The 837,515-nt window shown below is 41.6% G+C and overlaps 7 protein-coding genes and 2 pseudogenes across 19 annotated transcripts; 4 read left to right on the top strand and 5 right to left on the bottom strand.

Annotated features, from left to right (window-relative positions):
• The first annotated feature begins 32,556 nt into the window (after positions 1-32,556).
• Positions 32,557-37,427, top strand: CD24 (CD24 molecule). Its single transcript, XM_079939592.1, has 2 exons — positions 32,557-32,999; positions 35,765-37,427. The coding sequence occupies exons 1-2, from the start codon at positions 32,931-32,933 to the stop codon at positions 35,930-35,932; spliced, it is 237 nt and encodes a 78-aa protein (XP_079795718.1). The 5' UTR covers positions 32,557-32,930; the 3' UTR covers positions 35,933-37,427.
• Positions 37,428-238,947: 201,520 nt separating this feature from the next.
• Positions 238,948-342,009, top strand: RTN4IP1 (reticulon 4 interacting protein 1). Of its 3 annotated transcripts, none has more exons than XM_079939492.1 (9): positions 238,948-239,013; positions 303,778-303,929; positions 304,726-304,794; positions 305,707-305,831; positions 318,298-318,346; positions 325,558-325,694; positions 329,140-329,323; positions 333,591-333,683; positions 341,877-342,009. In XM_079939492.1, exons 2-9 carry the CDS (start codon positions 303,804-303,806, stop codon positions 341,982-341,984), a joined length of 891 nt encoding a protein of 296 aa, XP_079795618.1. In that variant the 5' UTR covers positions 238,948-239,013; positions 303,778-303,803; the 3' UTR covers positions 341,985-342,009. The 3 variants fall into 3 exon arrangements, with proteins under 3 accessions (XP_079795618.1, XP_079795616.1, XP_079795617.1); XM_079939490.1 differs by lacking the exon at positions 238,948-239,013 and adding an exon at positions 298,765-299,408; XM_079939491.1 differs by lacking the exons at positions 238,948-239,013; positions 304,726-304,794 and adding an exon at positions 298,765-299,408.
• QRSL1 (glutaminyl-tRNA amidotransferase subunit QRSL1) lies at positions 265,825-298,624 on the bottom strand. The gene is made up of 11 exons (XM_079939208.1): positions 298,497-298,624; positions 289,416-289,575; positions 288,775-288,873; positions 287,206-287,302; positions 284,745-284,921; positions 276,477-276,652; positions 276,278-276,390; positions 275,211-275,403; positions 274,554-274,671; positions 270,468-270,673; positions 265,825-267,845 (listed from the first exon to the last, which is right to left on the bottom strand). Exons 1-11 carry the CDS (start codon positions 298,518-298,520, stop codon positions 267,628-267,630), a joined length of 1,581 nt encoding a protein of 526 aa, XP_079795334.1. The 5' UTR covers positions 298,521-298,624; the 3' UTR covers positions 265,825-267,627.
• Positions 342,010-343,414: 1,405 nt separating the features above from the next.
• CRYBG1 (crystallin beta-gamma domain containing 1) lies at positions 343,415-548,450 on the bottom strand. Of its 3 annotated transcripts, XM_079938671.1 has the most exons (22): positions 548,186-548,450; positions 463,341-463,479; positions 402,113-403,665; positions 394,855-397,141; positions 391,728-391,775; positions 391,523-391,641; positions 389,718-389,886; positions 386,648-386,787; positions 373,361-373,487; positions 370,521-370,556; positions 369,116-369,264; positions 368,300-368,426; positions 368,063-368,208; positions 359,625-359,751; positions 359,393-359,425; positions 358,347-358,459; positions 356,657-356,786; positions 353,312-353,451; positions 351,575-351,698; positions 350,753-350,911; positions 348,924-349,086; positions 343,415-345,317 (listed from the first exon to the last, which is right to left on the bottom strand). In XM_079938671.1, exons 1-22 carry the CDS (start codon positions 548,356-548,358, stop codon positions 345,229-345,231), a joined length of 6,291 nt encoding a protein of 2,096 aa, XP_079794797.1. In that variant the 5' UTR covers positions 548,359-548,450; the 3' UTR covers positions 343,415-345,228. The 3 variants fall into 3 exon arrangements, with proteins under 3 accessions (XP_079794797.1, XP_079794798.1, XP_079794799.1); XM_079938672.1 differs by lacking the exons at positions 463,341-463,479; positions 548,186-548,450 and adding an exon at positions 404,338-404,695; XM_079938673.1 differs by lacking the exons at positions 463,341-463,479; positions 548,186-548,450 and adding an exon at positions 403,992-404,161.
• Positions 548,451-562,974: 14,524 nt separating this feature from the next.
• LOC307195475 (RNA-binding protein with multiple splicing 2-like) lies at positions 562,975-573,473 on the top strand (the record flags this gene model as incomplete). Its single annotated transcript, XM_079939599.1, has 2 exons — positions 562,975-563,545; positions 573,127-573,473. The coding sequence occupies 2 exons, from the start codon at positions 562,975-562,977 to the stop codon at positions 573,471-573,473; spliced, it is 918 nt and encodes a 305-aa protein (XP_079795725.1).
• Positions 573,223-693,111, top strand: ATG5 (autophagy related 5). Of its 7 annotated transcripts, none has more exons than XM_079939929.1 (8): positions 573,223-573,480; positions 578,707-578,871; positions 587,550-587,677; positions 596,503-596,581; positions 613,343-613,505; positions 641,310-641,404; positions 674,713-674,830; positions 690,707-693,111. In XM_079939929.1, the coding sequence occupies exons 2-8, from the start codon at positions 578,764-578,766 to the stop codon at positions 690,724-690,726; spliced, it is 711 nt and encodes a 236-aa protein (XP_079796055.1). In that variant the 5' UTR covers positions 573,223-573,480; positions 578,707-578,763; the 3' UTR covers positions 690,727-693,111. The 7 variants fall into 7 exon arrangements, with proteins under 7 accessions (XP_079796055.1, XP_079796056.1, XP_079796051.1 ...); XM_079939930.1 differs by having other exon boundaries at positions 692,330-693,110; XM_079939925.1 differs by having other exon boundaries at positions 690,493-693,110.
• LOC307195217 (small ribosomal subunit protein eS25-like) lies at positions 628,372-629,122 on the bottom strand (annotated as a pseudogene). The gene is made up of 2 exons: positions 629,033-629,122; positions 628,372-628,961 (listed from the first exon to the last, which is right to left on the bottom strand). The product of its transcript is annotated as a small ribosomal subunit protein eS25-like (transcript).
• Positions 693,112-697,924: 4,813 nt separating the features above from the next.
• LOC307195474 (small ribosomal subunit protein eS1-like) lies at positions 697,925-737,761 on the bottom strand (annotated as a pseudogene). Its single transcript has 4 exons — positions 737,659-737,761; positions 703,422-703,541; positions 698,733-698,973; positions 697,925-698,513 (listed from the first exon to the last, which is right to left on the bottom strand). The product of its transcript is annotated as a small ribosomal subunit protein eS1-like (transcript).
• A 22,619-nt stretch (positions 737,762-760,380) lies between these two features.
• On the bottom strand, positions 760,381-781,167 carry PRDM1 (PR/SET domain 1). Its single transcript, XM_079939185.1, has 7 exons — positions 781,003-781,167; positions 779,149-779,397; positions 772,612-772,731; positions 768,379-768,631; positions 762,312-763,417; positions 761,716-761,844; positions 760,381-761,362 (listed from the first exon to the last, which is right to left on the bottom strand). The coding sequence occupies exons 1-7, from the start codon at positions 781,042-781,044 to the stop codon at positions 760,790-760,792; spliced, it is 2,472 nt and encodes an 823-aa protein (XP_079795311.1). The 5' UTR covers positions 781,045-781,167; the 3' UTR covers positions 760,381-760,789.
• Positions 781,168-837,515: the final 56,348 nt, after the last annotated feature.

Genomic DNA, 837,515 nt, shown 5'->3' with positions numbered 1-837,515 from the left:
GTTAAGAATCCGCCTGCCAATGCAGGGGACACAGGTTCGAGCCCTGGTCCAGGAAGATCCCACATGCTGCAGAGCAACTAATCCCGTGCACCACAACTACTGAGCCTGTGCTCTAGAGCTCAAGAGCCACAACTACTGAGCCCGGGTGCCACAGCTACTGAGCCTGCGTGCCACAGCTACTGAGCCTGTGCTCTAGAGTTTGAGAGCTGCAACTACTGAGCCTGCGTGCCACAGGTACTGAGCCCGTGTGCCGCAGGTACTGAGCATGCGCTCTAGAGCCCGTGCTCCACAACAAGAGAAACCACTGCAATGAGAAGCCCGCACACCACAACAAAGAGTAGCCCCTGCTTGCCGCAAATAGAAAAAGCTCGCGTGCAGCAACAAAGACCCAAAGCAGCCAAAAATAAATAAATAAATTAAAAAATTTTGAAAATAAAGCAAGCAGTTGTTCCAAATCAGTTTACAAAAAGGAAAAAAAAAAAGGATGCTATTCACAGCAGCAGATTTAGTCATCTGACTATGGTTGATTAGTGTTCAGTTAGCACAGGATTGTGATCAGAGGGAACAAGAACAGGAATAAAGTTTTGGATAGAGAGGTTAATCATAAACTTAAGGGAATTCAGTTTCAGGGGGACTCAGTTTCAAGATATACCCTTTTGTTGCTGGCAACTGTAGTTCACCCACTTATTTTACCACTTATAATACTCCATAGTGTTAGTGTACCATTTTTTTGTGTGGTACGCGGGCCTCTCACTGTTGTGGCCTCTCCCGCTGCGGAGCACAGGCTCCGGACGCGCAGGCTCAGCGGCCATGGCTCACGGGCCCAGCCGCTCCGCGGCATGTGGGATCTTCCCGGACCGGGGCATGAACCCGTGTCCCCTGCATCGACAGGCGGACTCTCAACCCCTGCGCCACCAGGGAAGCCCCATAATTTATTTTTTATTCTTCTGTTGATGGACTATGACTTCTTTCTAGGTTTTTTCTTGGGTTTTGTTTTGATATAATGGAAAATGTGCTTATGAATCGCCTTTTTATTTTTTTAATTTATTATTATTTGTTAACAGGAGAAAATCAAAGTTTAACATGTATACATGAGATAGACCCAGAAAAACGGAGTAAATCACCAAAATGGTTGAAATACCATCCTCAGCTAATGATAAAAGATGATGTTGAGGATGAGGAGAGGCAGTTAAGGGAGGTTCCCAGGAAAAGCACAGTAAACAAGGGTGATGTGATGCAGATTTAAGTTAGGGCCTTCTGCACTGATAAGAGTTTCTAGAGATTTGGTCATCCTCTTCTTCCAGGCACAGAGAGGGAGACACACTTACCAATGGAGATTTCTCTTACAAATGTAAATGTTTCTTACAAAAGGACAACTCCTAGTCGGTTTTCAGAGCCCTTCCCATGTCTGCTGTTTTCAGAGAATAACCAGCTTAAAACAATTAATGTGCCAAAGAGACGTATTTTAGGGTGGCAAGTTTTGCTCCCCTACGGGACCACCTTTGAAACTTTTAAGAAATTTCATGTCCAGAAGGTGAGTTGGTAGATGGTTTCATCTCACTGAACCAGTCTCTTAGTCCTGACACTAGGTCAGTTCAGTTACTCATTTCAAAAGAGAGGTGGGGCTCTCAAAGGCCTAAGGGTACAAGCAGTTAGGTATTTAATAAGAAGCATTTCTACAGAGACAGAACGAAAATAAAAGTTAATGGTTGGAGGAAGTTATAAAGCCAGTCTTGATGCCGAAAACTCAGCTTCTATTCACTGGTGCCGAACCAAATCTCGGAGACAGAGTTTTGGGTTAAGTAGAAAAGAATAGCTTTATTGCTTTCCCAGGCAAAGGGGGACACAGTGGGCTCATGCCCTCTGTGCTAACCCAGGGAGATTTAGTGAGGAGTTTTATAGCAATGGTTCAAGGGCGGGGTTGATGATAGGGATCAGGGTGTGTGCAGGGCCTGCATTCCTTTAATCTGGCCTCAGGTGGTCTCCTGATGAGCTTCTGTGGTTCTCCAGGTTATCAAACTCTGACCTTCTCTCTGGAATGAAGAATGCTTCATCAAATAGCTAACATCGGGACTTCCCTGGTGGCGCCGTGGTTGAGAGTCCGCCTGCCGATGCAGGGGACACGGGTTCGTGCCCCGGTCCGGAAGATCCCGCATGCCGCGGAGCGGCTGGGCCCGTGAGCCATGGCCGCTGAGCCTGCGCGTCTGGAACCTGTACTCCGCAGCGGGAGGGGCCACAACAGTGAGAGGACTGCCTACTGCCAAAAAAAAAAAAAAGTTAACATCTTCCATTTGTTCAGGGTTTTAGTTCTGCAGAAGAGCTCAAAGATTTTGTCAGGTGTATCCCTTGAGGTGGAACCAGGACCCTGTTTCAAGCCTGCACTGTTGTTTCTTGGCCACTCCTCACTTGTCTCTGCATCCCCTCCCTTCCCTGATTAACAACTGTTTGAACGTGCCCTTTGGAATTCAGGGAAGGTTATGGAGGCTGAAGCCTATTTCCTACAAACAAGGAACAGGGGACTGAGAGAGGCTTCTGTGACCAGGAGCCCCACAGGGTCCTGCTCTGTTTCAGTCTGAGTCTGGAGGGCAGTCTAGATGTAGGGGTCAAAGCACCTTTTGCAGTTCGAATGTTTCTGATGATGTCATTGGGTGATCGGGTAAACTTTCTGAGTGACTTGCACAGCAATAGGCATGAAGATTTTCTAAACATGGACTGTTTTGGTGATCTCTCTCAAGTTTATATCTAAGTTGTTCAGTTTCAATTTGCAGGGCTTCAGGAAAGGCACAGCACTGGCTCTCAATGATTCCAAGTCAAAAGTGGGAGAAAAATTAGAAATATTAGTTTGGAGAGTTGTGTTTGAATACTCACGAAGTTTCCAAAATCTGGAGGGATCAGGCAGGGGGAAAAAAGATAAATGTTTCAATTCTGCTTACAAAGATATAATTTACAAATTGCTGTAAATCAGAGTTAGCTTAAGAGAAAAGAGAAAATTTCCTCCAATCTGGAAAAACAAGACATTAAAAAGAATCAGCAACTTTTCAAACAAAAGTCATGATCTTAAAGTTATCAGAAATGTGTACTCAGAGTTCTTTCCATGAAGATAAAGCAATTTACAAAACATCAGAATAAAACTATAACAGTCTGTAAATGACAAAAGACTTAAAATGGCATGGTTAGGGCTTCCCTGGTGGCGCAGTGGTTGAGAGTCCACCTGCCGATGCAGGGGACACGGGTTCGTGCCCCGGTCCGGGAAGATCCCACATGCCGCGGAGCGGCTGGGTCCGTGAGCCATGGCCACTGAGCCTGCGCGTCCGGAGCCTGTGCTCCGCAACGGGAGAGGCCACAGCAGTGAGAGGCCCGCGTACCGCAAAAAAAAAAAGAAAAAAAAGGCATGGTTAAAGATCTAATTACAATGCAATTGGCAAAGGAGTTTGGTTATGTTACTGAACACAGGTTCAGGTGCCCAATTCACAGTGAGACCAAACAAACCAAAATATCAAGTTTGAGAAAGGTTTATTGCAGGGCCAAGCAAGGTGAACGGGTGGCTTGTGCTCAAAACCCCAAACTTCCTGATGGCTTTTGGGGAGAGGTTTTTATAGGCAAAATTTGGGGTGAGGGCTTAAGGGTGTGTGACTTTCCTCTGCTTGGTTGGTGGTGAGGTAGCAGGGTGCTGTTCCAGGAGTGTGCTCAGCCTGAAGTTACCATCCCCCAGCTGGGTGGGGCCTTGGTTCCTGGTTTTGTTTTTTTTTTTTTGGCCGAGTGTAGGGATTGAACTGTGTCCCCTGCATGGGGAGCCCGGAGTCTTAACCACAGGACTGCCAGGAAAGTCCCCTTAGTTCCTGTAGAAGAACTCAAAGATATTGTTCTGTGTATCCCTTGAGGAGGAACTAGGACCCAGCTTTAATTGGGGCACTATCATTTCCTGATTGCTTATCCTTTGTTTCCGCATTCCCTTACTTCCCTGATTAAAACTGTTGGAATCTTCCCTTTGGAACTCAGGGAAGGTCTTAGGCGCTGAATAAAGCCTATTTCCTACAAAGAAGAAATGAGGGATATGGAAAGGATTTGTGTCCCTGAGGGCCCCACAAGGGTCCTGTTGGGTTTCAGTTATCTCTGACATACAACATTTTAAGATGTTACTAGAATTATGACTGATACCATTACACCAAGACACATTAGAATTCTAGGAATTTCGTATAATTTCTAGAACATTTATATTAATAACATTTACCCATACAATATAACCTAAGAGGCTTTATCATCACTCATTTGACAATGTTCCTTGTGTAATTTAACACCAAATAAGCCTAATTAGTTAATATCTCTTTAACAAGGAGAGAAAACAAATCTCTCAAGGTGTTCCAGGGGCTTCTAGAAAAAAACCTCAAAGTTATTTCTAGGTCAATAACCCTTCATTTAGAATTCGATTTTGGGGGAGTTTGTCAAAAATATCAAAAAGGTTTTAAAACACTTAGTCAAATAGGATCATAGGTCACTGTTAAACAATATTTAATTACACCATCCAACAAAGTGACAAAAGATTTCAAAGGCAAATACAGACTGTTACAATGGATTACTTAAAAAGTAAAGAACCTTCTACAATCTGTTATCAAAGGCAGATCAATGGTTCAAGAAAACCTTGCCCTCTCAACAGGTAGAACCAAATTCTAGCTTTGCACCAGCTTACTTTTGATATTAAAATTTATTCACTCAATTAAATTTATTCCAATCCCAGCCATCTTGACTATGCATAACTCTCTTCTCAAGGTTCCTTTTCCACAAACCTTCTATAACTCCCTTTTTTACACTCAGATTGTCCTGTGCTTCCCCCCACCCCTTTTTTCTTTAATCTCATTTTAGGACAAAAATACTTTCTTTTAACAAAATGCATTTCCATTCTTTATACTTTTTTCTTCCTTGCATATAAAAATGTTTCTTTATTAATTTTAGTAATTTTAATTACATACATTAATTAGAATTTTTAAACCTTAGAAGCATTAATTTCTAGTGAAAACTAATATGTGAGCAATTTTAAACTGTTTGTTATACTAGTATTTTTTTTTTGGATTGGCAAACTTATGAATACCTATGGTAGGGGAGCAAAATTTACTACCCTAAAATATGTCTCTTTGGCATAATAATTTTAAATGCTGGTTATTTTCTGAGAAACCACAGACATGGGAAGGGCTCTGAAGTTGCCCTTTTGTAAGAAACATTTACATTTATAAGAGAAATCTCCATTTGTAAGGGTGTCTCCCTCTCTGTGCCTGGAAGAAGAGGATGACCAAATCTCTAGAAACTTATCAATGGAGAAGGCCCTACCTTCAATCTGCATCACAATCATGCTTGTTTACTGTGCTTTTCCTGGTAACCTTGACTCTCCTCACTCTCACCATCCTCTTTTGTCTTTAGCTGAGGATGGTATTTAAGGTGAGGGCTTCAGCCATTTTAGTGACTTACTCAGTTTTCCTTGGCCTCTCCCATGTATACGTGTTATTAAATTTTGAGTTTCTCCTGTTAATCTGCCTCATGTCCATTTAATTCTTAGACCAGCCAGAAGAACCCAGAAGGGTAGAGGAAACTTTCTTCTTTCTCAACAATATCATAATTTCTCATAGCATTTTTTTTTCAATGTGGTATAAGACATTTCTAATTAACTTAAACATCTTTAGTTTTTCTGTAATAAGATGACAAAAGTAGTTAGACTTGTTTAGCAATGAATGTTTCCGTATTTTATCTTATTTAGAAATGATCTAGACATTCAATGAATTGCCGTAATTTAACTTAACTTAGCAAACTAAAAGTTTCATTTACCAAAAAGCTTCGGAGAAACTATTTTAAGCAGATATACCATAAAATATAATTATTAAAGGGTTTGACTAAAAACTCTTATCTCATTCACATTTATTTAATTTACTTGTTTCCAACAATTTTTACCAATCGAGTGGATATGGAATGGTATCTCATTGTGCTTTTAATTTGTGCTTCTCTGATAACCCATGAGGTTGAGCATCTTTTTATTTGTTTATTAGCAACTTTTGTTTCCTCTACATCTGTTTTGCCCATTTGGGGCTTCTATTTTTATGTTTTCTGTTGGGCTATATTGTGGGCTGAGTTTTGTCCCCCTGAAAGATATGTTCAAGTCCTAACCCCCAGTCCCAGTGAATGTGACCTTCTTTGGAAATACGGTCTTCACAGATGTAATCAAGATAAGGTCATACTGGATTAGGGTGTGCCTTGAATCCAATATTTGGTGTCTTTATAAGAAAAAAGAGAGGGAGATTTGGATACAGAGACACAGAGGATGCACAAAGGGAAGAAGGCCATGTGATTGAAAACAAGCATGGCCCTGTGGGGCTCCTGGGCATGGAAGCCTTTCTATGTCCCACGTTCCCTGTTTGTAGGGAACAGGCTCCAGCCTCCATAACCTTCCCTGAATCCCAAAGGGCTGATTCTAACAGTTACCAATCAGGGAAGGGAGGGGGTGCAGAGACAAGGGAGGAGCAGTGAGAAATAGTGAAGCCTTGGGACAGGATCCTGGTTCCCCCTCAAGGGACACAGTAACAATATCTTTGAGCTCTTCTGCAGAACTAAAACCCCCAAGAAATGGAAGATGTTAACTCCTTGATGAAGCATTCTTCATTCCAGAGAGAAGGTCACAGTTTGATAACCTGGAGAACCACAGAAGCTCATTAGGAGACCACCTGAGGCCAGATTAAAGGAATGCAGGCCCTGCACACACCCTGATCCCTATCATCAACCCCGCCCTTGAACCATTGCTAGAAAACTCCTCACCAAATACCCCTGGGTTGGGACACACAGTTTTGAGGGCATGAGCCCACTGTATCCCTCTTTGCCTGGTGAAGCAACAAAGCTATTCTTTTCTATTTCACCCAAAACTCTGTCTCAAGATTTGATTCGTCACTGGCGCACAGAGGCCGAGTTTTCGGCAACATAATGATTGAGGAAGAGACTGGAGAGACACAGTTACAATCTAAGGAATACCAGGGATTGATGGTAACCACCAAGAGCTAGGAGAGAGGCATGTAACATATTCTCCCTCAGAGCCTCCAGAAGGAGCCAACTCTGCTGATATCTTGATTTCAGACATCTGCCCTCGTGAACTGTAAGAGAATAAATTTCTGTTGTTTTAAGCTACCCAGTTTGTGATAACTTGTTACAGCAGCCCTAGGAACTAAAACAGGCAGTTTCTTTTTATCTATTATAAATTAATATAATAGAAAGATTATAAATTCAAGTTATAAATTTGTAGGAATTTATTATATATTCTGTGCTACAAATCTATGTTGATTATGATGTTGCAAATATCTTCTCCTAGTTTGTGGCTGTCTTTTTACTTTCCTTACGGTGCCTTTTAACGAAAAGAACGTCTTTTTTTTTTTTTTTTTGCGGTACGCAGGCCTCTCACTGTTGTGGCCTCTCCCATTGCGGAGCACAGGCTCCGAATGTGCAGGCTTAGCGGCCATGGCTCACGGACCCAGCCACTCTGCGGCATGTGGGATCTTCCCGGACCGGGACATGAACCCGTGTCCCCTGCATTGGCAGGCGGACTGTCAACCACTGCGCCACCAGGGAAGCCCTAGGTGGCAGTTTTTAAAAAATAAATGTGCTTCTTATTCGTTCTCTACCCTAGCCTGAAAGAGAAACCAAAAATTATAATTTTCTAGTAAAAGGAAAAGGAAAAGTTCTTTGGCCAGTGGAATTCTCAGTTCTTTGAACAATGTGGTTTAGAAGATTATAAAGGGCAGTCTTTCATGGTCTGAATCTATAATTTGTTCTAAGTTTCCATAAACATGTGCCTTGCCACCATTCATTTTCTGCTGTCCCACAATTTCAACATCTGTATTTCGATGGATATTGTACAGGTAACTAGGAATCTTTTTATTATTGTCTTAATGGCCAGGAAGAATGAAGGAGGATTGCACTGATTTATATATCATGTGTATTCTAAAATTTTTATTTTTATATTTTAATAAATATTGTATGCATTTAAAGTATACAACATGATGATTTTTTTAACATCTTTATTGGAGTATAATTGCTTTACTATGGTGTGTTAGTTTCTGCTTTATAACAAAGTGAATCAGCTATACATATACATATGTCCCCATATCTCTTCCCTCTTGCATCTCACTCCCTCCCATCCTCCCTATCCCACCCCTCTAGGTGGTCAGAAAGCACTAAGCTGATCTTCCTGTGCTATGCGGCTGCTTCCTACTAGCTATTGGTTTTACATTTGGTAGTGTATATATGTCCATGCCACTCTCTCACTTTGTGTCAGCTTACCCTTCCCCCTCCCTGTGTCCTCAAGTCCATTCCCTAGTAGGTCTGCATCTTTATTCCTATCCTGCCCCTAGATTCGTCATGACTTTTTTTTTTTTTTTAGATTCCATATATATGTGTTAGCATACGGTATTTGTTTTTCTCTTTCTGGCTTACTTCACTCTGTATGACAGTCTCTAGGTCCATCCACCTCACTACAAATAACTCAATTTCGTTTCTTTTTATGGCTGAGTAATATTCCATTGTATATATGTGCCACATCTTCTTTATCCATTCATCTGTCGATGGACACTTAGGTTGCTTCCATGTCCTGGCTATTGTAAATAGTGCTGCAGTGAATATTGTGGTACATGACTCTTTTTGAATTATGGTTTTCTCAGGGTATATGCCCAGGACTGGGATTGCTGGGTTGTATGGCAGTTCTAGTTTTAGTTTTTTAAGGAACCTCCATACTGTTCTCCACAGTGGCTGTATCAATTTACATTCCCACCAACAGTGCAAGAGGGTCCCCTTTTCTCCACACCCTCTCCAGAATTTATTGTTTTTATATATATTTTTTGCAGTACTCGGTCCTCTCACTGTTGTGGTCTCTCTCACTGCGGAGTACAGGCTCCGGATGTGCAGGCTCAGCGGCCATGGCTCACGGGCCCAGCCGCTCCAAGGCATGTGGGATCCTCCCAGACCGGGACACGAACCCTCCTCCCCTGAATCGGCAGGTGGACTGTCAACCACTGGGCCACCAGGGAAGCCCTATTGTTTGTAGATTTTTTGATGATGGCTATTCTGACTGGTGTGAGATGGTATCTCATTGTAGTTTTGATTTACATTTTCTCTAATGATTAATGATGTTGAGCATCCTTTCATGTGTTTGTTGGCAATCTGTATATCTTCTTTGGAGAAATGTCTATTTAGGTCTTCTGCCCATCTTTTGATTGGGTTTTTTGTTTTTTTGATATTGAGCTGCATGAGCTGCTTGTAAATTTTGGAGATTAATCCTTTGTCAGTTGCTTCATTTGCAAATATTTTCTCCCATTCTGAGGGTTGTCTTTTCACCTTGTTTATGGTTGCCTTTGCTGTGCAAAAGCTTCTAAGTTTCATCAACATGATGACTTGATATACATATACATAGTGAAATGATTACTATAGTTGAGCTAATTAGCATATCACCTCCTCATATAGTCTTTTTGTATGTGTGATGAAAGCACCTGGAATCTATTCTCTCAGTAAATTTCTGTATTCAGTACACTATTATAAATTACCATCATCATAGGGTATATTACATCCCCATGACTTATTCACGTTACAGAACTGCAACTTTGTATCCTTTGACCAACATCTCCTCATTTCCTCCACCTCCCAACTCTGGGAACCACCAGTCTACTCTCTGCTCCTATGTATTTGACTTTTGTATTTTTAATTAATTAATTATTTATTTATTTAATTTATTTAGGCTGTACCAGGTCTTAGTTGTGGCATGCAGGAGCTTTAGTTGCAGCATGCAGACGTCTTAGTTGTGGCATGTGAACTCTTAGTTGCTGCATGTGTACAGAATCTAGTTCTCTGACTAGGGGTCAAACTTGGGCCCCCTGCATTGGGAGCGCAGAGTCTTACCCACTGGACCACCAGGGAAGTCCCTACATTTGACTTTTTTAGATTCCACATATCAGTGAGATCATGCAGTTTTTCCTTTCTGTGTCTGGCTTATTTCTCTTCGTATAATGTCCTCCAGGTCCATCCATGTTGTTGCAAATGGCAGGTATATTGGGTGTACTTATATTAGGTTGAACCACATGAGATTGCTGATATGTAACCATTTTTAACCTATAAAGACAGCAATTCCATATGGCTGAATTGTGTATATTTAGAGCTTGAATGGAAGCAAATCCTATGGCATGGTTATGGAAACTCTCTCTCTCTTTTTTTTTTTTTTTTTGCTGTATGCGGGCCTCTCACTGCTGTGGCCTCTCCCGTTGCGGAGCACAGGCTCCAGACGCGCAGGCTCAGCGGCCATGGCTCACGGGCCCAGCCGCTCCGCGGCATGTGGGATCTTCCCGGACCGGGGCACGAACCTGTGTCGCCTGCATCGGCAGGTGGACTCTCAACCACTGCGCCACCAGGGAAGCCCTGGAAACTCTCTTTTTTGCTAAGGGAAAAAAATTGGTGAAGATTAAAGAACCACCATAGGTAATTGTGTCATATGTTGGTAAACCTTAAAATTCAAGGCTACTAATTCAATGTTGAACTTTTGATAAACCATTAGGATCTGATCAGGAAATAAGCCTTGCTTTGAGTCTAAAGGGGGAAGATTGGTGGCGTTTCAAATGCTGGCACACTATTAAATGGGCTTTGTTTTCTTTTAAGCAGCTGGTGGGGAAATGACCAATACAGGGAGTTGGGAGAGAGGACAGAAACAATCGATATCACAAAAGGCCAAGTTAAATTCACTCATTCACTATCAGGCAGTTTTAACTGTTATATGAAGAACTAAACTTGAATAATCTCAAGCTCACATGTTCCAGAGTACAAGCTTATAATGTTACTGCCATCTGTCCCCCAGATTAGTTTAGTTGTTATGTTGTAGTATTCTCATCTTCAGGTGTCATGGGGTTCCAGTATCTGATCTTTTTTTGCACTCCCCTTGTGTGTGTACTGCACTAAAGCACACATTCTTAGAAATTACAAATCTGATTTTTGCTGTAATGAGTAAATGCTATCCCTAGCCTCCTTTTATATAGTACTTGAATCTGTTTCTTAACTCTGAAAATCAGGACTCAGAACTTTACGTGTTGGTCAGTGAGTAGGGTATACTCAGATAATTTGAGAACAGGGTCAGGAAATGGGATTCATTGAGACAGATAATGATAGTTATCAACATAAAACTCACAAAATTGGCCATTGGTGGAAACAAAGCAGCCTAAGAACTTGGTTTCTAATGTGTGTTAGCAGATAGATGTATGCCTTTGGACAAGTTATTTAATGTGACTATGTCTCCGTTTCTGGATCTCTAAAATGAAGACAAAAAATTACTGTGAGGATTAAAGATAATCTGTGCACAGGGCTGCAAGATTTACCAAGTGAAAATACAGAATGCCCAATGAAATTTCAATTTCAGATGAACTACAAATACTTTTTTAGTATATGTATGTCTCAAATATTGTATGGGACATATGCATTCAAATTTAACTGGGTGGCTTGTATTTTATCTGCCAACCCTACCTATGTAAACATGCTCATTATCGTTCCTGGCACAAATAAAGAAAAGCAATTTCCCATGTCTCCATCAAGGATACTGTCCAAGTAGGAAGGCATCCCACAGATCTCATCAGCAGACTGAACTGTCACTAATAATAAGATGAACTCTGGTATTACAGCTGCCTGTTTACCTCTATCCCCTCCCAGTCTGTCAGCTCCCAGAGGGTGATAACCATGTTTTGTTTCCTTTCCCCACCTCACCATCTAGTATCTAGTCTAGCGTTCTGCATGTAGCAGGGGCAGGATACATGCGTATTTGTAGAAAGAAATTCAGGCAAGAGCCAGGTTGAAAGGTTGGCCATATCTTCAGCACTGGATGGCTGGTCAATACAAATCTTCCTGTCCAGTTAGTGAGAGAAACTGGGGGCATGAGGCTGCCTGTCAGGGTCCGTTGAGATCTTCCAGTTCACTTTACCTTGATTCTCTTTTCTCCCAGCAACTGATATCCTGAGGCTGTTTCTCAACTAGACTTTCCTGTTGGGAAATATATATGGTGGGCCATCCACACAAATATTCCATTCTCGGCTGTAAACTTTCTCAAGACAAGTGAGTAAAGGGATGAACAGAAAACACCAAAAGTCTATAGAATGGTTATGAACGTGGATTCTAAAGCCAGATATCTTGGTGCTGATACTTATTAGCAGTGTGACCTTGGCCGTGTCAGTTAACCTCCATGCCTCACTTTCCTTTATTGTAAAATGGGGATAATAGTATATCTCTCTTAAGGATGGTGGTGAAGGTTAAATGAGTTAATATATGTAAAGTATTTAGAACAGTGCATGTCATGTGATAAGTAATATGTATGTGTTAGCTAAAAAGAAAAAAAAAAGGAAAGATGAGCTCTGGATCTTTGCTGACAGGTGGGGTATCTCTCTAACATCCTTCAATGAACTGGCCAATTTAATCATCCTTATCTATGGTCTTTCTATGAAAATATAAACTGTTCTCTTGTAAATGACCAATGCAGACCATTGTCAAAAGCCCTTACTCATTTATAGATTTTCTTCTTTCTTGACAGGAAATGATAATGCTATTTATCATTTGGCCTTTGACAAGTTATGGTGATAAGACGAGCCTCCTGCAAGGGGGGTGGTGAGGGGAGGTGGGCTGTGATACTCTGAGGAGAAAGCTGTCCCTCTGTGCACAGGCGTGCCCTTAGCCTGCATGCTCTCCAGCCAAGGATGCGGGCCAGGTGACCGAAACCACCTTCAAGGTGTTCCAGATCTTCCCAACGGCTCCTGTCACTCGCAGCGGCCACTGTGCCTCAGTCTGCATTGCCGCACATCTGTCTGAGCAGCAGGAGGGACAATGCGGAAACATATTAACCAAGTCCCCTCTAAGCACACACACTTACACGTCTTTTCCTTTTGAGGAACTGACTCCAACCCTGTACGGAACTGCAAGAATAGCCGAGGGCTGATGTGATGACCGTGAGCTGTGGCTCTCCAAGGGTGATGCCAGGCTCAGCATCAGTATTAGCGTCACTTGAGGACTTGGAAATGCACAGCCTATAGGGTCCTGCTCCCGAGCTACTGAGTCAGAAACTAGAATAGGGCCCAGCAATGTGTTTTAACAAGTCCTCCAGGTGATTCTGATGCTCACTCAACCAAGAGCCACCAGCCTGGAGCTTCAGCATCTCTCCCCACCTTTCTTTCCCTGCCTTCTCGTCTTCCCTCACCTTCTTCCCCTCCTCTCCCTCCTGTTCTTTCCCCCTCCTCCTTCTCCTCTTCTTCCTTCTCCTTTCTCTCTCTCTCTCTCTCTCTCCCCACATCTTTCTGTCTTCCCCCTTCCCTTCCTAAGAAAAAAGGACTGGCTAGGTCTTTCCAAGTTATGTGCACATGAGCCCAGTTGTCTCAGAGACCCTGGAAAGGGGATTTAGCATTTTCTCTCCTTGGAGCTGAGGAATTGCAAAGTGCTCTTTTTACAGGTGGAAATTAGATAATCAGGCTTAGTGCACACGATTAGAAGCCCAGCTGGCTCTACAAGCCTCACTCTTCTCACGCGCAAAATCCTAAGGGAAAGAAGCCGAATGATTTTACCCGTCGACACAGGGAGCTACCCTAGTCGGTTCCAACCTGAAGAACTGAAAGGGCCTGAGGATGCATTGCTTTGCACTAGTCAGGCCTTTTCCTATTCTTCTTTAAGGTTTAGAACGTGGGATTTCCCCCAGGGACCTTAGGTGTTTTCAGCGTGGTCCTCTGATTCATGGGTTGGAATGAACCTATCATCTGTAATTCTCTGGAGAAAACCCCTGGAATCCACAAGGGCACATAAGCCTACGTCTGCCTTCACACTTCGGGAAGGGGTAGAGGGGTGCTCCCATCAGCTGTCCCTCCAGACGGCTTGACGTGGCAAAGAGAACTGAGCCCCAGAGATGTACATCCGCGGAGCTTAATGTGACTATGTCTCAGTTTCTGGGGGAGAGGATAGAAAAGCTGTCAGTCTTACATCATCTAGTCCCTACTGCTGGGTTTATAGGTGAGTAGAATGAGAAACAGAAAAGTTAAGGAAGTTCTTAAGATTACCCAACTGTCAGTGGCTGAGTTTTTGGTTTTGTTTACAGAACAATTATAATGAGGTAGAACTTCCCTACAATGTTGTTACCAAGTCCAAGCTCGCTCTGCTCTGTGTATGACAGGCCAGTAGATCAGGAGACGAGGTGTCGAGGCAAGGAATAGCGACTTTATTCGGAAGGCTGGCAGACTGAGAAGATGGCAGACTAGTGTACCCCAAATAAACCATCTTATTGGGGTCTGGATGACAGGTTCTTTTATAGAACAGAGAGGGGGAGGAGGTGAGGAAGTAAAGTAAAAAGGCCATTTATCTTGCAAAATAGGTGGGGCTGTGTTAATTTCTTCTTTTCCGCAACCATTCACAGGTGGGCAGGGTCAGAACATCTCTCTGTGAGCTGAACAAAGGTACTTTGTCAGGCAGAGGGCAGGGTTCCCTGTGGCAGGCCATTCTGTACGCTTATAGCTATAGACAGTGATTATAATAACAAGAGCGATGAAAAGCAAAGGTTAAAGTAAAAGAAACAGATCCAACATGGAGTCAGAATTGGCTCTTCCCTGTTACATTGTGTGTTAATGATTATCTAAAGCTGTGCTGTCCAATATAGTAGCTACTAGCCATGCGTGGTTATCTTCAATTAATTAAAATTAAAAATTCAGTTCCTCATTTGCACTTCCCACATTTCAAGCGCTCAGTAGCTGCATTTGGCTAGTGGCTACCATACCAGCAAGTGCAAATATAGAATATTTCCATCACTGCTGAATGTTCTGCCCCGGTCTAAAGTGATCTATTGTTGGCAGATTATATGTTGACGCAAGTCATGTCATTTGAATCATTCACTTGCTTCCTGTGTCTCAAAGATATTGCCAAGAAAGAAGGGTAATGCCCAGATCTCATCCAGCAGATTGAACTAAGACAAAAGTGAGCTACTCTGAGATATTCTAGTTAGTTGCTTTCATGCCTGTTGTTTACATGTCATTGTTCAGTAAATAGGACCTGTGTACATTCATTCAATTATTCTTTCAGTCAGTGTGCACTTATTACATCCCTGTTGTGTTCCAGGCATAGTGTAGGTGCTGGGATACTGCACCGTCCATGAGGAACTACTGTCTGGAGAAGACAGACACAAGAGCAGGTCATCGTAATGCAACACAACATGTTTTAATATGTCTGATGATGTGGAGGGTTTTATGGAAACAGAGGAAATAAACTTGCTGGGCCTGGAAGAATTTGACAAAATATCACAGAGAAGGTGACATTTGAGCTTGATGCTGAAACTCGGCCTCTGTGCACTGGTGCTGAATCGAATCTCAGAGAAAGAATTTTGGGTGAAACAAAAAAGAATAGCTTTATTGCTTTGCCAGGCAAAGGGGAACACAGTGGGCTCATGCCCTCAAAACTGTGTGTCCCAACCCAGGGGGCATTTGGTGAGGAGTTTTCCAGCAATGGTTCAAGGGTGGGGTTGATGATAGGGATCAGGGTGTGTGCAGGGCCTGCATTCCTTTAATCTGGCCTCAGGTGGTCTCCTGATGACCTGTGGTTCTCAAACTCTGACTTTCTCTCTGGAATGAAGAATGCTTCAAGGAGTTAACATCTTCCATTTGTTGGGGGTTTTAGTTCTGCAGAAGAGCTCAGAGATATTGTCATGTGTGTCCCTTGAGGGGGAACCAGGATCCTGTCCCAAGGCTTCACTATTTCTCACTGCTCCTCCCTTGTCGCTGCATCCCCTCCCTTCCCTGATTAGCAACTGTTTGAACCTGCCCTTTGGAACTCAGGGAAGGTCATGGAGGCTGAAGCCTATTTCCTACAAGCAAGAAACAGGGGACATAGAAAGGCTTCCATGGCCAGGAGCCCCACAGGGTCCTGCTCGGTTTCACGCTGAGGCTTGCAGGATGGGTGGCAGTTTGCCAATGGATTAAGGCACCCCCAGCCACATGAACAGCATGTGCAAAGGCACAGAGGCATGAAATGGCTGGTGTGCTGGGGAGAGTGAGAAGGGCAGTATGCTGGGGGAGGGGGAGACTGGGTGGCTAATTAGGGCCAGGTGGGCACAGGTGGGGAGCGGCTTACTAACAAGTTTGAACTTTGCCCTACAGGCATTAAGGCAACCCTCTAAAGCCGAATTCCCCTGCCGAATTTATGATTAACCTCTCTATCCAAAACTTCATACCCTGTCTTGTCCCCTCTGACCCCAATCCTATGCTAACTGAACACTAAACCAGAGTCAGAGGACTAAAATTGCTGTTGTTGATAACGTTGTTCATGCACAGACTCAGGTTGTTTCTCCAGGGCAAGATGAACTCACAGACCCTTGGGTCATGCATCACCAGAGCAGAGACTCATCAACAGTAGGTATCCTGACCTCTGAAACTGCGGTTAAGAAACGTCACAAGATGATGATTAACCCCAGCTTCTTTGTTCTTCCTCTTTAAAACACCCCCACCTCAAAGACCAAGTTGGAGTGGATCTGAGGCTTGTCTCCCACTCCCTTGCTTGACGCCCCGCAGGAAGCCCTTACTTTGCTGCAAACAGCTGCCGTTTGGCTTTCTGCGCCGTGGGCACAGGAGCACATAGCTTGGTTACATTAAGGGTTAAGTAGTCTCCCTTCTATAGCTTTAATGTATTAAATCCTGTTAAAAACTCTGGTGTGTCATGTAGCTGAAGGCATCAGCGTATCTTAGGTGCTTAGCACTGGCCCTGGCTCCTGGGGGGTGCTCAAGAAATCTTGATTCCTTTTTCTCTTAAGTTGCTTCTTACCAACTTGTCCACAGTATATTTCAGTCTCTAAGAGTGAGTGATTTCTCATTTCCCTGGTGATTAAGTCTGACAAAATCTCACCTTCCTATCTATTATGGGCTCATTGATATGGTCCTTTCAACAACAGTTAAAATGTCTCCTTCCGTTTATCTGCCTTCTTTCTCCTGCTGAGGTTTTCTTGTCGCTTTGTGATATATGACCCTTCTGCATATGACTTTACAAAAGATGTCATTGGTCTTTTTCTGTCCGCGACATCCTACCATAAGACAGCATTATAAATGGACAATTTTCAGGAATAGCTTCATTTTTAAAAGGGCTCTCTTATTTCTGAATGGCTGCAGGGATTTCAGTTATGAGTAAAGGTGCCAGACAGAGTAAAGGTGGATTGAGAACAGGCGCCTGATTCATCCTAGGTCACTAACACGCAGGGCAAGCATTCAAATGCAGGCACATTCCAAGTGTCTAAGTATTTAAAAGCTATACATCAAGCTAACAGCTGAGAAATAAAGTATGCTTTGACCTCCTACATTGATAAATATACCTTCATAATGACAAAAATAAAGCGTGTTTAAAGAGATGGTTTTTATACAACAGGAAGTTGGTGAAATTTGACTAAATCTAATTATTAGTGCACATGTCAGTGTTCTGTTAATGGCTACTGATGTCTGGGGTGAGACAAAAAAAAGACATACATAATTTATAAGTTTCTGTAAATCTATTTTTCGTACTTTCACTTCAGCAAAATTACTAATAATGTTATCAAGTTTTTTAGCAATGGACTAGAGGATTAAAAATGAAAATATAGTTGTATTCAAATAGGTTTTCATTAACGTGTGTGTGTGTGTGTGTGTGTGTGTGTGTGTGTATTTACAGTTACATAGCCTATGCAGGCTGTATATTTATCTATTTTTTAAATTGAAGTATAGTTGATTTACATTCTGTTAGTTTCAGGTGTATAGCAAAGTGATTTGGTTTTATATTTATTTATTTACTCTATTTCAGATACTTTTCCCTTATAGGTTATTACAAAATATTGAATATAGTTCCCTGTGCTCTACAGTAGGTTCTTGTTGGTTATCTATTTTATACATAGTAGTGTGTATCATTAAACTGTATATTAAAATTAATACAAACAATACAAAATTTTAAGTTATTTAATATATGTATTTAAAACTTTCTAAACTAGTCAAAATTATCTGCTAAAAAGAGAGCAAATTATTAATGAATATCAATATTTTAAATCAAAATTCTTTAAAGCTAACATCTTGAATTTATTTTTTAAGTATTTAAATACTATTTAATAGTTTAGTAAAAGCAAAGCAATTTAAATTCTTGTGTTCAGTATCCATCTTGTTTCCATCGTAAAGAACTGACATCATGTTTCATGCATGTTACAGCAAGTTTATGTGTATGAAAATTTATATTTCATACTGCAAGGTGTTCCTTAGCAGCTGTGGGCAATTGTGTTGAACACCACCCTCCATGACCCTCCAGAGGGTCATAAGACCCTCCAGAATTGCTAACTACAAATATGAAGAGAAGCAGCTTCTGACACCAGAGAAATTGTAACCCATCATGTGAGAACCTACTGCATTCGCATATCTCAGGGAAGGATTGACAAGTTAATTAATTCAGTTTTTCTCTTACCTAAATGGTTGTGCCATTCACATTCTTCCCACAGCCCAAGGCAATGTCCATCTTCCACTTTGGCAGTGGCCCAAACCACCAACCATCTGCCTTTGTTTTTTCTTTTTAATAAATGTATGTATGTATGTATGTTTGGCTGCATTGGGTCTTCCTTGCTCCACGCGGACTTTTCTCTAGTTGCGGTGAGCGGGAGCTACTCTTCGTTGCGGTGCGTGGGCTTCTCATTGCGGTGGCTTCTCTTGTTGTGGAGCACAGGCTTCAGTAGTTGTGGCTCGTGGGCTCAAGAGCGCAGTCTCAGTAGCTGTGGCGCACGGGCTTAGTTGCTCTGTGGCATGTGGGATCTTCCCGGATGAGCGATCGTCTCCTGCATTGGCAGGTGGATTCTTAACCACTGCACCACCAGGGAAGTCCCCTGCCTTTGTTTTGAAGACAGAGGGTAAGAGATGTGGAGAAGCATTTGGCATTAGTTACAGAGTGGATGCATCCTAGAGGCACAGGTGCGAAGGCTGGGTCTAACGTCCCCCTAATTTGGGTCTAAGGGCAGGTCTAGACGTGCCTACACCTTGTCTTACTCAGTTCTGGCTGCTGTAACAGAATTCCACATTTATTTCTAACAGTTCTGGAGGCTGGGAAGTCCAAGATCAAAGCACCAGCAGATTCAGTTTCTCCTACTTTCTGGTTCATAAACAGTCCTCTTCTCACTGAGTCTTCACTGAGTCCTCCCATGGCAGAAGGGGTGAGGGAGCTCTCTGGGGTTTCTTTATAAGGGCACTAATCCCTAATCACATAATCAACTGCCTAGGCCCCATCTCCAAATACCATCATGTTGGAGATTAGGTTTCAACATATTGAAGGATGGTAGAATATGCCACCACAAAATATGCCTCTTTGGCATAAGGATTATTTTGAGAAACAGACACAGGAGAACCTCTGAAAACAGAGTAGAAGTTACCCTTTTCCCCTTTGTGTAAGGGAAATTTGTATTTACAAAGGAAATCTCCATTTGTAAGGGTGACTCCCTTTCTGTACCAGGAAGGAAAGGTTGACTCTAAATCACTAAAGACTCATCAATGGAGAAGGCACCAAACTTTCCTGGTCACCAACCCATAACTGGCCTCCCCGACACCTTTTCTTTTTGTGCTTTAGCTGAAGATGACATTTAAGCCTGAATCCTAAGCTTAAAATCTAACTATCCCTGAGAGTTACCGATTTTTTCCCTGGGTATCTCCCATGTGTACATGAGGTATACATGTTAAAAAACTCATTTTTTTCTTGTTAGTCTGTCTTGTTACAGGGGCCCCAGCCAAGAACTTACAATGATGGGGAAAAATTTTTTTCCTCTCCTACAGTATGAATTTTAGGGGGATGCATTCAGTCTATAGCATCCCGGGTCTGGAATTTTGTTTATTACAAATATATTAGCTCAGTAAATGAACTATACTTCAATTTAAAAATATATATATTAGCTCAGATCTTGATGATGAATGAAATCTTAGCCTCAGAATTGTTTGGTGAAAGGTGAGTGGGAGAGAACGATGGTGTCATACCATCATGATACTCTTTGTTTTATATGATTCGTAAAATGATGTTACTCTTTCTACTACAAGAATTTAATGAGTACGGACATTTGTGTAAGTGTGCTATCCTTCCCATTCATTACCTACAAGTCACATAAAGTCACATTAGACGCTATCCTTTCTTCGCCCTGGGCTCCAGTATACATTTTATGAATCTTATATTTCATCTGACTGTGAGTCACTGATGAAGATTTAGGATGATTTTGTACTACCAGTTATGGTCACCGGGGGAACCATGACTTGGGAGGTTTTTACTCCATTTCCCCAGGACTGGGGATACCCCTGTAGCCTTGGTGTTTGATGCGGGCAGGGATTACCTAGGGTCGCACTGAGGCACACTAATGGAAATACTTCCCCTTCCAGAGTCAAGGGCTTTCTGGGACATAGAAAGGGAAAATAACTCTGATTCATTCATGTCGACCTATATGATTATGTATATTGAGAAGAGTAAACTCTTTAAAATTCATAGGATCTCTTTATTGTGTGGAAACAGCCCTGACCCGGGCAGTGCTGCTATATGGCTTTCGATGCCCACCTCCCCACCTTGCCTTTGGCTCTGCAGAATGCCTCCAGCCCCTGCTGAGGCTGTGTAGCCCACGGAGGGGCATTTAACGTTTGACATTTGCTGATAGATATGTTGGGCTGAAAATGAAAGGGGAATATTCAGAGTGAAATATCCAGGAGGCAGTTGGGGAGGTAGGACTGGAAATTCCCACAAGAAGTCAGGGTAGGTTTGGGGCTGTCTTTAGAGAGGTGACAGAGGAAGACATGAGAACAGATGCATGAACATATCATGTGAACAGCTGAAACAAGTGCACATTTGCATATAGAGTGAACACTTGAACTGAGTGCTGTGTGGCACGAAGAGCTCGGAGGAGCTAGAGTGAGCCCATTGGCTTGCATGTGGGATGCCTAGGCTTTAGTAAAAAAAGCAGTCCATCTGCAAACTCCTCTACCAGCTCATGCTCGGGGTTGTTACAGATAAACTGAGGCACATTAAAATTGTGAAGAGTTTACTTCAGCAAACATCCATTCCAATTGGGCAACATCAAACTGGAAGTGGTTAAGAGAGCTCCACTGATAGGGGCTGGGGCAAGACTTTTAGAGAACAGATGCAGAAGTAAAGCAAAGAAGTTTTTTAAGTTTTTTTTTTTTTTTTGTGGTATGCGGGCCTCTCACTGTTGTGGCCTCTCCCGTTGCGGAGCACAGGCTCCGGACGCGCAGGCTCAGCGGCCATGGCTCACGGGCGCAGCCGCTCCGTGTTACGTGCGATCTTCCCGGACCGGGGCACGAACCCACGTCCCCTACATCGGCAGGCGGACTCTCAACCACTGCGCCACCAGGGAAGCCCGCAAAGAAGTTTTTTGATTGGCTATAGAGCTTAAGTGTTTGCCTTATTTGGGAAAGCCTATTTGGCTGTTTGTGATGGGTTGTCCTTCGGTTTCAATTTCATAATCTTGAGGCAGTGACAGGCTTAGTTTTGGGTGTGCTTTTATGTAGGCTGCCAAGGCAGAGGGCCACCTCAGTCTAATGGCCTCCTTGTTTAATTAATTTATCAGGGATCAGCTCCTCTTCACACAGGGCTGCCTCGCACAGGGGTCAAGTGGGAAACTGGAGAATTGCTTGGAAACTATCCCCATCTTCATCCCTCCTCTGAGCCTCCTATTTCTGGTAAAATATTATGCAAGGATCGATTCTTTGTTTTGACTGGCTAAAGTGGTCCTGCTAGGAATCAGGCAGGGGAAAAGTATAAGATTACTCACCAAGATATCTTTCTGGGAGCCCTCTGATATTATGGTTACCTAACCCTTCTGTAAATTGCCTTTGTTTAGCTCTTTCTCTCAGCCTATAGGACTTGCCCAGTAAGCCAGGGGAAGTGTGAAGGATAATATAAAATTGTAAAAACAAATGCAAAACTGTTTTCCTGGCCTTAGTTGCTTTGAGGATCCAGATTTAAAATGATAGTAATAAGAGGTTTTTTTCAATACTTATTTATTTGTCTGCGCCGGGTCTTAGTTGCAGCACATGGGATCTTTTTTTGATTTTAGTTGTGGCATGCTAACTCTTAGCTGCGGCATGGGGGATCTAGTTCCCTGACCAGGGATGCAACCCGAGCCCCCTACATTGGGAGCGTGGAGTCTTAACCACTGGACCACCAGGGAAGTCCCAAGTTCTTTACCTATTAAAAGTAACAAAATGTTTTTAACCTTCTATGTTTTATACTTTCGATTCTTTTGAGTTTAAGTTGTCCACATAAACACATGATTGCTTACACCGGTTTTCGGGTATCCTGTAATTCCCTGATGTACGGGCTTAAGCTGTTACAGAATACTGCTGTCCAATATGGTAGCCACTAGTCAGTGGCTACTGAGCCCTTGAAATGTGGTTGATCTGATTTGAGAGGTATTGTAAGTGGAAAATACACAGTGGATCTCAAAGATAGTACTGTGGTGGACAGTTTCTAGGATGGCTCCAATAATCCTTGCCTCACACCTTCTTGGAATCTTTGAATGTGGGTGGGACCTGTGACTTCCTTCTACCCAACAGAATATGGCAAAGGTGATGGGATGCCACTTCCACAATTATATGACACAGATTGTAATTTCCATCTTGCTGGTAGACTCTTTCTACTGACTCTTGTTTGCTGGCTCTGATGAAGTAACCCACCCTATGGAGAGACCCATGTGGCAAAGAACCGAGAGTGGGTTCCAGCTGACAGCCAGCAGCAAGGTGAACCCCTTAGTTTGACTGTCACCAAGAACTGAATCCTGCCAACAACTATGTGAGTTTGGAAGTGTTCTTCCCCAGCTGAGCCTTAGATGAGACCCTGTCCCTGGTTGATACCTTGACTGCAGCCTTGTTGAGTGAGAGACCGGGAAGCAGAGAATCCACTAAGTCATGCCTAGATTCCTGACGCACAGAAACAATGAGATAATAAATGTGTTCTTGTCAGTTGCTAAGTTGGTAGTCATTTATTATGCTGCAATAGATAACTAATATGGAGCCTAAAAAGAATATAAATGATCTCATCAATAATTGTTTAATATTGAGGTCATGATGAAATGATAATATTTTGGATATATTGGGTCAAATAGAATACCTTACCAAAATTAATTTTACCTGTTTCTTTTTACTTTTTTAATGTGGCTACTAGAAAATTGAACATTTAAAATATGTGCCTTGTGTTATAATTATATTGGACAGCACTGGTATAGAACCCCAAAGAGAGAAGGGTTTCATGTAGCTTATGTAGCCCAGCATGCAGAAGGGTCATATCCTTGGCATATCCCAGCATGCAGAAGTGGTCATATCCTTGGCATCACCGTGTCACTTCTTGGGGCATGCTATTGAAACAGAAAATAGTTTATCACATCTGGAAAAGAATGACTCACCGTTCTGAAGATGGGGAAGCTGTTGTATAATTTTTGCCGAAAAGTGAAATCTGCTTAGTCTTCTTACTTTTGGATGCTGCCTTCAGGGTTTAATTTGCTTCAAATTAACAGCAGGTGGCAGATGCAATTAAAGGGAAAAAATTGCAAATTAAGCACTATATTCTGAACTTCCTTATTTGTGATGGCAGGTACACAGTCAGGGAATAAATACTAATTATTTTAAATTATTTGTTTACTCATTGTGTCATATGTGTGCTTTTTACTGATTAACGCTTTACAACTTATGCTACACTCTTTATCGCTAATTAATAAAGCTATAATACCATCACTAGTGATTCTAAACTCTAGGAAACTCTTTCAAACCACACTCCCTCTGAAGGGTCTGATTTCCCGGCAGACCTGTGCTCCCAATGACTCCCCTGGGAATTGCTGCTGTCCAGAGATATTGATGCTAATGTAGGTTGCTATCATCCTCTAGCATGTTGGGGCAGAAAAAAAGGGCTAAGAATAAGTAAAAAGTAACCAAGACATTTGGGTACCCTGGGTACGGTAACTAATTGTTGTACCTTCAATATTTTAAAATATTTCTACCTTTTTTTTTTGGCCACGTCATGTGGCATGTAGGAAGTTAGTGCCCTGACTAGGGATTGAATCCGTGCCCCCTGCGGTGGAAGCGTGGAGTCCTAACCACTGGACCACTGGGGAATTCCCTTCTACCTTTCTTTAGAGGAGAGTTTGAGAAATTTAAAGAGAGAGGAACTCCTAGTGGCAGCACCATTCAACGTGTCCTCGGTTATCTTAAGCAAATTAACTGGCAAAACAAAACAAGCAAGAAAACAGGTTAACAGTTTGGATATTACTTCATTCAAGTACTTCCCCAAGTGTATATCAAATACTGCTTCTAACCACATACGGAATTCTCTGGAGAGGATGGTTTTAAAGAAAATATTTTCGGGACTTCCCTGGTGGTCCAGTGGTAAAGAATCCGCCTTATAATGCTAGGGGACGCGGGTTCAATCCCTGGTCAGGGAACTAAGATCCCACATGCCGTGGGGCAACTAAGCCTGCACGTCTGAACAAAAGAACAGAAAATCCGCACGCCACAACTAGAGAGAGGCCCGCACACGGCAACGAGGAGCCTGCGTGCTGCAACTAAAGACCCAACACAGCCAAAGATAAATAAATAAAACACATAAACAAAAATCTTAAAAAAAAAGAAAATATTTTCTTCCTCATTTCACTTCTGATGCTGAAGGGTCCCTTGTAGATTGGTACACGTGGCACTGTCTGGCTGTCCTTATACTTAATTTGACTCTGGTCAGATATAAGCATATGAGCAAAGGCCTCACTCAAATCTCTAATGAGCGAATGTTTCTTAATATGTAAAGAGTTCTTACAATACATAAGAACACAACAGGAAGAGGCTTTTCGCTGGTTCAAGAACTTACTAGGGACTTCCCTGGTGGCGCAGTGGTTAAGAATCCGCCTGCCAATGCAGGGGACATGGGTTTGAGCCCTGGTCTGCGAAGATCCCACATGCTGCAGAGCAACTAAGCCTGTGCACCACAACTACTGAGCCTGCGCTCTAGAGCCCACAGACCACAACTATGGAGCCCACGCGCCTAGAGCCCATGCTTCAAAACAAGAGAAGCCACCGTAGTGAGAAGCGCACCGTAATGCAGAGTAGCCCCCGTTCACCGCAACTAGAGAAAGCCCTTGCGCAGCGACGAAGACCCAATGCAGCCAAAAATAAATAAATAAATATATTAAAAAAAAATACTTATTAGTTTGACACCCACAGATATGTGGACAACTAAGACCTATAGTAAATATTCTAACTTTGAAAATGTACTTGAACCAGGATGTGTTCTCCTTTGAGGCTGAAAGTGATTACGAGGACCCAGTTCATGCCTCAGGGCACCATACCCTGTAATCAGGAAGCATAATAACTCCAAGATTGAAGAGGTGCTCCAGGTCCAGTGGTGGTGGCCTGTAGTACTTGTTTAGAGTTTATGTACAGAACTGTTTTAGCCTCAAGTGTGTAAGACTGGGTGTTGAGAGAGACCAGTAAGCTTCCTGAAGTACTGATCTCACCCTCATTCACCTGGATTTTATCATCTGCAATTGTACACCCCCAAGGAGGATTTCAGGGTCTGAAAACATGTTCTGGCTAGCCTGGAAAATACTGTAGATCTCTCTGCTTTGAAGCCCGGCTGACTGCACTGACTTACTTCTGCATCCTTTCCATATGTAGGTTCTATGTGACCTAACCAAATGACATCTGAGTCTACTGTCTCCTCACCTTGAGCACACTCATGACACATGTCACTTCTGTGGATATGCAAAATGTATGCAGAACAATTCATAAAAAGAAAAATCCAAATGGCTAATAAATAACTGAAAAAAGCTTCATCTCACTGATAGTGAAAATGCAAGTCCAAATGAGATTTTTCTCCTATGAAATTTTAAAATATTTTTATATTATAATTCTCACGTTCAGCAAAGGTTTGTGGGTTTGGCGATCTCACACGTTCCTGTTGTGAGTGTACATTTCTAGATGACAATTTGGCAGTTCATTTCAAGATCCAAACTAGGAATGTACCATTAAGAAAATAACCAGGAATGAAAACAAAACGTGTGTTAGAATGTTTATGAGGTTATCTACAATAGGAACAAACATTCAATAAGAAAGAATTTTGTACAGTCATTATGAATAATGTTTTTGAAGAACATGTAATGACAAAGAAAAATAGAGTAAAGGCTGCCAAAAATACGTCCTGAGATAACACAAATTCAGATACAATGCTATTGGCTCTCATCCTTATCAGCTCCCCTTTTCTAATTCTAATAAGGCTGCACTAAAGGCCTTCTGGGGTGTGGGGAATGTAGAGGGAGGACAAGGGACAGAGCATCCCTTCTTGGAAAGCAGGGATGCAGAGACCCAGTGTTCTCCTACCTCCAAAAGAGTCCAGAAATTGACACTGCTGTCCTGGAAGTCCTGCCAACCCCTGAGCCCTGAATCATCCCCATCAATATTTGGAGCAAAGAAATGCTACCAGTGCACCAGACTGAAGCCAGGAGGACCTGGGTGAATTTGGATCTTGCAGAAACCCTAGCTGGTCGCTTGCACAGGTCACCCCACTATTTCATTAATCTTGTCATGTGGCCTCAAATTTTATGATTAAATTTTTTTTACTGTTTTCTATTGAGTGGAAAAAACAAGATAGAAAACTTTATGCACAATTTGCTCCTAATTCAGCAAAACAAATAAGCCAGCAAACTCTAAATACATAAGTATATACATAATCAAAAAGAAAATACTAAAAAATTTATTATTAGTGGTTATTTCTGGTTAGGGGGTCTATGAGTAATTTTAATATTCTTTACTGTACTTTTCTGTATTTTCCAAATTTTTCTATATTGGACCTTAAAATATTACCCTTAAAATCTGAAAAAGAAACAAATATGTAAAAGAATGTTGAGAGGACTTTTTTTTAAAACTCAAAGATCTATATATATAGATATGGCTCTCAATAGAGAAATCCCTTTTCAACCTAGCTTATTAAATTCACCTAGCCTTAGGACTTCCCTGGCGGTCCAGTGGTTAAAACTCTGTGCTTCCACTGCCGGGGGTGCAGGTTCGATCCCAGGTTGGGGGACTAAGTTTTCCCACATGCCGTGCAGTGCAGCCAAAAAAAAAAAAAAAAAAAATCACTTAATCTTATTTTAATGGTTGACTCTTATTTCACAAAGTCTGAAAATGTGGTTCCTGTTTCCGGCACAATGTCACATTTTATGAAATGGACCATTGTGTTACATGTTATAACATTATTTAGGTTTGTAAAAATATTTAATCCAATTTTCCTGGCCACTTAAAATTTTACTAATCTCTTGTAGCATAAGGGACCCTCTTGCCTGAAATCTAATGTAAAAGGAAGGACCTGGACAAACAAAGGATATGGAAATAAGACTAAAAATCATAGGAGCATGAAAAAAATATCTATACTTTACCACTCTTCCAGTTTCATTATTCCCAAGCCAAGGGTCGTTTAGGGTCCACATGTAAATGGCAAATGATGTAGCACTCTTGTGGCCTGAAGATTCATTTCTGTGAGGATGAAGTAGGGTTTCACCCACGCTAGGATTTACCAAATTAGCCCTCGCCTCCATCTTCTGCCCAGGAGTGGAAGGGGAATCTTTAAAAGCTCCCTTAAAGGGACTAACCCCTCTCAGCTCAGGCCTTCCTGTGAAGCAACCCCCAACCCCAAGCTCTTCTTCCTCTAACAGCCTCGGCCGCTCAAGACACCGCAGGGAGAATAAAATGATGAAATAGATGATTTGCCAAGTGATTTCTCATTATTTTTTCTTCAGCTCCGTTCTTCATTTTTCCTGAAAGCTTTTGTGTGTGTACCATCTGGACTCGAGAGAATTGGTCTCACAGTTGTCATTGGACGGATGAGCTGAGGCAAAACTATAATTTCTGTTCAAGAACCTGTGAATGATGGAAGGAGGACTCCTGAGAGAAGGCGGGGTGGGGGCGGGGTACAAGGAATTTCTTTCCCGGGGGCCAGAAAAAATCCGTTTTCCACACACTTGCTGTACGGGAGTCAGCCACAGAATGTATTGACATTATTTAAATGATTTTATCTATTTGTGAATAAGTAATGTACAAAATTCAAAGAGTACAAACCAGTATGTAATGAAAAATGGCTCTTACTTCTTCTGTGCCCTAGCCCAGCCAGCTCCCTGCTCAGAGGCAAGCACCACTATCAATTTCTTGTGTATCCCTTTGGAAATAATCTCTTTTTCTGTCTAGCTTTTTCTTTCTTTCTTTCTTCCTTTCCCCCTTCCTTCCTTCCTTCCTTTCAACACAGATAGTACCCTAGTGTACACAGTGTTCTGCATCTTACTTTTATTCACTTAAGAATTTATTTGGTTATTTTTCTTTGTAGTATATATTATGCTCTTCTAAATGACTGATACTATTTCGTGATACGGACATGCTATCATTTCTTTAGTTGGGGCTTTATCGGTGGATAATTAGGTGATTTCCAATCCTTTGCTGTTACAAGCAGTGCTGCAAACACCCTTTTGCATTTCTGCAAGTATATCTGTTCCTAAATTAAGTTCCTAAAATTAGAACTGCTAGGTCTAAGGGGATATGTATTTTTAATACTGATAGATGTCAAATTCCATTCATAATCCCATCAGTGTCGATGAGAAGACTGGCTTTCTCACATCCTTGACAACACACAATGGAGACACTGAATTTAAATTCTGGCCAAGGAGATTAAGAGTTACTTCTTTTTGTTTCATTTCCTTAAGAAAAAAATCCCCAGGATGCTTAGAGGCAGGCATCCTACTACTCAATTTGCATTTGAAAATAATACAATTCCTACACTTTACATTTGTTTTCTTGTTTGATTGAAGCCTAAGACCTCAGAGAATTTCTTTGAGAGTCTCTAGAGGGAGAAAAGGAACTAATAGTCAAGGAAGCTCCTTGCGGTTTATTAGCTTTACAAGGCTTCAAAAATTCAGGGCGAAAAAAAAAAAAAAAAAAAAATTCAGGGCGTTTATAGTCGGCACAAAGGAGGGGTTTTATTTTATTTTTAGACAGTGAGAGCTGAGGGGTTCCTATGGTCAGCAGAGGGCAGCACGTCCCCACAGAGAGTCAGGCTGCGACTCCATCTGCTGATTCAACAAGCTCTAGCCTCAGGACTTAGAACCTACTCAGTCAAAAACGCTCTTTAACTTGGTCACCTTCACTGCCATCTCATGGTTGGAGCAGGCTGGAGTTCCTGGGTTTGGAACAAAGCTTAGCTAAAAAACCAGGATAGATCAAAATATTAAATGCATGGAATTTAATGCATTTAATGGTGGTATGGAATAAGGGGGAAGAGTATTGTGAACATAAACACCACCATATTGCAGAATAGAATTTAAACGAATTATTTAATTATTCCAGCCACCATTTCTGCTACAGAGCACAGAAGAAACATCCGTTATTGGATTAATATATTTCATACCCATTTTGTTGACGTTCTAAAAATGTCAAGTAATATCTTCTCTTCCCCTAAAAATAGGATTTACTATTTTACCTTAAAAAGCAAATTAACCTGCTCCCTTAACATTAGCCTATTCAGCCAGCAAACATTGATTGAGTGCTTGACGAAGAGGATATGGTGTAGGAAGATGTGTCTCTGCTCTTGTTGGCAAAACAGAAAACACTTGGGATCTGGTCAGGAAACTTTGGTTATGGTTTTAGGTGAGGTACCATAACTGGCTATGTGGCTTTGGGTAAGTTACTTAACTTCTCTGTGCCTCAGAAATGAGGTCTGCCTTACTGACCTCATAGGTGCACATACAAAATACCACCTGCAAAGGTGCTTGAGAAAAAGAGCAATTGCTATACAAATGAAAGATTTCAAAAGCCACACTATAATGAATAGATCCTACAGCAACAGAAGTGGCAGCTTAGTGAGTCCCTACTATGTGCCAGGCACTCTGCTAACCATACACATTATCTCAGTGAAGATCATACCCCTGTGAGGCAGGTATTATTAGCCCATTTTCCAGATGAGAAAACTGAGGTGTCAGAGGTTGGGAAGCTCTCCCAAAGTCAGACCCCTAGAAAGTGATGGAGCAGGGTTCAAGTCCAGGTCTGACTTCAGAGTCTACCTAGACTCTGGATCTTTAGTTTGGTTCTTCATCACTCCTCACAGTTCTGCACTAAGAAATTGTACGTATTGCTTGCTTCCTTAATTTTACTCATAAGAGAACTAGCATCAAAAAATTGGGTCACATGCTATCTCATGGAAAAAATATTAAAACTTAAAGCTATGACTTTCCACACATATGCCAATGTATGGAATCCATCAGTTACAAGATCGTTCCATGAAATACTTTCTTTATAAAAATATAAATTGGCGATGTGTCTTAAGAAAAATTCTAGGATAACTATTGAGATTCACAGTGTATAGTCTTAGGAGCATGAGCTATTATTGACTACGGGAAAAGCAAACAAATGACTATGGAAAACCAGAAGAGAAGAATGAACAGGAAGAAGGAATTCACAGAAAGAAACCTAGAGGAAAGATTCAGGCAGTTTTCTTGAGTTTCTTGCCATATAGCAAATAGAGTGGCACAGAGGATTTGTAATGAGGACTTCCCTAGGGGGGCTAAGCGTCCAGGGTACAGAATTGCCAAAGCCCCAAGTAACACCCCTTATAGGATGCCCAGGGGAACTGCTAGGCAGATACGAAGGGCCTTGCTTTGTGAATTATGCAGTCTCATTAGCTGGTGATGAGGTGCCTTACGGGATCTGGGTACTAGTTGGTGCTTGCTATGTCTTTCATGAATCACACAGCTGCAAAGAAGGTTCCTGGGACCTTCAGTGCAGGAGCAAATATCACCTGAGAGCTCCCGGGGTAAGGCAGGCACTGTTCTAACACTTTATATACAACAACCCTTTAATAACTAATTCATAATGGCTCTATTATCTCCATTTTACAGATGAAGAAACGGAGGCTTTTTGCCTCAAGTAAAAGTAGCACAACCGGGATTTGGACCGAGGCAGTCTGGCTCTAGAATCTATTCTTAACCACTCCCTTAGTTAATCTCTTCAAATTAATAACAGGGAGGAGGGAGGAGGAGGGGACCAGGAATAGAAAAAGGAGATGCAGGACAAAATTAATGCATCCTATGAATACTACCATGTAGTTCAACAAGCAGCTTCTCCTATGGGCCCTGCCTTGGGACGAGGCACCTCTGGGCCACAGACCATTCACGTCCTGGAACAGGCTAGGTTATTTCTATACAAGGTGATAATACTGTAAAACAGGAAATTCCGCTGGTGCAGGACAGAAATTCAAGTGCTGCAGAGTACATACTAAACGTGGAAAGTTACTGAGTTAAAGTGGTTGACCAGTAAGGCACAGGCCCATTCAGTCACAGACCAACTATTGTGGATTCCATTGCCACTCTGCTTCCGTAAAACAAACCTTGTTTAACCAGGTTGCTCTGCAAAAGTAAAATTTAAACAAATTTACAGCCTTACTATGTTTGGTCTCTGTTTGCTTCAAAGAAGGCAAACCACTTGGGCAAACTTTAAATAAAAAGATTATGTCCCGCAACTCAAATTCAATAAAAAACCTTCCACCAGTAAGAGTTTCTACTTTCACTGTGTGCTTGAAAGTTTTCACAATAGGATGGTTAGAAAATATATTCCACTCAAATCTGCAGAATAATGACTAATCTCCTACATGCACCAGTTCATTAAATCGCCTAATGGCAGCTATGGAAAAGTAAAAGCCTTATCCCGAAAGCTTTTGCTCTTTAAAAGGATAATGAGCAAGTACGTTGCAACAGAGACCAAAGAAGCATGTCCCCAGGAATTCCACTGGGGCAGCGAATTCTAATGGGACCGCCAAGGAGGTTCCCGCTCCCTGGGTAGGACCTGGGAGCAAAGCCGCGTGATGAGGGCCGGCGGGGCCTTTAGGGCTGGGGAGGGGGAAATCACCCCTCAGAGTGGGTTATCGTCTCCTCGCCCCCGTCCGCCAGTGGCGGCAGGGAGGAGCGCCGGGGACCGAAACTCAGTCGTCACCAGTGTCCGGGCTGCGTGTCCGCGCCCGGCGGGCGGCTCCCCACCTCTCGGGGGTACGGGGACCTGGGAGGCCCCATAGAACTCTCACAGGCGAACACGAGGAGCTCCAAAAACAAAGCGAGTGGCTGGGGGAAGGGGCGGGCGTGACGGGCGCGGGGCCGAGCACACACACATTGCTTTGAGCGCGGGCGCCGCCTGCCAGCCCGGCCGACCAGCCTGGGAAGGGCACGCGCGTGCCGGCGCCCTTTTCCCGTCGCCAGGTCCGGGACACCCACAAACCCCGCACGGTTCCCCTTCCTCTGGGGCGGAAATCGGAGAAAACCCTAGCCGAGGGAGCCCCGGGGTCCGCGCCGTAGTCACAGCCGGGACTGGAGGCTGGCCGCCGCGCGGGAGGCTCATACTTTTCTTTTGGGGGGTAAGATGGCAGGTCCGGGGAAACAAAGGAAACTTGGGCTCGGCCCCGGGAACGGCGTGTGTGGCTCGCTAGTTCGCCCCGGGTCGTGTGTGGGAGGTGCCGGGCGCCTGTGCCAGCCTGCACGCTGCCTGCCCGGGGAAAGACAAAGCATCCCTCCGGGAGCCAGCAGCGCCGGCCGCCCACCTGCCGCCCGGAGGTCTCCGGGGCCGGCGGAGGGAGAGGGCGCTGGGAGCCAGGCGAGGGCCGGGATGCGGAGAGGCGGGGAGGCGGCCAGCGGGCGCGCGCGGTGGGCGGCGGCGGAGGAGGGGAGCGCGGGTGGGCGGGCGGCGCCACGTCACGGCTATTGTGGCTGTCCCGGTATATAAGGTCCCGCCCGCCAGCCGCCCTCCCCACCTTGCCTGCGCCCGCCCGGAACCCCGGTCCTTCACGTACCTCGCATCCAGTGAGACGCGCTGCGCACCGACGGAGCGGACATGGGCAAAGCGATGGTGGCCAGGCTTGGACTGGGGCTGCTGCTTCTGGCACTGCTCTTACCTACGCAGGTGAGGTCCTGGCGCACGCTGGGGCTTGGGCTCCGCGCCCTAGGGGGGGTGGGGCCGCCCCCTGGGGACTGGCTTGTGCCCCCCACCTCGGGCCACGGGCCCGGACTCGGAGAGAGAATCTAGTAGAATCAGACCTGGTGGGACGGCAATGTGGAGCCCACTTTCCACTCCGTGGCGGCTGCCTCCACCCTCCGCGGCCCCGGAAACAAAGCACCTCCGCGCGTGGGCTGGGAGGACTCCGCCCCACCTCGGGTGCCGCGCAGCCCTTCCCAGGCAGCCTGACGCCCACCGCCTGCTTTCACCCAGAAGTCCGAGGTGCTAGCGGGGAAGAGAAGGTGCGCTCCCCACCTCTGGAGCGCCTGGAGACCTCAGGCCCTTTGGGGAGGTCGTCCCTGGATCCCATGAACACCCCGCTTCCCTCTACGAGTGTCTTCGCGTCCCCAGCGCACCACACAAAGAGAGGGGACGATACCCTTCGGGGGCGCTGCTCTCGTCCGTTCTCCGCTCAGAGCTGGTTCGTGGATCCCGAGGAAGCCGCGGCTACCTGGCCCTATCAACCCACCTCAGTCCCGCGTGTTTCGGGGCTGAGGCCTGGGCGGGGACCCTCTCCTGACCCTGTGCTCTCCCGAGGACGACTTTACAGGTCCATCTCTTGTCACCACGGAACCCCGTGTTAGCCAGATTGACTAGCTCTGGGCAGGCGGTGGGTGGGACATTTCTGTCCCGAGTCCCCGCAAGGCTTTGTCCCTGTCCCCAATGCCTCCTCTCCAGATCCTCTGTCCCGGGAACCGACCTCGCTTGCGGTGTCCGGCCGGGTGGGTGCGCGGCGGCCGCGAGGGAGGCCAGGGGCTGAGCCTGGGAGATCCAAGTGGTGGGGGGGCGCTGGGAGAGAGAGAAGGGGCACTTGTCTCCAGCAGCTTGGGCTTGGAGGGTAGGTAGAGGTGCCCGAGCGGGTGGCTCGCCATCGCCTTCCATTGGGGCTTTCTGAGTGTCTGCTAAGCATTTCGTCCGAAAAGTTGGGTGCGCCAGGTCCCCAGACACCCAGCCGCCGGGCTCACCTGGGAGCGCAGCCTGAGAGCGGAGCGCTCCTCGTCTTCCGCTCCGCGGGCTGCGTAACTGTACCCTATTGTTGTCTTGCGGGTCGGCTGCGCTCGCGAGCCTTTCACCATTCCTCGGTGGGGGAGGGGCAGGCACGGCCACCAGAAACGCTGCTCTCCCCCGCCCACTCCATCACCTTTCCAACCAGATCCTCCACCCCACCTCCAAATTTGAGGGTTTTTATTAATAGTTATGCAAATAAATCTTTGGTAGTTTGGTAGGGAAAATTTTGTTTCGTGTCAGTTTAATATATTAACAGTTTTTTTCGTTGTTGTGGAGGACCCTTTGATTCTCCTATTGCTGCCCTGGGCTCTAGTAAAAAAGTCACCTGATGCACCAAAGCTTTGTTGAATAAGAACAGATTGCCTTCAGGGATCCCAAAACAGGTCTTGCCCCCAAACAGCGAGCCCTGTTTTAAATTATGTACCATATTAATGCTTTCCTTTTAGTGGAAGTGCTTTTTCCTGGAAGCACAAGCTATTGGGTAGGTTTCCAATAAATATATTTGACTTGATCGAGATTTTAAAAATTAGTCTATTTTAGATAGGATTTACCAATGTTTTAGTCAATGCTTGCTTAATGTCCTTATGGGTTTTATAACAAAAGGAGCTGGGTTTACCTTATGGGTTTACAACAAAAGACAGAATGGTTTTATCTTTGGATTGATAAGGCAGCCAAACGTACATGTGGCCAGACCTGCTTGGTGCCACGTCCTGGTCCCGCCTGTAATCAGAAGCCGTTGTAAACCCTCTCTTGCAGTGAGAGCTGAAATCCCCCAACTGCCTTTGTTCCGTGACAAAGGAGAGATTACCACGTGCCCCGCTGGACTGTGCATTTAGTGACTTGAAAAATAGTGTGGTGAATAATGCCACTCAGGCGCTGGGACACTGGGGGGGACCTTGGTCCTTGGCCACAGTGGTGAGCTTAGTGACCAGGCAGGAAGGCTGCAGCTGGTGAAAACAACACCAAACCCTCTCATCTGTTGTGAAGTCATTCCGACTTCACGATGCTTTGGGTGAAATCATTTTGCCTTAAGGCAGGGGTTCATTATATTATACTTTTCAACTTAAAATGAATATCGTGGCCATTTTTGAGATGGGTTATATATAATTTTCAAGATTTCAAGGGAGCAGATAAGATATGCAGGGCCCCTTAAGTTAAACGCAAGGCTGTATTAAATGGGTATGTGAAAGTTACCCAGCAAATCCAGGATAGACGACTCAATTCCCATAACATGTCTCAAATTACCATATTTTAAAATCCAAATTATTTGTGCAACTTTAAAATCTCCCCTTCTTGGGAAAATAGAGGAAACCTTTTTTGCAATGCCAGTTAATATAATCAGAAACTGGATTAGTTAACTTGGTTACTTATTACTTTTTAAGGGTAAAGTCATACTCTTGGTAGTTATGTAGTTATTGAACATTTTTGTTTGCTTGTTTTTGGTGGTTGTTGCTACTTGCAGTCATTAGGTATCTCTAGGTAGTGGGTTTTGAAACTAAAAGATCTTGGTGGGACTAAGCAAAAATTCAGAATTAAATGATGTGTGTAAGGGAATAATGGGAACAGAGCAATCTGAGAATATATCATCTTAATTGCATATTAAGTGTATGTGGAGACAACCGTGATGTTGGAAATTGATCAGTGTAACTTCTTATATATTTTAGATTTATTCAAATCAAACAGCTGTTGTAACGCCTCCAAGTAATTCCTCCCAGCATACCTCAGCTGCCCCCAATCCAGCGAATGCCACCACCAAGGCAAGTGCCGGTACTCTGCAGTCAACAGCCGGTCTCTTGGTGATCTCGCTCTCCCTTCTACATCTCTACTGTTAAGAGACTCAGGCCAAGAAACATCTGTACTTCCCATCCTCTAAACCCAATTCAGATGGCATCCAGACATCCAGTGTGACAAGGGAAAAAAGAACAGGTCTTCATTGAATGAATCTGCTAGTTCCACACCTTATTTTATTGACAGAAACTGTTGAGGATCCCAAATTTGATTGGTTTGAAGAGCATGTGAAGGGTTTGACTAGATGACGAATGCCAATATTAAATCTGCTGGAGTTTCCTGTACAAGATGAAGAGACAACATCCAAAATTAGTTAAGAGATGATTTCCTTAAATGTGGCTTAAGAAGTATGGACACATAAAACTCTACCTTGAAAGTGAGAATAGATTTTATCTTACCTAGAGATAAAGAATGGGATGTGGAACAGAGATTCAGTTTTCATTTGTTCATTAAATTTATAAGGCCATAAAACAATGAGGTAAAACAAAGCTTCTGTGATTCTATTTATATGTACATTAGAAGGAACTTCCAGGTGTTACTGTAAATCCTCAATGTGTTGTTTCAGCAGTACTAATTTAATGCTGATGTACTCTAGAGAAAATTTTATGTTAAGCTATCGCTGTTCTCTTGGGAACTGAACTCTTTCTTTCCCTTGGGGTTTGGGTTTGACATTGCATTTGAATTTTTATATAGTCATTGATATGTACCAGGGCAATGATGGATTGGAATCTACCCCAAATCCAAGCATAATGAGTACATTTTGCTTATATATTTATCGACTATTCTTATTCAAAAAGAGCAGTAGATTCATTTAGCTAAACAGATAACAAAGAGTAGAATTACATTGATCTCAACTAATTCAAAATGCTTTTTATTTCTGCATATGTTGGATACTTTTTACAGTTTAAAAAATGATCTGCTTTGAAGGGAAGATTGACAAATCTTGAAATTAAAAAGGCAATGTGAAGGAGCTAAACTATAAATCAAATATATTTGGCAAGGGAAGACTGGAAGCTTGCTTACATTAAATTCAGAAAAACTTTTGTACTCTTTTCTGTAAATACTTCTTTTTAAACTGAATCAGAATAGCCACATTTGGAACACTTTATGTTATCATTCAATATTTTTAGATAGTTAGAACCTGGTCCTAAGCCTAAAATGGGCTTGATTTTGGAAAGTAAATCTTTTCACAACTGCCTTGATGCACAGAAACCTTTTTAAAAATAGACACTCCCTAAAGTCTTTTGTTCGCATGGTCACACACTGATGCTTAGATGTTCCGAAATCTAATATGGCCACAGTAGTCTTGATAACCAGTCATTTTTTTTTCCATCTTTAGAAATCTACACTGGAACAACCATATCCAACAGATCTCAAGCTACTGTGTGTGTGAATGAACATTCTCTTTTGTTTCATGCCTGAATGCTGTACATCTATTTTGGATTGTATATTGTGTTTGTGTATTTATGCTTTGATTCATAGTAACTTCTCTTGTTATGGAATTGATTTGCATTAAACACAAACTGTAAATAAAAAGATGGCTGAAAGCAATCCATTGAATGTTTTTCCAATGCAAGGAATACTTTGTGGGTTATCATGGTTGTGTGAGTCTACTTAAATCATTAGGGATGTATATACCTCAGTATTTTCCTAGTAAACAGAACATTACAGTTAAGCTATTTTGCGTTGGCAGCGAGCAGCATGTCTTGGCTAAAGAATCCATCTGAAATTTGACATCTTTAGGCCTTCAAGTGGGCATCCCTACTTACTCAGCAACTATTGAATGCCAGCTACGTGTCAGGTTACTGAAGATTCGATTGAATGCTGAACTTGCTGGACAAGGCCTTTTACTATAGCTGAGGAAAAGAGTATGTATATGACAAATAGGCAGTATACTGGCAAGTACTGTGAGGGAAACAGGCCAGGGTAGCAAGAAGCATGGGCTATGGTTGAGTGATTATGGATGGTCTTTGACATTTGAGCTATGTTATGGAGGATCTGCAGAATTCCTGGTGGAGGGAACAGCACGTGCTAGGTCCCTCAGTCTGTGTAGTCACTGGCAATGTATTCATATCTGCACGGAGGGCCACAAGTCACTTTGGTTTTCTGAGATTGTCATTTCCATCTGCTCCTTTAGTAGTCCTGAGTTCTTTGACTCTTCCAGTGTAGTCCTGGACTCCTAGCTCTAGCCAAAAGGCTGGAATTTGGGAATAAGAAGTTCCTTGATCAGAAGCAATGTTGTGTGAATCACCATGGTGGTTGATAGGGTGCTCTGTAAATCCACGGATGGTAGTTTTGGTAGAAGCATCGCATGCAGGGAAGGCAAATCCATATTCAGAATAAGTGTTTACTCCTTTAAGAATAAAATGCTGCCCCTTCTATGATGTGGCCCCATGTAATCAACGTTCCATCTGGCCGATCACCTCAAGCAATGGAGCCGTATAGGGAACTCGGTATTGGTCTCTGTGGTCTCTGATGCAGCAGACTGAGCCCTCAGCAGTGGCTGTAGCCAGAACAGCCTTAATACAAGCCGATGTTACTGGGACCATGCATAATCTCCTGGGACCATGCATAATCTCCATCCCTGCCACCGTGGCCACTTTGTTCATGAGCCCATTGGATGATGACAGGGATGGGCAGGGAAGGAAGCTGACTGGTATCCACAGAACAGGCCATCTTATCCACTTGATTATTAGAATCCCCCTCTGCTGAGGTTACCTTTTAGTGAACATTGACATGGGACAAAAATATCTTCACATTCTTTTCCTGTTCAAAGACGTCTCTCCACATACCTCTTCCTCATCCTGCCTTGTCACCGATTTTCTAATCATATTCTTATGTCCATTCAGCCAAACTGTTGGCCACAGACCATGAGCTGGTATAGACTTAATCTCTGGCCATTTCTCCTTCCGACCACTGCTTGTAATTTTGCCCACTAGGAGCGTTTCCCTTTATCACTGTCCTTCAGGGATGTCCCAGAATGGCGTTGTGTAGCTGTAGCTGTCCACTTTGGGGTGTGGCCTGCATATTGTGCAGCAGCTTCTGTAAACCAGGTCCAAGTTTTCTCTTCCTCAGTCAACTGGTCATACGGAACTCCCCGTGAAGACATAGGTACAGGCTGGGAAAGAGATGGTAATGTAGCAGGAATATGGCCCATGGGCATTTGGGCCACTTCCTCCTATAACTTACGCGTATGTATTTTTAGGGCCTGCTCAAGCCCAGTGTCATTCATGCCACCTTCATTTGACAGTGGAGTGCTGATGTGCACATCCAACTTTATGGGTTGGTGGTTAGACCATACCCAGGTCATGATGGGCAGCTCAGGTTGCATGGCAATCCGCGGTCAAGCATTCAGTCTTAAGCCCAATAACAAGCCAAAGCCTGTTTCTCAAGGAAGGGTTGCTGCCTGCAGAGGATGGCAGGGCTTAGCTCTGAAATCTGAAAACAGACAATTGACGCCAACCCTTGGTCTAATATACATTTATAGAAAAGCAACCAAAAACTTGCATATATCTTTTATTTTTTTATTTTTAAAAAATACTTTATTTATTTATTTGGCTGCGCCGGGTCTTAGTTTTGACACTCGGGATCTTTGTTGCCGCGTGCAGGATCTTTAGTTGAGACGTGCGAACTCTTAGTTGCGGCATGCGGGATCTAGTTCCCTGACTGTGGATTGAACCCGGGCCCCCTGCATTGGGAGCCTGGAGTCTTAGCCACAGGACCACCAGGGAAGTCCCCCAAACTTGGGTATATCTTTTAAAAAGTAATCATCAATGCTCATGGAGGAGGAATTATTATATAATTACTTTTTCAACTATTCTTTGGAAATGGCTTTAAACAAATATGAGCTGTTTTAAATTTATTAGAAAAATACTCAAAATTCGATTTGGGGGTTATACTTTAAATATTCACGCTGAAATACTAGTCATATAATTAATGGCTAAATTGAGTAATGAGTGGCCATTGTATGGGTGTCTCTTTAGCTAAGTTGAGCCTTAATAGAGAAAAGCAGACAATTTAGAGAAAAGCAGATAGTTGCTTTGCCATAACGTTAAGACGAGAAAAATCTGTTTAGAACTAAACATATTCTAAACACCCATACCCAATGCCACTGTCCTTAAAATAGAACTCAAACATTTAGGTAGCTGAAAAGTATGTGTTTTCCGTTTCTCATAGACCTTATCTGGGGTTAGTGTGAATATTTGTTGATTCCTTCCTTAGTCTAAAGAGAGTATTTTTTCTAACTTTGGTAGGATGGCATTTTTTGAAACAATACAATCACCATCATGATTTGCTCCTCAGTTTCTCTTCAAATTACATGTAAATTTAAAACCAAACGCATTTCTAAGAAACGTTAGGAAGTTTTCATATTTATGATATTGCAAAGAAATCTTTCTGTGAGCTCAAAGGGTTTGAGGTGGTGTAACTGTCATGCCTCTTAGCAACTGGAGGTTGCTACGGTTTGCGGAAACCTAACAATGTCCAAAACTGAACTCATTACCTTCCCTCCACAGACCCACTGCTTCTCTCTTCAGAGCACCTACCTGCCAAGTCTCATCACAAACCTAGGAGCCTCCTTCCTCTCTCTTCCCATCTCCAATCGGCCACAGCATCCTGTCACTTCTGAGTCAGAAATGTCTAGGCATCCTGCCTCTCTTCCCCATCTGCCTGCCTTCCTCTGACTTGCATCCTCTGTCAAAGCTGTGCCTCTCTGCCCTTAGTCTTTCCACCCAGTGGCTATTCTTTGAAATGTGGATCTGATCATTTTGCTCCTAACTTTAAAAGTTTGGTTGGCTACCCTTTGCCCACAGAAGATAGAAGAGAAACCCTCATTCACAGACCATAAGGCTTTTCATAGTCTGGTTCCAGCCCAACTTTTCAGTCCCATTTTTAGCCACACTGGATTGCCCACCATTCTCGGAATCCACAATGTCTTTTTATGCCTCCATGGCTTTGAACGCACCCATGCATGCAACTCAGTGTAGCGGTTAAAGGCATGGATGCTAGAGCCAGCCAGGCTGCCTCAGTTTGACTCCCCGCCCAGCTCTGACTAGTGAAAGGAGCACAGGCATGTACATAAATTCTCTGTGGCTCAGGAGTCTGTAAAGGCACTGGATAATGGTACCTATCTCGTAAGGCTGTTGGGAGAATTAAATGAGTTAATACACAAAGTTTTAGAAGAGTGGTACGTTGCTAGTACTTGATAAACATTGGCCAGCATTCTTTTTGTTTTTCATTACATTAATTTTATTTTTTAAATTTTATTTTATTGAAGTAGAGTTGATTTACAGTGCTGTGCCCATCTCTGCTGTACAGCAAAGTGACTCAGTTATACACATACATTCTTTTTAAATATTCTTTTCCATTATGGTTTATCACAGGGTATTGAATAGAGTTCCCCGTGCTAGACAGTAGGACCTTGTTGTCAGCATTCTTTTTTATGGATGTGTGGACACTGCATTGACCTGTCTGTGCTCCTTGAAGGCAGGAAGCACATTTCATTTTGTGCTTCATATTTCACTTCTGGATTCCTGAGAGCAGGTGCTAAGTTAATACTGAGTGAGTAAAACAGCCAGCAGCAGTACCTTAGTAGCAGAGTAAGTGGGGGAGGGGAGGGCAGACTTTTGATACTATATTAGGTCTTGGGGGGAAGCACAAAAAGGTAGTTAGGGCTATTTCTAAACAGGCTAGTCTCTTGTGGCTGCTCGGTTTTCATCATACAGGCAAACCTGCTTATCTCCAACAATGGTTCTCAAATCTGACTGCATATTAGAATCACTTGGGAAGCTTTTTAAAAAGGTGATGTCTGTCAGCTTTGCCTACCTAGAAGATTCTGATTTAATTGGCCTGGGTGGAGTTTAGTCATCAGTAGATTTAAAAAGCCCCCCAGATGATTCTAAAGTGCAGCCAGATTGCGAAGCACGGGCCTGAGGGTGGGCTCAGGCAGCTCTGCTTTCTTAGCTCATTTGGCGGGCCGGGTCTGGGGAGTCAGACGGGGTTCTGGTCCCTGGCTTCGAACCACTGTGACTATCAGAGGTGCTTACAGTAGAGCTGTGCTTGGAGACAGGTAAGGTCACTTTCCTCTAGTTCATCGTTTGGATTTCTACCCAACTCGAAAAGGACACACGGACTCATGCTAGAGTCCTCTGGGTCCAGCGTCTGAGCCAGCATCATAAGCAGATATAGATGCCAGTCCTTGTTCTGAAAACTTGCTCCGTGGCCCCTGGAAACCTCTCTGGGCTTTAAGAGGATTGGGCTTTTTGGAGATATTTTCCAGTTTAAGAATATTTATATTAAGATTCCATCCAACTTGAAACATTCCGTGAGTCACAATTTTTTTTTCCTGTGAGCTTTTGTGAGCTTGCCCTCCCATCCGTGAAAACTTTGTCTCACTACTCTATGCTGAGCCTTCAAAAATTAATGCAAATTCATTGTTATTACTCGAGGAGATACCGGGCATTCATCATATTCATCTGTTCTGTTATTCAGTTGTCATTTTGCACCCTACTGCATTTTCTGAAGACTTGGAGAAGGGTTCTCTTAATGATAGATTAGCACAGTCTAATTGGTAGTTGCTGTTCATTTTAAATGAGGCTGCAACAACTTTGAACTGTTTGACGGGGCTTGTGAAATATGACCAGTGACACAATGCTTGTTGAGAGTTGAGTGTGAATGCATTGAGGAAACAAGAGTTTCCCTTTGTAGTTTCATCATTAACACTGTTTATCAGTATGCATTTGGTTTTGTATTTACTTATTTTTAAAAATGTATACATTTTGTTTTTGGCTGTATTGGGTCTTCATTTGCTGCGCACGGGCTTTCTCTAGTTGCGGCGACAGGGGGCTACTCTTCCTTGCGGTGTGCAGGCTTCTCATTGCGGTGGCTTCTCTTGTTGCACAGCACGGGCTCTAGGTGTGTGGGCTTCAGTAGTTGTGGCACACGGGCTCGGTAGTTGTGGTTCGCGGGTTCTAGAGCGCAGGCTCAGTAGTTGTGGTGCACAGGCTTAGTTGCTCCTTGGCATGTGGAATCTTCCCGGACCAGGGCTTGAACCCTTGTCCCCTGCATTGGCAGGCGGATTCTTAACCACTGCATTACCAGGGAAGTCCAGTACTATTACTTATTTACTTATTTATTCTGTCTTATTCCAATTAAAAAAACTTTTGAGTCAGCTTATAGAAACATGCATTATACACCAGGTTACAGATAGATGAAGAATTTGAGGTAGACGATAAATAACAGTAAAAGAAGGCCATGAATTCATGGATAGGATTGGAGAATGCTTGTCATAGGGTCCTGAGTAGCTTCTGTAGCCAATGGAAGGAAGGGGCCATGATTAGAAACAGAAGCTAAATTGCCTTGCATTTAAAACACATGAGTAAACCAGAAGTACCGAGTTCTGAGGAAAGCTTTTAGTGTGGGTCCTTGGGGAGGCTTCCAGGTGAATATGGTCAATGTCATTGGCACCATCCCTGCAATGGCAGCAAAGACAACTTTCTTATGGATGTCTATTTCTTATCATTTTCATCAAAACAAATGATATAGCAAAGCATAATTCAGCAGAAGTAATTTTATCAGTCACCAAAGTAGTGTTCACCAAATATGCACCTCTGTAATTGAATATTCATAGGAAAAAACTGAATATTTAGAGGAATATACGGTCAACATCCTCCACGAATATTATCTTTTGTAATTGAGCTTTTTGATATAGATTGAGCAGAAAACAATGGCAAACAGCATGTACCAGTTGCTACCCTAAATGCTTTTACATATATTTGCTCATTTAATACTTGATGTTTCTACATGGTCAGTGCTACAAGCATCACCATCTTTTTACAGATGAGGAAACCTAAACAGAAAGACGTTCAGTAGCTTGCCCAAAGTCACCCCATAATAGACGGTATTTGAACCCGTGTTCTGTGGCTCCTTGCTCTCAGCCACTGCACCATCAGCACCTCTCTGACTGTTCGGCGTCATCTTCTCTGACAAGATCATGGAATATGGCTTTTCCATTTGCTGTTTAAGAACAAAGGCATAAGTTTTTACATTTGTATATACAGTAAAGCTGACATCATGTTGTGAAAATAAAGGAGTGTGCTCAGGGCTGGAGAGCAGCCATGGCGTGTCCACATTGGTGTGTCAAAAAATCTGTGCTGCTGGCCACAGAAGTCTATGGTTTTCAAGCGGGATGTGAAGGGACCCAACAAGGGCATGTGAGGGTTGGGGGCAGGTGGTGAAGGAGAGAACTGAGCAGACGGTGCCTCACAGCCCTTTCCCCTTGGCCCGTCCCCCCCACCCAGGTAGAGCACTGCTGTGGTGATCTGTTTCCCTTTTGGGGTTTACATGCAAATGTTAATTAAGCAAAAAATTCCAAGGAAAACCAGTCAGAAATTAGTGTTCTCTGCCATCACAAGCACAATAATTTTTTCAATCCCCAAATTTATTGTTTCTTTCTGATTATGTAAGCAATATACGTTCATTGCTAAAAGTAGGGGGAAAAAGGTACAAAGAAGAAAGTACAAGTCACCTATAATCCTACCACCTAGAAATAACTACAATTTGTATTTTGATACAAATTCTTCCGGTCTTTTTCCCCCAGTGCGTTTATACAGATACTTGTACACACAAATATATATATTTCAACAAAGTTGTTTTATAACCTACCTTTTAATTTAATTATTATCACGTGGTTAATCATTTCTGCAACATGCTTTTAAAATAGCTCCATAATATTATATTCTTCAGGTGTACTATACTTAATCCTGCTACTGGCTATTTAGATTGCATCCAGTGTTCTCCCGATTATAAGTAATATTTTAATGAGCACCTTTGTACCTAGCTCTTGGCTTAGATCTGTATTTCCTTTTTTTGTGGGTGGGGTCAAACCATGTCACTGAGGGGCTTTGGGGGAGGGTCGAAGGGCTGGGAGGACAGGGAGATCCCAAGTTCGCACTTGGCTGGGATCTTCCCAGCTAGCTTCACAGTTGCTGGAAAGCTCTATTTCCCTTTAGTGAATTGTTAGGAGTAGGATTTCTTTTTTTTTTTTTTTTTTGGGGGTACGCGGGCCTCTCACTGTTGTGGCCTCTCCCATTGCGGAGCACAGGCTCCGGACGCGCAGGCTCAGCGGCCATGGCTCACGGGCCCAGCCGCTCCGCGGCATGTGGGATCTTCCCGGACCGGGGCACGAACCCGTGTCCCCTGCATCGGCAGGCAGACTCTCAACCACTGCACCACCAGGGATGCCCAGGAGTAGGATTTCTTGACGGCTGTTGTGGCTGCCACCTAGATCCTCCTTTCAGGACACAGCAACTCGTTTCCCCACTTCTGAGGGTGTTGACTGCTGACAGCTCATAACTGATTCCCTTCCCAGGACCTCCCTTGGCTGAAGGAAGGTCCCTCTCCTAAGGGTATTCCCCTTCTCCTGGGCAGCTCACTTCCAGTGATTGTGGATGTGGAGGCCAGAGCCCAGTCTCCTTGCTTCAATCCCAATCAGCTATGGAGGGTCAGCCCAGCTCTGGCTCCCATGGGACCGGGTAAGGCCTTTGTTTCGGATGCATCACAGCTCAGCTGTTGCTTCTGCCCACTGCTGCTTCCCTCCCCCCTCACAGGTGTTGAATCCCAGGGCATCCCCCCAAAACCTCACGCACACGGATCTCCTGTCAGCATCTGCTTCCCTGGGAACCTGACCTAAGACAGAAATGTTACATACATTTTTATATAACTCTAAATAGTTTTAAGACAACAGGGATGTATGCTTGTTAAGACTTCAAATCGGTGGGCCTGTCTGCAGAATTGAAGGAGGCTAGCGTGGCTGCAGCAGAGAGAAGGAGGAGAGTGTAAGATGAGGGTGCAGAGTTCTGAAAGGGCCAGACCGTAAAGGACTTTACAAAGTTATAGTAGGTGCATGGCAGGAAGCAGGTGACGCATCCAGTTGGGTAATTCGAGGACAGTATGTCCACTTTCAAAGGTGTGGACAGGGTTTAGTAAAGGCCCGAAGGGGTGACCATTATCCCTGGTGTTAGCAGGGCACCCTTAAGAACCAAAGCTTGAAGGAGCACTGCCTGGACCCCAGCTGGTCACTGTGTGGAGAGGGCTGCCTCACAGGAGCTGGGGCTTTTCAGTAGAGGGACGCAGTCACCCTGAGGTGACCTGACAGAGAGGAAGGTGGGGGAAAGGCGCCTCAGCTTTACCCTCCTGCCACCCTCCAGATCTCCTACTGGTGCCTGCCATTTGCCGTACCCTCCTGGCAGCCAGAGAGCAGGGTCCATATAGGTCAGCCTCCAGGGACACTGCTGACAGGGTGAAGCCAAGTAAAGAGTGAACCAGGAGGGGCGAACCAAAAACCTCCCGCACGGCCGTGGACACAGCTTTGGCTTCATCCTAAGAGCCATGGTGTTAGAGGCTGAATGGTGTCCCCCCAAATTCATATGTTGAAATTCTAACCCTACTGCCTCAGAATGTGGCTATATTTGGAGACAGGGCCTTTAAAGAGGTAATTTGGGTAAAATGAAGTCACATGGGTAGGCCCTAATTTAATATGACTCGTGTTCTTGTAAGGAGATTAGGACACAGACATCCACAGGGCAAAGGCCATGTGAGGACAGAGAGAAGGTAGCCACCTACAGCCAAGGGGAGAGGCCTCGGAAGAAATCAACCGACCTTGCTTTTGGACTTCTAGGTTCAAGAACTGTGAGAAAATTAATTTCTATTATTGAAGCCATGCAGCCCGTGGTATTTTATGGCAGCCCTAGCAAACTAACCTATTTAGGTCATTGAAGGTTGGGGGCGGGGTAAGGTGATTAGATCTTTATTTTGGAAAGATGCCTGGTTGCAGCTGAGAATTGATTAGAAAGTGGCCAGAGAAGGTGCAGAGACACCAAAATAGGAGGCTATTGTATAATCCAGGTGAGAGATAAATAGATAGACTCCACTCCTAGCAGTGGAGAAGAAGTGGATGGATTCGAGAGAGATTTAGGAAATAAAATCAATACCTCTTGATAATGGATTGGATATCCTGGGTAAAGGAGGAGACATAAAAATATTTATTGTGCCAGCCACATCCTCTTCTAGACACTGAGGGGTACAGGTTGTCTCCTAAGTTTCCAGGGTATACAAGTGAATGGCTGGTGAAATGGGAGACCCTTGAAGAAGATTACTGTTTCAACTGTTCTCTTACTGATGTATACTTAAATAGTTTCTCTTACTGATGTATACTTAAATAGTTTCAGATGTGTTTATATATGTGTATATACACATATATTTAGTGCTATTACAAACAATGAAACAGTAAGCATTCTTCTCTAAATTGAGGTATAACTAATGTACAACATCATGTTGGTTTCAGGTGTACAACATAACGATTCGATATTTGTAATGTGAAATGATCACCCAAATAAGTCTAGTTAACATCTGCCACCAGATCTAGTTAACAGAATTTTGCTTTCTTGTATGAGAACTTTTAACATCTACTTTCTTAGCAACTTTGAAACTGCAGTACGGTATTATTAACTAGAGTCACTGTGCTGTGTCTCACATCCCCAGGACTTATTTATTTTAGAACTGGAAGTTGGTACTTTTTGCTTTCATTCACCCATTTTGCCTAACCTCCCCCACTCCCACCCCCAGCCTCTGGCAACCACCAATCTCGTCTCTGTATCTATGAGCTTGCTTTTTTTTTTTAATTCCACATAAAAGGGAGATCATATGGTATTTGCCTTTCGCTGTCTGACTTATTTCACCTGGCATAATACCCTCGAGGTCCATCCATATTGTCGCAAATGGCAAGATTTCATTATTTTCTATGGCTGAAGAATATTCCATTGTGTATATATACCGCATTTTCTTTATTCATTCATCTGTTGATAGACATTTATGTTGTTTCCATATCTTGGCTATTGTAAATAATGCTGAACATTGGGGTGCATATATCCTTTGGAGTTAGTGGTTTTTTTTATTCTGATAAATACCCAGAAGTGGAATTGCTGGATCATATGGTGGCTCTATTTTTAATTTTTTGAGGAACCTCCATACTATTTTCCATAGTGGTGACCACACCAATTTACATTCTCACCAACAGTGTACAAGTGTTCCCTTTTCTCCACATCCTCTCCAGCACTTGTTATTTCTTGTCTTTTTAGTAATAGCCGTTCTAACAGATGTAAGGTGATATTTCATTGTGGTTATGATTTGCATTTCTCTGATTAATGATGTTGAGCATCTTTCCATGTACCTGTTGGCCATCTGTATGTCTTCTTTAGAAAACTGACTATTCAGATCCTCTGCCCATATTTTAATTGGATTGTTTATTTTTTTGTTTTTATTAAGTTGTATGAGTTCTTTATATATTTTGGATATGACCTCCTCATTGGATATATGATTTACAAATGTTTTCTCCCATTCGTTAGGTTACCTTTTCATTTTGTTGCTAATTTCATTTGCTGTGCAAAAGTTTTTTAGTTTGACGTAGTCCCACTTGTTTATTTTTGCTTAAGTTGCCTTTGCATTTGGTGCCAAATCCGAAAAATCATCAAGACCAATGTCAAGGAGCTTACTGCCTATGTTCTTTTCTAGGAGTTTTATGGTTTCAGGTTAAGCATTCTTCTTATTCGTGTATTTTGTACACACATTCAATTCCCTAAGAGTGTAGTTACTAGGTCAAAGTGTATGTGCATGGAAAATTTTAGTAGGTACTGCCAAACTGACATCCAAAGAAACTGTACCAATTTATACTTTTCTTAACAGCCTATAAGAGCATTTACATTGGCCATTATGAATTTTAAAAAATGTTAGCGTGCACATTTTTAAGGCTTTTGATAGTATATTGCCCCACTATCTGCCAGAGAGATCATATCAATTTTCATTCCTACCAGCATGCAGTAATTTTAGCTTGGAAATTTTGTGAAGCAGAAGTTACCAATCACTCATCTCTAGCCATTAATATTTTGATCTATAGAAATATCTATATATATCTATATACAGACATATATAATGGTCTATATATACACATAGAAAACATATAATCCTATATATTCTCTATATAGAATACATTCTATATATTTATATATATGTTCTATGTGTATATCTCTAGCTATCATCTATATATATATCTAACATATAAAATAATCAATAGAATCATGATCAACAGAAGGCTAACATTATATAATTTAACTTATAGTATATTTCCAAAGATTATTTCAAATGTTTTCTTAAGTAACCAGGTATTCCTGGACATGAACTGTTCTATAGGTTAACATCTGTCAGCATCTGCAAAACATGGAGTTTGAGGTTTTAGAGGATTTGGTCTTCACCTATATTCTCTGCAACTTGTACTTTCTGGCAATCAAACTATGCCATAGCATTATTCTCTTTCTGTTTTCTCTGAGGGAAAAATGTGATGGTTAATTTTCTGTTTGGCCCCAAGATTCATTCTCTGCCCCACTCTGTGTCCTGCCTTGTTACCATGTGTGGACAGCATCCCCGGATGCCCTTGACCTCTGGCTATTGGTTGGTCAGTTAATGGGAGGTACTGGCAGAAGATGGGAGGGCGGGAGTAGGGGGTTGAGGTATTTACTTCCTCAGCAACTGGGCTTCTGTCTGGTCCGCAGCCGCCTCCCTCTGTGTGCACTGTCCCGAGGGTGGGCCCCTCTTCTGCAGGGCAGTTCTCTCTTACTCCAGTAACACTGTGGAGCCTGAGGGAGGTCAGGGTTCTCACTGGTGCTGGACTGTGTGCCTCACCTTCCTTCGTTGGTCCCTTAATCCTGGGACCCAAGTTATTTTTGCAAGTAACTCCTTCATTCAGTTTGCTTCAGTTAAACCCTTTTGGTGTACCATCTGTTTTCAGGGCCCCGTCTGTTACATGTGCATTTGGCTGACCCCAAAGATCAAAGTTAAAGATAAAAGGTAGGGTACCCTCCAAGACATCCTAGTTTACCCTCTCACAATATCATATCTGGTCCCTCTCTTGGTCTGTAACATGTCTCCAATAGTCCTGAATGGAGGCCATGACTGGGGACAGGCTTGCAATGAGTCACTGAGCCTGTGCTGAGCCAACGTGACTTAATGTGGTCCGTGGCTGGTTCCTGCCCAGAGCTAGACTGGGAGTGTGACAAAGTACCTCATGGAACTCCTGGCAGATTTCTCCGCAATATGATATATACAAAACCACAGCCTACAGTGGAATAGCTTGCCCTAAAACTCACTGGCTCCTCATATAGAACATGGATCTGAGAAGCAGGGTTTCAATTTATCATGGAGGAGTTTTAGCATATTTATTATTATTAATTTCTTCTTATATTATTATTATTGATCTATTATTATCCAGAAAGATCTTCACAAATAATTATAGCATCAATTTATACCTTGACTTCTTAAAGTAACTCTCCTAAGAAACAAACAAAACCCATTTCAAATTATCAAGAGAAATTGTCAAGGATTTTAAGTTGGATCCTTAGGTGATTAGTTTTGTGTGAAGGTATTTTTAATAAGGGAATTTGTTTTTTCCCATAGAGAAGGAAACAACAACCAAAAGTAAAAAAAAAAAAAACAAAAAAAGACCCTTAAATACTAGATTTACCTTTGGTGTGGTAGGGGAAAGTGAATACAGAAAAGTACATGGGGAGTTATAATCACCTGGGTTTTCATAATTAGAATAAATGTTAGCATTTTGTCATATTTGCTTCAGGTCGATGTTTTAATTTTTTTTTTGCGGTACATGGGCCTCTCACTGTTGTGGCCTCTCGTGTCGCGGAGCACAGGCTCCAGACGCGCAGGCTCAGAGGCCATGGCTCACGGGCCCAGCCGCTCCGCGGCATGTGGGATCTTCCCGGACCAGGGCATGAACCCACGTCCCCTGCATCGGCAGGCGGACTCCCAACCACTGCGCCACCAGGGAAGCCCTACATAGTAATTATTAATTTTAACTTCTATAAGTTAAAGTTCTGTTATTCTGTTACACAATTATATCACAATTTATGCATCTAATTTCCTGCTGATGAGCTTTTAGGTTTTTCCGAATTATGCTACTACAGACAGTGTTGCATGAACATTCTGTCACATCTTGTTGTACATGTATTTTTCAAGGTTTATACCTAGTCCTGGCATTGGTGGATCATGGGAGTCTTCTCATTTTCAGCAAGAACTGATTATTTTCGTCCACTGATTTATGGGCATCGCCTCGGCTGAGCCCCCAGATTGCTGTTGGATGGATTTCTGAGGTTTCTCAGCAAAGACTGGCATTTATTAGAGAAACTGTGCCACTTCAGTTCTAAATGCATGCTCACAGACGCTGGGATGACTAGAATGAACAATTTGTAATCCCCTGCAAGAATGAGAGTAGGCAGATTTTGATAGTATTTTTGTGATGTAGTATTTCTGTGTCGTATTTGAAAATAATTTTAAAATGTCAGAAATATGAAGGTGTCATACCTCTTTCATTTATTCAAGAAATATCTCACCAAATATCAGAGTTAAACAACAACACTTTTATGCACCTTTGGCATAAAATCACTAAGCCTGGTCTAAATAAACCTCAGAAACAGATGGTGTGAAGTCCCTAAGAAGAGTGACTTTATATTGGAACAGAAGCACAACTGGTCAGAGGGCAGACAGTCATAAATGGTTTGACTCCCAAGACTTTTCCTGTTCTTTTGGTTCCTTTTGAACAATTTTGCTGAGTTCGGTTGCAAACGGGGAACTTCATCAAAGTCAGCTAGTTCCTTGGATCAGATTATGTAAGGTGTGCACAGTGGCACTTTTTAAAAAAAAATTTTATATTTTATTTTACTTAATTTTTATACAGCAGGTTCTTATTAGTTATCCATTTTATACATATTAGTGTATACATGTCAATCCCAATCTCCCAATTCATCACACCACCACCACCTGCCGCTTTCCCCCCTTGGTGTCCATACGTTTGTTCTCTACATCCATGTCTCTATTTCTGCCCTGCAAACCGGTTCACGTGTACCATTTTTCTAGGTTCCACATATATGCATTAACATATGATATTTTTCTCTTTTTAACTTACTTCACTCTGTATGACAGTCTCTAGATCCATCCACGTCTCTACAAATGACCCAATTTCGTTCCTTTTTATGGCGGAATAATATTCCATTGTATATATGTACCACATCTTCTTTATCCATTTGTCTGTTGATGGGCATTTAGGTTGCTTCCATGACCTGGCTATTGTAAATAGTGCTGCAATGAACATTGGGTGCATGTGTCGTTTTGAATTATGGTTTTATCTGGGTATATGCCCAGTAATGAGATTGCTGGGTCATATGGTAATTCTATTTTTAGTTTTTTAAGGAACCTCCATACTGTTCTCCATAGTGGCTGTATCAATTTACATTCCACAGTGACACTGTTTGTTTAGAAACCTCAGTACATATTTAAATGGATATTAATGGAAGGTATTTATCTGCCTTTAGATGGCTTAGTGTTTTTTTTTCTTTTCCATTATGTTTTATTACAAGATATTGAATATAGTTCTTAGTGCTATACAGTAGGACCTTGTTTATCCTTTCTATGTATAATAGTTTGCATCTGCTAGTCCCAAACTCCTAAGCCACCCCTCCCCCACCCTTTCTCCCCCTTGGCAACTGCAAGCCTGTTCTCTATGTCTGTGAGTCTGTTTCTGTTTCATACATAAGTTCATTTGTGTCATATTTTATATTCCACATATAAGTGATATCATATGGTATTGGTCTTTCCCTTTCTGTCTGACTTCGCTCAGTATGACAATCTCTAGGTCAATCCATGTCACTGCAAATGGCATTATTTTTTTCTCTTTTTATGGCTGAATAATATTCCATTGTATATATGTACCACATCTTCTTTATCCATTCTTCTGTTGATGGACATTTATGTTGCTTCCATGTCTTGGCTATTATAAATAGTGCTGCTATGAACATAAGGCTGCATTATCTTTTCAAATTATAGTTTTGTCCAGATACATGCAGATGGCTTAGTGTTCTGATTTTCTGACAAGAGGTTGGCATTATTTCTCTTCACTCCTGATCATGTTCTATACTAAGCAGCTGCACTAGATACAGTTTTTAAATGCAGTTAAGATTTTGTTTTATATATGCTGCAGTTCCTTTCTTGAACCACAGTGTAAGGCAAATGAAAGTCCCACTCCTTATTTCTGCTTGTGTTCTTTTTTTTTTTTTTTTTTTTTGCGGTACGCGGGCCTCTCACTGTTGTGGCCTCTCCCGTTGCGGAACACAGGCTCCAGACATGCAGGCTCAGCGGCCATGGCTCACGGGCCCAGCTGCTCCGTGGCATGTGGGATCTTCCCAGACCGGGGCACGAACCTGTGTCCCCTGCATCGGCAGGCGGACTCTCAACCACTGCCCCACCAGGGAAGCCCTTGTGTTCTTATTTTAAAAGAAAAGCAACAGGGCTACTTTTAGATTGCAGTTTCTATTTTGAGTGGAAATATTTTCACTGTTCTGTTCTAGCCCTGAGAAAGAAACCAGATCGCCTCTGGTTCAGGGTTCTTGGCTAGCCAAGTGAATCCTTCCAGATTTTGGGTCCCTGGCATGCATGACTGGGCCACTAGAATCTTTATGAGCAGCTAGCTTCTGGGAGTGAAATAGAGCTGCTGAGAAATGTGAAGCAAAAGTCCAACATGGAAAATTATCCCACAAAGAAGTGACTTGTAACTTAAGATATGATGTCACCACCTAATTTTCCATAACTGCATTTGTGATTGACCCTGTATAAGGATTCTCTTTGATGTTTTTAAGGGTTCTGCTCTCTGTCTCGCTCTTTAAAAAGACTTTTCCTACTTTGTGAACAATGACTACAAATAAAAATTATTGATCACAAACTATAAAAGTGATCGTGAAGAATGACATCTAGGAAGCTGCTGCATAACTCAGTATTTGTGTTTCAGAGTCATTCTTTTTTTTTTTAATTTATTTTTATTTTATTTTTGGCTGCGTTGGATCTTTGTTGCTGCATGCGGGCTTTCTCTATGTGCGGTGAGTGGGGGCTACTCTTTGTTGTGGCGTGTGGCCTTCTCGTTGCGGTGGCTTATCTTTGTCGCAGAGTATGGGCTCTAGGTGCGTGGGCTTCAGTAGTTGTGGTGTGTGGGCTCAGTAGTTGTGGCTCACGGGCTCTAGAGCACAGGCTCAGTAGTTGTGGTGCACGGGCTTAGTTGCTCTGCGGCATGTGGGATCTTTCTGGACCAGGGCTCGAACCCCTGTCCCCTGTGTTGGCAGGCAGATTCTTATCCACTGTGCCAGCAGGGAAGCCTGTCAACATCATTCATGAATGACTCATGATAAAAGCAAATTTCCCAGACACCAATAATAAAGACGAATCTTGAGGAAATCAAAATAAATAAACAAAAACTTATTTTTTTATAGAAAGATGTTTTATTGTGGTGAAATATGCGTAACATAAAATTTGCCATCTTAAGCAGTTTTATGGGCACAGTTCTGTGGTATTAAGTACATTTTACATTGTTCTGCAGCCATCACCATCATCCATCTCTAGAACTTTAAAAAAATATATTTATTTATTTGGCTGTGCCAGGTCTTAGTTGCGGCATGCAGGATCTAGTTCCCTGACCAGGGATTGACCCCCGGCCCCTGGCATTGGGAGTGTGGAGTCTTAACCATTGGACCACCAGGGAAGTTCCCATCTCTAGAACTTTTTCATCTTGCAAATCTGAAACTCTATCCATTGAACAATAACTCCCTACTCCTCCCCCTTCCAGCCCCTGGCAACCACCATTCTATTTTCTGTCTCTATGAATTTGACTATTCTAGTCAAATTTATATAAGTAGAATCATACAATATTTGTCCTTTGCTGACTCATTTCATTTAGCATGATGTCCTCAAAGTTCATCCATGTTGTACATGTATCAAAATATCCTTCCTTTTAAAGACTGATGTTACATTGGACGTATGGACCACATTTTGCTTATCTATGTATTTATCGATGGACACTTGAGTTGCTCCTACTTTTGACCACAGTAAATAATGCTGTTGTGAACATGGTGTACAAATATCTGTTGGAGTTCCTGCTTTCAAATATTTTGGGTATACACACAAAGTGGAAGTGGAAATGCTGGATCATATGGTAATTCTATGTTTAAGGTTTTGAGGAATCACCATACTGTTTTCCATAGTGGCTGCATCATTTTACATTCCAACAGTACACAAAGGTTCCAATTTCTCCACATCCTTGCCAACCCTTATTTTCTGTGTGTGTTTTGTGTGTGTGTGTGTTTCAATAATAGTAATTCTAATGAGTGTGAAGAGTCATGGAAATATTTAATGTCAACACATGTATAGGTATATTATCCTCTTGAAAGACATTTAGTTTTTCACTGTGGAAACAAAGCTATATCAATAAAATCTTTGTAGGTACGTCTCTGTGGTTGTGATTGACTGTAAGCTTGTATTATACTATCAAAAGTTGAAGTACTGAATTAAAGGTATATATATTTACAGTGTTTACTGCCATTTATACTCTGAGAGTTTCTAATCCCCACTCACTGAACAAGACCAGATATTACCAATAAAAAATTTTATTTTGCCAATATCATGGTCAATAAGTGATATCTCATTGCTCTTATTATATTCTTTAGTTTAAGAGAGAGAGAGTTAATATCTTTTCATCTTTTTACTTCAACCTTCAATCAAATGGATTGAATATTGCTGATGAGTGGTTTCCCAAGGAAAACTGGGGTTCTTTCACCAAGATAAGGATGAATATATACTGCATAGGCAAAAGCAACATATAGTTTTAATTTTCACATTCAGTTAATCTAGAATTTATTTTAATGGCTTCGTTTTTTTCAAATGGTTAGCTAGTTGTCCCAACATTATTCACAGAGTAGTCCCTCTTTTCCCCACTGATTTTAAATGCCATCTCTATTATATTTTAAATTGTACAGACGACTCTTTTTTGGAGTATGTATTTTGTTCTATTGATTTGTCTGTCAGTTCTTGTGCTCATAATATACTGTTTTAATTACTATAGCTTTATAATATATTTCAATTGCTGATAGGACAAGCCTGCTCGTTTTTCTTTTCTTCCCCAGAAACTTCTCGCTAGTCTTTTTTTTTTGTTGTTGCGGTACGCGGGCCTCTCACTGTTGTGGCCTCTCCCGTTGCGGAGCACAGGCTCCGGATGCACAGGCTCAGTGGCCATGACTCAGGGGCCCAGCCGCTCCGTCTTGCTAGTCTTACATATTTATTCTTCTAGAGAAGTAATTCTCAATCTTGGCAGCACATCATAATCACTCAAGGGGCTCAATAAACACTTTGTTCTACTCCCAGAGGTCCTGGTTTAATTGCTTTGGGGTTCATCCTGGGAACAGAGTTGTAAAATCCCCCCAGGTGATTCTAATGTGTAGCCAAAGTTGAGTACCACTTTACAAGATGAAATTTAAGACTGCTTGGTTCCATTTCTGTTATGGTATTGGTGTGTATTGTATTATAGATTAGTTTAGAGGTAATTGACATCTTTATAATAGTATGTATTTCTATTTGATTCAGTTATGGTTATTTGGTTGGAAAAAAATCAGGTTTTGACTGACTTAAAGAAAAAAGGTAGGGCTTCCCTGGTGGCGCAGTGGTTGAGAGTCCGTCTGCTGATGCAGGGGACGTGGGTTCGTTCCCGGGTCCGGGAGGGTCCCACATGCCGCGGAGCGGCTGGGCCCGTGAGCCACCGCCGCTGGGCCTGCGCGTCCGGAGCCTGTGCTCCGCAACAGGAGAGGCCGCGGCAGTGAGAGGTCCGCGTACCGCTAAAAAAAAAAACAAAAAAACAAAAAAAAAAACAACATGATGAATTTCATTAATAGAATTCCTATGTTGAACCATTTTTAAAATGAACTCTACTTGGACTGGTACACTATTCTGTTAATCTAATGCTGGATTCTGCTTGGTAATGTTTTACATAAGATGTTTGCACCAATATTTATACTTAGGGTGTTTTTGTGATTGATTTGTGATTTTTTTGTGTGTGATTTTTCCCTATCTTTGTTTTCAGTATTAATGCTGGCTGTTAAAAATATTTGGAAAGCATGCATTCTTTTACTATGCTCTGGAATGTTCAAATAGCATAGATAGAAATGATTTTCTTGTTGATTTCAAGGAATTCACACGTGAAATCATATGGACCTGGAGCTTTCTAAAATGCTTTGTCAAGATTCTCCATTCATTCCACCATTATTCACTGGAATAAAATTTATTAATTCATATATTCCTAGAAAATTCTTAGTTGCCTTCAGGTTTTATATATATTAATAATGTTAAATGAAGTATCCACCTACAAATATTTTTAATTTCCTTTGTGCTTGTGCCTTTTTTTTTCCTTTTTGTCTTCCTAATTTCGTGTATTTGGGATGAATCTAACTTAAATGTTCCCAGGATGTCCTTCTGAAGGACGGTTTTGGTGGATCCTTTGTGAATGAGGTTTCTTGCAGGGTTGTTTAAAATCTTACTATACACCATTCTCCTTCTTAATTTATTTATTTATTTATTAATTTTTTTATTATTATTATTATTTTTCCTTCTTAATTTAGAAAAGTAACATGTAGTGTCTCATAAAATGTTGCTTGCTTAATTTGTGAATCATTTTTAGTATTTATGAAAATGAGGTCTAAATATTCCTGACCAGTACTAAAACATGTAAGATACTGACTGTGACAATTAGTTTCCTTGCCTCTTTGTGGTTTCAGGGTCAGCACAAATGGGGAACAAAGCTGAACTGGATAAGTGAGGCCTCATGTTAAGAATTCATTCTTTGGATTATCAGGATAAGACTTCACCTGTTTTGTTCCAGTGCTATAAAAACAAACTTTTCGGGCTTCCCTGGTGGCGCAGTGGTTGAGAGTCCGCCTGCCGATGCAGGGGACGCCGGTTCGTGCCCCGGTCCGGGAAGATCCCACCTGCCGCGGAGCCTGCGCGTCTGGAGCCTGTGCTCCGCGTACGGGGGAGGCCAAAACAGTGAGAGGCCCGCGTACCACAAAAAACAAAAACAAACAAACAACAAAAAAATTTTTTCTTTTTTTTTTTTTTTTTTAGGTACACTGGCCTCTCACCGCTGTGGCCTCTCCCGTTGCGGAGCACAGGCTCCGGACGCGCAGGCTCAGCGGCCATGGCTCACGGGCCCAGCCGCTCCGCGGCATGTGGGATCCTCCCGGACCGGGGCACGAGCCCGTGTCCCCTGCATCGGCAGGCGGACTCTCAACCACTGCGCCACCAGGGAAGCCCCAAACTTTTCTTTAAAAAAACTTTTATTGAAGTATAATTGATTTTCAACATTATAGTAGTTTCAGGTATATAACAGTGATTCAATATTTTTATAGATTATATTCCATTTAAAGTTATTATAAAATGTTGGCTATATTCCCTGTGCTGTACAATATATTCTTGTAACTTATTTTATACATAGTAGGTTTTGTACCTCTTAATCCCCTATGCCTATCAAAACTTTTTTAATTGAAATTTTTAGTGAGATCAAGTAGATTCATATGCAGTTGTAAGAAGTAATACAGAGTGATCCTGTGACTTTGTCCAGTTTCCCCAATGGTAATATTTTGCAAAACTATAGTATTTTCCACTGCGTATATATATACCATATCTTCTTTATCCATTCATCTGTCGACGGACATTTAGGTTGTTTCCAAGTCTTGGCTATGATAAATACTGCTGCAATGAACATTGTGGTGCACATATTTTTTCGAATTATAGTTTTCTCTGCATATATGCCCAGGAGTGGGATTGCTGCATCATACGGTAACACTATTTTTAGTTTTTTAAAGAACCTCCATACCGTTCTCCATAGTGGCTGCACCAATTTACATTCCCACCAACAGTGTAGGAGGGTTCCTTTTTTCCCACACTCTCACTAGCATTTATTATTTGTAGACTTTTTGATGACAGCCATTCTGATGGGAGTGAGGTGATACCTCATTGTATGTGTGATATGCATTTCTCTAATAGCGATGTTGAGCAAATTTTCATGTGCCTGTTGGCCATCTGTATGTCTTCTTTGGAGAAATATCTAGATCTTCTGCATTTTTTGATGGGTTTGGGATTAATATATACACACTACTATATATAAAATAGATAAGCAACAAGGACCTACTATGTAGCACAGGGAACTATAGTTCGTATTTTGTAGTAACTCAGCTCAGCAGGTTTTGTGCTTCTTTTGGTATTGGGATTCCAGGTGCAATTATCTGGGTTCCTGGAAAACCCAGTTGTAGGACTTAGAAGGAATCATTAGAGTAAATCCATTAGCCTAGCTTGATAAGGTTGTCTTGGTTCAACTGCCTACATAACAGGAAATTCTCATCTCCGAATGTCAGAACTTTCCAGATGGTCTTAATTAGAGCTCTCACTTCATAGGAGAAAGAACTTTGTTCCAACAGAGTTTAAGTGACTTGCCCAAGGTCAGTCAGCTGTTCTTCCCTGGGCCAATGCTACAAACAGTCTTCTGGCTACTTGAATGAATGGCTCAGTCTTATATTTTGTTTTGCAAGTGGAGTCTAGCTGGATACCATCCTGGGCAGGACTCTGATGGGTCTGTCTTGAGTCAGGTTCCCATCACTGGCAGGATCACTGACCACAGAAGGGTAGAGTACTCTGTGTTTCACCCAGCCCAGCTCACATGCCCACCTCTGGTTTGGGAGTACAATCAGTTCCCAGAGAAGGGGGGAAGATAAGTAGGACCAACAATGACCGTAAACAGTGTATGCATTAATCAGCATGAGTAAAGGTTTGGCTGTGGTCCAGAGTAAATATTTTGGATGATATGCACACTTGGTTTTCAGATGGGAATATTGTGGTTGGCGCTATAGATAAGAAAGCCGTGAACTGTAGAGAGGCTGTCTGGCTGCTCCTGTGGAGACTCACAGGGGGAATGGTATGTTCTTGGGCCCCTGTGTCCCAGGCTTACTTCCTTCACTACACATTTTGCTCATCAGCTCAGGGGGACATCAAACACACTCACCCAAGGTTACTGTGCAAACCAGTTACTTCATGATAAAGGAAATATCGCTGCACCAGTTGTACTTATGCTAACCAGAGGATGAATGATTCATCAGAATTGTCATTGGGTGAGCAGAGGATCAAGGAATCAAAAGGCAGGGAGGTGGCCCTAGTGGTGCTCAGTGAACTTTCTGTGCTTCTCAAACGGCACAAGTTGCTAGCAAGTAGCATCCCAGCCCCTTTCTCTCTTCAGGATCTCTGGCCTTGGCACAGTATGGTTTTAATATTGGCCATCCAGGCCTCTCGCCTTCTGAGATGGCCCACACTCTGTCTGTGGAGTTTCTCCCAAGGCTGTTCTCGCCTTTTGAGACGGACCGCAATCTGTCTAGGGAATGTGTATCTCTCTAAATAAATCGACTTCTTACCTCAAAAAACAAAAAAACCCAAAAAACTACTGGCCACCTAATTCCTGCTCTGTGAGCTCTGCTTTTGTAGCTCCCACGCTGACGTTATCCTTTTGTCAACCACTTGGTTAGGTGAAGGCTTGATTTCACAAAAGCTTCAGAAGCAATGTAATCCTGATTTTCTTTCTGAAGATTATTCTCACTACATAATAACATTAGCAAACATTTACCGACTGCTTACTGGATAGCAGCACTTTTTTGCTTCTAAGGCTACATTAAATTTTTTTAATTGAAAAAATTAAACATAATTTTTTATTCTTGACAAAAATAAATGTGTGTATATATATATATATATTTTTTTTTTTTTTTTTTTTTTTTTTTTTTTGCGGTACGCGGGCCTCTCACTGTTGTGGCCTCTCCCGTTGCGGAGCACAGGCTCCGGACGCGCAGGCTCAGCGGCCATGGCTCACGGGCCCAGCCGCTCCGCCGCATGTGGGATCTTCCCGGACCGGGGCACGAACCTGTGTCCCCCGCATCGGCAGGCGGACTCTCAACCACTGCGCCACCAGGGAAGCCCTGAAATGTACATATTTTTAAAAGTTCAGTAGTTCTGTGGGCTTTGTTATCAAAATAGTCTGTTCTCTTCCTTCCCCATCCCTGTCCCCTATTCCTATACCTGAGATGAAAATAAAATGAACTAACATCACAGTGCTTAGGAAAAATTAGAAGTGATAGTCTTTCCTATTCATAAATATACCTTTATTTCTTTTTTACAAAAACAGATTTTGTTATATATCCTATTTTGTAAACCACTTAAAAAACTTTAAGAGTCATCCATGCTATGGGTTAGCTAAATTTAAGCTACTTCAAAATTGTCTATAAACGATTGAAAGTCAGGCTAAAACTGTCTCCTTCATCCAGATTTCATGATCGTATTTTTTTTTTATTACTTTTTATAACCTTTTGCTCTTAGAGGAGAAAATAATGTGTTATTCACTTGGGTTATGTTCCTTCAGAATTCCCATTCTGGCAATTGGTTTCTGGGAAAGGTTTCAGAGTCTTTTGTGGCCATGGTGATCTGCACTTTATGGGGGAGCCAGGAAGCCCTGCCAGATGGAGAGAATAGCAGAGTGAGTGATAGCTGTTCTCCTACAATATTCTCCTACCCTGCTTTTCCTTTTCCATTTACTTCTAATATCATTATGTTCATGACTCAGACCATAGACTGTGCAATGGACATTTGTCCAAAACAAGGGGGGAAAAAAGAGGAGAGCGGAGAATTGTGACCAAGCAGCCCATCTAGGGTATGCAGCCTGCCAACATAGTAGGCGTGAAAGAAAAGCAATTCTTTTAAATGAAGTTTGAGTCTGCAAAGGTAATTATGACCTTGTTGCATTTTGTTTATTGGTTCTCTTTTTCACATAGACAAACCATATCCCAATTATTATCCTTTTGAGAGGGCAAAGGCTCTGTCTCATTCATCCCTTAGATCCCCATATCACCCCGTTCCATGTCTTTTACCTGGTGAACACTCAGTATATATTTGTTGTTGTTTGTGATGATAATCATGATAACAGGGTGCATGCACTACACAATATGGAACCTCAAAAAAAAGGCAGATTTGAATAATTCTCAGTTGACGTGATTGTATACAAAGAAAACTCAAGAGTTAACAGGTACTTATTAGATTTGGTCATAAAATACAGCCAGGTTGTTGAATTTATTTATAAGAGTAAATTGATTTGCTATAGATTTTGTCACCCTCCCCACCCTCCATTTTGATAAGCATTTTTGGGTGGACCAGAAAAGGACGTGCCCTCTGCCTTTCCCATCCACACTTTGGCAGAGAATCACCGACAGTGTGATAAAAGATGATCATTGTGTTAGCTGTGTGCGAGGAAAAGAAAATGTTGAAACAGATGATCCAGAGGAAAGGATGATACCCTTTCCCTTAAATGTTTTCTTTTCTCATGGATTTTAGATTGGAGCTGAGTCACAGCCCTGGGATAGAGAAATTTGATGTAGAACTTGAGGGCGGTCTCTAAGCTTGGAATATGAGAAGGTTTATAAGAGTCACTGCCCACAGGCAGAAACAGATAACCCTTGGGGAGAATAGCTTATTTTTCTGGTGGCCTGTGGGGAAATCTCTCCCTGTGTGGGGACAGATATACCAGTAAGGGCCTCTGGAGACTCTGTCTGGATGTTGCTTTGACTGCTCATGCACAAGACCTCCCCGAGCCCAGATAGTTCGAAACCTGTGTCTCTGTAGCGGCAGTGATTATAACCACAGCCAAGCACAAAGCCAACTGCATCGCCAGTGAGGCCATTAAAATATTGGAAAATAGATTTTAACATTTATGGAATCTCTGGCCTAATCCCCCAAATTACATATTTCCTCCAACTGGAAAATTTAGCATTTAAAAATTGAAAACAAAACCAAGGCTAGAAATGTAAAAAATTATATTTTTACACTTAATATAAATCCAAGAGTTTCTTTTTCTTTTTGCACCAGAACATAAATATTTTTTATACTTAATCATGTGAATTGAAGATTGTTCAATTTCAGCGCACCAATGAGGAATGAATGGGATTTATTGAATTCATGTTCTGTACTATCCTTTTATGCTGCTAGGGAAAGAACTGACAGGTTGAGAGAGTTATTAACTTCTCGTGTGTATTAAAACAACACTTGGGGCTTCCCTGGTGGCTCAGTGGTTAAGAACCCGCCTGCCAATGCAGGGGACAAGGGTTTGAGCCCTAGTCCGAGAAGATCCCACATGCTGCAAAGCAACTAAGCCCATGCGTCACAACTGCTGAGCCTGTGCTCTAGAGCCTGCAAGCCACAACTACTGAGCCTGCGTGCTACAACTACTGAAACCCGCCTGCCTAGAGCCGGTGCTCCGCGACAAGAGAAGCCACCGCAATGAGAAGCCCGCGCACTGCAACACAGACTTGCCCCCGCTCGCCGCAACTAGAGAAAGCCCAAGCGCAGCAACAAACACCCAACGCAGCCAAAAATAAATTAAAAAAAGCAAAAACACTTGAAAGCAAATGTCTTTAGATAAGACAAAAATAATCAGTATAGATTGTGATATTACTTTAGTTTAAATCCAGGTTGCCCTGAAGGTCAAACAGGTAAAGAGCAAGAATAGGATGAATGTTTTCACTGAAGTTGTGACTTCAAATATCGCGAAGTTCTCGGGAGGTTATCCAATCTATTCCCAGTCGTAGCAGGATTATAGTCAAATCAGCTCAGGAAGATGGCAGTCCATTTTATTTCTAAAATTGTCCACTCAAATGCCACATGATAACTTTCTCTAAGCTCTTCTTATAACCTTACTTTTTCTTCAAGCCCTCAGGGAATATATGCATACAATAATGGAATGCATAAGGCAATGTGCATAGGTCCCCTGACCCACCACTGTGTCAAAGGGGCAGAATTATCTTTTAGTATCTATGATGATTTGTACACAATACCCAGTCATATACCAATCTGTCTTCCTTCTCCATCCAACCTCACAAACATTCTGCCTAAGTAGCCCTTGTCTTTTTTACTTCTCGTTCCCCTTGACTGCCTCCTTTCTCTCCTGTCCAGAATTCCCCAGGAGGGTTTGTGTAAGACACTTTAGTGCCCCAGGAGGAGGAAAAGCCACCCTGCCTCAGCCCACAGGGATGCTGTCAGCACCACGGACAGTGACACAAAAAGCAAGTCTTTTCGTGAGGGTCCATCTTGCAGTATCTTTGTTTTGTTTTGCGGTATGCGAGCCTCTCACTGTTGTGGCCTCTCCCGTTGCGGAGCACAGGCTCCGGACGCGCAGACCCAGCGGCCATGGCTCACGGGCCTAGCCACTCCGCGGCATGTGGGATCTTCCCGGACCGGGGAACGAACCCGTGTCCCCTGCATCGGCAGGCGGACTCTCAACCACTGTGCCACCAGGGAAGCCCAGGAGATACACAAATTTAAATTATACTTACATACCGTTTTTCACATATCAGATAGACAAATGTCCAGATATTTGATAAAACTTTGGGTTGGCAAAGCACTGTTTATATTGTTGGTGGGATATGAATGGGTACAACATCTATGGAGGCCAATTTGGCAGTAACTGTCAAAAGTTGAAATGCACATCTGTTTTTTTTAACAGAGCAATTCATTTTAAAGAAATTAGCTTATAAACATACCTGGGTGCATGCAAAATTATGTCCATACAATGTTAGTTATTGTACTTCTTATAACAGCAAAAAAAGGAAATGACCTACATGTTCACCAATAGGGGACTGGTAAAATCTATTATGACCTATCCATGCCATGGAACACTGTGCAGCTATAAGAAGTAAAAACCTCTTTTTAAAAAAATTTATTTATTTTTGGCTGCGTTGGTCTTTGTTGCTGCACGCCAGCTTCCTCTAGCTGCGATGAGCAGGGCCTACTCTTCATTGCGGTGCGCGGGCTTCTTATTGCAGTGGCTTCTCTTGTCGTGAAGCACAGGCTCTAGGTAGTTGTGGTGCACGGGCTTAGTTGCTCCGCAGCATGTGGGATCTTCCCCGACCAGGGATTGAACCCGTGTCCCCTGCATTGGCAGGCGGATTCCTAACCACTGTGCCACCAGGGAAGTCCCGCAAAAAACTCTTTATGTTCTGATATAGACAGATCTTTAACATGTGTTATTAGGAAAAAGACAACTACAGGGATTTTACGTGTCAATTTGGCTGGGCCATGATGCCCAGATATTTGGTCAAACATTCTGGATGTTGCTGTCAGGGTGTTTTGGGGATAAGACTAACATTTAAATCAGTGGACTCTGAGTCAAGTAGATTGCCTTTCATAATATGAGTGAGCTCATCCACTCAGCTGAGGGCCTTAAGGGCACAGAGACTGACCTCCCCTGAGCAAGAAGTAATTCTGCCAGCTGACAGCCTGGGAGTTGAACTGCAACATCAGCTCTTCCCTGGGTCTCCAGCCTGCCAGCCTAGCCTGCACATGTGGACCTCCGAATCATGTGAGCCAATTCCTTAAAATAAATCTCTCTTTCAGGACTTTGAATATATCTTGCCACTCCCTTCTGGCCTGCAAAGTTTCTGTAGCGAAGTCAGCTGATAGCCTTATGGGGGTTCCCTTGTAACTGACACTTTTTCTCTTGCTCCCTTTAGAATCTTCTCCTTAACTTTTGCCATTTTAATTTTTTAAATTAATTTTTGTTGGAGTATAGTTGCTTTACAGTGTTTTGTTAATTTCTATTGTACAGCAAAGTGAATCAGTCATACGTATACATGTATCCCCTCTTTTTTAGATTTCCTTTCCATTTAGGTCACTACAGAACATTGAGTAGAGTTCCCTGTGCTATACTGTAGGTTCTTATTAGTTATTTTATACATAGTAGTGCATATATATCAATCCCAATCTCCCAATTCATCCCACCCCCTCGGTATCCTTGCCATTTTAATTTTTATATGTCTTAGTGTGGGTCTGTTTGGGTTCATCTTGTTTGGGACCCTCTGGGCTTCTTGTACGTGGATATCTGTTTCCTTTTTTAGGTTTGGGAAGTTTTCAGCCATAATTTTACCAAATATTTATATTTTTGGTCCCCCTTTCTCTTTTGTCTCCTTCTGGAATCCCTATTATGCATAGGTTAGCACGCTTTATATTAGCCCATAGATCTTCTATGTTGCTTTCATTTGTCTTTCTGTCTGCTGTTCTAATTGGGTGATTTCCATTATTCTATCTTCCAGATCACTTACTCATTCTTCTGCATTATTTAGTCTGCTATTCATTGCCTTTAGCTTGGTTTTATCTCAGCAATTGAGTTGTCTAATTTTGATTGGTTCCTCTTTATAGTTTCTAGTTCCTTGTTACAGTGATCTGAATTGCTATAAATCTTTCTCTTTATATACACACCCTATTGGTTCTGTTTCTTTGGAGAACACCTGACTAATACATTAACCACGCTCATTTTGGGGGGTATAACTAGCATTTGAAATTATATACTATTTTTCAAGTGAAACGACTTCATGACTTAATTCTGTATTAGGAGCAGAAGTTTTTTTTTGTTTTTTTTTTTGCGGTTCGTGGGCCTCTTACTGTTGTGGCCTCTCCCGTTGCGGAGCACAGGCTCCGGACGCGCAGGCTCAGTGGCCATGGCTCACGGGCCCAGCCGCTCTGCGGCACGTGGGATCTTCCCGGACCGGGGCACGAACCCGTGTCCCCTGCATCGGCAGGCGGACTCTCAACCACTGTGCCACCAGGGAAGCCCAGGAGCAGAAGTTTTGTCTGTATTAGTCTCTGAGCTTCAATTTCTTTATCTGTAAAATGAGAATGGGTTAGTGGAAATTATTAGTCGCCCACTAAAATCCATTCTCCCCTTCTTCGTGCGCACATTATCCTACATTTCCCAGCCTCCTGGCAGTCAAAGTAGCCACGTGACCGTGTTTTTTCCAATGGAATGTGAGCGAAAGGGGTGTATGTATGCCACTCTGAGCCTAGGTCTCAAAATAGTGGATGTGCCGCATTTGTGCCATCGTCCCCTTTCTGTGAGGGATGGATCTTTGACCACTCAGCTCTGACCATAAAAATGCCTGAGGGAATGGCAGAGCTACACGATGGAAGGAACCAGAATCTCTCAGTGACTCTGTGGAACAGAACTGTAGCACCATCCTGCATTATTTACCTTGACACTGTTATGTGAACCAGAAATACATTTCTTTGCTCTTTGAGGCACTGTCTCATTAGTCTGTTTGTTACAGTAGGTTGGCCTTTGCTGTAACTAACACAGATGTTCATAGCAACTGTCTTACCTACTTCATGGGATTTTTATGAGGATTAGGTAAAAGAAAATGGTAAGGCTCTGCACACATTTTTATCATACTTGATTATCCAACATTATGCTTCCTCTAGGGCTCCACAGCACCTCTGTAAAATGAGAACAGTAGACCTGATAATCTCTAGGAACTGCCCTGTGCTTTCCCTGACTGGAAAGAGATTACCTTGGGATAAATAACGGCCTGAAAAATACAAAATGGCTAACAAGTTTTGTTAATTACCACCAACCACATCTGGCTCGTATTTAGGAACTAACAGCTAAAATAAGCAGTGGGAAATGAGTAGCCATTGAAAGCATCTGACACATTAGATAAACCTTAATTTTATAGCTGTTTCAGAAGCTAGTGGTGATTCCTAGCTATGCCCGGATAAGCTATAACATATTAAATATCCTTAGTTCTCTAGACTCTACCAGAAAACCTGTTTAGAGTGACAGGGTTTATACTCCTATGAGGGCACAAAATCCACTGACCACATTAGTTCGGTGAGAGCAAAGTATTACTCTTAGTTGTTTCTTACTTTACACGTGATAGAATAAGTCCACATTTGAAGCAGATATGAGCAGACATTAAAAAAAAAAAAGAAAGAAAAAGAAGAGGAATGGAAAGAAAATGGTTGACTGCTTTAAAAGACCACATGTGGCCTCAGAGCTTTTGTTTAATTCTTGCATGAGGAGAAAATAGAATCTTTCCTGCACCTTCATATGGGCAGAGCTAGGTCTGAGGTGCTTGATGAAGTGGTTTATGAGGCCTTGGGAAGGAAACATTTTCACAGTCTCATTGACACTGCTTTCATCTGGTTATCAAAACTTAGCTGGAAAGAAAAACCATTAACAGCTCCCACTAGGAAAAGTGATCTATTAGGAAAAACCCCAGGAGACACTTTCAGATTTGAAGAGCATTGCCATGGACTGAAATCCAGCTATGAGCCTAGAATGATGAGAAAGGACATTCTGGAGAAAAGAGGTACAAATGTACAACTTGTAACAGCAGAGTATAACACGAGGGAGTTTCTTTGGAATCACACCACCTACTTACTCTAAATAAGAAAGTTTCCAAAACCATCTGTTTCCTTTTGACACTGGCAGCTGCTTCTCCCAGCAAGAGAGATTTTTAGGTTTTCTGGCCTAAACAGAAAACCAACAGGAATCATTTTGGGAGGAAAGAGGGATCGTCTTAGGTGTTTAATGAGAGAAAAGATGTGAGCTTGTTTGTAAAAAGAAGTAAATGTTAGTGGTTCAGGGCACATTTGGGAATTTTCATCATGCTAGTAAACGTCAAAGGGAAACACATTCTTCCTTTATTATTAGAACTTAGACTAATTTACCCAAATACAAAGTTGTCTTTGCCCAATGCGAAAGAGAAAAATAAAACTAAATGAAGTGACTAATTAAACAGAGGAAAGAAAATGAGACTGTATTTTACATATGGTTCATGAGGTTCTCTTTGGGCTGAGGAGGTTTAAGTGTTATAAGGATTTTATGCTGTGGGGAGTTGATGGGATGGATCTGTGACTGATGCGAGGAATGTGCATCTCATTCACACGTCTCCAGTTTCTTGTTTACTGTCTTGGAGAAGATGAGGGTATAAGGGAAGATGTCATAGCAGAACTGAATCCCATAGCTCTGTATGAAGAATCACAAAGTCTGGAGTGAAATATACTTTCACTTGATCTTGTTCCCGTTGGTCTGATTTTTGTGCATTTGAGTCATTGTATTAGTCAGGGTTCTCCAGCAAAACAGAACCAAACAAATAGGATGCTTTTGTGTGTGTGCGTACATTACATATTATGAGGAATTGGTTCACATAATTATGGAGGCTGAGAAGTGTCAAGGTCTGCAAGCTGGAGACCCAAGAGACCCAAAAGTACAGCTCTAGTCTGAGTCTGAAGACAGGAGACTGATGTCCCAGCACAAAGACAGTCAGGCAGAGAGAATGAATTCTCTCTTACTCTGCCTTTTGTTCTTTTAAGGCCCCAGTGGATTGGATGAGGTTCACCCATATTAGAGAGGGCCATCTGCTTTACTTAGCCCATCAGTTCAAATGCTAATCTTATCTGGAAGTGCTTTTACAGATATACTGAGAATAATGTTTAACCAACTATCTAGGCCCCCCATAACCCAGTCAAGATGACACACAAAATTAACCATCCCAGTCATATTATGCAAATACTGAATTTAGGAACTCAGTACATACTTTGTTGATGACACAGCACCTTCCATCCTCCTCTAAATTACTCCTTTATGAAATTGGCATCATTACCAGACTAGCAGAAACAATGGCAGTTCTGGAGAGATCAGTCTTTCATTTATGTGTCCTCCTGGAATTGAAATGTTTTATGGATTCTGCCTGGATAGTAAGCCCCTTTACATCATTGTGATCCTTTTCTCCCTACCCTCACCACAGCTGATTGGACCTGGGTAGGAAGCAAATCCATAGGCTGACCAGCAATCCATGACCTGACATGATGAGTTGAGTCAATCAATACGTTTCCCTAGAGAATGTGAAACAAATTCTGAAAACACTTCCCGCAATTAGCAGCAGACCTGAGGGTGAAGTAATGCCATAATGTAGGGCCTGGGTCAAGCAAACAAAGGTATGTGAAAGAGCATAAAAGAACGAGGGAGCCAGCCTATAAAAAAGAAGAGGTCAGGGGCTTTCCTGGTGGCACAGTGGTTAAGAATCCGCCTGCCAACACAGGGGACACGGGTTTGAGCCCTGGTCCATCCCACATGCCATGGAGCACCTGAGCCCTTACGCCACAACTACTGAGCCTACGCTCTAGAGCCCATGAGCCACAACTACTGAAACCGGCGCGCCTAGATCCCGTGCTCCGCAACAAGAGAAGCCACCGCAATGAGAAGCTTGTTCAGTGCAACGAAGAGTAGTCCCTGCTCGCCGCAACTAAAGAAAGCCTGCGTGCAGTAACGCAGCCAAAAAAAAAAAAAAAAAAAGAATAAATAAATTTATTTAAAAAAAAAGAGGTCAGATAATTGCAGAGAGAAGCAGAGCTGTTGAGAGGGTCCTGCCCTCAGAAGTTTTTTACTTTCTAGGATTTCCAATTCCAGTTCCCAGCCATGTGGTTCCTTATGTTAACCTGTTTCTCTTGAGGCGGATCATGTAGGTCTCCTCCATACTTTGCACAGATGAGCTCCCCTTTATTTCTCATTGCTTGTATGAGGGCCTGTATGAAGATTTTACTCAGATGTGTTCCCTCAACTTTGCTTTTACAAATTCAGAAATTGAAACACAGAAAAGTCATTTGGTCTCTGAGGCCACCTTGACCTCTGGGAGCAAGTCTGAGTCTGTTAGTCACAGCTTATGCATATGCAGCACTGTATTCTTTTCACGTTGGCCATAGAGGTTAATATTGATAAAGTCCATTTTTTTTTCTTTTATGATTAGTGCTTTTGTGTCATATCAAAATAATCTTTGCCTAAAGATTGTGTTTTGTGCCCAAAGATGCAAAGATTTTTATCCTATTTTTTCTTCTAGATGTTTTATAGATGTAGCTTTTACATTTTGGTCTGTGATTCATTCTGAGTATTTTTTGTGTGTGTGTGCGTGTGTGTGTGTGTGTGTGTGTTTGTGTGTATGCTATGAAGTATATGATTGTCCAATTGTTCTAATACCATTCATTGACAAGATTATCCTTTCTCCATTTAAATACATTGGCGCCTTTCTTGAAAGTCAATAGACTATATAACTATGGGTCTATTTCTGTTCCATTGCTCTATATCAGGGGTCAAAAAACGATGGCCCGAGGGCCAAATCTGTCCCACTACCTGTTTTGTAAATAAAGTTTTACCAGGAACTCAGTCAAGCCTATTTATTTCTTTAAATATTGTCTGTGACTGTTTTCGTGCTACAAAGGCAGAGTTGAAACAGATTACAAAGCCAAAAATATTTACTATCTGGCCCTTTACAGAAAAAGTTTGCTGACTCCTGATCTAGATCTTTATCCTTGTGCAATATCACACCATCTGATTACCTTTACAGTAATTCTTGAAATCAGGTAGTATAAGTTTTCAAACTTTGTTATTTTTCAAAATTGTTTGGCTATTCTATGTCCTTTGTATTTCCACATGAGTTTTAAAATTAGCTTGTCAGTTTCTACAAAAATGTCTTCTGCAATTTTACTTGAGATTGCTTTGTATCCATAGATTGATTTGGGGAGAATTGACATCTTAACAGTATTGAATCTTCTAATCCGTGAACATGGAATGTCTCTCCATTTATTTGTCATCCTTAATTTCTCACAAAGATGTTTTGAGGTTTCAGTTTACATGTCTTGCATATTTTTGTTAAATGTGTCCATAAATATTTCACATTACGGGTGTTGTTTTACTTTATTGTTTTTGAATTTTATTTTTCAATTGTTCATTACTATTATATAGAAATATAGTTGATTTTTATATATTAACCATATATATTCCATCTTTGCTATATTTATTAATAGGTATTGGGAAAATCAATCTCTTAGGATTTTCTGCATAGATGGCTCATGTCATCTGTGAATAAAATTTTCCCTTTCCAATCTGATACCTTTCATTTCTTTTTTCTTGCATTATTCTACTGGCTAGGACCTCCAGTACAATGTTGAATGTAAGTGATGAGAATGGACATTCTTGCCTTGTTAATACTCTCTGAAGGAAGGCATTTAGTCTTTCACCAGTAAGTGATGTTAGCTGTAGGTTTTTCTTAGTTGCCCTTTGTCAGGTTGAGGAAGTTCACTTCTAGTCCTAGTTAGATAAGAGATTTTATCATGAATGGGTGTTGAAGTTTGTCAAAGGCTTTTCCAGTATCTATTGAGATGATCAGGTAGTTCCTGCTCCCCGTGAGCTTTCAGTCCATTGGTAAAGATAGACACCAAATAAGTGAAAACAAAGAATGTGATGTATGAAAGATAGGGAAAATCCAGGAGCCTAGTCCAGCCCAGGGTCAGAGAAGGTCTTTTTCAAACAGTGAAGTTTATATTATATACAGAATGGATAAACAACAAGGTCCTATTGTATAGCACAGGGAACTATATTTAATATCCTGGAAATAAACCATAATGGAAAAGAATATGAAAAAGAATATATATCACTTTTTTGTACACCAGAAACTAACACAACATTGTAAATCAACTATACTTTAATAAAAAAATTTAAAAAGAGGTGAAGTTTAAATTGAGGCTAAAAGAGGAGTAGGAAATAGGTAGCTGAAAGGAGGTGAAAGGCAAACAGGAGTTGACATCATATGACCTGATTCCAAATCTAGTTCTGCTGCTTTCTTGTTAAGTGAGAGGGGAGGGTTTCCACAGAAAGGTTTCCTGTGAATTTTGCTTTGGAGTCATCCTTTTGGCATCTACAAGAGACAGGTTCATGGATTTTTCTCTTGATGATAGTGTAGAGGTGTTGCCACCACATCTCTCCTCCACCACTCTATGAAGGACCATAAGGGATTTATCTTTTAGAGATAAGAACCACAAGAACTTTACCTTAGCAATTGTTGTCTTCTCATGAACGATGAGAATCTGGTAACCCATCTGATTTCCCTTTCCTCTTTGGGTGCCTGGAAACTCAGAGACAGATCCAAGCTTGCCGTTAAGTAACTGAGTAGGACCTTATGTGGACATGTATTCTAACTTTCTCCTGATCATGACCTCTTTTAAAAATTGACATTTTCCTGCCCCTGACTTTATATCTTATTTGCATACTATTTTTTTTTTTTTTTTTTTTTTTTTTTTTTTTGCGGTACGCGGGCCTCCCACTGCCGTGGCCTCTCCCGCCGCGGAGCGCAGGCTCAGCGGCCATGGCTCACAGGCCCAGGCACTCCGCGGCATGTGGGATCCTCCTGGACCAGGGCATGAACCCGCGTCCCCTGCATCGGCAGGCGAACTCTCAACCACTGCGCCACCAGGAAAGCCCCATACGTTTCTTATATTTCTTATTAAGTAGCTTATATTCCTATAAGCTACTTAAATATTTTATGGAATAAGGTAGGTTATAAACCAAAAATGCATAATGACATAAAAATAAAAGCTTTAAAGAAACCTTAATTGCTAAGTTTCTGGGACACCTAACAGCCAAAGCTGCTGCTCCTTCCTCCTTCTCAGTATAGCCATCTGCCCTTCCCAAAACTGCCCTAATCCTCCAGGTTGCCTTCTTGGGCTGCAGTACCCCATGACTAACTGTTGCTCTCAAAGCAAACACAGAGACGCCTTTTGTTTTAAGTGTTTTAAGAGTCGTGCTACCAGGAAGGGTAATAGAAAGATAACAGAAGAAGCAAACATGAGGAAATTATTAAGGTTCCAGAACGTTTCCAAGGTCTTACTTGCTCTGGCCCTGACCTATGCGTTCTGATTTCTTTTGGCATCTGAAAATTTCTTTTGATATCTGTTCAGCATTTTCATCCCCTGTGTGACACTTAATAACTCTCTTCCCCATTAGGCAAACTCAGCCCCTTTAAAAGCTGGTCTTCTACCCCAGAGGTCCGTGAGGATAGTCAAGACCATACAGTATGTTCCTCCCAGCTTCACAGTAATCTGCTTTTAGGAAGGCCTCAGGACTTGGGTTACCTCTACAGGAATGAGCTCCACCGAGTATATCCTTGTATCCTATACCTCTCATTGTAATCTGTTTGCCTCCCCCAGAGTCAAGGCCCTATATATCTTAGGTGCAAAATGATGGTAGCGTTGTTGCAATGGTTTCTGGAGGCACTGTTGTCAGAAGTGTCGCAGTGCCAGAACCTAGAAAATGGGCTGAGGTGGGACCGTGGGGTGAGTGGGGAGGATGATGCCTGCATTGCTGGGGCAGGTGAGCTGGGGACCTTGGTGCATAGTTATATAGAAGACCTCTTCTACCAAGAACTCAGGGACATGGGTGGAGTGGCATAGTTTCTGGTTCCTGCCTCCTTCTCCTGGGACATGTTCAACTCTTTTTCTTTGGCCTGGCACCCCTCCCCAAGCCAGTCTGTACCTGGATATGGCTCCTTCTAATCAGATCATGCTTCAAAAGTGACTTTCAAGCAGCAGTTTTTATCCCAGGCTTTCAAAGATATATGACCAATATGACCAGTGACTCCACCCAAAGAAAGCAAGTGGTCTTTCTCCAATAATTATTCTGTGTAGAAACTTATGTTTGCCCTTGAGTACTCCATCTCTAGAACACTAAATCTTTCCTGTCAGCTCCTGAAAAATCTTTGTGCTGCGTGACACTTTCAGTAAACCCTTTGTAGTATTGCCAGGGGAAGTGAATGTCCCAGGGGAATTCTGACTTCACTATTGTTTCTTCATGCTATGTTTTATTTTTTTAAAGACCCCTAATTTCTTTTCCTTGCCAACAAATTCCCCTCCCTTGCCTTTCAGTAATGACCAAAACTGAACACAAAATGGAGGATTTGCCTTTAGAGAAACCCTGTGGTAAGATTCCTATTATATTAAGATACCTTCCCTACAGTCCCTCACTAAATATTAAGTGAGTGTTGAATTACTAAGAAGGAGCACATGTACCTTGAAACAGCAGCATCTGGCCTCTATCTACTTCCCTAAGATGGAACTAGAGGGACTAAGGCTTCCTGGGGAGAATGTGGTATCCTGGGTGAGTCATCCATGGGTGCCCCATCTCATGTTTGTTTCCAAGTGAGATTTGGTTAGAGTAGACACTTGGGGGGAAGTTTTCTTTTAATTGAGGTATAGTTGATTCACAATACTATATAAGTTTCAGGTGTACAACACAGTGATTCACAATATTTAAGGTTGTACTCCATTTATAGTTATTATAAATTATTGGCTATATTCCTTGTGTTGTACAATATATCCTTGTAACTTATTTATACATAGCAGTTTGTATCTCTTAAATACCCTACCACTATCTTGCCCTTCCCTGCTTCCCTCTTCCCACTGGTAACCACCACCTTGTTCTCTATATCTGTGAGTCTTTCTTTTCTGTTATATCCACTGGTTTTTGTTTTTTTTTAATTCCACATGTAAGTGATCTCATACAGTATTTGTCTTTCTCTGTCTGAATTATTTCACTAAGCATAATACCCTCCAAGTTCATCCATGTTGTTGCAAGTGGCAAAACTTCATTCTTTTTTATGGCTGAGTAATATTCCACTGTATATTTATACACCACATCTTCTTTATTCATTCATCTGTTGATGGACACGAAACAGAATGACAATAAAAACATATATGTCAATAATTACTTGAAATGTAAATGGACTAAATGCTCCAATCAAAAAATATAGAGTGGCTGAATGGATACAAAAAACAAGACCCATATATATGCTGCCTACAAGAGACTCACTTCAGATCTAAAGACACACATAGACTGAAAGTGAGGGGATGGAAAAAGGTATTCTATACAAATGGAAATCAAAAGAAAAGGGCAACAATACTAATATCGAACAAAATAGACTTCAAAACAAAGACTGTTAAAAGAGACAAAGAAGGCCATTACTTAATGATCAAGGGATCAATCCAAGAAGAAGATATAACAAATTGTAAATATAAATGCACCCAATAGGGGAGTACCTAAACACATAGAGCAAATATTAACAGACATAAAGGGAGAAATCAACAATATCACAATAATAGCAAGGGAATTTAATGCCCCCACTTACATCAGTGGACAGATCATTCAGATAGAAAATCAATAAGGAAACATTAACCTTAAGTGACACATTAGACCAGATGAACTTAACAGCTATATATACAACATTCCATCCCAAAGGAGCAGAATACATGTTCTTTTCAAGTGCACATGGAACATTCTCCAGAATAGATCACATTCTAGGCCACAAAACAAGCCTGGGTAAGTTTAAGAAAACTGAAATATCAAGTATCTTTTCTGACCACATGCTGTGAGACTAGAAATCAACTACAAGAAAAAGAACTGCAAAAAAAACCCCCAAACACGTGGAGACTAAACAATATGCTACTAAACATTAAAAAAAATGGATCACTGAAGGAAAAAAAAAAAAAGTATCATTGAAGAAATCAAAAAGGAAATCAGAAACTACCTGGAGACGAATGAAAACAAAAAACACAATGATTCAAAATCTATGGGACACAGCAAAAGCAGTTCTAAGAGGGAAGTTTATAGCGATACAAGCTTACCTCAGGAAACAAGAAAAATCTCAAATAAACAACCTAACCTTATATCTAAAGGAACTAGAAAAAGAAGAACAAACAAAACCCAAAGTTAGTAGAATGAAAGAAATCAAAGATTACAGCAGAAATAAATGGAATAGAGATGACAAAAAAAGAAAAAATAGAAAAGATCAATGAAACTAAGAGCTGGTTCTTTGAAAAGATAAACGAAATCTATAAACCTTTAGCCAGACTCCTCAACAGAAAAAGAGAGAAGGCCCAAATGAATAAAAATCAGAAATGAAAAGGGAGAAGTTACAACCAACACCACAGATATACAAAGGATCATATATGCCAATAATAGGAACAACTTAGAAGAAATGGACAAATTCCTAGAAAAGTGCCATCTCACAAGACTGAAACAGGAGAAAATAGAAAATATAAACAGAACAATTACCAGTAATGAAACTGAATCAGTAATAAAGTAACTCCCAATACCAAAATCCAGGATTAGATGGATTCAAAGGTGAATTCTACCAAACATTTAGAGAAGAGTTAACATATATCCTTCTGAAACTCTTCCAAAAAATTGGAGGGGAAAGAACACTTCTGAACTTATTCTACGAGGCTAGCATCACCCTGATTCCCAAACCAGACAAAGATATGACACAAAAAAGAAAATTACAGGCCAATGTCACTGATGAACATAGATGCAAAAATCCTCAACAAAATACTAGCAAATCAAATCCAACAGTATACTAAAAGGATCATACACCATGATCAAATGGGATTTATCCCAGGGACACAAAAATGGTTCAATATGTGAAAATCAATGTGATAAATCACATTAACAAACTGAAGAATAAATGGTTATATGATCATCTCTGTAGGTGCAGAAAAAGCTTTTGACAAAATACAACATTGACTTATGATAAAAACTCTGCAGAAAGTGGGCATAGAGGGGACTTACCTCAATATAATAAAGGCCATATATGATAAGCTCACAGCTAACATCATACTCATTGGTGAAAAGGTGAAAGCATTTCCCCTAAGATCAGGAACAAGACAAGGATGTCCACTCTTGCCACTTTTACTCAACATAGTATTGGAAGTCCTAGCTACAGCAAGCAGAAAAGAAAAAGAAATAAAAGGAATCCAAACTGGAAAGGAAGAAGTGAAATTGTCACTCTTTGCAGATGACATGATACTATACATAGAGAATCCTAAAGATGCCACTAAAAAACTACTGGAGCTCATCAACGAATTCAGTAAAGTTGCAGAATACAAAATTTATATACAGAAGTCTGTTGCATTTCTGTACACTAACAACAAACTCTCAGAAAGAGAAATTAAGGAAATAATCCTGTTTATAATCACATCAAAAAGAATAAAATACCTAGGAATAAACCTACTTAAGGAAGTAAAAGACCTATACTTGGAAAACTTTAAGACACTGATGAAAGAAATTGAAGATGACACAAGCAGATGGAAAGATATACAGTGTTCATGAAGATGAAGAATTAAAATTGTTAACATGACCACACTACCCAAGGCAATCTAAAGATTCAGTGTAATCTCTATCAAATTACCAATGGCATTCTTCACAGAACTAGAACAAATAATTTTAAAATTTATATGGAAACACATAGACCCTGAATATCCAAAACAATCTTGAGAATGAAACCCAGAAATGGAGGTATCACACCACCTGACTTCAGACTATACTACAAAGTTACGGTAACCAAAACACTATAGTACTAGCACAAAAACAGACACATAGATCAATGGAACAGAATAGAGAACCCAGAAATAAATCTATGTACTTATGGTCAATTAATCTACAACAAAGGAGGCAAGAATACACAATAGAGAAAAGACAGTCTTTTCGATAAGTGGTGCTGGGAAAACTGGACAGTTACATGGTAAAGAATGAAATTAGAACACTTCTAACACCATATACAAAAAACACACTCAAAATTGATTAAAGACTTAAATGTAAGACCAGAAACCATAAAATTCCTAGAAGAAAACATAGGGAGGATACTCTTTGATGTAAATTGCAGCAATATTTTTTTGGATCTGCCTCCTAAGGCAAAGGAAACAAAAGCAAAAATAAACAAATGGGACGTAATTAAGCTTAAAAGCTTTTGCACAACAAAGCAAACCGTCAACAAAGTGAAAAGACAACCTACTGAATGAGAAAAAATATTTGCAAATTATATGACTGATAAGGGATTCATATCCAAAATATATAAACAGCTCATACAACTCAACATCGGGAAAACAAACAACCCAAGTAAAAAATGAACAAAGACCTGAATAGACAGTTTTCCAAAGAAGACATACAGGCATATGAAAAGATGCTCAACATCATTAATCATCAGAGAAATGCAAGTCAAAACCACAATGAGATATCATCTCACACATGTCAGAATGGTTATCATCAAAAAGACCACAAGTAACAAATATTGGAGAGGATATGGAGAAAAGGTTACCCTTGTACATTTTTTTTGTGGGAATATAAATTGGTACAGCCACTGTGGAAAACAATATGGAGGTTCCTTAAAAAACTAAAAGTAGAACTACCATATGATCCAGGAGTTGTACTCCTCAATATATATCCAAAGAAAACAAAACCACTAATTAGAAGAGATACATGCACCCCATTGTTCATAGCAGCATTATTTACAGTATGTTCTTGTTTGTTCCTTCTTTTGTTCTCTTCTTTTGTGATATGATGACTGTCTTTTGTGTTATGTTTGGATTCCCTTCTCTTTTTTTGTGTGTGTATCTATTATAGAATTTTGGTTTGTGGTTACCATGAGGTTTATACATAGCAATCTGTATGTATATGTGATTGTTTTAAGTTGCTGATCTCTTAATTTCAAATGTATTTTAACAACCCTGAATTTGTACTCCCCTTCCCTCAAGATTACTGTTTTTGACGTCATATTTTACATCTGTTTTGTGTATCCATTAACTGCTTATTGTGGATATAGATGATGTTACTACTTTTGTCTCCTAACCTTCCTACTAGCTTTGTGCATGGATAATTTACTACCTTTACTGAATATTTGCCTTTACTGAGGAGCTTTTTCCTTTTGTAATTTTCATGTTTCTAGTTGTGGCCCTTTCTTTTTTTGCTTAGAGAAGTCCCTTTAACATTTCTTGTAAAGCTGGTTTGATGGTGTTGAACTCATTTAGCTTTTGCTTCTTTGTGAAACCTTTGATCTCTCCATCAAATCTGAATGAGATCCTTGTTGGGTAGAATATTTTTCATTGTATTTTTTTCCCTTTTATCACTTTAAATATATTGTGCCACTCCCTTCTGGCCTGCAGAGTTTCTGCTGAAAAGTCAGCTGATAGCCTTTTGGGAGTTGCCACGTATGTTATTTGTTGATTTTCCCTTGCTGCTTTTAATATTCTATCTATCTTTAATTTTTCTCATTATAATTACAATGTGTATCAGTGTGTTCCTCTTTGGCTTAAGCACTCCCTGTGCTTCCTGGCTTGAATGTCTGTTTCTTTTCCCAGGTTAGGGAAGTTTTCAGCTATTATGTCTTTAAATGTGCTCCCAGCCCCTTTCCTTCTCTCTTCTCCTTTTGGGGCCCTTATAATGTGAATATTAGTGCACTTTATATTGTCCCAGAAGTCTCTCAAACTGTCCTCATTGCTCTTCATTCTTTTTCCTTTTTTCTGTTCACTATCAGTGATTTCCACTACTCTGTCTTCCAGCTTGCTGGTCTACCCCTCTGTATCATTTAATCTACTGTTGATTCCCTCTAGTGGATTTTTCATTTCAGTTATTGTATTCTTCATCTCTATTTGGTTGTTCTTTATATTTTCTAACTCTTTGTTAAAAACTTCTAACTTCTCACTCTGTGCATCCATTCTTCTGAGTATTTGATCATCTTTACAATCAGTACCCTAGACTCTTTCTAGGGTAGATTACCTATATCACTTATTTCTTCTTCTGGCTTTTATTTTGTTCCTTCATTTGGAACATGTTCCTCTATTGCCTCATTTTGCCTAGCTTGCCGTTTTTATTTCTCTGTATCTGGTAGGTTGGTTATGTTTCCCGACCTTGGAGAAATGGCCTTTGTAGGAGATGTCCTATGTGTGCTAGCAGTGCACTCTCCTCTCATCACCACAGATATATGCTCTAGGGGTGCTCCCTACATGGGCTCTTTGGGTCCTTCTGTTGTGGCGGGCTGACTACTGTGGGTGGTCTGGTAGGCTTGGTTGGCCCCTGGTCTGGTTGATTGCCATACAATAGCCACGATCGGGGTGGTGGGGGGAGTTTTAAGATGAAAAGAAAGGAGATGTGACAAAATCTCAATGGGCAGGCTTTCTCAGGGGTGAAAGGACTCTACATGACTTCTTTTCATTTAGGCTCCTGGCATCTTTTTAACGGTGAAGAAATGAGGAAACAGGATTGCAAACTGTTTACACTTAGCAGAGGAACATGTTCACACACAGAAACACAATGGTGTATGTCTAGTTTCATTTGACAGCAATGTCAAAAGCAGAACTGCATGGATGTGAGGTCTTGCAGTTCTGTCTTCATCCCCTTTCCTCACCTTCCCCACCTCCCAGTGCTGTCATCACTGTGATGGGTTCTGGAAGGAGTGTGTGGAGGATTTGTGCAGTCTGGAAACCACACTATATGGATGATCTGGGTCCTCTCTCCTCCCCTTATCCCCTTCCTCCCCTCTGTCCCCAGGCAGATTTTGTTTTTAATTTAGTTTTTTGAATAGGTAGCACATTCACATGTTTCAAACATTAAAATTACAAAAAGCTATAAAACAAAAGACTCCCTCCCACCTTATCCTTCTTTATTTAGTTCCCATCCTTCTCAACATATAAGCACTGTTATTTCTTTTTTATATTTTTTATTTTATTTATTTATTTTTTTTGCGATACGCGGGCCTCTCACTGCTGCGGCTTCTCCCGTCGCGGAGCACAGGCTCCGGACACGCAGGCCCAGCAGCCATGGCCCACGGGCCCAGCCGCTCCGCGGCACACGGGATGCCCCCGCATTGGCAGGCGGACTCCCAACCACTGCGCCACCAGGGAAGCCCTATTTCTTTATTTTTATCCTCTCAGATATTTTTATGCATAGGTCAGTCATAGAGACATATTTTATTCCCCCTCATCTTTTTTTTTACACAGTGACAGCCTGCTTTACATATAGATATGGTATGTATATTTGCATTCTTCTGCATGATTTTTCTTTATTGATTTATTAAGAGCTATTTTGTTCTTACAGAATATTTGAATGTATGGATTTACCACAGTTGATGAAATCAGCTCTTTTTTGATAAACACTTAAGTGGCTTCCAATCTTTGGCTATTACAGGCAATGTCTCATAAATAGCTTTTGTACAGTGTGTTACTTCCCACGTGTGAGCATATCTGGAAGATAAATTCTTAGGGTCGAAGGGTGTATATATTTGTAATTTATAGAGTTGCTGCTAAATTGCTCTTCATAGACATTGAACTATTTTATAATCCCACCAACAATGTATGAGATTTAGTGTTTGCTAGTCTAATAAGTGAAAAATGGTATTTCATTATAATTTTCATTTCTTTTGTAATGGGCATTTTAAAAAGTGCCCATTACAAAAGAGGTACTCATTATTTTCCTTCAATAAACTCTCTGCTTAGACATTTGCAACTTTTCTATTGGGTTGTTGATATTTCTTATGGATTTTTAGGAGACATCTTTATATAGGTTAAAAAAAGAAACAACAGGCCCCCAAATGAAGTCATATTTGCCAAGCCCCACGTCACCAAACTGAGAATTAATACCTAACTAAGTACAGTTTCAAACTCTCCCAGGAGTGGAATCTTAAACCAGTCAGTCTGGAATTACCTGGTCAGCACTAGTGAGGTAATCTGCCTGCTAGACCCGTGCTGTCCCCTAAAGGAAGGTGACCTTGCCACAAACAATCCACTCTTTGCTAGTAACCTCCTTGTTCCTGCTCCCTTCTGCCTATAAAAACCTTGCATTTTGTACAGCTTCTTGGAGCTCCTTTACATTTGCTAGATGGGATGCTACCTGATTCATGAATGAAGCCTGTAAGGTCTTTAAAATATATTCAGTTGAATTTTGTTTTTTAATGTATATTAGGGTGACGAGTGTTGTAAATATTTCCCCCAATCTGTCATTTATCTTCTGACTTATGATATTTTTGGAGAGGAATGCATGTTTTAACAAGTTTTAATTTTTATATAGTCAAAGGTATCAATCTTCTCTTTTAAGGTTTTTGGATTTTGTGTAATAGTTAGAAAGACCTAATCTATTTTGAAGTTATAAAAAATTCTTCTGTGTTCTATTCTAACGTTTTTATAAATTCATATTCATATTGATCTTGTAAGGGGGGAAAAACAATTTTCCCTCGACATTTCTGAATTCTTGGCTGGGACTCCTGTAATAAAAGATAGATTAACTGGAGAAAGACAAACAGAAGTTTATTAACATGTGTACCTCACGTGTATATGGGAGACACCCAGGGAAAAATGAGGAACTCCCTGAAGTGGCTTAGAATTTAGCATTGAATGCCATCTTAATAGGGAAAGGGGACAGGGGATGGAGGCCTCCTAGGGTGGGTAAATGATTTTCAGGAAAGATGAATGGGCTCTCGGAAGAGTACATGTCCGACAGTTTGTGACAAAGTTTGTCTGGGTGCCGTGTCGATGTCTAGTCTCATCTCCTGGGACGAGTCACTCTTCCCCTGGTTGATGCGGCTCCGGGGTGGGTATATATGACAACTGAGTTCCTTCTGGAGGATCGGCCATTAGGCAGTTAAGGGGAGTTCAGAAAAGCCTGTCCCTGCGTTTGCTGTTTTTCAAGTGCCTTCAGCGCAACATAATCAATGTACCAAAGCATCATATTTTAACAAAGCCGTATGTTTGGGGGTGGCATGTCCTAAACTCTCATGGTCATAGTTTTGGGTGCATATTCTGCTGCCTTTCAGTGTTTTTATTTGTATGGAATTTATTCTGTGTCAATTTGCTTCCACATGGCTCTCCAGTTGTGCTGACACTGTGACACTGTGAATTGACTAGTCCTGTTTTTTCCTTAAATGTTGGGGACACTGCCTCACAGATTGTGGCAGTCTCATTCCCGAGCAATGCGGGGTGGGGGAGTGGAGGTGCTGACAAAGCAGAGGCCCCAGGGCAATCCTCCCGTTTGCTGTAACAGCAGAGCAGAGGCTTCTCCCAGGCCTGTGACTCAGAGACAAGAAGAGTAAGGCCTTCTTGACTCAGAGACAGTCTGCTGTCCAGGGAGGTGCTTGCAGGGATCCCAAGTGGTGGCCGCCCTGCCCCCTCCCCCCTCCACGGAGAATGTAGCAGGTCAGAGCCACTGGCACTCAGGGGTGGAATTAGGCTTTGGGCCTGAATAAATAATTAGAAATTGGCTGCTGAGAGAATGTCCCTGGTGATTGCTTCCTGTGGAATTTTGCTGGGTGGCACACAGAGTTTTATTACCCAATTAAAATACAGCAGATTAAATCGTGCAAAAGGAAGATGGAGTGGGCAGTAAATCTACCTTGGAATGGGCTGTGGAAGGCCCACTGAAAGGCATGAATTGATGGGTCAGAGAGAATCAAGAAAAGGAGTAATCAGGTTTTGCCAAAAGAAATGACTAGCCTGGTGTATTCTTGGGAGGGAGACTGAATGTTTGCCTTGGGGTGGGGCTGGGGGTGTTGGCACTGGGAAAAGAAAAGTTTTTCAAGTTTCCTCAGAAGACCCTGGGTGGAAGAGAAATAGAGGGCAGGTAAAGGCAGCCAAAGGTAACACCAACAATCTTTGCTGGTGAAGTGACAGCTTTGTGTAACATATAAACACTGACTACATATGGGTGATTCGGTGATACCCATTGCCCAGTGCTACGTACTTGAATGATCAGGTCACAACAAGTTCTAAAATTTTAGTGATGTAAGACGAGGCAGGATTATCATATTAACTACACGTTGAAATGTAATTTCTTGTTGTATTAGTCTGCTAGGGCTGCCAACAAAGTACTGCAACTAGTTGGCTTCTACAACAGAAATTTATTATCTCACAGCTCTGGAGGCTGGAAGTCTGAGATAAAGGTGTCCTCAGGGTTGGGCTTCCCTGGTGGTGCAGTGGTTAAGAATCCGCCTGCCAATGCAGGGCATACAGGTTTGAGCCCTGGTCTGGGAAGATCCTACATGCCACGGAGCAATTAAGCCCGTGAGCCATGACTCCTGAGCCTGTGCTCTAGAGCTCTTGAGCCACAACTACCGAGCCAGTGTGCCACAACTACTGAAGCCCGTGCAGCTAGAGCCTGTGCTCCGCAACAAGAGAGGCCACCGCAGTGAGAAGTCAGAACCACAACAAAGAATAGCCCCTGCTCACCACAACTAGAAAAAGCCTGTGCACAGCAACGAACATCTGACACAGCCAAAAAAAAAAAAAAGTGTCAGCAGGTTTGGTTCCCTCTGGGGGCTGTGAGGGAGGGATCTGTCCAAAGGTCTCTCTCCTTGTCTCGTGGGTGGTCACCTTCTCCCTACATCTCTTCACATCCTCATCCCTCTGTGCATGTCTGTGTCCAAATTTTCCCTTTTATAAGGACAGAAGTCATATTGGATTAGGGTCCACTCTAATGACTTCATTTTAACTTGATCACCTCTGTAAAGACTCTATCTCCAAATGGTCACATTCTTGGGTAGTGGGTGTTAAGAGTTCAGCGTATGAATTTTGGGGGCACGCAATTCAACCCATACACTTGTCTATCTTGAAAAATAGCCATTTTCTTATTTATGTGTGTAGCTCCACCTTCCTCACCCCGCAGCATATTGATGCATCTTTTTCGTGGTTCTCACGGAGCTGATTTGCAGAGGTAGGTTTTAGCTCTCTGGTGAGACCCTGTGACTGCAGTGATGGATGCATTTGCTCCTGTTTGGTACTGGATGAAGGGGGCAAACATTGGTTGTTCTTATGGTAATGGTGAGGAAGTAAATATTTCTCTCTGGAAAAGATGGAGAGATCTGTGAGCCTCCCTCTGGCTTCCCTTTCCACCTTGCTTAGGGCTGCCAGATGTTGGATTTTTTTTTTTTTTTTTTTTTTTTTTTTTTTTTTTTTTTTTTTTTTTACGGTACGCGGGCCTCTCACTGTTGTGGCCTCTCCCGTTGCGGAGCACAGGCTCCGGACGCGCAGGCTCAGCGGCCATGGCTCACGGACCCAGCCGCTCCGCGGCATGTGGGATCCTCCCGGACCGGGGCACGAACCCGTGTCCCCTGCATTGGTAGGCGGGCTTTCAACCACTGCGCCACCAGGGAAGCCCAGATGTTGCATTTGAGACCAATTGGTCTGCCGTTTGTACCTAAAGGAATTTATCAAGTGTATCCATATATGAGTATATCACATATATCCAAGATTTTAGTTGAAACCATCCAGCTGCCCTCATCTGGCCTGGACCTTGGGCCTGCTGCATGTCTAGCCATTGAATAAAATGGAGCATAGGAACGGTAGGAGTTGTCTTTGAATTGTGTCAACACTAATGTCCTTGCCTTTGTCCTGAAGCAAAGCAGATTAATAATGAAGATAAAAGTCTGTGTGCCAGACGGCTGGGTCCCTGGAGCTTGACTCTGAAGCTCAGCCTGTATCTGTCAGTAAGGACAAGGCTCACTCCCCAGCTCGTGAAGGCTGCGTCTGGCATGGACAGTTCCCCTAGTCTAGAAGCCATCCTCGATTGCCTGTTGGTGTAAATGGATTCCATTCATTCATTCAGCAAATACTTATTGAACAGCTGCTCTGTGCTAGTCACTCTTGCAGGTGATAGGGATGTGGCAGAGATCAAAACAAAGACATCCATCCTCATGGATTCATGGACTTTACAATCTGGTCAGGCTAAACAGTTAGCACTATAGATAAGGTGATAAATTCTAAAAACGATAAAGCAGGGTGAGGGGATTAGGAATGTGGGGCTCAGGACAGACCTGCAATTTTTTTATAGGAGTAGGTCTCATCAAGAAGGTGGCATCTGTGCAAAGATTTGAAGGAGCGGAAGAAGTTAGCCTCATGGCTTTTGGGGCCGGTGTTTCAGCAGAGAGAGCAGCCGGAGGCCCTAAGTTCCTCATCTGGAGTGTGCCCAGTGAGTGTAGACGAGAGCGAGGAGGCCATTGTGACTGCAGGGGAGTTATCCAAAGAGAGGAGAGTAGGTGAGGCGGGGTGGGTAGGGCAAAACGCATCCTTCTAGGTCTTTAAAAGAATTTTGGCTTTTATCTTAACCATCTTATCTTATCTTAACCATTCCAGCATTTTAAGCATTGGAGGTAAATGAGCTAAATTATTTTTACCTTATTAGAAGGTACATAAAGATCATTCTGGTTTCTCTGGTGAGAATAGGTCATAAGAAGGAGGGGGGAGAAGCAGGGACACCTGTTGGGAGTCCCTGCTGTAACCTAAGCTGATGGATGCTCCAACTGGGAGGAGCTGTGGTCGGGGCGAGTGGTCAGGTTCTGGAGGTATTTGGAAGGTAGAGCCTAGAGGATTTCCTGATGAATGGGACACTGGAATGAGAGGAGAGAAGTCATGGAGGACACTAAGGCTTTGGCCTGAGTCTGTGGAAGGATGGAGTTGCCATCAGCTGAGAAGCAGTGGGATGTGGGTAGAGCAGATTGTGGAGGAGGGTCCGGGCTTCAGTGCTGGACATGCTGAGCATGAGATGCTCATTTGTTCTCGTCAGAACCAAGTAGAGATGAATAGGTACACTGGGACCTCATCACTCAGTCCTGGAGGGGTGTCATATTTAAATAAATACTATCCCCAAAGGTGAAGGAGAGAGATAAGATGATGCTATGGTCTGAATGTTTGCATCCCGCCCCTGCCCGCACCCCCACCCCGGCCGCAACCCAATTCATACATTGAAATCCTAACCCCCAAAGGTGATGACCTTAGAAGGTGAGGCCTTTCAAAGGTGCCTAGGTCATGAAGGTGGAGCCCTCCTGAATGGGATTAACGTTCTTATAGGAGACACCTCACAGAGCTGCCCAGCCCCTTCCACCGTGTGTGGACATGGCAAGAAATTTGGGCTCTGATTCAGAGGAAGGCCCTCACCTGTCCGTGCTGGCGCCCTGGTCTCTGACTTCCAGCCTCCAGAACTGTGAGCAATAAATTTCTGCTCTTTATAGCCACCCTTGTGATTTGGTATTTGGTATATTTGTTACAGCAGCCCGAATGGACCAAGGCAGGTAGATAGAGAAACAAGAAAGTACTTTCTTTATTCTGGTCTCTCCAAGGATATCAAAGAAGATCTAAATCACGGTCCCTAGCATGCCTTCTTCTGTCCCTCTCCTTTCCTCCTCAAACTCTGTTGTCATCCATACTCCCAGATGCCTCTCGCTGGCCACTGCATTCTCTCAAAGCACTCTTTCTCTTCAGCCTCAGTGTGTTGGCTCCCAGCTCTGGAGTCTCTTCAGGTTGTAGATTGACTACATCTCTTTGAACCTGAAGGGTGGCAGAGTACGCCACCCCAAGCTGAACCACTTTGGCGTAAGGATTATTTTGAGTTGAAGGCATTTGAGAAGAAGCAGGTACAAGAAACGTTCTCTGGCCTCCCCTTATTTGCCTAAAAGTAGGACATAAATTTGTGAAGATGTTCCCCTCCCCACTCTACCAGGAAGGACAGAAGTTAATCACCAGAGACCCCTATCAACCCAGAGGTGGCACCAAAGGGATCTGCATAACAAACCTTGCTAATACTAGCACTCATCTATCGTTACTTTCCCCATATGTTTGCCTTTCCACGGTTTGCCACCCCTAAAAACTCAAGGTCCTTTTCCTTTGTCCTGTCACTTCTTTAAAATGTATTGTTCTTTTGTTAAGATGCTATACAAGCCCAAGTTCTAACCAGCGCTTTTAGTTAGTTATTCATCACTGAGTGTTCCCATGTGTACGCGTGAAGCTCATGGTCATAAACTTCTGTTTTTGTTTTTGTCTTGTTAATCTCTCTTTTGTCAGTCTAATTTACAAGGCTCCAACTGGAGAACCTGGGAAGTAGAAGAAAGACGATTTTTTCCTCCCCCACAAACTCTTTGCCTCCTTCTTTGGCTTCCCCATCACACAATGTCCAGAAAGAAATGTGGCAGGAGTGGCCTGTCCTCAGAGGCTGGGGTACAGCTGAGAAGAAGGGACCGAAAATGTTGGGATCCTCACTGGCAGATTAAGGGAGCAGAGAAGTTGGCAAACTCACCAGTGTTAATACATGTTGCCCTCCCATACGTGCATATGTGGGTACGTGGTGGTCCTTGGCCTGGCGAGGTCGTCGCTGGTCTGGATCATCTCAGGTCACCTTTATAGCCACATCTGGATAAGATCAGGAGACGCACCCACAAGGTTACATAAATGTGAACTATTTTACACGTTTGCACTTAACAAATAATACTTTTAAGCTCCCTCACCTCCACTCTCCACCAGTAATGAGTACTAATTCTCATGAATTCATCATTATTTAGATTCACAGAGTGAGTCTCACATACTCGATAGATGGCAAGGACCTGCAGTCCCGTTACTTATCAGCAAACAGTTCACTCAGCATTATTAAATGTATTTTCTGGCCCAGGCCCTGAGCCAGATACCAAGATGACTAAGTGAATTGGACATACAGCTCTTGGGGTATGTGGGGAGGCAGGTAATGTCAATATCCAGTAGTAGGGGCTGTGATGGAAGGGCTTCATCTGCTGCTGGGGGCTATGCTCCCCACAGCCAAGGGGTGGGCCAAGAAGACTTACTCAGGAATTTGCATCTTTAAAATAATTCCTAATTCTTGGAAATTCTAAGCAAATTCATCAGGCCATCATCCAAAGAGATTGTCCACTCCTTACAGCTGCCCCTCTCTCTACTCTCTGGGTTCTGTGACTCCCAGTGTAATTACTCCAGATGGCCTGTTTCGTTGCTGCCATTCATCACCAGTCCTCTAGCTTCAGAGTGGCAGATGGGCTTGTCTTATTCACCGCTGCTTCCCCAAGACCTCAGGGGGCTCAGGAATTGGATGACTTGTTGAATGAATGGATGGAGAGATAAATGAGTTCCCTATTAACAGAACTACATTATGCATTGTTTTGAGTACCTCTACAAGTATTGAAAGTACTACATGCTCACTACTGAGATTTTTTTTTTCTTTCTTTTTTTCAGTGCGACCACATCGTTAATTTTTTAGTGAGAGTCGACTGGAAATAAGATTTGCATCAGAGAAATAGTCCTTATAGCTACTTTTTGGGGAAAAAATATTGTGTCAAACCAAGGCTATCCTATCTTCACCTTGATCCAAGATATGGTAAGATGTTTTAAAAAGAAAGATAATGTTCTGTGTTCAATTTATTTAACGAAGTAATTGCATTTTCCCATTATGAATATTAACTCACACAGAAAAATTAAAAAGAAAACATATATTTTAAAAATTTAATTTACTTATTTATTTTTGGCTGCATTGGGTCTTCATTGCTGTGCGCAGGCTTTCTGTAGTTGTGGTGAGCGGGGGCTACTCTTTGTTGTGGTGCGTGGGCTTCTCATTGCAGTGGCTTCTCTTGTTGCGGAGCACGGGCTCTAGGCGCGCGGGCTTCAGTAGTTGTGGCACGTGAGCTCAGTAGTTGTGGCTCGTGGGCTCTAGAGCACAGGCTCTGTAGTTGTGGCTCACGGGCTTAGTTGCTCTGCGGCATGTGGGATCTTCCCGGACCAGAGCTCGAACCCGTGTCCCTTGCATTGGCAGTCATATTCTTAACCACTGTGCCACCAGGGAAGTCCCAGAAAACATATTTTGATGTATTGTCTTTCAATAATTTTTCTATGTCTAGGGTTTGTTTGCTTTTGTTTTTACAACCACACTCATTTTAAATAAAATTCTTAAGTGTGAAGTGTAAAACCTTGGGAACCGGCCTGATTGCCCTCTAAAATGCCTTCTTAAGATTTGGAAAGATTTATCCAAATAAGAAAGTTAGGCAATATAATTAAATGGGCGCTGTAACTGGGTCAAATCAGAGTAATGAAATCCTCCACACAGTGAAAATAAAGCCTAAAGTGATGCTCAACAAAGAGAACATAAAGAGAGGCAGTTACGGCTGGTACTGGAGGTGAAGGAGAAACCAGAAGGCCCACTGGGCCTTTTAAGTGTATCCCAGCTAAGAGCCACCTTCACTAGTCTGTGGGAATCAGCAAGATACCCAGGTAGTAGAGCGAAGCATCAGAAGAGCAAAGGTACAGTGGAGGAGTTAATGATTTATTTGCATCAAATTAATACATGGAAGTGAATTAAAATAAATCCCTGAGACTGACAGCATTTATCTTGGTGTCAGCAGGGAATCAGAGAGCCAAGAATTTAAGCTGTTCGTCAAATTAAGTCACTGGTCACAGGAAACGGGCTATGTTAGCAATGTGGTCAGTGCTACACCTTCCTCTGTCAGTCCATGTTGAGAATAACCCAGGTATGTGCATGATAGCAAATCTTCTGAAAAAGGAAAGGAAAATTCTGTTTCGGTGGCCACCGTTTTCAGAGCACCGCCTCCCCTGTCCCCCTCCCCCTCCCCTCCCATGGACTTTATTAGGGTTTGTTAAGGAGACAGAACTTTTCCTTTACCTCCTTAGTGACTCTGGCTGGGCCTGAGAATTAAGTTGTCATAAGACAGATACACAGGAGAAAAGCATACACATTTTATTTTATTATTTATTTATTTATTTATCTTTTACACAGTTTATTTTTATGTGTACATGGGAGCCTTCACAGGGGAATGAAAACCCCCAAAGCAGTTAGGCCTAAGTGTTCTATATATTAGGTGGAGCAAAGAGTAGTATTTATGAGAAAGTAACTAAAATATACATGGAGACTAAAGGAAGATAAAGGTTATTTTAACAAGGTTTCCTTGCACGAATGCTTCTTGGCCTCCCCTTGCTGTCTCCAGGTTCACGGAGGGTGCGTTTCATATAGGAGTTTTGTCTTCTGTCCTCAGGAAGAAAAGGGTAGGTCAGAGTGCCTTTCTCACACCTACTGTTTTTCAAGTGCCTTTAGCTCAAAATAATCAAAAAGTCAAATTGGTATATTTTGGGGCGGCATGTTCTGAACCCACTCACTCAGCCCTGTGTTACCGTCTGTCTCACTCTAGGGAACCCAGGTGGGCTCTAGGGGGGCGCCTAAGGCGATGGTAATGGCCTGCAGTGTGAGGGCCAAGGCAGTCAGATGTGCACAAGAGTAAGAATCACTCAGGGAACTCCCTGGAGGTCCAGTGGTTAGGACTCTGTGCTTTCACTGCCGAGGGCGTAGCCAAAAAAAAAAAAAAAAAAAAAAGAATCACTCAAAGTTCTACCCTTTGCACCTCTCCTGATTCATTTACCACGTGGCCTTCTGGGGGGTCTGATCCTTGAGGAAGTTCCCTGGGTTCCACCAACTCTGGCCTGTGTTAACAGGTATGGTTATAGCCTTGATATATGTGGCCATCATCACTCATCCCTCTGCTGCCATATAACTTCCCCGTCTCCCTTGTAAGGGAGTACAGACTTTATTCATCTCATAACTTAAAAACAAAAAAACTCCTGTAGATATCATGGCAGAAGTGTTCATAGAAGCCAATTTTCCTCCTGGCAAGCAAGGACATTCTCGTACATAACCTTAGTACAACCATCAAAATCAGGAACTTAACGGAGATAGATCATGTTGGAAGGAAGATTTTCTTTTACCATTTTATATGGTAAGGGGGGGGGGGTGTTCTGTGAATTAACTCACACAGATTAACAGGATAAGTTTGTTTATGCATGTGGGAGCCTTCAGATGAAGAGACAACTTGAACAGCTGAAGGTAGAGGTTTATGTATCAACTTAACAGCGGGGTTGGGGGGGGTGTGGGGGTGTGGGGGGTGGGGTGGGGGGTGGTGTTAGTGCCGATTAGGGCTTCAAAGGATGGAAGGCTGGGATGAGGCTTGTTTACACAATCTTTTGGAATGTCCCGGTGCCCAAGGTCAGGCTTCTCTGATTGGAAATCTTGGAGGGGCTGTGGCAGCGGACTCTCATGAAGCCATGGTAAGGAAAGTTCAGATAAGAGCTCTTTCTGCATCAGTTGTAGCTTAGTTGTTTCCACCTTGAAGTTATCTTTGTGTCGTTCAGGTGCGTTATCAGTCCCATGAATCATACCATCTAATCCACAGTCCCCATTCAGACTTTACCGGTTGCCCTAATAGCATCCTTTGGAGCAAAAGGTTTCAATCCAGGATCACGCATATGCATTTAGTTGTCATATCTCTTTGATTTTCATCAATCTAGAAGAGTTCCTCGGGAACAGGTTTGAAGATTACAGGCCAGTTATTACGGCACCTATTTTGTTTTTGTTTTTGTTTTTGCGGTACGCGGGCCTCTCACTGTTGTGACCTCTCCCGTTGCAGAGCACAGGCTCCAGATGCGCAGGCTCAGCGGCCATGGCTCACGGGCCCAGCCGCTCCACGGCATGTGGGATCTTCCCAGACCGGGACACGAACCCGTGTCCCCTGCATCGGCAGGCGGACTCTCAACCACTGTGCCACCAGGGAAGCCCTACGGCACCTGTTTTAACCCATTCATCCATTCATCTGTAAGGGAGGGAAAAAAATTCTTGTCCCTCTACCCTTCAAAATTCTTGGCTGGGGCCCTTGTAACAGAAGGCAGATTAACAAGAGAAAATACAGAATTTTATTAACATGTATATCTCGTACAAGGGAGAGACTCAAGGAAAGAGTAACTCAGGGAGGTGGCTTAGAACTCTGGTTTATAATAGCATCTTCAACAAAGAACAATATATTTGTAGAGAAATGACTGGAAAAAAGAAAGTGGTTTTAGACTTCCAAGGGTGGCAAACTGTGGGAAGGTAAATATATGGGAGAAAACTACTGGAGGGAGTTAGTTTGCAGATTCCTCTAGTGCCATCTGTTAAGGGTAGAGAGACATTTTTCCTGTATTTGCTGCTTCTTAAATGCCTTCAGCTCAAAATAATTTTTATGGCAAAGAGGTGACACATTCTGGTTTCCTTCAATCCATAAATTCATTCATTTGGGACAAGTAATTGATCATCTACTATGGACGGAGCCCTGTCAGGCATTGGGATCTATGGTGAACTAGATGGATGCAGACCTTCCCTTGGGAGAGGCCCTTATAGCCTCTGTAATGGGTAAGAAAGCAGAATTTCGATTGAGTATAGCTGGGTTCAGGTCCCAGATGTACTTACTTCCATTAGAATCTTGGGCATGTTGCTAAACCTTTACATGCTGCACAGAAAGAGGCAAGGTGAATAAAAATACCTACCACATAAGATAGACGTTTGCTTGAAATGAGTTCATATTGTCATGGTCCGAACGTGGGTTGGAAAAGAATTTGCAGACACAAGGCCGAATGTAAAGAAGATAGAATTTATTAGAGGGAAGGGTCGCTGCCAGAACAGCGGGCTGACTTCCTAGTAGTCTGGGAGAGTCGAGCCCAAACATGTGCTATTGATCAGTTTTTATAGCCAGAAGACAAAGGAATGGTTCGAGGTGAACATTTTGTTTACTGATTGGTCGAGGCACATATACCTTCCTTCTATAGGGTGGGAGTGGGTCAGGGCAGATGCCTTTCCTTATTTGGAACAGGTCCTGTGGCCCAGGTGGACATCGCCCAGGTGGGCTCAGGAATTTCGTAAACATCGCAACAGGGTGGGGAGGGCGATTAAGAGTCCGGGAGGGGGCGTAAGGCTGACACTCTTTCAGGCAGGGTCGTCCTTTGTCCTCGCAGCACCACAATACTGACATCTCAGTAAATATTAGTAATTTGCATCTGAAAATTAGATGTTCTGTGTGAAGGTGCTACCTGGGTTCTATTTCACATTATCTTTAAAGGGAAAAATTATAACACATTACATATCAACCCTAAACCCCCAACCAACTTCCTGAGGCATAACTAAAGTACACTAAAACGTCTGAAGGGATCAGGAGAGGTCACCCCAAAATACGCCACTTTGGCATAAGAATTATTTTAAGCAAAGGCATCTGAGTTCCTGAACTCTCTTACCTGCCTAAAAGCAGAGCCTCACAAAAGAATTCAATAGTCATAAATTCCCTCCCTGGAGCAACCCTGATTTTCTCTTCTTACAGATAAGAAGTCAGAAGTTGTACCACACCCAGACAGACATTGTCACAAACTATCATGCCTTCCTTCTATCCTCCTTGAGGGCACATTTATTTTTCAAAAATGGTGTTTGTATAAGAGCCCTTTCTCCCCTCCTTCTAAGAAGACATTTGTTCTCCAAAAAGTGCTGCTCTACTCCTCCCATCTTTTACGAAGATGATATATAAACTATTCTAACCACCTCCTTGAGTCACATTTTTCTGTGAACTCCCACACATACACATGAATAAAAATCTTTCTTTTATCTTACTAATCTGTCTTTTGTCAGTTTAATTTACAGGTCCCCAAGAGAACACCTAAGAGAGTAGAGAAAAAGTTTTTTCTCCTTGACACACCTAGGTATTATTAACAATGGTCACATTAGGGTGCAAAATGTTTAAAACATTGATCACCAGAAAATTAAAACAGTTGCTTTATGTATAGTAACATCTCTTCCATTGTAAGTACTATTTTTACTCCTTTAATTCCTTATCCATCATGCTCTCCAAAATTTCTCAACGTTTCTGGTACTCACTGTACAGCTCTGGGCAAAACACAATGGCTCAATATGGAAAGCACTGGTAAATGCATTCAGGACAAGCGCCAGTGACAGCATGACTCACTCTGAGCATGGTGCTCTGAGGTCACTGGAAGCGTCAGCAACATCCAAAGACTACCTCCCCTCTGTGGATACTTGCTGTGCTTTTCAAAATGTCTACGATTGTTCCTGCTGTTCTACCACTTGCATTTGGATGGTAACTGGAAAACTTTCCTCCATGTTGTTTTGCTAACATGTATTACATTTTTGGAGACAAAGATATAAAATGTAATACCAGCTTAAAATAGACAAACTCTATTGGGAAATACATACATTCTATGAAGTTTGGGTATTAAAAAAACAAAAGGTGTTGTTTCTGGGAGATACTTGGCAGGCTATGCTTGCATATGTAAAGCACTTAGGACAGTGCTTGGCACAAAGAAAGTATTAGCTATTATCTTACCTTTATGAACATAACTTTCTGGTGGGGAAAACAGACAAGTAAACAGAAGATGGATAAGATCACTGCAGGCTGTGATGGGTTTCCTGAAGAGGTTGAATGCCGTAATAGAGAATAATGGGGGAGGGACCTTCTTCATGTAGGTGGTCAGCATGGACTCCCTGGAGAGGTGATGTCTAAAAATCAAAAGCATTCCAGGTAGAGGCAAGAGCAGATCTCAAGGCAAAGGTGAGACAGAACTGTTGGAAGGACAGTGAATAGAGAGTGGGGAGTAGGGAGAACTCTGTGACATGAGGCCAGAGAAATAGGCAGGACCCAGGTCTTGCAGAATCTCGAAGGCCATAGAGAAGAGTTTAGATTCTATTTTAAGTGCAAGAATAAATTATTTTAAAGATTTAGGTGGAAGGGTGAAATGATCTGATTTATGTTTTTAGATCACTTTTGCTGAGGAGATTTGGCTAATGGAGATTTCAAGTGGAAGCTGGGAGACCAGTTACAAGGTTTCTCCATTAATTCAGGTAAGAGATGAGGTGACATTGAAGATGGATAGAAGTCAGGGATGAGGGTTATTTTGGAGGAAAAATGGTTGGACTTGATGTTGGGTGAAGGAAACAGATGACTCAGGGATGACACTTGGATTCCTGGCTCTGATAACTGGGTAGATGGTGGTGCGTTGATATAGAGAGGAAACTCCAGATATAAGGATGTTTGCAGAGTTATCTCTAAAGTCTGGCCATATACACACAAACCCATAAATGTAGAATTATGTTTGCCATGTCTTTTGGGAGGTATCATTATTTATAAGTGGTGATGTGGCTGCAAAATGAATAGATGGTGTAGAGGTTCCACACAACATGGCACAGGAGAAACCTGAATTATGATGGTTTGCTTCAGACCCTTTTCATAGCACCTGGTGACTTTTGCTTGGGTCCTTCCTTGTAGTATCTGTTGTGATACATGGCTTTTTGTTTGTTTTGCCTTATTGGTTGGAAGCATGAAACTAGTGGCTATTTTGGTTATATAAGCTAAACATCAGAGAGGTCTGCCATTATTCCCCAGTAGGCCACAGCGGCAGTGTGTCTGTTCCCTCTCTCCTTGCATATTAATAGAGTTATGGTGGTTAGGAATAAATGACCATTCTGAAGAGATTAAGTGTAGGATACTTTGGGGTGAATGACCCAATGAAAGTTGTAGCCCACCCCCGAATGTACCACTTTGGAATAAGGGTTATTTTGAGCTAAAGGCAATTGAGAGAAGACAGATACAAGAAGAGCTCTCTGGGCTTCCCTGGTGGCGCAGTGGTTGAGAGTCCGCCTGCCGATGCAGGGGACACAGGTTCGTGCCCTGGTCTGGGAGGATCCCACATGCCGCGGAGCGGCTGGGCCCGTGAGCCATGGCCGCTGAGCCTGCACATCCAGAGCCTGTGCTCCGCAACGGGAGAGGCCACAAGAGTGAGAGGCCCGCGTACCGCCAAAAAAAAAAAAAAAAAAAAAAAAAGAAGAGCTCTCTGCCCTCCCTCTATTTACCTAAAAGCAGGACATACATTTGTAAAGTTGTGCCCCTCCCCTTTCTACCAGGAACGACAGAAGATAACTACTGGAGACAACTCTAGACCCTTACCAGCCCAGAGATGGCACCAGAGGAATCTACATAATAAACCTGACTGACTCTTATCTTCCATTAGTTTCCCCATATGTTTACTTTCTTACAATCTGCTGCCTTAGAAACTCAAAGTCCTTTTCCTTTGTCTTGTCAAAGCTCTAAAAATTTTTTGTTCTTTTGCTAAGATGTTCTATAAGCGCAAGTTCTAACCACCTCTTTGAGCTACTCATCAACTTCTGTGTTTATTTTTCCTCTTGTTAGTCTGTCTCTTGTCAGTCTAATTTGCAGGGCCCCATGCAGAGATCCTAGTAGGGTAGAGGGAAAAAGATTCTTTTCCCTTCCCTACATGACAAAGAGCAGAAAGTGTACGCTGAGAACCCCAGAAACAGAGTAGTTCTGGTGTAGAGAAGACCAAGGGCTGGTTGCCTCATTTACTAGCTGTATTAGCTTAGCCAGACCACAGGCAAAACTGAGCCCTGGTTTCCCCATCTGTGAAATGTTTTCAGGGGAGATGGGAAAGTGAAACAAGAATTGAATAAGATAGATTATGGTGATAGATTGTTACAGAATCTAGATTCTGTAGATTGTTACAGAAACGACCCCTGAAACTCAGTGGCTTAGCGCAACCAAAGTGGATTCAGATGTGAATCAGTGGAGGTTCCCCTCCTTCTGAAAACCCTGAGATCCTTATTTTCATCATCTTCTGATACAGCCTGAACATGTGGCCTCCAAGATTATTGAAGAAAGGGAAGAAAGGATGCAGGACTGCATGATATATTGCAAATGTTCAGATGTAGGAGTGGTTTATGTCACTTCCATCCATTCCCTACCAGCCAGTACTGAGTCACATGGCCCCAAAGAACAGCAAGGTATGCTGAAAAATGTAGTTTCCCAAGTGCCCAGTAAGAGAAAGATAAAATGAGATTTGGTAAAATAATGGCATTGTCTCTATCATATGTAGGTAAATGTGTTTTATAAAATGTTATCTCTAGCTTTTCTCTAGTAATGATAATTTGAAATGACTAAAACAGGAAAAGAAGTTAATGAGCAAAGGGTATAAATGAGCCATAAGATGGATAACCCATCTCTGAATAATGGGGAGATAATTGCCCTTTTAAGATGGCACAGAAAAGAGGTCTGAGGAGTAAGAGTGGAAGGTGGAGGGTTGGAGACTGAGAACTGGAAAAGAGATAAAATGTCTTAGTTGGTAAAGTTCACAATTGTGATGAAAGTGTGCCTGGAGAAGAAAGTTTTATGTCTGAACTAAAAGCAAACGACATTTTTATGAGCCAACAGTTGTGTAGCCAGCAGAAAGGTAAAGTTTACAATGTTCATCTGAGGGCAAGAAGTTCCAAAGTGAAGATCTTTTCTGCAAATAAAAAGAAAGAGCTATCACTGGAAAACAATTCCAAGTTAAATGTTAAGGATGAAAGACACCAATAAATGGAGATTTGCAGGGTGACTTATGCACGTTAGAAAAATTAAACCATGCCTCATCTTCTGATGTTGGAAGACATGGGACAAGAACACTGGCCGTCAAGGCTCTGCTGTGAGATGTGTGTCACCTTTCTAAGACCGTCTTGTCTCCTTTAAGAAGGAGAAATCAGAGTCCTTATGTAGGGGAGAAAAAAATTTTTCCTTCTACCTTTCTTAGTTCTCAGCTGAGGCCCCTATAACAAAAGACAGATTAACAAGAGAGGAAACAAAGAGAAGTTTATCAACATATCTACCTCACGGAAGCATGGGAGACACCCAGGGAAAAATGAGGAACTCCCTGTGGTGGCTTCAAACTCCGGCTTAAATACTATCTATGGGGAGGTTGGTTATGAGGAAGTTACCAGGGAAAGCACGGTCAACAGGGTAAGCTTTGCTGTGAAGTTTTCCGTGATGCTTTCTCCATTCACAAGAGTCTACTGTGATTTAGTGAACCTTCTCTTCCTGGTACAGAAAGGGACACACCCTTACACAGGGAAATTTTCTTTCTCCATGTAAATTTCCCTTATGTAAGGGGAACTTCGACTCTATTTTCTGAGCTTCTCCTGTGTCTGCTGTTTCTCAAAATAATCAGCTCAAAATAATCCTTATGCCGAAGAGGCATGTTTTGGAATGACACATTCTGCCATCCTTCTCTAACATACTCCCCATCCACCTCTCTGAGCATCTCTCTGTTCACCCTACCCCAGCCACAGCGGACGTTCACTGGTTCCTTGAATATTCTCCAGCCCCCCGACATTCGCTCCAGCTCTTCCCTCAGCCTAGAAAGCTCTTCCCTGCGATGTGGTGTCCACTCTGCGAACTCCCCCAGCTTCTCAACGACGCCTACCCTGTCCATTCTATTTAATACCTTCAAACATACTGAATAGTTACTGTTTGCAATGTTTATTGTTTGTTTTCCCCACTGGAATGTAAGCTTCCCAAGGGTAGAGATTCTTTATGATTGCTTATTTCACTGATGTATCCCTAGTAGATGCACAAAATATTTGTTGAATTGAATCATTCACACAAATTACTAACTAGCTCTTAATGGGTTAAGTGACATAGAGGTTTGTTTTCCCCGAAACAACTGCTGTGAACAGAGAGTGTTTGTGTTGCCCTAAATGAAGAGGCAGGAGTAGGGGTGGAGAGGATACGGCAGGGAAACCAAAATTAGGGGAGAAAATCAGTGTGAACATTTAAAGGGTCTTTCTGTGTCGCTGATTTTGTATTTCAGGCTATGACCGATGGAGATAGCATTACTTAAACCATAATTTTTAGTTTTTAGAGTAATTTGTTTGGAATGTTTTCCTTTCCTTCTGAAACAAGTGAACTCTGTGAAGAACATAAGCTTCAGTTTCAGCCTAAGACAGAAACCTTTAGGTGGAGATAAAATAGAAACCAGCACCTTTATTCAATCTTTCACTACCTGGTCTGTTTGAAGAGCGGACGTGTTTGGACAATGATGCTTAATGAGATCATTTTTGTTACTGTTTGTGAAGGGCTTAGCTTTGCCTTGTTCTCCTTTGGGGCTTAAGAACTTGGACATTTTAGAATGCTTTCTTAAAATTAAATATAGAGTTTCAGTTGCTTTGATGTGGTACAAGGGGACAGCAAAAAATGCTGTTGAAAACAATCTCAGAGCTGTACTTGAACAGCTCCCAAATCCTTGTGAAAACACATATACATATGAAAAGTCAACATTTTATGCATAAATTACATTTTATACAAAATTACATTTGAGCCTGTGGTGGGGTCTGTGGTGGTTTTGTAACATTATCTCTGTTCTAGAAACCGTAAGCTTCCCTTTGAATGAATGCCCGAATTCTTACCTTTGCTGCAGTGATTAGCTAGTCCCAGTATTTAGGGTGGAATTTGCATGCGTTTAGCATTCCTTTAAATTCCTCAGCCTGAAGAAGAACCCCTTTATCCTCTAAGCACAGGTGCAGTGGACACTTTTGCATCATTCAGCTATATTCCAGAAGATTTGGAGGAAGTTAGCTAGGAGATATGTCTGGGCACTATGGTCTAGCCTCAGGCTCTAAGTCCTAGAGCTACCAGTCTGTACTGTTTACCATGCCCTACACTGGGCCTTATATCAAAATTAATTGCACCACCAGATCCTAGCCATTAATTTTAGTATATCCAAACTATGTAAGAGCAGTGAGACATTTATTTATAGTTTTGCTTCAATTTGAAATTCTTTACCCAATAACGTTGGGAGATTAACTCCCTGATGCTGCTTTATTAGAATGTCAGCTGGAATAAATAGCTCCTTCACTACGTAATTACTTTGTCGCAACAATCAGAACTTTAGTAAGCACGTTGATAAAAGTGAGAATTAGATTCATCTTATGCTAAGTCTGATTATTTTGCCCTATAGTTTTTTTAAAATTTTTATTGGAATATAGTTGATTTACAATGTTGTGTTAATTTCAGGTGTATCGCAGAGTGAATCAGTTATACATATACATGTATCCACTCTTTTTTAGATTCTTTTCCCATATAGGCATTACAGAGTACTGAGTAGAGTTCCCTGTGCTATATAATAGGTCCTTATTAGTTATCTATTTTATATATAGTAGTGTGTATATGTCAATCCCGATCTCCCAATTTATCCTCCCCCTCATCCCCTGGTAGCCAAAAGTTTGTTTTCTACATCTGTAACTCTATTTCCGTTTTGTAGGTAAGTTCATTTGTACCCTTTTTTTTGTTTTGTTTTTGGCCACACCGTGTAGCATGCGGAACTTCCCCGACCAGGGATCAAACCTGTACTCCCTACATTGGAAGCATGGAGCCTTAACCACTGTACCACCAGGGAAGTTCTGTACCCTTTCTTTAGATTCCACATGTAAGCGATATCATTTCCCTATAGCTTTGGGTGCAATTGATCCCTTCTTCAGCGATGCTAGTGGTGGTCGTGAATATATTCTCTAACCTTGGGAAGAATAAGCTGAAGGGTTTTTCCTTGAGGTGAGTGATGTGCGGTTGGTCATCTGTGATGGGGGAGTCACCTTGCATTCTGAATTTAAACAAAATTGTCCCTAATTGTCAGTAAAAGATCCATCAGGCAGAAAGAACTCTCCTAAAAAAAAAAAAAAAAAAAGAAAGAAAGAAGTCGCCTAACTTGTCTTGCTCAGAATTTAGGCAGGGCAGTGCCTGAACCAACCTGTTTGTTAGGCAAGAGAATTATTTCTGAAAGGACCTCCAGGGAGAGAAATACCCACCTCTCCTGTGTTAATACGGATTTTATTTTACCTTCAAATTCTCTGAAGGAAGAGAGAGCCATGCATTGATCACCCCCTGGGATGACTGAGAGGCCTGGAGTGTGAATGGCTCACGGCTCCCAAGATAGGAGATTGTCAGCCCTCCCTGTGAGAACTGTGAACAGGATAAGAGAAGGAAGGAGAAGAAAGCAGTCAGATTAATTGGAAAAGCAATTTGAAGGTTAAATCTTGCCAGAAAAAAGAAATCTCAAGGTTGGATAGAAAATTAGTATTTCCCAATCCTGAAAGTGTCCAAAAGTTGATCTGTTTAAAATTTCACGTTTTACTGGGAGTTCCCTGGTGGCCTTCTGGTTAGGATGCTGGGCTTTCCCTGCTGTGGCCCATGTTCAGTCCCTGGTTGGGGAACTGAGATCCCACAAGCTGTGCAGCCCAGCCGGAAAACAAACAGACAAACAAAAAACCATTGTGTAAAATTTCACATTCTACTGGTCAAATGGCAAAGAAGCCAGAACACGTGACAATTCAGTAGTGTTTACTAATACATAGATATAAATGTTTTATTGTCAGCTACCTGGAGGAAATGTCTAGTAACAGGCAAAGAAAACCCTACGGGGCTTTGAAATACCCTTCCTTCCTCAGCCACCATCAAATTAAACACCATGTCACCACAGTACGTTGATTTAGTTTGTGATAGAAAAGGTAGGGCAGACCATAAAAAGTAGCTAAGAATTAATGATGTCTGTCAATAAGTGATCTTCTTCAGGACTTTTTGACGATCCCAGGACTGGGCTGGACCATTCTTGGGTTTGGGGTAGTTGTCCAATGGAACCCAGGGCGTAGCTGGACCCTATCATGTGGGATCATTCAAGTCAGCTACACAACCTGTGATGAGGTCACCAGCAGCGGCAGCAGAGAGAAAAAGAGAGAGGTTTTGGAAAGTATATATTATTTGATGTACAAATAAAAAAGTGTTGATGTAGTCATCATAAGAAATAGAAAAATTTTAACTCTGACATTTATTTTGTAGTTTAATTTTATTTTGAATTATGCTGGTGGGGGACAGTTCACCTTTTTTTTTTTTTTTTTTTTTTTTTAAGTGGGCTCTTCCTGGACCGGGGCACGAACCCTCATCCCCTGCATCAGCAGGCAGACTCCCAACCACTGCGCCACCAGGGAAGCCCCAGTTCACCTTTTAGGTGACTCTTCTTGGCCTTTCTTGCCCAGCGCATGGCCCAGTGAGAGTGGCTCCATTACAGCTGATTTTATAGGTGCCCCTTCTTAAACTGTAAAAGGGGTTATTTTTTTTCCCATTCCATGGTGCCTAATCGAGAGAGCCTGGAAAAGGCAAGAGAGTAAGTGATCAAAACACAATTCCTGGGGGCTTCCCTGGTGGCGCAGTGGTTGAGAGTACGCCTGCCGATGCAGGGGACGCGGGTTCGTGCCCCTGTCCGGGAGGGTCCACATGCCGCAGAGCGGCTGGGCCTGTGAGCCATGGCCGCTGGGCCTGCGCGTCTGGAGCCTGTGCTCTGCAATGGGAGAGGCCACAACAGTGAGAGGCCCACATACCGCAAAAAAAAAAAAAAACACACACACAATTCCTGGGACTTATGTTTGGCAACAGTAAAAAAACCAACAAATGGGTAAAACCTACCCAACGAGTTCATCCTGTTTCCACAGGGTAATCAGGGCAAATGTGAGACTGTAAAGTTTGGAGAAGATATTTCAGGCTTCTCTTTGGAACCACCACTTCTTGGACCTCTGTTATTTAGATTACTTTCTTGGTCTTTCTGAACCCTCGCACTTATGTGCACATGTGATCCTGCCCATGGAACCCCTTCCAGTGGTCTGGGTTGCATTAGATAGTACCATCAATTTATTTGATAGAGTCCAGAGGTGAGCCAATGTGGAAAATAATGAACTTATCATTAAGATGTAACCGTATCCGTTTTTAACTCTCTTAGATTTGATTTATTCCTTCTTTTTGCACTCAGTGTTCATGGGCTGATGAGGGTCAGCTAGTCGTGTGCTCATTGGAGTGTTCTCTCTCTCTTTCTCTCTCGGGCAGTTAAAAATCTGCAAACTGCATCCAAATTCTTTTACAATGCTCCATCCTAGGTTCTACGGAGGCAGGAGCAGGTTTTATTTCCTGGGCTCAGTTCTGTGGCTGTTAGGAGTTGATTCTCCTTAGGACTCAGATTGTCAGGTTGTTTCAGGACTCTTGGGTTTGTTTGACTTCCTTCATAGGACCTCGGGAGTTTTGATATAAAACTGTACTTTTCTCCAGTTTTCAAGAGAAGTTTTCTTCTCTTGACAAAGAGAAGACTTTGTCAAGGAGACGGGGTGGCTAAGGATAGAGAACACATTGATTTAGAAAAATAGGTGGGTCTTTAGGAGAATGAAAAGACAAGCCACAGGCTGGGAGAAAATATTTGCAAAAGACACATCTGATAAAGGACTAGTAGTATCCAAAATATATAAAGAACTCTTAGGACTTACCTGGTGCTCCAGTGGGTAAGACTCCACGCTCCCAATGCAGGGGGCCCAGGTTTGATACCTGGTCGGGGAACTAGATCTGGCATGCATGCCACAACCAAGACCCGGTGCAGCCAAAATAAATAAAAAGATAATAAATAAATATAAAAAATAATAATAAAGAGCGAAAGTGTTAATTTAGAAGAAACTGAAAAACAAAAAAAAACCCCAAATATATAAAGAACTCTTAAAACTCAGCAATAAGGAAACAAACAACCAATTGAAAAGTGGGTAAAAGATTTGAGCAGACACTTCCCCAAAGAAGATGTACAGATGGCAAATGAGCATATGAAAATATCATTAGGGAGTTGCATATTAAAACAACAAGATCTAAAAGAATGCACATCTAAAAGAATGGTTAAAATCCAAAACACTGACAATACCAAATGCTGGCAAGGATGTGTAGGAACTCTCACTCATTGCTGGTGGGAATGCAAAACGGTAGAGCCACTTTGGAAAACAACTTGGCAGTGTCTTCCAAAACTAAACACACTCGTACCCCATGATCCAGCAGTTATGCTCCTTGGTATTTACCCAAAGGAGTTAAAAAATTATGTTCACACAAAAACCTGCCCAAGGATGTTTACAGCAGCTTTATTCATAATTGCCAAAATTCGGAAGCAAACAAGATGTTTTTCTGTAGGTGAATACATAAACTGTGAGACATCCAGACAGTAGAATATTATTCAGCGCTATAGAGAACTGCGCTATCAAGCTGTGAAGAGAAATGGAGGAACCTTAAATGTATATTGCTAGGTGAAAGAAGCCAGGCTGAAATGCACGCGTACTGTATGCTTCCAACTATGTAACATTCTGGAAAAGGCAATATTCTGGAGATAATAAAAAGATTAGCGGTTAGCGGTTGGCAAGATTACTGTATGACTCCAACTATGTAACATTCTGGAAAAGGCAATATTCTGGAGATAATAAAAAGATTAGTGGTTGGCAGGTTGGTAGGGGAGGAAGTGATGACTAGGTAGAGATTAGGGGATTTTTCGGGCTGTGAATCTACTCTGCGTGATACTGAAACAGTGGATACATGACATTAAACATTTGTTGAAACCCACATGATGTACAACACAAAGAGTGAACCCTAATGTAAACTATGGACTGTAGTTAATAATAACAGATCAATATTTGCTTATCAACTGTAACCAACGTACACTAATGCAAGATGTTAATAACAGGGGAACTGAGAGAGCGGGAGGGGGTATATGGGAACCCTGTACTTTCTGCTCAATTTTTCTATAAACCTAAAACTGTTTTAGAAAAAATGTCTACTGATTAAAAGAAAACAAAAAGATGGATCTGAGAAGAGTGTGGGAAGAATGATGCCATTAGAGGGTCAAGGGCAGTATGGCCAACACTGATCTGAATTTTTCTGAGCCACCACAAAGGCTGATCCCTGAGGTGGTGTTTTCACCACCAGGAGTCCAGTTGGTGGATTTAAGTTACTGGTCGGCTGAAGAGCACTCCACTGTCACCATCTTAGAACTACTGATGATAGCACAGACTTCCATCTCAGAGAGACAGGGGAGGAAGAAAGGTACTTTTCAACTGAGTTTAAAGGCAAGAAGTAGATCCAGAGGCTTTTGTAGCCTGTAGCATTTGAAAGCTCTTCAAATAAACCATCTCAAGTACTGGAGTTGCAGAAAAACTTGAAATAGGATGTTTATGACCTTTGATTGGTAGTTTGTTCTGCATTCACAATATTTACCCCGCTGTGTGTGTGTGTGTGTGTGTGTGTGTGTGTGTGTGTGAGAGAGAGAGAGAGAGAGAGAGAGAGAGAGACAGTACCTTCTTGAGAGCCAGAGACCAAAAGGAAGGAAGGAAGGATTTTCATCTTCTCTAATTCCTTGTAGTGGCAGAGTCTAACCTGATCAGGTCTTCCTTCCTTCCTTTCCTTCCTTTCATTTTTGGCTGCATTGGGTCTTTGTTGCTGTGCGTGGGCTTTCTCTAGTTGCGGCGAGCGGGGGCTACTCTTCGTTGGGATGCCTGGGCTTCTCATTGCGGTGACTTCTCTTGTTGCGGAGCACAGGCTCTAGGCACGTGGGCTTCAGTAGTTGTGGTGCATAGGCTTAGTTGCTCTGTGGCATGTGGGATCTACCCAGACCAGGGCTCGAACCCGTGTCCCCTGCATTGGCAGGTGGGTTCTTAACCACTGCGCCCCCAGGGAAGCCCCGATCAGGTATTTCTTTTTTTTAAATAAAGCATTTTATTTTATTTTTAGATTTTTATTTATTTAATTATTTATTTTTGGATGTGTTGGGTCTTCATTTCTGTGCGAGGGCTTTCTCTAGTTGTGTTGAGCGGGGGCCACTCTTCGTCGCGGTGCGCGGGCCTCTCACTATCTTGGCCTCTCTTGTTGTGGAGCACGGGCTCCAGACGCACAGGCTCAGTAGTTGTGGCTAACGGGCCTAGTTGCTCCGCGGCATGTAGGATCTTCCCAGACCAGGGCTCGAACCCGTGTCCTCCGCATTAGCAGGCAGATTCTCAACCACTGCGCCACCAGGGAAGCCCTCAGGTATTTCTTTTACATTGATTTCATGCAGCTACCCACATGTCTTAATCAGCATGTCTCTATAGTTACATTCTTTGAGACCACATCCTGCTTCTTCCTTTTCCCACCTTGCCACATTTTTTTTTTTAAAGAAAATGCTGTTAATACGTTCAAGATCGTTCCTTTGTTGTCACGTGGCTGTTACACTGTTTATTACATTTTCTTCCCTCCCTCTTAAGGGTGCATCTGTCCTCTCGGGATAGATGGTGTCTACTTCAGCCTCTTTGCTGCTGGTTTGGAGACACAGCTCTGGGGGTTTAATTAGCCTCAGTCCGAGATGACCCAAATATCTTAAGGGAGTAAAAACAATAGAATTATCAATTTTCACAGCGTTGTACTTGACACTTTTAGAAGGCAAAGGCTACTTTCTGAAGAAAGCACATGAATGTCGTCTTAAGGAGACAACATTAAGGCCAGGGGAAGACCTGGTTCTTGCCCCGGCCAAATGTGTGACCTTGAGAAAATTATAACCCGTCCAAGCCTCAAGGGCTTCATATGTAAACTAAAGATATTTTTCCTGCTGAAAGGCAGAGGACTTGACCTTTGTTTTCCTGAGGTCTTGTCAGATTTAAGGTTCTATATTAGAACCTAAGAAACACTATTCACCCGGATGGATGGATAGATCTTAAGGGTCTCTAAGGCGAGTTGGGTCATATTTCCCTTGAATACCCCACAGCACATAGCATGCTATTAGTAATCTTAACAGCTACCCTTTACCGAACAATTTATGAGCCACTTACCTGCCTTAAACTTGTGGAGCAGTGGTTACTATGGGGAGAGAAGGGAGGGAGTGGGCCATGGTGTGGCGTCAACTGCCCACCCAGGGACTCCAGCTTCTGAGGGCAGGCAGCCCTCCTGGATTAGCAAGCTCTGCCCAGGAGCTGGGGGAGAGTGGAGGTGAAGGCTTGAAGATCTTTATCTCGTCTTTTGCTACCGTCCTGAGTCTGACACAACGCATACACAGCTTCAGGGCAGAGGCAGTCATGATCTGGAAATTGTGTCATCGGAAAAAAAGTTAGGTATTCACAGCATTTCCTTTAATGCGCCTGTGAAGCTGAGCTGCTAGGCTGTTTGGGTTATGAGTGGAGAGAAGCATCTGCAAATTATCCACATAAGAATGAAAAATGTGAGGAAGAACGACAGGCCTTGGCGAGAGTGTTGTCTAATGAGGATCTGAGAGTGTTTCTGACAGAGTGTAATCCCTCTTTCCAGGCTGCACCCCCCTGCCATCCGGAAATCTAAAATGACTCTTTAAGATGTTTCACATTCAGATTTTTTTCCCCTGCCACCTGGTGCTGAGATCGGTCTACAGGTGGCCTTGGTTTAGGTTAGATTGGCCAGAGAAGCTTTTCTCTGCAACCAGAATCAATCAGTTCTTCAGGCAGCCCGTGGGTTTCAAAAGATCTTGCTGAGGGGAAGGATTATGCATAGCGATGGGCAAAGAGTTAACAGCAACAAAGACTTGCTGAGTGTTTGAAATGCAGGTCCAGTGGCTCTTCCTAATAAACACAGGGCACATCTCTAATGGCTAAGAGTTTACAAAGTGTTTTCCAATCCATTGTTTCACCTTTATTCCCGTGCTAACCTACTAAGCCCAGCATAGTAAACTAGTGTGATCTTCACTTAGCGGAGAGGAAACCAAAGTTCAGCTCACTTCCCAGAGCTAAGAAGGGCAGGGCCTAAGTGAGAATCCAGCTCATGTGACTCAATTTGTCTTCATTCTAGCCTGTTTACCACCAGCAGCCGCCCCTCATGTTACCTCCCTGCCCCCTTCCCATCCCCCTGACCATCCTCGACTTGAATATGAAATTTGAGTTTATCGGGTTCAGGTGCAACAGAAAATGCATCACTGCTGGAAAGCCCAAGAGCCTTTTTGCATTTTGCATGTATCTTATGGAGAGAAGTACAGCCTTTTATTATCTATGGGACCCGAGCTCCGTAGATTCCAGGAAATCTGACTTACCAATACATGAGAAAACCCAGGAAATAAGCCACGAGATAAATAGCTTACCCTTCTCTCTCTGCCATACCTTATGATCAGGCTGTCATGGGAAAATAAGTGGAGGTGAGGTATTGGCTGAATATATAGAATATTAGTTTCTTCCTAACTGTATAAAACAAAGTTCTTCATAGCTGTGAAAGCGTATTTGGAACTCCCCAAGCACATTCAAAGGAAGTATTCGGTTCTGGCCTGTTCAGTATTTCTATCAGCAACTTGAAGAGTAATGTAAAAGGAACGTTCACAGTTGTTCAGCTGACAGAGGTGGGGAGGGACGGCTGATATGTCGCGTAGTGACAGGGGGGCGAGCAGCCGTGCCAGGAAGGGCAACCTCACACCTCGATGCGTCCGTGTCCCTGTAGACACCCCATCCAACACCCGCAGCCCTCAGATCCTGGGCCTATTCCTTCTAAGGAGTTTTGTCTTCTTTAATATCATGACCATGTTCTGGACCTCGCTGTTACTCTGAGCTGCTCCCCCTGGTACCCCTCCAGCACCACACTCTCCAAGCGCTGTCGTGCACGATTCCATCTCGCGCTCCCATCTCTTGCACTACACCTGTTCTGAGCTTATCGTCTCCCTGTTCCTAACCATTCCTTTCCCGTCTGCATTAGCGAATGCTACCACTTTTCACCCAGGCTCCAAGCTGGAAACTTGGGCATGTCCCTACCACTCCCTGCACGACCCCTGACTTGAATATTGAAGGGAATCAGAATATGCCACCCCCAAACACGCCACTATATCACAGGAATTGTTTTGAGCTGAAGGCAATTGAGAAGCCAAAATGCAGAAAAAGCTCTCTGCGCTCCCACTTGCTGTCTAGACGCAGGACATAAATTTCCCTTTGTGAAGGTGTTCACCCTCTCCTCTCCCATAACGGGGAGAACAACCCTTATCACTAGAGACAGACCGTTGTCACTGTCATCAGTCTGCACAAATAAACCTTATGAAAATAATCCTTGTCTATCATTAGTTTCCCCCATATAATTACCTCCTCACAATTTATAATGCCTAGAAGCCCAAACACTTTTGCCTTTGTCTTGTCACTTCTTTACATATTTATCATCCTTTGTTAAGTGGTACATAAGTCCCTGGGTCTAACTGCTTCTTTGGGTCTTCACTTCTTATCTATTAAGGCCTCCTGTGCACATTAAAAAAAAAAAAAAAATTAAATATTAACATCAAATAAAATTTGTATGCTTTTTCTCCTGTTAATCTGGTCTTTTGTCAGTTTAATTTGCCGGTCCCAGTCACAGAACATAGAGCTGAACACAGAGGGTAGAGGAAAGTATTTCTTCCTTTCCTACAATATGAAATTTGGGTTTGTCAGGTTCTTTGCTCTCCACACCGATTGGTTACCAGATTCTGTAGATAAATCTCTCTCTTCTGCACTGTCTCCATTCCCCTGACGGCCCCATGTCAACACTTTAGATGTAATTGTTACACCTCCCAGGCCTGCTGGAGGATCTCACCAAAAGCCACCAAGAGAATCTAGATTCTACTTTCAGAATCCCTCTTGACGGGCTCTCTGCTTTTGTGATTCTCATGATCGCTCAGCCTGGATTGTGGCACTACACCGACTAGCCAGCTGCCTGGAGTGGCCTTGGCATCCCCCAAGGTAGGGGGATCGAACACCCCCTGGCCCTGCCTGAGGTTAGACCTTCATTGCATCTTGCCTAGATTACAGCCAACATCCTCTGGTCTTCCTACCTGCCTTCTGGTTTTGATGACCTCGCTCTCCTGCCTCAAACACCAGGAGACACTGGAGGTGGGGATTCGACTGAACCAGAGTGAGGCTAACTGAGTGAAGTTCTAATCAGAATGGAAGAAAAATAATGGAGTTGAGAGTCTGGCAGTGGGGAGAGGACATCAGGTTAAAAACATGAGAATCAAAAGATTGCGGCGTCTAGCCTTGTGGGTGATGGATCCGCCTGGCTTCAAGGGACAGAGATGGGGTGAACTGGGGGTGAAATAGTAAGAATGTTTTTATTTTGTAGTATTTCTTTTATTTGGGGGACCTGTTTTGAAGAGGAATTGTTGAATGGGTAGACAGTCTCTGATAAACGGCCCCTTTGCAAGCCTGTGCCTCCCTGGGGCTCAGGCTTCCTTGGAGGACCTATGATAGGAATGGCTTTGTGGTGTGTTAGCTAGACAGTGCCTTGGTTGACCCTCCAGCATTTCCCCATGACCACCTCAGAGAGGGTATGGAGGCAGGGAGATGGGGTAGGGGTGGGGTGAAGAATGGAGAAAAGGGGGGAGAGAGAGACTGAGTCCTAGGTCTTAGGAGCCCCATGAGAGGAGAGGAACAGGACAGCTCAGCAGGTGCCGTGTGGGCCCGTAACTTAGAATCGGAGAGGCTAACAGCCATCTCAGTGGAGGAAAACACACTTGACAGCAAAGTTCCCCCAAATTCCTTCTGGATGCCCCTAGAGACTCCCTGGAACCTAGACAGACACAACCCCAGGGAAAGGGCAAAGAAAACCCAAACTGACTGAAATTGAGTTTCTGCCACCCAGTAGAATGGGGGCTCCTACTGGAAAGTAAATTGAGACCTTAAAAAACCAAAGGGCATTTTCTTTCTTTTGTTGGGGATAGAGCTCTGTACCCACCTCAGGAATGACAGATTTGCTGGCAGCAAGCTCTCTGAGAGCAGGAGTGCGAGTCACTGATCTGCATGTGCCGGGCACCCAGCACAGCACTGGCAAGGGTGGGGCTTGTTGTCTTCGACCACGTGTAAGAACTGCCCTTCATTCCGAGACATATATGTGCCCTCGGCTGCTCTCTGAAGGGCTGTGTCCAACTCTGAACACCTTGTTTCTAGAGGCTGAGAACATGGAGAGTATTCTGAAAAAGGTGGTTAGGATACTAAGAGGTTATGAAAATTTCCAACTCACACCTGTGCCCTGAGCTCCAGAAATTTATATCCACTGTCTCCTGGACAACTATTTTTGAATGTCCCATCATTCCCTCAAACCTAAGGCGTGCAAAAATAAGCTCAACACTTTATCCCAGGCCCGCCCCTCTTCCGGTCTCAGTAAATATTCTACCCTCCATTTAGTGGACCAGGCAGAACCTTGAACATCATCTTTGATGCCTCTCTTTCCCATAGAATCTTTAATTTCACAGTAGTAATAAGGACAGTAGTCACGGGTCACTTTCATTAAGCCCTTATGATATGGCAGGCGTTGTTTTAAGAGTGTCACGTTAATCCCTTAATGACAATGCTATGAAGTAGGCATTGTATCTATCCCTTTTATGAAGGAATGAACTAAGGTCAGGAGATTAAGTAAGTCAAAGACATAGTATTAGTGAGTGGTGGAGATGGAATTTGAATCTAGGCAGTACAACTCTACATGTCCTGAGCTCTTCACCTCTGCACTCAACTGCAGTTGGTTTTTCCTTGTCTTTTCTACTTTAGAGTATAAACTCATGGAGCAGGAGTTTCCTTGTTTATTATTTTATCCCCAGAACCTAGTAAAGCACCTGCCCCCAAATCGATGCTTAATAAATAAATGATGATTGAATGAATGTTTGAAACACGAGCATATAAGGAAGATCAAGGAATGTCCTAGTGTAATGAATTGTATAGGTGGATAGGAACTTAGAGTTTTTCCAGTCCTGGGGATATTTGGCCTGGAGAAAAGATTCAGGGAGGACGTACAAAGTGTCTTCTAATATCTGAAGAGCTGCCGGATGGAGGAAGGGAGACACATTCCCTGGAGCTGCCAAGCAATGAACCTCAGCAGCTGTCTGGGAAAGGGGGTGGGAGAAACTGTGTGTCATTGGAAAGAGTGGTACAGCAAACTACAAAACATTAAACTCAACGTATCTTTTGTCTGCTGGGAGTAAGTAGGTTTGGCAAGGTGGAAAAACAGAGTCCCAGGAAAGCTGATCTCAGCTGACAGTAGGGAAGAACTTCTCCGTCTCCTGGGGAAAGGGTCACTGTAGAGGGAGGCTGCACTTCCCCCTCACTTTTGGATAGAGTCCGATGTCGGCTTGTGGGGTTGAAGCAAAGATCTGAAGGAAACTGCCTCATCCCAGCTTTCACCCCTTCCCAGGGGGCAGCCTCAATCCAACGACAGATGGATGCTGGAGGCCCAAAGGCCCTTTGCCTCCATTTGGGATGTTTCTGTAGGGTCTTTCCAACTCCAGAGCTCCCCCAAGGCTGAGCCACTTTGACAACTGCCCAGTCCTCCCTCCCTAGGGTGTAGCTCCCGAGAGCCGTCCCCACCTGTGTCTTTTTCCTAAGGCTGCCCTGGCATAAAAAGTGTCACAGACTTGGCTTAAAACAACAGAAAGGTATTCTCTCATGGTTCTGGAGGTTAGAAGTCTCAAGTCAAGCTGTCAGCAGGGTCATGCTCCCTCCTGTAGGCTTTAGGGGAGAATCTTTTCCATACCTTTTTCTTAGCTTCTTGTGATGCCAGCAATCTTCCGTGTTCCTTGTAGATGCATGACTCCCATCTCTGCCTGCGTCGTATCATGACATTCTCCTGCTGACTCTGTCCAGATTTTCTTCTTATAAGGATGCCAGTTATATTGAATTAAGGGTCCACCCTAATCCAGTATGTTCTCGTTGTAACTAATTATATCTGCAACGACTCCATTTCCAAATGAGGTCATATACACAGGTATGGGGGTTAGGACTTCAGCTTATTTTTGGGAGTGAGTGGAGCACAATTCAACACACAACACCAACAAATTTCCTGCTTGCAAATCTCTATCTATTTTCCAGGGAATCCGATCTGTGACACTACTGGTTTACTTATGATTCTGCATTCCAGACCTACCGTCATCGTCCCCCAGAGTTTCATGGCTAACTCTTAGTTTTCCCATATTTAGTGCCCTCCCCCCAGGGGAATTCAACTTCTGCCAGGATATCAAAACTTTTTCTCCCCTTCCACCACTGCCTGCCTTTTTCTTTTCATGTATTATCTAGGTGCTAACTGTTCAGTGCAGTCTCTGGGCTGATGGTATCAGTCAGTAGTCATAGCCACTGACATACATAGTATGTGGTTCATTGGTATTTATGTACTCATTCATACATATTTGTATCCACAGAAATGTCTGTCTACTGCAGTGGGATAGGAGAATCCATGCATGCTTACACTCTTGAGTAAAAGCTAGGGTGGAGGATGGGAAGGGGAAAAACATTTTGGGGGGGCCAAAGCAGAGAGGAGAGAAAGGACTATACTATTTACAGGCTCAAGGATTTTTTGTTTAATCATAACAGTAATTCATGTTTATTAAAAGACATTTGGAGAATAGAGAATAGAAAAATAATTCTCCCCCCAAACACAATTTTAAAATGTTTTCATATTTCATTTTTTTCCCTTTTAAATTTCCATGTAGCTGAGAGCATCAGTTTTATAGTCTGCTTGTTTTCATTTAGCATTATCTCAAAATTCTTGAAATTTTATATAAGCCCCAACAAATGAATATGCTGCAATTTATGTAACCATACAGCTAGGGTTGGGCATTTAGGTTGTTTCTATTTTTTCACTCTTGTTGATGATGCTGCTATGAATATCAGTATGCCTAAAAGTTTTTTCTTCATTCAGAATTTCATTAAGATTGATGCCCACAAATGCTAAAGGGCATGAACTTTTTCCAGAATAATATTTTTTTCTTTTTATAAAATAATAGACGATCATTATGAACATTTGGGGGGAAAAGTTGACTTTCTTTCTATTCCCAGAAGCTGACAGACTCCTTCCTGCCTTAGGGTCTTTGCATAACTGTGTCCTCTTCTGGAATGTTCTTTTCCCAGCTTTTTCCATGGCTGGATCCTTCTCTTCTTTCAGACTTCACTGTCACCACCTTAGAGGGATCTTCTCTGATGCTCAATCCAGAGGAGACTCTAGTCAACTGTCTACCAAATTATCCTATTTAAAATTTCCTGAAATGATCAACATCTGAATTTTTTCTTGTTTATTTGCCTATTTTCTCTCTCCTCAAGGTAGCAGGAACATGGTCTGTTTTGTTCAACATCATAGCCTCAGCCCCTGGCACAGTGCCTGGCACACAGTAGCACATAGAAGATGCTCCATAAACATTTGCAGGATGAATGAGCTTGGGTTCCAGATCCACAGGCTATTTACTAGAGGGTGGTCTTCCTCTTCTTCTTGGTGGGACTCAAAGCACTTGCTGGTGTCAAAGAAGTGAGTCTCCCCTCTCCATTCCCACCTTCTACGAGTTTGCTTTGACCGCACAAAGGCTGACTCACTCTGGCTATCAGAGGAAGAATACTGTATTTTCAGAATTTCACCAGATAAAAAAGAAACGTAGAATATGAGGAACTGTTCAAGGTACAGAATTGTTGTGAGTGTACTGACATACTCAGCATATGCTTCAAGATTAATTAAAGGACTTCCCTGGTGGCGCAGTGGTTAAGAATCCGCCTGCCAATGCAGGGGACATGGGTTCCAGTCCTGGTCCAGGAAGATCCCACGTGCCACGGAGCAACTAAGCCCGTGTTCCACAACTACTGAGCCTGCGCTCTACAGCCTGTGAGCCACAACTACTGAGCCTGTGGGCCACAACTATATTGAAGCCCATGTGCCTAGAGTCCGTGCTCCATGGCAATAGAAGCCACCACAATGAGAAGCCTGCTCACCACAACGAGGAGTAACCCCGCTCACCACAACTAGAGAAAGCCTGCACACAGCAATGAAGACCCAGTGCAACCAAAAATAAATAAATAAATAAGTAAATTTATTTTTTTAAAAAAGATTAATTAAAAGTTAATTTGCAATTTTAATTGAAGATTAACTAGCTTCTTCCAACAAGGGTTGGAGTTGGTGGAATCACTAATAAACGGGCTTCCTGGTTGTTGTACAGGCTGATTTCTCTGTGTTGAACTGCTTTGGTCACACACATTTCCAAGTATGCAGAATGACTTTCGGTCAAGTCGACTAAAATAAGTTATGAATTGTATGATTATCTGTGCTGTACCTGGTCTGTTCAAAGATAAATACTAAATGCGGTAAAGAGTCAATTTTAACTGCTTAATAAATGTTTAAGCAGTATAACAGTATAACATTTACTAAAAATATCAAATATTGACTAAAGCTAAAGTAAATATGACTTGAATTAGCAGTGTACTGACCGGGCGGTCAAAAGAACTGAATAAAACAGGTGGTGATTATAGAGAGATTACAGAGTACATAAGAAGAAATTTAATAAACCTCTAACCTGAGTATCAAAATCCATTAATTTTTAAAACATCGTTTTTGAAGCCTGGGTTTCATTCCTGATTATCTTTACCAGAAGGAGGACTGCAGGAAGGCTTTAGTGAAAAGATGAATTTCCTCTCAGAATCCTCCAACTCATAGCATTAGACATGGTAACTCAGTATGTTTAGTACTTGCATGTTTATAAAATTAGAAGACTTTTGTTATACGCATTTCTGGGATCCCTTAATAAAAATCTTGTTTCCATATTCAGTGTCTTCGGAGGAGTTTAGTACTAGGACTATTTAAAGAAATCACTCAGCTGAACTAAAAGTTGGCAGTAAATTGGGAAGTCAAGTTGACTGTGCTGTCATCAGAGGTGAAGGCTGGCTGAAGTCTCAGCATTTAGTTTGTCATGGGATTTCATGAATTATTCCCACACTTGCATAGTGTTGCAAACACAATAAGCATTCAAGAGCATGTGTTTAATGATTAAATGGTTTTTATATGCACTCCCTGTTGACCTCTGATGTGAGGAATCATGCCCTATTTTAAGACTTTCATTTTTATGTCGTTGCCATAAGAATTCTTCTCCGCCACCTGCTGCACTTAAGTCATACTATCATTCTCCCAACACCCATGCACGCTTGCCCTCCAAAACGTTGCTCACATTGGGCCCTCCTCCTAGAATCCTTTCCTCCCTACTAGCCCTAATCTTGTCCACCTCTTAAGATGGCAGGTCAATCGCGAGATCATGTGAAGCTCTCTTCTACCCACTGTGACTTAGACTATTTATCCCTACCTTCCTTGCTTTTCATTTCTGTGCTGGCTTCCCTGGAGAATCCCAGGAGAATTGTGGACTATCAATGTCAATCTAGCTCCCAAACACCCAGGAGCATCTACAAAAACTGGTTGTGTGAGTTTGCTAAGTTTCGGTAACCAAGTGCCACTTGAGGGGGTATAGCGGGTTAAACAACAGAAATGTATCATCTCACAGTTCTGGAGGCTAGGGATCTGAGATGAAGGTGTTAACAGGTGTCAGAGTGTTCCTTCTGAGGGCTGGGAGGGAGACCCTCTTCCAGGCCTCTCTCCTGGCTTCTGGTGGTTTGCTGCCATCTTTGGGCTCCCTTGGCTTGTGGATGCATCACCCTGATCTCTGCCTCTTCATCTTCACTTGTTGTTCTCCCTGTGTGTGCGTCTGTATCTGTGTCCAAATTTCCCCTTTTTATAAGGACCCCAGTCGTGTTGTGTAAGGGCCCACCCTAATAACCTCATTTTAACTTACTTACATCTGTAAAGACCCTGTTTCCAAATTAGGTCCCATTCTGAGGTGCTGGGGGTTAGGACTTCAGCATATCTTTTCTGGGGAGAAACAGTTCAACCCATAACAGTGGCCCATGTGAGAAATGGCTCCATCACAAATTTACCCTGGTGCATTGGAGCCTTTGCCCTCCTGGCTTTTTGTTTGGGGTTTAAAGGGAAAAAACACTGAAGGTTTCTCTCTATATGGATTCATTTTTTTTCAGTGCAGCTTATCTCTCTTCTTCTTTTATTGTGGTATAATTGATTTGTAGTATTATAAATTTCAGGTGTGCAACACAGTGATTCACAAATTTTAAAGGTTATATTCCACTTATAGGTATTATAAAAGATTGGCTCTATTCCCTGTGCTGTACAATATATCCTTGTAGCTTATTTATTTTATACATGTTTGTATCCTGTGAGAAGTGCACTCCCCTCTCGTTATCAGAGCTATGGGGGCGCCCCCTATGTGAGTTGTGTGGGTCCTTCTGCTGTGGTGGACTGCTTATGTGGGTGATCTATCTGGTAGGCTTGCCTGGTCCCCGGTCCGGTTGGTGCCAGGCCCTGCATTATGCAGAGGCTGCTGGTTGGCAGGGCTGGGTCATGAGGCAGCTGGCTATGGAATCACTGGTGGGGGGGCAGGTCTAGTGCTGGCTCACTGGTGGGTGGAGATGGGCTCCAGGAGACCTTGGGGCTGGTGCCCGCCCACTGGTGAGTGAAGTCAGGTCCTGGGGCTAGTGGTGGCCTACTGGTGGGCAGAGCTGTATCCTGGCGTCTGGCTGCAGGGCCCCAGGGTCCCAGAGCTGCTGTTGGATTGCCGGTGGATGGGGCCTGTGCCCGACACAGGTGGCAGTAGGGTCCAGGGTGTCTTGAAGCTTGTGCTGGCCGGCTGGTGGGTGGTGCTAGGGCCCAGCCAGTCCTAGGGCTGGTGCTGGCCCGCTGGTGGGGGACTGTGGCTGCAGTCATCCTGCCAGTGGGTCCACCTGCTGGTGCGTGAGGCTGGTCACGAGGCTAGAGTAGGCTCACTGGTGGGTGGAGCTGAGACCCAGAGTCTCTGGCTGCAGGGCCCTGGGCGCCCTGGATCTAAAGCCTGCACACTGGTGTGCATGGCCGGGTTTGGGCCCTCTGTTGGGCAGGCGTGGCTGTGGACTCAGAGGGTCTTGAGGCAGGCTGTCTGCCGGTGGGGAGGGACACAGCCCTACCCAGTTAGTTGTTTGGCCTAAGACGTCCAGGGCTTACAGGTGTTGGTCAAGGGTGAGGCTGATTCTGGTACTAATAAGCTAAAGGGAGGATTCCAAGATGGCTTCTGCCAGCACCAGTGTCCACGTGGTAGAAGGAGCTCCCCAGAATGGCTTCTGCCAGTGTCTGCGTCTCCAGGGTGAGCTCCAGTTGCTTCCTGCCTCTCTGGGAGACTCTCTAAGATCAGAATGTCGGTCTGACCCAGGCTCCTTTCAAATGACTGCCTCTGCCCTGGGTTCCAGACCGTGTGAGGTTTTGTGTGAGCCCGTTAAGAGTGGAGTCTCTATTTCCCACAGGCCTCTGGCTCTCCTGAACGTAAAAGCCTCACTGGCCTTCAAAGCCGTACATATGTCTGAGGGCTTGTCTTCCTGGTGCGGGACCCCCGAGCTGGGGAGCCCAGTGTGGAGCTTGGACCCCTTGCTCCCTGGGGAGAATCTCTGCAATTGTGATTATCCTCTCTTTCATGGAGTGCCCACCCTGGGGACGTGATCTTGACTATACTGCAACTTTCCATCTCCTACCCATCTTATCGTGGTTCCTTCTTTATGTCTTTAGTCGTAGAAGATATTTTCTGGCAGGTTCCAGGCTTTTTCATTGATAGTTGTTCTGTAAATAGTTGTAATTTTGGTGTGCTTGTGAGAGGAGCTGAGCTCAGGGTCTTTCTACTCCACCTTCTAGGCCAATCTCTCTCTATGGCTTCTTAGTCCTTGTGGCCTGTGCTGCCCAGACAGTGGTTTCACGTTTCAGCTGCTTTAGAGGATGGAAAACTACAGCCTTGAGGTGACCTTCCTGGGGCCCCAAAAGTGATTTTGTGTGTACTGAAATAAAATGGGATATTAACATCTTAATTTTATTTACAAAGACTAATCATATTACTTGATGGGCCATAGAGCATAAAAGCTAAGACTGTGGGCTCTGGAGCCAGATAGCCCAGGTTCAAATCCTTGGTCTACCTCTTACTAGGTGTGCAACCTTGGGCAAATTCCTTTACCTCTCTGTGCCTCAGTACCCCCATCTATGCAATGGAGATAATGATAGACCTAACTTCATAAAACTGTTGTGAAGATTAAAAGACTGAGTACTCCTTAAGCTTCTAGCAGTGTCTGGCACATGACTAGTGCTCGATAAATGGAAGTTGCTGGTATTATCACCCTCTATGTGTCCCTCCCTGTGCTTGGTGCTGGGTCTACAAAGCTGAAGACACAGTCCCTGTCCTTCCTGGCTTATGCTAGGAAGTTCCAACTATTAGCTGGAATTGAATATTCCAACTCCTCTATGACTGGCACTTAGCTGGTTTGTTTTGTAGTCGCCCATGACAGGAGGGGGCCTCCTGCTGGGAAGAGTTGGGTGAAAGGACCTAGCAAAGGGCCTCAGCCAGGACACTGTCCTGGTCCAGGAGCCTGATGGGAGCCAAGTCATCATCACCTGCCAACTGCCTGTGACAGGGCCTCTGCCAGCGGGTCCACCCACAGTTGCCACCCATTTGGCCGGCATCTAGCACTTCACCCACCGTTACCCAGTGGGATCAACACCTAAAAGAATTCTGACTTCGATTCTAATGAAGAAGGGGGAGTTTTCCCACACCAACAAGCAATTGTCAGACACTAGCTGGGTGTCCTAAAATTTAAAATTTGAAGTCTTAAGAATTGCAATTCAGGAGACACAGATTTGGGTAAAAGTGAAAGAGTGATCTGGGGAAGAGACAGAGCTAAGGGCTTATAAAGGCAAAAGCCATGAAGTTGTGCTCTGATGCAAGAAAGGAAATATTTGTCCTTAAGGGGTGGCCATGACAAGTTGTTTTGGGGTAAAGTTTGGATAAGTGTCTTGAGTTTCTGTCAGCTGTGCTGGATACCTTTGTTAGCACAGTAGGTATCAAAAGGTCAGAATCCATCCAGAATCCAGGCTGAGATGTGCACACTTCCTCAATGGCCTTCTAGTTCCATTTTAGAGAGCTCTCTTAGCAATACCGACTCCATTTTGATTTTCCTTTCACACTACAAGCCAGGAAGTGGGCTCTTACCAGACACGGATTTGCTGGCTCCTTGATCTTGTACTTCACAGTCTCCAGAAATGTGAGAAATAAATATTTGTTGTTTAAGCCACCCAGTCTATGGCTTTTTTGTTACAGCATCCTAAACAGACTAAGACAGAAGGCTTCCCAGAGAGAGTTCTTGAGCTGAGCCTTAAAGAGTGAGGAGGCTTTTGACAGGTAAATGGTGGGGAGGAACAGAGGCCTGATCTTAGGGGAACTGCAGCCATTTCAGTCGGGTTGAAGGTTAAAGAGAAGAATGGTCAGAGATGAGACCATGAAGGGATCACAGTATCAGGGCCAGAGGTGGGGCTTTACTAAGAACTTTGTGCTTTGTGTTTATTTATTGGGACTTTTTGGAAAAGTTCTGAAGTGGTTAAAAAAAACAATTTTATTTTTTGACAGATCACACAGGCTTCTGGGTATTGGATGGATTGGTGGTAGGGGAGGGAGTGGAGTGGACTGAACACCGAGCCAAAAATGGAGGTAAAGAGACCATTTAGGAGGTGTTTGTAACATCAAGACATGAAGTATTAAGTATTAAGAACCTGAGCTAAAGTAGTGTCACCCTGGGATTGGAGAGGGAGGGACCTATTTAAGAGACATTTAAGGTGTAGCCATGGCAGGACTTAACGAAGATTGAATACAGAAGAAAAACGACTCCCAGTTTTTTGGTTTGGATGACAGGATATGTAATGTTATCTATAACCAGGACAACATATATGGGGAAAGGAACCAATTTAGGGAACAGGGAGATAAGAACTGGCAAAGACAATACATTCTCAATTAGAATTCTTACCGTGCCTGTTATGGATTCAGTTGTGTCCCTCTGAAATTCATATATTGAAGTCCTAACCCCTAGTCCAGCAGTGTGTGGCCTTATTTGGATATGAGATCTTTGCAGGTGTAATCAAGTTAAGATGAGGTCATGAGAATGGTTCCTAATCCAATATGACTCTACCCTGATAAAAAGGGGAAGCTTGGACACGGAGACAGACATGCACACAGGGAGAACACCACGTGAAGATGAAGGCAGAGATTGGGGTGACGCATCTGTAAGCCAAGGAACTACCAGAAACTAGGAGAGAAACCTGGGACAGGTTATTCCCCAGCACCTCCAGAGGGAGCAGGGCCCTGTCAGCAGCTTGATTTTGGATTTCTGACCTCCATAACTGTGAGACAATAAATTCCGTTGTTCTCAGCCAACCAGTTTTTGGTACTTTGTTATGGCAGCCCTAGCAAACTAATGTAGTACCCAATGTCTATCCAACTGGAGATGTCTGGGAACCAATTGATGCACAGGTCTGGAGTTCAGGAAACAGCACTAGGCCAGTGATGGAGTCAACCATCCATCCCCCAGGCTGGTGGGCATAGGACATTTCTATCTGACTGTCATCCCTTCTTTTGCTGAACTACTTCTCTGCCACTTTGTGTGGTCTCAGTGGGACTGACAGTTATGGCACTGTCTTCTTCAGGCTGTAGACAGTCTGTCTGTAGCAGGAAAAGAATGTGGCAAGCACTCAAAGAGAAACCAAAGCAAGTGGTGATAAGAAGTTGTCAGAGATAAAATGTCCTGGTAGTATTGAGTCTTGGGTTCTAGCCCCTGGGGCCAAATTCTTGCAGATCTTGTAGGAATTCTGTGAGCTCCCCTAGCCACCCCAGGCCCCGACCCTTCATCCATTTATATATGAGGCAATATGTTCTTCATCTGCTTCTGTGAGTTTGAGTTGTCATCTGCCTTCAAAAGAATACAAGTGTTAATCAAAATCATGAGAGTGGATGAGGCAGTACATGTAAAGTGAGAAGATAATAAGGTCAAGACAGAACTCTGGGAACCCCAAGGAGGAGGAGGCCAAGAAACGTTCATATGAGAGGTGGGACTATACAGAAGATAAGGGAGCAGAGTGTTTCACAATTCTAGAAGGGAATGTGAAAAAGAAAAAGAAGTGTCACATATAACAGAACTTGAGTCAAGTCAAGGAAAAAAACAGTCATAGGATTTGTACCCTAGAAAGCTTAGTTATCTACTACTGTTTATCTTATTTAGATACACTTACTGCATGTCATTACTGAGTTAACCATTACCGTATAATGAATCACTCCAAAATTTAGCAACTTAAAGCAACAGACATTTAATATGTTATGCAACTTCTGAGGGTCAGGAATCCAGAATTGGCTTAGCTGGGTTGTTCTGGCTCAGGGTCCCTCAAGGGTTTGTGGTCAAGTTGTCAATCAGGGCTACAGCCTCTGAAAGTTTGACTGGGCCTGAGGATCAACTTCCAATATGGCTACTCACATGGCTCTTGGCTGGAGGCTTCAGGTCCTCCCCTGTGGGCCTCTCTAAGGGACTGCTTAACACATACAGGCACACCTCATTTTACTGTGCTTTGCAGATATTGTGTTTTTTTTACAAATTGAAGGTATGTGGCAACCCTCTTCAAGCAAGTCTATCAGCACCGTTTTCCCAGCAGCACTCGCTCACGTTGTATCTCTGTGTCACATTTTGGTAATTCTCGCAATATTTCAAACTTTTTCATTACTATTATATTTGTTATGGTGACCTGTGATCAGTGACCTTTGCTGTTACTGTTGTAATTGTTTTGAAGTGACACAAACTGTGTCTGTATATAAGACAGTGAACTTAATCTATAAACACGTGTGTTCTGGCTGTTCCACACACTGGCCATTCCCCCATCTCTCTCCCTCTCCTGGGGCCTCCCTTTTCCCTGAGACACAATATTGAAATTAGGCTACAATGGCCTCTAAGGTGTTCAAGTAAAAGGAAGACTCTCACGTCTCTCATTTTAAATCAAGCACTAGAAATGATTAAGCTTAGTGAGGAAGGCATATCAAAAGCTGAGATGTGACTTTAGCCTCGAACCAGTTAGCTTAGTTGTGAATGCAAAGGAAAAGTTCTTGGAGGAAATTAGAAGTGCTACTTCAGTGAACACACGAATGATAAAGAAAGCAAAACAGCCTTATTGCTGATATGGAGAAAGTTTTAGTGGTCTGGATGGAAGATCAAACCAGCCACAACATTCCCTTAAGCCAAAGCCTAATCCAAAACATGGTCCTAACTCTCTTCAATTCTATGAAGATTGGGAGAAGTGAGGAAGCTGAATAAAAGTTTGAAGCTAGCAGACATTGGTTCATGAGGTTTAAGGAAAGAAGCCGTCTCCATAACATAAAAGTGCAAGGTGAACCAGCAAGTGCTGATGTAGAAGCTGCAGCAAATTATCCAGAAGATCTAGCTAAGATAATTAATAAAGTTGGCTACACAAAACACTAGGTTTTCAATGTAGACAAAACGGCCTTATATTGGAAGAAGATGCCATCTAGGATTTTCATAGCTATAGAGACGAAGTCAATTCCTGGCTTCAAAGCTTCCAAGGACAGGCTGACCCTCTTGCTAGGGGCTAATGCAGCTGGTAATTTTAAGTTGAAGGCAATGTTCATTTATTATTCTGAGAATCCTATGGCCCTTAAGAATTATGCTAAATCTACTCTGCCTGTACTCTATAAATGTAACAACAAAGACTGGATGACAGCACATTTATTTACAACATGTTTTGCTGAATATTTTAAGCCACTGTTGTGACCTACTTCTCAGAAGAAAAAGATTCCTTGCAAAATGTTACTGCTCATTGACTATACACCTGGTCACCTGAGAGTTCTGATGGAGATGTACTGTACAATGAGATTAATGTTGTTTTCATGCCTGCTAACAAAATATCTGCTCTGCAACCTGTGGATCAAGGAGTAATTTTGACTTTCAAGTCTCATGATTTAAGAAATACATTTTGTAAGTCTGTAGCTGCCATAGATAATGATTCCCCTGATGGATCTGGGCAAAGTAAATTGAAAACCTTCTGGAAAGGATTCACTGTTCTAGATGCCATTAAGAACATTCATGAGTCATGGGGAGAGGTCAAAATATCAACATTGCCAGGAGTTTGGAAGAAGTTGATTTCCAATCCTCGTGAATAACTTTGAGGGGTTCAAGACCTCAGTGGAGGGAGTAACTGCAGCTGTGGTGGAAATAGCAAGAGAACTAGAATCAGAAGTGGAGCCTGAAGATGTGATTGAATTGCTGCAGTCTTAGGATAAAACTTTCACAGATGAGGAATTGCTTCTTACACATGAGCAAAGAGTGATTTCTTGAGATGGAAGCTATTCCTGGTGAAGATGCTGTGGAGATTGTTGAGAAGACAACAAAAGATTTAGAATATCACATAAACTTAGTTTACAAAGTTGTGACAGGGTTTGAGAGGATTGACTCCAATTTTGAAAGAAGTTCTACTGTGGGTAAAATGTTGCCAAACAGCACTGCATGCTACAGAGAAATCCTTCATGAAAGGAAGAGTCAATTGATGAGGCAAATTTCATTATTGTCTTATTTTAATAGAGTGCCACAGCTACCCCAGCCTTCAGTAAGCACCACCCTGATCAGTCAGCAGCCATCAACATCCTCCACCAGCAAAAAGATTATGACTCACTGAAGGCTCTGATGATGGTTAGCAATTTTTATTTAGAAATGAAGTATTTTTTAAAATTTAATTAATCAATTAATTAATTTATGGCTGTGTTGGGGCTTCGTTTCCGTGCGAAGGCTTTCTCTAGTTGCGGCGAGCGGGGGCCACTCTTCATTGCGGTGCGTGGGCCTCTCACTGTCGCGGCCTCTCGTTGCGGAGCACAAGCTCCAGACGCGCAGGCTCAGTAGTTGTGGCTCACGGGCCTAGTTGCTCCGCGGCATGTGGGACCTTCCCAGACCGGGGCTCGAACCCGTGTCCCCTGAATTGACAGGCAGATTCTCAACCACTGCGCCACCAGGGAAGCCCACAACGAAGTATTTTTAAATTAAGGTATGTACTTTTTAAAGACATAATGCTATTTCACACTTAATAGACTACAGTATAGTGTAAACATAACTTTTATATGCACTGGGAAACCAAAAACTTCATGTGACTTTATTTGGTGTTTGCTTTATTGTGGTGGTCTGAGACCAAACTCATATTATCTCTGAGGGGCATCTGTAGCTTTCTCCATGGCTCCATGGCAAGTGATCCAGGACAGAACTGTAGTCTCTTTACAACCTAATCTTGGAAGTGATAACCCACCATTTGTGCCATTTTCTGTTCACTTGAAGCAAGTCACTAAGTACAGCCCACACTCAAGAAGAAGGGAATCACACTCCACCCCTTTAGGGGAGAAGTATCAAAGAATTTGTGGATATATTTTCAAAACCACTTCAGAAGCCTTGGGTGATTTCTACCAGAGCTGTGTCAGGAAATTGGGTGGAAAGAAACGTGACCGTGTGGGCAGTTGAGCGAGGGGAAGGCAATTCAGCTCTTTCTAGAAACTTGACTGTAAAGAAAAAGAGGTATAACTTCATTGTTAGAGGAGGAAGATTTTTTAAACCTCATATAATATCTATTTGTTAGCACAGTGCCTTTATTTTTATATAGCCCCCCAAATACTTTTTTTTCACACACACACACACACTGTATTTTATTTTTACAAGAGATAAATAGACTGACACCAAGCATTGTAAGTGGATGACCACAACAAAAGCAACAATGATTGCAATTACCAAACAGGAAACACACTCATACTATGTCATAATATTGACATTCAGTCTAGTAATCCTCCACTGTAACAGCTCCTTTACTTTGCAGTGAAAATTGATTTGTATATTTTTTGCTTCTGAGTTCTTGTGGGATTTTTTTTTAATTCAAACAGAAAGTCACAAAAGTTATAATCATCCTCATCAGTTCACTCAGTCCCATGTAATTAATTTTTTTCATCTTGATCTTTTGTTAGCACTTTTATGAGTCCATCAGTTCTCCATTAGAGTTCTGAAAATGCTTATTCATTCAGTTCAGCAGTATAGTCAGTTACCAGAAACCTGTACTTGTCAGAGTCTTTTCCATGAATTCCTTGAAGATGAAACCCTTTCATAGGAACATATTTGCAAAAGCATCAGAGTGCACCCAGAACTATCTGTAAATGACAAAAGACTTAAAAATGACCACGGGGGCTTCCCTGGTGGTGCAGTGGTTGAGAGTCCGCCTGCCAATGCAGGGGGCACGGGTTCGTGCCCCGGTACGGGAAGATCCCACATGCCGCGGAGTGGCTGGGCCCGTGAGCCATGGCGCCTGATCCTGCGTGTCCGGAGCCTGTGCTCCGCAACGGGAGAGGACACAACAGTGAGAGGCCCGCATACTGCACAAAAAAAAAAAAAAAAAATGACCACAGTTAAAGATTTGAGGAAAGTTCATAATAATGCAATTGACAAGGAAATATAGGTATTTCTGAGATATACATTTTAAAGTAATAACTAGAATTATGACTTATAACATTATACCAGAACATATAAGATTTTTAGAAATTTCATGTAACGTCTGAAACATTTATATTAACATATTTCCATACGAATAACCCAAAGAAAGTTTAGTATTAGTTGTTTTGTTTGTTTGCTTGTTTGGTTTTTTACACTGCAGGTTCTTATTAGTCATCAATTTTATACACATCAGTGTATACCTGTCAATACCAATCACCCATTTCAGCACACCACCATCCCCACCCCACCGCGGTTTTCCCCCCTTGGTGTCCATATGTTTGTTCTCTACATCTGTGTCTCAACTGCTGCCCTGCAAACCGGTTCACCTGTACCATTTTTCTAGGTTCCACATACATGCGTTAATATACGATATTTGTTTTTCTCTTTCTGACTTACTTCACTCTGTATGACACTCTCTAGATCCATCCAGGTCTCAACAAATGACTCAATTTCGTTCCTTTTTATGGCTGAGTAATATTCCATTGTATATACGTACCACATCTTCTTTATCCATTCATCTGTCAATGGGCATTTAGGTTGCTTCCATGACCTGGCTATTGTAAATAGTGCTGCAATGAACATTGAGGTACATGTGTCTTTTTGAATTATGGTTTTCTCTGGGTATATGCCCAGTAGTGGGATTGCTGGATTATATGGTAATTCTTTTTTTAGTTTTTTAAGGAACCTCCATACTGTTCTCCATAGTGGCTGTATCAATTTACATTCCCACCAACAGTGCAAGAGGGTTCCCTTTTCTCCGCACCCTCTCCAGCATTTGTTGTTTGTAGATTTTCTGATGAAGCCCCTTCTAACTGGTGTGAGGTGATACTTCATTGTACTTTTGATCTGCATTTCTCTAATAATTAGTGATGTTGAGCAGCTTTTCATGTGCTTCTTGGCCATCTGTATGTCTTCTTTGGAGAAATGTCTATTTAGTCTTCTGCCCATTTTTGGATTGGGTTGTTTGTTTCTTTCATATTGAGCTGCATGAGCTTTTTATATATTTTGGAGATTAATCCTTTGTCCATTGATTCATTTGTGAATATTTTCTCCCATTCTGAGGGTTGTCTTTTCGTCTTGTTTATGGTTTCCTTTGCTGTGCAAAAGCTTTGAAGTTTCATTAGGTCCCATTTGTTTATTTTTGTTTTTATTTCCATTACGCTAGGAGGTGGATCAAAAAAGATCTTGCTGTGATTTATGTCAAAGAGTGTTCTTCCTATGTTTTCCTCTAAGAGTTTTATAGTGTCCGGTCTTACATTTAGGTCTCTAATCCATTTTGAGTTTATTTTTGTGTATGGTGTTAGGGAGTGTTCTAATTTCATTCTTTTACATGTAGCTGTCCAGTTTTCCCAGCAGCACTTATTGAAGAGACCGTCTTTTCTCCATTGTATATCTTTGCCTCCTTTGTCATAGTTTAGTTGACTATAGGTATGTGGATTTATTTCTGGGCTTTCTATCTTGTTCCGTTGATCTATGTTTCTGTTTTTGTGCCAGTACCATATTGTCTTGATGACTGTAGCTTTGTAGTATAGTCTGAAGTCTGGGAGTCTGATTCCTCTAGCTCCATTTTTTTCCTTCAAGACTGCTTTGGCTATTCGGGGTCTTTTGTGTCTCCATACAAACTTTAAGATGATTTGTTCTAGTTCCATAAAAAATGCCATTGGTAATTTAATAGGGATTGCATTGAATCTGTAGATTGCTTTGGGTAGTATAGTCATTTTCACAATATTGATTCTTTCAATCCAAGAACATGGTATATCTCTCCATCTGTTGGTATCATCTTTAATTTCTTTCAACAGTGTCTTATAATTTTCTGCATACAGGTCTTTTGTCTGCATACAGGTAGGTTTATTCCTAGGTATTTTATTCTTTTTGTTGCAATGGTAAATGGGAGTGTTTCCATAATTTCTCTTTCAGATTTTTCTTCATTAGTGTATAGGAATGCAAGAGATTTCTGCGCATTAATTTTGTATCCTGTAACTACCAAATTCATTGATTAGTTCAAGTAGTTTTCTGGTGGCATTTTTAGGATTCTCTATGTATAGTATCATGTCATCTGCAAACAGTGACAGTTCTTCTTTTCTAATTTGTATTCCTTTTATTTCTTTTTCTTCTCTGATTGCCGTGGCTAGGACTTCCAAAACTATGTTGAATAATAGTGGTGAGAGTGGACATCCTTGTCTCGTTCCTGATCTTAGAGGAAATGCTTTCAGTTTTTCACCATTGAGAATGATGTTTGCTGTGGGTTTGTCGTATATGGCCTTTATTATGTTGAGGTAGGTTCCCTCTATGCCCAATTTCTGGAGAGTTTTTATTATAAGTGGTTGTTGAATTTTGTCAAAAGGTTTTTCTGCATCTATTGAGATGATCATATGGTTTTTATTCTTCAATTTGTTAATATGGTGTATCACATTGACTGATTTGTGTATATTGAAGAATCCTTGCCTCCCTGGGATAAATCCCACTTGATCGTGGTGTATGATCCTTTTAATGTGCTGTTGGATTCTGTTTCCTAGTATTTTGTTGAGGATTTTTGCGTCTATATTCATCAGTGATATTGGTCTGTAATATTCTTTTTTTGTAGTATCTTTGTCTGGTTTTGGTATCAGGGTGATGGTGGCCTCACAGAATGAGTTTAGGAGTGTTCCTTCCTCTGCAATTTTTTGGAAGAGCTTGAGAAGGATGCGTGTTAGCTCTTCTCTAAATGTTTGATAGAATTCACCCGTGAAGCCATCTGGTCCTGGACTTCTGTTTTTTGGAAGATTTTTAATCACAGTTTCAATTTCTTTGCTTGTGATTGGTCTGTTCATATTTTCTGTTTCTTCCTGGTTCAGTCTTGGAAGCTTATACCTTTCTAAGAATTTGTCCATTTCTTCCAGGTTGTCCATTTTATTGGCATAGAGTTGCTTGCAGTAGTCTCTTAGGATGCTTTGTATTTCTGCAGTGTCTGTTGTAACTTCTCCTTTTTCATGTCTAATTTTATTGATTTGAGTCCTCTCCCTCTTTTTGTTGATGAGTCTGGCTAATGGTTTATCAATTTTGTTTATCTTCTCAAAGAACCAGCTTTTAGTTGTATTGATCTTTGCTATTGTTTTCTTTGTTTCTATTTCATTTATTTCTGCTCTGATCTTTATGATTTCTTTCCTTCTGCTAACTTTGGGTGTTGTTTGTTCTTCTTTCTCTAGTTCCTTTATGTGTAAGGTTAGATTGTTTATTTGAAGTTTTTCTTGTTTCTTGAGGTAGGCTTGTATAGCTATAAACTTCCCTCTTAGAACTGCTTTTGCTGCATCCCATGTTGTGTTTTCATTTTCATTTGTCTTTAGGTATTTTTTGATTTCCTCTTTGATTTCTTCAGTGATCTCTTGGTTATTTAGTAACGTATTGTTTAGCCTCCATGTTTTTGTGTTTTTTACATTTTTCCCTATAATTCATTTCTAATCTCATAGCATTGTGGTCAGAAAAGATGCTTGATATGATTTCAATTTTCTTAAATTTACTGAGGCTTGATTTGTGACCCAAGATGTGATCTATCCTGGAGAATGTTCCATGCACACTTGGGAAGAAAGTGTAATCTGCTGTTTTGGGATGGAATGTCCTATAAATATCAATTAAATCTATCTGGTCTATTGTGTCATTTAAAGCTTCTGTTTCTTTATTTATTTTCATTTTGGATGATCTGTCCATTGGTGTAAGTGAGGTGTTAAAGTCCGCACTATTATTGTGTTACTGTCAATTTCCTCTTTTATAGCTGTTAGCAGTTGCCTTTTGTATTGAGGTGCTGCTATGTTGGGTGCATATATATTTATAATTGTTATATCTTCTTCTTGGATTGATCCCTTGATCATTATGTAGTGTCCTTCCTTGTCTCTTGTAACATTCTTTATTTTAAAGTCTATTTTATCTGATATGAGTATAGCTACTCCAGCTTTCTTTTGATTTTCATTTGCATGGAATATCTTTTTCCATCCCGTCACTTTCAGTCTGTATGTGTCCCTAGGTTTGAAGTGGGTCTCTTATAGACAGCGTATATATGGGTCTTATTTTTGTATCCATTCAGCAAACTTGTGTCTTTTGGTTGGAGCATTTAATCCATTCATGTTTAAGGTAATTATCGATATGTATGTTCCTGTGACCATTTTCTTAATTGTTTTGGGTCTGTTTTTGTAGGTCCTTTTCTTCTCTTGTGTTTCCCACTTAGAGAAATTCCTTTAGCATTTGTTGTAGAGCTGGTTTGGTGGTGCTTAATTCTCTTAGCTTTTGCTTGTCTGTAAAGCTTTTAATTTCTCCATCAAATCTGAATGAGATCCTTGCTGGGTAGAGTAATCTTGGTTTTAGGTTCTTCCCTTTCATCACTTTAAATATATCATGCCACTCCTTTCTGGCTTGTAGAGCTTCTGCTGAGAAATCAGCTGTTGACCTTATGAGAGTTCCCTTGTATGATATTTGTCATTTTTCCCTTGCTGTTTTCAATAATTTTTCTTGGTCTTTAATTTTTGCCAATTTGATTACTATGTGTCTCGGCGTGTTTCTCCTTGGGTTTATCCTGTTTGGGACTCGCTGAGCTTCCTGGACTTGGGTGGCTATTTCTTTTCTCATGTTAGGGAAGTTTTTGAGTATAATCTCTTCAAATATTTTCTTGGGTCCTTTCTCTCTCTCTTCTCCTTCTGGGACACCTATAATGCGAATGTTGTTGTGTTTAATGTTGTCCCAGAGGTCTCTTAGGCTGTCTTCATTTCTTTTTATTCTTTTTTCTTTATTCTGTTCTGCAGCAGTGAATTCTACCTTTCTGTCTTCCAGGTCACTTATCTGTTCTTCTGCCTCAGTTATTCTGCTATTGATTCCTCCTAGTGTAGTTTTCATTTCAATTATTGTATTGTTCTTCTCTGTTTGTTTGTTCTTTAATTCCTCTAGGTCTCTGTTAAACGTTTCTTGCATCTTCTCGATCTTTGCCTCCATTGTTTTTCCGAGGTCCTGGATCATCTTCACTATCATTATTCTGATTTCTTTTTCTGGAAGATTGCCTATCTCTACTTCATTTAGTTGTTTTTCTGGGGTTTTATCTTGTTCCTTCATCTGGTATATAGCCCTCTGCCTTTTCATCTTGTCTATATTTCTGTGAATGTAGTTTTTGTTCCGCAGGCTGCAGGATTGTAGTTCTTCTTGCTTCTGCTCTATAGCTCCCCAAATATTAAAGCTTGAATTCAATATGGGTTGAATAAATTTGGAATTGGGAATGCTTTTTCCCACAGAAATGCCTTCCATAGGAAATGGAGCAACCCCACAAACACCTATTAACCTATGTCATATCTATGGTACAGTATGGTGCCAGTGCTATTGTAGGATACACCACCATTTGGAACTCACTGTTGTGTAGGATCTGTCACCAGGTAGGACCCATTGTCCATTTCCACAAAGATCCCCAAGGGCACCACTAGGGAGAATGCCAAACACAAGCAGAACCCATTATAGGGAGACGCGTTCATGGCGTAGACCTCAATGTTATATAGAGTCCGCTAGCATCTTTCTATGAGAAAATGTCCTCTTGGCATTCCAGCTGGCCGTCAACTGGAGCCCTTCTCCATCTCCTGGGCTCCAGGTGGCCCTTCCTTGAACTTAGGTCCCTGGTGGGATTGTGTCTTCACAATGAGGGAAAGGAATAAAGGTGCAATGTGAGAAGGAAAGGAGATGAGGGAAGCAAGACTGACATGAATTGAAAACTTTATATGCCCATCATTTGGATTCTCACTGTAGTCTGGAGAAGTGGGTCTTATTTTCCCATGTTAGAAACTGAAGAAACTGGGGCATGGCTGTAAAATATTGGCCACTTGTACAGCTACCTACCCAAATAATAATAAACTATAATGGAAGTATTAGAGTTAGTGGTATAAGGGAGCCCGCTCAAACCAGCTCGTGAGAGCTGATTGCATGTATCATTTCCCAGCTCTGCCTTCAGTGACATCACATTGGTAGCCTGATATCAGCCATGGTGGGAGTATTTACACCACGGAGATCAACAAATGTCACTGATTCTTTTCCCCCATGGAGCCAGTTGTTAAGATTTACCAGCACACTACTGGTTACAGTCCAAATGTGGGGTGAAATATTAGTGAAATCTAATTGCTCATTGAAGAAATGGTGACAACCCAATTGGTGAAGAGGGACAGTGGCAATGGTGCAGAATTCCACCATCCTGAATCAGGCAATGACAACGAAGTCCCTCGATGCAACTGTGAGGGATATAATGTCCTCTTTCATCTCTACTTCCTGCCCACTTTCTGCATGTGCTGGTCAAGTTGGGGTGTGAGATCTGTGGTGAGATTGAGGAAGTAGACGGTTTGGGGAACAGGCTGGGGGACCTTCTCTTTGGAGGAGCTAAAGAGGTAGGTTGCTTGGAGATTGAGAGCTGTGGTCTCTATCTGACAGGACTAAGTTGACCTTTGTCCCAGGAAGAGATTATGAATTAATTATTAATTATGAATTAAAATGTTTTCCCCATTTGGGGTCTAGACCTACAAAGTTTTTATACCCAGTTCTCTTGTAAAAAAGAGAAACTCCCAACGCTCCTCTGTTGGATTCTGGACCCTGAGAAATCTGTGGTTTTCTAGAGAGTGGAGACGTGGAGGACTCTGTTCAGAGCCCTCTGCCCTCACCAGCTCCTCTGATTGCTCTAGTCTAATATTAGGAATTCAGGGCAGACAGAAAACATTTTAAGACTTGTCTGTCCAGCGGCTCTGAGGGGAGAGCAGCCTCGGTTGAGCTAGGAGGAAGCTGTGGGTTTCCATTACTAACAGTTTTCAGGCCCATTGCATAAGACTTTACTCTGCTTTTTCAAAGCCTTTACTGTATTGTACATAGTTACCCAAGAGGCCCTTCTTGCAGTCACTGTTAACACCAGCAACTTCACTCACGGCCTCACTTGTTTTCCCTGGGAGTAAGCTTGCAGGCTATTTCTTGCTTTTAAATTAGGGAATCAGAATATGCTTTCAAATACTAATGTGAAAAAATTTCGAAGGATGTATAAGAAACTGATTCAGTGGATACTTCTGGGGTATTGGACTGGAGATCCAATATACTTTATATACTTATCCATTTCTGAACTTTTTCAATTTCTTTTTTCCCTTTTATTATTAAATACCGCAGTAAGTACCTGTGAAGCCACCATCGCAAACAAAAAAGCTATGATCTTTCTAATAATTTACATGTAACCATATGGTTCTCTCATTCCATCTTATCCCCCTGCCACTGCCCCAGCCATTATCATCTTTGCTGGAAATTAATCTTTCTCTCGCTTTCCTTTTAATAGAGTTTTATTGCAGCAAATGGATTCCTAAAAATTATGTATCTTTATTGTCATTGTCTTAAGTTTTATGAAAGAGGAATAATATTTCATGTAAAATTTTGGCATTTGTGTTTGCTAGTTACTATTTACTGAATTGTTGAGATTCATCCAGTTGTTTGGTTCATTCATTTTGCTTGCTGTCTAAATGTTTTTTTGTTTTTTTGATTTTTTTTGCTGTACACGGGCCTCTCACTGCTGTGGCCTCTCCCGTTGCAGAGCACAGGCTCCAGACGCGCAGGCTCAGCGGCCATGGCTCATGGGCCCAGCCACTCTGCGGCATGTGGGATCTTCCCGGACCAGGGCACGAACCCGTGTCCCCTGCATCGGCAGGTGGACTCTCAACCACTGCGCCACCAGGGAAGCCCTGTCTAAATGTTTTACCAAGAGTATTTTGCACATTTTTAACAATAAGTAGTTTAAATTTTTAAAAAGTTAATATAATTATCAAAAGAAATATTATGTGTGTTAAAAGATTAGACAATAGTATTTATATAATCTTTCAGTGGGAAGTAATATTGCTCTTCTCCAATTTCAGATCCTGGATTTTTGAGGTCCAGTCTTTACACCTTAATACACTCCTTTTTCTCTCGTTCTGCTTTCTCATCAAGAAGTCAAGCTTAATGGAGGTGTTATGCGAAATGTAACATACCAGAAATAACTTGAGGACAGTATAAAGACATCACGATTTGCATGATTTGTATAAAGTTTTCGTTTTAAAGATACCAAGGAATCTTTCAACTTTATACTTGTTTATTCTTTGCAAAATATTATATATCTTAGAGTAACTAAGCAGCTAGCATTTTCTCTCCCCTTAATCTGCTCCGAACCCTTGTCCGGGAGGAAACACTTTTCCTCTAAACTCTTAGGTTTAGTTCTTGGAGGCCTGCAAATGAAACTGGCAAAAGACACATAGCCAGAGGTAAGACAAAATTTAATCACATATTATTTTTTTTTAATTTGTTTTATTGATATATAGTTGATTTACAATGTGTTAATTTCTACTGTACAGCCAAGTGATTCGGTTATACATATATATACATTCTTTTTCATATTCTTTTATTTTTTTATATGTATTTTAAAATTTTATTTTATTTATTTATTTTTGTCTGCATTGGGTCTTCGTTGCTGCACGCGGGCTTTCTCTAGTTGCTGCGAGCGAGGGCTACTCTTCATTGTGGTGAGGGTGCTTCTCATTGCGGTGGCTTCTCTTGTTGCTGAGCATGGGAAGGCTTCATTAGCTGTGGCACCTGGGCTCAGTAGTTGTGGCTCATGGGCTTAGCTGCTCCACGGCATGTGTGATCTTCCCAGACCAGGGCTTGAACCTGTGTCCCCTGCACTGGCAGGCGGATTCTTAACCACTTCGCCACCAAGGAAGCCCCCATATTCTTTTCTATTATGCTTTATCACAGAATATTGAGTATAGTTCCCTGTTAATCACATATTATTATTAATGTATGTACAGGAGCTTACAGAAAAATGTGACTCAAAGGGACAGTTAAAAAAATTGGGGCTTATATACCCCCTTAGTAGAGGAAGGGGAGAGGGAGAGCAACATTTACAGGAAAACCTGACTTTCTGCAAAGATAAAATGAGCCCTCAGGAGAGTAGACGGGAGATGTGATCATTTTGTGACAATGTCTGTTTAAGTGTGTTGTGAGACTTCTCATCTCCACTTGCTCCTGGGGGAAGGGATTTATGACAATTGAATTTCTTTACTTCTTTGGCTCTGCTTTGAGACAGATAAGAGATTTCAGGAACTCAAATGGCTTCTGCTCAAAATAATTTTTCTGCCACAGTGGTGTATTCTGGAACTCTTTCTACACGCCCCCCCAAACCTGTACTAACAGATTGTTTGCAAAATTGTCACAAAAATTTCTCAATTAACTCTACTCTTTGCCATTTTTAACATGTGTTTGGTGAGGTATACTGGAACACTCTTCATTTGTAATTCAAAACAGTATTCGACAGAGTCTTATGCATATCAGTGCTAAAGAAATTATTTCTGATATCTATGGCAACAGTGGGTAGAACTGTCTGGAAGGGCTTTCTAGGGCCTCTAGGCTTTTCCCAGAAACCCAGTTACTCTTGGTTGGCCTTCCTTGTGACCTTTACCCAGGAAAAGGCCCGAGGCTTCCACAGCCGCCTGAAAGAGCCAGCCCCCTCCCAAGGCACCTGACACAGAGACTTCTGGTAAATGCCTAAAGGTGAAAGCCGGCTCTCTTCCCCTGGAGGGGGCATTGGGGGATGGCAAGAGATAAGAAGTTTCTAGGAAGAAAAGAATAAAAGGGGGGACAGTGAGGGGATAAAGGACTTCAGTTAAGAGGTAAATGAGAAAAGCATTTTCTGCCAACAAGTGAAAAGTGAAGAAAATAAAAGTAAGATTGCTTTAGGGTCAGGGCTAAAAACAACCGGGCAAAAAGAGACTTAACTTCTGTGGTAGAGGGTTTCGTAACAATGAGGGAAGACCCAAAAGTAATCCATGATATTGGGCTAGGAATGCCCAGAACAAGGTCTATTGTGGGTGCCAGAGAAGACAGCTGCCCCTGTGGGGGGATTTCAGAGGCACCAGGGAAGCTCCCTGACTCTTAAAAGCTTCAGTTATTTTTTATTTTATTAAAATAAAATTTATTTATTTATGGCTGCATTGGGTCTTTGTTGCTGTGCGTGGGCTTTCTGTAGTTGTGGCGAGCGGGGGCTACTCTTCCTTGCGGTGCGTGGGCTTCTCGTTGCGGTGGCTTCTCTTGTTGTGGAACGCGGGCTCTAGGCACGTGGGCTCAGTAGTTGTGGCTCGTGGGCTCTAGAGAGCAGGCTCAGTAGTTGTGGTGCACGGGCTTAGTTGCTCTGCGGCATATGGGATCTTCCCAGACCGGAGCTCGAACCCGTGTCTCCTGCACTGACAGGTGGATTCTTAACCACTGCGCCACCAGGGAAGTCCCGACTGCAGTTATTTTTGGTGACCTGCACAAGGCCTGTGGCTGAGGGGCAAGTGGAGCAGAAACCAAGCATGCTCCAAGAGCGCTTCCAGCAACAGCAGGGAGGGAATCTTTGCTGGGGGGTTTGTGTGCGCACAGAGAAGTAGTCTTTTTCTAATTCCTAAGAAGCTCCTTAATTCCTGAAAGAGAATCCGTAAAGAAAGGGCTATCCCACCTTGCAGAGCGCCTTTGTGCAATGATTTCCCTCAAAGGTTTGGCAGAAAAGCTACATTATTTTTTTAAATAAGCAGATAGATTGTAGAGTATAAAATCCACATGAATTTTAAACAGTCAGCACAGATTTTAAAATAAATTTCTTGTAAGAAAGTAAAATATTTAAATTTCTAGCCTCTGAGGACAGCCATAGACCTACTCCCCTGGCTTTCTTGGAATAGTAAGTCGTTCATGGTCTTCTGCTTTTGGGGTTATTTCAGCAGAGAAGTTTGAGAACAGGCTTTAGCAGAACCAAATGACACTATCAGGCAGTGAGAATCACGGAGAAGGAGGTTCTCAAGCCCAGTCTGGATGTCCAGAAAGGGCTTGCATTGTTGAGGGCAGCTGGCTGAGATGACTGACTTTGGGTCTTATTGCTGGTGAGGACCCAGAGCCCTGAGAAGTGAAGTGATATGTCTGAGGTCACACAGCTATTGGCAGAGATAGAACTAGAACCAAGATCTCCTTGTGATAATAGGAAGCAAAGCTCTGTCTCTTATTTTACTCGGCTCCAGGTACGAGGATAAATATATTCTTAGTTACATTTATACCTAGATGAAATAAAACCTTCAGGGCTGAAACTTTCTTTGAAGTGTGACTGTGTGGCATTCCAATCATGGATGAAATGAGATCTTCACTATTCATTCATTCATTCACTCATTCAACAGGCATTAATTGTTTGCCTGTCGTATGCCAGACATGTATAGGTGTGGGGAATAAAGATGGATTATTTCCTCTCCTCAAGAAGTGTGAAGATTAGAATGGGAGACACAGCAGCCTAAGGGGGTTGGTGACAGCCCATCACGGCACACCACGACGCGTGTGGGACAGCCATGGAGAGGGTTCTAAGGAAATAAAAATGGAGGTTATCTAACGCAGTCAGATGTGGGTCAGGGACATCCTTTCAGATGTGTCCATTTATAAAATAGTAAGGGTATGGTTGCTGGACTGGAATTTACCTTTCGACAGTACAGTTTACTCTGCCAGAGTTCCTGAACTATTTTGAAGAAACATGGCAGTGAGCTGTCCTTGTATGTTCATCTCACCAACTGTTTAGATTTGTTGGCCTCTGTGGGCCACTCGATGGAAACAGCTTGTAACCTTCAGACATTATGTGATCACACGTGGCACCAAGATCCTTCTTCACGATTCATCTCCTCAAGGCCCTCACCTCTTGTTCACCCTCCTCGCTGTGACTCAGACACCGCAAGCACACTCCCACCCCAGACCTTTGGGTTGACTCCCCGCTCTGATCACTTGCCCACGTATCCCCATATGTTCCTCAGGCTCCAGACGCGCAGGCTCAGTGGCCATGGCTCACAGGCCCAGCCGCTCCGAGGCATGTGGGATCCTCCCGGATCGGGGCACGAACCCGTGTCCCCTGCATCGGCAGGCGGACTCTCAACCACTGCGCCACCAGTGAAGCCCTCAAATGTCCTTTTCTTAAAAATTTATTTATTAATTTTATTTATTTCTGGCTGCGTTGGGTCTTTATTGCTGTGCGCGGGCTGTTCTCTAGTTGCAGCGAGCGGGGGCTACTCTTCGTTATGGTGCGCGGGCTTCTCATTGCGGTGGCTTCTCTTGTTGCAGAGCACGGGCTCTAGGTGTGTGGGCTTCAATAGTTGTGGCTCACGGGCTTAGCTGCCCCGAGACATTTGGGATCTTCCCGGACCAGGGCTCGAACCTGTGTCCCCTGCATTGGCAGGTGGGTTCTTAAGCACTGCACCACCAGGGAAGGCCCATCAAATTTCCTTTTAATCGGGAGGGCTTTTCTGACCACCTCGTGAGAAACAGTGACAGCAACCTGTAGTGGGTTGAGTGGTGGCCTCCCAAAAGGTATGTCTACATCCTAACCCCAGAACTCGTGAAGGTGACCTTATTTGGAAAATAGGTCCTTGCAGATGTAATTAAGTTAAGGATGTTGAGATGAGGGTGCATCGTCCTGGATTATTTGGGTGGACCCTAAATCCAATGCCAAGTGTCCCTGTAAGAGAAATCAGAGGGAGATTTGAGACAGACCAACAGTAAGAAGGACAAACATGCAGACAGAGGCAGAGAGTGGAGTATGTGGCCACAAGGAATGCTGACAGCCCCCAGAGGCTGAAAAGAGACCCTCCCTGAGAGCTTCTGGAGGAAGCAAGGCCTTACTGATAATGTTGATGTTGGACTTCTGGCCTCCAGAACTCTGAGAGAATAAGTTTCTGTTATTTTAAGCCATCAAGTTAGTGGTAATTTGTTACCACTAACTAATGGCAGCCCCAGGAAACTAATATGCAGCCCCACCCTTGCCACTCTCTGTTCCCTTTACCCTTCCTTTCAACAAGGTGTACCCTTACCAGCACCTGACATGTTATATCTCTATCTATCTATCTATCTAAATTTGTTTATTCTTTATCTTGAATGCAAACCAAGGGCTTTGTCTTTGTTCACGGCTATCGCCAGCAGCTAGAACAATGCCCAGGACACAGAAGGTGCTGGGTGGTTACTGAATGAATAGATGGATGACCTGTTGGAGTCTGAGGCTCTGTAGACACTTGGAGTTACTTTTTCATCCTGTGTGTAACTGAGCAGACAAAAGGATCCCAGTTCTGGTGATACAGAGTTGTATAGTGGGGAGGTTCCGTGATGGAGAGATCTGGATTTAAGTCATGGCTCTGCCAGTTATTAGCTGGTGACTTTGGGCTCAGAACCTCAGTTTTGTTAACAGCAAAATAAGTTTTTACTTTCCAAGGTTGCCATAAGGGCTGCAGGTTCATAGAGTGGCTGGCTGAGCACCGGAGGGGTGGTGCTCAGTATGGTTCCCTTTCTCCCCCGTTCATCGTCCTAAGACTCACAGTAGAGGCAGGAAGGCTTTCCTCTGTGGGCCCATTTCCTCCTGCATCAATCACTTAGGTTCCTGAACACATCACATCCTTCTAGGACTAGGCTTTACCATGCTTTTTAAGGGTAGGATTTCCTTAACTGAACATAGTAAACCTGATGATTTTCTGTTATGAGATGATGGGCTCCATATCGCCTTGAATTTCCACCTTTGGACACTAACTCTTACACCCACTTCATTCTATTAGCCTTTGTGCTGTGAAGAGAAACACAGAGACCTTTTTATACCTGCACCATTATGGTGGTTGCTGGCATCCATCAGTGTTAGAGAGGAAGGGACAGCCTCTCAGAGCTTGGCCTGTAGGGATAGCCCTTTGGTGAATAGCGATGGTAAAATTTATATGTAGTAGGATCCCAATTTCATTTGTAAAAGATTACACACACACACACACACACACACACACACACACACACACACACATGCGCATATACACTCACAAACATGCACAACTGATCTAGTTCTCTTTCTCAAAAAAATTGGTTGGAAACCAATATTAGAATATTGGTTGAAATATTCTGAAATATTAGAAATAGTAGTTGTTATATCTACATTCTAGGGCTGTTGAATAAAGCATGGTTTCTTTTTTTTTTAATTTATTTATTTTTGGCTGCATTGGGTCTTCGTTGCTGCGCGCGGGCTTTCTCTAGTTGTGGCGAGCAGGGGCTACTCTTCGTTGCGGTGCGCAGGCTTCTCATTGCGGTGGCTTCTCTTGTTGCAGATCATGGGCTCTAGGAGCGTGGGCTTCAGTAGTTGCAGTACATAGGCTCAGTAGTTGTGGCACGTGGGCTTTAGGGTGCAGGCTCAGTAGTTGTGACGCACGGGCTTAGTTGCTCCGCGACCCGTGCGATCTTCCCGGACCGGGGCTTGAACCCGTGTCCCCTGCATTGGCAGGCAGATTCTTAACCACTGTGCCACCAGGGAAGCCCAAAAAGCATGGTTTTAATGTTTTTCTTGATACTTGTCTTCATTTTCAAAATCTAAATTGAAGATGTTTCTAATTCATTTTTCTGTCAGCTAAAACCCCAGGCCTTGCCTTTGCAATTTCATCTCTAGAACTGGTTTGGAATATAAATGCCAAGGTTAGCTTCAGTGCCAGCAACTGGGGATTTCTGCTAGTTTCTGGCTGATAGTGTGCAAGTTGTGTTTCTCGTTTTGTTTCTTTTCTTAAGCCATCTTTCAGACACCAGACTTCCATGGCAACGAGAAATAGCAACAACTATTGTCTATCAAGAATTTTAGCCAGGATTACTTCAATCTGCTCCTCGTTTTTTGCAATCTCGTTGGTTCCTTTAATGAGAACTTTTCTTGAGGTATTATGCAGACTTAATTTAAAGCATTGATTTCATCACACTTTTTAAACTTCTGGTTAAAAATAGAATATCTCACATAATTCCCAAGGAAAGTCAGTGCTGTCCAATCTCATTGATAATTCATGAAGGGCATTTGAGTGTTCAAATACAAAAGTGCAAGAATCCAATGGATGTTTCCTAAGTTATTGTTCCTTAAAGGAGTTTAACACCTTATCTTTGGCAACTGTGTGGACCTGAACCAGTTAAACTTAATCCAATGGAGATAAATTTGATTTTGCATGAAGGGCAGGATTTGCAAAGCTCTTGACAGATGTTTCATTCATATTCAGTTCCAGTATCTTTGGCTTTTCTTTTAAGTTTGGGAAGAAAAGGGTCTCAACCACACATTGTAGGTAAATGTGTTACATGCTTTAATGTGGAGGGAACATAAGTTGTTATTATGATAATTTTAATAACACTTTTCATGTATTACATTTTGGTTGACATTTAATCCTAATTGAGAAAAATCTAAAATTAATCTTTGTAAGAAACAAGACCAGAGTGGCTAATCAGGTTTGGAAGTGGGACTAATTGTACCATAATCAGATTGATGGGCTGTTAAATATCTGATGTGAAAACCATGTCACGAAATGATAAGAAAGAATCTGTGCAAAAGTCCGCCTGAATTTTCCCCTTGTCCTTTATTTTGCAGTTTGTTCAAAAGGCTTATTACCTTGGCTTCAAAGCACAGATCCAAGATCTCTACCAGCTGGTTACTTTTATTTTTTAATTAGCTCAGCTTTCCTGAGAGAGATGCAAAAGGAGGCCAAAAAAAAAAAAAAAAAGAGTCTTTATTACCTATTTGTCCAGGGTAAGATGCTACAGTGATGATGAATTGAGGGTGGGGGCACTGAAGACCTTGTTGATTCTGATGTTTTGTAGTCAATTTTCAAGCCTGCTTTTCGTTAAATTATTGCTTGTATGGGGTGTGGCAGAGAAGCAGAGCAGAAATGGGCCTGGGAACTTGCAGAATGGGATAAGTCTGAGTGGCAACTATTAGGTTTTTCACCAAGGTTAAATCCCTCCCTTCCTCCTTGGGCTGAAAGTCTGTCTGGTGAGGGCCCTGGTCCTCAGGATCCTCCAGTCCTGTGAGGGTTCTACCAGGGTGATGCCAGACATGAAACACTAGTTCAACTTTTGATTTTCTCCTGAAACAGGCATAAGTCAGAGCTAGGTAGTCTATGGAAGGACCCTATGCATTTATATTAGAGACGATCTAAAAATCCAGGACTGCCCAAACCCATGAGAAAGGACAGTCGTTGTCACCAATCTGATGTCACTGATGAGGTCAACAGCCACGTGCTCACTGCTCTAGTCTGTTTCAGAACTGAGGGATTATATCAAGTTACAGAGCTGTCTAAAAGAACCAGGCTTGGGCTTCCCTGGTGGCGCAGTGGTTGAGAGTCCGCCTGCCGATGCAGGGGACACGGGTTCGTGTCCCGGTCCGGGAAGATCCCACATGCCGCGGAGCGGCTGGGCCCGTGAGCCATGGCCGCTGAGCCTGCGCGTCCGGAGTCTGTGCTCCGCAGCGGGAGAGGCCACAACAGTGAGAGGCCCGCGTACCGCAAAAAAAAAAAAAAAAAAAAAAAGAACCAGGCTCAGTATTTGGGTACAGGATTTGAGGCTAAATATGGTAGAAGCAGTGGAAAGGCATCAGAAATGAACTCAGACAAGGAGAAGGGTTGTCAATGCTTTAGAAACATAGGAAAGTCTAACCCAGAGGAGAATACTGTGTATTTGTATATGCAAAATATACATGGAGAAAACATCCAAAGATCATGTAACTTTTATTGGGGGGAGGGAAGAAGGACACAGATTAATTACACAGGATTCAAACCACGTAAATTCCACTCCTCTCTACACTGGTCCCCCCACCAGGTGAAAAATTACATGGAGGGCACACTTTAACCCAGCATTTTGAAGAGAGATTTAATGAACTGGAAAAAAAAAAAACCCAACCCCCAAAAAACATCCATTAGCTGGGCAGCGGGGCCCCTGAGAAAACTGCTCAGTCTCCTAGTGACTGGGGGCTGGAGTCGAAGATTTATCTCGTTCTCTTCCCCCTGGGCCTTTCTCAGTGCTCTGGGCTAGGACTGGGGTCAAGACCACTTTCTCGTTTTTCTTAGCAAGAAATCTGGGGCACCTTTGAGCTTCTCCAACCTCCTGGCAGGGGAAGCTCTCCCCATTGCCCCTCGCACTCTCCTCCTGCCGGATTAGAAAGCTCAGGACCTGCCTTGTTCCATAGGCGGGGATCTCTGCCTTGAAAGTGCTAGACTGGCAAAGACAGAGGAGGAGAATCCCATCAGAGGTGTGGTGTCTCCAGCTCTGACCTTGCTGGCTAACTTTGACTCCCTCACCTCCAGGCTCCCTTCCCAGCCCACCAGGACCACCTTCCACACTGCTCTTCCAGCCTCCCACTCACGCCTCAACCCCAAGGGCAGGTCAGCAAAGGAACTTCATTTGCAAATCATCTCTGTGGAAGCGGGGACAGGAGCAGGTGACACAAACGCCCAGGGTGGCTTCAGCTGACACCCAAAGCTCTGGTTGGGGAACCAAATACCGTAAGTTCTGGCCAAACCCTCCTCCGCAATGCAATGTCCAGGCACCCTTTTGCTTCATGGGATTGAATGATCTCAATGAGGTCTTTAAAAATGTGTTTGCAACATTCAGTGGAATAAATATCTGTTATAAAAAATAAAATGCATGGAAGCAGATAAAGTGAAAAGTGAAAGTTTCCATCCACCTTCTCCCTCACCCCCATCCTTGACCCCTCAATAGAGACACTGCTAGCATTGCAAATGAGTCCTTCCAGGCCCTTTTCTCTGCAATAAGAACAAAGAGCATTTAAGCCTCTGAGTGCTGAATCATTGTATCCACAAACGTGGCATCTAGAAGCTTCTTGGACAACCAGAATATGCCATCGGGTTATCAATCCCAAGCCCTCTCGACATTGAAGGCTCAGTTCTTTTCATTTTTTTCTTTTACTTCTCTATCCTATCTAAAAATGTAAAGTCCTAACGAATACGTCTGAGAGAACCTTCACTTGCCCCGAAACTCACACATATCAAAATTCATAGTATTTAATGCTCCCCATTCCTTCTCCTCAATCCCATCTGGATCTGTGCAGCCCACGGTTGAAATGAACTCTTAGCTAGATTCATTCACGGAAGGCTCTGGGCTTCTAGTTTCAGCCTGCCTTATATGTGATGCCTAGAAAACAATCTTAACTATTGAAAAAAAAGAAGAAGGAGGAGGGGGAGGGGGGAGGAGGAGGGAGGAGGGGGAGGAGGAGAAGGAGGAAAAGACAGTAATCTTTCCCATGCTCCAAATCCTCAAAACTTCTTGTAAAATAACTGCTTTGAGAACTTCCTGATTTGTTGCTTCAGGGTGGAAATGATGGTAACCTGGGTTCTGTTCCCTTTGCTGGGTCATGCAGCGTGCATTGAAGGCTCCCCAGAAGTGGCCTTTTTTCCTTATCAAGAGATGGACTCAGCATTTCCTCTTTTCCAAGGGTCAAATGCTCTCCAGGGCCCCCACAGGCTCACGTCTCTGAGTTCTAGTATCTTAGCTGAAAAGAGAAGCTTGTTAAAGTCCAGGTGACCGTCCTACTTTACTGTTTCTTTCAAAGAATGAGACCCAGGAAGGTGAGAGACTCTGCTAGTTTCATGAGAAATTTTTGAAAATAATAACGTAAAGGAGGGGCTTCCTTCTAGGGTCATGATCTGAGACTTCCCGGGCAAGGTTAAGTCAAGGAAGCTTCAGAGCATGAGAGTAGCTTCAGGGGACTCTCACCAAGGAGCCTATGGGACTTGAGAAAAAACCTTGGAAAGGGTCTCCGAGGCAGTTCTGGAATCTCAAGTATTACTGCTGAAAGGAACTCGGGCTTTTTCTAGCATAAGCTCCATATTTTAGAGATGAAGAGGAGAGGAGACGTGTAGGTACTCCATGGCTGGAACAAGAGGCCAAGGCTCTGGCTTTTCACCCAGGGCACTTTGTATTATGTCCGGGTGCCCCTCTGCTGATGACTTCTCCAAATTCCTTTTCCTTTAAGTTTTTGCTTCAAAATTGTGAATGAAGTTGTATCTATTGTTTTTCCTACATCATTTACTATGCTCATTTTTGAAATGATGTTTTCATTAGGAGTTCTATTTGTGGCTGCCAAATAGGACCTGAGACACTTTAGGCTGGTGCTGCAGACCCCAGGAGGAGGGGCACGGGACACCCCTTGTACCTTATTCCTTATACCAAAATAAATTCCAGATGGATCACAAATTTAAGTATAAGAAAGTAAAATCATAAAAATGTTAGAAATAAACATGAAAGAATTTTAAATGAGTCCAGACTTTCTGAGGCTAAGATACAGAACCTAGAAGCCATAAAAGAAAAGACTAGCAAGTTTGACTACATCAAGAATTTAAGGGATTTCTCTGGAGGCTCAGTGCTTAAGAATCCGCCTGCCAATGCAGGGGACATGGGTTTGAGCCCTGGACCAGGAAGATCCCACACGCTGTGGAGCAACGAAGCCCATGCGCCGCAACTACTGAGCCTGAGCTCTAGAGCCTGTGAGCCACAACTACTGAAGCCTGCACGCCTAGAGCCCGTGCTCTGCAACAAGAGAAGCCACCGCAATGAGAAGCCCGCGCACCTCAACGAAGAGTAGCCCCCGCTCACCACAACTAGAGAAAGCCCACATGCAGCAACAAAGACCTAACACAGCCAAAAATAAATAAATAAAATAAATTTATAAAAAAGTTTTAAATTTCTACATAGCAAAGAATTACCATAAAGACATTCAAAATACAAATAAAAACTTAGGAAAATATTTGAGACATTTTCCTAAGTTATTTGTATTTTGAATATTTTGCCTCCTATATATATATATATATATATATATATATATATATATATATATATATGGCAAAGAGATAATTTACTGAATATATATTTCAAAAGTTTTACAACTCAGTAAGAAAAGGACCTACAACTCGGTAGAAGAATGGGCAAAGACCAGCTAGAGGCCAACAAAAGAAATACAACTGCTTTATAAACATAAAGGAGAATGCCAAGTGCATGAATAATTAAATAAATGCTAACAAAAACAACAGCAAGATGACATTTTTCACCTATTAGATTGTTAAAAATCAAAAAGTTTTTATAACAGACAGTTTAGGTGAGACTTCAGGAAAGGAACACTCAAACACAGTTGGGAGACAGGTAGGTTGGTACAACCTCTTTGGAGGGAAAATCGACAATATTGACAAAAATTTAAAATTTGAACACATTTCGACCTAGCAATTTCTTTGTAAGGAATTATTTTAAGAAATTTATGTAGAAAGATGTTCATCACAGAACGGTTTGTTACACCAAAAGTTGAAAATCACCTAAATGATTTTCAATAGTGAGTTGACTAAATAAATTATGTACCTTCCCAGGATGGAATACTGTGCAGGATATAGATATGTATGTGAGAGGACATTTGTAAAGACATAGTCATCTCAGCATTGTTTGTAAGTTGCAAAAGATGGACGGGACACCCCAGGTGCCTTTCAACAGGGGCCTGGTTGAGTAGATTGTGGTACAGACCTATAGTGACTTGGGAGACAGATGAGAACGGGTGTACAGAGCTGTGCTATTAGTGTGGTAATCACAGGGACATATACATGTTTGTATGTGCTTTGACCATCTCAGGAAGTAATCACAGGAAGGTGATGACCTGCCTGCCTCTGGGGAGAGGGCCATGGTGTCTGCGGAACAGGGTAGAAAGGGAAGATGTGATTTTCATTGTCTATGCATTTGTACCTGGGACAGGGGAGGAGGAGGCATTCCTAAAGGGCTGGACCAAGACTGGGATAGGAAGGGATAGGAAGGAGAAGGGGGATAGGAAGAAGTCTATCTTTGACTGAATCTTACTCTGGGTACTTAGCAGGCATTTGCTGACTTGAACCTCATAACCACACTGTGGGGTGGCTATTATTATCTCCACTTTACAGATGAGGTAACTGAGGCTCAGAGAGGTTAGTTCACCTGCCCATGGTCACCCAGCTAGTACATTGTGGAGCCACACTCTATACTGTTGGACTCAATGTCCGTGGCCTTAACCACTTGAGCATACTACCCAGGAGCCCTCACCTAGAAGGTTCCCTTTGAGCTTTTTTTAAAATTAATTAATTAAAATTTTTTAAGCTTTTTAAAAAAATTAATTTATTTTTTGGCTGTGTTGGGTCTTCGTTTCTGTGCGAGGGCTTTCTCTAGTTGCGGCAAGCAGGGGCCACTCTTCATCACGGCGTGCGGGCCCCTCACTATCGCGGCCTCTCTTGTTGTGGAGCACAGGATCCAGACGCGCAGGCTCAGTAGTTGTGGCTCACGGGCCTAGTTGCTCCGTGGCACGTGGGATCTTCCCAGACCAGGGCTCGAACCCGTGTCCCCTGCATTGGCAGGCAGACTCTAAACCACTGCACCACCAGGGAAGCCCCGGTTCCCTTTGAGCTTTACATCTTTGCCCTACCCGATTTTGGGAGGAACCATCCAGAGACACCTTATCTCTTGGGAGATATGACAGGTAAAAAATGTGATGGGGCAGGAGATGGGACATGTGCCTTTCTTTGAAATCTTGATGAAGTTTTATTTGCAGGTAATTCTATACAAAATGAATCAGACCTAGTCTCACCACTCTCTTTATCACCTCCGGGGAACTAAGGAATTTAGGTTCAGGTCAGAGACGTGACTGAGAAGATGTTAAATCGATGGCTCCTCAGGGTCTCTGGCACTATGTCTAGGCTCTAGGTTGCTGTGTGACTTCAGCAAATCACTGATTCTCTCGGTGACCTTTAGTCAGTTCATCTGTAAAGAGGTTTGGACTAAGGGTTTTTTCTTTTTAAACAAAACAACAACCACATAATTCCCCCAGCTAATTCCAAGCTCCATATTAAATTCCAAAACAATATGAATGGTGGGACCGGGTCTGATTCATTTTGCATAGAATTACCTGCAAAAAATACTTCATTAAGAATTCAATTAGTGGAGTGTTGATTTTTTTTCTCAGCATAATTGTTTTCTGACAAACTTGTGCAGGGGCGTGGCTTAATCCTCCACTTTTTGTTTGGATTTCACAGTACATACATGAAATGTTCACAGTACATTCCACAGTACACAGTACATGGAATACTTTTTGCAAAAGTATTCCAAGGCTTTATCAGTTTTTCCCAGGAGCTTCAGCCCAACCCTTTGATATATAAATAATCTCTTTTGAAGCACCTGTCTTGTCATCACCCTTAGATTTTCTCTTCTTCAATTGTTAGCTGGTATAGTTTTTCCAGATTCTCATTTGTTGATGGCTTCACGTGTCTGATTTGAGCAGTTTGCCAAGATCACTTTTACCCACTTCACAAAAGTTTATATTTCCCAACGTTTGCCATCTCTTTGCATGTTTGAATATATACTTGCAAAACAGTCAACAAAGAGCATAACATTCTTACTTCAGGGGAACTGGCTTGTGTAAAAATGGGACAGATGGCTGAGGAGGTCTGACATAGAAGAGTGGTCAGTTCCTTAAGTGAATATTTTTGTGTTATGATGACTTTTGCTTTTTCTGCGCAACCTCACATCTGAAACTTGGGTAGTTTAACAGCTATGGGAAAGTACCCAGCTACATACTTAGACAAGGAAGCACAAATAGGTGTCACCTTGTGGGCCAGCTCTAGTTGATTTCTAGTATACAGTTGTCTAAAGCATTGTGTTGAGAAGGACTCTGAAGCTCTTTTCAGCCTTACTAGGGAAGAGTAGTACGACTGATTAATAATGACTGATGAGGTGTGGGAGCAGTTGAGTGGCAGTATGTTTGTTAACATAGCCCACACTAAACACTCAGCAGCTGTCAAGTTTTTCTCTTAAAATGTGGCAACGTTGGGAGAGATTTTTCAAAAATGAAAAACTTCCCTGGCGGTCCAGCGGTTAAGACCCTGTGCTTCCACTGAGGGCGCATGGGTTTGATCCCTGGTTGGCGGAGAAAGGAAGGAAGGGAGGGAGGGAGGAAGGGAGGGAGTGAGGAAGGAAGAAGAGAAGGAAAGGAAGGAAGGAAGGAAAGGAAGGAAAGTAGAAAGAAAGAAAGAGAAACTATGAACATTACTCAGAAGTAATTCGTGTCTGAGAAAAGATAGAAACCAGAGTTGGTTGAATATCTATTCTGGCGGCACCCGCCTGGCTGCTTGGCCAGCCAGATGGTAAAAAAAAAAAAAAAAGCCTAGTACTTCTTGGAAACATTCATGACATTTTTATTTCTCTCTTTATCTTGCAGTTGTGGAAATGTAGACGTAAAACAAGGACGCGAGATAAGGCAGAAACGTTACTTATTGTAGCCCAGGCTCTGGAGTCAGAGAAAGTTGGGTTTAATTCCAGCTTCAATATTTATTGAACTGTATTGGGAAAGTTACTAAATCTGTCTAGACCTCGGTTGCTTCATCTGCAAAATGGGAATAATAATTGTAGGTGCCACACTGGATTGTCATGAGGACTGTCAGTGTGCGTGTAGCCATTCCTTCTTCCTGCGATGGGGATAGCAAATATTTCCCCCAGAAAAGTGGTAGGACGCATAGCTAAGGGTAATGCATGCAAAGTGCTGGGAGTTTGAATGCCACCAAACCCACACATCAAAGTCTTGCCCCTAGGGTCACCCACATGGCACTGAAGCCAGGGAGAGAATTTACAGATGCAAAAGAAGCTGGTGAGCCAGCGAGGCTACTGCTCAGGATTCTCAGCTCTCCCCTTCCTGCTTCTCTCCAGGAATGTGCTCGTTGCTCAAGTAATACTCTCATTGCCACTAATTATCTTAAAAGCTAATCAGATGATACCAGGAAATACAGCATTCTCGGCATGCCTAACCTTTGCCAAATTCTCTTAAATGCTATTGTTTGAGAGAAAGTTGTTTTAATTCAAGTCTATTCAATCTTTCAGTTTCAACCTTCTCTGTTTCACTCAGGCTAAGGGTATACTTACTCTCCGGCCTGGGAGAGAGCTCAAAGCTCAGTTTCATTTGCACTAAAAAAAAAAAGAAAAAAAAAGAGAAAAGGGGAGGGGGAAGACGGGGTGGGGAGAAAGAGGGAGAAGGCTAGTTATTTTACAGTAGGAGAGTAGATAGGGTGTTTGTTTTACCAGCTTGTTTTGAGATTTTTCTTGTTGACATGAAGAGTTAAGATTTTTCCGGGGTGAAAAATGAAATGATTCAGGAGCAAAGGAGAGCAAAGATTGAACAGGTCACAATTTAAAGTATCAATAATTACTTTTGCAGTCATAAGGATAGTAAGATAAATGATGTGAGCATTGATTACTCTCCTAACATAAATTGTCGATGAGTACCCTTTGTAAATCTGGTTCACTTGTAATTTCATCTTAAAGTGTGGGAGCATCAATTATGGGGCAGGGTGAAAGGGGCTGGGAGGGAGACTGCGCCTCCCGTGCATGGAGAATATGGAATCAGTTTTAACCATCCTCTGGGCTCTTGAGAGAGACAGTCCTGGCATCTATCAGTTCGGGGCTCTGTCACTTTCTAGCTGGAGGACATTGGGCCATACCTCTCAAGCTTTGGTCTCCTAGACTGTAACACAGGGATAATAGTGGCTGTTATTAGGCCACGCTAAGCTGTGCTGCTATGCTTCCACTCCATGATGAGTAATAATTGTAATTAACACTCGGCATTTTATAGTTTACTCTCTCCATTTCAGGAAGTAAAAGACTTGTCCTGGGTCACATGGTAACTAGAACAGCCAGGATTTAAGCCCAGCTTTGATGAACAGAATCCCTTTCTCATTGATCTTTCAGGTGGGAAGCATAGGTACCACAAACAGTTGCTGCTCCACCAGACTGAAAGCAATTATCTGGGCTAGTCCTGGTATAGCCTCTTTGGAAAAGTAAACAAAAGGAAAATTACTTATGTGGCCTGTACCACCAAGCACAATTTTTCGAAGAGGTCCATTACCCTTTGTTAATTGGGAAAACAAATCTCTTTTCTTTTACATTGCTTGGGTTTCCTTTGAATGAACTGTCTTCCTCGGGGCCTTGGCCTTCTGTGGTTAAAGGCTGAGAACATATGATAGTATGTAGAGGGAGAGGCACCTGTGCTGTCCTTTTCGTGGAAGAAGCTAAAGCTGGGCCCTCTTCCTCTGCCTCTTCATTGCCATCTACACCATCTCGCTGTGGCCCCAGGGGCTGTTTCTAGTTCTCCTGCCCAGTGAGTGGAAGTGGGCACTGAACTGGCTATAGCATTACTCCGTGTTTAAAGCCAGCCAGCACTCAGCTATCAACCTGTCTCAGTTCTTCTTTTTGCCTAACTTGCTCTAAAGCGGTGCTTTTAACACTATAAGTTGAACTCGAAGTTTCCAGGGATCTTGTTCAAATGCAGATTCTGGTTCAGTAGGTCTGGGCTGGGGTCTGAGATTCTCTGATTGTATTGGGCTCCTGGCTAGTCTCAGTGCAGCTGGTCTTCAGACCCAAATTACAAATAACATTTACTAGCTTTTCTGGTCAGGGCAAAATGGAGCATCTTGAAGCCACGTAGTTCTAAGAGATTTTAAAAAGTAATGGTAAAATAATGAAAGCTGCCCACCATGCACAAATAGTTTCTTAAATGGTCTACTCCTTAAAAAGACTCCCCCTGCCTCCCACCCGTATCCTGAGAATGCATTTAGGGTCAGCTGGCATGCTAAGATGTTTTGCTAGACTCTCTTGCCCTGTGTTTTATCCACATGTGCTTATATTAGCCTTTACCTAGTACTTCAGATGCGGGTCTCGCAGAGAGCAGTGCCTCTAACTTGATCTCTAAGTTAACCATCGGCTGCTGACGGATGGCAGATGAGGCTGACATTCTCCTGTCGGCGCCTTGCGGTGGGCTCTGGCCTTGGCAGTTGTCTGCAGTTGTGAAGTTTGGCTTGTAGAGCCATGGTTTCCTGACGTGGCTTGGCATCCCCTCTCCTTGACGCTGGTGACAAGCTTCATCCAGCACTTGACAGCCCAGGATCCACTTCCTTACAGCTCTCTCCATCAGGCTGTTTCTGCAAGTCAATGGGCTTTGGCCGCGCAGGCGCTCTGGAACGTTAGCCCCAGTATTTTTCACATTTTCATCTCTTTCCCAGTAGATCTAAGCAACTGCTGGCCTGCTTCTGTCAGTCAGACATGAACATCCCTTCAGGGGGAGGTATGGGAAGTTTGATTATTTCAGTAATTTTTTTTTACCCACAAACCCTCCACTGCCACCCCACTCTGGCTGTGAACAGCTGAAAATGCAGCAAGAAGTTGGACACCCTAAGAAAGAAATCTGCAATATGGCTTTATGGACATTATCCAGGTATTACTTTCTTCCTGAGTCTCAAAGCCATGATGAAACGCCTTCCGGCCACCGTCCGGATGATACCCATTGTGCAGATTAAAGAAGCTCTCTGGGTCTCAGGAGTGCACGACCTCGGGGATGGAGAAGGAAGGCGTCAGGTAAACTCTCCGTTTGGTCTTTAAGCCCAAAGCCGGGTACCACAGCAACCACTGACCCTGGAGATGGGTCTATGGAGGGCCTTCCTGGGTCAGTAGCATCCCCAACGGGACACTGCAGGGACAAGATAATGAACAAAGGGTTTCCCGTCAGTCACCAAGGCGTGTCCCTTCTTCACAAGGCTTTCCGCACGCAGCCTCTCCCCTCCATCCCCCCCTTCTCCTCCACCTTGGTTCAGCCCTCCTCCCTGCCCCCCTCCTCCCCCGCCCCGGCCTTGTCTTGAGGCCTGCAGCCCCTCAGCATATGCCAAGAGACAAATCTCTGCAAAGTCTTGCTCTCCTTGAGCTGTTTCTCCACTTGGAAACCTGAAATAGCTCCGCATCGCCTTGGAGGTGGAGCGTGAATCCCTCTGCCCATATCAAGGAGCTTTGCGCTCTGGACTTCCCAGGCTCGTCAGCCTGTCTTGCCAACACTCCCTGCGGCCGCTCCGGTCCAGCTCCTCCCCGCGATCCCTTTGAGGCTAGGCTTCGGGACTCCCTCGGCCCAATTTTGTTCTTTGGGTGCTTTCAAATGCCTTGTCCTCGCCTTCCTAGTACCTGGCACAGTGGTCACTGACGTATTGACTGTGTAATTTCTGTTTATTGTCTGTCTGTCTCAACAGACTCAAGCCCTGTGGGCGCTGGGGGCACCGTGTTACTCTGTCAGGGCTGCCGTGACAAAGTACCGCAGACTGGTAGGCTTACAGAGCTGTGCATTTCCTCACACTTCTGGAGGCTGCAAGTCCAAGGCCAAGGCGTCTGCCAGTTTGCTTTCTCCTGTGGCCGCTCTCCTTGCCTTGCAGATGGTTCCTCCTCACTGTGTCCTCGCGCGGTCTTCCCTCTGTGCCCTGCATCCCTGCCGTCTCCTTGTGTATCCGTGTTTCCTCTTCTTATAAGGACACCAGTCAGATTGGCTTAGGACCTACCCAATGGCCTCGTTTTAATGTAATCACCTCTTTAAAGGCTCTGTCTCCAAACACAGTCACATTCTGAGGTACTGGCAGTTATGGCTTCAACGTGTGAATTTGGGGGAACACAGCTCTGCCCATAACGGGCACTATCCTTCTCTGTCGCTCGTGTGTCCCCGGCGCCCATCCCCGTGTCTGGCTCGTGGAAGGCAGCACTCAGCGTAGGCCTGTGGCTGGAATGACTGTATGAAAGAAGCTACTGTCTGTTCCTGAAGTGTCCTGTCCCTCATCCACACATCATCTGAGGCCTGGGTCCAGCCCTGCTTCACCTGAGAGGCCTTCCCACACCTGGCTGACTTCTCTGCACTTCTCTGCGCTTTGCACAGGCTCCTGTTGCTGACTCTTTCCGGGGTGTTATCCTTGACCCCTTACTGAGAATGGGTGACTGGGACTGTGTCTCCCATGGATTGCACACATAGACTCCCTTCCCCCACATGAATGTGTGGGTGATTTTCCCTTAGGACTGACCTGGATCTGCCATGATTAAAATCTTCGTTGGGGAGGTCCTTGAGGGAGCTCCAGCAGGGTCCAGGAAAAGGGTCCACTCAAGCCCACCCAGCCTCCCAGAGCAGAGATAGAACAGAAGTTGTGGGTTTGGGTCCCAAGTAACAGACGGACACATTTTACTACCTCAGAGCATTTCAAATCTGCGTGGACTGTGTTTTGTTCGCAACCATTATTCTCTTGCCAGCCCCGGGAGCATTTCTCCTGGAATTGAAGGAGTTAAGGTTCGTTATGTCTTGTACACATTCCCTAGCAACTTAATTATTGACCCAGCTTGTAAATCATTCATAGCTTTCCAGAGGTATCCATATACTTCTGCTGGCAGCAAACTGGTACCCTGGGCTATTTGTGGAATGGAAGTTGGGGTCAGGGAGAGTGTGAAAAATTAAGAAGAACAACACTTCCTTTCCTGCCTGAACTTTAATTGCCCTTTTAAATAAAGCCAGAGCTTTCTTCCTTTGCCACCTGCTCAGAGAACCTCAGTTCACTGCTGAAAAAGCTTTAGTTTCACTCACCATTCTCTACACCATGCCACCCCAAGGACACCAGGTGACTTCAGTTTCATCTAGGAGTGAAGTGGTTGGGACAGTCATCTTGCCTGGAGCCCCTCTGGGTTACAGCCAGGGCCTTAGGCATGTAACATCTTCACATTTAAGTAACCCTTCTAATCATATCCCTAAGGGGCTGGGTAGGAAGCAGCGGCATTCAGCTGGCCCGCCAGGGAGGCAGGTAGCTGGGTTTGTGGTTTACCAAGGCCACACACCCAGCAAGCAACAAGATGGGGTGTAATCGTAGCGGGGCTGGTGGGGGGCCGCACCTCTGTGGTGTCACGTATCAGCCAGGCCTGCTGACTTTCAAAGCGGAGGAGAGGTCCGGTCAGGTCTCACGGCTGGCTGTGGGTTCGGCTTCAATGCCTGTGAAAACAGACACCAAAATAATCAAAGCACTGCATTCCTGTGGCTAAATGGCAGCTAATCCTCACTCCTTCAAGGAGCAGAAGCCGCAGGTGAGAGTCAAGCCCTTCGCTCTTTGGTTCATTTGTCCCCAAGTCATGTAGCTCTCAGAGCTGAAAGGAACCTTAAAGATGTCTCGGTCCATCTTACAGGTGAGGAAATGGAGGCTGGAACGTGTTTCTGGATTGTTTCTGGTAACCACGAGGGAGTGACTGGGAACCCAGTTCTGCAGTCTTCCGTTCCAGTGCTTTCTTCCCATCAGACCAGGAACTGTTTTTTCTCAAGTGGGTTAGATAAAGCTTCTTTCCTTAAGAGTTTAAACTAACACAAGCTGGAAGTAGGCCTATTTTATTCAACCCAGACAAGACATGAATGCAAGAGGCTTTTCAAGGTAAACAATTGAATATTTAAAATGCCAAGAGATGATGTCATAATGTGCCAAAGCTAGAGGCAAATCTTTCTCAGCTTGCTCAGTGAACGCAGTCTGGTTCCCAATCAGTTGCAGCCAAGCATGTCAGGACGCACATCTCCCCCCCTGGGGAAACTACTGGAATAGTTGGGCAGCTCCTTTGTGCTTTAGAATTGCTTCTTTGTTTCCCTTGGATGTGTAGTGGCTCATTGGTGGAGAGTGGGGAAGGATCTGGGAGAAGAGATCTGCTGGGAATTTTTAATAGGCTTTGAGTGTTTTACAAGCATCCTTGCAACCGGCGCTACAAGGTGCGGCATTGTGACTGCTCGTTCCCTTATAGAAGCTTCTAAGAGCCCGAGATTTCACAATCAAACATGGCAGGCAGGCAGGCAGGCGGGCGGGCGGCTCTCAAAGCCTCGTTACCAACCAGCCACCGCCTTTCTCACCAACCTCGTTTTTTCACCTTTGGAGAGCATCTGTTAAAGCCAAACAAATCCTTTTTTTAAATTCTACTGTTGCTTGTTACTATTTCTGGCCAGTTGCTTTTCATAGAGTAATTCGTTCATTTAGTATTCTTGCAAATTCTATAAGACAGGTTTTATCATCCCCAAATTTTCAGATGAGGAAACTGAGGCTCTGAGCAGGTAAGTGGCTTCCTCAGGTAAATAAATAGCAGTATCATTGGGACTGCCTTTATTCCATCCATGATGCCTCTTTAGCAAAGTGCAGTACCCCATAATTAAAAATAAAACCAAAAATCTCTTGACCTTAGTATAGAATTCTGCTTAGATAGATGATCAGTGAATGTTAGTGACTTTTAAGAGAATTCACGCTGTGTAATTTTAGAATCCTATGCCTGTAAATTGTGTGTGTGTGCGTGCGTGTGTGTGTGAGAGACCAGATGTTTGTGGACCCCCAAAATCCATATGTTGAAATCCTAACCCCAATGTAACAGTGTTAGGAGGTGGGGGCTTTGGAGGGTGTTAAGGTCATGAGGGTGGAGCCCTCATGAATGCAGTTAGTGCCCACATAAAAAGAGACATCAGAGCTTGCTGCTTTCTCTCTCTCTACCATGTGAGGACACAAGGAGAAGGTGGCCATGAAACAGGAGGAGGGTTTTCATCAGAACCTGATCATGCTGGCACCTTGATCTTGAACTTCTACCCTCTAGAACTGTGAGAAATAAATGTTTCTATTGTTTGACATAGCTGGTCTATGGTAATTTGTTATAACAGCTCAAGCAGACTAATCCTACATTATGTATCATCATCATTTTCTTGCCAGGGTGAAGTCCTTGGTGGCTTGAGGGTGAAGTCACTGAATATGGGCCGCAGGGCTCGTCAGTTTATTTGAAGCACAGTGCTGCGCTGAGTTGTTTTGGGGGTAGGTTGGAGGGGGGCATCATGTTTGTTCCCAGAGGCTGTGCACACCTTGCCCTGGCTTACGCAGTTCACAGAGGGTTGTACCAGTTCTATGTAAGGGAGGACTTTACCAAAACAGATGAAAAAAGCTGCCTGGCTGCACACCAGAAATGCCACTTCAGGCTGTTAGGTTCCTGCTGTTCTCTCTCTCCACACCTTATTGGCTTCAAGGAATTTGCAGGAGCTCCAACCCTAGTTCCCTACCAGACCTCTCTCCTCTGCCAGTTTCGATGCTCCCGCCAAGCTGAGCAGTTGAGCTCAGCAGCCCTCATTCCTCAAGGGGCCCCGCCCCACCCCAGCCCCGATGTTGGTCAGGGAAGTAAAATCCTGCCCCAGAGTGTGTATACCATAATAAGATTCTACTTAAAATCTTGCTTTAAAAAATTGTAAAATGGGCTTCACAGACACCGGAATATTGGTGTGGCTCTAAGGGCTGGCATAGTACCTGGAATTTATGAGGGATGAATTCTATGAAGTTTTCCCATGCTGGAGTTAGGGTGTAGCTTTTATGTGAGGAAGAAACTTCTTTTATCTGAACCCACACCCCTTCAAATTATCTAACATTACATCTCTATTAAAGGTAAGAGAGATAATTGGATACATATCAGCATTTATAATTTATTATTGTTATATTTATTTGTGACATTTATTAAGTCAAGTTTTGTTGCCTCTTCATGATTTTCAAAGCATGAGCTCTTTGACATATTTAGTCTCTTACAATAAAGAAATAATCCATCAACCAACAAGGATGGTTGAAATATATGCTTTTTATGAGTGTGTGGCCCTGGATTCATTTCTGTCTCTGAATTGCGTTCCCCATCCTGATCTAACTATAAATTAAGTCCTCTTATCTCTCTCTGGCAGGGGGGGTGTTCAATGGGATAAAGATTGTTATGTGGGAATGTCTGCAGCCTTCCTCCCTTTCCCAGATAACAAAAAATAATGCTGTCCTGGCCTGCCCAATTTCCTCCCCCCTTCCCCCCCTAAAAAGGGAGTGGTTTTATTCCTTTTTTAATTGCTGGGAGAGGGGCTGTATCAACATACACAATCAAGAGATAGAAAAGGAGAGAAAGTAAAGAAAGGAAAGACAGGGGCTGGGTTTGGAAAAAGGAATGGGGAAATTGTGGAAAGAGATTCTTTAGAACAAATGCAGCAGCTATGAGTGAGATGGGCAGAGAAGAAAGGAAAATTCGTAAATGTTGCTGTGCGCCATATTGGCCTTCATGGTTTCCAAGAACCTCAACTAAAGAATGTGAGTCTTTGAAATTCCTTTTTGTGCTGGACTGTATTTCTTTCTTTCTTTTTTTTTTAAGAACATATTTTAATGAATGGATGGTTTTTCATTCAGGAGATTACTAAAATATATTAATCATATTTCTGTTTGTTTATAATTTTAATGGTATTAATAAATCCATAATATATACCATTGTAATGCATTTTCTATATTTTAATTTTTTCTTTAGTTTCTACAAGTTGAATTACAGGCTCAGAGTATGAATATACTAATGACTCTTGATACATATTGCAAATTGCTTCCCCAAAAAGTTCTGCTAACAAACACAGCCATCAGCAATGTCTGAAGGTGTCTGTTCCACATCATCACTACCAACAAACCAATGTGTTGAGATGGAGGGTTTTTTTTCTGTATTCTCTTATGTAAAAAAAAATTTTTTTTTAATTGAAGTATAGTTGATTTACATTGTGTTAGTTTCAGGTGTATATATATATATATATATATATATATATATATATATATATATTCTTTTTCAGATTCTTTTCCATTATAGGTTATTACAAAATATTGAACAGAGTTCCCTGTGCTTTATAGCAGGTCCTTGTTGGTTATCTATTTTATATATAGTTGTGTGTATATGTTAATCCCAAACTCCTAGTTTATCTCTCCCCACCTTTCCCCTTTGGTAACCATAAGTTTCTTTTCTATGTCTGTGGGTCTATTTCTGTTTTGTGAATAAGTTCTTTTTCTTTCTTTCTTTCTTTTTTTTTTAGATTCCATGTATAAACAATGTCATATGATGTTTGTCTTTCTCTGTCTGGTGTTCTTCACTTCATATGATAATCTCTAGTGGACTGTATTTCTTTGACCACCACACCACTCTGAGACTGAACCATGTGGATCCTGGCTTTGTACAGGTTATCCATGAAAAATATTCCTGTGTCCCCTCCTTTTCTAAGCCTTTCTACTACTTAGCTCCAATTCAGGGGCACAATATTATGATCACACAGCTTCATGATTTGGCTATCCTGAGGTAGATCACAGTCCTTTGGATGTGTCTACAGTAACTGTAGACATAGTTCATCTCTAACTAATCTGATGAATCTGAGAAGAACTATTTTATTACCATGGGTGAGAAACTTTCTTTTTTTTTTTTGGCCATGAGGTGAAGCTTATGGGATCCTAGTTACCCTACCAGGGATTAAATCCAGGCTGCCTGCAGTGGAAGCGCAGAGTCCTAACCACTGGACCACCAGGGAATTCCCTGGTGAGAAACTTTCTAATCAGAGTTTATTTAAATAGTGAGGATCTGTGGAACTTATTCCAAATGTATTGACTGGAATATTTGTTAGATAAGTTTCAAAATATTCCAGGTTTGTTCCATCCTCTTGTCTGGAGAATCCTCTGAGGATCACACCTGTCTTGCAGAAATGTAGTCAAAACAATTTTTTTAGAGGGAACAGTGTCCCTCTGGTGTCCTTCCAACTTGTTTTTTTAAAAAAATTATTATGAGAGAAATCTCTACTTCCATAAGCCGTCAGAAAGCTGTGGTGCTATATTTATCTATAACAAATATCTTCGGCCATTTTTTCCCCTATGTATTTTACTAGAGAAGTTGTTAATATGATTTATCAGGTTCAAAAATGCATTCTTAGACTGTGTTCACCAGCGCAGCCTGTAAAGAGCGCTCATGGAGTCCAGGAGATGTGTGTGTGCTTCCCTGAACTGCCGAAAGCCTCAGAACTGGGACTTGTCTCTCATCGTTATGGAATGGTGCACTCTTAATCTGGGGGCAACCAACTAACAATTTATGTTCATCTGGTTTTTCCTCTTTTTCACCGTTCAGGTGTTTGTTACCCCAGCAAGAAGTTTGTGAAAGACAAGTTTTAAGTGATCGACAAACTAAAGGCTGATTTTTGGTGGTTAGAGTTTCCTTGGTTCTTTTTAGAACCGAAAATTAGAACTTGCCTGTATTTCCTACCTTTTTCTCTACAACATTTTAATCATTTAACTGATTTTTATGTACACAAGGCCTCATGCTCCAATTCTCTGGCTTCCCCCATTATCCAAAGCATTTTTTCCCTTCCAACCTGCCCAGTTCATCTCTTGGACTGTGAAATATAGCTGGGGTTATGCTTAAATTTGTACCAGTCCTACAAAGGTCACCTAATCCGGGAGGACTTCCCTGATTACCTTGGGTTGGGTGGAATGGAGTGGGCTTTCCTCAAAACTGTTTAGATGCTTACATTGTATTTCTTATGTGGCTTAATTCCACTTCCAGGGTGTTGGGACCTTCATGTGGGGTCCCACTGGGAAGCACCATCGAGGTCATCAAAGTTGAAACTGACTTCGGTAGGAGCTGGGGCTATGGGTTCCTGAAAATCCCAGGAGGTGCCAGGGTCCATAGGCAGACTGAGGTCCAGGTACCAGGGTGCACACAGATGAATGTGACATCTTGGGACCCCTCCTAAGGCCGGGATCTGAGTCAGGGCCTCAGAATCTAGAGCTGCAAGTTTGAGAGAGCAAGTGGAAGTGAAGGAAGTCTGGGGTCAAGGCTAGGGTGGGAGGAAGGAAAATGTCTAAGCAAATTTGTTGAACCATTGCTAATGCGTGCTTGAGTCCAGGTGGGGCATAGCAGGTGGGGCAGACATACCTCAGAGGTTAACCATACATCGTTTGTCCAGTAAATGAATGATTAAGCATTCGTAAAGACGCTTCCCGTTTGAGGAACAGGCAGGATATTTGAGTGTCAGAGTAGAAAGGCCCAGTGTTACGTAGGATTTGTTGTTCAGGGTCGAGAATATATATTTTCATGCATCTCCACAGGGCATTTTTATTTCTTGTTCATTTTCCACCACTCCAATCAGTATATAGTTAACACTTGATCTTCTGTTCAATCAACAAATTCCAAGTTCCGTCAGTTAGAGCTTCTCTGAGAGGTAATCGGTACAGAAATCTGTGTCCATCAGGGGTTGATCAAAGATGCAGGAGCACTGGAGGAATGTGGAATACCGAAGACAGGGGTCCTGTCTTTGCATTTGGATGAGCTGAGGGAGCTGCCTGTGTGTACCTTTGGCCCCGCATCTAGGGTTAAGGCTGAAGTTGCTATGGGTCAACGAGATGGGCAGTTGAGAAGGGAGCTGGGGGTGGATAAGAACAGACAGACACAGCAAAGACACACTGGGACCTCCATCTGTCTCTCATCGTCCCCAACCTTCATTACGAGGTGACCTGAAGGAGAAGCTTGCTCTCTTTGCGACAGATCTGCACTCGTACCTGGCCTAGGACTCAGAGAAACTGACAGAGGAGATCTGGCAGGAGCTGGAGGAACCTTGGACTGGATGTTGCCTCCCGCTAACCAGCCCAGTCAGCAAGTCAGTGGCAATATTCACAGGCGACCACGGTGCCGCTACTCTGCAGGTACCTCCAGGAAGTGAGAACACGGCTACTGCTTTCCTGCCACCTTCCAAATCTGATGCAAAACATCGCCTGTGGCCAATGCAAACCTGGAACTCTACAGACGAGGGAATTCGTGGAAACGTAGTTCTACTGCAGCTCAGTTCCCATGGTACAAAGCCGCTACAGTCTAGGCCTTGTCGACTTGGCATTCACGTACCCTTCTTTTATTCCTGTTTTGCTTCCAGATAAAGACAATAGCAACGTTGTGTTTTTGCCTAACATGGTGTAATTATTCTTGGACCACCTAAAACATGCTACCCTCTCCTGTAAAGAGGTTCTAGAGTCCTTGTATCTCTCTTTGGGTGACGTTAATTCCTGTCCTAGCAAAGTCACACTCCCTTGTTGCTGTTCTGTGACTTGAATACTAGAGTATACAGTTAATTACCAGGAACACATCTTATGTTACACGGGAAGGGAATGAGAGAGGATCTTCTTTAGACAATCAAACATTTTTGACCAAAGCTAGACTCAGTGAAACCTGTATATTTTGAATGAGATTATGGATGTGCTAAACTGATGACATAGTCCCTGAGCTTAAGTTGGCTATATCCATCCCTTTTTTTTTTTTTTTTTTGGCGGTACGCGGCCCCTCCCGCCGTGGAGCACAAGCTCTGGAAGCGCAGGCTCAGCGGCCATGGCTCACGGGCCCAGCCATTCCGCAGCATCTGGGATCCTCCCGGACCGGGGCACGGACCCGCATCCCCCGCATCGGCAGGCGGACTCTCAACCACTGAGCCACCGGGGAAGCCCTATCCATCCCTTTTTAATGCTGTTGAATTTATCCTGAGATGAGTGGGACTCCCAGCCAAGCCTAAACTTGTGATTCTGCAATTTAGCCTAGTGGTAACTGATGCACTTGTGTGCAGTGAACCCCCCAGGCGTCTGTTTACCTAGAGGATCTGGACACTGTGATGAAGGAGCTTTGAACAGAGGCCCCTGCGGGACAGAGGTGGAGACATAGGGAGGAAAGGCAGTGCCTGCCCAGCACAGCACTGGGGCTTAGAGCTGACCTCCAAAGACACGGGAATGGCAGTCAGAAGGGTTAGAGGGTGTATCATTCTGGCAGAGGCAATCTTGCTCTGGTACCCTGCTGGCAAACTGTGACGCAGCTGGAGAATGGGCAGTCTTTCCATTTCTTAGAGATCATCCTGGGTAAATGACACATATCATGGCCCCATTTGGCATATCCAAGGTTTGTAGGATTCGGGTATTCCTGGAAACAGGAGGGCATGGACTTGGAGACAGCAATGGTAGAAGGGACAGTACTGGGCCTCCTCTAGAGGGCCTGTAGGAAGTGACGGTATCAAGCATGCTGGTGTGGGGAAACATATGTGAGGTTTCTCTGTGAGACATCTCCTTGGGACTCAAAAATAAATGGGGCCAGAGGTTAAGAATGGGGCAAGGAGGGAGGTGGAGTAGCACAGGGATCGTTGTGGAGATAGAACAGTTCTATATCTTGATTCTGGTGGTTGTTACATGAATCTACACAGGTGATAAAATTGCACAGAACTACACACACACACACACACACACACATACGCACACGAGTACATGTAAAATTGATGAAATCTGTGGATTGTAGCAATATCAATGTCCTGGTTTTATACAAGATGTTACCACTGAGGAAAACTAAGGGTACACAGGAGCTTTCTGAGCTATTTCTGCAACTTCCTATGAATCTATAATTATTTCAAAATAAAAAGCTGGGACTTCCCTGGTGGCGCAAGTGGTTAAGAATCCGCCTGCCAATGCAGGGGACACAGGTTCGAGCCCTGGTCTGGGAAGATCCCACACGCCACAGAGCAACGAAGCCCGTGCACCACAACTACTGAGCCTGCGCTCTAGAGCCCGTGAGCCACAACTACTGAATCTGTGCTCTAGAGCCCACGAGCCACAACAAGTGAGCCCACGTGCCACAACTACTGAAGCCTGAGTGCCTGGAACCTGTGCCCGGCAACAAGAGAAGCCACCGCAAGGAGAAGCCCGTGCACCAAAACGAAGAGTAGCCCTCGCTCGCCGCAACTAGAGAAAGCCCACGTGCAGCAAGGAAGACCCAATGCAGCCAAAAATAAATAAATAGAGTAATTAATTTTAAAAAAGTATATTACAAAAACTGGGAGATATAATTGAACCGGAATATTTAGGACTGGGCCTGGGCATTAGTGTTTTTTGTTTTAAAAGCTTACCAGATTATTCCAATTGAAGCAAGACTGAGAATCATCACTTTATTGTGGAAACCCTGTGGGTCCGATTTTTGGATTTTAGTAAGGACATATGGTGCATATCCTGAATATATTTTTTTAATCCATTTATTCATTTATTTAATTTTTGGCTGCATTGGGTCTTCGCTGCTGCACACGGGTTTCCTCTAGTTGCTGAGAGCAGGGGCTACTCTTCGTTGCGGTGCGCGGGCTTCTCACTGCGGTGGCTTCTCTTGCTGCGGAGCACGGGTTCTAGGCACGCAGGCTTCAGTAGTTGCGGCTCGCGGGCTCTAGGGCACAGGCTCGATAGTGGTGGCGCATGGGCTTAGTTGCTCTGCACCATGTGGGATCTTCCCGGACCAGGGCTTGAACCCATGTCCCCTGCATTGGCAGGCGGATTCTTTTTTTTTTTTTTTTTGCGGTACGCGGGCCTCTCACTGTTGGGGCCTCTCCCGTTGCGGAGCACAGGCTCCGGACGCGCAGGCTCAGCGGCCGTGGCTCACGGGCCCAGCCGCTCCGCGGCATGTGGGATCTTCCCGGACCGGGGCACGAACCCGTGTCCCCTGCATCGGCAGGCGGACTCCCAACCACTGCGCCACCAGGGAAGCCCGTTAAGTGTAATTTTTAAGCAGACAAGGTAGCAATAAATCTTTGTTAATAGTGATATCTATGGATGGTGAGTGTACAATTTTTATTTCCTATTTTATACTTTTTATACATTTATTTTTAAATGTTCTACAATATTTGACTTTTATCATTAGAAGTAAAAGAAATGTTGTTAGTTTTAAAGTATGCCAAGAAATGTTAGTGTATCAAAATAATGCGGATAGCGAAATTACAGTTGGTGATTTTCTGAGTTCTGCCTGAGGCTATCAAAGTATTTAATTATAGGTTGTAAATTTCTTTGGAACACTAAATGTAAACCTGCATTGAAATGACAGCAATAGGGAAAGTAACCAATCAGGATTTATTATTCCTTCCAAAATGAGTCCTTCCAAAATACTTTTCTTGTGATAACTTTAATATCCATATGTTGCAGAGTACAACTTAATTTGAAGTTTTGTTTTTTTTCAATGTTTCTAGAACTTAAGGAAAACAATCTGTGCCCATTAGCCGAGGCAAAACCATAATAGAAATACAATTAATTTTTATTGCAAGTTAACTATATGCTAGGGACTTCCTTTTTTTTTCTTTTCTTTTCTTTTTTTTTTCCCATTTAATCCTGACACCAGCCCTACAAAATAGATGTTATTATTATTTGTTTTACAGATAAAGAAACTGAGTCTCAGTGAAGTCAGGGTCACACAGTTGGGCTGCCTGACTTTAGAGTCAGGACTGCTAACACAGCAGTCCTCAAGGAAAGAGACTTAGGCTGCACTGGCATGGGGAGTAAGGTAGAATATGAATTCTTCGCGAAGAAGGGCTTCCGACCAAGGCCTGTGAGGAATGGATGGAGCTTGAGGCAGGTTGAAGTTCTCTGTGGGAGAGCAGCTCTTGGAGCAGAGCGGGTGGACAGGGCCTGTGTTAGGGCCCTAGCTTTTGGTTCCAGACAAGTTCCACCTCCTAAATGACGTGGGTTTACTTATCTGCACAAAGGAGAAAGTAAATTATTTACCTCATAGGGTGGTTTTTAGAATTGCATGAGGTAAAACAGGTTTCTAAATCCTTCAACTTTCTGGAAATCATCTTTCTTTAATATCCACATCAAACGGCTCAAGCCTGCATCCCCAATTACACACGGAATCTAGCTTCCTCCCAGCATGTTTGAAGATTCCCAGGGCATGTACGTTCCTATGGCCTCCCTCTCCCTCTGGGTCCTGCTCAGAACAAGCCCTCAAGTGGCCCAGTGCTGTCTGGCTAGTCCAAGCCACCATCCTCTCTCTCCATTGCTTCCCTCCAGGCCAGACCTTGCTCCCCCATTTTGTTCTCCAAGCAACACATACCTCTGCTAATTAATGAGGGTAGGTGGTGTGAGTACATCTGGCTGCCTTTTACGGGAGATTTGGGAGTAGCAGAAGCGAATTACAGGTCTTCCCAACCCAGCATGAGCACATGCCAATAAGTCAACAGCAGACAAGTTTTTACAAGTTTCTAACAATCCTCCTTGTCTCTTCCCCAGGAAGCCCCGTCTCTCTTCATCAGCCGTGTTCTTTCTTGAAGCTCTGGGGCCAATTCAGCAAATCTCCGTCACCTTATTATGCCAGCTGGGTCCAACTCCTTCTTGCCCAGTTCCTGGGGACCAAGGGAGATGCAGCAAGCCATGTTCTCTTCACTTTGGCCTGTGTGACCATGGGTGAGTTATGGAGCCATTCTGAGTCTTAATTTACTTGTCTGCACGGGGGTGGGGGGATAGTAATAGAACTTAACCCCCAGGATTATTGTAAAGATTCAGGGAACATAATTCACCCAGCACAGGGATCAGAGCCCAGTGCCTGCTCGTCAGTATCATTTCTCTGACTTTATAGCTTCCGGAGACATTCAGTCTTGTCTCCTCCCCTGCCAAGTATTGAGTCCTGCTGCCCACCTCCTCCTGGTCAGAGGGAGTGAGGACTGTCCATGGGACCTTTACCTCTGCTGTGACTGGCCCTTTTTTTTTTTTTACTGTGGAGGCAGGAAAAGAATCTGTGTGCCCTGAAACCAGCCAGGCCTGCCCCTGTCCAGGATGACAGGGAGAAAGTGAAAGGCACGATCACCGTGGTCCACTGCAGTTCAAGTGTTTGGATTTACAATGACCTCACAGGAGATCACAGATGGTCACAAGGCCCTGAAACTTGCAGAAAGGGCTAATTGAGGGTGACTCAAATGTTCGATTCATGATTTCCTTGGGAAAATACTGGGAGAGTGGGTGGAAGGGAATGGGATGGCGGTAAAGGAGGGGAACAGAATTTCAGCAGTAACATTTAAAGAGTCTATAGCTACTGAAGTGTGTTGTGCGTGAGATTTGGTACTTAGGAGTGAACATACAGGTGTCGGGCAGGACCTCCATAGAAGCAGGAATGGATAGAGGAAGAGGAAAGTCCAGCCGCCTTGCTGAGACCCTGCACGTGCACCCGAGGCGGGGCAAAGGGCAGAGGAATCTTTTGGGGGTCCCTCGGAGATCTTCAAACTCCACAGTAGGTTGTCCACTTGAAGTCTGGCCCACTCCTGGTGTCCTGCCCACCCCCTCCCTGACGCTGGGGTGCAGCCCCCTCTCCTCCCAGAGCCCCTTTCTCTTGTCTGCATCCCGATGGGTGGTGGTTGGACCCGGCCAGTTCCCGCCCTTCTGCTCCATTGCAGACTGCACACCTTGGCCATTGGTTATCTGGGCCCAACAAGTGTTTTGCAGAGTGCCTGGCACAGAGGGCCTGCCTGTGTGCCGTGGTGGAAGGAAAGGGCTCTCAGGGGCACCTCCTGTGGTCCAGAAGAACACAGAGCCGGCCCTGTCTCTAGCTAATGGCCACTACGTTCCCTGAAGAAACAGGGTAGCAGGTCTGGAGGCCCCGTGTGGGGATGGAGCTTGGAAACCTGGCTGGGAACTGAAATGGAGCTGCCCTGTTGTGCAGGGGACTTGGACAGGAGAGGGAAGAGATTCCCTTTTCTGGTGGGTGGAGTGTCTGGGGTGTCTGGGTTCTCCCACACTGCTGGTAGAAGAAGGAAAGATGCTGCAGGGAGGACAAAACCCCATTCGGGACCAGACGCTGCGCCCTCAAGCCCTACTTGAGTTAGGAAGGGAGGAGGGAGAAAAAAAAGAAGGAAGAGGGGAAGAGGGAGGTGGAGACAGGAGGTGGAGGGAAAGAACCCTTCCTCAAAAAGCTCCCCTGGGGCTGGGCTGACTCATGAAGCTGCCCACCTGGGACTAGGGGACCAGGAGAGGCCAGGGCAGGACCTTCCTCCCCTGGACAGGCTTAGAGCTGTGAGGCAGGCCGAAGAGGCAGGCTCTGGGCATCAGCAGGAGAATCAGCCCCTGCAAGAGAGAAGCAGCCTCGGCACGTGGGTGGGACCGCGCCTGGGATGAACCAAGGCAGGTGCAGCCTCTGAGCCATCTCTTAGCCGGTCCCGAACGCTGCAGGGGCTGAGGCGGTGCTTGGCTCCCAGGAATTTTATTAGTGGGTGGTCAGCTGAGACCATATGCGTATTTACTTGTTGTTGTTACCAGTAGGACGTGGCTCACCTTCTCCGGCTTTTACGCCTTTAGGTTAAAAGAACCTAGGGGATCACAGGATTCCAAATAAAAGTTGATTCATCTTTTCAGGTCAAAGAGTTACAAGTGTCAAAACTCTCAGGAGAGATCTGCCCGTGGCGTCATGACCACATTCCTCTACCGAAATTCCTCTTTGCAAGGAGAGTGGCATGTGTTGTTTTTTCCAGCAGTGGAAATACAAATGATTCACTCTGGAAACCTTGGCTGTTGTACTGATAACTAATTTGTTTGCTGACGGTGATTACCCAGGAGCTGGGGTAGGGACCCAGATATCAAACTGCAGAAATTATTAAGTTCCCTCTGTGTGCAGACTAAATGCTTGGGGTGCTGCAAAAGAAGTAGGGGTACAGACCTCATCGAGGAGAGTTCATAGGCTAATCAGAGAAAGAAGACAGAGAAAACAACACGATACACACAGCTGCAACAGCCGGGATCTGTGCCTCTCACACAAGCCATGGTGTGATTAAAATAAGGTCAAGACAGGGAGGAAGACTTCTTGAAGGAGGTGCTCCAGCCATGTTTTGGAAAAGAGAAACCAGGGTCAGGCAGGGAGAAAGGAGGAGAGAAAACGAGCATTGAAACTGCCCTTATGGTATTTTTTAATGTTGCTCTTGTTCTTATTGGTTGAGAGCAGCCATAGTACATGAAGGATAAGGATATTTGATTGAAGAAATCAAACAGGATCTTCTAAAATTAGGTCAGAGTTTTTGCGCAAGAAGAGGTCGGAGCCAGGTTTTGGAACTGTTCGGGAAAGTGTTCGTTTTGGTCCCAGGACCTGATGCTTTAGTGGTTGGATAGGCCACGTGAATATTTGCTTTGTCTGCTCGTGCAAATTGTAGGTCTCCCAGACGAACAGCTCAGAAAGCCCTTCACATCTCTGAAGGCGAGGATCTTGGACTGCCTTTGTGGGCAACGTGGACGCGCTGGAGGATTTGAAGCAGAGCAGTTAGATAATCATATCTGTATCTCAGAAAGATCATTCTATCGTCAGTTAGTATTATGCTTGGGTATAATTTTGAAATACCAGCAGGCTTTCTTCTCCTAATATCTTTCTTCACCGTCTCACCTACCTCTCATCTTGCTCCTCTGAGCAAGGTTAGTCTGTGTTCATCACCTCAGTGAAGGATTCTCAACAGAGAGAAGGGCCTGTTTGCTGGCTTTTGAGTTTCTCAAGTCTAAGCCCGTGTGTGTGAAGGAAGGACTCTGACATATACCAGAGGTTTGAGAGAGGACGTGATACCCCACTTGAAGGTCCCTGTCCCCAGTCCCTGAGGACTCTGGGGGAAGAGGGGGCACAGAGGGAAAGCAAGAACTGTATAGTCATTAAGGGATGTTTGAAAGCAGGATTGTGTGTCCCAGGTGGGTGGAAATGGAACCCCATGATAGAACCCACCGATTAGGTTGTGAGACTGGAGAGAGAGGGACCCGTTTCTTACTTCTAGGGTAGAGCCCTAGGAAAGTGGCAAGACCCTAAAGAAATGGATTTGGGGCATGTCTAGGCAGACAGGGCTGTAGAAACAGCCTCACAAAGTTCCCCATGCCACAGCATGGATTGAGAGCAAGGGAATGACCCCCAGGCTGCTGAGAGGGGCAGGGCAGGGCAGAGTGGCTGGCTTTGAAAGGGCTTAGTGGGTAGGATGAGGAGTAGCTCGGCAGCCATCTGCATGGACGATGGCCAAGGTCAGATGAGGTGATGATGGTCTCAGCAGATGCCCTTGTGGACAGATGACTGAAGACTAGATGCCCGGCCTCACCACCCTCCCACAGCCCTTTGTGCCCTAGAGCAAAGATATAACCCCAAACTGATAAAGTTTTCTCTCCTCTCGTGAAATGAGGGTTAGAGATTAAGTTGGGTTATAGAAAAGTAAAGAAACATTTACGTATCTGTAGACTAAGGTTTTTACCTGCTACTGTCTGCTGTTAAATGATAAAGATTTTCTTCCAGTTAATTTACCTAGGGTTTTAATCGACTTTCTGGAGAATTTTGGAGAGAATTTTTAATGTCACAGCTTTTCGTTCTGATCCTGTGTTTTGGGCTCAACGTTGCCTTCTTATAACTCCTGAGAATGTTGAAAAGCAATTGTTAGAGTAGCCCAAGCTTATGTGAAGAGTAACCACAGCAGAGAGTTGGAAAATCAGCACATAGTAGGTCCTGGCCAGGCCGGCTCATAAGCCCCTCAGTGGATGTAAATAGAAAATTCTTAGGTCCTGTAGAATAAGTGCAGGTAAAGGGAAGTTGCTTAACATGGAGCGCTGGCACAGGAAAAAAGAGAGATTGTTTACATATTGTAGAGTAAATATTTTATAATCCCAAACCTGGACATAGACCTGGGGTATGTGGCTTGTGGAGTGGCAGAATTATTGCTTGATACAGTGATACAAGTCATCTCTGGGGGCTGGCATGCCCCTTCGGGGGGATGAGGGGGGGAGCCAGAGAACCCCTTAGTCCTGGGCTGCTGAGGCCCGGCCCACTCCTCACCCCAGGGGCTGCGCTCCCAGCACCATCCTAGGCTTATCCATCTGAGGAACAAAGGGGGACCCCGGGAGGCTGGCTGTTGTGTTGTATACGTGGTCATTTATTTTTAAATACCCTGGCATGAGTAATGTGATATGTACATGAACAAGTAAATCCTAATCTGTTTTAGCTCTTCAGGGTGGGTTAATTAGTGGGTAAAGCAAGCAAATCAATTCTAGGCTCTGTCAACAATTTAAGTTGCCTTATTTGCATAAAAGTGTTCTAAGTAATTCTTTTTTTTAGAGAAGGAATTCTTGATTTAGTAGAACCCCCCGATTTTTTGGTATGTGTTTGGTATGTGTATATAATAGGGCTAATTGCCTTGTGTGCATAAGGGTTAAAAATCAGCAAGCCTTGAGCTTAGGGTCCACTGGTGTGGTGTCTCCAGGGATAGGATGACTCTCACCCTCTCCCCACCATCTAACCACAGGAGCCCAGTCTTTGTGTTTGCTTCAAAAAACATGCCTCCAACAGAGGTTTGCAGACTGGGGCAAGACGGCAGATGGAGACCCACATACCGTATGTCCAAATATTGAAAAGCAGCAAATCTAGCCTAGAAACTATATAATAGAATATGTTCTATCCTTTTGTCTTCAGAGGGACCTGGAATGCAGAGTCTGAATGTAGAATCCTCAGACCCCTCAGAGTTCCACCTGCTCCTCCCTGGCTGCCCCTTCTCTGCCTACCCCCAGCTCTATCCCACACCCCATGTCTCTGTGAAGAGCTGTCTCCCGGCCTTTCCTCAGGCCTAGGGGCGAGGCACAGCCATGGGCCAGTCCATTCTCAGAACTCAGAGCCCGAGGAGAGGACCATGCAGGCTTTGGAGATGATTTCAGGACCCTTGGGCAGGGAACTCTGGGATCCCAGGTACCAAAGGGTGGTCTAGGAGGTGAGGTATGAGCTCTGGGTAGACACACTCCCTGGGCCCTGTGACTCATTGCCCTGTGTGGAGAGGGTGCCTGAGGAGGGCCAGAGAGTTACCCCTTGAAGGACAAGGCTGAGAACAGCAAGCCTTCTTGCCTGGGCGTTTCTGCTGATTTTTTTGTGGGAGTGAGAGGGGTGCAGGAAGAAAAAAGAGAAATATCTTCTGAACCACAAATGAGACTTGTTAGCTTAATTTTGTCCGCTAGCTGACAAAGTTCCCTGCATTGGATGGGATTTGGTGTGAGCTGAGACTCACATTTATTGCAACAACCCCGTTTGGCAGCAAGCTTGTTGGGGTAGAGATGTGCAGGCCCCACTTGTGTCCGACCGTAGCAGGCTACTGATATTTTCTATGGTTATGGGATCCTAACTTCCAGATGCAGAGCCAACCATGGCCTGAGAGTCCCATTTGCACCTGCTCACGCCCACACTGGATTTAGCGTGTGCTGAATGAGTTCGTGTATGATCGGGTCATTCAAGATGGCTTTTCTCTTGCTCTCTGTACGTCCCCTGCTGGATCACGCCCTGCTTCACTCACATGACTATCCAATTCTCTTAATTATAAGGCTTAATAAGTAACTGCCTGTGTGCTTGCCCCCTGCCCCAGCCGCTGGTTTCCCTGGTAACTGATGAGCCAACCTGACATCAATTCCGCCTGTAAGTGGTAGCCTCCTTCTCCCGCTAAGTAGCGGAGGTTGCCGCCACGTGCTGCCTGCTATCTACAGTGGGGTGTTGCTCTCGGACCTTTTGCTGGCGTCTCTGTTGCTGTGTCTGGGCTCTTTCTTCAGTCTCTGGGCTGGGCAACTACGAGGCTTACAGGCCTGTGCGATGCAGCCCAGCTGTTGGGTCTGGTAAGAGCTTTCATTTCTCCCCCTAAACTTGAAAATGGAGTTCTGAAAGGGGTGGTATAAGTTCATGAACCTAAGTTTTGTCTCTTCAAGCCCATCATGGGCCTTTGCCAAGGACCCCTTTCACACTGGTCCTTAAGCTTGGAGCTGGGGCACCTTGGAGGACAGCCTCATCCAGCACCACCTAGAGAGCTGAGGAAATAAGGGTATGGGAATGCAAGCTCTGATAACTCCAGAGGTTTCAGAAAACTGTAGTAAGCCAGGAGGCCACCGGGCTCTCTGGGAGGCAGCAGAGGGGAAGGGAGGAGAGTGGCTCTGGGAGTCAGCTGGATTCTAGACTCAACATTGCCAAGAATTTACCAGTGAACTTGTACAAACTTCTTTCCCTTGCTGGGCCTCTGTTTCCCTACCTATAAAATGAGTGTGAATTAAATGATCTAAAATCCCTCCAAGTGCCAAAATCCTTAGGCTACCTTGCTCTCATTGGGTAAGGTGACTCCTTCTTTTTTAAATTTTATTGAAGTATAGTTGATTTACAATGTTGTGTTTCAGGTGTACAGCATAGTAATTCAGTTATACATGTATTCATTCTTTTTCAGATTCTTTTCCCATATAGGTTATTATAGAATATTGAGTAGAGTTCCCTGTGCTATACAGTAGGTCCTTGTTGGTTATCTATTTTATATATAGTAGTGAGTGCATGTTAATCCCAAGCTCCTAATTTATTCCTCCCCCCGACGTTTGCCTTTGGTAACCGTAAGTTTGTTTTTGAAATCTGTGAGTCTGTTTCTGTTTTATAAATGAGTTCATTTATATCATTTTTTAACTTAGATTCCCCATATGAGTGATATCATATGATACTTGTCTTTCTCTGTCTTATTTACTTCACTTAGTTTGATAATCTCTATGTCCATCCATGTTGCTGCAAATGGCATTATTTCATTCTTTTTATGGCTGAGTAATATTCCATTGTATATCTGTACCACATCTTTTTTTTTTTTTTCTTTTGCGGTACGTGGGCCTCTCACTGTTGTGGCCTCTCCCATTGCGGAGCACAGGCTCCGGACGCGCAGGCTCAGCGGCCATGGTTCATGGGCCCCGCCGCGGCATGTGGGATCTTCCCGGACCGGGGCACGAACCCGCGTCCCCTGCATCGGCAGGCAGACTCTCAACCACTGCGCCACCAGGGAAGCCCTGTACCACATCTTCTTTATCCATTCCTCTGTCAGTGGACATTTCAGGTTGCTTCCATGTCTTGGCTATTGTAAGTAGTACTGCAATGAACATTGCGGGGTGTGTATGTTTTCGAATTATGGTTTTCTCCGGATATATGCCCAGGAGTGGGATTGCTGGATCATATGGTAGTTCTATTTTTAGTTTTTTGTTTTTGTGGTTTTTTTTTTTTTTTTTGCGGTTTGCGGGCCTCTCACTGTTGTGGCCTCTCCCGTTGTGGAGCACAGGCTCCGGACGCGCAGGCTCAGCGGCCATGGCTCACGGGGCCAGCCGCTCCGCGGCATGTGGGATCCTCCCAGACCCGGGCACGAACACGTGTCCCCTGCATCGGCAGGCGGACTCTCAACCACTGCGCCACCAGGGAAGCCCTGTTTGTAGTTTTCTAAGGAGTCTCCATACTGTTCTCCATAATGGTTGTACCAGTTTACATTTGCACCAACAGTGTAGGAGGGTTCTAAGGTGACTTCTAACGTAAGTGAAGGTAACACTCCTCTCTTCTCCTTCAGCACAAATGGACTTCGTTCTGAAGTCGTGGTGGGCAGCCTGTGTCCTGGGGGCCCTGGAAAGAGACCCTGTCTATTTGCCCTGAGTCAACAGGGACCAGAGACCTTCCTCTCATCTTTTTGGCGGGTCTGGGCTGCCGTGCTCCTGCAGCCTTCACTGCACAATTTCTTTCCCCTCACGCTAGTTGAGTTGAGCATTCACTTGTGGGTCTGCATGTCAGTTGATACTCAGTGAATCATGTGGTTTATAGACGTAGAGATGTCATATGAACCTGGAATATCTTTCCTCTTGGCCTCCACAGCCCAGGTGATCTGTATGCCTCTCTTCAGCTCCTTTCCTTTTCAGGAAAAAAAAGTGATTAAGAGGTAAAAGAATACACCTTGAGAGGGAGGTTTGCTGGAGCAAAAGCTCTTCCCGGCTTTAACGTCCTGTCAGGTGCCCAGTCTGTCCCCGCTCTTAGAGATTGTTCCAGATCTTAGATACTCGGCCGCTGTGCCCAGAGGCGAATCTAGCCTGGGCAGCAGCCAGACTCATAGATCTTCCAGCTGCCTCGCTGCCTCCCTTGAGAGTGGACGCCCTTGAGTATCACGAGTTTGTGGCGGAGACTGAGTGTCTTAATTGCTGGAAGAAAGATCAACTTCCTTGGCCTTGTTTACGTGTCGCAAACTGGCAGTCGTGACCTCCAGGTGAGTTACAGGAGACTGGGAAGAGGTTGCATTGCCAAGACCTTGAGCAGCTGTGTAGTGCTGGAAGCAAACCTAGCTTTATGGGGCCCCTTGTCTTGCGGGTCACACCCACCTCCCTCTTCTGGTGTCCACCTCAGTTCTCCTGCTGACCCTCTCCCTCCCTCAGCCTCCTTGGTCAGCTCAGGCCCCACAAGTGTCCCTCATCCTGACCCTCTCCTCCCTGGGACCCACTCCTTTGCTCGTTTGCAGGACTGTAGGAAAAAGAGGCCTAAGGGCCTCTCATACGAACCTAAGAAATGAGCAAAGGAATTGGGGGTGTGTCTGTTTCTCAGGAGGAGACCCACTCTCCTCCCTTCCCCCTGCTGCCTCCCCAGAGAGCGTGGCGGCTCTCCTGGCTAGCTGCAGTTCTCTGAAAACCATTAGGTCAGCCTCCTTTGGACAAGGTTATGAAGAAGGTTAAGTGTACTTCAGCTCCTGGCTTCCCTTTCTGAAACATCTTTTTCACTCTCTGCTCCAGCCCGCATCCCCCAATCCAACTCTTTCCTATGAAAACGTCTTTCTGTGAAAATCTCCCCCATCATTTCTTTATTCTGCTAAGATGTAAAGTCAGTGCTTTACCCTCCTGAGAGATATTTGTATTTTAAGCCTCATCACTAATTACGGAGTGAGCGAGAGTCTCTGTCCTCTGCTAAAGGAATTTCAGGCATATGCCAGCCCATGGGAGGATTTGGGAAGAGATAGTGCCTTCTGTGATGTTCAGATCACACTGGCACTGAGCTCCCTGTGCCACAAAAAGGTCAGTTTGAAGTCTGCTGCTTGGTTGAAAATTTTCTTCTAGTCTTAAGGATTTTTGAAAACTCTTTCAATGTTGTACTATGGGATGCTAACTTAAGAGGAAAAAAAATCCTCCATAGATTATTTGAGAGTATCACTTAAAATTTATAAATGAGGGAACTAATTCTATACTCTGCCACGACAATTTAACTTGGTTAGGTCATCTTACACTAAATGTGGATGATTTTTAATGGCATCTTATATAACGTTACTCACTAGTAATTGATGTGGATGGAGAGTGTTCAGCTGAAAAAGACTTAAGTCTTTTTTCTTGGCTACTAGAGTGGGATTCATTGATCAGCAGCATCGATGGCACCTGAGACCTTGTTGGGCTACAGACGCCCAGGCTACACACCTGAGTTGATGTATCAAATCTGCATCTTAAGATCTTTCAGGTGATTTGTATTCATATTAAAGTTTGAAAAGAAACACTGGCTAGGGACTTCCCTGGTGGCCCAGTGGTTAAGACTCTGTGCTTCCACTGCAGGGTGCATGGGTTTGATCCCTGGTCAGGGAACTAAGATCCCGCATGTCACGCAGCGTGGCCAAAAGAAAGAAAGAAAGAAAGAAAACCAGGCCACCTATTGGAATTCCCTGATAGCCTTTAAAATCTACAGCGACTTGGACTCCACCTCCAAAGTCTTTTCAACATGTTGGGAGTAGAGCCCAGTGAATTCTGTATTTTTAAAAATCTCCTCAGGAACAGTCAAGTTTGGGAACCATCAATCTGGTCCATCATTTCTGATGAAGAAAATGACCACCAGGGTGGTGAAATGACCTATCCAAATTATCAACAGATTAAAATCCAGACCCTGGACCCCCAGGCCAATCTAGCCTACACAAAAAATGTCACATTATCACATGAGATTGAAAAGACTGTACGTCTGTGGTCCTTGTCCCAAGAAATAGAAGGGATTTTGTCGGACACAACACTGAAGCTTGGCAGTAATACGAAGGAATTAGAGAACTTGAGACCGGCTCTCAAAACGCTTCTGATTCAACGGGGCAAAGAAGATGGTGGCCATCCCATTAAATAAAAACGTACATAAAGGAACCTATACGTGCAATTTGCCGCTCCAGACTTGTGTATGTGCACATGCACGTGTTGGGATTGTTTTCCCCTCCATAACCCCATAGCATTTTGTTTCCCTAGTGGACCACTTCCAACCTCCACTTCTTTCAGAAATCTTTGTGTTAAGTTTTACGCTCAGTGCATGTGCCGAACCTTCTCTTAATGACTGTTGTAGCCGGGCTGTCAGTTCTCCGCGCACGGTAGGAACTCAGTAGCATTTGAGGGATGGAATGCAGGATGGGGGGCTGTCCTTGAAGTAGTCATGTGATCAATTACTTAATGCTCAATAGGTGCGTTATGCTGAACTAAGTGGTAAGTAGAATACCAAGTTTATAAAACACAGTCCTGCCCCAAGAATGTTTATCATCTCGTAGGTGAGACTATGCATGGTCTCAAAAATATAACTAAGCTGATTAGGTAGTATGTAATAAGGGCCAACTGAAGAATGTAGCACCAACCCTATCAGACCCCAACATTCTCTAATGCCTTAAAATGACTTCATTTTCTTAAAGTAGAATCCATGAACTAAATAACTAGAATCCATGAATAATATAACTAACTCAATCTGTATAATGAATTCCTTAATTCTGATATGAAGGAATAAAATCAATTTGTAATAAAACAACATATTTCAATATATAAATGCTCAGGCATATTTATACCAAAAACCAATGAAGTCGTCAGATATAAAATCACTGTACTGGGACAGCTACCAAGGCACACTGATACAGATATATTGTCCTGGAGACTGAAATACTGTAAGCAGCATTCCTGTCAATAATGTGCTTCCAAAATGAAGAACGGGGCTTCCCTGCTGGCGCAGTGGTTGAGAGTCCGCCTGCCGATGCAGGGGACGCGGGTTTGTGCCCCGGTCCGGGAAGATCCCACATGCCGCGGAGCGGCTGGGCCCGTGAGCCATGGCCGCTGAGCCTGCGCGTCCGGAGCCTGTGCTCCGCAACGGGAGAGGCCACAGCAGTGAGAGGCCCGCGTACCGCAAAAAAAAAAAAAAAAGAAAAGCAAAACGAAGGTAAAATTCTGAACAAAACAAAGCACAGTCTTCCCTGAATTCTCAGAAGTTGAATTCCTAGAAAATTGAGTGTATATTAAAACTGTGCAAACAATACTTTGTGTCTGTGTGGAAAAAGGAATTCAGTTCCGGGTTCAGATAATTAAAAATAGGTTTTTCACCAACCTGCCTGCCTGGCGGTGCTTTAGAAAGTTATGTGATGTATGAACCAAGTCTTCCTTATGTGGAGCTGTGCTCTACACTGCAGGCTGCCCAGCATTCTCCCGCCCAGCACCCACCATGGTGACAACTCCCAAATCCCCCTATACATTTCCAAAGCACCTGTAGGGGGTAACAACTCCCACTGAGAGCCACTGGTAGAGAAGGTCAGTGCGGGTAGAGCAGTGTTTCTCAAACTTCAGTGTGCTCCGGAGTCTCCTGGGATTCTTCCTAAGATGCAGATGCAGGAGGTCTGCGGTGGAGCCTGGGACTCTGCATTTCCACCACAGCCCCAGCTGATGCTGGAGAGATCAGAGGAGGAAGAAACGACCTTTGGCTCAAGGAGCAAGGACCTCACAGAAGAGAAAGGAACACAAACAGAGGCTTGAAGAACAAACGGCTGTGGCGCTGATGACGTCACATGAGGCCCAGGCAGCTGGGAGGCAGGCCCTGGAGAGGTCCAGTAGCAAACAGTGCCCGAAGCCAGTTAACAGCGTTGCGCTGACAGCTACAGTACTGCTCACCAGGCGGGGTAAAAATAACAACTCCCTATTGGGGTTGGGTCTGCCAGACTCTGGTTAAGTTCTTTTCTTTCAATAAATCCAGCAGCTTCCCCTTTGATAAATACTGTCAAGGCTGGAACACGTGGTGCTAACAAAATATGGTTTCAATTTGGGGCCCACCGCACTCGTGGTTAAATATTGTGCGTGTGTGTACAAAAGTCGACTCAGAGCCAGCCAACTTAATATGCCTGGGCTGAAAATGGTTCCATCCAGGAGGATTCAGTTATACAGATTCTGCTGCTCTGAAAGACAACCTAATCCCCATCGTCAATTTTAATGCTCCAGAACTTCTCGTGAGCATGGAAGCTTTTTAAGCTCAGCCAGTTGTGCACTTGCATCCCGGGCAGAAGCAGTGCACGCTTGTTTTCCTGATATTTTTATGCCTGCTTTATGTTCATATGTTGTTTGACATTCAGAAAAAAACACCCTGTTTTCATCAACAACTCAACACTGCATTTAAACCTGATGGTCCTTAGCTTTGTAGGAAAGGGAGGTGGAGGCAGAGGGGGAAGACAGTGTGGGGAGAGGAAACGAGAATCATAGTTTAGCAACAGACGGAGGTTTGTTCTGGTGGGATTTGTTTCTGGGAACACAGAAACTCTCGGTGTTTTTGTCAATCTGCATGTGCCGGTCTTGGAACGGCTCAGTGAAAGAAGGAAACTGGCTAAACAAGTTTCGGAGGTGGACCCTACTGGTAACTGCACCTCTAGCTCATCGTGAATAATGAAGAAGTCTGCTCCATAGTCCAAGTAGGTCACAGGAACTGCACGGAGGCAATTGCCCAGCAAACCAAAGATTACAGCACCTGGCCAATAAACTTATCGGGGAAACAAAGCTGAGAATGAGGTCAGCGGCAGGTGTCCTCGGCACGGTGGGATGCAGAGCAAGTGAAGAAGCTGGGTGGGTGGTGGGGGGGGGGAGGAAAGAGGGGGAAACTACCAGAATATCTCTATGCTTCAGAAGACAAGCTCATCAGGAAGGTGAGGCTGAGGCGAGTGAGCTGAGTTGTTTCATCAAGCAAGCAAGGAGGAACTGATTTCCTGAAAAGACTAGGAATTTATCACCAAGGGCACCCGGGTATGAAAAGAGCTGACAGGAATTTTTTCCAGAGGCATCTTCCATGTTGCATTTTTAAATTCGTCAGAAGTATATTTCTCTTTTTATGATTAGATGTAATTGCAGTGACAGAAAAAGCCTGAAATGCTGCGAGCAGCGACTTTCAAGTCAGCCACTGGTTACAGAGGGAGCTTTGAAGGGGGCAAAGCGTTGTGGAAATTCTGAAACTTTGAATATCCGTACTTTTTTTTTTTGTGGCAAAAGTGAGGCATGCTTATTGTAAAAAAAAAAAAAAGTGAGATCCTAAAAAGCACAGACGTTTTTGAAAAATTGGGGAGAGTTCTCTTCATTGCTTAGGGAAGCAATTAAGCCCCTTTCACTGGGCTATCTTAGAACCATTAGGTTCAAGTTAGAACGTGCTTAGGAGCAGTCAGTGGGGACTGAGTGGATTGAGAGACTCCAGAGGTATTTTTCGCTGGTCTCTGAAGTCGGCTATGTTTTCTCTGGTTTCCTGGAGGGGGAGAGAAAAGGAAGCCTCCACTTCCCCAGCCCCCTCCCCAACCCCCCCCCCCCCCCCCCCCCCGCCAAATGCTGCTGGAGGTTTGGAGCAGTGGCAGGTGCCGGTCAGGCACTGGCCGAGCCAAGCGGACGTTCGGAAGCGCTGCTGCATTTGGCGCAGTTGTCGTTTTTCCTTGGATTGCTTCCTCACTCATGGAAGAGATGGAGAGGGGGGCCTGGCAATTGATCTGGGAAAAGAATTCAGAACTCTAACGGTATAGAGAGCGTGTACCATTAGGAAGGGCGGGGGAGAGGAGGATTTGTTCTCGAGCATTCATCACAGTGATGAAATGCTATAGGGACAAGAGGTCAGTGGGCATTTAACCCAAACCAAATTTAGCAAGTGGAACAAGCCTCTCATTGGAGGCCCGGATTCCACATTAAAAGCCATTCTCCACCTGATACCTTTAAAGATACCGCTGTGGTATCTAAATTTCATGGATTTTACTCATGCCAGGTGCCCAAGCACAGTCACCATGAAGCAATGACACAGCATAGCCCAGCCTCCAGCGGCCCTAAGCCAAGGGGCTAAGTGGAGAGAGAGGCAGGGTTTTCCTTTAGGCCCCCTGCTTCTCTACTTGTAGCCTTTTAACCCCTTCCGGGGACCTTGGTTCCAGTCTCCTCCAATAACAACCTTAGTGGGCTTCCGTTGTTTCTGCCCCAGCGTGTGTCTGCCCTTCCAGTGAATAAGAATCCAGACATTTATCAGGGGAAGTGCCCCTTCCCCCCTCTCAGTCCGTGGGGGTCTGATGAAACTGACACCCCTCTGACTGGGGAGTGGAGCATATGAGGCGCGCTGAGGCCAATCATTTCATCCTGTTTCATGGCCACGTGATTGCTTCCGATGGGCCCATGACCCAGGCAGAACCTATGAGAGGCAGTGAGATTTTCATGGGTATTTCTGGAAAATAGGCTTGCACTTTCTCCTCTGGACTGGACACTTGAGAGGACGCAGGGCTGAAGCTGCTGCCATCCTCTTGCAGTCACAGGAAGCTGAGATTAATTCTATCAATGCAACAGGCAGGTCTGAAAGCTGGGAACAGAAATAAAAAAACAAACCCCAAATCCCTCCATTCTGGGCTTCCCTGGTGGCGCAGTGGTTAAGAATCTGCCTGCCAATGCAGGGGACACGGGTTTGAGCCCTGGTCCAGGAAGATCCCACATGCCGCAGAGCAGCTAAGCCCGTGCACCACAACTACTGAGCGTGCACTCTAGAACCCGTGAGCCACAACTAGTGAGTCCATGTGCCACAACTACTGAAGCCCACATGCCTAGAGCCCGTGCTCCACAACAACAGAAGCCACCGCAACGAGAAGCCCGCACACTGCAACGAAGAGTAGCCCCCGCTCGCCACAACTAGACAAAGCCCATGCACAGCAATGAAGACCCAACACAGCCAAAAATAAATAAAATAAAATAAATAAATTTATTAAAAAAAAAGAAAAACCTGCATTCTGATGATACTATATGAGGTCTAAAAACCGCTATGCCTAGAGCCAGCCCTACCATGGAGTGTTAAGCTAGGCTTTTCAATAAATTCTCCTTTTGCTTACACCAAAATTGTGTCAGGTTTTCTACCACTTGTAATCAGAATTCAGATACACCCAAGAACCTCTTGTTCCTTCTCACTAACCCCTATCAAAATCTTCTTTCATGAAAGGATTGTCCATTCTAAATTATGAACAACTGATAATGCTTCAAAGTATGGCTCCTTCAAGAGAATTTCCAGTTTTCAGCAAATTTTTATTAGCAAATATTGAGCCCCTTCTGGTGCAAAGAGACGCAGGAGAGTATGTTAGGAGGAAAGGAGAGCCAAGCTTTCCCACTGAACTCAGTGTTTTAGTGTCTAGTTTTGGCCATTCAGATCAGTTCCAGCTTTTGATAACGGCTGAGTAAATACTATCTGACTAATCCTTCTGCCAAAAACAATGATAAGTTCTGGACCTAAAACAAGACAATAACAAAACCTGTTCTAAGGTCCTGGAGGACAACCAAAACGGTTTCGTTCTGAAGACAAAAACTGGAGAAGATATGATCCTTGAAAAAAGTGGGGGGGGATCCCACTGGGCGAGGTCCATGTTGATCAGGCGTTTCCTCTGGCAGTACTCTCCTCTTCCCAGGATGGCAAGAGACAGAGCTCAAGTGGAAAGTGGCAGCCCTATGAGCTGAGGAGGCAGAAGCTGGGGTTTGGGGCTTCCCCAGAAAGGAGGGAGCCTCAGAGGGGGAGCTCCAAAGTCTATGTACAAACTTCCCTCAGCTCCTCAGCTGACTCTTGCACGGTGCATGTGCAAAGTGAGGTGCAGGGAGCCCAGGGAAGAGCAATAGCTGGAAGGCTGAAATGATGGCTGCTCTGTGTTGGAAGATGGAGCTTAGAGTTCAATTCCTCCCCAGTTAGAGTGGTGTGGCAAATACCCAAGACTTTCCACGGAGGCCACAGAGGGCACACCTTAGGTGTAAAGACTACTTCCCAGGACTGAAGGTTATGCCCTAGGAGTAAAGGCAAAACCCAAATAGACCCACCTTAACAGATCTTAAAACCAATTATTCACAACTACACTATTCAATACAATAACCTCCATGTACATGTGGCATTTGAAATGTGATTAAAATTAAATAAAACAAATTGCAGTTCCTTAGTCACTAGCTACATTTTAAAGGCTTATAGCCACTTGTGGTTAATGTCCATTATAGTGGACTGCACAGAGTATAGAACATGTCTATACGGCATTTGAATGCCATCGCTCTAGGGGCTCAAGGTGGTATGCTAGTAATTTAACTGCTTACAACAAATCTCAACTTTCTTTAAAGAAAGATAGCAGAATCTAAAGTCTCTTTAATTTACTGTCCATAAGGCTCAGTATACAATAAAAACATTACTCAATGTGCAAAGAAGCAGGAAAATGTACTCCATAATGAAGGGAAACAATAGTCAATAAACACAGACCCACATAGGACCCAGATGTTAGAATTAACTAAGTCTTAATAATTATGATAAATATGTTAAGGAATCTGTGGGAAATATGCGAATAGTAGGTGAAGAGATGGGAAATTTCAGAAAAGATATGTAAACTTGAAAAAAGAGTCAAATGGAAATCCTAGGACTGAAAAATACAATATATGAAATTGAAGACTCATTGGTTAGGCACAATGAACACAACACATGAAATTATCAGTGAATCTATAGAAAAGTCAATGGATATTATCTAAACAAAGAGGAAAAGAAAGATTAAAAGAAAAAGAATAGGGCCTTAATAACCTGTGGGATAGTATCAAGCCATCTAATGTACATGTAATTAGAGTCCCAGAAGGAGGGGAGAGAGCAGATGAAGAAGAAAAAGTATTTGAAGAAATATTGGAATTTTTTTAAATTTGATGAAAAATAGTAATGTCAGCAAACCTCAAATAGGATAATTTCAGGCATTTAGATATCTTTGACCCAAACCCCAGCCCCACCCACTCACTGACAAGATATAAAACTTCTGGGGTAGGATACAAATACTGAGAGGCAGTGGTGATGCTGACAGAATTCCAAAGATGTCATCCCAGAATTTGGCTGACTCCAGAAAGCAACTCTAAGGTACACTTTTCTCACGTTCCTCTTTCAGGCCACCCTGAGATGGGGTCTCCAAACATTTTACCTTGATTTGACTCCAGCTTAACTTCAACTTGAACGTCATATTATATTTAGATGGAGAATAACTGATTTCTGAGAGGTAGAGAAAATGGGGTGGGGTGGGGAAGAAACAACGGAAAGCTAACTCAAAGCACAAATAACCTCATATCAGGAATCAGGTTGAGGGAGGGGAAATAGAGGAAAGATTGGCAGGAATTACCCCTAATCACTCACATTCCTGCTGGGTTCTCCTCTGCTACACAGCTCAGGCACTTGTGAGTACCTGTGATACCTGGGAGGCTTTCCATGGCCAATAATAACAATTTTAAAAAATTAAAAAACAAACTGTACCAAACTGACTTAAAGATAAAGAAATTCATTATCTCACAAAACTGAAATTTCCAGAGGTAGGGTGGGCTCCAGGGCTGGTTGATTCAGCAACTCCACCATGTCAACAAGGACCCATGTTTCCTTCTTCCCTGTTCTGCTGTTCTCTGCAAAGCCTTCACCTTAAGATTGACTCCCTTCAGGTTTTAAGAAATCTGCTGGGGCACGGGGCTACGTGTATAGATTTGTTCACATCTAGCATGAGGAAGAAAAAGCAAGAAAACTCCTCCTTGAAGCAAGGACTATAAATCCTTCCCTTTGGTCTGATTCAGCTAACTTAAGTTGTGCCTATAATGAAAAAGGTATTTATCTTAAATATTGAGGGCTCTCACAACAACAGCAACAAAATTCCCAACAATAATCACAGACAACATGGGCGAGAGAACACTGAATTGAAGGTTATGTGAAGAGTTTTGACTGAGAGTACCCAAAGGGCAAGAACTTGTTATGTGACTGCTCCAGGTCATCCTGTTGCATAAAGAAACCAGTTTGTTTAGTGCGTCTTTCACATGTGATTAGATACTGAGTTGGCGTGTTCACCATGGTGCGTGAGTATCCTTAGGAATGAGAAAAAACAACAGCATACACTGGCGATCTGTTTGTCAAGAGGAGGTCACAGCCTGCCTACGAAGAATTAGTAACCAAGTCAAACGGAAAGGAAAAAAGCTTATTGGGAAAGTCAAGGGGAAAATTGGTGAGTTCAGTTTCACCGTTTACACATTGACTTTTGTTTTGCTTAGTGATACCTGCAGCGTTTGTTTAGCCATCTATGGTGCAGCTAAAAAATCCTGAAAGTTTACTCTCATGTCATCTTTTTTATTGAGAACAGACATCAGTTACACTGTCATCCACCTGGCGATCTTAGAGGCACCCTGGCTGCCCCGTAACCCCATTCATTGCCCTAGATGTGCTGAAAATGGGTAAAGACAGAGGATGGATACCCACGCAGAAGTGAAGTGGGGGTAGAACAGCACAGAGAAATCTTTGGAGGACAAGAGCAAAGGATGTGACAAGGCCGAAAGATGTGGTGAGAGGCAGACAGAAACCCTAGAGAAAACTGGCCTAAACAGTCCTTGGTGGGAGGATTCTTTTTAAGAATCTCCTAACCAAGGAGTTTGGTAAACTAGGCAATATGGAGACAAAGGTAAAACTCATGCCAGACTCAGCAAAAAACAGCTGGAAACAAGGAAGCCCAAGGACAGCCCTGAGCGTGGAGAAAATACTGCTGGTTAGGCATTGTTCCCGAGTCAGACCACACACACAGCAGGTCACTGTTGAAAGTGAAGGACAACTGGGGCTGGCATATGTGTCTGTCTTTGAAAAGCAGTATAATGCTTTCTGGACTTATTATAGATTCTATACTTATTTCGAATCTTCCTAATGGCACCTTTTTTTTTTTTTTTTTTTTTACAATCCGTGACCCAAACGTACTCAAGTTGAAGCCTCCTCCTTCATCCCTGGTCACTTCTGCTGTCTCTGCTTGCATCGGCCCCCTGGAGAACCTCTGTCTCCTGGCCTGAGTTGAAACTCAGCTCTACCCAGAGGGTATCACTTCTTTTGCAGCTCTCTTAAGTATTCTTGCGCAGCCCACACCCCCAGGATGACGGGTGGGAATAGCCCGCTCCTCATTCCCTGGAGCAGAGTCCAAACATTCCTGTAAAAATGGCTGCTCTCTGAAGTGCTGGTGTCGTTGACAGCCACTGGCCGCTGGAACACTCCCTCTGCTTCCCTGAGAACTTTGCCTCCTAACGCACACTATTCCCTCACACCTCAACTCTGCCATATTCCTGGAAGACGTGAGGGTACCCACGGATGACCCAGTCCGTACTCTGGCCTCCCAGTTCCTTAATCTACCCTGCCACCTCCAGCACCTACTTCTCTGTCACACTGTGGACTTTGTCATCTGTCAAAACTCCCCTCTGTTCACAATCCCCTCTCATTCTAGTCTAGTCTGCTTGCTCACCTAGTCTGTGCCCCAACCCTACTGAGGCCCTTAGCCTCCTGGCCCCTCTACTTTTCCTTATCCATCAACCCACTCTATCTGTTTCCCTTTGAAGCCACGTTAGATACATGGTCCATTATGTCAATCACTATCTCACCAACACCGAAAACTTACTGGTCTATTTTGTCCTTTCATCACTTTTACCTGGGGAAAAAGTCAGTCCTAGAAGAACTCAACCATAGCCCTTTTCACATCTCTGCCTAGGCAGCAAAGCACGACTCGAGAAGAACCCCCCAGCCTAGCAGAGTCTTCTTCATTATCACCTCCACCCCTGAGGAATCCCACTGTCCTCTTGTCCACTCACCTTTCAGTCTCTGAACAACCATTTCAAACTTTCCTCTTCAAGCCTTTAGTCCCCATCTCATCCCTCTCTAGTGCCAGGTGTCTTTGTTCCTACTTCACAGAAGAAATAGAGGCCCTCAGGTGGGAATTATCTCACTTCCTGCCACCTGCACCCATAACCCAGCCTGCACCTGTACTAGCTCCTGAGCCCATTCTCTGCACCTCCCTCCTGACAAAATGGAAGTGATGTCCCTCCTCCTTGAAAGGTCAGTTCCCTTCCCAAGGCCATGGATTCCAACCTTCTCAGAAAATGTGTGTTACCAACCATCTCACCTTTTCTAGCCTTGATCTGTTCCCCTCTAATGGATTCTTTTCATCAGCATCTAAACGTGCTCTAGTCACTCCTATTCTTAAAAAATCCCGCTCCCAGACCCCCAATTTCCTTCCTGGTTCTACGCTTTTCCTCTCCTCCCCTTCACACCCAAACTGCTTGGGAGAGTTGTGCACAGTCATTGTTTGCCCTCATTCAGCACCTGTTTACCCATCAGCCCCGTTCAGCTGGCATCCTCCCCTACTTCTCTGTTAAAACTATTTTTATCACAGTATCCAGTGGCCTCTACACCCCTACATCTCATGGACACTGCGGAATTTTCACAGTATTTGACCTCTCAGTAGACTGTAGCCAATTTAACCTTCCTTCTTTGGGAAAAACTATTTTTCTTGGTATCTAAGCTGCCATATACTCTCCTGGTTTTTCTCCCACTTCTATGGCTCTATCTCTCTGTCCCTGTGCAGATTTTCCTCTTCTAATTGACCTTTAAACATTGGAACTGCTCAGGTTCAACCCTGGATCCTCTACTTTTCTCACTCTACACTGTCTGCCTAAGTCATCTCACCCACCTTCACGGCCTCATCTCTATCCTCTCAAATTTGTACAACAGCTCAGACTTTTCTCCAATCTCCAGAGCTTCTTGACTACCTGCTTTACATCTATGCTTAGATGACACAAACACATTTGTTTAGAACTAAACTCATGGCCTTTCCCATCATGCCAGAGATCTTGCATTTTCCTCTCCAGATCCACTTTCACAACCCAGGAGGCTGATTTAGTTGACTATATCCACTGGCTCCCTTACCTCTGACTTCCACTTGGGTTTGGCCACTGGGGATCCCTGGGGAGAGGTTGGAAACTGGGGAGAGAGTGAGGTCAAGGTGTTCACTCCCTTAGCTCCCTGTCTGTGAGGTTGCCAGGAGCTGCCTGATTCCCTTAACTGAAGGTCGCTGCTTCTCTTAATGGGGCGTCTCTGCATGACCCTCCTCCTCAAGTCTAGGGCAGTTCTGCTCAGCTGCTACCAGCTCCTGGTTATTGCTTTCTCTCTTGTGATTTCCCTATATTCTGTCTACACCATTGTAAATCGTTCCCTCTTGAAATTATTCTCATTTGAACACCTGCTGTTTCTTTCTGGTACTCGGCTGATAGAGTCATTGATATTAGAAGTTGCACCAAGAAATAGATCCTCATAATGTGCTTCTGGGATTGGGTTGGTCATGTTCGAGGAGCTGAACGATAACCTTGGGAGAATGCGGAGGTTTAAAGGATGGAAATGGACGCTCATCATCCTTGCATGCAGTAGTATCACAATCATTCAGATGATCAGCGGTCATAGCATGGCATGAAGAGTAAGGGGAGTGCAAGACATGGGGAGATCGAGAGGCTGTGGCACTTAGCTGCTCTGAAGGAAGTGATTTTACAGATTATAGAGTCATCTACGTTTTTCTTACAGCTCCAAAGTGCATATATAGGCAAAAAAGATAAGAGTATGAATATATATATGTACATATATATATAATATATATAATATATTTAAGAACACTTGTGGAGAATCGAACCTCCATGGCAAACTTGAAGAAATCTCTTGTCCTGAAGTTCTTACCGCGAACAGCCAAGCCCTGGGTCTCATTGCAAGGGTTGCAGAGTTAAAGTGCCAATGAAAAGTTCAGCCTTTCTAGGTCTCTAATGCTAGTGTAAGGCACTGGTGGGACATGGATAAGGCTGAAAACTTTGAGCTCTAAATGTCCCTGAGCCTTGTTTCTGCAAAACAGTGTTTTCAGTGACTATACATGGAGCAGTTGCCTCGAGAGCTGCTGCTTATTCTCGGGCCCGCACTCTCTCTTCTCTGCCTCCAGCTCTGTAAGAAGAGTTAGAGCTCAATATAGCCCATAAGGAGAAATAGAAAAGTCCTGCTCCAGGGTAAAATAGTCTACCCACCAAGAGAGTTAGAAGATCTTGACACGTGGTATCTGGAGGAGTGGGAAGATCATATGTGGGAGGAGACTGTAAGGGTGTTGGGGGAAGATAGTGAGACTCCATCAGGCTGAATATATTGACACGGGATAGCACCTAGGACTCAGGGTTGGCTCAAGCGCCAGGGAGCGGCGTGAATAGTATGTTGGATTGGATATTAGAGCCTGGAGTCTATGATGGTCTGTGGTTCTTTAGGTCAAAGTTCTGTAAATTCTCTGGCATAATGTAGAACAGTGGTTCAAACAGAGTGGTGACCACATCACCTGGGACCATCAACATCAACTGGGAATGTATTACAGAAATGGAAATTTTTAAATCTTATCCCAGATTTACAGAATTAGAAACTCTGGAGCTGAGGCTTGGGCACTTGCTCTTTCAAAAATGAATCAGGGGCTTCCCTGGTGGCGCAGTGGTTGAGAGTCCGCCTGCCGAGGCAGGGGACATGGGTTCGTGCCCGGGAGGATCCCACATGCCGCGGAGCAACTAAGCCCATGAGCCACCACTACTGACCCTGCGCTCTAGAGCCTGCGAGCCACAACTGCTGAGCCCACGCACCACAGCTGCTGGGGCCCGCACACCTAGAGCCCATGCTCCACAGTGGGAGAGGCCCACACACTGCAGCGAGGAGTGGCCCCTGCTCACCGCAACTAGAGAAAGCCCACGTGCAGCAGCGAAGACCCAATGCAGCCAAAAATAAATAAATTAGTTAATCTTTAAAAAATGCCCTGGGAGGACCCACCAAGGAAGGAAAAAATGCATTGGTAAAGGGCACCAGAATCATTGGAGAGTTCTGAGGTGGCTCTCTGAAGATCGGAAATAACAGAGGACTTCCCTGACAGTCCAGTGGTTAAGACTTTGCCTTCCAATGCAGGGGGTGCGGGTTCGATCCCTGGTCGGGGAGTTAAGATCCCAGACGCCTCGTGGCCAAAAAACCAAAACATAGAACAGAAGCAAAATTGTAACAAATTCAACAAAGACTTTAAAAATGGTCCACATCAAAAAAATGTTAAAAAAAAAAGAAATTACAGTGCTGATGTGGCAATGAAATTGGTTTCTGTGGTCTCTGGTTTCCATCAGAGAGAAGGTAAATGCAATTACCTTAATAAGCCACAGGGATGGAGAAATAGAATTTTATATGCAGGGATCTGTGGCAATCAATGGCTAATTGATCACCTAAAATGAACTGGATGGGCAGTGTACTAAGTTACTTCCTTACAAATGTAGGGAGAAAAATTCTAGCTCTGCTGGGCAGAGACCAAACTTGCATCATCATATTGGGAATATATAGCTTCTTATCCAGTTCCCAGACCTAAGCCAGTTTGCAGACCAAGAACCTTTTGAGAAAGGACCCTGCAACTTACCTCAAGCCTAGAGGGACAAGTGACCATTTATCAGGATGACTGAGTACTGGGGAAAGTGTACTATCCATCTCCTTGGGGGGTTGTTATTGAGCTTATGCTGATCCCTAGATCAGAAATGCCATCTGGGTTCACTAGAGGAATGGCTATTGAGATCAGATGATAGAGCCTTGACCTGAACTAACAAGGGGTCCAGTGAGACCACAGTCCAACGCGATCCCCTGTCCCAGAATGGATCGTTCGAGGAGATGTCCTCAGGAAATGGAATGCTCCCCATGGTGGTTCCCTGAGGGTTATGATGGCAGTGCCACCACCTCCCTGATAAATGATAAATGCCCTACCCCAAATATTAAACCAAAAGCAATATTTTATTCCTGTCCCCACTGGGAAACCCCGAAAGCGTCGCTCTCCAGCTTCCCTCTTACTCTCGGCTCTGCGTTTCTTCCCAGGATGCTCCTCCCTCACTCAACCCTTCGCTCAATGCCTGTTCCGCTGCAGACCACTCCCTTTTCTACATCCTTCCGTTCGTCTCTCAGGCTCCTGTGCTTCGTTGCCTTCACTGAAACTTGCCCTTCCAGTGAGCACCTCCTTGGGCCCAGTTTGCTTGAGGAGATACAGCTTATACTCTAGAGCAGTTGGTTAACCCTCATGTTGGCATATTTAATCTCTCCGTACAATTAAAAAAATGCTTAAAAAAAAAAATGCTTAAATCAGGGCTTCCCTGGTGGCGCAGTGGTTGAGAGTCCGCCTGCCGATGCAGGGGACACGGGTTCGTGCCCCAGTCCAGGAAGATCCCACATGCCGCGGAGCGGCTGGGCCCGTGGGCCATGGCCGCTGAGCCTGCGCGTCCAGAGCCTGTGCTCCGCAACGGGAGAGGCCACAACGGTGAGAGGCCTGCGTACCGCAAAAAAAAAAACAAACTTAAATCACAAAAGTCAGACATGTTGGCTGTAAAGCACTGCACCAATACAGACTAAATACGGACTAAAAATGGACTCCCTTTTTCCCTTCCTTCCTCAGAGGTAAGCAGTGTTAAATGTTCTATTTACTCACATGCACACACAAGCCGATATATGGCTTTGTTTGTTTATCACAAATAGGATAATACCGTACCCATTATTTTGTGACATGCTTTTCTCACTCAACAGTATATCACAGATCTCATATTACATCATATAGATCCACCTTATAGCTTTTTAAAATTAAACTTTATGTTTTGAGATAGTAGTAGATTCACAGGCAGTTGTAAGAAATAGTACAGGGAGATCCCATATGCCCTGTAGCAAGTTTCCTCCGATGTAACATCTTGCAAAATTATAGTACAGTATCACAACTAGGATATTGATATTGATACAATTCGTCAATCTTATTCGGACATCCCTAGATTTACCTGTACTCATTTGGGTGTGTGTATGTGTGCGGGTGTGTGTGTGTTCTATGCAGTTTTATCACATGGGCAGTTTCCTGTGTGAACCATCACAGTCAAGGTACGAGCAGTTCCGTCACCATGAGGATCCTTGTGTTGCCCTTTTATACCCACCCCCCTGCCCTCCTGCACCTTCCCTCACTCCTAACTCCTGACAAGCACTCATCTGTTCTCCATTTATATCCTTTGGTCATTTCAGATATGTTCTATAAATGTAATCATATAGTTTATAACCTTTGGGAATTGGCTTTTTCATTTAGCATAACTCCCTGGGGATTCATCCAAGTTGTTGTGTGTATCATATTTTTTCTTGCTGAGCAGTATCCATGATGTGGACGTACCAGTTGGTTTAACCACTCAACCACAGAAGGACAGCTGGATTGTTTCCAGTTTTTGACTGTTATGAATAAAGTTGTTTTGAACATTCATGACAATTTCTGTGTGAACATGAGTTTATATTTCTGTGGGATAAATGTCCATAAGTATAATTGCTGGGTTGTATGGTGATTGCATGTTTAGGGGAAATGGGCACACTCATGCTACAGGTATAAGTGTAAAGCAGAACAATATTTTAGGAGAGTAAATGGGCAGTGTTTATCATTTTTTTAAATGCATATACATTTTAACTCAATTTTGCTTCTAGGAACCTATCTTATAGAAATATTTGTGTACTTGCTAAAAGATATATGTACCAGGATGTTCATTACAGCATTGTTTGCACTGGGAAAAAAGTTAAAACAACCAAAATGGCCATATAATACTGTATGCTATACCTCTTTCTATTTTTATTTTTGCCATTGAGTAGGTGCAAACTGTCATCTTGTTTTAATTTGAAACTCCTCTGTAGGAACTAGAGTTCAAGCATTTTTTTCCCCAAGATTTTTGATTATTTGTATTTCTTCTTCTGGCCTAATCTTCACATTCTTTACACAAAATACACACTTGAGTGATTGTTCTTTTATTGATTTTTAGGCATTTTTATACAGTTGATATTGTGGTGTTAACCCCTTACCTGTTGCCCTGCTGCTTGACCTTTGCAACCTAAAACTTTTAGATTTCTGTGAGATCAAATCTGTCACACTTCCCTTTAAGGCTTCTTGTCTTGTTGGGTAGAGCTTTCCTACCTCCCATCGTGGTTTCATTCCTATTTTGTTAGAGTTATGCTATAACATTAGTTTGTCAGATGCCTCAGATCCTTTTGAAAGAGACAGGGGATACCTAGATCCCATAAATAAAGACCAATGCTGTGTGTGATCTGAGAAATAATTTTTATTTATTCATAACTGTCATGTTCCTTGACAAATATAATTCTTGCTGTGCTGTATACATGTTAGAGTGATGCCGGAAGGAGTAATTATGTCATAACTTTAAAGGATTATGAACACCTCAGGGAATGGTGCTGTTTAAACACGTTGCTAATACCGTGTTTGCACATTTTTCAAACTGCTCTAATTACGTCCACGTGGCTCGGCAGCCTGGCTTGGACTGGCCTCCTCTGAGAAGGATGGAGAATGAGAGGAGGTCAGAATCTTAATCCACGAGAGGTTGTTTAGGCAAGGAAGTCATTTATCTTGCTGTGGACACAATGAAGAGCTCGCCATCCAGCAATTTGTAATTGATCACAGTTATGTTGCCCAGTGGGGGTCAGGGGAGGAAAATGAAGGAAGGTGTTTGGTCAAAAGCACAACTCTCGGAGTGTTTAGTCAGGTCCCCAGTTTAAGTTGATTTAGCAACAGCAACAAAAATGAAGTCATTCAGAAGAACCCCAAGTGAAACAAAGACATGAAAATGGAGATTTATTCCACATGTTGTGGGTTGATGTTTCCTTGGAAGGAGCGGTCAGGAATTTTTGAGCCTTCAAGCAACCACATATTTAAGTAATTTAACTAATTTCGACATGCTTGCTGCTACCACAAAGAAAATAAATTATAGTGAGCTCTAGCCTGATGGCTAAAAAGCCAATTCACCGAAAATGGAAGAACGTTGATGGTACTCATATTAGGTAAGCGGTACAGTATGTTAGCCCTAGTGGTCTGGTTAACCAAATGAATGCATATTTAGTGAAATTCGGTATAATCTTTTCCTAGAACTACCCCACTCAGTTACGGCGAAATAGGTTCTACTAATCACAGGCTGCATAACTTGGAGATTAAGCATGGTTTGGGGGACAGAGATGCTTTTTATTATATCGTTTGGTCTTTTGTGGAGCATAACGGAAGACGTGTCAGCGAGGCTAATGTGGTTTCTTTCTTTGCTTTAGGAATCCACTTAAGAGTTTAAGTGATCACAGGACTTGAACAAACGTCAGTGCTCATTCAGTCAACTCCTTTCATTTTACAAAAGAGGAAAGAGGAGAAAAAAGGCTGTGACTTGTCTGAGGTCATATAGCGAGTTCATGACAGCCTGGATGATACTTGGGTCTTCTGACGCCCAGACCTGTGTTCTTACCATTGTGAGAAAATGCACGCTCCAAAAGTCCAGCCTGGGTGTGACCTCTGGCCCAATTTCAGGTAACTCAAAGACATTTTCAAAATCTTTCCTGGATGTAAAGCCATGTTGAGTTAATTCCATTGAGCAGAGGGATTCAGAAACTAGGTCTCTGAACTTAAGGTTAAAGCTTTAGTCATTTTTCCTTCTTTTTGGAGTTGATTGGACTCTTAGTTTCAGATGAAGACCAAGATGTGGTCACCTGTTGTGGAGAAGCCACGTCACCTGCCTCTGCTCTCTCTTGCTTACTCTCATTTGCTGGTGGCTTTGTAATTAGGAACAACGCACCATAGGCTGAAGGTTGGGGAACTCTGAGCTGGGGGTAGGAGTGTCACAAAAGAGGGGGAAAAGGGTAGCTAAATGCTGATTGAGCACTTAAAAATTTTTTAATTTGCGATTTTTCTTTATGTATTTTGGCACCTGTAATTTCCCCCCGACTCTCAGATGTTTCCTAAGGCCCTGAGAAGCTCACGGGCCCTAGACACTATGTTTGTAGAGCCTGTGAGATGAGGACTTGAAAAGGAGTGCCGTCCGGGTGATCTTCTCTTCTTAGTTTCTGCAGTCCCCACCCTTCACATCCACCCAGGACTCCCTCAGCCAGGGTTGACTGCACGGTAAAGGGATCAGGGAGTGACTCAGACTTGCTGAAAATGACAGACAGTTTAGCAAACTGTGAGTCATTTGATCTCATCTTATTCAAGTCCATTGGAAAACAGGTTAGCAAATCAGGTTTTATTGTCCTGTCAAATTCCCTTTCCCTCCCCACCCTGTAGGCCCAGGCCAGTGTTCTTTCACCACTTCTTTCCTGATTAACATCCTGGTGTGAAAGGAATGCTGTTGAAGTCAGGGCTGTGGTGAACGTGTAGTATTTCCTGGGCTACACGACATCCTTTCCCCCCGTCCCTGACGGCATCTGATTTCTTTTAGGGAATCACCTCCTCCCCACGCATGCAGTCGTAGTGGGGTATAAACCCAGGTGCCTACCCCACTATGGAAACTCTAGGAGAGACCTGCTTCTGCCTCTCCCAGCCCCGAGGGTGGACATATGGTCTAAGCCAGCGAATCTGATGAGCTCTTCTGGAACTTTAACCTGGAGTTGGCAGGAAGCCATGCTGAGTAGGCTGACGTGTCTGCTCCTGACCTCTTAGACCCTCCTCGATTCCTGCCCATCTCAAGCCTGGCCCTTGACACTCCTATCCATTCTGTGAGTACCCAGATGGCTTTTAATCCATTCCCACTTGGTTATCTTAGCTTGAACTGGTTTCTGTTGCTTGCAACCAAGAATTCTGGTACAAGATCCCTTTCTGGCTAGACCATCCCAGGTGGGTCTGCAATGTTAGCTTCACATCTACGCTGTCTAGAGTATTCTAGAATTAGCCTAAATGAGCTCTTTCTTCCACTGGTGACACAGCCTCCAGGATTGGTTTTTTAAAGCTGGTACTAACAGAAAATATTCCTCTAGCTTTCTAGCCCTTACAGTTTCTTGTTATTCAAACAAACAACAAAATTCATCAGGACTCCGCTCCCATAGCTATCACTGATAGGAGGGCTCCATTCTCCTGCTCAGAACTCCCAGCTCAGGAATCCACCTGTCTCAGGCAAACATATCACAAATATTTCTCTACCAGAATAGCTAAAATTAAAAAGACTGACAACACCCAGTGTTTGCAAGGATGCAGAGCAACTGCAGCTCTAATATATTTGCTGGTGGGAATGCAAAATGATACAGTCACTTTTGGAAATCTGTTTGACAGTTTCTAATAAAGTTAAATATATGCCTACTCTTTGACCTAACAATCCCACTTCTAGATATATATCGAAGAAAAATTAGTGCATATGTTTACAAAAAAACTTGTATAAGAATGTTCATAGGGGCTTCCCTGGTGGCGCAGTGGTTGAGAGTCCGCCTGCCGATGCAGGGGACGCGGGTTCGTGCCCCGGTCCGGGAAGCTCCCACATGCCGCGGAGCGGCTGGGCCCGTGAGCCACGGCCGCTGAGCCTGCGCGTCCGGAGCCTGTGCTCCGCAACGGGAGAGGCCACAACAGTGAGAGGCCCGCGTACCGCAAAAAAAAAAAAAAAAAGAATGTTCATAGCTACTTTATTCATAATAGCCAGAAACTAGAAACAACCTAAGTGTTCATTAACAGAAAAATAAAGAAATTGTAGTATATTCATACAGTGGAATACTAAGCACCAATAGAAAAGACGGATGACTCATACATGTAAGAATGTGTATGAATCTCAGAAAAATTGTATTGAGCCAAAAGCTAAGAGTTCACATGACTCAATTTACATAAAGTTGAAGACAGGCAGAACTAATCTATGGTAATAGAAGTCAGAACAGTGATTATCTTTGTGGGAATATTGACTAGGAAGAGGCACAGGGAGCCTTCTGGAGTGCTGGAAATATATTTAATCTAGGTGGTAGTTACATGGGTGTGTAAATATGTAAAAATCCATTAAGCTGTACACTTAAGACTTGTATGCTTTATTGTATGTGTTATACTTCAGCGAAAAAGATAAAAAGAAAAGGTAAAAGAAGAAAATGATCACATGGACATCAGCAGTTCCATAATTTAAATGTTTTGTTAATTCTGCATCCAGTCAAATTAGATGTATCCCCAGTCGCACGTATGATGTTCAGGAGAGAATGGAAACCTTTTGTACTTTTCCCCTCTGTGCTTTGTTACATCAAAGCATTAGGAAGCTAATATGTTTCCCCTTCCAAGAGGATTTGTATGTTCAAAGGAAAACCATTGGGAGAAAGTAATGATTAACACAAAGGAATGACCGGTTCAATGGTGGGCTTTCAGGCATCAGTAGAGGAGGTATTTCAGGTCAAGGGAGGGTCAAGGGAAGCTCCTAGCATATTCCACACTGAATGGGTAGAAGTGAGCAATAAACTCCTAATAGCCATTTCTGCTGATCTACTGGGGTGGTCAACAGCCTTTGGTGTTCTGCTTCTGTAATGGAAAAATCAACTGGCTTGTTTCCAACAGCCCAGAGGAAGCGTTTGTCTCCTGGGGTCAGTCTTTTCCTTTAAAGTTGGTGGGGAGGGTGGGTCTCTCGAGCAGCTTTCCATCTGCATTGAGAATGCAGACGGAAAGCAGGAAAAAGAGAGGCCAGGATAGAGGATGCTGAAGTGAGGGTGAAAGTGAAAAAGCACGGGAGAAAGTGAGTACAGGGCAGCACCATGGGGAACAAACAGAAGACACAGCAGGAGCAAGGAGAGGGGAAGGGAACCCGGCAGAGAGTTCAATGAAAACGTAGATGGTGTGAGTGGACGAGACCCCGAAGCCAGGGCCACTGTGCCCTTGGCACCTGCAGCCTGTGAATCTGTGCCCCTCGGGAAGCAGCTGGGTGGGCGAGCTGTCTCCTGGCTTCTTCCTCTCAGACTCTGAGCTCGCCTCTCCCTCCACTGCGCCTACAACATAAAACCTCATCTGATCACATTAATCCCCAGATTAAAATTATCTAATAGCTTGACATTATCTCTTTAAAAAGTCCAAGCTTCTTAATATGGCTTACAAGTGCCTTTCTTGACACATCCCTTCTCGTTCCTCCACCCTCATCTATTTTGTGAATAATGAGTTAATGTGTTAGTAAATTTTAGTTGCAATCCTGTTCACAGAATCTGGCTGTCTAGTTCCACTTGAAGAATCCTAGGAGGGTATCAACTGTATTTACGGGGCCCAACTCCAGGAGAAGCTGTGAGAGAGTTCCTGAAACAGGTGCCCTGCAGGACTTGACCCCTCCAGCCGGGATGACCCGCACCCTTCCCTGCTGAGTGGGCGCAGGAAGTTGGGATTGCCTAATTGAGGTTTGGATAAAGGCATGCCTCCTCACCCTCCGACTCTCATCCAGGACCCTTGTTCTGACAGAAAGTTCTCTCTTCTACCTTCCAAATCCTGGCTGCCCTTCAAGACTCACCTCAAATACCACGTCCATTATAGCCCACTCAGGCTCAGGAGTAAGGCTTTCTGGTATTTTGGCAGCAGCCCTGGTCTGGGGGGGAAAGGAGGATCTTAGGACCAGAAGCTGACAGGCCTTGGGGTGGTAATGTGAGTGGGTGCTAGTGGCCCGAGGTCCAGTCTCCAGGGGCCAACAGCAGACTAACAGCTTAGTTCCCGTAAGCATCAGTCAGTAACCTGGAGGGTCCAGCTTCCTGCTGGGGCAGAGAGGCAGACGGTTGCAGCAGGGGGCGACAGCTGAAGTTAAGGGACAAGTCTCTCCGTGTGGCTCCAGGTAACCAGCTTCCTTAGAGCAGGACCCCACCTGGGGATATGGAACTACAATTCTGATTCCAAAGCCCGAGAGAAGAGGCAGGCAAGAGCGAGGCAAAATGTCAGGGCCCCAGCCTGGATCAGGAGAGTGACTCAGATCCCAGTCATGCAGACCAAGTGGACCCACCAGGGAGAGCTCAGAGAAGGTGGAAATTCCATGGGCCCCAGGTGGTAAAGGCCCATGGACACTGCAGCGGTGAACTATCAACAAACTATTCATTCCAGCCTGACCAGCTGCTAGTCATCCCAGCTACAGCTCAAGGACTAGGTATGGCTGAGTTTGATGGGGAAGGGTGCTGTGAGCTGCAGCCATTCTGGGCTGGGAGAGGCAGGGGCTGAACCTTCTCTGGGAACCTGCCCCACGCACCTCACACCCCTCAACATAGTTGCTGGTCACTTTTTCTATATCCTCCTACTGTAAGTAACCCCTGAAGCATGTAGCAGAGGGCCAGGCACACACAGTGAATGTGATTTAAGTTGGACTGAATTGCATTTAGGTGCTTGGCAGTGCAGGCCTTGATGTGGGCTATGCTGTCTCAAGGAACCCTTTCCCTTGTGTCTTATATTGCTGATCAGGACAGTCACTTCCCATTCTCCTGGGACCCATAAAGAAGTGGAGGATAGTACGTGTACCCCACACCCGCCTTCCTCTGCCATCTCAGGGTTCAGCGCCTCAGCAAAAGTGATCTATCCCTTCTTCCTTTCTGCCTCTAACATCAGTGGAAAAACTTGATCTGGTTGCCATGGAGACCAGCCACTGACTTCAGAGTGCCTGTTTATTAAAGATGAAAGTAATGCATGCCTGGTTGATCTGAGCAGCTGTCAGAGAGAGATTCGGCTGTTAGCAAAGAAAGTCACTAATTTCAAGGCATAATCACTCAAGAGGGAGACGGCCCCCCTTCATCTTCCAAGTGGAGCTCAGCAGTGTGGGTAAGATCCGCCCCAGCAAACATTTCTTGTTCAGGTTTTTTGTTTGTTTATTTTATGATTAATATGGTAACTGTACTTCTTTTCCCCCTTATTTCCTACTAAAATATGTAGCCTTTCAGTGGTGTGATAGATTGATTCGGCTTTGTGGGCAGGCTCAGGAAACCCAAACCCTCTCATGACGTCGTTTCCTTTGGAAAACGTATCCTGGATTCCATGCCACCTACTTTCCAATGAGCTTGTCTGTTTATTCATTCAACAGTCTGCACCAGGTGTGCGAGAAGAAAAGAGGTGGTGTTGAGAGATACAGAGAGCAGACTTGTTGTGTTCTGTGTGTGCCTGGACAGATGGGAGAGAAGCGGGCACCTTCCCAGGGAGACGATACCTTCGAAGAGCGGTGGGGAGTCTCCCGTCTCCCAGCCAAAGGAGTTGTGTGATCAGAAAATCAGTCCATTTGCTTTCGCTTTTTCTTCTTTTCATTCGTTCAGTGATAAAATCTGAGAGAAAATTTGAATTCCGAGATCCATTATTTTGATTCACCAAGTATTCTCTAAAACCGGCGAAGCAAACTGGGTTAACCCCTGCTTGGTTGTAAAGGAGAAGCACGGTCCCCACTGCAGCGCTTTAAGGTGAACAAACTGACCAGGGAGGCTGAGCGCTCAGAGAAGAGGCGGCTGGTAGCTGGTCCTTATGGCTAGAAACAAAGATCTAGCCCAGCTGTCTGGTCAGAATCCAGCCAAGTCTCTCATCCTTTCTGACCTCAGTTTCCTCATCTGAAAATGAACTAATGAGCAAGCTGACCCTTTCCAGTTCTAAATTTTCTTTTGTTCTTGGTAGGGATTGTAAGTGTAGGTCTCCATACAGAGAAAGGGCTCTTAACCTTGGACAGCTGCGCAAGGGTTAACTCTGGGTCTAGGTCCCTGTGAACCAAGGACAACCCATGCCTCTGGTCAAGGGGATCTCAGGCCAGGGCAGGTGCTTGTTTCTAGTCTCTCTGCAGCGATGCCCAGGCATTTACGTGGTGGTCTAGGCAGCAGCTTCCACCCCGCTTCTCCTGAGCTGCCTGGTCCGTGGGAACAAAGAGTTTGCAGCTAAGGAATGGAGGTGGGTGTTGTCAGTGTCTTCAGAGCACAGATCTGCCTGGAGCTCCAGGAAGGAAGCCTCTGGGCAGACAGGCCTCAGAAGTGCCAGTAGCCACCCCACTGAAGCTTTTACTTCTCACCCTCTCCATTCGTAAGGCGAGCAGAACTGCTGTCTCATGTCACTGAAATGCCTTCTCCTGAGCTCTTGCTGGAACCATGTTTCTCCAAAGGACGTGCATGGGGCTTATGTTTACATGTTTCACTGAGAGAAATTTGAATCCCATTCATGGGATGCCAGGGCAAGTCATAACACATTTTTTACACATTGATTTAAAAATTTTTTATGCCAATTGTATAAAACAGTAGGGAAAGGGAATAATATACATTCATTCATCCATCCATTCATTTAACAATGACTTATTGTAGGCACTTACTATGGGCCAGGCACTGTTCTAAGTACAAACTTGCCCTCAGGGGGGATACATTTATTTTTCTTAAAACCAGCTTTATTGACATGTAATTTCTATACAATAAATTCACCCATTTTAAGTGTAAAGTTTGATGCATTTTAAAATTTTTAAATTGAAGTACAGTTGATTTATAATATTGTGCTAGTTTCAGGTGTATAGCATTGCGATTCAGTTTTTTGGTTTTTGGGTGTTTTTGCAGATTATATTCCATTATAAATTGTTATAAGATATTGGGTATAATTCTCTGTGCTATAGGTAAATCCTTGTTGCTTATCTATTTTATGTATAGTAGTTTGTGTTATTTTTTAGATTCCACATGTAAGTGATATCATGTAGTATTTGTGTTTCTCTGTCTGACTTATTTCACTAAGCATAATATTCTCTAGGTCCATCCATGTTGCTGCAAACAGTAGTATTTCATTCTTTTTTATGGCTGAGTAATATTCCTGTGTGTGTGTGTGTGTGTGTGTGTGTGTGTGTGCGTGCGTGTGTGTATTCACAAGCCAATTGTCTGTTGATGGGCACTTGGGTTGCTTCCATGTCTTGGTTATTGTAAATAATGATGCTGTGAACATTGTGGGGCATGTATCTTTTTGAATTAGTGTTTTTGTTTTCTTTGACTATATAATATACTCAGGAGTGGAATTGCTGGATCATATGGTAGTTCTATTTTTAGTCTTTTGAGGAACCTTCATACTGTTTTCCATAGTGGCTGCACCAATTTACATTCCTACCAATAGTGTACGAGGGTCCCTTTTCTCCACATCCTCTCTCGTATTTACTGTTTGTAGACTTTTTGATGACAGCTATTCTGACTGGAGTGAGATGATACCTCATTGTGATTCTGATTTATATTTCTCTAATAATTAGTGATGTTGAGCATCATTTTATGTGCCTGTTAGTCATCTGTATGTCTTCTTTGGAGAAATGTCTATTCAGGTCTTCTGCCCATTTTTTGATTGGGTTGTTTGTTTTTTTGATATTGAGTTGTATGACCTGTTTGTATATTTTGGATATTAACTCCTTGTGGGTCACATCATTTGCAAATATTTTCTCCCATTCCGTAGGTTATCTTTTTGTTTTGTTGATGGCTTCCTTTGCTGTGCAAATGCTTTTATATTTGATTAGGATCTATTTAATTTTGCTTTTATTTCTTTTGCCTTGGGGGATTGATCTAAGAAAATATTGCTCTGATTTATGTCAAAGAGTTTTCCCTATGTTCTCTTCTAGGAGTTTTATGGTGTCATGTCTTACATTTAGGTCTTTAAACCATTTTGAGTTTATTTTTGTATATGGTGTGAGGAAATGTTCTTTTTAAAAAAAATTCTTTATTTTTTGGCTGCATTTGGCTGCATGCGGACTTTCTCTAGTTGCAGCAAGCAGGGGCTACTCTTCATTGTGGTGCATGGACTTCTCATTGCAGAGCAGGGGTCTAGGCGTGAGGGCTTCAGTAGTTGTGGCACACGGGCTCAGTAGTTGTGGCACACGGGCTTAGTTGCTCCACGGCATGTGAGATCTTCCCAGACCAGAGATCAAACCCATGTCCCCTGCATTGGCAGGCGGATTCTTAACCACTGTGCCACCAGGGAAGTCCTGTGAGGGAATGTTCTAATTTCATTGATTTACATGTAGCTGTCCAGCTTTCCTAGCACCACTTGTTGAAGAGACTGTCTTTTCTCCATTGTATATTCTTGCCTCCTTTGTTGTAGATTAATTGACCATAAGTGTGTGGGTTTATTTCTGGGCTCTCTATTCTGTTCCATTGATCCAAGTGTCTGTTTTTGTGCCAATACCTCACTGTTTTGATTACTATAGCTTTGTAGTAAAATCTGAAATCTGGAAGGGATATATCTCCAGCTTTGTTCTTTTTTCTCAGGATTGGCTTGGAAATTTCGGGTCTTTTTTGATTCCATATAAATTTTAGGATTATTTTTTCTAGTTCTGTGAAAAATGACATAGGTATTTTGATAGAAATTGCATTAAATCTGTAGATTTCTTTGGGTAGTATGACAATATTAATTTTTCCAATCCAAGAGCATAGGACATCTTTCCATTTCTTTGAATCATCTTCAGTTTACTTTATCAGTGGTTAAGTTTATTCCTAGGTTTGTTTTTGTTTTTTGAGGTGTTTTTAAATGGGATTTTCTTTCCCTTTCTCCTTCTGATATAACCACCACCACAGTCAAGATATAGAGCACTTCCATCACCTCAAAAAGTTTGCTTGGCTGCTTTGCAGTCAATCCCCTCCCCCCACCCTCAGCACCTGGCAACCACTGATCTGCTTTCTGTCCCTATAGTTTGCCTTTTCTAGCATCATATAAGGAACATACTTTCCAACAGCAAATACAGCTAAAACAGTAAATAGGCATGTGCACTCCCAAATGAGGCAAGAGTTTTGAAATGGGACACACAGACTGTGCTATTGGAGCACATAAGTGATGTCAAGAAGGGACTTCCAAGCTGAGTGCTGAAGGCTAATAGCAGTTAATCAGGTGAGGAGGAGTGAGAGTAAGAAGCGTTCCAAGCTGTGGGAATAGGGATACCTGAGGCCAAGAGGAGGCAGAGTGCAAGTCAGGTTCGTCCGGGACCTAAAAGTTTTCATAGCTCAAGGTTGGAGTATGAGGGGGTAGGAGTGGCATGGCAAGTCAAGAATCCGAAGAGATAAACTTTCAAACAGAGAAGGTCTTATTTGGTCCTTATTCCCTGATGGTGGGGAGCCATTGCAGGGTCTTAGCAGGAAAGTGAGGGGATCAGAGTTGTATTTTAGAAGTATCACTCTCCCCGCATGTAGGAAGCATGGCAGGCAAGGCAGGAGGCGGAGCCTGATTAGGGGCTGGTGCAGTGATCCAGGTGAGAGGTGCTAGCAGACTGGGCTAGGGCAGTGGCAGGTGGTGGGAATGAAGAGAAGCAAGTAAATATGGGAGAGATTTAGGAGGCAGCAGTAACCAGACTGGGTAACTTACTGGAAGCGGAGTGAGTGAGAGAGAAAGGCATCAAAGAGGGCTCCGTGGCTTCTAGATTGGATGCCCGTGAGGAAGATGGTGGCATTCGCTGAGGCAGAGCGCGGTCAGTAGAGCAGCGCCGGAGGGGCGGGGAGAGGAGACGACGGGCTCTGCTCGGGAAGCGTCGAGTTTGGGGGCATCTAGGAAAATGACTTCCACAGTTGGATATGTGTGTAGAGCTCAAGAGACAGATCCTCACTGAGATTTCTCTGTAAACTAGCTTCTGGGTTCTTCCATAGAATTGACCTACAAAAAGAAAGACTAAAGGTTTCATCCTGTCAAGTGGAACATTTGTTCATAGGAATAGAATTTTTTTCTTGTGTAGTTAGGTCTAGGGAGATTTGTTCCCACGTTAGGAAACTTATAAAACCTGTCAAAGTGTTACCAACTTCCAATGACCTTTGCCCCCTCCCCTTTCCCAATACGACCCGGGAGTCCACACTTGAGTATCTTTTAGATGAGGAAGCAGAAATGGAGTGCAGTGAGCACACCGAGGCCGATCATACCTGAACTTTCTGATCCTAAATTACCCAGGGGCCTGGATGTTATATGTTCCATGACGTTGACAGTATTTGGTTGTATCTACAAAACGAAGCCCACAGACATGTTTCAGTAAACTGAGTGGATTAGAGGGTCAAAGGAAACCCTTTTCTCTTCCAACTTCCTTTTCTCTCTCAAACTGAAAGACATTAAGGAAATTCAGTTTTGTTGTTGTTTGTTCTGTTTTGTTAAAGGAAGGCTGGAGAAACCTAATCTTAGGTGCTGCCGTTGAGGCAATGACACAGCACTATTTTGGTGCGGGGCAGAGGTTATAGGTTATTACAAGATATTCAATGTAGTTCCTGTGCTATACGGTAGGTCCTTGCTGTTTATTTTATATATAGTGGTGTGTATCTGTTAATCCCAAGCTCCTAATTTATCCCTTCCTCACCCTTCCCTTTGGTAACCATAAGTTTGTTTCTCAGAAGCAGGTAGTATTTTCTCTCATCTCAACAAGAACTCGGCCAACCGTGATTTTATCAGGCATGCGTCTTCAGTCAGCTTATCGACGTCTCACATGGGACTACCATTAAGTGATCTGTGTTTCAAAAGTACCTCTCCCCTCTCCCTCCATAACCAAGAGGACGAGAAAGGGCAACTCAGTCCCTATACAAACACCGTGACTCCTGAGACCGCGACTCCCTTGCCTGCCTGAGAACTCTAGTGTCTTACATGTTTGGTTCTTTCTCTCCTTTGCACTGACACTCAGGCCTTGTGGCTGTTTATCAGCTGTCTGAGGCTATCTTAAAAGATTTTTGCTTTCATTTATAAGTCACACTCTTCTTGCATCTGTTGCTGCGTTTTCCAAAGGGGTATGTCAAAGGAAATTCAATACCCACTTTTCTCATTATTTGCTCATCAGCTTGCTTACTCATCAAAAGACCAATGCTATTTGATATTTCAGAAGATTATTTTCCCTGTTAGGTGACGCGTCTAAGGGAAGGGGAGCTGGCCCCAGCGTCAGGTGACTGAGTTTTGTTCCCAGTTCTGCACTTGACTCAATACATGCCCTTGGGCAAGTCACTAAGCCTCTTCGTGCTGCGGTCTCTGGGGATGAAATCTGCCAACTGCATCATGTGGATTTGAACCTTAGTGGCCTCCGGGATAAAAATACAAGGGAGCCAGGTGTCCATGTGGGCTCAAACTGATGGGAGGAGAATGACCACAGGACCTCAAAAATATCCTTGAGCTTCAAACTCTGCAACAGGGTCAGGCCACATCAGTGCCCTTGGGCATTTGTCCAGTGGCCTGTGGGGTCAATTCTAGCACTTGTATTTTTCCAGAAAAAAGGAGGAACTGCTTTGACCTCCCAGTTTGTATATCCTGTCTACTCCGTGTCCCCACGCCTCTGTACTTCCCCCGCCGTGATGCTCACTACTGATTGTTGCTATTTGCTTGATCACTTGCCTCCTGGACTGGAAGCTTCTCGAGGGAGGGGATCATGTCTGCCTCATGCAACATTGTACCCTCAGTATCAAGCACATGCCTGGCAAATAGACGTTATGCCAGAAATATTTGCTGAAGGGATGAATTCAACCGCAACAGAGTATCCCACTTCTGCATCACTGAGGTTGCCCATTCCTAGCCAAGATGTGGTGGGATCTGATTAACCCCATCTCCCCACAGCCCCGCTGTGATGTAATAATGAAAGTAGGTCTCAGACCAAGTGCTGTGACACACACGTACATATTTATCAGTAAGAAGATCTAAAAATGTTCAAGCAGCTGGTTCTGTAAGCTCAGAGAAGTCCCAGCCCTCTGACCTTTTAGGTGCTCCGTCCACACTTTACATGAAAGGTTCTCTTGAGAGTGACAGGGCACTATTCTAAAGACCAGATTTTAGTTGGCATCAGGCAACCAGAATTGTCTGAATTCATGGCTGAACACAGGACAAGTTCCAAATCATGCCTCTGACGCCATTCTGAAAGGCGACTGGTAAAGGTCTGGCTAGAATCTTATTCTCAGCTTACATAGAGTAGACAGAGAGCATAGCCCTGATGTTCTAGCCAAGCTCATGTCTTGAACACCATTAAGGTTTCACGGTAAAAGCCCATGTATAATATCCTTTATGTTAATTAACAGATCTCTAATTTTGCCAACAGAAGCCATTTCTATCATTCATTTTGCTAATTAGCCAAGCTTCTGATTCCAGATAAAGATAGTTAAAGCACTTGGGGCAACAACCTGAGTACGTTTTTTATGGTGAACTAATGGACACAACAGAAGTCGCTGAGACTTTTAAAGAGCAATTAAAAATGTCCATGAGGACTTCCCTGGTGGCGCAGTGGTTAAGAATCCACCTGCCAATGCAGGGGACGCGGGTTTGAGCCCTGGTCCGGGAAGATCCCACATGCCGCCGAGCAACTAAGCCCGCGAGCCACAACTGCTGAGCCCACGTGCCACAACTACTGAAGCTGGAGCGCCTAGAGCCCGTGCTCCACGACAGGAGAAGCCACCGCAATGAGAAGCCTGCGCACTGCAACGAAGAGTAGGCCCCGCTCACCGCAACTAGAGAAAAGCCTGCGCACAGCAACAAAGACCCAATGCAGCCATGAAAGAAAGGAAGGAAGGAAGGAAGGGAAAGGAAAGGGAAGGGAAAGAAAGAAAGAAAGGTCCATGAGACCCTGCTCTTTGAAAATGAAGAGAAGAGCAGCTGGGCCCTGGAGCTCCCCCCCTACCACCACCGTTCTTAGTGTGTCTACCAACACTCTGGGGGATTTGGTCTACTTGCTGGCTTCCCCAGGTGGCTCTCAGTCTGGGGGTTGTAACTGGGAGTCATTTACCTTCTGAATTCCCTTACAACCTCCTTAGCTAAGTAGGTAATTTTGAGTCCCAGAGGAAGATATCAGAGGGGCCCCAGAATCTTTTGGTTCTACTGACCACTTGGAAGGTTCCTCACCTTCCTCCCTTTTTCCTGATAAATACTTACAGCAAACGTCAGCTGACAAGTCATCTGTCATGGCTGCCCCGGTTCTGTACAAACTTCTGCTGCTCCCTCCTCCTCTAGCCTCCGAGCCCTGGACACGGATGCACTGCTGACCCTCCATGCCGGCCGGGAGCCCAAGCCCCGTCGCAGGTAGAGGTCTCAAGCTATTTGTGCCACTACTGACCCTTGGTGTTACTGCAGCTGATACGTGTCCCCAGAGTTGTATCAGTGCTCTCCCCTACACATACACCTGCGTGCCCCACGCAAATTCCGTAAGAGTGGGCCTCAATCTTGTGTGTCTGCTTGGCACTCCATTTCCTCACTGGGATTAGTGGTTTGCTCTGAACTTAGACAACATGGAGATCCTGCCTTGATCTTGTCGCTCCTCCCTATAGGCCTAGAACCTACCCTGGTTATGATATAACCAATCACTGGCTATCAGCAGACGCATCACCCAGAACCACGCTATGCTGCCTGACCGGCTGCCATGAGCCCGTTTGGGTACAATACACAGCCTGCAGCTGCTAACTCCTCTGGATATCGCCCTCCTGGCTGCCCCTGGGGAAGGGAGCCCTGCTGACAAGGCTCCCCGTCCTACCTGGTTATAGGATCGTTTTCCCCACCACCACCTGTGCTGCCAAGCTTGCCCAGTGAATTTCGCTTGTAGTGTTTTCACAGCAGAGGGTTAATTTTATATGGGTCTCTCCATGGTGAACAACTTATTCACATTATCTGTCATTCTCACTAACCCTGCTAGGGGAAACCCAAAGGAGCAGCTGTAAGTGGTTACGCTTTGTCCCGTATGACCCCACCCCTAGAGCTGATCGGTGCAGGGTGGACACCCAACCAACAGGCAGCCACTCAGTAGGCTGGTCGGCAGCTCATTTCATAACCTGGCACACACACGTATGAAAGCTGGGTTCATCCCCATTTCTCCCTTAGAAATTTAAACAGGGAAATGTCAAGAGAAAAAGACTTGGTAGGATGTTTAGAAACAAGAAAATAAGAGCTGAGGCCACAGTGAGTCACAATGAGCCCAAATTACAAAATATTGAAACTATGAGTAAGCAGAAGTGATGGAGGAGAGAAGAGTTTCAAGCCCAGCAGAGACTGAGCTATAGGTCAATAGGCATGACTCCTGCCACAGAGCCCAGTGGTCTCCTGAAACTAGAGTGGCTTCCCAGTGCCAGGAACTTGCCCCCTCCAATGCCTGTCCCTGGCCGTCGTGAAAGACCAGCCCCATTAACACTTCACATGTAGTTTTACAAAAAAAAAAATCCTCCTCCTGAGCTAGCCAGCCTGGATCTGCCCCTGAGGACCGAGAGCACCTCCACCCCCCGCAGCCTTTACTGTGTTCTCTCTGTAGGCAAAGATGGCGGCATGTATCTTTGTAGCTCTTTTCCCGTAATACAACGCATGGTAAATAATGGGTTCTCAGGAAACGAATGCTGATTAAGAGAATTTTTGAAAGCCCAATGAGCAGACAGGTTTATGCAATTATTGTCTTAGATTGCAATACCTTCAGTTTGGCTCTCTCAAAGTTGAACAAAGGATGGTCATGTTTCCTAGCACCCACTCCCCTTCCCCAAGCCTTTCCTATTCCATGAGATTAGAGAAACACTGCTAATTTTTTAAAATATAAATCCTTAATCAGATTTAAAAATCTCCCTTGAGAAGGTAAATTCTCCTATCCTATTCTCAATCTAGTTTGTTGAACTAAACAACACACAGAGACACACGGAAACAGACACGGATAAACACACACACCCAGAGGAATTGTTTTGATTTTAGATGGTACTCAGTACTTTTAGTACCCAATTTTGTGGTTCCAACTGATTCATCTAAAAATTAACCAGAACTGGTTTGAGATCATCTTCCCCTTTGGAAGTTATTTATCAACTCACTCTATTGTAACTTTGAAGGACAGTTAATTTATTATAAGAAAGCAGTAACCTTTTTTTTCCATAGAAATAAAAATTAGTTTGGTTATAAGGAGAGCTTGTAACTTGGAGCTATGGAAAATTATTTACTATAGGATGGAACATGTAGCAATCCCCTAATATGATGATGAAAGCCATGATCCCCTCCAGTGGCTGTCAGTCTACTGGTGGAGGCTGTTCTCTCTGCTTTTCCCCACCATTCCCGGAGCAGTGGTAGCTTTCGCTACACATGGCCAGTGGGGCTTCAGGAGAGGGGGGACAGGGAGGGTTCGTGCCTGACAAGAGTCAGCAAATGTTTACTGCAAAGGGCCAGATATTTTAGGTTCTGTGGGCCTTACAGTCTCCATCACAACTACTCCAATCTGCCCTTGGAGCACAAAAGCAGCCACAGACAACACGTAAACGAGTGGGTACTGCTGTGTTCCTATAAAAGTTTATTTCTGGTCCCTGACATCTGAATTTTATAAATTTTCATGTGCCACAAAATATCTTTTTGATGTATTTTCAGCCATTTAGAAATGTAAGCGCCGTCCTTACCTTGCAGGCTGTACCAAAACAATATGAGAGCATAGGTGCAGGGTTGAAGCGCCTGCTTTCTGCCCCGCCGGAGTGCTGGGGGGTTGGGGTATAGAATGGGTGCCTCAGATAAACGTGCGGGTAGGGGCACTCAGGGCGGAGAAGGCTTGGGCTTTCCTCCCAGGGTGAGCCCTGGGGAGGCTGTGAGCCCCCTGTGGAAATGCCATGTGCCCCTCGGCACAGGAGCATCAGAGCAACAGTGGCTGAGGGAGAGGCACGGACAGAAGGGCCTGGCTCCAGCTCTGTAATACGCGGCCAGAGCGGTGAGAGCAAAGCATCAGAGCTCCCGGGGCCCCATTCAGAGAGAGTGTTGGGGGATGCTGTCTGGCAGCCAGCCGATTCAGAGAAGGCTGGGCTGAGAGGAGCGACCTGCCCGGGCCCACAGCCGGAGGCCATGGCAGGACAGGGGACCTCAGCAGGGACGGCTGAGGCAGCGGGTGACACCCAAAGCCTTTGTGGCACGAGGCTCTCCTCGGAGGAGAAGCAGCCTGCTTCCGCTCCTCCGGGTTCCCCGGAGCTGATGAGGGTCAGGGGAGAAGGGCTTTTCATCTACTTGTGCTAGAGGAACCTGGGGGACTGCATGTTCTGAGCTTGCCAACGCCAGAACTGAAGCTGACCTAGGGTCCGGTGTGTCCTCTTGGCAGCAGTATCTGCTGAGAACATTTTTATCCACACACAAAAGGAGGGATGTGGAAAAGCCACAGCCATCTCTTACCAGAGGACAAGGAGGGCTTCCCAGATCAGCTGCAGGATGCTTGGCCACCCAAGGGGCTGCACATTCTGTCTGAGAAAGGGGTCACCTGGCAGTGGCAGGAAGCCCAGCCAGCCCTGGTGTGCTGGACACTTCCTGTGGGGAGTCACATCACCCTGGAGACAGGGGGCCTCAGGGAAGAGCTCCCCGTTCTGCAATTCAACATCCTAGACTGAGCAGAGCTCTTGTGAGCAGGGCTGTGGTCTCAAGGGGGTTATTCCAGAATCCCCTCAAGATACTTGTTGAAATTCAGAGCCAGAATGAGAACCGGAAATGATGCGATTGCCTGCCATTCATTCACTTTGCTGAGAAGCAAAGCTTTTGGTTTCTTTATGCCTCAGTTCCTTTACCTGCCTTACGGTTATGTCATATTTATTTAATTCTCCCAGCCCCTCCTTACGAGATTTTTCTTCTACTGCTGAAATCCAGTCTGCAGAAACCAAAAATCTGTAGAGTGGATATGAAATTTATAGAACCACTGTAGTCTGGCATCTCAGATGCTTTAAAAGAAAAAAAAGGCAAGTATTTATTTCTACAGAACTGAACTTACTAATTCAAGATAACTTCTGCTTTAAAACTGAGACTCCTCTGAATAAATAGTCAGTTTCTGGATTTTTTCCCTCCCCCTGGTCCACCTTCTCCCTGGAGGCCATCCCAGTCCCTGTGCAGAGGGAGAGAGGGCGCTGCAGCCCCCAGGCATTGGTGAGAGGGAGTTTCTGGTTTATTGGCATCCTCTGCCCCCCACTGGCATGAACTCAGCCAGAACTCATCATGTCTTGTCCTCGTGGGCTGGGATCCACCATTCATGCCCCCAGTCCCACCACGACCTCCAACCAGCAGGCCTCCACGTTCACATTCTCTTGATCTACATCTCCGATTCCTTTGGCTCTGCAAGCTGGAAGTGCTTGGCCACTTGGGCACACTTGGTTGCTTCCTCTTGCCCTTGCTGGGGAGTGGGCATCTCTGAAACACTCCCTTGCCCCCTTGCCCAGTCACTGCTGGTACCATGCCAGTCAGAGCCATCTCTTACATGCTTGCAGAGCTCCTGGCCCACACCCCGGGAAGTGAAGCACAGTTCCCTGCACACTTGGTTCCTCCTTGATCAGCATGGGAATTTTTTATTGCCCCGCCTCCCCAGACCCAAATAAGGAGGCATAGTGAGAACAGGGTTTGGGGCCCGTTCAAAGATATTCATTCATAGCTATCTTAATTTCTTCTCACGATTCTGTCATTTCAGACATATCACGTCTTGGATTGCACAACTTAAATTATAAAGATATCAACTATCTCCAAATAAATTTATAAATTCAGTGCAATCCCAATCAAAATTCTAGTTGTAGTTTTTTTAAGAAACCTAATATACTTATCCTAAAATGTATAGGGAAAAATAAGTTTCACAGATAGCAAAATCAATCTAGAAACAGAAGTATAAAGAGGGGGAAATTGCCCGCCAGATACTGAGACGCTTACAAAGTTGTTTTTAATGTGGCAGTGGAGAAGAATCGAGAGTGCACTGGTAGTCCTGTGTTTACCTGTAAACTTCATCTCACACAGAGGTGGTACCACAGATCGATAGGGGGAAGATGGATTGTTTAGTAGGTGGTGGTGGGAAAACAGGCAGTGAAAGAAAGAATGAAGAGAAGTAAAGTTGGGTCTCTCTCTAACCCCACATACAAAGGAGATTTCCAGTGGATTAGAGACCTAAATACAAAAGGTAAAACTATAAAGTTAAACAGGTGAAAAGCGTAACCTGGGACAGGTAAAAATTTCTTAAACCAGACTTAGAAAGTACAAACCACAAGGCAAAATGATAGATCCGATTACATCAAAATTAAGGGTTTCTGTTAACGAGCGGCACCACCGTTGAATTTAAGAGATGGGTGACAGATTGGGAAATTTATGAGGTTTATGATGTCTAGAAGTGACAAAGGATAGACATCTAGAACACACAAAGAACTCCTGCAATTCAATTAGAAAGGAGAATACACCAAAAGAAAAATGGGTTAAATATATAAACAGACGACTTATGAAAGAGGAAAGCCAGAGGCTTTACAAGTATATGAAAGAAATTGCTCATTGATAACCAGAGAAATGCATAGGTGCAGGTGATATTCGAAGGGAGTAATATGCTATAAGGCTTGCAGCTACTAGCCTAGCATAGCTAGAAAGCTGGGTAATGCCAAGTGCTGGCAGGGTGTGGGGATAGAGATTCCTCTTGCTGCTGGTGGGAGCACAGGTTGGAGAATTATCTGTCAGTAGCTAATCAGATTAAGTGTATGGTTACCTTAGAACCCAGCAATTCCCTTCATGGCCTAGGTCCTTTAGCAATTCTCATGCATGCCCATTAAAGGCACACGTAGAAGCAGGAGTCAATCAGGGTTTGTGGGGCTTGAAGTTTATATAACTGGGGAACACTATTTGAGAAGAAGAGTACAGATTATAAACATAAAAGCTGGGGACAGAGCTTTGAAAAGGATTTGTGCAGGTGAGAAGTCTCAAAGCTGAGGCTTCATCAGCCTCTCTGTGAACTTGTCTCTGTATATGAGCAGGTTCACTGCAATGTTGCGGGCACAGTGGGGAGTTGAAATCTTCTTAGCCAATTGTGTTATCACACCTGTGGGCTCCTTGGGGTGAGTAACAGGTGATATGATCTCAGCATTCTCTTTAATATAAAGACATCTACCTAAACTTTAAAAAAGAATGCAATCCTCCGGTAATGGAGATCCAGATCCCCCAAGAGGCTCAGATAATCTCCTATCACTTAAGCCTGAGGCCTGCTGGGTGTCAGTATGCAAACAGACCCATAGAGATATAGTCAGGAAGTCCCCATGCCCCTGGCATGGCGGGAATATTCAGTCATACTTGTAGAGCGACAATATTTTGCAATACTTCCCAGCTCATTTCTTTCTTAGAAATGCCTTTCTAGTAAGCAGAGTGCTTGGAAGAAGGGGCTCTCTGAGATTCCCTGGGGTGTACTGGGGCTTGCTCCACCCTGCAGGCTGAGGGTCTGGGACGTGGCCCTGGACAGCATGCTGAGTTCATCTGCCCCAGTTTTCTTGGAGGGACAGTGAAAGCTGGAAACACTGGAGTCCTCTGAGAAGCAAGGCACCCAGAGAACAGGAAGAAGCTAGAGGGCGTTGGCTTCCCCTAAGAGGAGCTGGCTCTGGAGGTCACTACTTAGGGGACCAGAATGTGCCACTCCAAAATACACCACTTTGGCATAAGGATTATTTTGAGCTGAAGACAATTGAGAAACAGCAGATGCAAAAAAGCTCTCTGCCCTCTCCTATTTTTTTTTTTTTTTCCCTCTCCTATTTGCCTAAAAGCAGGCGTAGACTCCTTACCACCAGGGACTCTTATCAGTCCAGAGACAACAGGAGAGGAATCGACTTACTAAAGCAGCCCTTATCTTCCATTAGTTTCCCCCATGTATTCACCTTCCCACAAGTTTGCTGCCCTTGGAAGCCTAAAACCTATTTTCTTTGTCTTGCAGCTTCTCTACAAATGTATTGATCTTTGTTAAGATGCTATATAAGCCCAAGTTCTAATCAGCCCTTTGAGTGATGAATTTCTCTCGTGTGTGTGTGTGTGTGTGTGTGTGTGTGTGTGTGTGTGTGTGTGTGTGTGTGATGCACATGTTAATAAGCTCTGTTTGTTTTTCCCTTGTTAATCTGTTTTTTGTTAGTCTAGTTTGCAGGGCCCCAGCTGGAAAACCTAGGAGGGTAGAGGAAAAAACTTTCTCTAACCTACACTACACACATACAAATAAAGAGTGCGTAGGAAATGGTGCAGTTATGTGAGTAAGAGTAACTGCAGAAGCAGGGGCAGCCAAGATAAGACTAAATGACCCAGCAGGGACTAGGCTACATTTCTGTGGCTGTGGTTGGTGTGTACCTGGCTTATTTGACACCCAGAACAGATACAGTTTTGTCAGTACTCACTTCAAGGGCAGACACTGCACTGTCTTTCTAGCCTGTTCAGCCTGGGGCTTGAGAAGGTGTGTCTTGGGAGGCCCCATTGGAAGTGTTAGACCTACGCGGTCTCCTAGGAGTTTCGACTCGCCCAGGAAACAACAAGAGTCGGAAGCCGATGCAAAACGCAAGAGGTTTATTGAAGGCCGGTGCACCGGGGTTCCTTGGTCCTCACGCAGGAGGTCGAAGAAGGAACCACTTTTGGGCGGGAATATGTCAGTTTTATAGGTTCCCATTTCCCCGTATGTAAATTATAGAGTTGGTTGTGTTTTCCTGCTGATTGGTCCTGGCTTAGGCTTGGACCAGAGAGGGAACTTGTCCCCAGCTTCCTGATTGGTCTTTGACAGATACCTTTTTTACATTTTGTTTATCTCCCTCCTTCTCGGAAATTCACCCATTGAATTTCCGAGAAGGAGGGACATCCTGGAAATTCACCCATTGTCTAAGAAGCCCCTATTGTCTGGAGAGTTCTTAATCATTAACTGGAACAATGTCCCTCGAGTCCCACAGAAGGAGTAGAATGTACACATCCCCACACTTTTATCCACCCTACAGGGGCTGCCTGAGAAAACCAAGCACCAGATTGTGTCAAGGTTGGTGAGAGGGTACATGCTAGGTTTTTAGAGCCTGTTCTTAGTCTCTTCAGAAAGATTTAAGAGGATCTCACTTGTTATGGCTTGAATGTTTGTTTCCTTGCAAAATGTATATGTTGACATCCTCATGGTATTAGGAGATGGGGCCTCTGATTACGAGGTGATTAGGTCATGAGGACAGAGCCCTCATGAATGGGATTAGGGCCCCTTCTACCATGTGAGGACATAACAAGGAGACAAACCGGAAGAGCGCTCCCACCAGAGCCCAACCGTGCTGGCACCTTGAGCTGGGACTTCCAGCCACCGGAACTGTGAGCAGTATATTTCTGCTGATGATAAGCGCCCAGTCTATGGTACTTGGTGACAGTAGCCTGAATGGACTAGGACAGCACTGAAGAAACGAGCATTCATGAAGGCGGTGCAGGGGAGCATAACCTGCCACCCCAAAACATGTCTCTTTAGCACGTGGATTATTTCAAGCTGAAAATATGTAAGGCCCAAAAGACTCAGAAGGAACCTTTGCCCTTCCTCTTAACTGCCTAAAAGAATGTAGACAGAGGACCTGGTCCTCTAACTCCATCATAATGTAGATAACTGCATTATGAGCTAGATGTGTAGACAGGAAGGAACCTAGTAATGTCTGTTTATTATCATTCCTCTCTGTGTCCCATCGCCTCTGCCTGGCCCAGAAAACATTTGTTTACCCGACATTTGCTCTGCCATCTCCATGTGAATTGCCTACCTCCCTTTGAATCCCGAACCACTACCCCCAACTTCCTTTTTGGTTTTTAGCTGAAGATGGGGTTTAAAGTGTGGCTTCAGCCATTTTGGCAAGTTACTCAGTTTTCCTGGGTCTCCCTCATGTATGCATGTCATTAAAATTCATGTGACTTTCTGTTCATCTGTCTCATGTCAGTTTAACTCTTAGACCAGTCAGTAGAGCCTAGAAGGGTAGAGGAAATTTTTTTCTCCCTGACAGCTGCCTGCAGTGGACCCAGTGGTCACCCATGCCCTGGGGCTAGTAGGGTCTGTGATAGTACATGTAACAGAGCACCCCTGGCCATCCTGGGTGGTGCTCAGGACAGATGGCGCACTCTTGTTGAAGGGCTGTCACGGTGTGTTGCGAGTCTGTGTCGTGTGTGTGTCTGTGTGATGTGTTGGGAGGTAGCCGTTGCTGCTTCAGCTCCTGAAGATTCACCTCAGGCTCAGAGCACAAGGTCAGACAACCAAATCCAGCTGCCACCTGCTGGTACAGCTGAACTATCTGGTCAGGAGCTCAGCCTGCCGAGGAGAAGCTGAGCAGAGCTGGCCAGAGTTACCAGAGCCCAGAGAAGGGCTGGACACTGGCTTAGGAGTTGACGGCATTCACTGGTACTATTTCACCTGGGACTTGCCTATCAGGTACGGAGAAGGAGGGAACCCCAGGAGCCAAAGTGGAAGAGAGCTATTTTGTGAGCCCATTGGGGAATCCTGAACGGATGATGGGCCGTAGGGCCCAAATGGTGCAAGAACACGGAAGAGGAATTTGGGGTCAGGTTGGCAAGGTCTTTGAATGCTTGCGGGCCCCAGAATTTGGGCAATGAGAAGCAACAGAAGATTTTGAAAGAAAAGAAGGGGGGCGGAATTAAATGTTTTAGGGCTATAACTCTGGAGTGGGGAAGAGGGAGAATGGGGGAGGGGAGAAGCTGACTGAAAGCAGCAGAGCCTGTTATGAAGGTGTCTACAGAAGTCCCTGGGAGAGGTACCCAGGACCTGAGCTGGGGGCACAAGGATGGAAGGCCCAGATCCCCACTAAACCTGGTGCGCAAAAGATGAGAAAACAGATCAATATAGTCAGTCATCAGACAGAGCCATGGGGACTGTGGTGACGCACAGACAAGCACCTCCCTGAGCAGGGAGCTCCGGAATATTGTAAAGAGATGGGGCGTAAGCTGCATTCTGGAGGATGAGCGGGAGTGAGCCAGGCAGGAAGGCTGAGCGGAAAGCGTTCCGGGCAGGAGGTACAGCACAGGAAGGCCCCTAGAGCACGGGGCCTCCGGGGAGCTGCAAGGGAGCTGCTGTGTGTGGCTGGCGTACGGGTGTGAGCCGGGAATGTCAGTGGGGCTGGTTCAGAAAGGGATTGCACGCACCTCACATGGCTCCCTGAGGGCAAGTAGGAGTCACTGAAGGTCACAGGGTTGAAATTTGGGTGTGGAGCTGACAAGTCAGGTTAGGGCAGAAGATACAGAGCGGAGGGTCATTGTAAGCAAATATCTGCTTAGAATAGCTAGAGGCAAACTCCCAGATTGTTTCTCTCTGTGCTCTTTTCTTTAAATTCTATTTTATGTGGCCATCAACTTACTGGTACTTTGCCCCCAGTCTAGATGATTACTAAGTGTATAATTTTTGCCAGTTTGAAATTAACCTGTTCTGTGGAGGAAATTGCTTGCATAGAACAACCTTCAAACTTCGTTTCTATCCTGGCAGCTCCACCCCCAGAGGGTCTCAGGATATGCTGAATTTGACTGTGAACTAAGGCCCAGGTGGGCAGTAGCCACAGGCCAAGGCTGAGGAGGGAGGTGGCTCCTGCCTTGAAGAAGGGTTCTGGGAAGAGGTTCGGGGCCGTGCTGCTCCAACTTGGCAACTTGGGTCTAGGCTCTCTCTGAGCTGCTCAGAATTCAAAGGGTCCTGCTGGGGCAAATTGCGGAAAAGCAGAAAAGTGAGAGGAATGGGAGAGATGAGGCCTATTTCCTACCAGTTCCGTATTATACATAGGAGTCGAAAAACTAATTTTTTTTTCTTTTTTTTAGCCCCAAAACACTCAAACTCAGTGAAAGGGAAAAAACCTCGGCATTGCTTTAGCAAATTTCAAGTAGACTCCGCATTCCACCAGGACGATCTAGAATGAATTTGCTAGCTGCTTCTATATTGCAAGTCGCATTCCCCGGCAGGCCAGCCTCACTTGGCAATAACACATTTAAAGAGAAATACTTCATCTCCGGGTTCTGTGCTCCGGGCTTGCTGAAAAGAGGAATCAAATTAAAATAGGTTTTGAACTTTTAAAAACATTAAAATGGTGGGCTTAGTTTATGCTAAAGTGTAAATGACTAATAACAATTGAAAATGTTATTTCTATGGAGATATTGGCATTTTGCCAGGCTCAACAGCCAGTGGAAGAGATGCAGCTTAAAATTTCTTGCATCTTCCAGATGGGGAAAATATGTGCGCTTGTGTGTGAATCCCCCTAAAATTAATGTATTTATTTAATACATAGTTATTGAAGTCTATTACAGCAAAGCCTTAGTGAAATACGGGGATGGATATAAAAGTACACAGGAAAGAATTCACACAAATGGGGAAAATGGAGCCTGGAAAGTTAAGTAAATGTCTTGCCTGAGATACCAAATTTCCTTCTGCCAATCAATTCATAAATCACTCAAGTGTTTATTGATTATTTCAAGATGTGCCTTTCATGATACAAAGAACCAGTGAGGAATATTGGAGAAATGTTACTCAGTCTGTGGCCTGAATTTACAATCTAGTTCAGGTTGCAAAAATAATATACATGAAGCAATTAGCCAGTGAGGCAAAATAATCAGTAATTAGGTGTTAAACTGTGTGGTATTAAAAAAAAAAAAGTTAGCAGAGAGGAAAATAGGCCTTAGCATGGGCATCCTCACTACCTCTGCTCACACACCACACGTTGGCTTGCTTTTGCCTTTTGAGGAGGGTACATTTTTTTTTAATTCTAGAAAGTACAAAGAATAGTGTAATAAACACCTGTGTTCCCGTTACCCAGAATTAACAAATGTTGGCAAATTTTCACTTTTGTTTCAGACACTGTTTTATATGAAACGAAGAACATTTCTTAAAGTTGGCATTCCTTGTTGCACTCCCCAGCATTGCACCTGTGGGGTTCATCAATGGGGCTTCTGTTGATTTTCAGTGCTGAGTAATTTGTCCATTGTGTGACTAGAACACCTTTATTCATTCTGCTATTGATGGCCATGTAAGTTGTTTCCATTTATTGGCTATTGCAAATAATCCTGCTGTGAACATTCTTGTATACATCTTTTGATGCCCAAATGCACTCGGTTCTCTTGGGTATATACATTGGAGTGAAAATGCAGCCTAGGTGTATGCATCTATTCAACTTTCGTAGATATCGCCAGTTTTCTAAACTAAGTAGGTATATTGTCACCAATACTCAGTATTTTACTTTACTAAGTTTTAGCCTTTTAGTGGGTATATAATAATATCTCATTTGTACCACTGTGATGACTAATGAGGTTAAGCTCCTTTTCACATATTTTCAGTCATTTGAATTTCCTCTCTTGTGAAGTGACTGTTCAAGTGTTTTGCCCATTTTTCTATCGTGTTGTCAGTTTTTACTTGCTAATTTGTAGGTCTTTAGAGAGCTTGGATACAAGCTCTTTGTTATACGTGTCACAAATAATTTCACCCTCTTTGTGGTTCTCTTAATGGTGTCCTTGGATGAACAGACATTCCTAATTTTGGGTGTTCAATTTGTCAGTCTTTTCCTTTATAGTTAGTGCTTTACAATTCCTGATTAAGAAATCTTTGCCTACCTCAGAGGATATAAAATTATTCTCTTATGTTATTGTCTAGAATCTTGATTGTTTTACTTTTCAAATTTATATCTACAGTCTACCTGGAATTGATTTTTTTTTTTTTTTTGCAGTACGTGGGCCTCTCACTGTTGTGGCCTCTCCCACTGCGGAGCACAGGCTCCGGACGCGCAGGCTCAGCGGCCATGGCTCACGGGCCCAGCCGCTCCGCGGCATGTGGGATCTTCCCGGACCGGGGCACAAACCCGTGTCCCCTGCATCAGCAGGCAGACTCTCAACCACTGTGCCACCAGGGAAGTCCCCCTGGAATTGATTTTTAGTATGGTGTGAGACAGGGGTCGAGTTTCAATTCTTTCCATCTTATTGATCTAGCACTATGTATTGAAATGGCCATTCTTTTCCTACTCTTCAGTGCCACCTTTGTCACAATCAAGTGTTCATCCAAGTGAGCATCTGTTTCTGGATTCTCTCCTTCCTTTCCTTTGGTCTATTTGTCCTTGGGGCTTGACTTCACATTCCAGATTTATCTCACCAAGGGCTGAGGAATCTGGAATATTTATTCCCCCACCCCTCTTACTCATTGCTTAAAGGTTGCCCCTGGGGACATTGACTCTCTAATACTGCTACCCTGCTCCAAGGAAAGCCCTTAGGGTTCACTTCCCCACTCACATGGTGGTGGTAGCAGCATATATCTCCTTGTGGTTATAGAACTGAGAGCTTTAGTCTTGGGTTGGCTGTTGGCCAGAGGCCACCCTTGGCTTTTAGAGGTCTTCTTCACTACTTGGGATTGCCCAACTTGGCCACTTACTTTTTCACAGGGAAAGGAAAACTCTAGTACGATGGGCACCGCAGTTCTGTGGAACATAATCACATAATCATGTACACATAATCACATATATCCTGCCACCTTTGCTCCATTCAAGTCACAGGTCCCACACTTACAGGGAGGGACATCCCACAAGAGGAAGAACACCAAGAGGCAGAAATCATAGGGCCACCTTAGGAGTCTATCTGCCACAGAAGGTATGGAAACTATCTACCAAGCTGAAGGTGACCTCCAGCGTGTGCCAAATAGATACTGGCAAGACACTTTCAGGACCTACTCTATATCTGTATCCTAAACCTTCCTGAATTTCAGAAGTATATACAACAGGCTACTTAATATCTCCTCTTGGACATCTAATAGGCAACTCGTCCTTAACACGTCCCAAGCCAAACTTAATTCTACTTTTTCACACCACCAGTTAACAAATAGAAAAAAACCCTTGCATTCTTCCATTTGCAAAAATCCTAGGGGACTTCCCTGGTGGCCCAGTGGTTAAGACTCTGTGCTTCCACTGCAGGGGGCGTGGGTTTGATCCCTGGGCGGGGAACTAAGATCCCGCATGCCACGTGGTGCGGCCAAAAAATTAAAAAAAAAAAAAAATCCTAGAGGTGTCTTTGATTTTTCTCTTTTTCTTATAAACTGTTGGTTCTGTCCTCAAGATATATCCAGAACCTGACCACTTTTTTACCACCTCTACAGCTTTCATCATGGTCCAGGCCACCATCATCTCTGGCCTGTTTCTACGCTTTAACCCCTGTAGTCAGTGGCTAGAGGGATCCCGTTCCAGTGTAAGTCAGAACATTGCAGTTCTCAGGTCAAAAATCCCTTAGTGGTCACCCGCATTTCCCAGAGTACAAGCCAAAGACCTCATATGCCTACACACCCTACTGCCCCCTCGCCTCTTCCCCACTGTCGTCTTCTCTTAACTCTGCTCCAGTCACACTGGCTGCCTTGCTGTTCCTTGTTCACTCTGAGCACATTCCTACCTCAGAGGCTTTGTATTTGCTGTTCCTTCTACTAGAACACTCCTCACCCTGATAAACACAGAGACAGGGGGTCTCTGCTTAAATGCTAGTGAGGCCTTCTCTTACCACGCAACATAAAACAACACCCTATCCCCCTTACTCCACTTCATTTTCCTCCATAGCAGTTATCACATAATGTGACATATTGTGTGTTTGTTTTCTTACTTTATTTATTATTTTCACCCCCCATTAAAATGTCAGTTCCATTAGGTTAGGACTCTCTTTCTAATTCATTATCGTATCCTCTAGACACAGCCTAGAACAATGTTTCACATGTAGGAGATGCTCAATAAATAATGGTTAAAGGAGGACTTCCCTGGTGGTGCAGTGGTTAAGAATCTGCCTGCCAAGGCAGGGGACACGGGTTTGAGCCCTGGTCCAGGAAGATCCCACATGCCATGGAGCAACTAAGCCTGCGAGCCATAACTACTGAGCCTGTGTGCTGCAGCTACTGAAGCCCGCGTGCCTAGAACCCATGCTAGACAACAAAAGAAGCCACCACAATGAGAAGTCCACACACTGCAACAAAGAGTAGCCCCCGCTCGCCACAACTAGAGAAAGCCCACGTGCAGCAAAGATGATCCAATGCAATCAAAAATAAATAAATATATATATATATATTTTAAAAAATAATAATAATGGTTAAAGGAATGAATGTTGCGACCTTAGACATCATCTGGTCTGGTCTCAATTCAGAGAAGGGACCAGGCTGCTACATGTTTAGTGAGTGGTAGAGCTGGGACAAGAACCCAGGTCTCTTTTTCATTGCTCTGCTTATTCTATGACTTTTTAGTCATCCGTGGAAGTTCAATACTGATAACTGATAATTAAGAAAAATAATAGGGGATAGTACTGAACGTGTTCCTGAACATTTTGCCAAATAAAACTATGCTGTTCTTTTAATCTACTAACTTATTGTCCAAAGCAAATGTCAACAGTGAGTGGAAAGGGGCGAGGCATGAGTTATTATAACTGATAAAGCAGCAGGTTACTGATCAAGTGAGTCATTGTCCTACCCCAGGGAACAATGGTCTGAGTTGTCTGCAAAGGTAAATGACTCTGGTAAAGAACTTGGTTTGTTCCTTCAATGAACAGGTGATGGAAGGATCTGATCAATGGCCCCTTTCACTGTGTTTTTATCTGACCAGTGACTCCACGAGCTGCTATTAATAAGCTCAGTGTACACCACGCAAAGCCCAGAAAGGGAATCCCTCCTCTACCAAGTGGCTTGGGCTCCTTTTGCAGGGAAGATGCCTGTGGGGATGCCCCCCACCCATCTCTCTCCAGTCCCTTCCTCTGTCCCATCTCTCACCATCCTTTCTAGCAAAGTCTGCTTTGCTAAGACAATTTAATTAAGCTAAAACAACTTCCTAGGTCCCCAGGTCATTTCTTTCTCCACCTTGTCTTCACATGCCTTTCTTCCTCTGTACTCTATTCAAATACATTTTCTGTAATGGCTAAACATGGAACTGGGATGTAAACTCAAAAAAGAATGCTACTATTTTTATTTGCAAGTTTCCATAATTTCTCCAGCAATATAATGGATGAGAGTAGTGGAAGGGTTTCAGACGTCAAATCTGCAGATAGGGTGTGTCAGAAAGTTGTCTCTTTGGTAATTGAAAATAATTCATTATAAACACCGTGATGCACATATGTGTAAATTAACTCTAATTTTCACTCTGGGAGTTACGGATAGCACGTGAAGGAAACTAATAAGGAAATCACCATCCAGAAGTGGTTATGTAAGCATTCTAAATATTGTTATAAAATTCTATTCCAGAGGATATGTCAACTAGCCTAGGTGGTGTAAAAAAGACTTTTTCATTGGCTAAATGAAGAGTGTTCAAGCTTTGAGGTTTGATAGAAGACTGATAGGTCCCGCCCACCTTACATGGAAAGAGTGTACCTTTCCAGCAAGCCCACGAGCCTTACACGTTGGGGCAGTGCTCCAGGTCCAGAAATCCATCTGACCCTGCCTCCTTCCACTGCCTGGGGGGCTCTGCTGCCTGATTTCTCCAGAAGCCCAGCTGAGCAGCTGTCAGAATATTGGGATGTCTGCTCCTTCTCATTAAGGTGAGTGTTAGTATCTGAGTGTGTGGCCTTGACCAAGATTAAAGGAAGGATACGATGATGGGTTTTGTGCCTGTTTGCTAACGAAGATTTTTTTAAGTACATTTAAATATTTATCCCTTCATGTGTAAAGCAATTTTTATTTTATTTTTTTTTTTGCGGTACACGGGCCTCTCACTGTTGTGGCGTCTCCCGTTGTGGAGCACAGGCTCCGGACGCGCAGGCTCAGCGGCCATGGCTCACGGGCCCAGCCGCTCCGCGGCATGTGGGATCTTCCCGGACCGGGGCATGAACCTGTGTCCCCTGTATCGGCAGACGGACTCTCAACCACTGCGCCACCAGGGAAGCGTTGTAAAGTAAGTTAAAAAAAAATTGAGATAGAATTGACATTATATTAGTTTTCAGGTGTGCAACATAGTGATTTGGTATTTGTATCTTAATGAAGGTTTGTATGTGTGGCAGAAACTGGCCTAAGAATGACTTTCACCATGATGACCTGCTTGGGGGTGAGATGGTGGGGGAAAGGGATACAGAGGCTCCACCCTCTTCTAACCCCAGGTACTAGCACTATTTACCACAGGGGTGTCATAATTACCAAATTGTCAAATGGCTTGGGTCAATTTGCAATCCACATCTTCAGCCGTGTTTTCCAATTGTTCTTGATGAAGGTAAGAAGTAAGTAGGTCCTAGTGACTAGTGGAGAAGAGCAGGAGGTTGTTCAAAATTTGTCCTTCGATCTAGGTAAGGATTCTGACACCCCAGGCTTCTTGGTGCCTTTCATTTCCCTCATCTGGGAATGTGGTGGACACAGAATGATGGGACTTGGGTTCTCCAAGCTAATAACTGCTATTTCAGAAAGAAGAGTTCTCTCAATGGTAAATGTTAAGTCAGCCTGGGGAGTTCAGGACAAAGGATCAAAATATTATTTTCAAATGTGATTTTTGGCATAGAGGGCATTGGTACCTGAGACCAGGATGGAGCTCCAGAAGGAAGATAATGAGATGAATCTTCAACTGTAGCATCATCACAGAAAATGTTCCACCAAGGCACAGCCCCCTGAGTAGAGTGGCTGAGGCATCCTCCTACACACCTGGTTTGGGCTGATGAAGGGTGATTCACAGAAGACAAGTGATGACCCTTCAGGAGAGATCAGGTCTTCAAGGGCCAGATGTGGGAGGGCATCCTTAATTACAGACTCAGGAAGGTGGTGTCCATACAGACTGAGTGATACATTTTTACTGATCCAGATGCTTAGAAAACACAGAGTTATTATCTTTGCCATTATAGTATTGGGGGGTGGGCCTTCCCCCAAGCACACTCCCCAAAAGAGTCCAGTGCTGGTGTGTCCCAGCAATTCTCTTTTCCGGCCGGGTATGTGCATGGAGGGAGTGGTAGCTACAGGCCGCTTTTTCTCTTTTTCAGTTTGAAACATTTGGGGGCAGATGAGTTGGAATAAAACAAACATAATTACATGTTGACTTCAGAGATGGAAAATACCATGTATGCAAAATTACATAACCTGCCAGGAAAGAAATTATTCACATTGACCTAATTTTATTTCTGATCTACCTACCATTGTTTAGATAAAAATGTTGGTGGTTGACCTTATAATTCAATAGTTCTATCAGAAAACATTTTTTCAATGACAATATATTACAGAATGGAACATGCCTTGCCCCAATTACATACTTTATAAGTAACTGATAATTATGGACAGTGGGTGGCCACTTGGTAGAGAATTTAAAATCTTTTTAAAAAGAAAAACTATAGAATCAGCCATTTTTTGTCTTTAATTTCTTGGTCTTTTATTTTGATCATTTTTATTCACTTATCATTATTAATCACTGTTTTTTTTACCCTCTTGTTTTCATGCATTGACTCAACCTAGTTTATGTCTAAATTTCTGGTGAAATGCCACATTATTTCACAACAGCTTTCTGGTTCATTTTATTTTAGGTGCTAGGGAAGACACTGAAAAGTAGAGATCAAAGGAATCTTGGCAATCATTCAATTCAATCCCCTCACTCCAAAGGTGAAGAAACCAGTGTCCAAAAAACTGACACAGCTTATCCAAGGTTGCACAGCTGGTTTGTGGCAAAGATGGATTTAGAACCTAAATCTCATGACTACTGGGCCAGGGCTCCTTCCCCCAAATGATACTGCTCCCAATTTCCCTGTCCATTCCATATTTTAAAATTCTGACTCTTCTCCTTTGAGTGAATTTAGACCTTTAAAAAATTTTTGTGTCAAGATGGAATTTTCCTCATCCGTACCTCTTGCCTTTTCTCTTTTCATACCTTCTGGGATCTTTGGGATAAATTAAAAGGAGATTTAAAAAAATTTTGCTACACCTAAAAAAGTCAGGGGAGGGAGATAGCCAACATAAGCAAGACTTGCTTGTCTTGTAAATGCTGCAGTTTGAAGAATCTGAAAGACACAAAGGTATTTATTTATTTAAATTGAAGTACACTTGATTTACAATGTTGTGTTAATTTCTGCTATACAGCAAAGTGATTCAGCAATACATATATATACATTCTTTTTTTTAATGTTCTTTTCCATTATGGTTTATCATAGGATATTGAATATATTTCTCTGTGCTATATTCAACTATATTGAATATAGTTCTCTGTGCTAGGACCTTGTTGTTTATCTGTTCTATATATAAAAGCTTACAGCTGCTCACCCCAAGCTCCCACTCCATCCCTCCTCCAACCCCCTCTCCCTTGGCAACCACCAGTCTGTTCTCTATGTCTGTGATTCTGTTTCTGTTGAAAGAAACAAAGGTTTTTAAGATCAGCTAAGGCTCCCTGGTTGGAAACCAGGACACTTAGGTAGAATCTTGAGAACAGGCAGAGAATAATAACAGACCAAGGGGATGCTAGAGGTGCGGTTATGGAAGAGGAGCTAGAAAGAGAGAAGGGAATTGACTTCCCATCCATGGAGGACCCTGTGTGGATTGATAGGAGAGATTTGGAACCATCCTTTAGACTCCATATGATTGGGTGATTGGCTAATGGTGGGACTCTCTTTTTGGTAGTAGGTTCTATGTGTACAGTTATGAACCCAATTTAAGAGTTACCTTGAAAATTTAGGCATATTGGTAAGTTTGGGTTTTAATACTACTACTCTGTTATTTGGAACCCTGTACCACTGCAGCTAATCTGGGCTTTCCTAAAATAGCTCTTATTGTCGCTATGTCAAGCTGTCCCATAGGGCACTTGCTTAAGGAGGGTGCAGAGGACCATACAGGATGCATAACTAGAGTGATGCTTGGGGCACTTTTTTTTTTTTTTTTCCTCAGTCCACCCTTACCTGCTGACTTCTAGACCATTTCACCTTCTATGAGCATAATGTAGTATAAAGGTTGTAGCCTTTGGCATTGAGCAGATCCAAATTCTAATCTCTACTTATTAATTCCTAGTTGAGGACAAAGTTTCTTTAACTACCCAAATCTCAATTTTTTCATTTCTAAAATGACAGTATTGATATATACTCTGTAGGGTTGTTGTGAGAATTAAATAATATGGGTAACTGTATGGTCAGGCCACTCAGGATGGCTGTTCTCTTGCTCTTTATACATCCCCTGCTGGACCAGTCCCTGCTTCACCTATACCCTACCCACATGACTATCCAATCCTCTTAATCATAGGGCTTAATCATGAACTACCTATGCGCTTGCCCCCTGCCCCAGCCACTGGTTTTCCTATAAATGGTAGCCTCCTTCTCCCCTGAGTGGCGAAGGTTCCTGACTGCAGCCATACATGATAGAGTATTGCTCCAGGACTTTGCTTCAGACTTATAAGATTCCCTATTCAATAAATGGTTGATATCTCTATCTCTGGGCTCTTTCTTGGGTCTTGCAGCTGGGCAATTACATGGCTTGCAGGCCTGCGGGGTGCAACGTAACAGTAACACACTGAGACAGTGCTTGGCACACAATTGTTGATGAATGGTGACTTTTATTTTTCTGGCACTACTGAGGAGAGGAGGGAGGGAGATGAATGTCCAGGGGGAAAGGGGCAGGAATTTCTTTATCCTTTGAAAGGGGGAAGGTTGGGAGATGGTAGGGATGCCTGGTAGGAATAATGAGTTGGCAAGAAGAAGGATGGATGGAGAGAGGAAAAGCAGGATAAGAAAAAAGAAGGATAGGGTGGAGAAAACAGACAAGAGCCCCAGAAGGAAGGGCAAAAAATGTCCATGAGCAGGTACAGAAGGTGTTTTCATAGCCCTTTTCTACTGAAAGTGTCCTTGGACTGGCAGCATTGACCTCACCCAGGAATTTGTTAGAAATGCAGAGTTTCGGGCCCCTCCCCAGACCTTCTGAATCAGAGTTCACATTTTAACAAGGTCTCAGGTGATTCCTGTGTCCACTAATCTGTTGATGTTGTTTTCCTCTGCTGGGCGTTAAACAGATTCAAATCAACAGGAAGGCGCCTGGGGCTTTGTGTGATCTCTGAATTTACCAGGAAGCTGTCCCAATTAAACAGGTGGGGTCCAAGATCCAGGATGTGTCACTCCCCTTGGCACTCTGATCTGGACAGAGGTGCCCCAAGCCAGAGTCAGGCTGGAGGCGCTGAGGGATTCTTAGAACTTGTTATCTGGATCCAAAGTAACAGGCGTGGAGGAACTAAGGCGTGGTTAACATTCTTTCTCTATGGAGGGTTAGGACTGTCCTTTAGACATGTCTGGTCACCCAGGGAGGCACCCTGCCCGACATGCATGCTGCCACATGTCCCTTCAGCTCCTGCTGCCCTTTCTTGCCCCTGAATAATGGAAGCATTTTTGTCTGCCCTGCATGGAGGGTCTTCATCACAGGTGCATGGGAAAGAATACTAGACTCATGCCCTCGGGCAACCACTTCCCTGTTCCCTGACATATAATAAAACCTTAATATTGTGATGTGAGATGCCCAGAGTTTCCCAGTGCAGTGGGGACTGGAACTGTGGCCTCTGGAGACTGTTCTACTGGATTGTACCCCTAAGTCAGCAGCCAGGCAGGTGGTGAAAATGAGAGAAGTTGCTGGATATAAAAAAAAAAGAAAGTGTTGGGTCTAGGGTCAACAGGAGAGCACTTGACGCGTCAAAACAGTGGTGACCTCCACTCAGACCTGCCAGCTGTCAGGGCCAGAGTGGCCAGATGATCTTTTTTTTTTTTTAAACCTGTTTTTTAAATTAATTTATGGCTGTGTTGGGTCTTTGCTGCTGCTCACGGGCTTTCTCTAGTTGTGGCGAGCAGGGGCTGCTCTTTGTTGCAGTGCACAGGCTTCTCATTGCGGTGGCTTCTCTTGTTGCGGAGCACGGGCTCTAGGCGTGCAGGCCTCAGTAGTTGTGGCACGTGGGTTCAGTAGTTGTGGCACGCAGGCTCAGCAGCCGCAGCTCGCGGGCTCTAGAGTGCAGGCTCAGTAGCTGTGGTGCACATGCCCAGTTGCTCCACAGCACATGGGATCTTCCCAGACCAGGGCTCGAACCCGTGTCCCCTGCATTGGCAGGCGGATTCCCAAACACTGCGCCACCAGGGAAGTCCCCCGGATGATCTCTATTCCAAGAAAAGCTAGAAGTCCAGACTTTCATGTTAAATTTTCTGATTTTAAAGGCTGACAGTGAATTCATTTTTAAAACCCTGTTGCTCATACAAAACACATTTGAGGGCTGGACGCAGCCACAAGCTGCCAGTGTGTGATGTCCTTCCTGAGTCTCGTAAGAGAGGAGAATTGAAATTTTCACCAGACTGGAAACAGGCAAACGAGACAAAGTCTCTTGCATTGCTGTTTGCCCCAGTGTGGTAGGCCCTGGCGATGCCTACCTGATGAGGATGAAGATGCTGATTACCTTTCCAGATGGACACAGTTTGAATGAAATATGGCCGTCACACCCTCTTCACTGCAACTAAACCAAAAATACAAAACATTCAATAAGTCACGTATAATGGGATGAGGAGAGCCTATCATAATTAGTTGATTAATCATTGTCAGCCTCTTGTTTGGAGTATTGATTGCATCCAAGCTAGAATTCCTTTGAGGCTGTCACCTGAAGGACACTGTGACCACAGAGGTCCACCTCAAGTTACTGCCTTTTGCAAAGTGATAATGGGGTGCACAGCCAGGTGTAATTTAAGCACATCTTCCTACAGGCAGTGGGGTGTTATGGCTGTACTGCTGTAGCTGTATTGCTTTCAGCTTTCATGGGAATCTTTATTGAAACAGAAACCTAATTCCATTTAGGTTAATAACGTGCCCACTCAATCTTCCTTTCCAGAACTAGCCTGATCCTTAAACTTTCTGAGGTGAGACTGGCAGTGATTCCTCATTGCAGGTAGATATCTCATCAGATAAAGCAGGGTTAGGAAAGGCTTACATTTTTACTCTGAGTCATTTTGATTTTTTTTTTTCTTTCATGGTGAAAGTGCAGTAACTCTCTCTCATCTCTGAATGCATTGGTGCTAAAATCATGGTGTAGGACACAGGAGTTGGCATGTGTCTCCCAGATGGACCAATCCGAAGTTCAAGGGTGGGATGAGCTTGTATTCAGGTTTCAAACCAGGACTATAGCTATTCATTCCAACTCTGCTCTTTTAATCAGGGCCGCCCTTGTGTGATGAATGGCTATGAAAATAAATTATGGTGGCTGAAGGGGAGTCTGGGAATATAACAACCGAGATGCAACTTTCATCTTTCCTACTCCCAAACCCCCAATTTCTTCCTCTCTGGAACCAGATAAGCTGCTAACTCCTGTGGGTGGCTGGGTATGAGTGAGGCCTTGGGCTTTGGCGGGTTCCAAGTAGAGAGAATTGTGAGGTTTCTGCTTCTCCCAGTGGGTGGGCAGGTGCCTAGAGAATGATGTCAAAGGCCAGGAGTGGGAGCAGCAAACCCTGGAAAGATTGGGCTGTTGGGGATAAAGTCAACACAGGCCCAGTGTGTCTGTGCTGGTCTTCCCACCCCAAGAGGCGAAGAAGGAACTGAATGGGGACTGGGTCCTCTACCCTGTAGCTGGGCCAGTGTGAGAAGTCTGGAGGGAAGGGTTTCCTGCAGCTTCTGTAAGTCAGCCCGTGGGGACAGAGATTGCTTCTGCCATCTGTGGGATTCTCATCACTTGGGGCTCATAAACCCCCATGTCCTAAGACGTGAAGAGCTCACACAGAAAAATACCATGCCATCTAAAAGGGGCCAGCAGCCAGAGAGAAAAAGCAAAATACATTCCCAGCAAGATGAAGCTGTGAGAGGCATGTCTGAGTGGGGGAGGGACAGGGATATGAGCTTCCATGACAAAATAGCAACTGCTGGTGGGTGGAAAGAGAGGGAGAAAAAAATAAAATTCCAAAAGTCTAAGGGAGGAAAATGGAAAGTAAAATGATTCTAAACCTCTCATCTTATTGGAGTGATGGGGAATCAGAAGAGAGCGGAAGCATCTCTGTGGGGAAATGATGCAAATCGGTGAGGAAAATAATATCTTGTTCTCAGAAAAAAAAATATATAATTTTTTTAAAAATCTGTATAAGAAGGAGTTAGGCTCCCAGGTCACCTCTCTTGCCTCACCCAGGATGAGTGGCCCTCCAACGCCTCCTGGCCAAAGACTCTCCTAGAGGCTGAACCAGAGGGATTCTGGACTAAAGGCCACCAGGCACACCGAGGCAAGGAAACCACACTGAAAATGGGGACGAGGTGGAAGATGAGTTACAGAAAGGTGGGATCCCTGGGCCCTGGTCTTCTTCTGTGCCGCACCTCTCAGACACTAGTAGCCATGCTTATCCCTCTCAGAAGGGAACTGGAGGTTTCCCCTTGGAGGACCTGACCAGCTCCGGGGAGAAGACCTAAAGATATTGATAGTTAGAAACACTCAATGAAACGGTGCTGCAGGGAAGCCCACCAGTCAACAGATTCCACCCACACACTGAACTCCTACACTGCCATCTAGTACAGCATTCTTTTTTTAAAAAATTGAAGTATAATTGATTTATAACGTTTCAGGTGTACAGCAAAGTGATTCAGTTATACACACACACACACACACACACACATATACATATTATATATTCTTTTTCAGATTCTTTTCCATTATAGGTTATTGATATTCAAGATATTGAATACAGTTCCTTGTGCTGTACTGTAAGTACTTATTGTTTATTTTATATACAGTAGAGTATATCTGTTAATCCCCAATTTTTAATTTATCCCTCCTCCGCTTTCCCCTTTGGTAACCATGTTTGTTTTTTATGTCTGTAGTACATCACTCTTAAATATGAGCAAATAATCAAGGATCACCGGATACGTAAGAAAAATCTAACATGGAAGGCAGAGACCAGAAAGAAAGATGAAAAAATTTGGAAAAAAGGAAAAAGTATAGGCAACAGAAGAAAACTTAAAAAGTCCTCAGTATCACCTGGAGAGAAAAGGTATTGTATTCAAGAAACAAAAGAAGCAATTAAAAAGTAACATTTAGAGAACAATTTATATATATATATATATATATATATATTTATTGAAATCAAGTTGATTTACAATGTTGTGCTAATTTCTGTTGTACTGAAAAGTGGTTCAGTTATACATATATATACATTCTTTTTTTTTTTTTTTTCTTGCGGTACACGGGCCTCTCACTGCTGTGGCCTCTCCCGTTGCGGAGCACAGGCTCTGGACACGCAGGCTCAGTGGCCATGGCTCACGGGCCCAGCCGCTCCACGGCATGTGGGATCTTCCCGGACCAGGGCATGAACCCATGTCCCCTGCATCAGCAGGCGGACTCTCAACCACTGCACCACCAGGGAAGCCCCTATACATTCTTTTTTTAAATATTCTTTTCCATTATGGTTTATCATAGGATACGGAATATACCTCTCTGAGCTATACAGTAGGACCTTGTTGTTTATCCATTCCATATATAATAGTTTACATCTACTAACCCCAATCTCCCACTCCATCCTTCCCCCAAACCCCTCGTGCTTGGCAACCAGAAGTCTGTTCTAATATATATATATATATTTTAGAGATATATTTTTAATTGGAGATTAAAAATAGAATAGCAGAAAGGAAAAATTCAAGAGAATAATTAGATGAAGTATTGTCAATTTTAGCAAACAGAAATACAGGACTCTCAGTTTAATCTGAATTTCAGAAAACAACAAATTTTTTTAGTATAAATATGTCCCAGGCAATACTTCATTTGTCTGAAATTAATATTTACCTAAGTATCCTATATTTTATTTAGTAACCCTAGTTCCAAGACAAATTTGATGAAATCTCCAAGAAAATATAACCAGAGAGAGAGAGAGACATAATAAAATTCAAAGATCATTTGAGGAAGTCCAGTATTTGAATGATAAGGAGTTCTAGAAAAAGAGAACAGAGAAAACAGACACAAAAAATTATCAAGGAAGTTTCCCAGAACTGATTGAGAGAGTCTACCCAGAGCCAAGCACAAGGATAAAAAAATCTCTGACAAAACACATCATTATGGGACTTCCATTTTGGTACAGTGGTTAAGAATCCACCTACCAATGCAGGGGACACAGGTTCGAGCCCTGGTCCGGGAGGATCCCACATGCCTCAGAGCAACTAAACCCATGCGCCACAACTACTGAGCCTGCGCTCTAGAGCCCACAAGCCACAACTATGGAGCCCATGTGCCTAGAGCCCATGCTCCACAACAAAGAGAAGCCACCGCAATGAGAAGCCCATGCACTGCAAGGAAGAGTAGCCCCCGCTTGCCGCAACTAGAGAAAGCCCGCTCTCAGCAACGAAGACCCAATGCAGCCAAAAATAAAATAAATAAATTAATTTAATTTAATTTAAAAAAATCATTATGAAGTTGCATAGCACTAAGGACAAAACAGTGAAAGATCAAGCCACATACAGAGGATTAGGAATGAGAACGGCAAAAATTTTCTACAGAAAACAAGGGAGAAATGCCTTCTGAATTCTCAGAGAAAATTTATTTCTGGTCTAGAATTCTATACCCCAGCTAAACAGACCATCAGATCTGAAGGCAGAATAAAAAATTTTTTCTGGAAGCTTTCGAAAAACTTAACTTATATGTACCCTTCCTCAGAAAGCTATTGGAGGATGTGCTCCCTCACGATGTGAGAGTTAACCAAGAAAGAAGATAAGGACCATAGGAGAGAGAGTCAGGCAATCCCTAAAATGATAAAAGATGGAGATTTTAGGAAGATAACTGAATAGATATATATATATTCTTTTTCAGATTCTTTTCCATTATAGGTTATTACAAGATATTGAATATAGTTCCCTGTGCTACAGAGTAGGTCCTTGTTGTGTATCTATTTTATATATAATAGTCTGTACCTGCTAATCCCAAACTCCTAATTTATCCCTCCCCCTCCCCTTTTCCCCTTTGGTAACCATAAATTTTTTCTATGTCTGCAAGTCTATTTTTGTTTTGTAAATAAGTTCATTTGTATCATTTTTTTTAGATTCCACATATAAGTGATATCATATTATATTTGTCTTTCTCTGTCTGACTTACTTCACTTAGTATAATAATCTCTAGGTCTGTCCATGTTGCTGCAAATGGCATTATGTCATTCTTTTTTATGGCTGAATACTATTCCATTGTAAATATATACACCACATCTTTGTTATATATTCATCTGTTGATGGACATTTTGGTCCTAAAAATATTTTAAAATAAAATTTAGCAGACATTCCTAATAAGGTAAATTAGAAACAGAAGAAAAATGATAAAATTTATAAAAATGATAAAACATACTAAAGACTACAAACAATAAGAACAAATATTATCCTAAATGGCAAAAGGAGAATGGTAGGAGATTTGGTCTTGAGAGGTAGCAACTCCTACATCATAAAGAACTTTTTTGTGCCTGTGAAATTAAGAATGTTAAGCTATTTCTTTCCTAGAGTCCCCAAAATGTGAAGGACCACCTGTATTAGAAGCACTTGTTTTAGGGCCCCAGGAATCTACATTTCAAACAAGAGACCCAGGTAAGTCTGTTTTGGATTACCTTTTTTTTTAATACTACTTTTTTTTTTGCTTTTAAAAAAAGTTTTATTGAGATATTTTACGTAGCATAGAATTTACCCATTTTAAGTGTACAATACAATGAATTTTAGTATATTTACAAAGTTATACAATCATCTACCAGAATCTAATTTTAGAACAACTCCATTACTCTAAAAAGAAGTTTGTGCCCATCTAGTCACTCCCTATTCCCACCTCTAGCCCTAGGCAGCTACTAATCTTCTTTCTTTCCTTCTCTATATATTTTCCTTTTAGGATATTTCACATAAGTAGAATCATACAATAGGTGTTATTTTGTGTCTGGTTTCTTTCACTGAGCACACTTTTGAGGCTTTGGATTAACTTTGAGAACCGCTACTTAGGACAACAGAAGTTACCAGAGGGTTCAAACTGAGGAGCAACAAAATGGGATTTTCAAAGACCTCCTTCCTCTTCTCCCCGCAGCGCACCCATCCCCACGTGGAGGACCAGTAGGGCTGTTACTCTAACTACACCACTTCCTATGGAAAAGTTGGGTCATGTTGCCATTCAATGCCAGAAAAGTTAGTGGAAGTGGCCTTGGTTCCTGGAGCATCAGGTTTCATCTCATTCACAGTAAACAGCAAGATAACATCTTCCCGGGACAGGGAGAGAAATAAATGCTGAGTCGTGTCTGAAAATCTGAGCTGGTCTATCTTGGTTTTGAAAGTTTTGTGTTTTTTTTAAATTCCATAATAACAAAACTTAAAATAGCTCTCAGAGGTGGTCAGTGTCATTTTTGCAAGTGCTGGTGGAGGTAATCAGGGCAGAGGGAATCCTCCAAGTGGGTCTCAGAGCCCAGCTGCAGCTGTTTTCATTCAGAATTCGGTGACATAGGAAAAGCAGATGTACCATCTCTAGAGATCTGGGGAGCAACCATCCTAGAGGCCACAGGGCATCTCAGGAAACTTAAACAGCAACAATGGAAACAAACCTTCTTTCTGATCAGTTGGTTCAACCAAGGGGACTTAGTGAAGCCTTTTCCAGCCCTGGGAGACTTTTTGAACAGAAACTCTAGGCAGTGGTTCTGAAACTTAGCCTATGTCAGAATGACCTGGAGGGCTTGATAAACACTGCTCGCTGAGCACCGTCCCAGAGTTTCTGATTCAGTAGATCTGGGTGCAGCTTGAGATGTGGCATTTCTAACAAGTTCCCACGTGTTACCGAGACTTCAGGAATGACTGCCCCGTAGTAGGCAAACGCAATCTGCTCAGCAACATTTTTTTGCTGGGCAATGGCTTTATGCCCCTACTGAAAGGGAAAACTAGGGATGCCAATGGGAGGCATGTTGGGGTCACACTCAGAGGTCTGCAGAGTTGTAATAAAACACTCCTCTCGAGGCCAAGGAACAGACTTGGACCTACTTGGACCTATGTACCTTTTTACAACAATCAAACCACAAATATCTGATCAGTGACTATCATAACTATAGCTCCCATTTATTGAGCACTATCTGTATGCCAGGCACTCCACAGACATTTAATCTTCACAGCAGCCCTGTGGCTCGGTGCACACTGACCCTACCAGGCATATCCCACCCCAGGGCCTTGGCACCGGTGGGTCCCTGGGTCTGAAATGTGCTTCCCTCACACAGCTGTCTCCCACTGTCCTTTCGGGTCTTTGTACAAACACCGTCTTGTCAGAGAGGGCTTCCCTGGTCACCCCTGCTAGAATCTCACCCCCCCACCCCTGCCCCCAAACTTCCATTCCCCACCTTCACAGCCTTATTTTCTCTTCTGAGCACTTATCACTAGTGTTCTATATATTTGGCCTGCTTTGTTTATTTTCTGCTTCCCTCATTAGTACGTAGGCACCAGGGCAGGGGTGGTGTCATTGTTGTTTCTCTAGGGCCTAGAACTGTCTGGTACACAGTTCACAGTCCATACTTACTGGTAAAATGAACAAATGAAACCTTCAGACCGCTAAGCCTTACTTTGCAGGGACATGCAGAATTTGGTAACATGATGATTAGAGCCTGTCAACTAAAAAGCCTTCACATCTGGCATTATTTCACTGGTGCTGTTTAAATGCGAGGGAGGAAAATAAGTAGAAATTAGAAAGAGAGGATGGAAACCGGGGGTTCGGGGTGGGAGCAGGCTGGGCTGAGTAGTTGCCCCTCAAGTCGCCTGCCAAGGGTGGCTCTCAGTGGGTGGGTATGTCCCCGGGGCTCCTACTGGGGGCAGAAAACAGCTGCTGCAGTCGGCAAGCATGGAACACCCTGGCCAGCCTAGTTGCTGGAAAGCAGGATTGGTTTCTGAAATGACAAAGAAGGGTTAGTTGAAAAGAGTAGCTTTCACATATCCAGGCCAGCTGACACTGGAGGGGACCAGAGCTAGGTTTTCACCCAGAAGTGGCAGCTGGCACAGCAGCATGATGGCAGGAAAGACGCAGGGTCAGAGAGAGGCCGGCCGTGAGCCAGCAACCGTACCCTTGAGGCATAAGGAAGAATCGAGACCTATGATTTTGCTGCGCAAACAGACTCTGATTGGAAACACTCTCTGATGGCGTCCGTGCCACTTGGAAAATATGAAACATTTCCTTTCTTGGCACCTGTTTCTAAAGGACAGGCTGCAGTGTTGACTGCTTTGTAACAATATATATATTCAGTTCCTTAATGAACTCCAGGCCAGCGAGCCGTTTCTCCTGTGTGAACATGATACAAAAAGAAAGAAAGTGGCTGAACAGTTGAGTTCCCGGCGCTGTGCACACCGGCAGGTGCTCAGGTCACACTGCACAGCACAGCACCCCAGGGAAAAAAGAGGAAAAAAATATATAAAATAACGTGAAAGCCAAGAAAAACAGACTTCACACACAGTGATCAACTGACCAACAGCTAGATTCAATTCGATTTAATTCCACAGTCACGGTAGAAATCAACTCAGGGTGGAAAGTCCTTTTCTAAATAAAATCCAAAGTGTGATAGTGATGATCGGGTCCCCAGTGTTAAAGGTCCTTGAATTGTCGAGGAGGTAATTTGGCAAATCTTACTTCCTGAGTCCATCAAGAGAACACAGACGACCTACTGTGGACTGCAGAGTAGAGACTGCCTGGGTCCCAGCGTGATAAAGGGCAATGCTGCGATGTGGTAAGCTGAGGGAGGAGCTACGAGGCTAAGGGCTTGGTCTGGGGGAGCCGAACTGTTGATAGAGGTTGTTTACTAAAGGGCGCCCAGGTCAAACATGCAGGGAACACATCAGGTGAAATAAGTAAATGGGTCTGTTTACTGTATTCTTCCATAGGCTAAGGTACCCTGGGAATCTACGAGAAGATCCCAGTATAGAGTGTTTCTCAAATAGTTGACCCTAGAAACCTTTTTTCAAAAAACCTACATTAGAAAATAAAACTGCTCTAAGCCTAGGTATCCCTCTGCACCTGGGCTTGGGAAGAAGGCTGTGGGCTAAGTGTGCAGTTTCTAAGCAGATTCTACCAGATTGGTAGGGAAGGACTTGTTACCACTGCGTTAGTGAGTTCTTGAAAGGGCTATTAAACTTCCTCAAGCCTCTACACCTGACTGTGATAAACAGTGACCTGGAGAGGATGCCTCCCTGCAGGTGGGAGAACTCAAGCTAGGCCTTTCCTGGATACGCTCTCACCAGGCAAAGCTTCAAACCATGCCATGGGAGTCGAATCTTTTTCTTTCTTTTCAAGTGCTGTTTGCAACTTACCAAATTGATTTTATCAATCTCTAAAGGGTTGCAATTTGAAAAATACCAAATTCAATCTAAACTTAAGCATGTTAAAAGTCTTAGACCTCTTCCTCCAAAGAATTCCATGCTAATTACCTCCTGGGGTAGAATAGGCAGGGGAGGCCTTAGGGCTGGGTTTTTCCTTCAGGAAAAGTAGTACCAAATACCTTCTTTGTGAAATAAAAGATCTTGACTAGGCCCTGCTTTTGGAAAAGAACAGGGAAAACTGTGGTTAGAACTGTTATTAAAATGAGGCTTTCACATTTTAAGTGTGATTCGGTCGTCTTAAGCGATAAACGATTCACAGCTGTTCTCGAGATTTGTTCTAATTGAGATCACAGCTGAGAACCCATATAAGGGGATGATGCCAATCCGGACTATGGCGTCAGGAGTCTCCCGGGCAGTCTTACCTGAAGACGCTCTTTCCTCCCTTCACCTCCTAATTCGTGTCTGAATGCCACTTTCTGGACCCCGAGCCAGACTCAGTCTGAGGGAGAGAGGACCTAACCAACCTGACCTAACTCCGGACCCCAAAAGGCCTCCTGGTGCCTCGAGAAAGGTAAGAAAGATTAGTGATTTTAAAAGATTCTGTTCATACCTTTCTAGCATATCAGAAAGGCCTGGACCCCCAGGGTGCGGTTCCCCAGGTCAGACAGCGCCTTCTCCCAACCATTTGGTGCACAAAGGGCGCGTCCAACAAAAGTTTTTTTAACTACCAATTGAATGTGATATTTTGCAAAGCACTGGGGTTTTTCAAGCTTTAACTTCGAGGGGTCTAGAAAATATTTGTGTTCTCATTTTTCCTTTTCCACTCTCTTCCGTTCTCGATTCGTTTGATTTCCTTCTGAGCATTTTGGCTGCAGCGTTCCCCATGATTGTCCCTTGGAGCGATATCTGGACTATAAAATACAATCTTCTTGTTTGGAAAAATAAAAAGAAAAATAAAAGTGTAGGTACTGGGGCCTGAGGAGCAGCGGGAGAGAAATGGGGTGGTGTCGGGGGCTAAGGAGAAGCAGTAGCCCAGTTAGAATGGCAAAATCCACTGCAATTTCAAGACTGAAAAGAAGTGGATTTTACCGGGCTAAATCAGTTAACTGTTCAAATGATTATTGTTCCCCTGGTGTTTATAAAAACATGTGAAATGAATGGAGACAGATTCACACAGACTTGAAGAGTTTTCGGAAACCATGAGTATACCCACAAGGTCTGCTGTAGTTTTGCCCAGTGTTGTGAATCTCATCAATTCTATTGTCCTGCAGAAATGAGACAGTAAAGCCTGGTGGTCAAGGGGCGGGGGAGGTGTCTCTGCACTGACTCACTGTGTGACCTTGGGCAAGTCACTTGACCTTGTCAAGCCTCAGTTTCTTCCTTTTTAATTGGGCATTACTCACAGTTGTACCTACCATTTAGGATTGTTGTCAGGATTTAATGAAGTAATGTATGGAAAGCACTTACTACAAAGGCTGTCCTATGGTGAATGCTGAATAAACTTTGTTATGAAACGCTACATGAATAGAGCTACTGCAAGTAAACCAAGATTTAGTTTTTGGCAGAGTTTCGTTGAGAGCCATGTGAGAGAAGGCCGGCAAGGGGAAAAGTCCTTGCAGGCCTTTTGCTTCGTATAAGCACAGCAGGTTTCAACCAGGAGCCATTTGCCCTTAAAGAGACATTTTCTGTCTGAGATACTTTTGGTTTGTCATACTGGTGGGGGTGGGGAGAGCTACTGGCGTCTAGTGGGTAGAGACTGGGGATGCTACTCAACATCCTACATTGCACAGGACAGCCCCCATGTCAAAGAATTATCTGGCCCCAAATGCCAATCATGTGAGGCTAAAAAAAAATTGACCTAGAACTGTCCCGTTAACATCTCAGGTCTAGGGGTTATACTTTCCTTTATGACTCAGCCCCCCAAAAAAGTTGTAAATGAAGTCTCAAGAGACTAAAATTCTCAATTCCCTAAGGGCCAAACCCCACTGGCAAAGAAGAGATGTGGCAAAATTAGGAAATGCAGATTTTCGTATCACCTGAGATACAACACTGGTATTTACCCACAGCTGTTCCAGGCTTTCAATGTTGAGGTGAATTGGTGGAATCACAGAGGCCTGTGGAGGTAGGTTAGACCAATGAAAGCATGGGCTCACTTTGAAGAATTTAGTGGGAAGAGAAATTTGTGATGTTAACTTGGGGCCTGAGATTAAAGCACAGATAGGCTCAATCTAAGGGGAGTATCTTGGTTGATAATTCCTCAGGCCTACTTAAAGATCAGTATAAATCAGGGTAGCTCCTTTCAGGAAGACTTGTTTTGATTCAAACAGATTTACGGCTGGCCCTTCATGTCTGTGGGTTCTGCATTCGAGAATTCAACCAAGTGGGGATTGCAAATATTCGGTAAAAATATGTTGAATAGAAGTGGTGAGAGTGGGCATCCCTGTTTTTTTCCTGAATTTAAGCAGGAAGGCGTTCAGCTTTTCACTGTTGAGTATTATGTTTGTTGTGGGTTGTCGTAAATGGCTTTTTTTATGTTGAGATATGTTCCCTCTATACCCACTTTGGTGACAGTTTTTATTATGACTGGATGTTGAATTTTATCAAATGCTTTTTCTGTGTCTATTAAGATGATTGTGTGTTTTTTGTCTTTTCTTGTGTTAACGTGGTGTATCACGTTGATTGATTTGCGTATGTTGAACCATCCTTGTGACCCTGGAATGAATCTAACTTAATCATAGTGTATGATCCGTTTTATGTATTGTTGGATTCAGTTTGCTAATATTTTGTTGAGGATTTTGCATCTATATTCATCAGAGATATTTGCCTGTAATTTTCTTTTTTTGTAGTGTCTTTGGTTTTGGTACCCGGGTGATGGTGGCCTCATAGAATGAACTTGGGAGTGTTCCCTCCTCTTCAATCTTTTGGAATAGTTTGAGAAGGGTTGGTACAAGGTCTTCTCTGTATGTTTAGTAGCATTCCCCAGTGAAGTCTTCTGGTCCTGGACTTTTATTTGCAGGGAGGTGGTTTTTATTTATTTATTTAGATTCTTTTTCACTTCCAGTGATCAGTCCATTCAAATTATCTGTTTCTTCTTGACTCAATTTTGGCAGGCTGTATATTTCTAGAAACTTGTCCATTTCTTCTACATTGTTCAATTTGCTGCTCATACAACTCATAATCAAAAAAAGCAAACAGGGGACTTCCCTAGTGGTGCAGTAGTTAAGAATCTGCCTGCCAATGCAGAGGACATGGGTTTGATCCCTGGTCCGGAAGGATCCCACATGCCGTGGAGCAACTAAGGCCCATGCACCACAACTGCAGAGCCTGTGCTCTAGAGCCCACGAGCAACAACTACTGAGCCCATGTGCCACAACTACTGAAGCCTGCATGCCCAGAGCCTGTACTCTACAACAACAGAAGCCACTGCAATGAGAAGCACGTGCACCACAATGAGGTGTAGCCCCCACTTGCCACAATTAGAGAGAGCCCGTGCACAACAACGAAGACCCAGTGCAGCCAAAAAAATAAAAAAGCAAACAACCCAATCAAAAAATGGGCAGAAGACCTAAATAGACATTTCTCCAAAGAAGACATACAGATGCCCAACATGAAAAGATGCTTGACATTGCTAATTTTTAGAGAAATGCAAATCAAAACCACAATGAGGTATTACCTCATACTGGTCAGAATGGCTATAATCAAAAAGTCTACAAATAATAAATGTTGGAGAGGGTGTGGAGGAAAGGGAACCCTTGTACACTGTTGGTGGGAATGTAAATTGATACAGCCACTATGGAAAACAGTCTGGAGGTTCCTTAAAAAACTAAAAATAGAGCTACCATATGATCCTGGGCATATATCTGGAAAAGATAAATTCTAATTTGAAAAGATACATGCACCCCAATGTTCATAGCAGCACTATTTACAGTAGCCAAGACATGAAAAAACCCAAGTGCCTATCAGTAGATGATTAGTTTAAGAAGATGTGGTCCATATATACAATGGAATATCACTCAGCCATAAAAAAGAATGAAATATTGCTGCAACATGGATGGACCTATAGATTGTCTGACTTACTTCACTTAGTGTGATAAAGACAAATATCCTATAATATCACTTATGTGGAATCTAAAAAATAATGCAAATGAATCTAATTATATACAAAATGGAAACTCACAGACACAGAAAACAAACTTACGGTCACTAAAGGGGAAAGGGAGGTGGAGGAGGGATAAATTAGGAGTAAGGGATTAACAAATATAAACTACTATACAGAAAATAGATAAGCAACAAGGATTTACTGTATAGCACTGGGAAATATATTTAATATCTTATAATAACCTACAATGGAAAATAATCTGGAAAAGAATTATATATATAACTGAACCACTTTGCCATACACCTGATACTAAGACAATATTGTAAATCAACTATACTTCAATTGAAAAAATATTCGAGGAAAAAATTCCAGAAAGTTCCAAAAAGTACTTGAATTTGTCGTGCTCCAGCAACTATTCACATAACATTTACATTGTATTTACATAACATTTACATTGTATTAGCTATTGTAAGTAACCTAAAGATGAATTAAAGTATATGAGAAGATGTATATAGGTTATATGCAAATACTACAACATTATATAAGGGACTTGAGCATCAATAGCGTTTTGGTATCTGCAGGGGTCCATGGATACCAAGGAACAACTGCACTAAGTTGCGTGTGATTCTCTCAGATTTGCACAAATCAGATCCAAAGACTTTCTAGACTGCTGTTGACAATAGCCCCAAAGAGGGAGCTGTATCTTTATGTCTAGACAACCTCCTACCCTCTTCAACTTGAGATCAAAACATAAGACGAAGCAGAGAAACGGCTGAGAAATGATCTGACGCTGTGTTGTCACTGACTGTCAGGGTGTGAGCCTTATCCCTAGTCATCTCGCGAGAAGCAGGTTAATGGACAGTGGACTGTTCTGTGTTTGGGAGATGCAAACCTGTGCACATCAGAGTCCATCCTTGCTCTTGCCTAGCAGAGAGATGACCAGGCAGCAACATTCTGGTGTGCAGGTTGACAGGCCTAGCAGCCCTTCAGGCCATAGCCCCTTTGGCCTTTGCCTGAGTTGCATAAAGGCCAATCTCAGGACTAGAAGAAAGGAGGGTCAAGGATGGCATGCCTGACAGGGAAAGGAGAGTCAAACAAAACCTACCAAATGGTACATGACCTTCCCACGTTAAACTTGGAATGTCAGTGCACCACTTCAACTGCCGTTATAGCTTATTCCTTTTTCCGAAATCCTCCTGAAATGTTTCTTTTTATTTATTATTTTTTTTATTTTTTATTTTTTTCGGTACGCGGGCCTCTCACTGTTCTGGTCTCTCCCATTGCGGAGCACAGGCTCCGGACGCGCAGACTCAGTAGGCGTGGCTCACGGGCCCAGCCGCTCCGCGGCATGTGGGATCCTCCCGGACCAGGGCACGAACCCGCGTCCCCCACATCGGCAGGCGGACTCTCAACCACTGCGCCACCAGGGAAGCCCCTGAAATGTTTCTTGCATTTAAACTTCTGTTGGAGCTTAACCAAACTCTCCAACGGCCACTTAAGGTTGAGAACATTTCAAAAGGATGCAAAAACTGAATAAGCTTCTTGGTTTGGGAGGGGGTCATGGCAGCATCAGGGGCACACTGACCTTGCTACTTTATGAGCAGAAGGCAGGTGTGAGCTTTCAAAATAATGTTTCAGAATATCCACAGGAAGTGAATAAAGATTACCCTGTTGTCCCATTTGAATGCTGTGCCATTGTGAACAGTGCCCAAAAGTTTGATTATATGGTCACCTTTGTTACAAGAATGGGACTTCGAGTGATTTTCATAACATTGATAGAAGTGGGTTCAATAAAATATTTCAAAGCTAGGATGTCCTCAGAGCACTGAAATTTCTGGTCATAGAAGGACACATCTGCAAGCAGATGACTTTATGACAAGCATTATACTTTGAAGAGCTCCCTAACTGACCATGATATGATAACGACCTCTATGGAACAGTAAGCTCTGGAAAGGCTCTAATGGAACCTGGAGGTCTGTTTGGTCAGAAAAAAGTTTCCTTGATGCTTACAAGGGTGAAAAAGGCACCATGGAATAATGCATGGTGGTAAAAAGAGCACTGCACCAAGAACCCAAAGACGGGCCAGCTTCTTACGTACTGCCCTTGTGATCTCACATATTCTCCAGCCATAGAGTTCAGCCCCATCAGTAAAATGAAGATGGATGCTGGCATCTGCTGTGTACTCTACTGGGCTGCAAACATTTGAGAAAGCATCATGAATCGTTGACTAAACAACGGGTGTCTTATGTTCTTATCAAAAGGTAATGAGAGAATCCAGTTGTATCCTATTAAGGAAATATGTTTATAACCAAATTATTTCCTAAGAACTTCATGTTTCCTGGCATGGTCTTTCATTTCTCTCCGAATATAAAATTTGTCAGGAAACCTCTGTTTCACTGAGTAGAAAATTGCATAGCCAGTAGATATATTTTTAAATGTCTTATTTTATGGTCATCTAGATGTGGTCTTCTGGAGAGGGTCTTAGCCAGAGAGCTTTTTATTACAGGAGACAGAAACACATCCAAGTCAGTTCAAAAAAGAGAGAGCTTGTTACAAAAACGAAAGTAGAACAACAGCAGACCATCTCACATGCATTCCGGTCAAAGTAGAACTATTCCTCATGCAACTGGGTTTGGGAAACCTCCGAAATCAAAGTGGTGCTTTTCTGTTTCTAGACGGCTTCATGGCTCGTTTTTCTCTTCTATATATCACAAACCCACACACTACAAATGTGGCCCAGCCAATACCCTCAAGTCTACATGACCTGTTGTTTGAAGGGTAGGAATAGAATCTGAGGGTTTGTTTAGTTGTAAAGTAGTTCTATCACCTATGCTGATTCAAAGGTTCAAACTAGGAGGTAGCAGTACCACCTCCCACCCCCTCCAGGTGTCCCCGGAGGCTGTCATCTTTTGGGAATTCAATAATTTCCAACTCCAGGTCAAATGCACTGAACTCATCTTTTAAACTGGCTTGCTTGCAGCTGGAGCTCAACATTGAAGAGGGCTGGGGGTTGGGCCTCTAAGTTCATTCCCTTGGTCACTCTTTTTATCACTCACCGTTAGCTTTTTTTTTTTTTTTTTCCTGGTACGCGGGCCTCTCACTGTTGTCGCCTCTCCCGTCGCGGAGCACAGGCTCCGAACGCGCAGGCTCAGCGGCCACGGCTCATGGGCCCAGCCGCTCCGCGGCATGTGGGATCTTCCCGGACCGGGGCACGAACACATGTCCCCTGCATCAGCAGGCGGACCCTCAACCACTGTGCCACCGGGGAGGCCCACACTGTTAGCATTTTTTCCTCTCAATTTTTTCCTCTATTTCCTGAAGCAGTAAAACCCGTAATTTTCTGTGGGCTGCTTATTTTCCATGTGGGTAGATCTGGAAATTTTCCCAAAGAACCAGCTTTTGGTTTGGTTGATCCTGGGTGTTGTTTGGGGATCTGCTTTCTGACCCCATGGCTGGGGTGGGGTGCGATTGATAGAGGGAGAGTCTCAGGTTGGTCGAGGGAGACTGTGACGGTTCTCAGTCTGGTTGCTTAGCTGCGGCTTGCAGTTCACACACTGGTGTTGCTCTCCTGCTCCAGAAGGGGCAAGGTCCCACCTTCCTTCTAAACGCCCGCCTCTTGCCTAGAGGGCTGGCGGAGCCCTGCGAACAGGTTCCCACCACAGAGAAGGTGTCAGCAATTGTGCTGGGGGGTGGGAGGTGCCCTGAGGTTACAGCTGGGAGAAGGTCAAGGCCTCTTCCATTCACCGAGGCCGCCTCTTCCTTAGCCCCGACCCCCCTTCTGCCATGTCTCTGCCTCTTCATTCTGATTCTGCCACTTAGCTCTCTGGAAGTGAGACCCTCTCCCCCACTTTCTTCATTCTGAGCTCCAAACGTCTCTGTGGTGCCTTCAGAATGGGAGATTTTATTTTATTTTTTAATGCACACAACTTCATTTTAGAGGAGCACTAGTCTCAGGGTTCATGAATTAAGACATTACTCTTGGGACTTCACTGGTGGTCCAGTGGGTAAGAGTCCGAGCTCCCAATGCAGGGAGCCCAGGTTCTATCCCTGGGTTGGGAAGCTAGATCCCACATGCATGCCGCAGCGAAGATCCCATGTGCTGCAACTAAGACCCGGCACAGCCAAAATGAATAATAAATAAATATTAAAAAAAATAGCATCCTAAAAAAAAAAGACATCACACTTAACTAGAAGGTTAACTCATTCTTGGCTGTGTATGTCCTCAGTGCCTGGCTCAGGATTGGAGCGCAAGCCATAGTGGCTGAATGGCTCGCGGCTAGCACCCTGCAGGGAATCGCATCCCTGCTTGCGATTTGGTACTTTGTTTCCTAAGTTTGTCCCTTCAGTCTCTTCTCCCATCACAGACTGTATCAAGAGAAAATAAGAGATGAGTTTCTTAGAAGCAGCTTCTGTCAACAGGCAGTCTCCCTCCCGCCCCCTCCTCTGTCCAAAGTGGTGAGGCTGTAAAGAGCTTTCATCAGAAAACTGGCCCTTGGAAAATAGAAAACCAATTAGGGAACTGGCAAATGATGCAGCAAAGTGTCATCACAGAGCCAGAAGGGAGAACACACACATCGGACAAGAGCCTGTAAGATGTAACCTTTCGGAAGACAGCGCTGATTGTAAATAGGTTCTAAGTTTAATCATTCACTAGCTACAGAACTCCTTTAGATATATCTTCTTGTGCTTTAAGACTGCTGGAATTTATCAAGAGGAAAGTCTACATAGTTCCTCAGGAAAACATTTCATGTGATACTCTTTTACCTTGTATATTAACCTGCTCAGGCCGCCATAACAAAATATCACGACTGGGTGGCTCAAACAACAGAAATGCATTTTCTCACAGTTCTGGAGGCCAGAAATCTGAGGTCAAGGTTTCTGCAGGGTTGGATCCTTCTGTGGTGTCTCTCCTTGGCTTGTAGATGGTTGCCCTCTTGCTGTGTCCTCACATGGTGGATCCTCTGTGCTTGTGCCCAGTATCTCTTTTTATAAGGACATGGGTTATGTTGGATTAGGGCCCACCCATATGACCTCATTTAACCTTAATTAAATGGTCCTATCTCCAAATACAGTCACATTCTAAGGTACCAGGGGTTAAGACTTCAACCTATAAATTTTTTTTTTTAACGTATGAATTTTGAGGGGGATACAATTCAGTCTATAACACCTTGTTTGGAATTCCCTGGTGGTCCAGTGGTTAGGACTTGGCACTTTTGCTGCTGGGGCCCAGGTTCAATCCCCGGTCGGGGAACTAAGATCCTATAAGCCGCATGGCCACCCCCAAACATACCACTTTGTCAAAAGGATGATCTTGAGATAAAGGCACTTGAAAAACAGCACATGCAAGAAAGGTGTGCTGACCTCACCTTTCTTCCTAAAAGCAGGAGATAAAACTCCCACGTGAACGATGCCCTCCCCGTACCAGGAGGAAAGAAACGTTCTTATCAGCAGAGATGGAAAGTTCAGGCTAAGAGAGATCTGTACAAACAGACCTTGTTAGGATAACCTTCATCTTCCTTTAGCCTCCACAGACATTTTAGTTACTTTTCCACAGTGACTACTTGTTGTTCAACCTAGTGTCTAAGCACTCAGGCCTAACTGCATTTTGGGTCTTCATTTGCCTGGGAAGGCTCCTATGTGCGTGTAAAACTACTAAATAGAATTTGCGTGCTTTCCTCCTGTTAATCTGTCTCCTATCAGCTTAATCCTCAGGCCCAGCCGGAGGCTGTAAGAGGGTAGAGAAAGGCTTGCTGAATACTTTGTTTGTTTGTTTGTTTATGGCTGCATTGGGTCTTCATTGCTGTGCTCGGGCTTTCTCAGGGTCTACTCTTCGTTGCGGTGGGTGGGCTTCTCTTGTTGCCAAGCGTGGGCTCTAGGCACATGGGCTTCAGTAGCTGTGGCTCACGGGCTCTAGAGCACAGGCTCAGTAGTTGTGGCACACGGGCTTAGTTGCTCCGTGGCATGTGGGATCTTCCCGGACTAGGGCTCGAACCCATGTCCCCTGCATTGGCAGATGGATTCTTAACCACTGTGCCACCAGGGAAGTCCCAGCTGAATACTTTGTGTTGGATGAAAAACACCCTTCCCCCCACCCCCCCACCCCCTTTCTGACGATTCCTAGGATTACTGAAACAGAAATGGGTTGTAAAGCGGGGAGGGATGGTACAGGGGACATCCAAGAGGGGATGTGTGAATACGGACACCATTCCAGGGTCCCTGGCCTTATCTCTGCTTTGCCTTTATCTCCCTTGAGATCATGGATTCTTCCCTTGCTCTGTTTGTCAGAGCAAAAGAAATTAGACTTCAGAGTCATTTGATGGGAGTGGAGGAGGTGCAGGAAAACAAATACTGGATTATTAATAATATTTTCAGAAGTTCTGTAGGTTTACCTCTGTGGAAACCCTGTGGGAGGCTGCGTAACAGTATTTTCACTGAGTGTAGGGCAGGGAATTGGCTTATAGCTACAGTTTCTCTGCAAGTCTCAGGAGGGGTAGCATTTCTAGCCTTTTGTCTTGAAGTGCTTTGTGTGGCGTTAGAAACCGAAGCCACGCACGAAGAAGAGTCTAGAGCAAGCTGTCACGCGATGCTGCCAACTTGCTGTGTCACAACTTGCGGCCTTGACCCTGCTGCCTAGGAGTTCCCTCCCAGGCTGACCTCCAGCAGAAAGGCCGCCCTCACTGACATGCAGAAACCGCCTGACAGGCTTCATTCCTCAATGCCATGGAGTAGAATTCAATGAACTATCTATGTCTCAGGTGGGAGGGACTGGAAGGGTTGACTTTGGCATAGATCTGAGAGATTGATTTTTGGTCTTGCTGTGGTTATGAGAGCTCTATATTTCACTTCCAGGTCATAGCTAGGCTTTCTCATTTCTCAAAAGGAACAAATTCCCTGATAGTTTAAAAACCGATCAAATCTTAGGCAACTAATATACTTTCTTTGAAATGCAGTTGTTTATTTTTTTCTTGTAAGAGTGGAAAAGGGCATCAGAGAAAAATATGTATGTTTTTGCCTTTATCTTTATGTCAAGAATTGCTAAAATAATTTAGCTTCAGAATCATTTTATCTATAAAAAAACTATGATGACTGAGTCTTACATGTTCTTTCTAGGCCACACAAATACCTTTCTCTTCAAATTATAGTAAATGGAATTACACAATTGAAGCAATTATTTAGTAATGAATATACAAATTTAATCAAGATTTACTTATTCAGCTATTTCTCTTGTGTTTTTGAGAACCATGGAGGTTTTTCATGGAAAAAGACACAACCAGAAATGTTGGAGGAGTATGTGTATGATTTTCAACCAAAGACTTAACTTTTGGGCTTCCCTGGTGGCGCAGTTGTTGAGAGTCCGTCTGCCGATGCAGGGGACACGGGTTCGTGCCCCGGTCCGGGAAGATCCCACATGCCGCGGAGCGGCTGGGCCCGTGAGCCATGGCCGCTGAGCCTGCGCGTCCGGAGCCTGTGCTCCGGAACGGGAGAGGCCACAACAGTGAGAGGCCTGCGTACTGCAAAAAAAAAAAAAAAAAAAAAAAAAAAAAAAAAAAAAAAATTCTGATCAGCCCCTGTGAAGATTAAAAAGTATTTTATACATTTCAAGTGATAATGTAGTTTTTGCTCTCTGTAGCTTTCATTTATTCATTTCTTATTTTAAAAAAAATGGCAACTTGGATTGCAGGGGTGGTGTGTGGACCCCATAATACCTCCATTTAAATTGACCAATCTGTCCTCTGCAAAAAACAATAAAACAAAACCAGAATTTGAAGGGTAACAGTGGACTATTTAAATGTAAACAAGAACTAGCCCTGATTACAGAGGCTGTATCAGATGTGGTATATTTCCTAGACCCCATTTAAATTCCACCAACTGTCCAAACCACCCCTCTTTTTCTTTTAAGGTCTAGAATCTCATATGGAATCATATTTATGTGTCAGTCTGAAACAGTTCCACAGTCTTTCCCTGTCTCTCAAGTCATCAACAGCCTTAAGAGGCTTCCCTGGTGGTGCAGTGGTTAAGAATCTGCCTGCCAATGCAGGAGACATGGGTTCGAGCCCCGGTCTGGGAAGATCCCACATGCTGCAGAGTAACCAAGCCTGTGCACCACAACTACTGAGCCTGTCCTCTAGAGCCTGCGAGCCACAACTACTGAGCCTGTGCTCTAGAGCCTACAAGCCACAACTACTGAAGCCCGTGCACCTAGAGCCTGTGCTCCACAACAAAGAGAAGCTACCGCAATGAGAAGCCCGCACACCACAATGAAGAGTAGCCCCCGCTTGCCGCAAATAGAGAAAGCCCGCATGTAGCAACGAAGACCCAACACAGCCAAAAATAAATAAATAAATTTATTAAAAAAAAAAAATGACAGCTTACCTTCAGAACAACTGTATGGAATGTTCCATAAGACCCAAAGTCCATTTCTTACGGATTCCACATGCATCCTGTTTCACTCTTTGGTTCACACATTCTTCCTAACACTAACCATTCATCTAAGCCAGCATTTGAGACAGGAATTGAAATATTTTCAACAAATCCAAATTCAAATTCCACCATATGAGTTTAGGTCAAATGTGCTAGTTAAACAATTATGTTTACTAGGACTAACTCTTAAATGTCAGGAAAGGATTTTTAAAAGGCATAAAGGTACAAAACCTCAGAGTGGAAGAAAAAATGAGGTGGCATCCAAAAACTAGAAGCTGGAAGAAATATTTGCGCTGAATGATTTAGGTAAGAGTTTCTCAACAGGGTACTGTTGACATTTGGGGCCAGCTAATTGTTTATTGTAAAGAGCTGTTCTGGGCCTTGTAGGATGTTTGGCGGCATCCCTAGCTTCAACCCACTAGATGCTGGTAGCATCTCCTCCCCAACTGTGACAACCAAAAATATCTCCAGTATTGTCAGATGTCTCCGGAGTGCAAAGTTGTCCCTGGTTCATAACCATTGATTTAGGGAATCAGAAAAAAACCAAAAGTATCTCTAAGGGGAGAGTCCAGAAGCAGGTTTGTTCTCGCCAGAGAATTCCCCAAAGGCTAGGAGCAAGAGGCACCAGGCAGAAAACCCTATCCTCTGGCTGCCAGCAATTCATTCTTTAGAGAGGCTGATTCTGAGAAGGTGAAGTAAAGGTTTCATACTGAATGTGGGTATTATGTAAGAATCTAATAAAGCCAGTGGGATTCTAGCCTCTTGCTCGACTCAGCTCTGAGAACATAGACATCCACAAATGCATTATCCAGGCATGTGACTGGAGGATTATTATGAGAAACTGACCAAGCCTGTCCAGATCACCCTAAGCCCTACAGTAGAATCTATCAGTCAATAATCTCTCCCTCCTCTCCTTCCCCATAGCTTCTAAACATAGGTTTTCGGTGCCCCATTCTCATGAAACAGACAGCCGAGGGAGGCCAGGTATTTTAAGAAAACCTCCAGTATGAAAGAGAAGAAACAAGAAGAAAGAAGGGACTTGGAGAAAACAGAAATATTATAGGGAGCAGTTGAAGATTTCAAAAACATTATAAGTGAAGCTTCTTTTCTGGTCCAGGGCTCGAACCCGTGTCCCCTGCATTGGCAGGCAGATTCTTAACCACCGCGCCACCAGGGAAGCCTCTTAAGACTGTTGATGACTTGAGAGACAGGGAAAGACTGTGGAACTGTTTCAGACTGACACATAAATATTCCATATGAGAATCTAGACCTTAAAAGAAAAAGAGGGGTGGTTTGGACGGTTGGTGGAATTTAAATGGGGTCTAGGAAATATACCACATCTGATACAGCCTCTGTAATCAGGGCTAGTTCTTGTTTACATTTAAATAGTCCACTGTTACCCTTCAAATTCTGGTTTTGTTTTATTGTTTTTTGCAGAGGACAGATTGGTCAATTTAAATGGAGGTATTATGGGGTCCACACACCACCCCTGCATTCTTTAAGTTTTTAAGAGTGGCACTAATTTCTGCCAGATCCTCTGTGATGCAATATTGTTTTTTATTTACTATCTTGGCCGTGTGTGTGTGTGTGTGTGTGTGTGTGTGTGTGTGTGTGTGTAAGTGTAAGAGATTGGCAGTTTCAGCGCTCTCCACTTGGCCGTCTTCACTGTGATAGCTCTTATCCCACAGGCCAAGGAGGCAGAATGGTGCTTGCTGTCAGTTACTGGGAATGTCTATCCCAAGTATACAGTCAGAGACCAGGAAAGTATTACAGATGGGTCTGCAGACCCAACAGATGCACAGTAAGCCACACCTCGGCTAGAGCTCCATTCATTTCCAGGCCACTCATATATTCCCACTAGGGCCAACTACATACTCTGCAGGGCCCAGCACAAGCTGAACATGCAGGGTCCCTTGTTCGAAAGCTATTAAGAATTTCAAAAGGGCAATATCAGCATTAAACCAAGAACTAAACCACACTTAGAACCTCACAGGTCACACACACATCCATGACACTGGCCCCCACTCTAACAGGGTTCCATACTGCTGTTTCAGGGCTCTGGGCATTAATGTCAACCTGGACCCTGTGTCCAACTGTCCTTATAGTGTTTCGGTCTTCCACTTCCCCCAGTGTAGAGTTACCCAGGTAAATGGCCATGGATTCCATTGGAGAAGGACTAGGAAATCATTACTGTGAACACTTGTTATGCCTTCCTGGGCACCTGGCCTCTTTTTTTTTTTTTTTTTTTTTTTTTTTTTTTTTTTTTTTTTGCAGTACGCGGGCCTCTCACTGCTGTGGCCTCTCAGAGCACAGGCTCCAGACACGCAGGCTCAGCAGCCACGGCTCACGGGCCCAGCTGCCCCGCGGCATGTGGGATCTTCCCGGACCGGGGCAGGAACCCGTGTCCCCTGCATCGGCAGGCGGACTCTCAACCACTGCGCCACCAGGGAAGCCCTGGCCTCTTTTAATTGATGGGTTCCGGGCCCCAAAGCTGGCTCCGTTCTGTAAAATGGGCAAAAGGCATCCTGACTTTTCATTGGGATGACTGCCTTCATCCTCCATCCTTGATTTCTTTTGTTTGTACAGGTTAAGTAGTACCTTCTTTGGCTACTCATGCGTTTGCTTCTGGGAACACTACGCTTATTTACCATCTCCATAACTCTATGTAGGTCAGGCCACTTGGCTGCCACTTCAACCCTACCGCTCATTACAGTAATTGCATCCACCTGGCTTCTGACGGCTAAGTACCACCACTGGCCTCTATGAGGACGGGGTTGGGGCAAAGGTGGGAGTTGTCCTATCCCTCTCACTGCTGTCAGTGAGCTGAGTTCTGTAAAGACAGCACTTCATCCCTGGTCTGTGGAGGAGAGCTACCGCTGAAGTCTTAGAGCCATTGGCACCCCTCTCGCCAGCACGTCGCTTACTGCTTTGGTAAATCGTGTATCCTCTGGTGCTGCCCCCCAGCACAGTCATCTATGCCTTATAGAGTACATCCACTCTGACACGCCCACTTCTCTGAGCCTTTTACCCCTTCTTCCACCATCTGACAGGGCAATGCTGGCGTTTAAACCTCACTTAATGCGGATCATTGCTTTTTCCTTACTTCCTGGGGTCATCCTGACAGCATGCTCGCACCGTCTCCTGGGGTTCCTGCCAGGGTATTGAATCCAAAGTAAAGTTTGCCTGCTTTGATCCAACACCCTTTGAATCTTGTCCCATGGATTCTCTCCTGGCCCTACCAGGACCTGTTTGCTGAGTCCTGCACTCCTCAGCTGAGTTGTGTTGTGACTTAAATCTAGTGATTGGCCTGGTGGCCAGGCTGGGAGGTTGGGGCAGATCTGAGGGGGTCACGCTGTTTCATAGGGGTGTGGCCTTCAAATTATCTTCTAGAAGAGGGGAGGGCTAGCCCGTAATAGGCGGGGGATGGAGCAGTTCTGCAGGTGCCTCAATCCAGAGGTCTCCATCCTCTCCTCAGGCTCCTGTTGTGTGTTTAACCAGGGCTCTGACCTTGGCAGAGCAAGCCTGCCTTGTCTGACAGATTAACTTTTTTGGAGCTCTTTTACCCTTATGATTAAGTCCTGAGCCTGGTCCTCAGCTTTCTCTACATCTTTGCTGCAGGAGAAAAAAGATTTTTTTACACGCTACCAAGGAGGCCTTCTGGCTTTCACATTTGCACACTTTATGAAGTCAATTAATCACTCTTAGTCTGTTATCTTTTTCCAAAGCATGAATTGAGTCTAGCGATAGCCACTTTCACTGTCCTTTTACCAATATTATCATTTTCCCCCTGTTGTTCAAATGCCTGATACAATGCATCAGCTAGTGCTTTTGCTACCACCAGTGAATGTTGTAACAATTGCACTGTTGCCTCGTGCTGTCTGCTTCCCCTTCCACCAACGCTGGGGCTCTGCCAACCAGACGGCAGATCCAGCTCCAGAATCCCATCCTAGCAACTGCTTTCTCAGACCATTTCTGGTACCCACTGTCACAGGTTGCGTTCCTTGAAAGGAGCCTCGGAGACAGAGATTGGCAGGCAGGAGGTTTATTAGGGAGAGCTCTTGAGATCAATACCTGTGGGAAGGAAGAAAAGCAAGGAAGCAGGACTGGGCAGATGAAAAATTTGGCCTTGATAAAGGCCTTAGCTGAACCCATAGGGAGCTCTAAAGCTGGGCTGGCCCTTGAGGATTGTCCCAAGTTGCAGTGAGGGCCTTTTACCTCCATGCTGAGCAGTCGTTGAATGACAGCCACTCACCATGTCTGGGAAGGGGTCTTGACATCCGTGAGCCGACTCTCAGAAGCTAATTCCAAGGCTGCCGGTGGAGAGGCGTCTGCCAGCAGTGCCTCCAGCAGCTGGGGGATATATTCTGTACTAAGGAGGGAGCTGGGTGGCTCATCACAGCATCCACTGCAGCTTACTTGTAATAATGTAAATGCTAAATTTTTATCTAACCAAGAATTATGCTGTAATTGAGAGGAGAAACGTGTGTTTTGTGTGTGTGTGTGAGGTGGAAGACTGTAAATTTAAAAACCTCCCTTTACATGACAGGAAGCCAATAGATTAGATCTCAAATTTTGTTTAAAAAATTAAAACAAAAATATCTGTTACGACAGAGACTCCACAAATGGTGTCATTTATTCAGGTATTCCTCTTTTCCCCTTATTAAAAACACTGCTTTGTCTACCCACCAGGATAATGTTATTTCTAAAAAATTTTTCCAGTAAGTTTTTAATGATAAAGGCATCTTGTATCTAGTTTTAAATTTTTCCTTTTGCTGGACAGAAAGCTAAACCACAATTCAGTGCTGGACACTTGGCAACCTTAGTGCAGGTGAAGACAAAAAGAATTAAACAAATCTGATATATTTAGAAGGGATTGGTTGCCTCTTTGTTAACAAGGAATGATAATGGGCCACTTATGTGGCCCACTTATATTATCTGAACATAATACAAATATTCTTTCCCATTAACTAAATAGTATTAAATTGAATGTATATACCGTGATTATTTAATCATTAAAGGGCCTTCAGGTTGTTTCCAATCCTTTGCTACTATAAGCAAACCTGTAATAGGGCTTTCTTTTATGTTTACATCTTTGCTACATTTGCAATTTATTTTGGAGTAAGAAGTGAAGTAGGGATACAGTTTTTTTTCTAGAAGTCTAGTCCTAACATGATTTATTGAATAATTCCTCTTTACCACTGATTTGAAATGCCTCCTTTATCACATGCAAAATTTTTATAGGTGTTGGAGTAAGTTTCTAGAATTCCTATTCTGTTTTATTTATTATAGAGCAGTCTATTCAAACACTTTATTATAGCCTTGTAATGTGTTTTGATATCTTATAGGACCGTTTCCGTTATTACTATTCTTCAGAATTTTCCTGGCCTTTATTGCTTGTTTATTTTTTCATAGGGCCTATGGAAAATAATTCCAAATTAGCTCTTTCCCTCCAAATTTCAAGTGACTATTGAGGACTTGGGGTATGACTAATGTTACTAATGAACCGAATTTAAAATTTTCTTTGTTATTAAAATTGAAATAGTTACGTGTGGCTAGTGGCTGCTGTGTTGGACAAAGCGGTTCTAACAGATTCTTATTTGTATATAGAAAGATTATTTATTTCTGAACATTAATTTTGTGTTCAGCCACTTTATTCAATTCTTACATTATTTAGAATTTCTTATTTGATTCTCTTGAATTTTCTAAGTATGCAATTAGTATAATCTAAAAGTGATCATTTTATCTCTTTACTTCCAATGAATATGACTTGTTTATTTTATTTTATTATTTTAACATCTTTATTGGAGTATAATTGCTTTACAATGGTGTGTTAGTTTCTGCTATATAACAAAGTGAATCAGCTATACATATACATATATCCCCAGATCTCCTCCCTCTTGGGTTTCCCTCCCACCCTCCATATCCCACCCCTCTAGGTGGTCACAAAGCACCAAGCTGATCTCCCTGGGCTATGCGGCTGCTTCCCACTAACTATCTATTTTACGTTTGGTAGTGTATATATGTCCATGCCACTCTCTCACTTCGTCCCAGCTTACCCTTCCCCCTCCCCGTGTCCTCAAGTCCATTCTCTACGTCTGCGTCTTTATTCCTGTCCTGCCCCTAGGTTCTTCATAAACTTTTTTTTTTTTTTTAGATTCCATATCTGTGTTAGCATATGGTATTTGTTTTTCTCTTTCTGACTTAACTTCACTCTGTGTGACAGACTCTAGGTCCATCCACCTCACTACAAATAATTCAATTTCGTTTCTTTTTATGGCTGAGTAATATTCCATTGTATATATGTGCCACATCTTCTTTATCCATTCATCTGTCGATGGACATTTAAGTTGCTTCCATGTCCTGGCTATTGTAAATAGTGCTGCAGTGAACATTGGGGTACATGTCTCTTTTTGAATTATGGTTTTCTCAGGGTATGTGCCCAGTAGTGGGATTGCTAGGTCATATGGTAGTTTTATTTTTAGTTTTTTAAGGAACCTCCATACTGTTTTCCATAGTGGTTGTATCAATTTCCATTCCCACCAACAGTGCAGGAGGGTTCCCTTTTCTCCACACCCTCTCCAGCATTTATTCTTTCTAGATTTTTTGATAATGGCCATTCTGACTGGTGTGAGGTGATACCTCACTGTAGCTTTGATTTGCATTTCTCTAGTAATTAGTGATGTTGAGCATCTTTTCATGTGCCTCTTGGCCATCTGTGTGTCTTCCTTGGTGAAATGTCTGTTTAGGTCTTCTGCTCATTTTTTAACTGGATTGTTTTTTTTGATATTGAGCTCCATGAGCTGTTTGTATATTTTGGAGATTAATCCTTTGTCTGTTGTTTCATTTGCAAATATTTTCTCCCATTCTGAGGGTTGTCTTTTTGTCTTGTTTATGGTTTCCTTTGCTGTACAAAAGCTTTTAAGTTTCATTAGGTTCCACCTGTTTATTTTTGTTTTTATTTCTGTTACTCTGGGAGGTGGGTCAAAAAACATCTTGCTGTGGTTTATGTCAAAGCGTGTTTTTCCTATGTTTTCCTCTAAGAGTTTTATAGTGTCTGGTCTTACATTTAAGTCTTTAATCCATTTGGAGTTTATTTTTGTGTATGGTGTTAGGGAGTATTCTAATTTCATTCTTTTACATATAGCTGTCCAGTTTAACCAGCAGTACTTATTGAAGAGGCTGTCTTTTCTCCATTGTATGTTCTTGCCCCCTTTGTTGTAAATTAGGTGCCCATATGTGTGTGGGTTTATCTCTGGGCATTCTATCCTGTACCATTGATCTATATTTCTGTTTTTGTGCCAGTACCATACTGTCTTGATTACTGTAGATTCGTAGTATAGTTTGAAGTTAGGGAGCCTGATTCCTCCAACTCCGTTTTTCTTTCTCAAGATTGCTTTGGCTATTTGGGGTCTTTTGTGTTTCCATATGAATTGTAAGATTTTTTGTTCTAATTCTGTGAAGAATGCCATTGGTAGTTTGATAGGGATTGCACTGACTCTGTAGATTGCTTTGGGTAGTATAGTCATTTTCACAATGTTGATTCTTCCAATCCAAGAACATGGTGTATTTCTCCATCTCTTGGTATCATCTTTAATTTCTTTCATCAGTGTCTTATAGTTTTCTGCATACAGGTCTTTTGTCTCCTTAGGTAGATTTATTCCTAGGTATTTTATTCTTTTTGTTGCAGTGGTAAATGGGAGTGTTTCCTTAATTTCTTTTTCAGATGTTTCATCATTATTGTATAGGGACGCCAGAGATTTCTGTGCATTAATTTTGTATCCTGCAACCTTACCAAATTCATTGATTACCTCTAGTAGTTTTCTGGTAGAGTCTTTAGGATTTTCTGTGTGTAGTATCATGTCATCTGCAAACAGTGACAGTTTTACTTCTTCTTTTCCAATTTGTATTCCTTTTATTTCTTTTTCTTCTCTGATTGCTGTGACTAGGACTTCCAAAAGTATGTTGAATAAGAGTGGCGAGAGTGGACATCCTTGTCTTGTTCCTGATCTTACTGGAAATGCTTTCAGTTTTTCACCATTGAGTATGATGCTTGCTGTGGGTTTGTCATATATGGCGTTTATTATGTTGAGGTAAGTTCCCTCTGTGCCCATTTTCTGGAGAGTTTTTATCATAAATGGGTGTTGAATTTTGTCAAAAGTTTTTTCTTCATCTATTGAGATGATCATATGGCTTTTATTCCTTAATTTGTTAATGTGGTGCATCACATTGATTGATTTGCGTATATTGAAGAATTCTTGCATCCCTGGGGTAAACCCCACTTGATCATGGTGTATGAGCCTTTTAAAGTGCTGTTGGATTCTGTTTGCTAGCATTTTGTTCAGGATTTTTGCATTTATGTTCATCAGTGATGTTGGTCTATAATTTTCTTTTTTTGTGATATCTTTTTCTGGTTTTGGTATCAGGGTGATGGTGGCTTTGTAGAATGAATTTGGGAGTGTTTCTCCATCTGCGGTTTTTTGGAAGAGTTTGAGAAGGATGGGTGTTAGCTCTTCTCTAAATGTTTGATAGAATTTGCCTGTGAAGCCATCTGGTCCTGGACTTTTGTTTGTTGGAATATATATATATTTATTTATTTATTTTTGGCTGCATTGGGTCTTTGTTGATGCATGCAGGCTTTCTCTAGTTGCAGAGAGTGGGGGCTGTGCTTCGTTGCAGTGCATAGGCTTCTCACTGCAGTGGCTTCTCTTGTTGCAGAGCCCAGGCTCTAGGCATGCCGGTTTCAGTAGTTGTGACTCGCGGGCTCCAGAGTTCATGCTTAGTAGTTGTGGTGCACAGGCTTAGTTGCCCCACAGCATGTGGGATCTTCCTGGACCAGGGCTTGAACCTGTGTCCCCTGCATTGGTAGGCGGATTCTTAACCACTGTGTCACCAGGGAAGCCCTATTTGTTGGAATATTTTTAATCACGGTTTCAATTTCATTACTTGTGATATGTCTGTTTATATTTTCTAATTCTTCCTGATTCAGTCTTGGAAAACTGTACCTTTACAAGAATTTGTCCATTTCTTTGTGGTTGTCCATTTTTTTGGCATATAGTTGTTTGTAGTAGTCTCTCATAATCCTTTGTATTTCTGCATTGTCAGTTGTGATTTCTCCTTTTTCATTTCTAATTTTATTGATTTGTGTCCTCTCCTTTTTTTTCTTGATGAGTCTGGCTAATGGTTTATCAATTTTGTTTATCTTCTCAAAGAACCAGCTTTTAGTTTTATTGATCTTTGCTACTGTTTGCTTCGTTTCTATTTCATTTATTTCTGCTCTGATCTTTATGATTTCTTTCCTTCTACTAACTTTGGGTTTTCTTTGTTCATCTTTCTCTAGTTGTTTTAAGTGTAGGGTTAGATTGTTTACTTGAGATTTTTCTTGTTTCTTGAGGTGAGATTGTATTGCTATAAACTTCCGTCTTAGAACTGCTTTTCCTGTGTCCCATAGGTTTTGGGTCATCGTGTTTTCATTGTCATTTGTTTCTATGTATTTTTAAATTTCTTCTTTGATTTCTTCAGTCATCTCTTGGTTATTTAGTAGCGCGCTGTTTAGTCTCCATGTATTTGTGTTTTTTAGTTTTTTCCTGTAATTGATTTCCAGTCTCATAGCATTGTGGTCAGAAAAGATGCTTGATATGATTTTAATTTTCTTAAATTTTCCGAGGTTGATTTGTGATCCAAGATGTGATCTATCCTGGAGAATGTTCCGTGTGCACTTGAGAAGAAAGTGTATTCTGCCACTTTTGGATGGAATGTCCTATAAATATCAATTAAGTCCATCTTGTTTAAAGTATAATTTAAACTTGTGTTTCCTTATTTGTTTTCTGTTTGGATGATCTGTCCATTGGTGTAAGTGGGGTGTTAAAGTCCCCTACTATTATTGTGTTACTGTCAGTTTCTCCTTTCATGGTTGTTAGCATTTGCCTTATGTATTGAGGTATTCCTATGTTGGGTGCATATACATTTATAAGTGTTATATCTTCTTCTTGGATTGATCCTTTGATTATTATGTCGTGTCCCTCCTATCTCTTGTAACAGTCTTTAAAGTCTATTTTATTTGATACAAGTATTGTTATTCCAGCTTTCTTTTGATTTCCATTTGCATGGAATATCTTTCTCCATCCCTTCACTTTCAGTCTGTATGTGTCCCTAGGTCTGAAGTGGGTCTCTTGTAGACAGCATATATATGGATCTTGTTTTTGTATCTATTCAGCCAGTCTGTGTCTTTTGGCTGGGGCATTTAATCCATTTACATTCAAGGTTATTATCGATATGTATGTTCCTATTACCATTTTCTTAATTGTTTTGGGCTTGTTTTTGTGGGTCTTTTTCTTTTCTTGTGTTTCCTGCTTAGAGAAGTTTCTTTAGCATTTGTTTTAAAGTTGGTTTGTTGGTGCTGAATTCTCTTATCTTTTGCTTGTCTGAAAAGTTTTGACTTCTCCATCGAATCTGAATGAGATCCTTGCTGGGTAGAGTAATCTTGGTTGTAGGTTTTTCTCTTTCATCACTTTAAGTATATTCTGCCACTCCCTTCTGGCCTGCAACATGTCTGCTGAAAAATCAGCTGATCACTTTACGGGGATTCTTTATGTATGTTATTTTTTGTTTTTCCCTTGCTGCTTTTAATATTTTTTCTTTGAATTTAATTTTTGTTACTTTGATTAATATGTGTCTTGGTGTGTTTTTTCCTAGGATTTATCTTGTATGGGACTCTGTGCTTCCTGGACTTGGGTGACTATTTCCTTTCCCATGTTAGGGAAGTTTTCGACTGTATAATCTCTTCAAATATTTTTCAGACCCTTTCCTTTTCTCTTTTTCTTCAGGGACCCCTGTAATTCTAATATTGGTGCATTTAGTGTTGTCCCAGAGGTCTCTGAGATTGTCTTCAATTCTTTTTTTTTTTTTTTTTTGTGGTACACGGGCCTCTCACTTTTGTGGCCTCTCCCACTGCAGAGCACAGGCTCTGGACATGCAGGCTCAGTGGCCATGGCTCACGGGCCCAGCCGCTCCGTGGCATGTTGGATCTTCCTGGACCAGGGCATGAACCCATGTCCTCTGCATCAGCAGGCAGACTCTCAACCACTGCACCACCAGGGAAGCCTGTCTTCAGTTCTTTTTGTTCTCTCTTCTTTATTCTGCTCCTCGGTAGTTATTTCCACCATTTCGTCTTCCAGCTCACTTATTCGTTCTTCTGCCTCAGTTATTCTGCTATTGATTCCTTCTAGTGTATTTTTCATTTCAGTTATTGTGCTGTTCATCTCTGTTTGTTTGTTCTTTAGTTCTTCTAGATCTTTGTTAAGCATTGCTTTTGTTTTCTCAATCCATACCTCCATTCTATTTCCGAGATTCTGGATCATCATTACCGTCATTATTCTGAATTCTTTTTCAGGTCGATTGCCTATTTTCTCTTCATTTATGTGGTCTTGTAGGTTTTTACCTTGCTCCTTCATCTGTGACATTTTTTTGCCATCTCATTTTTTTTTTTAAATGGTTGGTGTCCCTTTCTTACTGGTTGTTTGGCCTGAGGCTTCCAACAGTGGAGTTTGCAGGCTCTTGGGTAGAGCTTTGTCTTGGTGCTGAGATAAGGAACTCCGTGAGACCTCACTCCTTTGAATATTCCCTGGGGTCTGAGGTTCTCTGTTGGTCCAGTGGTTTGGACTCGGAGCTCCCACCACAGGAGCTTTGGCCCGACCCTGGGTTCATGAACCAAGATCCCGCAATCCACCTGGGGTGGGAAAAAACAAAACAATAACAAAGTAAAAAATTAGACTAGGAAACTAACAGGTATGTTAGGAAGAATAAATTAAAATATAGATGAATGAAGGTACATCAGTACCACAACAGTAAAGAGGAGGAGGAGGGAAAAGAAAAAAAAGGGGGGGAGGCCTTGGCTGTGGAGGGTGGGGCCTAAGCAAGGGTGGGGTTTGGGCAGTGGGCAGGGCCTATGCTCAGGACCCACATGGCTGGAAAAGGCCCTGGGGGCTGTGAGGGGTGGGGCTTAGGCTCAAGGAACAGAAGGGCCCAGCCATGCCCTACACCCCTGGTCTCAGAGGGCGGAGGACCTCACCTGGGAGCCCAGCAGGCTCCCCGGCCCGAGTGGTCCTGGCGATCACCCTCTGCTCCTCTCCCACTCTTCCCAGAGAGTCCCTCCCTTCTACCTCTCCTGATCTCCCCAGTCTCAGAGGCGCCAATCCTGTCTGGCCTCCACTTCTCCTCCCCCCTCAGTCCCGCTATGTCCTACCGGTTCACTTTGGGGTTCCTTCCATCTCCTTGGGCATCAGAATCCCCCACCAGCAGCCGTTAGGCCCCCTAGTTGTGGGGAGATGCTAACTCTGCATCTTCCCACCTGCTATCTTGACTCCGCCTCATTACAGGTACATTTGATATGTGACACCAAAGGCAAAAGCCACAAAATCAAAAATAGGTACATTAGCCTTTGATAAAATAAAAAACTTTACTGCTTTTAAGAAAACTATCAAGAACATGAAAAGACAATTCACAGAATGGGAGAAAATATTTGCAAATCATATATCTGATACGGGACTTGTGTCCCAAATATATCTTTTAAAAAACCTCTTAAACTCAACGATAAAAAGACAACCCAATTTTAAAATAAGCAGAGGATTTAAATACACATTTCTTCCCCCCACCAAAAAAAATATATATATAATTGTCCAGTCAGCACATGAAAAGATACTCAATATCATTACTTATTAGAAAAATGCAAATCAAAACCACAGTGAGGTATCACTTCACTCTCACTGGGATTGCTAAAATAACAAAGACAGACAATAACATGGGTTAGCAAGAATATGGACAAATTGGAACCCTCATATATTGCTGGTGGGAATGTAAAACGGTGCAGCCACTTTGGAGAAGTTTGGTCGTTCCTCGAAAAGTTAAACACAGTTGAGGGTATGGGGAGGGGGAAGGGTAAGCTGGGACAAAGTAAGAGAGTGGCATGGACATATATACACTACCAAATGTAAAATAGCTAGCTAGTGGGAAGCAGCCACATAGCACAGGGAGATCAGCTCGCTGCTTTGTGACCACCTAGAGGGGTGGGATAGGAAGGGTGGGAGGGAAACCCAAGAGGGAGGAGATCTGGGGATATATGTATACATATAGCTGATTCACTTTGTGATACAGCAGAAACTAACACACCATTGTAAAGCAATTATACTCCAATAAAGATGTTAAAAAAACAAAAAAAGACCTCCGGGTCTTTGAACCCTGTGTTAGCCAATTCTTTATTATAGGCTCACGGAAATTGCTTTAAAAATGTGCAGTCCATCAGTTCTTCCAGGTATTTTAAACTTTATCTTCAGAGGAAGCCAGATCATCAGAGCTATATAGCTGGTCTCTAGCATAAGTTTTCAGTAAATTGCAATTTGGTCATATTAGTTTAATGTGTATCTATAGCATCCATGGGAAAATGATAATTTCATGATTGTATGCATATATTTATAGCTCCAAACTTTTGAATACTTATTCTGTGTTGTTATGCTGGGTGCTTTAAGTGCATCATTTAAATTTAATCCTCCCAACCCTCCCTCGGAGTAAATATTACCTCCGTTTTACAGGTTAGGATACTGAAGCTCAGACAGGTTACACAGCTTGTAAATGGCAGTAATAGGATTCAAACCCAGGTATATCTGATTTTTAAATCTGGTGGCCTTACCCACTAGGGAAGCAACTGGGAAATTTCCCACCATATCACACTACACAGCCTTAGTATCTGTATAGTAAATACCTTGACAAGCATTGTTAACTTTTAATCTTATTCTTGGTTTTAACCTTTTCCCCTATTTTTATCAATTCAGTGATTTCCTCAACTATTTACTTTTATACCATTGTAATAATATATTTCTAATAAAGTGCCTAAAATCCTTTTGGATTTATATTCCATTGAGGTACAAAGAAAAAGAAATGAAAGCCCCTCTGAAATCCCGTAATTCCTTTTATTTAATGTTGGCTGGGGTTTTCTCGTGTTATTTGCTTTCATTAAATTTTCAGCGTTTTGTCCTAGTGTACACACTGCTTAAGTTGTGAACTAACTGAGGAAAGCCTTCCACTTTAAACTGTCCTCTGGTGCTTCTAAACGCAATGAGTAATTTTTACCCTAGGCTCGCACAGGCAACACATATTTAGCCTCAGCATAATCAGATATTTGAGGAAAGGGAGGGAGAGTAAAAGTAGTTAATAAATGAAAGTTCGTAACAGAAACTATTGTGAAAATCCCATTAGTTTGTTCCCTTACTTAAACTGGAACAGGGTATGACACAGTTTACAGAATCCCCGAGGTCTACTTTTTGGTGCCCTGTAACCAGATCTCTTTTCACTGTTCTTTAGATCCTGTTCTAAAATCCTAAAGATATTTCTTGTCCACTGTAGAAGGTGCAGGTGATTTCCTCATAGGAATCACCATCCTTTGTCATTTTTAGAAGCTCCTCTTCTGTACCATGCTGTCTTTTCTAGATGGCCCACAGTCCTGTGTTCCCAACAACCTGGTGTCAAATAGCCATTCAAATAGAACATTCTGCCTCCCTGGTTTCAAGCGATTTTCTTGGTAACGCTAAGTGTTGGTCAACACGGATCTGGCTTGGATTTGGCTGTGTGGTGTCAGGGTGCAAAGATTTGTGAACGCATCACATTTTGTCACTCTAGCAGTGCTTTGTTTCGCTGTCTTATCAAGGAACTCATCTTACACTTGCAGCCACCTTCGCCTTTCTGACGTGCTCTGCTGTGGCAGCCCTGTTGCTAACTATTTCAGGGTTTAATTAGCTGAGACACAGAAACCGTTTTCCCCTTAAATTCCCAGACAGTGATTTGGCAAAATGAGATCTACTAGACTTAGGGTAAAGATGGAAAAGAAAGAACAGATTAGGTATCATTTCACGCTAGTTGGGTGTTATTACGTGAGAACAGTAAATGTTTCACTTTGTTATTTCCAGTTCAAATCATTAGTGCAACTCAAGCAGAGATACAGGAATAAGAGAAATTACATAAATATTCTTTGAAAAATTTTTATTTTGAATTATACACACATAAAAGAAAGACTGGGGCAAAGATTCATCTGCTTGCCATTTGCATCATACTAGCTCCCCCAACTAAGTTTTCTCGTGTTATAAAGTAAAGCAATTCTCTGTCATGAATTTCTTCCTTTTTCAGGGACTCACGTCAAAATATTTAAGAATCCTAGTGGGCCTACGGGCCTGGCACAGAAAACTTTTATGTAAAGTTTATCAGATAGAGTATTTGGGAGTGGGAGGATCCCAGGGGGAGAGAAAATTATTAATGAAAAGTACCACTCAGGTTAAACTACCACCACTCAACATCCTAGTGGTTCTGGGAAGGTTCTGCCTATGTTTTTCCTTCAGGTCTTTCATATTTAGAAAGGACTTTTTTCTTACTAAACAAAGTGAATCTGTTAAATAATAATTCAGCTCCCCACTTATACTTATCAACAGTAAACAAGTGTCAAATTAGAACACATGATAAATATGAGATGACAATGGTGTTCTGGCAAAGACAAATCCAACAGTGAAACTTTATAGCGGGTAAATGTATGATTTTCATCAGTTTTTTTTTCAGATTCTGAATACATATTCCCGTTAATGTTTCTTTGTGCTCAAGGAGCCCAAAGAGAGAGCACTTGTAAAGAAAGTCGAGAGGGTAAGAAAACCATAAGGAATAGAGAATCTGGGGTAAGGGAGGAGGTCCACGGGCTTCTTCTCTTTGGCATCCTCACCAAATTATATACAAGTTTTTCATATGGGATCTTACTTGTGTATCTTGAAACTTTCTCACTAAAACCATGCTCTACTAGCTACCAAGTTTCGAGTCCAGTCTGGTCTGTTAGGTCACAACAAATGTCTCTATGGCATCACTGAGCTTGTTTGGGATCAAACTAGAATGAACTCAGTGTAACATGGAGTTACTCTGGTTCCTTGGCATGGGGCTCTGGAATGGCAGAAGTAAGATTTTAACTGTTAGCAGGAAAGGAAAAAAGTTCTCAGTCATTGCAGCTCTATTCTTAGAGAAGTGTCTGCACCTGGGGCTCTCCCCAGAGAGAGAGGCACACCCTTGTCTTGCAGGACTCTGGGCCCCAGCAGGTTGCACTTCCTCCTGTGCTCAGAGCTCCTCCTCTACCTGCTCTGCTTAGACTTAGAAGTGGATATTCCCATTTTATTGTTTTTGTGCATTTTTAACATCCGCTGAGGTGGCCTCCACCGCATGATGAGTTGCCTGTCAGCTGGGCTGTCCAGGTTATCTCTGGAGGTACGACTTCCTGTTTTTGTTAGTGCTTTGGTTACAAAGATGTACAAGTTTTGAGAGGTTTACTAGTACTTACATTGCTTACAGTACAGTACAGTACTAGTACTGTAAGCAATGTTCTTTTTAATGAACATTTTTACAGAATGCATCATTTTTCAGGAACATGTATCTTGTATTATAATAGAAATCCTGTACTTTGTTTATACTTAGTGGATGCTTAATAAATGCTGACAGATTATTCATAAGTAATTAACTATATCACAAGAATTTTAAAAAGCGATTCCAAGGAATGACTGTGTTGACAGTGAACCAAATTGCAAGATCACTTGACTTTTCTAGAATATAAAATCTTTACAAGTCATAATTTGCATGATATAGTTATCACTACTATTTTAGAGAAACAGAAGCTAACTTTTCATTTTCAAAGACTGATGAACAATCATCCATTAGCTCCTGAAGCTGAATAACAGGAAACTGTACTTGTTTTTCAAACCATTTGGCAACTGTAAGAAGCTGCTGGTCACAAAATGCACGTCCAATAAACTGTAGTCCGATTGGCAACCCTTGGCTTGAGAGGGCCATAGGGACACTCACTGCTGGCAACCCTGAGGAAAAGAAAGAGACCCATTAAATGTTGATTAATTCTCCACCCTAAGATGCAGAGACCTCTTCCACTTTCCAGTGCCAGTAGATACAAGACAAGGTTAATGAAAAAGAATCACAAAAATTATATGTATGCTTCTGTATCTTCCTTTGTTCATTTAATATCTTAGAAATCACTGTATATCTGTTCACAGAGACCTTCTTCATTCCTTTTTTATAGCTGCATAGTATTCCATCATGTGCTTTTACGATAATTTATTCAACCATTCTTCTGTGGTTGGAGATTTTGGTTGTTTTCGGTATTTAGCTATTTCATGCCAAGCCCCAGTGAATTACCTTGTGTATTTTTCTGGTATTCCTGAACGTTTCTCAGCTGAAGAGGAACTGTTTCATCAAAAGATAAATGCATATGTAATTAGATATTTTGCCAACTTTCCCTCCAAAAAAGTTGTACCTGTTCAACTCCTATCAGCAAAATGAGTGTTTTCCTACAGCCTCACCTATAGAGTGTGTTGTTCAGTTTTTGAATTTTTGCCAATTTGTTACATGAAAAATAGTAATTCAGGGTCGTTTTAATTTTAGTTTTGGGGAAGAGAAAGTAGGACAGCCTGGGACATCTTGTTATGCCATAAAATAAGAAAGTTTTCAAAAATTAATGGGGGCTGGTCTAAAGGATACGCAACTGTTGGTTAAATTTGAGCATCAAAAATAATGACAGTTAATTACTTATAATACATTGAATTCTTTTAAAAAAGGAAAGCTTTTTTAAAAATTATGTTTTCTTTTTTAAATTAATTTATGTATTTTTTGGCTGCGTTGGGTCTTCGTTGCTGTTTGCAGGCTTTCTCTAGTTGCAGCGAGCAGGGACTACTCTGTTGTGGTACACAGGCTTCGCATTGCGGTGGCTTCTCTTGTTGCAGAGCACGGGCTCCAGCCGTGTGGACTTCAGTAGTTGTGGCACATGGGCTTAGTAGTTGTGGCACGTGGGTTCAGTAGTTGTGGCACGTGGGCTCAGTAGTTGTGGCTTGCGGGCTGTAGAGCGCAGGCTCAGTTATTGTGATGCACGGACTTAGTTGCTCTGTGGTATGTGGGATCTTCCCAGACCAGGGCTCGAACCCATGTCCCCTGCACTGGCAGGCGGATTCTTAACCACTGCGCCACCAGGGAAGTCCCAGGAAAGCTGTTCTTTAGAGAAGACTGCTAGCTAACATATGTAGAAGGAATGGTAGAATTAGAAAAGTCAGCATTTTGTAATTCTCTAAGTAATACTTAATTCAGGCAAGGATCATCAATAGATGCTAAAAGTGGGTTCAAGTTTATTGGGAAACACTGTCTCAAAGTATTACATCACCAATTGCTTACAACTGACAAAAGGAAAATGTGCCTTCATAAGGAAAATATCTGGTAGTTACTTCCTTAACCAAGGGATTAACTTAGCTTCCAAAAGTGGGACAAACTGATATTTAACTGTTTCTTGACATGAAGCATATGTAGTATTTGTACCAAAAATGTTCAACTCAACCCAATCATGAGGAAGCAGTCTGACAAATTCAGATTACAGATGGGATATCCTACAGGTCAAGTGTACTAGACTCCTCAAAAGAGTCAATGTCACTTAAAACAAAATTTTTAAAAGGTTGGGTATTTCTTATCAGTAACTATGCAGGCCAGAAGAAAGTAGCAGGGCATTTTTTAAGTGCTAAAGAAAAGAACTGTCAAATCAGAATCATATATCCAGCAAAAATAACCTTTAAAAATGAAAGGAAAATCAGGACATTCTCAGAAGAAAGCTAAGAGAACTGGTTGCCAGCAGACCTACCCTAAAAGAATGGCTAACTGTTCTCCAAACAGAAAGGATATGGTAAAGCAAAGGATCTGATACATCGGGGAGAAATGAACACAGTAAATAAAAGTATAGATAGATAAATACAACAGACTTTTCCCTCTGCCCTTGAGTTTCCTACATTATGTTTGATGATTAAAACAAAAATTATAACAGTCTGATGTGGTTCAGACTGTTGTAGAACATACAGAACTGGGGAACTGTTCTAGACTTTAAGAGATATCATAAACATATATCGGGGAAAACACTCTATAACAGGCATTTTTGGTACAACTGAGGAAAGTTAAATATGAACTGTATTTGGAATATTATTGTATTTGTGTTAGTTTTCTTAGGTGTGATGATGGAATTGTGGTTATGCAGGAGAATGTCTTTATTCTTAGACGATTCATGCTAAAGTATTTAGGGGTGAAGTAACACGATGTTGAAACTTCCAAATTATTCAAATAAAAGCTGAGTGTGTGTGTGTGAAAGAGAGAGAGAGAGAGGAAGGAGAAAGCAAGTGAGGCAAAATGTTAACAAAGATGAATCCAAGTAAAGGACATATGGGTATTCATTATACGACTTCTTCAACTTTTCTGTAGGTTTGAAAATTAATGTATGTGTGTGTGGTAAGTGCAAGCCTATAGATACACGCATGCACACACAAACACACATTCCCAAGCATTCCAGAAGGACAAGCTATTGTGTTTAGGGAACAATCTAGCTAGAACCTAAGTCGAAGATCAGGGTGTCTACCTAAAAATTGAAGAAAACCAGAATGTTCTTGAGGGATCCTCACCTGCCATATTTACAGCCTGTGTAAAAAGATCATCCTGGGCACTTCGTGTTCTGTTGTCTTCTCTGATGAACTCTGTGTGTGGCACTGCCTCACTCAAGGTGGTAGGAGTTAGCAAGACATCCACTCCAGAGTTAAAAACATTCACAAAATCACGAGCAATGAGTCGTCTCACCTTCTGTGCTTTGACAAAATAATTCTCATAGTTTCTGTGGAAAAAAGTAGATGACACTTTAAGGGCTTTTCGTTATTTCTTTGAATCAATTCTCATGCATAAGGCTTGTTAAAAAAAATAGATGACACTTTAAGGGCTTTTTGTTATTTCTTTGAATCAATTCTCATGCATAAGGCTTGTTAAAGAATCACTGGATTCTTGGCCTGTTGGAGCAGGCGCCAGTAAGATTCCTAACAACACATAAAAATGAATTTTGTTCAACCACACTGTTACTCTAAAAGTTTGTATAACTGGAATTAATTAAAAATCACCAGTAGATGCAATTCTGTACATATAATCACAAAATATTAACGCTTCCATGGACATCATTAAACCAGAACATTCATTTTCAGGTGAGGAAAATCAAGTGCATAGCAACTAAATGACTTTCTAAAGGCTGAAAAGATTGACAGGGGTAGAGGAAGGACTAGAACTTAGGTCTCTGGAGGCTCATTCCAATCTTTTCTATTATTATAATGTCCTATTTCATCTATAGTTATAATTATTATAAGGACTCTGAAGTTTTGGAAAATTCTAACATGCCATCAGAATTAGACACTAGAAACTAGCAAGCTCTGGACACAGTAACTGGGGAAAGTATGCAGTGTTTGCAATTTCGTACTTTACAGACAGGTATAGCCCAGAAATGGAAATGTGAAATTCATGAAAAGATGCTTCAGGCCTGCCTGCTGAATGGGAGAAGATATTTGCAAATGCTGTATCTGATAAGGGGTTAATATCCAAAACATGCAAAGAACTCATACAATTCAACATCAAAAAAATAAACAACCAATTAAAAAATGGGCAGAGGCCCAGAACAGAGATTTTTCCAAAGAAGACATACAGATGTGCCAACAGGCACATGAAAAGATGCTCAACCTCACTAATCATCAGAGAAATGCAATTCAAAACTACAATGAAGTATCACCTCACACTTTTCAGAACGGCTATTATCAAAGACAGCAGGGCTTCCCTGGTGGCGCAGTGGTTGAGAGTCTGCCTGCCGATGCAGGGGACACGGATTCGTGCCCCGGTCCGGGAAGATCCCACGTGCCGCGGAGCGGCTGGGCCCGTGAGCCATGGCCGCTGAGCCTGCGCGTCCGGAGCCTGTGCTCCGCAACGGGAGAGGCCACAGCAGTGAGAGGCCCACATACAGCAAAAAAAAAAAAAACAAAACAACAAATAACAGATACTGGCAAGGATGTAGGAAAAAGGGAACCTTCGTGCACTGTTGGTGGGAATGTAAAGTGGTGCAGCCACTATGGAAAACGGTATGGCGATTCCTCAAAAAATTAAAAATAGAATTACCACACAATGCAGCGATTCCACTCCTGGGTATTTATCCAAAGAAAACAGAAACACTAATTTGAAAAGATATATGCACCCTTATGTTCATTGCAGCATTATTTACAGTAGTTAAGATTTGGAAACCACCTAAAGTGTCCATCAGTAGATGAATGGATAAAGATGTAGTATCAATACATATAAAAAATGGAAAATTAGCCATAAAAAAGAATGAAATCTTGCCATCTGTGACAACATGGTTAGACCTAGAGGGTATTATGCTAAGTGAAATAAGTCAGAGAAAGATACTGTATGATTTCACTTATCTGTGGAATCTAAAAAACAAATGAACAAACATAACTAACAGAAACAGAGTCATAGATAAACAAACAGGTGGTTGCCAGAGAAGAGGGGGGTGAGGGGCAAGGAGAGAAATAGGTGAAGGAGATTAAGAGTTATAAACTTTCAGGTATGAAATGTACAGTTTGGGGACTACAGTCAGTAATTATGTAATATCTTTGTATGGTGACAGATGACAACTAGATGGATCATGGTGATCATTTTGAAATGCAGAGAAGTATCAAATCACTTATGTTATGCACCAGGAACTAACATAGTGTTGTAGGTCAATTGTACTTCAAAAACAAACTCACAGAAAAAGAGATCAGATTTGTTGTTAGCAGAGGCGGGGTGTGGAGGGAGGGGGAATTGGATGAAGGTGGTCAAAAGGTACAAACTTCCAGTTATAAAATAAATAAGTACTAGGGATGTAATGCACAACATGATAAATATAATTAACACGGCTGTATGTTATACACGAACGTTGATAAGAGAGTAAATCTTAAGAGTTCTCATCATAAGAAAAAAATTTTTTCTTCCTATTTCTTTAATGGTGTGTCTATATGAGATGATAGATGTTCACTAAACTAATTGTGGTAATAAAAAAAAATAATAAAGGATATGGTTACTCCCCACCCGCCCCCAAAAGAAAAAATGCTTACTTTACTGAAAAGATTAAGGAATTAGCCAGACATAGGCGTGACTATAAGTCAATGATGCAAAGAAATGGAAAAAGAAAATACTCCTTAGATCCTCCTGAAGCTGTTAATGAAGGTGGCAAAAGTATTAATCATTCTAACTTCAGTTTCCTCACCTGAAAAATGGATATAACAACTCCAATCTTTCTGAGGACCAAATACAATGAGATAAAAATGTGAAATCTTTTTATCTCGAAAAATGCTATAGAAATATCAGATGTCCTTATTATCATTTGACCACAGGATCTATAGGGAGATGAATGCAGGCATCACGTATAATTTACCCAACAGCTGATGGCTTAAATAATGTACTAACAATATCTTTTTATAAAAGAACAAATACTTCTATTAAACTTCTTCCTACTTTAAATATAGTTCAAAAGCCCAACTTCTGCTTCCATCAATGATGGGAATATTAGGGATGGATTTACTCTGCCATTTTAAACAACCGAAAACTAGACAAAATGAAACAACCATTTTCAGACATTAGACAACATTAGAAGGGAAGCAAATAAACAAAGCCCTTTGATTTCCCCATTAATCAAATAATAATTTTAGTTTTTGTTTTCCAGCTTTATTGATATAATTGACTATAAAATTGCTGTGTGTGTATATATATATATATACACACACACACACATGCACACACACATACAATGGAATATTATTCATTATTACATATATATATATATACACACACACACACACCATATTTTCTTTGTCCATTCATCTGTTGACGGACACTTAGGTTGTTTCCATGTCTTGGCTACTGTGAATAATGCTTTGAGGCAGTGATTTCTTTCCTTCAGATATATACCCAGAAGTGGGATTTCTGGATCACATGGTAATTCTCTTTTTAATTTTTGGGGGAATCTCCATACTGTTTTTCACAGTAGCTGTTCAAATAGTATCTTTGGAAAAAGTAATCCTAACTATTGGCCCTGGGGAGATGCACAGATGAATAAAATGCTATGTATGTATGTATCTATCTATCTATCTATCTATGGGACATAGAGCAAAACCCCAGGAAGCTATTGGTACAACCACTCTTGCTTTTTCACACTTCTCATGTCCTCTTAGACAGACCTGGTAGTACGGAAGATGAATCCTATTCACAAGATGGTGAACAAACTTATACCAAAGTCATAGTAATTTAAAATTCTTTTTTGGAGTGAACAGATACATGATGCAAGAGAAAACTACGTTGATTCACTAAGTTTTTTAAGAGACACCAGTGTAACTTCCTGCTTAAGGCTCTCAGAGCAGTAAGACAATGTGGCAATAATAAGGGACATTTAATGAGGCTAAAATCCTTCAGGGCTTCCTACTTAGCTTGTACTAATCATTCAGCTAGAGCATCAATGATTTAGTTTGTTTTTGAATAACCAGGAGCCAAAAGTACCATAAATGGGCCTTTAATTATGATTTCTAATTTAAATCATAAGGATTTTGCTTCCTTAGCAAATATCTCAACTTACAAGACTTGATAGACATGCTACTACTTTACTATGGAGTTTTCAAGAATGGGGAAAATTCCTAAGCTGATTATCTTACTCTTTTAATAAGAAAAAGTTTCCTGAGAGGATTCGTCCTCTCACCACATCATTGAAGCCTTCTCGTCTGGTTGCAGCATACATGGCTTCAGTAGACACATCAATGTCACATCTGTGACCTGATAACAAAAAACAAAAACAAACAAAAACCCACAAAACATTAATTGAAAAGGAAGTAAAGTTTTGGCTGAAAAGCAGGTCTACATTCACATTTGTGACCAATACTAAAATTTCATGAGATTGACCTTAATGGTTTCTCTTTTTCATCTGCCTTTGGACTGACTGACTTGTCAGGAAGCGAGGAGAGAGAAAATGATAATGAAGAGGGAAACTTCAGTTGTTCACTCCCTCATTCATTCATTCATTTTATTCAGATGTTTACTGAGCTCCTACCCTGTGCCAGGTACCACACTGTATGGACTGATAATACAAAGCTAAAATACTCTACCTTCAAGATACGCACAGTCCAGAGGGTAAGCTGAAGATACAGAGATATTATGATGAATAGTGTGACTATAATGCTAAAATGACAAAGGTAAAAGGATTCACCGATTTACTTCTCTAAATCTTAACATTATCCCTGGCAATAATATATTTTGCTACTAATAAACGAACCTTTCAAATGTTTGAGACAACTTCCAAAACACAGGCAACTTACCATATTCTAGCCCATCAAATCTTGCCATATTCGAAGCCACTTCCGATGTACACAATACGTGGTAGCAGACAATTGAGTAACTGGTGTGGGGCAGGGACACTTCAATTACTTTGGCGCCCTCAGACTCAAAGAGATTAGCAGCTTTGGACCAAAGAGATTGTACTTCACTCGACAATTCTGGTGTAAGATATTCCTTATTGGAAAAAGTCAAAATACAGAAATTAAAATATCGTATAGATGGTGTTATAAAAATTTGTACTCCAGAAACTTTGGCAATACATTAGAACATCTGATTAAATGGCTAGCAGGCAGCTAGAAAGACAACTAATTTAAGAGTGCTTATGGCATGACAAGATACTGTGAGCTCGATATAATAACATTAAAGATTGGAGATCTGGTTGGAGAACTTATATTTGTTAAATGTTCATTATATATCAGGCACTCTGCTAGATACTTTCCACAGGTTCTCTCATTTAATGCTTTTAACAGTCTTACGATGTAGGTATTATCATCCTTCTTTTTATTAATGAAAAATATTGAGACTAGAGAAGTTAACTAACTTTCCTAATGTTACACAGCAGGTAAGTAGAGGATCCAGGATTCTCAACTAAGTCTGTTTCTCTCTAAATCCTTAAAAGTAGGCACACCTATTACCTTAATTGAAGATTTTAAAGATTTAAAGATTTTACAGTATTTCTCTACAGCAGTGGTCTCAACTGGGGGCAGTTTCCTCTCCTCTTCCTCTCAACCAGGGGATATCTGGTAACATCTGTAGACAGTTTTGCTAGTGGGGCAGTGGTGGTGGTGGGGATGCTACCTCTAGGGTTAGAGGCCAGCGATGCTGCTCAACATCTTACACTGCACAGCACAGTCTCCCAGAACAAAAAATTATTGCTAAGCTCAAAGTTAAAATTTTAAAAGGTTAGTAATTTAACATATCTATTTTCATGTGCTCAGGTCACATAGCTAATAAAAGTGGCAGAGCAGGGCTTCAAACCCAACCAGTCTGTTTCCCAAGTCTGTGCTCTGTATTTGACTTGACAGTACTTTTGTAAAGAGAGACTTACCTTCGGAATTCCTATACATAGTTTGCTCATATCTGTCAAACTGGGAAGCGTAAATGGTTTAACAGGATCTTGAATTGTGGTAGAATCTTTGGGATCATGCCCAGCTAGTATACCTGTAAGTAGGAATATTTATGAGTGACAGACACAGTACTGAAGTGAAATAACAATGTTTTGAAACTATATGGAATCGTTTAAATACCCAACACAATGGCTGCATCATCCACACATCTGGTTAAGATTCCTGGCACATCCATTGAATTCACCAGGGGAATGAGGCCATGACGAGAAACTAAGCCGTAGCTAGGTTTCAAACCAACAACCCCACAGTGGGCAGCTGGATTTCTGGTTGATCCTCCTGTATCTGATCCTAAAGCCCTGAAATTTAAATGAAATTCTCTTTAGCAGGATAATATATCTCTAATTATATTTGGAATTTATCTTTTTAAATGTATATTTTAAAAATGTATTTCCTCCTGATTTTACAAAAAATAAAACGTGCTCATCTCAGAGAATTTTTTTTATTTTATTTTTTTTTGTGATACGCGGGCCTCTCACTGTTGTGGCCTCTCCCGTTGAGGAGCGCAGGCTCAGCGGCCATGGCTCACGGGCCCAGCCGCTCCGCGGCATGTGGGGTCTTCCCGGACTGAGGCATGAACCCGTGTCCCCTGCATCGACAGGCGGACTCTCAACCACTGTGCCACCAGGGAAGCCCCAGAGAATTCTTAAAATACAGAAAAGTGTAAAGATGTAACAAAATATTCCACCACCCTGAGGCAAGCACTGTTAACATTTTGGCATAGTAACTTCGTCTTTTTTTTTTTTTTTTAACATCTTTATTGGAGTATAATTGCTTTACACTGGTGTGTTAGTTTCTGCTTTATAACAAAGTGAATCAGTTATACATATAAATATGTTCCCATACCTCTTTCCTCTTGTGTCTCCCTCCCACCCTCCCTATCCCACCCCTCTACGTGGTCACAAACCACCGAGCTGATCTCCCTGTACTATGCAGCTGCTTCCCACTAGCTATCTGTTTTACATTTGGTAGTATATATAAGTCCATGCCACTCTCTCACTTCATCCCAGCTTACCCCTTCCCCTCCCCGTGTCCTCAAGTCCATTCTCTATGTCTGCGTCTTTATTCCTGTCCTGACCCTAGGTTCTTCAGAGCCATTTTTTTTTCTAGATTCCATATATATGTGTTAGCATACGGTATTTGTTTTTCTCTTTCTGACTTACTTCACTCTGTATGACAGACTCTAGGTCCATCCACCTCACTACAAATAACTCAATTTCGTTTCTTTTTATGGCAGAGTAATATTCCACTGTATATATGTGCCACATCTTCTTTATCCATTCATCTGTTGATGGACACTTAGGTTGCTTCCCTGTCCTGGCTATTGTAAATAGAGCTGCAATGAACATTTTGGTATATGACTCTTTGAATCATGGTTTTCTCAGGGTATATGCCCAGTAGTGGGATTGCTGGGTCATATGGTAGTTCTATTTCTAGTTTTTAAGGAACCTCCATACTGTTCTCCACAGTGGGTGTATCAATTTACATTCCCACCAACAGTGCAAGAGGGTTCCCTTTTCTCCACACCCTCTCCAGCATTTATTGTTTCTAGATTTTTTGATAATGGCCATTCTGACCAGTGTGAGATATCTCCTTGCAGTTTTGATTTGCATTTCTCTAATGATTAATGATGTTGAGCATTCGTTCATGTGTTTGTTGGCAATCTGTATGTCTTCGTTGGAGAAATGTCTATGTAGGTCTTCTGCCCATTTTTGGATTGGGTTGTTTGTTTTTTTGATATTGAGCTGCATGAGCTGCTTGTAAATTTTGGAGATTAATCCTTTGTCAGTTGCTTCATTTGCAAATATTTTCTCCCACTCTGAGGGTTGTCTTTTGGTCTTGTTTATGGTTTCCTTTGCTGTGCAAAAGCTTTTAAGTTTCATTAGGTCCCATTTGTTTATTTTTGTTTTTATTTTCATTTCTCTAGGAGGCAGGTCAAAAAGGATCTTGCTGTGATTTATGTCATAGTGTTCTGCCTATGTTTTCCTCTAAGAGTTTTATAGTGTCTGGCCTTACATTTAGGTCTTTAATCCATTTTGAGATTATTTTTGTGTATGGTGTTAGGAAGTGTTCTAATTTCATACTTTTACATGTACCTGTCCAGTTTTCCCAGCACCACTTATTGAAGAGGCTGTCTTTTCTCCACTGTATATTCTTGCCTCCTTTATCAAAGATAAGGTGACCATATGTGTGTGGGTTTACCTCTGGGCTTTCTATCCTGTTCCATTGATCTATATTTCTGTTTTTGTGCCAGTACCATACTGTCTTGATTACTGTAGCTTTGTAGTATAGTCTGAAGTCAGGGCGCCTGATTCCTCCAGCTCCATTTTTCGTTCTCAAGATTGCTCTGGCTATTCGGGGTCTTCTATGTTTCCATACAAATTGTGAAATTTTTTGTTCTAGTTCTGTGAAAAATGCCAGTGGTGGTTTGATAGGGATTGCATTGAATCTGTAGATTGCTTTGGGTAGTAGAGTCATTTTCACAATGTTGATTCTTCCAATCCAAGAACATGGTATATCTCTCCATCTATTTGTATCATCTTTAATTTCTTTCATCAGTGTCTTATAATTTTCTGCATACAGGTCTTTTGTCTCCTTAGGTAGGTTTTTATTTTTATTTTTTTAAAAATTATTTATTTATTTATTTATGGCTGTGTTGGGTCTTCGTTTCTGTGCGAGGGCTTTCTCCAGTTGTGGCAAGCGGGGGCCACTCTTCATTGCGGTGCGTGGGCCTCTCACTGTCGCGGCCTCTCTTGTTGCGGAGCACAAGCTCCAGACGCACAGGCTCAGTAGTTGTGGCTCACGGGCCTAGTTGCTCCACGGCATGTGGGATCTTCCCCGACCAGGGCTCGAACCTGTGTCCCCCGTATTGACAGGCAGATTCTCAACCACTGCGCCATCAGGGAAGCCCTCCTTAGGTAGGTTAATTCCTAGATATTTTATTATTTTTGTTGCAGTGGTAAATGGGAGTGTTTTCTTAATTTCACTTTCAGATTTTTCATCATTAGTGTACAGGAATGCCACAGATTTCTGTGCATTAATTTTGTATCCTGCTACTTTACCAAATTCATTGATTAGCTCTAGTAGTTTTCTGGTAGCATCTTTAGGATTCTCTATGTATAGTATCATGTCATCTGCAAACAGTGACAGCTTTACTTCTTCTTTTCCGATTTGGATTCCTTTTATTTCTTTTTCTTCTCTGATTGCTGTGGCTAAAACTTCCGAACTATGTTGAATAATAGTGGTAAGAGTGGGCAATCTTGTCTTGTTCCTGATCTTAGTGGAAATGGTTTCAGTTTTTCACCATTGAGGACAATGTTGGCTGTGGGTTTGTCATATATGGCCTTTATTATGTTGAGGAAAGTTCCCTCTATGCCTATTTTCTGCAGGGTTTTTATCATAAATGGGTGTTGAATTTTGTCGAAAGCTTTCTCTGCATCTATTGAGATGATCATATGGTTTTTCTCCTTCAATTTGTTAATATGGTGTATCATGTTGATTGATTTGCATATATTAAAGAATCCTTGCATTCCTGGAATAAACCCCACTTGATCATGGTGTATGATCCTTTTAATGTGCTGTTGGATTCTGTTTGCTAGTATTTGGTTGAGGATTTTTGCATCTATGTTCATCAGTGATATTGGCCTGTAGTTTTCTTTCTTTGTAACATCTTTGTCTGGTTTTGGTATCAGGGTGATGGTGGCCTTGTAGAATGAGTTTGGGAGTGTTCCTCCCTGTGCTATATTTTGGAAGAGTTTGAGAAGGATAGGTGTTAGCTCTTCTCTAAATGTTTGATAGAATTCGCCTGTGAAGCCATCTGGTCCTGGGCTTTTGTTTGTTGGAAGATTTTTAATCAGTTTCAATTTCATTACTTGTGACCGGTCTGTTCATATTTTCTGTTTCTTCCTGGCTCAGTCTCGGCAGGTTGTGCATTTATAATAATTTGTCCATTTCTTCCAGGTTGTCCATTTTATTGGCATAGAGTTGCTTGTAGTAACCTCATGATCCTTTGTATTTGTGCAATGTCAGTTGTTACTTCTCCTTTTTAATTTCTAATTCTATTGATTTGAGTCTTCTCCCTTTTTTTCTTGATGAGTCTGGCTAATGGTTTATCAATTTTGTTTATCTTCTCAAAGAACCAGCTTTTAGTTTTATTGATCTTTGCTATCGTTTCCTTCATTTCTTTTTCATTTATTTCTGATCTGATATTCAAGTCTTTTTTTAAATGAATTTTTCTTTCACGGTTCAGGTCATTCTGTAATCATAAGTTTCCATCTCTTTTTTGCTTATCATGAGCCTTTTACTATGTCAATAAAATTACTGAAAATTTTAAATATGTATAATACTCTATCATATCAATTGGCAATTCCCAACTGATTCCCATTTTTAAAGTCCATTCTCCTATCCATATACATACAAATCTTTCTTTTAAGTTCTTTATTTTTTTAATTGAAGTATAGTTGATTTACAGTGTTGTGTTAATTTCTGCTGTACAGCAAAGTGCCTCAATTATACACATATATACATTCTTTTTCATATTCTTTTCCATTATGGTTTATTCCAGGATATTGGATATAGTTCCCTGTGCTATACAGTAGGACCTTGTTGTTTATCCATTCTATATGTAATAGTTTGCATCTACTAACCCCAAACTCCCAGTCGATCCCTTCCCCTCCCCACCTCCCCCTTGGCAACCACAAGTCTGCTCTCTCTGTCTGTGAGTCTTTCTGTTTCGTAGTTAGGTTCATCTGTGCCATATTTTAGATTCCACATATAAGTGATATCATATGGTATTTGTCTTTATCTATGATAATCTCTAGTTGTATCCATGTTGCTACAAATGGCATTACTTCGTTCTTTTTTATGGCTGAGTAGCATTCCATTATATACACGAATTTTCTTTATCCATCCATCTGCTGATGGACATTTAGGTTGTTTCCATGTCTTGGCTATTGTGAATAGTGTTGCAGTGAACACAGGGGTGCATGTAACTTTTTGAATTATAGTTTTGTCTGAATATATGCCCAAGAGTGGGATTGCTAGATCATATAGTAATTCTATTTTTAGTTTTCGGAGAAACTTCCATACTGTTTTCCACAGTGGCTGCACCAACTTACATTCCTACCAACAGTGTAGGAGGGTTCCCTTTTCTCCACACCCTCTCCAGCATTTGTTATTTGTAGACTTTTTAATGATGGCCATTCTGACCAGTGTGAGGTGGTGTGGTACCTCACTCTAGTTTTGATTTGTGTTTCTCTAATAATTAGTGATGTTGAGTATCTTTTCATGTGCCTATTGGCCATCTGTATGTCTTCTTTAGAGAAATGTCTGTTTAGGTCTCCTGCCAGTTTTTTGATTGGGTTGTTTGTTTTTTTGATATAGAGCTGTATGAGCTGTTTGTACATTTTGGATATTAAGCCCCTGTTGGTTGCATTGTTTGCAAATATTTTCTCCTATTCCATAGGTTGTCTCTTTGTTTTATGGTTTCCTTTGCTGTGCAAAAGCTTGTAAGTTTGATTAGGTCCCACTTGTTTATTTTTATTTCTATTGCCTTGGGAGACTGACCTAAGAAAACATTGGTACAATTTATACACATACAAATCTTATACCTTCTTTTAATGGCAATTTTATAATATGCTTTTACAAACTAAACACACCCCTCCCAGAAATTCAGATACAGCCATTCTACTACCTTATTTAGATTCATGGCTAGAAATGTATTTTAAGTTATTTAAACATTTATGTTGTTGCCAGCTAGTATAACTGCATAATAAAGTACTTGTAGGGAATTCCCTGGTGGTCCAGTAGTTAGGACTTTGTGCTTTCACTGCCGAGGGCCTGGGTTTGACCTCTGGTTGGGGATCCCACAAGCCATGCAGTGCAGCAATCAATCAATCAATAAAGTACTTTGTAATAAACACCTTTAAACATAAATCTTTGTCCATATATCTGATTAAATTTTAGGCTAGCTTCCAAGAAGTAGAGTTAATGGGACAAAAGGTCTACCTGTCATTATGAGTTCTTAATATATTTTGTCAAATTACTTGTCAGAAAGGTTATGCCAATTTATATTCCCAACTGCAGTGAGTCGGATTTTTTTATGTTTCATTATCATCACTGAATACTAGCAGCTCTTAAAATTTGGTTAATTTGATAACCTAAAGCTTTGCTAATGTGCATTTTTGAATAAATTTTCACATCTATTTGTATTTGCATTACCCAACTATGAAGTGTCTGTTCATTTCTTTGCTGAGTTATCTATATAGTCTATGTTTTTCTTATTAAAAAAAAAACCTTGAGGACATTATGCTAAGTGAAATAAGTGAGTCACAAAAGCACAAATACTGCACAATTTCACTTATATGAGGTACCTAGAGTGGTCAAATTCACAGCGACAGAAAGTAAAAGAGTGGTGGCCAGGGGCTGGAGAGGTGGGGGAAGGGCAAATGGGAGGCTATTGTTTAAGTGGTACAGAGTTTAAGCTTTGCAAATGAAACAAGTTCTGGAGACTGGCTGTGTGATAATGTGGATGTACTTAACACTACAGAATTGTACACTTAAAAATAGTTAAGATGAGAAATTTTGTTGTGTATATTTTACCACAATTAAAAATTTAAACTATTTCAGGAAAAAAGGTTTTTCTGATTAGAAAAGTGTAATGTCTACTGTAAAAATTAAAATATTTTATAACTATATGATCTATAAAGTGATATTTCTCTTATAATCACTGCCCCCATAATAATCCTGTTATCACTTTTTATATATATTTATTCAGACACTTCCATGCAACTAACATATATACATATGTAATTATTATTTTTAACAGAAATAAGACATACTATACATACTGTTCTGCAACTTGTTCTCCACTTAACAGTGTATTTTGGATTTCTTCCCATGTCACCACATAGCACTCTAAATCATTCTTTTTAGTGGTTGCATAGTATCAATACTCCTAGAATCTTCCTGTTTTAAAAACTATTATAAAAGAAACAAGTCAATAGGGGGGAAAACAAATCAGAACACCTGATGGTTTGGGACCCATTCAACCTGGAGTTACTTTGGGTCTGTGCCTCTCTTGAGTACATCCAGAGTGAAGCTTTGGACTGAACAAGCCTCCTACGTGTCACATGGCCCTTGTGCTCTACAGAAAATGCAAATTAGATTGTCTTTCTTACCAAGTCCACTTGAGCCACAAAATCAGACTGCTGCTTTCACAATTTCTAAAAGGACACATTTTCTTATTAGGATTCCCTGATGTCTGGGTAAAAGTAAAACCTACATTTCCATAGGAATTATGTGTCAAAATGCCATCTTCTCAAAGCACATTCAGAAAGATGAACACTAAGTGGGGTGAGGAGGATAGAAAAAAGCCCCTAATCTTGCAACCCTTGCTTGTCAGAACTCTCATTAATATTAATGTGGTGCTATAAAATTCCACAGAGATAAAATGAAATGCTTTTACTTGTTAACAAGATTTCAGGGAAACTTAAAAACCTGTAGAATCTAAATCTCCATAGCTCTAAAAAATATAAATCATTTATTGATTGCAGTGCCTCAGAAAGAGCTTAGTTTCAGTGGATAATTAAAATACACATAGTACTGATAAAGAAAACATTCTGTTTGGTTAAATTGAGACCAATAAAATAAATATAATAACAGCAATATTTATTTACTCTTCTTTAGATGGTTAAGAAATGCTTTACAAATGGGACTTAAGACAAAAGCATTGATTGATGGATTCTTTCCAAATACAAACTATGACAGTTGAACAAATAACCTCCCTACAAATTTGAAAAAATTTTATGTACTTATATACATTTTTAGTTGTAGGTTTAGAAAAACACTATTTAATATATTCTATTGATACATATTAGGAACATTTTCTTCCTCCCTCCCTCCCTCCCTCCCTTCCTTCTTTCTTTCCTTCCTTTTTTTTTCTTAAGTCAGATTTAGCTGAAGGATAAACCATAGCTAACAATTTAGTTCAGCAGCACTCGACTAAAGCCCAAGGTATGTTAGTCTCTAAATATCTGTACAATCAGTGAGCAGATACCCAAATAAATTATTTAAAAATGAAATTCAATGAAGTCTATTTAAGCTAACTGGTTTATTCTGTAAAATCATGTTTTTAAGAGGACCATATACTGTAGAGGAAGAGTTTAAATGCTGTCTTAAATTGAAGTTAAATGTATAGAATACACATAAGTGTACCATAAAGTTGAGTGTATTTAAGATATAATTTTGATACACCATTGAGCACAAATAGCTCAGTAAAGGGAAATAAAAATACCAAGGTATGAACGACTCTATTGTTGAATTCTGTGTATGGTTTATGACTATTTGTATTAGGTTGGGTTTTTAAAGTACAGATAGTAAAAAACATCTTACGCAAAGCACGTGAACGCTGACACAGCCGCCGCGCTCCCTCCTGAGCTTCCTCCAGTTATGAGCCAATGTGAATCCTCATTCTCACCATGAGACTTCTGCTTCCTCTTTTCTCTGTATTGTTTTGAATAACTCCAGGGGTTTTTAACTGGTCCAAATATGCCATCTGTGCTTCCAGATCTGAGATGAAGAAGTGAAGCAAGATATCTTAATACAATTCATTTTATGTAAAATTTTCATCTCCTGATTGTATTATTTGCTTCTGACACTGTATAATCCACTATAACTTGAATTAGAAAAGGTAGGAAGCCTGCTTAGATGTACCTTTCTTTAATTAGACAGTTGAGGAGGTGAAGGAAGGGAAGTAAAAGCATTTGTGGTGGAAAGTAGGAAAAAACTAGTCTGCTAAGAAAAGAAAATTTTTATCCCAATTGATCATCTAATTCAGCTTAGGATGATTTCCTTCGTAAATTAAGGTCTTCCAGTTGAAGAGTGTCACAAAACATCCAAACAGTTAACAAGTAGTCTTTTGAAGGAATTCCTCTGTTAATCAGAAGTTTTAAGAGGCAAGTTCCCCAGTGGTCCAGTGGTTAGGACTCCACACTTCCACTGCAAGGGGCAACTAGGATCCACCCCTGGTCAGGGAACTAGGATCCCACATGCCGCATGGGGAAGCCAAAAAAAATTTTTTTTAATAAAAAAAAATTAAAAAGTCAATTACATTTCTATAAACGAACAATGTTAAACAATTAGAAATTGAAAAGAAAACACCATTTTCTATAACATTAAAAAAACATGAAATAGGGCTTCCCTGGTGGCGCAGTGATTGAGAGTCCACCTGCTGATGCAGGGGACATGGGTTTGTGCCCCGGTCTGGGAGGATCCCACATGCCGCGGAGCGGCTAGGCCCGTGAGCCATGGCCACTGAGCCTGCGCATCCGGAGCCTGTGCTCCACAACGGGAGAGGCCACAACAGTGAGAGGCCCGCGTACCGCAAAAAACAAACAAACATGAAATAATTGGAGACAGATCAAATGTGCAAGATTTATATACAGAAATCATAAAAATATTGCTGAGAAAAATTAAACTCTAAATGGAAAGATATACAGAATTCATAGGTCAGAAGGCACATATTAAGATGTCAATTTTCTACAACTTGATCTATAAATTCAATACCACCACAATCAAAATCCTATCAAGCTTCTCTGTAGAAATTAGTAAGCCAATTCTAAACCTTATATGGAAACGCAAAGGATCTAGCATACGTAAAATAATTTTGAAGAGGAACAACAAAGTTGAAGAACTCTTATTACCTAATTTCAAGGCTTACTATAAAGCTACAATAATCAAGATAGCGTGATACTGGATACACAGATCAAAACAGAATCCAGAAATGAACCTATATATGTGTTCAACTGATTTTTTTTTTAATTAATTAATTAATTTTTGGCTGCATTGGGTCTTTGTTGCTGTGCGCGGGCTTTCTCTAGTTGCAGCGAGCGGGGGCTACTCTTCATTGCAGTGCACGGGCTTCTCATTCTGGTGGCTTCTCTTGTTGCGGAGCACAGGCTCTAGGCACACGGGCTTCAGTAGTTGTGGCTCGCAGGCTCAGTAGTTGTGGCGCACAGGCTTAGTTGCTCTGGGGCACGTGGGATCTTCTGGGACCAGGGCTCAAACCCGGGACCGCTGCATTGGCAGGTGGATTCTTAACCACTACGCCACCAGGGAAGCCCCTGTTCAACTGATTTTTGCCAAAGGAATCAAAGTAATTTAATTTGAATTCTTATACAGATAGTCCCAGATCTATAGGACAGACATATGTAAAAAAACTGAACTCTGGCTTTCTTCATATCATGTACAAAATAATTAACTCAACTGGATCACAAGTTTAAATGTAAGAACTGAAACTATAAAACTTCTAGGAGAAAACATAGGATAAAAACCTTTATGACCTTGGGAAAGGTAACAATTTCTTTGAAAAGACAAAAACATAAGTCATTAAAGAAAATGATGAACTGGACTTCATCAAAATTAGAAACTTTCACTCTTTGAAAGGCATGTTCAGAGAATGCAACGACAAGCCAGAGATTCAGAGAACATATTTTCAAATCACCTATCTGATAATGGACCTGAATCCAGAATATATGGAAAAAACTATTATAACTCAGTAAGAAGACAAGGCAACTTTTAAAAAAGGGCAAAAGATTTGAATAGATACTTCACTGAAGATATATGGGTAGCAAAATAAACACATGGTGTTTAACATCGTTAGTCATCAGGGAAATACAAATTAAAACTAAAATGAGATATGACCTATTAGCAGAACAAAATCTCATGGAGGGTCTGAGAAACTGGCATTAGAGTCCTCAAGAAATCACCTCACTACTTTTAGGTACCTACACTTAATGAAATTAAAGATGCAGATGAAAGAAATACAAGAAGAGAAAATTTCAATTTTACTTACCCCATAGCAAACTCATCTAAGTTTGTTTTTCCCATTAGTAGAGCTCCCTGATCCAACAACTTCTGAACTACTGTAGCATTGTAAGGTGGTACATAACCTGAAAAAAATTCAGTTATTTTCTTCTTTTTTAAAAAAATTGAGGTATAATTGATTTATAATGTTATATTACAGGTGTACAACATAGTAATTCAAAAATTTTATAGATTATACTCCATTTAAAGTTATTATAAAATGTTGGAATTTTATGATAAAATTCCCTGTGCTGTATAATATATTCTTGTAGCTTATTTTATACACAGTAGTTTGTACCTCTTAATCCCCTCCCCTACCTTGCCCCTGTCCTCTTAAAAATTCAGTAATTTTTATCATAGGAAAGAAAACAGGGAACACGTAAATCATATACAAGAAACAAAATTTTAAACTGCAATTAAGCAATTCATATTGACATGTTAATTATTCCTAATTTAAGTAGTAGGTTGTACTTTCTTCTGAAAGTTAATTTTTTCTACTGCTAATTGCTATATGTTTTCCAAAGAAAGTCTATATATTCTGTCTTTACATCCTAAAACAATTGACTTTTAACAGTTAGTACTACAAAGTATTGACTGAGATGTACCCAATTCATTTGAAACTAATCACAAATCATTATTTTGCTCATTGTACTTGACTTTCTCTTCTCAGATGTGCAAATACCATGGTAATTTTTATCCATTTCCAGCAGGAATAGATCTTCATTGTCAATTAAAATTTCCTCTATCTAGTGTATATTCCCAGACAATTAACAAGTCTACCTATCAGAGGAACTTGGGGCATACACCTCATAGAATGTTAGTTTTAGTGCACAGTACCCTAAATATGCTTTTTCCATTTCTTTTTCCTCCTTGGATCCAAATATCTTGATAAATATGATTCCTTTTTGACCTACTAAACTTTAAAAAATAAAACTAAGCTTCACTATACTAAGTATAGTGATAGATGGAGGAGTCAGGAGATAAAAATAACCAGACAGGGCTTCCCTGGTGGCGCAGTGGTTGACAGTCTGCCTGCCGATGCAGGGGACACGAATTCGTGCCCCAGTCCGGGAAGATCCCACATGCCGCGGAGCGGCTGGGCCCGTGAGCCATGGTCGCTGAGCCTGCGCATCCGGAGCCTGTGCTCCGCAACAGGAGAGGCCACAACAGTGAGAGGCCCGCGTACCGCAAAAAAAAAAAAAAACCAGACAGTAGATGCTAATAAATCCTCATACCATTTGCAAAAGAGGGGGAATGACAGCCACTTTATACTTATTTCTGTGTTACCAACGAGTGGGTGTTAGAGGTCACTTAGCATGTTTGTGGTCAGTTATCAAGTCTTCCTAAGTAGGATGCATCCATTAAGCAGGCCTACCCCTGAAGAATAATTTTGCATTCTGAAAGAGCAAATAGTAAAAAGGTAATATTCTACCCTAAGTTATTTCCTTTGCAAATATAATCAGTCTGAGAATATCTTTGTGCTTTAGTATCTTATCTTTAATTTAAACTGAAAAATACCTAGTTTTATAAAACAATGCTCCGGTCAGTTAAACTTTACCTTTCAGCATGTTTGACGCACATGTTGTCTCAATGCCGGCCGTGCTAAAGTTGTCTTTTACCGCAACAGGAATTCCATCTAAATCCCCAAGTGAGTGACCTGCATTAAAAAGCCAAAAGAATAGAAGAAATACTGGGTTGGCCAAAAAGTTTGTTAGGGTTTTTTCATAGCATCTTATGGGAAAAGCCAAATGAACTTTTTGGCCAACCCAGTATCTAGTTCAAAATACAGATATTAATAATAGTTATTAAAATAACTACTAGTTTTTGCTAAAGATACATCTTCAGAAATCAAATTTGTGTTAGAAATTATTACAGTTGGACATTATACCCGTTAGCCTCATTTTTATTATACCTCATGGCCAGTTCTTTTATGTATGTATATATTTATTTATATTTAAAAAATTTTTTGGCCATGCCGGCTGGCTTGCAGGATCTTAGCTCCCCGACCAGGGACTGAACCTGGGCCCCCAGCAGTGGAAGCTCGGAGTCCTAACCACTGGATCGCCAGGGAATTCCCCAGTTCTTTAAATAAGGGAATTTCTTATGTTTAAAGCTCCACTTGCCAAATGGAGACTGCTACATCCAATTAAACTCTTTCTCTTGGGATGTCACAATTAAGTATAATTCAAAGTAATTTACCTTTCTTATATCTTTTCTCTGATTCTTCAGCTTGCTTTAAGGCCACCTCTTCTGATACAGTAATGTAAGCATTTAGAAACTTGGTCTTCTTGATAAGGGAGAGACATCTTTGACAGAGCTCAGTTGGAGTAACTTGGCCTTGTTTCAGTGCCGCAGAAACCTAGAGTATACACAATTCAAAAACCCTTTGCCAAGTCTGCAGAAGTTTCAAATGTTACACTGAGGCGTGCAGATAGAGTGGTTGAGTATAAAAATTTAAAGTGAGGCTTGGATTCAAAACCAGGAGAACCTATCAAGTCTACACTTACTTAGGGTGGTGAATAAGGGTAACATTGGTCAGCTGAAAGATGGGTTGGAGGACACCACAGTCATAGCCCTAGCTGAGGAACTCTACATCAGGCTTGAACAAACAAGATCGCTGGTTTAGGTAAGCCGCCCTGTCTAGGAGAAGGAGAGGCCCAGTGTGGGTGAATCATGGGTTAGGGTAGATAGTGTACAGAGAGAAGCTTAGCTGCAACACAGGCCATCCACAGTGCAAAAAACAGAATGAACTAGACAAGGCATTACAGGACTTTATGGCCCCAAATAAGTGATCTTTATTAAATAGACCTTTTTATCTATTGGAGAATTCAAGCAAGAGCCACTACAAATTGAGAGAAATGCTTGTAAAATATGGGTTCAAAAGCCAACTAAAAACAAGCTTTTCTAAAACTCTGTCTTTGATGCATTAGGAAGGCTAGTAAAGAACGCGTTAAAATAAACTGCACTTCAAGTGACCAGACCTTGCATATTGACAGTAAGTAAAGCCTAAGGTGAAGTGATGACTTGTAATACTTCCTTCAGGAAGTAATAATAAATACTTACTAATTGAATAAAAGGAATGAATAACAAGAAGTCAAAGATGATACCAAGTCTTTAGAGACCATCTGAAAAGAGTTGGATAAGATGGTAGCTCAGACAAGGGGGATGGGGGGAAAAGTAACATTTTCTGAATATTTACCAAGAGCCAGGCACTGTTGTTGCTTTAGATTCATTATTACTTTATTTAGCCCTTAAAACAACCACTTAGGGCTTCCCTGGTGGCACAGTGGTTAAGAATCCGCCTGCCAATGCAGGGGACACGGGTTCGAGCCCTGGTCCGGGAAGATCCCACATGCCATGGAGCAACTAAGCCCGTGCGCCACAACTACTGAGCCTGCGCTCTAGAGCCAGCAAGCCACAACTACTGAGCACGTAAGCCACAACTAGTGAAGCCCGTGCACCTAGAGCAACAGAAGCCACCGCAATGAGAAGCCCACGCACTGCAACGAACAGTAGCCCCCGCTCGCTGCAACTAGAGAAAGACTGTGCACAGCAACGAAGACTCAATGCAGCCAAAAAATAAATAAATTTATTAAAAAATCAAAAAAACCCCAACCACTTAAGTTAGGTATTATTAACCTCATTTTATAGATAAAGAAACTGAAGCTAAGAGAGGTTAAGTGATGTGTCCAAAGTCACAGAAATAGTAAAGAGTAACTTAACAGGTAGTAATATTAAAATTTAACAGGTAACTAACTGCTCCTTCACCATTTCTCTCTGCACCAGTGGAAGCTTAGCTTGTCCTGTATGCTGACTGTACTTCCACGTGTCCTATATGCATCAAGCAATAGGAATTTGCATTTAGGGGAAAATCTGCAAATGATCTGCTCTAGGCTGTTGAATAAATCATCAAAGTGGTGGTATTCTTAGGTCTGAGGGTTTTAAGCCAGAAAAGCAGTGCAAATAGGCCATTGAGAGGACCCCTAACGCTGATGCACAAGAGGAGGAAAGGGCTGCCATGGGGATGCTGGGGGAGGGGTTCAGAATGGGGAGGGGCAGCTGGGCTCAACTTAAAGGAGGTAACCTAGCAACAAGAAGAGATATTTCTGTTGAACGGTTTGTATGAGATGTAAACTCTTTAGAAGAGAGAAACTGGAGAAAAAGAAACGACAGCAGTGTATTGTAATGTTGTAAACATGGAGTGGGCTTATGTAAATAGGCTGAGTGCAAGCGTCAGAACTAGCAAAAACGGAAAGCTAGAGACACAGAGAGGTATATAGACAGGCCTACCCCGGAGCAAAATTATAAAAATGAGGAAAATTATGCCTGCCATTTTCTCTTCTTCTTTGTCTCCCTTCAAGTCCCCTAATGCCAAGTTGTCTTCTGACTTGCCAAGTGATATGAGAATAAGAGGTAAGGAACTGCAGTTATGGTTACAAGGGCAAGAAATGAGACTGTCTGGGAGCATTCTTTTTCTTTATTTATTGAAGTATAGTTGATTTATAATGTTGTGTTGGTTTCAGGTGCAAAGCACAGTGATTCAGTGATACATACAAATATATCTATTTTTTCCAGATTCTTTTCCCTTATAGGTTATGACGTAGTATTGAATATAGTTCCCTGTGCTATAAAGTATATAGTTACCTATCTTATATATAGTAGTGTGTATATGTTAATCTCAAGCTCCTAATTTATCCATCTCCCCCACACCCCTCCCCTTTGGTAACCATAAATTTGTTTTGTCTGCGGGTCTATTTCTGTTTTGTATATAAGTTCATTTGTATAATTTTCTTTTTTTGTAGTTTCTACATATAAGCAATATCATATATTTGTCTTTCTCTGTCTGGCTTACTTCACTTAGTATGATAATATCTAGGTCCATCCATGTTGCTGCAAATGGCATTATTTCATTTTTTATGGCTGAGTAATATTCCATTGTATATATGTACCACATCTTCTTTATCCTTTCATCTGTTGATGGACATTTAGGTTGTTTCCATGTCTTGGCTATTGTAAATAGTGCTGCAATGAACATTGAGGGGTGTGTATTTTTTCGAATTATGGTTTTCTCCAGATATATGCCCAGGAGTGGGACTGCAGATCATACGGTAGCTCTATTTTTAGTTTTTTAAGGCCGCGTCCTACTGTTCTGGGAGTACTCATTTTATTTTTTATTTATTTTTAAAAAATTGTATTTATTTTCTTTATTTTGTTTGGCTGCGTTGGGTCTTAGTTGCAGCACGCTGGGTCTTTGTTGAGGCGTGCAGGATCTTTCGTTGCAGCGTGGGCTCTTCCTTGTGGTGCACGTTTCTCTCTAGTTGTGGTGCGCGGGCTTCTCTCTAGTTGTGACATGCACAGGGTCCAGAGCACATGGGCTCTGTAGTTTGTGGCATGCAGATTCTCTCGTTGGGGCACGCAAGCTCAGTAGTTGTGGCGCATGGGCTTAGTTGCCCCGTGGCATGTGGGATCTTAGTTCCCCGACCAGGGATGGAACCTGCATCCCCTGCATTGGAAGGAGGATTCTTTACCCTGGACCACCAGGGAAGTCCTTGGGAGTACTCATTTTATTTTATTTTTTATTTTTTTTATTTTTTTATTTTTTATTTTTTTGGGAGTACTCATTTTAAATGGTAATCTTTGTTAGGATCATTTTTAGGAAATTTAGATTTGACAACCTCAATAAGGGTATTGGAGAAGAGAAATGAAAACAAAGATGCTAATTAGCTAGAATGGATTAGATGTAAGGATTATGACATAAAAATAGTACAGCTCTCCTGGAGCAAAACTAAAGGTATCATATCTGAATATAAGATGAAATCAACTAGAAAAGTTTTCTCTTCCCTCTTTTCTCAAAACCCCCAGCTCATCTGAAGCACAGGCCTTGAAGGAGATTATATAACTCTCCCTGGTGTGTTAATCTACAGTCTTCCTGATACTCCTTTTCATTCACTGAAGTTTTTAGCAGCTGGTTTGCTGTAATCTTCTTTTCTATGGCTCCTATTGCTCTTTTTGTTGACTTCAAAATTCAAGTCAGGTACACGGACACCAGGCCTCTCCGTTCCTGACCTCACTTCACACAAACTCTTCCGTCACCTCACCCCAGTTACCGGCTCACATGGTCATTAGCCCAGACTATATCATTACCAACATCTGTATCATCTCCCAAACCTCAGTTCTAATTATCCCACATCTCGTCCCCTGAGCTCATTTACTCTACTACCCACATGGTCAGCAAAAAATCGGGGAACAGGGACTTCCCTGGTGGCGCAGTGGTTAAGAATCCGCCTGCCAATGCAGAGGACATGGGTTTGATCCCTGGTCCAGGAAGATCCCACATGCCATGGAGCAACTAAGCCCGTGCGCCACAACTACTGAGCCCACGCTCTAGAGCCTGCGAGCCACAACTACTGAGCCCATGTGCCACAACTACTGAAGCCTGTGTGCCTAGAGCCCGTGCTCTGCAACAAGAGAAGCCACCACGATGAGAAGCCCTCGTGCTGCAACAAAGAGTAGCCCCTGCTCACCGCAACTAGGGAAAAGCCCACGTGCGACAATGAAGACCCAACACAGCCAAAAATAAATAAATAAATGTTAAAAAAAAAAAAAAAGAAAGAAAGAATACGGGGACCTCAGTCCTACAACCACAAAGAAATGGATTCTGCCAACCAGTGAGGTGGAAAGAGGATCCCAAGGCATCCAAAGAGACTGCGGCTCTGGCTGACACCTTGATTTCAGCCTTGTGAGACTCTGAGTAGAGAACCCAGCTACTCCATTCCTGCATTCCTGACCCACAAAACTGTGAGACGATAAGATTGTGTGTGTGTTTTAAGACTGTGTTATTTTAAGCTGAAAAGTTTATACTAATTTGTTACACAGCAGTAGAAAAGTAATATACCTTCTTAGAAAAATTAAGAAATCTCCCTCAGGAACCATTCTTCTTAGAAAACAGGGGAAGAGAAAACTGTAAATACATATAATCTAGTAATTTTGTCACTGTAACAAAATTAGTGTTAATAATGGCACTTGGTTCTAGGCATTATCCTAGATGTTTTGTATTTCATTTAATCTTCATATCCACACTAAGAGGCTGATATTATTTCCATTTTACAGATAAATTACTGAAGTTCCTGCTTAAAATCACATAGCTAGGAAGTAGCAGAGCTGGGATTCAACCAAGGCCTGATCTTGTTTCCAAAGCCCATGCTCTGGACCACTATACTCTACTACTTCTCTATGCAGGCTGTTACAGCATTTACTCCTCTGTAGCAAAGAGAGAACATTTTGTTAACTTTACAGATAGCATCAAAGCTTCACTTAGGAAAAGAACTGTCTTTCAAAAGAAAAACTGTCTTGATAAATGCTGAAGGTATAGAAGAGCCCTTGAAAGCTGAGTGTCTGGTTGACTGGTACTCTCTTTAACACACTCATTTAACATTCATGCTTTTTGTCGCCATTGTTCCAAGAAATAGCACATCAAGATCACCAGTAACCTCCACATTCCTAAATCCAGCAGTCATGGCCCAGTCCAGCAGCACTCAGCATTCAACACAAGACATCACTCCCTCCTTGAAGCACTTCTTTTTCACTTGTACTTCGGGACACCAAGCCATCCTGGTTTTCCTCTTGCCTTACTGGCCACTCCTCCAAGTCTCCTTTGCGGGCTCTGCTTCCTACCGCTGACCCCTAAATGTTGGAAAGTTTTAGGCCGTGTTCTATATTTACACTCAGATCTCATCTGACCATATAACTTCAATTATGTCCTCTACTCTGGACAATTTATATCCTCATACCTAGCTTCTTTCTTGATCTCCACGTTCCTATATCCACCTGCTTAACTGACATCTTCACTTGGATATCTTTAGAAGCATCTCAAAATTAACATGTCTTGATAACTTTCTCCTCACAACATGCTCCCTGTAGAGTCTTTCCCATCTTGATAAATGTTACCATTTCTCCAATTGCCCAGGCCCCAAACCTAAGCATCCTCCTTGATTCATCTCTTTTCCCTCAAATCCCATATCCAATCCACCAGAAAGCCATACCTTAAAAAACTAACACCTGGGTTTCCCTGGTGGTGCAGTGGTTAAGAATCCGCATGCCAATGCAGATGACATAGGCTTGAGCTCTGGTCCAGGAAGATCCCACATGCCGTGGAGCAACTAAGCCCGTGAGCCACAACTACTGAGCCCATGTGCCACAACTACTGAAGCCCACGTGCCTAGAGCCTGTGCTCCGCAACAAGAGAAGCCACCGCAATGAAGCCCGTGCACCGCAACGAAGAGTAGCCCCTGCTCGCTGCAACTAGAGAAAACCTGCAGGCAGCAACGAAGACCCAGCACAGCCAAAAATAAATAACTAAATAAAATTTTAAAACCCCAAAACAACAACAACAAAAAACTAACACCCACTTTGCATTACCTCTCCTCCCATCACCCTATCCATGCTGCCATCAGCTCTTGACAATGCAACGACCTTCTAACTGGTCTTCTTCTTCCCTACTTGCTTTCCTATAGACCATAATCCTGAATAACCTGAAGGAGCTTTTTAATTTTTAAGTCAGATCATGTCCAAAGACTCACAACTTCCCAGAGGATCTGCATTACATTTAGAATAAAATCCACGCTCCTTAACATGGCCGGAAAGGTAATCCGGCTCCTCCTTATCTATAACCTCATCTCCCACTACTCTTCTCGTTCAGTTCTCTTGGGTCTGCTGGCCTTCCTGCTATTCCTTGACCACATCAAGTTTGCTCTTGCTTCAGAGACATTGCACTTTTATTCTTTCCTCTGCCTGGAACACCCTTCTCCCAGATCTTCCCAGGGCTCACCTTTCTCACCCTTCAGGTCTCTACTAAATATCACCCACTCAGTCAGCGAAACCTTCCTTGACCACTCTATCTAAAACATCCATCTCTCCAACTAATTCGCACACTATAGCCTGCTTAACCTTTTTTCATAGCACCTACACTACCTGAAATTCTATTATTTACTTAAACAAAGAAACTTATTTAATGCCTGCTTCCCCACAAAAATGTAGGCTTCATGAGGGCAGGAATTACTGTCTTCAATGCTAATCCCCAGTGTCTGGAACACAGAGGTGCTCAATAAATGTTAACTGAATGAATAACTGAGTTGTTTAAAATTTGGAGGCTATTTTCCCATAGAACAGTAATTAAATGTTCTTAGGCTAGACCCCCAAGAAGGCTACTGGATATATAATTAACTTTCTTTAATATAACAGTAATCATTTAATATAACTTTAGGGTTAATAATATTAGCCTGGCATCTGGTTCCTAGAAACACTGGGATCACGCCACAAGAAAGGAAGGTGAAAGTAAGACTCTTCCCCCTTACTGAGTGTACCTGGGTAAAATTTACAAGTAGCAGGTATACCTCCTATTTGGCATTTTACCTCCTTTTAGTGCTTCCTCCTAGGGCTCCCCTACTGCCCTAAGCCTCCACTTAGGCCCCCCAAATTGTCTCAAAATGCCATAGTTTCCAGCCCCTCCCTCAATCCCCTCCCCCGCAAAATTTTCCCTTTCCTTAACTGATTATCTCAGCCAGGGTGTGATGGAGAGAAATCTGATTGAACTATAATAATTCACAACAGTGGATAAATAAATCATTCACCCTTCCCAAGCATCTTTACATATTTAAAATAGAATGTGTACTAAATTAATTAATCTCTAATTGGTAGAATTTAGGGCATTGGTACAATGATATGGAAAGAACAGAGTGGACAGAAGATATATTATGGGCTGGGAAAATAAGCAAATAATGTTTTCCACACAATAGGCATCGATAAATATCTGTTAAAAGAGTGATTAAGTGAAAGTAATCATGCCAAGGCAATTTCCTCACTACCCTTGGGTCAGCTTCCCTTTTCCCCCTTGAGGTAAAAGTTGTTTCTGACAATGGCTCACTGGACATTAGGAAGGGGTGGCACAAAAAAGGTAGTGTTGGGGGAAAGGGCAGAAAAAGAAAATACCGTATTTTTTTAGGTTATATTTCATTTTAAAACAAGTTTGGAGTTAAAAATTTTTTAATTTTTAAAAACAAATTGGATTCTTCACTGACAGTATACAAGATACAATTTAGGATAATAAAACAAAAATGTATTTAGGGGAATAACTATTATTTAAAACCTGTGGATTTAAAGTTCTCATAATTTACAGCTTTCTAAAAGGATGCCAGCTGGAAAAAGAAAAAAAAGACTTCCCAGGTGAAGATACAAATGAAGATGGAAGACGGGGGACGTCCTCAATTGCTACTTATCAGCAGAATCACCTGGAACCCAAGTTAAACCATACACTCTGGGCCTTACCATACTAACCTTCCTGAGTGGGACACAGCTATAGTTTTAAGGCGGGCCGAGGTGATTCTGATAGCAGTGGGCCTGCAGACAGCTCTGCAGGTTGAGAGATCAGAAAGCAAGGAGATCGGAACTAAAGCCCTAACAGCAGGGATAAAGTGAGAGAACAGATCCCAGACATAAGTTCAAAAGAGAACTAACACGGTTTAGTGACTTACTGGATATTACCTATGAAGAAGAATCTAAGGGCACCTGGGATAACAGTTGTGCCGCTAAAAACAGACTATTAAGAATTCCATAATTAGGTTTTTGTTTGTCTTTTATGATGGAGATTGAGACGCAAGAGGTGATTCTGTTACAAGGATGAAGTCAGCTTTGGTTAGATTCATCAAACTCTTGTGGGAGTTTTGGAAGAGATGTCCATTAGACATTCACAAATATAGCCTAGAGTTCAAAAACGATGTCCAATTAATGGAGACACGGGTAAGAGAATCATTGGTATCTTGGTGGTAGTTGAAGCTTGAATATGTCCAGGAGGGAAAAAAGCTAAGAATCACTAGTTTGGCTTTTGCAAGGGTCAGATTTGCGGGCTTCTTAGTGAGGACTGCATCAGATGTGTGTAGCGGACAAGAGAGACTGACGTGGACCAGCCAAATCCCCCATATCTGGCTGAGACCGGCCAGGGCCCCACGCAGCCAGGGCGAACGAATAATCGAGAGAAGCCACTGTTCCCTTCCACCCCACAGCGCGGCGGTGCAGAAGCCTCCCCCGCGGAGATCCTAATTCCTGAACGGATATAAGGAGCACAGCCTAAGAACCCGGCGGTCCGAATCCCCCACCAAGTTCCAGGGAAGGAAGCGGCGAGGCTGACCAAGATGCACGCCGGCCGGGGGACGCCACGTCCACGTGAACAAGGACTCCGCGAATCTTCCCGACCTCCCTGGGCCCTCAGCAGACAATTCCACTCACTTCTCGGAGGGTCCGGCCCAACATGGTCCTCGTGTCCCACCCGCCACCACATGGGCTTGGTGTCAAGGAGGAAAAAGAAAGGTCAGCTGCCGCTGCCGGTATTACATGGGCGCAGCCATTTCCCAGCGAACCTGTCAGCACCGAGTACTCAGATTGGTCGAATTGCAGCCCGAGGAAAATGATCTTTGCACGCGATTGGCTGGCGCCGCTAAGGAAGTCCTGCGGGGAAGTAGAGCTGGTGGCAAGGAGACTCCGGGGGTCGCGGCGGGAGCCTGGAAGTGTGTGAATTTCTCTGACATCCGAATCGCGAGCGGAGTCGGCTTGTCCCGCAGAGAGCTCCCGGGACAGGGCAGGATTCCAGCGGTTTTGTTTTTGTTTTTAAGGGGAGGGGGTGTAAGGGAGGAGGAGAATGGACAGAATACTGGCCGGAATGTTAATTGGAGCATTTCAGATGTGAAGAGTAGAGTAGTTCCGTACTCCTCTTTCTTCAGTTGCTCCATTAGTCTAACTTCATTTTTGAATTCTCAACTTTGAAACCGGCCAGAGTGTTTGGCAGAATTTGACCGAATTCAGGTGTGAGGGTTTGAGCCAGTATAAGTGCCTTTCAATTAGGGCACGCAATTCAACCACTGTTTACGATGGGATTTCTGAAGACCTGTGTACTTAGAAGAAATGCATGCACTGCGGTTTGCTTCTGGAGAAGACAATTTATACAAAAGCCTTCAGTTAGAAAGATTAGTACTACCTCTCCAAGGAGCACTGTCATGCCCGCTTGGGTGATAGATAAATATGGGAGTAATGAAGTGCTTCGATTTACTCAGAACATGATGATACCAATGATACACTATCCAAATGAAGTCATTATCAAAGTTCACGCTGCGAGTATAAATCCTATAGATGTTAATATGAGAAGTAAGTTTCAAAAGACATTCCTCAATTACCTTTTTTTTTTTCTTCAGACAATCTCATCAGGGATTAGTTTTAAAAGGTCAGTTGTTACTGACTACACTTGTTTGGTTAACACAAAGGAATTGTTTAGGGTTTTGACAGTATCTCAGTATATATTATTTACAAAATTTTTGAAATTGCAATGTCTACGGTATGCTTTAATCTTTAACAAAATATAAGTTTGAATTGCTTCCAATACTACCTAAAAATGTAAATTGGGACTTGAGAATTGTATCCACAGCTAACTTTGTGGTACACTCTCCTGGGAACTTTGTGATATTCTGAGGTCCATCACAGGTTTTAGAGGTATGCTTATGTTTTCATATCAGTTCAGAATTAGCATTTCCATAGTAATTTTTATTTCCCTCCCACTAATCACAGCTTTGTTTAATGGTCCAGTGGACAAAGCAGCAGAACAGGATGCCAGGATATAGACACAGTACTTTCCTCATTTTTGCTGTTGCATTCTGCAAAGTTAAAATATACTTTTCTGTTTTGCGCCATCCTCAATGGGAATAATGTTATCTTAATTTCTGCTGGTGGTTATTGACAAAGCTTGGAGAGTACTGTATTCCTTATGCAATTATTATAGTGCTGAAAAGATTACCATTTGTGAATTACTTTAACTTTGGAAAATAATGACAAAAAAATGAGCAATTGAAATGTGGCTAGTGTGGGATGTACAGTTAGTGTAAAATATACACTAGATTTCAAAGGCTTAGAAAAAAATGAATGTAAAATATCTTATTAATAATTTTATGTTCATTACATATTAACCTGATATTATTTTGGATATATTAAGTAAAATATTAACATTAATTTCACTTCTTTCTTTTTATAGTGGCTACTAGAAAATTTTAAGTTAGATATGTGGCTTGCATTATATCTATTGGACAGTGCTGATCTAGACATGTGAGGAATAACTGTTACGTATTTCTTTGTGGGGAGGGAGTTTGGGGAAAGACTTGGACTCAAAATGTAGCTGGAGAGGTCTATTAAGAATTAATTGAAATGACTTGATGATGATTGCCTCATGAAATACACATTTGTATTCTTTTTGTTCGCTTTAAAGTAATAATTGCTATTACTAGTTGGGCATATTGTTTCAGTTTATTACATTTACATTGTGCATGAAGATAATGTAGTTTTTATCAGAATTATCTTTAAGTGGTAGATTTATACCCAGTGAGCATTATGTTTTTTTCATTTCCTTGATTATAAGCTCTTTGTAGGTAGATCCCATGCCCTGTCAACTGTAGCCTGTTTCTATGCTTCACATGTGTAGTTGTCATTCAGTCTTTTTTTCCTTTTTTTTTTGCGGTACATGGGCCTCTCACTGTTGTGGCCTCTCCTGTTGTGGAGCACAGGCTTTGGACGCGCAGGCTCAGCGGCCATGGCTCACGGGCGCAGGCTCAGCGGCCATGGCTCACGGGCCCAGCCGCTCCGCGGCATGTGGGATCCTCCCAGACTGGGGCACGAACCCGCGTCCCCTGCATCGGCAGGCGGACTCTCAACCACTGCGCCATCAGGGAAGCCCAGTCATTATTTTTAATGTCATTTTATATTTTCATTCTAATTTAAGATTACAAACTAAAATAAGTGGTTTTCATCTTCATTTAGGTCTGTTAACTTTTCATTTCTTTGAATGCACATGCACAGTTTGTATTGTGTACATTTTAACTTCAGTAGAATGGCTGCATCTGGACTTTCTAGGCTGCTATTTAATGTAATATTATAACACATTTTACTTTTATATAGTATTCTTGAGACATCTTAGTTTTTTTATGACTTGAGTGGGTAATATTATTTGCAAGTTATCCTCTTTATTTCCTGCTCATGAATTCTTTTTGGAGAATGTGTGATTATCGTTGCGGAAGATACCTGAAATATGGGGAAATAAAATAATGATTATAAGATCGTAAAGTGTAGGGAGCAGTTATTTCCCTTGATGAGAAAGCAAGGACGTGTCTGTTTTGAAAGATGAAAGCCAGCTGTTTTTCTGGAGATGTCCACTATTGTTGGACATAAAATCATAAATCATATAAATGGCTAATGAATAATCTTAAAATAGAAAAAAAATACAGCCGACAGCATCATACCAGCAAAGTTTGGTTTCTTTAGATGGAATTAAAGCTTTTAAAACGGAGGGCAGATTTAGGATTTTCCAAACCACTCCAACTCTGAACCAAACTGGTCACCTCTAAGAATGGGACAGAGCTCCTAAGGATTCCCATTCATTGTGTCACCAAGCAGGTTCTCAGTTCCTAACTACCAGCTGTTTCTGGATTTGGGGCTAGTTTAGCTGGTACCAATGAGCCAGAGTTAACGCAGGTGATATCGAGGTGACCAAGAAAACAACCTTGCCCTGCAGGCTGTGTAGCTTAGAGAGGACTGAAGATTTTTTTTTTTTGCAGCTCTGAAACAGCAGCTAAAATTTGACATAGCTAAATGCCCGCTTCTGTTGATCAAACCACATAGGAATTTCAGTGAATAATTGTTTAATTGTGTTTGAGAGTGGAAAAGGAATGTAAGACAGGAAAGTAAAATGTGACTTTTGTGAGTATTACATGTGAAGTTTTTCTTTCCCCTGATAGAATGCACTCGTAACCAGCCAGCTGGCAAGTATGTAATATTGGCGTGGTGGCCATCAGCTTAGATTTTCTGGGACTTTCCCAACTTTCAAACACTTTCTTCCATGTGTCTTGATTTTTATTAAAAACAACTTCTGCAAGCTACCCTCCTGTCAGCCTCTCTCCCTGTATCCTCTACCTCCTGCTGCATGGATTAACTGTCATTGCTCTCATCTAAGCCCAGCTCTCCACCTGGGTTCTAGACCCCATGCCCTCTCACCCACACAGGAGCATTGTTTCAGCAGTTTTCTCCTGCATCTTCAGTCTTTTCCTTTCCCCTGGATCATTCCCATTGGCATACAAACTTGCTGTTAATTTCTCCATTCTTAAAGAGGAAAAAAAAAACAACCTTAAACATCCTTCCTCTATCGCACTAGTCCCCCTCCAGCCACTGCCCCATTTCTCTGCTCTCCTCTGTAAGCAAAACTATTTGAAAGAGTTGAATGTTCTCATGGTCTCCAATTCCTCACTCCCATTCTCTCTGTCACCCCATGCCACAGCAACCGCTCCTAGGAAGGTCACGAAAGACTGCTGTGTTGTTGGATCTAGTATTTTGTTTTGTTTGTTTGTTTGGGGGGTTTTGTTTTTTAAAAGCCTATTGGCAGCTTTTGACCTTATTTGAAAAACTGTCTTCCCCATCAGCAGCATTTGACTTCTTTAAATGACCCTCTTCTCTTGGCTTTCTGAACACCTTTTCAGTGGCCAAGCCTTCTCAGGCTCCTTTGCTGGTTTCTCCCCATCCTTAGGATTTAATGAGGATGAGTGGGAGAAAAGGGGAGACTTACTGAGTGGTTTAGTGATTCTGGAGCATAAATTGTGGTACATGACACTAGAAAGGTAAGCAGGGTGCTTATCTTGGAGAGCCTTACATAGCAGAAATGTTCTTAGAAGGATGTCGAGCAGAAGAGATGACAATAGTACTTTTGTGTCTTAGAAAAGCCATTTTAGATGTTGAAGCTGTGTAATAAACTACTTTGGATTATTATAGCCAATTTATTTGAACCAAAAAAATACTGATCAGAGGAATGTTTTCAGCTCTGTTTAGCTGATGTTTATGTAAATGTTCTTAAAAATAAAATGATGTATAATAAAGCAGTCAACCTGATTTAACATATCAGAACTGATGCAGCCAAGTGGTTCTTTTCCATTTGGGAACCTTGCACTTAACCCAGAGATGTTCTAGAAACATTTTTTGTGAGGCAGGGACAATTACTCATAGACCAGTGTCAGTGTCAACTACTATATCCATGCCTTATTTATTTGTTTATTAACCAGACAACTTTAACATTATCTTCTTCACCAGACTTGGCTTCAGATGACTTTGTTATTTAAAAAGTCCATGAATGAATAAATTAACAAAGAAACCATCTTCAAAGAACAAAGTAAAACCTATAAAAGGAAATACTTAAAATTCTGAAGACAGTTTCAAAATTGGAATTTCAAAAACAGTGATTGTGAATCAACTATACTCCAGTATAAAATAAAAATTAAAAACAGTGATTATGACTGTCCAAATAATTTTTTTTGAAAGGAACAACATTCATTGTTTTTATGCTTTCTTGTGTGATGGTAAAAAATGTATAAGGTTGATTACTTTATAATCTGCATCTTGAAGATCTAGAATTGTACCTGGCCTGTAACCCTGCAGTAGTTTTGAAATCATCCCATTCTTTTGGAAGAAACAAATAACTTGTATTTCATAGGTGGCTATGGAGCTACAGCTTTAAATATGAAACGTGATCCTTTACATATTAAAATCAAAGGAGAAGAATTTCCCCTGACTCTGGGCCGGGATGTGTCTGGTGTGGTGATGGAGTGTGGACTTGATGTGAGGTACTTCAAGCCTGGCGATGAGGTGAGTTATCACATTCCACTATTCCTTCTCAAAATTTGCAGATTTCATTCTGCTGCTTTTGGAAATATATTCCATATCATTGACCTTTTTTCTTCTTTTCAACAAATATAGTGAGCTTTGGCTGGAGCCCTCATTTTCTTGGTTCAGTTCTTCTTTCTGTTGTTTCTAGTTCTGTCACAATAGCTTGCTGTGCTTGAACTTTTCTAAATCTAGTGCTTAAGAATTGCAAGACTTTAAGATATATATGATTGGGACTTTTTAAGTCTTTAAATGGCAATTTCTACCTTATGGGTTAGATGGTTTTAAAATAGCTGAAGGTTGATATAATCACCTGTCCCTTGTCACTTTGAACTTTTATACCAAGAAATTAAGGTCAGCTTATAATAATAGCTAGCACTGTTCTAGTTGTTTTTCATAAAATAACTCATTTAATCCCTATGAAGTAAGTACAGTTAGGCCCAGTTTACAGGTGAGGAAAGTCATGCTATAAAGAGGTCCCACAGCTAATAAGTGGTAGAGCCAGGATTCAGGCCCCAGAGACTGTGTTCTTACTGGTACTCTAAGTAGCCAGTAAATACAGCAGGATTTACTGGTTATCTACCTCCAAACTGGTTTGACTTGGTAAATCTAGAATCATACTAAATAATACATTGATATCATGTGAAAATAACTCTATTATTTGCTGGATTGCTGACTTGTGGTTTTTATCACAGGGTGGCATATGTATTGGGGAACACTCTCATGCTTAACTTTGGCTTAAAAAGATCTGTTTCTAACGAAGTTGTGTGTGTTTCAGGTCTGGGCTGCAGTTCCTCCCTGGAAGCAAGGCACTCTCTCAGAGTTTGTTGTAGTCAGTGGGAATGAGGTAACTCACCAGTTCTGTGCTGAAATGCCACTGGAAAGTAGAAACAAAGACTGACAAATATCTCTGAAATAATTGGAGTTTTTTTTTTTTTTTTGAGATCAGGTTCAAGTTTTATGGGTAGTTTTGAAAGAACCGAGATAGAGAATAGGAATTTTTAAAAGATCTAAAAAAGTATTGGATGTCGTTTAAATAACACTGCCTGCCAAAGCGTTTTTATCTTTGTCTTGTGGAACAGGGATTTGGAGCAAGATCTAGAAACCCTGCTGTGTTTCTTGGTTTTATCCAGTATAAATAGTTGAAACCAAATATACCAAGTGGCGCATACCGATGCATCATAAACAGAAGCATGGAAGTACCAAGCTGTTTCAGATAACTTTCAAAACAGGAGTCTAATCAAATCCAGTCAGGAGGCCTAACGATTTAATTAGAAAGAAGGGGGTTAATATTAAGGAAATTGCCTACAGAAGGGAGGGCAGGAAGGGAGAAAGGATTAGAAAAAAGATAAGATTAGAAAAAGTCGGAAAGATTACCTTCCAGTAAATGGGGGTGAAGGAAACAGCTGATCACAAAAACAAATTAGATTGTATTTATGAGGGTTCAAGGTTTATTTGGGTTTATTTCTGGGTATAGTTAGGACTAATGGTATTGTTGAATGTGGTCTTTTTATGAAGCATTATGCAGCAGTATCTGATAATGTAACCTATAAAACCTTTCTGAACCTCTGCGAGGCAGGTTGAGTCATTTGGAGAAATTCCTTAGGGATAATCTTGGAGCAGGGTTTGCAATAACCACTGAAACTGGCCGAATGTTACATCTCTGAAAACAGCGGATTCCTGTGAAGATAGATGTACTTAATTGTGTTCATAGGTTTGCAAGTCATTGCTTATTTTTGACTGTTATCTTCAAATCTAGGTCTCTCACAAGCCCAAGTCACTCACTCATGCTCAAGCTGCCTCTCTACCATACGTGGCCCTCACAGCCTGGTCTGCCATAAACAAGATTGGTGGCCTGAATGATAAGAATTGCGCAGGAAAACGGTGAGCATCAGCAGTGGCATCTAAAACTCCCTTCTTTCATTTGGTGACGTCTTTGCAGTAGATTTGTCAGAAGCATGAAAACTAGGCTCACTTACATGAGCAGAGTTGTGCTAACAGTTAAAACAATTTCCAAAGAACTCTTGTGCCAGTTCGTACTTTTTTAATCTCATTCTGTTGATTCTTAGCTCAATCAATTGAGAATTTTAAAAATATGTAGATGGATGTTAGGAGTCTGAACCTTCTAAAATGATGCACAATTTTTGTATGTCAGTCTCTGGGAAGAAGATCCGTAGCTTTCATCAGATTCCTAAAAAGGTTAAGAATGACTTCCTTACAGATTTTAAAGAATGACGGAGTTGCTCTCACACTTGAAGGTTTCTATGAAAAACAGATATAAAGGGTTTGAATATTGTTGAGTTCTCTTAGGCTCTGTGCTCTCTCAGGCTCCTTTAGGCAGTTCTGGTGCTTCCAGGACTTGCAGGTGTGCTTGCTGAGTTTGCAAAAACACAGTGAGTGTTAGATGTTCTTGAGTTCAGATTCAGATTCTGCTGCTTTCTAGCCGGGTGGCCCACTTGGACACTTCTCTTTTGTGAGTTTTGTTTTAGGGGTGAGAAGAGATAACACATAAAATCGGTGGCACAGGCTGCGGCACACAGAAGGCACTCAGTACATGGTGGCTACTGTTCTTAGCAATGCGACTACTGTGTTCTTTGTGTTTCAGAAAGTTGGCATCATAGAGAAAACGGATGATTTTATTATTTGGTGAGAAAACTAGGTCCTCAGAACCATTCAGTGATTGTGATGAAGGAGAGAGCTGTAGGTCAAATTTTGTTTTCTGATTGCTAAAGACTGTGCCGGAAAAATAACAAGTCTGTGTCGATCTATACTCCTGTTGTTATGAAACATTGCACTTTACCTTTAATGGGTTGGATTATAGACATTGAATTTAGTGAACGCTTAATAGCTGTATTTCTGAAAGCAGTATAAAGGCTATTCATCTAATGAGGTGCTACCCTTCATCATAGAATTCAAGGTAAATATTCTAAAGGTCAGCGCTGTTTAATTTTTAAGCTTTTGGGCCTTATCATTCTTGAAGTTGCCATTTTGGTCCAACACTTTGTTTAAATTAAATCAGTTTGATCATGTAGATTTTTCTAATGGTTTGTCTTAGTTAATAATAACCTTGCAAAAATCATGTTCAGGATTTTTAGACGTTTATTATTATTGTAGGCTCTGCAGTGACATTGATGCTTTGTTTTGCTTTTCCTTAAAAGCATTCAGCTTTCTGTGCCCCCATGACCACTCCAGATAAAGAGCTCTCATTCCTTTTGCTGGTTCAGGCCCTCCAGGCATACATTTTTTAGTATTCTGTAGAAAATGAGTTAGAAACTGATCTAACTATCTCTTGTCTTCCCAGTTTATCGTTGGCTTTGTAGGTACTATGTTATCTTCTGTTTAAGCAGTAATGGCTGGGAGCTGGGGAAGTAGAGACCTGGGTTCCTCTCTCTACACCGCTACTAACTAATCAGTTGACCACATGCATGCTTTTTATGGTCTCTTTGCTGTTTCCACCAAGTTACTGAGTGTAGGACAATGTAGGTTGTTAGGCGAGCTTTGAGAAGTGGAAAGTTTTATACTTATAGAAGTGATTTATATATTATATTGAGTTGCATCAGTTCATTGATTTAGCCACATGTTAACCACACTGGAATGAAATCCACTGAAAGAGCCTCACTGGCTCATACCATGGACTTGTGTCACATTCCCACATGTGTGGTGACTCAGGATGCCTTTGTTCCGAGTTCCCTTGCTGCTCTAGGAAATTTGTTTACTGAAATTATTACACATGGGTAGTAATAATGGCCTTCCTCTCCAACTCCTTATTTTTATTTTTTTTTAGAAATTTTAATAATTAATTTTTGGGGGCTGCGTTGGGTCTTCGTTGCTGCGCGCAGGCTTTCTCTCGTTGCAGCGAGCAGGGGCTACTCTTCGTTGTGGTGCACGGGCTTCTTGTTGCGGTGGCTTCTCTTGTGGAGCACAGGCTCTAGGCGCGTGGGCTCAGTAGTTGTGGCTCGCGGGCTTTAGAGCGCAGGCTCTGTAGTTGTGGCACATGGGCTTAGATGCTCTGTGGCATGTGGGATCTTCCCGGACCAGGGCTCGAACCTGTGTCCCCTGCATTGGCAGGCGGATTCCTAACCACGGTACCACCAGGGAAGTCCCTCCAACTCCTTATTTGTGAGAATCACATGAGAGATGTGAGCACCTTAAAATACTGTAAAAATAATTTTACATGAAGAAATTACTATTATAGGGGGACTTTACTAACTTAAATGCAGAGGTTCCGGTGTCCAAAGTGGCTTTTTTCAGTTTGACTATCCTTTGTGATTGGTGGAACATATTTTGGCTTCTCTAAGCAATAATTATTCTTTTACTGTTAGCTCTCGGCATTAAGGTAGTCTTTAGTCTGCACAAAGCAAATCAGTGTTTGTCATCAAGGACCAACAGTGTTTTTCTAGCCAGTTAATTAAAAAACCCTAAAACTAACAATGACAAAAACACCCACCTTGAAAGATTTTACAGGATTTCTTTGTAACAAACAGCTTTTTGAAATTAAGACAAAGCTTTCTGAGGCCTCGATGGTGTTTTGCTTTTCCTTCTTTGTTCTATAATTATATTTCTGTAACAACTGAGCATCAGTTAACCAAGGGGATAATTTAATATTGACGTCATGTGTCTTTTTTGCCCGTGCTTTGGTATCACTAGAAAAGTCAGATGAAATGATTTCCCTGTTATCAGCCCATCCATAGTTTCTTCGTGATTTATTCCGTAGGAACACATAGATAACTTAGGGTTCTCAAGATGAATAGAACTTTTTAAAAAAGTGGTTACACCAGATATTTTTGGAAAGGGGTTCTATTTGATGGTTATATTTATTGGTAGTGTCATGCTCTGCCTGAAATTCATCTCTTGCTGCGAGGTTGTACTTCACTGTTTGACAGAGGTATTAGAAAGTGTTAGAAATTGAACCATTCCTCCCCCGCAAAATAAATTTCACTTTTAAATTGTGTATACTTGAAACTCAATGAAGTGGATTTAGGAATGCTTTTCCCTTTTTCTTTTTTGAGATTAGGCTTTACGACAGTAACACTTAGTCATGTAATTGTAAATTAGGTGTCTGATTAATTCTGTTTATAGAATTAGACAGGCTCAAACATAAAACATTGTATCGCCCCCCACCCCATATGCTTACACCGGTAATTACAACAGCTTCCTTCTTTCAGCTGCCTTTGCCTGCCTGTCCTTCCCCCACCCGACCCACCTGTTCCTCTGCCCTCTCCACTCCCACCACCCCTGGGGACTTTGGGTTTTCATTTGCACTTTGACTAGATTGTACGGGGAGAGGGGAAAGGGGAAAGAGAAAGAAACCCCTGTGGTCTACTTGCTTGGAGAAATCCTGGGGTTGTGAGGAAGGGTGCTGGCTCTGGCCTGGCTGGTGTGCTGCCGATGAATCGTCTCCACCCCAGGCCTGTTTTCCAGGGAGCTCCGGGAGGGATCTGTTAAAGGAATTAGTAGCAAACTCTTTCCTGGCCATTTGTGTTTTACAGATAGTTGCTCCTGTCACCTAGAAAACTATCTTGTGACGTTTAGGAGTCGTTCACTCTTCAGTGCACCGTAACCTCACTTCCGGCTTTGCCAGTCAGGTGCAGGTGTTCTCACCGGGGTCATAGCTGACCGAGTTGCCAACCCAACGATACTTTTCAGTTCTTACAATTTGACCTCTGAAGTCTCTGGCACTGTTGCCCACTTTTGTTATGCTCACTTTTTCCATGGTTTCAGGGACACTAAACTCCTTTAGTTTTCTTCTTGCCTTTTGAACCAATTCTTATCATTTTTAAAGGTTCCCTTTCCTCCCCCAGCCCTTGCACTGTACCTGCTTTCCCGTTGTCTCCCTCCATCTTTCCTGTCTCCCAGGGTTATCTCATCTGCTCCCAGTTTCTTTATATATATATATATATATATATATATATACATACACACACACATATATAATTTTTTTTTTTTTTTTTTGCGGTATGCGGGCCTCTCACTGTTGTGGCCTCTTCCCTTGCGGAGCACAGGCTCCGGACACGCAGGCTCAGGGGCCATGGCTCACAGGCCCAGCCACTCCGCGGCATGTGGGATCTTCCCAGACCGGGGCACAAACCCGTGTTCCCTGCATCAGCAGGCGGACTCTCAACCACCAGGCCACCAGGGAAGCCCTCTTTTTATATTTTGGTAACTTGCAGATCCTATTTCTGACCCCATCCTCTCTACTCAGTTCCATCCAGTTAGGTGTCCCAAGCAGCTGAAACTCAACTTGTACAAAACAAGACTTACCGATGACCACCCTGACGCTTTCTCTATATTCCTACTGTCAGTTAACTGTGATTTTCCATAAGCCAAAATATGGTATTGTTCCCAAACCCTGCTCCCTCCCCTTCTGTGCAACTCGTTATTGTCCGTGTCATGTAAAACTTAGGATTCTTGTCAGATTTGGAAAAATGTCTTCCAAGTTTCTTTATGAGCTGCAAGATTCCAGGGCATCTCATGTTTCCTTGTGCAGTGAATAAGCCCAAAATACTTTTGCATTTTAATTGACAACTTTCATTTACTAGCTTGTTATTGATATCTTCCCTATAGTGGTATCAAATAATACAATTTAATAACCAGTTTAATCTCCTTTATTCAATGAAAAACCGTCCACAAGTGGCAGAGCTCTCTTCCCAAGGCATTTTGGGCAAGACTGTGTTTTATGCAGCGTTAGAAGTGGCAACACAGACACAAGGCGTGATTGGCTAGGAGGTCAGATTTCCCTATAAGGCTAGCAGGTGCTGGTTTCTAGGGTGAGGTGAGCTAAAGCTGAGTTGAAGGATGGTGATTAGTGCTAGGTTTCCTTGGCAGTGAGGCAGGCTGGGACATGGGCTGGGCCACTGGGGCGGCCTCCATTTTGTGGGTCCTGAATCACAAATTACCTTTATCAGTGATGTGTTGTACGTTTTTACATGTCTTTTAATTGGAAGAATTTTCTATAGACCAGCTTCTGGTTCTGTACATTTCAGGCTTCACTTCTCTTTCACTGCTCATATAATCCAATGCTAGGTACCATGATATTCAGTCTTATCGTAATAAAATGTTATGATACCTTGTTGTGTTGACTTAGTGGGAAATAGGAATATTCCTGGAAGGCATTCTTAAACCAGGACAGCCTGTAATAACTTAACTGTACTCAGAAATTACTATGAACCACATCAGTATTTCCCACTAAGCCCAAAGCAGCTGTATTTCCAAATCAAATCTAGTGTCACCTGACAAGAGAGGAAGTATAGTGGAGAGGAAAGTAGGAGTGGAAAGAGGCAGCAGTTTTACTGATTGTGGTTAGTAGGGAGGAAAGATAATTTTCCGTCTACCCTTCTGAGTTCTCTGCCGAGACCTCTGTAACAGAAGACAGGGAAACAAGAGAAAAACAAACAGAAGTTTCTTAACATGTGCACCTCACGTATACACGAGATACCCAGGCAAAATGAGTAACTCAAAGAGTTAGCTTAGAATTCAGGCCAAAATGCCATCTTTTAGTTCAAGACAAAAGATAGAGGAGTGTAGGGAAGGCCAGTTGTGGAAAGTTTACCAGGAAAAGCAAGAATAAAGTTAGTCATGCAGATTTAAATTGCTGCCTCCTCCATTGATAAGGGTCTACAGTTATCTCCAGGGATTAACCTTTGTCCTTGGTAAAGAGTAAAGCAAGCACCTTTGTAAACTTCTGTCCTGCTTTTAGGCAAATAGGGGGAGTACAGAGATTTCTTACGCCTACTTCTTCTCAGTTGCCTTCAGCTCTGAATAATTCTTATGCGTAAGTGGCATATTTTGGCGTGCCATATTCTTCTAGCCTTCATTAGCATATCTTACTTTTGCAAGTTTTACAAAAGCATACGTCTGTTACCCTAAAACTTGGTTCGCCTCTTGGTGGGTGTCAAGCCAAAAGACACAACCACGCCAAAGATAAGGAGAAGGAAGGACTTGTAACATTATCACTTGCAGCAAGTAAGGAGAACGGTGGGGCTCTTTCCCAAAGCAGTCTCTCTCCAAACAGCAAAATTGGGTAAATTTTAAGCTAAGAGAACATGAATATTCATGAAGGGGCTTGGCCTTTAGTTGATTGAAGTCACAAGGGTCAGAAAAGGGCAACATCATCATCCCTTAGGTTCCAGTTCGTCTGGTGGTTGAGCGCTTCAGGCTAATCTTTATCATTGACAGAACTGGGAGTCATTACAACTGACATACTATCTTTGTTATTGTTACTTTCTTGCCTGATAAGAGTTATTTCTGCATTCTTTTGTTCCCTTAAGATCGTTAATTACTGAGACCTGTTCAAGGGCAAGCCTTGTGGCCAGGCTTATATCACAAAATGGTTTAGGCCAAAAAATGGCTTCTCTTCTGTCAAGAAAGCCCGGCCTTGTTCTCTTTCTTTGGGGATCCCCTACCCTATCTGCTTACATGTCCATTCAGATACATTGCTGGGGCTCTTCTCCAGGCCTTGTGTAAGTGGGAGGGACTGAAGCTTAAGCTTCACTGGCTCTGTAGGGGAGGAAAAATATCTTTCCTCTGCTCTTTTAAGTCTTGGCTGGGGCCCCGGTAACAAAAGGCAGATAAATTAGCAAGAGAAAAGCATACACATTTATTTGTTTGTAAGTTTTATGCAACATGGGAGCCTTTATAAGGAAATGAAGACCCAAAGAAGTGGTTAAACCTGAGCTTTTTTTCTTAATTGAAGTACAGTTGGCATATAGTATTATGTTAGTTTCAAGTGTAGGACACACGATCCAACAATCAAATGTATTACAAAACGGTCACCACAAGTCCAGTAACCATCTTTCACCATACAAACTTATTACAGTGTTATCGACTGTATTCCTTATGCTGTACATTACATCCCCATGACTTATTTCATCACTGTAAGCTTTTTTTTTTTTTTTTTTTTTTTTGTGGTACGCGGGCCTCTCACTGTTGTGGCCTCTCCTGTTGCGGAGCATAGGCTCCGGATGCGCAGGCTCAGCGGCCATGGCTCACGGGCCCAGCCGCTCCGCGGCATGTGGGATCTATCCGAACCGGGGCACGAACCCGTGTCCCCTGCATCGGCAGGCGGACTCTCAACCACTGCGCCACCAGGGAAGCCCTCACTGTAAGTTTTTATGTCTTAATCCCCTTCACCTATTTTGCCCAAGTCTTCTTCCCTTCTGGCAACCACCTATTTGCTCTCTGTGTCTGTAAGTCTATTTCTTTCTTTTTTTTTTTTTTAATTTTTTGGCCGCGCCGCATGTGGGATCCTGCTTCTCCAACCAGGGATGGAACCCGTGCCCCCTGCACTGGAAGCAGAGTCTTAACCACTGGACCGCCAAGGAAGTCCCTGTTTCCATTTTTAAACCTGAGCATTTTTATGCCAGCTTTGATGAAGAGTGGAGAGTCGTGAAAAAAACGTGATAGGACAAACATACGCGCCAAGTGTAGCACACTGAGAAAACTTAGCAAGGCCTGTTCGTTCCGAGTCCTCACTGTGTCCCATCTTGGAGATAAGGTGCTCTTTTCCTCCAGGTTTAGGGCGTACACCTCTCACACGAGGGTCTTATGACCAGCTTCATGGGAGAAGATCAGAGGGTCCTTCCCTCACGTGCTGTTTCTCGAATTCCTTCAGCTTAAAATATTCAGTCTGCTCAGGTGCCTTATGTTCAGGTGGTACTTCCTGAATCCTGTCACTTCCACGGTGAACCTCCTCTGACCATGCTACTTCTCTCATCCATTCTCGTGTTGCCACCAGATGGAAGGAACCAGTGTCTTGGAATGGTTCCCACTGCCTGTCCCATTTGGGGAGATGTGTTCCCAGTACCCCAGGTTGAAATTCTGAGTACATGTCCCCCAGAACCATCGTTATACTGTGTATAAGGTTCTTGGTCCATTATGGGTTAACTAAACCTTTTTAAAGGGCTACCCTGGGCATCTTGCCAAGATGTATAAATAGCTTTGTTTTCATGGGAAAATGTGTTTAAAGTTCTGAACAACTAATTTACACATGAACCCTTCTGTAAATTGGGGAATGTCTGCATGAATTACGGAGGAGTAGAAGAAGGGGACACACAAACCCAGGCTGTCTTAGTCATGTTTGGTTGATTTATTTTGTAATTCTATTCCCCTTATTCAGATTAAGTTTCTCACTTAAGGGAATAAATTTAGCATATTATGATACACTTTGCTATCTTTCACCCATTCTTCCTCCAGATTTAAAAGTAGTGTGTGAAACTAAAAGATGAGTTTATACATTTTCAGCATCATCCTTATCTTTTAAAGACCACTTATTTCTACTGATGGAAGATTTAGCCATATTTGAATCAGCCTTGTTTCAGAGCCATCAGGACTTAATGAAGGGCACTCTACTCTTGTGACTTTTTTTTTCCCATTACAAGTATGTGGTCTGGGGGGAATCGTGAAGGTCATATACGTCTACGTTAGAAAGGTGGAGAAACTAAATATAAGCTTAAATTAGATTGAAAATGCCAGTTCTCATTCACTAACACCTAGAGTACACCTCTGTGATTATCATTTCATAGCTGATGAATCTGAGGCCTAGATATTCAGTTAATGAGAGAGTTGTGACTAGATCCCAGGTCTCTAGATATCTGGCCCTGGCGTTCAGAGATTTCTGGGGCTTAGCCAGAATGTAGAAATTTGAAAGGCAATTCCCTGCTTCTGGATCGCCTGCTGTTTTGTAGTATGTTTCATATATTTTTTATGCGTGAGGCAATTAGGGTGTTGATGCCTTGTCTCGTAAGATTGTGATACTGAAAAATGTGATTGTAGAGGACTTAGGTGCCCAGATGCTAAACACAAAGTGACTCAGTCATGGAAAGGAAACTAGTTGCTCCGCAGCACGTGGGATCTTCCCGGACCAGGGCTTGAACCCACGTCCCCTGCATTGGCAGGTGGATTCTTAACCACTGCACCACCAGGAAAGCCCTCTCTCATATTTTTACATCTGCCACAGTGCGGTTCCCACTGACTGCCAAAGAAGCTGTGCGTGTGGACTTAGGAAGTAAGAGAAGAATGTGACTAAAATTCTTGGCAATTTTGAATTATAGTGCTTTCTGTAAAGAGAGTATTTCCTGGGCCCTTACTCTTTATAAACCGATAAGCAATACGTAGAAGATACAGCAGTACACCTTTCTTCACTCTACAAATAGGCTACTACTTCGGTGAAGTTTGAATATATTTCACGACCATTATAGCAAGCAGGGTAGAAAGTATTCCCACTATGAAGTGAATGGCTACAGGGGGTAAGCAATAGCAGTATTTTCCCTTTGTATTGAAAGTGCTTTGAAGAGTACAAGAATAGTTCCTTCAGCCATAGGGCTTCAAACCATGGAGGACCACCTGACTTATTGCTGGCTTGAAAAATATATTTGCCTGCTGTCCGTTTTGGGGACTTTCTTTGTTTAAAGAAAAGTACAGGCCCTGGTTGAACCTGCACGAAACATGGAGTTTGCATGACCAGAGAATGAATGGTGTGCCCCCAGGGCTGCTTCACAAACTGACCTGTCTGTAGTACTTCTTTGGGCTTGTTCCTTGCCTGTTTTGCACTCGCGGGCGCCGTCAAGTGGCACCATCAGGAACTGAAGCTGCTAATGCAGAACCACTCCCTCTTCCACCAAGAATGCTAAGAAACACATTTTTGCATTTTCATATGGAGGAGTGAGACTGCTTTGAATCAAGAGTTATGGGGAAGCTATGAATTGACAATAATGAGTTGGAGATGTGTCTGGCCATTGGATCCTTAAGCATCCATTGTGTTTGGTATCCTCTTAATTCTCAGGGTGAGAATTAGAAATTCATTTCAAGTTTTTCTTTACTGGAAGAAATTTTAATGCAGTCTTTCAAATAGCCAGGTGATTCCCTCATTTGGGGTAGTAGCAGTTGTTGTTAATTGTGGGATATAATGCTGATTTCGATTATTTTTATTTATTTAATTTTTTTTTTTTTTTTTTGCTGCGTTGGGTCTTTGTTGCTGTGTGCGGGCTTTCTCCACTTGCGGCGAGCGGGGGCTACTCTTTGTTGCGGTGCACAGGCTTCTCGTTGTGGTGGCTTCTCTTTGTTGTGGAGCACGGGCTCTAGGCACATGGGCTTCAGTAGTTGCAGCACTCGGGCTCAGTAGTTGTGGCTTGTGGGCTCTAGAGCACAGGCTCAGTAGTTGTGGCACATGGGCTTAGTTGCTCTGTGGCATGGGGGATCTTCCCGGACCAGGGATCGAACCCATGTCCCCTGCATTGGCAGGGGGATTCTCAACCGCTGCGCCACCAGTGAAGTCCCTAGATGATTTTTAAAGTCAAGCAACATTGATCAGGCATCTGCTACACCCAGGGTAGCATGGCTGGTGCTGGGTGTAATATGAGGTCTCTGTCCTCAGAGTCTTGAAGAATGGCCTGGGCAGCAAGCATGTGAATGAAAGTTAACAATGTGTCCAATGCCAAATGCGGACATGGATATCAGGCTCAGGGCTATCTCTAGGGTATTGCGCAGGCAAACTGGGATTTGAGCCTTTGAGGGAAGGGAGACCTCAGCAGGCAGTGAAAGGCATTTGAGAGCCTGAGGCGTGGGCCAGCGTGCATGGGACTTTGGGTTCCGAGTGAGGGGACTAGGGAGGCTCAGGTGGAGAGTTCTGTTCCAGAAGTAGAGGAAGTCGGAGTTGCAAAAAAGATTAGATTGTGAAGAACTTAACTGAGAGTTTGACCAGTTACATTTTATAAGAATGTGCCAAAATAAGAGGGTATAATATCCAATGGATGAACTAATTTTGGGCTGTATCTGTGAAGCAGTCTTAGTGCTTCTCCCCTCCCCAACCGTGCCCCCATTTAGGAAGCATTAAAGCTATTAAATGTGTGAATTGAAGGGTTTTGGAGGAGTTGGTCTTTAAAGTTTCTTTTATTCTTCACAATTTATAATTCCATGAAACGAAAAGTAACTTCTAAAAGGAACATCATTTTCAAAAAGACTTGCCTTAATTACATTTGATGGTAATTTGGTGGTAATTACAAAGGGAATAGCTGGCTTACAAATATTACGAATAAATTCTAAGATCTAAAGGGTGACAACCAACCTTCTGTGATTTGGGTAAGAGAGAAAAAAAAAATAAAATGAAACTAGGGTTAAGATTGTAGACAGAATGTACGTTCCAGGTGTACCTGATTGAGATAGGTGACAGAATTCCCTGCGCTTTCCAGCAGCCAAGTCAAAGAGGGACCCACAGCCTGCAGTTACGCAATTTGCAGTGACAGATAAATAGAAGCATAGCTACTGCCACCAACTTAGTCTTCAGAAAAATGTTTTTTTCCTGTGGGCACTCATAAAGAGAATTCTCAGGAAGAATTCTCTCAACAGTATCTCCTTAGCTAATGTAGTGTCAAATATCAAATGGACACTTTTTATAATGTCTCTCAGCCTAGACTGGTAACAGAACACCAAAGTGCAGTTCAGTACAAACAATTTTCTGAGGACCTGAATCTATGCAGTCTAGGGAAGGCAGTTCACTGGAGCTCTAGCTTAATTCAGAATAAAATGTGAGAATATGTAAAGCAGTGATTCTTGACTCGTGATTTTCTTTTGAATCATGCCTTCTTTGGGAAATTGATGATAAGTCTGGATCCTTCTTCTCCCCGATGCACATATGCATGATCTCACCAAACTTTGCATGTTATTTCAGTCAGTTCACAATTTCACAGGGTTCACACCATCACAGCTCTCACCAGCACTCATCCACAAACTCCAGGCTGCACATCCTTGGTCTAGAGTGGCAGGAAGACTACATACAGTAAGGAAACATGGTAAAAGCCTGGAGCACAAGCATGTTTGTGCTGACAGAACAGATTCATCTGCTTAACGAGAAGCCAAATTGAAGATAAGATTGGTTTCCATTTATGAAAGCTGGTGAGTGTGATGGGACATGTCTGAACAAAAGACGTTTATTCCACTTTGGCAAGAATGTGGTCAGGAATGTGATTTTTCTTAGAGAGCAACTGAATATACTGTAACACACTAAAAAGGATCCCAAAGCTCCCTCTTATAGAGAAAGCTGTGGTAATTTAAGCCCAGAAAAATTGTAAGACAGATGTTACCAAGCAGCATCTGAGCTACTTTAAAAAATACAAATCATTGGTATTTTTGGTATATTGTATTCTTGGCAAAGAGTTCATAGTATGTCTAACTTTAAGCACTTATAGGTTCTTGGTGAACCTAAAAAATCCTTGTGTAGTAGAATCTTGGGAAGCTGAATGATTTTGTTTGCTTTGGGGATTATCTTTGAGCCAGTTACATGTTGAAAACGTCTTATTTGTTTATCCAGTTATGTTGGCTTAATATTTTCATTAGTTATAGTATTTTTGCATTGCAGTGTTTTAATCTTGGGTGCTTCAGGCGGAGTTGGTACTTTTGCTATACAGGTAAGACAATTTCTTTATCTTGTGAATAGGAAGATTATTATTTTCATGAATTTATAAATTTATATATTGTGAACTATTTTTCCTTGAAAGGTGAGAGAAATTACATTCATTGTGATTTCAGCTTGCTCTTCTAAGAAGGAAATTTTCTAATGTAGAAGGAAGTGTTAACCTTTCCAGTGGTTTAATATATGAGTGAGTTTCTGGCTGGCCTATGTAACAAATGTAGGAAAGCTTTTAAGGAGGAAGACCATGGGCAGTGAAAGTGGATGGAAGTTTACAATTCTGTAGAAATTGATAAGCTGGTTCTAAAATACATGTAGAAATGCAATAGCCAAAATGCTGTATAGAAACGACAATACTCCCCCAAAGTGATCTACAGATTCAGTGCAGTCTTATCAAAACGGCAGCTGCCTTTTTTTTGCATAAATGGGCAAAAAGCTGAACCTAAAATGCATATGGAATTGCAAGGGACCCCAAATTGCCAAACCATCTTGAAAAAGAACAAAATTGGAGGACTCACACTTCTCTAATTTAAAACTTACTTACAAAACTACAGTAATCAAAACAGTGGTACTGGCATAAAGATAGATATATAGATCAGTGGAACAGAATAGAGCATCCAGAAATGAACCTATGGTCAGTTGATTTACTTTTTAAAGGTTTATTTTATTTTATTTTTGGCCACACCATGTGGCATGTAGGATCTTAGTTCCCCAACCAGGGATCCAACCCGTGCCCCCCTGCAGTGGAAGCACAGATTCTTAACCACTGGACCACCAGGGAAGTCCCAGTGGCCAATTGATTTTTTACCTGGGTGGCAAGACCATTAAACAGGGGAAAGAATAGTCTTTTCAGTGAATGGTACTGGGGCAACTAGATGCACATGCAAAAGGATGAAGTTGGACCTCTACCTCATGTCATATGTGAAAACTAATTCAAACGGGGTTAAAGACCTAAATGTAAGAGCTAAAACCATAAAACTCTTAGAAGGAAACATAGGAGTAAATCTTCATACATTGGATTTGGCAATAGATTCTTAGAGATGACAGCAAAAGCACAAGCAAAAGAAGAAAAAATTAGATGAATTGGACTTGATTAAATTCAAAACTTTTGTGCATCAAAGGATACTATCAAGAAAGTAAAAAGACAACACACAGAATGGGAGCAGATATTTACAAATCACTTATCTAATAAAGGCATGGTATCCGGAATATGTAGAGAACTCTCACAACTCAACAACAAAAAGACAATCCAGTTAAAAAATCAACAAAGGACTTGAATAGACATTTCTTCAAAGAAGATATAAAAATGGATAGTAAGTCGATGGAAAGATGTTCAACATCATTAGTCATTAGGGAAATGCAAATCAAAGCCGCAATTGAATGATTGGCTTAAGGAGATGTGTGTGTGTGTATGTATGTATGTATATACCAAGCAATATTATTCAGCCATAAAATATGTGACATGTAAGTAAAATTCAATTATCAGCAGACTTTTTGACAGCAGTGCTTTAATGCTAGTGGAGGCAGCAGGGATGGAACTAGATTAATCTAGTTCTTAATCTTGAGTGATGCTTAAAATAGTATTTGCTTTATAATAATTTGTTAAGCTGTACATTTATATTCCATGCACTTTGTGTGTTATGTTTCACAATGAACATATTTTAGTAAGATTAAACAGTTGAGTAATAGATAAATATCAAGGTAGAATAATATATCTACAGACAAAACACATTGGAAAACATCAAAATGAAACCTGCAATTTCAAAAACAAGCTAAAAAAACAATTAAAAATACGATAGAGGGCTTCCCTGGTATTGCAGTGGTTAAGAAGGTTCGAGCCCTGGTCCAGGAAGATCCTATATGCCACAGAGCAACTAAATCCGTGCGCCACAACCACTGAGCCTGCGCTCTAGAGCCCATGAGCCACAACTACTGAGTCTGTGCGCCACAACTACTGAAGCCTGTGCGCCTAGTGCCTGTGCTCCACAACAAGAGAAGCCACCGCAATGAGCGGCCTGCGCATGGCAATGAAGAGTAGCCCCCGCTCGTCGCAACTAGAGAAAGCCTGCACAGCAACAAAGACCCAATGCAGCCAAAAATAAATAAATAAATTAAAAATAAACAAATTAATATATCTAAAAAAATACGATAGAGAGCATGAAAGAACGAAATAAATCATAATTGGAAAACTCAAAAAAAAGTAAAACAAATTATTTAGCAATGAAGACTAAACTAGAAGGAACTCAATAACAAACACAATACATAATGCTGGCCTGATAGAACGTGTAAACAGGAAAAATTGTAAATTACAAAAGAAGGGAAGAGATAAAAACAGATTCAGAGAAAGTGTCACATATTGAAGACAGGAACGAAGATTGCTGTATGGATAATAGGAGTTTCTGAAGAAGAAAACCTAAACAAGGGGATAGAACAAATACTAAAATCAGTAATTCAAGAAACTTCCCTGCTTTCCTGAAGTTAAATGATTTGAAACTACGTATTAAATAACCAAAGCACTTATCTAAGAACATGGACCCAGAATGAGCAATATCCAGGGGAACTCTAGTAAAATTACTGGCACTTAAAGAAAAAGCAGAAACAAACAAAAAAAACCTTGGGACATTTTTTTTTTTCTTTTTTTTTTTTTGGCCGTGTTGGGTCTTCATTGCTGCGTGCGGGCTCTCTCTAGTTGCGGTGAGCTGGGGCTACTCTTTGTTGCACGGGCTTCTCATTGCGGTGGCTTCTCTTGTTGCAGAGCACGGGCTCTAGGGTGCGTGGGCTTCAGTAGTTGTGGTGTGTGGGCTCAGTAGTTGTGGCTCACGGGCTTAGTTGCTCCGCGGCACGTGGGATCTTCACAGACCAGGGCTCGAACCCGTGTCCCCTGCATTGGCAGGCGGATTCTTAACTGCTGCGCCACCAGGTTTTTTGCTTGTTGTTTGTTTGTTTTACACGGGGAGGAAAGTAGTTTTATTGAGTACACACTAGATGCTAGATACAATATCCTGGTTGCATTTAATTATTTTAATGTCTAATCCTCTGACAAAACTATAAGGTGGGCATTACTATTCTTATTTCACAAATGAGAAAACCAAGGCTGACAGAGGATATAATGAAAGGGACTTGGAAAGAAAGATAATTAAAGTCAAACTTGGTCTTTACGATCTAGAATTGAGTCAAGTGGTTAAGTAGAGGAAGTTTCTCCATAGTACTGCCTTCACATTTCCCTTTTGGGACCGATTCTTTTTGTTTTTTTTAAAAAATAGTATAATTGCTTTACAATAGTGTGTTAGTTTCTGCTTTATACACCAGTTGTTTTTTTTTAAGAAAAAAATGTTATTTTTTTAAAAAAAGAGCATGTGACATGTAAGTAAAATTCAATTATCAGCAGACTTTTTGACAGCAGTGCTTTAATGCTAGTGGAGGCAGCAGGGATGGAGTAACATATTTAAGACGCTCGAGAAGGAACATGCTAAGAATTTTATATACAGCAAAACTGGGCTCCAAACGCTAAAGGGCGCATATGAACTGTGAATAACATGCAAGAACTTGGGGAATATGTTCTTCTGATCCCTTTCTGAGAAATCTACTAGAAAATGAGCTTCTGAAAACTAAAATGGCCAGAGAGACATCGAACCAAGGACTGGTGGTAAATGTTAAATATAAAGTTATCTGTAGAACTAAAACTAAATGAGGGCTTAGAAAAAGAGAGTATAGTGTGTAACAGCCGTATGCTCTGACAAGGTAAACAGTACAGCTGTTTTTAAAAAGCGGAGGAACAGAGAGCATATATTAAAATTATTTGAATCCTTTCATTAATCATATTGATATTAGTACTATTATTCAGAGACTGTTATGTTGTAATATACAGTGGAACAGTTGGGTATTTATGGCATATTTTAATTCTGTCATCCCCTTTGTCTTTGACAACCAGGGTTTTAGGAGTGGAGGAAAGGAGATACAGATGTAACAGAAAAGAGGTTAAGTAAAAGCTTGACAGTCTGGAATTTGAATTGGAAGTATCAATATGAACTCAAGAGATATTTTGTATATGTATGTATGTAAAGCTGTCTCTTGAAATATCATTGCTTACACACAGAAAAAATGCAGCGCCTTGGAGAAACGGCAGATTCCAGATCTAGGGCGCAAAATGTACGAGAATGAGCCTAGAATATATTAATAGCAAGGAAGTTAGTAAAGACTAGTTGAGCCATGTCAAAAAGACTCGGGAGCCAACTTGAAGAAACTCCCAAAGATCGTCAAAGAAGACAATTTGAGATTCAGTAATCATAATGATAAATTACAGTGAATTGAAATCCTTCAACTATGTTTAAATCCATGAGTTCATGATGATATTTTTTAAAAAGTGGTCACTTTTGGAAGATGATAGGAAACCAATTTATTATTTTATAAACTGAAAAAAGGAAAAAATTATTGGCCTTTTCTATATGAACTGTACACCTGAGTAAACTAATATATGAGGAGAGGTGTTTCTTTATAAAAGTATTCCAACTACTAAATGAAAAAAGGAGAGAGAATATCACCATTTTGCAACCACCAGTAGACAGCCACTGAGATAATAAAAAGGGCAACAACCAGATATGCTATGCATCCTATAATTTTGCCAGACACTATTCATAGTCTTGCTAAATGGATTGAAACAGAAGAGACAGAGGACAGAGTAACAGGTAGAACTGTCCCAGGTGTGCAATCAGAAATTCCAGAGTTTCCAGTGGGAAAAACTCTGCAGGTCACATGGCCTAGATTCTTTCACAGATAAATTTTAAGAAAGTGAAGGGGATAGGGACTTCCCTGGTGGTCCAGTGGCTAAGACTCCACACTCCCAATGCAGGGGCCCCGGTTTGATCCCTGGTCAGGGAACTAGATCCCACATGTTGCAACGAAGATCCTGAGTGCTGCAGTTAAGACCCAGCACAGTCAAATAAATCGATAGGTAGGTAGGTAAGACTAAACTATGGTATCTAGGGAATGCATATATGGGTGATAAAACCTTTTTTTTTTAATGCAAGGAGGTGATTACTATAAATATCAGGGTAACGGTGACTTGTGTGGGGACCAGGCACAGGGAAGAGCTTTTGGAGTGGCAGCCAGCTTGCTGTCTCTGTCTGAGTGGTGTCTGCCTTACGGACGTCTCTTATACTTGTGTTTTAGTTTACATAAAATAGTAAAACAACCTTTTAGTAGTGTGCAAAGATATTAGATAGTTCTAAGTGGGAGAGGAAAATCTAGAAATTTGGAAAAAAATTCATTGAACTGTTTCAAGATACGACAGATTCTTCCTGAGGATTTAATACTGTTTAAGGAAAACACAAATGTAGGTGCTTAGAACACAATTTCCCTTTTCCTTGACAGTTTCTTTTTTTATACAGATACTGGATGGTTATCTTGGATTGTATTCTTCACATATTTGAATTTAGTTTGGGACTTGCTGTTGAAAGCAACATGTCATTATACTCAAGTGTCTCTGTTTGTGGCCCATAAACTTAAACTATCATATATCATGTCAGTCCCTAAATGTTTTAATTCCCCTCAGATTTCCAGGGCATATTCCCTGGTCAGTATTACTTTTTAAAAGTGAGAGATAAGATTGTGAGTAGTTTTTCAATCCTTTATTGTTTTTTGTTTTTAACAGATCTCCAGCATCTGTGTGTACCACAGAATGGGGATTCAGTAGTGAACAGAACAAACACAGATCTCGTATATTCTAGTGAACCTCTGCAACTTATATTAGGGAAGTTCAGGAAATTGGTATTGAGGACAGGAGTGAGAAAACAGCTGATTTGTTATGACTTGTAACTGCCCATTTGAAAATTTCTCAGTGAACTTCAAGCAACTGTTCTCAAATTCTGCTGCTGATGGCCCCCTTTTAATTCTATCACATTGTCATTATAGAAAGGAACTGTAGTAATTTTGGAGCATGATGCTTTCTGGATACTTAATCCTGAATCCTTTTTTTTTAAGTCTAGTTATTTTAAAATATATTATTTTTAAAATATAAGGTATCTGCATTTTAAATCCTCCAAACCATTTATTTAGGTCTTTTTACTCCAAAGGAGAGGACCTGATGCATGTTTTAAAAGTAAAATGGGGCTTCCCTGGTGGCGCAGTGGTTGAGAGTCCGCCTGCTGATGCAGGGGACACGGGTTCGTGCCCCGGTCCGGGAGAATCCCACATGCCGAGGAGCGGCTGGGCCTGGGAGCCATGGCCGCTGAGCCTGCGCGTCCGGAGCCTGTGCTCTGCAACGGGAGAGGCCACAACAGTGAGAGGCCCGCGTACCGCAAAAAAAAAAAAAAAAAAAAAAAGTAAAATGGCCATGTTTTCTTCCCCTCTTTTTTTTTTTTTTTTTTTTTGGCTGTGGTGGGTCTTACTTGCAGAGCGCGGGCTTCTCTCTAGTTGTGGCGTGTGGGCCTCTCTCTAGTTGTGGCTTGTGGGCCTCTCTCTAGTTGTGGCTTGTCGGTTTTCTCTCTCTAGTTGTGGCACGTGTGTTCCGCAGTTTGCGGCTCACGGGCTCTCTTGTTGAGGTGTACGAACTCAGCAGTTGTGCGCGGGCCTAGTTGCCCCGCGGCACATGGATTGCTAGTTCTCCGACCAGGGATCAACCCCGTGTCCCCTGCATTGCAAGATGGATTCTTTACCACTGGACCACCAGGGAAGTCCCTTCTTCCCCTCTTTTTAAGAGCACCTTTCATTTATTACCCAGTACCTGATTACCCAGTTGTCTGACTCAAGATTATACTAACACTTACTGGAGATGCAAATGAAGAGATGTTGTGTTTTTATGTTTTGGGCGCATTTTAAATATTCATCTTCTGAGGACATGATTTTTTTTTCCCCCATTTTCCTTTGTCATCATTGAAAATGCTGAGCTTAAGGCCATCAACTCCTGTCTTTTCTGATGCTGGTGAGGCACTGAGCCCTTCTATAATTGGATTGGTTATAACTTCATGACAGCAAGGCGACTAACTGTCTCGTCCACGGAAAATGAGATCTATTTCTTGGATTTTTCTTAGTGAACAAAAGTTTAATCATTTTACTAGTCTCTGGCAGATAGCTTCCTTTAGCTCTTGTTAAGACAGAGCACTTAGAATTGTCTAGAGATTAACCTGATATATGTATACGTGGTGCCAACTATTTTTTATTTAATTCAGTTTTTCTACTCCCCTCCCCCCTTTCTTTCCCTTTTTTGGGCAGGTAATGAAAGCGTGGGATGCTCATGTGACAGCAGTCTGCTCTCAGGATGCCAGTGAACTTGTAAGGAAGCTCGGGGCAGATGATGTAATTGATTACAAATCCGGAAATATGGAAGAGCAGTTGAAATATTTAAAGCCGTATGTATTCAAACAATGTTCATATTGGGAAGGTGGGAACAAAGACAGCTGATAATGCAAGCCTGAGATGGTTGTGTGGCCTTACTGTCATGTTGGAGTCTTAGATAAGAATCTACGAAAACACTCCATGTCTCCAGAGGTTATTTAGGTTGGTTTCTGTTTTAACTCCAGATGTTAATACAACATGATTGTGGAATGAAATTTGTACTGAGGAAGACATTTTGCCTACCTAGCCTTTTGCTAATTTTTTTTTTTTTTTTTTTTTGCGGTACGCGGGCCTCCCACTGCTGTGGCCTCCCCTGCTGTGGAGCACAGGCTCTGGACGCGCAGGCCCAGCGGCCACGGCCCACTGGCCCAGCCGCTTCGCGGCATGCGGGATCCTCCCAGACTGGGGCACGAACCCGTATCCCCTGCATCGGCAGGCGGACTCCCAACCACTGCGCCACTAGGGAAGCCCCCTTTTGCCAATTTTTAAGTTAACTTCCTTTTATTGCTCGTGTGTAATAGGTCCGAAGGCAAAATTGGAAGTGTATTCCCTCCAGGGGCATTTGACACCACAAGAAGAACATAGAGCAGTATGTGAAATACATGATTAGTGTTTTGGCTTCATAATGAGGGTTTCAGAGAAGCAGAGGCAGTATAGATATCAGTAATGGGACTCCGTGGATGTTCTCGGTGCGTCTGAACGCCAGGCTGTGGTCTGACGGAGTGTACCAAGTGAGAGCGGATTCAGGAATTCTCTCAGGCCCTGTCCCTCCTGACTGTGGCTCGGGCAGGGACGGAGGTGCTTAGGAATCTGGTCTTCACCCAGCCCAGGCAAAGCTGCAGCAGAGAGCGTGCCTGAGGAGTATTTGGAAAGCTGTTTTACTGCTTCTATTTCAAGGATTTTTCCTTTTTTAAATTAGTTTTCAGAAGCTAATTATTCTTGCCCACTTTAAGTAGAAGTATATTTTCATGCGTTAAAAAAAAAAGGAGACAAAGGGAGCCCCTATCTGACACAGCCCAGACTCTCAGCCAGCACCCCAACTCCCAACAGTAGATGTTTGGCGGTACAGCCGGGAGCAGCCGGCCACTCATTGTCCTGGAGCTCTTTATGGAATGTCCCTTCCTGCTCGGCAGTGTTCTAAGCACAGGCTAAGACGCAGTGGCGAACAAGACACATTGCCCCCTTTCGTGGGCTTGTGTTCTAGTGGTTACTGCTCTCAAGAACACTGATGCAGCGAAAGGGGGAAAGAAAGGCTGTTTTAGAAGGAGGAGGCTGTTTGCGATGGTGTGGTTGAAGAATGCCTCTAAGTGAGGCATTTGGGCAGAGGCTTTGGGGAGCAAGCCAGGAGGATAGGACTTCTTTTTGTTGGGGGCAGGGGTCTTGTTCCCTGCTGTGTCCCCCTCCACCCCGGGATGGTGTATTTGTTTAATGACTTGTCGAGGGAATCTAGGAGAGGAACACTTGTTCCAGGTGGAGCTAACACCCAATGTAAAGCCCCTGTGGCAGGAACACGCTCTACGGCACATTTGAGGACTAACGCTGTCCCTTGAGGAGATCCCTGCCTGTGTGGCAGGACCGAGGCTTCCAGATAGTGGTAGTTTCGGTCAATCACCTCTCTTCTGCTGCTTCTAGGAATAGCAGCAGAGACAGGCCAAGGCCCACCCTTTCCCCCCATCCACCTTGAGTTTTTTGCATGTCTGGAATCTTTTGCCAGAGAATAGAGACCCTGATGGGTGAAGGCGAGAGCGCACCCAGGCTAGCCTCTCACCTTGCACCTCACTCTCTTCCTCCGAGTCTCCGCCTGGCGGCCTTGCCCCTTCTGCTTGCTCTTGTCCAGTCAGGGGACCTCACCAGCTCGCAAATGCAGGCTATTGTTTTTTTAATGATCGCTTTAGTTAAAATTGATCTTTGTAACTTCTGCCTGGAGGTTGGCCTCTTAATCCACCTAGAATAAATGTGTTCCTCCTTCCAAACAGCAGCCTTTTGGGTTTGAATCCTAGGATTTTACAGCAGGAAAGGGCTTTGAAATCCTTCAGTCCTTCTCTATGGCATTATAGTCGAGAAAATAAGGGGCAGAGGATTTAGGAGTTTTTTTCATGCTCAGGGTCATGCCACTTAATCATTGGTGGGAGAGCTGGGTCTAGAGCCTGGTCTCTGGACTTCTTTTTGCAGGCAGTGCCAGTTCTGTAATACCAGGCTGCCCTTAAGTTTTATCTAAATTAAGTGCCATCGTGCTTGTTTATCCAAAATTTGGGAATGAAATAGGAACTTAAAAGTAGAAACTTAAGCAGAAACGTAAACTCATGAAGAAGAAATTTTCTGTTCTTTTCTAATGAGAATAACCATCTAGTAAGGTCATTCTCCTGCACTTCATATCTTTTAATTTTTATTTGCCCTTCTTTAGTCCCATGAAAGAACTCAAGAGCCACAAAGTTGGCCAAAGCTGGTTTTAGAAGCTTTGACGTTCATCCAGACGAATTTAGGAGGGAAAAGGGACTTACCAAAAGGAATTCCTCTGTTAATTTGCTTAATATGTAAGCATGCATTCTCTAAACAGATCTTTATTTTCTAAAGTATTTTAAAGCTTCATTGGGTTTTATCCCCTTTAAGTAGAATGTAGCGATTATAGCAATTTTAGGTTAGATTTAAGGAGCTGAATATCTGTCAGCTCCTGTGCATTCCATCACGACTGCATTTTTTTGGCATGTTAGAGCAGAGCTGAAGACTGAGAGCAGGCTGTTGATTTCTCTTTTGCTTTGTGTTGATGTGCATGAAACCAAAAGAAGAAAATTCCATAAGGTGAAGAGGATGCTTCTACAAGCAGTTCTGATTGTGGAGGGAATGCAAGCAAATGACTTGTGTGGGTCAAAACCTAATACACTTTTCTCTCAAGTATTCATGTGAACGAAAGAGTACTTTGACTTCACAGTGGATGGATAGCTTTGCAGTTTTCTATAAAGCTTGAGTCAGGGCTTCTCAGCCTTGACAACCTTAGTTTCTCAACTACTGACCTTTTGGGTGGATAATTTTTTGTTGTGAGGGGCTGTTCTGTGCGTTGTAGGATGTTTATCATCATCCCTCGCCTCTAGATGCCAGTACCCCCTTCCCACCGCCTCCCCCAATCGTCACAACTAAAAATGTCTCTAGACATTGCCTTATATGTCTCCTGGGGGCCAAAATCACCCTCGGTTGAAAACCACTTGTTTAAGTCATTCTTAAAGTATTTGAAAATAATATGATTTTATGATTTAAAAAAATGACATTGACATACGGTGGAGAAAACCCAGAGATCCAGTAAGTGGGTGTGCCCTTTTCTCCTTTGTCCGGGCATCCACCCCCTGCTGTCTGCGAGCTGTCACGGAAACAAACCCTGTAGCTAACCGGCTCTGGGAGTGAAGGCGGCTTGGAGCCCTGGATAAAGGCTGACCAGGATGTTTTGATTTGATTCTTTCTCTCCAGGTTTGATTTTATTCTCGACAGTGTTGGTGGATCCACCGAAACATGGGCTCTAAATTTTCTCAAGAAGTGGTCGGGAGCCACGTACGTGACTTTGGTGACTCCTTTCCTCCTGAACATGGACCGGTTGGGCATAGCGGATGGCATGTTGCAGACAGGCGTCACCGTGGGCTCTAAGACATTGAAGGTAGGGGGAGAGTCTTGGTTGGTGAGAGCAAGCAGGCGCCTGGGGCTTCTGGAATTTGGTTTCCTCCTAGCCAGTTTCTTTTCTCAAGGAGCCAGCACAGCACAGTGGCTGCAAGCCGGGCTCTGGAGTCACGTACTGACGGGGTACAAATTCTGGCCTCCACTTGGTAGCTGTGTAGCCCCGTGCAAGTTACTTAGCGTCACTAAGCCTCAACATCTTCACCTGAGAAATGAGGCTAATGGTGTATCTCCCTTACTGTATGTTGTAAGGATTAAATGAGATAATCCACCCATGTGAAGAACTTGGCACAATGCCTGGTACCCAAGACGTTCTTATTAAATGTTAGCCTTTATTTATTTATTTTTAAAATTTATTTATTTATTTTTGGTGCGTTGGGTCTTTGCTGCGTGAGGGCTTTCTCTAGTTGCGGTGAGTGGGGGCTACTCTTCGTTGTGGCATGTGGGCTTCTCATTGCGGTAGCTTCTCTTGTTGTGGAGTGCGCAGGCTTCAGTACTTGTGGCACACGGGCTCAGTAGTTGTGGCGCACGGGCTTAGTTGCTCATGGCATGTGGGATCTTCCCGGACCAGGGCTCGAACCCATGTCCCCTGCATTGGCAGGCGGATTCTTAACCACTGTGCCACCAGGGAAGTCCCGTTAAATGTTAACCTTTATTATTAGCTATTATTACCGCTCCTGATTCCATCTGATACACCTTCCGCTTTTTTCTTGTCTGCACCTGATGGCTCTCTGTTTCACTGTCTTAATACATACAGTCTCTTGTATATGAAGGCAGAAGCTTCATTAAGACAGCATAGAGCTGGCTGTTTTCATGGTAGTAACACTGGGATATGCCAGTGATTCCCAGACTGGGGCTTTTGGACCTTTAGAGGTCCATGGGAATTTTTTTGAATTTCAAAAGCCTGAAGGAAGGGGCTTCCCTGGTGGCACAGTGGTTAAGAATCCACCTGCCAATGCAGGGGACCCGGGTTTGAACCCTGGTCTGGGAAGATTCCACATGCCGTGAAGCAACTAAGCCTGTGCGCCACAACTACTGAGCCTGCGCTCTAGAGCCCGTGCTCCGCAACAAGAGATGCCACCGCAATGAGAAGCCCGTGCACTGCAATGAAAAGTAGCTCCCGCTCACCGCAACTAGAGAAAGCCCACGTGCAACAACAAAGACCCAACTCAGCCAAAAAATAAATTAATTAATTAATTAAAAAGAAACTGAAGGAAATTGTATTCTTCCGTCAGTGAGCCTACAAAGACTAATGGAACCATCATGCTTCTTCTGGAATTGTATCAACTTGTCTTGACAGTACATGTCCCATGTGAATCAGAAACTCTAACTATTGATGGCATTCTGGGGGTTTCAAAGATTTGATTAGTCAGCCTGATTTTGTTAACAGGGCCGTAAGGAGCTATGTCACCCAACTGAACACATCCCGTGCATGGTGGGCCTTCAAGACTAGTGCAGATCAGCCCTAGTACAGGACTGACAGCAGAGCTCCAGAGTCTGCTCTCTACCTGACATGACAGTGGTGACAGAGGCTTATAATTTCATGTTATGCACTGTTGGTAATTATAGCTTATTGGTTTAAAATCTGAATCAGTGTTGAAATGGAATAAGTGACAAGAAAATATACATTGTTCTTTTTTTTTAATTAGACAAAATACTCCAGGCTCAGGAAAAAGGCAGTAGAAGGTCCCTCAAGGGTGAAAAGGTTGTGAGTCACGTCGACCTAGCCAGCACTGCCATGTATTTGCAAGATGACTGGCTTGCTAATTCTCTTTAGCTTCTCCTTGATGCTCGAAATTAATTTGGAACCTTTTGAGGGGTGAAGTTGAGGACTTTGGTCTCTTGAATGCTGTGTACTAAGTCCTTAGAGGTGGTGAAGGAGAGCTGTGACGGAGGAGACTGCTGCTCAGTCCTTAGGAGCTGGGTCTGGGTGATAGGAGTGAACAAACCGGGCGCTGTGCTCCGGGTTCTTCGGTTTCACTTGGTTCAGACGGCAGCCAGCAGCAGTGTCCACGGGGCGCTTTGTGGTGGAGGAAGGAATCTTAGCTGTCCTTTGTCTCTTCTTTCTCTTTTCATGAAACTCGGGCTTCCCACCTGCTTTAAGATATAAGTTTAAGTTTTCCATAAAATTTCACAGTTTGAATTGCAGTGAGACCTCTTACAAGTTAAGCTTCAGAGCTATCCTCCGAGAGTAAGACAGGCATAGCTCTCTTCGTTTCCCTTTCCCCCGTCTTGAAAGATGATAGTGGTAATCTCACGTGAAAACCTTTTAAGTAGTTTCTGATGTCTTTCTGAGAATGTGCACAGTTAAAGCCTCATTGTAATGCCTGCCTGCTTTGGTTTACTCTCTCCTGTAATGGCCTGGAAAACCTACACAGACCTCTTAGAGCAGAATATAAAAATTCTGCTGTTGCAGACCAAATGTTTCCCTTTACGGGGCAGCCTGCTGTAAAGGAATTACAGATACGGCAGTTATGGCCACCGCTGTTCCTCTTTAAAACTCTGAACAGTGATCAGAAGGTTTTAATTATAGTCTGTAAAACCAGCCCTATGGAGAAGTACATGAACAGGTCTTCTGTGATTGTAATTAACTGGACCTGCTCTAAGCTTGGGACAGTCCCAGTGCCTCTGGTGTCTAGCCACCTAAGCCTTCAAATGTTTTTTTGTGTGTGTTTGTTTGTTTTTAAGTTAGTTGTCTAGACCAATGCTTCCTGACCTCCTTCATGCTCTGACACGCAGAGAAAATGATAGTATTTGAACAGCATATCGAGACCACTCTGGGCCAAGAGCAAGCTACCTGGAGACTTGCGTTAGCCCAGGCTCTGCCCTGCTACTCCGGGGGCTTGTCATACCTATGCTAGGGTGAGCTTGGCTCTGTTTACATCTGTGGTCCTGAGATAATGATCAGTGGTGACCCCTTTAACTCTTACCAGTTGTTCCAGGTTAGACAATAAGGGTCACCCAGCCAAACCAGTAGGCTGTTCCTGGCGCACTCACTGCGAAGCTCTGCCTCGACCACAGCTTGGGTTTGTCTCTCCGCAATCTCAAACTCTATTCGCATTGCCCCAGCCTTTCCTCAGTAAGCTTTACCTTCAGCACTAGGTAAATATTTATCAAATATTTTCGATGTGTCATGCACCTTACATACATTCTCATTTAGTCCCTCCAGCCCCCCTGTCAGCTGGGTGGTGGTACCTCCATTCTGCAGGCCGGGAAACAGGCTGAAAGTGGTAGCTTGCCCTAAATAACACAGCTGTCAAGGCCTGAGGTAGAGTAGCAGGGGAGTTCCACTGCACCTGCCGGCTTCACGCCGTGGTGGTAGCTGACCGTCATGCTGAGATTGTGCGGTGAGCTCAGTGGAGAAAGTCTGAGCTCGCCCAGCAGTTGGGGCAGGTGCAGGGAGGGAGGCGGCGGGGAGGTACTGGCTGGCCCCCCACCTGCTTCTGGGTCGCTGCCGTCTGATGAAGTTTAGTTGGGCAGGTCGTTGAGGTATCACTGAGAACCTCAGCTCACTTGCTGTTTTGATAAAGGCCTACCCTACCTCCGACATAAAGAATAATAATCAAAGTGGCTATGGCAGTAGAGTGGTCATGAACCCTCTTGGTGTATGATTTTTGCCTGTCTTCACCAGGGGGCATTTTGCCCCACAGTAGATTAGGTGGCTTGGGACTTGCTCTAACTATAGGGGAAGATCCAGGCACGATACATGAGGAACTTTATGCTTTGTTTTGTCTTTAAAGCTGTCTTAATTCCTCTCAGAGCCAGGAAAAAATGTTTTGATTGGATTTCTTGTTTAAGATCATATGTTGGTGCCTTTTTGCCCTTAAAGCATTCTTGGATTAGGTGAAGGCTCTTTTCTGGTGCCTCAGGGCTTTATTCAAACCTTGGTAGGGAAGGTCTAGAGGTCTCAGCCCCTCATATGTTCTAGGGAAGAAATGAGTGTGTAAGATTAGACTGTCATTTTAAGAAGAGCTTTCCTGTGCTTACTTGCTTGTCAGTCACAACCTGGGGGAGAAGCCTGAGTTCACGTGGGTATATCTCTGTTCATTCACTTATTTATGAAACATTTACGGAGCGTCCACTGTCTGTCAGTCACTGTGCTGAGGTGCTGGGTGTACAGCTCATTGTGGCAGCATGAAATGGGAAAGCAGTTTGTCTGTCTTCGTCATGCAGGCAATACTTTTCCCAAAATTTGCATTTTGTCAGATTTCATCCTTTCCTATATTTGACACGTTTTGTTTTCTTTTTAGCATTTCTGGCAAGGAGTCCATTATCGCTGGGCTTTTTTCATGGCCAGTGGTCCATATCTAGATGACATTGCAGAACTGGTGGATGCGGGAAAGGTAAGTGTATTGCCAGGGCGTCCCTTGTCACCTTGGTGACCTGCCCAGCAAGCCTAGTCAATGGGAACTCCGCAGAGGTAGGCTCGGCCGATGTCCACACTGCCTTACACGCCGAGTTTAAGTGCTGTGTTTCGGGTTCTGTCTCCATGGGAATCATAGCCATAGGCTGCTGCATTTGAGACAGAGCGTACACCATCTAGCGCAGCCCCTTTGGTCTGCAGATGAGGGGCAGGCCCAGAGAGCTTATGTGATTTTCCCAAAGACGCTTGGTTACGTGGTAGCAGAGCTGGGATCTACAGCTGGGCTGCTGCTATTTTGATAATGGTCCTGAAGAGAAGGCACCGTGAAGGCAACTGTTGCACAAAGGTGGGGACACACTTGTGAGTTTACAGCTGAATTGCTTCTTGAGCTTGCTTAGTCCGAGGGTGAGGCTGCTTTGGAGGCAAGCAGATTTCCAGATGAGCAAGGAGATCAAACACTGTGGAATCTAAACAGAACTGGACTAGAAGTTAGGTCCCTGGGTCTCCTGTTCCCAGGCCAGTGTAATAACGTCGGCAAATAAATGGTATGTCTGAGAGGGTCAGTGGGCAGGATGTGATTCAGGATTGATGGCGATTTTGGTAGAGACAGCTGGTTGGTGTTTCTGTCTATTCGAGTCTGTCCTGCAGCGGACTTGGTGGGGAGGGACTACTGCTTGGAGCCTGGTCAGCCCCTTTTGGGCGTCGAAAGGGCTCTTAGGGCTGATGGCAGTTGAAAGACTCCTTAGCTACCACCTGCCTATTTAACTTCTTACGTGGTTTTAACGGCTCAGACGTGCCACCTCTGGAAGAATAACCCAGAAGGCAAACTCATATTCTGGTACTGATATTTGTGATTTTATTGAGAAATTATATGGAATTATAAATGAAGGGAGGGCTTCCCTGGTGGCGCATTGGTTAAGAACCCGCCTGCCAGTGCAGGGGACATGGGTTCGAGCCCTGGTCCGGGAAGATCCCACATGCCGCGGAGCAACTAAGTCCGTGCGCCACAACTACCGAGCCCACGCGCCTAGAGCCTGTGCTCTGCAACAACAGAAGTCACCACAATGAGAAGCCCGCGCACCACAACAAAGAGTAGGCCCTGCTCATCGCAACTAGAGAAAGCCTGCGGGCAGCAACGAAGACCCAACTCAGCCAAAAGTAAAAAAATAAATAAATAAAATAAATAATAATGATTATTTTTTCTCCAAATGATTGGAGAGGCTTATGTACCCTAGAGGGTTGCATGAAGTCATAGATAAAATGATTCTCATTTTATAGATGAGAAAACTGGCTCAAAGGGATAAGGGGACATGCTCAAATTTGTAGACGTGGGACCAGGACTCATACCTCTGACCCCAGTCCTGTGCTTTTCCCTCCCCACCATTAAGCTGCATTCTTCGTGCTTGAAGCTGATCTAGGACTTCAGCTTAAATTGACTTGTCATTTTACACTGGGCAGGGAAAGGGTCTGGAGCAAGTCTAGCATCACACCACGTGATCCTTGCTAAGCCATATGGAAAGAGCCCCTTGAAATGGGTTTTCTTGTGTTGGCACCTGCCCCTTGCTGGCCCATCTCATCTTTCCATTTTGGTTTGGGAAAAAAATGTTTTTAGGAACTACTGGCTGCTTTTTGTGCATTTAGTTTTTTTATTCTATTTCAGCCAAGGAACTTATGATAGAAAATGGCCCACTACTATTTCCCAAATATTTTGGTTCCAAGTTTGCTTGCCTCTTCTCAGACTTCTAAGTCTTGATGTGTACTGGGTAGACAGGAGCTCAGCCTTGTTGTGGCTGCAATGTGCCTCTCTGTAGGGATCTCCCCATATCCCACAGGGATGCTTATTTTATTTCTAGGAGGAAGGAAATGAGCCATCGTCAGATAACACGGCCCATAGTTCTGCACAGTGCTGAATGGGGATGCAGCCTCATCATTAGAGAGGTCCCCGTCCTCCAGAAGTCACCACACTTGTCCTGACGTCGGCTCCAGACTGTCCACATGCTTATCATTGCTCTTTTGTGTTCAAAATATTGTGACGCTCTCTCTACCTAGAAATTACTATTTATGCAACAAAGAGAGGTGTTTGTGTACATGTCCCTATTGAATTTGGTAGATAACTGGTGGAATGGCTAAAAGAGGACATGGTAGAAATAATGATGCCCTTCAAGTGTCCTCCTCCAAGGGTGAGGGAGGAGATGTTCCTCTGGCCTTTGATTCTCTTCTCACCAGGGTTATTTGGGCTCAGGAGTCATTTCTGACAGTGAAGCGCTCTGGGACTATGGCGGTTGATATGTGACACCGGATCCACGAAGCGGCCAGCTGTGCTGGGCATCCTGCTTCTTTGTGGGTGTGAGAGGTTGTTGCCTGTCTACACTGGGAAGTTGGAAAGGATAACAGAACAGATCTGCTTACCCATTGTGTGGTTAGTAAAGACTGTAAAGTTGGACGAGGACACTGAAATCCTTCCAACCTTTGGCTGACTGCTTAATGAATCTAATTAGCAGGTATCCGATAGAGGGGCTGGAGTTGTTTTTTGACAGTGTGAGGCCATGAACCAGAAGAGGCTACTCTTAAAATACTTTAAGCTTTGGAATGAACAATACATTTGTAATATTCAAAATCCAAAAGGTAGGAAAAGTTATTTCATAGACTCTTCCTTTGACTCCTGTCCCTCAGTCATGGAGATTCTCCTTGTCAGGGCCCCAACATTATCAGTTTTTTGGGCATTCCAAAGACGTTTTGTGATTCAGTAGGGTGAAACAAAAAAATGATTTATAATTAGCACAATGAGGTTAATGGGCTGCTACTGACACTGTGCCTTATGCCTGAAGTTTATTGGCATTTTCTCCTAAGCACAATAAACATTTCCTGTTTTTATACTATTTAGCAAACTGTTTTTGGTGGGGTGCCTACCACAATGCATGGGGCACACATATACAATGGAATATTACTCAGCCATAAAAAGAAATGAAATTGAGTTATTTGTAGTGAGGTGGATGGACCTAGAGTCTGTCATACAGAGTGAGGTAAGAGAGAACAACAAATACCATATGCTAATGCATATATGTGGAATCTAAAAAAAAAAAAGGTGCTGATGAACCTAGTTGCAGGGCAGGAATAAAGAGGTAGACATAGAGAGTGGACTTGAAGACATGGGGTGGGAGGGCGAAGCTGGGGTGAAGTGAGAGTAGCATGGACAGATATACCCTACCGGATGCAAAATAGCTGGCTGGTGGGAAGCAGCAGCACAGCACAGGGAGATCAGCTCGGTGCTTTGTGATGACCTAGACGGGTGGGATAGGGAGGATGGGAGGGAGGCTCAAGAGGGAGGGGATAAGGGGACATGTGTATGCATATGGCTGATTCGCTTTGTTGTGCAACAGAAACTAACATGGTATTGTGAAGCAATTATACTCCAATAAAGTTCTATTAAAAAAAAACACTTAAAAAAAAAAAAGACATGAAAGAAACTTGCAATACTGGTTGCTGCCCCTGAGGAGGGGAACTAGATGGCTGAGGATCAAGTATGGGAGGGAGATGTTCCTTCATACCCTTTCATCTTGTTGAGCATGTGTACGCACTTGTGGTTCATGTACTTATTAAGGCCTTTGGAGTCCACAGGTCCATTCAAGATCCTAGGTGACCAGCCAAGCTTCTCGGCTGAACGATGATGTATCTCGGTTTATTTATTTTAGCCAGCATCAGAATAGTTCCTGTGGAAGTTATTTGAATTTAATTCAAAACAGTTAGTGAGGGCTAGTGGGCACTTTGCTTCGCCCAGTAGTGTGTGGAGAGATGCGTTGGTCACGCTGAATTACATCCTGAGCAGTGCTGTCCACTAGAACTTTCTGCAGTGATGGAAATGTTCTCTGTCTGCATTGTCTAGTGTGGTAGCCACTAGCCGTATGTGGCTGTTGACCACTTGAAAGTGCAACTGAGGGACTCAATTTTTCATTTTATTTACTTTTGATTAATTTAATTTAAGTAGCCCCGTGTGGCTCGAGGTTAACCATTTTGGATAGTGCAGCTTTAGAGACAGTGTAATAAGTTCTGAGGCAAATGATTTCCCAGACCCGCTTTGGGATGGCCAGGCCCTAGTTTTGCAATGAACTGTATTCCAAAACTTTGAACTCCTTATTTGCAGCTGGATTTTTTCTCCCATAGAAAAAATGTAACGGCTAGGCACTGAATCCCTGGGACCACTACGAGAGTGTTATCTTGCCAGATGTGGTAGGTACCTCACAGCCTTGATGCTACTGAAGTTTTCAGATGCCACTGAAAATTGCTTCTATGGGTAAACATAGGCCGAGTTTCTCCCCTCACCTTCTGGCTAGAAGAAGTGCCTGTTTTTAGGGGGGCCTAGGGACAAGTCCTGGGATGCACATTTACTGCCTTGGAGAGTATCCTCCCCCAGCTCAATCGCACCTCCTATCTTCCAGCCTTGAGTTTTCCATCTGGGGCCAGGAAGTTCAGAAATAGCAAGTCTGAGCAAAGCCCACCTTTTCCTTCTTCATATCTGCTTGGTTTAAGCCCCCTTCTGCCCCTTTGTCCCGCCCCAGGAAATACTGATCCTGTGGCAGAGCTCAGGGCCACGCCTATCCGAGAGGGGGTGCTGGCACTGTGTCCTGCCACCCTGCGCGGGGCCTGTCCACAGGCGTGAGGACAGGGATTGCCAGGGGCCTTTAGGTCTCCCTGGATCTCTGTCATCGGCATCTGTCTCCTCGAACTCCCCCCGCCCCCGCTCTGAGATCAGTTTCTGTGCCCTGTGGAGGCTGCGGCTGAGGGTCTGGGGAAGAGGTGACAGATTTGGGCTTACCTCCCCAAAACACCCCCATGCCATGCAGTGATGACATCGGGTGTCTGGGACCCTAAGTCTGCTCCTCTGCTAAGAGCTCTGACCTTGCACTTAGCATGTAAACACCTGCGCTTCAGTTTCCTAATCTATCCAACAGGCTGGCTCAGAGGCTCCCCTGCTTTAAGCTCTACTGTTCTGTGATTTGCGCGGGGAAGTGGGGATGGAGGGAGAACCTCTCTGCAGGCCACCGTGTCTGCCTGGGTGCCATCCTCTCTCCACCAGCTCTCCGAAGCTCCTGTGCTGAGAGGGTTTCTGCCTGAGAAGCAGGGAGGCTTGCCCGTCTGAGGCCACACCAGGGAGGTTGAGGTTCCCATGGTCCCTGTTCTCACGGGAGGGATGTCAGGCAGCAGGTGCCAAACCCCGGGGCCTGGTTTTGTGCAGCCTTTGTTTAGGAAGGGAAAGGACAATCAGAGAGCCTGAATTTGGGTCTGAGACTGGGATGAACGCTGCCGCTGTGGACTCCCGGTCAGCTGTGTGCCCCGCGCGTCCGTGTCGCCCTCGAGTGTGGTATCAAGCCCGCCGCTTTATACCAGGACTCCCTGAGCCGGCCAGACTACAGCAGTGTCATCACATAATGTCCCCACCTCACCGTGAGTAACCTTTCTTTCCCCTCTCTGGATTTTTGCTCTGATCCCTTTGTCCATAGCAAACAAGCATTCCAGGTCTGACGTGAGGCTGTGTGTAGACACTGCCTCATTATCCCGTTAATCTCTGTTTGCTGTCATATATTCAGCCAACGGTGGCTTTTGCCTGCCTGTTAATTGAAAGCCTCTTTTTCATTGTCACTTACGGGAAGAACTGAATGCCCGTTATGCTACAGTCAGCCCTGTGGGATTATCCGCCACAATAGGCCTGACCAGCCAGATTAAAGTGTGCCGTCGCTGTGGGCTGCCTGGGTCATCAGTTCAGGGTCTGTCTCTCCGGTCAGGTTCTAGAGTGGGCGGAGCTAGGTGGGCGGGCCGCTCATCCTGGGCGGAGCAGGTGGATTCCGGTTCCCTTGTGACCTCTCGTAATGCCGCGCTGCTGGTGTCCGGTGCTCAGTGACAACGAATGGGTGTTCCTGCCTCCTTTCTTTTCTCGATGTCTCTCTCTGGTGCCTGCTTTGTGTGCCTGCCCTGCGTCAGTGCCTGAAACTTAGAGGGCAGACAGTCTCTGTGGAGTGGGTGAATGTGCAGGACACAAGTCAGGAACCCTAAGCATAAGGCAAAAGGCTGCAGTGATTCCCTCCCTGATGTGCAGAAAACTCACCTCCACCCCTAGAGATCCTGATTTAGTTGTTCTAACTGGAGACCAAGGACTCTGCATTTTAAACATGCATTCAGGTGATTCCTTTTCAAGTAATCAGCATCCAGAAAGCAGTGTCCCAGCAGCTTGAAGGAGAGGGACGGGTTCGGGAGGTTTTGGGTGGGACATGCAGGGAACAACTTGGGTGCATTCCACTCCTTTACCAGGCAAGGCAAGCTGATTTCCTCTAACAAGCCAGCTCAGATCTGTTCCGTTCACAGCGGCCACCATGCTGGGGGAGGTTGAGGTCACCCTCAGCTTGCTGGAGAGTGCCACGATTATTCGTCAGTGATGTCGTCCACAGGTGCAGGTGGGAGTGGTGGCCTATGGACCACGCAACTGCTATCCTGGTGGCCTGGAGACTGGATCCTCAGGTGGCGCAGTCTGTTAGCATGAGGCAGGCCACCCAAGATGCAGGCTGTGATGAATCGTCATAATCCTTGGCTACCTTTCCCTCCCCTTAAGATTTCAGGAGTAGATGTGGAAAGCAGCTGCTGATGTATGAAAGGCTCAGTGCGCAGTGGAGAGAGCACAGACTCTGGCGCCAGCTTGAATCCTGCTCTGCCGCTTAGCAGTTATGGGACGTTGGGCAACTTACTTAACTCTGCGCCTTAATTTATTCATCTGTAAAAGGGGAATAATAGTACCTACCTCATAAGGTGGTTGTAGGGGTTAAATGAAGTAAATGATACAGAGCACTTAGAAGAGTGCCTGGCACACAGTGAGCACAGTGTGTGCTGTGACTTCTATGAGCTTATCGTGGTTTGTGGGTACAAAAGAATTTTCAACTCTGGAGAAGGGAACTTTTGGAGTCCGAGATGCTCTCTGGTGGCAGGGCTGTGAAATTCACACAAGAGCAAGGTCTGTCGGGTGCATGCGAGCACAAAAGCACGTACTTCTTCCTCTTGTAAAGGGAGAGGGTTGCGAGACGTAGGCTTATGCCTTCTGACAACTTACACCTGCCTGTGGAAAGAGCCAGTGGATAGTTACTGATTTTTGCTTGAAGTTTTGAAAAGGATGAGTTCAGTTGGATTCGTGCATAGGGGGAGGGCGCTAACTGGTCCTAGTTTCAAAGGAGGTTGCTGGCAGTACTAACACTACAGTAAAAAGAACCGGCAGCACTCAAGCCTTTATGCGCTGGCTGAGCTGGCGTTCCTGTAAGTTCCACCCAGCTGCCGTGTGGCTTAGCAAAGCCCCTAGGGCAGCTGCAGCCAGGGAAGGGCCACAGAGCCCACGCAAGACTCTCGCTTCCCAGTTATCTTACTGGTTTTCACCTAAGTGACACTTATTAAGCTCCTGCTGTGTGCCTAGCATTGTGCTGGGTGTTGGGGGGCGGATACAAGAGGTGACTAGCCCACAGGTGCGCTAAGCTTTGACTGAGTAGACGGGCCAGACATTCAACAAATGGAAACAATCTGTTCCTCTTCTGTGCACTGCCTGTGAGGGGCCACGGGGACACACGCAGCGAGAACCCTGGGACGCCTTCTTTGGCGTTTACCACGCAGGACGGCGTGGCTGAGACGGGCACTGGGCTGTAGCGGGCCGTCTATGAGGAGGGCCACACAGGCTCTGCGGTGGTTCAAGGAGAGGACGCACCGCAGGCTCGGGTTGGGGCCGGGCCGGGCGCCCGGCAGACGTCGCAGAGGGGCACACACCTCACGCTCAGACAATGGCAGCTAGGCCATTTTGGGAACGCGGGGTCCACGGAGGGTGGAGGTTGGAACGGTAGTGGCCTTGGGATGCTGGCCTCGGGCGCCGTGGAAGGGCCCTGAACAGGGGAGCGAGGCGCCCGGCGTGGAGCCGGAGGAGGGTTACTGGTCAGGCTGGGCTCCCTTACACCGGAGACGGGAAGAGGCAGGAGAAGCCGGGGGGCAGCCGTCTTGCCGGCCCGCCTTGAGTTCCTGACCCGGGGGCACCACGCAGACTGGAGAGAGGCCCGCCCGGGCTGGCCACGCGACGCAACCAACCACCGACGTCACCCGACTTGACCCACGCGGCTCTTCTCACCTGCTCGTCAACCTTTCTTGTGTTTTACAGATTCAGCCAGTTATTGAGAAAACCTTTCCGTTTTCTAAAGTTCCAGAAGCCTTCCTGAAGGTAGAAAGAGGACACGCGCGAGGAAAGACTGTCGTCAGTGTCGTTTAAATAAACACTCAGTTTGGTGCCTGTGGGCTCTTATTTGGTGAGTGCCTGTAGGCCCCGACTCTTTTCCAGCCGTCCCTTTCCAGCTTAGACTAGAAGTTCCATGAAATAAATTTAGCACGCACACGTTTCTGCCAGTCATTTCCTGTCTGCTGAGCTGAGCAGAGACTGATTTTATAGCCACAGCCCCACCCTCTGTCATCGCCTTGCTCTGCCCAGAGCGTTCTCGCGTCACCTACCCCGACGCGGCTGCGCACTGTCCGCCGAGCTCCTCCATGCCAAGCGCAGGGGATACACACGTAAGCAGGGACAAGATATGAACATCTCTGCACTTGGACTTGTCTATAAAGTTGCTGAAAATCGCCTATTGTTTTTTTCAAGCTGTTCTTTCACAGCAGATTTGCAAATTGTGGCGGCACCTTCTGTTCCAGTAGCTCAAACTCTGTTTTATCATCTTAACAATTGTGAGAGATTAGAACTTTCAGCATGTGGAGGGATGGCAGCATGAAGAGCTTACTTAAAGCTAATTCCTTCTTAGGGTCATAGTGAGCACTTTTCCCACTGGCCAAAGTTTCCTTTGATTTTTATTCCATCTGCTCCAGTGTGCGGTCATAACAGCCCTGAGTTCTGAATCTCTTAGGGTCATATGTAAAAATCTCGCCAGCGATTTGGTTGTTTACGCTTTTAGAAAATGAAATGTGATGTAAAGTTTGTAACTTTTTAAAACACTTACTTTTTTGCATAAGGCTAGTCCTCTTTCGGCAACGGAAACGTGCTTCTCTGGGGACTTTTCCGTGGAAATTACCACCATTCCATTGGGGACCAGAGTTCTCCAGTTTGACCTGAAATGCTTGCATTTAGGTATCTCGCCAATAAACCCGTTGCGGCTTTTGAGTCTCTAGTCTGTGCCCTCTGATCATTGACGGTAAGTGTCCAGTTCCTGCCACGATCCCCTCATTACTGCAGCTCAGCTGCTATCATTTGGCTTCTGATGTAGACCTGTCTGAGTAGCCTTCTACTTGGTTTCTTCCTGATAGACACTCATTTGTAGTGTTGCATGAGGGTTTTTCTCTAGAATTGCTGTTCTCACCAGTACAAATTTACCTCAAAAGCAAGATGTTTTTCCAGGTGTGAATAAGCCACTTTTGACTTCTCTGAATTCAACCTCAGCTCTTTCTCTTTGAGGCCTCCCAGTGGTAGTGAGGGGCATCTCTCGAGGGACGACCTCACTTACCCTCATGTCCACTCAGAAAAGTGGAGTGTGCCCCTTCACCACTGAGTCTGGAAAGAGGGTAGTCAAAAATCTCCCCCTGCTGTTATTCTAGCAGCTCTGAAACCCACCTCGTCCAGATCAGACATTTGTTTCTAATCTGCCTGCTGACCCTCTTTGAAGTGTTACGAGGGCTAGAATGGACTCTCTCAGATTTCATCAATACGGTTAACCAGAAACAAACAAGTTTATTCAAGAGATGAATTCAACACAGACTAGACAGACAGTCTTACCCCACCTTACTGCAGTGAGACACACAAAGGCCTAAGGCCAGAGCTGTGCACCCAAGAACAAGACGCGTGGCGGCTGCTGCCGGACGTGTGCGAGCATCTTAAAGCTGAAGGTAAACTACTCTGATGGCCGCCACTGCCCACCACAGGCTCCAGAGGATCAACATTTTACAACTGGAAACATACGGAGTAGCTGAAAAGGAAACAAGATTTGTTCTTCCAAGCACCAGTGTTCAGTGACGAGGACAACGACATGAGGACAAAAGGAGGAAGCGTGTATTCAAGGAATGTTTAGCAGTTTTGTTCAAACGATGACCAGCACTGAGGCCAGGGAGCGTACAATCAGCAGCTAAATATTTTCAATTCCCACTGAAATACTTGCTGCGTCTTAGGGTTCTCAGATCTGAGATTTGGCCAACTAGGATTGCTTCAGTCTCCTTTCTTTCGCTTTCTGGAGAGAATTGCTGGTCATCCTCTTGAGCCCCCCACACCTCTCGTTTCTGCTCCCAGAAGTACATGACCTGAGGCTGTCCCCCAGCAGTCACAGCAGGTGCGGGGCTGTGGAGCCTCACAGGGAAGGCAGCCCCGTGCCAGTGCAGCCGGACAGGGGGGCAGGAAATTGGGCTAAAAGACCTGAGTTTAGCAAAGGCCTGCGTAACGCTGCTTCAGAACTACCTGTAGATGAGGATGGGCTCATAAATTAGGTCATGGTAATACTGTTTCAGTAGCATCTGCAAGAAAAGCACTAAACAACACTCACATGTGACATTCTAGAGTGGGTTAAAATAATCCAGATCCTGCTAATAAATGTTAGCAGACATGGACATGCTATCTTTGTCAATTTACTAATTTTTTTAAACTATATTTTTGGCTGTGTTGGGTCTTTGCTGCTGTGCATAGGCTTTCTCTAGTTGCGGCGAGCAGGGGCTACTCTTCGTTGCGGTGTGTGGGCTTCTCATTGCAGTGGCTTCTCTTGTTGCAGAGCACGGGCTCTAGGTGCACGGGCTTCAGGAGCTGTGTCATGCAGGCTCAGTAGTTGTACCTCACGGGCTCAGCCACCCTGCATCACGTGGGATCTTCCTGGACCAGGGCTCGAACCCGTGTCCCCTGCATTGGCAGGCAGATTCTTAACCACTGTGCCCCCAGGGAAGTCCCCTAATTTTTAATATGAACAGAAACATTTTGTTTATACTTAGTTGCTTAAGGTAGGTCTGACTAGATAAGGCTTTCCCCACTTTGCTGTACGGCATAATTACTAAGTCCAGAAATCAGAAGATCAAGGACCAAAATTACAGGCCTAATAAATTATTTCTTCTCAGATGCTGAACAGTCTCCTACCATACAAACTTGAGCTTCTGTCCTTCCCTTTAAAGTGTACAGGACTTGTAGGTCTGCAAGGTCGGTAAGTTTGTTCTTGTTCTCTATCTTTGGATATAATTTAAACTGTACATAGTCTTGCTGCTAAGACAACCTGTTTAAGCAGCTACTGAAAAGAAATGAAAGGGATGAAACAAGAGGAGGATAAATGACTGGTTTAAAACGATTACAGTCTTTTGAGAAGATGAGTGGTTGTCCTGGTCACGGTGGTGTGATTCAAGAGAGAATTTAGAGCTGTTGAAGGAGCAGGTCCACTTTCTTCTTGGTGCTTCTGTCTGCAGCCCTTGTTTTTTCTTTTTTTTTTTGTTTGTTTAAATAAGGTAGCTGAAAGACCTCCAGAAATATTCCTCCTGCGTTCTTTAATTCAGGTCTATAGGACCATGGCTTCCCACACTTGCGTTGACTTCTCTTTGCTGACACTGTTGAGGATAAGGTGATTTTGATCATACTGTGTACCCCCTGAAAGACAGAAGAGGAAAACGATAGAAGGAAACATGCCCACGTGAAGAGGCTGTAGCAGACACAGTTTATCACAACACCGATGTAACAAGAGCAAGCAAAGTGTAAAACTATGTGCCTCGAAGAGCCCAGAAACGCACGGAGGGCTGAGAGGCTCCAGCCTCCGGGGGGCGATGTGTTAAAAAGCCCCATCATATGGCACCGGCGGGGGGCGGGGGCAGAATCTAGAAATGGGAAAAGGAGTAAAGAGATTGTGACAAATATTCAGTGTGGGATTGTGGATTTGAGATACCAGCAAAATAAGCAGGCAGGCCTGAGTAGAATAGTCATCGGAACAAATTTTGCATGAACAATGAAAAATAGTTGTATTAGGTCAAAGGGGAGGTCTGAGTGACACCCAGAAGTATAGGCAGGGCAGCACTCCCACTTCTGGGAACGCACAGGCTGTGGTGTATAAAAATTCATAGCATTGAACATGCTGCGTTCCATCAGACTGTAAAGCTAGTATGGTTTCCCTTTCACCGGAATATTTTTTTCCAAGGGTGCCTACTAGATATTTCAGATTCTTTAGCCTTATGGCCTCTTCTTTCAATGGAGAACTATCATTAACAAAAGAAAGGGCCATGTGATTTTTTTTTCCAGTGTGGAGTAAACAGATACCTTATCCTTTTCAGCATAAGCCTCTGTACCAACGTCATAGCACCAAGGACTCCATCAAAATTAAAATCTGTTCAACTCGCTGGGGTAAGTGCGACTGGTATTGAAATCATACTGCAGCCTCAGGCCAAGAGGAATTAAATGTTCGTATTCTCTTTTAAAGCATTTACAAAACATCCAAAAGGTCTGAAAACTTACACAATAGATTTTGATAGGGAAATCATCTCTTATGCATGCCCCTCTTCTAAGAAATTGGTTAATCATCATGATAACTAAGAGCCTCTGCACAGCTAGGTATAGAATACGAAGGCAAGGTGCCCTGGGCATTTTATGCTTAAGTCTGGAAAAAAAAGTCACCACTATCACAAACCCCACCATCTCCACTGAGACACAACACACTCCACTCCACTTGAGATTTCAGCAAATATTATCTTAAGGTCACAATGTCTTTTTTCATTCTTCAAGATTATAGTATCTTAAACATACCTTCTGTGTATATTACATCATAATTCTAATTAGAGTCATGATGACTAGAAAGTTCTTGAGAAATAATCTGATTCATTCTTTGCCTTTGGGGAGGATTAAAATCCTCACAGACTTTTTTAAAGTGAGTGTGAACTAGCTTATACTGTTGTTATAATGTCTTTGGTCTGGAATAATACACGGATGTCTACCAAAACACCAGGAGATAAAAGAAATAAACCTTATGGTAATATTAGTAGGTAACAAATGGTCAACAGTTGTAGCCAGTGAAAGTCACAGTCTCCTATTGAGGGATGTATTTCTATCCCCCTTGCACAGTATGTGGGATGTGTGGCCCTACTCTCTCTTGTCCACAAGATGGCATCATTCTCCCACATTCTGAGACATTTAAACTAGTTTAACAAGTGATTACTGTAGCTACCATACTCGATATACTGAGAGTTCACAAACATACAGAACAGTAGCCTTATTCCAAAGGCACTGGACTAATTTATATTGCATTTTAGGAAGTGATCTTGGAGCTTTCAAGCGAAGCCCTAAGGAGGAGGCTCCTGAAGTCCCACAGTCCTTTTCAGAGTCGAAGACTAGAAAGCCAGGAATCCTTACTCCTGGTCAACTGCCAGGGTAGCAAGTGGGGGAAAATCCCATATCCTTGGAGCTTCCAGAATGTAAGCGCTCTGAAGCCAAGGTACTGTCTTTTTTTTTTCCTTTCAGTTTGATACCCCCAGTGTGTGGCACAGAGCCTGTCACATATTGGGTACCCAATAAATACATGTTGAAAGAATAAAAGGAATGCTCTAAGAGACTAGCTCGTAAAGATTACAGTGACCTTAACCCTGGACATAGGAAGCTGATCACATCTGTAAGAAACATGAGTCCGTATTTTCCCCAAAATCCATGTTTCCAATTCAGTCTAGTCACACTCCTTTGGCTTCTCTGGAGGTTTTCAAACTCTATCTTGTATAGACTGAGGAGCTCCAGTTTAACAAGTTGTTCAAAGTAAGAATAGAATGATAGTGACTCTTAACAGTCTGAACCTCCGGTGGATCATCTATACAATGGGTATCTTACTTGTGGACAGATCTGTCGTGCCAGCCTACAGTGCATTTGTCTCCTGCTGGTACTTTATACGCTGTACGACTTTGGGCCCCATCCAGCCTGGAGTGATATTGCTTAGTGGTGCTCCCTACATGTAGTGCCCTGCCTTTGCCTCACTAAACTTAGTTTGCCTCTGAGCACTTTTCTGTTCCTCAGATTCTCTGTAAATTCGAAGCCCATTGTTAGGTGGCTTGGCCACTCTCCCCACCTGCAGATCAGAAGTGACGGCCACTTTTCTCCAGGGGCAGTCACCAAAGCCCCTGATGGAAATGTTCAGGCTTATTCTCCATCTTCCACAAAATTTAGTTTAAAACCAGCTGTTTCTTTACCACTCTGTCTTAATTTTTAATGACAGCTTTGGCCTAGAACCCTGACTCAGGTAAAACTGAGCCAACTTTCTAGCCATGATTTAAAGTGGTGTGTGGTATAGTATGGTTCCACTAAATTGACGAACATAACCACACTGGTTTCCTGATAGGGGACAGAAAGTCTCCATTAATAATTTGAAGCAAAATTACCCCATATGACATGAATAAAACACACCATCGTCATTTGCTTGTCTATAGCAACAAAGGTTCACTGAATTCCCATGTCTACTTGAGGTCAGTTTTTTTTGCTTTATGTTGTTTTAAAATTATCATCAGTAGTTCTCGTAGACAGGCAGCATGGGCATTACCTGGGAACTTGTTAGACATGCAGATTCTTGGGCCCTACCCCAGACCTACTGAATCAGAACCTCTGAGGGTGGAACCCAGCAATCTGTGTTTTTTAACAAGCCCTCCAGGGGATTCTCATGCAGATAAAGTTTGGAAACCCCTGGCCTAAATGTATTTGTTCTTCCCCAAGCACCATCAATCGGTTTGCTCTGGATTAACTTCACTGAACAAATGTTCAGTTGAAATCTTTTTGGCTATGTTGTTTGTTTTAATTCCTTTTCAGTCTTAGATCTTTACAATGAAAGTTTACATGCGTGTACCTGAGAATCATCAACTCTACAGACTGAGGTCATAGCCTTTTAACTTGTGAATTTTAGTCTAACATTGTTATAATAAATGGTTTAAAGTCGGCCCATGTCCAGATTCCACCTCAGCACTTAATGGGTGTGAGATTGTGGCCAAACTGATTAACTCCTCTGAGCCGCAGTATGGAGGCTGTAAAGTGGGGGGAGGAGGGATAACACAGGCCTCTTGGGGCTGCTGTGAAGATCACGTGAGATAACGAAGGTACAGTGTATAGCATTGAGGCTGGCACGTAGTAAGGGATCGCTTGCTATTAATAATAGTACATGCATCATTTTCAAAAGTAAAGAAGAGCTTTTTAGTTAACTAAAGAAGACACAACAAAGAAAATAAAGGAAACGATCCTTACCTTTGATATCTAAAACTAAATTTGGCTTCAGCTTGCTATAGATCCTGCCGTCAGACTTCATGCTCCAGAACTGACTGTCGATGTTCTGTTCGAGTGCCAGGCCCAGTTTAGAGCCAGAGGTTACTAGGTTCCCCACGATGGTCAGGCAGCAGTCTTCTGCTATCTGCTCAGTGGAAAAGACAAGGTATCGTAGACATGGGTGGATATACATTCAGCTACCATTGTAAGCAATTTCCTGTGTGAGCTGATTTTTAAAGTTATCTTAGTTCCTAGCTTCATTTATACCCCACATGAGGAATTTCAGCTTTTAGCCATGGTAACTGGGATCAAACAAATATTTATGCCCTTCATTTCAGATAACCTGTGATAGAAAGTTCTCAATTCTTGTCCATTGTTAAGAGATTTATGCCCTTTGTGAGGCCCTCTGTTTTATAAGTAAGGGAAGCCTCCTTAGAACACTAAAAATGCCCATCATGATATTTCCCCCCAGAAATCACCATGATCTGAGGCTGGGTCTGTAGCTAATCTCCCCGATGTATCCACTCCACTCAGCCTGACCCTTCCGGAATATGACTGCATCTCTAATTTTGAAGGCTGCTGTAGCACTGAAGTTGCTAAAAGGGCATTTTATCATTTTAAAACTTGGAATTCCATTTACTGATTTGTCTTGTCTTCCCCTTCATGAGAAATGTCTAAAATTTTCTAAAAAGGCATGCTATCCAAGTATAAAAAGAGAAAACATAAATGCAGTAGAGTGTGTTCTAATGCAAAGATCTTACGGGTCCTTCTATGAAGTGAATCTACCCTTAATATAATATAAATAAGGTATGGTAGTCATGTTCATATGGCATTCACACATATTGCTATAGAAAATGCTTATGAAAAGTGTACTGTTCTACAATATATTGAGATAAAAGGATTGTGATAATCTAGGACACTTTCCTTTTTCTCACTGACCTACCAAATTCAAAGCTGTTAAAATAATATCACTGTAATGTTCATTAGAAATAATTGTTGAAAGATGCCATTTTCTTGAATTAAGATAATTCAAAGGCAGAAGCTTTTTCTATGCCTCTATATTAGTTACTTCTGTTTCTCATGCTATTTCTTCTATGCATGTCTAAATAGTACTTCTGTTTACTTAAAGGATGATTCTCCCTCAAGCACAACAGACCCAATTAACAAGTTGTACTTCCTTTCAGCAGGCCATAATGCCTTCTGCTGACTCACAGGGCACCAGGATTAAAAAAATCAGGAGCAAACAGTCAAGCCCATAAAATCAAGGAGTTAAAATGAGTACGTACAATAGAAGTGTGAGCATCTCTCATAAAATCTTACAGCACTCAGCTTTTAAATGTGCATTGTGGCGGGAGTGATAGGAGGGAGATGGGCAATTTTCCATTTTACAACGTGTGACAATTAGGAAATGGACTGTGTTGTACACAGGGTGGTTATCTCTTCACGCTTCAGCCTAGTCTGTGGGGTCCTCCAAAATGGAAACAAACCAAGAGTGATCTGTGTTGATAATGATGGGGCTTATAAGTTTATTTCTATAACAAGTAGGTTAAGGAAAAAGGGGAGGGTAACACAGACACTTGCTTTTTCTATTACTGTATAAAAATCAAGTATAGATATAAAGATTCTATCTTGGATCAGTGCTAGATTTACCTCCCATTTGGTTCCTAAACAGGTTCTATCAGAACTAAGAAATAGTTTCATGAAAAACCTTCTAACTTATTTCTGAAAATGCTCCAGGAATCATGAAGTAGCATCTACTTTACTTGAGGAGAGATGCTATTATAGACCCTTGTCTAATCCAAAAAGCTCACCCTGCATTTGAAGCATCCTTCTTGATACATCCAAATCTGATCATCAGCACCGACATCCTCCATGACCTGTATTCTGAGAAGCTTCAGATCCTCTAAGTTTCCATTGGTTGACATGAATAACCCTGTTGCTTTGTTTCGAAGTCTGAAATAAATTCGTTTCTAGAAGACAAAACCCCAGCAATAGTCATATACAAGCTGTACTTCAGAAGCACTGAACAAGCATCAGTAGCAGGGGCAGAATCCCAGATGAGGCTGGATAAGGGAAAACTGCTACATCTGAGAGTTTCAGAGGCTTTAGGATTTTCTCAGTGAGGAGAGGCTGACAGAATTTCAAAGTGCCTGGGGCTGGGAGCCTGCCTATGGACAACCCAGGGCTTGGGACATACCAGGTTTTTTGTTTGTTTTGTTTTTTTTTTTTTACAGTACACGGGCCTCTCACTGTTGTGGCCTCTCCCATTGTGGAGCACAGGCTCCGGACGCGCAGGCTCAGCGGCCATGACTCACGAGCCCAGCCGCTCCGCGGCATGTGGGATCTTCCCGGACCGGGGCACGAACCCGTGTCCCCTGCATCGGCAGGCGGACTCTCAACCACTGCGCCACCAGGGAAGCCCCATACCAGGTTTTGATGTCAGGTGTAATAACATTTCTGAAAGCAGTCACAACCTTCTGGCACCAGAGACACAGCCGAAATTCAGAAATTCTCGGGGGTGGGGTGGGGGAGAGGCCAATTTCACACTTAAAATTGAAACTAAAAAGTTAATTACATTTACAAAAAAGATTTCAGAGAAGAGTCTATTCAAAGCATGTAAAAGAAGAAAGTACCTGAACAAAAGGTCGTAGAGAACCTATTTGGCGACAGCCACTGAATTCATACCAATTAGGCACTTCTGCTGGTGACAATAGGAACTGTCGACCCCTGTAATTGCCATATTCATAAGTAACCCATCTGGAAAACAAAAAGAGATAACCACAGTAAGTAGCAATATCCATTTCACAGTGGGCACCAATTATATTTTCAGAACACTTTGATTTTTAGACTGAGCTTTTTATTTTTATTTTTGGCTGCGTTGGGTCTTCATTGCTGTACTTGGGCTTTCTCTAGTTGCGGTGAGTGGGGGCTACTCTTCATTGCGGTGCACCGACTTCTTATTGTGGTGGCTTCTCTTGTTGCAGCATGCGGGCTTCAGCAGTTGTGGCTCATGGGCTCTAGAGCGCAGGCTCAGTAGTTGTGGCACACAGGCTTAGTTGCTCCATGGCACGTGGGATCTTCCTGGACCAGGGATCGAACCCATGTCCCCTGCATTGGCAGGCGGATTCTTAACCACTGCGCCACCAGGGAAGTACCTAGACCGAGCTTTTTATACTTTAAATATATGTTGGAGGATAAAAAAAGGAAACTACCTTATTATCAAAAACAGCTACAGCACCCATGTCTTGACAAATAGCAAATTCATGGTACATGAGTATTTATGCCCAAAAGTTCCACTCTTGAAGAGAAATAGGTAAGTTTTTTCTTCAATAGAGATAGTCTTTTAGCAGGACAGCCCAGTACTTCCTGTGAACTTTACATAAAACATCTTCAGTTGTAATAATAGACCTTTATTTAAATGGTTAATACTTGTAAAGTTCTTACACAGGGTGCTATATAAGGGTTAGATAAAAATAGATAATAAAGTTTTATTTAAAATGAGAGTAATCTTCCTCAATCCAGAGAACTACTAAAGATACTCAGGTCTCTTCCACACAGAGATGCTGGTACCCACACCTGAAGTCTGGGTTCCAGCGCAGACCAGCATGCAAGCAACACAGCAATCTTTCTCTCTGGTTGATGTATTACATCAAGGTTCTCTGTTTTTAACCCTGCAACTCTAAAATGTTATCATCGTAGTCATTTTATCATAAAAACAAAATATTAGTTTAAACCTGTTGGGAAAAAAAGTCATGCATAAAATTCTATCAATCAATCACCCTAATAATCCGAATTTGTTCTTTAAATAGCTATAGTCCTCTCCACCATTTGATGCCTTCAAACTACACCTGCTGTTTCGGTGAGTGAAAGAAAAATACTTTTGTAAAAACACATTACATTGATAGTCCTTATTCATTTTTACATCTTAATTTCAAAATTATTCAAAGTTGAGAAAAATGTTCCCATGTTGACATTAAGTCATTTTGCCTATAACATCTGCTAGTCACTCCTAGCCGAAGGAAAATCCCAACCCTTACTCCAAAATCAAAGGACTTGGTCTTTCAAAAGGATAAGCAAAATCAATTCTCTTTCCTACTTGCTAAGGAAGTGCTCAATTTATTGCAAAGCGTTCGCCTAGGAACTTTGAGAGTCCTTATCTTAAGTAAACTAAAAATCTGGATGAAGAGATGATGTCCCACACATGGCTCTTCCCAATAGGAAAAGTATACTGTGAGGGAACATAAATATTAACCCTTACAGAAAAAAAGGGGTTATATGTCAATTTGGTTAAGGTAACAGAGAAGAGAAATATGATCAAACTTAATTTTTAAAATCTATTTTATTGAATAAACAAGTAGGAACTCACTTACATGCCACCAATCACCTGAACAGAGCGTATGCGCGTGTTGAATCCTAGGGATTGGAGATTAACTATTTCTGTACTAAATTCAATCTTTTTTCCTTTGAAGTCTTCTCTTTCAAAAAGAATAATTGTTGGTTCAGACAATTCCTGTTTAGGAACAAAAATAATGTTCTGTTACTCATCCTTGATAGTAATTCGAACTTAACATGAAAATCACCTTGTTACAAGGACAAAGCAGAAGATCTGGCTGGACTTGGCCTGCTCATAAACTCCCTTTTCCAGCAACGTCTGGGTGGTTATATACTCCAAAGCTAAAGCAAGGAAGGATGGAGGGCAGAAAGTTTTTCCCTTACATAGAAAGGCAGGTAAATGTAAAGTATTATAAAATGGGGAACATATCCCAGGCATAAAGGAACAGGTATATATGCCTGGAATATCAATTCTAATGGACTTTATTTTCAACTTTTCTGTTTTCTATTGAGATAAGAAGGGGCTGGAAAGTCAAAGACATAAATGGCGAGGGGCGGGGGCTGTGGTGATCTTTGGGGGTCTAGTGGTAATCTGCCTAATAAAGGAAGCTTCCCCTTGTATGCATTTTCAGATGTCTTTTTGTTGTTGTTTTTAACTGTCAATAAGACAATGATTCTGTGTATCCCCAAACTTTCCTGTAGGAATAATTGTTAGGAGAGAAAAAATAGGATGGAAGCCCCAAGTTCAAGTCCACTGATTTTCAGAAAAATGAGAAGTTGGCAGCTTATGCTTGTTTTTCAGATTACAGACCCTTATGACCCTAGACTAAGCTCTGATGATAATAATCCTAAAATCATAAATGATACATGAAAAATTCCCTAACTTGCTTAAAGTTTTGTGGCAACGGTGTGACACCTTACTGCTTCATTTATGTGGATGTGCTCTGATGTGTAGAAAGATCTTGACCAATAAACAGAGCAGATCAGTGTGTAGACGTGTTCTATATGGTCTAGAAATTAGGTTATATAAACCATACAAGAAGGAAATGACAGAAACTGTGGTAGTATCACTACTTTGCACGTTCACTGCACTTTTCTGAGCTGGCATGCTAAAACGTTCCAAGCACTCTAATCTAGCGACAACAACCAAACGATTTTGAAGTACTAAGTCACAATTAAAATATACGTTCTTAATATGGGTAAAATATTCATTTCATCGTAATCAAAACTTAAAAGAACATCATCTGTAAATGTCAAAAGTGATGTGAGCATATATGCTAAGTTCTGCTTGAAGGGAGGCATTTGAAAGCTTTAAATCTAAAGTGGGTTTGTTTTTTTTAAATACTTGTAGGTTGCTTTTAGAATTCTAAGCAGGTTAAATATCAAATTTTTAGATATTTTATTATTTGTAAGCTAATGAATCTTACCACATCATTTTATGTTTCACTGCTACTATTTTCACATCTCAAGGAAGGTCAACATTTTCGTTATTTGAACGGGCAGGAGGGGATGAGAAAAAGCCAACTCACATATGTTCCTTCTACCTTTAAAGCTAAAATCACCAACTACGTATGTTTAAAGCTTTTTATGAGATATCAGCTACCAAAAACTAACAAATACTTCCCAAACTGTCAGATACACCCAGACTTTAACACCTGAACATTATCTTGCAGTATTGTTCTATCGAATATTGCTTTGTCTGCATTAAAATTAAAGATCTCTGGTCAAAAAGGAGCACTATAATCTGGATTGGCACATACATGAGAAACTGAGAAAAGTCATTTCATTGCAAATCTCTAAAACAACAGAGGAATAGATTTAAAAACTATAAGGAATTTCTGCAAATCAATAACAACAATGACGGGAAACTAAAGAGCTGGGCAAAGGATATAAATAGGCAATTCACTGAACAGAAAACCTAAATGACTAGTACGTATATGAGATCTCACCAACAGTGAAATGCAAACTAACACAACTTCTACCCCATTCTTTCAAACTGACAAAAGTTAGAATGTCAGAGAATACTCAATAATGGCCATGATGCTGAAAACGAATCCACATGCACTGCCAGCAACAGTGTAAAGTGGTGGAATTCGGCAGTACTTACTGAAGGTTGCATATTCACGCACGTGAGATCCAGTAAATCCACTCTTTGTTTTTGGCTGCACTGGGTCTTCGTTGCTGCCCACAGGCTTTCTCTAGTTGCGGCAAGCGGGGGCCCCTCTTCATTGTGGTGGGCGTGTTTCTCATCGCGGTGTCTTCTCTTGCAGAGCACAGGCTCTAGGCGCGCGGGCTCTAGAGCGCACGCTTAGTAGTTGTGGCGCACGGGCTTAGTTGCTCTGCGGCATGTGGGATCTTCCCGGACCAGGGCTCGAACCCGTGTCCCCTGCACTGGCAGGCAGATTCTTAACCACTGTGCCACCAGGGAAGTCCCAATCCACTTTTTAATACGTATCCCCAAAAGATCCCAGGGTAATCCATTATGCTGTATGTACATCTAGTTAATGATTCCATATTGTAAATACATATTACATCATGGGCACCCATTAGAATCAATAACTAGATGTACACACAGCATAACGGATGGCTCCCAAAAAATTTCATGTAAGGAGAGTTTTTATAACATGATGAGAACTATAGCATAATACTGTATATAAATTAAAAGGCTGTATACATATTTTTAAAAACATGTATTTTATAGGAATATCCAAGCTGTACTCCAAACACATTAGAATGGGTACCTCTAAAGGTAGAGGTATAGAAATAGGGCTCAGGGGGACTTCCCTGGTGGTCCAGTGGTAAAGAATCTGCCTTACAATGCAGGGGACACGGGTTCAATCCCTGGTCGGGGAACTAAGATCCCACATGGCGCGGGGCAGCTAAGCCAGTGCCCTGAAACTACTGAGCTCGGGCGCCTCGATGCGAGAGCCCGAGTGCGGCAAACTACAGAGCCCATGCGCCCTGGAGCCTGCACGCCACAACAAAAGATCCCGCATGCCTCAACAAAGATCCTGCAACTAAGACCCGATGCAGCCATAAATAAATAAATAAATTAATTAATAATAAATAAATAAATCTTGAAAAAAAGAAATAGGGCTCAGGTGTGAAACGGAAAAAAACAAGACGGAAGGGCCTTGAACTAGCCCATGATTGTGCACGGTGCACCATGACTGGCCCAACACTGCCCCTGAAGTCTGAGAAAACAGCAAACAGTTTACATTGTAAAGATCTGGAAAGAGACCAGGGTAGAAAGTTGTCCACGAAACTATTTTTTCTGCCTCCAACTTTGTCCTGAGTAAGCCTGCCTGCTGGTTCCCTTGCTCTGTCTGTCAGCTGTGTGACCATACACCTCTGTAACGCTATATTCACCCTGAGATACTTACGACATCTATAAAACGAACAGACTTGAAAGTTGCTTCAGGCAGACATCCCATTGCAGACAGCGAAGGATAGTGGCCTTCCTCCAACACGTACTGATTACCCGAGAAATTTTCTCCGTCATATGCAACCCAGCTATAGAGGGAAAACCACACACACACGTATAAAGTGTAATTTGAGTCTTCCTAGTCAAGGAGTCTGAATTTAGAGGTAGCTGCCATACAATAAACAATGCGTATGGCTAACAGTGTTCTCTCTGCAAAAATGTCTGGATATGTTTACTGCATTTCATCTTGTGGCAACCTAATATTCATAAGTCATTTGGGAAATACAACATTTTTCTCCATGAAATGATTAATGCTTTCACCTCTCCACCTACCAGCATTCCTTGCACCTCTCATGGTGCCACCATTCTCCCAGCCAAGGTGGTTCTGTCAAGCCCTTGAGTCTTCGAGTCTTTTCTGAACACTCCTTCAACCTTCAGAGCTAGTCAGTCACCTGGGTCTACTGCTTCCTCCCCAGATTTCTCCCTCACCCCTTTATCCTCATTTCCAACACCTCTGCACTGGGCCAGGAGTCAAGATACCACAGTGACTTAGACAAGTCACTTAGTCTCTCTAGCACTCAGCATTATTGACAAAATGGTGATTTACCATGCTTCCCTAGAGGAGGTGGGGGTCTTTTTGTTTTGTTTTTGTTTAACCCAACACATACTTATTGAGGAATAACTGTGTGTCAGGTATTTTTCCATTGCTGGGGATATAACAAGACAAAAATCCCTGTTATCTTGAAGTTTATACCCTAGTGAGCTGAGACAGACAATAAATGAATAACAAAAAAGTACACGCCTGGTAGTAATAAATGAAGCAGCATATGGGACAAAGAGAAACTAGGACAGAGGTGCAGGTATGTGCTAATAAACAGTGAAGCTTCATATAAATCTATGCATTTGAATGCAAAGCCGGTGCTCTTTCCACTTTGCATTGCCAAATGGCATGATGGTGCTGTTTAGACCATGAAGAACTATATGATTAAAGGCATTACTACTACTACTACTGCTGCTACTACTTATTATTATTCAACTTAATTCATCACCTTTTGCACAGATTGCTCCAAGGGTTTCCTGATCCGTTTCCCTGACTTTGAGCTCCTTGCCTTGCCCATCTTGTGTTTTCCTTTGGCATCCATCCAAATTCATATGCTCAGAAGAGTCATCACCTGAGCCCACCCTCCCTGTCCAAACTCACTTCCCCTTCCCCCTGTACAAAGCCCTCCCAGCTAGAGAGGGTGGTGTGCCCCTCATCAGCATCTCCACCCCAACCATGCACTTGCCTATCATGCAGAATGCCTGCCCTACTCCTACCCATCTGTAAAAAAAAATCTATCTTGGGAGGTCCTTAGAGATGATCTAAAGTCCCTTTACAGATGACGGGAGAGGCCTAGAGAGCAGAGAACCTGGTCTGAGTCCCATTGCACAACGAGGTGGTGATCTTCAACTTCTCCCACCCACACTGATGTCCATGTCCTCTGCCGCCCAGCACTCAGTGCTCTGAAGTCCACTTCAGTACTCACATGGTCTTGTACTATGTGGTGGTCTCATAAGGTACCAGGCTCCTACAAGTGTATTTACTTGCTGATATGTGAATCCTGTTTTCCCCCACGGGTTGGGCTCTGCCAGTCCACTGTTTTGCTTACCTGCCTCCTAAAACTCTGCAAGACTTGGCAGAAAATGACTCATCAATTTGACTTGTTGTTTCTTCAAAACACTGACTGCGACCTTGAAACTGTGGTTCCGAAAACAAGTGAATCTTTGAAAAAGTAAACGGAAATACATAAAATTCTTTTCCTAAACACATTAACTCATTCAGCCTCTGAAATGATAACCAAACATGACCTGCTAACTTTTGTTACTGTAAACTGGCATGAATTTTATAAAACCTTTAATTTTTTACTTCTACATTAATGATCAATTAGAAATACTTTGGCTGTACCATTCGTGATTGTTTAATTTCATTCAGAGACATCAAAGGATAGTCCAACAATAGAGGCAGCTTTCTACAGAACACCCTCTTGTAACAAGCTGCCAGGCATTTTAAAGCTTTACTGTGGCCAAAAGTAATTGTTCACAGTTCTAACATTTACAAGAAACTGTATTTTGGAAACATGTAGTGCAGTTTTCCTCCCTCTCAATGGAAGCTACCTGCTGACTTATTAGACTCTTTTGTATGCCAATAAAGGAGGCTACAGTGGTGTTCGTGCCTCTGTAATTATGGCTCTCTGAACACTTCCATTAAAAAGTCTTTAACAAATTTAACACTTCAGTTGATACAGAGAGTCAGCATTCAAAAGGCTTAAGTGAGACACCATATAAAAGACACTATATAAAAAGCCTAATGCAGACACAGCAAATACGAAAATTCATTTTACTGTTTTCCACAATAACTACGCTGTTGTTTGAAATACTAATCCTAGTGTATTAATGTAAAACTCTGATCCACTGTAATGATATAAAAATTTAACTTTACATAAGAACATTTTATAAGAAATATTTAGATATGGGTCAGTGCTATCAATTAAGCCTTACTGTAAACTTAAATTAATTTTAAAATATAGTTATGCTTTCAGGCACAAAAATGGGTAAAACTAACAATATGTTCCCAAATGTATGATGTTTTACACATAAATTCAGCTTTTTAACAGAAGGTTTCTAATTATGAATGATAGAATGTTTGTTAAGTTACCTGATTTTGTCTCCCTGGTCTGGTGAAAGAATCCTAAGAATGTTTAAAGAGAAGAGAAAAGGAAGTGAGTGGGGCAGACATCTTGCAAATTGTTCTGTGGGTCATTGACAATTACCATTAAAAACAATCTCAGGATAGTTTCTATAGTTAAGTATTACATGAACCAGAAGCACACGTTAAGGGAATCCAAAATTCAGTTAAATATTCTCAGAGAAAAATGTTAACTCCTTACCAAACATATGGGTTGAACAGAAGAGATCTTACAATTTTTGCCTCCCCAGTCCTCAAAGCTGGTATAAAAGCCTTTATCCAGTATATACTGTTCTCCTGTGAAGTCAGGATTTTCATAGGCTACCCATCTAAAGAAACAAAAAACACTGACTTGTTATAGTTCATAGTTTACATTCACAATAAAACTATCACACCCAGGGCTTCCCTGGTGGCGCAGTGGTTGAGAATCTATCTGCCTGCCAATGCAGGGGACACGGGTTCGAGCCCTGGTCTGGGAAGATCCCACATGCCGCGGAGCAACTGGGCCCGTGAGCCACAACTACTGAGCCTGCGCGTCTGGAGCCTGTGCTCCACAGAGAACAAGAGAGGCGGCGATAGTGAGAGGTCCGCGCACGGCAGTGAAGAGTGGCCCCAGCTTGCCACAACTAGAGAAAGCCCTCGCACAGAAACGAAGCCCCAACACAGCCATAAATAAATAAATAAATAAATTTTTAAAAATTAAAAAAAAAAAAAGAAAAAAAACTATCACACCCATTTGGATAAATATACATTGTATAGCAACTTTCATTTGTTTTACTAATAAGTAATCTGAATAATTTTTCTGGTTCTCCATTAATCTTATAGGAGCAGATAGATTTGTCTGTAGGATAAATCAAAGTGGCAAGTGAAAGAGTATCTTTACATGAACCTTTTGGTGTTCTCGCTTATCAAATCTTATTCCCTGAGAAAACTCCAATAAGCCCATTTCTCTATATTTCTTTCTAATTCTATTCTAAGGAAACAATTTGGACTTTAAAGAAGTAGCTGTAAAAGTTCTTTTAATAAACAAGTCTTTCTGTTATCAATGTTAAAGTATTTTTCCAGAAAGATACTACAGGAAGCTATGTCTCTATTACACAACAAACCACACTGGAAAAAAAAAGCTGACATAAAAAAATGCTTAAAAAAAAAAAGATAATAAAACAGCTAAATAATGAAAATTTTGTTTCAATCAGGATTTCCAACATGACACAACTATGTAATAAGCAAAATTGAACAAACTCTTGAGAATACTAAGAATGAATCTCTTTTGGAATGTTTTCATATTTATCTTTTAAATGATCCACACTCAGAGAGGAAAATCAACAAATTACTGACGCTATTTCTTATACAAAGATAAAGTCTTTGAAGGGACAAGAGTTTTTCAATTCTGTTATATTCAGGAGATACTGTTTTCTCCTCAGTTAATTCATAGCCCTATATTGATCCTCTCACAGCTTAAAGAAATAATACCTTTATGCCCATATATATGCTCAGAACTTTCCAAAATGCATTCACATCTATTATCACGTTTAATCTTTTAGGGATGTAACACAGAATAACAAATAATAAACCTGACTTCGTATTAGATCTAGTCCTTTAGCTCTAACCTTTGTGCTCTGTTGCCTGTGCTTAGTCGTGCTGGCCCTGCACCTTTGTAAAGGAATGCTGCCTAGTGCCTGAGATATACATGATGGTCCATTCTCAAGGCTCTGACCTTTAAAGCTTTAGTGTAAAACTTTTCCATTCACATAGAGATAAATCAAGTTGCAGAACAGAAAATAACAACTGTCTTGTGGAGGTTTCTAGGAACACTGTGACCAAACCTACGTGGACAGCTGCAAGAGCAAAGGATTCCAGCACCAAGAAGTTGGCAACAACCTACCACAGCCCCTCGCCTTTTAGTATAAAAGAAGCCTGAATTCTAAGTCGGGGAGGATGGTTGTTTGGGCCACTAGCCCACTATCTTCTCCGTCTGCTGGCTTTCTAAATAAAGTCACTATTCCTTGCCCTAACACCTTGTCTCTCGATTTACTAGCCTGTTGTGCGGCGAGCAGTACGCACTTGGACTCGGTAACAGGGAGGTACTGGTTTTCACATTTTACTGAAAAGAAAACCTAAAGACAGAAAAAGTAACTCCTTTATTCATTCAACAAACTGATTGGCCGTTTACCATGTGCTGGGAACTAGACTGGCACTAGGAATGCAAGATGAAAAAAAAAGACAAAATCCTTGCCCTCGAAAGTTCAGAGATGGGTACGGAGCATCACGTGGTATTATTTGTTGGTGTTTGTTCTGAATGGGAAGTGACCTGTCAGTTAGTGGCCAGGGATGAATGAACCCTTGACCAAGTCTCCTGAGGCTCACCAGGTCTCTTCACCTTGTGACCCGAACTGCCACCTACCCTTGTAGTTTTTCATTTACCATTCCATTAAGCCATACCTAAAACAGCCCACATGCTTCACAATTACAACAGATTACAATTTTACTATCTAAAGGGTTTGACTTAAAAACTCAAGTGCAGTTATTACTTGGAAACGAGCAGCCATCAAGAAGAACACTGTAAAAAAAAAAAAAAAAAAAAGAAGAACACTGTAAAAATCTCAAGTGATGATGAGCTACGGCAGCTAGTATCTGGGGACTCATTTCTGGCCAGCTGAATGGAGAAACTGCTAGAAGCACTAATCACAGTCTATTTCAGAAAATGCTGCTTTCCCTCTTCAGAACCTCATTAGCAACTTTAAAATCCTATTCTTCAACATTGTGAAGTGAGGAATTAGGAGGCCTGGTTCTAGGTGTGGTCATGACATTAACTTTCAGATAACTTTAAAGAGGTCATTCAACCTTTGTCAAAGTCCGTATTTTCATTTTTAAGTAAGGGCATTGACCAAGATCCCAGTGTTGACAGGGTGGGAGGCTGTACAGCTCACAGGCGCCTCTGTGTGTGGCCTCTGTTCACACAGCCTTTGGCTTATCACGAGTCATGAAGAGAAAAGAAAGCGGGGGCCCAGAACACTGCTATGTGGGGAGGAATTTCTGCAGAGCAAGTAAATCTACTTTACAAAAGCCAAGACCTAAAAACAAAAAAAATTAAAGAGGATAAGACACATCACAGAAAAGTAGTCTTGGCAAGGCTCTGGGTCTATAGCAAGTTAGAGGGAAACAGAGAGGGTAAAGTCCTTTGTGCTTGATTGTTTGATTTTAAGGTTTGGAGGGAAAACAGCCAGTGAGGAGGGAAAGTCTGAATACGCAGGAGAGAAGGTGACAACTGAGCAAACCTTGGATGACACTTTAGCCAGTGCTTTTTTAAAAAAAAGCACAACTGTGAGTACTGTATTTCCCTATAAAACAAAATAAATGACCTGTAAGAAAATACCCAACACCCAAGTATGCCTATCTAACCCACTGAAGTTGAAAAAGGAAAACCATTTATTAAAATGTCACTTGAATTGACAATAGTGTTGTTTTCCTTCCAAGATGCAGCCCCCAATCCAAAATTCATTTCTGAGATTCTCTGGTATATCTATGATCTAGAGTCTACTTACAACTTACACCTGAAACTCTTAAGAAAAAAACTCCTTCCTGTCCTTGTTTAAGCATATTCCGTACATGTGAATCAACACTCCTCTGTCTATAAGATTGCCAAGTATAAGGACAAACGGGTCTTAGCCTCCTGGGGTCACTGCTCAGAATTTAAGGGCAGCAGGGCAAACCTGCCCTTCTGTGGAGGGAAAAGGAAAAAACTCAAAACCAACACTTAAAAAAAAATCTGGACTCTAGAAATATTTCATTTTGCTCTGAGTTTTTAAAAAATTAGTCCAGTTTCCACTATTGGAACAAGAGGACAGCACAGAACTAGAAAATGATTAGGAGGGATGTGTAAAGGCAACTCTTTTGATGTTTCAACAAGAAACAAAATGCGGTTCCTAAAACCTCATTTGCTGGATTTGCAAGGATGCTTCCTGAAGGCTGTTCTCAGTTTCAGAGCTAATACTGAGTTCACCGCCCAGGGAATTTATTACGCATGTGATAGTGGCACATCTCAACCTTCCCATCCTGCAGGGCTGAACTCCAATGCTACCTCCTCCAAAGTCTTCCCTGTGTCCAAACTGGAAATTAATCTCTCTCTGCCGTGGATCCCCAAAGCACTTAATCTTTCTGTATTTTGTAGCAATAATTAGGTTTCATATAAATACCGTAACTTCTTTGAGGATGTAATACAATGCTTTGCACGTAACAGACCTCAATAAATATTTAGCAAACGATGGACTGAATGAAATATGAGGAAGCAGCTGGCCCTGGTAAGTACAGAAGCGCTTCTATAACCACAGAATTTAAAAGGAAGTTGTGTGTGTGTGCGCGCACACATGCATGCCTCCTTTCAACTTCCTCCCAACAACAAAACTCAACTGCTACAAACCCCCCCCCAAAAAAGCCTAAGCCAGGAAATGTAACTAGAAATAACTAAAAATAGAAACATATAAAAGCAACATTTTATAAAGGAAAGGGATTTTAAGTAAGGGTTGGATTAAAAAGAGAGACTGGCTCCAGGCACAATAATTCTACAGGTGCTAACAGCGTAATCTACGTAAATGCCCTAAGGGAATCCCACCCAGCATCCTTTTGCTTCCTCTGCTAGGGTGCATGACTGGGCTCTGACTAATGAAACCAACACACCTGGTGAGTATGAAAATGTGCAACTGTTTCCCCACATTGAGTTGGTTATTGTATTTTCTCTCTAAACCAACACAAGAATTTAGTGAACGTGACTAACACTAAAAGCATATTACATTGTAGACACATCTCAAATATCCAGGGCTATTGTGGGAAGCCCCTTGAAATACAGTAGAGTTGAGGTTAGAATGACGCATAGTCTATGTTACTCATAGCATAAGAGCCTAACACCAAACATTTTTAACAGAATCGGTGTCAAATGATTTCATATGACCATTTAAGAATACTCTCACTTATAACTGACATCAGCCTGGACCATAAAAATAACTGTATAACTCACTTTAACAGACATCTGCTTTTGCCAATCCAGTATCTGTACCCACTCTTTCTGATGTGCCTGGGGAACTCCTCAGCCCTATATACACTAGTACTCCCCATGGGACTGACCCTATATCTCAGCTGCAGGGCTGGGCATGTAACACAGGCACAGCCATCTCCTTGGCTACAGCAATTGATTCAGACAGGTGCACATGACTTAAGCATACAGAATCAAAGTCAAACCTGGAACTTCTGTGGGAAAGAGAAGCTTTCCCCTAGAAGCAGTGAGATTTGAGAACAAAAGCAAGATGCTCCCACCACAGGTCCCAGATAGAAAGCGGAACAGGGAAGAACAAATCTGACTCCATACTGGATCCTTTTCTTTACTTTAACCTTATTGCTTTTGCTACAAGTTAATCCCTAAAGGGATGTTGCCATAGCTTAAAGTCAACAAAATAGCCCACCTCTGGGAACCCTGCCTCCCATGCCCAAGTGTTAAGCTAAAATACTCTTGTTTGAGTTCACAGGAAACATCTCCACAAACCTGGCTGCAGGAAAGAAGAAATCAGCACATCCTCTGGGGAGGATGAACCAGAACCAAGTATTTGCAACAATGTATCACCTTTTTAACTTTACCTCCTCACCTCCCCCTGTTTGTTCTATAAAAGAAACTAGCATCCAGGGTTTCCCTGGTGGCGCAGTGGTTGAGAGACCGCCTGACGATGCAGGGGACGTGGGTTCGTGCCCCGGTCTGGGAAGATCCCACATGACACGGAGCAGCTGGGCCCGTGAGCCATGGCCGCTGAGCCTGCGCTCCGCAGCGGGAGAAGCCACAACAGTGAGAGGCCCACGTACTGCAAAAAAAAAAAAAAAAGAAACTAGCATCCAAACCCCAGCAAGATGGCTCTTTTGGACACTAGTCTGCCACCTTCTCAGTCTCCTGGCTTTTCAAATAAAGTTGCTATTCCTTGTCCCAAAACCTCGTCTCTCGATTTATTGGCCTGTTGTGTGGCGAGCAGTAGGAGCTTCACCTCGGCAACAAAAGTACCTGCCTAAAGTGTAGCCAGCATAGCAAAAGCGCGGTCAAGAGATAGAGAGAGACCAAGTCCTAATGACAGTGTCTGAATCTGCGTTTGCCGTGACGCAAGCAAAATCTCTCCCAGGACTTTTCAGTTATGCACGTCAATATATTGCATTTTTATCATTTATGCCAGTTTAGACTGACCTGCAGTCACTTGCGTCCCAAAGAGTCTTGACTAATCATCTTTCAATAAAAACTTACTTTAGCATTAGTAAAACATTCAACTGCTAATTCCAGGTACACTGAAACAATTATTTTTATATTAAAATAACATAGAGCCCAGAAATGAACCCACCTACATGGTCAATTAATCTACCACAGAGGAGGCAAGAATATACAAAGGGGAAGACAGATTCTTCAATAAATCATTTTGGGAAAACTCAACAGCTACATGCAAAAGAATCAAATTGGACAACTTTCTCACACCATATAAAAAAATAAACCCAAAATGCATTAAAGACTTACACGGAAGACCTGAAACCATAAAACTCCTAGAAGAAAACACAGGCAGTAGGCTCTTTGACATCAGCCTTAGCAGTATTTTTTTGGATGTGACTCCTCAGGCAAGGGAAATAAGAACAAAAACAAACAAAAGGGACCACATCAAACTACAAAGCTATTGCCACAGCAAAGAAAACTATCAACCAAAGAAAAGGCTGCCTACTGAATGGGAAAAGATATTTGCAAACAATGTATCTGGTAAGGGGTTAATATCCCACATATACAAAGGACTCATACAACCCAACATCAAAAAAGCAAGCAACCCAATTACAAAATGGGCAGAGGACCTAAAGAGACATTTTTCCAAAAAAGACCTAGTATGGCCAAGAGGCACATGAAAAGATGCTCAATATAATTAATCATCGGGAAAACGCAAATCAAAACCACAATGAGATATTGCCTCACACCTGTCAGAATGGTTATTATCAAGAAGGCAACAAACAACAATTGTTGGTGAGGATGTAGAGAAAAGGTAATCCTTGTGAACTGGGTGAGAATGTAAATTGGTGCAGACACTGTGGAAAACAGTATGGAGGTTCCTCAAAACGTTAAAAATAGAACTACTATACAATCCAGCAATTTCACTTCTGGGTATTTTTCCAAAAAAAAAAAACCCACCAAGGGCTTCCCTGGTGGCGCAGTGGTTGAGAGTCCGCCTGCCGATGCAGGGGACACGGGTTCGTGCCCCGGTCCGGGAAGATCCCACATGCCGCAGAGCGGCTGGGCCCGTGAGGCATGGCCTCTGAGCCCGCGCGTCCAGAGCCTGTGCTCCGCAACGGGAGAGGCCACAGCAGTGAGAGGCCCGCGTACCATTAAAAAAACAAAAAAACCCACCAAAACAAAAATACTAATTCAAAAGGATATGTGCACCTCTATGTTCACTGCAGCATTATTGACAATAGCCAAGATATGGAAGCAACCTATTTATCTACATGGATAGCTAGATGTGGTCTGTGTCTATATATATATATATATATATATATATATATATATATATATATATATATATATATATAAATTATATTAGCCATGAAAAAGAATGAAATTTTGCCATTTGTGACAACATGGGTGGACCTAGAGAGTATTATGCTAAGTGAAATAAGTCAGACAAAGACAAACACCATATGATTTCATCTATATGTGGAATCTAAAAAACAAAATGAACAAACATAACAAAACAGGAAACAGTCACAGATACAGAGAACAGGTGGTTGCCAGAGTGGAGGGGTGTGGGAGGCTTAGTAAAGTAGGTGAGGGAAATTAAGAGGTACAAACTTCCAGTTACAAAGTAAATGAGTCACGGGAGTGAAAGGTACAGCATGAGGAATATTATCAATAATTACGTTATATCTTTGTGTGGTGACAGAAGGTAACTAGACTTATCATGGTGATCATTTGAAATGCATAGAAATACTGAATCACTATGCTGTATACCACAAACTAACATGCTGTTGAAAGTCCAATTATGCTTAAAAAACAAACAAACTCATAGAAAAGGAGATCAAATTTGTGGTTACCAGAGGTGGGAGTCGGGGGGGGGAGGGGGAGTTGGAGGAAGGGGGTCAAAAGGTACAAACTTCCAGTTATAAGATAAATACTGGGGATATAATCTAGAATATGATTAATATAATTAACTCTGCTGTACATTATACATGAAAGTGAGGAAATATAATGGAGCAGGTGTAGGACCACAGGAAAATCAAATGGGACTTTGTCTCAACCTCAGGTTTCTAATGTTAGATCACTATTATTATTTGTTTCCCATCATAAGAAATTCATGAGTTCTTTCCATGAAGAATGACAAGGGAAGTGGATCTGCAGATTTCTATCATGAAACTCAAAAGCCTGCTCCAATGTTATATTACACATAAAAAATACTATATGAGAAAGATTTTAAAAAGCAGCTATTAAAATATAGTGGCAGTAAGTATTAAATGGCTGACTTAATGTTTTAGTTTTTGAGATATGTACTTATTGAGTGCTACTCTGGGTCAGAGACTCCATTACTTTAACACAAACCAAAGCGAAACCCATATTTAAAATCCCAATTGGGTTATTGCACTTACACTCCACTCAGTACATTAACAGACTGTGTCTTCACTCCGTATCCAGTCTCCTTTAAATCAGCAACAATTCCTAATACATCAATACTGGAACCTTTGGATCCAAAGTTTTTTTCATTGTACATTATCATGTGAGCATTTGAAAAATCCTATTGAGAAAAAAAAATTCAAAATTCAAAGGCTAGCCGTTTATTATCCCAAAACGCCCTAGTATTAGCCATTAGCTTTTCTTTGACTTACACCTAATACAGGTCGTAAAGACTGAAGTTCTCCACTGTAGCCTCCCCAGTCATTCCAGTCCTTATATTCTCCTTCTTCAAGCAAATACTGATGACCAGTAAAGCCAGGCTTCTCATAAGCAACCCAGCTACAACAAAAGAACATGAAGGAGTAGAAATTTTCAGTAGTGTTAAAGTATCAGTTTCATTGACAAATATAAATAGCTATAAAGCTAGACATGGACTCATGCATTATGACTATTGGAATGCTTCCCTAGCATTGAAGAGACTAACAGAATGGCCCCAAGAAATCAACCTAAGATGCACACACCAACGTTCCGAGAAGGGGTATGGTGGGGTAAGCGTGCATGCGTACATGTGTGTCTAAGAACTGACTCAAAAGAACTTCAGCAAATAAAACTGAATGAACTTTCTTCCAATAGTAATTAAAACATTGTAGATTTTGGGCTATTTACACGCCATTTTCAGTGTACAATTCTAAAGGAAATACGTTAAGATCTATAAAGTGCAAAATATGATCCTAAAATATAGAAAGCAAACTAACAGTTCAATAGTTTGGAGCATAATATTAATAAACAAGACTGTAGATTTGATCAATCTGGATGGGCCACTTTATCAGCCTTGCTCAGCTGACTGACCCCAAAACAGCCCATCAAACTGCTGTCAGATCCAGGTCACAACCAGCTGAAGAAAACATGTTTGAAATTCACTCTACCATACAATCTGGAATGCTATCTTTGGGAGAGAGAGAACATGTATTTTTACTTTATTAAAGGGAATAAAAAGAAATCCTTACAGGTCACTCCTGTCTACTTACATGCCTCTTAGAACTTTCATAGATCCCACTGATGTAAGGGGCAAAGGTTCATTTCCAGTTGTTTCACCTCCTTCCATGATAAAATTACACACCTCTTTTTCTAGTTCCATACATTTTCCTTCAAAGAAAGGCTTCTCATAAATAACTACCTATAACATAAATGAGATATGCTAGTAATTTGTTGAAAGTTAAATATCTCAATAGCCAAACATTAAATTAGTCACTTAATATCACTAAGTCCTGGAACACAAATTAAAATGTTCTAATATTTTTTAGGGCTTCCCTGGTGGCGCAGTGGTTGAGAGTCCGCCTGCCGATGCAGGGGACATGGGTTCGTGCCCCGGTCCAGGAAGATCCCACATGCCGCAGAGCGGCTGGGCCCATGAGCCATGGCTGCTGAGCCTGTGCGTCCGGAGCCTGTGCTCCGCAACGGGAGAGGCCACAACAGTGAGAGGCCCACATACTGCAAAAAAAAAAAAAAAAAAAAAAAAAAAGTTCTAATATTTTTTAAATTAATTAAATAACAGTATCTTGTAATTTTTTAATAAATTTATTCATTTTTGGCTGCATTAGGTCTTCATTGGCTGTGCGCAGGCTTTCTTGAGTTGCAGCAAGCAGGGGCTACTCTTTGTTGTGGTGTGCAGGCTTCTCATTGCGGTGGCTTCTCTTGTTGTGGAGCATGGGCCCTAGGTGCACGGGCTTCAGTAGTTGTGGCATGCAGGCTCAGTAGTTGTGGCGCACGGGCTTAGTTGCTCCGCGGCACGTGGGATCTTCCCGGACCAGGGCTCGAACCCGTGTCCCCTGCCTTGGCAGGCGGATTGTTAACCACTGTGCCACCAGGGAAGCCCCATGAAATGTAATTTTAAAAATCAGAAATTTTTTTCTGCTGTGGTGTAGCCTGAAGTCAAGGTTCAAAAGACAGTTTATGCATAATTGGTTTTTGTTCAATGTCTATAACTGATATTTAGAATTTTGCTCAGGCCAAACTAAAGGAACCAAAGTATTCTAAGTTGCTTTAAAAATGAAACAAACTATAGATCAAACTATGTGTCATAGATGTGTCAAGTAGAACTAACAGAAAGAGCATTTGGGAATAGGGAGAACTTGTCTTGAGAAGTGAGGTTTTTCCTTGCTAACTGGCAAGTAGCAACAGGTCCTGCAGTTAGTAAATACAACCACAAACTACAAACTTAATACAACAGCGAACGCTTTGAGCCACAGCTATGCATACTGTTAGTGACAACTGGTGCCGTCAGCATCACCTTCCAGCCTGAAGGATGCCGTGTAAGTTGGACAACTTCCTTTGGCTGCAATTATGTTTTATGGAAGCTGATATGTAAAATCACACAAGTATTACCTTCGTGGAGATGGAACGGGAATAAAATTTTTAAAATACATAGATTACCTTTGGATCTATAGGGAATTCAACTTTACGGCCACCCTGAAAAGAAAAATAACATAATAAGAAAAGCCGTTTGTCACTGATACGTTACCATTTTCTATTACCCACAGCAGTCTGCCGTAAGCCATGGAACTGCATAGCAACCACATTCCTGTTTGTTTAATCAATGCTGAGACAGTTCTAAAATTACCAAAAACGCAGGGAAGATATAGGAAGACTTAAAGCAGAGTCTCACAGAAGCGGTCTATAAGCTGAATCTGTACAGTAGCTGTGCTTTTTAACCAAATGAGTGTTAGGGTTTTTTTTGTTTGTTTGTTTTAACTCAATAAACTTCTCAAAAAAAAATGCGTATTTCTCACTTACCTTAAAAAGGAGTCCTAAAATCTGACATCTCTGGACCCAAATTCTCACAGGCAGCAACCTTCACCATCTGCGCTTATTAATTGGGCTCACCCTCCAGCCAGGATACAGGCTGCGGTTTGCCTGTCTCCACCTCTTCCGCAGTTCAACTCCCTGCCAGCCTACTCACGCCTATTTGCTGCCTGGCCCCGGAGGCATTTGATTTTGCAACCGCTGGCTTACAAAACTGTTGAAGTTCCCTCAAGTTCACAATATGATCTGAAGGACTTTTGAAATAACCAGGTAAACTGTTAGATAAATTTAAAGCAGCCAGAAGGATGGGTCTATGGGGGTTGCTCTATTTTTATAATAAAAATGGTTTTTTTAATCAAAAATCTCACTAAAAATCAACCACAGAAGAGGTATCTCATACAAATATTAAGTAGGGTAAAAGTTAAAATCAGCAGTGGGAAAGAAGGATAGTTTTCACCTCTATGTTTAAAAGCCTTAAAAAAAAGTACAGCCAAAGACACTCAAATACAGCAAATGAACTGTAATTATAAAGGAATGTGGCTGATTTTATCAACAAACCAGGGCTCACACAGCCAAGTAAGTACGCTTTTCAAAAGTAATCCTTTCGGAATGCTGTGAACTTCACAGTTCTGCTGCTTACCATTAAAAACTGCCACCAACCCACTACCGGGCATGTGCCCTGAGAAAACCATACCTCAGAAGATACATGTAGTATGTGGTGGTGGCGGTGGGGTGAACTGGGAGATTGGGCTTGACATATATACGCTAATTTGTATAAAATAGATAACTAATAAGAACCTGCTGTACAAAAAAAATAAAATTTACTTACGTAAAAAAAAAACAAAAAAGATACATGTACCACAAATGTTCACTGCAGCACTATTTACAAGAGCCAGGACATGGAAACAACCTAAATGTCCGTCGACAGACAAATGGATAAAGAGGACGTGGCACATATGTACAATGGAGTATTACTCAGCCATAAAAAGGAACAAAACTGAGTTGTTTGTAGTGAGGTGGATGGACCTAGAGTCTGTCATACAGAGTGAAGTAAGTCAGAAAGAGAAAAACAAATACCGTATGCTAATGCATATATATGGAATCTAGAAAAATGGTACTGATGAACCTAGTGGTAGGGCAGGAATAAAGATGCAGACATTGAGAATGGACTTGAGGACACAGGGGGGAAGGGTAAGCTGGGACCAACTTAGAGAGTAGCACTGACATATATATACACTACCAAATGTAAAATGGATGGCTGGTGGGAAGCAGCCGCATAGCACGGGGAGATCAGCTCGGTGCTTTGTGACCACCTACAGGGGAGGGATAGGGAGGGTGGGAGGGAGGCTCAAGAGGGAGGGGATATGGGGATATGTGTGTGCATACAGCTGATTCATTCTGTTGTATGGCAGAAACTAACAACATTGTGAAGCAATTATACTCCAATAAAGATGTATAAAAAAAACCTGGCTTCAAAACCTGAGGTGATTCTTTCATACATTCATAAAACTAACAAAACTTTGTTCTTTGAAAATGGATTTAACTTTAGAAAAAAGCCCAACACTATTTGCATGAAGACCAGCAGACATCTAGGTAAATACACTACAAGCTTTGGCAGGAGGGGTAAAATTAAGATAAAAAAATTATCTTCCTGCCTTTCTAATTTGTCTCAAACTGCCTCAGAAGACAATCACGAAGCGGAAGTTCAAGAACACGGTTTAACAGGAGCCTCACTCATGCGGTAGGTTTTTAGTGAGCACCTACTACAATGCAGCTCAACATGGGTTGAGCTGCAGACTGGATCCTCCCAAGGCTTAGAGTCTTGCAGATGAAACAGACAAAGAACAAGGCAAAATACAGGGAAGGAAGCACAGGCCCTTTCTAAGGCAAAAGCTTTGGAGAACAACACTCATTCCGACATCCAGCTCCAGGGCCCCCAAAGCTGCCACCCGCCTGGCCTCCTGTCACTACAACTGGCTGGTCCGCAGCAAGCCCCGTCCTTGCCCAGCTCCGCCCTGGATCATGCAGTGTACTCTGAAACCTTCACCTAAATTAACCCTGCTTGGTTTATAAGACCCTCTTGAATTATCGTGAAGCTCTCCTAATTATCCCCCTTCTCTTTTCTAACACCTACAAGTTGGACTTTATCTACCCGTCCTCCTGTTCTTCCCCAAAGGTTTAATTCTTCACTTTCTCATTTCTGCTCTGGGCCGAGCTCTGCACACACATCAGTGGCTCTGCAAGGCCGAGAACACCTTGAAGGCCAAGGCCATCGGCTTATCCACATTTTTTCATCTGTAGCATCTAGCAAGTTAACCTTTCTATTATTTCTATCTAGCAATAGGTCCCATCTTCTACATATTTGTTTTTAAAAAGTCTGCTTTATTGCTTTAAAGTCACATCCCATGAATTACCAAAGTTAAGCAAAGAATTACTGATTCTAAGAACACATCGTTGGATTCCATCTTTACCATTTTCAGAGGCCGCATGGATCCAATATACGCCTCCTCTGTATCCCAGAAGGATAAGTCAGGGTATTCACCAGGTTCCAGGATAAAAGGGACACCCTGAAATCCAGGCTCTTCGTAAATCAGCCATCTAAATAAGTACCAAGGAAGGAAGAAACAGAGACAATTCATCATTTCTGTCAGTGGGACACAGCACCCCACTAATGAGAGAGGAACAGAGCAGGAGAGGATGTGGATCTGGACGATGTACGGTGACACTTAGGTAACAGAGCAACATTAAACTCAAGGAGGAACAGGCCATTATATGCGCCTCTTCTTGAGCTTTTACTAGTCTCCCTGGCTTGGCTGTCTTTGTCCACTTATTTTACTTTCTACTATGAATTGCTTCAAAGTGTAAATGTCTCTATTACTTCCAAGTAATGAAAGTAGTTATCTTTTGCACTATATGTGTTTAGAGAGGCTCTACCCAGGAGATCTCAAATGTTTTAAAAGGTTACATCCCATTTGTAACCAAAGAATAGGATGTTCCACCTAATAATTTTTCACAATCAAAAATTAGTAACCTCTAGCAAAAGAGCTTACAAGGAATGCCACTCAGAATTCTATGTAATCCTCACAACAATGCTATTGGGAAAAAATACTATTGTCCCCATTTTACAGATGAGGCTAAGTAAATTGCCCAGGGTCACACAGCTACAAGTACCAAATGCAGGGCTGATTCTAGCTGACCCCAAAGCCAAGCTCCCAACCATCCTTTGACAGCAATGCTTCTCTTTCCAGAGAGTGCACCGAACGTAATTTCACAATGACTCAAGATCATCGCCGCGAGTATGACTCAATGCACAGTGACGTCTGTGGGGCTTTTGAAAGTCTAAGGCTGCTTGTTCCCAGGCCCAAAGCTTGTTGAGCTCTTGGACGTGATTTTTATGGCTTTTCAGTAGCACACCCTTCTATCAGACTTGTCAGCTGTCACGTCTACTGCAGTCAGAAAATCAGAAGCCTCACCCTCCTCTTCGTAAACAAATAAGGAATTCTCGGTGATCACTCACACCCGACAATTCCTTATTAGTCTTGCTAAAGCATCCTAGTTGGGGTAACGTGACCATGTTTCCCGGAATACCGAACCAAGAAGAGGATGGCTGTAAAGGCAATCTTTTACCAGCAAAATGGTTCTGATTCTCCCCTCTTTGTTTTTCTCTTGTTCACAATTTTGGCCCAAGGGCATATTTTTGGTGATGGTTTTTGTTAAAGATTCCCCTGGATGAATCAGCAACTTCGTTCGACTAGTTATACAGAGTTTTCTAATCAAAATCCCACTGAAGACCTGTCAACACACACACACACACACACACACACACACACACGAATGCTGAGAGGCTGTGTGTGGTGTATGGGTGCGGGATCAAAACTAATCCACAGGGTTAGAAGTCAGGATAATAGCTACAAGGACAACCAGCAGAAGGCAGGAATGAGGGGGAGCTTCTAAGACACTGGTTGTGCACTATTTCTTGATCTGAATGGTGGCTACATTTTGCAAATTCACTCAGTTTACACATGTATGATTTGTTGTGTATCTTTTAATACAAATGTTATATATACTTCAGTAAAAAATGAAGGGAAAAAAGAGACATCTTTTAAATATCACTGCAATATCCCTAAACCACAAGAAAGCAGAGGCTAAGGGTGGGGCCCTCTAAACCTCCTTTTGTTTAAAGCACGACAGTTAAGGATGCATTATGTCTTCATTGGAGCTCAACGCTCTCACACGCGCACCGCACACTGATGCCCTAGCTAAATAATGGCAACTTGTCATACACTGTGGTATCTGGCAAACTAGCCAAGGGCCTTGAAGTCTGACTCTTCACAAGTAAACAGGGTGAATTTTTCATAAACACAATGGACAGCTCATAAACCAGTGATTCTGAGATTCCGACATGATGCTTACTGAAGTACCCTTTCATTCAGTCTTTCCTTCTATAGTTTGAGGTCCGAGGGTATGTATTCATCTGATACTAAATATCTCACTTTCCTTGAAGCACATGGTTTAGTCACAATAACATTCATAGAAGAAAGGTAATTTGGGGTAAAGGGTAATTTCTCAAAAAACCGAACATATAAACTGCCACACTTGAAAAGACTGCTGTTCTGAGGGTTCCTCCTCAGTGAGTGAGTGCTAAGGGCCTCCTGGGTAACTCAAACAGACATTTATGAATGTTCGGTGGACTCTGGAATTTGAAAACTCATATACAGAGTGTGATCCTTTTCCCCTAAATTCTATTCCAACAAGATACATTATTCACGAGGCGCTCAAGAGAGGAGGAAACTACCTTCAGGCAGTGTTATTTCATTTTCTAAAGGTATTCTTTTATTTTCCCATGTACTCAGATAATGAGCTTTTGCTTACATTATGAATAAACAGCATGACTATAAAGAACTTTTTAAAAAAAATAACAGAAGTATACATACAAATGAATATTGTTGAACTAATAACAATGGCCATCCATTCATTAAAAACATTTGCATAATTACTCTTTCAGAAATACCCTTTGAGTCAGACAAGAAAAACTGGTCTTATCTTAAACAAACACTGTTCTCAAACAAACAAAGAAACAGTATTTCCGGCTGGATCCTCAGTCTTATTCTCCAGACATGGCTGCACATGAATGTTGGCTATGTACAGAAACCAGCGGGGTACTCAAAAGATTAAGTATGAACGTGCCAACTTTGAGGTTATTCAGAGGAGGGTGAGCTCTGAATCTCAAGCGGGGAAATGTGCCTTTACAATGGGGAGATGTGGGAAGCACCAATTTAACCAAGCAATCAAACTTGGGATCATTAATGAGAAGCAGGCTGGCATGTACCACAAGTTGTGATACAGCATGAATATACACCACTATCTACAGGAAGTAGTAACCTTGTCAAAACTCTTCAATCAGCATCTGATCATACCTGCAGACTCAACCACCTCTATACAGAAAATTCAGGTGACAGAAGAACGAGTTAAATGATATCATGAGGAAACACTCAGAAAATCCAGAATGTAGCACATTCTCTAAGCAGCTAATCTAAATTCTTCAAAAAGTCAGTGGCTGGGACTTCCCTGGTGGCTCAGTGGTTAAGAATCCTCCTGTCAATTCAGGGGACACAGGTTTGATCCCTGGTCCGGGACGATCCCACATGCGGCAGACCAGCTAGGCCCGTGCACCACAACTACTGAGCCTGCGCTCTAGAACCCGCGAGCCACAACTACTGAGCCCACGAGCCACAATTACCGAAGCCCACACACCACAACTACTGAGCCCATGTGCTGCAACTACTGAAGCCTGTGCACCTAGAGCCCATGCTCCTCAACAAGACAAACCATCGCAATGAGAAGCCCGCACACGGCAAGGAAGAGTAGCCCCCACTCCCCGCAACCAGAGAAAGCCTGCACGCAGCAACAAAGACCCAACGCAGGAGATTGGTTCGACCCAACGCAGGAGATTGGTTCAAGATGGTGAAGTAGAAGGACGTGCTCGCACTCCCTCTTGCAAAAACACCAGAATCACAACTAACTGCTGAACAATCATCGACAGGAAGACACCGGAACTCACCAAAAAAGATACTCCAAAGACAAAGGAGAAGCCACAATGAGACGGTAGGAGGGGCGCAATCACAATAAAATCAAATCCCATAACTGCTGGGTGGGTGACTCACAAACTGGCTGGAGAACACTTATACCACAGAAGTCCACCCACTGGAGTGAAGGTTCTGAGCCCCACATCAGGCTTCCAAACCAGGGGGTCTGGAAAAGGGAGGAGGAATTCCTAGAAAATCAGACTTTGGAGGCTAGCAGGATTTGATTGCAGGACTTTGGCAGGACTGGGGGAAACAGAGACTCCACTCTTGGAGGGCACACACAAAGTAGTGTGCACATCAGGACCCAGAAGGAGCAGTGACCCCATAGGAGACTAAACCAGACCTACCTGGTAGTGTTGAAGGGTCTCCTGCAGAGGCAGGGGGCAGCTGTGGCTCACCAAGGGACAAGGACACCAGCAGCAGCAGTTCTGGGAAGTACCCCTTGGCGTGAGCCCTCCCAGAGTCCACCATTAGCCCCACCAAAGAGCCTGGCTGGGTAGGCTCCAGTGTTGGGTCACCTCAGGGCAAACAACCAACAGGGAGGGAACCAAGCCCCACCTATCAGCAAATAAGTGGATTAAAGTTTTACTGAGCTCTGCCCACCAGAGCAACAGCCAGCTCTACCCACCACTGGTCCCTCCCATCAGGAAACTTGCACAAGCCTCTTAGATAGCCTCATCCACCAGAGGGCAGACAGCAGAAGCAAGAAGAACTACAATACTGCAGCCTGTGGAACAAAAACCACATTCACAGAAAGACAGACAAGATGAAAAGGCAGAGGGCTATGTACCAGATGAAGGAACAAGATAAAACCCCAGAAAAACAACTAAATGAAGTGGAGATATGCAACCTTCCAGAAAAAGAATTCAGAATAATGATAGTGAAGATGATCCAAGACCTCAGAAAAAGAAGGGAGGCAAAGATCCAGAAGATGCAAGAAATGTTTAACAAAGATCTAGAAGAATGAACAAACAGAGATGAATAATACAATAACTGAAATGAAAAATACACTACAAGGAGTCAATAGCAGAAACTGAGGAAGAAGAACAGATAACTGACCTGGAAGACAGAATGGTGGAATTCTGTTGCGGAACAGAATAAAGAAAAAAGAATGAAAAGAAATGAAGACAACCTACGAGACCTCTGGGACAACATTACACGCAACAACATTCGCATTATAGGGGTCCCAGAAGGAGAAGAGAGAGAGAAAGGACCCAAGAAAATATTTGAAGAGATTATAGTCGAAAACTTCCCTAACATGGGAAAGGAAATAGCCACCCAGGTCCAGGAAGCGCAGCAAGTCCCATACAGGATAAACCCAAGGAGAAACACACCGAGACACACAGTAATCAAATTGGCAAAAATTAAAGACAAAGAAAAATTATTGAAAGCAGCAAGGAAAAAACGACAAATAACATACAAGGGAACTCCCATAAGGTTAACAGCTGATTTCTCAGCAGAAACTCTACAAGCCAGAAGGGAGTGGCATGATATACGTAAAGTGATGAAAGGGAAGAACCTACAACCAAGATTACTCTACCCGGCAAGGATCTCATTCAGATTAGATGGAGAAATCAAAAGCTTTACAGACAAGGCAAAAGCTAAGAGAATTCAGCACCACCAAACCAGCTCTACAACAAATGCTAAAGGAACTTCTCCAAGTGGGAAACACAAGAGAAGAAAAGGACCTACAAAAACAAACCCAAAACAATTAAGAAAATGGTCACAGGAACATACATATCGATAATTACCTTAAACATGAATGGATTAAATGCTCCAACCAAAAGACACAAGCTTGCTGAATGGATACAAAAATAAGACCCATATATATGCTGTCTATAAGAGACCCACTTCAAACCTAGGGACACATACAGACTGAAAGTGACGGGATGGAAAAAGATATTCCATGCAAATGAAAATCAAAAGAAAGCTGGAGTAGCAATACTCAAATCAGATAAAATGACTTTAAAATAAAGAATGTTACAAGAGACAAGGAAGGACACTACATAATGATCAAGGGATCAATCCAAGAAGAAGATATAACAATTATAAATATATATGCACCCAACATAGCAGCACCTCAATACAAAAGGCAACTGCTAACAGCTATAAAAGAGGAAATCGACAGTAACACAATAATAGTGCGGACTTTAACACCTCACTTACACCAATGGACAGATCATCCAAAATGAAAATAAATAAGGAAACAGAAGCTTTAAATGACACAATAGACCAGATAGATTTAATTGATATTTATAGGACATTCCATCCCAAAACAGCAGATTACACTTTCTTCTCAAGTGTGCATGGAACATTCTCCAGGATAGATCACATCTTGGGTCACAAATCAAGCCTCAGTAAATTTAAGAAAATTGAAATCATATCAAGCATCTTTTCTGACCACAATGCTATGAGATTAGAAATGAATTATAGGGAAAAAAAAGTAAAAAACACAAAAACATGGAGGCTAAACAATACGTTACTAAATAACCAAGAGATCACTGAAGAAATCAAAGAGGAAATCAAAAAATACCTAGAGACAAATGACAATGAAAACACAACATGGGATGCAGCAAAAGCAGTTCTAAGAGGGAAGTTTATAGCTATACAAGCCTACCTCAAGAAACAAGAAAAATCTCAAATAAACAACCTAACCTTAGGAACTAGAGAAAGAAGAACAAACAAAACCCAAAGTTAGCAGAAGGAAAGAAATCATAAAGATCAGAGCAGAAATAAATGAAATAGAAACAAAGAAAACAATAGCAAAGGTCAATACAACTAAAAGCTGGTTCTTTGAGAAGATAAACAAAATTGATAAACCATTAGCCAGACTCATCAACAAAAAGAGGGAGAGGACTCAAATCAATAAAATTAGAAATGAAAAAGGAGAAGTTACAACAGACACCACAGAAATACAAAGCATCAAAAGAGACTACTACAAGCAACTCTATGCCAATAAAATGGACAACCTGAAAGAAATGGACAAATTCTTAGACAGGCATAACCTTCCAAGAATGAACCAGGAAGAAATAGAAAATATGAACAGACCAATCACAAGTAATGAAATTGAAACAGTGATTAAAAATCTTCCAACAAACCAAAGTGCAGGACTAGATGGCTTCACAGGTGAATTCTATCAAACATTTAGAGAAGAGCTAACACCCATCCTTTTCAAACTCTTACAAAAAATTGCAGAGGAAGGAACACTCCCAAACTCATTCTATGAGGCCACCATCACCCTGATACCAAAACCAGACAAAGATACTACAAAAAAAGGAAATTACAGACCAATATCACTGATGAATATAGATGCAAAAATCCTCAACAAAATACTAGCAAACAGAATCCAACAACACATTAAAAGGATCATACACCATGATCAAGTGGGATTTATCCCAGGGATGCAAGGATTCTTCAATATACACAAATCAATCAATGTGATACACCATATTAACAAACTGAAGAATAAAAACCATATGATCATCTCAATAGATGCAGAAGCTTCTGACAAAATTCAACACCAATTTATGATAAAAACTCTTCAGAAAGTGGTCAGAGAGGGAACCTACCTCAACAAAGTAAAGGCCATATACGACAAACCCACAGCAAACATCATTCTCAATGGTGAAAAACTGAAAGCATTTCCTCTAAGATCAGGAACAAGACAAGGATGTCCACTCTCACCACTATTATTCAACATAGTTTTGGAAGTCCTAGCCACGGCAATCAGAGAAGAGAAAGAAATAAAAGGAATACAAATTGGAAAAGAAGTAGTAAAACTGTCACTGTTTGCGGATGACATGATACTATACATAGAGAATCCTAAAGATGCCACCAGAAAACTACTAGAGCTAATCAATGAATTCGGTAAAGTTGCAGGATACAAAATTAATGCACAGAAACCTCTTGCATTCCTATAGAGTAATAATGGAAAATCTGAATGAGAAATTAAGGAAACACTCCCATTTACCACAGCAACAAAAAGAATAAAATACCTAGGAATAAACCTACCTAAGGAGACAAAAGACCTGTATGCAGAAAACTATAAGACACTGATGAAAGGAATTAAAGATGATACCAACAGATGGAGAGATATACCATGTTCTTCGATTGAAAGAATCAATACTGTGAAAATGACTATACTACCCAAAACAATCTACAGATTCGATGCCATTACCAATGGCATTTTTTACAGAACGAGAACAAAACATCTTAAAATTTGTATGGCGACACAAAAGACCCCGAATAGCCAAAGCAGTCTTCAGGGAAAAAAATGGAGCTGGAAGAATCAGACTATACTACAAAGCTACAGTAATCAAGACAATATGGTACTGGCACAGAAACAGAAATATAGATCAATGGAACAAGATAGGAAGCCCTGAGATAAACCCACGCAGGTATGGTCAACTAAACTATGACAAAGGAGGCAAGGATATACAATGGAGAAAGGACAGTCTCTTCAATAAGTGGTGCTGGGAAAACTGGACAGCTACATGTAAAAGAGTAAAGTTAGAACACTCCCTAACACCATACACAAAAATAAATTCAAAATGGAGTAGAGACTTAAATGTATGACTGGACACTATAAAACTCTTAGAGGAAAACATAGGAAGAACACTCTTTGACATAAATCACAGCAAGATCTTTTTTTGATCCACCTCCCAGAGTAATGGAAATAAAAACAAAAATAAACAAATGAGACCTAATGAAACTTAAAAGCTTTTGCACAGCAAAGGAAACCATAAATAAGACGAAAAGACAACCCTCAGAATGGGAGAAAATATTTGCAAACGAATCAACGGACAAAGGATTAATCTCCAAAATATATAAACAGCTCATGCAGCACAATATTAAAAAAAACAAACAACCCAATCCAAAAATGGTCAGAAGACTAAATAGACATTTCTCCAAAGAAGACATATAGATGGCCAAGAAGCACATGAAAAGCTGTTCAACGTCACTAATCATTAGAGAAATGCAAATCAAAACTACAATGAAGTATCACTTCACACCAGTTAGAATGGGCATCATCAGAAAATCTACAAACAACAAATGCTTGAGAGGGTGTGGAGGAAAGGGAACCCTCTTGCACTGTTGGTGGGAATGTAAATTGATACAGCCACTGTGGAGAAGAGTATGGAGGTTCCTTGAAAAACTAAAAATAGAATTACCATATGACCCAGCAATCCCACTACTGGGCATATACCCAGAGAAAACCATAATTCAAAAAGACACATGCACCCCAATATTCACTGCAGCACTATTTACAATAGCCAGGACATGGAAGCAACCTAAATGCTCATCAACAGACGAATGGATAAAGATGTGGTACATATATGCAATGGAGTATTACTCAGCCATAAAAAGGAACAAAATTGGGTCATTTGTGGATATGTGGATGGATGAGACTGTCATACAGAGTGAAGTAAGGCAGAAAGAGAAAAACAAATATCATATATTAACACATATACGTGGAACCTAGAAAAATGGTACAGATGAACTGGTTTGCAGGGCAGAAATAGAGACACAGATGTAGAGAACAAACGTATGGACACCAAGAGGGGGAAGTGGCGGGGGATGGTGGTGGGATGAATTGGGAGATTGGGATGGACATATATACACTGATATGTGTAGCATGGATGACTAAGAAGAACCTGCTGTATAAAATAATTAATTAAAAAAAATCATCACAATGGGACTGCTAGTTTCCACTTAAGATGGAGAAAGCTGTGAAGAGTGTTATCCTAACAAGAAGAAAAAGCTGGATAAAGTAGAAGATTACAGAATTTCTTGAACCCACCAGAGAGTTGAAATCTAAGAACAGGTCATGCCTACAAGTAGGGATATGTATGAGCACAGGCCCACCTGAGTCAAGGCAGAGAGGAAGATGGGGCTCCCATCCAAGTGGGCCTTCTTTCAATAGATGACAAGTCAACTGAAGGTACAACATTGAGCCACACTTAATATCTTAACCTAAAAGCTACTTTCAGAGGATTAGTATTTGGAGTTTGATTGAATTCATTAGTCATAATTTTTACATGTGGTTATATAACATAAAACTTTTAAACAATTCTAAAGAATTGATCTAAAGAAAAGATCAATTCTTTATAGCTTTCTTTCAATGCAAAACATTTCTAGAGGCTAAGACTCCTGTGAATAGAGTCCTACTTAAAAAAAAAAAAAAAGACCCAATGTAGCCAAAAAATAAATTTAAAACAAACAAAAAGAGTAAGTAAAGATATACTCATCAATATGGGTAATCTTAGAAACAACGTAAAGAAAAAGGAACAAGCCACACGGACGTTTGATAACATTTTTATGACGTTCAAAAGCAAGCACAACTAAAACAGTGCAGGGACAGATACCATAGGATGAAACTATAAAATAAGGGAATGAGAAAACCACAAAGTTTCAGAGAGGGGTCACACACGTAGAGGAGTCAGGGGGATGGGAGCAGGCGGGCTATGCCAGGTCCTGCGGCAGCATTGGTAACGGTGAGGTTCTCAGTCGGGTGATGGGCACGTGGGGGCTTGACTACTAGACTTCGTAATTCACATATACACATATTCTTATATATCAAATATTTCATAACAGCACTGATCAAAAGAATATGTGGCTATTAAAAAATGTCCCTTGACTTCAGAACACCTGCATTCCAGTACCTGTTCTGCTGACGACTAATCCTAACAACTAATCCAACTTGAGAAAGTGACCAAAACCTGTCTCCCTTGGTTAAATGATGGTGTTGGAACAGATGCTCATAATGCTCCCTTTGAAGTTCTAAAATCCTTTAGCTTTGTTTATTAGAACTACACTCAAAACAAGATGCGCCCTCCCCTCTACAAGGATGGGTACCAGGATTAGCCAGCTGCTTTAAACAAAGGTTTAAAAACAAATCACAGGCAACAGAATCTGAAAGGAAATGTGAGTTAGAAATGTCTCACTTTCCCAAATAAGAAACCGACAAGTAATACTCTTAATTTGTGTATGTGTAGCAAAACCTAATCTAGAATGAATAGGCCCTGAAATAAATCTCCTAATGGAATCTAAACAAGTACCACGCCCCCTACACCACCCCCAGCAAAATCTTCTCTTACACCAGTTCAGGGGACTGCTGCACCAACAGAAGCAACATGAGCTCGGGTACCTGTTATCAGCTGAATGCTTCCAACCCATTGAGGTTCTCCTTGGAGATCTGTAAAAGTACTACTGACCGGGTCCCAAGATGACCAAGTTCAATGACCCCAAACTTTGAGCTGACATCCAAGGCAGCTTCCTATTATCCTAACGGAAATGAAGAACCAGGAAAAAAAAAAAGAAGTCTACTGCCACGCAAGCCCATCAAAACTTGTAAAACATTACTGGTTTGTAACTACCACCTATAAAACTAGGTTAAACTTACTGTCAAGGTAAGAAACTTTATTTAAGTGTAGCTCATTATGCTTCCACATAGCCCAAGCCTGAGTCACGAAACCTTCCAGACATGGAGATTAAAATATTATGGCAGACGCCTATTTCATTCTTCTAAGCAAAGTGATATTTCTCAACATTAAATGCTTTGAGAAAAAAGATGTAGAGATCTCTTTGATGTGAAAAAAATAAAAGGCAGCAAGAGATGAAGACACTTTTTTTGTTTAGATTCCTCCTTTTCTTACCAATCACTAAACACAAAAGTGCCGGAAGCTCAGATGCCTTTTCTGCTCTTTACACTCACTCCCCGATGAGATCTTATCTAGCACCCGGTTTGGATACATTCTCCGTGCTGATGACTCCTGATTTTATCTCCAGCCTCACCCCAATCCCGAATTCCAGTGTCATGCATCCAGTCACCTTCCTGACCTCTTACTTGAATGTGCAGTTGACATCTCCAACTTAACCTCACAAACTCAACTCCTGGATTTCATTCCCCCTCCTAGTTTTCTCCATTCTGGTAAATGCTGGGGTCCCAAACCCTGGACATTTCTCAGCCCCTCACACCCCACATAAAATCTGTCAGCACATGTTGGTTCTGTCTTCAAAATGTATCCAGAATCTGACCATTTTTCACCACTACTATCGTGCCAAGTCACCAAAACCTCTTGCCTATGTAACTGCAGTGACCTCCTCACTGGTTTCTTTGCTTCCATTCTTACCTCTTTACAATCTACTTTTACACAGCAGCTAGAGTGATCCTCCTAAAACACAAGTTAGATCAAAATCCTCCAATGAGTTCTCACGTCACTTGGAGCCATCTAAAATCCCTCCCAAGTCCTTCAAGGTCTGACATGACAGGAGGCCTCTCTCCCATCACTGGTCCTCCTAGCTCACTCTACTGCAGCCAGACCTCCCACCTGTTGCCCAAACATCCCCTGGAGGGCTTTGCAAATGCTGGGCTTCCTGCCTAGGACACTCCCCTGCTCCGCCTCCCTCAGATGTCCCTCAGCTGACTGCCTCATTTCCTCAGGTCTCTGCTTAAAGGTCACCAGGGACCTTCCCGACCACTCTCTAATGTAGCACTTCCACTGTCCCTCTCCATAATTTATGTTTCTTGTAGTATTTACCTTCGGACTCATTACATATGTATTATCTTATGCATATTCCATTAATAAAATCTCTTGAGCAGTCTCTGAATATATAACTTATATATATAACCACTGAATATATTATGAATTGATTAGAAAATATACACAAAGACAAAATTTGAAAAGAAGATTTTAAATAATATATAAAGAAGCTTTAGTGTTTTTTCCTGCATCTCAGTGGATGTCTGTCACATGCCCTGGGCTGTGCGCTCCACTGCAGAAGCCACAAGCTTCAGTTCTGCAGCCTGAACTTTCTAGCCTTATTTCTCCTCTGAGATATTCCCATTTCCTTCAAAATACCCTTGCAATTTCCTGTGATTTTTGAAACCAACATTCTAGGGGCTTTGGAAAGCATTGTGTGAAAATGTTAAAGGAAGTAGCATGCATGTTGGCCTCCATCCCACCTGAAATATCAGGGGCACACATGTTTTAATTACCCCCTTTGAATTACCCTGAAGGTATAATCTGCAACTCAGCTTTGAATGAATCAGGTTCCTTTGCAAAAAGGAAATTCCCACATTAAAAATGCAGTTTTTGGACTTCCCTGGTGGTGCAGTGGTTAAGAATCCACCTGCCAATGCAGGGGACATGGGTTCGAGCCCTGGTCCAGGAAGATCCCACATGCCGCAGAGCAACAAAGCCCGTGCGCCACAACTACCGAGCCTGCGCTCTAGAGCCCATGAGCCACAACTACTGAAGCCTGCGCGCCTAGAGCCCGTGCTCCGTAACAAGAGAAGCCACCACAATGAGAAGCCTGCACACCACAACAAAGAGTAGCCCCTACTCGCGGCAGCTAGAGAAAGCCCGTGTGCAGCAACGAAGACCCAACACAGCCAAAAATAAATAAATAAATTTTTTTAAAAAATGCAGTTTTCTCCCTGCACTTCCTCCAAGAAATCATCATTGTTTATAAGAGAGCTGAATCATAAGAACATAGGTAACACAGTAACCAAAAATATCAGATTTTTATGTGCCTTATCAAAAAAATAATAAAACCTTGTAGTCAATAATTACTTGACAGGACAACAAATCAGAGACAGAGTATCTTAAGTCCTCCTTTTACACTCAAAAAAGGGCTTCATTAGAATTGTATTGGAAATAAAATACTCACGTGCCCCAATGTACTTTAATGGAACAAGTCTTCTGCATCATACCAAACCCCTGCATTTCTTCAATATCATCAAAGTAGGAATTTAGAAGTCCTAACCCTTCTGGTTCAGTAAATAAGTCAATTTGACTAACTCTGTAATCCTAAAAAAAAAAAAAAGAAAAATGAATACACGTATACATGTATAATAGTACACCATGTATTAAACTCTACAGTAAGCTCATTATTCTTCTTTTCAAACAGTTAAAAGAAGCTTTAAATATACAATAGGTTGCACAGATCACCTGCCACTTTATCCCTTTCCTGTTTTCACCCATGACCTAATAATATATGATCTTTCGGGGCAGACACATTGGTTTAGTCATATATCTCAGTGTTACATTCAAGCAAAGAGCACCAGAAATGTATTTTAGAGTTTTGGAACATAGTTATTTCTCTCATCCTTACAAACAAACAAACAAAAAAACAAAACTGCTTCGCTTTCCTTGGTAACATGAGTTTTAGTTCCTTTGCTCTCCTGTGACCGTCCATGTCCAGGGATACTAGTTTATAGAGTGGTTGCACTTGGAATCTTCCTCAGCTGTTTTGTGCCCATAAGCCCCCTGTGGTAACTCTCCTTGACTATGATGTCGGCTTGGTCTAAGTCATAAAAGGCAAAGGCACACGTTTATGGTGATTTAAATCTCTACACTTTAGTCACTATTCCATGCACTGCACGTCCATCAAACACTCTACAAAAGGCCTCTCCTGGCTGAGTGCCTGAGCCCTGATCGAATGTTTTTTGAACCTCTTCTGTGTTGCACAGCGAGGTGAACTGAGGTACAGAAAAAATGGTTAACACTTGGGTCAGTTTAGGGGCAGCTCTTTCAAACATTAACAAAAGGAACAAATCTAGTGAACTGAAAAGGTGACCCCCTTGAATATACGTTGTGACTTATGTTTATGTGTCAAGAAACCATAAACACAATCTGTAAAAAGTTACAATTCGTCACATATTAGGAGCCATGAAAGTATTCCTTCCCTTTAACATGACACCATTCAGAAAAACTTACCCCAAGGAAATAAATCAGAAAATGTATACATTATTAAATGCACAAAAATGTTCATGCAGTATTATTTAAGGTAAGTTTTTCCCTAAGTCCCACAGTAAGAAGAAAGGTAAAATGAATGATAGCGCATCATACCATTGGAATATGATGCTCAGTTAAACCCCAAACCATATAATAACATGAAAAGCATTAATTCACCTTAGGTCTGCTATTATCAGGGGAAATAGGAGGCCTCTTTACCAATGTGCTTCATTTCCCTTAGCCCACCTTCCGGGATCCCTAAATCCCCACCCCAGCAGATCCTAATACCTCCCCCAGTTGCAAATCATTGAGAGATGTTACAAACGGGAGTGTAACCTTCAGGGAAGTGGTATGGAGAGAGAAAAAAAGGATTGAGAATCACAGTTTTAAAGGAAAACAACACTGTACCTGTATTATGATTACAACTATAGAAAAAGCAGATTATAATATGGCCAAGAAAGAGTAGAAAATTCAGAAAAATGAAGGGAGGACACTTCATGAGAGATGGGATTTTGGATGATAGTTTAAAATATTGTTTCATTACCAATACTATTTGAGTAATAAATAAAAACTGCAGGTAAATTATCCCACTATGACATTTTAAAATGGTGTTTCTCGTGTCTTACATAAGGTTCATCACATTATGTACTTAAAACTAGTAAGAGATAAATCGTTTAGAATACCAATATTACCATCTAAGTCACTCAGAAATGTTAACCCAGGAAACAGGTGACATTTTCCTCCGCCAAAAGCTGTTAGTCACTGTTACTCGTTCTCATTTTGGAACATGGCTTTTTTCCCTATTGTACCCCAACACCCATGTCTAGTACACAAATGGAGTTTTTTCACTTGGAAGATACCTTTTACATTTTTAAAGGTAAAGAATCATCAAATGCCAAGAACCGTGAAGAACTGATACAAGTTCCTCAACAACGAATAAGGGACCAAGAAATTTTTACCCAATCCATAAAGTGGCCTTAAATACCTATTTTTCTAAAAACCCACATGAAATGCCAGAGTTGATCAACTGAATTATCTTTGGATTATTTATTTTTCCAAAACATAACTCCTGTAAGCCACTCAAGGTAATAAGAACTCGCACAGCAACCAAAAAACTAAGTAAAAGAAAAATCTGGCCCGTGCTCCGCAACAAGAGAAGCCACCGCAATAAGAGGCCTGTGTACCACAATGAAGAGTAGCCCCCACTCGCCTCAACTAAAAAAGAAAGCCCGCACACAGCAACGAAGACTGAACGCAGCCAAAAATAAATAAATAATAAATTAATTAAAAAAAAAAAAGAAAGAAAAATCTGTTCAGGACTTCCCTGGTGGCACAGTGGTTAAGGTTAAGAATCCACCTGCCAATGCAGGGAACCCAGGAAGATCCCACATGCACGGAACAACTAAGCCCGTGCACCACAACTACTGACCCTGTGCTCTAGAGCCCGCAAGCCACAACTACTGTACGCACATGCCACAACTACTGAAGCCCGCGCACCTAGAGCCCGTGCTCCGCAACACGTGCAACACGAGAAGCCACCGCAATGAGAAGCCCGTTCACCGCAACAAAGAGTAGCCCCCGCTCTCTGCAACTAGAGAAAGTCTGCACGCAGCAACGAAGACCCAACGTAGCCAAAAATACATACATAAATTTATTTTTAAAAAAACAAAAATCTGTACGTACAGAACTCATCAAAACTAGGTTATTAAGTAAAATACATTTGCAGATGGGAATGGGGGGCCGGAATGAGAAATTTACCTTCAGGATTTATTGTGAAAAAGATGACTAACCAATTAGAATGTTTCTTAGTTCTAATTCATTTAACATGTACAAATGTTTAAAATACAGAAAATACATCCATAAAACACCAAATATTTGTCCCACTTTTATCATAAAATGAAACTCTCTCTCAAAAGAATTATACCCAGCATTCGATAAATATTTGCTGAAAGAATGGATGAAATCCAGTTTGCCTTTATTAAAACCTTACGAATTTTACCTACCTGGACCACCAGTCTGATTGAACCAATCACCACAGGCTTGGCCGACTCTGCCTCGTCATCGTTTCTTTCCAGAATATCTTCTATATCCCAAAGACCAGACAGTTCCAATTCTCCCTCTTCTAAGGGGATGGAGTGTCCTTCAAAATTTGGTTTCTCATAAAAAATCCAGCTAAGAATAAAACATAGCAAAACTATTAGCCAGTCTTGGTGAGAGAGATTTTGAATACGCAAATATTCTGGCCAATAGCCACTATATATATATATACACCATATATTAGTGGCCAATTCTCTAGCAATTAAAACAGCATAAACTCTCCCTAAAACTAAAACTTCAGTGGGCATAATTAAGCTCTGATAACTGAAGAATTTTATCAGGATTTTAGAGGACTTTTGACTATCAATATGAACATTATAGAGCTACTAAAGTTTTATAGAATTGCCAGTTGGTGGAGACTTAGTAATATGTCAGATAAATGGACGTTTATTGCAATTTTTTTCTTTTTATGTATGTAAAAAACACTTCTCTTGAGGGATTTTAACTTATATATTAGAACCATATCAACGGATATATTGATACAAAGGACTACTACATGCATGTTAATGTTAATGGAAAGCATTTTTTGCAGTTTTATTGAGATCTAATTGACATATAACATTGTATTAGTTTAAGTGGTACAACATGATGATTTGATATCTGTGTATATTACGAAATGATCACCATAATAAGTTTAGTTAACATCCACCACCTCACAGTTACAATTTTTTTCCTAGTGATGAGAACTTTTAAGATCTACTGTCTTAGCAACTTTCAGATATACCATGTAATACTTTAACTTTCGTGACCCAAAAAGCATTTTTACAGTATTCTTCCCAACAACATCCGAACACTAAAGAGAAACCTCATGACAATATATGACAGTGCTGGTCTTAAGAGAAGTCAACAAAAGCTGAAGAATCACTATTCATTAAAAACAAAATTATAACTTTCAGTTTTCAAATTTAAGAACAAAAGCTAATTGTATTTTTCTAATGAATATGTTGAATATACAGAAAAATATATTAAAATATCTAAAACCTAAGAGGAAAGATGCTGCATATTTAATCACATGGAGACCTAAAGAAAAGCTTAATAATTTTGTAAACCATAAAGAGCTCTACACTCTTTCTTTTAAACAAGCTTATAAACAGGCACTAAAGATAAGTATTCATGCCAGGTAAGTGACTTTTTAAAAACTGCTTTTCTTTATTCAATTTCCTGTGTATTTCCTCGAAGCATTTAAGCTGGTAATATAATTGTTTCATGGTTTCTTTACTTAATAAAAACTATCTGCTGTCAAAAAGTTAGAAAATAAAATTTAGATTAGTCCTTCACTGAACTGTCATTAAAAAAAGTTAGCAAAGATGTTTTTTCTTATAGAATTTAAAAAATTCTATCAACATGACTATGACCTATCAACATGAGTAGTGCAATTCTTATCAACCTCATTGAAAATTCAAAAACCAAAAGTATATTATGGACTCCGGTGCTCATGAGTCCAAACCAACATTATGTGGGAAAAAGAAACTTATACTGCTACACTTTTCTGATTTTTCTAACAACAACATGCATCATTCCTATCATCAGAAGTAACATTATAAACCATATTTCTTACACATGAATTTCTTTTAGTATTCACTATGACTAGTATTGTCTGCCCTTTACACTGCTAAGGGCATAATTTAAAATAAGTACTAATGACCAAAAGGGTAATTAAAAATGTGAAACACACACCCTCCAAGTCAGAAACACAAAGTGTCACTCTTACCATCCTCTAACAACTTTTATGAGTATCACGGGAGAGAGGCTCCAAGAGCTGCAATCCTCAATGTCACTGAACACTTCAATGCACTCCTCTGACACGTCAGGTTCACCGTATATCACCACCTGAAGAAAGTGAGAGTGGTAGCACGTTTTACTGCACTTTAACAGATCAAAATGAAATCTAGACTCGGAATAGAAAATAATCTTACCTTTCCAGGTCGGGGATTGATTTTATTCTGGACACTTCCTTTAAGTGTCTGTAATCAGATGAACAAAAACACAACAAATAATTAAACTTTATGTAAAGTCCTCTTTTCTCCTCTCATGATCCTTTAAGATCGTATTTGCCTCATATTTGTCAATTTGGAAACATGTCTACCTTGATCTATGCCAAAGTTGTCTTAAAACTCTCTTTGACGGGACTTCGCTGGTGGCACAGTGGTTAAGAATCCGCCTGTCAGTGCAGGGGACATGGGTTCGAGACCTGGTCCGGGAAGATCCCACGTGCCACGGAGCAACTAAGCCCGTGTGCCACAACTACTGAGCCTGCACTCTAGAGCCCGCGAGCCACAACTACTGAGCCCGAGTGCCACAACTACTGAAGCCTGCACGCCTAGAGCCCGTGCTCTGCAACAAGAGAAGCCACCGCAATGAGAAGCCCGGGAACCTCAACGAAGAATAGCCTGCGCACAGCAACAAAGACCCAAGGCAGCCCAAAATAAAAATAAATAAAAATTTAAAAAACAAAACAAACTCTCTTTGACTCTATTAAAATAAGGGCTTTTCCCCCCCCTCTAACTGTATTTGACATTTCAATTTCTTTTCATTTAAATGCCTAGGATACTTCCACCAATCTGGAAAGTTCAGGGCGTAAGAGTCAGACCTATGTTTTACATCAGTTCACAGAACAAGAACTCAGCTAAGAGATTATAACTCAAACCATCTCAGTATAATTTCAAATAAACAGAGAAATTCTAATGGATTAATCACATATCTAGAATGAGCTGAATCCATTTTATGTGTTCATATACATATCTTATCTGAATCTATAATTACTGTTTTTTCATCACATAACTAGTCTAAATAAAGTGTTTATGGTATATTTCACAATGTACATTGTACATGGTTACTTTAATCCCTCCTTTTTGATGAACAAAATATATTTTTATATGGCTCCAAAACTAATCATTTTCAAGACCATCTGACCAGCAAAACCAGAAATGCCTAAGATAATAAAAATAGTAATTACACATGTAAAAATATTATAAAACATGGACTACTTTCACTGCTGAACAGGATGCCTATTCTAAGGACGGCCTTTGATCTGATCGCTCTTGCACCACACCAGGGTGGAATATGCCTGAAAGACCATAGGAAGGGCCTCAGTAGAGCATTATTACAGATTAAAATGCCATATGCTTATTTATATATGCACATTTCAAGAAGACAAGCTAAAGAAAAAGCCTGGTATTTAAATGAAATTCAGTTAAGACATTAAAGGGAGAATAGTTATATAGTCAACAAAGCCCAAGGTGTAAAAAAAAAAAAAAAACAAAAAAATTTTTTTAAATCATAAAAAGGCCTAGAGAAAGTATAAAGTACTTTGTTTCTCCTTTTTACTCCATTTGATTGGGTTTTTCAAGGGACTCCATAGGGAAACTGTATATTCTGTTGTCAGACTCATTGTCAAAGAGAGGTAATCTAAGAATGATTAAAAAGACAGAATAATGCTGTAATGAACGGGAAGTGGACCAGTGTCAATTTTCAGAGAAATACTCAAAAATCTTAGGATTTCTAAGTGCTATAGGCTGATTCAGTTTTATCTGTTTACAGCAGTGGTTCTCAAAGTGAAATCCAGGGGTCCCTGGAGGGTCCCCAATAATTCTGCAGGGAGTCCATTAGGTCAAAACCATTTTCATAATAAGAAGAGGTTATTTCTCTTTTTCACTTTCTTTCTCTCACAGGTGTAGTGCGGAATTTTCCAGAGGGTCCATGACATGTGATGACATCATTGCTCTGATGGCTACAGGAATGTACATTTGTATGTTCTAATTTTTCTCAGTATTAATTTCTAATGTAATAGATGCCAATAGGCATAACCCATATCAACAAAAACTCTTTGGGGTCCTCAATAATTTTTACTTTATATCTATATCTATATGTATGTGTGTGTGTCTGTGTGTGTGTGTGTGTGTGTGTGTGTGTGTGTGTGTGTGTGTGTGTGTGTGTGTGTGTGTGTGTATGGCATCCTAAGAGTAAAAAATATGAAAACTTTTGAGCAGAGGGATCTGAGCCTCTGCTGGAAATCCAACTATACATTTTGAAAGAGCTTCCAGAATTGTATTCCATGATAGGCTTGTAGCAAAAGCTAATACAACAAATTCAAACATGGGGCAGTGCCCTGTACAAATGAGGAAGTGGGCAAGATATTTTCTGCCTGGATAAACTGTGTTGGATGTTGATCTACACTTGCCAGGTAGCCTGGTTCACAGGGTGGGCAACAGGAATACAGAGGCCCACTCCTGTTTCTGGGCTTAGCAGAGCTGAGCTCTAAATCTTATCTGCCTCCCTCTTTCAACTTGAGTATCAAGCTTGGAAACGGAAAGCCACAAATTCACATCAAAAACTGAGTAAAGAAAACAACTTCCAGCAGTCAGATAAAAGAAGATGGAGAAATCTTAACTGTTTCTCAAAATGGTATTTTGCCATCCTTTCTACTCCGTTACAGGAAAGTGCTAATGTAGACCAAATTCTTTACTTCCCAACAGCTTTGCAGGAAAATAATATTTCCCTAATGAAAACTAATTCCAGATAAAGAGAAAATACTTTATCAACCATGTGGGATAAACATTTATTGCTACTAAGGGGAAGAAACAGTGAATCTCAAAGTACAAGAGAAACGGTTAGGAACAAGATTCCTCGGTGGAGGCTTTTCCAGATAAAGGAAGCTTGCTTCATAAATGCTCAAAATTCTAGGTATAGTATTGAGCATTTTTACACAGAACTAGGGAAGAAAAAACACCCTGTCTCTGAGCTCTCAAGGTACCTTAACTACACCTTTCACAACACAACACATAAATTCACAAGTGCCCTAAAATATTTGTAGCTTATTTTCCTTGCTGGACTACAAATGCCTTGAGAACAGAATCCAAGTACCTTTTCTCTTGGACTCTAAAGACCCTTGTACATAGTAGGTTTTCAAATATGTGATGAATGAATAAAAAACTATCAGACACGAGCATAACCATTTTTAAACAAATAACATGAATTGTTCATCGTCCCCTTCTCCTCTGACTTAAAACTACCCCACATAAATAATACTATGTTGCTACTTACTGTTGTATCTGATAATGACATTTCAGAAAAAGAAATGCTTGGGTCAAACAGGGTGGATTTGAAAAGACCGGGGAAGTCTGTGTCACTGCTTCCATAGCTCGGCAAGTTCGATTTAAGAACACTTTCAATATGATTAGCCTTTTCCATATCACCACTGTTCTGCAGTTTTGAAAATTCAGAATATGTAGTTTTGGGCACGGGTAGGTTGCTTCGTGAATCCAGATCTTTTCCGGTTTCCTCTTTTTGCAGGTACTTTTCCACGGAGCTCGGACTTTCCAATCCCGAATGAGACGTATCTGACGAGTTGAAATTGAAGACCTTTACGTTGCTGGGTGGCAGACTTGGCTGTTCTTTCTCTGAACCACAGGGTGGGGCACCCTCAGCCACAGGCTGTAACACGGAAGGCCGAGAAAGAGAACTGTTGTGAGCGGTGTCGAAAGATGTGGTCATGGTATTGACTGATGTTACAGAGGGAGAAAAGATTTTGTCTTGTGGTAAAGAAGATAAGATGCTTGAGAAAAGCGCACTTTTTTCTAGCCTCGATCTCTTGACTCCACCGTTTGTGACATCCCTGTTCTCCTTGTCATTTACTTCTGGAGCCGCCAGAGGCTCGCCTTTCCCATTAGTGCGAGTTTGCAAGGACTTGAAAAGGACACTCTGTTCAGTGGATGAACGTTTGGGTCTCAGTTTGGATTTGGTGTCAAGATTCTGCATCCAATGTAAAGCCAGTGACATTTCTGGCTGGCCTTCCTTTTTCTTACCCAAACCAAAGGTAAACACGTTGGGATCAAACACCTTTTCTAAATTGTCCTCATGAATAGGAGGCATGGCGAAGTGAGGGGCAGGGGAGTTTGGCATCCTGGCCTTCTTTTTCTTCTGGGGCACACAAACTGCGCTGTCCATCTTTTTTATAATCTCAGTGAATTTTTCCATATCAGAAGAAGAATCGAATACACTATCATCACTACCAGCAGAAATGTTCAAAAGGCTTGCAGGACTGTCCTGGCCATTTACAACATTTTGATTGGGTCTTTGAGGGGTTTCTAAATGATTTCTGTTGCCAGGGTAGTTGGTGGTGCTGGATTCAGTCTTCAGGGGTTTTCCGTTGCCCTGAATAGGCAGCGTTTTTTCTGATTCGGGCAGCATGACTTGTGGGCCAGATTTTGCTACATGTTCTTCTGTGCAATGAATGTGTTTGGGTGATGTGCTCTCATTGCCCTGTACTTCCTCTTTCTGGGGAGTACGACTTGCAACGGAAACCACTTCAAGTTCCTTATTGTGATAGCTTGGCAACTGTGCTTCTCTAACTTCAGAGCTATCTGAGATGATCCCAGAGCGGACATCCTTGGTGTTCTCCACAGGGAGCATGAAGGACCTGACCTGGACAAGGACCTTGGATGGACACTCATTTCCCATAGCTGCCAGGCTGTGCTCTGGGGACAAAGGAGGGCTTCTTTCTCCCCCTCGTCCTCCTGCCAGTCTGGAGGGGGACATCATCTCATTATTCTGATGAGACACAGGCAGAGTACATCCATTATGGTTTTCCGACACTTTTAGATCAGTGCACAGAAAACTGCTTACAGGAGCTTGAGCACCTGTGTCTTTGGGATCATCCACAGGAATGGGGGCAGCCAGTGAAAGAGAAGGCCCATTAGATGACCCAGCTGGGTGCTGGGAGTCAGAAAATCCATCCTGCGGCTTCGGTATGGCTGTTGGAGGTGAATCTTTGGCCTCAAGAACGGCAGGGCTGTCTTGTGCTGTACCAGTCATATTTTCACGTTCAAGTCTTTTGCGGTCGGCAGCCTTTGAGTCGTCCTCTCCTAAGAGCTCGTGGTCCTTAACAGGAATCAGAGCAGCAACCACTGGTTCAGAAGGGCAGCCAGCATCTGTTTGCCCATCTACCTTATCACCTTGGTTAAGCGGAGAACCAGGAGTCTCCTCTTCAGGAACAGTAACTCTGGCTTCTGCCGAGGCTTCCTTCCCCAGCGCACCATTCTGGTGACTATCTGGCGGCAACTTCTTTTCAGGCCGCTCCATTTCCTTGGCTTTTTTGGCTAAATTCAGCTGTGCCCTCCCGACAAATGTTTTATTAGAGGCAGGAGTGTTCCTCGCACCTCGAAGGTCAGTGTGTCTTGGGCTATTTGCCTGCTTGTTTTCAAATAAGGAGATTTTGGTGGCAGTGTTTCCTTTGTGAACTGGCTGGCTAAGTGGATTATGCCCATTTCCCAAACCACCAAGATTCTTAGGGGTTTTAAGATTTAGTTCCACATGTTTGGGCTTGGCAGGGCTGCAAGAATAAAGGAGCAAGATAAAGTTATTAACCTGGGTTTTAAAGTGAACATACCGATTTATTACAAAACTGTGAAAAGCCAGTATCTTTCTGATAGGTAACATTTTTGATGAAACAATTTTTAAACAATTCTAAATACACTATCAGTTACCTTTAATGGATGTTGCGCTTCCGTATGAGGGATGAAAAATTACATAGCTAAGAAAGGCTAGAGGTGAGAGGGTAACAAGTTTTCTAATAAGTTTATCATGTACCTAGTAGATAAGTACAGTGCTTGGCACTAGAGTTGGGACTGAAGAACATTAGAACCAATTTAAATACTTCCTGTACGCCCATACTTTAAATATGTAAATGATTTCCCCAAAAATCAACTGTGTATTTTTTTATAACTTTTTTTTTTACATTATCTCAAAAGTGACATTATAAAAAATATTTATCTATTATTTACCTCTTTGGATAGTTTATTCCCTTCATCCTTCCCCCATAAAAATTTTCTCTGACTATACAAGTGTGTCCACTATAGAACATTTAGAAAATGTAAAGACAAAAAACCACTCATAATCTTACCACTCAAACACTATCCCTGTCAACATTCTAGTATACTTCCCGTCTTTTTTGTATGCATAGGGCAATATTTTCAATAGAATTGAGATTAGTCTGTTCATAGAGTTTGGTATCTTGCCTTAAAAAAAAAAAAGAGATTTAACATTTTTAACATTTTTCAAGTTACTAAAAAATATGAAAAGTCTTCATAATGTCTGCATAAAAATCCATCATATAGATGTACCACAATTTACTTATCAATTACTCAGTTGTTGGTTTTGCCACCATTCTGGGGGCAAAGAGGGTCTCCCTTCTTTCTCACATTTCTTGGGTGTAATTGCCCCCTAATGGAAATTTTAAGTCTTTGAATGTACACACTGTTTTCTTTCTGAGGAAAAAAATGTCCTCTGGCTCTGGTCCTGGCTCTTATACCAATTATCTGTGTAAACTTGGTCAAGCCACCTTAACTCTCTAAACTCTACCTTCTCTACCTGTAAAAATAAACAAAAAACTAGATGGTTTAGAACGTGTGTGTGTACTGGTTCACACACATACATGTTATCATTGAAGATATCCTGTGGTTCTCTTCAAGGGCTGCAAAAGGGGACAGTAGAAACTGGGGGATGGAACTGTTGGCCAACCACCCTCCTTTCAACCAGAATCACTCCTACTTATTTTTATATATCACTTTTATATAAGCTTTCCAAGAAGAACAGACTCTAAAGCTAAAAACAAAAATGTCTAAATCATTAGTCTAGTGGTTTATAAAATGTAAGAGATAACACCCACTGACATTCACTGATCGTCAAGCACTTTCTATGGCTTGCCTCATGTACAATTTTACACATTCTTTTTTTTTTTTTTTTTTTCTGCGGTACGCGGGCCTCTCACTGTTGTGGCCTCTCCCGTTGTGGAGCACAGGCTCCGGACGCGCAAGCTCAGTGGCCATGGCTCACGGGCCCAGCTGCTCCGCGGCATGTGGGATCTTCCCAGACCAGGGCACGAACCCATGTCTCCTGCATTGGCAGGCGGGCTCTCAACCACTGCAACACCAGGGAAGCCCCACATTCTCTTTTAGGATGTTGGCATCTAGAGAAGGTAAGTACTTTGCCTGAAGCCACACAGCTAGTAAGTGACAGAAGCCAGGTGTTCTGGTTTCAGATGCTATGCTCCCAACAACTCTACTATTCTGCTTCCCCAGATAGGATCAGACTAGCTTCGCCTCAATGACCGCCTCTGGTTCTGTCCAGCTTTATGATCCAAGGAGTCAGTAAATTATCAAGAGAGCTGTAAGATAATCATACCTCAGAGGCCACCTCGATAATGAGAACACAAAGTAGGGAAGCACTAACATCTCACACTGTCTCCTGCATGGACTCACTGGCCTTCAAGAAGGCTGGGCCTGAGGAGCCTTTTGAAGGAACAGGCAGTAGGACCTTGGAAGAAGACACTTTATTCTTCTGGAGAAAATGATTAGACTGAGAAGACTTGAGATGTCCTTCCCAAATACAGCATTAAGAATTAGATGTTCATTTTTAAATTTTTTATTTAAATACTATATTTGATATATTCTCATGAATTTCTCCTTGGCATTGCTTTCCCCAATAGCTCCTTAAGAGATCTAAGCTCCCTCACGGTGGGCCCTTACCTGAAATTTAAAAGCAAAATTAACTTACAAGCACTTCCTTAAAGATTAAATTCTAAAACCAGTGAGATGATTAGAAATGAGAGAACTTACAAATGCTATCAGTTAATGAGGGATGTTCACATAGCAGGGAATATACATTTAAAAAATTCTCACTAATCAGCTCAAGGAACAGTCAAATATCAAAGTAGATCTTATGATGTAAATGGAAAATGCTCCAGGTTAGCCAATAAGCTACGTTAAGGACAGGACACACACATCTGCACGTTAAAGATTTACACCAAGATCAAAATACATTTTACAACCAAACTTTCTGTACTATTAACTTCTGCTACAGAGAGTCACTACAATTAACCTGGTTCAAACTGATTAAAAGGAAGACTCCTATAATTCGCGTTGTAATGCCTTCATTAAGATGTGAGAAGGGAAAATATTCTGGAGTCTAAGAAGCCATGGCTATCGTATGAGAAGAAAATTCTCCTTATTCTAAACATACCATGTTAAGAATCTCAACATTCAACACTTGGTAGAACTGAAGACATAATTTCTCTAGCAGCATCAAGAAACATGCTGCTTCACAGTGATTATTTTTCGGAAAATATAAAATGGTTTTAACTATAAAATTTTAGATTCAAGTTGTTTTTAGAAATAATCTGCGTAACATCTCCAGTTGAAAACAATGAGGAAAAACTAAAGGGTCTGAAAAAAATCCATCAGTCAAACATAAATGGGTCAAAGGATGAGAAACAATTATTAATTCTCCATTCCAATAATTTGCCGATTCACCAAGTGCAAGGCCGTGTGCAAAACAGAATTAAACTGAGCCTCTGGCAAAGGAAAGTTTTAGGTAGGAAATAATCACTCCTTAGAAAAAGACATTTGATTTAGTTCTGTCACAGGAAACAGCACATGAAGAAGAGTTTCACTGCAAGATTGCTTGGTTTGTTTACCCTATCCCTTAACGGTGTAACATTTCTGGTTTTTCCACTGGTGTATTCTGACTGGAAGACCGGGGAAGCACCCTTAACCAGGTACACAGCATAGTTTCTCTAAGGCTCACACTTAGGAAGTCTGAATGTTCAGTCACACTGGCCTTCTACAAATAATGGGCATCATTCACTCAGGTTATTTCTCCGATGCTGCTGTTACAGAATAAATTGCTGACTCTCTCAAAGTTCTCCAGGTTGGCAGCTGGTGAGGTAGCTCAAGTTATTCATTAAGCAGGATTTCCTCCCCTATGTTTACCAAGCAGACTGCCTACTCTTAAGCTTACTTATCCAAGAATTCAAATAGAATGAATCCATTCAGTTTAAGAATGATAATGCTGTGGACTTCCCTGGTGGCGCAGTGGTTGAGAATCCGCCTGCCAATGCAGGGGACAGGGGTTCGAGCCCTGGTCCGGGAGGATCCCACATGCCGCGGAGCAACTGGGCCCATGCGCCACAACTGCTTAGCCCACGTGCACAGCTACTGAAGCCCGCGTGCCTGGAGCCCGTGCTCTGCAACGAATGAGGCCACTGCAGTGGGAGGCCCCCGCTCTCCACAACTGGAGAGAGCCCACACACAGCAACGAAGACCCAATGCAGCCAGAAATAAATTTATATATATATAAAAAGAATGATAACACTGTGAAAATCTCAGCTCTTTTAATAAATGTGTGAATGCTGGAAAAAGTTTAGATACTCACTTTTCACATGTGCTGAGAGACGCAGGAGGATGAGTGTGGGAAGGGGGATGGTCTTAAGAGTTTTCCAGGGTGCCCTCCCCGTCCTGTCTACCTATACAGATCACACCCACCATCAAGGCACAATCCCATTTCCTCCAAAACACCAACAGTGATTTCTTCCTCCTGTGCACATCCCCAGCCTTGGGGATGGTAACATCCATTTGGCAGTTTAATCAGATTATCACCTCTTACAGTTACCTGATTTGTCAGCATCTTGGGTGCCAGAATGTGTCATAAACTTTTCAAAGGCAATATATACTGAATCACAGTTGTGGCATTTTTCCCATTGTGCCTAGCACACTACCATGCACAGAAAGAAGGTACTCAATAAATATTTGAGAAATCAATAAACTTAACAGCAAGTGGTCACAGTCTGCTGTTGAGCTTGATCCTTCTAACGTGTCCTTTCATTTATCAAATAGTCTTCCAGTAAAAACACTGATCTTTCTTCATTTCAATAATTGAAAATTACTTTTCGACCTGGTGGCAAAGATATCACAAAACTACCTAACATTATAAAGGGGAACCAAGATACTCGTATTAGAGATTTTTTTTGTAAAGCTTTAGGCCCATAATGCACCAAGTTCCATAAAAGGTTCTGTGAATTCTCTTGAACTCAGACACGTCAAAGCTACTGGGTATACTGTACGTACTAGTGTTTGCTCCGTTTTCAAATTCATTTGTGTTTTAAGAATGACCCACCCAGGAATGCTGGTGCATATTCTGAATAAAGAATAGAATTAGTTCGTCAAGCCATGCAGTCTTCTATTATTTATGTAAACACTGAACCTCCAGAGATAGCTCACTTTCACATTCATTGAACTTAAAAGGCTTATATTAACAGGAATTAACAACCAACTAAGGTCCCGAATGGGTCATCTTCTTAAACCTTAACTGTGCTAACTAGCCCTTCACTATCTTAATTTCACCACCGAGGAGAAAACCCAGTGCACACAGTTCTTCCACAAATGCAAAGAACCTGCGCCCCTCGGAGCGGCCGCCCAGCCCGTGTGCGGCGACCGCGGCTCGCCAGCCCAACCCCGCAGTTACTTACATGGTCACTGTAGTGGTCACTGTCCACCTGCCCCCACCGAAATGGTTCCTGGGCTTCAAGCCGTCGGCGTCAGAACCTCCGACCGATCTGCCCAGCTCTTTGCTTCGACTTCCCTCTCCCCGGCCGTCGAAGAGGTTGGGGAGCGGCCCCCTCTTGGGCTTGGGCTTGATCTCGGGCGGCAGCGAGCTGCTCTTGACCATAAGCTTGCGGTGGATGACCCGGGCCGCCTCCTCCCCGCTCTCCTTGGCGGCCGGGCCGGGGCCGGACGCCCTCCTGAGAGGAGAGTCCTTGGCCGGAGCCCGCGGGCCGCCGGCGGGTGAGGTGGGCACAGCCTCCGGAACGTGGCTCCGGCCCCTCCTCTTGGCGGGGGACGAGGCGGGCAGCGGCTGTTTGCTCCGCTCGGACTCCCCTAGCGGCTGCCCTTTGGGGTCGGGGCTGGGCTTGGACTCTAGGCCGGAAACAGAGGCAACGCCCCCGTCGGGGGCCGCTGGAGGAGATTTCACTTTCTTTTCAGCAGAGCCGTTTTCGGCGGCTGCGTTTGGCGCCACCTCGTTGTCGAAGACCGCGTCATTCCGGGGCTCAAAGTCAGGCGGCAGCGGGTCAGCACCGGGGGAGTCGGTGGATTTCTGCGACCTCCTCCGCCTCCCCGACCTTCGGCCACTCGACCTCTTCTCCATATCTTCGCAATCGCCGCAATCTTCAGCCCCGGGACTGATCACGACCGGCTCGTCCACCCGCGCCACCTCAGTCTTACTCAAGTAGATGTCCAGAGTCAACACTTTGGCGGGGTGGGCGCGCTCGCGGGGCCGACAGTCTCGCCCCGGGGGGTCGGCTTTGCTGTTCCCCGGCGCCGAACCCGTCTGGTTCTCTGCGCCCTCAGCGGGACAGTTGCCCGCAGGAGCCGATGCGTCCTTGGGGGGCTGGCTCGGCGCGTCTTGGTGCTCCGGAGAGCCTCCTTGGGCACAAAAGCGGGCGGCCCTGTCGGCCGACTGCTCCCCGGCGGGCGAGCCCGGCACGCCCCTCGCTCCCCGAGCTGGCTCCTGCTCGCGGCCAGCGCCGGGCGAAGCGTTCTCCTGCCCGGAGGAATTCCCTAGTGAGGAGTGCAGCTGCTTGGCAGCGGTGGTGGCATCTGGGAAAGTCTCTCCCTCTGCCTCCAGAGGTTCTAATTGGGGTGAATCACTTTCATGGCCCTGCTGCACAGCCGCCTCCGCTGCACGGCTGCCCGAGCCAGGTGACCGCTCGGCGTCCGGGGGGGCCGCCTGGACGCAGCCCTCGGGGCGCTGGCCCTCCGGCTCCTGGCACTTTTCCTGGGGGGTGCCCTCCTCACACGTTTCTGTCTGCTTTCGTTGGCTGCCCTGAAGTTGACTCTTCTCAGTCTCTGTTTCGGGGAGTTTGGAAGAGGTTACTTCTTTGGGAGAGACTGATACGGCATTTGAGCTGGTGGGACTCTCTAACCCGTTTCTGGTGTTCCTTCTCCTTCCTGCCGTGAACAGAGTGCCGAGTTTTCCCAAAACTGGTTTCCTTTTGTTCTCTTCTGGTGGTTGTGCGCTGGACTGAAAAATAAAAGGGGATGGGGAAAGAGAGAACCTGAGAATCCGTTTTTTTCCTTTAGTAGTTAAGTATATTATGGAACTACAAGCCAAAATGATAATAGGCCAGAGTTTCTAACTGAAAACGAGATTTGTGTTTGGGAATTCATTCCAACAAAATAAACTCTTATTTTACCTTTTGAATTTTTCTCAAACACCATCTATGCTTGGCGCTACTGAAGAGTAACATTAACTACAGAAAGAAAATTATTAAAGAAAATTCGGAAGGTCCAAATAATCACTCAAGCAAAATAAACAACTCCTAGGCCTTTCTACGTTTTGCTTTTTACCTCCTTCCTCTGTAAAGATGCAATTGCAAAACATCCATGCGTGACTACAGGGCAGCAGTAACCATAATAAAGGCGGAATTTTTTCTGAAATGCCGCCTTTTCTTTTTGTAGGCGGAAAGGAGTACGAGGAAGAACAGCCTTCTCCAGAACTGAAGGAAACCACTTGGGTTCAACGTGACTGCAAACGAAAAACCTTGAGAAAACGAGAATTCGAGCCCCTGGGCGTGCCCTTCACCAAGCCCGAGGTTCTCGGCGCGCCAGGCAGCGCGCGTCCAATGGGAGAAGCACGTGGGCATCAAACGCCCGCTAGTCCTCATGGAACACAGCTGACCCCTGCCGAGCTCACCCGAGAGGGTCTTCTCCGCGGGTAGTTCCGGGGAGTGTCAGTAGGTCGAGCACCTGCGGGAGGGAGGGCGAAGGTGCTGGGCGACCGCCTTCGCAGGTCCCCACCCCCCGACCCCACCCCGATCTGGCCGGGGCTGACGGAAGGGCGCGGGGCTCTCCCAAGCCGACCTCGGCCGGGGTTCGGTCCCTCACCACCCCGCTGGGCTCCGGCTGCGCACCGGGGCGGGGGGGAAACCCCAGGGGCGGGGGGGAACCCCAGGGGGCGGACCCACCCATGGGAGGGGCTCTGGCCGCCGGCGACGAGCAGCTGGGGTGCCGGTAAGGGGAGAAACCTGCGCCTGTTACAAAGCCTGCGGCAAAACGGCCGGCACCTGGCGCCCGCGCGGGAAGCCAGGAGGGCGCTCAGAACAAATCAATTAAAGCAAATCGGCCAATGGGCGCCGTGGCGCGCCGGGAGCCGGTACGCGAGGTGCCCGGGCGGGCAGAAAAAGGAAGAGGTCCGCCTGCGGGAGGAGGGAGCGCGAGCGGCGAGTCCAGACAAGCTCCTAGCGGAGGGAAGCCTATTCCCGGTAACGAGCCCACGGCAACCCAGACCACACGTGTGGCTACAATAACTTAAGAATTACCTCTTCCACCTAAAACCCGAGAGCTACCTTTCTCGGAAGGGCAGTTTTTACAATATTGACTGCTTACAGAGGGGTTCCTGAATCACTCTTTAAAGCGGCTTCATTTCATTTGAATTATATGCAGCCAGTGGACGTGGGAGATGGTGGGAAATAGGAAAGACTGTAAGATAAAGCATGGAAGTAGCAGGGTCCACAAGCATTTACTGAGACAGTCCTGGCACTGTAACATCATGTCATTCTGCAACAGCCCCGTGAGGTGCTTGTCACCCAACAGCAGAAATAAGGAAAGCAAAGCTCAGAGCAGAGAGACTTAAGGTGTGTTAGGGGTGGGGGCAGTAAAGTCAGGATCCAAACCCAGGTCCTCAGCTTCCAGTCCGAGCACCCCCAACTCCCCACTGAGGACATGGCAGTGCAGTGGGCACCCTGAGCCAGAGTCAGCCCAGAGGAGTAGACTGCAGGCCACACTTCCCCCAGAATCGGCTCCTGAGGAAATGCTCCTGAATCAGATTTACTGACAAACTCCAGAGGTGATTCTTCGCGCTTGAGAAGGCCCTGGTGGGAGCTTTGGAACTAGACAGCTGCTGCATGAGGAGAGGAACAATTGAACGTTGCAGCCACTGGGAGCTTTTGTGACTGAGTTGATACGCTTCTAAAATTTAACCAGATTTTGATTAATAATTATTCAGTAGTTATATAAATAATATAGGAAGAATTCACTGTGTAATTTAAGAAAAAATACATTAAAATATTCCAGTCTCCTAAGGAATATATTTGGACTCTTTCACTATGAGTCAAAGGTACTACATGGTTTTGAAACGTAATAATTCCTTAGGCACTAGACTTACTAAGTGATTTACATAGATTCTCATCAGAGACAGCCCTGAAGATAGGTAGTGTTTTTATGCTCATTTGCCAAGGTTCCTTATCCTTGCTCAAGGTCCCACAGCCAGTAGTCTCTCTAACTCCGGAAATGGAGCTCTTTGTCTCTGCTGCCTCAACAGGCCTTCAAACATATCCTAAAGAAGTAGCCAGGAATAGGTTTGAGTCTTATTGGCTCAATTCTAGACCATGTCCAAAAAAAACTAGTGTACATGTTATCCCGTCCTGCCAATGATGTTGCAATCCATTTTTCCCATGCGGTTGAAAGGCGTCTGATCAGCCGTCTTCTCTGCTCAGTACGGGTTTTTGTTTTTCATTTTTGGCTATAGCTGCTTTTTACAGAACCGGTTGTTCTTTGTAACTTGACCTCATCAACTACTTGACTCCTTCTCCCCCCAGAGGGGCAGCCAGTTTGTCACCTGCCAAGCTGCTCTGTCTGTTGAACTTACTAGAATTCCAGACTTTTGTTTAGATGTGAATGTTCACAGCAGCTTCATTCATAATAATCAAAAACTGGAAACAACTTAAATGTCCCATCAGCTGGTGAATGGATCCAATAGTGGTACACCCATACAACAGAATGCTACTCAGCGATAAAAAGAACCGAACTTCTAAAACATGTAATGACATGGATGAATCTCACAAGCATTATGCTAACTGGAAGAAGCCAGACTCAAAAGGTATTGCATGGTTCAATTTAGATGACATTCTAGGCAATGCAAATCCAATCTATAATCGTAGGAAGTAAATCAAAGGTTGCCTGAGTGCGGGGTGGGCAAGGAGGTGTGACTGGAAACAGGCACAAAGGAACTTTGGGGGATAAAGGCAGTGTTCCAGATCTTGATTGTGGTGATGGTTACACATGTGTACATATCTTTCAAAACTCATCAAACCGTACACTTAAAATGGGGACAATTTTTATATGTAAATTATCTTAATAAAGTTGATTTAAAAATAAAGGTTTTTCCCTGGGAAGTAAAGAGCAGAAACACAATCCATCTGGCTCAGGTGCCCATTTCATAGTTCTTAGTCAATGGGGGCCTCAAGTTGTTTCAAAGGCTACTTTCTCATTTACAGGGGAATGCAGTCTTCCCCCGAGGGGTCCGGGCCCTGCATCTCCAGCATCAGATCTCTGTGTAGGATCTCTGAGAGTTCAGAGTTCAGAGTGCACCATTCCTCCTGAGTAAAGTTCACAGTCACATCTTTGAGGAACACCCCTTCTTAAAACAGGACACGTTTCTTTTCAGCCAGGGATTATTTCATTACAGTGTTCATGGAGGAAGGATGAGTATAGTAGATGGAAAACAAAAATGAGATGGCCTGGGAGTTGTCTAGAGAGTAGGCACCTCCTTAAGTAGGAGCCTTTGCACCTAGAGTCCTAAACCTAGAATGGGAGGCCAAAGACCCAGCACCTTCCCCCTCGACCTTGATGATCATCTGTTAGGAAGGGGAGTGTTCTGCACAGAGGCCATGGGGGCCCATCAGTCTTCTTCCTGCTCCCCCAGGCTACTCCTCAGGCTCTTCTGGTGTGGTCAGGGTCCTGAGGGTTCTCAGGCTGGGTGTTCTTGGACTATAGCACAGCCATGCAAACCCGGGACCTCCTTTGTAGTTAGCTTTTTCCCCTGTCCTTTCTGCCCACCTCGCTGTGCAGAAGCCTGCACCTGGAATCCTCCTGTCACCAATGCCCTACTGAGATAAGCGTAATCCACAATAGGACAATGTTAGAAATGGTCCATGGGTTGTGTGCTGGGATTCGTTTTAGTGTTCTTTTTGTCAAACATTACATGTGGCTCATGGGGGGCCGTGTGCAAGTATCTGTAACAAGACCACAGTCCAGCAGTGTGTAGAGGCCCAGGCAGTACTGGCTGCAGTGCTGTTCTCTGATTCTCAACCTTCTTGGTATGGTAGCACCTACTATCAACAGCGGCCACTAGATAAAAGCTACCTTGTACTGTTATAAATAATTTCAGAGATCTCTACTATCTGCTCACTGGTGGGGAACAAAAGGTCAGGAAATACAGGATAAACTGTTAGTATACCAAAATGTTTGGATATACAGGCAAAATAGTTTATTGCTTTTTAAAGATTACCTTGAAGTTGTTGCTTTAAATTTAGAAGTGCTTCACCTAAATCATGTTTGGAGGTTGAAGGAAAATACGTTGAGCATATTATTTGAAAATGTAACTAACAAACTGTTTAAAAATAAATCTTTCATATATTTCCCATCTTTTCCTTGCACAGTGGAATATAAGCCCCTTAAGAGCAAGAAAATTGACCAATCTGTATTCCCAGCACCTAGCACAGGGACTTACAGTAGAGGTGGACATAAATTATTTGATGCTACTAAAAAATTAGTAACATCCCCACTCCCTTCCAAAGGGAGTCATCAGCACTCTTGCAGACAACTATAAACATGGTTAGTTCTAAACAAAACAAAAACAGAATGGAAATCTTTTCTGCACAAGACTTAGTGTGGTTGCGAGCATCATACTTAATGGTGAAAAACTGAAAGCATTTCCACTAAGATCAGGAACAAGACAAGGATGTCCACTATCACCACTCTTATTCAACATAGTTTTGGAGTCCTAGCCACAGCAATCAGAGAAGAAAAAGAAATAAAAGGAAAACAAATTGAAAAAGAAGAAGTAAAATGGTCACTCTTTGCCAATGAAATGATACTATACATAGAAAATCCTAAAGATGCCACCAGAAAACTACTAGAACTAATCAATGAATTTGGTAAGGTTGCAGGATACAAAATTAATGCACAGAAATCTCTGGCATTCCTATATACCAACAACGAAAAATCAGAAAGAGAAATTAAGGAAACACTCCCATTTACCATTGCAACAAAAAGAATAAAATACCGGGCTTCCCTGGTGGCACAGTGGTTGAGAGTCCGCCTGCCGATGCAGGGGACACGGGTTCGTGCCCTGGTCTCCGAGGATCCCACATGCCGCGAAGTGGCTAGGCCTGTGAGCCATGGCCGCTGAGCCTGCGTGTCCGGAGCCTGTGCTCTGCAACAGGAGAGGCCACAACAGTGAGAGGCCCGCGTACCGCAAAAAACCAAAAAAACCAAAAAACCAAAAACCTCCAAATGGATTAAAGACTTAAATGTAAGACCAGACACTATAAAACTCTTAGAGGAAAACATAGGAAAAACACACTTTGACGTAAACCACATCAAGATCTTTTTTGACCCACCTCCTAGAGTAACAGAAGTAAAAATAAAAATAAACAAATGGGACTTAATTAAACTTAAAAGCTTTTGCACAGCAAAGGAAATCATAAACATGACAAAAAGACAACCCTCAGAATGGGAGAAAATATTTGCAAATGAAACAACAGACAAAGGATTAATCTCCAAAATATACAAACAGCTCAGGGAGCTCAATATCAAGAGAACAAATAATCCAGTTAAAATATGGGCAGAAGGCCTAAATAGACATTTCACCAAGGAAGACATACAGATGGCCAAGAGGCACATGAAAAGATGCTCAACATCACTAATTATTAGAGAAATGCAAATCAAAACTACAATGAGGTATCACCTCATACTGGTCAGAATGGCCATTATCAAAAATCTAGAAACAATAAATGCTAGAAAGGGTGTGGTGAAAAGGGAACCCTCCTGCACTGCTGGTGGGAATGTAAATTGATACAACCACTATGGAAAACAGTATGGAGGTTCCTTAAAGAACTAAAAATAGAACTACCATATGACCCAGCAATCCCAGTACTGGGCATATATCCTGAGAAAACCATAATTCAAAAAGAGACATGTACCACAATGTTCACTGCAGCACTATTTACAATAGCCAGGACATGGAACCAACCTAAATGTCCACTGACAGATGAATGGATAAAGAAGATGTGGCACATATATACAATGGAATATTACTCAGCCATAAAAAGAAACGAAATTGAGTTATTTGTAGTGAGATGGATGGACCTAGAGTCTGTCATACAGAGTGAAGTAAGTCAGAAAGAGAAAAACAAATACCGTATGCTAACACATATATGTGGAATCTAAAAAACAAAAAAAATGGTACTGATGAACCTAGTTGCAGGGCAGGAATAAAGAGGCAGACATAGAGAATGGACTTGATGACATGGGGTGGGAGGGTGAAGCTGGGGCGAAGTGAGAGTAGCATGGACATATATACACTACAGTATGTAAAATAGTTGGCTGGTGGGAAGCAGCAACATAGCACAGGGAGATTGGCTCCGTGCTTTGCCATGACCTAGAGGGGTGGGAGGGAGGCTCAAGAGGGAGGGGATAAGGGGACATGTGTATGCATATGGCTGATTCACTTTGTTGTGCAACAGAAACTAACACAGTATTGTGAAGCAATTATACTCCAATAAAGATCTATTAAAAAAAAAAAGACTTAGTGTGGTCAAGAATTTGCAGCTCTCTTCTGCCCATGTGAGGATTCTGCACGGCGACGCAGTTGCTGGCACACAAACTTGGATTTCTTCAGGTTTACTGCTGGTTCCCAGCCTGAGTCTCACTTGAGAAAGCAGATCAAGATCTTTTACATGTATTCACATGTGCCTCCTGCTAAAATGTGGTCAGTGATGTACAAAAGTAACTCTTTTTTTTTAAACACTTGTGATTCCCTGTGAGCTCACTATGGACTGAGATTTGTAATAGGCATTTAAAATGATCTACTGTCCTCTTCATCAATCTATCTTTTTGGTATTGCTTGCGCTAATATATATGGCCCACTCTAAATAATACAACATACATGCACACAAAATGCAAAAGAAGAAATGTTCACATAAATACACCTTGACCTATTAAACACTGAAACTTTTCATTTTAACTTTTCAAGTATTTTTTTTCATATGTTATCAAGTTCCCTCCCTCAGAGTATACTAAATATAATTTAGCTACGGCTTAATGATTCTGGAGACAGAACTATTTACATTTGTGCTATAATAATGATTTCTTCCATGGCTGTTACAATGAGTATAGACTAAGGTTTGCACTAAATGACCCACAGACTATAATACTGTTTAATCATAAGCAGGCCTCTTACGAAGAGGCACAGGAAATGACTGCATTCAACCAGTTTTGATCTATGTACAATTTCATATGGTGCAACCAACAGTATGTTGCATCAGACCTTCAGAGCCTCTCTCCACTCTCACTGCTCCCCTGTCTCTCGGGGTGGGATGCTTGCCCCTGTGCTGTTTTCAATATCTGTCAGCATCCCATTGCCCACCCCATCTCTGCTGCTCACCATCGTTCTCTCTTTTTTTTTAAATCTCTGTCCTTTCCATTTCATGTGACACATACTTCTCTACTTACAACCTCAATGTTTGTTTTTTTTCTAATGTTGTCACTTCAAACCAAATGGCAATCATATCCTGTTGACAGAATTATAGGTATACTATTATGTAAAAGAATAGCAGCAGACTTTTTTTTTAAACTGTCAGGTTTAACAGCATCCTGAAAAAGAGGCGTTATTGAATATGAAAGCCATAATTTAGGAAATAGTTGTATGTTCGTTATTCCAAAAGTATTCCCCACCCTTTCAGAGGGTTTGAAGAAGTAAAGAGTTTCTTTTAAAAAGTAGACTCCCAGTTCCAGCTAAGGATTGTCTTTAGGTCATTTACTGTTTGAAAGAAGCAGAGTGAAAGCTAATTGTTTAAAGCCACTGACACTTGATCAATTAGAAAGGAAGGTAAGATCATAGAATGTTTGAATTGTAGGGTCGTTTACTCGTTCATTCCGCTAATAATTATTGAGAGTCTGCTTTGTGTCAGATTTTCTTCTTACCTTAAAGAAGCAAACTGTGGCCCAAAGCATCAGATAATTTTCCTAAGACACAAGTCGGGCTTTCTAAAAGTTAGCTCAGTAAATTTTCCCATTTGAACTTATAGTATATCATTAGGAAAATAAGATTTCGTTTACTAGAATATGACTTTCGTACCACTTTTATGCACGTACTGACTACATAGAGTATGTTACACCTGTGTGGCATGCTTCCTCCTGAGCCTTGCAATATAATAATGGCCGGGATTGAGCTCTCACTTATGATGGAGTGCTGGCTGTAGAATCAGGTAACTCTGTAAACAGTGGGCACTTCTGTTTGCTCACCCTTTGTCACCCTTCTCTGTGCCCCAGGCCCTTGACCATGAGGAACAGAGAAACAGACTCCCTTACCCTTTGGCTTTGATAGGTTCAACCAGTAGAAGACACTGACAGGAAACCAAAGGGAGGGACTAGAGTGAGGTCAAGGTAATTCCTTCCCACCCCTCTCTCTCCTTGTTAGGCTCTGGGTTGGGTGTGGTCCAGCATGACCATAGCATCGGTCATAGCACCACCCCTGCAGCTACACTTCTGTCGCCACGTCCCAGTAATTGCTTCTTCTCTCACTCCTCCAGGCCCGGGATGGAAAGGGTCTCAGTGGTGATGGCCTGGCAGTGCTTCACTATCCTTTGCTTGGGGTGGAACCAAGATTTTTTGGTTTTTTTTGTTTTTTTATTTTTGGCTGCCTTGGGTCTTCGTTGCTGCGCGCGGGCTTTCTCGAGTTGCAGCAAGCGAGGGCTACTCTTCGTTGCGGTGCGCGGGCTTCCAATTGCGGTGGCTTCTCTTGTTGTGGAGCATGGGCTCTAGGCACGCAGGCTTCAGTAGTTGTGGCACGCAGGCTCAGTAGTTGTGGCTTGCGGGCTCTAGAGCACAGGCTCCATAGTTGTGGCGCACAGGCTTAGTTGCTCCACAGCATGTGGGATCTTCCCAGACCAGGGCTCGAACCCATGTCACCTGCATTGGCAGGCAGATTCTTAACCACCGCACTACCAGGGAAGCCCCTGGAACCAGGTTTTGTGGGGCATGAAGCATATATAATTTTGAGAGCTTTCTTTAAGAAGACGACAACAGAATATTAGATTACAGATTTAGGGACAGAGCCTGGGAAGAGGCCTTGTGAAGGAAGAAATCGTGAAGCTTAAGCTTCTTTTGCCTCTTGTGGTTTCCTTAAAACTTTGCCCATGCTTTGTACGTAGCCCCTCTTACTTAACTCAATCATCCAAGTTGACTGTGCCCTTTCCCATGCTGGGATCCTGACTAGGATTTACTATGTGCCCAATCATAGGTAACAGATAACTCACAATGTTTCTCTCTGTGTAAACTGAACAGTTTCCCCCAACATTTTTTTTCTCTATCACACTGAATTAATTTGCTTTACAGTAGAGATGTAAATATAATCCTAATTTGGTGAATAATTTTTTCCCATGTATAATGTGTAAATTACAGGAGATATGGGAATTTGACAGGGATAGCGAATATTTCTTACTACCTCCTGGGTTGTGGGCATATTTTGATAAGTACATATTCAAATCACTAGCTAGCTAGCTCCTAGTTGGAGTAAAGAAGCTTAGCCAAACTGGAAAATGAAAATGTGCTCATTGTCAAATTAGTTCCTTTTTTATTGACTCAGAACAAAAAAAGCATGTCCTTTATATATTTTAAAAAAGAATGACAGGGGCTCCCCTGGTGGCGCAGTGGTTGAGAGTCCGCCTGCCGATGCAGGGGACACGGGTTCGTGCCCCGGTCCGGGAGGATCCCACATGCCGCGGAGCGGCTGGGCCCGTGAGCCATGGCCGCTGAGCCTGCGCATCCGGAGCCTGTGCTCTGCAACGGGAGAGGCCGGCACAGTGAGAGGCCCGCGTACGGTGGTTGAGAATCTGCCTGCCAATGCAGGGGACACGGGTTTGAGACCTGGTCTGGGAAGATCCCACATGCCGCGGAGCAACTGGGCCCGTGAGCCACAACTACTGAGCCTGCGCGTCTGGAGCCTGTGATCTGCCAACAAGAGAGGCCGAGATAGTGAGAGGCCCGCGCACCGCGATGAAGAGTGGCCCCCGCTTGCCGCAACTAGAGAAAGCCCTCGCACAGAAACGAAGACCCGACACAGCCAAAAATAAATAAATAAATTTATATTTAAAAAAAAAGAATGACTTGTACAATAACTCAGGCCAAAGATCAAGAATAAGTACTTTAGATTTTTTTTTTTTTTTTTTTTTGCGGTACGCGGGCCTCTCACTGTTGTGGCCTCTCCCGTTGCGGAACACAGGCTGGACGCGCAGGCTCAGCGGCCATGGCTCACGGGCCCAGCCGCTCCGCGGCATGTGGGATTTTCCTGGACCAGGGCGCGAACCCGCGTCCCCTGCATCGGCAGGCAGACGCTCAACCACTGCGCCACCAGGGAAGCCCAAGAATGAGTACTTTAAAACACTAGAAAACCATCAGTGCATTGCCGAATCCAAGCGCTCAAGTCGCAAGGATTAACTTCCAGTTAGGTCATCCATATGTAGATGATGTGATGAGACGGATAGGGATATTGGGGAGATGAGGGTGAAGCAGACCAAGAGAGACTGACACAGCATGCCTGTCTCCACCAGGCACAGCTGGCAACCAAGTCCACTAAGGGGACCAGGATGAGAGAAGGAACTCGGAGGTAGCAGCTCTGTAAAGAATGAAGAAGCCTCTCCAACACAGCACTGTCAACTCCAGGCTCCCTCTGAGACTTCTAGTGACCTTGACACCTCATAACTTGAGCTTAGTGTAACCACAGTTAAAAGTATGGCAGAAAATGGTGGGGTTTTCACCTAAAAAATAAATTTATTTCTTTATCTTTCCAATTAATATATACTTCCCAGAAATATCTCCGTTTTCTGCAATTTCTAGTGAGAATTATTGACTTCCTGGCAATTCATTTCAAATTAAGAAGGAAAATGCAGGCTTTCATGGAGAGAACTCAGGAATACTACTAAATAGGGATCAAATAATTTGTCCTCTCAAAAATTCCTCTTCTGTCCTCGAGGGTATTGAGAAATTCACGTGAAATGATATATGTGAACATGCTTTGAAAAGCACAAAGTACCTAAGACGGTGATGGCTGGCATAATTCATAGTCTGATATTCTGCTGATGTTTCATAACCCAAGTTGACGCTGACTAAATAACAGGATTAATTTATGATTCTTGGTGAGATGGAGATGAACACAGAATATGATAGACATGCAGAACTTGGCATATCATTGCTCATGGGCACTCATCTTCAATGTGTCATGACTAGAATAATGAAAAACTGAAGTCTACCCTTCCTCGTAAACATTATCTTTTCCAGATCATCATGTATAGAAGATATGCAGCTAGGTAGAATGAACACCTCTGGATCACCCTATGTAAAAAAAGCACCTCACTTTCTATAACCTTATGCTCCTTTATTTTTCTTCATAGCACTTATTACCTGAACTGAAAATACTTAATATTTATTTGTATACTTTGTTGTCTGTCGTTCCTCATAGAATGTAAGCTTCATGAGAATAAGAATGTAGTTTTGTTCACCACTATGTCCCTATTCCTTCCTCAATGTGTGGTACCAATAGGCACTGAATAAATATTTATCAAAAGAACACACCAACCATATTTTCCAGAAATCTCTCAGTCTCCCACAGACAAGAGCCAGACGACATTGTGTAATGGTTCAGCCAGTAGTTTGGGGGCAATGAATTATGACTGAGGCCCTCAGTGAACGTTCTCAGACAGGAACAAAGGCCTGTCTCTAGCCTTGGCCCACTTCTCAAATGATTCCCTTAAAATCCAGTTTCTGAAATGCTCATCCTCTGGACTGTTTGAGGATCAAATGAGATGTCTGTGAAACACCTAGCACAGTCTCTGGGGAAGAGACAGGGAATGGGAAAGGAAACCTTAAAAAATATATATACATATTCATATTTGAAAGTCAGACTATATAAACAAGTACAATGAAGAAAATATAAATTGTCCTTTATCTTTTCTATCCCCAAATACCACTCTTACTATTTTTTCTTTCTGGCTTTTTATCAGGGCATTGTATAATAGCATTTTGTACCTGCTTTTTGGTGTATTATTCTTTCACTGAATTCATGCCAATAAATACATTTCTATTACAATATTTTAATGGTTGCATTAAATTCTACCATGTCAGTGTACCACAATGCCTACAGTTTATGTTATTTTCAATGCATTGCAGACTACAGAAACTATATTTGTACCTTATCTCTACACACATCCTTAATTATTCCCACAGGATATGTTCCTAATTAGTAGTGAAGGGAATGAAAAGGAAAACCACAATGAGATATCTTTACAAATCCATCAGATTGGAAAATAATTAAAAAGAGCAATGATTCCAAATATAAGAGAGGCTGTGGAGCAATAGGAACGCTCACACACTGGTGATGGGAGTGTAAATTGGAACCACTGCTTTGGAAAACACTTTGGCATTGTTGAATAGAACAGAAGATATGCACACCCTATGAGCATAGCAGCATATTCCCTAGAGTAGCAGTCCTCAAAATTTTGGTTTCAGAATTCCTTGACACCCTTAAAAAGTTAAGGCCCCCAAGAGCCTTTGTTTGTATGGGTTATATCGATCTACACTTCTCAGCTTAGAAATTAAAACTGAGCTGTTTTTAAAGTTCAACAATACTCAGGACACATTCTATTAGTCATCAGAGCAAGACATCATCGCATATCACGTTGCCTCTCGATCTTCACTGTACCCTTGTGATAGGATGAAAGTGAAAGGCAAATAACATCTTAGCATTTTTATGAAAATAGTTTTGACATTACAGACTCCCCTGGAAGATCTAGGGAACCCCCAAGTGTCCCCAGACCTCACTTTGAGAACTGCTGCCCTCGAGGCTCATGCACATTGTTCAAGGACATGAGCACAAGGATGTTCCCGGCAGCATTGCTTGTACAAGCCCCCAACAAGAAACCAACCCAGATCCCAGCCACAGCAAGATGAGTAAGTTCATTGTGGTTCATTCATAAAACAGAATACTCTACAGCAACAGAAATGAATGAACTTCGGCAGCAAAATCCGTGGATGAATTTTATAAACATAAAGTTGATTGAAAGAATCCAGACCCGAATGAGAACTTGGGGTATAATTCCATTCATGTGAAATTCAAGAACAGGTAAGTTAATTTGCACTGTCTTGGGATAAAATCATAGGTGGTAAAATTATAAAGAAGAGATATGATGATTATAACAGTTAAGAGAGTAGTTACCTCTTGTGGTACAGATCCTCTCTTTATTTAAAAATTTGATATCTTGTTCACATGGATTTTTTGCATTAACTTTTTTTTTTTTTTTTTTTTTTTTTTTTGCGTTACGCGGGCCTCTCACTGTTGTGGCCTCTCCCGTTGCGGAGCACAGGCTCCGGACGCGCAGGCTCAGCGGCCATGGCTCACGGACCCAGCCGCTCTGCGGCATGTGGGATCCTCCCGGACCCGGGCACGAACCCACGTCCCCCGCATCGTCAGGCGGACCCTCAACCACTGCGCCACCAGGGAAGCCCCTTAACTTTTGTTTTTAAAAATATTGCAATAAAAGACTGGATTGATATATTATTTATCTTGATTACCGAGTTTTTTGGCACCCCCTTAAACTTTGCTCCTGAGGCACTCCCTTTACCCTACTCCCACTTGCTCCTGAGGCACTCCCTTTACCCTACTCCCACTCCCCTTACCCTACTACTAGCCCTGATGGTGAAGGAGGGGATGGGGTGTGATCAGAAAGAGACCCACAGGAGACTTAAGAGGTGGTAGCAATATGCTATTTCTTGACCTGCGCTTAGTTATTAGAGGTGCTTGCTTTATAATTATTCATTATACCTTACATCTATATTTTACACACTTTTCTGATGCATGCTGTAATCTACAATGACTAGGTAAACTGCATTTCTTTGCTTTCCAATGGGATTGAACATGTTTTTTATATCCTTATTGACCTTTTATTTTTCCTCTTTTGTGATTTATTTCAGCTAACATCTAAGAACCTACCATGTGCCAGGTACCTCTTAATAGTCCTGTGAGGTGATAACTATCATCCTCATTTTACGTTTGAGAAAACTGCAATGTGAAAAGTGATTTGCTCAAGGTCATGCATAGCTGGTGGCACCAGAAGATGCACTGCGATGTTTGTGCTATTTCTCTCCTTCTCTTTCCTGCTCTGTTCCTTTGGTTACATTGGTTACACACACACACACACACACACACACACACACACACACACACACACACACACACACACACACACACACACACACACACACACACAATATGAACAGAGAGATAAGGGAGGTCACCCCAGACACAGAAAAAGCCGAGAAGTAAAGGGTGCTGCTAAGGAAGGTGGGGAGGAGGGGCCCTGTGAGGACAGGAAATGGCTGGGAGGGGCAGCTCCAGGGGAGTCCAGGGAACAGCACTGAACCAACAAACTGGAGGGGGTGGGGGGAATTCACACTTTAGCTTGCTGGGGCCTATACAATTATGGGTTTTCATCCAGCGTCGAATGAATATTTTTTCCACTTTCTGGGTCTCTGACCCTTCCTCTCGCTTCCTTTTTACCCTCCCAAGGAATTTAGCCTTATTCTTCATTGACTCCACTAGACTCTGTCATGGGGGATTGGGACTGTGTGTGTGTGTGTGTGTGTGCTGGGAGTGGGAAGACTGTGAGAAAGTTGCTGCTCGTTCAATTTTGAAAAGAGAAGCATTTCATCACCTCTCACCACTCTGTTCCTGGCGGGCGGCAGGAGCCTTGGATGCCACTCTCTGCCTCAGCTTGCAGGTCTGGAGTGTGTTTTGCAAACACTGCTCCTGTACAGACTTGAGGCGGACAAGCCTGTGCACCCAGGTTGAGCACTGCCCCAGTCCTGATTATGCCTGGAGACACAGGCAGCAGCTTCCTGCCCATTTCAACATCTGAATTAAAATGAGAATGTTGGCTCACTAGCCACCACGCTCTTAGCACCCACAGTGCCTTCTTAGCACTCCACGTACCTTTATCTCATATCACAGAAAAACTCAAGGGAAAAGCAACCTTCAAAATTACCAGCCTGGCCACTATACCTCCCCGCACTGTCCTCCCCACCCCACGCCAAGCTTACTTACCAAGGTGCATAGGCTACAGTTACGTTAATCTGCTTAGTGCATTTATAGATATTTACAATTAGGCCTTAATCAGATGGATGACCAAAACATCAGAAATTTTACTTATTAAACTTAAAATGTTTTCTGGAGGTTTATAGTCCTAATGCTCTTAATCCTAGCTGTTTATTATTATTTTTTTAATTTGGAAAATTCACTTTAAAAAAGGCATTTCTTGTAAAACACAAGGTATTAATTCTGTTAAGATTTCTAGGGGATGATTAGGAGTTCATATCCTAAGTGTAAAGACTATTTGTCCACGTAGTTATTAAGCCACTGTGTCTAAAATATCAAAGGATAGGGGAAAGTGATAAGAATTAACAGAGAAGATGATGGCAACAATGCCCAACACTTACTTGGCCCTTTATATTTGTGCCTCTCTGAGCAAAGTAGTGAAGCAAAGTTTAATAGACTCTCACATAAACTCCTTTTTCTGAAAAGTTTACAAGATTGCTTTTTTCTCATAACTTCCTTTAAGCCATGGCACTTCTGGAATGATAGGGTTGTAAGAAGCCGAGTCGCTCCTATAAATTTCTGTGTCCTAATAAAATCTCATTTGGGGAAAGTACGTGCAACACATAATAACGTGTTACGGGGACAGGCCCGCGTGAGCAGCAACAGCCGACACCCAGTGGAGAATGTATCTGAAAGATAACCTACATTTTAAAAGAAAGTGTAATAGAGATCTACCTTTCCCTACCATGATGAAAAATAAAAATCAATCCTTAGCACTCGACACCATGTTTCCCAACTAGTTTCTTCCAAGGGGCTAGATGTCAGTTTGCCTTTGATATTTGGAAAAGGGGTGGGGAAAAGATTTTTTTCCACTCAGGGGAGAAAAAAGGAGTAACTAAGTTCTTTGCAGCACACTCAACAACAGGTCTATAAAATTGGCATCGTTAGAATGGCTGATGGAACTAACTCAAATATAGTCAGCAAGGGCAGCTTGTCAATGATTACCTGCAATAATTTAAAGAACCTCAAGAAGGGCAGACACAGTAGATCACATACTAGTGTTTTCATTTCTATTTCAAAGTCTCCAAGGCTACTTAGCCCCCACTCTACTCCTCAGCCTCCTACTATATTCCTTCTACTCACAATTGCTCACGATTTTTAAGCCCAGAGAATTTACCAGCTCTAGACAATAAACACACTGTGAAGTTAACTGATGTCATTAATAATAATACTACATAAATTCAAAACAAAGTCTCGGTCAGCGGGCTTCCCTGTTGGCGCAGTGGTTAAGAATCCGCCTGCCAATGCAGGGGACACGGGTTCGAGCCCTGGTCCAGGAAGATCCCATGTGCCGCGGAGCAACTAAGCCCGTGCGCCACAGCTACTGAGCCGAACTGCCACAACTACCGAAGCCCGCGCGCCTAGAGCCTGTGCTCCGCGACAAGAGAAACCACCGCAATGAGAAGCCAGCGCGCCGCAACGAAGCGTAGCTCCCGCTCACCACAACTAGAGAAAGCCCGCGCGCAGCAACAAAAACCCAACACAGCCAAAAATAAAAATTAATTAACTAATTAATTTAAAATAAAAAGTCTCGGTCAGTGAAGAGATAACAAAACTTCACTTAGTTTCTTACCATGATGTGGCTTCTTTTTTCCTTTCTATAGACACACCAAGAGAATATGAGAAGTACAGTGTAGCTGGGCAGGCATTACCAAGATCAATCTTCCTACTTCTCAGAATAGCCTTGTCTGTCCTCCTCCTCCCAGATGACTGTGTTTAACTCTCTCCAGCTCACCTTCCTGGCAGTGCTGCTCTCTCCCAGAGCCCTAGCTGAATGACAGCTACTGACTGTTTATGTGAAGAGCACGTTTAACAAAGGCGGGTTTGAGTCAAAAGTTGAAAGGGTTAACGAGGTGCGCCCTTTTTTGGGTGTGACACTGACCCAAAATTGCTGAAAAGACAACAGAGGAAGTAGTGGGCAGTTTGGGGAAAGGTGCCCTGAATATATTAAATTGGAAAACCTGATAGGAAGTAGAGCGAGAAGAACCTCTTAGCTTTGATTTTCTTTCTCTGGTGAACGAGGTCAGCTTTCTTTAATGCCGAGTTTTTGTTATGTCTCGTTTTAATTCCAGCTTCTATTTACTTATGCTTTCTTAAAAAGATATAAATTATATCCCATAAGCCACATACCATGTAACATTACCAAAAATGAAAGCATGCAGCATAACAGAAAATGTAAAAATTATGTCCACCTCATTAAAACCCAAACAATTGATACCTATTTTCATCAATAAGTAAGATTCAATAACTAGAGATTACCATGACATTTGTTCCAAAAGTTTCTAGTTTATATGTCTGATCAGAAGTTTTCAGCATTTGGTAACAAGTTTATTCTTCAACGAAATAGTCACACTACTATTAGACCAATATTTCTTAAGTCTTTGTTATTAGGTGACATCAATCATAAAAAAGTGCTCTCCTAATTTTTTCATCATGAGCATCAGTATTAGAAACATTTATTGAGCATCTACTGGCTCATTTCAATGTGCAAGTTTGTATTGATGATGGTGAGTGTGTATGTGAGGTACTATTACTCTTTTGTATGTTTTCAATTTTCTTTTAAATTATGGTAAAAAGCACACAACAAAATTTACATCTTAACCATTTTCAAGTGTACAGGTTAGTAGTGCTCACTATATTCACACTGCTGTGCACAGATCTCTAGAACTTTTTCATCTTGAACAACTGAAGCTTTATACCTATTGAACAACAACTCCCCATTTTGCCAACGCTGCAGCCCCTGGAAACCACTATTCTCCTTTCTGTCTCTACGAGCTGGACTATTTAGGTACAGCATAAAGTGGAAACGTACAGTACTTGTCTTTTTGTGACTACCTTATTTCATTTGGCATAATGTCCTCACGATTTGTCTATGTTGTAGCATAAGACAGGATTTCCTCCTCTTTTAAGGTTGAACAATATTCCACTGTATGTATGGATCACATTTTCTTTATCCATTCATCTGTTCATGGACATTTGGGTTACTTCCACCTCTTGGCTTTTGTGAATAACGCTGCAATGAACATGGGTGTGCAAGTCTCTCTTCAAGATCCTGCATTCAATTCTTTAGGATATATACCCAGAAGTGGATCATATGGTCATTTATTTTTAATTTTTTTAGTAACCATCATACTGTTTTCCCTAGCAGCTGTACCATTTTACTTTCCCACCAACAGGGCACAAGTGTTCCAATTTCTCCACATCTTCACCAACACTTGTTATTTTTTGGTTTTTTGGTAGTGGTCTTCCTAATGATGAAGTGGTGATTATTTGTTTTTTGTTTTGTTTTGTTTTTGAGCGATAGTGCTATTCTAAAGAAAAGCTAGAAGAAGTAGATGGCTAAACTTATTTAAAATATATATTATAAATTTCTCTAGGCTTGGCAAACTCAGCTGTAATTTCCTCTGTAATCATCTATGTAAAAAGATAAATTTTGAATAGATTGAGAGATAAACTCTCCAAAAACTAAAAAAAAAAAAATTATCTTAAATAACTACTTAAAAAATATTAAAAGGTTTATTTATAAAAAGACTCAATGGTCATTTGCCAACCATAACTGTATTTATAGAGTGTCACACTCATGATTACATGAGGGTTCTTATAGTTCACGTATTCATTCAACAAGCAGTTATTGGTTGCCAACTCTGTCAGTTTCTGCAGATTCAGGAATTAAAAGATACAGTCTCTGCCATCAAGGAACTCACAGTTTGGGGTAAAAGGGAAGGAAAGAGGACAGATGTGTGCCAAGACAGAGCAAAGCAATGTTATTGTTTAGAGGTGTGTATAGGATGCAGTGGGCATCTGATGATAGCTACCATGAATGGATGGCCTGTGTAGAAAAAGTAGTGCTTTATAGAAGGGGTGGCATTTGAATTGATACTTAAAATGCATGTATCCTAGTTATGGTACTGTGGTTAACAGATAAAACCCTTGTAATCTAATATTAATTCTGCAGTTTAATATAAATCATTTATATTAAAAATATTTACCTGGTGATATGGATATATATATATATATATATATATATAGTATGAAAATAAGAATTCTTCTACTGACTCAACCTGGACAGAAAAGCCATGAAACAATTACTATCTTCTATAAGTACCTACCATGTACTCACTCGGTGAGAGGTAGAGAACATAAGGCTTACTTTGACTTCTAGAAGCTTATAGAGTTGTCTATAAAACAACCACCAGTGTGCAGACAGGCATATAATTAAGTGCTAAAACGTGTAGAAGAGACATTTGTAATGCTTCAAGAGTTCAAAGAGGAAGAGAGGAGTGACAATGTGCCGGAAGACTGCAGGAAGGACCTAGGACTGCCTGGAAGGATAGATTTAATGAGGCAAGAGTGGAGGAACAGCATTCCAGGTGAAGGGAACAGCCAGAATAAAGGCAATGAAGTGACAACAGGCATAGGGGTTCGCTTGAGTGACGGTGCATAATGAAGGTCAGTGGGATAAGTAAGTAGGAGGCTGAATAAGTAAGAATAATTTAGTTTGGTGAGGGCCTTGAAAGGCTCGTCAAGAAGCCTAGGTGTGATGTCACGAGAAATATGGGCTCTTTGCAGGTTTCTGAGCAGGGAAGTGACATGATTCAAAGCAGTGATGGAGGAAGACAAGCATGGCAGGCTGCGGTGGGCTCAACTGCATGCGGACCTGGAGTCAGCAGTTGAGACATGAAGGGCTGAGGAGCCTGAAGTGACCACCGACTGTGGAAACAGAGGGAAGAAAAGAAAGGACTGCAGGAAAGCAGACACTGAGAGAGAGAGAGAGAGATGACTCCGAAGAACTCCGTGATGCCTCGGAGAACCCTGGGAGCTCCCTCGGAGCTCAGGAGTCTGGCGTGAGTCATGTTGAACTCAGGGCACAGTAAATGTTTCCACATGGAAATGTCCACACGCCATCTGGAACAGACCTGGAACCCATTTCCATTTTCAAAGCTACATATCTACACCGTACCTGAAGTCTCAAGCAGTCACATACCAGATCACAATTTGGTAGGAAAGACATAAGTGACAGTTTGTAACTGGCATCGCTGGCTCTATGAAGGGCCAGATGTGCTCTTACTCCCCGTAAAAGAGATGAAAGACACCCGTGTCTGTCCTCAGCTGCCATCGGCGCTTTACAGAGCTGGGTCAGGACTCAGTCTCTCCAAATGTGCCTCATCCACACATGGCCCCTGCTGAGCCACCTCTGTAGTGAGAAGGGCATTAATAAACGTAAGTAATAACCACTCTGACGTGACATCATTTTGTTTAAATAAAGTGTTTGAAAAAAGGTCATGCTTTGTGATTCTCATAATGAATGAAGTAAAAACAGCAAGCGTGTAGTTCTGTTTTGAAACCAATGAAAATCCTCTTGGGAGAGGAGACTTCATTAAATTAACATCACACAGAGATGAGAGGAAGAGCTGCCAGTTTCATTTACTTTCCAGCCTCACTGGAGGTGCTGTACTGTTTCATTACTGTACATTTTTTTTAAGTGCAACTTGAAAAATAGACGCTCAGAGCCAGCAACAGGACTCCTCACAGGGGGTGGGGAAAGGCCCGAGAATCTAGCAGGCCTCCCTCCTGCCCCCTCAGCCAAGTTCCCCAGTTCCCCAGGGGTCATTCCAGCTTCAGGGCCTTTCATTTCCTCACCCACTCATTCCCTCTCTACCTGTGGGAATCTGTATTCTGGAGCAGGAAGGCAGGAATAGGAAAATACGAAAAATTCCTGCCCCTGACTCTATGGCTGGGTCTCTAAAGAGCACAGAGCAGGAGCTAAATGCAAAAGACAGCAGAATTGCCAACGCCTGACTTTCCTCCCACATTCATTGGCCCTGCCCTTCTGTATCACATTGGAAAATATTCACATCAACATATTTCAGCTACTAGTCACAGAATAGGCGTATGAATAAATGCAGAGCATGTGTTCACAGGGCCCAATGAATCTTCCCAGTGCAAAAATTCAATATGCAAACTTCACAATTTTACAAAAGAAATTCATCTTTAGGGGTTTCCCTGGTGGTGCAGTGGTTAAGAATCCGCCTGCCAATGCAGGGGACACGGGTTCCAGCCCTGGTCCGGGAAGATCCCACATGCTGTGGAGCAACTAAGCCCGTGCAACACAACTACTGAGCCTGCGTTGTAGAGGCCGTGAGCCACAACTACTGAGCCTGCGTGCCACAACTACTGAAGCCCATGCACCTAGAGCCTGTGCTCCACAATGAGAGAAGCCACCACAATGAGAAGCCGGCGCACCGCAACGAAGAGTAGCCCCCGTTCGCCACGACTAGAGAAAGCCCGGGCACAGCAACAAAGACCCAACACAGCCAAAAATAATAAACAAATAATAAAATAAATAAATTTATTAAAAAAAAGAAATTCATCTTTAAATTGCCACCCTCTGTTTTTTTTTAATCTACTCAATCTATCGCTTTAGGTTCTAATTCCTCTTTCATAATCCTCCTGGTGAGATGTCCCCCTCATTAACTGAATTGTAGAGTTTTCTTTCTGTGTTTATTCCTTTAGGAACCATCAGACCAGTCACAAATCTGATTTAAAGATGGTTATGCCATCGCTGTTGATTTCCCAAAGCTCACAGTCTTCTAGGGGAAAGTGCTTCCATTCACACCAGCATGAACTAGGGATTCTTCTAGCTGTATTCAGAAACCGGCAGCATTACACCACCCTATCTCTGTGGGTATATTTGTTTTTTGTTTTTAACATCTTTATTGGAGTATAATTGCTTTACAATGGTGTGTTAGTTTCTGCTTTATAACAAAGTGAATCAGTTATACGTATACATATGTCCCCATATCTCCTCCCTCTTGCCTCTCCCTCCCTCCCACCCTCCCTATCCCACCCCTCTAGGTGGTCACAAAGCACCGAGCTGATCTCCCTGTGCTATGTGGCTGCTTCCCACTAGCTAGCTATTTTACGTTTGGTAGTGTATATATGTCCATGCCACTCTCTCACTTTGTCCCAGCTTCCCCTTCCCCTTCCCCATATCCTCAAGTCCAATCTCTAGTAGGTCTGTGTCTTTATTCCTGTCTTGCCCCTAGGTTCTTCATGACCTTTTTTTTCCCCTTAGATTCCACATATATGTGTTAGCATATGGTATTTGTTTTTCTCTTTCTGACTTACTTCACTCTGTATGGCAGACTCTAGGTCCATCCACCTCACTACAAATAACTCAATTTTGTTTCTTTTTTGTGGATATATTTTAATAAAAGGCTGGGTGGGATTGTGAGAGGGAAACAACACTGTAATGTGAGCTCATTAGACTAAGGACTCCCCTGTGGTTGAATTTTCATGCCCTGCTAGAGGCATTAGTCTCTCCATTCCAGACAAAGTCTTTCCATAGTTCTTTACCTGTTCCTCAATCTATGCACTTTTTAGACATTTAGTCTGTTTCCTCACTATTAATAAACAAACTCAACTCTGTCACTTACACGGGATAATTTTGTGTTCTTGTGTACAGACTGAATAAAATGAACTGAAACCAACTCTAAACAACGTAAACTACAACCAAACTAAAATGATTCAAAATAATTATTGTTTTCCTTTTCAATCTCTCAAAATACTAATGAATTTGAAATTTTTCCTATTATTTTGAAGTAATTTGGGATCTGTGACACAATCAAATGAAAAACACTCTATTAAGACTGTTGCTCAAAAAGTATTTGTGGTAGGAAGAATTCTAAGATGGTTCCCCAAATTCCCACCCTTGGTACACACACCCTGTGTAATCCCCTCCCTTGGAGTGTGGGCAGGTCCTAACAATATGATGGATGTCGCTTCTGTGATTAGGTACATTATGAGGCAAAGGTGAAGGGATTTTGCAGATGTAATTAAGTTCCCTAATGAGCTGACTTTGAGTTACTCTAAAGGGAGATTATCCTAGGTAGACCTGACCCAGTCAGGTGAGCCCTTTAAAAGAGAGCCCAGAGGTCAGAAACTTGAAGCATCAAAGACTCTCCCCTGATGACTTTTGAAAAGCAAGCTGCTATGAGGTCTACAGCAAGGAAGTGGAATCTTGCCAACAGCCACAGGAGCTTGGAAGAGGACTCCTAGCCTCAGATGCAACTCCAGCCCCAGCTGACACCATGATTGCAGGTTGTGAGACCCTGAGTGGAGAATCCAGTTAAGCCTTGTTCAGACTCCTGACCCATGGAATCTGAGACAATGAAATGCATGTTGTTTTCAGCTGCTAAATTCATGATGTTATGCAGCAGTAGAAAACTAATTCAATATCAATAAATATTTATTGGCCACTTTTTGCTGGGCTACATTTTGCAATAGATTTTTTTTTAAGTGTAAAGATTAATCCATGTATTTGAGAAACTTTCATCTACTGGGGACCATAATACAGGCAACTCTGTGGGGACAAAATAAAGCAGCATGTATCTGATAAGTTGTAGCAATTCTTAAACTAGGAATGTGAAGGAGGAGAGCAGTCAGGGAAGGCTCTGTGAAAGCGGTGGCACAAGCTGGAGTTTGAATAGTTGTGCTAGGTAGAAATGAGGTAGATCAGCATCCCAGGACAAAGGAAGAGCGTGAGCAAAGCAGAGATGGAAAAGTGCAATGTCTATTTAGGGAGGAGCCAATGAAACACTCTGGCTGAAACAGAGTTCCCGTAGGGGTTGCTTGGGACTTTATTGGTGATCAACAGGCAGCCTTTGAAGGCAAGAGAGGCACCTTTTGTGTGTTAACAAGGGTAGCAAATGTTTGGCTCTCCATCTAAGTGGAAAGGTTGACTGCTTTCTTGGTTCAGAAGATAAGGGAGATCCTTTGCTCTCTCCTGGCTTTTCAGATGTTGATACTGTTATCTCACCTGCTTCCTGATTCTCACTATGCAGTAAACACTAAGGGTTTTTTCCTTCTATGGTATCAAATATCTTGTTTACTAACAGAAAGGAGATTTCCGATCTCTGCAACAAAACACCTACCGGATCCATTTCATCAGGAGGTGGAGGAAGGGCACGCAGCAGCAGGCTCAGTCTATACGCTCTCTTCCATTTAAGAGACTCATATCTAACAAGAATCAAATTATGTGGAAAAGAAGATAATCATTTCACAATCTGTGCATTTTAGTGGATAGACATCTCAAATAAGATGGCCCTTGGTTTAGAGAAATTTTTAAAAGATTTATATATTGAAAAATAGGACAGATCAGAGTAGGAAGCATAGATCTTCATGGGAAATTTTAAAAAAAAGGAATTTGGGGGATTGAAGACTGGCCTCTAAAAATAGAATAAAGGTTGAGACTTAGAGAAAAGGTCAGTGAGTCATTCCCAGTGTGGAGAATGGCTGAGGAAATTTTATCAACAGTAGTGATGAATACATGATTTTCAATTGCTAGCCATACTGTGCCACACCCTCAGTAAGAGTTCTCTGTATGCGACTGTGAGGGTAGTGGTGCTTCTGGAGAATCAAGAAGGGGACTGAAGTCCACGTACAGGCTGACGTGTGGCCAAAGGAAACATGGGAGGAGAGGTGAGAGAGGGAGTGGACACCCTGAGAAGGGTCAGTGCCAGAGGTGGGGGAGGGCAGGGAGGCCTCTGGCTTCGCCCAGCATGTGGAAGGGGGCTTCCCTCTTTTTATTTGAGCATTGAAGGACAGGTGTCCTCCTATGGCTGGAAGTCTTGGGGGACACCAAATAGCAGATATTTGTATTATATTTTTATAAATTTCAACCATAAGGGTTAACTATGTCCCAAACATGTTGCTAAGTGCTTGATATACATAATCTTATTGACTCTGAAGAGGTACTTGTTACTGTCCCCATTTTCAAATGAGGAAGCAAGTTCAGAGAAGGTAAGTAACTTGCCCAAGGGCAGAGAACGAATCAACAGTGTCCAGATTCAAACCCAGTGCTGCTGGGCTCCGAATCCCATGTTCTTACCCTCCGCTCTCTACACCAGCTTTCACCACACTGCTCTACCGGGAACCACTCTGTTTCTCTGGTTCCCCCTTGTCTTCCCTCATAACCCTCTTGCTTGTCTCCCTCTTATCAATTTCCTTTTTAATCCCCCCGCCACCTCAAATGTAATTTCTGCTGTCTCTTGGGAGCATCCAGCCATCTTCTGGGGGCGTCTCTCTCGGTATGTTCCCGCACCATAGATACCGTGTCAAGTTCATTGGGTAGATAGACACTCAGCCTCCTGGGATGGGTTAGGGAATGTGGCTGAGGCCACACAGGAAGAGGCAAGGCTAGTTGCTGATAAAGGTAATTCGTATATGGGGGCCCATAAAATGGAGACTGCCCCAGTAGCCTAGCCCACATCACAAATCTAAGTCATCCGGCTCTTATAGGAAACACCTGTCAAGGAAACCGAACACACACCAATCACAATTCTCCAACTCAGCTTTAGCTCACCTCGCCCTAGAAACCAGCACCTACTAGCCTTATATGGAAATCACCACCTCCTAGCCAATCACATCCTGTTTCCTTGTTGCCACTTCCAACGCTGCATAAATCTCGCTCTTGCCCAAAATCCCTCAGGAAGAGAGCTCCACCGCTTGTGAGGCACTGCACTTCCCAGATCCAGTCCTTTCCCTTGAATAAAGGACATCAAACTTGTTACTACATTGTATTATTTTTGTCAGTTGACAGTGTTATCTAGGGACCCTTTTTCCCTGGTCCCGCTGAATGGCGATCCTTTTAAAACCACAAGTCAGATCATGTCACTCCCCTGCTTAAAATCCTCCAATGGCTTCCATGATGTTCATAAAGAAATTCAAAGCTCTGACAATGGCCATCAAGCCCCTGCGTGATCCAGCCCCTGCCTGCCTCAGTCGCTCCCCTCCAGCCGCTGTGCTCTCGTTACCACTCCTTCACAGAGCCAAGGGCCTTTGTGTGTGCTGCCCTTCTCCCACAGAGCTGCATGGGCATTCTTCACTTAACTCAAGTCCCTTCAGGGAGGCCTTCCGTGACTGCTGATGCTATCTAAAATGGCACTCCCTGCCATCATTTCTGCTTCCTCTGCCTGTGCTGCTTCCCCCAGCACCTACCACTAGCTAATGATACAATGTATCTATTTGATTGTCTCCCGTCAGAATGCAGGTTCCTGGAGAGCAGGGACTTTCCCTATTTCACTCACCCCAAACCCCCAGTTGCCTAAAAGAGCTGGCTCATAAGAGGCATCTCACATGTATAATAGGTACTTGAAAGACATCCGCTTAATGAATAGAGGCACTCACAGACAGTGAAAGGCTTGATTCAGGTCTGGTCTGCACATACATGCCTGACTGGGAGATAAGGTGTATCAGCCAGGTGTAAGTAAGTACAGGAAGAGTGGGAGAATTTGATGAGAGTCTGACAACAGGGCAAAGGTGTGGGCAGGGCGCGAAGAAGCTTATGTCCTGCTCCGAGGCTGCTAACGGGTCTGAAGGGCAAGGAGGGAGCAGATACCAGGACAGACAGAGCAGAGGGCTGTGCTGAGTAGGACACTGAGAGGAGCCTGCAGCCACCCCGGAGGGAGGGGATCAGGGTGGGTAGATGCCCCATCTCCCCTCCCTCCCTCTGATCTCCTGGTGTGACTCCCTTTGACTGAGCTCATCAGGAAGCGAGAGGCCAAAGCCAGACCTGGAGAAGGGTGGAGAGGAACCCAGAGGGCCAAATGGAGGGTCTCCAGCTGAGAAGGCAAAGGAATCTCTGGGGCAAGAGTAAGCCTCGCCTCTCCCTCTTGCTGTTTCTGAAGGAGGTGCAGCTGAGATTAGGGAAAGGAAGAGCTAGAGGCCTCATCATCATAAAGACTAGCATGGAGTACTGCAGACATATGAGTCATGGTCTAATTCTACTGGCTGATAAGAATCACCAGCTGGTAAGGGTTTGTAATTATTCTCTTCCTAAATTTACTTCGTCAGAGTGACAGAATTCTTCTAAGCTGAACTTTCATCTCCATTGTAGCAGCCAAGTTTCCTTTAATACTCAGATCCTCTTGGTACATGCTAGGCTGCATTGAGCAATCCTAGCTTGGTCACAGGGTCAGCCAGGCCCTCCTGTGGCCCACACCATCTTTGCCGGCCATACTGGACCTAATGAGAATCACTGGACCTCAGACCTTATGAGCTTTATACTTCCCTTAAGTCCTGGCAATCATTTCTGCAATTATGTCTTCCCAGACATCATGTCACTGAGAAAATAAACTATAATTCTAGCAAAAAACTGGATGCTGACCCCCATCTCACCCCATATATAAAAAAATAACTCAAAACTGATCAAAGACCTAAATGTAAGTTAAAGCTATAAACTCTTAAGAGAAAACATAGGTGTAAATCTTTGTGACTTTAAATTTGGCAATGGTTTCTTATAATATGTAAAGCACCAAAAATATATACAGATAAATTGGACTTCATCAAAAATAAAAACTTTTGCGCTTCTAAGAATACTAGCAAGAAAGTGAAAAGATAGCCCACAGAATGGGAGGAAATATCTGCAAATCACATATCTTGTAAATCAAACATCAAACCACATGTGGGGGTTTAGTATCCAGAACTCTTACAATTCAACAACAAAAATACAAATAACCCAATTCTAAAAGGACTTGAATAGACATTCCTCCAGAGAAGATATACAAATAGACAGTAAGCACATGAAACGATGCTCAACATCATTAGTCATTAGGCAAACACAAATCAAAAGCATAATAAGATACCACTTCACACCCACTAGGATAGATACAATCAAAACAATGACAAATTCTGGTGAGGGTATGGATAAATTAGAACTCTTATATATTGTAAAATTGCAGCCAATTTGGGAAACAGTTTGGTAGTACCAGTTTTGGTACATAAAAGTACCATATGACCCAGCAACTTCACTGTTAGGTATATACTATCAGAATTGAAAATACATGTTCACAAAAAAAACTTGAACATGAATGTTCACGGTAATATTATTCATAATAGCGAAAAAGTGGAAACAACCCCAAAGTTCATTGACTGATGAATGAATAAACAAAATCTGGCATATCCATGCAGGAGAATATTATGTTGCAATACATACTACATACTGGAAGAAACTTGAGACCATGATGCTAAGTGAAAAAAGCCAGACACAAAAGACCACATATTGTATAATTCCACTTTTACCATATATCCAGAGCGGGCAAATCCACAGAGACAGAAAATGGATTAACGGTTGCCAAGGATGGGGCAGGGGGGGGTGGCGGGAGGAGAGGGAGTGGGGAGGGACTATGGATGGGTTTATTTTTGGGGTGCTGAAGATGTTCTGGGATTAGGTAGTGGTGATGGCTGTACAACCTTGGAAATAAAAACCACTGAACCACTGTATACTTTAAAAGGACAAGTTTTATGGTATGTGGATCACTTCTCAATTTTAAAAAATGGATGATAAACAATAATGAAGTGAGACTATTTCCAGTGTCCTTATTGCCCCAGTGCAAGGAAACTAATGAAAGTAAAATAAGATCTCAAGTTGCAAGAAAAAAGTTATGGGGCCCTGGAACAATGCTAAGGCCAAATCCATGAAAGCGCTATGGAAGGCCTTCTCACTGTGTTCTAGTGGCAGCTGCAGAAAGGGAAATGGAAAGAAGGGAGGATGGTAATTAAGGTCCGGGAGTGCCTCCTATGAGTCGGCGACTTCGGCAAAGCCTGAGGTCCCTAACAAGGGGCAGGAGCATGGCAGTCAGCCCAGGGCTCACATTCATGAAGGGCCTCAGATACAAACTTGTATTTGTCAATGACATAAAAGACTCAAGTACATGGAGACAATAACAGGAATTTTTGTCCCTTATAAAATGACATCTCATGAAATATAAACTAGTATTTTTTAGCATATCCTTATCTTGCAAATACATAATTATATTTGTGTATGCTAAGAATATTAATTTTTAAAAAGTAAAAATTTAGTAAAAGTAAAAATCAGTATTTTCATAACCCTATTTTTGACATTTTGACTTTTGGTTGTTGTTGTTCTAATGTATTAGGAGTTTCTAAAATGGGAGTGAGCTCGGCCTCTCTTAATTTCTGAGGAGCCCTGATAATATTTAAGCCCCACAGCCACCCCAAGAGGTAAATATTATGGTCCCATTTCATAAGTGAGAAAACTGAGGTTCAGTAAGACTAAATTAATTGACCTGTCTTGCAAAGTCATGTGACTGGGCTTTGAACCCAGGTCTGTTTGATACCAGAACTCATGGTGCCACTTTCACATGTTAAAGAAGATGAAGGGTGAAACTGTAGGTTTTTCTCCACTTAAATGCACCAGAGCACCCCCTCTGCCAAGGTCCCCGGGACCACATGGTGCCCTTGTGTACAGTCTTGATCATAGCCAGGCTGCTGGAGGAACTACTCACATCCTGCTAGAACCCTTCCCCAAAGCTCTGCTGCTCCTGAAAATGTTTCAGGACTACTTGGAAGAAGGACACACAACTGAGAAACTTCACTCAAGGCCTGCATTTGACCAGAAATAGAGAAATATCTTTGCAGGACCATCCCTACATTCTTAAAGAGAGGACCACACATTAAACAGAGCAGAAATGCCATCTCTGGTTGCTTGCTAAGCAAGAGCAGGGCTTACTATCGCCATGCTGGACAGATCCTAAAGGATTCGGAGCACCTGATATAAACAGACTCTTCTTCAGCTAGCATGGTGGGAGGAGAGTAGAGAAGGAGTGGGAAGGGACCAGTCCCACCGGATGCATGCCACATGGATGCAAAAGGCCAAATGCATTATCCTCATTTTCCGGAGGAAGAAACTAGAGGTAAGAGTAACTTTTCCAAAGTCACATGGCAAGTAGAGCTGGATGGAATTCATCCCAGGTCTGCCTGGCTCCAGAGAGGATTCCCCTCCCTCTACAATAGCATGTGAGGTGGCATAATGCAGTGGTCAGGAGCACACATGTAGCTTTGTTACACAGGTTCAAATCCCAGCTCTGACACTTACTACTGAGTGACCTTGGGCAAGTCGAGAGACCTCTATTCCTCAGGGTTCTCATCTGGAGAAATAGGAGTAATAACTGTATCTACCTCAGAGTTGTTATAAGGATTAAATGGAGCTTCTGGGTTGTGAACACGTGGAGGTGCTGGGAGAGGGGTGTGCTTGGAGAGGGCATGGAAGCTCTGTGGTCCCTTCTCCATACCTTGCCCTATGCATCTCTTCCATCTGGCTGTTCCTGAGTTGCATCCTTTTATAATAAACTGGTAATCTAATTGATCTTAAATTGGAAAAACAAAAACTAAAAATGAATGAATTGTCATTGGAATCAGAGTATGAGAAAATAAAGGACTCCACTTTTGATGACTGAAAGAACATTCAAGGACCCAGGACTCGGGAAGATCCTGACCTCTTTCAAGGACAAAATCCAAAAATCCTTACGACTAAGAAACTTGACTGTGCTGATTTTCTTTTTTTTTTTTAACAAGTAAGTTATCATCAACTGGGATTCCCACTATATACTCTTATCCAGTGGAAAGAGAATTCCAGACCTGCAGAAGCCTCAATGAGAGTAGTTTGACGGCAGATAACCTTGACAAAAAGTTAAGTACAGGTCTTTATACTTTCCGACACTTCCATTTGCAAATGAAAATAACAACATTGGCCACATGTATTTTATACCTTTCAATAAATATGTGAATACTGCTATAAAAACAAAAACACTAAACAATTCCAGGATTAGAACAGTGCCTGGCATACAATAAATGCTGTGCTATGTAAGAATCTGCTATTATTGTTTTATACAATTTCTCCATGTCAACACAGTACAATGAGCAGGGTTTGTAAAAATACCTATCCTCTATATACATATGTAACAGGATGTTGAAATGGAATGCTTTGTGCTCAGTTTCAGGTAAACCTCAAATCTGAGAACAAACCCGTAGTGCCAGGTACCTGCACATTCCAAAGTGAGGTGCATCGACCGCCTATACCAGGACTTGCAGAGGTGATGTCTCAGAGCCAGTGTAAGAAATTCTGAAGTCAAAGAAGCTGTGAAAGAGATTACATTTGGAGAAGGCTGCTGCAGGGTGGAATTTTTCTTCCCTCTCTCACTTCCCCCGTGGAAGAGAGAACACAGGTGCTTCCCCTCCCTCAAGCCTAGTGAAAGAAATTCAGGGGGACAAATGGAGAGCTTCATGTGTGTCTCTTAGAGGCTGGGAGACACAGAAGACAAGTGTCTGCCTCACATTTGGGAGATCTAAAGTTAAGGGGCTGAGATTATTGGACAGAAAGAAGGAGGCACTGGTATTTGGACTGATGGTGAGGGAAGTTTTCCATGGAACAGATGTGGACCCTGCAGGAGAGAGCCAGCCTGGAGCAGTCTTGACTGAGACTCTGCCCGAGAAGGGGGAGGGTGTGGATCTGGACTCTAGCAGGGTCAGTGTGGGGTGGACTCAACGCCTGAGGGCTAAGGGGCAAGTTCTGGCCACCCTGGGAATTACAGTGAGCTATATGTCCAACAAGAGCCCTAGAGAAAACCACAAAAGCCCCTGGAGAGAAAGAAGCAGCTATAAATATCCACTTAAGCCAGACAACACCTTCAACATAAGACAGTGCCCCTTTTCCACCCAAATCCCCACTCCGTCTGGGCCTAACCCACAGAGAATGAGTGTGAGCTGGGACTGAAGAGCAAAGGGGTAAAATCGGGGAGCGGGGGGAACAGAGCAGAAGCCAGCTACCCCCTCCCTCCCTGCAGGGGGCCCCACCCAAAACCAACCCTAGCTGGGCAAAGGGAGAATGACCACTTGGATGACATTTAGAATTTTAACTACTACATTGGGCCAGACATTTAAATCACTGGAATTAAAGATTTTTACTTTCTAAGAAGGAGTGATAAATCCAGGGGACGGAAAGGAAATAGTTCATAGAATTTTTTTTTTTTTTTTTGCGGTACGGGGGCCTCTCACTGCTGTGGCCTCTCCCGTTATGGAGCACAGGCTCTGGACGCGCAGGCTCAGTGGCCATGGTTCACGGGGCCAGCCGCTCCGTGGCATGTGGGATCTTCCCAGACCGGGGCACGAACCCGTGTCCCCTGCATCGGCAGGTGGACTCTCAACCACTGCGCCACCAGGGAAGCCCCATAGAACTTTTTTGAAAAGACAGTGATGACAAGGAATAATCTTGATTGTTTCTGCTTTCGCATACTGAGTCCTACCCAATCAAAGGAATGCCACTCAGATGAGTAGCCCTCCTCACAATTCAGAAAGCAAGGCTGAGTTGCGGGTCCAGGTGGAGGGGGTGACCTGGACATGAGAAATGCACAAATGATAAAATACGCACCTTCTAGATTATAAGGGGGGGTGGAATATGAGATTCAAATAGAACAAGGTGAAATCTGTATAACATGTTGTAGCTGCTATAAGGAGAGTGAACATACAATCATAGAATACATGTAAAACACCAGGAAGGATACAGATGTTCCACTGGTGGAAATGATTTTTGATTAAAGTATATGCTCTTGGTGTCAAGGCCCATGCGAAACTGGGTTCATTCATTCATTCCTTCACACATTCATTGAGCATCAGCTATTACCCCAGCAAGGTTTCTCTTGTCCTGTGTTTATGTCTAATCAGAGGTACACACCGATTAGAAAAGGCCTGGGAAAGGCATGGTCTCCTCAGCCTGAAAGGGTTCAAAAGTAGAGCTGGCGTCGGTATTCAAAGAATGCCTGCAAAATACACTTGACATGGGCATCCTTTCCATTGATTTGTGCTCTGTCAAATGTCGACCTGTCCTTAGCAGATGTGTGAGAGGCACAACCCAATCCTTCAGGCGTTGTCCCACGTGGCCATTACTTTCAGCCCAAGATTTTACAATTCAGCCTGTGCATCAGTTTCTAGATTGTAGCTGTCATCAGCCTCAGCCCAAACCACAGTTTAACTGGCTTTGTCTGGTTACAAACATAATTGGAATTAAAGGTTTAGAAGGAGAGATAAGATAGAGCTAATCTTCTTAAAATAAAAGAAAACGCACTCATTTTCTTTTTCATTTTCCTGCACCCTCATTACAGAGCAGCTCTTCCACGGCGTGCAGATCTAGCCTCGGAGGGCAGCGTATGAAGGGTTCTCCTGGCATCTTCTAAACCTAGGGGGCAGTCGTGGAAACCATCGCCGTCCCTCCACACTTTGTCTCACACTGTGGATGGCCACATCCCAGATCAGGAGGCACAATTCTGGCACTTGAGCTGCTGTCTGGCTCCCCGCCAGGGAGCACAGTGTGCCCTCCTCCTGGAGGAGGGACAGGAACTCCTACAGAGCCTCCCCTGCCCTAAGGGAAGGAACTGGTGCCTTGGCACACCTCTCCCAAACGGCCCAGTGCCCCGCTCTGGCTCCACCAAATGGAGAATGAAAAGACCTTTTCATGGCTTGAGATCCTTCAGACAGGAAGAAAGCCTTCACACCCTCTTCTGATGAGCCCCATAAACGTGGTTCCCTCTCAGCTAAGGAACAGAGAGAAACTTCAGGAAAACCTCAGCAGAAAGTTGCTCTCCAATAGGGCAAAGGTCTGAAGGAAGGGTGGGGCTACAAGAAGACCCATCGTCCCCCTCCCTCTCTCTTTTTTTCTTTTCTGTCTATTTGGTCAGAGCTCGGATCACCAGGGATGATTGAAAGTGAGATGTTTTGCTAGGAGTTTTCTAAAACCCAAATAAATGAAGCTTAATTTGAGGTAATCTGAGGTAATCCATTAGCTATGAGTTGAAAACCAACCTCAGTTTGTTATCTAAGATGAAGTAGCCTGGATGGGGCTGGTCTTAGAAACCCTGACTCACTGCTTCAGCTGAACTTGAAATTTTAGTTCCTCGACCTATAGCAGAATTTTCCCCCAGAAAACACCTTTTAAAGAATATTCACTATCTACTGGAAGCACAATGCTAACATAAGATCCACTTCCTTCGTTCTGCCTCTAAACCTCCTCTTCCTGAATGTTCACTGCAGAACATTCCTTCTTGAAAGCATACAGAAAAAAATACATTCATCTTTAGCAAACCGCAAATAGGATGAAACAATGATGAGAACAGTCATTTTTTGTGGCTTTGGAGTTACAATCCGACCAATACAAAAAATCACTGCAAAAGTGGCTGAACTGATCTTGAAGGAGATAGGCTGGTCCACATAATTATGCCTCCAGCTCTCCACGCCAGGGTGCCTTCCTAGATAAATAGCTTTATTCTTGCCTTGTCTAATAATAATAACATCTTACCAAACCCTTGTGGTGGGTGGTGTCCCAGTGCTTTACTTGTAATAAACTCACTTAATCCCCACAGCAACCCAATGAGGCAGATGAGGAAACAGAAGCACAGAAAGGTTTAGTAACTATCCCAAGGTCATACAGCTAACAAGTGGCAGAACTCGGATTTGAACCTGAGGTGATGTGACTCCAGAATGTATGCTTTTAACCAATTTACCACACTGTCTACAGGGAACTGGCCACACTTCCTGTCCCTCGTGGGCAGTCCCTAAAAATTTCACAGAAGGAATATCATCCGTTAAGTTACATCTACACGGGCTTCCCTGGTGGCGCAGTGGTTGAGAGTCTGCCTGCCGATGCAGGGGACACGGGTTTGTGCCCCGGTCCGAGAAGATCCCACATGCTGCGGAGCGGCTGGGCCCGTGAGCCATGGCCGCTGAGCCTGCGCGTCCGGAGCCTGTGCTCCGCAACGGGAGAGGCCACAACAGTGAGAGGCCCGCGTATGGCAAAAAAAAAAAAAAAAAAAAACCCAAAAAAGTCACATCTACACACTAACCCATTTTTAACGGTGATTCATGGGGAAGGGGAAATACCATTTCACATACTGAATGACCTAATAACCTTGTTATACATTCAGCATTAAAAAAGAACAAAAACTCTACCTCAAGTTTCCCTCAAATTAACTGTAGATAAATCCATACTTGCATTTATTCTCAGCCGCCAGGAAACCTAACCAGAGAGTCTGACTCAAAGTATATTAGAAATCCATTTTATGAAATGCTCTTTTGGTGTTAGATCTAACTCCATAATTATAGAACGTTAGAGTTGAAAAGGGCCTTGGAGTTTTTAGAATTTAATCTCCTTAAGGGAGGCTGTTCCAGAAAGATAAAGGAGTTGCCCCAGGTCTTAAGAGCCATTCGGTGGAAGGACCGTCACCAGAACAACCTCACAGACCCCTAGGTTCCAATGTCTTTTTCCTCTTTACCACATTGCTTGCCTCACCCGATGTGACATTTTTATATAAAGGAGTGACATGTTCTGATTACCTGGGGCTAAAGACACTTTCCTATGCTCTGTACAGACAAGGTTAACATAATGATATTCCAACAGTTGAATTTTGTAAATATACTTGAACTGCTTCAATTATGAGTTAGGTGGTGCTTACCTTTCTTCATTTAGAGAAGCAGACAGGCAAATAAGAAACACTAGGACATGGAATATGAGTGTCCTAAGTGGAAAATGTATATTACTTTTATTTTCTATTATTCCATTATATTTCATCACCAGTCATTTGTTCCTGGTGGAAACTGTTGCTGATATTTCTGAAAACCATCAGGAAATGTTTAAAATTCTGTGAAAAAGAAAATGTCTCTTTTTCAAAATGTCTGATCCCTGGCCTGTTCTCTGGTCCAGGAGCTCAGGACTTCCTGCCAGATGGTCTGCCTGCCTCTCATCTCTCTCTGCCAGTGCGTCTGAACACAGCCATTTGATCGTTCCTTGCAAGTCACAGATTTCATACTATCATCTGTATCTCAAAAACCTTCAGCAACTATCCACTGTCTACAGGGTAAAGCCCAAACTTTCAGAACCTAAACAGACAGTACTACATATCTTTCAAGTCCATTTGCCTTTGTGTGTGATACAAACCGTCCTCTCCTGCCAAATTAGTAAGTCTCCAGTTCCCCCAAACACACGTAGTGCTTACCTGTCTCATGGTACCTTAGCCTATGTGGTTTTTCCCTCCCAGGATATCACCTCATCTGTCTGTGCCAATCCCATTCTTTTTTTTTTTTAATATCTTTATTGAGTATAATTGCTTTACAATGGTGTGTTAGTTTCTGCTTTATAACAAAGTGAATCAGCTCTACATATATATATATATCCCCATATCTCCTCCCTTTTGTGTCTCCCTCCCACCCTCCCTATCCCACCCCTCTAGGTGGTCACAAAGCACCAAGCTGATCTCCCTGTGCTATGCGGCTGCTTCCCACTAGCTATCTATTTTACGTTTGGTAGTGTATATATGTCCATGCCACTCTCTCACTTCGTCCCATCTTCCCCTCCCCCCTCCCCGTGTCCTCTAGTCCATTCTCTACGTCTGTGTCTTTATTCCTGTCCTGTCCCAGGTTCTTCAGAACCTTTTTTTTTTAGATTCCGTATATATGTGTTAGCATATGGTATTTTTCTCTTTCTGACTTACTTCACTCTGTATGACAGACTCTAGGTCCATCCACCTCACTACAAATAATTCAATTTCGTTTCTTTTTATGGCTGAGTAATATTCCATTGTATATATGTGCCACATCTTCTTTATCCATTCATCTGTTGATGGGCACTTAGGTTGCTTCCATGTCCTGGCTATTGTAAATAGATGTGCCAATCCCATTCTGATTCACACTGCAAGGTCCAGCCTGGAGGCCTCCCTGACAACCCAAACTTCCTGAATTCCCTTTCTGAAAGCATTTATTACTAGTAACACTGATTTCATATTTGCAGTCTTACTTTAATTTTTCCATGTGCATTTCTCTTGCCTTCCCATCCAGTTTATCCTTTAGAGCAGGATACGTTTTTTAAGACTAAAAATATTTCCTCTGCATTAAACACATAAAGAACTAAGTATCAATAGCTGGTTATTTAATTGCTTTTCCATTTTCTTCCTCCTCCCCCAATATTCTCCTTGAAGAGCTGGCACTGAAAACATTTGGGATGATTTTATACACTTATTCTAAAAACTGAAAAGCTTATAGGATATATCTTTAAGTAAGAGCCTTTTACCTATAATTCATGATTAAATTCAAAGATCACCTGTTAGAGTACTTATTAATAGGTTAAGAGAATTAAGAAAATAGGAACAGATGAGCTTAATGTGTTTTTGTCTTGCTTTTAAAATCTACCCAAATTTGCCCCAACATTGGTGGCTAAAGGGGAATAAGAATATAAATTGAGGCTCACTTACTATATGTTTAAATATTTCAACGTTATAAATGAAGCTAACAAACTATTAAAGTATGTTCTAATATCTTGCCTTTAAAAATACACCTTCAGGGCTTCCCTGCCAATGCAGGGGACGCGGGTTTGTGCCCCGGTCCGGGAGGATCCCGCATGCCGCGGAGCGGCTGGGCCCGTGAGCCATGGCCGCTGAGCCTGCGCGTCCGGAGCCTGTGCTCCGCAACGGGAGAGCCCAAAACAGTCAGAAGCCCGCATACTGCAAAAAAAAAAAAAAAATACACCTTCAAAACGACCTCAAGCCCAGCTTTGCCTCCTTCTCTTCCCTCCCCTGTCTCCATTATGCACTACAAGTGGCCTCCCACGTTCGCCAAGTGGATATTACCTTGCTTCTCCATCCTCTGGACACACTCCCTGCCACCTCTCAGGCCTGGGGCTACACACCGTGGTAGCAGGGCCTGCCCTCAGGGAGGAAGGCAAAGAAGAGTTCTTTTTAACGTGGGGCCATTCTTGCCCAGGTCTAGGGGAGATATTGAATCTGTTCTTTTTTACTTCCTAACATAAATTCATTCAGAATGTATAGCTGCATCAAAATACCAAATAAAAGTAAAACCTTTATGACTTTAAAAAATCAGTTAAATTAAATTTCATCTTCTTAAATGTAAAAGCACTTTAAAAAGAGAAATACATAGTACAATTATAAATGTTTGCAAGTTACTACACACTATAACTATTGCTAGGAACATATCAGTGTGTGAATAGCAAGATGGTTAATATTAAAAACACATTGGCGGGGTTTCCCTGGTGGTGCAGTGGTTGGGAGTCTGCCTGCCGATGCAGGGGACACGGGTTCGTGTCCCGGTCCGGGAAGATCCCACATGCTGTGGAGCGGCTGGCCCCGTGAGCCACGGCCGCTGAACCTGCGCGTCCGGAGCCTGTGCTCCGCAACGGGAGAGGCCACAACAGTGAGAGGCCCGCGTACCGCAAAAAAACAAACAAACAAAAAACACATTGGCAAAGGTGTCAAGGTCACAACTGACAATATCTGAACATATAACTTAAAAAATGACCACAGATGTATAACTTAATGAACAGCAAGACACAGCTTCTTTTGCATTGTTATTTTTTTCAGTCCTTCTCCAGATTAGCTTCCGAGTCATGGAGTAGTTTGGCAAATGTAATCATAGTCACCATCTTTTCTAAGCAAGCAGTGCTCTTCTTATAAAGATATAATCATAAGTCAACTCTCCATGAATTAGATTCCTCACTGAATATGTAAATATATGTTTGTCTCAGTTTATGCAAGACAAGTCTATCTTTCATGGTTAGTTCAGAAGATGACAACAGACCAAAACATGTTTTGAAATTACATGTCCAGAAAATTATCTTATGTACCACCGAAGAAAAAGAAAAATGTCAAGAAACAGTACTCAATCTTATTCTGATAATTTTTCGTTAGTATTCATAGTAAATAAAGAATCCAAAAAAGGGATGACAAAACAGAGATCGTTTAGGTCAGCAGTTATTATTACTGGTGAACAGAATATTATTGACATTCTCTCCACTGTATGTATCTCCCTCTCTCTTCTCTTTTTCCTGTTGTCCCCTCTTCTTTCTTTATTCACTTCTGCTGCATCCATTACCTGGTTCTCTTTTCTCTTTTGTTTGTGCCTTAAACCTTCCAGTGATAGTCACCCTTGCTAGAAATGTAATCCTCCTCCTGCTATTTCCCTCTTCTGGAATTGACTTTCTTAACATTATGAATACACATTTTTAAAGATTAAAACTTTACCAGTGTCATATAAGCCTAATAAATGGATGTTTTTCATCTTTTATATTCCCGTAATATAATTTTTGCAGAGATGCAGTCACAGCACAGACAATTATGACACTAGCTGAATAGTTAGTTGTCATGTCTCCTTAGACTCCTCTTGGCCATGAGTGACTCCCATTGGTTTTTATGACCTTGACAGTTTTGAAGAGTACGGGTCTGACCTTTTGTAGAATGAGCCTCTACTGGAATCTGTCTGGTGTTTCTCTCATGATTAGACTGGGGTTATGGGTTTTGGTGAAGACGAGTACAGAGGTCAATGTGATTTTCACCATATTATATCAAGGGTACATACTATCAACATGATTTGTGGCTACTGATGTTGACTTTGGTAATGTTTGCCATGTTTCTCCACTGTGAAGTTACTCTTTGATCCCCCTTCTATAGCGTAGTCTTTGGAAGGAAGTCCCCATGCGGAGCTCACACTTACAGAGTGGGGCTATTATGTTCCCCCTCCTTAAAGGTGCAGTATTTACATAAATTATTTGAAATTCTGCATTGGAGCTTTGTCTCTTCTCCTCTATTTATTTATTTACTCACTTATTTCTATCAGTATGGACTCAACAATACTTATTTTATACTTTGAGTTATAATACAGTGCTGCTTTCTTTATTTTATTGCTCAAATTGTTCCAGTTTTGACTATTGGGAACTATTTCAGTTAGCTTCTAGGACCTTTTGACGTATCTCTATTATTGCATATTCGTGTGTGTGTGTGTGTGTGTGTGTGTGTGTGTGTGTGTGTGCGCGCGCGTTTGGTACATTTTTACTTTCTGGCACTATAAGACATTCCAGGCTCATCTTGTATATTTTGTGCTCCAGTCCTAAAATCAGCCATTTTTTCAAGAAGCCCTGGTTTATTTTACTGGAGAATGGTATCAGAAACCAAGATCTGGGCTCTAGTGCTTGTTGCTACTGCGGTGTCATTGCTTCTAGACCCGCTCACCTGACAGAGCAAGGAAATATGTGTGTGTATACTAACTGGTGTATATACAAATATACCTAAATGTTTCCATATGTAACCACCTGTATCTATATTAAGCTAAATACGATTTCATACTAATGTTGAAAGCAGTTTTTAATCCAGCTGTAAGGTGGGAAAGTAGAGGAGGTGTAGAGAAAACAAGACTGCCCAGAAGTTGGTAATTGTTGAATGGTGTGATGGTACATTATGCTATTCTCTCTACTTTTGTGTAGAGAGAATAATACACACCAAAAAAAATTTTTATACATAATAAAAAAATTTTTTTTAAACAAGAACAGTTAGAGAAGGTAGTCTTGGCCTCACTCCAAGCCCATTTACTCTTCCTTTATACAAGATTCTAAAGAGCACTGTTAGCTAATTTCCAAACATGTAACTAATCCAAACACTTTAAACATTTTAAAAGATTTTTTTAAAGTACACAGTGACAAAAGTAAGAAATGACAGGTAATAAAAAGGAAACTTCTAGAAAAAAAAGAATAATACAGAAATAATTTGCTGCAATAGCAGACAGAACAATACACTTCAATAGGCTCTCAGAACATTACTGTATTTCCATAAAAAATGCTGTTATCCATAATAATCATGCTTCATCAAGAAAAAGCTAAATAATTTTAGCATATTCTGTTTTAAAAAAGAAAAAATAAGTAAACATATCTTCAGATAGTTTTTACTCAAAACAGTAAAACTTTAGAAGTTTCCAACATACAAGGATAGACACTAAGTCATCTATAAAACTCAGCTGTTTAGAACAACTCACTTCCCAAAGTTCCAGACAGCCAAGTACCACAAGTCAGGGATAGACACCCGGTTCTCCAAAATATCTATGTAATTTATATTTCCACAGAAACACATTTAGTGTTCATGGCAGTCTCAAATTTACCTTAAAAAGAAAAAAAAATAATTCAACAGAATCAGTTCCCACTCTAATAACTCTTTGAAGGAAAAATACTACTTGACTTTTTTTCAAATTCCACTTCTGATTAAAGATATTAAGCAGATATCATCTTATGTTTGCAAAGTTTTTCATAGAATACTGTGATCTTCTTCTCTCCCTGCAAAGGAGAAGCTAAAGCCATACTGATATGCCTAGTGTCAGAGAGTAAGTATCTTTTGCTTAAAAATACCCTGAATCAGTGAGCAATTTATTGGCCAGCCCATTCTGTTGAAAGAAATGTTTCGACAATTACTATTAAACTTCTCTCTTAAATCAGACCAAAGATAAGAGATAGAGGGTGAAAGATTCTCTGTTTTTGTCTATTCTGTTAGCTATTATCTATTTTTACTTATTCTATCCTTTTTGTCTATGGCATGCAAATAAATAGGACTCTTTCTCTTTTGAGTGCCTGGCATAAAGAGAGCTTAATAAGGCTAAAACATGCTTGGGAAGGGGAGAGGCTTGGGAAGGGGAGAGGCTTGGAAAACTGCAACAGCTCAGAGGCTCCTGCTCACCCCTAACCCACATCCCACTTGTCACCTGGCTGGTAGTGCTGTCGCCTCCTTGGGAGAGTAACTTGCATTCAAGAGATTGTGCCAAGCACTCCCTTAAGAGGACTCTTCTTGGGGTATGATGTTCCAGAAATTAATCCCCAGGTACTTTTTACCTATCTGGTACAGAAAGGCTTCTGAGCTCATTTGAATAATTTATAGAGATGATTAAAATAGAGATGATCCTGTGGAAATATGAATAGTGAAACCAGGTCAGCATTATCTCTCAGCAGACCAGGCAGGTACCTCTGAAATGCCTGCAGAAAAGACCCGCTCATTGATACACACATGTTCCCTCTGTTTTCATAGTTCATTGTTCTGCCATTCCTGGCGCCGGGATATTGCCTTAAGTCAAGATTTGTCTGCTTTTTGCTTCTAGGATTTATCAGCAACATTCTGGAAAGGGAGGCCACGTTGCATGTTCAGCCCTGCTCCATGGAGACCAACATAACTTTCAGACCTAAGAGACATCCTCAAAAAGCTTAGTTCAAGTAACTTCTCTCTAAAGATTAGAAATCACATGATACATGTCCCTTCCACTTCCCCATGCCATGCCCCTCCTCTCCGGTCCCTCTCCTCCAGCCCCAACTGTGCCAAGCAGAGAGCAGCCTCCCTTCAGGTAGAAGACCACAAGGGCGGGGCCAAAACACTGCAAGAACAACAGGTATTTGGGTCATGTCCATTTGACTGTGTTTGACAATGTGATACATTGACTCTACAGTGCAGGAAACTCAAGTTCAGGAATTCCAGGATTCTTTACTGAGCCCAGCAGCACACTGCTTGGAGTCTAGGCACCAACACCCTTGCTTTTTCTTGTTTGCAAAGGAGAGCTAATGACACCAACTCAGGGGCTCATGTATGAGCTAATTAATGATCGCACAGGGCTAAATATAAAGAGGCTTCATGGTACAGGCAGGTAATATGTCCCTTTAGGAGTAACACATGGGAACTACACTGTGTGAGAGCCCAGCAAAGCTGTGTCAATCACTGAGGAAGGTGGTCTTAGCAGACCCACCCCAGTTCTTTATGATTATATACTTGTTTTTTGGTTTCCTATTTTATCTATTTATTTTCTTTATTATTATTATTATTTTTGGCTGTGTCAGGTCTTAGTTGAGGCACGCAGGATCTTTTTCGTTGCAGTACTTGGGCTTTTTCATTGCGGCGCTCAGGCTTCTCTCTAGTTGTGCCGCGCAGGCTCCAGGGCACGTGGGCTCTGCAGTTTGTAGCACGCGGTCTCTCTAGTTGAGGCATGTGAGCTCAGTAGTTGTGGCATATGGGCTTAGGTGTCCTGCGGCATGTGGGATCTTAGTTCCCCAACCAGGGTTCAAATCCGCGTCCCCTGCATTGGAAGGCAGATTCTTTACCACTGGACCAGAGGGGAAGTCCCTGTTTTCCTATTTTTAGATTCATCCTTTTCATGGTGCAGAATTACTGTATTTATATTTCTTATTTAACTTCTTACCTGTGTCTGGCTTTCAGTCACTTCAGAGCATTGTGTTTACCAGGCTTCTGCTGGACAGACAGGACAGGAGTGACTACACTAACGACCTGGGGACAAAGGGAAGCTCCGTGTCCAGGACTTGGCCTGGCAGCCTGAGTGCTATACCACCCCCCCCAGCAGCACGTGTGACAGCTTACTATCTCTTTATGTGTAGGCTCCATGGGCCTTGGGGCAGAGTCGTCAAAGCTGTTTGTTACAAAACTGGTTCCTGACCAAAAATACTGACTTTCTGTTACGTAAGATAGCTGCAAGGTCCTTTTAATGCCATTAATTGGGTTAGAAGATGGGAAGGTTGTGGCACAAGGGAACAAAACAGGTTTCAGATGCGACTGCCTAGGAAACACTGTAGGGATGGTTAATCCCAACAGTTACAAAACTGTAGAAAAGAGAAGCACTGTACTTACAGTATCAAATTGAAATTAATAAATCAAACCAAATAAGAAAATTGAACAAAGTGCTGAATACCTACTAAGTAGTCATTAAAAAATAAAATAGTTAAGGAAATTAAGTTGAAAGTAGAAGGTACAGAGAAACATTTGTTCATTCATTCAACAAACATTTATTGAGCACCTAGTGTGTGTCAGACATTGTGTTAGGAAGGGGGTATAGCAGTGAATAAGAGACAAAAATCTCTGCTTCACAGAGTTTATATTGTAGGGGAGAAAGACAGAAAATAACAAGCAAACAAATAAACAAGAAAATATATAGCAATCCGTATTGTGCAGATAATTCATGCAGGTTGAGGTGATGGTGACTGACCTTTCTGCACAGGTGACACTTAAGCTGTGAAGGATGAAAAGGAATCAGTCCTGTGAGGACTGGGGGAGTGTGTTCCAGGCCAGGCAAACAGGTAGGGTCCAATTCTCAAGACAAAAAAAGGGTTCAGCACATCAAGTAACTGCTCCAGTGTGTCTGGGGCAGAGCTGGGGGGAGTTTGAGCTGGGCAAGGGAAGGGGCCAGTTCACAAAAGGCCTGTAAATACGTATAAAGACCTGAGTTTTCTCAAGAGAAAATATCTGCAAAAAAAGCAACTGACAGGGAATTGATCTTCAAAATATACAAACAACTCATGCAGCGCTATATCAAAAAAACAAACAACCCAATCAAAAAATGGGCAGAGATCTAAATAGACATTTCTCCAAAGAAGACATACAGACGGCCAAAAAGCACATGAAAGAATGCTCAACATCACTAATTATCAGAGAAACACAAATCAAAACTACAATGAGTTATCACCTCACACCAGTCAGAATGGCCATCATCAAAAAGCCCACAAACAGTAAATGCTGGAGAGGGTATGGAGAAAAGGGAACCGCCCTACACTGTTGGTGGGAATGTAAATTGGTACAGCCACTATGAAGGTTCCTCAAAAAACTAAAAATAGAACTACCATATGATGCAGCAATACCACTCCTGGGCATAGATCCAGAGAAAACCATAATCCAAAAAGATACACACACCCCAATGTTCATTGCAGCAGTATTTACAATAGCCAAGTCATGGAAACAATCTAAATGTCCATCAACCGAGGAATGGATGAAGAAGATGTGGTCCATGTATACAATGGAATATTACTCAGCCATAAAAAAGAATGAAATAACACCATTTGCAGCAACATGGATGGACCTAGAGATTACCATACTAGGTGAAGTAAGTCAGACAGGCAAAGACAAATATCATATGATATCACTCATATGTGGAATCTAATTTTAAAAAATGATACAAATGAACTTATTTACAAAACAGGAACAGACTTGCAGATATAGAAAACAAACTTATGGTTACCAAAGGGGAAACATGGGGCAGGGGGAGGGATAAATCAGGAGCTTGGAATGAACATACACACACTACCATATATAAGATAGATAACTGACAAGGACCTACATAGCACAGGGAACTCTACTCAATATTCTGTGATAACCTATATGACAAAAGAATCTAAAAAAGACTGAATATATGTATATGTATAACTGAACAACTATACTCCAATAAAATAAAAAAACCAAAAACCCAGAGTTTTCTCTTTTATGTGTGATAGGAAGCCCTTGGAGAGTTACAAGCAGAGAAACAGTAGGATTTGATTTATGCCTTGAAAAGATGACTCTGCTGCCCTATGCAGAAATAATGGTGGGGGAAGCCCTGCTCTCTCTTTTATTCTAGAACTTTCTACCTGGTTTTCAAGTTCCTACTTCAAAGTCAACATTTTCTAAAAGGAACAAATCAATTTTTCCTTGCAAGCAGTCTTCCTTTCTAAAGGATTTCATTTGTCACCAGGAACACCATTTTTTCTAGCCTCCCAAATTAAAAATCTTAAAATCTTTCATTCTATCCACTTTTGCTCCTACATGTAATGCATCATTGGATCTCTTGACTTCACCCATTCAACAGCCTCTACCTTAATACAAGCCCATACTGTTTTTTTTTTTTGGCTGCATTGGGTCTTTGTTGCTGTGCGCGGGCTTTCTCTAGTTGCGGCGAGTGGGGGCTACTCTTTGTTGCGGTGCACAGGCTTCTCATTGCAGTGGCTTCTCTTGTTGGGGAGCATAGGCTCTAGGCACTTGGGTTTCAGTAGTTGTAGCACACGGGCTCAGTAGTTGTGGCTCGCGGGCTCTAGAGCACAGGCTCAGTAGTTGTGGTGCACAGGCTTAGTTGCTCTGTGGCATGTGGGATCTTCCCAGACCAGGGCTTGAACCTGTGTCCCCTGCATTGGCAGGCGGATTCTTAACCACTGTGCCACCAGGGAAGCCCCAAGCCCATACTGTTTTAATAGCCTCTTGGGCAGTTTCTGAGATCCCAGTCCCCACAGCTTTTTATATCCCTCAACCCTGCCCTTCCATCACACCAGGAATATCAATGCCACTACCTCTGAAATACTGCATTCATTACGAATTCTTCTTTCCTCAAGACCTTACAATAATTTCTCTGTATTTAAAGACTGGACCCCACCCCACACTTATTCCTGAAAAAAATTCTACTTCCTAAGTTTCCTTTCTGTACCATTCTCTCTAACCAAATACATTCTACCAATACTTTGCTTAATTTATCATCTCACGTGTTCAACTATCGCCTCAATTCTGATGCCTTTCCTAATTGTAAGACAGAACAACACAGTATCAAATGTAACTGGTACACTGGGTCTTATTTTTTGTCTTAAGTAAAATTAGTTTGTCATTTCTTTTAGGCTTGTTTTAGGGTAAGTTGTTGGTAATTTGTGAGACTGAATTAGTCAGTGTACTTCCAACAATTCCCTTTTCATTCCCCTCCATTGAAAGAGGAAACTCCCATGCTTGTACCTCATTAACAAGCATGAAATGAATACATAAATAGCACAGGTACCAAACATAAGGAACAAAGGATAAGCCATCCGCAGAATGCTAGCACTAAAACTGCAGACGCACTAGGGACGTTTAATGAGCTTTGAATGAATGCTGAGCACATGGGTATTTGAATCTCTTTCCTTATTTTGTGTACTTTGACCTTCTCCTGCTTCTTTCCTTTTCTCCTATAACCTACCTACTAATTCCATCATTACTATCTATGCTGTGAAAATATGTGTTGCTCTATTTAGTACTTTAGATGACCATCATGAATATTTACTCACAAACTTTAAAATATTTGCTCTCTCAAATATCATTTTTAAACAAGATGAGGGTCGAGAAGACAACTCATTGCAAAATCAGCAAGCACCATAGGAAGGTCGGAATATCAATTTACTCAACCATCCCTCTCCCAATAACTCCAACCTGAATACTATCATCAGATTTATAGATGAAACTAGATATTCAAGGTTGCTAATGCTCAGATAGATAGGAATGAATTTCAAAACAATTAAGTTTAAGAATGATTTTAAAAACTAAAGAACATTCAGATTTTACAAAACTAAAGAACATTCAGATTTAAAGAGTAACTACAAGGTGTAATAGACAAGCTGGCTAAGCACAAAATAGAACAGAAAAGACTGGTATGATGTGGGGTGGTGTGGGTATAAGTTACAAGTCAGTGAGAGCAATGTGATTATTAAGTTTCTCTTAAAAGACAATATCAGGGATTTCCCTAGTGGTCCAGTGGTAAAGAATCCACTTGCAATGCAAGGGACGGGGGTTCGATCCCTGGTTGGGGAACTGAGATTCCACATGCCGCGGGGCAACTAAGCCCACGCACCACAACTACTGAGCTCGCGCGCCTCAACTAGAGCCCGCGTGCTGCAAACTACAGAGCCCACGTGCCCTGGAGCCGCGTGCTACAACTAGAGAGAAAACCTACACACCACAGCTAGAAAGAAGGCTGCGCTCCGCAATGAGGAGCCCGCGCACCCCCAACGAAAGATCCCTCGTGCCTCAACGAAGATCCCGCATGATGCAACTAAGACTCGAGGCTGCCAAAAATAAATAAAATGAAATTTAAAAATAATAAATCTGTAAAAAAAGACAATATGATAAGATGAATTAATAAAAATGTTACATAAAATTACAGACACTAGAAGTGGAAGAACATTATATGTAATCTAGTCCAGTTGTTTTCATGATTCTATCAGCAGTAAAGCATTTTATTCAAAAGAAGTTGTACAGGGATTCAGTCATATATAGAAAACAGATATAAGTGAGCATCTCTGAGTGAAGACAAGGCGTGAAGCTTGCAAGCCTGAGTTCCTCTCCCATCCAGCTTTCCATCCATCCCTTTCTTCCTGTTGCAGCCTCCAAGGCATCTCAGGGGATCCCTAGGGTTCTACAGAGCACTGTCTCATCCAACTCTCATCTCCTAATTTACAAATATAAAAGTTGAAATCAGAGCTCTGGTCTTTGGGCTACATTCTGTGCTTTAGAATTCACTTTTCCAGTTATTGCAATTAGTGTATTGAGTGTCTTCTATATGGCAGGCACAGTATTAGGTGTGAATAAGATGTGAATGTGAATACCCTGCCCTACAGAAGTCTAGTGGAGAAGAGACATAATTTCTGAATAATAATATGGAGAAATCACTTGGGATATTATAAAATTCCATGAGAACATGAGAGATATCAGACAATACCACCTGAGAATTCAGGGGAACTTCACAAATGAAATGATATTTAATTGGGGTTTTAAAGATGAATAGATGTTGATAAGTCATAATTTTTCGCATTCACAGGTACTTACCAGATTACTTTAGCCAGTTTGGATTATCACCATTTTAAAATAGAAAATCAAAGAGTTTTTTTTTTCAGGGTATTTATCATTGTTACAATGTATATTGTCATTTTGGAAAATATCTGAAAAAATTCAATATTTTGAATTAACATATACATTATGATGGAACTTCACTTAATTGCTAAGCTCATAGAAGTTAATTCTTAGAAGTATTTTGATATTCTCTTTAGTTATTTTGGGCAAAGCTTATGAGAGAACTCAAGGGCAAAGTCTTCTGCACTGGTTTGAATGACATTATCACCAATAGGGAGATGCTTTAAATTAGGAATTTTAGCATCAGTGCCAAATCAGTCCCTACTTGCCTCATCTTCTAAGTTGGTTGATGTTCATTTTAAGATACTAATAAAACAAAATCAAATAAGACAAAAGTTCCACATTATTTGGGGTTCTTTTTTGGATCATTTTGGTGAATAGCATGTTCAAGTTTCTAAGATCTACATTCAAAGTCAGCAGGGAATTAGGTGAGATGGTCCACTGTTCATTGAGATGACCCAGGTTGCCTTGGAGAGATTCACTTAGGTTGCAATTGTCATATAATTACAGAGATCTCTCATAATCACATGTTACCCAAAGGCTCTAAGCATTTAAGTTAGTGTTATCTGGTTGTCTTCCAGTCACAAATTTTCGTTTTTTCCCATGTTTTTCTGGACATTTTTTCCATATTGCTGGTTGAAAGTCATTAAAAATACCCCTTGGTAGCTGATAATGAACCACTAATTACCAGAGGACACAAGTCTGTAATACTAAATTTTTGACCTCTCTATACATGGTGTTTGACTAAAGCTTCCAAAAGAGAAAGTCATTAGGTAAAATGGCAGAGAGAAATCAAAGCTCTGCTAAGAAGACAGTAAAATCAATAATCATGGGAATACACATAGAATAATTAAAATACTAAGTCCCTTGTATTCAAGTCTGAAGACTTGAACATAAGAAACAGCTAAGAGGGGTCCATCTGACCAATGTGGTCTGCAAAGTACTAACTTCAAATGTTTAATTCCACCTTCAACTGTCACTTCAGCATTTAGATGTTCTTCAAAAGTGTGTGTGTGTGTGTGTGTGTGTGTGTGCGTGTAACACACAAACATATATGTATATACATATATACACACACACATACAAACACACATATATATTTAAATCTATTACCCATTTCATTAAGTTATGGGTTACATTCTAATCAGTACCCTGAGGAAACTGTAGCTCAGAAGTACATACAGCTTGCTTTTTCTAAAGCACATGACAAAACTAGTCTGACATACACATTCTACACATTCCATTCCAGTAGCTTCAAAGCTATCATGTGCAAAACAAAGCAGATGTATAATATTACAGGTGGAGAAGAGGGGGATGAATAAGCATCAAAGGCAAGCTCAGGCTGGTGGTGCTGGCCACCTCACATATTACAAAGTAGCACAGACGATCTACTACTAAAACAAAACACTGGCTTTAACAAACAGGGACTGGGGATCATGAGTGACCACTGGTGTTGAGACCTTGAGTCACCTCTCAATCTTAAGACAACATCTCCTGGGACTTCCCTGGTGGCACAGTGGTTAAAAATCCGTCTGCCAATGCAGGGGACATGGGTTCGAGCCCTGGTCCAGGAGGATCCCACATGCCACAGAGCAACTAAGCCCGAGCACCACAACTACTGAGCCTGCGTGCCACAACTACTGAAGCCCGTGCGCCTAGAGCCTGTGCTCCGCAACAAGAGAAGCCACCACAATGAGAAGCCTGCTCACCACGACAAAGAGTAGCCCCCGCTCGCCGCAACTAGAGAAAGCCTGCGTGCAGCAACGAACACCCAACACAGCCAAAAATAAATAAATAAATGTATATATATATATAAAAAAGACAACAGCTCCTGTCAAATTCGGTACACAAAAAGCAATTCTGAGCTGCTGATTCAGAACCTTAAACGAATCATTCCACTGTTCAAAGCACCCTTATGTGATTTAATATCTGATTCAATTAAGAACTTGGTAATCTGCAAATAAGCACAGGAAAGTAGCTTTTGAGAGAATGTAGGGTAGCATGGTTCTCTCCCAGCATTCAAAGTTCTCAAAAGCCTGAAGTAGAGAAGACTAAGTCTCAGAGAGCAGTACCCAGCAGGAGCTACCTTCACCAGCATCAACTTTCCCAATTAAGCTCTAACCAACTGCAAAAAAAAAAAAATTGTTTAACACTCAGAAAAAAAAGTAAGGGAGTATGTTAATAAATAGTGCCCAGGGTACTATCAAATATATAAGACTACCATGGCATTAGCCCTGTGAAACAGTAACACATACTGATTCCCAATCATGTACCTCATACTCAATTGTTATTAAAGTGACATTGGACAAATCAATATTCAGAAAGATTCCCTCAGCAGGACTCACCTCTAGATCCCGGTTACAGTACCTGTTTCTGGAATTTTCATATCTATTCCGGGAGTCGGGGCACCTATTCCGAGAGTCTGCCCTCCCGCTGCGACTGTCAGCACACCCACTGCACCTGCCACAACCAGAACCACAGCAGGTTCGACCCACCCATTGAGGCTCTGGGTTAGGCCAGTCTTCAGATTTTCCTCAGAAGTAAGTACTGCAGAAATGCAGTGTCCAGAGCTACATAAGCAACCAGATCGCGTTCCAATTGGCCCAAATGTCGTCGAGTGTAGCCAGAGGGCTTTGTTCTTGACTAAAGAAGGGATCCCCAATGAGGGATTCCTGACCTACATAAATATTCTATGATTAGAATATTCAAAAGAAGACCCCCCCCCTTCCCAAATTATCTTCTCTCTGGCCAACATGCCGACGTGATCCTCTCTCGATGTCTTCAGGAAAACAAATGAGTGTCACTGGCCAGTGACTCCTCTTTATTCTGGGAATGACGTCAAAAGAACTTTAATTTTCTCCTGTACTACATTAGCTGGTAGGAATTCAGTTTGAAATTTAAGGATATCAGAGAATAACAATAATTACTACTTACAGAGAGCTCTGTATATGCCCTGGGCTTTACAGTCACTAACGATCCTTACAAGACAGCCATGCTGGTCAGGATGACCACCAGCCAGGGATTCCTGATGGAAATGGATCTGTCTTGACTAGAGCTAGACACAGAATCCTGAAGGACTTTAACTTAAATATTTTCAGCCCTTGATACTTTGAGTCTAAGACTGTTGTAAATATTTTTTATAGTAAGTGAAAGAAATTCATTTGAACAAAGGAACTGAAAGACATACAGGAGCAGGGCTGAGGTGAATGAGAGGGAAAAACATTTCAGTGACTCTTCTGAGACTGTCATTTAGTTCCACTGCATGAGTGACCAAAAAATATTATTTCACAAGTCCCATTCCCACTCCCGTCTCCTCTGATACCCACTCTCTAGTAAGAGCAGAGAAGCATTTCGGGTCTTCACTACCTAACAGTTCCAGCCACACAAAACTCCCGCCCCTACAAGCACACAACAAATTTAAACCTTAACTGGATAACCGAACACTAAGTTATTTTAAATAACTTAAAATAACTTTTTAAAAGAAAAAGAATACAAAAAGGTTAAAATGTCCCCTGTAAAAACACAATTTTTAACCAGTTTGAATACCAATGATTATCACCTTGTCACAATATCTTAAGCAAGATAAACCCAACACATAAGTGAGCAAAATACATGAAAAGATAATTCACTGAAGAAATACAAATGGCCAGTAAACATAGAAAAAGAGCCCAACCTCATGCTTTTTTTTTTTTTTTTTTAATATAAATTTATTTATTTTTGGCTGTGTTGGGTCTTCGTTGCTGAGGGCAGGCATTCTTTAGTCGTGGTGAGCAGGGGCTACTCTTCATTGCGGTGCGCAGGCTTCTCGTGGTGGCTTCTCTTGTTGCGGAGCACAGGCTCTAGGCATGCAGGCTTCAGTGGTTGTGGCACGTGGGCTCAGTAGTTGTGGCGCACGGGCTTAGTTGCTCCATGGTATGTGGGATCTTCCCGGGCCAGGGCTCGAACCTGTGTCCCTTGCATTGGCAGGCAGATTCTTAACCACTGTGCCACCAGGGAAGTCCCCCAACCTCATTCCTAATTGAAGAACTATAGCTTTAAACAATGAGATACCAACAGAATAACAAAACGAAAAAAAAAAATCAATTACATACAACATTTATGAAGTGGTAGGAAAATAGGCACATTCATTCACTTTGGTTGGGAACTTAGGTTGATAAAACCTTTTTATGGGCAATTTGACAATATCTATAACATCTAAAAATAAGTGTACTTTTGATTCAGCAATTCCATTTCTAGAGAATTTATCCCATAGAAATACTGACAGGGCTTCCCTGGTGGCGCAGTGGTTGAGAGTCTGCCTGCCGATGCAGGGGACACGGGTTCATGCCCCGGTCCGGGAAGATCCCACATGCCGCGGAGCGGCTAGGCCCATGAGCCATGGCCACTGAGCCTGTGCGTCCGGAGCCTTGTGCTCTGCAATGGGAGAGGTCACGGCAGTGAGAGGCCCGCGTACCACAAAAAAAAAAAAAAAAAAGAAAGAAATACTGACAAAAAAACACCCAGAGAGAGGGCAATGTTTATAAAAGAAAAAAAAGTGGAAATAACTTAAATGTTCATAAATAAAGATTGGTTAACTGTAGAATAGTACAGCCATCGTAATATACATATAGAATACTATCACGTAGTAGTTCAAAAGAGGCGTATTTATAGATACTGACTTGGAAAGATGATCACAAAGATTGCTTAGTAAAAAGAAACAAATTAGAGAATTGTATGCATTGCATGATATCTTTTGGTTGGAAAAGTACAAATACACTAACTCTGTTTACATAAATGCATAACAAAAAACTCTGAAAGTATACACACCAAACTAGTTACCTTCAAGTGTAATGGGAGAATTTAAGTCTTCATTTTGTATGTTTCACACTCTTGGAAATTTTTTGCAACAAACAAATATAATATTTAGAAGAAAAATAATAAATATATTACCACATTTAAAAAACAAACAGACCTCAAAACCCTACCACAGACAAAGCTTTCCAGTTTGGGTTATGGGGAAATGGACTAGTTAATATATACTTATATATTTATTTATACATATGTGAATAAACAGCACCCACAGCCACTACCTCAAAGGAAGACAACACAGTACTTGGGGTGTAAAAAAACAAAACAAAACCGGGCTTCCCTGGCGGCACAGTGCTTGAGAGTCCGCCTGCCGATGCAGGGGACACGGGTTCGTGCCCTGGTCCGGGAAGATCCCACATGCCGCGGAGCGGCTGGGCCCGTGAGCCATGGCCGCTGAGCCTGCACGTCTGGAGCCTGTGCTCCGCAAAGGGAGAGGCCACAGCAGTGAGAGGCCGGCGTACCGCAAAAAACAAACAAACAAACAAAAACAACAACAAATCACTCATTGATCTCCTGCTGCTTCCTTGTGACCATGGTACCTTCAAATGTACAATATCACAGATAGTTATATCCATAGGCTTGATTTTCCCAAAGCCAGCTATGCATAGGCAATCAATCTTTTTCTTATAAGGCCAGACATTTAGCTTTAATGAGAAAAAGAACTGGTATACCATATCCTGCTTTTGTAATGCCATTCTTGGGTTATTAAAGCAACATTCTCCAGCCCACAGAATGCCCAACATGTGAAACTTCCTATGTAGGAAAAGCACCTCTTGCTGCATCCAATAATACCAGGCTTTTTCAGAGGAAAAGTGCTCCCTAGGCCACTATGCTCTACCTTGATCTTCGCGGACCCCACAGCCCAAGTGCTGGAGAAGGAGGGTGGAGTCATGCTCCGGAAACAATCACATTCTCTTTCTGCTGCCCACACATGGCTTACCTGTGTGTATATGCATTTGCTGAGCTTTCCTTCTCTACCTTCTAGAGCGTAAATAAAAATTCAACTCATACGGAGCTGAAATGCTGCACATTTGCAATAGCATTGTTTTCCACTACTTTTTACTGCAAATAGACAGCATTTCATTCATGCAAAATTGATAATGTTCCAGCCATACAAATGCAATCTGACCCTTAGGGCCTCCCAGTCTGGTAAGGAAGGAGACTTGTAAATCAATATGGTAAATGCTGAGTTCATGATACACCCAAGGTAAATAAACAAGTTTTTGAGGGCAGGGATCACAAAGAAAGAGCTGTTTCAGCAGGATCTTAAAGGATGAGTAGAATTTTGCAGGTAGACAAGTGGAAAGACTTTCTAGGCATGGGAAAGAACATAGGCAAAGGTAGTAGAATGGTGCAATAAGAAATTTGGGAACAACAGTAACGTCCTCGGGCAATGCAGTCAGGACTGGTAGAGTTTACAGCAAATCAGAGGATCATAAAAAAATCACACGTGCATACCTAAACCATTTCAATGTGACTTTAATCACAATATAACTTAAATCATATCTATTCATTCCTCCATCTTCAAAAATATTTTGAATAGGCAATACTTTCAAATAGTTCAAAATTCAAAATATGAAAAGGTGCACAGTAAAGTCTCTCTCCCACCTGCATCCCCATCTACTCTTTTCCTCCACCTCTATCACAAGTAATTATTACTAGCTTTTCATGTATCCTTCCATAATTTCTTAATGAATCTACAAAGATATATCTATATCTATCTGTCTATCTATCTATTCTAATCCCCCTTTTATACAAAATGTAACATGCTGTACACATTGCTCTCTATGTTGAATTATTTTTCTTAACAGTATATTTAGCCTTTTAGATCAGTACTTATAGAGCACAGAGAGACTCCTGCCATGCAGCCAGTAGGGAAAGGGATGAAAGATTGAAACTGGGCACTAGGCCTACCTGTATGGCTAGGGCCGGTCCCAGGGTGGGGTGGGTAAAATGATGTCAAGATCTGAAGGACGATGAAAGCAGAGATTTGGGACAAGGTAGGTGTAAGGGGCCAGCAGTCCCTAATCACACACCAGATGACACATGCAAGTATAAGACAAAGTGCCAATAGGACTGTGGAATGCAGAGTTGGAACAGATGGATTATACTCTTAAGTCCTTCAAGGAAGTCACTATCGGGAAGGGCTAACCTTAGTAATTAAATGCCTCCGTCTCAGGATTAGGGCTTGGGGGTCGGAACTTGGATTTCGAAGGTCTTACTACCTGCAGGATAATTTCAGAAGAGTCCTTGGTGAGATCAGCAACATGGGTGATCTGAGACAAAATGTAGGAGCCCAGCAACCAATGTTCACGTACTGTGTCCCAGGCCAACCCAACACTGGGCTGCATGGGATGGGGCAGGGCGGGTGGACAAGCCTGAGCCCTCTTAAGTACTTCATATTTTGAACTTAGTCCAACCGAAGAAATGAGGTAAGCCTGGGGATTGGGCATCCAGAGGAAAACCAGTGGGCCCATGTGGAGCAGCTAGAGAGACAGAAAGCAGAAGTTATAGGGTTGGGAAGAGAAACGGATGTCACCTCTCAGAGTGTTCAACCACCTGAGAAACATGGGAATGAACGTGTTAGGAAATGTTCTGTCCTCTCTGCCACCTCGACAAATGCTTGTTGAATTGTACTGTTATCCTTATTGACTGAACTAGAATAACCAGGCTGGAAGCTGGACAACACTCCACCTTGACAATTACAAGATTAATTGGGCGATGAAAAAGCTGTCAAAAGCAACTGTGGTAGAACCATCTCTGAGATACTTGAGACTAAAGCAGATACCTGTCTTGGATGATTTGGGAGCATCCCAATCTCAAGGGTGGGATGAGACCTTCACAGATATCTCCTGAATGATGAGGCAGAGAAGCATTAACAAGAATCAAAATCTGTACACATGAGTTCTGAAGAAGCAGCACTGATTTGGCAAAATTCTTTCTCCTCTATAGATTATAGCAACTTTGGTTCGGGGGTGTGGGGCTTATTTTTTCTTTCAAAAAGTACACATACACACACTTATACACACGCACGTGCAAACACACTTACAGGCAATGGGAATTAGAGGCTTTATCCAAGTCAAGAATGAAAAAATCCAAACGGCTAAAGCAAAATCATTCTTTTCTTTTGCTTGAATTAATCAAACAATTGCTGTGCCCACTTATTCCTTTTTACTTGTTTGAACTTGGCTCCAGAAGGATTGAAAATGTGACAATTTTACTTATCACTATTGTCAGATACAATTTTCTAGATCAAAATAAGTGATTAGAATTGAAGGGAAATTAAAAGATTTTCATACTAGAAATCACTGAAATTCTCATTAAGGTAATTACTCTCTTTGAAGATGCTAATTTTAATTAACAATACTTTGCTCAGTATTCTTATTCTATTTTTTTTTAAAGAAATGCTTTAATTAATAAAGGGTGTTACTTCATGTTCTGGAAATATCTCTATGTAGTGGAATTAAGACATTTTCACTTAAAAAATGAATTCAGTAGTAAATATAATAAGTATATAATACAGCAAAACATATTAATCTACAATATTAATCCTTTCTTACATGCAAAGAATTATTCAATATAATTATCACATATGATATATGTTTTCACTCAATGATACCACTTCCTTATGCTTTTCTCTCATATTAAAAGTCTGTTACAAATATAAATATTTGTAATAAATATTTACATAAATATATCTTCTACTCTAAAGCTGACTAAAGGTTTTATGTAGCCGTTTAAAGGAAAAATTGTTTGGTATAAATAAATATAATCCCTGATGATGTTTCTCATCTAAGATTTAAATTCTAGTAATATTCTCCTTTGATTTGTAGTTGTGCTTTTTTTTCCTAGTTGACGTATACATGCATTTGAGAGGCAATACCAGCTTTATAATTATAAATCCCTATTTCCGTTTATACAAGCTGGAAGAACAATGTCTTCTTTTAATTGAAGGATTCAGTACAGTATTGTCAGCTCTAAAGAATGTCTAAGGAATGTTAATAGCATGTTAAATAAGTAAACACAGTAACACAGAGTGTATGGAACAAATATAGAGAAGGAATAAATCCTGGTTGTTTGGGGGAAGGCACATGGCTTCACTTCAATGAAAATAAAAAATTGAAACATTCATCTGAGTAAATAGATATAACTTAGAGGGCTAGATCAAGTCAGGTATCTTAAGAAGAACTGATGGCCTTCTGCCTGGGAAAGGCGCCAAGGGTGGCCCTGATACAACTGCCTAGTAAATCTGCTGAATCCTGCAGGAAATGACCAGGCTTGCTGCCCAGAGTGGATTAAGAGAAGAGTCGTTTGGACGTATGGGAGGCGCCCTGGCATGCTGGCACTCACAGTGGGTACGAACTACCCAGAATCTACATGGAGTTAGCTTCTGTTTCCCAGAACTACTGGCCAGGCTGGTGGTGTGGGGCTGTCCTGCACTTCTGAGAATGGTCTGGTTACTCCTCTCAGCCATGATCTCAAGAGACATAAAGTTGAGAACACATCAGTAGGCAAGAGAACGTCTGTTCCATGCCTCTTCCTTTCTCCCAGCCCTAGTAGAATATGCAGATGAGAAAGATCCAGAGAGCTAGAGCCCAGAGCAAGCAGGAGGAAGAAAGAGGGATGATGGAGGCGGGGAGAGGGAGAGGGAGAAACAGGCAGATCCAGAAGCGGACCCGGGAGCCAGTTCTTCCTGATGTGGACGTTTGACCATCTCTGAGCAGGAGGGTGTGGTACAGGCAGAGAGTACAGACGGTGCCTGGCTGACCCCATTTCAGGTAACACGTGGAGACAGTGTAGCCAGAAGGACATTTTGCCTCTGCTTGCTCCTTTCGTCCAGTTCCTACCCTGTTTCTATCTGCCCTGGCTCCCTTCCTACACTGGGTTCCCAGTTCATCCGTTTCTGGTCTCAAGCCTCTGCCTTCCCCAGGTGTACCGACTGGCCTCTTTCTCCCTGCCAGCCTTCATGGGACTGAGCTCTCTGGCTTGGCCTCGGGGCCTCTCCCATGAGCTGCCTGGTGCTCAGGGCTCCTTGACTGCAGCCTGGGACAGCAAGCAAGGGCTGAGAGAGCATGTCTAGATGGGATAAGGGGACTAGGAAGAAGACACGCCTATTGCTGAACTGCAGACCAAGGGAGGGGGCACTGCAGACCCTTCACCGCCACCCTTCTCAGGGAATTTACTTTTTGCCACAACTTTGAATGCTGCCACCAATTGTTTCCTGGACTTCAGTAAACATCATAGGATAGTTAATGGCATGATACTTGCAGAATTATTTTTATTTTAAGTTATTAAAGGAAAAATGTAGAAAACAACTCGAAACTCAGGGCCAGTGACTGGATTTATCAGGTTTTGTTTCCAGTTATAAACTATTTCTTATACAGAAAGAAGAACAAAATGCAAAACCAATTTGAAAGTGAGTATAAATTATAGGAAGCCAGGTTATTTAATTTTTTAGTTTAAATTTGATTTTTTAATTTCAACATTTCATAAAATTTAATTTTATATTTCTGGTACTCTGATTGATATTATCCTACTTTGAGTTAGAAAGCATTTTCTGTTGAATTTCCCTACCTACTTTTGTCATTTTCTAATAAAATATGAGTTTATAATCGCATCATGTCCTTTTTTCTTACTGCTTTCCACCAGTAAGGATATTTTTTCATTTTAATTTTTAATTGTGGTAGAATACACATAACATACAATTTGCCATCTTAACCATTTTAAGTATATAGCTCAGTAGTCCTAAATACATTCACATTGTTGTGCATCCAATCTCCAAAATTTTTCATCTTGTACTAAGTAATTTTTTCACTTTTAATATATAGCATTACTAAAGCAAATTCCTTTGGGAGGGAGATTTCTTTCATGACAAAATATCTTTCATTACTAACCCTCAGTGATCTTATAAGAAGTTGTAACAAGAAATGTATTATACAACCTTCAAAGCCTGGCAGCTAAACCAGCTCTCACACTGTGACTCAAGACTTTATTCTACTTTGTTGCCTGCAGGCAAGGACAGGAGCCATGTCTTTTCATGGGTGAAAGGATGCAGTTAACATGCATACACGTTATCTCCCACTTTGGGGAAAACTTTTCAAGGCAATATAGTTAAGTCAGAACTTTCTGTGCAAACATCTAGATATTAAGATGTAACTACCGATAGAATGGTAACAACTCTAAATGCCTTACAGTAGGAAGTAGTAAAAATGCCTTTTATGGGAATGAATCATTATTTCCAAATATTGATGTCATTTTATTTTGTATACCTTTGAGTTAAAGGTATACAAAGGGAAAAAGGCAGGCAAAAGGCACCCAGGACAACGAGGTAGAACATTTGAAGGCAGCAAAGAGCAAAGATTCAAACTTATCCCTTGATCCTTATTTATTATCCTGGTGCGTTGATATATAATGACCTTTTTACCATCTACGTTCTTTTCAAGTATGTGTTTTTCAATCAGACAGGGGTTATTTTTCACTTTTTAATTCATTAAAGTGTTTAGTCCTGGGAGCCAAATACTGGAAATGAAGCATTACCTTTTTAAACATTCCAGACTCTGTAGGTAAAGGACCAGGCACCTCACAGGCAGTGTGAAAGAACCGGGACTCCCCGCAGTGCAGTGTAAATTCTTGGCACTCTCCAGCCACATGGCCTCCATCCACTACCTCCAAAGCTCTGTAAAGAGTGGAAACAACAACTTATCAAGGATGCTGGAAAATCAAGAAGCCCAAAGGCACACTTCCCTGTGTATATTTCCAATCAACCAAAATAATGAATCATTCTTCAAAGCCTACACAGGATTGCAGATAACTTGGTACTCTCATAACACATTTATAAACAGAATTATTTTAAACCCTGTGCAGAAAACAAATTGAGATAGATGGGTAAATAGGTAAATTGCTAGATGGTTAGATTTTGACATGAAAGCAATACAATTTCATTTTATATTTGTATGGTTGCTCTGCTGTCATTGCTCTTAAGAAAAAAAAAAAAGACATTTGTATGTTTCCTGAACATTGGAAATAAAGTGGAAACTGACTCCCAGTTAGGGGAGGAATCTAGGCTATGCCAGGCAAAGGAAACTGTTCCCAGGATTATAATATTTATTAGATTTAAAAGGAATGCAAACCAACGAAGGCAGAGAGTTTTAGCAGACACTGGTGGTTGCCTAGCCCAAAACCATTTCCTTTATCTAAACCCCCAGCCTAACTGCCACACCCCTAACACACATTTTCTTTGCTAATAACCCTGATTTTGTTCAGATATCCATGTGCTTCAGAGGAAGCTGCTTCCTGCCCTGATAATCAATCACGATTGGTCTAATCCTGGTGTCCCACTCCCCTCGCCAGTAACTGACTCAGACATATGCCCATACATATCTGTCTGGCTGGCATCAACACACTGATTTAGGTCTACCTGACCCTTAAAGTGTTTGTACTTTGCCCTACTTATCTGACGCAACTCTGGCCACTGATATGAGAGAGACAACTGCTGAAGGAATCAGGAGAAGGTCTTTCTCTTAAAAGAAGGTTTACAGAAAGCAACAGTTCTTCCCTGAAAGCCAGTGTCATGACTGCATGTGATGAATGTGACAGCCATCCTGGGACCAGAAGTGGCATTAGCCTATGGAGAATAGATGGAGGAGAAAGCAGGGCAGAAATATGAGAGCAACTTGAGTCTTCAAATACATTGTTGAGTAGCTGAATTAACCAACCCTAGACCTGCCCTAGCTCTAGAGTTCTTGTTATGTTGCATAATAAATGTCCTATTCTTTAAGCCACTTTGAGTCACCTGTTCTCTATTATCTGTAGTTGAGCAGCGTTATAACTGATACAAGGGTTAATATATTTCTTTTTCTTTTCTTTTTTTTTTTTTTTTGCGGTACGTGGGCCTCTCACTGTTGTGGCCTCTCCCGTTGCGGAGCACAGGCTCCGGACGCGCAGGCTCAGCGGCCATGGCTCACGGGCCTAGCTGCTCCGCGGCATGTGGGATCTTCCCGGACCGGGGCACGAACCCGTGTCCCCTGCATCGGCAGGCGGACTCTCAACCACTGTGCCACCAGGGAAGCCCTCTTTTTCTTTTTTAAAAAATTTATTTATTTTTGGCTGTGTTGGGTCTTTGTTGCTGTGCGTGGGCTTTCTCTAGTTGTGGCGAGCGGGGGCTACTCTTCGTTGCAGTGCATGGGTTTCTCATTGCAGTGGCTTCTCTTGTGGAGCACGGGCTCTAGGCATGCAGGCTTCAGTAGTTGTTGCACGCGGGCTCTAGAGCACAGTCTCAGTAGTTATGGCGCACGGACTTAGTTGCTCCGTGGCATGTGGGATCTTCCCGGATCAGTAATCGAACCCGAGTCCCTTGCATTGGCAGGCGGATTCTTAACCACTGAGGCACCAGGGAAGTCCAGGTTGATATATTTCTTAAGCATATAATTAAGGCTGAGAAATTAAGGGCTGTATGGGAGTAATTTGAAGAAATTCATCTTGTACCTCTTTGTTTTAGAAAACATTATTCTTTGTGTTATAGAAAATATATTAGCAGCAACAATTTCTTTTTGTCTTCTCCATGGGAACTGAAATAAAAAAATAATTTCTTTAGCCCAGTCACAATTTCTCTCTGCATAAGTAACCACTCTGAACTGTTTCCTTCCTGCAATATTTACATCATATATAAGGACTTAGGAAAAAAACATTTCTACCCTCTAAAAGAAAGCACTGAAGTTCACCTTTGAGGAAAATGTCTCCTTAGGAATTACAGACGGCATGTATAAAGGGATAGAAAAACACACCTAGCTCCCTGAGAATCACATTAACAACTGAAAGGTATCTTAGAGTTGAGAAGGTGTTAAAGACTTAACCACGCTTGTATGTCTGCATCAAGACTTATTTTTACTAATTGGTCCACTGACCCTAAACCACAGTCCTTGTCCTTCTTCTGCTCACAAATAAGCCAAGAAGAGCAGCAAGCAAGAGAAGACCACTAGGACTACAATGGGGAAGAACAAATCTGACTCCATATTGGATCTATTCCTTTTACTTTCGTATTCTATTGCTTTTGTTGCAAGTTCATCACTAAAGAGACATTGCCTATAGTTTAAAGTATACATAATGGCCGGTATCTGGGAACCCTGCCTCCCAAGCCTGAGGTGTAAGCTAAAGTGCCTTTGTTTAAGTTCACAGGAAACATCCTCACCAGGCCCACCTGTAAACGGCAGCAGGAAAGAAGAAATTAACACACCCCCTCCGGAGTCTGGCTGGACCAGGAAGTATTTGCAACAGCTTTATCCCCTTTTTAACTTTGCCTCCCCTCCTCCCACTCTTTGTTCTGTAAAAGAAACTAGCATCCAAACCCAGGCAAGATGGTTCTTTGGGACCTTGGTCCACCATCTTCTCCAGCTGCTGGTTTTCCAAATAAAATCGTATTCCTTGCGTCAACACCTCATTTCTCGATTTATTGGCATATTGTGAGGTGAGCAGTACAAGCTTGGACTCAGGACAGAAAATGGATTCCAACCACTGCAGTTTTATAAATTGTAAAAGTAACAAGAAATGTACAGAAAGTCTGCCACTTTTAGTATTTTTTCTTTTTGAGGAAAAAAATATATGCCATTGAATGGATCTAGTGATGCAGTGATAAACCTGAACTACATGTGCTTCCTAAGCTTTATATTGTTGGAGGTGGGCAGAGTTCCAAAACGGAGTTCTCCCTTCCTGCTAGATACTTATGTATTGTGTGATGAAAAGCTGGCAATGGTGCTCTTTTTTCTAAATTTTTCTTGTGATCCAATCCCTGCCTATAGTATAGGATTCTTTTGCCTACAAGTAACAGAAATTCCAACTCACAGAAGCCTAATCAAACACGAAGTTTATTACTGCATATAAACGAGAAGGGTGGACTGAGTTGGTTTAATCGGTTTATTCAGTTTCTGCTGAATTGAGTGACTGCTACAGTTCTGGTCATTACATATAGATATGATAGAAACGATAATTCCAGGGGATGAAAAGACTATCTTTTCCCGTGTCTCTCTCTCAGAAGTAAGGAAGTCTTGGGAGTTTGGGATTGACATGTACACATTGCTATATTTAAAAAGGATAACCAACGAGGACCTACTGTATGGCACAGGGGACTCTGCTCAATGTTATGTGGCAGCCTGGATGGAAGGGGAGTCTGGGGGAGAATGGATACCTGTATATGTATGGCTGAGTCACTTTGCTGTGCACCTGAAACTATCACAGCATTGTTAATCGCCTATGCTCCAATATAAAAAATATATGTGTGTCTGTGTGTGTGTGTGTGTGTGTATGTGTGTATATATATATATATATATATATATATATATATATATATATAAAGAAGTAAGGAAGTCTTCTCTAGAAACCACCTAGCAGACTTCTCTACGTGTCTCATGCCTACACCAAAACAATCACTGGACCTACCCCCTTGAGGGTGGGGCCTAAAGGACATCACCATGCAGAGAGTGGGCACCAGAACAAGCTGGTGTTCTATCAGGAAGAGAGGATTAGGGGGCAAGTGGACGTGGATGTTGGTGTGTGTCACCTCACCTCCGTGTCTGACAACACGTTCCCCACACCTACTACACTGTTGGTAGACGTGGAGTCGGTATATACTCATGGTTGAATTTGAGTTACCAAAGCAGAAACGTTCATGACTCTGGCCTCATTGCATGTTGAACCCAGGCAGTGTACTTGTCCTCCTGATTTGGGGATAAACTAACAAGACTTAGCCTGCTATCCAAAGGTCAATTCTATATGCTTTGGGTCATGATCTCAGAAGGCAGATTTAGCTTCCCAGTGGTCAGAGGAAGGGGATGACCCTCACAGGTAGTCCAGGCAAGGTCCTTGCTTCATCTGCAATTCCCAAGCCAGGAATTGCCGAGTTTGTGCTACAGCCAGTGACCTCTGACCTCCCTTGGAGGGGAGGGGGATGAGGGGTTGGCTGAATTCCTTTTCTTCCAGATCCAGATCCAAGCAGTCCTGCTGAGCACCTGGTCACAGGTGTCATTATTTCAAAGTTGGCTCCAGGACTCGGTTGGGAGGTGAAGAAAGGCCACGGGATGTGTGGGCTGGGAGGGCTTCACAAGCCGAGTTCAGCTTTGGGAGCTTCTCCCCCTAGACGCTGAGGCCACCCTGGGAGCCTTTTCTAGTTCCTCTAATGTCAGACACAGAACTTCTACTCATGGCGAACGTATTACACAAGTGTGTCTCCTGAAACACAACCTTTGCGAAACATGACACAGATATAATACACCCAGAATCATGCTGGAGGGACCCCCAGGCCCTACATTAACTTTGAAATAATATCTAGCTCTCATTCTTTCAGCAAGCATTTTTACATTTCCTGCCATGTGTCATATGTCCAAGGACACAAAGGTGAAGCCCTCAGGATATCAAGGTCTAGTAGACATAGGAGCGCATCGCGTGGACAAAATATTTTAATTGTGAATAATAGTCACAGATGGAGCTAGACATAGATAAGTCCCCCTAGCTTAAAAGAAAATCTTAGTGTTTGCAACAGGAAAGACCAATTGGAAAGTTCATTTTTCTTTTCCAAAGGGTACATTTCAGTTTAACTCCTGATGGGCTGTTGGTAGTCTTAAGAAAGACTAAGCAAAGCCCCCTGGTGAGAAATTTAAGATTTATAAATGAAAGTAGACTTTCCCTTCTGAATAGTCACTACTGGTCTCTTATTAAGCACAACACTTCTGGGGTTAAAAAATAAGACAGAATAAAATCAAATCCTCAAACACTGCCATACCGGTCTGGAGTTTTAGCAGAGGATAATTTACTAATTTGCTAATTTATAATCTGTACTTTCCTCTTTTTAGTACAGGTATTATGCTGCCAGAAGTGAAAGAGTTTCAGTGTTAAGTATTGTATTTTACTCAGACTCATAAACAAGTGGAATACTGGCCCACTCATTCCATTATTTCCTGTTTCCTTTTTATTTGGCTTGCTTTTAAAAACCAGATTGCCCTTGTCCTTGGAGATTAGGTAGGTAGAAAATTAATAACGGCAGGATTGTTTACCCTTTCCTAAATTAAAAGAGCCACATGGCTATTTCCAGACAAATCCAAGCTTTGGGAGGCTTGAAGCTTATATAATTTTGGAGCCCTCTTTAAGAAAAAGAAAACAAAATTTATAGCACTAGGGCCCCTCCTAAGGCATTGGAGCTGCCCATGAAACTTCAGCTTTGTTTGCTTCCTATAAATCCACCTCAGGTTTTCCTAATCTGGTCTGCTCCATCAAGCTGTTCCTCAAGCATTTTAATATGCGTAGCCCAATATAAAGCAAGTTATGAGCTTCTCTGTCTAATAATTCTTGCTTCAGAGATAATGTACATGTAAAATAAAATGAGACAGAAAACTAAAGGTTTGGGATTAACTCTAGGGTATAAATTGATGCTCTACTGCCATCTAGTGGCTACTCAGAGAATTCACAGTATGTTCTACTAAACCTTGGAGGTGTGACTTGAAAGATACCAAAAGGCGTCTCCAAGAGAGCTGAAAACACCAGATATTAGAACCACTCTTCTGAATTAAGGCAGTGGTTGTAAGGCTACGTAAGTTTTCTGGCCGCAAAGAAAGGGAGGAAACTTTTAATTCACTAACAAACAGCACTAAATAGTATGTGTAGTATTTCCTTGCTGCAACTGCTAAATGGTAGGGAGCTGCCATATACTGAGCAACTTCTATCCTGCTAATATTAGACCCTGTATCAGATTATGGACACACCATCAGATAATTCTAGACCTGGAAAGGTCCCTAGTGAGTACCTGGTGCAGTCCCTCTTTGCACATTTAAAGAGACACTGGCTCTGAGAAACCACAAGGTTGACGGGGCCCTGGGCCTGCTGGTTACCCATGTGCATGAAACTGGATGTTAGGCTTTTCTGCCAAGACTCACAAAGAGGCATCTAATGACAGTGTGACAGTAGAGCCAAGTAAATCTGTCCTATCTCCAGGAAAAAAGACCAAAAACCAAACGAAAAAAACCCTAATATATTTCCCTTGGAAAACCAAGGATTTTGGATTTACAGAATGAGTTTTTCTTTCAGAAGCAATGATGCATTCAAATTTGTATTTTTCTCACCTGAATCAGAGAGGAAATATAGCAATGGTATACACACCGATTTCAGAGTCATACCAGCCTAGTCATTAGCCATGTGATCTTGGGCTACTTACTTAACTTCTCTCAGCCTCAGTTTCCTCATCTGAAAAATGGGGATTAGAATCAGACTGTCAGAAGACTTAAATTAGGTAATGCTCATGAAACACTTAGCCTAGTATTGCCACATAGTAGGTGCTCAATAAGTATCAGCTATGTTAATTACGCCTATGAATATCAGTTGACATTTGCTGAAGAATACAATAACTTACTAGGCATCATGTGGATTGTATTTTGAGCTAGCATATTTATCAGGCTCAACTACGAAAGGATATAGAAATGAGAATATCTGAGTTGGAAGATACCTCAGAGATAATCTAGTGACCCAATCATCTCATTTTTCAGTTGAGCTCATTGAGGACCAGAGGCGTTCATTGTTCATGGTCACAGGGCTAATTATTGACAGAGTTGAGGGTATAGAACCCGTCTGACTCCTAGTTTAGAGACTGATTTCAAATTCTCTGTAGATGAGTTTTATGATCACAAAATCCCTAGTTGGATGGAGAGATGAATAAATTCTCTATGCTCATTCAAGTTTTGAAAATCCAAAACATCTTCATAGTTTTAGCCATATAAAGAATTACTTACATCATTAATACCAGTATTTGGTGTTAGCAAACGGTGATCGCTTTTAATGCAGAAAGGCTGCCATCTAGTGGTTGCACTAGAGCATCAATCTTTTCATCCTTTTTAGTAGTGTTTCTGTAAACAGTAACACACCCTGGTTTGGTTGGCCTCTATTGCTCCCAACTGCCTCCATCTTTCTGGGCCCCTTGATTTTTTTTTTTTTTAGAGCAAGAAAGCTATTTATTGTTATGCACTGCCAAGGAAACTGGCAGATGCCACTAACAAATGATAAAACATTCTTCTATGGCTCATTATTTCCATAAAAATAAACTATTTTTCAGCTATCATTTCTGAAACAGAATATAAACCCAACTATAAATGACCAAAAAATACAGTGGCCAGCAAACCCCAGTGCAGCGCGTGTCACTAAACTCGATGCTTTAAATGGCAGCTCAAAAGCTGGGAACCATCTCCCGATGTGCTGCATGGGACAGAATTCCCCCCGTGTCTGTCCAAGTTCCCCTCATATCTGACCGCTGGGAATGCAGATCATCTTCTCTCCTACAAAGGCTGGGTTTTGCCCTAGTAGTTCCATGCAGTGGAATCTAGGCTTTGGGTGCTACAGAGTGTGTGAAATTCAACTAAGCTATGTCAGGACCAATATAATACACAAATTTTGGTCACTTGGGATCGCTTCCCATGATTAACAAACTATGAAGCCCCCCCAGAACCAGTCTGGGCTCAGCGAGGTTTGGCTTTATTAGTGTTGGTCCCAGAGGAAAGAAGGATCTCAATCTGAGCAAGAGCAAAGAGGACCAGGGCCCAAACCAGCCGGGGAATCATTGCCCAAAACCCCGAGGGAACTGAGGACCCGTGGTCTGTATCTCAAGGAATGGCTTAGGTTCACCAGGAGTCTTGTGTTTCATGCATGACTGCATATGCTCTCACTTACAGCTGCTGAAGATTCTGGCTTTTTTTTTCAGCTTTTCTTTACAATATTCCAGTTGGACAAGTTTAGTTTTTAGTTGTCAAAATATAAAAAGTTTTCTTGATTGCTGGTATTTTCCTTTTAAGCCTACTCAAATTTCTATAACCTAAGAGCAGAGAAAATGTAGCTCTTCTTTTGACGACATATATAACCCCCAAAGAAAGAATAATGACTTTACTAAGCTCATAAATAACAAATAAATAATGCAAGAGAGTATTTTATTTATTTATTTTTAACATCTTTATTGGAGTATAATTGCTTTACAATGGTGTGTTAGTTTCTGCTTTATAAAAAAGTGTATCAGTTATAGATATACATAAGTTCCCATATCTCTTCCCTCTTGCGTCTCCCTCCCACCCTCCCTATCCCACCCCTCTAGGTGGTCACAAAGCACCGAGCAGATCTCCCTGTGCTATGCGGCTGCTTCCCACTAGCTATCTATCTTACGCTTGGTAGTGTATATATGTCTATGCCACTCAAGAGAGAGTTTTTTTTTTTTCTTGCGGTACGCAGGCCTCTCACTGTTGTGGCCTCTTCCGTTGCGGAGCACAGGCTCCGGACGCACAGGCTCAGCGGCCATGGCTCACGGGCCCAGCCGCTCTGCGGCATGTGGGATCTTCCCAGACCGGGGCACGAACCCGCGTCCCCTGCATCGGCAGGCAGTCTCTCAACCACTGCGCCACCAGGGAAGCCCAAGAGAGAGTATTTTAAATTGCTGTCTTTTGCAACACAAAACAAGAGCTAATGGTGATTATATAACCATGGAGCAGGCAATGAGCAGGAAGCTTGGAATATAGTTATATGTACAAGGGTAGAAAACCAACCCCGAATCACCAGAGGCAACTCTGGGGAGTTATCCCTGAGCTCTCCTGTTCCCAGCACCCCACCTCCGATCACTGGTCAGGGGCTCTTTGTCATCATACCTGAGCTTGCTTTGAGAGCCACTAAAAATGCAGCCACATTAGACCTCTTTGTTGAACATATTGCAGGGAACCCGAGAAGGGTGTAAGCCACCATCTTATTTAATATTCTCTCTGCAGGGGCTGAAAGGAGAAGTTTCTCTCTTTCTTAAGTGCCAAATAAACCTTTTCTTTTCCTCACCAGGTGTCTTTCAGACAATGTGGACTGTGTACCTGACCATGAAAAAATGTTAATAATTATACAGAATCATATACATTCTGTAAAGTAATTGTCTCTCTGGCCTTATCACACTACTATTCCTTTAGTTTTCTTCACTTATTTACATTGTTAATTCAAGATAAACTGTAAATCTTTAGAGGAGGAAGGGATGGGGTGGAAGTTATAAATGCATGGAACATGCTTCCACCTTGCCAGTATGATGTCCATCTCCCCTTGTCCACTCCAACTACCATTATCCTACTTCCTAACTTCACTATCTCTTCAATTTACAGAGTTTTCCAGCTATTCTCTGCTATCTGGTCTCTCCTGCATCCTCTAACCCATTCTAAAGCTATGAATGGATTGATCTTCCTGGTGTATACTGGTGTTTGAAAACCATCAGACGGTTCAGCACTGTGTACAGAAGAGTCTTAACTCCATAGTTTAGTATTCAAGCTCTTCTACTTTCTGGACCCAATTTACCTTTTCAAACATAGCTTTCCTACACGCTCTATGTCACAGGCAATTTTACTGTAATTTAGCTTTATCATAATCATGGATGGTTCCTTCTCTCATCCCAGAGAGGAAGTTCCTTTGTGTATATAATTCCCTCTGTTTCTGACACAGCATCTGACCACATCTGGCACATCACAGACATTCAGTAAGGACTTCCTGGGTGAGAGAATACAAAGCCCCTTTCGCAAAGATGGTTTGACTCATAACTAGTAGCTTACAACTACTCGTAAGTAGCAGCTTGCAGAGCCTGCTGTTTACGACTGTTTCAAAGAAGGTCAACATAAAGCTTTAGTTCAAAAGCACCTCTTCCTAACCATGACAGCTGCATGCTAGGCTGGTCTGTCGTTATTTTCCACAAGTCTATGGTGATGTCACATACTTTGAAGTTGACTTTACAGCACCTTTACTAGGCACCATCTACTTCCTTTGTTTATCTTGGCCCCACCTACCTCACTAGTCCAAAACGACTCTGGTGCCATGACAATTAGGAGTTTATGAAACTCTGGGGTCCCTAAATAACCTGGAACTGAACTCTTCTGCCTTAGTTAGTCCTTCCAGGCACTCAAAGAATTATCTTCCTCAATCCAGAGCTTTGATAATACTTGCATTGCTGTAAACATTATTACTTTGTAGCATTTCTAGGAGCAATAAAGTTTCAAGAGAAACTGTGTAATTTGTTCCTCATACCAATAATGCTTAGTATTTATGGCATTTCCTGAACTTACAAATACTTATTTTTCCTACAAATCAGATACTCCCAAAATTCTCACAGCTATAATTCAGAGATTTAAAGGCTCTAATCAATATGTTTTTGCTATATGATGGTCTGTAATTCTCATAAACCTAAAAGTGAGAATTGAGTCTTTAAATGTTACTTATAAGACATTAAAACATTCCCACACACAATCTGGTGCTTATAGTAAATGTCCTTTGATGATAATGTGAAACTAAAAAAACTTTCAAAATATGAGGATGAGTCTCATTATCTTTTTTTTTTTTTTTTGCGGTACGCGGCCCTCTCACTGTTGTGGCCTCTCCTGTTGCGGAGCACAGGCTCCAGACACGCAGGCTCAGCGGCCATGGCTCACGGGCCCAGCCGCTCCGCGGCATGTGGGATCTTCCCGGACCGGGGCACAAACCCACGTCCCCTGCATCGGCAGGCGGACTCCCAACCACTGCGCCACCAGGGAAGCCTCATTATCTCTTTTTTTTTTTTACTTTTCAAGATAAGTCTTATGGAGGTTAGCTTTTACATTAATTTTCGTAACTGTCAATTTCATCATGTTAGACTTACTGGATTTCCAAATACCTGTCAGTTGTTTGATGATTAATGTAACATGCACAGTAATTAGTACATAATTGCCTGAATTACATCTTTGGCTTCCCCTATCCACCTGCACCAGGTGGGTAAACGCCACAAGGGTCTCCTAGATACATCCTTTGGTAGTGACTAGAACTGTTATCATTTACTTAATGAATGAGTTCAATTAATGTCTTTACATTAGAAAATTAATTGTCTTTACAAAAGAAAACTCTAATTAAAAATCATCTCTAACAAGAAGTAATAATGTAAAACATCTTGCCGACATATCAGGAATCCAGATTGCTGACTGAAGATGGTGGGAAGCTGGATCTGAGAACAGACTGACATTTATCATCTCGGCTCTCATGAACTGAAATCTCTCAGGTGTATGAGGCAACAAGAGATTATCACTGTGTCCCTACTCTCCATCTAGCTTAATAAAGTTGTCCTTACAGAGATGCTAGCAACAATCTCCAAACTCCCCACCCTGAGGGGTTCTCCAACACCACTCTAACCCCCCTCTCCTCTCTCCAAACTCAGCCTTTCAGTCATGGTCAGAGAAATCTGTTTGCATTTCCCTTATGTACACCTTGCTTCATTATTTATATGTCTTTGCTTGGGCTGCCTATTAATTCTTTTCCCTTTTCTCTTTGCAATCTTTGGCTGTCAGATTCTATTAAAACTAATTACAAAAGTCATTTATCCCGGAATATCACTGATTGTAATGAATCTTGTGTTTCCTTACCCCTTAGATATCCGGTTTATACTAAAGGAAATCCTAATTTACCAAAAGGTTGTGTTCCAAACTTTTTTTTTTAATAACTGATTTATTATTCTGTAAATACAAAGTTATAATGGTGGTTTAATTCCCAAATAAGCCCTAAAAGTCAATTTCATGTAGCTGAAATAGTACGTCATAGCAAAAAAGAAAGGAAAAATGAAAGCCAATATGAAAGACAGAACTGTTTCAGTATTGGTAAAAACAAAACAAAAAAACAAGAAAGCAATAAAACAGTCTGAGAAATAGTCTTTCTTTTTCCCAAGGGGATTATTCTCTTTCTGAGATAAGGATTACTGAGAAAAAGGTTCAGCTGAAAAGAGATAATGGTTAGAGATTTTTTCAGAGATTATAAAGTGACTTTACAGAGCTTTTGTTATTACCAGATCTAGATTGCCATTATTTCACATCAAAACTCATGGTTTTCCCTTTCCTTCACACAAATGTATCACTAGCTTTACTCTTGGGCTTTACAGCCATTGACCGTGTGATCATGATTCATAGTGGAATGAAAGAAGACACAAAGAAGGAAAGAAAAAGAGGAAGAGGACAATCCTGCAGCCTGTGGAACAAAAACCACATTCACAGAAAAACAGACAAGAAGAAAAGGCAGAGGGCTATGTACCAGATGAAGGAACAAGATAAAACCCCAGAAAAACAATTAAATGAAGTGGAGATAGGCAACCTTCCAGAAAAAGAATTCAGGATAATGATAGTGAAGATGATCCAGGACCTCGGAAAAAGAATGGAGGCAAAGATCGAGGAGATGCAAGAAATGTTTAACAAAGACCTAGAAGAATTAAGGAACAAACATACAGAAATGAACAATACAATAATTGAAATGAAAACTACACTAGAAGGAATCAATAGCAGAATAACTGAGGCAGAAGAACACATAAGTGACCTAGAAGACAGAATGGTGGAATTCACTGCTGCAGAACAGAATAAAGAATGAAAAGAAATGAAGACAGCCTAAGAGAACTCTGGGACAACATTAGATGCAACAACATTCGCATTATAGGGGTCCCAGAAGGAGAAGAGAGAGAGAAAGGACCAGAGAAAATATTTGAAGAGATTATAGTAGAAAACTTCCCTAACATGGAAAAGGAAATAGCCACCCATGTCCAGGAAGCGCAGCGAGTCCCATACAGGATAAACCCAAGGAGAAACACGTCGAGACACATAGTAATCAAATTGGCAAAAATTAAAGACAAAGAAAAATTATTGAAAGCAGCAAGGGAAAAATGACAAATAACATACAAGGGAACTCCCATAAGGTTAACAGCTGATTTCTTAGCAGAAACTCTACAAGCCAGAAGGGAGTGGCATGATATACCTAAAGTGATGAAAGGGAAGAACCTACAACCAAGATTACTCTACCCGGCAAGGATCTCATTCAGATTCAATGGAGAAATCAAAAGCTTTACAGACAAGCAAAAGCTAAGAGAATTCAGCACCACCAAACCAGCTCTACAACAAATGCTAAAGGAACTTCTCTAAGTGGGAAACACAAGAGAAGAAAAGGACCTACAAAAACAAACCCAAAACAACTCAGAAAATGGTCATAGGAACATACATATCGATAATTACCTTAAATATGAATGGATTAAATGCTCCAACCAAAAGACACAGGCTTGCTGAATGGATACATAAACAAGCACCCATATATATGCTGTCTACAAAAGGCCCACTTCAGACCTAGGGACACATACAGACTGAAAGTGAGGGGATGGAAAAAGATATTCCATGCAAATGGAAATGAAAAGAAAGCTGGAGGGCTTCCCTGGTGGTGTAATGGTTAAGAATCCACCTGCCAATGCAGGGGACATGGGTTCGAGCCCTGGTCTAGGAAGATTCCCACATGCCGCAGGGCAACTACACCCATGTGCCACAACTACTGAACATGTGCTCTAGAGCCTGTGAGCCACAACTACTGAAGCCCGCACCTAGAGCCCGTGCTCCACAACAAGAGAAGCCACTGCGGTGAGAAGCCGGCGCTCCACAACGAAGAGTAGCCCCTGCTGGCCGCAACTAGAGAAAGCCCGTGTGCAGCAACAGAGACCCAATGCAGCCATAAATAAATAAATAATAAATTTATTAAAAAAAAGAAAGAAAGCTGGAGTAGCAGTACTCATCTCAGATAAAATAGACTTTAAAATAAAGAATGTTCCAAGAGACAAGGAAGGACACTACATAATGATCAAGGGATCAATCCAAGAAGAAGATATAACAATTATAAATATATATGCACCCAACATAGGAGCACCTCGATACATGAGGCAACTGCTAACAGCTGTAAAAGAGGAAATTGACAGTAACACAGTAATACTGGGGGACTTTAACACCTCACTTACACCAATGGGCAGATCATCCAAAATGAAAATAAATAAGGAAACAGAGCTTTAAATGACACAATAGACCAGATAGATTTAATTGATATTTATACGACATTCCATCCAAAAACAGCAGATTACACTTTCTTCTCAAGTGCACATGGAACATTCTCCAGGATATATCACATCTTGGGTCACAAATCAAGCCTCAGTAAATTTAAGAAAACTGAAATCCTATCAAGCATCTTTTCTGACCACAATGCTATGAGATTAGAAATGAATTACAGGGGAAAAAACGTAAAAAACACAAACACATGGAGGATAAACAATGCGTTACTAAATAACCAAGAGATCACTGAAGAAATCAAAGAAGAAATCAAAAAATACCTAGAGACAAATGACAATGAAAACATGACAATCCAAAACCTATGGGATACAGCAAAAGCAGTTCTAAGAGGAAAGTTTATAGCTATACAAGCATACCTCAAGAAACAAGAAAAATCTCAAATAAACAATCTAACTTTACACCTAAAGGAACTTGAGAAAGAAGAACAAACAAAACCCAAAGTTAGCAGGAGGAGAGAAATCATAACGATCAGACAGAAATTAATGAAATAGAAACAAAGAGAACAATAGCAAAGATCAATAAAACTAAAAGCTGGTTCTTTGAGAAGATAAACAAAATTGATAAACCATTAGCAAGACTCACCAGGAAAAAGGAGAGGACTCAAATCAATAAAATCAGAAATGAAAAAGGAGAAGTTACAACAGACACCACAGAAATACAAAGCATCAGAAGAGACTACTACAAGCAACTCTATGCCAATAAAATGGACAACCTGGAAGAAATGGACAAATTCTTAAAAAGGTATAACGTTCCAAGACTGAACCAAGGAAGAAACAGAAAATATGAACAGATGAATCACAAGTAATGAAATTGAAACAGTGATTAAAAATCTTCCAACAAACCAAAGTGCAGGACCAGATGGCTTCACAGGTGAATTCTATCAAACATTTAGAGAAGAGCTAATACCCATCCTTCTCAAACTCTTCCAAAAAATTGCAGAGGAAGGGACACTCCCAAACTCATTCTAGGAGGCCACCATCACCCTGATACCAAAACCAGACAAAGATACTACAAAAAAAGAAAATTACAGACCAATATCACTGATGAATATAGATGCAAAAATCCTCAACAAAATACTAGCAAACAGAATCCAGCAACACATTAAAAGGATCATACACCATGATCAAGTGGGATTTATCCCAGGGATGCAAGGATCCTTCAATATACGCAAATCAATCAATGTGATGCACCATATTAACAAATTGAAGAATAAAAACCATATGATCATCTCAATAGATGCAGAAAAAGCTTTTGACAAAATTCAACACCCATTTATGATAAAAACTCTCCAGAAAGTGGGCATAGAGGGAACCTACCTCAACAAAATAAAGGCCATATACGACAAACCCACAGCAAACATCATTCTCAATGGTGAAAAACTGAAAGCATTTCCTCTAAGATCAGGAACAAGACAAGGATGTCCACTCTCACCACTATTATTCAACATAGTTTTGGAAGTCCTAGACATGGCAATCAGAGAAGAAAAAGAAATAAAATGAATACAAATTAGAAAAGAAGTAGTAAAACTGTCACTGTTTGCAGATGACATGATACTATACTTACAGAATCCCAAAGATGTTACCAGAAAACTACTAGAGCTGATCAATGAATTTGGTAAAGTTGCAGGATACAAAATTAACGCACAGAAATCTCTTGCATTCCTATACACTAACAATGAAAAATCTAAACGAGAAATTAAGGAAACACTCCTATTTACCACTGCAACAAAAAGAATAAAATACCTAGGAATAAACCTTCTGAGGGAGACAAAAGACCTGTATGCAGAAAACTATAAGACACTGATGAAAGGAATTAAAGATGATACCAACAGATGGAGAGATATACTATGTTCTTGGATTGGAAGAATCAATATTGTGAAAATGACTATACTACCCAAAGCAATCTACAGATTCAATGCAATCCCTATCATATGACCAATGGCATTTTTTATGGAACTAGAACAAAAAATCTTACAATTTGTATGGAGACACCAAACACCCCGAATAGCCAAAGCAGTCTTGAGGGAAAAAAATGGAGCTGAAGGAGTCAGGCTCACTGACTTCAGACTATACTACAAAGCTACAGTAATCAAGACAATATGGTACTGGCACAAAAACAGAAACATAGATCAATGGAACAAGATAGAAAGCCCAGAGGTAAACCCACACACCTTTGGTCAACTAATCTATGACAAAGGAGGCAAGGATATACAATGGAGAAAAGGCAGTCTCTTCAACAAGTGGTGCTGGGAAAACTGGACAGCTACATGTAAAGGAATGAAATTAGAACACTCCCTAATACCATACACAAAAATAAACTCAAAATGGATTAGAGACCTAAATGTAAGACTGGACACTGTAAAACTCTTAGAGGAAAACATAGGAAGGACACTCTTTGACATAAATCACAGCAAGATCTTTTTTGATCCACCCCCTACAGTAATGGAAATAAAAACAAAAATAAACAAATGGGACCTAATGAGACTTAAAAGCTTTTGCACAGCAAAGGAAACCATAAACAGGATGAAAAGACAACTGTCAGAATGGGAGAAAATATTTGCAAACAAATCAACAAAGGATTAATCTCCAAAATATATAAACAACTCATGCAGCTCAATATTAAAAAAACAAACAACCCAATCCAAAAATGGGCAGAAGACTTAAATAGATATTTCTCCAAAGAAGACATAAAGATGGCCAAGAAGCACATGAAAAGCTGCTCAACATCACTAATTATTAGAGAAATGCAAATCAAAACTACAATGAGGTATCACCTCACACCAGTTAGAATGGGCTTCATCAGAAAATCGACAAACAACAAATGCTGGAGAGGGTGTGGAGAAAAGGGAACCCTCTTGCACTGTTGGTGGCAATGTAAACTGATACAGCCACTATGGATGACAGTATGGAGGTTCCTTAAAAAACTAAAAATAGAATTACCGTATGATCTAGCAATCCCACTACTGGGCATATACCCAGAGAAAACCACAATTCAAAAAGGCACATGCACCCCAATGTTCATTGCAGCACTATTTACAATAGCCAGGTCATGGAAGCAACCTAAATGCCCATCTACAGATGAATGGATAAAGAAGATGTGGCACATATATACAATGGAATATTCCTCAGCCATAAAAGGGAACAAAACTGGGTCATTTGTTGAGACGTGGATGGATCTAGAGACTGTCATACAGAGTGAAGTAAGTCAGAAAGAGAAAAACAAATATCGTATATTAACGCATATATGTGGAACCTAGAAAAATGGTACAGATGAACTGGTTTGCAGGGCAGAAATTGAGACATAGATGTAGAGAACAAACATATGGACACCAAGGGGGGAAAGCCGTGGGTGGTGGTGGTGGTGGTGTGATGAATTGGGCAATTGGGATTGACAGGTATACACTGATGTGTATAAAATTGATGACTAATAAGAACCTGCTGTATAAAAAAATAAATAAAATTTAAAAATTAAAAAAAAAAAAGAGGAAGAGGAAGGGAGGAGAGGGATGGGGAGAGAATTTCCTTGGCAAAAACCAGAAGGAAACAGGAAGAGAGGAAAGTATTCAAAACAAGGTGAGGCTATGCTTAGGAGGAAAGAAAATCCTCACATGTGGAAATAATAGAGCTGGGGACAGACAGCTGAGGGCAGAAGAAAAGAGGCAGCATGGCCTGTGCACAGTTCTCCGAGGGAAAACCCACTGGCCCCCCATCCCCTAGGCTGAGGGTTGAGGTACAAGGCTCAGGACAGGATGTTGTGCACCACAGTTTTTTATACATAAAGGACTAAAGAACGTGCAAAATTCAGGTGAGTGACAGTAACTGGTTTTGAACTTTTAGGTTGAATGTTTTTAAGTATCATTTGTGTAGGTCAAAACCAGTCAAATATTGCAATTCCATATGGTTCAACCTAGTATTATTTGTTAGGTGTTCAATTAGGTTTTCTGTGAACATATATCATTTTTCAATTCAATTATGTGTTTTGGGGAGTTAAGAATCATATCTTCTTCTATCCCTATAACCTGAACTCAATAGGTATACAATAAATGCTTTTTTTTTTTAAGACAGGGATGATTTAAAACAAGTTTTTTCTTGTGGCACTGACTGAGAACCCAGTTTCCAGCACTGAGAGAGAGTTGAGTCACTAAACCACAAAGCATTCTACCCTAAGAAAATATTTATTTTGTCTAATAGGATTTTAAACTAGGCAGTGTTATCTCATCAGTATAACGAGAACTTGTGAGTCAACACGCTCTGTGTACACAGGAGAGCTTTACTTCTGTACTCAAGATGAAGGAAGGGACTTTCTCACTGTTTGGCTGTGAAATCAGCCACAAGCTAACAGAAAGGAAGAGCTATCTTCACTTTCTTCGCTTAAAAATATCTTCAGACTGTTTCTGTAATAAAAATGTTTAAATATGGCCAATACTTCAAAAAGGAAATAAACTTGTTTTGCATAAACCAGGTAATGGTGGGACTTAAAATGCTTCTAAAAAATGAGCAATTTATAAAATCAAATAGTAGATATGCAAATTTTATTTAAAATTTTAATTTGGCATATTGTTTTAAATGGATAAAAAGGGCTACTGGCATTTCCCCAGCCTTAGCAATTGCTTTTTACTAAAAAGAATCAAAATAATATGATTAGCAAAATTAATTTCCAATCTGTCATTCTTTTTTCCCTTTAAATTAACAGAATCTTAGGGTTCCCCCTATTTAGGAAAGAGTTGAAGTATTTTTCTCCCGTTATTGAATTTAGTAGTTACAACTCATGTCACTAGACATCAAATATGAAAAAATCCAATGATTTCAGTTACTATTAATTTATGTAATATATTTTTTAGAAAACAGAAAAGATTTGACATGAATCTTTTAAATCATTCCAAAGGATTACTCATTTTATTCTTTTACTTCCCCATCAAACAGTTTATATATGTTACTAACAGAAAAGGAAGATATTGGTCAACCTAATTAAACACTTGGACTCCCCACTTAAAATGCAAGCAAGTTACCGAGAAAGCAAAACAGATGCGGGTTTACCATTTATCTGGTTATAGGACCAGCCATGGACAAAGGGGTGGAATCTGACATTGGCCCCTTTCCCCTCCCCCTCAGTTCTCCCTGCATTTTCTCCCTTTGCCTCCTCACTACAGATCCCAGGATCTTCCTCTGGTTCCATGTCAGCTGTTAAACAGAAAGGTGATCTAATAAAACTAAATAATGTGAAAGAACTATTCACTCACTGTGTGTACTGGGATGAATAGTATCCCCCCAAATTCATGTTCATCTGGAACCTCAGAACACGACCTTATCTGACACATGGTCTTTTCAGGTGTAATTAATTAAATTAAGATGAAGTCATACTGGATTTGGTTGGACCCTAATCCAATGACTGGTGAACTTATAAGGAGAGGGAAATCTGGATACACAAACACAGACCCAGACCCAGAGGGAAGAAAACCATGTGATGCTGGAGACAGAGACTGGAGTGATGCTAGTTGAGGACACCAAGGATTTCTTGCAATGACCAGAAGCTGGGAAGAGGCAAGGAAGGAGCTTCCCTGGAGCCTTTGAGGGAGGATGGCCCTGCCGACACCTTGTTTTCAGACTTCTAGCCTCCAGAACTGTGACAGAATAAATTTCTGTTGTTCTAAACCACCAAGTTTGTGGTTATTTGTCATGGCTGCTAGAAGAAACTAAAACACTGTGCTACTCTGCTGAGGTGAATGTGCGTTTTTAAGAAGATTGCTGGAAGAGGGTGATCTTTAATGCAAAGACATGAAATAACAGGTGTTTCCGGCATGAAAAATAACTTAGAGAAGACATTTTTAGGGATGTGGGCCTTCTGAGTTCCTTTTAAATAAAGCTTGGCATGTAGCAGCCTCCTCCATGGAGATGTGCGTCTGGACTAGTTTGAGTGGAGCATTTTACTAAGCCTTAGGGAGGGAAGAAAGAGAAATGAAAAGGGTGAATGCACTTTGCCATCCAGGGCACTCAAAAGACACCAAAAGTCCTGAGGTAAAAAAACGCTGCTTCGGGTAACCAGAAACCCTGAAATAAAATCAAGAACCACAGGAGTACTAAGAGAGAATCTCTAACAAACAGCACTGTATATCTCTATACCACTCGCTCCTTTATATCCTAGCAAAGTCACAACATATAGCAATATTAGTGCTAGGTGGCTGAAAGAATTAAATATAAAAACATGAAATCACAAAGAAGATTAGAAGGTCACTATATGTCATGTTAGAAGATAATACAGGATGGGAAACAATTTCCTAAGATTAAAAGCAATAGAAAAAAGAAAAAGAAAAATACTGGTAATTTTACTGTGCAAAAAGTTTAAATTTTTATACATTTTTTAAAAAGTGAAAGGCAATAACAAGCCAAGAAAATATTTTCAACATAAACATCCAACAACTGGTTAAGATATCATACAAATATATAAGAAAAATACTAACAAACCCAGTAAAATGGGTAAAGGAAATAAATAATTTTCAAAGAAAGAAAGAAATGTTTAATGATAATACTTCCCCAAATTCACTAGTAATTAAAATATGCAAATTAAAGTAACAATAGATACAATTTTAAAATTAACAATGCTCAATGCTTTTACATGCTACTGGGGGCAGGTATATCAATTGCCACAGCCATTTAGTAAGCAATTTATTAGTATCTATCCAGAGACTTTAAAATGTTAATATACCTGTACCCTGTGATTATACTTCTAGGAAAGGTTTATAAGGAAATAAAGACGTATTCAAAGTTTTTTTACCAAGATGTTATGGCAGTGTTATCTATAATAAAATGTGTAAACAACTCAACCAACTTGGGTAATGATTAAGTAAGTTATGGAACATCCATATTATAGAATACCATTAATCCTTTAAGGCATGGGGTAAGACTTGTGATATCATGGTAAGTTGAAAAGTGGAATAAAACATTGTATGTATCAACTATGTTAAATATCCAAGAACACACGGAAAGGACATACGCTAAAATCTTAACAGTGGTCATCTCTGGCTAGTTGGATTATGAGTAATTTATGCTCTTACCAGTATTTTCCACATTGTCATACAGTCTCTTCCAGTAAGAAAAATATTTAATTTAAAAAGTTTTAAAACTCCTAATAGCCTCCTCAGGGAAGTTTAAATAATGATTTTGAGTGGCAATAGCAGAAGGTAAAACCTAAATGATGAGACAGACTTTTTATATAATCTAATAAAATATTAATGCACAGATTTTTACTTGCCAGTCTCAATTTCTTTTTGCCAATTTCTTAGGCTAATATCAATAATTCCCAACCTAGATTTTGGACTACCCCAAGTTATTGTCAATTATCTCATGAGAGTCACAAATTTTCTCTTGGGTAGTTTCCAAGACACCATTTGTTTTTAAAATTTGCAAGGAAGGGCTTCCCTGGTGGCGCAAAGGTTGAGAGTCTGCCTGCCAATGCAGGGGACGCAGGTTCGTGCCCCAGTCCGGGAAGATCCCACATGCCGCGGAGCGGCTGGGCCCGTGAGCCATGGCCGCTGAGCCTGTGGGTCCGGAGCCTGTGCTCTGCGGCAGGAGACGCCACAGCAGTGAGAGGCCCGCGTACCACAAAAAAAAAAAAAAAAAAAAAAAAAAAAAAAAAAATTTGCAAGGAAAAAGAATACTTTCAGGGAACCTCACCCTGTTTGAGGCAATCAAGATCTGTTTTGAGTTTGTCAAAACATATCTTGATCGAAAGGTAGGTTTGCAGTGGTGGCAGCTAGATTGAGATGAGGGACAGGAGAGCACAGAAACTGACAGAGGATGATTTTGTTTCCTACTGTGCGTAATTCCAAAATCATTTATTCTACTTCAAAGGGGACATGGTGCAAATAACCAATGAGTATCCTGATTTCACTTATTGTTTCATTTTCCAGGGCTCTGTATCTTTTTATTGATTGCTCCTGCAGCTTTTTTTTTTATTATTTATATACATTTAATAGAATAAATCAGTAAATCCGTAAAATGAAACTGGTGGAGGTCTGCTTTCACACTGATCCTGGATAAAATCTTCTGATTTTTTTTTTTGCAGTACGCGGGCCTCTCACTGTTGTGGCCTCTCCTGTTGCGGAGCACAGGCTCCAGACGCACAGGCTCAGCAACCATGGCTCATGGGCCTAGCCGCTCCACGGCATGTGGGATCTTCCCAGACCGGGGCACGAACCCGTGTCCCCTGCATCAGCAGGCGGACTCTCATCCACTGAGCCCTCTCAACCACTGCGCCACCAGGGAAGCCCCAAATCTTCTGATTTATTATTCTGTAGTTTTCTTTTACATCACGGGTTGGCAAACTATGGTCTGGAGGCCATGTCTGGCCCACTGCCTATTTTTGTAAATAAAGTTTTATTGAAACAACCACACAGTAGTTGTAACCCAGAAGTATCTATGGCTGCTTTAGTGCTACAATGGCAGAGACTAGATGGTCGACGGTGTCTAAACTATTCACTCTTTGGCCCTTTATTTGCTGATCCCTCTTTTAGATCATAAACTCCTACAGGCTTGCTTGGCAGAGGGTCTTCTTTTTGCACCTTTATAACCTTCATTGAAGAGGAATAAGTACTCCTAAAACTCTAATAAATATTATTAGGTAGTCACCATACACCTTAGGCTCAAGTTTACCCAAGTTTGGATAAATTCAAAGACAGGAAAAATTCACCCACAATCCTAGAGGTAGGTCCAAATCTGCATAATTCTTTGATTTACTTAGTTTTCTTGACTCCTGTTGCAGCTGTCCTCCAAGATGTCCCCCATGATCTGCTCCACGTGGTATTTATGGCTTTGGGTAGTTCACTCACACATGTGACGGTATCTCACTTCTAAGACTCATAACAATGTAGCTTTTCTCTCCCTCTGTCTCTCTCTCTCTGTCTCTCATCACCTACTGCTGTCATCCCATGGAGAGGCCCACATGACAAGGAACTGGGACCTCCAACCAATTGCCAGTGAGGAACTGAGGCCCCCTCACAACAGCCATATGAGTAACAGCCCCCGTCAGTCTTCCATACGACTGCAGCCCTGGCCGAGAGCTTGACTGCTACCGAAGAGAGAACCTGCGCTGCAACCACACAGCTAAGCTGCTCCCAAATTCCTGATTTGCTCGGACTGTCAGATGATAAGTGTTTGTTTTTTAAGCCCCTTAATTTGGGGGTAATTTGTTTACACAGCAACAGGTAACGAATACACTTTCCTCTGCCTCCACTTACATATCCCAGTTTCTAGCTTTGGAAAGCTTTCTGCACAGGACTGTCAGACATAAGACATGGTCCTTGAAACGGATCCTGAATTGGACCTAGCTCAGGTCACAATATAAATGTCATGGGCTTCAAACCAATCGGAAACTTTCCTCTGTACTATAAAAACTCCAGGTTTACGTCAGCCACTAAAGCAGCTCTTAATTATTCCTCTCTACTGCAACAAAGATGCTAAAGACTGAGATGACTGAGGTAACATGGGGGCCCTGGAAACAACACCATGTTCACACCAGGAGGACTAAAACCCACCAGAACACAGCAAACAAACCCCCAAAGTGTCGTGGGAACCTGAGCTCAAACTTCGCAGACCAGTTTAGGCTTCCAAACAGCTTTCAGCCTTGTTTGTACTTCTACCAGGAGAGGTGAACGATACCAAAAATATTCACATTTCTGTAGCACTTAGTCATTAGAAAAGTAATGACTTTATGTGATATTCTATCTTTAATCCTCAAAGCAACCCTGACTTGTAGGTTTAAAGTGTTATCTTACTTTAATGTTGTACCGCACAGGGATGTATAGCCATTATTTTGTAATAACTTTAGAGTATAATCTATAAAAATATTGAATCACTATGTTGTACACCTGAAACTAATATAATATTGTAAATCAACTATACTTCAATAAAAAAGAGTCATCTTACTTTAAGATGAGATGAGAGAGAACATTAAGAGAGATTAATATTTAAGACAGAGAATATTAGTATCAGAATAGAAAATAGCATCTGATTATTTCTGTGAAGTATTAGGATGTTTTGCAGAGAATGTGTAAAGCCCAGAAGTTTAATGGAGGGGCCTCAGAGGCCAAATCAGGGGTCGTGGGGACAGGCTGAGGTCACCCTGGTGGCACCCCATTACCAGGATTCTACCAGAGAACCCCATTTTTTCCTCAGGTTCACTACCCAGGGCACACTCTCCATAATAACTTCTATGTTTGGATTAGAGAATCACACCCTTGACCCTCAACTGTTCAAGCCCTCCAAGAACCTTTGTTACCCTGATAACATACTTAACTCCTGGAGGGCAGGTACTCATCTTTGTACCCCCCAGCAGCTTGCAGTACAGTGAATTCACATGGAAGGTCCTCAATAAATGTGTGAGAAAGGAAAGGAGAGTGGAAAAGAGGAAGGAAGTAAAGAAGGGATGTGACGAATAATATAATTTTCTTCTTCAACCTATAAAACCCACTGTATTACAAAGTATTTTAAACAAAGGTGTATAATTTCCCTTGATGGACTTCCTTCTATTTACAATTTCTGAAGTGGACAAAAATCTGGCAGAAAACATTAATGGAAGACAAAGGAGGGGAGAAAAGCTCCTCTTTGAATTAACAGTGACTCATCTTCTAAGAAATCTAGGTTATGAGGCACAATTAAGAGACTATGTGTATTGGAATGTTGCACTCTCAAAGAGCTTCAAGAGACAAGAGGCACGCAGAAGACAGCAATGATTTTTGTCATGCTGAAATTAATATTCTGCTCCCTTAAGAACATAATCGTTAGGGAGGGTGGGAGGGAGGGAGACGCAAGAGGGAAGACATATGGGAACATATGTTTATGTATGACTGATTCACTTCGTTATAAAGCAGAAACTAACACACCATTGTAAAGCAATTATACCCCAATAAAGATGTTAAAAAAAAAAAAGAACATAATCGTTATTTATAGCAGTGTTACCAAGGGCCCTGCCCACAAGCACCTGTAAACAAATTGATGACTCAGCGAACAATGTAAAGAAACCCCTCCATGTAAACACAACCTTGTGGGTGGCACATTCATCATGTCATTTGTGCCCACTGATAACATCTGGTTCTGAGAGTCCAGAGTGGACCCACATCAGCTCTTGGCCCTGACAGACTCCCAGGGAGCCAGCCAAGCCTCGGTACAGTGGGTGCTGCAGGCTACAGAAACATTCCAAGCACACCTGGGCACCTTCACAGGACAAGCTCTGACAAAATATTGAAAGTGCTCAAAACAAAAAATACAACAAACCACAAAGAAATGTGGCTATTTCTGCATGTATCTTCCCCCCACCCTGGTGTAATCGTCCTACCTACAGGTAGAAAGATGAAGTCAATAAAATAGAACCCAATGCCGCTTTTTCAGTTTGGTGTGTCTGCTTGACCAAAATAGGCAGTTTGTTTGCCCATCTGGGTCTATAATCCCCTTGTCTTAAATTCCACTTCAGACATGATTCCCAAGATGGTTTGGAATCTGAATGTTTAAGTTTCGAAAAGACTGTGTGAAGAAAGTATTTGGACTGAATGAAATATTAAAGTGTCCACCTAAGAATGTATTTATATATCACTTAGGAAGGTTATAGGCTATTTAGAGAGGTTTATTACAAAGCAGGGATTAGGAGCCTAAATGGTAGAGGGCTGGATGGACACATTTTTAGGAGGCTGTGGTCTCCAGAGACGGCCCCAGCAGTCTGCCCTCTCTGGGTTCTGCTTGCTAATCCTCACGCTGAATGGTGGAGTTATTGTCCCCTTTTGAGCTGCCTTATAAGAGATGCAGCTACCCTGGGGGAGAGGCCACATGGAGGGAGGATACAGGGAGAACCTTGGGACTCGACCAAAAGCAAGAACTGAGGCCCTGGACATACAGTCCCAGTAGGACAGTCCCCAACAGCTCCCAGCTGTTTAGCTGAGTTGTCAGGCATGGGACTGAGGGAGCAATCTGAGAAGTTCCAGCCTCAGCAGACATCACGTAGAGCAGAGACAAGCTGATCCCATGTGTCCTGCTCGAATTCCAATCATCAGAAGCAATAAAGTGATTGTTATTTTAGGTCACCAACTTTTGGGATAGATGTTATGCAGCAATAGATAACTGAAACAGGCTAATGTCAAATAGCTTTCTGCTAAAATCCTTTTTTTTTAAAACGCCACACTTGGTTATTTCTTACAGAAATCATCCAGTTGTACTAAGAATTTATTAGGTAGAACCTGGAATCTGAATAGATATACTCTAGAAAGGATAGAAAGATTCAGGGAGTCCCAGTTTTTATTTTAAAAGATATATATACGTTTTGTAATTTTTATCTTATTTTAAATGAATAGAGCAGTAGGGGAGGACAAATAGAGAATCAACTCAGCAGTACTAAGCACCTAAGATAATTGTAGTGTAGTAGTAATAACTACCTTTTATGGGGTGATTGCTATATCCCAAGCACTGTGCTAAGTGCTTTACAGTTATTATATCATTTAATCCTTACAACAAAACTGTGAGAGGGCTTCCCTGGTGGCACAGCGGTTGAGACTCCGCCTGCCGATGCAGGGGACGCGGGTTCGTGCCCCGGTCCGGGAAGATCCCACATGCCGCAGAGTGGCTGGGCCCGTAAGCCATGGCCACTGAGCCTGGGCGTCCGGAGCCTGTGCTCCGCAACGGGAGAGGCCACAACAGTGAGAGGCCCGCGTACCGCAAAAAAACAAAAAAACAAAAAACTGTGAGATAGCTGTTATTATCTGCCTTTTATATAGATGAGGAAACTGAGGCTCTAAGAGATTAAGCAATTGGCCTAAAATCACCCAGCTAGGAAGTTGTGGAGCTGGGATTTGAACTTGGCCAGCCCAACATGAAAGCCTTTTAACTACTTAATGTACAATACAGCCTGCAGCTTTAACAGTAAAATAGTTTCATTATTTGGGTACTTTTATGTTCAGAGGAGAATGTGTCCCACAGTAATAATAGTGAAAATAAAGCCGTATTTTGGTCTTAAGTATTTTGCATGCATTTTGGCATCCTTTTGCATTACTACAGTATTCTGTCAGATTCATGCTATATAATTATTGGAAGCTACAGGAAAATTTCTCATATACAGTATGGACATCTGTCCTTTTGCTATTTTGTTTTATACTTCCTAGAAGATTATTTGTTATACAAAAGGTAGAACGGAGGCATCACCATCTGATTCTGAGGATTTATCCTGACCAGTCCTCCTGTAAACCGTAACATTTGATTTGCTCTCTACTTCGGCTGGCCCTGCCCATCTCACCTATTTTTCCTTTCTTTCAAAGATACACACTCTCCCTCACACAAGTACATGCTATCCTTTCATTATTGAGAGGGCTCATACTCAATAACCCTGATTAGCAAGGCTGCAGATAGCAATATAGTCCACACAGAGCCAGAGAATAGAAGGAAATGAAAGGAACATAATTTTGTCAAAGGGTATAATTTCCAGGTTATCAACTCTGCCAGCACTACAAAATAGTTTTCTATTTCAAAGAGTTTAAACACGTTGTAAAAATCCCCAAAGAAGTGTTGTCCTAAAACCAAGTGAATGGCTAGTTTTGGTTGCTTCTAGAACCTTAATCCGCAACTTGCTTTCACAAAAGATCAAGGGAAAGGACACTCTTGTTTATCTGATAAAAAGTTGGAGGAGAAGCTACCAAACCTCAGAACACCTGATCTGTTACTTCCACAAAGAGCCTTCATAGCCTCTCGGCTTTACCAAATCGCACTAGAATTCAGGATGATGCTTTGATATGAGCAAAGGACAATGAACTAAAGGACTGATATGCTTGTTTTAGGACAAACGTTTGTGTGTACTTGCATCCTTAGAGTAAAAGGAGAATCTGATTTGGTATCAGAGGACCTCACCTAAAATACCATCTCTGCCACATCTAACTGTATCACTTTGGGCAAGACACTTAATCTGTCTGATTTTCAGATTCATCTGTACAATAAGGATGATGATACGACATGCCACAGAGTTGTTGTAAGGTTTAAATGAGATGGTACTTGTGAAAGCACTTTGTAAATTGCAAAGCTCATGACAAATTTTAATTATTATAAGGTCTCCTACCTTATAGGAACATTTTACTATATATTACATGAGTGTACTACTCTTAACTTTCCAAAAAAATATACTATTATACATCATATTGATTGTTTAACTCAGACACATCAAAAACCAGAAGAGAGGAGATATTTAATTTATATATATATGTTTCATATACACACACACACACACACACACACACACACACACATATATGTAAAATAAGCCCACATCTCGGGGAAGAGCATTACTATGCAGAGGGAACAGCAAACACAAAGACTTGAGCTTGATGTGGTCCAAGAAAGTCAAAAAGGCTAGTGTGTATGGAAGGGCTGAATAAGGAAGACAGTGGCAGGAGGTGATGCAGTTAGGGACTAGGTCATGGGCCATGCTGCTTGGAATTTTATTCTTATTGCAGTGGGGAGAATTGGAACAGGGAAATAATACCATATGACAGGTTTTTCAAGAATCCCCCTGGCTGATATGTAGGGAACAGACTGTAGGGAGAGTAAGAGTGAAAAGAGAAAAACCAGACCAGAAGCCGCTAGAATAATCCACGCTAGATATGGTACAAGTAGGCACCAGGATGAAAGTAGCAGAGTACGTGCTAAGAAGTGGTCAGATTCTAGACATATTTTAAAGCTATGGCCAACAGAATTTACTGATAAAATGAAGTTGGGGTGTGAGAAAAAGAGGTTTTCAAGATGATTACAGGATTTTTTTGGCCTGAACTACTGGGTTATTAGGTTTGCTAGATGGGGAGCACTAGGGAAGAGGTGGGTTTTGGACCTGTTATGCTAGAATGGCACGTTAGACATTTACGTCGTGATGTCAGAAGGCTACTGGATATATGAGTCTGGGATGTGGGAGAGAGGTTGACACTGGAGATATAAATAAGAGAGTCATCAGCATATGCATGATTAAATGTGTGGGACTAGACAGCTCACCTAGAAAGTAAATGCAGAGAAAGGAAAGGGCTCCAAGGGTTGAGCCCTGAGGCCTTCCAACATTTAGAAGAGAAAGAGTAACCTCCAAGACTGGGAAGAGGAGGAATAAACAGCCAACGAGGCAAAAAGAGATTCTACGAGACAGGAGAGAAATTAAGACGTATTAGAGTCACACGAGCACAATGAAAGAAGGAAGCCTGGAGGTGTGCAAAACGATGCTGATAATTTGAGTTAAATAAGGTCTACAAACTGACTGTTGAATTTTGCAGCCTGGTAGCCCTTAAACCTGATGTTTCGTTCCACATGGAAGGAATTCATTTAGAGTGACTCTTGGCCCCTGTCCACACCTATCCTCACTCTGCCTCTGTAGAGACAGTGACTTCTCCAGGCGGTAAATCTCGGCAGAATTAACTGGGCATGCTTGGTTCATCTCTCCTCCTCTTGGGAGCTGGTTGCTTGCAGGGAGCAGGTATTCTCTGCTTCTCCGCGGGCAGGATCTCTGCCCAGGTCGGGGAGCCTGAGATATAATCTGTACAGAACCCAGGCAAGAAAATGAGTGCTATTAATTAGGCAGCCCGTGGAGACCTCCAGAGCCTCACTGTGTCAGAGGAGACTGGTTGGAGTAAGCTTCAAAGGAAAAAAAGTGAAGAGAAAAAATATGGAGACAGCAAGTATAAACAATGCATATGTGAGGTTTTCTGCTCAAGGGCATCAGAGAAATGAAGAGGGGGACATGGGGCCAAGGCAGCTGTATGTGTTTTAAGATAGACGGTATTATAGTGCTAGTTTGCTGATAGGAATGATCCAACAGAGAGTGGAAGGACTAATGAAGCGGGAGAGAGCTTATTCATGGAGCAAAGATCCCTGAGTAGGTGAGAAGGGATGGGATTAAATGCACAAGTGGAAGGCTTGGCTTTACATAGGAGCATGGACATCCATGGTAGTAGGAGAAAAGTCAGGGTATAAGTACAAATGAAGGTAAATTAGTGGTGGCTGAATTTTCTCCAAATGAGAAGCAACGTCATCCGCTGAGATGGGGGTGTGGGGTTGAAGATCTGGGGACAGGCAATGATGTGGGAGAATGAAGGATTTAAGGAAATACCATAGGCTTGCGGGTCAGCACCTAGGACCCATCCAGCCTATGCGGTCATGATTGTAAAGTGAAACCAGTCAGCACAGTTGTGAATTTTTCTCCAGTCACTTTCAGTTAGAAAAGGTATTTGGTTAGGCAACTGTATTTTGTCAGTATTGGGGTTTTCCCAGGTGAATATAATGGGACAGAGGCAAGGAAGCTGAGGTTGTGTGCAAAGGGGTGATGGTAATGGACCAAAAATCTACACTGGAGGGAGTCAGGTGGAATGATAGACGGTATAAAAGGTGAAGGTCAAGGCATGGGATAAACTAAGGTTTCTGGAGATAGTGAAAATGCTGGTAATGACAAGGCCTAGGTCATAACAGTGGGCATGGCGGAGGTGAGGACAGCAACCTGAGAATCAAGTCTGGGTCATCTACATGGATATTGAAATTGCCAAGAGCCAGGCCAGGAATAGGGCCAGCCAGAGAGAAGGTGATCCCAGTGCTAACTCTTCACTGAGTGAGAGGGGGGGTAGCAGGAGGACTGGCAAGGACGGCATATGTCTCTGTGGGGCTGAAAAGGTGGGCAGAACAATGGTCTAGAAAGAGCAACAGGAGGCAGGAAAACCCCTCCCCCACTGAGTGAGAGGCAGAACTGAGAAAGCAGGCATCCGCTATGGGAGAGGGGTGCGGGAAAGGTAATATCCTGGGGGGGTATCAAGTATTTGCTCTGAAGCATACCCGGAGGGAGTCTGGGGGGATTTTCCTGATGATGCACCCCAGATTGCAGAGGACACAGTGGAAGGACTTGGGGAGAAGTTCAGAGAGTCTGGAGAGAAAAGCCCAATGACAAAGAGTGACTAGAGTGACGAGACTTCTGGTAATGACTGAGGCCGACAGCACGCAGGCCCTGGCAGGTTGGTCCTGACGGCCTCTGAATAATCGGTTCTCACTAGAGCCTCCTTTTGGGGCCGGTTCTCAGGGCCACGTGCAGCTGGGCTGGAGGAGAAGGTGGTGCTCAGGGGGCTCTTTGGGCCTCCACGTGCTCCTCACACATGTGGTGAATGAGTGAATCAATAGAAACAAGTCTGGCTTTTCACTGCAGTAAGAGAGTCCTGTGAGTCCTGTGTCATCATTAGATTGTTATTAAAATGTACATTGTTAATAACTTTTGTAGTGTTATTTGGAAGCTGAGGAAAAGCCAGTCGGCTGATTAATTACCCTTCAAAGAGTGCAACAAATAGGAGGAAAAAAACCCACCTGTTATCGTGCTTTGTACTATGTGTTCCTAGAAAAGTTGTTTGGACGCAGAATTTTATAAACCAAATAGTATCTATAGCTTGTGAGGTAAAAGAAGTTATTTTTCTAAGTGGAGAATCCTTTGCAGTACAAATGGTTCTGGCTTGCTTATTTACATAATTTTGCTTTTTGTATATTAGGTTACCTTAAATCACAACATATAAAGGAGAGCGGTGAAGGAGGAAGAGGAAGGAGGAGGAGAAAGGGAGAAAAGGAAGTTAAAGCAAATTAAATCTTCCAGTATTTTAAAACAGTATCCCAATAGTTCAACTGGAATGTGCTTCAATACACCTCTTGTATTAACATAAATAGGCCTGAATGTTATGCTTGTGTCTATATTTATAACACAAATAAAAATGTTTCTGCTGCAGAGTTTTACATGAAAACTGCTTGACAGATCAAGTTTTTTTCCTACTGAATTTGATTCAAAAAAGAAAAAGAAGAAGTTGAATGACTGAACTGTGGCTGGGAGGTACCTTAGCAAAATACTTGCTATGAAAAAGTCTTTGTTCATAAAAACAATTAACTCCAGCATTACTTTGATGAGTCAAGCTTCCTTTAGTCTGCAGGTGATATCAGTTCCTCAATTAATTCAACCCAGACTGTGATTCTCTGACATCAATTCATTATTTTCCAAAGATCAAGAGTTCATTAAAAAGTAAATGTGTTTTTTTCCACACACCAAGAACCACATCAGGGCAGCAAGTGACCAAATGTTGTCCTGGTTGCTTCCAAGAGTCTGTTGAACTTACCAACAGGACAATTCACTTTAGAGTATGCTAGTCACCATCCACCTTTGAAGGACTTTAAAAAGCACCTGCTCTTCTCCGACTTTACCACAGCAACATCACTATTCTAAAATGAAGCTCCTGAAAAAGGTGATAATGTGAGTCACACTGGTTTTAGGCACCTAATCTCCACGATTGTTGATAGCATCACCACATCCTTATCTAGCTGTTGAGTCTGTCCATTTACTTGAAAAGAACTCCTTGAGGGAAGGGACCATCTTTCATCATCCCCAGTAGTCTATATAAAGAACATTACTGAATAAGTAGCAAATAAGAACATTTATGTATTGTCCCAAGTTAGACTGCAGAAGAAGGACTGAAATGTGTGCTTTTTATTCCTGAAAAAACAAAACAAAAATCTATCTACTAGATTCTTGACAATGCTACCACCTAAAGAGTTTTATTTGCCAATACTTCCCAAATAATACTTAACATGCTCTTTTAACAAGGAATTGATTCCTCTATGGAATTCCAAGTTTCCATAGTATTTTATTAAAAAAAAAAAGAGAGAGAGAGTGGGATGGAGGAGAAATGAAATAGGTCAGGGTAGCAAGAGAAAAGGAGTATGATTATTTGGAAAAAAGAAAACTATTTTTAAAGGGGCACTACAATTTTGAATTCATAAAAATACAGTTTGAAACACTAATAAGAATAATGTTGACAGGATAGCTAACTAAGGGCCAAACCATGAAAACATTAATACAAAATCTACCAAACTGCTTCTTAAAAATATTAAATATGAGAAATCAATTTTCTCAAGTCATAAAACAGTGATACCATACCTAGATACAGAAGAAATGGGTATTATACTGAAATAAGAAAAGTCTTAAATAGTTTTACTTGAATTTGGATTTAGATATTATAATGTATTTCATAGTCTTGAAGTAGACATAATCTACTCATACAATCAGGGATGATATTCAAAATATTTAAGAACCAGATAGATGCCAACTAATTAAAACAGACACCCAATCAATCCAAATGGAAGTTGACTAGGATATTTTACTGGTGGGCATCTGCCATGTATCAGTTCTGGACACAATGGAATAATTTGCACCCATTAACCTTTTTATTTTTTTTTTGAGAAATAACTAATCACATGGAAAATTATAATGTATGTATGTAGTTTAATTGTCCAGAAGTTTATCTTTTTTTAATTGTCCATTTGTTAAGGTATTCATTTGGCTGATTTGTTGGGGTTTTTTTTAATTAATTTATTTATTTTTGGCTGTGTTGTGTCTTCGTTGCTGTGCGTGGGCTTTCTCTAGTTGCGGGGAGCAGGGGCTACTCTTCATTGCGGTGCGTGGGCTTCTCATTGCGGTGGCTTCTCTCGTTGCAGAGCATGGGCTCTAGGCACATGGGCTCAGTAGTTGTGGCTCACGGGCTCTAGAGCACAGGCTCAGTAGCTGTGGTGCTCGGGCTTAGTTGCCCCACGGCACATGGGATCTTCCCGGACCAGGGCTCGAACCCATGTTCCCTGCATTGGCAGGCGGATTCTTAACCACTGCGCCACCAGGGAAGCCCTTGTTATTTGATTAGTCTAATAATGTTTATGAAATCGCTTAATAGAGTGATGTATGAATGTAAGATATTATTCTAATTTGAATACCTTATGTATTCTAACAAATGAGCTAATAGCAGAGAGAAGACAGCAGACTGTTCAGTACCAGAGAAACAAAGAATAATTCCTATCCTAAAGTGATCCTTCCTGCCCCAAATCAAAAACATCAGACATCATGGGGAAATATAAGGGGTTATCCCAGATTCTGGTGAATTCATTCTCAAGGAATCATAATATATTTTAAGGGATAAACGAAGGATATATATATATGATGTTATGGAAAAACCAGAATGAATTTTTTGGCCAACCCAACACACACACACACACACACACACACACACACACACACGAACTAGCATTTACTGAGATTCTTTGGTTCCAGGAAATCACTAGTCACTAGAGCTTCAAAGCCATGTTTTCTTCTGTTAAGAGTTTATCAACTACTGAGGAGACAAACATGTCAAGACTGTGTGCAAAAAGGGTTGTCGGGCCATAAAGGAAGTACGTATGTATAGGCCACAGTAGGATCCAGGAGGGGGTCACCAACTCTAATGAGAAGAGCTCAGAGAAGACCGCAAGCTGACCTCAAGGCCCAAAACACTGAAAGAAAGCTGAATCTGGGGTGGAGGAAGGTGAGAGAGGAAGCTGAAACCAAGAGAAATTTGAGATCCTAGTCCGTAGACTAGAAGGACAAGATACCGAGTCATATCTAAGGTGGGGTCCAAATGACACCCGACGCATAGCCCTCTGCTTTCGAGGGCCTCTCATGGAAGCTAGAGGCCCTACTCTCTCAGGCTTAGCTCCAGTGGTCCTAAAGGCAATCGGGACCCAAACTCCCAAGAAACACATCCACACATATGGGCGTCTACCATCTGGAACTGATTACATGTAGAAAAGTATGGTATATATAGAGAATAAACTAGTGGTTGCCAGGGAGGGGACGTGGGGGGATGAGTGAAATAGGTGAAGGGGATTAAGAGGTACAAACTTCAGTTATAAAATAAATGTCATGGGGATGTAAGGTGCAGCACAGGGACTATTGTAACTTTGTATGGTGACAGATGGCAACTAGACTTATCAAGATGATCATTTCATAATGTATAAAAATATCAAGCCACTATGTTTTACACCTAAAAATAATATAAAATTGCAATTCAATTACACTTCAATAATAAAAAGGATGGTTTCCACCACCCCATCTCCCCTGCAGCCAAAAATGACTTTACATCAAGTTCCGTTCAGGATATGGTAAGGGAAACTTCATTGCCCAAACTTGAAATTCTGAAATCATTCTCTACTCCTCTACACTCCCATTACCCATATCCGGTCAGCAGCTAAGCTGCAATGAGTCTCCCTGCATTATTATGCTGATATATGACTTATTTTCCATTGCCACTGTAGCCTCCCAAATCCCCAGGCTTCCCTGGCCTCTGACCCCGTCACTGCTTCTCTCCTGGATGTGTCGACTCCCTCCGTTTTTCTGGGTGGGAGGGCTTTCTGCCTCCATTCGAGCACAGCCCCAGCCCCTCTGAAGCCTCCCCACAAGGCCAGGAAGCCTCCTTGGAGATCTCTCCTTTTCGCACGTGTCCATGTTCTCACTCTCCTCACTGCTCTGTTGGCACATCCTACTCTTACCCTCACCTCTCCGGTACTTGGCATTATCAGCAAATGAGGCTTTCCCCATAAGTGAATATACTAAAAAATGGAAGCTTACCAAAAACGTAACTTTACCAAAAACGCAACCATTTTTGACAGCAATTTGTGCCAAAGTATGTGATTCTTTGCCCTCAGAGTACACGGAATATAACGTACCTTTCCTTTAATATTTGGAATCATACTGAAGTGTACAAAATTACTACAGCGTACTGTCTGAGCTGGCTGAGAGGACTTCTATATGGTCCCATCTCCCGTTGTAAACACATGCTAAAAGCACACGTTTCTGATCTGCTAGACTTAGGATGAACTGCCGAGGAAATCAGAGAGCAAAGTTTATTAGATCAGTGGCTTTACAGATACAAATCTAAATCAGTATGGTCTGGCCTCAGGGACAGCTTCAATCTCTATTCAGAAAGGAATAAAAATTTCAAAACAGCTATATTTGCAACTCGGAGGATTTTTTTCCTGCCTTGGGAGTTTTGATCATAAATCAGCGTTGAGCTTGCTGGAGGCTCTTCTGAATTAGTGGAGTAACGTTTCTGTGCTAAGCTTTCCCAGCATGACTAGCTTGTCACTTTAAAACTTGGAAGGGCTAATGTTAATTCTTATATTTCTTTATCTTTCTCGTGGTACTATGCTTAATGTAGATGAGTCATGTCTACTGACTCCATAATTATGAACCCAAGTCATTGCCAAACTCTTGTCATGATGGCAGTTAACAGGTTGGAAAACAGCTGTGAGTTGACGGTGAGGCTGTTCAGGCTGAAACAAAAGTGGAGTTTGGAAAAGGAATTTAGAATTGAATTTGAGTTGTAAATGGTAAAGAACAGATAATGTATCACCTTCCGTTGATGGAAGATACCAATGATGGAAGATAAAGCAGCAGAAAAAGGTAAGAGCATTTGATTATCTTTACAGGATTTAGACTTTGGGAGACATACATGCCCTGTGTCTAGGGTGGTGGTCTGAGGGTCAAGCAGAGCAATATCTTCCACATTTTGCTCCTTGGGTTTCTTTCTGACACACAGGGCTAGGACTAGGGTGAGCAAGAGAGGCATCTATGGTGCGAACTCTAAAGAAGTGCCCACTCTCAGGCCACTTGCTCGACCCTGAGATCGAGCGTCTCTGTTTTAAACCCTAGATGCCTCTCTTGACTCACCCTAGTCTCAGCTCGGCTGCCACTTTCTCTTCCTTACTCTTCAACATCTCAGCTGCCAATTTCTAGCCCTCCTTTTAAAATATATTTTTTAAAAATTAAAAAAATCAATTTAAAAAAATGTAAATTCCACTATGGCTTTCTTCTGTTTGTTAAAGAAAAACATGCTTAAAGGAAAATAATTCAAGAAACACAGTATAAGTGGAATCTTAAAAATAAATAAAAATTCAAAGGGGCTTCCCTGATGCCACAGTGGTTAAGAATCCTCCTGCCAATGCAGGGGACACGGGTTCGAGCCCTGGTCCGGGAAGATCCCACATGCTGCGGAGCAACTAAGCCCGTGTTCACCACAACTACTGAGCCTGCACTCTAGAGCCCACGAGCCACAACTACTGAGCCCACGTGCCACAACTACTGAGCCTGCACACCTACAGCCCGTGCTCCACAACAGGAGAAGCCACCACAATGAGAAGCCCGCGCACTGCAATGAAGAGTAGCCCCTGCTCGCCGCGAATAGAGAAAGCCCGTGCGCAGCAACAAAGACCCAACACAGCCAAAAATAAATAAATAAATTTTTTAAAAAAGGAGTATTGTGTAAATCAAAAAGTAACTCAAATTTATTTAAAAAAAAACAAAAAAACGCATAGAAGAAGCGATCAGATTTGTGGTTTTCAGAAGCTGGGGGGTAGGGGTAGGGGAACTGAATGAAGGTGGTCAAAAGGTACAAACTTCTAGTTACACGATAAATAAGTACTAGGGCTGTCATGTACAGCATGATGACCATAGTTAGCACTGCTGTGTGGCATGTAGGAAAGTTGCTAAGAGAGTAAACCCTAAAAGTTCTCATCACAAAGAAAAATACACTTTTGTTTCTTCTTTTTTTTTCTCTATATGAGATGATAGATGTTAACTAAACTTATTGCGGTAATCATTTTGCAATATATTTAAGTCTAGTAATTATGCCGCACACCTTAAACTTATATAGTGCTGTATGTCAATTATATCTCAGTAAAACTGGAAGAAAAAACCCACAGAAACAAGTTGGAAATTATAATCCCCATAATGCCACAGCCAGAGATAAACATTATAAAGATTATTCACCGCATATGCACACGCACACATGCACACACATCTTTTTCAACAAAAATGAGATTAGACTATACATACTGTTCTTATTTTATTTACTTAACAGTGTATCATGAGTAGCTTCTGTGTTCCAAAACATACACACACAATGTGTTTAACGAATACCGTAATTTTTTTTTTTTACTAAATCCTTGATTGAAGGACTTTTAGGATGGTTCCAGTTTTTTTGCTTTTCTAAATCACTCTGAGATAAACATTCATTTATTCAAATATTTACAACTTTCCTTTTTGTTCTCAAAATTTCAGCTGAAGCTCCACATTTGAGAACAATGGGCAACACATTCTGAAGAAAGGTATCAGAAAACCCTGTGCCAGACTGACTAAAATACAGCAGAACCAGTCTAGCAACTATCTACCCCCGCCTTTTACCTTAGGCTAAAATAAAACAAGACTAGAAATCTGAGGGGAGACCTAAGAGCGCCATCAGAGTAAAGCTTACACCTGGGTGTCTTTCCCTTCCCTCATGGTGGGAAGAGAGAGTACTTTTCTCTCCACTGCAGCAAACCAAGTGAGGGAAGCCCCAAGAAAATCAAAAATAGAAATTAGAAATGCCTGCAAGAAGGAAAGACAGCACTTCCCCCAACACTGTTTATTGCACTATGGAATTTGGCCCTGGGGGTGCCATGGGTCCACCGTAGAAGCATTCTTGGGAGAGTCTGACCAGTATGCCCTGGAGTCTGGGGACATACACGGACAGAGGTCAGTGCTGGCTTCTTACCAGGAGAAGTCTGAAGGCTGAGGGACTAGAGTCACTCTCAACTGTGAGACCAAGAAAGGGGGCAGCAGAGGGAAGAGTCTCCAGTAAGTTTGCAGGAGTTTTTCTTGGAAGAGATCCGTGCTGCAAAGTTGCCAGACTTGCGTCATCTTAATTGGGCCCCCCAAGAGGCCTGCTGCTCTGGCAAAGGGAACTAGACAATGAGAGGCTGTGGGCTGGACTCCAGGGCAGAGCCCAGAAAAGGGATGCTAAGAGGAGAGTCACATCACTGCCCGTATCGGGGAATGCTGCAGGGTCAAATCACCTGTTGAAGCTTCCAAGGAATCCATAAAATCACCCCAAGAGTGAACCAAGAGAGAAACAGCCAACATTTGAAGACCTGCCATATGCAGAGCCAAAAGAGGAGAGTCAAATTTTACCAGCCAAGTGGAAGATTTTTGCCCTTCTTCCTCCAATCACTCCTTCCCCTGCCCAGTCTTAAAAGTAGAGCTGGAGAAAAAGCACTGGGGATTACTTTTATATAAACAGATTTTTCAAAGAGCATTTTAATGCAGAATTATGTCACCTACTATTTTTTTATGAAAAAAAGTAATATCTATTTCCCAAGAACAATTAACTATATATAAAAAATATAAAGAAACATCCTAATGAGATACTTAATGTTATTTAACCTGAGTAAGAAGCTAAAACCATGAGATGGTCTTTGACATTCTATCAATTTTAACTTTGCATATTAAGGGCAATCACAGCTGAAAACCTGGACTCATAAAGGCTGTAGAACCAGGTGGACTCTGAGCTTTCACTGTATGTTGATCACATCTCAATAAAACTGGAAAGAAAAAACTCTCATCTCTCACTTTGCCAGGTTACAGTCAAATTTATGTGAAAAAAGGTCAGGATTTCTTCAAAATTCTGCCAGTGGAATTCATTTGCATTCTTTCTTTTGTCCTCAAGTCAATGAGATCATCTTCAGCCAGGGCTATGTGGCTGATGTTGGTTCTACGAGAAAGGAAGAGATTATAAATCCACTTCCAATTTTTAAGTCACGTGGGCTAAAAAGTACTCTTGAAAGTAATTGATAGTGTTTCCAGGTGATCTTTGCCTACAAAGAAAGTGATGAAAGCCTGCCTCAACCCTGCTTCTCGTCCTGAAAAGTCCACATAATTGTGTGCCTCCGAACTCTTCATCCAGAGGGATAGCTTAGAACTCACAGCTAATCTCCCCATGTTTCCCTCTGCTCTAGGAGCAGCATCCTTAACGTTGCCTGCAGGGCTGTGAGTATCAAGGTTCACATGACTGACAAAGCTAAACATGTATAAGTGAAGCCAAAACAAACATTTACAGCTCCCTGTAAACTTGCTCCAAGAATGGACTTTCCTTATCTCTCTGTCAAAAGAAAGTGAAACTTCTGAAGGTCAATTAAGTACTTCCAACTTGTCTTCCAGAACCAATGGCCCTCTGTGGAATAGAGAAAAACTTGATATGCTGCTCCAGTTCTTGGTAAAAACTTCTCAAAGGGGAAGAAATTCCCCACTCTGGCTCTGGAGGAGTAGTCTGCAACGAACAAGGCTTTCTTTGGCCAGGCCCATGGTGGCAATCCATGCCTGTGCAGACGGTCAGTGAGCCAGCACAGCTCGTGGAGTTTCTTCTTCACCAAAGGAGCAAACTAAGTGTGCTGCTATGCATCAAAGGAATTCCACCAGAGCACAGAAGGTCAAGATTCACTTCCATTTGAAGTGTTGTTTAAAAAGGTAATTTTTGAAACTTTCTGGATATTTCAAAGGCAATGGAAGTCTTTGTAGTATCCAAGAGGCTCACAAACCAGAAAGTCTTATCAGATGAAAGAGCACACACAGGATGGAGCAAAGCCAGGAGCTGATCGTACCAAGAGGTGTCAGCAATTTCATTCAGTTGGATGCTACAAGGAATGAGAACATTGCCAACTTCTCCAAAAGTTTGGCTAAGTTCACTGGGGAGAACAAAAAGCACTGAAATCTGGAGCCGCATCAGGTTCAGAGTTGAAGGTGAAAATAAGAGAGAATAAGCTTTGTCATATTTTCTTTGCTTTAATATTTCCCAACTTCTGTTAGGACAAAGTAAACAAAGACCAATTTCCCTAATCATGAGGGCGAGGCTCATGCAGCAGTGATGACCACACAACCACAGTAACAATCCACTACAGTCCATGCCACCCTGCACATGTGTGGGATAAAACAATACTGCAATAACATATTGATACCTTCTTTTTCTAACAAAGTCAGACTTTAAAGTAATAGGAAGTACTTCAGGTGATGCCATTCCAAACACAAAGAAAATCTGGATACATAATAAAATATTTAAAATATGTAATTTACACTCAAAAGCAAGAAAGACAATTTTATGGTGCCAAAAAGAAGAGGAGACTCAAACCATCAGCAAAGCAGTGTGAAGCTGCCTGGCATAGGGGGAGGGGGCATACTGGGGCCAAAAATCCACTCCCTAGAGCTGGGTCTTTAATGCCAGTACCAGGACGGGCATGGGGGCATCATGCCTCATGTGAGGAAGGTGAAGTTGTAAGAAGGACTAGAAGAAGATTCACCTGCAGCCCCGGCAATAAGATGCAAAGAGAACTCTGGGTAAAAAAACATCACTCAAAAAAATTTATACCCAAGACCTTAAGCCTATGTAGATACAAATATATGGTGACAGAAGCTCTCAGACAAGAAACTAAACTAACGTTAAAACTGTTGAGTTCTGGGCTTCCCTGGTGGCGCAGTGGTTGAGAGTCCGCCTGCTGATGCAGGGGACACGGGTTCGTGCCCCGGTCCGGGAAGATCCCACATGCCGCGGAGCGGCTGGGCCCGTGAACCGTGGCCGCTGAGCCTGCGCGTCCGAAGCCTGTGCTCCGCAACGGGAGAGGCCACAACAGTGAGAGGCCCGCGTACCACAAAAACAAAAAACAAAAAAAACCTGTTGAACCCTGGTGAAACCAGTAGGCAGATGCTAGGCTGCCTCCTGGGTGTAACCCCACAGGCCAGGGCACACATGGGGTGCCCACAGAAATCAACCCTGCTACAGACAAGCTCATCTCAGAAACGTTTCCCAGTCAAAAGTAGGTCAATACAAGTTGGATTTTTTTTTTTTTGCTGTGTACATGATTTTTCTTTTCTTTTTTTAAAATTGAGGTATAATTTATGTACAGCACTGTATTAGTTTCAAATATAAAATGTAATGATTTGATACTTGTACATATTGCTAAATGATCATCACAAGAAGTCTAGTTAACATCCTGTCACCATACATGGTTACAAAATTTTTTTTCAGAACATTTTATGGCCCAAAGTGCTCTGTGATAGTTCAAAAAGCCAATTTCCTCTAGAAGCTCAGCAGAAAATGTATTTCAAACTGATTTTACTACCTCAAGTCAACATCACAAATGCTTTCTAATTTATATACATTACTTATTAACCACATTTTACCTTTCATCTTTTTACCCAGTTCTTAAGATTAAAATCAATCTCCCAGGGGTTTTCAACCGTTAGCATTTTTATGATGAATACATTTCTTGATTTACTCTCCCACTCTTTCTGCCAAAATATCAATGAAGATATTATGTGACTGAGATTTGGATGTTCAGATATAATCATTCTTTTTACGACACAGATTAACGATTATGTTCCTAGATTTCTGAAGAAGCGGTTCATACACCTCAATCTTCATTTTTAATACCAAATTGATTAAATAGTATTAGCAGCAGAACTCATAGTTCTAGCACAGAAACGTAGACCTGTCAAAACGTAGCACCGTCACTTTATAAGCCTAGTTCTTTTTCCACACGTATGTATGAAACAGTGCAGTATGATGCAAAGATCGCCAGACCAGTGATAAGGAGGCCTGGAACCCAGCTCTGCTGTATCCTCTCAGTAGCCATGTAGCCTTGTAGCCTTGCGGCAAGTCACATGACCTCCCTAGGCTTCAGCATCCAGATGTATGAAATGGTGATAAGATCAGCAAGCCTCCGCGCCTCAGATCATTGTGAAAAAGCACTGACAGGCAAGGCTGAAGGGAACCATGGGAAGATCACAGATAGGGGAGAAATCTGGGCATTAGTCCCCTCTGATAGTACTCCCCTGTGCCCTGAAGCAGGTTTTCTCTATGGTAGACTTTCCATCTGGATTCTATAACTCCTAAAATCTTTCCCACACTTGACAGCTGTTATACATTCCCCTGGAACTAGCATCTCTCCAGATTTCTGCTTTGCATATTGTTTTTAAGCTATCATGTTTTGACCTTTCTTAGATCACCTAAAGTTGATGGTGCCTATAATTTTATGCAGAGAGCCTCCATCAGTAGAGATTTTATTCCCCACAGAATCAAATCCATTTCAAAGTGTACTTACGACCCATGAGTCATATTGGTTTCGACCACTACTTTTTAAAAATACCAAATAGAACAGAAAATAATGGAGCACATCACACTTAGTAAGGATAAGCACTGTTCATAAACATTATTTCAGTTATGTGTATGTGTGTTTTACCGGGTTTTAATGTAAAATGTGTTTCTCACTATTGGTCACCATCAAAGAGTTGGAAAGCACTGGCTTTATACTGCAGAGCAAATCCAGTCATGCTTAAGATCCTTTACTGGTGTTCCACTGCCAAGGACAAAGCCCCTTATCTTTAACATGGACACAAGGCCTTGTATAGCTCTGTCTTTCTCTCAGAATCACACTATTCCATGCAACCCCTTGTGCTCTGTGTCCCAGCCACAAAGGGATCTTTTCAATTCCTCCTTCAACAGGTTGTTTGGTTAGGAACCTGCCACATGTCAGACGATGTTCTAGGTGCACGAGCTAGCCCGGACCAGCTCCCTGCCCCCACAGAGCTTACAATGCAGGTCTGAATGCAGCATGCTCCTCGCCACCGGTGGGTCTGCTCAGTACACAGCCCTCACTCTCTACTCCTGGCCCAGCACCCCGAGCCCACATACCGTTGAGCTAACGATCTAATGCTCATTCCTTTTTCAGGCCACAGACAAAGGGCTCGGGTGTCATTTCCTCACGGTCACTTCCCCTGACATGTCCCCATCATTCACTGAATGATCCTGAGCAAGTGTCAAAGACTCATTCACAAGACAAGAGAATGATATTACTAGTGATAGAAAATATGACTGAAAAATTCTCAGAATCTAATTTCCTATTTAAAAAAAAGCAAAATGAAAAAGAAATTTAGAAATTAAAAATAATAAAAATTTAAAAAAGCAAAATGAAGGTAAAACTCTCTCCGTGGTAGATAACACACACAACATACAAGTAAAGTCCAAAGCATTCACCAGTTCTTTCTTAAGAGTTATTTGTTACAAATGAATCCAACTCTATTATTTGCTCTGCATGTCGAAAAGAGGTTCAGAGAATCTTCACAATTTTAGAGTTAATATCAAGAAAAAAATCCTTCATACCTCTTTTTACCTGAAAACTCAGTTATGACCAGAAGATCATTAGATAATCTAGGAACTTGGAGAAGAAAAGGTAGTGCCTGCGGGCACTGCCTCAGTGAGAGCATAGCACTGGGTCACTGATCAATACCTCAACTAGCTAGCAAGACAGTTTCCCGAAGCACCAGGCACTTTCGTAGCTGTACTCACCTTCTCTTTGCTTAAAATGCTCTTCCCCTAGCCCTCCTCTACCTAGCTCCTACTTTAAGATTTAGCTCATGTGCCTCCTTTGTGAAATCTTTGACTTTCCCTCAAAGAACTGATCACCCTCCTCTATGTCCTCATAAACGCTGTGGGTGTCGTAATTTTCTTATGACATTATAGATAGTTGGTCAGTGTCTGTCTGTACCACTAGATTATGAGGTCCATGTAGGCATGAAGTGTATCACATTCATCTTTCTATTTCTATTCTCGTTCTTTGCACAGTGGCTGGCACTTACTGGGGTTCATTCTATGTTCTATAAGTATCCAATAAATATTTAAGAGTCCACTCTTAAAGGGCTCCGATAAATCATTCAGTTTCTTCCAACACCAAGGCAAATCTTTTCATGACTACCTGAAAATATTCTGCCCTCACTTGTGATCAAACTGCTCCTTCTGTTGCACCTGTTTTCATTCCTATCCTTCTGGAATATTTTTTCCATCCATTTCTAGGGTCCAATAAAGTGAAATAAGAGATGGAGAAAACACAAACATAATTTCACTAATATAAAAAAAAAAAGAAAAAGGGTACTGCCTCAAGTAAGATTTGGCAATGTCTGTTTTTATATGTGGAGGCAATACGTTTAATATTGCATCTTAAAGAACAGATCTGGAAAACCCAAACTAAAGTTATCACACAGAAAAATCTCTTTCTAAACAATAAGAGAATATTTAAAGCTTACTTCCCTGGGTCCACAGAGTTTTTAAAGGTTTTACCATCTCTATATTACACATCCAAAAAGTTGTTCAAATGGCTGCTCTCAACAAGTTCAAAACTGTCTAAAAGAAACATGAATGTAACTTTTTAAGTTCTTGATATTTAATGATTGAGGTGCAACAAGGGCACCAAGTAAGTTGTAAGATAGTAGTGAGTTATTTTTTGGTCTAGAAAGTTAGAAGGGTAAACTAAAGTATGAGACAAATTGTAATTTAGACAATTAAAAGGTGAAAAAGAAATTCCTTTTAAGCTTATTGCAAAAACTGTCTACAGTGTTTGATCTATTGACTCATGTCAGGATTTTCTACATACTCAATTAGCAAAGTGCTGACCAAAAGGTTTTTCTGAGGTGAAGAGGCTTTGACAAGAAGTGGCAAGGTGACTCACCACACTTCTTCAGTTATTTTTTAAATGCACAGACTCAAGTTGGAATTAAATTTGGTATTTTAAAGTATTCTACATATTTGTCGGTGCTTCTACTATGGAAAATAAACTGGCTCTCTGGGCAAACTTCCTCACTGGAAAGGTTTAATAGAAAGGTGCACTATTGTTCTTGATAGAATCTAGGTAAAAAACACTAAGACTAACCTAGTCTTCATTTATTCACTCAACAAATCTCTATGGGAGATGTATTACGTGCCACATATCATGCTAGGCACTAGGGACAAAGGATGACACTAGCCTTTAAGAAGCTGATGTTCTGGTGGAGAGAAACAGGCATGTAAACAAACAAATGCAAGAAAGCATTGTGACAGAAGGATTTAGAAGATATGACAAAAAGAAGGAAGGGGGTCAATTTTGCTTGAAGGAAACCAAGAAGATTTCATAGAAGAGGTAGCACTCTGAAATAACATTCGAGCAACTGAGAAGTAGGATAAGAAAATGAATAAATAAGACTTGAGGATAGCTTAAAGGTCAGAAAAAAGGTCACCCCAGAGAGACTTTGAATATTTTAGTGTTCAAAAGAACACACTTCTAAAGGAAATAATAAAGATCAGAGAGGAAATAAATAAAATAGAGATTAAAGAATAGAAAAGATCAATGAGACCAAGAGCTGATTTTTTGAAACGATAAACAAAATTAACAAACTTCTAGCCAGGCTCACCAGGAATAAAGGAGAGAGGACCCAAATAAACAAAATAAGAATGAAAGAAGAGAAATAACAACCAATACCACAGAAATATAAAAAATCATAAGAGAATAACTATAAACAAATTGGACAACCTAGAAGAAATGGACAAGTTTCCAGAAACATGCAGCCTGCCAAAACCGAGTCAAGAAGAAACAGATAATTTGAACAGACTGATCACTCATAGAGAAAATCTGTAGTTAAAAAAAAAACAAGCAAAAAAAACTCCCTGCAAAAGAAGTCCAGGACCAGACGGCTTCACTGGGGAATTCTACCAAACATACAAAAAGAGCTAATACCTATCCTTCTCAAACTATTCCAAAAGACTGAAGAGGAGGGAATATTCCCAAATTCATTCTATGAGGCCACCATCACCCTGATACCAGAACCAGAGAAAGACACTACAAAAAAATAAAGACACAGGCTAATATCTTTGATGAATATAGATGCAAAAATTCTCAACAAAATATTAGCAAACCAAATCCAACAATACATAAAAAGGATCATACACCATGATCAAGTTGGATTCATTCCAGGATCACAGGGATGGTTCAACATATGCAAATCATCAATGTGATAGACCACATTAACAAAAGAAAAGACAAAAATCACATGACCATCTCAATAGACACAGAAAAGGCATCTGACAAAATTCAACATTCATTAATGATAAAAACTCTCACCAAAGTGGGTATAGAAAGAACATAGCTTAACATAATAAAGACCATTTATGACAAACCCACAGCCAACATCACACTCAGTGGTGTAAAGATAAAAGCCTTCCTGTTAAATTCAGGAACAAGACAAGGGTGCCCACCCTCACTGCTCTATTTAACATAGTACTGGAAGTCCTAGCCACAGCAATCAGACAAGATAAAGAAATAAAAGGTATGCAGATTGTAAGGGAAAAGGTAAAACTGTCACTGTTTGCAGATGACATGATACTCTATATAGGGAACCTAAAGTCTCCATCCAAAAACTATTACAACTAATAAATGAATTCAGCAAGGTTGCAGGATACAAAATTAGTTTAAAGAAATCTGTTGCATTTCTATACACTAACAATGAACTATCAGAAAGAGAAATGAAGAAAACAACCCCATTTACAACTGCATCAAAAAGAATAAAATAACTAGGAATAAATTTAACTAAGGAGCTAAAAGACCTATACTCAGAAAACTATAAAACACTGATGAAGGAAATTAAAGATGGTTCAAAGAGATGGAAAGATATCCCATAATCTTGGATTGGAAGAATTAATGTTATTAAAATGGCCATACTACTCAAAGCAATCTATAAATTTAATGCAATCCCTATCAAAATACCCATGACACTTTTCACAGAACTAGAATAATCCTCAAATTTATACGGAATCACAAAAGACCCAGAATTGTCAAAGCAATCCTTACAGACTATACTACAAAGCTACAGTAATCAAAACAGTGTGATACTGGCACACAAACAGACATATAGATCAATGGAACAGAATAGAGAGCACAGAAATAAACTCACCCACCTATGGTCAATTAATCTATGACAAAAGAGGCAAGAATGTACAATGAAGAAAAGACAGTCTCTTCAACAAGTGGTGCTGGGAAAGCTGGACAGCTACATGTAAATCAATGAAATCAAAACATTTCCTCATACCATATACAAAAATAAAATGGTTTAACGACCTAAATATAAAACATGATACCATAAAATCCCTAGAAGAGAACCTAGGCAAAACATTCTCAGACATAAATCACAGCAATGTTTTCTTAGATCAGCCTCCCGATCCAAAAGAAATAAAAGTAAAAATAAACAAATCGACCTAATCAAACTTAAAAGCTTTTGCACAGCAAAGGAAACCATAAAGAAAATGAAAAGACAACCTATGGACTGGGAGAAAATATTTGCAAATGATACAACCAACAAGGGGTTAATATTCAAAATACACAAACAACTCATACAACTCAATACTGAAAAACAAACAACCCAATCAAAAAAAGGGCAGAAGACCTAAACAGAAAATTTTCCAAAGAAGACATACAGATGGCCAATAGGCACATGAAAAGATGCTCAGCATCACTAATTATTAGAGAAATGTAAATCAAAACCACAATGAGGTATCACCTCACACATGTCAGAATGGCTATCACCAAGAAGTCTACAAATAATAAAGACTGGAGAGGGTATGGAGAAAAGGGAACCCTTGTACATTGCTGGTAGGGATGTAAATTAGCATGATCACTATGGAAAACAGCATGGAGGTTCCTTAAGAAGCTAAAAATAGAGCTACCGTATGATCCCGCAATCCCACTCTTGGGTATATATACAGAAAAAATGAAAACACTAATTCAAAAAGATACATGCACCCCAATGTTCACAGTAGCATTATTTACAGTAGCCAAGATATGGAAACAACCCAAGTGCCCATCTACGGACGATTGGCTTAAGAAGTTGTGAGATACATATATATATACATACACACACACACACACACACACACACACACAATGGAATATTACTCAGCCATATAAAAGAATGAAGTATTGTCATTTGCCACAACATGGATGGACCTAGAGAATATTATACTTAGTGAAGTAAGTCAGACAGAGAAAGACATACTGTATGATATCATCTATATGTGGAGTCTAAAAAATAATGCAAATTCATCTATACACAAAACAGAAACAGACTCACAGACATAGAAAACAAAGTTGTGGTTACCAAAGAAGGGGAGGGGCAAATTAGGAGTATGAAATTAATAGATACAAACTATTATACATAAATAAGCAACAAGGATTTACTGTATAGCACAAGGAATTATATTCAATATCTTATAATAACCTATAATGGAATATAATCAGAAAAAATAGTAACTGAATCAATGAGCTCTGTACCTGAACTAATACAATATTGTAAGTCAACTACACTTCAATTAAAAAAAGAACACACTTCTGTATATTTTATAGGAGATAGATTTTTTGCCATCGATTGCTGAAATGGCTTCTGAATTCATTGGTTGTTGTTTGTTGAATTTTTGTTGTTATTATTCTGTTCCCTTTGCTTAGTATACTCCTGTCTACTAGACCTGAGATCCTTGAAAGTAGGGAAGATGGGCAAGGGTTCAATATATATATTGTACTTCATAACTTCCTGAGGAAAAAAATGAAAGACAATTTGTATGACAGCACAATGAGACTTGGTCTTTTTGGCACTTACTGATAAACTAGGGTACATTTCATGATGACACTAATTGCTAGAGAATGTAGGGCCTATAAATTTGATTTAGAGACAGTCAACACCCAAAGGCTCCATTGATGCAGAGATACAGCAGCTCAAATTCCTGCATTTATAATAGCAAAGGGTAAAAACACAGGATTTCCTGGAATTATACAGGGAGTGGGTGAGTATTACAATTTATCCCTAGTTAATTCTTCATTAGAAATATTTCAAATGTGAAGATTATCACTCAGTCGTCAGGGAGTGGGTGGTGATACGCCCCACTGTTTTCATAGAGGCAGGTATGAAAATAGCCTTCCACTGACCCCAAACCACCTCATTCTGGGCATAAAGCTGACTTCTGCACTCTGTGTTCCTTGATCACACCCTCTCCTTCATCAGAGATGAGCGGACTAAAGCTGGGGATTATAGAAGGATTGTGTCGCAGGCCATGAACTGAATGGAGCTCATTAAAAGTACCTAACCTTTCAGCTCCTAAACTCTAACCTGATGTTTCTCTTATTTGAGGCAATTTCTGAAACAATGATTTCAAGCCCTCTTTGAATCTACAGTCACATACATATTAAAAGTAAAGTGAATCAGGATAACAGCCATTTGGAAAAATATAGTTCTTAAATACTATGACTTCATGTAATACCACAGCAACTTCAGTTTGGGTGTCTTTGCATACCATGATGTAATCAATCAAAATTCAAGCAGTGGGTGTTGCCCTGAGGTCTTGTTTTTCTGGCAGAACAGGGCATCAGCAAGTCCACAGTCTGCACATTTGGTCAAAAGACAATACTATTAAACCTGACCTTTCTACTTACCCATGCTAAGAGTGGAATGCCTGAGGTTTTAGGTACTTGTTTTTCTGACTCTGGTGCTAAAGCTGTCAATGAGGAAAAATGGGTCCTTCTTGAAATGCTAGAAATGAAACTACATATTCTGGCAAAAGTGGTAGAATTCTCCTTTGCTAGAGGCTGGTGAAGTCACACACACAGATGCCAATACTAAAATTACTTGATGTAAACTACAGAAGAACTGTGATGTGCTCTTTACTTCCCACTGAATTTACGAGTTCATTTGCTGTCCACTCTGAAACAGGGGTCACAATTCTGCCTAGAAAGATCACTGAGAGGCTAATCAAAGGTTGACACCTTTTCACTATAAACACAGAAATGTGAGAAAAAATTTACTAAATTAAAATTCATAGCTGAGCTAAAGAGAGAGAGAGAAGAAAGAAAAACAAATATCCTGGCATCAGAAATAAATAAAGGACTCAAAGCAAAAGCAGTAAGTGCACAAGCTGGCACTCAGACATCCTGATGCGGATAGCAGATCCAGAAATAAGCTCTAATATCTAGAGATTAGGGCTTCAATGATCCTGAGGAGACAAGACACACAGCCCTAGGATCACGCAAGGCAGAGAGCTGGAAATAAGACCCAGTCATAAGGTTGGATCCATGGGTGGGGTACCTCTTCCATGAAAATGGAAGCAGAAACACCCCACAATGGCCCAGGGAAAGAATAAGGAAGCTTGCCATGTGCCCAGGGCTCAGGATAGGGAAAAAAGTCTCCCATGAAAAACAAAACGCCAAGGTCTGAATTTATAGTACCTTTGTAATGTAGTAATCACAGCTGAGGAACTAATATAAAAACTAGTCTTGAATAGATGAGACTCCTGCAGGTAGGGCAGAAGCAAAACCACCACTTAAAGAAAATAAACAAAATCCTAAATCTTTGAAAATTTATAATCTCACACCTAAATTATTCATGAGTCCAAGGAGACATCATAATTAGAACCGTAAAACAGAACTGAATAACAATGAAAATACTATACTGTTTAACAAATTAAAGGTATTTGGGTAAATCAGTACTTGGAAAATAATTCAGAGCTTTAAATATATATAAAAGAAAAAAGATAAAAAATTAATGAACTGAGCATTCACATAATAAGTTAGAAAAAGAACAGTTTATACAGTTTATACAAATGAGAGGAATACAAAGATAAGATCAGAAATTAATGAAATAGGAAACAAATACTTGAGAGGAAAAAGAAAACTAAAAACATTAGGAATAATGACAGAAACCTAACTGCAGAAACAGAAATGGTTTTCTAAATCATGAAATATTATGCCAATATATTTGAAAATTTAAAGAGAATAGAAACTTTTCTAAAAGTATATAAATTAACAAAATTGACTCAAGATGAAATAGACACACTGATTAAAGTCCTATTAAATTAAGGAAATTGAAACAGTATTCCAAAAATTACCAAAAACTCATTGGCCCTGATATTTTTACAGTAACCTTTACTAAAACTTCTGGTAACATTTATCTTATAACCTCTCTTATGTAAACTGTTACAGAGAATACAGAAAGAGGAAAAGCTCAGCAATTAATTTTTTGAGGCTCATATATACTTGATATCCAAACAGATATGGGTTATATAAAGGAAAGAAAACTGTGGGCCAATCTCAATTACAGGCATAGTCACAAAAATGCTAAATAAAATATTGGCAAAATGAATCAATCAATGTATAAAAATACAATGTATCTTCACCAAGAAGAATTTACCCCATAAATTTCAGCCTGATTTAACATTAGACAATTAGTGTTACTACTAATATAACAAATGAGAGTAACAAATTAAAGGAGAAAAACTATATGGTTTTCTCAATATACACAGAATAATCTCATGATAAAATTCAATAGCCATTCATGTCAAAATCCCCTAGCAGGGACTTACCTGGTGGTCCAGTGGTTAAGAATCTGCCTTCCAATGCAGGGGACATGGGTTCGAGCCCTGGTCCGGGAACTAAGATCCCACATGCCACGGGGCAACTAAGCCCACACACTGCAACTAGAGTCCACGCACCGCAACTACTGAGCCTGTGTGCTCTGGAGCCCACACACAGCACAACTAGAGAAGCCTACACACCACAACTAGAGAAGCCCGCACGTCACAACTAGAGAGGCTGCGTGTCACAACTAGAGAGCCCAAGCGCCACAACTACTGAGCCTGCGTGCTCTGGAGCCTGCACGCCACAACGAAGCAAAGACCCAGCGCAGCTAAAAAAGTAAAAAAAAAAAAAATCCCCTAGCAAACTAAATAGAAAAATTCTTGTTGTGAGATGCAATCTGCTATCACTTCCAAACATCCTTACAGGGCCTTTCTGAGTATGCCAAATCTCAAGGCCTTAACCAGCCCATCCTTGAACCATTTCTGCAGCCAACTAAATAGATCAAGGCAACCAAGACATGACTGTGGGACAACTACTCATTCTGTGGGGGAGGACTGGCTTGTTTACTGCTTGATATAAAATGTGCTGAGCTCTTAGCCCTGGGTTTCTCAGCTTGGCACACTGGGCCGTCACATCACACCAAGGTCCGTGGGGGTCAGGAGAACTGGCATGCCATGCTGATGCTCAAGCTGTTTGCTGTGTGTGAATAATAAATTGTCATGCTCTGACCCACTGAGTCTCATTACCTATTTTAGGCATCTGTGGAGTTATGGCAAGACAACCTGATGCCTTGTGTCTCTTTTGGAGTCTTGTTACTTTCTGTAATTCTCAGCAGAAGTTGGAGTTCTTCCCTGACAAAGGATATCTACAAAAAGCATACAACAAGCATCATACGATAGTGAAATGTTAGAAACAGTCTCTTTAAAGCCAAGATTAAGACCATGATACCTCTATCACCATGTCTATTCATCACTGAACTGGAGTTTCTAGTCAGTGAAAAAGATAAGAAAAAGAAATATAGTATAAAGATTAGAATAAAAGAAACAAAATTGTTATTATTCATGGATTAAATGATTATCTAAGAAAAGCCAAGGCAATCTACAAACTATTAAAAGTAACAAGAGAATTTATCAAGGTTGTTACATTTAAGATTGATGTACAAAAATCAGTTATGTTTCTATATACCAAAAACTATAATTAGAGAATGTAAAAAAAATTGTTAAAATCCTGTCCACAACAACAAAAACTAAAGGTATCTAGGCATTCAAAAAACCAGTCCAGGCTTTCAGGAATAAAATTATAATCTTTCCTAAAGGACATGAATAAAGATCTAAATAGAGAGATATAATTATGGATAAGAATAATTCACATCACAAAGATGTCAAATTTCCTTCCAATTATCCTACAAACCCACTGCTTTTCTAATAGAAATGCCATGAGATCTTTTCAACAAACTTACCGAGATGATCCTAAATTTATAATGGAAGAGCAAAAGGCCAAAAATAGCCAAGGCAATTTTGAGGAAGACTAAGGAGAAATCTTTCAGGGAGATATTGATAAATGTTATTACATTAAAATTTTTTAAACTTCTATATTACACAAGAAACCATTAAAGTTAAACAATAACAACAAAAACGCCATAGGCTGAGAGGAGCTATTCACAATACATATAAGAAGCAAAGGATTAGTATTCAGAATACAGAAAGAACTCAAGAAGGATAACTCAACAGAAAAATGGGCAAAACATACACATATTAATTCACGGAAGAGGAAATTTAAATAACCAATACACATATAAAAAATTTCACCAGGAGGGCTTCCCTGGTGGCGCAGTGGTTGAGAGTCCACCTGCCGATGCAGGGGAGGCAGGTTCGTGCCCCGGTCCGGGAAGATCCCACATGCCGCGGAGCGGCTGGGCCCGTGAGCCATGGCCGCTGAGCCTGTGCGTCCGGAGCCTGTGCTCCGCAACGGGAGAGGCCACAACAGTGAGAGGCCCGCGAACCACCAAAAAAAAAAAAAAAAAATTTCACCAGGAAAATGTAGATTAAACTACATTAAAACTCAAAATGAAGAACATTCTATCAATACACTAGGACTATATTCTTATATTCTTCAAATATTCTATATTCTTTAAAACAAAGAAAGGCTGAGGATCTGATCCAGATTAAAGATCAAAGACTTTAATCAAATACTACACCTGATTTTGAACAAGGGAGAAAATTGCTATAAAGGACATTATTAGTCAATGGACAAAATTATGAGTGGTAGATTGGATAAAAGTATTATATGTTAGGTTAATTTTCCTGAAGCTGATCATTGTACTGGGATAATATAAGAGATATTCTTATTCTTAGGAAATATACATTGAAACATTCAGGTGTAAGGGGGCATAATGCAAACAGCTCAATCTGAAGTGACTCAGAAAAATATGCATATACAGAGAGAATGAAAAAGCAAATAAGGCAAAATGTTAACAATCGGTGAATCTGGGTAAAGCGTATATGAGAGTGCTTTGTATTATTTTCCCCACATTCCTGTAAGTTTGAAAATGCTTCCAAATTAAAATTTTCTTAAAAACCCAACACACAGATACCATTTTACACCCATCAGATTGGCAAAAATTTAAGAGTTGGATAATACCAAATGTTGGTGAGGATGTAGGAAATGGGAACTCACACATTTTGATAAATCCACACTGGAAAAGAATTTCTTACTTTCTAATAAGGTTTAAAATGCACATATCCTATTACCCAGCAAGTCTACTTCTAGGTAAAAACCCAAGAGAAACGTTTATACATGTGCTATAAAGAGAGGTAGACAAGGGTGCTCACTGCCACATCGTTTGCATATTTGGTCAGAAGGCAATATCATTAGACTTGGCCTTTCCACTGACCCATGCTAAGAATGGCATGCCAGAGATTTTAGGTGCTGGTTTTCCTGACTCTGGTGTTAAAGCTGTCAATGAGGAAAAATGGGTCATTCCTGAAATGCTAGAAATGAAATTACAAACTCTGGCAAAAGTGGTAGAATTCTCCTTTGCTAGAGGTTGGTGAAGTCATACATACAAAGGCTAATACTATAATTATTTGATGTTTAAATATGGAAGAATTGTCATGTGATCTTTGCTTCCCACTGAATTGGTAGTTCATTCAGTGTTCACACTCAAATAGGATGGTGTTTTCACATGATTGAAAATTAGAAAAATCAGGAAAACCTAAATATCCATCAGAAGAGATTGGATATAAATAAATTATGATATTGCAAAAATATGTAAATTTCTATAGCAGTTAAAAAATCCTAGATCTACTTATACCATCATATATAAATCTCAAAAAACATAGAGTATTTTAAAAAGCAGATCGTAAAAGGATAGGTAAAAGCAATACAATACTATTTGTGTAAACTTAAAATATTTAAAACAATAATATATATCACTTACGGGCACATGCACATGCAATAAAAGTATTCAAACATGAGTGGGAAGGATACCCACCAATTTCAGTTAAAAATGACAACTAGAGAAAGGGAGGAAAATGGAATGAATGGGGACAGCCTTAAAATACATCTGTAAGGGCTTCCCTGGTCGGCAGTGGTTGGGAGTCCGCCTGCCAATGCAGGGGACGTGGGTTCGTTCCCTGGTCCGGGAAGATCCCACATGCCGTGGAGCGGCTGGGCCCGACAGCCATGGCTGCTGAGCCTGCATGTCCAAAGCCTGTGCTCTGCAGCGGGAGAGGCCACAACAGTGAGAGGCCCACGTACCACAAAAAAAAAAACCCCACAAATCTGTAAGTTTTTTTTCTTAAAAAAAAAAAAGGAGACAGATTGGCAAATTGTTAACAATTATAAAGTTTGTAAAAAAAAAAGCAAACCTATTTTTTGTGCATGAAATACACATTGAACAATTTAAAACAAAAAAGTTTTCAAGAAAGACATAGATGGGTATTAGCACTCTTTGGAACTCTACAATATATCCATAATTTCAAAGGAGATTCAATATTTAAAGTACTCTTAAAACTATGATATAATAATAATGTATAATATTTTTAATAACTGTAGCAAGAATAACTCAAGGAAATAAACTTTTTAGGTTTCTACTTTCAGAAGTTGATATAGGTGATTCCTTTTCCCTTAAATTGTTCTTTACAAATCATCAAGTATATACTGAGCTATATTTAAGGTTCTAGTAAGATCTCCAGTGTTTCTTCACTTTTCCTTTGAAGTCTAAGTATTTTTAGAAAGAGCACTTTAAAATGTGATTAGTATCAATTCCTGCTGTGTGCATTTAACACAATTGCTATAACCTCCCTAAGGCATTGCACTACCAAATAAGAAATACTCTTTTTTTCTTCTTTGAAAGATTAAGCTTGTCAAGTTTCTTTAAAATGTTTGCTTTTTAACTTAACATCCATAAGCAGAAATTACATGGTTCATTTAACTTGAATGCACTATTATGAAACAAACAACTTACTTGTTTAGAAACTGCTTTACTTTAGAAAACAAGCTTATATTTCGGAAATAACTTAAAATCACTTTATTTTTTCTTTACCAGATACGGTGCTTAACGATGCCAGGAATGAAAATCAAGGTGTTTTGATGCCCAGCTTTTCTAGAATTCGGCCGCTTAAAGCAATCCCTTGACAACAACTCTAAGATAATCTTATAAGAACATAAAAGAAGCTTGGAGGTTTGAAAGAAAAAAAATGTTTACCAATATGTTTACCAGTTGAGTAAAAATGTACTCAGTTGTCTGTGATAAATGGAAATGGGCATGATGCAGAAAATATAAATATTTAGTAAACACTTAATGAGTAGTGAACACCCATGAGTGTAAGATGCTGTTTTGTACTTCTAAGAAAAATAGCAGACATGGAACCTTCGGAAAACATGAGGGTAAACAGGACAAAGCGAAGGATAAACAATGTTAGAGACAATTACTAGCAAGCAGTGTTCAGAGATGCCAAAGAAATATGGTGCCAGGGAAGTTGAATCAAGTGTAAAGTGTACAAGTTCATAGTAAAGGTGCTTCTAGAAAGAGTGGACAAAAAAAGCAGAGAAGAAAGATGACGTTTGCAGAAGACACCTAAGTATGGAGTGTTTACATGTGGAGGGCACCGGCTGCACAGTCAGAGCCAGGCAAACTTGGGTGATTCATCACTAGTGAATAAAGAAACACTTGCTTATCTTCAGCTACACATGACCTACAGCACCTCACCCAGACTCGTCAGCTGTCCTTAACAGGTGTTTCCCAAACTTTTGATGGAGGCAGGAGACATTCCCATACAGCAGGGGCACAGAGTTTGTGGGAAACAGCAATCAATACATTTATTTCCATGAAATAAGACTGGAGAGAAAATATAAATAATATAGATACAACACCTCAAATAGAAGTAATTGGTGCTATGAAATACTACTTATAAAATGTAGAAAATATACTTGTTCCCATAGCTCATTCATCTATTAAATATTTACTACATGTCTATTACATGGTGGGCAAAGATTTCCAAAATAGTAAACATAAAAGAATTATGAAAGAAAAGATTGATAAATTAATGTTGTATTTGTATATTATATATACCATTCTTGGTATATATAAAAGATATAAAAGAATGCATATAAATCAATAATTTTAAAAGAAAACAGTCCAGAATATTAATCAGCTACAAAAAACAATGAAATAATGCCATTTGCCGCAACATGGGTGGACCTAGAGATTGCCATACTGAGTGAAGTAAATCAGACAGAGAAAGACAGATATATGATATCGCTTATATGTGGAATCTAAAAAAAAGGGTACAAATGAACTTAACTACAAAACAGAAATAGAGTCACAGATGTAGAAAACAAACTTATGGTTACCAGGGGGTAAGGGAGAGGAGGGATAAACTGGGAGATTGGGATTGACATATACACACGACTATACATAAAATAGATAACTAACAAGGACCTACTGTATAGCACAGGGAACTCTCTATTCAATACTCTGTAATGGCCTTTATGGGAAAAGAATCTAAAAGAGAGTGCATATATGTATAACTGATTCACTTTGCTGTACACCTGAAACTAACACAACATTGTAAATCAACTATACTCCAATAATTTTAAAAATAAATAAAAAAGAAAACAATCCATTTTCTGAAATGGGTAAAATATTTAATAGTCACTTCACAAAAAAAGGATATCAAATGGCCAGTAAGTTTATGAAAAGGTTTTCAAGATCATTAGTCATCAGGGAAAAGAGATAAATTAAAACCACAACGAGGGACTTCCCTGGCAGTTCAGTGGTTGAGACTTCACCTTCCAATGCAGGGGGTGCGGGTTCGATCCCTGGTCAAGGAACTAAGATCCCACATGCCTCACGGCCAAAAACACAAAACATAAAACAGAAGCAATATTGTAACAAATTCGATAAAGACTTTAAAAATGGTGCACATCAAAAAAAAAATCTGTAAAAAAAAAAAAAAAACCACAACAAGATACACTATCAACCACCAGTGCACACCAGAATGGCCAAAATTAAAAGGACTGACAAGTAACCGGGATGCTAATACACTACTGGTGGGAATGTAAGTTGGTACAATCGCTTTGGAAAATAGTTTGGAAGTATCTACTACTCTAAGCATATGTTTGCCTTATGTCCCAGCCATTCAAATATTGAGTATACCCAGCAGATATGAGTACAGATGTTTATGTTTGTCAAAAGGCACAAGAAGGCTCATAGGAGCTTTATACATAATAGTGAAAAACTGGAAACAACCCGAAGGTCCAGTGACAATAGAATGTATAAAATAAACTATGACATAGTCATATAATAGAATATTACACAGCAATAACTATTTTATGCAAAATATGGATCTCTTATAAATGTAATATTGAGTGAGAGCCAGACACATACCATATGATTCCAATGATATAAAGATAAAAACAGTAAAGTTAATTCATGGTGAACAGAGGCCAGAATAGCAGTTATTTTCACATTGGTGGAGGAAGGGGGCATTACACAAGAAAGGCTTCTGGGGTGATGGCATTGTTCTGTGATTACATGGGTACATAAATACATAAAAAATAAACTAGCTGTACTACTAATAAGTAATAGCTGTACTTAATATTTTGGTACTTTGCTCTGTGTAAGCTATACCACAATTAGAAATGAAAGAAGGGAAGAGGAAAGGAAAGTGAAGAAAGAGAGAGGATAGGAAGTGGGGGCTGGGGGGGCATGAGAGCTACTACACCATGCCGCTGCCTCAGACACTGTGATTTAATAAGGAAGCACCAAAGAACCTGTGGTAATTTCTACAATAATATTTTCTGCTTTGTTACCAAGCCCTTAAAACCCAGCATCTCCAAATGGTAGAATATTTGTTCTTTGGTAGGTCTAATCAGAATACAGTTTTCTTTATAGGTCCATCTTACAAAAGATTCATCTTAATGCTATTTGTCTTTGAACAATAACAGTCTTCAGGGATAAAATTAATTAAACTATTTATCTAAATCTATGGATTATTTTCAATTAAAATCAATTACAGACATAAAAATTAATAATTTCTTCTGCCAAAAGAGTGAGCACTTAAATTACTTTAACAGTAATTATGAAATAAAGTTGATTTTAACATTAATGACAAGTTATGGCAGCTGAAAAAAGCCAAAAATCACAATACAACCTCTCATTACAGGGTTCAATGAGACTAGAAAATTATGCAAAAAATAAAAAGTGATAAAATATTCATATATATATATATAATTCATAAAAGTAAATGTCAAAAAGGACTCAACCATCTCTCTCACACACAAAAATATCCAGCTAACATATGTTGTATAAGTTACTTCCAATTCCTGCTCAAGAAAGAAAACTCACACTTATAGTATATAAAGAGGTAAATAATTACTATTTTTCTAAAATATAACTTAAGATGACAAACTAAAAAAAAAATATGTGATCTCTGTCTTACCAGGATGCCTTGAATTTTGAAGCAATTGATTGGTTTATTTCATAGTATTTTTTTCAAAGAATGAATTTTGACAAAATTTGGAACACTACTATGGTTCATAAAAAATTTTTAATTGGACATATAGACTTGAATTTTGTAAAAGAAAAGTGGTTCCATTCACCATATTAAGAAAAAGCATATTGCCAATAAACGCCCTCTGCCCACTTTAATTTTACTCCTAAACTCTTACAAATCAGTAAGAAAATACCAACACACCAATATTAAAATTGGCAAAGGACATGCCACAAAAGAATAAATACAAATAAATAGCCAATAAGCATATGAGGCAATTTCTACTTCCCTAGTAATCAAATAAATACAAATCATACATCAACAAAAGGCAATTTTTAACCTAAAAGAAAGAAAAGAGATTTTTAAAATTATGAAAGACAGATGAAACTATGAAGGAAGTTTTGGGGAAAGGAATTTTAATTCAAAGTGCAATCTCAGTACTGAGCTGAGGATAAATAGGTGAGCAAAAATATAAACTAAACTCTGGGTAATTTAGAAATTGGTGAAATCGGTACCAACTTTATGCCAGTGTTTATTTTTCTGCTTAGGTATTTCCTTTTTTAAAAGTTTAGAAGTACTAAATATTCCTAGGTATCATAGTAAAGAATTCTATTTTTATTTTAAATTAGATAAAACTGTGAAAGACACTGATTTTTCTCTTAGCTAGACACCTCTGTGGTATAAAGCTAGGGTTTTCACAAGATGGCTATAACCCAAATACTGTTTCTTGTATGGCGGCATCTTACTCTAATTATTAGGAGAGTACATAAATAGAAACAGCCTGAGAAATAAACTTGCCAATCTGAACCTATAAAGTGAAAAGTATAATGTAATTCACAAGGCCATAGATTAGATGGTATTTTTTCTCTGCACACTGATTGATGGTTGATGCCAGAAATTACTATACTACTCTGAATTGAAGTATATTCCCCTTTTTATGAGGCTTCTGCTGAAAATGAAATGTCTTAATACACATAAAATTATATATTTAAGATATCTTTGAACCATAAGAGAGTTTGCTCTGAAATCGCTACTAATAGAGCTAGAAGGAAGTAGTTCAATTAAACAATTGCCAATAATTTATGAAGAATACTTAGTTCCTGGGCGAGGATGGAGGAAAGGGACAGGGTAGAAAAGGGAATCAAATCTCCCCTCCCTTCTTCACATTTAAGTGCAGTGCATTAGCCCTTGCATTAGCCCCAAGATAGTTCAGGGCCCAGAAATAGTTGGAGGTGCAAAGATGTAGGTAGTAAAAATACCCATCAAGTGATTTTCAGACTTCTGGGGAAGCTTTTCAACATACACAGAAAAGAAGTGCATGTAATTCACCAGTCTCCCAATGTGGCAGCAGGGCCTTAAGTTTAAGCTTAGAAAAAGCAGTGCAGTTAGTTCAGGGTGGGGTGACCTTATAACTTATCGTTCAAACAAGGATCTTTTCAAGAGTACAAGGGGATGCTGGTAATAAGAGTGCCAGGCAGGGGAGAGGAGAAAGGGCCTCTGGAGGGGTGGGCTGTGAGTACAGAGGAAGGTACAGTTGCCCCATGCTCCAGGCCCCATGAGGAAACTTGGAAACTTCTGTCTCTCCTGCACATGAAAGGCAGGTTGAGTTTATCTTCCTCAGCTTTTTTCTTCCTCACCTCTCCTCAGTGTTGGTGGAAATTCTAACAGCTCAACACATTCTTTAAATCCCTACAACTTCATATTGTCATTTTATTAATTTGCATATCAATTCCTAGATTGCTTTGTATTGGCCTCCTGCAGAACTGCCTTAACTAAATTATATTCCAAGTCAACATTAGGGGTTTTAAGAAACACCCCTCACCCCAGGAAATTTATTGTTTAATCTATTTTAAGAAATTGTCAATAGCATTGTTCCTTAGATCATAGAATTCTCTTTATAAGGATGCCCCAGAGAGAATTCTGATCTGAATAAAAAGAAGTGTTGTAATTCTCTTTATGGGTCTCTTCTAAATTAAGGACTGAACTGTGTGACTTAAACCATTTCTTGTTTTATGAGAGTGTTAGAAAACTCAGCACCAAATTTGAGGCCCAGTCATACTAGTGGGTAGGTCATTATGATCAGTAAATTTAGCCTAACTAACTTGGGTCCCACCTTTGTTTTTTCATTTTTGTTTTACTATATTTGTAAATTATGCTACTTTGTTATATTTTATGCCCCCTGGTAAAGGCTTGAAATCCTTACTGGATTAAGATAAGGTTACAAGAACAAGAAGGAAGGGCAAGAGAGGAGACAAAGTAGAGCAATTGTCTCCCAATTCTATTTTTGCTTTAATCCATGTCAAAATCAACCCTGGTGCAAAATCAACCTGTCGCGACTCTGTCTCCTCTAAATTAGAGGGCCCAGGTACCTGTGAGAGGCTCCTGGAGGGTCAGAGGGTCACAGAAGATTCTCCGCAGCCTTGTTTAAACTCATGGAATTTCCCATCCTCAACAAAGGTGACACTAACCACCTATCAACAGCAGGAAGTGCCCTGCAAGTTGCCCTCCTCCCAGAGGTGATGTGCTGAGCTGAGCTGTGCACTTGCTCTCACCTGGTGCCTGCACGGACAACACTGCACATCTTCAGGAAGACTTGCCTTGTGACAAATGCAGTTTATGAACAAGGAAGCATTTTATTTTTCTTAGAGCAAAGCTGACTGGTCACATACAGGAATGAGAACCGCAATTACAGCTTCCCTAGCCCCAAGTACTAATCATGCAAACTCACCAGCCCACACAGTCATCAACTACCTGGCTCTGAGCAGTTTACTTGCTGGTTGGAACACGTAGGAGGTTGAATATGAAAAACTGCAGGAGGAAGTTATCTGTGGTAAACTTGTCAAATATGAATAGATGTGGAAATGAAGAAGTGATCAGAGGAAAAATACGTGTGACAAATCATATGATACATTCGTATCAGAGCCTTGTTAGAAATCCATTCATACCAGAACTAGTCATTTGTTGTGCTTTGTATTTTTTTAGGATGTAAAGCCCAGCCTTCCAAAACTGTTCCTATTATTCTAGTCTGCATACATTTCATTTACATATTTATACATATAAGAGGGTTGAGACTTTACACATCTGCTGTATTTGGTTCTGTAGTCAATAATTACTTATGCAAAGGATAAGTTTGGAATATGGGTTCAAATATTTATAAAAATTATAAATATAAAGAAACAAACTTTAAACTCAAGAGACCTGGTTTTGGCCCCAGCTCTGCCACCAGGCAGCTGGGTAACCTTGGGAAGACCCTCCTGAGATTTTTATTTATTTATTTATTTATTTTGCGGTACGTGGGCCTCTCACTGTTGTGGCCTCTCCCGTTGTGGAGCACAGGCTCCGGACGCGCAGGCTCAGCGGCCATGGCTCACGCGCCCAGCTGCTCCGCGGCATGTGGGATCTTCCTGGACTGGGTTACGAACCTGCGTCCCCTGCATTGGCAGGTGGACTCTCAGCCACTGCTCCACCAGGGAAGCCCCATCCTCTTGAGATTTTTATATCCTAATCCCCATTGGGCTAGATCTGTGGTTCTCAAACATTGACAGGTGGGTCAAAATGCAGATTCCTAGGCCCTACTCCAAACCTACCAAATTTTAATTCCTGGACGTGGGGACAGGACTCTGCTTTTTTCTCCAGGTGATTCTGATTTGGATTTTTGAGAAACACTAGACCTCCTTACATACTTTTTAAAAATCCATAAAATTCTGCTTCATGATTAGCTCAAATTCACTTTTCAACATCCTTTCCCCAAAGATCTTACCTAAAGAGTCCATCTGCCCTCTTGATTTCTTATCTGCCTTTCATGGACATGCAGACATGAGAAAACGATTGCAGGATTTCCCATTAGTCCTACCTGGATATCAATAATCTTGTAGTAAGCAGATTACCTAATAGCAATATAGTCATGATGCCTTCATTATCATTTCCTTTTGCAATGTGACTAAATCAAGGACGATTATGCACTGGGGCATATTATTGTTAATAACACCCTTTTTATAATAATTGTAAGTACACCGATTATCAAAGGTCTTCTGCTAGCTTCTCCATACCAGGAGTACAGAAACCATTTTTAAACACTTAGCTTTTAATTCTGGCCTAAATATTTAATTATTACAGAAATACGAAACAAAGTTACATTTCTAACAGAAATATAGTTATATTTCGAAAACACATTTTTCCACTGTATAAATAGCAAAACATAGGAAAAAAGATTGATTTTTAAAAGTCAACTTCACCTAGAAAGCAACAGAGTTTTCACAAAACTTTGGGTGATGCCGAAGGAACAAAAATTTAATGCTCATGCCAAACATTCTATTTTAAAACCCAGATGTTTCAAAATCAGTCAAGGATGTTGCTGACAGCTGGTCTGATTCTCCATAGAACCTGAGAGAAGGAAATTCTGTATCTCCTAACATGCTTTTATAACACCTCAGAGAATGTGCTTCCTCTATCAAAAGGAGAGTTTCTACAAAATAAAAACATATTCCTTGTGAGTTTCACCCTTTGCATCACAAAGTTCTCATGGATGCTACTCCCTTTAAAGTGTCCCAGACGTAGCCAGCCAGCAATTAGGCCCTGCAATTTTGACTACACTCATGGCACGTGTACTGTCAACACGTCTTTTTGCAATGTCCATGGCCTGCCTCCCAGATCTACCGTAAACAGGCACTCAGGAGCCTGCCCCTCCCTGGCTGCTACAGGTCATTGTGTTTAGGAAAACGTTGTTAGACGGGAAATCTCTGCAGCTGGGAGGGCTGCTCATCACTTCCTGGTGAACTGCTTCAGTGTCCCTTAGTGGTGCATCCTTCTGAACGTGGATGCATACCTACCTTCAGTTGGTGCACCACAGGGCAGTAGTTTCGCTGTACTGCTCTGGCTGTACCGCTGTAACCAGATTATGGCAGGCACTGTAATCCCTTCAGGACACTGTGGCCTGGGACCCTGCACTTCCAACCACCAGGGGGCTTTCTGGCCTGCAACAGTCCACATTGCCTGAGGCAGGAAGTGCCAGAGAAACAATGCCCTGCAGGGGCAGCTCTCAACCAGTGACTTGCAGAACCTGCTGTTCTAATACTCCAATTCCCCTGCCCCAGAGATAGCACAGCTCTGACTTTTACAGTGACATTCAGGATTCCCTGAGGGGACTAACCTCCATTTACCTACAGTGGAAACAGAAGTGATCATTCCCCCTTTACTGGCTGGCTTCCCTTCCCTGCTCACTTTCTCACTCCCTAGAAGTACTTCCTGAGTTCTAGCTGTACTTGAATCCTTGTCATAGCACCTGCTTCTGGGAGAACCATCTCCTAGGAGCCAGTCCTCAGTTAAACTAGCTTTCCCTGGATACGGTTTTTAACATTTGCGATTGGCTGGTGCATAAATGTTGGAGATAACATTTGCATTTGTTTATGTCGTTCAACCTCCCCAATAGCAAGCTGGAATCTGTAGACAAACAGAATATAAAATCTGGAAAGAGGTTGATTAAAATCTCTTCATCATCCCACTGGTTCACTTTTCATATCTGAGGGAACTGAGCTCCAAAGAGGTGAAATGATTTGCCTAAGGCAACACAATCAGAAACGGCTGAACCAGGAGCAGAATTTAGATGTTTTGGCCACAAGTTCAGGGCTGAAGACACTATGCCTCAAACCTGTAAAGAAAGTAGTATGCTATTTTATGAAGTCAAAAGATACTTTATGACTACGTAGAAGCCAGACATAGACATTTTCTACATTTTTTCCCCAAATACGTGTCGTTAGTAAAGGCTTCTAGGCTGCAAATAGGATTGTCTGCACATTCCTCAGTTGAATTTTATGATCCTAGGCTGCATTAGTGAAATGACGATCAAACATAAAGACACAGATGTATACATCTTAAGAGACTCCTCAAAACAGTATTTATATGATTCACCCTTCATGTCATGTGTCTAAGTTAAACGCATAACTCTTAATGTTTCCTTCTTTTCCCTTTTGCAGCTGTGCAAGACGTACAAGCTTCCTACTCATAAGAGGTATAGAAACTCTAACCTTGCCAACCTACCTCATGACCTTGATGGCTCTACTTTTCATCAAGGGACACTCTCATTGAAAAGGGTAGAAATAACTACTTATCATTAGAACCAACTCAGTTTCTGTATGCCTTACACATTGCTGTTTATTGTACTTAAACCTTGACCAACTTTCCTGGAAAATGATCAACTCAAATACATAATTCAGAGGACTTAGACAAGAACAAACCTTATGATGGAAGACCAAATTCACCCCCTCCTACTATAAATGAGGAACCTAAGCTCCAGGAAAGACAACTGATTTTACTGAATTAACAGAGCCAATAAGTAGAGATCCAAGTCTTCAGATTTCTGCTTTGGCTCTTTCCCCAAATTGTTATTAATCTCCTTTTTAAAAAAAATTCATCTACATGACTGGTACAAAAATACAAAGATTGTGATAGAAACAGCTACATCCTCCTCCGATGGCTAATAAACCATCAGACTCCTTTAGGTGGCTAGTCCACCGGCCCTCTGATCCACCACCAGGCTTCAATGCTCAGGGAAGTTGACTGCAGCTACTCTGGGTTCCTGTCCATGCCCAAGCCTTGGCTTTGGGGCTACAGAACCTCTTGATGATTCACATCGCGAGTTCCCAAATGAAATTACCCTAGGGATATTTTTATTTGTTAAATATTTGAATTTCCTAAATACACTGTGTTCAATGATACTCAAATTTCCACTTAGGGGAAAAAACACAACTGAAGGTGTGTGCTAGGACTTGAACATGAGTAGCTCTGATAGGAAAGGTGTCTGGTGGAGTAATAACTTCTGAGATTTTGCTCCACTGAAGTTGTACAAGTCAGGACAGTGTCTTTGGTTATCCAACTCCAAACACTGAAAGGCCCTAGAGACAACTGTCTTTCAAAAGAGCATACAATAGGTAAGACTCAAACTTGCCAATTCAACAGCCATCCATTTGTTACTAACAAAAATCCATTATTTTCGGGGCTTCCCTGGTGGCACAGTGGTTGAGAGTCCGCCTGTCCATGCAGGGGACACGGGTTCGTGCCCCGGTCCGGGAGGATCCCACATGCCGCGGAGCGGCTGGGCCCGTGAGCCATGGCCGCTGAACCTGCACTTCCGGAGCCTGTGCTCTGCAGCGGGAGAGGCCACGACAGTGAGAGGCCCATGTACAGCAAAAGAAAAAAGAAAAAAAAATCCATTATTTTCTACATATAGAATTTTCTTAGAAATGTTATCTTAGAAATTTAATATTTATAATAGTGTAATCTTGGGCTTCCCTGGTGATGCAATGATTAAGAATCCACCTGCCAATACAGGAGACAGGGGTTTGAGCCCTGATCTGGGAAAATCCCACATGCCGCGGAGCAACTAAGCCCATGCGCCAGAACTACTGAGCCTGCGCTCTAGAGCCTGCAAGCCACAACTACTGAGCCCATGTGCCGCAACTCCTGAAGCCCACGCACCCTAGAGCCTGTGCTCCGCAACAAGAGAAGCCACTGCAGTGAGGAGCCCGTGCACCGCAAGGAAGAGCGGCCCCCGCTCACCGCAACTAGAGAAAGCCAGCACGCAGCACCGAAGATCCAACGCAGCCAAAAATAAATAAATAAATAAATTTATTTTTTTTTAAAGTGCAATCTTTAAGTAGAATGTAAGGATAATGTCTTACGCTACTAATCAAGTAAATATTTTTCAATTTCCTCTTCTACTTAAATATCATTTTATTCCATTAACTTGACCATGTTAAATTAAAAAAGGGAAGAAAAAGAAAGCACATCACAAAAACCAATAAAGCTACAAACATTTTTTTTTTCTATCTACCCTGCTGGGACGGGACATCTGTGAAGCTAGAGCGGAAAGAGCACTGGCTACAATTCTGGAGTCCTGGGATATAGTGCTCACTTTCATTAAAAAACTTCATGCCTCAACTGCTTAATCTGTTAAATGGAGACAACCAGACCTAACTACTTAGAATTATGTGGGAATCCCATGAGCCTCCTCTGTGAAATACGCTGCATCTGTAAGAGAAAGGCAACCACTTGGCAGTGGCTGAGGAAATAGCTGGCGGTGTCCATCCAGCTACCACAATTCCCATAGGCATTTAGGTGGCACAGACTGAAGGGACAGGGGAAGAAAGCCGAGAAGGAGGGGCCGTGCAGAACAGCACGAGGATCCACAGAGTCCCCACTTTCACCTCGTCACTTTGCACAGGGACATGGATGGGAGTGCCCCATACCAGCTTCAGACCAGAATTCCGGAGACGGGGAGGAATGGACACCGAGGAGATTAGGATGGAGAAAAGATAGGGAAAAGCGAATACTGCCATGTATCCACTCAGTTTTGAAAAGACCAAAGGAAAAGGGAAAATAATTTACGAGTCTTCCAGAAAAGAAGTGAGGAGAGCCAAGGGATGAGTCAAGGGGTGATGGAGTTTACCGAAAACCTCACAGTTCTCACCACACTTTTCACACACTGTTTCCAAGGAGCCTCTCAACAGCCTGGTGGGGAGCTAGGCAGGTTGGTATCATTCCCATTTTATTGATGAATACCCTGAGGCTCAAAGAGTTTAGATGATTTGCCCAAAGTTTTCTAATTTGGAACTGAGAAATACGGGATTAAGACCGAAGCCCTCTCGTTTCTCTACTGCTGGGTTTTTGGTTTTGTTTTTTTCTTTTCTGCCATCAGTGGTAATTATTAAATGGTGAGAATTTTATACATTGAATTTTAAGTGAATTATCCTTACTCTATACCTGGGGTAGAATATATTCATAACAATTCACATTTCTAAGAGCATGAAATATAATGTGAATATCAAATCAACAAAGACATTTCCTAAAATACATAAACTTTATTTTTTAAAAGGGACTAGACTTTTGAGCAACCAGGTGAGTCCTTGGATAAGCCTCAGTACTCCATGTCAGTCAGGGATCTGGTCAGTGATGACCCATTAGCCATGGATGACATTATCATTCGACTGAAAAGATTTGTGAACTAATAACAGCCCCTAGTAAGTTTGATGAACACTTTGGCATTTGTTCTGGAAAATTATAGACTCTAAGATTTCGAAACGAAGCAAAAGTGAATGAAGTTAACTGTTTGCTAGGTGCTTTGCTTTTTATTTAAAGACTAAGAAAGTTATCACTCATATATGGAGGAATTCCAAACACATGGCATCTACTCAGCTTACAAAATCCTAAGTGTGCTTTCTATAAGGAAGAGGTCATAAGAAACATGTAGATGAAGAAGGAATATTGGGTTGGCCAAAAAGTTCCATAACATCTTATGGAAAAACCCAAACAAACTTTTTGGCCAACACAATGTAAGTGGATATAGAAGGCCGTATATGTGAATGTGCAAACTGCCAAGAACAGGAGGAAAAATATAAGGGGAGAGCCACAAAATCCCAGAACTGAGCCAATTATATCCAAATGCAACATGAGAACTGGAAACATTTGGCAGCTAAGATATCCTCCTTATCTTTTAAGTACAGGCATTTTCAACACAGGGCATGGAAGACTTTATTGCCCCCTTCTCTCTGTTCCAAAAGCAATTTGCTTATATCTCTATGAGAGTAATTTAATTCAATCTAGCACCAGCTTGGTCCTGACCTCATTGAACTTCCCTACCCTATTCTGAATGGTCTTTTACCTTTCTGCAGTGCAAAGACCCTAACTTAAAATATAATAAAAAGAACATACCACTCAGATTCAGATGATGTCAGACAGGATCCCAGCAGGGAACAGATGGCACACACAGAAGAGATGACTGAAAAGTGTTTAAAGAACTATTTACAAGATGTGGGAAGGAGAAGGAAAATCAATAAAGGGCAGTGGAGCAGCCCAGGGCTCCTAACAGCAGGAAATCATTGCTACCTCTAGACAGATAGGCAAGGGGAGGGTGTGAGTACTGGAACTGGCAAGATCTGAGCTGTAGAAGAGGCTGTAGCTTTCATCAGAGTAACAAAACCACTACCACACTCCAGTGCCACCTCCTGCTCCTGCCCTCTCCTCCAAAGCCTCCCATTGGCTGAACCCAGCTAGAAACCAGAGGGCAGGAGAGCTTGGTCCACACAGTCTATCAGTCAGCTCTCAGGAGCACAGAGGAAGGTGGAGAGTGGATCTGGAAGGGCAAACAGAGAATATCCAGAGACTGAGGTTTCACACAGAGATGTTCACTGCAGCATTACTACTAATAATGAAAAATCAGAAAGAACCTAAGTGTCCAGCGATAGGGGAATGAGTAAGAAAATTATTTTACATATTTCAACTACATGAGAATATGCTTATGATATAACGCTAAGTGAAAATAAAACAGAACACAAAAGGCATCTAATGCTGCCTTTGTAATTTCATCTTTAGTGCTAAATTATATGAAAATATGCACAGAAAAAGAACAGAAAGTGTTTTCATAACTAGTTATTAAAGCTACCAAAATAGCTGAAGCAAATGTAGTCTACATCAACAAAAAAAACGAGAGTCTCAATCATAAAAGAACAGTCCCTTCGAAGGTTCACTACTCTGACCACTTCCATAGAACTGGACAGGTCATTTGAAAAGTGGTGTCAACCAATCAAGCCTTTTCAGGGAAGATAAAATGATACTTTTGGGATCTGGAATACAACTCATGTGAAGAACATGAGAATAAACTGGGCACATTTCTCTCTTACTTTCCATAGTTCACATCATATTTTCCTCCACCCCCGCCAACCCCAACCGGCAGCTCTTTAAACAAGGAATATAGAGAAATCTGTATAATGATCACTTGAACCACTAAAAAGATTATGCCTCTCTCAACCAATATGCCACTCAAAATAAAAACAATTCTAAACTCTAAAACAAAATGTTGATATTCTGAAATAACATAAAACTTCTAGGCATATTCTGAAGTTTTTTCTCTTTCTCATCCCTCCCTGCTTTGCTAATATGGTAAGCACATGCTTAATTTACCAAGTAAGTAATCTAGCACTGAGCACAGATATGAGTACATGTGTGTATACACATATGCATGCATACATGCACACTGAGTACATATAAATACATATAGGTGTGTGCATATAAAGATACACACTGAGTGTGTGTATATACACACACACATACATGCCAGCAATAAGTACTTTACACATATATATGTCCATAGAACAGATGGATAGAACATTATCGAGTGGTCTTTGGAATTCCTTTAGCAGTATCAATGTTGAGACCTCTCAAACATAAATCCTTCATCCCCCGTGAGTCTTAAGTTCCTGTATCTCTCAGCCTCTGTCTTGTGCATGTTTGAACATTTACTCTTCTACCTTATTATAATGGCAAATGGGCAGCTTTTCATTTTAATGGTGAGTATTGCACAGTCTTCAGAGACAGGAGAATGAGACTCAGTTTCCCAACAATAGAGCTTGAACTGGTTTGCCAGCCCATACCCCAGGGCCTCACACACAGCAGATGTCCACATATGTTAAATAAGTGAATTACATTGGTGCACTTTCTTTTTTTTTTTTTTGCGGCACGCGGGCCTCTCATTGTTGTGGCCTCTCCCGTTGTGGAGCACAGGCTCCGGACGCACAGGCTCAGCGGCCATGGCTCACGGGCCCAGCCGCTCCGCGGCGTGTGGGATCTTCCCGGACCGGGGCACGAACCCGTGTCCCCTGCATCGGCAGGTGGACTCTCAACCACTGTGCCACCAGGGAAGCCCCATCGGTGCACTTTCACTCTCACATTTACTTACCTTCCTGAGTGTGACAGACACAGACACCAAAGACCATACATTAAGACCGCTTTTGATAGAGATAACATCTGCTCAGTTGCTTGAGTCACATGAAAGAAGCAAACCTGATGCTTCAATTACCATTATCACTGGATAACTGTTTTTAAAATTGGAGAAAGTCTATAATAAGCAGAACTGAGCAGAGAGTGTGGTTCAAGATAAAGTAGCAAATTTCCAGTTGTACTCTGGAAATTAGGCAGTACTAATGACTATAGTAATTTAGGCTTTAAAATAACTACAATAAATCTAAGTACCAGAGCAGAAGTTTTAGCCTAGTATAATGGAAAAAGAAATTCACTCTCTTCTATGAACTATTGTAAGTTAGTTTTGTGCATATAATAATACTCATAGAAATTAATGAACATTCTTAAATGTAATTTTAAGAATAACTCAAACACATAAAAGTCAAAATAAAATTCAATTTTCAGAGAAATGAGCACTAAAGACAAACTTGCTAGCTCCTATAAAGAGAAAGATTATTTAAAGGGTTTTCATAATCCTTTTACATCAAACTCTCTAGATCTACGTCTTTCAAGCCAACAGTATTTCCTATAAATTCCGAGTCTTGGTCACCAGCATTTTCTTTCCTCTTCTAGGGCTATGATTAATCTTTGCGCAGAGTGAAAAATCCTCAACATTTTTCACCTTAGATTCCTTTGCATACTCTGTGAATCATCTCAGCAACAGGTAAAGGCTTGGTGGCTTTGAGAGTAGATTGGAAATCAGGTGTAACAAGTTTAGCTAACACTTCAGGGACTGAGTCACTGATTCTCGGCAGTATTATCTCAAGTCAAATGTTCCCAGGAAAACAAGAATGCCTCATGGACTTCCCAGCACACATGAATTCTTCATTCTTGGGTATTCCCCTTTTCTAAATAGGATGTGGTAGTGTGCAGATAATTAAAAAGGAGAAATGCATCTTTCTTGGTCTTTGAAAGGGTGATTGCTCTGAGAGTAAATGGATAACTACATTTCTGCATTTCTGTTTGATGCTTCTGTTCTTTAACTACCACACACACACACACACACACACACACACTCATTCACACATTCTACCAACTGCTCATCCAATCAGCTTTAGTTTTCTCATGGTGTGGTGAAAATATTACGAGCTCTGGAGTCTGAAAGACCTGGGTTCAAATACTGTTCTGTCATTTACCAGCTAAATCAGCCTGCGTAAGCTACTTCCCCTCTTTTACTGTAAAAATGGGGGTAAAATCACCTACTTAGCAGAGCTATTATGAAGATTAGATGAGATACACTGAATATTAAGGCAACTGTCACATAATAGGTAATCAACAACTCGTGCCCTTTCACCTATGTATTCTTTTTTTTTTCTTTTTGGCTCGTGGGCTCTAGAGCGCAGGCTTAGTAGCCGTGCGTATGGCCTCAGTTGCTTCGTGGCATGCGGGATCCTCCCGGACCAGGGATCGAACCCATGTCCCCTGCATTGGTAGGCGGACTCCCAACCACTGCGCCACCAGGTAAGTCCCCACCTATGTATTCTTAAGTTTCTTATGTTTACTTAACTTATAGGAGAGGTTGGGAATTATTGGGCTAAGAAGAATTCCCCTCCTCCATTCCCCACCTCCGCACCCATTTTCCTCAGAAAACGGCCCAAACCCAACTGGCTGTCTTTTGCTCTTTGTTGATCAGTTCCTGGGTGGCATGAAGACAAAAATTGGTGCTCCCCTTTGTTTAACATCTGCTGGCTTTGTAAATTTGTGGAATTGTAACCAGAGTATGATTACACACACAGAAAGCAACCAGGAGTCCTGTAGTGAGCAAGGAAGTCGATGCATAAACTCCTGAGACGCTTCTCTGTGGGAAACCACGTGATGAAGCAAACACAGCCTCAATGCATCAAGTTATCACCTAGATCTAGGACTGATTGTTCCCTTATGGGCATAAAAAAGAACTTTAAATAAAAGTGAAATAACAAGGAAGGATACAATTAAGCACCGGTAATGCACTAGCTACTATGACTTCTAGGTCAAAGTACTTGAAACTTCTTACAGGGTGAGATTAGGACAATCACAATATGCAAAGTGGTAAAAGTCAAAACCGAGCCAATGCTGGATATTCAGTCATACTTGTCATACTTTGCTTTTTTATCTTGAAAAAAATTATCCAATTTCTAGTTTTAGACTAACTTGTTTAAACATGTTTACTGACACATATGGGGAATACAAATGTTCTTGTTTCCATCCAAAGTAGCCTCCAATGAAGGATTCCTGAACGATAACTGAGTCTATTCCAGACAAAATTGTTTTGGGGAGTCAATAGTAAAAGAGAATAGTTTTGTAACCCCACCTTGGAGCAACTACATTTTGTTTTGCATATAATAACAGCAAGATAATATTCCTTGCAGATAATAGCAACCACTTAGTTCTCAGGAGGGGAACAGTGGGCAAGCAAGCCAACCTTTGCAAGTAGAGCCAAGAACGGCTGGCAAGGCCTGGGGCAGCCTCCCCTGCACAGGCTTGAAAAGGGCCAGTTCTTAGGTTTGCACGTGGCACTCATGATAAGGGAGACACTTACACTGTATGTCAACATCAACGTCAACAGTTTGGTTCTACTGTCAACTTTTTCTAATAGCAGAGGCAAAAACAATCAAACTGTGCTTTCATAGAGTATTTATGAAATTCATCAGTATTACGAAAACATTTAAATGACAGATCATAAATAAAATATATTCCCCATCTCAGCACCATTATTATGTCAGGCCCCATAAAAGGAATTCTTGAATGGGTACAATATGGATAGACTCTATAATTTTATTTTATTTATTTTTTGGATAAGACAACAGAAATTTATTTTCTCACAGTTCTGGAGGCTAGAAATCCCAGCCCTAAGTGTCGGCAGGGCTGATTTTCCTGAGGCCTCTCTCCTTGGCTTACAGACGGCTGCTCTCTTGCTGCCTCTTCACATGGTTGCTCCTCTGTGCGTACATGCCCCGGTGTCTCTCTGTGTATCCTAATCTCCTCTTCTTATTATGACAACAGTTAGATTTGTTTGGGGCCCACCCTAATGGCCTCATTATTTAACTTTTTCTCTTTAAAGTCCCTCTCTCCAAATACAATCACATTCTGAGGTATTGGAGTTTAGCGCTTCAGTTATGAATTTTAGGGGGACACATTCATATACTCTATACTTTTTTTCATTTATTTATTTTTTTATGGCTGCGTTGGGTCTTCGTTGCTACACGCGGGCCTTCTCTAGTTGTGGAGAGCAGAGGCTACTCTTCGTTGCGGTGCGTGGGCTTCTCATCGCGGTGGCTTCTCTTGTTGCAGAGCACAGGCTCTAGGCACATGGGCTTCAGTAGTTGTGGCATACAGGCTCAGTAGTTGTGGCTCGTGGGCTCTACAGTGCAGGCTCAGTAGTTGTGGAACACGAGCTTAGTTGCTCAGTGGCATGTGGGATCTTCCTGGACCAGGGCTCGAACCCATGTCCCCTGCATTGGCAGGCGGATTCTTTTTTTTTTTTTTTCTTTTTTGCGGTATGCGGGCCTCTCACTGTTGTGGCCTCTCCCGTTGCAGAGCACAGGCTCCGGACGCGCAGGCTCAGTGGCCATGGCTCACAGGCCAAGCCGCTCCGCGGCATGTGGGATCCTGCCGGACCAGGGCACGAACCCATGTTCCCTGCATTGGCAGGCAGACTCCCAACCACTGCGCCACCAGGGAAGCCCTGGCAGGCGGATTCCTAACCACTGCGCCACCAGGAAGTCCCTACTCTATAATTTTAAAGACCATCTTATTATTATAAAATATGGGTTGTGCAAACTTTAAACATTTTTTGAAAACATGAATTAAGATATTTTGTGTGTGTGCGTGTTTTGTTTGTTTGGGTTTGTTTCTTTTTTGTTTTTTAGGTAGTAGGTGAAGTACTAATTATAGCAGGAACTCTGAAGGTATTCAGTATGTCAGTAAGCAGACTACAGTGTATATTCCAGCTGAATAACTAATAACTCAATCTGGGGATCAGACAGTCTCATAGTTGTTGGTTTATGAATCTAGGCAAAGATTTCCCAGAGAATAGTCATCAGGAAGTTAGATGAGTCAGTTGGGCTCCTGCCAGAGTTGGGTAGAGGCCAGGAATGGAGCGGTACAGTCTATAACCCAAGAGAATCCAAAAGAACAGCTGAGCAGAAAGCAGAAAACCTGCTTTTAGTTGCACTTCCCCATTTGCATTGCATTCTTTGAACTTCAGTTGCCTCATCTACAAAATGAGGGTCTGGGCTTACTGCACAGAGCCATTAAGAGCTTCATGAGGGATAAAATACCAGCAGTAGTTTATAATCCTTGAAGTGTAAGGTCAACATAAGGTGAAACTTGTATTCGTTAACAGGGAGCCCTCAATGATAAATCAGCAAGTAAAACCAAAGGATTCAAGCAGCAGAACCTCTAGAGACCTAAGTGAGAGTTACTCCTTGAGAAATTCTGACACCCCACTTAGCCTGAGCAGCAACTATAAATTCTGAGGGCCACCTACCTAGCCACTTATATCTGACTTTGCACTCTACTGCCTGGGCTGAGGCTGTGAGGGAAGAAGAAGGGTGTACCAACCAGGTCCCCTTCCAGGTCATGCTGTTTCCTGACGAAGCTTGGGCAGAAGCCCCAGACTAAGGATCTAGACACGGATGCTTTTGGATATAACATACACTTTAGAATTTCTGCTTTAAAATTGTTTTTTCTTCCAAGAATTTAACACATGGTACTTTAATGTATTTAAATAGTTTTTCTCTTCACTAATTAATATAGAAATTGTTTAGTACCAAACATTAATTTGTTTTCCTATGTATATTATAATTCCTGCATGTGAAATCTACAGCCTAAATACACTCACTGTGGGAATACAAAGAAGGTAGCGTTAACCACAGTGCTTTCAATTTGCAGTGATTAACTGCAGGACTCAAGACCACCAGCTGGAGAACCCCAGCCCCAACCATAATGAACTCCCTGACAGTCAAGTTACCATATACCTCTCTGTACCTCATTCTTCCTCAAAATAGGAATAATATTGATAATATTACCTACCTCTCAGGGATGTTATGAATTAACTGTAGTGAGTTAATAGTTGTAAAGTACTTAGAACAGTGTCTGACAGACACAGTGTATGTTAAATAAACTGCATCTTTCAACGAAATCTTGATGGAAAACAATGTTTTCACAGACATGGTCTAAAGCTATTATAAATCAACTGCCTCCTGTATTTTCTTGTCTTATTCATAGCACATTTTTTTTGCCTCTTGACCCCAACTTCAAGATAAAAAACTATCCAACTAGAGAACCAAACTACAAACCAATATCTTGCCAAGCTTAACAGTAACTTATTTTCACTCATTTAACTTCCATACAGGGGAAGGTAAAAAACAAAAGGCACTCGTTAATTCTGTGTTTCATTCTTCCGCGTTAGCTACAGGTTCTACCTGTCCTCGTCTTATCTATAACTTGTAGATGAGAGAAACTGGGACACCACAAACGGACTCAGGATTCTCTGCCTCACCTGTGTGTCTCGGGGGTCTCCTGGTACTTTGTCAAAATGATCCCTTGTTATGAAGTTTCTCTATCATTGCTTCACTCCCATTGAATAGGCCAATCCAGGAGACACACAGTGCTGTAAAGACAGCACTAAGCAAGTGCTCATTCTCTAGCGTGAAGGCGTCTCATAAACCTGAACGCACAGAGGTATTTTGATGAGGCATTTGCATTGGCCCAACGCAGCTGTGTTTTAAGGGAGCGATAAGTGAGCTAATGAGACTCATAAACAATTGACTGGCCTTTCTTGCCAAAATCCCCACAGGTGTCAGATATTTATACATACCTTATCTTGAAAACTCACTTTGGGACAAGATATAGAATTCACATTTCAATCCTCTCTTGGGTAAAAGTCCAGAATTCATTTTTCTAAAGTGCATATATGAAAAGACACCTGTGGGATATGCCAGGAAATTTGGTATGGCAATAAAGATAGGTTGCTCTTAAGGAAGAACACCTTGCTTTTAGAACACAGGCAATGCTGGACTCTTCCTGAAGGAGACTCCAGAATCATTCTGACGGAGATCGAGTAGACACCAAGTTAGCTGTGTACCCTATATAACAATCCTCTCTGGATCTGTAAATCTATCTAAAAAATGTCAAGAACCACTCATTTTCAGCCTGTAATTTTAGAGTATTAATATCATGTTTACCTATAATTTCAGCGAAGGTTTTCAAATCAATATGTCACAATTGAAGGCCAATCTTTATTCCTAGGTGCCAAAATGCGATAGAATAGCTGAGATAATCTAAGGCTCTAGATATTTTAAATAGAAAATTATTTATGCATAATCCTGAATACATGATTCTCTTTGTTTTAAATGCCACTGAGAAAATAGAAGTTTCCATGATTTTTCTTTTTGTCCAGTATTGGATATAGTTTAAGATGAGCATAATCTGAAGAAGATTTAGAGCCTTTGACGATCTTTATATGAGAGAATAAAAATTCTCATTAATTATTCAGTATGAGTAAAACTTCTTCAGGAGAGAAAAAATTTTCTCCTCCTTCAAGGTAATCCTTATTCTGACCTCAGTGCATTTGGTTAAATCTTCTATTTCTGCACTTAAGGCATGATATGCTACTTTATTCATCCATGTGCCCCTCCTCCACTAAATTACAAGTATCTTAGGAGCAGAGGTCAGCTCTAATTTCATTGTTCTTTTCTCCAGTGCCTGATACAGAATAAGTGCTCAGTAAGTGTTTGTTGGACATAAGAAACTTCTCTTTAACTTCGGATTGAGAATCATTTCAATAAGATACAGAAAGGAATTTGCTGCCATAGAAAAATGATTCTGTAGGTAAGATTGCATTGCTTTTCATGAACAGGCTCTCTAGATCTTCTATACAGTAACTAAAACATGAAAGGGAGATTAAACAATCATTTGATAAATTTTTCAAGGTAAACAGAAATGCATACAGTTCAAGATTCAAATAATCTCACCAGACACAGTTTTTTTAATAACTAAATCACTTCTTTCTGCATGGACATTCCTAAAACACAACCAACGCCTTAGGTGAACTAAAAGACAGATAAGCGTTTTTAATGTTCATAGTAAGATGGGCATTTTGAATGAATATTAGCAGTTAGAAAATAAATTTCAATATTGAATATCTTTGCTACGTGGCTCTAATCATGCATGAATAGTAAAGCAGTGATTCGCTGTCTCATCCTTATAAATAAAATTTATAATTGAAAGCTACAGAAGAAAAAAGAAATAAACCTAAGCCCAGAAGTACTAAAGGTCTCCAAAAGTGTTCACATCACTTGGTTACGGACTAAGACGATTATGACTAAAAGTGTAGAAATAGAGTGGATAAAGTAATATAATGACAGAGCTAAGTGGCAAAGAATTATCCTATACTAAACTTAGACTCCAAAATCACTTCAGGAGAGGGATTTCCCTGGCGGTCCAGTGGTTTAAAACTGTGCCTTCCAATGCGGGGGGTGTGGGTTCGACCCCTGGTTGGGGAACTAAAATCCCATATGCCTTGTGGCCAAAAAACCAAAACATAAAAACAGAAAGCAATATTGTAACAAATTCAATAAAGACTTTAAAAAAAGGTCCACATTTTAAAAAAATCTAAAAAAACAAAACAAAACCAAAAAATCACTTCAGGAGAAATGCCTCTAACTTCAAGTATAAAGTTTATCTTTGGCTTCTTAAATCAGATGTATTAAGACTTTTAAGTCATTGAATGCACAAAGGCCTGCACTTTTACAACTACAAAGGTACTTCCAGTTACCCAAAGGTACTTCAAGTCTTGACAGACCTGGTTACAACGTCTCCTGGACTTGGAGTTGTTTGACTCCACTTACAAAGTACAAAGGGATTTATGAATGCTACCACCATTACTATGCAGACAACGACAATTACAACATCACTGCCACAATCACTCCCACTCCCATCACCTTTCATCTGTCCAGCACCTGCTTCAGGTTGGGCCCTGGGCCAGGTGTTTTACATAGATAGTATTTAACCATCAGAGAGCCCCAGAAGAGAAGGGCTATTGTCTCCATTTTACAGAGAAAGCTGAGGCTTAGCAAAACTTATCCAAATAGCAGAGACAAATTTGAAACTGAGTCTGTCCAACACCACAGTCTATGCCTTTTTCCACTGCAGCGTGCTCTCAGAGCTATTTATTGAGCCTCTGTTATCTTCCAGGCACTGCGCTAGTCATTGTAAATACATACTTAGAAGTCTCCAAAACAATGCTAAGAGGTAGGTCGCAGATCATGAAACTGAAGTTAGAGCAGTAAAGAAACTTCCCCAGGAGCTCACCGCTAGTAAGTGACAGGGCTAAAATTTAAACTCCTGCTTTATCAGTGGTGAAACCACATAAACTTAAAATGTCAAACTCTTGCCTTTGGCATAAGCTAAATAAGGGAAATAACCCAGTATGTATTAACCAGTTTAGATGCAATATTAGGTAAAACAAACTTAGGCTTATCTAGCTATGTCCTTTATATTAGAAAATAATTAAACCTGTTTAGAGTTCTAAACACTAAACCAGCCACAAAAGACTGAAAACTAGAGTCAATTAAGTCACGAAGACTAACACTCTACAGTTCCAGAACGCTTTCAAATAACATTTTATTGTTCTTTTTCTCATGGAATAAAACAGCAGTTTATCCTCACAACACTCTAGTGATATAAACAGGGAGTAAGTTGTTTTCCCTTTATAGAAGGAAAAGGTCCGTGCCAGGACAGAAAAACTAAGGCACTGTTGACAGTCCCAAAACTTGAACCTATGTACCCTGAAATGAGGATGCTCTGCTCTCTGGCTCTGGCTGCATTTTTTCCTCCAAACGAAACCAGGTCTGCTGATTTTCAGAGGATTATGGAGCCCAGCCATCACCTGAGTTTGGCTTCCCTGCAGAGAGCATTAATGCTTGCTTCTAGCTTTCGAGTTCAGTTCAGTTCGTGGGTGATCATTTTTAATTCACTGTACTGACCTTAGCGAAGAGCCCATTTCTAGTCAAAATAACACTGGATGTCTTGATTAGGGAGAATAAAAAGGAAGAACTATTTTCTAGCAGAAAATAAACAATGAAATTACTACTCAAAAGAAAGTATAGGGCTTCCCTGGTGTCACAGTGGTTAAGAATCCACCTGCCAATGCAGGGGACACAGGTTCGAGCCCTGGTCCAGGAAGATCCCACATGCCACCGAGCAACTAAGCTCATGTGCCACAACTACTGAGCCTACGCTCTAGAGCCCACGAGCCACAACTACTGGGCCTGCGTGCCACAACTACTGAAGCTTGCGTGCCTAGAGCCTGTGCTCCACAACAAGAGACGCCACCGCAATGAGAAGCCCACACACTGCAACGAAGAGTAGCCCCCGCTTACTGCAACTAGAGAAAGCCCGTGCGCGGCAATAAAGACTCAACACAGCCAAAGATAAATAAAATAAACTAAATTTATTAAAAAAAAAAAAAGAAAGTATAGGCAAGATAGTAGTAAGAAAAAGGAGAAACAGCTCCCATTTATTGAGCCCTCATAATGTGCCAGTCACTTTTCTGAGCACCTGACATGCATTAACTTACTTATTTTTATAACAATGCTTATTATGTCCCTTTTATGGATGAGAAAACTGAAGCACAGAAAGGATAATAACTTGCCCAGGATGACACAGCTCAGTGTCACAGTAAGTAGAACAGGGATTTAAACCCAGATAGAGAATCCACACTCTGAATAAATTGTTTACAAAATGAAGTATAATTCAAGGGCTTCCCTGCTGGTGCAGTGGTTAAGAATCCGCCTGCCAATGCAGGGGACACGGGTTCGACCCCTGGTCCGGGAAGATCCCACATGCCGAGGAGCAACTAAGCCCGTGCGCCACAACCACTGAGCCCGTGCTGAGCCCACAAGCCACAACTACAGAGCCCGTGCCCCTAGAGCCCGTGCTCCGCAACAAGAGACGCCACCGCAATGAGGAGCCCGCGCACCGCAACGAAGAGTAGCCCCCCGCTCACCACAACTAGAGACAGCCTGCACGCAACAACAAAGACCCAACGCAGCCAAAAATAAATAAATAAAAAATTTTTAAAAAATGAAGTATAATTCAAAACCTAATAAATGACGGTGCCACTAACGGCTGCTAAGGAAAGTCTGGCCATAGCTCGCCATGCCCTCTCCACACACCAACGTGGTCCCTCTGATGGCAAGAGCAGAATGGACGAGACAGGAGATGAGGCTGACCCAGAAGGGCAAGGCTCTATTTCTATGGAAAATTACATATTAACATGTTTACCAAAACCAAGCTGAAAAAAACCTCTAAGGGTGAATTTCAGGAGGAGAGTCAGCCATGTTCAAATTATTTTATGTAAAGAAAGCAAGCAATGGTCACTGAATTTTAGAACATCTACACTGAAAGTCACAAATATTTGCAGAATACAGAAATCTGACATCAATAAACTTTGAACCATCGTTGGAGTGGTAAAAGCTCTTTTAGGAAGAGAAGCATTTTCCCCCTCCCCAACCCTGTTTTTTCCATTTCTCCCATTAGACCTTTGCATTTATAATAATGATGATGGTGGTGGTGGTGGTGGTGGTGGTGGTGATGGTGATGATGGCTTTACATTTACTGACTTTCTACTTTGTGTCCAGAAGTGTGATAAGAGTTTTACATTTAATCACATGAATTATCATGTGATATTCATGACAGCCTTACAAAGTTAGTATTACTCTTTTCTCCATTTTCCGTATGAAGAAACTGAGACTCAGAAAGGTGAAGTAACTTGCGCAAGGTCACGCATCCAGGACATAAATTCACTTTCATTTGCTCTAAAAGCCCACAATATTAATCGTGTATGCCCAGCAGATAAGTGTGGCCACCTGACTGTCCCATCGTTATGTAGAAACAAAGGCCACAGTGAGTGCTGCACATTCCAGCTGAGGTCCACCACCTCCAAATCCTGGACAGAAATGAACGTACAGGGCAGATGGCTCAAGAGAGCCACGTTGGCCAAAGATGGGCCAGAAACCTAAGTGTGCTTTAGCTGCTCTCTTTACTAGAAACAGGTACAATCTCTCAGAAGTAAACAAAATATTTATAAACATGGTATAACTAGAAAAACATCCCAAAGACAGACCAGTAAGTTTAGTTCTCAGGACATTTGTTAGTACAAAGTTCATCATAGTTCTGAAGGAAAGGATGGAATGCTTCAAGACTGAACTAAAATACATGAAGCTCGAGGAGAGAAACAAAGACTCCTATTTTAAGTTTCAATCTAAAACGTATCTGCGTTTGAATAAATTGTTTACAGCTGTGCATTATCTCATTTGATAGATACGAAATGATGTGACTAGGTCAAATAAGAACCACCACTATGGAAGTTTTTAAAATATTTACTGAGGTAATAGGAAAAATGCTTTTATGTTGGATACATCATTATTAAGTAACATATTTTGTTAGAAATTTCAATTAGTAGTTAAGCACAATAAGTCTTTATGTGGATTAAAAAAATGTTCTATTACAACCAATTACTACCGGGAATGATAAATATGAGAAAAAAAAAATACCTTCTCTCTTAGCACACCTCTCCCTATGCCCTCACACATAGACTGCCCTGAACCACCTGTTCAGGAAGTACTTCTCAGAAAGTACCATATTCTTCCAAGTGTTGGCGATGCTCATAATGTACCTCTGCCTGGAACTTGTTGCTCCTCCCCTTTTCTGTCTGACTAAAGCGCTTCAGTCATCCTCCTCCAGGAAGCCTCCCTAGATCCCCTCCTCTATGCTAACAACTATCATAGCACTTATCCCACTGTTTACTTTTTGGGCTCCTCAAGACACTAAAAAGTCTTTGATGACAGAGACCACTCTCATTGTTTTTGATATCCCAGCACTTAGTTAATAAAATATTTGCTAAATGAATGAAAATGTGTTGCAAATTAAGACTTTTTTTTAGAAACAAAGGAAAAATATTCCTACAATGCAAATCTTGCACAATATTATTCTCATTGTTCATAAAGGTGTGTTTTAAAAACACATACAGAAGGATATACTGGATATTGCCAACTGTCCTTCATTAAAAATATTTCACACACCTGTACTCCATAAAAACACTTACATCCAATTATTGTTCAACGAATCCATCAGTTCAGATAGTATAATTGAATAATTATGCATAAAGGATAAAATCATCACAAAATCATGGCAAAGAATTTAAAAGCACAACGGCAGTTACACTTTGAATAACTAGGTTCTGCCTGGTTCTGCCACTGATTCCAATGGGGACAAGCCATTCACCCTTTGGTCTCAGATTCTCCACGCATAAAATGGGGGTAACCATTCCTCCCACTTCTTCCTCCATTCGGATCCTCTGAGGACAATGGAGATATAACAACTGCAAGAGTGGGACTCTTCACAATTCAGGCACCACTATCAAGTCTTACAGAATCCCCAGGTGGAGCTCCGATCATCGTTCGTTATGGTAATAACCCTTCACAACCCACACGCTCTCGTTATCAAGTTGATGGCATAGACTCTGGTGTAGAGTCTTTGCCAGTCAAAATAAAGAACACATGTGTGGGCACAAGTTCCTCTCGCTGGAGCTTGGTCTGAGCTAGAAGCCGCGAGGAACCCGGTCACACGCAGCGGCCACCACATCCCCCCCTTGGAGCCCGTTACGCTCCTGTCGGGGGAAACGACCCTGGGCCTTTCCCCTTCTCCGCGAGGGGTCGAGCGGGCTGACGGTGGAGAGGACTCCAGGGTCAGCGCAGCAGGAGTAGAAAGGGGGCAGGAGGAGGTGAGACTGTTGGGGGGAGGGAGGAGCTCGGCGAGGGGCTTACCTGGCCTCGCCGAAGGACGCCGGGGGCGGGTGCGGAATGAACACCCCACAGTCAGACCGCGGAGGCTGCTGTTTCTTCTTGGAGCGCCAGATATGGAAAGAGGCGTGCTTCTTGGGGGTCCTGGACGGACTGGACTCCCCGTGGTCGCCCTGAGGTGGCAGCGACAGTGGCATCTTCTCGTCTGCTTCCTCCTCCGGCTGCTCGGATGCTGCCGTCTCCGCCGCCCGGCCCTTGTGGAAGAACGCACCTGGGCGCCAAGCTGGCCCGCCTTTCCCAGCGCGCCGTCCGACCCCGCCCCCTGGTCGCGGGGCCGCAGCACAGCGCGCCCCCCCACCCGACCGCGGCGCGGAAGGGAAGGGGCGGGAGCCCAGGTGAGGTGCGCGCGCCGGAGTCCCAAGGTAGGGAGGACACGCCCCCGGGCCCTGGCCTCGAGGAGCGCGGCGGCCGCGGGACAGCGACACCTACTGGACAGCCTGGGAACCGCGTCTCCTGACGCTGCATCCTCTACCCTAGTGGGAGCAAGAGTCGGGTCTTTTTTTTTTTTTTCGGGTCGGGTTTTGACACCACCTCTGACGCATGTGCCATCGGTCGTCTGAGGAGTTGCTGGTCACTCTTGGCCTTCGCAAGGCTGGCACGAAGAATGCTAAGCCACGAGCCCCGCCTGAAAGAAGGATGGGGAGAGGCGCATCCCGTGGCCGGGCTGCTCGTCAATTAGAACTAATCTACTCTGCCCTTTAGATGTCTTGAGCAATATCATGTGAGGGGTGGCTTCTATTCCTGTTTGTAATCACGGGTGCCAACTCCTCTCCTCTCCCTTCAAGAGTCTGAAAAATTAATTTGTACTTGCACCTCATAAAGCACAAAAGGATAAAAAACTGAAGGGAATGAGGCATATTCCCCAGTTCCCAAGGGCTTAATAGATCCCTCATTGTGAATTAATGCCAGTCCCACAGGCGTCTGCGACATCTGTTTTACTGTTAATGATTTCCTTTTTTAACCACACAATCCTGGTTAAGTAGCAAAGGGGACTAATATTTAAGCAAAAGAAGTCCATGAGCAATTCACTTTGGGCATTATTGGAGTATAAAGTGCTGAAGAACCAAGTACTGCTTTAAAATTCAATGCAGTACAAGTCCCTCTTACACTGTAATACTTTCTTCTTTCTTTGCTCTTTGAAGACCCAACTTATTCATTCATTCATTCAAGAACATTCATTTTTATTTAATTATTTTTATATTTACATTTTTATCAATGTAATCCTACATATAGTTAAAAAAAGCACAAACCATTAAGTATATAACTCAAATATTTACATATTTATGTGGTTGGGGGTATAAAATGTTTTTAAAAAGGACAGTTGACATTGCCTTAGAAAATCCTTCTGTATGTGGATTTTAAATATACCATTATAAAAATATAGAATATTTCCCAAACCACCTTAGTCCCTCTCCTGTCCCCTTCCACTGCCTTACCCCTCCCTTCTGTAAAAGTTTACCATTATTTCAATTTATATCACCAGAGATTAATTTTGACTCTTCTGGAACTTCACTGAAGTGGAATCACAAGATGTACCTGTTTGTCTCTGGTTTCTTTTGCTCAGTATTAGTCTATGAGAATCATCCACATTGCTTCACATAGCAGTTTTTCATTTAAAAAAATTATTGTGTACTCTCCCATGATATAAATATACCACAATTCACTTGTCTGTTCTACTGTGGATGGACATTTAGGTGTTTCCAGATTGGGGCTATTATGAATAAAGCTGGTGTGAACCTGTTTCACTATAAGCATCCATTTCTTTTGGATTTGTACCCAGGAGCTCAGCCTCTGGGTAACACAGTGGGCATATGTTCAGCTTCAATCGATTTTGCCAAAAATTTTTCCAAAATGGTTGTATCAATTTATTCTCCTTTCAGCAATGTTTAAAACTTCCAGTTTTTCTATATTTTCATCAACACTTGATATCAATTTTTAAAATTTCAGCCATTTTGATGGAGGTGTAATGTTATCTCACTGTAGTCTTAATTTATATTTCCTCAAGAAACATTTATTGAGTTTACTGAGTACTAATTATGTGCCAGGCCTTGACTTGGGGGGGAAGGGTGTTGGTGACTGACAGACACATAGATGATATACGTCAAAGGGTAAGAGAATTAGTAGAGGTATGTACCAGGCCTTATGGGAGTTTGGAAACATTACTAACCCAGCCTGGGAGTTTGGGAGGGAGGAAGAGGAGTGGTCAGTAAAGGTTTATTATAAAAGTAGCCCTTGAGTTGAATCTTATTTATTTATTTATTTATCTGTGGCTGTGTTGGCTCTTTGTTGCTGCGCACGGGCTTTCTCTAGATGCGGCAAGCGGGGGTTACTCTTCGTTGCGGTGCATGGGCTTCTCATTGCGGTGGCTTCCCTTGTTGCAGAGCATAGGCGCGTGGACTTCAGTAGTTGTGGTTCGTGGGCTCTAGAGCGCAGGCTCAGTAGTTGTGGTGCACGGGCTTAGTTGCTCCACGGCATGTGGGATCTTCCCGGACCAGGGCTCGAACCTGTGTCCCCTGCATTGGCAGGTGGATTCTTAACCACTGTGCCACTAGGGAAGCCCCTTGAGTTGAATCTTAAAGGGCAAAGGGATCAGCAAGAAAAAAGGAAGAGAAGGGAAGAGGGAAAGAGGGAAAAGAGAAGTTAAAGGGAAAAAAGAGGACATCTTCTCAAGCACACTCGTTCAAATATTACAAGTTCAGTAATTCATTCTTTCATTCCTGACTCCTCCAAGCAGATTCTTCATGCTATTCCCTTCTACCATCAAGGAATCTGGAACATATTTCAGTTATCACACTGTCCATATCGGACATGATTTGTTTACGTATGTGTCTCCTGTTAGCCTGAGAGAAACATAAGAACATTTCTCATTTATTTTTACATTTTCAAAATGTAAATATCCATTCATTGAAATAATTAATCAAATGAATTGGTATTTAAACTAACTGGATACCTAGAATGTTTCAGGCACAGATCTTGTAGACTGTTTAGTTTGTAAGAGCAAAGATCACATGGGTCTTTTTTACTATTATATCCCCAGTGACTAGCACGGTGCATGGCACAGAGTTGGCACCCAATATAGATTTTTTTATCTGAGTTATAAGAAATTAGAACTACGTATAGGAGGCCTCAAATACAGTACTTGTGATTAATCTAGTGAGGGAAATAGACACTTAAATACAACTTGATAAAATATAACTTGTACCATAAAACTTGATATGTTCTAACCAAAGTGTTTCACTGTTTTCCAGTCATTGCAAAAGTAGACAAACTTAGGCTTGTTTAAGCAATAAATTAACTTACCATGGCATGTGAGATGGCTCACAGACTATCCCACAAAGCTGGAGAGCCAGACTCTGAAGCCCAAACATGCCCAGCCACTCCTGAGAGCTGGTCTAGCAAACACCACACTTATCACCTCTCCGCAGTAGGGGCTACACACAGGCAGCTCTGCTACTGCCATCCCAAGAATCAAAGACTTGTTCTGATCACTCTTGACCGAAGATCAGCCCCACACCTTGCCCCCTTACACACTAATGCTCACTTCTAAAAAAAAAGTTCCGTTCAGGTACATCTGATTGAGGGAGCTCACATCCTTTAATGGCTTCTTAGCTGCAAGGGAAATTTGAGATTTCTGGGTTCTACTTCAGAGAGATGGAATTCATGTGGCTCAAAATTTGCCAGACGTAACACCGATACTGAAAAGAACCTAGGCAGCCAAAAGCACACAAGATGGTCACTGCCGAAGGAAAGGGCAAAAGGCTATGGGAACACAGAACAAGTGACTAACTCTGGATGGCTCTGGGAAGTCATCAGCAGGGAGGTGACAGGTTGATGAGCTGTGCTGATGAATAAGAATTTATCAGATAGGGAAGAGAGGGCTGGCAATCCAGAAAGGGTAAACAACATGGGCCAAAGCCCAGCATTGTGCAAGGTGCATGTGTTGGTGGGGAATAGTGAGAAGTTCAGTGAGGTTGGATAAAAGGGGATGGGGTGGGGCAGGATGGCAGGAGATGATGCTGGTATGATCAGGTGGGGCCAGATTGCTAAGCACTTGGTGAGCCATGCTTTTAAGGAATTGGGACTTAGCTTTGTAGGCAATAGGGACCCAGCTTACATTTTTTTTTCTTTTTTTTGCGGTATGCGGGCCTCTCACTGTTGTGGCCTCTCCCGTTGCGGAGCACAGGCTCCGGATGTGCAGGCTCAGCGGCCATGGCTCACAGGCCCAGCCGCTCTGCAGCATGTGGGATCTTCCCAGACCGGGGCACGAACCCGCGTCCCCTGCATCAGCAGGCGGACTCTCAACCACTGCGCCACCAGGGAAGCCCAGCTTACATTTTTAAATAGAGTGACATGAACAAACTTGGGTCTTACAACGTCCCTGAATGGAATGGAGTAGCGAAAAACTAGAAAGGTGAAAATATTTGAGGAAGACCAGTTAAGAGGTTGCTGCAAGAGGTCAGGGGAGAGGTGATGAGAGTCCACACCAAGGCGATGGGGTGGAAATGGACTGAAGGGGAGGGATACAAAATCATGTAGGAGATGGAATCACCAGGAATTGTAGTAAATAGAGAAGAAGTAATCAAGAATGACAATGAGGTTAGATTTTTAGCTTAGGTAAATGGATGAAGGTGAAACCATTAACTAAAAACAGGAAAGCAGGAGAAAGATCAGGGTCTCTGGGCATGAAAATAAATTTGGTTTTGAACATATTGAGGCTGAAGGGCTTGGAGGCTATATAGGCACAGATGTCTAAGAATTCATTGAACATATGGTTATGGAGGCCACAGGTCAGGGCTACATACGTAGATTTGGACTTCGTCACCGAATAGGTGGAAGCTGATGCTGTGAAATCAGGTGAAATTACCTAGGGCAAATGTGTAGAATAAGGATAAAGGAGGAGCAAGGACAAAACCCTGAGTAACACTGACATTTACGTGCTTTGCAGGTGAGGGGGAGCCTACACACAACAGAGGCCAGACAGTGCAGTTAAAGAGGTAGGAGGTTGTCTGGGGCAAAGTGCATCCCTTTGGCAACGTCATGTGATGCCTATCTTCAAGATTTTATAGATAGATAGAAGCTGGGTCCTCTATCTTATTATGCCCTTTGCACTCTTCTCCCTCTATCCAGCAATCTCAGGTGCATTTAACATCTCTTCTCATTCTCCAACAGAGAATGAGGTCAAGAGGCCAGCTCTCTCTAACCTACACTGATTTTTTATTTCTTTCTTTAGCCTTCTCTTATATTTTCTATCTGAATTTAAGTTGACATTGAGGTAAACTGTAAAAATGCCCATAATTCTCCACTCTTCCCATAAAGAAGTAGAATCCATTTACTCACTCCTTAGATCTAGGTGAGTTATGTGACTTATTTTGGCAAATGAAACATTAGCACATGTGATGCAAGCAGTACTTGAAAAGAACTTGCACTTTGGGGCTTAGTTCCTTGCTTCTCTTGGAATCTTGCTGCTCTATGAACATACCTAAACTAGCCTACAGGATTATGAGAGATGTGTGGCTAAGTCACCCCTATTACCCCCAACCAACAGACAGCAAACCATCAGAAATATGAGTGAGATTATCTGGGACAAGCCAATACCCAGTCAAGCCACCAACTGATCCCTGACACACGAAAGAGCCATTGGAGATCAGCTAAGCCTGTCCCAGACCAGGACTGCCCAGCAGATTCATGAGCCAAATAAATGGTGCAGTTTTAAGCCACTAGTTTTTTGTCTAAAAACATTTGCTTAAAAAAAAGCAGTGACCTGGCACAAGGTCAATAAACAGCCAACTCAGTTGTGAGCACCTTTTGTATCTTAACCTCAGAGATGTGCAATGAATGTAGGCAATGGAAAAATCCTGAACTACCACATAGAGATTCAATTATTCCAAACTACTTGGTAAGAAAATGCATCTGTTTCTATGAGACAATATATTCTAAATTTTAAACAACTGACTTACAAAATGCAGCTAATTTGTAATTTGGAGACTTCAAAAATGCGACTTGATCTTCCTGCTTGAACAGACCAATAAGCTAGTACCTGTATCAGTTTTCTATTGTCTTTTGCTGCATAACAAACCACCCCCAAATTTAGTAGTTAAATTGAACACTGTCTTTCTAATATACTACAAATACCAAATGTTTATTATATTAAGGCTACTTTGAGGATTCCCTGTTCCATCTATTAAAATTATTTTTAAGTAGATTTTTAATTTATCTAATTCAGCAAAACACTCTGTAACTGATTTAGGCTAAGATGCATCATGTTAGAACTCTAAATAAAACCATAATGCAGGTAATCGTTTTATCTGAGATTCAGTGGTAAGCTACCTGAGGACAGGAACTGTCTGGGTCTGACATGTCAGGCAGCGACAAACCCCCAAATTTTATCCTAGGATATTCCTAGATTCAAGTGGCTAATAGAGTCCTCAGTTGTGAAGTAAAGTTAAAACTCACAACTACTAAAATATTTACTACCATATCAACGAACCAAAAATTTACTTGCTTTTAATCTTATGCAATAGAGTATATACCTCTAGTTTGACATAAAATTTATCTTGTAATTCATTTACCCTATTCTTAGTATTTTTGAAAGGTTCATTTTAATTTCCTCTTGTTGTTACAGCTCTATGGCCATTGTGTAACAAAATGGGAAATACGATGCTGAGCAAGTGGAATACCACAAAGTAGTAACGGCAGGGTGGCATACTTAAATCTTGTGATTTAGAGTCAGACGGACCTTGGCTGGAGTCCAAGCTCTGCCACTTACTAATTATGTAACTCTGAATAAATTACTCAACTGCTCTTAGCCTCAGTTTTTCTTCTCCAAAAAAAATGGGAAAGGGGCTTCCCTGGTGGTGCAGTGGTTAAGAGTCTGCCTGCCAATGCAGGGGACATGGGTTCGAGCCCTGGTCTGGGAAGATCCCACATGCTGCAGAGCAACCAAGCCCGCGTGCCACAACTACTGAGCCTGAGCTCTAGGGCCCACGAGCCACAACTACTGAGCCCACGTGACACAACTACTGAAGTCCGCACACCTAGAGCCCATTCTCCGCAACAAGAGAAGCCACCGCAATGAGAAGCCCACACACTACAACGAACAGTAGCACCTGCTCGCTGCAACTAGAGAGAGCCCACGCAGCAACAAAGACCCAATGCAGCCAAAAATAAATAGATAAAATAAACAAATTTATTTTAAAAAATGAGAAAAATATACTAAAGTAGGAAGAGTAAGTGACGTGTGTTAATAGGGAACATAAGAGGATTTGGGGGGGATGGAAATATTCATATTCTATATCATGATTGTAATGGTAGTTAGTTACATGACTAAAGCATTTGTCAAAATTCATGGAACTGTACACCAAAAGGTATGAATTTTACTGAATGTCAAGTATACCTCAGTAAAACTTATCTTTAAAAATATAATAATAAAAATTTTCAATGCATGTGAAGTAGTTAGCACAGTGTTTGACACTTAGTAAGTGCATAATAAATGATAGTTTAATATATGAAAATTATGAAAAATTAATTTTTTCATTGTCACAGCAATGATTCTCCCCATAGTTAATCAATTCCTACATCTCGGTGTACTGAATTGGAGATCAAATTCAGCATTCCCTGTATACCTCTTCTGCTCTTTAAATGTTATTAAATATCAAAGGAAAGTGCAAAGGAAATAGTCAGAGCATACTTCCAGCTATGGTGCTGAATATTTTCACTTTACAAAGGTCTGTTAAACTCCCATTGAGGGCCCACTCTATGGGATGCAGAGAGATATAAAGACAATACAGGCATTCCGCCAACTTAAACACTTTATATATTCATTCATTCCAAAAATATTTCTTGAAAACCTACTGTGCACCAAGCACTTGCACCTGGAAATACATTTGGGGCTGGAGGAAACACTCACTATCCTTGTGAAACAGTCTTGTGGGAGAAGTGGACTTTAACCCAGGAATTACCCAAATACATATTAAACGTCTCAAAAATAGATACAAATCGATAGCTGGCTTGGAAACATTCCACAAAGAATAGCTGACCTGAAATTCAGCAGAGATGAGAGCAAACCAAGAGTTTTCTTTTTGTGGTGCAAGGAATATGGCAGATAAGAAGGTGAAAGATATAATCCTAGTGGTAGAGAACTTCTTTCTGGGAGGGATTCTCAATTTTGGATTCAAAACATGTGGCCTATGGACAGTTGGGGATATTTGAATATGGATTTATGTTAGATGATGGTATTGTATCAATGCTGGATTTTCTGAGTGTAGTAATTATACTGTGGTTACATAGGAGATTATTCTTGTACTTAGGAGACATGTTGAAGTGTACCTAGATGTTTGCTTATAGTCACAAAACATAGTTGTTCTCCTATCTACATTTAATCAAACTGCTGTGGCATCTGGTGATGCTAATATTACAAACATAGTTGTCATTAACCAACTTTGGGTCCTAGGAGATGCACGGTAAAAATTCTCCCCTTTATTGGTGTATTATTAGTATTAATGCTTGAGCAAACTTAATGCCTAGAGAGGGCTTCCCTGGTGGTGCAGTGGTTGGGAGTCCGCCTGCCAATGCAGGGGACACAGGTTCGGGCCCTGGTCCAGGAGGATCCCACATGCCGCGGAGCAACGAGGTCCGTGCGCCACAGCTACTGAGCCTGTGCTCTAGAGCTGCGAGCCACAAATGCTGAGCCCACATGCCACAACTACTGAAGCCTGTGCGCCTAGAGCCCGTGCTCTGCAACAAGAGAAGCCACTGCAACGGGAGGCCTGCACACTGCAACAAGGAGTAGCCCCCGCTCGCTGCAACTAGAGAGGGCCCGCGTGCAGCAACGAACACCCAAAGCGGACAAAAATAAATAAATAAATAAATTTTTTAAAAGAAAGAATGCCTAAAGAGAGTGGTCCATGGGTTAATTATAGACAATCCTCACTATACAGTTTCAGCCTGTATACACGGTTTAAGATTTCTCAATATGTGGCACAAAAACAGACATACAGATCAATGGAACAGAATAGAGTGCCCAGAAGTAAACCAACACACCTATGGACAACTAATCTTTGACAAAGGAGGCAAGAATATACAATGGAGAAAAGACAGTCTCTTCAGCAAGTTGTGTTGGGAAAGTTGGACAGCCACATGTAAATCAATGAAGTTAGAACACACCCTCACACCATACACAAAAATAAACTCATAATGGCTTAAAGACTTAAATATAAGACAAGACACCATAAAACTCCTAGAAGAGAACATATGCAAAACATTCTCTGACATAAATCATACAAATGTTTTCTTAGGTCAGTCTCCCAAGGCAATAGAAATAAAAAACAAAATAAACAAATGGGACCTAATCAAGCTTATAAGATTTTGCACAGCAAAGGCAACCAAAAACAAAATGAAAAGACAACCTACGGACTGGGAGAAAATATTTGCCAATGATGAGACCTATAAGGGCTTAATTTCCAAAATATACAAACAGCACGTACAATTCAATAAGAATAAAACAAACAACCTAATTGAAAAATGGGCAGAAGACCTAAATAGCTATTTCTCCAAAAAAGACATACAGATGGCCAATTATGCACATGAAAAGATGCTCATCATTGCTAATTATTAGAGAAATGCAAATTAAAACTACAATGAGGTATCACCTCACACCAGTCAGAACGGCCGTCATTAAAAAATCTACAAATAATAAATGCTGGAGAGTGTGTGGAGAAAAGGGAACCCTCTTACACTGTTGGTGGGAATGTAAATAGGTACAGCCACTGTGGAAAACAGTATGGAGGTGCCTCAAAAAACTAAAAATACAGTTGCCATATGATCCAGCAATTCCACTCCTGGGTATATACCCAGACAAAACTATAATTCGAAAACATACATGCACCCCTATGTTCACAGCAGCACTATTTACAATAGCCAAGACATGGAAGCAACCTAAGTGTCCATCGACAGATGAATGGATAAAGATGATGTGGCACATATATACAATGGAATATTACTCAGCCATAAAAATAAACGAAATTGAGTTATTTGTAGTGAGGTAGATGGACCTAGAGACTGTCATATAGATTGAAGTAAGTCAGCAAGAGAAAAACAAATACCATATGCTAACACATATATATGGAATCTAAAAATAAAAATAATAATAATGGTTCTGAAGAACCTAGGGGCAGGACAGGAATAAAGACGCAGACATAGAGAATGGAGTTGAGGACACGGGGAGGGGGAAAGGTAAGCTGGGACGAAGTGAGAGAGTGGCATGGACATATATACAGTACCAAATGCAAAATAGATAGCTAGTGGGGAGCAGCTGCATAGCACACGGAGATCAGCTCCATGCTTTGTGTCCACCTAGAGGGGTGGGATAGGGAGGGTGGGAGGGAGATGCAAGAGGGAGGAGATATGGGGATGTATGTATATCTATAGCTGATTCATTTTGTCATACAGCAGAAACTAACACACCACTGTAAAGCAATTATACTCCAATAAAGATGTTTAAAAAAAAAGTCCATTGACAGATGAATGGATAAAGAAGGTATGATATATACATATACAGTGGAATATTACTCAGCCATGAAAAAGAATGAAATAATGCCATTTGCAGCAACATGGATGGACCTAGAGATTATAATACTAAGCAAAGTAAGTCAGAAAGAGAAAGACAAATACTATATGATATTACTTATATTTGGAATCTAAAATACAACACAAGTGAACCTATCTATGAAACAGAAACAGACTCAAAGACATAGAGAACAAACTTGTGGTTGCCAAGGGGAAGGGAGGGGAGGGGAGGGAAGGATTGGGAGTTTGGGATTAACAGATGCAAACTATTATATATAGGATGGATAAACAACATGGTCCTACTGTATAGCCCAGGGAACCATATTCAATATCCTGTGATAAACCATGATGGAAAAGAATATATATATATATATATATATATATAAAACTGAGTCACTTTGCTGTACAGCAGAAATTAACAAACACTGTAAATCAACTATACTTCAACACAATTTTAAAAATTTCTCAATATGGAGATTTAGTATATTACAATGATCCTATGTCATGTTTATTTCAGTACATTTAATGGCTACAAATTTATTCTTCAAGGACATTTTTTAAAAACACAACCAAGAGGGCTTCCCTGGTGGCGCAGTGGTTGAGAGTCCGCCTGACGATGCAGGGGACGCGGGTTCGTGCCCCGGTCCGGGAAGATCCCACATGCCGCGGAGTGGCTTGGCCCGTGAGCCATGGCTGCTGAGCCTGCGCGTCTGGAGCCTGTGCTCCGCAATGGGAGAGGCCACAGCAGTGAGAGGCCCACGTACCACACACACAACCAAGAGTTATCTAAAGCCAAATATGATGAATAAAATGAACAATCCAAATATGTATTTTTTTCCAGTGGGAGGGGTAACAGAAATTAGCCGTATTTATAAACTGAATTGTTTTTCTTGTATGTTTCTTAAATTGGCTTTAAAGGCAATTGCAAAAGAGTTTGCTGATGCTTTTGAAACCATGCACCTCAGATTGGGACTTGAACCCACACAGCTGGGACTCGAACCTGAGCCAAAACCCACAGTCTTCCAACTGAGATCACACACCTGGTTTCAGGACTTAACGAAGGTCAGGTTCTTGATGTTTCATTGCAGAAAGAATTCAGTGAGAGACAAAGTGTTAGGTAAGAAGTGAATTTATTTAGAGAGAAACACACTCCACAGACAGAGTGTGGGCCATCTCAGAAGGTGAGAAAGGCCCCAGGGTATGGCCTTTTCAGTTTTTATAGGAGTGGAGAGATATAAAGATATATAAATAAGATATAAAGATATATAAATTTCATAGGCTAAAGAGTGGGAGGAGTACTCCAGCTATTTTAGGAAGGGGAGGGGATTTGTAGGAATTGGGCCACTGCCCACTTTTTGATCCTTATGGAACTGTCATGGCGCCTGTGGGTGTGTCATTCAGCTTGCTGATGTGGGCGTATACTGAGGCTCAAGGTCTAGTGGAAGTCGACTTGTCCACCATTTTGGACCTATTTGGTTCTAATCAGTTTATGTCATGTCCTCAGGCTATGTCATTCTTTCAAAGGCTGTGCCCTGCCTCCTTCCCTCCTGTTTCATTTTGAGTAATTACATTATTGTTCAACAAGTGTGTAGCCTTCTGGAGTTTCAGCTTTGAGGAACAACATAATTTATATTTCATTATGTTTTTTTTAAAAGTCACCTAAATTTATAGTTGTACCTTTAAGCAGATGGCTTTAATTCAAGTAATTCATTTTAGCTATAAAAAGAATTTAGTGGTAATTGGAAATTAACACTGGAATTTTTTTTAAGAGTTTGAAAATATTTTATTTATTTTTATTGAAGTATAGTTGATTTACAATATCATATCAGTTTCAGGTGTACAGTATAGTGATTCAGATTTTTTTTTTTTTGCAGATTATATTCCATTATAGGTTATTTCAAGATATTGGGCATAAATCCCTGTGTTATACAGTAAATCCTTGTTGCTTATCTGTTTTATGTATAGTAGTTTTTATCTGTTAATTCCATACTCCTCTCCTCCCCCACTTTGGTAACCATAAATTTGTTTTCTATGTCTGTGAATCTGTTTCTGTTCTGTTTATAGATTCATTTGTATTATTCTTTAGATTCCACATATAAGTGATATCATAGAGTATTTATCTTTCTCTGACTTATTTCAGTAAGCATAATATTCTCTAAGTCTATCCATGTTGCTGCAAATGGCAATATTTCATTCTTTTCATGGCTGAGTAATATTCCATTATATATCACATCTCCTCAAGCCAATTGTCTGTTGATGGGCAACATTGTAATTTTTAATAAATATATCATTCAGTCAGTAAGCACGGCTCAGGGCACTGCTAAGTGCTATGCGGGGCCCACAACATCCTTTAGGAATTTAACATCCAGTTTAACACGTAAGACTAAATATTAAATGGTAAGGGTCAAAATTTAAAAGTTGTTGCTCTAATGTGAGCCTTTAATCATTATTTTATCATTCGCTTACTCATCTAATGCATAAAACTAATACATTTTATTTTGTCTCATTCCTTGGCTGCACCTTCGTCCACCATTACTCCTCTGCTCCTAAATAACTATTCAGGACAACACCCACACCTGATTTACATTCAGATTGCTTGGAGGCGGTCCCGTCCTACAACTAAGATATGGTGATCCACATACCACCCAGGTTAAGCATTACCCATCCGTAGTAAATTGAGAACATTATATAATTCTTCCAGATGAATGAGGACTTTGCGAGAGAAGACATAATTAGTATATAGAGAAACAAAAATAATATTTATTCTCATATGCCATGCTTATTAAATTATATGAATTACATATTACTGGATTTTTTTTCCTCATATTTGTCTTGTTCCAGAAAAGAATTTGAGGTAGGTGAGTAAACTATAGATAATTCATAAGCAATGGGCTATGTAGGTTGATTTCCCCACTCAAAAACATAGATAATTTCATACACTGTAGTGAGAGCATAATAAAAGTAGCTTAAATGTTTAAGCAACTAGATTCAAACACTAGTTATGGGTAATTTATACTTGGGACAATCTAGCCCATTAGTCGCTACTATATTTAGCATCCAGAGCAATTCATATCAACGTGGGCTAATTATTCTGACCAAATGGATCAGCCAATTCAATTCAAAAGTTAGTATAATTGATTTTCCTCCTACTGAATTGACATTGGCTGTGATGTTTCCATTACCTGAATTACGGCATTCCAGATCAAGCCCATAGTACTAGATCTTAAACCTCAACCCCCTCAAAAGCACCGTCTTCCAGTCAGTCACTATTTCTCCTTCCCACCCCTTCCTTTCCATCCCACGCCATTATCTTTCTTGTCATTTCTCAGTTGACTCTAGTAGCTTTTCAGATGCTCCCATTGCCACCATCGCTGGTCAAAATACCCTTCATGCCATGGTCTGAGGAAGTTTCCCAAACCACAGATCTGATCGTATCACATCCTTAATTGAAACCCTTCCCAGCGGCTCCCCTGTGGTTACAGCAGGAGCTTTAGAATCTTCTTGACTTAATCTATTGGAAGAAATAATCACAACTCAAGGCACACATACTAGTTCAGGATGTGCATATATATGCATGATATGTATAACTGCAGTAAAAGTTTTATGAAACAAACCTACCCTTGCTTCTTGTGATGCACTCGGATCTATTCTATTCTATTCTTCTGTTCTATAAAATTCTATTTCACATAAAAAGTTATTGCAAACCACTAAATTGATCTCACAATCCACTAATAGGTCATAAGGTACAGTTTGGAAAATCCTGGCCTAGGGGATATAGTTCAAACCACTTACCTCGGTTTCCAAGCCTTTTTCTACTATAGCCCTAGGTGACAATTCTGGCTTCATTCATTTATCCGTCTAACCAGTAAGTAGCCGCCCAACGCCCACTACTGTCAGGCCCTATGTGGGGAATTAAACAGTGGGTAAAGGGTCAGTGCCGACCAGAGAGAAGAGCGCAGACCAGTAAAAGGTCTATTACCATTCCGTGATAAAAGGAAGGCAAGACTCGCCGGTCGCAGGGAAAAGGCGGAGGCGGCGGCCACCACGGCTCGGCCGGGGTTCCAGCGCCACGTCCGCCGCACCACCTCCCCGTCTCCCGCGCCCGCGAAGCCTGATGCGACTCCAGCCGGACCCGCTGGCTGCCCCCGTCACCGCTACCACACCCCATCCCCAGCACCGCGAGCAACCTGATGCCGGACTGCGCGCCCAGCGCCCGCACGGCTCGCACGGAGGAGGCGCTCCGGACCCTGTTCGCCAGTGGACCCCCTGTGGACATTCAACCCAAAGAATTCTACCTGCTCTTCAGGCCGTGCAAGGGGTATGAAGCGTCCCCGATCAAGCTCACATCGAGGCAGCCTGCTGGTTTTACGATCTCTGACGACCGGGCAGGAGCAGAAGCCGCCCAGAAGGCGTTGAACGGTATTCGCTTTGATCCTGAGAACCCGCAGACCCTGAGGCTAGAGTGTGCCAAAGCCAACACCAAGACGTCCAAGAACAAGCTGACGGCTACGCCAAATCCCACCAACGCTCACCCCTCCCTAGGAGCACACTCAGAGCTGATGGGGGCCCCTCTGATCCCCGCATACCCAGGGTCCTGGGCCCCCTGCCCTCTGTACACCACAGAGCTGACCCCAGCCACCTCACCTGCTGCGCTCACCTACCCCGCTGCCACTACCGCTGCCGCCGCTGCCCTACATGCTCAGAGGATGCAGGTCAGGTGGCGCTTTCCCATTTTCAGGATGAAGAAACTGATGTCCAGAGGTGCGCTGGTACCCTTCCTCTGATACCACCCAGCAAGGTTGGAAGTCTTGTCAGTTCTGTTAGTTCTTCGGTCTTGTCACCACAGCTCGAGGCCCCCGCCCCACTGAGGAGGAAGCCGTCCTGAGCTTCCACTGCCCCCAGGCAGCCTGTGCAGAGCTGCTGCTTCCCTCCAAAGCCTGAGAATTTTAAGCGTGACTCAGTGCACTGTTCCCTGTTTCCTTTCTCTCCTCTTCCTCAGCCCTGTCCTGCCCCCAAACCCCTCTTCAAGGTGCTTACGGCAGGATTCAGGGGCCTTCTCTCTGGGACACCCAGACCCAGCTCAGAGGCCTCCCTGGGACTGAGCGAGGCCTGACCTCCAGTCCAAATGTGCTTCCATAGCTCCATCTCAAAGAAACGACATGTTTAATTTTGCATGTTTTCTGGAATGGATTAAGACACTTAAACCTGTGTATATGTGAGTGTACCATTTGTTCTCACATTGTGTCACCATAGCAACAGGTCCTGACCATGAATGGTTCATCATTCCCAGCCCCTCTGTCCACACCCCTCCCTGCACCCACCCTGCTTCAGTGAGCACCAAGCCCTGCAGCCAGTTCGGCCCAACAGGAAGGACCACCCAGCCAAGACAGAGCATTTTCCTGGTCACTTCAAATCGGGGTCCTCTGCTTCCTCCTCCTCAGATGGGCCAACAGCCGTTAATAAAATCCTTTCTCGGGACTTCCCTGGTGGTCCAGTGGTTAAGAATCCCCCTGCCAATGCAGGGGACATGGGTTTGATCCCTGGTCCAGGAAGATCCCACATGCCGCAGAGCAACGAAGCCCATGTGCCACAACTACTGAAGCCTGCGTGTTGCAACTACTGAAGTCCCCGCCTAAAGCCCTGCCTCGGCAACAAAAGAAGCCACTGCGATAGGAAGCCCGCGCACTGCAACGAAAAGTAGCCCCCACTTGCTGCAACCAGAGAAAGCCCATGTGCAGCAACGAAGACCCAAAGCAGCCACAAAAAAAAAAAAAATCCTTTCTCTGCCCGTTTTGCGTACCTCTCCACATCGCACCCCACCCCTACTGTGGCCCGTCATTCTTTTCAAACTTTGAAACCAACCAAAACGTGAAAGTATTTTTGTACCTTGTGTGACAAAATATTTATGCCACATAAAGTAGAAAAAAAAAAAGGTAAATACAGGCTGTTAAGGCAACACATAGGAGAGATATTTGGGCCATTCTCGTGGGGAGTAGAAGGACTTCCCAGAGGCAGAGACCTCTAAACTAACACCTAACAGATAAGTAGGTGTTAACCAGGAAAAAGGAGTGGTGAGAAGTAGAGTCCCGAGCAGAAAAAATAGCTTGTATACCCCCGGAGGTGATAGAGGGCAGGATCTTTATGAAAAGTGAAAAGTGTTTCTGTGAGGCTGGAGGACAGAGCTCAGGGAATATGATAGAAGATAAGGATGGAGAGGTATTAATGCCCCATGGAGGGTGTTGAAAGCCACACTTGCTCTTTTAGGCCAGGGGTTTCCAGATCTGTCCGAGGGATCCCAAGGGCTCCTTGATCTTGCCTCTGCCTGCAGAGGCAATACCAAGGCCAAGCCGGCTGGGCTCTCCTGATCCTCTTCAACCAGGATAGCAGTGACACAATATCAGCTTTGGGAATATGGATTCCCAACAGTGGGAAGTGTGGAACATAAATTAGAAGAGGGCCAAATGGACAGGTGTCCCAAACTAGGGGAGTGGCAGAAAGAGGAGTGGGAAGAATTCAGAGTCAAGAGAAAGAAAAGGCAGCACTGGTGACTGAATTCTTGAACAAGTTCTTATCTTTAAACTTGCTGTGTCTTTTTTTTTTTTGGCTGTGTTGGGTCTTTGTTGCTGCGTGCGGGCTTTCTCTAGTTGCGATGAGCGGGGGCTATTCTTTGTTGTGGCACGCGGGCTTCTCATTGCGGTGGCTTCTCTTGTTGCGGAGTCCAGGCTCTAGGCGCGCAGGCTTCAGTAGTTGTGGCACGTGGGCTCAGTAGTTGTGGCCCGCGGGCTCTAGAGCGCAGGCTCAGTAGTTGCGGTGCATGGGCTTAGGTGCTCTGCGGCATGTGGGATCTTCCTGGACCAGGGATCAAACCCGTGTCCCCTGCATTGGCAGGCAGATTCTTAACCACTGCACCACCAGGGAAGTCCCAAACTTGCTGTGTCTTCTGTTCCCTTTGCCTGGAACAGCGATTCTTAACCTTACTTTTATTCTTTTTTCACAATGAATCTCTTAGTCTGGTGAAGTCTGTGGAGCCCTTCTCAGAATAATATATTTAAATGCATAAACATACATATTATTACATAGACATACGTATTACTACAAAGAGATAATTGTATATTCCTATACAATTATCAGAATGTTAGGAAAACAAATTTGTGTTATGTAGTATGCAATAAATAATAAGGTCTCGCAGTGAGTCAAATTCCTACTGTAATTTCAAAGTAGCAATATGTGTAAAATAATGTTTCAAGAATCTGAGTCAACTGCAATATGAATATATCTATGTTGAATATATCTATGTTTCTACTGGTGACAAGTTACAAGTATTGCTAATACTACTCCAGTTTCTGCCCTATATTTATAATGGAAAAAAATGCTAAATTTCAAACTGGAGGTTAGTGAAAATAAAGACGTACTCATTTTCTCATCCAAATTCTTCAAGCTCCGTAATTTGAACCGTGGACCCCTTGGTTAAGAGCCCCTGGCTTAAAAGCCCTTTCTTTCCTTGTCCACATGTTGTATCTATTTATCCTCTAAGATTTATTTTATACGTTTCTACTGATTCTCAAAGCTAGGTTCCCATAACAGTTGTACATAGTCCTATTACAGCCAGTTAGGGACTATTGCAATCATTTGTTTACTTATCTGTTCTCTGCCAAACTGGAATGTGAGTTCCCTGAGGGAAGAAATTAATTTCTGATGCATCTTAGTATCCTGAGTACCTGGTACAGCCTGGCACATAAAAGCCTATTAAGTGAATGAACACACTGTTCTGTGAGAACACTAATCATTTTATAAATTGCTGGGAAAGTGTGGAGAGGGGGCAAAAAAGGATACTTTATTCATATCCGTCTTTCTGGAATACAGAAATTTCATGTTATAGTTTGACGAAAAGATGAAAAGAATGTTAGAAAATCTGCCTAGAATAAGGCAGTGAATAAAATCAGTGCATAAATGGTGGCTAGAAATGTGTGGCAAGCAGAACATGAAAGCTTCTTGTTTAATTTTGCCCTTTGCTCTAATGGCAATATAACTGAGCTCTTCTAGGGAGAAATGGAGACCATGGGACAAGAAGCAGTCTTGGATACCTGTGAGAGGTGAAGAATTGGGCTGCCTGAAGCTTACTTCTTCACTTCAGTCTCTCAGTCATGGGAAATGGAGGTGAGTTTACTGTGAAGCTTAATTTTCAGGTCTCTTCACTTACATGGGTCCTTTCTAAGGCCACCTAATTTTGTATTTCTTTGTATGAGTGCTTTCCAAAGAGGACCTCCCAAATTGTATGAGGTTAGAATATTAGAAAAGTGTTATAGAATCATGCCCAGCACATAGTATGCTCTGTAAATGTTAACTAACTAGATAAGTAGTGTGTATGATGAATTGTCTAACCTCCTGACCTAGAGTACCTTACATTTGCAGAATAAAATATACTCACAGCATCCAGGTGTGAACGTGACTGTTTCATCCCTCCTTTTGATCATTCTTTTTTCCTTTCCTGAAATACCTATACCTTTCCCTTCTCTCTCATTCTCTTAAATCATGACAGGCCTATAAAGCCCAAGGTAATAAATGGATCCTAGGAACTCAGTGATGGCTATAGAGCGTTTCAGTAGTAGTGTTTAGGAAAACATGAAAAGTAAACCATGGCATGTGTGTGGTAGCAATACCACTAAAGGAGAAAGATAAAGGAGAAAGGTATGGACTGACTGTGCCATCAGATCTGGGAGGCGAATGAAAAAAGTAATGATTACACAATGGGCTTTTTAAAAATTCAGCAGTTATTCCACAACAGACTTTATTTTTAGGCAAACTGAATACCTGAATTTTTAAAAAAATCAGTATTTTAAACCATCCCGCTTGTCCCTAAAATTGAGAGAGACTTTAGGAACATACCACCTCTGAGATGACAATTCTGATACTTAATGTATGTGGGCAAATTATCCCACAGAAAGGTCCCCAACACAAGAGTTGTTGGTAAACATACTTTTTTTTTTTTTTTACTTTTTAAATTATGTGTATGTTTTGGGTCTTCTTTTTAAAATTATTTATTTATTTATTTATTTATTTATGGCGGCGTTGGGTCTTCATTGCTGCCCGCGGGCTTTTCTCTAGTTGCAGTGAACCAGGGCTACTCTTCGGTGCAGTGCGTGGGCTTCTCATTGCGGTGGCTTCTCTTCTTGTGGAGCAAGGGCTCTAGGCGCAGTTGTGGCTCGCAGGCTCTAGAGTGCAGGCTCAGTAGTAGCAGTGGCACACGGGCTTAGTTGCTCTGCGGCATGTGGGATCTTCCTGGACCAGGGATCAAACCCATGTCCCCTGCATTGGCAGGTGGTTTCTTAACCACTGCGGCACCAGGGAAGTCCTAAACCTACTTTTTAAAGTAATAAACTAGTACTCTGTATAATTAAATGTGACTTTCATTCAAAATTTTATTTAAAAAACATTGTACCCTGAAAAGACATGAAGAAAATTTAATTGCATATGACTAACTGAAAGAAACCAATCTAAAAAGGCCTCATACTTTATCATTTCAACTATACAACATTCTCAAAAACTCAAAACTATGGAGACATAAGAGGATCAGTGGTTGCCAAGTGTTCAGAGGAGGGAGGGATGAATAGACAGAGCACAGAGGGTTTTTAAGGCAATGAAACAACTCTGTATGATACTATAATGGTGAATACCTGTCATTACACATTTGACTAAACTCATGTTTAGCCTCTCTGACTAAATCAAGAGTGAACCATAATGTAAATATGGACTTCAGGTGATAAAGATGTGTCAGTGTAGGTTCATCAATTGTAACAAACGTACTGTTGCAGGATGTGATAGTGGAAGGAGTTGTGTGTGTGTGGCGACGGCATATGGGAACTCCGGACTTTCTGCTCAATTTTGCTGTAAACCTAAAACTGCTCTAAAAATAATGAATTAAAAGTATATATTGCCCCTGCTTTTAAGTTTAGCATTTAATAACTGAGGGATATGAATTATATTTTTGAAAAAGAATCCATGGAGCTCTGTGTTTTGATACATATAACATAGAGTCTGTGCATAACATAGTAACCATTAATAAACTATGAAATGAAATGCTTTAAAAAGTGCCATTTCAGTCATGGCTTCTACTTCTGAACTTCTAAGACATTTTTTTCCTTGACCATTCTTTTCATCTTGTCTTGCGTTCTTGCTGAATCTCTGTGTGATATTGTTTCCCAGTCTATATTGTAAACAGCTCTAAGGCAGAACTGTGACTCTTATTCTTGCATTTCCCCTACAGTCCCAGGGAGAGGGCATTTCCAGCAGAAGGAACAGCATCAGCAAAGACGCAGGATGTGAGGCAGAGGTCAGAGAGAGACCAGGGAGCCAGACAAGTGATGGGTGATGAAGCTGGAAAACTGGATTAGGTTAGTCCAAGAAATTTGGGTTTTATTCTGTAGGCAGTGAGGGTTGGCTTTTGTAAAAAACAGGGCAGCGACATAATTAGAACTGTGCTAAAGAAGATTACTCTGGCAGAAGATTGTAAAATGGGTTGGTGCAGGGGAAGGGAGGCACAGAGCCTGATGAAGGACATAAAAACAACAGCTCCTGTTTATTGAGAGCTCACCATTTACCAAGCACTGTGGTAAATGTTTCATGTGCATCATCCTCCCTCACCTTCACGGGTCTATGAAGCAGGTGCTATCATTATCCTCATTTAACCGTGAGGAAAATGGAGAAATGGAGGCTGGGAGAAGTTACATAAGAGTCAGGTTCTTGGGCATGTGACCTGTCGTATGCACAGCACTTGATTTAATGCTCTGCTGTCGCCATCTTCAAATTCCTTTCCTCAACAAAGAGCCCTCATTTTCATTTTGCACTGGCCCTGTGGAATTACGTAGCCAGAACTGGTTAAATATTTTTTTTTCTGGGGCCACACAGATAATAGACGTCGCATATGGGATTTAAAAGCACATGCTCAGCTATGCTATACTGCACTAGTTTATGATCGAAGAACAAACACAGGTGAAGGAAAGGGAATGGATTTGAAGGAAATTTTGTCAGTACTGACAAGGTTTAGAAAGTGTTTGTTTTTTTTCAAATTAAAATAATTTTGTTGTGAAAACTTTTTTAGGATTTCACAAAATCTCTTGAGATAACTTGCACTTTCCTATTGGGAAACAGTCTATTACATCACTGAGGGTGCTACTGACTGGACTTGCTGGTTGGGAAGCTCTGAGCTTTGTGTCAGGTTCATTGTGACACCTGGTGACAGCAACGTATTATTGCAAGGATTTATTTTGCTGTTTCAAGAATCAGGTTGTTCAGTTGGGTTTTGTTTTTTTTAAGACTTTCCCTTCAGTTTTATATTTCCCAGACTATTTTTCTTCTGCACACATTGAGAAAACAGATTGAAAAGCTGCTTGACTAATTTTTCCCAGTTTTTAATAGGAGCTATTTATAGAAAATATTCCTATGGGAACAGCCAAATAATCTAATTCAAAGATTTTTTTAAGAATAATAGTAATTTGGGGCATCAAAAATTAAAACACAAATGTATACAAGTTATGAATGTATATATTTTTTCCAAAGAATATTTGGCATATTGTTTTGATTCACTCCTATACAATCTATGTAGGCAAGTAGATAGAGAGTACTGAGTAACTGGAATCATAGTCTTATAACACAATATTTTCAACAAAAACCCACATTTTATCTGTAGCAGTGCTGGAATTACATATGGTATTATATAGTTGACATGGTAGTCATAAGAAAACTGCTCCAAATTGTGATTTTAAAATATATATTCATGTAATGAAATTTGGGAGGTTCCTTTGTTGTTACTTAAGAGTTACTTATTTTCACTTTACCAAGTACCTAATTATGTGAACACAAGAAATGTTTAAATGACTGAATGAAGACTTGTCACAGTGAATGAAAGGCTGTCACTGAAGCTAAAAGAGTCTATCTATCCAGCTCCTGGATTCATTTTAGAATGTCAATTAAATAGATACAAATGGGATGTCTATGACTGTTCAGCTTTCAAAGCCTCAAAATAGTATTTGAATCCTCCAAATACTCTCTCACCTCACAGGAAAGAACACTGTATAATGATATTTTCCCAACTTTCAAGTGTGTGTCCTTAGAATTGCCTAAAGGTAAAAACTTAGAACTATAAATATGATCACAATCACAGTCAAATGTGTGTTATTCACATTTGAATAATGCATTCTGGCCTAGTTGTTTTGGTCTTTTGTTCAAAATGAATATTTACGTGCAAAGAACTGAGGTAGGCAGTGCCTTAGAAACTAGAAGAAGAGCTATAGAGGAGTGTTACGCTCCAAAGCCTTTAGCATCCAGATAGGTAATCTAAAGTCTAAATAAGTGATAGTGTGGGGACAGTGAGAAACTGGAGAGGGCATTCCCAGCCTAAAAGGGGGCAGGCTGCAACTCCACTCCAGCACTTGGTTGCCATGTGGGAATGTGGTCCCAGGGTTGTCAGATTCCAGGATAAGTCAGAAATCCAAATTTTTGAAACCTGTTACCATTTTTTCCCCTTTTTTTAGAGTTTAAGAAACATTTTAAAGGGAAGAGTGGATATCTGTCACTCTTGGTAACTGATTGAGAGAGACGACGTAATGTTAACAAATGGAAATGACGGAGAACAAATATAGAATTCCTCTTATTTCCAAATTTTTGCTCAAGGAGCACAACCATGAGATGGGAAAGAGTACAACAACTGGACCATATCCAGAGGAGAGATATGTCATGTGAAGAATGGCTGAAAGAACTGACAGTGTTTATCCTGGGTGGGTTATAAGGCATATCTTTTCATAGCTGAAGTGCTGTCTATTAGAACAAGGGTTAGCTATTTCTATTGTAGGTTGGGGGTGGGGTAGAGGAGGGACAAGGGGAGGAAGGAAATAAACAGGGTCAATTTTTAAAGGTTACAAGAAGCTGGATTTTAGCTCAATATAATCACTTTCTACCCATTAGGGTTCTCCATAAATCGTTTCTCTGCCCCCTCCCCAAACATTTTATTAGGAAAAACTTCAAGCATAACAGCAAAGTTGAAAGAATTTTACAGTGAACACCCATATTCTCACCACCTAGATTCTACCATTAACATTTTACTGTACTTGCATTATCACATATTTATCCATCTATCCATCCCTCTAGCCATTCGTCCATCCACCTAATTTTTTCGATACATTTCAGAGTAAATTCCATTTAGTTTTGCCTACCTTTGGGAAGTGGGGGCAACTATCCCAAGAGCTTTTTTACAGAGGCTAATGTTTGTCTGTTGGGGACGCTATAGAGAGGATTTCTGCATTAAGTAAGTGGAGTGGACTGGACTGTGGCTTTCAATTTTTTTTGACTGTTACCCATATCAAGAAATGTATTTCACATTCCTACACAGTGTAAACCATGTACATACTAAAGTAAAAACTTCAGGAAACAATATTTACCTTTAGTATGTGTGAAGCATGCCAACATTTTCTATTTTTTTTTAACTTAAAAATTGCTAGTCATGACCCACTAACTTGATTTGATGACTCACCAATGAGTTGTGATTCACCACTGGAAAATCATTGGGCTAGACAACCTCCAATAAGTTTTGTTTTGTTTTTTTTTGGCTGCGCTGCACGGGCCTGTGGGATCTTAGTTCCCCGACCAGGGATTGAACCCACGCCCTCAGGCAGTGAAAGCGTGGAGTCCTAACCACTGGACAGCCAGGGAGTTCCTAGAAGATTCTTCCTTTAAAAAGGATCCTGTGGCTAATACTAGGATTTTCCTAGTCTTCCCACTTATCAGGAACCTATCGAGTCTCAGCACAGTAGTATTCACTTGGCATGCATAGCATTATGTTGAAAGCCATGTGTAATGAAGAGAAAAACGCTAAATGCCTGCTAAGACTTCTGGATAGACCTAATGTAAACACTTTTTAGGAGTAAATTGACTAATTGCTTGTCATTTTCACCAACAGGAAGACATAGGTACTTACAATTGGAGGGATGGCTGGGCTTCAGTATTCAAGTATTTTAGTCTTTTGTTAAATGCGGCTCTTAATCCGTTCTGTAGCTCTGACAAAGTGGAGAAGATCAAATGAGAAAATAGATATGAAAACACTTTGAAAACCAACGTTTTATTAATTTTACTGTGTGAAGCCAGGACAGGGATGCTGCGATGAAGCTCTAGTGACGCAGTGACTCATTATTTGTAAAACTCTCTGCTCTCACGGAACTGTTATATTAACCTCACTAAACAACAATGACTATGCCAAAAGCACAGGACTCTCGGAAGAGGGTAGAAGCGGGGAACTTGCCAGGGGTTTGACCGAACATTCACGCTCTCTGCTCTGTCCGCGCATGCTCAAGCGCGGCTCCAGCCTCCTCACGGGGTTGGGCCGAACTGGGAGGGCGGAGTGCGGGCCACGTGGGGCCCCGTGACGTCATCTCCGGGCGCCGAGGGTGACTGCACTTGCGGTGGGCTTCCAGAGCTCCGCGGCGCTGCAGGCTGTCTTCGCTGGATACGGGAGGGCGGAAGTGCAGCAGGGTTCGACTCCGACCTCCACGCTGGTGCCTTCTGCGGCTGCGCGGGCCAGCGGGACTCCAGTCTGGTGCACCTCTGCGGGACTGTGTGCCTGGCGCTCTCCGCCGCCGCCCAGCCAGAGCCCGAGACCCGAGCGTCCTCACCGGTGCAGGAAGGCGGAGGAGAAGCCTGAGCTTCTGGTAGGGTATGTGTGTGTCTGTCACCCCAGTGTGAGGAAGTGCCCGGAGGAAGAGGGTTGGGGAAGTGCTAGGTAGGTGTGGTAAGAAGGAGGGGGGCGTGTGCGGCGAGAGGAGCGCTCCCCCGGGCGGTGGTGGCGGGTGAAGGTGGTTCCTCCGGGGGAGGTGGCGTTGGCCGAGCGCCGACCTCGGAGCCCTAGTGCCGGCTGGAGGGTGTAGCCTGCGCGGTCTTTCGGGGAATACGTCTGTTCCTTACTAAGGTGGGAAGCTTGGGTCTCGTCGCAGGCTCTAGAGTTTAGTTCGGGACCTCCATTTTTCGTGGAATAGTTAGTTATTTAGATCATAGTTATTTTTACAGCAAGTTCGATTCTATCCGAAATCGGTGGGGTTTCTCCCCAATTTATCTTCTCAGACGCATTCATTGTCTCATTTTAATAATAATATTTAGTGCCAACAAAGCCATTTTCCCTTGGCAGAGCACTTTCACATACTTTATAGTTTGGATTATTTTCAAGTCACACCTGAACTTGGGGAACCTAGGGAAAGTGGACTGGTTCTAGATTTTTCTGAGGGATGGGGAGGCACAGCATGTTTTCAGCAAGAATCAGAACCCAGAGGCTATCAAACAGCACTGAATTTCCAAGGCCTTCCGGAGTTTACTTGATAAATTTCAGTCTTTGGGACTGTGTGTACTTGGATCTGAACGGACTTATTTTGTGTTTTCCATAAAGGGAGTTGTTGGTTGAATTTTGAATTTGAAAGTAAAGATGTTGGGCTGAGGGTAGCAGTGGAGGGAACTTTTAGAATTTTATATTGGATTTAAGTAGGTGCTTTGATCCTCAAATGTATGCTGATTAAAATTGGGGAAAGTGAACAGAATGGTACTATATGGTTAAGAGTTTTTAGAATAAGGTACAAGCTTCAAGTGTAGGTTCACTTTATTAATTTAACAGATACTAAGTGCTACTTATGTGCCAGGCACTGAACAAAAAGTAAACAAAACAGTAAACAGTGAGGAAGACAATAAAAACCCCTGCCATCATGAAGTTCACTTTGAGGGTTGAGGGGGGAGACATTAATTTAAAAATTAATTAAAATATGTGTCAGGTAGTGAAAAGTGCTATGGAGAAAAAATAAGTAATGAAGGGGAATGGGGAGTGCTGGTAGCATGCATGGGAAATTATAGTGGTGGCCTTAGAAAAGATGACATTTGAGCAGAGACCTAATAGTGATAAAGAAGGGTGCCTGTGGATGTAGTGGAGAGGGCCATCAGAGCAACCACAAAGTCCCTGAGGCGGGAGCACATCAGTGAGTTTGGCTGGAACTGGGGGAGCAAGTTGCGGAGAGAAGTAGATAAGCAGGTCAGAGTGGGGTCGGGTCATATAGGGCCTGCTAACACCTTGTAAGACTTTAGTTTTTACTTTGAATGAGATGGTGGGGTTTTGAGTCAAGGAGTGAACTGATCTGACTTCTGTTTTAAAGGATTTTTCTGATTACTTTGTTGTCTCTCTGCAGCAAGGGCAGAAACGTTGAGACCTCTGTTGGTAGGCCATTGCATTTATCTGGGTTAAAGGTCAAGGTGACTTGGATCAGTGTGGTAAGAGTGGAGGTGGTGAGAAATGGCCAGATTCTAGATTTATATCTAAGCTAGAGCCATCAAGTGTGAAGAGGGGTCATGGATGACTCCCAGATTTATGGCCTGAGAAGCTAAAGAATGGAGTTACCACTCAGTGATTTGGGGAAGATCACAGAGTAATAGGGAGAGGAGGGAGGAAGATCTGCAATCATTTTCAGTTTCAAAAATGAATTTTCAAATGAAATTTCAGTATACAGTAGTATATATGAAACTGGAGTTCAGAAGTCTAGGCTGAAGATGTAAATGTGGGAATTGTTAATGTGTAAGTGATATTTAAAGCTCTGAGAGATCTCCAAAGGCAGGGTTCAAGGACCGTGGGGCACTTCAGCATTTGGAGATTGGAGGGAGTTATGAACTATCCCCCAGGGTGGAGGTGGGGCTGTTCCTTAAAACCCCTGTTCAGAACCAGTGATCCTCAGTAACCAGATAGAAGGAAATAGAAAGCCAGGTCATTAGCTGAGAGAGAGTGAGGAAGGAGATGTGAAAATTTGAGGAGGGGGAGTTGATTTAGGACAGTGGAAGAATAAATGGACTAGGGAAGTATGAGAATACTGGGCAATACTCAGAGCCCACTTCTGAGGTCAGTGTTCATGAATTTAAAGGGAGACCAGCCAGCATATATATTTTTAGATGTTTACAAATTTACTACTACTAGTAGGTATTTGATATTTTAAGTAATTTATGAGTAGTTGGGGATTTTGTCAGCAAAACAGCTTCAGGTAATAGGTTAGCCTTTCTTGGTTTGTAGTGTAAAAGGGACTGTTAATTGTGCATTATATTGGGTTGGCCAAAAAGTTCATTCAGGTTTCTGTAACAGGTTTTGGAAAAACCCAAACGAACTTTTTGACCAGCCCAATATTTTTATCATACTCACTGTGCTGTTTGCTGAGTGTTGTTGGTTGGGCACCTGCCTCTTTTCCAGGCCATGAATTAGATGCTGAGAATACAGCAGTCAAGAGGTAGTCCCTGCCCTCAGGAAGCTTACTTCTAGTAGACTGCATCATGGGTTGGGATTTCTATTCTTCCAAGACATTGCCTTCAAGTTGGATGCATGGTGTTGATATCGTAGTATATGTATGAGAGGGAAAAATAGTGAAATTTGCTGAATATGAAGTGTGATTGTACATATTTAGGAAAGAGTTTAGGTGGAAAAGTTTAAGTAGCTAGTACAACTTTTGGATTTACACATTTTATTTATTTATATATTTTCCAGTTGTTTAACAAAAATTCCAGAGCCTATTATGTGCTGATTATGCTAACATCCTGGATACAAAGGTATATATGACTCAGTTTCTGTTGTCAAGGAACTGACAGGTCAGTGTGGGGAGGGGCAAGAGACAGATAAGATACACAGCTGCAATTCATTGTTATACCATATAACAATAAAGATATAATAACAGAAGTAATTAGATTATAGTGTGCTTAGTGGAAAGCTTCCCAAGGAGTTAATGTTAAGCTGACTCTTAAAAGAGGATTAAGAGTTGGCCAAGAGAAGGGGCAAAGGGTATTCAAGCAGAGGGGCCATGGAAGCACAGGGAAACCATGTATTAAATACATTTACCATTTTTCCAGTGGTTGGTTACTAGGTGCTAAATACCCAACAACCCTGTGAAATTAGAATTATCTTCAGTTTATAGATATGAGGTTTAGAGATGTCAGGTTTGTTGTCCAAGGACATACAGCTTATATGTGGAAGTCAGGGTTGAAACCCATGTCAGTCTGATTTCAAAACCCCTTAACTACTTTACTGTATAGCCTGCTGTAAGCATTTAAATCTTCTCTGTCCTTGTTCTTTGTCCCTCAGCCAGTCTTTTTACCAACTTCTATTCATTCTTCCTTGGAAAGCCCTCCTGTCTCTCATCAATCCACTGCTACCAGTCTAGGTCAGGCACTCATTATATGCCTTAGTTGCTGAAATTGCTTCCTGGCTAGCCTCTCTCTGGCTTTGGATCCCCTTTTGTGCACTGCTACCAGATAATTGTTTTTGTTTCACTATTATAAAACCTTTGTAGGCTTGTTGGATGAAATTGAAAACCCACAATTTTCTATTTGGTGTACTTCATGATCCAGTTACATTTTATATTTACAAATTTGACATTAAAAGAATAATAATTGCTTTTATTTCTCAGCACATGCTGTGTCCATTACCATGTCAAATACTTTATAGACTTTTTTTTTTTCTAGAACAACCTGGCAACTTTTACAGGTAAGGAAATTTAGACTTAGTGAAGTAAAGTGACTTACCTAGGATCAGGTATGATAGTAAAACGTGTCACAGCTCAGCTGTTTCATTATCTACTACTCCTCCCAACACAAAGTTTCCTTAAAAGTTGGTACACATACTGCGCCTGCCACTTCCTGCCTTTGCTGATGCTATTTTGCCTTGCTTGGAATATTTGTCTTCTTTTTGTCTGTCCATATTCTACCCATTCTTCAAGTTCAATATCTTTTAAGATTCTTCCCTGAACACTATAGGTTCTGTTAATATTTAACTTCTTCCCCTCCTGCATTATGAAAGCTCTCACAAGTAACATTTAGTTATAACCGTGGACATTTTGGAATTGGAAGGGATGTTTGGCAGTAAGTATGGTATGACGGAAAAAATATGAGATTGGAAATCCTGCTGTAGTAGAGGAAAAGTAAAGGCACAGTGAGGTAACAGAGGTTCTGTCTGATTCATACATAGAAGAAAGGCTATTTTGAGCAGTGTCCTGAATGATGTGTAAGTTGGAAGGCGAGGTGGGGAAGGCTACTTCAGGGTAAGGAACCACCGGCATGAGCAAAGCCATGCAAAGGACATGAAAGTGCATGGTATGTTTAGCAGATTTGTAACTAATACCTTCTAGGCAATGCCTGAGGTTTTAAAAAAGTTGTTATCACCACCATCATCATCATCATCTTGTATGCCCTCAGCACCTGCCACAGAGCTGGACATATCAGATGATCAAATGTTTATTGACTCTCTATTGAATGTTATTAGCAGTGTTCAATGTATAATTTTTAGTTATTTTCCTTTACTCTCATAATTCCAGTTTACACTAAATAATGCTTTTGATTATTCTAAGTTCTTAAAGTCTTTGACTTTTGAACATTTTTTGAGACATGCTCTGGTTGGTTCTGTCAATTATGATGATAAATACATTTTATAGTACTGTGTTATAGGCATTGTTCTAAGTGTTCTACATGTATTAATTTAATTTTCATATCTATCTTATGTGGTCAGTGCTGTTATTCCCATTTTACAGATGAGAAAACTGAGACACAGAGAAGTTATAGGTGAAGAGTTCACTTTAGATAAAGCGGTAGACTTTTGGGGCTTGAGAGAATGATGCAAGTATAATTTCACTTGGGCTGTGGTTCATTAGTTGTATATGTAATTTTGAAATGGTTACTTCCGTGATCTCTTTAAATAAATAATAGCTCCACATTTAGAATTTGTTGTACTGATTTTTGCATTCATTCTAAAGAATGCCCATCACGGAGTTTTTTGAAGTGAATAATCTGTATGCATTCTTTTTTTCCTATAATCTTTCTTTGTTTTGGAGCAGGTTCATTTATACCTGCAAGGATCTAATACTCTGTTTTATTTTCAGTTTGGCTTTGGCTGGAAAAGAATTTAGCCTATATGTACTGCTTTAACCATTGGAAGAATGACAGATGACAAAGATGTGCTTCGAGATGTGTGGTTTGGACGAATTCCAACTTGCTTCACCCTCTATCAGGATGAGATAACTGAACGGGAGGCAGAACCATATTATGTAAGTATGTTGATGGTGGCAAATGGGATACCATAACTTTGTCCATTTTTGTAAATAAAGCTCTAAGAACCTGGAGGCTGTTTTTCAACATTTTATATACAATTAGTATGTGCTTATTGTGGGAAAAAATTAGGAGACAGATCTACGAAAAGAAGGAAATAAGAATTACCTCTCATCCTACTACTCAGAGGCAAAAACCACTGTTGTGTTGATGTGGGACCTTCTTGACTTTGTTTTTCTTATGCATATATAGTATATGATAATGAATCATAAGTTATGTGTGGTTTTTTAACAGGAAGGTATTTTGAAAATGCTAAGTTCAGACTTGATTCTTTTGTATTTAGGTGGTTCAAAGCAACTATTTAAATCCTTTTGCAAGCTGAGTGAACATATGAATGTGTGTGTGACTTCATATGTTCATGAGCTAATATAGATTATATGAAATATATTGTTTAATAACATAAATCACTGTATATAGGCTTGTAGGTTTGAGTTAGTGTATTATCTGTTCTAAAAAAAAAGAGTATCGGGCTTCCCTGGTGGCGCAGTGGTTGGGAGTCCGCCTGCCGATGCAGGGGACGCGGGTTCATGCCCCGGTCCGGGAAGATCCCACATGCCGCGGAGCAGCTGGGCCCGTGAGCCATGGCCGCTGAGCCTGCGCGTCCGGAGCCTGTGCTCCTCAACGGGAGAGGCCACAACAGTGAGAGGCCCGCATACCACAAAAAAAAAAAAAAAAAAAAAAAAAGAGTATCAATTATCTTCTGATTTTAGTCTGCTTTTTTTTCTTTTCTAACTGCATATATATGATCCAAACATAAGCATCTGTCAGTCAGAGATAATAGTATCTTGCCTTTTTACTAAATAGTCCCTAGTAGGCAAAGACATTCTCAATTGTTATTTTAGGTTTTTTCTTTTCATCTCAGATACACATAATATTGTTTACTCAGGAGGATCTGGAGAAGTGGAAATGTATCTGTGGTTCTGGATTATTTCTTGTTTCGCTTTTTAAAAAAATTAATTAATTTTTTGGGCTGCATTGGGTCTTCGTTGCTGCGCGCAGGCTTTCTCTAGTTGCGGCGAGCGGGGGCTTCTCTTCATTGCAGCGCACTGGCTTCTCATTGCAGTGGCTTCTCTTGTAGCGGAGCACGGGCTTTAAGTGCGAGGGCTTCAGTAGTTGTGGCCCGCGAGCTCTAGAGCTCAGGCTCAGTAGTTGTGGCACACGGGCTTAGTTGCTCCGCAGCATGTGGGATCTTCCCGGACCAGGGCTCGAACCCGTGTCCCCTGCATCAGCAGGCGGATCTTAACCACTGCGCCACCAGGGAAGTCCTCTTGTTTCACTTAAGTAATGCTTGCGCTTGGCTTTATTCCTGTCTGTTGGAGAGGCAGCAGTATTCCACAGCCTTCTCCAGCTGTGGGAAGTCAGACTTCTGGAAGAAGCTCCTTCAGGGGCCCATTCACTAAATTTTTGGGTAGAGGAACTTGCATTTTTCTCTGCACATTCTCGAATCTGGCATACGTCATGCAAATGGTAGATACTCAGTGCATGAAAGCCTCTCCACACCCATGTTAGGGGTTTGTTTTAACTTCTCTGGGTTTTCTTAATGAATGATAATTTCAGAGAAATTGGACAGTCTTTTGTACTAGTATTTAGGTAGTCGTAGCTGATTACATTTATAAATTTGAGTCGTTTTAACTTTGGAAACCTCAACAATTTTCTGCCTTTAGAAAAACTTCCATAGTTAAAAATGAAGTGTGATCATAGTTTATTTTTAGAGACATTTCATTTGTTAGATGTATTTTTCCTCTTCTCCCCCTGTAGCATGGGTTAGGATATCATTTATGTTTGTTTCCAAACTAGCTTTTGCTATTTTAATGAAAACTTTTAACTTTGGGTAGCTTTCTGATAGTATCTAACAAAAGAGTATATGTGTCCAGTTGGTCAAAGTGGCAAAAACTAAGAAATATATAATTTAAGACTGTTTACTTTTAAATCAGAGTATGATGTTTGACACACTTTCTGCAGTTAAAAAAAAAATCCAAGTAAAGAATGTAACATTTTTCCTTCCTTATATATGAATCTGTTTAAATATGAAAAGACCGTTGTGAGAACTAGAGGGTAAGTTGTTTTGTCTGTTCCTAATCGAATTAAAAATGGCAAAGAGTAACAGGGGATAACTGTTGGAAGAAGAGGATTGTTTTGTCTAATAGTAATTGATTTTTTTTCTTGAATTCTTCCTAATTCTTCCCCCAAAAGAAACTCTTACATAGTCATTGTGATTATGTTTTTGCAGAATATTGGGTGATAGGCATATAATAAATATTAAACAAAGAACTGGATTTTAAAACCATGCAGCATAATTCAGATTTTGTTCTTTAAATACATACATACTTAATAAACACATACGTACTTAAGTATAAGAAAGACAATATACAAAACCACTAGCAGTGGTTACCCTTAGAATTATTATAGGTGAGCATTTTAGTGCCAACATGATTTTAGTTCACCTGTCTCTTGGTTGTAAATTAAACTTGAATGTATTTTTTAATTGCTTTGAGTTATAATAATGATAACATTTTAAAGATTCTGGATGAAATGAGATGAAAATATCATAGCCTGAGAGCCAGTAGACCTCTTTCCCAGACATTCTCAAAGTTCAGGTGAGGTAACATAACAGGGTTGTCACCAAGGGTTGAAGAGTCCATTCACGTTCACGTGGAGGTGCAGGAAGGATGGGTGAAAGGGAATGTAGTTTATTTTTATTAATGTTTATAGCTTATTTCTTAGAAACTAGATTTAAAAATATCCACTTGTACCAAATTTATAAATTATTATTCATATAGTTTTCTGGAATTTCCTGTTTCCATTGGAAAAGCATGTTAATGTTAGACATATTCCTGTCTATTTGTTGGCTCCGTATAAATCTTTCAGCCATCATCCTATATGTATATCATTGAGAATTACATCTTATTTTACAGGGAGTATTAGGAAGGAAATTTGTTAGAAAATAGGCAACTTTTCTGTTTTTGTTGTTTCTCTTATATTCATTTGAACTGTTGCTTTTCATTTAGATTATCCAGTATGAAACATACATACTAAATCGCATTCATAGTTTGTGACTGTTACCAGAGGAAATCACACAGATATGTGGTCATCGATTTGAGTGGACCCTAAACATTTCCCAGCATTCCTTTTATGTTTCCTTAGTTAGCTGTCTCTGTTCTTCTCCGCTAGGACTATTTCTCTGAGTCCTGACCTCATCTTTCTTGACAGGTGACCTCACTTTCTACTTCACAAAGGAAATAGAAACCATACAATAGGACCTTCCTTAACTTTCTGCCACCAAGTCTGTAAAACATATCTGCACTCAACATACTTTTACTTCTCCTCTCTCCTGTTTTAATGGAAGAGGTGTGCTTTCTTCCTAGACAAGGCCCAGCCTTCCATCTGTGTTCTGGATCCCATCTCCTGCTTCTCTATTTACTTTACTTTCAAATTTTTCTATCTACTGACTTCTTCTTTGCAGTATTTATATTGTCTCAAATCCTATCTATCCTAAAACAGCCCTCTGTTGACCTCATCCTCCTTTCAACTGCTTGCTTTTCCTTCACAGCCAGACTTATTAAAAAGACTGTTTGTACTCATTGTTTCCTTCCCATCTCCCATCACTTACTTCACTGTAATCATATTTCACCCATCTCCAACAGAACTGTTCTTGTCACTGTCACTAATGACATCTTTTTTTTTTTTTTTTTTTTAACCAGACCTAGAGTCTGTTTTTGACCTTTCATTTGCTTGATCTCTCAGCACTATTTGATGTCATTGGCTGTTTTCTCCATTGCTCTGCAGTGCCTCATTCCTGGTTTTGCTTCTGTGGTCCCCTTTGCCAGGGGACCTCTTTTGCTTGTTGCTCAGTGTTGGCATTCGTTGGGGCTTTGCCTTTTTTTTTCTTTTTCCACTTCACTGTTCCCCCCCGCCCAGAGTTTTCACTCCATTTTTATGTCTTTGTTGAGCATTTTTATATTGACAGCTCCCCAGGATTTTTCTCCTGAGCTCCAGACCTATATGTCTTTCTGCTGGATAACCTCACTTAGATGTCTTGAAGGAACTCAAACTGAGTGAGTTTGAAACTGGACTCATGATCTTTACTCCAGAAAACCTGATTATCTGCCATCTTCCCTTCCTGTTTTATCATCCAGCTAATTAATTACTCTTACAGTAATTAATATGGTATTCATGCTTTGATACTTCCTTCTTCCGTATCCCTGACATTAATTCATAACTTAGTCCATCTGATTTTACATCTCAAATATGTCACGCTTTTCTGATTCCTTTCATACCCACTGATACAGCCTAGTTCAGGACACCATTTAAAAACTAGTGTATTGGGACTTCCCTGGTGGCGCAGTGGTTAAGAATCCACCTACCAATGCGGGGGACACGGGTTCAAGCCCCGGTCTGCAAAGGTCCCACATGCTGCGGAGCAACTAAACCCGTGTGCCACAACTACTGAGCCTGTGCTCTAGAGCCCGCGAGCCACAACTACTGAGCCCGCATACCACAACTACTGAAGCCCGCGTGCCTAGAGCCCGTGCTCCACAATGAGAGAAGCCACCGCAATGAGAAACTTGCGCACTGCAACAAAGAGTAGCCCCCTCTCGCCCCTGTGCGTAGCAACGAAGACCCAACTCAGCCAAATAAATAAATAAATTTATAAAACAACAACAACAACAAAAAACTAGTGTATTGTATAGTATTAACTAATTTCCCTGGTTTCAGTCTTGCCCTCTTTCCATTTTCCAGTCTGCAGTTGGAGTCATCTTTTCAGAACACGTATCTGACATTGTCACCTGCCAGCTAGAAACCTTTAGTGGCTTTTCATTGTCTTTAGGATCCTTAATATAGTTTGCAAGGCTCTTCATGATCTGGTCCCTTGCTTCTTCAGTATTATTCTGTCCTAAACCTCTACAGTCCTGTTGTATTCAACTTCTTATAATTCCTCACGTGCCAGTCTTTGTCCTTTTGTATTCACGCCATGCCTTCTTGCAGTTCCCTCTGCTGTAATGAGCAGCAGTATCTCCCACCTCTACTCACATCCAGACATCCACACCAACGCATGTTTGGTTCATTCCTGTTTCCCTTTTGACCCTTGCCTTAAAATTGACTTCCTGTCAAGGCTTCCCTGAGCTCCTAGGTTGGGTTAAATTTCTTTGCTACTTGCTCCTATAATGTTCTTTACTTCCTCTTTGCATTCATCATATTTGTAATTTTGTTTTTGCTGTCTGCCTCTCAAGCCTGTGAGCTCCATGAGAGGAAGAATTCTTTGTCTCATTCAGTGCTCTATCCTCATCACCTAGTGTGATGCCTCACACATTGAAATGGGACAGAATTCTAGTGTATTTTAATTCTGTTTTTGTTTTTAGATAAGTGAATCTCTAATTTTATAATTGAAAATTGTTGGACAAAATAGGATTTGGTGTAAACAAATAATATTACGGGCACTTTTTTTCTGAAACATAAGTAATCTATACAACTATGTAAAACATGTATTACTTATAAGCTGTACAGAAAAAAAAAATGAATCACTTGTGTCATACTGAGTACTTGACAGTGCTGAATGAGGAATAAGGGAATGACAGAGTCCACGTAGTGGACAGTGTCCCCGGGGGGGTTAATCCTTTTTGTATTAAAAGAACTTAAAGAACCTTGAAGACATTAATCAAAGTGAAATAAGCCAGACACAAAAGGACAAATATTTTATGATTCCATTTAGATGAGGTACCTAGAATGGTCTAATTCAAAGAGACAGAAAGTAAAAAAGTGATTATAAAGGGCCGGGGGGAAGAGGAGAACGGGGGAATTACTGTTTAATAGGTACAGCGTTTGAGTTTGGGATGATGAAAAGTTCTGGAGATGGACAGTGGTGATAGTTGCACAGCAGTGTGGATGTACTTAATGCCACTGAACTATACACTTAAAATGGTTAACCTGGTAAATTTAACACTAGGTATATTTTACCACAATTTTTAAAAATGAACTTGAAGTAAACCAATTTGGTACACCAAAGAAAAACCTTATGTGATACAATCTGGATGTAGAAGGCAGGGTGATGTCTTTTTGCTGTTATTTTCTTTCCCTTTTTACCTATTTAAATATTTACTAGATAAAGTATCTATACCTACTCTAGTTATTTCTTAGTGCTACTGTGTATAGATATTTATGTTAGTTACTGATTACTCACACAGGCTAATTTAGGACAGAAGATTCCAGCTACATTTTAGTGTACCTTCTGTCTGAAGAATGAGCATTCTTTTACAATTTATCACTTTTGACCTTTTGTCCCACTTAACCTTTTGCATCTCCGATTCATTCAGCAAATATTTATTGTATGCCTGCTATGAAGCAGGCATGATATTGGGCATTGGGAATGTTAGTTAGCAGTGAACAAAACAGATGAAAACCCCTGTCTTACTGGAGCTTACATTCTAATGTTCCTCATTCCTTATTGTAAATAAGTTTTTGTTTCATGAAAATCATTTGTGAATTTTTCAGCATATTTGGTTGAACCCTATGCATGTAGTACAGCTCTTTCCAAAATCAGGAGTTGATATCCTTACTCATTTAGTCCTGATATATCTTCCTTCCTATGATCTCCATAGGGTAATATCATTCTCTACAGAATAGATAGCTATGCAGTGCCCAACAGACATTTTAAATTAAAGTCCTTGACTTACTAACATAGAACTATTGGACTAATAGACCATACTTATTTATTTTTTAAAAATGGCTAACTTACCGTGCTATTTTAATTTCTTAGAGACTGTCCATGATACTTCTGTACTTGATTCTGTCATTTCTGACTCTAATGAATCATTTCTTTGCCATTTATTTAATAGAATATGGTTTTGGCAAGTTATTTAAGCTGTATGTAAAATAGAGGTGATAATAATTCTGCCTGTAAAACAGCTAGTGCTTTTCCTTATACATAGTATTAGATTCCTTTTTTTTTCTTCCCTAATCACATTCTAGTTGTTTCTTTATAAAAGAGGAACTTATGTTCTGTTGAATCCACACATCTATCCAACACCTTGTTCCTAGTATTGGTACCTTTTATTCCATACTGGAGCATGCCACCTACTGCCCATACCCCTGTACCCTGTAGCTCCTAGGACTACTGTCATGTTCCCTTACCTAACTGGGACCTGTTACCTTGATCTTCAGTGATTAAGTATCAGAGTCCCTTTAACCAGAATATTTCTCTTTGTATGTATTTCCCAGCCTGCTACATAATGCTACTTAATTTACTGATCAAAAGACATAACCTTGAATAAGCAGCATGAAAATTGATGCAGAGTTACACTCACAGAAGCAGGTGAAAGAGAGTAACAAAACAGTTTTACCAGCAAAAGAAGACAGAAGCTTAGGAAAACAAGAAATGGCTGGAGAGTCTGCTGCAAAGGAGGAAAATACATGAATTTTTGCCAGTTTCCTCCTTTTATCTACTTGTAGGTTCTTTAAATAAATTCTTGCTCTTTTATGTTTTCTTTCTCGGTACCTTTCCTAGGGGAAAAACGCTGACAGCCTTCATACTATTCCAGTTGAGGCTTTACCAACCTCAGTGTTCCTTTCCAGACTTTTCTCTCTCCAGAGTCCAAGTAGGTCCAGCCTCCATAAGGATAGATTGAGGGAGTTGATTGACAGTGGGAGGATCATCAGTCTACCAGCATTATACTCTAAGCTTGTACTTCATTGCATTTAAATATTTGAATGTGTAGCTCAAAAGTCAGTCATCTAACTTACCTCTCTCCTTGAGATTTCTTCATTAGTAATCACAAAAATCAGACCTCCCCCACTTTTCCATTCTTTCTTTCTCATCTCATGTAATATTTCCTTAACAGATTTCCTATCTAGAATCTTACCTTATTGCAATTTTTACATACAATGGCTAGAATATTCCTCAAGTACTGTTTTTCATCATGCCATTAATGGTATCATAGTAGGCTTCACTGTTTATCAAATGAAAATTTCTATTCCACCTTCAAAGTTCTTTCTATTGCTGCCATGAAGTATTTTTGTAAGTACTTTTTATGAATTTTCTTTATTTTGTTTTGTTTTTAGCCTCCACTTTATTTTAGCCTCTTAGAAAAGGATAGATTATGTCCTTGTCTTGGTGTTCTTCACTGCAACTAAGCCAGTACACAGTAGATTATCAAAATGTGATGGACCAATTGAGAAGTCCTGATTGATAAGTCAAGGTGTACATTAGACTGAGTTGATTATCTTCTCAGAAGTTGAATTAACTCAGGTGAATCATATTAATTTTTAAGTTAAATTTGATAGAACTAATAAGTATCCTAAATAGTATGACATCTGATTGTGTTGTATTTTTATTTGGAAAAAAGTATTACAGAAAGATTGCACATAGACTTGTGTTGTTTATTATTCCAGGCATTTATCCTATAAGCTATACATAAGTAATGACCTCATAAGAAATTTTAAAACATCTTAGCCTTTAGCCTTTGATTTTCTATAAAAAGCAGTTGACATTGTGTGGAATATTCAAAATAATGCAAAGAAAATGGTTGTTTTTCAGAATATTCAAAATATATTAAAAACCTATTTAGTATATTTCTTTTTGAAAAAATAGTAAATAAATATGGTTTACAAATTTTCATTTCAGTTGCTTTTGCCAAGAGTAAGTTATTTGACGTTGGTAACTGACAAAGTGAAAAAGCACTTTCAGAAGGTTATGAGACAAGAAGACATTAGTGAGATATGGTTTGAATATGAAGGCACACCACTGAAATGGTGAGTGAATTTTTCTGCATTATTAAGCGTTGAGTATATACTAGCTTTAAGAAGGTATAGTGCCTTGAAGCAGTTTTTTAAAAGTTCTATACAAGAAATCACTAGTCTAGCTCTATAATACAGTGAATTTTAAACCAATGCTGGAATATTTTATTGGCAATATTTCTGTCTTCTATTTGGATGCATGGGAGACTGGACAGATTTGTATATTTTCATCAATAGATTTTTTTATACGGCATAATAATAGTATATTTGGTTATGGAGTTTTTGTTTTTTATTTTTTTTAAACGTATATTTAAAACGCCCTTATGAATAAGTCACTCTGTGACACTATTCAGTTTTGTTTCTATCTCTAAAATCTTTATAAACAGAACTTTATATACACATGATTACCTAAAGGGGCATCTTTTAAACTGATTGTCATATATAGTTGACCACTGTGCTCTAAGCACATGTTGTTTAGCCTTGGTTTAGTATTTAAATTATATTGATTTCCTTTTTGTGTGAAAAATAATTTTGGTAGTATATCGGAATACCATTTTTTCAGAAACATTTAAAATAAATACCTTTTCAGACACATAAATCTGGGCTTATCCATGTATAGATGATGTAATTTTGTACTTCCTCTGTTACTGGGAGCTTTGGTCATTGTGCTTCCAAAAATATTTAATGAAATTGAAGAAATTACAGGGAGAAGAATGTTAAAAAATGACTCAAGATACGCTGAGCTATAGGTGTTGAAATGCTGCCATATAGATGTAGTTGAATGAGAAAGATACAGGCTGAGTCGAGCTTTAAGTGAAATATGAAAAATGTAAATAGTTTAATAATGGACTTGCTCTTTGAATCTGGGAATAATAAAAATGAAGAGTTTTAAAAGAGACTTAAAGCAAATAAAAGGAAGCTAGTAGGTGTGTAATAAGTACAGCTGACTTGAATCCAAGGATTACTTAGAAACAAGGAGTGAACTTTTAGAACTCACCTTGTGCTGATGAATTTCCAAGAGTGGGTAGATTTCTCTTAATGATTTAGAGACATGCAAGGTGATATCTTGTATTGAGTTATGGGTCACATCACTAACCTTTTTTTTCTTTTCTTTTTTTTTTTTGTATAACGTTCATTATTTAGTCAAAACAGAATACTGAGCTTCATAATCACATTATCAGACTCATTATGACTCTTGAATAGTTCTAGACCTCTGGCAGCATAGATAAGTCAATGTTTTCTGTTTCTTTTTATTTCTCAGAAGAATTGGAGGTTTTGGAATGGGAAGGTGGCTTAGAAGAAGTATAAGAGGAGCAAAGATCAGGAGAGTAGAGGGAGAGGAAGGAGGGGGAAAGATTGTGGGTGAGTAGCAGCAATAGGATATCTCTGTGTTCTTGACAGTTCTATCGTATTATAGATGGATGTTGAAATTGTATTGCTTTATGTGTATTGGTTATAGATTCCCTTAAGAACTCATGTGACTGACAGTGGGCTTTTCAGTTTTATCACTGTAAAGCATGGGTTCTCAACAAGGGCCCTACTGACATTTTGGACCCAGATAATTCTTTGCTGTGGGAGAGCTACTCTGTATGTTGTAGTGTTTTTAGCAGCAGCCCTGGTCTCTACCCACTATTGCCAGTTGCACGCCCTTCAGTTGTGATTGTAAAAATGTTGCTAAATGTCCTGGGGCAAGGGGTGCAAAACCACCCCCAGTTGAGAAACTCTGGAAAAGATGGGAAACCTCAGTTTAGCTTTTATAGTGAATGATTATTAAGTCATCATCTTTTAGCTGCCGTTTTAATTTATCTTGTGTGGTGATTATTTTTGTATTTGCTATGATTTGTCTTCTGTAGGTTTGTATTCTGTATATGATATCAGTAAACAACATTTGGACTCATTCCTCCCTGTTACGACAGAGTGATGATTTTGGCTTCAAGAGACGTGTTCCTACTTTGTCATTATTTATCCCCTCTGAAAGTCTTTTATTAAAGAGTGAAATTATTTTTCCTTTTAGAGAGCTTATGTGAAAGCAGTTGTGTTCACATATCTTCATTTTAGTTTTTGGGGTGTTAGCATAAGCTTTTTATGCATGATACCACTTTCATAGCTGTGTCTTGCTGTACACTCATTGTATTTAATGGCTTTTGATACAGCTTTTCCTGTAGTGTTAGGTATTCTATATATTTGAGGAATGAATAACTTATCGAGGCATGAATAGAATTTAGGACCTCTGGGCTAAGTTCTGATCTTTTCTGTCTTTGCTCCCAACAATAGCAATTTTCTTTTGTGTGATAAGAGTTATCTTCCTGGAAATAGGCTGTCAATATCTATCTGGCATTTAAGCAGGGGCTTCATAGGGTAGGATAATCATTGTAGGGAAGCAGCTACCACTGAAGCTTTGTAGGACTTGGACTTTTGAGACCATAAATGTGTCTTAAGCATAGAGGAGCATTTATTTCAGTAGGATGATAATATCTGCCTTATACTTGATTCTTTGGAGTTTTAAGTAAATTCAAGTGAGAAAGGAAATCAAACACCAGTTTAGACAATTCATAAAAGAAGGAAGAAAGCATAAATTGATATTCCTTCTCTCTCTGTAACCCTTTCTCCTATTCATATTAATTATTATTACAAATATTTAATCATCTGTGAGATGCTTGAGCAGGTGCTCTGTACCTTAAGCAGTAGCTTGTAAGAGGTGCTACATAAATGTTTGTTGAATGAAAAAATGAATCTAAATAAGTCTCTTTTTTTAATTGAGAAAACTGAGGCTCAAATAAATAACTTACTCAAATGAGCAAGTAGGACCATATTTTGAGGGCTCTCTACCATACATGCTGATATTCTCTTTCTTAGTTGTTGTTGTTTTCTCTGATTCTGTATGTTCTAATTACTTATGTTAATTTGTCTATATTAGAATAGAAAAGTATTTAAGAACAGTGGTATGCAAATAATGAATACTTAATATGTTGTTGATTTGTAGAGAGATGCCAAGGAGGCCTTATCAGATTAGTGCTTTTAAAAATTATATGGGAAATGGAAAGTGCTGATCTGAATTCAAATTGAGGATCTCTTTTTAAAGAGTGATTTGAGTTGATTAGTCAGCAGAGGGTGCTCTAACATTACATTTTAAGGGATAAAGTTTCTTGTTACCATAACTCAAGTGTTCAAAATTTGTATTTGTTACTTTTATATTAGGCTTATCTTAAGAGAAAAGTTCTTGGTTCTTCTAAAGAATACTTTGTTAGTATACCCTAATGCTAGTTAGATCTTAGGCCTCCAGGTACAAAATTTAGAAAAAGGTTCTTTGTCAACTGTAAAACAAGTGTCTCTACAAGGATATTATTATTTTGTGTAAATTGACTTATTTTCAGGACTGGTTGTTGAAAATGTTGAAACTACCTTTGGAATTAAAAAAAAAAAAGGCAGCAAATACTGATGTTGATCTTAAATGTAGGCATAATACAGTGACCCAGAATTTAATACTGTACCTATGTGATTTCAAAAGTAAATTTTAACAAAGTAATTTAAACATCTTAATTGTAAATATTGTGCAGGCTCTTCTCTTATGTCCAGTCATTTTTCTAAGGTTGTGCATTTTTAGAATTTTATAAATTATTCTGTAAACTAGATTTTTTGAAATGTGGTTGACTTAGCATTTTATACATGTAGTATCCCTTTAGTTGGTTATTTCTGTACTTTTCCATCCATAAGAATAGGCTTAGAAAGCTGAGAAACACAGCACTGGCCTGTTATTGTCTGTGTTTGTACTATAGACAGAGTAACGCAAAATAGATTGTAATCATTAAATTACTTTGGTTTACGTTTGAGTTAAACCCTTATTCATTAGAATGTAATCCTGTTTTCAGTGAATCACTAATGTAGCAAACTTATGAATAGGATGCATTTATTTCAGTGAAATGGAGTGGGACAATAGTTCTCTAGTATATAGGGAAGATTCCTTTCAATACTGATCTTAAAATACTGGTTTGCTATCTAACTGCAGATGTTTAGACTAGAATGAGCACCCTTGGCTGACCTCAAAGCGTATCTGTTACTGCCATGCGCCAGTATGTATATGTATTTTAGCAGTAATGAAAGGGTAAAGAAGAAGCAACTTATGCAAAAAAAAAGAAAACGTTAATTCATTTAGAGAATTGAATTTAGAAAAGGCTAGAGCAATTTAAGGAAGAGAAAGAAAATGAATAAAATGTGAAAGTAGACACAACACTAAATATTCCGGTGCAGTTAATTTTTATAGTGCGGTAGATTGAAACTTTACCAGTTTGGTCCTCTTCTGCGGTATTCCAGGTTCAAATCCTCACCACTTCCTTTTCTTTTAAATTTAGGTTAAATTGGCAGGAATAGCAACGTAACAGCCAAATGGCTACATTACGATTTACTCACAGTTATGGCTTACATGGTTTCTGTGTTATGGGTTAGGAGCCTCATAACAGAATTACATGGAATATCTGTTTAGAGGAATTGTGCAAATTAGTACTTTGAAATCTGACATAAATCAGATAATAGTGTAAGAGAAAGTCAGTACTTTTAATTTTTGCCGGTTCTGTTTTTTAGATTTTCTTGCATATTAATAGATTCATCAGAAATAAGCCATCTTGGAACCAGTTAATTCAGGTGGTGTATTTGTTTGGAGTTAGTATAATACTTGCATCAAAATCGTTCTGACATAAGCATCTGCATTGATGATCCACGTATGGTCTATATACTTTGACAATAGATAGAAGTAAATAGTTATTTTACTCCTAAATTTTTCTGGCTTAGTTTTATTTCTAACGATTGTTACAGGATAACTGTTAGCTGTTGTATTATTTAGAATGCTCTTATGTTAATATTTTTTATATTTTTAAATCTTAAATATAAGTTTTAGAAATTATCATACTTAAATTTCCATCCTAACCCTTAGTATATCAGGAAAAAGTCATCATCCTTTACTTTTTTTTTTTTTGCGGTACGCGGGCCTCTCACTGTTGTGGCCTCTCCCGTTGTGGAGCACAGGCTCCGGACGCGCAGGCTCAGCGGCCATGGCTCACAGGCCCAGCCGCTCTGCGGCATGTGGGATCTTCCCGGACTGGGGCACAAACCTGTGTCCCCTGCATCGGCAGGTGGACTCTCAACCACTGCACCACCAGGGAAGCCCATAATTTACTATTTGAGACCAATGAACTTTAAAATATGTGTGTGTGTGTGTGTGTGTGTGTGTGTGTGTGTGTGTGTGTATGTGTGTGTGTGTGTGTGTGTGTGTAAGTCACTTTATAAATAACTTAGAGAAGTATAAAGGAATGGCATATAACAACTTTATTATAGAAATTTTAATAAGCATTTAAATATAGAAATTCAAATTTTCACTCCATGTTTTCCTGGTTTCAAAGGTATATATATACCAGAAGTGGGCAATGTCCTCAATGCAAGTTACTGCTCATTAGTTGTCAAACATTCAAATAGACTTGTATGAGGTTCCAGCTTGTCATCGCTTCTGGCTCTTCTTGCGTTTAACGGCAATACTTTACGAAATTTAAAAAGCCCTAGATCGTGATTTTGTTGTAAAATAATTTCTTTATTACATGAGTAAACATCCTGAATGAGCAATCCAATTGTTTTTAATTTCTACATCATCTAATTCCTTCCAGTCATCTTTGTGTACAAATCTGGCTTTAATATTTGCCCACTTACTGTCAAGTAAATTTCAGTGTACAAATGGCATTAAAGATAAGAATACTGATCCACATCCTTTTAGCAAAATGGAATGGTCTAGGTTCTAGTCATGAAATACTGTATGAAGAAATCCTTTCTTTTGAATGACTAAGTGGATAAGAATGCCATATGTCCTTAGAAATACATTGTTTATGCATTAGTTCTTGAGTTTTATAAAATTCACCTAGGATATCATCATCTAAAGACTCATAGTCTGAGATTTCACTTACATGATCAGTTTACCAATGTCATTAAAGTCTAAAGTACTGCTATCTGTCTCTTTGCAAAAATCTTTTGATTTATCTAATTATGTAACATCTTCCTCTGTCGATATAGGTGGAAAATAAGACATTTTGAATTTTCAGCTGTATTAATGAGAGATAAAAGCAGACTCCAAAGACGGGGTCTGCATCCTTATTTTATGCTTTTTGGAATATGAAATAATGTTTTGGGTGACAAAGTAAGAAAATGGAAGAAGGATGCATTATTATATCTTTCTTCTAGGCATAACATTATTCTTCCAAATTCTTATTATTTTAATCTTTTTTTTAGCTAGGAATAATTGATAAGTAATGATGAAATAATCCCTAGAATGATGAAATAGCAAAATGTTTCAAGATAGAGGAAAAAAATAAGATCACTAAGATACCACAATATATCTTAGATTTGTAGAAGTCCAGTGAATTCACATGGCAGTTACTAGACAGACTAAGTTTTTTTCTTCTTTTTTCTTAAGTGAGTTTTCTCTGTGATTTTTGGAAGACTTTTAAGAAAGAATAAAAGGGGGGACTTCCCTGGTGGTCCAGTGGATAAGACTTCACCTTCCAGTGCAGGGGGTGCGGGTTTAATCCTTGGTTGGGGAGCTAAGAGCCCACATGCCTCACGGCCAAAAAAATAAAACAGAAGCAATATTGTAACAAATTCAGTAAAGACTTTTAAAATGGTCCATATCAAAAAAATCTTTAAAAAAAAGAATAAAAGTTATAAAGTATTAATCTTAAAATAGAGCTGCTCAGAAAAGAAGTTCAGAACCTAAAATTGGGTGCATTGGATCTTCATGGTATACCAAGGGTTAACTATTCTGTGGATCTTTGATTTATGCATTCAGCAGCTATTAGCTACTTTGTTCAAGATTCTGTGCACTTGCAGGCCTTTTTTTTTTTTAATATTGAGGTAAAAAAATAACTGATTATTTTGAGTCTTTTTATGTTTAAATTGTATTCTAACTCAAATACTTGTTATTTATTTTTAAGGTTGTACTTGATTTTATGTGACTGTATAGATTACTTTAAGATAATATTTTATTTAACTTTAGAATTTGTATATAGTTCCATTTGTGAATGGTGGAGAACGTGTACAACACTGAATTGCTAGTCATTTTATGGGGTTACTGGTGAAACTATCCAATAGGTCAATAATTTGCTAAAGGGATTCTATAATTATATCTGCAGTGCTACATCGAGTTTGGAAAGCAGTATGCTCTATTAGTTTAAGTACCCATATTCATTCTTAACCTAGTTGCACATAACTCAGAGGGACATGAAGACTAAAAACGGTCTAATTTGTAAAAGTGCAGGGCATTATGTAGAGCCTGTGCAATTTTAAGAGGTCAGAGAGAAAGATCAGAATTGGATAGAATCTATAACTTGTTTATAGTGCAATATTTTTGTGTTTTTTTAATTAATATTTTTATTTCAGTTTTTAACTGAGACTGGAGTTTTTCCTGATTAGAGAATTTCCTAAAGGAAGCATTCTGTAATTTAGTTAATTCAAGATTTACTTCATATTCATTCCTAGTTATGAAGGATTTGTGTTAGATACTGACTTTCGACTAGAGAGAAGTTTGAGGGTTTTATTAAGAGATACAACACATATATGACTAAAACTACTCACTGTTTTATTTTGCTAGCAGGGCATTCATCTTAAATTCATTCTAAATAAATATATGATCTCTAATGACTGATGATTTTTCCACAATTATATTATGTAGATGTAAGCAAACATAAATAGTATTAGCTAATATTTGAATATTGATCAGGTCATATATTTGGGTCACTCATTTGGAAGGAAATTAGATGTATTTTCAAAGTTTTCCACTCTTAAATTTAGGAGTAATTCACTAATATATAGGAAAGAACGGGACTGTACATAAAACCAGACAGTCTTCTTTTTGTCTTTGTTGGGAGGATTATTTATTCTGATTCACTGATTAAGCTACTTTAGATTCTTTAAAAGGATGTAAAAAATAAGGTTTGTCCACTGAAATCTGCAAGGGTTGTATTATTAACTTGTTTGTTACTAAATAATTTGCTTCACTGTGAGTAATGGTTATATTAGGAAATGTTCTCTCATTTAGGAAGTCCCAAATTTATTATTTTATTATTAGGCCACAGAAGAATATTCAGTGACTTGGAAAATGTTCACATATTGTTATATGAAAAAAGCAGGTTATGGCAGTCTGTAAAGGATAAGTCTAATGTATATTTAGATATGTATGCATAAAGAAAAGACTGGAAATTTATATACTGTAATGTTAATAGTAATAAGTACAAAATAGGTGATTGCATGCTCTTTTAGGTGCTCTTCTCAGTTCTTAACATTTTCTAAAATTTTGAGGTTTTTTTTTTTAACATCTTTATTGCAGTATAATTGCTTTACAATGGTGTGTTAGTTTCTGCTTTATAACAAAGTGAATCAGCTATACATATACATATATCCCCATATCTCCTCCCTCTTGTGTCTCCCTCCCTCCCACCTTCCCTATCCCACCCCTCCAGAAAAAAACTGGTTGCCCAATATGAATGCTTGGATGATAATTAGATGTGGCAGTACTGTGACATAACCGTGCTCATGGCTGATAAAAGGTGCCTTAGTACAATTTCATTATGTATGTTGAGGATTCCCTGGGGAACGGTATGGTTAGAAAGGAAAAAAAAAAAACACCCGATGCCTAGAAACTATGCCATATTAGCCCAGGCAAGTAACTGTGTAAAACATTACCTTTCTGTGATTTGTAGTTGAAGTCCCCTGATGTTTGATGTTGAAACATGCTGGAAATTTATTTTGGAGTTGTAGTTTAACTTTAAATATTTACTTTATCTTAAAATATACTCTTTCATTTTTAGGCATTATCCAATTGGTTTGCTCTTTGATCTTCTTGCATCAAGTTCAGCTCTTCCTTGGAACATCACAGTACATTTTAAGGTATAGTTTAAATAACATTTCCCATTTGTCCCACTTGTGGTACTACTTAGTAAGTAGACTTAGAGTAGAATTTTGTTTTTAAGTTGTTTATTGCTTTTCCCATGATACTTTTTATTTGCTAAGCTGCCATTAGTGTTTATAAAATGCCTTTCAATTTCTTCTTAACTCTTGACAGAACTATTTAAACATTTAACGTATAAGTGCCTATTCTTTGTTGGAGCTGGATGTACTATGTTTAAAATTTATAATATTTTGGAATATTTATATTCATTAAAAAAAACCCTCAAATAGGAAGAACAAAATCCTGAGTGCATGTGGGCTTGGGAATGGGGAAGGAGGCAACCTAACGCTGAGTAACTCTAAGGCTCTTTTGATGGAATGAAAAGAAGCGTTAGGAGACAGAAATACAAAGACTTGATTTAAGTCTGTTTTGAGAAATATTAATTCCTGTAGTTTTTAAGAGTCCAGGCTAGATTTTTTTGTAACCTAATTTTGTCTCATTATTTTATAAAAATCTCATCACTTTCTCACTAAACACCCTGATTCTCCATCCTCCACCCCACAAGCAAGTACCGCTGAAGGATTGAACCCCCTCTATTAATTGATCACTAGGCAGTGATTCTCAAATGGTGACATATAGTGGGAGGGAGACATGCTAAGAGTTTGAGAAATCATTTAGGTGTCTGATTTGCTTTCCCATTAGGGTCACTTATTCAAAGTCATTGCCCAAAGGCTCACCCAGTCTTCCTAAGTTACTTTCCTTTCCGTTTTACTGAAAGTGGATTTGTGGGGCGTTTGCATTTATTTCACTGTTATTTGCACTGATATACTTTGCACAGCACCATGCTACCACAGATGTTAGTTACCACGGAGCCATACAGAGTGAGGACATGGTTCTAATGTGCATGAGTTTCAGTTACCATGAAGAACAAGAACTGCCTGTATATATAATAATTTAAATGTAGAATGGTAGGAAGGTAAAACTACTCCAAGTATAATAAGTGTAGAGGTTCCATATTGCCTAACAGGTCTTTCCCATTACGTTGAAAAGCATTTCCAGTAATCGATTGTGTGTGTGTGTGTGTGTGTGTGTGTGTGTAGAATGCACTCTAAAAGACTTTGAAATCTAGGTTAAAATATATCATAGTTACCCACTTATTTATTCATTCAACAAATACTGAGAGCCTGCTGTGTGCCAGCCACGCACTGTTCTAGGAGCCTGGGGTATACGAGTGAATGATACAAAAGATACTCAAACAAATTTTATGGTACCTAGTTGGCATTGCCTGTTAGGCCGTCTGTAATTATTGGTTGAATTAGTTGATGGATTGTAATAATGATAGGAAAGGCTTAGAATTCTTATGATTGGTATAGTGTTATGGTTCTCAGAGTGTTTGATGGACCCAGATCCATGGGGATTCCTATTTCCATAATAATATTAAGATGCTATTTGCCCTTTCCACTGTGTTTAAATTTGTACTGATCTGCAAAAGCGATGGTGAGCAAAACTTTTGGCACCTTAGCACAGAGCAAGGCCCTGTACCAAAATGTGCTAGTGGTCGTTGTATTCTTCACCACCACACACTAGGCCTGTCCTGGGTGAAGTGGTACAAATTATTAATTATTATTAATCTTGACTCTTAAGTACATGTCTTTTTAATCTCATGTGGTGAAATGGGAATACACATAAAGCACTTCTGCTGTGTGCCAAATACGATGGCTGTCTTAAGGAAAAGCATTGTGCCCTTGTTTACTTTGAGAGCTACATGAGCCACTTTTCTCACGAAACAGCATTTTTTATTTGAAAGAGTGACTGACAAACTGTGGTTTATTCACACTTGGGTATTTGTTAGTTTCTTTAAAACAAACAAAGTGACCTCTCATTGCAGAGAAAACAACTGACAGTATTTGTTTCCAATAATAAGATTTGCACTTTAAGTGAAAATTAGAATTTTAGAAAACATGTATCTGCCACCATGAGCTTGACAGCTTTATTATTCTCAAAGAATTTTCTGATGAGATTGGTGGTCATTTTAACAAATTGATTTTTAAGAAATTTTATATAGTGAAACATGAAAACGTTTGGAGAAGGCCTACCTTAACTCAGTAAACAGATACTTTCCAAATGATCAATGCATTATGTTGAGAAATTATGCATGTGTGAAAGATCTGTTTAAAGTGCATGGCTGGCATCAGGAATTTTAATGTAACAGAGGTCAAAATGTTTATTGATGTGTTTTCAGATTCCACATTAATGTTATAATAAACTAATTGAATTGATGTAGTATCAAAAAAGAATATCCATAAATCTGAAAAGACTATTAAAATACTACTTTTTCCAACTACATATTTTTATAAACCTGTATAATAACATACTTTAACCAAAACAGCTGCATAGTATTGAATGTGGAAGCAAATAAGATAACTCCATCTACTTCCCATTAAGCCAGACGTTATAAAGATATTTGCAAAACTATACAGCAGTGCCGGTCTTCTCCCTAAATTGTTGTTGTTGTCGTCCTGGAAAATATAGTTATTTTTCACAAAAATACGGTTTTTGTGTTGACAGGTAATGGGTTTATGCTTTTTTTTTTTTCTTTTTTTTGCGGCACGTGGGCCCCTCACTGCTGTGGCCTCTCCCGTTGCGGAGCACAGGCTCCAGACGCGCAGGCTCAGCGGCCATGGCTCATGGGCCTAGCTGCTCCGCAGCATGTGGGATCTTCCTGGAACGGGGCACGAACCCGTGTCCCCTGCATCGGCAGGCGGACGCTCAACCACTGCGCCACCAGGGAAGCCCTGGGTTTATTCTTGATATTTTAAAATGAATTGCTCTTTGGGATCCTTAGTAGGTCATACATTGTCTTCCCCGATGGAAAGTTTTTTAGAGAAATTAAATAGAAAGCAGAATGTTAGAGGATGTTTTAAATTTGCTCCGACTACCAGCGTGTTTCTGTCAGCTGCTCTTACTCTTTCTGACCCTGGCCTGTGTTGGAGGAAAATTATTGCCCAGATTTCTTTCTCCCTATACTAAGTTCCCTTTATTTAGGGTTATAAGACCTGGTTTACCACAAAGGTCATCCTCAGGTATTTAATTGATAGCTTATACGGCCTGATGTAGGCCCACATCCCCTTGTAGTGCCTTACGGCTTTTGATTGATTATAATGAAACTGAGTAAGCATTAAATTTGCAGGTAGAAAAGCAATGCTTTTAGATTGAGGAAACAAGTTTTCTTTAAATTTCTAGAAAATAATTTCTCATCAACAGGTTAAATTTATCGAGTAACAACTTTCTGTCAGTTGATGCATCAGTATTTTATCTTTTATGATTTTGTATTGAGTGTGTCAGATGATGTGTGTGCTTTAACCAGACTGCTTAGAATTTTTATTTTACAGTTGCTTTCAAAGATACTGATTTTAATTAGATTTTGTGCAACACTGAAGTCTCCAAGAGCTTCCCCCACCTCCATCACACACATTTCTGTCAGTTCATAGTTCACACTGAATTCTTGGGGAGAAAACCTGTTAAAAATTTTTCGAAAGGACATATTTTCTCTAATCTTTAACTGACTTTGATGCTTGTCATTTGAATAGATTCATAATGTTTATAGTAAATGAATTTTAATGTCTAGAGCAGTACTTCACAAAATTTAACATACGTACAAATCACATGTGTGTCTTGTTAAAGTGCAGATTTTGATTCTGATTCCATAGGTTTGCGCTGAGGGCAGAGGTTCTGCATTTTTAACAAGTTCGCAGTGCTGTTGATGCACCAGACCATGGGTTGAATAACAAGAGTTTAGAAAACAACGCAGGTTTACAAGTTAGTGTTGGACTTCCCTGGTGGCGCAGTGGTTGAGAATCCACCTGCCAATGCAGGGGATACGGGTTCGAGCTCAGGTCCAGGAAGATCCCACATGCCGCGGAGCAGCTAAGCCCGTGCACCACAACTACGGAGCCTGCACTCTAGAGCCCGCAAGCCACAACTACTGAAGCGTGTGTGCCTAGAGCCTGTGCTCCACAACAAGAGAAGCCACCGCAATGAGAAGCCCATGCACCAGAATGAAGAGTAGCCCCCGCTCGCCGCAACTAGAGAAAAGTCCGTGCGCAACAACAAAGACCCAACGCAGCCATAAATAAATAAATTTATTTTTTAAAAAAAGTTAGTGGTGTGTACAAAACCAAAAGGTTGTAAAGGATGATTCAGAAAATTGTTTTTGTAGGAATTTTTATATTATTTTTTGAATTCTGAGAGAGAAATATTATGCAATTGTAAAGTGTTAACGACTTTAAAACATGCAGATTTGCTTTGCTTTCTTTTCCTGTTTACCAAAACAGGAATGAAAAAGGTATCTTCTTCATGGGTTTCTTAATTAGCTTCAAGGACATTTTTGATTCCTAAATCTGATTAGCCTCCTGAGAAAATTATTTTATTTCTCTTTCCTCAGCTTTTATTTTTTAAAATTCAAACCTGTATTAGAAAGATTGAGAGTCGAACACCCACATACCTTTCACCTGGATTTGCCAATTGGTATTTTGCTACCTTTGCTTTATTTCTCTCTGATTTTTTATTTGCTATTTTATTATTCCTATAGGCATTTTGCTTGCAAAGCTGCATTATAATCAACAGGTTGCTTACAGCATGTGCAGTTTTTAAAGAGGGAAGTTAGTAGTGTGATTCAGAAATTTAGTAACATCGAATGAAGAGAGTGGGCTCTTTAAAATGCTCAGGTCTATTGCATATCTATCCTAAAAAAAAATTAATGGAGTAAAAAAAACCCAACAATAATTCAGTGTTTTTCTTTTTCTCTTAATAAAATGGTGCTAAACTGATTTATTTAGGTTTTGAAAAGAACAGACATTTAAATTTTGAATCTTGACAGTGATTATTAGGGGTCAGAGCTCACATTTGCTAGGCAAAATTGGGTCAGCATTAAGGTAGGTGTTTCTGTGTAAAACACTGCTGAATGATTGTGACCAGACAAACTTAGGTTTTTGGATCAAGGCACTCTATCTTTCCTGCGGTGCATGGGAAGGCACTAACACTGGTCCTGACTATACTTGTAGGACTGACAACACCCTTTTTCTGATGCACAAGTTTTCTTACTAGGCCAAGAGCCACTGTGTCTCTCTCTAAGGTAATTTACCATGTCCCTGCTCCTTCCACTGTGTGTTGATGACATAGATCTGAGGTAGCTTTCCTTGTTCTTAAGTGCACATCATGGTCTCCCCTATGCTTCTGCTGCCTGTACTTCCCAGCTCTATATATTGGTGGCTGTCTTGAAGTGTTTTATCAATAGTGTATTATATTACCTGTCTATCACGGTGGGACAGGTCACCAGAAATGTAGCAGCTTAAAACAGCGCACATTTATTTTTGCACAGTTTCTGTGGGTGGGGCTTACCTGGATCCTCAGCTTAGTGTCTCACAAGGCTGTAGTCAAGGTATTGACTGGCCTGTATTCTTGCCTCGAGACTTGAGAATCTGCTTCCAAGTTCACTCAGGTTGCTGGCAGAGTTCATTTCTTTGTGATTGTGGGACTGAGGGATATATCTTCTTGTTGACAGTTAGCTAGAGGCCATACTCAGCACCTCCAGGCTGCTTGAAGTTCCTTGCCATGTGGATTTTCCCAGCATGGTAGCTTACTTCATTGAGTCAACAAAAAGAGCCTCTAGGGCTAGTCTGTTAGCAAGAGCCTCTAGGGCTAGTCTGTTATATAACATGACTTAATCACAGGAGTAGTATCCCATAATCTCTGCCACATTTTTTTTTAATTTTTAATTTTATTTTTGGCTGCTTTGGGTCTTTGTTGTTGCATGTGGGCTTTCTCTAGTTGCGGCGAGCGGGGGCTACTCTTCGTTGTGGTGCGCGGGCTTCTCATTGCAGTGGCTTCTCTTGTTACGGAGCACGGGCTGTAGGCGTGCAGGCTTCAGTAGTTGCAGCATGTGGGCTCAGTAGCTGCGGCACACAGGCTCTAGAGTGCAGGCTCAGTAGTTGTGGTGCATGGGCTTAGTTTCTCCACGGCATGTGGGATCTTCCCGGACCAGGGATTGAACCCGTGTCCCCTTTATTGGCAGGCGGATTCTTAACCACTGTACCACCAGGGAAGTCCCTTTGCCATATTCTTTTGATTAATGCAGATCACAGGTCCTACCTACACTCCAGGGGAAGGGATTACAGAAAGGTGTGGACACCAAGAGGTTGAGATCACAGAGGGTCACACATACTTAAAACTTTATGAAATAAGGTTTGTTTAGTCATTAAATTATGTATCAAATATTTATTGTGGTTAACATCTGCTTTCATCTCTGACAGTAAGTGGATTGTATTTTTCCTCTAGTCATAAGCAGCTGTAAAGCCAGACAAAGTATATGAAGTGGAGCTGTTTTCAGGCACTGGATGTAGCGAGAAAGAGAACAAACTAGGTGAGCCCCACATTTAGCCCATCTCTGTGCTTCAGGGTAATTGGCTAACTATGTCATGGGGAGTGGAACTCAAGCGGAGCAAGGAAGTTCTACTGAACTGAGGGTGCAGAGATTGGAGTTTTGGGCTGCTGAAGCAGCTGGAACTTGTTAGGCAGGTTGTTGAAGAAGAGGGTATGTACAGAAGTATGAGTTCCCCAAGAGTGCCTGGCTGACGGTTGGGCTGCACACATGTAGGTGATGTTCCTTAAGGCCTAGTAGAGTGTGCATGTTAGGGGGTTAAAAGTGGGAGAAATATCATAATACCTGGAGATGTTGGATTTCAGCCCAGCCAGAGTGGAGAAAGACCTAGTTAATATACTGGATATTAATCTTAGATTCCTGAAAGGCTGTGCTTTTGGAAAGGTTTGGCAAGTTATGGCCCGTGTGCCAAATCTGGCCCACTGACTGTTTTTATATGTCCTGTGATCTAAGGATGTTTTTTATATTTGTTAGTGGCTGAAAAGAAATTAGAAGAATAATATTTTGTGACATGTGAAAATGATGTGGAATATAAATTCTAGTGACCATAAATAATGGACGGATGCAGCCAGCCATGCTAATTCATTTACATACTGCTTTTGGACTACAACAGCAGAGTTGAGTGCTTGCGATAGACATTGTATGGCCCACAAATAATACATTTACCATCTTGCTCTTTACAAAGTTTAACTTCTCTTACAGAGTAAGGATTGCTCTAGATCTGCCCTAATAAAGCCTAAAATTAAGCCTTTTTAAGATCAAGGAGAGGCTCCAGGCAGAACAAACTCAACAAGAAAGACAGTATAATCTAGAATCCTTACACCATATTCACAGTGTTTAGCATACAATCGTCTATTACTAGACATGCAAATAAGCAGGGAAACTTGAACCATATCAAGGGGAAAAGTGCTGTCAGTAGACATTGACCCTGAGATAACCCACATTTGGAATTAGCAAAAAATGAATTAAAGCAACTATTAAAAACTCAGTGACTTAAGATAACAAAATTGCAGAACTGAAAAGAACAGTATCTGAAACGAAAAGTTCACTGATGGACTTAACAGTGAATTGGAGATGGCATAAGAAAGCTTCTGTGAACTTGACAGATCCATAGAAATTATCCAATGTAAAGAACTGAGAGAAGAAAATTGGAGGGAGGTGGGGACAGAGTCCCAATGACTTCTAGGATAATATCAAGCAGTCTAACATCATGTAATTGGAGTCCTAGAAGGAAAGGAAGGAGGGCATGGGTCAGAAAGAAAATTTTAAGAAATATGATTTGACTCACATTTCCTGGTTTCAAAGCAACAGTAAACACAACTACATGGTAACAGCAACTAAAGTACAAGCAACCAAAGAAAAAAATAGATAAATTGGACTTCATCAAAATGAAATACTTTCTGTGCTTCAAAGGAAGTGAAAAGACAACCCACAGAATAGGAGAAAATATTTGCAAAATTATATATTTAATATGGTCTGGTGTCCCGAATATATAAAGAACTGTTAGAATTTAGTAATAAAAAGGTAAATAACCCAATTAAAAATGGAAAAAGGATTTGAGTAGACATTTCTCCAAAGAAGATATATAAATGGCCAGTAAGCATATGAAAAGAAACCAAGCATAATTATTTATAGTTGCCAAGACATGGAAAAAACCTCAGTGTCCATCAACAGATGAATGGATAAGGAAGATGTGGTATATATATATATATATATATATATACACACACATACATACATACAATGGGATACTACTCAGCCATAAGAAAGAATGAAATTTTGCCATTTGCAGTAACATGGATAGACTTGGAGGGCATTATGCTAAGTGAAATAAGTCAGAGAAAGATAAATACTGTATGATGTCACTTATGTGTGGAATCTAAAAAATAGGATAAACTAGTGAATATGACATAAAAGAAGGAGATTCACAGATAATAGAGAACAAACTAGTGGTTACCACTGTTGGGGGAGAGGAGACATAGAGGTGGGGGAAGTGGGAGGTACAAACTCTTGGGTGTTAGGTAGGCTCAAGGATGTACTGAGCAATGTGAGGAATATAGCCAGTATTTTGTAATAACTGTAAATGGAAAGTAACCTTTAAAAATTGTATAAAAATAAAAAATGAAAAAAACCCCACAAAACCTCAGCATAATTAGTCATTAGGGAACTGCAAAGAAATACCTCAGTGAGTTACCCCTTCATGCCCACTAAAATAGCTATGATCAAAATGTTGGACAATAACAGGTGTTGGAGAGAGTGGGCTAATCGGTACTTTTCATATGTTACATGTTACTGTTGTGAATATAAAATGCTGCAGCTGCTTTGGAGAAAAATCTGGCAATTCCCTCAAATGCCATATGACCCACCAACTCCATTCATAGTTATATACACAAGGGAATTGAAAACATATGTCTACCCATCAACTTGTACATGGTTGTTCATAGCAGCTTTAGTCATAAGAACCAAGAAGTGGAAGCAATCCAGATGCTTATCAACTGATGAATGGTTATACAAAATGTATATCCATACAATGGAATATAGTTTGGCCATAAAAAGGAACAGAGTACTGTTACATGCTGTAGCACAGATGAACCTTGAAACATCATACTGAGCCTGAGCAAAAGGAGGCAGACTCAAAAGGCTGCACTTTATATGATTCATTATATGAAACGTCCAAAATATGCAAATCCATGGAGACAGAAAGTTGAGTGGTGGTTTTCAAGAGCTGGAGGGAGGACAGAATGGGGAGTGACTGCTTACAGATACAAGGTTTGTTTCTTGAGTGTTGAAAATATTATGTAATTAGATAGCAGTAATGGTTGTACAGCTTGTGAATAGAGTTGTCCCTGGGTGTCTGTGGGGGGTTGGTTCCATGACCCCCCTCTCCATAACAAAATCCGCTGGATGCTGAAGTCCCCTATATAAAATGGTGTAGTACAGTCAACCCTCCGTATCCACAAGTTCTGCATCCACAGATAAAACCAACTGCATTTTGATCCGTGGTTGGTTGAATACATGGATGAAGAAGCTGCAGGTATGGAGGGCAACTGCATACTAAAAACTACTGAGTTCTGGTCTTTAAAATGGTCAATTTTAAGTGAATTGTATATGAACTATATCTCAATTTTTAAAAAAAGAAATAATGATTAATAATTTTCCAAATTTGGGGGAGAAAACAGTCTGTGTGTTAAAGAAGGTCAGCAAATCTAAAGCAAGTAACTATATAGAAAACCACATCCAAGCACATCATAAACTGCTGAAAACCAGTTATAAACAGAAAATCTTGAAAGCAGCCACCAAAAAAATGACACAAAAGAACAGTAGGTTAATGATGGGCGACTTCTCATCAAATAGTGAAGAACAGAAGAAAATGGAATGATGTCTTAAAGCACTGGAAGAAGCTACAGGCAGGGATGAAGAACACTAGAAATGGTAAATAAATGATAAATAGAAAAAATTACCTCTTTTAACTTCTTTAAAAGAGAAATGACAGTTTAAGGCAAGAATAATATAATTTTAAGGAAGGGTTAATAATGTCTGTAAGTAAATATGTGGCCGCATTTATCTAAAGGATGAGGCCACTAAATCTTCAATTATCTGTGGGTCAAAGAAGAAATCACAAGGGAAATTTTAAAAGTATTTCAAACTGAATGATAATGGAAACACAACATATTGAAGTTTGTGGGAGTCATCCTAAGCAGTGCTTAGAGGAAATTAAAAACTTTCTACAGGGCTTTCCTGGTGGCGCAGTGGTTGAGAGTCCGCCTGCCGATGCAGGGGACATGGGTTCGTGCCCTGATGCGGGAGGATCCCACATGCCGCGGAGCGGCTGGGCCCGTGAGCCATGGCCGCTGAGCCTGCGCATCCGGAGCCTGTGCTCCACAAAGGGAGAGGCCACAACAGTGAGAGGCCCGCGTACTGCAAAAAAAAAAAAGAAAAATCTTTCTATAGTAGGAAAACATAATTTCTGATACCAGGAATGAAGAAGATGGGATATTTCTACAGATCCTATAAACATTAATAGGATAGTAAGAAATATCATGAACAACTTTATGCCAGAAAATTTGACAAATGGACAAATTCAATGAAAAGAAGAAGTAGCAGATATGAATAGCCCCTGAATGTATGTAGAAGTTAGATTTGTAATTTAAAGAAAAATCCTCACAAAGTAAAATTCCTTGCCTAGTTTCGTGATTGGTGAATTCTATCAAACATTTAAGGAATAAGTAATGTCAGTCTGTAGGCTTTTTCCAGAAATAGAAGGGGAGGGAATATTTCCCAATTTGTTTTACAGGTCAGAATAACTCTGATACCAAAACCTATTAAAGATATTAAAGGAAAATTGCAGACCAGTATTTCTAATGAACTTAGATGCAGACACTCAAGAAAATACAAGCAAATCGAATGTAGCAACATATAAAAAGGACAATACACCATGACCATGTTGAGATTGTCCCACAAATACAAGGGTGACTCAACTTCATTATCAGTGAATCGATTTAATTCATTTCAGCATATTAGCAGAAAAAAGAGAAATCATGATTTGATGAATAGATGCAAAAAAAGCTTTTGACAAAACTCAGTACCCGTTTTTCATCAAAACTCTTAGCAAGCTTAGGAATAGAAGGGAATTGTCTCAATTTGACAAAGACTAAATATGAGAAGCCTACAGCTGAAATCATGCTAAATGGTGGTTTACTGAATGTTTCACCCAAGATCAGGAAAAAGGCAAGAGTGTCTGCTTTCACCACTTCTACATAGTTTTGCTCTACTGCAAGGTACATATTCCTAAAAAGTACTGTGTTGTTAAAAATCAGAGGAAACCCCAAAACTTCATTAATGACAAATGAAAAAGATAGGAACCTAATAAAAGCACAATTTTACATTTTAACAAATTTTACATATGTTAAATGGTTAAGGAATACGTAAGTACTACAATGAATATGGCACTCTATGTTGAAAAAGACTGGAAATTTGCTTGTTGAAAAGAGCATTGGAAAGGATTGCAGCTTGTTAGTTATTGTGAAGTGATAGGAGGAAGGTTACCTGAAATCAGACAAAATTATAACATAGGATGTGGATGAGTGTAGCTCATAGTATGAATTGAAGTGGTGGATCCATTTCTGAGGTGTGTGTGTGTTCTGTGTGTTCTGATTTCGTTTGGTTTAGCTGGGTACATTTTTTGTCTTCACCTACTATTGTGGACAATGTTTACAAAAGTAAACATGAAATTTACATTGTTCAAATTGTTCCCTAATACATCATTCACTTTGGAACACATCCAAAAGATCTAAACAGAGATATATATGCACACACGCATATATATGTGTATATATATGAACAGGTATATAATATATGTATGTTATGTATGTTCATATGGGAATAACCAATTAGCACATGAAAAGGTGCTCACCATCATCAGTCATCAGGGAAATGTGTATTAAAAAAGGGATTCCCTGGTGGTCCAGTGGTTAGGACTTGGCACTTTCACTGCCCTGGGGCAGGTTCAGTCTCTGGTCAGGGAACTAAGATCCTGCAAGCCACATGCGGTGCAGCCAAAAAAAAAAATTCCGACAGTACTAAGTTTGGGGAATGTAGTAACCAGAACTCTCTTACATTGCTGGAGGGAGTGTAAAATTGTACTTTCATCTTGGAAAATAGTTTGGCAGTTTTTAAATAAAGTTAGACATAAACTTTCTTTATGACAACATTACTATTTCAAGGTATATACTCAAGAAAAATGAAAACATGTTCTCAGAAGGCTTGTACACTAATGTTCATAGCAACTTTCTTAATAATAGCCAAAATTTGCATATAATCTTAATGTCTACTAACAGGGTTTTGGATTAACAGATGGTGGTCTATCCATTCAGTTGTACGCTACTATGCAATAAAAAGAAACTACGGATACATGCAGTAACAAAAATGAATCTCAAAAACATGCTAAGTGAAAGATGCTAGAGTACACAACACCGCACATTGTATGATTCTGTTGATATGTGATTATATTATAGGCAAAACTAATCTCTGGTGATACAAATCACATCAGTGGTAGCTGAGGTTCAAAATGGGGGAACTGATTGCACAGGGCACCAAGGAACTTTTTAGAAGGTGATGGTAATGTTCTGTATCTTGTTTGGGCTGACAGTTACGCAGTATCAAAATTTATCTAACTGTATGTGTAAAATTTCTTCATTTGGCTGTATGTGAAATCATATCTCAGTAAAGTTACTTATTTTTAAAAGTTTATTGAGATGACACAGACTTGAGAATAGTCTTAGTCTCTGTCTTGTAGCGACAGAGACCAGCTTTAAGAGTACGGTGACATAAGAATATAAATGATATTATAGAGTTAAGTATAAGGACTTTGTGAACATGACCTAGACTTGGGGAGTAAGGGAAATTTCCTGAAGGAAGTGATATCAAAACTGAATCTGAATTTTGAGGAGGACTTTTTTGGGGGGTAGGCATGTAGGTGGTTGAGAGATAGGCAAGGAGAGTGTGCCAGGCAGAAGAAATAGTTTGTGTAAAGGAACAGAAAAGAGAGTATGGCTGAAAGAATGTCGGAACAGATGACAGATATTCAGGATCGTTGGAGCAGAGACTGTATGTGGGAGAGAAGGGAAAGAGAATGGAGTACGTGAAATGCAAGTAAGAGATTATGCTGGAGAGGTTAGCAGGGAGAGAAATCATTTGAATGTTGAAAGCATTAGAAGTTTGATTTTATCCTAAAAGTAGAACAGAGCAGCTGAGTGAGAAGACCAGATTTGCATTTTAGAAAGATCACCATGACTCCAAATGTGAAAAATGAATTAAAGAGGGTAAGATTTTGGGCATGGGATCCAGTCACGAGGTTTTTGAGAAATTTCACATAGTTGTTAATTTGTACTAGGAAAGTGGCATTGGGAATGTTGAAAGTGAATGGATTCAGATCTATTTAGGATGTAGATTCAACAGAACTTGATTGGGTGTGGGAGACGGGGAGAAGGAGGAATCAGCAGTACATGGGAAATGTTTTTTTGTTTTGCTCTATTGTCATAATAGAGCTTGTAATATTATTATTAATCGACTGAAAAAGCTTTTTTTCCCACTAACTTTGTAAGTAGTTTTAGTGTTTCGTTTAGTGTTATTTGGTTATCTCTAATGCATCTGGACATACTCCAGACTGCCTGGATTAATATTTTAATTAAAGGACACAGGTAATAATATATAAGTAAATGGAACCTTTCAGGAAAAAAGTGAAATTAGATCTAGTTTATTAGGATTCTGACTTGGAAGATTAATGAAAGCAAGTAAACATGGTGTTAAAGTCGCTGCCTTTATTTGCAAGAATTTGGACTGAAAAGATATGCACTTAAACACAACTGCTCATGTATATGAGAAGAGATTTAGAAATATAATGTAGCAAATCAAGATTCTGCTTGTAATTTTATTGTGAAGCTTTCAAAAAAAAGATTTCCCACCCCAGCCCAAGCTAATCATGGGAAGAAGAGCATTTCATGAGTAGCAGCTGTGGTGGCTTTGGCTGAGACATCTGACACTGTATTCATTGCCACAATTAATTCAACTGCTATGGCTGCCTAAGCATGTATCTCCGTTTTTCTGTTACTGCTCTCATGCTTCCCCTGAGTTCATTTCATTAAAGAGTTCATCTGGAGATAGGGCATTCTCTGTTGAAGGGTAGGTGTATAAACATGCACTCTCTTAACAGACTCCCTCTTTTGCTATAAAGACTAGGCATTTGGAATTGTCAGCTATCAGTTATAGGTGTCGGCATTGGTTAAGTTTAGAAACCTGCAAAGCAGTGGAAGTCTGGGAAAAGGAAAACCTCAGTACCTTCTCTGGTTACAAGAGCCATTGAAGGAAATAGCAGCCTATGCTGATGCAACACTAAAAAATGGCGGGATTTTTTTCCTCCTGATTTTTCAAACCAGTGGTTTGAGAGATCCTAACTCCTTTTTTTCATAATCAGCTTGTATACAATTTTAAGAAATTCTAACGGTATTTAAGCTTAAATAGGTCATAAATTAAAGTACATGAAGACAATATTTTCTTTGGAATATGAACTTTTATATTTTCTGCCACTCATTCATAACTGAAGTGGATAATTAGCAGTGTAGTGAACTGTACAACAGGGATCCCCAGCCTGTTAGGAACCAGGCCGCACAGCAGGAGGTGAGTGGCAGGCAAGCGAGCGAAGCTTCGTTACCCCCTGAACCTCCCCCGCCTGCCCGCCCAAATCCCTTCCCGGGAAAAACCGGTCCCTGGTGCCGAAAAGGTTGGGGACTACTGTACAACAACTGAAAAAGCCCTTCTAGACTTCCCTGGTGGTCCAGTGGCTAAGACTCCGCCCTTCCACTGCAGGGGGTTCAGGTTGTATCCCTGGTTGGTTGGGGAGCAAAGATCCCACATGCTGCATGCCTAAAAAAGTAAAAAATAAAGAAAGCATTGGTCTGAAAAAGCCCTTCTAATTTTATAGATCAAGTATAACAAAATTGAAATTTTCTTAAATCATAATGCTAATCATTATCATATTGCTAATCCATTTGACTGTAATAGAATTGATATGATGTACACTTAATTCTTTGTCCTGGTCAGGAATCCAGGGCAAATCCCTTCAGTCTAGCTGATTCAAAGCAAATACAGCTGATTGTAAAGTTGCTTAAGGCAGGGACACTCTCTCTGCTGTCCATATCCTCTCTCATCTTTTAGTTTTATCTGTCCCTCATACTCTCCTTTTGCCTTTTCATTCTTAAGACATTTTATATTTTCTCCTATTCTTTGCCTTTGTGTGCCTGTTTGAAAGTATCCATCTTACTTCTTTATGGACTTCTAGTTCAAGAGCACCATGAAACTGGAATCCATTTGTACCTGGAGAGACAATTTGATTGTTTCAGCTGTTTCCTTCTGCTCTAGGCAACTGTGACTAGCAGGTAGTTATATAGTGGCTTACCGTTTACTCAGCAGAAACTGTGAGACTGGATTCTATGAAAATAGAAGGAGGTGTGACTGATTATTTGCGTTTAAAAAATATGCTTTAGGAGATAGCCATAGGTAGTCAAGTGCCTTTTCCTTTGGTAGGAGGGCATCTATGGTAAATTTCCTAATCATTCAGGAGCTTTCCATGACTTGGATAATTGAATGTTGTCTATTAATAACATGAGTAGGCTATAACTAATGCTATTTTCTACCATTATTATTTGACTCCATTTTTATTAAAGGACTTACAGAACAATGTCTTTTTTTGGTAAGATAATGTTCAAATAGAATCATTAAGTACGTATTTAGGTCTTAGGGAGGAAGTGGTATTGCATGGTGGTTTAAGAGCTGGGACTGTTGAGTCAGACTAATTCTAGCTCCACCACTAGCAAGCTGTACAATTCCATCCACTCCCAGAGCTTTATTTATATATTTTTTATCTGTAAAATAGCAATAACAATAGTGTTTACCTCAAGAGATGTTAGGAAAATTAAATGATTTAATCCATATTAAAGTCTTAGTACAATGTTTGTCACATAGTAAGCGTTCAGTTAGCTATTATTGTTAATATCTTTCTTTTTTTTCGGTGAAAAGTACATGTCATCTCATTTACATTACTGCTTATTTATCCAATGATCATTGCCTCAACTGCCTAAAAGATTCAGTGAAGGTAAAGAATGTAAGTTTAGCTATTTGACCTTACATTTTAACACCTTTGTTAAGCTCTAATTGACCTAAAGGAAACTATGCATGTTAAAAGTGTACACTTTGATAAGTTTATACTGCAGTTTATATATTTGTTTACCTGTTGACACTTAGGTTGCTTCCTGTGTTTTTACTGCTACAAATAAAGCTGCTGTGAACATTCATGTACAAATCTTTGTGTAGACATATGCTTTTATTCCTCTTAAGTAAATACCTAGTTGTAGAATGACAGGATCAGATGGTAGGTGTCTGCTTTTTTAGAAGAAACTACGAAACTGTTTTCCACAGTGTTTGTACCATTTTACATTTCCATCCACATTCTTGACAATACTAGGTATGGCCAGTCAAAAAGCTATTTTTAAAATTCTTGTTCTTTCATATCTTTTTTCATGTTGTATAAATGCATACCATATCACATAAGGATTATTTGGAAAAAGTGCAGAATATGCCAGACAGCTAAAGATTTTTAAGTTAATTTAAAAAAGTATTTGGAGTTATACTAAAGTCTCTTTATTGCAAAGGTAAGAGGTGGTTTGCTTAAAATATTGGAAAATTGCAGGAGATAACAGATCTTTGAAGAGCTAATTTTGTAATGTGTGTACCTGTTTTATATGTGTATTTTTTCTTCCTTTGATAGAGTTTTCCAGAAAAGGACCTTCTGCACTGTCCATCTAAGGATGTAATTGAAGCTCATTTTATGTCTTGTGTGAAAGAAGCAGATGCTTTAAAGCACAAAAGTCAAGTAATCAATGAAATGCAGAAAAAAGATCACAAGCAACTCTGGATGGGTTTACAAAATGGTAAATATAACAGTGTTTAATTTCATAATACCGCTTTATGAAGTATGAAGTAACTGTAATCCTGTGAGTAATTGGTACATCTTAGGGTTGGTGATACAAGTTTAAATTCCAGCCTCTGTGCACAGAATTTCACAAAGAAGCCACCTTTGGTCATACCTTTCTTACATTGTACCCTTCTAGCATCCCTCACTTCCTGGATTCCCTAGCATTAGACAGATTGCTTTGCCCCTAATATAAGACAGTATAAACTTCCTGTGTTTAGCTTCTGGAAAAAGTGCCCTTAGTCCTAGTCACGATCCTTCTGGAATTGCAACTGAATACCCTGTGTATGTACCAAAATACCTCCACCTGGGTAGGGCACAATCTCTAGTCTCTGCTTTCTCAGAACAGGAAGCCTTGCTTTGTGCTCAGATTCTCTCTCTCCTGGCTGGGATTTAGAAAATACACTCAAGGAAAAAGCTGAGGGGAATCTGCAATTTACTGATATATTCTTCTTCTCTTAGCCATCATAGTTCCTTAATCTTGCCTGCACTGATTGCCTTCCAGTGCCTACACACAGTTCTGTATGCAGGCAGTTCTCACTTTGCATGGGTCAAATATGCATGAATTTCAGTTAACATGCTTTAGTTAAATAATGCCAGTTCCCCAACAATGTGGCTCAAATTTCATTTGTGTGTATTAACTGTGAATAATCACATAAAGTACAATTACGTAAGAGTGAGCTCTTCGGTTCAGTCATTATGTAACAACAGATACATGTCATGATCAGTGACCGGTCACTTTCTTTGAGTGTCTGTCAGTGAATCGTCGTTATGCCGCTGTTATTTAATTCACTCACAGACAGCAAAGCATGCAGTTGTGTTGCCCCCTTGTGTCCATTGATAAGCCCACATAACATTTTGTAAAACTGGATAATTGAAAGAGGGAATTAGCCAAGAAAGATGAAAGTGTAGCAAAGAAACAAAAAATGATAATGCTGGAAGTGAAATTTGAATAGAAGGTAGTGGAATTATAGAAGACATAGCTAACTGTGGGGCTGTTGACACTACCACCATTTGAGAGACTTTAGATATGCAGCCCCAGGAGCTTAGTGAAGGCAAACTCTTCCACACAAATGAGGGAAGTGGTTGTGATGAAAAGGATGCAGTTATCCCAGAGGGAGTGACACTGGCAAAAATATCACATTAAAGGAACAGGGATATCTCATGGTGTTGAAAGTGCAAGTAACATGTTTGAAGTTGATCCAAACTTAGAAAGGAGTATGATAATTTGCCAAAGTTTAGGAAAGATGCTTGCTTGTAAGAAAGCAGGCACTATTCAAACTGTGTTTAAGATTTTTACAAATAAAGCACTTTAATTCTCCATGTTTCTAATGCTTTAATTAGTGTACTGTTAAACACAGTACTAAATAAATATTAGTTTTATTTACTTTTTTCATTTTCCTGTACATTTATAACCATCAGAGTTTTTAATATTTTGACAATTTTCTAAAAGATCACAAAACAATCATAAAATTTCCCATTAACTATTAAGATCACTTTGCATGGTTTTATGTTACATGGTAATTTTTCCAGTCCTGCACTACTGTGCAAAGCAAGGACTGTCTGTATTTCGTCCATCTTCAATAGTTGTTTTTGGACAAGGAGTTGGTACAATATAAGCTGCTCTTTCATAGCAACAACTAGAATAAGAGAAGACCCCCCTTTTCCCCTTAAAAAAAAATTTAAAAAATGTGATACAGTTTTATCTTTTGGACTATATCATTAACCATCTCACAGAGTTGTCTGTAGTTATTTAGTATTTATTAAACTTTCATTATGCAAAATACAGGGCATTATCTGTGACTTCATTAGTACAAAAGGTACGTATTTTATGACAGTGTGTCCTGTAAATTAAATTTTCACATTTCTTTTAAGTTTCTTAGATTTGACCCAAGTTACATGGAGTTGCTCCTTAGTTTCATATTTGTACCTCTGATATTTCTCAATTAGGTTGTAAGGTTTGCAAAAGGAAGGCACCAGGCCTTTCACTTCATTTATATTACTGAGTACACATATTCTTATTAAGTGATGAAAAGAGTTTACAACCCCTTAGGAAGGTGTACGTTTTCCTTTTCCTGGCTGGCTATTTGTAGGTGAAGTGACATTTTAGGAGGCTTGTGAATAAAAGGATTGCTTAAAGGGAAGAAGACAGGAATGTTCTAAAGAGAGAAGAGATCTGAGAGTAATTTGTCTTCAGAATTTAAGTAAATAATTTAGATGAACTTTTAAGTAGATGTTCTTGAAATCTATTGTGAGCATGGTGAGTCAGCTATAGAGAGCCCAGGGAGTCAGCAGAGGATTCTAAAAATGATTGAACTGTTTCAGTTGGGGCATTAGAGGATTAGTTATGGAGGGTGATGGGTAAGAGTTGTGGAAATAACAAAGGTGTGGTTTTTAGACTCAGCTCTTCTGGTAGCTCCTTAGGGCAAGTCACTCAATCCCTTTTAGCTTCAGTTTCTTTATCTGTAAAATAAGAGAATTTCTGCTGTGGTTTCCTATAAATGTTTTTAGAAGCTTTAACGAAACACTAATACAGTTTATGTGAAAGTGTTTGAAAGGAAGTAAAGCTGTCTCGATAAAAAGAATTATTGAGAAGTCACTTTGAGACACGAGAACAGGGGTTGGCAAAAAGTGTGGTCCTGCCTGCCGATGCAGGGGACACGAGTTTGTGCCCTGGTCCGGGAAGATCCCACATGCCGCGGAGCGGCTGGGCCCGTGAGCCATGGCCGCTGAGCCTGCACGTCCGGAACCTGTGCTCCACAGCGGGAGAGGCCATGGCAGTGAGAGGCCCGCGTACTGCAAAAAAAAAAACCACAAACAAACAAAAAGTGTGGTCATGAGCCAGCCACCTGTTTTTGTAAATAAAGATTTATTAGAACCTGCCACAATTCATTTATGTAACATCTGTGGCTACTTTCATGCTACAACAGCTGAGTTAAATAGTTGTGATCAAAAAAACAAACAACCCAATCCAAAAATGGGCAGAAGACCTAAATAGACATTTCTCCAAAGAAGATATACAGATTGCCAACAAACACATGAAAGGGTACTCAACATCACTAATCATAAGAGAAATGCAAATCAAAACTACAATAAGGTATCACGTCACACCAATCAGAATGGCCATCATCAAAAAATCTACAAACATGGGCTTCCCTGGTGGTGCAGTGTTTGAGAGTCCGCCTGCCGCTGCAGGGGACGTGGGTTCGTGCCCCGGTCCGGGAGGATCCCACATGCTGCAGAGCGGTCGCTGGGCCTGCGTGTCCAGAGCCTGTGCTCCGCAGCGGGAGAGGCCACAGCAGTGAGAGGCCCGCGTACCGCAAAAAAAAAAAAAAAAATCTACAAACAGTGAGAGAGTGGCATGGACATACATATACTACTAAATGTAAAATAGCTAGTGGGAAGCAGCCAATTAGCACAGGGAGATCAACTCATGCTTTGTGACCACCTAGAGGGGTGGGATAGAGACGCAAAAGGGAGGGGATATGGGGATATATGTATATGTATGGCTGATTCACTTTGTTATACAGCAGCAGCTAACACAACAATGTAAAGCAATTATACTCCAATAAAGATGCTAAAAAAAAAAGTCAAAAAAAATAGTTGTGAAAGAGACCATGTGGCCCACAGCTTAAAATATTTACTCTCTAACCCTTTTAGAAAACATTTGCCAGCCTATAGAAGGTTGATTAAACCAACAGCTTGTATTTATCATTGATCTAAAGCATGACTCACAGTGTCACACATTCAGAACTTGGTATAACTTAACGTATCAGACTTAGTCTAATAACTGCCTTCATTGCTATTTTTTTATATAAAAAAATATTGTTTTATAAAATTCCTTTTTTCCTGTTTTTGTCTTAGCTTATATTCTTGCTTAGATATATGACTATTTTAAAGTTATTTTTATTAATTTAACTTTTATTAAATTACTTTTCAAATTGAGTTTCATTAAATCCAACTTAAAATGGTATGTGGTTAAAATATATTTTGTTCCTTCTTTTAGCTATAAATTATTTTTGTAGCTATTATGTTTGGTTTTATTGGTACTGCTAATGGTTAAGTTTACACACTCAAAATCCTACATGTGGTATCCAGTGGGGACCTTGATAGTTTATTTTCTACTTTTTAAAATTGAAATATACATTTAGAAAATCTTTGGCTGGGTAGAGGTTGTTTGTAGAAAATATATTGTGGGGTAAAATGTTGAATGTTACCTACATTAAGGTAAATTGGTGAAAGGTGGGTATAGTAGTTCATTCTGTTCCTTCTGCCTAGAGTAACCTTTCCCTCCCTTTTTGTCTATTTAATTCTTACTTAATGTTTTAATGCTCATCTGTCTTGTCACCCTCTAAGTGAAAACTTCCCTGTTTCATTTTTTTTTAGCCAACAAACTATTTATTGAACATCTAATATGTGCCTGACACTATGCTAGGAGCTAGTGATCATCCAGCAGTGATAGAACAAACATGAATCCTGTTTTTGTGAAGCTACAGCCAAGTGGAGGCAGAACTATTTATATTTTCATGCTCTCATGGCTCCTTGTCCATTCATATGCATTCTTGCTCTCATAATTCACTCTCTGGTATAGTTATGGTTTATGTATTCTGCTAGAATATAAATTTCTCTTGGTTAGAGTGTATCATGCATTTTCTGTATCCCCAGCACCTAGTATATTCTTAGGCATAGAATGAACAAAATAAATACTGACCGAGTGACTCCTTTATTTTAATCCTATGTAGTACAACAAGGAAATACTGTTAACAGCTTTTTATAAATAGATTAATATTAGATAAAATAGAGGAAGTACCTTTAAAATTTTTAATTATGGAAGTGGATTTTATGTTTAAGAATTTTTCCATCCAAAAGAAAGTCTTACAGGTTTGTTAGGGCAAAGACATTTCACCTGTCGGTTAGTGTAATTGTAAACTGGTCAGAATTGAGAAAAAGCAGATGGTAAATTTATTTCATTCAGAACTGCACCTGTACAGCATAGCAACTAAACGATTTAAACAATTTTTGAATACTTTCAAATGCTAATTTTAATTTTTCAGATCTCTGTGAAAGAGAAATAAGAAAAGCTTTTGAAACCAAGAAAGCTCATTTAAGACATACTGTGCCTTTCAGTGTTTTTTATGGGTTTTCATTTTAGATATAAAAGTATTTAACCACCTTGTGAAACAAAGGTAATGACCACAAAAAAAGAGAAGAAAGTAACATTTTTCTTATTTATGAGGCACTTGTCACTATATTTGCAGGCTATTTTCTATTAAATGTCAGGAGGTTTTTCTTATAAGCTAGAGATTTGAGGAAATCTCTAAAAAATATTTTTAACATAATATATGACTTAGTTTTCAGCGTTGATTTTCTGAGTATACTAAAAAAGAAAAGATGGCATCAAATAAATTCCATAGACCTTCAAATAAATGCAAGTTTTCACTGCTAAATATTGAAAATTTACATTGTTTATAAAGTATGGTTAATCCTTTTGAGCTAAGTAATTTTTTAGAGAAATCAGTTATTTGGTAGTGTACCATTTTAACTTAAAACTGTTTTTTAAGAGGAAATAGTGGTTAGCTTAAGGTGAATTTTATGATAAGTCATAGCATTTTGAAAATTCTTCTGTTTGGTGGGTGATGCAAAAGAAACGCAATGGTTCTCACAGGCTTATATGATAGAGACAGTTGGGTTATGATTGCATTGCTTTGTTTTTATCAGTTGCAATATAGTAGTGTAAGTAATGGACTGAGAATCTCTTGGTCCGAGAAGGAGCATTGGGTCATTAACATATGCTCCAAAGGAGCATTGATCTTTCTTTGCTTATCTCCTATTGGTTGTGTGGCCATGGCAGATCACTCTTCTGAGATGGAGTTTCCTTATAAATGTCAAGGTGATGATACCTCACAAGACTCAGATTCAAAGACTGTACAGTGGTAATCACTTACACCTGAATTCTGGTGACTAGATATTCTTGATTCCAGAGGATTTCCTGGAAGAATAATTATTGTTTATTTCTCTCTCTCTCTCTCTCTCTCTACCTCTCCCTCTTTCCCTCTCTTCCTCCCTGGTCCTTTCAAGCAGGACTTAGGTAAAAGGCAATAGATAACTTTGTAAAAATAAATGTGTCATAGAAAGACTACTAAAACAGAAAGACAAGAGATTTTTGGACTTAACTCTGTATCTTGAAGCTTCCATTTCTGTGCTGTTATCACAGTGTCAGTACTGTTCTAATGTGTGGAAGGAGATTACTAAGTAGAACTGTCAATAGGAAGCATAAGTATTCTTCTTGAACCTTTTGTCTCAGTGAAAGGTCACTATTTGGTAAGCTTCCTTTCTTTAGAAAAACTCAGATGTTTATCAGTCATGAGAACACTGGGATCACATTGTATAAATAAGAGCAAAGAAAATAGTGTAATTAGTATCCACACACCTATCACCCATCTCAGCAGTTATCAGTATATGGTCAGTCTTGTTTCCTCTGCTCTCACCCCTGCCCCACTTTGAGTTTATAGAAATTTTCATTCTTTAATCTAGCGCTACAAATATTGCTCACAGATTTATATTCTTCACAGACTTTATACTCTGTTATTTAATCAAGTCTTGGAAAGGACAATCATTATACAAGAGTTATGCCCAGATCCTGATCGTATGGATTAGCCAATTATAAGAACCTGCCACATGCCAGGCACTGTGCTAGGCATAGGGGGCGCTGGGGTGAGTATGACAGCCACGGTTCCTTCCCTCAGAGTTCACATTCTGGTGGGGGAGGCAGACATTAAACAGATAGCCTTTAAATAATTATTACATTTGTGTCTTGAGTTATAGAGGAAGGGATAGAGAGCAGTGTGGTTGGGATGAAAGTGTTCCAGGCACAGGGAATGATGTAGGTTAGGCTGAGAAGGAGAAAAGAGCTTAATAAATTCTAGGGGCTCTAAGAAGGCTATTCTTTTTTTTTTTTCAAAATCAATATTTTATTTAAGGGGTACTTTTACTTCCTTTAAGCAAACCTTTAAAGCCATTTTACTTGGACTTCCCCCTTCAAGCCTCCTGTGGTTCTTCTGTGTTTAGTCAGAGGTTCTCCAAGGCCTCAGTTTTCTTTATAAGGCTCCAGAAGGCTATTCTGACTGGAGCACGGTGATTGAGAGTGGCAAGTAGATAACACTGCAAATTGGATAGAGGACCCTATCTATTCAGGGTCTGATAGGACATTTTAGTGATATTGAACTTAATCTCCAGGGAGTGAGGCGAGGTAGATAGGGGACTGCTGAAAGATTATAAGCAGGGATATAAAGGAATCAGATGTTCTTTTTTAAGTTATCTCTGGCTACTGTATGGTTAATGAATTAGAAGGGAACAAATATGGAATTAAAAGGCCAAGTACGAGTCCATTCCAGTGGTTAGGTAGCAGATGAATTTTTCAGACTACAGGGCAGTCTTGAAGGTAGAGAGAAGTGGACGGTTTTGAGAAATATTTGAGATGTAGACTTGCTAGGACTTAGCATTTGGTTGAATGTGGTGGGTAATAGAATGAAAACTGTCATAGTTTGTTCCCAGACATTTTAGAAACTGTTGAGTGTGCCTAACTACACTTATCCAGCTTATAGACACCCAGAAGGAGATCTTTATCGTTACATTAAGATAAACCACTTTTTTGGTATCCAGTACCTTAATACTGTCATAAAAAGAAACATGGTCTCTTTGATGCTGTAAGTATTTTAAAATTTATGCTGATTTCTACTAATTATTGTTTTACTTTGTGAATGCTTAAAAACATTCTAAAACTTTGCTAAAGATTGACGTCAGGCTTACCAGTTGATAAAATCCATTCATATTTTTAGGTTGAAACATTTGCCTGTCTGCTGACCTCAGGCACCTCTCTCATTTTCCATTGTTTCATAAGATTATTGGCATTGGTTTTGTAATCCTATCTTTAAGTTCTTTTAGTGTCCTCTGAAGTAATTTTCCTTTGTCTGAAGACTTGCATTAATTTAAAGCAAAGTACCTACTGTTATGTCTGAATATGTCATTTTTATTTTAGCTAAGTTTTCACACTTGCTTCTTTGAAAATCATTCTCTTGTTGAAGAAAATGGAAACTAAACAGAAGTTGGATAGTTTAGCTTTCTCTCTGTCATCTCTTAATATGATAACCATCTTTCCCAATAATGTTCTCCATGCGTTCGTTCTTTCTTTACCAAACATGGTTTATAAAGCTCGTTTTGTTTTTCCTCCCTTTTTTTTTTTTTTAAATAAACCTCATCTTGTGCTTGGTGTTGACCTTCCTGCCACTCTTCTTACATACTTACTCCTTTTATTAGTCAAGATTCTCCAGAGAAATAGAATGAATACACACACACACACACACACACACACACACACACACACACACAGATTTATTATGAGGAACTGGGTCATGTGATTTTGGAGTCTTACAAGTCCCACAATCTGCCCTCTGCAAGCTGAAGACTCAGGAAGGTCAGCGGTGTAATTCACTCTGAGTTTCAAGGCCTGAGAACCAAGGATGCTGCTGGTGTAAATCCCAGTTCAATGGTAGGAAAAGATGAGATGTCTCAGCTCAAGCAATGGGGCAGAAAAAAGGGGGGCAGATTCCTATTTCCTCTGCCTTTCCTTTTGTTCTCTTCAGGTTCTCAACTGATTGGACGATGTCCACTCACACTGGGGTGGGCAGTCTACTGAAATGACACATAGCCATATGCTAATCTCATCCCCAAACACCCTCACAGGCACACCCAGGAATAATGTTTAATCTGGGCATCTGTGGCCAGTCAAGTTGATGCATAAAATTAACCATCACATTCCTGCTGTAACTTGGTTCATCTTTTATGGGTGTCATTTTAGTGTTAATTCATTGAACAGATAATTATTGAATCCATACTGGAGATAAAGTAGTAAAAAAAAATAGACTGAATTTCCTGCCCTTATGCAGCTTAAATTATCGTGGGGGAGACAGACAATAAGTATATATAAAAGTAACATACATTATGTGCCTTATGACGATGAGGAGTGCTGTGGGAGAAAAAGCAGGGAAAGATGAGAAAGGACTGTGTTGGGAGAGGGCATTGCTGTTTTTAATCAGGTGGTCTCAGAGGCCTCACTGATTGCATGACATTAAATGAAGACCTAAAGCAGGACCATACATTTATCTGGGGTTCCTAATACCTTCCTAGGCAGAGGGAATGGCAGGGGCAAAGCCCCTGAGGTGGGGAAAAATGCTAGGTACTTTTGAAGACTTAATCCTATTAGTAGCTTTTACCAAAAGTGAGGGAGAACATAAGTTGTTTTTCCCTAGGATACCGTTTTCCTCTAGTGTGCTTGTCATATTTCCCCTGTGAGAAACAATCTATAGTATAGTCTCATCATTTAAAAAAAAAAATTCTAAGTAGCAAAAATGTCACTTTTCTATTATCTGGTTCTTTCCATAAGTTTCATGTGACAGAAAGCATCCTTTTGGCAGTGATCTTACCCTATTTTGAAAGCAATAAACAGTGCTGAGAATAGAGATCATTAGGGATTGGGCCTGTTTTTATTAAGGTAGTTATAAAAGACCTGTTTGACAAGATGATATTTAAGCTGAAATCTTAAGGATGAAAGGGAACTAGTCACATTAGGGAATGGCATGTTTTAAGAACATGAGGCAAAAAGGAGTTCGGTACATTTTAAAAAATAGAAAGAAAGCCAGTGTGTCTTGGCCAGTGACCAAGACAGAAGAGTGACATGCAATGAGGTTAGAGAAATGGGAAAGATCTAGGTGATATAGGGCCTTTCAAGTCAAGGAAAAGAAAATTATTTATTTATTTATTTTATTTATTTTTATTTTTGGCTATGTTGGGTCTTCATTGCTGCATGCGGGCTTTTTCCAGCTGCGGTGAGTGGGGGCCACTCCCCATTGTGGTGCACAGGCTCCTCATCGCAGCGGCCTCTCCTATTGCGGAGCACAGGCTCTAGGCACGTGGGCTTCAATAGATGTGGCATGCAGGCTCAGTAGTTGTGGCTTGTGGGCTCTAGAGCATAGGCTTAGCAGTTGTGGCACACGGGCTTAGTTGCTCAGTGGCATGTGGGATCTTCCCGGACCAGGGCTCGAACCCGTGTCCCCTGCATTGGCAGGCGGACTCTTAACCACTTCGCCACCAGGGAAGCTCAAGGAAAGAATTGTGATATTAAGTGCATTGCGAAGCCATTGGAGGATTTTTGAGCAGGAGAGTGATGAGATGCAGAATATGACGGAAGAACATTGTAGCTGCTGAATAGAGGGTGGAATAGAGGGAGCCAAGAGTGGCAGTGGAGAGTCTGTAGTAGTAGGTTCAGGTATAAGATGATGGTGACCTTTAGGGTGATGATGGTAGAGATGGAGAAAAGTCAGTAAATCTGGGGTTTATTTTGGAGGTAGCATTGACAGAATCTATTATTAGGTGGGGTATTAGGTTGTTACTAAACCAAACTTGAGTCTGCTCACCCACACACAGTAAAGCCAATCTACTGACACTGGGTTGTGGTGAAGGAAAGTACAGTGTTTACTGCAGGGCACCAAGCAAGGAGAATGGGCAATTCACGCTCAAAAGACCCAAACTCACCAACGGCTTTCAGGGAAGGGGTTTTAAAGGCAGTGTGAGGGAGGGGCTGCAGGGTGTGTGATCAGCTGTTGCACAATTCTCTGATTGGTTGGCATCAAGGTGAAGTTCCAAGCATCATCAACCTTCTGGTTTCAACCAGACTAGGATCTGTGTTCTTGTGGTCAGCAGTTTCCATCTGGTGGGGGCCTGCTTCCTTTAAAAACAACTCAGGAGGGCTTCCCGGGTGGTGCAGTGGTTGAGAGTCTGCCTGCCGAAGCAGGGGACACGGGTTCGTGCCCCGGTCTGGGAAGATCCCACATGCTGCGGAGCGGCTGGGCCCGTGAGCCATGGCCGCTGAGCCTGTGCATCCGGAGCCTGTGCTCCGCAACGGGAGAGGCCACAACAGTGAGAGGCCCGCATACCGCAAAAAAAAAAAAAAAAAAAAAAGACAACTCAGGAATGTGTGTCAGGCCTTTATCTGTATCTTTCAGGGACCTGGGAGTTGGGTGACCGTACTGTGTGGTGGATTTTTAGTCTAAATTGTTACCAGTTTCCCAGCCCAACAGCTATTCTTTATTTCTACATCTTCACATTTCCTAATCATTAACTCTTGAGTCAGCCTTTTGAGACACAAGGGAGGCCTGGGAGACTAAAGCAAAAGCCTTTTACTTCAAAGGACAGGGACACAGGGGTTTGTGTATGGTTTCACGTTTAGGTTGAAAGAAAGGAAAGAATCATTCCTGAGTTCTGACTTGGGCAGCTAGATGGATAGTAGCGCTTTATACCATGATATGAAATAACTAGATAAAAAATAGGTTTGGGATGGGGAACAAAGCCAAATTGAGAAGGTCAGCCTTGAAGGCAAAAGTTTGAAATGTGGGCTTCCCTGGTGGTGCAGTGGTTAAGAATCCACCTGCCAGCGCAGGGGACACAGGTTCGAGCCCTGGTCCGGGAAGATTCCACATGCCGCGGAGCAGCTAAGCCTGTGCACCACAACTACTGAGCATGCACTAGAGCCCGTGAACCATAACTGCTGAGCCCGCATGCCTAGAGCCTGTGCTGCACAACAGGAGAAGCCACCACAATGAAAAGCCCACATACCGCAACGAAGAGTAGACCCCGCTCACCACAACTAGAGAAAGCCCGTGTACAGCAACGAAGTCCCAACGCAGCCAAAAATAAATAAATAAAATAAATTTAAAAAGAAAAGTTTGAAATGTCTCTGAGACATTCACGTGCAGATGCATTGAGTTAGATGTTGATAGAATTAAGTATTGTGAGTGTGTGTCAGTAGATGAAGAAAGCTTAACAGATTTGAATCGAATGCTGCAACTTCTAATTTCATAGTCATTTACTTTAACAATAAGTGCCCTGTTTATTATTTTATCTTAAAGGATATGACAGTTGATGTCCCAGTGATACAAGGCAATGAATATGGAGCAATCCCATACATTCCTAATGTTTGAGAGTTCTTTATATCCACTAACTGTGTTTTGCTTTTTTTCTGCATACAGCTGAGATAGTCGTTTCCTTTATTGTTTTGTCTGCAGTATAGTAAGATAAATAAGTTCAGTCTGAAGCTGTGTGTGTGGCTTCAAGAATCTACAACTTTGTGAGAAATTTGCTCAGAGAAAATTTGTAACCTGCTTGAGCATTCAAGTTTTACTGTTGAACAAACAAGCATTTTACTCTATTATGCTACATGTTTTAAATCAATCTCTTGGTATTCTAACTTTCTGTAATTAGAAATAATGATGAAAATCTAAAAAGTTTATGCATTTGTGTTTTAATATAAAATCATAAAGATACTTTGCTTGGCTTCTGGAGAAAGATTGCTCTTGGGAATTACATGATTTGAATGAATAAATAAATTTGGTGATAACTTGGATCATAGCTTCTTACAGTGCTTTGGGTATACTTGGCAGTGAACGTCATGGATAATAAAACTTGGTGAAAACATTTAGAGTTATTTCATAATACACTACAAATTATACTAACATAAGTTTATTGAAGAGTCCATTAATTACAGTGAATGGTCATATGTTCCAGAGTTAATCAGTGGTAGAGAGAATACATTTTTGTGTATGAGATTCAGTTGATAAATGTACAAATCTATGAGACTAGATTTATAGTTCAGTCTAAACTCTGATCAATACTTGAAAATATTTTTAGTGAACTCTTAGTGTTGCAGGAATACAAAGGTTTAGTTTGTAATGTCATTTTAAGTAAAATTCCAAATTATCTACAGTAAGAAGACTACCTTATCATATCTTTTATTTATCTGGTCCAGTTAAAAAACTTTAAAAAAATGTATGCCTTGTGATGTACTGTTACTTTTCTGTAAGGTAAGTTTGGGAAGGTTCAAGAAGCTTTTTCTTATGAATGTTGGTACCCTATATAAAGGAAATGCAGATGAACATCTGTCAGATATTGATCCAATATCAATATCCGGATATTGATTTTCACTCTTGGACTCATGACCTATTCTTATTATTTGAATTTACAATATGATTCCTCTTTCTTCTTAAAAAAAAACAAAACACGGTATACACACAAACACAAAACACATATATATATACACAGGTATATATGCATATATAATTTAACTTAACTTTGTTTTTATATTTTTATTTTAGTTTTTAATTTTTTAAATTTAGATATAATTGACATGTAGCGTTATATTATTTTCAGGTGTACAATATAATGATTCGATATTTGTATATATAGCAAAGTGCTCACTACCACAGTAAGTCTAGTTAACATGTCATTTTACATAGTTGTAAAAAACTTTTTTTTGTGATGAGAACTTTTAAGATCTACTCTCTTAGCAACTTTCAAATATGCCATACAGTATTATGAACTGTAGTCACCATGCTGTACCTTACCAGTTATAAAATAACTAAAAATAACTAAAATACTGGCTGCGCCAGTTTACATTCCCACCAGCAGTGCACAGGGTTTCCTTTTCTCCCCGTCCTTGCCAACACTTGTTATCTCTTTTCTTTTTGACAGTAGCCATTCTGACAGGTGTGAGGTGATATCTTTTTTTTTTTGGCTGTGTTGTATCTTCGTTGCTGTGTGCGGACTTTCTCTAGTTGTGGCGAGCGGGGGCTACTCTTCGTTGAGTTGCGCGGGCTTCCCATTGCGGTGGCTTCTCTTGTTGCGGAGCACGGGCTCTAGGCTCACGGGCTTCAGTAGTTGTGGCATGCAGGCTCAGTAGTTGTGGCTCGTGGGCTTTAGAGCGCAGGCTCAGTAGTTGTGGTGCACAGGCTTAGTTGCTCCGCTGGCATGTGGGATCTTCCTGGACCAGGGCTCGAACGCATGTCCCCTGCATTGGCAGGCAGATTCTTAATCACTGTGCCACCAGGGAAGCCCGTGAGGTGATATCTTATTGTGGTTTTGATTTTCTTATTATTAGTGATGTTGAGCACTTTTCATCTACCTGTTAGCCATCTATATGTCTTCTTTGAAAATGTCCATTCAGATCTTCTGCCCATTTTTAAATTGGATTGTTTAGGGGTTTTTTGCTATTGAGTTGTATGAGTTTTTTTTATATATTTTGGATATTAACCTCTTATCAGATACAAGATTTGCAAATATTTTTTCCCATTCAGTAAGTTGTCTTTTCATTTTGTTGATGATTTCTTTCGCTGAGCAGAAGCTTTTTAGCTTGATGTAGTTCCACTTGTTTATTTTTGCTTTTGTTGGCTTTGCTTTTGATGTCAGACTGAAAAAAATTGCCAGGACCTATGTTAAGGTATATGTGCATATATATTTTAACTTATTTTGTTTTTAAATGAATCTTTTGTTTTGAAATTTAATATCGTAATTCTCCTCAAGAGAATGGAAAACCCCAAGTGTACTTACTTTTCGTAATAGTTTTTTTGTTTTGTCAATTAGCTCCTGATCACTTTTCCCTAGAGCAGTGTTTCTCAAAGTGTAGACAATGGGACAGAAGTATCAGTTTTAGCTAGGAACTGATTAGAAATGTATCCTAAACCAACTGAGTCAGAAACTCTGGGGCAGATCCCAGTAACTTGTGGTCCAGCACCCCTCCAGGTGATTGTGATGCACTAAAGTTTGAGAGCCACTACTCTTGAGCAGGATTTCTCATTGTTGGCACCATTAGATATTTTGGACTGGATAATTCTTTGATGTTGGGGTGGCGGCAGGGAGGGGCTGTCCTGTGCACTATAGGATGTTTGGCAGCATTCCTGGCCTCTGCCCACTCACTAGATGCCAGGAGCACACTACTCCCCGTTCTCAATCATCACATTAAAAAATGTCTCCAGACATTGCCAGATATCCCCTAAGCGGCAGAATCACCCCATTTGAGTACCACTGCTCTGAGAGAGGTGATGTAGAATTTTTTTTTTGATTTAATAAAGTTTTATTTTTCAAAATATACAGCTGGTGGGACCTGTTAATGCATCTTCACCAGCAGCTGGAGCATCTCCACCCTTGGTATTTCTGGTGTAAATTACTTGAGCTCTGTGCTTTGAAACCAGTTTAATAAGTCCTTTACTAAGCAGCTCCTGCAGGGCTGCCCTGGCCAGGGAGCCACAAATCTTCAGTCTCTCAGAGACGACAGCTGGAGTTATAAGCTTATAGTTTGGAACTTCTTTACAGAGTTTGTCATACGTTGCTTTGTCAAACAAGACTAGGTTATTGAGCTTGTCCCGAGCTTTGCCTTTGGACCACTTCTTTTTGGCCTTGCCCCCAGATTTGTTCACTGGGTCTTTTTCTTGGCCGACTTTCCGGCATCTTTCTTCTTCTTGTCACCCTTGGGCGGCTTTTGCGCTTTGCGGCTAGCTGTGAGGCAGTCACACGTTGCTGTTTCCTGACACTAAAAACTGGAGAAAAGGGACGGAAAACAATTTTCTAGATCCCGACAGCTAACTTCCTGGCGTTACTGACAGCCAGGCGTGCTCCAAGTGTGAAAGCGCCGCAGCCGGCCGCGCTCCGGAGTCCGTGATGTAGAATTACTGCATAAAACTGCTTCTCCATTAAAGTAGCAGTGATCATTTATTGAATCCCCAAGTTCTGTCCTGGGTACTTTACATGAATTATCACTGTCATCTCAACAGCCTTGTGAGATGTGTTTGAAAGTCTAAAGCCTGGGCCAATTTATTTATGAAGTTTCTCATCTGTTCCACCAACTCAGCCTTTGAGAACTACTATGTTCAGTTGTTACAGTGACTCATTTAGGCTGTATTTGGAACTATATTCTTTAAACAAAAGGACTTTGACATGTAAACAAATTAAAAAGTTATTTTAATCAGTTAACTCTTCTTGTATGTAACCATAACCATGTGAACTTCTTATTGTAAACTTAGCTATAATTGTTTCTGGATGATGAGGATTATTTTATTTTTGTTGAGGTTACTGTTAAATGACAAATGAATCAATAGTATGCTGTCATTTCAGTAAGACTGTTTACATTTTTTAAAAATTCATTTATTTATTTATTTTTGGCTGCGTTGGGTCTTCGTTGCTGCGCGCGGGGTTTCTCTAGTTGTGGTGAACGGGGGCTACTCTTCATTGCAGTGCGCGGGCTTCTCATTGTGGTGGCTTCTCTTGTAGAAGAGCACGGGCTCTAGGTGCACGGGCTTCAGTAGTTGCAGCACATGGGCTCAGTAGTTCTGGCTCGTCGGCTCAAGAGCATGGGCTCAGTAGTTGTGGCACACAGGCTTAGTTGCTCTGCGGCATGTGGGATCTTCCCGGACCAGGGATCGAGCCCATGTCCCTGCATTGGCAGGCGGATTCTTAACCACTGCACCACCAGGGAAGTCCCTGTTTACATTTTTTGAAGTAACATGTGTCTTCCATATTTTTCCTTTTCCTTCTTTTGCTGCCTTTCCTCTCCCTCTCCAGCTTTCTGTGTGGCACTTGATCTAGTTCTGAGTATGTTGCTAACACTTCTTTCCCTCTCTTACCTCTCATTTAAACTTTTACCTACTCTCTGACCAATTCTTTCATTATCTTTCTAGGGTCTGGATGACCAGATAAACATTTTAGCTCAACAGTCTAATTAATGCGGGCCAGTGTGTTACCTGTTCCCAGGTACCTATTTCATGTACTTTTTAACAAAGACCTAGAAATTACTTTATTGAGAATTCTAGAATTTCCTCCCCCTCCACTCTCCCAGTCCTATCCCCGTGACATTCTATTTACTCCATCTCTGCCTGTGCCGACCAGTCCTGACTAGTGGCTGTGATAAGAAGTTCTTGATGTCACAGTTCTCCATATTAATGATGTTTTTTCTGAACCAAAGAAGTAACTGCCGTTCTATAGCAGGGCTAATTTGTTATTATTCGTTGCATGTCTCTTTTATTGCTTTAGAAACTAAAAGATTCAGAAATCCTTTTATGTGAAAATTACATTTAAATATTAAACTATTCCAGTGTTTTAATTAGTATTTAGAGAGTTGCACGATTTTAACCCAAATGCTGGAAAACTAGAAAAGAAGCAACCCATAAAAAATGAGTGCAAAATAAACAAATTTGTGTATCTAAGATACAGGGTGTTCAGTCAAGTCCTGATCATTATCTTCAAAGTGGCTTTCTACTTAAGAAGCATTTCTTCCCACAGGGTCCCTTTAGGATCCAGACTATCTCTGGTTCCTGGGCTTTTCTACATCTAGCTTATTTCTATCTTTCTCTGTAGAGGAATATCAATAAAATATCCCAAATGGTATTTTTAATTGGAGTTTATTTGCATAAAAGATTTAACCAGATTCAGATTTCGCTTTATTTCACATTACCATAAACCACACTCAGAAGTACACTTCAAGATATAGCCCTCTTTTTCTTAAAGTAGCTTCTTGTTTTTGTTAATAAACTCAGATTTTTTTTTCCTACAAGTATATTAACCTGCACTTAACTTTTCACTTATTTTAAGGTGAAATTATTTTTATGTGGGTTTTTAAAACCCTATAAAAACATTTTTGCAAGAAAAAAAATGTATTGCTATTTGTCCACTCAGAATATAAGGAAGGAGGAGCAGAGGAAAAAAGGCAATTAGTGGACATCTAATATCTGGGAAGGAGGAATAGAAGAGAGCAACTGCATAGGCTCATTGAGTGAAGGAGAAAGGGTTTACATACAGAAGTTTCCCCCCAAAAGTGGCAGGGGAGGGTGGTGGTGGTGATGGGATGAATTGGGAGATTGGGATTAACATATATACACTAATATGTATAAAATAGATAACTAATAACAACCTGCTGTACAAAATAAATAATATAAAATTCAAAAAAAAGTTTCCCCCCAATATTTTTATCATCATTTATTTTAAGGTGTTATTACACTCAGAATAATATTCTGTGGGATTCAGATATTTGAGTGTAAATGAATAAGTTGAGAAGCACTGGTAGAATAATTTCAATTTTTAATAACTTTATTCTTATTTCTACTGGAATTCTTAGAAATCCTGATTAACTTTTAGGATACATTATATCACTTATTACTAAAACCTACTGAATACATTTAAAATAATAGTATTTATTCTAAAATAAACTCACTATAGGAAGTAATATAGTTTATAAAATGTTGGATGGGCCCTATTTTGGGGGGTATGTGTATAATTTTACAAGTCAACTTTGTTTTGATAGTGAATGAGTTGTTATAATAAATAAATTGTGTAGTAATTGCCACCTGAATAATCCTAGTAGCTAAAAGCTAAACTATGGTTGAATTTTCCCGTTTTCCTCATCATTGTCCATGTCTGCTTTTAAGAGGTAGTTGTTCCTAGTTGAATGATGTTTTCAATTATCAGTTGCATTTTTCCTTGTTCTCATTGAAAAATAATGCCTTAATGTGCATGTTGAAGTAAATTTTTATTTACTTAAATGTTTATTAAGTATTTCTGCAGCAGCTACTGCTAACTGTTCAGTTTGAGATCTGTAACTGCCAAAGGAGACAAGATTTGGTAAACTATTATACCTGACACTACCATGAATTTTGAAGTATAGGACTGGAATTTTTGATAATGTGAACATTCTGTTCATGAACAGTTTCTCAGATTCCTGTTAATCATACGTCATTGAATTGACTCAACTTGGAGTTTTAACAAGCAAGCAGCGTTTTAATTTATAGAAATGTAACTGAAAGTTTTCTGTGATATGGTAGCATCCCTGAGAATCTACTGACCTGGTGACCTCAAGCAAATCATTTACCTGCTTTGAACCGCAGCTTCCCTCAAAAGTTGCTTTGAAAATCAAACAACATAAAATTCATTTAGGGTTTTAAAAAAACAGTTAAATTCTGTTCAGGTATGTTATTAATAAAAATGATCTCTGAGTTTCTACTATAATCAGAACCCATGACTTTTCACTCTAGCATCACTTGAGTTATTTTAATACCACTTTTTTACCAGCCTAACTTTTTCAAAAATTTTTATTTTTGGCTGTGTTGGGTCTTTGTTGCTGTGCGCGGGCTTTCTCTGGTTGTGGCGAACAGGTTGCGGTATGCGGGCTTCTCATTGTGATGGCCTATCTTGTTGTGGAGCACGGGCCCTAGATCATGCGGGCTTCAGTAGTTGCGGCGCGTGGGCTCTAGAGCGCAGACTCAGTAGTTGTGGCGCATGGGCTTGGTTGTTCCATGGCATGTGGGATCTTCCTGGACCAGAGATCAAACCCGTGTCCCCCTGCATTGGCAGGCAGATTCTTAACCCCTGCGCCACCAGGGAAGTCCCCAGCCTAACTTTTAACATGCTTTTTACTTAAGCATCTGTCACTTGGTCACCTGCATTAGAAGAGAAGGGCGGGGAGGACTTGAACCATCAGGCACTACTAATGCACAATAAAGGACCAATCGGACCCATTAGAAATTGTGGTAACTTTATGTATGTCAGTTTGGCTTCCCCAGCTACATATTAAGTAAAGGAGAGTCCGTGTACTTGTTTTATATTTTGGTTTTTAATTCTCTACAGCTCCCAGTACTCAATTAGGTACATAATAGGAGTAAATAAACACTTTAATAGATTTAACTCTATGCAGATCCTACAAAGTAAAAACTTAATTGAGTACACTGTTACTTCTATCAGTTGTTTTACTTTTACTTTTACTTTTCTCTTCCTTGCCTGAATTAAACTGGAGATTCATAGTATGAACTCTTTGCAAATGGGGGACTTCTTTTAAAGAGGCATTTTTCATGTAGCCACCTTGGACAGATGAGATGGATTTGAAATAGAACAGAATTTACCTATAATCATATTACATTTACTAAATTCCTGTGATGTCCCAGTCCTGGATATGCCTTCTTAGTGATTCTTCCTAAGAATTAGATAAACATTATCAACTTTAAAAATGAGGAAAAGAGCTTACAGGGCTAGTAAGAGATGGGACCAGGATTTGATCTTAGATCTCTGATTCTAAAGCCAGTGTATTTTCCATCTGGAGGCTGTTAACTCTGGCTACATATTGGAATCATCTGGGCGTTTCCAAAAAATACAGTTCCAGGGAATCTGAAATAACTGGTCTGGAGTGGGTCCTTGACATTAGTATTTTTTTAAAAGTTTCTCAGGTGGTCCAGGTAGGCAGCTAAAGCTGAGAAATGTTGCATGATATATTGCATCTCCAGTGACCGCTGGTGCCCCACCCAGCTTTTTAAGCTTTTGTCATTTGTCTATGAAGAATTATTAATAAAATTTTTTCATTTACAGTTTCTCATCAGAAGCATGAGGAATTTGTATTAGAATAAAGATAGAGTATCCTGCATAACAAACATTGCAAAGATAATAGTGAATATAATGGAGTATCTTTTTCTCCATTGGTCTTTCAAAAGTTAAAATAGATTTTTGTTTTTGTCTTATGACTTTGGAGTGCTCTGAGTGAAGTAAAACTGGGCTTGATTACATGTTAAGTTTGTTTCTGGCCCTCTGAATTTAGGAAAGTGATAAACTGTAACTTAACCTGAGAGGAAGAATATTTTCTCAATTTACAGTAGTTTTGAAAGGTAACAAGTCAGGTAATCTGGTTAAAAATCTATAGGTGATTTACGCAGGAATACATTTAGTTAATTAGCGCTGGCCTGCCACTGGCTATAGCTCTTTAAATCTCTTTTTAGCAAACAAGCTACTTTAAAAATTGTCTTGTAGAGCCAGTGAAGACTTGAATATAATTGAGGGTCATTTCTTCCTTTTTTTAAATTTTTAACATGAGCACATAGAATAAGTTGCGGGTTTTTAACATTATGATTTTTTTTGAATTTTGAATCCCTTTTATGTTGTTACTGGCCCAATTTGAAAATAAATTTGAAGTAAATGTTTCTTAATTGGTTGAAATACAGTAATTGAATTCTGTCTATTAAAATAAAGTCAACTACTGGGATTGACTCTTGGAATGCATTTTAATTGGGGGAGAGAGAGTAACTAATTAAACATGTAAATAGGGTAATTTCAAAGAACGGTTAAGTGTTTAGAAGAAAACAGAATAATACTTTAGCTAGAATTATGAGGAAATTCTCCCCTGAGGAGGTGACACTTCTGTTGAGACTTGGATGATGACAAAAAAGCAGCTATGTGACGATTGGAAAAGTGGGGGATTCCAAGCCTCTAACTGTGATATGGGGATAAGCTTGGTGTTTTCTAGGGACAGAAAAGAAAAATAGTGTGATTTGGAGCTTTAGTAAGTAAGCAGATTGGTAGCAGCGAGATCTCAGAGGGATGCAGGAACCATTGCATTCCAAGGGAGTGGGAGGGGGCTGAAAGGAACCAGCTTCCCGGGAAGGAGGCATTTCATTACCAACATTATGGTTGCTTGCATGCAGAGTTTGAGTGGGGAGCAGTCTGCCCCATTTGTAGCCAGTAAGGAGATGCATTGGATTTTTTCTTTTAATAATGATTCTAGTACTTAACTTCAAATAATCGTATTGTTAAAGTACATTATAAAGCATTATTCCTTATGGCCCATTAGAAAAATGTTTAGAAATTTATTCATTCATGGTATGATTCAATTTATGTTTTAAAAGAGCATTCTGGATGCTGTGTATTATGGATACAAGTAGAAGGGCAGAGCCCAATTAGGAGGCTGTCGCAATGGTTCAGATGAGAGTTGATAGTGGTTTAGATGAAAGTTGTAGCAGTGAATACAGAGAGAATTGCACTGTAAAAATATATATTGATTCCTCTCCTTGAGGCCAGTTTTCTAGACGGTGTGTTACAGCATCTTTAATGTTTTCCAAGAGTGAATCCCAGTAATTGACTTTATTTTAATAGACAGCACTTCTTTTTTAGGGCAGAGGACTATGGTAGTTCTCCTTATTCATGGTTTTGTTTTCCACAGTTTCAGTTTCCTGCGGGCATACGTGGTCTGAAGATATTAAATGAAAAATTCCAGAAATCAGTAATTCACAAGTTTTAAATCGTGCACTGTTCTGAGTAGCATGATGAAACCTTGTTCCGTCTCACCTCAGCATGTGAAGTATAGGGGATGATTCTGGTACATCCACACTGTATGTGCTACCCTCCTGTTAGTCACGTAGTAGCCGTCTCAGTTATCACATCAACTGTTGTGGTATTGCTGGGCTTGTGTTCAAGTAACCCTTATTTTACTTAATAATGGCCACAAAATGTTAGTGATGCTGGCAATCGGGATAGTCTCTTACTGTGCCTAATTTATAAATTAAACTTTATTACAGGTATGTAGGTATAAGAAAAACACAGTATGTGTAAGATTCGGTACTATCCGCTGTTTCAGGCATCCACTGGAGGTCTTGGAACGTATCCCCCATGGATAAGGGGAGACTACTATAAATGTCTTCTCTCAGTTTATTCTGAGACAGTGATGCTCCAGGTCAAAGATTTCCTCAGATCCAGGTTTTATTGCTCTTTTGATTCATGCTAACAACAAATTCCCCAGGGTACAATCCTATTGCCAAGATGAGTGTTTACGAACAGGATTAAGGATTGACCTTCTCCTGGTTTGGTTCTCCTCTCAGCCTTAATACAGAGGCCAGCCTGCTGGTCCTGCCTACTTCTGTTTTCATGACAAATTTTCAGGGGTCCTTGAAACATTTTCAAGACTTCTTTGAAGATACATCACAGTAACTTTAAACCTCAAACAGAAGTTCTCATGGAAATGTGTGGGTGCAGTTCTGTTAAGAAGCATCCAAGCACCAGTGGACTTGCTGCCGTACAGAGAATGTTCCCTTCCCTGGGTCAGCCCTAACTGTCCTGTTAACATATGACTCAGAGGACAAATGAGTTTGAAGATACAGGTCACATATTTAACACACCTGTGTTTGGTACCTACCAGTAATCACTGTTTTTTTTCCCCTCCTACTTTGCTTCACAAAGATGTTTACTATATTACATGTTAAGAAATTAATTCGAATAGGTCTGTACTTGGATATGTTTTCTGCTATAAATTTTGAAAGCCTCTGGTCAAAACACCATGTATATTACATGACCACCTGTAGTACTGATTTGAATAATACTGTTGATAAATGCAGAATTCTGTGAGGAGTGTGTTCCCTTCAGTAGTGATTTTCAACCATTTGCTTTTCTCTTTAAAGAAAAGCTTAAAAGCCTGTGTTTTATGGGCCATCATGATCTGACACTTATTTAGGGTGCTGTAAATCTGTTCTTTTTGACATCACAGACTTAAAGAGCAGGAAGTGGATGGTGTGCATGTGGAAGCCATTTCACCCCTTTCCTATGGTTATATCCCAGCCAGCAATACCACATTACTGAATTGAGGCTGGGTCGCAGTCCCTTAGATGTCCTCCACGTTTCCTGTGGGATCCTGTAAACGAATACATTGTTTGTGGCATTTGAATATTAAAAATTATTTTGCCTTGAGTTCTTAATAAAGCTTAAGTGGAAGAGCAGAAACATCCTTTAAGATCGCCACTTTTTTCTGCAGCTTTTTCCATGTGAGGAACAAAGAATACAAATGTAATCAATTTATTTTTCATGCTTCTTAAGAAGATCTTTGGTTTAAAAAATTTTTTTTTCTGGATTTTTAAAAAATTTCCAAGACCAATATAAAAGCTTAATTCAGCAGAGAGTGAGAAAAAAAAAATTGGTGGCCACCAGGATTTTGAGGAATTCTGTTTTTAATATCTTTAAAAAAAATAGATTGACTTTCTATAGCACAGCTATAGAAAACAGAAACCAGCTTATCAATCATATTCTTAATAGCTCTGGCAAGAAGTACGTTAAGTTACCTTCTTTTCTCCCATTCTTTGTATAAGCTAAGCGACTGCTAGTTTTAATTTTTTCTTCTACTTAGTAGTTTGTTTTGTTTTAGAATTAGAACTAAATTAACATGAAAGCTGTTGAAATAGATATACATTTACCTAACTTTACAGTTTAAAAAATGAGCAGCTAAAGACCATTGAGCTTCTTTTACTTGTAGGTACTGTTTTCGTGGCCAATGACACAAATAACTAAATTTACAACTTAATTATAATAACTAATTGTTTGGTGACAGGTTAATATATACTTGATTCATTACTATGTAGGAAGTTAGCAATACATCCTTACTCCAATTTTATTTAATTATTGACTAAGGGATAAAAGAGTTCCTGATGTTACAAAACCCAGTGTGAAAGACATTTGGTTATAAACTGAAACTCAGCACTGATTTTCTTTTAATTTCTTTTATTTGTGTCTTTCTAATTAATAACTTTGACTTATAAAAGTTAGATTATTCTTGGTTGGAATGTTTTTGGTATTGTTGAAGAAATGCCTATTTTATATAAGAACATAACATTTTTATAAGAAGATAAAGCTAATCTTAATTAATACAGATTTTTATTATGTCTTTATTCCTTTAAAACATAGTTGTATCAGACTAGGTCCAGTTAGGAGATAGAAACCACACAGAGGGATAAATAGGTTAAGTATGATATACTGAATGATTAAACTCCGGTAAAAGAGTAACTGAAGATATAAGAAAATCATATCTGGTACCCTGGGGCTAAAGAGGAAGGTCACACTTAAAAGGAGCCCCTTCCCAGGGCTGGGTTTAGAACTCATTGGAGAATGTATATTCCAGCCCATTGGGTTAGTAGAGAAGTGTTCACTATTTTGCCCAGATTGGAGCAGGTCTGCAGTGGCTGGGAAGTCAGGAAAATCTGGAGTGCGGGCCACCAGCAACAAGTGGCACAAGCATGCAGAGGGACTGGCGTCTCTGTGGGAAACTGTAGGCCAGCCACCCATATGGGCCTGCAGAGGAAAGCAGGGTGCTAATTTGGGCAAGGAGCCTTCAGTGTGTGTGTGTGTGTAGGCAGGAGCCCCTTTCTCCTGCAGTGTCCTTACAGTACTCTCTACTGAGAAAGCTTAATGTGATTGTCACGCTAGAGATACTTAAAGAAATTGTGTCCGTTATGCCTGTGTATATATTGAAGGGTGAATTTGGAGTTGAGTGTCAGCAAATTGATAATGTGCACAGTAATGTTTCTTTTTCCAGTTTACTTTTTTGCAGTATAGGTACGTGAAAGCTTTTCACTAATTACCTTTCTGTACTTTTTGTTTGTTTGTGTTTGCTTTCCTTCCTTTAGCCCTATTGACATTTTGAGTCAGATAATTCTTGGTTGTGGAGAGCTGTCCTATGCATTGTGGTATGTTTAGCAGCATCCCTGTCTTTTACCCACTAGATGCTAGTAACACACACATATTGGTGACATCCAAAAATGTCCCCAGACCCACAGTGGAGCAAAATCTTCCCTGGTTAAGGACCACTGCTTTAGCCCATTTTTTCCCCCCTGTTAGAAACAGTATAAATTTTTCATTTAATAGAGGTTTGCTTGTGGTTTTTAATAAGTAATATTTTGATAAAGAAGGTGTCTTAAATAATTATAAAATTTTATTTTTAGAAGAGGTATTAGAACTATTTAACTCCTTTTATTTCATCTGTAAGTGAATTAGGGCAGAATTTTCAGTTGATTTGTTATTTCTAGTCTAGCTATTAAGTTACAGACCTAGGATAAGAATCCAAAAATTTTAATGAAAATTTATATATGTAGTATTCTGTTATTCATTGATTCAAGAGCATATGTTGTGCATGCACTGTGGTAGGTGTTAGAGATTTAATGACGAGGCAGTGAGTAAAATTTTAGCAGTGCACGAAGAATCACTTTATTTAGCTGTCACATTCTTGCTTGATAACTTGAAAGCAGAAAGATACTTTTAAAAAAGCATTGACTGAATAATTGATTCATACATGAAAGAATTGTGGTTAAAGGAGCTACTCTTAGCATTAAGATGCAGTTTTGTGGTTGCAACTGTTGAAACGGTTGTGGGCTTTGAATCAGAAGACCAAGAGTCTTGTCTTGGTTCTTAACTAAACTCATAACAAGCTGGACCTTAGTTGTCATCTGTGAAATTGCCCTGGACTGACTGGGTTCTAAATTCCCTATCCTACCAGTTCTATTGTAGTATGTGTCTTTCCCCAGATTGGAGTTGAAAATGAGATTAGAGAAGGCCTAGAGCCTGTCACAGTCATCTAAGAAGAAACAGCTAAACTTTGTTTTTTATATATAATTATGATGGCTTAAGCAGTATGAATATATTACCAGTAAATTGGGTTGAGATGAGTCTAGTAGTAGAGAATATACCAGGCTGACCTGAGATTCTGGAGTATTCATGTACTTTACAGAGATTTGATTCTGAGATAAATTTCTGTGTATAAAAAATATTTTAAGGTAGAAATCCGGGTGAGTTAAAGGCGTTAAAAAACAACACACAGAATGGGAAAAAAAATAGTTGTGTATTATTTATCAGATTAAGGGGCTTGTATCCAGAATACATAAAGAACTCTTACAATACTCAACAACAAAAAGATAAACAACCCAGTTAAAAAGAGGACAAAGGATTTGATAGTCATTTCTCCAAAAGAAAATATATAAATGGCTAGGAAACAAATGAAAAGATACTCAGCATAATTAGTCTTTAGGGAAATGGAAATCAAACCATAAGGGGATACCACTTCATACCCACTAGAATGACTATAATAAAGAAGATGGACAATAATGTGTTGGCAAGGATGTGGACAGATCAGAACCCTCATACATTGTTGGCGGGGGTGTAAAATGGTGCAGCCTCTTTGGAAAGCAGTTTGGCAGTTCTTCAAAACATAGTTACCATATGGCAGATAAACAGTTACTGTGTAACTCAGCAATTCCATTCTTAGGTAATATGCCCAAGAAAATAGAAAATACGCATCCATACAGAAACTTGTACGTGAATGTTCATGGTAGCATTAATCATAATAGCCAAAAAGTGGGAACAGCCCAAATGTCTACAAACTATTGAATGGGTAAACAAAATGTGGTATCTCCATACAATGACATATTATTTGGTAGTAAAAATGAAGTTCTGATAACATGCTACAACATGAATGAACCTTGAAAACATAGTAAGAAAGAAAAACAGATGCAGAAGACCACATATTATATGATTCCATTTATATGAAATTTCTGGAATAGAGTAGAGATTAGTGATTTCCAGGGGATGTGGGGGGAGGGCATAATTATTAATGGGTATAGGTTTCTTTTGGGGATGATGAAAATGTTCTGAAATTATATATTGGCAACTCTGAATATGCTAACAACCACTCAGTTAACACTTCAAAAGGGTGAATTTTATGGTATGTGAATTATATATCAGTAAAGTGGGGTTTTTTTTTTGTTTAAAGCAAGCCTTACATTTTTAAAAAGGAGTTGTTTAATCAGTCTGGGATTAAGCTGCAACTGACAGTTATTTAAGTGTCAGTTTCACATTTCTTTCAAAGCCTGTCCTATAATTTTATCTTTTTTCTGTTTAATGTGTACTGTGTTTGGTATTTTTACTTTGTTTCTTTAAACAATTTGTGGTTAAACGTTAGGTCACTTGAAGCTGTGCCTTTAGTTTAGACAGTAGGAATAGGACCAAGGGAATCGAGACATTCATCTATACCTGATGTTTTTTGCTGTGATAACACCAGTAGTCATAATCTATTTAGAGTTTCTCTTATGAGAAAAAATGTCTATGGAGATATCTAGGAAAAGGAAGCAACAATAATGTAGAAAAAAAATAATTTTATATCTTGCTTTATGTTTAGTTATGGAAAGATAAGTTTAGGAAAAATAATATAGAAATAATGCCCTTTCAGAAACTTCTATTAGAATGGATGCTTAACAACTTTAATCTCTTCATATGAGGTATTAAATTATAATGTTGTTCATTTTTAATGAATAATTTATCATTACAGACAGATTTGACCAGTTTTGGGCCATCAATCGGAAACTCATGGAATATCCTGCAGAGGAAAATGGATTTCGTTACATCCCTTTTAGAATATACCAGGTAGGAAGTAACATTTTTAACAATACCAACTTATGAAAGTCTCGGACATCTTACTTCTTGAAGCACTCTAGTCCAAACTCTTTTCAGTTTGCATAGTAACTGAATAACATTTATTAGGGTTTTCCAGATCTCTTCCTTTTGGTGGCAGTCAAATCAGAGACTGTACTGTGAAATATGTGACTCATTTAGTTGGTGCTCTTTATTTGCAGATTAGCCTGCTTGCTAAAATTTATTTGCAACCTCAAAGTCAGAACTCAACAGTACTTCCCTGGACATGTGCAGAGTGATGAAAAATTTGCTTTGCCCATGTGCACATTTTCAGTGATGCTGTGCCTTCTTGTTTCTGCTCTCATACTGTAAACAAGTGACTTTTCCCAGTCTATTTAGTGCCGCGTTCTTCACGTTTTTGTGCTTTTCGTTGGTAATTTTGATGTTAAAAATGACTCCCAAGCATAGTGCTGAAGTGCTACCTTTATACAGAAACATACATAAAACAAGGTTATGTATTGATGAGTTGAAGACATGTGACCAGAGACTTGCAGTAACCCTTGTAGTCCCCCTAAGAGCAATGGTTCAGTATTTGTTAATTCAGTCAGTGTTTGCAGTAACTTTATAGAACATAAGTACCACAGATGAGAATCGACTGTATTTGTTTTAGATGATGGGTCCTCAGTGTTGTACAACAAAATAAATAGTAGCGTCTCATTACTGTACACTTTCATGGGGTTAAGAAACTCCATGTTTCTGTAGAATACTTTAAAACTACCATATATTTCCTATATAGCAATACTGAGTAAATTTTCATTGAATGAATGGTATCCAGAAAGCTAGTTGCCTACGATCATGGAAAAAGCAGTTAAGAATAGGAATTAGAAACACAGTATCACAAACATAGACTCTCATCTAGCAGGCCTTCGATTCAGACTCAAAGAGATTGTGTCATAACTTCTCTCTGTAGCCATTTTTACTATCTAACAGTCTTTACTCATAGTTACTTCTACAGTTATTTTTTAATCTTTTATAGTGCCATCAGATTAATGTGTGTTCAAAGAGGAAAACAAACTGTCCAATTGAAAAGTAAAAAACAAAAATCCCAATATACTCAAAGAATGAAAAGTTTTTATGACTTAAATAAGGTTGCTTCTCATTTATTTCATTAACATAATGGCAAATAGACTATGTTTAGATCATGGATTCATAATACGTACAATAGAAATAAAATGAGAAAAATGCCTGATGGAATAAAGACCAGATGATCTAATCAGCCGCACTCCTCTGCTTCCTTTTTTCAGGAAAGTAAAATTTTAATTCCACGAGTCTTTGTTAAGCACAAATATTACCCAGTGGGTTTGGAAATGCCATAATTTATTTATTTATACTTTATCTTATATCATGAAGAATCTGAGGCAATTTACAAGAATATATTTTGTATAGTCACAAAATAGAAAAAGGTTGAAATTTAAAATTAGAGCCACCAAAGATATAAAATGGAAACCCAGCATGAAATGAACTACGCTATGAATAAGTGAGATCGTCAAATTTATTAAAATTGACCTATAAATTTGACCCCAAGCTTCCTTGTAGCCAGAGCAAAGGGGAAGGAAATGTGATGAGATATAACTTTGTTTTTCATTTTATATATGATGAAAACTTACTAGGTCATCAGGAAAGCTGACTTTTCTTGAGCACCACCTAGGAAAGAAATTCTCACATGGCCTCACTTTGAAGGGACAGGGCAATCAATATCCTTTATACCTTACCTACAGTAAAAATATAATAATAGTTTCAGTAAAGCTGCTTCCTGAAGTGTCACTCAGCGATAGCTAAAGACAATGTGTCATAAGCCATGGATCATCCACAGTATAATAAAGACTTGGCGAAGTAATGGGAAGGCTAAGGCAGAATAAAATTTTAGGTTATTTTATGGAAGAATGTGTTTATCAAATAAGAAGGAAAGTAATTGATGGAGCAAGGCAGTTGAGGATTGGGATTAACCAGTAAAGTTTTTAGCCCAAGAGAAGAGAGGTTTGCAGAGACCTGTTAAGGAAAAGGAAGGGAAACATTGTTGCTGCTCACATGAGAGAGTCTCAGTCTTCTCTGTACAGGCAGCAGAGCAGTAGAACAGTTTCGACAACTGTTAATGTTAAACAGTGTGCAAATAGGACAGTTTCTATATCTGCATAAAATAATGTGAGAAAGGTGGCAGGAAGCCTAGTTGTATGGAGAGAAGAAATGTCTCACGTTACATAAATTGGTACTGACCACCTAGGTATTCCCTAAGAGAACTTCAGCAGTGATTTTACAGAACTAGATTCAGTAGTGATATGCTTTAGTTATTGCACTGAGAAAAGCCAAAACGGAGTCAGATTTTATGGACTAAGTATAGTACTTATAGTGGGTAGGATCCTTTATGTGGTCTGTAAATCTCATAGGGAGAGGCTGCGTCTTCACCATCACTGACATAGATATTGGTGATTAAAATACGGATTAAAAACAGTAACAGGTTATTACGGAATTTTAGAGTGGTCCTGAAGTTTTCTGAGTAGATTTCATTTTTTTTTTTTTTTTAATGCAGCAGCCCACTTTTGGGTTGAACTTGGAAGGGGTGGGTAGATGGGGATAAGTGATATTGACTCAGGTGGCTTGACTCTGTCCTCCTGGGGACCAGTGGTTATAGCATCACATATTTATGGAAATTCTAAAGCACAGTTTGAAAATCTCTTTATCTAGGCCTGGACAGGTTCAGTGATTTGCCCAAGTTAGGTAATTCTTGATCTAACTAGCACTGTGGATACACTAATACGCTCAACATGCTAGTGATATCTTTGAAGGCAAGGTTAGTTTTTTTTGTTTGTTTGGGCTTTTTTTTTGTTTTTTCCTCTTTAAATCTGTGTAGTAGGATTTATTTAGCACAGTGTTACGTACACTGTAGGTGCTTCACAAGTACTTACTTCGTTGAATCTTGGAATATTAAAAGCACCAAAGATCACATAATTCTGAAGCTGAAAAAAAGACTTTATAGTTCAAATAATCCAAAACTGAAAGAACTAGCTGGCTTTAACAAGGATAGTGCTGTTGTAGTAATTGAAGAAAACACACTTCTAAAATTAATTCAAATGGTGGGAGAATAGTAGGAGCAAGTAGAAAAGAGCTGTTGGAGGGGTTGCATCCAGAAACAGCGCATGATAGATCAAGATCACAGTTTTGCCTTATTCACCTAGTCTGACAATTTGTGACTTCATGTAAACCTCTCTGAGCTCGCCAAGTTGTCAGATATTTGAGACATAAAGGCCAAAGCAGTTTCCCTTGAAAAACAGGTTTCCTACTAAGAGCACTGCACTAGAAGGGAGGCCTCTGAGGCTCTGTGGGAGGTGTGACACTGACGAGTTGTGTGTCCACAGGCGCTTACTGTCTTGCTGGGCCTTCATTTCCTCATCCACAAAATGAAAAGGGCATGACTGAGTGAATTTATACATCTGGTCGGAATTGTTCTTTAAAGAAGCCATATTACAGGTTTATCTAATTATACCAATGATATTCTTTTTCAAACACTTTATACTCCTGATTTCAGAGCAGATTTATTATTTTTACAGTAAGTACAGTTCTTTCCTTTATGGCAGTATTTACCATTCTTTTCTGGGGAATATTGTCAGATGTATCCATACCTGTTACTGTCATATCATAACATTAAAAGGATTCAGAGAGAGAATGTGAGAGAGAGAGGGAAAGAGAATGTGTATGTGTGAGAGAGAATGGTTTTCATAAAGTGCTATAATTAGATAGAAAGTGGGAAGCTAGAGAATTCTCAAAATTTGCTTGACAAAACCTGGCTGCCAGGTGGTGACTGTTAGGGCAGAGCTTGCTGCCTGATCTTTCCTCTGTCAAGACAGTGGCAGCTTTTCCTCAAACAGGGAGAGACAGAGCCTCAGGGTTTTTTGTTATTTATCTATTTATTTATTTTTGGCTGCATTGGGTCTTCGTTGCTGCGCATAGGCTTTCTCTAGTTGTGGCGATGGGGGGCTACTCTTCGTTGTGGTGTGCAGGCTTCTCATTGCGGTGGCTTCTCTTGTTGTGGAGCACGGGCTCTAGGCATGCAGGCTTCAGTAGTTGTGGCTCGTGAGCTCTAGAGTGCAGGCTCAGTAGTTGTGGCACACGGGCTTAGTTGCTCTGCAGCATGTGGGATCTCCCTGGACCAGGGCTCGAACCCATGTCCCCTGCATTGAAAGGCGGGTTCTTAACTGCTGCGCCACCAGAGAAGACCCTGAGCCTCATGGTTTTATTGGTTCTCTTTATTGACTTTGCTGTTGGCTTTACCCTTATCTGGTTTGGTTCTTACTGGAACTTGATTAAAATTTTAGACGTGAGATGCATAAGTGAATATAAAAATTTAGGAGACTTAGTTTTTGCCCATTGTCCATTCTCTGGCTTTTTCCATTTCCCTATTTTGTACTTTTGAATCTTCATTCATACCTTGACCAAAGGAAGATGGGATCTGCTTTCTGTTTTCCTTAATTATATGATCTAAAGGTGATACCATATTTCTCCTGTTCTACAGCTGATTAGTTTGTGTGGTTGGGATAGTCTGTTGATTAAGTGTAGCTTTTACTTATGTGGCATTTTGATTAATCTGTACTTTTCATTTCTTTAATATACTAGATATAGATCTCTGTACTATTTGAGACCTTAAATTAGTAAGTAAATTTAAATAAAACCTGAAAATCCAGGTTTATTAATAAGACAAATAAAGGGCATAATTTTGCTAAACTTTTTTCTTTGCAGCATTCTAATAGAATTCCTGTATAGCAGGGGGTAGAAAGGATAGGACAGCGAGCATGCTTGGGTGAGGCCCATTTTATCTTTGGAAGCCTCAAAACCATCTTAGGATGTAGGGATCATTATCTGATTTTACACTCAGGAAACTGAAGCTGAGGAATTTTTTTTTTTTTTTGCGGAACGCGGGCCTGTCACTGTTGTGGCCTATCCCGTTACGGAGCACAGGCTCCGGACGCGCAGGCCCAGCGGCCATGGCTCACGGGCCCAGCCGCTCCGCGGCATGTGGGATCTTCCCGGACCAGGGCACGAACCCGTGTCCCCTGCGTCGGCAGGCGGACTCTCAACCACTGCGCCACCAGGGAAGCCCCAGCTGAGGAATTTTAAATCACTTGCTCAGGGGCACACATATGAAATGTGGAACAACTAGTATCCAGACGTAGGTGAGACTTACAAAGAAAATATAATTTTATTTATAAAAATTAAGTTTACAGAATTTTCAAGACATAAGTGTTACATAAAGTGAAGTCCACTTTGACCAAACCTAGAAAATCTCTAACTGGTGATATTCTTTAAAGGTTGACTTTTATACAGATTGTTGGAAAACTTTAGTTCTTTTTCATCTGTAATTTGATTACCATGGACTCAAAATGACTCTAAATTCAATGATGGAATTTTAGTGGTAAAAGTAAAATAGGTCCAAAAGTAGTTTAGAGATCCATTACAGACCCCAAAATGTGTCATTTCTGTCATTTACATGGCAGTTTACTTTAGCCTCTGTGTTCCTGAAATCCAGGTGCTTCATATTAGCCAGTATTCTAGAGATGAGGTTAATGGCAGGAAGTGCTTCAAAAATGTAACTAAAATGTTATTGAGATAAGCACACGTAAACAGGTGTGATTAAGGAGGATATCTGTTTAAAAAGACTTGTAAAGTGACTGTGAAATCCTTAGGCATTGGTATTTAGGTTGTATAGTAAAAATTAGGCACATAATTTCTGTTTTTCAAGAAGCAGTGGATTCATAACTGTTATCCTACCAATATGCTACATGTATGAAAAGGTTGTCTCATTCATTCATTCCAGTTCATTTGTTCACAGACATTGCATGCTATGCCTAATACTGTGCACAGGGGATGCAAGTGGTTATTAATACGGTACATCATCCTTTAAAAGTTTATAATCTAGAGGTGGAAATAAATTAATCAAATAAGTACACAAACAAATTTTAAATCACAACTGTGATTGGTGCTGTGAAGGAGAGGTATATAGTGCAATAAAGCCTAATTCCTCTAAGGGGAATCTGATCTAGCTTAATAGGGCAGAGAAGCCTTCTTTGATGAAAGTGTCATGTCTTTTGAGGTCTGACAAGTGGATAGACTTAAGGTAGGCAAAGAGTAATGAGAGGACCTTTGAAGGCAGAGGGGACATTGTAAGTATGAGGACAGCCTGTTGGTCTTGAGCACAGAGTTGGGAGCAAAATAAATATTTTGCTTACTTTTCTTTTGGGTTATTTATCTGATTTAAAAAAATTATTTTTATAGATATTAACCATTTTTCTGTCAAACACTTTGTAAAAAATAATCACAACTATAAAATTTGTCTTGATTTTTTATGGTATCTTTATGTAAAAAATGTTTACAAACCATTCCATTGGTTTATTTGTATTTTCTTTTCTTTTCTTTTTTTTTTTTTGCGATACGCGGGCCTCTCACTGTTGTGGCCTCTCCCGTTGCGGAGCACAGGCTCCGGACGCACAGGCTCAGCAGCCATGGCTCACGGGCCCAGCCGCTCCACGGCATGTGGGATCTTCCCAGACCGGGGCACGAACCCATGTCCCCTGCATCGGCAGGCAGACTCTCAACCACTGCGCCACCAGGGAAGCCCTATTCGTATTTTCTTATAACAGTATTATTTTTATTTGATTTTAGTCTTCTGATATCTGCTGGGACAATTCACCCCTTACCTTTTTTTCAGTCTTTTCATGCTTAATAAGTGGAAATACATTTCTGTTTTAATTTTGGTAGAATTCACCTTTTTATATCATTAAATCTTCCTACATAAGAACATGGTACATCTTTTTTGTTTGTTTTTGTTTTTGGCTGCATTGGGCCTTCGTTGCAGTGCGCGGGCTTCTCATTGTGGTGGCTTCTCTTGTTACGGAGCACGGGCTCTAGGCGCGCGGGCTTCAGTAGTTGTGGCTCGTGGGCTCTAGAGCGCAGGCTCAGTAGTTGTGGTGCACGGGCTTAGTTGCTCTGCGGCATGTGGGATATTCCCGGACCAGGGCTCGAACCCATGACCCCTGCGTTGGCAGGCGGATTCTTAACCACTGCGCTACCAGGGAAGCCCAGGTACATCTTTCTTATTCAGATTTTGTTTTATGTTCTCAAATAGGCCCTGTGCCTTTCTTTTTAATTTATTTCTAGGTGTTTTTTAGATTTTGTTTTTCTTTATTTCATTTCCATATCTAGATATTTATTTATGGCATCAACCCCAAAAACAACACCTCTTGCTGTCATTTTTATCAGCCATTTCTTGTTTGCTTTATCACATTGCTAGTATTGCATTGCCAAGACAGTATTGAAAATAAATGTTACTAGCAGGAATTCAGCCTTTTTTCCCAGCTTTTTCCTTAGCCTTTGGGGATCCATAGGCTCGTTGGTCCTTAGGCTCATGTCCACCCAGAGGGGAGAATATTGCAGAGGGTTTGTAGCTCCTCCATGTAGGTCCTCCCTGCCTACTCACCCCAATAGGTGCCTTAGCTCAGGAGAGCCACTGTGTTGGGTATGAGATAGATTTGGGAGTAGAAGGGGGAGGGGGAAGCGTTAAGCTTCCATGCTCCCAGAATCCTCTCCATGTATAGTTGTTATTATGCTGTTTTTTCATGTAAAGAATTATATGGCGGTAATCCTTGGGGCAAGGTGTCTAATACTTAATTCACACTCTAGCTGTGGCGGTACATGCTACAATGAATATTAAGACATCTGTGCTTAAAAACAGGATTTGTATCTCATATGTAAAGACAAGAAAGTAGAGAATGGATGCTCAGTTCTCAAAATAACTTCACTTCTGATCCAAGTGAAGGTAACAGTTATAAAATGATAAATAACCTGCAAGTTGAAGGCATATCATTCATTTTCACCTTTCTATATATAAATTTAAGGTGAGCTTATGAAGTTAATTTCTTTCCAGAGTATTTTTTTTTCTCTCTCTCTTTTTTTTTTTTGCGCAGTATGCAAGCCTCTCACTGTTGTGGCCTCTCCCGTTGCGGAGCACAGGCTCCGGACGGGCAGGCTCAGCGGCCATGGCTCACGGGCCCAGCCGCTCCGCGGCATGTGGCATCTTCCCGGACCGGGGCACGAACCCTTGTCCCCTGCATCGGCAGGCGGACTCTCAACCACTATGCCACCAGGGAAGCCCTCTCTTTTTTTTTTTAATAGATCTTTATTAGAGTATAATTGCTTCACAATACTGTGTTAGTTTCTGTTGCACAACAAAGCAAATCAGCCATATGCATACACATATCCCCTTATCCCCTCCCTCTTGAGCCTCCCTCCCATCCTCCCTATCCCACCCGTCTAGGTCATCACAAAGCACCGAGCTGATCTCCCTGTGCTGTGCTGCTGCTTCCCACCAGCCAGCTATTTTACATTCAGTAGTGTATATATGTCCATGCTACTCTCACTTCGCCCCAGCTTTCCCCTCCCACCCCATGTCATCAAGTCCATTCTCTATGTCTACCTCTTTATTCCTGCCCTGCAACTAGGTTCATCAGTACTGTTTTTTTTTTTTTTAGATTCCATATATATGTGTTAGCATACGGTATTTGTTTTTCTCTTTCTGACTTCCTTCACTCTGTATGACAGACTCTAGGTCTATCCACCTCACTACAAATAACTCAATTTCGTTTCTTTTTATGGCTGAGTAATATTCCATTGTATATATGTGCCACATCTTCTTTACCATTCATGCGTCGATGGACATTTAGGTTGGTCAGAGTATTTTAAACATTTATTAAACAGCTAAGGAGAATTTCTTCTTTAGTAAGCGCAGAGAAGAAGTTGAGCCTCTGTACTGTGCTTATATCTTTGTGTTCATCACAATGCCATACACATAATAGGTGCTCGGTAAATACACAAACTGTATAACAAACTAAGGAAGGTCTCATTATCTATGAAGGTGGTGGTCATTCTGGTCTCATAATAAATTAGACTGTAACATTCATACCATACATTTTTACTACAGAATTCTGGGCTGGATTTTCTGTTGAGTAAACTATCATTCTCTACTGTTGCCCTAACCACTCTCAACCACTGTGCCACCAGGGAAGCCCTTTGTTCTTCTTAAGATTGCTTTGGCTATTCAGGATCTTTTGTGGTTCCATATCGCAAAATTTTAGGATCAGATATTCTAGTGGGTTGTTTTTTTGAGATCTAATTCACATCCATAAAATTCACCCCTTTAAAGTGTACAGTTTTAGTATTTCACAATTATGCAGCCATCACCACTATCTAATTTCAAAATATTTTCATCACCTCAAAAAGAAACTCCATACCATTAGTAGTCACTTCTCTTCCCTCCTCTCCCTGGCCCCTGGCAACTACTAATTTACTTTCTGTTTCTGTGGATGTGCTATATGGACATATAAATGGAATCATATCACCCATTAGTAGTCACTTCTCTTCCCTCCTCTCCCTGGCAACTACTAATTTACTTTCTGTTTTTGTGGATGTGCTACATGGACGTATAAATGGAATCACATCATATGTGTCTTTTTGTGTCTGCCTTCTTTCCTGTGGCATAATATTTTCAAGGTTCATCTGTCTTGTAGCATGTAGTACTGCATCATTTTTTTAACTAAGTAACATTCCATTGTATGGATACATCACATTTTGTTTAACCATTCATCGGGTTGATGAATATTTGGGTGGTTTCCACTTTAGGGCTGTTATGAAGAAAGCTCCTATGAACATTTATGTACAAATTTGGGGGTGGGCATATGTTTTCACTTTTCCTGAGTATATACCTAGGAGTGGAACTGGTGGGTCATATAATAACTCCACATTGAGCCTTTTGAGGAACTGCCATATTGTTTTCCAAATTGGTTGCACCATTTTACATTCCCACCAGCAATGAATGAGGGTTTCAGTTTCTCCATGTCCCTGCCAACACTTGTTATTGTACATCGTTTTGATTAGTTATCCTAAGTGGATATGAAGGGGTATTTCATTATGATTTTGATTTGCATTTCCCTAATGACTAATGATGCTGAGCGTCTTTTTATGTGCTCACTGACGGTGTATATATCTTCTTCGGAAAAATGTCTCTTCTTTGCTTATTTTTAAATTGGGTTGTCTTTTCATTGTTGAGTTGTAAAAGTTCTTTATATATTCTGGATCCTAGACCTTTACTAGATATATGCTTTATAAATAGTTACTTCTGTTCTGTGGGCTGTCTTTTTACTTTCGTGGTCATGGCCTTTGAAACACAGAAGTTTTTAGTTCTGATGAAGTCCAGTTCTTTTTGTGTTGTTGTTACTTATGCTTTTATGTTATCATATCTAAGAAAACCTTGCCTAATACTAAGTGATGAAGATTTCCTCTTATGTTTTCTTCTAAAGTTTTATAGTTTTGGTTCTTTCATTTAGGTGTTTGATCCATTTTGAGTTAATTTTTTGTATATGGTGTAAGGTAAAGGGGTCCAACTTCATTCTTTTGTATGTACATATTCCAGTTCTCCCAGCGTGATTTGTTGAAGACTTCTCTTTCTCTCATTGGATTGTCTTAGCACTCTTTTTGAAAATTAGTTGTCCACAATGTGTGGATTTGTATCTAGAGTCTCAATTCTATTCCACTGATTATATGTCTGTTCTTGAATTCTGTAGCTTTGTGTAGTAAGTTTTGAAATCAAGAGGTATGAGTCCTCCATCTTTTTTTTTTCAAGATTATTTTGGCTATTCTGGATCTTTTGCATTTCCATATGAATACTAGGATCAGCTTGTCAGTTTCTACCAAAAAAAAAGACACTTAGGATTTTGATAGGAATTGTATTTCAATATGTAGATCAATTTCTGGAGTACTGCTATCTTTTTTTTCTTTTTGGCTGCACCACACAGCTTGCAGGATCTTAGTTCCCTGACCAGGGATCGAACCTGGGCCCACAGCAGTAAAAGCCCATGTCCTAACCACTGGACTGCCAGGGAATTCCCTGGAGTATTGCTATCTTAACAAACAATATTAAGTCTTCCAATCAGTAAACACAGGATTTTTTCCCATATATGTAGGTCTTCAATGATGTTTTGTAGTTTTCAGTGTACAAGTTGCCCACTTCTTTTGTTAAATTTATTCCTACGTAATTTTTTCTTTTTGATCCAGTTTTTATTATCATTTTTGGACTTTTTGCTAGTGTGTATAAATAGTATTGATTTTTTTGTATATTGATCTTGTCCAGTAGCCTCATTGAACTTGTTTCTTACTTCTAACAGTTTTGGGGGGGGGGGTTTTGTTTGTTTTTTTTTTTACTGCTGCTTCCTTAGAATTTTCCATATAGAAGGTCATATCACTACAAATGGAGATAGTTTTACTTCTCCCTTTCCAGTTTGAATGCCTTTTACTTCTTTTTCCTGCCTCATTTCCCTGACTAGAACCTTCAGTACAGAATCAAAATAAAAGTGGCAAAAGCAGACATCCTTGTTTTATTCCTGATCTTAAGGGGGAAGAAAGCTTACAGTCTCTCATTATTGAGTATGATGTTAGCCTGTAAGTTTCTCTTATATGCCCTTTATAAGATTGAGTTCTGTTCCCTATATTTTGTTGAGTATTTTTATCATGAAAGGGTGTTGGATTTTGTCAGGTGCTTTTTCTGTGTCTATTCAGGTTCTTATGTGGGTTTTTCCCCTTTATTCTATTAATACGATGTATTGCATTGCTTGATTTTCTTTGTTGAACTAACCTCGTATTCCTGGGATAGATACCAGTCAGTCAGATTATATAACATATGTAGCTGGGTTTGGTTTGCTGGTTTCTTTCTTTTCTTTTTTTTTTTTTTAAATTTATTTACTTTTTAAAATTTTTAGCTGCTTTGGGTCTTTGTTGCTGCATGTGGGCTTTCTCTAGTTGCAGCGAGCAGGGGCTACTCTTCATTGCTGTGCGCAGGCTTCTCTTGTTGCGGAGCACGGGCTCTAAGTGCATGGGCTTCCGTAGTTGCAGCACGCGAGCTCAGTGGTTGTGGCTCACAGGCTCTAGGTGCTCAGCTCAGTAGTTGTGGTGCATGGGCTTAGTTGCTCCGTGGCATGTGGGATCTTCCTGGACCAGGGCTCGAACCCGTGTCCATTGCATTGGCAGGTGGATTCTTAACTACTGTGCCACCAGGGAAATCCAGGTTCGCTGGTTTCTTGTTGAGGATTTTGTGTCTATATTCATAATGATTGTTGGTCTCTAGTATTCTTATCTTGTATGTCTTCATCTGGTTTTGATATCCGGGTAATACTGGCCTCATAGAATGAGTTGGGTAGTGTTCCCTCTTCTAGTTTTTGGAAGAGTTTGTGAAGGATTCGTGTTAAATCTTGAAATAATTGGTAGAATTCACCTGGGAAGCTATCTGGTTCTGGGTGTTTCTTTGTGGGAAGTTTTAAAAATTAATAATTCAGTCTCTCAACAGTTTTTGCCAGTGTTCTCATTGCTTTTATGGAAGATAGGATATTTGAAGTCCTTACTCCATCATTACTGATGACATCACCACTTCTAATAATTCTTAACCTCCAAATTTAGATAGGTGGATTTTGTAGAAATTTGAGAAAGAGAATAAAGACTGAGGAGTTTTCTAAGGTTTTTTTTTTAATCTGTTCTTTCTAATTATTTCTAAATACAAAAATTTTAACTTAACATATTGCTTAAGAACATGAATATTGCTATAAATGATAGATGATTATTACTTTTTCTAAAAGTTGTCTATCCTTGATTATTTTGGAATTTTTTTTCTACATAGGTTCTCCAGTAAAGAACTTTGAAAAATTTGTAGGAATTGAATCTGTAACTTTCATTAATATACCAAGTGGTTAAGATGGAGAAGTTTCATTTAGGGAAGTATATCCCAGTTAGCTGTGATTTGGGGCATTCACTTCACATCTCTGGACCTCAATTTTATCATTCGTAGAATAGGGATAATAATATTTCATAGGGTTGTTAATGAAAATTAAATGTAATACTTCTTGATATTATGCCTGGCACATAGGAAATAATTTACAAATTATTTGCTGTAATTATTATTAGATTTTATTGCTGTGAATTATCTTATCAGTGATGATAGGGATTGCCATACCCCCTATGACTACTATAACATATGTGACAAATAGTTCACTCCATTTATCAATATATTTCTGGTCTTAGTGTAGTCTTCTCTGTGAGGCTCTGTCTGGTCCCCCAAATCTATTACTCATTACTGCCAAGTACTCACATAACCGACTCTTTCTGTTTCAGTTCCCTATTTCTTTACCACTTTCTTTCAATTTTCTAGACAAAATACCTTGGAATCTCTTTTGATTAGTTTCTTAGAATTGTACAGTACCAGAACTATTTGCATTTATCACTTTCTTGCCATTTGCACTAATTTCAGTTACTGTTAATTTGATTTTCATGAAACAAAGCTAGACTCCTACCAAATAACATCATGTATTGTTCCCTAAAACATGCTTGATATTTTAATTTTCTTACTCTGTTCACTCCTGCTGGGAATAGCCCCTATTCCCAGAATGCTTCTTAACGCAGCTCAAATGTCACTTCCCCCAAGAAGTCTTTCTTGATTTCTCTGTATGTGCCCCAACTCTTCATACCATGTATAAATTATTTCTTCTTTCTCTGAATTTTGTTTTAAAACATTTCCTTCTGCCTCTTATTATGGCAAATGTAATTATACATTAGGAGGAATCCTTAGGAATCATCTAATTCAGCCCCCTAATTTTAGAAAGCTTGCACAAAACTCTTGCCCAGATGTTCATCTGGATACTTAATGGCAGAGACAAGAAGAGTAGAACTTGAGTCTTGGATTTCCAGCCTGGTTCTTTTTCTACATGCAACATTGTAATATAGACATTTCTTAAGCTATTTTGCAGTATTTCACCATGGATCTGTTGAAGTCTATGTGATTTCTCTGTAAGATGTAACCTGTGAATTACTGGAGGTCAAGGAATTGTTTCATTTCTCTCTGTATCTTTATAGAGGTTTCTTAGAGACTGTTTCCTGCTAGAATGAATGAATGAATAATACTTTGCTTTATAATTAATTAATATTCTTAATGTAAGATTCTAATGATATTCCCTTAGACACCTTTTAAAAGAAATTGGTGAATTGAGGCCTGTAGGGGGCAGCCCAACACAGCAGATTTTGATTGCCCTTGCTAAATAAGCTAGCTACTACTGTCTGGGATTGTTTTAGTCTTAAATTGCTTCCTATGTGGATTTTTGAAAAATGAAAGCAACTATTAATTATAAGCTTATTTGGCGGGTATAGTTTTTTTAAATTGTCTTGTATAAGAATGGGAACTTTTAGATGCAGATGATTTGCTGTTTTGTTTTTAAGGCATTGGATATATATTAGAGCTTCTTAAAAATTTGCTTCGTTTATTAATTCCAAAATAACACAGATAATGTAATGGCAAATGTTGTCCTTAATTTATTGTTAAAGAAGTTAAAATATGCAAATTAATAGTATTATCCCAAAGTACTAAAGTTATTATTAAATGAAGTCAACATTTTCTTATTACTAATTTGTTACACTAAGCTAAGTCATTGTTTCATTTAATATTTTCAAGAATAAAAAACATTGCTGGTAATTAAAGTAAGCTATAGAGAAACACCAATAATAGCTAACATTTATTGAGTACTTTGTGTGCCAGGTACTATTTGAAATACTACTTTACATGTATTAGTTCATTTACTTCTCACTAGAGTCCTCTGGGACATATGCTGGTACTGTCCCTATTGTATGGATGAAGTAATTGGTTGGTTATTGAAAATTGCCTAGGGTCACTCAGGAAGTGGAAGAGCTGGGGTTTGAACCCAGGAAGTCTGGCTCCAGAGCTCTCACTCTTAATCACTATTCCTTTGATACATTGTTGAGTTCATTGCTTTTATTTTCTTACTCCTTTCTATCACAACTTTCCATTTGAGACTGTTTTCCAGTTTTTACACACATCAGGCTACTTATTACTCCACCCTTTCTGTTGCTTCCTGCCTTCAGTCCTTTTTTACTTCTTCTTCTTCTTCTAATAGAGAAAATGCAGGACAGAAAGTAAAAACATGACATCCTCCCTTTAGTGTGAAGAGATTGAAACAGATAGCTAAAGCTGTGCGGTTTTCTTTCTCTTTTATTTACAGAATGTTCTTTTTCCAGTTACCAATTAAGCGATTTTTAGTGATCACATTAAAGCATAAACTCTCAAATTTAGGAATAGAATGAACTTCACTCCCCTGCTTAAGCATGTAGTACTATGGGGTAATTTTAAGAACTGAAAGATTAAATACCTCATTTTAAAAAGATAGACAGGGCTTCCCTGGTGGCACAGTGGTTGAGAGTCTGCCTTCCGATGCGGGGGACACGGGTTCGTGCCCCGGTCCGGGAGGATCCCACATGCCGCGGAGCGGCTGGGCCCGTGAGCCATGGCTGCTGAGCCTGCGCGTCCGGAGCCTGTGCTCCTTAACGGGAGAGGCCACAGCAGTGAGAAGACCGCATACTGCCAAAAAAAAAAAAAGATAGGCAAATTTTGATAAGATGGTCTTAATTATTTCACTAAAAATTATATTTTAGATCCCTCCATAAAAAATTATTAGTTTAATAACATGCTTATATTTTATTATGGTATTCTAATATATGTAAAAATTAACATTACTGTCAGTTATTCTTGTGTATTTTCTTTCTCATTCTCTCCTTTTGATAATTTCAACTCTCCTTAAACACTCTGAGAATATGAGTAGATATGGTAAAAATAAGTTGAACTCCAGTCAGTTTGAAATTTGAAAAAAGCTTAGGTTAACTGTGAGATGACATAAAAATTATAATTTGGCTAAAATGAAAATAGAGTTGTTTCATACCTAAGTATTCAATAGTATTTATATCACAAAATAAGATCTTGGTGTATAACTCTTTTAAGAAAATATTTTCAATTCAAGTTTACTCCTTGGTTTATTATTATTATTTATTTATTAAGGCACCTCATATTACAGGTAATATTTGAGTTTCTTGGAGGAATTGTCAACTGTATGCCATGGATAACCTACACCTTAGGATGGTCAGCTGCTGCTTTAATGGGTTGATTTACAGCCTTCCCATCTTTTTCTAACTGACATGGGTTTTAGTTTCCTGATTTACTGCTGGCCTAATGAGGTCTTGGCAGATGTTAAGCTCAGTCCCTGTCTAAAGAATGTTTTTTTCCTTCAGAAAGTTTTCTACTACCCATATCATTTGTGTGTGTCGTTATCACATTTTTCTTTCAGTCCCTTTCCATCTCAGAGAATGCCAGCATCCAGAAATGATGCCCTATAGGGTGATCATTTAATCTATTGACAATTTCATGGTGTAAGAAAATTTGCTTAATCACTTATCTATTCCAATAGTGAAAACTACCTTCTGATTTTTTTTTTCCTGTTCTTCTCATAAATGATTTTCATATAACAGGCCAGAACACACAACACCTGTCCGTTAAGAACAGAATTACTAGGCTTTGATTCTTAGTAGTGGTTCCTTCTTTTGGGTAAATATGAGAATTGCTTTTGGTCTAATTACTCATACTTTTAAAATAACTACTTACTAATAATTTCAAGTAGGTAATGTATGTGTGATTATTTAGGAATATTAGAAGGAAAAACCAATATAAAAATACACAGGGTAATATCTTATTCTTTATTTCTGGCCTGAACCTAGAAAATTTTGTTTGGCATTTTATATCCTGGTATATTACTCTTTGATGAAGTTTGTGTCTTAGTTGTTGGGTCATACCCATTTTGTTTTTTTTTTTTAAATTTTGTTTTTAATTTTCAAGGTTTTGGGGGGGTTTATATATTTTTGCTTCGTGATCCATGCAGGTCATTTATAATAATAAGACAAGTATTAAGGAGATCATATAAATACAGAGATATATGTGTAGATATATTGATGCATGCATCAATTGTATTGCTATTACATATAGATGCAGATCTTGATATATACATATTTGAAATTTCTAAATTGTTGGCTAGGCAAGTTGCTCCTTTTGCAGATCGATTGTGATATATTAAAATGTTAATTCTCAGTTAAGAAATATAATCTAAACTATACTAAACAGTCAATTGCGTTATCTTTTGATGCCTTGGGAGCATTTTATAGAATATATCTTGTCTCAAACAGGATGAGTCTCTCAAAGGTCTGTTTCAAACAACCCTGTAAATGTAAAGGAATGTCAATGCTGGTTCAAAGAGCCACTGTTTGAGTGTGTTGCTTAGAGTGGGTAGTGGATAGGGAGGGCTCTCTAACAATGGAATGATGAGTCTTGATCACAATTAAGTTCAACAGGATTGGATCTACATTTGGCAGTCATATATGAGGAGACCATATGTCTACCTTGGGCGTGATCTTTTCATGAAAGTCACCTATCTGTTATGTTGTGACACAGTTATGTACACGACTTTAATTAAAATCGTATGAACTGTAAAATTCATACAACTTTTGAAATTGTATGAATTGTAAAATTCATACAGTTGTGAAATTGTATGAATTAGTAAGCTGAGGATTTCAAATGATTATTGAATTCACTGATGAGTGATTTGTGTATTAGATGTGTGGCTGAGTTAATGTGCACAAAACTTTGAGAAGTCAAACTAATATGTTACTTATTATTAAACTTCATTAACCATATTTTACACCATATTAAATCTGTCTTCAAAACATTCATGTAAATGGATATTACATTTCAAATGTAGAAAATTAGCAAACTAAGAAATAACATGTCCTCAAAACTAAACACTCAAAATGTTAAGAATACATACTGCCTTGGATTTCTGTTTGTCTAGGTATTTCAAAGCATAGGTAAGAGAAACGTTGGTTATTTCATGTATATGAGAAGAAAGAATTTCTCCTGTTAGTTTAAAATTTGAAAGAAATAATGTATTTCAGTAGGCACTTCTGTCCTTTAAGTCTTTCCTTCCTTTCTTTTCTTTTCCTCCTCCATTTCTTTTTCTTCATCTTTCTGTCCCACCTTTTTCTTTTACAGAACCCCTCCTTTTCTCTGCCTCACTAATCTGAGAAGTTTTTACTATGTAATAAGCATTTCCTTTTTTTTTTTTTTTTTTGCGGTACGTGGGCCTCTCACTGTTGTGGCCTCTCCCGCTGCGGAGCACAGGCTCCGGACGCGCAGGCTCAGCGGCCATGGCTCACGCGCCCAGCTGCTCCGTGGCATGTGGGATCTTCCCGGACTGGGTTACGAACCAGTGTCCCCTGCATTGGCAGGCAGACTCCCAACCACTGTGCCACCAGGGAAGCCCAGCATTTCCTATTTTAATTAAAGTTTTGAAGTTTACTTTTAAAAGCAGAGCTTTACTAAAGGAAAAATACCTCTATTAGCTTACATTTAAAATCTTTTTCATCACGATGAGGGTAATTATCTGTTACTTCTAAGAAGTAAGCCACAGCTAATTTCTGACTGCATACATGTTTAAAGTAACTTAGCCTTGGGACAGTTCTGACGTCTGCTTGTGTAATGCAGCATTCGTACTCTTCACTAGGTGTTCATTTTAGCTACAGATGCTTCATATTAAACAGGGTAGAGTAGCTTTCAAAAGGATCTACACATCAAAGTATAACTAGAACTCTGGTTTTTACGTTGCTTAAGGAATCCTTAATGGAGTAGAAATAACAAATTTGCTCTTCCCTCTAACACATTATTGTTTTAAAAACTTTTTTACTTCCATGCCTTCCTGAGTCATATCACATATAATTGAATAGATTTATTACTTCGGAATGTTTTAACAATGTCCACATTAAATAATATAGTAATTTATGTTCTGTGTAAAGAAGGCTTTCTTTAATTGTAATTAATTCTGGGGAATAATGATCTGCTTTTGGAACAACAAATAAAATTCCTTAAATAAAGAACTATATTTTAAGTTGAAATACACACTCTTTCACCCATTTTGTAGTTCAGCTGATAACTCTTCATAAGTGTCATGATAATAGCTTTTAGCCACAGTTTATTCTCTTCTGCCTCACCACAGTCTTCCATTTCTCAGCTGGATAAACTGTCACTTAAGTTACACAAGAATTAATCTTCGCTCTCTATGGTCCTCTTAGACCCTTATTTAAAAAATCACCACTTCAGTGCACTAAATAGCAAAATGTTTATGCTATTTTAAAACTCCCATTGTGGAAAGAAACCTGCAATTCTGACTTGCTGAATTGGTGGTATTGGAAAATTATCTTGAACTAAAATTCTGATGGGATATATTAGCCTACTTTGGATTCTACAGACAGTCCTTTCTTCATATATTGTGTTCCAAAAATTTGGATCTGTAAAGGAGATAGGACTTGTATTATAAGTAAAAAAAATTCCTAGGATAGGCTACATAATTAGTAATGAAATTGAACTATGATATTGGTACTGTAAAGCCTAACCTGCACTTAGAATATCATTCCTTTACCATTCTAGATTCTAAGTCGAGAATCTGTGAGAGGAAGAGCCCCTCTTACTGCAGAGTCCCTCCTCTCCATTCGGGTCTCAGAAGCGTGGGTTGGAATCAGAGGTTCCAAGCTAGCAGGAAGGAAGTAGGTAGATGAGGAGTTCCCCTCCTGCCCTGACTGGTGGAGTGGGTTCTGGGAAATCTCAGAAATAATAGACGTAATGAATCTACAAGCTGGGCAACAGTTGATCAATAAGGACATTTTTTATGATCCAGACACCCTATTGGGTAAGATAGATTAATTCTGTTTTATATAACCCTTTATTATTAAATTCTGAACTCATTTTAGTAAGTCCCCCGCCGCACACGCATGCTTTAAACTAGGTTTTATAATTTCAAAACTTTCGGGCTTCATTTTAAGCATCAGAACATGATTTTAAATGAGTTAAACAAATTAAGGCAGAGTTATTTAAATTCCCACAGGCAACTTTAAAATTGGCACGATGCTATACAACTCTTTAAAGAAAAATTTATAATTTTTCTGAATTCATGAGGACAGGGATATTTCCCTGATCCTTATTGTTTGGAAACTCTTGACTTTAAAATTTTTTAATTTGTGGGGGTGGTATAATTATTGTTTTTTAAGAACTCATGAAACAAACATGGTTTGATGAATAGTTGTAAATCAAACTATGATGAATCTGAATTATCACCCCAGAAGGACTCCCCCCACTGCCCACCCATTTGAAGACTTTTTACATTGTTTTCTTTTCTTTTTTTTTTTTTTTGCGGTACGTGGGCCTCTCACTGTTGTGGCCTCTCCCGTTGTGGAGCACAGGCCCCGGACGTGCAGGCTCAGCGGCCATGGCTCACGGGCCCAGCCGCCCCACGGCATGTGGGATCTTCCCGGACCGGGGCACGAACCCGTGTCCCCTGCATCGGCAGGCGGACTCTCAACCACTGCGCCACCAGGGAAGCCCCCATTGTTTTCTTTTTAATAATAGCTTTATTAAAGTAAAACTTTGATATCATAAAGTTCACCCTTTTTTTTCTTTTGGCTGTGCCGCATGGCATGCGGAATCTTAGTTCCCCGACCAGTGATCAAACCCAGGCCCCCTGCAGCGGAAGTGCAGTCTTAACCACTGGGCTGCCAGTGAAGTCCTAAAGTTCACCCTTTTAAAGTGTGCTATTCATTGATTTTTTTAAAGAATATTCACAAAATTGGTGCAACCATCACTGTTATGTAATTTCAGAACACTTTTATCACCCCCAAAAGACCCTACACCTGATTAGCAGTCACTCATTCTTCCTTCCTTCCTTTCTTTCAGCCCATGACAAATTCTCCCTCGCCTCCAGTTCATGGCAACCACTAATCTACTTTCTCTCTCTGTCTCTCAATGGATTTGCCTATTCTGAACGTTTTGTGTAAATGTAATCTTAAAGTATATGGCCTTTTGTGTCTGGCTTCTTTCACTTTCATTATATTTCCATGGTTCATCAATGTTGTAGCATGTTTCAGTACATTCCTTTTTATGGCCAAGTAATATTCCACTGTTTGGAGATATCACATGTTGTTTATCTGTTCACCAATTGATGGTTATTTGGATTGTTTCTGCATTTTGGCTGTTATGGATAAACGTTGCTGTAGACAATAATGTACTAGTTTTTGTGTGGACATATACTTTCAGCTCTCTTGGGTAGATACTTAAGAGTGGAATTGCTGGGTTATGCGATAATTCTATGTTTAATCTTTTGAGGAACTGCCAGACTGTTTTCCAAAGCATGTGCACCATTTTACGTTTCGCTAGCCAAGTACGAGTGTTCCAATTTATCTACATCCTTGTCAGCACTTGTTATTTTCTATCATTTTAATTATAGCCATCTTAGTGGGTATGAAGGGGTATATCATTTTGGTGTCAGTTTTCACTTCCCTAATTACTAATGATGTTAAACATCTTTTCATACGTTTAGTGGTCATTTGTATGTTATCTTAGGAGAAATATCTTCAAAACCTTTGTTCTTTTTTAGTTGGGTTGTCTTTTTATTACTGAATTATAAGAGCTCTTTATATCTTCTAGACACTAATTCCTTATCAGATATATGATTTGCATATATTTTCTCCCATACTGTAGATTTTATTTTCATTTTCTTAATAGTGTCCTTTGAAATACAGAGATTTTTAATTTTGATTAAATTCAGCTTATTTTTTCTTTGGTTGCTTGTGCTTTCAGCTTGTCTTGCCAAATCCGAGGCCATAAAGATTTCCTTCTATGTTTTCTTTCAAGAGTTTTATAGTTTTACTACATTGTTTTTCTTCATATGTTTTTTAGAGTAGTCAAGGGCTATGTTTTTTTAATTTCTTAATCAGCAGATTACTTTCAACAGTGAGATCTGTAAAATATTTATCACTAGTTTTTATTTGCTACTTGTAAAAAATTCACAAGGATTTATGAAATCTGCTTTTGATGATACTTCAGTAGGATAATTTTTTAAAGTTATTTGTATCAGAAACAAAAATATCAACATTCCCATAGTATAAACTTTATTTAGCATTCACTGTAAAACCTACAGACCTTGCTCAGAGGACTGAGGATCTTGTAGAGCTTCATAGCTCCTGGCCCAAGTTTAGAAACACTTTTCTAGTGGATAAGACACTTGACTGGACATCAAGAGAACAGAATTTTAATTCTGAGGTCAACACAACCTCTTTTACCCAGATGTTTCTTCTTGCTACCTGGATTTCTATATTTGTACAAATTAAAAGTGCTGCATAGTTATTTTATGTAATTATACCATAAAGATAGAAATAATATGTATATAAAAGTATCCTTTGATTCTTTAGTCAAAAACAGTTTATTAATTACATTACTCTTGTAGTAGCCTACCTTTTAGTATGGCTTTTAGGTAAAATTAGAAAAGATATTTTAAAGCTCTTATAGATAATGAAATTTAAACTATGATTCCCCAGGTATGGTTTTGAAATCTTTCCAGAGAAACCTTAGAAGAATTAAGATAATTATTACTAAACACATCAATCCTAGCACTTTTATAGGAAGCTTTTCAGTTGGCCACTCTACTAATAATTTCAAATAAAACATTTTAAAGCCATATAACTTGTTTTATAAATTAGCTCATAAACAGCATCAAATTGATCTCAATCTTGAGTAAGAGGGATATGGTACTTCCCTGTAACACATTTTATTCAGTGAAAGGATATGAGGAAGACACAAACTGTTGCCTGTATTTGAAGAAAATTTGCCTTAATTATTTATGCAGCAAAATATATTTTGTATTGTCTAGGCAGAAATATAATAAATATAACAATTTAAATAAGACAAAACATAAGCTTCAAACCAGATGTGTGGATATAATTCTGATGGGTGCTTTCATTTAAACATAGTCTCAATTAAGACACTGCTGCTTTGAGGATTAAGTGTCCCTGACTATAATAATGACAGCTTTTCAAATGTTAATTATTATTTTTCAGAGTTGTCGGGAATATTCAAAATGGACTTCAGACTCTGGTAGCATAACTACAGAAAGTGCTTATTTTCAAGTCTCCTATTTCCCTACATAAAGGATAAAAGTAGTCTGATTAAGTGGCACAGACTCCCCCCTCCCGCTGTCCTCCCTGTCCCCCTACTTCCCACCACCAAAAGGACTGTTTACTGTAAAGGTCTAAAAGCATTCATTTGAAAATGGCCTGTTCTTTTTTACTTAATGAGGTATTGTAATTGTGTATATTCTTAAGCTAATTTTAACATGAGGCTTCTTTTGAAAAGCATGTGATGCAAAATTTGACATGCATGAATATATCTAAGGCCAGATATGCATGTGACAGTTTGAAGCACATATCATGTGTCATTGTTGGTAAAGTCTGTCAGCATATCCTCTATAAACCCCTATTTTCTTTTTCTTTGTGCCACATATTCTAATGAACAAGACTTCAAAGGGAACAACTCATGGTTGGATACTAATTATTTTTTATTCTCTCTGTTTTTGGTTCTGTAAAGACTAGATAGTGTTACCTTTCTTTGGTCCACATTTAACCGTGGTTTTAAACGGAGAAATGAAAGGAATTAATCATTGTTAAAACACCTGTTGCACTAGGTGTTTTGTGTATCTCATCTTATTTAATTGTTACAACAGTCATTCAAAAATATATATTATTTCCATTTTTCAGATTTAGAAACAGACTCCCAAAGACTGATGTAATTTGCCTTACGTACCCAGTCAGTTGTGTTGTGAGTTGGGATTCCAACCAAGCCCTTGCTAATTCAATGCATTTGACATTCCACGCTTTATGTGCTAAATTTGTAGGCCGCTTTGCTCCCCTTATCCACTAATTTCTCACAGGTACTGTTATATTCCATCTGCCTCTGAATATTTTAGTGGGGAGGGGCATATGAAAGGGAAGGATTGGTGCTGTACTCTGCCTGAAATAGTCTTGTCTCTTTCTCTGTTTTAAAAAAAAATTCTCCATTTCAAGTTGGAAACTGGAAGACCTATATTCTCTCCTTTGTTTTCATCTTCTTTAGAAACTCCCTACAATTTTATTTAATACATTACATTCTACCACACTTAGCATATTTTACTTTGAACCTACTGGTATATCTTGCACACTTACAAAATGAAATTATGTAACCAGTTTTTTGTTTGACGTTTGTTTGTTTTTTACTTTTGTTTTTGCTCTAGCTGCCAAAAAGTCCAGAGTTAAAAAGTTTATGCTTGGGCTTTAAAATTTTCTCATAGCACTTTGTACATATTTCTGTTATCACTTAACACTGTTACAGTTATTTGTTTATGTGTGCATTGTTCATCTTTGTATTTACTAGCACAAGTGATACCTTCATAAGTGCTCAACAAATGTTTAATGAATGAAGATTTCTAATGTATTTACCCCTGCCCTCTGGTTGTTAGAGATCCTGGACATGGGTACTACTACTGGGATAATTCTTTTTGTTTGTTTGTTTTGTTGTGTTGTGTTGTGGCTGGACTCTTGACTGTCTGGGTCTGGGCTGTTTGGGGGCAGGTGGGGAGACAGCCATGAGGACTGTGCCTAGTTGCCAAGACCACAGGGCTTCACTGGACTAGGCAAGAATTTACCCAAAACACATGAAATCAGCCTAACTCTCTAAAAATAGGAAGTAGGAAGTGCATCTAAGAAGCCAGAGATGAGAGCTGCCAATGGGGTGAAGTGGAATCATAGTCAGGAAAAGAAGAGGTGATCAGAAACTGGGAGATTTGGGAACAGGCTAGGAAGCAGAATTTGAAAGGATGTGGAGGGAATGTTTCTGGATGGAGGCTGTGAGCACTCTTAGGGGGTGGGACTAATTTTTGAGTTACTGGATTAAAGGAGAGCTACTCAGGGCTGGTCAGAGAACTTTGTGAGGGGAGTAACCCTGCTCATTTTCTGCTGAACACCTTTAACAACTGCCTGATACAGAAAAGAGGTGAATTAAAGTAAGAATAAACAAATGAATTAAGGAAACAAATCTATTTTCAGATCACACAATCTATCCACATCCCTTATATCCACTCTCTCCATTTTCTTTGCCACCACACAAGTTCTTATCCTCATTATTTCTCAAGCTAACCAAAGAGACTCCCCAATTCTCCAATCTCTTCCAATTTTAATTTATGTTATAGACTGTAGCAGGATTAGTCCTTTTTTTCCCTCATTCAATTTCTGTAAACTAAAAACAAAAACAGTTCACCCAATTCTCCCACCCCCATACTCCCCGCCTCTGGCAACCACTGATCTGTTCTCTGGATCAGTGAGCTTGGTTTGTTGGGTTTTTTTGTTTTTTGTTTTTGCGGTACGCGGGCCTCTCACAGTTGTGGCCTCTCCCGTTGCGGAGCACAGGCTCTGGATGCGCAGGCTCACTGGCCATGGCTCACGGGCCTAGCCTCTCTGCGGCATGTGGGATCTTCCCGGACCGGGGCACGAACCTGTGTCCCCTGCATCGGCAGGCGGACTCTCAACCACTGCGCCACCTGGGAAGCCCCTGGTTTGTTGTTTTTATTTTTTGGATTCTGCATATAAGAGATGGGATCATTCTATCCAAGACAAAGATGTGTTAATAGTTTTTATTGTTATTATATGCATGCTTTTGCTACAAGCAATCTCAAATCCTTTTTTTAAAAAAACATTGACAGGAAATAAATGTAATATTCTTTGTTTCAGTTTATTTATCTTTATATCCTTGTAATGCTTGTCACATTACAAGGATTAATGGAATATCAGTGGCCACATGATTCTCAAAAGTAAAGTATATATTGTGGGTTTTTTCTACGGATATAAGGAAAGTTTTATTGGTGTTCATCATGTCACCATTTTGGCAATAATGAAGGCTTCATTACTTATTATGTAAAGCTTTTAAAATATAGTAAATTTAGTTATTTTAAAATTGTGTCAAGTGAAAATGCACTGATTTTGATGGCCCTAGTTAGTGGAGTTTTTAATATTGGAAGTAACTTTACAGTTATATGTGTTTTATTGGACTTATAAAATCTAGTGTTTCCAATGCCTTTCAGTTCAATTTATGCTAGTTACAAATATAGTAGATTTGCATAAAAATCAGAGCAATTTTTTTCACTTCTTGATATTTTTATAATTTATTCCTTTTCCATATTTAATTCTTCTAAAACACATAGTACTATCTATATAGTCAATGAAATAAATCTAATTAACATTCTCTATTAATAAGTAGGCATTGCTAATTTGTTATAGTTCAGTATAGCTGATTTTTTTAAAAAAAATCTAAAAACCTAACAAGTGAACTCCTTTTTTTTTTCGATACGCGGGCCTCTCACTGCTGTGGCCTCTCCCGTTGCGGAGCACAGGCTCCGGACGTGCAGGCTCAGCAGCCATGGCTAACGGGCCCAGCTGCTCCGCAGCATGTGGGATCCTCCCGGACCAGGGCACGAACCTGCGTCCCCTGCATCGGCAGGCAGACTTTCAACCACTGCACCACCAGGGAAGCCCAGAACTCCTTTGATATACTTAAGCAAGTCTTGTAAATCAAATTTTATTTACAAATATAGTAAACCAATTATCCTGACTCTTTCATAGGACTTAAAAGCAAAACATACAAAGTAGCTGATGATATCAAAACTTGTTGCTGTACCTGGAGAACTACAACATATATAAAGTATCAATATAATATTTATTTCTTCAGCCCAACCAAGGGCTTAGAATACCAGTCTAAGGCTCACTGGACCAAATATTATGGATTCAGTTTACAGCGAGTCAGATCAGAGATCCTGAACCTGGGTACTACTACTGGGATGATTCTATCCAAGCAGTTCTAACAAACGGAGTCCCTTGTCATCATGCATGGTACTGCTTGATGTATCAGTAGGAGACCCACCTACCCCCAGCCTTTTAATTAAGGGCGTTTATAAGTTTCACAAACAAGTGAATCATCATGCATCTACTGGGCATCTTTTAGGTTGTATCCTTTCTGAATTTTTATTTTTCTCTTTCATAACTTTTAATCTCTTTGTTTCAGTGAATAGAATCTCCTTTTCCTATTGGATATGATTCTTTCCTCTTTAAGGTCACTAACTCCATGGTCCGTGAACCAAATGTGTCCAGCTGTAATTTGTCATTTTCAACAAACTAACATTTCTAACTCATTACATTGATACAATATATATTACCAAAACGACAAAATCAGCCCTAATGCTATGTAGTAACAGTGTGATGACAAGATTAGTATATCTTCTTATCATCCATATTTCATATTACAACTCAATATAAAATACATGTTAGTGTTTAATAAATTTCCTTTGACTGTCAAGTCATGCTTAATAAGAACAGTAACAGCACTTATTGAGCAATTACTGTTCACTAGGCCTTCTTCTAAATGCTTTTCATAAATTAACATGTATAATCTTCACATGAAGTTGTAACAGATGATACAGAAACATCTCCATACTCTTCACCCAGTTACCCCGACTGGTGACGTCTTCTATAACTACAGTAAAATATCATAGCCAGGAAAAGTGACGTTGATACAATCCACAAACTTTATTCATATTTCATTAGTTTTGTTCCAACACAAAGGCTACCCTTTTATAGCTCAGCCTCCAACCTCACTTTCTCCTTTCCCTGACCTCTGACAACTACTAATTTGTTCCCCATTTCTAAAATTTTATCATTTTACTAATGTTATGTAAGTATAATCATATAGTACATAAGCTTGAGATTGGATTTTTTTCACGTAGTGTAATTCCTTTGCATTCCATACAATTTGTTGCATGTATTAATAGGTTTTTACATTATTATTACTGAGTAGTATTCTGTGGTATAGATATACCACAGTTTAACCATTCACCTGTTGAAAGACATTGGGATTGTTTTTACTATGAACAATTGTGTACAATTTTTTTGAGAACATATGTTTGCGCTTCTCTGGAAGTACTCAAGAGTACAATTGCTGGGTCATATGGTAAATGTATGTTTAGTTTTGTAAGAAACTACCTTACCCTTTTCCATAAGAGCTGAACCATTTTACATTTGTACTAGCAATAGTACGAGAGATCTCGTTTCTCCACATGCTCACCAGCATTTGGTATTATTACCATTTTTTATTTTAGACATGCTGGTAGGTGTGTAGGGATGTTGTATTGTGGTTTTAATTTGCATTTCCTTAGTGGCTAATGACATGTCAGACATCTTTTTATTATTAATTAATTAATTTTATTTATTTATTTTTGGCTGAGTTGGGTCTTCGTTGCTGTGCGTGGGCGTTCTCTAGTTGCGGCGAGCGGGGGCTACTCTTTGTTGTGGGGCGCAGGCTTCTCATTGTGGTGGCTTCTCTTGTGGCGGAGCACAGGCTCTAGGCATGCAGGCTTCAGTAGTTGTGGCATGCGGGCTCAGTAGTTGTGGCTCACAGGCTCTAGAGCGCAGACTTAGTAGTTGTGGCGCACGGGCTTAGTTGCTCTGCGGCATGTGGGATCTTCCTGGACCAGGGCTCGAACCTACATCCCCTGCATTGGCAGGCATATTCTTAACCACTGCGCCACCAGGGAAGCCCTCAAACATCTTTTCACGTGCTTATTTGCCATATGTATATCCTGTTTGGTGAAATCTCTGTTGGTGTCTTTTGCTTATTTTCTAATTGAATTCTTTGTGTTTTTTACTGTTGGATTCTTAGAGTTCTTTATATATTCTGGATACAAGACCTTTGTTGGATATGTAGTCTTGCAGATATTTTCTTTCAGTCTTGTCTTTTCATCTTCTTCACAGAATCTTTTCTAGAGTAAAAGTTTATTTTGATAAGGGTCCAGTTTATCAATATTTCCTTTTATGGATCTTGCTTTTTGGTGTTAAGTTCTAGACTAGCTCTGAATCAAGTCCTAAAGTGACTTTGCTTTTTTTACCCTGCCGTATAAAAACATTACAACATAAGCTGAATTTCATGATTCTGGACTTTTTAGCATCTAGATAAGTGAACTTAGAGAAAGTAGATTAAAACTAAAAAGAAATAAAATTTGAGTCTGCTAAATTGGGACAGTATTAAGTTAAAATATTCATTACAGTGCTCTAAAACTGTTGATTGTGGTGGTGGTAATGTTGCGGTGGTAGTGTGTGTTTTAGTGTGTATTTAGGTGGTTGTGTGTACCATGATTGTACTGTGTATATATTTTATCTCAGAAACTCTGCAGTGTAGATATTACCTCCATTTATACTCATGCATATGTGTGCAAACTTGATTCAGTAAAAGCTTACAAATTTAACTTAAAATTTTTACAAATTTAGTTCCTCTGCTTCTGTTCAGTATATCTCCAAGGTAAATCAACAGCATAACTTTTTCATACAAGAAAAAGTTATTGGTACAGTGATGAGGGTGCCTAAGTAAAGAAGGGATGGGGCACAGCCAGCCAGTAGCATCCTAATTTTATATACATTTGATGTGTTTAAGAAATGACTAACAGGGGCTTCCCTGGTGGCGCAGTGGTTGAGAGTCCGCCTGCCGATGCAGGGGACACGGGTTTGTGCCCCGGTCTGGGAGGATCCCACATGCCGCGGAGCGGCTGGGCCCGTGAGCCATGGCCGCTGAGCCTGCGCGTCCGGAGCCTGTGCTCGGCGGTGGGAGAGGCCACAACAGTGAGAGGCCCGCGTGACGCAAAAAAAAAAAAAAGAAATGACTAACATTTAATTTAAAAACTAGCAAGGGCAGTTTCAAATATGACTTTACCAAGTCATATTATTTCTCATGAGAAAGTAATTCTGTTTCTTGAAAGTCCCTGAAATAGTTTGCATATTTACAAATATATGGCTAGATTAAGTGTTGTGGTGTAGTTTTATTACAGTGGCTTTCTTATCTATCAGGCTAAGGTTCAGATTACCATGGATATTGTTAGCATTATCTGGTTTTATGTATACTAAATCAAAGTTTAAAGAATTCATGTTCGTGGAGTTTTTGTATTTTTAAAATTCTTGCTATATTCAAAAGGAAAATAGCTTTTAAATACTTCCTAGTATAATTTAGTCTTCTCTGCTTAACTCCAACTTAGGTTTAATGAGATCTGTTAAGAAATTTACATGAATTTACCCTTCATTCCCATTGCCCTTTAGAACCTCTGTACAGTAGTTGAATTCCTGATCTGTCTGTGGAGGGCTTTTGTTTTAAGGATAAATAACTCTCAAAATTGAGTAGTTTTCATAATCTTTGGTGTAACTTAGATACTTAATGGCTCTTTTCTAACATACTAACTTTTTAAGAATGAGAATATGTTTTTTTAATATGATTTTTAAAAATTAATTTATTTATTATTTATTTTTGGCTGTGTTCGGTCTTCGCTGCTACACGCAGGCTTTCTCTCGTGGCGAGCGGGGGCTACTCTTCTTTGTGGTGTGCGGGCTTCTCATTGCAGTGGCTTCTCTTGTTGCGGATCACAGGCTCTAGGTGCGCGGGCTTCAGTAGTTGTGGCTCACAGGCTTAGTTGCTCCGCGGCATGTGGGATCTTCCTGGACCAGGGCTCAAACCCGTGTCCCATGCATTGTCAGGCGGGCTCTTAACCACTGCGCAACCAGGGAAGCCCGAGAATGCAGGTTTTTAAAGGCACTCGAATAAATGTTAAACAGAAAGTGTTTATTAGATTTTTTATTGGGGTATCTTAATAAAGGTTTTTATTATTTGAAAAACAGCAGTTTACTTTGATGAGAGTTTTCTTGGTTACCATTCTACGGAATTTACTTAGAATATGTGGGCTTTCCCCCTCCCCCCAAGCAAATTGCATTATAAAGGTTGTTGAAGTTATACCTTTATTATAACTGCTCCACTTTGGGAGAGAGTTGAAAAAAGAGAAGTACAGGGAAATTACAGGCCATTTTTTCTAGGAATGGGAATAGGGGAGAATTTCTGTTTTTTAATATGTGGCTAAGACTACTCAGCCTTTCCTGTTTAGCATATTTTTTCATATTATTATAATATATATTATATTATTAGAGCTAAGCCACCTCATAGTTCTGTCACTAAGTAGGGGGCGAATGAATCTTGAAAAGATTTATTTGGCTTTGCTGAAAATCTTAGTATTTTCAGATCAGAGCATGGATGATACATTTTGACTTTTTTTTAATTGGGGGTACAGTCCTGCCCCTCCTTTTCTACTGACCGGGGCCTAGTTGTCATCACATAGGCTTGCATTACTCAGACAGCCTCTCACCGATCATCCTGATGTTACCTCTTCACCAAGTCATTGTACACAGAGCTGCTTTCCATTAGTCTTCAGAAAAAGCCTCTTTCATCACGTCACTTCCTTTGCTAAAAAGTCTTAAAAGCCTCTTCATTGCCTGGAAGATAGAAAGCCCTAAGTGGGTGGTGGCTATTTTAAATTATTATTGCAGTCCCCTATTCATTTCTTTTTTCTCTGAATTCTTCTAACCTTTATTATCTTCACATAGTTAATCCTTGATTGTGCATGACATCATTCTCAGTTTCACCTGTGGGAAAACTATGAGCTTCCAAAATTGAAGGATATCAATCACACTTTAAAAAAAAATTTTTATTGGTGTATAATTGATTTACAGTGTTGTGTTAGTTTCAGGTGTACAGCAAAGTGAATCTGTTACACAAATACATATATCCACTCTTTTTTAGATTCTTTTCCCATATAGGCCATTACAGAGTATTGAGTAGAGTTCCCTGTTCAATCATACTTTTAAAAAATGAAGAGTTCAGTTAGTAAAGTGAATTGCATTATATGCAGTGCATACTTATTAAAATTTTAGTTTTTTTCATACTTTCCATATATGCTCAACTGTATTATTGTAACACCGTTTTTAACATTTATTATGTATTCACTGAACACACAGTGTAAAGCCAGGAGAGGTACTCACATGCTTGCACCACGTCTAGCTTTTCTTACATCGTAGTTTATGTCTGCACTTAAAATCAGATGATTTTTTTACCAAATCCGGTAAAAGTTATCTTGAAGAAGTTGAGGTATATACCTCTGTGATTTAAAAACAAACAAACAAACAGGGACTTCCCTGGTGGTCCAGGGGGTAAAACTCTGCGCTCCCAATGCAGAGGGCCCGGGTTCTATACCTAGTTGGGAAACTAGATCCCACATGCATGCCACAACTAATGATACCACATGCTGCAACTAAACATGCCGCAACTACGACCCGGTGCAGCCTAAATAAATAAATTAATTAAAAAACGAACAAACAAACCAAAAACTTGTCTTTAGTGGCTAGGTATTTGAAATCATTTTCTTATAAAATATTAAGATATTACTCTGTTCCTGTAGGTTTTTATGATTTTTCATTCCAGGAAGCTTAAAACAAAAACTTACCATCTTAAAATGAAATACCAGTTAAGAGTTGTGGTGGGTATTATTCTCCTTATCATTTACTTATTCTGTTCTTGGCAGTTCTCCTATTCCCAGAATAAACTTAAGAGGTATGGAATGTCCCAGATTTCCAAAGAAACTGGGTGCAAGATCATAGAACTCAAAAACGACAGTGCTATTTATTCATAGATTGGCTGATTCCAGAGCCTCCGCAGTCTGTCATGGGGAGGCTGCATCATTGTTGTCGTGCTTCTAGAGAGGGAGTTTGAGAAAATTAAACCTCATTTTTCGAATGGGTAAGACGTTGAAATTCTTAGCAATAAATTATGACATAGTGCTAATAACAGTTGTCAGAGGAAATACATCTACTATTTTGAAATTTGTTGAACCTATAGAAAAGATAAAATAATAAAACAACTAAGACCATATAATACCCTTCACCTGGATTCACCAGTAATTAACATTTTTTCACATTTGCTGTCTCTTTCTACACACATACTCTTTCTCGCTCCCCTCCCCAAACCATTGGACTGTAGGTTTCAGACATCATGGTACCTTACTCCTAAATACTGGATCATGAATTTCTTAACAATAAGGATATTGTCCTTATAAACATTATCACACCTAAGAAATTTGACATTAAAATAATATTATCTAATGTTCATTTCGTATTTCCCCATTTATTCCAAAAATGTCTTTTATAGCTGATCTTTTTAAATTTCTTTCTCCAATCCAGTATTCAGTCAGACTTTTGTGTTTTGTATTTAGTTGTTATATCTTGTCAGTCTCTCTTAATCTTTTTGTATTGTTTTTGTTTTTTTAATGCCTTTGACTTTTTTGAAGTGTTCAGGCCAGCTGTGTTTAGAATGCTGCACGTTCTGAATTTGTTTTATTGCTTCCTGTGATTAGATTTACTTGAGTTTGTGTTAAGCATTTTGGGCCATAATACCACATTTGTGATGTTATATGCTTCTGATTACACTATATCAGAAGACAGCTAATGCCAGCTTTAAATTTCTGATCTATTAGTTCATAATTCGCAGCAACAGAGACTTAATTGTTTGAAATCTTTTTTCATTTTTCGAATAGACAACAACTGAACGGCCTTTCATTCAGAAGCTTTTTCGTCCTGTGGCTACAGATGGACAATTGCATACACTAGGAGACCTCCTCAAAGAAGTCTGTCCTTCTGCAGTTGCTCCTGAAGGTAATATAATCAGCAACATTAAAACATCTCTTTCATTTCTCTTTGTTACTGAAGTAACATAAGCATTCTATATTTATAAATAACAGTTGTTAGTTACTTCAGGAAGATATTTTCATTATCTTGTTCATCTTTTGAAATAGAAGCACTTGATATTTAACTTATTATTTTATAAATTATTGACACTAAGAGAATAAGAATTTCACTCTCTTTAGCAAACTAAAATACACTTTTAAAATTACTCTCATATTTCTGGGGCCTTGCATCTTTCATTTGTGAATTCAGTTCTGGTAAACATTATTTTTAATCTCCCATTGTGTTTCTTCATTCTAAAGGAATAAGAGATAGTAAAAAAGAAAAGAAAAGAAAAGAAAAGGTCTTGCCTTTGGTTGATATTTTAAATTTCAAAATATTGAATAATGGATACGTATTTTATTTGAATTTTTTGCTACTCTTTAATGTTTTACTCAACATTGTTCTCTGAGGCTTTAACATTTCACAAGTCCAGTCAAGAACTTGCCCTGTTTTGTAGTCCTCATTTTGTAGCTTAGGTTAAGATTGTTTTCCTGTAAGCAGAGGAAAAATATAAAAACCACAATTCTCTTTTCTTACTTGCAACATAAGGAACACTAGGAAAATGCAGAAAACTAGGGGGGGGAATGCTATAGACCCCTAACTCATAGAGGCCACTATTGACACACACATGCAGATATATACTTGAATATTTGAGGGGGGTGTGTGTGTATAAAATTATATGTCCTGCTGCTTTTTTCACCTAACATAACATGATAGTCATTAAAAATTCTTTAAAGCTATGTTTTTAAATACCAGCATATGGTCCTTTATATCAATGTACCATAATTTGACCATCACCCTGTTACTGAATGACTTGTCTTATTATTGGTTACACTAAGCTGTAGGGGAAATTTCAGTGGCATATTGCTGTATTTGTTAATATATTGCCTAGACTTGGATTTATCATATAGAAAAACATTTAAAACTTGCCACTTTAAATCCTTTATGGGAAGAGGTAAGGCATTAGTAAATACAAAGGTAATACTTCAGTAGATAATGCTGTGTTTCTTATTAATATATCCTAAGTTGTGGTGATGGCAGTATTATTTACATGACTTGTAACTATATCACACAGTTCAAGAATCATATAGTATCTATGGAAATGGTTTGCCTATTAAGTAGAATTAGAAATAGTAGGATTGAGAGGAATGTTGATATTCTAGCCTAAAAGACTAAACAAAGAATATGGAACTCAAAATGTATGCTATTTGGCCTGTGAATATAACTATTTTTCTTAATTAAATATGCTTGCCTTTCCTGGCATTCCTATGTATATCTAGCACTTTGAAAATACACAAAGGCTCAAAAGGAGGGGAGAAGAGGGGCATCTGAAATACCATCAGAACCAGTTCCAGAAGGGATCAATAGAAAAGATCATTGACCACTACTCAAAATTATGAAAATTGAGCAAGTTTCATTGGTTTAAGAGGTTACTAAATAACCTCTAAGTTATAACCTCTTATAATAACCTTACAGTTTACTAAATATAGTAAACTATATTTACTGAGTCATTTGTCACCACTGTACTATACTAGTCAAGGTTTTTGATACTGTCATACATACTCATATCTCTAATAATAGGATAATAGTATCTTATAATCCTCATCTTCTTTATTGCTATATAGTTTTCATTTTCAGTAAGAGTTTTTGTTAAATAATTTTTTTGCCATTCAGTGATTTTTATTAAATTTATAGAGTCGTGCAGCCATCGCCACAATCTAGTTTTGGAATATTTCCATCACCTCAGAGTTCCCACGTGCTTGTTTGTAGCTAATTTCTGCTCCTGTTGGCAATTATAGACAATTACCAGTCTGCTTTCTGTCTCTGTAATTTACCTCTTTTGGATATTTCACATAAAGGGAATTATACAAAATTGCAACTGATTGTTTTCACTTAGCATAATGTTTTTGGGTTTCATTCATATTGTAGTATAAATTAGTAGTTTGTTCCTTTTTATTACTGAGTAGTATTCCATTGGGTGTATGTATCACATTTTATTTATTCACCAATTGATGGGCATTTGGGTTGTTTCCACCTTTTCACCTTTATGAATGATGCTGCTCTGAACATCCACATACAGGACATATGTTTTCATTTTTCTTGGGTAGATTCCTAGGAGTGGAATGGCTGGGTTGTATGGTAAGTTTATATTTAATTTTTTAAGAAGCTGCTGAACTTTTCCAAAGTGGCTGCACCATTTTACAGTTCTACCAGCAATGAATGAGGATTCCAGTTTCTTCACATCTTCATCAGTGTATATATTTTTTGTCTTATTATAGCCATCCTAGTGTTGTGTAGTGGTATCTCATGTTGGTTTTTTAAAATTTCCCTAATGACTAATGATGTTGAGTGTTTTCATGTGCTTATTGTTACTCATGGATATATTTGATGAAATGTCTTATGTAAATCCTTTTCTCATTTTTTTCATGGATTATATGTCATATAATCCATGAGTTTTGAGAGTTATTTATATATTCTTCATACAAGTACTTTACCAGACATGGTTTGTAATTATTTTCTTCTAGTCTGAGACTTACCTTTTCATTTTTTTGGAAGAGTAAAAAATATTTTATTTTGATCAAGTCCTATTTATCAAGGTTTTTAATACATGTGTTCAGTTAAATAATCAAATATTTTTTCTAGTAGACAATACACTTGTATAGTTCCAAAATCTAAAAGTTTATAAAGGAATTTAGTGAAAAGTCTCTATCCCAACTCCTGTACATAAAATCCTGACTCAGTTCCCCTCTCCAGAGACAACCAGTGTTGCCATTTTCCTGTAAATCCTCACAGAGATAGTTAAGTAAACTTTTTAGTTTTGAACTCAAGTTATAGAAATTTGGACTGGGATATTCCCAGTAATTTTAGGAATAATCTTATTTTTCCAATTCATTTGATCCATGCTATAAGGGGTTTGTGTGTGTTTTTAAAATCTATTTAATGTCTATTTTGCTACATTCTTGAAGATTTGGGAATACAGACTAGTTTTTCCATTTGAAGTATAATTAAGAGATTGATCATTTTTATTGCTGTCAGAGACAGGACCCACAGGCTGCCCCCACTGCAAGCATTGGCCTTCAGTTATTCATTTCTCTGCACTGTATTTTTCTTTCTTTTTGAGTACTTTGCAGTATTTTAAAGAACATCGAAAAAATGCTTTTATCAATTAAGAGTAAATTGAAATTTAAGCTAAAACTTAATGTTGAAATGGCTACCTGATTGTACTTTTCTTAGATGTTTTTTGACAATCTTCTTTCCAGAACATTGTCATGTAAAATGTACTTCTTTATAACATCCTTGACTATTGAGTGAGAACATCACAATAAGACTCAAAACCTTAATAAAACTGTTCTACTGTAAGGCGCTAGCCCCCCAACTGGCAGCACAGTTATCAACAAATCCACAGAATGATGAGACAAAACCTTAGTGGAGGGAGAGCAGGAAGAAATTGGTTGGGTGTTAATTTTGTATTTGACATCTTTAAAGAATCATATAACTGTTGAACCTTAGAGTTATTTTAGTTCAGTCTCTTAGTTTTTTGTTGTTGTTGTTTTGTGGTACGCGGGCCTCTCACTGTTGTGGCCTCTCCCGTTGCGGAGCACAGGCTCCGGACGCACAGGCTCAGCGGCCATGGCTCACGGGCCCAGCAGCTCTGCGGCATGTGGGATCCTCCCGGACCGGGGCACGAGCCCGTGTCCCCTGCATCGGCAGGCGGACTCTCAACCACGGCACCACTAGGGAAGCCCCATTCTCTTAGTTTTTTAGATGATTTGCTAAAGGTCTGCTTAATTGTAGAACTAGGTTTAGAACTCAAGTCTCATCTCCTGGTCCATTGGTTTTTCCACTTTACTATGCTACCATTTATTTTCATTTTCACCTTTTCAATCTTTTCACTTTTTTGTTTACTTTAAAATAACATTCTGAAATGTTTGCTTTTTCCTAACTCAATTTATTCTATGATTTGTGTTTAGTACCTAATCTGGCCTGCATGCAAGACCTACACTTTCTTTCAGTGTTCCCTGGCGTGATATTAGGGACCTGAGCTGCTGTTGTTACTGTAGTGTTCCTGTGTATAATTCTGGCTACTCTTCTTGTTGATTTTATGAAAATGCTGTCTATGACGTTCTGACATGTAAATGATAAGCAGTCACGTGGGTTGAGCTGACACATTTGTCAGAATGCACCTTAGTGCTTTTTTGCCATTCCTACACCCAGATCACAGTACATATACAAAGTTACTGTGGTCCTGCACAAGAATGGCACACACATTTGTGAGGCTTTTTTATTCCTTTAAAGACTCTTTATTCTCTCCTAAATTTTTTTAAAACATTTGTAAAATATTTATTTATTTTGTTTATTTATTTTTGGCTATGTTAGGTCTTTGCTGCTATGCGCGGGTTTTCTCTGGTTGTGGCAAGCGAGGGCTACTCTTCGTTGCAATGCGCGGGCTTCTCATTGCGGTGGCTTGTTGCGGAGCATGGGCTCTAGGCACATGGGCTTCAGTAGTTGTGGCTCACAGGCTCAGTAGTTGTGGCTCGCAGGCTCAGTAGTTGTGGCTCGTGGGCTCTAGAGCGCAGGCTCAGTAGTTGTGGCGCACGGGCTTAGTTGCTCCGTGGCATGTGGGATCTTCCCGGACCAGGGCTCAAACCCGTGTCCCCTGTGTTGTCAGGCGGATTCTTAACTACTGCACCACCAGGGAAGCCCTCTCCTAAATTTTTAACCTGCACTACCTGCCCATCCATTCCTAAATAATACACAAGGTGACTCCCCTTGTTTTTTGGGTCTTTTTTAAAGGGAGGGCAGTGAGGTAGCCACTCACAGCATTAATCCACTAACCTGCCTCTTAGGCAGGTATCTTTTTGTGACAGACTTCTTCCCACCCAAACTGTCACATGCTTGTATCCATCAGGGAACATACACATACCATACACATACTTCATTGAAATGATGTAAATAGTACGTATACTTTTGAGGTACTCTTGATGGTACATTTCATACCAGGAGGAGGCCACATTTCTAATACCAGTATCTTATCTTCGGAAAAACTTTTATTTGCCTCTTCTTTTTGTCACCTCATTGGAAAATAACTGTCAGTCATTTCAGGATCTATGGGGAGTATTCAAAACATCAAGTCACTCTTTCAGTAAAAAACTTTACTGTCTCGTTCAGTACACCTGTGATATTGTCCGTAGTGAAGCATTTTGAAACACCTGCACCCAACTTAAGTTGAAAGTGAAAGACTTTAAGATTGGGTGTGTATGGATAAGAACTAGCTATCATCACATGATTACAGGAGAAAGTGCTTCATAAAAGTTATGTGGCACCGTTGTCTACTATTCCTTACAACAAGTGATTCATGCATGAAGGAATTTTGCCTTATTTCATCATATGAAGGTAGAATGTACTAATAGGCATGGAGACGTGCTTTAGGTCATTATTCTTGTAACTAATGATGAGCTGCTTCATGTGTTTCTGTTTTTGTTTTGTAAGTGACTAGATAAGTTAGCCAAGGTAACAGGAAGTAACCAAAGGTGAACTCAGGTAAATTTTTTCTGTGGTGTCAGTAGTAGTTAAAATGACTCAGAGAGCTAAGCTTCTGTAGCAGGCTTGAAGTGAAATTTCTTTCTTTGCCCATTAGAAACAACATACAAAAATTTTTAAAAACTAAAAATCATAGCTTTTATTCTTTTACTTTGGAGAATACAAAAATCTTATAAGCTTTGCCCAATCATGTTTCATTGCTTAGTTTTCTAATGTAATGTATAAAAACCTAGTAAGTTAGGGTTATAAAAATAATAATGTCCATTCTCACTTTTTTTTTTTTTTTTTTTTTTTTTTGCGGTACACGGGCCTCTCACCGCTGCGGCCTCTCCCGTTGGTGGAGCACAGGCTCCGGACGCGCAGGGCCAGCGGCCACGGCTCACGGGCCCAGCCGCTCCGCAGCACGTGGGATCTTCCCGGACCGGGGCACGAACCCGCGTCCCCTGCATCGGCAGGCGGACTCCCAACCACTGCACCACCAGGGAAGCCCCATTCTCACTCTTATAAGTTTATTTCAAAGTTCCGGTTGATCAGTCCTCTGTAACAGTTGGGCTCTTATAATTCCGAATTTATATTTGGTATTGTACAAATGGAGTGTGTGTATAGGGAAAGGCTTACATTCAGTGGCAAATTAGTCAGGGTTGCCTGCATCTCTCTTACCAGCAAGTACAGTCTTCTTGCTGCTTGCCTTTTTCCATTTCTGCCCTGCTTCCTGGGATTTTATTTACTCTTTGAGCCCCTTCCCAACTACCATTTAACTTTTGGGTTCCATTTGATGTTGTAGCTTTCATTATTCGTCAGTTTCTTCACATCATACTGTCTTCTGACACTGGGGTTACTAAGGTGTCCCTGCTTTTAAGAAACTTTAGTCCAGTTGGAGTGGACAGAAAGATGCACAGATGTGATATGTGTAGGAATGGAGATATGCAAAAGATAGTAGGAAGATTCATTGTCTTATCCATTCCAGAGTAGGCAGTAAAGACTGAGCTAAGTCTTAAAAGATGAGCAGAAATTAGTTGCAAAGGAGGGACCAGGTCACAGTGTCCCACTGTAGTAGAATCCTTCACTAGTTAGCCAGGGGCTGGTTGCTCAGGGGTAATGTCTAGTCTGAAATGCTGACCTAAAATGTCCCTACTCTATTTTCTGAAAGACTAGCTTTATTTTTCTACTTTTCTCCCATAAATGTGGACAAGATTTCCAATGAGGTCAGATGTGGGGGGAAAGTATTGAGGAACTAAGTGACTAAAATTGATCTTTTATTTGCTTAGTACAAATCTTTTTATTTGTACAAGTCTTTTATTGTACAGATCTTTTATTTGTGCTAATCTTTTTTAGTACAAATCTTATTTGTACTAATCTTTTATTAGTACAAATCTTTTATTTGTCAGTACATTAGAATATAATTTTAACAACTGAGGCTAGGGAGTCATAATATCCCATTTAGGTAGTCTAACTTGAAAATTATACTGCTTTATTTTTGACATGCTTTATGAGAAACCACAGAATAGTTTCTATAAAAAGTAAGGAAAGATGGCGCATTCACATTTTTTTCTCCTTAGCCCCATAGCATATGATTAGATTGTTTTATAAAGTGAATCAACTGTTTGTTGTAACAGCTTTTTTCAGACATAAAGCAATTAGAGAAAAGAAACATCTATACCGCAAAAAAAAAAAAAAGGAAGAAACATCTAAATCTCACATTATTCTTCCAAGGCAGATCCTTCAATTTGAAGTTTGAACTTCAAATTGGCACTTTTGTCAGCATGGTGACACTGACCCCCAAAGAGGTGGCATTTCAATTTGCCAGTTCATGCCACAGAAACATGAAGCCTTCAAACCCCAAACTTCATCAGAATGAGGGTTTAGGAGTAAGAATAATAATCGTTTTACAGTTTCAGTAATTCTTTTTTCACTCATTTAAAATTTGTTTTCATTCTAGTATCCTTTTGTACCTTCATACAAAGGTATGATTGATTGATTTAGAAGATCATTTAGTAGTTGCTTTTTTTTTAATGGTTCTTACTCAATAAAATAAGGGTGTTACCTGCTACGCACCCGATAGGATGGTTGGAGGGTTTAAATGAACAAAAGATTTGTTTAAGTGAGATTTCATAATCTAATATTTTTCACAGTTTTACAATTAACATTTTTTTGTTTTCTTATGGTTTTGTTAGTATTTTTTCACAAATAACCGTACTCATAAGAAATCTACCAAGTGGAGTTAGCAAGAACCAGTTTTATTTTTTCTTGTTGTCATTCGTTGATAATCCTACTCTGCAGAGATAAGTACGTGTTGATATTCAGCCTCTGCACGGAAAATAGAGATGTAGGATGAGCTCTAAATGTAAACTGATGTTGGAACCGCTTATACCTCAGGTTATGGCAAGAGTTCCGTGCTACTGAGTTTTTAACTTTTTTTAGAAGTTACCTTCTGGATGTGGTTAGGAATGCTCTGGTAAGACATAAGTAAGCTTACCTCCATAGTCCCTGCAGCCAGCTGGACTAGCATATACTTGTTAAAATACGTTAAAAAGGAAAAATCTTAAGGCAAGAGGTCCGGAAGTGTTGCTGCTAGTGAAAGCTTTTCATTGAAGACTATAAGCAACAAATCACATATTTATTTGAAGTTTCATCTATTCACAAGTAACCCTGGAAGGCCCATTTGTAACTCCACTGAGGTACCGTGAGCCTGCCATGTGGGACTGGGTCATTGGACTGCAGTCTTATCCTAACACTCTCTACTCTTCATTGTTTTCTCTCTCTGGGTGTAAAAGAAATGATACAGTGTCATTCACAGTGGTAATACAAGAAGTTCTTCAAATGTAGCCCTCATCAGCAAAGATCTACTATATTGAAGTCTGGACAGAAGTAACTTATGAGGCTTATTTTAAACTTGGTAATTATAATATATTTTCTTAAATGTATGATTATGTCATCAAATCTAAACTGAATCGAACTCTTTGCCTTGTTTGTTTGATTCTCCCTCCATCTCTGTGCTTTGTCCCAACACATGGGTAACATGGGCTGATTTTGGTGGTACAGAATCTGTTAATGACTTAACCCATTGACATATGTCTTTTCTAAAATGAAAGAAATAATAAACTGATTATTTTCATTATTCTCCATTAGTGAAGATGGGATTACTGGGCCTGTCAGGAGATGCCTCTGATTTCCTTTATCTAGATCCCAAGAAGTTAAATGAATTAACTTGACTCTTTGAAAAGTGGGAACAGATCTTACACAATTAATATTTCATCTTTAGCACTAGAAAACAATTCCCTTAACAAAATAATAACACATGCAGGCAATTAAAAGCAAGTCATCTCTTCGTTAAAACAAGTCCTGTGAGACCTTAATCTGACCATATATAAACAGTGTAATTACTGCCTGTATTTTAAATAAAACAGTTAGTTTTGAATTATTCTGTAACTCATAATTGACAAATATTAACGAGCCCTATTACACCCAACTAGAATTACTGGATCATTTTATAAAATTAGTTCAAAAACATTTAAACCTATATTTTCAAAGTTTTATTTTTGGGGGCGGGAGGTTTCTTGAAGTGAACAAGTTTTAATTTCTAACTTGTACCACACTTTTATCTTATCAGGAGGCATTTAATCAGTTTATGTAAATGGTCTCACAGTCACTTAATACAATGTTCTTTTTATAATTATAGCTAATTTGGGGGTTAAGTTTAAATTTTGGTTTATTACCTCCTCATTAAGAAATATAAAGGTTATAAGCAAGTCAGTGAAAGAATTAACATAGACATGTTTTGAAAAATCTTATACAAAATGTTAAGAGTCAAGGCTTTGGTAATATTTTGGACAGAAATAATAAAAATATATATAAAGATAAAATTTACGCACGGGAAAAGATATTCGGTATATATTAACTGTGATATTCTATGTTCATTAAAACCTATACTACTAAATGAGCATAGATCCGGAAGAAGTTAATGTAAGTATTTTTAAATAGGTTTGTATTTCTCTGATAAACAGCACTCTCCTTCTGTTTGTGATCATAGGATAAAAGCTCTGTAAGCTTGTATATGTTCATTTTTACTGCTACATCATGTAGTATGCTCTTAAGATTGAGATCTCATTCCCCAGGAAGCATTTCTGTCTAAGATTAATTGCCCTTTTAAAATCAGCGTTTGATGTATTCCTTTGGCTATATCCTGGCTTGGTTTAACCCTCTTTGACCTGACCTCACTGACTATTATCGCTGAAGCTGAGTCAAAATCCTTCAGCATGATGTATGCACTTCAGATCTCAGCCTGTGGTTTTTCATGTCGATGGACTCAATTAGTTGGCGTTTTACTAATGAACATACCAGAAGTTAAAGAATTTGTCAGAGCAACATTGTTCAGAATAGTGACAGTAAAAAAGTTTATCTCTGTTTTTCAGAAGTATCAAATATTTTTCAGAAGTTTTACCTTCAGCATCACACATTCCAAGATAGCAAATCAAGGCATTTTCTGCTGAACTATGTAAAATATAAATGTGAAGCCACAAATCTAAACACAGTGGTTACAACCTTTGGCCTTAGATTTCTGTTATTCCATATCCACAGGTGTGAACTAAAAAAACAAGTTACTAATCTGAAATGTTCTGATTAAAAGCACTTTCCCTTAGAGATATATCATCCATTTCTCTAGCTTCCTTTAAATTCAAAGAAGTTTCACATATTTAGTTACACGTATTAATAGTAAGAGTGAAACTCATGCATCTCTCTAGAATCTCAAGTAACCTGTTTTTAAAGACATTTAGGTCATATTCCTTGTTAATAATTGGCTTAAAAATAATGGCTAAAATGCAGATTGGGATGGGGAAGGCTGTGAGCCATTGCTAATAGAAATCTCTAAAAAGCAGATTCATCACATACTCTTAAGTTCTCAAATAATGATATACTTTAAAATGTATAACAAAGATTTTTGAAGTTTTTTTCCCCCTACTTGAATTTTTCATCTTTAAAATAAAATAAGAACCATACCTAAAGTCTATTAAGTAACATCACCATGGTACAGTAGGGCTCATTTGACTTATCCAGGATGTGCTCTGCTGAATATACATATTTAGAGCAGTATTAGATTTATCCAGAGGTTTACAGTGCTTAATGACTTTTTAAAAATGTCATTCATTTTGTTGTTTGCATAATGATAGAGTCTTTGGGTTTTTTTGTTCTCATCTCTCTCTTTTTTTTTTTCTTAACACATTCATAAAATCCTTGTGCCACACTGCATAATAATGGGTCTGAGTAATGCAGAGTGTATATTAACATGAGGCCAAATTCTCACGCCCTTTGCATGCCAGTCACTTAATTAAATCCACAGTTTTTATATACGTTTTGGTATATCACTCACTTTATTGAATGCCTACTATGTCCAAGCCCTGTGCTGGGCTCTGTGCTGAGTGCTTTATTTGGATATCCCATTTGATCCTCTCTGCAACCCTGGAGGTTAGAATTCTTTACCTACACTGTAGGAGGAGGAAACTGGGACTCAAAAGGTTAAGTGATTTGCCTAAGAATTAAAAGCTAGTGTATTATGCTGGTTTAAACTCAAATAGTTCACTGTCTTTGCATAAAAGACTCATGTACTAGAACTGGAAGACTTGTTACCAATCCTCTGTTTCAGACCAGTGCTTTACAAACTGACCCGTGGCGTTGAATCACAAACTGCCATGGATCGTAAGTCAGCAAGCAGCAGGACTTGGGAGACGGGCTTCAATCCCACATCAGCCAAAGCTGCCCCACCTTCACCTGTGTTATATATTGTGCTTCTGCATAAGATTTTGTTTGAAGAAAAATTCTATACCCATATTATTATACGATTTATTTAAGGGAACATTTTAAAAAAGACTTTACCCCAGAGATTGATTCAGGTCTGGAGAGGTTATATATTTTTAAAAATCTTCCAAATGATTCTGATGGTCAGCCAGATTTGCAAACCATAGATCTAGACAGACATCTTCATTTTATATATAAGGAAAGAGATGAGTTCTGCCTAGAGTCCTTCATTATCAGAATTGGAATTCAAGTTGCCTCCCTCCCAATTTGTGTCTTTTTTTAAAGTTCATAATTTTCATTAATGACTTGTTGACTAATATGAATTTTCTTTCTTTTCTTTTTGTTTCTGTATGTAATTCTTACTCTTTTAATCATACAGCCAAAATCTGTCTAAATATATTTTTCTTAAAATGTCACACATCTCTAAAATGCTCACTTTAAAGTAGATGCTAGAATTGTTTGTTTTTATTAGGGTATTGGTGATAATAAAACATTATGTGATGTGTTTACATTTTTATCTTTCATAATACTGAGGCTTATAAGTAAGATGAATATAAGAAATGAAATTTTATTATGATATTCTCTGTATTGATTTATGATCTCTTTAGATTTAACATCTAACGCTTAAAGTGAATTTAATTGCTACTCAAAGAAAATGCTTGTCTCTGATATTTTTTTCTGTCCTTTTCCTTAATTCACAAACTCAAAGTATTTATGAATGATTGTCCTTATATTTACAAGATGAATTAAAAGAGTTGTTTTTTTAAATTGCTGTGTGGACATTCTACAAAATAATGACATGTGTTCTTCAAAATTGTCGAGGTTAAGAAAGGCAAGGAAAGGCTAAAAACTGTCCAAGTTAAAGGAGAGTATAGAGACCTGAAAATTAAATGCAGTGTGTGGTTCCTGGACTGGATCTTAGACTGGAGAAAAAAATAATTAGGATAGTTAGTAACATTTGAAATGATTACATAATAGTATAATATCAATGTTAATGTTTTTTATTTTGATAACTGTACTATGGTTATATAAAAGAATATTTTTATTAGAAAGTATATACTGAAATATTTAAAGGTAAAGGACTCTGTTTCTAATTTACTCTCAAATGATTCAGAAAGTATTTATATATATACACAGAATGATAAAGCAATTGGGGTAAAAATGTAAACAGTTGATGACTCTGGGTGAAGAGGAATTCCTTGTGCTATTCTTGCAACTTTTCTCTAAGTTTGAAATTATATCCAAATCAAAAGTTACCCCCAAAAGTGCCCTGTATGTGAAAATTTCATATAGAATGAGTTCACTCGATAACTGTCTCAAACGCTTGCCTACTTTAAAGCATCAGACTAACGTTTTTAAAAATCTGAGTGGGTGGGACGTGGAGTAACATATTTCTCCTGAGTCATTTACTTTGTAGTGACATATTTCTTATTCCCAAGTATTAAATTCTAGATTCCAATTTTGAAACACAAAGATATATTTACCAAAAACACGATTTACTTTAGTAGCAGTATCATCAAGTGTTTCCTTTCTGTTAGGGGAAAAAAATCTGCTAAATTTTTACTATTTAGTCTTGTTAGCTTTGATATTGCCAAAATGTCCAGTCATGCTTTGTTGTTATTTGTGGTAGCGTCAGTTTTGGTGATGGCATATATACTTCTTGGCTTATTTGGAAACATTTTGACTTTTTGTTGTTTCAATAACCAAAACAGTCTTTATCAGTAGAGCTCTTCTACATAGGAGTGGTAGTCATTAGAAACTATTTTCAAAACATTAATTTTGATAGTGTGTTTTACCAGCAGCAAAATGATCCAAGCTCTGAAAACACTTATTGTCAGGTACCACGCTAGGCACTGAGGATACAGTGATAAATAAGAGAGAAGTATTATTTAAGAGTTTCAAGGAAACTGCTGTCCCATTGTAAGAATCCTTCTGATGAGAGTTACGTCATCAGAGAAAGTCGGAAAACCAAAAAGATAAATATACACAGGTGAAATATTTGGACAAATGTAAGCAGTGACCAAATTATATATTTAAAATCTTAGACTGTTATGTTGACGGATATGACATCACTTGCTTAGTTGTCTGTGTTTAGCGACACGTTTATGTTCCAGATTAAAAGTGGCCCCAGGTTAAACCAGAGAATCAGGGCTGCCTATTCAGGTTTCTGATAACGTGATTTATTGGGTTTGTTTTACAAAGTGTTTGAATTGTGCTTATGTTCTCCAGCTTCTGCTGTACAGTTCTTAAACTGTCCTCTTGTGTAACAGGGTTATAGCCTTTTGCCTTTCAGACACACCATGCGTCAGTGTGCCACATTTACATGCTGCAGAGTATTTTGGATATTCAGCTCTATTTCATAGTATCCAAAGGTGACACTGCTTAAGGAAGAGCTTTACAGTTAAGGAACTTTGACTCTTATACCAGTGCTCTTTAATTTTTTTTTGACTCGGTGCTAAGTAGGAGGAAGATTCTGAGACCATTAAGGTATTTCAAAGAAATATACAAGAATATAAAGAGAACTACAGCGGAAATGTTTTTAAATATTCTAAGAAAGATTTAATACAGTGAAACCTTGGCAGTCTAGAACTTACAAAGTATGAATCATTCCAGATAGCTGAGGGCTTATCCATTTGAATATCAACATTTTAAAATCTTCTCGAAGTACTAATACTGTGCTTTCTATAGTATTCTGTATATAGCTTAATCTTTTAGTTATAAATGATTCACATCATTATGGAAACCAATCATTGTATTAATACTGTGATCACAACTGTGTAAAAAGTATGTATAGATGCAACAAAGATTGGTGGACAAATCAAAACAATGAGAGAATTTTTTTAAGTTAGTAGTATTATAAGGTGATATCTTTTTCCAAAATTGTTTTAAGCTATGACACAGTGTTTCAGGGTTTTTTGGAGACATTTATTTGGTTATCTTTGGGGTTGATAATATGTTTGTTAGGTCTTTATTTTTGGCATTCTTTTAGCAATTCTCTAGTGTTTTTGTGTCCTCTCATTGTCAATCTGTTGACTGTCACTGCCCAGGACTGTGCTGCCTGTAATAGGGAGTTTAAATATTTCTTTAAAAGGGTCTCTTGTTTCAGGTGCCAGCCAAGCCATTATCACCATACATCATCAGCCCATTTTGCCTAGACATTTGAGCACTAGGGATGCAAAAGTCATTTTGAACAGAGCAGAAAGGAGAAATAGGGTATTTCCTTCTCATACAGTTCCATGAATTCCCTGTTGCCTTGCTGTCTTCTGTGTCCAGGAAGCTGAGAGATTTAGATGTTGTAGATTGAAGAGACTAAAAGAGACAAACCCAGAATTGTGCTAAAGGAGTGATACAAAGTTTCTTGAAGGTTCTTTGTTTTGTTTTATTTTGTTTTCTGTTTTTAGAAAAAGAGTTGGGTTTTACTTTCTTTGTTTTTCTGTAGCAACCAAGCATGCTTCCGTTTTCTTTAAAGATCGTCAGTATATCCTACAAAAATCATAAAAGACACAAAACTAATCTTAAATTTAATTTGTAATAAAATTTGAACTTCAGAGAAGAGTGTGAATTTAAGCAACGTTTTAATTAGCGAATGGGTGTTAACAAAAATCAATCAAGTTTCAGTACTCTGAAACAGAAATCCCTGAGTCAGACTCCCAGTTCCTTCTCATTAAAAGTTTTAACTCTTCTTCTAATAGTCCCTAAAATTTTCTCATACATATATGAACAGCTTTATTGAAAATTAACTTACAGCTCCCATCTGTTTTATTAAACATCTTCCTAAACACTGCTCTTATTCTTGATGACTTCTAGACACATTTCTGTTTTGTATGTTTTAAATATGTATTGACCTACTTCACCCACCTGTCATTTTTAATAGCCGTATAGTACAGTTTTTAATGTGTAACTAAAATAAATTTTGGTCAGTGGGTACAATGGGCTGTTTTCTCCACTGTGGTTTCATTAACGTCAATCTTAGGTAAGCACAGTAATTAAGAAAGAATGAATACTTTCACATATAGCAACAGAATTTTTATCAGAATTCATTGTAACCCTCAGGTTTCTGTTTTGGGTGATACATATTGCAACATTTGAACTTTCTCCATGTCCACATTTCCTGCTCAGGAAACAGACCAGGTTTTTAACCTGTTAAAGCAGTAAAATCCATTTAATTCACTGAGGATTCTCAAAGGCAACAGATTATTTTTTCTTCAACTGTTTTGACTCTTATCGATTATTGTTGGATTTCTTTCTTGGAATAGATGGGGGAAAAAAGAATCAAGTGATGATTCATGGAATTGAACCAATGTTGGAAACACCTTTGCAGTGGCTGAGTGAACATCTGAGCTACCCAGATAATTTTCTTCATATTAGTATCATCCCGCAACCAACAGATTGAAGGATCAACCATTTGCTTAAACGGAATCACCGTTAAACAGGATTTACCAGAGCATGTCACCTTTCTGCTTCAATCAGGTTTGGTGGAGGCAGCCTGACCAGAAACACTGCTACAAGCCAAACAGGAAAAAGATTCCATGTCAGATAAGGGCACTTGGGCTGGTCTTACTTTGCATCACCACTGCTTTCCTCCGCTGCCGTCATTAAACCTCAGCTGCGACATGAAAGACTTTACAGGACCACTGCAAGTCTTCTGTTTTCTTGTAAAATATAATGAAGCTGAAGCCTTTGGCCTAAGAAGAAAATGGAAATATGTGCCACTCAATTTGTATTTCTGATTAACAAATAAACAGGGGTATTTCCTAAGGTGACCATGGTTGAACTTTAGCTCAAGGGAGTGGAAACATTGGTTTAATTTTCAAGAGCATTAGACTTAAGAAAGTAAAAGAGAAATTCTGTTATCAATAACTTTCAGTAATTTTTTGTAAAAGATCAAATTACAGTAAACCCATCTTTCCTTAATGAAAATTTCCTATGTTTACAGTCTGTCTATTGGTATGCAATCTTGTAACTTTGATAATGAACAGTGAGAGATTTTTAAATAAAGCCTCTAAATATGTTTTGTCATTTAATAACATACAATTTTGTCATTTTTCCAGTACTTTCTGACTCACATACATTAGATCACTGTTTTCACTGTGTGTTACCTTTCAGTCTGGTCATCATTGGCATGGAATGGGTGTAGGGCATAGGATAACTTGTCTCAGGAGCTGTCATAGAATTTCTTGCTGCCGATTTTTCAATCTGTGTTATTTACACCAAAAGTATAAATAATGTTGCCATTTATCATTGCTGTTTTATCACTGTAAATCTGTCAAATCATAGTATCTTAAGCATCTGTATAATTTTACATTTTTTTTTGGAAAAACCCATTCCTTTTCAAGCTAGTGTTTTTCATTGGCCTCAGGTCTAATGTTTCACGGTGGTCCCTGGTAGCCAATCTTTGAAGTTTAAAGATTACCGATCTCCAGACTGCAATAGCTTTTCCTTAACTTTACCAAAAATATTCAGAGGTTACTAGAGTTCTTATTCAAATAAGGAAATTTTTGCTGCACTTTATTACCACGCTGCTGGGATTCTACCAGCTGAACGTACTTGTGCATTACACTTTGTTTCTTGTGAGCTAGCTTGCTGTTCATATTGAATGTTGACCCGTTTGAGTATGCTAAAAGACAGTATCATACAATAATGGTTTTAGATTCCAAAATAAAGATGAATGTTTTTCTCATAAAAAAAAAATTGTACGAATGTGAAGTGAGATCCTGCTAGTGCTCACTGCTTCCTTTTTCCTTTTATGATTTTCACTAATCAGCAGACTTATCCACAGAATGAGATAAAGTTAGTCAAAGATCAAATATTCTGGAATGGAAAGTATACGCCTCAATCAAAAAGAAAAACACAGGATACCAATATGATCAGAGAAAAATAGAAGCAAGTAGCAAATACTTGGCTAATGTCAATAAAATGAAAAGCGCCGTTTTAGTAAGGCGGAAAAAATAGTAATATTTCAGGTACTTAAGGATTAAAAATCCCACTGACTTGTATTTTTTCAAAAGAGGTTGATCTGAATATGATTGTTCACATTAAAAGTGTTTATTCATCTATTCAGTTTGGGGATTTTCCCTCTTGATGTTTTGACAGACTGATGTGAGCTTCAGTGAGCAAAGGGATCAAAATGCCAGGAGTGCTAAGCTGTGAAGAAGATAAGTGTGGTAAGAGCAGTAAGCCTTAGTAGTTTTCACAGACAAGACCAATGCGTGGTCTCTGCAGTGGGCTCAAGTGAGCTACTGATCTTTACTTCCAGATTTGAAAGTAAGTTTTATCAAGCCATTTCCCATTTTTACCTACTTGTTCATTATTACACCAGCATCATAACTGTATTACTCTACTCTAGTCCCAGGTAAGTCAAGCTTCTGATACCCAGAGAAAGAATAAAAACAGAAATTAGTGCTGGCTTAAATATCTATTTTTGTTTCTTTTTATTTGAATATTTAAATTTTATGGTTTATTAAAAAATTAAATTAATTTTGTGTCTGTCTTTATTTCTAGAAGTTGAAAATGAAATTTACTATAAATCAGGTTACCTATTGGGGAAATCATTAAAATTTCCTTATTCTTACACCTGTCATAAAAGTTTCTCAAAGAAATAACCGATAGGAGGGTTAAAGGAGAACATATGAAAGAAAACTGGAGAGGACCACAAATCTCAGTGTGCTTGTTTAACTCATCCTCGGCAGTGAGCATCCTAAGGAAATGAAAATGTGTTCTTAAGTTATTGGCATTGTTTAACTAGGAAGGAATAAATTCAGCCTAAATAAAGGAAATCATTGCTTGTCCTTCATAATGTTGTTTTTCACTTGGATGGCCCAAGTTCATGGATAGAGTGAACTGATAAGGACTTTATGTATCTAAAGACCCAAAGTAGCTTGCTCATAGTTAAAGCTGACCTACTAGTCTTTATAGCATGGTGATGTTCAGAACACATTGTAGTCCGTCGGACGTGAACGCAGGATGGGCTGCTCCTGTTATGTTTATTCCCCCATTCACTGGAAGCTAGGTGGGAATGGATGGTTTGCTAAGAAAACAATATACAAGATGTGATATTGAGTGACACTTACTTTTAATGGTAATCTTTCTAGGATATGTTTATATTTTGTAGGCTCTATGAGGTTAACATTTTTTTCTTTCAATTTTCAGAAATATGGTTTACATGGGTCATGCCCAAGAATGACAGTCTCATGTTTTATTTATCATACTGTTGATATTTAGGTCTGAGGTAAGTTGGGTTTCCTTTTAGATGTGCCAACACAGTTGAAATAGAAGTGTAGGATCTTGGAGTATCATAGGAAAAAATCAAGTATGACAGTATTTATAGTCCATTCCATTCATGGTCAGTCACTGGCGTGGAATCAGTCAAAATACTTACCTGTCTCTTGAGTTCTGTCATCCACTTAAGTTTTTATAAATACAGTCATCTCTTGGTCTGAAAGTATTAAAAATTACCGACACGGGTGTTGGAGAGAAGGACGTCATGCCTCTTTTCAAGTAATTTGAGATTAAATGATTCTTTGTAATAAAAATTCATTTACCACATAGATTTATTTGTCCAGTTTTCTCAAACATGAATTACAGATTTGATTCTCCACACTTATTGGCAAGTGTAATACTACTATGGAATCTTAGTAGTCACAATATAGGAACCATAGAGTGAAAAAGCACTCTACTTTTAGATCCTGTAGGTGGTTCATTAAGTATTTAAGTTTTTTAATATTTAACTATTCTTGTCAACTGACAATATGTTGGAATGATCACCAGTGAGATAAAGACTAATCTGAAGATTTAGAAATGTCAACATGTTTCAACATACTAATTGATTCTTCTGAAAGTGATGAATTTGGCTTTCCCTCTATAGCTTCCCCACCCCCATATCACAAGAATAAATAAAGCACAACCAGGCTTTTTCCTCTTTGTTTACCATGGTTCTTAGTAGAGTGTCTTGCACATAGTTGGTGCTTTGCAACTATGTATAAAAAAGAAAGAAACAGGATTATTTAATGATGCTTTAAAATCAATGCTGTGTTTTCCTGTTAAAAATACCAGCTATAAAAATAGGAAGGACCTTGTTGTTTAGAAATCAATATACAAAGTGCAGTGAGTGCAGGTTTGCAGTACTGGTGAAGACTGGCTTACTCAAATTGGCTACTTTCAGCAGGAACCACTGTGGATCGGAACCTTGCATCAGTCCACGTTCATTTTAGTTGTAGCATAGACCGCAGCACAGATCTTCTGTTTCAACATCACTGTAATTTAAGCAGCCCCTAAAGTTTGAGCTATTCTCATCAAGCGTCTAGAGGTATTTATTAATTCTGGCCTTTTCATAAATGAGTGGTTTGTGTCTTGCTTTTGCCTTTAGACCTTACTTCTGAAAATGTAATACATGTTTAGCAAGGGAAATGTGTTAGACCTGTGAGCAGGGTTCTTCAAACTGAGGTAGACTCTTAGGACCAAGTTTATGAAAAGCTTTAAGAGAAATATTTGTCTTTCAGTCTTTTATATTCAGTGGAAGAGGTATCTGCTTCATGTATCATTTAGAAAATACTGATGAACTTTTCCTTCGTAATGTTTACTGTGGTTTATAATAAATATTTGTATGCTATTTGTTTCTCACACTGAGCACAAACTCCATAAGAGCAGAGACCAGGTCTGTTTGGCCCAGGATTGTATTCTCAGGACCTAGCACTGTGCTGCAACACAGCGGACTATATACTACATACTTGTTGAATAAAAGGTTGGAAAAGTCTGTGTAGTATATCTCCCTTTTAGACTCCAAAGCATATTGATACATTAAAGACTTTGAGAAATTCTAAGGTTAAGAGCCCTATTTGATCTAGCATTTCCCAAATTTTCTTGATTATAGGATTTTTCCTCCAGTACCACATCATATTGAACTCTAGTTTGGGGAATACTACATTAAATCGTTACATCCTAATGACCTAGGGTTTAGAGCGTAAGCCTTATCCCACTTTTTCTGACAACTCCATTTGAAAGTATCTCTTAAGCTTAGGACCCCTCCAAAAAATATCTCGAGTCTATTCATGCCATCCTCTAGCTATGTTCCATTTTTGTCAGTATCATTCCTGAAATTCATTCACCAAGTGTATAATGAGTAATATATGCCAAGCTATGTGCAAAAAATACAATAGGTTAGAAGTTGTCGTGGTAACGCTGGGTGGACGGTCTGGGTGCACAGCAGTGCCATAATTTGACGGCACATACAGAGTAAGATGTGGTCAAAGGGCTGGAAACCACAGGGTCTCTTTACAAGACTTCCATCCCAGTATAAAAACTAGGCAAATGGTCAGTCCTTAGGTGTGAAAGTAAGCAGGAATCAGGGGTGAATAATTGCTCTCAGGGAACCTCCATTAAGGTAGGCAAAAGAGCCATGGAGCTGAAATGCGGCATTCCAGGGAACTAATTACCAGAGCTCCAAATGGAAAGGCCAAGCAGAGAGCCTGGCTCCACAGATGGGTGATTTTCTGTGGCACTGGTACATGTGGCAGGCGTTTCTTATCTCTAGGGAGGCCCTGTACTTGTTTGGGATGTGGCGGCTGTATCTTTGTGCTGTCTAGTGCACATTTTCCAAATAAGCCATGTTGCTGAAAGCTTAAATCCATAATTTGGACGTTGATATTCTTGTTACTCAAAACTGTTGGGTTTTAGCTTTCTTTTACAGAGACGGTAACTCAGTGACCTGTTACCTGTATCTGATCTGTTGTGTGCAGGCCTAGAGAAAAATTTCGTGCCCTGACTACTAGCCTTTTTCTGCGTAGGCCGTCTCAACCATGCCCCCCTTAAGAATTTGGTCATTCCTAAGTGCCTGTATTTCAATAGTTCCCTTTGTCATGGTTTTGAAATTAATTATCATGTAATATGAAATGTCAACTTACCTGATGTCTCTGATGTTCCATAGTGATGCTAACATTCAAGTGTGACACAGAAAGTTATTGATGATACTGCTGACGTGTGAAGGTATCAACTGGAGCCAACTTTAGATGAGGGCTAGCCAGGTGGGGGCAGGGGTTGGGGAGGAGTATATATATATAAGCAAGTCAGGTAAAAGTTAAGTTACTTTGGGGTTGTACCATGCATGAAACATTCGAATAAAAAAATAGAAATGCCAGATAGGTTGTGATTAGCTGTAGTTCAACTCTAATTCAGATGCATGGTGGACACTTTTCATTCTAGGCAGAATGAAGACCATGCCTTAGTCTTAGAGCATTTAGGATATCTTAGTAAAAACCAAGTCTGATTGCTAATTCTGTGTTCCGCATATTCTCCCAAATCTTAAAGAATTCTACATGATTCGTCTATTCAAACATTTGTTGAGCAAGTAGGGTAGTGGATATTTTGAGAGAAAAGACATGGTCTCTGACCTTAAGGGACCTCTGTAAGAGGAGAGAAGACAAAAGTAACTACAACATAATAGTTGGATATTGCAATGAGAACATACAAATAAACCACTATGAGAAAAATGGAGCTGAGAGAATGATTTACTTTGAGCGAACTAGATGTTATCTTGCTTGACCTCTCAGAAGCATTTGACAGTTCATCACACCTTCATTCTTGAAACACTTTCTTCACTGGACACCACACCCTCCTGGTTTTCCGCCTACCTCAGCCCCTTTCTCAGTTTTCTTTGATGATTCTTTTCTTCACTCCTAAATGTTGCAGTACTCTAGGGCTCAGGCTTTGGTCCTCTTCTCTAGCTACACTCAGCGTGTGAGCTCATCCTGTGGCTTTTAACAGCATATGTTTTCTGCAATATTAACTTCTCATGAGTTCCAGACTTCTACCCAACCACTTACTTGACACCCATCTTAGATGTCTAATAGTTCAAATTTTATTGAGTCAAAGCAGAACTCTTGATTTTCTGCCCGTACCTGTAGCTCTCTCTTTCCCATCCTAATAAATGCAACCCAGCCCCAAAGCCTAGTATCTTTTTTTTTTTAATTTATTTATTTTTGGCTGTGTTGGGTCTTCGTTGCTGCGTGCAGTCTTTCTCTAGTTGCAGCTAGTGGGGGCTACTCGTTGTGGTGGCTTCTCTTGTTGCGGAGCATGGTTCTAGGCGCACAGGCTTCAATAGTTGTGGCTCGTGGGCTCTAGAGCGCAGGCTCGGTAGTTGTGGCGCATGGGCTTAGTTGCTCTGCGGCATGTGGGATCGTCATGGAGTAGGGCTCGAACATGTCTCCCCTGCATTGGCAGGTGGATTCTTTTTTTTTTTTTTTTTTTTCTTGCGGTACGTGGGCCTCTCACTGTTGTGGCCTCTCCCGTTGCGGAGCACAGGCTCCGGACGCGCAGGCTCAGCGGCCATGGCTCACGGGCCCAGCCGCTCCGCGGCATGTGGGATCTTCCCAGACCGGGACACAAACCCGCGTCCCCTGCATCGGCAGGCGGACTCTCAACCACTGCGCCACCAGGGAAGCCCGGCAGGAGGATTCTTAACCACTGCACCACCAGGGAAGCCCTATAGTGAATTATTGATCAGTTATTTTTTTGAGGGATATACTGTTTGTTGATTCAAAGGGACTTCTCAATCTTTTCTACAAGTGTTTTTAGGGTATTAGTATGATTCATTATTAATGGTCTAGATATACTTTTTAAATGTTAACATTTAGCAAAGTAATGCTTTTTTTCACGAATAAGATCTTTTGTTTGTCATCATTAAAAGTGTAAATTTTAAACAGATTCTTGTACTACTGTCTCATATCCACCAGCTCGTTCGACTTTAGCACCTGTCTCATCCACAGAAGCTTTTCCAGAACTACTACCTTCACCATGTGACACTCCATGAGTTTTCCCAATTCAAACTTGGGCTTCTTCAGCATTTTTACTTTCCTAACAAAGACATCATAGAGCAGATAAGTAGACTGGCAAGCCTTTTCTATGTCTTTTCCAATGCTGCCTGGAATCAATTTATTGACCACTTCTTTCAAGTCATTTGTCTTCACCTCTTGGGTCATGGTTTCCATCATCTTCTTCCGGATTTGGCAGACCTGTTGGTGCTGGGCATAAGAGGTCTTCCGAATCTGACTGTTACATTTTTTAGTAAAACCCACACAGAATAGACGAAGCAAATAACCATGGGTACTCTTGACACCAATGTGAGCTTCAACCATGGTCTGCCATTTTTTGACCATGGAGCACATTTTCTCACAGGTAAGATCCATGCCATAGAAATCAGGTAATTTTTTGCCCTGAACATCTTCAGTAATTAGCTTGAATTTTCTAAATGCAACTTCATCATTCTGCAGATCAGCAAGGCTCACTTCAAAACAGAATCCGGGGGCTTCCCTGGTGGCGCAGTGGTTGAGAGTCCGCCTGCCGATGCAGTGGACATGGGTTCATGCCCCGGTCCGGGAAGATCCCACATGCCACGGAGCGGCTGGGCCCATGAGCCATGGCCACTGAGCCTGTGCGTCCGGAGCCTGTGCTCCGCAACGGGAGAGGCCACAACAGCGAGAGGCCCGCGTACCGCAAAAAAAACAAAAAAAAACAGAATCCGTAAGGTCATCAGATGTGATTTTGATTTCTTGAGTTTTTGTGACTAGTGTTTTCCCAATATTTCTTATATTGACACATAGCTAGTGCTTTCACATCATTACCAATCTTTCTTAGAAAATGAGTCAACCACTTTCTTCTTGGCTCCCTCTTTGCCACTTTCGTAAGGTGCTTGTTCTTGCCAACCACCGTGGTGCTGCTCAGAGAGCCAAAAAGCCAGCGTAATGCTTTTTAACAGAAAACTGCAATATAATGTAAGCATGCTGTTTACAAAATAACTATAGGACTTATTTTTTTATTATTAATTCCTAGTTTTGAACGCATAAACTATGATGAATGTCTTCCTCTTTCAATCCCATCAGCATACTTCTGTCACTTCATGTAAAAGTTTATTTGAGATGATGTTAAAAGCCAGGACTAGACAGGTGGAATAGCCTGCCTGTCACCCGACATGGGTCAGATCCTGCAGAAAGCAGAGGCTCAAAGGTAATCAAGCATAGATCAGAAAAGGAGATTATTATAACCTGAAGACAAAATTCAAAATTTTCTTCTTCTGGAATCATTTTTAAAAGTTTCGGGACTTCCCTGGTGGTCCAGTAGTTAAGAATCTGCCTTCCAATGCAGGGGACATGGGTTTGATCCTTGGTCAGGGAACTACGATCCCACATGCTGCGGGCAAGTGAGCCCGCGCGCCACAACTACTGAGCCTGCATGCTCTAGAGCCCGCACACCACAACTAGAGAGCCCACACGCCACAACTACTGAGCCCGTGTGCTCTGGAGCCCACGCACCACAACTAGAGAGAAGCCTGCGAGCTGCAGCGAAAGATCCCACATGCTGCAACGAAGATCCCGCGTGCTGCAACTAAGACCTGACTCAGCCAAATAAATAAATAATTTTTTTTAAGTTTTCTTCATTTGTAATACTTTGTACACGTGCAAAATGCAAAAGGTTCCAAGCGTGTACGGTGAAAGTCTCCTCCCTCCCATGCTGTCTTCACAGAACTCCCCTTTGTCAACCAGTATCTTGTGTCTGTTTCAGAAAACAGCTTTACTTTGTATGTTTAATATTTCATATTAATACATATAGTCTGCACTATTCTTAATAGCTACATAATTGGATATGATTTTTCCATAATTTCCCCCAAATTTGAATTTTTCTTCATAAAGAAAGTTACATGCAACTGAATATATTGAGCATTTAGGACCATTAAGGAGGAATGTCAGTAGATGCCTACAGGGAAATTCAACATCCCTCTAAACTGTTTCCTTATATTTGTAGAGACTGTATCAAAAGCTTGAAGCCCCTGCTAACTCTCCATTCTTACAATTCTAGGAGCCCCTGCTGGGTTTAACAGGACGCTAGAACAGAGCAAAGAGGAGATGCCATTCACTCCTTCGTATCAGCAGACCTACCGGTTAATACCATCAAGGAATGCTCCAAGGCACTTCCATGCCTGTGGGTGAACATTAGAACCATTCCAAACCAATGCTAACATCTGCATGCTTTCCAGAAGACCTCTGATGATGCAGAACAATCATCACCATGTACAAAATGCAAATCCAGTGGGCACCTGGGAGACCTCACATGACAGTAGGGTTCTGGAGTTCAAGTGGAGTTCCAGCAGGACTTGTCTGTTTATCTAGTCTCTCATCTATTCAATACACATTTATGAACATTTACTGTGTTCCAGGCACAGTTCTGCTCCTAGGGGTATGAGAAGAGAGACAAGGTTCCTGCTTTCGGGGAGTTTACATTCCAGTGGTCAATAGCTGGCTCCACCTCACCAAAGCCAGCCAGTCTTTGTCTTTCTTCCTCATTCTGGTCATTGCTTTCTCTCATTACCAGCTCCGCCCCACGCCTCCACCCCCACCCCGCCCCCCACACACACGCCTACCCTCTCTAGTCAACCTGCAAACCTGCATTCTCTGCTCTTCGTTTCGTCACCCCGGACGCCCTGCCTGTGTATATGCATCTGTTCATCTCCCATGTGTCTAAGTGTCTTCTTTGTGCCCAGCAGGGTTGGAAGCTCTTTGTGGGCACTCCATAAAAGTGACTGACTGAATGAAGGCCCGGCTCTTGGCATTAAGGCTGAACTTTTTTTTAAAGTAAGCTTTTAATTTGAAAACGTTTTTTTATTCACAGAATAGTTGCAAAGATAATGTACAGAGTTCCCGTACACCCCTCAGCCAGCTCCTCCTGTCATTAGCACCTGACATTACAATGGTATATTTGTCACAATTAATGAACCAATACTGATACGTTGTTATTAACTAAAGTCTATATCTTACTCAGATTTCCTTAGCTTTTCCACTGATATCCTTTTTCGGTTCCAGGGTCTCATCTAGGATGCCACACCACAAGTGGTTGTTGTGTCTCCTTAATCCCTCTGGTCTGTGATAGTTTCTAGTCTTGTTTCTCATGGAGTTTTGACAGATTTGAAGAGCTCTAGTTAGGTATTTTGTAGAATGCCCCTCTAGTTGGGTTTCCCTGATGCTTTTTTTATGGTTGCACTGGGGTTGTGGGCTAGAGGAGTAGTGCCCTTCTCACATCTTGTCGGGGGTACATGCCATCCACATGACGGGACAGTACAATCAATCTTGAACACCTGGCCAAGGTACAGTTTGCCAGCTTTCCTCACTGAAGGTGACCCTGTTCCCCTTTTACCTACTCTGTTGCTTGGAATCAAGTCACTAAGTGCCTTCCCCTTCCCCTCAAGGGGGTAGGGGGTGGGGAGAATTAAGCTCCACCTCCTGGAGGGTAGTATTTATGTACATCATTTAAATTCTTCTGTAAGAAAGATGTAACTCTCCCCCTCTTCATTTATTTATTTAGTCAACCACTTATATCAGTGTGGACTCTCATGCATATTTATGTAAAGATTTGGGTTAGAATCTGATACTAGGCTATTTATTTTGCTGCTCAAATTGTTCCGATTTTGGCCATTGGGAGTTCTTTTTAGGTTGGCTCCTGTGTCCCTTTGACATGCCCCATCCTTTTGTTTTTTGAGTGTTTCTTTACTTTCTGGCACTACTGTATATTTCCTGCCCCAGCCTTAGAATCAGCCATTTCTCCAAGGAACCCCGGTCCCTTTTATTGGGGAGGCCTGTTTTTCAGTCCAGACCTCAGCATCACTTACCCACTCACTCAGTCAGCCTGTCAAGGAATACCTAGGTATATTCTTCTCTCATGCTAATCATTGAACCAGATGTGGGATATACAGTGGGGAACAGAGCATACAAGTCCCTGCCTTTAAAAGCTAGTGATGTGGCCTACGAGACAGACAATGAGCAAGTCTCAACAAAGAAATACGTAATTATAACTTTGATACGTGCTTCAAAGGGAAGGGACATGGCCCTCAGATGAAAAATAACCTAAGTCAGGGACCTGGGTTGCATCCGGTGGCCAGAGAAGCCCCCCCATGGGTAGCTAACATTTAGATAGAAAGTTGATGAGAATGATTCAGCCATTCAAAGAGCAGAGGGAGGAGTGTTTTCAAACTGCAGGTTAGTGGGTCATGGCTAGCTTTTTTAAAAAAGGACAGAACATACCAGAAGTATTATCATGTAAAACTAATGTTGCCTTTATTTATAGGTTGATGTATTTACTGGTTCATGGTATAAAGTATTTCTTACAGGGGAGTATTGTCAAAAAAACAAGTTGAAAGCAACTGTTTTAGGAGGAAATAAAGGCAGATTGAAAGCTCTGAAAAGAGAAAAAGCCGTAACATACTCGAGGATCTGAAAGGAGGCCAGTGTGACTGGGGAGTGAGCCTAGGGTGTGAGAAGAGGCTGTAAATGTAGGGAGGTGCGCAGCCCTCGAACAGGGCCAGGGCCCAGGAAGCCTCGGTATTTTCATTAAGGAGCAATGGGAAGTCATTGGAGGGTTTCAAATGGGGAAGTGTTGATATTTAAGAAGATGTTTTAGGCTCCTATGTGGAGAATGGAAGGAGAGGGCAAATGAGGAAGCCGGAGCCAGTCAGCGAGAAGGGTCGTACAGAGGGAGGCCCAAGCAAGAAGAGTCACTAGGACATGCGTTCACATTCCATTGTCAGTCTTGTACTCCCAGCCACTAGAACAGTGCCTGGAACACAGAAGACCTTCAGTGTATACGTGTTGAATGAATAAGTTACATGACTGTAGTAAAGACGGAGAGAAGTGGTTGAGTCAAGACATGTTTGGAAACTGGCAAGTCTTGCTGACAGATTGGGTCTGGGGGAAGTGGACGGGCAGAGTGAGAGCCCTCCCTCACACACTGCACCCCGCCAGTGCTGACATTTGCTTTCTTTCTCTGCTTTGGGCAGTTACAGGATCCTTTAACTGTTTAGACTGTGTTTCTACCTCTGTGCTTAGTCATAGTGGCCAGAAGTGGAAATAACAGAATTTTTCAAGAGAAACTGAGATTGAGCAAAATCACAAAAAACAGTTCTTAGCACAGATTTTCAGACCCACAGATTTTATAATCTTTGATGCCAAATCTCTGAAATTCTGTGAGCGCCAATCACTAGCAAATAAAGATCCTCAGAGGGGCACCAAACTTCCTGGCGTTTTAGCATTCTGACAGGGAGCTGGCTGGGGGCCGAGGGTAATCGTGTATAGCTGTGTGCCAAAGACCCTTCTCCCACCCGATTTTATGTCTTAGTAAAATATATTGTGGCCAAATCCTTTCTTGATACTCCTTTTCTTGACAGTGCTGATGCCTGAGGTCTGCAGCTGGCTGCCCACTTGGCCGCTGGCTTCCTCAGCGGAGGGCAGCCACCTCCTGTCACTGTGGAGGGACTGGGACAAGGACAGGCCTAGACAGAGCCAACATGGAGCAGAAAACAGGAGGAGCCAGGCCCCAGGTACAGAAAACTGTGAGTCCTCTCTGGAAAGTCGGGCACCAGAGATGGGCGTGCTCCAGAAATGCTGATTAATTTTGAAGGGTTGGTCCTTTTGGTCAGATGGGTTTCATGCTCTTGACTGAGAAACCAAAGCAACCATCAGATGTTACTGGGAGTGATGCCAGTGGTGTTTGCATTGGTTAAGAATTTTCAGATGACAGAATAACAAACTCAAACTGGCTTAAGCAAACAAAGGGATTGTGTTAGCTTACGGCCAGAGAAGTCCAGCACGCAGTCTAGATTTTAAATCTTCCTCGCGATGCCAGCTCCATGCCCGTTTTGTTTAGAGCACTGCCTCTTCTGGGTGTCGGCTTCATCCTCCGGCTGGCAATTCTCTTGGCGGCACAAATGGCTGAGGGAATTTTGAACCTTGTATTCTCCAATACACCATCCAGGAGAAGGGGGATTGTCCCCTCTGGCAAACCCACAGAGGGCTGAGGAAGCTTTTTTTCCAGAAGCCCTAGGAAACATTTCCTCAAATCCCACTGGCCTGGATCGGGCTGTATGCCCACGCCTGAGCCAATCAGCATGGCCAGGTGATGGGTACTCTCTGCTTAAGCACATCAGGGCTACCCCTGGGAGCTGGATGTATCCAGCTGTTAGAGAAGGGGGAGACAGCGAGGGGGTGGGTGGTTCCCTCAAGGCAAAATGTGGGTGCTGTGGCAGGAAAAGGGAGGAGAGGGACGCTAAGGAGGCAGCCTATGTATGTTTACTACATCAACATCATTATTATCCTGATAAAGGCCAAACTGGAGGCAGTGCAGGTATAGATAAGGAAACCTTTGTTCAGAACCCCAGTTCTGCCTGCTTCTAGGTGAGTGACTTAACCTCTTCAGGTCTCAGTTTCTTTATCTGAAAAGATGTGGATGAAAATACCTCAGGGAGGGTAAAATTCATATATCTAATTATGTCATATATATATATATATATATATATATATATATATCAAAATATATCAGGTTATATATTTGAAAAAGTAAAAATAAAATGAGGTACTTTTTGTATTTTCTCAAAGTGGCAATTACAGTCAGTCCTGTAGAAGCCAAGACTGAGCCCACGTTGCCGCCTAGTAGGACGGCAGGTGGAAGGAAGGCTTTCCTGGCCACCAAGTGTTGGGCAAGTCAGGGCCCATCTCGTGTCTTCATGGCGAGAAAGAAGTTTCACTGGTTCAGAACCAAACTTAAGCAGCAGGTGTTCAGGGATGGGGTGTTGAAGTTTCATCTTTGATTTTTCTATGAAATCGTTCAGGTTACTAAAATGTCGGCCCTATTCTCTTGTTTAAGAACTGGTTTCATTTCTAATGACACAGCACCATCATGCCATTCCTTGATTTAGTCACGAGAACCAAAACTAATGTGTGGCTAGTTTCATGTCGTTTTTATAGCAGTTAGTACAGAGAACAACAGGCTCTTGTAAAAACAGATGTATTTGCTATCTGTTTCTCTATCTGCTGCCTCTCAGGCTTAAAACCCTATTTCTAAGATGGCGTGGTCCTCTGGTTGGACCTTGTGGGAGAGGCTCCGGCAAGCTGCTCTTCTCAGTGGGAAACCTTTTCATAAGAAACAAGAGTCCCAGCCCCCAAACATTATAAGAATTGTAAAGGGGTGTCAGAAAGAGACCTTTCACCTTTTGAGAGAAGATTCACTTGGCATTAAAGTCTACTGTGAACCCAGAGGAGGGGGTTTTATTTTATTTTATTTTTCTTTACATCTTTATTGAAGTATAATTGCTTTACAATGGTGTGTTAGTTTCTGCTTTATAACAAAGTGAATCAGTTATACATATACATATGTTCCCATATCTCTTCCCTCTTGCATCTCCCTCCCTCCCACCCTCCCTGTCCCACCCCTCCAGGTGGTCACAAAGCACTGAGCTGATCTCCCTCTGCTATGTGGCTGCTTCCCACTAGCTATCTACCTTACGTTTGGTAGTGTATACGTATGTCCATGCCACTCTCTCACTTCGTCCCAGCTTACCCTTCCCCTCCCCATATCCTCAAGTCCATTCTCTAGTAGGTCTGTGTCTTTATTCCCGTCTTACCCCTAGGTTCTTCATGACATTTTTTTTTTTGTAGATTCCATATATATGTGTTAGCATATGGTATTTGTCTTTCTCTTTCTGACTTACTTCACTCTGTATGACAGACTCTAGGTCCATCCACCTCATGAGCCTCTGTAAACTTCTTCAAGGCCTTGTGGTATTAACATGAAAAAGTGAGCATATATTTAGCGTTCCTGGAAAAAGCATGGCCTTCCTATTAATGCTAATACTCTCATAATGACACCACAGCCAGTCTCCTCACAGAGGCTTTATCATCTACAGTGTCTCTATAGGCAGGTTAGATAACAAATGTTTACAGATGAGGAAACAGAGACATTGATGGCTTCAGAGAGAGAGTGTTGTGGAATTTAGAGTCCTGGGCTAACCTCTGCTGTGTAATTGTTTGATCTCTCTGTGTTTCCTCACATATAAAATGCAAATAATAATAATAATAATAAAATCCCTCATGGGTGGTAGTGAGGATCATGTAAACGAATGCATGTAAAGTGTTTACACCAGCACCTGGCACATAGTTTTCACTCGATAAATGTTTGTTGCTGTAATTATCATTACCTTCACTATCCTTTTTTCTCAATCGCAAGTTAAATGACCTTGCCTCTTTGACTCACACGTATACAACCTACCTACTGGGCCTCCCCCCAACCTCAGTTATTCATTTGATCTTGATCTCAGTTTGTTGAATGTTGAATATTGAACTGAATTCAAAATGTTGAATATTGAACTGAATTTCATGTTATGTGGATCCAACTCACCTGGGAGACCAGATTGGGCAGTTATACCTCCTGTTCTTTGCTTTGATTCGGAGCCTGTGCTATGCTCTAGTGAAGCCCAGGTCACCTTCTTGGCCCAGTTTTAAATGTTTCATCCAGTTCAACCAACATCATTTCACTTAATTCCTGCATTTAAAAAAATTTCCACATGGGAACATTGTCAAGAAAGCCTTTCTGTAGTTCATTTCTTTTTCTTTTTTTTCTTTTTTTTTTGCGGTACACGGGCCTCTCACTGCTGTGGCCTCTCCCGTTGCGGAGCACAGGCTCCGGACGCGCAGGCTCAGCGGCCATGGCTCACGGGCCCAGCCGCTCTGCGGCATGTGGGATCTTTCCAGACCAGGGCACGAACCCGTGTCCCCTACATCGGCAGGTGGACTCTCAACCACTGCGCCACCAGGGAAGCCCTGTAGTTCATTTCTTTATCTTAATTCATTCTTTGTTTCTTTCAACCAATATTCTTTACTGTGTCCACCTGAGCAGTCCCACTAATATTGCTGGTATTTATTGCTTCGCATATGTACATCTTGTCCCTTCTCTCAGATTGTGAATTTCTTGAGGCCAAAAGCCATTGCTTCTATTTCTTTGCACCACCTGCAAGACCATGGGCAGGTCTGCCTGGGGATTAACTTGTGGAAGGGCTGTGACTGCATCTATGGATCTCCCTGATCCTTTCCCTCTGCTTACAGCCTCTTTCTTTTCTCCTAAGTGTCTCACTAGGCCTTAAGCAAGCAGAGACGTAGATTTCATTGTCAGGGCTGATCTGTCCTGTATTTGGGGCTTTGAAGGTGATACACCCAGGGGCGTCCTTGGACTAGGCCTCCAACACCCTCTGTTGGTGTATGTGTTGGCAAATTACCTGCCATTTCCTCCAGCAAATGATCACATCTCCCGTTCATGTCTCATTGTGTTTTCCTTGGTTTAATCTCTCTCCTCCTACCCACAGTCTTATCCTGCTTTTCCCTGATTCTCTTGCAGGCCTGTCCCATTCCCTGGCCTCTGTTCGTGCATTGGCCATTACTCTTGTTCGACCCTTCTGTGTGCCTCACTTTGGTTTCTGTTCCCCCTGTTCTTTTTCTTTCACTTTCCCCCACCCACCAGCCCTTTTTAACAGTGTCATCATGACTTACAGTTTGGGAACATGGCCCTCGCCATCTCCCACATTACACAGCCGCCCCAGCTTTCGTTTGCCCAGCATCCCTCCCCTGAGCCAATTCGGCAGGACGGAAGCTCTGCCACGGCCAGACGCCAGCACCAACTTTTACTGTGAGCCCTGCTTCATGCCCGTCTGCGGAAGCAGGGGCAGGGCTGAAGATGGAGGCCACAGAGAAGGACCCCAGACCTCTCCTCAGCTTCTGCTGGGATGTGTGAGTTGGGTGTGACCCCAAGACTCAGAACAGCTTTGATCTGTGAAAGCGCGAAACAGGGAGGGTTCTCTGAAAGGAATGGTCTGGGCTGCGGGGAAGAGGTGGGGTAGCACATGTGACAGAGACCCAGGAGGTTTCTTGTGCTGACGCCTCCTAATCCACAAAACTCAGCTGAAACACCCAAGCCAATGAATAACAGGGTCCCGGCCATAAGCAGAAAACGCTCTTCCCTTTTTCTTCCCTCCACCTCACCCATGCAGCCTTGTGCAATCTGTCCTTATACAAAGGTTTGCAAAATTGTCCCAGTGGAGGACAGGTCTGTAGTTTCTTGGCCACACCTCCCTTCCCGGAGGGTCAACCAGCACAGCTGGAGCAAGCTGACGGGGTAGGAGGGGAAGGGGACGGCAAGGATGCTGGGAACGGGGCCTTCTAGGACTCCGTTTCAGAGATCAAGAAAGCGGTCTTCTTATTTCAAACATGCAAACTGAATTTGGTCAAACACTGTCCTTGTGAGGCAGCTGCCCTTTGAAGCTGTGGACCAGGGTGGAAGTAAAAGCTCCTGTCTGAGAAAGGATATGTTTCTTTCTTATGCTCTCTCCTGACCATTCTTTTTCCTGCTGGTTTGCTGCATGGACCCTCTGCCGGCAGCAAGGGGGGAGCCTGCAGCAGCCGGAGCAGCGGCGCCTGAGTGAAAGTGATTAACGCCCTGAGTTCCACAGCTACCTCGGCGTCTGCAGCACCTTTCCCCAGCCTGACCTCCCCTTGATGCCTTTCTGCTGCTGCTGTGTGAGCCAAGCTCGAAAGCCAGGCTGAACAGGCTGGTTGAAGAAAGGAGTGAGACAGGTCTTAAGTCCCAGAAAGGCAATGCAGCCCAAATCCTGATGCTAGCGGTTAAAGCCCACCCATGGGTGCATCTCACCTGTGACACAGGCAAGAAAGCAAATACAGCTAAACTCAAGATGGACATCTGTATTCAGAGATCTTTTATATTCACCCATATTACCTGGTATGGTGCTGAGAATGCATTTAATATTTATGGACCCTTTTGGCATTAAGTAAGGCCTGGCCAAGATAAAAGGAAAAGATAATAGGAATTTTGCCAAACAGGACCAAAGAATGCAATTTCTTAAACTCTATTTTATTATTTTTTTCTCTTCTATTATGGTTTATTATAGAATATTGAATATAGTTCCCTGTGCTATATAATACGACCTTGTTGTTTACCTATTTTATATACAATAGTTTGTATCTGCTAATCCCAAACTCCAAATTTATCCCTCCTCCACCCCCCTTCCCCTTTGATAACCACAAGTTTGTTTTCTATGTCTGTGAGTTTGTTTCTGCTTCATAAATAAGTTCATTTGTGTCATACTTTAGATTCCACATATAAGTGATATCATATGGTATTTGTCTTACTCTTTCTGATGTACTTCCCTTAGTATGATAATCTCTAGTTACATCCATGTTGCTGCAAATGGCAACATTTCATTCTTTTTTATAGCTGAGTAGTATTCCATTGTACTTATACCACGTCTTCTTTACCCGTTCATCTGTCAGTGGACATTTAGGTTGCTTCCATGTCTTGGCTATTGTAAGTAGTGCTGCTATGAACACTGGGGTGCATGTATCTTCTCAAATTATAGTTTTCTCCAGATATATGCCCAGGAGTGGAATTGCTGGATCATATAACTCTATTTTTAAAGAACTATTTTTATAGAACCTTAGCTTTAGTTGCCATCAGCCAAAGTGTGCCAATCTCCTTTCTGACCATCTTATTTTAGAACTAAATGTATAATGTTACCCATACCAAGTATCTTGGATATCTTTTTCAATTGATCTTGAAAGTTCACAGAGCTGGACTTCTGAGGCCTTCTACTCTAGACCTGTGGAGTACACGGATGATCCACTGAAGTGCAAAAAGAAAATATTTTAACTTCTGTTTACATCTATGTTTTTCTTTTTTTAATAAATTTATTTATTTATTTACTTATTTTTGGCTGCGTTGGGTCTTCGCTGCTGCGCGCGGGCTTTCTCTAGTTGCGGCGAGCGAGGGTAACTCTTCCCTGCGGCACGTGGGCTTCTGATCGCAGTGGCCTCTCTTGTTGCGGAGCACGGGCTCCAGGCACGCGGGCCTCAGTAGCTGCGGCACGTGGGCTCAGTAGTTGTGGCTCGCGGACTCTAGAGCGCAGGCTCAGTAGTTGTGGCGCACAGGCTCAGTTGCTCCGCGGCACGTAGGATCCTCCCAGACCAGGGCCCGAACCCGTGTCCCCTGCATTGGCAGACGGATTCTTAACCACTGTGCCACCAGGGAAGTACCCACATCTATGTTTTAATGTAAAAATGAAGAAAGGAATTAAGCTTTACTAGTACTACTAGTAATAATAATATGACTAATATTTGCTATACATATTTGCAAGTATATGTGTATAACATTTACAAATAAATATAAATATGATGGGGATACAGGTTCTAATTTTGCAGAGGGTGGGGACTGGATTGTATGATCAAAGAAGTTTGCTGGGACTGTTGCTTCTGACCATGTGGACTAATAGAGACCAAATTTACCCTCCGGTCTGAAACAGCCCCCACAAAAAACAGGATCTAGCATAGGAGTTGTCACATGATAGTTGCTGAATGAACATGAGTTGAGTGAATAACTGAAGCTCCCCAGGGAAGCCCAAGATGGTTAGATCACAGATGATGGGGCGTTAGGGCCCAGTGCACCTTAGCACTGATCTGTTCCAGTTTCTTCATTATCTAGATGAGGAAATTGAGGTCCAGAGCCACACAGTGACTTCTCCAAAGTCCCTCAGCCCCTAGTGGTGGAGTTATATTCTTTCCTATAAACCAACCCTAGAGTCAACAAGTCAATAAACCACAGCCCCAAGCTGCAGAAGGACCTTTCTTTTTTTTTTCTTTTTAAAAATAAATTTATTTATTTTAGGCTGCATTGGGTCTTTGTTGCTGCGTGCGGGCTTTCTCTAGTTGTGGCGAGCAGGGGCTACTCTTCATTGCGGTGCGTGGGCTTCTCATTGCCGTGGCTTCTCTTGCTGCGGAGCACGGGCTCTAGGCGCACGGGCTTCAGTAGTTGTGGCTCACGGGCTCTAGAGCGTAGCCTCAGTAGTTGTGGCGCACGGGTCTAGTTGCTCCGCGGCATGTGGGATCCTCCCGGACCAGGGCTCGAACCCATGTCCCTTGCATTGGTAGGTGGATTCTTAACCACTGTGCCACCAGGGAAGCCCCAGAAGGACCTTTCTTAAAGGGCTAATTCCTGCTACTCACAGAACAGGGACAGGGTGGAGTTTGAGGTGTTAAAGGTAGTATGTTCAGAAACAAAAATAGGCACCAAGAATTGTTGCACACAAAGCCACTTGGAATTGAAGATATGGCCGGACATCACTCAATTCTAGAAAAAGACTGAAAGAAACTTCCAGGTTGGGTAGAGAGGCCCAAGGAAGATCGTTGCTAACATGAGCTCTGGTTGCACCTCAAGACTCCACAGGAGACTTTGGGTTCTGGATCACAACAGGCCTATCTACCTAGAAACTCCAGAAGATTCTGGACCTGATCCAGTATAGCCCGCAGGCCCTGGGTCCGTCCTGGGAGTTGGGGGGCAGGTGGGCCCACAGCAAGCAGTCTCACGTTGGGACCCCACGGCCCAACTGCTTGGCCTGACTGAGACCCCACATGGAGAAGACCCAGTCCTGAGGGGCACACTGTCAGCAGTGGAGACCTTCAGGCCACAGGACACGTGCATCACGGGAGGATCTTCCTGCTCTGGACTATAGGAGCCGCTGACATTGTACCCAGCAGGCAGGAGCAAAGCACCCTGCACCCCCCTGCCAGGCACTTTGTCCTAGGTTTTCTTGGGAAGTGGCAGCTGTGGACGAACCCTTTCACTTTGGGTTTCTCCTCAGTTCACATTTCTGCCTGCTCCTCAAAGCCCTTGAAAAGGCAACCCAGCTCTTTCAAAGCACTTCTTTTTAGGGCCGGAAAATTCTAAGACATGTCAGTGACTGCCTGCTGTTGTCTTGAGTGTTTAAGACTTGATCTGGGCCCGTCGTAGGAATGGACTTCTGCCCACAGAGGCTTCCTACTGCCTCTCCTACCACCCGGAGGATGTCTACGGGGTATACGGGGTGGAGGCTAATGCTTGGCTCTTGTTCCAAAGATTTTCTGGTAGTCTCAGAGTTCAGCAGAATTTTCAGCAGTGACATTTGGGCTTCACCTGACAACATGAATGACACGGTTTGAAAGTGAATAGTGATTTAAATGAGGCTTATACACACTTCTCTGCCCTGGGATCTCTAGAAGGAGAGTTCCTCCAGAAAGGAATCTAACAGGAGATGATTATATAGCTTAAAGCGAGTCTCCTGGACAATACTTGCCATCTGATGTACACTGGATTTGGAGGTGAATCTCCTTAGGCTCAGGGCCCAGCTAGGAGATGGTCTGAACCAGCCTGACCCAGGGGTGGACATAACCAGCCAAGCTTCACCTGTGCTGTGCTCCCTCAGCATGGAATTGTCCACTCGACTCACTAGCAGAGGCCCAGCGCAGAGCCCTGGAATGGGAAAGGCATGTTCCCGGCAGCCAGTGACTGGAAAGTGATCTCTATGCACTAATTAGACCGAGCAGGACAGGGCTGTCATTAGTCTCCACTTTGTAGATCAAGAAGCAAAGGCATTGAAAGAGCAAGTAAGGCACCCACTGCCGCAGGGTGAGTCAGCAGTAAACTGGGCCCAGCACACAAATTTTGTGCCTCTGGGCCAGCCTTCGGCTCTGCCTCGGCCTCTGTGGTCTCAGAGAAGATGTCTCCTGACTTATCCATAGCAAGAGTTCTTTGTGACACTCATTCCGTGAATCCTGCCCTAACACTCTCTGTTCTCCTCAGGTTTGCTCAACAGCCTGAGGCCCTGCCTTCCTCAGTCTCCCTTCACACAGCCCTTTGGCCGTCTCGCGGGTTGTCCAACTCCAACTGGCCTCTTACAGACTCGTCCCAGTTGGCCTCCCCACTCACTCCAGCACATCCACCAAGTGGTCCCCGTGCCCTCGGCCTTGGCCATGGTGGCAACCTCCCCACACAGTGTGGCTCAGAAACACAGCCCTGACCTGGGGCTCCCAGGCTTGTTTCCTTCCCTTACTGCTTCTGTCACCCACACTGGTCTCTCTGGTTCCTTCAGCTACTCCCTGCATCCTCTTCCTCATTTCTTTCTCTGCCTGGAAAGCCCTCCTCTTCCTGTACCATCTAGGCTCTTTCAGGAATTCAAGGCCCCTCCCAACTCTTCAAGAACTCCTGTTTTTCCTTCTCTGCAATGTCTTCCTGTACTGCCTGAAGAAACATCGTGGTCTCTCCAGCTGCCATTTGCCCCCAAATCTGATTTGGCCTCAACTCTCTCACCAGTATCTCAAATTTATATTTAAGGCGATGTGATAGGCAGAATTCTAAAATGACCCAAGATTTCCTGTTTCCCGACTTGCGTGCACACCCTGTGGATATGATGGATTTTACCTGTGTGATTAGATACGTTTTATAGCACATTTGACCTTAAGGGAGATTATCCCAGTGGCCCTGACCTAATCATAACAGGGACCTCAGTCCTATAACCACAAGGAACTAAATTCTACTACCAACAAGAAAGTGCTAAGAGTGCCCTGTTTCTCCAGAGGCTCCAGACAAGAGTTCAGCTGCGCCAACACCTTGATTTCAACATTGTGTTACTCTGAGCAGAAGCCCAGGCATGTTGTGCCAGCCTTCTGATTTATAGAATTTAACTGTGAACTAATAAATGGGTATTGTTTTCAGCTGGTAAATTGGTGGTAATTTGTCATGGAGCCATAGAAAACTAATACAGGTAAATATTTAATTGTGTTGGAGTTGTGGATTTTCCACATTTATCCTGGCACCAGGGTCTCAGGTCAGTAGCTACAGCCACACTTGTGTTGATGTCAGTCTTAGGTTGTAGACTCCCAGCAGGAGAGCCTGGCCACCTGGTTCCCTCTGAACATAATTCAGCAATAAGGGGGATTCTTGGTTCTCAGCACTCTGCTGCCAACTCCGAGGCAAAGATGAACTTGGCCTTCCTGCCCTCAGGGGCTTCTAATATAGCAATTGGACAATCACTGAAGGAGTCTAATACAAAGAAGATCAAGGCAAGGGAAATCACATCCAGTATGTGAAATCAAAAACTTATTAGAGGAAGTGACATTGGACCTGAGCCCTGAAGGCTGAGTGGTGTTTTACTTTAGGGATGGAAATAGGAAACTGAGTGAATTCTTAGAGAAATAGCATGTTGGACACTTGACACATCAGGGGTAGTGTGAGTTAGGACAGAAACAGTATTCTGGGTCCCCAGTGTGTGAAGGCTCTTGAATCGTCAGGTGTAGTGTGTTTGGGTGATTTGGTGAGGAATTAGGGACCAAGGAAAATTTGGAGGCTGGGGAGGGATAGAATCAAGGTGGACTGAGTATGTAAGATGGATTAAAGTAGAGGCAGGTAGGAGATGGGGATTATTTGCAACCATGAGGGAAGAAGAGGTAAAAATTAATCAGAGCCTGCATCGTGGCTCTGGCAGTAGGGACAGAAGGAAGGAGGGAATGTCACAGTCACTGGGGAAGATAGAAATTCCACCAACAGAGCCACGAAATGAACATAGCATCCAGCACAGGTCCATCCATCAGTCCCACCTTCCTCCACTCATTCCAATATTTAAGATGTATCGTATGTCTCCTCTACCCAATAATCTGTCCCAGGTGCTGCCCCAAAGGCAAACATCACTATATGTGAGGAAGTAGGAATGACTGTGAGACACCACAGACATGGTGCCTACCAAGAGACAAATGGTCTAAGTCCTGTAAGAGAAGCGTGGCTGGAGAACTACAGGTTCGGGAGGGAGGAAGATGGCGTCCAGCTGCAGTCAGAGTCTTCAAGAAAGAATGACGTGGAGTCACTGTTTAACTTGTAGGTGGCAAATTTAAAAGGAGAGGGGTCTTTGCATCTCTCCTCTAAACTACCAATGAAACTTCACCTCATCCTGGTACACACACACTCACGCACGCACACTCACTTAGCTGGAGCCTGCTGAATCGCGCCTCACAGTGACAAACATGGTGAAACAGTTATTCCTGCACATGCTCAGTTGGGTTGTTCTAGAAGACAACTGGGTAGCCCTTTGGGCCATTCCTTAGACACTGGCTTCCTCCACCCCCCTCCCTGACTGACTGCCCAAGCTGTGGTGGTTATCATGACCATACAGGGTAAGAGACATACAGCGTCGTTTTTGTTCAGCCACCACCAGACCAGCCGAGGGCCGACTAGGCTCTTCCTCCTTCCCCCTCGGTTCTGGGTAAGCACACGTCTTCCACCCTTACTTTAAAGGCAGACAATTTGTTTTTATCATTTGCCAACACAGCTGAGGATGATTATTAATTAATCAAAAACACTGACTTTTAACTTCCCACGCTCTCTCCAGAGATGCTCCAGTGACAGCCTGCATCTGGACTTCAGAGCTGTTTAGATAGAAGTGGGCACCATGCAGCAAAGATTTGTTTTCTTCTGGTTTATTCTTTTTAAAACACAACTCTAGCTTAATCCCATTTAGCCAGTAAACTTGATTTTTAAGGTGGTCTCATTTTGTGGGATTTTCTGCTGGTCTTTATACAGCTTCCTTTGAAACCAGAAATGCTGTGTCAGGATTTCACAAAAAGGAAAATGTAAAGAGCACATTTTCTGTTCATCAAAAGCTCAACCCGAAGCACACGAGCAGCATGTTTCCATGAATAACGAAACACCACTGTCCTCCTCTGCTGGCAATCTTATGCAGTGGTAGTGCCCACCAAAGTCAAGGTCTCGGCAAGGAATACCTAACGGCTTCTGAGAGCAAGTTTGAAACGTTACAGTTGTAACATCACAGCAAAGGATGATCTGATTCAGTGGGCTGAGGTTTAAGCAACGGAGTCTTTTCCCCCTGTTCTAAGATGGCGCTGCTGGGGAGCCATCCTCCCCTCTGAACTTGAGCTTTGTGGCTACACAGTGGTTTTCAGTGAAAAAAGAAAGGGGCGGCAGAAGATAGCTTGCCTCAAATTACACATCAAAGCTGAATGGCCACCTCTAGAGTGAGACGGGCTGCGCTCTGGCTTCATCACTTGGCAGAGGCTAGAGTAAAAACTCCGATGCCTTTTTAGGAGCTGTACCGACGGATAGAAGATTTTAAGCAAAACCAAACTTAGGAGGCAAGTGGGCTTCCCTTCCACTTAGTGAGGGCCACATCTTCAGAATCTCAGATACCTGCAAGGAGTGTGTTGTCTTGTAAGTGCAGAGGTGCCAGCTTGGGAAAGGTGTTTTGTGAAATGCGGAGCAAGGGCTCCCCCTCCCCACTTGTGACTGTGCTCCCCTTCCGGCTGCTTCTCTTCCTCATCCTCGGTGACCCATGTTCCCAAAGCCCCCGACTCCTTTAAGACAACTCCTGGAAGCTGTCTTGCCAGTGCTCAAACCATCCAGGCTTTGTTTCTCCTCTTTGCTCTCCTGCCACATGTCTTTTTGTCCTTGCCATTGTTCCTTAGCATCTCCACTGGAGGTGTGCAAGGGGGATAAAAGGGGATAAAAACTCCACGTTGTCACAGTCCATTTGCTTCTTGTCGACAGCTCTGCTAAAAGGCAGAAGAGGAAGCTATTGCCCAAGATAAGAGTTTAGATAAGGTTTGGGAATTATCTGTAAAATTCACTTATTTGTGGTTACCCTCCCAATCACCTGAGGATAATGGGGGGGGGTGTCTTTATCAAGCACCTGTTTTTAGGAAGTTAAGGGCAAAATTCTTCAGTCATTTCTAAGAGCTGGTCAAAATAACTGGAGATAAAACTAGCATACCTACTTTATACCTTGTATCCACTCCATTGTTTAGCTCTCTGGAGTCGGCTGACTTTGGAAGTGGAGAATTTCCTATCTCTTGTTGGTCGGGGAAAGAATTTAACTAATTCTCAGGTTAATAGGGGTCCCTCGCAGCCCTGCAGTTCTTTTGAATGGCTGGGAAGAAGTAAATTGAATAGATAAGTGAGGGTCTTTGATTACAAGTAATAGAAAACAACTGAAACTAATTTAAGCCAAAAAGGTCAATTTATTATAAAGACTCAGCAGAGGATCTCATGGGACCCAAGGACCAGGCCTCTGCAAAGGGCTGGGGCTGATGCCTGGAAGGCTTTAGGATTCTTGGTCCATCTCTCAGCACCCACCTCCCCTTTAAAAAAAAAACTATCCATCCTCTTCAGTTCTCTCATTTATACCTTAACCCCCCCTTGTCCTTCCCTTTGCCGCCCATACACAGGGTAGAGAAAGCAGAGCTGACCCAGGATCCCAAATTTCCACTTTCACAGGGCCAACCAGCAAAGAAACAAAGACCACTCTCTCTCTCTCTCTCTTTCTCTTTTTTTTTTTTTTTTTTTGCAGCACGGCATGTGGGATCTTAGTTCCCTGACCAGGGATTGAACTTGCACCTCTTGCGTTGGAAGCACAGAGATTTAACCACTGGACCTCCAGGGAAGTCCCTGAAGACCGCTCTCTTTTGGCACTAGTTTAAAATTCTCAAGAAAGAGCATCTGATTGGTCCAGCTTGAGAGCTGTATCTGCCTCTTGCCCAATCAGCTCTGATGGGAGGGTGGGGTCATGGGTATAAATATGGCTTCTGAGTCAGCCAGAGCTAGTGCTCAGAAAAAGTGTGTGGGTGATGGGATAGGATCACTCAATATTTAGTAATCCAACAAAAGAAAAGGGCCATAGTACCTGTTCTCTTCATACAATCTGGAGAAAAACCTGCACATGTAGGAAAACAGACAGTTAAAATCATTTAGTGCTAATTACTGTAAGGATAAAAAGCCTGATTAGAATGAGCTCTTAGGAAATAACCAAAACGGCCCATCTTCAGTTGAATAGATAAATACATTAAGGATGGGCATAAAATGGAACCCACAACACAGCGGTGAAAATTAATGAGCTACAGCTACACAGTTTAGTATGGATGAATCTTGAAAGTATAACGATGCATGAAAAAAGCAAGGCACAGAAAAATACATCCAGATGTTTTCACTTATGAGGTTCAGAAACATGCAAAATTGGACAATATATTACAATGTAGTCTTACTTATGTGTATGGTAAACTATAAAGAAAAAAGAGAGAATGATAGACTAAATTCAGTATAATGGTCACTTATGTGGTGGAGAATGAAAATGTGCTCAGGAACAGATAAACGCAGAGCTTCAAACAGGTTGGTAATGTTCTATTTCTTAAGCTGAGTGGTAGATGTGACAGCATTAACTTTATTATGATTTAATCTATACTTACGTACTCTTTTTGTTCATATGATATACTTTGTAATTAAAAATATATATAGGGCTTCCCTGGTGGCGCAGTTGTTGGGAGTCCGCCTACCGATGCAGAGGACGCGGGTTTGTGCCCCGGTCCGGGAGGATCCCACGTGCCGCGGAGCGGCTGGGCCTGTGAGCCATGGCTGCTGAGCCTGCGCGTCCGGAGCCTGTGCTCCGTGGCAGGAGAGGCCGCAGCAGTGAGAGGCCCGCGTACCGCAAAAAAAAAAAAAAAATATATATATATATATATATATATATATAAAAAAATGAACGCCATTATGCAAGAATTCTAAGGAAGCCATTTCCCTGTCCTGGGTGATGGCCAACAGTATTGTGCTCACCTGATCAGGGGACGATGGTGAATAATTCAGTTTGTCAAGTGGTTTTCTGGTTTCTATCCATGTGACAACCACCCTGACAAGGAAAGTGTCTGGGGTGGCCCATCAGCACTGTGACCTGGAAAGTGCCTGAGGTACAGCCAGGCTTTTCTTGGGTCGTTTGTCCTGACGTCAAAGCAATTACTCATCTCTACTCCCAGCTCAAATGTCCCAGCCATCTCTACCCAAGAAAGTTACCTACCTGCGGCGAGCATTTCCATCAAAACACGATTACAAACTGGCGGTTTCTTAAAAGGTTAGACATAGAACTACCATATGGCCCAGCAATTCTCTTCCTGGTGTATATCCAACAGAATTGGATAGATACTTGCACACCCATATTCATAGCACCATTATTCACAATAGCCAAAAGGTGGAAACAACGCAAGTGTCCATGAACAGATGAATGGATAAAGAGATATGGTACATCCATACAGTGGAATATTATTCAGCCATGAAAAGGAATGAAGTTCTCACACATGCTACACATGGATGAAGCCTGGAAACATTTGCTTAGTGAAATAAGTCAGACACAGAAGGATAAGTATTGTATGATGCCACTTATACAAGATACTTGGCATAGACAAACTCATAGAGGCAGAAAGTAGAATGGTGGTTACCAAGGGCTGGGAGGAGGGGAAAGGAGGAGTTATTATTCAACGGGTACAGAGTTTTTGTTGGGGATAATGAAAAAGTTTGGGTGTAGATAGCATAGTGGTTAAACATTATGAATTTTTTTTTTTTTTTTTTTTTTTGCGGTACGCGGGCCTCTCACTGCTGTGGCCTCTCCCGTTGCAGAACACAAGCTCCGGACACACAGGCTCAGCGGCCATGGCTCACGGGCCCAGCCGCTCCGCGGCATGTGGGATCTTCCCGGACCAGGGCATGAACCCGTATCCCCCACATCGGCAGGCAGACCCCCAACCACTGTGCCACCAGGGAAGCCCAAATTTGCCAGTTTTTTACTGTTACTGAAGTTTGGGTCCGAACCCTGACAGAGTTGAAACCAAGAAATTTCCATTTTGATTTTGTGAGTGATTTTTGCATTCTAGGGAAGAAGGACATTAGCTCTTGGAGTTAATTTGTCCTTTTGTTCTGGAAGAAACGCTTTGATGAGGCTTTTCTTTTCTTTGTAAGTCATCAGGTATAAGGCTAGATGTTATGGGACAACCTTCCAGGAGAGATGACCTATCCTGGTCACATGTGATGGAGCAGTGCTTTAGTGAGAAAAAGGAAAAGGTAGTGGTGATGAGGAAGACCAGTGGCATGTGGGGCTGCTGATATCTACTTGAAGTTTCTTCTTCTGCTCTGTAATTCCCTGGTGTTAGGCTAGAGTCCTCAGTAGATGCTGTTAAACTGTTGTTGTTTTCACTGTGCTTTGGAAAACTGTGAGGGTCCTTGGGGGAAAGAGAGGCAGCTGGTGCTGACCAGGAGGGGCAGCAGTGAGAGACAATAAGAAATAACCAGGGGCTTCCCTGGTGGCACAGTGGTTGAGAGTCCGCCTGCCGATGCAGGGGACAGGGGTTCGTGCCCCGGTCCGGAAAGATCCCACATGCCGCGGAGTGGCTGGGCCCGTGAGCCATGGCCGCTGAGCCTGCGCGTCCGGAGCCTGTGCTCCGCAACGGGAGAGGCCACAACAGTGAGAGGCCCACGTACCGCAAAAAAAAAAAAACAACAGGATGACTCTGGGGACAAGGACATCCTCCTAGGGAGTCCCCAACCGATGAGAGGAGGAATGGGGACATAGCTGGATTTTGTTATGGGTTACTCAGGAGAGGGTAGCCTGCGAGGGCTGGAGAATGTGGGATGTCCAGGCTACACGCACTCAGCCACAGGAGGAAGTCTTTCTGACACTGTCAATTTAACATTTAACATTAGCATGTAAGTAACATGCTCTGGGTGTGGACTCATACCTGGGGGAGTCAATGAGCCCAACAGCCCTCTAGCTGTGTTGTTATCATCCTACCCACTTGTCTTCATCTTTATTTTCTGTAGATTGTTGGGGTTTCTTTTTAATTACAAAAGTTATCTGTACTCCTCATGAAAATCCAAATGATGCAGAAGCCCATTGGAGAACATTTTGTCAAGTGTTATGTTAAAATCGAGATGCACCAGGCCTGTGGCATTTGCCAGATCTCTTAGGCAGGGAGGTGCTTGTTGGCTTGGTATGCTGTCTGCCTTCTTGTTGGCCCTGGCTCCCTCTCCCAGCTCTAGAATGTGGTTCTGAGGTCCATGACCATAAGCATCCTGAATGAGCAAGGATGTGGGCAGACACTCGAACTAGTAGGAGAATCACATTTGCTTTTAGGTTCCTCAAGGTGGTGTTGTCCCTTAGCAATTGTATTTGAGGGCCTAGCTAGGGTTTTATGAGTGGCAATGGAAATAGCATCTAGAAGAATATTCTGTTACTTTATATGGTAAAATGTAGACTTTTAAGTTTTATACAAAGGTAGTAGAGATCTTTTGCTTTTAACTGCCTTACATCCTTTCCCTCTTCTTTTGCAAACAGCACCCCAATTTTGGGGAACCACTCCTTTCCCATACTTGACCCCAGTGGTCTGTGAGGGGCCACCCCTATACCCTGGCTCTTTGGATGAGTGTGTGACCTAGGCCTGAACAAGAGTGACGTGTCCTCCTATCACAGTGACCTCAGAGAGGGTCAAGCGGTCCAGTGGGCCAGCCATGGTCAGTCCCAGAACTTTTTGCCTGTGTTATCATTAAAGAAAGGCTCTCCACCTGCAGAGCTGCTCCACTGGGGGAAGTCAGCCTGAATTCAAGTGGCCATCTTTGTCCCCACAGATGAGCCGTGAGCCAGGCTGAGAGATGGAGAAACTCAGGTGCCAATGACATCGTTTGCTCATAGGGGTCCAGCTGTATCTGAAGCCATCCCTGAAATTTTCCATCTAAACCAATTTGAATGGAGTTTCTGTCACTGACAGCTAAGAGGCCAGAATAAGTTTATCCTTTTGACAACTAAAACGTATCTACTTGGAGAAAATAACTGGATTGGTAGTTGTATTTTGTTTTTTCTATATTGAATGTATCAATTATTAGACATATGATGTATGAGTGGAAGAGACCAAATGAGCCTGTTTTCAATTATTGTACAAGCAATATTTGGAGTTTCTTAAGTTCATGAGAGTTTTATAATACTCAAGCAACAATTGGGCAAGGTAAACATGAGGAAAGGTGATTCCCATGCAGTGTCCAAGTTATTGGAAAAACATCTTCAATTCTTTAGTTTATGACAAGTTAAGGCAACTATCCCCATCAACTCCTTAGTTCAAACTACAAAAATGGAGGAGGCAAAGAAAGGAAGTATAACAGACGGAGTGCATGACATTAAATGCAATTAAATGCATTAAAGGCAGTTTTGGGGAACACTGCCTTTCCTCACAGAATGGACACAGCACCACCAGTTCTTGTCTGTTTTAGATGCTGTCACTCACAGCAGGTGACTGGTAGGCCAGTGCCACACTCAGTCTATCGTTTTTTCCTGGACTTCTGGGGAAATGCCTTTTCTGATGTGTGCGTATAAGTGTGATTTTCTTAAGTCTTCGTTGACTGACAGGTATGATCCAGACCTCAGACTGAGAGACAGGGAAGCCTACATCAGGTATGATATGGAGTCCTTGTGTGGCCTTGAAAAAGCCACTTAACTTCCTGGCCTCAGTTTCCCTGTCTGCAAAACAAGGCTCATAATCAAAGTCTAGATGCCTCCCTGGGCTGCCGTGTGCATTAATTACTATTTATCGGGCAAGTGGAAGTTGAGCTGTGTTAATTATTATTATCATTTCTGGGTTTTTCAGCCACGTTGAAGCCGAGCCCTTGCATTGTTTTTAGTTCCTGAGATCTGACAAGGTATAGCCCCAGGTGGTGAGAAGGGCCATAAATCAAGGCTGTTATTAATTAGCAGATTTATGCATGTCTCACCACAAGGGACTGGCCCCGGGAGGCTCTGTCAGCCACAGGCTTTGGTGCTGGAGTTCCAGGGCAGCCCAGAGACCCACAGGCTTTCCTAGAACCTCGTTCGAACAGAGCAAGAGTTGTGAGGCTGCTTCCACGCTCCTGTCCCTCGCCTCTTTGTGTACCTGCCATTTAATTTACTAAGGAGTCTGGAGATCAATAAGAGACGCTCAGCCTGTCATTAGACAGGGTCCTAAATTGCAAGTTACAGGTGGAGAAGCTTCAGAAGTGTTGTGATCACTCATGAAGAAAGATGACTAATCGCTTTCTTCTGGTCACTTATTTGGCTGATGACTTCGGTTTCTACTCTCTAAGTACAACAGTTATCAGATTTCCATGTAAGTAGGTAGCTGACAATTGGCACATCCAGCTTCATGGACTACGCTTGTGGGTTGACCTAGTCGCAGATGCCTCGTTGTGCTTTTCCCAGAGTCATTTAAACTTCAGGGCACGGGGGAAGGAGAGAAAGCTCACCTCACCCCACCTGCTGCCATCTGCTTCCCCACTCAGGATCACTGCTGAGTGTCTGGGAGACACTGCACTTTTAATCTTTCGCAGGGAGGTTAATCTCCTCATATCCAGTGCAAGTTGGATAAACAGTACCAGCAAGTTTGGGTCTTGGCCACGTGTAGAACCCTGGAGTTTAGAAAATGATGCCCAAATCCGTGGGCATTCTGAAGAGGAGAAGGGGTGAAGCTGACCGTCCAGGGCACAGATGCCACCTATATCCTGTGTCATCTCACTTGGCAGGGGCTGGAACAATCTGATTTTAGGAGAATCCTAAGCCCCCTGGTGAAGCACCATGCTTACCCACCGAGGACTGAATCCCATTGTCCAAGTGCAGATCACGTCCCTGCCTGTGTGCTTGGCATCCTCGTCAAGGGACATGCACTGATTCATAACCGTCTCCTTCCAAATTTAGTTCTGCATGTTGATACCATCCCCCGACTCTTCACCCCACGTGCCCCGGTCCTCACTTTCCCCAGATCTGCAATCCCCTGGTGGACAGGCAGGTCCCGCCTGGCTCTTCCGTCTGCTCAGCACGGCAGGCAGACAGCAGGGATAGTGGTGAGTGCTAGTTAACTAATTACTGATTATAAAGCACTTTGAAAACATAAAGAACTAGATAAATGCCAAGTATTATTATTATTAATGATGAGAAGGCTGTTTAGTCATCCTTTGCCTTGAACTCAGCTCACTGCCCCCACTGTGGCCGCAGGCTGATCTGTGAACTAGGATGAGAGCCCTCCTCCTCTCTGCAGGCGCTGTTTCACACTGAGTCAGTGACCAAGGTGAAGGGCAGGGGCCAGGAAACCTCTCCTCGTCTCCCACCTGCTCTCGAAGCACTGCCTGCTTTGCGGCTGTCATGCTAACGTTTACCGAAAGCCAGGCTCTGAAACTGCCGCCCTGTTTCCCATTCACCTGTTTGGTAAGTTCGCTGATGTTTATTTGATTTCTTGATTACGGTGATTAGAACGTCTCTGTGTGAGGGCAGGATGGAGCCCAGAGTGAAGCCCTACTTTCCATTTAGCGGATGGACTCACTTGTTCACGTGATCTGATCATTCTCTCTTTTACGTATTTTTAGGCCTGAACTCTTTTCTAGATCTCCTATGTACACGTGCTCGTTGACAGAGTAGCTCTGTGTGCTGGGGAAGGCAGGTGGTGTTTTCCCCATTTTACAGACATTAAGGCCCCAGGGCGTCTAGAACCTAGTGACAGGGCCAGGGTGCACCCAGCTCTCCTGAGCCCCAGACTGAGCAGTGCCCTCGACACGGGCAGTGATTGCAGCAGACTCCAGACACCTGGCAGGATATGCCAGAAGACACTGAAGAGGCTCCCTGATACATTTGCCCGAGGCGAACCCTCTCAGGAGCACCTGGTCTCTGGGTGCTGACCGAAGCCCCAGCACTGTCCTGCCTGAGGCTTGTGGACCCAGAATCTGACATCCCATAGAATGGCAGGGCCAGAGAGGTCTCAGAATCCGTCTGTGTAACGCCCTCCCTTCACAGATGACGAATCTGAGATCCAGTCAAACTACTGGTCCAAGATGACAGAGCTGGTTGGGGAATGAGGCTTGAGGCTGGCCTTCCCACTCTGCAGCCTGGCTTCTTCCTCAATAGCCATTTGTAATTCAGGGTGGTGAGGTTTCAGGTGGTGTCATGTTCTTTTCTGTATTTTCCAAAATTTCCTTCTGAGATGATAGAACTAATCTGAAGACAAGTGATTGCTCTATGTGAATAACTGCAAATGTGGAGTGCTGCATTTCTCCTCCCCAAGCACAGAGCTCTTCTTGGATCGGTAGATGTTCTTTCAGCGGAGGCTCAGAGGGTGCAGACATTGCTGCTTATCTTAGCCCTTTGAGCTGCTGTAACAAAATACCACAGTCTGGGTGGCTTATAAACACCAGAAATATATGGCTCCCGATGGTGGAGGCTGAAGTCTGAGATCAGGGTGCCCACATGGTCGGGGAAGGGCTGTCCTCCAGTTTGAAGACTTCTCTTTGGGTCCTCACATGGCGGAAGGGGTGGGGGCTGTGTGGAGGCCTCTTTTTATTTTTATTATTTTTTTAAATTAATTTAATTAATTTTATTTATTTTGGGCTGTGCTGCACGCGTGCTTTCTCTAGTTGCCGCGAGCGGGGGCTACTCTTCGTTGCGGTGCGTGGGCTTCTCATTACGCTGGCCTCCCTTGTGTAGCACGGACTGTAGGCATGAGGGCTTCAGTAGTTGTGGTGTGTGGGCTCAGTAGTTGTGGCTCATGAGCTCCAGAGCGCAGGCTCAGTAGTTGTGGTGCACGGACTCAGTTGCTTCTCGGCATGTGGGATCTTCCTGGCCCAGGGCTCGAACCTGTGTCCCCTGCACTGGCAGGCGGACTCTCAACCACTGCGGGAGGCCCCTTTTTAAAGAGAACTAATCCCATTCGTGAGGACTCCACCCTCATGAGCGAAGCACCTCCCAATCCTAACACATTGCCCTGGGCATTAGTATTTCAACATATGAATTTGGGAGCACGCAAACCTTCAAACCATTGCGCTGGCTGTCTTCTGCCAGCTTAGTTCCCCAAAGGAGGCATCTCAACAGACCTACTACTTGGTTCTAGGTCTAAACCCTCAAAGGTGGGGCTGTGTGGCCTTGGGGTTGGGAGGGACGGTTGATCTGCTCCTACAGCCGGGGGTGCAGCCTCTCCTGACGGGGCCACTGCTGCTGTGAGGACAGCCTCAGAAACCATTTGAAGGGCCCTTCGGTGACTCTGAGATCCAACTAACACCACACACTGTGTGCGCCCCTGACCAAGCTCTGTGGCCCAGTGCTGTGGCCTGAGGTGCTGTGGGATTTCTTTTATTAAATAGTGAGTTTATTACATAGCTCCGTTTTTAAAAGTTGCAGCTTCAGAATACATTGAAGGCCAAATGTGCATCGAGAATGCAGGCCTGGCCTGGAATGGAGCTAGAAAGCAGAGCAAACCCCGGCAAAGCCTCGGGTTCCACCCTCTCCTGCCCCCTCTCAGTTCAGAGCAGCTCCGTGAGTGAGGCCACAGCCCTGCTCACAGCGGCGGGTGAGGTGGGCACTGACAGCAGATTCGATTCTCCTCATGTACTTTTGAGCAGATGCTTTATCCTGAAGAATTCAGGAGCATCTGGAGAGAGCAGAGGAGAGACAGCATCCAGAGGAGAGACGCCAGTGGTGAGGCTGACTCCGGAAGAGGCATCCGACCTACTGGTCATGGGGAAAGTAAGGCAAGCATGTCCCAGAAAAATCACCCCCACCCCACCCTGGAGTTTTCTGGCATGAGCTATAGCATAATTCACATGGCCAAGTGATACAAAAGAAAAGTAGCTTCTCAGATCTAGAATCATCACTCAGCACAGCCATCCCTCTCTTCCTTTTTCGGCAGAGCGAACATGAATGGAGCACTTACGGCATGTCGGGCACGATTACGTACAGTCTCTCATTTAACCCTCACATCAGCTGAGGAGCTCACTTCTACAGATGAGGAAGCTAAGGCACAGAGAGGTTAAGTGGCCTGCCCAAGGACACACAGCTAGTATGTGGTAGAACAGGCATTTGAACTGTGTCATCCAGTCTCCAAAGCCCGGGCTTCCATCTCTTTGGTATTTAGAGACCACAGTCCCATCCACAATCTCTGTAATTAGAGGTTTCAGTGGAAGTAGAAAATATTTCAGGATCTCTTATGGTGAAAGAATTGCCCAAGAAGTGTTAGGAAGGCCGAGAGGCCAGTTGAGTCACCTGATGGGGGATTTCTTCCCAGGGATGGTGCTCTTGGTGAAAGAAGGAAGCACACAGAGGAGCTTTGCTGCTGAAGAACAGGATCTGAGTGGGCGTCTGTGTGGAGCCGCCATGCTCAGGACACAGAAAGCCAGGCTGGCTCGGCTCGGCGAGAGACTCGCGCAGAATGACGTTAGTTGCCCGTGCTTTGAGCCCCTCAACGCCATTTCCACTTCCATCAAAATCCACTTACAGACACTGCTTTAGTCAGTTGGACTTTACAAGCATCAAGGCATAGATGCTGGAAAAAAGGGATTTCTGAAATGCTACCCCATGTTTGAAAGGTTGTGTGCAGGCCGTTGTGTCGTGTTTGGCTTTGGCTGGACCTGGCCGACTCCCGCCCCCCAACAACATTTAACAAGCACCTTCCAGAAGACGCAGCTCTGCATAACCTCTGCTAGGAATTCGGGCCTCTGCCCTGAATATTGGTCCTATTTCACATGTACCTCATCAACCTGATAACATTCCTCCCAGCTGAAGAGTCACGTTGGTGGAGTGTGCAGGGCAGGGAAGCTCAGAAACACAGGACCACAGGACTTAACTACAGAAAGGCTTTCATCCGAGCATCACAAAGCACTGGCGGACAGTAATTAATCCTCACAACACCTGTGCCCGGAAGCTGAGTGATTACCTGGTGTTTATAGATTGGGAGGACTTCAGGCAGCGCCTCCCTCGAGAAGCTGAGACTGGATGGTGGGGCAATCCTACCTCTGAAGTGGGGGAGAGGCAGAGAGGGCGGCTCAGTGGGTGGAAGCCAGGCCCGTGTCACCTGGCCACCTTTCCCTCCCCAGGACACACGTTCCCCAGTGCACACTTACTGTGGCTGCGAGCGGGGGAGAGGGGGTTAAGAAGATTCTCAGAGATTCAAGAAACCAAAGGCGGGGTGAGGAGTAGAAGAGAAAGAGAATGAAAAGCAAAAAATAGAGCAGGAGGAGGTTAGAGGTTCTCTCTGACTTCCTGTAAGTATAATCCGACTGGCCACATGTGAGGGAAACCAAATGTCATGTGAAGCAGTGCAATTGTCACCCTCAGGAGGTGGGCCTTGTTGGGCGAAAGGTCAGAACAATCCCTTCTCTAGCAAAGCAGAAGTCCCAATGCTATTTTTGGAAACTCCTAGAATTTGCCACCACAACATGGTATGAGAAGAGCCAGAGTTACAGTTCATCACCCTGCAGTGCAGCGTCACCCTTCTCTCCACTGTGGCCGATAGGCTTCTGAGAAGTGATCAGAACAGATGTTAGTAAAGTGCATCACACCTCGAGCACACTGGGGCTCCTCGTGGTTACAGGACTTGGCGGGGAGGATCAGGGCAAACAAGTCATGACCCCCCTGAGGCAGCGGTTGGAAATGTGGGCTTTTTAGTTCTGCTGAGCTGAGCTCCAATCCCAGCCCCGCCTCCCGCCATAGCTGGGTCACCTCGGTAAGCGGCTTGATCTCTTTGAGCCTCATTTTCCTCATCTGTTAATTGGGGCTAGTCATGCCCTCCCTCCTGGGATGGTTGGAAGAGTTACCTGCAGGGCTCCCCTGGTGGCGCAGTGGTTGAGAATCTGCCTGCTAATGCAGGGGACACGGGTTCGAGCCCTGGTCTGGGAAGATCCCACATGCCGCGGAGCGGCTGGGCCCGTGAGCCACAAGTACTGAGCCTGCATGTCTGGAGCCTGTGCTCCGCAACAAGAGAGGCCGCGATAGTGAGAGGCCCGCGCACCACGATGAAGAGTGGCCCCTGCTCGCCACAAGTAGAGAAAGCCCTCGCACAGAAACAAAGGCCCAACACAGCAAAAATAAATATATAAGTTAATAAAACAAAGGACTAGTCTTTGCCAAAGAATGATTGAAGTTTAAAAAAAAAAAAAGTTACCTGCAATAATACTAGTTCCTAATAAGCATTCAATGAACAGCAGCTGTTATTATGTTCTTACAGTTTACATATTGGTTTGTCTTTACTGAAAGGACACCTCCTGTAGATGACAGGAGCGAATGAGAGCACTGTTTCTTTAGGGTTCTAAAACACACCATTCCTCCAAGCTGGTTCAGAGTACCTCTACATTCCAAGTCTATGAAACATGACTGATTTTGCTTGGCCTAGAACACCCTGGCTTTTCATTCCCTTGGGACGAGCATGGACCGAGATGACGGCCGGGACCATCTGGGGGCTGATCCATCCAGTCATCTGAAAATACTCCCATGGTTTTTCAAGAGGACCAGCATTATTTCTCTTCTAATAGAAGATGTGATGCAATGACTAAACCTGTCTTAATGCCCCCTTGGGAATTTGATAAAAGTCCTCGTCCTCTCCCTCTCAAAAAAATGCCAATGCACACAAAAGTTTACAGAGTCAATTCTCGTTCCTTGTGGTGGTTATGTTCTATGACTGCTAGGAATACTGAATTCACGAGTGTGGACCCACTGCCCCTAGGGAAGATACAGAGTTAGGGTCCTGCCAGCCTCTGCTCACAACATTTTCATCAACTGATCAATGCATAACTTTGTGTTACGTGTGGTTCTGTTTAAAGACACCTGATTTAATAGAAATTGATTCATTAACATTGAACTCACAGCCAGCACTCCAGCGCTGTAACTCATGCCTGAATGAAGCTTCTCTAACACAGATTTCCTCTGTCAGGAACATCACAGCCTTCTTGCCCTTAGGAACACGAGGCAGCTCTGCAGCACTGTGCCTGGGGCCTTTTTAAACAGTGAAATCACTAACAAAAAGTATAAGAGGCGCATAACATGGAATTAAATAGACTGCAAAGAGTCACTTGTTTACAGTGTCAGGGCCAAAACAAGGAGACAATGTTGCCTTGGTCAACTTTAGCTGAAGTGTGCGTATTGGATGACTCAAAATTTTTGCTGCACTGCACAAGTGTGTGTCTGCAGATGACTACAAAAGCACCAAGAGTATTGATCCTGGGATTACAAATAAATCTTAACAAGTAGATGAATTTGCAAATACAGAATCTGCAAATAATAAGGATTGACTTATATCGTCTCCAGGCATTCAACCCATGGAAGCCAATTCTGTGGTACCTGGGGCAGGGTGAAGTGTTTTACCTTTCGCAACCCGTAGGAATGCGTCTAAGCCAGGAACAAGTAAAATGTCTTTCGGTATAGGTATGGGCATCCCTTACCAGACGTTTCCATTATTTTCTTCCTTGATATTTTATACCTCTGGACTATGTTCAAGGCCAACAATGAAAAACCTAGACTTTTGGGGGGGGGAAATGAGCATATTATTATAGAAAGTAAAACTATTTGGTGCTTTCTTTTTTGGGGGGGGGGGCGCGGTACATGGGCCTCTCACTGTTGTGGCCTCTCCCATTGCAGAGCACAGGCTCCGGACGCGCAGGCTCAGCGGCCATGGCTCACGGGCCAAGCCGCTCCGCGGCATGTAGGATCTTCCCAGACCAGGGCACAAACCCGTGTCCCCTGCATCGGCAGGCGGACTCTCAACCACTGCACCACCAGGGAAGCCCTATTTGGTGCTTTCTTACGTTTATTATTATTGGCTTTAGCAGTGAAACGTTTATCTTTCTCAAAAATGTCTGATTATAACTATGTGAAAAAATACGCATATGCAGAAAGATTGGGAGGAAACAAGAGAAAAATGAAAGCAGTTGTTAGGGTGGCAGAATATGAAAACATTTCTCCTTCAGAAGGTGCTCTTCAGTGTTGATGTTATGTGATCTCAGACATAAACTGGAGAAAAAACTTCAATTAAAACAATATGACCGGGAGTAGAAAAATGACCAATGAAAATATATTTAAACACAGGGGACTTAATAATCTTTCATCATTTGTCCTTTGGAAGTTAGTTCACATTGGCAAAAAAAGATTGTTCATTCCATGTTACCCACCATTTCTGTTCTGCAGCATTCTCTAAGGTCCATGCTATTCCTCTGCAGGGTGGATTTTAATATTCTAAGCCCTTTGGATGCTTTCATTCCTGCAGACACATGATGTTAGACAGAAAGTAGAAGACCAGAAGTCAAGATGTAAATGGCGCAGGTAACCAGCACATTATCAGGTATCTCTGGGAAACAGGAAACTCAGCAACAAGTGATTCTGTGAGAACTACCAAGGAGAAAGTCCAGAGAGAAATTGCCAGCAGGCGTGCCAAGTGGCCTGTATAAGGCAGATTGGCCACAGGTGCGACCTACAGCCTTTGAGCACAGAATCTGATGCAGTTCATGGGAGCACATGCCTTAGTAAATTTCCCCCTGAAGGCCATAGCCATCAGCCAATCCAGGATTTACTGAGCACATTTAATATGGCAGGCTGGACAACATGTGGCGGGCACCAAGAAAAATCAGACCCAGGCCTTGGCCTCCAGCCACAATCTGCTTGCGAAGACAGGATTCGGTCACGGAAGGAGCCCTGGGCTCGATGGGCGCCCAGCGCTGAGCTCCCACTGGTGCCAGACCAGGCCTAGGCTTTTGGGACACACAGTGAATAAGAGAAAGTCCCTGCCTTCAGTTGCTCAGATTTTTGTGGGGGAGACAGACAATAAACATGAAAACAAATCAAGAGGACTGCTTCCGACAGAGATGAAGTGCTACGAAGAAAACCAATGGCAGTGTTATAAAAAGTGCTTGGCCTCTTTGGGGACATAGCACGTGAGCTCAGGTGATGGGAAGTCAGCCAGCTGCAGCAAGATCTGGGGGGGAGATTTCACTGGCAGAGGATCTACAGTATGTGTGGCACATCAGGAGACCAGTCCAGAGGGAGGAATGACGCCTGTAAGGAGGGAATCCTCCAGGGGGTGGAGGACATGAAGTAAGGTCGGACTCTATTCTGCAGGTCAGGGCTGCCTGCTACTCCCTGCCTTTGCTCTCGGAGCAGATATTGCTAATCTAACCCGGCACTCTCTCCCACCAGGCCCAGGGGCAACCTCTCAAGCAGACACTACTAATCAACTAGAACTGAGGTGTGAGTTAAAGACTATTTGTCACCAGCACTATAAACAGTGGGAAGCCTTTTAAAGGGTATGAGCAAGAGACTTTCAAAATAAAAGGAGTGTTTTAAGAAAGATGAATCCAACCATGATATGCAGGCTAACTTGGAGGGAACTGAAATGAGTGTTCAGCAAGGCCACTCAGAAGAGAATATTAATTGTGGACATTTATTAAGCACCTACTATGTCCTAGCACTTTACAACTTTATCCGTTTTTATCAACCTCAGAAGGCAGATATTATTGTTCGTTTGAGCAGATAAAGAAACTGAAACTCAAAGAAGGAAAGTCAGTTGTTCAAGTGGAGAAATGGAGACCTAAGTCTTTCCGTTCCAAAGCCCTCTCTCATTTCCCTGTGGAACACTGATATTCTGAACGCAGGTCAGTAGGAATTTGGATGGAAAGATATGAGAAACATAAAGGAAAAACTAGGGGGAGTTGATGCAGGCAAGGGTAGGGTCAGAGATGGTGGCCACAACACAAGAAACTTGGTTTGGGTTGCGGAGAACAAAGTGTTGAGTGACACACACAACGGTACTTGGGAGGAGCGGGATGGGAAGTTGGGGCTGCAGGGCATATTTTTAGTTGTTTTATAAGCTTCTGCATTTTTTTGCAATAAGTGTATAATTTAAAAAGTTAGATTATTTAGAAATCTAAGTCTTTTTCTCCTGGGTAACTGAGAGATGCCACTGACAGAATTCAGGAGACGCTAAGTTTTGGCTTGGGGTTAGGATAATACATCTGATTTAGACCCATTGATTGAGGCACTGGTGGGACAGCCAGGTGACAACGGCCCGTAGTGTTTTAGTTCCAATTCAGGATTCAGGGACATTTGTGGTTCCAAGCTCTGACTCTTCATTTTGGAATGCGGCCAGCCTAGGCCATCCTGTCTGCCACTAGGCTAGCCACTCAAATCAAAAGCTCAGGAGATCCATGGCAAACCTCCAGCGCCAGCGTGGCACCGGAGCTGGACCCAGAACGAGGAGAAGTGACACCGCTCTGGGCATATTCTTCATTTGTTCACAGTTCCCAAGACTGCTCCTGGCAGGGCGGTTGGGGAGGGCAGGAGAGGGACCCCCTCTGGCATCCCTGGCCCCAGCAAAATGCTGGCCCTCTAGTCTAGGAGCGGGCCCTGGCCAGAAGACAACTTCCTGGGGTACTTAATCTCTCCGTGCCCTGTTTACCTCAAAGCAATGGGGTTGTGAGCAATGGCTAATAAAAAGAGCCCTTTGACAACTAGCAGTTCCCATAACCACAACCATAACAAGAACAATCATAATAATATGTCCAGGAAAAACAACAGTCCACTGAAAATTCGAGAGTAGATTCCTGAGGTGGGAATCAGATGCCCCCATAATCATCTTACTCAAGATGCTTTTTAATAGAAAGTAATAACCAGAAATGAAACCATCAACATAATATACGCCGTGTCATAAAAAATAATCGTCGGGTCAGCCAGCCTCCCTGGAGCAAGACTTCCCCTGCCTTACTCCTTCGTTGCCAGCCTCGGACTTCATTCTTTACCGTCACTTAGCAGATACCTGTCCTCGGTGTCCGGGCTTTCAGAATCGGAGCAGAGAGCGCCCAGTAGGCCGATACACATCGTCCCAGCTCCCGAGCAGCGGGGAAGCTTTGAACTCTGGGAGTGGGCCGTTTCCTCGGTGGGAGAGAAACGACTGGAGCCAACCCAGGATGAACGTGTTTCCCTCCCGTTTGTTTGCCAGATGTGTGGCTTTCAAGCAAGCTGGCCTGGAATGGGTACATCGCTAACATGGCTGGGGTGGGCCTCTGGGTGGCACTGCCCCACACCGCAAGACTGCGAAGTCTCCCTTGGGCTCTCAAGAAGTCAGTCAAATGGTCCTTTTCCGACCCCCAAAGCCTAAATATGTATAATTTCTTTAGAAATTGGCCTGAAACCCAACAGCTGCCTAAACGTACCAGCTGTCTGAATGTGCTAATGGACCCTGGCCCTGGAGGAACCCAGTGGGTCATGCCCTGCCAGGCCCACACCATGTGCCGTCTTCACAGCTTATAGGCTGACACTTGACCCAAAGTCTCGGTCACAGTGGTCAATGTCCTGTGACCCTGGAACTCTACGTTCATTTTAAAAGGCCTAATTCTAAAGCATCACTTCACACTGTGGCCTTGAATGGAAAATTCCTGCCAAGCAGCAGAAGGCAGATCTTGTGGTTTCAGGGCGTGAAGCAGCACTTTTACCTGTGGCGAGATCCCCTGGCTGAACCTGTGAAATGTGGAAAGATCCCAGTTCTCTTTAGGAAGCAGCAGCCCAAGTGGGGTGGCCCTGCCCTGCATTACTCAGTCTCGAGGTTGATTCATTTCAGTGATACAGACAGTGGGGGAGGCAGGCAGCCACTGCCCATTACCCACCTCTCTGTCGCTTCGAATTTAATCGCTTAGAGTCATCTGACATAATTTGGATCGTTTTATAATGTGTTATTTCAAATTCTATTTACGTAAGCTGAAGGGGGGAGTGGACACCCCCAGCCCCCAAGGCCTCGTGGCTAGAGACAGGGCACTGGCCATGTGGCCCAGCTGGGTCTTTGTGCCAAAGGAGGCCCACTAGTCTGCACTTCCCCTTGGGTTGTTGAGTGACATTACTTTCATCCCTAAGGATAAGTCTCCCTGGTGCAGTTGGTGGCTCCTTCCTTCCTTGGCAAGCTCTCCAGCCCAAGGTAGACAGGAGGCCCCAAAGTCAGCAATCCCTCCCCGCCAGACTCTGGTGTAGCGAATCCCTTCTCACCGGCCTCATTTCCTCCTCCTCTCTTGGTTCTGCCTGGGCCTGTCATTCTCTTCCCTGACCATCCAGACTCCTAACAACATGACTTAGATTTACAAAACCTCAGAATCTCTGAACCGATAGAGGCTTTCACCTCCCTCTGCCCCAACATTTCTTCTCAACCGGAAGAGCATTTATTCCGCTCAGCTGGCACCGGGAGGGGCAAGCATTGGACATTGTCCCTTACTTTGGCGCCCAGTACTAAATTCCTGTGGTTAGTGCCCGAGAGGGGCCTCCTCATTTGGTGCCCACAGTGTCCGCAGCCTGGTGACACCCCAGCATCTTCCCAGAGGGGCTCCATTTGTGATGCCTACTATGGCAGCCAATAGCTACCTTGGCAACGTGGCTCGTTCGCAGAAAAACATGCTGTAAGGGTAAAGCAGCAGACTTCTAAGACTTAGAGCAACAACAGCAAAAAAACCCCTCAAATATCTCATTAATAATTTTTAGATTGATTATATGTTGAAATGATATTTTGGATACATTAGGTTAAAGAAAATACTAAAATTCTTTAGCCTGTTTCTTTTTACCTTTTTTAAAGTGGCTACTAGAAAATTTTAAATTACACCTGTGGCTCGCACTGCATTTCTGTTGGGTAGCACTGGGCTGGGCTGGCTACCATATGCCATGATTCTATTTACGCTGATACTATTTGTTTACCAACTTTTCTGGTTATTTTTATATTTTCCTTATCCTTTCCATTTCCCCTTGCTCTTTGCCTTCCTATTTTAATCTCTTGTTCCTCCATTCACTCACTACCACATTCCCACACACATTTCCCCTTTTCTTTTGTCTTTTTCCAGCCTCCCCCAATGGCAGGATTGCCACGAATTATGGAATAAGAAACAGCAACGGCAGCCACAAAGCAGTGTTTTGGTAGAATAGCCACCTCCACCCAAATCCTCTCGAAAAGAAACTTATCTCAGGCACCAGCCATTACTTCACAGGGCTCCTGGGCCCACAACGCCACCCCTTAGCCCTTTTGAAATAGCTCGAGAATGTGGCCTTAAGGCTGACCCCTCAAGGGGTGATTTCCACCCACACAGTGAGGATGGGATTAAGGGGGAAAGTTATAAAAAAAAAAATCCTCCCTAACTGCCTGATTAGCTTGTATTGTAGGTCCCTGGAGACTATGTTCTTTTAGGCTTTAATTGCTATCCACGCAGTGGCCCCCGAGAAACATGTTTATTACTGTGACTAGTATTAGGCCCAATATTAATAATAGCCATAATAATCATCTGTTCAGCCGGAGTGAGTAAAATATTCCACGAGGGTGAGATGTACACCCATTAACTCAGGGCACTGGAGTGTGTGTTTGGAAAATGAGCTCTTCTAGGAACTAAAGGATACTTGAAGTCCTGACAGAGTTCATGGCAAAGGCATGTACCGCCAAGCCATGCTTCCTTAACTCCGGGTGGACAGGTACGGCTCTCAAAATCACCATAGATGCGTCCATGCAACCCCATTTCTTTGGTGTATTAAAAACAGCTCCAGGGCTTCCCTGGTGGCGCAGTGGTTGAGAGTTCGCCTGCCGATGCAGGGGACACGGGTTCGTGCCCCGGTCCGGGAGGATCCCACATGCCGCGGAGCGGCTGGGCCCGTGAGCCGTGGCTGCTGAGCCTGCACGTCTGGAGCCTGCGCTCTGCAACGGGAGAGACCACAACAGTGAGAGGCCCGCGTACCGCAAAAACAAACAAACAGCTCCAGTGGTGTTATCCCTTCTAATGCAGTAGTGGTTGAAAATCCACCTATGGGACTCCCGATTCTGTGACAGTTCCTGGGGAAGTGGAGGCAGGAGGTCCAGAGCGATGCTTTCCTCCTGGGGTGGCCTCCTGCACACCCTCCCTTCTCCTGTCCATCAGCCTCGCCCCATGCTCATCTTCCTGAAACATGGAAGGCTGCATGTGATCCTGTGCTCAGAAACTTTCCCTGAGCTTCTGTCGTCTAAGTCCCCCACTCTGGTCTCTGGTTCCGCCTCTCACTTCCCTTCCCAGCACTCCGCAAACGGTTCAGCCAGCTGGTGGGTCATTTGTTCATTCCTCAGCCAGGGACTGAAGGCTGAGGATGTGCCTTGAGTTCTCCTAGGCTTTGAAGATGCAGACAGACTCCATTCCTACCCCCTGGAGTCTACTGTCTAGTGAGGAAATAATTACACAAATCATGGTTTTCCTGGAAACTATGAAGGTCAAGTACAGAGGCTGGAGAAGCCTATCTCAGCTCTCCTTAAGCCTTTGATCTCCACCTCCAGTGGAGGCTCCCGGAGGACAGTCATGTGGTTACCTCCCCAGGAAGTCCCCCCCCCCCCCCCGCCACGTGGCTGAGCAGGAGTCGGTGCTCAGGGAATTCCAGGCAGAGCTTATTGGTGACAAAATATCAGGGGCAGGCAGGCTCTTTCCAGCCATGGACTCGGTGCTTTTCTGTGTCAGTGCTCAGTGGTTCAGGATTCAGAAATGCCTGGCAGAGCAGCAAGAGAGAGTCCAGGGACCCCTGCCAGGCTTTGTGCAAAGCGTCAACGGTAGGACACTTCCTGTGAATTCTTGTCAATACTGTAGATATGATTGTACTCAGTAGAGCACTTTGAGGAGCAACACACTAAAAAATATGTATAGGACTTCCCTGGTTGCACAGTGGTTAAGATTCCATCTGCCAATGCAGGGGACACGGGTTCGAGCCCTGATCTGGGAAGATCCCACATGCCACGGAGCAACTATGCCCGTGCATCACAACTACTGAGCCTGTGCTCTAGAGCCCGCGAGCCACAACTACTGAGCCCACATGCCACAACTACTGAAGCCCGAGCGCCTAGAGCCCGTGCTCCACAAGAGAAGCCGCAATGAGCAGCCCACGCACCACAACAAAGAGTAGGCCCCGCTCGCCACAACTAGAGAAAAGCCCACGTGCAGCAACGAAGACCCAACGCAGCCAAAAATAAATAAATTTATTAAAATAAATTTTAAAAATATATATATTTTAGACCTTCTAGCAAGACCCTGCCCCCAAAAGGGAGGGTGACAATCACTGAAGGTGAAGTGATGGTTCCTCCCCTTTGTGTGGCTCAGACTCCACCCAGAAGGCATCAGGAAAGTGAGCATATCACCAGGGGAGTTTGGCGGGTGATGCCCGTCAAAGTCACGGTGTCCTGCCCTCAGGTTGTCAGCCAGGAGCGTGTGGAGCAGGAACCAGCGTGACACTGTCGTCATCACCCCGTTACGTCATCCAAGTCCACGGGGAGTTTCTGTGGAACCAGAGCCAGTGAGTTTCTTGCTCGCTGCTGGGAGGTGGTTCCTGAGTTACAGTGAGCACCATCTTACGAAACCCCAGCTTGGTTTCCTCTTCAGGTGGACTTACCGGCCTTGCCGCAGATTTTATTTTATATTTATTGATTTATTTATTTTTAACATCTTTATTGGAGTATAGTTGTTTTACAGTGGTGTGTTAGTTTCTGCTTTACAACAAAGTGAATCAGCTATACGTACACATACATCCCCATATCTCCTTCCTCTCTTGCCGCAGATTTTAAAGAGAGTCTCTCAGGCTACTTGCAGGCCAGAATCACCTGGGGATTCCTGGGCCTCACCCCGAATCTTCCAAACCAGGTCTGGGGCTGGGGTGAGACCCAGAAATCTGCACTCTGTGTGAGTGCCCCCGGGGACATTTGCGAACCGCTGTGGAGAGTGACCGCCCTGACCCTTCCCTCAACCCCCGTCTCTCGCTTCCCCCGGCTGTCAGTCCGCCCCCCATCTTCCCAGAGATGGTGTTCTGCTATCCCTGTTCCTCAAAGCTTATTGTCTGCTAGCCAAACTGCCCATCCTGCTGTCCTCTGGAACTTTCTAGAGTTTGTTGGTAGTCAGTGCCCACCTCTAGGAGAGGCTCTCTTGTGTTCCAGAGGGAAGGAAAGCAGAGGGAAGGAGGAGGGGGAGACAGGTGACCCGGTGGGAGAGGCGGATTCCACCCTAGCAAGATAATTGGGTGAAAAAACGAAAACTCCTACTGTCCTTATATTTCCTAAATAGAAAACAATGCATTTTTATTGAGGAAAAGGTGGACTTTAAAAGAACCAAAAAAAGAATAAGAAAGAAAACAAAAATGTACTACAAACTCACACTATAGATAAAATAATTAACCCATGAATAAAATTCCCTAGAATCTTTTTCCTAGAAACTTATGCTCTGCTTAACCAGCTTGAGCTACAAAATAATCACAGTTCTTTTAACATTAAAATTGATAAGATTTGAGCCCCCATCCTGCCTATGAGTCTGTCTTTCCTTCCCGCCTATAAGTCTGTTTCTTCCTGTGATAATTTTAAGAACCAGGAGGCTTACTGGTCTTGCTGCTGGTTGCAGAGCTGTCAGGATGTATGGTTGCTCCCAGACCCACTTTCTCCTGAACAAGACAGACCCAAGCCTGGGTCACCAGTTCAAACTCTTCATCACACCCGCTGAGTTCGCAAGGCCAGGGGTAGGGCAGGCACAGGGTGGAATGCTAGGATCCTTTTTCATCAGCTGACCTCAATCCAGGCTACATCAATCCATCAGAAATGTTCTTATGATACTGAACCTCAAAGAACAACAACTAAGAACTCAGTCTCTTTCCTCTGGCAGTCCTGACAACGTGTCCACTCCCTGCTGTAGGGATGTCCTAAATATATATATAAAGAGGGACCACTTTATTTTTTCCTTTGGCCGCCCCGTGTGGCTTTCAGGATCTTAGTTCCCTAACCAGAGATTGAACCCGGGCCCTCAACACTGAAAGCGCTGAGTCCTAACCACTGGACTGTCAGGGAATTCCCAAAGAGGGACCACTTTTGTCAAGCCACACACACACACACACACACACACACACACACACACACACACACACACACACACAAAGTCCTACTAACCGTTTCTCACAGTACATAAGTGAAAAGGACCACCAAAATGATTCTTCCTAAGGTGACCAGCCAGTTGTCACAGCTGCTCAAAATGGAGGTGGCTTTTGAATGTCATTTCACCTTAACTAAAAAGTATTTTTAAATGATGTGGCTTTAAGCTATTTTTTTAAAGTGACAAAAGGACTATCCTTTTTACTACTCCCAAACCCTGATTATTGGTCATAAAAATGTTTCAATTATGAATTTTTTCCAAGGCATTCTCTTAAAGGAAATGCTACCAGGGCTAATCCTGTGCGGCCCTGTGAATTTGTCTTTTTTACCTCACATTATTCTATTTTCTTTCACCATTTCAGGGGCCCTGTGTATCTCCAGACTACAGGGATGTTAGACTGTCTCTCCAAGTCTTCTCTTCTAGAAAAAAATCACTTGATAAAAACCAACTTACTTTGATAAAACCAATTATTAACAAGATTTTTAGGAATTTCCCAGCAGGAGGGCATTTTGAAACAGAACTTGAGAGAGAGAGAGAGAGAGAAGGTGCAATGGTTATCACCAGGAATGTCAGCACCAATGATGGCAGTCATCATCTGGGGGGTAAAGAGCCTTTGACATGCTCCCAATCACCCTTGTAGTTGGATGCATGGCTGCTCTGCGCTGCTGGAGGCCAACCCCAAATATTTCCAGCCTACTGGAAAATGAAAATAGAAGGAGTTTCACGTAGGTGAAACTAAGGTGTACTCTTTTTTTTTTCTTTAATTTATTTATTTTTATTTTTGGCCGCGTTGCGTCTTCGTTGCTGCTCGCGGGCTTTCTCTAGTTGCAGCTAGCAGGGACCACTCGTTGTTGCGGTGTGTGGGCTTCTTATTGTGGTGGCTTCTCCTATTGTGGACGGAGCACAGGCTCTAGGCGTGCGGGCTTCAGTAGTTGTGTCATGTGGGCTCAGTAGTTGTGGCTTGTGGGCTCTAGAGCGCAGGCTCAGTAGTTGTGGCGCACGGGCTTAGTTGCTCCATGGCATGTGGGATCTTCCTGGACCAGGGCTTGAACCCGTGTCCCCTGCATTGGCAGGCGGATTCTTAACCACTGTGCCACCAGGGAAGTCCTAATGTGTACTCTTTAAGACTGACAAAAAACTGAGAAAAGTTGAAGCTGGATGATGGGTACATGGAAGTTCATTATACCATTGTCTCTACTTTTATAGATGCTTGGAAATTTCCATAATAGAAAGGCTTAGAATGCTCTTTAACCAGAGACTGGGGCAGTGATGATGTTGGGCTTTTGACTCTATGTAGGTTGGAAGAGCGAATAAAAATATTCTGTTGATTTTGAAATATTTCATTTAGTCAGCTCATAACCGACAGGTGCATTTTGAACACGGGGAATTAAGTTAAATTATTGTACAAAAGTATGCCACAAGTCCAGTTCTTTTCTCTTTAGTAAAATAATATTTTTGTAATCCAGGAAGTAAAGCCCCATTATGCAAAAAGGAAGGGATCTTTGGACGCAGTCCAGGCCCTTCAAAGAGATGACCCGACTTTTCATGTATGCAAAATAACCACAGTCCGGGCTGACTCCAGCTCTTGCCAGAATCATTCATGAAACCTGTACTAGCAAAATGCAGAGTCTCTTGAAATAGTCAGACATGCTTTAGACACTCATGGCATTAAGGGTAATTATTGTTACATAACCTGAGGACTTGTCACTGGATGATATAAAAATATGGTCATCAGAAACTAGTTTAAGAGTGACACTGTGGCTTATCTCTGGGATAACTTGCCTGTAAACACACAAAGTAAAACTTGGCCAACCAGAAATCTTGGGGAGTGAGTCATTTTTGCTATCTTGTTGTTACTGATATCCTTCAGGCAGTAAAACTCTAACCATTATGTATAGGGATTCCTTGACAAAGTTGTGAACGTCTTCATCGTGTTATAATTGGTCGTGGTCGGTCCTTGTCTTGGTGACTTAGGGATGTGACGATGAACAGTTACTCTGTTTCTTGATGTCGGGTAGCTGCGGGTGGAGCTCTCACCTCCTACACTAAATGGTCTACGTGTGCTCCTTTGTAAAGCACCTCTTCCTCCTACTCAGGTGTCGGCCACCTCTTCTACCCACTCTAGGAAGCAGGTTTCCAGCGTCTTTCCCTCTGGCTTTGCCTTTTGATTTGTGGTCTCTAGTCTTTGACTATGGACTGGTAAGAAGATCCCTGGCCCCTTTAGAATTGTGTAGAAAGTAAGAGTGAGTAGGATGTAAATGACTCTAGACGAGGGGCTCAGCTAATACGCCGAGGGCTGGATTTTAGCACTGAACTTTTATGAGACCCTTTCTGGTGGCTCAGAGGCCAGTATTCTCAGTGGATAAGGTCTTATCATCAAAATAACTTACATGGTGTTGGTAAATATAACATTTCTGTCTTATGTTTTGAGCTTTATGTTGTTTCTTTCCCCCCCTTTATCAACATTTTAGTGTTTTCCACTCCAGACTCCACCACTGTCGACAATGCCTAGGCTCAAGGATGTCAGCTTATTGAAGGGAGTTAATATCCGTGGATCCAAATCACATCAGAGGAATTATTTTTAAATTTAAGTGTGTGTGGGGGTGTGTTTTAATTGGCCAAGAGGTGATGGGCAGCACATAGGTGGTGAGAGGCAGGGTAAGCACAGTATTAAGAGCCAGACCACCTCCATGGTAAAATGAGGACAAGCACACAGTTGTTGGGAGTTACATGAGTTGGTATTGGTAAAGCATTTGGTAAACTTGAACTTTTATTTATTATTATTTTATTTTATTTTATTTTTGAACTTTTATTTTTAGTCAGGGAGAAAAATGAGCCAGGGCTGAAGACTGGTTCTAGGTTAGAACAAGAGTAAATTCCCTCTCCCCTACCTTCTTCCTGCTTCAGGCAAAGGAAAAAAAGAGAAAAAGGGATGGTAAAAATGGCGGTGAAGGAGCGAGGCCATGGAGGTACTTTGTGACTATTTGTGTCTATTCGTAAAATGACCATTAGCTAAAACAACTGTATGTAAATAGTGATGGCAGCTTAACGATCCACCAGTATCTGGCAAATAAAAATTCAGAGAAGACAAAGGAAGAGAGAGAGAGTGGAAAAAGTCATGGGAACAGAGGCGACAAGGACAGTGCTCCGAAGGTGACTTCTGAAGTGGCAAGCACTCACTGCCCCTACTGGGAGACTTTCCTAGTTAGACGGGGGAGTGCCAGAGAGAACTCAGGAATGAAAGCAGCTGGGGTCAGGCAAGGGCCAAGGGCTGGTGAGCAATGAGTGTGGCAGACTTTTTCTTCAATTTTATGATCTCATGAAACACAAACTCAACTGCAAGGAAGTGCCGTCTTGAGTTGTTAATTAAACACGATTCAGTAAATGAATCAGGACAAAGCCTGAAGTTGCAGCATAATTAATCAGTGGTGCAGTTCCCGCCCCCCCCCCCCACTTTTGTTAGTTGAGTCATTTCCAAAGACAGACACCAAAACCCTTGAGCTGTGGCTGGAAACGAAGAATAAAGATTAACTTAGGTGCTGACACTTTTCTTATTCATCGAGACCTGAGACACTGGACATAGGGTAGAACTTTCGAACCTTTCAACGAAAGCCAAACAAGCCAAGAAATCAGAAGCCCCCCATCTTCTAGGCAGGAATGGAGAGGCGCTCTCCCTGGAGCTCAGCTTCCGGGCTGTCCCAACACGAAAAAACAAGATAGTTGGTGGTTTTCATTGTAAACATTCAGCTCCAAACAAATACCTTCATTCGTTAAGCAGTTGGATGATCCGTTTTGACTCATGCTGCCGAGTTGGCGGAAGTCCCGCTGAGAACAGCAGGAGGAATTAGATGAGACTAAATTAACTCAGGTGTCTGTGGAACTGGGTGGGAAGAGGCAGTGATTCATGGCCAGGACGGAGATAAGCTGGTTCTTGTCTTTATAAACTCCAAGTCCAGAGTCCATTTTCTGAAGTCATCATAAAGGAGGAAATTTATTTTAGTAAATAGAAAGTAAAAGCCGTCAGAGCTGCAAATGTGAGACTCTCAGTAGGGTTAGAGGTCAGCGCCCAGGAGTGATGAGCCATTTGCAGACCCACCCCAGTGGACTCTGATGCCCAGAGACTTAGCTTGATCCCATAGACACAGGGGACTCATACAAATAGCAGAAAGAGAAGTGGTATCGAATGGAGGAGCACATTTAGCCCTTATTATGTTTTTTTTTTAAAGTTAGTCCAAGGACTGAGGTTTTCTTTTTCCAACAGAAAAAAAAAGGACAAATTTGTCTATTTTCCTTACTGCTTTGCTCCTGTAGTATGGTTTCCAGACCTGAGACTGTAGGAAGTTTTATATAACCCCTCACTGATCAAAATTGGTATGTTACATCTTGGGGTGAAGATTTTTTCATGCTGAAGCTTCTAGGTTGGACTTGATCCATGGGGGGAGTGGTGGGTATATATCCTGAAGACTACCTGTCTGGCTGTTGGCTGGGAGTCTGTGTGATACCCACCTTCTCTCCAGCAGGGAGAGGGAATCTCCTGGTCCCCTTATTCCCACCCTGAAACCCGTCTCAGCAGCCTGGCCTTAGGGAAGCCCTGACTCTGACTTGCTGCGTTTGCCCTCACAGTGTTCAATCCATTTTGGAGGAACGGCTATCATGGCCTTAGAATCACCCCAACTGAAAATCCAAGGGGACTGTAGCTTTATGTAGTGTCATAAAAAGAGCCCTGGACTCAGGATTAGAAGAGCGAGGGCACCATCCCATCTCTGCGCCTGATGCCTGATGTGTCCATGGGCGGGTCAGTCTTCCCCAGGGCCTGACTGTAAGATGAGGGCACTGAGGAGAGTTTCCAGAGTCCTTCCTGCCTCTGAGATTCTACTGGTCTAGGAGATGTTACTACCAATGGTAACAAAGTTCTGATAAGCTGCCATACCCTCTGGGAATGTGCCAGGAAGAACTTAGAACCAAGAAGACGTGACCCTGTTTACGACAGGAGCCAGGGCTGTCAGTCCCCTTCTTGGCCACAGGTGTCCAGGTGACAAAGGACACCCACAAGTGTGACAGAGTCAGAAGAGGTTCTCAGGGAAGAAAGAACCTTCTACTCAGGGCACATATGGCTGGCTCTCCTGTGTTCCCCAAATTCCTTCCCTCAACGATGTCCCACATCCTTTTGAATTATCATGTTGAATCAGTTCCCTAAAACTCCAGGTTTAATGGAATGTTAGGTTATAAAAACCCCTTCTGTCCTGCTCTACATGTTAGAAGCATCAGATGGGAACTGACTTGAAGGGATCAGAGCAGTAGATCTTCCAGTTAGGGATTAGGGCACATCTTAAATATTATTATTTTATTTAAAAATTTGATAATATATGTACCAGGTTGGAAAATTCACAAGTGACAAGAGGATGCTAAAGGTAAGGTGACTTTTCCTCCTTCCCCATTCCTTAGCCTCCCATCTCTTTCCCAAGAGCCATTTGCTTTTTCCAGATTCCTGTATATCTGTTCAAAGATATCCAATGCATACATAAGACTTTGCATCTATGCCTATTTTTGTCTTTTCCACAAATGGTAGCATAGAACACACTGTTACACACTTGCTTTTTTCTCTTAAAGCTGTATTTTGGAGCGCTTCCATTTTAGTAGATGGAGAGCCAGCCCATTCTTTTTTACTAGCTGCCTAGTATTCCACTGTATAGATGATCGTGTTTTGTTTAACCAGTCTTCTGTATTAATGGACATTTAGATGTTTCCCCAAATGTTGTTATAACAAACAATGCTGCAGTGAATATCCTTGTACATACAACATTTGTCTTACTGGGCATAATCACTTATGGCCTTGCTCTGTTGGTGTTATTTTTATGTGTAAATGTCCATCTTTCCAATTAGATTGTAAACTCTAGGGAACAGCAGCAGACACTGTTCTGTCCTGTGACTCTGAAAACACACAATGCAGCATCATGCACAAAAGTTTGGGTTTCATAAATATTGGATGAAAGAATTAAAGCTCCTCATTTGTACCAATGATACTTCAGAGATAAGTAAATGGTAAATCAAAGGTTCAGTGACTTGCCTAAAATCACAGAGAACCAGTCAGACATAGGAAACACCAATAAATTAAAATAGATGCAAATAAAAGCAGATATTTAGAATATTCCAAAAGTAGGCTATTTTTCCAGATTTACATGCACACATGGAAGAGTTCACTCCATTGTCTAGCTCTTCAAGGTGAGTAAATAACTCCTCTGGAAAAACTGGTCGTATTGGGAGGTGGGTAGATGTCTCCAGCTATTGGAAGTTCACTCCATAAATGTTGACTGCAGTTCACCCAACGTGACCTGGAAAAGTCAAGCATTGCCCAAAGTGCCTGACTGGTCAGGAGGGAGACATTTCCTCACATGAGGAACCCTAGTTCAACCCAGAGGAAGGTAAAAAAGGAGAAGGAAGGAAAGAGGAAATATCAGGAGGAGGAAAAAAATGTTCTCTGACCATTTGACAGCTCTGAAAGAAATCAGGAAAAAAGGGAATGAGTAGATGACTGTAATTGTGCCACATCACCTGTCATCGGTGATACATAAAGAGAATGCTCCTTTGTTAGCAAAGAAGGAGGGTGTTGTTATCACGATGTTTAATGAACACTCATTATAACCTGGTAGCACGAAATGTGTTGTCTGATTGGTTGATCTCAAAACAATTATGTCGACATCTCATAGCTTAAAGATTATACAGCCTTGTAGTTTCACAACTTATTACCCACTTAAAAATAGTTTTCCATACAAATAATTGTTGTATTAATCTTTACAAAATGTTTCCAGGATTTCCAAGACCCCTGTCTACCGAGGGTGACTCTAGTATTGACACCAATGTTTTTGAGGTGGTAAGTTTCCTTTGTCCTCAAATTGGGAAGAGTGTTGGATTGCTTTTTTTTTTTTTTTCTCTCTCTCTCTCTCTCTTTTTCTCTTTTCTCTTTAATGACCTGAAAGAGCAGATTCATTGGGTCTAAGAAAAATATCCCAATTCACCCTTATTCCCACCCCCAAGCAATAAAAGCCTTGTCATCAGGTTTATGGGTTAGATGACAACAAGCAAACTGCACAACACCAGGGAAAAGTGTGGATATGCCACATGGCACTGAAATGCAAGACTAATGTGAGAAGCATAATTATCCAAGGTGGCAGTTTGATGAAGGGATGGAGGTTGACACTCCTAAGCTTGAGTAAGGTATCCTGGAATCTAAGTGCTTATGAATGGTCTGCATTTCAAGTTCCTGCCTCACCCCAAAGTGCTGGCAGCTCCCTCCTAACAAGGCCCTCCTGGGCACCTGCAGCCCTGACCACGGGGCAGAGAGCCACGTGTTGAGTCATCAATACCTCCCAAAGCTCTGAGCCAAGAGCTGCAGGGCAACGCCACCCTGTTTTCCTTTGCCACCCTGACCAAAACACCGTGTTTGGCTAAAACACAGAATGGCTAGAAGGGAGGCCACCAGCTGAGTGAGGTTTCCCTGAGATCTTTTCATGTTAATACAGCTTTACTAAAATGAGCAACAAGCTTTTACGTCCATTGATTTGTAGAAATGGACTTAGACGTTTAACTACTGCATTTTACAGATGTGGAAATAGACCTGGAGAAGCTACACCTCTTGCTGAAGTAGCCCAGCTGGCCATACCAGGAATAAACCCAGGTGTCCTGATTACCTGTCCCCATACCCCACAACTCCCCCCAGTATAGCGCCCCTTCCATTTCAAGACCCCCCACCATTATTGCTATTTTTCTGGGAATACATCTTTTTGAAAGAAAAAAATGACCTGACCTGATTTTATGAATCCTTATGAGATGCTTGGATAGTTAAAGTTAAACCTAGCACATCTCGGCATAGTGTGTTTTATATAATATTAAGAACAAACAACTTAGAGCTCTCTTTGTTTATGATCTCATCCAGAAACTCACATTTCTGAAGGCAGAAATGATACTGTAGTCCTATGACCACCAACTCCTAAATTATCACTGAGTTATAACAAAATTTTTTTAATTAAAAAAAATTCCTTGCAGGCATAGCCAGATTTAACAATGTGTTTTGCTGATATTCAGTTCTAGCACTGCCCCATGGAGGCTGGTACAAATGTAAAAAGTGGACATGGAATTCTCTGTTAGACATCCAAACCCAAATATAGTCAGGATGTACACTGTTCTTACTTAAATTATCGTTTTTGAGCCAAAGGTGAGTTATATGCAGAAGATACCCAAAATACATATAAAACTAAATGCTTCAAATGAAGGCTAGGAATTTGTGTTTCTAATTCAATTTGATCCCTCTTAGCAGTTATTAATAGAACTAATTTATTTGAAAGAGGCCAATAACATCAATCAAATTGTACATAGCTCTCTCTCTCCAGAGGCAGGAAACTCTTTGACATCAAGATCTTGGTCTTATTTGTACCTGCTCCTGGGTTTATTCCTGGTTTGGCCAGCTGGGATACTTTAGCCTGGCCCAATATTTAAAGTATAATAGACAGGCAATAAATATTGTTGAATGAACAAATGATTGAATGCATGAGTCAAAATGCTGGATTTACCTTTCATTATTAGGTTGAAAGCCTCACAATTTAAAACATGCCCCCCGCACCCCAAACTCAGTCATTCTGATAAAATGATTTAAAAATAAGAGGAGCAGTAGGGAGGATTTTCCCAGCGTTTCCCCCCCCCCCCCGCTTGGGAGAAATGGGTTAAAAACCCACAAGGTTGTATGAATTACATTTAGTGACTCCTCAACAAACTAATTCTATAGCTAATACATAATAAAGTGGAGGTTCCAGAAAATGTTTAAAACTAAATCTCTTGTATTTCATGGACTAAGATTGCTATGCTGAAGTAGAGAGAGAAGCTAGTGGCCATGGTTTAGGGAGGTTCTGGTCATAGTTACTAGCTGGGTGATATTAAGCAAGTTACTTAAGAACAGTTACTGTTTTGGAGTACTTTCGATGTGAACTGGGTTAAGGGTTTTTTTCCCCGCATCACCTAATTTATTTGATCTCTCTGGGTCTCTGTTTCCTTGTATGTATAATAGAACCCATCTCAAAGGGTATTCATGAGGTGGCTTCCCTGGTGGCACAGTGGTTGAGGGTCTGCCTGCCGACGCAGGGGACACGGGTTCGTGCCCTGGTCCGGGAAGATCCCACATGCCGCGGAGCGGCTGGGCCCGTGAGCCATGGCCGCTGAGCCTGCGCGTCTGGAGCCTGTGCTCCGCAATGGGAGAGGCCACAACAGTGAGAGGCCTGCGTACCGCAAAAAAAAAAAAAAAAAAAGGGTATTCATGAGGATAAAATGAGAAAATGGCCGTGGCAGACCCTAGTAACTTATACAGTATAAATCAAATGAGGCATTATTTTCATAATGATTATTGTACTACAGAAGCACCAAAATCAGTATTTAAGGTACATATTTTACTTTCTGTTTCTTCTACTGGAACAATGCCATTTACAATGAATACAGTAGAGAAAAAAATAGGCATGACTCATAAATCCTATGTTCTTTGGAACCTTAATCTGTTGCTCTCTTCATTTATCTCATGAAGGAAATGAACCAAAGAAGGAAAAAGTCAAGGCAGGAGTGAGAGAAGATGAAAAGTTACTCTAAGAAGTGCCCAGCTAATTTCTAGAAAGCTTCTTATCTGCAAATAGTATGGTCACATTGTTCAGAGTGTTCTGAAAGCATCCGTAGGACTACTGGAGTGTGATTTGTAATCTATTCCCGTATTTTCCTTCCCCTGAATTCCCATTCTCAGGAGTCTCAGAGTAAGAAGTACATCGTAAAAGCCTGGAAGCTTTGTTCTGGGCGGGAGAAAATGGTCTACTGAAAAACAAGCCAACCTCATTCTGAGCCTTGAAGCTTGACCATGTCATTTATGGAGTGACCCAGTCACGCTGTAAATGACCAGAGACATTCCAGAGTTCATGACTGTTGTGTAACAGCAACACTTCAAGGGTGGCTACAGGCACGAGGCACAACACGCCTGTCCAGTGCGGTGAGTGGGAGGAACCCTCCCCCTGGAATGTGGCTTTGCTCCAAGGCGTGCCCTCCTCGCCATCCCCACCACCAAGTGCTGGGGGTGGGAGACTGGACAGACTGGAGGGACGACTCTATTTTCAGGGAATGACAAACTGATCGTGCTGATTGAGTGAGAGTACCTCACCTGCCTCCTGCTCTGGCTCCAAGGACAACCTACTGGGAGGATTTGTTTAGACGTAACTTGTATGAGGAAGTGGTGCAGAGCAACAAGAGCCCAAACAACCCGCCACCAGAGAGGACTGCAGCCCGGGCTCCATTAGAAAATCGGAGCAAGGGTCCTTGTCCTCCCCAGGGTCCGGCAGCCACCAAGCTGCTGGAGAGGACATTCCATTCTACTGAGCGAGAGGAGACAAGATGGCAGCTTGAAATTACATGTGCAATAGCCCAGGAAGCTTGTAAACATTTAAGGAGTTGATTGTTATTTTCATTCCTGACCAGTTTGGTGGTGCCAATAACAAGACCATAAACTGCTGAAGCCCAGCCGGAGTGATGAGGACAAGCGTTTGGGAACGTGATCCCCAGTGAGTGATGAATATTCATGGCCGAGTGAATCTGAACTGCTCCCTGGACAGGGAGGCTGGTGCATGAACTTGCAACAGGTCTTGGCACGGAAATCAAGTTTATAGATTTAACTGAAAAAAGAGCACTCATGATCAAGACATGTCAGTGCACAGGGGCTCAGGGGGAGTCCAAAGGGGCGCTGTTGTTTCACGGGCTTAGAGTTTCAGCTTTGCAAGATGAAAATGTCCTAGAGATCTTTGCACAACAATGATTAGAGTGAACACTACTGAACTGTACACTTAAAAACAGTGAAGGTGGTACATTTTGTGTGTACTTTTTTTTACCATGATTTAAAAAAAGAGAGAGAAGAAATGTCACTACAGAGACTGCCCTAAAACAGCTCAAACCAAATATATAGCTGTGCCCCAGCCTCTCTCCCCTTGTCCTCCCAATATGTCACCTGTCCATCGGGACGGGTGCTAAGGAGTCAGGTATAAGCTATCCTCAGGCTACACAGAGGTCCCCGTGGCCACTCTTCTGGCTTCCCAGAACCACAGAGCTCTGGAAGTGGATGTTCTTTCCTTCGTTGAATGATCTCTTCCTCCATCACCCCAAGGTGATCAGGGGCATTAAAAGACATGCTTTGCAGCTCAGAGGATTGGAGAGACTGGCCGGGGTGGGTGCAATGTAGAGGCCAGGAGGAAACCTTAGTGATCCCTCCTCTCCCCTCTCCCCTTTCCCCACCACCCCCCTGCCTGGCCCCCAACACCCTCTACCCCCATCGAAAGGGACTTTCCCTCTCTAACCACCAGGGTCTCCAGTGGTGAGCAGTGACGGTGACAAAAGACGTGATGTGGTTTCTGCTCAGTTAGAAGCACAGGAAAAACTTTCAAACACCCCTTAGAAGGGAGAAAAACCCAAATACGGAAGGAAGGAAGTCTGTGCACCTTCAGCACAGACTTTGCTCTGCCTTTTTCTGGTTTTTGTCTATAAGAAATATATGCTTCTGTTTTCAAGAAGGCCAGTGGCCCTCAGCAGAACTCATGGTGAGCTGGGGTTCAGCATCCCTGCCAGCCAATGCTCATCTCCACCTGATCACGTTCTAACTCATTCCTCTGATGTGAACAAGATTTGGACCTGAATTCAAGAGATGCTTCTCTCATGTCTAAGTTATATAGCTAGTCTTAAAAGATTCCTTTCTTCCTTCCTTTTCTTCCTTCCTTCCTTCCTTTCTTTTTTCTTTTTCTTTCTTTCTTTTCTTTCTTCCCTTCTTTCCTTCCTTCCTTTCTTTCTTTCTTTCTTTCCCTTCCTTCTTTCCTTCCTTCCTTTCTTTTTCTTTCTTTCTTTCCTTCCTTCCTTTCTTTCTCTTTCTTTCTTTTCTTTCTTTCTTCCCTTTCTTTCCTTCCTTCCTTTTCTTTTTCTCTTTCTTTCTTTCTTTTCTTTCTTTCTTCCCTTCCTTCCTTCCTTTCTTTCTTTCTTTTCTTTCTTTCTTCCCTTTCTTTCCTTCCTTCCTTCCTTTCTTTTTCTCTTTCTTTCTTTCTTTTCTTTCTTTCTTCCCTTCCTTCCTTCCTTCCTTTCTTTCTTTCCCTTCCTTCTTTCCTTCTTCCTTCCTTCCTTCTCTTTCTTTCTTTCTTTCCTGCCAGTCCTCTTAAGAGCACCTAATTCTTCAGGCTGTAGATGAACCATAATATATGATGTTATTACACTAAAGTTGGAGGGATGATTGAAACAGCTGTAACCTATCTAAGATGGGCTGAATGGTTTGCTACAGATAAATGTAATTTTCAGTCTGGAATCCATGTGCAGGTCAAAACTAGAGGAGACAAAAACTACCAATTTGAAGCAACATGACTATAAATCTACAGGGTTTCTGTTGGTTGCAGAAGCTGTATAACAGGTGGGTATATTGCAAGTCTTCAGATAATTCTTAGTGAAATCGTGCCTTTTGGGATTACACTGCCTGGGAACAAAAAGGTAGAACAGACTGCTCTTTCTCAACTTTCATCTCTGTCTCCAGGTATGTTGGTTAAGTATATATGGGCAATACTTAAAACAGAGAACATACCTCCTTAAACTCAGAAGCAACAAAAGAATTTTTATGTGTACTCGAAGCAGACAAGATGTCCATTTATGTGTTTCCTCTCCTTTGTAGAAAACACAGACCCTCCATGCTTTTTAAATGCAACGAGCTTATCCACTTTATCCGAAATAGCAGCTGAATTTTTGCAAGTGCGCAGTGCCTTCTGTCTGAGCATCACTGTGCCCCTCAGCTGTAGTTGTCAGGTCCCTGAGGCATGTCCTGACAGGGAATGAGGCGCTCTCTGCCTCAGTTTCCTCTTTGGAGCACTGCTGACCTGAGGCTGACCCGGAACCACTGAAGCCTGACACCCACCCTCTGTTAACGCACGTGGAACCGCCAACTCAATCTGGCTCTTTGAAGGGGAACTGGCTAACCCCAGAGTGATGAAAGCCTTTCAGAAAAGGGGCATCTGGAGGGAGCTTGGTTTCAGAGACGTTAATAATTGTGTTGAGCTGGGATGGATTCAGAATAACGTTGGGCCGTAGTAGGCCACGGTTCCCCAAGGCTTGCTGTCTCCACCTTGCTTTCCTGAAATGTCTGCAGAACTCGTTAAGAGTCGAGCTCCAGACAAGGCAAAAGAGAGTTACTTAATGCTGTAAAACCCTGCTGTTTTGGCAAGTCTGCCCTAAGTACAAACAGCATCAGTGACTCCTGTGGCCCTGCCCTGCTAGGCAATAGCAGTGCTGTGTAACCTGCTAACTTGGGAAGCAGAATCAGGAAGCTGGGATTCGGTTTCCAGGTCCAGCAGAAACTTGTCAGGTGGCTTGGGCCTCTCTCCTGACCCTCAATGCTTTGACAGTCCCGTTTCTAAGATGGAGATGCTCAAAGCCCATCCCTACCTTCCTCCTTCGTGAAAACATTCAAGGACGAAAGCCTTAAACCTTCCGCCAGCACAAGGCCAGGTACTTCTTGCAGCAACAGGAAGAGCAGATACTAAGATCTGTGTGAGGCTCTGAGGGAAACCTCAGCCCCATTGGCCAGATGTACAGAACTACAGTCTTACCTTGGTTCTTAAAAATGAAACGGATTCATTAAAATTGGGCCTCATTCTTTGATTTTACAGCCAGCTGTGTGCATGGGCTCACTGCTCCATGGGTCACTTGAGTCAAATGTTCCCTGGGGCTGGCTTCTGCCAGCCCCTAGAACCCTGGCGGGCCACCCGCCTCCCTGGAGTCCACCAGAGACAACCAGTGAAGCCCTCGCAAACAAATTATCTCGGGATTTGTGACCGCCCATCTTCCACCTCCTTTCTGTGGAAACAGAACCAAAAGTTAGCTGCACGCAGGCAGCTCCGATAGAGAAGTATGTTCTACATCTGGAAGGAGCAGGGGGGCGACCCTGCAGCTTTGGAGACGGCTTGTACTATTTGCACCAGCCCTTCCTCGTGATGCTTGACCCGTCTTCCGGCGGGTGCGAACACTTCCGGTCCTCACGCTTCTGGGAGGCTCGGAGGGCGGGGTCAACTGGTGGAACCGGTTCACTTCCTAGGGCTCCCAATGCTTCCTCAAGTAGGCGGGGGCAGAGGCAGTTCTGCTATGATTGGCATTTTCTTTGCGGGCCCTGATGTGATCCGGAGAGGGTGTTCTGTCAGCTCTTGGCACAGAAGACATTGTGGGACGGCCACTGTGTCCCTGCCCTGACACACCACCAGGAATGAAAAGGATCACTGAGTATGAACTCACAGCCTCATCTTCAGAAAAAGGCAGAGGCAGGCTGAGCGTTCGGGCCGCATCAACTTCTCTTAGAAGATCTGCTCACCCTCCCCGGCCCTCGGCCCTCGCTCCTTGCCTTGCCTGTGTCCTGTATGTACGGAGAAGCTATCGCCTGCCTTGTAGTGTCAGCAGGTTGGAGAGAGGATCAAGTCATGTCTTCTGGGTTCAAGGCGGTAAAATGGGCCACATGCGTCTGTGATGGCGAGTAATCACAATGAAACTGACACTCAAGTAGAAAACGGAGTCCGCCCACAGGAGCAGCCCTGCACCAACTGCTGCATATAGGTTAAGCCTGGAGTCGCAGCTCAGGTCAGCCTCCGGCTGCCACGAGCTGGTGATTCAGTAATAACTGGAAGCACGATTGCTTTTTCACTCACTATTTTTTAACGGTTTATTCATAAAGCAATTTTTCACTTTTCACTTATTTTCAGCCCCTTTCACATCTGTCTGCTCACAGTTTCTGTCTTGGCTTAACCTTTCCCTCTCCTCCTCCCTCTTGCTGCTTCATTTTTCTTTATTCCCCTTTTTAAACCTTGAACCGTTAGAGCAGTACCAAGGCCTCCATTGCTTTGCTAACCAGAATGTGTCTTTCAACGTCTTCTTGGGTTCTCTCGACTGGCCTCACCTTCTCTTCTTTAGCTCTCATATTTTTGACCCCCTTTCCTTTCTGTGGCAGCAAAATGAAATCTTTCTTAGTCTTCATACAAGTAAGCCTTTGCATAAAAAGAAAGAAAGAAAGAAAAACGATGTATAAGAAAAAACAAAAAGCCGCTAAACTAAACAGCCTAGAATTCATGGTACTTGAGCAGAGGTTTGATTTACACACAACTCATTATTTCCATTAAAAGGATCTTGATTCTTTTCAGATGAGCATATTAATTCTTAGGGAAATTTCATGGTTCTCACAAATTAGCAGGACCTTTGCGAGCCCAATCTCTTGCCAAAAGAAGCCACAATAGTTTTTTCCATATAAGCCTGCCCCTCATTTCCATTTTCCTCTGACATCTGCTCTCTAAATTGCAAATATCTGCCTATAGCAGCAATCAGACTTCCAAGGAAAACAAACCAAAAGGAAATAAGAGAAAACGATGGACTTTTAGCATATTAAGAGATGTAATACTTCCGAAAGAGGCAAAGAAAACCTAGGAATGACTCCTTCATTTTATGGATCAGGAAACTGAGGCCCAAGAAGATCCAGGACTTTCTTGAGAGCACACAGGTAACTAGGCGTTGAACCAGGACTAGAACTAAACCCCCAGTTCACTCCTTCCTGCAGAGTAGGAGCACATAATCTCAGTTCCCACCTTGGGCGTATATTTAGACTCTGGCCTGGGGAGCACAGAAGAAGGACTTAAGTCACCCCATTGCTCTGCAGAGTGCTGGGTGCCAGGTAAGAGTGGTACCATGTCTCATTTTCCACCCCCTTTCAGAATCCCTGGGAAGAACTCAAGTGGGGAACACGTTTCCAAATATTTTAGAAAATATACAGCACAGTTCATTTCGCGGTGTCATGGACTCTTCCTCAGAATTAGACAAGCTCTTCAGATTTGTCTTCCATATAGATTTATAGAAATAGTTTCCTAGGAGGCCTCAGGAACATTAAGGAAACTTAAGTTCTCTACCAGAGCCTTAGCTCTGTCTCGTCTCCAGGTGCACCATCATTTGTAAGGTTGAGAGAAACCTTTGAATTACAGACGTGGGAAGGACTTGCCAGGCATCTTGCTTATCCTGTGCTTTCAAACAAGCTGGCTCCTCACTAAGCCCTCCCAGCAAGGAGACTACTTCCTCCCTCCCATGGAAAGGAACCCATTGTGTTACCAACCCTAAAGGTGGGTGTTATTTTTTGTCATTTAAACCAAAGTCCCTTCTGCTAATGATTTAACTTCATTTCTTTTGCTCTATTCCTCACCCTGGTTGCCATAGCCCGCAGATGAATTCTTCAGATACCTAAAGATGGGAAGTTGTACCAGGATTCCATGAGAACAACCCCCTTTTGTTAACACACTGAAGAATTTCTTACCAAAACTACCCACTGGCATTTACCTGTCACTTTCTCTTTCTTTCTTGATGGGAGTAGGAGAAAACTACAAGGTGACTGTGTTCACATTTATGCTAAATAAAAGCTTCTATCTTAAATTCAGAGAGAAGGAATGGGTCCATGACCAGCTCTGGTTCGTTATTTATCAAACCTGGAAGGAAGAGCAAACCAGGAGAGGTTTTGTTAGTTTACAGTATTCTGTGAAACTGGGCATGGGCAGTATTTGCATAAATCAGGTTAAAAATAACTTTTTGGAATCTTGCTCTGTTTTGGGCCTAAATTACATGATTAAAGCTATATTGAGATTAAATCACTTCTCACTTATTGAAGCAGCAGCTGTCAGTAGCACTTTGAGCAAATGGACTCGGGGGTCCTGAGGACTTGAAGCTTAAAAAAGGATGTGATGGGAGGCTTATTCCTGGGTCCTGAAACATTTCTCGCAGCTGCTGTATGCCCAGAAGTGGTCTCCAAAGAGGTAGCCAGTGCTCAGGATGATCCAGTTTCTTCTGGCCAGACACTGATAATGGAACAGACATGTTATGGAGAAAGAACCCTATGGTCTAATAAAGGAAATAGAAATGTCTTTTCAGTGGGTTCAATGATCCCATTCTGTGTAACTTCGCTTCTATGCATTAATGTTTTTAGCTGCCAACCTCGGTGGTGCAGCCTTCCTTTGTGGACCAGATTATCCCAGAGGCCTGGTTTTACATTAGAACTCCTCCACCATGTGCCTCTAATTACTTTCATTTCTCTGCTCTGGCCTTTCCCCATTATCTTCTTTTAAAGAAGGCTTCACACACACACACACACACACACACACACACACACACACACACACACACACACACACACACACACACACACACAGAAATAAGTTCACTTATACAAACTTATGGGTCCTAAATTGGTTTCCTGTCCCTCAAGAGAAAAAATTTGAGATGTGTGCCCATATACTCCCATGGAACTGTATATCCTATGTTTTCTTCTGGTGAAGAATTGAATGCATCATTTCTGAACAGGGCTTTTAGTTTAAGGAAAGATTCAAAAAGGTGGCTTCTTCATTTTTGCCTTGCTCTACAAACAGCTGCCCAAAGTCTCAGTTCAACAGGGTGGACGTCGGCCGGGGAGACTTGAGCTCCTAGTGAATATTATGTTCTCATGTAATGTTTCGTTAAACAGCTAAGTCCACAAGTGTTCCCGAGATAGATAACTCTCAAGAAAAAAAAGGCATGCTTTGCCACGTAAAGAACTATGATTTATGGTAGTAACTGTTACACTCTGACTCCTTTTGGGCTTTGTTTTGAAAAATTATTACCACAATGGTTCTGTAGAATTTAGTAGTGCAACCAGCACCATTTGGCCCGTTTATGACAATAGGGTTCTGGTTTTCTTAACTCCACAGTTAAATGTTGGCAGCATTTCAAATTCTTGGCACAGATGTTTAAGTGAATATAAAGAAGAAGCATTAAAAAGAAAGTGGGCAGTTCTGAGTGTCTAAATGTAGGGAGCATTGTTTTCTTAACATGCAGTTAGCATGGGCATGGTACCATGAACTTGGTAATGGATGAAATGGCAAGCATGAAAACCATTTGCAAAGGGCTTTTAGAATTTTTTTTTTTTGGTTGTTTCATTGAGGGCAGTAGCACTTTTATACAGGCGTCTCTCTTACTCACATCTACCAAGTGAGACTCAAAATAATTTGTGCCTTTTTGTTTGTGACTGGAGAAAGATGAGTTACTGGAGCATCAATGGATGAGAAAGTAGACTCGCTCCCAACATCTGACCCTTGGGACCACATGGCCAAGCCACCATGATCCCTGGGCTTCATACTAACAATGCCCAGAGGCTGGCCAAACAACAGCTTTCTTGAAATTGGCTTTAAATGCACCAGTGGCAAATCTACTTCCCGAGTTAAGATGTGAAGGAAAAAGATACGATGGGATGGAGGGCAGGAAGACTATGCAGAAGCACAAAAGCCCTGATTCCCTGTGGGGGGCTCAATGCTGGCTACTGAAGCAAAAACAAAACCACCAGTGGGCAAAATGCTTCTCAGGTTCCCAGGGCTCTCCAGAGCCCCTCACCCAGCAGCTGGCTGGGTCCACACATACACGCTGGATGAAGGCTAGGACGGCATTTCTGGACTTGATCTCAATTCTTCCTCACCTCACCACCCCCACCCCGTCCATCAACAAAGTAAAACAAACAAAAAAGTCCAACAAAAGCAAACAAATCTTCCCCTACTTACTGGCTAATGCTTGAAATGATCTCCTTAGAGGGCACTTTTATAGCTCATAATTAAAGAGAAAAATCTTTGAGTTATGAGAGAGGCAAGAGACCAACCCTGTTAGAGCAGTCGCCGATAGAGGAGGTGAAATTAGGGAATCATCTCTGGGGGGGATGAAGGGTCGGGGTGGGGATGTGGGCAGAATAGAGGCAAATTGTGTCATGTTCAGAATTTGTTTTGGGGCCACCCTTGCAATATGGTTAAGGTGTCGTTCACTCACCCTTCACTCAAGACACTAGACAAGCATTGGTAAAGCATGAACATTTATATTTAATTTACATTTTGACAATTTGCACATAAATAACAATGTAAACCAGTACGTAAACATAAGATAGTTTGTTGTTCTAGCAAAGTAAAAAGCCAATAACTTTGGTCGGTTTTAACTTTGAGTAGAAGGAAAAAAAAAAAAACCACTGTTGATTGTGGGCTCAACATTCACATGTAAGAGGCCTCAGGGAAAGTCAGAAGGTAAAGAGAATCAAGAAGTCTCAAGCCACTGTGCAGGTCTCAGGAAAAATTCCCATTAATGAGAAAGCATGGAAGGGGAGAAAGAGAACAAATGAGTAATTGGGAATAGAAAGTATTTGGTGTCAACGTCAGAATGTGATGCTTTGGTTTACCTACAATTAAGGACTGTGTTTGTCAAACACTGACTAAAAAATACCATAAAAAACTGTCAGTTTTGTTACTTAAAGGAACAGATCAGTAAGGCTCTTAGGTTTCTCTGCATTATCCTAAATTTGTTGTTCTCTTCTGCAGGTTGACATTAGTTGCCATGGACCAAAATACTGAATATATAAACCAGACTGATGAGTGATACATCAGTTATTTAGGAAGGAGGGAGAGGAAGAGAGAGAAAAGTTGCAGTGGTCGATGGGATTTTTATTTCTGGGGCTTGGGTGTGACCACATCATCAGAATGCGGCAAAACAAACCAAAAAAACCCCCATCTTAGATTGTCCTTAATAGTAAAAAAGTATGTCTCTTTCTCCCTGGTTGTTATGCAGTCCCCACCTTTGCACCAAGGTTTTAGGGTCGCTTACAATAGCAAGGGGGTGCCCAAGCTCACCAATATGACTGTGAGGTCATCGAGTGCTAATTAAGCAAAGTCTCAGAAAGGGTTTTTTTTTTTTTTTTTTATGCCATTAGGAAAAGAAGGATAATTTACATGGTTTGGCTCACAATTTAAGTGGTTATAAATATATTATATATACACATGGTATAGTGGTATAAATAGATTTATAAATATACATCATTCTCCGCTACACCTCAAATGCCAACATGTCATCTTTGGGTTTAGCAGAAGAGGAGACAGAATGCGACGCATTCCAGCTTTCTGGTGCACGCTGGCTCTCTCCTCTTGAGTAGCAAATCATCAGAGAAGCCATCACTTCCTGCACTACTGGACACACTCAATGAGGTAATTGTTGAACAATTCTGCAATGCCCTTTCTTCTTCAATTAAATTAACCATAAAATGTAAAAACACAAATACTGAGGAAAGTCTGAGTTGTACAGAAAAAAAATACAATTGATGTGTTGGGGATAGGAATGTTCATTACCCGCTTTGACCCTAAGACAACGAGAATACCCGTTTTCTGGTTTTTGGTTTTTAAAGTGTGGCCTGAGCCTATCTAACTCAAATCCTTCCTGATAGAGCACCACGTTTGTGCAATTTTGACATAACAACAAAAAAGACCAACAACAAAAACACCCAGACTCATGCTTCCTCACCTCACCCATACAAAACCACCTGTGCTTTGGGAATGTTTTGCAGTGGTTTTAAACATGGCATTTTGTCTTCACATTTTCAGATAATACATTGGGATGCCAAAGTCTCGTGGCCACTCCGAATGGTCACATGACTTTGGGGGTGGGGCGACCCTGTGTTTTGGAGAGGGAGACAGATTAGCAAAGCCTTCTTGTAGCCTTTCTGGTAAATCTGTGATTAGGGGGGAAAATGCTGAACTATCTACAGAAACATACAAGATTCTCTCTTTCTTATTTCTTCTACCAGAGTTCTTACTGGGTAATTCTGCACACATAGCCCCAAGTTATACAGCGCTGCTCAAACGATACAGTCCTATGAATGAACACATCAGCTGCCTAACTATGGCAATACCAAAAGCTCATTTTCAAACCATTATTATAGAGGGAGGTCGGCTGATGTAATGTATTTGTTTACTAAATCTCAGGTACTTAAAACAGATGTGCAGAAATTATCTACAAAGAACAGCCACCAGACAAAGATAGAACAACTCAAATTACAAGGAATTCTTCCAGTCATTGTAAACTTTTTTTAATTATTGCTTTTTGAATGATAAGTTGTATAATAAATTATGAAGGATTATCATTGAAAAAATAATTATGACTAGGCAATAGTCTTAGCAATGGGAGGGCTATGCAAACGTATCCACACAAATATTCAAAATACACAGGTTCAAATATATAGATGGGGGTGTAAATAAGTATATATAATATGTATATATATTGTCTTTCCCTCATTTATGCCCTGAGATTTCAGTAACTTTGGGGATCCTTCGTTAATTCCAGAGAGGCGAGGGGGAACCGTCTGCCGTCAGGAGAGCTTTGCAGAACTGGAATTACGTACAAGCATTTGCCACAGGCACCCTGACTCGCCAAGTCATAAGTTAAGAAAAAAGACAAAACACCTTTTGTTTTCTGCAAATCTTAAGGATCCATTGGTTCGACTGTTTCTTGTTTGACCTTTACAGGTCCCAGAGGTAGTGGGTTGCTGTGAGGCAACTTCAGGAGGGACGGGTCTGTTGACTCGTAGAGGCTACATCCTGAGAGCAGTCCATTCCCCATGTTTCTTTGCAAAGACACTTTCAGGCCAGTTTCTTCTTTCTCTTTTCTGACCACGGCCAGAATCTCCTTCTCCACCACAGAGGTCACGTCAACGTTGTCCTCCATGTCCTCCAGCCGGTCGGCATTGTCGCTGATGTCAAACTTCTCGATTTCTTCGTTGATTCTGGTCAGGTCCTCCAGAGGCAGCCCCGTGGCTGGGGCCACAGGACAATACCCCTTCAGGTGGACCTTGAGGCTGCAGAGATGGATGTAGCTCTTGTGGCAGTGGGCACACTTGTGGGGCCGCTCCCGGGTGTGTAGGCGCTTGTGGAGTTTCAGGTGCACAAACTGGGTGAACTTGGCGGGGCACACCTTGCACTGGTAAGGTTTCTCTCCGGAGTGGAGTCGCAGGTGGGTCTTGAGATTGCTGGTGCTGCTAAATCGCTTGTGGCAAACCTGCAGCGTGGGGAAGGGGGCACGGGAGGGAGGTGGGAGACCAGAAGGTTAAGAACTGCCAAGCGGAGGGGCGCGCTGCCCACCCACACCCAGCAACCTGGGAGGTGAAAAAACTCGCAGCAGCGTTAGGCAAATGGGGCGATGGGAACGCACTGCCCATGGGGTGTTGTTTCCCTTCCAGACCACTTGTCCAACCACTGGAAGCTGGTGTGTCATCATCTCAGCGCATCAGCAGCCCAAAGAAGGCAGAATTCTTGTGCTGGTTTAAACTATGGGCTATGGGATGATGGGAGGGCGACTCCTGAGACACTGTCTACAAAGGTCGAAAGTTCAACCCAGAAAACACTGCCCACCTGGCATTCATGTGGCTTCTCTCCCGTGTGTACCAGGTAGTGTTTCTGCAGGTGGGCGAGCTGAGTGAAGCCTTTGTTGCAAGTCTGGCATTTGAAAGGTCGTTCTCCGCTGTGCACTCTGAGGTGGACCTGGGAAGAAGCCACACACGTTAGGTCGGCTGTCACTTGGCTGCAAAAGCGAACATTCCCATGCAAGGACTGGGGCATTTAGGATGCAAACCTCTTAAGAAAAGCATCAAGGTGAAGTCTTAGAACAAATCAAACCCCGATGTGATTTTCAGAACTCTGTTGTGTTGGAGCTAAAGGAACAAAAGTCATAGGCTAAGCAGGGACTCGAAACTGATGTTCTAGCGCAAACCCAACGTGTTTATCATTCAGAAGACACGCAGGAGAGGGGAAGCAACGTGCGCCCAAGCGGCGCAGCCAGAGTAGCAAAGGCAAAGGCAAAAGCAAAGCCGCATCGACCATGCCCAGCCCAGGTCTCACGCTGTGGAAATGGCAAGTTATAACCTGCGGGAGGTGAACTAAATACCCACGCGCGTCGTGCACTCCTGGGGACTGACCCCGCGCCATCGGGCGGCCCACGCCAGGCCTACCTTCAGGTTTGAGAGTTGGCCAAAAGTCTTGGCGCAGACGTTGCACTCGTACTTGATCTTGCCGTTCTGCTTCTTCAGGGGGTAGGGGAGCGTCTTGTAGCCAGTCATGTTCCTTTTGTTCTTGATGAGATTCACGGCCTCGTCGCCGCCGCCGGGGGCCGCCGCGGCCGCTGAGGTAGCTTTGGGCTGCACCACGTGCTCGGCCGTGGCGGCGGTGCCGGCCGTCGGGGACCCGCTGGTGGGGCTGCAGGCCTTGTCCTTCAGGCTGGCGGCCGCCCCGGGCAGGGAGAAGGCACTGTGCGGCGCGGGCACCAGCACCTCCCGGGGGTGCTCGGGCTGCAGCAGGCGGCGCGCCCCCTCCGAGGGCAGCGAGCTGGGAAGGGAGGCGGGCGCCAGCATCGGGGGAGGCAGGCCGCCCCCGCCCAGGAGGCCGCCGTACACGGGGTACAGCCTCGGGAAGAGGCCGAAGCTGCCGAGGCCGTTGATGTTGCCCACGGCGCCCAGGCCGTTGCAGTTCATGCCGTAGGGGGGCAGCAGGAACTTGGGGTAGTGCGCGTTGTAGGAAGGGATGAAGGCGGGCGGCAGGTGCGGGGGCGGCGCGTAGCCGGGGTAGGAGCCCAGCCCCTCAGCGGCGGCGGCGGCGTACGGAGCGTTCAAGTAGGCATAAGGGTCCCGGTGCTCCTGGGAGCCGGGGGCCCGCGGCGACACGGTGTTCCCGGGGCTGCTGTGCAGGCTCCGGTCTGGGCTGCTGCGCGCCGAGGGGCTGGGCGTCGTGGAGGACGGGATGGGGGAGTGCGCGATGTAGGGTGGCCGCTCCATCCCGTAGGCCAGGGAAGCTTTCAGAAAGTCTTCCGGTAGAGGGGCCCGGATCGGGTACACCACCCGCGGGTAGAAGGGCATCTCGGGGCTCCCATTTTTCCGAAAGTCATCCGCGTCCTTTTCCGAAGTGAGGGGTGAAATGTTGGAGCGGTATAAGTCCTTCCCTTTGGAGGGGTGGGAGTCCAATTTTAGTATTTCTTTCACGCTGTACTCTCTCTTCGGGACATTCTTTGGGCAAAGTTCATGTTTCTCAGTGCTCTGCTGCTTTGGATGGCTCTGGGTTTGCGCTGAAATAAAGAAAGGGTGATTACTCAGATGGAGACAGAAAATCGGAGCGACGTTGCCCAAGTTGCGCTCTCCTTGAGCAAACCTGAGCCCCAGCTGCCCCAAGAGGGACACCTGGCATCTCAACGCCCACTCATTCTAGAAGGCTGTCGCCACTCCAGTTCCTTCTCAGCAAAACCAGGTCACTGGTGGCATCGATAAAACGAATAGCACCGTTTGTGTTATTTTGTTTCCAACGGTAAAAACCTCATGATAGGACAGTCCTGTTCGACCAAGAGTAGGAGAGCCTCCATGAAAATGGCGTGGAACAATACCGGGACGGGGTGTCACAGGTTAATAAAAGTCATTCTCATGTTCACGGTTTACCTAAAGGAAATCAGCACACCCTGAGAACTAGATGTGCAAGATTAAGACTCATTTCAAGTAATAAGCAGTCATCAATTTTCGCCTCCATTCTTGTTTAATACGAATTTGATAAAACCCTGTTCAAACTGCCTCTTCCCAAACAGACAGATTAGCGATGTGATGCCACCCCTTCCCCTCGATCTGCTGACAACACCAGAATTTCACTGAGGCTCTGGTCTATAACCAGGCTCCCAGTAATGCTGTCCCCTGGAGTCACAAGGCGTGACATAGGCATCTCTGCCAGACCACAACTGGCACTTCCTGAGCCAGTTCAATTACTTAGAGCACCAAAGACGATAGCGTGTATTCCAAAAGACGGCATATTATTACTTGGTAAACAGACTGTTTAGGAACAGCAGCAATGAGAGGACAGGCTCTCCAGGCCATCGCCAGCACTGCCCCTCCAAACACACAGAACAAACGATGCCTTCGAGAAGACACCAGCCAGAGCAGGGAAAACCAAACACTCGCTGCTCAGCCTTCCCTGGAAACCAAAAGTAAAATACACGCTGCTTAGTCGGAGCTCTGGTTGTTGGAGGGCAACCCCACCAGCCTGCACACCAGCCGTAGGCATAGGCATCAGCTGTCGGTGTGTGTAGATGCCAGGAGAGGCAGGGACCTCGTGGCCTTAGCCTCAGAAGAGGACAGGCTTGGGGGACTGGGCTGAAGCCTCTGTAAAAGTATCATTCACTGTCTTTAAAAAAGTCCCTGTTCGATTTAACGGAGGAGGAACTCCAGGCTTGATACCTGATAGGTCTAGAAATGAACTCTGTGGAACTCCAGAGTCTGAATTCTTCAAATCCATTCTCTAGACTGACAAGCTTGAGGGATTCGATTCCAGTTTGAGAGCCCCTCACAGAATGTTATCTCTGCTGGCTGTTATCAGTTACTCCTGGGTGAGCCAGCAGCCCCAGAATAAACACAGCCCAGACACTATCAGGGAAGATGCTGATGGGGGCAGTGATGGAAAGCTTGTTGAGGGAGAGGGATTTCTGAAGCCACTAAACCAAAATAAATAGCCCCTTATCAGGCCAATATCAGTCTTTCAGTGAGGCTCAGCAGGCAGGAAGTTCAAATTGTCACTTTTGTTTTTTAAAGCTGAAATGGTAAAGGAAGAGAGACAAGTAAGTTGGAGAGCTGATAGGCAAGGCATCTCACACCCACAGGAGGGAATTTTGAGGTGAAAAAGAATGATTTGGAGGCATCCACAGAAAGATGTCACCCTAAAAATAATGAAAATACAGAAACTTCACCATCATAACTTTCTGCCATTTTTATGTGGCAAGTTACGTCTAAGTCTCCTAATTTTCTTTATTGGCTTCAACACTGTCTTGGTTCTAAAATTCAATAAATTAAAGCCATAAGCAAAAAGTTTACGTCTGTCCGTAGCACTGTCCCTACTATTTATTTAGCCTGGTGTTCTTACTGAGCACCTCCATAATCCGATTGTTGAACTACCACAAAGCTAACGATTGGGGTCTTGCCTGGTGGTCCAGCGGGAAAGACTCCGCCCTCCCGATGCAGAGGGCCCCGGTTCGATCCCTGGTCGGGGAACTAGATCTCTCACGCATGCCGCAACTAAGAGTCCGCATGCTGCAACTAACACCCGGTGCAGCCAAAATAAAAATTAATTAAAAAAAGAAACTTAAAAAAAAAGCTAACGATTGGGCCAACAAACCAGAAAGTCGGAATTTATAATTTTCTGTGCAAAATACTGAGCACAGTGTGCCTAGCATATAGTAAATCCATGATATATGTTCGATATCTCTTATGCCTTCATAAAAATACAATATCCGGAGGGCAACGTCAGCCCCCCTCAGGTGTTCTAAGGTGGCGATCATGGAGTCTATGTGAAAAGGTACATTTAAGAAAACCATCCTTCAGCAGCTGAGTAATCAGTGGAGCTGGTGTCATTTCTGACTCTCCCACTCAGCAGCAGCTTGAGTTAACATGAAAAAGAAAATCAAGATCTGTTTTTGTTCTTCAATCTTAAATGGCTGTAGGCGGACAGAGTCATTTCAAGAGTGAACTGCTTCTGAAGGCTCTGAATGGCTTAATTATGCCGACTCACATTTTCGATCTATAATAAGAACCCCCAAGACTACAAGAAAGAACCTAGAAGTTCTGCAGTAGGCAAAACAAAGCCTGTTTTCAACTGAAACTGAGAACGCAGATTAACATTTAGAAGTCTATAATCTGGTCAACTGTTTTCTAGATGGGTTAGTTAGATAGATTGAAAAAAACTACCAAAAAAACTTGGGAGGGGTAAGAGTTAAACCTGAGAGTTCCTACTCCTTTTCTTTGGTTTTTCAAAAATGCCTATTTATGATTTCTGGCTACTTATTTTTCTTTACCTCAGTTTTCTTCAACTCTCTTCTCCTCAAAACTCTACCAGTTGAACTATCAGTGCCATTTTAAAGCCCTCACGGAGATTCTGACACAAGCCTCTATCGTGCTTGAAGCATGGAACCCAATACAACTCATGTGAGGACGCAATCTGCCTATTAGGCCTGATGAAACAGTGGAGATTTTCCTGATCAGCATCTCAGTCATCAGTTACCACACCTACGACACAACTGGTTTCACAAGGCAACTGGAGTCTTGGCTTACTTACTGTCGCTGGCTATCGTTAACTCTCATTCTTTACTACGAATACCGGACAATGAATGGGTACCTGAAAATGTTAAACCACCATTTAGAAAAAATTCTGCGTAAACAAAAAGGGACATTTGAGGGAACAAAGGTGTCATTTCATAGTATACAGGACAGTTGCTTCTGAACACAAAGAATAAGCATTTGAATAAATGCAAGGCCTTTTAAGACCTTTCTTTGACTGGCAGGAGGTAAGGGATGTATGTGAAAAAACTTCTTTGTGGTTGGAGCAAAGTCAGCAGGGTGGGTCATCTCAAATGGAGTTACTGTTCAAAAAAGAAAAAATCAAAGTCTTTTTCTGAATCCGTGAATGATGAAGCTCAAGGAGTGGCAGGAGACCCTCAAGAGGAAGTGACCGGCTATGCTGAGAAAGTCAGGAGGAAGCAGCACATCTTCCTGGGAGATGTCCTGCCGGAATATAAGTTGCCTTTTACCACTGGGCCTGGCACCTACAGGTGGTATAATAGCCGAAGGGCTCCTGGGATGCTTGGCACTAGTGACAGGATGGAGACTCTTGGAAGCGCTAAAGAGAGATAAGGGAAAAGAACCACCACCATTGGCCAGGACCTGATTATACCCACCATACTCAAGCCGTAAGCCAATTTGTTCCAACTATTCTAAGACTTCTTCCTGAAGCTCAAGGTGCACTATATGTGTGTGTGTAAGGACCACAAACACAAATTTAAAGATGATCTTATGGTGGAGGTCCTTAAGCTTTTATAGCCCCAGCTTTTCAGAAAACTATAAATATAGTCTTGGGATCACAGGGAGAGCAAAAGTAAACTAGACAGTGTGGGATGAGCACCAAATAGCTGTACAATTGGATTATACCTGACTAGGATAAATAATTGGTCCTAAAGTTTAAGTCAAATTCTAATTTATGTTAATATTAACATTCATCTCAAAGGACAAAGTGTGAACTAAAACAATTTAGCCTCCAGATAAAGCAAGTGGGACAGCATATGGACTATTGATGAATCTGGTTAAAGGGTCTCTGGGAATTCTTTGTACTGTTTTTGCAACTTCTCCTTAGGTTGGAAATGAGATCAAAACAAAAGGTTACAAAAATGTCAGCATTTAGAGGCCAAAACTTTTAAACCAGAAGGAGCTGATTTAAAAAACTGCTTTAAAACTTAGCAGTCTGAGAATATACAACCATAGTTACAACAGGTTGGAATTTTATGGTAAATCTTAAATCGTTCATAGAGATCACTTGAGAATGACTAAAATGAAGTAGGGTTTTGCAGAGAGGTCACGATAGCCAACTTTAACCAAATAAAAAAGTAAAAGCTTGCAGACCTAAGGAACGGAGAATTTGTTAAGATCAAGTGATAGGTGGTTACTGTAATACTCATCAGGAGATCAGATAATTAGGTTTTTACCATTAGGGAGGAAGCTAAGATATAAAATCTTTAGGGTTATCCATATTCAAATGAGATTTGAAAAATTATATCTCCGAGTTTTTCTAGAAACCTTTTATGTTTCACATCAGACCATAACTTGATAACCAAATGTGCATCTCTACGATAGTTCAATGTACATGTTAAGCACTGACAAGTTACCACAAACAAGGAACTATATACCGTGCATCCTTGGCATGTCAGAACGAATCTCTATTATATTATAATCCTACCTGCCCCCTTTTGGATAGATTAGCATTGAACATAGATTTCTTCCTGTAACTTTCTGAACATTCAAAGTAGCTCTTAGTATTTTTTAAATGATCAAGTTTCATTATAGGAAACAGAGACTAAAAAAAGCTGTTTTCCTGTTCCCAGTCCCTAGTTTAAGCCACCTACTTGGCCCATCAGATGAAGCCATGTAATTAAACAACATGTTATTAGCGCAAAAGGGCAGAACTGACGTTACTGGCATTTCTAATTTTTTTGTTCTGTCATCCACTTACTGAGATTCATCATTGTCAGCTCTCCAGGATAAGGGTAGTGAAGCCTTTCCGCAAAGTCCCGGCAATACCACACAAGAAGCTCCTGGTTGGCGGGGATGGGCTTAATGGTGTAGAAGTAGATGTTCATGCCGTTCTGACAGGCGGCCAGGTTCTGCTCCCGGGCAGAATGTGCTGGGTTCACGTAGCGCAGCCAGTTGCTCTTCTCCTCATCAAAGCCATCGATGAAGTGGTGAAGCTCCCCTCGGGAATAGATCTGCCCAAAAGAGAAGACAGACATGGAAAAGAAAGCCCCAAAGCAACGAAAAGCTTCCCAGGCACCTCTGAGAATAAACCCAGCAAATACCGGGTTTGATTTCTGGTCCCTTATTGCCTGGTTAGAAAAGGAAATCAGTTTAGCCGGAGTTGTCTTGAATCAGCAGAAATAAGGGCAGAAAGAGGGAAGGGACACTTTGTCAGTTACCTTTTCCATTTCAGTTTTAGTGTCTTTTCACTTTTGGGGAAAAGTAACAGAAGAGTGAAACACAAGATTTCATTTAAGGAGCTGCCTCAGAAGGACTAAACAACCACCGAGTACTGTTTCTGCTGCCACAGTGAATGGCACACAGGCAATGCTACTTAACTTGAGTTCCGATCATGCAGACTTTTAATGCTTTGAGTCACTGGGTATTAGACCAACCCGACTGAGTACGTCAAACCGAGTCTCTCAACTTTTTCTATGGCCTCTGTACTTGCCGTTTCCTACACCCCCGCCCAAGGCTTAAACTATGCAAACATCCTCCACCCCCAAGCCTCCAAGTCCAGCAGGAACACTTGTTCATATGAATACTTGGAAGCTTGCCTTTTTGGGGAAATGCTGGGTGAGGCCAAGGTGAACTTCACCTGCCATAACAAAGTGAGCACTGGGACAGAAGCCAGCATCAGACAGTCTACTGAGAAGTCACTTTTCCTCTTGATAAACGTGTTCGGCCTTGCACTTTTCTTTCAAGGCAGAGGAGGGGAGAGGGAACCCTCTCATCCGTGAGGTGGTTGGGCTAAAACACCACTCACAGAGCCATAAGGTTCGTGTTTTTGGTAAAAGAACAGAAAGAAACCATGTTGTTCTTTAAAGGCAATGCAAAATGAAGAATTCAAAGTCTGCCCTAGAGTAATACTGCTTTTGGTTAACAGATACCCTCAGGCCACTCGGTAAAAAGGTAGAGGTAAGAATAGGAAAAATTAAAGTATACATTCTTACTGAAACTTTATAAACAACTTTATAAACAAACTCCTTGCCCTTCCACAGTAACTTTCTGTCTTTCCCTCTTTTTAAGATGTACCCAACTCGTCTTCAGACTTAAGAGATCCTTAACACATATATAAGAAATACCTGGTTATCTGCAACTTAGAGGTTCCAAGTCATAGGGCCTGGTTCATAGCAGAAGTTTTGCTCTAACCGGACAGCAGGTTATTGCTTTCTTCTTAGTCACATGCTATGCTAGTCTCTAAAATGTTTCTGTATTTCGCTCAAATGTTATCAGACAAAAAGGAACTCTGTCCCTTTAACACGGGCAGTAAACACCAGAATCACTTTCTTTTAAGAGTAACTTCCTGTAAATTGTGAAGGGGGAAATACATGTGGCTTCATCAAAGCAGCTTGTGAGAGCTTTTGCGGTGTGTTTTGTTAAGAGAAAATGGAACAAGGCCGGGTGAATTCTGCTATCAAGAGGGGTTTTCAAGTTTGTTTACTCTGATGTGCAAACTTCCAGGAACACGGGGTTCCATCGCTCTTGCACTCTTCGCTGGGCGGAAACTGCTTTCTAAAGCTACGGCTATGTTGATTCCAGTCAGCCTTCCACGGACTACAATTTACTGTATGCTCATTTAAAAACAGAAATGTCGACGCCATGAAGTCACACACACACACACACACACGAAAATAAAATAATGATACGTCAGATGAACACTGCTCCCTGTCACCCTCACTACATTTCCATATATTATCAAGAAGATTAAAAACGTGCTGACTCATAGCACAGTTACAAGAAATGTCACTGGTTTCTCAACTTGAACATCCCTTCTCTTCTTTGACTGTGTAATTTGCATGAAACTTTTTCTTTCCTCACAACAGATGTTCATATTCCTGCCAGCAAAATCAGGATGCTTTTAACAACATGTGGGAAGTTATCTCCTACAATATCCTTTGCATGTGAAGGGCCGATTTCAATAAATCCTCCCAAGGAAAGCATTTCAGCTACTTAGAGTGAATCTTCAATGAAGCAGGGAACTGGGACAGAGACAGGAGGTTCTTAAATATTTCTTGTCATTTTTTTTCAAAAGGATCATGAATTAACGAGACTTATGCTGGATTTTCTTAATTCCGACCTTCAACTCCAAAAACTACACGTGTCTATGGCTCATTTCTGAGAAGACTTTATTGGCAGTAAAGGGGAAAATGAACTCACTTACATTTTGCCCATTATTAGTCAGGTATTAAATATATTTTAAGCATGACTAATTAATTAAATAAAAATTGTGAGCACACAACTCAGAGTGAAAAATTCTCAGTGATCTCTTTTGTTTGGAAAATAGTAAAATACATTTCTTAAAACACAAAACTTCCCAGATTTAAAACAAAACCTTGTTTCTTAGGAACAGCTTCTGAGTGATCCCCAAATAGAAGTCTTTTATAAATATACTTGTCCAGATGATATAAGCATTCTAGGTAAATCTGGCCAGAGTAAGTATAATACAATTTTTGTTGCTACCATGCAGCTGTTTCTTAAAAGAATTTTAGTAACAGTTTCCCAGTAATCATGTACATTTTGTGCAAGTATGTATATAAAAAATTGCTTTTAAATTTAGTAAATGTAGCTTTATTTTCTAATTAAAGGAAACCAAATATCCCAAAGAGATCTATGGGAAAACGGAAAGCAGTCCAATTTTTTCTCTGTTCATCCTAATCCAGGGTCTTTTACTCAAAGATTCCACCTAATTAGTTCACCTCTGAGGTCCTTTTTTATTTTTTTAATTAATTAATTTTTTATTTTTGGCTGTGCTGGGTCTTCCTTGCTGTGTGCGCTTTCTCTAGTTGCAGCGAGTGGGGGCTACTCTTCGTTGCGTGTGCGGGATTCTCATTGCAGTGGCTTCTCTCTCTCCTTTTTTTTTGTGATACGCGGGCCTCTCACTGTTGTGGCCTCTCCCGTTGTGGAGCAATGCTCGGGGCACGAACCCAGGTCCCCTGCAACGGCAGGAGGACTCTCAACCACTGCGCCACCAGGGAAGTCCTGTGAGATCCTTTCTAACTGTGATATTCCAAAGGAAATTGGATTGGCCAGACTCTTTGGATGTTAAAGGAAAGTTCATCATCCCGAATGATTATAAGCATTTCCCTTACGCTATGGGAGTAACTTATGTACTATCAAACCCAAAAGTTTCATGGTACAGGTGCGTTGAAACAGGACGAGTCTTGTGGTCCATCTCCATTCCCCTAGTACCATCTTCTACCCATCCTTCCTTAAAGGCATTTATTTATTTATTTATTCTGCGTAAACAAAATCAATGTTTTGTTTGCCGCAATCAATCAATCAATAACAGTTCATCATTATTGGTTTGATGGATTGATTGATTGCGATACGCGGGCCTGTCACTGTTGTGGCCTCTCCCGTTGCGGAGCACAGGCTCCAGACGCGCAGGCTCAGCGGCCATGTCTCACGGGCCCAGCCGCTCCGCGGCATGTGGGATCTTCCCGGACCGGGGCACGAACCCGTGTCCCCTGCATCGGCAGGCAGACTCTCAACCACTGTGCCACCAGGGAAGCCCAAAGGCATTTATTTTTGAGGTAATTCATTTATGATTACTTGTCCATTCAATTAAAGTTAAGTCAGCAAGAAATCAACAAGGGGTGAAATCTAAGGCTTGGTGACTCATTACTACTTCCTTGCACAGAAATGCAAATGAACTTACCCTTGAAGCAAGCAGCAAACTCTTTCCTTTCATCACAAAGCTCTAATGAATTGCAAAAATTAAGATTCACATATAGACCATCTCTCCATCCCTAACCACCTACAGGCTGTGTTTCCCAGGCCAAACATTGAACCAGGTTCATCACGGTTGCTTAGAATTCCCTATGTCCATGGGGACCCTGAATACTTGTGGGGAGCCCCAGGACAGGTTGAAAATGGAAGTGACCCAGCAATTTTCGTTTCATTTTTTTCCCCTAATACTTAATGAGTCTGGAAAAATTTCCCTACTTACCCGCCAAAAATATTTCCTGTTGGCGTTCTTGGGAACTGTATCACTGGTGTAGATCTCACCTATTAGAGGCCCAAAACGTGTCCCCTTTGGTATGTATTCTTTACTCACCACTCCAATAACCTAAAGGGGGTAAAACATATGAAACAATGAGTTCAACTGTAAAATATTAATCAACCTTTTCATTTCAATGAGTTGAATTGTCAAATGGTAATATAACCAACAATGATGAAATTGTACTATGGAGAGCAGACATTAATGGTGCCTACATAATTAACAACGAGCTTGACTTTTGGGGAAGACCATCTTTTAAACTCGCAGGTCATAAGCAAATACACAACCAAGTATAAAACAGTCATTCTCCGGTGACTGAGGGTCCTCTATTTTCTATTAATACTTTTTATGCGAGAACGGAGAGGGTAACCATTCCATATTAGAACAAGTTTCAGATACTGAAGAACTAGACAGTCAAGTTTAGCCCACTTCAGCCGGCTCCTAGTTTCCTATTTCTTCTTCTCCCTCAAGCCATAAACACAGTATGCTTAAGGGGAATAAAATAGTTTTAACCTCAGAAACCAAAATAATGTTCTTTGGTTGTTCCACAAAGGCCTAAGGAACCAGAAACAAAACATATTATTTTTTTTTTCATTCCAGATGAGGGTTTTTTTTTTCTTCTTCTAACTTGTAAGTTCTGTTTAATAGAAGGGAATTCTTTCAAGTAACTTTGTTCTTCTCTAGCATCTTCTGCTCAACAGTGGTCAAAAGTCTTCCTTTGAAGTGGAATTTATACCGAGGAGAGCTGTGGGTTCTAAGATCTGAGGAAATGACCTTCTCAGACTTGGATGTATCACACATTTTGACTTTGTAGGGCCTTGCTAAAGAAGCATGTTAAATATACCAGTTCCTCCTGGGTCGTAAATTTCTTTGGGGGTGGGGGGGTTGAAAAAAAAGTCACCAACCAGGAATCAGGAAGCAATTCATTACTATTCAAAAGAACTCCTTCTCCTCTGTAATAGTCCCTTATGACATTTTGCAGTACATTTTGTAGTACATTTTGTTTTGGTTTTTATTCACTCACTCTCCTCTTTTCATTTTCCTTTTGCTCCAAACAGCCTACAAATCACTTACTGAATAACTTACTGATATGGACCAAGAAAGGAGGTAAAACATATTTATTTCCAGTTTTTATTATCCCTGGTGGCTCCTTTATAATTGTGTACCTGAAATGGTAGGCCCCAATACATGAAGCAATAAATGTCTGCAGTGGAATCTAAGGTTCTGGTTATGATATACACTGACACCTCACTAATTTCATCAATAATTTGTCTCTGTTTAAATGAATAGGGAATAAGCATACCTACATGCTTGTGACAGACCAGGCTTTCTCATGTACGTGACTTAAAGAATTAATTTTTTTAAAAATTTAGTATTCAATATACAAGCCAATGGAGCATACCCAGACTGGAAAGACAGAAAAAAAGAAAATTTCCTATATCTAACACAAGTTGAAACAAGGTTGGTGAGCTAGTGTTATTTTTGGCCCGTTATGAATTTCTGGCAAGAGCTGAAAAAAGCAGATGTTCATTTCATCCTCCTCTGCCTCATTTACATCTATCTGCCCTTTCAATAACAGTTCATCATTATTGGTATATGTTGGCAGTATAACTCTGGGGGACGGGAGTACTTCAGAACAGTCTTGAGATAAAAATACATCCTAAAGCTTAAGTAGACTTACTTATTCAGAGGCTCATTGTTTATGATATATTATTGAAAATAATTAATTTGAAAAATGCATGGAATTGGCTTCTATGACACAAATCATTTGGCATTCATGTCTGAATGATTATTCCATAATATTAAAATGACAAACAGGAAAAACAAATAATGTCATTTGTTGGTGAGCCAATAATTAGCGGTTGATATTTTCAACATATCCACTTCAAAGCAGTAGTTCTAAAAAAGGTACTCAACTGGTTTATCAACCTTGTTTTAAATTATAGTCTCTCGCAGACAGTGTCTTGGGGGTCAGAGCTTGATTACCAACAAGTAGCATGACATTGAGGCCAGGGTTTTTCTTCTGAATTGCCATTCTTTTAACCAACGGGCTTTGTGGTATTCCGCTATCAATCTTACACTAAGAAACATACACCATTTTCTTATGGTCCAGAAGAAGTCAACTAGCATTTTGTTCCCACAAAGGAATCTGAAGTAGACATAAGCCACCTGACACCTTTGAGCACAGCTATAGGCAAGTCACTGGGGAAGCTGTGTGACAGCACTGGAAGTAGCTCTTGTCATCGATAACCTTACAAATGAAACTCAGCAGGCCAGACAGGAGAATAATTTGTTAGGAAAGGGAGGTCTGTGAAAATCCTCATGTCCCAAACAAATAAAAAGAGCCTCAATATTAGATTATCTTTGCAAGTGAGACAGAACCCTAATATTTTAAGCTGTGTGATGCCCAGAGCTTTGGGTACATGTAAACTCACACATATGAATAAATAGACACAAAATCACAGAATTTCAAGGTTGGAAGGAACGGTGTAGCTTATATACCATCTCTATCCGTTCCCAGTCCAGCACCCTATCTCACAATCAGCACCTTCACCTCAAATCCGTGTCTGAGACATTATTCAAAGAGCACAGAAGAGCTGCAACTCTAAGATTCCAATTCTAAGATTCCAGTGCTCAGCCAGGTAACCGGAGTGGGGATCGGAACCAGGGTAGTTTTTCGTGGGAGACCAAGCCATACTTCTCCCTCTGGCCCTGGAAAGATCCAGATGTGAATCTTAGCCAACAAAGTTCTATCCTTGGAGCTAGCCTATGATACAGGGGAACCTGGTATGTGCCCTGAATTTCCCAGAGCTAAAAAGACTAAGAATGTGGTCACCTAGTTCAGGAAGGAAACTTCACTGGAACTGACCAGGGTCCTAAAGCATCCCTGCTGGGCACGGATTGCTGCGTGCCTCCCATAAAGCCAGCAGCGAGAGGACACTGGCCTCCACGCTTCCCCGCCTGCCCGCTCTTCCCCACTGTGTGCTATGTGTGGGGCTGACCCCTTCAGATCCGTCAGCGGCCTCCGTTACAGAACAAACCCTGAAGTCCAAGGCTTGCAGACAAAAAACAGGGCTTGTTTTCCATTTTACAAGATGAAGATGTCACAACTTAGTATAGGTGGACTGGGGGTTCTGAATGAAAGTCTGATAGTAAGAAGAACAAATTTGCTTTTTTTTTTGAAAGCAAATTCCCTCTTTAGAATATATGAATACACATGCATCGCAGTGAGTTTCAAGCAGAAACATCATTCAGGTCTAAATGTGGTATAAGCAGCCTCACCCCAAATTATATTAAAATCATTTAAATTACTAGCTACCTCTTCCCCTCTCCCTCCATAAAAATGACTCATTCGATTAAAATTCTATTTCGAATACAATTATAGTTGCATTGAGATGACTAGAGCTCATCTCAATGGATGAGTGGGTATATACTCACTGGATCAAGACTTCAGCCTGTACTTCACCCCATTTTTAAAAAAACGGGGTGGAGTGGATAACGATGTTTTTGGAAAGTCTCCTTAATTATCTTCATAGTAAAGGAAATGTGGCAATGCCTGGGTACATAGTCTCCACAATAAAAGGCAGTATGAAGAGGGAATTGCACTTATGGCAAGATGCTTTTTCGAGATGGCTGAATAATGGACTTCAATCAAAATGGCCACTGAGTCCCCATCTTCGGCCTGATGTTTCACTGCCACACGACTCTGGAGGTCAGGCTCGGAGCCACAGAGCCTCTGAATTCAACTCAAGCAACCTCAGTACAGGCTACTGCTTCCAGAACAGAAGTGTTTCAATCGATCTTTCTGTATTCAAGTATTCACAGAAGATTATTTCAGGAGGTCAAGGGGAAAATCCCCCTAAAAGAATAACCCAGCAGTTTAAAAAGTTTTACAAGTTTTTTGAATAGTATGTCTATATTTGGTCTGAGTTCTGGAAATAGGAAGTAAGAACAGCCTCATTAAAGGTGCAGAATGATTCTAAACCCAATCTAAAAATGAGGGTCAAGATCAGAAATATGGTTTGTATGTTTTGTTTTTAAACCAAAAAAAAAAAAAAGGTGCTGACACATAGCGCAAATTCATAATGAAAAATGGTCTTTGCTAAAAAAAAATCCCCAGGATGTCAGAACATCAGTACATAAGGTAACATCTTCGCTACTCAAATGAAAACATTTAAAGAAGGGCAAGATAAATCAGTCAGATGAAAACTACACGTACAAAGGCCTTTTTCCTCTTTCCACGGCTTGTGGGACTGAAAGAACTAACTGAATAACGATAATGTAAACATTTCACCCATCCTGAAGATTTCTGTTCTAGAACTGGTGTGCAGCTCTCATACTCTCAATGGCTCAATTCTACGGTTCTCTTTCACCACCTGGAGGGAGCTCTCCTTCCCCAAAGTGCAAAAAGGAAGGAGGGAGAAACTGAGTAACAGGTACACGTTTCCAGAGAGAGCTTAAGACAGCATTACATTTAAGTTGGTCTCCTGGTCGCTTTTATGATGAGGGACAACAGATATACTGCTCTCTTCAAGCATTTCTAGGGGAAAATAGAATAAGAGAAAGCTGATCTCTTATTAGGTTCGTTTTGAAGGACCCTCCTTAGGAATACAGGCACTGTATGCTTTCTGGGTGCTGAATTTATGAAATATGGAGTTACACATTCAGAGAAAAAAACCCCAAACAAGCTTAATAAATGATCGTCCTGGAGTTATGTTAAGACGATAACTAAAACCACAGTGACACCAAGAGGGGCCAGTGTAGCACAATCAAGTAGCACTGGTTGGGGAAGTCTGAAGAACTTTGCTCCAAGGCCTGGCTCTGGCTCTAAGTATATACCTTAAGTAAGTGACTATCTTTCTGAACCTTGGACTAAGGGCATTATTCTATTTAGCTATGATTTTACATAGCATGATGAAAATTGAAAAACTTAAGCTAAGAGCTAAACTGAGGATAAGAACACTACAGAACTAAAGGGCAAGGATGACCCACAGAATAGAGGTCTTGATTTCAATCCCAAGGGGCTGGATGGGGCAACACAGCACAATCGAAACCAGGGAACAGATCAATATTTGGTCAGATTTGATATGCGAAAAAATGCTACAGCTTATAAAGCCACAGCCAAACCTTAAATACCCGAACAAATCCTACACTGATTCCATGGGCCACACACTAAGGGACCTTCTATAGAAAAGGGTGTTACTTTCAGAAAGAGGTGTAATTAAGGCCGATCTCCGACGTGAAATTTTTGGTAATGTTCACATTAAAATACAATTTAAATTTTGCTTTCTACGAAATCAGCCTCCTCTCTCCCAGCAGGAAAAAAGAAAAAAAAAAAAAAAAAAAAAAGTTGAGCTTTAATGAAACCCAAAGCAGAGTTGCTCTATTTAATTTTAGACAGCTGTGTCACCCCCTCACCAAAAACACTGAACTCAGATACACAAACAGGAAAGAGACAAAGTATTTCCCAAACCGGCTCTCAACTCCTTCAAATGCTGTTCCTTAGGGAAGGAGGAAAGTGATTTGACATGGTTGTAATGAATAGTCCCAGTATAGAATTCTGGGCTCCTGCAGCAAATGACCCCCTTTTCGCGACTTTCTGAAGGCAGTGATAGGACGGACAGTGACCTATGGGAATGGTTGTGATGGCAGGGCTGTGGACGGGTGGATTCCTCCAGCTCAGCCCGGCAGGCAGTAGACCAATGAAAGCAGCTGCAGTAGCTGAATTCTCAAAACAAGAGGTGGTTCTGCAAGTTATTTCACAGCCAAACATCACGCCTAGATACAATCATTATAGAAAAGGGTAAACACAAATCCTTTGCTCATTCCAAGTTTGGGTTTTCAGCCCCTTTGAAACAACAAAGGGTGTACCCACTTCAGAGGCCAAGAAGAAATTGGCCTGCCAGCCCGGTCAGAGCAAAGGAGCTGCCGCAGATAAACAGGGGTTAGCTCTGAAGTCATCCGGACAGAGGGCACTTTTACATGAAACTCTTCTCCGTTTATACCATCACTTCAGTTCATAAACACGTCAAGGTTTTGAGAATAATTTTAGAAACCCAGCTAATAAAGCTGGCTCGTTGAACAAGTAAATAAATAAAGCCATCTCATGACCAAAAAGAGACAAAAGAAACATGTCAAACAGTTTTTCTAAGAAAAAGTTTCTCTCCCTCAAAAGCTAGTACACTGGGGGACGAGTTCTCAAAGCTGCTGACGATTTCACCCACCCCATGCTGCAAGTCGGCTTTTCCAAGACATGTCAACTTGGCAAAAAGATTTCACTGTTTACTAATTCTTATGGAACAGTGAAGAGCTGGAGGAATAAGAAGGGATGGACTTAGGGCAAGAGAAAACAATGAAAGAAGTGAATTAAGTGATCAGTTATTTACTGATACTTACAGATTCTCACAGACATACGAGGCCTCAAGGGCAAGTAGGGAGATTTGGCGTCAGGTGCCAATCTTCTTCAGCAAGAAACCAGAGGCTTACCTCTTTGCTGTTTGTGGCATATTTGAAAAGCAGATTCCTCGGTAAGGATGCCTCTGCCTGAACCGAAGTGCCTCCTTCGGTGCCAGAATCCCAGGGGTGGTCGTTCACAATGTATGTACACTTCTCCTCAAACTCAGCCTCTGTCCACAGAGTCATGTCCGCGTCCTCCATGTCCATTTTCATGGTCCCCTCAGTCCCCTCTGCCAACCCTGGAACCTTCACAGCACTGGAGTTACACTTAGGGGCAGCCTGGAAGAGAAAGGAAAGGCCTTTAATCCCCATTGTCCTGTGGCTCCTCCGAGAGAGGCTGTGACTAATACAGTCGTCTGAAGACTTTCAAAGCAGATGCAGAGTGCTTGGTACAGTTGAGTAAGAGCCAGAAAGCCGTATAAAGATTGCCTTGGAGAAGCAAGGTTTTAAAATGTTATCCTTAGTGGAAAAAAAATAAAAATAAAAAAAAAGTGTGGCAACCACATTGGGGGACAAAGTGAAAAAAAGAAAAAAGGAAAAGAAACACCTCCAATCCCTGGCTTTACCTCTCACGGCAGAAAAACGTTGAGGCGCCTAGTCCTCTGTCCCAGGACGCCTGGGGTCATGGCCGCCAGACCCTCAGCGCTGTGGAAAAGCTGCCTCAGAAAAGTGTCACAAACAAGGAGAGGAAGAGGAAGGAGCTCTGTCTGCCTCTGAATGAAGCTAAAAATGGAAAGCGCGTGTGGTGCAGGAGCGGAACCCAGCCTGCCTTTTCCAAATGGGGAAGACTGAACTTTCCCACCAGCTCCCAACTCAAAACAACTTTCAAAACAACTCGCTCCCCCCCCCCTCTGCAGCGCGATCTCTTTCATCCTCTCACAGGGAAGGCCGAAAAGGGCTGCATCCTGCCAGCATCACTGAGCTGCAGCTTTTCCGAGATCGTTTGGACCATAGGAAAAGAGAAGGAAAGATGGGGGCGGAAGGGGGGGGCAACTCCCCGCAGTTTCTTTTGACTGTGGGCATCTCACGCCAAATTGAAAAAGTAAAAACAAAACATAAAACTGTTCAACAGAATTCCCTGGAGAGAATTCCTTTAGGAGCCCTCAGCTACAAATAGCACTTTCCATTTAAATCTGAAAGTGTACGAATTCCCAGAAGTCACTGATGGGCCACAGTTACTGTAACTAAAGTTATAACAAATATAGAAGACTCAGAAGACAAGCTCTGCTTCCACTTACAAACTGATAAGGGTATTCCCGCAAATCCCCCCTCACACGCAGGAAAAGTGCTTTCCAAAGAAAGAGAGAGAAAAAAAGGTAAACAACGTCTGCAGTGTTTTCGCATACAGACGGGTTGGGGAAGAAGTAGGAACGTGGGTATCATTTCCATGTAAGAACATGTCCTTGTTAGAATGTAAACATAACACTGTCCAAGTCCTTCAGGGTGGCTTTTCCATTCTTTTATTTCTTCCCTAAATATGATGCTCTTTAAAAAAAAAAAAAAGTCGGATGCGAAGTTGTCTTTCCCTCAGCCACGATTTAAACAAACGTGCTTATTTCTACGTAGTTGCAACATGTACAGTCACGATGCCAAATGAGTGTTAAAATAAACCCAAAATTTAAACTTAAGCCAATGCGGAATAGTTACTTTGTTGGACGGGTGTGGGCGGGAGCCACTACCGAAATTTCAATGAACTGACAATTACGCCTAGAACTGAAAGGGTTAATGATTCATAAGGAAAAAGTCTTATAAATGTTTGACAGTACTAAGCGCCCGAAAGCAGAAGCCCTTCTGGTTTCTACTACGACTACGTTAGCCAAGAGAGAGAAAAAAAAAAAGTTTTCAGATCAATTTCAGAATGAAAAACAAGATCAAGTTCCTTACCAAGGTCGTACCCACACGTTTTTCCAAGCAAATATCCAACATCTGAGATAAATGTCGCTCATGCCTACACAGTCCGCATGTGCTCCGCGTCCCCTCCCAGCCGAGGGCTGGCGCGCACCGACCGCGGCGGTGCCCCTCTCCTCCGGCGGCTGGCGCCCGTGTCCCGAATCCCGGCGCGGACAGGTGCCTCGCTGCCCGCTGCCCTGCCTCTCCGCAACACTGGAGGGCCGAGTGTCACGGCAGCACGCTCAGTCTGTGTTAACCCGGCCGGCGGCTCGGCCCTTTCCCCCTCCCTGCCGCAGATTTCCCATTCGTGATTCACTCCTACCAGCCGCCTGAAGTGGGGGCGTGGCCACACCTGGCCGAGCCGTGCAGAGCTCACCCCAGGGCTTTCCTCCAGCCCGCGAGCGCCCAGAGCTTCCTCCCTCCGTATCTGAATTTCAACATTTACTCGGAATCTTCTGACTTCCCTTTGAGGGCACTTAACCTCAGCGTTTACTCGGGCTGTATTGTATTCTAAAGACTCCAGACCGCCCTCCTTCCTGCTGCGGCTTTATAAGGGGCGCACATTCCTTAAATTCAGGGAAACCTAAAAATGACCTAAAATCGTTTGAGTTCCTCGGCTCAGATCCAGTTACAGAACATACAAAACTTACTTGAAAAGATCACGTGAAAAGAGCAATTATTTTTGCATGGAATGGAATAAGATGTAGCTGTCTAGTCCTCAAGCTACTGCCTGTGAAATACACGTTTCCTCCCCGCAAACTTGAAAGCTTCCATTTCTCCTGCTAACTAAAGGGAACTCATCTTTGGTAGAACTGACTTCCCTCTTTCAATTATTTAGTAAATAGGGAAATAGGAAAAAGGTATAATCCTACAGATTAAAATTTCTTTGCCTTTTCTCTCCTCCCCAAAGCCCACAGGCAGACTTCCGAGGAGTGTGTTTGCAAAGTGTAGAGCATTAATCGTTTCCTAGTTAAAGGGAATGTGGAACTGATCGCAGCAAGTGGAAGGCAGACGAAGGCAGTAATTAGTGGCGCTCTACGCTGGGAGCCCTGCCCGGCTTTTCCTCCAGCCCCAGTCAGCCCTCTGTTGAAGGAAGGACATCCTGTGATGATGGCATACAATGTCCTGTTTGTTTATTATTAAGAGCGTGGACCTTGCATTCCTGCTTCTCATTACAAAACAAACCAGATGCTTTACTTCCTTCAATGGTCTTGTGCCTTCAGCAAGGAATCGTCTAATTCAGAGAAACAATGATGCAAAGGGTCCATTTAGAGCAGACACCCCATTACAAGGACTGTTTAGGTCACTGTAACACAAGTCTCCCACTATTCCTGCTTGCCTTCTATACATGGTGGTTTTTAAAATCATCTCTCTCCTTCAACCTTAGGCTGCAATGTTTTCTCTAACATTTTAAATACACGTGTGCCTACACACTCACGTCCCGACAGACATGCACACCCCGACGTACACACACCCAGTCCCCACCTAATGATACCAACTTAGTCATACAGTGAAGTGGACATGTGAGTATTTGTTTATAGGAAGAAACAAAAGAAAGCAAAAAAAAGCCCAGCCCGATCATAAAAATATGTCTGTTTATCTTTAAAATTTTTTTCTCTCTTTTAGGAAACTTTTCTAGAATTTTTTTTTGGGGGGGGTAGGTGGGAAGTAAAAGATTACTTGCCAGGAAATGGTATTTATGTCTAAAGTTCTTCCTCAATCTCTGTAGTACAGAACAATTAAATTCCCACTAGGGGACATAAGTAACACACTCCCCGCTCACTGCCTGGTGACCTGTGGTTACATGTTATGCCAGAGGGGACGCTAGCACCTAGAGGAAACAGGACTTTGAGTTGGTAGATGTGCTAGGGGTATAAAACTGAATGAACAATTCCTTAAAGTGTTCTCAGAAAGCTCCAAGATGATAATTAAACAAGAGAAATCCAGGCTTCTGGAGAGGACTTATTAACCGATGCTGAGTCAGCACCACAATGGACAAAAAAACAATGTAGTCATACTGAAGGCTGGCCTGCTGTTCAAACAGTCTCGCCTGCAGATGTTAAAGAGTATTTCACTTCCCTTTTAGAATCAAACGCTGTTCTTAGGCCACATACACCCTGCAAGCGCTGGTGAGTCAACCACGGTGGAGTAAGGGAAGGGGCCAAAAGTTGGAGAGTTGAGGTGGGAAGAGGCTATTTTAAACCAAATATTTATTTTAATGACTGGAAGATGCCAGTGAATCAGCTCTCTGTTAATTGATATCAGCCTGCACTCACCTTCAGCGGTGGTGAAATGGGCTTGAGTCTAAGGAGGATGCAAACTTCAAATACCAGTGTGGGACTTAGCCAGGCAACCCTAAAATTAGTTCCAGGTGCTCCAGCTGAGCTGGAGAAGGCCAGGGGTGGAGCTTTAAGGAAAAAAGACACCCAGAGAACTGGACTAGGAGATCCTTCCGATAATACCAAAAGCACCAAACCCAGCCATTTTTATTGCAATCATAGCAGTCAAGGGTAGGCCGTAATATAATTTAACATGAAAGCTGCAAAAACAGAAGAAGGAATAAAGGAAGCAGGCCCCATGGTAAGGAAAAGCGTGTTCATACAGTCATATCTAGGTGTGTCCAGCACAAAAGTATTAAGGGGGAAGAAGAAGGGGTCTTCCAAACTTCACTCCCCGCTTCTAGACGGCCAGAGCGTGGCATTTAGAATGCTGACAAGCAGGCCGATGTCAGTACTGGTACAGCTGTGCAGAGGGAACTAGCTGAGGCTGCCACTGTCTGGAACCTTAAGTCTCAAAATGCTTGTTTCTAAGTAGTACCTTGGTGCCTTTTTAGTCACTATATTATTTCCTTCCCTGTTAGAATACACACACACACACAAAAAGCCAACCTCAGTTACTCTTTTTTTTTTGCGGTACACAGGCCTCTCACTGTTGTGGCCTCTCCCGTTGCGGAGCACAGGCTCCAGACGCGCAGGCTCAGCGGCCATGGCTCACGAGCCCAGCCGCTCCGCGGTATGTGGGCTCTTCCCGGACCGGGGCACGAACCCGTGTCCTCCAGCATCGACAGGCAGACTCTCAACCACTGCACCACCAGGGAAGCCCATCAGTTACCTTTTTTAATCAGCACTTCTCAGGCAGAGTTCTCTCCTTACAAGCGTTCACAATGGCAGCAAATCATGAATGATCCCAACAGCTCAGCTCTCAGAAACTCCCATCTATTCCCTTTTATGGTATCATCACAACGGCTCGACAGGCCTATAATACTCAGTCTCAGCTACCGGGCCGGCCCAGTCCTCGGTGGCCCGGGAGTTGCAATGTAGGTGGTCAGATAAGTGTGGGCAAAGACTACTGCAGAACGAAGGGAAATTGAGTACCAAATCTGGAGACCTGACTCAGGAAAAAAAAGAAAAATTTTTTTCCTGAGGAAAGTAAAAAATGGGATGAAATGTGCCTAGAATGAAACGTGTTTTCATTTTCTAATTCAACTCCTGCTCTACCCAGACAAGGTCAATGACGGACTAACCACATCAAGAGAACACCCCACCCTCCTCTCCCCACTCCCCACCCTCACCCCAACACCCACTTCCCACTTCCTGTAAGTCAGGCATCTTCATGCTGGTAAACATTTGGGGACCAACTGCAAGCCTGAGCTCTAAAAGAGGGGCACTGAGGCTTTGAAGCCCTCCCACATGTCTCAAAGCCATGCTGAGCACTAGAGGGGCACTTGGTTTTTACACTTTAACAGCCTTTTCAACTCAAATCACTGTGCTCGGTGTGCTGGCTGCCTTCCTTTTTTAAAGCCGGACAAGAAGGGCAGGGATGTGTGTGAGTGAGAGAGAATGTATGTATGACACATGCCATGTTACAATGCAGCGTGTGTGTCACTGGTATGATATGTGCATGATATGTTTCAATGATGGGTTGCATCAGTTTAAAAATAGCACAAGGCTTCTTTCCCGTGACACAGCTCACCGCTCCAACACTTTGGACAGACGTATTCAGGGCCTAAACCTCGGGTCAGTGATCCTAGGGGGCTGTGGGTGTTTTGAAATGAGGTCAGTATTTTGAATTCTTAAATAAGAGAAACAAAAATTAAGTAAATTGAAGAACCAGAGCTGAGTTCTCTCCCCTTCCTAGGAATAAAGCACTGGCAAGCGCCATCCAAAGGACTTTATAAAACCCACACAAGGTCCGAGGTCTCAGTAGTTACAGAACCACCTGTGTCTCATCATACCTCAGTGTTGTCAGCCTTCCCTGCAGACAGACACTTGTGTTCTTATTGAATCATTTACATATTTTAAATTTATTCATTGAGTTTGACATCCACCCACTTAATAAACAACAGCAGCAACTATAATCATTTCTATGTGATTTGGGGGGAAACCAAGGTGGGTGTCCAATGTCGGTGTTTCTTCCTCATCATGTATCTATTTTATCCAACAGTCAGACAAGGGAGGGATTTAAATGTCTGAAAAGGCTATGGGGAAGGACACGGGAAGGAAGATCATTTCTGAATCCAGAAAACATTTCCTAGTCTTGCATTTGGTGGGACAAAGGAATAAAACAAACTAACAGGAGACAAAATATGGGCTGTAAATAAGGGAGAAAGAGAGCAACGGGAAAGGTGTCCATCCTGAAACTCGGCTTCCTCTTACCTCTTCTCTTCCTTTACGGAAGAGGAGAAGCAGCTGCCACATAGGAGAAGGAACACCTCACGGCAGAAGTTTGCTTCTCGCACCTTCCAGTGGGAGGAAGAAACCACACCGAAGGGGGTGGGGTGGGTGGAGTAGGGATCCAAGGTGGAAATACAAAGGATGGTTGTAGAGAGGATGTTTTATCAGAGTAAGATGAAAGAGGGGCGAGTTGTCTTAACACAAAGGTGAGCCCTGAGAAGCAGCAGCAGCCAGAAGGGCAGCCGTGAGGCCAGGAGAGGCCGCACAGGCAGGGGCCGTCCCCACGGAACAGGAAAAATGCCCCACGGCTGGGCCTGCCACACTCTGCTTCCCTGAAACCCCAGAGTGTTTAACAAAGGATCAGGGAAGAATGGTTTCTTATTAAAAATGGGACTGACAGGGTTTCCCTGGTGGCGCAGTGGTTGAGAGTCCGCCTGTCGATGCAGGGGACACGGGTTCGTGCCCCGGTCCGGGAAGATCCCACATGCCGCGGAGCGGCTGGGCCCGTGAGCCATGGCCGCTGAGCCTGCGCGTACGGAGCCTGTGCTCCGCAACGGGAGAGGCCACAACAGTGAGAGGCCCGCGTACTGCAAAAAAAAAAAAAAAAAAAAATGGGACTGACGGTTTCTTCCCACCCTTTCTAAGCAAAGATTCGAGGTTGCGGAGGCTTGATTTTTATGTGCCAGAGTGAGTTAGGAGAGAAGAGACAGAAATAATAGTGAAATCCTTTGAACTCCCCGCCAAACGGGGCGGGGGGGGGGGGGGAGTAGGACCTTTGTAATTTGTTTAAAGACAGAAAGATGTCCCCCATCCCCCAGTTCTGCTCCAAAGGGGATTTCATATGCCAACGGCGGTGAGGACCATAGACCCAGCCCAACATCTTATTTTCCTGCTGAGGAAGCTGAGGGCCAGAGGTCAGGAAGCTCATCCCTGCCGGCCCTCCTTCCATACTTGGATCTTACAGACAGCTGGGAACCCGGCAGATAGATGCCAGCCCCCAGGCAGGCCTCAGCGCCCACAGAGAGCAAAACCAGAACCTGGCTCTGTTGAGCGTCGTATCCTCATCCTCCTGGATGCTTTAGCACCTGTGAGGCCTAAAGTACAGGTGGGCTAGGAAAGGGGGAGGGGGGAGACTCACCTATTGTAGAATCTTTTAAATGCTAAACTGGTGGTGACAGGAATAAAATTAAACCTGCCTAATTCGGTGCCTGGGTTTGGAGACTGGTGAGTGGTCCTTTAAATGCTTTCTTCTCCACCTGAGTTGAGAGGTGATGGAGGAAAGGGAAGGCAATACAATGACAAACCTAATTTAATAGACATCTTATCTTTTGAAAAACTCTCCGATGTTGACAGAAGAATACTAAGAATACGCCAGGAAACCTTTCAACAAGAAGATAGTGTGGAGATTGTGAAGCCGGCAGCCCTGGCTTATCTGATCTCCATCTACAGCCCATTGTTTCCTGCAAATACACAGGGGAAGCTGGGGCTGAGGGGTTAATGTTCAATAGGCATCTTCCCCCTTAAGGTGTGCCCCTGGGGACAGAAGGGCAACCCAGCATTACCCTAGAATGGGACCAATCACAGGGAAAGCCAGGGCTTCGTGTTTTTCAGGCTGGCTTCCCAACAGCTCCTTTTAAAAGAACAGGCACCGTCTTTAGGAGAGATAATCCCACAATGGAGGTCCATTAAAAGTATTAGGATGTAGACCGGCCGCCATGATCCTCGGGAGGAGAGCTCTGTCCTGACAATAGACAATTAAAGCTGATAAATCCAAGCTACTTGTTGCTGTTCTAATGCCTCTTAATTGTATGCACTTGTCCCTGGTTCCAGCATTCGGGGATGAAGCGCGCTCCTCTAATCTCCAAAGTACCTGACCTACTTCCTACAGGATCTTTTCAGCATTCTTGTCTTCCCATCTGGACCCCCTTTTCTCTTCTACTTTTCTCCTCTTCCTCATAGCTTGAGGAGAGGAGAAGGAAGGGTGTTGGTGGGGAGGGGGTGTCGGAACAGAGGGCTGCCTCCAAATCAATACCCCTGGGGCCTCAGACAGTTCACTAATCGGTAACAGCTAATCATGCTCGCGGACACACCAGCGACTAGACTGCACTTCGCATTAGACTCAACGAGTGGCACGGGGCACACGGAGGATCCAACTGTTAGATCACTGCTGGCTGCCAAATCTGCGAGTGCTCATGTGTGCTGAGCATATGCCTCGGTGATTCTATTTGTAGCTGACATCTCACTAATTATGCTGCCACCACCAGCTACTCAGAGCAAAGCATTCATTTCTCACCCAGCGCTCCAAAGCATATAACTCTATCTCAGCAACAGAGCTTCAAATGCCAGTTTGGTGCCTGCCTGCATGTGTGTGCTCTCCTTCCAGAAACTTAGGAAAGGAGCAAAACTATCTTTGCAATACAATTTTGGCCCTTAGAGGTTTTATTTTTGCTTTTTTTTTTTTTGCGTTATGCGGGCCTCTCACTGTTGTGGCCTCTCCTGCTGCGGAGCACGGGCTCCGGACGCGCAGGCTCAGCGGCCGTGGCTCACGGGCCCAGCCGCTCCGCGGCACGTGGGATCTTCCCGGACCGGGGCACGAACCCGTGTCCCCTGCATCGGCAGGCAGACTCTCAACCACTGCTCCACGAGGGAAGCCCTAGGGTTTATTTTTTATGTTGAAAAGTCTTTATTAGAGCCATCTATTCCTTCCCCAGTTAGTATCCTAAAGAGTACGTTGTGATCAGTCCTTAAAAAATACAATAATTTTTTGATTGTTTTTAAAAGAAATCCTTGTATTTCAGATATACATACTGAAATACTTATGGGTGAAATCATGCTTTCTGGGATTTGCTTCAAAACTCCTCAGGTTGGGGCACAGATGAAATAATCCAGGTCTTGAGTTGATAATTGTTGAACTGGGTCATAGGGTGCATTATATCATGTTCTTCAGTATTGTAAATAAAATTTTACATTAAAAAGGTGAAAAATTAAAACTTTAAAGTTCTGCCTGACTGGTCCACGCTGTTGAACTCAAGTTTATCACCTTCTGTTAGTGGGAAGGCACGTTGAGAAGCATTGATACGAAGTGAAGGAGACACCTGCTTGCTATCCTGCCCCTGCGAAAAGAAGCAGTCTTGGGATTGCAGTCATGTTGGGGGACAAGTTTTTTTAGTGTTTGGCAGATGTAAGCCATCTTTAGTGCCCTTCAGCATGAGAGGTATAACAGTCACCAAATATGTTTAATTTCGCCCTTCTGATAAAATTGAAAATCGTGCCTCACTGGGTGCTGTTTTACAGTGACCCCACTAGGAAATGATTAAGAGCCCGTCTTGGGCTGAAAACAGGAGGGTAAAACAAACAACTCACAGCCATCAGAATCGGTCCCTGAGTCATGCACCCTCCTCCGGATAGAGGGACCAGGAATGAAATATGGCAGCTAACTCACTTTTTCTCTGCAGTATTCTGAGCCAGCAGCTGGGAGCACCCAGCAGGGGCTCAACTGATAAACCGTGTCAAAGTCAAATCATTTGTTAGCTCCAAAGGGAGGAGAACAAGCTGAAAGATGGACTCAGGAAGTAGATTTATCTGGTGCAACACATTAACTAGTATAAATACCAGTGGAAAAAGTAAACACATTTACCCAGCAAGAAAGGACTAATCACAAGTACCTCGCTGCTTAACTCAACGTTCTCCCGAAGCTTTTCACTCATCAGACAAGTGACACCAATTCGTCTCGATGTTCTACTCAGAATATATTCAAACAAATCAAAGGTTTATCTCCTTATTGACCTCTATTTCATTAACATCTAGTTTACACTAATATAAAAAGGTTCTGCCAGACGAAAGTTTTCTCCAGTGATAATGTCTCTCTGTTCCTTAGGAGAGAACTTTTTCCAAAATACCATTAGACATAAAAACACTGTGTTTTCCTATTCTTCAAATTGTGATGCATATTAAACATACACATTCATTCATATAATTTTAGACATTCTTTGAAACATTTTTCATTTCAGAAGCCGCAACCAGCAAAGACCAGCACGACAGTCAATACACGATATTGGGTTATTGAAGTACACGCTTTGCTAAAGAGCTGCTGGAAGATGGTAACCGTGGCAGGCATGGCCAGGACGCCTGGCTTCCAGGCCGGGCTGCGCCTCCAGGCTCCATTTCCTCGTGTGTACCACTTTTTTGCTCATACTCTACCAATGAATCCATGCACTGAGTGAGGACCTGTCTCTGCAGTCTGCTACCTACTGGCCCACGAGCAATCCCAGGCATCTTTGAGCACCCAACACGCAGCACAGTGCCTGGCGTGTGTTGGATGGTTGACTAATGTGCGCTGCATGAACGGATAAAAAATGGCTCTCGGGTCCCACCTGTGAATGAGGCATTGCCAGAGGCTCTGGAGATACTTTCTCTTTGTCTAGAGAAGGTATATACTGCTGCTCAGCCCTTGTTCATGGAACTTGAAAAAATGTTTCTGGATAGAAGCCACAGGCATAGAAATGTGCATATTTATGAGAGAAGGGAGGAACCTACCTCTGACAATAGAGCTTGAAAATAACTTCACCAGCTAAAAACAAATGTAACGGTTTCCCAGGCCTAAGTGATTTACCTAGTCCTTGTGGGGTCTGCTTTTGTGCGCTCATACAGCACTGGACCTCTCCCTAAAATCTTCCCCTGCCAGTCTTTGGGCCTTCCTCCCCTTCACAGCCATTCCACCCCATGGTAATTAGGTTTAACAAGAGCAATTAACAAAACAAACTCCTTGCTGCTTAGTGGGCTGATAATTCTGATTGCAAAATTGTTTTAGGATGTGCAAGCAGTTTAAAACAAAGATAAATAAGTTATGCAGCCATTTTGCATATCATCAATTGTGTGTAGGAAACACACTTCGACGTCTTAAACATGCAGTCTAAAATTACCATTACATTTCAACTATAGTTTACTAAGCATTATGCCTTCTTCAAATAATATTAATTCAGACCTAAAGAATCTAATTAGGATTATTTTTTCCAGTGTTACAGAGTTTTAAATGCTTCTGACACAAAGGCCTCGTTTTTTCCTATTAATAAGTAAATAGCCCTTCTCTGTGTGTGGTTTTTTAAAAATTAATTAATTTATTTTTGGCTGTGTTGGGTCTTTACTGTGTATGTGGTGGACTTAAGCTGCAGCGAGCAGGCACTACTCTTCATTGAGGTGCGCGGGCTTCTCATTGCGGTGGCTTCTCCTGTTGCGGAGCACGGGCTCTAGGCGCGCAGGCTTCAGTAGTTATGGCTCGCAGGCTCAGTAGTTGTGGCTTCCGGGCTCTAGAGTGCAGGCTCAGTAGCTGTGGCGCACGGGCTTAGTTGCTCCGCGGCATGTGGGATCTTCCCGGACCAGGGCTCGAACCCGTGTCCCCTGCATTGGCAGGCGGATTCTTAACCACTGCACCACCAGGGAAGTCCCATCTTATGTGTTTTTTAAAAGGAAGATTGATGTAAACATAATCAACACCATCCAATTTCCTGAATGCTTCTACACAAAATACTTGTGTGCCATCTTAATTTGAAAGGGATCAGTGAGGGGTAGACTATTTCAAGTTGTGGTTATGATTTTGCCTTCGACCTAGTCACCCAAGCTAGGTCCACTAAACAACACTACCACCTAGAACCTTTCATTCCTTTACCACTCAACCTCACCAGGTCCTGTCAATATTACTTCCAAATTACACAAAATACTATGATTTCTAATTTTTTTCTGTCACTATCGTTGTAAAATCTTTTCTCTGTACACCAAAAATGTGGCAAAATTCCAATGTTTTGCTTATTATTCAATACTAGTGTCACATAAGATTTCAAGCATACATTTGGAGTTCTATATACTTTTTTTTTTTTTTTTGCGGTACGCGGGCCTCTCACTGTTGTGGCCTCTCTCATTGCGGAGCACAGGCTCCAGACGCACAGGCTCCGCGGCATGTGGGATCCTCCTGGACCGGGGCACGAGCCCATGTCCCCTGCATCGGCAGGCGAACTCTTAACCACTACGCCACCAGGGAAGCCTGGGAGTTCTATATACTTTAATTTGATTTTACCCGTAGTGATTTTTATCATAGTCTTACACCAACTCCCTTGACTTTTGGAATAGGAGCATGGCGATGAAGGAAAAAGAAGCTTTCTGCAACTACACCTGCAAAGGGAAAGCCTACACTTGATTAAAAGTATAGTCTTCTTTCCACTAGACGTCTGCATGAGCATCTGACAGTAATAGAATTCTCAGTGTGTTAAAACGGGGATAATCCTACAGGAAAACAAACACAATAGCCTCTGAGGGCCAAGGAAGAGACATCAGAACCAGGGATATTTAATAGTTAATATAAGGCTTTGTAAAGCTTTTTTTATCTCTTGGATTTCCCAAGAAGTCATTGTTGCTGAGTATTATGTCTTTATTCTGAAAGAAACAGATCACTGGAAATAAAAATCCAATTGTCTCAAAATATATAGAAGTGGTGAAGAGCTAGAGCTAAAAGAATGGCTAGAATATTACTTTAGCTTCTAAAAATCTAATTTAGTGTAGGAAGTGAAGAGTTTGTGAAAATTAGTTTGCTTGAGAAAGGAAGCCACTGAAGGATTCCTCTAAATAGTAAATTGCTCTTGCTTTAAAAGTATGGCTCAATTTATAAAAATTTTGTTTTGTACAAATTTTGCAAATGAGATCTGTTGATATAGTAAGAGATACTGATAATTCAAACCAAGTTCTATTACGATGGTCAAAATTACTTATTTTTCCAATTTAGTGGCTAGTCAATACAGTTGATGTTTCTTATTCAGTGCAACTAAGATCAGATTTTTTTCTATCAATTTTTTTAAATTGAGGTATGGTTGATTTACAATATTATATAAGTTTTAGGTGTGCAACATAGTGATTCATAATTTTTAAAGATTATACTCCATTTATAGTTATTATAACATATTGGTTATATTCCCTGTGCTGCACAATATATCCTTATAGCCTATTTATTTTATACATAGTAGTTTGTTCCCCTTAACCTCCTACCTCTATCTTGCGCCTCCCCAATTTTTAAAAATTATATAAAGAGTTAAACCAGAGACTCACAAAAAACAATAAATACTAACCTTAAACATTGTATTTGATAATATATCAATGAATGTCAATTTTACTGTCTTTGATGCAGGGCCAAGGCCTCTGTCTGAGAATGAACCTCTTCCTTCTGAAGTCCCCAGTGTCTTTCCTGCATAAACCCTCTCATACTTCAATGCCTTTCAGTCCAAGAAACCTGAGGGCAAAAATCCTCCTAGATTTATCCCCCCCTCCCCAATATTTTATAATTGTTTCATCCACATCTATTTCAATTATAGGAATTTTTTCAACTAGTATTTATCAAGTCTTTCCAAAGATTTCTACTTGGTTTTAATGGAACCAAGTCTTAATACTTATATTTCATTGGTTTATACAATATTTAATTAAATTACATAATTACAACTAACATCATCAAGTTTGGGAACACATACAAGTATCTCTTGGTAAGCATACAAATCAGAAAATACAGAGCAGAGGACTTCCCTGGTGGCGCAGTGGTTAAGAATCCGCCTGCCAATGCAGGGGACACGGGTTCAAGCCCTGGTCCGGGAAGATCCCACATGCCACGGAGCAACTAAGCCCGTGTGCCACACTACTGAGCCTGCGCTCTAGAGCCCACAAGCCACAACTACTGAGCCCGTGAGCCACAACTACTGAGCCCACGTGCCACAACTACTGAAGCCTGCACGCCTAGAGCCCATGATCCGCAACAAGAGAAGCCACTGCAATGAGAAGCCTGCGCACCGCAACAAAGAGTAGCCCCCGCTCGCTGCAACTAGAGAAAGCCTGCATGCAACAACGAAGACCCAACCAGCCAAAAATAAATAAATAAATAAATATTTAAAAAAAAATACAGAGCAGAAATGCTCAAGGAATGTTAGAGAGGGGTTGATGAGGGAAGCATGAGAGTAAAAAGTCAGTGTGTTTACAGAGGGCACAGAGAATATAAAAACACCCAGCAAGTTATTTAGTGAGGTGAGTTAATAGCATTTCTAGGTGATCAGCCAATAACTGAATTCTTCTAAATCACCACTCTTGGGATAATAAATTGTTTTGAAGCAGCTGATACTGTAAAGTGTAACCAAGAAGATGCTGCGGTTTAAAAACATTATTCTTTTTTTTCTTATTGTCCACATTTCTTCTGAACTATGAAAAATAATTTTTAATAATTAGTAAACTGGAAATATTGACTCCATAAAATAAGCATTCTGATCTAAAAGGTAAAAGGATATTTATTATATAATACAAAACTATAAAACCTATGCTTAGTTAAGAAAGCATCACACAAAAATATGTCCTTTTTTTCATAGGTAGAGGTAGAGTTATGAGATGCCTTCATTGAATTTAACAACAAATCGTTACTAACAGAACTCAAAGCAGAAGCAAGATGGTTCTTAAGGTTCTATTTGAGAATTGAATCAACAGTGGTACTGATAAAGGAAGTATTCAGAAATTTAAAAAAACTTACACTTAAAAATAAATTACCCATTTATTTTAATACACAAGGAATCAGTACTCATGGTTAAATTAAAAAAGAAATGAATATTTTATACAATATCACAGCAGCTTTATTGCATTTGCTTTTGATAGATGGCCATGAGATTATCTGCTGTGCCCCGTTCATAAATCTTCAACAAAAGGCTTTATACCTGAGATAGTTTAAGTGGGTTTATTATTCCTTGCTACCAAGTGAACCCTAACAAAACAATTATTGTTAACCATTATGGTGTAGATTATTGAGTTTATCCAAGTATCATTTTTAAAATAACATCCTATTGTAAATAGTCTTATAACCCACTTTTTTTCACCTACTACTGAAAACCTCTGCCCATGTCTGCATCATTTTAAATTGCTATAAAGTATTCCAAAGTGCACATATCATACCATGCTTTATTAATCATCAAACTTACATCATTAATATATTTTTAAACTATTATACAGAATGCTGTGGGCAATTAGTAATTTGAGTCTGAAGTTTAGGAGCATTCGGTCCATGAAAAGTTACAATCCCTAGAGATCTTATCTAACTTTTTAATTTCAGAGGGGAAAAAAGCTGACACAGACAGAGAGGGTAATTTTCTTTTGGTCTAGTTAGTGGTATAAGGCCTATAGTATCTTATCTACCAGCCCCCAATCCAAAAAGCTCTGAAAATTGAAAGTTGTTTCACTTTTTTATTCCTACCACCATGCATCCACTCTCATCACCAAGATACTACAATGGTCTTCGAATTGTTTTCTCCATTTCCAGTTCCACCAGGATTTCATCAACATCACTGCTACTGGAATTATCGCTCTGAATCACAGCCTGCCCATGGCCCTTCCCTCCCCCAAACCCTTGCATGGCCCCCACCCCTGCTGACCCAAGACAGCCTGTTGTCTTTGCCTCAGTTAGTGAAATGTCATGCTGTTTTCTGCTGCAGAAACACTAATGTTTGAATAAGAACACCTCACTGGGTGGATATGCATCAATATTACCACCCTAAATTCTCAGAAGTTCCAAAGTCTAAGTCACACCTGGCCCTGAGGGATGCAGACAAAGGAGTAGGACTTGCATCAGGGTCAATTCAAGGGCCAGGTCACGTTTCTCAATTGGTCACCGGGGCTGCGACTCCGTATACAATGACTGATGGTGGCCTAACAAAGATACTGGTTGAGGGACTTCCCTGGTGGTGCAGTGATTAAGAATCCTCCCGCTAATGCAGGGGACACGGGTTTGATCCCTGATCCGGGAAGATCCCACATGCCGCGGAACAACCAAGTCCGTGCGCCACAACTACTGAGCCTGCGCTCTAGGACACGAGCCACAACTACTGAGTCAGCGCACCTAGAGCCCATGCTCTACAACAAGAGGAGCCGCCGCAATGAGAAGCCCGCGCACCACAACGAAGAGCAGCCCCTGCTCGTCGCAACTAGAGAAAGCCCACGGGCAGCAGCAAGACCCAACGCAGCCAAAAAAAAAAAAAAAAAAGTTAAAAATTATTAAAAAAAAACAAAGATACTGGCTGAAATGAGTTACAAAGTTTTAATCTCTTCTCTTCTTATACAAACTTAAAAGTCACAAGTAATTTTTAAACAATAGTAAGATATGTAGCCACACGTTATCTAGGCAGAACAATAAATGAAAATAGTAGTTCCTTAACACTGTTCAGCTGATTTGAAGACAGGGACAATAAAATGGCCTCGTCAATTTTTAGACTGAAGAAGATTATATGCTAGGCTGTAATATTGCCCTTAATATACGCAATCCAAAGGCTACTGAGAGATACAGCGGGTTTAGAATGATACATATGCACACAGACGCAGAAATTCACTGACCACTGGGATTCTGCATGCCTACTCCTGGTTGCCTCATGGTGAAGAGAACAGCCAGCAGCCAGTTCTCCTCCCTTCCTCTACACCCTTGTGCCAGCCCTGCTTCCCCTTCCCCGGCCCACCGGAGTCGAATCTGCACACAACACAAGCCCAGCCTTCCGGGGAAGCTCAAAGGCCTGCTGGCATAAGGTTCCCTTCAAAGCATACCCTGGAATTCTGTCTGGGATGAGAGTATTGAAACCATCCCCTTTCCAGGGAAGAGCTAAATCTGCCCCACCATGTTTCTGCTCTCGTTTCCTCAGGGCTCATGACATAAATGGTTAGAAGGTTGTCCCGAAGCTCCCCGACGCAGACGGCACTGCAGATGGCAGGAGAAGCTGCACACACATCTGGGCAGAGGCTTCCAAACAGGACACACTGAGATCTGGTTATCCGGTCTTGAGTTTCATTAGAACTGGGTTACAGAGGAAAGACTCACTGTGGGACTAACTGTGGGAAAGAAGAGGGAATTGTTCCATCTCTCTGCTTCCCCCCTGCTCTTCCCCTTGGCATTGGACCAATACTCAAACTCTACAACAGAGAAGCGGAGACCTGGGCATGGAGAATATGAAATACCTTAGTGGCAGACGAGGCACACCCAATTGTGTGCTATACTTTAGTGTAGAGAGGGCAGAGAAGGTCACGATTCCCAGAACCGCCTCCTTTATAATCTGCATTTCTGCTTAAGACTCATATGTTACTCCCCAAAATATGCCTGCATTATTCTGCTGCCTTATAGACTACGAATTTACTCCTCACTTTTCTCCCCTTTTCCTTCCCCAAAGAAATAACTAAGAAGAATGAAGGCGAGCTTTTCATCACGGTAGGTAAAGAAGATAGATGTCTATGACTTGGTGTGGACATAAATGCAAAGGCCCAGGCAAAGGCATCAGTGAATGGAACACACTGACAGCAGGTCATTATAATATGCCCCACAAAAGCCTTCCCTCAGTGGTCCTCAAACTTTTCTGAATATTAGAATGGCCTGGGGAACAATAAAAAATTCTGATGGCCAGGTCGCACCTCACACCAGTTAAATCAGGATACTGGCATGGGAGCCAGCAAGCTAGGTTTTAAAGATCTTGTGCTGCCAAGTTTGGGAAGCAAATGATTTACTTAATTAGATGCCCATCTTTTAGATTAAATCTGCACTTGAAATACTGTCTTACCCCATCGTCCCCTGGCTAAGGAAATGTACCATGGCTGTGGAACATTCACAGGAATGGCATCCGAATATATGGCTTGGGTTGATCACCAGGTAATAGGCAATCTGCCTCTGAGATTAGCAAAGAACTGGGGCAGCAAGGCCAGGGACCACAGGGGTCCCTTAGGCTGGCTTGGGTCTGTGGCCGTAGGTTGTGTTCCTAATTCCAGTTATGGAGGAATATTGTGCCTGGAAAAGGAAACCACCACCAAGAGTGTGGATGAGTAAATGCCAATGCAATACCCAATACCAGAAAATCAACTCAGAATCCTACATTCTACTGAAAATGGGTCAGTAGTGTCATCTTTGTGTATCAATTATTTGTTGGCCTTTATGTTATTGCTCTGACCAGACTGGATTCTGATCATAGTCTGAATTAAAAGACGAATGGATGGTGATGGCAAGATGCATTCTTTTTTTTTTTTTTTTTTTTTTGTTGCGGTACGCGGGCCTCTCACTGTTGTGGCCTCTCCCGTTGCGGAGCACAGGCTCCAGACACGCAGGCTTAGCGGCCATGGCTCACGCGCCGAGCCGCTCCGCGGCATGTGGGATCTTCCCGGACTGGGGCACGAACCCACGTCCCCTGCATCTGCAGGCGGACTCTCAACAACGGTGCCACCAGGGAAGCCCCAAGATGCATTCTTAATGTAGATGGTTTGAACCTATTGATATAAGTCATGATTGTTCAAAGAAACAGCCTGGAAGATTGTTTTAAGAATAAATATTTGGGACTTCCCTGGTGGCGCAGTGGATAAGAATCTGCCTGCCAATGCAGGGAACATGGGTTCGATCCCTGGTCTGGGAAGATCCCACATGCCATGGACAACTAAGCCTGTCAGCCACAACTACTGAGCCTGTGCTCCAGAGCCTGCAAGCCACAACTACTGAGCCCGCATGCCACAACTACTGAAGCCCATGCACTTAAAGCCCGTACTCTGTAACAAGAGAAGCCACGGCAATGAGAAGCCTGTACACTGCAATGAAGAGTAGCCCCTGCTACTTCTTCACAACTGGAGAAAGCCTGCATGCAGCAACAAAGAAAACTATTAGAGGAAAACATAGGTAGAACACTCTATGACATAAATCATAGCAAGATCCTTTTTGACCCACCTCCTAGAGAAATGGAAATAAAAACAAAAATAAACAAATAGGACCTAATGAAACTTAAAAGCTTTTGCACAGCAAAGGAAACCATAAACAAGATGAAAAGACAACTCTCAGAAAGGGAGAAAATATTTGCAAACGAAGCAACGGACAAAGGATTAATCTCCAAAATATACAAGCAGCTCATGCAGCTCAATATCAAAAAAACAAACAACCCAATCCAAAAATGGGCAGAAGACCTAAATACACATTTCTGCAAAGAAGATATACAGATTGCCAACAAACACATGAAAGGATGCTCAACATCACTAATCATTAGAGAAATGAAAATCAAACCCACAGTGAGGTATCACCTCATACCAGTTAGAATGGCCATCATCAAAAAAATCTAGAAACAATAAATGCTGGAGAGGGTGTGGAGAAAAGGGAACCCTCTTGCACTGTTGGTGGGAATGTAAATTGATACAGCCACTATGGAGAACAGTATGGTTCCTTAAAAAACTAAAAACAGAACTACCATATGACCCAGCAATCCCACTCCTGGGCATATACCCTGAGAAAACCATAATTCAAAAAGAGTCCTGTACCACAATGTTCATTGCAGCACTATTTACAATAGCTAGGACATGGAAGCAACCTAAGTGCCCATCGACAGATGAATGGATAAAGAAGATGTGGCATATATATACAATGGAATATTATTCAGTCATAAGAAGAAATGAAATTGAGTTATTTGTAGTGACCTAGAGTCTGTCATACAGAGTGAAGTAAGTCAGAAAGAGAAAAATAAACACCGTATGCTAATACATATACATGGAAGCTAAAAAAAAGGTTCTGATGAACCTAGGGGCAGGACAGGAATAAAAACGCAGACGTAGAGAATGGACTTGAGGACATGGGGAGGGGGAAGGGTGAGCTGGGGCGAGGTGAGAGAGTGGCATGGACATATATACACTACCTTATGTAAAATAGTTAGTGGGAAGCAGCTGCATAGCACAGGGAGAACAGCTCGGTGCTTTGTGACCACCTAGAGGGGTGGGATAGGGAGGGTGAGAGGGAGATGCAAGAGGGAGGAGATATGGGGATATATGTATATGTATAGCTGATTCACTTCATTATACAGCAAAAACTAACACAACATTGTAAAGCAATTATACCCCAACAAAGATGTTAAAAAAATTTTAAAAAGAAAAGAAAAGAAAAAAAGAAGAATAGATATTTGAGGGACTTCCCTGGTGGTCCAGTGGGTAAGACTCCACGCTCCCAATGCAGGGGGCCCAGGTTCGATCCCTGGTTGGGGAATGAGATACCTCGTGCGTGCTGCAACTAAGAGTTCGCAGGCTGCAACTAAGAAGTCTGCATGCCGTGACTAAAGATCCCAGGTGCCGCAACTAAGATCCAGTGCAGCCCAAATAAATAAATAAATAATTTTTTTTTTTTTAAGAAAGAAGAAATATTTGAAAGTAGCCAAAGCTACTCCTTGGGGTATGGCACGGTGCCTAGAACGCATCGCCCAATATGTCTGTCAAATGAACAAATGATGGAAGTGCTATGCCACAGAACGATTTTTCAAATATTACTAAAGCCACCAATAGTTACATAGAGAAAAATACAAAAACATGGAGGTTCTTGACATTTTAAGTTAAATCTAAATGTCCAGATATTTGCAAGCTATACTCTGATAGTATAACTTTTCTGGAAAGAGATTCAGCACTATACACCAAGAGCTTTAAAGATTCATAAGCTTTGGTCAGATGATTACACTGATGGAGATATACCGACAAGAAAATAATTTGAGGAGTCAGATTTATATCAACATATTCGTTGCAATGTTGTTTAGAATAATGACAAAATGGAAACAGCCTGAATATTCATATTCATAGAAATGGCCAGATAGGTTATGATACAGCCACATGATGTGGCCGTTATAAAAAGGTTTTAAATAAATGTAACATGAGAGAACGCTCATGATATACCACTGGAAGAAAAAAGGAGGATACAAAACTGTACTATGATATGATTCCATTCGTATTCCTTTTTATAGCTACTAAAAATGTCCTATCTTTTATGTAAAATAAAAACATCTAAAACAATTAGAAGGGTATATATGAAAGTTGATTCCCAATTCTACTCCTCTAATTAGTCTTAATGAAGTCAGCAGTGTTGTCATAAATTACAATTAACTATAATCCCCATCTGACACGCACCCGCTGGTCCATATGTTGGGCCTCTTAGTAAACCAAACGTAAGAGCCTTTGAAAATTTATGTAGCTAAAAAACATGCAACAGACACAAAATGAAAGCCACCTAGGAAACCTGAAAAGATAATCGTTAAAAGCAAATTGAGGGGGAGTTGGAGGGAGGGGAGAAGGAAGAATTGCATTAAATCTATTTTCCAATTTTCCTCCTTCCTTCAAGCATAAGTTAATCCAATCACAGCTCATAAATAGTTTAGAAAAAATTTTTAAGGTGAAAAAAACACACAGGGCATTGGAAGCCAATTCCTTATTCCCCATCGTCCTCACTAAGGCAACCCCTTCCACTGAAGTCAGGCAACTAGTTAAGAGTGTAGCTCACAAGTGTATTTTTTATCCAGCAGAAATATTTAGCTTGGCTGTCTGCCAGAGAATGCTGGACGAGCGGACTGAATTAGGGGATTTACCTTCCACGTGTTTGGCACGTGTCATTTGGAGTATCTGAGAAGCTGGTCTCTCTTTCTCCATGGCATTCGAGCAGTGGAGAGGGCTGCCAAACCATCGGAGGAGTAGTGTCACTGCTAAGTAGTAAGATAGAGCATGATCTGAATTTATAAGTGGGGCATTTTGCTCAGCTTCCAGTTTGCTTTTTTCCATGACTGATACAATAAAAAAAGGTTAGCCTAGCTATCTATCACCGTTGTAAGAAGAAACATGTAATATTTTTCCTAAATTCTAAAGATGCTTCCATTTCTTTCCTCTTAACACCACTTTGGAGTTGTATGAGTCTATAAACAATTTTTGATAACTGTGATTTCAAAAAACAGCTCTGCATCACAAGGCAGTTTTAACACCCTCATCTATGCATTCTGAGGAACTGTTACTTTATTTTATTTGTTAAATATAGACATCATTGGGAGTTATATACAATCAAGTCCCTGACTTACGTTTTTTAATTGGTCCGATCCTGTGCTAAGCAACTGTACACTTAACAGACTCTAGCTGTCAGAAGTGAATCTACTGTCATCTCCCTCATTTTATGAGAAAGGCTAGATGCTCGGCTAGCGGAGGAAGGGGTGGTACCAGATCTGAAATCTTTACACCCATGTCCCTGTGTGCTTTTGGCAACCTCGTGCCACCAGCCCATTTGGCACAAAGATCAGTGAGTGACGGGAAGTCCCTTGCAGTTGAGGAAGGCTCTGTCTATGCTGACATAACAGTGGCCAAAGGCGGAGGACATCCCACAGCCGCCAAATAAAGAACGTTCATCAAGCACCAATTCCTAAAGAACTTGTTTATTCTCAGAAAACAAACAAGAGAGGATAACGTTCATCTCTTTAAGTGAGGAAAGAAAATGCCTGTTTGCCTTCTCTTTGCAGGAGGTGCCCATCAGGCTGTCATCGTATCTAGAGTTGGAAAGATTACCCCGAGACTGAACCACGTCTCCAGACAAGGTGTGGGGGGGTTCTATCTCTTGGCCCAAACCCCCAGCTCAGAACAGCCTGTTAAATAACAATGTTCAATTGTATGACTATGGATGGGAGAGGGGAAATTTAACCAGGCTTTTAAAAAGTGAATGAAGTGGGAGAGGTTTCTATAGATACAAATTTAACATGAATGTTTTATGAGATACAATTTATGTGAAAAGGAAGGGAGAAGATATACTGCACATATACATAGGGACGGCTACACAAGAGGCTGAAAAGAGTCATTACCTCTGGGGAGGAGAACTGGGTGGCTAGTCATGTGCGTAGAGTTTTCATTGTATATCTTTGGCACCTTTTGAATTCTGAACCATGTGTATTTACCCACGCAAAATAAATCAAATATAATTTATATATATGTATATATATATGTATTGCTTTCAATTTAAAAAATAATGTTGCTGAAGATATGCTAAATCGTGATTCAGAGCAATTTGACAAACTTATCATACATTTTAAAAATTGTGGTAAATATATAAAACAACTTGGTAATTTTATTTATTTATTTTTGGCTGTGTTGGGTTTTCATTGCTGTGTGTGGGCTTTCTCTAGTTGCGGTGCGTGGGCTTTCTCTAGTTGCGGTGAGCGGGGGCTACTCTTTGTTGTGGTGCGTGGGCTTCTCGTTGCGGTGGCTTCTCCTGTTGCAGAGCACAGGCTCTAGGCGTGTGAGCTCAGTAGTTGTGGCTCGCGGGCTCTAGAGCACAGGCTCAGTAGTTGTGCCGCATGGGCTTAGTTGCTCCGCGGCATGTGGGATCTTCCCGGATCAGGGCTCGAACCCGTGTCCCCTGCATTGGCAGGCGGATTCTCCACCACTGCGCCACCAGGGAAGCCCACAACTTGGTTATTTAATCATTTAAGTGTATAATTCAGTGGCATTGATTATATTCACACAATTGTATAACAACTACCGCTATTTCCGACAATTTTCGTCACCTGAAACAGAAACTCTGTATCTATTAGACAATAACTCCTCATTCCCCACCCGCCCCCCAACTCTTCCCCTTCCCAGCCTCTGGTAACCTCTATTCTACTTTCTGTCTCAGTGAATTTGCCTCAATTTCCCATATAAGTGACAACATACAGTATTTGCCTTTCTGTGTCTAGCTTATTTCACTTACCATAAGGTTTTCAGGGTTTATCCACATATAGTGTGTGTCAGAACTTCATTCCTGTTCATGGCTGACTAATATTCCATTTTGTTTTTCTGTCTGTATATACCATTTATATACACCATTTTGTTTACTCATCTGATGATGGACACATTATTTTCCTCTTTGGGCTATTGAGAACAATGCTGCTATGAACATCAACATACAAATATCTGAGTCCCTGTTTTCAATTCTTTTGGGTATATCTAGGAGTAGAAATGTTCTGTCATACGGTAATTCTGTTTAGCTTTTTGAGGAAGCAAACTCACATACATTTTAACACAGAAATGATAATTGTAGGAATTTATTCTAGGGAAGTAATTGTAGGTGTTCCCAGATAATTACCTACCAGGTTACTGAACATAAGCACTGTTTATAAAATTGAAAAAGTAGAAGCAAGCCAAATGATCAAGTGATATAGGATAGATTAAATGTATTATTTATACAAGCAAAGTCCATGAGGTTGTTCGGGGTAGTGGTTAAGAGAAGTGGCTCTGAGGTCTTCCTGCCTGGGTTAAGATCTTGTCTCCACTATCTACATGCTGTCTGACTTTAGGCAAGGTAATTACCTTTTCTACTTCTCATATTCTTCAGAAGCAAAATGGAAATAATAATTGTACTATGTTCACTGAGAGGTTGTAAAGACTAACCCGGTTAATATATACATGGAACATTCATGTATAAAAGAGCCTGGCACATAGAATGTGCTTAATAAGTGTCCGTATGTGTGGTTAGAATACTCTACAATAAGCATGCCCTAATTTTATAATAAATAATTGTTGCAGAATTTGTGTAAAAATGGAGAAAATACTTGGATTTATAGCTGACATTACTATAATGATTTTGGGTGGAAATCTGCATATATATCCAAAAAATTGGAAATAGATACACAAAATATTAATTATAACTAAGTGGTGGAAATACAATTCATTTTTTTTCTGCATTTTTTCAAGATTTTTCAAATCTTTAAGAATGAATATTACTTTGATAATCGAAAAACAAGTTAAAAATATTGGATAGAGGAGCTGTTTTTTGAATACCCATCACATTTTTAATTTGGATTCCTAAAATTAAACAGAGTTTGATGTCCTAGTTTCAGAAATTCTAGATCCTAAAACCCGCTTTGAAGGAAGAATCATGAAGCAGAAAATTCTCCTTTACAAAACTGCCTATGATTAAAATTTTATTTAAAAATCTTTATTAAAATCTGGTAATCATCTTTGCCGGTAAAGTTTTAAGACTGACTTGACCAAGCCCCCCTCCTTCAGCTCCCTCCCGCCTTTTGACATGATCAGCTAGCTCTTGTTCCCAGCGTGATGAATTAAATGTATGACAGATATGACAGGTGAGGAGTGCATGGAGGGGCTTAACCAGCAGGGATAAGATAAAGCCCCCATTTAAGAACAAAGTCCCCGCCAAAGCTTGCCTACTAATGACCACGAACAGAATCTCTTCATTTGCCCCCTTTGGAAGGGACAGGCGGAAACCACAACCAACGTGCGGTTAGGCAGGGAGGCTGTTTCTCCAAGGGTCTCTCAACCAACTAATTGAAAATCCTTGATTTTCTATTAAACATGTCTGCAAGACAGGCCCCCTTCCACGGGCATGAGTGAGGCTGCCTTTCAATGCTGTAGTAATACAAAAGACTTCAATTTACAGCTGGACTAAGTGGAATTACTGTATATAAACCATAATATCTATCTGCAGCTAAGATCCAGCTAAGCCCCAGAGAGACAAGTCCAGCAGGGCAAATACAAGGAATTCTGGAAGTCAATCCATTAGGATTACCAGGCAGCCCCCGATTTTGGAAGTCATAGGCTCAATCTATGGAAGCAATGAAGTCTCAATCTTCTTTTACCCTAACCTCTTATCTGAAGGCCTATTGACCCAGTTTTTATTTAAAATAAACTGATAAACTACAGATGACATTGTAATCATTTCCTACAATACATAGTGACATGATATTATTGGGCAGGCAGCCTAGTCACATAGGAACTTTTGTGCAGTAATTAAAAACAGACTTTTGAAAACTATTTGCATAGCAGAAGTGTAGCCCTCTTCATAGATAATCACAATAACCTGAACATTACCAATGACGCAGGATGCTAACGATACACATAGGAAATGAACTGTTGGTTACCATCTCCTCCTTCGAGACTTTTAGCCACTGTTCATTTCAGCTTTTTAACTCCACAGGGCATTGTCAAAGAAGCTAAGTTATAGGATGCTCTCTGAAAATGTACTGTCTTCTAGGGTCTAGCTCTTGTGGAATGATTTGTGTAGGGGTAGGTCTAAACACAGTAGATACTCAAGAAATACTTGTTGAATAAATAATAGACAAGATGGACAGAAAACTTTAAAGCCATAGACATCCTCCAGGCACTGTGGAGATGAGAATAAGTTTGATGGGTGTCCTGGACCATCCCTGCAGTCTGTGCGAGGTTTGTCACATTAACACAGCTCTGGCTGGCTGAAGTCCTACTGAGGACCAGGTAGGCCAATAGCAAGAAGCATTAGTTCTCTTCCACAGGTGAGGAAACACTGACTCAATTAACCAACTGTCCCAAGTTCAAAGAGCAATTCAGAGACCGGGCTGAGTGAGAACCCACTGGAATCTGTGAGGCACCACGGGCTATTTCCCTCTGCTGTCCCTCTCACCCCACCCCAGCGGGAAGTTCCCTGATCAACGCTAGCTTTAATTCTGCATTGGGGGGAACTCAGGTTAAATGTGCATTCTTTCCTTCTCACTAAGGAGAACCAGCTCTGGGAACATCTGAAACATCAGGACCCGACTTAAGCTTCCACTGCCAGGAAAACTAGAGAGAATTTTCCTGCTCATAGAGGTCAGGATAAATGGACGCTGCTTTGCCTGCTCTCAGAAGACAAGCCCTCAAGTACTGCTTCCTTTCTCCAGTTTCACTCAGGAGAAGAATTATTCAGATGTTCCTTAAAATATCAGATTCAAGTCACTTGGCAAATACTCTTCAAGTCTCTGGACTTGGACCCATCGCAAAAACAACCACCTGTGTGTTTTACAGTCTGGCAGCTTCCCTGCCAGCTGAGCCCCTCCCCAAGAACCTGGGAGCCCCGCGAACAGGTCTGGATTGTGTCTGTCTACGGCTCAACACCCACAGAGGACATTTTGCAGAAGAGCCAAACAGACATGGAGGCAAACTCTGGAGGACAAAGGACAATACTTAACTTTCACCACCTGGGCTAGCCTTGCAGAAGAAATGGTCACACTCAGTTATTGTCTTTTCCTCCTAGACAACTACTGTTTAATCCTACCTCCAGCTGATAGTAACTAGTGGAAGACACAATACTATTTTTAGATAGGACAGTGAATTCTCCCTTTCATCTATGAGATATGTACATCCTCTTGCATTCGGGTCCCTCCCAGATGCTGGATTTGGGGTAAAATTTTAATACGAGGGCATTATTACAAAGTGAGTGAGCTTAGAATTCTCTCAAACAGTTTTAAATCCAAAGCCATACCCTCTATACTGAACTCTTTTAAAATGTGAAAGTCAACAGAGTATAGGCTAAATCCCTACAAGCCACACTCTTGCCACAATGATGAAAGATCATTTATTTTAAATAAGACTAGTACACAAGGGGGAAATTAACCAACATAACAAAAGCTTCTTGACATATTTCTGCCTTCTACCATTCTCAACCACTATCCTCACTCCATCTTTTTAATCTCAGGCTAACAAATGACTTGATCAAGAACTTGATTCAATACGTAGTACACTTAAAATGGAATTTCCAGAGTCGACAAAAAAATATTTTTGGGATTGATCATAATGCCACTCTTTCACATCTTTTTCTATTTTTTAGAAATTATTTTTCAAGGAACCAGGAATTACTAAATTGATATATTATCTTTATGCAATAAGTAACGCTTTAGAGAAAAAACGTATCACACAGAGCAGGCAATCAAACCTGATTCTTAAATACCCGAAAATGAGGAGAAAACTCATGCCAGCCACAATTAATGTTCTTGTTTTGAGATGTGACTGCTCATTTTTCAGAGGTGGGGTTGCGTGACATTTATAGACAGAATATAGATTAAGATCAGGTAAACTCTACCAACTTTAGATCATTCTAGTTGGTGCCAAGACTACCTGCTCTGTAACCGAGAGGTGAAATCCTCGGTGTACAAGGCAGTGTTGGAAAATCCAAGCATGTTATTTCCCCTGGTAATTTTTTTTGCCATTTGAAGAATGATCTGGAAAGGAGGTGTTGAGTTAGTTTACATTAACCTCAGCCTGACCTGGAGGTAGAGGTTTTAGGGGCTGAGCAGCGGCCACAGTCAGGAAAACAGCACAAGGCAAGGGCTGCATTTGCCGGGACCCAAGAATCACCCTGCCATTCTTATTGTGGACGGAGGGCATCCTCTTCGCCCTTTGGGTGGGAGGGAATCCATCCATCTTCATTAGGTTTTTTTGGGGGGGTGGAAGGAGGAGGCCTGCCATTTCCTTTGACTTTGAAAAACAGAAGCCAACAGTGATTATTCATTTCCACCCAGTGCCCCCCACCAAACCCTCATAGGCAACTGGGGAAGAATCAACATGGCCCAACACATTAGCAGCCGTCCTATTAACCACAGCAAGCCACAACTTAGTCAAAACCCATAATTAGAAAAGATATGTGTGTTGGAGGTGGGGAGGTGTAAACGGTCTTGAAAGCTCTTCCTAACTTTTTCTATCAGGAATAACTTCTGTTAGAGCAAGTCCATATAAAAGCTAGTCCACTCTTAGAAATGGCCGGATTTGGCCAAGGTTTTTTGTACATATCACATTACAAATACATTGTTGAGATTCTGCTTTTCTGTACTCCCAACAGCAACTGTGCTGGCAGTGGTATCTGGAGGACTGGAAATGCATCTCAAACTGTACTACAGTATAAATCTGTGGAAAAATCAGTTTCAAGATATGAACTTTTGTGCTACAGAGTAACCTCATGAAAGACGGGGTTATACATTTTCCTTCCCTATGAAAAGAAAAATAGATTGAAAATGAATGCTATAGGACAAAAAGACATAGAAAATTACTCTTGATACTGCTTAGATCTTAAGAATAAAAAGAAACACTGCATTACAGAGATGTGTCCCAATAGATGGAGCAAAAATATATTTTTAAGATTCTATAGCTAGCTCTAAATCTGAAATGATCAAGAATAGCCCGAGTTGTAAGAACAAGATATGTAGACAGTGGAGCCAGGAGTTTTTTTTTTTTTTCTTTTAAATTGTAATATATATGTCCCACTTGCTTTCCAACACTGATGAATGTATTTACAACTTCATCAATAGTTGTTTTTCCCTCACCCTTGCCTATACTGGCATTTTCCAGCTATCATCTTTGTCAATCCGATAAGCAAAATGATATGGGATGGTTAGTTGTACATCAGGATAGATCGATCGCCTCCTGACCATATCTTGAAACTGTGCTTTAAAGCCTGTCCATTTCACTTCTTCTTTGACAGGTCTATATTCTAAGTCCATTCTCTAAAAAGTAGAAACTGATCATGGATGGGCCAGGGCTGAATTGGCCTGTTAGACATCATTAAAGTCTGCCAATGCCTCTGAAATGTACAAAGACCTCTGCCCCTAATTAGCTGAAAGCTTCAAGCCCATCAGTCAATGTCTCTGAGCCTCAATTTCCTTATTAAGACCCTCAACTCAAACAAGAAATAGTGTGTCTTTATACCACAGTGCTTGTTGCTAGAGATGACTGAGATGAAGTGGAGGAACTCAGAATCTAACTGCATAATGGAAAATAGATTTGAAATAACACTGAGCTGAGGGACACAATTATCATACCCAAGGCAGATGAATTCAGACATCTGGCTGGGGCGATAACTCTTGAGTCAGGTTCTGAAGGACAAGGTGGATATGAATTGCTGGAAGGCAATCAGTCCAGGTTAGTTGAACCAGTTAACTGTTCTGGCTAAATCTTAGGACGCTGGCTGAAAACCAAAAAAAGGAATTGGGGCGGTGGGGAGAGAGGGGCAGTCACGGCATTGAGTCTGGGATTCTTCTTGCTTCTCGTGACTGCGTCTAGATCATTTCTCCCCACCCCCAATCCCTTCTGTTGAAGGACACGACATGCATATGCCACACCTCTGCTCGCTGCCATTATCCACAGACCCCCTGGTCTATCCCCCTCTTACTGACTTTCACACCTGGTTCCCTTCTTCCTTGCTAGTTACTTCTTGTTACTTCCGACATCACCTGATCTTTTCTCGCCTTCATTCCTACCCCAGCCACCCATTCCCAGTCCACTTAATGGCATCACATCATGAATAACCAAGAAGCATCCTTCCTCCAAGCGTCTGTCTCAATCTCCTCCTCTCCGGTCTTCCCAGGATATTGACTTTACTATCCTGACTCCAAAAATTTCTCAAATCACATCAGATCTTTTAGCCCAATGATGAGTTGCCCTACTTTTTCACTCTCTGATATTTATCTCCTGTTCTGACTTCCCTTATCACCCAATTTTGAGTCTATGATCTGGTCTCCCTTGCATATCGTTTTCAATTATATAGTTCCACTTCTGTCATACTTACCAGTACACAAGAGAGTCATCTGTGTCTTCAGACTCTACTTTCTTTCATCCCAATTTCTCCCCAATCCACTGCAATCAAGTTTTCACTCCCACAATTGCACTTGAAATCACATGTTCACCAATGGCTTCCATCTTGCCAAATGAGTGGGCAATTCTCTGTTCTCATCGTGTTTATCTATGAGCATCACTTGACACAATGGTGCACTCCTTCTTGAGGAAATTCTTCATTTGACTTCTAAGCACTACACTCTCCTGTTTTCTTCACTAGCCACTGCTTCTAGTCTTCTTCGTTGGATTCTCATCTTCCTCCTTTAAGAGGTGGCGTGAACTAGGGTTCAGCTGCAGCATCTAATGCTTGGATTTAAATAACCATCTACATGCTGACAACTCCCAATTTTAGATCTCTAGCCGGGAACACTCCACTGAGCACCAGACTTCTCTAACCAGCAACCTACTTGACATCTTTACTTTGATGTTTTATGGACGTCTCCTTCTTAACAAACCGAAATAGAATAGATTTTCCCCTCCCCAAATCACTCTTCTCCCTATCTTCCAGTCTCAGTGAGTGGGACCTCTATCCACCAAGATCAAATTTAGGAATCATCAATCATTTATGCTTCCCTATTTCTCTCTATCCCCTCCCTCCACATCCAGTCCATCAGCCTGTCTCACTAGCTCTACCTTCCAAATATATCCCAAATCCTTCAACCACATCTCACCACCTCCAGCAGCACTACCCTAGCCCCAGACACTATCATCTCTTGCCTGGACTGTTGAAAGAGTCTACTAGATGGTCTTCTCCCTGTCTTGTCCTCCACCATCCATTCTTTACCCAACATTCAGAGAGCTCGTAAAGCATAAATCAGATCATGTCATTCCAGTGATAAAACTTGCCAAGGGCTTTCCATCATCCTCAGAATGAAATTAAACTACTTACTTACCATGATAGTCAAGACCTTCCACGTTCTAGCTCTCAAATCTCATCTCCTTTCACTCTCCCACTGGTTCTCCAGGCTCTAGCCACACTGTCTTTTTGCTGTTTCTCTAACAAACAAAATCATTCTCACCTTTGAATCTGTGCTCTTCTCTCACCAGACCTTATATGGATCGCTCACTCATTTCATTGCAGTCTATACTCAGATGCCACCTCCTCAGGGAGACCTTTCTTATCTACCTTTCTCTAGAAATAGCACCCTAACTCATCATTCTCTAGCGCTTTGCACTGTTTTAATTCTACTATCATGATCACTGTCTCATTAAAATCTGGAATTGCATTAATTAATGTTTGTTTATTGATTTATCTGTCTATCCCACTAGAATGTAATCCCCATTAAAGTTACAGAATGTATTTTTTGCTTTCGTTTTTTGTCTTTTTACCTCTAGTCCTTAGCACTTAGAACTATGCTTGGTACTTGTAGGTACTCAAGAAATATTTGTTGGACAAGCGAATTACTGAATGAGTGGATGGAGAAGTTGAATGCTATAAATTTAAATTTTGTTCACTAAGTGATTTTTGAGCGTGATGATCTCTTGAGCAGGAACAGTGACGTGATGGAGATGGAGTTAGAGATGGGCTAGCTACTCACGTGAGACGGAAGCAAACGGAGGCCAGCATCACTTGCCCTGAGGCTGTTCTAAGAAGTGCATCCGAGAGTGGGAAAGAACTTTTGCCAGATATTGCTGCAGGACGGTATGTAATGTAAGGAGGGGCCAAGGCGAGGAAAAGTCACAAGGCATTTTAAGAATGTAAACCTATACAACCCAGAAGTGCTGCTGCCCAAGGAGGAACCAGCACGCGGCAAGAGAGGAAGACTATAGATTAATTTGCATCATGTTCTACCTACTTCTAACAGCAAGAGCTGAACGAAGAATTTCAGAGTTTCTGGGATTTCTGGTTCTGAATTGGGGCTGGGGTAGAACGCAGCAAGAAAGAGGGGAAGGGGCTCACATGAGAGAAGGACGCTGGTCCAAGGCTGATGCATGACTGTGGGAGGAGCTTACCCCAGGTGCCCCTACCACCGGCATCCCTGTGTGTGGACCACGGCCGCATCACTCCCAAGGATGGAGTTGGGGAAAGGACTGTGAGAGCCCTCCCAGGCATGACCATCCAGTGACCATCCTGGGGCCTCAGCACACTCTGCCCCTCCCATCTCCTTTATATTTGTTTCCTTAAAAAGAAAACAAATTATCTAAGGTTTAAGGCATATTTTCTTAGAGTAAGAGAAGCACAGAGACGAAAACTGGGTTTTATATAGAGCAGGAACCAAGGACCAAATGATTATTATATCTAGTTTCATTTTAAGAGACGATTTATGGTTCTGGTAGGAATCCTGTCACTCCAAATGATTTTAAATGGTTCTTTGACATGTTTTTCTTTGTAACACAGGGAATTTGGCATAGATATATGTAAAGCTGATTTATTAAAAAGGAAAATCAATATTGTGCAATAAACCAGTAAATCATCCTACAAAATCAGAACACACACACACACATTCCTATCGACTTATACTCTATTCAGTATGCATCCCGCACCAACAACTGTGGTGAAAAATTAAGAACCACTGCCTCCTCTCAAGGTCTACAAGAAAAAGCTGCCTTTATGTGAATATATTTGGCAGGTGTATGAGGTAAAAAGCTTCTTTTCACCTTTCTGTGCAAATATAACTTTAACAAGAGTGCTTGAACATGCTTTCCTCTAAACCACTCATAAAAATTCTTGAGGTTCTTAACCTTACTGGAAAAGAAAACCTCAGATGACTATAAAGTAAATACACAGCATATTCTCAACATCGTGGCCATCTTCAAGCAATTTCTCACACTTATAATGCATTTATTTTTATATAAAGCAGATGCGTGTCTCTGGGGTAAACCATGCCTTTTATTCTTATGTTGTGAAAGTCCCTTCTAATTAAAACAGGAAATACAAATTTCCTTGTCTAGTTCTAAGGATAAATCCTACTTAGCACAAGCAGCTGTCTGCAATTTTTGATGAACCCTTTCTGACTATTCCAAATGTGCACTGCTGAATTCATACTTTGTGGGCACTTTTGAATCCCCATTCCAAGAACAAAGGGCACACCCAGCGTTTCTGCATTCTTACCAGCCAGGGCTTTGCACGCTTTGGGCACCTTCACAAACTAACTAAGCAACACGAGCAGCGTTGCAGCTTCGCAAATGTATTCCGAGGTGAGAAAGCTGAATATATTCTGGTGGAGGGGTTAAGTAAAACATGTAAAATGAGATGTCGCTCAAAGAAAAGAGAGAATGTAAATGAATTTCTTAAAAAAAAAATTATTCTTCTTTAAATGTTTTACATTATAGCTCAAATTGCAATTAAGAAGACTCTGGTCCCACCCTTCTAATTAAAAAGCACAAGTAGTTCCTTTACTGACCACAACAAAGGGCAAGTAGACTCAAACCCACTTCCTCTGCAGGAGCTTCTCTTGTTGCTTCTGAGCGGTTCATGTACGGCTGATAAAACGGGCTATTAGGTCTAAGGGATTCAAGCCCAAGCAAGTTTATACACCTTGGAGCAGATTAGATATGGTATCTGCTGAATGAGACAGTTTTTCCACTCTTGTCAAGCCTGGATTAATATTCCTACTAATTGCATTTTAGGAATGGCCAATTAGTTAGAGTTCAGTCACCTGTATAGGAGTGGCGGCAGGAAGGTAGAGACGAGAAACCACCCTTAAACCCTTAGGGGTCTGTGGGCCAGTCCAAATGCCCTGTGCTTTCTCCACGTGACTGCTGAGCCCTCACTGGACATTGGAGTAGGAAGCCAACGTCCTAAATCCTGCTGGGCTGTGACAACAGAGTTGGTGATGGAAGTTTGCACTTAACTAATGAAACAAAACTGCTTGGTAGCTTCATCTGTTAAGAATTACGATATGGATATTCCTAGCTTGAAAGGGTCTTCTTTTCATCTTAAATACAATTTCTACCTTTATATCGGAAACAACGAGTTTTTTCCCTGAGTGAAAAATTTGATGTTTGTTCTTAAGAATGACCTTCACCCAATCCTCTTCTCATATATACAGATTTAATTTTATTTGGCCTCTCAGTCAAAAGAGTCTTATTACCTAACTTAAATTTGCAAATTCAGCAAAGTGTTGGCTGTGCTTGGAATGATAACAAGCACCTTGGCAACTAAAGTGTCAATAATGACTAAGAACCCTTTAAAATCGAGTCAGGGGACCAGAAGTTGCACTAATGATTCTCCATAAACATGGCAAGAAAGTTAGTTAATAAACACCAGCTAACTTTTTTCAACTGCAGCAATAAATTGTTTAATTGGTGAAATGTCCACAAACTCCACTCAAAACACCTCCTGAATTGTTTAATTAGCAAACTCTTGCAACACTCAACAAATAGGTATTGGCAAGTTAGGGAGACACAAGGTCCCTGAAGTATTAGCTGTGCTGATAATCTAATCTGTAGGATTTTCAAAGGGACACATATTTCTTCTCTTTTCTTTTCTTTTTTAAGATTTCAGACATCCTAATGACAAACATTTTGCACTTAAAATGTTCTAACAAGTAAATAAAATATAAAAGATGTATGGACAACTACTCATAATTGTGAACCAGGTTGCTAACCAGATTCATAAAACATCCCATATATATAATAATGCAGGACATGTGTGTATGTACCCTCCCAATGTAACAATAGCATTTTGTTCACAAAAATATACCTAAATGAAAAAAATTCTTTTGAAAAACAGTTTGTTTCAGCAAACTGCAGAGTAGGGTATTACTTGATATATATTTAAGGCTGTCCGCCCAGTCTCCTACCCGCCAGAGCGCTAGGAAAGTTCAACTGGCGGTGATTTATAACTGTTGAACAGTACTCCATGGCATGTTTTGAACCAAGAAGTGCTGAGCGGGAAGATCATCCTTCACGACAACCCCTTCTGCAAAGGTACCCACGCCCAGGGGAGGGTGAGCAGTTTGGGTGCGGTGAACCAAGTCCCAACCCATTCATTGTTGGGAAGCCCTGGCAGAGCCATCCTGGATGTGAATGGTTTCCTTCCTTGGCTCAGATAATCCAGGACTGAGAAGTGCTGGTTAGCTCATGAAGCCCAGGTCACAAATCCAAAAGAAGTAGGGATCATTTCAGTATATCTTGTTCCAAGCGTATAAACCACGTGCCAATATTTATGGTAGTATCTTAAGTAAAATGGTGTGTACGGAGATGTCAGAACCCTATCTTCACTACGAATTCAAAATATATGTCTCCTCTGTGAAAAGATCAGTAAGTAGTGTGTTTTTGCTTATAAAGGAACACATAAACACTCGTCCCATAAAGACAAAAGAAATGTATACCTTTTCTTGGCATAGAAAAGTTTGAAAAGCATTAAACTAAGCTTCTCTCTCCTTTCTCCTTAGAAACTACAGGTATGATTCATTACAATTAGCATAAAATAATTGATTAAGCTTCGTGTAGCTATTCTTAGCTCTACCTGAAGAAGTTAAAATGCACGTGGTCCTTATCTTCTTAAAGCTTATATATTAATCTGACACTTATCTTCTTAGGCTGAAATGTCCAAGTCTTTCATATACTGGTTTGCAAAGCACAGAAGTTGAAGAGCTATGCTTATTATTCACTTAATAGTCTTTTAAATACTTAACATATTCTTGGAAGAATATCTTGAAAGAAAACTGAATACCACTGAAGAACTGAAGACACACTCCCCTCCCACTAGCACAATTCAGAATTAGTTTTAAGTGAGAGACAGACAGATAGAAGGGAACAAGTAGCAATTTGATTTTCAGTTTAGAGCAAAAATATAACCAGGCATACACACAAAAGATCTTAAATTATTTATAAGAAGAATAAGAGGCAAATCATCTACTTGGTCAAAAAACATTTAAAAACCTTTCTGTAAAATATCTGAGTTTGTGTCTTCCTTCAGTTTTCTCTATACATAATTGTTTGTGTAAAAACTTTTAGATGCTCTTGTTCTGTATTTGTCTGCTACAATCGAATAATGACAGCTACCTGAAACACTATCAGTCTTCGGGCCACTTCACCAAGCAGTAGGCAGACTGATGCTTCCAGCAGATGACCTGTGATCCAAGAATTTAGTCTCCATGAAAAAAAAAGAGACCAACCCAATGATCAAGCCCTGCAGTGAAACCAAAGAGGGGCTTTTATTCTGGAAGTTGTTACAAGTAGTTCATAACCTTTGTACTCTAGACACTCATTCAAACTACCTCACCACTCTGTAAACCAGGGGCTAAGGATGCTCGAAGGCATGAACTTTCTACCCAAACAGGGGATTGTAAACATTTGGGGGAGGCCTGGTGCTACTGCTAAAATAAACCATAAAAAAGGACATTAGCCAAGACACTTTTATTCAGGGAGCCTCTCTCAGTTCAGGGAACCCAATTTCAACTTCAACCCTTTTACTCAAGAGCTAGGTCTCAGTGAAAACAAGCAAACCTCTTTAGAGCGCTAGCATTTTCAACCTTTGTCAGCATCCTTCGGTGCTAATTAAAAGTGTATTTAAAAGAGTTAAAGGAATCAGGATACGATAGAAGAGAATATATATGTATAGTCTGGGTTGCAACAGTGTTCTCTATTTTTTAAATTGTAAATAAAACACAGGGGGAAAAAATACATATAAAGGGGAGACTGCTCCTCAAAAGAAATTACTTACGACTTAGCATTTCTGCTTCCTTCGAATTTGGTTGTCTTAATTTTAATTTTCGAAGCGCGTTTTAGTTTTTAGGAAGAGATCTTACCTCTGTCAGGTTCAAAGATGTTTTGACTACAAATTGAAATTAGATTATTTGATCCTAGACTGCAAAAAGCTTTTTCTTAATTGGGGAGGGAGGAAGAGGACAGAAGAAGGGAGTCTCCATGCTCTTAAAACTGGTGTATATAAAATCACCAGGGGAAGCAGGAAGTGAAATTGGGTCCGGTTTGCCTAAACTGAAGAAAATAAAAGAATACATTTGTTCTAAAACTCAAATTTAATTAAAATAAAATTTCACTCAAAACAATCCCTTTAAATTAAGGTGTAAATTTGTAGAAAATAATAATATGTTCAAATGTTTAGGTTTTAATAACCTCTAGATGATCACTATGAATTTTTAAAGTTATATGATTTAAACACAGCTAGTTAAGAAGTCTTTGGGTGTAAATCTGCCATCCCCCCAAATCGTCATCAATGGCTAACAGGCAGGAGACAGTCTGTCTTCCAACCATGGATCCAAAATAACTATTGAATTTAATACGTTGGATATTTTGCTGTGATGGTCTGATGAGGTAAAGTATATATGATTAACGTCAAGTTGATAATTATTTTTAGAAGTGTTAATTAAATGTAAAGCACATAAAGCATAAAAGAGATAAAAGGCATCTGGTTCACTAGAAATTCAAGGAGACAATGCCTCGAACACATGGGATGTGGAAAAGCTTCTATGAAGTAAAAAATATTACCCGAAGACTCAGTTCACTTAAAAAGCAAAACAAAACCAAGCCACTGGTTTTGTCTTAGTCATGTTAATCTCCAAGTCAACTGAACCAAATTTCTACAGGCTTCCTTTGGTATATCTTATAATAAAAATGTCTTTGAACAATATTTATGATAGCTAATTTTTTTAAAAATTGGGCAAAATATACATAACATTGATCATTTTAACCATTTTTAAGTGCACAGTTCAGTGGCATTAAATATATTCACGCTGTTGTGCAACTATCACTGCTATCCATCTCCACAACTTTTTCATGATCCTCAAACCCACTAAACGCCAACTCGCCATTCCTTCCCAGCCCCAGTCCTCGGTAACCCCCATTCTACTTAATGTCTCTGTGAATTGGACTACTCTAGGTACCTCACATGAGTGGAATCATACAATATTTGTCCTTTTGTGTCTGGCTTATTTCACTTAGCATAATGTTAATTTTCTTAAAAATGTAAATCTTAATTATCCAATTTATATATTAAAAAAAAGAAAAAAACTTGTTATTTGGAAACTCTAAAGGCGACATCATTCCCAAAATACAGTACAACCATCAGAGGCCACCCACTCACCTTTTCAAAAATAATTTTTGCCTTCTATAAAAAAAATTCAGGTTTCAGCATCATTTCCCCCTTCAAGAGTTCAGACTCCAGAATCTTCCTGGACAAGCCATGTTGTGGTCTACTTCTAGCCCGGAAAAGAAAGTTATGCCAGCTATCCTAAGCAACACTTCGCTGTACCACACACCTGTTCAGACAACGGGTCAGTTAAACAAGCAAAGTAACAGCTGAGAAAGCCAGGTCAGCTACCCTCTGATCTGAAAGACATTTACAGAACCAGTCCCCCTTCTCTGCCTTCTTTATGTGAAAATAGCAGTTGAAGTAACATGATCCCTTCCCTTCCTGTTTGAAGAGACAGTGAAAGCCCTCCTGCTGCGAGTCCACTCTCTAAGTCTGGGGAAGAGGCCGCCTCTATCCTCCAGCTTAGTTCTTAAGCCTGGGTCTACAGGGGAAAGAGGACCCATCCCACCGTGGTTATGTTTGTTTAAGGAGCCAGGTCCAACTCAAAGAGTTAACGATTAACAAGGGCCATATTACATGTCACATTTTCTTGTTACCATGCTTTTTACTCCCAGGTATAATTAAGGGAACTTTTTTGCTTTCTGACCTTTCTTAAGTTTCTCTTCAGTTGGGCCCAAAGGTTTTAAGTGCAAAGAATACACAAACTGAATAGACAGCATTGTGGTCTTATGACAGATGAAATCTGAATTTTCCAGAAGAATTTTTTTTTTTTGAAAACCGATACAACACTATAGGTATCGCAGGAAAACCACCCAATCTGATGTAAAGACTTTATGAGTTTACCTCTTCCAAATATAGTTTTATAAATTTTTTTCTAAGTACAATTTATCATTGGATTATAAGGATGAAAAGTATACAATTCTTTAAGGACGTGACTTTTTAAAAATGTTTTCATTTGTAACTTGGGCAAAGTGTTTCTCTCAATAGCTTAGGTGTGAGTATACTGGTTTGCTTTATTTTCCCTCAAGAAAAGAGAAAAGATGAATGACTGAAATCACCTAAGTACTGACTCATATGTTTTTGAAGGTGTAACTTTGTACTAAATTTATCACACGAAACTAGCAAGTCCATACCCAGCCTTCTGTAGGTAGGGGAGTTTTGTCTTTGTAGCTGAAATGGATGAAGGGAAAAAACCTAGCATGCCTGGAAAGATGACAGCTCAAGAATATACATTATTTTCAAATAATCTCATCTGTTTTTGCAAAATAATAAAGAACAATTTAAAAAGAGCCTCAACATTTTATATTCTGAAGTACCATAAATAGTTCTGGTTAAAAAAATTCCTGTGTGTAATAATTCTCTTTCAGGCTTTCATTTTAATTTTTGTAAAGCTTTTCTCATGCGCTCTTAAAATCACACAGTTTTAGAATTCTGTATGGAACCTTAGAGATAATGTAGTATAGTATCCAAACTTTTTTTTTTTTTTAGTAGTGGAACCACCTCTGCTTTTTTTTTCTTCTATTAAACCTATCGAAATCTTACAGTGCTCTGAGCAACTGGAATATAGATAAAAGCAGAAATCTGACTGGGGACGCAACCTGAGGGGTCCAAGGTCCATGCCCGAGAATCACTTTGCGGCCGTCCAATCCCCTCATTGTACGGAAGTGGAAACAGAGACCCAATAAGGTTAGGCGACTTCTCCAAGCTCACACCACACCAGTCTTGCAGCTGAGACTAGCACGAGCGCTCCTTATTCACTGCCATCTCCTACCTTACTCTCCACCAAATCGTAACAGTTCGGAATTTCAAGTAATTTATTATTTTGCACTTGTAGGAGAATTAAAGAAGCAGCACAAAGTTTAGTGGGGGGAGAGAAGTGTGTGTTTGAAATCTTTGATCACCTCAATTTGCGTTAACAAGGCCAAAAGACAAGAAATAAAGACAGAGAATCAGGAAAAGGGACCAAATTGAATTGAAGGGTCAAGGCAGTCATTCGTCATTCTTTCCTATATTCATTCGTTCAGCAGACCGTTATAGCAGGCTTACCTGCGCCAGGCACTGAGAAAGACGCCCAGATAAATTCGGACACCGTTTCAGGACCGAAGTTTACTATTCGTTGTGGTACCGCGCATGTGCATATGCGCATGCGCATACCGTCCTAGGCGGGATGTGACAGAGGCCACATCGGGGAGGGGTGGGTGACCAGGGGAGGGTGACAGAGAAAGTGTCCTCTGAGCCGAGCCTCAACAACTGTGGTGGGGGATGGTGGCACCAAGGATGGATGCCAGCAGCCATGGCTGGAGAACAGGGGTGGAAAGGAAGGGAAGAACGCCGGCCTTTCTCCCATCTACTCTGGCAGAAACGAAGGCCACTTACAGAATTGTGGGAACTATGTCAGGAAGTTACTTTGGCCCAAACTTTGAAGGAGTGGGAAGTAGGGAGAAGAGAGGTAGCCAGGAGACAGTGTGGAGGCCAGGGCTTCAGGTTGGGGGAAAAGGACTGGGGAGTAAAGGAAGTGTTTATTTACTAAGGGTATGCATGGAAGATAAATCCGTCTAGAAATAACGCATAAAATTAGGGCAGCCACCTAAGGATTATTGGTAAATGAGGTTATAGATTTCACCAGTTGTTGCCGAGCTCGTTTTGGTAGAAACAGTAGAGGTATAGCATGGTCAGCTCTGGAGGGCTGCAACCAGTTTGCTTTCCAGAATCAGTGTCTTTACAACTCACCCGCCCTTCCCGGTACTATGCTGCCCCAGAAGTGCTAACAGACAGTTGGAAAGCCTTTCCCTCACATTTAGAAAAAAAAAGAGCTCTAAAATACTAAGGAATGGAAAAGGTCAACTCTGAAGCAAGACAAAAGTAACACCAAGGGAAGAGAGAAAAGACTTCCCCTACAGCCTGGCCTTCACTATTCCATAAAACACATTTCCCTCCTGATAAGACCCTGTGCTGACCAGGCAGCCACACTTTACTGCAGGTTCACTAACTAACTAAGCTGTCTTTTTCAAGGATATCAGTGCAATCAGAAGAGCCATAAAATTGTGAAATTTCGAGAAAAGGGGGCTGAGTCAAACATAGGCTTGGCCTAGCCTGATCAGTACGGCCGTGGACAGACAGCTAAACTGCTGATATCAGGATAACGCAGTGTGGTCAGCTCTGAGCGCCCCAATCCTGCCCAGGTCCACTCACACATTGTTTCTTCCAGAGATGTTGTTTTTGAGAGATGCAGAGCCCGTGCCATCAGAAGTCTGGTAAGGGGAGAGGCATTTTCCAAATTCTGGTTTTTCATACCAAATAAAATATAAACAAAGGCATAGCACTCATTTGCTATTTGCAACATTTCAGAATTTCTGGCATAAGCTGTTTAAGAAGTGCCAAATCTGAAGTTTTACAGCTAAAAAAAAAAAAAAAAAAAAGACTCTCCCGGGCTTCCCTGGTGGCGCAGTGGTTGGGAATCCGCCTGCCAACGCAGGGGACACGGGTTCGAGCCCTGGTCCGGGAAGATCCCACATGCCACGGCGCAACTGGGCCTGTGAGGCACAACTACTGAGCCTGTGCATCTGGAGCCTGTGCTCCGCAACAAAAGAGGCCGCGATAGTGAGAGGTCTGTGCACCGCGATGAAGAGTGGCCCCCGCTTGCCACAACTAGAGAAAGCCCTCGCACAGAAACGAAGACCCAACACAGCCCAAAAAAAAAAAAAAAAAAAAAGACTCTCCCTCTACTTTGAATTTATTTATTAAAATGCCCCAGACTTTTAGAACTGTGCAGTTCTTCTAACCAGCTCCTGTGTTTCAGCTCTGAGGAAACCAAGGATCAGAGAGGGTTGGGATTGGTTCACACTTGGCTTATCAACAGGAAAAACTGACAATATCCAGGGTTCTCAACTCCTGGCTCTTACTCTCTCCGTTACCATAAATAATTTTCTTATTAGTCTTTAAAATTTTAGTGAAGGTTCATGTAATTCTAATTCCTTTGGTGCAACTATTATGAGAGGTTGTAGCGAAATGTAACTCTGAAGATAAGGATGACAGAAGTGGTCATCCTAATACACATTTTCCCCCTTGGAAAGTCCCAGTGAATTTTCCATAACAAAGATTTACCTCTTTATATCCTACTCTTGTGTGATTAGCTAAGCCACACACACAATGAAAAGAAGATATGCAATTCTCAATTTACCTTTAGACCAACTATCCACGTGTCTGTCTCTTTACAGGCATTTCCACAAAGACCTATTTCACTGCTAAAGACTATTTTTAAAATGTACTATGCCAATAAAACCCAAATTAACTACTTCTCTCACTGTCCTCAAAAACTAAAGAAATGGCATAAATTGTGACTAAAAATGAGGGGTACACTATGTGTAGTACTTATGATTAAGGAAACAAATTAAGACTCCAAATTCTTCCCTCACCTCCACTAGTTATTCTTTTTTCCTTTCCTAGTATTTCTGATATAGGTGTTAGCAGAGAAATCAAAATAGATGCAATGTGCATAAAGAATTTAGAAAACCTGGGACACCTGGTCCTCTGTATTTATTGGTTTAAGAAACAAGGAAAGATCATATAGGTCACTTCCTATGGTGATCGTCAATCTCTTAATGAGTGTTGCTTTTCAAACTTCTTCATCAGTAAAAAAGTGAAAAGTACCTATGATGATCTTACTTGAAACGTCAGAAAAACTGTTATTAGGAAGAATGTCATCTTCCCTCTATAGGAAAGAATATATTCTCAGGACACAATTAGAAGCTCAGAGAATTTCTGAACCCTGAATTTACTTGTCCTTCATTCTTCTTTAATTTGGCTAGAATAAGCCTCTCCCCCACTGTTGATGAAATACTCACTTTTCCACTCAAGCGGCCTGGAGTTCCCCTCCGGACCTCTGAAGGAGCCGCCCGGAGCAGAGCTCTCCCTCACCCAGTGCAGAGCAGCTCTCCCACAACCCCCCCAAAGCGGCTCTGCAAGAGGCCTGTGTCAACAGCCCTATCGGGACGATCACATGACATGGCCTTTGTCTCCTTCCTGCTGGTGTGTCAGTGGTCATGGCCAAAGACTGCGACAGGGGATTGCCAGGAGATGCAAAATGCTTCATGTGTTTGTATTCTGCTGTCAAAGAGGGAGGACAAGCAGCCTTTTCCACTGCCTTCCATCAGCCCAGAAAGGACCTGCTTCTCCCACCTGAATGGTTTAGGACGTGCCAGGAACTAGAGACACAGGAAACTAGATCTGTGGCCAGGAGCCCACTGTCCTTATTCCATGGAAATGAAAGACAAGTTGCTTTGATCACCTTGGAGACCAACCACCTCCTTCTACTGAAAACTAACCCCACCTTAGCGGTCCCTGCTTCCCCTCCCCCCAGGAGCCCCACTCCCTCTACTCCGGCTTGAGTATCAGGCTAATCAGTTTGATCTGACAGATTTTAATTACATTAATTAGGGCTTTTCTGAGTAGGCCTGATTAGCATCCTATACACACATTGTGTGTGTGTGTGTGTGTGTGTGTGTGTGTGTGTGTGTGTGTGTGTGCGTGTGTGTGTTTTCTTCCCTAAAGCAGCTCTGCTAGGATCAGGACGAATACTTTCCTTTCCTCTAACAATGGTGGGTTTTTTTTTTTTGTCTTGCTCAAGGTAAAAAATCAGACATTTGGCGGCAATGGTTGTGAGAGTGTATTTTATAATAAAATCACCCATGAGGATCTGGGGTAGGCTCTGCATCTATCTTGTGAGCCTTAGTGGGGGAGAAGGGATTGTTATTTAGAACGTTTGTCTAGAACACAAACATTGGTTTTGTTTAGCCTTTGCTTAATAAATAATACATTTAGTTTGAGTTTGTTTTGTTTTGTGTATTTTTGGCTGTGTCGGGTCTTCGTTTCTGTGCGTGGGCTTTCTCTAGTTGCAGCGAGTGGGGGCGACTCTTCATCGTGGTGCACGGGCCTCTCACTATCGCAGCCTCTCTTGTTGCGGAGCACAGGCTCCAGCCACGCAGGCTCGGTAGTTGTGGCTCACGGGCCTAGTTGCTCGGCGGCATGTGGGATCTTCCCAGACCAGGGCTCGAACCCGTGTCCCCTGGAGTGGCAGGTGGATTCTCAACCACTGCGCCACCAGGGAAGCCCTTAGTTTGAGTTTTAAAACTCCAAGTTCTTCTAAATCTTGCCCCATACCCTCATCAGACTGGAGCACAAAGAAATAGATTCGTACCTCTCTGTAGTATTTTGTCCATCACGTTTTAGAGAGAACCAATGATAACCACACAAAAGCCAAAGGATATTTATCCTCTGCCCCTTCATTGTTTCTTAGAGTAATGAATGTCAACCAGGTGTTTTTTTTTTTTTTGCGGTATGCGGGCCTCTCACTGTTGTGGTCTCTCCCGTTGTGGAGCACAGGCTCCGGACGCGCAGGCTCAGCGGCCACGGCTCATGGGCCCAGCCGCTCTGCGGCATGTGGGATCTTCCCGGACCGGGGCACGAACCCGCGTCCCCTGCATGGGCAGGCGGACTCCCAACCACTGCACCACCAGGGAAACCCTCAGCCAGGTTTTAATGAAAATATTTCTTAACTACTTTCAGCCACTAACAAAAGAGAACAACAACATTGATTTCTCAGAACACTGTACAAAGATTAGCATAGCATATATATTTGGCCTTGTTGATCATCTGTACTTTAATTATTGCTTTAAAATATGCTGTTTTGAATAAGCCACAATAAATGAGGGCATAGTTCCAGACACCAGGAAAAAAATCTAGCAAACTAAATAAGGTTTGTTTGTTTTAAACAGTCTGATACGAAACAATTTTCTTTTTAAAACCACGTATCTTAAGGAAAGCAGTAAAAGCATGGACTTGCGACCCTTAATCCAAGTTTTGAATCCTATTGACACCGCTGTCTCCCTGCTGCCACTTGTGCAATAGCCACTTCTCTGCGGCTTAACACTGCTATTCACACCACCTGAGCTATGTCATAATTAGGATGGTGTTTTATTGGGATAGTTCCTGAATTGGTTGGAATCTTGGTAAGACAGCTGAGAAATTGCATTTTCTAGCCACAGTGACTTAACAGAAAGATAAAAGTTCTTTTTTAATTACCTAAAAAAATATTCTAATGCCATATTTTTCATTTACAATGTATCCAATTATCTTATCTTTAAGGGTTAACTTGGATTTAACATTTCTAGCCATTTGGTTTCCTAGTCACTTTAAAGTGAAAGTGAAGTTTCTAAAGGTGGCTATATATTCACCTTTTTTTTCCTTCTCATTTTGAGGGGAAAAAGTCCTCAGTAAAAATGATGTTCAGTACCTTTTTGTTGTCTCCCGATTCTCACTGGAAATCAGAGTGATCGTTCCTCCTTTCCTTGGTCTTATCTAGGTGGATAGGATGTCCTTGGAGAAAAAACCTGATTTAACCTGCTTTGATGACTACCAAGCTTAGAAATGGGCTTAACAATCACAAGAATGGGAATGATCCATTCACCTGCTTGGGAAGTAGCAGGAATCCAAACCTTTTAACTCTAGGTCCTTGATCCACTTTGAATTAGACAATTAAGATTTTCTAGGAAGCGTTAGTAAAAGACTGAAGGAATTGAAGTGTAGAAACAGGTTATGTGATTTAATGTCAGATACTGCTCCCTCCACACCCAAATGTTCGCCCTGGATAGGATCTATTTTATGCTTTGCAGTGACGGTTGACTTCTGGCTTCCCCTGGCGAAAAATACTAAGTGATTTATTAAGTAAGCAGACAACAACAAAAAACAAAACAAGCAAACCTGCACACAATAACGTAGTGCCAAATTTTACCTAGTATTCAATTTAATTACTCAGCTACAACTTTTAAATCTTCTAAACAGTTCAAAGGAAGAGAAATGGAGTTAGAGTGTTGACAGAATTTGGTGTGTATGTGTGTGTGTATGGGAAGAATAGAAAAAAGGTAACAACAAAAAAGGAAAGAAGAACAAAAAGGGAGAAGGTGGTTGACGGGAAAAAAATGTAAAGCTTTTCTTTTCCAAAAAAATTGAGAACTTTAAAAGCAATGGTGACTTAAAAAATACAGATATAGATATACATAGGCAAACGTGTGTGTGTGCGCACGCGCGTGTGTGTATGTAGAGAGAAAGACAGAGTAGGGGTGAGGAGTAGGGCATAAAATTAACACAGAAAAGAACTGCAAGTGAGAAAAAGCCTTTCCTTAGAATTTAAAATACTCACTCCAGTGCAGAATAATAGGATCTCAACCCATTTTATTAAATTAAGTTACACTGATGGTCACCTACCGATTTCAATGCCACTTACTGTCAATTTAATTAAAAATACTAAAGTCTGAATGTAAGCTCTCCCAACATATTTTTGTAGTCATTAGGTCTGTGTCACTAGAGGATGACAGCTCTTCATTCGGTTCACTCAGCCATTCAGCCAGCCATCGATGATTTACTGTAGCAGGCACTGTGCTAAGCAGCGGGTATGCAGTATTTAGCAAAAACGACATGGTCCATACCCTTCATGGAGCTTCTCATTAAGGGAGAGACTGACATGAAACAAGTAAATGTAAAAATATAATCACCATGTGTGGGAAGTGATAGGAAAGGAAAAAAGGAGAGAGTGCTGTGTGAGAGAAGAGAGGAATGGCAGGGAACTGGGTGTTCAAGGGAGACCACTTTGTGAGGGAACTTTTAAGCTGAAGCTTAAAGGTGTCAGCCTTGCCGACTGGAGAGAGAGGAAGAGGACAGAGGCGGAGGCCAGGCGGGATGGAAAGAAGAGAAGCATCCCAGCTCCAAAACCAGGAAGCCCAGTGAGTTCTGGGGGCTGAAGGGCCACTGCTGTGGCTGGGTGAGTGACGTGAGCTGAGGCTGCAGAAGCAACAGATCTTTGTAGCTCATGGTGAGAAAAGGATTTTCTTCTGAGGATAATTCTAGTAGGAGTGAAAGTTAAGCATTTATTTTTAAATTAACTTTTTTTGCACACTCAATTGTGGAAATATACTACAGTAAGAGAATAGTTAAATAAATTAGCTACATCTCATGATAGAACATTTTCCAACCATGTAAAGATATTTCAAAATAATATTTGATGATACAAAAAATGTTTAAGATATTTAAAGTCAGTATATACATAAACGTATAAGAGCAATTTTGTAAAAGAGAAATGCATCTGTAGTTGTATTCATAGAAATAGGAGACGGAAATACACCAAGATGTTAAAAACGATTAAAGCTAGGTGGAAGAATTATAGATAGTTCTATTTTTGTTTAACTTTGTTTTTCAATTATCATACGGTAAAGTGAATTTTAACACATGTATAGATTCTTGTAACAATCAAGTTACAGGGTGGTACCATCATGCCAAAAAAACTTCCTCCTGCTACTCCTTTATAGCCACACCTGATGGCTTACTTTAATCTTTTTACTTTTCTGTATGTATCTTCCAGCTCTCTGCAATTAGCAAGTATTGCTTTGGTGTTCAGGTAAAAACACATAATTTGAAGTAGTGGAAACAAAAGAACATAGTAAACAGTAATTCCCTAAACAATGACTTTTTTCTTAATCATTATTTGAGATCGATATGTTTCATATATTTTTAAATTTTAGAACCTTCCTCAGCTAACTCATTCTGCTCCTGTCCAGAAATACTAAGCTTTCAGCAATGTGAAAATATATCATCACTGTGGATAGAGCCAGGGGAGGCCTTATGTCATTCAGAAGAAGATGCTCTCAAATGAACAATGTCAATGAAAAGTAACAGAGACGTATAGTAACATTAATAGGGATGCCAGCTCAAAATACCTGGTGGGGAGGAGAGACAGAATTCAACACAAGAAACATTCCTGTGGAGCGTAGGCTCCGGACGCGCAGGCTCAGCAGCCATGGCTCACGGACCCAGCCACTCCGCGGCATGTGGGATCTTCCCGGACCAGGGCACGAACTTGCGTCCTCTGCATCGGCAGGCAGACTCTCAACCACTGCGCCACCAGGGAAGCCCTCTTTTTCTTTTTAATTAAGCATCTATTCCGATGATACTAGCACATGTACAAGTAATCCTAGGTCTTGCATAGTATTACAAGAATTGGCCATCACAACTTTCTAACCATCAAGGTCTATTCCGATTGAATTATCCAAGATTGAGAGTAGATACTTCATTTTTAATTTGTTAAGCAGAAAAATATATTTCTATGAGGCCAAGTCTAGGTAGGTAGTTTTCTTCTGGACAGGATTTCAGGAAGATGGTGGCTTGCGGTGTTCCTACTGCCCTCCCCTCTCAATGCAAATCCAAGTATGGAGCACCTGCTGCGGTTGGGCAGGCCTGGAGTGGGGAAGGGAGGCTTTGGGCTCTGCCTATGTGAAGGTAAGACCTGGATGGGAAGACCTGAGGAAATCTGGATGGAATCCCCACTCGATCCCAAACACACACAGCTCTCACAGGATCCTTGGAAGGCCCATCCCACCCACCCAAGAAGGACGCAGCCTGAAGGTCTACCTTGACTCCTTCCTCCAACTAGAGAGCTGAACAGGTGAGCTGAATTATTCTTGCCCTAAGGCTAGGCAAGTGTTCAATTTTGCTGTGGAAGAGACATAGGAGGTAAATACTTTCATTCTTTCCATTTTGAGAGGAGGAAAATGAGGCAGAGAGTAGCTGCGTAACTTGCCCAAGATCAAACAGTTGGTAAGTGGTGTTAACAGGATTCTAATCCAAGCAGTTCAATTTCACCATCCATGTTACTATTACCTCTCCTAGAAAGTTGTGTTGTTTATAGTGTGAAAAAATAGGAAACTAAATGAATGCCCATTAACAGAGAATGGTTGAATACACTGAGGCACAGCCATACCAATGAATGCCAGGTATAAATTAAATAGAAGTTGGATCTGTAATAGCTTTAGAAGGATTTCCCTCATGCATTTATTGAGAAGAGCAAGAGACACAATATGACCTGATTTTTCAAAAACGACAGTGGACTTCCCTGGTGGCACAGTGGTTGAGAGACTGCCTGCCGATGCAGGGGACACGGGTTCGTGCCCCGGTCCAGGAAGATCCCACATGCTGCGGAGTGCCTGGGCCCGTGAGCCATGGCCACTGAGCCTGCGCGTCCGGAGCCTGTGCTCCGCAACGGGAGAGGCCACCACAGTGAGAGGCCCACGTACCGCAAAAAAAACAAACAAACAAAACAATGACAGAAAATGCTGTATACCTTTATGTTCCTCTATAATTATATGACCATGGAAGTAGGTAACAAAGGACACACACCACGATGTTCACATTAAAAGTGGAGTTTTTATTCTTAATTCATAAAATGCAAGTTAATAATAATTCTTCTACCTATAAAAAAATAAGAAATATATAAGATTTTGATCTACTACAGTAAGGTATGTACTCCAACAACACCTGAGCCCACAAGATACAGGTTAGAACTGGAAAGCCTGCTTTATACAGAGGAGCTGCAGGCTGCTACTGAAAGGATTCTTAATCACTGAGAAAGTAGAACAGAAACTAGGAGTATATCTCTTAAGCAGACTACCTGCAAGCCCCTTCAATCCTTTTATTAGAGGCTAAATACACTCTGGCTTGAGTGTGGACAGAGGTGGTGTGCCTGTATTGTGTGTGCAAGCACGCATGCACATGTGTATTTATTCTAACAATACCACGCTCTCCATTGCTCCAGTCTGGAACAATGTTGGAAGGAGGGGACAAATAAATCAATTCAGCAGGTCACTCTTAAGACACCTTTGGAAATCAGCTGGATGCTCTGATTTCTTCATTAATGTCAAAAAAAGGAGAACAATAAGTCCAGCCATTAAGCACCTCCCAGTTCAAGATAAGAAAGAGTTAAATAGATGGTAATCCTTGCATTAGCTGGGTTTCAAACATTTCACTGCTTAATCATTTCGTCCTCACTGTGCGCTGTACAAACACACAGGGAATGTTTGGAGAGTTTTGGTCTTAGGGATGAGGAAAGGAAAAGAGTTTCTAGAGAGGTGTGGGGAGGGGAGGGGGAAGGACGGAGGCAGAGAATTCATAGGGGTGGACAAGCCAGAGAGATTTCACCGGCAAACCTGTACTAGGAAATGAAACCATTTCTTAATTGCCATTTGGAAAATAGGCTAAATACAGTCTTACTAAGCCACTATGGACTAGCTAACTGATTAAGGCAGGGATGTCAACAAGAAATACTTAATTCTAATATTAGATGACAATAGGTTTGTGTTGTACTAACCCATTCAGTACTACTGTTTTGCAAACTAGCTTATTTTAACTTTTTAAGTAACATTTTAATCATGTTTCACTGAACATATTAGGGGTAACATTATATACTTGAATTTAATGATAAGGAGAGACAGAAAGGAGCAAATTTCAGGTGGCCTATATTTCAATTCTTTTGAAATAAAAGCAATAAATAAAAAGAAAAAAACAGGTTGCTTCCTGAAATGAGTGGGCTTAGGACTATAGACTTGTCTGATAAGTTGGCACAATGTTTCAGAAACATTTATGAGTAACCAAAATAGTAGTTATAGAGGATAATTCCTCTCCTTATAATCAGTGTGCTGTATAATACAGAAACTTGTAAAACTATAACAGGAATTGATTCACTTCTCTCTTAGATGAAAGAAAAACTTAAGAAGACTTTTCTGAATACACAGACCAAATGTAATTTTATATTCTTGATGTAATAAAAATCTATATCTACAAAAATGCTCCTTACCTGTCTCTTTTGTAAGAAATGTCCTTATCCTTTGAGGAAACCTCTTAGCCTCTCCCCACCTCAACAATACAAACTGGAAAGATAGAGATTACCGCAAGAAATCAAAGGGAATGCTCATACCATAGCTACTTCTGCATTTTCTAAAGGTATGTGAGCAAGAAATAACATACCTTAATTATTTTCTAAATACTTTTAAAACACATACTTATATGTCATCTCGTTTGATCTTCTCTAGTTATGGGTCATTAGGATGGACAAGTTCTATGCCAATCTGAATAAGATTCCTGAAAATACATGTAGAAGGATAAAACATGTGTGTTCAAAATGGCAACTGAGGGCTTCCCTGGTGGCGCAGGGGTTAAGAATCTGCCTGCCAATGCAGGGGACACGGGTTCGAGCCCTGGTCTGGGAAGATCCCACATGCCATGGAGCAACTAAGGCCATGTGCCACAACTACTGAGCCTATGCTCCAGAGCCCATGAGCCACAACTACTGAACTTGCGTGCCACAACTACTGAAGCCCACGTGCCTAGAGCCCGTGCTCCACAACAAGAGAAGCCACCACAATGAGAAGCCTGTGCACCTCAACAAAGAGTAGCCCCCACTCGCCTCAACTATAGAAAGCCCCCGTGCAGCAATGAAGACCCAACACAGCCAAAAATAAATAAATAAATTAACTCTAAAAAGAGGCAATTGAAGGAGAAGATTCTGGGAAGGTGGTGGAGTAAGAAGTACCAGGAATCCATTGCCCAAACTAAATGACAATTCCACTGGAAAAATCCGTCTGACGTAATTATTTTGGAAGTCAAGTAGACCGACACTCACCATGGGAGTTCCAGAAGGAAAAGAGAGAGAGAAAGAGGAAGAATGAATATTTGAAGAAATAATGGCTGAAAATTTCCTAAATTTGATGAAAGACATGAATATAAACAACCACAAAGCTCAATGGACTTCAAGTAAGATGAACTTAAAGAGATCCACACTGAGACATATTACTATCAAACTTTCAAAAGACAAAGAGAGAAAGAGTCAGGGGAGACTTCCGGGAAGATGGCGGAAGAGTAAGACGCGGAGATCACCTTCCTCCCCACAGATACACCAGAAATACATCTACGCGTGGAACAACTCCTACGGAGCACCTACTGAACGCTGGCAGAAGACCTCAGACCTCCCAAAAGGCAAGAAACTCCCCCACGTACCTGGTTAGGGCAAAAGAAAAAAATAAACAGAGACAAAAGGATAGGGACGGGTCCGGTAACAGTGGGAGGGAGCTGTGAAGGAGGAAAAGTGTCCACACACTGGGAGGCCCCTTCGCGGGCGGAGACTGCGGGTGGCGGAGTGGGGGAGCTTTGGAGGCGGAGACTGCGGGTGGCGGAGTGGGGGAGCTTGGGAGCCGCGGAGGAGAGCACAGCAACAGGGGTGCGGAGGGCAAAGCGGGGAGATTCCCGCACAGAGGATCAGGGCCGACCGGCACTCACCAGCCGAGAGGCTTGTCTGCTCGCCCGCCGGGGCGGGCGGGGCTGGGAGCTGAGGCTCCGGCTTCTGTCGGAGCGCAGGGAGAGGACTGAGGTTGGCGGCGTGAACACAGCCTGCAGGGGGTTAGTGCACCGCGGCTAGCCGGGAGGGAGTCCGGGGAAAAGCCTGGACCTGCCGAAGAGGCAAGAGACTTTTTCTTCCCTCTTTGTTTCCTGGTGCACGAGGAGAGGGGATTAAGAGCGCTGCTTAAGAGAGCTCCAGAGACGGGCGCGAGCCGCGGCTAAAAGCGCGGAGCCCAGAGACGGGCATGAGACGCTAAGGCCGCTGCTGCCGCCACCAAGAAGCCTGTGTGCAAACACAGGTCACTATCCACACCCCCTTCCGGGGAGCCTGTGCAGCCCGCCACTGCCAGGGTCCCGGGATCCAGGGACAACTGCCCCGGGAGAACGCACGGCGCGCCTCAGGCTAGCAACATCACGCCGGCCTCTGCCGCCGCAGGCCCGCCCCACACTCCGTGACCCTCCCTACCCGCCGGCCTGAGTGAGCCAGAGCCTCCGAATCAGCGGCTCCTTTAACCCCGTCCTGTCTGAGCAAAGAACAGACGCCCTCTGGCGACCTACACGCACAGGCGGGGCCAAATCCAAAGCTGAGCCCCTGGGAGCTGTGAGAACAAAGAAGAGAAAGGGAAATCTCTCCCAGCAGCCTCAGAAGCAGCGGATTAAAGCTCCACAATCAACTGGATGTATCCTGCATCTGTGGAATACCTGAATAGACAACGAATCATCCCAAATTAAGGAGCCCTGTGGATGAAAGGCTCTTGGTGCTGCAGCCAGGAGTCAGTGCTGTGCCTCTGAGGTGGGAGAGCCAACTTCTGGACACTGGTCCACAAGAGGCCTCCCAGCTGCACATATCAAACAGCGAAAATCTCCCAGAGATCTCCATCTCAATGCCAGCACCCAGCTTCACTCAACGACCAGCAAGCTACAGTGCTGGACATCCTATGCCAAACAACTAGCAAGACAGGAACACAACCCCACCCATTAGCACAGAGGCTGCCCCAAATCATAATAAGTCCACAGACACCCCAAAACACACCACCAGACGTGGACCTGCCCACCAGAAAGACAAGATCCAGCCTCATCCACCAGAACACAGGCACTAGTCCCCTCCACCAGGAAGCCTACACAACCCACTGAACCAACCTTAGCCACTGGGGACAGACACAAAAAACAACAGGAACTACGAACCTTCAGCCTGCAAAAAGGAGACCCCAAACACAGTAAGATAAGCAAAATGAAAAGACAGAAAAACACACAGCAGATGAAGGAGCAAGATAAAAACCCACCAGACCTAACAAATGAAGAGGAAATAGGCAGTCTACCTGAAAAAGAATTCAGAATAATGATAGTAAAGATGATCCAAAATCTTGGAAATAGAATAGACAAAATGCACGAATCAGTTAACAAGGACCTAGAAGAACTAAAGATGAAACAAACAATGATGAACAACACAATAAATGAAATGAAAAACACTCTAGATGGGATCAGTAGCAGAATAACTGAGGCAAAAGAACGGATAAGTGACCTGGAAGATAAAATAGTGGAAATAACTACTGCAGAGCAGAATAATGAAAAGAGAATGAGAAGAACTGAGGACAGTCTCAGAGACCTCTGGGACAACATTAAACGCACCAACATTCGAATTATAGGGGTTCTAGAAGAAGAAGAGAAAAAGAAAGGGACTGAGAAAATATTTGAAGAGATTATAGTTGAAAACTTCCCTAATATGGGAAAGGAAATAGTTAATCAAGTACAGGAAGCACAGAGAGTCCCATACAGGATAAATCCAAGGAGAAATACGTCAAGACACATATTAATCAAACTGTCAAAAATTAAATACAAAGAAAACATATTAAAAGCAGCAAGGGAAGAACAACAAATAACACACAAGGGAATCCCCATAAGGTTAACAGCTGATGTTTCAGCAGAAACTCTGCAAGCCAGAAGGGAGTGGCAGGACATATTGAAAGTGTTGAAGGAGAAAAACCTGCAACCGAGATTACTCTACCCAGCAAGGATCTCATTCAGATTTGATGGAGAAATTAAAACCTTTACAGACAAGCAAAAGCTGAGAGAGTTCAGCACCACCAAACCAGCTCTACAACAACTGCTAAAGGAACTTCTCTAGGCAAGAAACACAAAAGAAAGAAAAAACCTACAATAACGAACCCAAAGCAATTAAGAAAATGGGAATGGGAACACACATATTGATAATTACCTTAAATGTAAATGGACTAAATGCTCCCACCAAAAGACACAGATTGGCTGAGTGGATACAAAAACAAGATGCATATATTTGCTGTCTACAAGAGACCCACTTCAGACCTAGAGACACATACAGACTGAAAGTAAGGGGATGGAAAAAGGTATTTCATACAAATGGAAACCAAAAGAAAGCTGGAGTAGCAATTCTCATATCAGACAAAATAGACTTTAAAACAAAGACTATTAGAAGAGACAAAGAAGGACACTACATAATGATCACGGGATCGATCCAAGAAGAAGATATAACAATTGTAAATATTTATGCACCCAACATAGGAGCACCTCAATACATAAGGCAAATACTGACAGCCATAAAAGGGGAAATCGACAGTAACACATTCATAGTAGGGGACTTTAACACCCCACTTTCACCAATGGACAGATCATCCAAAATGAAAATAAATAAGGAAACACAAGCTTTAAATGATACATTAAACGAGATGGAGTTAATTGATATTTATAGGACATTCCATCCAAAAACAACAGAATACACATTTTTCTCAAGTGCTCATGGAACATTCTCCAGGATAGATCTTATCTTGGGTCACAAATCAAGCCTTGGTAAATTTAAGAAAATTGAAATTGTATCAAGTATCTTTTCCGACCACAACGCTATGAGACTAGATATCAATTACAGGAAAAGATCTGTAAAAAATACAAACACACGGAGGCTAAACAATACACTACTTAATAACGAAGTGATCACTGAAGAAATCAAAGAGGAAATCAAAAAATACCTAGAAACAAATGACAATGGAGACACGACGACTCAAAATCTATGGGATGCAGCAAAAGCAGTTCTAAGAGGGAAGTTTATAGCAATACAATCCTACCTTAAGAAACAGGAAACATCTCGAATAAACAACCTAACCTTGCATCTAAAGCAATTAGAGAAAGAAGAACAAAAAAACCCCAAAGTTAGCAGAAGGAAAGAAATCATAAAAATCAGATCAGAAATAAATGAAAAAGAAATGAAGGAAACAATAGCAAAGATCAATAAAACTAAAAGCTGGTTCTTTGAAAGGATAAACAAAATAGATAAACCATTAGCCAGACTCATCAAGAAAAAAAGGGAGAAGACTCAAATCGATAGAATTAGAAATGAAAAAGGAGAAGTAACAACTGACACTGCAGAAATACAAAAGATCATGAGAGATTACTACAAGCAACTCTATGCCAGTAAAATGGACAACCTGGAAGAAATGGACAAATTCTTAGAAAGGCACAACCTGCCAAGACTGAATCAGGAAGAAATAGAAAATATGAACAGACCAATCACAAACACTGAAATTGAAACTGTGATTAAAAATCTTCCAACAAACAAAAGCCCAGGACCAGATGGCTTCACAGGCGAATTCTATCAAACATTTAGAGAAGAGCTATCACCTATCCTTCTCAAACTCTTCCAAAATATAGCAAAGGGAGGAACACTCCCCAACTCATTCTACGAGGCCACCATCACCCTGATACCAAAACCAGACAAGGATGTCACAAAGAAAGAAAACTACAGGCCAATATCACCGATGAACATAGATGCAAAAATCCTCAACAAAATACTAGCAAACAGAATCCAACAGCACATTAAACGGATCATACACCATGATCAAGTGGGGTTTATTCCAGGAATGCAAGGATTCTTCAATATACGCAAATCAATCAACGTGATACACCATATTAACAAATTGAAGGAGAAAAACCATATGATCATCTCAATAGATGCAGAGAAAGCTTTTGACAAAATTCAACACCCATTTATGATAAAAACCCTGCAGAAAGTAGGCATAGAGGGAACTTTCCTCAACATAATAAAGGCCATATATGACAAACCCACAGCCAACATCGTCCTCAATGGTGAAAAACTGAAAGCATTTCCACTAAGATCAGGAACAAGACAAGGTTGCCCACTCTCACCACTCTTATTCAACATAGTTTTGGAAGTTTTAGCCACAGCAATCAGAGAAGAAAAGGAAATAAAAGGAATCCAAATCGGAAAAGAAGAAGTAAAGCTGTTACTCTTTGCAGATGACATGATACTATACATAGAGAATCCTAAAGATGCTACCAGAAAACTACTAGAGCTAATCAATGAATTTGGTAAAGCAGCAGGATACAAAATTAATGCACAGAAATCTCTAGCATTCCTATAAACTAAGTATGAAAAATCTGAAAGTGAAATCAAGAAAACACTCCCATTTACCATTGCAACAAAAAGAATAAAATATCTAGGAATAAACCTACCTAAGGAGACAAAAGACTTGTATGCAGAAAATTATAAGACACTGATGAAAGAAATTAAAGATGATACAAATAGATGGAGAGATATACCGTGTTCTTGGATTGGAAGAATCAACATTGTGAAAATGACTCTACTACCCAAAGCAATCTACAGATTCAATGCAATCCCTATCAAACCACCAGTGGCATTTTTCACAGAACTAGAACAAAAAAATCTCACAATTTGTATGGAAACACAAAAGACCACGAATAGGCAAAGCAATCTTGAGAACGAAAAACGGAGCTGGAGGAATCAGGCTTCCTGACTTCAGACTATACTACAAAGCTACAGTAATCAAGACAGTATGGTACTGGCACAAAAACAGAAATATAGATCAATGGAACAGGATAGAAAGCCCAGAGATAAACCCACGCACATATGGTCACCTTATCTTTGACAAAGGAGGCAGGAATGTACAGTGGAGAAAGGACAGCCTATTCAGTAAGTGGTGCTGGGAAAACTGGACAGCTACATGTAAAAGTATGAGATTAGATCACTCCCTAATACCATACACAAAAATAAGCTCAAAATGGATTAAAGACCTAAATGTAAGGCCAGAAACTATCAAACTCTTAGAGGAAAACATAGGCAGGACACTCTATGACATAAATCACAGCAAGGTCCTTTTTGACCCACCTCCTAGAGAAATGGAAATAAAAACAAAAGTAAACAAATGGGACCTAATGAAACTTAAAAGCTTTTGCGCAGCAAAGGAAACCATAAACAAGACCAAAAGACAACCCTCAGAATGGGAGAAAATATTTGCAAATGAAGCAACTGACAAAGGATTAATCTCCAAAATTTATAAGCAGCTCATGCAGCTTAATAACAAAAAAACAAACAACCCAATCCAAAAATGGACAGAAGACCTAAATAGACATTTCTCCAAAGAAGATATACAGACTGCCAACAAACACATGAAAGAATGCTCAACATCACTAATCATTAGAGAAATGCAAAT

This window comes from Stenella coeruleoalba, assembly GCF_951394435.1.
Source record: "Stenella coeruleoalba genome assembly, chromosome: 12".
Taxonomy (NCBI): domain Eukaryota; kingdom Metazoa; phylum Chordata; class Mammalia; order Artiodactyla; family Delphinidae; genus Stenella; species Stenella coeruleoalba.
The sequence above is the reverse complement of the archived record's forward strand: the minus strand, read 5'-3'. Positions and strand labels throughout refer to the sequence as shown.

Coding starts and splice junctions, on each gene's coding strand:
- PRDM1 (XM_079939185.1), bottom strand. CDS start 781,044: ATGTTGGATATTTGCTTGGAAAAACGTGTGGGTACGACCTTG. Junction 768,632..772,611: donor ACAGGAAATATTTTTGGCGG/GTAAGTAGGGAA, acceptor TCTTTTGGGCAG/ATCTATTCCCGAGGGGAGCT. Junction 763,418..768,378: donor GCTGACAATGATGAATCTCA/GTAAGTGGATGA, acceptor TCTTTATTTCAG/CGCAAACCCAGAGCCATCCA.
- CD24 (XM_079939592.1), top strand. CDS start 32,931: ATGGGCAAAGCGATGGTGGCCAGGCTTGGACTGGGGCTGCTGCTTCTG. Junction 33,000..35,764: donor CACTGCTCTTACCTACGCAG/GTGAGGTCCTGG, acceptor TATATATTTTAG/ATTTATTCAAATCAAACAGC.
- ATG5 (XM_079939925.1), top strand. CDS start 578,764: ATGACAGATGACAAAGATGTGCTTCGAGATGTGTGGTTTGGACGAATT. Junction 587,678..596,502: donor GAAGGCACACCACTGAAATG/GTGAGTGAATTT, acceptor TTTCATTTTTAG/GCATTATCCAATTGGTTTGC. Junction 613,506..641,309: donor CTGGATGGGTTTACAAAATG/GTAAATATAACA, acceptor TTATCATTACAG/ACAGATTTGACCAGTTTTGG.
- QRSL1 (XM_079939208.1), bottom strand. CDS start 298,520: ATGTTGGGCCGGACCCTCCGAGAA. Junction 276,653..284,744: donor TCAGCGTTCACGTGCTTTGC/GTAAGATGTTTT, acceptor TTTAAATTTCAG/GGCTTTAGGATCAGATACAG. Junction 267,846..270,467: donor ACAGGCTGTAAATATGGCAG/GTGAGGATCCCT, acceptor TCTTTTCCTCAG/GGTTGCCAGCAGTGAGTGTC.
- CRYBG1 (XM_079938671.1), bottom strand. CDS start 548,358: ATGCCACTGTCGCTGCCACCTCAGGGCGACCACGGGGAGTCCAGTCCG. Junction 356,787..358,346: donor TGCAGAGTTTTAGGAGGCAG/GTAAGCAAAACA, acceptor TTCCCTCTATAG/CTGGGTTGCATATGACGGAG. Junction 350,912..351,574: donor CTCTACGACCTTTTGTTCAG/GTACTTTCTTCT, acceptor TTTGTCTTCTAG/AAACGAATTTATTTCAGACT.
- RTN4IP1 (XM_079939490.1), top strand. CDS start 299,135: ATGGGATTTCTGAAGACCTGTGTACTTAGAAGAAATGCATGCACTGCG. Junction 325,695..329,139: donor CAGTTGAAATATTTAAAGCC/GTATGTATTCAA, acceptor CTTTCTCTCCAG/GTTTGATTTTATTCTCGACA. Junction 329,324..333,590: donor TGGGCTCTAAGACATTGAAG/GTAGGGGGAGAG, acceptor TTTTCTTTTTAG/CATTTCTGGCAAGGAGTCCA.